Source organism: Harmonia axyridis, chromosome 2 (assembly GCF_914767665.1).
Source record: "Harmonia axyridis chromosome 2, icHarAxyr1.1, whole genome shotgun sequence".
NCBI classification, from domain to species: domain Eukaryota; kingdom Metazoa; phylum Arthropoda; class Insecta; order Coleoptera; family Coccinellidae; genus Harmonia; species Harmonia axyridis.
The window spans coordinates 23,773,844-24,917,615 of record NC_059502.1 but is presented as its reverse complement, the minus strand read 5'-3'; the positions used below and the strand labels follow the sequence as shown (position 1 = coordinate 24,917,615).

General features: G+C 34.2%; 45 protein-coding genes, 1 long non-coding RNA gene and 5 other non-coding genes across 91 annotated transcripts; 29 read left to right on the top strand and 22 right to left on the bottom strand.

Moving 5' to 3' along the window:
• Nucleotides 1-1,149: 1,149 nt before the first annotated feature.
• Nucleotides 1,150-2,373, top strand: LOC123673726 (dnaJ protein homolog 1-like). The gene has a single exon (XM_045608372.1). The coding sequence runs from the start codon at nucleotides 1,231-1,233 to the stop codon at nucleotides 2,206-2,208; it is 978 nt and encodes a 325-aa protein (XP_045464328.1). The 5' UTR covers nucleotides 1,150-1,230; the 3' UTR covers nucleotides 2,209-2,373.
• A 207-nt stretch (nucleotides 2,374-2,580) lies between these two features.
• LOC123673723 (nuclear pore complex protein Nup205) lies at nucleotides 2,581-11,995 on the top strand. The gene is made up of 6 exons (XM_045608366.1): nucleotides 2,581-2,785; nucleotides 2,838-2,995; nucleotides 3,057-3,654; nucleotides 4,074-4,891; nucleotides 6,424-10,426; nucleotides 11,757-11,995. The coding sequence occupies exons 1-6, from the start codon at nucleotides 2,776-2,778 to the stop codon at nucleotides 11,963-11,965; spliced, it is 5,796 nt and encodes a 1,931-aa protein (XP_045464322.1). The 5' UTR covers nucleotides 2,581-2,775; the 3' UTR covers nucleotides 11,966-11,995.
• A 393-nt stretch (nucleotides 11,996-12,388) lies between these two features.
• On the top strand, nucleotides 12,389-31,579 carry LOC123673724 (hamartin). 4 transcript variants are annotated; one of them, XM_045608367.1, is made up of 22 exons: nucleotides 12,389-12,744; nucleotides 12,797-12,914; nucleotides 12,970-13,114; nucleotides 13,168-13,280; nucleotides 13,425-13,608; nucleotides 13,665-13,738; nucleotides 14,793-14,935; nucleotides 15,366-15,461; nucleotides 16,939-17,087; nucleotides 18,740-18,817; nucleotides 20,430-20,666; nucleotides 22,649-22,853; nucleotides 23,037-23,216; nucleotides 23,633-23,742; nucleotides 23,868-24,091; nucleotides 25,973-26,144; nucleotides 26,659-26,784; nucleotides 28,468-28,620; nucleotides 29,340-29,526; nucleotides 29,608-29,765; nucleotides 30,056-30,316; nucleotides 30,493-31,579. In XM_045608367.1, exons 1-22 carry the CDS (start codon nucleotides 12,648-12,650, stop codon nucleotides 30,763-30,765), a joined length of 3,483 nt encoding a protein of 1,160 aa, XP_045464323.1. In that variant the 5' UTR covers nucleotides 12,389-12,647; the 3' UTR covers nucleotides 30,766-31,579. The 4 variants fall into 4 exon arrangements, with proteins under 4 accessions (XP_045464323.1, XP_045464326.1, XP_045464324.1 ...); XM_045608368.1 differs by lacking the exon at nucleotides 15,366-15,461 and adding an exon at nucleotides 15,809-15,832 and having other exon boundaries at nucleotides 12,390-12,744; XM_045608370.1 differs by lacking the exon at nucleotides 20,430-20,666.
• Nucleotides 31,580-34,071: 2,492 nt separating this feature from the next.
• LOC123673725 (dnaJ homolog subfamily C member 22-like) lies at nucleotides 34,072-47,844 on the bottom strand. Its single transcript, XM_045608371.1, has 4 exons — nucleotides 47,187-47,844; nucleotides 37,661-37,808; nucleotides 35,907-36,315; nucleotides 34,072-34,366 (listed from the first exon to the last, which is right to left on the bottom strand). Exons 1-4 carry the CDS (start codon nucleotides 47,427-47,429, stop codon nucleotides 34,087-34,089), a joined length of 1,080 nt encoding a protein of 359 aa, XP_045464327.1. The 5' UTR covers nucleotides 47,430-47,844; the 3' UTR covers nucleotides 34,072-34,086.
• A 3,378-nt stretch (nucleotides 47,845-51,222) lies between these two features.
• Nucleotides 51,223-76,495, top strand: LOC123672150 (MAGUK p55 subfamily member 7). 3 transcript variants are annotated; one of them, XM_045606147.1, is made up of 11 exons: nucleotides 51,223-51,451; nucleotides 51,789-51,835; nucleotides 59,725-60,008; nucleotides 60,639-60,770; nucleotides 62,457-62,624; nucleotides 64,929-65,125; nucleotides 66,875-66,993; nucleotides 67,887-68,171; nucleotides 71,030-71,373; nucleotides 72,051-73,503; nucleotides 74,780-76,495. In XM_045606147.1, the coding sequence occupies exons 2-10, from the start codon at nucleotides 51,790-51,792 to the stop codon at nucleotides 72,225-72,227; spliced, it is 1,752 nt and encodes a 583-aa protein (XP_045462103.1). In that variant the 5' UTR covers nucleotides 51,223-51,451; nucleotide 51,789; the 3' UTR covers nucleotides 72,228-73,503; nucleotides 74,780-76,495. The 3 variants fall into 3 exon arrangements, with proteins under 3 accessions (XP_045462103.1, XP_045462104.1, XP_045462105.1); XM_045606148.1 differs by lacking the exon at nucleotides 51,789-51,835; XM_045606149.1 differs by lacking the exons at nucleotides 51,223-51,451; nucleotides 51,789-51,835 and adding an exon at nucleotides 59,321-59,478.
• On the bottom strand, nucleotides 76,469-79,692 carry LOC123672151 (protein mono-ADP-ribosyltransferase PARP11-like). 2 transcript variants are annotated; one of them, XM_045606151.1, is made up of 3 exons: nucleotides 79,376-79,692; nucleotides 76,882-77,212; nucleotides 76,469-76,636 (listed from the first exon to the last, which is right to left on the bottom strand). In XM_045606151.1, the coding sequence occupies exons 1-2, from the start codon at nucleotides 79,648-79,650 to the stop codon at nucleotides 76,891-76,893; spliced, it is 597 nt and encodes a 198-aa protein (XP_045462107.1). In that variant the 5' UTR covers nucleotides 79,651-79,692; the 3' UTR covers nucleotides 76,469-76,636; nucleotides 76,882-76,890. The 2 variants fall into 2 exon arrangements, with proteins under 2 accessions (XP_045462107.1, XP_045462106.1); XM_045606150.1 differs by having other exon boundaries at nucleotides 76,469-77,212.
• Nucleotides 79,693-83,990: 4,298 nt separating this feature from the next.
• LOC123672625 (protein cab-1) lies at nucleotides 83,991-147,686 on the bottom strand. 2 transcript variants are annotated; one of them, XM_045606799.1, is made up of 7 exons: nucleotides 147,435-147,686; nucleotides 127,804-128,103; nucleotides 124,587-124,832; nucleotides 121,213-121,525; nucleotides 86,904-87,065; nucleotides 85,798-85,900; nucleotides 83,991-84,735 (listed from the first exon to the last, which is right to left on the bottom strand). In XM_045606799.1, exons 1-7 carry the CDS (start codon nucleotides 147,586-147,588, stop codon nucleotides 84,646-84,648), a joined length of 1,368 nt encoding a protein of 455 aa, XP_045462755.1. In that variant the 5' UTR covers nucleotides 147,589-147,686; the 3' UTR covers nucleotides 83,991-84,645. The 2 variants fall into 2 exon arrangements, with proteins under 2 accessions (XP_045462755.1, XP_045462754.1); XM_045606798.1 differs by having other exon boundaries at nucleotides 121,213-121,519.
• LOC123672626 (probable galactose-1-phosphate uridylyltransferase) lies at nucleotides 114,886-119,284 on the top strand. The gene is made up of 3 exons (XM_045606800.1): nucleotides 114,886-115,056; nucleotides 116,487-116,774; nucleotides 118,380-119,284. Exons 1-3 carry the CDS (start codon nucleotides 115,038-115,040, stop codon nucleotides 119,114-119,116), a joined length of 1,044 nt encoding a protein of 347 aa, XP_045462756.1. The 5' UTR covers nucleotides 114,886-115,037; the 3' UTR covers nucleotides 119,117-119,284.
• Nucleotides 147,687-154,264: 6,578 nt separating the features above from the next.
• Nucleotides 154,265-156,005, top strand: LOC123673759 (6-phosphogluconolactonase). Its single transcript, XM_045608411.1, has 5 exons — nucleotides 154,265-154,407; nucleotides 154,466-154,741; nucleotides 154,818-155,018; nucleotides 155,141-155,424; nucleotides 155,831-156,005. The coding sequence occupies exons 2-5, from the start codon at nucleotides 154,624-154,626 to the stop codon at nucleotides 155,933-155,935; spliced, it is 708 nt and encodes a 235-aa protein (XP_045464367.1). The 5' UTR covers nucleotides 154,265-154,407; nucleotides 154,466-154,623; the 3' UTR covers nucleotides 155,936-156,005.
• Nucleotides 155,935-179,223, bottom strand: LOC123673755 (calcium-binding mitochondrial carrier protein SCaMC-2). The gene is made up of 8 exons (XM_045608407.1): nucleotides 178,856-179,223; nucleotides 177,782-177,905; nucleotides 177,477-177,564; nucleotides 176,286-176,397; nucleotides 161,074-161,232; nucleotides 160,040-160,308; nucleotides 158,243-158,544; nucleotides 155,935-157,168 (listed from the first exon to the last, which is right to left on the bottom strand). The coding sequence occupies exons 1-8, from the start codon at nucleotides 179,045-179,047 to the stop codon at nucleotides 156,978-156,980; spliced, it is 1,437 nt and encodes a 478-aa protein (XP_045464363.1). The 5' UTR covers nucleotides 179,048-179,223; the 3' UTR covers nucleotides 155,935-156,977.
• LOC123673760 (peptidyl-prolyl cis-trans isomerase-like 1) lies at nucleotides 171,347-180,755 on the top strand. Of its 2 annotated transcripts, none has more exons than XM_045608413.1 (2): nucleotides 171,347-171,596; nucleotides 179,694-180,755. In XM_045608413.1, the coding sequence occupies exon 2, from the start codon at nucleotides 179,695-179,697 to the stop codon at nucleotides 180,139-180,141; it is 447 nt and encodes a 148-aa protein (XP_045464369.1). In that variant the 5' UTR covers nucleotides 171,347-171,596; nucleotide 179,694; the 3' UTR covers nucleotides 180,142-180,755. The 2 variants fall into 2 exon arrangements, with proteins under 2 accessions (XP_045464369.1, XP_045464368.1); XM_045608412.1 differs by lacking the exon at nucleotides 171,347-171,596 and adding an exon at nucleotides 179,439-179,632.
• Nucleotides 180,756-180,965: 210 nt separating this feature from the next.
• On the bottom strand, nucleotides 180,966-184,961 carry LOC123673756 (cytosolic non-specific dipeptidase). The gene is made up of 7 exons (XM_045608408.1): nucleotides 184,760-184,961; nucleotides 183,420-183,772; nucleotides 182,784-183,111; nucleotides 182,424-182,639; nucleotides 182,162-182,363; nucleotides 181,382-181,633; nucleotides 180,966-181,133 (listed from the first exon to the last, which is right to left on the bottom strand). The coding sequence occupies exons 1-7, from the start codon at nucleotides 184,792-184,794 to the stop codon at nucleotides 181,086-181,088; spliced, it is 1,434 nt and encodes a 477-aa protein (XP_045464364.1). The 5' UTR covers nucleotides 184,795-184,961; the 3' UTR covers nucleotides 180,966-181,085.
• Nucleotides 184,962-186,706: 1,745 nt separating this feature from the next.
• LOC123673757 (peptidoglycan-recognition protein SC2-like) lies at nucleotides 186,707-195,782 on the bottom strand. Of its 2 annotated transcripts, none has more exons than XM_045608410.1 (2): nucleotides 195,630-195,782; nucleotides 186,707-187,583 (listed from the first exon to the last, which is right to left on the bottom strand). In XM_045608410.1, the coding sequence occupies exons 1-2, from the start codon at nucleotides 195,691-195,693 to the stop codon at nucleotides 186,805-186,807; spliced, it is 843 nt and encodes a 280-aa protein (XP_045464366.1). In that variant the 5' UTR covers nucleotides 195,694-195,782; the 3' UTR covers nucleotides 186,707-186,804. The 2 variants fall into 2 exon arrangements, with proteins under 2 accessions (XP_045464366.1, XP_045464365.1); XM_045608409.1 differs by lacking the exon at nucleotides 195,630-195,782 and adding an exon at nucleotides 191,344-191,678.
• A 1,326-nt stretch (nucleotides 195,783-197,108) lies between these two features.
• Nucleotides 197,109-200,802, bottom strand: LOC123673754 (DNA-dependent metalloprotease SPRTN). The gene is made up of 3 exons (XM_045608406.1): nucleotides 200,069-200,802; nucleotides 199,686-199,882; nucleotides 197,109-198,579 (listed from the first exon to the last, which is right to left on the bottom strand). Exons 1-3 carry the CDS (start codon nucleotides 200,700-200,702, stop codon nucleotides 197,218-197,220), a joined length of 2,193 nt encoding a protein of 730 aa, XP_045464362.1. The 5' UTR covers nucleotides 200,703-200,802; the 3' UTR covers nucleotides 197,109-197,217.
• Nucleotides 200,803-203,953: 3,151 nt separating this feature from the next.
• On the bottom strand, nucleotides 203,954-278,832 carry LOC123672253 (zinc finger protein 729-like). The gene is made up of 8 exons (XM_045606282.1): nucleotides 278,598-278,832; nucleotides 277,547-277,951; nucleotides 275,297-275,433; nucleotides 240,777-241,838; nucleotides 228,774-230,163; nucleotides 219,769-220,949; nucleotides 210,322-211,311; nucleotides 203,954-205,905 (listed from the first exon to the last, which is right to left on the bottom strand). The coding sequence occupies exons 1-8, from the start codon at nucleotides 278,730-278,732 to the stop codon at nucleotides 204,765-204,767; spliced, it is 6,441 nt and encodes a 2,146-aa protein (XP_045462238.1). The 5' UTR covers nucleotides 278,733-278,832; the 3' UTR covers nucleotides 203,954-204,764.
• LOC123672899 (zinc finger protein 2-like) lies at nucleotides 210,188-218,871 on the bottom strand. Of its 4 annotated transcripts, XM_045607231.1 has the most exons (3): nucleotides 217,657-217,675; nucleotides 213,480-213,701; nucleotides 210,188-211,311 (listed from the first exon to the last, which is right to left on the bottom strand). In XM_045607231.1, exon 3 carries the CDS (start codon nucleotides 211,293-211,295, stop codon nucleotides 210,312-210,314), a length of 984 nt encoding a protein of 327 aa, XP_045463187.1. In that variant the 5' UTR covers nucleotides 211,296-211,311; nucleotides 213,480-213,701; nucleotides 217,657-217,675; the 3' UTR covers nucleotides 210,188-210,311. The 4 variants fall into 4 exon arrangements, with proteins under 4 accessions (XP_045463187.1, XP_045463186.1, XP_045463189.1 ...); XM_045607230.1 differs by lacking the exon at nucleotides 213,480-213,701 and having other exon boundaries at nucleotides 217,657-218,871; XM_045607233.1 differs by lacking the exons at nucleotides 213,480-213,701; nucleotides 217,657-217,675 and adding an exon at nucleotides 211,969-212,064.
• Nucleotides 278,833-290,559: 11,727 nt separating the features above from the next.
• On the bottom strand, nucleotides 290,560-376,300 carry LOC123673761 (rap guanine nucleotide exchange factor 2). 13 transcript variants are annotated; one of them, XM_045608417.1, is made up of 19 exons: nucleotides 374,307-374,638; nucleotides 341,089-341,375; nucleotides 335,017-335,100; nucleotides 324,683-324,758; nucleotides 318,666-319,010; nucleotides 314,677-315,080; nucleotides 308,941-309,706; nucleotides 308,511-308,722; nucleotides 308,297-308,447; nucleotides 307,448-308,006; nucleotides 306,899-307,110; nucleotides 306,591-306,840; nucleotides 306,004-306,291; nucleotides 305,802-305,939; nucleotides 300,931-301,110; nucleotides 298,601-298,711; nucleotides 294,222-294,362; nucleotides 292,590-292,651; nucleotides 290,560-291,911 (listed from the first exon to the last, which is right to left on the bottom strand). In XM_045608417.1, the coding sequence occupies exons 2-18, from the start codon at nucleotides 341,280-341,282 to the stop codon at nucleotides 292,593-292,595; spliced, it is 4,170 nt and encodes a 1,389-aa protein (XP_045464373.1). In that variant the 5' UTR covers nucleotides 341,283-341,375; nucleotides 374,307-374,638; the 3' UTR covers nucleotides 290,560-291,911; nucleotides 292,590-292,592. The 13 variants fall into 13 exon arrangements, with proteins under 13 accessions (XP_045464373.1, XP_045464372.1, XP_045464376.1 ...); XM_045608416.1 differs by lacking the exon at nucleotides 374,307-374,638 and adding an exon at nucleotides 376,096-376,300 and having other exon boundaries at nucleotides 290,560-292,651; XM_045608420.1 differs by lacking the exons at nucleotides 292,590-292,651; nucleotides 374,307-374,638 and adding an exon at nucleotides 376,096-376,300.
• Nucleotides 376,301-384,206: 7,906 nt separating this feature from the next.
• LOC123673151 lies at nucleotides 384,207-397,097 on the top strand. Its single transcript, XM_045607599.1, has 2 exons — nucleotides 384,207-384,892; nucleotides 396,479-397,097. Exons 1-2 carry the CDS (start codon nucleotides 384,545-384,547, stop codon nucleotides 396,986-396,988), a joined length of 858 nt encoding a protein of 285 aa, XP_045463555.1. The 5' UTR covers nucleotides 384,207-384,544; the 3' UTR covers nucleotides 396,989-397,097.
• Nucleotides 397,098-398,097: 1,000 nt separating this feature from the next.
• On the top strand, nucleotides 398,098-399,331 carry LOC123672205 (cytochrome b-c1 complex subunit Rieske, mitochondrial-like). Its single transcript, XM_045606219.1, has 3 exons — nucleotides 398,098-398,255; nucleotides 398,309-398,791; nucleotides 398,862-399,331. Exons 1-3 carry the CDS (start codon nucleotides 398,147-398,149, stop codon nucleotides 399,173-399,175), a joined length of 906 nt encoding a protein of 301 aa, XP_045462175.1. The 5' UTR covers nucleotides 398,098-398,146; the 3' UTR covers nucleotides 399,176-399,331.
• On the bottom strand, nucleotides 399,316-400,697 carry LOC123672206 (ubiquinone biosynthesis protein COQ4 homolog, mitochondrial). Its single transcript, XM_045606220.1, has 2 exons — nucleotides 400,229-400,697; nucleotides 399,316-400,164 (listed from the first exon to the last, which is right to left on the bottom strand). The coding sequence occupies exons 1-2, from the start codon at nucleotides 400,488-400,490 to the stop codon at nucleotides 399,587-399,589; spliced, it is 840 nt and encodes a 279-aa protein (XP_045462176.1). The 5' UTR covers nucleotides 400,491-400,697; the 3' UTR covers nucleotides 399,316-399,586.
• Nucleotides 400,698-405,506: 4,809 nt separating this feature from the next.
• On the top strand, nucleotides 405,507-406,882 carry LOC123673042. The gene is made up of 2 exons (XR_006746412.1): nucleotides 405,507-405,670; nucleotides 405,718-406,882. It is a non-coding gene; the product is annotated as an uncharacterized LOC123673042 (long non-coding RNA).
• LOC123673038 (protein Jumonji) lies at nucleotides 405,922-413,296 on the bottom strand. The gene is made up of 2 exons (XM_045607445.1): nucleotides 412,981-413,296; nucleotides 405,922-412,775 (listed from the first exon to the last, which is right to left on the bottom strand). Exon 2 carries the CDS (start codon nucleotides 412,756-412,758, stop codon nucleotides 406,639-406,641), a length of 6,120 nt encoding a protein of 2,039 aa, XP_045463401.1. The 5' UTR covers nucleotides 412,759-412,775; nucleotides 412,981-413,296; the 3' UTR covers nucleotides 405,922-406,638.
• Nucleotides 413,297-413,364: 68 nt separating this feature from the next.
• On the top strand, nucleotides 413,365-418,020 carry LOC123673041 (ceramide phosphoethanolamine synthase). Of its 2 annotated transcripts, none has more exons than XM_045607450.1 (3): nucleotides 413,365-413,568; nucleotides 413,627-413,837; nucleotides 414,573-418,020. In XM_045607450.1, exon 3 carries the CDS (start codon nucleotides 414,698-414,700, stop codon nucleotides 415,742-415,744), a length of 1,047 nt encoding a protein of 348 aa, XP_045463406.1. In that variant the 5' UTR covers nucleotides 413,365-413,568; nucleotides 413,627-413,837; nucleotides 414,573-414,697; the 3' UTR covers nucleotides 415,745-418,020. The 2 variants fall into 2 exon arrangements, with proteins under 2 accessions (XP_045463406.1, XP_045463407.1); XM_045607451.1 differs by having other exon boundaries at nucleotides 413,627-413,923.
• On the bottom strand, nucleotides 417,303-424,610 carry LOC123673039 (WD repeat-containing protein CG11141). 2 transcript variants are annotated; one of them, XM_045607446.1, is made up of 8 exons: nucleotides 424,090-424,607; nucleotides 423,712-423,996; nucleotides 421,037-421,197; nucleotides 420,843-420,978; nucleotides 420,592-420,794; nucleotides 420,432-420,526; nucleotides 418,829-420,007; nucleotides 417,303-418,570 (listed from the first exon to the last, which is right to left on the bottom strand). In XM_045607446.1, exons 1-8 carry the CDS (start codon nucleotides 424,306-424,308, stop codon nucleotides 418,482-418,484), a joined length of 2,367 nt encoding a protein of 788 aa, XP_045463402.1. In that variant the 5' UTR covers nucleotides 424,309-424,607; the 3' UTR covers nucleotides 417,303-418,481. The 2 variants fall into 2 exon arrangements, with proteins under 2 accessions (XP_045463402.1, XP_045463403.1); XM_045607447.1 differs by having other exon boundaries at nucleotides 418,526-418,675; nucleotides 424,090-424,610.
• A 135-nt stretch (nucleotides 424,611-424,745) lies between these two features.
• LOC123673040 (bifunctional 3'-phosphoadenosine 5'-phosphosulfate synthase) lies at nucleotides 424,746-435,155 on the top strand. Of its 2 annotated transcripts, XM_045607449.1 has the most exons (3): nucleotides 424,747-425,062; nucleotides 428,269-428,927; nucleotides 432,396-435,155. In XM_045607449.1, exons 1-3 carry the CDS (start codon nucleotides 424,927-424,929, stop codon nucleotides 433,488-433,490), a joined length of 1,890 nt encoding a protein of 629 aa, XP_045463405.1. In that variant the 5' UTR covers nucleotides 424,747-424,926; the 3' UTR covers nucleotides 433,491-435,155. The 2 variants fall into 2 exon arrangements, with proteins under 2 accessions (XP_045463404.1, XP_045463405.1); XM_045607448.1 differs by lacking the exon at nucleotides 428,269-428,927 and having other exon boundaries at nucleotides 424,746-425,718.
• A 3,292-nt stretch (nucleotides 435,156-438,447) lies between these two features.
• Nucleotides 438,448-471,694, top strand: LOC123672099 (ALK tyrosine kinase receptor). Of its 2 annotated transcripts, none has more exons than XM_045606087.1 (20): nucleotides 438,448-439,809; nucleotides 443,310-443,538; nucleotides 448,287-448,552; nucleotides 451,440-451,726; nucleotides 452,944-453,110; nucleotides 453,186-453,379; nucleotides 453,436-453,595; nucleotides 454,522-454,669; nucleotides 454,742-454,885; nucleotides 456,348-456,496; nucleotides 456,556-456,725; nucleotides 456,790-457,062; nucleotides 458,250-458,360; nucleotides 458,417-458,597; nucleotides 459,083-459,371; nucleotides 459,426-459,613; nucleotides 459,959-460,188; nucleotides 460,663-460,868; nucleotides 463,708-463,911; nucleotides 469,085-471,694. In XM_045606087.1, exons 1-20 carry the CDS (start codon nucleotides 439,251-439,253, stop codon nucleotides 469,394-469,396), a joined length of 4,467 nt encoding a protein of 1,488 aa, XP_045462043.1. In that variant the 5' UTR covers nucleotides 438,448-439,250; the 3' UTR covers nucleotides 469,397-471,694. The 2 variants fall into 2 exon arrangements, with proteins under 2 accessions (XP_045462043.1, XP_045462042.1); XM_045606086.1 differs by having other exon boundaries at nucleotides 456,790-457,104.
• Nucleotides 464,369-467,186, top strand: LOC123672100 (zinc finger MYM-type protein 1-like). Its single transcript, XM_045606088.1, has 2 exons — nucleotides 464,369-466,655; nucleotides 466,751-467,186. Exons 1-2 carry the CDS (start codon nucleotides 464,786-464,788, stop codon nucleotides 467,101-467,103), a joined length of 2,223 nt encoding a protein of 740 aa, XP_045462044.1. The 5' UTR covers nucleotides 464,369-464,785; the 3' UTR covers nucleotides 467,104-467,186.
• Nucleotides 471,695-473,099: 1,405 nt separating the features above from the next.
• On the top strand, nucleotides 473,100-525,622 carry LOC123674229 (calpain-A-like). Of its 7 annotated transcripts, none has more exons than XM_045609162.1 (17): nucleotides 473,100-473,432; nucleotides 480,186-480,516; nucleotides 497,146-497,325; nucleotides 500,410-500,597; nucleotides 501,194-501,328; nucleotides 501,433-501,601; nucleotides 504,803-504,984; nucleotides 508,772-509,019; nucleotides 510,542-510,708; nucleotides 510,766-510,983; nucleotides 513,588-513,630; nucleotides 515,436-515,489; nucleotides 516,197-516,344; nucleotides 517,562-517,687; nucleotides 523,487-523,614; nucleotides 525,100-525,295; nucleotides 525,351-525,622. In XM_045609162.1, exons 2-17 carry the CDS (start codon nucleotides 480,253-480,255, stop codon nucleotides 525,428-525,430), a joined length of 2,526 nt encoding a protein of 841 aa, XP_045465118.1. In that variant the 5' UTR covers nucleotides 473,100-473,432; nucleotides 480,186-480,252; the 3' UTR covers nucleotides 525,431-525,622. The 7 variants fall into 7 exon arrangements, with proteins under 7 accessions (XP_045465118.1, XP_045465117.1, XP_045465119.1 ...); XM_045609161.1 differs by having other exon boundaries at nucleotides 473,103-473,490; XM_045609157.1 differs by lacking the exons at nucleotides 473,100-473,432; nucleotides 480,186-480,516 and adding an exon at nucleotides 484,224-484,851.
• Nucleotides 525,623-537,772: 12,150 nt separating this feature from the next.
• On the top strand, nucleotides 537,773-559,905 carry LOC123673011. Its single transcript, XM_045607392.1, has 8 exons — nucleotides 537,773-537,914; nucleotides 538,417-538,479; nucleotides 549,408-549,602; nucleotides 551,777-552,213; nucleotides 554,380-554,801; nucleotides 556,550-556,838; nucleotides 558,783-558,997; nucleotides 559,550-559,905. Exons 1-8 carry the CDS (start codon nucleotides 537,878-537,880, stop codon nucleotides 559,869-559,871), a joined length of 1,980 nt encoding a protein of 659 aa, XP_045463348.1. The 5' UTR covers nucleotides 537,773-537,877; the 3' UTR covers nucleotides 559,872-559,905.
• On the bottom strand, nucleotides 539,420-542,703 carry LOC123673013 (alpha-1,3/1,6-mannosyltransferase ALG2-like). Its single transcript, XM_045607393.1, has 2 exons — nucleotides 542,434-542,703; nucleotides 539,420-540,562 (listed from the first exon to the last, which is right to left on the bottom strand). The coding sequence occupies exons 1-2, from the start codon at nucleotides 542,635-542,637 to the stop codon at nucleotides 539,471-539,473; spliced, it is 1,296 nt and encodes a 431-aa protein (XP_045463349.1). The 5' UTR covers nucleotides 542,638-542,703; the 3' UTR covers nucleotides 539,420-539,470.
• Nucleotides 559,906-580,888: 20,983 nt separating the features above from the next.
• LOC123673508 (dendritic arbor reduction protein 1-like) lies at nucleotides 580,889-1,056,402 on the top strand. 2 transcript variants are annotated; one of them, XM_045608027.1, is made up of 5 exons: nucleotides 580,889-581,980; nucleotides 1,047,366-1,047,740; nucleotides 1,050,026-1,050,467; nucleotides 1,052,590-1,052,649; nucleotides 1,054,672-1,056,402. In XM_045608027.1, exons 1-5 carry the CDS (start codon nucleotides 581,837-581,839, stop codon nucleotides 1,054,860-1,054,862), a joined length of 1,212 nt encoding a protein of 403 aa, XP_045463983.1. In that variant the 5' UTR covers nucleotides 580,889-581,836; the 3' UTR covers nucleotides 1,054,863-1,056,402. The 2 variants fall into 2 exon arrangements, with proteins under 2 accessions (XP_045463983.1, XP_045463984.1); XM_045608028.1 differs by lacking the exon at nucleotides 580,889-581,980 and adding an exon at nucleotides 1,020,714-1,020,989 and having other exon boundaries at nucleotides 1,054,672-1,056,353.
• On the bottom strand, nucleotides 676,441-676,513 carry Trnar-ucu. Its single transcript has one exon. It is a non-coding gene; the product is annotated as a tRNA-Arg (tRNA).
• On the bottom strand, nucleotides 676,874-676,944 carry Trnag-gcc. The gene has a single exon. It is a non-coding gene; the product is annotated as a tRNA-Gly (tRNA).
• Nucleotides 697,712-697,782, top strand: Trnag-gcc. The gene has a single exon. It is a non-coding gene; the product is annotated as a tRNA-Gly (tRNA).
• On the top strand, nucleotides 739,025-739,096 carry Trnap-cgg. Its single transcript has one exon. It is a non-coding gene; the product is annotated as a tRNA-Pro (tRNA).
• Nucleotides 793,780-801,230, bottom strand: LOC123673510. 4 transcript variants are annotated; one of them, XM_045608031.1, is made up of 3 exons: nucleotides 800,916-801,230; nucleotides 800,076-800,170; nucleotides 793,780-794,816 (listed from the first exon to the last, which is right to left on the bottom strand). In XM_045608031.1, exons 2-3 carry the CDS (start codon nucleotides 800,111-800,113, stop codon nucleotides 794,054-794,056), a joined length of 801 nt encoding a protein of 266 aa, XP_045463987.1. In that variant the 5' UTR covers nucleotides 800,114-800,170; nucleotides 800,916-801,230; the 3' UTR covers nucleotides 793,780-794,053. The 4 variants fall into 4 exon arrangements, with proteins under 4 accessions (XP_045463987.1, XP_045463986.1, XP_045463988.1 ...); XM_045608030.1 differs by having other exon boundaries at nucleotides 800,975-801,227; XM_045608032.1 differs by lacking the exon at nucleotides 800,076-800,170 and having other exon boundaries at nucleotides 800,975-801,223.
• LOC123673507 (subtilisin-like protease 2) lies at nucleotides 806,430-813,276 on the bottom strand. 2 transcript variants are annotated; one of them, XM_045608026.1, is made up of 3 exons: nucleotides 812,971-813,276; nucleotides 807,736-808,350; nucleotides 806,430-807,690 (listed from the first exon to the last, which is right to left on the bottom strand). In XM_045608026.1, exons 2-3 carry the CDS (start codon nucleotides 808,205-808,207, stop codon nucleotides 806,612-806,614), a joined length of 1,551 nt encoding a protein of 516 aa, XP_045463982.1. In that variant the 5' UTR covers nucleotides 808,208-808,350; nucleotides 812,971-813,276; the 3' UTR covers nucleotides 806,430-806,611. The 2 variants fall into 2 exon arrangements, with proteins under 2 accessions (XP_045463982.1, XP_045463981.1); XM_045608025.1 differs by having other exon boundaries at nucleotides 806,430-808,350; nucleotides 812,971-813,274.
• Nucleotides 931,953-935,535, top strand: LOC123673506 (uncharacterized protein K02A2.6-like). The gene is made up of 2 exons (XM_045608024.1): nucleotides 931,953-932,068; nucleotides 932,137-935,535. The coding sequence occupies exons 1-2, from the start codon at nucleotides 931,975-931,977 to the stop codon at nucleotides 935,328-935,330; spliced, it is 3,288 nt and encodes a 1,095-aa protein (XP_045463980.1). The 5' UTR covers nucleotides 931,953-931,974; the 3' UTR covers nucleotides 935,331-935,535.
• On the top strand, nucleotides 970,102-974,178 carry LOC123673509. Its single transcript, XM_045608029.1, has 2 exons — nucleotides 970,102-970,622; nucleotides 973,586-974,178. The coding sequence occupies exons 1-2, from the start codon at nucleotides 970,168-970,170 to the stop codon at nucleotides 973,998-974,000; spliced, it is 870 nt and encodes a 289-aa protein (XP_045463985.1). The 5' UTR covers nucleotides 970,102-970,167; the 3' UTR covers nucleotides 974,001-974,178.
• A 437-nt stretch (nucleotides 1,056,403-1,056,839) lies between the features above and the next one.
• On the bottom strand, nucleotides 1,056,840-1,057,558 carry LOC123673511 (H/ACA ribonucleoprotein complex subunit 3). Its single transcript, XM_045608034.1, has 3 exons — nucleotides 1,057,395-1,057,558; nucleotides 1,057,038-1,057,083; nucleotides 1,056,840-1,056,981 (listed from the first exon to the last, which is right to left on the bottom strand). The coding sequence occupies exons 1-3, from the start codon at nucleotides 1,057,446-1,057,448 to the stop codon at nucleotides 1,056,884-1,056,886; spliced, it is 198 nt and encodes a 65-aa protein (XP_045463990.1). The 5' UTR covers nucleotides 1,057,449-1,057,558; the 3' UTR covers nucleotides 1,056,840-1,056,883.
• A 3,055-nt stretch (nucleotides 1,057,559-1,060,613) lies between these two features.
• Nucleotides 1,060,614-1,062,241, bottom strand: LOC123673505 (GPI mannosyltransferase 1). The gene has a single exon (XM_045608023.1). It carries the CDS (start codon nucleotides 1,062,099-1,062,101, stop codon nucleotides 1,060,701-1,060,703), a length of 1,401 nt encoding a protein of 466 aa, XP_045463979.1. The 5' UTR covers nucleotides 1,062,102-1,062,241; the 3' UTR covers nucleotides 1,060,614-1,060,700.
• A 2,884-nt stretch (nucleotides 1,062,242-1,065,125) lies between these two features.
• Nucleotides 1,065,126-1,065,959, top strand: LOC123673583. Its single transcript, XM_045608164.1, has one exon. It carries the CDS (start codon nucleotides 1,065,260-1,065,262, stop codon nucleotides 1,065,749-1,065,751), a length of 492 nt encoding a protein of 163 aa, XP_045464120.1. The 5' UTR covers nucleotides 1,065,126-1,065,259; the 3' UTR covers nucleotides 1,065,752-1,065,959.
• A 352-nt stretch (nucleotides 1,065,960-1,066,311) lies between these two features.
• Nucleotides 1,066,312-1,066,384, top strand: Trnav-uac. Its single transcript has one exon. It is a non-coding gene; the product is annotated as a tRNA-Val (tRNA).
• A 584-nt stretch (nucleotides 1,066,385-1,066,968) lies between these two features.
• Nucleotides 1,066,969-1,093,518, top strand: LOC123672908 (E3 SUMO-protein ligase RanBP2-like). Its single transcript, XM_045607243.1, has 12 exons — nucleotides 1,066,969-1,067,151; nucleotides 1,067,326-1,067,551; nucleotides 1,068,525-1,070,730; nucleotides 1,071,448-1,071,989; nucleotides 1,073,323-1,075,701; nucleotides 1,078,064-1,078,592; nucleotides 1,080,519-1,080,745; nucleotides 1,082,014-1,084,026; nucleotides 1,088,860-1,089,174; nucleotides 1,090,467-1,090,836; nucleotides 1,092,591-1,092,777; nucleotides 1,093,196-1,093,518. The coding sequence occupies exons 1-12, from the start codon at nucleotides 1,067,080-1,067,082 to the stop codon at nucleotides 1,093,391-1,093,393; spliced, it is 9,264 nt and encodes a 3,087-aa protein (XP_045463199.1). The 5' UTR covers nucleotides 1,066,969-1,067,079; the 3' UTR covers nucleotides 1,093,394-1,093,518.
• Nucleotides 1,093,519-1,098,165: 4,647 nt separating this feature from the next.
• On the top strand, nucleotides 1,098,166-1,099,073 carry LOC123672907 (mediator of RNA polymerase II transcription subunit 18). Its single transcript, XM_045607242.1, has one exon. The coding sequence runs from the start codon at nucleotides 1,098,315-1,098,317 to the stop codon at nucleotides 1,098,987-1,098,989; it is 675 nt and encodes a 224-aa protein (XP_045463198.1). The 5' UTR covers nucleotides 1,098,166-1,098,314; the 3' UTR covers nucleotides 1,098,990-1,099,073.
• Nucleotides 1,099,074-1,101,181: 2,108 nt separating this feature from the next.
• On the top strand, nucleotides 1,101,182-1,102,513 carry LOC123672906. 2 transcript variants are annotated; one of them, XM_045607240.1, is made up of 3 exons: nucleotides 1,101,182-1,101,385; nucleotides 1,101,449-1,101,758; nucleotides 1,101,850-1,102,513. In XM_045607240.1, the coding sequence occupies exons 2-3, from the start codon at nucleotides 1,101,740-1,101,742 to the stop codon at nucleotides 1,102,236-1,102,238; spliced, it is 408 nt and encodes a 135-aa protein (XP_045463196.1). In that variant the 5' UTR covers nucleotides 1,101,182-1,101,385; nucleotides 1,101,449-1,101,739; the 3' UTR covers nucleotides 1,102,239-1,102,513. The 2 variants fall into 2 exon arrangements, with proteins under 2 accessions (XP_045463196.1, XP_045463197.1); XM_045607241.1 differs by having other exon boundaries at nucleotides 1,101,182-1,101,758.
• Nucleotides 1,102,514-1,102,587: 74 nt separating this feature from the next.
• On the top strand, nucleotides 1,102,588-1,106,425 carry LOC123672902. The gene is made up of 2 exons (XM_045607235.1): nucleotides 1,102,588-1,104,080; nucleotides 1,104,654-1,106,425. The coding sequence occupies exons 1-2, from the start codon at nucleotides 1,102,737-1,102,739 to the stop codon at nucleotides 1,106,274-1,106,276; spliced, it is 2,967 nt and encodes a 988-aa protein (XP_045463191.1). The 5' UTR covers nucleotides 1,102,588-1,102,736; the 3' UTR covers nucleotides 1,106,277-1,106,425.
• On the bottom strand, nucleotides 1,106,422-1,107,709 carry LOC123672905. The gene has a single exon (XM_045607239.1). It carries the CDS (start codon nucleotides 1,107,558-1,107,560, stop codon nucleotides 1,106,640-1,106,642), a length of 921 nt encoding a protein of 306 aa, XP_045463195.1. The 5' UTR covers nucleotides 1,107,561-1,107,709; the 3' UTR covers nucleotides 1,106,422-1,106,639.
• An 88-nt stretch (nucleotides 1,107,710-1,107,797) lies between these two features.
• Nucleotides 1,107,798-1,109,303, top strand: LOC123672904 (leucine-rich repeat protein soc-2 homolog). The gene is made up of 3 exons (XM_045607237.1): nucleotides 1,107,798-1,108,574; nucleotides 1,108,626-1,108,884; nucleotides 1,108,951-1,109,303. The coding sequence occupies exons 1-3, from the start codon at nucleotides 1,108,087-1,108,089 to the stop codon at nucleotides 1,109,152-1,109,154; spliced, it is 951 nt and encodes a 316-aa protein (XP_045463193.1). The 5' UTR covers nucleotides 1,107,798-1,108,086; the 3' UTR covers nucleotides 1,109,155-1,109,303.
• A 633-nt stretch (nucleotides 1,109,304-1,109,936) lies between these two features.
• LOC123672903 (gastrulation defective protein 1 homolog) lies at nucleotides 1,109,937-1,116,755 on the bottom strand. Its single transcript, XM_045607236.1, has 7 exons — nucleotides 1,116,445-1,116,755; nucleotides 1,114,119-1,114,239; nucleotides 1,113,878-1,114,045; nucleotides 1,113,535-1,113,698; nucleotides 1,113,196-1,113,478; nucleotides 1,112,751-1,113,047; nucleotides 1,109,937-1,110,605 (listed from the first exon to the last, which is right to left on the bottom strand). Exons 1-7 carry the CDS (start codon nucleotides 1,116,658-1,116,660, stop codon nucleotides 1,109,992-1,109,994), a joined length of 1,863 nt encoding a protein of 620 aa, XP_045463192.1. The 5' UTR covers nucleotides 1,116,661-1,116,755; the 3' UTR covers nucleotides 1,109,937-1,109,991.
• A 2,562-nt stretch (nucleotides 1,116,756-1,119,317) lies between these two features.
• LOC123673149 lies at nucleotides 1,119,318-1,141,388 on the top strand. Its single transcript, XM_045607597.1, has 13 exons — nucleotides 1,119,318-1,119,679; nucleotides 1,121,493-1,121,646; nucleotides 1,125,349-1,125,600; nucleotides 1,128,055-1,128,266; nucleotides 1,128,335-1,128,479; nucleotides 1,129,389-1,129,594; nucleotides 1,131,407-1,131,688; nucleotides 1,131,947-1,132,130; nucleotides 1,132,185-1,132,304; nucleotides 1,135,489-1,135,745; nucleotides 1,136,236-1,136,824; nucleotides 1,137,088-1,137,237; nucleotides 1,140,378-1,141,388. Exons 1-13 carry the CDS (start codon nucleotides 1,119,500-1,119,502, stop codon nucleotides 1,140,671-1,140,673), a joined length of 3,027 nt encoding a protein of 1,008 aa, XP_045463553.1. The 5' UTR covers nucleotides 1,119,318-1,119,499; the 3' UTR covers nucleotides 1,140,674-1,141,388.
• Nucleotides 1,141,389-1,143,772: the final 2,384 nt, after the last annotated feature.

The window sequence follows — 1,143,772 nt, the reverse complement described above, 5'->3', positions numbered from 1 at the left end:
CCAACCAACTTTTTTCAATGCAAAAATCACTAAATGATATTTATGGAAATATTTCATTAATTTCAATAAGAATGCAATGAATTAGAGAAAATAATGTATAATACTCGTACAGAATAGTTATTTATAATACAAGTGCAGAAGGGATTGATATTCTCCCACGAGTTCAAAATTCAAAAACGAGCCACGAAGTGGTGAGTTTTTGAATGAACGAGTGGTAGAATGAGCCTTCTGTACGAGTATTATACATTATTTTCTCTAATTCATTGCATTCTTATTGAAATTAATGAAATATTTCCATAAATATCATTTAGTGATTTTTGGCTTGAAAAATGTTGGTTGGCAGAACTGATTTCTTTAAGGCAAATTGATGAATTGGCAGATAAAGCCGTGGCGGAAAGTTTGGTTCTGATGATGGTTTCATTATTTCCATGATATGGAAACTCATTCTGTAGCTTTCTGAGGAAATGCAGCAATTATTTTCTCTATTTCATCAAATCAAATCAAATTTCAACAAACGTCAATAATTGTCAATATAATATAATTTGGATATAGTGAAATGATTTGCAACATTATTCGCCATTTCTCTTTATTCTGGCGGTGTTAAATCTGACAAATAAAATTTTGTCAGACATAATTGACGAATTTGATGCGTAATTGTAAATTATTTCAAAATTCGAAATGTACGATTCATATTCAAATTCCGTAATCTGTCAATTTTCGTAACAGTCACACCAACTGCCAAGATGCAATACAAAAGCCACTAAGATATTTTTCATTGAATTTCGACAATATTCCACAAAACTTGACTGAAATAGAGAAAATATCGTCTAATACTCGTTGCAGAAGGCAATTCCAACACTCTTGCGTTCGAGTTTCGCATTCGTGTTGGAATAGGAGCCCATTCTGCAACTTGTTTCAGAATAAAACTATTTTATAGTCATTCCGTAATCCCCTAGCCTTACTTTACCTCTGATAAGAGGATGTACAGTTACTACCGGGACACTCTGTATAGCTATATACAATTCTGTGGCCTTCAAGAGTGCAATTGGCGTCCAAATGACGAACGCTCAAAAGTTCCTGACACACATCGATGCTTTCTTCATATTTTTTCATCTCTCAATAAAACTTTCTATGTCTAAAACCTGAAATAAGACAAGACGTCAATGACTGACAAAACGATCGATCAAAATTCAGTTGTATTGTTAGTTCTTAACGTCATTTCGTGAAACAATGGGTAAAGACTACTACTCCATATTAGGTATACGTAAAAACTCGACAGATGACGAAATAAAGAAAGCCTACCGAAAATTAGCCTTACAATATCATCCCGACAAAAACAAATCCCCCAAAGCCGAGGAGAAATTCAAAGAAATCGCAGAAGCTTACGAGGTTCTATCCGACAAGAAGAAACGAGACATTTACGACAATTACGGTGAAGACGGTTTGAAGGGTGGAGCTGGCCCTCATGGAAACACAGGATTCACTTACACATTCCACGGGGATCCGAGGGCAACTTTCGCTCAGTTCTTCGGCAATACGAATCCATTTCAGAGCTTTTTCGGTTTCGACGATTCCTTCGACAACGACATGAACCAATCGACCTTCATCTTCGGATTTCCAGGTGCAGAAAATCACGTGGGATCACACCGGGAAAGAATGGCCCAGGATCCACCGGTAGAGCACGAAATTTATCTAACTTTGGAGGAGGTTCTTCACGGCTGTCTTAAAAAGATGAAAATACAGAAGAAAATTCTGCTTCCTAATGGCAAGTTGGGAAAGGAGGAAAAGATGCTGGAAATAAATGTTCAACCTGGTTGGAAAGCCGGTACTAAGATAACATTTCCCAAAGAAGGGGACCAGGGGGTCAACAAGATACCTGCAGATATAGTTTTCATTATAAGAGATAAAACACACAGTACCTTCAAGAGGGAAGGCAGTGATTTGAGATACACAGCTAAGATTTCCTTAAAACAAGCATTATGCGGTTGTATAGTTAATATTCCTCTTATTGGTGGAGGGCAGGAAGCTCTTAACTATAAAAATGATATCATAAAACCTCAAACTATCAGACGTATTGCAGGTAGAGGTCTACCTTTCCCGAAAGAACCTTCTAGAAGAGGAGATCTAATAGTAACATTTGATATTCGGTTCCCCGAAAGTCTACCAACAGCTACGCGAAAGTATTTAGAAGAAAAATTACCAGCTTGAAATATTAAATATTGGTGGTACCTACCGTATTATGCATTTGTTGTTACCGTAAAAGTGCTTGAAACCACATATAATGCTACTACTAAATATAATGTAAAAATTGAATCAATATTCTTCCAGAACAGACGTGATTATCTAATCAGCATTAAATTCGGAGTTATTTTATCTTTCATTGCTCTCCTCCATCGCAGAAATTGTATAGGTTTTTTCAAAAAATACTTGTTATTATACCTACTTATGTTGGTAAACCAAAACGTTAGACCTACTGTACTATAAAACCTACGCAATGAAAGTGTAAAAGTAGCTTAACATTTTCAGAGGTTTTGACAAAGACTAGTAGTCTGTGGTTTTGACTTACTGCGCTTGCGGCCAAGTAGTCTATGGTTGCGGGCTGCGGCAAAACGGGCAAACAAGAAATCAAATTTTTAAGGTTATACTGGTTGTTATCCTTTAACTTGTTATCCCGCTTCTAATGAGAAATGAATTAAAAATAAGAATTGAAATAAATCTATATAATTATATTGATTTCACCAAATTAAGAAGCTTTAAACTAAAACTGACATCAGGATGGCTGAAGGTACCTAATGATTATCTCACATGTATCAGTAAATTTAAATATTTTCTTTTAGTTTTCATGAAATCTGAAGATCTATGGAATCCTTCCAAGGACCTTCAAGACATTGTGTTTAAGCATCTTACCCAGAGTTCTTCAAATCTCTGCAACTCTGAATTAGAAAGTGCACTTCGAAAACACAAACAAAGTTTTTTCTCCTTACTGAAGAATCCGGTAAGGAACAGTTTCGTGTGTCAAATGGACTATACTAAAATTTTGTTTTAATGGTTTTTAGCCAAAAAATGCCAAAAGTAGAGAAGAAATAAAAAAGGGTATGACTGAAGGAATCACTGTTAGAGGTTTAGGACATCAAATACTGTCACAGGAATTATATCAAGAGACTATAATCATTTCGGATATGTTCGACATAAATGAATTTGTAGCTTTAGACTTATTATGTACAGCACAACTTCAAGTTACTTACCATCCTGGGTTACCTCGAGGTTTAGTAGCTGTGCTTCTATATTATGATGGTCGGAAAGCTCTTCTAACAGCTTTAAAATGTCTCGTTCAAGCTAGAAATGGAGTTCAATGGTCTGTTAATATAAAAGAAGAAGTAGCTAGGTTTATTACCATATACACAGATCAATTGATGGAAGGTGGTTTGTTTACTAGAATATTTGAGTTATTGAGAGAATTAGATCTCAGTAAGGAACTGGAAAAGTTACATCAGAATGTTGCCTTAGGAGGTCCTAAACATAGGAAACAAGTCAAAGATTTATTTCTTGATATAAGAAACTTATTAGGGGACATTGTGTTCATTTGGGCAACACAATGTGGTCTTCCCAAAGCACCTACATTGGGTTTAATAGATTATTTGAGGGAAGTGAAAGGTAGGTCCTGTTTAAAATAATTATTAAATAAATTATTGATACTTGTTTTTTTTTTTTGAAAAATCTAAACGTACATATAGTAAAGTCCTTGGAGTTTGAAGATTCTCAAATGATCAATTATTAGAAAATTAATTCAAGTAACATTTTAAGAAAAAAATTATTTCAATCTATCAAGAAGAAATTTGAGTGTAGCAAAAATTTGAAATTTTTCATGAAATAATTCCTTGTCAACAAATTTTTCAATTAGTTAAGTTCCTGAACTGGGAGTAAGGAAAACTTGCTTTTTCAATTGACTGGATGAAGCGGGGATTGCAAAATTCTTAAACAAAAAAAAACAAGGTGGCAATAACAAACATTTAAGAACATAAATAAAATATATACTATTTTTCATCATTAATTATACAATTGTTAAATTTTAGGGGATGAAGAGGCTTCAGGAAAATTAGACTCTGTTAATTTGACTCTGCAGATGGCTTTACTGTCAGCTTTAGATCTGAGTATTCTCCACACACGGGAAGATGGTGAAGAAATAGTAAAAAGTCTTCCTATTCTTTCACAAAAAAATTATCTAGAATATATTATTAAAGAATTTGGAGCAAATAAGCCAAAATGGAACTGTGAAGGGCTAGAAGCATTATCTACCTTTGGTATAGCTGTTTGTATTGCTTCACTAAGGCTCCTTTGTCAAAACCAGCAATTTCAAGAATTTATTGGAAAGGAGGAGATCTTTATTGATAAAGCTATCGAACTCAATGTGTTTGATTTTCTGAATAATATGGTCTTAGATTGTAATCTCTTATATGAAGACGAATTTATGTACAAAAGAATGCATTACCTTTTAACAGATTTCATAGTTTATCTATATCCAAAAGTGAAAGAATTGAGGATTAAAGCAGATGAATCTGCAAGAACCATACAGGTATACATTCGTGAAGGTTTGGAAGCTCCAGTTTCTCTTCCAAGGCATTTTGAAAATCTCCTTCTGTCAATCGCTAAACTATACCAGGGCAATAAACTAAAAAATACATATGTTTTGGACTACTGGAGCCCCATTGAAATTAATCCTGATCAGTCATACTCATACCATGCCCCACCAAGAGCGGTCTCATTATTTAAATTTGTGAGATTTGCAGGAGATATGCTACCTTCCACGTTATTCGTGCCTTATGTTTCATTTCTCAGTAGTCTATCTACATGTCAACAAGCTGCTAGAAATTGTTTCAATATGCTGAAACAGGTAAGTTTTGAATCCTCCCCTAATCATTTTATATCAATATTTTAATTTTTTGTTTTGCATTGAAGAAAGTATTGATATTTTCTGTAACTTATCTGTGTGTTTAATAAAGTTCTATTCTATATACAGAGTGTTCCTAAGTACAAAGGAAAATGATAATGCATAATTTTAAGCAAAAAAAATCCTCTTAACATGTTACATGAGCCAGCAAACACTTCGTTTTCTTGTAGTCCTATTTTTTTGTGATGTGTGTTTTTGTTGAATCTTTATTAATCTGCTCTACAGATTGTGTAAATGAGTACCAAAACTCATAATTAATTTATTCATCTCAGCTTAATCACTGGATCTTTATAAAAATTTAGATTTTCCTAAGGATTGCTAGAAAATGTTTGAAATTTTTGTCCCCAAAATTGGTAGCAGATACGACAAAACTACAAGAAAGCAAAAAGTGTAGTACTGGAATAAAGGATCTTCTTACATTTTTCTAAACTACCAAAAAAAAACTTCTGGAGGAAAGAAGTAGGCACCTTCCCAGAAAATATACCACCCTTGCATTCTTAATTAGCATATCATGATAAAATCTTTAAATTGGAATATCTATGCCAAATTTAAGTTACATATCTTGTGAAGGAAAAATGTTATCATAAAAAAACTTGAAAAACTCAAACTTTAACACCATGTATCTTCAAAACAAAGGGATTGCAGGCCCATGTTTAAAGCCTTAACACTATCAGTGGAATCTGTTACTTTCGTTTGTACTTCCAATTTAAGAACACCCTGTATAATTTGAGAAAAGCACCGACTTGGTGTAGGGAGCTTTCAAGCACTCTTTCATTCATGCATCTATTTTGCCCTTGGAGAACAATATGTATAAACAGGACATTAACTAGACAAACAGAAGGTCTTATGGCCTACACCCTGTTTTAATCGCCAAGTGGGATTTTGCCCATTAACAAACTGAGACATTTGTATTCCGAACCTACCCTGAAAATTTCCAAGTTCCTAGGTTTGTCCTGCGATATTTATTGTGCTTACAATTAAAATATGAATGAAGTATTCATTATACAATATACAGGATGTCCCGTAAAGACCACGTCAAACCGAGGGAGAATGTAGATCAGAGGATAACCCATCTGCTATGACAAAATTCCCATTATAAAAGTCTTACCGTTTTCGAGTTATTTTGTTTTTTTTTTAAATAATGAATTTTTGCCCCTTTCAATAGTTTTGTCTTTACGGTTGGTACAATTTTACACCTTTTTGGTTAATTTTTTCAGTAAAATATTGCTGAAGAAAGATTTTAACGTTTACATTAAAAACATTGTCCGGACATTTTAAAGGGGGGCTGTGAGAAATATTTTTATTGAAAATTTTGGTAGTGGATTCTTTACGGGACACCCTATATAATCTGTTTTCATTGAGTTTAAAATACTGAAGCAATAATTTTCCATTGAGTTCAATTTAATACATTTAACCTAATTCACTGATTGAACATTCTTGAAGTTTGAATTTCAAAGCATTTCTTTATTTTTCAGGTTGGACTTCTTCCCAGTTCCACCATATCATGGGATCACTTTTTTGTATCATTTGCTCAGTATTATTCTAATCTTAGAGAAGAATCTCCTCCTTTGACGGACACCATTTATGGACAGAAGGGATCTTATCATAGAGCAGTCTCCCCATTAGAAATAAAGGGTTTACAATCTGTACTTGTCCTTATTCGAACTGTTGCAGAACATGACGAATTTTCGAGATTAGCTTTATGTGAACATCCAGGATGGGCACCACTGACTGTACTTCTAGGATTAGTGGGGTGTTCTATACCTATTCCTTTGAAGGCGGAACTTTTGTTGACTTTGGCAACTCTCTCAAAATCTCCAGAAAATGCTTCACAGATGTGGGAGAACTTAGAAGCCTCTCAGATACTTATTACAATACCTTCGATTTCTGGTTATACCCCAAGGGGTATTGAAACTGAATTAGAAGAGGTAGAATCGAGGGATGAAGAATATCCGTTAACAAAAGCTTTCTTGAAATTATTGGACAGTTTGACAGACCTTGGTATTCCAAGAATGTTAGGTGCTGGTCCAAGAAAACCTGGATTCACTCCCTACTTAACATTTGTTGTTAATTCTGTATTTCTGCGATATCATGCAAGGTCATACAAAGATCCATCGGAAAGATGGGAAGTTGCAATGTTATGTTTGAAATTGTTTGAAAAATTTTTAAAGCATTATGATCCACAAATAGCAGATATTTCACCAGATGATACGACTAAAGAATTCCACACACCACCTGGATTTCACCTGATGATACAGTTCAACAACAAAACTGATTTATTAAATCTCATTCTTGATATAGTTCATGATGGTTGTGCATATTTTAATCAGTTTGTTTCTTTTCCTGGTGAGGATATGCTGAAACAGTGCGTGCTGCATTGTTTGAATATTATCCACAGAGTTCTTTTACTTCAGGGATCATTCTCTAACATAGTAGCAGCTTCTTCAGAACCCATACTACTTACAGGAATAATGAAACTACTACTCACTATCAATAGAAAAAGTGGAAAACCAGATCATTGCATCAACATTGCAAAGTATGTCAATTGCCAGTACCATCTGCCAGAACATGCCAATAGTTCTATAAAGGTCTTGAGGTTGGTTTTGAGTTCACCAGTTGCACACAGCCACTTTGTCAGTATGCTATTTTCAATGGAAGACATGGCCAAAGATATCAAATTCGGTTTCATAGAATGTTTAGATGAAGCTCAAACTGAAGATAATGAACAATTGAATTTGAGTACTAAATTAGAGATCCTGAAACTGCTGAAACAATGTGTGGTATTCAATGCACCAAATTTTTCACACTATTTACTTGGATTTGATATCAAGCAAGATATTTCAAAGTCGAATTTATTATTACCAGGTGTAAATGACTATCCAAGGTCATGCTTACATTCAATCTTTGTTTTATTCAACATTGCTGTCAGGGAATCAATTTCAGATCAATTATTGGAATCTATATATAATATGTTGCATATTTTATGTTCAAATGCTAAAACTTCTGGTCCAGTGTTGAGATTTATAAAATCTAATGAAAATTTCTTTATAACACACCTAAAGTACAGTTATAAACATTTGAAGAGCATGCAATCACTGAGACAAGCATCTTGGTTAATGAAAACAGTTGCTATTGAACTGAAAGTGTGTAGTACAAGTAAACAAGTGAAATATCTCAAACAACTATCGAATTTCCTCACAGGATATCCGTCTTATGATATTGGAGTTTGCAATGACACATTTGCATTAATATCAAAGCCTACTTTGTCAGATAGTGGTCCTGCATTTGCACCTATATCCTTCGATGAACCAGATTTTTTCATGCTGAATTTGACAGAACATTTTGAGTCTAGAGAAAATGAAATGGAGATGCCAACCTGGGAAATCTTCAACAATTCAGTATTGGAAAATTTACTCAAAAGTTGCCAGACTGAAGCCACTCCTAAATTGATAAACATAAAAAAATTGCACCAAATACTTAATGATGAGTTGAAGAACTTCCAAGGCACTGCTATAATAGGGCAAATGCAGGCAATAAACCAAGAAATACCCAAAGTACTCAAGTATGCTTTGGAAGTGAATAAATGTAGAGAAGAAAGTGCTGCTGTTGTACAGTTTGTTGAAGCCTGGTGCCAAATCATTGATGTTATTGTGATCTACATCCCATTTGAAATATTATCCCCCATTGATAAGCAGTATCTGTGCATACAGTTACTGGTTAAATTACTCAAAACTGTGACAGTAGTAGATATTGTCAGTGAAGCAAACAAACTAATATCTGGAACCATTCTTCTACTATTGAGTAATTTACAGCAGTGCCATTTGCAAGAAAAAAAATTGAATAAAGTATCAAACAATCCGAAAGATCTATATGTGATTCAAGCAAATTCTGATACATTAAAAGAAATTTTGAGGCTGTTAATGAAGTGGATAGTTGCATCAAATATTGTAAGTGAAAAATTAAGGATAAATATTTATGCTTGTCTGATGATATTCCTCCAACTCACACATATTGATCAAGAAAACGAAGGTATATTTGTTCCCAATAGTTCATTTGTCAGTCGACTAGATAGCACCAAGTTAAATCTGTCTCAGCTTGATGACACCACCATTAATATGCCAACGGATGTCATCAATGATTTTGGAGAGAAACTTGTTGAAATTCTTTGTCATGATTGTATAAGTTCTCATGATATGTGCAAAGTATTAGCAATGACTAGTTTGGGTCAACTTGTATACCTAACAGGAAATATGAATTGGATAGCGTTCATGTCAGGAAGAGGATATATAAAACATATTATTCAAAGTATATTTGAAAGTGATAATGATTTACTGAATTTGTTGGAGCCATCTTCAACCAACATGAAAAGTCTTTATGTTTATTCTGCTAAAATTGCGTTTTTGATTAAATTAGCAGGTAATAGAATGGGTGCAGAGCTTTTATTAGAACATAACCTCTTATCATGTTTGAGTAACATGAAAGTTTTTGGGCACCATCCTGAAATAAATAAGACATGGGATTTCAAAGAAGATATCAGTCAGTTCACACCATCTTTGGAGGAACAATACCTTCAAATATGGCTACCAAGTTTTGACCTGTGCAATGCTTTACTCACAACTTTAGGATGTGACAACAAATCAGCTTTAGTTCAAATACTATTTTATGTTCTTAGTCACATGGATGTTGTTGAATTAGTATTGAGGTCTGGAAGTCCTGAATTATCAACTGTATCACTGAAAGAACTGTCATTGATAACATCTGTCCTTTCAAGAAGTGCCAATAATGAGTTGATCAACATAATGGAAAATCCTGACTTGGTCCAAAGTAATCGTGCTCAGTTGTACCGTCTACAGAAACTGATATTTGCTCTTTTACCTAAATTCATACTTACTGAATCAGTAATAAGAAACTTGATCCACAATACTTCGAATAGTATGTTAAATACCTACCAAACTTCTCAAAGGTTACTTTATGGTATGCAAGTAATCTGCAATTTATTATCTTATTGTAGAAGCATTGTAGCTAATCATGGAATCGACCATACAGGAGTTGGTGTAATTTTTGAACCATCATTGAATACAGTAAATAATACCCAAAGTGCATATGAACAAACTCCTTCTCTAGGTGTAATTGTACAGCATCTAATTAGCGCAGTGAGCTACCATCATCAAGAAAAAGTTACTTTAGATAGGCTTCACAGAAAAATCAAGGATATACCAGAAATGAGTTCTATGGACCTTAGAGAATTTGTGAATGAATCCCTTAAAGTTCAAGACTTGACATCTATAAGAGAACAGATACTTGATTTTACAAGAGAAAAATTAGAGAGTAAGGAGAGGGAAATTAAATACTGTACATTCATTATCGAACATGCCCTTTACCTAACTTGGGTTCATTTAGATTATTACATGCTGAAGGCTATTCCAAGGGCAAAGCATTTTGGACCTTTGATTTCAAGAAATTCAAGCAATTTGAATGGTGAGTATATGAATGCATGACCCTATATATTTTTTTTAAGTGAATTTCATCATTTCAATTCCAATTTTTCTTTAAATCTAAAGATTTTTAAGTTTTCATTATTTTTATACACACAGATTCAACAAATTATTCTTAGAAAGTAGGATTCATAATGCGCTTGGAAAATTCACTAGTTAACTTGTTGACCAATATAAAAATTCGACACATATATCACTCATCCAAAAGAAAAATGACACATCTCAAAATCTTGAATTTCTAGATTCTTCCATTGAATTAGGTACTCCCAAATAGTTGAAGTTTTCACTGGAAAATCGTCATGTGAAAACTTGAATAACTAACCGATAGATGGTGCATGTGTCACTTTCACGTGACGATTTTCCAGTGAAAACTTCAACTATTTTGGGGTAATTCAATGGAAGAATCTAGAAATTCAAGATTTTTCAAATGTGACACTTTTCTTTCGAATGAGCGATATGATGTATATTCAACTGTACAACTTGATAGTAGTTGATTCAACCCTACTTCTTGTCTTGCGCTTGAGGTAGGAACAAATACAGTCTTCATAAAAATCTTAGAGAAGAGGTTTTCATCTGTTTTATTAATAAAAAGATTGTTTAAAATGTTGTGGGAAATTTAAAGGGCACAACAAGGAATATTTTCTCTGAAAATAAGTGCTGCTTTCTTTTAGAAATAGGGCTTTATAAATGAAATATATTTTACAAATCAAAAACCTAACAGTAAAAATGAACTTATAATTTTCTCTGAGACTGAAGAGATAGAAACAACTGCTAACAATTACAATTCAAAGGGCTAGTAACCGAAGTCTTCCTGTCAGTCAATATTTACATATAAATTATATTAAAGTTATTCCTAGGTGTTTGTAAAGAGATAGGTCTCGAAAACATTTAGTACTGAAAATTAAAAAATAAAATGTAACTCAAATGCAGTAAATACAAATTTAATGTACCAAATCTTCATGTAAACCACTTTCTGCCAAATCTTATGTGTATGTGTCCTAATGTTGCCCTACAGCTGCTTAATTTTTACTCTTAATGGTCTTGATCCCTGAAGATTTGTAGCTTTGTATGATTCATGTTCATATGTGGATTCTTTAAGATATTCTCAAAGAATGTAAAAAGCATTTGGTTTCGACCACCACCTTACTATTTCGGGTGCCCGAATGTACAACAAAATAGAAGTCTAGTTGGATTAACGATTACTGACCCCAATATTTTGCTTTATTTTATGTTGGTCAACTGACAGACAGAATATTCTGATTTTCCAAGTCTGTAGAACTCATTCAAAGATTGATATGTAATTTTTTTTTTAGAATCGCTACCAAGTGCCACTGAAGCTACATGGAAAGTATCAACGGATGATATAAGCAACTTGAAGCAAGGTCTTGTCTCAATTTTCAACGACAGCTTCACCAAGCAATTATTGGAGACTTTACAAGATCTTCCAGAATCTGATAAGGGTCTTGCTGAAGCATTATTGAGAAAAATCAAACGTCTTATTCAGTTTGTCCCTGTTAAATGATTTTTATATAATTAAATAATTCAAAATGAAGCACATTGTTTCTATTCATCATGAAAATAAGATTTCATTACAGTTTTTTTCTATATACATATACAACAGATTTTGTAATAAAAATAAAATTAATTAATTTCAATTTAGTTTTATTGAGATTCCCACACGACAAAAATATTGATCCAATCTATTAAAAAAAAAGGTTTTCAGAAGTAATCTCAAAATTTGGAAATATTTTTTTTTAGCCAATAAAATTTGTTGTTCCACTTTTGGATTCAAAAAGTTACGGCACCCCGATAAGCCAAAACCTGTAATGAATTTAATTCAGAATCATTAAAAATAAAACGTAGGATTAAAGATGAAAAAGAAAATGAGCACCGATACGTTTTTATACACCTAACCAAAATTTAAACACAAATGTCAAAAAATGTTTAATTTCTCTGGTGTTTGTGTCTGAAATTTTAAGATCCTTGGTTATGAATTATGAAATATTTTTCGAATTTTCTAATACTACAGTATAATAAAATGGATTGAGAATGTTGGATAGATAGAAATTCCAAATGAATTATGTTTTTTATAGAACCAATTCCATAAGTTATATCAAAAATAAATTTATTCAATATTTTTTATTAAATATCAGGTCTTCACATTTCATTTTCTCTAATATTACTATTTTCCAATAACTGTCGCTATGTCCGAACCAATAGAAATTTTCAAAAAACTGGAATGCAACGATACAGAGATTATTGAAACAGCTAAGTCTGATATATATAAACTTCTTCAAAGTGGTAGTAATGAATGCCTTTTTCTTATTTATAGACTAATCAATCTCTTTTTCAGTACGAGAACCATGGTTAATCAATGGCTTATATGACTATTATTTGAACACAAATTCTCTTCGTTCTATGGAGATTTTAGCAAATGTTAATGAATATCATCATAAATATTTATTTGATAGGTAAACTCTTGATACCAATAAGCTTCAATTGCCAATTTTTCTATTCCTATTTCAGACTGAACGAATCCATAAAGAGACAGGAGACTGAACTTAGAGTCAAAGCTTTAACTTTACTGGGTCACATCGTGAGAAAACAGCCAACATGGATTTATAAAATAAATGAACACCCACTCATGAAAGAAATTTTGCTGGTATTAAAGGTAAATACTCGTATCTTGTCATTAGAGATTTGAACTAATGCTTTTTTTTGCAGACGGAGGATGATATACTAGCATTGATAAGTGCATTGTTATTGACAATTGTCCTTATGCCTATGATTCCTTCTTTAATAGCTCTTCATCTACAGGAAGTTTTTGATATATTCAGGTAATTTGGAGTTTTTCGTTTTCTAATTGAAACTAACCTACCTGTAAAATACATTGAAATGGGAAATTTAGCATAGTACCTGATTTGATATAAATTTTTTTCAATTATTTAACATTGAGTTCTGTATTGCTCTTTTAATCATAGCCGTCTTGCTTCATGGAATCTGGGTACTGGAGCATATTTTGATAAGCAGATGATGATTCACATGCAGATTTCGCTGTATGCCTTATTTTTGAGATTATATGGGATGTATCCTTGCAATTTCATAGCCTACCTAAGATCATTTTATAGAGATAAGAATAACCCCGTTTTCATACACACTATTCAGGTGAGAAGAATATTACAATTGAAGGAATCTATAATTTTCAACTCCAACATTTTTAGCCCATGTTAGAAACAGTCAGAATGCATCCAAGACTAGTCACAGCTTCAAAGGATAATGAAATATCCACAGATAGGTAGGAATGTAAAATAAAAATAAGCTTTTTATCCCAGAAATCATTGAATGCAATGCAAGCATAAACAAAAATGATTATTTTTCAATATACAGTGTGTGGATAAAGTAAGGAACAAAATTCATAACTCTGTTATTGAATATTTTCAGGAAAAATGCTCGGACAGGTCAATTGTAGTTTTTAATTAACCACTTTATCACGTAAAATTTTTCTTATGACATCTTTCATTTTTATAGAGACATCATAATTTTTTTTGGTAATTTATTAGACTTGGCTAATTGCTGATGTAATAAAATTGGTACCGTAGATAACAATTTTTTTGAGAAAATAACACATTTACTGTGAGAATTAAAAATGAAACTTTCATGGAAGAAAATCTTTATTCAACCCATAAAACAAACGAAATTTTGCGCAAATGATGCTACCATGTGGCACCGACTGATACAATACAACACTTCAGCGCAAATTCTTGGCCGTAATTCTTCTAAAGTGGCCTATCAAAATAAATTTTTGATTTTAAATGACCCCCCAAAAAAATGTCTGAGGGGGTCAAGTCTGGGGAACGTGGTGGCCACTCAATAGGTCCTCGACGTCCTATCCACCTTCCAAAAAATGTAGCGTCAAGATATTGACGGAAGTTTATTCCAAAATGGCAAGGCAAGCACTAAATCAAACCGCTAAAAGTTGCTGTAGTTTACAATTTTGTTCCTGACCACGATATCTCAAATTAAAATTAATCAGTTAGGGAAGACATTTTTTTTGCTGAACCATCAAAAATCCGTGCCCTTTAGTAAAAATATTGAGAATCAGAGCCCACACAGAATGTATACCATACCATGTTATTCCAACTTATACAGTCTGAGATTCTGAGAAATCTCACAGAGATCTAAGAGATTCTGTCTGCAAATGAATAGTGATTAATATTAGAAAAAAAGCAAGGAGACTGAAATGATGTTGGAATAATCATTGTTTACATCATACTTATATAAAACTTTCGTTTTCATAATCATAATTTTAATTTGAATTTCTCTTCTATAAACATATATATTATTTTTAGGTGGAAAACAAAAGGTGCTCAACAAATTATCGCAGAATGTGAACAATTTTATGTTGATGTAGTTGATAAATGTCCTAATGATTGTTGTTACGTCAGTACTGGTTTTCGATCCCGATCTAATACAACCAATTCAACGATAATAGGCAAGTTAAATGTTTAATGCTACACTTAATCAGAGTTTTAATTCATTTTTAATCTTGCTTGAAGTTTCATCATTGAGCATATATTTTCAGAATTTTGATCTGATGTGAAAAGAAAATATTGTTTTTTGGGGTTTTCTTGACTCTTATTCAAATTCTAGATATAGGATGAAAATAATTGTTTAGTTTCAATATAATTTTGAGCAAGTTCTATTTTCACTTGAGCACCTACTAGAAATAACAAAGTGAATTAGGATCACAATTCCATCATGATTAAATAAATATTCGAAACTCCAGAAAATAAAGTCTGTGATGTTATTACATAAAGAAATTGTCAGATATTTTGACATTTTCCTCTAAAATCACTTTCTTCAAAGTCTTTTTGAAGTATTGGTCAATCATATAAATAGTTCTAATTAAAATTTGATCATAGGTTCCATCAATGAAAACTATTCTATAAAAATTGGTGTTCCTTTTGCCAAAATTTTGGAAAGTAATGAAATGAAACCATTAATTATGGACGAAAAAGGTATATTTAAAGGGTATTTCTCTTTGTTCACTTTTTGTGAATCTGGATAGCATTGAATAAGGTTGAATATATATTTTGTTGAGAATATGATTTACTTTTGATAAATGGATGTGCGAATTTCGGATAATTTCATTTGAAAAAAATCAAATAGATAAAACAGAAGTGTCCATTCTATATTTTTAAATTTTGGTTTTTTTTAATTTGAAAATGATGAAATTCTCATTGAGGGAGGTGATTAAATGTGAATAATTTTCTTTATAATATAAACTTAATATGATATTCCAATAATTTAAAAATCCATTTTTCAAGTAAATAAGTATGGTATTAATAATTATTTGTTTTCTTAGCTCTTCTGGAAGATCAATGCGACGGTAATTCAAATATACCTATTGGGTTGAACATAATTACAGCAACCAATTGAAATTGTTATAATCTTCAAATCAAAATTTTATTGGTTGTTGTAATGTTATGTTATCTATATGTATAAATTGAGCGATAACCAATATTTTGGGTAAATTTCACTAACCATATTTATGTACCAAAATTATTAAATGTGGTATACCAAAAAAATAACCTTTTAAATTTTGAAAAAAACAAAATATGTAATTTGTAGCATGCTTTTCATTTGCTCATAAAATTAACATTTTTTTTTTAATGATTTAAAACTTCTTGTTACTTTTGGAACTTCTTGAAGTAATAATTCCTATATGTATAATAAATGAAAGCAAATGATAGTGTAAGAAATGTAATGGATTGTTAAAGGCAGCTTTGGGAATCATTACCAATAAATTATTGTCATATTTTCATTTCCTATTTCCACAATTTTTTTATAATAGTCAAAATTTATTTATTGTTCCAAAGCTAGATAGATTCTAGCATTTTCTGATGTATGGAATTGAGCAGAAAATTATAGATCCTTCTTTCTTATTACTCACCTAGATCCGAGATTCCAAAAAGCAAAAGTTTATATTTGAAATGCTAACACATTGTCATCTGCTTTCAATCGGCTTGTTAACATAATCAGAAGTTCAAAATGTGATTATCTAAGTACTCACCTTCTTGTAAAATTTACTGATTACTTTTTCAACACACGTGTGATTAAAATATTCGTTTATTTTTTTTCATCAGGAAAATCAATTGGAATTTTGAAATTTTTTTATGATTGTAAATCCTAGATTTATTCATAAAAAAAGTTTGTTTGAAGGGGGATAATTGAAATTTGATAAAAAAACTTCATTTTTTATAGATGTATGCAAATATTTATTCAATGAATAATTGGTAACATTGAATACATATATAAATGTTTAATTGTTCAGGATTGATTTTATGGTGTTAAACTGGTCAAGAATCCAGTGACAACATATGATCAACACGAAATGAAGTGTTTCAAGTTGAATAAAATTGTTATTGGATGTTCGATCGAATGTTACATTTCCTTTTCAAGAAATTAACCAAAAACACTTTTTCATTTGCTCAGAAAAGCAGAATTTTCCACACATGAAGCTGACAGAGTTATGTAAGTTACCACCACAAGATACAAAGGCGTTTTTCAGTCCAAGTTTGGCATTTCCTGATCGAATTCCTCCACCTACCACTCCGAAAAATATAATTCAGCCACTTTATATAGTAAGTATGTATTGAATTGTTACTTTTCAACTTTGTTCAATGAAATCATTAATCCCATTTCGAGTATAACTGAATGAACAGTTGGTTGATACAATCTTTCCTTTGCTTTTTATGCTACAAATTGCTAATAATTAATTTTTTGCAATCTTCAATTTTACTTCAGAATTTTCAATTATTTATGTTAATTATTTTTGCAATACATAATTTTATTGTTTTTAATTACAACACGTAAGAATATTACTCCAATTTATTTCATTCTATTATTTTCATTCATATTAAAACTAAGGTAAAAAATATATTATGTCTATACATCTAATCTGTGTGTAATTGAAAAGTCCCAGGTCTACTATAGTAAAACACATTTTTGGCAAAATTCGATTTTATTATTCAACATAGTTGCCTTCAAGGGCGATTATAGCGATCTTCCAACTTTTCGATACCATTTTTGTATTACGATTTGTCTTTCGCTTCAAAATAGGCTTCAGTTTCGGCGATTACTTCTTCATTGGCGCTAAATTTCTATCCACAAGCATTCTTTTGAGGTCTGAGAACAGGAAAAAGTCGCTAGGGCCAGATCTGGCGAATACGGTGGATGCAGAAGCAATTTTGCCATTGTTTCCATTGATTTGTGACACGGCGCATTGTCTCGATGAATCAGCACTTTTTTTTCATTCCAATGGGACCGTTTTTTAACGATTTCATCCTTTAAACGATCCAATAACGCTATATAATAATCGGTGTTTATGGTCTAGCCCTTTGGAGGTAATTAATGAATATAATACCTTGCGCATCCCAGAATACTGATGCTATAACCTTGCCACCTGCCTGTTGTGTTTTTCATTGCTTTGGATTCGGTTCATTGTGTGCAGTCCACTCAGCTGACTGTTGATTGGACTCTGGAGTGAAATGTTGGAGCCATGTTCAATCCATTATCACACATAGACGCAAAAATTCAGGTTTATTGCACTCAAACAGCTTCAAACACTGCCCAGAATCATTAACACGTTGTTGCTTTTGATCGATAGTGAGCTCGCGCGGCACACAGCTTTCTCATGTACAAATATTTGTGAATGATTAGATGTACAGGTTCAGATGATATCTTCACAATGTCTGCTATCTCGATCAACTTCACTTTACGATCATTCAGAATAATTTTGTGAACTTTTTTTATTTTTCGTCGGTGACAGCCTTTTCTGGGCGTCCACTGCTTTCGCCGTCTTCGGTGCTCATTTCACCACCTTTAAACTCAGCATATAAATCAATGATGGTTGATTTTCCTGGTGCAGACCCCGGAAACTCTTCATCAAACCAAGATTTTGCTTCAACTGTATTTTTTCCTTTCAAAAGGCAATATTTTATCGAAATCCTTTTTTTTCTATCTTTTTCAAATAACAAAGGCAGCTACAGTCACAACGCAATATCTAATGGTCGGACTGCTGTCAAATTTTGACACGTATCGTTTGAAGGTTGGTACTAACTAAAAATCATATGGATTCAATACTAACACCGCCATCTGTGCATCAGACCGGGGACTTTTCAATTGGCCTAATATATTCTTCCTCTCTTAAATTTTTTTTAGTCTTATAATTTAAGACATAGACAATCATAAATTCAAATTTGATCGAGTTACTCTCATTTATATTTACTTCCAGCATAGTAGCGGCAGCCATGAAGGATCTTCACCTCCCGAGGCAGCTATAGAAGCAACTCCTGAGACCACACCTGTTCGAGTGGGTATCATTTATAGCTTGCTAAATTCAAATGATTTTTGTTTTTGATTATTCATTTTGTTATATTAACTGATAAAAAAAATTCACTCAATAATGAATGATTCATTTTCACTATTCATGTTTATTATACAGGATTGTTACGAATTATCATAACTTGCATAATGAACATTTCAAAGGCCACTACAATGTTACAATCATTTGTAACGACCTTGTGATGTGATTCACCAAACAGAATCTGAAACCAAAAGAATTGGATATTTCATCATATTCATGTCCTACACAAAACACAAACGATTTGATGAGTGTTTGCTTATAGAAAAAAAAGTATGGTAATACAAAGTTAGTAAACCCAAAACAAATGTAGCTGTGTAAAAAATTATTGAGTGTTCATCTTTCTTTATCATTTGATATTTGCTTCAAGATCAAAATCTTATTTTCTCCTACACGTTTTTCTGAATTGAGTTTGACTTGACAGGTATAGCTAATGGCTTTATAGCAATTTATATAATACATGATCACCATTTTGGCTGGATTCCTGAATAAGTTAAATTATTTTAAAATCAATTATTTGTATAGAGATGATATACTGAGTGAAGAAACAGAGTTAGAAAATTCCGATTTTTTGATAACTTCCATATTCATTCTTGAGAAGTAGTTCTTGATGAACAGCAAGTTCAGCTCTGGTTCGAATGCGTTTTTTTAGTCCATTTGAAATAACAAAGTACGAGGGCTACTATTTATGTATTGAGAATGGGTAACACTGATATTGTCAGGTGAAATCTGATACTGACATCGTAAAATTTGACGTACGAGCACAATTTTTGTTTACAGTAAATAGAAAATTTCATCTCTGCCAAAATAAGGATTTACTCGAGAAAATTTTCGAGATATGTCAATTATGACTTTCGACGTGGTCTAACTTGAGAAAAATGCCTCTATCAACTAAATCACACAAAAATCAATATAATGGGTGATCCGCCTTACAGCCCCGACTTGGCACCGGATGACTTCTTCCTCTTCCCAGAAATTAAAAATAAACTTCGTGGACAACGATTTTCATCGCCCGAAGAAGCGGTTGAGGCCTTCAAAACGCATTTTTTAGAACTACCATCTTCTGACTGGCAAAAATATTTCGAATAATGGTTCAATCGCATGCAAAAGTTTATAGGTCTTAAAGGCGATTATTTTGAAAAGCAGTAAAATATTTCGCATCAAAATCGCTTGTTTATTTTTGTATTCTTAATACATAAATAGTAACCCACGTATTAGTCTTATTTAGGGGAAAAGATCTAAAACCTAAATTTTCATAACAAAATTATTATCATTATTTTTCCATAAACGTCTAATAGGCCATCGCGGTGAATCACCCTATATACGTTGAGCTCACTCTACAAGTGTCTTGATTACATTGGAAGATGATTCTTTTTCTCTGATTGATACAGGCTTTATTAAATTGATTGGGTATTTCTGTCACTCAGTATATTGAACGCACCTCTAAGTTTATTATAGATAATTCAACTATAGATTCAATTATCCAGGAAAAAAGAGGCACAGCCCACGTTCCTCCATAAATATTTTCTCACACTTGCAAATACGATTTTATCATTTGAAGGACACTAGAAATCCTGCTATCATCCGATCACCTCACGTTGGCTCATCAGTCGTACGCGGGCTAACCTCATTCCCTAAAAACAGGAGTGCAAATACAACGCCCACACACTCACAACCTTCATCACCCATGCGTAAAGAAGTATCTCCTTTTCATTTTCCATCATCGGGCAGTGGAGCTGTTAAAAGAGATTCTTTCATTAACCAAAAACTGCAGAAGCTGTTGTATGAAAGGAGTCAGGTGAGACTGTTCACTCATGAACATCCTTTTATGACTGAAGTTGACAAATTGTCTTTGTATGTGAATTTGATGTTTTTCAGCGCTAATAAAATTGTACTCCTTGAATGGGTTATCTATGTAAATTACTCTATGGTTAAAATACTACGTAATTTGTAGGTCTTTCCATCAAAGTAATAATAGTATATTGTGCAACAAGTGAGGAAAGTCCAACTTTTCTCGCGAGTGTGGAAGTTTGTGGCACGAGCCTGAAAGGCGAGTGCGGCAAACACACGAGCGAGAAAAGGACTTTCTCCACATGTTGCACAGTATACTTTTCCTACAACTGCTATGGAAAGTAGCGTATTCTTCATAGCTTACTCAATTTCAAAACTATGTATTGCTCATACTGTGGGAAATATTATTCCTCACGGCACTTTACCCACACCTCGCTTGGTAGATCAATGAAATTGTGCTTTTGAGTCGTTTCTATGGAAATGCAATAAATTAGCACGTACTGTCAACGAAGGCCATTTTGATTTGAATCAAGTTCATTACTTGAATTATTGAAATTTATACAGTTGTAGGAAAAGTATAGTGTGCAACATGTGGAGAACATGTGGAGAAACATGTGGAGAAACATGTGGAGAAACATGTGGAGAACATGTGGAGAAAGTCCTTTTCTCGCTCGTGTGTTTGCGGCACTCGCCTTTCAGGCTCGTGCCGCAAACATCCACACTCGCGAGAAAAGTTGGACTTTCCCCACTTGTTGCACAATATACTATTTCCTACAACTGCATAAATTTCACTAATTCAAGTAATGGACTTGATTCAAATCAAAATGGCCTTCGTTGACAGTATGTGCTAATTTATTGAGTTTCCATAGAAACGACTCAAAAGCCCAATTTCATTGATCTACCAAGCGAGGTGTGGGTAAAGTGCCGTGAGGAATAATATTTCCCACAGTATGAGCAATACATACTCTTGAAATTGAGTAAGCTATGAAGAATACACTACTTTTCATTGCAGTTGTAGGAAAACATATGTTCATTACTGCAGAGTAGTAAACATATGTTTATTATTCTACGATCTTTCCATAAGGTCAGAATATACGTCTATACAGGGTGTTCTGAAATTGGAGGTACAAAGGAAAATGAGAGATTCCTTGGAAAAAAGAACCCTATAAACATGGGTCCGCAAACGCTTTGTTTTCGAGATACAGGGTGTTTCTTGTTTGTAGTCCTACTTTTTTGTGATGATTACGATTTATGGAATCTTTACTAAGTTTTATTTTTATTTAAGTTTTATTAGTTTATGGAATCTTTATTAACATTGCTACAGATTGTGTAAATAAGGAGCAAAACAATTAATTATTCAGCTTACCTACTGGATATTAATATTAATTTAGATTTTCCTGAGGATTACTAGAAACGTACTAAAAGAAACCAAAAAGTGAATTACTGGACCAAAGTTTCTTTTTTACTTTTTTCTTATCTACCAGTGGTCCTCCAAAAAAAAGTTCTGGAGGAAAGGGGCGGGCAATGTTCTACAAAAAATATCACCCTGTAGATTTGCATTCAAAATTAACATATCATACGATGAAAATTTTAAATTGGAATATTGTTGAACAAATTTGTTTGGCGCGACAAATACAAAAATACGACTTGGAGGTCACGCCACTATCAATTGGGGCTTAGTTAGCCATGCCTGCTTAGCTGTTTTATGTTTAGTACTGTGATTATTTTGTGTTATTCTATCTTTTATGATACAAAAATTGTGAAACACTAAAATTTATTATTCAATTCCGCAGATGTCCCGCTCTGGCAAAAAATAAATGGGCACGTTATGTATATATTAAGCTACATCTACATAAGCTTTGCTTTTGGGAATATATTATTGACTCATGAACTGTGATTTCATGCAAAAGAATCGAATAGATGCTTTGTTGTTTTTTCCCTAGATTATTATCACTATTTTATTCCTATTTAATATTTTTCTGTTTTCAGAGTGTTGAAGCCTACATGGAACAAAGCTCGTCATATTTGAATGTCCAAACAAGTCCTGTAAAACTTATAACATCATCTCCTTATCGAAACGATTCTCCTTTAAGTAGGGAAGACGAAGAAGTTAGGGCTATAGTTGAACAAAAACCGAATGTCGATTCATTGATTAATAGAAATTGCGATAGTGTTCTCCATGAGGATATTGATGGTAAATGAATATCTTAGACTATTAGACTTTATAAGCTTTTATTTTATTTCAAGCTTCTTCATTTCCAATTAAAAAGCAGTCCAAATACATTGACCATGCAAAATTTATATACATATACATGTTCAAATTAATATTAACAAGCTACATTTTTCTGCATGATACCATTCTGCTCCTCAATTTTAGTTGATGCTGCGCTGGAAAATTCATTGGAACAAGGATCACCATGCTCTCAGGGTGGATTGCATATGCCGAATTCTCGATCAATGAATGATTTTGCCAAGCGAGTCCAACGTCTTAGATACCATAGCCAAAATTATGATAGAGATTCAACAGGAAATTCTGAAAGTGGCAGTCCAGAAAAAGGTATTTATTATCTACATCGTTTTGGAACTGATCATGCATATACATATATATTAATGAAATTCAACAATAATTCAGTACAAACATGAGAAACAAACACTTTCTGTAAGATAATTTTAAACTACAATAGAATCACTTCCATTAAATCAAATTACCTAATATGTAGTTGGTTGCTACTGTTCTTCATTAAGATTTCTGCATATGATCTAAAAGAAATTATTCAATATCAGGAGAGCTTGATGAAGAGTGTACTGTCATTGATATATTTTTATATTCCGTTTTGTTCTTCTCTGTTGAAATATTCTTGCAATCAATTTATTTTCAACCATGAAAGTACAAGAATTTCATTTTTATCTCACATTTTTTGGAAGAGTCTCTGCCAGTAGGTGAAATGCAATGAATAGGAAATGAAATTCTAGGAACATCTGAAATTGCTACCGTCAGAAGGGCCAGCTCATGTCCAAATATTAAGAAAAGAAGTCCTGTTACTCGTAAAGGGAACAAAACTCTTAGAGAAACTGATGAAGAGGTAAGTTTATAACTGGAAATCAGAGAATAATATTCATTCACTATTTTCCATAGTCAATCAAACGAAACATGAAGACTCATAGCCATGAAAATATGGGCAGATTTTTATAAAATATTTATTTTTAGACAGAAGAAGATGAAGCTAACCAAACAAAGGAATCTAATCAGAAGAGCTTTACTACTAGTGAAACTCAAACAGATAGTTACATGTCGTATGAGCATCTCTTTCTGAATATATTTCCGTGTTTAGGAAGTACAGAAGTCAAGACTAGCCCATCTTCAAGTCCAATGCCTGTCAAACCTTTTGGAGATAAGGAAACCCAACATTCTACTCATAATGTTTTGGACAAGTAAGTTACAATAGTTACTGAAATTGTCTACATCCAAATGTAAATTTTCATCTCGAATTAACAGAATGAACAGAAAGAGGAAATTTAGAACGGTTATATTTACGGAACCCCATTTGGCATATTGCCCATTAACAAACGCAATCGCCATTCAAGATCTGAACCTACCCTGTAAATTTTAAGTTTCTAGAGCCTTCCGTTCGAAATTTATCGTGTACATTGTTGACCGGACGGACAGAATCAAATTTGAGGACGCATTCGTCATCACTGAACATAAGGTCATCCAGAAATCCATTATTTTTCTAATAGATTGCTTTAGATATATGTATCTCGCGTTGTATAAGTCCGATTGGGTTTCCTCTAGATGGCGTTAGAAAGATGAGATTTTGTACTACAAAAACTTTTCTGACAGTTTTGTGATTAGTTGACTCAGTTTAGTTTGACCCTAGCAAAGGGAAAATACGCCATATTTTACAGTTTTTCTCGAATAAAGGCCAAAATGCAACTTTGGCTGAAAATGTAAATAGTGTTTGTGGTCCTGTTACTGTAAAAGCCAATCACGCTCAATTTTGTTTTCTACGATCCCGTTCCAGTAATTTCGATGTCAAAAATGCACCACGGACTGGAAGGCCAATTGTCGAAAATGTCGATAAAAACATGGACATTGCCTTCATGTTAGCACTGTTTCGATTGCCCCAGAGCTGAAGATTGCACAAAAAACCGTTTGGAACCATTTTCATAAGGATGGTCTCAAGAAGAAGCTCGATGTATAGGTACCACTCAAGTTAGCAAAAAAACCTCATGGACCGAATTTCCATCTGCGAATTACTGCTCAATCTACTCATTTTTTGAAGAGATTGGTGACTGGTGATGAAAAGTGGATCACTTACGACAACGTCAATCGAAAACGGTCGTGGTAGAAATGCGGTGAGCCGGCGGAAACGGTGGCTAAGCTAGGATTGACGGCCAGGAAGTTTTTGCTGTATGTTTGGTGAGATTGGCAGGGAATTATCTTCTATGAGCTGCTTCCTACGGCACAACTGTTAAGTCGGAACTGTACTGTCAACTCAAGGAAGCAATCGCACAGAAGCGACCAGCTTTAGCCAATAGGAGAGGAATTGTGTTCCGTCAGTAACAAAATCTCCAGGAGCTTGGTTGGGAGGTTATTAGGTATACAACTTATAGTCCGGACCTGGCACCAATTGATTACCATTTGTTTTTGTCTATGGCGAACAAATTTGCTGGTGAAAAATTCACTTCAACAGAGGCTTGTGAAAATCTCAATTTTTTGCCAATAGGGACGAGGGCTTCTATGAGAGAAGGATAATAATATTATCTTGAAAATGGCAACAAGTTTTTGAACAAAACAGCGCATATTTGACCTAAATCGGACCATTCAAACTATGGTAATTAAAGCCTTCTTTTCCATGCAAAAATAATGGATTTCTTTTCACTACACCTTATACCACAGTTTTTCTTTTTTTTTTTTTTTTATACGCATCTCTCGGGAAAAGACTGAGCTTATAACGCCCTTTCAAGCGCCCCGAGATGAATTTAGAAGAAATCGATTTGTGCGTGTCTTAAACTGCTGTAAGTTGTAACCAAGGGGGAATACATCTTGAGGTAGGGTATTCCATAGCCTTGCAGTTCGATAAAGAAAAGCCTTCTGATACACCGATGTCCTAGCTGTAGAAAGATGCACGACAAACTGGTGACTATTATCGGCTAGCCTTGTTCGTCGATCAAATTGAGCCCCTGGAGGAATCATGGAGGCAATGGCAGCAGAACACCTTCCGTGGTAGTATCTGTAGTTTGGAAGCAAAACATATCCCAAAAATTTTTGAATAATTATATCAATTTCAATGATGTATTAAACCTTTCCAGATATATGGAAATATGCAAAGGTGACATCTCTAACCCATCTGTTCAAATACAATTAGTTCAGCAACAACTTCTCTTTGAAAGATACAGAAGAGAAGCATTCTCTTCCAGAAATCGAAAACTATTAGCTGATGCAAAAAATGTGAAAGCTCTTGAAGAGTACAACTCAGCACTAGTAAGTTCAAATAAAATCACTCATCATCAAAATACTCACATACTCAAAATCTAAGTGAACATATCATAAATACAATACTCGGGAATTTATAATTTTAATTAAAAATTGAGAGGAGCATGAAATAGGTATACATATATGAATTTCTATATCATATTGTATTTTTTTTTCTAAATATTAATAGATGAAGAAAGATAAAGGGATTCCAACGATTTTCAAGGGAAACACTACTAAACACAAAAGAAATTGGTGCGGAGCTTAGTTCATACGAAGTATAGTCTCACAAACCTTAGATAATAAGGGTCCGATAACTTGTATAAAAACGTCTTGGTTAATTGGAGTTTTACTGTATAGAACAAAGTTCTTTTATTTTCTTAAAGTTCAAAGATGGACCCCTAAAATTTTGAGCATGTGTGTAATTTACCATTTGTTTTGCAAATCAAATAACATAGCATATTTTTTACTTTACAAGTCATATCCAATTAATTTAATTGTTGTTCATTATTTTTGCTCATAGAAAGATACTATTCAGCTTCAACAGAGGGACTTGGATTTTTTGAGGAAGCAACTTTCTACCATACAAAAGGAACACTTTGAAGAAGAAAGGAGGCTAATATCTTATAAAAAACATCTTGAGGAAAAGGTAACTTTCAAATGTTCAATTGCCGTGTTTTAATTTGCCCTGAATTAATTACCGAGTGAGTCAACGAAACTTTTGCACTTCGATTTTCCAGTTTAACATGAAAATCTTGAAGATCTCATCGAATATTAATTTTCGTCGGTAACGAAATGAAAATTGAAGAGGAGGCAAAATGTGTAAATAATGTCAACTTCATAACCAACAAATACGCTACTTAATTTAAAAATGACCATCATTTATTTCCATTATTGAATTTTTTTTACAGAAAAATAAATAATCTCAAATACATACCAAAAAAATAAATAATCTCAAATACCAGTCTGTTGAGAATTATTATTCTCAAGGTAAATTACATAATGTTGCGGAACAAAGTTTTTTTGGCCTTCCCTTTATATTATAAATTTTTTTGAATCATTAAAACATAATTAGGATTAATTTCAGAACATGAATCAACAGTACGCTAGTTTTGAAAATAAATGAGTTTAAAATATATTATAGGTGGTTCACCATGAAAATTGAAAAAGTTTTTATTGTGTGGCAGGAATCTATGGTTAAATTAAATGTACAACTTTGAGACTCACCTTGTATAGTGTGAGATAACAGAAGAATCATTTTTGCTATTTATGGAATTTCTAATAATGGTTTCTGGTCATTGGATTACTAACTAGAGCTTAAAAAACGATCGATATTTCTTTATTTTGTTTTCAAATTCATGTTAAAGATGGAAGATAGTGAAACCATAATTTCGGGTAATATTTTGTTCGCTATCCACATAGTTGTTCAAATTTTGATTTTTTTTTCGCGGAAATCCTTAGAAAATCGAGTACAATGAAATTCAATGGAGAATAAAAATCGATAATTTGAATTTTATTTCAGATTTCTACAACATATTTGAATCAAAAATACTAAATTGTTACCAGAAACCGATTTTCCAATTGTCACACAAATAATCACACTCAACAAAATATTGATTGAAGATGATATTAAACACCCTGTATCTTACCATAGTATAAAGAATTATTCATACTATGAAATCGCTTATGCTTCGAAAACAGGGTATAAGTGATGAAGCAAAAATTATTCTGCTGATGTCATTTATACATGCCCAGTAAATGGCACACCTGGTATAGATGAAATGAAGTCATATGACAATTATGAATATTTTTCATTCAAAATTCCAATTGAAAATTTTTATTTGGATATATGCATTATTTTTTTATCCTGAGTCCCCTCGACCTCTGTAAAACCAATCAGAAGTTACGAGAAATGTGCGATCTAAGAGAACCTGTTCTATGTAGATTTGGTTCCTCTATTCCAACACAATTTCAGGCACTGTTAATTGTTAACTTAAAAGCAAATGGTCTACACAATCTTCATTAAGTTGTTTCAAATATGTACATTATTATTGATAATGAATTTGTTATTATTATGCAGGTAGCAGGTATTAAGTTATTTAATAAACTGCCAAAGGAGATCCAGAAGCATGTACTACAGGCTTTTCAAGAAAACAATATATGATCTCGTATTAAAGTGTAAACCATACAGTCTGAATTAATTTGAAATTTTCTGTAAAGATTATCATACATAGTAATTAATAATTTTTTTTTTTATTGTGATTTTGACTTTTTTCATTTTTATTGTTGTACCTCAGTATATTGCAATAATTATTGAAAATAAATATTGTAGGTTAATAATTTACTGGATCAAGTAGATAAGTTAACTACTGAAAGAGATAGAGAATGTTTGAAATTGTTGGAACTCAAAGAAAAATGCAGCTCATTGGATACAGAAAGACAACAAGCATGTTCAGTTTTATTTGAAACTTATGCTGAATTGAATGTAAGTGAATAAGCTGCCTATAACTTATGAGTTTAAACATATCTGAGGTTTGACAATTGTATTTATATTAATGCTGATCTACTTTTTTTCTACTAAAGAATATTCTTTACTGGACAAACTTTCAACTTCTATATAAAATTTAAAGTTTTACCTAAATTTTGTCTTGAACAGATATTTTGGTGACCGAGATTTTTCAAAGGTTCTTGGTTAATTTTTGTGTTAAGAACCCGAAATGTACCTCAGATTCTGTCTTTCAGATCTATTTTTACAGATATGCTACACTTCCTTCAAAACGTGAATTTTTAATTTTTTTTTTCAGAATCCCTGTCTGATATTTTGTGCTATTTTTCAGTGCAGAAATTTACCTGACAAGTACCCAAAACAATTTCTATCTTGATTTAATGCTTTCACAATTGCTACATCATCCCCAACTAAATATGGAAAGGCTGAAGTCATAATTTTTCTCTTATAACCATAGCTTCGTTGATTTCGTTTTGTTTTTTTTTTAAATCGTGACATCTTTTGAAGAAAAAATCTGGTGACCTTTTTCATTATGTTGGTCTGTATTATCTTTCTTTGAACAATATTTAATTTACCAGAGGGATAAATAATATGTATTGATCAGTATGTAAATCTAATTGTGACACCTCATAGAATAAATGAAAAGCATCACTTTAATACTATTCTTCTGTATATATGGAAAAAAGATCTGTTTTTAGTTAGCAAAAGAACAAGTTGCTATGGGAGAAAAGGCGAGAATTGAAGTAGAAAGATTGAACAAAGAAATATTATTATTAGGTGAAGCAAATATGAAATGTCAAGAAAAGTTGATGGAATCAGAGAAAACTGGATTGATTGATGCCCACTTTGAAATGCTAGAAACATCTTACAAAGAAGAAATAAACGGTAATGCTACACTCTACACTGAAATCACAATTTATGAACATGTGATTTATGATGTTAAAGTATATAAAAATTATTTTTTAGTTTTGAAAAATAATATTGACAGCAAAAAGACACTAATGGAGGCATATAAGCAGAGAATAATTGACTTAGAATTGATATTATCTCAAAAAGATGAGGGAATATCAGATCTGAAGAGAAATTTGATGGAAGTCAATTCTGAAAACTATGAGAAACTTAAGGTGAGAATATTTTTCCAGTTCACATTATATCCAATAAAACATAATAGATAGAAATATGGCATGCAGTGGATTAAAATTGGTTTGTGAAATTTCAATGTTATCTATGCTGACTCTCAAAAGTTTAAAGCTTGTGCGAGTTTAAAGATGTCATCAAATTTAGTGTTTTCACAAAAATGTTTGCTTTGTTTGGTATTTTTGGTTAATTTTGGTATTGAGATTTTTAATTTCCCTAGATGCATATACATAAGTATAAAAAATCATGACTAATGATGAATTGTATTTTCAACTAGGCTGTGGAGAGCAAGTACAAATCTCAGTTGTCCATAAACAGAGCACTGGAGCAGAAGATGCTACAATTATTCACAAAAATAGAATCACCAGGATTACGAAGTCTTCATTCACCAGAAACCAGTAGTTGTCATGAAGCAATTGCTACTCCTAGTGTTTCTGGCTTGAGTCCTCATTCCTCTCCTTTGTCAGTGTCTTTAGCTTCTTCAGAAAGTAGTGCAGCATTTTTAAGTTCTGACATTAAAGATATGAAGAATTTACAGGTGAATATAACAGATCTCTGTATAAAATATAAGGGACATTTTATAGAGTTTCTCTTGTGTGGTTAATTTCGATAAATGTGGTAAAATATTCTTTTTAAACCGTGGGTCACAAAAAAGCAACATACTTATATAACTTGGATTTTTTAAATTTTAGTTTGAATTATACCTTTTTGTAGGTATTGGTTGATAGAAAAGCGGGAAAATCTGAGGAACTTATCGAAGCTGCTGGAGACCCTATGGACATATTATTGAACCCATCTTCCAGTAATACACAATCAAATTCTGTAACAAGCTTAACCTCTAGCACACAACAGTCTGCAAACACTAGCACTCAATTTCCAAGTACAGATATGCAATCTTCAATCTGTGAAAGTCAGTCTTCAAATAATAACATGCAGGCATCAGCAAGTACCACACAGAACCCATCGAAACAACAAGGACTGAACTAATTTTGAGTTTGAAAAAGAGATGTCTAATTCTCTGCCTTTATTTTTATTGTAAGTTACCTATGGACAGTCAATATATATTGTAATGTTGGAACTGTATAACAAGTTTATTGGGGGATATTCTAAACTTATCAGACAAATTTTACAGCCATTTATTTTTCATATCATACTGTTCAAACCTCAGGGTTCCGATCCTTTAAGACAAATAAATAGACCTTTGAAAAGTTTGGAATACCATTGTTCGAAATTGGATGTGTGTGAAATTATAGGATTTTTACAAAGTGGTTCAACATAGAAAATGTCAAAAAAATCTTGAGTTGAATGAATCAATAGTCATCATACTAAGCACAACTAAGTGTATGCAATATCTTTGTCAATTCATCAATTATTTCTTCTCCTGGACTCTTATTTCAGGTGCTTTAAGGGTTTTGCAAGTCCCGAGCAATTTTCTTAAAAACGGCATATTAATTATGATCTTCATCAAAAATCAAGAATGATTTTTTCCTTTATTTATAATCACAATCAAAAAGTTATTTTTAGTATTCCAGAACAATTTTTGCCATACACAAAAATTCCAAACATTCCAAATAAAAGTTGTTTTATTAGTTTGAAATATTCATTAAATTGAACCACGTTTGAAATATCCAACATCCTTGGTTTGTTATTTTGCCAAAGAGTCATCAAAGTCATATGATTGAGTGGCATTATTAAAAAGAAGTGATTCATGAAGAATCTGTGTTGGCATATTTATATTTTGTCAGACAAATAAATTCTGTATTATTGCTTAATTTTAAATCATTACATTCTTTTAAATTTTCTATATGGTTTCTTTTTAACAAATTTACGATGTACATACATATTATTCTGAGGATTTTGTTTTCTAAACATCCTATTATCATTTTTTACAAATATGAAAAATTGAATCTGATTAAATTCTATACACTATTAAACCATCTCAACTATCTTCTTGAGAATTTTATAGCGTTTTACATCAATTTAAATATTTTTATAAAGTACTTATTTTTATTTACATTGCTATCTTCATTCACAATTTTTTTATTTCCCTACTATCAAAGGTAGAGGAAGCTTTGTGACCACTTTCAAGAAAAAAAAATTATTCTCCGATATCCAATCACAAAATGTATTTCAGACCATCCGAACAACTTTAGTTTCGTGTCTGTCAATCTATGTAACATCTTAGCTTCTACAATTATCATCCGATTGGAATGAATTTTCGCATGAGTATCGTTTTTGGATCATCGGTGTGAGTTTAATCTTTTCATAATAGGCTATGCGTTGGGCATGAGCATACATAAAATTACTGAGATCCAACTCCCGTTCTATTTGCTCGAACTTATTAATTTCTGGTTATGTATTTACAATATACCTAGATTATGAGCATGTGTAATTCAATAGTGCATTAATTTGAACTGGCTAGTACTGATCAATACTCCCCAAGAGCACATTTTTTGCATCAGCTAGTGGCTTTCTATACAGTGCATGCGTGAACAAAAACTTTCAGGCAGACAGTGTTACAAGATCAAAAATAACATACTGTGGAGGGGTAATTTTTTAGGGGTGGAGGACGAGGAAACTTAGTGTCACATCCATTGGCAGAACTTTTTTGTTACCTTTTCCGAGAAATTCACAATAACTCAGATAATCAAACCTCCTAAATGCCTTCCATCTCCCTATTTGATCGTCCAAATTAACAGGTTAATGAACTCATCATGAAAAAATTCTTTCATATTGGAATTTAATTCATAAAATTGCATTGTCAATAAACATTTTAAATACAAACAATATAATTAACAGATTATTATCTAAATTCTTAACATTTGACTCGTTTTGTTCCAAATAATAAAAAAAGAATCAAAAAAATTTTTGTCAAATATAAATATTATCTTCAATAGAGTTAAAAACAGGGGATGTTTATATTTTTTTCAATATATTAAGTAGTTGAGAACTCACATTGTGACACTGAGAAATCCTCATCAGTACTTATGATTTTCACACTTCATCACTTACATTTCAAAATACTCCATGCCTCAAAGACAAATAATGGAGGACTTTACAAATTATGTTTAGCCCTTACTGTGGTTCTTCAAAAAAATCAATAATTTAATAATTTCTTTTTTTCTCTTTTTGCAAAACTAGGTAATTTCTTTCTTCTAATCAAATTTGTCTATTTGAATAATCCACATTTCATTTCAAATTGAAATGATAGAACAACCTGTTCAGAGACGAGCTCTCAAAAAATAAATTAATTAAGTACAACTGCACAAAAAAGCAATTAATTATTCTTTTTTTTCTTCTATCACAAAATTCATTGTATTTGTGATGAATAAATTATTTATCCGTGTGGAAGAACAGTAAAATTTGCGTTAAAGTTCACCTATCATATAGAAACTTATTCAATTACTATAATTATAATGAGAAAATTACACCATTCAAAATTGGTATAATTGCAATATACAGGGTGTTTCCTAAACATGCGGCAAATATTCAGAGGGTTGTTTCTTAGACTATTCTAAGAATATTTTGTCCTTTTATGATTTTTGAAAAACCTATTTGTTTCGAAGATATAGGGGAAACAAAATTTCAGATAATAACATTTTATTATGAAAAATTACATGAAAATTCAACTCAACCTACAAAAACTGTTGAAAATGACCACATGACCACAAAATGAAATGCATGTCAGTCATCTCGGTGTTTGTATAGCGATTCATAATAGTCAAAGATAAAATGTTAATTGCTAATACATCACAAAACGAATTCAAACGAAAACCGTGTTTAATCTGTATTCCTTTACCATCTGCACTTATCAATTTTTAGTCAAAAAACTGGCCGTTTTTAGTAATTGGAATGTTGTTAAACAAATTTAAAAATAAATTGTACCTACTTAGTAAACACAGTGCGGTACGCATTTTTATTTAAACTATTATTAATTTTAAAAATATGAAAAATGTTGTTCGCCCTGTATCTTCGAAACAGAGAGGTTTTTCAAAAATCATCCAAGGACAAAACATGCTTAAAATAGTCCAAGGAACAACCCCCTGAATTTTTGCCGCATGTTTAGGAAACACCCTGTATATGCAGATAATTTTGGATACGGTTTATACATGTTAGCAGTAGTTTCCTGAAGTTTTATGTTTGAAGAGTGTCATATATGTAATTCGATTAAATAATTATGTGATTATTTTGAATTCAAAATTACAACTATGAAAAATTTGGTGCATTCACAGTGAGTATTTTGATAAAGTAGTGACTAATCATTCATTGGTATATATTTAATATTAATTTCAGTCAGTTTTCTATTTTTTATTCTTCGTCCATCACAGACTTTCTATTTTTTCTTAATCTTTTTTTCTTTATCGATGATAAGGTATCATAGGCTTGTTTGATTTCCATAAATCGTTCTTCTGCCTCCCTTCTAAGATTTGGATCTTTCACTTTATCAGGATGGTATACCCTGCTCAAGGATCGGAACTTGGCTGCTATTTCAGTTTGACTAGCCGTAGGACTAACACCGAGAATTTTGTATGCATTTTGTTCTCCTTGCGGATCGGACAATTCTATAACCTGCTTCCATATTTCGTACCTGAAAAATTATTCAATATGAAATAGACTTATTACATATCAATTAGAAACATGAATATTTACTCAATTAGGGAAAATTTATCTTTGAAAGTCAAGAGACCTGATGAGACTTAATGGCTCAATTCGTTAATATCAGGTGAAATTAATATTTATTATTGTTGCTCTGCTTTTTGTCGGTCTGTAACAACCGAATAACAAAAAAAAAATATATTTTCATATTCATCATTTTTTCCATATCGAAGTAAATTATAACGAACAATCATTGATTAAATTTTCTATTATTATTATTTTCACTGAATCGGGATCGTTACGGCTCTGTTAGCCTACCGGGAACTGCGACCAAATTGATCTTTTGTTCTTAACCCTACCTATTCATACAAACCCAGGGAGGTGGGGCAGTCGATGCTGTTAACGAAACCGACGACATCCTTAGGAGCCTAAGCTATTACTTCGTGGGTATCCAGAATTGACATTTCCATGTGCGTGGCTCTTAGGCCAGTCAGCCCCGGGCATGGGCGCACTATGTGTTCGGCTGTTCCTACCTCCTTTCCACAGAACCTGCAGATCTTATCTGCTGAATTATCCATGCGGTACAACAGGTATTGCACGGACAGTATCCTGTCAGCAGTCCCACCATTATCCAAAGCTCAGGAGCTTTCTGGTATAGGTCGCTGAAAACACCACAAATTTCTTTGCCTATTGTTCCACTCCTATTGTTGAATCAGTGCCTTGTATTGGTATTTTCGAAGGGCTCAGGACCTAAATGTTCATCGGCTTTTTAATTCCCTTCAATATCACAATGGCTCACTTCCCAAAGATCCTCGTTTTAGACCCATATACCCCAATACCTGTGCCTTTTTCTGATTTTGGTCCATTGGTATACCATATGGAGGACTTTTTGTCCAAGCGATTTACTAAGTTCATCGCACTGAGAAGGTCATCAATGACCGTTTCAAAGGCTACTTCAATATCCAAGATAATTGGCATCACATCCTAGGGTTTTTGACAGGAGATTTGAGTCTATTTGATTCCATAACCCTATGTGTCAAATCTTGTTTCTCAAACGGAAATTCTCATTGCGGGATATTCTTATTGCTTCCAGCAAGCTACATTTCCTCACGTGTAAATGTAAGGGAGGTAGATCGAGTATAACCTTGAATTACATTTTGTAATTTGAATTCTGAGGTTGCTGCAATATAATAAGAGATAAAAGAGCTATTAGCTTTACAACTTGTATGGTGGTGTAAAGCTCATCGCCATGCCTGAAAACTGTAGAATTCAGAAGTTTTCCAGTGGTATAAGATTGCACAAAGCCAGTCTATAGATAATAGAAACTAGGGATTCTAGACGTGCCTATTATAAGGATAGTGCCAAGACCGTAGATTGAACTTTTGAGAAAGATTTAGCAGGACTCGGTCTATCGCAAATTCAAGGGTTTGAAGAATATGATAGTATGAATGCTTAAAGCATATCGTTTTTCTGTATTATTTTGTTTTTATTTATTAATTCAGTTAGTTATTTTATTCATAAGTTCCACTTACCATCCGTGGTGTTGTGCATATTGGTAGACATCAACGAGGGACTGCTTCAAATCAGTCCACCATGGTGATGTGAAGAAGTGGTGAATTGCTTCATGAACTGGGATCTCATCCCCATTGGTATCTGTTATTTTACCATTGAAATAGAAGTAGGACGACCATAGAGCAATGTATAGTGTAGCGCAAAGGGCTAATGTAATAATCCTCTTAGTAGTGGATTTTGGTTTTCTAGGTTTCCTCCTCCATTCTTTCGAAAACCAGTTGAAGGCCATAGCTGCGAAGAACGTCACAATAGTAAGCCACGTACTGATGTCATAAAAGTACCATCTGGATACGTAGCTAAGATAGGAGACAATTATTGTTGGCCAAATTCCCCCTTGTTCTCGTCCTATGTTGCCAACCACCCAAACTCCTATAACAAAGATTAGAACTTGATTAAAATAGGAACAATATTTGACCTGATATGTTAAGGTGTCTCATTTCACTATGTATAAAAATGAGTACTGACGTGAAGACCGCAATCTTGAGCGCTCGTCATTCATGCCACAATTGCACCCTTGGAGACTACATCATAACTAAATACATATAGATATATGTGGTCTCCAAGGGTGCAATTAGTGTGATGTACTGGATATAGTGATATTGATCATTGCCAAGTTGGCAGTTGTCAATTAATTGATATATGTAGAATAAAGTATCTTTTATTTTATTCAGAAAAAATTGAGGTTCTTAAATAGGTCACCCTATATTTTGCAACTCAGTTTTTCAGCTGCAGATTTTTCGAAAAGCATTCCGTTACCGGTTTTTGAAAATGTTTCAAAGATATCGAGTTTTTAGACTTAATTTTTTTATGGGACAATTATATATAAATAATTTTCATTTATTTCAAAAATTTGATTCATTTTCTATCCATTGTATAATTGTACAATTGATGCATGAATCAACGAGCAGTCAGAAGCTCTTTATGTCAGTGCTTTTCTCATTTTTTTTATCGATATTCTGCTTGAGTTTGTTATGATTATACTGATGATACTATCAGCATAAAATGTGCGAGAGACATGAAATTGTTCTTCTTTATGTACACACATGCAGAATTTCAACTCACTGAAATATTATTTGTTTTATTTTCTTTTTGAATTTTCTATGGTTCTTAAGATGTGATCAGCTTGAAATTTTCATACAGCTTGAAACCATTATTTTATATCAACTCTTTAAATGTCAATTCCGTCGGTCACGTTTGAGAAAACAACATGAAATTTTGCAAGAGTCTTTAAATTTCGATTATTCATCAGAATGCAAAATTTCATCTCGATCGAATCTGCAATTTTGAAATTAATAAAAAACCAAATTTCAAACGGTTGCTCTCGAATTTTGCCTATTAACTGACTTAACCATGCAATTTTAAAGTTTCTAGGTTCTTCTATTCTAAAAATATCGTGTATTCTATTGACCGGACGGACAGAATTGAATTTTAATCATAAGAGAATCCAACCTTTTCTTTTGAGACCATTTTCGGCTCAATAGTAAAAAATGAAAGAACTTTCAACGAAGTGCCAAAGCGTTATGTTCGGAGAATGAACACTCGAAAGAATCGAAGTAGGTACTGTCGACATAACGGCTTAGTTTCATCGAAGATAAATAATTATTCATATAACAAAATCTGCACAGAATACACTCGATTCTCCACTAGTTTTAATATTTTGAAAAGTCACACAGATAAATTTAATGTATAGCCATATAATAGCCAACATACCTACCTAGTGCGACAGCAAAAGGTATAAACCAGTGCATAAAATTCCAATCTATTCCTGCGACGACTTCTTCTGGTATAGCAATCATAACAAGTTGTCCCCAAAGATACCCTACCATCAAAGCAGATATGAATCTACTCGTTGAATGGGGTGGCTGCAAAATATAAATTCAGTTTAAAATCTCTTGAAACTGAATTTCTATTCATTATATTAATTGAATAATAAAATACATGAAGGATTTTTCAATAAGATGTTTCATTTTGATATTAAAAAAAAAATAGTATATTTTTAGAGAAATCGCAATGGATTTTCATTTCATTGTAAAAGTATGCCATTAACGATGAAAAGTTATCAACCAAATGACAATTCATTTTCGTCAACACTACGGTGTACAGCAGCAATATTCTCATTTATTCTTGATCGACGCACATCCCTAACTTGTCCCAGTAGCTCAAATTTTTACACCTGTTTCACTATTGCCGGCCAAGAAAAAGTGCTATATATAAGTGAAATATTAGGCGATTTGTGTCTGTATCATAAAGTTATTCTCGATTAAACATGTCAGTTTACGAGGCAAATTCTCGTCATTTGCGGGTGGTTTAAATTTTCTGCTTTCATATGAACGAATCTGCGGCTGAGGCTCATCGAATGCTCTCAAATACCTATGGTGAGACAGCTATTAGTGAAAGAACTTGCCGAGATTGGTTTCAACGCTTCAAGAACGGCGGTTTTGACGTCGAATACCAGCATAGCGGTTTTCGAAGACGCAGAATTAAAGGCATTACTTGATCAAGACTCGTGTCAAACGCAACAAGAATTGAAAGGATCATTGGGAGTGACGCAACTAGCCATTTCAAAACGTCTGAAAGTCATGAGAATGATTCAGAAACAAGGAAATTGGGTTCCGTCCGAGTTGAAGCCGAGAGATGTTGAACGGCGTTTGTTTGCTCGTGAACAGTTGCATTGCAATTCAAAGACGGAAGGGATTTCTGCATCTCATTGTGACGAAAAATGGGTTCATTACGATAATCCCAAGAAAATCAGAAAATCATGGAGATATCCCGGTCATGCTTCCAAGTCGACGGAAAACCGAATATTCACGGTTCTAAGGTCATGCTCAGTATTTGGTAGGACCAGCTCGGCGTAGTGTTTCGATCAATGGCACACGATCTAGCTGACCAGAACTTCCGGTCTAATGAAGAAGTAAAAAATTGGATCGATTCGTGGATCGCTTCAAAAGTTGTTGATTTTTACAATAAAGCCTCGAATTTCCGAAAAAAAAAACGGCGGAAGCAATGTAGTACGCCTATGTATATACCGAGTGCTTTGCAAATACTTAAATATTTTGATATTATAAAATATCGGTTTGTTGCTAAGTGAATTGTATAATATGAGTTGATATAATTGGTTGAAATTCTTTGAGGAGAATCTAGTCTAATGATATCAATAATGCAATTGTAAATTCCTAGGCAGGTTTTATTTCTGTGATGAAGGTCGTAACAAGATGCATCTTATTGATATTTTAATAATTTCATGATTATGACAAATGCTCGAATAAAACAATTATGACCTAGGATCTCAAATTGATTTCGAAATAAAAACCATGAAATATGTACCTAGGTACATATTATAAAACTTCTATGTTCTATGTATCATTTAGTTATTTCCATTTATTATAAAAATCGGACAAGAAACACATATTACAAAATTTAGAAACGTTTGAAACTATTAAGTATGTTTTAGTTAAATGTTCGGATGGACGGACATAATTGAATTTGAGGATGGATATTCATCATTATATTGAGTCGAACCTTAACGTTTGAGATAATTCCCGGCTCAAAATCCGAAAATTACAGACATTGTGACCAAATGATGAGAGTACTCAAAAATATCATCAGATCTGAGTTGCCCTCACACTAAAAGTGCAATTGCAAGCCACCTGATTTTAGACCTTTTAGTCCCTCCTTAATAACTTCCCTTCCAAAAATACTCGTAATCTTTATCGTAATGTATGTAATTTATACAGGGTGTTCCTAAATTGAACGTCCAAACGAAAAGGGGAGATTCCTTAAGTGAGTTTAAGAAAAAAAAGTCCCATAAACATGGGGTCGCAAACGTTTCGTTTTCGAGATACAGAGTGTTTCTTGTTGTAATACATTTTTTGTGTTGATTATACGAGTTTATCGAATCTTAATGAATCATCGCTACAGATCAGGAAAATTTCCATAAAAACTGACACTGAATTCATTCACCACAGCTTACAAAGTGGCCTTCCCATCATAATTTGGATTTTCACGAGGATTTCGAGAGAATCGTTCAAAATTTTTTTTCTCGAAATCGTTGGTAGATACGACAAAACTGCAAGAAACCAAAAAGTTTAGTATAAGAACAAAGCTTCTTTTTACATTTTTTCAAATTTACAGTTGCTCACCAAAAAAAAGTTCTGCAGAAGAACAGGTGGCAGTGTTCCAGAAAAAATATCACCCTGTAGATCTTCTATCGAAATTGCCATTTCACGTAGTGAGAACTCTCAAATGTAATATCTATGCCAAATTTCAGTTGAATATCTTATGAAGTGTAGATACTATGAGAAAAAAACTTGAAAAAAATTCAAACTTCAACACTATGTATCTCGAAAACGAAACGTTTGCGACCCCATGTTTATGGGACTTTTTTTTCTTAAACTCACTTAAGGAATCTCCTCTTTTCGTTTGTACGTTCAATTTAGGAACACCCTGTATATAACGTATAATAATTTTTGAGAACGACCTACACCAAATTATCATTGGACCCATTACAAAGAGAAATATCATTATGTTGTTATAGATTGGTCAAGATTCATTGCCGGTGTTTTATTTTATTGGAAACCATTGAGAATTTCATTTTATTAGACTATTGTTTAGTTTTGAAGTCTTTTGGATGGTCGTTCCTCCAAACGGATCGCTCAATCGTTTCTTCATGATAACTGAATTTTAAACTGGAAATAGTCTTAAAAATTCAAGCAGAATATCGATAAAAATCACCGAATATATAGGTAATAAGGGAATATCAGATATTTTTGGGTGTTGATTATTTTATTAAGTTGTACCTTGTATTCTAATTTTAAGTTATGATGATCATTATATAACAAGGTTGAAACCTCTTGTCTAGATAAACTAACCAACAACAATAACATTTTGATGAATGACATCTCATTTATTATTTACAGATATAATAGATCTGTGGTCTCCAACAAGCACTAAAAAGCTTCTATACTTATTTCACGGGTTAGCGCTTTTATAATTTTTCATTAATTTTACTTGAACAGGGTTAGTCTTTGACTTGTACATATATTTCAACCGAAGATTCCTGAGATCAAAGGAAACACTTTTTTCCTGTACCATTATTTCTGATTCGGCTCGGTTGAAAAAATACAGGATGTTGAAAATCCATAAAAAAATGTCATATTTGGTTAGATCTCGCAAATGGAATGGAATCAAAAGAAATGATTTTCGGAATATAGTTTTTATTGATGTAATGAATCTTTTCTGAACATAAAATTCCATCAAAGTCCGGTCAACTCCAGAATGTCTGCTCCTACTAAGTGAGAAAAAAAATCGAATCGGAAAAAATAATAAAGGAAAAAAGTGTTTCTTTTAACCTTATGAATTGTTGGTTTGAATATAAGTACAAGTCAAAGACTCTCTATACAGGGTTAGAACTATTTAGAGGGGCACTACAGGGATATTGAAACCCGTTAGATTAAGGGTGGCTTAAATTAGAAAAAAGTTTCGTTATTTAGGGATCAGTGTGCTGGTGTTAATTGCTCCAAAATGTCTCCAATGGTTCTCAAGATATCTCGAAAAAACTGAAAATCAAGATTTTCTTTTTTCTGCACCTATAACTCATTTGTTTTTGGAGATAACTTCACGAAATTTGGTTTGTAGCCATTATCCAATATAGAGATTCTAATGGTGTCGTCAGATTTCTTCTATTTTTCGTTTTTTCAGAGATGCGATAGCCAATTTTTTTTATATGGACGCCTTATTAGTTCTCCTTATGAGGTGATGAAGAAAAACATTACGAATTCAACTATGTATCAAACTCTACGAAAATATCGAGTCTTGCTAACCAAATTTGAACTTCCTTTTTATTTTTTCGTTTAAGTAGTACGCTGGTGCCAGAATTATCAAATAACTTGTTACTTCGTTCAGTTGTTATGTAAAACCATCACTTAATTTTTGTGAAAACTTTAATCCTGCTTGAAAAGTAACGTCCTATTAATATTACATAATCATGCTGATACCAATACTTTACGTAGCGTACAACTGGCAAGCTCTATATCCAGGTGATAGCCGAGGTATTCTTAAAGGTCTTCTTGTCCTTAAATTTGAGAAATGCAACCGCCTCCTTATGGTACTGGTTGAGACTACCCGACTATAGATCCTCAAAAAATGACTTCGAAGGGCTGTTACAGATACCGTTCGATTCCTGCTAGAAAAATTTGCGATATAATGGTCTTCCCTTGAAGATGTTACTCTGGCTGGGTCGACCAGGCACTGGTATCCGGGCAACGCTGTCGATTTCCAGGAAAAGGGCTACTATGCGCCCTACTGGAATCCGTGGAATATTCAAATATTTTAGTTCGACAAAGCTTCTTGGTGTAGGGCTACCTACTATTCCTGCCCGGTCAAACTGAGAAATTGGACGACCCGGCATTGTCCCCGGAATATTCTCAATACTACAACTCTTGTTATTCGCTAAAAACGAATTAACTTCGAATACACCTGTATTAACAATAAACATTTTTGCTGATTTATTGTTTTCATTTAAGTGATAAGATAGTGAAGATTCCTTACACAAAAAATTGTCATATTACATTCAACAAGTTGAGAGTTGATAGGGGGACCAAAACTTTTGACGATGTGCGTATAATGAAAAACATATATAGTCACCTCTATTCTTCATCTAATAGAAAAATAGTCATACCATAAACTGCTAAATTGTAAATCACGATAATCAATAAACTGGCAACAAGCAACATCACCTTCACTTTTGATCGACTTTAAGATGCTTCTTCCGATTTTTTTTTAGTTATTTACATATCAAACTCATTAAATTACCGTCAGTTACAATGCGTTTTTGCATTAAAAATACTCGTTCTTGTATACCTATATTTCCATTCGTCAGCCACCTTGACGAGATTGAGTTTTTGTGGAAAATACAGATTTTTGGGCTTCAGTGGAGCAGCAACACTTTTTTGGCCAAACGAATTATTTTAAATGATAAGACATAGAAGATTTAAGGCTAGTATCTTAATTTGGCGTTTATGTTGCGTTTGGCGCGCGATGACAGCGTTCATGCAAGACGCTTGATGAAAAAACGCTCCTTTGCATGTACGGCGTCATTTGACCTCTTGGTATTAAAACGCCCTTTGGAAAAGCGCATTCTTCAAAGTGACTAGTATATATCAGATCTTACACTTCATTCAGTTTATTTGTACCATATTATTTGAAGTGTTTTTATAGTCAAATAAACTTTATAATTATTATTATTATTATTATTATTCAATCGATCGCTTCGTGTTGACGGATGATTATAGGGGAGAGTAGGGCAAGTGAGCCATACGGGGCAAGTGTGTCTTTCGCAATATCTCCCTTGACCGGCAATATATCCGGCAACAATGAATATAATTCACGAGTGAATCAATTACCTCGTGGTGACAATGAAAAACTTTATGACAATTAGTGAAACTTAAGTAGATATGAGATAGAAATTCTAAATATTTCATAGAATACATCATATTACATCAAACCACTGTTATAAGGCTAGATATTTAGTTAAATTTCACTCCTCATGACACATTGGGACAAGTAAGTCTGGAGTACTAAAATAATCACAAATTCATCCTATAAAGACCAACTCAAAGAAAAAGCGAAAACAGCGAGTACCAAAGTAGTCATAAGGACTTTGAGAATCCTGGAACAAGTTCTTTGAATAAAAAAAGAGAAAAAGAGAATAAACTCTGTGGACGAAAAGAAAATTTACTGGAAAACCAGCAACGATATCATATGAAGAAAAAGCACAATATAACGAAACATATTGAGACAATTTTCACGAAGAATGAATAATGTGTATTAATATAGCGCCTCCATGAACGAAGAGTAGAAGGACTCACTTGCCCCACGATATGGGGCAAGTGAGACATTCGAAGTTTTTTTTTCGAGTCAGAAATTCTCACGTAAGAATTATTATTTTGTTAATTTTGTGTGTTTTGTTTATTGAATACATATCTAAAGTTGTTTCTCAATCAACAAACATTGTTTTATTCGCATTTTTGAGAAAGTTATTCCTCGTTAAACCTTCCCAGTTTCTCAGTTACCCCACCCTCTACTATTCACCACTGTACCATTCTGCATTCCTATATGTAACATTTCTAGTTATTTAATGGATGAACATTTCATTTGCAATGTATAATTAAATACTGTTTGTTAGATATTTTTACTCATTTGAAAATCGTACAGTACACACCAAGGTGTGTACTGTGAAACTCAGAATCCCTTTGAGCGTTTGAGCTAGAAAAAAATAATGTGACATTTTCGGGCTGGATTTTTGAGAGAATTAATTTGGTGAAATCAACAATCTCATAAATTCAACTGTTTTCAAACAATAAGGGAAAATTGAAAATGGCCAGAAATGAAAAGTTTTCATGACTCACTCATTATTGGTTCTGTTAACATGAAACAAAAAAAAATTGTAATACAAATTTGTGTTTTTAGCATATTCGATTAGGGGTTCCAAATCATTGCAGAAATTTTGTTTGTGATGATACATTCAACCGAGATGCAATTTTGTGTACCTATATTTCAAAACTATTGTGAACAAATTCAGAATATTGTTCTCTGAGTTATTTGGGGTGGAAAAAGTCCTAATAAAAAAAAAAGTCCGTATATGTTTTGTTTTCAAATAAATAACAAATTCCTCGATATTTACGAAACGGATTGAGATATTTGAACGAGATTTGGTAAAAATGAATATACTTATCATTAATATAAATTAAAATCGTGTTTTTAATTGAAATGAACATATCTTTTGAATACGTTGATGAATACCTACCTAGTGACGTGCGTACTGGCATTGAATTTATATCTTATACTAGGTAGTCAATGCCTTTTCCCAAAATTGAATTAAATTCTCCAATTGTTAATTGATTTAGAACAAAAAGATTCTCAGCAATTTCCGTCCAGAAATTGAAAACCAGATATTCAAAAAAATCTTGAGTTTTATTTAATTGGAAAACATGTAACACGCCACCCTGTATCTGGGCAAGGGCGTAGATCTTTTTTTCTTGGGGGGGAGGTGTAATCCAAAAACTTTTTTTTTCAACACAACGTTTACTTATAACTGTAATATGAGAAAGAAATGTTTGATAACGAAGTTTGAACCAAAAATATTTTTGATTCGATTGCTCATACCGTTCGATTGGCCCTAAATTGGAGGTACGAAGAAAAATGAAAAATTCCTTGAATAATTTTGAGAATAGAATGTCCTATTCATTGGCCCGCAAATGCATTGTTTTCGAGATACAGGGTGTTTGTTGTAGTCTTACTTTTTTGTGATGCATATAACGTTTTATCGAATCTTTATTGATATTCTCTCTCTCAAATTAGGTAAATAAGTAACAAAACTTATAATTGATTATTTTTTCATCGCAGCTCACTGAATCTTATAATAATTTGAAATTTCCCGAGGATTACGGAAGAATTGTTTGACAATCAGTAGTTCATCAAAAAAAAGTTCTGGGGGAAAGAAGGGGGAACTCTTCCAGAAAAAATATCAACCTGTAGATTTGCATTCAAAATTAGCATATCATATGATGAAAACTTTAAGTTGGGTATCACATGAGTTGTATTTAAACTCGAGTATAATTTTTCTTCTCTTTATTTTTAGCTGCTATAGCGCTTTCGGCTCAAATAGCCATCATCAGAACCATTGTATGAAGTGAAAGAAAATAAAATTTTTAAACTCAAGCATCCACATGAAATGAGGACCTCGCAATCTCAGAAATAATTGAACGATGTAATCAATCATCAAACAAATCGAATAAAATGAAACAGTGATGAAACCAAATCGAAAAGCAACTTTTTGAGTGACAGGAAAAGATTAGAATTTTAAATTGGAATATCTATGCCAAATTTAAGTTGAATATCTTCTGCGAAAAGGTGCTATGAGAAAAAAACTTGAACTTTAACATTTGTATCTATAGAAGAAATTGTTTCCGGACCCATGTTATGAGGCTTCATTTTTTAAAATGATTTCGTTTGTACCTCCAATTTAGGAACAACTTATATAGTCAATTCAAAACTGATGTCTTTACAAATAAATTGCAATTTGGATGAAACAGATTGAATTGTAAAGTACCTACAGCATAGACAATTTTTGGATGCGAATAACACAGTTCAGTTCTGAAGAAAGTAGTAAAAAAAACGAAAACAACCGCTAAGTGTATAACGATGACGAATGCAAAAATCACAGATGGCAAAACAAGGGGACGCCGACAAAACGGATAGATGAAGGAAAATAATAAACCTCTGACATAGACGTACTCGTAGTGCAAATAAAATCATCTTGAAAGCAATAATAAATTCATTAACCGTGAAAGGGTCCGATATTTTGCTGCCGTGTCGATTTTAAAGAAAAATGAAAAGAATATTGGTTCATTTTATGGAAGAATTTTTGTTCTTCGTCTCTGAGAGAATTCTGAAATTCTATATTTTGGAAATCTTGGGGGGTAATTACCCTTAGTACTCCCCAATCATTTCTACGCCCTTGTATCTGGGAAGGCTTGCAGGACCTTTCCGATTCCAAATAACTCAGATATCAATATCCAGAATTTGTTCGCAATTTTTATGAAACATCTTGTATATATAGCTACAAGTTCAAGTTTCGCGCAAAATATCGTGTTGATAGGGTAGTCAGAATCATAAAAAATTCAAACAGAATATCGAAAAAACTGAGAATAGCACTGCCATGAAGTCAAAAGCTTTTGAGCGCTCGTCTTTCACGCGGCAATTGCACCCTTGGAGATCACATGATTTACATGACATACATAACTATATACAGTTACCTATGTCGTCTCAAAAAGTGGCGCATGAATGAACGAGTGCTCAAAAGCTCCATGCCAGTATTCTCCTCAGTTTTCTTTATCTATAGGTATGAAATGATTATCTATCGAGTTGAGTAAGAATCAATGAAATATTCGTTGTTCAATTGTTCTCTATATGAATCGAGATATTTTATGATAAAAAAGGAAACAATAAACTTTTTACTGTGAAATTTGCAGTGTTTTGAAGTGTAAGTAGGTAATTAGGTATATAAGTGACAGATAGGTTAGGTTGAGCCCGGCTAGTTCAAAATCATATCTGTTTATTTCTTAGGCTAAGTAAGATTATTAATTTTCGGAATGAAGTTCTAGTATAAATCAAGTGTGGGAATAATTATCATAATTTAAGATGAAGTCTACTAGATTAACTGTCACCAAAGGAATTCTCACCTTTTGATTGTACCTCATTTTGAAAGCTAATTCTTCCATATATCTTGGATCCTCGTTACAGTCCCTAACATACCTTGGGATCTTTGTCACATCGGCAAGCCATCCTAAACCGTAACCTCCCAAAGTACTCCAGGTCAAGAAGGCATGAGCATCCCTTTCCAAATAAAACAGGTGGAGTCCGAATATTCCTCCGAAAAACCAAGATGCATAAGCCTTCGCGACACTTTTCCTATTCGTCACCATTTCAAAAATCAAAATTAATGACTAGATGTATTCACTTTTTTCCGTTGTCTTGTGTTAGATTACACTTATATCAAGCGCAAGAACTTGCACCGGTACCTCTGTGATAACACGTCACTGTCTCATCAAAACGATTCTTATCGTATTTGCCACCGCACACATGAAATTTTACAACCAGCGCAATTTTCAAAACTTGATAATGTTCCAACGAAAGTATTCAGAACTAATTCGAACCTGTTTACGTTGTCGTACTAATTATTGATAAATTGAAAAAATTTATTTACTGCGAACTTCATCGATTTTCTATTTTCATTTTACTTATAGGTGTATTTTTAAATATAAAACAAATATTGTTACAGGTATTTGTGTTAATGACGTTGCTACCTTCTTGAAGTCACTGGAATATGAATTGTTGAAGGTACTACCAAATTATACAGACGCGCAGCGCAGGTGAATCTCATCACTCGATGTCTAAAGACAGACTTACTTTTCGATCCTGATTTTAATTTGTAATTCACAGGTCTTTCATTTTTATTATTTTCGACTTCAACATCAAATTCTCAAATCGTCATAAATGTGATACACCTTCAAAAACATGTATCTTTCGAACCTGCAAATCATAAGAAAAACAAGGTTTTCTAAGTTTTGCTCAAAAATATTTCAATAGTTTTCAATTAAGTGTGTGTGATGACTAGATCATTATTTGAAACATATAATTGAGTAGAATAGAACCTATAAGAATCATTCATCTAAATGAAGCCACCGATAAAAAAAAAATATATATTGCAGCATAATTAAAATTTTTAAATTGCATTCAGTACCAATATTCGTTTCGTTTCCTTTCTTATAAAGATACTTTTCCTCTTTTTGCTAAGTTACTCCAATTGGAATATTTATTCTTTATACGAATTTTCCTCTCGATATGAGCCAAAATGATTCATTGGATCGAAGATCTGTTGGAGCTCTTATTTTTATACTGGCGGTACGTCCACTTTTTTTAACGGTACTTTTCTATATGTTGACGGGCACAAGTACTATTGGTTGTCTGATTCATTGGTTTAGAAGACCAAATTGCTTAATTGACCTGTTTAAAATTGGTTTGTTCATCCGATAGTTTTTTCAATATCTATAATAAATCTTGACATTGATTTTTTTGTGTATCTCTCTACTTGATATAGGTAGATATAATAATTATTGTAGAGAACAAAGTTTGTTTCACATATGCTTCTTGTTGAATCAAATGCTTAGTTTTTTAACAACATTATAATGATAGGATAGGAATAATTTTATATAGTTTTTTGGTTTGAGGGTATCTATTATTTTTTAATTTTTGAGGGGCCATGAGTTTTAGCAGACCATTACCTACGTAGAAGTTAAGCCGAAAATAATTTTGCGTACGAGAAGTCGTCCAACATCCCCGATCTAGGATCTACGTAAACCCAAGGGCGTAGAAATGGGGGGGGGTAATGGGGGTAATTAATACCCCCCCCCAAGATTTCCAAACTATAAAATTGCGAAACTTTTTCCATAAAATTAACCAATAATCATTTTACTTCTCTTCGAAATCCACACGGCAATGAAAAGTCGGACCCTTTTACGGTTTATGAGTTTATTTTTGCTTTCAAGATGAGTAGTTTTATTGCACTACGAGCACGTCTATGTCCCAGGTTTTTTATTTTCTTTTATTTATCCGCTTTGTCTGCCTCTTATTTGCCATCTGTGATTTTTGGATTCGTCATCGGTATACACTTACCCGTTGTTTTCGGTTTTTTGTATCATTCTCGTCACAAAATTTCAATACTGTAGTTATCAAAGAACTGAACTGAGTGATTCGCATAGAAAAATTATCTAGGAGGTGCTGTTCCATTTATTGCGTTTCATTCAAATTGCAATTTTTTGGTGAAGACATCATCAGTTTTGAATTGACTATATAACGGGTGTTTTTTTCGAGGTATATAACTTTAAGTTGGCATTACTGTTCAAGATGGCGACCGATTTAACAGCTGTCAAGTGATTTATTCTCAGTTTGGTTTGGCAATTAATCATAAATAGACTCACGCCTGAACAACGCTTGCAAATAGTGCAATTTTATTTCGAAAATAATGTTCTGTGCGGAATACGTATCGCGCACTACGTCCATTTTATTTTGTTTACGATGAAGCGCACTTCTGGTTGAATGGCTACGTCAACAAACAACTGCCGCATTTGGAGTGAAGCTAATCCTCAAGTGTATGTCGAAACACCGCTACATCCAGAAAAACTGACTGTTTGGTGCGCTTTATGGGCTGGTGGATTCATTGGTCCGTACTTCTTCAAAAACGATGATGGTCAGAACGTTACAGTGGAGATCGGTATAGAGCCATGATTACTAACTTTTTCATTCCTGAATTGAACAACCATGATGTCCAGGAGCTGTGGTTCCAACAAGACGGCGCAACATGTCACACAGCTCGTGCCACAATCGATTTATTGAAAGACACGTTTGGTGACCGCCTAATTTCACGTTTTGGACCTGTGAATTTGCCTCCAAGATCTTGTAATTTCACCGCTAGACTACTTTCTGTGGGGCTATGTGAAGTCATTGGTCTATGCGGATAAGCCACAAACACTTGACCATTTGGAAGACAACATTCGCCTTGTTATTGCCGATATACGGCCACAAATGTTGGAAAAAGTCATCGAAAATTGGACGTCCAGATTGGATTACATCCAAGCCAGCCGTGGCGGTCATATGCCAGAAATCATATTTAAAATGTAATGCCACACGATTATCTTGCGGATAAATAAAATTCATGTCAATCGAATAATCCATCGTTGTTTTATTGCAATTTAAAGTTCTATAGCTCTAAAAAAACACCCTTTATCTACATGATGTTCCTAAATTTGAGGTACAAATGAAAATGACAGATTTCTCATTTCAAGAAAAAAAAGTCCTATAACATGAGTTCCAAAACACTTTTTTCTCGAGAAACAGGTGTTAAAGTTTAAGTTTTTTTGTATAGAACCTTCCCTTCACAAGGTAATCAATTTGAATTGGCCATAGATATTCCAATTGTCAAAAATTTTTTTTTCGATTACATGTTCAAACATGATAATACCTTTAAATTCAACAACCAAAAAGCTTTTCACAGAATATTTCGCATGAACATTCGTTCATTATTTTGCAATGATTTCTAAATTTTAGTTTGAGAGAATGATTATTTTTCCAATTACTTAGAGAACAGTCTAGCTCCGGAACTATCAATTATCCGGATTATCTCTATTAACGAATTTAATCGAGACATTCAGATTCTGAACCTAGCCTGAAAGTTTCAAGCTATTCTCAGCTTGAAATCGAATATTATACAGACATTTAGACAAAATGATGTTTCTGTGGATTACGCGCGTAAAAAGAGTGAAATGCGCATCCACCATAATATATATTTTTTCTCTCTATATTCTTAAAATTGAAAGAAAATATGAATACAAAAGTTTATGAATCAAATTTCATCATCATGTGCATTATAATTCAATTTAATATCAGTTGAAATATATTAATATTATTAATCAATAGTATTCATGTTATGCATGTCTCATTTATGTCCCCAACGCAACACAAATTACATTTCTTCAAACCATAATGTTATTGAAAATCATTATTTCTGGAATGACACAATCCTTACGGATATCTTTAGTATTACTTTTGCGATCTGTTGATTAATAAATCTGAGTATTGATGTGATGTAAAAAGAAAACAATATTTATTTTCTATGAGTTCTATGATTGACAGCATGTATTTTGACAATTATTCTGACAGACGTCAAATTTGGGGCGAAGGTTATGGTCATCAATTGTCCTCGATATCATCTGTTTAGTTTAATAATTGAGCAGATAATTCGGATATAATTCAATCTCACGCAGGCAGATCGATATTAAAAATTGTTCTTTGTTTATTAAGACCATTCTCCACTCGCTAGAGTAAATTTCGCACTAAAGAAGTATTATGTAACTTACTTCTTGGGAATAGCTAGAATAGAATTATTCAAGTAAGCCATTTTGTTTGACTGAAAATACCCATTGAACCTATAGAGAATTGTCGCCAAGTAGATATTCTTGTGTAGATTATCATTTCTTGGTTTGGAATTATTACCTATTGAATGCAGGAAGTTATTTATAGGAATTTATTTCACATGACTTCACGTCGTATTGAATTTCATAGAATAGAAATACCTATTTACAAAAACTGCAAGCTTTCAATTTGCAATGTAGTTTGATTGTGGAAGTAGCTTTGTTGTGTTATTAAGCTAAATAATCTAATAGCGTTCTGTTGGTTGGAGAAGAGTCAACAACCTAAAAATTAAAGTGTTTTTATATATTTTATAGAATGTCAGAGGTTATGGCAAATGGGACTAATTCTAAGCGGGACCCAGGTGAGCGCATTGTGTATTTCCGGATTCGCTTGGTGTCTGCATGTTGGATTTTTTATTCTAAAGTAAAAAATGCATTTTTTGTTTTACCCCTAACCCTTTTTTAGTTAGCGCTGTCCTGGTTGTTCCATTCCTATTATGGATATTGCATTGGTTTTCTAGTTATCCTTTCCGATTCTTCTGAATCAATCGATAATTCACCTTTATTCCAATGTAAATAATTATCTGGCTGGCCATTAGACGATTTATCTCATTGATTTTGACCATTCACTGACGTTTTTTATTTTTTATATAATTTAGTATATTCTTACTACCATAACATACCTTTCTATATAACATTGAAAGGACGTCTAATTTTTATACTAGCAGATTCAAAACGAACGTAGATCTTTGCTCTAGTTTGCATTTACAATAAAAATAAACCTTAGAAATTGGCCGTGAAAAAAGGTACATATTTCACACAATGGTTTATTAATAGATTCTGGTCACATGAGGTGGGAGAATCAATACTATGAGAGGTTTGAACCGAGGTTGATTTATCCGATTTCCAAATCAAAATTTCATAACTGCGAAACAATGGGGGATTCACCATTGCGATAAAATTAATTTTGTTCGATAACTTAGTAAGAACACCCGTATTTATTTTCCTGTTTGAAATTCTTCAATTGAATGATTTGAGGAAGTGAATATAAATATCTACTAAGTTTTATTTCAAATCTTTCAATCCGAGCATAGCTTCAAATGGAGTAGTTAGGAACTATTTTTTCTCTGGCGTTTTTGAAACTTTTGGTGATTTCACTATTTGTAAAGTGAAGCGAGTCATTTTTTTATTATCACAATTGTTCCTCTAAGTAGGTGTGATAGATTTCACTGGATGCTGAAAGTCTACTGAAATATTCGCCTAATTGAATACTATTTTTAATTTTTTCTTTCTACAGGAGAGTCAATAGTGGTCGATGGATCGATAACTCTTATAAATTTAAGGCTAGGATAATGATTCAAATTTTGACAGAATCAACAGTATTTAGCGCATAACTTACATTATTTTTGACTATACAGGCTGGTCCGAAAGTGTTCAAACACGATACCATTCTATTTTTTTTAAATGGGAATGCCCAATTTTTATATTATATTCATAATCTCCATGAAATTCTGATTGCGAAAGAACCCACTTATCGTCATTTATTTGTGGTACTTTTTGATGCAGGCCCCTTTTTTCGACAAATATCATGGATTCAATGGTTTAAACTAAATATCATATCACGAAAAGCGTTCGAGATAATTGTAAATTTTTTTTTCCCAAAAAGTTTAAATTCTTCTGCATATTTACAAATCACTATATAGGTGGTCCGAAAGTCATTACAATTTTTTGAAAATGTCAATTAGTCTATTTTTCAAATGGCATGCCCTGAATGTTTGATGTCTTACACTAGGTGAGCAGTCTTCAATTTTTGTTTAGGCAAAATCAATATTTTTCCAAATGCTTCGCATTTTATGTTTTGTACATTTCACACATACAGCTTCAAAGGGATAAGATTACTCAACTCTACTTAATACCTATACTAACAATATCAATTAAAGATGAGCCAAATTAAAGAAATCATCGAAATATTTGGAAACATTCATTTCATTCACAAAATGAAATAGATACCACACATACAAACAAAAAAATTCTGAATTAAGGAGTTCGAAATTACTATATATTTTCAGCTGAAAAAGTCTCATCAATATACACTAGGGGAATAAATTAAAGTTTAAAAATAAAATTCGAAATTTCAAGCAGTTTTTCAAATGGCTGTATTTTCCATAACAATGGTCGTATGTCGTATCTCAATTTGAAAAGAAGCTTTCAAGTGGCTGTACCATTTGAAAAACCGCTAAAAATTTCGTATTTTATTCTGATCCTTTAATTTATTCCACTAGTATATATCGTATGATCGATAGATCTGCTCAGATCTCTGCACACTTTTTTAATAATTTCAATATGATTGGAATGAGGTGCAGTTTGATTTGAAAAAAGTTGATAGACATCTGAGCGTGCTCAGATGTCTGCCAACTTTTTTCATGATCTGCATGATCTGCAGATCATATGCGCAATAAATATTTATGAGACTTTCAGCTCAAAACATACAGTCATTACGAACTCCTTAAGGTCATTTTCAAAAAAGGTCTGTCTTTCGGACCACCTTTAAAGTGATTGTGAATATGCAGAAGAATTTAAACTTCTCGAGAATTAAACAAAAATCGTACAATTATCTCGAACTGTTTTCTTAGTCAGATCTTCAGTTTAATTCATTATATCCATGAAATTTGTCAAAAAAAAAAACAGGGTGGTATCGGACACTTTCGGACTAGCCTGTTTAGTCAAAAATAATTTGAGATTATGCGCTGAGTAATATCGATTCCGTCAAAATTTGAATAATTCTTCTAGTTTAAAATTTCTAAGAACTATCGACTGATCGAACACTATTGACTTACCCTGTATATTTCAGAAAATTATATTATGTATGAAAACATTACTTGATATCAAGGGCGTGGGAATGGGGGGGTTACTGGAGGTAATTAACCCCCCTCCAAGATTTTCAAAATATAAAATTTTAGAAATCTCCAAAGACGAAGAAAGAAAATTTCTCCATAAAATGAACCAATAATTATCATTTTACTTTCCTTTCAATCGACACGCCAGTAAAAAATCGGACCCCTTTATGGTTTATGGGTTTATATCGCTTTCAAGATGAGTACTTTTATTGCACTACGAGCTCGTCTTTATCCGATGTTTATTATTTTCCTTTATCTATCCGCTTTCTCGGCATCGCCCTTTAATTATCATCTGTGATTTTTGCATTCGTCATCGGTATACACTTACCCGTTGTTTTCGGTTTTTTGAATCTTCTCGTCACAAAATTTCAATATGTAGTTATCAAAGAACTGAACTGAGTATCATCGAAAAATTGTCTGGGCTGTGTTGTACAATTTACTGTGTTTCATTAAATTGCAATTTATTTAAGAAGACATCAGTTTTGAATTGACTATATTAACAAGGTGTTCCTAAATTGGAGGTACAAATGAAAATGACAGATTTCTCGGATCATTTCAAGAAAGAAAGGCCTATAACATGAGTCCGCAAATGCTTTGTTTTTGAAATACAGCAGTTTAAGCTCAAGTTTTTCTCGCATAGCAACTTCCCTTCACAAGTTATTCAACTTGAATTGGCATAGATATTCCAATTTGAAGTTTTAATCATTTGATAGGTATACTTATTTTAAATGCAAATCTACAGGGTGAATTTTTTCTGGAAGGGTGAACGCTTCTTTCCTCCAGAATTAGTTTTTCTGTGAACAACTGGTAGTTTAGAAAAATTTCAAAATACACTTTGGTTAAGTACTAAACTTTTTGGTTTGTCGTAGTTTGGTCGTATCTGCAATCGATTTCGAGAAAAAATTCAAACAGATCCCTATAGTAATTCTCAGGAAAATTCAAATTATTATAAAGATCCAGTTAGATAGTTGTGATAAATAAATTAATTATAGGTTTTGGTACTTATTTTCCAACTCTGTAGCGAAGATTAATTAAAATTTGATGGTTAACATCACAACAAAGTAGGACTACAAGAAACACCCTGTATTTTGAAAAGAAAGCGTTTGTGGGCTCATGTTTATGCGCCATTTTATTTTTAAAATTATCCAAGAAATCTCTAATTTTCCTTTGTAACTGCAACTCAGGAACACCCAGTATAAGATAAGAACAATCGAATTGGTAATAAAAAAAATTATTTCGAGTAATTTGGTTCAAACTTCGTTATCAAACCTCTTTTTCTCACATTATAGATATGAGTTAACAATGTAGTCACAATTTTTTTTATTACCCCCAAGAAAAAATCTACGCCTTTGCTTGATATGTAGGTACTTTAGTTGTTTCTTAAACTGGATGAAATTTTCTGAAATTCTTATAAACCTAAACTATTTAACCGATTACTTCGCTGTGAAATCATCGTTCTTATCATCGTTGCAATGCAACTAGTCGTCCGCGCTCGTTCCCTGGACAGGTCGCTTCATCATTTCATCACAATGTCTGTGATTTTCTAATTTTGGACCAGAAATGACCTCAGACGATAAGATTAGACTCTCTAACTAATCCGTTCTCAAATTCGATGCTTTCCATCTTTCCGGTCGTAAACATGATAATTCCCGGTCAAAAAGATCTAGAAAATTGAAAATTTTCAGAGATGCTTTTGATCCCGCAATTAGAAGCATAGAAAATTCAGAAAAATATCGAAAAAACTTAAACAATGTGTATGTTGCCCCAGAAGTGAGATGGATTTTGAAATGAAATAACGGTTTCAATGTTGCAAAATTTCAAACTTTTCAAATCATCAGAACCATAGAAAATCTAATAAGAATATTGGGAAAGAAATGCCCAATATTTTCGAGAGTATAGTTCCGATCGAGATGAGTTTTCTTATGTATCTTAAAAATAACAATTTTCAACTTCATACAAAAGTTCATGTTGATAGTGATGTCAGAACCATAGAAAATTTATGCAGAATATTTCAGTTACTCATAAGATTAATAGATTATGAATATAAAATAACAATATCAAGCTTAATGACAAATTTTGTTTCAATCGCCAGAAATTTTAATCAGAAAATCGAAAAAATGATATTCAAATTCTTTTTTTCACTGACGTTAAATCAGTGCTCAATTACACTCTTCAAGATCTCATAATATATCAATTATGTATATATATTCATGTATTTTGTGGTCTACATGGGTTCAATTAGCGCATAAATGAACGAGAGTTCAAAAAGTTACGTCTTCACATCACTTCGTTCCGATATGATGGTAGAAGATGAAGTAGAAAATAGTAATATACGTAACAAGTCCGGAAAATAAGGTTTTTTTGGACGAATAGACAAAATTCCAGGACGAGCGTAAGCGAGTATGCGAGCGGAAATCTGTGAGTCCAAAAAACCATTTTCGGGCGTGTTGCGTACAATATTTTTTCGGCAACCATGTAAAATAACACTATCGCTGCTGCTTTCCATATTTTATTGCGATTGCGATAAAAAACATGCAAATTTTTGACAACTAATTTCATATGAACTGTCACCCGTTATCTCGGTTGCTATGGATTCTATGATTCTTTTCCGGTCTAGTCCGGGAAGTACGTACTTTCCGGACTAGGCCGGGAAATGCTACTTTCTCAGAGAAGAAGACGCTTCCCGTTGCCGAAAAAAGTTTATTCTTTACCTGACAAACTATAGGTGTAATAAATTCTACTGATTGCGAAGTCTTCTGAAAAATCTTGCAAATTCTTCATTATTTCTTCCTAACTATATCTTGGAAAATATGAATTTGTATGAAGAAATCATTTGATAAGATTCTTCTTTATGTGCACATCCGTGAATGTTTGTGACCACATTTCCCATGGCTTTCCTGTGTCTATCAGTGTCTTGATAAGTATAACGTTGCTTTTTGAAAGCAATAAATTTCACAGAAATGCTATCAAAATGGTAAAACAAAGTAATTTCCACAAAAATTTTTCTTGTGAAATATTTTGCTTGATTTTATTTATAATATGATGAATTTACAGGAAGCAAAGACCGAATCCTTTAGATATTATTATAAACTTTCAAGTCCTGGACTATACTGTGAAAAATTTTGTATTATTCAGTGACTATGATTTCTATTTCCTAAGAAATGTATTCTTATGAATTCATACCTATTCTTCAAATTACTTCTACTCTGAAAAATAATATTAGATGCCGTGATTTAGCTTTGCAAAAACCAAATCACCATAAATACTATGTGAGGTTAGGGTAAGGGAGGGGTACCGATTATCAAGGTATAAATCGATAATAAATTAGTAGGATCCCACCACAGAAACGTTAGCAGTGAAAATTTTAGAGGTGTTGAAAAACTTTTTTTAAAAGTAATAGATTCAATTGAAAATGAATTAATACAAATCTTTTCTCGAAAACAAATACATATTACCATGAAATTGAAAATATATATGGGCACTCTGAACACCTTTTGTGAAATTTAATTTGATAAAACGATATTGTAAAATTGATATTATCTCTCGTTTTATTTAATCATTTAATCCCACAGTTATGTAATCAATATTTTTGAGTTAATTTCAAGTAATGAAGTAAATTTTAGCACTTTTGTAAATAAGAAAAAAGCCTTTGACTCATTTTAATAGGAATTAATTTTGTATTAAATGCTGGAAATACAGTGAGTTATATTATATGAGAATCTCAATGAAACATGCATGTTTTTCCTTAATTTGGCACTCTGACCATATTTTAGACCACGTGAGGTTTAACTCAGGAAAAATTAGGAAAACATAATGAGTGGGGTTACATCTTTGTTTGAAAAAACTACGCATGCGCCTCAAAAATGATTGATCACATTCGATAACGGATATATCCAGGAATAATATAAAAAAACAGATTAAAATAATGCCTTCATTCAAAGTCTGATATCATCACAAAGCGTGGAAAAGGGTGTAATTTTTTGAATTTTCGAAAGTGTCGAATATCTCGCTTTCACTGAACATGAAAAATAATTTTCTGCCTCTACCCGCAACTACCAAATTATCCACTTATTATGCCACACCCTGTATATAAAATAAAAATATCAAGCTGATCACAAATCAGAATCATATATTTAAAAAAAAATATTATAAGGCATTCAATATACGCAATATTTCCGTGACAAACCAATCGGGCGAAGAATGTTGAGATTCTGCGAGTAGGTATAGATTAACAATTTCAAATTTTTCGTAAAATTTCATGTTGATCACGTAACCTGAATTATGTGAGAGATTTATTTGTGATCATTACAAATGAAACATTGTTTTCACACCTCAGTAGAGGTTAATTTAAAAACCAAGACATAAATAAATGGCTAAAAGAATAACCCCAGAACAGGATTACATAAAAACATCCTCATCTAGAGTAAAACCATTAAAATCATCAATTGAATAAAACATGGAAATGGAAATTACATGAAAGTAGAATATCAACAACAAAAAAATGGAGATCAGACATAGTTGGAACTTATAGTTTGCATATGTTAAATGATAACTCGAATATGTGCATGCCAAATTTCAGAAGGATCGAACCATTGGAACTACTCGTCTAAATAAAATATAAATAACCGACAATAAGGGCATTAAAATAAATCAGTTCTTATATAATCCTTTATAGATACAGTTTTGTGGTCACAAACGACGCAAAAACTCCTGATTTTACGTTAGTGTTCACGTCACTTTTTCATTTTGTTGAACTCTTTTTTTGATGATTTGATATTATTCTACTAGGAAATAATAAACCATATATTACTCTTTATCTAAGAAAAATCTCAACCGAATCTGATCTGTTATTACGGAAATATCAGGTATTTCGTCTCCAATAATCTTCTTTAATTTTCTATGGTTTTGATGATGTTATTATCTTGAAATTTCGCACGAAGTATGAAATTCTTGGTTTATATGTTTATATCTACAACCAACCTCTCAACTTTTTGGTAATCTTGATTTTTTTTTGCTGGTTCTGGTGACACGATCAACCTGAAATTTTGCATGGGTCTTGAAATTTTTATATCACATCTAAAGGAGCGCTCGATATTATGATTACCTAGGTAATTGATATCTCAAAATTTCAAATAATTATTTTATATCTTTATGTTTATCTTATATCTTCATATCTAAGGGGTATTTCTAGTCTCCCAAATAAATTTTTTGTAATACCTAACAGTTATTGCAATTATTTGAATTTCGCGATTTTACTGCGTTTTCTAAATTGATTAAACAAGAGTTCTTGAAGTTAACTGGAAATGCCCATTGGTGAACGCAGTTGCAAGATGGTTGATTTAATTTTTTTCCAGTTCTTTCTCGTCTGCTCACTTCCCTAAAAACCAGTGGTGAGAGTATACCATCTACCGAAGAAGATATAGGGTTTCTCAGCGATCTCCTTCAATCAAAAGAACTCCACGCCCTAGTAAATGTACATAACAAGATTATCAGCAATGGTGCTAGCGGAAAATTTTTTCCAATGTTGTCCACATCAATGCACGTCATGGTTGACGTTTTGGAAGAGTTGGCCAGTATTCCTCAAGCTTCCGATGACTGCAAGGAGCTATTTTATTTGCTTCAGAAGCCGAATATACAGGTAATTTTAGGGATATCGAAGTGACAAATTTTTAAGAGTTTCCAAAGAATTATTAATGGTACTTTTGGTACTATTATGTAGAAAATTTTTTGACAGTTCTAACAACCAATCAAGTTTTATCATTTTGTGTCATATTAATCATTTTCACCCAATCATGTCAACATTAAACACTGATTATACAACTCATGTTCTGATGAACCAATAGAATCCGTAAATATTCCATAGTTACGTCGTATTGATACGTGGCTATACCCTTGATCACGTGGTATAATCGTTTCGGTGTTTCGCCTCCTGCCATGTTGGGATCATTTCCATAGTAACATTCTTGGACGTTCGCCAAAAAAAATAAAAGTCAAGCTTACCCATTGGTTTGGCATGTTAATTTCATTGTTATCGTTATAAATATAAATAAGTAGTTCTTTAAATTAGTTTTTTGTAGAATTACAATATTTTCGTATGGAAAATATTAAATTTGAGAATATTTTGAAAATATGTTGATTTTATGGTATAATTCGGATACGTCAATGGGGAAATATTAATGTTCCAGACTAAAGGTTTAGGTACCACAGCTCATCGAATTTATGATCACTGAAATATTAGTTTTTAGAATTTCAACATATTATATTTCAGGGTGTCCTATGTGCACATGACGCAGTAGCCCAAAAAGATTATTACCCTCATCTGCCAGAAATTCCTCCGGATGCTGATGAAGAAGAAGAAACTGTTAAAATAGTGCAGCTTGTTAAAAGTAACGAACCTTTGGTGAGTGGACGCATTTCAATAGAATCATTCATAATAGGAAAAATATAATAAGTAAATACTTACATGAAAATGTGATATTGGAAAGTACAATGAAATTTTTGCAGTGGTTTCAAGGAAATTTATGTATTCTAATCGTATTTCACAACAAATTAAAAATAGAAGTGATTCCAAACATTTGTGTCATCTGTACTAAAAGAACTAGTAGTGAGAAATAATTATTTGAACGAAAATCGATGCTTAGTATTTTGATTCAAACATACTTTTAATAAATCAAAATTAAAGAGGAAAAAATCGTATCTAAGGTATTTTGTTTTGAGTTTCACCTCATGATTTTGTGGATATTTAAGAATAACGTATAGGCATAATTGTGATTTGACACATTCCCACAATGTTTTTTGGCACTCTTTTTGTAATAATATCCGGAAGAATTTGTAGGATGAATTTTTATTTTATGGAATAGCATAATAATTTGTATGCATTTTTAAATGATGAAACACAATAAAAAAAATCAACTGTCAATTGAGAGGAATATGTATAAAAGAGCAATCTCCGATATTTGGCTTTCTGAGAATTATTTCATCTACTATAAACAGCTTCTAATTTTTCCTATCTCATTGCTTTCACTCTTCTTTTGACTGCAGTGACCATGTACTTTTAACTGAATATTTATTTTGTGCCTTTCTGCAAAGACTGGGTCACAAAGTGCCGAACCTATAGTAGTAAGTATGAGAAGATTAGATATTTATTTCTATCTAGAATTCAATTTTTTCCTTTACCCTATCACTTATTACCTTTATGTTGCTGCTGTCTTCACTCAAAGGCGTATTATTATTTCTAGAGCTAGGATTCACAATTTTACCATCCACTTCAAGATAATATGTTTTATTTTGAAATACTTCTATGTCAAAAATATACAAGAATATAGGGCCAAATACGTTTTATTCATCGGACTCTATTGTATCGCTATCAAAGTAGACCTCTTCCGGAATAATACACTTATTCGTAGTGGCGTACCCAGACATAAGAATTTGGGGGGGGGGATAAAGAAAAAAAAAATAATATTTTCTTTCTTTTGAAGAAGTTTTCCAAAGAATTTTGCTTACTCATAATAAGATTGTGATATATAACGTTGTTACATATAATGGATATTTCTTCTGGGGGGGGGGGGAAATATCCCCCTTATCTCCCTCCCTTGGGTACGCCACTGCTTATTCGCCAATGTATAATTTGATTATTAAAATATTTTTTTAACACAATGTCAGAAATCGTCTTGCCTCTAAGTTTAGCTTGTTCCAAATAAATAAAGTTTTTGATTTTCCTATATATAACAGATTACTACTTCGAAATCTTGTGGTGATCTGATGATATCTAAGACTCATTCTTTTCACCTTCGGCTACCAGATTCACTGCCACTGTGAACTTAGCTGTAAGTTGCTCACTGCTCGGCTAGCTGTTGGCTACCAGCTAGCTAAATTTACGTTGTTGGCAAAATCTAATGAACCGGAGTTGGAGAAATTGGTCCCAATATATTTGGTGTTGAAAACGTTTATTTTTGTGAATTTTAAATATTTTCTTTAAACCGTGTTGAATGAAAATATTTAGAGGAGGTGAATGAGAAAATAATGTTTCTCTCATATTGTAGATGGTTAGGAATCGCATGGTCATAATTCCTTTATTTTCCTTTAGGGAGCTACAATAAAAACCGACGAGTCCACAGGAAAAATAATTATAGCAAGAGTAATGCATGGTGGTGCAGCTGACAGGTCCGGACTTATCCATGTAGGAGACGAAGTTGTTGAAGTTAATAACATCAATGTCGAAGGAAAAACTCCAAATGATGTCCTCAGCATATTGGTAGGTATTATTCATGAGCCGAATCATCTACCGTATCCAAAAGTGTTTAATCTACATTGTATTTGCATTATTGATGTGAATATTAAAATTTAACTTCTTCTTCTTCTTCTTCAGCCCCTGTCCATCCATTGTCGGATAAAGGCCTCTTCCAGGTTTTTCCATGCCACACGATCTGTTGCCAATCTCATCCACTGTCCTCCTGCTACTGTTCTGACGTCATCGATCCATCTCTTTTTAGGTCGGCCCACACTTCTTGTTGTCCCTCTTGGTCTCCATATTATCACCCTCTGGGTCCATCTGTCCCGCTCCTGTCTCGCCACATGGCCGATCCATTGCCATTTTTGGCTTGCTACTCTTTTAATAACATATGTTACCTTGGTTCTATCACGTATCTGGCTATTTCTAATTCTGTCCCTCAAGGTAACTCCCAACATTATTCTCTCCATGGCTCTTTGTGCAACTCTCAGTTGTTCTGCTGCTTTTTGGGTTATTGCCATGGTTTCCAAGCCATAAGTAAAAACAGGTAGGATGCAGCTGTCGTAAGCTTTTCTCTTTAGGTTGATCGGTACCTCTTTGTCTTTAAAGATATATCTCATGTTTCCGAATGCCACCCATGCCAATTGGATTCTGCGTTTTATTTCCACACTTTGATTTTCTTTGCCTTATTTGATTTTATGACCCAAATATATATAATGATCCACATTTTCTATGGTAACGTTATCGATGGTAATGTTATTTTCATTGTTGCTCATTATCTTGGTCTTATTTAGGTTCGTTTTTAGGCCTATTCGCTTAGATTGTTCGTTGAGCTGATTTAGCATGGTGTTCAGTTCTTGAATGTCTGTGCTCAACAAGACTATCGTCTGCGAATCTCAGATGATTGAGGTATGATTGAGATACTTGGAAAGTGAGCCTTCTATCATGCAAACCGAGACCCTAACTGTTTATACGTGCACTCATGAGTGTCCCATAAAAAAACTCAAAGGGGCGTATATTTGCATCACTACAGATAGCCAGGACACGCAGAGATCCCAAAGGAATTATATAACCAGTTGTCTCTGCTAACATGGGAGTACCGTAATACCTTAAAGCAACTAGCCAGAGGTATTGACTAATTTTACTGGGAGTACCGAGGCATTGTGAAATGAAAAGGCCGATAAACTTGCCATAAGAGCATCAAGATAAACACCTGTCGGTCATGAGCCTTTTTCTGTGCTTGGAAAAGACCAATATAAGATAGTGGTCCAACAATGGGAGTGGGACAATAGAATAACCTTCTGGGGTAACACTCCTGGTCTTGCTCAGGCAAAGAAATTTGTGGAGCTTTTACCGACCTATACCAGAAAGCTCTTGAAGCTGAGCTTCAGGTAATGATGGTACTGAGTGTCGGTGCAAATACCTTTTGTACGGCATGGGAAGTCAGCAGATGAGATTTGTAGGGTCTGTAGAAAGGAGGTAGAAACAACTGAACATATAGTATGCAAATCTCCGTTTTGACTTACCTTAGAACCGCTCATATGGGAAAGTCAGTCCTGTTATACGAAGTAACAGCCAAAGCTCCTGAGGATGTAGATAGATAGATAGATAGATAGATAATTTTCTTTATTTCAAGTTTTACACAACAAAAGCTACATAAAAGATGAAATGACGTCAGAATAAAGAACTTAAATACACAAGTTTTCAGAAACAAAATAATCCCCACAAGTCGGCTTCGTTGACATTATCGACTAACTCCTTGGTTTTATAATAATAAGGTATCTTTTGTCGTCAGGAAAAATGGAAAACTCATTAGGGTATCCAATAAACAAACAAATTCAGGGCATGCTATTTGAATAAATTGACATGGGGAAATTTTTTAAAGACCACTTTCGAAAATTCGCAGTGTCTTTCGGACCATTCATATAATGATCCATTGAACTGCAAAAGACTTGAAAAATATTCGGGAATTCGATAAAAAAATCATAAATTCATCCCGAACGCTTTTTAACATATGATCTCTAGTTTAAATTTATTGAAAAAAAGTAGCTCAAGTCAAAAAGCATTACATATTCATGAGGACAAAGCGGGGTATTTCTGAATAAGAATTTCATAGAGATTGGCATAATATTGCTTTCTTGCCGAAATTATTTTTTCACTTGATAAACCATAGCCGTCTTAATAGATGGCTATATAGACGGCTGTGATAAAACCTTTATCTTATAGCAACATTTTTTTGCACCTAATTTTTCGGTGATCTATCTATGTTAATGCTGTCCTTTCCAACCTCAGGACACTATAGATGAATTATTTTTTTACCGATTTCAGCAAAATTCAGAAGGTACAATCACATTCAAATTAGTTCCAGCCGATGGTAGGCTTAACCAAAGAGAAAGTAAAGTGCGTGTAAGAGCACATTTCAATTATAATGCAGAAACGGATCCTTATATTCCATGCAAAGAAGCTGGTTTAGATTTCGAGAAGGGTGATATTCTTCACATTGTTTCGCAAGATGATGCATACTGGTGAGTATATTATTTGCTTATAAAAGATATCTTCAATTGAATGAGCCAGTAGAAGGGAACAAATTCGAGAGAAGCACTGACGTGAATCAGAAGCTTTTGCCTCTCTTGATCATTTAGATACTACCGGGTCTCCCAAGTTATCGTATACAGGCAATATCTAGCTTATTTGACAAGATAATGAAAAAATAAAAAAAATGCTTTGAATAACATCATAGTACCTTTCCAATGATGTATAAAAAGGATTGTTACATTTGACAGCCCTGTGGTAGCTACCCCTCACTTTTTATTTTCAAATGGCACCCACTGTATATTGTCAGTGAAAATTGCGTGACATTCTATTTGAAATACATTATTTTATCAGTATGTGGATAAAGTAAGGAACAAAATTCAGTATTCTGTTTTTGAATGTTTTCAAGCAAACGTTCGAGTTCAATTTTAGTTTTCAATTAACTACCTTATGGCAAAAAATTTCACTTATAACATAATCCATTTTCACAGAGTGACGTCATAATTTTTTTAAATGACTACCCGAATTATTTCTACCGATTCATTAGACAACTTACCTAATTGATGGTGTAAAAGAATTGGTAACGTAGATAACAATTTTTTTGAGAAAATAACACATTCACTGTGAAAGTTAAAAATGTAACTCATGAAAGAATACCCTTTTTCAACCTAAAAAACAAACAAAATTCAGCGCAAAATTTCACGAATTCCATCTTTGAGGTTTTGAATCGATTGTGGAGCATTCTCATAAACCTTATCTTTCACGTAGTCCTATACAAAAAAGTCTGAAGGTGTTAAATCACAAGATCTCGGTGGTCAATTATGATTTATTCTTTAATGAATAACACGACCGGAAAATTCTTCTATGGCAAAATTTCGATTGTTTCTTAACTTCTATGGACACAGCACCGTCTCGTTGAAAAAACTACGTCGATATCAATATACATATTTCAATTCTAGCCATAAAAAAAAACATTAATCAATCATGTCTTATTCCTAAGATCGACGAGAAACCGACAATTAGGGTTCTCAATTGTTCTTGAACGACGCACACGGTTTTGATTTTTCACATCACTATTTTGTCCCAAAAGCCTACATTTTGCACCACTTCCACTATTGCCAATCTAATGGGTGCTAAAAAACTTTTCAAAAATGCTTCAGTTTTGCGAACTGTTACTGCAAATTTTCATTTTGTAGGAAATTTTAACAATTTTAATGCGTTGTTGAAGCGCGTATCATTCCATTTTTAGTGATGATCTAGTTTTTACTTGCCAAATGTCGAAAGATAACAGCTTCAAAAGTGCCCAGATATCGCGCTATCCGAATAAAACCTCTTGGAAATTGGAAAATCCCTTGAAAAAATGACTGTTTCGTTTTCTGCCTCAATTCGTTTTTGAAATTCAGATTTAGCTTTCTGTAATTATCGAACTGTAACTATTCAACCTCAAAACTGAACAAATTGGCAATAAAGTTAGTAAAAATTTTGTTTACGAATGGTTGGAAAACTTTGCATACACTATGAACTAATGAAATAAAAAATTCATTTTTCTGGTAACTATTGACACATTTTGTTTGTTCGATCATCAGTTATTATCTAAAGAGATTTAAGATACTTGATGAGGGGAGAATATTATTGAGAAGACAATCTTTCTATATTGTCTATCTATGATATTTGGTAGAAAAGTATTTATACTCAATTTAGTACAGTAATTTCTCGAACATTCGTAGATATTGAAATTCTAGGTGGCAAGCAAGAAAGGAAGGAGACAGGAATATGAGAGCTGGTTTGATACCTAGCAGAGCTCTACAAGAACGACGAATTGTACATGAAAGATCCCAGGCCAATAGTGATGAGCCAGAACGTGAGTGATTTCAGTTATCTACAATTTGCTTAGATCTGCAGCTTCAATCATCTGCATAGCCAGAATATTTTTATTTAATTATTTATTTTTACTTAATTTTGATACATAACTAAACGAAAATTATTATGTTTTTTAATGATAATGCGACAAATGGTTATAAATGAAACTTTCAAAAAATTGTTAGCTAAAACTTTTTATCCTCTTTCTGGTAGAGCTCGTAAACTGTAACGGTCAGGAGCCACGAATGAAGCCATTTTTTGGTGTCTTCATATGAGTGAAACTGCTGATGACAGAGATCATATGCCATCGACTGGAATAAAATAATCTGAGGGCGCAATATCTGGGGAATATGGCGGGTGGAGTAAGACGCAGTGGCGACGGTAGGGAGGGACCAGGGGGCCACAGCCCCCCTAAAATTTGACATACTAAGGCTAAAAGATTAGCAGAACTAATATTTTGCTTTACTCTGCACCCTCCCCCCCCCCCCAAAAAATCCGGCCCCCTCTTGGTCACCCCTGTTTTTGAAAGATAGCGTCGCCACTGGTAGGACGTTAATAAAATAATAAATTATTTTATAAATGGAATAATTTTTATTGAAAACAAGTCCAAAATTATAACCTTATGAGTAAGCAATATTTGTCGCGCAAAAGTGTTAAATTCAAGATGTGTTCCTACGGAAAATGTCACTTTGAAGAAATTCTATTCTCCAACTTCTACACCCTTTATCTCAAAATCTAGTCGAATATGAGTTGGACCCCTAGACTTTCTTGTTCAGGAGGCCATATTTTACAAAATAAGAAAAATTCAGAAAAATTAACCGGTTGCAATTTTTCCATTATGTTGCTGTCTGGTCCTTCCTTTCATAATCAGTTTTGAATTAATTTTTTTTTTAGCTCTCTGTTCCGTCTCTCCGATATTAGGCCTATCCTGCAATCAATCGCCAAAGTCTCCACACTGTGCATCTGCTCCAAAAACAAAGAAGATTATGTACGATACAGCGGAGAATGACGATTTTGATAGGGAACAAATTGCGACGTACGAAGAAGTGGCCAAACTATATCCAAGACCCGGAATCTACAGACCCATTGTTTTGATAGGAGCACCAGGAATAGGCCGCAATGAACTGAAGAGGAGGTTAATAGATACCAACCCTATGAAATATAAGACTCCTATACCATGTGAGTACACATTTTTTTATCCTTCCTATCATAGGCGTTCTTGGGAGCTCTCAGAATCTCATAAATTATGCCCGTTGAGAAAACCCTTAGGCCCAGTTTCACCAAACAACACTTGATCCCAGATTGATTAAACTCGGCTTGTTATTAAAGCAGGCTTAACAGTGTTTTCTGTTTCACCATGCATCAACCCGTCCGAAGATGATCGCGATTAACCAAATCGCGATTAAATAGTCGAACCATTTGGCAACGTTGTGAACAAAGAGTTATATAGTGTTCTGTATCGTATAAGCAGTGATGACCACCATTGGCGCTAGGTGTCAGGTCATTCATAACTCATAACATTTTAAACATTTGTCATTTTGTAAACAAAAAACAAAGTTAATTTTTGCCGAAAATGTCGAGTGATGTGCTTCGAAATGTCGGAAACTTGCAGAAGTTAAAAAGAAATTATCCCATTTCACAAAACCACACATTCTGGAAAAAAAACTATATAAGTAATTTTATTAACTTATTTATTTTTATTAACAAGTTTAACTGCTTCTTAAATAATATTTCAATCGAACATATCAATGAATTATTCTTTGCAATATATTTCATAAAACACAAAAACAAAGTTTACGTGTATTTTAAATGGGAAATATTGAGCCTATACATATAGTCATATTTTGATAAAATTGACCCAAAAATTAGAAATTTCCGGAAAAATAATTACATAGACAAGAGTTCCATACTGATAAATAATTATTAATCTCAACTTGAAAGGTTATAATCCTCCAGAAATGGCCGATTAGTGCTAAATCGCGATTGGTCGATTAAATGGCGCTTTGGAGTGTGGTGAAACGCTACATTACATTAATCGTGATCTAAGGCCTCACTTAAGAGCTAAGTCAAGATTAAAGCATTTGGTGAAACTGGGCCTTAGAATATAGATAGGAGGAACGGAAAGTAAACATTTGAGCTCGATCAATACCTCCGTAGTCTAGGAGGTATTGGCTCGATCCCGAATAGAAGAGAGATGGAAGTTTAGTATCGCCAATCACAATCGAGCTAGCCGATTGTCTGTGCGAGCCATAGGCGTGGAGAATTCCGATTTGATTGTTGAATACTTTATCAGGAATACTTTTTCATAACTCCACAGTAGCTACATCATTAAACTGAGAAAAATATTGACCCTTTCGAAGCACGAAAGAATTTCTATGAATAAATCACATTGTAAACTATTTTTGAGCATCAATTGGTAATTTCGAAATTAATCAAATTATGTTACGCTACTGCTATAGTGTCATGCCAGACAATGAGTGGCGAATGTTGGCATCAAAACAAATGCATCAGAAAACGATTTTACTGTGTACCTATATGGTTTTTTGATTGTATCCTAAAAAAAGCGTCATATAAACCTATGTCATAAACGTGCTTCAGCTTCAGCGTTTTGACATATGTCAAAAACTTTTCAAATTGAATTTTACAGAAATTTTTTTATAACCACAATTGCAGATATTTCTATGAAATTTGGTACGAGTTTTCACTGCATAATAGTATATTGTGCAACAAATGGGGAAAGTCCAACTTTTCTCGCGAGTGTGAAAGTTTGTGGCACGAGCCTGAAAGGCGAGTGACGCAAACACACGAGCGAGAAAAGGACTTTCTCCACATGTTGCACACTATACTTTTCCTACTACTGCACAAATTTCAGTAATTCAAGTAATGAACTTGATTTAAATCAAAATGGCCTTCGTTGACAGTATGTGCTAATTTATTGCGTTTCCATAGAAACAACTCAAAAGCCCAATTTCATTGGTCTACCAAGCGAGATGTGGGCGAAGTGCCGTGAGAAATAATATTTCCCACAGTATGAGCAATACATAATTTTGAAATTGAGTAAGCTATGAAGAATATGATACTTTTCATAGTAGTTGTAGGAAAATAAATTTTCTGATGTACAAACAATTCAATTATTTTAACCAGAGGTATCCGTATGGATTTTGCATTGAATATTGAAAAATGGTACGACACTGCATTTTCTCAAATTATTTTTGAAAGTCTCAATAATTCCTGAACATATCTGATCTCTTGATTTAACTTTGAGCATGGTTTTCGCTCAAAAACAAATTTCTCAAAGTGCCATGGGGTAATTTTTTTATGGTAACAGTTTTATTTTTTTTAATTATAAAATCTAATGACGAAAATGTATTTTTAGAATTCTCAACCGTTTTTGAACCAATTTGAGCTCTTATTGCAAGCAATGTCGACGGAATAGTCACCCCATGACACTTTTGGCAATTTGTTCCTGAATTGAAACGATTTTTATTTTTTTAAGCGAAAACCATGCTCACACATGTAAAATCTAAAGATCAAATTTGTTCAGAAATGAACGTGACTTTCAAAAATAATTTTTGATTTGAGAAAAAGCAGTGTCGTACCTTTTTTTCCAATAATATTCAATGCACTGTTGAAAATAATGAAATTTTTTGTACATCAGAAAATGTATTTCGATGCAGTGAAACCTATACCAAATTTCATAGAAATATTTTAAATAGCATCATTCTGGTAGTAGAAAAAAGTTTTTTCTCGAAACTTTAACACTCTATACCTCAAAGTTTAGCACATTTACGAAAGGTCTGAACCAGATTCTGATGAAGTGTGAGTGAGACAGATAAAGACGTCACTTTTTAGTATTGCCACATGCAATACAGATCAGTGCTACGCTCTTTCGTCGATTCGCTTTTTTTTGTTAAGCAGAGGGATGCCCAACACGTTGAAGCATAAGTCAGTGGATCGGAAAATTCTTCCATCTATAAATTCCGAGAGAATATAATTTTTCTAGAATTGTATCAATTCAAAAAATTATTCGATTGCAGTTACCAGTAGACCAATAAGACCAGGCGAAGTGGAAGGAAAAGACTACTTTTTTGTCTCTAGAGAAAAAATGGAAGAAGACATTGAAGCAAACAAATTCATAGAATTCGGCGAATATAAGGGTAATCTCTACGGAACCTCTACGGAAAGCGTTAAAGCTATAATAAATAGCAGCCATGTGTGTATCCTCAATCCTCACTATCAGGCCTTAAAAATACTGAGGAATCCAGATCTCAAGCCCTACATCATTTACATCAAGCCTCCTTCGTTAGAAGAACTAAAAGAAACTAGGAATGCAGTACATGCAAGATCCACCTTTGATGTTAATAATTCTAGAGGTTTTACGGTGAGTATTGGTTGAGTACATATTATTAAGAGGGATTACCACCACGTGGGATGACAAAACTTTGTACTGTGTACGAAGTTGTACATTTACTTTACCTTCTTTCTATTTTCGAAGCAAATGAGTGGAGGGCAGCACTCTACGACGGTCAATCGTTTTTTTTTACGAAAAATTTTACCTCTTTCGTGACAATTTTTGGTAATTTTTTTTTTCACGAATATTTCAAAAATATATCAGTGATTTGTATCGGGTGTTCCAAACTCTTTGTCTAGTGAGAGGATCTCAGAATCTCTTTGAGCTAGAAAAAATAAATAGCATTTTTTTGGACCTGGTTTTTGAGAGAATTAATTTGGTGAAAATCGCAAGCTTATAAGCTCAACTGTTTTCAAACAATAATAGAAGATTGGAAAGTTGATAGAAATGAAAAGTTCTCATAACTTCTTCATTATTGAAGCTATCAACATGAAACTAGAACATCCTATAGGCACTTCTCTCAGTAGAATCCACTGATGTGATCATTTATTTTATTGCACTTTACGGTTGAAACTATATCGCACTTATTTCCTATATAAATTTCTCTTTCATGATTCAATCTTTAATTTTTTTGAGCAACATAAGCTGTAGTTTTGCCACACTTCTTGTTGATCTGTTGTAATTCCAATGATTATAATTTTTTTCAGGATGAGGAGTTCAACGACATCATCAAGTCAGCGCAAAGGATTGAATTTCTGTACGATCATCTTTTCGATGATAGAATCGTTAACGCTGATTTGGCAGTAGCTTTCAGTGAAATCCTTCAAATTGTTAGTCGTGTTGAAACGGAACCCTTATGGGTACCCGCCTCTTGGGTGCAGTAAATTTACGATTTAGTTATTTTGCCAAATATGAGATTAACTCGAATTGTTACCTTTTTCTATTCGCTTGGTGTGAAACATTCATTGCATTCAGAAGAATTTTTTGTATTTGAATTTAACTAGATACATTAAGTCCTTCATGTGTAATATCACACAGTCCGGTAGATAATCGCCTTTTCATTAACATTTTTCAGTGTGGACAATAATATTTTTTCATTTCTTTTTTTTTCACTTTTATTTACGTATTAGGATTCACTGTTTATTTAATTCACAGTAAAATGTAATATATTGGTTGTTGAAAAAAATTCAACTTTATTTTATTATAGTTATAGGTTATAGTTATTCCCTTAAGGGAGGAAATATCTCAGAAACTCATTCTGATAAACGATATTACTGTTTTTCCTCACTTAAATCTATTGATTCAAGATAGGGATTGTTAAAAATTCTTCAGTTCTATATTTGTACACATTTGTCGGTTCTTTATCTTTCAAAGGAACACTCCTAAATGTAAAACATTTCGATTCCATGAAATAGATATACATTTATATGAAATTCAAAAATAGATTTGTTGTAGTTTTTATACAAATTTAAAAATTTTCTAGAATACCCCATCACGCGATGTTATTAGTGTATATAAACTAATTTGTTTCATGAGTGATAGGCATAGGCTGATTAGTTTATTTATTCGACAATCACGTTAACATTTTCACTATCACATTAGTTTTTTGATGAGCAGTTCTCAACCAATGTTCATGTTGCGCCCTCCCTCGGGAGATTGTGGTGTTTCCCAGAAGCATTTTTCTTTCCTATAGTGCTAGCGCAACTAGGTGCACTAATTCATTGGGAAACGGATGCGCGCAAAACCATGCATTCTGTTCCCTAGTGGTTAACGTTAAGAATGAAATATTCAAATAACTTTGCACAGGTACCAAGTTCAGTATGAATGCTGATTTTCATTTACATTTACCATCACATTTTTTCAGTTTGTTAAAAATCATACGTTACCTACTATTAGAGTTAACGTTATACTATTTATTATTTGTGCATAAAATCAACTATTCAAGAAAGAATAAAAAATTAAATTGTGTTTCCTTTGCATGGTGAGGGGAAATATACCACGCAATGATCTGAACAATTCCAAATGGACAATTAAGCAAATTATATTTCAATTTAGCAATATATTGAAATATAAAGAACCTAAACACCTAAAATATGACACATCTTAAGAACAAATTAAAATTATCATCTCAAACTTCAAACATTAATTTGAAACGTAACAGTTTAACCCTACACTTCTCGAATTTTGTTTTTTGTTGAAAAAAATATAATTTCGATTCATAGTATTGAGAGGAAGTATAAAAAAATAATAAAAAAATTCTAGAGTTTTTATTAAGTTTTATTTTTGAAAAACATTAGTTGTATCAAATTTGATACATAATGCATATGAGAATACATTTTCAAGAATTGTGTAAATTAACAAAACAATTATTATTCTTGTTGAGACACAAATGAACACCACATTTTGAACATTTCAAATGAGAGAATGATTTGCAAGAAGGAAATTTAAATCTTTGTCTCCACATCATCATAGGTAGGCCAGTGGCCAATAGAATCGATCCTGACGTCCTTCGGAGGAACATGCGAAAACACTGTGGACTTTTTCTTTTTCGCAACAAGCATATTTTCGACGGAATCCTTGGATGGTCTACCTCGTTTCTTGTTTCCATTTTGTGACTTACAGAGTCATTCTGCTATTTCTAGCCGAACATCAACCTGTTTGAGCTCTTGCTTACCAAACCTCTTGTGGAGCAACCATGTATTTACTAAGGTCATGTCGACTAAATGGTAAAAAAGACCAATATACCATTTCTTAGATCTAATTTTAATTTTATTTCTGCCATATAACTGTCCATGGCATCAACGCCTCCCATATGAGCATTGTATTCCGGGACTAGGTTTGGACACTCAATATTCACATACTTTTTTGATTTTCTGTTCCACCTTTTCACTTCTTTTGGAGGCATTTTCCCTTTGAATGTTGAAAGAAAAATAACTGGCTCATTATCTAGCCATACTACAGATGTTATGTCAACTCCATCGATATTGCAGATATATTCATGCGAAGAGTCTCTAGGTTCTTTCATCAACTCTTTTTCAATTCAAATATGCGCTATGTATCAAATTTGATACAACTGAAATTATGTCGAATATAATAATATCACATGGTATAAATGAATGAAATTATGTTATATTTGATATATCTCACCTTTATCCAAGTAAAAACATTTTTTATAATGCAACTTTACGAAAATTCGAAGGATAAACAAATCTCAATCACCTCACACTGGATATGATATCAACCAGCTACCATTTTGAAACATAAACATGCCACAGATGGTATTAGCGCGCGGAAATGTATTATGAAACGTATTGAATCTTGAAATAAGGATGTATCAAATATGATACGGTGCGTTATATGTAAGAAATTGCTAAATAAGATAACTTTAAATGAAGTTTATTTGGTTGTATCTGATTTGATACAATAGGCAGTGTAGGGTTAAGCATATATGCACATATTTTTTGCATGTATGCTGAGGTGCGTAAACCACTTAAGTGTCGCGCGCATTCATTACCTAATGAATTAGTGCATCTGGTTGCGCTATAGGAAAAAGAAAAATGCTTCCTGAGACCACTGATCGTATGCCAATTCAGTGGTCCTTTCTCTATACACCTCTCACTTCCAAAGCGGTGACTAGTGGTACTTTGCCGCAGCATGGTTGGCTTTATTTCCCAAGCGGTGTCCTTCAAAGAGTCACCACTGTTTAAATGTAATACAATTTCTTCTGTCTTCATTTTTTATTATTTGCTTTTTGACCTGTTTAAGATAAATTTAAGTACTTATATTTTTATTTTCCTAGCATTCTGCTTGAAACTGACCGTTTCATTGTTGGCAAGGACTTATTTGAATTAATTCAAATGTGATTAACGAAGGGGAAATTTGTTATATGTATATCTGATAAATTGGCATGAATATAAAATAACAATGACTCGAAGAAAATGTTTGTTTCTTGAGTATAGTGCCAATTGACGATCTAGACTAAAGCTTTCCTAAATAATACTATATAATATGATGTATAAGGTGTCCACAAAAGATATGATAAGATAATGAAGAGTTAAATGAAATAAAGGTGAAATATCAGCTTTATCGTTAGCCAAATGAAATTATTCTAGTATTATCTCTATCATGGTAGGATAATGCTAATTCTCTGAGGAAATCATTATACAGTTCTGGTCCAATGGTATTCACATTTTTATCAAATAAATGAGAACTTGGACCATTAGTATTTTTTTAAAAAAATTCTCAGTTCATCATTGGCATTAAATTTATCATCTGATTGCTTCTATTTTGAATGGATTCTGATCAATCATATTGATATTTCATTTATAATCAATTGTTGAATCCACATCGGTATATTATTAACTAATGCAAGATTATTATCTGAGTTTTTTATATGTTTAATTTTATATGGATATATTTTCTCCCGAAGAAACACTTAGGGTCATAATATACTTGCAACATTGCTTTTAGACTGCTATTGTGATTTTAGTATGGACTCGTTTCACAAACTGAGACAGGTTTTCCTAAATTCATCAACAAAAAATTGCTTCTTTTCTAAACATTTGATTCAAATTACTTTGGTATACGTGAGGCTCCGGACTGTAAGGTTTTCCTAGGTACTGCTTTTCTATTAGCTCTTGGATAAACAATTTATAGAGCTGTACCTAAATTGGCGATGGGACACAGTTACCTAGCCTACAGAGAAATAACGGATTTTATGAGTTAGCACAAACACTTTGCTTCTGAGAGAAAATTAAACATCATATATTGATTGCTGAGGGCTAATTAAAGTGCTTCTTTGGCTAAAACTATTTCTCTTATCAAGAACTTTGATGTGATTACTTCACCATTTATGATATTTTTCAAAAGTTATTAAAACGTTTCAGTTGTAATTTAGTCGATTAGTAATTTGGAAATGTACAAAACTCCACTTTTTTAGACACCTTGTACAGTACCTATTCGATTTTGTTAATATTGTGTGGAAAACTCAGCGAATATCTGCTTAACCCATTTTTTTATAGTTTACATGTTTTTCATTTGAAACTCATTATGCTTCAACAGAAAATCCACTCAAACGATGTTGATGTAGACACTGCCATATTGTTTTAATTTCAAAGCATTTATCTGCAATAAACTATTGTTGACATATTTATTTCATTTTGATTGTTACATGTTTGTTACATAGTTTTTGGGTAAGACATTTATTTATTTCGAAAAAAATGTAAGGTGTAAGGAAAAAATACATAAAATGAAATGAATAGTTTTTTCTAGCAATCAAAATTAATTTTGATTAGTCTCTTGCATGGGCGCCCGCAGAAATTTTTCTCAGGGGGGGCAAAATGAAAATTATTGAAAAACGATTAGGCGTCCATGATTGTCATTGAAAACCGGAAAATTTTTGTGAATCCATTATTTTCCTTTTTCCTTGCCTTTTGGATTGAGAAAGTTATATTGAGGGTATTGTGCTGAAAAATGAGACAATCAAAATCTCAATGGGGGGCCATTGCCCCCCCTGGCCCCCCCTTGCGGGCGCCCATGGTCTCTTGTTTACTTAGTGGTGACCATATATTTAATCAAGAATTTTGGCAATATTTCATCAGTTTCCCATTTAGCTACAATGCCATGGTGAAAATACACATATCCGTTATTACCAACTAATTGTTTGTATTTGGTATCATATCCAGGATGGCTGTCTTGTCTTCTACTCACTGCTTGTATTGTATCTGTATCAAGTTCATTTCCAATCTGAACTTGACATCCAAACATGCATCGATCAATATTTAGGATCTGTTCCGCAGGAAAATCTGAAGCCAATTTACTGCTTTCAGTAAGGTATATCATTTTTCCCCAGTCATAGGTTTTACATAAGCTAGAAAAACATTTGAAATTATTGATTTTCCGTTGAACTAAATAAGTATAAAATACTCATTGATTAAGACAAGAAGAAACTGACAATTTAAAAAGCCCGATCGTAGGAATAATTGAAATTTACCTCCGAGGTTACCCCCTATACTCATGGGTGGTTTCCCATTAAATTCGTTTACAGTGCCTGATAACAGGCCAATTGAAAAATCCCCGGTCTACATAGTACAACAATTTTTTTTTTGGCAAAATTCGATTTTATTATTCAACATAGTTGCCTTCGAGGGCGATACAGCGATTATAGCGGTCTTCCAACTTTTCGATACCATTTTTTAGTACGATTTGACTTTCAAAAATAGACCTCAGTTTACTTCTTCATTGGCGCTAAATTTCTTTCCAGAGATGTGGTGAATGCAGAAGCAATTCGAAGCCCAATTCATGCAATTTTGATATTGTTTTCATTGATTTGTGACACGGCGCATTGTCTTGATGAAATAGCACCTTTTTTTTCTTCAAATGGGTCCGTTTTTTTTAACGATTTCATCCTTTAAACGATCCAATATCGCTATATAATATTCGCTGTTGATGGTCTGGAACTTTTGGAGGTAATCAATGAATATTATACCTTGCTCATCCAAGAATACTGATGACATAACCTTGCCAGCTGACTGTTGTGTTTTTCCTCGCTTAGGATTCGGTTAATTGTGTGCAGTCCACTGCACTGACTGTCGATTGGAATCCGCAGTAAAATGATGGAGCCATGTTTCATCCATTATCACATATCGACGCAAAAACTCAGGTTTATTGCACTTTAACATCTACAAACACTTCTCAGAATCATTAACACGTTGTTGCTTTTGATCGATTGTGGGCTCGCATGCGGCATCCATTTTTCATATAGCTTTCTCATGTACAAATATTCATGAATGATATGATGTACACGTTCAGATGATATCTTCACAATGTCTGCAATCTCGATCAACTTCACTTTACGATCATTCACATTTATTTTGTGAACTTTTTTTATTTTTTCGTCCATGGCAGCCTCTTTTGGACGTCTACTGCGTTCACCGTCTTCGGTGCTCATTTCACCGCGTTTAAACTTACCATACCAATCAATGATGGTTGATTTTCCTGCCGCAGACCCCGGAAACTCCTCATCAAGCCAAGATTTTGCTTCAATTGCCTTTTTTCCTTCAAAAAGTAATATTTTATCAACACACGAAATTCTTTTTTCCATCTTTTTTCAAATAACAAAAGTAGCTACATTCACAACGCGATATCTCACAAAATAATGGTCGGACTGCTGTCAAATTTTGACACATCATATGGATTTGATACAAGCATCGCCATCTGTGCATCAGACCGGGGACTTTTCAATTGGCCTTATATTCATGTTCATGTCTGGTGAGGTTTCAAGTATTGCATGAAAAATCGAAAAAGTTTTGAATTTTGTATAGCAAAATAATCGTGTTCTGAAGCGCTGAAAAGACATAATAATTCTTGGGATTTTATACAACAAAAACGCCCGATGTCGAAATCTCAATAAAAACTGAACACACGTCAAAAATTCGGGTGAGTATTCTAGAACTAAGGAGTTATATCAAAAATACGAGTTTTCCGCATTTTATAGTAGAAAGGATGTTTTATGAGACTCACTTGAACTACTATTTGACTTGAACTTGAGTTGATTTCAAGTCAAACTCAAGCCAAGTAGCTTGAATATCAATCCAAGCCGTGAATCCCCAAAGTGCACACACCAGGTGATCTTTGCGTCTTAGGTACCTATGTGCGACTGAATACAAAAAAGATCGGTCTCCCAATTATTAACTATAAATCAAATGAGTATGCATTGCTCAGAGTATCCAATGACAACTAGTACCTACCTAAATGACATCTTTCATTTGAGTGAAAAGTTTCCTAAATGAAAAAATTCTTGGAAATAAGTGAAGTGCTTGATTTAAAAAAAAATCTTGTATATAATTCGAGTGCAAAATAATTGTCTTTTTCAAGAGATGACCACACTCCGTCGTCGATCGCCAACTTTCTTTCAATCGACAATATATCATTTTTCACAAACAGCTATACATATTTTCAATCACTAAGGAATTTCTAATATCATATCATCTATAATATTCGGAAACAACTACATATTGAGAAAATGGCTTACTCGATTTGAAAATTGTGCTTGCAAATGGAATTGACATTATCCCAACTAGTACCATGGAAAAGAAGCACCTCCTTCATTTGTGGATACTCAATCTTCTTCATCTTTAATGCTTTCTCATACCTTTTTTCTACATTTGGATTATTAATACGATGAATACTGGTTACCACTAGTTTTTTATTTTTTGAATTCTCAACCAGCTGCTTCGCCTTAATGTAATCAATGTCTGTTTTTTTTAGTTCTTCGAGGGTAAAGCCTTCATTGGGTGTGGAAGACATTATTTTATTTCAATTCTCTTACTATGTACGAGACTATAAATATTTGCATCTTATGTTTGCAATTCCTTTTATTCAATTTGATTTCACAAATTGATAAGATACCTTGGATAAGATAGGTATCTTATTTTGCTGTTGCCGTCAAAAAAAGTGTAAGTATTACTTGTGATGATATCATCAGGTATACAACTATATAGGGTGTTCGATAACTTGACGTTGTCCTTTGAAGGGGTCATACTAAAGGTTATTTGCAACAAGTTAGGTCTAATCAACTAGAGGTCAAAGTGGATTTTTCCGTTCGCGTAATGTTTCTGGTTATTTTGGAGCCCAAAGCTTATACCATATCAGAAATAATTGGTGTTGAGTGAGCACAACTTTAATTTTTTTAAATTTACTTTGTATCAGAAGTGTAGGTATTACTGGAAAAAACTCCATGGAACTTGGCGTACAAATTACTTTGATCTCGTCTAGCTTTATTAGCTTCCTAAAATGGTATAAATTTTATCAACTCTCCCAAGGAATCGAACAAAAAATTAAATAATGAGATAAAATAACTTGATTCGAACGAATATTCAACTCGGAAACATATTAAAAAAATACGAAGATCATTCAAAAGTCCTGTTCAAATTGCTTGCCTCAATTTCTTGAGTAGGCAGGAAGCCTATGGCGCACTTCAGGGGCGGTTACCTGCGATGAATAAGTATATGTATTTCTTATGCTGGGAGGCCGTCAAAATCCTCTCTCTCAATTTGTCAGGTGTTGCCACTGGGTTACTCTAAATCAAATGTACAAGTCACATGGGGTTATTTCTGGAGATCTAGAGGGCCGGGGAAGGTCCTCGCGTAGTTAGCGGTACGTCCTCTAATAGCATTAAGAGTTGATCGCGCAAAAATTTCTCGCATTCAAGTTTGTCGGGAGAAACATTGGAGGATGGCCTTATCCACACATTGAAAGATCAACGTCTCTGATTGACAGCTTTTTTTTACTGTCACGATTTTTGTCGCCAGACATTTTGGCGCCCCGGCAAAATAAAATGTTGCCGCTCTGCTTTGCCTCAATTATCTGATCTTTCCAATTTCATATGAAATCGTATTTTCTACTTAAAATCGAATTTATCAAAGGTCGTTTTGTCGATTTCATAAAAAAACGAATTAAAGTACGACATTCTGGCCTCTATAAGTCTGTAGTGACGGTGCATCTTAGTACCTATTTGTATTATCATAGCTATAGTTGAGAACGCCTATTTGATTTGAAAAAAATAACTCTTGGAAATTTTTTTTATTCTACTAATTAGAAAACATTTTTGTGTCAAAAAGTATGCCTTGTTTTATTAAGTGATTTTGCGCCACTACAATTTGGCGCCCTGGCAAAATGAACGGTTTGCCTGTCCTGGCGGCGGCCCTGTCTACGATATTTAAATTAATATCAGTTCAAGAAAATCAATCATTCAATAACTATCCAAGCCATCAATAACTGACCTTGAATTCCACGATGTTCAAATAATCAGTGCAAGAAATATCAATAACTATCTATACATGCATTTGAGACTACTGACATGGAATTCCACGATGTCTCAATAATCAAATAATGAAATATCAATAAATATCTACATGCATTTAAAACTGGAATTGAAACTCCACTATGTTCAAACATCAGTTGAAGAAAATCAAACAACCTTCCCTAAACATCTACAGCATACTTGGAACTCCACGATGACTATCCCAGCAAACAGTGGTTCATCAATGTCAGGGTTCGAGTTAATAAACCCAACTCGAAAGGGTAAAAAAAGAGAAAAGGAAGGAAGAAAGAAACCCTGTTGACCAAGAGGGTTTTAAACTCCTCTGAGGTTTTAAATATATGAACCTTATATGCTGTTACCGCTGTCTTTTGGATGGTACAAGTGACTAAGGTTCTTATTATTGTTCTCAACCTTGAGTTGCGGAGACAATAATCATAATTATTTCTCATAAGAGTGCGATCTGTGGTTGACAAAATACTATCGAAATCCACGAAATCAATCAACTAAATATCGCTTTTCACGGGAATGAAATAATATTCCTAACCAAAGATGAGTCAAGGTCATTAATCTCACCACCATCAAGACATAGATTGATTAGAAAATGACGGCTGACAGCCGTCGATCACCACCTGGATCGTCCGGATCCAAAATCTACTCAACTGAGACACCTTTTCACTACCTACATAACGAATGATCAGCCGAAGAGCTGTTCTGACAGTAAAAACATAACCATAAACTTACAAAAAAAAAAACACTGACAACTTCCGATCCAGGACGTACACCCAAAAATAGAGAATCTCATATTTGTTTCCTTCCAAGAAATATACCAGGCGACAAGATCCGAAACAGTGAATCTAAGTCACATCTACACCGTTACAAACTTTGGCGAGTCTTTCTCGAGCCAAATAACGTAGGCGCGCCCTCTCTCTAGGTATTACGGGTGGACTGAGGACTCCTCAGTTGGGCTATCCAGAGATATCTGCCCAAGACACACCCTCTCACACCATCGTGGAGAGGTGATTCTGTACAAATTCGGGGATTCTTTATGAAACCACCGATACCTCTCTAGAGTGACGCGAAGCCAGCAACGGCACCTCTCGGGCATGCAGATTCATTACACACTCCCCCACCAGTACCGACGACCTATAAGAGGAGGAGGAGCACAGGTATACTCGTAACTCCTTGTCTGACGGGACACTTTAGCAGTAGCGTAACATAATTTGATTTTTTTCGAAATTATCAATTGATGCTCAAAAATAGTTTACAATGTGATTTATCTATAAAAATTCTTTCGTACTTCAAAAAGGTCACCACCCTTGACTCTATTACGATTAAGTGCTGAACTTTTGAATTTTTTTTTACACTCCATTAGTCACCATAAGAGAGTTTTTTATCAAAGTTGCAGATTAAATCGAATAGATGAATGAAGTTTTGTTCGAAGTTATATGGAATAAATTAATCCAATTTTGTTCGAAGTTTGTATATGGCTTAAAGCTAACCGTTTTTGAGATATTTCGATTTTTCATGAACAGTCATTGGAAAAACTAATAATTTCGAAATGAATGAATTCAATTGAATGAGATTTTAAAAGTGAAAGAATGGAGGTAAGTGTAAGTACTTATGACTTTTTGATAATCATTGAGAACCCTACTCGGTGTTCAAAATGAGACAGTTGATGACTTATCCAAAAGTTGATATCGGGCTTATTCAAAATGGGATACCCTGTATTTCATTTTATTAAGTCGTAAATTTTATTATCTTCGAAAAATTCTCTACCATCTGAGAAAATTAAATATAGGGTGTTTCATTTCGAACACCCAATAAAATTTCCAATGGTTATCTTATGGAATCTAATTCAAATAACTTCAATCATTTCGTAGTTACAAGGTTTTTCCAAGGACATTTCAATTTATGAAGAATCGAAATATCTCAAAAATATTAAGTTTTGAGGAGTTGGTATTTCTAAACAATTTGGAAATGTAGTTTTACTGCAGCTCAATGGTAGTGTGTCGAGAGAAAAATTGAAAATTTCAGCGCCTAACTGTAATATGGCGTCGCGTCAGTGATACCCTGTATAAATACAGGGAGGCGCAGGGGGTACGCGCCAACCTTGAGCGAATATGCTTTTGAAGAATGGGAAAAAGACGGAAAACGATTTCGGTACTGTGCTCCCCATCCTTGAAGAAATCCTGAGTCCGCCCCTGTATATATAACTCATATTAAATCGAAAAATATTTATTGATAAATCGTTGTCCTACCTCAGCTGCCGATAACATTTTTTTTTTCTGGTTAATAACAATCATCAAATAACATATCAATTCAATAGCAGTCAATGAAGGTACCTACATCAATCAGACATTTAGGGCGGCAAAATTTTATTCTGCCGGGCGCCAAAATGTTTGGCGGCGGCCCTGCATGTTATCATCATCAATCGCTATTGATATAAATACTCCATAAAATATTCAATGAAAACATTTGATCTGCTTCAATTCAATTCACTGAAAGCAAATTTCACTTCGATGCGATGCTATGGTCCTTTCCAAAATCTCACCTTCTTTACCTTTCCAATATTCAAGGAAACCGATGTGATATCACCTGAAAAACTCAACAGTGATGAAGTGATAATTGTTTTGAAAACTTTTTTTGGAAATTTTACTTGTCTTTCAATCAACATGAATTTCTCTGAATTTTCGCCAAGTTGATTGATATGTTATCTGATTTATCATCTCCTGATCCATATCAGTTCTGAAAACTATGCATTTCAAGTGAGAGTTATTTTGGATATGTATTCAGTTTTTAGATAAAATGCAATGAAAACCAATTATTCATATAAATATATATTATCTTACAATATTACTACAAACTTCTAGGGAAGTCTTACTAGGAGACAAAAATAACTTACTCGATCCATTCATATATTGTTTCATATAATTCTAAGTACATCATATTCAATATTCATATTCTATTATATAATTGTTAAGATCTTCAAAATAATCAACATTTTTAAAATATATGTAATATACTATAACACAATGTTTTAACTGAATTCTCTACACATTTATACAGAAATTACAATGTATCAATTCGAAACTAAGTTAATGTTCTATTGATTCCCATCTTGTGTCAGAAGATAATTTTCTAGCATAGATTCTCATTCTTTTATTTCAAAGATGAGAACTCTAAAAGAGAAAGATTCAATATCTTTCAATTCAAAGAGGTTATTTTTCGGTATAAACTTTCCTGAAGCTAGCGAATTCACTAGATTCTTTCTTCATTCAAATGTACGATGTACATGAAAAAATTAACATATGAAGTGAAATTAAGAAACACATTTTGAAGATATGTGATGAAATATCCAATGTCTTCTCAGAACATTGATAAATACGCTCAATCAAAAGTTAAGCTGTATGGAAAAAGGTTGTGTTTAGTAGAGTGCTAGATAGACTTGAAAATTCTTTTTATATTATTCACGAATTTGTTTATTCCTTGTTCCCTTGTTTGATTTGAGGTGTTTGGGCAGGGGTGGGATCATCTTGGTACATTGGGTTTTTCACCTCCATCTCACCAGTCTGGAAAACAGTTTGATTGTATATAAAATATGTAACGATTTTGCACGCTTCAATTCATGTTACGCTACTGAAATTATCAAAGAAGGGGTAATTTGTCAATTTATCGTATGCTATTGGTCGCCGGTGAAGCGCCAACGAATGCGGATTTCAATAATGATCGAGACTTCAGGAAAGATACGTAACTTGTTTTAGATTTCAGCCATTATTAATTCAATTTGAGTTTTAGAATTTGATTTATCGGCGATAATTGTTTCGGGATTCTCGGTAAGTGTTGACATGAATATTTGCATTCAACAAGTGATAATCTCAACAGAACTAATTGATTGATTTCGAAACAGTAGTTTTTTTAGAGTCATCCATCTTGTCGAAACGTATTTCAGGTTTGGAAAAATTCCTTTTTGTGTCAAATAATTTCAGCAAAACTCCTTCTCAGGTTTATTTTGTGATAAATGTAAAAATCTTGCTTAGAAATCCAAGAAGGACTTGTAAATTCAGGTTAAAATATTCTAATATCGTTGTTCATTTTCCCAAAGCTCCTCTTGTGGGATTGGAACAACAGAAACCTCTCTTGGGATTGAAAAATATCAAGAAGTATTTGCTTGAGATACAGAATTTTGAATAGTACGTAGGTACGTTAAACCACTTTAGTTCCTGAAACTGAGAGAATACCTGGCGTTATTACATCAACTTCGCTGAATGGGAATTGGAGTACTATAGCTTCCTGATAAGATCTGGTGTTAAGAAGGCTGAAAATAATTCACAGAAGATGTTCCATCCTAACCTAATAGCAGAGTAATTCATTAAAAACCGATTTGAGTTAAGTTTTTATTTCAATATTATTTGTTTAGAGTGAAAAAGACCGATCTTTGTATATTTTAATTTCATTAAATTCGTAAAATCCTGGGTAGGAGTTTTGTTGCCAAATAAGCCAAACCACCCCTAGAAATTAGTCTTCAGAGACTCATGGGCAATTGTAACGTTACAAATATAAATGAACAATTTTCACAATTTTCCTCGAATTAACAATGTCACCGTACATTTCAAGATACTGTTTCAACTTACAGGTGCCAAACCTGGACATTCATAGACAGTGTAATCGCCTTCTTCATTCTCCTCATCGGTGTCTGCTTCTGAGACTGAACCATGACGATCACCAGTTGCGGCCCTAAAAAAAGGAAAAATGGATGATAAAATCAAAAGTGAAAGATAATCGAAATAGAAAAGCATTTTATCAGAATAACAACATATGGCATTCTGTGCACCCAAATATAGTCGATAAAATAGGAAAGTTTCAGGAATCCTTCAATATAGGATGAGAGATGGGGTTTTTCAAACATTCAAGATGTAACAATTATTATTAATTACGTTCCTCAGAATATACAGTGCACGTCAAAATTATGGAACAAATTCATTTTCTCTGAAGAAAAATATTTGGCAATAAAATCCTGCAACAGGTCGATTTTTGTTTCAGTTTTACCAAATTTTTATGCATTTTTGAAGGATTTTTGCTGAATCCTGTGCCATCCCCATCAAACCTTTAAATTTTTTGACTAGGGAAAGTGTTTCATGTGGTAGTTTTTTGGCAAGGTCTTTGTATCTTCTTTGCAGGCGTGCAGAAATTGTCGAGAAAAAATTAGTTTTTTTGAAAACTAACTTAGTTCAAAGAGGTTTCCAGTATGTGCACTTTGTCATGGCTCATTTACTTTGAGACGATGGTACCTGATGAAATTTGTCACCGAATGAAAGTCGACCATACAGTTTTGTTCATGCACAACTTTTAACCCCTAGGAACCCTTTGATGGAGTGAGGGGGTTGAAAGTTGTGCATGAACAAAACTGTAATGGTCGACTTTCATTCGGTGACAAATTACATCAGGTACCATCGTCTGAAAGTAAATGAGCCACGGTAATTTTGAAAACTTTTTTATTTACTTATTTTTTGTTGGTACTTTCTATATTTTCCATGAAAATATTTTTTTTCTTGTTTATATAGGGCTCATAAACAAATAAAAGCAATTTCAAAATATAGGCAACATCCCTATTGGTTCTCAAAATATTCTGACTCTTCCAATTTTTAAATTTTGTTTTCGATTTGGAAGAATAATGCAATTTTCAAACGTTCATATGAATCCGGTTTCAAACGAAACAACTTTAGAAAATTTTACTCACTTCTCCATTGCGATGATCTGTTGTTTTTGGTGCTGGTAATGATACATCTGGGCGGACTGGGCAAGTTTTCTATCGTTTGAGGGTGAAACATCTTTGTTAGGACCTGTTACTCCATATGCCGGATAGTCTACGTCTGTTGCATTCTTAGCGTGTTTCTGAAGGCTGAAAATTAACATAGATAAATAATCGAATTTCACGATGATTCGCTGTAAATATTTGCAAAAAAAAGCAGCAAACTTCACTACAAGGTAAGTAGTGTAGTGGCATGCATACAATTTTTAATTTTGGAAAAAATACTTCCTCGAGCGGGACTCGAAACCGCAACCTCCGAATTACTAGTCCAGAACTAGTCGATTCTGGAAGAAGGGGTTTCTCGTATGCAGTTGGAACCTTCAACTTTCTTGTTGGCTTAGTGGTGAAGCACTGAACTAGTAATTCGGAGGATGCGGATTCAAGTCCCGCTCGAGGAGGTACTTTTTCCAGAATTCAAGAATTCTCTGTATGCCACTACACTATTTACCTTGTAATCAATTCACAGACGCTTTAATCCATTATTTTCAAACTTCACTGTCTGAAATTCATTTGAACCAAAATTTCATGAAAATGTTATGAGTAGAACGCAAGAAATAAGATGTTCTGAAATTTGCGGGGGGGCCATATGACCCAAACCGGGGACCTATGCCATATTCGAATAAATATTGTAGACATCAAGGCATGCAAGGATTTGCGGAAACACGCACATACAGAGAATAAACCAAAGCTCTAACTATATTTTCCGGTAAAAATGTTGAATTCCGAGGCTAAAAATTTTATTCATCTTAAAAGTTATTACAAAACAGTGGGTGCAAATACTATTCCGTTTGGATATCATGTAATTACAACAATAATATCATAACTATTTGACTGACAAATCTTGAGAGAATGGAATTCAAAATCTGGACATTTGAAAATCGAACAGAATATACAGGGTGTTTCATAAACATGCGGCAAAAATTCAGGGGGTTGTTCCTTGGACTATTCTAAGAATATTTTGTCCTTTGATGATTTTTGAAAAACCTATTTGTTTCGAAGATATAGGGGAAACAAAATTTCAGATAATAACATTTTATTATGAAAAATTACATGAAAATTCAACTCAACCTACAAAAACTGTTGAAAATGACCACCTCTAGCCAGCATACAAGCATCCAATCTTCTCCTCATTGACTGCCGAACCCTTTCAAAAACACCAGGATCATTTCTTATTAAGTTACACCGAGCAATGATCCGATTTCGCAAGTCTTCCACATTTTCTACTGGAGTGGTATAAACTAATGATTTTAGATGGCCCCATAGTCAAAAAACTGGCCGTTTTTAGTAATTGGAATGTTGTTGAACAAATTTAAAAATAAATTGTACCTACTTAGTAAACACAGTGCGGTACGCAATTTTATTTAAACTATTATTAATTTTAAAAATATGAAAAATGTTGTTCGCCCTGTATCTTCGAAACAAAGAGGTTTTTCAAAAATCATCCAAGGACAAAACATGCTTAAAATAGTCCAAGGAACAACCCCCTGAATTTTTGCCGCATGTTTAGGAAACACCCTGTATATAGTTCGCAAAATATATCATTCTAAATTATAAGAATATAGTCAAATTAGGACTGGAAGACATCTTGCTAAGGTCAGTATTATTCTATCAAATTATTGCACATTTTTTGGCCTATCATTAGCAATGACTCTTTCAAAGCATTAATTGGAAAATGTATTATTTAGGTATATAATTTTCTTCCTTAGAATAGTTTGATGAATGCTATCTCAGAATATCGATATGAAATCCTGTTCACAAAGGCACACAAACATCGATCTTATTCATTTATAATAATTTCAAAAATATGTTTGGATTATTTTCAAACAATGATCCATTCTATAATAATCATCCAATTATGATCATAATCAAATCTCAATATTTCATTAGAAAATTTTATCAGATAGCAATCTTTTCATTCTCATTACCAATTATTGAGTCATGTTTATGTATAGCACTGACAAAGGTGATACCGCATTATACAAAAAATAATAATTGACGATTGTTTGTCAAGTGAATATTTATTTGATTATTCAATATATTACTATAAATTCCGAAGTTTCTACAAAAAGCATAGCGCTTTTCAAAATGTATCTACAAATAGTTCATAATATTTTTTTAATTCACGAAATATCTGATATGAAGATTTGGATTTCATTTTGAGGAGATCTGATGTTACGAATCATCCTTCTGAAATTGTTTTAATGACACATTCTTCATTTCATGATAGGTCGATATGTGACAAATGGTGCTTTGAACCACAATAGATCAACAATCTCTATATTGACTTCAACTTCTTCAAATATGCTCCAAACGTATCCACTCTTTGATTTATATTGTAGTGTGAAGGAATCATCGAGCCAGATAAAATAGTACCCAACGGTTAATAATAATATGTTAGGGATGGCCAAAAAAATATAGATTTATTGAAATGTCGATATTTTTTCAGTAAACGATCGATAAATATCGTCGATATTTTCAATTCCGATACTATTGATATTCGATATTTATTTCAGAGTATCAAATTCGATTTTTTTTGATATTTCGTAATTTTCGCTCACACGAAACATATTATACCATAGTTCCTTTGGTCGAAAATATTGGCGTTATATCGATATCTGTAAAAGTGGTTCTACTACTTTGAAAGATCATTTGCAATCACAAAATTCCAAATGAACGGCGTACGAGTATTACAATCCTTATATTCAAAGAAGGCCACAAGAAACTCGAAACAACAAAAATCATAACGAACAAAATTCACACCTCCATTGAACTCAGATGAACAATAAGGATTTGGGTCAGGAAGATCGTATACTGATGCAGTCTATGTCATTAGGCAGATAATGGAAATATCGATCGAATATATCAAACCAAAATATTTATGTTTTATAAATATTGAGAAAGCATTCGATTCGCGGGACGTTAATGATCTTCTTTACGATATACAGATCCCTTACAACAGGATCAAAACCATTAAAAACATATATGAGAGAAATATGATCCAATACAGAGTCAAGGATGGAATAACCGCACCAATATCTGACGGAAAAGGTATCAGGCAGGAAGATTCTTTGAGTCCTTCTCTTTTCAATATCATCATGGACGTAAACAGGGGTAGGTATAAAATTGGTACTTGAGAGATTAAGCTCTTGTAAATCCATAATTAAAGTAATATCACTAATCCATTTTCACAAAAATAAAAACGATGATGAATTCAATTCTGAATTGAATAGACCAAGAAACTCTGGTTTGTATAAGTTCCCACCTGGAAGTATCAAGTCGGGTTATTCGATGGTGAGAATGATGCTTCAGAAGTATTATCAGGATGAAGGGTTAAAAGAATGAGGATATTACTTCCTATCCAATTTAGAAGATGATGAAATCCTCCGAGAAAGAATTAACTCACAATGTCTTCATTTGGTCTATTTGTCTATTTGTTGATATAAAACACTGATGGTGTCAGATGAAGATGAAAGAATACTTTTCTTAGATATATGTGAAATATTTTAATTATTTAACGATGAAAGCCAGCATAAGAAAAAACTTGTGAATACTAATCTTCATCTTAGCGAGACGAATAATTGATGATTGATTATTAAGTTTGCGAACTAACAGCTCTCATGGTTGCCGAAAGCGAAGATTATCTACAGAGACTTTCACACATATTCAATCGGATAACCAAATCACTCAAATATGGTGATATTTGAGTATCAGCTTCTAAAACTGAATGTACTTCAACATCAAAAATACCTTTACATTGCAAGTTAGCTGACAACATCATTCAACAAGTTATGAAGTTCAAATTATCGAGGTATATAAATATCTTGATATGTTGACTTTGAGGCCGAAGTCCAAGAAGAAATTAACGAATCAGCTAGAGTACCATCATTTTGAGATCACAGAACAACTGTGAAGCCATAAATTAATATAAAAGAATGCTTGAATGGGCAGTTAATACCTACTGCATCTCCCATCAGAGGAAGCAAATATCATGTTGGAAAGTTATGCCAGGACTAAAAAAATTAAATCAACTACTTAAACACGGCATAGATGAATTATTCGAATATCTTGCTGATTTATTCCGAAGGCGCCTCAATGAAGAAAATATCCCATGGAAAACTTACATATATATAACAACAATACAATTACATATACAGGGTGGCCATTTGAAAACGAAACAGACGAGATTACAGACGAAATAAAGTTTTTCGATAGAAATGCTCGGACAGGTCGATTTCTGTTTCGAGGGGGACAACTTAAGATGTAGGTTACGGACGCATAGCGCTTCAACCCTTGCTACTACAACCCTCACCCCCAAATTTTGAATAGGGAAGATGGGGTGAGTGATACCTCATTTGAAAGGTATTTTTATACTGATTTCAGCACAGTAATTGTTTTTTTCATTTTATGCATTAGTTCTTGAAATATTCTTAACTAAGTATTTGAAAATGAAGTGGTGTTTTCATGGCACTTGTAGTGTTTTGTGAAAAATCGACATTTTGAGCTTCAAAACAACCATGACTGTGGCTTCCTTCCTAACTAACTAACGCATGAATATTTCGAGAACTAATGCATAAAATGAAAAAACAATTACTGTGCTGAAATCAGTATAAAAATACCTTTAAATTGAGGTATCACTCACCCCATCTTCCCTATTCAACAATTGGGGGTGGGGGTTGTAGCAGCAAGGGTTGATGCGCTATGCGTCCGTAACCTACATCTTAAGTTGTCCCCCTCGAAACAGAAATCGACCTGTCCGAGCATTTCTATCGAAAAACTTTATTTCGTCTGTAATCTCGTCTGTTTCGTTTTCAAATGGCCACCCTGTATATAACAACAATACAATAAGGTGACAATTTTCGAATATTGCCATTCCTCAGCAATGAGCAAATTATTTAAAGAAAAGATTAGAATAGAACTATGATATGTAAGCCGAAGAACAGGGACTAAGCACCTTGTTCAAAATATCACCCACCTTGTTCAAAATATATCTGGAACATGCTCTGAAAACATGGAACACTTTATGCTTTGCCGACTATATCAATGATTGAATTCATATTTAGGATGAAAGATAAACCGTGTAAAATTCGAAGAATTTCCGTTGAAATGTTTTATTCCCAGTAAATATAAAAAAAACATTGGATTTTTGAAAAACTTTTTTTACAGAACTTCTCAAAAATCAAATACATACCTATATTCAAATAATGGAATCCAATTTGGCTACTGAGATTAAAATCCGTCACTGTTTCATTTTGAAATTATCACATTGTCAAAGAAAGTATTTCTTCTGGTTTTATGTAACATTACTTACAAGGGCGTAGATCTTTTTTTTCTTGGGAGGGAGGTAATCGAAACAATTTTTTTGACGACAACGTTAACTCATATCTGCAATGTGAAAAAGAAAGGTTTATAACGAAGTTTGAACCAAAAATACCTCGAAATGTTACAACTTTTGAGGTTCGATTCGATAATTCTTAATTTATACACGGTGTTTCTAAACTGAAGGTACGAAGAAAAATGAGAAATCCCTTGAATAATTTTAAGAATAAAATGTCCTATACATGGGCCCGCAAACGCTTTGTTTCCGAGATACACGGTGTTTCTTGTAGTCCTAATTTTTCGTGATGCTTATAACAGTTTGTCGAATCTTTATTAATCTTCTCTTCAGATTGGATAAGTATAAGTACCAAAACTTATAATTTATAATTTTTTAAACATTACAGCTTACTGGATCTTATAGTAATTTGGATTTTCCTGAGGATTACTGAAAAATTGTTTGACAAGAACCGACTAGAAACCAAAAGATGTAGTGGACCAGAGTTTCTTTCTACATTTTTCTAACTACCAGTGCTTCACCAAAAAAAGTTCTGGTGGAAAGAAGTGGACACTCTTTCACAAAAAATATCATTCAAAATTAGCATATCACATGATGAAAACTTCAGATTGGAATATCTATGTCAAATTCAAGTTGAATATCTTGTGAAGGGAAGGTTCTATGAGAAAAAAACTTGAACTTTAACATCTTCATCTCGAAAACAAATCGCTTGGGGACCCATGTTATCGGACTTTATTCCTCAAAATGATCCGAATAATCTGTCATTTTCGTTTGTACCTCCAATTTAGGAACAGCCTGTAAAGTCAATTCAAAACTGATGTCTTCACAAATGAATTGCAATTTGAATTGAACATATTGAATTGTAAAACACAGCATTGACGATTTTTTGAAGCGAATAACTCAGTTCAGTTCTTTGATAACTGCAGTATTAAAATTTTGGTACGAAAATGAAACAAAAAACCGAAACAACGGGTAAGCATATACCGGATGACGAATGCAAAAATCACAGATGGCAAGAAAGGGGACGCCGACGAAACGACCAGATAAAGGAAAATAATAAACCTCGGACATAGACGTGCTCGTAGTGCAAGAAAAGTAATCATCTTGAAAGCGATAATAAACTCATAAACTGTAAAAAGGTTGAATTTTTTACTGCCGTGTCGATTTCAAAGAAAAGTAGAAAGATTATTGGTTAATTTTATGGAAAAATTTTCCTTCTTCATCTTTGAGAGAATTCTGAAATTTTATATTTTGGAAATCTTGGAGGGAGGGAATTACCACCCCATTTCAACGCTCTTGACTACTTATATCATTGAATATTGTAAATTTGAATTTTTATTCTTATTTTATATAGCAATCCTTTCCACACAGAGGTAGAGTACAAAGGATATAAAGACTAATTCAATTTTACCGAAATTCGATACTCAATTCAGAAAGAATTATGCTGTTTTCGTTCATCATAATACATCAAAGAATGTAATCGCACTGAACAAATTCCCATAAGGATCAAAGAGAATTGCCCATCCTGATTTTTCGCCGTGGAAGGATATTTATGAAATATCAAAGGAACTGTATCAAATAATGGCTGTCGACTGACGTTTTCAATTAAAATCTTATAGACTTCGAGCACATTTATTGCTACTAATGAAACGATAATTATCGAGGGTTGATGTGTTGATGATAATGCTCAATATCACTACCGTCCTGCATCATCGTTCAATCTGTTTATAACAATTTTTTAAGAGGTCTACTTAATATCTGAGAAATGGGGAAAGGAGACCCACATTGGCACAATCATAAACCAAGGATTATGGTTTGAGATATTAACCAATCATACTCAACAGAGTTAGATGATGCCGAGCTTTCTATTTGTGGTCTAATCTATTTTCCAGGGAATACCACCACGTGACTGCTCGGTTCAAAATGAAATTAGAGATTTTTCCTCTTACAACCACCGGTTTTTATGAAGTTGTCACATAATTCCTTCAAAAAATAATCTACTTGGTAGAATGACGATCATTTTATTTTTCGAATGAAAAAAATTTGGTAATGTTTCAGGGTGGGCCAAATTGGACATTTTCGAAGGGGAAGTCCCATTTCTCCCTAGGCGAAACCTGATGTCGGTGTCTGAGCAGGGCCATCGCTAGGGGGTAGGCAGGGTAGGCGGTCGCCTAGGGCGGCAAAATTCAAGGGCGGCATTTCAAGCTTGATCAACAAAAATTACATATTGTGTAGAAATTCAAAGTACGAAATGAGATTTAATTCAGTCTGCAACAACAGGAAAGAATATAGACAAATTTAATATCAAAAACCATCAAAGATGCCGCATTATACATAATACTCATAAAATATCCAGATGTGGCGTGATCCCCTCATAGTGCTGTTTACGAGTTATTGATGCTAACAAAAACACATGCACTCCATCAGGCTTGTCGGCGTCCGCTTTAAGTTGCCGAATTTTATTGCCATTTGGGCTTCTGAATTATTTTCTTTTCAATTTTCTAATCAAAATGTTGATTCCTCAGAATTGAATGTCTTCTTCTTCTTCAACAGCCTGTCTGCATCCACTCCTGGACATAGGCCTCCCCCTGAATTTTCCAATTTTCCCTATCTTGAATTGAATTGAAAATATAAGAAAACAATTCCATTTCATCACTTTCAACTGACCCTTCTTAAGAAATATAAGAAGTTTTATTATTTCATACCACATTCCATTATTTTATAATATTCATTTTTTATATCAAATTATCTAGTGTTGGGAGGGGGCGCATTCGAATTAAATAATGGTTCATCCGCATCATTCAATTATTTTACTCGATAATCTTGCTTTTTCTAAAATCAAAACTGAGCTAGGAACCTGAAACTGCAGGGCCCACTCTAGAGGGGTGACAATTAATGGAGGGCGGTATTATCTACTTTTTCTGGTAAATCTGGATTACTGGAAGAACGAATAAAATTATTTTTTTGATTTAAACGAATTTCATTAATGATTTTTTTTATCAAATATACTAATCTTAAACATATTTGCATAGTGAATATCTGTAACATCTATTCGAATTTAAAATAAATTGTTATTATCCGATTATCCAATAATAATTTTTAGCATTCTGCAGAGTAAGCTTCTGTTAGGGCGGCAAAATGGGTCTCTGCCTAGGGCGGCAGTTTGGCGAAAACCTCCACTCTGTTACTACTTCTATCACTGTTACATGGTTACCGGGTGTTTTACAAAAATGTTCATTTTCGAAATATTGCTGTAACTTTTTTCTGTTGCAATTTTTTATTTCTGTTAATTATTCTCGTGGCAATATTTTACGTAGAATTCAATAACGTTGATTGAATTTTCAACAAACTGATGTTTTAGGAGATATCGCTATGAATTTTCTTTTCAAATGGAACACCCCGAATATTTCTACATATTTCGATAGAGCTCAAAATTAACAATTCCAAAATATAGCATAATTGATATTGTTTCAAAGTCATGTTCGAATTTCCAACAGGTGGTCGGCTAGGTCACCTGACCTAACGTCTATGGACTTTTACCGTTAGGCAAGATTGAAAAATATAATTTTTCCCATCGACGTTTGCAGGAGGTTTTAAGTTTCTGCTTTAATATGAAGAAATCTGCGGATGAGGCTCATCGAATGCTCTCAAATAGCTATAATGAGGCCACTATTAGTAGGCAAAGGAAGGTGCCGAGATTTTCAACGTTTCAAGAACGGTGATTTTGATGTCGAAGACCAGCATGGTGGTGGCAGAGAAAAGGTTTTCGAAGATGCAGAATTGGAGGCATTACTCGATTAAGACTCGTGTCAAACGCAACAAGAAGTTTGGCAGGATCATCGGGAGTGACTCAACAAGCCATTCAAAAACGCCTGAAAGTCATGAGAATGATTCAAAAACAAGGAAATTGGGTGCCGTACGAGTTGAAGCCGAGAGATGTTTAACTGCGTTTGTTTGCTTGTGAACAGCATTTGCAAGGCAGATACGGAAGGGATTTCTGTATCGCATTGAGACTGGAGACGAAAAATGGGTTCATTACGACAATTCCAAGCGCAGAAAATAATGGGGATATCCCGGCCATGATTCCACGTCGACGGCCAAACCGAATATTCACTGCTCAAAGATCATGCTCAGTATTTGGTGGTACCAGCTCGGCGTAGTGTATTATGGGTTGTTAAAACCGACTGAAACAATCACAGGTGATCGTTATCGAACGCAATTAATGCGTTTGAACCGAGCATTGACAGATAAACGGCCGCAATACATGTCCATGTCCTACCCCACTCGCCGTATTCTCCAGAAGTTGCTCCCTCGGAATATCCCTTGTTTCGATCAATGGCACACGGCCAGGCTGGCCAGCACTTCGGTTCTTATGAAGAAGTAAAAAATTGCATCGATTCGTGGATCGCTTCAAAAGATGACCAGTTTTTTTAATGCGGGATTCATAAGCTGCCGATAGTGTAAGAAGGTAACGGCCAGCATTGTACTATACTTTGGATCATAAATGTATATACGGTTTTTTACAATAAAGCTTTGAATTTCGGAAAAAAAACGGCGGAAGCAAAGTTGTACGCCTATGTATTTCCTTCACAAAAAAAGTTTTGGGGTAGTTTTCTCTAAAAAATGAAGGGGTAATGCATACAATTCCTGTTCAATCTTTTTCCCACAATCGAAAAACATCTCGACAATCTTTTCTCAATATCCGATAAATTTCACGTAATAAGTTTATCTTGTTTTTTCGATAAGATGAGCCGTTCTCAAGATATACACTGTGTCCGTAAATTATGGAACAAATACATTATTAGCTGAACAAACCATTTTAAAAAATAATTCTGTAACACGTCGATTTTTTATTTTAATTTACCGTATTTTAAAATAATAATCTAATATACAGGGTGAATTACATTCGAGTAATGACGTCACCGTCATTTTTTTAAATGGAACACCCATTTTGTTTCAATTTTCCGATTACTCTAGCTGAGCTGATTCCAAAAATGTATTACATGTTGATTCCAATTGGTACAGGGGGGACAAAAATAAAATAGTTTTGTGTGTGCTCATAAAGTAATGCATAACATTCTTTATTAGTTAAATTAACAATATTATCAAATATACCTATTTTCTAGCGGCAATTGGTTTGAATGTAACACCCTGTAGTTTGTTTCATTTTTAGATTAATAAAAATGATCTGTTTCCAAACATGTTTGGTACTTTTGGTCTAGCAGACAGAATATGAAAGAAATTATTTCTTATCAATTTAAAAAAAACATAGTAGGTATTATAGTTTTTTGTGAAATGTCATTATTTGCTCAGTAATTTATTGGTATTCAATGGCAGTTTAGTACTACGATATTTTTAGTATTCGTGAATGTTTTGATTATTGATTAGATTTAATTTGAAGTAGAAATGGAGTTTTTGTCCACCCGGTACCAATTGGATTCAACATGTGATACATTTTTGGAATCAGCTCAGCTAGAGTAATCAGTAAATTGAGACAAAAAGGGGTGTTCCATTTAAAAAAAAATGACGGTGACGTCATTACTCGAATGTTATTCACCCTGTATATTAGATTATTATTTTAAAATACGGTAAATTAAAACAAAAATCGACGAGTTTCAGGATTATTTCTTAAAATGGTCTGTTTAGCTGAAAATGAATTTGTTCTATACTTTAGGTGTTCTTATTACCTACATTGTTATTCGATATATCTATGAATTGTCGTTTTGTTACGTCATGTAAATGCTATCGTTATTTGATACAATATTGATAGGGAGAGTCTCAAAACCTAAAGGATATTCGATATTGAAGATATTTGTGACAAATGCAGCAAGTTTCATCTGACCCGACCCAATTCAATAAACTTCAGTATACATTCATCTGAACAGAATTGAAAATGACCGTCAAGTGGATTAGTAAATCGTAATGAAAAACCAATATGTTGGTTGCGGGGCTGGAACCTACATGTTAGTATTTAATTTATTCACGAAAGCTAATGGATTTTTAGGTGATCTAAATTTGAAATGATGAATGAGAAATGGAAGGTTCTTGATTATTCGTATACTTTTCAAATTAGATTATTCCAAATGTCGAACTATTGAGAATAATCTAATTTAAAATGTTAGAGTTTCGTTTTAAATTGCCGAGGGCAAAAATTTACACCTCTAGTTTTTAAATTTCACTGAGAAACTGCTTGACAGGCTTTAATATGTTGAAGTGTTGTCGAAGCTTTTAGTACTAAATTACGTTTTTCAAGAAAAAAATACTTTTCGATTTTAGAAGTAACACGCCATACGAAAAAATCAAAAAAATTCACAAAATAATTTTGAATGACCTTGAAGTGAAAAGCAACAACGTGTTAATGATTCTGAGCAGTGTTTGAAGCTGTTTATATAAACCTGAACTTTTTCGTCGATATGTGGCAATGGATGGAATATGGCTCCATCATTTCACTCCGGAGTCCAATCGACAGTCAGCTGAGTATACCGCACATGATGAATCGAATCCAAAGCGAATAAAAACACAACAGTCAGCTGGCGAGGTTATGGCAGCAGTATTCTGGGATGCGCAAGGTATAATATTTATTGATAACCTCTTAAAGGGCCAGACCATCAACAGCGATAATTATATAGCGTTATTGGATCGTTTAAAGGATGAAATCTTCAAAAAACGGCACCATTTGAAGAAAAAAAAATGCTGTTTCATCAAGACAATGTGCCGTGTTACAAATCAATTAAAGCAATGGCAAAATTGGATGAATTGGGATTCGAATTGCTTCTGCATCCACTGTATTCGCCAGATCTGGTCCCCAGCGACTTTTGCCTGTTCTCAGACCTCAAAAGAATGCTCGCTGGAGAGAAATTTAGCGCCAATGAAGAAGTAATCGCCGAAACTGAGGCCTATTTTAAAGCCAAAGACAAATCGTACTAGAAAAATGATATCGAAAAGTTGGAAGATCGCTATAATCGCTGTATCGCCCTTGAAGGCAACTGTTGAATAAGAAAATCGAATTTTACCAAAAAAATGTGTTTTACTATGGTAGACCGGGGACTTTTCAATTGGCCTGTTATCGTAACGAAATGATAGAACGATCTATTAAGGGAATGACTTCTCAAAAATGTTTTGATGATTGTGTTATTCCTTGGCGTACCTAAGTTTATTATTGTAGGGGCCATTATTGTAGGCGATAAAAATAAGTAATTCGCATGAATAATATAAGTGCTTCATGGATCGATTACCAATTTTTTTTGGGCGCTTGTACCAAGGAAACAGCATGCTTTTAAATCACCCAAATGAATCATCGTTAAAAAGAAAAAAAGGTAAATATATACATATAATATATTATTCCATAAAATGAAATGTTTCGATCTGTTTTTTTATGTGACGTTCATATGACAAATGAGAAAGAATGATTCATCCTATTGTTATGAAACATGGGCTTACAATAAATATGAGAACAGATATTATATTGCAACCCACAAAGATTTTGAAACAAAAGTGTTCTCAAACCATTGGTTCCCATTGAATGATAAACTAGAGGTCAAAATCAATTATGTTACTCTCGAATTACATTTGATGAGTGCGAAGTTATACATACACTGAGATGCAAAAAAAAGCAACAAGCAGACATTCGGTAATATTTTAAGTCTCATAGTTTTCTTATTTTCAGCTCAATTTTCGGAATTCTTTCAGTGAACTGTAGAGTGTAGATAAAATTATTATTATTATTATATTGATTCAAATTTGCATATTCGATAATCGATATATTGTTAAATGCTGGGTTATTAGTCACTATACAAGGTTAATCCCTAATTTTGAAACGGAAATTTTGTGTAGGCAACAATATGTTGTTCAGTTATAATGATAATCAATCAGTGGAAAATCAAAACACATCAATTCAACTGTAGCGTGAACAAAAAAAAAAGGTTGTTTCTTTTCAATTCAGATTAATATTTTTCCATTAGGTACTGCCTGCATACGTAGGCTCATACTGTCGATCAGGTTTCGAATAGCATCTTGAGGAAAATTCTATTTCTTAAAATAAACCGTTTATGACGAGTTCATTCCTCTCTTGTAAATGAACTAGAGCACTTGAATCTATGAACCAAAAAACAAAATGTTGAAAAGAAATGGATCTTGATGAAACTTAGTAATTTGAGAAAATTTGATTACGAAATTATTCCACAGGATATTTCAAAATTAGGGTTTATCCCTATATAGTGATTCATAAGCCAGCATTTAATGAAAGATTGAATATGCGAATTGAAATTAATAGTTTTATCGACAGATGACTGAAAAAATGTTTGAAAATTCAGCTAAAAATAAGAAAACTATGGGAAAATTTTATTAAATAGCGACTTGTTGCGTTTTTTTGCACCTGAGTATGTATGAAATTTTGTTTTCTCAGTCATTAAAAAAATCCAATCGGACTAACATTCAGAAATCAGATTGCAGAATATCAAAACATAAAATGTTCATGCAACATTTTATATCTCAGATATCCGACAGATTTCACTGACTGATTTATTATACACAGACAAATTTGAATGCATTTATCGAGAGGGTAAAAATCGAAGCTTTGAAGCATGCATTCATTATTTTAAACGCTTAAAGAGTATATTGTGCAACAAGTGGGCAGAGTCCAACTTTTCCCAGAAGTGTGAAAAAGGACTTTCTCCAAATGTTGCACACTATTTTTTTTCCACAACTGCACAAATTTGAATAATTTAAGTAATGTACCTGATTCAATTCTAAATCGCCTTTGTTGACAGTATACTATGCATTTCTCACGTTTCTTCACTGTTCTAAATTCAACCGTTTAGATTTTGTAGGGTGCGAAAAATGACTTTTCTAAAATTTCAAATCCCCATCATGATTCATACAGCTTCATTATAGAGAAAAATGATTCCTGCACGTGCAAAAGATATACTGGGTGAGTCCAAAATTATCAAGTTCTTCTCAGTGATTTCCAGAAAATTGAGAGGTGGAATTTTATTCATTCTCAGATATTTTCTGGGATATCAATATCAATTTCGATTATGTTAACATCTCCTAGATCAAACTGACATATCTATAATGTATTTCTTCTCAAACTGCATATATACAGGGTGAGTCTTTGACTTGTACATATATTTTAACCGAAGATTCTTGAGGTCAAAAGAAACACTTTTTTCATTTGCCATTTTTTCCGATTCGGCCCGGTTAAATAGATATAGCCATTTAAAATTTTCATAAAATGAGCTAATTCACCCCTGGAAACCGGAACACTGAAGTTTTTGCAAGTATAAGATATACCATTTGAACCTTGGAAATAAGCTACTAAATTAGAAAAACCATTATGAAATGAAGCATTTAATTTGTTCCAACTATCTCATAAAAATATTGATCTGCATCAATATTTTTGAAGCCATCAGTGTGAAAATATGGAAATAAAGTTTTATGGCTCTGTAATCATTGAAAAATGTTGAACTCCACTTGTAATCAAATTTGTACTATAATATGTACCTACATTATACCCAACCTTACTACATGATTCATCTTGATTTTGCCATTGAAAATAAATGAGAAATATTCAATATAAATATCCACAATTTCTGTTGCCTGTTTCTTTCAACTCAACTATTTGTTTTCACATTAAAACAATTATGGCACTCTCGGAAATATGTCAATCATATGCTCTAGGATGAATTTATGGAATAGCAAAAGAATAAAAGTATTCAATCTCAATCAATTGAAAATTTGTCTAGTATGTACCTAGTGGTATGTTTCGATGTGAGTTTGAATGGCCCGAAGAAGAATATAATGTTGTTCGATAGCAGCAGTCTTTAGTGGGATATTGATGGTTTTCATTATAATGGGACTATTTTGTGAAAACTTTCTTAAACATGGGCTTTATGGGTAATCTGGACTTTTCAAAAAGAATGTTGATTTTAATGAAGTATCTTCTTATTATCAGAGCTATGCCAAAGCTCAGTAATTTGTAATCAAATTGAGGAGTTGAGGTGAGCTTATTCAAATAACTTCATTTTCAAACTAAGTTGGCTAGTACTTCAATTCTAAAACCTGGGACATGACATCATAGTAAATATTCATTTCTGTGGATTTTTTCCACAATAGAACAGAGTTGCATTTAGCCAAAGTACCCAATTTTTTGAAGTTCACAGATAATTTTTTTTATTTAAGATCAAGTTACTCGAAAACGGCGCTTTGGACAAGAAAATATGAAGAATACTTTTATTTTTCAAATTAGCCAAAAATTGTTCAATGAACATTCAAATTACTTTTGAGAGTTGGGTTCTTTGAATTTCTGGTATTTTTATGGGGTGTTATGTTCATAATGAAGAAACTGAAATATGTGAAATATGTGAATCTTGTGTTCGGAAAAGATGTATCACATCAAGGAATAGCTATATTCCAAAAATAATTTCCTTCGATAAAACCGTTTACGAGATATAGCCGAAAATCAAATTTTTTAATCGATTTTCAACAGCCTGTATCTTTGTAACCGGGCCGAATCGGAAAAAATTATAAAGGAAAAAAGTGTTTCTTTTGACTTCAGGAATCTTCGGTTCAAATATATGTACAAGTCAAAGACTCACCCTGTATAGATCCCTGAAATTACTGAATTATCGATTAACAACACGATCGTTCACGGTTGAAGTTCACTTTGCATAAAATATACTGAGTGGATCAGAAAATAATTATAATAGTAATACAAATAAATTTATTCTAAATAAATATAAAAAATTACAGAGGTATTTATTTCTACTTGTGCGTAATTAGAAAATGGTGTCCTTTACTTATTTCTTCGAAGTAATTTCATTTGATTTTGATTTGATTGAAACTTTTCCACTAATATGTGTTCGACAAACATCTGTTCAGAGATTTTGTACAATTTTCTCTAAAATATTATTTGTACTTAACTGTCGACTGAACTTTCACCGTTGGTAATACGGAATATCACAAATCAAGATATACGCAATTTGATAAGAAATACTTACATAACACATATCTCAATCTAAGTCAGGAGATGTTAACATCATCAATCTGACAAAATATTTGAAATTGAATAAATTTTCATAGCTTATTTTTTTTGGAATCATTGAAGAAATTGATATTTTGGACTCAGCCTTTATATCTTCTGTGCATGCAGGAATCATTTTTCTCTATAGAGGACTTAAATTAGCTGTATGAAAAATAGATGAAAACTCGAGTTGGTTAATAAATTCGAAAAATTGTCTTCATAATGGCCATTTGAAAGTAATTTTTGGCCCCCTTTACAATCTAAACGGTTAAATTTTGAGCGGTGAAGATATTTGATCAGCATCGCTAGTTCTACAATATTTAAAAATTGGAACAAATTCACCTAAAGCTAATTTCCCTTTGATGCGTCGCGTGGTCCTTTGAATGCAGAATGTAAAGTAAAACATTCATCGAAAGGGCAAAAAAAGTTTTTCATTTATTCATTTAATGGGGCACTACAAGAATATCGAAAACAGTTAAAGATACAGGGTAACCTAAATTACAAAAAAAGTTGCGTTATTTAGGGATTAGTGTGTTGGTGTTAACAGATCCAAAATATCTCCAATGGTTCCCGAGATATCTCGAGAAAACTGAAAATCGAGATTTTCTTTTTTTCTGTATAACTCATTTGTTTCTGAAGATAACTTCACGAAATTCGGTTTGTAGTCATTATCCAATATAGAGATTCTAATGGTGTTGTCAGATTTTTCTGTTTTCCATTGTTGCAGAGACGCGATAGTCATTTTTTTTTCTTATGGACGCCATATTGGTTTTCCTTATGAGGTGATGAAGAAAAAATAACGAATTCAACAATGTATCACACCCCACAAAAATATCGAGTCTAGGTACGCAAATTTGAAGAGTTCTTATGTGAAATCATCACTTGACTATCGCGTCTCTAAAACAATGGAAAACAGAACTAATCTGAAGACACCATCAGTATCTCTATAATGGATATGGCTGTAAACCAAGTTTCGTGAAGTTATACAGAAAAAAAAATCTCGATTTTCATTTTTTTCGAGATATCTCGGGAACCAATAGAGATATTTGGGATTTGTTCACACTAACACACTCATCCCTTAATAACGCAACTTTTCTGTAATTTAAGCCACCCTGACTTTCTTAAGGTTTGTGATATTCCTATAGTGGCACTCTAAATAGTTCTAACCCTGTCTGTATTGGAGCAGGAATTTAGCAAATCTCATGAACAAAATTCACATGAAACTTCGCAAAATCTATCAATTTCACGTCATCACTTTTCCCATAATTTTTCAAGTCAGCAGTGAGTAGCTTTCAAATTCAATATAATTCAATTCAAAACCTGAACTGTCAAACTTTTTTCTGATTTCGAATATTCACCATCCACAATCCATTCTAAGGCTAATATAGGTATACTAGTGGAATAAAGTAAAGGATAAAAATAAAATTCGAAATTTTTAGCGATTTTTCAAATGGCTATATTTTCGATAACAATGGTCGTATCTCAATTTGAAAAAAAACTTTTTCAAGCTTGAAGTTTATGGTTTAGAGATCTCATGATGGAAAAGTTTTTCAATCAATTTTTCAAGCTCATTCCTAATGAATACAGTATCTAAAATTTCTGCGTAATTTTTTCAGTTTTCATTTTTGGCAGTTTATATTTTTGGTCTAAGTTGAAACTGTCTTCCAACTTAACCACTATATGGATGAGATAACTTGTTCATTCAGCTTCAATATCCTTTTTTCAAGATATTGATGGTTAAATAAAAAAGGTCCTTTTCAATTGAAAGTTTTATATTTCAGCGGGAAGTGCTCGCATCGAAATTTTGAAAGAAGGATATTGAAGCTGAATCAACAAATTCTCTCATCCATATAGTGGTTACGTTGGAAAAAAATTTCCAAGTCTGTATGCCAAAAATGAGAATTGAAAAAAATTCTCAGAAATTTTAGATAAAGTATTCATTAGGATTGAGCGGCACACGTTGCTTGAAAAATTTGTTCATCATGAGGTCTCTAAATTATAAAATTCAAGCTTCAAAGAGTTTTTTTCAAATTGAGATACGAGCATTGATATCGAAAATACAGCTATTTGAAAAACCGCTAAAAATTCCGAATTTTATTTTGATCCTTTCTTTAATTTATTCCACTAGTGTATTTCCACTAATCCTTTCTCTACTCACAACTCCTGCGATAACTGGATAACTCCAAGTTTAACACATATCATGAATTCTCTAACATTCTGAAACATGGAAGAATTGGTGGTTGTCGAAAAAGTTGAGAGCGCAACTCGTCCAGAAACTAACTTTTCGACTTCACCCCTCCGACGGCCGATATAAACTGGATCCCGATGAGAGGGATGGACATTTATATATACTAGAAGGGTCTTCTGTTATGGAAACGGTCCGCACACGTATTTCCAACATTTTCAATGTTTGGGGGTTGATACGTGAAATGGGAACATTCATACCTGAGTGATGGGAAACCTGTTCAGTGTGCGAATGGTGGTTAATTAGGGAGGAAATACTGAGTGCCTAGATATGCATAGATGATAAACTTTGCAAATTTTGCACTATGGTCCATCACTTCATCTATCAACACAAAATAACTCAATACACAAAAAAATATTTTTTTTTATGAATATCTTGAAGCAGGATGAATGATGATGACTCAGCAGCTTTTGAGCGCTCATTCGTTCAGGCGCCCTTGGAGACCACATAACTGAATGTAGGTAAATATATTGCATCCTCCAAGGATGCAATTGGCACTTGAATGAATAAGAGCTCAAAGACTCCTGACTCCTTCTTGATTTTTTTATAATTCTGAAAGAAACATCGACACAAAATTTCGTACGGGGTTTGAAATGGTTATTCCATACAGGGTGATTCATCGGAATGGCCTATTAGGCATTTATGGAATATTGGGTTTAAGACAATGATTTTTCTCTATAAAATATTTTCAGATCTCTACAACTTCTGGTTATGCCGGAAGCATACTACTACTTTCTTATTTCGATTGGCATACCCAGTATAGATATTATTGCATCATTAGATAGCTTCTTTGATGAAAATTACAGCAATATTCCTTATTTTGTTTAAAAATTCAACGACGGGTAAAGGAATTCTTTTGAAAAAAATTGTTGTGACGAGGACTCACATTTTTTCGATATTTCTGCAAAAAAGTTTTCGAAAAAACCTTTTTCATTTTTCAATCTGGAAATACATAAACCTTTAGCGGTTTGTACCAAGAATGTACAGGGTGATTATAAGAATTAAACTTGGATGACTGAAATTCATCGAAACTTGAGATTTTCAAATTACAACCTATATGTTCTATTCTTTCAGTCAATTCTACTTATAAAAAGGAGGGGGTACTCAAGCAAACTTTATACCTAAAATGAAAACTTCAAAAGTTATCTAGCAAGAACATGAACTAAGGAAAACAGCAATTTTCAACTGAGTGGAAGTAATCTGCGAAGTTCGGAAAACTTAGAGAGAAATCAAAATTCGGTGTTTCGAGAAATTTGACATAAACCAATAAAAAGTATCAATCAGGAATAATAAATTATAATTTATGGAATGTCAAATTTAGTTATTGAAACATTGACTTTTAGTTTCTTTCTGTGTTTTCCGGAAGTCCCTGACTCTGACTACTCCCCTCAGTTAAAAATTGCGGTTTTTCCTTAGTGTAAGTTCTTCCTCGATAACTTTTAACGTTTCAATTTCAGGTATAGGATTTGGTCAAATAACCCCTTTTTTTTATACGGGCATTGACTGAAAGAATGAAAATTGTGGGTAGTAATTTGAAAATCTTGACTTTTGATGAATTTCATTTGTCCAAGTTATTGATTTTTTCATAAACACCATGTACATAATTGATCCAAACCGTAAACAGTTATATGATATTTCCAGAATCGGAAATGAAAAAGATTTTCACAAAAAAAATTTCGGCAGAAATAATGAAAAAAAAAATTGAGTACTGGTCGCCACCATTCCTTTCATAAGAACTGTTGTGTTTTTACTCTAGCTATGGCATACTGATAACATTGTCAAATAAGCTGTCTAATGATGCATAAAATATACTGAGTGTGCCATTTTAAATAAGAAAGTAATAGTATGTTTCCAGTATAATCGGAAGTTGCACAGGTCTGAGAATATTTTAGGGAAAAAAATCATTATCTCAAACCACTATACGCAAATTTTCACCACAAAAATTATGATTGGTTTTCGATAAACTTCTAATATGCCACCGCGGTGAATCACCCTGTATATGTAATCACAGAAATATTCAGTATTTAGTATTTCTCTTCTAATGTTTTTTTCAAATTTTCTATGATTCTGATGATGTTATCAACTTGAAATTTTGCACGGTACTAGAATTCATTATAACATTTGAAATCTAAACACTGAAAACATCAACTATAACGGTTACGTGGTCACGGAAATATGGGTTAATTTTTTTTCGATATTCTTCTTGAATTTTCTGGAGTCCTGGTTAGGCTATTCACACGAATTTCAAAAAGAAGCTTCAAATTTTTATTATATACAGGGTGTTCCTTAATTGGACGAAAATTCATTGGATAATTTCAAGAAAAAATGTCCCATAAACATATTTTAGAGATACAGGGTGTTTCTTGTAATTCTAATCTTTTTTGATGATTATACTACTTTATCGAATCATTTTTATGAATCATTACTACACATCGGTTAAATAAGCCTCAAAATTAAAAATCAATTTATTCACAGAAGCTTACGAATTGAATTTTTCTGAGGATTTTGCGAGATATGTTTGAATTTTTTTCTCGAAATCGATAGCAGATACGACTAAACCGCAAAAAAAAAACAGAAAGTTTAATACTAGATCAAAGAATCCTCTCAGATTTTTCAAAGATTTGAATATATATGCCAAATTTCAATTGAATATCTTGTGAAATGCAGAAGGTTAGAGAAAAATCAAATTTCAACACCCTGTATCTTGAAAAAAAAAACATCTGCGATCCTATGTTTATATGGGACTTTTTTCTTAAAATTATCCGAAGTATCTCCAATTTTCGTTTGCACCTCTTATTTAGGAACACCCTATAATAATAGATTTGAAGCAGAAACAAGAACGTGACTCAATGATTCTTTCTTACCAATTTCCGATTCCATGAATTCAATCTATAATATTAACGTTTTCTTCTACAGACCAACGAATAAATTTGACTCGGTTGGTTTAGAGGCTCCCAAAGTATTTTTTACGCCGTCTGATGAAAGTAGGAAATAAAAAAACAACAAAAATCCCTTGTTGTTGCAATTCCTAGGTTTATACGACATTTTCTCTTAAAATTATCCGAAGTATCTCCAATTTAAGAACACCCTATATAATAGATTTGAAGCAGTAACAACAACGTGACCCAATGATTCTTTCTAACCAATTTCCGATTTCATGAATTCAATCTATAATATTAACGTTTTCTTCTACAGACCAACGAATAAATTTGACTCGGTTGGTTTAGAGGCTCCCAAAGTATTTTTTACGCCGTCTGATGAAAGTAGGAAATAAAAAAACAACAAAAATCCCTTGTTGTTGCAATTCCTAGGTTTATACGACATTTTCTCTTAAAATTATCCGAAGTATCTCCAATTTAAGAACACCCCATATAATAGATTTGAAGCAGAAACAAGAACGTGACTCAATGATTCTTTCTTACCAATTTCCGATTCCATGAATTCAATCTATAATATTAACGTTTTCTTCTACAGACCAACGAATAAATTTGACTCGGTTGGTTTAGAGGCTCCCAAAGTATTTTTTACGCCGTCTGATGAAAGTAGGAAATAAAAAAACAACAAAAATCCCTTGTTGTTGCAATTCCTAGGTTTATACGACATTTTCTCTTAAAATTATCCGAAGTATCTCCAATTTAAGAACACCCTATATAATAGATTTGAAGCAGTAACAACAACGTGACCCAATGATTCTTTCTAACCAATTTCCGATTTCATGAATTCAATCTATAATATTAACGTTTTCCTCTACAGACCAACGAATCAATTTTACTCGGTTGATTTAGAGCCTCCCAAAGTATTTTTTACGCCGTTTGATGAAAGTAGGAGATAAAATAACAACAAAAATCCCTTGTTGAAGTTCCACGAAATTGTATCGAGATTCTCGACCTCACCTCATCTCAAATTTCCGATGCCTTTCCCATGTATATCTCATCGTTTATCTGGAACGATTGATTTTCGACGAAACTTTTCAACATCATTTGTGGTGAACGTGACTTTGAAACTTTTCGCAAACGAAAGTGATTTTTTAGGCATCTTGGCTTCAAGATAGCGCACATGGATGGATTCTCAAACTCGATTTGAACAGGCCTCACGCTAACTGTTTACCAAGTCGAAACGCCTAGAGTTGTTCAAGTCGGAGATATTCGTTACTGAGGCTCCTGGATTAAATTAGAAAATTATCGAACAAGTCCATCAGTATTTTTGAGTGCGCATTCTTTACAACAAAAACTTTAGAATAGGGCCATTAACATACGTATGTTGTTGATGTGACGAATGTATCTAGATTTAACATTTACCCGATTTACCGGAACTGTCGAAATCGGAGTTTTCAATTGTGATTTATCGGAATCGGAATAGAAATCGTAACAGACATCGGAATCGAAATCGGAGACAAATGGGGTAACAGGCCAATTGAAAAGTCCCCGGTCTACCATATTAAAACACGTTTTTTGGCATAGTTTAGAGCTTTTTATTCACTTGACGAATTTAATAAGATGACAATGGACAACGAAGATTTTTTATGATACTTTGATAGTGAAATATTTATTTAGTAGGCATGTACCTTTTATGTGTGTATGTTTATTTGCCTTTTAACCTATATGTTTATATATTTATTTGCTTTTTTTACCTGTATATATATTTGTTTGCTTTTTAACCTATGTATACATTCCCACTGTATTGTATGACTTTGTCTATTTATACTCATTTCTCGACTTGTGAAAACAATTCTATTGTAACTCACCAATAAAATATCTATCTATCTATCTATAGTTACATTCGAGGGCGATACAGCGATTACAGCGATCTTCCAACTTTTCGATACCATTTTTGTAGTACGATTTTTCTTTTGATTCAAAATAGGCCTCAGTTTCGGCGATAACTCCTTCATTGGCGCTAAATTTCTTCCTAGCGAGCATTCTTTTGGGGACTGAGAACAGAAAAAGTCGCTGAGGGCCAGATCTGGCGAATACAGTGGATACAGAAGCAATCCGAAGCCCAATTCGTGCAATTTTGCCATTGTTTTTATTGATCTGTGGCACGGCGCATTGTCTTGATGAAACAGCACCTTTTTTTCTTCAAATGGGGCCGTTTTTTTAGGATTTCATTCTTTCATTCCATTAACGCTTTATAGTGATCGCTGTTGATGGTCTGGCCCTTTTGGAGGTGATCAATGAATATTCTACCTTGCGCATCCCAGAATACTGATGCCATAACCTTGCCAGCTGACTGTTGTGTTTTTTCTTGCTTTGGATTCGGTTCATCGTGTGCAGTCCACTCAGCTGACTGTCTATTGAATTCCGGATTGGAATGATGGAGCCATGTTTCATTCATTGTCACATATCGTCGCAAAAAATCAGGTTCACTGACTGCTCAGAATTATTAACACGTTGTTGCTTTTTATCGATTGTGAGCTCGCGCGGCACCCATTTTGCACACAACTTTCTCATGTACAAATATTCGTGAATGATATGATTTACACGTTCAGATGATATCTTTACAATGTCTGCTTTCTCGATCAACTTCACTTCACGGTCATTCAAAATTATTGTGTGTTTTTTTTTTCATTTTTTCATCGGTGACAGCCTCTTTTGGGCGTCCACTGCGTTCGCTGTTTTCGGTGCTCATTTCACCACGTTTAAACTTAACATACTAATCAATGATGGTTGATTTTTCTGGTGCAAACTCCGGAAACTCTCCATCAAGCCAATATTTTGCTTCAACTGTATTTTTTTTCCTTCAAAAAGCAATATTTTATCAGCACACGAATTTTTTTTTTCCTTTTTTTTTCAAATAACAAAAGTAGCTACACTCACAACGCAATATCTCACAAACTAATGGTCAGACTGCTGTCAAATTTTGACATGTATGGTTTGAAGGTTCATACTAACTTAAAATCATATGGATTTAATACTAGCACCGCCATATGAGCATCAGACCGGGGACTTTTCAATTGGCCTAATATGTCTTTTAGGCCGGCCGCACATTTCTTGATATCGGATCCGGTTGTCTGAAACGATTGTCGGATTAGGGAATCTGAGGCTCAAATACCTATAAGTTTATACGAGCATACCGCACACCTACGATCATATATCGGATTGGACGTCCGACTCGGATACAAGAGCAGTGCGTCCTACAATCGGACTTAAAAATGTATGTGACAACCGGAAGGCAAGTCATGCATTGTTTTTGCATAATCTACCACGAACATACGAGTGAAGATAATAAAAGTTAAACTATGTGCGATAGTCCTTTTCTATTCGATTCTGATATGTTCATATTTAAGGGGACAAGGGAGCCATTAAAAAAAAATTCAAATTAACGTATAGCGCAAACGTGGTAACTTTTGAGATACAGGGTGGTAAAGTTTCCAGAAACCTTTTCTATATAACCAGAATGATGATCTTGCAAACATTTCTATGAAATTTGGTACAAAAGTGTTCAGTGCATCAAGATACATTTTCTGTTGTTCGAACAATTTCATTATTTTTACTAGTGGATGGATTTTGCCGAGTGTTTTGCATTGAACACATTTGAAGGAAAATTTATATGACACTTCCTTTTATCAAATTAAAAATTATTTTTAAAATTCTTATTCATTTCTGATCTCCTGATTTTACTTTGTTCACCGCATAGTTTACGCTTGAAAAAATTAAAATCGATTTACTTCAGCGACAGATGGTTGCTTGAAGGCATTCAATTTTATTTTTTATCAAGGAAACTAACGAAGAAAATAATTTTTTTAGAATTTTTATTGCTTTCCGAACCAATTCTAGCTCTTAGTTCAACTTTAGCCGATACGCAAGCAATTTATCCCTGAAGTAAAACGATTTCTTTCATCGAAAACCATGCGCCAGACAAAGTAAAATCAAGAAATCATTCAGAAATGAATTTGAATTCCAAAAATAAGTATTTATTCGAGAAAAAGTGGTGTCGTACCATCTTTCTCTCCAAAAATATTCAATGCAACACGAATACACAACTGATGAAAATAATGAAATTGTTTGTACATCAGAGAAAGTATCTAGATGCAGTGAAAATGTGTACCAAATTTCAAAGACATATCTGCAATAGCATCACTGTGGTTTTAAGAAAAAAGATTTTTTCTTTACCTACCCGTATCTCAAAAGTTAGTACGTTTACGAAATATGTACGTTCATTTCAAGTTTTTTTCTTGAAATGACTTCCTTAAATAAAAGCATATCATTAAGGAACACCTGTATAGTTACGAAATGATAGAGCGATTTTTTCGCGAAACAAAAAAAATGGTATCAATCTGAAGATCTGAATTTCTATTCGAGACAAGCATATGAGGTATATCGTTAACATAGGAAATTCAATGATATTAAGCATATAATAGATCAAATCAAATAGAAAACGCTGAATTCAAATATTTATTCCTGAAAATTCAATTCCCTGATCAATCGATTTCGTTCCTGGTATTTCCCGACTACTTATTACATTCCAGGCATGGGAAGGAATGCAGAAGTTCGCTTTATTAAAACATATTTGGGATAGAATGAGTCTGAAATTTCTTCGAATTACTGCACGTCCTGAATATAAAAGGAAATATCGATTTTAGACAGTCTTTGTTTAAACAATATCATTTCATTATGGTTCGAATAGGTAAATTACATACGCACAATAACATAGAAATAAAGAAAATTGGGAGAATAAATGTAAGGAGCTTTCAAGCGCTCGCTATTCATGCGTCAATTGCACTCTAGGTCACCACATAACTGTATATACAGGGTGTAACATGAGTGGTTGGTCAAAATCAAGTGATGAATGCAGTTAATCCAGGCTTCTCATGAAAGTATTTCGTTGTGTATCATAAGACTGTTAGTTTCGGAGATATCTATAATGTGATACCTTAAAGTTGGCCTAAATTTCTATATCCATAATTTGGAAATCGGCAGTTCGATTTTGTTTAAAATATTGTGGGTTTGTTCACTTTATACAACGCTTCAAAACGTTTCATGTAATTTTAATATTTAGTTTGAATGGCACACTTTTTTCAAAAGGGTAGCACATGAAAAAATTCATGTTATAGGTAACTTTTTGAAATACAGCCTTGTTTTGATTTCTTTCGTGACGATATTTGTTGTTATCAGCTAATGATTTCAATTTCATAGCTTTCCGGTTAATTTTTCTTCATTCTAAGACACTCAGCACCTACTGCGTGATATAACACGTTGCGTAAAATATTGATTATAACTATCATATTTGCTTTATAGCAAAAATAAATGTTTAAAATTAAATTCTTGAGAAAATTTTAAGCTATATATTTCAATTCATGAAATTGTGGCCCTATGGCATGGCCATCAAAGTCACCTGATCTAACTCCATTCGATTATTTTCTGTGGGTTTATTTGAAAGATAAGATATATGCAATTGAAAACACTTCACGAGATCAGTTGGAATCAGGGTCTGTTATAAATTTTCTGTTTTGTAGGTATAAAGAATGAAAATCTATTTTTTTAACAATGGTTATATCAAGGTACTCTACAAATTCCTTATTTTGATTCAATTTTTTATAATGGAGTTTTTCTATGATATGAAAATTATTCTGTTCGTGATAAGATAATGAAAATGGATCAAGCCGTTCTTGAGTTATATAAAAGGTTGTAACTGAACCGATTGTTTTGCCTCAAACACATGCTAAGTTAACTGAGTACCTACTGCAAATAATACTGTACTTACTCTAACTAAAAAAATTAATTATATTCGGTAAAATAATTAATTTTGTTTATGCAATGTACCTATTAATATTAATAACGAACATCTTAAAAATATAGAAATAATGTAAATTTTTAGTGAAATAAATCTTCTAATACTAATTTTGTCGGAGCAATATTTTGTTCAAGCTTCTATAAAAATGTTCAATGTCTTTGATTGAGATATTTGTATGTATATCGGATTTTCCAATATAATTTTATTATCAGCTCTCGTGATCACGATCCGCCACTGGTTGGGACTTTTTGACATACGGCCTCTCAGCAAATGTAAATAACAATTTGAAAACAAAAAATGGAATTGAAATTTCAATCGGTTAAATATGTGAATCTGAGCGTGTAGTTGACCCTTTAATACATAAATGATCTAAAAATGAACGATTTCCTCAAACTTCATTCTACAATACCTGTAACTTCATAGAAATATAATATCTCCACTTAAAACCATCATCCGTATTTATATGTATTAGGAATTTCATCTAAAAATGCCATTAGGAAAATCATATTTATTAGAATGTGTGAAACATTGAAGTGAGCTCACCTTAATATGTCAAATCCTACATCAGTTTGACCTTCAATGACGCAACAATTCGACCGCGTAATCTCTTATCAAAAAGTTTGTTTTTGAGTACTAGAAAACATTTCAGTTATTTCTTCGGTGTGCTGTGTTCAACCTTTCATGATCAATCAATTTGTACCATAATAGTGAAATAGAACAACAGCTGAAATTATGGCCTTCAATCCATCAGGTAAATTCTATTTGCTGAAGGCAACACTGATTCCAAATTTCAATCGATATAAATATAAAGCACTCCATACACCATAGATGTTATAGCTGGCACAAAATTTTGATGCGATCAAATTGTTTTTTTTTCCTCAATTTTGTAAGTCAGATGTTTTTTATTGCACATTCATGCGCCAATTGTACCTTTGGAGCCACTAAATATATGTAAAGGGTGTTTCATTAGAAACTGGATAAACATAATATACAGGGTGTTTCATTGGAAAACGGAAATACTTCACAGGTGCATAGGTGGAACCAAGGCGGTTCTGGAGATACCCCATTAATTGGGTCTTACTGTCTTCGTAGCCGAGATACAGGGTGTTTTATGAATTTTGCCCGTTTCTTTCTGGGGCCATATCAAACGAACCACATATTTTCTTCATATTTGGCAAATATGTTCCTAATTGAGAGCCCAAAAGTATCATGCAACAACCGCCTTGAAAATCCAGATCCGGGTTAATAAAAAATTATAAATAGTTTGAATCCTCGAAACAACACCCTGTACATCGGAAATTTGAAAATCTGTTTTAATATTCAGAAACACCACTAAAAACTAAACTGAGGCCGATTGCACCGTTAAATATGGAGGATTAAAATTTAAATGCGGAATTTAATTGTAAAGAACGTTTTGGAACTGGGTGTTGGTCAAATACAATGCTGGGCGTCCGTCCGCAAATGCTGTAAACTTGGTGAATCTCAAAGCGAATGACCTATAGAATTAAACGTTTCTTAAAATTTAATGTCATCATTAAAATTTCAATCCTCCAGTAAGAGGATCCTATTGGCTACTTGCACCTTTTAATTAAGGATTAAAATGCGGCATTAAATTTTAATGAACGTTTTTGGAACTGGAACATTAATTATTTTTTAAGACTAACTGATGAGCAATTTGTTCAGAGAACGAGCGCCCAAAAATAAGAGGCCGAGAACTTGAATGTAAAGAAATACATCACCTAAATAATATATTATATCTTGTTATCTCCAGTCATTGATTGAATACGGAATCAAATAGATTCTTCACGAATTTCATTATTTATATCAACAAATGAGATATGCGGGTTTCATATTGTCTCATATCCAATTCCAAAATGTATCTTCTTCTATAAGAAAAAATGGTTGATCAAATTGTGATGCGGTTTAAAACTATTTTTCTTTTACTTTGAATGAAGGCATCTACTGCTATGGTCATTATCCTGATTTAGAAACTATTTGCTTGAATAAAATGAAAAAAAAATGAAAATTATACAGAAATAAATGGCAGTATGTAAACATGCGTTATCAATAAAAACAATAGGTAGGAAAAACCACAATTACATTTTTGGGTACCTCAAAAAATTCAAACGCACTAAAAAAAAAAATCTGTAATGAAAATAAATTTAATTTGATTTTTTCCAGATCACCCTCACAACAGATACAACCCCTTGAGGGGGGAATGGGTCCTGGTATGTCCACACAGAGGTAAACGGCCATGGGCTGGTCAGATCGAGAAGGTACGTGAAGCAGACATTCCACGCTATGATTCAAACAATCCCCTATGTCCCGGAAACAAGCGAGCGAACGGGGAGGTTAATCCACATTATGAACACACTCACGTATTCATCAACGATTTTCCTGCCCTGATGCCCGATACGCCACTGCCTCCAGAAAGCAATGACCCTCTATTTCAAATGCAACCAGCTAGAGGTAAGCACAACATGCCCAAAAATTCCACATTTTTACATTTCTTTTTTTATCACTTGAGTATGTTTTTGTTATCCACTTTTGGTATAACTCCCTGGGTCCCTGGTAAGATCCCAAAGCCGAAAATACAAAAATTGTTGAAAATATTCGCTTGTTCAATATTGTATACAACTGTTCTTATCATTAAATCAGTAGGAAATGAGATATTATCGAAAAACTGATTCTTGGCTCCAATTTTCCAAGTTGGAATTCGGAAAGAGTATTTCGAAATCTATAAAATTACCAATTTTCAAAACTTCTAGAATACTACCCAGGTAACTCCCTTTTTGGCACCAAATTACTTTTTCCTGTTCTCAGACCACAAAAGATGCTCGCTGGAAAAAAAATTTAGCGCCAATGAAGAAGTAATCGCTGAAACTGAGGCATATTTTGAAGCGAAAGACAAATCTTACTACAAAAATGGTTTCGAAAGTTGGAAAATCGCTATAATCGCTGTATTGCCTTCGAAGGCAACTATGTTGAATAATAAGATCGAATTTTGCCCAAAAAATGTGTTTTACTATTGTAGACCGGGGACTTTTCAATTGGAATACTATCCAGGTAACTCCCTTTTTGGCACCAAATGACAGCTCTATAAAGGGCCTGACTAAAGTTTTGGTCCATGGAAAGCGTCAGACACCTTTGATATAATATAAGTATCTAGTAGTTTAAAGTACACTGGCGAGCAGAAAAAACGGGTTATTTGATGATTACTATTCAAATAACTTTCTTACTTGAAATTTTTACGAGAATCATGAAATTTCTGATAAGGTAGGGGGAAAAGGGATTTGCCCAAATAAAAATGAACATTTTCATTCGATTTGTATTAAACTAAAAACCTTTTTTTGAAAAAAACTAAATCTTCGAAATTGTAAAAATTATAGTAACTGTGAAACTCCCCTAGCTCTGATTACAGCTTCCAAACGTTTTCGTATGATAGTGAATAGTGATGAGTCTTCGAATATTCTCTTGTGGAATATTTTTCCATTCATGTTGAAGGGCTTCACAGAGCTCTTGTAAATTATTGGCAACGAAACCATAGTTCTGACTCGCCTTCCCAGTTGGTCTCATAGATTTTCGATGGGATTCAAGTCAGGACTTCGTGCTGGCCAGTTGAACCTTGAAAACTACAAAGAGCCTAGGGTTTCATCCTTTTGAGAATAAGTTATGTTTTACGGCTCTGGAATCTTAGACTCTAAGATACAACGATATTTAAAGTATTCCAGTGTACGATATTGTCGTTTTAATAACACAATTTTATCCCGAGAATTCTAATTAGCGTACTGTATCTGAAGGTCTTGAAATTTATATGGAACCATTTTTTTACTCGTCAAATACTCCTATAACAAATTTCATAATAATCGGGATAGCAGAACGCGAAATATCGAAGTTCATTGAATTTCATTTTGGCGAATACACAATGCACATCGGAAATTAGCAAAAGATAATTTTTTTTTAATTCACTTATGACTCGATCTGAATACCCAAAAATTTTTCAATTCCTCTAAAGCGCTCACAAAGTTTTCCTTTGAAAGCAAACTTATCAAGTTAACTAATTATCAATTGCAGGAACCTGTAAGGTGATGTGCTACCACCCCCATTCTGACCTTCATTACTCCAACATGGAACTCGATGACATCCACCTGGTGATAGAAGAATGGTTGACGCAATACCAAGATTTAGGAAAGAAATTTCTCTGGGTCCAAATAATGGAGAATAGAGGCGACATGATGGGATGCTCCAATCCTCATCCCCATTGTCAGATTTGGTGTTCGGAATTTTTCCCAAACGAACCAAGAATAAAGCACGAAAATCTAAAATCGTATTATGAAAAGTACAAGAAGCCACTTTTACAAGACTACCTCGAAAAAGAGCTGATCAGAGAAGAACGAATCGTATACGAAAATAAGGAATGGGTCGTCCTAGTGCCTTTTTGGGCATTCTGGCCCTTCGAGACTATGGTCCTCCCAAGACGACAAACGCAAAGAATGTCTGATCTCGATGATGAGCAGAAGAAGTACCTTGCGTTAATGTTCAAAGAGTTCACCTCTAAATACGACAATCTTTTCGACTGCGCTTTTCCTTACTCAATGGGGTTCCACGGGGCTCCAACTGGAGAACAATTTAAAGTTGATATGCCTTTTTGGACATTACATGCTGTTTACTACCCTCCACTCCTTCGTTCTGCGACTGTCAAGAAATTCAAGGCTGCTTACGAATTGTTGGCCCAAGATCAGCGAGATATTTCTCCTGAATTGGCAGCTTTGAGGTTGAGAGAACAACCCACAACTAGAAACCTCAAATGATCATTATTTCTTTGAATATCTCTTTATATTTCATTTCATTGTTTTCCTATAGGGTGAAAAAAGTTGTAAGTCTAATGGAACGATTGAAGATCTCGATGTTTTATATTTTAATATCAATTAAAAATGTTGTTTTGACTCATTTATTCCATAAAATATACTTTGTTCCACAAATTAATTGTATTTTGAATTAGATCCTGAAGTTTAATAAGCCTTTTTTTAATAATTGAAGTCTGCTCTTTGGTGTACAATATTGACTCAATTAACTAGGAGAGAGTTATTAATTCACGCTTACAATTTCTGGAAACCCTAGTTTCCTTTATGAATGTTGATGAAAGTAACATTCAATTAAAAGCAGCTTATTGTTTTCATTGCTCCATTTCGCACGTGAGTGGTTAATTGAAGCAGTCTTATTAGGCCAATTGAAAAGTCCCCTGTCTGATGCACAGATGGTGATGCTAGTATTAAATCCATATTATTTTTAGTTAGTACCAACCTTCAAACGATACTGACAGCAGTTCGACCATTAGTTTGTGAGATATTGCGTTGTGAGTGTAGCTACTTTTGTTATTTGAAAAAAGATGCTTATTGAAGCGCAAAATCTTATCTTGATGAAGAGTTTCTTGCGTCTGCACCAGGAAAATCAACCATCATTGATTGGTATGCTAAGTTTAAACGTGGTGAAATGAGCACCGAAGACGGCGAACGCAGTGGACGCCCAAAAGAGGCTGTCACCATATCATTCACGAATATTTGTGCATGAGAACGCTTTGTGCAAAATGGGTGCCACGCGAACTCACAATCGATCAAAAGCAATAACGTGTTAATGATTCTGGGTAGTGTTTGAAGCTGTTTAAGTGCAATAAACCTGAATTTTTGCGACGATATGTGACAATGGATGAAACATGGCTCCACCATTTCACTCCGGAGTCCAATAGACAGTCAGCTGAGTGGACTGCACAAGATGAACCGAATCCAAAGCGAGAAAAAACACAACAGTCAGCTGGCAATTAGTATTCTGGGATGCGCAAGTTATAATATTCCTTGATTGCCTCCAAAAGGGCCAGACCATCAACAGCGATTATTATATAGCGTTATTGGATCGTTTAAATGATGAAATCGTTAAAAAACGGCCCCATTTGAAGAAAAAAAGGTGCTGTTTCATCAAAACAATGCGCCGTGTCACAAATCAATTAAAACTATGGCAAAATTGCATGAATTGGGCTTCGAAGCGCTTCTGCATCCACTGTATTAGCCAGATCTGGCCTCTAGCGACTTTCTGTTCTCAGACCTCAAAAAAATGCTCGCTGGAAAGGAATTTAGCGCCTATGAAGAAGTAATCGCTGAAACTGAGGCCTATTTTGAAGCGAAAGACAAACTACACTACAAAAATGGTATCTAAAAGTTGGAAGATCGCTATAATCGCTGTATCGCCCTTGAAGGCAACTATGTTGAATAATAAGATCGAATTCTGCCAAAAAAATGTGTTTTACTATGGTAGACCGGGGACTTTTCAATTGGCCTGTTAGTTTGTTCAGCCTAATGATTGAATAATTTAATTTTTTTTCAGCTTTTATCACGATGCACTACTTTTTATATATCTACGAGTTACGACATTGATTTTAGTAATCAATTGAGGAATATGTGTCAGTGCCCTTATCCAGAGGAATCTTTCTCCTCTACATACTGCTGCATACAGAATGGACAGACATGTGCAATGTATTTAGCAGAACTTTTTAAACTGCTGGTTGAAAAAAATTTAGGCGTTTCCCATTTTAATTCGATGGAACAAATTAACTCTAGCATGGCTAAAGAAGTTTCTATTGAAAAAACTGAGCAATATCTGATATCTCTGATAGGCGAACATAAATATAGCACATGTGACATGATGAAGGCTTAAAGAGTAATTCTAAGGCTGCATTACCTCCAGAACTTCATTAAAATTAGGGACGAGAAGCTGAAAAGTCGAGGATTACCAGCATAATCAATGGTGCTATTCCAACCTCAAATTAATTCCACCAAAATTAATTCAATGGAATTTTTCATGTCGTATGAATTCTGATATAGGTACATTTTCAGTTCGTTCAGTGAATACTTACTTGTACCATCCTATACCAACTGCTATTAGACCAACAGTTGCTGCAGCACTGATTCCTGCCACGATGGCTATAATGTATAGACCAGTGCCATCGCCATCTGGATTTTTAGGTTGAACGAGAACTTCACCAGCAGCTCTGCCATTAAGCATATCTTGATGTCGGTACTGGATTTTAGAAGAATTCTCAGGATAAGTGCGATCTCTTCTCAGTGGTGCATCTATAGGTTTCCCAGATGTGTTGATTACTTCCGAATGTAAGGGTTTATTAGCTTGTGGTATTGGTACAGCAATAGGTTGAGCTTCTGTTACTGAAACTTAAATCAACGTATAATTTTTCCAAATTCGTGAGTTATTGGGTAGATAACTAACGAACTACCTTTTGTAGAGGTAGTAGTGAAACTATTTACGCTATTTTTTATGTAGCTTCCACCTGACGAATAGAAAAAATGTGTTCATTCAAAAAAATTAATTTTGAGTTTTTTGTCATGGCTAACTTTGACATCGAAAGAACCTGTTTGTTCAATTTCATTTTTGATTAAGGGAAGATAATTATTGGTATGTACTCTGATAAAAGCTAGAAAATTAGGAATTTTCATGAGATTTTCCCAAAGTCGGAAGTTGAATTGAAGCTATTTGAAAAAATTATTATCAGATTCCAGACAACATTTCAGGAAAAAATATGGAAATGATACATTAAATCAATGTAGAATTCAATGAGTAATCTGATTATGAATAAAAAAAAACTGGGTAAGCATTTCCGGTGAAACCGAAATTCGAAAGAATCTGAAGTTTTTTCTGTTATGTATTTCAATGAATATTAATAGAAATAAACACTGTAACTTTTTATGTTATATATTGAAATATGTAGAAACTATTGACTTCTAAAAAACCACTATTTTAGTAGTCTTGACAACGAGTACTTACACATAGACCTTCTAATTAATACTAAAACAGGGGTTTCACTGATTCTATGTCTTTTATCACAAATGGCATACTCGTTGTAGAGTTGTCAACTGTACATAAATATAAATATATAACATTTTCAAGGAATTCATCTCTCTCAAGAAAGCTTAACTATAGGGGTTTTAAGATTATTGGCGAAATATAGGGTTAGTTATAGGTCAAAACTATGGTCTAGTCCAGGCATGTCAAACATGTGGACCCCTCAGCATTTTCCTGAGGCCTGAAATAACCAGAAAATATTGGACAAATGGACAACTTTCAGAAGGATCAAAGATGTCAAGTACCTGAAAAAAGCTCAATAATTTGTTGTAATAATTTTTGAAATTACTACTACTCTTGTGTTGAAAATTTTCTATTAATTTTTTTGTTTGGTAAAGGTAAAAATAAAACCTTTAAATTACTATCATTAAAGGGTAGGTATCTAATCAATTAATCATTATTATATCAATGAAAATTTTTGCTTAGATGTTATTAATACTGAATATCAATCTGATAGACATCAAAAAAGAGAATTAGATAGTCCCCTCAATGTAATAAACCTAAATAGAGGTAGCATATGTCATTTTCAGTAAGCAAATTTTGTCCCCAACATGAACTGTCAAATTTGACATGAAGCGCGCGGAAATAATAATACATCAGTGATACGATATTTCACTCAATTCGCGAGTTTTTCCACAAAGAACGCACTTCTTATGTCCCATAGTGAATCAACGTTGCATATTAACTCAAAATATATTGAAATAAATACCTCAATATATCAGAAATTCAGAAAAAAAACTTCATGCGCGCCAAACGACGTGAATCAACCGATGACACTAGGAGAGCAAAAGTTGCCAAACCTTGGATTTCAGGAGGTAGATACAGGAAATAATAAATATTCTGCTTATTATAAATTCGACAATGAGGAAAAATATCGGATTTTGTCTTTTCTTATAATAAATAAATAGTGAAAGATTATTTCAAAAATAATATTTGAAATAAATACCTCAATATATCAGAAATTCAGAAAAAAAATTTCATGCGAGCCAAACGACGTGAAACAACCGATGACAGTAGGAGAGCAAAAGTTGCCAAACCTTGGATTTTAGCAGGTAGATACAGAAAATAATAAATATTCTGCTTTTTATAAATTGGACAATGAGGAAAAATATCGGATTCCAAATATTCAAATTTGCATATTTAATCGGGAATCAATCAAATAATAGTTATTTATGCAACAAGTGCAAAAAGTGAATGTTTATTGCACTCGACGTGAAATTGTCCGACGAGGCCGTTAGGACGAGTTGGACAACACGTCGAGTGCAATAAAAAATTTTTGCACGAGTTGCATACAACATTTTTTCTACGTTCATGCAAAAAGCAAAAAATGATTTATTGAGGTGCGGCACTAGGTGTAGGAAAATGAAAAGCGCAACTTGAATATTTTATTATTAACATCGATTTGCATTGAAACAGGAACTAATACGTTACGAACAATTTAACTCAAACTTTATTTTTACCGTCAATGTTGAAAGTGAATGAACAATAAAATTGGTGCAATTTTCAATATGAATATTTCGTAGTGAAGTACTTTTTAAATCCACTTCTTGATTTGTTACTGCTGTAAACGTACTAGTACTTGGTAACTGTATATCGTTATTTCCTTCAGGCTGAAATATTTGTTTGTCATGATGACAGCACGTTTAAGTAGAATGACAGATGAGTGCAATAAAAACTTTATTGCACTAGTGCAATAAAGAACTTCTTTTTCCACTAAATATAGTTCAATAAAGTTTTGCTTTTTGCATGAATGTAGAAAAATATATTTCATTCAATATAATATGCATTATGGGTTAGGTGGAACTTCACTTGGAGTGAACTGAACCTCGCCCTTTGCCATATTTTTCAGTCACTATGATGTATTTTTTTTCTCTGTCAACTTCCATAAAGACAGATTATTATTATAATGATATAGTAAAATTGTGGATTTGAAAATATATTACAATCCGACAACGTAATCATAATAATATCTAATAATAAGCTAACCATGTTGGGGAGATGTAAAAATTGCGTATACACCCTCTATCTATGTTTATCACTATATAGTAGTCCCCTATTGTATCAAGAGTAATTAAATATTTATTTTATTACATTCTGTGTGTACATGCATTAATTAATTATTTAATTAAACGAAAATTAATTAATGTTATAATTAGTACATTCGCAGTAATATTAAAAATCAATTTATGAAAATTTGGGGGAATTTTATATAAATATCAGGATTTTGGTGGATTTTTGGGCATCATTTTAGGTATTTTCAATGAAGGCAACATGGGAAACCTGCGCATAACCGAAATCGAGTTTGACATGCCTGGTCTGGTCTAAGTAATCTATGGTATATATTATGGTCTATTGTAATGAGGGGTTTCTCACTTGATTCGCCCTGTTTTTCATAGTATCTTGGATCCGGAGGGACATAGGCGAAGTGCGCAGGGTCTTCTTCTACAATTTGATGCCGCGGTTCATACTTGGGTGTTTTCATTGAATCGTGATAGTATGAATTTTTCAGATGATCAACTATTTTTTTTCTGCTGCTCTCTTGCCACTTCTCCAGAATCCTCTGCGTGTTGCGTTCGATTTCTTCGTTGAGCCATTTCTGATTAAAGTCTCCTTCGGAATCTGAAATTAAGAAGAAAAAAAATTAAACAAGAGGTTTTTTTCGAATAAGCTATGTTGTATATGCTAGGCTAGAGACGGTTTATGTATGATGACCTTTATTATAATTCGTTCATATGTTATGTAGATAGAGCCAATAAACAGTTCATCTTGGGTCTTCCGCTAATGTATTATGACCTAAAAACATAATTACGAATTTACGAAAATCCAATCAAATAATATAATATAACAGACTAGATGACAGATTTTGAAAACCCTTGTGTAATGTATGTATAAGTCTATACTATTCCCTAAAAAAGAATAATTATACCACTTTTTTTATCTTATTTAAATGTAACGCGAAAATACTCGTATGCGTTCGCTCATGATAATGTTTAAGTAAATCTTCATAACCTTCGTTATGAAGTTTATCGTTTCTTGTGATAAATAAATAGTGAAAAATTATTTCAAAAATAAGCTTTAATTTCAATGCTCTTAAAAAGAGAAAATAAAGTTCGAATCGAAGAAAATCCATCAATGCTTTTCCATTATGAAATTTATATGATATGAAACCTTGTCGCGAGATCTGATTGTGAAAAATAAAAAAAAACGAATGAGTATTTATTATGAAAATTAACCTACGTGTACTTTTGGTTCAGTGTATTATTTGAAATTTACTTTAAGCTTTTTAAGAGCTTTGCGAAAACATTAATTTCTCGTTTTAACAATATGAAGTATCTACTGTAATTCCTCTCAAAATTAAGATATCTCAATTAATGAAAAAAGAAAATGTTCAGAAAAGATGAGGCAACATCTGAGCGTTCGTAAACATCCTCGTCTGTCAAATATTCACTCCACAGGGTGTTTTGAATAAAAGCTCACTTTTCACTTTTTTTGTTCGCCCCTGGATATACCAAAAATAAAATAATTGAGGACAGTATTTGAACATTTATGTTCTTGAGGACTCAAACTATAATAAAAAAATCACTAAAATTGGCCCAAGGGTACAAGAAAAAAGGAACTACAAACTTTGTTGAAATTTTGTCTGTTCCCCTAATTTTGCCGGTGCGTACCTATACAGTGTGGAAAATCCAAATGAAATGAATTCATGATCTTGGTTCCTGTACATATTTATAGAAAATCCCGAAATATGTCAAATTTGAATTGTCATTCTTCTTTATAAATATTAGGCCAATTGAAAAGTCCCCGGTCCAGTCTGATGCACAAATGGCGGTGCTAGTATTGAATCCATATGATTTTTAGTTAGTACCAACCTTCAAACGATACGCGTCAAAATTTGACAGCAGTCCGATCATTAGTTTGTGAGATATCGCGTTGTGAATGAAGCTACTTTTGTTATTTGAAAAAAGATGGAAAAAAAGAATTTCGGGTGCTGATAAAATATGGCTTTTTGAACAGAAAAAAATACAATTGCAGCAAAATCTTGGCTTAATGAAAGGTTTCCGGGGTCTGCACCAGGAAAATCAACCATCATTTATTGGTATGCTAAGTTTAAACGTGGTGAAATGAGCACCGAAAACGGTGAACGCATTGGACGCCCAAAAGAGGCTGTCACCGACGAAAAAATCAAAAAAGTTCACAAAATAATTTTGAATGACAGTAAAGTGACGTTGATCGAGATAGCAGACATCGTGAAGATATCATCTGAACGTGTATAGTATATCCAAAGTCTTTTGGAGGAATCCAAAATATTTCGATTAAGTATACAAGGGTTTCTCAAGTTCCCAGAAATTCCTTTGGGGCCAGTGAATTTATTGCCTAAAAATACTTTCAAATAAACCCCGGTATTCAGCGGATCGCGGTATCCTCTTCAAAGGGACATCTATGGCCAAGCTTTTTTATGGACTAGTTCAAGTGACTTTGGATATACTATACATCATTTCATTCACAAATATTTGTACATGAGAAAGCTGTGTGCAAAATGGGTGCCGCGCGAGCTCACAATCGATCAAAAGCAACAACGTGTTAATGATTCTGAGCAGTTTTTGAAGCTGTTTAAGTGCAATAAATCTGAATTTTTGCGTCGATATGTAACAATGGATGAAACATGGGTCCATCATTCCACTCCGGAGTTCAATCGAGGTGCTGAGTAGACTGCACACTATGAACCGAATCCAAAGCGACAACGTGTTAATGATTCTGAGCAGTGTTTGAAGCTGTCGAGTTGTGACAATGGATGAAACATGGCTCCATCATTTCACTCCGGAGTAAAATAACCAGTCAGCTGAGTGGACTGCACACGATGAACCGAATCCAAAGCGAAGAAAAACACAACAGTCAGCTGGCAAGGTTATTCTGGAATGCGCAAGTTATAATACTCATTGATTGCCTCCAAAAGGGCCAGACCATCAACAACTATTATTATATAGCGTTATTGGATCGTTAAAAGGATGAAATCATTAAAAAACGTACCCATTTGAAGAAAAAAGTGCTGATCCATCAAGACAATGCGCCGTGTCAGAAATCAATTAAAACAATGGCAAAATTGCATGAATTGGGCTTCGAATTGCTTCTGCATCCACCGTATTCGTCAGATCTTTTCCTATCTCAGACCTCAAAAGAATGCTCGCTGGAACGAATTTTAGCGCCAATGGAGAAGTAATCGCCGGAACCGGGGCCTATTTTGAAGCGAAAAACAAATCGAACTACAAAAATGGTATCGAAAAGTTGGAAGATCGTTATAATCGCTGTATCGCCCTCGAAGGCAACTATGTTGAATAATAAAATCGAATTTTGCCAAAAAAATGTGTTACTATGGTATACCGGGGATTTTTCATTTGGCCTGCTATACGAACCGAACCTTTAACTCCCTTCGAAAGAAAGATACAACCTCCAATTTTTCAAATGGAAAGTATGCGCTTGTGATACATTTTGTGGAAGGTATCTTCATTCTCTACACAGAAATGTTATCATTTTCATTCTTTGTACTTTGTTCGAAATGACAACAGCACTCAATGGAATGTAGGTATCTTACCTTCATCTCCATAACCTTCAGGATCCGTGTTTTGTCGTACTTCTTGCAGTAATCTGGGGAAGACACGTCTTTTATCCACGTTGTCCAAGTTGCCATTTTGCTTCCGATAGAGAAATTTCAGGATTCCATCCAGGGTATTTCTTGCCGAGACTTGGTCTTCATCATCCGATTTCTGCGAATCATAAACAGAATCTGACTTGGTGTTGTCCTCATACTCTTCCAAACGGGAGTTATAACTATTACTTGAAATGGGAAGGTCATCATAAATATTTGGATCGGTCAGTTGGGGATACCTCGGTCCTGAAATCAATTTAAATTATACAGAGATAAAAATACATATCACGAAAAACTGATATACAGATATCTTAGTAATTGCATCTTCTAACAACTAGTAGGTACTTCAAGTACTAACGTTTCAAAATGCCTCGAATTTTAAGTGGTAAAAATATATTAACTATTTAAGCAGAAGTGAAATTAGAGTCTATCAAAATGTTAGCTTGCCTTATGGCGAATTGGCGGATGTGATAAGCTAATTATATTTTAATGATGAACACGAAGAACTGAGCTATACCATAAAGTCTTAAGACCACTAGACACCAGACTAGCAGTACGAGATCGTTTTAATACTACACTTCAAATCACTAGTTAGGAGAATGAAGTATCTACGAGTATACCTGTTACTACAATAAATTACCACATACAAGCTTCTTTGTTTTTTTCACACCGTTCACTATTAGTATTTCCTCCGGCTTCGGTTCCTCATCGTTAAGAAATTAACTTGTTCAGAGAACAGCAGGATTGGAAGCAACATAGCATAATGTTGTGTTCGGCCAAAAATCACGATTGTATTCAGATATGAACGATGGACATAGAAGGATAATACACCGTCAAAAATAGCAGCTTGATTTTGAGTTATCTACCTAAGCTGTCAGAAATGACATAAGACTATTGGAGTTATAATTTAAGGGACTATTGCCTATGGATTTTTGATCACCATTTCCTCTTATTAGAGGTGAAGTGAGTGTGTACTTTCTAGAGAGATGGCGTCGTGAGCATCGCATCACTCTATAAACTCGTGCTAAGGTAGAGTTGTCATGCTCAGCCAAGAAAATATAGGGTATATTCAGCAGACTGAGTGCCAAATAGATGATTCCATCAGTAATCTCGGGATGAAACATCACAATCCCCAGAGAGAAGGCGCACCTTCGAAATTGGCTCGAGAACTCCTCGCCAAAGCGGTATCATATTAAGATGAGCGTTATTACGTTGACGCCCTAAAAATCACATCACTACCTCACCTAGAAGGTCGTAACCACGTCCTTTTGCAACAAGATTATCATATATGATAATAAAACTTTAGAGAGAGTTCTTAGGAAAACGTTGATTGTCTTGTTGCAAAAGGACGTGGCTTTTGCAACAAGACAATCAACGTTTTCCTAAGAACTCTCTCTAAAGTTTTATTATCATATATGATAGTAAAATGGACCAAACTATTTGTTATATCAAATAGTTTCGTTATGTGTTTTGTTTTCTATCCCAAGTCTCGCATTCGTTTTGGAATAGAGGCCCATTCTGCATCTTGTTTTTAAATATACTATTTACTCATTTTTGGAAGCGTATAACTTTCCAAGGAATGGTCTAAAAGCATTTGTTCACATGAAAGGCCACTTAACCTCAACCGACCGTGGCAGAAAGTATACGTGAGCACCATAAGAAACGATACGGAAATCAAAAGAAGAAGAAACAAAACTATTAAAATACAAGAAGGCTGGTCCCTTCAAAAGTCATTACTACAATAGTTAGTGAGCACACCAGTCTTTTAGAGATATTACTTCAATCTTAAGTAATAAAGTTGAAAACATTGTACATACTACATTTTAGGTAAGTACGTCATACGTTATCTTTGTGGTTGAGAGGATATCGATTAATAAAATTAACTCCAAAGCGGAAGTGAGGCATTATACCAACCACACATAGTGATGAATACGGCTGAAATTGGGGTTTTCAGAAATATGTATATCGAGAATATATGAAACTCTGCCAAGGACTGTGGTACAATGCATCCTCGTTCTTCACTACTAAAAGATCAGCACTCCATTGTACAGAGCGTTCTAAATTCGATGATTACTCATTGGCTTAGAAATGGGGGGTACTGGGGATAATTACCCCCTCGAGATTTCCAAAATATAAAATTTTATAATTCTCCCAAAGACGAAAAACAAAATTTTTTCCATCTAATGTACTAATGATCATTTTAATTTTCTTCGATATCGACACGGCAGAAAAAAATCTTTTCTTTTCACGAGTGTCATGGGTTAATTATCGCTTTCCAGATGATAACTTTCATTGCACTGAAAGGAAAATAATAAATCTCGGACATATAGGTGCTCATATGTCCGAGATTTATTATTTTCCTTTATCTATCTGCTTTATCAGCGTCGCCTCGCGTTTTGCATTCGTCATCGGTGTAAACTAACCTACCCGTTGTTTTGTTTTTTTGTCCCAAAATTTTAATACTAGAGTTATCCAAGAACTGAATTGAGTTATTCGTATTGAAAATTGTCTGTGCTGTGTTCTACAATTTAAATTCATTCAAATTGCAATTTTTTTTGTTAAGACATTAGTTTCGAATTGACTCTGCAGGGTGTTTCTTAATTGGAGGTATAAACGAAAATGACAAATTTTTCGGGTCATTTTAAGAAAAAAGTACTATATAACATGGGCTCGCAAACGCTTTGTTTTCGAGAGACAGGGTGTTAAAGTTTGATAAAGTTTGTCTAGTTATTTTTTTCTCATAGCACCTTCCCTTCACAAGATATTCAACTTGAATTTGGCATAGATCATGCAATATGCTAATTTTGAATGCAAATCAACAGGATTATATTTTTCTGGAAGAGTGCCCGTTTCTTTTCTTCATTCCAGAACTTTTTTCGTTTCTTGTAGTTTTGTCGAATCTACCTGCTACAAATTTCGAGATAAAATTTCAAACGGCTCTCTAGTAATCTTCAGGAAAATCCAAATTATTGTAAAGATTCAGTTAATAGGCTGTGATGAATGAATTAATTATTTTTTTACTTATTTATGAGCATCACAAAAAAGTAGGACTACAAGAAACATCTTGTATCTCGAAAACAATTTTTTATTCTTCAAATTATCCAAGGTTTTCCTTCGTACCTCCAATTTAGGAACACCCTGTATAAGGCGAGAACAATCGAATCGGTTATCAAAAAAATGCTATTATTTCGAGTAATTTATGACAAACTTTAGTTTTCGCTGAAAATTCACCTTTGGAAAACTTCCGCGTTATTTAAAAAACTCGGATAAAATGAATTTATATATCGATGTTTTTTACCATGATACGACATCTGACTAACGGTTGATAATTTTAATATCGAGGAGAATTTCTGGGAAAATATTATCATACTCTTCTGTTATTCTCATGTTATTTTCCTATTTCCCATAGAAAATCAGCAGATTATTCTAAAATATGAGAATATATTCATTAAGGCATTAGAGAAACACTAACAAAACTCGAAAAATCATATAGGCAATGCATTACTACCTACAGCGTATTATCTAGAGAAAGCATTTGTGTAACAAGCAGAAGTAAATTATTTTCAGTTTATTTCGCAATGCAATATCCAAATAAGCCTGAAATTTCAGGAGTAGTCAGACTGAATCAACTTTCTACCATTTGAATGTAACCAAAGGAATTCGATGTTCTGTAATATCGCGAAAAAATTCTGCTTTGTTCGAGCTTCGCCTACAAAAAAGGACCTTACCAACTGAAGTGGTGAAATTCCAAAGAAAAATTCAGTCCGCTTTCGAGTTTAAAAACCTCATTCAGTAAATATGTCTGCCTCCATACAGGAGAGAATTTCAATTTACTTCAATGTACTTCCACCTCGATGAACATTCTGGAACTTGTGCAATCAAAATACTCCTTCTCATTGAATTTTCGTCTACATCATTGAATTCTGCATCATTAGGAAGTGAAATGGAATGTTTGAAACTAGTTGACACTAATATAAAAAATACATTTGTTTCCTCAGAATCAAAATCAAAAGTTTTTTCGACTGAAGCATTAAATTAAATGATAACTACCCAGCTTTCCATGAATATTTGAAACAGCTCAAAAACTGAACTTTTTAAAGCAGCTGCTTACTAAATATAGCATTTGAGAGTTTTTCATGGGACGAGTTCACATCGAATGTATCCAGGCATCATGCTCAAAAACAGCATTGAAGAATTGTTATAAAATAAAGTTTGACTACCGTTTCCGCCGGCTCACCGCGTTTCGACCGCACAACCGTTTTCGCTTGACGTTGTCGTAACTGATACTTACACTTTTTATCACCAGTCACCAACCGCTTCAAAAATGGGTCGATTTTGTGGCGTTTCAGCAGCGATTCGCAGATGGATATATGGTCCATTGGGTTTTTTGCGTTAACTCGTGTGGTACCCATACATTGAGCTTCTTCTTGAGACCACCCTTATGCAAATAGTGTTCCAAACGGTTTATTGTGCAATTTTTAGCTCTTGGGCAATCGGAACAATGCTTACATGGCGGTCGGACTCTATAATTTTATCGACATTTTCGACAATAGGCCTTCCATTTGTTATCGAAATTACCGGAACGCAATCGGCGAATCCAAATTGCGCATGATTGGCTGTTACAGTATCAAGACCTTAAACAATATTCACATTTGCAGCCACGTGACCTGCATTTTCGTCTTTATCGAAGAAAAACCTTAAAAAATAAGGTGTTTTCTCTCTGCTAGTGTCCATCTTTGACGCGTGCTGAGACTAAATTGAGTGAACTAATCACAAAACTGTCAGAAAATTTTTTTTTGGAAGAAATCTCATCTTTCTAAAGCCATCCAGTGGAACCCGATGGGATTCATACAATGCTAGATACAGATAACTAGTGTCATCTATAGGAAAAAAATGGATATCTTTTTATAATACCAAACCAATTCTACAGTTCTGTTTCTTAAAGGAGTTTCAAGATATCCTGTCAGTATTTTTACACATTTGCGCTGTAATTGTCGGTTTTTGAGCCGACAATGATTCAATTCTGCACTTGCAATAAGTCTCGAACAGAATGTTTGAAACTTTGAAGGTAGGTTCAGGGTGTAAATATCTCAGTTAAGTTCGTTAATAGACAAAATCTGTTCAATGGAATCGAAGTTCTAGGTACCCATATCATATAATATTTTTTCTAGATCATTGTATAATACCCATCCGATCCGACTGAAATTCAGAAATCGATTACAAAATATTGAAACGATTATTTATGTATAATTTGGGTAGGATCTCATTATCTGGAGTTTTTTTTTTGTAAATTATTAATACATTCATCAGATCTAATCGAAAGGTAAAAAAGTAAAAAAAAATACTTACATCGATAAAATGAGTTATCCAAAAATTTCACCAAAGGTATAATATTAATTGAAGGCAACATCAATTCAATTGCCTGAAACTTGCAAATTCTCACGAAATATTGATTTATATTGATAACTTGATCAAAATTCAACCAACTTCAATAATTTCCTTCGGAAGAATGTTGTTTAGGGAGGTTAAATTAGAAAATCGAATAACCTTAGTCAATCGATAATTCTAAAAGCAGTATGGAAGTGCTATCCTAGAAGTGCTGCCAAGGTAATGATAAAGTTACGATGCTAATATCAATTTCGAGGAGATATATGAGCACTAAAGTTCGAATTAATTTTCTATGAGCGTATCCGATAAAATTTTCCACTTTAATGGTTGCATTCCGGAATTATGAAAATTGTTTTTCCAGACAACTTTTATAGTTGTGGAGTGTAGGTTTGTAATCCCACAAATTTTTATGTCAAGGAGATCTATGAGAATACCGGAGGTATATACGATAAATAATTTACAACGGACGCATCATGAGCAGTAAAATATTGAGGTGAAATTTTTAAAGGATAAGAGCATCAGCAGTATTAGGAAGTTCAGGGATTTTAACCGCAGTTTAATAGATTTCCCACCAGACACTTATTACTTCGGCAGACATCTTCCGAGTTTTCAAAGGCGCAAATTGTAGCTCGACGCTGAATTTCTCCGAATTGTAGTAGTTGAATTTGCAGACTAAAATTCTCTTGCTACTATCATCTTATTCAATTTCCTTTGGCTTATTTGTCACTTCAGTGATATACAGTGATAATGGGTCGGTTTTGCATTGCTTCTGTCATTCGAATTCTGGGACTTTGCTTGTATTTTTCCTTTTATGAGATTCTTTAGTCTTTTTGTCTTCCTTTTTTCATCTGAATCGCAGTTGGTTGCTTCTTTCAGTTGTTAGTTCTGATATTTTTCTGCTTTTTCATAGGCCAGGCCGATGATGGAAACTTTTAGGTGTTCTCTTTATTTTTCTTAATTTTTCATTCCTTGTGTACCTGATGGCGTTAATGGCTTTCCTAATTGCTTTGCTTTTGATTCTTTCTGGAGTTCGTTCTTGCGACGAGTTCATGACGAGTACTTCGCTTCCGTAGGTCCTGATCGGTCTTATTATTGATTTATATATGCTTACTTTGAGTTCTTTCTTAAGTTTGCTTCTCTTGCTGATAGGGGGTATAGAAAACCCTTGAATAATTTTACTTTTATCTCTATTTCTTTTATATGTCTGTTAAATATAATTTTTTTGTCAAAAGTTGTGGCTATGTATTTAATCTCGTCTCTCCATTCCTTCTCCAATTCTTTGTGGTTTATTCTATTTCTATTTCATTTTTGTATCCAAACAAGATAGTTTGGCTTTTCTCTTCGTTCATTTTGATTTTCCATTCTTTGAACCAGCGTGCTAGTTCATCCAAGTGTTTTTGCAGTATTTTAATAGCGCTTTCTATAGTTCTTTCGGAGACAAGAACTGCCATGTGATCTGAGTACAATTCTAGGGTGGTGTCATGTCTAGTTGATGTGTCGCTCGTGAATATCGGGTATAATAAAGATTCCTGGGGTACCCCTGCCTCGATCAGTTCGTCTCTTGACTTGGTTTCGTTGATCTTGACGTAAGACGATCGATTTTTTAAATACGATACTATTATCTGTCGTGATTTCTTTCTGTAACATATTATACTTTAAACGTTAGTTTCAGACCTGAAGTCGATTATATTCGGATGCCATATTTATACTTTAGTGTGCTATCTGGTTCATCTCATTCGTTTCTGATAGGTTGGGTTCTTGAAGGTTCGATCCATTGCGGGTAACAGGGCGCTATGAACTTTTGGTGTTTCTTCTCACATATGATATTTTGGCCCACATACGGAGTAAATTTTCATCAAATTACCCAATAATGCCGTTACAACAGATTCGACCTAGTTGAGAATTTGCAAGTTGATATAAAATTACATTTTTTTTACAACGCTTCATGTTGAATGCGAATATTGAAAAAAATAAAGAAAGCGTTCGTCAATCATACAAAAATGTCATCCTTGGATATACCTTAATGCAGTTATGTAGTTTTCAAGGGCGTAGTTAGCGCATACATGACTAGTAGGTACTCAAAAGCTCCTGACATCATGTCAGTGTCTTTCTCAATTTTTTAAGAACAATATAAACTGAATGTCGTGAACTTGATGTCATAAAAAAATTTAAAAAAAGAAACTAGAAAAGGGGTTTTCGAGATCAAAAGAGAGTTCCTTAAATTACTCTGAATAGGTAGTTAAAATTCTTTATTTTTTAGCGGTCATAATTTTTGTGTTATGAATTTTTTGAATTACCCGAATCAACACGTTTTCAAATCCCATCGCTACATATTCATAAGAATTTTTTATTCTTATAAGTTTATGTTTTTTTACTTGTTAAGATGTTTTGCTTTAAAATGGGAAATAATGAAGTAGTTGTTGTGTGTAGATTTTCATCATAACCATTATAATAGGCATAAAACACTTCATATCTCCACAACACTTGATTTTATGGCAAAAATGAAAGAGACAAAATGTTTTTAGTTAATCAAAAAACATTTTTTAAAGTAAAATGTATATTCTATTCAACAATAGAGAAAAAATGTAGTTTTTTTATAAGGCAGCCGAAGAATGAGGTGGATTAAGCAAAATCAATGAATTGAAGTAAAGAAATGGCTACTGGTTATAATGAATATATCAATCCTGAATGCATTATCATCAACAGTTCAATAAATATACATTAAAAGAATTTTCAATATCCATACATTCGGAATAAAAATCATCACATCAAAAATATCCGAAATATAAAAAAAAAATCGTAATATTGAAATCATTTTCACTCAAAAATTTTGACTCAGTTGCCAATGAATAAATTCTTGATATAAGTACATGTTAGATTGGGTATCATTTATGCACAAGTCCATTCAGTTAGTTTTGAAAAATAAGACGTTTGAACTTAAAATCATAAAGAAGTGTTCATTTTGAGGTGTTTGAACTTTCAAAGGCTTTAAAACTTAGGTAAATAAGCATGGAGGTAGCTGAAATTCACTGGAAATAAAAACAAACCATATTTCACTGAAGGTTGAATCAATTATTCTCCTCGCGTAAAACCACCTGCTCAGGTATTATAAAATTAGTTCATTGTTCAACATTGCATAGGGTCATAAAGTGGTTCTAAAGAAAGAAATTAGGTATTGATATAACTACAATGAATTCAATCTGCAGCATTTAGAATTCCTATTAATTCGTCCGTAGGGAACAAAACAAAACTTGTTTTGTCACATAATCAATTAGATTATCGAATTTATCACAGATTAATAACTGGTAATCATGAGGCAGAAAACGTGACAATGGCCATAATTTGGATTCTGTAGGCAATTAATATGTATGTTCGATATGAATGGAAATTTTTTATGGGAATAATTATTACGCATAAAGTGTTATTTACATGTGACGCTTATGTATGCATAAATCATTATAACGGGTGTTTTTTTTAGCTGCATGATAAGTTTCGGTTGTTGTCTATGGTTTGACAGTTGATAATGTCAAACTGTGTTGACATTTCTGTTCAGTGAGGTTGGGAAATTCATCATGAATCGTTTAACACCGAAACAACGCTTCCAAGTTGTATAAATTTACTTTGAAAAAAATAAATCTGTTCGCAAAGTTCATAGAGCACGTCGTCTGTTTTACGGTCCTCATAATCGACTTAGTAAACAAGCAATTCGTGCCGTTATCCATCGTTTTGGCACCAATTTCACTCTTCTCGATTCAAAAGAATCAACAAGACAAAAAGTGTGCGTACCGGAGAGAATATTGCTGCGGTAACGCGAACTGTTGAAGAAGAAGTCTAAATTTCGATACGTCACCGTTCTTGACTTTTTGGCTTTTGTCCTTCGATTACGAGGAAAATTTTACGTACATTCCTGACATCTATTTTTTACTAAGTATTTGAAGCACCAATGTTGCGGATTAGCTATTGTAATCCGGCTCCTGAATAAGCAATGTTGCGGATTAACGATTAGTTAGCGGTATTTCAACTTAATCTTTGGGATTAAGTCAGTTCTGACCAATTGGTATGGCCACAACACAGATATAAACACCGATTCTGTGTGATTATCTACGGTGAGATAATCGAAGTGAAGAAGGATAGGTCTAGGATAACACTAAGCTCTTCCGTGGTCTGCACCTTGTCGTGGTGGGAGGGCTTGTAGTAACTGCCTGCTGTAAAGTAGACAGTGAAACTAAGGCTGACCAAAAAATGTGGCGTGGCTAATCTCAGCCTGCTACATTCATCATAGCTCAACAATCCCATGTTCCACCAAGAACCGAGAACACGAACAAGAACGAGCACACGAGAAGAGAAGTAGACCAACAGGGTCCACCAGAGAGGCGCAGAACCGACCAGACAGAGGCCATAAAGGTAGGTGGAAATCATTGACAGGTCTAGCAGAAGGAGACACAAGAGTACTACTTGGTCGAATAGAGGTTACTTATGTTTCCGCGGGCGCCAGTTTAGGACCTTAAGTGTAATTCTAGGTACACTATTCGAGGAGTAACTATGACTTTAATGACCTCGATAATAATAATAATTTTTAATAATTTATTCCTCCTTTAAGACATCATACAATGTATAGGAATAGTCAACAAGAAAAAAAGAAATAACAACATATTGAAAATATGAAGAGAACAATGTTGGCAAAAGTTAGTATTAAAAAAGTCTCAAATGATAGAATTAGTAAAGAACTCTTGAATATTATAAAAGCAATTGTCAATCAACATTGATTTTACTTCTTTCTTAAATTGTTTTTCACCAAGTCTCTTAAAATGTTTAGGCAAGTGATTATATAATTTAATTCCTGTGAAAGTAGGTGACGACTCATACTTTTTAGTGTTATGCTTGGGAATACATAAAATATCCTCATGCCTAGTATTGTAGCTATGAAAATCTGTACATGTTTTAAGTTTTTTTAAATTTTGGTGAACATAAATTAGACAATTGAACATGTATATAGAAGGAAATGATAATATTTTATTTTCCTTGAATATAGGGCGACATGAGTCTCGAGGACTCAGGTTGAAAATGAGACGAAGTACTCTCTTCTGTGCAACAAATACACGCCCAGCATATGGGGATGAACCCCACAGAACCACGTTATAGCAAAGGTGACTATATACACCACTAAAATACACCCCAATCTTATGAAACGAGGATAACGAAATAGTATGTTAGTACTCTGCTCAACCCCACTGCTCACAGTCAAAACTACTAAACTCCCTCTAAAAACCCCCATCCTTATAACTTCCCAGAACAAACTGAGACTGATCATATGCTGTGAGGACTTAGGGTTTGCGTAAGTGGTGCAAGTTCGCAAAGGTCGCAAGATCAGAGTCAAGAGGCGTCTCCTCGTAGAAGATTAAGTTCGAAGGGAGGAGGCTTGCCGACCAAGTCCCTGCGGGGAACTACCTCAGGCTTGAGTTCCGTGATCAAAACTATGGGGGAAACCACGAAACGAGGGAGCTCATTGACGGGTAGTTGCCTCACGCTTTTTAGACTACCTGTGTAATGGCTCTACCACCAGAAACAAATTGCTTCCACCCTATTCCACACTCCCTAGGGTAGGACAGCGTTACACAAAGACAGGCATTCCGCCGTATAGTACCAAACCCTTGGTGAGACGGCCGCACTGAGGCTGAATGCGTGAGAGGAAGGTTGACGTCCTTGGAACCAGCGTGACCAGATTGAAATATAGTGAATCTACTAAACTTGCCGCAGAAATCTACTAAAAATCTACCAACACCGTTCATAAATCTACTAAAAATCTACTTACATATTTTTTGACAAAATTTCACAGATTGCATTAGATTTTAACATTATTCAGAATACACTTTATTCTAATGTCTCTTATGGTTAAATTTTTCTTCATGAATAGGATATACAGTACAGATGCGTTCAGATTCGAAAATAAAACAAGATTTTATTTCAAAATTTGAACGAAAAAAAAAAGGAAAAAAAAACCGAACAAAAACAAATAGGATCAAAATAGCAAATATAAACAAAAAAATTTATATATTTAAATAAACAAAAGGATATAAATAGAAATAAAAACTAAAATCTTTCGGATAAAAATAACATTAAATGTAGAAATGAAATACTACAGTTGAACATAAAAAAAATAATTGAAAAATCAGTATCAATCTGCAGTCAAATCATCGTCTTTACATCCATATATAAATTTTCACTATCCATCGAATCGAGCATATTTTTTGTAGGTTGAAAACGACAACATTTTCACCTATCTCTTTAAGTCCTTCTTTAGCATGTTACCTATAATAATGCTATATTTTTATTTATTATTATATTATTATATTTTTTGTTTTGATGCGGTTAATAGCCGAAAATATTCTCTTGCATTTGGCATTCGAAATCTGAAGTATGCAGCCACCCAAATTTGTCGATGAAATTCCAGTTAGACATATTTTTTTCCACTAAATAGAATACCAAATGTGAGATAATGGTATATTTTCAACGGAAGCTTACACACCATCTGTTTTCAATGAGGCACCCTTCGGATATTCCATCATTCTTCGTATTCATTCTCAGCCGACAGCCACCAAAGAAGTTTTATGATTTCATTATGTTTAAGTAGGTACGTTCTTCTAGAAACACGTAGAACGTAGAACCTCAATGAGAAAGAACAATGAATTGATTCGTAGAAACAGTCTAGACATCCGAATTTCCATATTCCCAATCGTCTCGGTTATATTTTTTTAAACTACCAAAATCTACTAAAATCTACCAAAGGATTTCTTCCTACTAAAAACTCCATGAAAATGCGAAAAATCTACTAAAAAAGTAGATTTCTACTAAATGTGGTCACACTGCTTGGAACCTTTCTCTACGGGTTTGGCGGAGGTGTAATGGAGGTTTTTAGTGAGTATGTCCTTCAGGAGAGCCTCACACTACCCAGCAGGTGCCGATAGGTGTTTTACACTCGTTGAGATTTGTTGGGTGTCCATAAGGTGGATTTCCCTCCATTAAAAAAAAAGAAGGTTAACACTAAGCACTGTTTCTTGCAATAAGTTTATTTTTATACACAGTTGAGTATATAAAAAGTAAATCTGACCTTTTCCGTTACCTTCTTATTACCCTCTTAGACTAGAAGTACTCACACTAACCAGTGAACAGATAATGATTATAACAGTGATTGCAACATATTTAAATTTCTACAAATTATTATTATATTATTATACTGATAAATAACGAAAGTGTCGTATTTTTAAGGCATATATCGGGTGTCCCAAGGTGAGTGGCCTATTAGATTATTATGGAAACTATTGATGGTAAAGATTTCAAATTTTGTGGATAGATATTTGGCCATGTAAGGTACATTTTTAAAATAATTTCACATTTCCATTGTTGCCGGATGTACGACAATTTGGCAACAACTTTGTTATTTTGAATAGGACATCCGGTATTTCTATTTTTTTTATGATACTCCATAAAATATTGAATCTATTCACTCTTACTTGTCCATCCCTATCTTCAACGGTTTTTGAGTTATTAATTATTTTTCGAAATTTTTGATCAAATTGGCGTATTACGAAAATGACTCTAGTTCGTTCAATATTTGAGATTTAAGTCAGAAATTTTGCAAGTCGTTAGATATTGATCTGATCTGTGTCACTGCTCTTGAATTATGGTTGTCAATAATACAGGACGGACCAAAAAAAATCATCATTTGCCAAGTTACAAAACTGTAAAAAAGTCTATTGTTTCAAATTAGACACCTAGTATATTTTTCAATTTTTGGAATCAGTACAACACACTCTACAATTTTTCTATTCACGTCCCTATACCTATCTCAACTGGATTCCGAGTTATATGCGTTATATGTGTATATCTTTCTTGAGCCATTATTTATAGAAAAACCTCGGAACAAAACACCTGTTAGGCAATTATTGTTTATTTTGACATTTATGGATTGAACTGATTCATTGATATATCGATCTATGAACCACATAGAGAACATAACAATACAAAAGATATTAACACTTATTGAATCAATGTGAAATCTAATAAACGCATATAACTCGGAATCCAGTTGAGATAGGTATAGGGACGTGAACAGAAAAATTGTAGAGTGTGTTGTTCTGATTCCAAAAATTGAAAAATATACTAGGTGTCTAATTTGAAAAAATAGACTTTAATACAATTTTGTAACTTGGCAAATGATGATTTTTTTTGGTCCGTCCTGTATTATTGACAACCATAATTCAAAAACAGTGACACAGATCAGATCAATATCTAACGACTTGCAAAATTTCTGACTTAAATCTCAAATATTGAGCGAACTAGAGTCGTTTTCGTAATACGCCAATTTGATCAAAAATTTCGAAAAATAATTAATAACTCAAAAACCGTTGAAGATAGGGATGGAGAAGCAAGAGTGAATAGATTTAATATTTCATGGAGTATCATAAAAAAAATAGAAATACCGGATGTCCTATTCAAAATAACAAAGTTGTTGCCAAATTGTGGTACATCCGGCAACACTGGAAATGTGAAATTATTTTAAAAATGTACCTAACATGGCCAAATATCTATCCACAAAATTTGAAATCTTTACCATCAATAGTTTCCATAATAATCTAATAGGCCACTCACCTTGGGACACCCGATATACATCCCTGGAGCATTCTTTTTTTATTTTTTTTATTATTCATTCATTTATTTATTCATTCCTTTATCGATGATTTTGTGTTATTTATAGCTTCATTTGTTCATTTATTTGTCAAATTGCGTATTTATTCACTCATTTATTCATCGATTCATTGATTCATTTCTTTTTTAAATTATTTATTCGTTCAATTAACCATTTAATTTATCATTCATTAAACTTATAATTAATACGCGTTGACTTATTCGGTAATATTAAAATATATTATACAATAGTGTGAAATTTGCAATTCCTTTAAATTATAAATTGAATATTCTCTAGATGAAAGGATCAATGCAGAAGATCAACGGTTTTTTTACTAAATTTTATGTGAATAGCTCTCATTCATCAAAATCTCTGACGGAGGACGGACGGATTTTTTCATTCGATAAACCATCAACGTCCGTAGGACGAAGCAAAAATCGAGGCGCAAAATGTACTATTTCTATTAAACAGTTCTCCCGAATTATATGGATATTTTCACTATACGATTCGAAACAATTCTATATATGTTACTCATGAATATTCATTATCTAAATATGATAATATGGTAGATAGAATAGAATATTAAAAGTTTCATTATATGTATTTATTAGATTTATTCTTTATTCATAAATCAAACAAATGTTCAAATTCGAACTCATCAGTAGAAGGACTTTATGATAAAAATATTATGATCTATTTTTAGAAGCGAATCTTTTATTTTTATTCGATTCCTATTTTTCCTCCAGATAAACCTTCATACGAAAATATTAATTAATTAATTAATCGTTCCATACTCGTTTGGATATTTCTCATTGAAACACATAGTTAGATTTTATCATTGATTTCAATCTCTAATCAATAATTTTCTCAAACTAGAAAGATTAACATCCACTATAGGTACTGTAATGTAGTCATTCGAATTCGATTCAGAAATAGTATATTATAAAACAAGTTGCAGAATGGGCTCCTATTTCAACAAGAATGCGAAATTCGAAAACGAGCGACGAAGGAGCGAGTTTTGGAACGCATGAGTGTTGGAATTGCCTTCTGCAACGAGTATTAGACGATATTTTCTCTATTTCAGTCAAGTTTTGTGAAATATTGTCGAAATTCAATGAAAAATTGCGATAATACATCCTAGTGACATTTGTATTGTATCTTGGCAGTTGCGGTGTGACTGTTACGAAAATTGACAGATTACGGAATTTCATTTTGAATCGTACGTTTCGAATTTTGAAATAATTTATAATTAAGCATTAAACTCGTCAATTATGTCTGACGAAATCGGTTAAACACCAACAGAATTAAGAGAAATTGCGAATATAATGTTGCAAATCATTTCACTAAATCCAAATTATATTATATTGACAATTTGACGTGTGTTGAATTTTGATAGGATTGGAAGTCAGTATAGACAACTAAAAATCGAAAAATATAACTGAAAACGATGATGTAATGAGTTCATTACAGCACTGTTTTTAGAACTGTAATGAACTCATTACGATATTGAAATAGAGAAACATTGTTCTTTTCCGATGCAATTTTTTTAAACAATGCTATACTTCAAAGAGATTCAAAAATGTGACCGAAACTATAGTTTTTAATGTAATACATATTATTCATCCAAATTTATCGTATTAGTCCCTTTCAAGGTACCTAATAATAATGTATAAGACTCTACATGGCATTCTTTCTTAACTTCGAGCAAAGTTGGAATGCCAAGAAAGTTTTTCATGTTTTCGTCTTCATTTTATCGAAAGGTAGGTATGCTGAAAGAATTATGATATTTATGAATTGCCCATCGAACTAGAATGTGCGTTTTATTATATGACTTCATGGGCGCCCGCAGAAATTTTTCTCAGGGGGGGCAAAATGAAAATTATTGAAAAACGATAAGGCGTCCATGATTGGATTGAGTAAGTTATATTGAGGGTGTTGTGCTGAAAAATGAGACAATCAAAATCTCAGGGGGGGCCATGGCCCCCCCTGGCCCCCCCCTGCGGGCGCCCATGTATGACTTCACTGATATTCTCTAACTCCCGAATAGATCCTCCAAATCTTTTTTTTTCTTTCTCTGATAGTTTAAAAAAAAATAGAGCAGTTTAAAAAATTAAAAATAAACTTTGAACTAGTACAAACTTTTTGATTTCTTGTATCTGCTACCGAATTCGAGAAAAGATTTCTCCCGAAATCCAAATTATCATAAAAATCTAGTTAGTGAGCTGTGATAAATAATTAAATTTTAGTTTTGGTGCTCATTTTACCGATCTACAGATCGGTAAAATGATATATCCTAGATACATCAATGGATTAATGAAGATTCGATAAACTCGTATAATCATCACAAAAAGTAGGACTGCAAGAAACACCCTGTATCACGAAAACATAGCGTTTGCGGCCCCATGCTTAAATTACTTTTTTTCTTAAAAATTATCCAAGGAACATTTTTGCTTGTACTTGTACATACCTCTAAATTAGGAACACTCTGTATATCATATCTGGTTGAACGACAGTATTTCTACCACGATATATAATATTCATTACACAGGGTGACCCATTTTGAAAGATTCACTTTAATAATTCCTTGAGAAGAGCCTGGATTAAAAATGTTTTATAAAAAAGTTTTTTAGTCTTCAGGGAGGAGACATCGAATGCAGATATTCATTGTGACTTTGGAGTTTGATTTGAAGGTCAAGTACATTTTAAAATAGGGAATAAACATTTTTCTCTGCCGGATATTAATCTTTTTGAAAAAATAAAAATACAGTTGAGTTCACCAATAACGAGTGTCGAATTTAACGAGAGCTCGGTTTTAGCGAAGAATTTCTGTAGGAACAAATCGGCCCCCATTCAATTCAATGTAATTTCAAGTCGGATATAACGAGTTCGGTTATAACGACAGTTCGGATATTACGAAAACAATTTTTATAAATTTGATAGAACAGCTTCTTTTACAACGAGATCTGATCATACAGTCGACGGAGAAAACCCATCAATATAGGAACTAACAAAGCATTGCTAGATTGTTTGAAAAAAAAGGATTCAAAATGTGACCATTTGTGGCCCGATGTTGCAGAAGAAAGCAGAAGATTTTTCCAGACTATTGTCCCCGCGGATAACGAAATCGTATCCTATCCCAAAATCTGGATAGATCGCTTCAAAAGAAGATACCGGATAACTTCAAGTAAAATGCATGGAGAAGCTGCAAGTGCTTCAATTGAAAGTAGAGATGATTGGTTGAATAATTTCTGGCCCGACATTAGAAAGAATTATCCAAATAAAGATATTTTCAACGCTGAAATTAAGAACTGAGAAAATAATTCATCATCATCATCATCATAGAGGTTATTATCAAATACTAAGTAGTCTGTGTTATTAGTTATAGGGAAATCAAGAACACCTAGTTCTTTCAAGTCTTTCAAAATTTCACCTGTTAATTATAAATCAAATAAGAAATCTCAAATCATGGATCACGTCCGAGATTTTTGAGACGGAAATCAGAAAATAGGATCTTGATTTATCAAAAAAGAAAAGATACATAATCTTCCTTGTTGACAATTGTCTTGCTCATCCATATGTTGATCTGAGGAGTATAAAACAAGTGTTTATGCATCCAAATATGACCGCAATTTTACATCCTATAGATCAAGGGATCATAGATGTTTGAAATCTCATTATAAAAAAAATATCTGAGTAAATTGTTTTCCTACCTAGACAATGGCGAAGAATTTAAATTTTCCCTTCTTGATGCTATACTTGGTTCGAATAGTGCAGGGAACCTCATTTCTTCAAATACCTTAAATAATTGTTATTGAGATTGTTATAAACATGCAGGTTTTTATTTTTCAATTGAATATGAGGAAAGTGATGAAATTCCTTTAGCACAATGGTTAAGGCTCATTGAACAAAATTTCCAAGAGGATTCGCCTTGTTTATTCGATCAGGCAAAAGAAACCTGATCAGCCGGCATATTAGCATAAAAGAATTACAAGTCTATGAACGCATGGGTGAGTTTTCGGATATTTGGGAAGTTTTATATGATCCCTTCTTTAAAAACCAATGATAACACATCAAACAACGATCACGAATCTTCATTTGAAGAAATACATTACTATTAGTATCCATCTGCATCTCAAATGGTTTCATGCAATGAAAACGATAACAGCCAATTTGGAACTGAGTCAGTTTGAAGACATAACTAGAGAAAAATTTTATGGTCTTCAAAAAGAAAGAAAAAAATCCTTTCTGAATGAAAAAGCCACCCAGAAGCAAGTCACAGACTATTTTGTTTGAATTTTTTGAGTTTTGAAAACGCATTTAAAACCATTTTCAGAAATGTACCCAAGTACCCACATCAGCGAATGATCTTTTAGGTATGTTTTCTATTGACTGAAAATGGGAGTCTTGGTAATTTGAATTTTGGAAACAGAAACAAGTCGACATGCAAAGAGGAATACATAAATCTTTCTTCAGATTTGTCCGAAAATTCGTTATCGTGGTGCCATATCCATGAGGTTCCTTTTCTCAAATCTGGTGTTTTTTACAGATTATGCAACATTCTCTTCACTTCGGCAAAATAAATTTGTTATGAAAAAATTGAGATGAACTGACAATATGGGGAATTGTAAACAAACTGAATGACAGATGAAACTCAAATGCCGAGTGAGAGTAGAAACAGTTGTGTCAACTTAGAGGCAATCGTTTTAAGCAGGCTTACATGATCAATTCTTAGTTTTTTTTTTGTGGAATTCTAAACATCAATCGTTGAAATCATTGTTTCGTTTCGATTTTTATGAACAATAGTTTGGAATATTTCATGGATTATTATTTTGCGTTCTTTAATAATTCCAACAGATAATTATGAAGAAGAAATAAAAGAATACTTTTAACGAATTGTGAATAATAAATAAATAAAAGAAGAAATTTATAGCACACATGCATACTTGATATGGCATATCATGTGATTATAAATAATAAATCGAAGTGAGAACAGTGATTATAGGAAATTGAATTCAATTTTTCCGTTTTGTTTATAGATTGTAAAAAGAACGAAGTTGTCATGAGACTGCAAAATAATGAAGTCGACATCGTTTTATGAGAAGAATAAACCATATGTTCAAAAATTAAAATACAAATATGAAATCTATTCGTATATATGAATAATAAGCTCAAATTAATAAAATTATTTTGAATTTAATTCAAATCAGAACAGCTAAACAATTAAACAAAAGTGTTTGTTGATGAAAGGGTCAACCAACCTTGAAATATATATTTTCAAATCAAGAAAAAAATGAATCCACAAACCAAGGAAATTTTGACTAAAACTTTCCTGGTGGGCCTCATCGTCATTTCTGCGTTACCACCGGAAAATATCGAATAGGTGAACTTCGAAGTGTTCATCAATCAAACATCTTAGAATGCATCCCAGTTTCATTCACAAAATCCTCCCCCAATCAAACCCGTTTTCTATCACAACCACGAAAGTCAGACTGGTCCTACTCACCCGGATATAAGTCCATATCAGCGGAAGCACAATAGCTACATGTTAACACGATGACAAAACACCAGAACGTGTATTTCATATTGCCAAAATTCACTGGCTCGCGTCCATATGTTTTCCAGCGGGCGCCATTTTCAGGGAAAATCAATAATAGCATAGTGGGTTTTCCATTGGGTTAGGGGCGCTTTCGTCAGTTTTCCCGACCGGAGAAGCTGCTGCCAGACTAGACGTGAAGGTAGGCGATTTCATTGACTACAGCAAAGTCGCGATTACGCGCCTTTTCAGCGCAGGCGCATTTCATTTTCTTGCACAGGTTATTAAGTCTTATCGAAGATTCGTTATTTTATGTAACGAATGCTAGATAGGTAGGTACATCGCTTTATTGGTCGTTATTCAGCCCATTATTACTGTTTTCATGAATAAATATTGAAATAACAGAGAAAATAAGTTTTGAAAATCGTCTGGAAAATTTCGGAGTAGGGTGTAGTAGGTAGGCACACTTAGAAAATCTTAAAATTTCTTGGTTTTCAAACTACATATATATACACGTTCAAATTTTGATCAATAAGCGCCTTCATTACATTTGCAAGAAAGAAAAAATGCGTAATATTCTTTCATAACATAGAATACTCAATTGACCTGCAATTCGACTTCTTACGACAATATTGTTTAGGAGTCAAGAAGAAAAAATAAAAAATATAGTTAGAGCCCTTTAATCATGGCGCCCGAAAAGAAGTTTCTAATTTGTTAGAAGTTTATAATTATTATTTTTTTCACATTAATTTTATATCTGTACCAGTTCTCAATAAAAATATCGTCTTGAAATCTGCCTATTGGATAAATTTGAAGTCGAAAATTATTCCAACCCCCAAAACTCTGGAGTATTATCTATTGATGTTGTTTTTGCTCAAAAAACCGTGAATTTAAGTAAAAATTACAAGAGACCTCAATTGTTAAGTAAGGATCAGTCTATCCAAAATTAATTCACTTATTGTAAAATATTAATAAAGAAAAAGTTATCGCGAAACAAGTTTCAGGAGTGGTTTTTTCTACCCCTTGGAATCATGGAGGAACACCACCAAGAATTTGTGGAATGCCTTCTAGCTCTTCGCATGAATATCAGCTCAATTTCATTTTTGGGCGCCCCTGTGGACCTTGCGCCTGTGGCAAGTGCCACCTTTGCCACGCCCTAGTTACGGCCCTGATTCTAGGTTTTGATTTGAGGCTAGTGTCTTGTAGAAAGGTGAGGATTTCATTCACACAAATTCAATCTGGCTTCTGCGCTCATAGTTCCGTATAGACAGCAAAAAAGTGGGGTCTGCTGAAAAAAAATTCCTAACTTAATGAAACTCCTACTGGTTGTTCGGGTTTTTTGGACGAAAACGTTCATTTCTAAAGTTGAAGAGAAAAAATAATTTTTCCTTAACCTAACTGAACCGAAATGCAGCCGATCAAAATAAAAGGAATTTTCTCAAAATGGTGGTTCGGACGAGGTCAAGCGAAGCAACATTCCAAGTAATCTGCCAAAACTACGTGGACTACATCAAAAATACTCTTTAGGAACAATACCAGTCCCAGTATCACCAATACGAGTGGGATAAGCTAGCAGAGCACTAAAGTTGAACGTTATCGGCCTTCCTGGCTGAACCCCTCTACAAAGTTTGTGTTATCCAAGACAACCTTAGTGAGCACCATTACTCAGGCAAAATTTCTCTTCCACGACACAAACAAGATTGTTAAAACGGTGCTGAGGGTGACTTTGAAATCAATGGGATCAAGCAGGCAGTAGAAGACTATAATAAATTTAGGCTTACATAGGACTTAGTCCTCAGCCTTCATTTATATGTAATCATAATAATAATAATAATAATAATGTTCTGATCGTACAGATGCTATTTCAGTTTCCGGGAAGTACGACAGTATAGTCATAACGGGGGAAGACATTGATCGTCTAGAGCTGCTAAATGCTTTGGGGTTCTAAAGCAAAAATTCAGTTCTAGAAAAGTGAAAAGGTAACACCCCAACCACCTCAGCACCTTTCAGTATTGGGAGGAAGAAGGTAATACAGATGTATCAGAAGAACCACGGCATCTCCCCAATGTTGGAGGTTTTCAAGGATCCCTAGGTAGCTTCAATTCAAATAGCTGTCGTTGGAGAGATTTTCTTGCTGACTGCAGCTGTAAAAAGACGGGTCTGTTAGGCTCCGCAGTATACGAGAACTACGTGGAAAATTTTCTCTTAAACCTATACCAGACATGTCAGTGGACTCCGAAAACATGGACTACGACGACAACGAGGATGGTGCAGTAACCCCCTAACGCTCCAAATTGTTGGTGGCTGCATCAAGTCTTTTTATAAATTGTAGTAGCTACTAGCTAATCTCAGATTAGATAGAAGGCCAAAATCCTTGTTTTTGCCATTTTGAGAAAATTCCTCTAATTTTGATAGGCTGTATCTCAGTTGATATAAGGTTTAGGAAAAGGTTAGTGAATACAAAATTGTACAAAATTCAACGCTCTACAACTTTTATAATGAACGTATTGGTTAAAAATACTTAGTTCAGAAGTTGAGCAAAAAAACCAGAAAAACTTCAAAAATATTGAGGTTCTTCGGCCGTTATAGCTCAGGCTCTTCATGTTGGATAACTTGATAGAGTCATCCCACAGCACCCCCGAACAACCTGTAAAAGTTCGGAATTGTTGTGGGGAAATGTTACTTCAAAGAAATGCCATTTTCCAACTTCAACACCACCGTGTATCTCGAAAACTAGTCATTGAATCTGAGTTGGATCTGTTCAGGGGGTCGAAATGCGAACAATCCAGAAAAATTAACCAGTGACAAATTTTTTCATCAAGCTGCTGCCTTGCCCTTTGAAAACCAATTTATTACCACCATTATCGCAAAAGTACATGTACTTACTCATATTCAAATAAAATTAAAATTTTCAAGACCATTCGAGACTTAACCGCATGAAAACAATTGTTTTTATTTCAATACAAATATCAATTCAAATATAAATCAAAACGTTCGTGATTTTGTCGTGCGGAAAGTTTACTTTTCAACACGCAATTGCCAGACACGATAGAATTCATGCGATAAATTGCGGAAAAGATGCTTTCAGCCCTAAATAGGAACAAGGTTTTTCTGTAAGAAATAAATTCCTCATTTTGCATGTGAAATAAGTTCATACCTAAAATTTGGATAATTATAGAAGTAAATAAATATCTAAAGAAGTAGGTACATCGGTTCCTTTGATGTTTATCTGCAAGTACGAATGCCGCGTTGAAAAGATGGTCATCTTCTGAAACGATTCACGAATCGATCCAATTTTTTACTTCCTCATAAGGCCGGAAGTGCTGGTCAGCCAGGCTGTGTGCCATTGATCGAAACAAGTGATAGTCCGAGGAAGCAACGTCTGGAGAATATGGCATGTGGGGTAGGACTTCCTATTTCAACGTTTCTAAGTATGTCTTGACGAGCTGGTCCCACCAAATACTGAGCATGACCTTGGAACCGTGAATATTCGGTTTGGCCGTCGACGTGGCTGCATGGCCGAGATGCCCCCATGATTTTCTGCGCTTGGGATTATCGTAATAACCCATTTTTCGTCCCCAGTCACAATACGATGCAGAAATCTCTTCCGTCTTTGCCTTGCAAGCAGCTGTTCACAAGCAAAGAAACGTCGTTCAACATATCTCGGCTACAACTCGTACGGCACCCAATTTTCTTGTTTCTGAATCATTCCCATGCTTTTCAGACGTTTCGAAATGGCTTGTTGCGTTATGTGAACAAATACCTAAGCTTATTGTATGACATCTACGACTACCACTTGGTCGTCTGGTCGACCACGACTAAACGAAAAAAACATATTCAGCCAGTCGCAGGAAAGTATTTTAGTGACTCTGTCTGCTGGCAGATGGCGTTATGGGTTTCGCGCCACACTTACTAGACCCCGGCGGATTTATATAGGTCATCGCGTTGCAACAGAGTCACCTCTCCACGATTGTGTAAGAGGGTCTGGAAAAACACCGAACCCCTGGGAGAGGGCGCACCTCGTAACTTGACTCGAAAAAGTCTCGCCGAAGTATATTAAAAATTTAAAGCCGCATTAAAAGTTTTATCCTACGTTAAAAGTTGCAGGTGGCAAATGAGTATACTGAAGGATTAAAATTTTAATGGTGGCATTAAATTTTAATGAACGTTCCTGCAACTGGGTGTTTATGTATAAGCTGAAGAAAATTCTCACCTTTCTACAAGACAGTTAGCATTAAAGTGCTAAATCATAACGTAGGTCATCTCTTTTGTCGCAAAGTTGTTCAGGAAAAAACAAATTAAATTCAACTGATTTGCAGTTAACGATCTAATGTTATGAATAATAATTATTTTCTGACGTAGCGAGTTTTGCCTGAATGGAACAGTAAATCGTCACAATTGCAGGTATTGGTCAAGAGAAAATCCACACTGGACTCAAAAATGTCACAGTAAACGCCACGAGAAATTGAATGTTTAGATTGTTATAATCGGAGGGCGTTCAATAGGGCATTATTTTTTGTAAGAAAACCTTATAGCAGAACGTTCTTTAAAATTTTTGCGGTTTGATTTGCCTACACCATCAGGATATTTGGTATCAACAAAATGGAGCTCTTTGGAGTAAAAAATAAAATCAATAGCTTGAGTCACATTTCCTGGAAGTTGGATAGACCGTCGAGCACATATTGGGTGGCCACCGCTTTTCACAGACTTGGCCCCTTTGATTTTTTTATGGGGTCATTTAAAATCAAATGTTTATTCTAATAATAATTTAGAGAAGTTGGGCAAATAATTCACACTGTATTGGAGCAGATCACTCCTGAAGTCCTTGAGCGAAGTGTAAAAAGTGTTTACACTCGTATCTGTCAGTGCCAAATGATTAACGAAACACAATTTGAACATGTGCGCTAAATTTTGTTTTGTTTTTGGGTTGATTAAAGATTTTTTCTCTCTCCCATGAAAACTCTCACAGTAAATGTATTATTTTCTTAACAAAAAAAAAAAAATATTACCTGTCTACGGTACCAATTTGCAACTTGCACCGTAAAATAAATCGTTAATTAAAAACTTAAATCGACCTGTCCGTGTGTTTTGCTTGAAAACATTCAATAACAGAGTTATGAATACGAATAAGGCATAAGACACCGATGTGTACCTCTGTACATTTCATATATCAATTAATGGAAAATATATAGCGTGAGCGGAAAAAAAAATGAATAAAAAAGCTTTTTACAAAATTTCAAGCTAATCAAGCATCATCAGAACCAGAAGAATATTAAAGAAGAATATTGGAAAAAAAATATTTTGGTGACGATAGATCCGATCGAGTTGAGATTTGCGTGTACCTCTACCAACCTATATATAAAAATAACAATTTCAAGCTTCGTGCAAATTTTCGTTTTGATAGCATCATTATTTAAAGATCTTTATTTTATCAGAATTCCAGAAAATTTGAGTTGAATATTGAAAAAATTTTGGAAAGTCAGGAGCTTTTTAGCGCTCATTCATTCATGCGTACAGTACCTTTATTTACAGTGACTTAATAAAAAACAGTGGCTACAATTCGTTCAAATTGAGCCTAAAAATTGCGAATGATGGGGCTTAACCATAGAACTTATTATGAACGAATGACTTAACTGAACTGACGTAAAATTATAATTATTGGGCCTGATAGATTTGTATATAACGAGCGTTCATTTAAATTCGCCTACGCCAGAAAGCTCTTGAAGCTGTCACGAGCCGAGCTTCGGGTGATGGTTGGACTGCTGACGGGGCACTGTCGGCATAGAGTATCGTTGGTATGGGGAAGTCAGCAGAACACATGGTATGCAAGTGTTCAGGGCTGGCTGGCCTAAGAACCATTCATATATAGGGAAGCCGGTCCTGGATACCCGAGAGGTAATAATAATAATGGCGTTTATTCATAATAGCCAAAGCCCCTAAGGAGGTTGTCAGTTTTATCAACGTCATTGACGACCTCCTTGAGTTTTCATGAATGAGTAGGGTAGAGAACAAAAGATCTAGGTACATGGTCGGCGGTCGCAGTTCCCGGAAGGCTTACCGAGCCACAACAACCCCAGTTCAAATAATAATAATAATGTAGGGAATCTATCGATTCCCTCGAAAATATTCGAGTTGAGTTAAATTTCGAACCAAAATGCTAAAAACAGAAGAACTCGGTGTAAAAACTTGGAATGATCAAAGCTACACCCCTAAGGGATACGTAGAAAGGCTTTGCTAACGGTCGAATGGAAAATGACCTGAATGCCCATAAAAATCGACATTACAGGGCGAAGAATTGAATTGAGTTCAGTGCAGTCTACAACTACAACATATGTGCAACACTTGCACCGACAACGAGAAGAGTAAAGATTTTCACATATGTTCCCGAGACCGGCGAAAAAGTACCTGCGACCGAGCCGCAACGACCTAAGTGTCCAGCGACCCTTTAAAAACGATTAGATCTAAATATCATCTTCTTCAAACTCACAACCCACAATAATAATAATAAATTCGTGGTCAAGAGTGGTGTGGAAAAATTAGAATTTTATTTCTGTGATTACAAGTAGCTCTTAGCTTGTACCATATCACTAACATTTGTTTACATCATAGAGTGACTTAATAAAGTGGGCCTTATAACAATTTCGAATAAATCCCAATAATCATCAGGTAAATGGAGAATGTAAACAAAAAGCGGCCATATTTAGGCTCAGAAACCAGCAGCCAATCAAAAACAAGACCACTAGTGTCGCCACTGGGTTTTATTAAGTCACTGTTAATTACTGTTATTAGTCACTGACCACTGTACCTTCATTTAGCTCAATAGTACTCAAGGGTGAAATTAGCGCAGGAATGGCCGAGCGCACAAAAGCTCCTGACTTCACGTCACTGCTCTCCTTAATTTCCTTCAAACAATTAATGAAGATAATCAAATTATACATTATAGGTAACCATGAATATTTTCCAAAGAATGTTGTAATTTGTTATCAGTATTGTTTTTTTAGGTTAGAATCCAAAGCTGTTACTACGCAGGCATACATCATTCAAGTCAAATTGAAATTACAAATTTCAAGGTCTTGAGATAATATTCGTTTCTTGATGAGAATTATCAAAATCTGCTGGTTTTCCTTTCGAAAACATTCAGAATACTCTCTAAAGGAATATGCAGATTATAGTGGTGAAAAATCGAGATGATGTCATCTCAAAATTAATGAATCTAATTCAAAACATTTCTGAAGAGTCGATAACTAGTAATGGGATTTTCACGGTTGGTTTATCAGGTAATAATAACAACTTATGTATTTTCTCATCTCCAAAAATTTGGCTCACCCTAAATATTTCTTTCAATTAATCAAGGTGGGTCTCTTGGTAGTTTTTTAGCTACTGGTTTACCAAAACTACAGTCTGATTTCTCCAAATGGAAATTATTCTTCTGCGACGAAAGAGTAGTTCCTGAAGACAATAATGACTCCACTTTTGGTTTTTATAAGACCGCCCTCCTAGGCAGTACTAAACTGAAAGAAGAGCAATTCATAAAAATTAAGCAAGGAGTGTCAGGTAATAGTTTATGTTCCAAACACCATTTGAGAAACTTATACATTTACTGAATCTACTACTTTGTTTTCACTTCACATACTATTATTCAAATGGAATCAAGAATTGTGTTTTCAAAACATTAGCCAATGAAGCTGCAGAAGACTATGCACAACAACTGCAAAAGCATTTTCCTGATGGAGAGATACCGAGATTCGATCTTCTATTACTCGGAATGGGACCTGATGGACACACATGTTCACTATTCCCTCATCACCCACTTCTCAAAGAAAAGGAAAAATGTATTGCTGCAATCACAGATTCACCCAAATCTCCACCAGAAAGAGTAACAATGACTTTCAAAGTGATAAATAATTCCAAAAATTGTATTTTTGCCATGTGTGGCAAGGAAAAAGCAACAATGACCAAAGTAAGTTTTTTAATCTATTAAAGATAATATATAAGAAAATAAAAATCTATAATTTATTATTTCCAATAAAAGGTGGTTGAAGGTCAATACCAAGTACACAATGTGTTCGACTATAGAGATAAATAGTCGATACACCTATTACCCAAATGATATTTATGAGACCACTATTAAATTTCAATCTTAAAGAATATTATTGAATTATTTATTATTTCAAAAAACCCTCTATACATATTTTATATTTTAGATCTAAGTTATTCAGAAAAAAATATACCCATGAAAAATAAATGACCATTTCAAGAATTTTCTTGTTTATTTGGGCTTCAAGGTCAATTTTTTTTGGGTTGTTTCTACTTGTTTAAAAAAAAATGCAATAAGAAAAATTCCAATTTGGTAAGTCTTTTTTCAGAGAATACTACAAAATAAAGAAGATTTACCAGCAACACAAGTGAACCCAACAAATGGTGAAGTATATTGGATTTTAGATGAGGAAGCTGCTAAGGAAATAAAATAGAGAATTTGAAATATTTTATTTTTATAAATTACATAGGATTTTCAATAAATATTGTTTATTAAAATATTAATTAAGTACATCATCACATTTCCACAGGTGGAATCTCGAATATTAGATACAATTTTAAATATTTATCACGTAACAAGTTTAAGAGAGTGAATGCTGTCGAAACATCTTTGGTAGGAAAAATTGTACACCACATTTTCCCCTCGTCAAAATTTAACAGATCCTCTGAATAATTTATTCTATATTTCATGACTAATATTTGGATTGTTAATAATTCAAACAAAAATTCAATGTGAATTTCAGTCATAAATATGGAGTACTTACCTGGAAAAAATGAATAAAGAGCCAAAAAAAATGTGTAATTTTTAAATTTATTTGGATTGAAAAACTGATGTCAAAACTATTCATCAAATTCTAAAAGTATTAGCATGATTCGGTAAGGAAAATGTTTCCCATATTGAAGTTGAATAATGATTCAAATTCTTCTGAGAGCTAAATGCATCAAAAAGGAAGACTTTTGGAAATTAAAAAGAATGAATTGATCGGTTGGAAAAGAATAAACCATTTGAAAACTTATATCCAATGTATTAAAAAAAAATAAAAATATTTTAGATAAGCAAAGAATATTATGCATAATAAGAATGATTTGCAAATCAGTTGACTATTCATACAATGTACAAAATTCATGGATTACAATAACAATCAGTAATTTTTTTCATTCATTGAAAAACATATTAACTTGGAATACACATAACTGTTGAAAATATAAACCAAAACCATCACAGAAATGAGTTCATTAAAAATATTCTTACTTTGTGTGATCAAATTTTGACGAGGTATAACATTAACAGCCACTGAAGCTTATTAGTTTGAGCTTAAAATAATAATCAATCTGTACAAATAAATTAAATATTCATCAACAAGAAAAATGATCAGGGAGGATATTTTCCACCAACCCCAAATCGTAAGGGCCCAGCCCTTGGCAATACATAGTCAATCTTCTAAAGAAAAATTTGTTCCTAGACAAATTACTTCATCATGTCATGTTCACACCAAGTAATCTGCTTGAGTACTCATAAACCACGTAGCTAATACTGACTGCTGGCATCACTTTAATGAAATTTGGAGTAATCCCCCTGTAGAGTCCAGTTACTCCTTCTGTCTGAACAATCCGCCTGAATAAACCAGTCATGTTTACAGCTGTACCATCTGCGGAAGGATGAAGCGCTGAAAATAAAATTAATTCATAATTTTCCATATTCATTCGGTAGGATGGTATGTCAATAAATGAGAAGTTTCAAGATGCTAGCTGCATGCTATTAGAAATAACACCATTTCACTTCTGAAGTATTTTGAAAGTACAGGATGTCAGGCTTAGAGAAAAAAATCTTCAAGCACCCCACATCTATTTTTTCGAAATAATAAGATTTCAGGAATCAGATCGTAACTATTTACGTTCGTTCTAGAGTTACAAGGTGTTTCTGAAGAATAACCGTTTTGAGAGATATAGAGGAGAGTAAGTGCTCTTTTTATTACTTGATTTCAATTATAGAATATACACAAAATGAATTAAACATTCGAATAAATGAAAAAAATTTATATATAAAGCATCGCATTCCAACAATGAAGTCGAAGAACTCAATATCTAAGAAAACGGATGATTTTTGAAAAAAACTGTTGCAAAATAAAGGCGTTCCATTGAAAAAACGCCAAATCTCCTTTATGTATCTAAAACAGTAATTAATTTCTATTATCTGTTGATAATATCATTCAAACCAGAAAAAATGCTGAAAAAAACGTTTTAAACCTTTTAAAATATCTTGAACAGAAACCAAGATGAGAAATGAAATATTTAAAAATGTCCCACTTGAGTAAATAAGAACTTCTTTTGAAATGATATTATTTCAAAGTTGAAAATAGCAGGTTACAGGGTGTTCCATAATATATGCGCAGGACTTCAGGGTGTGATAGCTCGTCCAAAAATATGAAAAAAAGTTTCTATTAACTCATCATTTTTGAGATAAAGGTTCCAAAGATATTCACAAAACAGATATTTTTTTTAAAATTTCAATACCCTTTATCTCGAAAATGCTGCATTTTAGACATGCTATTATGAAACACCCTATATTGTGTAAGGCTGATTTTTTGGAGCAAAGAACGAAGAAACATTGGCAGGTTCTTTGTTTTGTCATTGCTTTCATTGTTTGTTCTCTGTTGACTGAGGAATATATATGTACAGGAACAATTTCTTTTACTACATAGGATAGGAAACTATTTCAACACAAACTATATGATACTTACTTGTTGCTTGCAATCTTGTTCTAATTAAAGCTAAGGGATACGAGCACATTTGACCAAGAGTACTAGAAGCGCTGCCACACGCTAGCAACAGGTAAAAGCTTGGTTGTTCATCTGTGGAATGTGTACTAAGGTAGTTTTTCTTGAGTGTCTCATACACTGCAAGATCTATGCCAGCATAAGGAATGATTCCGAGAATATTAGGAATGTAGCCCCTGTAAAAGCTTTTCATGCCTTCATTTGCATAGATCTTGAAAGCAGCATCAGCAATACTTTTGTATTGGCCTGTTTTTCTGAGAGCTAACCTGGAATACAATAGTAAAATGAGAAACGAAATTCTTGATCAACAATAACAAAAAATCAGTAAACAAGTCACTACTACACTACAACTATTCCTGATTGAGATACTTATTATATTGGTACCGAAATTAGGAAATTCTACTTAAGTGTTTTCTTTTATTGCCCTATGAGATCTGTGTTATAACTTTTATTTATAACTTGTATATAAAACATGTGTTGAACATTTGTGACAGTGGACACTTGAAAAGAGCTAGTGCTTTATGTTTGGTATACTAATCGGTTGGAGAAAACCACAAAACCATTATGATGACTGTTTTTTTTGCCTCATTAAAATTAAAGCCATAAATAAATACAATGATACAGAAGCATGGTCTGATGAAGTTCGAAGAATTTAATCTGATGATGGCAGTAATTTTGGAGTATATTTAACAACTCTGCAGAGTTTTAATTGAAAAGAATTGAACCCTATCAAGGGAGTCTGCTGAAATACTTGCTCCACATTGAAAGAAAAGAACCACTTTATTCATATTACATTTCATCGTCAAAAAGATGAAGAAGAATCACAAACCAGAGAATTACGTAGAATTTGTGGAATGCTTTCAAATTTTAATATTACTGGTTGTAACATGAGCATCAAAATTTGCTGCCATCTAGATCGCTCTCCAGAAAACTTGGGTGATTTTAGAGGAGAACAGGGGGAAGATTCAATCAGGACATTAAAACTATGGAAATCGATATCAAGGATTATAGGATATCAATATGATGGCGGACCACTGTTGGCGCCTTCAACGAAACTACCCTACTAAACACCATGTTGGAAGTACTGAAGTTGTTTCTCAAAAATGCGTTTAAGAATGTTTTGATGATAGGCTGAAATGTATCAAAAATTCGGAAGAATAATACATATTTTGTGTTTCATTGATCAATTTCCAATAAGTTTCTGGCATAGAAATATATATTTAGACACCAATTTATGAGTCTACCTCGCCATTACCCAGTTGATTACAGGAACTAGTCTAGCAATTACCAGACATTAAAGTTAATTGATATTGAAATGTATTATCTTTCTTCAAGAATTTAATTCTGTGAATTAGGCAAGACAAATTTTAAGACTTCAATTAGATTAATGCTTCAACTAATTAATGCTTTCGTTTTCATAATTATTATTTTGAATCTTACCAGTAACAATGATGGATTTTTGGTTTTTCTTATTGAAGTTCTGTATGATGTTAATCTTTTATTTGAAAATATATTACAAGCAATCAGAATTTTATATATTTTATGAACTTATGAAAAAAATTGTTTCCATTCAAAGGAATAAATAAATAATTTATTCATACAACTGTAACAATAAAGTAATATAAAGATAAAGGTTTTTCTACTAAAATCTTGATGAAAGGTTTAATTTTGAATTTCAAGTTAAGGAGAATGTTGATAAAAAATTCAGGCTTTTTTTTTCATAATCATTATACAAATATTGATAAACACTTGATCACTCACCTTGTCTTCAGAACTTCCATAGGATAAATAGTGGTTTGGCTTATACCACCAGCAAGAGCACCAGCAATAAATCTCTCATAAATACTGAGGTTTTCTTTAGAATCACCCTTGATGAACCTCTTCACTTGTTCATATGAAGCAAATTTTATCGCTGTTTCAGGTGCTATTTTCAAAACATTGATTCCGTTACCTCGCCATAAGCCTTTCACACCCCCCTCTTTAAGCATGCACTTCAAACAGTCCATGATTTTTTGCTTAGTTGGTTGTACCTATAAAAACGAAAACAGTACTGATGAAATCGAAATGTTGGTAGATTCAAAACTTCAGAAATGTTAGACTATAAGAAGTGACTTTACTTCTCTAATTGTAATCAAATATATTTAAGATGTTCTGAAATACTGTCCACCATCTTCCGAAAAAGAGTGTGACCAGAATTGTGAATATTGTGGTAATTGAGCCAGTTTGGAAGTGTATTGCGATTTTATTAACAAAAGGGCTTTAATTCGGAAATATAGGAACTTATATAGATGAGCAATTGACACATTACTTTCATTTTCAAACGTATTCTACAAACAATGAAAAATACAAGAAAATTAAAAAAAAAACTTTCATAAAAAATACGGGTGGATGTCGCTGGAAAATAAAAATCGTTCTGGAACGTATTGGCTTGTGTTCAAGAAAAATTGAAAAGAAAAGTGATAAACAGTTGAATATAATTTAAGTGAAAACTTAAAAAAACTAAATCCCGAACTAACTAGGTCCCATGTGACACAAGAAAATTTTTAGGAGATTGGTGGATAATTTGTCGATTTATTTTTTGAAAATCGCATTTTGATTATATTTTACTGCTTTTAACGCTCTACACCACTGCCTCCTAAAAATGTTATGAGTCGCCACTGTATCTATCCCACTCACATTCATTAATAAGAGCAAGTTCTATCTGGTATGCACTTTGTGAAAACTAGATTTGATTGATATCAATAGCTATTTCGACAGAGTGAACCCACTTATATAATACATTCTGTTCATCTTACTTGGAGAAAAACTTTCAGCCTATCTAGAGGAGCGGTACAAGTCCGTGATACAGCGCCAGCTATGCCGCCCGCAGCCAGATGGCGCCACCACATGCCAGTTTGCATTTCACTTTGTGTAAAATCATCGGGAACATTCATGTCCTCCCCGATGTCGAGGTACTGCAAGAGAAAAATATTTTCGTTAAACATACAGTAGAAACACAGGTTTTAAGCAGTTACTTTTTGCCATTATTTTTATAGGTATCAATGTACGAGGTCATGGTACTGCATTACCTCCTTGTAAGCAAGCGTTGGATTATTATTATTTCCAGTAATAAACATTAGGAATCCCCCGAGGAAAAATGATTGAAACTACCCTAAAACTTTCACAGTTTACATTTTGGAATGTGTAGGATAATAGCATAAAGAGTGAGTTTTGGTATGGAACGCCTCACTTATCTCGGAAATTTTTAGAGATTTTGGTATACAGGGATCTTGTTATATGGCCGATATTATGGTGGTATTTAAACTGTTGTCAGATATTTACTTTTTTCGGAATAATAATGAAACTTTGTTGTATCAATTGGATCATCCTGTAGATTTTTTGTTAGGCAGTTAGGTACATAGAATATACAGAGTGGATCAGAAAATGGTGTCCTTTAGGGGTAATTTCCTCGGAATAGTTACGTCGAACGCATATTTGTGGAAATGTTTCAATAACATTGAACTCAAACGTAATTATTTCGAGGAAATTATCAGTAGCGGAAACCATTTTCTGATCCACTCTATATATTTTATGTAACTAACTGCCGAGTGATCTTTCACCGCGAACAATCGAGTTGGTAATCGACTATTCCAGAATTTCAGTCATCTACATACAGGGTGTTAGTGAATAATTGCGACAAACTTCAGGAGGTGATTCTGCATGAAAACATAATGACATTATGCTATATAACTTTTGTCCGCAATACGGGGTGTTAAAGTATTACTTAAAAACTGACTATTTATTGCTTTGAAACCGGTCGAGATATGAGAATGAATTTTGGTGGGATTCAATAGGTAGTTATTACGCATTTACTGACATGCAATTAAGAATTTGATGTTCATCATTGGCGCGCATACGGGTGATGATCTCAAGTTAAAAAAAAATGGTATGCCACTGAGATATTTCAAACTAACAATCATTTTTGAATTCTTTGTTCAATTCTTGACAAAAATCTTTTTTCGTATGGGGCGCCGTTTTTATGTAAAAAATTAAACATCTCAACGCGTACTTGTCGTTACTTTAACACATTAAGACGCTAGTGGGCTACTATTTTATTTTTTGGCATAAAAATGGAGCGCCATACGAAAAAAGGGCAGGTGAGATTGTTTGTTTCGAATTGAACGAAGAATTCAATAATGATTGTTAGTTTGAAATATCTCAGTGGCGTACAATTTTTTTCTTTAAAAAAACGAAGCATTTGTAGATAAAAGTTATATAACATAATGTCATTATTTTTCCATGCAGAATCACCTCCTACCGTTTGTCGTACTTATTGACCAAGACCCTGTATATGCAATTTGATGAGAAATAGATATCCCACAAAATATCTGAAAATGAACTAAATTCCACCGCTCAATTTTTTTGGAGATCACTGAAGAACTTGATATCTTCGGACTCATCCTGTATATCTTCTGTGCAATAGGAATCTTTTTTCTCTATAGTGGAATTTAATCGATTACCGATTTTAGTTTTATCAATCTCATTATTATAAACCAAGCATCTACACATCTATATCTATACCTGTTCAAGAGAATAAAGAGAGAACGTAGGATATATTCCTCATGGATGTAAGCAATCTTCTATAATAGGTTGAGAGTGATTAATAAATTTTCGATTAAACAAGTTATAACTTACTTTTTTTGGAATAACGGGGGGATTATGGACCTTGGCGTATTCATTCCCCATCCGATTTTAAACCAACAAAATTGCATTCGCTTCTGTTGCAAACGGAATTTTTGAAACTTATTATTGACCAAACCTTCAGAATTATGACATTATTAACGTGGAAACCATAGAGTAATTACTCTGAGGTGGAAACATAAATAAAGATTCATAGAATCGCTAAATTTTCAGCATACAGTATGCCATTAATATAATAAATACCGGGTGATTTTTTTTGAATTTCAATCCTTCAAAAATCACGAAAAGAAAAAATCTTACGGAAAAATGTTTTGAATGGGTTGATGATTTGAGGGGGAAGTTTACTCATGCCAGAACATCTTTCATTTAATTCCGACTTGTAGGGTTACGCGGATCAATTTAGGATTTCGTTTTTATTCTACGTATTCTAAAGTATAAGATTCTACGTATTCTAAAGTATAAGATACAGATGGCTCTCTATTCGAGTATGAAATTTCCATCTGAACGACATTAACGTACCCGTTCCATCAATCATTCACATGAAATTCTTACATTTTCTGCTGAACTGTTTGTTTTCAGTACATGTACTGGCATTGGTCATTCAAAACTGGCGAAATTATTGTTTTTCGTTCAAAATACTCCTCGTTAATTGAAAAATATGTACCTATCAATTGAAATAAGATTATTTGTGATCTAGTAGAAATTGCTTTTTTTTTATTTCGAAATGTTATCATAAAGAATAGTTGACAGTATTAGTGAAAAGTGTTTAAAAATATTTTAAAGGCCACTGCGATGTTACCAATAATTTATAAAGACCCTGTATATTATAACAAGTGACTCTGCGTCAATGAAAAGAAATATGAAAATTGTAGTTTCACCGCATTATTTTCAGTTGAAAAAATGAGCCAATTAGGACCAGCTGTTACAGTGTAAAAATACACATTTTTCTAGCCTCAAATACCGGCAATAATTTTCATCAGCTTTTCATCCCGTGATCCTTTTGAACAGTTTTATTTATAAATAACATCGTAAGGCAAAGCAAGCTGAATTTTTTAATGTTCAAGTTCTGAAATGAATCCAAAAATAAATAAAAACAATCCTTTTGTTCGCCGGTCCAACTTTTCCACCAAAATTGTTGAAGTCGCAAAAAATCTGGTGATCCTTTCAACTTGAAATTCCGATTTCTGCATTCTGAAGGCCATCAATTCACGAATTGACTCCTAAAATTTCATTTAGCGGAAACTACGATAACCCCAACCTCAAAAATATAGGAATTTTTGAAAATTCCATTCGAAAATTTGAATTTGAGATCACACTTCTAGCAGGTTACCCCCAAGTGGTAATTTGAGTTTTGAACAGAGAAAAAAATCACTCAGTATATCAGTGTGTATTTCTTGATTTGTGGGTAGAAATTTTCTTTCTAGAAATCTAGTTATTTCGACGAACTATGCAACTTCAGCATTGGGGCACATAAAAATCTATAGACAATGCAAAATTTAGAGCGTTCAGTTATTTTATCAATTGAAACTTAACGCATTAGAGAACTGACAAAATTTCCCACTGTAACAACAATCTAAATAAAAATTGACGTTCAAACTCTTCATGAGTATGGTAAGCGAAAATAGGAATTTCGTCAAACGTAAACTGCTCAATTATCTGCAATTTGTTGACATGATCATTGATAAAAAGTAAGATTTTGCGGTGAATAATATTGTATTTTTGCTGTCGTTGTCATTTTTATTAATTCATAGATATATCACAGTTTCGGTGGATTTTTTTTTCTGATTTAATCATTTCATATAAAAATCAGTCTGCCATTAGTTTGGCAAAATGTTTCCTGTCGCATTGAAATCATACAAAATTCAAGATGAATATCGAAAAAAATGAAGAAAGCTCTAACGTGAAGCTTTCGAGCGCGACAATTGCGCCCTTGGAGACTACATTTGGAGTTCAGTGGTCTCCAAGGTCTCAATTGTCGAATTAATTCACATAAAATGTTGCATGAGAACGCTCAAAAGCTTCTAACTTCACATCAGTACTTTCTTCATTTATTCTTTCATATATTAATATTTCTGTATTGCTTCATCTATATTTTCGGAGTTTTACCTATATTCTTACATTTTACCTGTATTTTTTGGTTCCATTTATATTTTTCGTGTTTCATCTATATGTATATTTTTAGTTTCATCTTTATTTTTACTGTTTCATCTATCTTTCTTGTGGTTTTGTCTACATTCAGCATATGTCTATCAATCGTTAACAACTATTGACCTCAGCAGTTGATAGTGAAATTCATTTGAAATAAATTGAACGCGAAAAACTGAGATCCCGAAAATTATAAGATAGCGAATGCGCACATCATATTCGAAATAAAATAAATCCTTTGAAAAAGCCATATCAAGGTAAAACTACTAGAATTCGAATTATTCAAGTAACGGGAATTGTAAGTTTGCGCATGCGCAAGGCTCTTTCTGAAATCGATGAAATTTCATGAGATGAAAATGAAATTTTGAAACATAATACTAGGTTGGAGGGTTCGAAATATAATTGAACTGTTTTAAATCAAAAGTCATTTTAATATCAGAAGAAAATTAAAAGAAAACTCACCAAGATACAAGCATTTTAGCAATATCTACCAACCATATAGCCCGAATATTAATCGAATATGCATTTTTGACATTACAGAAAATTTTACCACGCTACATTTTGCAATATTTAAACAACAAGAGGCCTAGTCCTCTTTTCATTCCTAACAAAAGATATAGAATAGGTCTCATATTATTCGATAAATATCATTCAGATATTAAAAGCGATAATTCGAGGTTAGGATCGCTTTTCAGTTTCCTCTATTTCAATAACAGAGGAAATTGCCAATAGGAAAATGGAAGTTGCGATTATTGAATCATGTTATAATGTTAACCTGAAGATATCTCCAAATCACATCAAATCTACAAAACCCGGTGAGTGAAGATTTCAGAACAATTTATCATGATACACAAAACATTTATAAAACATCTTGTATTTATAACTATAAGAAATTCTCAGTATGAAAATCCATAAAAGATATATTAATCTTCTTTCTTTTTAACCTAAAGGATCTGATAGAATTCGATATTGTCATTTCAAATTTGCGAATAGATATCGAGTATGAAGCCTTAACATCGAGAATTCAAAAAGTTTTCTCAAGAAATATATTTTGAAGAATCGAGAAATGTGAATGGAGTGTTTGGAATAGTCTCAGTGTATGGATAACATTTACCGTGTTCTACCTTCTACTTATCTTTATAGGATCTGACCCAATTTAAATACCTCCGTTTAAAATTTGAATGTACATAAAGAATAGTATGCATCTTCACCTGTGGAGATATTCGACTCATGTCAGCTGATTTCTATTAATCATCGGTCCTTTAACCTCGATAAACTTTGCACATGATTACGAGCGCACAAAATATACATCACACATCAATTCGAACTGGTTCTATCCAGAGGCAATTTTTTAAATTAATAACGACAATGATTATACAGACGATAACTTCCTTCTCATTTGGGGAAGTACACTATGACATACACGATTTTATCTATACGACTACTCAATACTTTCCATTCATTCACAACGGTTATAGGGGAAACATCAACGAGATCTGTTGCAGAACACCTAGCTAAATAATTGAAATACTTCCACGCCTTTGTGAAAATTAATCTTCAATTGATTTTATCGCATTTTCCTAAAATTTCATTATCTACAGATTGGGAATGTTGAATATACATATTAGAAAACTGTCATATTCATTTTTGATAATAAAATACAAGGTGCCTCATTGGGAAACGGAATTACTTAAAAGATGAACAAAGGGCAACGAGGTGGTTCTAATTAATTACTCGAAAAATAACGATAGTCAACTGTGATAACCTCTTCAAGAAATTAGACGGCTAGGAAAGTTTTCTTGCAAAATTAAGAAAATACAACGTTGCTGGTTATCGACCGGCTTGAGTTTTTATATTAACTGAACTTGAAAAACCTTAATGCAAAATACGGTGTAATGTCGTTTGTGTCAGCAATGCGGTCTTCAGAAGCAATATTCCTAGTCGTCTTTGAGCTACGCACACGGTTTCGATGCTTCACATCACTAACTTGTCCCAACAGCTCAAATTTTTCAACCAGTTTCACTATTGTCGACAGAGAAGGTGCTCCACAACGATCCAAAAGTGCTTTAGTTTGGCGAACTGCGACCGCAAATTTTTCACCACTTTATGGTGAAGATGAAGGCTTCAAAACTGACATCTACCCAGATAGCAAGACATTCAAAATGAAACCACCTATTGGAAAACCCTTTGGGGTAGTTTTGATTGTTGGATTATATGTGCTTTATAGGGTGTTGAATCTGAATCTCACGTTTGTCCCCAAAATTTCGTGATGGAACATTGAAAAAATGCAAAAAAAGGTGAAACATTTGATTTTTTGGCGGTTTTTTGCATCTATGTAGCTCGGGATTTAACATAATTTTCGTGAATGACCTTCCTATACAAAAACAAAATATATCAAATTCCCTACAAATTTCTATAGTCAGTTTTTTTCCGATAAACCGTTGAAAATTGGCATATTTCATCTGCCTCTGCAAAACCCCACTTTTTGGGGTAGCTTTGATTTCTTTAATTCAACATGTTTTTGGGATGCTGAATCCGAATCTGATGTTTGTCATCAAAATTTCGTTACGCCACATTGAAAAAAAAGAAAGAGATTTAATTTTTCGTGGATGACAAAAATTCGAATTTGAGTACAATTGTATAAATATAAATACAAGAACATCGAGAAATATGAATAGAATGAATAGATGATTGCTGCCATATAATACCTATGCAGCTTTCTGAAAGAGCCAACAGACCTAAAACTTTCAGATAGATTTTAAGTCTAGTAGGCGAATAAATAAATTAATTCCCTTATTTCATCGATCATGGCGAATGAATTTGAATTATAATACAATAATGAATTATACGAGTACATCAATTAAGTCGACAGATTGCAAAAAAAATCTACATTAGGTACTATGTTTTGCCTCTGGATAATACGAGATGGAAGCAAAACGCACAAAAAACTGTGACAAGTATACACTAATTAAAATCAATTTTATCAAGGCAAAATTTTTTTATTTGATTCACTGTTAGTGGAGTTTTTTAGAGATTCATAATCAATTCAATATAAATTCAGCCATATGCATTCGAAAAAATATATCGGGTGTCCCCAAATCGTTGACGGGTGAGGGCTTCTCAAAGCCCCTTCAAGCTAGAAAAAAAACGAATGGGACATTTTCGGGCTCGATTTTATGAAGAATGAATTTGGTGAAAACCGCAACCAACTGTTTTCAAACTATAAGGGAAACTTTGAAAATGGCGTGAAATGAAAAGTGTTCATAACTTCTTTATTATTGGTGCTATTAACAAAACAAAAACTTCCTACTGGCACTTTTTTCAGTAGAATCCATTAGTGTTGTCATTCATTTCTTATTGCCATTAATTTTGAAGTTATAATACTTGTTTTTTTTTTAATGTGAACCATGATTCAATTCAACTTCTACAAAAAATAAAACTTTTTTTTTCTTTTTCAAAAATATTTAACATGATATATAAATTTCTCATCAAACTATAAAATCATCAAAAGGTTCAGTTTGACATGGGAAATCAACCAAGTGTCTATCTATAATAATATGTGAACTTCAGATAATTAAAATATTCGGTGGCCACCGAAGTCTCCGGATTCAACCACCAATGGATTCCACTGAAAGAAGTCCTGTAGAATTGTTTCGTTTCATGTTAATAGCACCAATAATAAAGAAGTTATGAGAACTTTTCATTTCACACCATTTTCCAATTTTCTGTTATAGCTTGAAAACAGTTGAATTTATGGAGGCACGGTTTTCACCAAATTAATTCTCCCAAAAATCGAGCCCCGAAATGTGCCATTCATATTTTCCTAGTTCAAAGGGATTCTGAGATCCCCACGCTAGACAACGAATTTCTGACACCCGATACAAATGTACTTTATTCTCATTGTGAGCCTCAATTTAATATAATAAATAAAAATTAGTTTTGGTTGTTTTCGATTTAATTGTCGTAATATTTCGTAAGAGCTTGAATGAATCGTAATTAATCTTCCAGCACAAATCTCAAAATTTGTTTTTCAAGAATACAATAAATTTAGACCTGTATTATTGTCAAAACTCAAAATTATTTCTAAAGATTTTAATTCTAATAAAATTAATAGGGATGGTTATAAATAAATTATGAACCTTGCAAAATTTAACATCACTCAGTATGTTCTCCTGACCTTTGAATAAAAAAGATCCAAAATGATATATGAATAATATAGGTGCAGTAAACAAATGAGTTATCTTAGTTCTACATTTGTTTATGTTACGTGCATAAACAAAATTTATTTCAAGTCAACTCCAAAGAGCAAAAAATCTTTCTCGGATGACAAAAATTCGAATTTGAGTACAATTGTATAAATACAAGAACAGCCGAGAAATATGAATTTGATGAATAGATGATTGCTGCCATATAATACCTATGCAGCTTTCTGAAAGAGCCAACAGACCTAAAACTTTCAGATTTATTTTAAGTCTAGTAGGCGAATAAATTAATTAATTCCCTTATTTCATCGATCATGGCGAATGAATTTGAATTATAATACAATAATGAATTATACGAGTACATCAATTAAGTCGACAGATTGCAAAAAAATCTACATTAGGTACTATGTTTTGCCTCTGGATAATACGAGATGGAAGCAAAACGCACAAAAAACTGTGACAAGTATACACTAATTAAAATCAATTTCATCAAGGCAATATTTTTTTATTTGATTCACTGTTAGTGGAGTTTTTTAGAGATTCATGATCAACAATTCAATATAAATTCAGCCATATGCATTTGAAAAAATGTATCGGGTGTCCCAAAATCGTTGACGGGTGAGGGCTTCTCAAAGCCCCTTCAAGCTAGAAAAAAACGAATGGGACATTTTCGGGCTCGATTTTATGAAGAATGAATTTGGTGAAAACCGCAACCAACTGTTTTCAAACTATAAGGGAAACTTTGAAAATGGCTTGAAATGAAAAGTGCTCATAACTTCTTTATTATTGGTGCTATTAACAAAACAAAAACTTTCTACTGGCACTTTTTTCAGTAGAATCCATTAGTGTTGTCATTCATTTTTTATTGCCATTAATTTTGAAGTTATAATACTTGTTTTTTTTAATGTAAACCATAACAACTTCTACAAAAAATAAAACTTTTTTTTCTTTTTCAAAAATATTTAACATGATACATAAATTTCTCATCAAACTATAAAATCATCAAAAGGTTCAGTTTGACATGGGAAATCAACCAAGTGCCTATCTATAATAATATGTGAACTTCAGATAATTAAAATATTCGGTGGCCACCGAAGTCTCCGGATTCAACCACCAATGGATTCCACTGAAAGAAGTCCTGTAGAATTGTTTCGTTTCATGTTAATAGCACCAATAATAAAGAAGTTATGAGAACTTTTCATTTCACACCATTTTCCAATTTTCTGTTATAGCTTGAAAACAGTTGAATTTATGGAGGCACGGTTTTCACCAAATTAATTCTCCCGAAAAACGAGCCCGAAAATGTGCCATTCATATTTTCCTAGCTCAAAGGGATTCTGAGATCCCCACGCTAGACAACGAATTTCTGACACCCGATACAAATGTACTTTATTCTCATTGTGAGCCTCAATTTAATATAATAAAAATTAGTTTTGGTTGTTTTCGATTCAATTGTCGTAATATTTCGTAAGAGCTTGAATGAATCGTAATTAATCTTCCAGCACTAATCTCAAAATTTGTTTTTTAAGAATACAATAAATTTAGACCTGTATTATTTTTTTTTCTTGAAGGGAACCATTGGGATGAAAAAGTAAAATTGCGGAAAGGCAACTAGTGACCAAGCGATTCGATTATAACTATTACAACACGTGCCAAAACTAGCTGTCTCCTAAAGAGGCTATCATTTAAACAAGATCAACATCACACAAATCAAATTGCTATCAAATTACCTGCACCAGCCAAAAACTGAAGGCCATGACGCCACCCCTGCAATCTTTCACTACCAAAACAACCCGCGACATTTTCGGCAACCAAACTCACTCAGCACCAACAGAAAAAACCGCAAAATTGTTCACCGGAAAAAAATACCGCCAAAATATTCGGCCGCATGTTCGAAAGCCACATGGACCAACCGCTACTCTCAAAGATCACGATGGACAGAATACTGAGTAAAAAAAATAATAAATCCGAGACGAGGTTATCGATAGATAAAGAGCGTTACATCAGATCGTCTGCATGTGTCGTCTATTTGAGATAACAGACGAGGATAGATGTAGGTAATGCCAATTCGAGTTTCATAAGCGGGCTTCTTTTAATAGATTAATCGGATTGTCGAACAGGTGAAACGGAGATTTGTGCGGTTTCCATCGTCGGATGCATTTCGAGGACGGATAACAGTGAAAAAGTTCGATGTGTGAAATGTTGCGAAATTCTATAAAAAAAATACGGGTGGCGAGGTCAATAGCACCGGGATAAGTCAAGGTTATGAAATGATAAACGGAGACGCTAAGGTAAGAATCCCTTTGCATTCAATTATCGTATTTTAAAACGTCATTGAAAATCGCAACATAAAGTGCTTTGATACTCTTCAACCAAACTCAAGAAACTTCAAGCGTTCGCTATTTTTAGAAATTTGATTCGTTTGGCTCAATTAGTGACAACTTGGCTCGCAGTTCTTTCTATTTATTTTTTGAGGGCTCATTATCCAAACCCTCTATCATTTCATCACAATGATTCTAATTTTAGATTTTTGAGAAGGAAATGGTTTCAAACAATAAGGTTCAAACCACTGATGTCGAAACTATCCTCATATTCTATTCTGTCTGTCCGTATACACGATAAGTAAAAACTTGAAATTTTCAGGGTAGGTTCCAATTAATTTGCACTTGTAAGTAAAATGATGAAGCGATTCAAGTTGATCGCATATAAGATGCCTAAAAACCTTGTGACCTTTGAGTATATCGGGTGTCCCAAGGTGAGTGGCCTATTAGATTATTATGGAAACTATTGATCGTAAAGATTTCAAATTTTGTGGATAGATATTTGGCCAGTTAAGGTACATTTTTAAAATAATTTCACATTTCCAGTGTTGCCGGATGTACGACAATTTGGCAACAACTTTGTTATTTTGAATGGGACATCCGGTATTTCTATTTTTTTTATGATACTCCATAAAATATTAAATCTATTCACTCTTACTTTTCCATCCCTATCTTTAACGGTTTTTGAGTTATAAATTATTTTTCGAAATTTTAGATCAAATTGGCGTATTACGAAAATGACTCTAGTTCGCTCAATATTTGAGATTTAAGTCAGAAATTTTGCAAGTCGTTAGATATTGATCTGATCTGTGTCACTGCTTTTGAATTATGGTTGTCAATAATACAGGACGGACCAAAAAAAATCATCATTTGCCAAGTTACAAAATTGTGAAAAAGTCTATTTTTTCAAATTAGACACCTAGTATATTTTTCAATTTTTGGAATCAGTACAACACATTCTACAATTTTTTTATTCACTTACACAGACTTTTTTACTATTTTGTAACTTGGCAAATGATGATTTTTTTGGTCCGTCCTGTATTATTGACAACCATAATTCAGAAGCAGTGACACAGATATGATCAATATCTAACGACTTGCAAAATTTCTGACTTAAATCTCAAATATTGAGCGAACTAGAGTCATTTTCGTAATACGCCAATTTGATCTAAAATTTCGAAAAATAATTGATATCTCAAAAACCGTTAAAGATAGGGATGGAAAAGTAAGAGTGAATAGATTTAATATTTTATGGAGTATCATAAAAAAAATAGAAATACCGGATGTCCCATTTAAAATAACAAAGTTGTTGCCAAATTGTCGTACATCCGGCAACACTGGAAATGTGAAATTATTTTAAAAATGTACCCAACATGGCCAAATATCTATCCACGAAATTTGAAATCTTTACCATCAATAGTTTCCATAATAATCTAATAGGCCACTCGCCTTGGGACACCCGATATAGAATAACACTGGGTTAGAACTATTTAGGGGGACACTACAGGGATATCGGAAACCGTTAGAACTACAGGGTCGCTTAAATTACAAAAAAGTTGCTTTATTTAGGGATAGTCCAGTAGACAAATACAAAAAGGTGAGTCTGCTGGAAAAATTTCCGAACTTAATGAAACTTCTACAGGTTGTTTGGGAGTGCCCTGGCATGACTCTGTCAAGTTATCCAACTCGAGGACCCTGTGCAAACTTGAGGGCGGCCGAAGAACCTCAACATTTCCGGACTTTTTTCAGTTTTTTGCTCATAACCTCTAAACTAAGTAGTTTTCGACCAGAACGTTCATTTTCAAAGTTGAAGACCATTAAATTCTATACAATTTTGTATTCACAGACTTTTTCGTAAACCCAATATCAATTGAGATACAGTCGATAAAAATAATAGTCCAGTGACAAATCAATAAAAGTAGGGTCTGCTGGAAAAAATTCCGAACTTAATGAAACATCTACAAAAGGTTGTTTGGGGGTGCCGTGGGATGATTCTGTCAAGTTATCCAACACGAGGTCAAGTTATCCGAAAATGTTGAGGTTCTTCAGCCCCTCCTCAATTTAGCACAAGGTTCTCGTGTTGGATAACTTGACAGAATCATCCCACGGCACCCCCAAACAACTTGTAGAAGTTTCATTAAGTTCTGAATTTTTTCCAGCAGACCCTACTTTTTTTGCTTTGTCACTGGACTATTATTTTTATCGACTGTATCTCAATTGATATTGGGTTTACGAAAAAGTCTATGAATACAAAATTGTAGAGAATTTAATGGTCTTCAACTTTAAAAATGAACGTTCTGGTCGAAAACTACTTAGTTTAGAAGTTATGAGCAAAAAAAAAATCCGAGAATGTTGAGGTTCTTCGGCCCTCCTCAAGTTAGCACAGGGTCCTCGTGTTGGATAACTTGACAGGGTCATGACACAGCATCCCAGAAGAACCTGTAGAAGTTTCATTAAGTTCGGAATTTTTTCCAGGTAAAATGTATTTATCTACTGGACTAAGATGAGAGTTGGTGTAAACAGATTCAAAATATCTCCAACGGTTCCCGAAATATCTCGAAAAAACTAAAAATCGTGATTTTCCTTTTTTCTGAATAACTCATTTGTTTTTGGGGATAACTTCACGAAATTCGGTTTGTAGCCATTATCCAATAAAGAGATTCTAATGGTATCTCCAGATTTTTTCTGTTTTCCATTGTTTCAGGGACGAGATAGTCAATTTTTTCCTTATGGGGTGATAAAGAAAAAAAATTAGAAATTCAACAATGTATCACACTCTACAAAAATATCGAGTCTGGCTACGCAAATTTGAACTTCCTTTTTAATTGTTTTGTTTAAGTAGTAGGCTAGTGCCAGAATTGTCAAATAACTTTGTTGACAGTTGTTATGTGAAACCATCACTTGAGTTTTTCGATATCCCTGTAGTGTCCATCTAAATAGTTCCAACCCTGTATATCATATAGGTACTATGCTAGTAGCAATCTTCTATATTCTGAATAGACCAATAGCCGTCTGTCATTATATGCCAATAATTTCATTATAGATTCGATATGAACTGAATTGTAATTTCTTGTGAAAGTTTGCTATTTCTCAATTCATTATTTCATTTTTAAACACCGACCAGATAGGTTTTCTAATGTATTTTTGGGCGCTCGTTCCAATCAACGATAACGATTTATTCAAGTTATGTTTTCTTTTAATTTGATTTTACTTCAAAACTCATGAATCAGGTTTTCGAACTTGGTCGACATAGCAACGGCTTTTGTGCTAAATTTCATACCACAATGTGTAAAGAATGCAGCAGGAATTGTTCAATGTAATACAAAATCAGTATTATTCATAGATGTTTATTGTATTTCCTGCATATTAGGCTTCTTCCGAAATAATAAAATTTGCAATTTATAACAAATCCTAAAATGCAAACTGTAAGAATTTCAGAGGGGAAAATATATTTATCTTAAATGATTCCTAAGTGTTTTTATCCATACATATAATAAAGCAGTAGAAGCCAATGTGCCTGTACATTACATAAATTCGTGAAAAAGTTAGAGTGGGCGATAAAAAAGAACAGAAGACACTAATTCATTTTTCGAAAATGTTATCTGCCTTTCCGACTCTGTTGCATGGATTTTATTGTAGTTTTCACACCTTAGAACAACATTTAGGCTTTGTTTCTTTGAAATATGATGAAAGTGAAAAATGTATTGTCATTGAAGATTGTCTACCATGCCGAGCTTAAATACTATAAGGGTTATTCATTTCCATATTCAGTGCTCAAGACTTAATTAAGGGAAAACACATAGGAAACCTTACTGGTTAATAATAAGATGGCATAGAAGGTTGGAGGCTATCAAAAATTCCCACTGTGCAAAAAAGACTCGCATGAAAGTTGGAAGGATGACAGATAAAAGGTTTTCAAAGCTTTTTAAATATGAAGTAGTCATATTATCCAGAACTTATTACATATATGAGTTAAGTATGATGTTACTGAGCTTGTATCCTAATTTAATTAAAAACAGATTTCAATCAATAATAATCATATTATTTGTCATGTATCTAACCCTGTATCTGTCCTCCTACAATCTTCCAGAAATTCAACATTTATTTTGTCCACTGATGTTCAAGCCAAATCAAACATCTAATAATCTAAAACGAAATGTGCGGTTCTACGATTATTCCAGATATTTACCAAACTCCTTTTTTTCTCATCATCAGCTTGCTAAGAAAAAATAATAGATTCACTGCAATGCTTCCTTACATTTCTACCTTCATAAGTGCATTTGAATGATAATGGAAATGTTTTATCTTCAAAGGTCAAACTAGTTTAATTCTCATCATTGAACTTAAGGGATTCCTCTATGATAAGAAATGAACAAGTCCAAAGTCTGTAAATGATTAGTTGTTCTGAAGTACGTATTTCACTTTTAACCGGCACTGTAAACATATTTTCATTTCTCTATCAACTATTCAATATTTTGATAGTATAAAAAATGAATGAAGATAAATATTCAATTCAGTCATTGTTTGTGAAGGGAGGAAGATTTGTACCTTTTGTTCAGAGATCAGTGATCAATTGAATCTTTGGAATATTGATAACTCCATAGAATATCTCAATAAATTTTGCTTACATATTTAATAAAGAATAGCTAAAGAACTTACCGTAGAATGACGCCAATATTTGATCAACTGATGTATGTCCTGGCTTGGTGCAAGTAGCAGAAAATCTCTCCATTCATCAAAACTTATATTCAAACTACCATCTTGATCCATCCTAAGAAATAGTAATAATTTCTCATTGAGCCAAAAAATCATAATAAATAGATCAAGAAGTAATGACATAAACGAATATTTTTGCTCTTAAAAATAAATTTGAGGAATTTTGATTAGCGAATAACAAGTTCCCTCATTATCTCAATAATTTACCCAATAATAATCATTGTAGGAAAACCCATTACCCAACCTAACTCTCCCATTAATTATCATAGTTAACATTTTCAGGATCTATAAACTCCAAAAAACAAATGAAAAATCCATCTATCTACAATTCTAGAAATTCTATTCTGTAACATATATATAGTAAAACTCATCAAATTTAAGGTGATTGATGGAATTTGGAAAATTCAAAATTCATATTCAACTGAATAATATAATATAGTATTATATTGTTCAATTATTTGAAATATTATAACTAGCTCAGTTTGCTGATGTGCAACTGAATATTGTTTATTTTTGAAAAATACTGTGTTAGGCTGTTATTTATATCAGTCAGTATTTCAGTTCCAGTAAATAAATAAATTGAAGAATGATTAACCAAAAACACAGTTTTTTATCCACTAATATCAGGCAATAATTTAGTTAGAACAGATATAGGTAATGGTTCCTCCTAATTAATTAATATTTTAAAATATCCTTCAATCTGTCACCCGGAAGCTAGTTGTTTTTATTAATAACTGTAGAGTTATTATGAAGAATAATAATGAAAAAAGGATAAATGATGCCTCTGAACTGAATTAAATAATTTTGTGAAGAACAAACGAAACTGGTGATTATGCCTAAACTGCATTTACATTTCTACTCTCAATTGATAAATTAAATTTGCTTAGAGGTACATTGGACAGATGTCATGCAAATAGTGCTAATAGTGTCCAAGAGCTTTGAATGATTTACGATGGATGTAAAGATTTTTTGTTTTATTATTCAATTTTGAAAATAATTAATCAAAGTATTTATATTTAAGCACCAAAAATTCAATTTCCATATTTAGTTTATCCATAAAAATTTACAATAAAAATATCGTTTCTTTTATATTTCATTGGTAAAATAAGGACAATGAATTTATGGAAGTATTACCTTTGCAAAAGCTTCTTGGCCTCAGATCTATCCAATGGAATTCCAAGATCCTTGAAAGCTCCTGCCAATTCTTCCAAGTCAATCTTGCCTAAAAAATTAATCTTCAGATAAAAATTATCTCTATTTTCAATACAAAAAGGCTAAACAAAATCAAATTGCTAATTTAAACATCTGATAATCAGTTTTCAATTTTAATTCTGCTAATTCTAGTTACATCATAATTGAACTATGCTCTGATTTTCTTTAGAATATTTATCACAAAGAAAATATAAATGATTATTTTTTCAAGGAATTATGAGACTTACCATCACGGTTACGATCCAAATGAGAAAAATGTAATCTCAAATTCTTTTCATGTTCTCTCACATAAATTATAAAGTCTGCTAAAGAAAATTGATCTTCACTTGAATTGGAACTCTTGAGAAATTTCTGGAAAATTAAAGTAAAATTTATTTCTAAAGAAATGCCAGATTAGTTCCACCAATTCAGGCAATGTGAGTTTTGGATTTATCATATTTAATTCATGAGATTCTTAAAATTTAGGTTTACAAATGAGTAGTAACCTAACAATCATTTTACCTTTTCATGAAATGCTTAAGATATTGGCTACGCTTATATTCTAATGTATTCAAAATTTTTTTATTTTTCTGAAACTCAAAACAGTCTTTAGCCTCAAATATAAGCCAATTATTCAGATATAATCACTAAATGAATTTTTTTTTTCTATTCTAATAAAAATCCGACATTTAACAAAGGTATTGGCTTGAACTACAAAATCAAGAATTTGTTACGAACTCTTGCTCCTGCACTTTAGTAATGAGGAAATTTTGTTTGATTGGAACTGTAATTGCCTAGGTTGTGGATTCAGTTGTCCAAACTCAAAATTATTTCTAAAGATTTTAATTCTAATAAAATTAATAGGGATGGTTATAAATAAATTATGAACCTTGCAAAATTTAACATCACTCAGTATGTTCTCCTGACCTTTGAATAAAAAAGATCCAAAATGATATATGAATAATATAGGTGCAGTAAACAAATGAGTTATCTTAGTTCTACATTTGTTTATGTTACGTGCATAAACAAAATTTATTTCAAGTCAACTCCAAAGAGCAAAACTAAATGCTGTACACATAATGATGCAAGAAGTACTTATGTGAACAAAATATTCAACAAATAAAAATTAATTTTTCCAAATCAAAAATATGACATTCCATTGAGAAAAGGACATGAAACTGTTAATTTTAACAAGATATAATTAATGTACCACATGCATTTAAACAGAATCCTTGACATCTAATACTACCAAGTTCAGTGAATGCCTTACATGCTAATTGCATCAGAAATATGGAGCAAACTAGAACAACTTTTACACTAACCTCAGCATAATGTTGATGAACCCCATATTTCTTGAGGGCGTCAGAAAGATCATGTATATCAATTTTGCCATTTCCATCTTTATCCAACTTCTTGAAGAGCTTTTCTAATCTTTCTTCATCTTCTTGTGGCAATAATTCATGATGGAAAGTTGTTTTGGGCAAAGTTCCACTTAAATTTTTTAGGCTTGGCATGATAATTTCGTTACTTTTAATGAACCAAATGTAGATCTATGAAGCAGTAAAAAGTTCCAAGTAATTATTTGGGAGTTTTTTCAAATTTTAAAAGGGTATTCATTTCATATATACCGCATTGCGACTTTCTTCTAAGGAGAGCAATAAACCTCTCATTTCTCGCACATTTTCATTTGACAATTGACGATGTGCAAATTAACTACAAAATACCATGTTCAGAAAATACATCTAATTCTTGATTTTGGCATATCAATAAATAAATGTGTAATGATTTTTTTTCTGATATTATTTATGTTATAAATCCATATTTATATATTTGCAGCACATTTCAAATCTGAATTCAAGTAAACATTTTCATACTAAATTATGAACACTTCAGTTAGTGACAATTCAGACCTTGAATTTTAAATACATAACCTATACAATTTAGAAAATATTTGTTGTATGGAATGAATTTTAGCTTCTTTCTATAAAATATTTATTATTGCAAGATAAAAATTCCAAGATGCTAGCAGTACAAGGAATAAATCAATCTGGTATTCCAGATAAAATGTGGCAACCACCATTTGTTGTTTTTGAAACAACGTTAGTAAATTGTTATTATATTCGTGGATGTATTTTTGATGAGAAATATTTTCCTTTTCAGTATGGGAGAAATGACCATAGAATTGTACTGGAAACATGCACCTAAAACTTGCAGAAATTTTGCCGAACTTACAAGAAGAGGTTATTACAATAATACAATATTTCATCGAATTATCCGAGACTTTATGATCCAAGGGGGAGATCCAACAGGAACAGGTAAAGGAGGACTGTCTATATATGGTCAAACATTCAAAGATGAAATACATACTGGATTGAAACATAGTGGAGCAGGAATTTTATCGATGGCTAACTCAGGACCAGATACAAATGGATCCCAATTTTTTATAACATTAGCTCCCACACAGTGGCTCGATGGTAAACATGCTATTTTTGGTAGAATATCTTCAGGAATGACTGTAGTGCAGAGAATTGGTTTAGTTGAAACTGATAAAAATGATAGACCTGTAGATGAAGTTAAGATTGTGCGAGGTAAAATATTGAAGTCCTGAACTATAAAAATGAGTAGTAAATTCTTTTGTAAATATGTTTCATTAAACGTTTTTCTATTCAGTAATATTTTTCATTCATATGAACAATATTGACAAATCTACCAAGTTTAACTCTTGATAATAGACAGGCATCAGAAATTTAAGATTAGAATCTGCTCATCTTGAACTTAATAAATATCTTATCTGTCCTTTTTTTGGAGAAACTATAAAGAGATATTTAATACTTTAACTGCCGCATAGGATTTTAGGTGATTTCCAGTATTGGCAGCCAAATGGTAAAATATGAATACGAAATTGTCTTGTACGTCACCTATACAGACGGCTACCAATACAAAATTATTTCTGTATATAAATGCAAATTCAAAATTTTGATATGCGCTTTTGTTTCACAATAATATCTCAATATTTAGTGGGACAAGCACATAGCAATGTGGAGGAATACGCCACAGTTTCGTTTGGCACTTCAAGTTTCGAGTCACTTGGCCACCGTCTGTACAGGTGGCAGTAAACGTGTTAACAATGCTTTCAACAAAAAGAAAAATATGAGAATGAAATCTACTTGTCACTAGATCTTAGATTTGTTTATTTGTAAACTAATAAACTTTTGTCCATTACTTGCTTCAATGAGTTTCTTTAATTGGATTTCCACACATTTTCATGGGAAATTTCAATATTTGGTTTGAAGAAATTATTTGCATATTTTTGGTTATTCAATTTATTGATTGATATCTTCAATGAAATTCCTAATCATACTTTCAAAATGGCTTATAACAATATTATTGGACCTGTTCAAAATACAGTAGAGGTGTAAAAAACAAATAGAGTATTATTGAAACTAATTTATTTTCTTCAAACTCACAAAGTATCTGGATTATATTGAGTTACAATGAAAATATAGAAAAAGGAAAATTTGATACAATATTTTATGTAGGATATATATCGGTTCATTCAATTCGACCAACTTCATAGAGATATGCTGCCAACAATTTCGACTGAAACAATGCAAAAAATTAATAAGTAATCAATAATTCTGATTTCTTTTATAATTACATGTTGGAATTAAAATTAAGTGATAAGTATTTATTATATTTATAAAAATTAAGTGTAGTAAAATTAAGTGATAAGTATTAGTGTAATGAATCTATTTAAAACTTTACATTTTTATCTTCATACACTCTTAGAAAATTAATAGAAGCTGACATAACCAGCAGCTAGTACACCTTCTAAAATATCTACTTACTCCTTCAATATAATTTCTTCGGTCAATTTTTTCATTTTGACTATGTGCACCATCATCTCCAGCTCCTACAGGTAATAGCAATACATTCTTCCCTGTAGCTTCCTGGAATGTGAGAGTAATTGGAATAGACCCTCCCTCCCTGATAAGGTCTGGTTCAACATTATAGACATACTGAGTTGCCTTTACTCCAGCTTGATAATGAGGATGTTTGAAATCTTCACTCCAAGGAGAACCTCCTCCATTCAATATTACCTAAAAATTAAACCTTGATCAAAACAAAATTATTATTAGCCTGGCTGCCATCACAATTGTACATGGAAATCAATTAATTTTTTGAGAGCCACTTATCAAATATGTAAAAATCTATTTTGTGTAGATTAAATTTCAGTCAAATTATTCAACATCATTCATTCAACATAGTTTATATTAAAAAAAGCAAAGGGGAATTAATTGGTTTCAAACTGCTATGATGAGTGATCATAATTTTGTTTTATTTATTTAGTTCCCAGGAATACTTACAGGTAAGTACCTCAATGAAAGAAGAATTGACAGAAAAAAAACTTGAATTAAAATTGTTCAAAGCTGCTGACAAGGCACAATGCAATGTATCTTGGTCCTGTGATGTTTCGAGTTAACAAGAATCCACTGTATATTTTAATATTGACATATTAATTGACTAATTTAAATCAAAGCAAAAAGCTATTCAATTTCCATTAAATTATAACAATTATATTTCCAAAGTAGTTTACAGTTTATTCTTGAGAAAAAAAGAATTTTTACCTTCATCTTGTTGGGGCTGTTCCTTTGTTTCCATTTATTTTCAATATGGTTAATAACATGTTTCTCCACTTTATCAGGAGTTTGATTAGGCACAATTCTAATGGAAAATTTTCCAGTTACTTTAGCTGGAATTACAGTTTTTTGTCCTGGCTCAGCAAAAGCTCCTTCAATACCATGAATGGATAAGGATGGAAAACGCCATCTAATTTTTTTTTAAATATTCTATTAAGATGTGTTTAATTTTAATTTTGAACTAACCTACCTGTGCATAAGCAATTTTGATTTATCCTCATGTAGAAGTGCTTGACACCCAATATTTTCCCTGTAGCTTTTTAAATCAAAGGCAATTTTGTCATAAGCAGCTGTTTCTTCTTCTTGAATTTCAGCAACGTCTTCATATATACCTGGGATCAAAATTTTCCCAGTTTCATCAACAAGGGTATTGAGGAGATATACAAGATCTGTCATTGCTTCTGCTCTATATAATGGAAAAAATTTATAAAACAAATTTAAAATCCTACCTAAGTGAAATATTTCTAAAAATTTAGAAACTTGATCCAGATCATCAAGTCAGTCAGTAAGACATTCAAAAAAGTAAAATAGTACTCATAATTGAACTTACACAGTGCCACCAAATATCCCACTATGGAGATCTTTTTCTGCACCTTCAATTTCCAAATAGAAGTAGCAGAGTCCTCTCAAACCATAAGTTATGCAAGGCTTATCTGTTCCTAACCAATAATTATCAGAAATACAGACAAAATCAACATCTTTCAAAAATTTGTCTTTTTCTGAAAGCAATAAGGGTTCTAAACCTTCACTGCCCATTTCTTCCATTCCCTCGAATACAAATTTGATATTGACAGGAATTTCAATTTCATTCTTTTGGAAGGCTTCAATCGCATTAATCCAGCATATTACAGGGCCCTTATCATCACTTGAACCTCTACCTGGAGGATAAAACAGATTATAACTGAGAATATGAACTGAATAAAATAAGTTATAGTAATATCCATAAATCAATAAATTCTAATATTTTGAGATTTTAAAAAGGGAATAAATACAGGTATCAAGTGAGAAAGTTGGTATTGGTTGCTGTTATATGACACAGCCAACATAAAAAGTTTTTGTTAAAAAAAGTGCAACTAAAAATACTAATACGTACAGGATAGCATCACAAACCTTTATAAAGCTGTAGGTTGTGATATTGCAAACTTAAGATGCTATTCAATAAACATTAAAGAATATATTGACTTACCAAAAAATTTTCCATCTTTTTCAACCAAAGTAAAGGGATCAGTATTCCAACCATCTTCCTTAGCGGCAGGTTGGACATCTAAATGTCCATAAATGAGGACTGTCTTCTTTTTTGGGTCTTTTCCCAAAACTCCAAGAAGAACCTTCGGTAATGGTATTTCACCCTGACCAGGAATATGTTGCATACCAACATCTCTGAGGTCCACCTCAACTCCCAATGCAACAAGACGATCTTTTGTCCAGTTGACCATTCTGTCAACATCCTTTCGCTTTTCAGGCCATGCTGATACGGAAGGTATGGAGACAGCCTCCCTTAGCCTTGCCACACAAGTTAGGTGGTGTTGGCTTATAAAGCTGAAGTTCAATGTTTTAATGTCTATTTTGCATTGATTCCTTGTTATTTTGAGAATTTTTAATGAGGTGTGGCTTTTTAAACCTTTCAAAAAATCGAGATCTGATACTGATAACAATTTGGCAATATGTATTGATAAAAGATTGAGCTAAGCCAAAAATTAATATTGCAGAGAGACTACATGTATTTGGAAAATTATTTTATAAGTAAATAAATACTTTGAATATAGGGAAGTACACTCCCCACATCAGCTGAATGAAGTATCAGCACTTTATCAGTTGCTGGGGGTACAAAAACAAATAAAGCATACACAGGACAGATTACACTAATTTAAAGTAGTTGTCAGTAATCATCTAACTGTTCCTTGAGGTAGTTGATGCTGCTGTATAAGCTCTCATTGTTAAAATACTTGACTTAATATTATAAGGATAAGGACAACTATTGTTTGATTATTGAAATACTGGAACACATGACAAATGTAATTGATGTTGCTCAAAGGTTTTTAGAAATTAGAGAAACAGTTGGAAAACAGTATAATTTATTAAGTGGATTCTGAAAAATAATGTGACAATTTTTAAGGAGATAAATATTGACTTATTGAGTCAATCAACCAGAATACTCTAGTATTGCGAGTGAAGGTCATTAAACACAAACCAATCATAAAGACTTATTTGAATTATGCAGATATTAAGATTTTACTATCTCTTTCTACATTCACATTCGAGTTTACATTTATGAATTAATGAAGGTGTGTTTTTATAGAAGAACAACATAAGATATATAGGTATAGATTATGCAATTAGTGATGATTGGGGATCTAAAAAAATTGTCGAAATGATATTTTTTCGCTGGAGCGCACCCAGTACGCCCCGGAAGTCACCACTTCTCATTTTGTTAACTATTCTAGTACGCATAGTATATGCATTATGAATATAATCTATCTTGATTTACAGAAATTCTAATTATTATTTCTATTTAAAAAAACTCACTCAAATATTTTAACTAAATCTTGAGGCACTTCCATCACAGTATTGTTTAAATACGACTGACCTGAATTGTAGAAACTTTTACAATATCAGATGAAAATTTAGGTATCGTATCTTGATAACAATAATTTTCAATTATTTTGATTATCTTCTAATCATTTAATCTCTTGTTGAATGTAATGTCATCAAATAGAATGTTTGAACTACATTAAAAATGAAGTACCATTTCATCTACCAACTACAACTACGCCTTCGCAATAAATCAGTGGTTCCCAAACTTTTTCAGGTCACGCCACCTTTCGGCAAAGAAAAAATTCCGCGCCTCCACACCTTGATAATAAATAAAATTACACATCATACAAAAAACTATAATAATTAGGTAATAATAAATTTCTCATCAGAAAGTCGCTGCAAATGATTTGAATTTTTTTTGTTTCAACATCTTCAAAAATCTCCTTGTAACGCATTTCATTAGAAATACTGCATAATTTGGGAAAACAAAGTCATTCGATGGCTCTATATTAACTTTACGTTCTCAATGCTGTTTTTTCGTAAAAATCTCAATAACATCGCGATGATGATTTATATATTCAAGTCTCCACCCTGAAGCTTCAAGTTCAAAGAATTCAACGAATCAAATATTTGGATTTTTGAATTCGTGGTGCAACTCACTTTGGTTGTCTAAAAATAGTGTTACTTCTTCACAAAGTTCGAACAATCTTGCCAGGATATTACCTTGGACAGCCAGCGCATCTCTATGTGAAATAATAATGTTTTATCCTCGTTCTCAAATCCTCACAAAACGCCTTTAAAAGTCTAGTATCCAACTCACTTTTTTTATGGAATTTACAACTTTAATAGGTACAATGTTTGGCGATGTATAAGACTCTCAACTAAACTGGTGGCCCACGTCCAATTTTGGGTGTCTCTGCGTACCCCATGTTTGAAAACCACTATATTCGTTCGATCGAAAAAAATTATTCACGTGAAATTATAAAAAAAACAGATTTCAAAAATGAATAAATAGGTTAAATAAAACACTACTAATATTTTATATATGTATATATAAAATATTGGTTTACCAATTCTTGTATACCTACTTGATGAATCTTGAATATTTTCAAAAATTGATTAAAAAAAAATTGATCATCTTGCAGTAGAATGGAATAATTAGTATAATTTCTACAAAATAATGAATAGCAAATATTTCCTCTACGTAATATTCGACGGTTCAAAATAAATTTTCGATTAGTATTTTTTGTTGAAGAAAGATATAGATACATGATTATCAAAAATACTATAAATATTATTGTGTACAATTTTGAGCTGAAGTGAGGATTGATTACACTTAAAGTGATATCTTTTTCATTTTATGATGTGCACTTTTCAAAATGCTTTTTTCAGTCAAATTAGAAGAAATAATGTAATTGAGTAAGTTTCTCAAAAAAGTAAAATCTTGAGGTAAAGATATTTAGTTGTACCTAATACTGAATTTTTATTATTAATTTGATTGTGAATTCAGGGAATGTGTACTGCTAATTCTTTTAATGAATATTTGATGGATTCGGTCCTTATTTGGCGGAAATTCATTATCAATAAAATAAAGAAGTTATTTCCACAAATATTGGCGTAAATTTTCCAATATATACCTACCGTCCTACCTCTATATGTAAATAGTTTATGAAGTCTTCAGTCAATGTTGAGTTTCCTACAATCTGTGTTCTTATTAGTCAGAAATGTAGCCTGACGAAGCCATAGTATTGGAGAAACAATTGTCATAGGCAATAAAATATTTATGGAAATTTCTTCAAATAAAACCTAGGGTTTTCATTAAGGTAATAAAGTTTTTTGAACTCATTATGAAAGTCTGAATATTCAGTAAACCGTAAACCTTTAGTGTGTGGACTTCAACATTCTAATTGAAACTCAAATTCATTGAAAATAAATATAGAATATCCTAATTAACATTTATTTCCTCATCAGTATAAAATTACAAATTTACAAAAACATACATTAATTCGAGTGCTCACCAAAAGGCAAGGAAAATTTCACACCTCATACAAAAAATTTCGACTAACACTTCCTGGCATGAAATTTGGCCAATTTTTAACAATCGCATAAACGTTGGGTCCAGGACTCACCATTTTCGGGTTAGTCTGATTATGACATAGAAGTTTATAGTCAGCTTTTAATATCTTAGATTCTTTACCATAAGCTATCACTTTCTGTGCACAGTCTATCATTTTTGGCGTTAATTCATCCCTGAAATAATTTCCTACAAAATTGATCCCTATGGAATGATTTCCCAAGTGGAAATTTCTTGCATTCCAACCCCTTCCTACGTAAATATTACCGTCACCCCCTATCATGAAGTTGTAGCCTATATCAGGGCTGCCAGTCGATATGTGATACTCCTGCATACTACTCATTCTTGTCTTGCATTTCTTAGTGGTATTGCAGAAAGGGGTAGCAGAATGAGAAATGATAATGTGAGGAACAGGGTGTATCAATACGATGTCCCCTAAATTACGCTTAATACCCCATTCTTCTTCTTCGAATATCTTACAGCCAGAAAGATGCGTAAGGTTGCCAAATGTGTGAGAGGGCTTAGCATCAGAATCTTCATCGTCATCATTACTTTTCTCTGGACTTGTTTCTTTGGATGTAGTATTGGGTATTTGAGTGAAATATAGCAACAGAACAACACCTGCCACCAAAGTCACTACAAAAATTGTGGATATAACGGAACATATTTTTTTATCACGAAGTATAACATATTTCGTTGCAGTTTCCTCAGGGGTATAAGATTTTTCAGGACCGAATTCATCTGAAAAAAAAAATAATAATGAATTCTGGTTAGTTATTTTGTTTGAGACTAAAAGGAAAAAGAAAACGATGAGCTGAATCTGTTTTGGTTTAATATTTCCCTTAATAACACTGCCATGGTTTAATCCCAATCCCCCTGGAAATTCACAGTTATCCCGTATATCTTGGAATTCAAAAATCGAATGAAAAACTGCAGCATAATATATTAATTTTCTATGAGACGCACTATCGATACTATGGAAAAACTTCAAATATACCCATTGATATCATCCAAAAAAGTCCAAAGTTGCTTAGTTATGCTAGTTTCTCACGTACAAGACAAATAAATGCATAGGTACCAGATGGTACATAAACCAAAAAAACTGGCCTCGATTGTGAAAATGCTTTTTTCGATTTTTGTTACTACAAAAACCTCAGATTATGCAATTAAACGAATTATCGCATAATTCTTCTTGTTACCTTTGGTCCTTGTTTGAGGCATTTGCATTATTAGGACCATTAGGATGCCTTCCAGTATCAAACTCATTTTCATGGCGAATTTCCAGGGTTCCTAGTTTTTGTGTATATATTTGGAACGTAGATAGTGAATGTCGGATCGGAATGGTATTGATATTCTTGTGCAAACAATTCAAAATTCCAAATAATATCTTCAAATTCCTCCGTTGATCAACATGGGCCCTGGGCCCATAACCTGTTATTTTATTAGATTCCAGTGGACATTTACTTTTCTTTATCTTTGGGAGATAAAAACAATTCATTTATGAAATTTCGATGTTTCAAAATCTATTCGTCAGAATTCAGTGAAACTTGGTATCTATTATCTATTGTATATTACATTAATTGATGAAATGTTGAGTTATCCTATAATTCAGCTTTATAGGTAGGTATAATAGGTATATAGTTTTCAAAGGGGAAAAGTTATCATGTGCCTTTCGTCAGATACCTTCGAGCCATAGAATATCTTTCGGAGATTTGTTTAAATTTTTCTCAGTTATGTGCTCAAAGAAATTTTCCTTGAAAAAGACTCAGCATTTATTGTAAAAAGATCGTTTTCATCTGAAATAGAAAAACTTCTTCTGGTTTGGTGGCGATATATATTAAAGTGGCATTTATCATCGTAGGGGAATAAATTAAATCTTTCAAGTATGCATTTATTATTTTTATGCGCTTTTTTGTTTTCTACAGAAAATTGTTCCAAAAAAGTGATAAATGACATTTTGTTGGAAGTATCTGATAAGTCAATGTTTTCGTGATATGTCACAGAATAGGAAGATTCGACTTTTTGTTTGTGTTCAGAAGAATTACGAATATTGGAAAAAAATATCTATTACCTAACTAACTTTCGTGTGAAAATTACTTGAATACGAATTTAAACAAAAACTATTAACTTCACATTAGTGGTTTTCTCAATTTTTGGCATATTAATAAAAAGGTTTCAATGAGAATGTTGAAAATAGGATATGGAATTTATACCCGTTTATCTACTGTTCTAAACAACCTATGTTTCGAAATCATTTTATTGAATCTGTTGCACATCCTCTAAAGTGGGAATCGCGAAATTGATACCAACATAATCACATCCCCACGTTCTCATTTTCTGGGAATAATATTATATTGGTTATCATAGATTTTCATTATCAGGTAGAGGATTATGTCAACAAATATTCAATCATGAAATTAAGTACTGAATGAAAGATAACAAAAGTTGCAACCAACAAATAATAACTAAAACACCTGTTGAAAACCTATTGGAAGATAGAATGTTCGATTTTAATTGAATAGTGATTACGTAATAAAAAAAACACATTTGAACAATGCCTGAAATTTAATTTAGAGATTTATATAGGAGAGTTTAGAATCTGCATGACGAAAAATTCGAGATAAGGAGTGGCACTCAAGGGCGTAGAAATGGGGGAGGGGGGATAATGGTGGTAATTAAACCCCCAAGATTTCCGAAATATAAAATTGCGAAATCTCGCGAAGACGAAGAACGGAAATTTTTCCATAAAATGAACCAATAATAATCATTTTACTTTCCTTTGAAATCCACACGGCAGTGAGAAATCGGACCCTTTCACGGATTATGAGTTTATTATCGCTTTCAAGATGAGTACTTTTATTGCACTATGAGCACGTCCTTGTCCGAGGTTTATTATTTTCCTTTATCTATACACTTTGTCGGCTCCTTATTTGCCATCTGTGATTTTTGCATCCTTCATCGGTATACACTTTCGTTATTTTCGGTTTTTTGTATCATTTTCGTCACAAAATTTCAATACTGTAGTTATCAAAGAACTGAACTCAGTAAATCGCATAGAAAAATTTTCTGGAATGTTTTGTACAATTTATTGTGTTTTATTCAAATTGCAATTTATTTGTGAAGACATCAGTTTTAATTGACTATATTCACACGGTGTTCCTAAATTGGAGGTACAAATGAAAATGACAGATTTTTCGGATCATTTCAAGGAAAAAGTCCTATAATATGAGTAACCAAACACTTTGTTTTTGAGATACCTACAGGTGTTAAAGTTCAAGTTTTTTTTTCTCATAGAACCTTCCCTTCACAAGATATTTAATTTGAATTGCCCATAGATATTCCAATTTGAAGTTTTCATCATGTGATGTGCTAATTTTGAATGCAAATCTACAGGTTGATTTTTTTGTGGAAAGTGCCTGCTGTTTTCTTCCAGAACTATTTTTTAGTGAACCGCTGGTAGTTTAAAAAAATGTAAAAAGAACTATGGTTCAGTACTACACTTTTTGGTTTGTTACAGTTTTGTCGTATCTGCTATCGATTTCGAGAAAAAATTTCAAACAGCTCTCTAGTAATCCTCAGGAAAATCCAAATTATTATAGAGATCCAGCTAGAAAGCTGTAATGAATTAATTAATTATAAGTTTTGGTACTTATTTACCCACTCTGTAATGAAGATTTGATGAACTGATATAGGTAAGCATCACTAAAAAGTACAACACACTAGAAACATCCTATATTTCGAAAACAAAACGTTTGTGGGCTCATATTAATGGGACTTTTTATTCTTAAAATTACCCAAGGAATCTCTCATTTTCCTCCGTAGCTCTAATTTAGGAACACCCAGTATAAGGTAAGAACAACCGAATTGGAAATAAAAAAAATTATTTCGGGTGATTTGGTTCAAACTTCGTTATCAAACTTCTTTTTCCCACATTACAGATATAAGTAAACGTTGTTGTCAAAAATTTTGTTTCGATTACCTCATCCAAGATAAAAAAGATCTACGCCCTTGTAATGCGATCAAAATCCAATTTTGTATCAAACTTGTAACCGGTTTTTTTTTATCTGCGCGCGAAAAATTTCAGCTATTTAGCTTCTTTCCTAATATTCTTCTTGAATTTTCTTCGGTTAGAAAATCAATTTGAAATTTCGTTTGAAACTTGAAATTGTGATTCTACAACTGAAAATAGAATTTCATCGCAATAGAATTAGTACTTACTTTTGAATATATCAGAAATTCAGTTTCCAACTACCGATAGAAGTCAGCTAGAAACAAAATTTCTTCAATTTATATTATATTCTCCTTAAATACATTGAATGTGATGAAATTAGGGCGATATAGAAAGTAAACAATAGTCATTGAGAAAAGCACACAGAAACGCTTATCGCCTGCTCTCTTAGTTTAAATTATCATTTCAACTAGAATTTTTTTCAAATTGAATAGTGTTTGATCATAAATATTATTAATACTTGATGAATTAAACATGATTCAAAGCACTCACTATCCTGTGATGTGTGAGTCTCTTCTTCCTGCGCGTCACACAAAGAAACTGGGACGTGATGATGATGGTGGATTACATTTCCGATGTGAACTGTGGAATTTTCTACATTTAGGGAAGTATTTGTTAAAGTTACAGTTTTTTCGTCTCCTACACAAAATCCATCGATATCTGGAGATAATCTGGGTGTTAACGAAGATACATCCGGCACTACTTGGTTCATAACGATAGGGTCAACATCTTGGTTAGAACCTATAACCTTGTCTCGAAAAAGGTTTTCCCAATCATTTACATTGCATTATATTTTCGAGGTTATCATCCGTTGCAACTGAGAACATTATTTGTTGTATGTATAACTAAGAAGGAACGTGATTAGATAATGACAAGACCATAGGCGTAACTGAAGTCCACAGCTAGGGGTTTCATTATTTCCTCTTATCTCAAAAAAAAATTAATGAAAATTAAAAAAGGTGGTTGATAAACGTCCAAGTGAAGAAAGAGGACATCTGTGTGATTCGGGAAATGATATTCAAAGGCAGAACTCTCGGCGTTTTCGAGATACCTATATGGTGTTTTCGAGAATCTTATACGGCTCTAATTTTCGAAAAAGTCAACCGATTTTAGTGGCATTAGAGAGTCAAATTTGTGCTAAAAAAATTATTTTCGGAATTCCATGTCCACAATAAGGAATTCAATTTTTCTGGAAGCAATAAAACACAATAGGCATGATGACAATTTTCAGATAGTAAAGTTTTAGTAGGAAAAAAATGCTTCAGATTCATCTATCAAATCGAATGAACCAAATTTCCATCGTAATTTTTTGACCACGTGAACGCCAATAAGTCAATTTTTGCGCGCATATTCTAGTGAGTATAACAGCTGTCCTTATTTTTCCTATAATTTCTAAAGTCGTACAGTTGTTCTATTTCTTGGCCTGAGCATTGTGCTACTAGTAACCAAACATCCTGTATGAAACATGATGATATTTTTCATTCCAGGAGTTTTATAATTGTGTTTGACCAAGACGCCATACATTTCTCTTTGCTTGAGGGATTTTAATTCTTCTCAGAGTTATGAATATAGACATCTTAATTGTAGCTAGTATTTATTGAAGTTTTTAAAACGCCATATGGATTTTTGAATTACGTGGTTCAATATTTACCAATATTCTTTTACAAAAAAAAAAAAAAATGGTTGCATCGAGCGAATCAAATCTGGAATTTGAAAATACTCCACCAAAAATTATTGAATCCGCCCATACAATTATACTACCTACCTCTGAAATCAAAGGATATATACAGGATGGGCTTTTGAAAACGAAACAGACGAGATAACATTTTGAAAAAATGATCGGACACGTCGATTTTTAATTCAAATGGGATAACTTATCAGATGAAATTCACATCCATATCATTTCAGCCCTTAGTGTTACAACCCCAACCCCTAAATTTCGAATAGGAAAGATGAGGTAAATGATACCTCATTTGAAAGATCTTTCTATCCTGAGATCAGCATATTAATTTTTTCCTTATTTGATCCATTGGTTTTCGAAATAATCATACTTAAATTTCGAACTATACTATGGTTGTCCGTCCAAGGGATGCTGTATAATCAATTGAATTTATTATTGATTCATTCTGTAGTTTTGATGATCATCTATAACTGTCTATATTGTTCCTTATTAAAATAAACGTATTCTTTTTCATTTTACTTCAACAGTTGGGGAAAAAGTACAGACTGTTACTCGACTAGAATGAAAATCTGATGCTCGTGATTCCTCAGACTCGTAATCGGAATGATTCACTCGCATCGGATTTTTGCCTTGACACAGAAATATACCAACCTTTCTACAAATTTCGAAATGTGGACTGTAAAAATATCAGGGAGATTTGTAAAAATTTTCCCTTCCACGATTCCAAAGATATTTCAAATAAAATACAAACTGACAAAGAAACTGCAACACCCAGAAGGAGCTGTTTAAATCTTAATTTTGTTTTGGTGAAACATAGATAGTATAGTAAAGAGTGAATGATTTGGAGAAAAAAATCACGAAGGTTTTTCATGTAAACAATTTTTGTTATTTAGATATTGTAGTCGTTTTTTGCAAGTTTTTTAAATTTTACAACAAACTAGCTGTTCGAGGAGATCTAAAGTCGATGTTTGTTGTTGTTAAAATGCACGTGTACTTGGAATTTATCGCCAGCTAAATGAATTTGAAAGAGGTCGAATTTTGGTTTACGGCAGGCGGGGTTGTCATTTCGAGAAATCGCTAGCCGTACGAACAGAAATCCACTGTTATGAGATGTTGTCAAGCGTGGTTTGATAATGCCCAAAATCGAAAAAAGAAGGCACCGGACGTCGGAGGGGCCCGAATGAAATCGAAGATCGACGTCTAAGACTTATGGCGATTTGCGACAACTCGATCTTTGGCTGATGAGTGGTTAGGAGAACAAGGGCATCCTGTAACTGTCCGAACGGTTTACCGCCGGATGAGGTCTTTTGGACTACAGAATTATCGACTCCATCTTGAGTTACCTCTGACGGTTGAGCATAGCCGGCAATGATTACAGTGGTGCAGAGAACGTCAACATAGGGATGTGGAATGGCATCAGGTCGTCTTTTCTGATGAATCTCGATTCTCCTTGGGTGTACATGATTGCCGAAGAAGGGTTAGATGACAACGGGGAGAAAGAGGTGGACCTCAGTTTATGTTGAGCGTCATGTATACCGGACAGTAGGCGTTTGGTATGGTGTGCTATTGCACATGCAATTAGTGGACCTTTATTCGAGGCAACATGACAGCGCTGCGTTACCTTCAAGAAATTGTGGAGCCATATGTTCTCCCTTATCTTAATCGGATCGATAATTCAATATTTCAGTAAGATAATATCCGACCTCATGTTGCCAGAGTTAGTTCAAACTTTTTCGAAGCGACCCACGTGAATCTTTTGCCATGGCCGCCCAGATCCTCCGATCTTTCGCCCATAGAGCAAGTTTGGGACATCATGGGTAGAAGGCTTGGAAATTTACCCCAGCCACCACAGAATTTGGCGGCTCCGAGACATGAAGTACAGGTAGCTTGGGATGGTATCCGTCAAGAAAAAAAAGACAATTATATTGCACCAATGCTAAGACTTGTTTGGGAGTGTATAGACAATCGTGGTGGAAAATGCATTATTAACAAATTTATTAAAAATAATGGTAAATCCTTCGTTTTTTCCTCCAAATTTCAATCATTCACTCCTTGCTATACTATCTATGTTTTACCAAAAAAAAATTTAAAATTCAAATAGCTCTTTTTTTGTGTCGCGGGTTTTTGTCAGTTAGTATACATTAAAATCAGTCGATCTATAAGTAGTTTCTCCATAGAAAATTAAATGAAGAATGCCCCGAACAAATTGAAATTAACAATCCAAATACATAATCCCCAAGTTCTGACCGAACTTCTATCTTATAAATAGGCAGATAGCAGATATATTCGCTGGATATATGACAAAATATTCTAAGAAATGAGTAATTTTTTCTTCCTATCCTACAAACTATTTCAACAAATCATCATATATTTCTTTCAAAATAATTATAAAAAAATTTTAAATACATATTTCGATATATCGTGAAGACTAGAAAAATATATTTCAATAAATATGAAGCGCCCTGCAGATTCCAAAAGCAAAGAATTTATAACAACAATATATTATTGCAATCAATATGTACTATCGTGCATTATTTTTAAAACTCATTTTTCGGGAAATTATTTTTTTAATATAATTCCTTGTTTTTTTACCCTTTAAAATTTTCGTCTTTTTTTTGTAGATCAATTTTCATGATGATTTGATTAATTTTATTCGATTAACCACCGGTTCGAGCACTCAAGCGTTATATTTAGTATAGTAACATTTTTTATGAGATTTAGGTATTCTTTGATTTTAGTGTATAGTATTGCCAAAGTCACTTGGAGGTAGCCTGAATATTTCGATTATACAAGGGTTGTCCAAGTTTCCAGAAATTCTTTAGGGCCAATGAATTTTTTGCCTAACAATACTTTCAAATGAATCCCGGTATTTAGCGGATCGCGGTATCCACTTTAAAGGGAAATCTGGCCAACCTTTTGTATGGACTGGTTCAAGTGACTTTGGGTATACTATAACTTGTATATTTCGCCAAAAATGCACAAACATTTCTGGTTGGGTCCTAATAGTTTGAAAATCCTACTGAAAGCCTAAAACGTTATTTCGAATTTAAAAAAAAAATTGATCAAGTTCACAAAAAAAACAAAAACAGAAACTCACCTTTTTCGTTGAAACATATTTTATCCTCACTACTCACAGATTTTATTATTTTGTCCCTGAACATTTTGTACCATTAATCCCAATCAATATATTCGATTCTACGAAAATCAATGTTAGTATACATGATCTGTTATTTATTTTTGAAGATAGTAGAATGATTGAACAAACTTTCGCAAGTTTCATATTATTTGCTCAAGATAATTTTGGATGGCTATCATCGCAATTTAGGCATTGAAATACTACCTCTCAACAAATCAAACTTTGACTGGTTGTCATTGGATAATTACTTTGAATTCAACACAACAGAATATCTGTCTCTTCATAATTTAAGAAGTAGTTTTATCTAGTCTTTGCATTCCAAAAGTGAATAACAAGAAATCTGACATAATTATATCATGAGTCATTTAAAAATAGAATGGGTCAGGGGGTAAATCATCCCCTATGAAAATAACATCCTTTTGGTTGTTCCACGATATGGCAAAACAATTTTGATAATTCTCAAATATCTTCTGAGGGTCCAAATTTGAGTTACAGTACATTTTCAATTTCATGATTGAATAATGTTTTCTTGGGATTTTGGTATAATTTTCATGATTCGGAAAATCTTAACTGTAAACACTATAATAGCATAGGTTATTAATACCTATGGGATAGTGACTCATTATCTATTGCTTGAAAATATTATACTTTTGAAGTTTTTAACAACTCCTTTAAGGTAGATTCATACCTAACAGTCATGATCATATCACAGTCAAATCACCTTCAAGTCAAGGGACAACCATTCACACACACTAGGCAGATCACCGTCAGTCTACATCATGCAACAAGTGGTATGATATCAAGAGTACAAGGAAAAAAAACACTCTACCAAATAGCGTTAATTTCGAAAGAAGAACAAAAATAAGTGTGGTCTTGTTGAGAGTGGGTACCCAAAATATTTTGTCAAGGAGAGAAGAAGGCCATTTTCTATAAACTGAACCCACAACAAAATTCATTCAATACTTTCGTATGTCGCATCGCGATTTCCTTAATTTGGTAATCTCTACTCATGAATGCACTATATGTATTAATCTTTTTGTCTTCCACCGAAAATCAGAACAAAAGGGACAATAATAAACGAAAGAGACAAAAATTCAACTGGTTCAACCACTGAAAGAACTTGACTGACTGTGGCATCAAGGCACAGTTTTCATCGCCCACGGAGCAATTGGATAGCTAGTGATTGTACCTTGCCTGTGAGTGGAAATAACATAATTGGAAAACCATGAAAGCAATCCGGAGTGTACTGCCTCTGACGGTGATCAGATCGTCCTGTGACTCTTGGTGTGAACTCTTACTGGTACTTGTATGGTAACTACAAAGATTGGTTTTTATTAGACTATCGAATTGGCATTTCTCCTTTGTTATCATATTCTCGAATATGGATATTCATGAATTTGAAAGATTACTTGAGGTTCCTAAGATAAAATAATGCCAACATCTTTCTAACAAGAAGTATATGATTTTTTTTTAAGTTTTAACAAATTCTTTGTAAATTTATTCCAAATTAATAACTTATAGAATACATATTAAAGTATAAAATTCACAGTTATTCAGTTATTTCACTCAAAAACAGAGTCTTATTTTTTTCAGCCTCAGCATCACCATCTACCGTTTTCAAGCATTGATCAATATGGCTACTCATATCTATTTCTGAGAAGAGTTTCAAGCAAAATGGGCAATTGTAAAGTTTGTCATCATTGTCATCAGCATCTACTTCTTCTTTTCCTTCTTTGTCAAATACTTCTTTTACACATTCATCAAAATGTAAATATAAATTGATTTTTAGTATATGTTTACCACAAACAAGGCAGTTTATTTTTTCCTCATTACTGGTGCACTCTGGTTTCCTCTTAATACCATCATCATCAAAATATTGATCCATTGCATCAAGTTTTTTCATGAGACAATCAGCAAGGTGGATATCAAAGCTACTAGAATTAATCTTTTTTCCGCACTCTGGACACTTTGTTCTATTTTCACATATTTTTAAATGGTCATCAAAATCCTCAATATCGACTCGATTTTTACAAATTGAACAAGTTATAAAAGTGATATCCATAGTATCTTCTTCGATTACTATTATACTATTACCATTTTGCGATTTCTTTTCTGGTGTATCTTTGAAATTTTTTTCCAAGCATTCGTTCACATGTTTTTGATATTCACTTTCATTTACATTCTTTAAGCACACAATACATTCCCTACATTGATTCTTTGGTTTACTCAAACAAATATCTAAATGCATGTTCAGTTCATCAATCGGATAGAAAATATCACAAACAGGACATTGCACACTATCACAATCTATGGAGTCCTGAGAAGAATTATCATTAAGTTTTGGTGTTTTAGCAACTACAGGAATTATTTCAGATGATTTCCTTTTATTAGAAAAAGATGTTTCTGGCTTTTTGCTAACTTCTGTGTTTGAAAATTTGTTAATCCAATGATTTCTTACAGTAGAATAATCAATGGAATTACCGTTACCACTATTTTGTGTACTTTGATTTGCTATTGAAGTATTATTTTTCATTTCATTATCTTTCTTTTTCTCCTGAGAAATTGCTGTGGTTGCTTTTTTATTGACAAATATTGAATTCGTATTCATTTTAGTTCCTCCATTGACAAATGTTTTACTGGTAGAATTTGAAAACCCATGTATATTATTTGTTTTTGATGTTATAGTTACAGAAGTTGAAAGTCCAGAATTTGATTTTGAAACATTATGGATATTGGAAGTTATACCATTAGATGAACTGGCTTTAACTGTAGTTTGATTGCTCAACTTTGAACGGCTGTTACCTAAATTTCCACTTTTGGTAGAAGAGGGGATGAATTTTCTGATATCTTCAACAGAATTGACCTCTTTGGTTTTCTTCGATTCCTTTACTTTTGGTTCTGGAGACTTGATCTATGGAAGATAAAGAATAACATTGAATTAAAAGCAGCAATGTTGAACATGTTGTGATTAATAAATTATGATTTTAGTCCAGAGGTAATAAAAAGATATGAACATACAAATGAAAAAATTATATAAAGTTTAGTAAATTAAAACTTCCTTATGAAACAATGTATTGAAACTTTGCTGTTTTCTTCATCAAAATTTTTTGAATTGAATTAATGTTTAATATTAGTTTATTCATCCAATCAAGGAAAACTTCTGTGGTCTCCGAGAGTGCAATTGGCGTATGAATGACGAGCGCTAAAAAGCTACTGACTTCACATCAGTGATTTCCTAATTTTTTTCGATATTTTGCTCGAATTTTTATGGTTCTCACGTGACTATTAATACGAATAGCTATTCTATCAATACACGCAAAATTTCAACTCGATCGAACTACTGTCACTGAAATTTAAAATGTTCATTTTTCGATATTCTATTGAACTTTCCATAGTTCTGATTATGCTATACACACAACATTTTGCAAGAAGCTTGAAATGGTTATTCTATTTACACACTCGAAATCTGGAATCATCAATCATGGAAATATTGTGTATGTTTCCAATATTCTTCTTAAAATTCTGGTTCTGATTATGTGATCAGCTCTTGAAATTTTGCATGGAGCTTGAAATCGTCATTTCATATCAACACTCAATATCTCAATTGCGTCAGTTTTGTGGTCACTGAAATATTGGGTGATTTTTTTTTATATTCATCTTGAATTTCCAGTGTTAGATAATTGACATGAAATAGTGCACAAGGATTATTGTTTGGCATGCAAATGCAAATTTTCATTTCGATTGCATATCTATAGTTTTGAAATCAACGAAAAAATAAAATTTCGAACAACCATATTTACAGAACCCCTAGTAAAATTATGCCCATCAAGTAAGCTAACAGCGGCTTCCAATAATACCTATCCTGCAAATTTGAAGTTTCTCAGTCCGTTTGAAATTTAACATGTTTACAGCCTGACAGAATCGAAACTGTGAACGGACTCTTCATCAGGGAATTTGAAAATTACCAATATTGTGACGAAGTGAGTGGTTTGATGAAAGAGCACTCCAAAAACAAACCTTGACAAAGGATCCTCCACAGCTTCTGGAATGCTGGCCCCACCATCTATCATTAGGTCCAGGAGCCCTATTCATGGATCTCCTCACAATTCCAAAGAAGGGTTTCCATTTTTGACAAGGTCCATCACATCTCCACCAATGTTGAAGATAAAGCTCAACTTCATCGTGAAAACTATGATAAACCGTAATATTTGTACCTGTGAATAGGGAAATTTCATTAAATTAATTCTACATATTTCTTTCAATTTGCTGCATGATTTTAGTTGAATATTTATCACAGAATTTGATACAAGATGAAATATTTTTTTGTTTGTAGAGAAATAGTTTTTAGGTTCATACTTAATTTTCAATTTGAAACTTTTCATTGAAGTAACGTTACTCACCAGCTTCTTTATTTATCCTATACATATGCTTGTGAAATTCAGGGCCATGGCCATCACGATCTTTATTGTTGTGTGTAACAAACAACAAGGCATGTATCATTTCATGCAAAAGAGTTTCAATCAGATCTTTTCTTGGTCTCAGTTTCAATAAAGGTTCACTAAGTGTAATATGACATAATCCTCCACGTCCTTGATAAGAACATATCCCAGCACATCTTTTCATTCTTTTACTCCAAGATACACAAACAGAGTCCAGTTTTCCCCAGAAAAACTTGTTGTTGAATGCCATGAATAGTACATGTATATCAGGAGTAGGATCTATGACTTCCCATGATGGATCAATAAGACTCTTCGTTACATCTCTATTTTTAATTTTTTTATCATACACTAGATCCCCAAAAGAAGTATTGGCATTTTGTTCATGTTCAAATTGCTTCTGTAAATTACGTGCTAATAACAGGTCGTTCGTTTCATTCCGATTGTTGGAAGGTCTTTGTGAAAGTAATTCTCTCTGAAATTCTTCCTGCAATCGACGAGCTAGAATAGAATCAGAAATATTTTCTCTTTGTGGTAATTGGAAGTCAGTTTGGAATTCCTCCTGTATCAATTGAATTGTTTCGAAATCCAAATCCATATCTCCAAATAAAAAAAAAAAAATTAAAATTTAATTTATCAATCAAAATAAATAAAACATAACCCCAATTTTTGAAACTGTTGACACTTGACAGGCTCAAAACATAGAATAGTTGTTCTTTATTCCGATCAGAATAGTTGTCATCGTTAAGATAATACAACTATTAGCGATTCAAGTTCATCCCCAAGCCACCTATCGGAAGAAACTGTAATATCGGCTTAAGGTACGGTAGGAGTGAAAGCTTTGACGGCGTGCATTTCTGCAGGTTAAATTTTTATATTTTAGTGTTCGAGGAGTTTAATATATATGAAAGTTTGTTCAAAGCATTTTGAAGAGTCTGATTTTCATACACAAAGTAAGTTGTAAAAATATCAGTATCAATGGAGCTCCATGTGTAGTAATATTTTTCAATATTCAGGTAAGGAGCTGAGACACGCAAATTTGTGTTTGAGACCGAGAAAAACTAACTTGAAGACGCCGAAATTTGAAAAGAAATGCAGTCCCAACAAAAAACCTTCCTACAGGTACTCATGAGAACATAAAGAAGAAAGAAAGACGGAATTTAACTAGATATGATCCTGTACAACAACCAATTGTAATTATATAATGATCCTTTTAAATGAAAATAAATCTAATATTTACAAAATTTTCAGTTGAAATCTGACTGTGAAGTAATGACACAAAATCAAGATGAAAATGAACTTCATGCTCAGGTAAAGTATTGAGATATTCTAGTTGAATCAAATGATGATATTGAAATTTCAGGAAATGATTCACAGGCCTGATGAATTGTTGGCTGCTGAAGCTCTATGTGCTTTTATCAATAAGGACAATTTGTGACAATATTACTACAAATCAAAAGCTTGACAGGGTTGAATTCTTTCGAAATGCTGAAAACTATTGAAATTTTAGTATTAAGAATAAAAAGAGAAAATTTTGTTTCATCCCTCAATATTAGGGAAAAAATACATTTACAAAACTAAAGAATGACACGAGCTATGTTGTATTGTCTTTACTCTTTGGAAACATCAGTTCCCAAAGTATAAAAGAAATTTTTTATGACATGCTGCAGGATTGATCAGTTTTGTCAGTGAAGCTTATGGTGGAAGAGCATCTGACAAAATAATTTTTGAGCAGAGTGGTCTCATATCCTCCCTGAAGCCTAATGAGGATGCCATTATGGTGGATCGAAGTTTTCTAATTGATGAAATTTTTCCGGAAAACGGAATAAAACTGATTCGCCCACCATTCATGCGAAACAGAAAACAAATGTCTGTTCAGGAGGTTGAACAAAATATATTCATAGCTAGAGCAAGAGTCCATATCAAACGTGTGAACCAGAGAATAAAAATTTTGAGTAATGTTTTACCGTGGAACCTGGTTCCTTAAATAGAAGAAATAATGATTATATGTTGTGCGATTGTAAACCTGTCCAGCCCCATTTTTTCTGAAGATAATTTCTGAATATTTTTGTATTTTGCCTTTATTTCGAGTAGCAATATAGATGTTAAATCTAAATCTTCTGTGTAGCGAAACAGTTGTTATTTATATATATATATATATATATATATATAATCAGTATCCCATTTGTTACCTTTCGGTGTATGGGTTAGTTGTTATTTAAATAATAAATAAGTGGAAATAGAATAACTGTAATTTTATTTCAAAAAATATATTAATTTTTCAATTATTCATTAGAAATATGGTGTAACATTTTCTCAATATATTTTTTTTGTTTTTTTAGATAATGGACGATTATTCTTAAATTAGAATGAATTCACCTTCTATCACATTCCTATTATTTGGAGTTGCTTCCAAATACCGGAAATATTCAGTTAAACTGAGGAATACACTATTTTCTTTGTCCATCATATTTCTTTCTTCACAAATAACACTCAAAATATTTTTGTTTACAATATCTTACCTTTAGCAGAAAAAGCATGCTGAAGAGGGCGCTGCCTACCCTTGAATCGGGAATGGGATATCCGAAATGCATTTCCATCACCATTTCCGTTACCGAATATGCGGTACGATTTCCGCGTTGGTTTGTGGGTGCCTTTAATTCAGTGAAAACCGCAATCTCATAAATTCAAGTTATAAGAGAAAAATGGAAAATGGCGTGAAATGAAAAGTTTTCATAACTTCTTCATTACTGGTGCTATAAACATGAAACAGAAACATTCTACAGGTACTTTTTTCGGTAAAATCCATTGGTTCAATCATTTTTGTTTTTTATTACAATCAGTTTGAAAGTTGTAATACAAACTTGTGTTTCTTAATGTAAACTATAAAAATGTCTGTAAAAAATAAAATTGTTCATCTTCCCTTTTCAAAAATAAAGATGAAATATAAATTTCTCATCAAACAATTAAAATCATTAAAAGTATCAGTTTCACAAGGCAAATCAACCAAGTGCCTAACTATGATGAGCTGTGAACTTTAGATAATTAAAATATTCGGTGGCCACCAAGGTCTCCGAATATAACACCATTATATTTTTCCAACATTTTCAAATTGATTAATGTTGTTCATTAAATGTGACCAAAGGAAAAAATCTAACGCGGTCAAATACGGAGATCTTGGTGGCCATCGAATATTTAAATTATCTAAATTTCACTCATCAGCATAGATACGACAGTTGATTGATTTGCCGTGGGAAACTCAAACTTTTGGTGATCGATGTCGATCGACATACATGATTAAAGAATTGAAATAAAAATCAGAAAAGTACTTGAAATCAGGAGCGTTTTCACTCTTGGTCAAATTCTTATCAATCTAATTTTTTCACGGAATTTCATGTGTAGATTTTTGCTTCCACTTTCAACATTTTTAACTTTTTTGGAAATTCTCTTCAGGAAACAAAAACGCATATAAAATAGTGAATTCATTCTTGAGAGGTCCCTTCGGTTTTTCCCCTTTCGATATATTCCATTAGAAATCGGCAGCGACAATTCATTTCGACCTAGAATTCTTCATCATCATCTTCTTAGGAGTAGTTAAGAATACTTTCGGCTAAATTTTTAAAAATTACAGACATTTGGTCATAATCATAACCCGCTAGATCATTGAGTTGACTGACAGAATTCTCAATATTCAATATACTTATCATTTACTAAGAAATCATGTCATGGATATATTTTTGGACTTATTTGGAACTTATACTTACGTTCTAATCATACACTAGTAGATAGGTATATTCAATTATGAATTACTTCCAATGGCGCTTCAGATATAATAAAAAGCTGCTAGAATTATAATTAAAAGTTATATTTCTACACAAACTCATACAACAAATATGATATATTAACTATTAATTAAAGTAAGTTATAAACAAAGATAATGATTAAACATTAATTTTCACTAATGGTGAAAAATTGAAGTTTAACATTATTTTTCATATAAAATCATCATGTAATGACTTTATCAAATATAATGTATATAATATCAAACAATAACTTAAACAAAATGAATTTCTTATAGAATATTAATATAACAATAATAATAGTAATAACCTAATTATCTATATTTTTTAAAAGTAAATATATTTTATGAATACATTGCTTTGCAATTTAAATATGTACAACTGATAAATGAAATTTTGCAGGTCCTGCAGAATATTCGATTCCTAGCTTTCTTTATTGCATAATTTATTACGATAAACATAGCAGGGGAGTATGACGGAATATTTTTTCTATGAAATATTAGAAGGTACGAATAATTTAAATATGTGAAATGTGAATTAAGATAACATAAAAAAAAATAATTGTCCGTATTTGTTAAAAGTAAAACATTTTTTCGTGGAGGGGTTGTACCATAAGCCATGAAAATCTAAAATGTAAATGAGATTGCATCGAGTGCATTATCCACGAAGGCTTTCAATCAATATTGCTGTTTCACTAGAACTGAAGGTCTTAATTCCACCGTCATTTCAACTAGAGTTGAATAAAGTGATGCTCATTTTGATAGCTTTAAAACAATTGGTGAAAGGCTCCAACCTTCAGACCATTACAAGGTATGTAATCAATAATTTTTGTGATGATGAAGTGTGTCGAGGTCAGCCTTTCACATGAGGTCCTCTTGTCTACCAGCACAATAATTCTTCCTGTGAAAATTGAGAGAACTTCTAGAAATAAAACCTTGTTCGCAAATCTGACAGATGTAAGGCTTCTCTCCTGTATGTCCTCTGACGTGGATTCTCAGAGGCGCGCTCTGATTGAAACATTTACCACAATATTCGCAAGAGTACGGCCTTTCCCCGTTGTGCACTCTTTCATGCATGACCAGGTACTCTTTCTTGATGAAACTTTTGGGACAATAGGAACACACGTAAGGCTTAACACCCGTGTGTATCCTGTAATGGATCTTCAGTTTGTCATTTCTCGAGAACCCTTGTCCACAAATGTCGCACAACAGTTTTTTCTCCCTTGGAACTCCGTAATTCTCATGGCGGTTCTTCATGTGCTTCTCCAATGTGGAATCTTTAGCGAAGATCCTCATGCAGATGCCGCACTGGTTGTTTTGCAATCTACCCTCGATGTTGACAACATGGTATCTCACTTGGTGTGCGAAGAGATACTTTGAGAACACATAACTCTTATTACAGACTACGCAGGTGAATGGTTTGATACCAAGGTGTTCGTTATCATGTTCCCTGAATATGGCCTGGTCGTTGAAACCTTTACCACAAGTCTTGCAGGTGTAAATGAACTTTTGAAGATGCATCCGATTTATATGTGATTGAATACACGTCATTCGAGGGGTGTGATAAGTGCATAAGGGACAGAAGAAATCCCCGCCACTGTGTTTCTGCAAATGTACTGAAAACTTATAAGGTTCGGTGAATTCTTGATAGCAGACTTGACAGGAGAACTTCTCTATGTGGTTATTGCTAATATGTTTCGTTATCTCGTTTTCTTCTTGATACTCAGCCGAGCACAAGTTACAAATGTACAATTCTAGGTCCTTGTCGAACTTATAATTCTTCAAGGCTTGTGTCGTAGGAGATTCCTCCCTTACATGGATCTTTTTATGAGCTTGGAGTAGCTTCCTCGTGCTGAATTCTTCCAAGCATTTTTTGCAAGGCCATGTTACGTTCGTTCTAGGTTTTCGTCGAGTTTTCTTGGTAGGGCTCAACCAATCTGACTCATCATCTACATCAGATTTGATTTCAACCTTCACAACGGTTTTTCTTCGAAGACGTAACCTAAAAGGAAACGAATTAGGACCAAAAGGTGGCTAAAAAAACAATGAGGGTAATTTCATTCAAGAAAGAAGAAGAAAATTGAAATATTTCAAACTCAATAAGACCAAAATCAAACAGATATCATAAAGTTGCATTTTTGTAGACGCAATACACACCGATTATGAGTATATTAGATTATTTTTCTACACTCGTACACTTACATGCCCATAATCCATTTCATAATGAAATTCATTATGATATAATTTTTTTTCATAACGATACAGATTTTTAACCAATAGAAACCCATAATTTTTCAATCAAGCATTCTGGGCATTTGACGTCTCTCCTAGAATCCTATCTAATTGTTTAATTTGTGGAAATCAGTAGGCATTAAATTAAAAATAAAATATGAAAATTTGAATATAGCTGAACTTCATTATATTATCAAAATGTGTGCTTAGTTACAGCCCCCTGAAGATGGGGCCCGAAAAGTAGTTTTTAATTTGTGAAGGGTTCATAATTTTTTTTTTACATTTATATTATATTTCTACCAGTCCTCAATAAAAATATCGATTTGACATCCGCCTATTGGATAAATTTAAGGTCGAACATAATTCCAGCCTCCAAAACTACGGCGTATTATCTGTTGATAATTTTTTTTCCAAAAACCGTGAATTTTAGCAAAAAATTACAAGAGACCTAATTTGTTAAAAATTGATCAGTCCAAAATTAATTTTCTTATTGTGAAATATGAATATAAAAAATTATTGCAACAAAACAAGATTGAGGGGTAGCTTTTTCTACCCCTTGGAAACATAGACGAACACCCCAAAAAATTTTTTTCCATGCTTTCTTGCCCGCATAAAATGTCAACTTAATTTCATTTTCGTGAATTTTTTGGATTTTAAGGAAAAAAATCAAAAACTGCTTTTCGTCCGCCATCTTTAGGTAACTAAGCGGGGGGGATCAAAAAAACAGTTTATATGAAAGACCCACCCTATTTTATGACAAGGAATCAGCACCTAAATTTTTTCGCAACTATTCATATAGTTGTTCTGTATCTTATGTTTTTATGGCAATTTATAAAGATTCTAGGATTGTTTTGGAAGTCGAGAAAATTTCAACTAGGTCAGATCTGTCCACACGAAATATTGTCACTAAAATTTTTTCCATATTCTTTTTTATTTTTCTCTGGCATTGGTAAAGCGATGAATTTGAATTTTTGCATGGATTTTACATCTGAATAGCAAAATTTCATTTCATTTCTCCTTTTTTAAATTAGCAGAAGGTCAAAATTTCGAAAAGCCATATTTACAGAACCACTAGTCTGATTTTGTCGATTAACGAACTCAATCTGTGCATTCAAGATTAACATACTTAATTTTACTGAAATTTTTACATTCTGGAGTTATCGTGTTGACGAACCGATTGGGCTGAGTCGTCATCAGTGACTCGAACTATATCATTTGGGACCATTTTCCGGCTCAAAATGACAAAGCGCTCCTTTCGGGAAACGAGCGTTAGAAAACTTAGTTAAAAGTGTTGTACCACGTACTGTGCCAAATTTGGAACATGTCATTTTCAACATTTTTTTTGACAGATCAAAAGCGTAAACGAGTCATGTTCCATATTCAGCACACTCGCTCCTCAGTGTTCAGTAGCTTTTGCCGCCAACTGACGCTTATTTTGTGAGTAAGACCAATTCTAGTGTGCCCGCCGGCCTACACCTATTACTACGTATTATTCACAAAATCTTGGTGATCGTAAGACTTTGAAAAATAGTATATTAGTGAAACAAAAGATATTCATTATACGGTAGAGGAAAGTGTTTCGTTTCCTGTAAAAAATACCTTCCACTTTTCCCTTTTTTTTTTCTTGAGAGTCATTTGTTACTTGTACCATATTCGGAACAGATTGCAATAAAGGCATAGCTATCTGTTAAATTTGTTAATTTTACTTGAGAACATTTCTCCATTTCCTGGATATGGTGTGCTGGAATAGTTGGATATTGGGGAGGAGAATTATTAGCCAGAAAATCTTGTGGCTATTTACCACCGGTTGGATTCAAACTTGGTCTAGCAGAAATCTAACAAGATCTTGCGTGACACCTATAAGAACCGCGGCCGACCAAGTTTCTCACTACGGCCACAATTGGAATTGAAAAAAAATAAGTATTCTTGGTCACAGGTATCTGCCTCAGAAATATATGCGATAATATAGCACATTTTCCTAGCAAAGGCACAAGTTTCCTGTGAAAAATGCAATGTTACATTAGGTCTTAACAAGGACTTAAATTGTTCACGAAGTAAGTTTTCACTTGGAATGAATATATTCAATGTCTTTTACTTCACTGTATGACAACCTATTTCCAACATATTGGTTTGAATAAGTTATATGTTTTAGTTGCCTTATCCGTGGGTATTGCCATATTTAGCACAAGTCATAATATGTATCAACTTTTTTCGTGGAAAATTTGAGGCGAGAATATTTTTAATACACACAATATAAAAAATCTCTTGCCAAGCTTGGCTAAAATGGCCAAAGATTTTTCATCAACACCAGCATCGTGATCTAACGTTGAAAGACAATTTTCCGGAGCTGCTCTGACTGATGCAAAAACCCGCAATAGATAATGCAAAAAATACATAACATGTCTCATATGTCTAAATCCTGGGTGGAAAAATTATGTTATCAGATAGAGCATGGGGGTTTCTCAATATCAAGAAATTATATTTTTCAATATTTTATATTTTGTTATTTTTTATAGTGATTTTATTTGTGCTTCCATTTTAAAATAGTTGATTTTTGGTTCTTTTATACAATAAGTTTCATAAATAAATTTGATTTTGCAAGGTTCCTTATCATTTCATAATTTTTGTTATTGATATGCACACTACACAATAAAACTGCTAAAAATCAAGTAGCTTGATAGAATGTACTAGATTTTCAAGTACTTGATACTGAAAAACTAATACTTGTTTTGAACTTGACTTAATTTAGAGTCAAGCCAAGTTGCTTTAGTATCAATTAATTTGTATACAAAATTCAAATTTTAATTTATAGCAGAAAAAATTATATTCAACTAATATTATAAATAAAAACAATTTAATATTTCAGCTATTTTTATTTCGAAACATGTTTCGTTATAACATGGCTTTTTCAGATGAGTATTACTGGATATTGGATTGATTCGGTCTTCACTTGATGGAAATCTATTTATTACTGGATACTTATTTTACAAAGTTTGAACATTGGAAATTTCAAAATAATACCCTGTGTTGCCATTATAACTATTTTAAATTGTATCATTTCTATTGAAAAACCCTTTATATGATGGCCAACCATCAGGAAGATCGTTCCAGAAAAAAGTTAGGAAATATGAAAAATGTAATAATATATCGAAAGGGGGATAGAGAGAACATTTTTTGAATGTTCTAAAATTAATTTATTAAATTATATATTTTTTATGGAAATTACGACATTCTAAATATTCAAATAGAAAAAATAGTTTATTGGCATATTGAAGATTGAATTCGAGGAATGAAATTTCAAAAAAACAATTTTTCGAAACAGTTTTTTTTGATACATTTTTTCTCGAAATCTTAGCATCTATTCTGTCATGAAATTTGAAATGTTTTTTTCAGGGGGTTCAGCTACTTTGCTTTTTTTTGGATTTTAATTGCAAATGGGCTGATATATTCTGGGATCGAGAATAATAAATGTCTGGAAGAATATTTGTATCAAAAAGTTTTCTTTGGATTAGTTTTATGTTTCGTTCTCTGCAGAATAACAACCAAGAAAAAAATCAAATATAACGAGCCATGACTTCTTAAGATCAATAGTGAGGGCCGCCGCCAGACATTTTGGCGCCCCGGCAAAATGAAAATTCACCGCTCTGCTCAATACAGATCGGATTTGGTTGGACCATTTTAGGTTTGGGATTACATATATGAACAAAATCTGAAAACTATTAAGAGGTCTGATCATTTGCATTTTGCTAAATGTGCAGTTTAGTACCTATTTATATTTTCCTAACTAGTTGGGATCGTCTATTCGATTTCAACAAATTGGCGCTTAAATTTTTTTTTATTTCACTAAAAAGATTGGTGTCGAAAAGTATGTTTTGTTTTATTCATTACTTTGCTCCATTAAAATTTGGCACCCCGGCAAATATTTTCGATATGCTGGTCCTGTCGGCAGCCCCCCAATACTAGTTTTTCAATTAACTTCCCATTATACTGAAGAAAATCTGTCTGCAATTCAAGTTGAGCTTAAATATATATAAATGAAATAAAAACAAGTGTACTGAAAAAATAAAGCTTTATTTTACAAATGTTCATTGGTAACATTCATTCTGGTCAACTCAGTAACATAAAAACAAATTTCGACAAAATCAACCTTTAACATAACATTAATAGTAAGAAAATTCACAGGTACATCTCTTCGCCCCTCTTCAAATGAACTTTATTATGTCTTTTCAAATGACCCCTATCTCTGAACGCTTTACCGCATAGTTCACAAACATGTTGCTTCTCCCCCGTATGTATTGACATGTGCATTTTCAAATTGAAAGAGTTCGCAATCACTTTCGAACATATGGGACATTCGACTTTCCTGCTTATACCTATATTATGGATTACACTAAGATGGCGGGTTAAGCTTTTCTCGAAACTAAACTCCCGATAGCAAACCCGGCATTTATAAATGTTTTTTACCCCCGTCAATTCCTCACTATGATTGTACTTCATGTGACAGTTCTTGTAGTTCTCGGTTGCAAATTTCTTCGGACAAAAATCGCACTGGTACCTTTTGATGCCCGTATGGATTTGCTGATGCGTTTTCATCAAGTATTCTGTGCTGAAACCACGTCCGCACTGGTCGCACTCGTAGACCACGGGCTTTTCGTGTCTGTTCAGATGCAACGTAATGACAGACAGATGTTCGGTTGAGAAGTCACAGAAGATGCATCTATATTCGCTGAAGTGTTTAACTTGGTGTCGGCACAGGTCCAAAGGGTTGCTGTAGTATGAAGAACAGCTAATGCAACAATATATGGTATGTTCATGGTTCCTCATGTGCTTGTTCAACTCTTTCATGTTGCTGAAGCCCATAGGACACTGCTTGCATTTGTAGGACATATTATGCCTTCTCATATGGGGAGTCATTCTAGAAACAGTTTTTCCGCACACGTGACACAGTCCAGTTTTTTCAGACTCATCGTTTTCGGTCAATTTCCTTCGAATTCCTTTTTGACTGAAAAAATCCGAATCGTCTGCTTCGGTTTTGATTACGAGGTCCGAATTGTATTCGGAATTGACAATGTAGATTGTTTCGGTTGTATCTGAATCTTCCGATTCTTCTTTGATTCCAACTTTTTCTTCCTCAACGCCGACTTCGTCCAAAAAGTACATTGCATATTGGTAAAACCTAAAAAAGGAAGGGTTAGAACAATTTTAATTGAGAGGTAGATAGGGAGGATAGAAGGACTTAGGATATTGACATTTTATTCCCCACAAGGGTCATTTAATCGTGAAATATAAAATAAAAATACATAAAACCACAACATTTCAAAATAAAAACAAGTAGAAGGTGAATCAGTACTTGAGTTTAATTTCAGTATTCACACATTATTGAATATTCTTGATTATTTTTTCACATGTCAAATTCTGACATTTTGGTGGTTTCAACTGATAGTAATGCCTTATTCTAGCCAATCATTCGGGATTATACTGAAAAAACTGCTTCCTAATCGATAATACCTTGTTTACATTAAAACGCCAAAATTTTACTTCGAATTTGTCATTATAGACAGCTTAAAGTGCTTCGAATTTTATTGAAAAATGAACATAAACTGATTCAGCGCCATCACCCAAGAAAATATTGAACATTTAAAATGTTGAAAAAAAATTTCCCAAATACAACTCGTTCTTCAAATTTTATCACAATTTTTTTTATTTTAATTACTCAAACTTGTTTATTAGAGGCAAAAACATTCAAATAAAAGGGTAATATTTTTGCCAAATGAACAAGTTTTTATGTGAAAGAGGAAATTATCGATAAAATTAGAACCACTGGTAATATTACCTTTGATAATTTGTTGAATTTGATAATTGATTTTTTAAATTTCAAGTTTCTTCGATTAATCTGAAATATAATATTGGATGGTATATCTTGCTCATTTTGTCTTATATTAAACTGTTCAGAATAATAGGACATTTTAAACGATATTGCATATTCATAATAAACAAGAATGTTTTTCTCAAATTCTGTGGTTATTCCGTTCATTCTTCCACATCTTGTAGAACAAAATCGTGCGAGAATATATCAGAAACGCACAGTTTTCATGGTTATATTTTATTATTCTATGTTGGCACTTCAAACTTTCCGCCACGGCTTTATCTGTCAATTCATCAATTTGCCTTAAAGAAATCAGTTCTGCCAACCAACATTTTCCAATGCAAAAATCACTAAATTATATTTATGGAAATATTTCATTTATTTCAATGAAAATGCAATGAATTAGAGAAAATATTGTATAATACTCGTACAGAAGGCTCATTCTACCACTCGTTCATTCCAAAACTCGCCACTTCGTGGCTCGTTTTTGAATTTTGAACTCGTGGAAGAATATCAATGCCTTCTGCACTTGTATTATAAATAACTATTATGGCACTATGAAAAATATATTTAAAAAAACATCGTTTATCGAAAATATAACTACATACATGAAAACATGGATTGCTACAACTCTACATAATAATACAATACTTTTTATCTGTTAGAATATTACTTCATCCGAACAAATTTCGAGAGAGACAACCAACCATACACTTGAAGTTTTACTTCAACGTCGTAGGTTGCGCTGCGAGTCTGCACGTGGCGCGGCCATCGAGAGAGAAAACAAATATAGATCTTCGATGATCGAGAGCAAACGTCAGTGACATAACCTGAATGTTTTAGTCCTTCTGTCACGTCTTCTGTTCAGACAGCTGAACTGGGATGAGCCCCCTTCTGGGTTGGGCTCCCTTGCGTTCAGACAGCTGAACTGGGTTGAGCCCCCTTCTGAGTTGAACTCCCTTGCGTTCAGATAGCTGAACTGGGTTGAGCCCCCTTCTGGGTTGGGCTCCCTTGCGTTCAGACAGCTGAACTGGGTTGAGCTCCCTTCTGGGTTAAGGTTCCCTTTCGTTCAACCTTCTAGAACTTGCTTAGAGAAAAAGTGAGACTTACGAGAGTGTTTTGAGAATAAACGATTAAAACCATTATCTGTGTATTAGTGAATACTCTGTATTTCAAAACCCCAAATATCCAAAATTATCACAATCTTTTCATTTTTTAAATGATACTTACAAATATGTTTTTTTTCTGTACGAGTGAAAATATTGTGATCAGAAGATGAAATTTTGCATTGTTTTCATTTGTTTGTTTTCTCAGAAATTGATTGCAGAGAGATTATTCATTTGAAGTGATATAAGATATTTTGCATTATTTGTCAGAATCGGATTAGAAAATGTGATATTGATCTCTCAAAAATTACGAACGAAAAAATATTTATTCAAGTATAACTTGTAAAAAATGTAAAATTGTTCAATATTCACCGTTCCGAAATTAGCCCTGGAAGTGGCGTCAAAAAAGGTATGACGTAATGGTGCCAGACATCTGTGAATAAACCCCTTTTTAAATTTGGCTTCCTTCGTGTTTGTTTCTGGGCTGATTACTTAACTCCTTATTATACTGGGCCTTTTTTCTGTCTTTTACTAAGCTGATCTCTTAACCTTCTTTTTTGATGTTCGTTCAAGAGCTTATTGCAGAGCTGCAAACTTCGAAGAAATGTTTGAGGTTATGTTCATCAAAAACTTTGTGAGAGATCCCTAATTTCAGTTAAGTCTCTTCAAAGAGGTAGAAAAGTGTTGGCATTTCATGGGGAAATTTTTAACGTCTGAATTATTCCTGAAAGCATGTGCATTTTAAGTACAGTCAGGATCAGAAATGGATACGAATAGATAATTTTATCGAATCCAAGGGCGTTATGGGCTTCAAGAAAAAATCTCAGAAAAATTTGCCCAAACAACAACAAAGGGTAATAAAATCATCAAATAATCAAAAGAGCCGACATTAACAGTTACGTCCGTAATTACTTCTGCAATTTCATTTGAAACACAATACGAAACATATGCCTGTTCTTTTTCCTATTCAAATGTCGAAAAAAATTCCAAAAAATATGCCCTTTCTGGTCTACCAATAACAGCAACAACAAAGGTAATAAAATCATCAAACATTCGAACGTGCCAACAGTCATTTCACCTGCAATTTCAGTTGAAACACGTTCTTTAGCGATGAGGATTGTAAACCTATTGCTACGATCTACTCACTAATTTTTGTGTTACCCTTATTTGTATTCTTATCTATTTGATGATGTAAACTTGATCAGATATTAATTCTTCGACGAAATGATTTGTTTATATTGATGCCATTACATGTTTGTGTACCAATTGGGTAATTGTTGTACTCTTCGACGGCAAAGATGTGAATTTTGTAATTCACAACTGATATTGTTATTTATTCCATTTCGTACCTTGTCTGCTTGAAACGCATATTAAGTGTTAGGTGATTTCATTTTGAAGGGGTCATGACCCCCTTGACGCCACCCTGGGATCGCACTCAGACAAATTCATTTCGATCAAATTGTTGTAATCCTCTTAGGACTTGAAGTCCTAAGTCTTGTCTCCATTTAATCGATTGCTGGTCTGTTTCTTCATGAAAGAAGTACAATAGGGTTTGAATTGTCAACAACTATTGCACAATACTAGTAAAACATTTGAAGGTTATTCTTTCATAACGTGAATACTGAAATGAGTGCCTTTAATATTCATTTCAGCCAAATTCGACAGTTTGAGAAAATCATTTCATAAACTGCATCCATATTTTCGAGAACAGGCAGACTGTTATGGCTTTCGTATTGATTTATTCTCTTTTGAGCCTTCTGGATCAATCTGCTTCAAATAAGATTGACCACCTAAGATCGTAAGATCACTGGTTTCTTATGAAGCTCACATCAAACTTTGTCATTTCTGTATACACTAATGGCAACGATACGTCTTGATATTGTTGATATCTAATGGGAGCAACAGAGATGGAATCCCATTTGTTGAGAAAAGAACTTTAAACTGTAAGTTTCTGAATTTCTTTCGCAGTATGGCCGTTATCCTTGTACTGCTCCATCTCAATGAAAGTAATGAGTCCGGCTCTAGACGGTGGTTTATACCGATAAAAAGTATTTGTGTAAGTACTAATTACACAGTCTCTGTGCCTGTCAAAATTTGGCTCAAAATTAATATTTGATAAGGGATTTTTCGTTTCCCTGCGACCTGATGGTCTCTTGTACCCCCCATCAAAGTTATTCTCTCCATAGACAGCTGACAGTAATCAATTTCTATGAATTGTTATGAGTACCAAATAAACCATAAAAATTACTGAAAAAAACGTTTTAGAATTTCTCGAATATCTCGAACAGAAACCAAGATAAAGTGAAGTTTTGAAACGCCTTGTAAATCGAGATCGAAGCAAGATATTTACGAGCTGATTTCAGATATTAGGTCTAGTAAAAAAATTCATTTTTTTTCCAACAGATGGCTTCAGTTATCTGTATCTAGTACAGTGACTGTTTACACAACAGTGACTACAACTTCGGCCATCCGCCATTAAACGTTGGCGGGAAATGATAGATTCAAACGTTAACAGGTGTTTCAAGATTCAGTTGGTCGACTGCACATGCGCGAAGATTGGTCGACCGCTCGTTTCTTTTGATAACATCTTCATATTTTGGAGGGTTTGAACCCCCTAAACCAGTCACAATCACTAACAAGTTAAACAAGAAAGCTTCAAAACATGTGAAACAGTCCGGCACTCGAATGTAAATAGTGAAAATCAGAGATCTCTGGGGAAAGTTCGACATTTAATGGCGGACAGAGCTCCAACCAATCAAAACGCGGACGAGCCGTGTCGTCACTGTAGTATATACAGTCACTGTAGTATCTAGTTGTATAAGTCCGATCGGGTTTCACCAGATGGCGTTAGAAAGATGAGATTTCGTACTAAAAAAACTTTTTTAAAAGTTTTGTGATTAGTTTACTAGCGAGGCGGCTGAAAATGTTAGTGTTTATGGCCCTTATACAGCCAATCACGTGTAATTTTGGTTTCGTCGATTCTGTTCCCATAAATCCGATGTTAAAGATGCACCACGCACCGGAAGTCCAATTGTCAAAAATGTCGATGAAATCATGGACATAGTCGAGTCCGACCGTTATGTCAGCGACAATGTTACGACGTTGACAAGCAAAAACGGTCTTGGTTGAATCGCAGTGAGCCGGCTAAAATGGTGGCCAAGCTAGATTTGACGACCCGGAAGGTTTTGCTGTGTGTTTGGTGGGATTGGCGGAAGTTACCTACTATGACCTGCTCCCTTACGGCACAAATGTCAACTTCATATGAAACATTTTCGAGTAAAATTCATTTTTCTACTCGGCGGTAGCTATTACGCCCCCTAGCGGTAGAGGTATGAACTTCAAAACAATTTCTAGTGTGTTCTTTTGTAAACATTAGTCGTAAAATTTTTTACCGCAAGTCTCTACGATGAGTGGATCCTGAGATATAGCCGCTAACCTCGCTTATTTGCCCAACCTGTACGTTAGATATTGTTCATGCGCAAACTTGAAATAACCAGCAACTCAATATTTCGCGATTTTGATGAAATCAACTACAGTTGTCCAATAATGATTATTCTATTTGGTTCATCGTATCAATACATATTATAAATTTTATGGTTCTATATATCTACTTATTATAAATGAATTATAATCTTTTTGAGCAGTGTCACAAATGTCGATGAAATAATGTCCTTCCAAATATACCTATTCTTATGTTATATATATTTTTATTTTGAAGATGAATCTTCAGACAAACATTTTCAATTCGATTTCAACAGTTTTCTAGCCGAGGTCAAGTCGGTTATTCATTCAACGTTTCACCTATAACTGCGAACAGATTTTTTCACAGGTTTCCTCGTCCTAGATTGTAACTCGACACTGTATTTTTCGAAACTAATTGTTCTGGTATGCAAACACTCTCTTCATTAGATTCCAAGTCTTTGATTTCAAATTCAGACTTCGTTTTTTTTTTGTTTTTATTTTAACAAAATATCGGAAATCGTGTAGGCCTGTTTTTGTAGAGTATGACATATTAAGAGTCCCTTGTACCTATATATAAAATTGTTTTTTGTTTGTTGAGAAAAATTCAATAAAAAAGAAAACAAATTTTTTTAGCTTGCACAATTAAAATACGAGAAATACCAACAGTTTATTCATACCGAAGCATAGGACCTCTTGATTTGAAACATCTGATGAATATCAAAATGTAACATTATACAATCATCTAGATACCTGTGTTGGGATCCTACTAATTTATCATCGATTGATACGTTAACGATCTAGAAAAAAAACCTTTACTTTTGGCTAAGTGTTATTATGATGCTAATGAATATCTAAATGATAATTGTATTGATCAATTCTCTTTATTTATTTATGTTTTGGTTATTTGTTCAATTATTTATGACTTGTCCAATTCACTGTACTTGAAACGAAGAATATTAACGTTGTCAAAAATTCTATGATTAGCACATATAGTACCTCTTATAAATCATAAAAATTGGGCGATTACATATATTTTTTGACGATTTCATCATTGTTTATCATTTCGGTCGACTTTTTTGATACTCACAAATTGACGGATGAGAATGATGACAACAAAAACACTAATATTCACTTAGCACATGCACTTTTTAACTATTCGACTATCAACAAGTTTACACGTGGAGAACACTCACAATATCACTTTCGACTCTATGGTCAATCATTTTTAAATGATCTACCGTTAAATTATCTATGATCATGATTAACAGATTTATGAACGAATTTTAATGGATAAAAATGGAGAATTAGGAATAAGAAAATTACCGTTTTCTTCGTTTTATATTTTATTTACAGCACAACTTAATAGTGAGATAATTTCCATGAAACGGTTTCATTATTTGTTAATCAACAAATTGTAGATATCTCTATAATAAATTGTCCATCAGTTTTGAACCTTGCAGAATTACTCTAGACACACAACTACAGTTCTTTCACTTCATAAATTCACTCAGTTCCTATTAATTATAATATTTTATGATGAAAATATATAGTCCTCAATTTTCATCAATCAGACTAGTCCATTGCACTCAAAGCACAAACTAATTTTCTTTCATTACTCAATACACCCTATAATCCTATATACTAAATTAAAAATTATTCACTAGAATAAATGAACGGTACCCAAGGAATCATCCATGAATTAAGTCACATAGCTTATTCATCTTTCTCTTTTTTACTAATAATTTTGCTTCAACTTCACGATAGAAATAAAATACGAGATTACTTTTTGACTAACTTTGTCATTTATGTGACCGAATTTATGAATATTCCAAATTGTTAATTGCCTTGGTAACAAATTTAATAATCAAAGGAGTTATTTTGAGAGTTTTCTCGAAGTAGTATTGAATGTTCAATACAATGTCAGTGAGGAAGTAACTTCATGAACAGTTCTGGTAATTCCATCGATGTAAGAAAGCTTGTTCGTAATTATGTTGAATTTAACAGTGCTTTTCAAATTGAAGCAGTTTCTTAGGAAAAATATTCATTTATTTGATTTTCGTTCAAAGAACTGCTTATTATATATTCAAAGAATCCTAGTCAAAAAGTCTTAGTCCACATAATAACAGGACAGTATGGTAAAATTCAATGTTCTGGTAAAATCTTGTATGTCAAGTATATTTCATGATGTAAATATGTAAATAAATACGAGACGCTATCAGGACTAACAGAAAACCTAACAAAGGAGCAACCAAAAAAATTAAACAGAAAGTATTTTTTCCGGATGAATCGGAAATCAAAATGAAATTTCGAGACAAATCTGGTTTTTCACCATAATTTGATCCCCCCTTTAACTTTGTTACTAAAAGAGGTACAAAAAAATGTTTTCAACAAAAGTTTAATGAAATCGACTAGTGTTTTCTAAAATGATTTCAAAAAATTAAATATATACAGAGTGGGCAACATATTGCATGCAACTTCATGTTTTCAAATGGAACACCCTGTATATTTTTTTTTTATATTTGACTAGCTCTTTTTCCCCTGATTTCGAATATATAACATATGTTTGGTCTATCTCTCTTATTCTGAGTACTACAGAGTTTCAAATTTCAAGAACCACCTAGCATGCTCAGTAATCAGTTTTCAAATGGTAGGCTGCGATAACTCAAAATGCCCTTTTTAGAGTTCCAATTTATAGTGAAAAACGTATGTCATATATCGTTAATAACGAGATAACTCAAAAAAGGGCATTTTGAGTTATCGCAGCCTACCACGTGAAAACTGATTACTGAACATGCTAGGTGATTCTTTAAATTTGAAACTCTGTGGTACTCAGAATAAGAGAGATAGACCGAACATATATTATATATTCGAAATCAGGGGAAAAAGAGCTAGTCAAATATGGAAAAATATACAGGGTGTTCCATTTGAAAAAATGAAGTTGCATTCAATATGTTGCCCACTCTGTATATATTTAATTTTTTGAAATCATTTTAGAAAACACTAGTCGATTTCGTTGGACTTTTGTTGGAAAAATTTTTCTGTACCTCTTTTAGTAACAAAGTTAAAGGGGGGGTCAAATTATGGTAAAAAACCCGGTACATTGACCAAGGAAATTCTTCAAATTTTTGAGATGACTTCAATAAATTGTTGACATCATAATTATTGAATCACCAGACAGTTCTTCATATTTTCGGCACTTCAATTCATTGGAACACCCTTACAAGATTTTAAATGAATATTGAGCATGGCCTTAGCAACAAAACCCTTCTGACAGAACTGACACACGTAGGGTCTTTCCCCTGTATGGGATCTGATGTGGATGACCAGACTGGATCTTTGCGAGAAACACTTGTTACAATACTCGCACACATAGGGTCTTTCACCCGTATGAATCCTCACGTGTTCCACCAGTATGGGTTTCTTAGTGAAGCATTTCCCACAATACGAGCAACTGAAAGGTTTGTAACCGGTATGGGTCCGCTGGTGGAATTTCAACTTCTCCTTACTGGACAAGATTTTCCCGCAAATATCACAGATAGCCACATTACCCGTGTGAATGTTCATGTGAAGATTTAGGCTGTTCTTGTGTTGGTACTGTTTCTTGCAGATCACACATTCGTGGATGTTCGGCACACCTGTAAGTTCTTCCTTGTGCATACTGCTACGATGCGCCGACAGATACCTCGAATACAAGAAGCATTTACCGCAGAATTCGCAACTAAAAGGCTTCAAGCCAGTGTGATAATTCTCATGCTCGATGAACCAACTGAATATCTGAAAGCCCTTGTTACAGATCTTACAGTGATACTTCTGTGTTTGCTCGTGGTCTCCACTCATGTGTTTCTGGATCTCAAGAAGTTCCGTGGTGTTGTAGTCGCAGAAGATGCAGCTGAAGATGCCCTCTTCCGAGTGAGACCTCATATGAATGACGTGATCAGCGGGTTTCTTGTGGTTGATGCCGCATTGTTCGCAGCTGTAACTGTTGTTGTGGGTTTCTATATGTTCTTTGAGGGCACTTTTGTGCTTCAGTTCTCTTCCACATATCTCGCATGGGTGAGACTCGTTAGTAAGTATGCCAGTGCGGAGTCTTTTTCCCTTGTGGTCAGCCTTGTAGTGAGCCTTCATTTCTTTGAGACTCCTTTTCAGGTCGTTTTTACAAATTGGACAGTCGAATTTTTCGTCATCGTCGTCTAAATCTTGCATCCGGAATTCAGCTTTCACCCGAATTTTGCCAGTTTTTAAGGGTGTATCGGATGAACTGTCGTCTTTGGTATATTTCCTCTTTGACACATCTTCCTCTTTCTCCTCCTTCAATTGAACTATTGGTATGAGGACATCGGGAAGATACCTGGAATGACTAGTGTTAGTTATTTTGAAGGACTAATCGTTTAGAAAAATAGAAACTTCATCTTACCTAATTCGAAATAGAGGAATTCTCCTCAAAACTCATTTGAATGTTTTGGATGACATAATGAGTAATCCAAAAAACCGGTTGTACGAACATAACAAAATTTCATTGAATATCATTACTTTTAACTAGAGAACGGATTATATTCTTTTCCATTTTCAGCCAATTCTCAACAGTTATTGCATATTTTACCAAAAATTTAAGGATTTATATTTTAATTTTTAAACATTTCTTGATATGATGATAAGTTGATACAAAATAATATCTACTGATTTTGTTGTGTATATTTTTTGTTTTTGATTAGAACAAAATAAATTGAGGTTCCCAGCAAATCTCGTTATACATATCTTCAATTCGGGAGATTGCATCATCAAATGACTTCTCAAAATCATCAATTCTAATCAATTTAATTATAAACAACTTCGACTTATATATAATTCGCCTGATATCTCGACAAGCAAAAAAAGTTATTTGTTTTAATAAGCAGCGAAGTAGAACATTGACTGCCGCGGCTAAGGCAGTCATCAACTTAGCTGCCGAGTTGAACATATAATTCTTTTCTCCGATTGTTTGTAATTATGTATGTAGGATATTGTATTTTCAAATTATTACAATTCCCACAATCTTTTTATTTTTCCTGTACTGATAAAGAGAGAGAGAGAGAATAACTTTATTGAAAACTTTTCAAAGGGCTATCGACCGAGGTCTTCCTGCCCTTGTACAATTTCTGTTTTAAAGTTTAATATTTTTTTATAAGGTGTGAGTCTGTGAAATATAGAACATAAAGAATATTAGGGTAGGCTACGTAAGTATTGAAATATTGGTTGTACTGGTATCTTCCTTTTGGGTCTTTCCGGGTGGGTGTACTGATAAATTATCACTAAATTATATAGAAGTACTAATTTTTCATTCCTCTTGATAATAATCATTTTGCCGCCTTGACAGGAAAGCCCTTACTTTACTGCCTAGACAGGAAAAGTAAGACTTTGCTGAGTGATATGCGTCTACAAAATTAAGATTTGCAGACAATCGGAGAAAAATTTATTTTCGTTTTTTTATTTTTTGCTTTCAAAATTCAATGATCGACTTTTCGATCTAGGATGACCAATGAATGCGGTATATAAATCGATTTGTGCACTAAATATAATGCTGTATCCTAATGCAGAATGTCCAATTCTCAATTTTAAAGGGAATTACAATAACATAAGGAATTATGTTATTGTTAGAATATCACTCATTTTATAGATAGAGCATTGCAATGTAACCCTCATTAAAGAACTCAAGCGCGATATTCAGACCCTAAACCTATAGTTGTTATTATTGTATATATAATATTATGTGTATGATGTAATGAGGGTCTAAAGAATAAATATATATTATTATTATAAACGTATCATGATCATTCCCAGATTCTTGCAAATTCCGTTCGAGAGTTATCGTATACACGGCAACAGGACAGGATTGATTTTAACCTTGAATTTCTCATTTAAGACCATTTTCGACTCAATCCAAATATTCACAGAAAATGTTATCAAAAATATAGAGCGAGATATGGAAATACCATCAAATTGCATCCCAAATCCGCAAAAATTGAAATTCTTGAAACCATCTACGCTCTACAAAAGGACTTCTCAAACAGGGAGGCGTAATAGGATTGCTGCTATACAAGTTTTGATAAGTCATAACATTTAACCATAGCTCTAGCAAAGACTGAACCCAGAGTTGACCAACTGGTACAGATCTCGCATGCTGAAGTATCTGAAGTATTTTAATATAAAAATGAATTTTTCATTTTCATATCCCATAAGTACTTTAAAACATTTTATCCATAATAAATAAATGTATTGTATATGTATTTTACCTATTTGAAATTTAAGTAAATAATTCAGTTGATTTAAAAAATTAGTTTCTTATTTTTGTTGAAATTTAATTAAGGAGAGCTCGGGAAAATAAAGGTTGATTGGGAACCATGCTCTTACAAGATACCTACCAACACTAACTTTCATCCAAATAGCATTGTAGAAGTTGAAGATGTCAAAAGGCTTTGCCGACACACATACACGAAACCACTACTTTCTAAAGCAATGTGAACGTATTTAATAGAAATAGATAATGGCAGTTAGAAAACCTAGAACATTTAAAGGAAAACAATATAACAAAAGAGATCTTAAATCTTTCTTGACCAAATAATTTCGAACCTTTATTTTAGTTTCAAGTCCAATATCAGAAATTTTAAAAGATTTTTGGTTTGGAACGATATTTCTAATAAGTAATACTAAAAAAATCATTTATAATGTATATAATCGATTAGTATAAACATATAGATACAAATTACAATCGACTCTTAAAAATATAACATATGTGAATTCATAAACATATTTATAAGGTCAATTGAAATCAATAGTGTATATTATTCAAATAAGAACAGAATTTAATAATAAAAATGTCACAAAAACATTCATAATGAAAAAAATGACTAGTGATTATAACGTATTTACTTAAAAAGGCATACAAAAGAAATACTTGAACTATCGAGTTATTTACCGTTTCGGCAATTTGGTTTATGTTTCAATAAATCTTCTCTGAACTTATAAATATTCAAGCAATCCGCACATGGAAATAAGATTATTTCTGAATATTCTTTAATTTCACTATAATCCTTAATAACTTCTGATACTTCTTCATTCACCTCATAAGATTTTTTGTGGTATTCATATTTACTAATTTGTGGGTTCTTGTTCATATGACAACCGCAACGTATTTTCCTTTTTTCATTATTTTCTTTTTCTATTATTTTATTCTTATTCTTATTTTTATTCTTCCTTTCACCAAAAGTACTAGATATTATCTCAGGAGTAACTTTCTTCGTAGTTATTGCTACTTGGTCAGAATTCAATTTTGAAGTTAAATTAGTATTTATCAATTGATCTGAATGATCTGATATTTTTATATTTGCTCCATCATCGGAGGGATTTTTCAATACCAGTACTTTATTGGATTTCACTTCATTGTTCTTGGACACTTCATGATATTTTTTTTTATGCTTTTCCAGCGAAGTTTCTTTCGAAAACGATCTGAGGCACACTTCACAATTCATTATTTGGCCTTTTCGTTTTGAGTTGTGTTTTTTTTTTCGTTTTGAACTGTGTTTTTTTGAATCATAATAATAATCTGAGGGTTTAGAGAATATTTTTCCGCATTCCCTACATTTAAAACAACATGAAATATTCGGATCTTTTGGTTTATGTCGAAGCAACGTAGATTTGTCTATTAATACTTCTTCACAAGTTCGACACTTCACAAAAATCAGAACCATTCTTTCTTTCGAAATTATTTCTTCTGTAGATATTTTTGTGGATCTTTTTTTACTATGTTCGATTCCAAAGATATTTTGAATACGCTTTATTTTTCTTGATATGAATGGATGATGCGACGAGAATGATTGAAATAATCGAGTGATTTGGAAACCTTAGTCCAACACAATTTCTACACAAAAAATTTCAAGGTTTTTTAGAATCACCGGTTTATGTTTATGTCTTCAACAGGTCGTTACTGCTGGTAAACACCAAGTTACACTATGCACAACATACTTTGAGATTAATAAAAAAGGGAACGAACTGCTCCCATATTAACACATACTCTTCACTAGAAAGAATATTATCCTTCTCCCATTTTAAATTACAAGTTAATCTTTCATAACAAATATAGTTTTATAGCATATGCAACACTCATGAATTACTCGGATGATAAATGATATAACTGAAAGTTTAGGTTAGATATCCGAATTAATCGATCGCACAGAACCATTTCCGTTTTTTCCTTCGAATCACTAACCACAATAAAATATGTTGTCACAAATTAATTTTTATTAAATATAAGTTATTCTACTTTTCACTATTTTATTTTGTTAAAAGCAATAGTTTCAGTACTCCTCATCTGAAGATCGATAAATTATCCACATAAAAAAGGAGCAACTTCTTTTCCATTTTTCACGACTTTTTCTACTGAACTAACCGTTCTTTGATTTATTTTTATTTATTGGAGTTCCCAACAAAAAGATAATATCAATTTATATATATTAATTCGATTGGTGTGAATTTTTATAAACCAAACCAATAATTTAATAGTTTTTAGTCATTTCCACACATATTATATGTGTTTTCATCAAGTAAGAACGGAATCCATTGAATGAGCATTTTATTGTTCTCAGTATTTAGCAGTAGGTATCGTTACAAATAAGTTTTTATTTTTCAATTTTTCAACTTTTGATAATAACTTCTGTACTCCACCTGTGAAAAATTCAAAGTCACTTTGTGACTTTGGTACAACAATTTGTATAATTGTCAATATATTTATATCAGAAATTTATTGTTTTAATTTGAGCTGTTCTAACATGTTATAATTCATATTTGCATAATAATGATTATTTTTACGATCTAATAATAATAAATGAAATAGATAATAATAAATGATTTATTTTTAAAAACTTTTTCAATTATTGATTTATTTTGATAATAATAAATGATATATTTTTAAAAACTTTACCATCCTGTATCTCAAAAGGTAAGACATTTAGGACATATGTTGATATGAGTTTTTTTTCTTAGAATGGGCCAAAAAATCACCCCTATAAATATTGACATTCAATTAGGAAACTGAATACAGAATTTTAATAAATGTAATAAATGTAACATCGTACTGGCTTTTGAAATGTTTTTTACCGTTCTTTACTAATATACTGAAAACTATTTCATATAACGAATTTTAGAGATTATTGTGTATTATCGATTCTTAGAATTGTGTGAAGTTACTTAAAAATTAAATCATTATTTACAAACCAAAAGCTAGAATACCTGAGGCCTTTTGAACTATATATTTACGGTCTTTTGCCATCAAATTTGTGTAAAAATGTTTTTTTATTTTTAAATACATTAGTTAAAAAAACTAATTCAAGCATATTATTTTTTTTTCAAATGTAATAAATAAGCGAGAAATACCGGTGATCCTCGTATCATCTAAATGAATTAAACTTATATATTTATATGAAAAGACATTCATTTGACGTGATATACAAAAATATCTCGTATATATCGTACTTCGTTTTTGTTTATCCCGTCCCTTTGAAACTGTAAGCGTAAAAAGTATACAGTACAAAACATGAAATGCGAAGCATTTTGAAAATTATTTTAGGCACAACATCTCCAGACAAAAAATGAAGACTACTCACTAGGCTAACCGATAATCAAAAAAATTCAATGCTAAGAATTCGTTACGTCGTCACTTCGCTACAGCGTTACAAATGAAGCCGAATAGAAAAAACAAAGACATTTTTAAGGATCATTCGTAGAAATGTCCTATCTCAGGGCATACCATTCGAAAAAATGAAATTATTGGCATTTTTGATAGTCATTTTTCAAAATTGCAGTGGCTTTCGGACCACCAACAGAGTTATCAGTAAATTTAGAGTAGACTTGAAAAAATATATCGTAAAATTAACTCGAACGGTTCAAAATATGATCTTCAGTTTAAACCATTATAACCCTGAAATTTTTCGAAAAAAAAATGTTCAAATAGTAACACAGATAAATGATGACAAGTGGAATATTTCGAAAACAAAATTTCAAGAAGATTACGAGTATGTTATAAAAACTGTGAATTACCATTTGAAAAAATAGGGTAGTATCGTATTTCACCACTTTCGGACCAGCCTGTAGAGTCAAAAATTAATTTAAGCTTATACGATGAGTGCTGTCGATTTCGTCGAAATTTGAATGATTCTCTTAGCCTAAAATTTACATAAGTTATCGACCGATTGAGCACTATTGACAAACGCTGTAAAAACAAATTTTGTTATCATTATTATTGAGTTATGAATCATTTCAAGCACGGGTTTTCTCGGAAAATAAAAGACCTAAATAAAACAAGTATGAAGGAAAAATAAAAACTCAACACAATGAGGGAAACAATAGAAGATAAACTGGGACTGTGTTAATTGAATTACTTTAACATCCATTGTATGCAATTTTATACAATATACAGGGTGTTTCCTAAACATGCGGCAAAAATTCAGGGGGTTGTTCCTTGGACTATTTTAAGCATGTTTTGTCCTTGGATGATTTTTGAAAAACCTCTTTGTTTCGAAGATACAGGGCGAACAACATTTTTCATATTTTTAAAATTAATAATAGTTTAAATAAAAATGCGTACCGCACTGTGTTTACTAAGTAGGTGCAATTTATTTTTAAATTTGTTTAACAACATTCCAATTACTAAAAACCCTTAGATTATTTCCTATGGGGCCATCTAAAATCATTAGTTTATACCACTCCAGTAGAAAATGTGGAAGACTTGCGAAATCGGATCATTGCTGGGTGTACCTTAATAAGAAATGATCCTGGTGTTTTTGAAAGGGTTCGGCAGTCAATGAGGAGAAGATTGGATGCTTGTATGCTGGCTAGAGGTGGTCATTTTCAACAGTTTTTGTAGGTTGAGTTGAATTTTCATGTTATTTTTCATAATAAAATGTTATTATCTGAAATTTTGTTTCCCCTATATCTTCGAAACAAAAAGGTTTTTCAAAAATCATCAAAGGACAAAATATTCTTAGAATAGTCCAAGGAACAACCCCCTGAATTTTTGCCGCATGTTTAGGAAACATCCTGTATATTCAATTAGCGGATGTCACTCCATAAGAATTCCTTGCAATATTCTCTATAATGGGAAAAATTGTCATTTATATTTCAAACACCCTCTGACAAAAGGATAATAGAAACGAAACATCATTTAATATTCTTAAAATAAAAGGTAATTAAAATGAATGTTCGTAAAATGAAATAAAATTCACATTGACCAGATCTCCTCTCAAAATTTACCACTTACCTATCAACATCATAGTTAATAAACATTTCTTGGAAGTTAAGAAGTAGAATGAGAAATTGTATAAATTATTAGTTTCATTTGTTATTATATTTGTATATTATCGAAATATTTTCATTTCATAACGAAAATAAAAAGATCATATATCATTGAAATAAACCAGTTTCTGCCAAAAAAACACTATACGTAATTATCTATTTTTTTAAACGGAAAATATCTCAACAGGTTCGAAAAAACATACGATTCAAAAAAATAGCCATCAACTATGTAGGATACTTCCGCAAGGTAACTGCAAGTGATGGATCCCTTTTTCAACTTTTGAAAAAGTAATCTTCCACATGAAAACGAAGCGGATTATTCATGAAAGGAAAAAGGAAAAGGATTAGTAAAAATTTATTCAACATTTACACATAAAGATTGTAGTTGAGTCTAAAAAAAAACCATGATATTTGCAAGAATTTAATGGGATACAATCTTTATTGACAACATTTCCATTATGTGTATTTTTCTCTACATGTTCTAACGAAATTATTGTGATATTTGCACTGTAAAAAAATAATTTAAGAGATGATTGATACCTAACATTTGCTATCAGCATTGGAGGAATAAAAATTCGTATTTAAGTATTCCAAAACTTTATTTAACTCTAAAATAAAAAATAGTGAAAGAAAAAAAATACAGATAAATACAAGGATCATTATTCATAGAAACTTAAGTGCAATATTATAACATGGAACCGTTTTTCACAAACAAACAAACGAATTCGTTTAGGTCACATTTCTATATCACTATTCGGACCCATTGTTATTGTTCTAATTGCAAGTGTTTCTATGCATGTTCAAACCTTTCCTAGATGAAAATATTTTGGAGCATAGCGCACATACAAAACTGGTAATCTTTTTATTTTCATGCGCGCATACTTGGTGCCTCTTTAAGCCGGCAGCACTCTTGAAATGTAGATTGCAAACAGAACAAGGATGAACGTTGGTGGAATCCACAACTTCCAGTATAGGAGAAGGAGATTCTTGGGTTGTTTTTTTTGTGTTATGGAACACCATATGTTCATCATAAGCAACCTTATTTCGGAAGACATCAAAGCAAATATCGCATGTTAAACTAGACGTCGTTTCCAATGCTTCTGTTGGAGCTACGATGATAAGTGGAGAGGCTTGATTTGACACCGAGTTGCAAGGCCTTCCTTTTTTCCCTGGTTTCAACATATCGTGTATCAATTCACTTTCGTCGAGTTTTCTTTTCACTCCCGTAGGATCAATAGTTGCAACTACAGTTTTTTGTACTGTACATGCTGGCGGTTCGGGAGATTTCATTAAGGCCTCTTTGATAACCCAAATCTTAGGTTTTGGTGTACTCGACTCTACACTAGACTCCTCCGATTTCCCCGCAGGTTGAACATCTGGTTTAGCTGTATCTAATTTTGGCGTGGTTGGTGTGGATATCTTCGGTTGAGTTTGGGCCGACAATTCTAGGGCAGAAGCCTTTGATGCATCTGTGGTATGATGGGTCCTTTCATGTTGCATTAGCAGGAAACGATGCTCGAATTCTTGGCGACAATAGGTACACCGAAATTCCGGCTTTTTCCTATTTGATCTATATCCATAGCGGGACGTTGAAAAGGTGTTGTGCTGCATAATATGTGTCAGATAATCTTGCGGTTGATCGTAGCTCTGAGAACATACTTTACACGTAAAGCAGCAAGGTTTTTCCGGAGTCAAGGGTTCATGCTTCATCAGAAGATCACTGTTGGTGAAAAGAATATCACATGTTAAGCAACGTATCTGTATATTACATAATACAGGAACTTTTTTGGTCTCCCCACTTTCTGACTTAGATGATTCGTTCGAAATTGAGTTGGCTGGAGCCCTGATGGGTTCTACAACTTGAACTTGCTTCTGCACAATGGGTTCCGCTGGTCTTGGAACATATTCGATGACTACCGGCTCAAGAACTATATTCGTTTTCGGAGAATCAAGAAGGTCAACAGTTTTACCCAAGGGAGACTTTGAATTTATCTGCGCCACTGGGTCATTAGGAATTTGTGTTTCTTCATCCGATTCACTTTCGATCTCTATTTCGCTGTCACTAATCACATATTCTTCTTCGCTCTCTGGTTCGTGTTCTGCCTTGTGCACTTCCAAAGATTCAGCTGAATCGAATTTTTTGAAACATCTGTAGCATGTGAGATTTCTTCTGCTTCTGCCAGGTACTATATAAGTGCCATCTTTGTCCAAAAGATGTTGTATATTGTTCAATACAACATGGCATGGTTTAGTTTTATGTGAAGTAATAACCCTAAAAATGAAATATGATTAGATTGTGATAAAATATACAATAATTCTACAGTGTGTCTATCACAGAAATAGGAACATGGGAGATATATAAATAAGAGACTAAACGTATATTGGTATCCTTTTAATTGAACAATTGAGGATATTATTGATGAAAGATTTAATTTATGTGTATAAATTAAACCTTAGAAGCAAATGAAAGAAGCAGAAACATATCTGTACTTTTAGCATAACAATTACCACATGATATGAATATCATAATAACATAAATTATCTGACGGCGGTATTTGAACCTGAAATCAGCCGTTGGGAAGTCCGAATAAATTTTGGAAAATTTAAAACTCTGATATCAAAAAACAATTTTTGCTATTCAATTCATATTAAAAATCAGGTAGCAAATGCTTGTTTTCAATCTCACTTCTCCAAAAAATCAATTGATTCCTACTTGTCTCCAAAATCTTGTATCGTGTGCTTGTGCAGTGTGTTATTGCGATACCACACTGATCCTTTATTCTAGCACAAGCACAAAATACCCAAAAATCGGTTTATACTGATTTTTAACTGAATTTCATGCAAGTAGCTCTTAAAATTCCCGTGAGAAACACTGCACGATATACGAACAATTTTTCCATTATACACAATTCCAACGATTCTATATTGAACTTAAATAATCAAAAACGGGATAACTTTATTCCAGTTTTTTTTTATAGTGCAACTTCTTTGGAGACTAGTTTTCATTTGGAACGAATCTAAAAATGTTTATTATCAACAAAAACTATTCAAAATCATTTGGCGAAATATTTATTAAATGAAAAACACGACTAAAGTAGCACCTTCTATTCAATTCAACGATTTCTTCATACAAACTTTGAAAAAAGAAAGACAAAATTCAATATAAACAAATGGAAACGATAAAAATAAAATGATAAATATATGTTGAAAGTATCGTTTCCAAATTCAAAATCCTTTGAATCATTCTGATGATAATTGAAATTCTGAAATTTTCAAGGTTTTTGATTGAATATTCATAAACATAACGAAGAGATGAAATACTTCTCGAAACGTTGCTGTATGGATTAATTGATTAGACAAGCATTCCTTATGACTGAAAACCTTCGCCGTCAAAATTATAATAAAATACAAACAGAATATACAATAGAAGAGATCAAAATGCAATAATTATATAAGAAATAATAATTAAAAAATTTGCTTATGAGAAAATTGTTAAAAATGGAATAGGTGCAGGAAATTCAATTGTTAATAAAATTTTCGGTTTCAACAATTCTTGATGGTTATACATTTCCAGTAAAATAATGATAAATTCAACTTTTCACATATTTGTTTATATTCAAGTTACCCATTTAATTGAAATTTTTCGAAATTCTGTTTAAAAAAAAATATTAATACATACTTGTCACAAACAGCATTACCTGTACGTACAGCATTACGTGTACGACGTACCATCTCGACGGATTAGTCACAAACACTAAGTAGTCAGTAAACTAGTGAGAACAACAGGTCGTCTGAGTACCTCAATAACTTTATGAATGGGTCATAGAGCGTTTCTGTTTCAAAATATATTTAATGGCCTTAGAATATTAAGGTGAGGTTAAAATAATAATAATAAATAAAATATTAACGATCAAAATAACAAATATTTATTTCAAAATAAATTAAATAAAATAAAATTACGATTCATAAAAACTCAGTAAATATTCCATAATACAATAATTCCAAATAGAGTGACCGTTGTTTTCTGGTAAATCACCTTTGTATTCTACCTGTACAGGGTGGGCGAATTTCAGAACTAAAACTTTAAAACCAGAGAAGATAGGCAAAATCTGATCTATCAGTCAAAGCTAGAATATCTATGAGAGCAGTATTCCATTATTCTGTGTGAAATTGAATAAAAAGCATAGAGATGAAAAGACTAATAGAAGGAAACTTTTAATTATACGATGCTAATTTTTCTGTGCTCATCAACAGTTGAAATCATAAAAATATTGAGACTTAGATGAAAAAAGAGTTTTCGACCCTTTTCTATTATTTATATTGATACTAACCATACAATGTTATATATTTTTCACTTCAGGAAAAATTAAGCTTTGAAGAAATAGCGAAATCTAGTCTTTCCAATTGAAAAAACATGACTTTGGGTCATAGCTTCGTAATTAAAAACCCTGTTAAAAAGACGAGCACACCGTTGGATTCTAAGTAAAAAATTACCTGTATGATGTTTTAATTTCAGAGCTCTATCATCAGTATTACCGGAGATATATCGGGTGTCCCAAGGTGAGTGGCCTATTAGATTATTATGGAAACTATTGATGGTAAAGATTTCAAATTTTGTGGATAGATATTTGGCCATGTAAGGTACATTTTTAAAATAATTTCACATTTCCAGTGTTGCCGGATGTACGACAATTTGGCAACAACTTTGTTATTTTGAATGGGACATCCGGTATTTCTATTTTTTTTATGATACTCCATAAAATATTGAATCTATTCACTCTTACTTTTCCATCCCTATCTTCGACGGTTTTTGAGTTATTAATTATTTTTCGAAATTTTAGATCAAATTGGCGTATTACGAAAATGACTCTAGTTCGCTCAATATTTGAGATTTGAGTCAGAAATTTTGCAAGTTGTTAAATATTGATCTGATTTGTGTCACTGCTTCTGAATTATGGTTGTCAATAATACAGGACGGACCAAAAAAAATCATCATTTGCCAAGTCACAAAATTGTAAAAAAGTCTGTGTAAGTGAATAGAAGAATTGTAGAATGTGTTGAACTGATTCCAAAAATTGAAAAATATACTAGGGGTCTAATTTGAAAAAATAGACTTTTTTACAATTTTGTAACTTGGCAATTGATGATTTTTTTTGGTGCGTCCTGTATTATTGACAACCATAATTCAAAAGCAGTGACACAGATCAGATCAATATCTAACGACTTGCAAAATTTCTGACTTAAATCTCAAATATTGAGCGAGCTAGAGTCATTTTCGTAATACGCCAATTTGACCTAAAATTTCGAAAAATAATTAATAACTCAAAAACCGTCAAAGATAGGGATGGAAAAGTAAGAGTGAATAGATTCAATATTTTATGGAGTATCATAAAAAAAATAGAAATACCGGATGTCCCATTCAAAATAACAAAGTTGTTGCCAAATTGTCGTACATCCGGCAACACTGGAAATGTGAAATTATTTCAAAAATGTACCTTACATGGCCAAATATCTATCCACAAAATTTGAAATCTTTACCATCAATAGTTTCCATAATAATCTAATAGGCCACTCACCTTGGGACACCCGATATTTTTTTTCGATATCGCCTTTTTTTTCAGTTTTCGCTTTCAACTCGAAAACTCTGGTTTAAAAGTTGTAGTGCTAAAACATCGAAATTTGCCCACCCTGTACATGTACAATGCGAAAATTATTAAGAGAGTTGTTCATGAGACGTACCAAAGATTTTTAAAGAATATATTGTTAACATCATACTTTTCTTCAATTATGACTATCAATTAATTTCAATTCAATTGAATCGTCAATAAAATACTTTTCTCTATTTCAGTATCCTATAAAGTTCATTACAGTACTAAAAACAGTGCTGTAAAGAACTCATTACAGCATCGTTTTCAGTTATATTTTTCGGTTTGTGGTTGTCTATATTGACTTCCAATCCTATCAAATTTCAACAAACGTCAATAATTGTCAAAATAATATAATTCGGATAAAGTGAAATGATTTGCAACATTAATCGCAATTTCTCTTAATTCTGGTGGTGTTAAATCGATTTCATCAATAACATAACTAACGAATTTAATGAGTAATTGTAAATTATTTCAAAATTCTAAACGTACGATTCATATCCAAATTCCGTAATCTGTCAATGTTCGTAACAGTCACACCAACTGCAATGATACAATACAAATGTCACAAGGATATTCAATCTGAATTTTTCATTTAATTTCGACAATAATTCACAAAACTTGACTGAAATAGAGAAAATATCGTCTAATACTCGTTGCAGAAGGCAATTCCAACACTCATGCGTTCGAAAACTCGCTCCTTCGTCGCTCGTTTCAGAATTTCGCATTCGTGTTAGAATAGAAGCCCATTCTGCAACTTGTTTTAGAATATACTATTATGACATTCTGAGTGGATATTTACGAAAGATGTGTTTCCATCCATCCAGGACACTATTCCAAAAATTCACAAAAAGCACAATTATCAAAAATAAGTCTATCAACAATAACACTATACTGCATAACAAATGGTAACCAGGGTATTTTATCGATAGCACGTGTTTCGCAGATACCGGCACTTGGGCTTTCTCTTCTGAATAGTTCTGAATGTCGGCTGACTCAGTGACTCAGCTGTGTAGTCATCTCATCAGCCCAGGTACCATTTACTTGAACATGCGCTTTGCACAAATAGAGAAAACATTTTTGTGATCAGTCCGGCGTATTATTTGGCAAATTCTTATTCAAATATCTTATTGCCGACTAATACCTAGTTAATGAATAATGTAGATATTTGGATTTTTATAGTAATTACAAAAGATATCTTAGGAACTAGATAGTCAATTAGAATGATATTTCGTAAATACCTTTTTTCATCATTGAGAGAAATTCAACAATTCAAATAAAAAAGTTTAGAGTGATAAAAATAAAAAATCATCTAATAAAATTTGAAGAACGAGTTGTACTTGGGAAGATTATTTTTTCAACAATTCAAATGTTCAATATTCTCTTGGGTTGGGAGGGCGCTGAATCGGTTCGTGTTCATTTTTCAATAAACCACACTTAGAATAAAATAGCACATTAAGCTGTAACTAATGACAAATTACAAGTAAAATTTTCACGTTTCAATTAAACAAGGTATTATCGACGAGGAAGCAATGTTTATAGTATAATCCGGATTGATTGGCTAGAATAATGCATTGCTATTAGTTGAAAATGTCAAATTTTGACATGAGAAAAAAATTATCGTTTAATATCAAATTATAACCCCTAACACTATGGAAGTTACTTGATAGAAATTCAAATCAATTTAATGAAAATTTAAACTTTTAATTTCCAGAGATTTTTTTCCTATGGTAATGAAAAAAGTTATTTGTTTCGGCATTTCAAATATCATTTAGCGAAATTAGAATTTTCTTTATATTGTTTAAAAGTCGACTGGTGTTCTTTGAATCTTTTTGTAAAGATTCTACCACAGTGATTTCCAAAGTGGTCCAGGTGGCCACCGTGCGGCTACTTTATGGGTGTTGATTTGGATGGAAAAGTAGGGTCGTTTAATTTTTTTAGAAAACGGAAATTGGAAACCATAAGAAAAATAGCTTCTAACCATTTCAATCTAAAAATATTAAATTTCCTCATAAAAAAAATTAAAAGAAATTTTTCCTCTTGCAAAAAGAGATGTAACAACATATTTCACAAACATACTTCGTTTGAACCTACATAAACTGTGCACAGTTTATATTTTTATAAAACTCTACAGTATTATAGAGTTTATTGGATGTATTTTCATGAATAAACTCTCTTATTATTATTATATAGATATGTTTTTATAATCAAGGCGAATTTTTACCAAGAAACAAAATTCGTGCAAAATATCCAACACTTCCTTCGATACAAAAGACAAAGAAAACCGTTTTAATAACACAGGAGTTTATAAATTGAAATGTAATTAATATAATAGTATATAAATAGTTCAAAATGGTAGAACCTTCATAAAAAATTCAAGGACTACCAGTCATATTTCAAACACCATAACGAGAATTATATTTCGCTCAACATTCCTGGAACTAGAATATCTCGAAACACTACACGTGGAACAAAAATAAACGGAAACTAGACTTCTTGGAATCAATAAAAATTTATAAACATAGCAGTAATAACCAGACTATAAACATTCTCAACGAACATACGGGCCTGTAATATTGAACACTATTGGAAGTTCTTTAAATTACAAACCCAACCTCAGAGGAGGAAAACATCTACACAAGCGACATACCAATAAATCAAGGTACGTTCGGATTACCAAGGAAGGGCAACAAAAAAAAATTTTTTTTTGGTGCCTGGGATTTTAGAGCTGATATTAACTATATTTGGGATGCTGAATCTGTCCATGCAGTCCATTTTTCTCTATCACCTTCTATATACTTCTACAGATACATCAACTTATCTACCAATATGGGTTTCATTCCAGATATTATTTATGAGAGTTCTAGAATTTTTATTTATTAGGTAGGTACAATGGTTGTACCTACAGACCTATCAGTCTGTAATTGAGTGAATTCCAGATAAATCTATAAATTGTGAAACTATTGCCTATCAGGTACCTGAACAGACCCTTTTAATCCCTTAACTCGGGTAAGTAAAAGAAAAAATTATACCTCCGTTTCATATAAAGTTAATGAAGCTTAATGAAGCAATTTGTACCTAAAGGCTCTTGATGAAAATGGGTCATGTTTTGCATTATAGGGGTAAAAATGAATCATTTGAGCACGGTAAAACTCAAAGCAGGGATATTTGACGCCCCACAAATAAGACAATTGATTAAGGACCCTGCCTTCATACATTCAATGAATCAAGTTGAACGAGAAGCTTGGACATCATTTGTTGCAGTTATAAAAAAAAACATGAAGCTCAAAATTATCTATGTTATGAAATGGTTACAAATACTTAATAGTTTCAAATCCCTAGGGTGCAATATGAGTATCAAAATACACTATTCACACAGCCACAGCCTTTACACAGGTAAAGAGAATAAAAAAAGCTCGATAAATCTCTGAAAATTGGAATATATAAATCAATTAATAGACCTTCTATCACATATTGAACAAAAAGAAATTGAAATTACTGGAAATAATACAAAATGAAACACTAAGAGAAGACTGGTACATAAGAAATAACAATCCCCAAAACCAGATGATTATATTAAAACATAAGCAAAGTATTCGACGAAATCGAATTACATGAAAACAAAGGTTGAGAAAAGTATTAAAATATGACAGTAAAGAAGAAAAATTAAACGACTGAAACCCAAGCTTCAAGAGCAATATAAGCAAGCGACACTTCGCAAATTGAAAAATAAAAATTACTCCGGAATATCATAATCGAAGATAGCAGAAAGAGAAAACGAAATTCTAAAACATACAAATACACAATGAAACAGGAGATATACCCAGTTTAAAAATGTAGCAAAGCTACGAAACTGCGTTCATTGTACTATAACATAATAAAGTTGTAATGAATTACGTAGTAAAGGACTACTTTCTTTCAATATTTGAAAGAATAGAGGAGCTATGCTCGAGCATTCGCAATCATTGCGATCGTACGTTTCCGCCATCTTTGCAAATGAAATAGCCAAACCCTTCGGGATATGGTAGAATTAGAAATTCACATGGTAGAATTAGGAATTCACGTGTTCGAATTAACTCATACCTATTCATATATATTAAAGGTCAGTTTTTTTTTGGAAATCATTGAAGAACTTGATATCTTTGGCAGGAATCATGTTTCTCCATAGAGGACCTCAATCAGCAGTATGAACAATCGATGCATACTAGATTTGGTTTAAATACTTGAGTGATTTTTACCACCCTATAAAATTTAATGGTTAATTTTTTGGCGGTGATGCAATGCTGTTATTTGATCAGCATCACAAGTTCTACAAAATATAAATAATTTGAAAAATTTCATCGAAATCCAATTTCCCTTTGATGCGGTGCGTGGTCCTTTGAAAGTTTATGAAAACAAAAAGGGGCAGATAAAAATGCGCAGGTAAATTGGAAGTCATTCGATTCGGAAGATATTCAACAATGGAAAAAGTTTATATCCCTTTGTTCATTCAAAGGAATTCTGGGAACAATAATAGTAATTTACGTAACAAGTCCGGAAAATAGGGTTTTTTTGGACGAATAGACAAAATTCCAGGACGAGCGTAAGCGAGTCCTGGAAGTCTGCGAGTCCAAAAAAACCATTTTCGGGCGTGTTACGTACAATGTTTTTTCGGCAACCGTGTAGAATAACACTAACGCCGCTGCTCTCCATATTTTATTGCGATTGCGATCAAAAAACATGTTTTTTGACAACTAATTTCATTTGAACTGTCAGCCGTTATCTCGGTTGCTATAGTAATGATCAACTGCATTTATTAAAAATATACCTACCAATGAGATTTTCATATTCACAATGACACGAACGACGTGATTCTTTTCCGGCCTAGTCCGGGAAGTATGTACTTTCCGGACTAGACCGGGAAATGCTACTTTCAAAGAGAAAAAGCGTCCGGGAAGTAAGCACTTCCCGGACGGGTGCCGAAAAAAGCATATTTTGTATCGGTATTATTTACAAGTTTTAGAATTAGAATCTCTCGAAAGAAATAATTGTAAGTGCCGAAATATTCTTTTGAATAAACAAATAGATGCTAACTCATTTGTATTGTTGAATATCTTCAGAAAGTTTAGAAATCCCAGGCGGCAAACTTCTAATTCACCAGTAAATTTCAGTTTTCAAGAATTTTCTGTTAACTTTGGAATTAAACTAACATAACCGTAATAATAATAAACAGGATGGTCCAACAAAAAATTAACACCTCGATTTCAAAATGAAACTGTGGAAAATCGCTCGGACCCGTTAATTTCTGATTTTCTGATACAAGTTTTCAGCATGTTTTATCCCCGTAACTGGAAAACCCGAACAGGGGTTAATTTTGATTTGGAATGAGTGGTGTTGCGATAACTAATTTTGAAGATCGTATCGAGTAGGTACTATCTGACTCTGAAATTCCGCTTCAAAATATCCATCGATTATGAAGTGAGTAAGTAGTACTCTTCCATTTTTTTCTTCTCGTTATCCATGAAAATTTTGAAGCGAATTTTCAGGATAGTACTCGATAAGATCTTCAAAATGAGGTATCACAATACCCCTCATCCCTATTCAAAATCAAGGGGTTGTACTCACCCCCGTTAGGGGGTTGCAGTTACGGGGATGCGAAGAGCGAAAAAGTTGTTCTCCCTCCAATCAAAAATTGACGGGTCCGATAGATTTTCCACATTTTCATTTTGAACCCAAAAAAATGGGGTGTTAAGTTTCCGTTGGACTACACACATCTATCCTCTTATCCACTAATTTGAAGCATAGACAGAGAATTACATTATTCGACGTCTATATTCATCCATCCATACTAGCAAAAAATTGTTACAAATTTAATTTCTTATGTTACATTTCAACTACTATTCGTTACGGGTTCCGATGTTGCCACATTTATCTGAAACGACAGTCAGCAGCATTCGCAGCGCCTTGCGAACGGTCAAGTAGTCAACAATTCCATTTTCTCTTAAGAAATCAGAAAGTAATCATCATGTTTAAATTTTTAATCAATGTCTAGGCAAATGGTGCAACTGGCCATTAACCGTTTAATCTATAAGATACCTACAATTAGATATATGGGAGGGTAGTGTCCCCTCCTCCTAAATCGATACTCAGAATCTTTATATGGAAAGCCTGAGCTAACATTTCCAGAAAAAATTAGTATTACACTATAATTTTTTCACAGTTTTTTCTGAACTCTCAATTCAAATCAAAACCAAGTCGTATGGTAGTTCAAAAATCAAAAGTAGACATTCAGCATTGCATCCATAATCTCGTTATCAAATTCCTCACGCACTGGCTGAATACTCGGAAGACAGGCGAGAAAAATATTTCAATCGAAAAGTTGGACTATACTTATTTTATTTTCACCCAAAGTCACTGAGCTGAAACTTAAAAGCTATAACAATATACTACTGTTGCAAAACTGTCGAAAGCCTAATGAATTAATAATAAATGCTAAAAATAGAATAATTGAACCCTGAAAATCATTCAGGAAAACTTGACCTAAAAAAAATAATGATATTAGCATGTCAACGAAATGATCGAATACCATAGGATGTACTGAAAAGGAATTTGTGTAAAAAAAAATTGAGAAAGTAATATCAACAATAGTTGATTTCACTGCAATTTTATTTTTAGTTTGAAAAAGCGATATTTTTTATGAACATAATTATTCAAAATATACCATAATACTTTGCAGACAGCGATTTTAGCTAATGACTTCGAGACTAATAAGGAACTAATAAGGAAAATTTCGTAAGGTCATTAAACAATATAATATGCACCATAGAAATCGAAAGATGCATGAAAGTACTCATTATAATAGTGAAAAAATTGACAAAAAAAAGTTTAATAATATTTACAATAGTAACTAATTAGTATTGATTCGAAGAAAATATCCAGCCAATAAAATAATGAGAATTAACGATTCGAATAAACTCAACTTTATTTGGGAAAACAGAAATACATAAACTTCTAAACCAAAATCAACTACTCATAAATCATATATATGAATGAAATTCAATTCACAATTTTTCAAAACAACCAATAAAATCTATCATAAATACTTTCTGCGGTAAAAGTCTATGCTTGTCACCAACTCCAATAAGTCCCTATATTGAACAAAAAAACATTGTCATTAATGCTAAAACTCGTTCAACAAGTTGGAGAAACGCGCAATCAAAAAACCGCAATAACATCGAACTGGAATGTATCACATTATGGAATAATCACCACTTGACAGTTTTTCATGTGGCTGTCCATCACACCTTTGGAAATGAAGCCTCTGCCACACAATCTGCAAACATAAGGCCTTTCACCAGTATGTGTTCTCTCGTGAATACGGAGAGGAGACCTTTGAGAAAAGCCCTTTCCGCAGTAACCACAGATATAAGGTTTCTCCCCAGTATGGACTCTCTCATGCTCCTTTAACTGCTCCTTCCTCGAGAAGTTTTTCGAGCAGATCTCGCATCCATAGGGCTTGAAGCCTGTATGGATCCTCCGGTGGAACTTGAGCTTCTCCTTGCTGGACAGGCTCTTGCCACAGATATCGCAAAGGACGGAAACCTGAGGACCAGGCAGCTCGTGCTTTGCCCTCTGATGACGTTTCAGACCCGAAGCTGACGTGTAGTGTTTGCTGCAGATCTGACAATCGTACTTGACCAACGGCATGCCTGTCATTATTTCCCAATGCTGAGACCGCCTATGCGAGGTCAAGAACCAGGAGAACATGAAGTGCTTTCCACAGATCTCGCATTGGAATGGTTTCTCTCCTGTATGGAAATATTTATGTTCGACAGCATGAGTGCTGACGGTGAAAGCCTTGTTGCAGATCTCACATTTGTACTTGCTGGTACCCTCGTGGGCTCTGATGTGCATTTCTGTGTGGTACTTCGACAAGCTGCGAAATCCGCACAGATGACAGGAATATTTTTTGTCGTCATTGTGCTGTATGGAATGGAAAGCGAACATAATGCTGTTTTTATACGTCACGTCGCAAATGTCGCAGTGGACAGGATTCACAGCATCCCTGATTCCATCGTCGCACTTCTTCGACAATTCCTTCTTCAACAGGCTCCCCTTGTCCTTCTTCTTTGGTTTTTTCGATTTGCCCGTAGGCTTATAATCGCTATCATCGGAATTTACGTCGGACACTTGGCACGTAATATTATCGTCGTACTCAACTTTGACCTCTGCCATTTCTTGTTCCTCATCCGATTTGATCTCTTCTTTTATATATTTCGATATTTCTATCTCTTCATCGACGCTTTTCGTCCGATCTTGCGATCTGAAATGAGCCAGTGTTAATAAAATACGATCTGTTCAGATCGACTTCATACCTAGCTATGATACGTCCACTTATACTGCAAATTTTTTTTTGGATCAGACCATCATACACACCACAAAAGTTTTTCATTCAAAATAAAAATCTGAAACCTTCCATTCCTCATACATTCAAATACAAACACAAATAATTTCGGAATATTATATTTTTCAATAATATTTTTCATGTTTTTCCAAGTGTTTTCAATATCAAGAGCAAAGCTTATACTCCTGAGTAGTCATTTGTAACATTCAAATATGCTCAAATAAAAACAAAGAAGTAAATAATAACTTTATTTTATTAATCATATCTACACTCCATATTTTTCATCCCCAATCTTATAATATGGTTAAATCATATAGTACAATGTTACCATCATTATATAGTCAACTGAAAATTTGCAAACAAAGTAAAAACGAAAAACTTTACTCCATTTTAGAAATATATGATTGTTTCGGTATTTATCTGAAGGAAATTGATCTTGAGAATACGAATAAAAACGATATTATTCATGATCTCTTGTAGAAATAATATATTTAATTTGCACAGCCACATCAATGGAAACTAAACTGATGGCTTCTACTCCCTATTTAGAACATACACAATCTGTTTAAAACTGAAAAATTATCCGATAAATAGAACTTTTGACCAATGATTAATATTGTATTAACCATAATTTTTTATTCGAAACTTCCAATTTATAAGGTGAATTTTTGGTCAACAAAACTTATAATTTAATTTTAAGTAGGTAATGTTCCTGAAACAAACTTTAGAAATCTTGTTTTTTTTTTGTACAATGCAATTGAAATGCGATCGCAGTAAATAATGATAATGGAATTAAATGGTGAGTAGGGAAAATATTGCTTGACATTGCCTAGACATTGTTTTGTCTAGTTATAAACGTTGTAAGTGTTTTTTTTATCAGTAGTTTTAGTATCATGATATAGGATCCAAATTTTCGTAAATTCTTTTCAATGTCTACTCCTAATGTGCAAAGTTAAAGCTCCTCTACTAACGAAAGCTTGGTCGCAAAAATCACATTGGTATGGCCTTTCTCCTGTATGGTACCTCATATGGGTCTTGAACGAACTTCTCTGAGTAAAAGATTTCCCGCAATCTTGACATTTATAAGGCCTTTCGCCTGAGTGGGTCCTTAGATGAAGGTTCAAGGTTGTTTTCAAGGCGAATTTTTTGTCGCACTGGGGACATTCAACTGGTTTCAATCCCTTATGTATCAATATGTGGTCTCTTAAACTTCTCTTCGAGTTGACCCTTTTCCCACAGTGATCGCATATATACCTTTGACCACCGTTCTTGTGGATTCTCATGTGATGATGTTTCAGGTATTTCTCCTGCAGGAAGGTCTTATTGCACAGTTCGCACTTGTACTTAGGGTTGGTCTCATAGCCTTCTTCGTGCCTGGCCCGATGACTCTGCAAAGCTGCCTTATCATAACAAGGTCTATCGCAAATATCACAAATGTGTATGCTGCGACCATGCTTAGAACCCACGTGGTTCTGGTACTCCTGTTTTGTAACGAACCCAGCTCCACAAAATTCACAAGTTGCTACGTATTCCTTCAAGTGTCGCTTAATATGAGTGCTGAGTGAACCCTTTGATTTTAAGACTTTCAGGCAGAAATCACATTGGTAGGAGTTGGTGTTGTTATGTATTCTATTGTGTACGGTAACTTCGTACTTTCTTTTGAATTTCTTTTGGCAAATACCACATTCGAAGGGCCGTTCTTGACTATGAGCCAAGAGGTGCTTCTTCAGTCGAATTTTTTTGTGAAATCCCTTTGAACACTGCGGGCAGCTGAAGGGAAAAACGCTTTGATCTTCTTCGATCTTCACTTCGCACTTAACATCTGGGTTCTCATTGTAGGCCCTGAAAATAAAGTGTTATATTGAAGTGAAATTGATGAAGGGGGATTTTGAGGAGGTTCTGTGTCTTACCTATATATAAAGCTAAATTACACTCCTTTAACGATATGTTTAATTATATGAAATAAAAAGAGGGAAAACCTCAGTGTACACAATGAAATAATTTTACTTACATGTACAGAGAAACATATTATCATCAAATATAAAGGTATCCATAATAGATTGAAAATAGTGAGAACGTAGGAAAAAATAAAACATTTATTCAGGAAAAACTTGTTTAATTTCAGCATTTGCGTCATAAAATTTTCAAATGCAACAGAAATAATTAATTGTATTTAACGGAAACAATAAATTATAGTTGAGACATCAATAACAATAATCGTCAATGAATACAGTGATGATGTAATTAAAAAACCTTTCGAATATCTTAGCTTTCAAATTCTATTTTTACTATATTGATTGTATCCAGATCTGAATTCAGAATCTTTCGGAATATCATTAGATAATATCACAGAAACCAAAAGGAATTGATTTGGAAGAAAAAAGTATATATTTCTATACAAGTGAGATTCAAAGTGCAAATCTGATTGTTAAGATCTCAAGAATGATCAATATGCTCATCATAACAACTTTAAACTAACATAACAATATCGTTCTTACTGCATTGCAATGCTGGAATATCTGATTATGCATTTCATGCAGATTATGATTTTCCATAAGTAGAGAAGCTACCTACTTCAACTTTTCGATGTTCGAAATAAATTCCAGATCAACGCCTCCAACATCGTGGGTTTTGTAGTGAGCCATAAGATGACTTTTGGTGGTAAAATTTTTGCCACACTCACACTTGTAAGGTTTATGACCGGTATGTGTTCTGATGTGGACGGTTAAAGAAGTTTTCTGGGTGAAACTTTTTCCGCAAGTCTGACAACAATATGGCTTGTTCACGCTGTGTATTCTCTGATGAACCTTCAAATATTCGCTTGAAGCGAACGCTGAATTACATACGTTGCAAATATAATCTTTAACGCCCGTATGCATTTTAGTGTGAGTCTCGAGGATTTTTTTACTACTGACCGATTTTCCGCAAATGTTGCATATGTATTTCCTGACCCTGCTGTGTATGGTCATGTGTGCATTAAGGTTTCTTGATGTCAAAAAGCGGCTTCCACAAATTTCACAAACATGCTGCCTTTCTTGGCCGTAGTTCTCCTCGTGTGTAGCTTTATGTTCTTTAAGACTTGAAGATGTGGACAGTGATTGTCCGCAAATATCACAGATATACTTCTCGCCATCGTGGTGTATCCTTCTATGGTTATCGTACAGGTTCTTCCTGACAAAACCAATACCGCAGTCTTTACAATAAGCAACATACTCCCCCAAATGTTTCCTCCTATGCGTTATAAGATGCGATTTGTGAATGAACATAGCGGAACAAATGTCGCACTGAAATCCTGGCTTGTTGTGCACCCTCTCGTGAGCAGTTAAATCACATTTATGCCTAAATTTCTTACCGCAGACACCACACCCGAAAGATTTCACGTCGGTATGTGTCCCCAAATGTTTCTTCAAAATTTTCTTCGTGGTATAGCACCTGTTGCAAATCTCGCACTTAAAGTTGGCCTCTTTCTTCTTATCATTCTGCATTTTGTTGTCGATTTGTACTTCCATAGGTTGATCGAAAGTTGTACCGGTGTTAATCAAACTTTCGAGCTGTTGGCTGGCTGCGATGTTTTGCAAGATGGCAGTGCATTCTTCTTCTGTCGTTAACATCCTCAACAGCTCCGTGTCGGTTGGACTAAAACGATCTACTGAACTCTGAAGAAGATCATGATGAAGTTGGTGGTCTTGTTTGAGCTCTGGTATGTAGCAAAACTCATCTTGTAGGTTGAAGTTCGAGTAGGATTCGTCTCGATAAAAACATCTAAAAGGAAATTTAAGATAGTTAGATGTAATCTTTTAGAATGAAACACATCAATCCTTACGATATTGGTTTCTATAATCCATTGTAGGGCAGTGTCCTCTTGATAAACTCTTTATGAGTTAAACAGTAAACATCTAATGAATATTGTGTAGAAGGTCAAAATATATCGTGAGAGTAAGAGAACAAAACACGGAATCTCCTAATCGTGCATTGGCAATAATAAAATGAGATATATCGTCCTCAGGCCATCTTAGTATGAGGCTTTAGATCCAGTTATTTTATTCGCTGAAGAACATAGCAAAACAGATTTTACAATGATATTCGGTAGGCACTTATTTCAGATAAGAAAATCAGAAATTTAAAGATAAAAGAAGGTGTTTCTTCTAAGAAAATTGAAAATATTTGAAATGAGCTGATAAAGTCAAATATTTGAAATGAGCTATAAAGTCAATCCTTTTAGAGAACATCAGGGTTTTCGAGTTCACAAAAGATTGTAGGCCATATACCATAAGTGATTGTGAAAGGAAACGTTCTGACTTCACAAAATTATCTGAAAGCACTAACTTATAAGAATGATACTTTAATTACCTACTGCCGATCTTCAGGTCTACAAGTTTTCACATATAGTTATATCTCTGACTTCTCAACTAGAAAACGGTTCACATCATTATCGATCTGTAGATTCTAATACATTAGAATTGGCAATATTGATGTGACTTGATGTGAAATCAATAATTAAAAAAAACAATAAATCAAACATATATTAATAAAAATAACAATTTTACTCATGGGAGTCTACAATATATTCAACTTTCATTTTATGTGTTGCGATATGCCGTTTGAAATAATATTCATCAGCAAACGTCCTAGAACAAAAATCGCATTTATGCCTAATCCCCATATGCCTGTTCTTGTAATGGTTCCTATACTCCCTCACGGTATAAAAACCTTTGTTACATTCCTCACATCTATGTCGAAACTGATCCAGGTGACGGAGCATATGCTCCTTGACGTTTTTCTCATACATGAAAGTGCGAAAGCAAAAATTACAGATAGCCCTATCTGTATGTTCTTCCACGTAGTGCATGTAGAATTCGCTGTTTTTCGAGAAGGTTTCCGTGCATACGTCACAGTTATTAATATAGCATTTTCCCTTTTCAACATGTCTGGAAAAAGAGAACTTGTTGATGAACAGCTGTTCGCACCGTAAGCACTTGTAATGAGGTATATCTATCTCGTCGTTAGGCTGTATGTATAAAAAGTTTGTAGAGGTAAAATCGGGCAACTCATGTCTCCGCTTTAACACGTTGGTTCTAGATTTCGGAGTAGTCTGGGATTTTTTAACAGGCGGGCTATTTGTTGATACGGTGTTACTTGTTTCATCCTCCTGAAGCATGTAGCCATGCTCCAACTTCAAAATTCTGACAGTTTCCGATAGATCAGTTTTTTCTGTATCGCACTGTTGTTCCTCAATGACAATCTCATTGACGCATTGGTTATCGTCCAAGACGTAGAAAAGTTCGTTTGAATCCATGATCGTCTGGTTAGGAATCTTTACCAGTTGACCATTATAATCGAGGACGATCTCTTCTTCTTCTTCCTGTGATGCGTGGTATTTTTCCGTGTGCTCATAGAGACTTGATATGGTCTTGAAACTCTCCGTGCATTTACAGCATATAAACTTTTTACCACATTGGCTCATGTGATGAGCGAAGTAATCTTCTTTGGTTGGGAATATTCGAGTACAAACGTCACATTTGTAATTTGACTCTGGTTGGATGTAAGTTGTTGGGTCGTATATCTCGTATCTGGAAATGGTTAAAGTTATCAAACAAGAAAGTGCCTAATGGGAGGAAATAACAAAAGCATAAGGAAAATCAAAAAAAGAATAACATAGAATACGTCTCGGTACGAACAAAAACTTGCCTGATCTTCGTCTTTTCGTTATTTCTTGGTGTTCCTTCGGTCGACTGCAACATCCAGGAAATATAATAATGAGGGAAAAATGGATAACAAATATCTGCAGAAAATAAGTCGCGAAATTCAATAAAACTGACCTCAGACCAACAACCTTATAACACATCTTCTGCGAATCATTAAGACAAATGTTAGTTTTTAACGAATCATTAATTATGACTTTAATTTTTTTAGCATGATGAATGCTAATTGGTAAAATATTTTCGTCAATAAGGTATTTGTTTTACTTTGACACGCAGCAAATCTGGAACAATTTAACCAAACATAAAAGAATCAAAAGGTTAGAGATCAACACAATTGTTGGTATCCCACCTTGTTGGATTGAAGATGTTGGTTAGAAATTCTTTTTCCAAAAAAAAAAGTGATCAGTCCCTGCTGTTTCTATGTAACATTTTCTAATTAAATAAAAAATAGAATAAATGATAATAAAATACCCAAAAAATAATCAATAGATAAGAATTTCAAGACACATACCTTGAGAAAATAATAGTTAGCTCCCATTATTAATACAATAACAATACATCAAATTGATAGCCTAACTTATATGAACTATTTATGTATAGAAGAAGTCTGCAAAGTTAATGTGTAGCTCTTGATAATACTATTTTTCAATATTCCTGTCCGAGTTGTACAAACACTAAGATCATTTGCCTCTCCAATGAAAAAAGGAGATACTGTCATTTCTCCAAAAAACGAAAGTTAATAAATATTTGAAGCGAGTTAAAATTTTATTGCACAATTCATTTCAATGGAAAAAAACCCATTGAAACATAGTAAATTTTGGTAATCGAACGATATCAACAAATTCTAAATAAACTAAATCATTTTTGTAAACAATTTTTCATTAGGTACTAGAATTTTCGAACCTCTGTCACATCAACATTCAACACACTCCATGAGAAAAAATACAAATTAATTAAAGAACGTTAATTTTCATTCATGACTGTAATATGAAAGTTATTATTATCATTCTTAGGAATAATGAATCGAAAATGAAAAAAGTTCTAGTTAGGTTTATGCCGTGTTTGTGAAAGACGCACTTTATATAAAGTTTCAGAGTTACAACCATCTGAAATAGCCAAATAATTCAAAGAATACCGATTCAATCGAATTGATCCTAGTAGTTAACTGTATAATGTCGACACAAAGAATTATACAAATAATTTGAAGGATGAAGCAACGAAAATTTTTGTGTCAACCTAAAAAGCAATGAATAAATGAATTAAAAAATTTCTTTTCCATAGCTCCTTCATCAGAAGGAGAAATGAGGTTTTTTAAATATCAAGCAGATATCAGCTTGACATCTTAAACATCAACGAAGCGATCAACCTCACAACTTAAAAATTAAAGTAATCACAACAAGGTTTTGTTGACTTTAGAGAGAGAAAAAACATTACTTAAAAACTGCTTTTATTTTATACTGCTTTAAAAAACTATCTACTTTTACTCTATAGTACGTAATATTAAGGAGAGATTCCATGAGTCCTGAGATGCTTCTTCATCAACGTCCTCGTCACAAAACCCTTCTGGCAGACATCACACACGTAAGGTCTTTCACCTGAGTGATACCTCATATGAACAGTAAGGGTGCTCTTCTGGGTGAAGCTCTTGTAGCAAAGCTCACACGTATACGGCTTGTCCTTCGAATGGACCCTCTCATGGACTGCCAGAAACTTTCTGGCAGAGAAGTTTCTACCACATTGGAAACATTGGTAAGGTCTAATGCCGCTGTGGGTCTTCATGTGCTGCTCTAAACTGAGTGAGGATGGAAGATCTTGCGAGCAGACACCGCAAGTGTACCTTTTATCTCTGTGTCTGATACTTCTGTGCTTTCCCAGACCTTTCCTGGTGGTGAAACGTCTAGCACAAAATTCGCAACCATAACCTTCACCTGGACCAACTGGATCGCGCAGATGCTTGCCATTCTGTTCAGGCGTAGGCTTGGCTTGAGGTCGTTTCACCTCCACAGAAACCTCGTGGCAAGATTTGAAATGGTACAAGAACTCGCAGTTATAGGAGAACCTCTCTTCGCATTCCGGACATTTGAGTTTTATCAGACAGTCGTCTTCCTGTTCAGTCTTTGACTCGCAGTCATTCTCTTCGTCGGAATCTAAAATCTCTTCGATTTCATGCGGACTTCCTGTGTTTTCGTTAAAATGATTTCTTCTCGATCTGAAACAATATTGTCAACTGAAGTTCTGTATTGTTTCGTTTCACACACACCTACTTGACTACCAAGACAATCATGCTGAGCTCAAGAAAGTAGAAGCGTTCTAAGAGACACAAATTTCCTGTAAACTGGCAACACTAAAATTTATTTCTCAAAGTGAGCGATACCTAAAAAATACTAAAAGCATTATGTCAATGATATTCCCTGCGTATTCTCCATCGACTACTCAAGGCACAAATTCATTTATAGGAAAATGTTGATACCTAATTAAGATTTTTCGTTATTTTTGTGCATATTCTAGTGAAGATTGGCCAACCATAAGAATAAAACACCACCCGTTCTATGTAAGAAGAAGGAGAACCTTTATCTGTAATCATCATACAAAGTTCTCAATTTCACGATTATACAATTTCTTGAATTTCCAATTTTAAACCAATTTTTTTTCGAATAGCTTTGAAATTATCCGTAAAAAAATCTGGACTGCATATGGCGGATAGAAGGAATTTTCTATTCAATGCTAAATGGTACACAATCCTAAATGTATTGCCTGCAATATCCAAAAAAGTTGAGAAATGTTTTTCCTTTAAAGATTGCAAATTATTTTTAGATAAATAAATAAAGATTTAAATTTGAAATTCTATTTCAAGTAATTTTTCTATAACCTCATCGTTCAAGATGATAGAGAAAATAGTGCAAAAGGAATTGGATGTTTTTCTTCTGAAAAATCAGAATGCGTTTCATTGGAAACAATAAACCTAAACTTATACCGCTAGGACAAATACTGAAAGCTGTGACCGTTTGGTGTTATTATTGTTTTCTGTTATATACCTTATTATTTCATATTGAATATAAAGTGAAACGAAATCACAGCCTTGCTATTTCTTTCGAAGTAATTTTAGTCTTGAAAATTTAGAATCACGAAAATGTTGTAGGGTTTCTTAAATATAACCATAGAACCAGTATTTCCATAAAATAAAAGAAGAATGAAGGAAGACCGTCAAGGACAGCATTCTTCAAATGAGGTTATTCAGAAAAAACCTGTCTTCGAAAAAAATTTACCATTTTATTCAACAATAAAATTTTTAAATATCACAAAAACCTGAAATCTCATACGAATAAAATAATAAAAATTATATCACACCTATTCAGTCTTACAGTCCGATTATAAACATGATTTCAAAATTTGTGAAATGATAATAATATAACGAAATAGAAATAAAACATAATTCAATGTACATAAAGAATCCTATCAGGTACAGTCATTATCCAACATTTATGCCACGTCGGTATAACTATGGATATCTTTTTCACTGTCCAGCCTTCTACATTACTAATTATGACAGCTGCACAATCGCAAACCAACTGGAAACAAATATCGATCCATAAAAAACTAGGTTAATGTCACAATATATGTACAATGAATTATCAACGTATACTATATATTTTCCATAATAAATCTGTTTTTTCATTCTGCTGTGATTGTTCGGGTCCATTTTATAAGTAGTACGTTTATTTCTTCTTAGACGTTTGTTGGTTGTTTAGTTTAAATTAGATGATTGGGCAGTCCTAGTTTTTATAATAATTTATAAAGTTTTCCAAGATCTACGATAATTGGAGACCAGTTAACATATCAATAAGGGAAGTCAACTACATTGGCTTCAAGATCGTAAAGCATCTGTATTTGTTTTTCACAACAGTGTTCAAAAATTCATAGCTCCAACAATTTTAGGATTCAAATATGAATTGCTTAGAGTATCGTCGTACTAATCCTGTTTTCAATTGTACATAGTATTAAAGAATGATGTATTTTCAAATTGTTTGGCTAGGATTGAAATATACCAAACAATTTTGAAGAGAATAAATATCCAGAAAAGTTTCCGTAAGGCAAACAGATATATTCTTATATTGTTGGAAACTAAACAATCCGAAAACTATGAAAATATAAAAAAATTATTTACGTATTTTTACTACCTTACCATCTATCGGAAATTTTCCGATATTCCTATGAATGAAGCATAAAAAAACCTTTTTTCGGCAACCGTCCGGGAAGTGCTCACTTCCCGGACGCTTTTTCTCTGAGAAAGTAGCATTTCCCGGCCTAGTCCGGAAAGTACGTACTTCCCGGACTAGGCCGGAAAATAATCATAGAATCCATAGTAACCGAGATAACGGCTGACAGTTCATATGAAATTAGTTGTCAAAAATTTGCATGTTTTTTTATCGCAATCGCAATAAAATATGGAAAGCAGCAGCGATAGTGTTATTCTACATGGTTGCCGAAAAAATATTGTACGCAACACGCCCGAAAATGGTTTTTTTGGACTCACAGACTTCCAGGACTCGCTTACGCTCGTCCTGGAATTTTGTCTATTCGTCCAAAAAAACCCTATTTTCCGGACTTGTTACGTAAATTACTATTCCTTTGTCTTATACAATCTACTCAAACAGATATAACCCTATAACCAACACTTTAATATACATATATCAATTTTTTTAATATTTAGAAATTAATCTTGTGATAGTGGTTTCATTTAAACCATTTTCCTTACATTAGAGAAAGCAGATTGATTCAATTATTGATAAGAGGTATCCAAGATATCCATTTCCTCTATATGTTTATATATAATTACACACCCTCAATACATATTGATGAAAACGTCTAGCTAGAAAGTGACCTCTTGGGCAATTCGACATCTTCGGTCACTTAGAAACATCAAAGCGAATGAGAAACAGCAGGATATACAGGTAAGTGTTTACTGCCGAGAAAATAACAAAACAAGCATTAATCTAATCATTGACCCAATTTTCAAACCATATATCTGCGTTAATGATATGTAATAAATTTGATTTGATAATATAATATATAATGACAATCAATATAATAGGGATTCGAGGGAATTGTTCCAAAGTGAGCAGGTGTTATGAAAATGATCACCAAACCTTGATGAAAATCATTCATAGAATCAAATGAGTCACTGCTTGTATCCCAATTTCATTCGAAATGATCAATTCCCTAAATAATTCAGTGATATAACTCACAACGATTGAAAACTTTACTATTTATCTTTTTGTTACCAAACTATGGTTTCAATAATTTTTGAAATATTCTTTGTTTCAGATTATTTAAAAAATGACATTAGAAATTATTCGAAAATTTACGCCATTATTAAGTTAAATTCTCATTTCGAAAAAAGAATAGAGGATAACCATAATAATTAATGAGAATATTCAACTATCTATTCACTATGCGACTGAAATTCAAAAATAATATATATTTTTCTGCAATATCAAGCCAAAATGCATTATTTCAATTGTTACTCCAAGATCGCTTCAGATCTTTCTTTTACTAAATCGCTCTATTTTCATATGACCTCCCCTAGATTTTTTTCGACATTTTCCCTTTTAGAACAAATTTAATTTAATATTCACAGCAGTTGATTCATTATTCAAGCAATTCAACACAACCCTCCGAAATATTTCAACAAAACACAAATATACTACTATTTGATTACTATCATACAATAGATTACAGTGGTCTCACAGGGCGCAATTGGCTCATTGGTCATTAATGAACGAGCGCTCAAAAGTTCCTATGTACAGTCAAATGTATAAATTAATTTTCAAAAATATATATACTCTTAAAAAAAATTATAATAGATGTGTTTTCAAATGTTTGGGGATAGAAACAGTTATTTAGAAGCTTTGTTTGGACTACCCTATGAACCATATATGTACAATATAATATCACCAAGGTTTTGGTATTTTTGAGAACCTAATTAGATATGATCAGATTTGAACATTTGTTTGATATAATGGATCATATTATCAAAACAAGTAGAAAACCTTTTGATAAAATAAAATTCACTGTTATTACTAGACTTCGGATAAATCTGCATTAAAAAGTGCATATACAGGGTGGCCATTTGAAAACGAAACAGACGAGATTACAGACGAAATAAAGTTTTTCGATAGAAATGCTCGGACAGGTCGATTTCTGTTTCGAGGGGGACAACTTAAGATGTAGGTTACGGACGCATAGCGCTTCAACCCTTGCTACTACAACCCTCACCCCCAAATTTTGAATAGGGAAGATGGGGTGAGTGATACCTCATTTGAAAGGTATTTTTATACTGATTTCAGCACAGTAATTGTTTTTTCATTTTATGCATTAGTTCTCGAAATATTCTTAACTAAGTATTTGAAAATGAAGTAGTGTTTTCATGGCACTTGTAGTGTTTTGTGAAAAATCGACATTTTGAGCTTCAAAACAACCATGACTGTGGCTTCCTTCCTAACTAACGCATGAATATTTCGAGAACTAATGCATAAAATGAAAAAACAATTACTGTGCTGAAATCAGTATAAAAATACCTTTAAATTGAGGTATCACTCACCCCATCTTCCCTATTCAAAAATTGGGGGTGGGGGTTGTAGCAGCAAGGGTTGAAGCGCTATGCGTCCGTAACCTACATCTTAAGTTGTCCCCCTCGAAACAGAAATCGACCTGTCCGAGCATTTCTATCGAAAAACTTTATTTCGTCTGTAATCTCGTCTGTTTCGTTTTCAAATGGCCACCCTGTATACATGCAAATACGCATCTAAAACATTTAAAATACTTATGCATCAAAAATGATCATAATATATAATGACAGAACAGTCTTTTCGTAGTATAAATTTGTCTGGAATATTTTGATTGGTTTGTTTTTCGAAAATACCCCTTTACTTATGAAATTTTGTTGTTACAGTCACTTCAAAGTAAAAATCGCTGAAGTCTTAGACAAATTGGTTCGAAACTGTGCTAACTTTCTTTATGCCTTTCAAAATTGGGATGTTCGCTTTTCAAAATGAGACGACAAACGAACGAACTGAGTTGAAAACGAATCTTTGTACAGGTAAAATAGATCCCTCGCCAGATGTTAATGTCAGCAATTGGGATAAATACTTTCTCCTAAGTCCGAATACTCCATTCCATGGGCTTGGATAGGTCATAAAAGCTGTTGAGGATTTGCTAAATATAGTTACGGTTCTATCATATTTTTTCATCTTTAAAACAAAATTTTATCTTGGGCATATGCAGATAGATGTTTATTTTACACTCAGAAAATGACTTAAATATGCACTTTAGCTCAAAAATCCCTCAAAGATGCATCATTATAAAGAATATGCAGTTATGAAAATCCATATTTATCCGAAGCCTTGTCATCACTATTGGAAATTCAAAAGACATATTTCATTCGTATTGCCAAAATATATCGAGTATATTTTCTCAGCAATGGGAATAAATGAATAGTTTTTATGTTTTCTATTTCGTGGATTCAGTGATGCAATTATGGTCTTTTTATGGACATTGAAAATATTGGCATCCATAAAAATTCTTGAATGAAATAGACTCATGAAGGATTTATAAATGTGATGTGTTTGCTTTGTTTTGTACATTGGGTACAAAGAACACTTGTGATAATTGCCATAAAATACTTCGAGTGAACCTCTCGTTTCATATAATTTTTTTCAAGTTTGAAAATCTGCTGAAATATGTACGCGTGGGGCATCATAAAACGGGTCTCTGTGATATAGAACATATGTAGTTTTCTTTAGGAATAACTTTTAAAAAAATTAAAATGGAATTTTTTCGTGAAAATATATGTAGCTATCTATAAGATATATTTATCATTTGTGTCGGTTAGTTTTAGTTCATCTACATGAGGGTTCTGAAATTCGGCATGAACATTCGACTCAGTATTTTACTTACTACATAAACTCAATTTCAACGTAGTCAGATTCGTTATTATGTAAATATTGGGTCATGTTTTTTCGACATTCTGTTTGAAATTTCTATGGTTCTAATGAGGCGATCGATAAGAACTTATGCCTCAAGCTCAAAATTATTATTGTTCTTTCAACTCGATCTGATATATAGTAACTGAAATATTGAGTATTTTCTAATTTTTTCTTGAATTTTCTCTTCTTAAAACCTGGATCAAGAGCAAACTTAAGTCCTTTTGGGATACATTCACGAGCATAAATAAGTTTGTTTAGTTCATGGAATTATTATTGTTAATTTGAATTACAACCCACGCACAAGTGTCATACTTTTGTGGGAGATTTATGCTTGTCCATTCATTAATTAAGGTAGAATTTATGTGTATTATTTTTGGTATTTCGGAATGAATAAACAGTATTATTATATTATTCTGTTAACGTGAATAATACAAAATTTTGCATGAAACTTAAATTGTTGTTATTTTATCAATAGTTTATAAATTATCAGGAGAGAGATCTTCGAACGGCCATATTGACTGAACCCTCAATCAAATTTGTCCTCAAACAAACCTCGTAGGTTTTCTGTATTTGCGTCCAGACCTGACAGACAGAATTGAATTTGGCGGATTGTCATCAGTGATTCGAATCTTATAGTCTGAGATCCATTCCGGCTTAAAATTCCAAAAATACAGACCTTGTGACAAATGATATAGCGCTCTGTTCGGGGAGATGTCATAATACATGTTTAAGTGTATGTCGCCAACACAATTCATATATTTGATATGCAATAAGTAGTATTCACATTGGCATTTAAGAAATTGGAAGTGTGAAATCCTTCCATAGGATAGAATTGAATTGAGATACTTATTAGTCATTAGTGAGAATTCATTACTTATATTTTGGTCAAACAATATCGCCTTTTTTCCTATGGTCTCTAAAAAGATTATCTTTTCTGGATGAAGTTCATATATTCAGTAAGAAGTGCAGAGCCAAAATGAAGGAAATCAATAAATTAGAAAAGTTGGTTTATGTCTGAAATTAATTGTAATAGCATAATATTGGTAGAGCACCGGACTAGCGATTCGGAGGTTGCGGGTTCGACTTCCGCTCGGGGAGGTACTTTTTCCAGAATTGAACAATTGTGTGTTAGTCATCGAAATATTATGGCTATTGGAATCAATAAATTCAATCCATCCAATCATTGTATTGAATATTAAATGAATAGTCGAATCATTCATTCATAATTCCCAGCCCTAATCCTGTCCCCTTTTAGGCATCAGTGTGTAACCAGAAAATTTCCTGAGTGGTTTTCCACATTGGATCAAATGAATGTTGTGTGCTTATAAATTATAATTTATCAAAAGTGCGAATAAGTTGTTTTCTATTTCTACCTCTCTTAGATTTCTTTATTTTGGTAAATCTTTTCAAAAAACATTTCTGAAGATTTTTGTGATTTTAGGATTCATAAGATAACTGGAAGTATTGGTTAATATTGTTAATCTTGAATTGTATGGTAGGTGGATCTTGAGCCGTGAGATAATAATATATCACCATTGATTTTTTTCATGGTTTGTCAACTACAAAAAAATTTCAAGAATTCTTCTACAGAATGAAAACTAATAATTAAAAATCATTTATAAACTTACTATACTAATATTCTGATTCCAAAAATGTATATTACACAATGCTTTTTTTCTTCCCCAAAACATTAAATACAAGACATAGCGTAATGTCGAATATTCTGAAAAACAGACAAAAATTCAATTGATACATTTGTTCAATTTTCGTTCTGAAATAAATTTCCCAATGTATTTCAGTGATTTTGGAAGCTTTTTGAGTCCTCGTTCTATGAATAGCTCACTATATCATTTGGTCGCAAGGCCTAAATTATCGAATTTTGAGCCAGGAATGGTTTCAAACGATAAAGTTTGATTAATCTGCCCTCAAATTCGATTATGATCATTTTCAACTCTGTATATTTCAATTGTATATGTTTACGCTGATACAAAATGTTATTCATTCGACGGAGTCTTTGAAATATGAACATTACGGAATTAACATGTTTCGGTTGTACATTGTGATCAAGGAAGAAATAATCGATATCCTTTCAGAACTGAAAAATCAAAATTTTAAATTACTTATCTATGCTACTCTTCAACGTCATTGAAAAATTGAATATTCAATTTATTTATAAGAACCTTGTAACTTCATAAATGAGGTAAATTGAAAATACAGTTCTCTGAGAGTACTCTGTCTTTATCTATTTTTCATTTTGATTGTTTTCTTCCTGATTCTTTTTCTTCTTCTTCTTCCCCTTTTTTAGGCTCACAGCCTGTTTTTTTCCAACTCTATCATGCGATTCGTTAGATGTTGAGATCCAGGAGTGATTCTTTTTCAATGAATTTAAAAAACTTTCTACAAAAAGCAAAACTAGAAGTGAATAGATGTTCACTTTTCTCCAGAGACAATTATACTTATGAATGCTCCTCAACTTTTTTGGTTTTTAACGAATGCTGTGAAATTATGTACTCTATGATTCGTTATGAGTATCATTCCTAGACGATCAAGAACTCAACCAGGATCACCTTAGACGAATGGGGTGAAAAATAAAACAATAGATAAATAAAATTAATTTAATAACAACATTGAACAATAAATAGTAAAATTTACATAGTAAACAATGATGAACGAATTGAAAATTTATATCAATATAATTCTAGTGTTTCTCTGAGAGATAAATTTCGACAAATTAGTAGCTGAATGTAAAACTCTTTCAGTATGGTATAGCAATCCTTCAAGTGTTCATTATCAATATTAATATTTCTGAAATGGATAACCAGAAAGGAAATTGTAATTGTAGTTTTTTTCTCATTCAACCATGGCAAAATAAAATATCGAAATATTTCGATCGAAAATACAGTAATAACGTGTAAATACCGAATATCCTCATGGGAAATCCAGAGGAAGATAACTTGTTTGAATTGCTATAACATTTTTAATTTATAATTTCCAACTTAATTTCAATAAAATGAAAATCTATAGACAAAAATTCGAGCTTTGTAGATGTTAAATAATTTGCATCAATTCCAAATCCTCAACAAGAATATTATAGTCCTTAGTAGTGAGAAGAACTTCGCTAATAATCTTCACAATTATTATGCAATGCTGCGTATATAATGTAATAAATTTTGCATGTTCTTTCATGACCCGATGGTATACTTCACGTATAAAATAAACAGACAAAACCTTTCAAATTTTGAGCAAAATTTCGATCACTGTCCATCCAACTAAACACCTCAATTGATAATATTATGCAACTTGGCATGCGAGTTCAATAAGGATTTGGTAGCAAAAGATTTCGAACATATAAGACACTGATATGGTCTTGCAGTTTCGTGAACGCACTTCATGTGCCTTAAAAGTGGCGCCCTCTGTGTGAAGGCTTTCCCACATCTAGAGCATATATGTGGTTTTTCCTTGGTGTGCGTAACAAGATGATCTTGAAGGTGGTGATTTCTGCCGAATTTCTTACCACATACCGAGCATTCGAAAGGTTTGTCCTTGGTGTGAGTTCTAATATGGTTTCTGAAGGAATTTGGTGTCGCCAGACTCTTACCACACATGTCGCAGACGTAGAAGTGCCTCAGACCATAATGAATGTTTTTTATGTGCAAGGTCATCGTTTTTTTGCAAGAGAATATTTTATCACAGAAAGCGCATGGGTATTTCGGCTTAACGTAGGTCTCATCGTGTTTGATATGGATGTGCTCTTCGAGTGCTTGACTCCTATTGAAGGTCTTTCCGCACTGCTCGCATTTATATATTAAGCCTTCGTGTTTTATTCTGATATGCCTACTAAGATCACCCTCGTACGTGTAGCCCTTTCCGCAATGGTCGCATTTCAACTTATGAGCCTCCTTAGCATGCTTTTCCGTCAAATGGGTTTTCAGATCGGAATCTGTACCGAACGAATCTCCGCAGATGCTACAGCGATACTCGTTGTTCTCTACATCGTTGTGAAAATGAATTTTCAAGAGATGGTTAAACGTAAACCGTCTATTGCAAATTTTACATGGTATATTTTTAGGATCGTCCTTTCTGTAACCTGTTCTCTTATATTTAGACGAAACTTTTATTTCGAAATTTCCTTTACATTTTCTGGTATCTTTCTTCTTTCCAGTGATTCTATCTCCCCTAGTTTCCGCTTTTACATTGATGTTCTCGTTTTCCTGATTTTCCTTCATAAGTCCAGATTTGTCTTTTTTCCTAGATTCTATCGTTTTCCTAAAAAGACGATAAATTAGGATCGACAATTTGTGGACTCCGGGAGCTTGACATGCTTGAAGAGAAAAATAATGGAAATGATCGGAATATTGGAAATGAACAAGTAATGTAAAACTCAACAAACCATTCAATATTCCGAACAAAAACTGGAAACATGTTTATAAACCAAGTGAGATTGGTATCTATAAAACAGAACCTAGTAGTATTTAGCTCCTGATCGTTACCTAGACGCTTGAAATAGAAAATGGAAAGGCATTACTTACCAACTGGAATCGCATAGCAGAACGAAGGAATGAGATTCACACAGCAATTTGAAATAAGGAAGTTAAACTGAATTATTATAAAAATGCTGATGATGACGAAGGCAATTACACAAAATTATCGAATACCATAGTTGAAAGAGATAGAACTTGGTATGAAATAATTTCGAGTATTACCTCTTTATACTGATACAATTAGTAATCATTTCAGCTGACCCAATGATTGCATTCCAAATTGAAGTAAAGGAGACCTAAGGCATGTTTATTGGAACTTCTCAAGGAAGAAACAGAAATTTCTTTACAATTTTATTTACAATCAATGAAATACGCAAACATTAGTAATCCTAGCAATCCAATTGTCCATATCACTAATTAAAATAAGTTCACTCTTAGTTTATCATTGAAATAATAACACTAGCATTGTCCTAGAAAACTTTGTTCCTAAACCATTCACTCGTTTTTAGGTATAAAAAAGTGTATACAATATATACAAGACAAGAATATATTGAATATGGATCATCCTTCATCAACTTATTGATCAATTTAGATTGATGGGTACGAAAACTTCCACGATATATATAAAAAGAGAATGATTCAGTTCACCCCAAATATCTTGTTGGAAATTTTTAGAGTGCACGATAAATCTGACAAATATATCACATATTTCAGTTTAAAAAAGAATCTACTACAATTATATGTCTTCTATGAATGAAATACGTGGTAAGTTTACAGAATCAATAGTTTAACTCCGATTTGAGTAAACAGAGAAGTTGATAAAGGATATCTTGTCTTTCTCACTGAATAATCTTCACGCAGAACCTAATGGCTTTCCATGCACCTTCGAGTGGGTCTTCAACAACGACTTTGTTGCGAACGCTTTCGGACACATGGGACACTGAAAGGGTCTCTCACTACCATGCACCGATTTGATATGAGTGATCAACGGTGTCCTCTGTGTAAAGCCTTTTCCACACTTCGGACAAACGTGAGGCCTCTGTTTCGTGTGGATTCTGAGGTGGTCTTGGCGAGTGCTGCTCTTGGCGAACTTTTTCCCGCAAATCTCGCACTCGAAGGGCTTTTCGTCAGAATGTGTGCGCATGTGCAGCCTAAGTGAATACTGGGTCGACAAACTCTTCCCGCAAATCTCACATATGTGACGTATGCCATTATGGAAGCTTTCCACGTGCACTGTGAGGCTCCTTTTACAAGAAAATACCTTATCGCACTGGGTGCAGGGTACGGAGGGGGGAACATAGCTGTCGTCGTGTTGCAACATGTGCTTCTTCAAATACATGTCGCTATAGAACTCCTTGAAGCATATATCACATTTGTACACTATGCCCAAATGTTTTGTTCCAACGTGTTGACTCAATTCTTTCTCCGATCTATAAGATTTATCACAACAGCTACACTGATGCCTGAAATTTCCTCTTATGTGGTTGTAATTCATGTGGTTCTCCAAGTATTTGTCAGTCTTGAACGACCTCTCGCAGAGATTGCACTTGAATTCTTTCGTCTCTAGATGCGTTTGAGCATGTAGCTTCAATTGGTAACTGCAAGCGAACATTTTGCTGCATTCTGCACAAGAGAACTTTTTGGAACCATGATGCTGTCTCAAATGCTTCTTTTTAGCGTTCGGAGAGGTGAACTCTTTTCCGCAACAAAAAGCTTTATCGGAGTCCTCATCAACAAACACTTGACATATCGGTTCCAGGGATCTGGAAATATGAAATGCTAGAACCAAGTCAGTTTGATCTTACTATATACTAGACCAGAATTGAAAAACTACCTTCAAACTGCTTAAAACATGAGCACTACGTGGACAGACTGTGGAGTAGAAGCATTAATTCGTAATAGAAATGAAAGAACGAACTACTTACAGATATCACTGCTTTTTTTTTTCAAAACACTCATTTCAAATCTATTGACAAGAAGAACTTGGTCTACATTTTCAATCTCATTCGCTAATCTGAATTTAAATTCTTCAGTAAGTGAATTAAATTATTGAGTTCCAAAAACTACATAATTAAGAAATGAAATAGATTAAGAGAAAAAAGTATACGTAAAAAAATAAGTATGCGATGCTCTCTGAAAGCATTTCGAGAATTCTAAGACTTGGAGAAAAAATCTTTTTTCGAAATAATAAGATATCACAAAGCAAGATCATAGATATTTTGAATCGTTCTCGAATTATTTAGAGATATAAACTATAAAGGAGATTTGGTGTCTTACAAATTTGACAGCCTTGATTACAATTATACAATAGACACAAAATTAATTGAATATCAAAGTGAAATATTTATATGTAAGGTGTACCATTCAAAAAAATGAAGTCGAAAAACTCAATATCATTGAATAACCGGTAACGGGATGATTTTCGACTAACTGCGGCTTAAAAACTGCATGAAAAATATAGGATGTCCTTTTTAAAAACACCCTGTAACTCGAGAACGAATCAAGATATCTATGATCTGTGTTCTTATATCTTATTGTTTCAAAAAAAGTGATCAGGGATCCCTGAAGATCTTTTATTAAAGTCTTAAAGTTCTCGAGATGCTTTCTGTGAGCATCGAATTTCGGACACCGTGTACTTTTTTGGTATACCCTTTTTTTCTACCTGACCCAATAAATTCTAGTAGTACTACTAAAAACTAATCATTGATTGACATTTGGAAAAAATCTGTCACAGAATTCAAAAGTATAAATAAATTGATAAGTTACTGATGAATATCTGAAAATTTAAGGATTCAATCTGGCAGCAGCATATCAGACTCACAATCCAAAAAAAATTTTCTTCTAACCGAACCCTTAATACTTTCATGTCGTTTTATAGAGGCGATGATGACCATAAAGCGTTGGTGAGACGAAATTTTTGAATGAAGTTTTAAAGAGATGAATATAGATGCCGTCTCACCAACACAAATTATTATGCAAGCAATAAAGATTAAACTTGAAGTAGACTAATACCAATTCGTCTCTATTTGTTTTATTGTGAAAGTTTTATATTTATCTTTCAGGTATTTTTAAGATTCGGCTTAAGAAAAAACCATATCTCTTCCTATTCTCAATACTGCTTATTTTACCTTAGACAAAGATCAGAAAAAGACAAGCATAGTTATGGAGAAAATATTACCGATTTTACCAAAAAAACAGATTAACAGTTGTATACAATCGGAACTAAACAGATCAACTAATGAGCTCAAGTTATCAGTACCTACTTGATAGATCACCATATAAACACAGTAGATTTGCAAGGTGTACCTACTCTGTATGACTTAGTACAGTCTTGATTTATTTGGTGATTTTTCTACTCAACGATTTCAATATTTTTAATATTCTATGAGAAAGAAAGAAGCTAATATATGGGTTTAAATTAAATATTAACGAAAAAAATACTAATTTCAATATCATCCCTCTCTTCTCATATTCACCCAAACCGGTCTCAATCTCAACGAAAGTTTCCTCACCGGTAAGATTTTAACTAATCGTTAATTCGGAAAATTTAAATATCAACTAGAATTAAATTGTGGATACAAGATAATTTTCCGTTGACGATTTCATTGCTTATCACCATTCTATTCAAAACTACGTATATATTTTTCGAAAAAGCAATGCTAATGTTTCTACTAAACTATGGTTCATAATTTACTCTTTCAATGCAAAATATCTCGACACTTGAAGAACAAAATAAAAAAAAATATCGATGCGAAAAATTTTAGCCAATATCCACCGGCTGGATTCGAAGCTGACGATTCATTTCGAAATCCGAATATTTAAATAATTCATGAGTTGGAAACTTCGCCATTTAAGATATTATTTTCAATTTCATGATAACATAAAAAGAGGGATAACCACCACGTGGGATTTCGCGTATCAGTAAAACTTTGTTACCCATTAATTTCCCTTTTGGCGCTCCTGCGATGACAAAAATGTCTACGATGTACGAAGTTGTAGGTAAATTCACGTCATCTTCTTTATTCTTTTGAAGCAAATAATTAGATGACAGCACTGTACGACGATCCATAATTTTTTCACAAAATTATAGTTTTACCTATTCCGTAATGATTTTTGGTAGGTTTTTTTCACGAACATTTGAAAAATATAGGTATCAGTTCATAGTAAAGTACATATCATCAATTTTTTGCGAAAACCGAAAAGTTTCTTTCTTCTATGTAGATTATTATTTAAGGAAATAATGTGAAAACCACATAAAAATCGGTGATTTGTAAGAAGAAATACATATTTCTAATTTCATTTTGAACTGAACAGCCACGTAGTTGTGTCCCCTCTTAAGTTTCCGAAAAATGAATTCATTTTAATCTTGTTTCCTCGAATTTTTGCTATTGAACTTCATGATCATATTATCACGTTAGAGGAGGTCCAATGCGGTATAATATCAACCGATTTTGGTATCATATACTTCAAGCAAATAGCTCTCATAATTTCTGAGGAAAACTCCGTTTCAATTTGATTTTTGGATTCCAAAATATAAATTGTGGAATTTTTCCTTGGCTGATTCCAAAAGTTTAGCATTATTCAAAATAATAAACTCGAAAATATTTCGAATCAATAATTAAATTCACATTCAAACTCATTTATTGAAAACAGATATTTTGAAATCCTAGGTCGAACAAAAGTAAGTCTAGTAAATCAATTAAACTTACGGATTCTTGTAATTTTTGGTATAGTTTATGATGAATTTAGTAGTGAATATCAGTTTTTTGCATCCAAAAAATAATTTTTCCAACAATTGTTTTCTACAAAAAATGATAATTCTTATCAAAATTTAAGCGAATATGAAGTGGTTTTGTGGTGTCATAGAATAAAGACAAACCAATCTGAACCAACACATCCTCAAATCACCAAAAATCTTTAATCAGAGCCAGCCTAACATCTTTCCATGTATCTCCGAGTGGATTTTCACCCTGACTTTAAGGCAAAATCTTTCAGGCAGATTGGACATTGAAATGGTCTCCCACCATTATGCACCGTTTTGAGATGAGTCAAGAACGAGGATTTCCGTGTAAAGCCCTTTCCATACTTTGAACAATTGTGAGATCTCTCCTGCGTATGAACCCTCGCATGAAGTTTCCGTGCATACCGCATAGTGAACGTTTTTCCGCAGATTATACATTCGAATGGTCTCTTCCCAGAGTGCCCTCGCATATACAACCTGTAAGAATCCTTATATGCCAAACTCTTCCCACAAATCTCGCATATCTGGCGAATTCCTTTATGAAAGCTTTTCAGGTTCACCTTGAGACTCTTATTACAAGTGAATACCTTGTCGCACAGGGGACAGGGTAGAAAGGGGGGAACATATCTGTCGTCGTGTTGCAACATGTGCTTCTTTAAATAGAAGACGGTAGTGAACTCCTTTGAGCAAATGGCACATTTATTTCTTATGCCTAAGTGCTTGATATCAAAGTGATGACGCAATGTGTTCTCCGACATGTAAAAGTTGTCACAACAGGCGCATTGATGTCTGAAGTGTTGTCTTTCATGAATGTATTGAATGTGATTATTTAAGAACTCGTCACTCTCGAACGACGTTTCGCAGAGTGTGCACTTGAAAACTTTATTCTCTAGGTCCGTCTGCGTATCTTCCTTACAAGAGAACATATCGAGGCTAACGTGATGCTCCAAATGCTTCTTTTCAGAATTCGGAGGGGTATGCTCTCTTCCGAAAAGGAAGGTTTTATAGGAATCTTCAACAATAAACACTTGACATATCGGTTTTAGGGATCTGGAAATATGAAATGCAAGAACCAAATCAATTTGTTGATACTACGGACTAATTCATTACTCATAAACAGTTTTTTCTGACGGCGATTGCAATTTTATAATACATTTGTAATGTTTATGCCATTTTATCTTAGTTTTTATACATTTAAAAAGTGTAACTGTTAATTTCCAATAATCTCTGTACTCAGATCAATCATCTTTGTTCGAATTGTTTGGTTTGATAAGTCTAAATATATAGACGAAACAATTCTGACAAATCGGTTCGTTCTCCGAAAGATACTCTATGGTTTATAGGCTCCCCTACGAACCACAGATCATGAAAATGTCAATACTTCTTCCCGTGTAAACGCTACATAACTGAGTTTTTAAATGAATCACTTCATCGATGAACTTTTTTTAAATACTTCCAAAATTTTAGTGAAATCTGACAATTTCTTCGCCGGGTTCCTTTCGCTGTATGTACCTATGGTCTTGTGTTGGTTTCTAAAGGACATTTCTGCCCTTTAGAAAACAACACAACAACACGTTTTGGAGACATTTAGCTTTCGCTGAATGTATCCAAAAAGGCAATACTTGTGATATTAAGAGGGGATACCACGTGGCATTCTCGTGATTAGCCAAAGTTCAAATACTCTCCTCTCCTCTGCGTTTTTGAGATCCCAACACTTTTCAGGATGACTGAAGAAATCTTAAACGTTCCTCTGATTTACCGTATTTTTCAACCACATGAAAGAATTCGGAATACGTTTGTAGGTCTTTGTTTTAAATTTTAGAAGAACCGCTTTCTCAGTCTTTCAAAATACTTATTTATTCAATATTTTTATGTGAAATTTCATAATAAAATAAATGTTTGTTCGGAAAGTTATATCAAGCATATATTTTTCCATAAAAAATTCATCCAATTCTGTGTTTTCCATTCCAAAAAGAACTTTCCGCAATGAAGAACTATTCAAAATGAATAATAGTGTAAACCTCAAATAAATCGATAGTCTCTGGCTTAAAATAAAGCGCATCTACTAATTTTTGAACAGATGGCTGAAACGGTATATATTAATGAATTATCAAGAGCCGGTGGAAAATCTAATTTTTTACAGAACATGAAAAAACTAAGATCAAAGAATTAGTCATGTTCGAAAATATACCAATGGAGGAATTTTATTAAAAAAAAAATCACCTAACAGAAAATGGAACAAAATTCAAAGAATATTTCCGTATTTTAAGCAATCAATATACCTAACTTTGTACTTCACCTCATAGAAGAAAAAATTTGCGAAGTCATTCTATTTGGTCTCTATTACCACTCAAAATAAAAATGTTCATCCCTGGAACTCGATTTTCAAAATTTCATCTCTTTTTATTCAGGGGTAGTTTTGATTTTTTTTGTATTTTAGTTCATTTCACTGATTCTATGGTTTTCAATAGTATATTATTCAACGAGCGGTAATGTAGGTCATAACTCACGCAGATGATGTTTGCAGCACGAGCCGCAGGCGAGTGCTGTAATTCATCAAGTGAGTTATGACCATTACCGCAAGTTGAATACTATACTTTATCTACGACTATATCAATAAATACTAAGAAAAATATACAGACTTGGAATAAAGACAGACGGAACGGGAAATAAACATAATGTGCTCGATCCCGTACAAGAGAGATGGAAACTTAGTGCTACCAATCACAATCGAACTAGCTTCGGCTAGCTCGAATCCAGTACAGAGTACAGACATAGAAATTTATTGAAAAACCTTAATAATTGCCTGTAAAAATTCCCTGTAAACGATTACTTAATGATCTTACTGCTACACCAATCTTGAAAATTTTTTCAAACTTCTTTATATTTTTCGGGCAATTAATTCTGTATGGTAACATTAGCTGTTTGTCTTTTGGAAATGTAAACCTTTATAATATTTCATCTTCACTATCTGAATTAATTGTTTTCAGCAAAACATTCACAATAATTAGATATCAACTTAATTTGAAAACGTCAAAAGTGACATTCCCTCGGACATTCCTCCCCTCAATAACAATAATGGAATGTTCCCTTTCGGCCAATCGAATAGAAGCAGAGAAGTATAGAAGCACAGATCCATATTTTCCGATTCATAATAGTGAGTTATTATAAATCACGCTATTTGTAAATAGATACTATTAATTGCTCAAAAGCAGTTGAATAATGAGTTTATAATTCAATAGGAGTAGATAAAAGTTATTAACTCTCGTATTATCAGAACGATGACATAATAAATCACACCTTACAATGCATACAACATTTTTTTGGCTTCCAATAGACGCATGAATAAATGAAAGTTCAAAAGCTCCTGACACCATGTCATGGTTCTCCTTCAATATTCTTTTGAATTTTATATGAATTAGGATTGTACCAAAATGAAACAAAAAAATCAGCGAATAATGATCTAATTGTAGTTCATAGGTTCATTTTTGCTTCACAACACTAAGTTTCCTCATACGCAATTTCGAAACAAGTCAGATGGGACATATAGGTTATTTGGGTCAAATCATAGTTTATTAGTGCAATTAAATTAATTTTGACAACATTTACTTCTAGGAACTGTGAAAGAAAGATAGACTACAAGCGTCGTTGGGGCAAGGAGTTTGACTCTCAAAATCATCCATTATGCCTATAGTTAACGTTAAGGAGATTTTCGTTACTGTTTTTTGAAATATGAAAAATTTATAGCGTTTACCATTGAAATACATTTTAGAGTTTTTTTCTTAAAACCCTCCCACTCCCGGTATCCACATGTGCTCATCAGGATACCAAAATCTCCACATATGTATAGTGTATACTATACATTGAGTGTAAAACTCATGTAAAATCTACTATGGCACAAAACTAATTGGTTACCCCCACCAAAATTACCGTTTCTCATGCGCGACAATGGCGTTATCCCTCCTTACACCTTCTAACGCTAGTCAGACAAACTCGTGGTAGGTATTGCAATTATTGCTTCACTAATAATTGTATATTCTTAATCTTATAATGTTCTCAATTTCATGATTGTTTGCCGTCAAATTTTAAAGAAAATTATTTTTCCTTTCTTTCTTCGATTGAACGCCTTTAAAATTGTAAATCGTGTTCTCGAGCGTTGTGGCAATAACAGATTTTGTATCAATTACCTTCAATAAATTACAGGAAAAGCTTTAGCCGGTGTACGAAGAAAATTGATTCATTCAATATTTGAATACTACACATTCCAAAAACTGAAAATCAAGTGTAAATTCCGAGGTTAATTATTGGAAATGAAAAGCCAAAATAAACATGGCAACGAATAAAGAACAAAGAAGGTTCACAATTAGCAGATTTCATGTTTTTATTATCTCAACTTCTTTCACAAATGATTTTCGAAGAAAAAAATCATTCAATAAAATATCTACTGATACATTAAATCATAAAATTTGGACATACTCAATAAAATATCACAGTTACAAACAAAGAACAATTTCAGCTGACTTCATGAAAAATTATAATGGTAAAAACAATTATCAGTGTTAACCATCAATGTGATTATGAAGCGAGACATTCGTATTTAAAAAATTACATTTTTCTCAATCTTGTATTCTACAACTGATACCATTTTATTTTAATATTAGTGAAAATGTGCTTGAACAAGAGAAATCTCAAGTATTGCTATAAAATTGAAATAATAATAAATTGTAAGAGCAAAAGTTGATGAGCGATGTCGATCTACTGTCACCGAAAAATCTTCACACATGCATTATCAAATGAGCATCCACAATCATCTTCAAAGCAAACGTCTCCTACTATTATCATTAATAATAATCTTCGTTTTTAGTGAAAAGCCCTCTTCGCCTTTTGAGGCTCGTCTTCGTAATCAGTTTCATATAAAATTTCCTCAAAGAAATCCGAAGAAAACATTTTTCCCACATATATTACACTCGAAGGTATTCTCATAAATACAAATTTGAAATGTGTTCGGTACTTGAACTTGTCAAAATGTGAATGTAATTCCTATGATCCGTTATAATAATTGTTACAAGTGCTTATGTCATAGGTACTGTTGACACTTCTGATACTTTTGAGGACGCAATTACTCCAACGTTTTTATAGAAATTGTAGCAAGAAGTTGCGTTGATACCTGAAATTTTCGTTATTGTGTATTTCAAGAGGTAATTTTTGGGGACGTCTTTTTCGTGTGTTGTACTATTTTTCATAGGCTTTTCAATGTTCATGACGCTATTAGATCCCTTGAAGCGCAGTACACCATTGCGGTGGTTGTCAAAATGAGAACGTAATTCCTCCAACCTTTTATAAGAATAGCTATAAGTGCATTCACGTCTGAAATTTTCATTATTGTGCAAGGAATCCATAAGGCGTTTCGAATTCATACCGACGTATTCTTCGCACATTGTATTATCTACCAAAGGTTTAGTCAATCTCATGCGATTGGAGCTAATATCGTATTTTTTCTTTACGCCTTCGTGCTTGTGTTCAAAGTCGGAAAGCCACTTCTCCCTTTTTAGAAGAATTGTTGCAACAAGTGCAAGACATCTTATATTGCCTTTATAGTCTTTGCCGTGTGTTGTACTATCTGCCATAGGCTCAGTCAAGTTCATGTCGCTAGATGAACCCTCGGATCTCTTGTCGCACTTGTTCAGTACGCTCTTGTGTTCGTTGCAGTGAAAACGCAATTCTTCCAATGTGTTATATGACTTATTGCAGCAAGTGCATTGATGTCTGATGTTTTCTTGTTTATGTATGAAATGCATGTGGTGACCCAAGTATTGATAGTTCAAGAACGACTTCTCGCAGAGGGAGCACTTAAAACGTTTGGTTTCTAAATGGGTCTCTGAATGAAGCTTCAAGCCGTAACTGCAAGTGAATATTATTTTGCATTCTGCGCAATGAAACTTTTTGGAATCATGCTGCTGTTCCGATTGTTCATTTTGGTCGTTCGAAGAGGTGTATTTTTTTTCGTAATAACTGGTATTATCTATGTCTTCATCAAGAAAAACTTCACATTTTGGTTTTAGAGATCTGTAAATACGAAATGCAAGAACGAAATCAGATTAACGTTAAAAATTATTTATCAAAATTTAATGTTAATAGTTCCCATGATTTTTTAGTAAAACTCTTAAAGGCAAGTGCATTGATAGATTATTTTTTTTCGATTTTCGCATATTATTCACTCCTAAACGTAAATCGAAAATTTTAGGAGGGAAAAGATTTGAAAAAGCGTTTCCTTGACCAATCTCTAAAATTTATTAAACCAAAAGTACATAACGTTCGGGAATGAGATGAATGTGTGAGACATGTTATATTTATCGTGCTGTTCAATTTTTGCCGAAATATTATATTTATTTCACTGAGCTAATTGCATCATTATCCTTGTCAAGCCTACCATCGTTTTTATGAATAGATATTATTTTTTTCATAGCAATTGATACCTAATGGAAAAATGGAAGTTAATACAGTAATTTTCATTTTTTAGAATTAATATTAAAGTTGAAATATTCAGACAAAAACAAACATTTATGGCTAATGTTTCAGAAAAAACGTCAATAGATAAGTGAAAAATACATTTTTGATAATTCATAATATCATAAGAATTAAACAATCAAAAAAATAAATACACAGATAACATATCAATATTATTGAAACTTAATCCTTTCAAAAATTGATCAATTTTTTTATTCCCTTTTATTTCCATCCCAATTACATTAGAATTACGATTAAAAAAATATTTTCCTCAAGGCCAATAACAGTTTTGAATATATTTTTTTTTTTTAGTTTTCGGAAATAATTTTTTTTATTTGATATAGAGCTGGGAGGATCATTGCAATGGCATGCAGATGAATCGATTATTTGATTAATGAATTCTCTACATTCCGAAATATTTCACAATCGATTTCAAAAAAGTTAATATACTAAATGAAGAATTATGGCCCATGATTTATTGGTTATTGATAATGGCTTCTCACTAGATAATTTTTTCCACACTCTCATTTCCAAATCCAAGTAAAGAGAGTAGCAAACTCTTCTATTAAATTTCGTCAGTAGCTCATTTCTTCATGGGGAAAATTCATGGCTGCCGACACACAATTTCTATCATAGAGTAATTATTTGTTGCGTGTTTGTTCATTATTAAAAACCCATCAAAATGTCTTCCTGGTTGTTCATTGTCATGAAACTTACCTTCGAATAGCAATGCTCACAGCTTGTTCTATACCTTTTTATTACAATTTAAGTTTCCTAATGAACAAAATTGAAAAATCCTTAAAAAGAAGGTAGAAATAGAAATGAAGTCATTGACAGCAAATAATTTGAAAAATAGAAAAGACTTTATAACACAAAATTTACACCATTACTGAATAAAACAGTTGAATGAATTGAAATTGAAAAAACAAATTTATGATGTATACTTGAATTTCAAGCTTGGTGAAAGTTCCGAAAGTTCAGATTGGTAGGTACTTTTTGCATACTAAAAATTCAAGTAAAGTACTAATGTACTTTTCGAACTATCATCAAATTTTTAATAAAAATTCGTCTTCACTGTGTTAATAACAGTTGCTCTTGAGATATGTATTGAATGTTTGTTTCTTTAATTGGCAGTTATTTAAGTGAATCTTTAATTTATTGAATGTTGAGAATTTAAATTGAAAATGTGTAAAACTATAGATTTGGTCTTGATGTTACAAGGTTACTCAAGTAATTACAGCCACATGCAACTTCTGAATTAGGAGAGCTTTTCATTTGCTTTAATGCCAAAATATTTTTGGGAGTAGTTTTCAATGATTACATCCTCGTAGTTAATTTGCTTATGTACTTTTTATTACCTCTCAGGGCAGTGATTTTAAAAAATTACCAGAGCAGTTTGCTGCAGACTCTAGGTCAATAAAAATAATGTTGGGACCAAAATATATAAGTTTTGCTGTACTTTACAAATATCTTTTTCAGAACTAATTGAACTTTCAATGAGATTCCTTCAGAGTTGATGAAAGTATAATATTGAAAAAATTAGATACTGTCAAGGAATGAAACTGCAGTAGACAAGTGGCTGGTTCCCAGTTCTCCCAAAACATTATTTCATGGCTTATATATTTTTGAAATAAAAAATTCGAGTCAGAAAGAGATATTTATTCAAGAAATTCGTAAAACAGGAACTTGGAATGAAATTGCATATCTAATAAATTTGGCTCCAGCATCCAACAGGTCCTCCTCTCGTCTCCAAAGACTTGACAGAAAGTGGGTTACATCACAGCAACCAATTCAGTAATTAACAAAAAAAAAAAAAGGAATCTGTCCTCATCAATACAAAAATGTTCGATCAAAAAAATTCTATATATGATGATAACAATATGATAAATTATTTATGCGTATAATTAAAATTTAAGGAGAAAAATAATTCAGAACTAATCAAATCCTGAATTGAATGCATGTTTACAATTTATTTGAAAATATTCAGACAATAATTGAATTGTTGGAAAAAAAAAAAAGCTGAGATTATTTTACAAGCTCAGAAGGTAGTTATCAAAAATTTTCACATTATAATGCAGAAATATAAAGATTATGCCATTAACAAATTTAGGGATCAATTGGATCAATTAATAACGATATTGTTGCAACATTATGAAAAAAGGATTTGATTTCAGGCGTTATAATTAGAGGAGCGACCTCTTGAAATTGAACTTACTTACCTCTCATTCTGGTCACAACTCAATTCCACATTACACATAATTCAAAATTCAGTTAATGAAGTATCTTCAAAAATATAATATACAAACTTTCCTCCTCATAACACATATCAAAAAAATTTTCAAATCAACAAAAAAATCATAACAATTATGTCATTACCAGACAAAACATGTTAAGAATAATAAAAATCGATATAAAAAATAATGTCCAACAGTTCAATTTCTCATATGCAACACCAAAATAAACACAATATTAAGAAACTTATACTTATCTTCAGTTAGAACAATAACATATACAAACAAGCATATTAATATCAGATTCAACAAAGGTCAACATGATCGTAAATGAAGATAAAATGACAGAATGCTGAGGGAAAATTAGTTTGATGTTCCATTGCCAAGTAACCTCAAAACAAGCACTCAACGTACATTTACGACTCATTGAAAACTGAAAATACAGCTTTCAAAAATTAAAAAAATGAGTGCTTGAATGAGATCTTGTAAAACAATGTCGTTCAAACTGAACCAACAAGAAAAAACACAGGAATTTGCCACTTGCAAAGGAAAAATGTAAATTGACATATTTCCAAAAAGTGCAGTGGAAAACATCTGTTCTGGAATGGTTCTCATTTTTCACCTCACAATCAACTCATTTCAAGGAAGAATATTCTCATTTCATGATTCCCAATTCCAATGAACACTCGAGACAAATTTGAGTTGAAATGAATTCAATTCAACACTACATCTCGAACGCCAATGAAATTAGATAAACCAAAAAAATGAGTGGACCACGCAAATATTTCAATTCATTTTGTTTTTAGATAACAATTGCTACCTAAATGAATACCCTTCCAAAAATTATTGGAAGAATGATTATAATGACCAAATATTTGTTGGCATGTCATCACACATTGAAAGAAAAAAATTCATATCTCAAAATACATATCATACAAATGGCAAATTTGTCATTTGTATAAATGACATATATTTCAGCATATTAGTAAAAATTGACAAAAAATTACATATTTCAAAACTATCAAATGTACGAAAATATGAGAAATTGACTGTAAAATTTCTAAAATAATCATACAACAAGCTGTGAAGATGGCAAAGGTCAACTTTTGGCACTAAAAAAGTAACAGACTGTTACTTTACCATCTTCTAAAAAGCAATGCAAGTAGGTGACTAAAAACATTTACGCCTGCTCAATAAAAAAACAAAGCATAAGACGGTTTAATCTAAATTCCTCCCTAAACACTTAAAATCCATTCAAATGATAAATGCACTATTTTCAATTAGATGAGCCCTTAAAAAATGTAAGAACTGGACGTTATATGCATTCAGAAGAAACAAATTATTGAGATAACAAGAATTTGCTACTTCGTTCTAAAAAAAAAGTCCAGATTGAAACCATTTTTTTTTCAGAAATAGTTCTACATCTAAATTGAAAATGTGCCATCACAATTCATAGGATTCAAAGAATTACGAGAAGATAATATAAACTAAACCTAATTTGCCATATAAAATTCAGTACTTGTTAGAATTCTAGAAAAACTGATAAAGTTATGCAAAACTTTTTTAATTTTTTGTGCAATTTTAAAAGTATAATTTTTAAGAAACTACAATTTTTTTCTAAAAAAAAGTCACCCACTTGAATGAAGATATTTGCCTGTGAATACCAAATGAAAAAACATCCTGCTTCATGTGGTACCACTGACATATTATAAGTGTTCAAGTTTACTCACGGTGTGTCATCCAAAACCATTTTTTTCGAAGCTAAACCCGATGGACCTGGCTGATCTTCCACCGAAGTTGTAGAAGGATTTTCTTGGTAGTTAGTTTCTTCTTCTTCTTCGTCTTTTTCAGACTCGTCCGTTTCAGACTGAAAATAAGGAAACTATTATAGTATTGGAACCTTATTCCGAGTAGTTAAAAATTAATGAAATATTGAATTATTTCTAATTCGAGTTGCCCTGTATCAAGTGAATTCTCATTCTTTATGGCGATATGGACAGTTTTCGTTCAAGTTTTTTATTCAAGTAATATTGTTGGACTACAGAGGTATCATTTTTACAGGAGACAGAAACCTAAATCACACATTCAAATGAAACATAACAAATTCAGCAAAATAATAATTTATCATAAGTTATCAGCCACCTTTAGCAATTCATGAATGGAAGAAAAAAATAATTGCTGAGATGCTCCAACAGAGCAGTTGATTTTTCTCTTATTACTTGAAAAAAAAAATTTAAAGCACTGGTAAGTAAATATCAAATGTTCAGTGGATAAATTCGTTATACTCAAAATTAAGTATGACAACGTAGAAGAATCCACTAATTTACTTTAACCCAAGCGTATAACTACAATTATATGGATAAATAATTGCAGCAAAAATTTGGGTATGAAAATTTCATAACAAAATTAGAAAAATAATAGTAATTCCTATACAAGTTACCAGACATCATCACCAAGTCAAGAATGAAAAAAAATTTAAGGTCGAATTCACATTAACGGCTTCAACAACAAAAAAGTTTATTTGATATTTATTCATTGGACTGTTAACCCAAATGTTACTACCATCCTTTCGAAAGGCATCCTCAATATAGGGCTCTAGATTATTATTCTTCCTAACAATAACAGATACTACTACAGTTACATGTCACCAAATAACATAACAATGATATTATACCAGTATTTGAGTTTGTTGCAGTATATCAGAGTGCCAATAGGTGTTTGATTCATTAAATATATTTCGTCATGAAAATGGATGAATGGAGGTAAGTTTTTTGAAGTCTTAAAATGATTCAATACTTTGTCACACGCTACTTATCAGTATGAGGAAAAACCACCGTTTACTCAGTGTATCGATATGAACGTTCAATGCTTGGAAACTTCATCGCATTCAAGGGGGCAATACAGACCAACTCTCATCTAGAGTCTAGAATATCCATTGCTGGAAATATTTTAGAATCCAAAAGTAAAGATTGTATAAAAGGGGCCATCTAAGCGGAATCTCAATCAAAATGCATTTTCTTGATATGCTGGTGTGAATCACATAATAGTAGGTAAGTACAGGAGCATCACACACAGGAAATGCTTTAAAAATTATCATTTGCAATAAGAATATATTGACTAATAAAAAACATCTCGTATTTTCTGAAGAATTATATTATATAAGTTTCACATATCAGTTAATTTTAATACTGTCCTTTTAAAAGGCAATCCATTATTTAAGAGGGCTTTATACTACTTGGCATTCTCATGATCTGCCAAAGTTTAACTCTTTACAGGATGAGTGAAGCAATCTTATCCGGTCCTCTGATTTACAGTCTTTTTCTACCACATGCAAGAACTTAAAATACTTTTTTACAACTTTATTATAAAATTCAGAATAATCGTTTTTTCAGCCTTCGTCAAGACTTTTTGTAATATATTCAAGTGAAAATTCATAAAAAATTCATGTTTGTTCAGAAAGTTATGTCATGTATATATTTATTCTTTGATAGAAATTCATTACATTTTTTTATTTCATTCCAATAAATAAGGACTTTCCGCAATGGAGAACTCTTTAAAATGAATAATAGTGAAAACCTCATAAAAATCGATGACTAATTTTTGAACTGATCACTTATCAGTATAGACCCCTATTGAAAAAATATTCAAGTAGTCCCTTTACTTTTTTCATTAATTGAGATAAAAATGAGTAAAATCAATAAAAAAAATTTAATTGGATTTGAAAAAAGTTTAATAAGTAACATCTGGGTTAAAAGTAAAATCAACAGCACTTGGAATATGTAGGTTATTATTATTATTATCATGGAATGTTCAGTGAATAAATTCATCAAACTCAAAATCAAGTGTGATAATGTAGAAGAATCCACCAATATAATTTAACCCAAGCGTATAACTACAATTATACTAGATAAATAATGGCAGCAAAAATTTGGGTATGAAAATGTCAATATAAAATCTGAACCCAGAAGTTCAAAACTCACTTTTGCGTAATTGTCAGGGTCATCTTCATCTTCAGATTCCATTTGTTCTAGTGCTTTTACTGCAGAAGCCCTTCTGGGCCTCTTAGATATTGGCTCTTCTGATTCTGATGTATTGACCGAGTCTGTGGCAGCTGCAGCGTAAGGCAACTGCTGTTGTTGCAGAATATATGTCTGAGCATCTGAAGACATATCGATAGGATCAACTTCTTCTTGTTTAACTTCAGGGGTTTCCATTCTTTTGCTTGTATCTGCTATTTGATTCTGCTTTAATGATTTGTTTACGCTCAACCAGTGAAGTAACTGTTTTTCAGCATTTGCAGTTTCATTCCAAAACTGATAGAAAGAATCCAATTTAGTTGAGCAAGTGTCACAAATTTTTTCAGGTAGACCGTCATCTTTGTTAACCTGCAACAAAAAAAGTTCAACATTTTATAAATATTTCAATAAAGAAGGGAAGAAATACATGTTTCTGAACAAAATCTCATTTGATTTACAATCAATGGTCCAATAAGGCAAGAATACAATTTTAACAACATCCATTCAAAACATGGCTGCCGATTTAATATAAGGTTGGATATACATCAAACGACCTTCAATAATTTTTTCTACCAATAAACATTCAAGTGTTCTCATCAAGCCTTCATCAATTGCCATGGAAAAATATTTGATAAAGCCGTTCAAAATATATCAAAATACCGCAACCATTAATTGGAGATTTAGGTTCATAGTAAATTTTTCAGAATTTCAGAAATTTCAAAAAAATTTTCAGAAAGATGCAGATCATGTTTCCTATCAAGATAGTTGAATTATATCATAATAAATTATTTTGAAAAACAAAACAAATTGGGCGTAGATGCAGCCATTTGACTAAAACTTTTAATCAATACGGGTAGCAATCACCAAATACGTACGTTAAAGGAAAGACACTGCTTAGAAATTGTTTGTTATAAAATTGTTTATTAATATGTCAAAAATCAACTGTCGATTGTCGAAACTCAAAAGGAAAAAAGCAAGAAACGTAAATAAAAAATGGCGTATGACGCCAACTTACCGAGACAGGCAGACAGGAAGATATTTTGAGGAATATACTCCTCAAATCGCCAGACTCTTCAAATATTGCGTGATTAACTTTTTCCTCCACTAAGCACAGTCTACATATTTTTAAAATATCACTAAATTTGTTCATTTTCCCCTTTCCATCCAGCTGAAATTGTCGAGTCCCCGCAAATCGTACACTCGGTACAACACAAAATGAAGCGGAAATCGTTGCTGACGTACTTGCTACTGGAGGTCGCTAGCGGCAACTTCTTGAACTAGATCTACGTCTGGGATAATCTACGAAAGTTATTTATTTTGCATCTCCTTCTATCACGTAATTTCTACAGGAAAAAATATATTTCTTGTGTGGTTTATTGAGGAAAATGATTCTTGTCAGCAGCGGAAAGCTCCGTCTAATTTCATAAGTAGAAGAGAGATGGATGAACTACTGCGCCTAACGGAAATGACGTTTGATTGTAAAGCAAATTGCAACGAAGGAAAACCTAAATACACGGGCAAGAGGAAAATATGGAGGATCTGTGAAAATAATTGAAACGCATAAGTTAAGTTGCAGTTCCGCAATTCGAAAACTTTCAATGTTTAGATGTATAGGATTGAATCCGTACCACAATTGACTATTTTTCATGTCTGTCAGTTCCAGAATTGTATAAATTTATTTCTTCGTTCCTACCTGAAGTAAAAAAGTAATGAAATATGTAGGAATTACGACTGAGGAGGCTTATTTGAATTTAATTCTTTACTGCGGTTACGCAATTTTGCCAAATCCAAAAAATAGATACATATTTTTATGTTATACTAGCTGCCCGCCCCGGCCTCACAATTGTGAGGCCAGGGTGGTGTAACTAATGAAAAAAAAATTAGACAAAATAGGTATATTATGAAATAAGATCCACCCAAATATTTAAATTATATTTTATTACAATGCCCTATAATGTACAACGTACAGCTAGGTGTTCGATAATTTATTATTAATTAATTACGTATCTATTCCTAAATGTTTTTGATTTAATTGATAACCCTTGTAATAAAATTGAAAAAAATCATGTTTATTTCAATTCGATTATTTAATTTCTGTCAGGCAACTCAAAATACATCCTACGTAGAGTCAAATTTTACTCTATGATTATTATCACCGGAGAGATTATTTCAAAAACTTTCCAAATTCCTTTTTTATTTCCTAAGACAATTTTCATTAAAATGAAAGCACTAGTTTTGTTTCAGCAGATTTTCATTTGTAATGTAATTAATTTATATCGAGTTTTTCATGCAACCAAGCAACCCTGCTGAAGATATTTGAAAAATCTGTTTTTATTGCGACTCGATCCTTTATCTTCTAATTTTTTTTTAATACGTTACAAAGTTAATTTTTAGCTGTGGCCTAATCCATAGTAATACTATCTAAGTATCTATATGAAGCGACTATGAAAGCACTAATTTTTTTCTGTCTGTGTGTTGGTATTTTGGGAAATTTAAGGCAAGCTCATTTTTTTGGCCATTATAAAACTAACGGTGAAATGACTCATAACTTTTTTTTTAGTAATCTTTGGGTATTTGGGAGTTATAATGAGATAAATTCTAATTTTTGATCAACTTTATTGATAAATAAAACATTTAAAACTGAAAAACATAAATGCCAAGAATTGAAAAACTTAAACACATACATACATTCGGATAATTAAAAAATTAAGAAACTGAAAACATATGTACATTCACATGTTCACTTATTTTACAATTTTTTTTGTACATAGTCACTTTCATTTTTTTAAGCATGTCACCGGTGGGTTCAAAATCCGAACAATTATTTCCATTTCTTCTAATACCCTGCTGTGTGAGTATGTTCCCTGAAATTGAATATGTGGACAAAATGAATTGTGCCAAAGAAGTGAATGGATGCGTGCTTTCCTTGTTTTTCAGCTGTGCCACCTGAAAAATAATCATTTTTTCAATTTGATTTCAGGGATATATGATAATATGGATTTTTTTTTTCATTTTATGAAAATCTTAATTTTATCAATATATCATTGTTAGATGTAACAATTGAACAAGTTTATGAAAATCGCAGTTAAATGACGACATTAACAATATGATTATGAAAAATGACTTGTTTCCTACCTTATGCCAAAATATGTCTGGTGAATCATCTTCGTCCAGTTCACACTTATTCTGTTGGATAAAATCAGGAAAGAGACGCCATTGATCATCCAGTATCTGCTGCACTTCAAAATTACTATAGGGGCAATTCTTGGTAATAACATGAATATTGATGACAATGATTTAGGTCTTCCATCCGTTTGGTGCATAGAATTGGTATTGCTAAAAATAGATATCGCATTTAACAATTGGTCCTTCAAGCTATATCTTTTTCTGATTTCCACTGCAGATCTGACTATAACATTTTTGCAATTTTCCTGTAGTTTCCTGATAGAGTCTTTGGCAGTTACAACCTCAGGAAGAGACAGCTGCTTTTGAACGCCAAGACCCAGATATATGTATATCTTGAAACCGAAGATGTTTGCTCTCATTAGTGGATCTAAGCTATCGAGAGTAGTATTATTCACAAAGGTGGACGGCATAAAAGCAGCAACTCTCTATAAATTTCTTCCATTTTCGAATGCATAGATACTGGTTATCACAAGAGATTCGCTTTGAAAATAAGCATAAACCCTAGTGAATTTTGGGAGCATCCAATAGAGGAAGTAGAAGTAAGCCTTCTGAAAGGGGTCCCTTAAAAGATGATGGATTCCAATGCACTCCTGGTCTCCTAACCACTTGTCATCAAAGTAGAATCTTAAAGCGTCCCATTGCTCTAATATTTTGTTGATGACACTTGATAATGAAAGCTTTCGTCTCACAGAACTCTTGGAAAGCTTTGAACTGACTCTTTCTCTTGCTGCTGCTTTTGAAATTATTGTTAATTAGTCGAGTGAGTCGTTCACATTCCATTGTCAGCTCTTTACACGCTTCACTAGCACATAAATGCAAAGAATGGCAGGTGCACTTGATTACAACAATTAAAATAACAACAGAATTTTTGCAGCCCATCATAGTGTTACATATATATCCGAACCAAAGCCAATGATGTTTTTCAATGGCATAGAATGATCTTCCAAGGATTTCATTAAAATTTCAAACAAATGTTTCGCCGTTGAATCATTATAACCATCTTTGCTGAAAATATCAATAAGGTCCCCACAATCGACTAACCACTCGACCTATCTTTGGGTCGTAGTACCTTACAACGACACACAGTTTTCGTATTGCTGATGTCGGTACTTTCATCTATGAGTACAGAAAATTTTTGAATTCTTAATTCGGTGCATACTGTTTCCTTTTCTGTTTCTCCCAAAACGTTATTTATTAAAACTTGTACATAATTTTGTATGCTTCAGTTTTATGTCGCTAGCTATAGCTGAATCGGGAAATGCAAAATCGGATAAATGGTCCACAGCTGAATGTGCAATTTTGTGTTCTGCAATAAATGCAGCTTTAGATCGGCACTTTTTACGCTCTCGTCATTTGACTTGACCTGCGCATTTTGAAACATTGTTTTAACGTTGGCTGTTTCTGTCCTTGTGAAGACCTCACTTTTTTTTTGGTGCTTGTCACCTGCCATATGCCGTTTCAAAACGCTTATATCAGCCATTAAATCTGTACCACATGGTGAATAAAAAGCTTTCAGGCCGTCTTTCGGATGTTCTCGCAACCACGTAGAAAAATCTTTGTTCGACAACCACTCTGATCTAAACTTCTGCTTGTACCGGGTTTTTCACCATAATTTGACTTCCCCTTTAACTTTGTTACTGAAAGAGGTACAAAAAAATGTTTTCCACAAAAGTTTCACGAAATCGACTAATCTTTTTTAAAATGATTTCAAAAAATGAAATATATACAGGTTGGGCAACATATTGATAGCAACTTCATTTTGTCAAATTGAACACCCTGTAACTGTAAATTTTTCTATATTTGACTAGCTCTTTTTCCCCTGATTTCGAATATATAACATATGTTTGGTCTATCTCTCTTATTCTGAGTACCACAGAGTTTCAAATTTTCAAGAACCACCTGGCATGCTCAGTAATCAGTTTTCAAGTGGTAGGCTGCGATAACTCAAAATGCTTTTTTTTGAGTTATATCGTTGGCAACGATATGATATACGTTTTTCACTATAAATTAGAATTGGATGATTCGGATGCAACTCCATATATTATCCCCTTGTAGCTTTCTTATTTTTATTGTTCTTCACATAAAGAGAAAATATTTCAAATTTTTCCTCTTTCTGTGTATGAAACGTATATCGTTGCCAACGAGATAACTCAAAAAAGAGCATGTTGAATTATCACAGCCTTCTACTTGAAAACTGATTACTTAGATTGCCAATTAAGTGGTTCTTAAAATTTGAAACTCTGTGGTACTCAGAATAAGAGAGATAGGCCAAACATATGTTATATATTCGAAATCAGGGGAAAAAGAGCTAGTCAAATATAGAAAAATATACAGGGTGTTCCATTTGAAAAAATGAAGTTGCTATCAATATGTTGCCCACCCTGTATATGTATATTTCATTTTTTGAAATCATTTTAAAAAACACTAATCGATTTCGTGAAACTTTTGTAGAAAACATTTTTTTGTACCTCTTTCAGTAACAAAGTTAAAGGGGGGGTCAAATTATGGTGAAAAACCCGGTGCATTTTTTTTATCTCGTACACTAATTTTGGATTTTTTGGGACATGAAGATCCAGCAATATTCTCGTCACAAGAACTCATTTTTCGAAAAATTTAAAAATACCTAGAGGTAATGTAATACGATTAATCTATAACACTATAACGAATAATACGATACGAATACTTACACGATGCACTTATCGGACTATTTCAAGAATGAAAACAAAACTGTCGCAACTTCACAATTGCTAGACGGCGTATTGAGAATAAATAAATAAATACTTGAGACTCTTGAGAGCCTACACCGGGGCGGTCGTAAATCTTAAATAACGATAACGATTGTTGTGATATATGTATAATGCGCTCATATTGCGGAGAATTATGCCCGCCACTCACGAAGCGTTTCTTCCAGCGTTTGGTAGCTAGCGTCGAAGATATTTAGGAATAGTCCACTGTAGCATATTATGAACTTTCCTTCTAAGAAATACGAAATCTCTGCAAAATTGAAAATGACGGAAGATCTTGTCACCGTATTAGCATCCCTACGGTTTTCTCGATTATTTGGTCAGAAATGTCAAGTGTTAGGAACAGAACGACGAGACCTTTTTCGAAGACGATAATATACAGACCATCAGGCACTAAAGGGGCACTTAGACAATACGATATTCATGGGATTCTGAAATGTTGATGCTTATACAGTTACAGGCGATAAGAAGATGAATTATTGGGTGTTAGAAATTAATTAGACGAAGAGCAATCCGTGCAGTCCTAGGTGAAAACCGAACGTGCTTATTATAGTAAATACACTTTTCTATTGCATAATTTTTTCTCTGCGTTGCGTGAATTTTTTCAGGTTTTCGATACTGGGGGGGAGGGGATGTACCCCCCGAAAATCCGCCTTTAATATGCAAAAATTCAAGGGTTGATTCTTCGAGCCATTTTAAGAAAGAAGTTCATAAGAGCGTTGATCAAAATTGACAAAAAATGAATGAGAATTTCGAAAATAATTTTTAATTGGAGAAAATCAGTATCGTACCATTTTTTCTGCCACTGGTGAAAATAATAATATTACATCATACAATATAGGTATCTTACTATGAAATGCAACTATAGTTGCATTTCATAGTAATATTTGCATCATTCTGCAAACTTCACCACCCTGTACCCCAAAAGTTAGCGTACGTCTACGCCATACGTTCTTATGAAATTTTTTCTCGAAATTACAGAATTTGTATCACAATTTTCTACAAGTATGAACATTTTTAAGTTTATTATAACCGAAGATATATATTGTAATAGTATAATTGTGAATAAGTAGATAGGTATATTCAAAATACTTGTCATCATACCAATAAAAAACTGTAGGTATTCTGCAAATCATTTCCTTCGATTCCATTTCATTTACGAGATTTAACTAAAAGTTACATTTTTTTTTATGGATTTTGAACAGCTTGAATCTTTTCAACCGAGCCAAATCGGAAAAAATGGTGAAGGACAAAAGTGTATTCTTTGACCTCGGGAATCCAGGGCCGCCGCCAGGACCGGCAAACCGGACATATTGCCGAGGCGCAAAGTCAGTTAATAAAACAAGACATACTTTTTGACAGTGCCGTATCTAGGGCGTGGCAAAGATGGCACTTGCCACGGGCGCAAGGTCTGCAGGGGCACCCAAAAATATCAAAAGAAAAAAATATTGGAGCACCAAGCGAAATAATTGTGGAAACATTTAAAATATTGCTAGCCTTCCCCAGAATATGCGTACTAAGTCTGAAATAATTACAAGAGATCAACGAAACTTTAATTTAAGGTAAGAAATAATATAAATATGGCTATGTTCAAGCGTGCCATAATCTAATCATAAATATTACGGTCGCGCGTCGGCATGTTGACTTACCCCTATTTCACGAGTTTTTTGCGCTTCATTAAGCTTGTCGATATTTCTTCGACAAACGGTACCATCTATTTTTGTGTGGAGTGCGTCTTTTTCTTCTTTGATACAATTTTATAACGATCTTTTTTTGGATCTTCAGGAGTTATATCTTATCATTATATCTTATGTGTATTTCAATAAAAATAAATAGATATGTACAGGGTGTTTTCAAATCGTTGCGAAAAAAATAAGGGGGTGATTCCTTGTCAAAAAAATGGGCTGATCTTCCATATAAACCTTTTTTTGAGCCCCTTCCCCATTATTTACAATCCAAAGATGGCGCCCGAAAAGTAGTTTTCGATTTTTTTATTCATTAAAATGAGCGGGCGAGAAGGCATTCAAAACTGTGTTCTTCTATGATTCCAATTCCTTTCTTCTTTTACAATAAGAAAATTAATTTTGGTTAGACTGATCCATTCTCAAAAAATAAGATCTCTTGTAATTTTCTGCTAAAATTCTCGGTTCTTGAGAAAAAAAAATATCAACAGATAATACGCCTGAGTTGTGGGGGTTGGAATTATTTTCGACCCCAAATTTATCCAATAGAATTGGTACAAATATTAAATAAATGTAACAAAAAACAACACAAAAAAAGTTTATATGAAAGCTCTCCCTATTTTGTGACAAGGACTAGGCCCCTGAATTTCAACGCTAGGTACTATTCATATTCACTCTGTATTAAATTATGTATTATTTTAAAACTTCAACGAAAATATAATGGATAAAAAAAAATCTTGTAAAATGGGGGGCGTTGTCTAATTCATTGCCACAGGCGCAATGGTACCTAGATACGGCCCTGCTTTTTGACATAAAAATGTTTTCTCATTAAAACTTCCAATGACCAATTTTTTCGAAATAAAATAGGCGCTCTCGACTCTAGTTATAAAAATACAAATAGGTACTAAAATGCACCTTTAAGAACTGAAATCTTATAGATCGAACTTTCAAACAATTCAGGATTTCTTTTTGATGAAATCGACCTAAAGTCCTTAGATTTTAAGTTAGAAGAGATTATTTCATATGCAATTGAAAAGATGCCTGACAGGAATAACCTCGGGAATAACAAAGGTTCCTTCAAAGAAAAATTCAGATAAATATGGTGTGGACTGTGATCCTTATACGGTGACTATCAAGTAGTTCACGGCCAAGGAAATTAGGGAAATAAAAGAACGGGATAAAAAATACGTATTCGATTTATTTCAACCCACTAAAAGAGTTTGAAGAAGATGAGTATTTGTCTAGATTCTTAGGGTCGCTGGATACTTGGGTCGTTATGGCTCGGTCGCAGGTAGCTTTTCGCCGTTCGGGAACAGATGTGAAATTCTTCAATCTTCTTGTTGTCGGTGCAAGTGTGGAACATCTGTGGAAGTCGTATTTTCTTGTAGAATAGAGTTCAGACCATTCTACAAGAAACTACGACTTCCACAGATGTTCCACACTTGCACCGACAACAAGAAGATTGAAGAATTCCACATCTGTTCCCGAACGGCGAAAAGCTACCTGCGACCGAGCCATAACGACCCAAGTATCCAGCGACCCTAAGAATCTAGACAAATACTCATCTTCTTCAAACTCTTTTAGTGGGTTGAAATAAAGCGAATACGTATTTTTTATCCCGTTCTTTTATTTCCCTAAATTCCTTGGCAGTGAACTACTTGATAGTCACCGTATAAGGACTACAGCCCACAATGGAAAAGCAGGACTGCGAAACTTTATTTTGCCGGCAGGGCCGCCGTCAGGACTGGCCGGGGCGCCAAATTTTAGGAGCGCAGTAGTGAATAAAACAAGACATATTTAATGATGCAAGAATATTTTCTGAGTGAAAATACCATTCTTTGTAGTAAAATAATAAAATTACCAAGATCCAATTTTTTTTTAAATCGAATATAGGCGCTCTCAACTATAATTATGAAAATACAAATAAGCACTAAAATGCACCTTCAAGAATTACGTCGTCTTTTTACTACATACTTATAGAGCGTCGTACCTACTTTTAAACAATGCAGTACGTTTTTTGATGAAATCGACAGAACGTCGTCTGATAAAATTGATAAGGTGATTTCAAATTAAAAAATACGATTTCATATGAAATTGAAAAGATGCCTGAGGTGAATAACAGAGGCTCCTCATAGAAAATTCAGATAAATTAGGCAAAGCAGGGCGGCGAAATTTTATTTTGCTGGGGCGTCAAAATGTCTGGCGACGGCACTAATAAATTATTTCATATACATATTAGAGAATTCTTATCATTTACTAGATGTTCAATGTGTTTTCAAGAATATTTTTTCTCTTTATATTCATTCACGACTTTCACGAGATACCTCAATCCTGAATGAATCGAACTAAAAAAAATGGGATGAGACAACTTTGAGAGATACCGCGTATCCTCTATTTGAATATCTTAACAATAATTTCAAATTCGAAATACAAAGTGTTATTTTCATTTTTCAACCTAATCACTTCAAATGAGGAACAATATTAAGTCCGGTCCTGGAATATTGAAATAATTGATATCTCTCTGACTTGACCTCAGCATGTGTCAATTACATCCCAAGTTTCAATAAATCCCGCCGATGAGATTGGTTGATGATGGTTTCATTATTTCCATGAATATGAAAACTGATCCTGTACCTTTCTGAGGAAAGGCAAAAATTTATTTTTTGTAGTCCATCCGTACTCACTTAGTTCTCCTACTCTATCTTTGATAGTTACCCCCTATATCAGGTTTACACTACTATTCATTTTAAAAAGTTCTTCATTGCCGAAAGTCCTTATGGTTTTTTTTTAGAATGGAAAATTTTATAACGTTTCTTTTGAAGGAAAAATATAAATGCTTTCGGCACATATTTTTTTTTAATTTGTTCTCACATAAAAGTATTAAACAATAAGTTGTGTCAAAGGCTGAAAATGCGATTTTTATAAAACTAAAAATAAAGATTTGTAAAGTGCTGTCACCTTTTGACGAAAGTTGGAACTATTGTAATATTCCTAACTTCTACTGATCTTTCTATCGTTCTGGCAACACCACTCATTATTATAGTCTTTCAACCTCTGGGCAAATATTTATCTTTCGGTACAAGACGTGTTTATTATTTCTTTGAGAAACGAGGCAATTCTCATTTCTTAAAACAACTTTTCTAGAGGACAAACTTTTTTCGCACGTAGACATAATAGAAGATTAGCTCAACTGAAGAGAATTTTAGTCGTTTATATTTTACCTTAAAAATTAATGAATCTTAATCTTGGCCATGGAGGATCAACGCGATATTCCGAAAATGAGAATTTTTAAAAGTTGAGTCCTTTGTTTTTTCCTTCAAAATTGATGGATCCCTATCTCGAGTATGGAGGATCAATGCGACATAACAACTGATTTTTGAACGTAGTCAATTTCTGAAAATGAGACTTTCTCAAAATTTGAGACTTTTATATTTTGCCTTCGAAATTAATGGATCGTATTCTTAAGCATGGAGGATCAGGATCAATGTGATATAGGTAAATGATAGAACAAATGATTTTTGTATCAAATTCCATGCGAATTGCTCTCATAATTTCCGAGTAAAGCTTCGGAAAACAGATTTTATATACCTACCTATTTATTCGATATCTATACATTCCAAAACGTAAATTGTCAAATTTTGTTTTTCCTCGAGCGATTCCAGACATTTATTATTGAAAATAATAAAAGTATTGAGCCTAATAATTTCCATTTTTCCAGTAGGTATTAAAAATTGACCAATCAAGTTTTTTTCATTTTCTCAAAAATATGTATGAGACGAGTTAGTTATATTATCGAGAAAACTGAACGTCAAATGAAATGAAAATTGGTCGTAAATTATCTGTTTACCATTTTTGAAAACTAATCTAATTTGCCGAAATTTTTTTCAGCAAAATCAAAATTTTGTTCAATGAATGTCATCCGCTAATGTGAATCATACTGTATGTCGAGGACTTGAGTGTCCGATTTGAATTTCTTTTTTTTATGATTCCATTGAAAACGATTTTGAATCAAAATGAATTTTAGTAAGACTGAAAGAAAAACAATAGGATATGTTCTTGTAATCTTAATACATTTTTTCCCGAACCCATCTGATAATCGATCCTAGCTGATATTTCTCACAATTTCGCATTCCTACCCTATCTAGAACGGTTTTATTGCCTATGGTCGTAAAAAGCGAGTTATTTCTTTCACATGTGGTGAATCCCAAGAAGATCGATAAAACTAGTGCCATCTCTGTTTATTGAGTTTGGAATGAGCAGCATTGCCAAATGTTCTGATGATAACATTTCGATGCCTTACTATGTTGTGATTGGTCCATATTTTTTCATTAGTACATATCAAACGTATTTGAATTCTTGCATGTGTTAGAAAAGCATGGTGAATCAGAGGAACGTTTGAGATTGCTTCACGCATCCCGAAAATTGGTGGGATCTCAGAGAGGCAGAGGGGTGCGGATCAGGTAAACTTTGACAGATCTTGAGAATGCCACATGGTATACCCCTCTTAACTGTAAATAAGTATTTTGAATAGGTCCAACTAAAACACATGGCATTCCTTGAAGAAGTGTTTATTTTAAGGTGTTATTCTTTCTTGGACCCATTTCGAGAAAAAACTTCATATGGACGAATTTCGTGGACGTCTAAACTTTTAAGATTTCGATTAGTTGATAAAATTTCAAGAAAAAAAAAACCTTCTTCTATAACCATTGAGCTACTATTGTAGATGCAGATTCGTTATGGAAGTTGATACAAATTTACATTTTCTGATGTAATTATTTTTGCAAGTGGCTTTCGTACAATTTTGCTTAGAATTATTATTGAAATAATTATTTTGTTTGAAATTCTCATTCATTCGACTTGAGTCGGGAATTGTCAACCTCAAATCTTCAGGCGCTTTGGATCTCGAATACCTCGCTTAGGTTCCTTTTATAATGGGCAAAATCTATCTAGCATTTAAAGATGAACGTTCTCAAATTTTTTTTTCCTGGTAATTTCACAACTATCCATTTGATCGAAATTGAAATTTGCATTTATATATATGAAATACTAATTATTTCGAACCCCACAGAAAATTTCAAGATGATCAAATCATCATCGTGCAAAATTTCGTGTTGATCTCCGTATCAGAATCATAATTATTCAAGTAGAATATCAAAAAGAACAACAGATTCAACCAATTGTAAAATATCGTTAAAATAGGAAATCTTAGTCTCCCTTAAAAATCCTTAGCCTACCTTGATACCCAATATTTTTGAAATCTGGCGTCGCTACTGGAACTATAAGATAATAGTAATCTGGCAGTATGTATCTTTATAATTACTGAACGGCTGAAAATGAAATACTTGGGGGTAAAAAAAGTCGGATCTATGAAATTTCACTTTATTTAACATTAACGTTCATGTCAAGAGACAATCACCATTTTTAAGATTAAAATAAATTTACATTAATTACAACAAATATGATACAACCTTAAAAATATTAATAGATATTTATAGTAACTAAATTTTCATATCAAAATTTGTTGTACAAAATCAAGTTCAAAACAAGAATGAGAAAAGTGGATATCTGGATTACTAAATTGGTTCTTTTTAATGAAAATCAGTATTCCATGTATTAAATACTTGACTTTATACAACGATATTGAGCGACTAGTCAAATCACCAAAAATAAAGAAATGAATCCACATAAATTAGGAAAAAGATTCCGCATAAAACATGAAAATCTAAATAGTAATTAATACTTATAAATCATTTATATTCAGTCTAGAGTATACAATGACATGATGAAAAATATAATTTGGTCAAAATGGAATATATTGAGCTTATAGTTTCGATACTCATAGAATTTGTTGACAAATTTAAAACTTCAATTCTTGAGACTTGTTGAAATATCAATCTCTCAAAAAGAAGGGAGTAGATATATTTGGCCTAGGAAATAGCCCCTGTTTTTTCTTTGATAAACATGAGCATTTTGATATATTTCACAATAAGATTTTATTATCACTGAAAGGCTCAAATTGTTCGGTTGACACATTTCAATTGAGAAAATTGTTGGAAGATTGAGTTTCAGAACACTCTTATCATATAAGTGAGTGGAATGATATTGACGATTTAAATATCTCTTTTATACATAGATGAATACAAGAAATACTAAGTAGAGAGGAAGAGATAATAAAATATTTGCCGTAAAATACTCTTTATATACAAAATAAATTGGAGAAAGTTCAAATATATTATATGTATATTAAAAATTTTATGAACTAAATATAAATAAAATATACTAAACAAATCTGAGAAATATGTATAAAGATTTCAACAATCAGGTACAAAAAAATAGAGACAAACAGGAATAAATGATGCCAGGTTAGACTCAAAAAAGGCTAAATTCATAAGAAATAACTGAAATTTCTTTCAACCTCTTTGCTGTAAATATTCAGTCAAAACATTTTTCATATCATTTTACAAGTAGAAGAAAATATTTATGGTACACAAACTTGAGAAGAAGTTATATAAAAAAAATCATTCACTTATTCGATTCAAACCTGGCACTTCGAAGATCATTATTAAAATCGTTGAATACTCAATGTTTGTTCCAGTACCCCTAAGTTGCACGAATTGTACATACAGAAAAAAGGACGAGTATTGAAAATAATGCGAATTTTTCGAAATCACTGGTTTTGTTACGTTCAAACGGCCGATACTTGAGTCTCTTCGTCATCTGTATTGGAAATAAACATATTTCATTAAAAAAAATTCAACGGGAATTTCAAGATGGCGGGTGCCTTTTCATCATGCAGGACCTAGGGTTCTGTTTCTGGGAGTTAATCAACATGCACGTGATATGATGCTAGGCAGACTTCCGAGTCATTGTATTTCAATCATGCTCAGTCTGATATACACTGTGTCTGAAGTAGTCTATAAACAGAAATATTACATACCGTGTCAACATGAAATAAAAACTTGAGTCGTAACAAAAAAAAACCTTTTTGAGATGAGATGATACATTTTTTTAATGTAAACCTGTTTTTTTTAATTGACATCTGGAAAAAAAATTCTGCAATTAGCACATGAAGTTATTATAGAGAATTTTCATGTTTAAACGATATGTAAAATGGGAAACTTAGGACACAGTGTATATTCGTATCGTCGAATTCAGTAAGCGTTTCAGTTCGTAGCAAAGCAACATCGAACATATCCAAGGTGTCTTTGTATATACATTTTCACAGATTCAAAAATATTTCTCGAAAATTCTGTATGTACGAGAAAATAGAGGAGAGCATGCATTTTATAGCTATGGAACGAAAAACATGTACATTCTCTGGTAGTAGTGTTAGGTAAGTACGTTCGAGCAGTCGTTAGTTGTTTAAATGTCACAAAAGAACGTCAAATGTCATACCGGTCACACCATTATTATGACGGTATCCTTGTCTATGTCATAGATGTCGTTGTCGTAGTCTCCTATATCAGAAAACAGTAGAAAATCAATGTGGTTCACAATGTCGTTTAGGATATCGGCCGATACTAGTTTGGTAGATCAAAGAGGTTTGCAAATATAATGAAGTCTTGTTTGGAAATAAATTATTCTTCAGAAGCCTTGGAAGTGCTGTTATGGAGAAATTGGAAAAATAATTTCTGGATAAATCCAGAAATGTAAAACTCTATTTATCAAATAAAAAAGAAATTATAATCAGCAAGTAATAAAAATGTTAATACCTATACGAGTATCGAAACATTATCAAGTGAATATAATTAAAAATAATCATTTCCACTTCCTAATGTTTCAACAACCATTTACAGAAAAATGGTAGGTACAAAGTGTTGAAAAACTAAAACTGAATAATTTTATCTGTTATCATTTTTATAATAATTATATATAAAAAGATAACGAAGTATTCTTCGGTATAAAATTTGCAGTTATTATGGCCGATTACTCTCAGTTAAGCAAATACAACTCTGATATGACAAAATATCACTTCCAAAGCTTTCGACACATATTTCCCATCTAGAATTGAGGGGCAGGTAATTGTGAAGGATGTGCGAATTTAAGGTATCTTTTAGAATTTTTTTTAGGTACGATACTACACAATTTTTCGTTTATATAAAATATACAAATATCAAAGGGAATTAATGACAAAATAATGGACTCAAGAACGTGAACTGAAGTGACAAAGTTCACCTAACTGGTCAGATTAAAAACAATTTTTTTTCCTGTTTATTTTACCCAGAAAATAAAGTTGATTGGCCTTCAATTACTCGAAAAGTTATTGAGCCTTTTCATAAATGTTTGGCACACTATACAGAGCTGGAAAAGGAGTTCACTTTTTTGTATTATGTAAATCAGTTTCCACTTGAAAAACCGTTAATATTATTTTATCTTTAATTATTTGTGCCTATAGAGCGTGTAATTGTGGTTACATTCTTCATCTATCATTTATGTTATTCTGTGAGTGAGATGAGAATTGAAAAAGGCAGGTGTTCAATGTTCTATAAGGATACTTATTACCCATGGTAATTGCTTTTTTGATCTTTTTGGTCGTCGATGTTGCTAGCTGGTCAGTTTATTGTAGTCTTCAAAAGCCTACCAGCAAGCAGCATCTACTTAAGATGTTAGTAAAAACAATGGCGAAACGTCAAAAAAAAAGACGTTCGAAAGGTCTGTGAAAGAAAGTACTCATTCTGACATGGTTTCATCTAGAAACCTATTTGGGAGTGTACTCAATAACTTCTCAAAGTTTTAAGGCGATCCTATGAATGACTACATTATAGTTAGAAAACCCGCATACTGAAAATTCGAAAAGATACCTCAAACTCAAACACCGTTTATGACAAATCAAGCCACCGTTACCAAAGTATCAGCCCGAGAAGGAAACGCCGAAAGCCAAAAAAAAAGGCTCGCGCGGCAAAAGAAACTAAGGATAGAGTCGAAATCAAATACACGAGATAGAGAGGTGAATCAAAATAAATAAACTACAAAAAAAATTGTTTTACAATTGAGTCCATGCTCAGGATGCCAATTGACGATACATACCCTGATCTGTGTCAGGATCGGTATGATAGTGATAGCTCTGTGTGACGCCCTCGTGCGAATGGGCCCGGCCCAGTCTTTGCAGTCGGGCCATCTGGGCGGCTACACTATAGGCCGGCGGGCCCTGTCTGCGACCTCCGGGACCTGGGTGAAAATTTTCTTTTCGTCAAATTTCAATCGATCATATTTCGCTCGATCTTTCGGGGGAAAGGCAGGAGATAATAATGATGAAATTTTCTTTTTTGGAAGAAGGGGATAAAAGGCATAATACCTGGATTTTTTGCCCATATAAAGGGTGTCCCGGGAGTAACTGTACATACTCTCATCAGGGGTAGAGTAGGATTAGGGCAGTACGGATTGATAAAAAATTAATTTCTTCGTGAATAATGGTTTTAACTTGTGTTCTTAATATATCAAATTAATTTCACGGCATTCGGACAATTTTTCAATTCTTAAAAAAGTACCTCCTCGAGCGGGACTCGAACCCGCAACCTCCTAATAACTGATCCGATGCTCAAACCACTAAGCCACTGAGGAAGCTGAAGATTCTCCGCAACGAGGAACCACCAATCCCAGAATCGAGTGTTAGTATCCCCTACGAACTATATAAATATAATTCGCAAGGGTTGAGGAATATTGAAATCGTTTAGAAAGAACGTAATATCGTCAATTTCCGCCTTTCCTCAGAAAGCTACAGGGTGACTTTTCATATTTATAGAAATAATGGTACCATCATCAGAACCAAACTTAGACAGAATTGATTGAAGCTTGGGATGTCGAATCAGAGAGATATTAATTATTTCAATATTTCAGAAAATTTTTCCAACTTTGTTCAATTTCAAAAATCCATAAAAAAGGAACGTTAGATGTGACAACTTTGAGTGATACCGCCTATTGAACCTGAATTCGAGCTATTCAATTATTTCAAATTCGAAATACAAAGTAATATTTCGAACTTTAAATGAGAAATTATGAGTCCAGTCCTGGGATATTGAAATAATAATTAACTCCCTGACTCGACCTCGGCATGTGTCAATACCATCCCAAGTTTAAATAAATCCTGCCGTAATGTTTGATTTTGATGATTTTCATATTATTTCCATTAATATGAAAACTCATCCTGTAGTTTTCTGAGGAAAGACAGAAATTTATTTTTTGTAGTCAATCCGTACTCTCCTAGTCCTACTCTACCTCTGATAAGAGTATGTACAGTTGCTCCCTGCACCATGTAGCTATAATTTTGTAAACCAATTTTTTTGAATTACGTAGAAACATTCACTACCGGAATTATAAATTACCAAGAAAAAACTCTACAAATGTTTAATTAGGTTTAATTAGATTTTCTTTGAAAAAAGAAATGATGAATAAATAAAAAAAAAAATTAAAAAAAATAATGATTATCCAGTGGCATCATTCGAACCCGGGATCATTCGTTCAGAAATACGAATAAGAATTTCGAAAACACCAACATATCCATATACCTTAAATACTGTTGGTTTTCCTATCTTAGCATACATATCTAAATAGGAGGTACAAACGAAAATGACAAGTTCCTCGGATCATTGAAAAAAGGCCTATAAATATGTGTCCTCAAACTCTTTGTTTTTGAGATACAGAGAATTGAAAGGGTGTTGAAGTTTTTTTTTCAAAGTTTTTTCTCATTGCACTTCCCCTTATCAAGATAAATTTGGCATTCCAATTTAAAGTTTTCATCATGTGATATGCTAATTTTGAATGCAAGTTTACAGGGTGATATTTTTTCTGGAGCAGTGCCTGGAACTTCTTTCTTCCAGACCTTTTTCTTGGTGTATCACTGCTGATTTAGGAATATGTGAAAAGAAATTTTGGTCTAGTAATACAATTTTTGGTTTCCTTCAGTTTGTAAGCTGTGATGAATGAATAATTATAAGTTTCGGTACTTTTTTTACCAAATCTGTACCGAAGATTAATGAAGATTTAATAAACTGGTAAAATAGTAGGACTATAAAAAACACCCTGCATCTCGAAAACAGAACGTTTGCCTTGTTTATAGGAGTTTTTGTTTCTTGAAATTATCTCATTTTCCTTTGTAGCTCCAATTTAGGAACAGTCTGTATAACGTAAATGATTGTTCTTCAAATTTCGAATGACCAGTGTATGTCCTAATTGCAGTGTGAATCGAGTTACTTCAACTTACATATCAGTTCTATGATAATGTTGAATATAATAACAAAAAAGGAAATGATAATTTAGGTTCGATGCATTCTAATCATAGAGATCCGGTTAAATTCAAAATGTGTATTTAAATATGATAAATGAAGAAGTTATATTTTATAATTTTTTCCATCACGTAAAGGCGAATATGGTAAAAACATCTTTGAAATTAAGCTCTTAAAATGATATTCTAGAGTCTACACATTTCATCATAAATAACAATTATGGATGACCGTTGAAGACTAATTATTTATTTCAATTATCATCATTTAAAGTTGTAACTACATAAAACGATCGAATTGAATTTATTTATTGTAACAATAAATTGCATTATATTGAATAAAAAAAATCACCTATATAAAATTTATAATTGACCTAAATTTGATAGAAATTTCCTGCCGTGAATTTTCATTGAAAAATTCAAGCATTTCCCATCCAGTGATTTCTTTTTTTGAAATGACTTTCGGTGTGAATGTTTCCACTAACTTTGGTTAAGAAGGTATTCGACAAGTTTCAATAACAGAACAAAATAAATTGAACAAAAAAATATGCTGAATTAATAAAAATTCTTCTTTATTTCAACAATAAAATTGATTCGTGACCAAAATATTTATTTACAAACATTCACTAAAATTTTTGAAAAAATTCTTCGGGTTTTCTTCCAAACAAAGACACTGTTCCACATAAGCGACACTTCTAAAGCACATTGTTCCGATTAATTTTGAAACGTCTTATAATGCTTTTATTGTTCCGTTTGAGAGTGTTTTGGCCTTGATCTAATCCGTCTGAAAGGGTTTTACGGAAAAGAGAGTGCATAAGATTTGGAAAAAAGTGTGTATAAAAAAGTCTAAAGATTCCTATATGTTTGTACAGTAACTATCGATTTTTGTCTCCACAAGCAACACTAGTAAGCAACTCTTTTCATTTAAATTTGATTCTAAACTGCATGCTTTATTGAAAAATAAAAATTTTTTTTTTGAAAAACCCGGATAATAATTATACATGCTCGATAATTCAGATTTTTGGAGACAATCAATCTTCTGAAATGGGATTCCAAGTTTATATTATACTCAGGTTGATTGTAATCCCGAAATAAAAACGGAATAGATTTTTTCAATTCTTTGAGTATGAAATTCCAAATAATCATTAAATTATCTATCCCTTGAAGTTAGTTTTAAAGGGCGTATCAATAAGAGTTAAGATGATTAAATTTTCTGTAATGAAGCAGTTTTATATTTAATGGAATTATGTTAGCATGAACCATAGAGTAATTAATAAACATAGAAAGAGAGAGTATACGCAATTTTTACATGTCCCCAATATGGTTAGATTACGTTGTCTGATTGTGATATATTTTCAAATGCACAATTTTACTTTATAGTTATGAATGTATATTATATTGAATGAAATATATTTATTCGAGTGACTCCCGATGATATACATATGCAAATTTTAATATTTGAATCTGATATTTTTCCTTATTGTTGAATTTATAACAAGCAGAATATTTATTATTTTCTGTATCTTCCTGCTGAAATCCAACTTTTGCTTTCCTAATGTCATCAGTTGTTTCACGTCTTTTGGAGCGCTTGATGTTTGTTTTCTGAATTTCTGATATATTTAGGTATTTATTTCAATATATTTTAAGTTAATATGAAACTTTGATTCACTATGAGACATAAGAAGTGCGTTCTTTGTGGAGAAACTCGCGAATTGAGTGAAATATCGTATCACTGATATGTTTTCATTTCGTCGCGCTTCATGTCAAATTTGATAGTTCATGTTGGGGACAAAATTTGATCACTGAAAATGAAATATGCTCCCTCTATCTATGTTCATTACTCTGAGGAATGAAACATCATGAAATTAAAAGAATGTCATTACGACGAGCTCGATTCAAATCTTACATAATACATTCTTTGGTTTTTGTAAACAAGGGATATGGAACCATAAAAGTCATCGAATAAAGTAAGTCAATCTATAATAAATTAAATGACCTGATAAATATAGAAGCGAAATCCCAGATCATACGTGATATATATGTAGTTCAGTACTGTGCAAAAATCAAGATAAATGATCAAAAATTAAATTAAAAAACAAAAGGAAACTGAACAGTCTACCCAACGCGTCAACTGTCAAAAGTCTAGCGTGTCAAGCAAAAGCTCATAGAAAAAAAACATCGTACATACCTAGTGGGGGTCGAGGCGGGCTGGAACATCTCTGATAGGGGTGCACTAGCCCATCCCCCGTGCTACTATGACTGGTTGTGCTGTGACCCGAGTCAGAAGAAGTAACAGAACCTGTGTAAACATGCCACCATTCAAATAAACGTGCTTCAAGGGGCTGCTAGATGCAACGCGGCATGCAGTAGACGGGCTGGCGCTTAGTTTCTGAAGAATTCATTCGAAAAAAGATCCAAAAATAGAAGAAATCTTGTTTGGCTTCAGAAGCAACTAGCTTTACTTGAATATAAAATTTTCATTTTTATAAAGGGTTATATGAATCTAACTGAATGTTACGATATATGAAAACAAGTATACCGAGTAATATTAAAATGATCATATCCAGTAGTAGTTGGAATTTTCAAACAAATTCAGATGCAACAACACCTGTTTCATACTGTGAGTCAAGGATTGAATCATATCAGCACTTTGGTTTTTTAAGGCCAATTGACCATTGCAAAATACCAGTGATTGCCACGCCTCGAAGTAACAACTATTAGAAGTAGGAGAACTTCAAGGTCCCTCCTATTCTTTCTAAGGGTATACGCATTTTCGTATATTTCAGTAACTCAACTTTCAATTAGATACAATTCAAAAGTATCTTTGACAGCTCTCTGTGGAAGATATCATATCATCGTGGAGGTCCTAATTACATAGGCGTACAACTTTGCTCCCGCCGTTTTTTTCCAAAATTCGAGGTTTTATTGTAAGCAACTAGGTATACATTTATGATTTAAGTATTGTCCATCGCTGGCCACTACTTCCTTCCATCTTTCGGATAGCGGACGAATTCCGCTTTGAAAAAACAAGTCATCTTTTGAAGCGATCCACGAATCGATCCATTTTTTCTCTTCTTCATAAGACCGGTAGTGCTGATCAGCCAGGCCGTGTGTCATTGATCGAAACAAGTGATAGTCCTAGGAAGCAACCCCTGGAGAATACGGCGGGTGGGGTAGGACTACCCATTTCAACGTTTCCAAGTATGTCAGACCACTTGCGCAACATGGAGTCGAGCATTGTCATGCTGTGAAATCACATTAAAATGTCTCTCTTCGTATTGCAGCCGTTTGTCTCTCAATTCCCGGCTCAAACGCATTAATTGCGTTCGATAACGATCGTCTGTGATTGTTTCAGTCGGTTTTAACAACTCATGATACACTACACCGAACTGGTCCCACCAAATACTGAGCATCTCCAGTCACAATGCGATGCAGAAATACCTTCCGTATTTGCCTTGCAAGCAGCTTTTCACAAACAAACAAACGCCGTTCAACATATATCGGCTTCAACTCGTACGGCACCCAATTTTCTTGTTTCTGAATCATTCCCATGACTTTCAAGCGTTTTGAAACGGCTTGTTGCGTCACTTGCAATGATCCTACCAATTCCTGTTGCGTTTGACACGAGTCTTGATCAAGTAATGCCTCCAATTTTGCATCTTCGAAAACCTTCTCTCTTCCACCACCACATAGGTCTTCGACGTCAAAATCACCGTTCTTGAAGCGTTGGAACCACTCTCGGTACGTTCTTCCACTAATAGCGGCATAACTATAGGTATTTCAGAGCATTCGTTGAGACTCAGCCGCAGATTTCTTCATATTAAAGCAGATTTTCAAATCTCCCGCAAATGACGAGAATTTGGCTCGTAAGCTGACATGTTTAATCGAGAATAACTTTATGATGCCAGACACAAATCGACTAATATTTCGATGGCGTTATGTTTACAAATACCTGAGCTTTTGTATGGCATCTACGATCTATTTATTTCGACTACCACTTACCACTACAGTCATCTATTGCAGAACGGCGGAAGCAAAGTTGTGCACCTAATATTTAGTATATTATTTCACTTACGATTTTCGAGCATTCACTTCAAATTGTGAAAATATTCCAATTATTACTGAGGGTTCACATTTTGAGCCCAGTATTTCTCAATGATCATTTTACAATTCACATTACAACGAAATGTTTTCAATTTTCAGTTAAGTTGAGCAATGACAATCAAATACCAACAAAAAATCATATATAATACTGACAACTTCAGCAACTAGCCAGCCCTAAAAATCAAACGAAACAATTCCACATGCAAAAATGTTTGTATGAATAATCTACATAGGATTAATAAGGAAACTCCTCATATTCGCTCAAACAACTCGAATAACAATATCGCGCTGTGAAAACAGGCGAGAGAAGTGCACAAAAAGTGGATGAACTATGTACAAAGGTTGTAAATTTGGAAGAAAAAAATGGTTGCAACTATGCATTTGATATTCGGCAAAGAAAAGCGGGAAACTCACCTGAGTTCGCTGTTTTTCTTAGCGGCATATTACTGAGAGATGTGACGCTACTGCTTTCGGCCGACAGGGCGACCGAAGGCAGGGGCGTCGGTGTGTCCGAGTGCGACCTTTCGTGCATCGCCCTACCGCCAATACCCGAGCTGCTGGTCGAGCTGTGCGAGCCGTAACTTGAGTAACTTCCTAAAAAGGCGACAGTTTTGTAAGCAGAATATCCCCCGACACCACTCCTTCAAGATTAGACTACTAGATATAAGTATTAAAGCAGGCCCCACATTACCTCAGAACAGAAACGAATTTATTTACAAATACCATATTGAAGTCATGATATTATTTCAGTCAGTTTTCATATTTTATTCCGATTTAATGAGGAAATATTAATAATTTAATTCGAAATTTATGTCTCTTCCAGCTTTTAATTTCTCCTTGTGCTACAACTAAACACAAATCTAAAAATTCTCTGTCAGAAGTACATGAAATAATAAGCTGCCACTAAGATGTCTAAAAACCAGGTGTATGAACTGATTAGCTTTTGTTTTGCCAATTTTGAGAATATTAGTTAAGCTTCGATATGTCAACTGTAGGTAGCGCTATCAACAAATTAAGATTCTTGTTATTTATTATTTATGAGTTTTGAGCCATTATGTACCTATACAGGGTGTTTCATCATAAACTGGACAAACATATATATTCGTGTAGAGGACATCGGGAGAATCATTTTTGCCTTATACAATATATCCCGTTTTCGACGCATAAGCGAGATACAGGGTGTTAAACGTCAATTTCGAGCAAGATTCTTATGGGTGTGGTCAGTTTTGTATAACACTCAAAGAAACGGTTTTTGGTCAAATCTCAGTATTTTTGGGTCCTCTATTCAGAAAAGTTGATGAAATCCGAAAAAAGAATTACAAAATGGCGGAAAACCTGCAACGTTCCTAATTTTTTTTTCCAGTGGTCAAATTAAATTTTAGTTCCTGAATGAACACAATTTTCTAAGAATTTCTGTGCAAAAATTTTTTCAAAAATCGAACACAATTTTTTTTTTACATGTCTACAGCAATAAAAAAATTTCACCCGAAATGAATGAAATTTTGTACAATTATACTCCTTCAATTATCAATCACGAATATGAAAACAGAATTGTAAAATATCAAACGGTTTCGTTACTACAGCCATTCAAATGTTTCGTTCAAACCTCCAAAAAAAATTTAGAATGGCTTCTTAGAGTCAAAATTATTAAATTATTGCTATTTCCAAAAATTCCGGATGCTAAAATGTATTCATACAAAAAAATTCGGTGAAACTTAGTTGGGAGTCGAATCCTCGATTCCAACGTAAGTATTAATGAAGAAATTAAGACAGTTCTAAGGATATTAATATTCGTTGCTAAGAAACGGAAGTTCGTAGCTCATAGAATTCTACTGGTTATTTGAATTTCACTGAATATAATTTCGCAAGTATCGTGACACGAATTGAATTTGTTTGGAAACGAAAATAAAATATTCTCTTTTGGACAAAATGTCATGGTTCATGCTTATTATTAAACAAATTATTCAAGGAATAAACCTTATTTTTTACTAATAATTCTACATTTTATAAACACAAAAAAAACAGATTAGTGGAAAAATCAATTTATAAATCGTTTTCGAAGATGTTTCCATTTGTAAGAATATACATTCTCGCTCTTTTCGCAACACTATCGACTGCTGAACGTATAATTTCGGGGTTTTGCCGGATCTCCTCGGCAGCTGATTCAATTCGTTGAATAAGTTCTTCCTTTGAGTTTACTGGAGCTGTCTTATCATAAACAAGACTTTTGAGATGTCCCCAGAAATGAAAATCCAGTAGTGTGAGATCCTACGAACGAGGAGGCCATGCGATAGGTCCTAATCGGCCAATCCATCAGAGTGGATTTTCTTCATCTAGATACCATGGCAACCATGATGCTGGTACCAAATGCCCTGAATCTGTCTCAGCGGAATATCTTCAAGAAGATCTGGCAGAATTTCCGTCAGGAAGTGATAATAGCCGTTTCCAGTCATTGTTTGAGGAAGAATGTATGGTCCGATAATGAATTTATCTTTTATTCCCGCCCAAACATTAACTGAAAACCTCTTCTGGCTATTTTTTGATACCGTGGCATGCGGATTTTCTCTATAGCATAAAATATTATTTTTTTTGTTGAAGAAACCATCCCTATGAAAAGTAGCTTCATCCGTAAATAAAATTTGATGGAGAAAATCCCTATTTCCACGTACTCTTCTCAAAATAAACTGACAGAATTCTTTTCTTCTATGAAAATCAACGTCTTCTAAAGTTTGGCAAAGTTGGAAATGGAACGGATGGAAGCTGTTCCTTTGGAGTACTCTCCAAACAGTAGTTTTACTTTTATTCACTGAAGGGTGGTTCGAAAGAGTTCTTGTTGAAATCATTGGGTTATCTCCTACTAAATTAAGGATGCGATCATCGTTTGTTCTTATTGTTTCCTTCTTTTTCCGGTGCAAACTTCCTTCTTCAAGTAATTTGCGTACTGTTTCATAAAAAGTTTTGAAGTTTGGCAAATTTCTGCTTGGAAATCTGTGGGAGTAAATTTCCCTTGCTTTTCTGCCTGAGCAATTCGCATCATAATAAGCCTGCACAATATCATTTTTTTCCAAAAGAGAATATTTCATTTTCGTTTCCAAACAAATTCTTGTCACGATACTTGCGAAATTATATTCAGTGAAATTCAAATAACCAGTAGAATTCTATGAGCTACGAACTTCCGTTTCTTAGCAACGAATATTAATATCCTTAGAACTGTCTTAATTTCTTCATTAATACTTACGTTGGAATCGAGGGTTCGACTCCCAACTAAGTTTCACCGAATTTTTTTTGTATAAATACATTTTAGCATCCGGAATTTTTGGAAATAGCAATAATTTAATAATTTTGACTCTAAGAAGCCATTCTAAATTTTTTTTGGAGGTTTGAACGAAACATTTGAATGACTGTAGTAACGAAACCGTTTGATATTTCACAATTCTGTTTTGATATTCGTGATTGATAATTGAAGGAGTACAATTGTACAAAATTTCATTCATTTCGGGTGAAATTTTTTTATCGCTGTAGACATGTAAAAAAAAAATTGTGTTCGATTTTTGAAAAAATTTTTGCACAGAAATTCTTAGAAAATTGTGTTCATTCAGGAACTAAAATTCAATTTGACCACTGGAAAAAAAAATTAGGAACGTTGCAGGTTTTCCGCCATTTTGTAATTCTTTTTTCGGATTTCATCAACTTTTCTGAATAGAGGACCCAAAAATACTGAGATTTGACCAAAAACCGTTTCTTTGAGTGTTATACAAAACTGACCACACCCATAAGAATCTTGCTGAAAATTGACGTTTAACACCCTGTATCTCGCTTATGCGTCGAAAACGGGATATATTGTATAAGGCAAAAATGATTCTCCCGATGTCCTCTACACGAATATATATGTTTGTCCAGTTTATGATGAAACACCCTGTATATGTATATCTTTCATTATAGTTATGATCTATGGAAGCAATTCTTGTAATTGAAATACCAATAAACTCTCTCTCTATTTCAAATATTTGAATTCATTCCAGTAAACGTTTCGTGTTTTGTTTCACGACTTAGCACGATCATACTCGGTTACACATCGCTTTTGATTGGTCAGTATCGGGTTTTAATTAATGTATCCAATCAAAATCAACGGAAAAACATCGAAATGACAAGTATGACATTGCGGCGCCGCCACGAACTAAAACTAATATTTTCAATTTGGTCGAATGTCATTGCATTCAAAATTTGAGGAGTGCACCCACCAATGATTTTAGACATCTTAGCTGCCACCAATACTAATGTGGAGTCTGCTTTACCCACTCTCAAACCATTTTATATTCTATGACCTTGGATCACATGTTCTGTTGCATATTGACTAATTAAAAGCTAACCAATTATATGCATGAATCATTGTGGAAGCTATTTCAAGGTCAAATAAACTTTGATGACGATTTTAGTAAGTAACATTTCATGTATGAACTATGTGGATTCCATTCAGACACACATCTTAATTACTCTGGATATAAAATAAGCACTGATGTTATTACTCCATCTGTGAAATTCGTAAACCAATTACACCATCATTCATATATATTTATGGTTTGGTAAATTTCAGAACTGAGGTGTGAATGTCACCAAGATAAAGAATTAACTTACAATGATGTAAAATCTAATTTAAGAGAATGATTCTAACTTTAAGACAAGTATTTTTCTTGAGAATAACAAATCTACTTCGTGCATTCTAAACATACGGTTAAAAGTTATTTCTATGCGTTTTCACATAAACAAGTTAAGTGGTTTTTGAAGAATTATTCAGGTAAGTCTGCTTTCTGATAAGTATATCTAATACCCCCATCTTCTTATAAAAATGATTAGGTTGAGTTAGAATATCCAGAATGGTTTTGAAAGTATTAAACTTCACATACAAAATACTCATCAGTGGAATCAAAATATATGCTTCAAGAACAAAATCGCTCTGTTAGAGATTTTTCAATGATTGATAATTGATTGAATAAATTGATGATACAGATGAAAAGAATATTATCTTGGCAAGTGGTATTCTAATGAAAAATGGATGAGTCATCAAATTAGTTTTGCTAATTCCAAAATTTAAAGAAATACGTCAAAAATACTATGAATACGCATTAACTCTTTTGCTACATTGAACCTTAATTAACTGCCAGTTACTTTAAATTACCTTCCACTAAAAATAAATTAAATTTTCAAAGAATCAGAAATGCATTTCAAAAGTGTTGGATACTGACTGATTTCTTGAAATGGATGACGTTATGATGATTATTATTTACCTGTTGCACTTGGAGCTCTCCTCACGGCAGGACTTGCCTGAGCAGGATTGATACCTGCCAAAATTTGTTGATGTGGTTTCTTCTTACTTACATCAGATAATGATAATAATTTTCGAACTGCCTGTGGAGATTGAGCTCCTGAAAAATAACAAGATGAAATAATAAGCAAGCTCCATACTGATATTCAAAGATTTCAACCTACCAAATTTAGCCGAAGGTTTCCTCTCATCACTGGCACTGCTCGTGCTACTTGTGGTAGATGGCGCAGGCGATGCATGTCGCCTAGGTCTTTGGCTTCCCTGATTGGAAGTAGTGCCGGAGGCAGCGCCCTCGCATTCGACTGACATCTCACGAAGTCTCTCTTCGTCAGTTATCACTTTCAAATTATTTAGGTAAGCCTTTACCCTCCTCACCATTTGAGATTCCTCGAACATTTTTTTTGGATTGGGGGCAGCAGTTGATTTCTTCCGTCTTTTCACAGTTTGTTGACCTAAAAAGTACCATTAAAGAGGAAATTAAAGACACATTTATTTTACTTAAAATAAAAAATGATAATTTTTTTTGAGTGCTTGTTTGATTATAACCTATCACATATGTCCAAAGTTGGAAAAGTCAAGGTTGAAGAAGAAGTTACACACTATTTATCGATTAAAGCTATTAAATAAATAAATAGTAAATAAATATAGTCCAAAATGTAGTCATAAGCAAATAACCTTGAGACAAGGATATCAAAGATGGGGTCAACTGATATAAAATAATGTTGTATGAAGCATTTGAAAATGTGCAAACCTTGTTGTTGAGCATGTTGAGAATTCGTCGTGGTCATTTGATTCATGCTTATCATAGCATTACTAGCGGGCTGTCCACCCAATTCCAGCATTGTGAGCAAATCATAGGGACTACTGCACATGTTGCTCAACGATCTGACCTCTTTGGCTATCATCCTCAATTTTTCAAAATTTATTAAGCTCTCCATATGAGAGTCGTTACCCAAATGGATGAACGTCAAGTCCTTCTTAACAACAGGATAGAAAGGTATCTGAAAAGTAAACCAGAATGTTGAAATCTTTTTGAATGTTTCTCAAGTATATACTTACAATAGGAGGCTGATTCTGTTCCGTGCATACCATCTGTCTATATTTACTCATATTTCTTGAGGGGTCCATTAACAGTTGCAAGTCATGGAACACCCTTTGATACTTAGTCGGTAATTTTTCCCAGCATTGTTTCAGTCTTGATACAGCCCCATGCCCTAAACCACTAATTATTGCGAACATCGAATTGAAATTTTTACATTCTTTACATTGTCCTGAAATGAAATGAAGCAAGTGTTACATAATTGATAATCCAATTACATTCTGATGACTTTGGCATAAAACAATTTTTAGTCGTAGATTATTGGAAATTACTTTGTTTTACTGATTCATCTAAAGAATGAATTTTGAGTATGGAACTCAATTATCTCACAAACAGATCACATGCTTTTTTTTGGTATTCAAGAATCTTGTGATATGGCCGATATTATGGTGGTGTTTTTGTCAGATCTTTTTTTTTTGGAATAATACTGAACTTTGTTATCTCAAATGGATCACTTTGTATATGTTTCGCCTTTTGAAATCCTTAAGAGATATTGCAAAATTACTCACTTGCGACTTTGATGAACTGCTTGATAATCTTCATCCTCCTCACGGGGTTCGTTTCCGAACACACCTCTGTTACCACCCAGAACATCTCCTTGTTAACCAATGCGGCGAACTTGTCCAACATCGGAGTGCCGTACTTCGATTTCAACTGGAACAGATCGTCTATATACTCCGTGGATTCTATCTGTCTGAATATCGAGAAATCCTGTAATGTAAGCTGAATCGCCACCTCCACGGCGTTTAGCTGCAGAAAGTGGAAAGCGTTTTCCCTTAGCAGCTCTGGCGCCAACTCGTCAGGTACCAAGGTCTCTGTTACTCCATTGGTCTTCAGGTAATATCTACTACTCAGTCCTATCCTCTCGGCAAGGTTCTGCAGCTGATCTGGCAGCCTTCTTTGTTTGATCGCCTGTGTCTCGTTGTCGGTGACTGAGACCTCGCATAGGGAGAAGTTACTGCTAGGATCGGTCATACCGAACTCCTGAAGGGCAAGCATCACCACCTCGTGGGCGGTTGTTTCCTTATGAACTAACAGGTATTTGTAACTTTGATCCGGTTTATAAACCTAGAAAACAAAGTAATTACTATGGAAAGTCTCCAATATTACAATTTGTGTGTACTGTCTTTCCAAGGAATTCTCAAGTATTTGATAAAATTGAATTAGTTTGTAAAGTGATCAAAATATTGGAATTGTGTTGTATCGCATCAACTCATATCAAGCTTTGAATGTATCCCCACAAGTATGTAGGAAGAATAACGCTCTAATAAGCATTAAATATGTTCTTAATATATTGCTCTCGCTCAATTCCGTACACTGTATGAAAATCTTGGGAAAAAAATTGTACTATTCTTTACCTTGAGGACATGTTCAGGATAATCGTTATGTCGTCCACCGTCATCATAGCACATCGACACTAAATCAGGATTACTTTGAGATTCATACAGGTTAGATCCTTGGCTTGAAGATGTGTTAAAACTATCTACTTGATCACTACCAACTCTAACGCTGAAATCAAAAACAGTTGTAAATAATATGTTCGCATCACTTGACTCCATTCCTCAAACTCACTTGATAATATTTTTAGGCAAGAAATTTATCTTCATTAGAGCCTTCTGGAATCGCTTCTTAGGCCCCAACGTCATAAAACTGGTCGGTTTTCTACCGTCCTTCATTGGGCTGTTGATTGTGACAGGTTGAGCTGCGGGTGCGTCAGCCAGTATACCATCTACACTGGACAACCTGGCTCTAGGGTCAGGCTGTAATCTTGATATCTCGTTCACCTGGATAGGGCGTAACAAAGTTTTTCTTTAGTTACGAAAATGACAATTGCGATAGCAAGGATTTAATAATAGAAAAATTAACCAAGGTTGCTGGACTTAAAATGCCTTTTATTATCTAATTAGAGACATATGACCGAAAGAAATGGTAAAAATAAGGTTTTTTTTATTCTGGGTAATATCATGTCTTCTATGATGTTAAAGAAAATGAGTAAACTCACCTTCCTTCCCCTCGGCCTTGGCGAATTATCTGGCGTATTCAGTATCTCCTTAAACTGCAAAAGATTCGACTTCACCGTTATGCTCAGATGCGTGGTACCCTTCAGTATTTCCAGCGCGCGCGCGAGGCTCACGTGCTCGAAGCTCTGTCCGTTCACCTCCAATATCTGATCACCCCTCTTCAAACCTACGTCCTCTGCCTTCGACTTCTTGTCCACTTTGGAGATGAATATCCCGAAATTCCTCTCGAAGCCTCCCAAGATCTGGAAATTCAGATCCTTGTCTCGACTCGGCCTGGCGAGCACCACGTTGCGTATGCGCGCCTTTGCAGCGCACGCGATGTGCAGCAGCCTCAGCTGACCGCCCATTTTCTCGTTCTCCAGGTTCTGCTCAAATGTCTCCAGGAATTCGATCATGTCGGGATCGGTCTCGAAGTCTGTGAAATGGTTGTTGACCCACAACAGCACTACTCTAGTGACCCTATCACGGACGTCGGCGTCTTGGAACCACTGTAGAAGTCTGTTTGCCACGTGCAATGAACTTGGCGTGAAGGTGCGATGCGTCAGCAGGAAGTCCTCAACGTAGGTGGGATCGGTCAGAGAGTTCTCCTCTATCAGTTGGAGCATCAGGCGATCCGGCGTACCCCGTATGACCACGTGTCCCCCACGATTGCAGTTCGGTTCTACGGGACGCCTGAGCTCAGTTACCATGACCACTTTTCCATCTTCTTCGTGTCGTCTGATGTTCTCTTCGCCTTGGTGCAATATTCTGTGAAATATTAAGGGGATTTTATTGCTGAAAATTATGTGAATGGATTCTGGAGAATTTAAGCAATAGTGGGACGCCACATCACCAAATAAACAAGAAGACGTGGATAAACCAAGAACAAAAGGCAAACCTGGAATCCAGTTAATTAACAATATAAAGGAATCATTGAATACGACAATCCTAGGCAAATCCTAGTCGAAAGCAGACTACTTTTCAAGAACACAGTTAACTCAATAATATCTTGGCAACAATCGACACCAATTACTCCACTAAATGATGATTGATACGTTAAGATATGATAATTTATATATCTCAGTCAGGGTAAAATCCGAGTAGCAATTCTAATCTCCTAGGCAATTTTTTTTTGGAAGCATTTATTTATTTATTTAATACATTAATTCTACAAATCATCAATACATTGATGTTCTTATAGAATAAATAGAATAGATCAATTGCGAATCCTATCAGAACATTTTCGAGAACGTGTTATGTTCTGTGTAGGCTTCATTACTGTGTCCAAAGCAGACAATATTATTTGGCCAAGTTTTACAATAGGGTGCTTATGTTACGGAAGTTGTTCTAATACCGCATTTTTTGGTTCGACTGTGCAGTACTGAGCAGTAGTGGGTTCTTCAGAACAGAATCTCGATACTACCGAAAATACTTTAGCGTAAATAAATGGAAAAATGGGGGGAAGAATTCTGATTTTCATACATCCTCTAGAGTCTGGAGGCTCACATAAATACAAAATACTGCCTCCCCTACAAAATGGTGATATTAGAGATCATGATTTTTAAGAAAAAGATGCAAGGAGATTTCTTTTAGAAGAACTTTTAAAACCTTGTAACAGCTCAACACTTGCATAGAAGGTTATTCTGTCCCGAAAAAAAAACTATGAATGAGACAAGGATGTAAAGTGTAGACACTGAACACGTAGAAATCTAACCTTGGGAGTATATAGCTGGTGGTGAGAACATATCGGTAGACGGTCTGACCTTGCATCGTGTTATCAATAACTTGTTATCCGTAATAATGAATTTTTGGCAATGACCCTACATACTGAAGTAGCCTTTACGAATAGGAGTGTAATGGAGGCAAAGAACCAATTGATCTGTTCCACACAGTGTGGATCAGTTTTTTCAGTAAGTGTTCTAATGACGCACAAATTAACATTTTCAACAAGAGGCATTGAACATGCATATACCGAAAATAATCCAAATAGGAGACCTAAAATGTTTTAATACGCCAATTCTAAAGGTATTTTGGCAAGAGTTTCTCAATCAATGCGCGTTTCCTCTGGACCACTGATGCAATCATCAGAAAAACAATTCAGTGTTCCCTACCTTATTCACCACGACTGCAAAGCTTGGTGCCGTTCAGCAGAGTATTGCGCATCGTCAACCTATAGCCTTACAAAGAGTCACAGTAATATGATGCACTTTCCATAAAATCATCTCAGAGGTCTTAAATTTACCATATTCCTTAAAATATGAAATGCCTGTTTCAACAATTCATTGTCACCCACGACAGTGAAGCATTTGCCATGATTGTTGCCAACATCCATTGAGGTATGCCTCTTTTGCGAGCTCTTTCCTCGGTCAGTATATTTTATTTTAACCAGAACTTGGCGCTAATATTTAGTACGCAACGTTTTCTATGAATTTTCGCTATTATTTTCTTACATGCATTTCTTCTCTAGTCTCTGGGATAAACACTACGGTAATCAGTTTTTACCGTATTCGTATGGTTTATGCAAACCCTATACAAAATTCAAGTCATAACAAGAAGGACGCATGCGCCGAATAGGAATATTTCAATATTGACAAGTGACAGTTTCTTTCATGTGATCACGAATCAACTCCGTGGCTATTGACAGGGCAACATATTTGGGTTTTGTGGAGATTGAAACCGGATATTTTTCCTTGATTGTGCCGTTGTGATCTGTTTTTCTTTCCGGTGAGTTATTTACCTTCCTTTATATAGTGCTGAGCTTTATTTTGCTACGACCCTAGGGGTCGTATTTTCCTTATAACCTCTTCTCTTTTTTTCTGCTTTTTTTTTTTTCAGTAGTTTTAAGATAAGCTCGTTATACTAATCTCTTTTTTTTTCGCAAACATGGATGAAACGGATCCCGAGGCTTGGCCTCGGGTTCTGTCTGTATTATCCCCCAGGGCTAACCTGGCCTTTTCTCAGCTGAGTAAAGAAATCTGGAATTCCATTAATGTTAGTTTGTTAAAGGAAGAATTAACAACTGTCAGGGTTGAAGCCCTTCGACGTGACAAATCCGATCTAGTTAACAAAATAGACGAAGTTCTTAATAAAATAAGGGAAGGTACCCCAAAAATTCGCAAAACTCACTGCTTCTACTCTTGTAAGGACAAAGGTCCTTTCGAGGTAGTGATCGAAAGTTCTAGTAATGAAATCAAAGATTTAAATCCTCTTAATATAGGGAAAATCATCTACAATAATTCTAATTACAGTGACTTCAATATTCTCAATATAAATCGTAAAGGCCTGAGAAGGGTCGGAGTTAGATTTGCTTCCGCTGATCAAGCTAACAACTTCGTTAAATACAACGATTTTAACCCAACAGTTTTTGAAGTTTACATTCCTGGGAGGTTTGTCACTGTGATGGGAATTGTTCGGGATGTGGGACAAGATATTTCTGATGAAGAAATTATCTCAATGGGTAAGGGTGTAAATCCAGGTGTTCAAGTTATAAGGGTGAGACGGTTTAATAGAAGAAAGACTACAGAAAATGGTATCAGTTACGTAAAAACTAATACTTGTGTTATTACTTTTGAGGGTACCACTCTACCCAAATTCTTCGAACTATACTCAATCAGGTTGCCTGTAGAACTTTATATCCCTCCAGTAGTACAGTGTAACAAATGCTGGCGTTACGGGCATGTGAGAAATTTATGTAGGGGTAAATTTAGATGTTCTAAATGTGGTTCTCATCACGATGATGAGAAACCATGCGATTCTGAACCTAAATGCATTTTTTGTCAACAGGATCATTTAGCTTCCGATAGAAAATGCCCGGAATACTTGCGTCAAACTAAAATGAGAGAAATTATGGCGTTACACAATGTGTCATTATATGAAGCAGATAAAGCTTGTAAGAGACAGGTTGCCCCCTCCCCTTCCGATTTTCCTTCTTTTCATAAGAAATCCTTTGAAAGGAGTCCGGATTCCTCCGGGCGAGTCGACCTCTCCTACGCCAATATTACTGCTCGTCCCAGATCCCCTTCAGTTCAGAACTCTCAACTCAATAATCCCAGACAACGTCCCAAGAGGAAAGCTGCGTCTCAGCTAGGATATGATAAGGAGGCTCATAATGCTTGCTTATTCGATCAAAGACCTTCTTTTGCTTCTGAATGTATTTCTTCCTCCCATCAGGAGGCTGGCCCTAGCAAATTCTCCTCATCCTCCCCAATCAAATCAAAAGGTTTTTCTCAACTTCAATCCTTTTCTCAGGCTAGTTCATACGACTACAGCCAGAACGAACAGTCTACATTAGAAGATAAATCGATTTACCCTAGACAAATAATCACATATAACGAGGACTACCTGCAATACGGTGCGTCCTCGTTGTCTTAAGTTGATTTATACATATTTTAGTGTTTTTTTTATTTACTTATAGACCTTTCCGGTTCAATTTTCCTTTTTTTGTTTTTTCTTTAAGTTTACATTTAGATTTTTTTTTCATAATCCCTTTAATGGAAATTAAAGTTCTTCAGTGGAACATTAGATCTTTCGTATCGAACTTTAATGATCTGAAGATCCTTATTAAGGGATTGAATCCGGATATAATAGCTTTAAGTGAGACCTTTTTGCGCTCATACATAGATGTTTCCTTGTCCGGTTATTCTTTATGCAGCTGTGGGGAGGTGGGAAACAAGATGCACATGTTTCTTTCCTGCGATGGAAACAGATACAACGTGGAAATATTATATGAGGGGTTATCCTCACTTGGTCTTAGTTTGCCCATTAACATCTATGAGGCTATCTTCTCCCATAGAGAAGAGATAACGAGCTTATTATTGGAATTTCTTAGATGCTCGAATTTGCATGTATAGCTTGTAGATTTTGGAGTCATATAGTGCGTTAACAGTTCAGCATTATAATTTCCTTTATCCTTTCAGATTTTTCCTAGTGTTTGTGTTTCATCCTGTGTTCTCCACGGGGTTAAGCTACAAGTCAGCCTATTTGTCAAGTTGAACAATCTAAACGTTTACAATAATCCGTATTCAAAGTCTCAGTCCGGTATAGATTAGTTCTAGACTCCTACAGCCCTGGGAACCGGATTGACAATTCACCGTCCACAAAGAGATTGGAAGCATAGCCTGCGGGCTGTTCCATGGTGCTAAGTATCCTTAGTTTGGGGGCTGCTAACGAGGAAGCTATAGCATTGAGATAAAGAAGAAGAAGAAGAAGAATCAACTCCGTGATTCGTGATTGTCAATGAACAGCGTTCGATATATCTGGAAAAAATGAAATTTAATTTTGTCACAATCAATAACAAACGTTAAAGTATAGAACATGGCGAAAGGGGACGGCCCTGGTTCAATAAGAACTGTACCCTAGTAAGGACTCTGATTTTCTAGTCTCTACCTGACGGAACTAGAGAGGTAGCAACACACTTATTCGGGTTGAAGAGTAAACATTGCTCTTAGGCAGCACGCTCTGCTGCCTCGAGAGCGATGATGAACCTTTGAAAACATAGTACCACGCTTGAGTAGGAATAGCTAGCAATACCCTATCCGCTACCAACGCGAACAAAATGCTCGTTATTGGATCTAGACAGTAGTTCGAGCATGCGCTCTTTCCTTCACTAAGCTTTAACAAGAGAGTGCATAAACACCACAGCATTCTTAGGTGTAGGGCAGAGTTCTCAGTTACTAGTTATTAGGAAATCTTGCATAAACCAGCCATTACAATACCTGCTATAATAAAAATACGCTCACCTATAATAATCGGACTGCGTGATGCAAACGAACTGGCAATCGTCCGTCCTGGTCTTCATAATGCCCTTATGGTAAAGCTTGTCCATTGTGGGCAGGATACCGAATGAATCGCCCATGTTCAGTATCCTGACCTCCTCTCCGTTGCCCATGATGACCTCGACGCAGCCGTTTATGAGCACAGACCACGAGTCCAGTTCCTCGCCATCATTTATAACAAGGGTACCCGCCTTATCCACCACGGCGAACACCATCACGGCGCATAGCTCTCGTCTAACGGTCATCGTCATGTTGGTGAACGCCGTCAGGTGCTGCGTGAACTCCAGGAGGGTCTCGATGTCCTCCTCCGTCCGTTCGGTGGCATCTTTCTCCAGGCAATCGCGGACCCGGTCCCTGACTGTAAGGCTCTGGAATGGTAAAGGGAGAAAATTAGTAACCTCGTGGGACTCCACAATCCCAGTTTTCAAAAAGTATACCATTAAATGGTACACAGATGGTTCTAAAACCACGACAAGCGCTGGAGTATTCGGGACTGCTCACTATCGTTAGGCCGCTGTCTAAGTGTCTTTCTGGCAGATACTTGCAATAGGGGTAAAAATGCATCAGTTGTCCACATAAAAACTGAAAGCAGAGATATTTGACGGCTCACAAATAAGACAATTGGTTAAGGATCCTGCCTTCATAAATTCAATGAATCAATGAACGAGAAGCTTGTTGCATCATTTGTTGCAGTTTGTGTATCAAAATACACAGCCACTTAGACCGTTTTCCAGAAAATTTAGAAGACATGTGTGAAGAACAAGGTGAAAGATTTCATCAAGATATTAAAGTTATGGGGGACCGCTACCAAGGAATATGGGACATGCACATGATGGCAGATTACTGTTGGAGTTTAAAAAGGGATTGTTTAAAAAAACATTCAAGAATGTCGCGGAAAAAAAGCCTTCGAAGTGTTGAGCCACTATTTGATTACTTCGATGTTTTTTTGTTGTTCGTAAATACGGCATAATATTGTATTTTATATAACTACAATAAAAATTTCGTATCTACTTCTGTTTACTACTGTAACTTATATTTCTCTAAAATTGTATATCTTAAAAATTTGGGCTCCTAGGAAAAAATGGATACGTTATTTGAATTCGGGATATCAAATTGATATAGAATCAGCTCAAAAAAACCTCGGCACCGAAACAGTTGTTCCCTGTGAATCAATAGGTTTACTTTAGAAACTAGCGGTACTTTTAACAATTGTATCCATTATATTCACCTATTTTCTTTTGCCCTATTTGTATATTGAATACCGATATTTTCTGTCAAATTAATGCATATCTGAACTATGAGGATATCAATGAATAGGACAATGTTTTTTTTATACCTCAAATAGCCTATTACATCTAATAAAAATTTAAAGTGAAAATGAAAACAAAATTCAATGACAACTTCGACTTTTTAATTCTCATATTTCGCAAATAAAGCTAAAATTGACTATTTCCGCAAATTTATTTCAAACTCTTTGTGATCAGTGCGGAAGGTATTCATCATTCATTCAAATTGGAGTTAATATAAATATTTGTGTAATATTTGAGATCTTGCATGGCATTTCATAATGAGAGCATTATCTGGTATGTTTTCGTTTGGCAAGTCGACTACAAACATTTGAGCAATCTGTTGATCCACTGTTTTTTCAGCCATTTCACTTTTGATTTCGCTACTTATCTGTAGTGATAAAAATGGAATTTTCAAGTTACACAATATATATCCCTGAAGAATGTCAACAGTATTCTAGTGCTGCATCGGCATAGTATTTCGTTGAATAAAATTCTCTTTTGACTGATAAAACAGTCTCTCACAACAGACCAGATATATTACTAGTCAATAAACATCAAAAGATAACAATACTCATCGACGTAGCAATACCATATATAAATATATATAAAAACTGAAATAGTATACAGCTATAAAAAGGAAAACCAATGTAAAAATGAATTACAAAGTAATCTTGAAATAATTATGAATTCAATATTTTTGATAATGTATTGTTAAAAGTCACTTCACACCCGGTATATAAAATGAGTTATCTACAGAAATACACGTCTCCATATGCAATGCAGCTAAACGGAAAGCGATAGAACCCTCCACTGTTAATTGGACATGAAAGGACGAACCGTTACAGCCTATATGGGAGAAATCGAAATGACCGTGCTGGGGATGCCCTCGAGAAGGGCTTCTATCACCCTTGCTTTGGAGCTTGGTCATGGAAGGCCCTCTATTTTACAGACCGAGATACTGGTTGTTTACGTATGCGCTCAGGAGTTTCTTGAAATGAACCTCAAGGGGGCATCAAGGTTAACACCTGCTGGACACAGTGGAGCCTTTCTGTGGGCTAGGAAAAGACCAATCTGAGGCAGCGGTCCAGCAATGGAAGTTGAATAACAGGATAACCCACTGGACAAACACTCCTGGACTCACCCAGGCCAAGAAATTCGTGATGATTTCACCTATCTACGCCAAAAAGCTCTTGAAGCTGTCACGAGGCGAGCTTCGGGAGATGGTGGGACAGCTGACGGGGCACTGTCGGTACAAACATCATTTGTACTGTATGGGAAAGTCAGCAGATGAGATTTGCAGGCTCTGTGGATCAGAAGCAGAAACAGCTGAACACATGGTATGCAAGTGTCCAGTGCTGGCTGGCCTAAGAACCATTCATATGGGGAAGCCGGTCCTGGATACCCGAGAGGTAACGATCAAGCCCTTTTATGAGGTTGTCAGTTTTATCAACACCATTGATGACCTTCTTGGGATTCCATGAATGAGTAGGGTAGAGAGAAAAAGATCTACATGGTCGCAGTTCCCGGAAAGTTAACCGAGCCACAACGACCCCAGTTCAAATAATAATATAATCAGGCACGTCAGAGGTCTACAAAGTACTGTGTGAAGCAGACGAATAAACACCTTTACAACTGCACAAGGAGCAATTGTCATACAACCACCAGAAAATCCAAGAAAAACTGCAAAGATGGAGAGAAAAGCCCCTACATGGACGACATTTCAAAGAGGTGAACCAGGATCATGTCGACATTGGAGTCGAACTATTGGCTCACATCAGGTGCGATGTATCCAGAAACAGAAGGATTTCTTTTAGCCATCCAAGATCAAGTGATCTCAACGAGAAATTACTGCAAGCATATCATAAAGGATCGAACTATTACTGACGATCGATGCCGTTAGGGGTGTCCAACGAATGAGACAATCCAACATATCACGGGAAGATGTCAAATGTTTGCAGGAAATTAATATAAAGAGAGACATGATGCAGTAGGAAAGATACTACACCAAGAAATGACAACTGAATTAACACTAATTCATTCTGAAAAAGTGCCATACTACAAGTACCGACCGGAAACCAACCTGGAAAACGAACGCTATAAACTGTACTGGGATCGTACAGTTTTAAACAGTCCCTCACAACAGGCCAGATATACTGCTAGTTGATAAACATCAAAAAGCAGCAATACTCATCGACGTAGCAATACCAAATAACAACAACCTGCGTCAAAAGGAGGTCGAAAAAATTTCAAAATAGGGACCTCGAATTTCAGATAAAGCGGCAGTGGGGAATGATATCAACGAGGACTGTTCCAATTATCATCTCAACAACAGGAATAGTACCAAACAATCTCAAAAGAAATATCAAGCAACTAGGACTTAGTAATATAACGCAAAAAGCTGTTCTTTTAGGTACTGCAAGGACGGTGAGAAAATTCTTAGGAATCGAAGGACAGGTTCAAGGATCGCGTGTAAGAGGACCAGAAGTTCGACGAGAACCAGGGGGACCACAAGGACCGGACACGACCGAGCTCTACCCTTCTGATATTTTAAATATCTGGGATTAAGTGAATGTTCCTCTTGGCGGGGAGTGAGAAATCCTACGCGTATAGGGCAAAAGTCGGGGACTACAGAAATAACTGAAATCTGTCAAACCCAGTACTTACGTCAATGCTTTCCGCCAAGTCGTCCTCCTCGTCGCTGTCGACCGCGCTCTCCATGAGCCCGGTCAAGTCGACGTCCTCGGCATTGTCCATCTCCGAATGGTTGGAGGCCATCGTGTCGGAACCACTGTAGGCCGAACTGGTGTCCGATGAATGGGAGCCCCTGCTGCACTTGTAGTAGAGGTTGGGCCTGCCGGCGGTGGTCACGTTAGGTATACCGCCGTATACGGGATCGTCGAACATGATGTTCACGTTCCGATGTTGAACCGCGGGCGGCTGATGATCCATGGGGATCGGCGGCGGCGGTACGAAAGCTCTCTGCGGTCTCTCGATGTCGGGATAGTCAATCTGGAAATTATTTGAGAATTGAATTTGCTGAGAAAAATGGCTTAGATAGTATTGGTATCAGGTGAGCAATTAAGTTCCTACTGTTTGTCAATTGATGGCTCTAGCAGAAAGTGCTTCTGTATGGTGCTGGTCGATTTTGACATATCCAAAACGTCATGAACCAAGCTGAGACTAATACGCTCTATTAGTGATGACGTCACACACCGCCATTTTAGTTCTCCTGTCAGTGTTCGGAATCCAAACAAACAAATTGTCATTCAAACTAGTACGTTGTCGTTGAAGAAATTTGCTTATTTTGATAAATAAGATTATTTAAGGAACGATTTTTCTATTAATTGATAGACGAAAGGAATGAGATTAATGCTAGTAAGTTCGAACTTGAAGTTCAACTAATAAACACGGCTTTTAACAAAATCGGGGGAATGATACAAGAGTCAAACTAACTGGTATTAACCTCGTCCCTTCTGACTCTCAATTAATACTGAAATCGTTGCTCAAATACTCTTATTTATGAAAATAAGCCAATTCCTTCAACGACACCGCACTAATTTGAATGACAATTTATTTCTTTGGATTCCGAACACTGACAGGAGAACAGAAAATGGCGGTGTGTGACGTCACACTAATAGAGTGTATAGCGTATCCGACTGGCTGCACCAGTTCGAATTAATTCGAGCCAATTATGTCATTTAGCACTACAAAAATTCGAATCAATTCGCACTGGTGCAGCCAGTCGAATACGCTATTAGATGTCTAAAAACCTGGTGAAGGTACTGATTAGATTTTGTTTTGACAATTTTGAAAATATCAGCTAAGCTTCGTTATGTCAACTGTAGGAAGCGCTATTAACAAACTATGACTCTAGTGACTAAATTGAACATACAGTCCATTCAGGAATTATTGACATCCCGGGTGGCTTTGGAAAATCGAAATTAAGTTGGTACTGGCTCATTCAGTAACATTTTGAATTGCAGATTTCGGGTTGGCATCGGAAATGTCATTAACAGGAGGTTAGATTTCAGTTTGTTTGTGTTATTGGTTTTGATCGAAGAAATTTTGAAACTTAAAAGTTGTATCAATTTCTAACACATTGATTAGTTTATTTGAATATTTCTCACAGTACTGTTTGAAAAAAGAAGAAGGCAAGTCATTAGAACCTGGATTATTAGTGGAAGAAAACCTGTGCAATACGATTTCACCTTCAAAGAATCATTGAATGATTTGATTGTTACCAGAAGCCGAGCCAAAAGCAACCAATATATCAGCCTGGATGAAATTTGACCAAAAAGCATCTGGATTTTAATCAATCAAAGACAACATTACATAAACTTAATTGATTACAAGTTCAAAACAGTTAATAAACGGAAAATTCTTATTGATGAACAGAAAAATATAATAAGTTGAGTACGATTTTATGGTGAATACAGAGAATATTTGCAACAAAATGTGAAATTCATTTATTTGAAGGAAACTTGGTTATTTGAAAATGCCAGCATTATTCAACAGTGAACTCTAGAAAGAAAACAAAATGTTTTTCAAGTATATTCAAGGGAAAGTAGAAGGAGCACTGTTTTGAATGCTGGATATTTGGATTTTTACCTGGATGCTTTGTTGTGACAGTGGTGATCATGAGGATTATATGAATCTATGAAGAGAGAATTATTTTATAATTGGATGGCTAAACAAAATCTTGGCATTGCATCTATAGTTTAATTATATTCTATATTGAAATTAAGTATTGTTATATCTGTTTTTTGTTCTTCAATGAGTAATCCAAAAATCTAATCAATTCCTATTGCTTTATAGAATTTTTAGTGAGTATTTAATCGAAAAATATATTCAGAAGAGTAACTTCAAGAATTTCTTCACCTCTTACCCACTTGAAGATAATAATAGAATGCAATAAAATTTTAAAATTCACAAATTAAAAATAATTTCATGCCAAAATGCTTTTAGTGAGTGAGTTAAAGCTGTTATGGGCAAAATAATTGATGTAATTTAATAGAAACTAGTATAAAAGCATTTCAATAAAAAACAGAAAACTCGAGTACAAATAGTACCTATATTTTTCATACAAGTTTAATCAATCATTCATGTCATGAACAGTATCAATAAATAGTGACTTTAGAAAGTAATTTACACATCGGCTGATAAATTGGTTCCAATTTTGAAAGTTACAGTACAACTGTGATGACAAAATTTTTCATATACTAAATGGATTCTTTGAATTTTATTTCCGTCTTATTATGATATGGCTCTTCCATTCACTAAGCTACACTATTTGAGTTTATCAACTAGTTTTTTCTTCACCAGTTTAGACACCACAGTTAAAATGATCCATAAGAGTTATTTGATAAGAATTTTGCAAGCAGGTTGGTATCCAGTGTCCATCAGTAATGCAACAATTTTTGAAGAGCCTTTGGTGAAAAGGAATATGCATAATATTTTAATGATCTTCAATGGAATCTTTCATGGGCGACTCTTAATGAATAGATATCTCTTCGTTGGATTTCCTTGAAATGAGATAGCATTTCACTATATTTTTACGTTATATAATCTGAATTTCAATTTATGAAATCATGACTGTATATGCGCCTCTTCGTAATTTCGAAAATTCAGGATCTTTCGGATACAAAAATGATGAAAATAATTTAAACTGGTTATTTCTATGATGAACCATAGCAATTTTTAGTGCTATTTTTGTAACCAGAAATAAAGCCGCGACTAGACGTTCATGGCCTACTTCGATGTCAATAATTCCTGAATGGACTGTAGTGGCGACAATTCGTTCAAATTGAGCTTTAAAACGGCGGATGGGGACATAGAACCATAGAATTCGATATAATTCACTGAACTGAACTGATATACGTCAAGATCAAAATTATTGGGCCTGGTAGTATTTGACTGTATATAAAACAAGTTAATTCAACTGAAGAATACTACAGTAACTGAATAAATGGGCCTTACATTTTGAATAAAAACCAAAAATCAGGTAAATGGAGAATATAAACAAAAAGCCGTCATATTTAGGCTCAACCAATCAAAAACGAGACCACGCTTGTTGCCACTGTGGTTAGTAAAGTCACTGTAATTATGTCAGATTCTTATTATTTCAAATATTTGAATTTATTCTTGTAAACGTTTTGTGAATATTTCACTGCAGATGAACCGAATGCAAATGACTTTTCACTGTTTCTTCTTGAAATTCCTAGGAAATACTAATATTTGCAAGATGATCATTCTTTGCACTTTTCTTTGGACACGATGCTCTTTTAATTTTACAAGATATAATATAGAAACAACTATAGTTCATTAAAAATTACTAACCTTTATTTTCTTAGATTAGGGCCTTACATGAAACCTTTTTGAAAACCTCTAGTGCTATCGTATTTTTCCTGTCATTAGTGGATTTTATATTTCCTTTCGCCAAAGTAACATTCTGCACATTTTTCTTATAAAGAGAAGTTAATGAAATACATATTACAAACGTTTATTATAAACAGGAAACTGATCTTTGGGGATCATCTGTTGATTTGATACTTGATACATCCATCAAATTCAAATCAATATCAACGGGAAAAAGATCGAAATGACAAGTATGACATAACTACGCCGCCACGAAAGTCAGCATTTGAAAATTGACATATGGTAAACAAACCGTTTCAACACATTTTTGATTTTGTTCCGGTGTCATATACTTTTGGTTATGTGAGTATGTCTGATTTTGTGCCAAATAATCATTTGCAAGAAGTGTTGATTTTCTTCCTTCGTTAGAAGAAAACGACGGCTGAAGCACATCAAGAGCTCCAAAACGTTCACGGAGATGCTACTCTAAGTGAAACAACATGCAGTGATTGGTTCCCTCGCTTCAAAGACAGTGATTTCGATGTTGACGAAGTGAAGGAAGGCCAAAAACCTTCGAAGACGCTGAACAGAAGGTATTGCTCGATGAGGATCCGTGCCAAACGCAAGAATGCTTCCTTCAGCATAAGAAGTTAGCCGCCAAGCCATCACCAAACGTTGGAAATGATTCAAAAACAGGGAACTCTGCGGAAGCTATGCTGTGTATTTGGTGAGACAAGGTCGGTGTCATTCATTATGAGTTGTTGGAACCGAGTAAAATCATTACTGGGGAACGGTATCGACTTCAATTGATGCTACTGAGCTGTGTACTGCGCGAAAAACGGTCACAGTACTAGCAGAGGCACGATAAAGTGATTCTACACGCACGTCAGGTGTGTTAACTACATTTTGAAGAGAAGAGATTTGTCCATTCTTATTGTTGCAATGACTACTTCATCAACTACTAATCTAATTATCACTAGTGGAATTCAAATTTAAATTGGAAATTATATTCGTCTTGGTGTCAGAAAAACTAGCTTTTCTAAAACCCCTATCAAAGTTTAATTTAGACTCTACCGGTGTGGTGTGATTTGAAAATTGAGCCGTAAGTTTTCTCATAGGAATTTATTTCTGATATAAACCATTGAGGCGATGCTCTATTACGGTTAAGCGCTGAAATTTCCGAATTTTTTTATCGAGACAATATCATTAGGATTCATTAGAGCTACGTTTTCAAATTCATTGCAAATACACAGGGTGCGCCAAAAAATGTTAATTCCAAACATATTTTCTTTTTTCATAAAACATCCTATTTTTAATGAATTTTCAGATTGAATGCAATAAATGATCCCAAGTTTGTTCCAAGTTTCATATGCTCAAAACTGACTGTTTTTCGAGATATTTCGATTTTACACAAATTCTTTGGAAAAACCTTATAACTCCGGAATGAATTAATTCATTTGAGTGAGATTTTGAAAGTGAATAATAGAAGAACGGCAATAAGTAGGTACTGAGTTTTAGATATTCATTCAGAACACTACTCATTAAAACTTTAATATCGGGTTTATTCCAAATGGTATACCTATATTTTATTTTCTTAGTTGATAGGGAATTTTTTGAAGATCATGAAATTTGATACCTATTGGAACAATGAAATACAGGGTGTGCCTTTTGGAATGAGCCCGATATTAACGTTTGAATAAGTCATCAACTTATCTCCATTCTTTTAGTATAAACTTCCAAAATCTCATTTAAATAAATTAATATTCATTTCCCCTTCAATTCATGAAATAATGAAATATATATCTCAAAAACGAGTTATAAACATATAAAACTTCGAATAATTTGGGTACTTACATTCATTTCATACTATCTGAAAATTCCATAAAAACATAAGAAAAAGCATAACACATAATTCAACTTGTAATCAATTCCTGGTACTTTTTGATACAGAAGTATTTCTCAACAAAACTTGAAACATGGACACTCAATAAAAAGTTCAGTTTTTTTCAATTCAATTTTTATGAACAGAAAATATTACGAATAAGATATGATCTTTCGAATTTTCATATAAATTATTAAAATTTTTGTAAATTCACACAAACATAAGGTATAAACATAAACTGACATAAAACAACAAGTATTTTAATGAAATTGGCAGGCAACATCCTCAACGGCAAAGTTCCACAGATTTCAAAATTTTCACTGAAATACCAGCCTTGACAATAGTTTCAACACTTTGCCGACTAGGAAGTCTACAATAATGGCATGATTTCCCAAAAATATTTTAAAATGACACTCCTCAAATAAATTTGAAAAAATTTACTTACTACAATCATCTCCGAGGGCTCCAAAACGAAACATTCATGTTGCCTTCTAGCATTGCCTCCTGTTCTCTTACCAAAACTGAAAAAAATCATAACACAAAAATTAACACTTCGCTCAAATTTGACTAGCATCAGGTACAAGGGCGACTGTTGAAAATGGAACCGGAAAGAGATCCTCTATAAAGAATCCCCCGTTTCCTTATCACTCCCAAAGTAATGATGAACCGAGAATGCTGTTAATAAAGGTTTCGCCGACTGGCAATAAAATACCCAATGCAATTTGCAAAATAAAAATGCTTCAGATAACGAGACGAACGTGTCCGTTGGTATAACGTAGGTTTGTTTACCTCGAGCTATCTCTATTTTGTAATTTTGAAGGATATTGCAAATCGGCCCAAGGCTTTTGTAATGCTTTGGATAAGCTTGTACTGCAAATAAGGCATTATTACAAACCATGGTCGTGCAGGTTGTAACATTTTATAAATACCGATGAATTACCCTTATTTCATAAAAAAATTAAAATAGTTATTTCAAGAATTTTAATGAATTCCAGGAACAACATTTAATAACGATTAAAATTGTTTCTTCCATGGAAAAGGGGCTGCTCCCCTGCCCCCCGCTGGGTACTCCTATGCCGACAGATTAATAGTTTTCAACAGTAGTTCGCAATAAAGATGATTATTTCTCAGCCTAATCTAACACCGACCTGAAAATAATAAACTGAATACTAATGACAACGAATATTCCATAAAAAATGAATAGACGATGGAACAACATAACAGCGAACTACAATAAGTACAACAATAATGAATAAAGATAAGTGAATCACAACATTCACAACAGACGATTGCTTTCCAAACATTGAAGAATTTACAATAGTAGTACAGAAAATATAAATCCAGCTATGCAAAAAGCTAGTAGAAAACCAAATACCATGGAACAGCGCATATTCATTTTCAAATTATTTGTTATGGAGTTGGAAATTTTATATTTTTATTATCTATTTTCAGATTCGATAATATCTTCAAATTTTAGTGATATTATCCTTAAAGAATTTTTTTATATTCAAAGTGCTACTTATATTTAGAAATATTTTTTTTTATTATTATTATAAAAAATCCCTAGCAATTCAAGCAACAACAATATTTAGTACCAACATTCTGTACCTATATAGGTTTCAATATTCTCCACTCTGATAATTTCCCTGCTTCTGAGCATCTCAATTCTCACGAATTAAAATCATCCGTGATTCGGTTAACTTAGAAAAAAATCACAAATGAAGCGAGAACAGGCAAACGCTAGATATTATGTCATTTTTTAAAATTATTTCAAATTCCCTCTAATTATGGTACTGCGAATGCACGTATAACTTTATCTATCGCAACAGGGCGGAAGTTCCAGTCTCGGTTATTTCGTTGATTATTTTTATATTTATTCGGAAAAGGAACTATGACCTAATTTTACAGAAATCTAAAAATAGTTAGATAGCATGTCTATTTAAGGCGACCATTTTAGGTTATCGTTTTTTTCTTTCGATAATCTGAGTTTCATAAATGTGTCCCCTTTGTTTTTTCTCAGAAAACAAATGCGAATCCGGTAAACCACAGAAATATTATACTATGTATTACAAATATTATTTGACGTCATTACTCAATAAAACTCTTTTGCTATACTTAAACCACAAATATTAAAAGTACATGGTGGGCAAACTTCGATATTTTAGCACTACAACTTTTAAATCAGAGGTGAAAGATAAAATCTGATACCCCATTCTCTTTCTCTTTTTCTGAGAAACTAATGAGAGTAGTATTCATTTTTACCTACCTTCTTTTGTTTTCGAGTTATATGCAACAATTGGAAAAATGGCGATATCGAAAAATTTTTATATCTCCGCTAATACTGATGATAGAGTTCTGAAATTAAAACAGTATACAGGCACTTGTAGATTTCTGTGCCATTTTTTGAAACCTTAATTTTTAGTTATTTCAAAAATATACAACATCGTATGTGTTATCACTATTAGGACCCAACTATTATCCTTTCCTAATTTAACTGTTGAGTTTAATCATATATACTTTATTTCATATGCTATTTGAAATTTATTGGTACCTACTGTGCATATTCATTCTGGAGACCTATAAAAATAATCTGATGCGTCCAACTCCTTATAACTGTATCGATTGAAACAATCGATCATGTGATCTTTCTGTTACTTCCAAATCCATTTTGACATATAAAAATTTATAAAATATATTATCTAGATTCGAATTTTGTAAAAATTAGTAAAAGCAAGGAAATAATGAGATTAATGAAAAGAGACCTCGGAATAATAAACATAGATAGAGGGAGCATATTTCATTTTCAGTAAGCAAATTTTGTCCTCAACATGAACTATTAAATTTGACATAAAGCGCGCGGAAATGAAAACACATCAGTGATACGATAATTCACTTAATTCGCGAGTTTCCCCACTAAGAACGCGCTTCTTATGTCCCATAGTGAATCAAAGTTTCATATTAACTCAAAATATATTGAAATAAATACCTAAATATATCAGAAATTCAGAAAACAGACATCAAGCGCGCCAAATGACGTGAAACAACCGATAACATTAGGAAAGCAAAAGTGGCCAAACCTTGGATTTCAGCAGGAAGATACAGAAAATAATAAATATTCTGCTTATTATAAATTCGAGAATTAGGAGAAATATCGGATTCCAAATATTCAGATTTTCATATTTAATCGGGAATCACTGAAATAAATATATTTCATTCAATATAATATACATTTATAATGATATAGTTAAATTGTGGATTTGAAAATATTTATATCACAATCCGACAACGTAATCTAACCATGTTAGGGACATGTAAAAATTGCTTATACTTCCTCTGTCTATGTTTATTACTCTATAAAAGAGACTGATCCTGTTATAGTTAGATCTAGTGTTCCCATTCAAAAAAATATAACTTTGGTTCATAGCTTCTTAATTGAAAAGACGAACACGCAGATGGATTCTAAGTGAAAAAGTGCCTGTAATGTTTTAATTTCTCTATCATCAGTATTAGCAGAGATATTTTTTTTTCGATATCGCCATTTTTAAAAATTCCGCATATAACTCGAAAACAAAAGAAGGTGGCCAAAAATTAAAACTAATCTTGTTTGTTTCTTAGAAAAAGAGAACGAGAATGGGGTACGGACAGATTTCATCTATCTCCTCTAATTTAAAAGTTGTAGTGCTGAAACATCGAAATTTGCCCACCCTGTACACTTCTACACACAACTCCTAAACTATGTGAAGTAGGTCTGTCTATTGGTTTCTAAATCATCAAATATTTTGAATTTCATGTTGTGAATCTTTTGGAAATTTTTTTTTTAATTTGGAACATGATTTGAAGCACATTAAAGTCGTGCATTGTGTTTTTGAGTAAGGAGGATCGACAATGAATAATAATAATATTATTACTGGAAATAATATTCCAAAACCAACTTGATTCTTCATAGATGAGGCATAAATGTAACCTTGAAAATAGTTCAGGTAAAAAAATGTATTCCCCATATACATTTCAAAACCATGGAACTGAAGTTGTAGAAGCTCTTAATCCACTAAATATTCATTTAGGTTACACAATTTTTACAACGATGTTGTCATCATCGGAAACTTTATTAATTCCTCATTAATCTAGGCCTTTTTTGTGTCTACTTTAATTTCTTGGTTGATTTCGGACACGATCAAACTAAGCTTTTTTTTTAACTTGTTTCAGAGCTAATTACAGAACTACAAACCTCAGGTTATTTTTTTGTACATTCCGTAGTTTAACCTTCCAGGTAGAAATGTTCGGTTTGATTTCAAGCTTGATTCAAGCGTCGAAAATGGGCATGCGCATTTCGTGCATGAACTATCATGCTCAGAAACATACACGAAAAAGCCCTACTGCAACGAGAGTTTAACTTTAGAAAGATTAATTCAGTAGTAGCTGAAAATAGTATACTTTGACTTTTTAAAATGACATCAAGATAGTCGAAAACGTCTTTTTATATAAACAATAACTCCGTCAATAATATCAAATTTACTTGGACCTCACTCAGAGTAGAATAATGTGAACTCAAAACATACTTGAAAAAAACGACCTATTACTTTATCCCAAGAAAAAAGAACGAAAGAAAAAATATTTTATTTATATACCAATTGAATGAATATTATCCCAATTAAAGAATAAAAGTTAAACAAACATACCAGACAGTGTGAAGCACCTCATCTCTTAGAGCCTCACTTTCATCTAATACACTTTCTTCTTCATAATCACCATTGACTTCAGACATGATTGAAAGCAAGGAAATAAAGAGTAATTTGTTCAAAATTGAATTTTATTCAATACACATCATAACTATCTACAATTACTGATATAAAGTACATAATTCAATTCAGGAAATGATGAATTATTAAAAATTCTGGTGTATAAATATTACTAACATTATCAAACAAATGACAATCAATAGATTTAATTTCAGATACAGTTTGATACTAATGATGTGTAAATTATTCACCATCAAAGAATGTATGACATTTCAGCGTACAATTTTTGTCACTTTTATTCTCACAAGTAATTAATTTATCACATTTTTAGCAATTAATTTGTATAATAAATATCAAAGTACAATTTATCCATTTTTGAGTTAATAAAACAATTGGAAGTTTATAGAACTAACAATTTTTTTTTATAAGGCACTGCCCGAAACGTTGCCTATCAAATGACAGTTCTATCATAAGCAATCAATATATTCAGTGATAACCCTGAAATCAAAGTTCACCTTACAATAAAAAGTAAACAGGGTAAATAATTAAATCAGTAAACAATTTTTTTGATATACATATATATATGTATATATAAAAAGTATGACTATTTTAAACCAATTCTATAAGACAAAATTGAAAAATTAGGTAAAGATGAGAGGGGGGTTCATGAAATAAAAATCGATGGAAAAATAACCAACTAGATGCTATCGTAGCTACTTAAGATGCTCAGAAATTTTCGAACTAAATGAAAATCTAAAATAGAATTAAAAAAATGCTCATATGGATCATTAGCAAGAATACAATGCTAGTAACTTCCAATTTCTGATAACATTATAGTCAACAGCTAGATCCCAATAATATTTGCCAGAGGATTTGCTTGAAAGGCTTTTCAATCAGCAATTTTCTACAATTCTACAATTTTTTGGAACGTTCATTTAAGTAAAGCTCCACTGGTAATAATGAACAGAACAGTTTTTCTTAGAAACAATATAAATTTTCTTTAACAAGGAATGTCGACTGATATCAAAAGAAATTAAAAAATAATATAGGAAAGATTCCTGATAAAAACAGAGAAAACCTCTTGAAATTGAATTTTCATGTTTAGGTGCACCAATCATATTTTAAACTTACTCCAAAAAAATTATATAACTAACAGCAATCCGAAATGAGAACTTGAAAATCAACAATATCAAGACTCTCTTTTAGTTTTCATCAACATCTCGTGCAATTCATATTGTTCCTGTTCCTTATCAAGCTGTTCCTGCATCAACCTGTCTAGAATATCCTGAAAACGTTGCCTAAGAGCCTGATTCTCAATTCTCTCGATTTCAGCTTCTTGCTGTTGCCTCCTGGCCTTTAAATCTGCAAGTTCTACATCCAATTCGTCCATCCTTGCTTCTATAGCATTTCGGGGTAGATTTTGATCAGAGTATGAAACATTAGAGGAAGACTGTTGGTAATAATCCATCTCCTGAATCATCGAGGGGGAGTTATCTTCCATATTTCTAAACATATCACTCGTGAATTCGGTGAGCATCTTACTATCCGATGAGTTATTCAACATTGAATTAGAAACGGTCAGTTGACTATCCTCTGCAGAATTCTGGCTATTCTCATCCATAAGCGCGTTGAGATGTGGGTCCTCTTCCTCAGAATCGCTAACCTCTCCACCAAATATGTCATGTTCTCCAACATTTTGACTTGGGACTTCAACGGGTTCTTTCTTGATCACTGTACCTTTGTTTACTTTATCATCATCTTCATTAATGACTTCCCATTTGACACTTACAGCATCGTTATCCAATCTGAGCAACCGCTTTACTTCCTTCTCTATCTCTGGAGCTTCTACATACTTCTTCTTCAAGGTCTTTCTGAACCTCCTTTTCCTAACATTCTTAGTAGGAGGAGTAATACCATGAGGCCACAAATATTTCTTTTCTACCTTGATGGAATCTTTCTTCTTGGCTTTCTGAGGGGTCTCTTCATCGGATGTTGCAAAATCCTCTTCTTTACAAAGCAGCATTTGGCATATGTCAGCCGTTTTATAGAAATTCTTATTGTCGATTGTTTTCATGGATTCAACAATTGTTGGAAGATCCACCACCTTGGCGTTGAGGAGCAAATTGCCAACACGCACCTCTCCATGTCTCATATCATTTTCAATTTTGATGTTCAACTTGAAGGCGCTGTTAGTCTGGATGGACTCACGTAGTTGTTTTGCTGGTTCTACAGGTAGACGAAGAACAAACTGAGATTCTAATTCATAGGAAGTTGAGGCTTCGTAACCTTGACCTTAAAAAGAAAAATAATAGTGAATTATCTAGATATATGCCTTGGGTACTTGAACGAATATTTCAGGACAGAAGTACCTACCATTGAAGGAACACTACACTAACACTGGTAGACTGAAACTGTTCGAAACAGGAACTACAATTTAATTCTGAGAATTTTCCGATCAAAATTATGTTAGAGCAGAGTAGAATAATATTCAAAAATCTCAAAGTTATAATATCAGGTAAAAATAATGAATAGTTCTCTTTATCTACAAACTAATTTTTTCCTTTCCAATAATCGTCAAATACCCTTGTACTTCAACGATTACATGTTAAAAGAATAAATTGTAGGTAATGCTAATCCAACTACAGAGAATAACATACATGATCAAATCAGATAACCAGTGATGAATGAACTACATAAGAGAATTTTTTTAAATTTAGTTAAAGAAGTTAAACCTGCTAATGCCAAAAGAATGAACACATTATGATTAAACATAATGTATGCAACGAGTAGCCTAAAACATAAAAATATACCACAAAAGCCACTTCAGTTCCATTTCTATAATGGACTAGGTACCTATTTTATGCAAATATCAAAGACAACTAATCACCAGAATGAATATTGATATTCTTGAGATTTAATTTTTTTTCTCAATTTAGAAATATGAGAAAAAATATGTATATGCAAAATTCCTTACATTTCTCCAATACTATGTGTAATTCAAAATTGTTGATTATATGAATATATAGGTTAATAATATGAAATTTTATAATTGCATGTGATGCAAGCAATGCACAATTTCCAAAGAACTAAAGAATTCAACTTTCTTTAATGATTGCAAGGTAACAAGTTGATATCTAATCCATGACTGCCAATAACGATACCCTTGATGAGTTGGACTTACTGATTTTATTCTCATGAACATTCCTAAAAAAAATTTCCACGCCTCAGAGCTATTATTAAAATGACGTCAAAATATTGTACATATCAATAGCAGGCAAAGTACGTCCACAAATAAAAGGGAAGAAGATGAAAAGAAAAAGCTATTCATAGGACACTGATGAATTACTTCCTCAAGAATTATGAATGATAAGGACTATTAATATGAAGTGGTAAACTGCAACTAAAGACAAATGGTCCAGATGCAACCAGCAGTTGCATATAAAACAGGGAAACATTGGAGTACGTAAATAATTATACGTATTTAATATCATCAATTTTGGAGCTCATTGAAAATTTTCCCAGAGAACATGTAAGGTGGCTCAAAAAGGTAATCTGAATTCAACTGGCAATTAAATTATTCAAGAGCCAAATCCCATAATTAAATTTGAAGGCAATCGAGTTCGATATTTAGAATCGCCAAACTAAAACAGACGAATGAAATGTTGGAAATTCACGACTAGCTTGTTGGCACCACCAAAACAAACGGTTCTAATTGAAAGAACAGACAATAAACAAAATATTTTTCGACGTCACACAATATTCAAAGGGTTATATTTCATATTCCATAGGATGTCAAACATTTTCGAATATTTTTGAGCCCCATTGGAATGTTGAGAGACTTTCACTCCAATAGCAGGTCGCGAAATCCTTGCGGCAATTGTTTGTTTTTCAAAGTCACGTTTTCTTGGAATTCCTTTATCTGTTAGTCTGATAAAGGTTGAAAATTTCATCGAGTGCATCTATATTAGTGTGTCTGAACGATAAATGACTAATAAGGAAGCTTAATTGCCCCATTTTTCCCCTAATCAACATGTGAATCTGGTTAAATGCGAAATGTCAAACAAATCTGAAGCATAGATATTAGTACGTGTATATTCTGCAGAAAACAATAATACATACCCATTTTTTAAATTTACCAATCACAACAGCGGGTATCAAACTTATGGTATCAAAACTATGGGTAATTCCGAAATTTTTCACCAACACCAACTTGATGCAAGTTCCTATTTTGATTAGATCTCTCACGCAGCGAGGGGAAAGTTGGTAACAGAAGTCGATTTGCAGGGATGTTCAAATCGCAGGAAATTACTCATTAACACACTCAAGATCAACTTCACCTTGTCACTTTACTTTTGTGCAAATTACAGTTTTTACTATTTTGATTCTCCAAGTTACAAAACAGATTTTTACGACACTATCATCACAGACATACCGCCCATCATTCTCAACACATAATTGCAGCCTGTGCCACGTTGCCAAGTAGTATGCTTCTTTTTCTTTCGAATAATGGTCGACGATGGAAGAATGGGCGATAACATGAAAATCGAGAGTATAAGATCCTGGTTTTAATAGACTGAAGTAAAGACTTATTTGAAATATCACAGAGTCAGGTGTTTTTATGAGATAATAGTAGTCATAAATAGAACAAGTGCCGATCCTAACTCAAAAGACACAATTTTTTTAATAATATTCAAGTATGAATTACCAATCTCGGTACATGCTAAATGCGAACCCATTAAATCACTGATAAGTGGGTTGAGAAGAAGAAGAAGAAGAAGTATGAATGTCCCAAAAACAAATCGAATAGGTATTCTTCATTTAAGATCGTTAATTAAATCTCAACAAATCCCACAAAATAAGTTATGAAAGAAGAAAATACACATATTCAGTAATAATAAAATGATACTCATACCCAGAGGCGTAGCTGATCTAAGTTTAAGGGTCCCTGTATTTAAATTTATTTGGAGATACCAATAAAATGTAATTGATATTACTGATATTGATAATTATATTACCTTCCAATAGTTAAAAAGTCATCAAATATATTTCCATTTGATTCAATATTTTCGAATAGTAATTTTAATGATTTAATAGAGGTATATTCAATCGCAATTATTCTTAATATCAATAATGAGAAGTTATGATCTGTAAAAGAAATTTATATCTGAAACAACAAAAAAAAGTTAAATAATGAGAGAATTATTGAAAAATTTGTAATTTAATAAATTGAGGTATATCATCTTTGATTTTCTCAAACATGGTACTGAAAAACTTAAACTTACTTTGTTTTAGTAACATGCCAAGCATTAATAGTAAGTATACATACTTGTTCTATGGTTACCTGTTAAATATGTTAATATTCTTCTTTAAGAAATGTTGAACAATCGTGCAACCGCGCTCCGTACAGTTAATTCCGAAGGACTCTGGAACTTGCGCACGCATATAACAATGGAAACTGACGCTCTCTAGAGGAGAATTTCCGAACCTCGGAGAGAATTGAATTACTCAGTAGACAAAACAAGCTAAGATACGCAGATCGTGCCTTTTCGTTCTTTCATCGATCAAAGCCGGAATGATCCGATCTGGTCTTTTCTGCAATTGTTAACTACCTCAACACCGTTAGCTAGAGGTCACGAGTAATGTGAATTAGTCGACGATAGTATTTCATTATACAGGCTGTGTCTCATATAAGCTTATGAATGGAATGTTATCGCTCTTCGAGGTCAATGAAAAAATTTGTATATAGAAGTGGATATGCAGATTTGCGAATGCAACAAACTGTTTTTAGATGAAAGTACCGAAGTGACCACTACCAATCTTTATGCTTTCAACGAACATGGATAGTTTAATTTCGAATAGACTTGTATTCATCATATATCCAATAATTTTTGCAAACTGGTGGTTTACGGTTAATTTTCATGAGCTTTTCTAATTTGTGAAATTTAAATAAAATATTTGATTCATTCAAACTGCTTTTGGATATTCTATTTTATGGGTAATAAAACCAAATCAAAATATAATATAATTGTTTATGACTCACCTGGACCTAGGTAAGAATAGGGATCCATCGATAAAGACTGATCCTGACAGTAGGATATACCAGCACGTTGACAACTCGCCGGTGCTGAAAAAAAGGTAGTTTTAAAAAAATTCTAAATACTATTCGAAAAAAGCATCTGGAAATAGCCAATGAAACTCAAAGTATGTACATATTATACATTCCAATTATTGTTTCACCTTAGAATTAGAGATGGACAAGGGACAGAAAACTATCGATATAACGTGCGTTCATTTAAATTCTTGGGCAAGAGGGCTGTTGGGAAATCAGAGTTGATTTTCTGTGATTACATATAGCGCTTAGCATGTACCATATAGTTCCCAGATTCGAAGTACATAAACAAATGTTAGTGATATGGTACAAGCTAAGCGCTACTTGTTTTTATAGAATATTCACTCTAATTTCTACACAGCACTATCGACCACGAATTTAAATGAACGCTCTGTATATTATATCGATATTTTCTGACACTATCGAAATGTATCGATATATGTAAGAGTAAAAATATAGATATATTTTAATATCGTTTTATATTGATGTAATATTTTGGTTTAGGGAAATTCCGTTGAATTCAATATTCTTTTTGAATAACTGAAATTTTTGAAATGAGAATATAAGTTATATTATTACAAATATGGGTTAGGTACCAGCGATATTGGGAATTCCAGTAATAAATGATTCACAGAAAGATATTCAAAGCGGCCTATTATTTACTTGTTCGTTGAATAATATTTAAATTTTATTGTCAATATGTGAAATTTCAAAACTGAAAATTCTACTTATTTTATAGGTAAATATGGGGTAGGAAGTTACAAGGGATCTTGGAATTCAAGCAATAAATGGTTTAGGTAGGTATAGTATATCCAAAGTCATTTGAACTAGTCCATAAAATCGCTTGGCCATAGATGTCCCTTAGAAGTGAATACCGCGATATTCTAAATACCGGGGTTCTTGAAAGTGTTGTTAGTCAATCAATTAACTAGCCCCAAAGAAATTTCTGGAAACTTGGACAACCCTTGTATAATCGAAATATTCAGCTTCCTCCAAGTGACTTTGGATATACTATACATAGAGATCTTTGAAAGCGGCGAGTTCCAATTTTATTGTATCTATTTATTTGTAGAGCTTTTAGGAAGCTTGAGTCATAACTTTTATATTCTTTATTACTTAGATTAATGAAAAAACTTTAGTAGGAAAACACTAATTAAACCAAATGTTTCTAAATAATCTAAATTAGAGTTACAAACCAAAATGATGGATGCCCGGGTAAGTTTAAGAAGAAAAAGTCCTATAAACATGAGCCCGCAAACGCTTTGTTTTCGAGATACAGGGTGTTTTTTTTCTTCAAGTAACAAAAAACTAAGATATTTTTTTCTACTTATATCCTATTTGAAAAAATATTGAATCTAGAAGGCAACTAAGGAATTAAGTTGTTGGTTTACCTTAGCCGTAGTATAAGCTCTGAGTCTAAATCGTGTTGTTATTAAATTTTCTTGTCAAAATTCTAAATTGAAGTTTTCTTCATCAATTCTGAGAAAAGTTGGTAATTAATTCATTACTTCTATCAACTTTCTTCGAAGTCATTCTATTGAAAGCAAGCAAATAGGTTGACTGAATAGATAATATAGGCGCCATTCCGGTAGTTGAGGACGCATTGGGGTCCACTTCCATCCTCTGCGTCAACACCGACTCATTCATGTGTCAAAAACGTGAAAACTTCCCACACAATCTCGCACTTAGGCAGCTAATCGTGCATACAACTTCCTCCATGACGAAACACAGAATATGTCAAATATGTAATTCAAGAGATAACACTGCTCTGATAATGTCGAATACTATGATGACTATACATACAAGTGGAAATGGAAAAAACCAAGATGAGAATAATTGATGTTAAGCAAGGGGTAATTATCACAAACAATTCCACAGGAATCCTCAGGAAAAATCAAATAATTATGAGATCCAGTGGGCTTTGATGAATAAATAATTGATTATAAGTTTCGGTACTTATTTGCCCAATCTGTAGAGAAGATCAATAAAGATACCTACGATAAACTGTTATATGCATCAGTAGGACTACAAGAAACACCATGTATCTCGAAAACAAAGCATTTGCTGTGTATAGGACATTGTATGGAACATGTATATGACATTTTATTCTTCAAATTATTTAAGGAATTATTAATTTTTCTTCGTACCTCCAATTTGGGAACAATCGAATCGGTAATCAAAAATATGCTATTATTTCGAGTAATTTGTTAAAATTTAGTTATCCCTGCTTTCTCATATCACAGATATGAGTAAACGTTATAGTAAAGAAAAATATCTTCGATTCATTTAAAGTAATTACATGATATTCTGCACGAGGATTCAAATTGTCATTCTACATCCATTAACGAACTTAAACAAGGCATTAGAGATCAGAATCTAGCATGAAAATTGCAAGTTCTTAGTCATCGTGTTTACAGGTTTACAGATTCTTGCATTTGAGGACGGTTTCTTCATCATAGAACAAGGGCGTAGATAAGGGTGGTACCAAAATATAAAATTTATCGGGAATTTCACGTTTGCGCATGCTCTACGCCCCCCTTTATTTAGAAAAGCAGAATTTCGATTTTTTTTTTTTTTGATGCTTGGGAGAATATTTAATGACTAAAACTTTTATGTACACTCCTTTTTAATGGTGGTTCTATGGAATTATTGGACCATCTAACTGAATTCCATGAAACTCGCAATAGAATTGTAGAAGTAAAGGCTTTTACAAGGATATGCCAAACATAGAGTATACCATAGTTGAACAGGATGGTCTAAAAAGCATTTTGCAAGGGGCAATTTCAAAATTTAAGACCAAAATGTCTGTCAATGCAGCAAATGCGAATATTCGTATCATAATGGAGATGTAATGGGTGTAGAAAAAAATCAAAATAAGATAGTTCAAGCGGGATATCTGGATCTCACTGCGATCTTAATCATTAGGTATATCAAGTTATTGTGAAGAAGCTACTCAGCAAGCCGGATTATATGACAATATTGATCACGTCTAATATATGTAGATTTGCTATAATAAATTACTCGATAGCAACATCAATACAATTCGATAAATACCTAAATTGATTTAGAAAAAGATTGATAAAATTATCTGTTAGGCAACTCAAAAACCACTCAATTACCAATCAAAAAATGCAATCAAAACAATTTGTTATTTTTTCCAAATAAATGGTTAGATAAGACAATTATATAATAACAGCACGTGTTATTCTGTCATTTTTACATTAGTAATATTTTATACATATATTCAATTGCAAATATAGAAACCAAAATTAGTGTCTAATACCAATAAATTTCTTATTCAGCTCAATGAAGAACGTACATAGTTCTTCATTCGTAGTAACGCTACATAGGCAACCCAAAATACATTCAATTGTATAGAAAATGCAGTTTAAACTTTTTTATTTCACCTATCACAACTAGACGGAAGCTGTATTCTGAATTTGTGCAATTGATAATATAAAAGTTCCTCTCATCTGAAATGTTGAAATTGCTTTCGTCACAATCACCCCATTCACAAAAGAAATACGACATTACATCAGGAAATCCTCAAGGTTCTGTTTTGAGGAACCTTTGATGTTTGTGCTCTCCACTAATGGCTTATGATAATATTGTATTATATTATTCTCAATGTTTGTACAGGGTGAGTTCAAAGTTCTTCAGTGATTTCCAAAAAATTGAGCGGTGGAATTTCATTAATTTTTGCTCGATTGGACGGTCTCCCCTACCAGAAAATTGCCCCGACCTTCGGCTTAGGAGTAGGTATCAACGTATCCATTCGAATATGAATAGAAAAAGGTAATCAAGATAAGTGAATATATTTTCAATCGTGAATACTGCGAACTAGATCCCAAGATAGATTTATACCGAGAAAGTATTAACATGGGAAATTATTTTCAAACCAAAAACTTCGTGTGGTATTTTTGGGCCAAACCACTGTTCACTGTGGAGTGAACAATTATAAGGTGTAGTAAAAAAATCCATTATATTTTTGCATGAAAAACAAGGCTTCAATTACCATATAGATTGATCCGAATTAGGTCAAATATGCGCTGTTTGGTTTGCTAACTTGTTGCCATTTTGAAGGTAATATAATTCTCTCTCATAGAAGTCCCCATCGCTATTGGCAAAAAATTGAGATAATCGATTTTCAAAAGCCTCTGTTGGAGTGAATTTTTCACCACCAAAATTGTTCGCCATGGACAATAATAGATAGTAATCACTTGGTGCCAGGTTCGGACTATAAGGTGGATGCATAAGAACCTCCCAACAAAGCTCCCGGAGCTTCTGGTGAGTCACTATTGATGTGTGTGGTCTAAAGTTGCCCTCTCCTATTGGCCAAAGCTGGCCTCTTCTGGGCCATTGCTTCCTTCAAATAGTACAGTTCCAAGTAAACATTTGTGCCGTAGGGAAGCAGCTCATAGTAAATAATTCTCTGCCAATCCCACGAATCATACAGCGAAACCTTCCCAGCCGTCAATCCTAGCTTGGCCACCGGTGCAGCCGGCTCACTGCATTTCGACCACGACTGTTTTCGCTTGACGTTGTCGTAAGTAATCTTCTTTTCATCACTAGTCAACAACCGCTTCAAAAATGTGTCGATTCAGCAGCGATTTGCAGATGGAAATTTGGTCCATGAGGGTTTTCTGCGTTAACTCGTGTGGTATACATACATCGACCTTCTTCTTGAGACCATCCTTTTACAAATAGTTCCTAACGATTTTTTGTGTAATTTTTAGCTCTTGGGCAATCGAAACAGTGCTTACTTACATTACGGTCCATGGTTTTATCGACATTTTCTACAATTGGCGTTCCAGTGCGTGTTGCATCTTTGACATCAAAATTACCGAAATGGAATCGACGAAACCAATATTGCACGTGATTGGCTCTTACATCATCAGGATCATAAACGTTATTTTCCTACAACTGCTATGAAAAGTAGCGTATTTTTCATAGCTAACTCAATTCCAAAACTATGTATTGCTCATACTGTGGGAAATATTATTTCTCACGGCACTTTGCCCACAACTCGCTTGGTAGACCAATGAAATTGGGCTTTCGAGTCGTTTCTATGGAAACGCAATACACAATACACATACTGTCAACGAAGGCCATTTTGATTTGAATCAAGTCCATTACTTGAATTATTGAAATTTGTGTCTCAATTTTCCGATTACTCTAGCTGAGCTGATTCCAAAAATGTATCATATGTTGATTCCAATTGGTACATTGGTGTGCCCATAAAGTAACGCGTAACATTCTTTATTAGGTAAATTAACAATATTATCAGAAATACTTATTGTCTAGCGGCAATTGGTTTGAATGTAACACGTTGTAGTTTGTTACATTTTTAGATTAATAAAAATCAGCTGTTTCCAAACATGTTTGGTAGTCTAGCAGATATAATACGAAAGAAATTATTTCTTACTTTTATAGATTTTTATCGATCTAAAAATGTAACAACTATAGGATGTTACATTCAAACCAATTGCTCGTGTGTTTGCGGCACACGCCTTTCAGGATCGCGCCACAAACTTCCACACTCGCGAGAAAAGTTGGACTTGTTGCACAATATACTATTACATTTTCAGGCAGCTGACTTGCATTTTCGCCTTTATCAAAAAAAATGGTGAAAATATATTGCATTTTCTATTTGCTAGCGTTCATATTTGACGCACGCTCAAACTAAACTGAATCAACTAATCACAAAACTGTCAAAAAAGTTTTTGTAGAACGAAATCTCGTCTTTCTGAAGCCATCTAGTGGAAGCCGATCGGACTTGGAAAAATAGAGGATTTCTTCTTACTACACTTAATATTACTGATGTGCTTGAATTGGCTATGAGAATTAGTACCAAAGCCTACACAAAAAATAACAGAATTTCCCAACTCGCACAATCTCTGAGCTTCTGGGAGCTATCACAGTTGCCTTTTTAGGACAGCAAAAAAAAAACATAAAAGTTACGGGGAACCATAACAACGATAGAATTCCATTGAATATACTTACTAGTATAATACGTCGTCTGCGGCATGTTTCTCGTACCTCACGACCCTGCAAAGAGCCCTGAGTGTTGAATCTCTCAACGTCTGCAACGCCTCCAAACCGCAGAGACCATAGTAGATGTTCTGATAATCTTGGAGGTTTCTGAACTGCGGTGCCCGAATAAGAGATCTAACGAACATGTGGTCCCATTGCGTCATGGTAGTATGTCATCGCGTCGCTAGGTGGCGCTCCGGTATATAAATTTTTGACAGTAGTCAGGTGTCAGGACAGGTGCTAGTCAGTACTTAGGGCTGAAACAAAAAAACATAGATAAGGAATAAAGAAACAAATTTGAATTTGAATTATGTATATACTGGGTCTTTTATAGGTTTTTCACCTCGACTATTTTCTGTAAATAAATAAATTGTGAGCTCTTTCGGAAAAAGACACATTTGCTCTTTTTATTTTAGAAATATTCCAATATAGAACAAAACTTTTGTACAGAAAAGCATATTTCATTGAATCAGGCAATATCATTTACATAATCTCTATAAATAAACATATTGATACGTCCATGTTCAAAACTGATAATTGTTTCCGTCAAAAAGAAACATCCTTCTAATATAATGATACAAATCACGTGTAGTTACAAATTTTATGATGCAATCTGATTGTTCTGTCGTAGAATTGACAAATTCATCACTAAAATGTCTAATAGGCTGAAAAACAGATTTTGAATTATCCTTCTGTAATGTACGAATACATCAACGATTTCCAAAAAAAAAATTATTTTGGCAATAAAATCAAGTTCTAAGGAAAATTATAGCACTTTTTGCCATATAATTTGAATCTAGGGAAAACCTATCATAGGTGTCAGGCGTCTGTTTATGACGTAAACCTTCCCATAACCTTTCATTAAGTGCTTTTCTCCTAGACCATTAGGTTCTGCATTATATTTATTAGTGTTATCCAACCAATTACGTCAAAAAACTTCAAAAAAATACTCTGATTCTGCTAGATTTCATAGAATTGAATGGATTATAGCCTCATTCCATAGCAAATTTTAAACCAACTCATAACGGGTATGAGATATCGTGTCGAACCAAACCGTTGTCACGCCTATTGAAATTGTTACCATGAAAATATTCGATTACGTTTGTGATGTGGAAAATCCATTTTCTGGCTACCTATTTATTTTCATTGCTTGAAATCAGATAACAATTTGTATTTCAAACAAGAGTAATAATTAGCTTAGCACCGACAGAAATAGGAACCATTCACCATTTCATCGTTCTAGCGACATGAAACAGTGGCGTGGATTAGGGGATTTATTAACTTTACTTTTGATTCTACGAATTTTGGCATAGTTTTAAGACAAATCTAGAATAGTTATTTATAATACAAGTGCAGAAGGCATTGATATTCTTCCACGAGTTCAAAATTCAAAAACGAGCCACGAAGTGGCGAGTTTTGGAATGAACGAGTGGTAGAATGAGCCTTCTGTACGAGTATTATACATTATTTTCTCTAATTCATTGCATTTTCATTGAAATTAATGAAATATTTCCATAAATATAATTTAGTGACTTTTGCATTGAAAAATGTTGGTTGGCAGAACTGATTTCTTTAAGGCAAATTGATGAATTGACAGATAAAGCCGTGGCGGAAAGTTCGGAGTACCAACATAGAATAATTAAATATAACCATGAAAACTATGCGTTTCTGATATATTCTCGCACGATTTTGTTCTACAAGATGTGGAAGAATGAACGGAATAACCACAGAATTAGAGAAACTATATTCAAATTGAGGTCACCTTTCCACGTCTGAATTGTCTCCACCTTTCAATCAACTGAAAAAACATAGATATGCTAGTTTCATCATTTGAATTTTAATCACATTCCAGTTCATGAGCGCTCATTTAGCGAACAGATCACTTTATCATTTTGTTACAGGGTCTGAAATTTTTGAATTTTGAACCGCAAATAGTTTCAAACTGTAAGGTTCGACTCACTGATGGTGAATCCGTAATTGTAGTATATTGAGTATCTAAAACGGTAAGGATATTTTACCGATCGAAGACAATAGTTTGAAGGAGGACCACAGCGATTTCTCCAATTATTGTCTGAGATCGGTAGTCTTCAATACTTATAGCGTTTATTGTACGATAGACACACTTTTACTCAAACTACAAAATAATTATTCCAAAATTTTAAATAGTTATTCGTGGCTTTAATGCCAAGGCGTTTTCTTGGTGATGAAAGATTATTGATCGTACACTCACACTGAAAAAAATAATTAACTGAATCTACTTAATTAAGATGCATAGAATCCCTGATGTGTGTACTGATTCAATTTTGTTTCAGTCTTTTTGAGATATCCACCTGTTGCTTTGGTGTTCTGCTTCACCCGAGTTCTGTAAAGTGGCGCTCTTCAGAAATTTTCGAATTCCCGCTATCTGCCTGGAGCTGTTTAAAAATGAAATATTGATTTTAGGCTTCACAAACTTTCACAATAAATTAAATTTCAGTTCCTGTCGAATTTTTAATGAAATTAATGGAATATAATGACAGAATATGGAAGATTGTTACGAGCATAGAATATAAAATATTATTGTTCAATACTCGATAGCTGAGAATCGAGAGAAATGTCAAATATAAACGATGTATGCGCCATCTGAAACAGACGCGATCCCTTGAAATCAAGTAGGTATAAATCTGAAAAATCTCTTCTGAAGAAAAAGAAATTCAAAATGCCTGGGAAATCGGTTGTTCTGCAGTTGTTTCCGAGAAATCGAAACGAGGTTACATTCAAAACCTTCAATAAATGAATTCAGGACTAAGGCAGCCAATTCAATGAAGAAGTATTGCTAAATTGAATAAGTTTCAAGCTTCGTGCGAAATTTTGTATTGACAGTTTTATCAAAACTATAGAATATTCAACCATAACTTCAATAAAAATATGAGGAAACACTGACGAGGACTCAGAAGCTTTTGAACACTTCTTCATTTATGCGCCCTTGGAGACCAAATAACGGGTGTTTTTTTCGAGGTATATAACTTTAAGTTGGCATTACTGTTCAAGATGGCGACCGATTTAACAGCTGTCAAGTGATTTATTATCAGTTTGGTTAGGCAATTCATCATGAATAGAGTCACGCCTGAACAACGCTTGCAAATATATATATATATATATATATATATATATATATATATATATATATATATATATAATCTTTATCCCATTTGTTACCTTTCGGTGTATGCTTGCAAATAGTGCAATTTTATTTCGAAAATAATGGTTCTGTGCGGAATACGTATCGCGCACTACGTCCATTTTATTTTGTTTAGCGATGAAGCGCACTTCTGGTTGAATGGCTATGTCAACAAACAAAACTGCCGCATTTGGAGTGAAGCTAATCCTCAAGTGTATGTCGAAACACCGTTACATCCAGAAAAACTGACTGACTGCTTTATGGGCTGGTGGAATCATTGGTCCGTACTTCAAAAAACGATGATGGCCAGAACGTTACAGTCAATGGTGATATCAGTATAGAGCCATGATTACTAACTTTTTCATTCCTGAATTGAACAACCATGATGTCCAGGAGCTGTGGTTCCAACAAGACGGCGCAACATGTCACAGCTCTCGTATCACAATCGATTTATTGAAAGACAGGTTTGGTGACCGCCTAATTTCACGTTTTGAACCTGTGAATTGGCCTCCAAGATCTTGTGATTTAACACCACTAGACTACTTTCTGTGGGACAATGTAAAGTCACTGGTCTATGCGGATAAGCCACAAACCCTTGACCATTTGGAAGTCAACATTCGCCGTGTTATTGCCGATATACGGCCACAAATGTTGGAAAAAGTCATCGAGAATTGGACGTCCATATTGGACTACATCCAAGCCAACCATGGCGGTCATATGCCAGAAATCATATTTAAAATGTAATGCCACAAGATTATCTTGCGGATAAATAAAATTCATGTCAATCGAATAATCCATCGCTGTTTTATTGTATTTAAAGTTCTATAGCTCTAAAAAAACAATCTTACTTACAATTCTGTAGTCTCCAAGGCGCATACATGAACGAACGCTCAAATGCACCCGTTTTCTCCATTTTTAAATGATCAATTCACATTAATGAAAACTATTTTGAAGAGATTATCAATCATCAGGCAAATTATAAAATGATTTGCTATTATTGCAGCTCAACGGTAACTTTCTTCGATTCAAAATTATAAGTTGTAGCTCATTTGTATCCATGTCATAAGAAAAAAAATACTCACGAATATATCACTTTGCCTCCTGGAAACCCAAACAGGACTGCTTCACCGAAAAGAAATACGAGATAAGTAGACGACAGTCTCGCGTGATATAATCCGATTAGACCAGACGTACGCCAATGGCCAGGTAAGTATGTACTTGAAATGATTCTCGGCGAGATCTCATGCTGTGACTCATCAACGAAATGATCCCCGTTTTGTTCCTGAATTGTCGAGAAAACGTCATAAATTACGGGCGTTAAGCCATAGAGTTGTTGAATGGCAAAATGGAGTCAAGTCGTAGTCGATCTTCTTGTTCCAACTAAGTGCGTGCAAAATTTCTGAGAAGACACGAATGCTCGTCATGCAAATCGCGTTTGCTAGACGAAGTCTGCTTATTTGAATGGAAATTTCACTTCAGATCACGTAATCGTTTAAATGTTATGGTATCTCATTTCAAATAAGCATGAAATTTGGAAAAAAACCTGTAAAATATCTACTTTTTTGTGTGTATGAAAATTTTTCTTTTCAATAATTGAGTAATATCTAATACTACTTTGTGCAAAACTTCATGTGTATTGCGTATCCAAAACCATCTGATCACATCATGAAAACCATAGAATATTCAAGAAGAATATTGAAAAAGGAATACCCAATAACACGTAACATAGGTGGCACCACCACTATTGCATACATCATGTTTTTCTCGTTAATATCAAGATCCAAAAGATGCGTGTCAAAATTTCATCACAAAGAGTTATTGAAGGTTAATTTACAATTTACTCCTCATTTGTTGTTGTTTGCAAAATGGATAAAATATAGGAATAATAATAGGCCTTAACACGAATCATCTACCTTTAAGGTATCGCGATCTATTCAATATTCCTTTCAAGCTATGAAAAATCCTATTGATAAGAAGCATATAAGTGCCAATCGTGTTGAAGTCGATTTATTCCACATAGGATCAATCTTCCAGCTCAAAAAAATATTTCGAAACTTTGTTGTTATAGTGTTTATTTTAATCCCAATTTTTTTTTCACTTTCTATGTAAAATGGATTGTTAGTAATGATAAATGAATAAACCTTGCCACCTTCCTTGCCACAAATTGGTGAAAACCATGATCAAATTGAACGAATTGCGCTTCCAACTGCTTGACAAACCAGGCTTTTGCAGACCTCAAAATAATGCACCAGGCAAAGAAATTTGGCACCAATGATGGCATAGTCGAATCTTTCTACATAAAAGGTATTGAAAAGTTAGAGGAGGATGTATCACTTACCTACTTTATGTTGATGAATAAGGTCGAATTTTACAGAAAAACTGTGTTTTAAATGGTTAAGCCAGGGATTTATTTAGTGCAGTGTTATTACTGTTATGTTAAAAAAATTAAAAAAAAAATTAAACCGACATGACAACTGTTTTAAACTATTTGAGTTGACAAAACTTCGAGAATCATTTGTGAGTAGATTTCTCAAATTTCTAGAGCCAGATTAAAAATATCACCCCAGTCAAAACTTAATAATTCCTGACAGTTTGTTTGGGGTTTTAAGTCACAACTATTTCCAGTAATAGACGACTGAAATAGAACTCACAATCATAAATTTGATTTTCAACAATATAGTTTCGTAACATGACAACACTTTTGTTTGGGAACAGAAATACGTTGTTTTATCAACAAAGCTGGAAATTACGAAAAAAAGCAGGATATTTCACAAAGAAGTCAATCGTTTTTACCTAATTTCGTTTTATCTATGAAGAACACGCAGAAAGTCTCAGAAATATGTTTCTTCTATTTTCTTGAGAATTTAAATGATAGACTACTTGAGAAGCTGAACAACTATGGATTTCGTGGAAAGATGTTCGATCTTATCAAGAGTTACTTATCGGATCGAAATCAAATTGTGACTTTGAACGGTAAGTTCAGTAAAAAAAAGCGACTCACCTATGGCATACCACAAGGCACTGTTCTGGGACCTTTATTATTTAATTTATATATAAACGGCTTACTTGAAATGAAGAGTACAGGTGAGATAATAGGTTTTGCAGATGATTAAATGGGATATGCATGTACCGTATTTAACAAGAAAACTGAGAGGTATTCTGTGTAAATTCAGATATATAAGAAAAAGTATAAACTCTCAAAGACACATGCATACACTATACAACGCACTGGTTCAGTCACAACTTACGTATGGTAATATTGGATGGGGAGGTATTTTGGATGTTCACAAGAGAAGCTTGGATACTCTACAAAAATGTATATTGAAAGTGATGTATGGAAAAAGAATAACCTTTTCGAGTTCCCGAATATATGAAATTTTCAAGGTACTTGATATAAGACAAATTTATGCCCAAAAAATTATTTTAAATGTCTACCAGAACAAAATACTCATCAGATTGAAAGAGCACGAACATAATACTAGAGAAAAACAAAATAATTATGAAAGAAAAAAAGCGGAAAAAAGGATTGGCCAACGTTGTTGTACCTATATAGCTTCCAGAATTTACCCAATTGTGCCGCTGAAAATCAGGGAACTGAGAAGTGTGACCAGATTCAAAAAAGAAATAAAAACATGGATTATAACAGAGGATCGATACATGTTCCATAGAATGATCAATTCTAGTTGAGATTTAACTGGTCAAATCTAGACAGGAATGAACTGAATGCATAAAACACCGGCTGAATTAGGATTCTCTATAAATTCCCAAACATGTACCTACCACCGATGAAGACGATACACACCCGATAATGAGAGAAAAAAATACCGATGATGACAAAGAAAATGATGATTAGAATAAGAATTGAAGAGGAATAGATGGTGAAATTGTTCATTTTGGTTTAGTTTTTTGAGTGAATTTAATTTTGATTTAAAATAGCTGTACACAGTTGTCATTGAATAACTCCACAGTATTTTTTAAGTTTATTTGTAGTTTTGGAACGAATAAACTTATTATTATTATTATTAATTCTATCAAGGCATTCATTTGTGTCTTAATATCTTTTTTTTTTGGTTTTTCTCTAAAAATATTTGTAATTGTCAATATAAAGTTTTACACTTAGCTTAAAATTTCCATATTATACATATATTTAATCAATGACAAAATCTCAACTCGATCGAATCTTTTGTTAAAGAATTATTAAATATTTTTTTCGCTTTTCTGCTGAAGTTTTATGTGGTGATGTCACTATCAACAAGAAGTTTCGCGCATAGCTTTAGAGTATCGGGCAAATCTTTTCCAATATTCTTCTCGAATTTTCTATGGTTGTTCTAGCTTTCAGCTTGGTTGATTGTTATTGTTTTTCTGTTTCTCGCTATCAACATTTTGAAAACTTTTGCTATGTCGCTTCGCTTCGATTATGGAAACAATGTACAGGGTGCGGCAGAGCCGACTGACGAGTTTCAAATAGCTATTTGAAAACAATGGTGAAAGTTAGAAAAAAACGGTTTTATTCATTCGAAGCAGTAGCAAATATAGTTTTTTTGATCAAATTTTGAAAACGATATCACTATGATGGGGGCCGTCAGCAGCGACACATTGATGTCTCTTTTGATGATGTAATCAGCTCGAAATTTCGCATAAAGCTTGGAACTGTTATTTAATAACACCCAAACCCAATATCTCAACTCTATCGGTTTTGTGGTCACAAAAATATTAACTTATTTTTGCCGGTATCTCTCTTCTAATATTCGTAAAGAATTTTCTATGGTTCTGCTGATATGAACAGATTGAAAGGGCGCACGAATCTTGAACTTGTCATATCTTATGAACGCCCAAAATCTCAATACCGTCGGTTCTGTGGTCAAAATTAAATAATTCTTCTTGAATTTTCTATGGTTCTGATTTGCAGAATTTGCTATCAACACGAAACTGGTTGAAATGTTGAATATACACACAAGCCGATTATTTTTATGTTATTTGACACATATACGGTGTATTCCATTTGGAATGGTAATTTGCACAATTGAAAAAATTGAGTAGGATGAGTTTGGACTACTTGAAGATTATAAAATATAATTTCAAGAAATTATTGTTGGTAATTTAATTACACAATTTTCTGCTCAACTGGAATAGAATGAAAACATGTATTGCTACAATGATACTAAATACAATATTTTTCACCGCAAAATTTTAGCTTTCATCGTTTCCAAGTTGAATGAATGAATTTTTTAATATTCTCGTCTTATGATAACAGTATATTATGGGTAACTGATTTCTACATGAGAGTCCGTGGCAGATTTGGTAACGTGTTGATCTACACTAAGAGAAGTGTTTATTTCATATTATCGGAAATGCATCATAGTTAATAAATCATTTATTGGATACATAGACAAACAAATATTAGTTTCATGGAAACTTGATTTATTTCAAATCCCACCAATAATCATCATTTATTATTACACTTCATTTACTTATTTATGAAAAATAAATATAGTTAAGATTAATATATCATTGAGTAATAATTAAAAAACATTATTCCATGTTGAATAAAAATGATATTACAATTTAGTAATGGTTAACGTATTTGTTTGATAGTTATTTTGTTCTTATCATCCGATTGTTAGGTTCTAAGGGGAACCGTTTGTCAAACTATGTTCTTTTTTAGAGTTCATATTGAGGGTATTCGGGATTTGAACCCTAGACATATTGGTTGCATCCGTTCACTCTATCCACTGGTCTGCCAACATTGCTAATAATTAAGCAGGTACAAACGATCTAAACCCAAAATTCAGTACAGATGTGCTAAGCGGCGTTCAATAGGCCAATAGTAACACGGATTTTATGTTTAAAAACGAAATTCAAATCAAAGTTCAAGGACAGATTTTTCAAGGAGATGCGCTTCTCTTAGAGGGGTGTGTTCTTAAACTTTTCCACAGATTGGATAGCTATAATTATGTTATTTTATTAATTATTAATAAATCCTATATTCTGAGTGAATGAATTATTGAATTTATGTTATTTGTGGAGGTAACGTAAGTTCATATGAATTATTTATCACCGAAATATATTATAAATATTATCAAATACATTGTAAACAAATATTTTATTCTCTATTAATAAACTTTTTTGAATGCATAATTTAACTATTAATGAATATATCAAATATAAATCTGCTGTAATAGTTATTAATAAATAACCTCCAAATAAGTGCTTTATTAATGAAGAATTATGGATGTCTCCATCAGTGTACCTTACTGTGATGCCATTCTGACCGAGATACAATTCCCTAAAGTGAATAATTTAATTTTATAAATTCTTTTTTTTTCATTGATTTGGATAGTTTATGAGATAGGAAATAATAAACACTTTAGTGAAATTTGTTGTTTTTCCACATGGTCCAAGATATTCATTCCGAATCCTCCTCTTCTCAAAGATCTATTCAATTCCTTCATTTGAATGAAGGCGTCACTTGATCCAACCAGACCTTGTGAATTTTGCCACTGTGCTAATCATGGCGTGGAACGAACAACAGATGGCCTCTTCGCTCTGTTGACAGATGGGTTCCGTTTGTTCCAGATGTAGGACGTCAATTTCTATTTACCATTCAGGGTTGAGCTATTGCAAGACCGATTTCTTCCATTGTTCTCGGGTCGATTTTGTCAATGACGAATTGAAGGAGTCTAGATTGGAAGGTGTTAATCAGGCTTATTAAAAACATCTCCAAATCCCTCGTTTTCTCGTCGAATAGAACAATCGTTTGCCATGGAAATAAAGCGATTCGAATTTGGCGTGGAAAATTCTAGCTGTTTTCTCGAGGATGCAAATTTTAATTGACTGATTTTGATTTCGAGTCTAGTAATACTAACTTTTGTCTTGTAAGCTTCACGCTTTTTGGCGTCATTACCATGCATTTACCCAATGTCACTAGCCACATCATTGTTTCCAAATCTGATCTATCAGTAAAAACAGGAATGTTACCTAATATCATTAAATAACCAGACTAAACTTTTCAGTGATTTACTACTTCGAAAGAGTTTCAAAAAGAATCGTAAATTCCAATTTAAGTGCTTTGGATTGCTTGCTCATCTGCTCATTTGATCTTCAACGCTATTCGATTTCCAACGAGCGGACATTTAACCAGTTCAAAACTTTTTTATAGACTATACTGGGTGTTACCAAAAAGATGCGAACCTTGTTAGGGGGTGTTGAAAGAGGGTCTTTCAAGTGAACAATAGCCTTTCTTTGAAAAGTTGCACGTTTCCAAAAATGAGAAACAATTTTAGTCTCGAAATTACTGAAGAATTGAACTATTATTGACCTATTAGATTTTTTTAATTCCATTGGAAAACATCCCTTCATGCACATTGTTGTATTTTTAATTTTATTAGGAAACAATTTTTTTTACAGCACGAAAATAGCCTAGAGAGATACACCCACTACTCAACCCAATTCGTGCTTGTAGTAGCAGGTTCAAACCCTGCCACTATTGGGTTGAGGAATCATTAAATCTTCGTGATAACAAAAACTTATAATATGGTGGTGTGAAAACGCATTTTTCTAGGACAAAACTCTTTCTTTCTGACAATACAGGAGATGAAAAATGAATCGTTATTACTGACATATTTTCGAATAAAAAAAATTTGTTTGTATGTTTCTTCTCTTCGGAAGATCACAACAAAATTGGAAAAAAATTCATAGGGAGCTTTTTCATAGGAGAAACATGCCCACAAAATTCTATTACTGCTACTCTTCAGTAATTTCATTTCTTCGAATTCCGAAATGCAAAATGTGGGAATTTTTGGAGGGATCATTGAAATATATTTTTCCGAACGATTCCAAAGCTTTATTATTGAAATTAATAAACCAAAATGATCAAAAACAGCTATAATTACAAAATGCGATGAAGTTCTTTCTTTGATCCATTGCGAAGGACCAATATCCCGAGTGAATTTTTTAAGTTGAATGAACCTGTTCTAAGAACAGGTCAACTTTGAAGTTTCAAATGGGAATATCCCTGTTTTCAATAACAGATTCGTAATCTTTGCCCAAAAATATAAAAGTGTCGTACGTACTATTTTTCACCATCCATCACATATGGCTCTGCAATTGAATTTGAATTTCCCTCAGAACAACCTTAACGTATTAGGGCAGATTCACATATGACAAGCGCTTAACCTGCGTTTTGACAACGCGTTTACAAGTATTTTATTCAAAGCGTATACATATTGGTTGCGTTCATCGGAAAGAGCAGTTGCAAATCTGATCATTGAGCGCTCACAGATCCTAAAGTGATCAGAGATCGGTTTTCTGAACGGTTAGCAAATACCTAACCTCTGAAACCTCTGTTTTGACAGTTTTCACTACGTGTTGAGCTTAGTGAGCATAATACGCTCTATTAGTGATGACGTCACACACCGCCATTTTCGTTCTCCTGTCAGTGTTCGGAATCCAAACAAACAAATTGTCATTCAAATTAGTACGCTGTCGTTGAAGAAATTGGCTTATTTTGATAAATAAGATTATTTAAGGAACGATTTAACTATTAATTGATAGACAGAAGGCACGAGATTAATGCCAGTAAGTTCGAACTTGAAGTTCAACTAATGAACACGGCTTTTTACAAAATCTGGGAAATGATACAGGATTCAAACTTACTGGTATTAACCTCGTTCCTTATGTCTATCAATTAATACTGAAATCGTTCCTCAAATACTCTTATTTATGAAAATAAGCCAATTCCTTCAACGACACCGTATTAATTTGAATGACAATTTATTTGTTTGGATTCCGAACACTGACAGGAGAATCAAAAATGGTGTTGTGTGACGTCACACTAATAGAGCGTATTCAAAGGCGCTCAGAAAAATGGCGTCCGCTCACTAAACATGTTGAGTATGCGCTCACTGATCAGATTCGTTCAGCGAAAATTCTTCCAACTGTTTTACAACTGTTGTGTCCGCTGAACGCAGCCATTAATGCGCGTTTTTATGAAAAATGCATAAAGGGATTTGAAAACGCGCGTTGAGTGTTCGTTAAGGTCGTCCTGGCGGAAAATTCAAATTCAATTGCAGAGCCATAGGTGACGAATCGTGAAAAATTGTCCGGAAGAAATTTTTGTATTTTTGGCCATAGATTACGAATCTGCAATAAATTTACAGTTGAGCTCCGACACCCCACAATAGTAAAGTAAATGAAAGAGGGTTCAGCCTAAGTGGATTTCCCCCTCAAAACCAACAACTTTTATTAAAAAAAAAATCCAATAGATATTTCCTTCTCGAAATTTTTAGCTGGATCAACTTAAAAAATTCACCCGGTATACATTGAACCAAAATCGTAATTCCGGTAACGTATAACCCCAGGTGAACCCGTCGCCTCGTAAAAAGGAATCGAGCGGAGCGATTGCAGCCTGAGTCAGCAACGAAAAATCTCGTCGTAAGTATACATACAGGATGTCCCCGCCGTAAAGGATGCAAGCCGCATATGCGACTCCAAGTATTCCGTATGCGGATCGCCGACGGAAATAAATAATTATTTCGATCCGGTAAAAAGATGAGGTTTTTTTTGAATCGACGATTTACATCGTTATGAATGTTACATAACAATGTTTTCGTCTGTGGATATTTGTTGTATAGTCGATATAGTACGGTCTGTGGTTCAAGCAGGAAACGAAAGATGTATTTTTGTGTAATATGTTTGGCTAAGCGATTTGGGTGAAATAAAATAATTTTTCGAAGTACTAAGCATAAACTTCAGGGCATATTCTACTCATTTTGTTAGGTTGGAATGGTAAGATCATTATTCCAGTAGACAAATACAAAAAAGTGGGTCTGCTTAATCAAACTTCTACAGGTTGTTTGGGGGTGTTGTGGGATAACTCTGTCAAGTTATCCAACACGAGGACCCTGTGCTAACTTGAAGGCGGACGAAGAACCCCAACATTTTCGGACTTTTTTCAGTTTTTTGCTCATAACCTCTGAACCTCTAAACTCATAACCTCTAAACTAAGTAGTTTTCGACCAAAACGTTCATTTTTAAAGTTTGAGGTCATTAAATTCGCTACAATTTTGTATTCACAAACTTTTTCGTAAACTTGATATCAATTGAGATATAGTCGATCAAATTTATACTCCAGTAGTCAAAGCAAAAAGTAGGGTCTGCTGGAAAAAATTCCGAACATGATGAAACTTCTACAGATTGTTTGGGAGTGTTGTGGGGTGACTCTGTCGAGTTATCCAACACGAGGACTCTGCTAACTCGAGGAGGACCGAAGAACCCCAACATTTTTGACTTTTTTTGGGTTATATACAATCATTATTTCCAATTAATTCTTGGATATTATTTATTGATTTTACCCAGTTGATCTGTATGTTAAGGTTCAAAATAATTATGGGTTGATAGGAATTTACACTTTAACATAGGCTTTTAGTCAGAGCTACCTCCCCCCTCCACCTCCCTATGTTCAATATGTCGATATTGATGCGTAATTACTATAATTACCATAGAAAGGCTGGTAATTGTTTGTTAGAGCGTCAAAACTTTAATTTTTTGCCAATTTTTGACATTTTGAGAAAATTCCTCTAATTTTGATTGGCTGTATATCGGTTGATATAAGGTTTAGAAAAAATGTTCGGGGAAATAAATTATAAGGAATTCAAATTACCTACAATTTTGAAAATTAACGTTTTGGTCGAAAACTAATTAAGTTGAAAGTTAAATAAACCGAAAAAAGTCCGAAAATGTTGAGGTTCTTCAGCCCCTCTTCAAGTTAGCAAAGGGTCCTCGTGTCGAATAACTTGACAGAATCATCCCACAGCACCCCCAAACAACCTGTAGAAGTTTCATTAAGTTCGAAATTTTTTCGGTAGACCCTACTTTTTTTGCTTTGTCCCTGGACTATTATTTTGATCGACTGTATCTAAATTGATATTGGTTTTCCGAAAAAGTCTGTGAATACAAAATTGTAGAAAATTTAATGGTCTATAACTTTGAAAATGAACGTTCTGGTCGAAAACTACTTAGTTCAGAAGTTATGAGCAAAAAACTAAAAAAAGCCCGAAAATGTTGAGGTTCTTCGGACCTCCTCAAGTTAGCACAGGGTCCTCAAGTTGGATAACTTGACAGAGTTATGTCGCAGCACCTCCGAACAACCTGTGGAAGTTTCATTAAATTCGGAATTTTTTCCAGGTAAAATGTATATACCTACTGGACTACATTAGTAGGATAATACATTTTTAAGACTATTCGTCTATGTTTTGTACATGACCAATGAATAATTCTTTCTACGGCCATTATAAAATATCTCTTTTATATCAAAACTGCACTTGATAAAAAAATTTTTGCATGTTATGCAAAAAACCATGTATTTCGCTGAACGTTTAAAAGCCTTCTTCTTTTTCTTCTAGACTTTAAGGTCTTTTCATTGTGAAGGTCTTTTCAGTGGGGTGCGGCTTCCTGGAAGATTGAACTACAGCTATCCTTCCATCGTTTGGGTGGTCTTCCTAATGGCCTTCTGCATTCTGGCTTTCCGTCCTTAGCAATGTATGCTGATCTATTATGATCCATTCTTTCTACGTGGTCTCGCCAATATCTTCTCCTCTTCCTCCCCCATCTCACTATATCTTCCACTTTACAAAGAGATCTTATATCGCTATTTCTAACTCTGTCTCTTGCTGTTTTTTCCTGCGATGGTTCTGAGAGTTTTCATCTCCGCTGTTCTTAGGATGTCGTTTTATTTGGGTCAGCTCGAATCTCCATATCATAGGTTAGGACAATAGGACAGGTCGAGGGACAGGTCTAACACAGGATTTGTATATCTACACCTTTCCATCGAAAACCTACTAATTATTCAGCATTGTTCCTTATAGTGAAATTAAGAAACTTTCATTTGAATAATGACATACCCCCATCAGAGCTGTTCTCAACTACTGCATAATTTACAACTAGCCTTCCAGTTCTAGAGTTCTAATGAATTCATATATCTAAAATGGTTTCAACGAGTGTTTTCTTTCATCAGGAAGAATTTCTCCATCCTTTCCAGAATCTGCAAACGTCAGATTCTGATATCTATTCATTAGGTGTTTCCTGAGGCGGCAGAATTATGTTAAGAAGCTATATATAGTACGTATGTTTTTTTTCTTATTACATATTTTTTGGACCTAAAATGTATTAACAAAGGTTCCCTCATTAATCTTTTGGAGTGATCCATTTCTGAGAGATTCTGACCAAGCATTTCTCGTTCGGTTTTCTCCTTCGCTAAAAATTTTTTTTTTATAGATGCATCAATTTTTTCTTACCACAGAAAGGTTCCACACTGGAAGTTATAACTATAATATATATAATTTGAACTGTGGAACCAATTATAAATTTGAAGCAATAAATGATTAAGTAAAGAAGAACCATACAGGGTATTCTTGAATTGGAGGTACAAACGAGAAGGACATATTCCTCGGATCATTCATAAAAAAGCCCTATAAACATAGACCCGTGAACGCTTAGTTTTTAATGTGCAGGGTGTCAAAATTTTTTTTTTCAAGTTTTTTCTCATAGCACCTTCCTTCACAAGATATTCAACTTAAATTTGGCATGGAAATTTCAATTTCAAGTTTTCATCATGAAATATGAAAATTTTGTATGCAAATCGACAAGGTGATATTTTTTCTGAAGCAGTACCCGCTTTTTTCCTCCAGAACTTTTTTTGGTGGACCACTGGTAGTTCAGAAAGATGTGAAAAAGCATTTGCGGTCCCTTGTTTCTATAGGACTTTTTTCCTCAAAACTACCCAAGGAATCTGTACCTCCAATTTAAGAACACCCTGTATTCAACTTCAAATTGCTGCAATAAAATTCAAAATGAAGAAGTATTCCCAAAAATTGTCATAGCTCAACACCGAAACACTCATCCAAACGTTAGGAACAAATGCAAATTGTGACGTGTATACATTCCAGAAGAATTCTATAGCCATTTCGAAACTCCCGAAAATGATTCATCTCAATTTCGACTAACCTAATATATTCACCGCATACGAAAGGTAAACCACACAGCATAATGATTATATGGGAGGCAAGGCTTAATAGTTTTCCGCCATTAAGTACATCAAAGACCACCTACTCGCGGTAGTCGTTTAAGCTTGACAAACATAACTTATTTTTTATACAAATATCTACGAAATTTCCGCTCAGTTTGTTTCGAAAGGTTGTTTATTATCTTATGGTTATATATCTTTTAGAAGGCCATTTTCTAACAATGTATGAGTAAGAATAGGCATTAGAAGGAATCTTCATAGACCACAGAAAGTGAAACTGTATATCAGGCCAATTGAAAAGTCCCCGGTCTGATGCACAGATGGCGGTGCTAGTATTAAATCCATATGATTTTTAGTTAGTACCAACCTTCAAAAGATACGTGTCTAAAATTTGACAGCAGTCCGACCATGAGTTTGTGAGATATTGCGTTGTGAGTGTAAGTACTTTTGTTATTTGAAAAAAGGTGGAAAAAAAGAATTTCGTGTACTGATAAAATATTGCTTTTTGAAGGGAAAAATACAGTTGAAGCAAAATATAGGCTTGACGAAAAGTTTCCGGGGTCTGCACCTGGAAAATCAACCATCAAAAAATTGGTATGCTAAGTTTAAACGTGGTGAAATGAGCACCGAAGACGGCGAACGCATTGGGCGCCCGAAAGAGGCTATCACCGACGAAAAAAAGAAAAATTTTAAGAAATAATTTTGAATGACCGTAAAGTGAAGTTGATCGAGATAGCAGACATTGTGAAGATATCATCTGAACGTGTACATCATATCATTCACGAATATTTGTACATGAGAAAGATGTATGCAAAATGGGTGCCTCGCGAGCTCACAATCGATCAAGTCCAATCGACAGTCAGCTGAGTGGACTGCACACGATGAAACAAATTCAAAGCTAGGAAAAACACAACAGTTAGCTGGCAATGTTATGGTATCAATATTCTGGAATGCGCAAGGTATAATATTCATTGATTACCTCCAAAAGGGCCAGACCATCATCATCGATTATTATTTAGCGTTATTGGATCGTTTAAAGGATGAATTCGTTAAAAGACGGTCCCTTTTGAAGAAAAAAAGATGCTGTTTCATCAAGACAATGCGCGGTGTCACAAATCAATGAAAACAATGGCAAAATTGTATGAATTGAGCTACGAATTGCTTCTGCATCCACTGTATATTCGCCAGATCTGGCCCACAGAGACTTTTTCCTGTTCTCAGACCTCAAAAGAATACTCTCTGGAAAGAAATTTAGCGCCAATGAAGAAGTAATCGCTGAAACTGAGGCCTATTTTGAAGCGAAAGTCAAATCGTACTACAGAAATGGTATCAAAAAGTTGGAAGATCGCTATAATCGCTGTATCGCCTCGAAGACAACTATGTTGAATTATAAAATCGAATTTTGCCAAATCTGTTTTACTATGGTAGACCGGGGACTTTTCAATTGTCCTGTTAAACTTCAATGCGCAAGAGACCATTCACAACCTATTGAATAATATAAGTATCAATTCGAAGTTGAATTAAATCTCGTAATTACTCGTATTAATGATTCTTGGAAACAATAAAAACCATAAACGAGAAAAACAGAAAATCTCAGCATTGTCGCACTAATTAATCAATTCTACACCATTTCCGTTCTGCGATTGATTCAAATCGACACAATATGTGTTTCTATGAAACCGATAATTTAAATGGACTCCACTATACTGAAACACCGATCGCAAAGATCGCATCTCATTCACTTTCTCCTTTGGAATAAAAGGGAAAAAAATCGATAGGATTAATAGCTATCATAAGTATAACAGATGGTTATTGAACATTTTTTCGTAGGCGTATGGAAAAAATCAATCTGTAGTCATTTTTCTCACGATTTCACATAATTAATGAAATAATTTCTCTTTCGACAGAAGATGTTTCTCTGGATGGGATATTTTTATACAAGGGTTATTCATAAATTTGCATAGAAGCAAACAATCGGTGTGAAAACAGCAACGATTTCACGTCTCAATATTATGAAGAATAAACCAAACAAACCAAAAAAAAAATTCAATTTGCTTTAAAATTTTTTTACTATAATCAATGAATCATCACTATCTACATATATGTAGGCACTTTGTGACATAATAAAGGCTGCACCCAGTAGCCGTGTGGATTTTTCGACGAAAATTGATGGCAGAATTGCTTAAAATTCAACAACGTGAAAATTATCGACAAGTGAATTCAACAGAGGTTGCATTATTGGACCTCATTGTATTTTGAAAAAAAAAATTGGAATTATTGAATGAACTCATTCCGAGACTCATTCATATTGCACTACACTGAAACTTTCATCGAAATTAGTCGAATCGAGCAAATCACCCTGTAGAGTCTCAGTTGAGGCGCAACCTAAATCAATCCAAGAACCAAACATTGTTTCGAAACTATCTTGGCTAGTATAAACTTCTCCTAAAATCTGACGATCTCCTCCGAAATCACCATATACAGGGTCTTTCACGAGTAATCTCACCCATATTTATACGGGAAACTACTGAACGTATTTTCATGAAATTCAGCACTTATAAGTATTTCACGATGCTGATGAAATCTAAACTATTTTCAAGGCATGAGCACATCCGGTTTTTCCGGAAATGACGTCAACTTTCGTTATTCAAATTAGAACACCATTTTTTTATTGCAGAAATAGATTCCTTAGAAAATTTCAAGTTATTTTGATGTAACATTTTTCAGTTTTGGTTGGAAAATTCTCTCTGAGCGGGAAAATTCGAAAAAAAATCGAAAATAGAGCTCCGCTGAAACAAGAATAACTTCGAGGTTTTTGGATGGAAAATTTTTCGTCTTGAATTTTCAGCTATTTCTTTTCCCTTCACGCCAAAAAGATGAAATTTTCAGGAACTGTTACTTAAACCATGTTTTAGATTTTACTACCCTAATATGCAAGAGAAGTTTGCTCCTACTACGATGTATTTCTCGAAAAATCATTTTAGGAATTCTTCATTCTGACACCAGGTAGTCACACAAACAATAATAAGAATAGTTATTCTTATTATTCTTTCTATTTCCCACGTAAGTGCAGGTTCTTACAAGTTTGTAAGTACCTACATTTACGTGGGAAAGAGAAAAATCTACCTTGGCACGTTCATCTTAGTTCTCCCAACATTTTTTCACGCTTACTGTCCCTTAAGGCCATTTCAGTACCGCAAAAAAATTTTTAAGGATCTTCCCACACTTTGAACATAAAGAAGAATTGAACACTCAGAAATTTTGAACGACCGCGGTACACAAATATTCACTTCATTGAGACTTCTGACCTTCGTAGGGTTGAATCAATCCAAGCGAAAGTATGGATTAATTTAATGCTGAGATGTGATAATTCATTTTATTGAGATTATATCTACATACCTACTGATGTCGTTCGAACAGAACAACCGATTTGTTCAGTGAGTTTGCAGAGAAACGGGTCTGAAAAATTTTTTAAACGCAATTTCATAACTTCGCAATTTATTGAGTTTACGGTGTTTCTTAAGTTACTACTTAAATCATAAATTCAAGGGTTATTCTATTGCAGTAAACAAGACTATTTCTTCCTATACAGGTGTGTTTAACTGTCTCACAATTCCCATTTAAAGAATGAAATTACATTTTATTTTTTTGTTGGAAACGATATCAGTACAGCTCCAAAACTTGGAGATATGCAATTCAGCAATTAGTAGATATGTACCGGGTTTTCACCATAATTTGACCCCCCCCTTTAACTTTGTTACTAAAAGAGGTACAAAAAATGTTTTTTACAAAAGTTTCACGAAATCGACTAGTGTTTTTCAAAATGATCTCACAAAATGAAAAATATACAGAGTGGGCAACATATTTATTGCAACTTCATTTTTTCAAATGGAACACCCTGTGTATTTTTCTATATTTGACTAGCTCCTTTTCTCTTGATTTCGAATATATAACATATGTTTGGCCTTTCTCTCTTATTCTGAGTACCACAGAGTTTCAAATATTGATATTTATGAAAATGTATTTTCCTCCTGAAGATGGCAGTTCATGCATGAAGATCTATATATTCAGCTTTGAAATATCTCCCATTTTATCTGGATCATAAAATGATTACCAATTTAAACGAGACAAGGCGGGTAAGGAAAATTTAATGACAAAAACGAGATTTCACAACGAAATAGTTTTCTATTGATATTAATATTGTGTTTCTTCACATGACGAAATATTTTCGCGAAAAGTGGAAATAATAGATATACATACTTAAAATATTGCAAGATCTGCTCATTTGTTCAACGTTTTTCGATGAATTATTGGACGTATCCGAAACAACCACCATACGGTCAGAGTCACCAAACAGGAAAATTGTGGGCTAGCAAAAAAAAAATTTCCCAATTGCAACCGCCCATTTCCTCTGGATGGAACCAGTTGCAACAAAATTACCCACTCGTTTCGTGCGTAATTGCGCTATTACTTTGCGTCCCCCAGGCTCCGTCGGCTCATAGAATAACCATATACATTCGCATCTTGCTCAACGGAGGCGCCCGTACATGTGTGGGGACCTTCGAAGACTTGTACGGCGTTGCCAGATTTATTTTTCGGATAATAGGGGAACTGGATTAGAAAACATTTCAGGATAGAACTGGTGTCCAGTCAGGAGCTCTTGAGCACCCGATCATTCATGCGCCTATTATGTCCTTGAAGTAAAGAAATGTTCAGATATTAGGCCAATTGAAAAGTCCCCGGTCTGATGCACAGATGGCGGCGCTAGTATTAAATCCATATGATTTTCAGTTAGTACCAACCTTCAAACAATACGTGTCAAAATTTGAAAGCAATCCGACCATTAGTTTGTGAGATATTGCGTTGTGAGTGTAGCTCCTTTGTTATTCGAAAAAAGATGGAAATACTGCTTTTTGAAGGGAAAAATACAGCTGAAGCAAAATCTTGGCTTGATGAAGAGTTTCCGGGGTCTGCACCAGGAAAACCAACCATCATTGATTGGTATGCTAATTTTAAACGTGGTGAAATGAGCTCCAAAGACGGTGAACGCAGTGGACGCACAAAAGAGGCTGTCGCCGAAGAAAAAATCAAAAATGTTCACAAAATAATTTTGAATGACCACAGAGTGAAGTTGATCGAGGTAGCAGACATTGTGAAGATATCATCTGAACGTGTACATTCACATATCATTCACGAATATTTGTACATGAGAAAGCTTTGTGCAAAATGGGTGCCGCGCCAGCTCACAATCGATCAAAAGCAACAACGTGTTAATGATTCTGAGCAGTGTTTGAAGCTGTTTAAGTGCAATAAATCTGAATTTTTGCGTCGATATGTGACAATGGATGAATCAACTTTCTGTTATACCGTTAATAGACTACTACTTTCTCATTTCAAATGTCACATCCAGTATATTATTGCATCATTATATAGATTATTCTGCTTATTTGATGTCAATTTCAGAAATATGCTAGAACTAGGGTAAAAACTCAGCGGTTCATGGGATTCTTATGAAAAAAATTGTTGCGACGAGGACTCACATTTTGGAATATTTCTGCAGAAAAAGATTTTCGGAAAACCGTTTTTAATTTTCGATCCTGTCAATACGTGATATTAAATGATTATTTGTGATTTTGACCAAAAATGTACAGGGTGTTTATCATGACGTTGGACAACTCATATTCATCAAAACTTAAGATTTTCAAATTCTACGTATAGAGAGAGGAGAGTTCATTATAATGAATTGAGTATTACATATGTTATCAGTGTTTTATGAATGATTGTAACATCGTTATTTACTTCGAAATATTGTTGATATAGTTAACACGGGTTTGGAAACAGAATTCCGAAATTTAAATGAGAATTGATTGAACGCGATTTACGATTCTCAAATTTCATCATATAAAATAGATCCTTTTATTAATTCATTAATAGATACCAATAAAGAACATTTCACCACGATCTACAGCGATCTTACAACCATTTATAAAAACCTTGAAGCAATGAGAAGATATAAAAAACTCCAGTGTGATTTTTGCAGAATTTTCTCATAAATGTATGTTAACAGTAGTTCTTCTTCAAAAATTGTAAAAATGGCAACATCGAGAGCGTTCGAAGACGTGATTCACCCGTGGGCGCCCCCTGGCAAAAGAGGGTTTCACCAATTCGCGATGCCATTTTCGACACGCCGATCTTTTTATGGGTATTCGCAATGATCTAGATTGAATTGAAGGCAGCAAAACCTGATTAAATTTAGAAAAACTCAGAGGAGGCGTCGTCGATCTTCTGAATGTCCGGAGAATCGATAACCTTGAATGTTTATTAGTCGATGCTAAAATAGACGACTTCGGAGTGGTCTCTATCAGTCAGGGATGCCTAAATTTACTTCGAATATAATTTACAACCTTTAAACAAAAAAGGTTAAATTGAATTGACAGCTATAATATAACACCTTCAAAATAAGTATTTTGCGATAGTTTATGGAACCCAGTGGCGGATGGTGCGGAAGAGCTGTGAAGCTTGAACATTGATTCAGATAAAACAGTATATTTTGTAATGAATTGAACCGCTTGAAACAATATTTTAGAATAAGATAACTTCCTTAACATCCATACGATTTCAATAAAACAAATCCTAAAAGTTGTTCCAAGGTGATTTTATTCCAACCGTAATAACTGAAAAATATACTGAAATCTGTGCACTAATTTCGGAGATAAGCGTGTACAGGGTGGTCAAATTTCGATGTTTTAGCACTAGAACTTTTAAACCAGAGGAGAACAAGAGAAGTATCCATTTTTGACCGCCTTCTTTTGTGTTCGAGTTATAAGCGAAAATTGGAAATATCGAAAAAATCTCCGTCAATATTGATAATAGAGTTCTCAAATTAACACATCATAGAGGAACTTTTTTACGTAGAATCCAGTGGCGTGCTCGTATTTTTAACAAGGTTTTTGATTACTACGCTGTGAACCAAAGTTATGTCTTTTTTTTTAATTGGAACACTAGATTTCTGTCTCATTTTTTGAAAGCTTAATGTTTCCTTATTTAAAAAATATATACGAATAACTTATAGTTATAGTATACTTTGTATAAATAATGGAAAATGGTCAAAAACCTTTTTTCATCTGAAAGTCTCAATATTTCTATTGTTTCAAGTGTTGATGTGAATTTTTACAATTTCAATTAATGCGTTGTTGAAGCGTGTATTGTTTCATTATAATCAATGGCCGTAGTTTTAACTTTTCAAAAGTCAAAAGATAACAGCTTCAATAAGTGACATATCTTCCCTTGCATCTTCCCATATAGCGGTCTATACGAAACCTCTTATTGGAAAATCCTGTAGAAGATAACTAGAAGAAACAATGCAGAAAGCAAGCTATTTCTGAACCAAAGTCAATGCAAATAGGTCTTGAAGTTTATAACGAAAATTCATAAACGTAGGTGAATGTGAACTTGGGAGATTACTTTTTTTATTTCCTTGAAGGTTTATTATTGCCTATTTCCCTTGTCTCACTTAATTTTCACCAATCATAAACGCGCATTTTTGAATTAGAAATAGTTTCTTGATGGAAAAACTGTATGGCAGCACCTGTCAGCACTTTTTTCGAGTTTATCCGCGGCAAAACTTGACAACTTTTTTTTACTAAAAATTATAATACTTTGATGACATGTAATTATGGTCTCATGAAATAGTCTTGTCAAATAACACTCGGGTATCTAATTTCTCCTGTGAAAAAATCGAAAACCACAATGTCAAGTAATATTTTTTTGATAAAAAACATTCGTGCACGTGCAAAAATCATCCTCTTTCGATTCGGATTTTTGTTGCCACCAGCGCTCATGCTTCTGGTTAAAATATTACTTAGCAACGTGTTTTTTCGATATTTTCGGAAAAATTTGATTCCCCTATGATATTATCTATGAATATAATACAGTGCGCTTCAAAATTATGGAACAAATTAATTTTCTCAGAAGAAAAATATTTGGCAACATAGGTCAATTTTTGTTTCACTTTACCAAATTTGTATGCCTTTTTGAAGGATTTTTGTTGCACCCTGTGCCATCTCCATCAACCCTCTAGATTTTTTGAATATAGAAAGTGGGTCATGTGGTACTTTTTTGGCAAGGTCTTTGTATCTTCTTTACAGACGTGCAGAAATTTTCAAGAAAAAAATTTTTTTTTTGAAAAATTTGAAAAATTAGTTAGTTATTGGGGATAGCACAGGGTGCAACAAAAATCCTTCAAAAATACATACAAATTTGGTAAAAGTAAAACAAAAATTGAACTGTCCCAGGATTTTATTGCCAAATATTTTTCTTCTGAGAAAATGAATTTGTTCTATAATTTTGACAAGCACTGTATCTCAAAAGGTAACTACCGTGCCGTGCATTTGCAATCCAAATCCGGGTTGAAAAACGGCCTAATCAAAATACCATCGACAACAGGTCTAACCGAACTTCATCCAACTGTATCGCATAACAAACCGAAGATTGAAACTCTTTGGCATAACTGAATTCCGGTCTTCATCTCGAGCAAACAACCAAGTAGAATGTTAGTAGGTCGTGCGGACCGATTTAATCGAATTTTTTTCCGTAGCGAATGCAGCTGCCGAGAATTCAGTACTTGAAACGATTAAATTCGGTACCAAATCCAGCTCTTCAGGACCAGTAAACTGATGGCATTTTTGATTTTTGTAACTGTAGGAGCTGCTCTGGAAAATTTTCTTTCAACAGGAGCTGAAGATGCTGACGTTGATAAAAAATCCTTGGCTATTTTGGCCAAGTTTGGAAAGATATTTCTCTAATTCTGTGATTATTCCGTTCATTCTTCCACATCTTGTAAAACAAAATCGTGCGAGAATATATCAGAAACGCACAGTTTCCATGGTTGTATTTTATTATTATATGTTGGTACTCCGAACTTTCCGCCACGGCTTTATCTGTCAATTCATCAATTTGCCTTAAAGAAATCAGTTCTGCCAACCAACATTTTTTAATGCAAAAATCACTAAATGATATTTATGGAAATATTTCATTAATTTCAAATAAAATGCAAAGAATTAGAGAAAATAATGTATAATACTCGTACAGAAGGCTCATTCTACCACTCGTTCATTCCAAAACTCGCCACTTCGTTGCTCGTTTTTGAATTTTGAACTCGTGGAAGAATATCAATGCCTTCTGCACTTGTATTATAAATAACTATTCTAAAACTACCAAAATATACCAATAGATTTCATAAAAATTTGAGAATAAGGAATCCCCTTATTTAGGCTAAGCGCGCACGATATTGCAGAAATATATACCGTGAGACGCGAGCATATCAAGCTCAAGTAATATCAAGTAGCTTTATATCAAGTCAAGCAATAAATACCTGAAATCAAGTCAAGCTCAAATATGTAATTTTTCATGCACGAGCTTGATTTTCAATCAAGTAGTTTGTTGAAATGTCAAGCAACTTCGATTGATGAATCCCTAATGACATCATAATACACTGCGCAAAAGAATTAACGCACATTATGGAAATCTCAAATTTATTCTACAACTGAAGGTGTTCTCAATGATAATTATTTTTGTCAGAATTATGCATGCATATGTTATCCACTTTCAACGTTTTTCTTCAATACAGATGTTTTTTCCCAGCAGGAATAAAAAAAGATGAGATTATCAGATTTTGAATGTATTGGCCCCATTCTGAAATCAGTTGTTCTCGATCAATTCTAGTGATCAATAGTTTTTCTTTCGTTTGATTTTCTACACTCGATCGCTATGCAACGCGAAACACGCAATTTGACCCAAGAGGAATGTGCCCAAGCGGTAGTTTGGCGAGAAGAAGGGTGGACAATGGACATACACAAGAATTGCAGAATCATCATATTCTCTGAGGCGATTTCTTATTGTCTGAGTGCTAATTTGCACCCCATGAGTTTGCTCAAGCTAATTTTGAAGGAGGCGAGCGGTTACAGACCGTTGTCTCAACGAAGAAACTCTCAAATAACGTTCTTGAATGGCAGTTGTTACCCGTGGTCTACCCTGTCCTGGTCTTCGGACATTCATACCTGTCTCCCTGAATCGCTGCAACATTCTGGACACACTTGTATGGGAAACTCCAAACCTTTCTGCAATTCTTGTGTATGTCCACCCTTCTTCTCGCCAAACTACCGCTTGGGCACATTCCTCTTGGGTCAAATTGCGTGTTTCGCGTTGCATAGCGATCGAGTGTAGAAAATCAAACGAAAGAAAAACTATTGATCACTAGAATTGATCGAGAACAACTGATTTCAGAATGGAGCCAATACATTCAAAATCTGATAATCTCATCTTTTTTTATTCCTGCTGGAAAAAAACATCTGTATTGAAGAAAAACATCGAAAGTGGATATCATATGCATGCATAATTCTGATAAAAATAATTATCATTGAGAACACCTTCAGTTGTAGAATAAATTTGAGATTTCCATAATGTGCGTTAATTCTTTTGCGCAGTGTAATTCAGATTTCATATATCCCTACATAAAGTTCTGTGGTTTCCAAGAGTGCAATTGAAGAATGAATGAAAGATCCCTCGAAAGCATTTCTGCCAAGTAAAAAGGTACTTTTCTCGATTAAAAACTTGTTTAACAAACACATTAAGATCTGACCGAGGTTATGACTTTCTGAAGAAATCTTTGAAAACGAAGGAACTAATTCCATTAAGTAGAATAGAATCATGGTTTTCTCGATAATACACAAAATCGAGCACAAAATTAAAATTCAAGGTTGTACAAGAAGAAACTGGCTCGATACATAAATTACACACAAATCTGGTTCACATTATATCAAAATGGGTGAAAAATGAGAGTTTTCGATACAATTGATCCACTTTACCAGGTTAGCTAGCAAAATTCTCGATCGTAAAAAAAAAGGAAGGTGACGAAAAAGACAGCCTCCAGACATAAATTACACATAATTCAGTAGTTTGTTTCATCAGAATCGAGTAATAAATAACTGAATAAACATATTTATCCACAGTTCTGCAAGCTTGTCAGACATAGAAAATAAGGATTCTACACATAATTAGTTACATATATGGCTTTGAGAGAATGTACCCAAAATGGTTATCTAAATGTGGGTGATGAGAATGTCGAAACTTCTGATCGTTTCTCCTCCTAGGAATATTGTGCCGTTCAGAACTTATAAATTGACCCCTGTAAACGTTTAGATGTAATGATAGGCTGAATTCGAATCCCATGGTTATTTGCATAATAATTTCGAGAAAGGAAGTTCCTACACTTATTGAATGATAAATTAGATGAACCGTTAAATAATTACATCCATGATATACAGAATGATCAGATTGAAACAGAACAAAAAGTACCCTGTAATAAAGAAGCCTTTGTTTAAAACTCAAGCAAAGGTCGTTATTTTTTTTGAGCCGAGAAGTGTTATCTATTGCTTCATCTTTCTCATGTTCTAGGAAATAGAAAACTTTTTTCTTCGACAGTATTTTGTTGGATACTCATCATTGCCAATTGTTGAATACGCATGCTAGGTTCTAAATGAATATGAAGAATATAAATTAATAATAGGTTATGTTATTAATTTCATGATATGGAGATTACTAAGATTTACGTAAAAGGCTCTAGTGGGAGTAAGTTATACTTTTACTCACCGGTGTGAAAATAGCAAACTTAAATCCTAAATAAAATTTGAGTTTTCCTTTTGAACACGAGATAGAGAAACAGCAGAAAATGAGACGAGAGTTCTGCAAGAAAGATCAAAAAATCGGAGATAAAATCTAACTTTTCTATATCAACCCAAAAATATGTATTATTATATCAAATTCTCCACAATATAAATAAAGCTGATTATAATCATGAAGCCATAAAGGATATAACAAGGATAACTAGGACTTTTATGAATTGAGAAATCTTCAGATCCTCGTTTAGATCAAGGATAAGAAATTTGAGCAAATTCATCTGATGGGTGCGTTGGATTTGGTCATGAGATTTTAGCACTTGGAAGCATCAAAGCGAAATATTCACAAAAATACAATTATGTTCAACCCTCAGTTCAACTCTCGGTTCAACCCCATATTACATATACATTCACTAGTACATCTTGAGGAGACGGTTGTGAAAATAGCAACGGTTTCAACGCGCCTCCGGGCGCACAGTAACTGGCGATTCCAAAGCAAAAAAGGGATCACCATCACATGGTTTTTAGCGTATCAGTCAAACTTTGACATCCATTCATTTCCCCTCAGGCGCTCCTGCGATGACCAAGCTCTGTACGGTGTACGAAGTTGTACATTCACATTATTTTTTTTTCTCTTTACGAAGCAAATAAGTAGAGGGCAGCAATGTACGACGACTCTCACAAAATTATAGTTCTGCCTCCTTTGTTATGATTTTTGGTAGGTTTTTTCACGAATATTTTGAAGATATATCAGTGCTTCGTACAAAGTACATATCATTTTTTTCTGTGAAAAACGAAAACTAACCAAAATTTTGTTTTGTCATTCACAAATTCAAAATATTTACTTTCTTCCATGCAGATTATTGTTTAAAGAAATTTTGTCAGAAACCCCTAAAAATCGGTGATTTTTAAGAACAAATATCTCTAATTTCGTTTTGAACTGAGCATCCATATGATGTTCCCTCTCAAGAATTATTCAGTTCTCAAAAACCCATAGTCGGGTCGTAGGCAGGGTACAAGGAAACTTGGAAATAGTATAGGTAGATGTGGTTGAACCTCGGGTTGAACCTCCTAAACCGCTACTGAATCCCGTGCTAGCCAAACAGTTTACGCATGATGCAATATTTTCATTTCACGTCATTTTCATTATCATAATTCAAACATGTTCTTTTAATTTTTCTTGAGTCTAAACGCGAATATTGTCCTATTGCCCCATAGCGATAGAGTATAAGTCTCGGTATAAGTAATATTCAAGATATTTGTGCTTAAAGATAAGGATCCCATATAGCCTTCACGCAATTGTCACGAGTTTTGTTAATAATTCAAATAAATTTCATGTTATAGGATTTTCAATTTGGAAATGATACTTACGTCGGTAACAATATTGAATATTTATTTGAAGACTGATGTTGATTAAGTATAGACACACAAAATTTGTGAGATATATAGCGCCAGAAATAATTACTCCTAGTAATTCACCTCGTAATTTACCCATTACATTTTTCAATACCTTTACCAGTGGCTGACCATGACTCTACGAAGGTAAAGAACTTTGTTATCACTTTAGATGGAAACGAATTTTTGGTCGCCATTTCAAAATTTCTCATAGCAAACTTCAGATTTTCTAGATATATGCGCAAACGCAAAATTTCCAAAATTACTCAATATTTCTGTTTTAATTATCTAATTTTGATGGAATTTTTGGTATAGGTACGTGCTCAATTTGGAATATAAGAATTTCAGCTTTTTCCAATAGAAGGCGTGACACCTAGAGAACTTCTCCGTAGGTAATAGAATTGTATAAAGAATATTCACCATACAATGGTAATAGTGTTATAATGCCAAAAATCACGTAGTGTGTTGGGCAGATTTTTGAGGAGCCAAGGACGAGAAAGCATAGTACCTTCAACGCCTATTGGCATAGGAGTTCCAATTAAAAAAAAATTATATGATGGTGGTTTTTTCAAACGAAAATTATTATTGCATTTAGAGATCAATTATAAAAATTAAAGAGCTCTCTTAAAATCCTCTGCACGGCAGAAAAAATGAAAAGTTTTATGACTTTTAAAGTTGAATCCGAGGTTGAATCAATGGTTCTAAACTTAATGCGACTTGAGTGTTTTAACTTAAATTAGTATGAGCAATATTTGAGATATGGAATGTTCCTGATATCTTGTTTCAAGGTACGAATCCTTTAAAGGTGCCTATTCTCGAACCGACGACCTGTCGGTCAGAACTGCCGATTTACGGATCGTCAGTTTTCTCTGCACTCTGCTGATGCGATCATCAGATCGAGTCTTTTAATCTTGTCAGTACCGAACGATGGTTAAACACACATGGAGGAAAACCCACCGATCTAATCGACAGTGTTCGACCTGTTTATTATTTTTTTTCAAAATTTGTCTGTTCCGAATGAAACAAATCTGAATTGAACTGGTAGGTATAGTGAATTTCATGATTTCCGTCAGATTTTCGACTGTCGGATGTCGTTCTTCAAGTTCGGTCCTTTGATTCAATGTGTATCCCATGTCAGATTTTCATTTTTAGATTAAATCGACAGGTGAGTGAATAGTAACCTTAGGCTTTATGTTTAAAGTTTCTATAAATACTTCTCATTAAATAGGTGAAGATCAAAATAGCGTGGAGGACAAATAAAAAACTTAAAATTGAGAAAATGCCTCCAAACAAAAGTTACGGCAGCTGCAGACATAGAAAGCGATCATTTCACACATCGTTTATTATGTTCTACACAACCTACTGCACCACAACAATATATTGAACTTCTTATCTCTTCCACCCACCATCTAGTTTTTCTATCTACAAGCATTCTGTTGGTTCTCGGGTGACATAAGTGTTGCAATGCAATTAGTATCGAATATGATAAGGCATTTGGCCTTAGCAGCTGTTGAAAATATCTTCGTTTCAATTCACACCGCGGCAATTTCATACTATGGCCCGGGGGAAGTAAATTGGAAATTAATAACCACCCATGGGATATTTTGTGACAAATCGATCAACCCTCGGATCAACCCCTTAATGAGTGAAAACTCAATTGGATAGAAGCGAGGATAGAAGAGGGGTTGATATTCCCGAAAAATTCCAAATGTACCTAGACATTTCAATCACAATTTGATTCATTTCACTTAGACTTCGGCATAAGGAAATATGTATAATGTTAATCTCATATTAAAAACTTTTCATCCTCGCACTTATCCATTTGCACATTTTAATGTTTTAAAATTCTATGTCAGAGAAAAAATTCCTCAATAGCGAATAACAAAAAAAGAACATTCCACTATTAAAAACTATTGGTATTCCACAAGGAAGTGTTATAGGGCTACTAATATATCTGAGAGGTTGACAAAACGTTCGACAAATCGCCATTTCAAGTAACAGTATGCATGCACTGAATTGTATATTCAAGAAAATTCATTCATCTGAATAATATGGTTTTAAAGTGAAGATTATAAAGCCTAACTGGTATTCATTCAAGGTTTCAACTAGTAGCTTAAATATCCTTTATGATTTTATGAGTATAATGTCCATATACTGTTCCCAAACATAAGGCTTCAAACCTCGCTTCAAACTCAAACTAAAAAAGAAACCAATATACCTAATTATCAATCCTTGTAGCAGGAATTTTCCTCGGAATTTTCTTTTTTAACTCTTAAATGAGACATCCCGTCAATCCTTAATTTTTCAAGAAATAGTTATAATTATTCGTTTAACTTTGCTTCAATTGTCAGTATGATTTCAATAATTATGAGTTATGATTGAGTTTTAATCCTCTCAAACTATTTGTCTTTCCAATGTTGGTAGAGATTAATTACGAAAGTGGTTGCAACTCAAGAGAACTTATGATAATTTCTTATTTATAGATTCCAACAAACATTTATCTTATTTTTCACATTGAATTAGAAACCTTAAATTTCACTTACGAACCATTCAATCTTTCCTGTCATACAGATCCGAAATTCACAGAAATATTCAAATATAGTCTTGACAAATGAACAAAGAAAGTAGGAACCGGAAGGAAAATTAGCCAATTAATTAATTAAAATACAACAGGAAGTTCGTACGAAATATGATGTCCGCAAAAATATTAAAATTAGGATGTCAGCAGGCCTTGTTGAACCAATTTATCAATGAAATTTTATCTATTCTGAAAAATTAAACACATCGTGTTCGTGTATGTGAGTATTCAACGAGGTATTCAAGTTATGGGAGATTATTTTTGAACTATTCTCGGAATAATGGTAGGACCGAGGGTAGGAATGAAAAACTTACTGAATAGTATTTGAGGAAATAATAAAATATCACATTCTATTGTAATCTGAATGGAATCCGTCATGATTGTTCGCATTGAAATTAAGTAGGTAATAAACAATAAGATTTTCTTAAATATGATTTACAGAAAACAATTGTAAAAACCTTAAAACATCTCAAATCAGCATTTCAAGTGCAATTTGAGGTCAAAAAATGTATTGCTCCAAGATAAGAGAAGGAATTTGTTGCCATGAAATTTATCAGTTGGTTACGTACAATTCCAGTTTGAAAGCAATTAGGTACTCTTTCGATATCAACCACAAGGTGACAATTAAATTGGCAAATAAACCGTCGTTCAGGGAAAAATGGATTAACAGCTAGTTAACTGAGAAACATGCTAAACCAGATAATGTTTCTCATAACGAGATTTCAAAAAATTATTGCTGTAGCTTTAAAGTACAAAAGAACTCGAGATACAGTGAGTGCAACAAAATTAAATGGAACGTTATAGGTTCACTTGACCGTTGTAGAATATTTTACCTGATAAGTTCCGCAGTAGGTACCATTGTTGCAAAACTCTCATTGTTTACACTCAGGTGTTTTAAGAGGCATTCACGTAGACGACAATCTATCGAGCAACACAGAAATACCTATATCAATGAATTTGAAATTCAAATAATTACACCTGACAGAAACCACTTTATCTCTACCCTCAATGCCATTAGGTAAACATTTCCTGCTCTGTTATTGGTACTTGCATGCATAATCAACAAGAAAACTATCCTTACAACTTCTCACGTCGTTTACTCCCATGAAACTAGAGGAAGCTCACTTTCTGAAAACTTTGCATTTTCCCAGCATCCACAATCCAAATAATATTGTGATTCCAACACTTGCACACTTTAAATCCACAAGCACAACAGAACCGTAAGAATGCACTGAAGAGACGAGTTGATATTTCCGTTTTTCGTAACGACTTTACGATGGTAATTAGTGTCGTCTTCTCTTCTTCTTCGTAACAGTTTGCTAAACCATTGACACAGATTGAATTAATCGACGATCTTACCTGCACGAAATCTATGATGAAATTCAGGACACAGAGAACTATTCATCCACAATGGCTCTCGACCCCCAACTGCATCACAAATATAAACAAAGCACGAGGCACAGGCACACACGCTAGTACGACAGGTGGAAGGTTTCAACAGCAAGCTCGACAACGGACGGTCTTGAAAATAACGAACAAAACGCTTCGCATTACGTACGCGGTTTTCAAGGTAACCGTGTAAACCATAGAATCGAAGATCGCGGACAGGGGTTTATCTAATAATTATAATACGCTAGTTGCCTCGCGTCGGATGATGCAGCTCTGTTGACTGCTGAATCGTCGTCGACTGTGTCTTTGTAGACCACAAATTTGTTGAGTCCCTGACGCTGGGAACCTGTCAGGTGGTGGTGGTGGTAGTTATACCTGCGTTGGATGTGACTTCCTGACAACACATTCTGGTTGTTTTTCGAATGAATAATTGTCAAGGCATTGTGGATTAGAATGAAATTGGCTATTCCGATCTCAGAACAGGAAAGTCGCGTAGAAAAGTAGTAAGAAATGGATAAAAACTGTAATCATTGCGTTTATGAAATTGAGAGTTTGGTTAATTGTTACAAGTGAAAGACTCATAATACACACAAAAGTAAAATTTGACTCCAAAACTTATAGAAAGTGAAAAGAAATTGAATACCTTCAGCTAATATAAAATACTAAGCAAATTATACTTTTATTATATCCTCAACAGTATGAAAGAGAATCATATATGTACCTGCATCACACAACATCCGAATAACACGGCAAATATATTATATTGAGTATCCAGAACTAATTTTCTTATAATTTTATTATTGACGGATATAATGATATTTTTATTTGATTCTTGGAATTTATACCCCATTATGTAAACTGTAAAAATTTCATGGTTTTGACCAAATTGGGTATTTTATACATTATACCTACATAAAACAAATTTGATTAGCTACACTACTTTCAATTTAAGTACTACTGTACCGATTTTTATGATCTTTAGTTTCATGAATTTATCTCCTTTCGAATAGTATAATAACGACCAAAACATCGAAATTCCAACAAAAAAATTGAAATTGAAAAATAAGGAAACTATAGACTAGTTACGACGTTTTCCATAAATTTTGAAACATCTAGAACCCAAAGAATTTATCACCAACATGACCGATCTGGGTTCCTTGACATTATTTGACAGTAGCCAATAGCCATTAGGAGAGATAATATTTCAGAGTTTGAGAATGAAAGTTAATATCATATATTGAATTGAACTGCTGCAGCCGTTACTATTTTGGTAGTTGATCATGAAATAAGTTCGGAACTGCACCATGAAGGTAAACCTCAAAAAATATATAACTTGTTCCGATCAAGTTGATATCAGTTTGATGGGTTATGAGTTTAGGATTTCATTTGAAAATAAAATAATAAGTTTTTTTAAAAATTCAAATGTATTTATATCCATTGGAATTAAATTTGTAATCATTGCACGATCTTCATATTTTCGAAATTAATTGCATCATCGAATCAAAAGCCAAATATCAGGCTGATGCATGACAATGTCTGCTGGGTTCACTAAGATAAATATAGAGATAAAAGGATTGTATAACATGGTAGAATGAAAATTTTTATAAAATTGTTAACATATGAGTATAGAATTGTCCCGACCTACAGATTAAGACATACATCTGAGTGCGCTTAAACGATGTCGTTAGGATTCCACCCTATTGTCTCTTATCAATTTAAAGTCTAGACACTCAAGACTAAAATTTACATAGTAACTGACCTTTTCAACTCGGATCAATAGACGACTTGAAAAACTACAAACAAAGAACAGAAAAGTACTTGATCTCGATGAAAGATGAAACACTAAAAAACGAATGTGGAGCTGCACTTGAACTCTGTTTGCAAACACTGTTACACTATTTGTGATGCGAACGGAGCTAAGCGATAGAGACCGTATGTTTTTACTGGTTTTCGGCTTAGAACTGCACAATTCTCAATAATAATCGTAACAGAGGTGTAGATAAACGTTCATTATCGTAGTTATTCAGCTGATAAGTGAATATACTCGTTGGAAGTTCTGTAATAAGTCGTCGGCTTTGTTTTATTGAGATGTATGACCTAGTAATTCATTTTGTATTGAATTATCGCTTGCTTATGTATATTATCCGGTGTGTAGAGGTGGAACGGAAAAGTAATTGCTACAATAACAAAATTCGGTGAAGGAACCGGTTCAGCTGAATTTATCGATTTGGAAAAATATTGAGAAAAATACTGACTTGGCGTCAAAAAGCCTCTGAGCGCTTGTTAATCCATCCGCCTATTGCGCCTTTGGTGACCAAATATATCTTAATATTTATGAGATATGGTTTACCATGAAGTCATTGTTGTCGGTTAGGTAGTGGATGGAGGTTCTATGGATACAATCCTTTCGGAATTCGGCATGCATGTTGACGTGATTATTTCACATTTTCAAACTTAATTTCAACCCATGAAATATGTGGTTACGGAAATAATGATACTCTGCTCGAATTTCTATAATTCTGTTGATCAACATGAAATTAGGCATTTAGCCTAAATTGCCATGATACATATACACATACATTCCTCTCGGTTGGCAGTAAAGTATATTTTATGATTCAGATGAAGTTATCAACACGAAATTTTGCTCTAAGTTAATTAATTGTCTTGTAATATGGAAGGTGTTCCTAAATTCGAGGTACAAACGAAAAAGACGGATTTTTTGAATAATTGAAAAAAGTCCTATAAACATGGGCCTTCACAAACGCTTTGTTTTCAAGATACAGGTAGATGAGAATTGATGATTTTGAAGCTTTTTTCATAGCACTTTCCCTTCAAAACATTTTCAATTCAAATTTGGCATAGGTATTCCAATTTGAATTTTTCATTATGTGATATGCTTATTTTGAATGCAAATCTATCTACAGTATGATATTTTTTCTTCAACAGTGCCGCTTATTTCTCCCACAACTTGTTTTCCACTGGTATTTTAGAAAAATGTAAAAAGAAACTTCGGTCCAGTACTACACTTTTTGTTTTTTTTTAGTGTAATCGTATCTGCTACCGATTTCGTCAGAAAACTTCCAAACAATTCTCATGTAATTCTCAGGAAATTCCAAATCCTTATATGTATAAGAATCCAGTTAGTAAGCTGTGATGAATAGATTAATTATTATTATTAATTATTAACTTTCGGTATTATTAATTATTAATTTTTGGTACCTATTTACTCAATCTGTAGCGAATATTAATAAAAATTCGATAAACTAGTATAATCATCACAGGAAGGTAGGACTACAAATAACACCCTGTACCTCAAAAACAAATCATTTGGGGGCCCATGTTTATGGGACTCTCTCATTTTCCTTTCTATCTCTATTTAAAGAACATGATGTATAGAAATTGAATAACTTTTCAGAATGTATGCAATCCGAAGAATCTACAGTGTAGCGAAACAATTCTTATTTACATAATGAAATAATGCAAATGCATAGTCAATACCAATAGAATGGATTTACACCATGTATAACGATCAAGTCAATCAAATAAATTCATTACGTTCAACCCCCCAAAATACACTTCACTGCCTGTTTCTCGTTTACACTAACTCTATAATCTATATATATACAGGGTGTTTTCAAATTAGAAGTGAACCTTGGAGGACGTGTTAGTATGACTCATTTGCTGCCGTTCGAGCCATATTTAGTGATAAACAAAAAAGTTTACGAAATTTTTGAGTTCTTGTGACTATTAGAAGATTTCTCACCTTACTTACCTTAGTCAATTTTTTGTACGTTGACCAAATTTGATTATAATTATGGATTCTTTCGTGACCAGCAAGAAGTCCGGATCTAACACCGTTAGAATGGATAAAACAGCGAGAAAATTGAGAGTAAATTTCAGGGGGAAAGTAACAACTGAAGAATTAAGAAAGATAGCACGTGCTTGAATAAGGAATGGTGAAGGTTCAAAATAAATTATTAAAAAATTTTCTTCTTAAATTTTTAGTTTAATTGCAATGAAAAATATTCAACACATTACTTTCCCTCTTTTCTTCTTACCTTTTTCAAATCGAAAACTGCTGAAATAAAACTAGTGGCTGAATTCTAACGAAAACTTTTTTTAGGAAATAAAGAAGGAATTTGGAAAGTTTTCAAAATAATTTTGTCAAACATAATTCGTGAAATTCGAAAGTTGCAGGCAAATATATATTAGAAATTTGCTATTCTTTTCTTGATATACCAAATTTCAAATCATACAATGTCTTATTCAACATCTGCTACAGCATATTTTTGATTTTTTCATACAAATCATATCCTTTTCTGATGAAAATATTCCAAAATTAAATCAAAATTGATAAAAGTAGAAAAAATTGACGAAAAATGTAGTGAGGTGAGAAATTTTTTGAAGAACACAAGAATTCAAATATCTCGGAAACTGTTGATTTTCGGTTATCAATGAACATGGCTTAATCAATAGCAAATGAGTGACACTAACACCTCTTACAAGGTTCACATCTAATTTTGAAACACACTGTATACTTCTCAACCCGATCTGATCTCTTGTCGCGGAAATATTGGTAATTTCTTTTTCAATATTCATCTTGAATTTTATATGGTTTTGACGTAGTGATCATAGCTAGAAGTTCTGCACGAGCCACGAAGATTGTAGGTTATTATTATAAAAATTATTGTACTATAGTCACGAAAATAATTACTTTCGATGTCCTTGAATTTTCTCTGGTTCTAGTATCGCGATCAACATGAAATTTTGCTCAGAGTTGAAAATTCATATTTCACATATAAATGCAACATTTCATTTCGATCTAATCTGTAGTTTTGAAATAAAAAAAATATGAATTTCGAATGCCCATATTTACGGAACCCATGGTCAAATTTTGCAAATTTAATAACTTGACCGCGGAAAACGTTTTACGGATGGACGACCAGACAGCGAACAGCCTGATAGACGGACAAAATCAAATTTGAGAAAGAATTTGCCGTCAGTGAGTCGAACCTTATCGTTTGAGACCATTTCCGGTTCAAAATTGGAAAATGACATTGTGACAAAAACTCGCTCTAGCCTTGTCACGTAATTCTATTAAACTTCCGCAAAATACGGAAAATTGGAATAAAAAACAGGAACTTCCTTCTCATTTCGACAGATAATTCACAGACCCCTGTCATTGTTCGGATTATACTGAGTGTTTCGTTCCACTGCCACCGCTAATGGGTTCCACGCTCACTTTGGTGCCATTTCACGTCTTTATTGGTACCTGGATCCATCGAATCTCCAACAATTTTCGCCGTATTACTTTGTAGGTCGCCAGCATTAACTGAAATGAACACTGCTCAATATTATCCGTTTATTCGACTATCATAAAAAGTTACTTTTTTTTGTATCAACACTAACCTCCTTCTCTTTGAAAAATTGTGAAATATTTCCACTCCTTCCTGAATAGAATACAGTAAATTCATATTATTTTTGCTCCCGAGCCTACGCAAGCTATATGGAAGATTTGTGATCACTTCTGAAATGAAAAAGATTTTTAGTCTCCGATTCCAACAATTCTACTCCCAAAATACATTTCACACCATTCTGAACAAGTTTGATTTTGACTCTCAGTCTGGGTGTCCGCGAAGTCCATGGATTTTGCACTTTGATTATGCAAGTTCTAGCCAAACACACTTTTCTCCCTTAATATTGCTCCTGTTGACATTTTTTGGTTATCGAAATCTGAATACTTTCCAGAATTTTTATTTGATAGAATTATTTATATATTATTTACCTCGTAATTTCACCATATTTTCGACATCTTCAGATATTTCCGACTCACTATAAATGGTTTACTAAACCTGATCTTCAATTGGCTTCAGAATCCTACGGATCCCACATCTTTTCTTATCTCATCTTTCCCAAAAGCCAAACAACAAAGATTTATAATATTTGGCTTCACAATAATCTGTAAAGACCATTAGGTAGAACAGTTCTATGTATATTCTTGCTAACCTTTTTCCCTGATTTAGTGAGGAGATCATTTTCTCTAAGGATTTAGCACTTATGATGTACCTACTAGTTTGAATACGAAACTTTTCTTGAAAATGACGATGACTTTTTTCACTTCCATAAGATTTAGATAAAACAAAGCCTAAATGTTGTTTCTAGCCAATCTTAGTCCAACTGTGAGGAACGCAATAAAATCTATGCAGTTGGCTCGGAATTAGAGTGAGTACAGATATAAAATTTAAAAATGAATTTTAGTGTTTTATTACTGTGTAGTAACCGAGGTAGTAACTGTCTGCCCGAGAGGTAGCGTTATGGGTGTCGCACCACACTCTAGTGTGGCTTTGGAAGGTTTATGAGAACCGTCGCGTTGCGGCAGAGTCACCTCTCCACGATGGAGACAAGGACTACAATATTTGTATTCGTCATCGATATACACTTACCCATTGTTTTTTGTATCATTTTCGTCACAATATTTTAATCCTGCAGTTATCAAAGAACTCAACTGAGTTATTCGCTTCGAAAAATTGTCAGTGCTGTGTTTTACAATTTAATATGTTCCATTCAAATGCAAATTTATTTGAGAAGTTTCGAATTGACTATACAGGATGTTCCTAAATTGGAGGTACAAACGAAAATGACAGATTCCTCGAATCATTTAAAGTCCTATAACATGGGCCCGCAAACGGTTTTTTTTTCGAGATACAGATGTTATAGTTCTTTTTTTTTTCATAGCATCTTCCCTTCACAAGATATTTTACTAAAATTTGGCATAGATATTCCAATTTGAAGTTTTCATCATGTGATATGCTAATTTTGAATACGAATTTAGAGATATTTTTTCTGGAAGACTGCCCTCTTCTTTCCACCAGAATTTTTTTTTTTGGTGAACCACTGGTAGTTTAGAAAAATGTAAAAAGAAACTCTAGTCCAGTACTACATACACTTTTTGGTTTCTTGTCGGTTCTTGTCAAACAATTATTCAGTAATCCCCAGGAAAATTCAAATTATTATAAGATCAAGTAAGCAGTGAATAAATGATTAATTATAAGTTTTGGCTTACCCAATCATTAGAGAAGATTAAGAAAGATTCGATAAACTGTTATAGGAATCACAGAAAAGAAGGACTACAAGAAACACTCTGTATCTCGAAAACAAAGCGTTTGCGGGCCCATGTATAGAACATTTTACTCTCAAAACTATTCAAGGAATTTCTCATTTTTCTTTGTAACTCCAATTAGGAAACCCTGTATGAAGTAAAAACTATTGAATTGGTAATCAAAAAATGCTAACATTTCGAGTAATTTTTGATTCAAACTTAGTAATCAAACCTACCTTAGAGCTCCGGTCCTAAATGGCCAGACTCTGTACTTCTCTAGTGACTATCGAGGTGGTATCCTGGACAGTAAACTCAACTGGGGGAATCACATGGATAAAACTCTTTCCAGAGTCACGGCGGCCATGTGAGCCTGCAAAAGACACTTTGGAAAGACATGGGGCGTGAAACCGAAAATGGTACTGCGGTTATACACAGCGGTAGTACGCCTTATTGTCACCTGTGCGTCTCTAGCATGGTGGACAAATACCGAGGAGGCCACCACAAGCAGCCGGTTGAAGAAACTGCAAAGGCTGGCATACATTGGTGTTACAGGAGCGCACAGCTCCCACAGCAGCACTTTAGGTCATACTTGACTTGCCTCCCTTGCATCTACATGTGAGGAAATGTAGCCTGCTGGAAGCAATGAGATTTTCCCTCAATGGGAAGCTCCTACCTGGAAACAGGGTTGGACATATAAAGATATTGAATCAACTAGATTCAAACCTCTCGGATGTTATGCCAATTTTTCGATTTTGAAACTTCCTTTGTAACGGTCATAACTGACCGTCCTAGTGCAATAAGTTTCGTGAATCGCTTGGTCAAAAAGTGATCCATATGGTTCACCCATGGATCAAAATCAAAGAGAGGTACTGGCATTGGGGTATATGGACCTAAACTGAGGATCTCTAACGCCCTGGGAAGTAAGCCCTTTATTTTACAGACCGAGATACTGGCTATTCAAGTATGCGCTCAGGAGTGTCTTAAAATGAACCTCAAGAGGGCGCATGTCTACATCACCACGGACAGCCAGATCATAGTATAAGGCCTTATACTATGGCCAGACCACGCTGAGATCCCCCATTAAGCCCCTCAAGAAGAAAAAAGATCAACGCCCTTGTTCATTCATGCGTCAACTGTGCTGTTGGAAACCAAATATACAGTTCAATGCTTTTCAAGGACGCAATACGCTCTATTAGTGATGACGTCACACACCGCCATTTAAGTTCTCCTGTTAGTGTTCGGAATCCAAACAAACAAATTGTCATTCAAATTAGTACGTTGTCGTTCAAGAAATTGGCTTATTTTGATAAATAAGATTATTTAAGGAACGATTTTACTCTTAATTGATGAAGGAACGAGATTAATGCGAGTAAGTTCGAACTTGAAGTTCAACTAATAAACACGGCTTTTTACAATATCTGGGGAATGATACAGGATTCAAACTTACTGGTATTAACCTCGTTCCTTCTATCTATCAATTAATACTGAAATCATTCCTCAAATACTCTTATTTATGAAAATAAGCCAATGTCTTCAACAAAACCGTACTAATTTGAATGACAATTTATTTGTTTGGATTCCGAACACTGACAGGAGAACAAAACAAGGCGGTGTGTGATGTCACACTGATAGAGCGTAAAGGCGCATGAATGCTCAAAAGCTCTTGACTTCACGTCAGTGCTTTTTATCCTGACAGTTATTCTAATCATGTGATATGCAGACATCTGTGTTCTAGGCCTACACGCCACCGCTGCTCCACATGCTCCAGGGCATGTGGCGACATGCCCTGGAACGATCTCTTCCAACGCAATAGGTTCCGAAACAATAGAAACAGCTAGACGGTGGTTCAGATATTTCTATTGCTTATTGCTTCAGAACCTTTTTCGACTGGCATAATTCTATATTTTTTATGACAATCCCAGCCCAGCATCCGTCGGCAACTTCGTCGGCTTTAGAAATAATTTCGTGTTCAACCATATTACTTGCACAAAGAAACAGGGCTGGCTCTAGCGTTTTTGTCGACCTGGCAAAAATACAAGTCGCCGCCCCTGCAGATTTGAGGTTTTGTACTGAGCAAAAGAGCCGAGGGGATGATTCGATGATTGGTCAGTTTGTATTCAAAGATTTAGTGTGGAAATCTCCACATTTTTATAAAAGGTATTTCAGGAAAGAAAAAATGTATTTTAAGTGTAATTATTTTTTATGGATTCAAATTTGAATCGATAAATGATTTGGAAACGTGGAATGTAATAAACACTAAACGTGCTCTAGTGAATTCTAATGAATGAATGATGAACTATATGAATTTAATTCAAGTTTCAGATTCTTCTGCTGAGTTTCGTCTTCATAAAACGTTCGAACATTTCGTTTTTTTCTCCAGGATAATTGTGTAGAACAACCTGATGAAGCGGATGAACTATTATTTTTAATTCGAATGCGCACACGCCCTATACTATTACTATCATTTGTGAAATTAAAAAATATTGTTTGATACATTCTTTTAGAATTCAAATTTCTCGAAAAAAGTAAAAAATACCGCCCTCCAATATTTGCCACACTGGCAAAATGCCGCCTCTGAAGCGGGCCCTGCACAGAAATAATAACTACCAAATTACCTACTGCCTTATTGGTGGTGGCAATTAAATTATAATTTGCTTGTTTTACTTTTTATTCGATTCAAAATTATTAATATCCTTTAAGGATTTCAGAAATCTGTTAGCTCTGAAGAATAGACATTTTTGGCTAGCTTAGCTGCAGAGATAAACGAGCTAAGATTTTGGTAATTAATACAAATATTGATAACAAGCACATCACGGAACGAATACAATACCTAAGCAGTGATCACGTCACGCTTTAATTTCACTGATATCATATAGTAACGACACAACACAACGTTATTTGAAAATCACGGTATCGCTCGTCTCACTCTGCGATCGATGAAAACTCTCTCGTTCGACTTCAAATCGCCGGTTCGTTCGAATTCGTGTCGGCCGATTCGAGGGTCGGCAACTGACAACAAAATGCTACGCCGACTCGCCAGTTTGCTGTTCCTCTGTACGTACGAACTACGCCATTGTCCGATATCAAATCTTCACATATTCATAGTGAAATGGATAATAACCAGTTGAAACTCCAATGGTCGTTGGAGAACATCGAAAAATTCATCAATCTGTACAAACAACACGGATGTCTGTGGAATCCCGAGTTGGACAGCTACAAGAATTTCCACCTGAAGAAATCAGCCTTGCAGAAAATGGTAGCCGATATGCGTATGCACGGGTTGACTACCTTCTTGGCGAAGGAGAGGATCAAAACTATTCGCACTATGTATCGAAGGGAGCTGAACAAAGTTGTCAACTCTTCCGCCAATGGGGGTAAACAGATTTATAGACCGAAGTTGTTCTGGTTTAAACAAATAGATTCTTTCCTGCGACCTGTGACAATTCTGCGCAATTTTGTAAGTATAGCTTTTTTCTTAGTTCATTGCCATTAATTCACTTTTGAACTCGTACAAAAACAATTCTCAAAATTATAATGTTGCACTTTTAGTTGAAGATAGCCATACTTTCTAAAGCACTCACTCTGTTTATCTGTTTACTTTTTGAGTTTTAATAATTTTCGTGATCAGTCTTATGGCTTTGTTAGGTATTTTTACTATGTTCATGCCAAAAAAAACTGGTGGTTAATTGGAGGCAAACATAGAGCAATTACGCACTTTTACACAATTGCGTAAAAGTTGAAATTCTAGAGAATGTTTTTGTTCTATATCGTTGTAATTCGCAGTAACCGTGGACCATGGGATGAAGTTCCTTTCTCAATTATTCTCTTAGTTTTAGCTAATTTCAAGCAATAATCCGAAAAGAGAGAACTAGCAATTATTATTCGACGTCTAATGTTGGCTGCAATAAATCCAAAGAATTAACTGAAAAATGAAGAGAACACTGACTTGAAGTAAGGAGCTTTTGAGCGCTCCTGGCGTTTCCTATTTTTTTCGATATTATACTTTAATTTTCTTTGACTCTAAAAACGCTTTAAAAGGAAAATTTTGCATGAAGGTTGGAATTGGTATTCTTTATATACATACTCATAAAATATCAACTCGGTCGGATGTTTGGTGATGAAAGGTCCTATTAGGTTTTTTTTTTGTTATTCTGTGTTTCTATGGTTCTGATGATACTATCAATAAGAAAATGTTGCAAAATGCTTGATCTCATATGTTGAAATATCAAGCTACTTGGCTTGATAAATCCCTATACAATATTTGAAAATTCTGGGGGTTTTAGCTGTGTTCTAGTCGTTTCATTTCCAACCTAACCTAAGCACAACCTTCTTGGATTTTTTGTAAATTATTTAACTACCCTGTTGTGAAGTTTTCACTAAGTGCTGTAAGATGATTGCTCATCATCGCCAAACTGCTAAGTCGACTCTCAACCAACGAACTCCTCAGCAAAGTCTTAATTCTTCGCAGGGTGCTGAATGATCGCTCCACAGTGCAAGTAGAGCGATCAAAATTTCCAAAGCCTTCTCCATCTCAGGAAAAAGGTCCCGTAATTCATTGAATGAATTACGGTCAGCTCCTTGAAATTGAGTTCAAGTTTGTCCTGCCATATCCTTTGCCACAATTCGAGTTCATTTCTGATGTTTGAATTATAAAACTTGGAAAAAGTGTCACAAGCATTGGAAATGGAATGAATTGTCTTGCATTTGAGCAGGGTGTAGTCTGCTTAATGTATATGATGGCGTGTTTTCTTCGGGAAATCTTCTGATGATGGAACCCAAATAAGGAATAATTATAGACGAAGGAAAAAGGAAAAAAGTACGATTTCCAAGTATATATAAATATCAAAAGATATTACTTATCTGGTTGATGTTTCGGCAAAAATTCCATCCACATAACCATTGTCAAGCAGAAGATTTCCACGTTATTACGTAGGAATCAAAATCGAAAGTAACCCAAGGAGAATGCACGCCATCGAAGGAGAGTAGCGATATACCGGTTTCACCCTTGTTAGGGATCATCAGTACCGCATAACTCAACCCAAGATGACGAACAAACATTCTTTATGGAATTCGAATTTCTCGAAAAAAGTAAAAAATACCGCCCTCATCTTGGGTTGAGTTATGCGGTACTGATGATCCCTAACAAGGGTGAAACCGGTATATCGCTACTCTCCTTCGATGGCGTGCATTATTCTCCTTGGGTTACTTTCGATTTTGATTCCTACGTAATAACGTGGAAATCTTCTGTTTGACAATGGTTATGTGAATGGCATTTTTGCCGAAACATCAACCAGGTAAGTAATATCTTTTGATATTTATATATACTTGGAAATCGTACTTTTTTCCTTTTTCCTTCATTCATTACCAAGTGTCAGTCATTTGTATTTATTATAATTATAGACCTTCTCCATTACTCATATGGGATAGTGGCTGATTGGTTGCTCCTGTGAAGTTGTCTTTCGACAGTCTTTTCTAGTCCAAGCTTTTCGGCGTTTGTAAAGGCATCTTTCATTATTTCCTCAGCTACTTTTTGTGCATCATCACGGTCACTTTTGATCATTTGAAAAATGTTTGTTTGTTCCGGATATCAGGTTCAGTTTATGTGACGCACAATGGAAAAACTAAGCTTTGGTGTATTTTCGACGGAGGATTGCTTGTACTCCATCTTCCTTCCCAGATATCGTCGAACAGCCGTCGAATCCAAGGCGAACGCACTTTTCTGGATTGAGTTCTTTGGACACAAGCTTATCAATTGCCTTTGCTATATACTTCACGTCCAGACCTTCTGATTCGACAGAACCAACAAAATCTTCCTGTACTCTGTAACACTTTGCATCAAAATATAATTGGAATATAACTCCAATAGATTCTTCTTGTCCTTTTCCTGAAATGTCTACCGTTTATCTGCTAATATGCTTTATACTCTTCCTCTTTCACTTTATCCATAATATCCCTTTTCAGTACTTCGCCACACTTATGATACTACTATTTTACTAATATTAAGGATTTAATTTCGGATATCAACTGATCGGTAGCTCGAATTACCACTACCAATAAGGTAGGTTGTAGTAAAGGGTGTTTTTTTTCGAGGTATATAACTTTAAGTTGGCATTTCTGTTCAAGATTGAGACCGATTTAACAGCTGTCAAGTGATTTATTCTCAGTTTGGTTTGACAATTCATCATGAATAGACTCACGCCTGAAAATCGCTTGCAAATAGTGCAATTTTATTTCGAAAATAATGTGCCATTGTTCCCGATTTTCATAAGCGAATTTTGTTTAGCGATGAAGCGCACTTCTGGTTGAATGGCTACGTCAACAAACAGAACTGCCGCATTTGGAGTGAAGCTAATCCTCAAGTGTATGTCGAAACACCGTTACATCCAGAAAAACTGACTTTTTGGTGCGCTTTATGGGCTGGTAGAATCATTGGTCCGTACTTCTTCAAAAACGATGATGGCCAGAACGTTACAGTCAATGGTGATCGGTATAGAGCCATGATTACTAACTTTTTCATTCCTGAATTGAACAACCATTATGTCTAGGAGCTGTGGTTCCAACAAGACGGCGCAACATGTCACACAGCTCGTGCCACAATCGATTTATTGAAAGACACGTTTGGTGACCGCCTAATTTCACGTTTTGGACCTGTGAATTGGCCTACAAGATCTTGTTATTTAACACCGCTAGACTACTTTCTGTGGGGCTATGTAAAGTCATTGGTCTATGCGGATAAGCCACAAACCCTTGACCATTTGGAACACAACATTCGCCGTGTTATTGCCGATATATGGCCACAAATGTTGGAAAAAGTCATCGAGAATTGGACGTCCATATTGGACTACAGCTTTATGGTGGGAGTTCCACTAGAATATAAGGAAGCAGTCTACAAAAATGATTTCTGGCCAGTGGATATCTCATTCGATAGATTCAATTTCATAAGAGGGCAGCATTTTTTAGAGTCATCGAAACAAAAACAAATAATACCAACAGAAACAACCACAATATAAGTAAGAAAAAAACAGAAATTTTCTCATTGTTCCACCAAAATGTGAGATCAATAGGAAATGCAATGTACGAGCTAGAAGAAATTGTGAAAGAAAATGAAGACATTGGTATTATGTGTATAACCGAACACTGGAAATCAGAGGATCAGCTGCTCAATTATGCACTACCTAATTTTAAATTAATGGCAAAATTCTGTAGAAATGAAGGTGAACATGGAGGAGTGGCCATGTATGTACGAAATGATATTCAGGCAAAGGAAAGGCAGGAGATATGTAAAATCTCAAAGAAGGGCAAATTTGAATGTGTAGGCGTAGAATACAACTTAAAAGAAGCAACATTTGTCTGTATTACTATCTACAGTAACGGAGATACAGAACTATTAAAGGAAAAATTAAGCCCAATAATGGATGGACTAACAAGAGATCATATAGATATAATTGTTACTGGAGATTTCAATGTTAATATGATGGGAAATAATAGCAGAAAATCTGAGCTTTTGAACTTCTTTTCCACTTACAATATTAAACAAACAATCTTTGAGCCCACAAGAACTACTGAAACCAGCTCAACTTGCATCGATGGAATATACACCAGCATAGAGGTTCCATATTACACCCAAGTAATGAAAACACATATTTCTGATCACACAGCTCAGAAGATCTCTTTTCGATATGATACATCATGTGAATTCATACTGAGACGGATATTTTCTAAAGAAAATATACAAAAATTGAAGGAATACCTAATCAATCAAGACTGGTCACAAATTTACAACACTGATGGCAGTGATGTAAATCTACAATTTGAAAAATTCCATCGATTATATACTGATCACCTAAACAAAGCATGCCCATTAACAAAATTGCGAAATAGGAAAATAAATAGATTGGATAGGTCGAATCCAAAAATTAGAGAAATAAAGAACAGATTGGATATTCTACTGGTTTTAAAAGAAGGGAACAGTGAATTAAAAGAAGAATATAAACAGGTCAAGAAAGAATATGATTCAGCGTTAATTCAACAAAAACAGAAAGCACTTGAGGAAAAGATAAATAACGCAGACAATAAGAACAAAGCTACCTGGTCAATAATAAACTCCTTAAAAAATAAAAATAAATCAAGAGAACTCCCATTGAAGGGAAACCCGAAAAAAATTGCCAATGATATGAATAACTTCTTTGTGAACAATGCATCCCAGCTGACAAAATCCATAATAAAGAATAAGTTCAATAAAAACGAGGAGAACAAGGAACCAGAAAGGAAATTTCAACTGAATGCTCTGTCATCTGAAGAACTCAAATCAATAATTAAGAAGATGAAAAATAAACACAGTAGCGGAATAGATGGCATATCAAATAGTTTAATAAGGCAGACCTGTGATGAAATTATAGAACCTCTGAAATTCATAATAAACAATTCTATCAAAACAGGAGTTTTCCCAGACAGTCTTAAAACGGCAGTAATAGTCCCAATATATAAAGGAGGGGATGAGGCTTGTTACGGCAATTACAGACCTATCAGCGTGATAACCTCATTCTCCAAAATCTTTGATATGGCCTTCTGCAGTCAGTTGATGGAGTTTCTTCTGGAAAGTGCTTTCTTTAAAAAGAGCCAGCATGGATACCTAAGAGGGCGGTCCATTCAGACAGCTATGTATCAGTTTGTCAAGAAAGTTACTGATGCCTTTGAGGATGGAGACTTGGCTTTTGGACTTTTTTTGGATCTCTCCAAGGCATATGACTGCCTGGACTCAAAGGTTCTGCTCAGAAAGCTCCAGTGTTGTGGAGTCGAGGGGACAGCACTTCAATGGATCACTTCATATCTACAAGGAAGAACTCAACTTGTGAGAATATGTATGAACGGCATGGAAGTTACATCGGATTTGAGGGATATCATCTTGGGTATTGCTCAGGGAGGGATCGCTGGTCCACTCCTCTTCCTGGTGTACCTGAATGACTATGGAATTGAAGTTGATTGGTTCGATGGAAAGATAATGAGCGTGCATTATGCTGATGACACGAATTTACTCGCTGTGGAAACACTATGGCCAGACCTTAAGCTCTTGGCATCGCAGGTAATGGAGTACACTGAAAAATGGTTTGGAGAGAATAACTTAATATTGAACAATGCCAAAACAAACTCAATTCTTTTCCATCCTACTATTGGGAGTCCAAGAGATATAACCTTGAATGGCTGCAAAGTTGCAGTATCTGAGCATGCAAAGTTTCTGGGAATTGTTATAGACCATCGACTTAACTGGAGCGCACACATAGACAGTCTCTGTGAAGGGTTGGGATCATCCATTTATGCACTTTTAACCTTATCTAAACACCTAAATGCAAGAGTAATGAAGACTATTTACCATGCTACAATTGAATCGAAAATCAGATTTGGCATAATATTTTATGGGTTAGGAAATATGTCGTCATTGTTTATCTTGCAGAAAAAAGCGATTCGAATTCTCAACAAAATGGAATACCGACAGTCTTGCAGAGGTTTCTTCAAGGGGAATGGCATCTTGACAGTGTATGCTATATATGCGCAGGAATGCCTACTATTTCTTCAGAAGAACAAATGTATGTTTGAACATTTCAAAAGTGACCACACACACATGACAAGAAACAATAATTATAATTACCCACTATGTAATCTCACAACAACTCAAAAACAGCTAGAGTTCAGATGCTTAAAACTTTATAATTCTCTACCTGACAACATAAAAAGGATCGAAGACACTAAATGCTTCAAAAAGAAATTATTTGTATATTTGTTCATGGGCGCCCGCAGGGGGGGGCCAGGGGGGGCCACGGCCCCCCCTGAGATTTTGGTCGCCTCATTTTTCAGCACAACATCCTCAATATTACTTTCTCAATCCAAAGGACAAGGAAAAAAGGAAAGTAATGGATTCACAACAATTTTCCGGTTTTCGATGGAATTAAATACTATTCATATAATCCATAATCGGAAGAGGTATTTTTTGAAATGAAAATTTTTTAGGAGCGTTGAGCACTTCTTGGGTGAAGAAAAATCATGGAATCGAAAGCACTCCATACGTGTCAATTTGTTTATAAATTCATCTTATATATACTCTCCATGCGTGTCGGCAATCGGCAATCGGCATTCTCTTTGAACGTCACCAGATGATCGTTTTATGGGCGGCTTCTTTTTAGGCGGTTTCTTTGATGTGGGATTCTTCATGCCGATTCTCTCATATATCAATAATTATTGTCCATTCTCTAATCAAGATATTTTTTTTCGAGAAGAAGCAGGAAGGAAGGGGATAAATATAGAATCTTTTCATTTGTACTCCTATTCTAGACAAAAAAGTATTCGAATTCGAAACCACGTTGAGAGTGTGTTTAGAGAGTATTTTTAATGTCTGTGATTTTATATTATGTTGTTATAGGTAAGTTCTATAATTAATTACAAAGCTGATTTTTCAGTTGGGCGCGTCTCGTATTTTGAAGTGAAAACTTTTCACAATTTTTTGGTGAACAAAAATCATGGAACTCGAGTCATTGTCACAGAGCGCTTCTCATGAGTTATATGTATACTGTGTTATCCACAGTTGACAGTATATACCTCAGAGGTATATACCTACATAGTTCAACAAAATACAAGTACGTGTTTTATACAGACTGTTAAATTCTACCTTTTACTTTCAATATAAATTTTCAATTAGATAAATTGAAGTTCAGTACAATATATGTAACACCATTTTCTTTTAATTTGAGTAGCTACAAATGTTGCGTCATAAACTTAATAGGGGTCTATAGCGTTTCAGCGGTCGGTTCAAAAATAGAAACGGTTTAATTCACGCTAGAAACCATCGATTTATACGAGGTGTTCACTATTATTCATTTCAAAGAGGAAATTGGAAAACTTGATGACTTTTTTATTCAAAAATAAATATATATTCTTGATATATATTATACTTTCCGCACAACTTTTTTTGAATGAATTTTCACATAAAAATATTATACAAAAAGTTTTGTCAAAAGCTGAAAATCCGATTCTTGAATAAAGACTCATATAGTGCTGCCCTCTACTTATATGCATAAAAAAAGATAGAATATAATGTAAATGTACAACTTCATACACTGTACAAAGTTTTGTCATCGCACGACCCCTAGACGGAAAATGAATGGGAATTTACTTTGTGACTGATACGCGGAAAGCCACGTGGTGTAAACCCCTCTTAACTTTACAATGTGAAGTTTCAACTATTATATTGTAGATTATTCCGATTAGAAGTATAAAAAAACAGAAACTAAGTAACTTGTGAATTGTATCGCCGAGCGCCGAGCCGTTAGATAATTATTTTCGAATAATTTTCGGTTTGAAAAGAAGTATTAATGAGCAATTCGAACTTTAATCCTTGATTATAAACACCCTTTCGTCGACCAAAAATAATTCGAAAATAACTATCGAATAGCTCGACGATACAATTAACAAGTTACTTAATTTTCACTTCTATCAATCTATCGGCAGTGCCCAAAGACTGCTCCGTTTCTTTTTTTTTTTGTTTGTTGAGAGTCGTTTTTACTTATGTTTCTATTTTTATGATAGATTTGTAATCTTGGAAATATGGATATACGAAATTTTTTTCAAAAGGAAATCAATTGCCGATGACGGTTGCAATCAGTCCCCTAAAAATATTAAGCTTTATACACAACTGCCAACTCATTCCTCCAGTACTAATAAAGAAGGAATACAAAAAGAATATAGTGAAATGGATCGTGCATCAACTTCGGATACAAATCCTTCAACATGCGAGCTCAAATTTTCCCAAATTTTGCCGGTGGACTTTGGACAAACAACAGATATTGGGAATTTTATAGCTTTCTCATGTATTCAAAACAAACAAAATATGATTTACTAAGAATGCCATTTAAGCCACCAGCAACTAATAATTCTAGGCAAGATGTTGGACCAAATAAAAGACTATTTATTTATAAATGGCTTGATCAATATGAATGGATGGTTTATTCCAGAGTACTTAAAGGTGCACTGTGTAAATAGTGTGTAATATTTCCACCATCTGTGATCCATGGTAGTACTTTAGGCGCATTCATGAAAAAACCATTCATAAATACAAAGATTTATACACATGCAGGTCAAAAATTATGCTAGTTCCGCTTGTCATAAGGATTCAACTGTCCGTTCCAAAAATTTTTTTGATGTGCTATCAAATAAAAAACCTGACATATTGTCTTTAATAGATGAAGGTAAGAAAAAAAGTGTTGCAGAAAATAGAAAAAAAATTTCACTGATTATAAAAACAATAGTTTTTTGCGGAACTCACGATATGTCTATACGAAAGAGCAACAAAAACTCTGGCAATTTTAGTGATCTTTTGAAATTCAGAGTAGACGCTGGTGATGAATATAAATACAGAAATAGAAAGAAACGGAATACTAATGTCGCCTACGACAATCATGAACGCCTTATCGTTTTTCAATAATTTTCATTTTGCCCCCCCTGAGAAAAATTTCTGCGGGCGCCCATGTATTTGTTGAACTTAGAGCCATACAGTATATCAGATTATATCAAGTAAATCTATTCAAGTTATGACTTATGACACTATTTCATTTGATTTTTCATGTACATGTACAGGGTGGGCAAATTTCGATGTTTTAGCACTACAACTTTTGAACCAGAGGAGATAGACAAAATCTGATACCCACTTCTCGATCTCTTTTTCTGAGAAACTAACAAGGGTAGTATTCATTTTTGGCCACCTTCTTTTGTTTTCGAGTTATAAGCGAAAATTGGAAAAATGGCGATATCGAAAAACATTTATATCTCCGCTAATACTGATGATAGAGCTCTGAAATTAAAACATTATACAGGCACTTTTTTACGTAGAATCCAGTGGCGTGCTCGTATTTTCAAAAGGGTTTTTAATTACGAAGCTATGACCCAAAGTTATGTTTTTTTAAATGAGAACACTAGATTTTTGTGCCATTTTCTGAAAGCTTAATTTTTCCTGATTTCAAAAAGATATAACATCGTATGATTCGTAGCAAAATGAATAACAGAAAATGGTCAAAAACCTTTTTTTCCTTAAGAGTCTCAATATTTCTATGGTTTCAACTGTTGATGAGCCTTTATATAACAAGAGCAGTGTCTTTCCGTCAATCTGATTATTTCTATGCTTCTCACTTATTTCTACAAAATTCGAATCTATATTTATTTTATACAAATAGTTTCGAAAAGATAAACGAACTTGGAAAAAGGTTCCTAGGTAGCTTGAACACAGTTTCAAATATTCGTCTATTGAAATATCGAGAAGAGGTGTCGACTGTGCATTGTGCAATTGTTGTCATTATTAGGTGAAATATTATTTCTTGTTTGTCCCTTCGTAATTAAAATGTTGAGTTCAATCAGATATGCATTGTTTCATATGCTGTTTAAAATGGATTGGTACTTGTGCGTATTGATTCTGGAGACCTATGTAAATAATCTCCTGATACATGCATCTCATTACAACTCTTTCGATTGAAAAATTCGATCTTGTGGTTTCTCCGTTATTTCCAAATCAATTTTTAGATAAAAAATTTATAAAACATATCTAGATTCGAATTTTGTAGAAATAAGTGAAAAGCATAGAAATAATCAGATTGACGGAAGGACACTGCTCTTGTTATAGAAAGCTCAATTTTTCTGTGTTCATCAACAGTTGAAACCATAGAAATATTGAGACTCTTAGGTGAAAAGAGGTTTTTGGCCATTTTCTATTATTTATATTGATCCGAATCATACGATGTTATATATTTTTGAAATCAGGAAAAATTAAGCTTTCAGAAAATGGTACAAAAATCTAGTGTTCCCATTTAAAAAAACATAACTTTGGGTCATAGCTTCGTAATTAAAAACCCTTTTGAAAATACGAGCACGCCACTGGATTCTACGTAAAAAAGTGCCTGTATAATGTTTTAACTTCAGAGCTCTGTCATGAGTATTAGCGGAGATATAACTGTTTTTCGATATCGCCATTTTTCCAATTTTCGCTTATAACTCGAAAACAAAAGAAGGTGGCCAAAAATGAATACTACCCTTGTTAGTTTCTCAGAAAAAGAGATCGAGAAGTGGGTATCAGATTTTGTCTATCTCCTCTGGTTCAAAAGTTGTAGTGCTAAAACATCGAAATTTGCCCACCCTGTACATATTTAATTTGATCTGAAATAAAGCACTATGACTTTTGCCTATACGCGTAGGATTTTTCCTCGCCGTCGGCTTCTCACTCCTCGCTAAGAGGAACATTCACTCAATCCCAGATATTTAAAATATCAGAAGGGCTGAGCTCGGTCGTGTCCGGTCCTTGTGGTCCCCCTGGTTCTCGTCGAACTTCTGGTCCTCTTACACTCCACTATTATTATTATTATTACATCCGAGCCAGCCATGGCGGTCATATGCCAGAAATCATATCTAAAATGTAATGCCACAAGATTATCTTGCGGATAAATAAAATTCATGTCAATCGAATAATCCATCGTTGTTTTATTGCAATTTAAAGTTCTATAGCTCTGAAAAAAACACCCTTTATATAGTGGTTGAACGTTGAACGCGCCCTACAAAAATACTTCCTCTAAAGCCGCAGATGTTGTCGACGGATGCTGGGATTGCTCGATCATAAAAAATATGCAATTATGCTACTCGGAAAAAGTTCCGAAACAATAGAAACATCTGGCTTAAAAAATTCAGAATGAGTAAAATATTTCTCAAACATCAATCTGTGTTATCATAATTCCCGATTCAAAACTTGGTGCAATATCGCTACTTTCTAAATATGAGGTGCAGTTATTTCCTATTCAATTTTTTCAAGGTTTTGAAAAAAGAGTCTATTTTCTGAGGGGGGGGGGGGTGGAAGTGCCCCCCCCCCTGGGCGACGCCTATGGTGGGAAATCAAAACGTGAAATACACTGCTAAAAAACCGGAGTTTTCTTATTCTGTTGAATAATCCGATCGAGTATTCTTCAGCATTACTTCAGTTCAAAGACCAATAACTAAAATTTTTATTTTGATGTTTCAGGGAAATCAAAACAGCTCTATGTCTCAAAACACTGAGGTCAATGGGGAAAGTGACGATAATTTCTCCGTTCAAGACCAGAGAATAGAGGACGACTTCAGAAATCAATCATCGATTCAAATCGAAGAATATATATCAAATTCAAGATGTACCACTCCCATGGAACAATCTAACAAAAAACGCAAATGTTCAAGCAATGATTTCTACGATGTTTCCGACCTGCAATCAAATAGTAACAATTTTTCAGGAGAAAATGAATTTGACCTATTCGCCAAATTGATTGCCGTTCTTTTGAAGAAGCTTCCATTGAAAACTGCAATTCAATGCAAACAGGAAATGATTAATCTCGTATTCTCTAAGCAAATAGAACTTTTGGAAAACAACAATGTTCAAGCTGTAGAAAGAACTAACAACTCATCAGAAAAATCTCCGCTTTCTGGTTATTTTGATATAGAGTATGACGAAAAACCAAATATACACAAAGATACTATGAACCATGAAAAAGATATTTGATGGAGAAATTTAAGAAATAATACCTATAAATAGTTCATAATTTGTGATATTTTCTGTTTCAGTTGTAATATTTTTCTTTGTTATAAAATATAGTACATATTTTAGATTACTCGAATTTTGCATTTTGACGAACTTACCAATTTTTTTGTTCTGAATCAGGTAGGTGTATGTTCCAGTAATTACACAATGGGTTGGTCCGAAGTTGTGAAAAAGGGAGGCTTGTCTATTTAATAATAATAAGTAAATTAAAAACAACAAGGAAATTAATAGTTTCAATAATTTATTATCAAAAGTTATTACATAATCGAAAAATTTTTTCGACGTTTACTCATATCTGTAATATGAGAAAGAAAGGTTTGATTACGAAGTTTGAACCAAAAATACTCGAAAAAATAAAAATTTATTTTATTATTATTATCCCCATAATATAATCCAAAATTTCATGTGCTGTCAGTGCTTACCCCGATAAAAATAATGATCATCGATAAAATGCAGGGAACATACTTTCATATTTCTTGTCACTGGTTTATCGATTTTTAGTTTCAGTTGCCAAGCTTTTTGTCGATCCATCAGCACTTTACTCCCCAATTTCCCTTCCACCCAAACACGGTATTTATTACCAATTTTTTGCATTCAAAATTATTAGCATATCACAATAGAAAACGGTCAGTGCATACCGAGGACGAATATAAAAATCACAGATGGCAAAACAAGGAGCGATGCCGACTAAGCGGTTAAATAAAGCAAAATAATAAACCTCGGACGAAGACGTACTCGCAGTGCAATAAAGGTAATCATCTCGAAAGCGATAATATACTCATAAACCGTAATAGGGTCCGATTTTTTATGGTCGTGTCGATTTCAAAGAAAATTAAAATGATTATTGTTTCATTTTATGGAAAAAATTGTAAATCTTGAGGAGGTAATTACCCTCTGCACTGCCCCCTTTCTACGCCTTTGTTAAGTACCAGATTAGTGCAGCTTTACTTTCCAGGGTTAAAAAAGACCTTCTTTTACTTATATCACTAACATCTTAATATGTCTAAAATATATGTCCTTTGCTGACAGTTGGCAGCACCCTTAATGATTATTGGAATCGACTACCGAGATTTATTATGTAAGCCGATATATTTTGGTAGTTCAAAGTACTTGAAATCTATGATCAATAAAATTGTGTCTTGTCAGTTTGTCATTCATTTGTCATTTAATAGTTCTGTGGATGGTCAATATTCACAGATTAGATCACCTGTAAAATATTTATACAATCGTACGTTCCATAGCAATAGTTGATTACATAATTTGTTAATTAATTTTTTCCAGCCACAATGTTGAAGCCTAACGTATCCTCCTATTTGAAAAGTGCAAGCCAGGTGGTCTCTAACAATTTAAAAAAGGGAGGATCCAATGCTATCGTCTCTAAAAAAGCTACAACCTTACCATCCAAAGGTTTTAATTTGGGGAATGTACTACTTGATGGAAACGTTGCCGTTACCTGCGGCCCAACTATGTCATCGCAACTACGTTGGGCTCACACTGATATAAAAGTTCCAGATTTCACTGATTACAGAAGGTCCTCTACGAAAGATCCTAATGTAAAAAGTGAAAACTCTGAAGTATCTAGAAAAAACTTCACCTATTTGATAGCAGGAGCTGCCGCAGTCTCTGGAGCATATTCTGCTAAAGCTGTAGTAACTCAATTCGTATCAACGATGAGTGCTTCAGCCGATGTATTGGCCTTGGCAAAGATAGAAATCAAGTTGTCAGATATACCTGAGGGAAAATCAGTTACTTTTAAATGGAGAGGTAGGTATCAAAGTATACTGAAAAAGTTTGGGATAAATCACTAGGTATATTTGAATCAATATTTTTATAGGTAAACCACTTTTCGTGAGGCATAGAACAGGTTCCGAAATATCAGCTGAACAAAGTGTTACTGTAAATTCTCTTAGAGACCCACAACACGATAATGATAGAGTTAAGAGACCTGAATGGTTGGTTGTTCTTGGGGTATGTACCCACTTAGGATGTGTACCTATTGCCAACTCTGGTGATTTTGGAGGCTACTACTGTCCCTGTCACGGATCCCATTATGATGCTTCTGGACGTATTAGAAAAGGCCCAGCACCTTTAAATTTGGAAGTTCCTGAGCATGATTTTCCAGATGAAAACACTTTAGTTGTTGGTTAGATCTAGTTATATTTCAAAACATATAATGCTATTTATTCAATTTTTACAATTGAAATACTGTCTAAGCAGAAATTCCTGACTTGTGAATACTAAATACAGTTTCAGTTTTTAAAATGCATATATAGGAAAACAATAAACTGGATTTAAACTTGAAAACATCTTTATATTTCACTAAAACCATTACAATTAATTCAATATTCACATATGTACATGAAATTATGGTTGTTATATGCATCCTTTAAATCCACCCATATTATTTCTTATCGAGAAAAAATATCATAAAATAAATCTTGCAGAAATGATGATAAACACAGAAGTTCAAAAAAAATTATAGATCGTTCTCATAAATGCAAAAAATATAGTATGGATAAATTTAAAAATCTTCAATCTATTCTAAAAATTAGAAACATATTACAATTTTTTCAATGTCTCTTTTATTTTTGGTAATACCAGAGGCTTTATATTCAGTTCTTCATGTAACTCTTCAATTGGTTGATCTAATCGTTTTTCAAAATATACATTCATCAGAAATTGGCTATTCCTTCCGGTTTCCACTGCCCAAGGTAAATAATATTTCAGTAAATTCTGTCTATCTACAGTTTTAAGGTTTACAGCTCCAAATAGTGCACCAGCATAGCACATTGGTAATTTATTTTGAACAGCTTCAAACCACTTTATTGTAATTTCACCCAATATATTTGTATTCATTCCAAGTATGGCATGAACAAAATCATGAATTTCTCTATATCTTTGAATAACATAAGCTAACTGAATATCGTCGATGAATTTTACAGGATCTCTAGAATCAGGCGTTACATGATTTTTATCTAAGAAATCAATATAAACTTTCCCTATAGTGTTTTGAGGAAACTTTCTCAATTTATTAAGATCTATTGTGTTTGTATTAATTCTTGGTTTTTCTTTAAGGATTCTTGAACCTTCCTCAGAATTTTCCATTTTTGATAACATGTATGATGATGCTAATGTTCCTAGAATAAATTCATTTTGAGTTTCAAATGACAATTATTCATGAAAGTTTGTATTTCTTTTTACCTGTAGTTTCTCCCAAACAAGCAATCATATCTGCTCGGTATGGATCTATTAAAGCTACACTAGCCGATCCAACTGTTAATAACATTTTTTGAAAACAGTTTATTGGAATATGATTATGTTGAAAAAACTGTTCAAAATCATTTTGTTCCCGAAATGTTGATTGTGTTCCAAAAGAATTTGTTTTTGTATTTAGAATACATGATTTAAGAGATTTATTAAATATTTTTGGTTTCGAAGCTCCCAAAATGAGAAGCTGACGCATAATGAATTCTTTTCTATCGGTTAATCAAAAATCATTTCTAGTTATTCAAGGAGTATACCATTCAGCATTCAGTCAAATTAGCTTTCCATCAAAAGTAATAAAAAATAATAATCTATGAGTGAAAATTGTCACTGGATTTAAGGAGATATTTTGTATATATGCTTCTGTGATACGAAAACTGGTTTACTTATCTATGCTGGTTTAATTGACCATATTCACCGTCGCCATATTGTTATGCGACAATACCAACTACCCAGTGTTCCCAACGAAGAAATATTGAGTTTACTAGAAAAATTCCACAATATAAAGTTTATAAGTGAAGTTTATGTGTACCTTTTCTGGCTGCTACGCCAGATAGGCTTGTTTGGGACAATATTTCGCAAAAATTTCACCTTTTGGAAATAAAAACATTAGTGAAAGGTGGTTTTATGAACAAATTAACTGTGGCTGAGTGTATAAATGAAGGCTTCGCTCCATTTTTGTAAATAGTCAGTGAAAGAATAATCTCTATGGCTGATAGTATTTTTGATATTAGTGTTATTTTTCTAGTGAACTCAATATTTCTCCGTTGGGAACACTGGGTAGTTGGTATTGTCGCATAACAATATGGCGACGGTGAATATGGTCAATTGGGAAATCTAGTTATATTTGAAATTTTCAATTGACGTCTGCCCATAGACGTATCCAAATTTTATTGGGGTAATAACATAGAATTAATAAATGTATTATTAGTTCGATGGGTAATAATAATAAGTCTATGCGTCTGTCTTATTAGACAGGTAACCTAGAGTCAACAAAAAATCAACTAATGGGATTGATTTTAAACCGTAGATTAAGCACAGGAATACTCCTATGAAAATTGATTAAAACTTGTGCGAAAATTAAAATGATCAACAATTACAAAATCAAATTTCAATAGCTCGAAGGCGTATTTGAAAAACTTTTCCAAGAACTGTATTGATTTTGTAAGATTGTTTGTCTCGGAAAATATATACACGAGCTGAATACTCCGGTGGAAGATGGACATTATTTCAGGAAATATACAGAATGTTGTGAATTCACGATCAGAAAACAGAATTCATTCAAGTGTAGACAATGAAAATATATCTGCTTCTTTTAAAGGCCATTATGTGACTCCAATTTTTCTAAGTGATCTGAGCATAACTGGAAAGTTCAGAAGTTTAAAATGTGATTTATGTGAATATAGTTGTAACCATAGGGCCCATTTGAAAGAACATGTAGAAGGAGTACATATGCAATTGAGAAGTTATAAATGTGATTTATGTGATTATCGATCAAATAGAAAATATGGTCTTAAACGTCATGTGGAAAGTGTTCATTTAAAACTGAGGAAATATAAATGCGACACATGTGAGTATTCCTCAAATGAAAAAAGTCACCTCAAAGAACATTTTGAGACTGTCCATATGGGTGTTAAGAATTTTAGATGCTTTTGGTGTGGATTCAGTACAAATCGAAAAAAGAGATTGGATTTACACATTGATAACAGTCATTCACAACTTAGGAACCAATTACCTCTACTACAAGCTCTCAGTGAAGGTCAAGATACATCCCAGGAAACATTATTTGAGGCATCACTTGTGGAACTCAATGGAACAAATGTAGACGGACCTAAAAAAGTAATTGCTCAGGATAAGAAAGAGCGAAATCACAAATGTGATTTATGTAATTTTAGTGCAAATCATAGATCTCATCTTAAAGAGCATATCGAAGGAGTCCATATGAAATTGAAGAATCATAAGTGTTCAGAATGTGATTATAGTTCTTATCGAAAAAATGGTCTCAAACGCCATGTCGAAAGTGTTCATTTAAAATTGAGGAAACATCATTGCCATTTATGCTACTTCATCTCGAAAGAAAAGAGTCACCTCAAAGAGCATATCAAAAATGTTCATATGCATGTAAAGAACCTCAAATGTGCAATATGTGGCCATGGCACAAATCGGAAAAGAGATTTGGAAAGGCATGTAGAAAGTGTTCATATGCAGATAAAAAGGTATAGTTGTCATTTATGTGAGTTTGCCACCTCTTGGGAAAAGTCCCTAAAAAGCCATATTGAAACTCTACATTCAAAAGATGGAATTTCTAATATAAAACTTGAACCACCTGAAGGGGGAACTTCAGAAGATGACAAAAAGTAACCAGAATCTTTCAAAAAACATTTTTGGAACTGTTCCATGAGGAATGCTTTTTCTAGCTAACTTGCAAGTTAACTAAGGGAAACAATTCATAGAAATATCATTCATGATTGAACATTAAAGAAAAATTTAATTTTAAGGCATTGTGAATGATAGTGAAATTGCCTAATAGATATATAAAAAGTTCAAGATACAAATATGTTTTATTTCATGTGATATAACTTCTTTCAGCATGAAAATCTGGAATTCATATAAACACATGAATTTAATCTTCATGTTTGTTGACATAGTACATAGAAACATAGTGACTGAAAAATGCTTCATCACAAAAACCACAATTCTAGACGAAAAAAAACACTTGACAGCAATCATAAGCAATATTGAATATGGCAATGGAAAAACCATCCAATGATGACAACCAAATAATAAAGGAGTGGATATTAGAAGCTAGCATAATATTTTTTCAGAACAAGATTTTGAGATAAATAGAAAACCATTAGGTCACTAGAAAATTACAAAAAATTGGCATCTTTAAAAAAGGTCACATGGTACTGTAGTTCTCATAAACGGTTACTGAAATGGGTTGGCCGTGTTGAATCTGAAGACAGCATAAGAAAGAATATAAGGAAATTTGGAGATCAGTGTTTATGCTGAAGAACATCGAAAGATCAAATACTAACAAACATAACTATAGGCAATAAATGAGGCTGAGAAATAATAATTTAGGAATCAGAATTAATGATCATGAATATCTGAAATTCAAGAAAGCAAGATAGTCGTAGTACATATGATAATTCATTTGTTTAATAAATATGAAGGTTAAAAACTGTATTTGTTGCTTCTTATGTAGTATGCAAATTGTATTGGAAGAATTTAGATATTTATTTCTAATTTATAAACTATCCAAACAAAATTTCGAAAAGTTTAATTATTAAATGAAGAATTTAAAGAAGGTAAACCAATATATCAATAGAATAAAATATAAGGGCTTTGAAAGCTATTTTAACATTTGACATTATTAACATATTTTAGTAATCATGTTTCAATAATATTTCAAGTGGTTTTCATATCCTCATTTATTTATCTGATTATCATGAAGTTATATTTTATGATCAAAAATATTATTTTAAATATTCTAAATAATATGATATAGGTATGAAACTACAACTCACAAACTACTTTTCTTGCTGATACATTACTCAAAGATTAATTAAAGACTTTGTAATTAGCACTTCTTAATTTGTGGGATACTAATGTATTGCATTCTAAACAAAATACATAAATATAATATTTCAAGTCTTATCAATTGAAGAATTTAACAGAATACAGTTCATCATATTTGTTCTTGAAAGTATAACATTTAAAAGTAATTTATCTTCGTTGTAAACCAGAAATCGCCAGTCAAATGTTTTCTTTAACTTGAGCGGATGAAAAATATCTAATTTTTGAGTTTTTAAAAATAATATATGGTTCTATGAACTAGCGGATAGGGATGTTACGAAAATAACCGAACAGGTTCTTCGCAGGTTAGCTTAGCCTGTTCCAGGTACCTGTTCTTTTTAAAGAACCGAACCTGTTCTTTTCGAACGATTCAGTCAAATACTATCTGTGTTTCAGCGCTTCTGCGCCTTTAAATATAGATAGAATATTAATTATAGATTATTAATGTTCCAAGTTCTGCGCAATGATCAATTGAATTTTTTCTCGAAAGTCGGAGCTTTCAGCTGCTACCGTTCTTCAAATGAACAGGTTCTTTACTTACCTGTTCCGTAAAGAACAGATGAGCTGCTCAATGCTCCTGTTCTTTATAAGAGCAGGTTGTTGGTTGTTTCGTAAAAAGCGAAGCTGCTCCCGTTCTTTCAAAGAACAGGCTGTTCCGAAAAGAGCAGTTGCTAAACTGAATCTGCCTGGTGTGTCTGATATATGATCCCGTTCTTTGAAGTCAAAAAGAACGAGTTTCAGGCTGTGCCGAGAAGTAAAATAAATGAATCGTTTTTTCAAGGAGTATTATCGAATTATTTCGTCCGATCCGTAGGAAGGAAATTGAGAATGAGAAATAAGAAAATAAATTCCTAGTTCGAAAATTAGATGATGATTTTTGTATACCATTTTGATTGTTTGAATGGGAATTATGGAATTGAAAATTGGTCGTTAGTTGAATTTTCACATATATTTTCCCATTTGAAAGTCATTATGATTAAAAGAACGAGTTTCAGGCTGTGCCGAGAAGAAGTTCGAAAATTAGATGATGGTTTTTGTATCCCATTTTGAATGGGAATAATGGAATTGAAAATTGGTCGTTAATTGAAAATTTTTTCGAATATACTCAAATATTCACTGCATATTCGACTTTTCAAGAATATTCGAATAATGCAAACCGCAATTATGCGAATAAATATTCGAATATTAAAATCATTCATTCATGATTACTAGAGCTAATTCACAACAAAAAATTACCTACCACCATACATCTATAAAAATCCATGACCCCGGTGGAGTTTGAACCCGCTGCTATCGGCAACCTGGTCGACTTTAATAAAAGAACAGGTAACCAAAAGAGCAGGTTCTTGCAAAAGAACCGAACAATTCTGAACTGTTCTTTCATTTAACCTGTTCTTTAACAACTCTACTAGCGGATATTTTTCGGATGGCGCGGATTTTTTGACATAGAATTCGGATTTTTCAGCGAAGTAGCATTGGGAACACGCGAAAACGTTACTCTAAAATACCGTTGTATCCCTAGGAAAAATCTCTACTTCATACATAGACAAATCCTTTCACTATGACTTCATAGATAAATACCATAGAATTAAATTAGTTCAATGCATTGAACTAATAATAATGGTATTAATTCTATGGTTCAATGATAAATACAAAGGGACCCCTTCATAGATAAGTGGATCCCTTATCTATGCTCTACTTATAACCAAATCTTAATTAAGGAAATCATTGAATTTTTGTTTTGTTCTGTATTTACAATTTCGAAATATGGCCAATTTAGGATGTTCTTTGATGCAAGAAGTATGTTTCAATGTTTTAATTTCAGTTTTTTGAAGAATATTTTTCAGATGAAAAAGACTGAGGAAGCTATGCAGGAATGTTATGAACGGATTAAAAATATAGAAAAAAAAATGTTAGCCGAAGATTTATCACCTGAAAAAGAAAAGTCGATGAGAATAGAACTTGAGGAAGTTAAAAAATTATTAACAAGAAATAGTGATTTGCTGAAAAAATTACATAAAAACAATAGGGGCAACTTTTTCATAGCATTCGGCGTCTTATTTATTTTTATCTTGATTTTCGTTTTCTTCAAAGCTGCGAAAGGAGAGTTATGATGATTTCATTACTAAAATCTAAGTTACTGAAAAAGAGTTTTCTGGACTTGAAGTTCCTAATATTCCAACTATTTACTATCTTATGTAAATAATGAGAGTTTCACCTTTCAAAAGCAATAATTACGAAAAAATGTATTCACTATGTAGTTTAAAAGTTTTGGTACTTCAAACATTATTTAGAATTCATTACATACAGTCCTCATCTGTAAAAATTTCTCTATATCTAACTCTTAATTTAACTTTTCTTCAACATACGTTATTCTGCCAAAAATGCAGATTTTTTTTTAATTGATACATGAGTAAATAATGATTATCCAACCTAAATTGGTTCTCACATACACTTAGATTGTCATATCCTCCCATTTCATGTCCTCCGAAAACACTTTTTATCTTGGCTTTTGTTTGCAAAAATTCTAATCCACGAACATTCAAAACTGATTGCAATTGAATTAAATTTGAAATCAATTCATTTTATATTATTTTGAAAGATTCAATAAAAACTAAGATGATTCACATACATATTTAATTCCATTTACATAAAATATAAAATTCCTTAATAAAGGAAAAATGTATACATTAAACAATAATAAATTATATCATGACTTACTATAAAAATATAATATTTTCTACTTTAAAATGATTTAGATTTAGATTTTACTTGTTCAGTAAAGTTGGCATTCCACTAAATTTATTGAAAACCTTCTTCTGCAATTTCTGTTCTATGGAAATATTTATTTTTGAAATTAATCCTTCAAGATCATTTTCACTATATGTATATAAAAGTTTACAGTTATTAGGCAGAATAGATTTTTTTTCAATTTGTTCAATGGCATGATCTAGACAATAGTTCGCATTTTCTTGTTTTTCAATAACTGATGAAATAAATAGATTTGTTCTGCATAGTTCACATTCATAATCACTTCCATCTTGAGATTTCTTCTTTCTTTTTGAGTTAGAAGCTTCAGGTGGAGGAAGAACCTCAATAATATTTACCCCTAAAGACCAAAGTTTTTCTCTCTTTTGCTTTTCTTTGGAGTAGATAGTAGAGATTATTGGAATCATCTGTCTCAAAACATCAACATTTGTTCTTGGATCGTTAATAATACTTAAGTATAATCTATCTAATGAGAACATTGAGGGCTCACAACTATCTTTCAGTAAATCAAATGTAACTTGAGCAGTTTTCAACCAAGAAGGTGGAGCGAAGAAAACACTTTCAGAAACGACATAACCTGTACTAATACTGGAGGTAAAAGCTTTAGGGAAAACTACAATGAATTCCCCAGGTTCTTGGACTACTCTGCACAAAGAAACTCCTGATTCTATGAGGAGACTAGGTGGTAGCATAACAGTATCTGAAGGCAACCAAATTCCTTGATTTCTACAATAATTCGGTACCAATTTTGTAAGAGCCTTCTGAAAATTATCCCCAACTGAATTTGGTATACCATACCAAATTTTACTGCCTCCAGTATGTAGATATTCAATCCAGGGCAAACTGTGGGGGTCTCTGTACCAACAACATGCACTGAAAACCATACCAACATGCAACGTGGGTACAGTTACACCCATGATGGGTCCAAGAGATCTCAAAAGAGATCCACTATTATTTGTTAAAACTTTCAAATTCCAAGCATGTCTAGCAAAAGGACTGTTTTTGGAAACAGCAAAACCATATCCATAACTCCCAGAATCTATTGAACCTGAGTGTACACATATATGGTTTTCTCTGTGAACAACATGCTTCCAAAACTCTTGCTCAATATCTTGAACTGAAGGTTCGGAACTTTTGAAATACATACTCAAAGTGTTTCTCGCAATTCTGTAAAAAGCATTTAGAGCCATATTACGACCTTTAGTGATGCATTCGTCCACTTCATCATCAGATTCTGAATCCGATTCATTCTCCGCCTCGACACTGTCTGACTTTTGCATTTTGGACAGAGCCTTCGATTCCCTCTTGGCCCAAGCAGTTTCAACATCATCTAATAATTTATCTCTTTCTTTTGGAGAAAGAGTATCATATGGAAGTAGGTATTTACAATAAATATCATCTAACTTTGTCACTCTATCCTGTGCCGACTTTGGTATCCTCATGATGTCAGAAACCTTTGACCATTTTTCTTTTTCTATCACTTCTTTTAAACCTCCCAAACTTTGAACTGTCTGGTAGAGCCTAGGCAAGTCAACTTCCATACCTCCGATCCATGGAGCCTGCTTCAAATTGATATTTTGAGTTTGAAGATATTTCTTGATGGCCATCAATTCCTTGAAGTTGGGTCCCCATCTATGTAACATTTTTTGAACATACTGATTATAAGATGTAAACCTCATATCATCACTGACTTTACATTCAGGTTTAAAAGTGTTTGGTGGAACTATCTTACAAATTCCAAACTGTTCAGCTCTATTTCCTATTTTTTCAATATACTCCAAAGGATCCTGAAATTCTTTTTCGGTTGGGTAAAAAGTGGGTGCTTCTACCAGTTCTCCTGGTCCATTGCAAGGAAAATCAGTCATATTGACTGGATTGCAAATTTCAATAGCTTTTGATTTGTTTTTATTTTGTTTTTTGTACAATTTAGCGCTTGATGATGAACTAGCACTAGGTGAACTTGGAATTTTGTATTTGAAATCATCAAATTGCTCTGAATTACTTCTTTTAATTGTTTTTCCTAAAATATTTCTGGTCATACTTGTTTTCTGGGTAACTTTTTGATTACTAACTGCTTGACTTTGTTTTAAGATTGTTTCTGTGTCTTTCAATTTTTGTTCTTCTGTTTTGTTTATTTCATTTTTCAAAGTTGGTTTTCGAAACTGGCCAAATTTCAATTGATCTTCATTCTTGACTAGTTCATCTTCTGATTTAGAGGTGGCAGTTGATGAAGGTCTTCTAGATGGTCTTCTAAAAGGTGTACTAACAGCTTCTTCTATTTCTTCTTCAAAAGCATAAATACTGCTTTCATTATTGACAGAAAAAGCTCCTACAGTTGGAGCCACCTTTGCTTTCTCCTTTCTGAATATTGGTTTTCTATCTGGGGATTTGTACATTGGCGATTTCAAATTTTCATTACAAGTATGACTTTTTTTCTCTGGAGTTATTTCCTTGCTATCTGTAGAAGCAGCTGGTTCTGATACAGAATTCTTTAACTGTTCAGTATTGATTGAGTCAAACTTATTGAGGGACGTTTCTAAAGGAATTTCTTCACAATATTTTAATTCCTCGTTTTTCTTGTTCGCGTCTCCAGCCATAGCGGAGTCTTTGAGCCATTTTTCAATTTGCTCATTAGACATATTTACTTTTTCTTTACCAAAACGTCTCCCCAAATCTTTGGATAAAAAATCCAACGATGAATGTGAATAAATACTTTCTTTCTTTTTCTCTATTTTAGGTGAAAAGCCATGGAAAAACTTTTCTTCATCATCAGAAGACGAAAACATTGGAAGATAATTAGAGGGTATTTTGGCACATTCTCGTTTTTGCTTAGTTGGTGGTTCTTCAGACTTTTCTTTATTAGAGAGCTCTTTTTCTTTATGCTTCAAACATTTTTTGCCCTTATTTTTTGGCAGGGATTCTATTAAGGCTTTTTGTTTCCTTAATATAACCTCTTTCAATTCTTCTGTAGAGTTTTTATTGGTTTGTTTGTTAATTGTGAGTTTTGAAAGAGGTTCTTCATCTGAATCACTGAAGTCAACATCCATTTTTAATTGTTTTGTGTTGTTTGTACATTTGACAGACATGTTTTTTGACGACGTTGAAGACACATAAGACTGGGCACTGGATACATCTAAATTAGATTTAGTCTTTGAATTGGAGGAAACTTTGGAAGACTTACTACGAGTTAGTAATTTTTTTCTAGGAATTTTTACATTCAGATGAAATGAGTCTTCTGAGCCATCATAGTCAATGTGTTTGTTTTGTTGGTCACAACGTCTTGTTTGTCTTCCATCTACAATGTCATTTATTTTAACATCTTTAATTGTTCGTATCTTTGCCAAGCATTCATTTTCAGAATCTGAGGAAATATTTTCAATTGGTTTCATCTGATCCTTTTTCTCTGTTAAATTTTGTTTAGTATGATGCAATTTGTTTCTTAAATCACTACTTGTTTTAGTCATTCTGGGAATATTTGCCAAACATTCATCAGAGTCTGATGAATCCTTGGAATTTAGTTTTTTATAAATTTTCTGTTCAAATGTGGTATTGCTCTTGGATGAAATATTTCTTTCTACTGAATTACACCTCTCTTTTTTAATATTTTTAGCTGCAGTATACTGTTTTTCAGTGACCCTCAGCCTTCTTGTTTCCCTTCCTGTTCTTTCCAGTTCAGTCTTCATCATATCACACTTAGTTGAGTCAGCATTTATTTTTAATTTACTTTTATTTTGTTCTGTATGAATATCCATGTTCAAGTACAATGCATCTTTTATCTTATCATTTTTTTCTCTACCTTCATCATTCACTTCTTTTAAGATTTCCTTTTTAGCACTCGTTATCACTACTTGAGGGTCTCTAACCTGGAAATCTTCATCCTTAATGTCTTTTTCATAATTAATTACATTGGTTTCAAATTTAGATTTTTTGAAACGCCCTTGTTCGTTCAGTAATTTTATTTCTGATGGTTCCCGTTTTTTATCATTTTTCCCTTTGTGTTCTTTTGTTATTGGTAATTTCTCATTACAATTTTGAGATGGGATATTTTCAACTTGTTCTAGTATTTTGTCCGTTACTGTTAGTTGCTCTAATGTAGACTTTTTTATTTCAGTATTCACAATTAAACCAATTTCAGTGCTTGTTATTGTTTGCATTGGATTATTTTCCACTTTCTCCTCATCCAAAGAACTACTTGTATTGGGTATTTCAATAAGTCTGTTATTTAACTTCTCAGTTTTTGTTATATTTGCTTTGGCTTTGAGTTCAATCTCTCTTTGTTCAGTTTTTTTAACATTTGGAAGTTCAGGAAAGCTATCAATTGAAATTGTATCATCATCTTTTTTATTTTCATGTACCAATTTATGACTCAAAATTTCCATATAAATTGCAGCAGCTTCTTTAGTTTTACGAGAAGGTCTTTGTGAAGATTTCGGTTCATTTTCAAATGGCTTCAACTTAATAGTGGTGTTTATGTTTGATTTATCAACACTACTTTTATGGGATGCAATGTTCTTTTTAATACCCAATTTTTTACAAACATTTTCCTCAGTTTTAATTACCAACATGTTTGTACTTTCAGTGTCAACTTTATTATCAATTTTTCTTGATTTATCTAAAGTTTTCTTGTCTTTTAAATTTTCAGTCTTTGTTGCTCTTGTGAGTTTCAAATTAACAGATTCTTTTTTAATAGAAATATCATCTATTTTGCTGGATTCAGATTTATTGGAACTATTTTTAGAAATAGAATTGCTTACATCGTTCCTAAGAACTCTAGCAGACAGTTTTACCGTTTTCAATAATTTGTCATTTTTAATTTGTTCTTCTGAATTGGAGACAGCTGCACTTGATTTTTCACTTCTTTTCAAATGACTAGTTTGATGTGCTATTTCTTTTGTTTTCTTTGATTGTTTGAATTTCTGTTCTGTTTTCTCTGAAGATTTTTTCGCATTTAAAACATCCTGATTTATACACTTTCTAGTCAACCGTGCCTGTGATGTTTTATTAATTTTCACTGTTTGAGATCTCAAAACACGTGATTTAACCAAGGAAGCACTCGGTATCAATATTCTCCTCTTGATAACCTTCTTGCCATTCAATTTAGTCTTTAATGGAACATTACTTGATCTTGTAACTCTAGCCTCCTTGTTATTTTCTGTTTTAATTTTTTTTGTATTCTTTTTAACATTACTTTGTACTTTTTTTGCTGCAGAATTTTCTTTTTTAGAAATAACTTTCACTGGAGTTCTTAGATTCTTTTTTAATTCAATCTTTTTATTGATTACAGATTGTACTCCTTTTTTTTCCGGTATTTTATTTTTTTTCACTGCTCTGAATGGCAATTCTTGTTGTATAAATCTACCTCTAAAACTGCGTAAACACATTCGAGGTTTTACTTTAGTATTTATATTTCTGATGGTCTGTGAATTAATAGTTTTAGAAGAAATAATTTTTACTTTGTTTTTTTGGCTAACTGGTTTAGTTGTTGTAATTGATTGAGGAGCTTTTTCTAATTTCAACAGGTTGTTAGATCTGGCAATGGCTCTATTAGATGGTTTTTCAGATAATTTACTGATTGTAACTGCTCTTATTTTAGCCATTTTTTGTTCTTGATATTTTCTCCTCAAAGCTTGAAGAGCAAGTGCATGCCTTCTTTTTCTTTCCATTTGTTTGCTTATAACAATAGGATCAGCTCTCTTCCTAACACCAAATGCTATAAAAGGTCTATCAGATGAACCATTTCCACTTTTGGGAATGACTGAAGTATCAATAGGCCCATTTTTAGGAGATTCACTTTTAATTTCATGAATTTGACCATTAGTATCAACAATAGAAGCTGTATTGAAAAAGTTAAGATTAGGTGGTAGTATTGGAGTCCCACGAAAACATAAGAAAGTCAAAAAATCTTCAGTATTTTGTCTACGTATTGGAAGAAGCTCTACAGGTTCTGGGGTATGATCCAAAGTAGATCTATCAGTTCTTTCAAATTCCTTCACTGGAGTTATAACTGGACTATTAACATTTGAACCTTGGGCAAATTTTCTTTGAGCATGGACTTTAGTACGCTTAGGTACTTCATCTAGAAGTGGCGAGTGACACAAATCTCTACGTTTCCTCTTCATTTTTATTATCACTCAACCTGAAAATTTTTCTTCGATTATTGGTCCATAATTTTAATTAACATTTATTTCAGATTGATGAAAATATTGATAAGAAATAACAGTTGCGTTCAAAACTAATGGAAAAATACAAATATGAAAAAATTCGAAATTGCAACAATGGAGTACTTATGAAAACAACAGAAAGAAAATTCACAATTTTGATTCGTACGCTTTGATACTGACCTTTCCAAAAATTGTTATAGAAATTTTCATTCATGAATTTCTGGAATATTTTGTTTCACTTCATCTTAACGTATAAATTTCCATATAAACAATATTTTCATTTTCAAACAATTCTAACCTCTATATTTGAAGTTTCACAGCGTTGATCGAATATGTCATAGATTATTCAAATGTTTATGTTCAGTTTTCGACTGTTTTTCAACATTAAAAATTATTATCCAATTAGTTTTTAACTTTTTCATCATGACTGCTTCTGAAATCACAATTCAATTTCAAATTGATACCAATAAGTAAGTTTGTGATATCTCCCATACTTAAATGAGAGAATATTCGAATATAATTTGATGATCTCATCTATGAAAGTGACAGTTATTTTTATAGACAATGTTCTGTAACTTTTGATTTGAGGTCGACCTTTGAGTTGATCTTACTATCAACCTGCTTGTATGTATATATATAGTAATGAAATGAAGTAATATCAAAATGAATTTTATGACCCTTTCATTTCTTTGAAAGTGACAGTTTTTTTTGGAGAATTCGATTGAAGTTCAAATGTTAATTTTCAATCCTAAAGTATGTCAACAAAAGGTAGTGACTGTCAACATCTGTATTAACAATCGTTGCTATTTTTAATTCGAAATTTCAGGATTTTAACACTGAAAAATAAGGTTGATAAACTTTGTTTGCAAAGTATCCGATTGATATTTAACTATTCTACATGGTTGCCCAGTAAGCCTTTTGAAAATGTCCTTTGAATTTCTTGAAGTCAAAATTTTGAGAAGGAAAAGAGTTTTATAATGATAAGGAACAATCTACTGCATTTCAGAGTGGGAGTTTCAGTCCAGTATCCAATTCAGGTAAATAGATACGGTTGTATCATAAATGTTAATTGGAAAACATTAATAGCAGCACAAAAATTTGTTTCACCTTGAGATAGAATTATGCAAGTATACTTTTCTGTGTGTTAATTTGAAGATCTTGAAATATATTATAACTTGAGTGCAATTATTTTTTAATTACTCCATTACTTTTTTATTCACTATTATTGATTTTTTAGTGATAGCTTATTCCCATTTGTCACTATTGCATTCATACAATTCTAATATTTCTCTTGATTTTTTTATTCCCATCAGGTAAATAAAAATTTCAGGCATTTGTTTGATCTATCAACTTTAGTTATCATCATTTGATTCAATTAAATTTTCAATATTGAATTTTGATCAATTTTGGCTTTCCGACCTAAGGTGAAACTCAAATTTAATTAATTTTACATTCAATTTCCATTAGCACTATTTAATATGTACTATATCATATATTTTTATTGCATGAAGGTAAATGAAAAATGTTTTCTAATTTTTATTCAATTCCATTTGTAAATTGAGGTGATTTTCTTCTTATTTTTAGTTAAATGATTTCATTGACAAACTTTAGGCATTTATGAGGAAGAAAGAAATTACTTGCTAATTTTAACAGCAAATATTGAGGTTTCTTTTCCAAAAATTGATCTCTGAAAAATTTTCCGCTTAAAATTTCATATAATTGACATCATTGAAAAATCGTAATTTTAATATTTAATAACATATATTTTTCAGGTATTCCTAAATCAACTTTTTTCAAGTTATGTGGGTGAATTAGTTCCTAATCAAGATTGAACTTATCTTCCAGTTAGCAATTAGCATTGAGAGAAAATTGAGTCAATAATCAAAATTTTAGCAAAATGTTGGGGCCTCCTGCACAAATAAGCAAAATAATGGTGGGGCTTCTTGCTCTAGTTATTGTCTTCTTTCTGTTTATGGATTTCAACTTACATTTGAGAATACATAATTACCCCATCGATAGAGGAATTAATGATAACAACAATTTCAGTTACAACGATGTCAGCTGGTTAGGATACAATATTTCACCATTAGGAGATGTTACTGTGAAGGCTGTCCTTTTAGATCATACCAATTATTATCTTTTTGCACCTTTGGTCACCATTCTTGATAATTTATTGAACATTTCTGAATTTCCATACATAACTCCTAATGCAATAAGTTTTTTTCATGTTTTTGTTGCTATAGCTAGTGGTAAATGCATAGCAAGTGACAGTCTATCTTACAGAAGAATCGGTGTGGTTTTGTTTGAAATAAGAACTTTTCTGGATGATCTAGATGGACATGTAGCCAGGGCTAGGAAACATATTAAGGGAGAGAGGTCTGAAGTTGGTACTAGTGGGTATTTCATAGATGGTATTTGTGATGGGTTAGGTTGCATAGCTCTGTTAATTGGTGCTTTCTTCTATTTGAAGAACAACCCTCCTCGAGGGGGCTATGTACAATTACCTACAGCTATTGATAGTAAAGATAGTAATGTTATAATGTACAAAGGAAAGGTAACATTGCAAAAATCAGCGCTTGTTATTTCTTGTTTCGCCTTACAACTTCTGCTCAGTTCCTTATCTTGGAACCGCTACATAGACCTCTATCAGGATATGCTTGAGAACAATAGTGTATCTGACGAAGAATTTGTTAAACAAATAATAGTTTTCAAAAGCCCAATGTTCTTTATAATTGCCTTTTTTTGGAGATTGGTAAATGTTCACAACATGATCCATCTTTTCCTTTTGGCCATTTTTTGTGATAAAATGTGGGAATTCCTGAAGTTTATACAATATATCGGTTATGCTATTTTGTTTTCTGTTATATGCATCACAGAGAAACATGCTCTAGATGTGAGGAATTTCATTTTCAATCAGAAGTACCTTGAAAACAACACTTTATAATTTGTTATTTATTTATAGGTTTTAAAATAATTTGAGAACATGCATTTCAATTGCCAATTTTTGAAAAAAATATTTAATTTGTAGAATATTTGTAATAATTATATTCTGATTGATGTTATTTATTGAATTATTGTCCATGTTTTACAGGGTGCTTTTCTGAAAGAGGCAATTAGTGTTATGTTACTAGGTGCTTCAAAATAATAGCTAACCATATATACTAATAATATGTATGTTCATTCGGTTTCTATAATATTCATTATTTCTGTTTTCGAAATGATCCAGAAATCTACAGTTTTTTTAATTGAATTTGAAAAAAAATGTCTATTTTTGAAGCTTCTTATAGAACCTGCCAAAAATTGTTATTTTGAACTACCTTGTACAATGATATTGATTGATTGTTGGAATGAATTACATAGTATACTTCTTATAAATTTAATTGTTTCATAATTGAAAAATTTCTCATTTTTCAAAATATTTCCCTAAACTACTGAAAATATTATATTTGGTCGAAGAAAAAAGTGCTTCTTGGGTTATATACCTATTTTTTTTCCTGTAATAATTATGCTACATTATGTTTGAAGAAACTCCTTCTAATTGGAGTATATAATTTCTTTTTTAATTAAACAATATGCCTCTGATTTTAACATGTCAGATCGAGTATTGTGATTATACAGAAACTGAATATAGTACACAACCAATCTAAATTATAAAATAATTCCTTTTTATTTGTCACTAGTCATTTAAGGATATAATTATGTATATATATATATTTTTTTAATGTGAATGAATAATATATAGCAACCAGCCGCCAAATAATTTTTTGAATTTTCTTGTTGTCCAATGTCTTAATTCATATCCACATGATTACTAAATTAGTTTCCATGAGAATTTTATTGTTTGGCAATATAAAAACAAAACTTAGGTGAAACTGAATAGGACATTTTAAATTGGTCCACTATTAAGGAATTTGATATAAATATAAAAAAAAAATGGAGGTGTTATTGAAATCAATTAAAGGTATAGCAGATGTGCATGCAATAAGAAAAAAATATGTTTTTGAATAAATTCCATTGAAAAATAAATGGATTAGACGACATATTTTCTCATATGATACTCATTTGTTCAAATCCAGACACTGAACAAGACTATATAAATATTTTTTCAAGGTACTAATGATGAAGTTTTTGAGTTAAAACTAAAGATATGTGTTCTATCATTTTTATGTACAATGTTATCATTCCACAATCATGTTGAATTCTTCGAATTTTGAAAACTTACATTTTTGAGGATGCAAAATATAAGGATTCAAATGTTAATTCATTACAAAAAAATATTTTATTTCTCTACAAATTTCTTGATGTTTTGCAAAAAATGTTCAAAATTTTTCCGACGTATTAACAATTGTTTTGACTCATTACTTGGAGTAATTTAAAACAATTGTGCGGTTTTGGTATGCTACTTGGATATTGATGCCATTCATTGTGTAATTCATTCACACAAGGAATAAATAATTCAATAAGGATTTCATAGGTTGATTCAATACATTTATACAATAGAATATATGTATAGTTTTATTCAATTCAAAAAGTGTAACTACAAGACTAAATATTTGAAGTGTGACAATATATTATAGAACAGAGCTATCTTTGAGTGGATTGCTTAGAACTCTAGAAAGTATATGGATATCATTTTCAAAAACTCTATTTTTGGATTGGTGGATTGCTTAGAAAACATCATCAAATTAGTGGATTATGTAATTTTCAAGCTCTATTTTTCCAAGGTGTGTGAATTTTTCTGTTTTGCCTTCCATAAAAAGATATACTCATCAAATTGAGATGAAAGTACCAATTTACATAAATGTACAATCAACATACATCACTTTTAGATTTATGTGTACCCTTTCAATTTAAACATGATCTCAAGTACTAAATAAATCTCAAGATGAGTATATTTGCAGAAACTTTGAATTGTGATTATCAGTTTGGATCCACTGCCATGCTTAATTTATAGGATTGATCAACTCATTTTCTATGTTTTAAGCTTCAAAATTAAGAAATGCGGTCCTATTATAGGCAGTGTATCTGAACCATTCCCAACTGTTGTGTATGTAGTTAATATGTTATACTAAAGTAGATGTATTTTTACACATTTTATACTAATATATTTGTTATTTTGATTGTGGATTTCCAGCCATTATTAAATCACCAGGTATTTTAAGGTATTCGAGTACAATGTGTTGTGACTTTATGATTTTAATAAATAGTTTTTCGTTATTAGAATTGAGTTTTATATAGTGTTCATAAAAATTTAACAGCGAAGTCCATCAGTTTCATTGATTTGAACTTTATTAGAATTTTATTGTATTCAAATGTGTCACACCATTTCAATAAACTATATATAATAGTTTTTTATAGTATAAAACGGAGAACTTACTTAAAAGAAACAGTGCATATTGAAGCCATTTTCATTCATTGTGTTGATATGATAACACATTGTTGAAGAAAGAACATTTGAGTTGAAGTAATTTTTAATGGACAGATTCAATGCAAAGCAAATTCTTTATTGAAAATAACTCTTTTGATAAAATTTTTAAAAAATAGTTTATATATTGCAAACATATGATGATTTATTTGTATAACATGATTAAATTTCTGTACTTGAAAATTCAAAGATGACTAGTGAATAAAAAGAATATATTATAAAATATAAAAAAGTATACTTTCAACAATAAAATAATTTACAGAATCACCCAATCTTTAAGCAACTGATCAGAGTTTTTCCTTTCAAGGGGGGGCACCTTCCATCTATTTGGAATATCCATATGTGCTGAAGAAAATGAATTTAATAAATAAAAAATAAAATAAAGAAATGAAACAATGACACAAGATATCTGGTTTCAAAGGGATACAGCGCTGATCCAGATAGTCGCACCTAAAAATTTGAGAAATTTCAATGAAACTTAAGTTTGAAGCCGAAAGTAAGAAATATTAAAATTTTGAATACTCCTCAAAATAAAAATAAAATCAGTAAGATGTAGATTATTATTATAATTCAAACAGGCAAAGTATTCAAAATTTAGCTTACCTGGAATATCAGTAGATTTTGACATTATAGGAATGGCTCTTGAATTTTCTTTCTTTTTAGAAGAGGATGAATATTCACTAATACTGAGGTTATCGAATTTACCTGCATTTTGATTAATTTCTTCTATATCGAAGAAAGCAATACTATCATTCATAACAGAAGTCTGGCTTTTTTTCATAACTTTACCATTCACGAAAGTAGCTTTTAAATTCTCCTTTAATGCAGGAGTCCTACTTTCTTGTAGGGTAAGAATCTTATCTATATCTATCAACCCTCCAAAATCTATTTTATCAGTAATACCTTTATCTGAACTTTGTTCTTTTATCACAGATTGTTTAGAGTTTCTTTTATTCTCTTTAAATTTTGGTTCTGCATTATTTTTCGAGGTCAGAACCTTGTCAGCTTTGCTCACATTAGGAATTTCTTCAAATCCCAACAAGCATTTGCTCTGTTCTTTTGTTATAGATTCTGCTGATCGATAGTCTTGAGAAGTGGTCAAATTTTTGTCTGTTTTATTTTCTATCATATTATTATAGATAGTACTTGTATCTGAAGATTGATACTCATTTTTACATTGCTTTTCAACTTTTTCTGAATCAAAATTATCCTTCTCTTTAGTTGAAATAGCATTTTTTTTCACATCATTAATATTTAAGTCTGAGTTTTGAATTTGTTCAGAAGACTGTTCTGGCAAATCATTCTTATCATAAGTTAAGAATGCTGCTAACAGTTTTTCTTTCTGTTCTATACTGCTGAGAATGGTCTGGGGACTCCTAAGATCTGGCAGTTGCCCCACTGTACTCATGCTCATTAAAGTCGGTTCAGTAACACAAATATTTTTTTTCACCAATTCATTAATTCCAGGATTTGTTCGATCTTTATCATGCTTCTTCTTCTTATGTTTCTTATGTTTGTAGAGAATTTCATTTGAATCATCAACCTCAATATTATCAAAACGCTTTAGAGGCATTTCTTCACGAGGACTCATTTGTACTTCTAGAGCTTCTTCAGCGTTCATTATCAATTCATCATCTGTGTGTTCACTAATGTTGTTTATGAATGTTTGTCCTACCACTGGTGGCACGACTGACAGGATACTTGAAGGTTGAAGTTTCGATGTTAGGCCTTTTATTGAGCTTGGAAGGAATGATACTTCCTCTGAAGATATGCTGATTTCATCTAAATCCAAAGTAAATTTAACAGATTAATTAAACTAATGAAATGTTGTTAGGATTAATTCATATATGTAATCAATTCAAATGTTTTGTAGTTATTTTGGATGATTGTTTCAATCATAAAAATTTGAAATTTTTTCGGAATAATACCTACACACCATCTCAAATTTTTACAGTTAGTGGTAATGATAATCTCTGCCGGAATTCTTCATTTCTATGGTGTTTGTTTTTATTCAAATCAGAACATTCATCAAATTAAACAGCAATGCTTTTCTTTTGAGATCTTCAGTTATACTAATGTGCTGGATTGGCAGGAATACTTTAATGATTTATTTGACTTTATACTTTGAGATATGTTGTGAAATAATTTTTTACCCCAATAATTTCAGATATAATAAAATAATAAAGAATGCAATTTTAATATTTACCATAGTTAATTTCTGGTTTAGTTGAAATCCTTATGAGATTCCTATCTTCCTCTAATATAAATATTTCATCTTTGTGACATGCTACATCTAAAACTCTATAGAAACAAATTTGAAAAAATATTAATACTTCTCCATGATGACCATAACATTCTATTATTACCTTCGAAGCTGACTGATTTTTGATACCACTGTCATATTTTGAAGGTCCAGAATATATATCAAATTGGAATTATATGTGACCAGTAAATTTTCACCTAGTGGTAAAATCACACCAAAGTTGACATCTTTTGGAGACTTAGTTTGGACATGTTTAGATACAGGATTCAGAAGAGGCACTTCAGCACAATCTCTTTTTAACACCTCCTAAAAATGATAAGAATTGAAAAAAGAAAAAAAGGAGATTATATTTACCTTGAAAACCAAAGTTTTTTGAACAACACCATGATCATCTGAAACCCACAACCTAAGGCCTGGTCTTGTGCAATATATCACAGCATCTTTTGATTTGAATTTATTTTGTTGAATAAGAGCTCCAAAATTCCCTAAACTAAAAAATAAAGAGAAGTTTTGAATATATTTCTTCAATATATAAATTGAAATCTTACATTTTTCTATCTTGACGACCAATTTGCATTACATTCCATTTATCTGCTTGTTCGCAAATAATACTTCTGTATGTGGTAGATACTATTAATTTCGGATTAGCGTAGCTTAGTTGTACTACTTCATAACTTTCATTCAATATTTCTAAAGATTTACAAATATGCTGCAATAATAAGTAAGTTTTATATTTGTTCAGCGGGCTTAGATTAGATTTTCAGGTTTGGTTGGCTTGAGCTCAGCTTCTCAGAACTGCGACAACATCCTTTCAGCTCTCACATTGTTAAGCATAAGGACTATATATACAGGGTGTATCAGCTTTTATCTTTAAAAATTTAATGGGATATTCTCCTCGTTGTCCTGATTCGGAAAAATGTTATTATATACCTCTATCTCGATTCTTAAGAGAGATACATGATGTTGAAGTTCACAAGAAAAAATCATTTTTATGCAATAGCTTTCATAAAATAGCTTGGATTCGAACAAAATTTTGCATGCCTACCCTACTCCCTAAGGGCCATTTTATGAAGATATTTTCGATTTTGGGAGAACACCAGTGGCGTGCAATTCGGTCATACCTCAATGATTTAGAAGAAAAAAGTTTATCACTGTTATTGTTAAGGAATAAATAAGGCAATTCCGAATTGCTGATTTGATTTTGAGTAAAATTTGTTTTTACAGAACAAAATTTAAAGTTTCTTTTTCAGATATAATTAGATTTTTTGAAAGACATGCTGACTAGAAATTGGCAACAAATCAAATAGGAAATTTATTAAAAATCAAAAGGTTACGAAAAATAAATATGACATCACAGCATATGTTCAAAATGCAGACTGTCAGATTTTTTCTCGCAGAACCGTCTATGTATTTCTTCAAAAACTTTTGCTCCAGGATGTCTTCTTGCCTGAAAACGTTGTGCATACTCACGAACTGGAGCAAGGGAGTTACAATTACAAAAATCATAAATGAAATGAATGTCAGCATACTTATTGTTTGAGATTACGTATGGAATTTTTGAGATTTCAAAACAATTAATGTCTTCTGCATTTAGTGAACGTATCTGTCAAATAAACAAACAAATCGATTGTTTCAAGATATTTCTCCGAGATATTATCAAATTCAATTCATGGCTGACTAAATTATGAATTTGTAGCCAATTTCGGGTTGGCACGTCTTTTTAAAAAATAATAATCTCTGGATCTGGAATTTCAAATTTTGTTCTGTCAAAGCAAATTTTACTCAAAATCAAACCAGCAGTTCGATATGGCTTCATTCATTTCTTCAAAAAAACAGCGGTATACTTTTTTCTTCGAAATAATTGAGTTGTGACCGAATTGCACGCCACTGGTGTTCCCCCAAAATCGAAAATATCTTCATAAAATGGCCCTCAGGGTGTAGGGTAGGCATGCGAGATTTCGTTTGAATTCAAGCTTTTTTATGGAAGCTATTGCATAAAAATTATTTTTTCTTGTGAACTTCAACACCCTGTACCTCTCTTAGGGATCGAGGTATATAATAACATTTTTCCGAATCAGGACAACGAGGAGAATATCCCATTAAATTTTTAACAAGTAACTAGTCAGTTTATGTAATAAAAATGAGTCACTTTGGAACTGATTCTTTGACTAATATTGATCTGGCGATAGAGAAAATTACACTGTACAATACCGTTAAAATCCATAAGTCAATATGGAAACAGTTTACGGAATTCTGTGAGGCAAAGAAATACAAGCTTTAGGAAACTACAAGTTTAGAGCAATTGAACATAATCCTGAAAGATTGGGCATGGAATATGAGGAGAGAAAACGGTCAAAATTACAAAGTACCAGTGGTGAAGACAATGTGGAACACAGCTTCAGTAGAACTTGCCTGGAGAGGTGGAGAAGCAGTTGATTGCAAAATTCAATATTTTGAAGATGAAATGGATAATTCTGGGATTGCAGGATATGTAACATAATTACATATTTTTTGAAATAACTGATTTTCAAAAATTCTACTTTTTAAGAAGAGCAGAATATTATATCTTTAAAGTAAACCCATCATGGAATAAAGATCAACAAAGTGGATGGCACAAAAACACTCCAGTGGGAAAAAACGAACTTTTGAAATAGACTAAATGGATAATGAGTATTATTCCAACATCATAAACACCCTTAAAAGTGATGCCTTAGAACCTCCAGCTAACAAACAGAAAATGAAGCAATACCTCAAGCTTGTCAGTCGACAGCTGAACCCATCAACTTGGATTTTAGTTGCCACCCGCACTCATATTTCTTGATAATATATTACTTAGCAACGTGTTTTTTCGATTCTTTTCAGGAAAATTAGAAGCCCTTATGATGTTACTTACGATGATAATAAAATCTCAGTTTATTATTTAGCAGAATTCATATTTTTAAGTTATAATTATTAATTGTAGCACTTACAAAACTCAATATAATTATTTATATATTAATTTACAGTATTATTTCTTTAAGAAGCAGTTAATTATTGAAATTCTGTATACAATATTTTAATTAACTGGACATTTATACATCCCTCAAATACTACTTCGTCAATATAAATCGTCAATCAATCCTCAAATTAGAATTCTCATTTCATTCAACATTCAGTTGATTGAATATATCTGAATATTTTTTAATTTAACGTCCTTCAAATATTATAGTTTGACAATACTTACCATATAGAAGTCAATTTCTGTTAAAACCACAGAACCATCTTTATCTCCAGAAAATAACTTCATTCCATTTTTAGACCATTCCAATGCTGTGATGGCAGATTTGTGTAACTCTGATACAGTGTACCTTTCAACATTTTTATTCTTAGGTTTAAGTTTTTCTGGGATCCATTCTGGATGAACTTTTGGTATTTGAAATATACTTATATTTCCTGATGTACTACCACAAGCCAACATAAAATCAACGGTAGATAAGACTTTAATGGATGTAATGGGCACATTTGAGTTCTGAAAAAAAACATTTTACCTTATTTTATAAGAAATATATCGATGTCTATTCAATTCAATATCATTCCATGAATTAACACAAAAATTTATTACCTCACACCTAAGTCTCTGAAGGTTTTTTGTCTTTCTGTCATACCAATAAGCCATGCCATAATTTGTACCTAAAGCAATAAATTCTGGCAAAATATCAACACATGTTATTTTTACTTCTCCAGAAAATATATTCAGATTTGGTTTAGATGGTATTCTATTCAATAAATCAGTTAAAGGAGCCCATTCTCTCAAATTGCTGAAACCGTTCGATATTGCCATAATAATTCCTAACTACACCACACTTTCAAATCGAACATTTATCTCGGAATACCGGCAAATCTACAAATTGCTGGAATATACATGTATTTGTAATTACGATTCATTAAATTAAATTCCAATTACTCTGACAACTTGTTTTTATTTACTAAAGAAAACTATAGAATATCATATCCTTGTAAGATTCATAGACATATTTGTGGTGGATTTATTTTTTATAAGGAAGTTAATATTTGCCTTGTTCTTCATTGCAATACTACATGTATGGTATTTTAAGGGAAATCAATTGCAACTTGTACCGAAAAAAATCAACAAATAGGTGGGAATGGTGGGATTGACCATGGCCTACTCTATTTATATACCGTAGCTCGTAGGTCACACATCAATTGCACAGAACACCAAAAATATCTTTTGAACTACTTGTTTTTATGTTTACATATTCCAATGTCAAAATTGAAATTTAAGAATGGCAAGAAGAATCGCAAGGGAAAGGGTAACAAGATGAAATTTCATTAAATAATCGGAGAAATCTTACGGAAGAAGGAAGCACTCTCCGACCTAGTTGCAGTGAAAGTTGTGTTTGGGTTGTCTTGTTATCGAAGTTGTTACCCTATTAGAAATATGTCTTCATCCCAAGATGTATTTAAAAAACAAAAAACATCTTTCATTCAAGTAGCTACAAATGTAACAGAACAAAAACATCATGTTTCAAGAGCCAAAAGAGGCCAAATTTTGGGTCATTTACGTGGATTTCGTGGTTGCACCATTTGGTTCACTGGATTGTCAGGTGCAGGTAAAACATCAATAGCTTTCGAGCTAGAAGCCTATTTAGTAACCCATGGAATTCCGTCATATTGCTTGGATGGTGATAATATGAGAACAGGATTGAACAGGGACCTTGGATTTTGTAAAAAAGACAGGGAAGAAAATATTAGAAGAGTAGCAGAAGTTGCCAGATTATTTGCAGATGCTGGTCAAATATGTCTCTGCAGTTTTGTATCACCCTTCACTGAAGACAGAGAACTTGCAAGACGAATACATAAAGATAATGATCTGCCATTTTTTGAAGTTTTTGTGGATACTCCTCTTGAAGTTTGTGAGTCTAGAGATATTAAAGGACTATATAAGAAAGCACGACAAGGTGTTATCAAGGGATTTACTGGGATTGATCAGGTTTATGAGAAGCCTGAACATCCAGAAGTGGTTCTGAAAACTGTGAGTGCTACTGTAGAAGAATCAACAATGCAAGTAATTGAAATGTTGAGAGAAAATGGGATTATTCCACTTATAGAGGAGAAGGAAGAAGAGGTTCCAGAATTGTTTGTTCCTGCTTCACAGTTTTTAGCATTCAAAGAAGAAGCAGCTTCCTTGTCACGTCTGCATGTAGGATTGATTGATTTGCAATGGATACAGGTAAATATTTTGAAAAATTATCATTTGATTTATTTATTTTCATCTGGTGTATATAAAAATTATTGATAGTAATATTTTCCTTTGAAAATTTGGAGAACATACTATTTATATCATGAATAATGTTATTTTACTAAACCTCAAAAAGTCATCAATCTGTATAAAAAAGTTGACTTTCTTAACTTTAATGTTTAATCTTGGATGTGTCTGCTGTTCATGCTAATCTCACCTCACATCGTTATGTCATATTTATATTTTTTGAGATGTCCAATCATAAATAACGAAGTTCTCAAGTTGACATTGAATTGTCCTTTATATAGATATTGTATACATAATTCATATCGGTATAGTCTTACTGAAACAATTTGGGCAGCTCTATTGTCAATAGTTTTCGATTTAATTTTGATATTATTGCTTCCAGAAAGCATTACTTCATGAGGATTTTGATGGTGGAAACATAAAATGAAGAAATCTATTGTTTTCCAAAAATTTCTTAAGTATAATGTACAAAATTTGAAATAACAAAAAAAGTTAACAAATTAAAGTTGAAAATAGAAGATCATGCTCCAATTACTGAACCATTATGTCACAGATGGGCATATCCTAATTCAAAGTACAAAGAAAAATGATATCAAACCCTACCAATATCAACTAGTCCATCATTTGCACCCTAGTTGAACGCCAATATTCCTGTGAATGTTTGGTTTAAAAAAAAAAAAAAATATTTGGTCCGAGGCATAGGCAATAGGCGATGGAGAGAAAATCGGAGGCTAGTAATAGTTATGGATTATTATCAGTTTATATTTCATGAACTAATATAATAATTACAATATAGGCACTATACACATAAGAAAAGTAGAAAGAATACCAACAGCCAGAAGAAACCGAATCATTTATCGGAATTATAGTAAATCCCAACTCTTTTTTTCGAAAAAAAAAAATTTTTAAAAGATAGTTTATTTCCTTCTATCTCGAAGAATTTTCCAAATCCAAATATTTTCCCTTTTAAAGTGAAATGAAAAAAGTTTTCAATCCCTTTGGAATCAAACCCGTGACAACGAGATCACTAGCATGGCGCTTAACTCACTATCATAGACTCATAACTTCATAACTTCCTAAGTAATCGAGATAGAATCTTGGGCTAAAAATATTATATTCAGTAAAAATTACACGCTTGAAATGTCATAATTTTGTTTAGTCAAGTTCTGTGAATATGAATTCTCCAAAATTTTTTCCATGATTTTATGCCTCAAAAATTCAAGGAGGATTTATATATTGCAACAGATTTTCGTACAGAATTTCAGGCAAATACACAGTTTCTACGATTTTTTTCTATTGAAATTCGAATTTTATAAATTCGAAAACTGTGAACATTTCATTGTTGTTGGTTTCATTCGGTTTTGATCATCAAAACCGAATTAAATCAACGAAATGAAATGTTACTGTCAAATGACAGTAAATTGTTATTCTTCAAAATATATTCGCATGAATAACGTAGCTGCATTTAACTTTATTTTTTCTTGAGCGTGAAAAAGAGGAGTAGAGTGTTTTATGTTTGATGTTGGGTAAAAAATAAACAGTGCTATGCTTAAGACGGCGATGGGCCACAGTAGCAATAGCAAAGCCTACACAGTATACAACTGGTTCTCCGATAACATATAAACTCTAAATTTCTAGTATTTCTATCGCCTAGCAGAATCGCGATACAAAACATTGGAATAAACTGTTTTAGTCGCTGCGTTGTATATGTATGTGATCTCCGAAGGTGCGATTGGCGCATTAATGAACGAGCGTCCAAAAGCACCTGGTACACGTCAGGGCTTTCCTAATATTTTGCGGTATTCTTGTTAAATTAGAATTACTGCATGAAGCTTGACATTTTACATTCAAATGTAAATGATCAATAATAAAGACGTATTGGGGAGGAAAAGTGGGCAACTATAAAATGAGGAAAGCACTAATTTTCATAGAGAATGTTGATACTGATTTGAAGTAATAATCTGAAAAAATACATATCGTCGATTCTCCTACGAAGATTGAAGATTAAAGAAAAAATAATCGTATTACTGAAATGAGGCCTCGTGTGAATAAGAACCGTTGAGTTTATAATAACAAAAACTTAAGGGACAACATTTTTTTTCCCAATGGAAATATCGAATCGAATTATCTTTATTCTTGTTATTTGTACTGTACAACAGATAACTTTCCTTGAATATTCCACGTGTTTTTCAAACTGGATATTTTGATATTATATATCCTTGTTTGATCAAACAGTCAACTTGAAAATTATTTACCTATTTGATTTCTATTATCCCCTTATCAAGAATTGTCTTTTCTTGTTTGTTCCAATGTTTGAACACTAGTGGAGGGGAAACACAATGAAAAGGGACCTATTGAGGAAACTGTTCAGTGTTGCTTCGCGGTCTTCCCAAAATCCGAACCTAATGAGTGCCCAAAGGACCAACGGTTGCGTTCGCAACGCTACCAACGTAACAGTGCAGAAACACAACGTGACTCGCGGTGCTAGAGCCTGGGCGATGGGCGGGGCCAAAGGATGCACGGTTTGGTTCACAGGTCTATCGGGGGCGGGTAAGACAACCGTGGCCTTCGAGCTCGAGGCGTACCTCGTTAACCACGGTATACCGGCCTACTCCCTGGACGGGGACAACGTGCGTACTGGCTTGAATAAAGATCTCGGGTTTTCCGAAGGGGAACGCGAGGAGAACATCAGGAGGGTGGCGGAGGTGGCCAAGCTGTTCGCAGACGCCGGTCAGATCTGCGTATGCAGCTTCGTGTCGCCGTTCAAGAGGGATAGGGAGATAGCCAGGAGAATCCACGACGAAAGCGGACTGCCGTTCTTGGAGGTCTTCGTCAACACCCCTCTGGACGTGTGCGAATCCAGAGATGTGAAGGGTCTGTATAAGAAGGCGAGGCAGGGTGCTATCAAGGGTTTCACCGGTATCGACCAGGCTTACGAGGTGCCGGAAAGACCGGATCTGGTGGTGGAGACCGTTGGTACTACTGTTGAGGAGTGTACGGCTAGGGTTTTGGGGCTGTTGCGCAAGAGGGGGATGTTGAAGGAAGATGAGGAGGAGGATGATAATCCGGTTGCTGAACTTTTTGTGAGCCCTGATAGGGTCGCGGAGGTTCGGAAAGAAGCCAAGACTTTACCCAGTTTGGCTTTGGGTATGGTTGATTTGCAATGGGTTCAGGTAAGTTTGCGCAGGTGGTGAATTGAGGATTCTGCTGACGGAAACACTATAAATTTTACATTATTAGGTACCGGGTTTTTCACCATAATTTGACCCCCCCTTTAACTTTGTTACTAAAAGAGGTACAAAAAAATGTTCTGTACAAAAGTTTCACGAAATCGACTAGTGTTTTTTAAAATGATTTCACAAAACGAAATATATACAGAGTGGGCCACATATTTATAGCAACTTCATTATTTCAAATGGAACACCCTGTCTATTTTTTTATATTTGACTAGCTCTTTTTTCCTTGATTTCGAATATATAACATATGTTTGGCCTATCTCTCTTATTCTGAGTACCACAGAGTTTCAAATTTTAAGAACCACCTAGCATGCTCAGTAATCAGTTTTCAAGTGGTAGGCTGCGATAACTCGAAATGCTCTTTTTTGAGTTATCTCGTTGGCAACGATATGACATATAGTGAAATTGCTAACGAGATAACCCAAAAAAGAGCATCTTGGGTTATCGCAGCCTACCACTTGAAAACTGTCAGCTTGCATGCCAGGTGGTTCTTTAAATTTGAAACTCTGTGGTACTCAGAATAAGAGAGATAGGCCAAACATATGTTATATATTTGAAATCAGGGGAAAAAGAGCTAGTCAAATATAGAAAAATATACAGGGTGTTCCATTTGAAAAAATGAAGTTGCTATCAATATGTGGTCCACTCTGTATATATTTCGTTTTGTGAAATCATTTTAAAAAACACTAGTCGATTTCGTGAAACTTTCGTGAAAAACATTTTTTTGTACCTCTTTTAGTGACAAAGTTAAAGGGGGGGTCAAATTATGGTGAAAACCCGGTACCTACCAAGTCGTAGAATATTTTCAATTGTAATTGAAAAAAAGTTATGAATGTCATAATGCAGGGTTTGAATCTTCGTTCCGTAGATTTGAACGAAATTTCTAAAATTCCAATATACAGGGTGACGTCTATTAAACGTTTTTAGAAAACCAATCATAATTTTATGTTGAAAATTTGTATGTTGGGGTTTGAGACAAAATATCTTCAGATCTCTATAACTTCCGGTTGTACCGAAAACAGACTATTACTTCTTCATTTCAAATGGCACACCCAGTATATTATTGCATCATTAGATTGCTTGCAATTTCAGCAATATGCCATACCTTGGGCAAAAACTCAACGGTTCATGAGTTTATGAGATTCTTATGAGAGAAATGACAACAAGGACTAAAATTTTTTTGAATATTTCTGCAGAAAAAGTTTTCTTCGTAAAAACCTTTTTTAATTTCTTTCTGAATTTTCAAACATGCTTTTTTCGAAAAAAATTTTCTTTTTCGATTCTGCAGATACTTTCTTCTTCTGAAATTCTTTTCAGTTTGGACCGAAAATGTACAGGTTGTTTATCAGAAGATAATGAACTTGGACAACACAAATTCATCAAAACTTAAGATTTTTAAACTAGAAGCTATATTTTTTATTGTTTCGGTCAATTCTTCGTATGAAGAGAATACGAATACTTCAAATTTATCGGGGAAGAACTCTAAATGAGGAAAAACCGCAATTTCTGAGTGGAGTAGTAGTCTGTGATTTACAGAAAATACAGAAAGAAACTGATATTCGGTGTTTGGATATCTAAATTTGACATTACATGAATTGTAGTCAATTATTCGCAATTGAAAATTTTATTGGTTTATGGATTACTCAACAATCCCAAAGAACAATGAATAAAAATTCATGAAATGTCAAATTTCGTTATCCAAACATCGAATTTCAGTCTGTCCAAAGCTCTTCTTGTTTACATTTTCGAAAATGTCCAAAAGGAAATTAAAAATATTTTTATGGGAAAGTCTAACTACTGATTTTAAATATTTGGTTAGTTCCGTACCAGAGGATTTGAACAGCACAGGATAATATGTATTTGATTTTAGATTTTTTTGTAATGAATTGAGAGGAAAATCATTGTAAAGTGTTTGAATTTTCATATACTCGCAAAAAAATCGATAACATAAATGTTATCTTCGATAACTTTTGTGGTTGAAACAAATAGTAAGACCGCAGTAGAGGAAAATCTTTCTTCTCGTAATTTTGAACAAATAACATTGATGATAATCTTATTGTAACGAGATAATGCAAAACAATAAGGAAATATTCCATTTCTCATAGTATATTTGTAGAAGCCCAACTTTTATACGTTGTTGATAACAAATATCCACATTTCAATAGAATAAAAAATCATTATTTACAAAGATATATTTTTCGAATTGAAGATTATTTGTTCATGAACCTTCGTTACTACTTAAATGATTTTATAAGAGTACACTGTTGTATCTACTGTTGTATTCAGTTACAAATCCACATGATTGTATTCAACACGATGCTTTAAATTACAACATCTAATTATAAATAGTTTCGGATTATAATATTTTGAATATTTAATTCGACATGCGAAACTTATCACTTCGGGTTCGAATCTCGATGTGTCACCCTCAAATTTTTTGAATTTTTTTCAATGTCAACTGAATGGAATATTCAATTTCCTTTCCTGTAATTAGGAGTTGTTTTCGATATTATTGCCAGAATTTATTTTGACAACTATCGGTGGTTCAGTTGAATTCACCAATGATAAATACGTGGTCAAATCAATTATACACTGTGTCCGTAAAGTCTGGAACAAATTCATTTTTAGCTCACCATTTTAAGAAATAATCCTGAAACAATTCGATTTTTGATTTTAATTTACCGTATTTTAAAATAATAATCTATTATACAGGGTGAATTACTTTCGAGTAATGAAGTCACCGTCATTTTTTTTAAATGGAACACCCCCATTTTGTCTCAATTTTCCGATTACTCTAGCTGAGCTGATTCCAAAAATGTATCACATGTTGATTCCAATTGGTAAGGTGTGGACAAAAATAATAAATTAAATCTAAACAATAATTAAAACATTCACGAATACCAAGAATATTGTATCATAGTACTAAACTGCCATTGAACACCAATAAATTACTAAACAAATAATGACATTTCACAAAAAACTAGACGACTATGTTTTTTTTAAATTGATAAGAAATAATTTCTTTCATATTCTGTCTGCTAGACCCCAAGTACCAAACATGTTTGGAAACAGCTCATTTTTATTAATCTAAAAATGTAACAAACTACAGGGTGTTACATTCAATTGCCGCAAGACAATGAGTATTTTTGATAATATTGTTAGTTTAACTGATAAAGAATGTTACGCGTTACTTTATGAGCACACACAAAACTACTGTCTACTAATTAAATAGTTGAACTCTAGGAGAGTTGAGACATTGAAATACTATTATAATCCTTCGATATTAAATGATATCAGAAAAAAAGGGACCTGGAATAGTATCGCATTTGTTTTTATTCGACATCCTTTTCTTAATGAGAATTATGTTATAGTTTTTGTCTGCATCGCTTTTTCCAATTGTTCCAGGTCCTAAGCGAGGGTTGGGCTGCCCCACTGAAAGGTTTCATGCGAGAAGAAGAATACCTCCAAACGCTACATTTCAATTGTCTCCTCAAAGAAGGTCACCCGGTAAATCAAAGCGTTCCCATAGTTCTTCCGGTCACCACGTTCGACAAAGATCGTCTAGAAGGCTGCTCCGCCATCAGCCTATTCCACAATAACGTCTGTTACGCTATCCTTCGAAAGCCAGAATTCTTCCCGCACAGAAAAGAGGAAAGGGTGGCCAGACAATTCGGCACTACAAACAAAGACCACCCCCACATCAAAATGATCTACGAGGCCGGCGACTGGCTGGTCGGTGGTGACCTGGAGGTGTTGCAAAGGATCCAGTGGGGCGACGGCTTGGACAAGTACCGTCTGACCCCGAATGAGCTAAGGAAGAAGTTCAAGTATATGGGAGCCGATGCAGTGTTCGCTTTCCAGTTGAGGAACCCTATACACAACGGCCACGCTCTCCTGATGACGGATACTCAGAAGCAGCTGGAGGAGAGGGGATTCAGACGTCCGGTGTTGCTTCTACACCCATTGGGTGGATGGACGAAGGACGACGATGTTCCGTTGTACGTTAGAATTCAACAGCACCAAGCTGTATTGGACGCTGGCGTACTCAACAAATCCTCCACAGTGCTGGCCATATTCCCGAGTCCGATGATGTATGCCGGACCTACCGAGGTCCAGTGGCATGCCAAGGCTAGGATGAACGCCGGAGCTAACTTCTACATCGTCGGTAGAGATCCTGCGGGTGTGCCACACCCTGCTGGCAAAGAAGCTTCCAGCGATGGAAACCTGTACGATGTTACCCATGGCGGAAGGGTGTTGAAGATGGCGCCAGGTCTCAACGACCTGGAGATCATACCGTTCAGGGTTGCTGCCTACGATACCGCCAACAGGAAGATGGCCTTCTTTGATCCTTCGAGAAAGGAAGATTTTGAGTTTATTTCCGGGACAAAGATGAGGACGCTGGCCAGGCAAGGTGCTCAACCCCCGGAAGGCTTCATGGCTCCGAAGGCTTGGGAGATTTTGTCTGGATATTATCAGGATATGATGAAGAATAAGTTCTGAGGAACTCGTCCTGTACTAGCCGATTCATCATTCCAATTATCGTTTATTCCAGTGGAGGATAGTGGTTATTCTTACATGTAAACGCTGAGAGAATGTAATTATTTTTTTATACATATTATGTATGATTACGAGTCACGATGTTATATTTTTACTTCAGTTAGGCGGCTTATTCCAATTTAGTGATTATAGACAACCAAAAAATCTTCAAATAATTTGTCATCATAAAAATAATCGTAAAATACTTCTTCATCAATTCATTAATTTTTTGTAGGTAATGTATGCATAATTCTATGAGAAAAGAGAGCATTCAGTGATTCCTAACCTTAATTCTGAAATACTACAATCAAGATCATTTAGACAAAGTTTCGGCAAATTCAATAAGTGGAGTATTCTTGAAATATAAGAAACGTTATATAGTTGACAATGTATTTAAAGGTAATGAGTAAAAGAAAGAAGTTTCTTGTGATTGTTTCGTGGAGAAAGAAGTGGCCTATAAAAGTATATTTTTACATTTCGTCTGTAGTTTATGAATTGAGAAAGAACTTAATATCTTTTCAGTAGACCATAATATATAATTGGAATATATAATTTACGGTATATGGTGAGAAATATTCAATTAAAAATTTACTAAAATCTCGTTATCTTCGAAACAATGTTGTTGCTGTGAAAAGAAATTATGAATAATCCAGCTGATCAAATTTCTCAAATTTTACAATGAATAGATTTTTATCTATCCGAATACATTTTTTTAAATGTTCCTCAACACTTATTGAACACCAAAAGATCTTCCCATTGAGATTTAATTCGAAAATGGTATAACATTCTATTTATGATTACTGATATTATATTTTATTGTTTATATCCTAGTCAATAGCAGCGTTTTTAATTTTTTTTTATAATAATTGAATTTTTTATTTTATTTGTACCGCTCTAAAGTACTGTTTTACATTTTACTGCATTTTTCTGTACTTTTGCGTATTTTACCATCGAACTCTACTTATGATTTCTGGTTTTTGAAATTTCTACGAGTTAAAATAGTTCTATTCAGCGCAAGTTCTCATTATATTTCATTTTCATTGCTGATGAGGAAGTATTTTATTGACTACTTCAGAAATTTGAGTTTTAATACCTATACTTACGTTTCATTAAGTTTCTCCAAAATCTCATCACTAGAAATCATAAGTTAGATTTTCTCAGAAAGAAAATTTAGAAAGAGAATATGAAAACACCATCGTTTCATAAATACTCAATTGTTGATAGCCTTTTTATATTTTGTTTTATAAATCCCTTCAGAAATTCTACATGCCTATAAGATTTATCTTCATAAAATAATGATTAAGTGTTTTCAATTTCTATATTATGTTTTCAATGTGCCAATGTGCAATAAATGGTGAAAATTACAATTTGTTATCCTATTTCAATGTAGTTTTTAAGGATTTTATTTTAAAAAGTATTATAGATATTTCTGTTGAATAATTCATAGTTTATTCTTATTAAATAGGTGTTTTTGAAAGAAGTAACTGAAATTTTATTCCTGTTCGGAGAAGCCCGTATTTTAAATTCTAGGTAAAAAAATTCCAAACAGAAATGAAAAAATCTAACATCTAATGTTAAAATAAGTATGTACTGACAGTTGTTCCGAATATATGTATTAGTCGAAGATGATGATGGAGTTGTTGTTTATTTCCTAGATCTATTTATTTCACTTACTCATCGGAATTTTGATTAGATAAGCATTATCAGAGGAGATTGAAGGTGTGGCCGCCAAAGTGGGGAATCACCACAATTTGTAGCATTGATGAATTATATCAGTATAATTTTTTTTACTAATTGCATTCATATTCCATGTATCATTATTAGGTTATAATTACGTTTTTTTTGATTGTTTCCGTCTCTATTTGGCGGAAATTCATTTAAATATGATTAAATATATCGTATTATAATTATGATGTGATATCTTTGAATTCTACTACCTATTTTGAACAAAAAATAGGGTTGACGTTTACAACCACACAGCTAGATTTATAGAACTGAAGTGCAAACCAGATGTGGATGATTGAAGTATCATGTGTCACAAAGGATTTTGATTATGGATGTATTGAAATTTTTGCAACATTTGAACCTACTTTGACGCATGATGAAAGTGGAGTGTGATGACAAGCTTATTTTTTTAATACAATTTCTGATCATCGTCGGTCTTAGGCAGCTGCAGTTGCTTCTTATAGCTATTATATTAGAAAAAATGCAGAATTACAAAAAAATATCACACTTGCATAAAAAGAAATGTAATTATGAATTATTTTATTATTATCGGTAATAAATATTTGGAATCAATCAGGAAAAATTCCGAAAATTTAAAAAACAGGAGTGACCAAAGGGAGTGGCTGGAATTTTTTGGGGGGCCAAAGTAAAGCGAAATTATAGTTATGCTAATCTTGTAATTATTTCAGCCCTAGTATGACAAATTTTAGGGGGGGAGTGTTCAGTAGAATTGTAGGGGGAGCTCGAGTCCCCCTGTCCCCCTAGCTTCGCCACCGTTCTGCAGGGGTACTCTGCTCAAAAATTCAAAAAGTTAACAACGCGTTTGCATCCATTATCTCTTGGTATAATGCCAAACACCTCCGATTGAACTTGAGCAAGACTGACCTGTATTCTACACTGATCGATCACGCCTCTATTTCCCAGAGTCAATCAAAATTGGTAACACTGATCTCCCATTCCATTCCAAGTAAATCAACTAAGTTTTTAGGTATCTATCTGGATGCCTCTCCTAAATGGAATCTTCAGGTAGAGTATTTGAATGAGAAATTGCTCTCGGTGCTGCATTCAGTAAATGTTTTGAACCGTCAGGTAACTATCGACGAGTTAAAGATCGTTTACTTTGCAAATTTCGAATCATTAATCTCATATGGAACTATTTTTTGGGGTAATAGGCATGAGGCAATAGCCCACATGCTCGACGTCTTTTCATCATCTAGAAAATAATTTTTAGACTTCGCCCTTGATGTCATGATTGCCAGGCATATTATAATCCTGCTTCTCCGAATAAAGACGTTATTGATCTATTTGATTATATTAAATGACCATCTTACAGGTAATCTTGTAGAGGTTCATTCAGAGAGAACAACATTCTGTTCTGACGCTGCCAGGCTCTGCCGCAATGCCCACCGGGTCCGCATTAGAGTGTGGCGCGAAGTCCATAACGCCATCTCTCGGCAGACAGAGGGTAGGACCTACTGAAATATCGGGAAAATGGGCTCAAACATTTTTTGAGAATTAAAATTAGTTAGAAAGAGAGCTTTATAGCTGAAATCTAGGTACTGTGAATGTGATAAGTACAATAAATTTGATAGAATAACAATATTCCTGAAGTTTGCGTTCAATTATCCATTTCCCGGTACTTTTGTGACACAACAGACTGAAGTCTGTTACAAATTTTAAGCATAAAGGCATTGAATGATTATGGTTTGACCCTAAAGAATTACTAGATTGCTACTGCAAGACTTTTTGAGCGGTTGTTCCTCCAATAGATCCGAACGGAAAGAGCGAGAAAATTAAAATTTTTTGGGTTGGTTTCGAATCTCGAATGCCGAGGTTGAGTTTGTTAATAGGGAAAAGGCAAAATTCAACTAGAGATTTTGTTAATAAGGCCGTTTGGAATGCTGTTTTCTTGTTAACTTCAAACTGCGTATTCTATCGATAAAACTTTGAATTTGGATGCAAAATAACAATTTCAAGCTTCGTGCAAAATTTCAAGCTGATCGTACAATAAAAATCATAAAAAATTCAAGAAGAATATTGAAGATGAAATGCCTTATATTTCTGTCAGAGATCTGATCGGGTTGAGATTGTGGGGGTAGATATAAAATAGTATTATCAAGCTTAATGCAGAATATTATGTTGATCGTCACACTAAAACTAAAGAAAATTCGAGCATGATTTCGAAAAAAACGAATATTTCTGTAACAATATGTTCAAATAGATTTGAATATAGAGGGTGTTCCTATATTGGAGGTAAGAATGAAAATGAGACTACCCGTATGTTTTCACGAAAAAAAAATCGCAAACGATTTGTTTATTGAGATACAGGATGTCAGAGTTTGATTTTTTTTCAAGTGTTTTTTCCTCATAGCACCTTCCCTTCACAAGATAATCAACTTAAATTAGGCATAGATATTTCAATTTAAAGTTTTCAGCATGTGATATGCTGATTTTATATGCAAATCTACAGGGTGATAGTTTTTCTGGAACAGAGTTTGTTTCCTTCCTCCAATTGGACCACTGGTTGTTTAGAAAAATGTAAAAACAAACTTTGGTCCAGTACTACACTTTCGGCTTCTTGTAGTTTTGTCGTATCTGCTAACAACTTGAGAAAAAAATTAGAATAATTCTCTACTAAACCCTAGAAAAATCCTTATTATTATAAAGATCAAGTTAATAAGCTGCGATGAATAAATTGATTATAACCTCATGGTACTCATTTACCCAAACTGTAGAGAAAATTAACGAATATTCGTTGAACTGGTACAATGATCACAAAAAAGTAGGACTACAAGAAACACCCTGTATCTCAAAAATGAAGTGTTTGCAGGCCCACATTTATAGGACGTTTTATCTTCCCAAAATTATCCAAGGAATCTCTCATTTTGCTTTTTACCATGAATTTTGTATAAGTATGTAAAATAACTACTCGAAAGTTCCTGATAAATTTTAAGAAGATCGTATCTGAATCCTCATTTAGATAAATAAAAGGACAACATAAAAAATAACATCTCATTTGTTGAGTTCTGTGTGCGCATGAATGGCCGAATGCTCAAATGCTACAGATGTTAGGTCAGTGTTTTAATAGAATTTTTTTATGAAATCGGTATTAATATTGATATCGAATTTATTTGAATGATTGACATATAGTTCTAGGAGACTGCTTGCTGGAATTCGTTTTCTAACACACGAGTTATCAGAATATAAATTGCACTCGAAATGTATAACACTTAACGTTTCCAAAGTGCGAGTCTGAAGAAGTTTCTCTTCGAGACTCATATTATTAGACGCATAGACCGTTGCTCTCGCCTTAAGCGTCGCAAATCAAACCAAAAATGCCTGGACCTTCTCCAAATGCATCCAGAATTTCCCAGACTCCCGTAAGATGTCGCCCGAGGGAGCCATCTCGACGTACAAGATGGAAAACAACTGGGATAAAATCAATATGTTCCATCCTTTGCCCTCTTCAAGCTCTCCCATAAGCCCGTCTCATTGAAATCTGGCCGAAGCACAGCATCTCTAGTTGGGCTGTTCCATAGTATTTTTAATCCAAAACTAGTGTAATGACAGTAATTTTAAAATTACGTAGTTCGGACGATTGAAGACCGAGCCAGTTCGTTTGTTTTCACACGCGTTACGTTCTCCTGGATGACGTTTTGAGTGAAAAGTGCGTTCGAGTGTGGATCGACGTGATCTAAAGGAGTGGACGCTTTCGAAAAACATATGCGGTCCAATTTGTGAGGTGGTTTTTTTTTTAGTTTTTCCAATGTTTTCCGCTTCATCGCAGCTTACGAAAAACATCAATCGCGCTCAAAACGTGGGACGTTCGTATTTGCGGGGTACATCTCCACAATCGATTTCCCTATCAAAAAGAATCCAGTGAAAATGTAGGAAAAACTCTGACACGCCGATATCAATAAAGGCATTTGTTAGAATGTTATCAGAAATAAGTGTGTGCACTTAGTGGAACGTTTAAGATGGCAATCTAACGCTTTGAAAATGGCTAGAACGTCTCTTCTCTTCGTTGTGTTGCACCTGCTGTCCCTGAGGACCGTGCAGTGTGGCTGCGAGTACCGGGAGGGTGACTCAGATTACGCGTGCAGTCTCAGAATCTTCAAGAGGCCGGATTCGACCTCCGAAGACGACGGCCACGTTAGGTTTAAGAGGAAGGCTTCTAATCGCGGCATATCTGATGTGTGGAGGATGTTGAACGCAGAGATGGTCAAGGAGGAACCTTTACATGCGAATTCGACGCCCAGGTTGAGCTATAACGCATCCTCGTCGCCGGTTCATAAGGGGGGCCCCTTGTATGGGGACCTCGCCACGAGCAGGGGAGACGATGACAGGAGGAAGAGTTCGGGAGACAAGTTGAGCACGGTGCGCAGATATGGCACCCGCCAGGGATTTTATCCGGATTCTAATACGGATTGTAATTTCGAGGAGGATTGCTCTTGGACCTGGAGGAAGGATATTGACCACGGTTTCTTCATAGCCACGGCCAGGGGTTATGCGCCGGGAAGTAGTGGGCCAAGGAGTGACGCCAATGGCAGGGATGGAGGTGAGAGTCTCTGTTTAACTTGCTAATTGTTATTTCAAGATATAACTCTTTGAGGTTTTTAGAGTTTCTTTTAGTTCTTGGCTAACAATATTAGTATAAGATCAGGAAATTAAAATATATATTTGTTGATAAATTAAACGCTAATTACTTTTCTGTTAATTTTCAATCCAAAAATCCGATACCTGAATTTTCAAAACGAGGAATGCTTCGAATATAATAGAATATTTATTTCCAAAAACTCGCTATTTTTATTATTTCCGATAGCTAAACGTTGATATTCTTCGTGGAAAAATTTCGTCTCATGACATTTTCACAGGTTTTGTTATTCACGTTGTATTAAAAAACAGATGCATATCTCACCCAATGCTTCTTCATTAAATACCGAATAAAATTTTCGAAAAAACATGACACTGACATTAAAAGGACAAAGAGGGCAGTGGAAATATTATATTATTATATAAGGGTTTATTTATTTATGATTTCATGTGATAAAATTTTCGAGAAATATTTTTTTTTAAATTTCGAAACTTTTGATTTTTAGCTTCATAATATTCAGGTATTGGATTTCGAACGGTGAAAAATCAATACTTTGTGACAGATTTCATACAAATTGCTCTCATAGTTTTGAGATGAATATTGTGCCAGTTATATTTTTGTGAAATGATTTTTTTCAATTATCATATTATAATTTTTATACTTCAAAATTTATTTATTGGATTTTCGAACTAAAAAAATCAATTCAATGCCAATATTGTATTAATTCCAATTGGAGGAACATAATTTTGTTCTTTCAATTATTACGACTGTCAATTATTGTAAACAACGAACCAAAATAAACATACATTTCTTTGAATAAAGCTTTTCCCATAAACAACCTTTTCTCAGATATATTACAATACATATCCCCATTGATGATTCTTATACTTGAAGAATTAGAATTTCAATCAGTTGATTCCTACAAACTGCGTTTATGTTGAGTATCTACAACATTTTTAATACCTACAGTTGCAAAGGTTATCGAAATCAAATATAACATAAAATCATGCTTCATATTGAGAGGAATTGAATTCAATATTCTAATAGTAAATCCTATTCTTGATTCATTTTTGGAAACAATCTTTCAGATAGTGTATTTTAAAAATTGACTAATTTTTCATACGAATATAAATGCTGCTTATTGTACAATCTGGGCTCAGCTTTTTGTATGTTTTGCATCATTTTCAAATTGTAACTTAACTGTATTACGCATACGTCTTGAATGTTTAACAATGAAAAAGGAACATGACAAGGAAAAAATCTGAATATCACAAAAGAAACTCAATTTCTTGGGGTGGAAAGTTTCAAACACTAAACCTATTGGCAAAATATCTTCAATCCTTGAAATTTCAAATTCAACTGAAACTTAACATAATGTTATTCATCATTGGAAATTGATTTGTTTTTTGAATATTATTCATTTCGGGATTTTAAGTTGTGGTCTTTCAAGCATATCATCAAATGTTTCGACAAAACCGCGAAGTGGAAATCCCGAGGGAAATCCCTTTTTAACGTTATACAGGGTCGTCCAACGAAACCTCATCATCTAGATTTTCGGACTTATTTGTGATTCGTTCGATGGTGAACAACTTTTCCGTGATTTCCATCCCCGTAACTCGCACCCCCTAACGGGTATAAGCACAACCCCTTGATTTTGTATAGGGATGAGGATGTTGCGTCTACCATAGTAAAACACATTTTTTTTTTGCAAAATTCGATTTTATTATTCAACATAGTTGCCTTCGAGGGCGATCTTCCAACTTTTCGATACCATTTTTGTAGTACGAATTGTTTTTTGCTTAGTTTCGGCGATTACTTCTTCACTGGCGCTAAATTTCTTTTCAGCGAGTATTCTTTTGAGGTCTGAGAACAGGAACAGTCGCTGGGGGTCAGATCTGGCGAATACGGCAGATGCAGAAGCAATTCGAAGCCCAATTCATGCAATATTGCCATTGTTTTCATTGATGACTCGGCGCATTGTCTTGATGAAACAGCATCTTTTTTTCTTTAAATGGGGACGTTTTTTAACGATTTCATCCTTTAAAAGATCCAATAACGCTATATAATCGCTGTTGATGGTCTTTGGCCCTTTTGGAGGTAACCTCGCGCATCCCAGAATACTGATGCCATAACCTTGCCAGCTGAATGTTGTGTATTCCTCGCTTTGGATTCGGTTCATCGTGTACAGTCCACTCAGCTGACTGTCGATTGGACTCCGGAGTGAAATGATGGACCCATGTTTCAACCATTGTTACATATCGACGCAAAAATTCAGGTTTATTGCAACTAAACAGCTTCAAACACTGCTCAGAATCCTTAACACGTTGTTGCTTTTAATCGATTGTGAGCTCGCGCGGCACCCATTTTGCACACACCTTTTTCATGTACTAATGTTCGTGAATGATATGATGTGCACGTTCCGATGATATCTTCATAATATCTGCTATCTCGATCAACTTCACTTTACGGTCATTCAAAATTATTTTGTGAACTTTTTTTTATTTTTAGTCGGTGACAGCCTCTTTTGGGCGTCCACTGCGTTCGCCGTCTTCGGTGCTCATTTCACCACGTTTAAATTTAGCATACCAATCAATGATGGTTGATTTTCCTGGTGCAGACCACGGAATGGATTCATCAAGCCAAGATTTTGCTTCAACAGTATTTTTTCCCTTCAAAAAGCAGTATTTTATCAGCCCACGAAATTCTTTTTTTCAATCTTTTTCCAAATAACAAAAGTAGCTATACTCACAACGCAATATCTCACAAAATAATGGTCGGACTGCTGTCAAATTTTGTCACGTACCGTTTGAAAGTTGGTACTGATTAAAAATTATATGGATTCAATACTAGCACTGTCATCTGTGCATCGGACCTGGGACATTCCAATTGGCCTAATATCTGACCCAAAAATTAGGCTTCAAAATGTTCACCGATAATGACATAAAAGCGAAAATAGTGAAAGAGGCACCAAGTGGAACTTATCTCGAGAATATTATTCGTATCCGATAATTTCAAAGGTATTCAGCAGTTGCACTCTTCCACTATTTTACCTGTCATTTCGTTATGGATGGAAATTTTGCAACACCATCCCCTCATCCCTATTTAAAATCAAGGGGTGGTACTTAACCCCGTTAGGGGATTACAATTACTGGGATGCGAAGAGCGGAAAAGTTGTTCCCTCTCTCTCTGAGAAATTGATGGGTCCGAGTGATTTTCCACATTTTCATTTTAAAGGCAGAAAATCGAGATGTTAAGTTTTCGTTGGATTCCACAATTTTTTCGAAAGTAAGAAGTGGGGGAATTTTTTCTTGATGTATTTGATTTTGAATAATGCCTCTAATACATTAAAATTATCTCTCAAATATTTTTTTTGTTTATTATGTATTATTCTCATAATTGTACATCACCGTAAGCAAAATCCAGATCATTTCAGCATTCTCAAACATTTGGTATTCTGCTTTCAGGTAGTTTCTTGCTACTTAGAGCGCCACGTGCAGAAACAGAGTATCACCTAACCAGTCCCCTGTTCAATTCTACGAAACCCACCTGTAAATTGCAAGTGTGGATTTATCAAGAACATATGGAAAAATCGGAAATCAGGGTGGTCATAGATAAATTGACCAATTATCCTCAATCTCTTAACAATCACACCCAGTGGGTGCTGGATCACATTCATGGAACCAACGACAGAAGGTAAGATATTATATTATAGTTATGCGAGTGCAACTATAGACCTATTAGTATTATAAGTGCAATACCAACTCTTCGAGTCCTTAGTGTTGGAGCAGCTGCGAACAGACATATCTTCGAGGCTGTCCGAGCAGCAGCATGGTTTTGTTGGTGGTAGGGGAGTTGAGCCAAATCTCATTATATTTGTCCATTATGTTATGGATTCCTTAGAGAAGGGAAAGCAGATCGACGTCATATATACAGATGTCTCCAAAGAATTCGATAAGGTGAATCATGTTATTTTTCGGAAGAAGCTGTTAGCATTTGGCGGTACAGGCCATTCGCTTGCGTGGCTTATGTCATATTTGGAAGGCTGTTCCCAGAAGGTTGAGATTCGAAATTCTTTTTCCTCATCTTACGTCATTCAATCGGGTGTTCCACAAGGCAGTCACCTTGGGCCTTTCTTGTTTCTCATGTACATTGATGAGATAACAATTTGTTTTAGGTTTGCTAGGTTTCTTTTATTTGCAGATGACTTGAAGATATTTCTAACAGTTAACAGCTCATTGGACTCATTGAATCTTCAGTCTGATCTGGGGAGGCTCGAGCGATGGTGCAGGTATAATGGAGTATTTATTAATGATGGGAAGTGTCAATATGTCATATAAAAACAAATACGTTCTGTTCAAGATATATACTGAATGAAGAAACATTGAACAAGGTTGGTGTTGCGAGGAATTTGGGCGTTATGTATGACTCCAAGATGAGTTTAAGTGTGCATGTTGAGAGTATTGTCGATAGGAGTCTCAGGGCGCTTGGTTTCATTATGAGGCATTCTTATGAATTTAGGGATATTAATGCCATTAAACATCTGTACATCAGCTTGGTTAGTCCCCATATAGAATTTGCATCCTCTGTGTGGTGCCTCTATACTCTGCTGGATAGTGATAGGGTCGATTGTGTACAGAATAAGTTCCTTCTTCGTGTTTCATACAGACTGGGTATCTCTCGGATGAACTTCTCGGTAACTCGTATGAGAGCTCAGCTCCGTTTGCCGACGTTGAGAACACGTAGAATTAGGAGTGATGTGCTGCTGTTCAGTAGGCTTTTTATAGGGATGTTATCAACGGCGGAGCTTCTATCTCTCTTTGCTTTTCACGTCCCGCCCAGAAATACTAGAGGATCAGTCTTGCTTTATCGGTTAAATTACGCTAGGGAATCACCAATTCCCAGGTTTCAAGGATGCCGAATGTCGCTGGTCAGTTGAGGATCGATATTACGAATCCATCATATTCGGCTATTGTAAGTAATGTGAACCATTGTTTTCATTAGTTTATGTTGAGGGCGTTTCACTTTTACTTTCACATTAAGTTTTATGCTTGATTTTGTAATTGGGTTTATCACGTAAATGAATAAATATGAATGGACGACTAATTATCATTATGAAGATAAAACTATCACTGATTAGAGTTTTATGACGTCATTCATCGTCCATTTCGTTCCTCAAATGTATTGTTTTGACTGGCCATTCTGTAAATTTGCAAAATATGTGTTAATTGTTTCAGATTCACAAAGTATACAAATCTTCTCTGCTGATATGGATCTCTTATTCCTGAGATACCATATCTGAACTGTTGCCCTATAGTATTATTTTCCAAGTCTACAACTTTCTGTGTAAACCCTTGTTCAGGTTTAGCGGGTGTTAGCTTAAATGTCTTTTTTGTGTGTTCATCGTCTTGAATATTTCGAGTTCACAGTGGACGTAGTGTTCTACTGGAGTTATAATAACAACATTCTAATTCACGGAATCTTCACAAAAGTTTAACGAACATTAGTCTTCTTCTGAAGATGTCAAGATCGATGTTGAAACGTTCCTTGAATTCTTGTATAGATTCCGTAGATTAGAGTGTGTTTACCAAAATTTCTGTACAATCCCACTATACCCTGGTACCCATGGCAGTTACTATGTTGCGTCTTGCCAGATTTTTTACAATATTACTGCACTTTCTGGACAGCAGAGAAGCTTAGTGTTAAAACATACAGAAAACCTATCCACTAGAACTGGTGTTTACTGAAGAAATATTCAAATGTGGTGTGATTAAGACACTCGTGCACTTATATGACGTATATTACATAAGTGAGCCAAATTATCTGAAGAATGAATTGGAAAATTTGCGTAATGTAATGTCTAATGGGTTAGCCAAGACGTCTTACATAAAAGGTTAGAGCGTTAAAATTATTTCAAAAGAAAATTAAATTCTATCCTACCCTTTTACCTGACAAGATTTACAAATACCCTCAAAGATACAACATCTAAACAGTCTACAAACTTGCATGAAAACTGCGTTTATCACAAACTGGTATCTATAGAATACCATGTGGCCGTACGAACATTTACAATATTCTTCAGAATTAGAACCGAAATTCAGGAAACAGAGTGTTTTGAACATTTTAAGTTATTATTGTTAATCTCATATTTTATTTACAGTTTGACATTCGGAATAAGTTCTTGTCATAGCTTTATGGAACTCCTACTGATTGTCGTTACGTTTATGATATAATGCGGGGCTTTGAACTCTATTACTGTCTTTATTTCTTTTCACTCCCCACTCCTGAAAACCCATTTAACTGGCTTAAGTAATGTTATTATATTTAATTCCTGTTTGTGGAATGAAAACGTATATACAGACTAGGCCAACCATGACATTTTGAAATTTATTTATTCATTACAAACGGCAGAGTCAATTTTCCTAGATATACAACATCATATAATTATTGAGATATAATACAAACAAAAAATGTTTAAACCCAGAGAAAAAAATATCGAAGAGGAAAAAACGAAAAAGAACAGTTGACAAGTTCAAATAGCCTCAAAATATCTTTTGTGACTGAAAATAGATATCTGAAATAGATCAATTTCAGATGTATTTGCCCCTTTTATCGCTCGTTCAATAGGATTGTTCATGGCATAGTTAGCGGGGTTATATTCGACAAAAAAGAGATCTATATATCTAAGGAATACATTTTTCGTATTCAGTTTTATCTTAGACAGTAAGTATTCACAATCAATGTAATTATTAAGTCATTTATAAAAAACATTATATCAAAATTATTCCTCCTTATAGATAATGGTTTTATGGATAGAGACTCGAGTAAAATGGCATCATTTATTGAATTTGAAATCCTATTGAAAAATCTAACAGAAAACTCAATGGTTTAACCCTTTATATCGATATATTTGATAGATTCGGAATTATAGGGTATTTAACAGAGTTTGGAAGTTTTAGGCTTTCTAGCCGTGGTCTTCAGGCCTCTTAGGAGGTTTTTAGGTAGTAGTTTGTAACGCAACACTGAATTATTTTGAAGAGAGATAGTAACAAAAGTTATAGCAACTAGAATATTCAAGTAGAAACATTGAGAGTATTTGAAAGTTTCCTGTTTGTATTAGATACGTTTGTTTCAAGTATGTGTGTTTGTCAATATGTTGGTTGTGAATCTTGGAAATTCATCATGTCTAATGATTCTAATGAGTAATTTAACGATAAGATTAATGTTTTCGATTTCTCCAAACGTGGCCTACGATAATTTTTCATGTTTTGCAAGCTATTCTTATTCTGATACCAGTGACTGGCTCTGTTTATATGTTTTTTGGAAGTTTCCATTTCAATGAATTACTATTTGACGATATTTTACGATTGACTATGAATCTTCATAGAAAAGTAGCAAAAAGTTAGGATTTTTTCAATTAAAAATGGATATTGAAATATTAGTTTAAACCTATTTCTTATAATATTTTTTATTCACTCTAAATATAGATTTATCTCAATATACCCGTATCCATTAAATGTCTTTGAGTTATGAAGGCTACATTTGTAAATTTCACGATGCAAGCATTTCTATCAATATTATTTTTATCAATATTTGTTTTAGGTTTCTTTTGTGGTCGCGTGTCCGAAATTGAGTTTTGAAAAAATTAATGGTACATTCTAAGTTAAAAAGGAATTTGTATTCCTCAAAACTCTATTGTGGAGAAAGTTCTTGGTTTCGATATTATAACCTTGAGGATCCATTTTTGGGTTAAAGATACAGTTGTTATTTGGCTCTCATAGGTCCCACCCCAAATGATAATTTTATATGAAAGAATGGCTTCGACCAACGATCTATATGCTATTTTCAACAATTTTAGAAGGAGGAATTTTCGCGACTCATAGAAGGAGAACACTAATTTTCTCAGTGGTTTGGGAGATAGTTGAAGTGATTATCCCATTTTAATGTGTTATTTATAATTACTCCTAGATAATTGATCATTCAACCCGATGAAATGTTCTCAATTTGGAATCTATAGCATCCAAATTTCGAATAAAAAAAGCTATTCTCGTTAACCATATAAGAAAAGAAATATTGGTGTATGAAAAAAAAAATCAGTTGATTGATCCTCATTGCATTCATCGCATTGATCCTCCAAGCTCGAGATTTTCTTTATTCCATTGTGAACTACCACAAGGTAATGGAATACCCCATCGAATATTACAACTTTATTTTCCATCACTATATATAGTGGGTTACACACCGGGCCAGCAATCTCGATGCCACAGGTTCGATTTGAAAAAGGATGATTACTTTCTTTCAATTCATGAGTCGCTTTCCATTGAAAAAATCTTAGGTTATGAAATATTATTTGGTATAGAAGCATATCATAGAAATCTGGAGTGTTTTTCTGATTAATTTCAAACAGATGATCCCATATCTCACCTTCATATGGTCACTTTTAGGTGGATAAATTACACGAGATCCATCGGGAAAGTATCAGAAAACTTCAGGATACTGCTAGAGGTGGTGGCCGCCAAAAACCAAAGTAGCAACGCCTCGTTGGCTTTCGACAATGTGGCATTAATCAAGTGTTACCCTGAAGATGATGACACGTGTTCAGCTCCTCACCAGTTCCGGTGTAAATCGTATCCTCCTTGCATCAACAACACCAAGATTTGCGATATCACTGAAGACTGTGAGGATGGAGAAGATGAAAGACAAAACTGCGGTAGGTGGAAATTATCTATAATTAATAATAATATCTATATTATTGCTAATACATCTGAAAATATCCCTCCGATAATCTTGTAGCTAAACGTTAACATTATGAAGTCGAGCACAGAATAATTTATTATTTATTCTGGATTATATAAATGCATTCCTCGCATACTTCGGAATAAATTGTCGTAGTTATTTTCAACCTACATGGTCTACAATCCCAAATCACTGTTGAAAAGCGACTAATATCTATTGCATTATCAAGCCAAGCCGCTCAGCGCAGTCTGTCAGTGTGACCATCCCCACTTCGCCATTGAAAGAAAACACTTATTTATTCGAAATCGTATCACGCTGTTTTGATTGTTGCGCTGTTCCACTGAACCATGAGCGTTGTCCTACATTCCCAAGGGCCTTCAAAAAAATTGTAAAAATATTAATAATCATTCATTTATACGATAAGTTAATTAAATAAATTTGTTTCGTTTTCTTTCAAAACAATTAGTAACTTTCCGTAATTTGTAATGTCCTTATATAAATTTTCGGGTACTATTGTTGAAAATGATCGCTGTTTACTCGATATAAGAATTTTTTCAAATGGATGAGATTGATCAGAACCCCACATATTTGCTAAATTATTGATTTTGAAACTTAGTGACGACAATTGTAAATTTTTGATAAACCTGTCCATTTCTGACCTCCAAGAAGATGAAATCAGGTGGAACATTGGCAACTGTAAAGTTTTTACTGAAATAATCTCTTCTAAAGAAGAATAAAAGCTTCAGAACCAAAGTCAACTGAGATAACTTTCACCAAGTTTTGATGGAAGTGGTGTCTAAGTACTAAGCAGGAGGACCGACTTAGCCACACGAATGGAAATGACAAGCAAAAACCCATAATATTGCCACCCAAACATAGACTGACGAGATTACTACTGCACCATTACCATGAATAATTTGCTCATCAAGGTATCGAGGCAGTATTAGTATTGAATGCTGCTAGTGCTAGATAAAAATAGTAGATAAAGATCAGCCGTGAAATGCACATTTTCAGAATGCAAAATATGCCGAATAAATAATAATAGTTTATTGTGACATAAACATAAATCGCAGAGGCTGGAGCCTATTGAAAGAAATATTGAAAGAAATATAGCAATATTGAAAGAAAAACCAGAAATCTCTCAAACAGCTCAACATCCTGCCTTCAGATTCATCTACACATGTATTGACTATTTCGATGTTTTAGCACTACATCTTTTGAACCAGAGGAAACATTCTCCAGACTCATGCCGTCAGATAGATTTTGTTGGCTGTCAATGTGAAATTACATGAAGACATAATTGTAGAGAACATACGAATTTTAATTGAACACGAGCAACAAGCAATTAGGAGGTTTATAGACCTTGCCAATATTTGAAAATTTTAGTTTTGAGCTATTCCCACATATAAAATTATAGGGGTTCAAATCAGAAAAGCAGGGATTCTTATAAGCAAGAGCGTGAATGACGGTCTGTGCTTGCTGTAGGACCATCTTGTTAGGAACAGAAACTGTATGTGGATTACGATTTTCGCCAATTTCTTCATTTTTTGGGCGAAAATTTTTTCCAGAATGTCATGGTACAGATCAGAGTTGAGTTATGATGCACTCTTGCAAAACACGAAACTATGACTTTTGGGTTATGGGGAAGTGTTTGGTGCAGCTCACGAGGGTTGTCAATTACCCAGTAACGGTAACTCTGAAGAGACGGAAGTGACATTCAACTGATCAATCTGAATGGATCTTTCCATCCATCTCTTAACCTGTTGTTTCTAGAGCGTGCAACCAAAACAAAAAAGACATAGGGGATGGCGATAAACATTACCACGCGCTAAGGCACGCTGGCAGTTAGAGAAGGGTCTTTTTCGATAAAATAACGACAATGGCATAATAAGGACTGGGACTGATACTGAAATCCTGCAAACTACGATATCCACCCCACCGAACGAGACTAACCCTTCCTCTCAGGAACAGATAACTTCCGTCTCCCTACTCTGATTTTGCTTCTGAGTCTTCCGAAGGTAGTGGAAGCTTTTGCGATCACTTGGGATGTAGAATTTTTTCGACTCTGATTTCGAAATTTCCACTTGGAAAATTTGTTTCAGCCCCTTTTGAACATCTTTGGTTTCGTGTCTTTCTATCGGTCTGTGTCTGCACATCCTTGTAACAGCTTCAAATTCTACAAATTGGTATTACTATTCTGCTCGGTTTTTCCAGATGAAGGAAACGCGTTGAGGATGAACAAACGTGAAATTCCTGTTCCATATTTGATCGGATGGTAAGCGGTTTCATGGAAATTTTGACTATTTTCGTAAGCCTTGCTCATGCGTAAACGTGAAATACCCTGAATATAGAGGGAGAGATGTACAGATTAGCAAAGAGTTCTACCTACTATTGGTATTCGAGGAGAGCATTGATGGATACATAAGAATTTAAGCTTTTTTGAATATACGGTATGCGTGTCTGAATTTAGGAGCGAATGACTAGTAAGCATAGTGCCATAAGAGATTATCTTGAAATGTATGGGTACTAGCATTGGGGAATATTTCGAGAAATGGTTTTCCAAAATTTTTTTAATTGAATTTCAGCCATCAAAATTCATGGCTTTGGACCTATATGTATACAAAAACGTTATTGATAATTACGCTATGACAGTAAAGTTATGCAGGCCATTGTCTTATTTATTTCCTAATACCGAAATGCTACAGAATTTGCTACAGAAAACTATTTTTCATTGTGAACTTTTGAAACTTACAGTTTTAATGATATATTCTTCATGATTATGATAGAATTAATCCCTTGATATGTCCAGGATATATCACCTACTCCAGAAGAAGTAATCCATCAGTCATTATTTTTTGTAGATCAAATGCCATACGGGTCAAGGTGTTCCTTCGAGGACAATATGTGTGGTTGGTACAACTACAATCAGGCCTTCAAATGGGAAAGAGGCAATGGATCGACGCCTACAAACTTCACAGGGCCTTCATGCGATCATACGTACATGAATGTAACCGGAAAATATGTATTCGTCAACATGCTTAAGGAAAATGTTGGTTTCGCCAGTTCGGCCAAATTGAGAAGCATCATATTTAATCCACCCCCGATGGTGCATGGAAACATATCCTCACAATACTACAATTCCTGCTCGGTGAGTAGATGATAATATGTTTATTCAGACCAATGGAACAAGTTTGTACTAGTATTGTTGCGCAGATTCGAAACATCACGTCGAATTTTGGAGCTATGTTGACAATAATCGAAGTCACCAGTTTCGACTGGTCAAAACGTTATAAGAGTCGATAACCGCACCTTTTTTGTAGCTAGTACATTGAGCAGATTCTGTTATGCATGCTGCTTGCAGTTCTGGAAGGAACCAACTTTAATCTCAATCTCAATCTTGACATCTGCATTAGATTTGATTACATCAGAGATCATGACTTTTTTTAGAGGTCCCACAGTGGTCTAGGAGAGTTGGATAAAAAACTCAACATTAAACAGAAATATAATTACCTAGATCTTTCCTGAATTATCTGAATACTCTAAAGTAGTTGATGTTATAGTATTTTCAGGTGCTTTATGAAACTTTGGATATCTTTTATAGAAAGTCAGGAATATTATAAATTATGTTGTTTATTATTCTTCTTCTTCATGTGCCCTGTCAGTTTTGTCCGACGTTGGCGATCACCATTGAGAATGCTTCTTGATCCTGTGCCATATGCAAAAGTTGACCTGTCTTTCTTATTCCGGTCCATTCTCGGATATTTTTGAGACAGGAGGCTTGCCTTCTTCCTACACTCCTTTTTCCTTCTATTTTGCCGCTGATTACCAATTGCAGAATTAGATAGCGACTTCCCCTCATCACATGGCCCAGTTAAGATATCTTCTTACGCTTGATGACATTAAGCAATTCTCTATTCTTGTTGGCTCTTCTTAACACTTCTTCATTTGTTTTGTGTGCTATCCAGGGAATTTTGAGCATACGTCTGTGTATCCACATTTCGAATGCTCCAATGCGATTCAATGTTGACAACTTGAAGGTCCATGTTTCGACACCATACAAAAGCACCGGCCAAACATAGCACTCGATCATTCTCTGCCTCAAGTTCAGGTTATTACATAAAAAGGTCTTCATTTTCGCAAAAGTGGTCTTGGCCATTGCTATTCTACGTTCAATCTCCATATCCGGATCCAGCTGGTCTGTTATTATAGACCCCTAATAAAGGAATTGGTTCACCCTCTCAATGGGATTTTGGTTCAATTTGAGTGAAGCATCTGGATATGGATTACGGCTACATACTAAAATTTGGTCTTTTTTGCATTTATTATGTTTATTATTATACATCTTTAATAGGCCTTCTTTTTTAGATTCGTTTTTATTTGCATCAGACGGGCAAGCACAAGAGTGGATTACTAGTTCAGGTGACGGAACTCAGACCAAATGATAACTATTCGATAGACCTGACTTGGAGCTACAATGATTATGGTGATAGATGGGTCAGGCAATCTTTCATTCTACCAAATCTCACACATAGGTACGACATAATATCTCGCATAATATTGATTCAGAATAGTTCAGATTCTAAAACAATGTTTCTCCTCTTCCCTAGGTATTACTTGAGCTTCGAAGGTAAAAGAGGACTTCGGTATATCAGCGATATTGCAATAGACGATGTTTCTCTGAGTCCAGAGTGCTTTGGATTGAACATACCTGTGACAGAACTGAAGGGTTACAACTACTACGACCCGATGGGCAACCACTTGATTGGACGTGAGACTCATAAGAACTTCCAGAATAAAACATGTAAGCAACGATTCTCATTTAAAAGAGCCCTTCTGGAATGTTTTTTTTTGTTTCAGATTATAAAATAACCACCTGTGGTGCTACAGGCAGGTTTGGCCCAACTCCAGGAGACTGTACAAGGGCTTATAATAAAACTAAGGTTAAGGTCACAGTGCTTTACGAATCCAGTTTGGGTGGTATGCAGAAATGGGTTGTGCCCCAGGATAATTATTATACGTAAGTATAAGTGGCTGAATGAAAATGAAACAACTTTTTTGAGAATGATATCTCGGATAGGTTGATTTTCTTCTTTAATCTCACCATTGTACTATGTAGTCAGATGTGATCGATCCAATTGTTTTGAATTAATGATAATAATAAAACAATGTATGCGCAAAACAAATGTAACTTATAAGTAAAGACGATGAATACCCCTAAAAAATTGAAAAATCTTAACTGAAAATTGCGAAAAAACTATCCGAAGATGTTTCCTGGTTCAAAAGTTATGATAATATTACATTCGTAGTTTTAATCGTTATGTCTTCTTTGAACATCTTATAATTTGGGAACTATCGATGGCCAGAATCTTCCAATCACCCTTTCTTATTGAGAGCACTAAAAACAATACCAACAATCTAAAAAAAAAACAACATTTGAATGTAACATTCTGGTGCCTGGATCTCTCTGACCAGAAATCTTATCCATTGATATGTCACCGCTCCTTTGCTCCTTTCAAAACTCAATTGAGCATTTCGAGACAACCATTTTCAGTTGATGGAAGTAATAAAAATAATTCACGGAGAGTACTGAGTCGATTTCTAAAAATGCGCTCAACATTTTTTTTTCATTTGGAGTATTCTTTGTGTGACTGAATTATTTCGGAATGGCTCTCTTGGATGAATATAATTATTTTGTGTTTCATTAAATAATTTCTGCTATTTTTTGAAATTATAGTATATAATTGGCATTATAAGTGTTTGGTTGTCTGTATGGTTTTTGGCTATCACATATTGCCCCTCAAGTTATTATTTATGACAGATGAACTAGTTTATGTCAGTTGTTTATCTATCACTGGAGTATAATTGTCACTCATTTCGACTGTGGCTATGCCTTGCCTTTAGAACCCATTCTTTTGATTGTTAATATTGATGTTGAATTTTCAGCCTTCTTGTCTTTGGTGCTAGTGGCGGTAAGGGAAGCAGTGCCATTGGATCTTCGAGAGGTTCTATGGTTCGAACAGTTGTGCACTTGAAGAAAAAGCAAGAGATAATCTTCCTTGTGGGACAGGAAGGATCTAGCGCCTGCGAAAAGGTTTGTTTCGCATATTATATTCTCATATATTCTGTGATAACCATGTTTGTAACCGATTTCGAATTTTTGCAGATGTTGCACTATCACAATAAAACCCCTTGTTGGTCTGGGAATCAGAATTTATCTAAGAGTAACGGGGAAAGTATCAGGATGATGCTCAATATTACCATAAATGATAGTGGTGGTGGTGGCGGAGGAGCAACTTTTGTTTTTGTGGTAAGTTTATAAAAGGAAAAGTGATTTTTAATCTTTTATGATATAAACTAAGTGACAACGAAACTGCAACACCCAGAATTTAAATATATTAATGTTTAAATTTAATTTATTTTTTGTGAAACATAGTTAGTATAGCAAGGAATAAATGATTGAATTTGGAGAAAAAATCGTGAATGTTTTTCATTCATTTTTTTTTGTTACTTAAATATTGTAGTCGCTTTTCGTTTTTCAAATTTTACAACAAACCAGCTGTTCCATGATATCCAAAGTCGATGTTGTTAAAATGCCTAGTGCACGTGTACGCTGAATTAATCGCCAGCTGAATGAATTTGAATGAGGTCGAATTAATGGTCTACGGGAGGCGGGGTTGTCATTTCGAGAAATCGCTAACCGTACGAACAGAAATCCAACTACTGTTATGAGATGTTGTCAAGCGTGGTTCGATAATGTTCAAAATCGAAGATGAGTTGGCACCGGACGTCGAAGGGGCACAAATGAAGTTCAAGGTCATCCTTTAACTCTCCGAATGGTTTACCGCCGGATAAGGTCTTTTGGACTGCTGTATTATCGACGCCATCTTATGTTACCTCTGACGGTTGAACATCGCCGGCAACGATTATAATGGTGCAGAAAACGACAAAATGGCATCAGGTCGTCTTTTTTGATGAATCTCGATTCTCCTTGGGTGCACATGATGGCCGAAGAAGGGTTAGACGACGTCGGGGAGAAATACGTGAACCTCAGTTTGATGTTGAGCGTCATGTACACCGGACAGCAGGCGTTATGGTATGGGGTGCTATTGCACATGCAAGTAGGAATAGTGGAGCCATATGTTCTTCATCACCTTATCCGGCTCGAGAATCCAATATTTCAGCAAGAAAATGCACGACCTCATGTTGCCAGAGTTAGTGTAAACTTTTTCGAAGTGACCCAAGTGAATCTTTTGCTATAGCTGCCCAGATCCCCCGATCTTTTGTCCATAGAACATGTTTGGGACATCATGAGTGGAAAAGTTGGAAATTTACCCAAGCCCCAACGGACTTTGGCGGCTCTGAGACATGAAGTACAGGTAGTTTGTTATAGTATCCTTCAAGAAGAAATAGACCATCTTATTGCATCAATGCCGAGACGTGTTGGGGAGTGTATAGATAATCGCGGTAGACAAACACATTATTAACAAATTTATTGAAAAAAAATTGTAAACCCTTCGTTTTTTCCTCCAAATTTCAAATATTAGTCCTTGCCATTTTATCCATGTTTTGCCAAAAAAAAATTTAAACATCTTCTTCTGGGTGTTGCAGTTTCTTTGTCAGTTAGTATATTTTAGTATGTATCTTTCCAGTTTTTTTGATTTGAAAGAAACATGATAATATGGTATCTTTATGCCTTTTCTTATTCTTTCTTGCTCTTGTAATCATTATGATTTGGATACTTTTGAGAATATTCAATTTTTTTTTTCAAGCGAAATGGAACCAAGCACCATATACCTATCGCAGTCGCAGCAGGAGGTGGTGGACTAGGGCTAGGAAGATTCATAGACAATGGAAACCTACATGGCCAGGCTATCAATATTTCGAAGGATCCTGTGCCTGGAAGAATGTTTGGAAAAGAGTGAGTATTTTCGAAATTCACTTTTAACAACTCCGAGATTAAACCATATTTCCTCCAAGGTCATCTGGGGCCGGAGGTGGATGGCGAGGCGAATTTGGTCTGGAAGTGCCGGTTATGGGTAAATCCCTGCTAGAGGGTGGATTGGGAGGAAGAGCTTGCTACAACTCAACAGATCACAGGGGCGATGGTGGTTTTGGTGGTGGAGGTGGTGGATGCCGTAACGGAGGAGGTAACTGTTGTGATTCAACAAGTGATTTGAACATTTCATTCTATGAAATATTGTTAATTTCCAGGAGGTGGCGGTTATGCAGGTGGTGATGCCCCTTCGAGCAATTCGACTAATGGAGGTGGAGGTTATTCCTTCCTCGATCCAGCAAGATCCGTACCAAACCTCTCTGATGCTCAATCGGGCTACAACGCAGGTCCGGGTTACGTCATAATCATTGGCGCCATCTCTGGGTGCGACTGCGATTTCAGATGCGTGGCCTTGGATGTTAAGAGGTCCCAGGTGGCATGTATATGTCCAGATGGATGGATTCTCGATTCAGGCGGCAAACTTTGTGTCCGTAAGTTCACAGCTGGCATTGATGTTGATTATGTAGACGGAGGTATGTCGGATTTTGAAAGTGTATGCTTGGAGTGGATTAACATGTTTAACTGGTTGCCTACTGATGGTTTGATTTTTAGAAATTTAATCAAGTTCAGGGAAAAAGTAGGGGAATATTTACAATTTGATGAATCGAATTTGTTCATCTATGGGAAACCGTTTGCACACTATATCAAAATAATGTTTCACACCTTATGAAGGAAAATAAATTTAACCAAATTCAGCTAGCATTGTGACTTCTTGAAAGGAATTGATCTCTAATTAGCATCGGTTACTTTATCCTCGAGGTATTCTAAAATACACCATTCAGAAAGATTATCATTTGTGTCGTGTATCTTTATAGGATAGTGCTACTTGAACTCTTCTCTATTTACTCTACATCTCAAATAAGATATTTCTTGAACCAGTATTTAAATATTCATTTCAAAATTGCATGAACAATAAATTTGAACACTAATCAATTTCTAACCATACTAAACCTTCAAATTGTGGTCTGTCCTGAAAAATGATCTGAATGCCATGAAATTAATTTCAGTTATTATCAATAATTATTGATCCATCTTCATTCCTTATTATTTCCCATACCAGGAATAGTGGAAGTTTTGTGGTCACTTCTGAAATGAAAATGTTTTCGGTCTCTAATTTCTTTTTTTTTCGACTACGGCATGATAGAGACTGATACTGAAAGTCTGCAAACCACGATATCCACTTATCCAAACTTTTACCTTTCTGAGGTTTTCAGTTTCCTTATCGTGAGAGTCTTGCACAGTTGTGTGATCACTTTTGCTATGGAAGAAGGAGTGTCACATTAGCAGATAATTTCATTTAGAATAGATATATGCATACATTTTAAAAAACAAAATTTTAGCAAGGCAAGGAGACAGTTTAGTGGACAGATTTTTATTGAAATTAATGACAATTGTACAAGAACCAAGACTAAATAATACAATAATAATTGATAATGGTACGTAATTTGCGAAACGATGCTACCAATTGCTTTTCGCTAAACTTACCAGTAGGAACATTGAAAATACATATTTGATTTTTTGAAGAGACCTCGTGTTCCCAATAGTGTTTGCATCTAAAATAGTTAATTTTTTTACATAAACAATAAAAGGAATAATTATTGTCTATCTAAATTCACAGAAAGTCCTAGCATCTCTAGTGGTCAACTAGACGCATCCTGGTTGGTCAACTTCTTAATCATACTGGTGATTGTTTTGACCATCATATTGGCTATATTTTGCTTCGTGTTGTGTAAGTTTTATATTAATCTGGTTTTCATCTATGGTCTCAACGAGTTCATGTTTTAGACAACCGGTATCAAATCAGGGCGTCACGAGAGAAATCCGGTGCAGACTTGCAGCTTAACAGGCTCAGGATGGAGTCCGACGGAATGACGACTGAGTACAATCCCAATTATGAGTTTGGTGGTGTTGTTTACACTCTAAAGGATCTGAAGGATATTCCAAGGGCACAATTGAGACTCGTAAAGTAAGTTATGTACATCCCAACCAATCAGACACATTAAAAAAAGCATATGTTCTTTCCAAAAACATCTGCCTATAAGTGAAATGATACCTTGAAAAAAATCAGCCAAATCAAACTCCTTAGAGATTGCTGAGTAGGCTCAGGATCTCGATCATTGACGGCTAGTGACAGTATAAGATGGTGAGGCAGTGCCTCATCGGCCTTCTAGGACAAGCCGCCACTGCTCTTGATCCAACAAAAAAAAAATCATACTCCAATCCCCGAAAAAAAAAAAAACTTGAATAATTAGACGAACTTAGCGGAAAGTAATTCCCCTTCTTACTGCTATTGAACCGGAGAATATTATTTAAAAATATTAATTGTTTCCATTTGGGTCTTGAAATGATTCAACTGACTAGCTGCGTTGATTCGTTTATACAGCGCAATTTGCAAAATTTTTGACTCAATTACATTTAGAGTTGAACGCTGAACTTTTTATATTTCTCAAGGGCTTTGGGTCAAGGCGCTTTTGGAGAAGTTTATCAAGGCTTCTACAGACAAAGACCTCGCGACACTGTTGAGATGCCAGTTGCAGTGAAAACACTGCCAGAAATGTCTACAGCCCAATCGGAGATGGACTTTCTGATGGAAGCTTTGATCATGTCGAAATTCAAGCATGCCAACATCGTCCATTTTATCGGAGTTTGCTTCGATAAGCATCCAAGATTCATCGTTCTGGAACTGCTGGCTGGCGGAGACCTTAAAAATTTCCTAAGGCTTTCCAGACCACAGGAAGGAGTAAGAGATTCAATTACTCATTGAAGTAGCGAAAATAACACTTGCTTTTTTTAGGAAAGAGCTACAATAACAATGAAGGACTTGATACTGATAGCAATAGACGTTTGCAAAGGGTGCAAATATTTAGAGGAAAACAGATTCATTCATAGGGATATAGCAGCCAGAAATTGTCTATTAACAACGAGAGGACCTGGTAGGGTAGTTAAGATTGCTGATTTCGGCATGTCAAGAGATGTATACAGGTGATTTTTTTTTAAATATGCTATGTTCAATATTTTTGTGTACAGTGTACAACAAATAAATAACAATTTCTAAAATTGGTAGAGATGAGTATTGTGGGGATTTTTTAAAATGACTACTGATTCGTCCCACGTTTTAAAATATATTAAAGTCAAATCTTTACACCCTATATAGTCTTCAAAACATCCAAAGTTAGGAGGATAACATTTTATTCATCAAAGGGGGATGTCATAAAACGTCAGTATCTTTTATAAGCAACTTTTCTTTTAATGACACCTTCAATTATTTCCTACTTTTCATATACCTCCAACAAAGTATTTATTTGGCTATCTGGTTTTTTTCTGTAGGCAAGAATACTACAGAAAAGGAGGTAAGGCCATGTTGCCAATCAAGTGGATGCCTCCTGAAGCCTTCTTTGACGGGATTTTCACTATCAAAACAGACGTATGGTCTTATGGAGTGCTGCTCTGGGAGATCATGTCTTTGGGTTTCATGCCGTATACAGGCTGCTCGAACACGGAGGTTATGCAGTTGGTCACTAGTGGGGGAAGGCTGGGTCGTCCTACTAACTGCCCAGGTGAGTACATGTAGATATGTTTCAAGTTTGTCCTATATGGAATCGTTCTTCTTCTTCAAGTACCTATCTGATCCTAATCATAATTTTTTTGGTAGCAACTCGAAATAATTCTGCTGAGCTTTTCTCAAAACAGGTTCTCAGATTTCGCCACCATGATATTCTTCTTCTTCCGGGTCCTCTCTTACCTACTACCCTTGAATTATATTCTACATATTCTGCATTATTTCTCATAAGAATGGAATCATTAACTTGTTTTCCAATTTAACATTTTGAATTTTTTGTGTAACGTAGTGCTTCAGTGCTCTTTTGCTAATTCCAGTGAAAAACCGTTGCTACTCGATACGATTCAGCCTAACCTAACCTATAAATTATTTCTTACTAAGATGCTTCGGTGCTCTTTTGCCAATTATCTTGGACATGACTCCAGTGTGAAACGACTGTTACTGGGTAAAATTCAACTTAATTTTCTTTCAGATCCACTCTATGCACTGATGAAACAGTGCTGGCATCCAACTCCAGAAAAGAGACTTTCATTCTGCACAATTGAAGAAAGGTTGGGCTATTGCGTTCAAGATCCAGATGTCCTGAATACTTCACTTCCAGTTTTTGTACGTCGAGACTCCGAGGAGAGGGACAGTACAGTTATGAGACCTTTGAACTCAGATGATAACTGCTTACAGGTGCATTTTATTTATCAAAAACAAATGTTGAAATGAATTGCAAGTTGAAAATATGTTTAGATGGTACAAAAAGTAGAAAGATCTGAATTCATATTCACTAAGATGAATGTATGATTAAAATATATTTTTTCTACGAGCGTTCAAAAGTAGATATTATTCGTCACTAAAAACCCCAAAGGAAAGTAATTATTATATATTATTATTAATATCCGTCATGATTGAGGGAAATATCCCATAATGTTGGCAAACGTAATGGGATACATACTTTTTATCTCCTCCCTATAGGTTGCCGTTGTTAATTTCTGAATGGTATAGAATTTGGATTGTCATAATACTCCTCCAAAAATAATGATGCTGAGGAAATTTTTATTGAAGAAAAATCGAGAAATAGATATGAAAGAATTATATGAGATTCAGGAGATGGAAGATCATGTCAACCTTCAAAAATACTATTGTTTGTATATTTTTAAAAATTGTCGGAAAGTTAGGAAAGATGAATCGCATTCACGTTATGTTTATTTCATGAACGGTCCGTGAGGACTGGGGTAAATTTTCAAGCCTTTCACCCATGATGTCCCAAACATGGTCTATTGGCGAAAGATCGGGAGTTCGGGGCAGCCTTGACAAAAGATTCACATGGGTCGCTTCGAAAAAGTTTAAACTAACTCTGTCAACGTGAGGTCGGGCATTATCTTGCTGAAATATTGGATTCTCGAGCCGGTTAAGGTAAGAGAGAACATATGGCTCCACCATTTCTGAGGTTCACGTCTCCCCGACGTAGTCTTACCCTTCTTCGGCCATCATGTGCACCCAAGGATCGAGATTCATCAGAAAAGACGACCTGATGCCATTCCACATTCCAATGTTGACGTTCTCTGCACCACAGTATTCTTTGCTGCGATGCTCAACCGTCAGAGGTAACATAAGATGTGGTTGATAATGCTGCTGCCAAAAGACTTTACCCTGCGATAAATCGGTTGGACAGTATGGCCTTGTTTTCCTAACCACTCATCAGCCAAAGATCGAGTTGTCGCAAATCGGTCTCTAATGGCCATAAGTCTTAGACGTCGATTTTGAACTTCATTTGTGCCCCTTCGACGTCCGGTGCTTACTCTTCTTCGATTTTGGGCATTTCAAATTCACTTAGTTGGCTATAAATTCCGCGTACACGTGCATTTTATCAACAACTAAACATCGACTTTGGATCTGCTCGAACAGCTAGTTAGTTATAAAATTTAAAAAAACTTGCAAAAAATGACTACAATATTTAAGTAACAAAAATTGTTCAAATGAAAGAACCTTCACGATTTTTTTCTCCAAATCCAATCATTTACTCCTTGCTATATTATCCTAGTTTTACCAAAAAAAATTTCAATTTAAACAGCTCCTTGGTGTAAATTATAGATTTTACATTGAGTGTCAGAATAGGAAGTTTTGTGAACAAGTTAAATCCCTAGAGAAATATGTAGCTCAGTATTTAATATTCCCTTTTTTCGAGAAGTATTAGTAAGAAACATTTTCTTGGCGGAAGTTTCATATCAAAATTATTAAACTACAGAGTCTTATAGGGATTCGACTTTCAGATGAAAACATGTTCTTCAAAAGTGAATTTTAGTACAGAGACATTAAATAATTATTGCTTGATCGAAATCTACTTCTATATATCCTTGGATTGAAACTGTTTCTGTTTTGCGTCAATCCTTAATTAAAACACATTCGGTTAGGTTAGGGTTATGCTATGAATATAATTCTCAAAAAACTTTACAACGGATCTGAAAGCTAGTTTAAGATTCATGTCATTTCAAGTTCCTTAAGAACTGCATCGGGAATTTAGAGGTCGGATCCACTGATGGATCAAAATGACCTCATTATCTTGTCAATATAGTCTATTCTGGGCACAGTTTTTGAAGAACATCCACAACACTATTTTGACGGATGCAGGTGGTGACTTCAACTCTCACTGGATGGAAGAGGAGTAACTTGAGGAGGGTAACATTTCAGTTGAATTCACTTGCAAAAAATACAAGAATATTTATTGATTAATTAATTATGATGTATTCTCATATGGAATACCATTATAAAAATAATAATATTTTTATTCCACAAATTATTAACAATATCAAACATATTACGAAATCATATACAATCATTGGAATAAATAAAGTAGTATAGTCAGTAACAGAACAGATGTGACATTATCTACTACAGTTTATTTTGGATATATGTTTAAATATAACATTTCATTAAGAATTTTCTCATTCTTTTTCCTTAATGAATTTGGGTCTCTTATTTATAATAATGAACCTTCGAAATGGTTCAAGAATAAAAAAATATTCCATGCTGGATTCGGTATAATAATTGGTTGCTATACCGCATTTATCCTCCCAGCTTGAGAACACGGTTCATGATAGTTGGCATCGAGAAATCAAATTGAAAAAAAAACATTTTTCGGATTTTTGGTGACAGTCCTCACCTACATTGTTGTTGGATTATAAATTTTCGAATACTTCGTTCAGAAATCCTGATGAATCCTGCTACTTAATTTTCATTTTTATGTCTTATTGACGTTAAATGATTTTTCTATATGGACTGGGATTTTTTACGATGAAACAAGAAATAATATTGTAGTGTAATATTGAAGTATTTTGAATTTGTTGTATTTACTATATATTCACTGCAGTATACTAGACATGCTCGTAGAAAAAGTATATCTAGTGTTATAAAAATTTTCTTCAAGTTTGAGAACATTTCCCAGTTCTGGCTTCACCTTGTTGAATAATAATTTATTTTTTATCGAAAATTATTCATGGCAAATCTTAAATCTATCTATATTCTGCAGGTGATTCTACAGTCTTCGGATTACCTCATACCCAACCATACTACTACAGTTCCCAACCTCACTTTTTCTACATCTTCTGTTGAAAATCTACTTCCGGAAAATTCAGACAGTTGGGAGACGTCTTTTATTATGCCGAATTCTAAATCTACCCAGCCTCTTTTAACCGAGAACGAACAGAATAAGGACGATAATGGTTCCGAATCTGTGAGTAAATTTTGTTTTATTCGTATTTCAAAAACGTATTACTACTGTTCTTTTTTTAATTGATAGAAATGAGAGTATTCTACTCAAATTCAAATCTCTTCAAATTCATGCTTTGAAATGACTTAGATGTCTGAATTGGATATTACCGATCAGGAAAAATAATCACAGCAATATTTCTCATTATTCTTTTAAACAATTCAATTTTCACGGTTTTTCTCAACAAAATAATGATAAATGAAATCAATAATATGAAATAATTCGTGTTCTTCGTGGACTAAGACTTGAATGTTGAAGTAGCCACACTATTGTCCACTGGATTATAATTATTATTTTTAATAATAAGCGTATGGAATCGTTTCGTTTTCATCTTAATGGTTGTCATTTTTAGGTATTTTTGATTATTTTATCAATTGTCTTGCCATTTGTTTTCTTTGTATTCCACCCATTCTTGCCCAGGGCCGTAGCCAGGGGGGGGCATTATGGGGCAATGCCCTACCTTTAATTTTCAATGCCCTACCTTAAAAAATAGTAACAATTTAAATAATATTCAAAGGAAATTTCATTATGTGACGTGAGGAAAAAATTATCACTCGCAAATCAATTCTGAATTAATCACGAGTTGTTAGAGATTGCGAACTACATCAATAGAGTGCACCGTGGTCATTGTATATATACAGCACGCTGTATTTTCAGAAGCACCTCATGTGCTTATTTTCTTGATTCCGCACATAGATGGCATTTGAAGTATGTATGGGACCTGTACTGGAATATACGCCCCTTGGTAGGGGGATCCCCATATAACCCAAAATAGAGTTTAGCGAAATAATTGTTTGTTTATTGAAGTGAAGTGAAGTGTTGATTGACTCATTTAGCGATGGATATAAGGACTTTCTTTACCAAAAAACGAAGAGTTGAAGAGGGAATTCATCACGATGAACCCCATTGCTCAAAACCCACTCCTAGTTCTATGGAAACTAGTTTGGCAAAACAGGTTGGTAGAAATAGAATTAACTATGGTATTCCTTCGGATATTGCACGAATCGGAGAACCGATAAAACAAATTATTTTAAATATATATCCCAAAGAAAATAATAGGGCCTTTGTTGCGGATTGGTTTAAGCGATATAAATGGTTGCAGTATTCGGTCGAGAGAGATGCTGCTTTTTGCTATCCTTGTCAACAATTTTTACCCCATGGAAGCAAACAAAGTTCTTATACTTCCACAGGATTCAGAAACTGGAAAAATGCCAGTGATACAAGAACTGGGTTTCCAAAACATGAGAAATCAATTCCTCATACACAAGCCATGGCGATGTGGCAAGACAAACTACGCAGAATATCTACAGGTAGCAGTGTCGAAACTTTGATAAATCATGAAGTTTTAGAAAAAAACCGGTATTACATGAAATCAATTGTTGAAGTTATACAATTTTTAGTTGTCAACGAGTTAGCTTTGCGAGGAAATTATGTTTTGGAGGAAAAAAAAGAACAAGGATTATTTCAGAATTTATTTGAATACACGTGCATGAAAGATCCGAATTTGAAGGAGGCTTTCAGCCATATACCACAAAATGCGACATATCATTCACCGGAAATTCAAAACCAAATAATTCAAGCAATGGTTCAAGTAGTACAGAACTCCATTGTCAAAGATATCAAGGAATCTGACGTGAATTGGTTCACTCTAATGGAAGATGGAACGAGGGATAAGAATAATCGTGAAAATATTGCTATAGCAATACGTTACGTTAAGGATGGAATCGTCAATGAGTCGTTGCTGACAGTTACAACAACTGAACATCTTGATGCAGCAACATTTACCGAATTAACTTTAAACACTCTTACGAAAAATGGCATTGATCTCTCCCGTATGCTAAGCCAATGCTATGATGGAGCAAGTGTTATGAGCGGAAAAGTTTCAGGAGTTGCGACTAGAATAGAGAATCAATTGGGCCGAAAAATTCCTTATGTCCACTGTTATAACCACCGCTTACATTTAATAGTTATCAGGACTATCTCTGAAATGACTTTCATCCGTTTATTTTTTGATCAATGCATCATGTTACATGAGTTCTTTCATCATGGAAAAATAGCTGCAATGTATGGTGGAAAAATAATTGGCAGATTACTCGAACAACGTTGGTCAGGACACTTGGCGGTTACAAAAGTTGTAAACGATAATTATTCAGAGATTTTGCTAACTTTAGATAAAATGAAAAATGACAGATTCAATGGTGACGACGTTGCCAAGAGTGTCGGCATCAAAAAAATTATGCTTAATTTGGAATTCCGAATGGCTATGGTTGTGGCCAAAAAAATACTATCCATGCTTCAGCCTGCAGATGCAAGTTTACAAGCCCGAAGCGCAGGATTGAAAGACGCCCTAATAATCATAAATTGCGTCCAAAATGAAATCACAAAATTGAGAACAGATGAAATGTATCATCAAATTTTGGAAGAAGCTAAATCTATGACAAGCATTGATTCTGAAAATAGGACTCACACCCAAAAAAGGCAAGTCAGAAGATCTAATCGCATGGATGACTACTTGATGTTTGACTCTTCCTGTTCCTCAACGAAACAAAATGAAGAAGATCAACCATTTAAATCTGAGTATTTCGAAACATTGGACATACTAGTTGCTGAATTACAGAGAAGGTTTTCAGACAACGATGATCTGTTAAATTCTGTAGCGAGTCTCGATGAGTTGGATGTGAACAAAATGGAACCTTTGAAAAATTTAGGTGAGTGTAAGGCAATTAACAAAATGATGTTGCTGCTTCTAAAATATTACGCTTGTTTATTCATATTCAATTCACAATTTAAATTAACTTTTCAGGTATAACAATTCCATCAAATGAAGAGGCTACAGTGGTTAAAGCTTATTTGAGTCGTCGTGAGGATAAAACAGAAGACATAGTGCAAGTTTTGTACAGACAGCGAGAGGCTTTCAAAGATACATATGAACTCTTTGCATCTGTGGCGACCATAGGATGTAGCACTGCTGTTTGTGAATCTACTTTTTCAACCTTAACTGCAATCAATAGACCTCAGAGGCTGTCAATGAGTCACGAAAGAATGGCAGGCATGGTATTTCTGGCCTTTGAAAAGAGAAGGACTCAGTCTGTTGATCTGAATGAAGTCCTTCGCATATTTAATAATATGACAAATCGAAGGATTCAGCTGTTTTGAGGAAGTTTTTTATCATCATTATATTAATCACAACATGTTGAAAGAAATAATATAAACTGAAGAAATAAATATTTTTATATATACATACTACCATACACTCAAAAGTAGGTACGATGAAAATTGATTCATCAGATCACATCGAGTACAATTTTTTACTTCTGCCCTACCTGTAACCTTCATTGCCCTACCTTAAATTCATTTCTAGCTACGGCCCTGTTCTTGCCTCGAAATTATTTGAATCTAGCTGGAGCTCTCAACACCAGTCTGTATATTATCTCACATAATGTTGTGGTGGTGTTGTGTCCTTTTCACCGACCTAAACCAGAAAGATCTTGAAGCTACCACGTGCTGAGTTTCGGGTAATGGTGGGACTGGTGACAGGACACTGTCGGTGCAAATACCTATTGTACCGCATTTGTAACTCAGCAGATGAGATCTGCAGGCTCTGTGGAAAGGCGGTAGAAACAGCCAAACACATAGTGTCCAAATGCCCGGGGCTGACAGTCCTAAGAACCACTCACATGGGAAAGTGAGTTCTGGATACTCACAAAGTAATAGAGAAGGCTCCTAAGGATGTCGTCGGCTTTGTTAACCGTATCGATGGCCCCCTTGGATTCGTAGGAATAGATAGGGGTTAAGAACAAAAGATCAAATTGGTCAAAGTTCCTAAGGATGTCGTCGGTTTCATTCATAGTTGGTCTCCCTGGGTTTGTAATCGATTTAGTCGCAGTTCCCAGTAGGGAACTGCAGCGAAAATAATAAATATCCCATATATATAGATATTCGGAAACAGGAGAAATGAAGGAGCATCATCCTAATCGTCTTCCGAATCATAGCACAAGACAGATTTGTTCAACAAACAGCACGACAAAATCAAACTGTGACTTCTAATGAGCATAGAATGCAATTATATCGAATCCATGGCTTCAGTCTTTTACGTAGAACCAGTGGTAAACAATTATGGGAAGTCCACCTTAACTGCAGAAGGCCTTAGATAGATCAAGCTCTAACAAAAGGAAATCGCGCAGCGAGTCAAGGATTTGGCTCAAGCCTGAGGTGGGATCTTATCAATTTATTATCAATTGATATTTTAATAATCTGTATCGATTATTAACTAAATTAGTAGGATCTTACTACAGCTTCGAAAGAGTTTGTGTTTGGAGAATATCAGGAAATGTTGAAAAGTTACAACAGATACAAGAAGTTCACAGGTCCAGTGATGGAACTGTCCAAGGACAGATCTCATTTTGCTGGAAGGGTTTAAGATAACGGGCAACAGATTCTTCAACCTTTTGTTATTTTATAATACTGCTGCAACACAGAAATATTTTCCATTCAAGCATAATAATGCTCGTCCGCACGTTGCAGTCTTTCAATCTCGGGGTACCTTCTGCTCTTTAATTATTCTGTTTAAGAGTTTTGTTAGTCCTTCTTGTAGTGCTTCTTCATATTTAATTAATTAAAGGTGAACATTGTAGGATTATGGGGCTTTTCATGTTTTTTTTAATTTGCTATTGCTTCTTTCACCATATTATTTCATTTACGTATTGTTGGTGACCAGAAACCTTTGTGAATGTTTATAATGATGAATGTGGAGAATTCAAACCATTGAATATCATGAAATGTATTTTTTTCTAGTACCCCTATGTGTTCAATTCTTATCAGATTTTAGCCTGCGCCTATGAAGCCATTGAAGGGCGATAATTATAACCGCACTCCTATTGAGTGAAATGTAATAAATTCCCAAAAGGCAGTTGACTGTTGACCTAGTAGAAATAACATTCAGACTCTACGAACAGTGAGCTAAATGAAGAAATTCACTACTTCAAACTCTGATAACTACAAACCCAACAAAACTTCAACTACACTACATGGTACCTCACTTGTGATGTTTGGCTTACCTACACCAAAAACTGTGACTGAACACTGTAAATACATAATATAAATATGAGCATAATATCACCCCTTTTTGTTTCCATAGCTGGACCTCCTGCTGGCAATCAACAATATACCAAACGCGAAAGTGTCTCCAGTCTCTTTGCCCAGCAGCATACTCAGCAACCACAACAACAACGTCAAGAACGACGCTACTACCCTGAAAGCAGGAATCTCTCTAGATGCTGGCGCACTTATCAAACAGTCTTCGCCCCAGGCAAAGTACGCCAACGTTGCTGCTGGAGCAGCTGTTACAGGAAATGGGGTTGTGGCGAACGGTCCTAATATCACGATAGCCAACAGTACGAACAATACAAAGTCGCCCAGTGTTTTCATTGAGAAAAATGAAAAGAACTAAGCTAGATGTGATAACGTAAATTTTAATTGTTGATTTTCGTTGGTCGAAGAGATATAAGCCGAATTAAGAAGAGGTAGTTGGGAGGGTCAATCTCCTCCCTGGAAATGATACTAGCAATAGTCTTTCGTTTCGATCTGTTCATTTTTTTTTAGTTGGTTACAAATATGACGTTGGCTCTCTTCAAAAATTTTATTATCTCTTCGATACCAAGATGGGCGTTGATTGAAGAGATGAAAATAAGGTTGTATTAAATTCGATTTTATTGTTTTGCTCAAATTGAGTTTTTAAGGTTGTGATCTCTGTGTTACTATGATATTTCACAGTATTGTTTAATTGATGTACCTAGTACTTCACAGTACGATATCAATCATATTATTCTTATATTATTAAGAAAAATATTGTCAGTTGTGGATTATTTGTTAAGTTGGTAGTATTGATATTTAGATCCTTTCAATTCTTCCAGATGTTATGCTCAACTTATTCTTACCAGAATCATCCTGGTAACTGTCTCTGGGAAGTACACAAAAAGATAAAACATATAATGAATAACTTACTTCTGTTTCATTCCTCAAATAAATCATTATTTGTTTTACAGATTTCGGACTTTAGAATAGAATTTAAGGCGTAATTATGATGTTATGGCATTTTATTTTTTAACGAAAAGTGTTTTTTTTAATTTGAGAGGGAATACCTTGACGTTAATTAATTTGAGAATCAATTTTTGTTCTATTATATATTGAATGGACTGTTTTTAAGAAATTTTATATGTATAGTGAGAGTAGGATAGACGCTAAAAGTATAGACAGCAAACATACATTTTATATTTCTGTATTTTATAATTTTCATAACATCACTTACTCATCATTTCATTCATTCTCAGTCTTAATTTTCATACAATTCATTTAAAACATTCGACTCAATGAAAGGTTTCTATTCGATGTTTTTCCAAGTTTTGACGTCATCTGCAAAATGCATCTGATTTATCGATTTCAAATCCTCGAAAAGTTCTTTATTATTTTATAGCAATAATTGTTTTCTTAATATATTTCATATAACAATACTATTTGAGATGATTCGAGTTCAATGAAATTATGGTAAACATCATTATTTGAATAATTGAATTAAATTAATTTTGATAGGAATTTGGACAATTTATGACTCATTGAAATTTTTGAATGGATGATATATTTGTAAATTAAGACAACGATGGCTGTGTACTCGACTCATTTTCAAGTCTTGTTTAGATCTTGAAATGATGAACATATCCAAGGGCTCAGTTCCTTGATAGGATTCAGTCAAAATTGTTACCAGTATAATCAAATTTCCAATCGTAAAAAAGCTGAGCCACATATCAAAATTTGAAAACTATATTGGAAAGAATAAAATCAAGAGTGAACTACAGAAAATCTATTGAAACATTTTAACATTAAAATTTCGAGCACGTTTCAATTTTTGTAAGTATACAAAAATTTTTTTCTCTTCGAGGTACAAGATGGATTTTGGAGGCGATGGTATAACTTGGGACACCTGTTAGTTTGTGCAAAATGTTCTATACTCCAAGATAAGTGTAAAACGACATGCTGTTTGTAAACATTGTTTCATGTTTCAAAATTGGAGGTATCCATATGAAATGATATTCCAAAAAAGTAAATTAGAGATACATGAAAAGTGGATTCGAAAGACATTGAATATACTCGAACTGGAAGAAATTGTCTTATAACTGTCAATTTTGGAACATCAGATAGCTGTCGAATCATCGTTGTAATTTTCATTTGTGACTCATTTCACCTACACAACATACATAAAATCGAAATGAAATGAAAAGCTTTAGTAAATTTAAGAATTGTACATAATATCCATTAATATGTGTTGGGAAGATATACAACCAAGAAATAGTTATTTTGAAACCCTAAGCGTTGAATGTGCAAGTTAGTTTATTTCAAATGTTAAATAACATGAGATGTTTTAATGAAAGTGACTAGTGAAAGATGAAGATCAGTATGTGATAAATTGAAAATTTGAATTTTTTCTTGTGATCAATCGTGAACGTCCATTTAATTCATTTGTTTTTCCTTGAAGTAAGGAGTATTAAGTCAGGTTATAAGGGTAAGTTATCGATAAGACTGGAATTTGATGTGGACGTTTATTTTGTCTTAGTTATTGTTTCAAAAGAATTATTTCTTTCATTGTAAATTTTGACAATAGGATTTGTTTCATGTATTTTGCATTGGAAGTCAAAATATATACAACATACTGTATGTAAGTTATGTTACGTAAAATATATAAGTGTTACTAATATATTAGTATTTTACTTATTCAATATTAAAAAAGCTATCCTATCCTATGGTCGTGGGACTATGTTTCTTCATACTTCGGTTCTTCAAAATCAGCTCTACATTATAAAAATAATTTTCTTTATTGTAACACTCTCGAGTTCTAATTTACACATGCGCAACATATCAGTGTCAAGATATTCAACAGACGGAGTCAAAATCAGTTTCTCAGAAAGATAACTGATGCATTTTGCAGAAAGAGCTTTTGTTATCCGAGACAAAAATTTTTATTCGTCCAAAATTTTTTTTCATCTTAAATCGCCTTGAAAGCAAGAAGGAAAATCGTTATATCAGGTCGATAATCATTATCAATCATAAATAAAATATTTTTCATATATTCTTACGTTACTGAAAGTGATTTCACGTATGAAAAAATTTCATTTTTATAAAGATACAGGGTTCGAAGTTAGAACTATTTAGAGGGGCACTACAGGGATATCGAAAACCGTTAGAGATACAGGGTGGCTTAAAATACAAAAAAGTTGCGTTATTTAGGGATGAGTATGTTGGTGTTAACAGATCCAAAATATCTCCAATGGTTCCCGAGATATCTCAAAAAAACTGAAAATCGAGACTTTCTATTTTTCTGTATAACTCATTTGTTTCTGAAAATAACTTCACGAAATTCGGTTTGTAGTCATAATTCAATATAGAGATTCTAATGCTGTCGTCAGATTCTTCTTGTTATCCATCGTTTCAGAGACGCGATAGTCAATTTTTATTTCTTATGGACGCCATATTGGTTTTTCCTTTGAGGTGATGAAGAGAAAAATTACGAATTCAACAATGTATCACACTCTACAAAAATATTGAGTCTAGATACGCAAATGTGAGGAATTGTTATGTGAAATCACCACTTGACTGTCGCATCTCTGACAATGAAAAACAGACAAAATTTGAACACTCCATTAATATCTCTATATTGGATAATGGCTATAAACCAAATTTCGTGAAGTTACATCCAAAAACAAATGAGTTACACAGAAAGAAAGAGAATCTCAATTTTCAGTTTTTTCAAGATATCTCAAGACAATTGGAGATATTTCGGATCTGTTCACACTAACATTCTCATCCATAAATTAATAACGCAATATTTTTGTAATTCAAGCCACCCTGTCTTTCTAATGGTTTTCGATATCCCTGTAGTGGCCCTCTAAATAGTTCTAACACTGTGTAAGTGTAGTTATAAAAACCGGGTACCCCGCCACTGGATTAATTCTTAATTTGCTTGCTGTCATACGACAAATATTTCACTTTGTTAGATATTTTCTCCAGAAATTTGATATTGATATGATTGTAATGGTATACTTCAAAGAATTAACACCTTTGATTATGGTTTAATAGTGTTAATTCTTATGCTTTCGATTTCAAGTCCAGGTTGTAACACCGAGCCAATGCTAATTGCCGATCTGACCTTGATAGTACAGTTTCGGGAGCAGTGAATATTACTCACCGACTTCTTGTCGTGTACAACAGAAAATACAGAAATAACCTCGTGATCGAGAGGGGCACACTGTATTTCAGTCTTTCAGATCAGTTCAAAGCCTTCCATCTACGCATCTGGCTCAACTTTCCATTCTGAACCGTTTCTATGAAGTTTATTTTCAGTGAATAAAGAAGTTATTAAATCTGTCAAACGTGACAAGTGAAATCTGTGTTGTGTTATTGTGTTCCAAACATTGTTTACTATCATTGTATCATCGGTCAGTTCCTTCCTAGTAAAATTACCAAATTGTAGTTCGTTTACTTACGAATTCATAGGTAATTTGGGACAAGATTTCTTTTATTGATTGTCTTACCTAACCTCATTTCCATAAGGGCTTATTCACTGCATGTTACACTGACCTAGAACTCGCTTAATGAACGGCTTGAATAGTCGACCTTGTCATATTGTTTTTATTGTTTAACATCGCTTCATTTTCATGTGGCTCTGGCTAATAAATTAATTTATACGTATCATTGTGTTTCATTGCTTAAATTCATTCAGCATGAAAAATATAGATTTATTTATTATAATTGATTGGAATTGGTACAATTTTTGATTGATGCAGCTTACTTGCTTGAGTTTTTCTTTCGACAAATATTTGTGGGCTGTGGTTAGGTAGGTACCGGCGTTTCTGAACGTTCGTTAGGTTTGGTTACTTTCCTTTGGGTTTTATTTCGCACGAGTTTTCATGGAGATAATTATTAGCTTTGAACTAATGATCTGTAATAATATTCCATCATCATATCATGTATGCGTCATTCCAGGTGATGACGTCTCTTTGAGTTCACCATATCTTTTTGAATATTACTCATGAGAATTACTGTCAATTTTTTCTATTTCATCGATGCTAGTCTTTCATTGACTTCTTCCAATAAAGTTTTCGTATTTGATACATGGCAAATTTCAGATGTTCATATGTAATGTTTTTTTATGGATCTTCAAAATTCGATTTATGCCAAATCATGGAATTCTTCATTTAAAATTGTCTATTTCGCATCAAATCAATCTTTTTATTTTTGAATCGATCAATCTATCATTTCGCCACAATTTTTTTCTAATTTTGAACCGCAATTGGTCTCATATAATAAGGCTACACACAATGATGACTATTTCATCCTCAAATTCTAATTCAAACGAAAAAAGTGAAATTTTCAGGTTAGGTTTCGGATCTCAAATGCTGCGGTTCCGTTCGTTAATGGGCAAAATCTGACTAGATGATCCGTAAATATTGCCGTTCGATATTCTGTTTTTTTTTGTCTATTGAAAACCTGCATATTTAATCGAGAAGAAAATTTGTATTTGAATGTAGAATGATAATTCAAAACCTCGTGCCAAATTTCATATTGAACGCTTAAAAAGAATCATAGAAAATTCAGGATGAATTTGAAACTATTGGCACCACGTTAGACCCTGTAAATCTTTGAATAAAGAATGGGTAGTATTTTTTTTATAGGTATTCTAAGCTGTCCACTATTATTTACGGAATCATAGTCACTTAGAGGAGAGAAGACTGAAGAATGTTGTCATGGATTTTTGTTGTTACTTCAATTGGGTTGCCTAGGAACCCAGTTGTGTACACTGATTAGATTTTGTTTCGAAATTTTCAAAATAAGCCACCTGTTCTTTGGCTAGACTTACTAGATTTCTGTAAGGTGGCGCTCTTCAGAATTGTTCGAATTCCAGTCTGTCGGCGTTTGAAAATGAAATAATCACTTGAGAAACTGATAACTTTCACAAGAAATTATCATACAATTCAGTTCATATCGAATTTATAATAAATTTATAAGGATTGACGACTATTGGTCTCAGGGCCGGCACGAGTAATTTTGGCACCTGAAGCAAAGAATTTTTCGGCGCCCCTGCCGAAAAAGCATCAACAACAAAATGACCTCCCTCTCATACAAAAGTTTCATTATTGCTTCGAAAACTTATTCGGATTACAAATATGCGTTCTCCTGAAAACATTCGACATTTAACAGTAACTAGTTCCGAATGCAAAATCGTAGGAATTTTTTATATGTTGAATGTATGAACATCGGGTTCAAAATAATTCGGAAGCGAAGGTAGTGTTGTTTTCCATCTTTGTGAAATACATAATGATTTTATTCCTCTTTCAATAAGGGTAATAGGGAATTCTGTTCATATTGCTTAGTTGTTGTTTTTAAGAATCAAAGATGAAATATGAGAAGGCTACCTGCAAACTGGACCGAATTGCCGCCTCTCAAATAGAGATCGTTGAAATGGACGCTTCATTGTTTATTCAAAGTATAGAAGATTGTCACGAGCATATAATATAAAATATTTTCATTCTTTACTTTAAGATCAAGAGAAATGTCAAATATACACGATGTATGCGCCATCTTAAACTCTAGTGATCTCTCAAAATCAAGTAGGCATACCTAAATCTACCTGGTTGAGATTATGCTCGTATATAATAACACTTTAGAGCTCCGTGTTGTTAACATCATCAGAACCATAGAAAATTCAATCAGAAGAACGCAAAAAATAATCTAATGTTGCCTCAACAACAGACCGACTGAGTTGAGATTCTGCAAGTAAATATCAAATAATAATATTCAGATTTATACAAAAATATGATTTTCATCACAAATATAACGAATTCAATAAGAATTTTGGAAAATAAATACCCAATATTGGTATGATTACAGTTCCGTTTGGGTTGAAATTTTTCGTGTCTATAGAATAAGCATTTCAAACTTCGTGGGAAATATCATATCTTAATAGCCCAATAATTCTGATCTGTTTCGATCTAGTTGAGATTTTGCAAGTGAATATAAATAAAAATTCTAAGCTTTATGTAAAATTTTGTGTTGCCATCAGAATCATAAATACAGAAATTCGAGCCTTATATGGAAAAAAATAAAGAAAATGGTACCGACGTAAAGTCAGTTGACGACCGTGAACTCTATCGAAAGAGGCTTAAATAATTGTCAAGGTAGGTTTGAGGTAAGATGCCAAGAAACCCTGGTGTGTGCACTGATTCGATTACGTTTTAGACTTCCTCCTTCTGTGAGGTGGCGCTTTTCAGAATTGTTCGAATTCCCGCTTTCTGTCTGGCTCCGTTTAAAAATGAAATAATGATTTAAGAAACTGCAAACTTTCACAATAAATTACAAGTCAATTTATATCGAATTTATAATGAAATCATTGGAATATAATGTCAGACAGCTATTGGTCTATTCAGAATATAGAAGATTGTCACGAGTATAGAATATAAAATATTATTATTTTATACTCAGAGGTCACGAGAGTCGAGAATCGCGAGAAATATCGAAGATAAACGATGTATGCGCCATCTGAAACTCAAGTCATTTCTCAAAATCAAGTACACATAAATCTGAAAATTCTTCCGTTTTGTCTGAAAGTTTTACATAAGTAGGCACACCAGGATTTTTATGCATCTTAGTTTGAGGTCTTGATGAAGCTCCTAAATCAGCAAACGATGGTTTTAGAGATTCAAAACCCCTAAAAATAATTCTCAAGAACCAGTTACTATGGAAGATGGAAATTCGGTAGTATCGACACGAAAGTTGATTCACAATTTCGTTGATATCCCATCATTAAAGGAATATATTTTCGGAAAAACATAATCAGTAGCTGAATTTTCGATCATAAATAAAATGAGATAATCGAAAACATATCTATGTTGTAACTTTGAAACAGTCATTTTTAAGAAACACCCTGTAACTGGAAAAGGAATCAAGAAATCTATGATTTGCCTTCTTATTATTTCGAAAAAAGAGATCGGTGATCCTTAAAGATTTTTTCTCCAAGTCTTATACTTTTCGAGATGCTTTCAATGAGCATCGTTTTTGTGACACCCTATACATATATCCATGTACAGCAGTGGTCTTCAACGGCATATGATTGAACGAACGTTCAAAAGATCGTGCATCCCAGCAAGCAAGTGTTTTTCTCGTTTTGTTTTAATCCAGTTCTGCTTGAAAACTCTGGTAGCTCCGAATGATATCTCAAAATTCATCAATCCAATTCGTTATTTATATTTGCCAACATTATTTTCAACCTTGGTAGTCAATCAGACTCAGTCGTACGTTGAACAAAACTGAAACTAAACAATTTTATGAGCGACCATCTTCCATTGCTTGTTTATTTTTACCTCAACAGTTCTGGATCATCCTCGAATAGTACAGTGCTAGGAAATGCTTCCAAATGTCCAATTTCTCCTTGACAGATTTAAACATTATCCATCATTCTAGGCAGACAATGAACAATTAGTGTTGGCTTTCAACTTGAATGTAAAAAAAAATAGACGTGCAATTTTCTATCAAAGCTTTCACGTTCAGTGAGATTCAGGAATGTTAATTAAGAAAATTATTGAGGTTTTGCTACGTTTAATATGTGTGCAAATATTTCGATTAATCTAGAGGATGGTATTGTCTCACTATAATTATTATTCATGATGACATCATCGATGCATATCTACACGGTTTATTCAAAGTGATTTATCTTTTTAATTTTGAAAATGGAATTCAATTGAACTTGATTGAGAACAGTTTCAGTAAACACTCTACTTCACTTGTCTAGTTTCTATGAATAATCCCTGGAGAATAAAATAAAAATACTGATACCTACGCAAAGTATTGTACCAATTGTAATCATCCATATTCTCTTGATAATGTACCAGGAATTAACCATTGATCACCCCTTAAAATATTTGTGGGAATCTTATTGAGTCCCGTCCTTTGTTGATGAGTTGGCATAACTATAGTTACTCCATACTCATGCAAACTTTGAGTGTCATCTGTCATTTAGTTTGTCGATCGTGATTCATTTTTTCACTTTATCTAAGTATTATGCTTTTTTTAAATTTATTAAATCTCTATTGAAGAACCCGTCTTGAATTTTGCATTGAAAATGAATGAACTATAAACTACAGTTGAAGCCTGTGCAGGCTTTGCAATTTTATTCTTTTTTCAGCAACGTTACTTCTAGGTCAAAATGCCCAATAGGTTCAATCCGGAAACCTTTGGGTCACGAGAGGGCGCTCTAACCCCTATGCTCTATACTCTTATTTTTGTGCGCTCGTTCTCTAAATAGTCCAATCATCTTAGGGCCGATATTATCCTTTTATAATACCAGCCCTTAGTAGTTCATCCCGGTATTTGAGATACCCAGCTATAAACTTGTATTTTGACATCCTAAAAATTGTCTAAATCTACCCGTACCCACATATGATAGGATTGGCGGTCAAAGGTCACAAAAATTGATTTTTTGTACATGTTTTGCAAATATTTCATTTCCTATGGGTTTTTCGAAATTTGTATTGATTATAAATATGGTGGAGGATTAAATTCCCTACAACCTTTGTCCCAAATCATTGTTTATACATTCAACCGTTTTCGAAATAGAAGGCTCAGAGCTCGCGATCGTTGACTTCGGTTTCTGTTGAATGTTTTTCCTTGTGGTCTTCCTTTTTGTCGTCCTCGGTGATGTAGGCTGGCTTCAACCAGTCTATCGTCACTCTAGTTTTCTTTTAGTTTATCTTAATTCCGAAATGTTTTGGGCCTCTCCTCAAAACTTCGTATGGTCCATCGCAGGGTTTTTGCAGGCCTAAGTTTGGGCCCTCATGCTGCCAATTCCGAATCTGGGTCTTTCTTCCCGGTGGCTAGCGTTGGTGGGTATCTCTAATCTGATTTGTTGCCTCACTACGAGGTCGGCTGTGTCTGCACCATCATCCGTACTTTTAGATAAGAACTCTCCGGGCGATCTTAATAGCGCTAACATAACACGTCAATTTGTTAATTATTGACAAAAACATAATTATTAATGATTTCAATTTGTTAGTAATTATTGCTTTATGTTTAAAATGTTACTTATCCATGTTTATCGGTTAAATAATTCGGTTGTAGTCTTGTAATAATATTTTTATCAAGTGTCAAGACATCTTTAAGCCCTTTTAGTGTACTATTTTCGATGTTATTAAAACTCACATAGCTTTTGTAACTTTCTCATCTTGACGATGTTTCTGAAGAGGCGATGATGATTTATTTGATAAGTTTGTAAAGCAAACAGCAAGGTATTTTGCCTCAGCAGCAGTCAAATCATATTGGAGAAGTATACGACTCTTCACCAAGTCTCCAAAACCATCACTACATTCTTCTGGTTTTTTGATAACGGTGTCTTTAAACTCTAGAGTACCTACTTACATTTTTTATCTTGTGTCAATATTTTTCTTTTTCCTTTATCTTTGCGGCTTCATCAGCAACTTCACCAAAAATAAATAATGTTTCTTGAAATAAAAAACATCACTAACGTATACTCAAGTAAGTAGTGTTTACTTGAAAAAAAGACGGTCAAAGTACCTATTCAATACAATTGAACATCTGCCCCTACTGGTTATAAGTGTTATTGAATAGAAAGATATTCGATTCATGAAAATTTTTTTTAATAGTAGAGTAAAACTGTAGATGATAGAAATGATAAGCATTGATAATTATGCATTTATTAATAATTAAAAACTTTATATAGTGTGTTTTTGACCTGGACTACCGCAACCGTATCTCTACTGTGAGCTCTCCGCCTTCTATCTCAAAAACAATTCAACATATAAAAAAAGTTTCAAACAAAAGTTGTGGGGAATTCGGTCCTCTATACACTATTGATAATGAATACAAATAGTAAAAAGGCCGTAGGATCTTAGGTTTTAATAGTCGCCTACATCCTTCCATATGTGAGTTTTCAGACAACTTTAAGGATTTCAAAATACAAGCTTATACGAGTTTATAGCTGGGTATCTGAAATTTCGAGATTCCTACCTAATTTTGACTAAAATGACTGGAATAAAACAGATAGCTCTATCATGTCTCTAATTTTCGCATTCTGAGCCGGGAATAATCTCAGACGATAAGGTTCTAGTCGCTATCTATTCCATCGAATAACTCAAATTATAATTGGAAGCCAACTCAAAACTGATTATTATCTGTTTCAGATTTCTTTGTGAAGAAATGATCAACTGATATCAGATTTCACTCAAATAATTCAAGACAGCTAAAAATATGGCAGCAATACCAACCATCGAACAATACAACAGCGCCTATCCACATCTCGACTATGAACAACCTCCTTGCCCACAAAATGGTTATGGTTGGAGTGGTAATGGTTATGGTTGGCAGCTCAGTCCAGATCAGTGGAAAACAACTACAGTTTATCCTAGTTTGGACAACGTAGATGCTGGGGACGAAGAAGAAGCAGCAGAAATACCAGTACCTGTTGAAGAACCTGTTATCGTGGAGCAGATTGTTACAAAGCAGGATGCTGTGGTAAGTTGAAATTTGATGTTATTATCTTTGCTAATTCAATATACAAAACAGGGTTTATTATAGTTTTCAGCAAGAACAAATATTCGTGTAAAATTGATATTTTGGTATTTACCAATTCAAATTTGCATCAGCAAAATCTAAACACCGACAAAATAAATATGTAACTATAAATCATCCATATCTTATGAATTTACATTCTGCATAATATTTTGTGGATGGACTTGCTTCTGAATGTCAGTTTTTTAAATTTTCAATTCCTGTTCTGAAGAATAACATTTGATGTTGCTGGAAATTATCAAAATACTTCCGAATAGATGAAATTTTTGGTTGTTTGGTTATGCACTTATTGAATATATGGGTATAATTGAGAAATTTCAATCTTAATATAACTTTAAATTTTTGCTCACTTGGAATAGAATTTCAACGAAACTGTTAGGGTAAGTAGGTACTTGAAATCTATGAAATCCTGATAAATTTAATGAGTGATCAATGAAATAGATGAATTATCTATTTTTGAGCACAATAGGTAGAGATACTACACTTTCTATACATGGGTTGATTTTAATTTCATCTGACACAATATCTAAAAATGAATATAATTCATCTATTTCATCCTTGTATTATCTTTATGTTTATATTATATTGTTTCCTGGAAATTTCGAGGAAATGAATTTCTTAAATTCACACTTCGTTTTACTTCCAACTGCATTTCTTATTTATGAGATGAGTTGGAATCAAACGTCAAACGTTTCTTTGTATATTACACGTTCCAATGCGGCAAAATTTCAGTGGATGACTTATATTTTTTCAAATCCTGAATCTGTATTAAGCAAGAATTTGGTTACAAACGACACCGTTTTCGAAAACACAACATACCTACTTGCCTAACAATAAAAATATAACAGATCGAATGAAAAGGCAACATTCTCAAGAATACTGTATTAAACAAAATATTTCAACACCATCTGAGAAAACAAGTATGATTTGGACTCAGATTCAAGCGTTCGTTTGCGAGCACTTGGTTTTGACATCTTTGGTTGTGAAGATAGTGTCAACGTTGGGCTTGACGTAGAGCGTTTGAACAAATTTTCGTTCCCTGCCACAAGTCTTGCATTTGATGGATCCAACGGCCGAACAAGATGTCACAAGACCTTCTACTTTAACTCCATCGCCTCCTTGTAAATAATTCGCGAACATTTGTGGTGGAGCAGTAGCTGACATCAGTCCACCGTAATTTGGTGTTTGCTGGACTCCTGGGTAGTTGTTATAAGCTCTAGACTGAGGCATTCCGCCAGGTTGGCAGTACATACCTTGGCCATTCATTCCATATTGTGCCGTCATATTGCGGTTGTATTGTGGAGAATTTTGGGCACCGAAATATTGTTGCATATTCTGATCTCCTCGAGGACTACAATATTGGGGGGCAGTTTGAGGTACGCCTGGGAAGGCATTGGCTTGAGGGCAGTATCCACCTTGCATTTGAGGTGGTGCAGTTTGAGGCATTCTTGTCCAATCTTGATTCATAGCATTCATGTTCTGCATTTGATTATAATTTCCAACACCCTGGTTATTTGGAGTTTTGTTGGGTTCTATGTAAGGTGTACCCTTCAAGCAGGCTTCGTTGCATGGTCCATTTTGATTCGGCATGCATTTCTTCGGTCTCAGAGTACATACGAAAGGACATTCTACTGGTTGGTTAGGTCTACATTCATTATCTTTCTTCCATTTGGCGCCTCCCAAAGCACCATCTCCAGCTGCTCCTCCAGCAGCTCCCACACCTTTTCCACCAGGACCACCATTCAACGAATTTCCATCTTCATCTTTACCGCCCCCCTTACCCCCTTTGCCACCCTTTCCTCCTTTACCTGCTTTTCCTTTACCTCCCTTACCTCCTTTGCCTCCTCTAATAGGGCTCCCTCCTTGAGAAAAGGTATCTTCATCTTCATCTCCACTATAACCATCTCCTCCATCACCACCGCCTTTTCCTCCTTTTCTTCCAGATCCTTTTCCTCCTCCCCCGCCGCCGCCGCCGCCACCTCCACCGCCTCCTCTTCTCTTCTTTTTACCACCTTTGCCATGTTTTTTCTTATATGAATTTAGTTCTTCCAAATTGGGCGATTGGTTCTTGAATATGTCACCGAATCTTGATCTCCTTTTTTTTACTACAGGTGGAATAAAAGGTTTACAACAATTGCAATATGGGCAGCAACAAAAAGGTGATCTACAGCTGCATCCAAATGATTGTATGCTATCGAAAGTACTATTACAGCAGTAACTCATTATCTTCTACATATTCTGGGTCAAATTCACTGGAATTTTGTAATGTTGCGATCTTTTTGATGTTTTGAATGTTATGAAAATTTCACTTTGATTGAAGTTTTTTGTCAAATGGCTGGGCACTCTTGAAATGTTTTCAGAAATAGTGCTAATAATTATTACAAGCCGTTGATTGTTGAACTAAGAATTATTCCATTGGGATTTTGAATCAGGAGAAGAAACTTCCTTTTATTCTATCGTCAATTTTATATTCTTTTTTGGTCAGCATATGCCACTAATTTACTCATTCAAAAAAGTGAAAAAATTAAAAATGAAATTTTTTGTAAAGATGAATTGTCTTCAATTAATTTCGTCATAACTATTCCTAAATCTTAACAAACGTTAACAAATACCCTGACAGAACTGAACAAAATGAATTATCTTGATTGAAGGATTTGTATCCAAGACTATTCAGTCTAGATTGAAAGAGCATAACTATCGCACTATTATATGTATATTCTTTTGAGATAGAACAAAACAAAAAATTATCAACTTTAAACAATAAAGCATATTGTGTAGATGTAATCTCAGTTTTAGCAGAGGAAATGTAAACGGGGCCTCATACATGTCAACTTATGATACAAGAGCACGACTTTATAATTAAATCTGAAAAAACAACCAGAAAGGAGAAATAAATGTCAGTTTCCATTATGAAGAAGAATCTGAAACTGGATGGATAGCTTGGAAACCACCATGAAATTCATAAATTAGACAAGTATTCACCAAGTGGTCAATGGTTTCTTTTACATCACACTCACATTGTGGGCTATCAATGCCATTTGAAAAGCATACTAATACAAGGACCATGATCAGTCCTAAGTCGCTTTAAAATACACCAAATTGTCCTAGGAAGATTGGAACCTAGAATTTTCTATGAAGGATCAACGATTAGAGTTTTGGTGAAGACATTAGAAGAACTCCATTCCGAACGCCCAATTTCCTTGTCACTTTCATTAGATTGAAAGAAGATATAAATCATTGAAGATTTGCGTGACTTTAATCTGGCAGATCTAGTATCTGGGAGGTAAGATACAATGGTATAGTTTTACTCTACGCCATCTGAAAGTTATTTTTCTTTTAATCCACTAAATTACTATATGTATTAAACCGGACTTTTTGGATTTTGAATCTAACCTAAAATAATGATCAGACGGACCGTCAGAATTGAACAAAGACATATACGGAAAAATGGCAAAATGATTCACCCAGTGGCCCAGTGCACTAGTATAGCTTAAGCGCCAAGTGCTTAACAACCATCTTGTGACTCAACGGTCCACCAGTTTAGTTTCAACAACTAAAAAATTTTAATGGCTCCATTCAAAATTTTGCATCTCTATGACACAATATTGACAAGTTCGAGAATTTGTTATGACCTGTCAATTTATGTAACATTTTGACATCTTTCATCAATCACTTCATAGGAACGCGAATCCGTTGAGATGGTGTTAGGAGTACTTAAGAATGTTCGAAATTCTTCATCCTCCATCTATCAATAACTGGACAACCCCTCGCGCCAATGTAGACTTGAATTTCCGTAGGAGACGCACAGATATCTATAGCGTAGAATCCCTAAATTACTGTAAAACCGTACGAATCACATCGACACAAACAAACATGGCCAGAAACTCACCGTTGAGAGGAGGCAATGGAAACCATAATGATAAGAAGGATAAGAAGGACCCTCCTCCCAATACTATCAATGTTAACGTGAAGGTCCTGCGAGAAGAGTGTGATTGCGCCGTAAAGAAGAAGAAAAAGGCCAAGCAAGGTGATGAGACTAAAGACTTGGAATGCTACTGTGCCGAAGGACTGCCCAAAGAGCAACAGACTATCAAAGAGGAAGTTGTCGGCAAGAAAACTGTGAATGTCGTTGGGGCAACTGCCGCTACAGCTAGAGGTGTCGGTGCCAAGACTTATACACCCAGGAAAGAGGCTACTTTCGAAAAAATGATAACTTATCAGGTACATGGAAGGGCTATCAGTGATCCAGCTGGTTTTGACTGGACCAAAACCTATTGGGTGAGTTTATTAGATTGGATCAGATTGGACTGTCTTGTTAGTGCGAAAGGTGTATCCAAGGCCATTTGATATAATAAAGTGTGAATAACACAAAATTAATGGGGAAATTTGATATCTTTCCTCAACACTCAGGCTATCTATCCACTGGCGGGTTTGAAGGGGGTCATGTGGTTCTTGGCAACTCTCCCCCCAATAGATCTAAATATTCTAAATCTGGGTATGCTACCAACCAAAGTTCATGTTGAGAGATTCTGAAGTACTGAATGAAAATACTGAAAATGGATTAACCACAAACAAGAAAAAATCGAAAACTATCAAAGTTGTCTCAGTCAGATTGCAATTCCTGCAAGGGTGGTATCAATTCCTCCTTTCACAAGTTGTTTCTGTTATAAATCTTATAGCCAATCTCACCGTCTGTTTGAATTCTGGAGCGGCTTCTTTGATATATCAGATGTGATTTTTGGGTTTTGGAACCCATCCCTTTCTGAAAAACTGCCTATATCTGTCAGTGGATCAATCAATCTTCAATGATGGATTTCATTTCTTGGTAGAAATAAAGCAGAGCTGATTTAGGAGATAAAAACATATATGTATAACTATTCACATTTTCAATGAGTCTTCAAAAATGCTTTTTCTAAGTTGAATTACTCACTTGATCACAACACTTTGTTGGTTGATAAAACAGTAGAGTCTCTTTGTGAGAATGCTGATAACATTAAGATTTGACTTTTCTGCTATACAAACGCTAAGGGGCACTACTCTAAGCAACTCAGCAACATACTGGTGGAAGAGGCATTCTTATTGGTGCCGTAGAAGGAGGTTAACAATTATAACGAAGATAATTTGATAACTCATAGAAGATTTCTTCCAAGTTAGATCTTTCAAGTTAATTCCATGAATAATATTGAATAGATAAAATAGAACAAAGTAATTTCCACTAATTTTTTAATGTTTGTGACAACTTTTTCTATAACACTGTGTGTTCTCCAGATTCAATTTCGACTAATGTTCTAAAGATTCGTGGCAATTTCATTTCATTTTATCTCTAATGAATTTCCCTTAAATAAGGATGGTCTTGAATATATTCGGATCTTCCAATGCATTGTGGATCGTTGATTAACAGGTTACTAGTCTTAGGTCTTAGTCTTTGGTTGAATCTGCTTTAATAAGTGTAAATAAAAAATCAGAATGATTTGTATATTTCACCGTAAAATTTTTTCCATTTGTCTTTGCCCCTCCGCATTGAATTATTGTCAAAAACTAGACCAGGGGGCGAGACTTTGAATCGATATGTCTGGCGTCTGTATTTCCCCACTTTTCAATTGTTATATTCGGTGTCCTGTAGGTCTTATAATAGTTAATGTTTATCAGGACGTAGTTGTAGTTCGGATATGTGTTGTTTCTTATGAAAAATGGGTTATTTGGTGAGGAATTTTCGTTCCAACTATAAGGTGAGATAATTAGTTGCGGTTTTTTCAATTCCAATCCATTTATTCAGTAGATTGTCCTATTTGACCCGTTTGATATAATGTCCTATGGATCAGTTAGATTTTGAGTTATTTGAATATATAGGATGCCTTCGTTCATTGTTTAGCCTGATCAATTTTGGTTATACGTCAAGTTAGATCAAATGTAGGTACTCTATGAATAAATTGATGGTTAGATGATTATATGTAATTGGATCAATTACATATAATTGATCCAATTTTCACAGAAAAATATTAATCTTTGATAGCAATTCACTGTACCTATGCAGGGTGTAACATTATAGCCTAGGGGGAAATGCAAGTCATCAGGCCTTTCAGAAAAGTATCTTGTTCTGTATCCTAAGACTGTTAGTTTCGGGGATACGGATACAGGGTGATTCATAAAAATTGGCCTCAATTTCTGATATCCATAACTTGGATATAATCATTCCAAATTTTTTTGAATTTTGTGGGTTTGTTCACTTCATACAACCCCCCAAAATGATCCATGTAATTTTAATATTTCCAGGGTAGTACTCAGATTATTGAGGTTTTCTTCACGTTATAGAGAAATGTCGTTATTGCCATGAAAAAATACATAATTCATAATGAATTCAATTTTTACTTCGAATGATATACTTTTTTCAAAAGAGTTGCGAACTAAAGAATTCATGGTTCTTGTAACTTTTTTGAAATACGGTACTGTTTTTATTTCTTTCGTGATTATATTTTATTTTATCAGCTGAGATTTTGAATTTATTGCTTTCTGATCGAGTTTTCTTCATTTTAAAACCCTCATCATTTACCGAGTGTTGAAACACGATGCGTAAGATATTGATTAAAAGTATGCATCATCAAACATTGAATTCTTCTGAAACTACGAATTAAAATCGAAACAAAAAGACGTAACTATTTCAGAAAATGTAAAGATTGAGTCTATTAGAACCTATTTATTTCAATTCATGAAATGGTGGCCTTGTGGAATGATCACCAAGCTTATACCGGATTTTTTTCTGTGAATATAAGATATGTGCCATTGAACACATTCATAGGGAGCAGTTGTGACATAGGATAAAAGAAACTTGCGCAGATGTAAGAAACAATCTCGATATGATTAGAAGAGAAATAAATAATCTGCTGTTGAGAGCTAGGAAATATGTAGAAATTAAAGGACTTCATTTCCCAAATTCATTACATATTCCTCTTCTAATACTTTGTTAAAAATGGATTATTTCGTTTGCTACTCTTTTGGAAAAATGTGCTATTAATAGTTAAAATTGAAATGATTGCACTGAATTATTTATTTTGTCATGGTATAACGACATTCCTCTGAAACGTGTTAAAATATATATTTCAAAGTCTGAAGATAAAACTCAATAATCTGAGTACTGACATGGAAATATTAAAATTAAATGAATGGATTCGAAGGGTTGTATGAAATGAACAAACCCACAAAATCCGAACAAAATCGAACTTCTAATTGCCAAGTTATGGATATCAGAATTCAAGCCAATTTTCATGAATCATCCTGTATCTCCGAAACTAACAGTCCTTAGATAAACAAAAAGCTACTTTTTTGAAAGGCCTGGATGACATGCATTCACCACTAAGCTATGGCCAACTACTCATGTTACAATCTGTATATCCTTAAATTGTTACAATACACAGTAATATTCAATAATTGTGAAATGATTTTAAGCATTAATTTTGTCATTATAATACTATATTGTTTTTGTATTCTCATCAATTAACGTACGGTTCAGTGACTCATGATCATATAAATGAGTACGATCAATGTACGTACAACATTTGGATTTGAGTAAATAGTAAATGAGTCAATCTCAATTTGATTTGAATTAGTTGCACCTGATATCTAGCTAATAGTAAACAATTGTTATCTCTAGCCCTTTAATCTCACTAGCCTTGATTTATACGATTTTTCCGGATGAGACATTGATAATTAATTCACCTCTTGAAAACGTTCAGTGTGGTACCTACTCACTTATCACTGCTGAGTGTGTAGGATGATTATCGTCCTTTTAAAAATATCATTTAACTAGAGTTTTTCCTCTAACGATTGTCAAGATTTACACTGAAATAAACAGAATTTCTGAAGTTTTCATTGACTTTATATCCAGCCATATCTGTTCCGAAATTCGAATAGATAGGTACACCAAAACCACAGAGAGGCGTTAATCATTTTATTGTGAACTGGGAATTTTGCCCAAATGTCTGTAGTTTCCAAATATTCAGGAAAATTGATTTCGAACGAGTCCGTCGAAGGTAGTGAAAACAAAATGATGTAGGATCTTTTTCATGTTATGTGCTCGAGATTCTTCAGCAAGAATTTATATCCTCTTCGACTGATTTCATCGGTTTTTCGGGTGAATTGTTTTAAAATTGCGAAGAATGATATCATTTGAAAAACCACGAAATATCGAACTCTTGTAATTTCTCTCGAAAATGAATCCACCTCAAGAAGCACCTTATGGTAGCTGCAGAAGGAGAAAGAAACTGCTGATCACGTGGTCAATGTCTCGCCATTGCCCGAAATTGCACAAAAATACTTTGGATGATAATTATTTGGGAGTAGGATGCTACCTCCTTAAAGTCATCCCAGAGCTAGAGATAATTAAAATTCTGGAACTGAAAGGCGAGCTGTTGAAGGTGTAGTGTTGGAAACAGCTGTGATAGGGTAACAATAGACCTTGAGGTCTTGGTGCAAGGTAAATCCTTAACATCATAATCATTCAGCCTCACTGTTGGACATAGGCCAATATATACAGGGTGGCCATTTGAAAACGAAACAGACGAGATTACAGACGAAATAAAGTTTTTCGATAGAAATGCTCGGACAGGTCGATTTCTGTTTCGAGGGGGACAACTTAAGATGTAGGTTACGGACGCATAGCGCTTCAACCCTTGCTGCTACAACCCCCACCCCCAATTTTTGAATAGGGAAGATGTGGTGAGTGATACTTCAATTTAAAGGTATTTTTATACTGATTTCAGCACAGTAATTGTTTTTTCATTTTATGCATTAGTTCTCGAAATATTCATGCGTTAGTTAGTTAGGAAGGAAGCCACAGTCATGGTTGTTTTGAAGCTCAAAATGTCGATTTTTCACAAAACACTACAAGTGCCATGAAAACACCACTTCATTTTCAAATACTTAGTTAAGAATATTTCGAGAACTAATGCATAAAATGAAAAAACAATTACTGTGCTGAAATCAGTATAAAAATACCTTTCAAATGAGGTATCACTCACCCCATCTTCCCTATTCAAAATTTGGGGGTGAGGGTTGAAGCGCTATGCGTCCGTAACCTACATCTTAAGTTGTCCCCCTCGAAACAGAAATCGACCTGTCCGAGCATTTCTATCGAAAAACTTTATTTCGTCTGTAATCTCGTCTGTTTCGTTTTCAAATGGCCACCCTGTATTTGTGGATTCTTTGCGGCATTCATCCAGATTGTACTGATTCTCCTAATAGCGTCAGACCATCTCTTTGGAGGGCGTACTCTACAGTGATGTGCGTCCTGTCGAGGCCTCCAATCCAGAATAGCGTCCATCGCTAAACCTAGTCACGTGGTCCGCTCAAGTCCACTTTGAAGTTGTTATCCTTAAAATCAGTAACCCCTATCATGTTACGCAGTTGCTTATCAGAAACTGTGTCTCTGAGAGGAATACCCAACATCGTTCTTTCCATGCCTTTGTGCAATGTGTATTTCATTGATTGACTGTTTAGTGAGAGTGAGACTCTGCACTGGTAATAGATATTGACAAAAAACCTTTCTTTAAAAATTGCTTATACCAAAAATCTTTCTTTAAAAATTTCTTATACCAAAAACCATGTGAGTGCAGCTTGGATAGACCAAACGCCCAATGAACATAAGAGTCAAGGAGCACCAAAAACTAGCTGGACTGGGAGAAACAGATAAATCCAGGCTACTCCATTCAGGCTGCTTGGGATGAAAACCATAGGATCAAATGGAATAAAGCTTTCGTCCCAATTGTCGAATTTATAGTATGCTGAATATTTATTATTTTCTGCTAAAATCCAAGGTTTGGCAACTATTGCTCTCCTAATGTCACCCGTTGTTTCACGTCGTTTAGCTCGCTTGAAGTTTGTTTTCTAAATTTGTGATATATTTAGGTATTCATTTCAATATATTTTGAGTTGGAACATAAGTAAGAAGTGCGTTCTTTGTGGAGAAACTCGCTATTTGAGTGTAATATCGTATCATTGATATGTTTTCTTTTCCACGCGCTTCATGTCAAATTTGATAGTTCATGTTGGGGACAAAATTTGCTTGCTGAAAATGACATATGCTCTCTCTATCTGTGTTTCTTACTCTGAGGGCTGAATATTCGCCAACTCAGTGTATTGTTCATTCGGTGCGCGGAACTAATAATCGAAATACAAAACTTCCGTTCCTAGTTCCGGCTATCTAGAATTCTTAGCGCGCCTATGGACGTCGCTAGGACACTGAAAGCGCGCGGCAATTTTCATAATTAGATAACTCGTCGCAATTCCCATGTTCGTGGGGACACCCTCCTGTCGACGCCTCTCCAAATTCGTTAATTTCGTTGAAACCGCATTTCTTTTATCGCAATTGCGATAATATGTCATCCGTTGCCGAACGCGTTTCGTCGAGCACTTAGTCGGCCTTCCTCAGTTCATCTCGGACGCGTCTGAACAAACGAATCTGCCCTTTAATTCTGGATAAGTATCGGGAAGTGAGACCGTTTGTCGATACCTACCTTCTCGTTCAGTGACCTGACATTTGTGCTGTGATAGTTTTCCGTGAAAAAATATTCGGATGGTTGTGCCGCATTCTTATTTGATTTAATTCTCCATTAATTGAAGCAGAAGGACGAACATACTGAGTACGAATAGTTTGTTTTGAAATGATGGGTCAAGAGAAACTTCGAGAGGGATTCATAAATTTCAATATTTTGTCGATTTTCCTGAAGAACCATTAGGTTTCGACCTTAAGAATTTGTTTCGGATACATTCAAAAGTAAAATAGTAAATATCCATCCATTTATTCAATTGTGCCTTTATTTATTTCGATCTTCTCGAGTAGAGAAATTGAAATCGCTCATTTTTACATAAAACCATCATCATTTCATCCTTCTGCGCTGAAACCCCAACCCTTTATATTTGAAAATGGGTCGTGCGATATATCGTTGAAAAAAATCTTTTTTTCCTAAATATGACAGTTACGTAATATTTAATTTGGAAATAAAAAAACCCGCAATTTATCTAGTGCAAAAAAAGATTACCAATTTCATTTGCAACAAATTAATTCCAGTCAACTATAGGGGTCAAAAGTGGATGGTTACTGATATATAGGCGTCTAAAGCGATTTTTCAGAAAATCTGAGTTGTTTCGGAAAATAATTAATTGTGTAAAACTTAAACAAATAAGGGTGGACTTTAGAGAAGGATAATGGTAGCCAAAACTTCAGTTAACTTTGCGTACAAATTGAGTTCGTTTATTATTGTTTCATCAGCTTTCTGAAAAGGTATACAGGGGTGTCCCGAAATAAGGTGCTAAATCGAAACAAAAAAGATTCGCTTTGAATAACAAATAAGACTTCCTTACTAATATTTCTCCTCTCAAATGTCGTTCGCTGCAGATATGCAGTGTGTTGAATATGAAAAATTTAAAGTTTTTTTTTCATAACTTCATTCGAAAATTTTTCAATTGAATTTGACAGAATGTTTGTGCAATAGATAAAAGAAGGGCATCCTGGTTTCTTTTTTTTTTTTTTTTAAACTGGTTAAATAAGGAAAAATATGCTTTTTTCGCATTTCTCAATCAATTTTGACTGAAAAATGTATACTTGTTTGAATCTGACAAAACTAACCGTTTTCAAGATAATTGCGCTTTCATGAATACAAAGAGACTAGCACTGAAAAATTTGTCCGGCAGAAATTAATTTAACCATCGAAATTACTGGTCCAAATAACAACAAAAAATGATACTTTAACATGAGTTGAGTGAGTAAAGAGTTCCATCAAGTTTTTTCGAGTAATACACAACTGATTGAAAAAAAATTTGAAAAAAAAAGTTGTGGCTACTTATCACCAATTATTCCTAAGATTATATAAGTTTTGGGCGACCATTCTCCTTTCTGAAGTTAACCCTCATTTTTCGGTTTTCGAAAGAGCATCAAATCACAGTCTAAATGTATTTACACAATTAACTATTTTCCGAAACCCCTAAAATTTTTTGATTTACCGACATAGTCCAGTAGTTACTTTCGACCCCTAGTTGACTGAACTTAAATTCTTGTAAAATCAAGAACTTGTTTGTCACTTCTAGACATAAGAGCGCCAGGTTGATAGAGAGCCAACTTCTAGATTAATTTTCTATCCACCAATGAAATATTACTTCTCCATATGATTATTGTGTTATTCGAAATTCACAGTATATTTGACTATCGTTATTGATGGGACTTTAATCAGAAACTAGCTAGATTTGTTAAGTAATCTGTAGTTATCAATAATCATATATCTATAGTTATTTTAGTAGTTTTACGTGCTCTTTCAAAGGTCTGGTTATATCCTCATCAAGCTATGTGATATAGTAATAAATATCAGTGTTGTTACTTTTGTGGCTATTTCAGCAACTTGCTCAGACTTTTTTGCTAGATCGGCTAGGTTCATACCCAGAAAATGATCGCTTTCGTGAGAATGTGGTTTTGATTTGGTTAAAAGTCGCTATTATTGTGTCGGGCTCTGGACTTATTAAATTGTATAATATTTCATAAACGTGACTGATAATCAGCGGTTATTACAACGAAGATAAAAATCCTATGAAATGGGGTCCGATGAAATTTCTCCTGAAATAATTAAAGAGGAAGTTCTTGTGAAAAAAGTGGTCAACTCCCAGTTCAACTCCATCTTTCAATCTACCAAAGAATACAGATCCACGCATTCCACTACCACAGGGCCGAAATGCTCGTCTTCGTGGAAAATTCAGAATTTCCTCGGTAAGGCTCAGAGAATAGGGGACATTGATGTCGATAATGCCAATGGAAAAGAGGAAAACGGGAAAAACAAGTATGGATCGGTTTCCGATCATTTTAAAACGGTCAATCTTGGATCGACTGCCTCTATTGGGGCGAAAAATAGATATCGTTTCAAGTTGAACAAGGAGGAAGATGGACCGGTGAAAATGTTGTTTGATGATGTCGGCAAAAAAATTTACAAGGTGAGGACAGTAATTTTTTTGTCCTTTTGAATTGATGTAACGGTACTTGAGATAGAAGTAAGCACACTTTCGTCCACGAAATCTTTATTTGTGTTTAACTCTGTTTCGATACCAATGAATCTCTAACTTGAGGTTACAGTAGCCTTTATTTTCTATGGAAAAGAGTGTGAGTACTTTAGAGGTGGGTTTCATTATAGTTATTTTCCTAGCAAGTGCGGTAATTCCGCAAGAGTTATGAACAACATTTTTTTTACAAGCGCTTGAAATAAATTGAAACTCAAAATATTTGATTAATTATTGACATACTCACAAAAGACAGACGTAATTCTTATCAAGGTGATTTGCTTGATCAAATTTGGGGGTATCGCGTTTTCGTGGGGATTATTAAAACACTGATGGACGACAGACGAGAACCTTATTGTGGTACAGCACTTGGAAACATCCTTGAACACTCTACTTACTCAACTAGTCATCACCTCGTAGCTAAACTCCCCTTTTCCCAGTTTTATACCTGGCTTACAAACAGAAAATCATAGTGTACACCATGAATTTCTTCTTCCTTTTCTTATTCTCTAAGCCTGCGCAATGGTATCATGGTGCCTACACACTAATTATGGTAGTGGAAAGATATTCTCTGTTGTATCTTTCAGAAAACCCTAAGAATGAGAAAGTTGTATGCACAAGTACCACAAAAGACCATTGTTACACTAATGCAGGTACATTTATATTGAGTATTGTAACGACAATTTCGGCTAGACATAGACATTATGTCTAATTGCTTTTTGTCGCCACAAAATCATTGCTGTGTTCGATTTCTGTTTTATTTTTTAGTTTTATGAAACCCGCTGTGAGTCTGCTTGAATCAACGTTTTTGTCTCTTGAGTCCGCTGTGAAAGCGAAAAATTTTATATTGAACAAAATAACTAGCATTATTTTAATTTTTTAATAAGCCTCTTGAATGGTTCATGAAAAAAAGAGTTTCATCTCCACTGAAATTTTCAAAGTTTATATTGGAATGTGTGAAATCTCAATATCGAATACAAAAATCGATTCGTCGATACAAAAATCCAATGAAAGCTACCCATAGCTTCACTTGGTAATTATAAGATCCACTATGCATGAAATCTGATATAAAAATCATATTGAAACTCTCATCAAAAATTCAATGAAGGATCATTTAATAGGTTATTGGTCTTCAATCTTCGCTGTCAAATAACAAATTCCTCGAAAAATTGATAACGCACAACACAAGCGTGCAATCTGTTAGTTTCGAATTAATGAATTTTTGAATTATTTCAGTTCGAATACCACACTGGAAAACGAAACCTATTTTTGGAAGTGGAGAAAACAATTCATTTTCATAGTTAACATTTTGGAATAAGTAGAATCCTAGAATTTAAGAACGGAGGACCTTTTCTCGGAAACTTTGAGAGATATTTGCAGGAAATTTGCTACAGTTATCGGTTGCTATACTACATTGATCCTCCTAGCTCAAGAATACGATCTTTGAATTTTAAAGGCAAAAAATGAGTAAGCGGTACTGACAAAAATCATATCTCGGATACTGATTTACATATTATCATGAAATTTCGAATACGGATCACTACAATGAATACAATATTTCCTACCGCAAAGTCTTAGTAGTTCTAGTCATGAATATCCGAAGTTTTCATTCGGATTTCGGCATGAATGATTCCTGGTTCGGATCCCGTTACACATTCATTACAATTTTTTCACATCGAAACTATTTCATTTTTTTTCATGTGTCGAAATATTTCGCATTGAAAAAGGAAATAATAAATTATATTATAAAACCTGCAATTTTTTCTGAGAGTTGAGGTATATTTTGTTATCAGTGGACATAACTAAATTATGAAATTTGAACTGTTTAGGTCTTATAAATACAAACCACATCCGTTGTTATTTACGGAATATTAGTGTGTTATGTAATGAGATTACAATATTTGTTCATCTTTAGCTTATGTGGGCTATATTTAATAATTAATTCTTTTTGGTACTATGGTAATCATAGGAAGTTATGGATTTCCAAAAAATTCAATGATAATTATTCATTTATATTTTAAGAATTTTTAATTGCAAAATTGAAAACAAAAACAATTTTGTCAGAGAGAATATATTTTCAGTCTTAGTTAAAATATTTTCCACCCTATATATTGAATCAATTACCAATTGAAAAATTGAGACATTGAAAAAGTATATAAATATATTCATGACGAAAAAGTAACTTGTCTGACTTGACTTCTGACTTGAATGGTGTCAACGGGAGTCCAAATTTAATTGGATTCAAGCTGAATAAATGTAAAATGGCTCAGAGAATATACAGGGTGGCCATTTGAAAACGAAACAGACGAGATTACAGACGAAATAAAGTTTTTAGGGAAGATGGGGTGAGTGATACCTCAATTTAAAGGTATTTTTATACTGATTTCAGCACAGTAATTGTTTTTTCATTTTATGCATTAGTTCTCGAAATATTCATGCGTTAGTTAGTTAGGAAGGAAGCCACAGTCATGGTTGTTTTGAAGCTCAAAATGTCGATTTTTCACAAAACACTACAAGTGCCATGAAAACACTACTTCATTTTCAAATACTTAGTTAAGAATATTTCGAGAACTAATGCATAAAATGAAAAAACAATTACTGTGCTGAAATCAGTATAAAAATACCTTTCAAATGAGGTATCACTCACCCCATATTCCCTATTCAAAATTTGGGGGTGGGGGTTGTAGCAGCAAGGGTTGAAGCGCTATGCGTCCGTAACCTACATCTTAAGTTGTCCCCCTCGAAACAGAAATCGACCTGTCCGAGCATTTCTATCGAAAAACTTTATTTCGTCTGTAATCTCGTCTGTTTCGTTTTCAAATGGCCACCCTGTATAAAGTGTGTGTTCAAATTTGCGTATCTAGACTCGATATTTTTGTAGGGTGTGATACATTGTTGAATTCATAATTTTTTTCTTTATCACCTCAAAAGGTGAACTAATATGGCGTCCATAAGAAGAAAAAAATTGAGATCACATCTCTGGATAACAAACCGAATTTCGTGAAGTTATCGCCAGAAACAAATTAGTTACTCAGAAAAAAAGGAAATGTCTATTTTTAGTTTTTTCGAGATATCTCGGGAACCATTGGAGATATTTCAGATCACAACAATACACTCATCCCTCAATAACGCAACTTTTTTGTAATTTATGCCACCATGTATTTCTGACCTCTAAATAGTAATAATCCTGTACTGTGTTCTGGTATTCCTTTCCTCAAAATCAGAGACGTTGTGTCCATGCCATAAAAATTCTCAACAAATTATTGCTCTTTCCAATTCAACGTGCTCTTACGACCTATTTTATCCGCGAAACGCGAGAATCTGAAAGTAATAATCTCAGGAAATGGTCGTTAGGTACGAACTTCCTGCATGATAATTTCCAATCGGGCCACGACCGATTGGAAAATGAACTAGAATCCAATTTTCCTGTTTTACCTGTGTACACAGAGTTCGCAGAGAATGAAGAAAAAGCGCAAACAGTCCACGGTTTCGATCGGATCTATTTACAAGCAACTAACGTCCCGATTTCCCACTTTTCAGTATGGAGAGAAAGGATCAGGGTTCAAGACAAAGACGGGAGGCCCGCAGGACTTCTATGCGCTGCGAGAACAGCACCTGAAATCGCGAACTCTATACGAGGATCCAGAGTTTCCAGCTAACAACTACTCACTCTTCGCCTCTGGATATGCGGACAGACATTTCATCTGGAAGAGACCTGGGGTAAGTACAGCTAACTATTAGAAAGATTTCCTATTTTCCTGAAGTGGTTTAGGTACCTTTTACTACTGTTAGGGATTCATCAAGCCAAGTAGCTTGACACTTTAACCAACTACTTGACTTAAAAATCAAGCTCGTGGAAAATTACATACTTGAGCTTGACTTCACTTGCTTTTAGATATTCAGTTCATGACTTAATATCAAGCTACTTGATATTACTTGAGTTCGATATGCACGCGTCGCACGGCATACATTTCTGCAATCTCGTGCGCGCTTAGACTAAATAAGGGGATTCCTCAAGCGCCGAGAGACTGAAACATTCGCCAGTGTGTCTCTATTAGTAGTTTTCTCACATTTTTATGGAATCTATCGGTAGATTTTGGTAGTTTCATAAATATCTTTCCAAAATTGGCCAAAATGCCAAGGATTGTTTAACCAACGCCAGCACCTTTAGCTCCTGTTGAAAGACAATTGTCAAGAGCTGCTCTTACAGTAACAAAATCCCACAATAGGTTAGGCGACAAATCTTCAAGATGCTTCATGGGTCTTAGATCCTGGATGGAAAATTATGGAATCGAACAAATCCTGGTGGTTTCTCAATATTAAGAAGCTTTATATTTTATCATTTTTTATTTATTTTTTTATTATTTTGTTATGATTTATAGTGAAGGATGAAGCCATGCACCTTGAAAGTATTTTCTAACTTCTTGCTGAGTATTTCTTGGGTTTATCTTCTAAATGACTATCTGGTTCAATCACTTATTTTAGTCTAGAATTACTGATGAAAGTTTAATGAGAGCAGTTGGTATCATTGGCTATGCCGACAGATATTTCACCTAGAAAAGACCCGGGATAGGTAAAGTTAATTTAAATTACAAAAAGACGGCCTATTTTAGTATAGAGCTATTTCACTTTAGACTCATAAATTTCGTATTAGACACTCACACAATGAATACGTACAGTGCATCCCATTTTGGGTGAGACAGCCAGGTTTCTCGCTTGTTATTTAAGATAGAGCCTTGCGGTTTTCACGTTCCTGTCCTACTTTTTCGTGAAACTCAAGTTGGTCTAATCAGATTTTGCATAACTGTTCCCGTTCAAGAGATACAGGGCGATTTTGGAAATTGATACTTTTCGGACCCCTCCTTTATCTCCGAAGTTATTAGAAATAATGCTGAGGTAAAAACTACATCTGAATCAGAATTTTGCCTAGAATCCAGTGGCGTACTCAATTTTTTTTTTCGGGGTATGGTTTTGAAGATTCAACACAAACCTATATTTTTTTCAATGGAACACCCTATATATCATTACCTCGTTGAATTCGTTATTTTTTTCCCTTCAAAATGATATATGGATACTATATAGGTAGGATCGTCAGAAATGTTAAAAAAACACTAAAACATCAAATAATGATGATTTTTTGTTAATGAGCAATGGATTTCCCATATAAAAAAAAGGTTCAATTGGATAATTTCAATTTGTGATGTACATACATAGGAGATAAATGACACCGTCTTGATCTTGAAATTGTATCAACTACCAATTACGAGAGTTATGGTGATTATAGATCTCATGACTCAAATGATTCATCCAAATTGAAATAATTCCAACCATTGTTTCAAAACAATGTAAAAGAGTTCAGAGTACCTTTCAATGATGTGCAGGGTCAAAATCCTATAAGTAAAAAACTTTAATTCCCACTCAAATTGATAGAGTTTTGAATAACCTGCTTGGAGGTTGAAGCGATGAAAGGCAATGTGATCGGATTTTCAATATACATGTTCAGTTCAGAGCATTGAAGATAGGAGATTCCCAAAAGTCACTGGAGAAAAAACATGTGGATCACTTTTGTTGAATTTTTTAACTTTTCCGTGGTGTTGTCAGGATTGAAAGCGTTGAAACTAAGAAGTCTAGGAATACTCCTGTGCCAACAAATGCAAGTAAGCTCATCATCACCCACCACAGACTGGCCACGACCCAACTAAGTATAAACCACCAAGCGGTAAAAATATACAGGCCTCCGGGAATATATAAGGAACTGAGCAAAAAAAATTATGGAATGTACTCAAGACGGAACTGGTGCGGAAAGCCTACTACAGATTGGAAGAGTACTTCACAGATCCTATAAAGTGAAAAATAGTAATTTACGTAACAAGTCCGGAAAATAGGGTTTTTTTGGACGAATAGACAAAATTCCAGGACGAGCGTAAGCGAGTGTGTCCAAAAAAACCATTTTCGGGCGTGTTGCGTACAATATTTTTTCGGCAACCATGTAAAATAACACTATCGCTGCTGCTTTCCATATTTTATTGTGATTGCGATAAAAAAACATGAAAATTTTTGACAACTAATTTCATATGAACTGTCAGCCGTTATCTCGGTTGCTATGGATTCTATGATTATTTTCCGGCCTAGTCCGGGAAGTACGTACTTTCCGGACTAGGCCGGGAAATGCTACTTTCTCAGAGAAAAAGCGTCCGGAAAGTGAGCACTTCCCGGACGGCTGCCGAAAAATGTATTTTACTCGTGTAAAAATGTCCATTGTTTTATATTTCCTTTACAAGAAACGTTATCTGACTGCTTTGTATAATTTTAATAATGCTTTGTTTTTTTTTCATGTATATTCATATGACTGTATATACCATTGTATTTATGACTCCCCATGTAATTTCGATGGGTTAAAATGGTAGGATCTTTGTAAATTTACATTGATTACTATGCAAATAAACAAATAAACTCTTCCTTGAAAAGTTTGATATAAAACTGGCGACTTTGGAAGTGAAGGAGATTGCCGATACTTCAAGTTGATTTCTTCTTCATTTCCTATGCCAATCGCATAAAATTTTACTCACTTCCGAGGAAATATGAACATTTCATTATAATAATACCAATATGAGGGCAGTACTGGTAATCTCGAGATTGTGTTGATTGAAGTATCTCAACAATATAAAACCAATGGACACACCAGAATTTTAAAATATATGAGTTGAAACATAATTGTAATTAACCTTCAGTTATGGAGCTTACGCCTAAATAGTCTAATGAAAACGCATGCTTCAGTTGAATTTCAATTGCTATCTGCTACAGGAAATCTGCGATGATCCCCAACTTTTCGTGGAAGGCTTCTCCAGATTCGACGTCCAGCAGGGCGAGCTTGGAGATTGCTGGCTTTTGGCCGCCGTCGCCAATCTTACCATGTACAGGAGATTGTTCTTCCAAATCGTCCCAGATGACCAAGGCTTCGGTGATGATTATGCTGGAATATTTCATTTCCGGTAAGTTGAATTCTTTCGAAAAATAACATACTTATGGAACTAATCCTAGTTACTACATATATCTTCGCAGAAGCTTTTCTAACTTGTCAGTACCGTATCGATTCGGAATCTAAATACAGTATATTTAGTTTATTTTTATGAGAACTTCCTGAACTACGTGGTAACCTCTCCAGATTGTTCAAGCCACATCAATTCTGTGCCTCTACAATAGTATATAGTCGTCTCTGCATGATTGAGCTGCATTTGATCATATTTTTATCACTTGGTGTCCTCAAATATTCTTTCCTCAAATGAAAGTCCCATCCATAATATCTTAAAACCCTAGAAATTCTTCTTCTGCTATTTCATTTGTGCAGATATACGTCAAATTAATTCAATTCCATCAAATTTCTCTGCACATATACAACATTGAATTGGTAACAAATTGAAATGAATGAATTGCATGATTTGTTGTAGATCAAATGAGCTCAAAATGCTTTTTCGTGTATTGAAGTAGAGTTTAAGGAACATTTAAAATTTCAGAAAATCTGTATGAACCTTTTTCAATGAAGCAAGTATATTATCGAGCCGAGAGTAAATCTATTTTTTTCTCACAGATTTTGGCAGTATGGCCGGTGGGTGGATATAGTAGTAGACGATAGGCTTCCAACGGATGGAGGCAAACTGGTCTATCTACACTCAACGGAAGAGAACGAATTCTGGAGTGCACTTCTGGAAAAAGCTTACGCCAAGTAAGTAGTGAGGCGACATGTTTGAATAATAATTGAACCAAAATAGTTACTGCTAATACAATAAACCTAAAGCTGCTTTCTTCAACATTTCTGCATTTCTCTAGATTGCACGGATCGTACGAGGCTCTGAAAGGAGGTTCCACGTGCGAAGCTATGGAGGATTTCACGGGAGGAGTCACCGAGATGTATGAATTGGAGAACTCCCCACCTAACTTATTCAAAATCCTGGAAAAGGCATTCCAACGTGCTTCGCTCATGGGCTGTTCATTAGAGGTATGCATTAATAACATTATAAAAGTTTAATGAGTCTTCTGGATAAAGGATATTTAATATAAATCAAATAATTTGACAACTTTGTGTCTAATCCTTCACAATAATATACTTATCTGTATGATATATTTAGTTTATTTTTGTCTTGGAATATATTCCAATTCTAAAACGACAAATTTAATAATCAACCAAAAGAAAATTCAAAATGACTAAAACTGTACAAATTGAGTAAACGGTTAATAAATTGAACAACTAAATTAACATAAAGACAGACGTACGTTTCGGAATTTTTGTATTTGATAATACAATTTTTCCTCATCAGTGCCTTATAGTTCAACGAAATTATTGAATTCACAAACTTACCACGTGTATATCACTTCACCAAAATTTTTCTAGTTCTAGTTTCTTATTTACAATTTTGGTGAAGAGATACACGTGGTAAGTTTGTAAATTCAATAATTTCGTTGAACTATAAGGCACTGCTGAGGAAAAATTGTATTATTAAATACAAAAATTCCAAAACGTACGTCTTTCTTTATGTTAATTTAGTTGTTCAATTTATTAACCGTTTACTCAATTTGTACAGTTTTAGTCATTTTGAATTTTCTTTTGGTTGATTATTAAATTTGTCATTTTTAGAATTGGAATATATTCCAAGACAAAAATAAACTAAATATATTATACAGATAAATTATTGTGAAGGATTAGACACAATGTTGTCAAATTATTTGATTTACATTAATAACATAGCTTTCGAAATTATTGCAATAATTCATTAGTTCTTTAAAAATCAACTTACGATCGATCTAGTTCTGAAACGTTTAATGGACAAATTCATAGTAAGATCTTGTTCTACAATCTACAACGAAAAATTCCAGACATAAGAGAGTTATTGGCCGCTGAATTAGAAAGAACAGTAATGAATACTTTGTTATTTTGTCATTGACTCATGAACTTTTGGGACAAAATATTGTTTTCTATATTATGGTTCATTTTTATGCTGAATTGACACCAGAAGTGCATTTTTTATGATGTCAGATGAGGTTTATTTCTATTTCAGATTCAGGTTTGGTAGATTATAGGTAGAATATTGAATCTATATTATTTATTATTGAAATAAGTTGATCAGATGTTCAACTGGTTTGAAAAAATTAGACTGAAAATTACAGCCAGCTTTATTGTTTGTATCCAGTGGCGACACTAGGGGGGACAGGGGGGTCCGGGGCCCCCCTTTCAGAATTCTGCTATCCCCATCTAAAATTCGACATACTAAGGCTAAAAGATTAACAGAACTATAATTTCCATCACTTCGGCCCCCCAAAAAAAATCTGGCTCCCTGTTGGCCACCCCTGTTTCTGTAAGCTGGCGTCGCCACTGTCTATATGTAAAACGAGCTCAGAAAACCCTTGCATTTTTCGAAAAGAGAATTCAATTCAACATGTCTCTCTCTTCCATTTTTGAGAGAGGCAAAGTCATTATGATAAATCTAATTAAATATACTGAGGGGCATCCCCCAGGTTAATTTAATTTCATTCAAAATTTATGTGTTGTCTCATGAGAAACAAAAGATCCCATAGCTCCATGCAAATTATGCAGTGTGATGAACTCCTCATGGGTAATTCATACCATTTTAATTTCATATTTTCATTTCGTTTATTCTGACCGTATATCTAGCGTGTTTTGTGCACGTTCCTCGTTATCAGCTCATAATGCATATTATCCTGATGAACACTCGCCCTATTTTTGATTAGATAATAGCTTTACTCAACTAGCGGATCGTTATCATGTAAACATTGTCATATTTTGTTTGTTATACTAAGTGACACTGAAAATTGAAAACACAACAACCATTGGTATCATTCACCATTTTCCCAAGACATTTTGGCGCCCCGGCAAAATAAAATTTCGCTGCTCTGCTTTGCCTCATTTATCTGAATTTTCTTTGAAGGAGCCTCTGTTATTCCTCTTAGGCATCATTTCAATTTCATATGAAATCATCTTTTTAAGCTTATCACCACCTTGTCAAATTTAATAAAGGCGGTTTTGTTGATTTCATCAAAAAACGCCCTGAATTGTTTAAAAGTACGATACTCTCTATGTCTACAGTAAAAAGACGACGTACTTCTTAAAGGTGCATTTTAGGGCCTATTTGTATTTTCATAACTATAGTTGGCTCTTGGAAATTTGTTACTACTAAGAAAACATTTTTGTGTCAAAATAGTAATTTTTCGGCAACCGTCCGGGAAGTGCTCACTTCCCGGACGCTTTTTCTCTGAGAAAGTAGCATTTCCCGGCCTAGTCCGGAAAGTACGTACTTCCCGGACTAGGCCGGAAAAGAATCATAGAATCCATAACAACCGAGATAACGGCTGTCAGTTCATATGAAATTAGTTGTCAAAAATTAGCATGTTTTTTTATCGCAATCGCAATAAAATATGGAAAGCAGCAGCGATAGTGTTATTTTACATGGTTGCCGAAAAAATATTGTACGCAACACGCCCGAAAATGTTTTTTTTGGACTCACAGATTTCCAGGACTCGCTTACGCTCGTCCTGAAATTTTGTCTAATCGCCCAAAAAAAACCTATTTTCCGGACTTGTTACGTAATAGTAATTTACGTAGAAGTCCGGAAAATAGTTTTTTTTTTGCGTACAATATTTTTTCGGCAACGGTATAGAATAACACTATCGCTGCTGCTTTCCATATTTTATTGCGATTGCGATAAAAAAACATGCACATTTTTGTGATAACTAATTTTATATGAACTGTCAGCCTTTATCTCGGTTGCTATGGTAATGATCGACTGCATTCATTAAAAATATACCTACCAAGATTTTCATATTCACAATGACACGAACGACGTGATTCTTTTCCGGCCTAGTCCGGGAAGTACGTACTTTCCGGACTAGGCCAGGAAATGCTACTTTCTCAGAGAAAAAGCGTCCGGGAAGTGAATACTTCCCGGACGGTTTGCCGGTCCTGGCGGCTGCTCTGGTTTCAGCTTCTACATTGAAATTAGAAGTATTTATTTTATTCGTCATATAATTTGTCTATTCTTCTCAGTGATGAGATAAAGAGCCTACACATAATACAATCGGTTCTCCTAACAAGCACTAAGCTTTTGAGAATACAGGAGAGTCTGTACAGAAACCTTTGATTAACATTGAAAACATTATGCAACCTTTATGTTTGTCCTTCTTTCAGCCTGATCCTAATGTTTTGGAAGCTCAAACCCCAGAAGGTCTCATTCGTGGTCACGCCTACAGTATCACGAAAGTCGTCTACCTCAACATCTCTACACCAAATGTTTCGGGAAAAATTCCGTTGTTGAGGCTCAGGAATCCATGGGGTAACGAAATTGAATGGAACGGGCCATGGAGCGATGGGTGAGTCATAGATAGAGATAATAAAATAAATTCGATTATACAGGGTGGCCACTTTTTCAATGGGATTGTATTGGTAACTTTTAAACCATAAGAGTTAGAAGGTCGGTCAAATGGAGAAAAAGTTGCATGAATAAAAGCATTATCAAGCAGTTCAAACAAATCGAGATTATCAGGGCCGGTTATTGAGATATCATAAAAAAAGTAAATTCTGTCATTTTGATTTTTCTTTTTTTCCCACTTTATTTCAAATATTATCAAAAAATGTTACAGGAATTTTTTATTCGACAGTAAATTGTTCTCAATTTGACGTAATCAGATTTTGTATCCAACGTTTCGTGCTCTCTGGGTCACTCTCAACCTCATTTTTTTCAATACGGACCTTTATATTTTATGACACTTTTCGAAATAACTTTTAAAGCTGAATTCAACGATATATCATACAATGTCATTCAAAGTTGATTTTCAGGTGATTTTGACCCTCATCCAAATTTCTTTGGTTCGGATCTCTATTACATTTCGGTACCTTTAGTTTAATTAACAACAAGCAATACATTTCGATGAGAAAATCAACTTACTCATCTTGAACTAAATGGAACATATCAGAATCATATCAAGAAACAAGTAATAATTATTTACATATTTCAATTCATAATAATTAAACGAATTATCATTTTAATTGAAGAAAAATCGAATTTCGAAAGTAAATGAAAATGAATGAAGTAAGTGTTCGAAATGTCCACCATTTTGTGAAATGCACTTAACGGTTCTGGAACCCATACTTCTTATACATTTGCTTTTATCGTCTTCTTGAATACCTTTCAATACATTCTCAATCTTCTCGCGAGAAATCACTATTGTTGGATTTGTCATTTGTTCCAGAATCGAACTTTATTTTGATATCATTACGATATAAGTTTTGAAGGCTTGGTATTCAAATTCAAAATCATTGTATTCGCGTCTCTTGACTATTTTATTAACAGCATTTTGTGATAAATTGCATTCACTACAGATCCGACCCAAAGAAATTTGGATAAGGGTCAAAATCACCTGAAAATCAACTTTGAATGACAAATCGTTGAATTCAGCGTTAAAAGTTATTTCGAAAAGTGTCATAAAATATACAGGTCCGTATTGAAAAAAATGAGGTTGAGGGTGGCCCAGAGAGCACGAAACGTTGGATACGAAATTTGATTACGTCAAATTGAGAACAATTTACTGTCGAATAAAAAATTCCTGTAACATTTTTTGATAATATTTGAAATAAAGTGGGAAAAAAAGAAAAATCAAAATGACAGAATTTACTTTTCTTATGATATCTCAATAACCGGCCTTGATAATCTCGATTTGTTTGAACTGCTTGATAATGCCTCTATGCATGCAACTTTTTCTCCATTTGACCGACCTTCTAACTCTTATGGTTTAAAAGTTACCAATACAATCCCATTGAAAAAGTGGCCACCCTGTATAAATTATATTTTGGTGAATAAATAGAATCCGTAAATTTCTCATAGTTTCAGCGTCTTGATGAGTGGATACCCTTAACGACGTGGTAAAATCGTTTTGGTGTTTCGCCTCCTGCCATAATGGGATCATTTCCATAGTAACCCAACTGAACGTTAGCCAAAAAAATAAAAGACAAGCTCAGTTAAATGTCATTGCATTATCAAAATGCAGTGCTTTGGTTATAGTTATTGAAATTATCCGTTATATAATTGTAACGAATACTAACTCGAGCATAGACAATATATTTCGATTATACGAACCTCTTCACTCGACTACGTCTTGTGAATTGGTGCATAATATTGTCTATGCTCTTTTGATATTATAACTAAGATGCATAGAAAACCTGGTGTGTCTACTTATACCTGTAAAACTTTCAGACAAAACGGGAGATTTTTCAGATTTATACCTACTTGATTTCGAGAGATCGCGGTCTGTTTCAGATGGCGCATACATCGTTTACATTTGACATTTCTCTCAATTCTCGACTCTTGTGAACCAAGAGCGTAGATCTTTTTTTTCTTGGGGAGGGATAATCGAAAAAAAAATTTTTGACGATAACTTTTATTCATATCTGTAATGTTAGAAAAAGAAGTTTGATAATGAAGTTTGAACCAAATTACTCGAAATAATTTTTGTTGTTACTAATTCGGTTGTTCTTACCTTATACTGGGTGTTCTCAAATAAGAGTTACGAAGGAAAATGAGAAATTACTTGGATAATTTTGAGAAAAATAAGTTTCATGAATATGAGCCCACAAACGCTTTGCTTTCAATATACAGGTTGTTTCTAGTGTGTCGTACAGTTTATCAAATATTCATTAATCTTCGCTACAGATTAGGTAAATAAATACCAAAACTTAAAATTAATGTATTCATTAGAGCTTACTAGCTGGATCTTTATAATAATTTGGATTTTCCTGAGGATTACTACAGATTTTTTCTCGAAATCGATAGCAGATACGATAAAACTATAACAAACCAAAAAGTGTAGTACTGGACCAGAGTTTTTTTTCTACATTTTTCTAAACTAACAGCCATTCACCAAAATATAGTTTTGGAGGAAGGAAGCAGGCATCTTTCCAGAAAATATATCACCCTGTAGATTTGCATTCAATATTAGCATATCACATGTTGAAAACTTTAAACTGGAATATCTATGGCCAATTCATATTAAATATCTTGTGAAGGGAATGTTATACGAGAAAAAACTTAAACTTTAACACATGTATCTCAAAACAAAATGTTTGGGGACTCATGTTATGGGACTTTTTTTCTTAAAATAATCCGGAAATCTGTCATTTTCATTTGTATCTCCAATTTAGGAACACCGTGTAATTACCCCCAGTATCCCCCTATTTCTACACTCTTGTCGTGAACCTTGAGTATAGAACAATAATATTTTATATTCTATGGTCTGTCATTATATTCCATTCATTTGTGTAAAAATTCGATATGAACTGAATTGTAATTTATTGTGAATGTTTACAGTGTCTAAAAAGCAATATTTCCTTTATAAACGGCACCAGGCAGATGCGGGAATTCGAAAAATTATAAAGAGCGCCACCTTACAGCACTCTGGTGAAGCAGACCACCAAAGCAACAGGTGGGTCTCTCGAAAAGTCTGAAACAAAATCGAATCAGTAAACACACCAGGTATTCTATGCATCTTAATTATAACTAAGTGTGCAGTTCGCAATTCCCTCTAATTTGATTGAATTTTTTCCGATGAAACGTGCGTTTCAAACGCACCATTTCAATACCAAAACCCCGAACAAACATATTCACTAGATTGTACTCCTATTGCAATTGCATGAATAACCTAGAATTTGAGTATAGAAATATAACGCTTTATAATTTTGAATTGCATATTTTTAATAATTTCCGGTACGACCCGCTTTATACCTAGGCTGATGACCGAGAAGCTTTCCCGACATGCTTGTGATTGTTCTTTTGGCGTTTTCATTTCATCTGTTTTTAAAATTTTTGAATCTGTGTGCTGTCTGAGATGGGGTACTTGAAATTTTTATTTCAATTTTGCCGCAGAGTTTGGATTATATTGTTGTTGGTTAAAATGCTATAGAATTTTGTTTTGTTTTGTAAGTTAGGTTCAGGAGGGTTAGATGAAAGAATAGACGCATGGTTAAGGTTTAAGGTTGATTGTACGGTACTCAACAATATTCTCTGCCTAATTTATGCGAGCTTGAACTCCCAATAGTGTAGTTCAAAGTATTTTCTAGATTTCTCTTGATAAAGACCTTCATTATGATTAATTATTATTATTCTAGGGCACCCGAGTGGAGATACATCGTTGAAGAAGACAAGAAGAAGCTGGGTTTGATCTTCGACAATGACGGTGAGTTTTGGATGTCGTACAAAGACTGGGAGAAGCACTTCGATCGACTGGAGATATGTAACTTGAACCCCGATTCTTTGTCGGACAACGAGTCTCAGAACAAGAGGAAATGGGAGATGTCCATATTCGAGGGGGCTTGGGTGAAAGGTGTAACAGCTGGTGGGTGCAGAAATTTCCTAGGTGAGTTAAATTTTTCGATTATTATATCCTGTGATGATATACACAGGCGTACAACTTTGCTTCCGCCGTTTTTATCCAAAATTTGAGGCTTTATTGTAAAAAACTGGTTATGCGTACGAAACCCGAAAAAAACTGGTCATCTTTTGAAGCGATCCACGAATCGATCCAATTTTTCACTTCTTCATAACACCGGAAGTGCTGGACAGCCAGGCCGTGTGTCGTTGATCGAAACAAGCGATAGTCTGAAGCAGCAACGTCTGGAGAATACAGCGGGTGGGGTAGGACTTACCATTTCAACGTTCCCAAGTATGTCTTGACCACTTTCGCAACATGGGGTCGAGCATAGTCATGTCTCTCGAAGTATTGCGGCCATTTGTCTTTCAATGCTTGGCTCAAACGCATTAAATGCGTTCGATAACGATCGCCTGTGATTGTTTCAGTCGGTTTTAACAATTCAATATATACTACGACGAGCTGGTCCCACCAAATACTGAGCGTGATCTTGGAACCGTGAATATTCGGTTTGGTCGTCGACGTGGAAGCATGGTCGGGATATCCCCATTCATTTCTGCGCTTGAGATTATCGTAATGAAACCATTTTTTGTCTCCAGTAAAATGCGATGTAGAAAATCCATTCCGTCTTTGCTTTGCAACCAGCTGTTCACAAATAAAAAAAAACCGTTCAACATCTCTCGGCTTTAACTCAGACGGCACCCAATTTCCTTGTTTCTGATTCATTCTCATGACTTTGAGGCGTTTTGAAATGGCTTGTTGCATCACTTCCAATGATCCTGCCAATTCTTGTTGCGTTTGACACTAGTCTTGATCAAGTAATGCCTCCAATTCTGCATAATCGAAAACCTTCTCTCTTCCACCGCCATGCTTGTCTTTGACGTCAAAATCAACGTTGGGACCACTTTAAGCACGTTCTTTCATCAATAGCGACCTCACCATTTGTAGATATTTGAGAGCATTCGATGAGCCTCAGCCACAGATTTCTTCAAATCCGCATAAAATTAAAACTTCCCACCAAAGACGAAGGTTAGGCTCATAAGCTGACATGTTTAATCGAGAATAACTTTATGATGCAGACACCAATCGACTAATATTTCGATGGTGTTATGTTTAAAAATACCTAATCTTATTTTATGACATCTACCATCTATTTATTTCAACTAACACTTACCACTACAGCCATCTATTGCAAAACGGCTGAAACAAATTTGTACACCTAATAGATCTGTAACCTAATCGATTCTTCTTGGATTCCGTTGGATTCTGATTGGTATCTCACTTAATTATTATCTTTGCATGAGAAAAATATGTCTGATAATAATCAGCCAATGTGTTTGGCGCAATGCTTTTTTCTCTGAAAAAAAGCAGAATAGTAGTAGTAGAAAACTTCAAATACCTATTTCATCAAAATCGGACTTCTAATATCACTGATACTGATAGTATTATTATTATTTTTCGAATTCGTTAAACTCGACTTCGTATTCCATAATTCTTAATTAAATTTCAGAAACCTTCTGGAACAATCCTCAATATAGAATAACTCTCACCGAAGTGGACGAAGATGATGACGACAACAAGTGTACTTGCATAGTGGCCTTAATGCAGAAAAACAGAAGACAGATCAAAACACAATCAGGCGAAGAACTGTTGACCTTAGGATTCGCTATATATTTTGTGAGTTATTGAGTTTTATCAAAACCTTGACATTTCTGATCATTGCCTCCATTTCAGCTCCCCAATCCAGATCGAGTGCCCAAACCCTTAGACATGAACTTCTTCAAGTACAACGCTTCAGTTGCTAGATCTCCGTCCTTCATCAATCTGCGCGAAGTGAGCTGCAGGTTCAAACTACCTCCTGGTACCTATTGCATAGTGCCTTCCACCTACGACAAGAACGAGGAGGGAGAATTCCTGCTACGTGTCTTCTCCGAGCACCAGAACAACATGCAGTACGGTGGTCCTTCTTATTCTATAAGAAATAGCGGGTATAACGAAAACGAAGAGGATAACGAGGTTGATGACGGGGATCGTGCGGGTTACGGGGGCTACGGTGGTAGCAGGAATTTCGGAAGGTTCGATTCCGACAGAGACGAGCCTTCTCGTCCAAGTTATCCGAGTCACGACCCAGGCTACCCTCGTCACAGCCAAGGTTTTCCTCAAGATCCGTTTACGCAACCCTTCACTTCTTTGATCAATCAGTTTTTCCACACTGATCTTTGGGGTGCTAACCCACAAAATCAACAACAACCACACCAACAGCAACCATCTAGTCCGCCCTATCCTTCTGCTAACGCACCTGCGTGTCCCAGTTCACCCCCATATCCAGCCGCTGGACAATCGCCTGGTCCTCAGCAACAACCTTACAGCTATCCTAACCCAGGATACCCGGCTGGACCTCCTGCGGGATACCCTGGTTACCCAGGATCCGCCCAAGGTTACCCACAAGGTGGGTATCCACCTCCGCAAGGTGGATACCCTCCCAACCAGGGTGGATACTCGCAAGGAGGCTATCCGCCACAAGGAGTATATCCACAAGTATGCCCGCCACAAGGAGGATACCCTCAGTATCCTCACAACCCTTATCCTTCCAGTCCTCAACCTCAGTATGCTCCACCTTCCAGTTCCTCTAATAGGAGCGGGGCTGAAAGAGAGCTAGAACCTATAACGAATCTGTTCAAAAAGTTATTCAAGTGAATGATCGGTTTAGTGCCTGTTTCTAGGGTTTACAGTATTATGTTCCATTTGTTACACCCTTTTATTCGATTTTATCTTCTCCTTCCATGTATATAAGTAACTATTATGAGCAAGTTTTGCGGGAGATTGCTGATATTTGTTTCATTGTGAACTGAAAACTTTGCTATGAGGAATGATAGGTACTTCAAACCTTCGTTTGTATGATGCTGGTGTCCATGCTGTTATGTTTTTGTTTATTTCAAGTTTTTATTGATGTGCATTTCATCACTTTTCAAACCTTATTGAATGATTGTGTTACTTTTTTCTTTCTGCGCCATTCAAGTAGTTGGATGAAATTTTACCATTGAATGTGCTTCATTCTATTACTTTCTGCTTGGTTTTGCTCGACGTGTTTTTGATTCTCGAAAACGGCCTTATGTATTGCAGTTTCATAAAAAAAATAAATAAAAAGAATTTAGGAATAATGAGATGAAAAAGTCATGATATGTCAAAGACAGTTCAATCATCTGATATCTATCATCGGTTCCCTAGTTTCAAGAGTATCAAAGCCGAATGTTGTTAGAATTCAATATTTTCCAATATATTTTTTTACTTATCAGTAAATGAATTCGTTCCAATTTAAGATTGAATAAATACTGTAGCCTACAAACAACAATACGAATTTTAATAAGGTTCTTAATGCTAGGTGTCATGTATATAAATAGTCAATTCAGTAATATATCATTCAACTGATGATAATTCGAAACATTTTTTCACGAAAAATTCCGTCTTGCGATAAAATCGAATCAGCGCTGTAATTTATGTCTGATATTCAATCATGAGTTGTTGATTAGACATTGTTATATAGTTATGAAGCTTCATCAGAAATGCTTATGAAATAAATTACTAAATGCGGTAGTTAAGAAGCTATTATTTAAGCCAAATATTGTTAAATTCACTAATCCCAAACGGCTATATGCAATGAGTTAACATAATGGGTTTATTTGCATACAGAGTATCCCTCAAACATTTTCAAAATGCTTGCAATTGCAATAAAATATATTTGCGAAATTGTTCGCATCTATACTAAAATTGACATCTGTAAATATTTGGGACATACAGTAGAATACTCAGGTGGTGGATTTTAGATTTAATGAGTTATCTCAATTGAAGGATCTGAACAATTTTGTTTTGTTATTCATGAAATTCAAATTATTTTCTGTCGTTCAGGTTATGAGTTAAAAATTAACATTCAACACTTTAAAATAGGCAACAACAAAAATATGGCAACTTGTGAGTTTGATTGAAATTGTCAGCCTAAATAGTGCAGTTATAATTGAACATTTTTTTAGTGGAGTTTGTTCTATTGTTTATTATACTAGCTTTTGTATAAATGCTTAGAGAAGATCTAATTTATTCATAACATTTTTCCAGTGTATTTGTTTTAGTTAATTTTTGTATTTAGTTTTAATAATGAGGAATAATGAAACGAATATATCAAATAGTGAAACAAAATAACAATAATTATCGTAACTAACATATTTTATCATAGTTATTTCTCAATCTCAAAATTCAAACCATATTTGAACAAATAAAGCAGTCAAACCAAATAATATTTTTTCATTTATTATTTTATAGGGTAGCTTAGGTCCCTCTTCATGACTTTGAAATCCTTGTGAAAGGGAACATTAAGAATTTAAAACGCCTGATGTATTGTTATCGTTCTCTTCTATATTTCGAATTAGCTTAACTGAAAATATTTGCTTGAATGTATCATAGATGCTTCACTGTTCACAGTATGCAGAAGCATGGATTCAAAAATAGGGAATGAATTCAATCGTCACTTAGATTAATCGTTTTCAATTCTCGAATTTTTTCAGAGAGCACGATGAAACAATTGGATACGGAGATGTAGATGAAAGGGTGAGCAAAACTCTATTTCTCATATTCGAAAGCTTGAATAAATTGAAATAAACTTTGGTAGATTTCAATAAGTACCTTTTACGTAAAATGACGAAATAATTTACATTTTATATGAGATAGGACCACACATACACATAAAAGATGTTAATTAAAATATTGGAGATTAGTTATACTTTTGAATAAAAAATGAAGATATACTTACTGACAAAGAAACTGCAACACACAGAAGGAGCTGTTTAAATTTTGATTTTTTTTGTAAAACAAAGATAGTATAGAAAGAAGTGAATGATTGCATTTGGAGAAAAAAATCGTGAAGTTTTTTTTGTTACTTAAATATTGTAGTCGTTTTTTAAATTTTACAACAAACCAGCTGTTCGAGAAGATCCAAAGTCGATGTTTAGTTGTTGTTGAAATGCTTAGAGCACGTGTACGCGGAATTTATCGCCAGCTAAGTGAATTTGAAAGAGGTCGAATTATTGGTCTACGGGAGGCAGGGTAGTCATTTCGAGAAATCGCTAAATGTACGAACAGAAATCCAACAACTATAATGAGATGTTGTCAAGCGTGGTTTGATAATGCCCAAAATCGTAGAAGAGTAGGCACCGGACTTCGAAGGGGCACAAATGAAGTTCAAGATCGACGTCCAAGACTTATGGCCATAAAAGACTCGATCTTTGGTTGATGAGTAGTTAGGAGAACAAGGCCATCCTGTAACCGCCCGAACGATTAATCGCCGGATAAGGTCTTTTGGACTGCAGCATTATTGACCCCATTTTGTGTTACCTCTGACGGTTGAGCATCGCCGGCAACGATTACAGTGGTGCAGGTAACGTCAACATTTTTTTTCTGATGAATCTCGATTCTCCTTGGGTGCACATGATGAGCGAAGAAGGGTTAGAAACGTCGGGGAGAAAAACGTGAACCTCAGTTTGATGTTGAGCCTCATGCACACCGGACAGTTGGCGTTATGATATGGGGTGCTATTGCACCTGCAAGTAGGTCATTTTAAGTCTTTATTCGAGGTAACATGACAGCGCTGCGTTACCTTCAAGAAATAGTGGAGCCATATGTTCGCCCTTACCTTAACCGGTTCGAGAATCCAATATTTCAGCAAGATAATGCCCGACCACATGTTCCAGAGTTAGTTTAAGCGACCCACGTGAATATTTTGCCATGGCCGCCCAGATCCCCCGATCTTTCGCCCATAGAAGATGTTTGGGATATCATGGGTAGAAGGCTTGGAAATTTACCCCTGCCCCCACAGACTTTGGCGGCAGTACATGAAGTACAGGTAGCTTCTAGAAAAAGACCATCTTATTGCATCAATGTCGAGATGTGTTGGGGAGTGTATAGATAACCGCGGTGGCGAACATATTATTAACAAATTTTTTAAAAAAATTGTAAACCCTTCGTATTTTTCTCCAAATTTCAATTATTTACTACTGGCTATACTATCTATATTTTACCAAGAAAATTTTTAAATTTGAGCAGCTCCTTCTGGGTGTTTGCAGTTTCTTTTTCAGCCAGTATATTTCTCATATAAAATTAAGCCCACTTTGCCATGGAGGTATCTCGAATATTTTTGAAGTAAACGCAAAAAATGTATGCCTCTTTCTAAGGGTATAGCTTTCGAAGATCCACTTCGAAAATAATTTTTTAGATGAATCTATCATTATTTTACCACGTGCCATCCATCCTAGAAACTTTGACATACCTTATAAATAGTTCATATTATCTCCTTTAGAGATTACCTGGGTCAAAACAATTATTCTTTCAAATCACTAATTCTAATTGATCTTTATTAGATCGCAAAACCCACCCAAGCTACCGATTTAGAAGCAGCCCCCCCACTAAAAAAGGTTAGCATGAACAGATTGCTTGTTGAAAACGCTAAAGAGTAAGTTACATTACTTCTAGTTTTGAAAGAGTTTGAAGGAATCAAGTAAGTAATTCACACCAACGATCGTAAATGCTTGAATTAAATCAAAATTTTTTTTCTGATATCTTCTGTATATTGCACATTCCTTGCAAATTTAACTTCTTGTAGGGTCCAAACAATTTCATTTTTTATTACCATAGGCAAAATTGTGAAAGGTGAAGAGAATGTTGAGATGCGTTGCTTGCATATGATCAAATATTGCAACAACATGAATAATGCCAGAATAGTTTTCATGTATTCTGGGTTTGACTCATAAAGATACCTTTGATTTGAATGATTTCTGCTCGTTTTTCTATACAATTTTTGTATATAAGTCAGTTGGACTTTCAAGTGGTCATCTATTGAATTTATAAAACGTAATTGTAATTCTATAAATTCATCATTTATCAATATGAATCTTTCTTTTTCTCTTGTACTGAACGCTGTATTTTCTATTTTTTATGAAGAAGAGGAAAAGAATATACTGATCAAATTTCTTCAAATGATCCGACAAATCTTATACGTTCTCTTTTTATGTATGGAACTGAAAAATAGTTGCATACTAATGGTGTACAATGAGTTGAACAAATAGGGATCGACGATTTTTCTTTTGACTTTCTAATGACTCGAATATATCTTCCTTTTAAGATTTTATCGAAAAAGGGAAGTGCAGACGAGTTGAAGGAGTTTAAGAGAAAACAGAGCTCTATGCTAGATTTCGATTTTATAGCTGGAGAGGATAGTGAAATCGACTACTTGGAATTGAAAACACTACTAGATAAAACATTCAAAGCAGGTACGTGTTATTTTAGATCCTATTTTCAATTTTTAACAGGAATAGCCTAAGACTAAAAAATTTTAAATACTCTCACATAAGAAAAATGGATGTAAGCTTCCTCAGTTCTTGTATAGCCAATAAAAATAACGGATTAAAAAAAAGGGCAAGAATGAAAAGCGTTATAACATTACTATGATCGCCTTAGTGTTATCACACTAAGGCGAACAAGTGGATTAGTCTGAAAAACATTAATTATGTATTATTCTTTTGAAGTGATTTTATAGTCTATGAATTTTATGTCTTGTATCGATTAAAAACAGTTGCTTCGAAATATTAAGAGGAATAACCACCACGTGGTTTTTCGCGTATCAGTCAAACTTTGGTACCCATTCATTTCACCTCTGGCGCTCCTGCGATGACCAAACTTTGTATGGTGTACGCAGTTGTACCGGGGTTTTCACCATAATTTGACCCCCCCTTTAACTTTGTTACTAAAAGAGGTACAAAAAAATGTTTTCTACAAAAGTTTCACGAAATCGACTAGTGTTTTTTAAAATGATTTCACAAAACGAAATATATACAGAATGGGTAACATATTGATTGCAACTTCATTTTTTCAAATGGAACACCCTGTAAATTTTTCTATATTTGACTAGCTCTTTTTCCCTTGATTTCGAATATATAACATATGTTTGGCCTATCTCTCTTATTCTGAGTACCACATATTTTAAAATTTAAGAACCCCCTGGCATGCTCAGTAATCAGTTTTCAAAATGCCCTTTTTTGAGTTATCTCGTTGTCAACGATATGACATACGTTTTACACTATAAATTGGAATTGGATGATTTGGATGCAACTCCGTATATTCTCTCCTTGTAGCTTTCTTATTTTTATTGTTCTTCACATAAAGTGAAAATATTTCAAATAATGCAATTGTGTGAAAATCCATAAAAATGGGTGATTTTCAAGAAGAAATATCTCTAATTCCGTTTTGAACCGATCAGCCACGTGGTGATGTTCCCTCTTAATTCAAGTTTTGACAAGGAGAAATAGTTGATCAGTGACGTATAATCGTGATATAAAATCCATTTTTATAAATTTCGATTTCGATCATTTCGTCGTTTTGGATAAATGCATGAACTTTTGAAGCTTTAATTCATAAAAGTAAATTTCTCATTAAGCCTCACAACATGCGATTTAGATTTACTTACCTACATAAATGGAAAAATTGACAGAAGGTGAAGAAGGTGCCCAAACATCTGGAGGCAGTGATGTCCTCTGCAATTTGTACGATCTTTGCTGTGGTTTGATCAACAAAAATTCAGAAGCTGTCGAGAAAGCTAAGACAGTGCTGTTGAGCGGTATGATTGAGCGATGTGATGTGCATTATGCATGATTAAACAGGTTGAAGTGAAAATGTTATTATTCAAGTATGCGAATGACACTCGGTGTTAATCGCAATATTCTCTAAAAACTATCTATAAAGGCAATACCTCAGATTTCGAATGTACTATGTACTGAAGATATATATTGCGAATTGAAAATAGTTTGGCAAATAATGCTTGAATCAATATAAGGGTGACCCAGAATATTTTCCTTTCTTCTAAAAAAACATTGGTATGCCACTGAGATATTTCGAACTGAAAATCTCTCTTGCCTTTGTGTTTAATAATCCGCGGAAGTGCTCGCGAGCACTTTTGGAATTACTAAGCACCAAGACTTTTGTTAAAATGCTTCGATTACTAAGCACTGCTTTTAAAAAGTGCTCGGGAGCACACAAAGGGTTCGAGTGCTTTTGGAAGTACTAAGCACAATGCAGTGTTGCCGAACGTCTGAACTCAATATCGGTATAAATGACTGCGCAAAATCGGTGTATTTGGGGTAGAAATCGGTATAAGGAAGATTTTCACAAGAATATCAATATTTTAAATGAAACATAAATAAAAAAACATTTAATTATCTAATAATACATTTTCTTCTAACCAAAAATAACATAAAGTAAAAAATAAATAAAATTTCTTGACTAAAATCAAAATAGTTAGGTCCTGCTGTTCTTATCAATCTTTTTGAGTGCAATAAACCGGAAGTTGTTTCTGTTGAGAATCTGTTGCATTGACTCGTTTTCATGTGGTTTATGGCAGAAAAAATTCTTTCCACGTTTGCTGATGAATGAGGTAACGTAAAAATATCGAAAACGAATTTAGTTACAGTCGGAAAAGTGGAAGTGCTATCACCATCAGAGCCACTTCTTTCCAATATAACACAGTATCATCAGGAAAATCTTTGATTTTTTCTGTATTTCGCAAAGTTCTCCATTCTGTGTCGCATTTTTGAAAATCTTTCTCACTTATCAAACGGGGAAACAATCAGCATACTGGAATTACAGAGGCAGTTTTGTTATTCTTAACATTCGTGGCTTCAAAAATATTCAAGTCCTTTTTTTATTTTTTAATGGGAATCTAGTGATTATTTGTTGACAGGCCTGTATATGAAAATCCAAACACCTGACTTTGAAATTTTTTTTTGTTCTTTGTGAGATGTTCGTTTCCACTGAGAAGATAATTTGTAACAGCGGCATCATAAAAAAATTTTATTCCTGACCCTTAAACAGCAAAAAACTGTTATATATCGCCAATTTCTAAAAGTTTTGAATTGAATTGAAATTACCTACCGGCAAATGTTGTCGGTAACATTGAGTTAATCCTATAGAGTAATAAACATATATAAGCCAGAAATCCCAGAGTTACAAGTTTCTAGGAATTTCGAAAACCCCGTTGGTCTGTAACTTTCAGGTAATGAAGGCCCACGACCCTTGTGAATCTTAATTCATCTAAATCGAGCAAGATATGTTCATCTTATCTCTTCTCTATGCATCTTATTATAAAAAATAATTAAATTTTCGGTAAAAGATTCAATTTCGACATGATATCTATGAAATTGAAAAGACGGTATATATTTATCACCTTTCGGTATATCGGGAGAGTCAAAGCGGTATAAATACCGATAAATCGGTGTTTTCGGCAACACTGGCACAATGCTTAGCCACAGCACCGGCTGCGCACAAGCAATGTCAACTTCAGATGATGCGTCAACTGCGTTGATTTGACTCGAACACGACGTGATGCGCGCTTGTCATTCATGCGCCAATTGCACCTTTGAATATAGGTATGTAACAAGAATGAGGTTTTCAAGGGTGAAATTAGTGTTTTAATGAATGAACGCTCAAAAACTTCTGACTTTACGTCAGTGTTTCCCTTATTTTTTTTTTCAATATTTCGAACGGTTCTCACTGAGAAATAAATTGAATTCCTCAAAAACATCTGCTATCAACAAACAAATATTTGGATTTTCATACAAAATATAGAAAATTTCATGTCCCATTTGACAAGCGAAATTATTTTGTAAATATTTTTTTTCAATCCAGCAGTAGGTCTTTTCCTGAAAATCTAACTTTAAAGAGCAATGATGGCATTTATAAAAATTGATCATCCAATTCTTCGTCAGAACTTATTTGTTGAAAAACGTTTTCTATAGAACACCTAAATATTTTTATGTACACACATCGTCAAAAGTCATGATAACCACCCCCCCCCCCCTCCCTATCGACTTGTTGAATGTAACATGACAATGTGTTGGGTGTGGATTCTTCACTATCTCATCGCTTAAATGAAATAAGTAAACCAGTAGATGTTTTCATGAGACTACAGGTGTATTCGAAGTTAATCAGTATTCAGCGAATAACGAGTGTTGCAATATTGAGTAATTCCGTGGAAAATGCCGCGACATCCAATTTCTCAGTTTTACCAGGCAAGAATAGTAGCCCTACATCAAGAATCTTTGTCGAACCACCAGATTCCGCAACGTGTGAATATTCCACGGACTTCCGTAAGGCGCATAGAGGCTCTTTTCCAGGAAGTCGGCAGCGTTGCCCGGATACCAGTGCCTGGTTGACCCAGAGTACCATCTGCAAGGGTAGACCATTATTGCAAATTTACTAGAAGGAATCGAACGTTATCTGTAATCTGTGAGGGAAATAATCGAGTATGAGTATGTAATAGCCCTTCGAAGTAATCTTTTGAGGACCTATAGACGAGCAGTCTCAACCAGTACCATTAGGAGACGATTGCATTCCGCAAATTTAAGAGCAAGAAGATCGTTAAGAGTACCTCGGCTATCAACTGGACATAGAGCTACCCGTCGGCAAGACCACTAAGACTGGCTTTTACCACAATGGCGCAACATACTGTTTTCGGATGAGTCGCGATTCTGTGTGATAGTCGTTTAGAAATGAAAGAGTTTGGAGAGGTCCAGACAGACTAGAGTGACTTAATTTCGCCCAGGAAGTTGTGCCCTTCTAGGCGGATCAATAATGTGTTGGGGAGCTATAACGTTTGGTCGCCGTACCTCTCTTATTATCGTTGAACGATCAATGACTGATGGCATCTACGAAGAAAACATCATTGAACCAATCATTTTTCCTCTGCGCAACGAATTTGGGGATAATTTCATTTATCAGGATTATAACGCCCCACCATATCGCACATAAAGGGTTCTTAACAATCTTCAAGAGAATGAACTAGCCAGCAAACTCACCAAACATTAATCCAATTGAGCACGTATGGGATAACTTAGGGAGAGCAATATCCTATCGCCAAAACCCACCTCCAACTTTTCAGGAATTGAGTTTCATTAATGACTTGATTCGTCGGATGCCTAGGCGTAATGGGCTGTTAATTGAAAGAAGAATTGGTAATACGGATTATTGAATTTGGGTTTAGTTGTGGAAAAAACTATAATTAATCAAAAATAAATAATCGGCAAATTTAGATTTTTCCCAATTTTATTTTTTGCTCATCCTGCATAAAGCAGAGTAGATTAGATTTAGATTTATTTAAAGGTTTCGTTTCACTGCGACCTAATGGTCTATTGTGCCCCCCATCAGAGCTATTCTCTCCATAATGTGATTTACAGCTCGCCTTCTAGTTCCAGAGTTCTAATGAACTCCAATATCTGGGATGGCTTCAATGAGGCTAATTCCTCGCTTCTACAAGTTTCATGCCCAAAGCAGGTTTTGCGTTGGCTAGCGATGGCAAGGTATTCCGCCACCAGGTGATCCGGAGTTCCCTCCCCCCCCACAGAATCTGCACTCGTCATTTTCTGTTAGACCTATTCTCAAGAGGTGTTTCCTAAGGCGAAAATGCCCTGTGAGGAATCCAGTGAGGAGGTGTAGCTTATTTTTACTAAAATCCAGATACTTTTTGGATCTCGTAGAGTCAAAGTTTCGAGGAAACTTTTTGGAGTGATCCAAACCAGGAAGATTGCTCCAGAGTTTTTCTCTTTCGGTTTCTTCCTTCTCCAGAAACTCTTTCTTGTAGGTACATTTGTCTACGCTACAGAAAGGTTCCGGGCCGATGAAAGGTGTTTGTGCTCCTTTTCTAGCAAGTTTGTTGGCCTCTTCAGTAACAGAGTGACAAACAAAGATTTTATATCAAATATATTGCAGTTGAAATAGAGGAAAATATTCATCTCATTTCCAGAACATAGATTGTTTATTTCTTGAGAAATGTAGGGGGGCAAGACGTTTGACGATGTTTGTATAATTGGTTATGCAGTACCAAAATAGATATTGAACCTGTCTTATTGTTTTAACCTGTTAACAATACTTCAACCTGTTTCTATATGTTGCATGATTTGTGTAAGAGAATGATGGCACAATGGTTAATAACATTGATTACTCCTACGATATCTTCACTAAATAATGAAGAAGGTCTCTTCTATTGCACGAACTCAACACAGCTTTCTTGAAGTCCAAATGTCTTTAACGCATATATAAATGCTTAAGTTTGTGTAACATGCTGAATCTGGCGTTGAATATGTCACCCCATTATCTTGACATTGTTGAAAAGTAGGTACGGTACCTACGGCCATACTGGCTTTTCGTCGATCAAGTTTTCACAAATAACGAAATTTTGTTTAACATCTTTATGTAGGTATAGTTGTGTGAATTCAAAATTATTATATTTTTCTGTAGAAACTATCTTCGAACATTGGAAGAAGAGAGATTTAAGGTATACCTCTGAATTCACACAAATGGATTATTGTTAATTAATTAATTATTAATTCGATTGTTTCCATTATTTGTCTCTCGGTTAAAATTCTATTTTACCCTAATTTATGACTTTGAAAAGCAGTGGAAAAGAATAAATATTTTGCTCTGAGAAATGCTGTAAATGCATATTAGATTTTTATTTCTTTTATCTCATGGGATATCCAAATAAGTGGTAAAAATGAAATAAGTAGGTAGAAAAATTAAATATTATGTTTGTTTTTAAATTGAAACACAGTTTTTTTCATATCTCTAAAAATAATTAATATGAAAATAGATAGATGTGCTTGCTTGGACATCGCGGTAAAAAGTATTGTATTTAGTATATTAAGTTGAAAATATTCATCCTTGGACGATTTAAAGAGCTTTTTATTAGAAGGATATACTAACACTATTGAAAATAAACCAAAGGATCAAATAAAGGAACTATTTCAAAAACTGAACACATGAACAATTGAAATATGAAAAAGTGCAATGTAAAACTATGAAACTCGAGGATTAAATTAAATGATATAATCTTCCCCCCCCAAAGGTAAAAGTCCATAGACATCAGGTTAGGCGTCCTAGCCGGCAACCTGTTGGGCCTTCGAATATGACTCCAAAAAAATATCAAGTGTGCTATATTTTTGGAATGGTAATTTTAAGTTCTATTGAAATATGTAGAAAGATATGTTGTTGTGTACTCATTTGAAGAATAAATTTCATAGCGATATCTCATAAAATATTGGTTTGCTCTAAATTCGATTAACGTTATTGAATTCTACGTAAAAACAGAATGATTACACAGAAATAAAAAATTTCAATAGAAAAGTTTTACAGCAATATTTTAAAAATGAACATTTTCGAAAAACACCAGGTAATTATGTAACTCTATAGAGTTGCGGTTTTCGCCAATGAGATTCTCATAAAAATTGGCCTTCAGCTACCGACATCAGTTTCGTCTATCTAGTATAGAAATAGGATTGTCCAATTTGGCCCAACCTGTACATGCTAACGCCTTCTGCTTGAGATATTCCTCGTAACATTATTCTTAACGTTATTGTCTTCATTTTAGAATTGAAAGGAGGGACCTTTTCGAAAGAGGTATGCAGATGTATGGTGGCTATGTTGGACTACAATTTTTCGGGAAAATTAGATAAAGACGAGTTTGCTGTACTGTGGGAGCTTTTGATAACATGGAGGGTAAGGAATATAATTATAATAATAATAAACGCCTTTAATAGATAGATGCATAGCTATCCAGGGGTGAAGTCTAGCAATGCTGTTCAATTTAATCCCCCGAGGATATAAAAATATAATAACATGATTCGAATTGAATAATCACATGACGAAATGAATATTCTAAGACTAAAAAAGTAATTAAGAAAAAAAAAACATAACCAAATGAGAATTTTGAAAAGAGAAACATGAAATTCAAGGAAACGGCCTCTCGGGTCACTTAGTTATAAAACTAATACGATTACGAAGGAAAGATCTATGGGCATAGTTTATTAAAAACACAGAAACAATCTTTTGATAGCAAGTTTAAAGTTTATATGAGGAAAGCGTTCTAAGGGAAGGAGGTATTTAATTATATTGAATAAAGGCGTTGTAGTTGAACGATTTTTCAAAACCAGATGTGAAATGTCTGGGAATGTGCAGACTTGATACATATCTGAGAGAACGATCAGCTAAGTCACCTCTAAAATTCAAAAGAAGGCGAAGATTAAAAGGTTCTCCAGTGTCAAGCACCTTATGTACCAAATTAAGTAAGTGAACCTTTACCCTGTTCTCCATTCTCATCCGGCCAAGTTCGTATATTTTTTGAGATATGTTGAGGGAAAACTTCGGTAGATCAAAAATGAATCTGCAACAAAAGTTTTGTAACTTTTGAATTCGTCGAGACATAAACCATACCTACACAAAGTCACCATAATTAAAGTGGGACAGTACAGGTAATTGGATTAACTTTAAACGAAGACCTGGGCTGAGAAATTCACGATTGAAATGAAGGAGTTTCAAAGCTGCGAAAGACTTCTTCAATAGGGAAGTCTCATGATCGCTGAACTTGAGCTTGTGGTCAAATAAGTAAACCCAAATTTTTTGCACCCTCCACAATAGGAACAAGTTCCATCGATTGATATATTAAAATTTGTTTTGAGAAACTTTATACGCTCTTTTGGGCCACAAAAGGAGATTTATCTGAATTCAATTTCATATTGTGTGCAGTGCACCATTAATATATTCGCTCAACATCACTCGAAATTCTATCGGCTGCATCCAAATAATCTTCATGTAGAAAACCCTGATATAACTATGTGTCATCGGCATAATAATGAATGTTGCAAAATGAATAATTCGTGAATAAGTCAGATGTATAAATTATAAATGAAAGAGGTCCAAGGATGGATCCCTGAGGTAGACCAGCAGACGTTTGTTATCCAACCGCACTCGTTGAGAGCGCTCGGACAAATAAGTTTCAAACAACCTGAGAGCACTCTGATCAAAGCCGTAATTTTCCAATTTAGACGAAAGAAGTTTACGACCTAAAGTATCAAAGGCCTTGCTGAAGTCTAAAAGTATCGAAGCAACCAAGTACCCCTTATCTTTTAGTGAAAAATATCAGAAATCACATCAGATAAAGCAGAGTAGTAATGATATCTAAATTGTATATGTTTTAATTTGTAGAAAGCATTTCTGTTATTCGATATCGACAATTCTGGATCGTTATCTGGATTCGAGTTGAGGAATGCTCTCAGTGCTGCTGGTTACAAATTGACCAATCATGTCCTGAATATCATGATGCATCGTTATGGAAACGAGAAGACCGAGCTTAGTATTGACGCCTTTTTGCTCTGTGCAGTCAGGCTGAAAACTATGATAGGTATGTGGACTGTCTCCAAATCTTCCTTCTTGAGTTTATTATTTCGATTTTACAGATAAATTCGAACATAGACAGAGGGAAAATGTTCTGGTCATGTCTAAAGAAGAGTGGATAGAAACAACGCTTTATTGCTGATCCTGAGGAAGTAAAGCTGATATTGAATTCGCGTTATCCTGCCAATAATATATTTTTAAGATTCAAGAGAGAATGTTACTATAATACCAAAGTTTTGAAATTCCAATACGTAAAACTTATATTAATGTATTTTCATCTATCTATACACTATATTTACTTTGAAAGAGATCATATATACGATATTTCAATTTAGGTATCTTTTTCATTCGGTTTTTACCCTATATCATTCGATGGGATAGAAGAAACCTAGTCAACGTACACAAAAAATAAGTAATCAGTATTCACATAGGTAGGTACCCTTTTATAGCAATTCGAGACATAAATGGAAACTTATTCATGATGATTCAAAATATAGTATAGAGTAGGTACAGGTGCATACTAAGTCATCATTTCAATTTCTACAATTGACATTAAGGTAAGGTGGAAGTTTTCTTCGGAAATTTATTTTTTAATGCTTGGATTTGAGAAACTGTACGCAAATGCAATTCCATCCATTACCTGATTGAGTATTGAAGGTATTCTGTATCGTAACGTAATGTTCAAATATAAGTCAAATTAGCCGATTTTAATAAGCAGACTTTATTTCAACTGAGTTGAACTCAAAGTTGAATATATATTTATATTCTATTTGTTTCAAAGTTACAGGTTGTGCTTATGGACGTTTCTTTCTATCTAATAGCATAGTATAAGGAAAGGATAGTAAGCCAGTGTAGTACTTTTTTCGATTTTGTTGATGTTGAGCGCCATCTAGTTGCACTTAAGTTTAACCTCGAATTTTACTGTCAAAAATTGGTCCGTAAAGTGGAGCCCTCTGAAAAAATTGGTGTTATTTTGAAGAACTAAAATATTTGAAATAGAGTGGTTAGAAGATTTCTATATTTTGATATTTTTTCTGCTCTGTAATAAGAATTTACGCCAGTGGCGTGTATTTAGGATAAACAAATACAATGCCATTCCTTATACTATGCTAATAGGTACATGTAGGTATCGATCGCGTACAGTAAGTACTGTGGTTGGAGATCGCATTGGAGATATTGACATAAAGTTCTGTTGCATGACCACCTATTTGGCCTGATCCCAATCTCCTCAATTTTTATTTATGGTGAAACATGAATAATTCAGTAGATATATGCGCAAACAAAATGAACAGGCACAAGCCTACATTCAGCAAAATATATTGATTGAATATACTCGTATTATTTATATAAATATTATTAATTATGAATATTTTTTGAATAAAATAATTTCTGATGGAATTTAGGGGTGTTTTCAATGACCTGACAATGATATTCATAGACTCACTCACGTTTACTTTACTTTGAAACAAATTAATTTGGAAGTTTAGCATTTTCTCTCTAGAAAAGAAGCCTTCTTTGCACTTTGTATACGAATGAATGCTCGGAATTTAGTTAACTATCAATGGTGTAGACTGTAGAGCTACCCAATTTTGCGTCATTTCTGTTTATTTGATATTTTGACACTGGTTAACAGATAAATACCGTTGGTTTTGAACTGCGTTTTGAGTTCTTGAAAATTTCAAATTGTTGCCTAATGTAATAATTCTCTTCTTTATCGAACACCAAATTTTGTATTGTTTCATATAATACCTTGAAATTTGAATCACATGCATCATGATTAGGTACACCAGTGACAATAGCGCTCATTCCTACAATAACTAATAATAATACAATAACTAAGGTACCAGTCGTTTTCATTATTGTGAATAGGGTTTTCTTTTCACATTACGAAAACTTCAATCAATTTATTTTCGTTACTTAAATGATATCATTTTTCAATTATTTCAAGGTATGATATTAAACTGAAGAAATCTCCTTTTCCTAGCATTCAGATCACAACAGTTCCATACATAACCTATAGATGGCGATACCTACTACATTAATATAAGAAATAAGTCTATTAGAAAATGGGAATATTGGAAAATGTATTCATTTTGATGATTAGAAAAAAATATTTCTGTTTGAGGAGATTGTTAAGAAGGAATATTCCACAGTTATGCATCCGTAGTTATTTTTTTTTCTGAAAAAAACTTTCTCTCTTTCCCCTTTGAAAAACACCAATTCTCCCTATATCTCTAAAATGATAATTAATTTCTATAATCTATTATGAGTTGATACTCACAATTTTTTATTCTATTTTAAAAAATAAAAATTATTGAAAAAAAATTTAAATTTTTTTGAATATTTCGAACAGAAACCAAGATATAGCGAAATATTTGAAACAGTCATTTTTCAGAAACCTATATGTTAACTCTCGAACGAATTTTATATCAATGATCTGCTTTCTGATATCTTTTTATTCCGGAAAAAGCGGTCCTTGAAGATTGTTTCTCAGCTGTACCTGCCCATTGTTTATTTGATTCCTTCATTGATATTGTCAGTTTGTTGATCATCTTTTTCTTTCTGTTTCACAGATTGGTCCAGGCTTGATGTTTAATGATCGGATCCGGAACTAAAAAAGTTAGAGAAAAATGTATGACACGGTTCCCAGCTCTGTTTTTTTTCAAGAATTGAAAAAAACGAGTTAAAAAAATCAAAATTTTCCATTTTCATCAAACCATCATAACTTCCATATTCTTGGTCCAATTGCTGATATACCAAAACATCATTGAACTGAAAATTTTACTTATAATCTGCTGCTTATGCTGGGAAGAATTAATTTTTTCCATTAGAAAAAAAAAATAACATTGTATTATAACTCAAAAACTGATAGGATACTGTTTTTCTCAGAATAACCAATAGATTCTATGGATTTTTTCACGCTCATATTAATAAATGATTACTTATTGCCGTATTAGGTACTACCTATCCACCTCATAATTGATTTTGTTCATTAGCGATAGCATCAGAAATTGACTGATGAAAATGGAAAATTCCCATTTTTGCTCATATTTAGAAAATGGAAGAAAAAGACGCGTTTTTCAATTCATTTTGCTGTTCGAAAAATACAGTGCGAGTTAAAATTTTGGAACAAATTCATTTTCTCAGAAGAAAAATATTTGGCAACAAAATTCTGAAACAGGTCAATTTTTGTTTCACTTTTACCAAATTTTTATGCATTTTTGAATGATTTTTGTGGTACCTACCCTGTGTCATCCCCATCAACCCTTTAAATTTTTTTAATAGGGAAAGTGGGTCATGTGGTACTTTTTTGGCAATGTTTTTGTATCTGCTTCACAGGCATGCAGAAGTTTCCAAGAAAAATGTTCTTTTTTGAAAAATTAGTTAGTCCAAATAGGTTTTCAGTATGTGCACTTTGTCATGGCTCATTTACTTTGAGACGATGGTACCTGATGAAAATTGTCACCGAATGAAAGTCGACCATTACAGTTTTGTTCGTGCACAAATTACAACCCTTTTCAACCCCCCTCATGTGAAAAATTAGAATGTTTGAAACACTGCGCTTCAGTTATGATCTTAAGTATGTATGTTATTATCACGTTTCTACTGAAGTTGAAGGGGTTGAATATTGTGCATGAACAAAACTATAATGGTCAACTTTCATTCGGTGACAAATTTCATCAGGTACCATCGTCTCAAAGTAAATGATCCATGAAAAAGTGCACATACTGAAAACCTCTTTGAATTAACAAATTTTTCAAAATTAATTTTTTTCTTGAAAATTTCTTCAAGCCTGTAAAAAAGATACAAAAACCTTGCCAAAAAATACCACATGATCCACTTTTCTTATTCAAAAAATTTAGGGGGTTGATGGAGATGGCACAGGGTGCCACGAAAATGCATAAAATGCATAAAAATTTGGTAAAAGTGAAACAAAATTGACCTGTTTCAGGCTTCCGTTGCTAAATATTTTTCTTCTGAGAAAATGAATTTGTTCCATAATTTTGACGCGCAATATACATGGTGTTTCCTAAACATGCGGCAAAAATTCAGGGGGTTGTTCCTTGGACTATTCTAAGAATATTTTGTCCTTTGATGATTTTTGAAAAACCTATTTGTTTCGAAGATATAGGGGAAACAAAATTTCAGATAATAACATTTTATTATGAAAAATTACATGAAAATTCAACTCAACCTACAAAAACTGTTGAAAATGACCACCTCTAGCCAGCATACAAGCATCCAATCTTCTCCTCATTGACTGCCGAACCCTTTCAAAAACACCAGGATCATTTCTTATTAAGTTACACCCACCAAACGAATTCAAATGAAAACCGTGTTTAATCTGTATTCCTTTACCATCTGCACTTATCAATTTTTAGTCAAAAAACTGGGCGTTTTTAGTAATTGGAATGTTGTTAAACAAATTTAAAAATAAATTGTACCTACTTAGTAAACACAGTGCGGTACGCATTTTTATATAAACTATTATTAATTTCAAAAATATGAAAAATGTTGTTCGCCCTGTATCTTCGAAACAAAGAGGTTTTTCAAAAATCATCCAAGGACAAAACATGCTTAAAATAGTCCAAGGAACAACCCCCTGAATTTTTGCCGCATGTTTAGGAAACACCCTGTATATTACTATCTCAACAACTTCTGCTGTTTCAGAGGTACTACGTTAGACGTCGAATTTGATTGTACAGGACAATCATGTTTTTCTTCGAGAAATTTTCATGTCAATTTGTCTTGATTTCGAAGAATAAAAACCATTTCTTGAACTCAAGTCAAAGGTCAAGTAATTTGCAATTTTGCAACTTTTTATGGTGAAAGGATTATTGTATTTCTGGAAGAGACTCAATGCATATAGGTGCTTAAATACAGGGCCGGCGTTATGCCCGCCACTCACGAAGCGTTTCTTCCAGCGTTTGGTAGCTAGCGTCGAAGAGATTCCAGTCAGACAGCTCGGGACACGGCCGTACGACTGTAAATCAGAGTATGAACTTGACTGCCCGACTGGAATCTCTTCGACGCTAGCTACCAAACGCTGGAAGAAACGCTTCGTGAGTGGCGGGCATTAGGGGTGAAACAGTAGAGCGACGGTTTCAGGCGCCCCTCTTAGAGGGATGGCAATTCGGTCCAGTTTGCTAACCTTTATGTATTTCACAAAGATGAAAAACAACACCTTGCTTTCGAATTATTTAGCCGATGTTTACCTACACATTCAACAAATGGAAAATTCCTACGATTTTGCTTTCGGAACTAGTTACCGTTAAATGCCAAATGTTGTGGTGTAATATCATTCTTCGATCGTACGCAGTGTCATGTGGATGTGAAAATCAGATACCTCAGATTCCTCATTCATTAGAATTTTTTTTACGCACTATTGCGAGATTCTTCATCGGAAGAAGAAATTTCTGTATTATCATTGGAGCAGTCGCTGTTTTTTTTTCTTTGGGAGGAGGTTTGGCTTGGTTTGTGGTTATGACGGAGGTCGGAGTTCAAGTTGTTATTGATACTTTTCACAAGGGGCGCCAAAACATTTTTTTTCAGGCTCCAAAATTACTCGCGCCGGACATGCTTCCATATTCTATTATAGGCGAAGGTCATATACATTCGCATATAAAAATCTTTATTCTAATTCAGTTTCGAATAAGTATGTTGATAATATTTCTACATAGGTACCCATTCATTTATCCGCAATAATTGCAGAATTATGTTAATAAAAGATTTTAGAGATACTATTATCACTGAATTATCTCGGTCCAAACACGAAATAAAAATGAGTTTAATTGAGAGAATAAATTGTAGAAATACTTATTAGAAAGTGAAAAATAGGAAATAGTTCCATTTATATTTTGATATATTCACAATAGAGATTTCAGATGGATAAATTAATTTCATGCTTGACTGCTTCTCCCTTATGAATTATTACTTGGAAATTATACGAATCCTATAACAGTTTCAATTCTTTCGCCTTGTGTTTTAATTGTACCTAATAAACATTTGTGTTTAATGAAATTCCTAAAAAGCGATTAGATGGAATATACATATATGTTGTTAAAATTTTGCCTCTGAAAGTGTATCAATAGATACAAATTTCATTCAATTAGCAAGTGCCTATAAGTAGGTACCTTTTTCTGAGAGATGATATCCGAATGCACAATATGAGTAGGACTAACTATTAGGAGCATTTCCCTAAGATTAATTTCTTTCAAATTCTCTAATCGACAGGTAATAATCGGTTCATTTTTTTGAACTTTGAAATTGTCATAACTACACAGAGCTAAAACAACAGGAATAAATGAATAATCATATTGAGGTATAGGTACGTATCAACGTATCCGATTTGAAGGTTTCTACTTATTTTTATTATCAAATCGTCACGACCGTTTATGAAAAATTACCGCACGACTCTGATTGAGAACATCATTTGAAATTTGATGCCTACGCGGTGTATAGTGATTGATTTATGATCCCACATTTGTATAAATAGATACCCAACTATTCAAGATGTAAAAAATTCTTATGATTGCAGAAATCTCTATTGCCAATATACATAATGATGATTTTTACACTTTGATAACAATGCAGATGTTCAGGTGCGGCATAATATTGAAGAATTCACACTGATAAAACCTATGAACTCAAAAAATAATATATACCAAGCAAAAGTATGAAAATATGATACCTAAATCCGGAAAAAGGAATCTCGCCGACGCAGCACTTTTTTTCATCATATTTGTTCTTGAAACTTTTTTGTTGTTTAGTTCACAATATCGGAGAAAAGCTGATTCCATACAATAAACACTTGATTTCGGACAATAACTAGACTACTATGTAAACTACTTCCATACGTGACCAAGCAGCTAAGTGCACCACACCAAATCAACAAAATTCTATAAAAAATCGTCAATATATTTTTCTGAAATCGTTCCAAATTGCCTTCTTTTTCGGAGCGAATTCAGACCACTGATCTGTAGTCCGTTGAGGAATTATTGGCATCCCGGGCGGCTGTGGAAAATCGAAATCAATTTGGTATTGGTTCATACAGTAATATTTTGAATTGCAGACTTCGGGTTGGTATTGGAAATGTCATTGACAGAAGATTGAATTTAGTCCACTTGGTTCACTATTGGTTTTGATCCAAGAAATTGTGAATCTTAATTGTATCAATTTTGAATATCCATTAGTTGATTTGAATATTTCTCCCAGTGTTGTTGGAAGAATTTCAGAGAAAAAAGAAGAAGGCAAGAAGACTGGATTATTAGTGGAAGAAAACTTGTGCAATATGATTTCACCTTCAAAGAAACATTGAATGGTTGTATTGTTACAAATATCAAAAGCAAACAACGTCTGGATAGCATTTGAACTGAACGAAAATCACCTGGATTTCCATCAATCAAAGACAATATCGCATAAAATTACAAGTTCGAAACAGTTGATCAAATGAAAATTATTAATGATAATCAGAAAAATATAGTGGATAGAGTACGATTTTATGGTAAATACAGGGAATACTTGCAACAATATGTGAGATTCATTCATCTGGATGAAACTTGGATACTTGTAAATGGCAGTCTTATTGAACAGTGGACTCTTGAAAGAAAAAACCGAAAGGTTTGCCAAATATATTCAAGGGTAAAGATAGAAGGTACACTATTTTGTATGCTGGTAAAAATTGATGGACTTTTACCTGGATGTTTTGACAGTGGTGATCATAAGGATTACCATTAACCTATCAATGAAGAATTATTTCATAACTGGTTAGTTCACAGCTTAGATGATGAATTTCAAAAATTCTCTGGAGAATGACCAAAGGATTTTTGAGGAATATCGACAAAAATGGTGGAACAGATAACAAAGCTGATATCAAGCTATATATAAATAATAATAATAATAATCAATAAACAAAGTCTTGGCATTGCATCTACGGTTTATCTATATTCTATTTCGATCTTTAATATTGTTATATCGGTTTCTTCTTACAATTCGTTACAATGTTACAATTATGAAAATAATAGGCCCTAAAATGTACCTTTGCGGGACTCCACATAATATGTACAATATGTGGACATCATATTATTCCAATATAGTTTCTGGATCCTTTTCTGCAAGTATGATTCCAACAACTTGAGCCTACTACTACTAAGCTTTCAATTTCTTAAGCAAATTTGCATGTGACACCGCTTCTAAAGCTTTGCTTAGGTCGAAGTTCAACACTTCTTGATACTCTCCACTATCCGCAGCCTCTTTGATTCTGTATTTAATAGAGCTGTAGTGGTACGATTTTTTGACCTTTTCAATAGATTCCATGCGGGATTTAATGCAAGATATTCTTTTTCTCTATTCATTTCAAGATTCTATCTTTAATTTTTATATTTATATTTATTGTATTCTGAAAAATTCCTATGAATCAATATTTCATATAAATGTTTGTAAACATGAGAATAGCAAATGGGTATCTATAGAAAAACACCCAAAAATTATCCTCATTATGAATAGAATATGAATGCATAATCATATACATCGGCAAGATGCAAACTTTAGATATTGCTAGGTTTTGTGTGCGCTCTCAATGAGGATACAGTTGGTTTCTTGGGTTGGCCTTTTTTGACGCCATACCGTTTTTAAAAAGAAATATACATCAACTCTGTAACTTTTGGATGTTGAATAGTGAATCATAATAATGATTTCCTATATCTCTCATCATCTCAGTTAATTTGTCACTCTCCTCATCTTGAAACCCACTCAATATCAATAATCGACCCCTCCCCAATTCATTCATGGCCTAGACCCATAGAGACTCATAAATAATCTGCTTCTCATTCATTATTCTCTTATCAGACCCCATTCAGTCGTTGCTAGGTTACGCAGTTGCACACAGCCGGTAACTCATAGCAACCGTTGTTCTCAGCCAACGATTGGCGGTGATTTCTGTCCAATCGTATGAGTGACATTTCCCTAGGCAGTATAAATAGTCATGAATTATGCTATTCACAAAATCATAAAGTATAATGACGGCGTATTAGCGATGAAGTCGCCATTGAAATTTGCTAACCTTGATGGTTTCGATAGGTTTATCAGCGATAGAAATCGGTGCACATTTGCATTTGGATCCGTAGAGATAATTATTTAATGAAGATGATAAAGGAGAACAGCCAATGGAAATCGGGTGTTGAATTTTTGTTATGGCTGTTTGACTGTTGAACGAATTCAAGAAACTTTCTTATTTAAATATCCATTGTGACAAAATTGTTCTCTAAGACTCTTTTAAAACCTATTCCTAGATTGCACTTTCAATGTGTCTCACCCTATATATCTGGAGATTCCAAATCATTACTGATACTGAATGAATACTGAATATGTCTCCGAAGTATTTCTACTAGGTAAAATGTTTTATATACAGGGTATTTTCAACAGATGGTAGGATTCATCACACAAACCATTTCACCATAAATCGCCTTTTCAGAATAATCGATGAAATAGGCATTAATACGACCCAATAACCCCATGGGTTATTTTTGACAGAACAAAGAACATGTGTTCATTCCACGATAAAGAGCTAGATGTTGAACTGTTTCAGCCGTTATACCCACTAATTGGTAGATAGTTGATCATGATCTAAACAAGGTTTATATAGTTTTATGTTTTCACTACCAATAATATTCAATTTGAGGATGATATTATGGAACCGCGCAGTTTCGAACTTACATATTTCATCATCAGACACAAAACTTGTTTTAATCAGCTAGACAGGGTAGGCGGTTGCCTATATAGGGAGCCAGAACTCAAGGGCGACATCTCAGCTCAATAAAAAAAATCACGTTGAGAAATTCAAATGGAAGTTTGAATATCCACTTTCAATTGTTAATATTTCCTGGGAACTATTACTTTGATGAGTTTCGCTCTTCGGACAGAAAATGATTGTTTTCAAAAACTCACCAATAACATTGATCCAGGTAAAGCAGTCTTTCAAATTTTCACAGTGAGTGAAAAGCAAAAAAAAAAATTGAATTTCAGAAGATGGAAATTTTAATTCAGAATAGTATTCAGAAACGGTAATATGTATTTTAGAATAGCATTTCAGAAAACAAAAAAATAATTCCAGAAAATATAAATTGGAATTCAGATTTCATAATTTGAAATTCAGAAAAAGGAAATTGTAATTCAGAATTGGTTCCATGTATTTCAGAATAAATAAAAAAGACTAGCCATATCCATTATTATTACTGAATCGGAGTTGTTGTAGCTCTGTTAGCTTTCCTGGAACTGCGTCCAAATCGATATTTTGATCTTAACCCAAGCTATTCATACAAACCCAAGGAGGCCGTAGATACTGTGAACGAAATTGATGACATTTTTGGGAGCCTTGCCTGTTACTTTGTGAGTATCCAGAACTGACTTTCCCATATAATAGATTCTTAAGGATCAACCCCGGACATTTGCACACTATGTGTTAGGTTGTTTCTACTTCCTTTCCAGAGAGCCTGCAAATCTCATCTGCTGACTAACCCATGCGGTACAAAAGGTATTTGCACCGACAGTATCCCTCCATAACCCGAAGCTCAGCTCGTGGTAGCTTCAAGAGCGTCCTGGTATAGGTCGGTGAAAGGACCACAAATTCCTTTGCCTTAGCAAGACCAGAGAGTTATTCTATTGTTCAACTCCCATTGCTGCTCCCGTTTGCCTTATATTGGTCTTTTCCAGATACGCAGAAAGACCCAAGACCAACAGGTCTCTTTCTGCAAGTTCATCGGCTTTTTCATTTCCTCCAATGTCACAATGCCCCTGTAACCATGTCTATGTAATATCTGTGTTGCATATTGTACTAGGTATTTCACATTCGTTGCTGTTCTGAATTACATATTACCTTATCTGAAATTGAATTGATAAATTCTGAGATACAATTTTCCTTTTTTGAAATACAATTTACTGTTTCTTAAATTCCATTTACTAATTCGAATTTCAACTTTGATATTCTGGATTCCAACTTCCTAATCTGAATTTCAATTTCATTTTTTTGGAATTAAATTAACTATTCTGAAATACATGTTCCCTTTTTTGATGAAATTGAACTTTATTTTTCTGAACAACAATTAGAAAAGGTGTAGTATAATAATTAACAACAATATAGGTAACCTATGAGAGTTGTGGTTATCTTCTTATTAGATATTTTTCTTCTCAAACAGACCAATCTCCAACCCCTGGTTGAGAGAGTCTAAATATGGGCTCAGCCTGAGAGCTATGTACCCAATCTCAGTAGTATATAATGTCAGCTTTATCCTGGTCTTGGTGCAACAGGCGTCGTGGAGATCCAAGCCCAGGACTGGTTTTCTAAGAGTTATTTCAATAAGTTTGAGAAATCAAAAAAAAAAGGAAATTGCTCTGATTGAAGAATTCTATAAGCATTGAGTATGAAGCAAAATGGTCAGAATGAGCAATATAGGAAAGAAACAGGGGAAGTGTCAAATCTAGGCAATAAATATCATGCTTGCCACAGTAACAACCTACTTTTACTCACAAAGGCAAGCAACTGATCTAGCACATCAAGTTTTTGCTGAAAATCACCTCAAATATATTAAATGGTAAAGGAAAACCAAATGAGGAGAGTGCAGAGTATAGAGCGTTACAGTTGAAAAAGTTGTTTTCGCAACCAAAAAACATGTGTATAATATCCCCAAATACGCCATACTCACAAAAAGCGGATTCTCTGAGTTATTTCCTGTGAGAGGGGGTGAGGCAGTGACCGGACCTGAGTCGAAGAAAAGTCGTGAAAAAACGTCGCGGACGATCAATTTTTGCAAACCAGGGTGTACTATAAACTGAATTATTTATATATTCGACTCTTATGGGTACATATGTCCAAAAATTCACTTCTCCACCTATGTGCTTGTTCAGATCGAAACCTGGGCCAAAGTTCTTGGAGTCCACCAGGAATATTTGGGGGATCAACTTGATATCAACCCTCACTAGCAAACAAATCAGCAGCGTCATTTCCGTGAATATACGAATGACTGATGGGAATCCATAGACATACCATTACTATACCTGCAATGTAGGCATAATAAAACAGTTGGTGGGTGCGTACTGAAATGCAATCAATTTTGGCATCGAATTTTTTGGCCTCAAGCGATTGTAAAACACTAAGAGAATCAGAAATAATTATTATTCTCCTGAACTTTTGTTGGAGGGCAATTTCAACAGTACTGCCCACAGCATACATTTCTGCAGTGTATATAGACCAATGATGTGCTGAGATTTTAATACATGGAGAGGGGCAGAAAATACCGTATCCAACGGAATCAGGATATCGGGACAAAGAGGTATCTGTGAAAAGAAGATGTAGCTGGGGAAATTTGTCAGAAAAGTTCGGGTTAGGTTCAGACGATATATGTAATAAAAAATGGTCTTCATCATGTCTTATAAGATCATTGGTTGAACACGACCAATTTTCATAGAACTCTCAGATCTGTCAAATTTTTCATTTTTTTGATGTAACTTATCGTCTAATATGTCCATTTGATTCCCTGCTATTTGTGAGTTTTTGTTGTGAAATTCTTCAATTCGAGCCCAGAAGAAAAACATAATGGTAGAAGAGGAATTTGTGTATCCTATGAGAAAAAGTGAGTGAAAAAAATTAGTAGTAAATTCCATTTATACAAGGAGAATCATTTGCTCCCATTCAGCAAATCTAGAGTTTAAGTTCAGATTATAAAACCGAAATATAAAATGTAGAATTTATTCCTTTAGATCTCATTAATGTTTAGTCCTTGTTGATATATATTTAAGTATGTATATTAATGAGAGATAGGTTTATGTTATGAACTTATAATTTTCGATTCAAAATTTTTCCATACAAACTCAAAGACTCATTGAATTATTCTGTTAGAAAAAGAATTACAAGTTTTCTTCCTTTGATTCCTTTCCGAATCACTATACCGCATATTTACAGGGTGATTCAAGTTTCAATAATTAGAAAAAGAAAATAAAACAAATGAACACTCACAAACATTGAGTTTGTTTTGTTGGAGAACTCACCTTAATTTATTTTCTATAAAAATTATTTCATAGTATGAAGTCTTCAAAAGTTCATCCCAGTTTTCCGATATTCAATTTTTTTTATAGGTTTCCGTCGAAGACCTCAGAGTGCGAAAGAAGGAAGAACTTTTCTCAATCGTAGAGCAGAAAGTAAGTTCAATTCTTATTCATTTCTGCTTCACTATGGTTTCATTCGAAATGAGAATCCAAATTAAACCAAAGTAGAGAAATTTGAAGAAAAATGCCGTAAGCTGTAATTTTCAATGAAAATCCTCAATCTAAATTTTTTTGCGACATATTGAATCGATAAAGTCAAAAACAAAACAGTTCCAACAAAAAATTTACTCTTTTGCAATCCCAAGAATCAGCTTTTGAGGTTTCATCGAAAATGTTACCCTGGGATGGTCTTGGATCCAAACACTGACCCCCATTCAACACAGTTTTTTTGTATGGAACCTTGCACAGCTGGATTTATTATAGATTTTGGGGGGATTTATGGGTCGAGTGACTTGATGGGAGAGATAGGTGAAGAGTAGTCCAGTTTCTGAACGGATATTAATTGATAATATGTGCAAATTGCTTACCTTTGTATAGTACTTTTGCTCTACATTTTCTCTTGTATTCTCTAGCATTTTGAATGTACAAGAATTCAATTACTTCCTAGTATTAAACGATTTTAACATCTTGAAAATTAGAATCCAAAACTCGACCATAGACTCTTCACTGCTCTTCACCCATCACTTCCAACAATCCCTATTGCCATTGAAAGTTCTTGAGGGTATTGCCTCGCTTAGTATACCAACAAATTTGGAATCGCAAAGCGTCCCACTCTAAACAAAAATCAATCTGTTTCGACATTTTCTGAAAATACCCATAAGCATGGGTTATATATGGAAATCTAAGGGGTGGACTGTTTCATGTTGGCTACATTTAAATACTATAATTCAGTGAAGAGTAAATACAGTAGTCATTACTGTATTCAGTTCTACCCAAAAGATATATTTGATAGTGCTAAGTATCATTTTCGTCGAGAAATTCGTCAATAAAGAGAAACACGCGAAAAAATGTAGGTCATTTCCAAGAAGAAAGATTTTTCATGATTCTACACAGAAAATTTAATATTCATTTGGACGAATAATATTCATCTAATGCCTTCGTTCTTCTCTGTCGCCATTATCCTCTCCAAGGGAAGCACATGCCGCTGCACCAAATTGTACATCCTTCTGGCGAAGCTATCGAACGAGTATTTGTGATTGAAAGCGTCTTTCGCCATCTCTCCCAAGAAGTTCTTAATGTGGGGACTGGAAGCTACCTTCATCATAGCAGCAGCAAAAAGATGCGGCTGCGGCTCAACCAAAACACCGGTTATCCTGTTCTCTAGCACCTTGCTGGCGATTCCCTTGTTCACTGCCACTATAGGTTTACCTAAGCTCATGGCTTCCAGGAGATAGTCTGAGCAGATGTCGTTTCTTGACGTGTGGAGTACCACGCTTGCTTCTATCAGTAGGGTCTTGGTGTGGATCGTAGGTATCTGCCTCAAAACTGTGACCTGCGCAGCGAACCATCTCCTCTTCAGCCTTTCCACAAACATCTGGTAGTATTTCCTCTCTTCGTTGGCCCTACAGTTTCCAGCTACGATCAGATGCGCCCGTTGTTTGAAGTAGGAATCCTCAGACTGTAACAGCATCTCCTCGAAAGAGTCCAACACCAGCTTGAAGTTTGAGTTCCTTCTGAACTTCCCCAAGGCCACGAACAGCACTGATTTTTCCGACAAGTCTGGGATGATTCGGTTGATGTTAATGCCTGGTTCTATCCAAAGACCGTAGTCCACCAGTGGTATCATAACCTTGGGCTCGACAGCCGAGGGGAAGCTCCTTCTGAAGATGTCCACGAAAGCCGGGGACTCCACGATGACCTCGTCGGCCAGCTTGACCCATCTGGCCTCGAAAAGGTTGGGGATCAGCTGGACGTGATCGTAGCAGGCCTCGGGATTACGAAGGCTGCGGAACTGTTCGATGTAGAAAACCTTAAACCTGCTGAGCATCTTGAGGGCGAAGAGGGCTATCAGATCGACGTCCATGAGGACGACACAGGGTTTCTTGGAGGGGCTCTTCAGGAGGAGGCTGAGGGCGAGGCAGAGACCTCGGTAGGTGGAAAGGGTCGAGCGGAGAAAACCGAAAAAGTGCCTGGGGATCCATCTCACTCGTTTCTCGATCTTTATGTTTCCTGCAAGCTGAAAAAAAATTAATGTTGGATGATGTATCAATGATGTGAAGTGCCATAAAGTTAGAAAGCTAAAAGGACCACAGTCATGTCCAAAGGATATTATATTTAGCGTTCGATGCACCTTTCGACAACAAAGTCATCATTAGTTGCCACAGGTTATTTACTATTAGTAAAATGCAAAATGGCTAGGGTATTAACAATTCATTACTCTAGAATTTTGGTCCACGAGATTTGAGGGCCTAAACAAAGTTTGTGTAGAGACTCTCTTCATCTTTTGATTATTTACTTCTGAAAATCCAATTCAAAATACCCTGTAAGTAAATATTACATTGCAAATCACTTTTTTACTACTGGACTTGCTGTAACGAAAGAGTTATTATTACTTTTGAAATGTTCCAAAAACACGCTTTTGAATACAATAGATTAAGAATTCCTCACGTAGGCTGGCAATACCTTGGGAATCTTAGAAGAGGGCTCTATACCGTTTCAGTGGTCAATTCAAAAATGAAAATTCCTTATTTTACGCTAGAGAGCAAAGATTCTTAGGAGGTTTTCACTATTATTTATTATGAAGAGTACCAGGGCCGCCGCCAGGACCGGCAAACCGGACATTTTGCCGGGGCGCCAAATTGTAGGGGCGCTAAGGCAGTTAATAAAACAAGACATACTTTTTGACATGAAATGTTTTCTTAGTGAAAATATTATTCTTTGTAGTAAAATAATAAAATTTCCAAGAGCCATTTTTTTTAATCGAATATAAAAATACTTCATAGGTCCTAAAATGCACCTTCAAGAGATCGAATAGGTGCTCTCAACTATCAAAAATACAAGTGGTTACTAAAATCCACCTGTTCTAACTTTTTTACTAGAGAGAGTCGTACTGTTAAACAATTCAGGACGTTTTTTGATGAAATCGACAAACGTCCTTTGAAATATGTTTTCATATGAAACTGAAAAGATGCCTGGGAGTGAGGACAGTGGCACCCACAAAGAAAATCCAAATAAAATAGCAAAGCAGGGCGGCGGAATTTTTTTTTGTCGGGGCGCCAAAATGTCTAGCGGCGGTCCTGAAGAGTACGTCACTGCGGAAAGTCCCTAATTATTAGTTTTTTCTTTGGAATGAAAAAAAATATTCAGATGAATTTTTTTTGAAGGATAAATATATGCATAATATAACTTTCCGAACAATCATTTTCTTTTTTATGAATTTTTACATAAAAATATTCAAAAAAAAGTCTTGTCAAAGGATGGATATTCAGTTTTCATAAAATTAATAAAAATGAAGACGTAATAATGTATTTTGAATTCTGTCATGTGGTAGAAAAGGACAGTGAATCAGAGGAATATTTGAGATTGCTTCAATCATCCTGAAAAGTGGTGGGATCTCATGAACGCTGAAGGGAAAGAAGTACTTGAACTTTGGCATTTAAAGAATCAGCAATATACAGACAAAATTCTGCAACCGACCGCCATTATCATGCTTTGAAATCCGAATGCTTTACAGATAATACCAACTCATTACGAATAAAGAGTTGTTTCTAATCATTTTCGTCAATTTATCTTCGATAACATTTTCATTGTTACACAATTACTTCTTCATTTAATTTGGAATTGGATGCAATCATGGAATCAATTTCTAAAAATCAGCAAGAAGAAGTCAGTGATATCTCATTGCATCATTTTACTCCAGTTTTGGTGATTGGCATCCTGATGAACCACATGATTTCTATAACGCACGAACTATTATACCTATCAGTGTCCCACCAAAGACTACATAAGAAGACGAACTGCAGGTTAATAGTACTCAATTTGGTAGAGAGCAAATCGTTTCGTAATAGACAGGTTTCAACTGCGAAAAAATACTTAAAGCCCTAGTACCTTTATGTCGTCCAAACAGTTGTTCTTCTCGTCAACTTCCGAGGTGACTAGCGTGACCTGGTAGCCGGAGGACTCCAGACATTGGGCGAAGTTGACTATGTACCTGTCTTCCCTCCTTCTGGCGATGCGGTCGTGCAAAATTATTATGTCGTGATTTTTCGGTTCGTTCACCTCAGAGTCCGAACGATAAACATTGAAATCCATCGCAAAGTGGGGAAAAATAATATACAAGTAATTTACATGATTGACATATGTCAGATGGGACGTCGCCAGAGAGTTTCAGGCGTGAGAGGTCTACAGAAAAATGTGAGTTGTACTTCGAAAATTATCTCCAGTTAGTGGAAACAATTCTGACGGAAATACTCACCATGACCAAATTCCAAACATCATTCGAAGAGAAACAACAAATGAGGAAATCATTGACGTGAAATCGTGATGCTTTTAAGCTCTGGTTAATTTATGCGCCAACTGAAGACCATAGAACTGTATAGAGGTAAATGTGGTCTTCAAGGGTGCCAGACACTCAACGCACATTCAAGAAATAATCCTTTTATATCGAGACATTTGAGCCAAGACTGGAGAGCTAACTTCTTGGATCGGCAGCACCGAGAATAAAGTGGACTTCACTTCAGTGCTTTTCTCATTTTTTTCGATAATCTCCTTGAGTTATTTTGAGCATTGACACCAAAATTTTACAAGAAGCTAGGAACTGCTATATATGCACGAAATATTTCAACACAGTCGGTTGTGTTGCCCCTGAAGTATCAGATTTTTGTTTTTTGATATTCTTCTAGAAATTCCTATGGAATTGCTTGAGAGGGATTACCACCACATGGCTTTTCGCGTATCAGTCAAACATTGGTACCCATTCATTTCCCCTCTGGCGCTCCTGTTATGACCAATTTTTTACGGTGCACGAAGTTGTACAGGGTGGGCAAATTTCGATGTTTTAGCACTACAACTTTTGAACCAGAGGAGATAGACAAAATCTGATAGCCACTTCTCGATCTCTTTTCCTGAGAAACTAACAAGGGTAGTATTCATTTTTGGCCACCTTCTTTTGTTTTCGAGTTATAAGCGAAAATTGGAAGAATGACGTTATCGAAAAACATTTATATCTCCGCTAATACTGATGATAGAGCTCTGAAATTAAAACATTATACAGGCACTTTTTTACGTAGAATCCAGTGGCGTGCTCGTATTTCCAAAAGGGTTTTTAATTACGAAGCTATGACCCAAAGTTATGTTTTTTCAAATAGGAACACTAAATTTTTGTGTCATTTTCTGAAAGATTGATTTTTCCTGATTTCAAAAATATATAACATCGTATGATTCGGATCAATATAAATAATTGAAAATGGCCAAAAACCTCTTTTCACCTAAGAGTCTCAATATTTCTATGGTTTCAACTGTTGATGAACACAGAAAAATGGAGCTTTCTATAACAAGAGCAGTGTCCTTCCGCCAATCTGATTATTTCTATGCTTTTCACTTATTTCTACAAAATTCGAATCTAGATATGTTTTATAAATTTTTTATCTAAAAATTGATTTGGAAATAACGGAGAAACCACAAGATTGAATTTTTCAAAGTAAAGAGTTGTATTGAGATGCATGTATCAGGAGATTATTTACATAGGTCTCCAGAATCAATACGCACAAGTACCAATCCATTTTAAACAGCATATGAAACAATGCATATATGATTGAACTCAACATTTTAATTACGAAGGGACAAACAAGAAATAATATTCAACCTAATAATGATAACAATTGCACAATGCACAGTCGACACCTCTTCTCGTTATTTCAATAGATGAATATTCCATCATCCAACTTTCATCTTGATTGCGGAATCCTGGCTTCATCCTGGTATTCCAGACTCACTGGTTTCCATACCCGGTTATTCGATTTATAGGCAGGACAGTACAACAACTGTGGGTCATGGTGGTGTTTGCATGTATGTGGCCACGAATATCTCTTTATCTTTTTCTCTGAAAGTAACTAACCTTGACCTGCCAGGTATTGACAATATATTCCTTGATCTGTTGGAGGAGAAGTCTTGCTTCTTCACCATCGGCTGCATTTATCGACCTCGCCCTTGCCAATCCGATACTTCACTGGCTGCTTATCTGGGTAGTCTTTCCACGACCAAGCGCAATCTATATATAGCTGGTGATTTCAACATGCCCGATGTTGAATGGCCTATGACATCAAAGACCTATAATTCGGCATCTAGCGTTTATGTAGACGCTATCCGCGACTACAACCTCTTTCAACTGGTGGACTTTCCTACGCGCTTTCGCAATTTGCAGACTCCTTCTCTTCTAGATCTATTGCTAACGAACGATACTGACCTTGTTTCCAAGATTGAACAATATCCACCCTTAGGCAAATCAGACCACATTATCTTACTCTCCACCATTCATATGAGATCACGTACACCATCCAATAGGTCAAGAAAACATTTGAAAATCATAGACTATCATCAACTTTGTCTGAGACTGGGGGACGTCGATTGGAGTACACTTCTTGCGCCCAATACTGATACTGAGGAGATGTGGGCTGTTTTTACCACAACCCTTCTAAACTTGACCAATGAATGCTCATCTGTGAGAAATATTGTTTACATACCAGCTAAGCCCTGGATCGATCAAAATATCCTTAGACTAATACGTCACAAGAAGTCCATATGGCAACGTTACTTACGAGACTACGAAGACCATCGACATTTCTCCAATTCACTTTCATCACTAATTGCCGATTCCAAAAGGGAATTTGAATCCAATCTAATACATTCTAAGAACAATAAAAAGTTTTTCAAATACGTCAGGTCAACCCTTAATTCTAAAGTTGACATACCATTGGTTCGCAATTCTAGCAATACTCCTTGCTCCTGTCCCGAGGAGACGGCAAACGTCCTAGCTGATTCCTTTGCTGCCTCTTTTACAAGAGGAGCCCACCAACTTCCAAGATTGAACGTTGAGAGGAATTCTTCTGAAATAACAGAGTCTTCTTTCGACCCTGCAGTCGTTGAAGCCCATTTATCTGCACTCAATGTTAACTCCTCTCCTGGTGCGGATGGTATCACTGCTAAAATACTCAAGGAATGTGCCCAACCTCTTTCGTATCCTCTTTCTATTTTGTACAAACGTTCACTTCAAACATCCAGCCTACCCTCTGCTTGGCGTAATGCACTTGTAACGCCAATTTTCAAGAAGGGAGATAAACGTGACGCAGAAAATTATCGTCCAATTAGTCTGGTTCCGATTGTGGCAAAGGTGTGCGAGAAGATCATCTTGAGTGGTGTCCTTGAGTTTGCACTTAGCGGTAACCTTATTCCCGAATGTCAACACGGCTTCCTTCCTGGTAGATCAGTCATTACTAACCTCCTTGAGTGCGTAAACTCCTGGTCCGAGTCCCTTGATAAGGGCTGTCCAGTCGACATTGTTTATCTGGATTTTTCTCGGGCATTTGACCGTGTACCACATGATCTTCTCTTACATAAACTCGAACATCTTGGGGTCCGCGGCCGCCTGCTTTCTTGGATTGAAGCATTTCTTACCGATCGAACCTTCCAGGTTCGAGTCGATAAATCTCTCTCTTCGGCGAGACCTGTTGGAAGTGGAGTTCCACAGGGTTCTGTTTTGGGTCCACTACTTTTTCTCCTCTACATCTCTGATTTACCCAAGATCTTCAACTCTCAGTGTTCCCAATTTGCCGACGATACCAAATTATTCGGTAACCCCAACGTGGCAGCTCATCTGATTCAGGAAGACATGGAGAAATTGAACCATTGGTGCCAGGAGTGGAGGTTGCCTCTGAACTACGAGAAGTGTGTTGTTCTGCACTTGGGTGCTCGCAATCCCCGTCGTCAGTACTATATAAGCAACAACCCCATCGCTACTTGTAGTAGTCATGCTGACCTTGGTGTAATTATGTCAGAGAATCTAAGCTGGTCCGACCATATTCTTCAAGCGGTAAACAGGGCCAAGAGAACTTTATTTATGGTTCAGAAAGCTTTTGGTAGATGTGATCCCTCCACCTGTGCTATCCTTTACAAGCTTTACGTGAGACCCATACTGGAGTTTGCTGGCCCTGTGTGGAGTCCATCATTGAGTAGAGACTCGGCGTTGTTGGAGAGCGTCCAGCGACGGGCAACTCGTTTGCCCTACGGCATCTTACGTCCCAGTTATGGTGAAAGACTGTCCATCATGAATCTGTCCACGTTTGATGACAGGAGGCTGCGTGGTGATCTCATCATTACTTTTCGTGCTCTTCACAACTTTTTTGGAGTTGACCTCAGTGGTCTCTTCAAGTTGAACCTGGACGACCGTCTGCGAGGTCACGCTTTCAAGCTGAGGAAGGAAAGTTTCAAAACATCCCAAAGACAGTTCTTCATCACAAACCGCGTGTTTACCGTTTGGAACTCTTTACCTTCATCGGTGGTGAACTCAGTTTCTGTGAACTCTTTTAAAAACAACTATGACACCTGGTTTCGTCGCGAGTGAGTGCTACTTGTGGAGCTGTGAATTACTTTTTCTTTTGTAATGCATTTTTTTTAAGTTTCGGTGTATTTTTTTCATATATTTCAATTTTTGTGAGTTTATAGGCTTGGCCTCAACTCTTTACCTTGTAATAATAATAATAATAATAATAATATTTGAAACTGTGTTCAAGCTACCTAGGAAACTTTTTCCAAATTCGTTTATCTTTTCGAAACTATTTGTATAAAATAAATATAGATTCGAATTTTGTAGAAATAAGTGAAAAGCATAGAAATAATCAGATTGACGGAAGGACACTGCTCTTGTTATAGAAAGGCTCATCAACAGTTGAAACCATAGAAATATTGAGACTCTTGAGTAAAAAAAGGTTTTTGACCATTTTCTGTTATTTATTTTGATACGAACCATACGATGTTATATATTTTCGAAATCAGGAAAAATTAAGCTTTCAGAAAATGGCACAAAAATCTAGTGTTTCCATTTGAAAAAACATAACTTAGGGTCATAGCTTCGTAATTAAAAACCCGTTTGAAAATACGAGCACGCCACTGGATTCTACGTAAAAAAGTGCCTGTGTAATGTTTTAATTTCAGAGGTCTATCATCAGTATTAGCGGAGATATAAATGTTTTTCGATATCGCCATTTTTCCAATTTTCGCTTATAACTCGAAAACAAAAGAAGGTGGCCAAAAATGAATACTACCCTTGTTAGTTTCTCAGAAAAAAAGATCGAGAAGTGGGTATCAGATTTTGTCTATCTCCTCTGGTTCAAAAGTTGTAGTGCTAAAACATCGAAATTTGCCCACCCTGTACATTCATTTCACGAAAACGAAAAAATACCAAATTTTTTGTTTGTTTTTCATTCGCAAATTAAATTATTCACTTTCTACAATGTAGATTGTTGATTAAGGAAATTATGAGAAAACCCCCATAAAATTCGGAGATTTGTAAAGAGAAATAACTCTAATTTCGTTTTGAACTGAGCAGCCACTTGGTGATGTCTCCTCTCAAGCCAAACGAAATTTCGCATATATTCTATATAAAGACACAAAATTTCAACCTGATCAAATCTGTTTCTCTAGTGAGAAGCAATTGGATTCGCAGTTTGATAAAAATGTTCATACGAAGATTCAACTCGAGGTAGATAAACTTCACTTCAATAAAATTCTTAATTGGGAAACAGTAAACTTCTCATTTCAACAGCAAAATTTTCACTCAGTCCAAGAGATCAAATTGGTTCGACACTGAGATATTTGTATTGTTTCATCAGCTCACCATCCACTTCAATTCATTTTCTTTACATCTTATTTTGTACAACATTCCTTACAATGAATTTCTTGGATCTAACCTACTCCAGAGTTTTTGCTTGAAGTATTGATGAGAAAATCCACCTATTTTTATTTGTGTTAGTGGAGGTACTGCTTTTGCTTTATTTATTGCTACTCGTAGATGGGAAATGTTTGATTTGTGAACTTTTTGTTCTCTCCGGAAGGCAATTGTTTGCACATTTTAAATGTTTAGTGTTAGCTGCAATTGAGAATTTGCAAATTGAATATATCTGAAGCCTTGAATTTCATTTTGAAAAAACTTCTTTATGATAATCACCCGCAACTAGAACAGACCCCTGTTGAATTTCAAGACTCCTGTTGAATTTGTAATAAAAATGATTTTTAAGTAATCAGAACAATTGCAATAGCATTTTGTTTTAAAGAACTGTATCTAAAGTCATACATAATCTCGAAAAAATTTTAGTTGATTATTTGATTCGGTTAGGTTTCAAGTTCTTCGAAATAATTATGTACCTTGTCAATTTTTCAATTCAAATTGTAGACGAACTTGTAAATAATATTCTATTTTTTGAGACATGTTTGTAAATCAAGATAGAAATGAATCTTGATTATCTTGGGTCGATATTTGTTGTTTCCTCAAGAGAAATAAACATATGTTTATTACTCTATGGTTATTTCCTATAATATTTTCTCCATATATTTTGTTTCCATCGAGTGACTGTTTCGACACTTTCCCAAACGGATGAAAGGTCAGAGTTACCACGCGTCAGAATCTGTTTTTTCACATTTGTCATATGACATGTTCATGTTCAGAATCATCATTGTGTGAGGAAAAAAAAAGTGTAAAAATCTGAAATTATCGTGTTCCATGGATTAATCCTCGTGCCAGCCAGCGGACAGGTCATTTTGTCGACTAAATTCGTAAACTTCGTCTCATTCCAGGTGAGTAGTACATATCAGAAGTTTCGCTGCTTAGATTTGTCATAGAATATATGCAACTGCATCTAACGTCCAAGAGACCAACAATGAGCATTCAAGAAGTTTCTTTTTGGGTTTGGGTTTGCGGAAATGTTGATAAATTTCCATAAAAACTGTAACAAATTGAAGTCCTTAAATTTTTGACAGATCAAAGATGTGACAGTTCTTCCTCAAGTAGAGATAATTTTTTTAATTTCCAGATACACCCCAGCAAACTTCAAAGTCCGCAGGTAGGCTAAGAAATCAGCCGATCATCCGTCAAAATTCATCATCCATAGGCACCGATACTACCGGTGCAGCCATTAAGACAATCAACAACATACTGAACGGCATAACAGAGTCTGTGAACCGGCTGACAGAACTGCAGTACAGAATTCCTGAAAAGGGCAATTCAGGTATTTTTCACTTCTAATAGTTGCATCCATCATACTTCTGCTCATTTTCGGATTTATTCGGATTTATTAATCTTCAGGAGTTTCGAGGAGAAATTTCAGTAATGTTTCTGAAGTTTTTTCAGTTTATATTTTGTAAATGTGGAAATCGAAGAATCAAGAAAGGGATATTTCCATGGTTACAAAAATCAGTTTATACGTACATAATAATTTATTGAGCTGAAGGCTCCTACCCAAGATGGTTTTGTTAAGGTTGAAAATTGAAGAATTGAATTTTAAATAATTATATTGAATACTACATCGAGTCATGAAATTATCGAGGATATATTTTTCAAAATTGTCCTTACACTTATATTATCAGAGTTACGAATTTTCTTTTGAAATTGCAATATGGTTTTCTTATGAAGGTTTTTCGTTTGAAGCACTACAATATTATTCAAGAAACAAATGAACACGATCAAGATTCTTGAATCTGGTATACCAGAAATGATGCGAATAGTTGTTCAGGAATGTCGGCAGAAAACTAAAAATTCGAGAATTATTATTATTATATCAAAAAACTTTCGATTTGAAGGAGGCATTAATTTTTTTGATTTTTTTAAATTTTCTGCTTGAAAGCGGAATACGATGTAGGGAATGAAGTATCATTCTTGAATATTATTCTCAGTTTGAAAAGCCGGAAATTGAGAATACCTTAATTGAATTTTCAGCTATTTAGACCTTTCATCAAAAATCAGTAATAACGAATTTGATGAAAATTGTAATATAAATATCAAATATAATTGTGAAAGACACATGTATTCCTGTATCTCACAATGTGCTATAGAATAATAACATCGAATAATGACATCGAATAGAAATATCTCACCACATATCTTTCAGGTTTGAAGTAATGAAAAATTTCAATAGGCTTCAAATTGAAAATCTTTGTTTATTATCTATAGATAGGGTAGAGCATTAAAAGCTATTGTGTCTCTATATTCAACAAATTGATGAAATAATAGCCTGAGCGATAAGAAAAGTAATTTCATTTCGGTATTCCTAATTAAATTAAGATCAGCTTGGAGAAATATTAGGGTTGTGTTACATTGGAATCGGTGTGAATTAAAAAAGTTATAGGTACTTAATTTCAAGAGATTCTCACACAGGCACAGGGCTGCCGCCAGGACCGGCAAACCGGACATTTTGCAAGGGCGCCAAGTTTTAGGGGCGCAATCATTTAAACAAGACATTTTTGGACATAAAAATGTTTCTTTAGTGAAAATACCACTCTTTGTAGTAAAATAATAAAATTAATGAGAGCCAATTTTTTTCAAATACAATAGGCGCTCTCATCTATATTTATGAATATACAAATAGGTAGGTACTAAATTGCACCTTTAAAAATACTTCATCTTTTTATTTTTAATTATAGACCCATAGAACGTCGCACTCTTAAACAATGCAGGACGTTTTTTGATGAAATCGACAAAACGTCCTTTGAAAAATTTGTCAAGGTGATTTTAAGTTGAAAAATGCGATATCATAACAAATTGAAACGATGTCTGAGGGGAATAAAAGAGGCTCCTTCAAAGGAAATTCAGATAAATTAGGCAAAGCAGGGCAGCGAAATTTTATTTTGCTGGGGTGCCAAAATGTCTAGCGGCGGCCATGCGCAAGCAAAGCACGAATAATTTTCATAAACCTTTGAGATTTTTAAAAAGAAATCATACGATTCCACCCCATAGAAAGTTTCGGAATTTGTAAATTCGAAAAACCCAATTAAAAAAAAAACTATCAGCTTATTTTATTCAGAGAATGGAATTCGGTACAAACATCGGTTGCCGGATATCGAATACACGATCTATACGAGTATAAAACACTAAAAAAATAAAGATTCATAAGAAGAAATAACAATTTTTTTCGTTGAGTTCTTGGGAATCTCATCAGGATTGTAGACTTCAAACTGCAGTGTGTTAACAAAAAATAATAAGAAGTTAAATTCCAGGAGAATTGCTAATTCCAAGTTAATATCTTGGTTCTGGAAGATCCTGAATACCATTAAAGGTTCGATAATGAACTGTAAACTAATGCATTTAAATGGCATAACTTCATTTGTTAATCGTTAATAGTTGAAGATGAAAATCGAAAACAGAATACATTTGGTATATCTACAAATCGATTTCCGTTAAATGCAGGAAGAAACCATAACGTGAAATCAGCAAAGACGCCAGCGGAAGCAGAACGTGTCCCCAAACCCCCCGTGGTCAAGATCAAAACCCTGAGGAAGAGGGGGAAGACTCTGTCCTCTAAACTCTCCACGATCAACTCGTCCTGGTCGGACGTGTCAGCGAAGAGGTCCGGAAGGATGTCGGGCAAAGTGAACGAGAAGAAGAGCCAAAAGGAGAAGATGGAGAGGATGAACACCGAGATCATTGAGCCTTCGACGGCTACGACGCCGGTCAAGAAGAAGTTGAAGCCTTATACGAAGACCAGCGTGGACCGTCACTATGGCGGCTCGGGAGCCTCCAGCAAACCCTTCGAGTTTTCGCCCCACAAGCTGGTGGAGATCTACCACAACAATGCGGCTAAGGAGAGCGATTCGGAAGAGGAGAAGAACAGGACGAAAGTTCAGGTCAGGCCAGTTTCGTGTATCTCGCTTTCTCTTCAAACTGTCAGACAATCTTGACGCTGCACATGATGCCATCCATGTCATCTGCTTTCTGATATAAACAAGTCATCTCCTTAGAATTCTTCTCATATTGTGTTCTGGTCATTAGTTTATTAGAAAATCTGCTGTTATCTTTACGAACCTTTTCTACCTACTGCTACTGAAGATTTCTGCCACCACTACGATAATCGTCTCGTTTCGTTCTTGACATATCCCAACGGCAGCTTCAATAAAATACAAGGTGTCCAAAAAGGGTATCGGGTATTTGTTTTGTCGCTGCATTTAAGAATGAGTGACGGGGGGGATTGTGAAGGGGATCGTGATGTCCGCAATTTTTTGGAGTTTCAGTGACGATGGAGCAGTACCCAGGAACGCATCGCGCTTTTTGCGTACGAGAGTATTATCGCAACGGTGATTCAATAGTAGCTTCTCAACAATCTCAACGTTTAAATCGTGAGGAATATCGTACACGCCATGCACCAATTGATGACTCCATTAGAAAATGGATCCGAATGTTCGAAAATACAGGTGCGACGATAAAAATTCAAGAATTTGAACGCCCTCGTTCAGTCCGCGACGAAGAAACGGTCCTTATTTTCATGAAAATCGACGAGGCCAACTACTCAATGTAATTAGTGACCGTTATTGCGATATGCTGCGAAACTTTTTGGGTCCAGAGTTACTGGAATTTCAAGGTTATAATTCAAAAACGTGGTTTCAACAAGATGGGGCCACTCGCCATACAACAAATCAAGCAATGGTAGCTGTTAAAGAATTATTCCCTAATAAGGTCATTTCGCGTAGGGGTAACATCAACTGGCCTCCCAGAAGCCCCGACCTTAGTCCACATGACTATTTTGCATTGGGGTACATTAAAAGTAAGGTGTATGAGAATAATCCAACGAATTTGACCCAATTGAAACAAAACATAAGGTCAGAAATGGCAGCAATATCGAGAGCTATGTGTCAGCGTGTGATCGCCAATTTTCGCTCCGATTAGAAGAGTGCCTGCAGCGTAACGGTCACCATTTAGATAACATAATCTTTTCCAAATAATTTTTCACTTCATGCTGTAATAATTAACAATAATTTTTTTTTAAATTGTAACTAGTTTTTGTTTTATCGAAGTTACTAATACCCGATACCCTTTTTGGACACCTTGTACTTCTTTAGGTAATAAAATTTTCACATCTGTCGCTCCAGATTGTAGCTAAGACCATCGCAAACGCACTTAGCTAGCCATCAGATCATGGTTAGTAGGTACAACAGACACATTGAGGAAATTTTCGGCTTTCCTAAAATATGTGTGGTTTGCTGTCTACTGGCTCTCATACTAATTGACGCAGCATCGTTCTTTTGAAAATTGATCGTTACTTCTTATTGGGACAATGTCATCGGCAAATTGGGGATGATTTAATTGGAATCCATTATTTTGATGACTTTGAGTTAATGTTTGTCTAACATGAGGGATTCTGAAAGATTCAAGTTCAAAGTTTCTTTGAAGAGAACTGTTTGTATATGATGTAGAATTCTTCCTACCCGGGCTTTGAGGTATTGCCATAATTTAAATGTTTCCTTCTTCTCTTCTAGCAATGCAGGTAATCATTGCTTCAGATAATAAAAGCCTGTCAATTGTGGATCTCTCAACACAAATTGATGTGAATTTCTCGATGATTACATCAATTTGCAGTGAACTTTTATGGTGTATAATCGACTACATCATAAGTTTTGAGCATTTTCTGGAATAATATCATGGAAAAGTGTGTTTATATGTTCGGTTCATTCTTTATTCCAGAATATTTCTCGCCTTTTTCGTAGAAATTATACTGAGAATATTTTATATGCTCAACCAAAGTATTTGCTCTCTCCGTTGGAATATTGCGTTTCTCATCCTACACATGGAATAATCACCAAGCCTATCCAATCTATCCAGTGGAGAAAGTGGTGACTCTGCCAAGCTAACTGCAGGGCTACTCGTATATCAGGAGCAACGTCCTTGTCCCTGTTGAGCGCTGCGTGTGATGGCATATCACCAGCTTAAACAGAGTCATCATAGATTGATGTATTTACATCGATATCTCTTGATCTATGATATTTCAAGCATTTCATTCATTTCTGACATTTCCACAGATGAAGGTGAAAACAGACAACATCCCCCACATCAAGATACCCTGTCACGATTGCGGCGACTGCAAGGATATGAAAAACTGCAGCCACATGCGCGAAGACTCCTACGATGAACCCCACGCGCCCCGTGCATGCTACACCAACAGGAGCTATGAGCTGCCCACGATTGCATCGAAGATGAAGCAGGCGGTCAAGCTCGACTTCAACATGTTCAATTTCAAGGCCATCCCGTTCTGTCCTGTGTCGTCGACCACTCCGAGTCACAACATCGGAATCAACATCCAGCAGGTTATGAGCATCATCAAGACCCGTCAGCCGGTCCAGGGCATTTCCCCCACCTTAGCGCACAACATTAATCTGGCGGCGGAGAAACTCAATCATGACCCTCTGACTTCTTTCGTTTCCAGCATGACTTCAAAGATGGGGTGAGGGATACTGAACATTTCTAGAAAAATGTGGACGATATTTGAAATTATAAGTTTAACGCCTTTTCGACTGAATTTTACCAACTGAATTGTTTTTACCACTCCAAAATATGATGAGAGTACAGTGCATCCCATTTTGGGTGAGACAGCCAGGTTTCTCGCTTGTTATTTAAGATAGAGCCTTGCGGTTTTCACGTTCCTGTCCTACTTTTTCGTGAAACTCAAGTTGGTCCAATCAGATTTTGCATAACTGTTTCCGTTCAAGAGATACAGGGCGATTTTGGAAATTGATACTTTTCGGACCCCTCCTTTATCTTCGAAGTTATTAGAAATAATGCTGAGGTAAAAACTACGTCTGAATCAGAATTCTGCGTAGAATCCAGTGGCGTACTCAATATTTTTTTCGGGGTATGGTTTTGAAGATTGAACACAAACCTATATTTTTTTTGATGGAACACCATGTATATCATTACTTCGTTGAATTCGTTATTTTTTTCCCTTCAAAATGATGTATGATACTATCTAGGTAGGATGTTCAGAAATGTTGAAAAACACCAAAACATCAAATAATGATGATTTTTTGTAAATGGGCCATGAATTTCCTATGTTTCAATAAGAGGATTATTACTTTCGATTTTTAAAAGTAGTAGGTCATTGATGATACAAACATCCTTGTTGTTATTATGGCTACTATGCATTTCTGGGAGCATTGTTCTATCAAGTAGGCATTGGAGGGAAAAAAACCAATCTGATCTAGCTATCATCGCTATGAATTATTGTTATTATTATTGATTCTTCTTTTATAGGGGAAATCCATTGCCCATCAACAAAAAATCATCCTTATTTGATGTTTTAGTGTTTTTTCAACATTTTTGAACATCCTACCCACATAGTATCAAACATCATTTTGAAGGGAAAAAAATTACGAATTCAACGAAGTAATGATATGCAGGGTGTTCCATAAAAAAAAATAGGTTTGTGTTGAATCTTCAAAACCATACCCCGAAAAAAATATTGAGTACGCCACTGGATTCTATGCAGAATTCTGATTCCGACGTAGTATTTACCTCAGCATTATTTCTAATAACTTCGGAGATAAAGGAGGGGTCCGAAAAGTATCAATTTCCAAAATCACCCTGTATCTCTTGAACGAAAACAGTTATGCAAAATCTGATTAGACCAACTTGAGTTTCACGAAAAAGTAGGACAGGAACGTGAAAACCGCAAGGCTCTATCTTAAATAACAAGCGAGAAACCTGGCTGTCTCACCCAAAATGGGATGCTCTGTACAGGGGGATATTATAATGCGAGTAATATGAAGGGAAAGGAGAAAGGGTTAATTTTTCTTACCAATCCTAAAATGAATTGAATTTTTTGTACAGGTTTGAAATTTTTGTTTTTTCGTAAATGAATATTTCCCCAATGTTATCAAAAATTTTCAGAGATGCCCTCAATTTGTTCATCTCTTGACTTCTGTTTGGGCAAAAATTTAGGGTTCTGCCCTGGCTTCTCTGAGAGGAGGTGGTGGAGCAGCTCTGTATATCAGCAAACTTGCACAATTTATTGAATTTAGCAACATTCAATGAGCTCCTCTCTCAGAAGATAATGACATCGCTGTTGAAATGGTGTTAAACCGAACGAAAAATTTCATTGACAAAAGCGAAGTTACTGTGATTTTTAAGTGTATCTAGTGTATACTCGAGTTTGTATTGACATGATTCATTTAAAACTTTTTTCCCTTTGTCTAGTTACGGTAAATCCGCCTGTCCTCTGAATAAATACTCCCTCAACTACCGCCACCTAGAGGAGATGGCCCGTACCGTTCCGGAAGAGCAGACAGAAGAATTGGATAGCGGCACGAACGAAGTAGGAGGTCCGTCTGGAGACATGCAGACAAGGGTTCCCCCAGGGCCCAACCAGTGGACCACTGACAGTAACAAGAGGAGCTGCACGTGCGCGCCAGCTATTGGAGTAGATTTCCATCAAGTCTACAATAAGTACCGTAACCATCCGACTTCATACGATCATAAGAATCATGTGAGTCCCAAAATCTGAATATATAGATATTGCGGAGATACTTGAGTTTTATTTACTTGTTTTCCCATCAACAATTCAGAAAGATGAGTTGAACATGGGTGATTTCTCAGAATCACCAGAATAAAAGGTCTTCATTTGGGATAGATTCATTTGAAATTCAGCGGTGTTGTAATGATGAATGACTCATTCGATCCAAGCTTTAGTATATTTGGTTAAATGGTATTTGTTAGTCACCTTAACAAATCACTGGTAAAAATGTTTTTGGATGTAGCACCAAGATATAAAAAAAAAATAATTTTGTTGCATGGTTTCCATTTAGACATGGCGTTTCCTACATGATTTTCATGGTTATTTCTTCGGTAAGATCTAAGTAATTTTTCGTTCTCAAGCGATATTGTTTGCATCTAACCCTTGCTACGCGATCACCAACTGAATAAACTCTGTATTTGTATTTGATTGAGAGTAAGGACATTTCTGACTTAGTCATGGTCTGACCTGTCACACCATAGGTATGAATAAAGTCAAGGTGAGATTTCTCCTTTGAAATGATTTCTGAAGCATTGTACTCTCGTGTTTGACGTCTTGGCCTCAATGCTCGTTCGATTCCTTTCAATTCATTGAATCATTGAACAGGAGGGATTATCTAAATTCTAAAGTGATCTGATTCCTCCTGGTTTCCTGCCTCACATAAACTTCGATCTTTCTACCAGCGCCTGGTAGTGTGGATTTTGATAAGAGTCCTTGTAAATACATACATCTATCTGTTTGGGAACGTTTTCTGTGGGTAATTTGATGTTCGGGTGTCAACTCTTCAGATGGCGTTAAGATGTTCCTCACCGTAAGACCAGATGACGCAAATGTCATCCACATATTGAATCATGGCTAGAAAAACCAGAGTTTTCTAATTATGTTGAATATTTTGACCGTGATAGCTATCAGCATTAAATTTGCATTTATTTTTTTTTTAAGAAAAAATTCACGGTAACAAAACTTGGTCTCATGGATTTCTTTCTAATTCTTCTCTTCTAGAAATCGATAACTCATTTTTGTATTAACACGATTCTTCTTCTCTGTTTTCTTTTTATAACTACTATTTTCTGAAATCTTTTTTACCTTGCTTTTTCTCCGAACATGATGATTCTGAAGGAAATGTAGAGACCATAAATTTTTGGATAAATGTGTTTCGCTGACAGTTTCACCACAGAATAGTAATAGGAATCTTAAAGCTGAATTTTTATCATCGAAAGGTTTAAACCAAGGACCAAATTAAAGAGCATACCTGTTGTGCTACCATTTCCCATTCAAGGGTATTCTTCTAAAATGATACCTATCTGTCAATAATGTTTTCTTGCATTTTCATTATTTTTTGAGAAGAACGAACCATTCTCCACAGGAGATCCAAAAAAAATCAACATGAGTATATCAAAAATGTGATTATATTGTAATTATATTTCATATTGCGAGAAGATACCTGAGTAAGTATCCTCTGATGACTATCCGAACGGACGAGAATTTCTCATTGTCAACCTTCCACCTAAGATGTCTAAAAATACTATTTGCCCACCCACTTTTGAAAATTTCAAGTTAAAACTTGAATTTAAATAAAGATATTCCTGGTACTTTACCTGAATTCCGCAGCGTTTCCTATATCGCTCACATCAAATTCCACTATTATTTCCATGGAAATATGAACATTTCATCATTTAGCACCTTCTAACTGAAGAAATCCAAGTTTTTCATTATCGTTTTTATGGAAATATGGCCGCCATTTTATCAAAAGGGGAACAGAAAGTACTGAGAATGTGGTTGGAAAGTCGGCAAGCTATCAAAATCTAATCAGTGGGCACACCAGAATTTTTAGACATCTTTCTCCCCCTCCTTCATCACCACGAACACTTGACAATGAGAACTTTTCTCAAACTGACTCAGTTTTTTGCTTTTTAGTACACCCGGCGCACCGCTCAAACTGCGAAACCCCAGTACCACGAAAGCATGTCGAGAAGGATTAGGCCGGCCAGCTGCATGGACGATCGCTACCAGCAGGAGCCCCCTGCCTTCGTACAGCAGGATCCCACTGTGACGACGCCGCTGAACGGGAAAGAGAAGAACCTTAAGGACGTTCTGATGAATCTGCACGATGATTTCGATGCTATGAATAAGTGAGTTTGATACTTGATGGGTTTGAGGTTGATAAATGAGACAGTTGTCATTTATCGTTGTGTACCCCCTTGGAAAAGGAAAAGATTGAGCAGAAATACTTTCCAGATTCTCATCTACAGGTGGAGAAATCATCGTCAATGGTTGGCTATGAGGTTGTTTTTCCTTTTTAACAGCCTCTACTACCGAGTGACTGTTTTCTAACAAATATAATTCGCAAGGTTCATCTAGACAAGGTTGAGAAAATCTGATGGTTATATCTAAGATAATCTCTATTAATGCTTAAAGATTCTATTTTAATATTTTTCCAAAGCAAGAATTTTGAGCTTATTTTTACTCGCATCTGACCTTTCTATTCATGTTTGCATAAAGATCAAATATTAATATTCTTCTCCTTCTCGTTCCCTCTCTATGATGGGAACAATTCTCAGTTTATCCATATCTTATCTACCCTGATTGACGGTGAGATTATCGCTCCATCTTTTTCGTGGTCTTCCCATACTTCTTCCTCACTAGGTGAGACGTCTTACCATTTCATGTTTGATATTTTACAGGAGATTTGAAACTCTTACAAATCAGGTAGCTTCCGGAGAGGCGTCAAAAGAGGCTACGGATGAGCTCCAAGAGCTGGAAGAGCAGCTCAATAAGAAAGAAGAAGAAATCACCATCGTCATGAGTTTGTACAAGGAGGTGCTGGCCCTGAAACAACAAGTGAAGACGTTGACTAGAAGCAGTGCTGAAATCAACGCCTACAGACAGCCCAGACACGATGACTATAGTGCTAAACCTGCTAAGCACATCACCAAATTGTTGCAGCAGATTCAGCAGCAAAACATTTATCATAGGAATGGACAAAATGGTTACGTTAATATGTAGAATAGATAGTGAAATAAAATTATTTAGAAGAAAATGAAAGTTTGAATAAGTCTTTGATTAAATACGGGTTTAAGTGGAGGTCATTATTTTAATCGTTTCGATCAGAAGTATGGGAACGAAAAACATACAAAGACTAATATAGGTACTGGCAACAGTTTGAATTGGCTTGTGTCAGAAATTATATTTTTTTTGAGTTTTGCACACATTTTGTATGATTCACTTTACCCACTTTATGAGTATTCAGTGGAAAAAGCCCTCAAAATTACAGAAATCGGAACAAAGGATGTAAAATACGAAAAATTCGAGCCCCACGTTGGGCGCCGAAAATTGTGTAACCACTCAAGTGATTTTTCTCTCTTCGGAGATCAGTTAACTTACTAGCACACTCGGGGAGGTTGTCTGGGTTAATAGGTTGGAGCTAGCCCGGAACCTTTTTTGCAGTAATAAAACAGTGAGATGAAAAAGAACATTTTGGTGAAGATTTTTAATTTTTTTTCACGACGCAAGATTTTGAATATGAAAATAATGCGCCACTGAAAATCTGATATTTCATCGATGGCGGTGCAACAAATATAATTAATTAATTTTAAATTCAAAAATAAAGAAAGGTGTAAAGATTATATCGTTACAAAGGGTGCCGACTTGTATTTTTGCCGGGACGGCAAAAACGCTGTAGCGGGTCTTGGACTCCGATTATTCCTCAGGCGGCAGATTGACTAGGACAGCCCTGCATACCTTTGTGGGTTGTGGTCCTTATTCTGACTAACAAGTAGTTCACGGCCAAGGACAAATTAGGGAAATAAAATAAAGAGGTAACACTTATTCAATTTATTTCAACCCACTAAGAATGTATGAAGAAGATGATATTTAGATTGTTTTTAAGAGTCGCTGGTCCCTTTGGTCGTTGCGGCTCGATTGCAGGTACTTTTTCGCCGGTCTCGGGAACACATGTGAAAATATTTACTCTTCTCGTTGTCGGTGCAAGTGTTGCATATATGTTGTAGTTGTAGACTGGACTGGACTCAATCGAATTATTCGCCCTGGAATGCCGATTTTTATAGGCATTCAGGCCGTTTTCTATTCGACCGTTAGCAAAGCCTTTCTACAGATCCCTCAGGGGTGTAGTTTGATCATTCCAAGTTTTTACACCTAATTCTTCCGTTTTTCAGATTTTCGTTGGAAAGTCAACTTTCGGAATATTTTCGAGGGAATTGATAGATTTCCTACACCTTCCTCTTTACAATGAAATAAACATTAATTGATTTTTCTTAATAATACTCGTGAAACTTCTCATTGGAAAGTCCTCTACAAGATAATAATACTATTGTGAAAGTTTTACACTTTTAAATTTTTTCAAAGAAAATTCTTGAATGATTTTGTTTAACTGATGAAACGATCATATCGTCCCCTAGCCCCAATCGCAATTTTCCCGAGTGTATATCCCAGACCAACAAAACGGTTCGTCAAATTTACCTTTCATCCAATTTCCACCCCAGCAACCCCTCTGGCAGCGGCGTCGTTTACATACCTGACGGCCGCAGTTAACAGGATCCCCCTCCCCCAATTACGCCACACATGTTCAGAGGTGGTCGCGTGACTGACTGACGTGAAGCATCAATCTACATTAGGGTTAAAAGCTTTCCTAATGAAGTTTCCGTGGATCCCGCGACTGAACGACCTAACAACCGCCGTTTTATTCGATAATGGAGCAGACTGACCACGCTGACCCCCGATGAGCGACCTCGAGGGGTGGATATTTTGGTTTGATAGGGACGATTATAAATTCATCTGTCTGCAATGTTTAATTCTATTTATTATTATTTTTAAAAAACCAAACAGTTATTCATTAATTCTCCACAATCAACAGGGTGTTTCCAATTATTTGCGAAAGTTTTTAGAGACGAATCTTTGTCGGATATTGAAAAGAGCTTTTTTCTTATTTTAACATATGCAGTGATATTTTTCAAAACGAATTGACGTTATGAAACTCCTTGCTTTTTGTAGCTACTTGCATGAAGTCAATGGCGGATTCACAAATGTGTCGCCTGTAGGCTATTCACCTTTTGCCGCCTCTGGATTTTGATACCTTAATTCACAATCATGCCAATCACATTTTGTAATAAAATAAAATTTTAACTTTTGAATTTCCTACTTTTTGTGTGTATAATAATTTTTTATTAATTCTGTGAAATAAACTAAAAATTAATAAAGTCAATCCGCCGCTCCCTAAAATTTGCCGCCGTCCGCCATAGGCTTCAGCCTGCTGATAAATCCTCTACTGCAAGAAATAAAATATTATGTATCATAATTGCTGACGAAGAATGGATTTCGAAATAAATGAAAAAAAAAGTATATTCTGAAACAAGTTGCAGAATGGGCTCCTATTCCAACACGAATTCAAAATTCGAAAACGAGCGAGTTTTCGAACGCATGAGTGTTTGAATTGCCTTCTGCAACGAGTATTGGACGATATTTTCTCTATATCAGTTAGGTTTTGTGAAATATTGTCTGAATTTAATGACAAATTCAGATTATATATGCTAGTGACTTTTCTATTGTATTTTGGCAGTTGGTGTGACTGTTACGAAAATTGAGAGATTACGGAATTTGAATTTGAATCGTACGTTTCGAATTTTGAAATAATTTACAATTACGTTTTAAATTCGTGATTTATGTCTAACAAAATCAATTCAACACCACCAGAATCAAGAGAAATTACGAATGAAGAAGCAAATCATTACACTATACTATATCCAAATTATATCATAATTATAATTGAAGTGTGTCGCAATTTTATAGGATCGGAAGTCGGTGTAGACAACCACAAAACGAAAAATATAACTGAAAACAATGCTGTAATGAGTTCATTACAGCACTGTTTTTAGTATTGCAATGAACTATACTGAAAATAGAGACATTTCTATTTATTTAACTGTTATAACACAAGATGAGGACATAACTTGAGAACTAATTAATTTAAATAGTTATAACACAATTATTGGAATTACTTAAATTAATCTCCGACGATATACTTGTTATATTGCTCGAACTTGCTGTTCGGCGCACATTGCATTAAATGTTTCACCAAATATTCCTTGCATTACAAGTTAGATTTCCAACCACCCTGCCTACCTATTTAATTTTCTTATGAAGCAGTCGCCAGAATATAGAACAGTAGACCAAGAATTGTTCAATAACATTTGGCAGAATGCTTAATGTGTTAATTCCAAAAGGATTTCTAGTACCTACATCTACCATTTCCAATATTTAACAAAAAAATTCTTATGTTCAAGATTCTGACGACACATCTATCAGGCCGCTCCTTGAAAAGTTACACGCTTCCAAAATTGAGAAGGAAATTTATTTTCAATTATTACTTGAAATTGTTCAAGAGTTGAAGTTACAGAAAATATAAAAAAGTTATTTCTTCTAATTTTCGTACTACGATCCTCATTGTATTTTGTATGAAATTCTTGAATATTATTCATCATTATTTTTGCTAGATCATTCTAGAAAAACAGCTTTGATTTATTTTTTAAATCTGAGCTGGGGGCGGTTTCAAATGATTGAAGTCGACGCACTGATGAGGAATTTGAAGTTAAAACCAATTCTGTCTGACCGTGTTGGTTTCTATGCACACCTACATCCATTAATAGCATAATACATGTTATTTACGAACCCAGCTAGAGCGCCATTCTATAAGAAAAAACTTCTATTTCCTGAAAGACAGTCAGCTTTGAACAACAGTCATTATCTGGATTCATATTGGAGACCTCTTTGTGGAAGTCCAGCAATTTATGGTGGGTTCGATTTGAAAGTTCAAATTATCACATAATCATAGATGATCCTATTCTTATATTTGGTAGTTTTTAACGTTTTGACCGTTATTCCCATTTCATATATGTCGTGTACTCAAATAGTGGATAGTCGATGTCACACTTTTCAATTTTGGAATCAAAATAATCCCCGGAGCACGAATATGAACAATCAGACAGACGTCCAAAACACGATTTTTATCAACTTTAATCGGCTACCATACGGTCCCGCGTCTATCAATCAATGTGATCAAAACAAGAAGTCGATATATCTGTGGTAGAACACAAATCCGCTTCCAGAGGTAGCATCTATGTTTCGGATAAAATCGCATTGTCATTATCCTAATCTGACATTGAAATATACACTGAGATTTATTTTTTCTCTTCGATGATCATCACTGAACGGTTCTGGAATTATGTCGATGGTAAGATAGCCCCCTGTGTTTTTTCTCAATCGCCGTTGGGTATTATCTGTTTGCGATCTGGATTTTCTTTTAACCAGATTATCGGATTCTTCGCTGCGAGTTCACAGAATCCGATAGGGATCAGAGAGTAAAATCGTAAAATTGTGAAAGTAATGGCATATACACTACAGGGTGAATCTTGATGACTTTTTTAAGGTTTTTTCAATGTTTTAATCATTTTAGTTTATTCACTACGTTGAAGTGGCTCTTATATCCGGATCCATATCAAAATGTTCATAGATCTTGTGTTCATTTCTAAGAAAAAGCATCAGCAAGGTCTTTATAAATAATTGAAACATCGTACCTAGTTGCCTTTGAATTATTCTAATTTTGCCGCTTCATATAAATACTTCTTTCTCTTCTTTGAATCAAGCCACATAATTGAAACTGACTGTGCTCATGACAAAAATAACAACTCTTTCTTGTTCTCATGTTCACATTTTAAATATCAAATTAAATGAGTTATAATGTTTCCTCCCTTTAAGCAAATTTATTTCGGAGTATTGAGGTAATTGAATCGAGAATGAATTATTTATTCGTTCATATTCTGTTCATTGATGACGTTTTCAACAGAATATTTTATATAAGCCTTTATTCAGGTATTACCTATAATTGAACTGTTTCATTATTTACTAATTTGTAGTTTATAATGATTGACAGAAACAAGTTTTTATATTTTCTATGTTTCAATTACCAAAAATATGGTGTTAACCATCTAGGGATCACATTGTGTAATCGCGTAGTTTCTTATCATCTGACTGATGATAAACTTGAAATAAGTTCGAAACTACGCGGTTACACAAAGTAATCCCTAGATTGTTAACATCATATTTATGGTAGTTGAAACATAGAAAATATAAAAACTTGTTCTAATTATAACCTATAAATTACGATAGGTATATATTTCAGGTCTTTCAAAAAAAATATAGCTATTTAGATAATGTTGAACTAATTATTCAGATAAATTGATGAAATTGGAATGAGAAGGTTCTTGAAATTCGATTGAGAATTAAAAATACAATTGTAATGGCAGTTAATTTCATGACAATTTAATATTATATGATATATGTATTTGGGACTCTTAGGGAGGGGCGGCAAATAATAATTCAAAAGCAACTGCGATGTTACAATCATTTATAAAGACCCTGTATTAATATTATTATTTGGTTTGGACCAACAAATAGATCAAACTCATTTCGCCTTATTATGAAGGGTGTTGCCAAATAAGCGTGAAATTTTTAGGAAGTGATTCTTACTCGAAATTTAAGGGGCGTCTTTTCTGCGAATAGAAGTTCTGAGGCCTTTCCAAAAACGAGAACAACAATTTTTTTTCTCAAAATTGCGGAAAAGTTATGGTATCCATCTTGTGGGCATATTTCACCAATGAAAAGGCTACTCATAAATAAATTTTCAATTTTTTGTGATCTTTGGAAGGGGTGGAGCATGCAACCCCTATTTCTCACTAGAACTTTTTAACGAAAAAAAATTCCTCAATTTGTGATAACGATTCATTGCAAAAACAAACCTTGTGTTGTGTTCGCAATAGCAAAAGTTTCTTAATAAAAAATAAAATACAACATTATGAATGAACGGATCTTCTCCAAATGGAATGAAAAAACTTGCATGTGTCTTTTTTATTGGTGGAACATGATTACAAAAATGCCATATCTTTCGCTCTTCATAATTTTAAGAAATAAATTTGAAAAAATTTCACATTTGTGTTATTTTTCAAGGATAGACCTCCTTGAATATTCGACAAGGATTCATCTCCTTTAATCTTTTCACTTATTTGCAGGGCTGCCGCCAGGACCGACTCACTGGACATTTTGCAGGGGCGTCCAATCGCAGAGGTGCAAAGTCAGTTAATAAAACAAGACATAATTTTTCACAACTACATTTCGCCAATAAATTACATACTACTAACTACTAGAAATTTGGCTAAATTCTAAGATACATATTCGGCACAACAAATTGTCCGATTCAGAAGATTTCTTCTTTTGAATGACATGCGCATGAAAATATCTTTTTTACAAATACCGGGTGTCGCAATTATAGCCTAATTTTTAAATTAAATTTGAAATACTTTGTACAGTGTAATAGTTACATTTACAGTTCAATTCCAACTTGATGATGTAACCGAAAAAAAAGGCTATAATTGCGACGTTCCGGAGAAAATAACCTGCCTTTAAAAAAAAACGCCTAAATCGAACAAGTAGTTTTTACGAAAATGTATCTTAAGCTTTTGCCTTATTCTTAGTGGAACGTTAAATTATTAGCGAAGTGTAGTTAAGAAAATACAATACATACTGAAATGCACCTTAAGAACTATGCCGTCTTTTAACTATAGAGCTCGTACTTTCAAACAATACAGTACATTTTTTGATGAAATCTCAAAACGTCATCTGATAAATTTGACAAGGTGATTTTAAGTTGAAAAATAAGATTTCATATTGAATTGAAAAGATTCCTTACAGAAATAACAGAGTCTCTTCCGAAAAAACTCAGATAAATTAGGGCAAAGCAGGGCGGGGAAATAATATTTTGCCGGGGCGCCATACACCCTATAGGAGTTGAACCAAAACAGCGACAAAAAAAAAATCGACAAACCCTTCGAGCGGTCTGTTTTAAATGATTAATTTCAAATATAAATGTATAATTTGAGATATGAAGTCTTTACAGCTATATCTGTAACAGCTGTTCATAGATAACCGTGAAAAATAAAAACTCGGCCGATGCAATCGTTTCGGCGCATGACTCATCGAAAACCGATGAATCCGCCGTGTTTGCCTAGCCGACTTTCCATCTGTCCTGGAATAGAAAAATGCTAAAACGCTCCAGTGAGTCATGGAGCTCTCGATGTAGATAGATAGATATGAGTCTGTCGGTTTCCTTTGTACCAATTACCGGTTGGGAAATAATGGTTATATTTATACACGATTGTCATGCGTTGATTACAAAATTTACGCCGTTAAACGTTGAAAATAATGCGGTACAGTAGACCGCGGGGTGTGACGCCATACCTAATGTCGGCAATTTCGCGAAAAATATACGACTGCACGATGATAAATCCTGTCGTAGGTCAAGGGGAAAACTATTGAATTAATTTAATGATAATTGACAGCTTTGGACCGATCGTGATTTATGACTAAACGGTGGATTTTTAGACGTGACGACGTGATGAGGGCATTTGTTTAGAAAATGAGTGTTGCCGACTATGATGGATTAAAACTATATTGAAAATTTTACACGATGATTTTTCATTCCTTAGATGGTATTGGAGTGCCGAAGAGAACTCAATGAAATAGACAAGAATAACAAGGTCTTCTTAGTCTGGATATCCGGCATCTCTGGAATTGAAGGGAATGAAGAAGCCTACATAATAATAGAGTCTTTATTTGGCAATTTTAGGGGCGAAGTCTAGCCAAAGCTACTCTCCTGAAATCCCGACAAGGAATAAATAAACAAAAAACGAAAATATAAATCAAAAAAAGGGAATACAGCATAAATGAATCCATTCAATATACAACGTGAATATTACCAAAAAATAAAAATCATTTAGAAAATCTGTAACAGACTCAAAAATATCACATTCTTCAATTCTCTTCGCAATGAGTTCGAAGAAGAACCCCTACATGCAATTAGCATCTCATTATGCAATTTCACCGCATTAAAGGTGAAAGAGTGCTGTAACATACTCGCCAGAAAAGGAGCACAAACTCTTTTTATTGGCCCGAAACCTTTCTGTGGTATAGGCAAACGTACATACAAGAACGAGTGTCAGTAGAAGGGAAAAATCGACAGAGAAACACTCTGGATTATTCCAAGAGGTTTCTTCGAAACTTTGACACTACGAGATCTATGAATAATCTGGATCTTAGTAAAAATATACTACACCTCCTCACTGGATTCCGCACAGGGCATTGTATCCTCAGGAAAAGCCTCATAAGAATGGGTCTAGCAGAAAATGATTAGTGAAGATTCTGTGGGGAGGAGGAAGAAATTCCGGATCACCTGGTGATGGAATGCCTCGCCATCACTAGCCAACGTGAAATCTGGTTTGGACAAGGGCTGATGAAGGGCACATTAGACCATTAGGTAGATCGCAGTGGAAAGAAACCCTCTTGATTAAATCTTAAATCACTAGTTCGAGTGGCTATTTGGCGTTTTCTGCGATATTCTCAAGTACTTTAATGAACTTAATTTTCATCATTTTCTACTCTTTTCTTTAAATTGATTGAGTATTCAATTCTGAACGTCTTTCCATTTCAAATATGTCTATTCAGTATTTTGTTCATTAGACTTATTCTCATTATTTTAAACGTGAACCACCTTCACCTTTTCAAAGTGAAAAAATGGCGAAATATCGAGAAAATTTCGGATTCGAGAAAAGCATCAAAGGGAATCTCAAATGATATGTCGAAAATTGTGAAAATATTATGCCATATGTACCTTCTGTTTTCCAATTCGAAATCCTATTTCTCTGTGGAAATAACAATAGTTTTCTATCAATATTATGCTCCTAAATCCAATAATTTCTGAGGTATTTGATATGTATTTTCCTGATTAATATTGTACGAGTAGATACGTATACTCAAATTCATCAAATCTGTTTCTTAAGAATATTTTGTGATCATGAAAATAATAAAAAGGGTAGTTGATGACGAACAAAAGAAAATTTAAATGTTTTGAATACCTACCATTATTCTCCATATTATCTATCTACCCAAAATTTTCATTGATTCCAATGAAATCGATCTGTTTAATACCTCCTTGTCTTCTTTAAGACAAGGCTCAAATGTTGTTTTCTGCGGATTCTGTATAGCTGCATAGTTCTTTGTGTTTGAATTAAGCACTTGGAATTTTCTTCTTTTTTCTTCGATACATTTTTTAGTTCTTATTTGTGAATACTGTTTGTATTCCTGTTTTCTAAAATAAATGAATACATAAATAAATAAATTACAATAGATTCAACTAGGTTGGAATTTAGTTTGTGTGCCATGTAAAATACTCTTTGAAATATTCAAGCAGGGTTTCAGAGGGATTCTATCTTCAGATAAACTTCCGACAACAATGATATCATAACAAATTACATCTATTATACAGAGTGTTATAATTTAATAATTTTAAAAAAGAAAAAGCCTCAAACGCTTTGTTTTCTAGATATAGGTGCTAAAGTTCAATTTTTTTTTAATTTTTTTTTCTCATAACCCCAGAAAAACACAAGATATTCGACGAAAACTTTGCATGATGATTTAAAGTTCACATCACGTGATATGCCAATTTTGATTGAAAATTTATACGGTGATATATTCTTTAAACAGTTTTTCACCCTTTTTTGGTAAACCACTGGTGAGTGGTAGTATAACAAAATTGATAAAGTAAACTGTAGTCTAATACTGAATTTTTTTCTTATAGTTTTGTCGTATCTGCTACAGATTTCGAGAAGAAATTTCAAACAATCATCTCGAATTTCTCAGTAAGTTTCCAATCATCAAAAAAATCCAGTGAGTAAGCTGTAACGAATAAATTAATTAGTAGTTTTGGTGCTTATTTTTCCGATATCAATAATAATTCATAAAGATTCAATAAACTTGTATAATAATGGAAAGAAAACAATGCGTTTGTGGCGGCCATGCTTATAGGACATTTATTCTTGAAATTATAATAATAATAATAATAATAATAATAACTCTTTATTGCCTGAATTATGTGGTATTTACATGACTTGTACAATGAGTGCAAAAGGTGGGCATATCGCTAAAGCGATATCTTCCTGCCAACCTCACAATGTTGAAAATAAATAAAATTAAATTAACATGCTTTAAGGCAAAATACAAAAAAAACAAATGCCAGACTACTGAATCGCTCATGGTTAAGGAATTGGGATGGATGGAATATATGGGGGGATGTATGGATAGGGGGAAAAATGAAGACAAAAATGAACCTACGAAACTCACATAACTCAAAGTTCGGCGGTGAGCAAGTGCTTTCTGACGGCAACTTTGAAAGATGACAAAGAAGGACGACCTTTGATACTGTTAGGGAGGCGGTTCCAAAATTGGGAAAACCTCAAGAAAAAGCTATTGTTTGCGAAGTTAGTCGTGTGTGCAGGTATTCTCAGTGTAAAGTTTGAATGGGCCCTCGTATGATGATGCTCACCACCAAGTTTCTGGAGACCTTCATATAGATATGCTGGTGACTGTGCCGAGATGACCCTGAACCCCAGTGATAGCAGACGCCAGGAACGACGTTTTTTAATTGACAACAAGTTGAGGTTCTGTCGAAATACTGACACATGATCATATTTCTTTAAGTTGTATATGAATTTTATGCCGGTGTTCTGCAAACGATCAAGCTTGTTCAGCTGCTCCGAAGTCAGTCCAATGTATGAGACATCCGCATAATCGATAATTGGAAGCAACAATGAAAAAAAGAGTGTTTTCCTTGTCTGAAATGGAAGGAAGTTCTTAAATAAGCGTAGCTGATGTAGAGAGTAGTAAAACCTTTTATTTATCGCAGCAATTTGATTATCCCATGATAAGGTTTCATCCATGATTATACCAAGATTTTTGACTGTTTTCGAATAAGGTATTTTACTACCATTTAACTCAATCTCACAGCACCTTCCATCGAGTCCGCTCAACGTTCTGCGTGTGCCAATAATTATACACTGAGTTTTTAAGGTATTAAGAACTAGACCCATACTTGAGGCTTTCTTAGATATCAGAGCCAGGTCAAAGTTGAGTTTATTAACGTCTTCTGCAAATTGCTCCGGTGAGGTGTGTACATAAATTTGCAAGTCATCAGCAAAAAGATGGTACCTACAACTGGTGCGATCGAGCAGGGTTTGTATGTAAATGGAAAAGAGGAGCGGCCCCAAAACACTTCCCTGTGGTACTCCCGTCGACACATCCATCCAGGCAGAGGCCCCCTGAGCAGTGTCTACCCTGATCTTTCTCCCCTTAAGATATGACTCGAAAAACCTTCTGGTATTCGAAGAGAAGCCTAATATTCGCAACCTAGCTATCAATATGTCTAAGTCGATAGTATCAAAGGCTTTACTAAAGTCCAGAAGCACCAATACTGTGAGCTGCCTCTTATCCATAGCTTCACCGATGTCACTGATAAAAAAATTATCTAACGAATCACTTATTTACGTTTGTACCTTCAATAGCAGAACATCCTGTTTACCTTTAAACAGCTTTGTGATCTCCAAGGAAGCAATATCCACATGAATGAATGAGCGCTCAAAATCTCCTGCCGCCACGTTATTGCTTTTCTCAAATGTGTGCTTTGCGATTTTTGAAGAGTATAAAATAACATATAGAAAGTGGATACATCATTCATAAATAGAGACCAAATAATCGATGTTGAACGAAAATGAATCACGAATTTCTGCACAATATTTCAACAATTATTTTCATACAAAATGTTTTTGAAAATTGTTCCAACAATTGGATAACACATTGGCTCATTTCGATAATGCTGTCATTCATTGATTGTGATAACAAAAGGTAAATTCAGTGACCCTTGGAGATGAATAACGGTTATTCCCATCACAGGATAACAGACGTAAAGAATTCCTACATATTATTTTATTTGTTCTTCATGACTAACCCCAACCCAATACCGAGAGGAAAAACAATAAATACCTAATGGTTAAAAGGCATTAAAACATAGAAAGGCAAATTAAATAGTTCATTTTTCCGGAAATAGCTACGTTACCGGATGGACAAATATTTGTACTTAAATAGACAAAGTTATTTTACAGGTTTTTGTTGAGGTAATATTTAATCAGTTCGGATTTTTTCGGATGATTGAAATGTGTTAGAAGCGAGAGATAAGATAAGGCCTCAGAAAAATCGTCAAGGAATAATGAACTCTGAGAAGTGACCTAAGATACGAATAGATAGTCAATGCCCTTCGAGGACATATACAGGTCGCTTCCAAAGGTAATATCTCGTAGATGATATAATCTTTCATTCAGCAAAAAAAATTTTGAAGAAACAAAAACGATCCTTTTGTCAACATTATCATCGGCTTCAAGTTTCTCGAAAGATAAGTAAGCTCGAACTAAAAATCAAAAAAATTACAGGTCGCTGAACAATGTAAGCATATCCCTAATATAATAAATATTAGAAATTTTCAGAATGTTCAATTCTATCTATCATTCTGCTACCAAAGTATCATTTTGATAGATGTATCGTTTATTCGTAGACCAGCCTCTATATTAGGATCAGATGATTGGTGTTTGGAGTTCCAATGCATAGCTCTAGAGTAGGTTATCAAGGAATGGCTCAATAAGAACTATGTGTAACCATAGATATATGGCTGTTATGAGAACGATTGTTAGCTCCAGGGATATTCCAGTTGAATTGTTCTGAGGTCCCAGATATGGATCTACTAGACCGCTTTGTTAGAAGATACTTCACTCCAGTGTAAATTAGGTACGACTTGACTCTGATAATGAAAAATTATTCGGCATATGATTCATTCCTCAATAAAAAAGTGTAGAAAATGGATTGAAATCGGCCAGCACTTTGAATAGTTACAATAAACATCAAAACATCCCACATTACACATAATAAAATGTTCTCATTCTCAATATTTTCAGTTTAACTGAATCTCCTTCAAATCCAATAAGGCTTATTACTTCACAAAATCATCAATTTCATCTTAAACTTCTTCAAAAATAAGAATATGCAGCAGTATTTCTATAATATCTTAGTTTTATTTGATTTTTATTCTGTATAATCAATAAAGAATATGTGATTTAGTTGGATTTAATTTATGATGATTAGGTATATACTATTCGTGTTTCTTAAAATGGATTGTGAAGATCCAAACAAAACTCAGATTTCTTGTCTGTTCTTCACTTATTGTGTGTAATAATATAGTTATTTATGGACCAAGAGCATAAAGAAGTATGCATCAGAAGTAATGTACGAAATTTCCAGCAATTTTTGTGAACGTTACTGTTGTATTAAAATTTATCAAAAACTATTTGATGTTTCTTTCGATTGTTCAAATGAACTTCAACACCCTGTGAATCCAAATAAAGACTTTTTGAGCTATAGTTTATTATAATACAAATAGGGTAATTATTGTATTCTGAATTCATAGTGAACGTATGGCGGTTTACTTTTGGGACACCTGTATAAAGGACAGTACCTATATCTTCCAAAAAAGGTACTCAGGCGTACCTTCTGAGTCTGGTGTTTCTTACAAAACCTTGATAATCAGATAAGGAAACACGAATCTATGTTTGCTGCTCACAATATAACAATTCATGGATTTCAGAATTGCCAATATCATATTGATTCATTGATAATTTGTTATATAGAAGTTATTTGAAAACATTTCGCTGTTTTCATTATTCTCAAAGCCATAAAGTATTCAGATTATGCCCAAAGACATAGTGTACCCAATATTTGAAATCATTTGTAACAAACAGGAAACAGAGAGTAACTATCACTCAAAATAATGTAACTGCCAAGTCTAAAATATTAACTCGCGCCACAGGAATTGACCAAGGAAGTACACTCGGAGGTATTTTGTTCATTATATCTATCTTAATGATCTAGGAGTATTATTGTTAAAAATTCAAGAATTTGTTGTTAATTATGTTCATGATACCAGTTTATTAGTAAGTGATGTAAATTTCGAAGAACTAACAAGGAAAGCTGGTCAATTATTTCTTAAGTCCAAAGCATGGTTTGACCAAAATAAATTAATATTGAATGAAAATAAATTAAAAGCTATTCTATTTGATACAAGCAGATCACAAAAAGAAAAATCAAATATTATAAGTTGGCCAGGGTACAGTTCTCAGCTATCAGATTGTGTAAAATTTCTGGGAGTACATTGACCAATTTCTTAATTGGCATCAACACACTGAGATCCAGTCAATTAAATTAAGTAGAATATGTTTTTCATTGGGATCCATCACTAGATACATGAATGAAAGAACTTTAAAAATAGTTTATTTTGGGAATTTTGAAGCAAATCTCAATTATGGAATAATATTTTGGGGAAATAATGAAAATTTAAGTAAAATATTTTTGATACAAAAAAGGGCTTTCCGCATAGTTTTTAAGTTAAATTTTAGGGAATCTTGTAGGGGAAAATTTAGAAATAAGAATATTTTCACAGTCTTTGGTCTATATTTGTTGTTTCTGCACAAAAATAGGCACAATTTTACAGAAGAGAATTTAAATATATGTAACACAAGATCCTTAGACATATATTTTCCTGCACATAGGTTAACATTAACAGAGAAATGTCCATCTTACATGAGTATAAAAGCTTTCAATGAGTTGCCTAATCAAATTAAATGTATATCAGATTACAAACTATTTAGGAATAGAATAAAGAATTTATTAGTAATGTTAGAGCCATATATTCTGGCAGAATATTTCGAAGGGGCGGTATAAGGGCCTGTAAATGTATGACGTCATTTCACTTGAATTTTTTCTTTGTATAACATTGTATTTGTTTATTTGAAATAAAGAATCATTATCTATCTATCTATTGTTTACTAAGAAATAAGATCAAAATAACAAATTGGTATGATATTTTATGGGACCTAGAGTCGAGCCGCTTTGAATGATTTCAGTACCTGAATGGATGCCCGCTTGTCTCTCAGATTTAAATGTTGAATATTCAAATGAGCAAATGTAAAGTAAAGTCTTCTACACAATTTTTGAATCCTACTCCACCAAAACTATATTCCAACATTTTAGTGGTATTCATATTTCTTACAATGATACCGAAGGCAATAAGGCATAATTCTTCGTTTGAAAAAACGCATAAAATAATTACAAGACGTACGCACAACAACACTCTAATTTATGCCCTATTTCCATTAGAACGCCTCCGAAATCCGGCTCGAAGGGCCACAGTACGAAAAGATTCGTTCCGCCTGAACCCGCCAATGGTCAATCCGTCCAAAAACGTCGCTTCCATGAATTCCCGCAATTAGGAACAAATAGCGATCCATTATGTCCGGGAGATAAGATGGCTTCAATACCAGGGGAATTAATTAGAATTTATATGCAACGGCGCAAGAAACCGGCTTACGGCTCGGCACACACGACCATCGAGAGATGATGAACGTTCCTACTGTTCGAGTTCCGCGTTCGGTCAGACCGCGCGGGGTGCTTTTTCTTCTTTTTCCTCTGTTCGGTCCGTTTGTTCGGACGCCGGTATGAAGATGGTCGGGGGAAGAATTGGATGCAACCACGGCAGGCCAGGATTTAGGGCGATCTTTCGAAACGACTCTCTTTTCAATACTCACAAAAAATTTTTTACTTCTGTTCAATTTCAAGTGTAATGTAATTAAAAAATGTATAATAATTAAAAAAATTTGGCACGATTCAGATTTTTTTATTACTTAACAAATCTTTAGAAAGGCGGTAGAACTTATTTACTGGTTGCTAGGCCAAATTACTTACCGGCATCTCCATAATTTATTTTTATTTATTTATTTACTTCTTTATTCTTGACCTCTAATACAGTACAAGTACTGGTGACAAGGCCTATTTAACAATATACAAAAAAATAACTCTATATAATATTCAAAACAACAACAAAGTTAAACTAAACAAAATAAATCTTTCAGGTACAACTTTCTGGTGGTATTTGGTTAAATGCTTCTATTGCTCGGTAAATTGGGGAGTCCTGGGCTTTCCTTGTAAACCTGAGTTCACTTCTGATGGTACCTCTATCTCGGGTGTTATGATTATGCACATCCTGTATTAGTGTAAATTTATAATTTGACTTTATATAATTGTTCGTCACGCCATGAATCAGTTTAACTTGTTCCAATTTCTTTAGGTTATGAATGTCCAAAAGTTTAGTGTCCTTATATAATATTGATGTAGGTGTTAACATGCCATAGTTCAATAATGTCTTTATAGTTCTATTTTGGAACACTTGTAGCCTTGTTAATAATGTATTTGATGCATTTCCCCAACAATTAATGAGGTACTCCAGTCTGGAGGAAATCAAGCTGTGGTAGATCATTTTTTTGTGTTGTGTACTGAACATAAATGAACATCTTCTCAGTGAACCCACCACAGGAGTTAACCTACGTATCATGTGTTCTATGTGTTTTTCCCAATTCAATCTTTCATCAATATACAAGCCTAGATTCTAGAATTCTAGACGAATTCTAGCAGATCAACTGCAGGACTTGATGTACTACTTCCTTCCTGGAACCCATACTGATATTTGTCAAATCCAAATGTAGCATTCACATCATTCTAATTCTTGTCTTCAAAGTTTTTTCAATGATTTTTGAGAAAATACTGAGTGCTGATATAGATCTATAATTTGTTATTATTTGTCTTGAACCATTTTTGTGCAAGGGAATTATTTTCGCGATCTTCAATTGCTCTGGAAACTGCCCAGTAGTAAGGACCTCATTGACAAGCCTAACGATGGTGTCAACCACAACATCAAACAAGTTGACTAAATCTGACCTCGTCACTTCATCATCACCGGCTGCGTTCGATTTAATGCATTTGATCACTTCCACTAATTCCACTAATAATAAAAGGTACTTTCAATTTCATACGAATTGAAAATGTAAAATAAGAATATTTCGACAAAGTTATTGATAAAATAACTTATTTATGGTCATGTATGTGTATTTCTGAAATTCTTCAAAATGGGACAACAGAAATGTCACTTTTGATGAATGTCAATTTTGAGTTTTCAGTAATTAGGAAAAAGGCTATCGCATCACTTACGGATCCCAGCAAGGCCGCCGCTAAAGAGAAGGCAGGGTTTGCCGTCACCTAGGGCATAATTCAAGGGCGACATTTCAATCTTGATCAACAAAAATTACATGTGTAGAAGTTCAAAGTTAATTCGGTCAGCAACAACAGGAAGGAATACAGTCAAATTTAATTTACATCAAAAAACATCAAAGATGCCGCATTATATCCGTAAATATCCAGATGTAGCGGAATGCCTCATGGTGCTGTTGAAAAGTTGATGCTTAACAAAGACTTGCACTCATCAGGCTTGTCGACGTTCGCTTTGCTAAACTTTGCCGAATTTTATTGCCACTTGGAGCGATTTCCGAAATATTTTTCTTTTCAATTCATCCGGTTGTTTTATTTAATTATATTAAAGAAAAACGAAATGTTCTCATCATTTATTCAGTAGAATTCAGTTGAGCACGTTCATTGTTCATTACATTCCACGATTCCTAAATCATCTCTTCGATTTAAAATTGAATCCATAAAAAATAATAACACTTAACATGCCTTCAATTGGTGAAACATCTCCTTTCAGCTCCAGTTCTATTGAATTTAAGTTTACAAGCATCTCTTTGAAATTTTTTTTTGATTGACTTGCAATTATTAGAAGTCTCATTCACATTAATTCGGACCTTGAATCGTATCTGAAAATTCCAACTCTCCAGCGCATTATAGTCAAAAGTTTAATTTGTCCTCGAATCAATACACCAAATCCAATAATCTAAGACTATTCTCGGCTCGAAATCCAAAAATTACTTTAGACATTAGATGGTTCACACCCTGAAAGAATACCTTCGTGAACTTGGCTTTTTGGCAATGTGTTAGACTTATATCAATAATGAAACGATAACATTTTCAGAGGGTTTCATTAACAAATAATAAAAAAAATTAATTATGTGTTTGAAAACACCGATGTTGAATAACTGTTGTATAGTATATCCAAAGTCACTTGGAGGAATCCAGAATATTTCGCTTATACAAGGGTTGTCCAAGTTTCCAGAAATTACTTTGGGGCCAGTGAATTTATTGCTTAAGAATACTTTCAAATGAATCCCGGTATTTAGCGGATCGCGGTATCCACTTCAAAGTGACTTTGGATATACTCGTCTAGGCATCGACGAAATAATATGGCCGATGTCTGCTTAAAACAACTTATTCTAAGTAATTCGAACGTGACAGAATCTGTGGAGGCTGGTGCAAATTGCACAGTCTCCTCCTCCTCATAACCCACACATGTTCGATGGAATTTAAATCCGGTGAACGGGGTGGCCATGGCAAATGAAAGATCATAGTTTGATTAGCAATATGAGGTCGTGCGTTTTCTTGTCAATTTTTGTGTAAGACGCTCACTGAACTCGGTTCATTACAGAAAGAAATATTGAATTAGGGTTGTGGTACGGACCTGCCTCCGGCACTCATAACGTACCACCGTAACGGCTGGCCAAATCGCATAATGATGACTTACGAGACATGGTTAATCCGTGAATTGTGGTAGTGTCAACAAACACGCTTAAGTATCTATTTTGTAGTGTCATTCATTTGATTCTGAGAGAGTCAAAATACCCCTTTCTCATAGATGAACGTCGCTTCTTCCCAGTAATGTATTTTGTTACGCCAATGAAATTTCATAGGTTATATTGTCAATTGAGAGTTAGAGCCGAGAGATATTCTAGTGGGATTTTTTTATGCTTATTTAAAGAAAAATAATCATGTAATGGAATGCATTCAGTATTGGGAACATTACTTCCCTTAAATATAAGTAGAAGGTAGGTCCTTCGGAATCACTTTCGACCAAATGTGAACATACAAAATAAATATAATCAAAATCGGATAAGATAAACATGTGATTTGGAAATACAGTTATTTTTCCGAACTTCAGCACCTTGTATCTCTAAAATGACGCTTTTTAGAATATACGTTTAAATGAACTTTTTTTCAATGAAAGTTGTTTACGATGCAAAAGTTATTGAACTGAAATCTGGACCACCCTGTATATTAATTGATTTATTTCTCAAATATATACTGAAAGAAAAGAAAAAATTAGCAATGTAGACATAGAAGAAAAATATGAAATACATAATAAGATATTACGAGAACATGAAAAAATTTTTCAATAATAAGGTAGGTAGGTAGTTGGAATTCATTACACAATTAGTTGAATGAAATCGATGAAGCAATAATTGGCATTCTGTTACTTTTGAAAATGGAAACAATCAGTTATTGATTCAAATGCTTGGGGGTAAGAATATGTGTGACCGTCATATACGTATTCACAGGGCAGCCGCCAGACGTTTTAGCGCCCCGGCAAAATGAAATTTCACCGCCCTGCTCTGCCTAATTTATACGAATTTTCTTTAAAGGAGCCTCTGTTAATCCTCTTAGGCATCTTTTCAATTCCATAAAATTTTTCAATTTTGAATCACCTTGTCAAATTTATCAAACGACGTTTTGTCGATTTCATCAAAAAACGTCCTGCATTGTTTAAAAGTACGACGTTCTATTCATGAGACTATAGTAAAGAGACAACGTAGTTCAAAAAAGTGTACTTTTGACTTTGCGCCCCTACAATTTGGCGCCCCGGTAAAATGTCCGGTATACCGCTCCTGGCGGCGGCCCTGCGTATTCACTTCACTGAGGTATCTATGAAGTATATAAATTTATCTGCTGAATGAGCGTTAACATTTTCTGACAAAGGTGACTCATTTTATTAATCAAACTCATAAAAGTTCAAAACCAGCGTGATTCTCCAAAATATTCAAAGATTTTTCTTTGAATTCAGACGAGTTGAATTGGCATTTTTTAATGATATAATAGGTATGTGGCATGTGAAAGAAATGGGTAATTAAAAGCTGCCTTGAACTGACAAAATTATATTAGGTGTAGTAAAACGAAATCCATTATTCTTTCAAAAGATGGCTTCAGTTATCATCTCGGCTAAATCCGATCGCCATTTTCGTTTCGTCGATACCGTTCCTGTATTTTTGATGTCAAAGATGCACAACGCATTAACGCAATGTCGATAAAATCATGGACATTGTCGAGTCCAACCGTCATGTAAGCACTGTTGCCCAAGAACCAAAAATTGCACAGAAAACCATTTGCATATAGCTGGTATCAAGAAAAAGCTCGATGTATGGGTTATGGGTACCACAAGAGTTGATGCAAAAAAAAAAGTCATGGACCGTATTTCTATCAACAAATAGCTTATCGCAACGAAATAAACCCATTTTTGAAGCCGTAGGTGACTGGTGATGAAAATTGCATCACTTACGACAACGTCAAGTGGAAACGGTCGTGACTAAAATATCCCTTTTGATGACCATCAGGAAAATATGGATAATTTTATCACTCAGTTGGGAGAAAGCTGCGAAATGTCCTTATTTAATATAGGTATCTAACATTTTATGAAAACTATTGCGATAATAGATTTGGTTGGCTTCTCTGAAAAATATCATTAAAAGGTACAGCAAAAATATGCAGTATTCCAAGATATTTTTGTGAAATATGCAATAGCTGGAGAGAATTGGCTCATTAGAGAAACACAACTCTGTTTAAAGCAGAAACATTTCAATAAAAGACTAATCTAACACCGTTGGGCGTTACTAAGGTCAATGTTCTAGAATAGAAACGAGTAATGAAAAACCTTCCAGGGAAAACGGTGGATTAATCTCTAGATTTATGGAATAGCCTTATAAGTACGCTAATACCTCAGAAAACGATCGATACAGGGTAAACTACGTTGAAAAAGATAATTCGCAACCGCAAAACCAAACCATAGTGATCGATAAAAACGCGGCATCCTCCAATGAGCACGGTTCTATTATCCGCCACGCGGGTCAAAGCATAGAGTCGCGTGTCGTGGGTGTCATAACCGAGGCGTGCGCAAAACGCGTCTACTCTCCGGCTAATCAGCCGGTCCTACTCCTATCTCTTTGTCGAGCAAAATCGCCTGAACTTTGGCTAGCGCAGTTGGCGTGCGAACGTTGCTAAGGTGACTACACGCAACAAGTGACAATAGCTACCCGCCCACCACATGGTGCCGTTTGCATCTTTTTCGCAGAAATCTGAAGGGTGACACGGCACAGTGACGACCCCAGTGTCTTCTGTGGTGCACCACAGACCCTCTATGCTCATCTCATACACGAAGGACTCGTCCTTGACATTTCAGTGATGTAAACATCATTTTCGAACGGATTGAATGAAACAATCGTGTTGTGCCCATATAAAATCAGCCTGAACCGACTTTAAACTGCAGTGTTATTTATTTAACCCTTCATAAAACTGAAGAGTGATATTCGATATAAATATCTTGATCTCCTTCAACTTTAAAACTGGCTGTAAACACATAAACAAAAGTGTTCTCTCGAAGGTCTATCAGAGTTCTCGCTAAATTCACAGAGTAAATAGTTGTTATTTCTGAGAAAGTTCAATATTTCGACAGGTGATCCAAGGCACCTCGATTTTCATTGACATTTCACAATCGTAAAGAAAGATTAGGGATTTACAGACTTTCGCGTCACATAAAATTAGATAATCTCTTGATAACGCTGTGTTACTAATATTTGTACATCGGATTCCGTTTAGAATAAAAAGTTATACTTATCTCCGTTTGAAGTCTACCGCTTGAATACAGAATCGCGTAGAATTTGGACAATTTCATTCATTGGTCTTCATACGTCTTTGTTTTAGGGAATAGTGTCATCTTAACTCTGTGACTTCGGAGTGCCCTTCACAACCGTTTTTCAGATACATAGACAAAAAGAATTATCAAACTCTGTGACTTATTCGGAGTGATCGCTGACCACGACTTTATTTCATCATCATTCATAGAGAGACGAAAGCGCTGTAGTTTCGAAGTGATTCGCGAAAATTTTCGTTGCGTGTAAACAGGTTGTTGACATTTGTGTGCCCAAAGGGCTATGGATTCCGGGGAGTGTTGTGTCGCCCCAACGGGAACTACAAGATCCGACGACCAGATAGTACCCGCTCATCCTGGTGACTGCTGGAATAACGTACAGAACAATTCTCAGACGTTCGTTGACGCTTGGCTTTTTCAAATGCAGGTCAGTGTCTCAGAGATTTATCGGCTATTACTCTTCATGAGATGTCAATGGGTGAAAATTTGTATTCTTAGCTTTCCACATGTCAACTGCTAATAATTAGCGTCGTGATATAAGTAAATAGCATATTTATTTCTTCTTTCGGACAAATATCAGTTGCGAAAAATGGAACCTCAGATATCTACACTATATTAAAATCGAGCACAGGTAAACGATCGAAAAGAATCGAATAAAGATGAATCGAAAAAACATTAGTAATGCATCATGCCCTTTGTTTACATGTTTAGGCCTACTTAATAAGGTTATTGATATTTCTTTGGTGTAGTATACTTGAATACCTGTAACTTGAACCAAAGCCAATAGGAAAGAGATGGAGTGTCCAAGCTTACGAATTGATTCAGTTTAATTTCCATAGCAAATCTCGTGCATTATCTTGTTGGAACAAGAATGCTTCTCTGGAGATAGTTTTGTCTCGCGTGAAGAGTAATAAATATTCGATCTTCTAAGCATCATTACCCTGCACATACCTATTCACTGAAAATAAAACATCACTTCTTTTTCCATGTCGTCTTTTCAAAACCGATTCATCACTTGATACAACTCTATCCCTGCTTTTGTGACTTGTTGACTACACAATGTCAGTCAGCTAACTCGGTATTCTGAAAAGGGAGACAACACAAATGATGATAACATGAGAACATTTGTTACCTCGAAGACAAAAATTTTCATTCTCTAATACAAATAGGAATTCAGATGGTATGTGAAATATTGATTCGTAACCATTATTGTAGAAGATCTCCATATTTGGTTATTTGGCGACTTTGGATTTTGTCGATCTACCATGTTGGAACATTCTCGATAGCTACCCCCCCACATTATATTAGGTATACAACTTTGCTTCTGCCGTTTTGCAATAGATGGCTGTAGCGATAAGTGGTAGACGAAATAAAGAGTTCGTAGATGTCATACAATGAGCTTGAGTATTTGTAAACATAACGCCATGGAAATATTAGTCGATTTCTGTCTCTGCATCATAAAATTATTCTCGATAGAACTTGTCAGCTTACAAACCAAATGCTCGTCATTTGCGGGAGGTTTTGATTTTCTGCTTCAATATGAATAAATCTGCGGCTGAGGCTCAGCGAATGCTTTCAAATGCCTATGGCGAGACCACTATTAGTGAAAGAACATGCCGAGAGTGGTTTCAACGCTTGAAGAACGGTGATTTTGACGTCGAAGACCAGCATCGCGGTGAAAGAGAGAAGGTTTACGAAGATTCAGAATTCGAGGCATTACTTGATCAAGACTCGTGTCAAACGCAACAAGAATTGGCAGGATCATTGGAAGTGATGCAACAAGCCATTTCAAAACGCCTGAAAGTCATGGTAATGATTCAAAAATAAGGAAATAGGGTGCCGTACGACTTGAAGCCTAGATATGTTGAACGGCGTTTGTTTGCTTGTGAACAGCTGCTTGCAAGACAAAGGCGGAAGGGGTTTTTGCATCGCATTGTGACTGGAGACAAAAAATGTCTTCATTACGATAATCCAAAGCGCAGAAAATCATGGTGATATCCCGGCCATGCTTCCACGTCGACGGCCAAACCGAATATTCACGGTTCCAAGGTTATGCTCAGTGTTTGGTGGGACGTGCTCGGCGTAGTGTATTATGAATTGTTAAAACCGACTGAAACAATCACAGGCGACCGTTATCGAATGCAATTAATGCGTTCGAGCCGAGCATTGGAAGACAAACGGCCGCAATACAACGATAGACATGTTAAAGAGATTTTACGGCATGACAATGCTCGACCCCATGTTGTGAGAGCGGTCCACACATACTTAGAAATGTTAAAATGGGAAATCCTACCTCACCTGCCGTATTCTCAAGACGTTTATAATTCTGACCATCACTTGTTTCGGTCGATGGCACACGGCCTGGCTGACCAGCATTTCCGGTCTTATGAAGAAAAAACAACGCGGGATTCGTTCGCTGCCCGAATGAAGTGGCCAGCGATGGACAATACTTCGAATCATAAATGTATAACCAATTTTTGACATTATAGTCTCGAATTTCGAAAAAAAAGGAGGAAGAAAAGGCGCCTATGTATTTATTTACCTTCAGCACCTGGTTCGTATAAACTTTCCACTAGCTCAAATTGTCGGATACCTTGATCGTGTATACTAACTAGTAATGCTGCTGTGTCGTTGATCAAAAACTAGGTGTGTTGCGGCTCCAGAATCTTCCTCTGTAAACCACAAACGTCACGTGGAACAGTAATGCACCATTCTCTTGTTATCGAACCACAGAAATTGAAAGGTACGTCGAGCTACCAGCAGTAAATATGAGTAATCCGTCAGTCATGACCGTCGTGATGGATTATCCAATTCCAAAGAATCCATAACGTGAAAACTGCATACAAAACCACAAATCGTCCCAAATTTCACCCGATTCCGCGATTTCGATGACGGCATACCTCACATATCATCGAGATCCATGCATCAAGATCGCAATAACTCAGCGACAACGCGCCGCAAAGTTTGAGGTTAACATCCGTAGTTACGGGACGCATTAGAATAGAATACGGAATTGCGGTGAACTTTTCAACATTGTTCCCAACATCGGAGCGGTTGCGTTTTTTGAATCTTAATTCGACCGAAACCGCAAACAGAAATTCCCCACCGTTAAGGAGCGCGCTCTTTTTGCGCATCGGGCAAATTGCTGATTTTACAATTTCGCGTATAAGTACATAAGTATCCGCCAGATACGAATCTGTTGGTTTTATCTGAGCGGCTCTCTTCTGGGAAACGGGAGTGAGATTGAAGAGGCGGCCATGGGAAATGCAGGCAGGGTTCAGATTGAGGTTAGGTCGGTTGTTGCGTACCTTAAATGGTAGCTTTTTATCTGATGTTTTCGATGGATCTTATTACGCCGCGATTACGGCGTGAGAGTGGAGACGAGCAGGCATTTATCTCGTCGGGAGTATCTGGAGATCTCGCGGTTATTAGGTTTCTATTGGTGTTATTGCCTGTTGAAGGAATAAATGTCGCAAAAACGGTTGCAGGTGATTTCTACATTTTACTGTTTTTCTTTTCGCCCGGATATGTTAGCCGATTATACGTCGCTAACAGGTTGTTGGATTGATTTCAATTGCCCTTGGATTGTGGTATGTTGGAAAATGCTCCAGGAAGTTGTTTTGAATTTGAACTGAAGGATATTTTCATTGAGATTTGTTTGATAAATTGTTGCTATATTGAAGGTGATATCTTTATGCCTCTTTTATAGAAGCCCTCGTCCATATTGGAAAAAAACAGTCGAATTTCACAAGCCTCTATTGAAACGTCTTTATCACTAGCAAAATTGTTCCTCATGGACAAGAATAGATGATAAGCACTTGGTGCCAGGTTCGGACTATAAGGTAGATGCATAATAATCTACCAACCAACCGGAGCTTCTGGCGTGTCCTCGGGCGTGTCACTATCAATGTGTGTGGCTTGGCGTTGTCCTAATGGAATACAATCTCTCCTATTGCCAAAGCTGACCGCTTCTGGACGATTGCTTTCTTCAGACAGCCCAATGGACTAATTAAGTGATGTTGATAATACTATATTTGACACGATAGAATTAAAATATAGAGCAAAATTGATAAATCAGTGAAAAAATTTTGAAAATCCATCAATAAATGACTGAGAAATAGATTATTTAAATTTACGTATTTTAGCGCGGAACGTCTTTGGTCTGTGACGTCACGGCACTTGCCTGTGATCGCTACACCATAAATTACGTTTAAATACTTAGCCGCGCCAAGGCTCTCGCGCCGTTTGCAGTTGTACAGTGTAGTTTTAACTCGAGTTTTGTTTTTATGTCACCATAATGGAAGAAGGCTTCGTGAAAGGACAAAGTGACAATTTGCCTAAAATAGATATATTCGCAGTGATGGAGTTTTTTTCTTCAAATCCATCTTATGTCAGTGCTGAAATAAAAGGAGTTAAACTTTTCAAGTAAGTATCTACTTTTGAGTTTGCTTCATCATGGTTCAACTTATAACGATGATTTATTTAAAAAACGTTTCATAAACAGTTTGTAGTTGAGTACTGGTTGTTGAAGTCTATCAATGGCAAAACATATTTATGTGAGGAGTAAAAAGTAAAAAGAGAAAAGAGTAATTTATACGTATGTATATAGTTAGTTATTTCAGACATCGTGTAACGAACAAAACACGACACGGACGGCACAATTGAATGTACACCAATTAATTTGTAAGCACTCTGCGAATACCAGTCGTCTAGTGTGTGACGTCACGCCACTTACACGTACTCTGAAATTATTCTTCCAAGCGCAACTTCAAAGTCCCATAACATTTTCATTTCTAGAGATATTTCAATGATTCTTCCACATTTTTGTTTCATTTCACTTAAATTTTTAGAATTTATTTAATGGATTCGGTCCTTACTTGGCGGAAATTCATTATAAATAAAATAAAACGAAGTAATTTCCACTATGTTATTTAATTGTTAGCAACAATTGTGTGTGGCGAAACAATTGTTGCTAACAATTAAATAACATAGTGGAAATTACTTCGTTTTATTTTATTTTTAGAATTAATCCTTAACAAAAAAATGAAAACTAGTCCATTCATACTTAACAAAATGTTAATATTCTTGTTGTTATTGATGAAAAAAAAACAAGTATGTGCTTTCGTTGTATTCCAAATAGAATGACACGCAATTTCCACTGACAATATACAGGGGGTGCCATTTGAAAATAAAAAGTGAGGGGTAGCTACCACAGGGCTGTCAAATTTACGAACCTTTTTTATACATCATTGCGAAGGTACTTTCATGTTATACAAAGCAATTTTTTTATTGTCTTGTCAAAAAAGCTAGATATCGCCTGTATACGATAACTTGGAACACCCGGTATAAATGCATATCAGCAATTTTATCGATTATTAATTCATTATTGTATTTGACACAAGAGAAAACATAAACTTAATTGTTTTTCTCCGAAAACCTAACCTAACCTAACCTAACCTAACCTAACCTTTTTTTATACATCATTGCGAAGGTACTTTGATGTTATACAAAGCAATTTTTTTATTGTCTTGTCAAATAAGCTAGATATTGCCTGTATACGATAACTTGGGACACCCGGTATAACTGCATATCAGCAATTTTATCGATTATTAATTCATTATTGTATTTGACACAAGAGAAAACATAAACTTAAGTGTTTTTCTCCGAAGACCATTATCCCCCCTTCTCCACATTTTCGATGGGACACCTCGTATCGTCCGCTACACCAAGTGCCCGATGACTAATTGCGTTCTCGAGCGCGTTTGTTCATTAACACCTAGTACATGACGTCCAGTCGGTAGTTTCACACGCCGGTCACTTTATTACCTTAGAATTAACATAACTAATATCGTCTTCGTCGACTTAAACGGACTTTTTACGCAATAACCTCTTGGAGTACGCGACTAAATGGTCCCCATTTGTCCTGGGGGCCTCAAGAAGACGCGCCGGGTCGTTAGGTATCGTCGATGCGGATTCCCGAAGATTTTTCATCCGATACCTCCGGCTAATTTTTCGTTGGTGAATGGCCGCAGGCGTATGGTAGGGACATATGGTCGGAAATTTGGGGTTTTTCGGGGTGTGTTTGGGAGATGTTGGTTGGGAGGTAAGGGAGGTTGAACAGGGTATAAAAATAATACCTCCTGTGGGATTGGAACAACAGGAACCTCTCTTCGGATTGAAAAATATCAAGATGTACTTCCTTGAGATAATAGAAGTTGGAATAGTACGTACGTTAAACCACTTTAGTTCCTGAATCTGAGAGAATACCTGCGTAATACCTGGCGTTATTACATCAACTTCGCTGAATGGGAATTTGAGTACTATTGCTTCCTGCAAAGATCTGGTGTTTAGAAGGCTGAAAATAATCTACAGGAGAGGTTCCATCCTAATAGCACAGTAATTCATTAAAAATGGTTGATGGTTGAGAATGATGGGAAGGAATTCTCATTTCTGTGATCGAAGTAGGGTAGATCCATCAATGGAAGTCATAAATCAGTTTTTATCATAGCTGAGTAGCTGATGAAAGTACTCTTAGTACTTATTGGTACAACTTATTAATATGCTGGAACTCCAAAATTTTCTTATGGTTTCACCATTACGAAGTTCACATGAAGTAGGGTAGATCCTTCAATGGAAAGTCATAAATCAGTTTCTATCATAGTTGAAGAGCTGATGAAAGTACTCTCAATGTCCTATTGATACAACTTATTAATATGCTGGAACTTCAAAAACGCTTATGGTTTCACCATTAAGAAGTTCATATGACTATTTCTATTCACGGTTATGATTGAAAGATGGGAATTCTTTGGTGATTCTTTTCTTCTGTTTCTTTGATTTTTATATGCGACAGTCTATTTTGTTTTAGAATATGTTGTACGAGTATACAATTTGATATTCGCATTCATATTGGTTTATGGTTTATTGTTCTTTTTGTCGGATTCCTTCAAACATTTCTTCATTATTTTTAAAATTCTCCTATTGATACACCTTAGTGTGGATGCATCTAGATGCTCATTTCAACTTTCGGTTAATATCTATATTATACATCCGAATATAGATTTCAATTCATTTAAGACGATAAAACTGATTTAAGTTTTTATTTCAATATTATTTGTTCAAAGTGAAAGGATCGATCTTTTTATATTTCAATTTATTGAATTTGTAAAAACCTGGGTAGGAGTTTTGTTGCCAAATAAGCCAAACTACCTCTAGAAATCAGTCTTAGAGTCTCATGGGCAATTGTAACATTACACATTTTGGCTGGTTGAAGCACTTTTTCCGAAAGTTTTATGGGTGCGATTTATAGGATGGAACATGTTGAACTATACCTATAAATACTTCATACAGAGATTGAATCTACTAAGCAGGTTATAAATAGCCTGATATGCTCTTTGATATAGAAGCATAACTGCAGATTTCGAGAAATAGATTTTTAATATATAGGTTTATGTATAACCTATACCGAAATGAATGAAGAGTTGCACCAAGAAGGATAATAATCAATTAAAAATCTTTGAATATGAAAGTACAATGTAGAGCAAAAAAAGGGTGACACAAATTTTACACTGTTTAAGCCAATAGACTCACGTATCCAAATTGATTCAATAACATCTTGTTCTTCATCTGGAGGTATTTTATTTGAAAATCAACTGAATTTGCGCAAAATGTAGACATATCTGCTAAAAAAATTGATGAAAGAAACCATCTTCGAATAATTCTTCGAAATAGATTCACCTTTTGTCAGTTGCATCCAATAATGGTATTTGAAAAGTTCATTTTCCACTCTCTGAACGAATTTCATGAAATGAGTTTACCAATTGAAGACTGTGCGAGAATAGTTGCTGAGCCAGAGATCTGTTGTTAGAAGAATGCATATCAACCTTAGAACATTAATAAGAGGAACGGAAATCGCCTTGTAACCGATGCATTCATTTTGATTCGTCACTCCTTGTCAGACAGGACTCTAAAGCAGTAGCGTAACATAATTTGATTAATTTCGAAATTATCAATTCATGCTGAAAAATAGTTCACAATGTGATTTAGTCATAAAAATTCTTTCGTTTTTTAAAAGGACCAATGTTTTTCTCAGTTTAATGATTTAGCTATTGTGAAGTTATGAAAAAAGGTTTTCTGATAAAGCATTCTACAATAAAATCAGGATTCTCCACGCCTATGGCTCGCACACACAATCGGCTAGCTCGATTGTGATTGGCGACACTAAACTTCCATCTCTCTTGTATTCGGGATCGAGCACAAATGTTTACTTTCCGTTCCTTTTATCTATATTCTAAGATATCAACCTATCTACAGTCCAAACAATATTGACAAGGCATCAGTAGGCAGGCAGGTTGACCAGAAGATCTGGATCTGCAAGAATATCGTTTAGGGATGACTCATGGTTTTCTATAAGAACGGACCGTGATATGAAGTCTCTCAGAATCGAATTTACGACCATACATATCTGCGACTGGTCCAGAACTTCTCAGAAAGCATCGAATTGTGTTTCACGAGATCACATAATTTGGTAAATCAGGATTCAGCATTCGAGGAGCTGATGGTCGTAGACGAGTTTATGGACGCCCAGAAGAAAGATACGCCGATGCGTCTATGAAGGATCGAGTTCCACTCGTTGGAGGATCTGTTATGATCTGGGGAGGTGTGTCTTTAGAGGACCCCACAGAGTACGTCCTCATTTATGGATTTTCAACTGCAGTAAGTTACATAGAGGAAATTCTAATGGATCATGTTGTTCTTTAAACCATTTCTGGGAGGACAGGGAATTTTTATGGATGATAATGCACGACAACATTCTGCTCGAATAGTGACAGCGTACTTGAATAAGGTTAATTTCTTATGGACCATGTTTTTCCTTATATAGGGTGATTCACTGGGATGGCCTTTTAGACGTTTATGAAAGACTAATCTTAACTTTGAGCTGAAAATTTGCTTATTGATGTTTGAGACAAGGATCTTTTTCCCTAAAATATTCTCAGATCTCTACAACTTCTGGTTATAACTGAAACAGACTACTACTTCTTCATTTCAAATGGCACACCCAGTATATTATTGCATCATTAGATAGCTTTTTTGACGATAATTTCGGCAATAAGCCTTATCTAGGGTAAAACTCAACGGTTCATAAGTTAATGAGATTATTATGAAAAAAATGGTCGAAATTTCCGTAAAACATATTCATAACATACTTATTTTTCATTTCGTATTTCATATTCAATTTCAAAATGAAACTTTTAATGAAGCACCTAGAACCCTTATGTTCAAAGAATTTTGTACTTGATTATTTTATCTTGTACATTTTTACCAGCGATACCATACTTTTGGGAATATTCAAAGTTATTAGGGGAGACAATTTTCATGAGAATGAATGATTCCTGAGAAAAACACACATCGGTAAAATCTTTTCTGATCAAATATAAAAAGGCTTATGCATTAACTTATGTAATTGTTAATTTTTCGTTTTATACTACAGTCAAAAATAATTAAGTATTCAAACAAATTACATACGGAAGAAAAGAACAGAGATAGAGAATGAAAGCTCAAAATAATACAGTTAGTTTGACATCGATCATTTTAGTTTATTCAAGAAATCGCCTATAAATCAAGCAAATGGAATGGCTTGGTGTTATAAAATAAACAAATTCCTGTCTGAATCACGTACCGACAGTTCTGAAGATGTTTTGGAATGGTGTAAGAGACACGAAAGTGTTTCTCTTTCAAAGATTTTTTATCAACGCCAGGTCGCCAGCATCTTTAGCTATAGTTGAAAGACAATTTACCAGAGCTGCTCCGATAGTTACAAAAACCCGCAATGTTTAGGCGACAAATACATAAGATGGCTCTCGTGTTTTAGATCCTGGATGGAAAATAATGTAATCAAACAATGTTTGAAGGTTTCTCTATACTAAGAAACCGTATTTTTTATTTTTTTCATTTTGTAATGATTTATAGTGATTTAATTTATTTTTCCATTTTCAAATACTTAGTTGATATTTTTGGTTGTTTCAAACAATATGTTTAATGAATAAAAGTGCTTTTTTTAGTTTTTTCCTCATTTTTGTATTGATGTGACACAATAAAACTGCTAAAAATCAAGTATTTTGATAGAATTCGAGTACTTGCTAAATGAATACTTGAAGTAGCTTGAAAATCAAATCAAGCCGTGAATCCCCATTCATCATCCAAAATTTAATATTCATTTGCTCGGTTTTGCTTCGTGCTAGCTGTATACGAGTCAAAGACCCATACCGTATTGTTCGCTAATAAATCAGGTAACGTACACCGCGAAACTCCTCATTTCCCAGAGAAATGCCATGGATTCCAAGTCCCGGCGATGACCAAAAGCGCACGCAGCTCATGCACAAGCGATACCATCATAATTATTCAGAAAAGACCCAACAACATATTCCAATCATAACTGTTTCGATGCGATATCAATTGACTGCGAACCACAGATATCAGGCAGGACTTACACAGAAATACCTTCTTCCTATTATGGCATCAAATCAACTTTTATTGGCGAAATGACATCGTATCTATATTCTTCTATGGGCCGTCATAATTTATGGTCCTCCGACAACCTGTGTGCCCCATAAGTTATAATAATTTATGTATTGACGTGCGTATGTTGTGTTATAGCCGACTTAATTCGATATTAGAAGTCTAGCCAAGAGATAGAGGTTAAGTAGTTCCGTCGGTCCGTTCTGACAGTGACGCGGGGTAGAACACGTCCGTTCTGGTACGAATATGGCCATTTCAAGTCATCTGATGGTGAAGTTATTCCAATTACTGAGACCATTTCGGATGACGTTACGGTGAACGTTGATTAGTCGGCATTTTAGCGAGTTAGTGCGATGGTTGAGAATGATGGGAAGGAATTCTCATTTCTGTGATCGAAGTAGGGTAGATCCATCAATGGAAGTCATAAATCAGTTTTTATCATAGCTGAGTAGCTGATGAAAGTACTCTTAGTACTTATTGGTACAACTTATTAATATGCTGGAACTCCAAAAATTTCTTATGGTTTCACCATTACGAAGTTCACATGAAGTAGGGTAGATCCTTCAATGGAAAGTCATAAATCAGTTTCTATCATAGTTGAAGAGCTGATGAAAGTACTCTCAATGTCCTATTGATACAACTTATTAATATGCTGGAACTTCAAAAACGCTTATGGTTTCACCATTAAGAAGTTCATATGACTATTTCTATTCACGGTTATGATTGAAAGATGGGACTTCTTTGGTGATTCTTTTCTTCTGTTTCTTTGATTTTTATATGCGACAGTCTATTTTGTTTTAGAATATGTTGTACGAGTATACAATTTGATATTCGCATTCATATTGGTTTATAGCTTATTGTTTTTTTTGTCGGATTCCTTCAAACATTTCTTCATTATTTTTGAAATTCTCCTATTGATATTACACCTTATTGTGGATGCATCTAAATGCTTATTTTAACTTTCGGTTACTATCTATATTATACATCCGAATATAGATTTCAATTCATTTATGACGATAAAACTTGGAAAAGGTATCTGATTCTTATTTGAATTAATTCTTGATTATATTGGAATAACCTGCAATACAGAACATGAACGACATAAATATGTTTTTACAACCACAATTTCAAAACTATATGTTGCTACATGTACATAATTTTTTTTTTCTAGATGGCGTTGACTAACGTTGAAATCGTATTTTTAGTAGGAATTAGGCCAATTGAAAAGTCCCCAGTGCACAGATGGCGGTGCTAGTGTTAAATTCATATGATTTTTAGGTAGTGCCATCCTTCAAACGATACGTGTCAAAATTTGACAGCAGTCCGACCATTCGTTTGTGGGGTATTGTGTTGTGAGAGTAGCTACTTTGGTAATTTGAAAAAGGATGGAAAAAAAGATTTTCGTGTGCTGATAAAATATTGCTTTTTGAAGGGAAAAATACTGTTGAAACAAAATCTTGGCTTGATGAAGAGTTTTCGGTGTCAGCTCCAGGAGAATCAACCATCATTGATAGGTATGTTAAGTTTAAACGTGGTGAAATGAGCACCGAAGACGGCGAACGCAGTGGTTGTCCAAAAGAGGCTGTCACCGATTAAAAAATAAAAAATGTTTACAAAATAATTTTGAATGACTATAAAATGAAGTTGATGGAATTTATCATCTGAACGTGTACATCATATCATTCACGAATATTTGTACATGAGAAAGTTGTAATTGGGTGCCGCGCGAGCTCAGTATCGATCAAAAGCAACAACGTGTTTATGATTCTGAGCAGTGTTTGAAACTGTTTAAGTGCAATAAACTTGAATTTTTGCATCTTTATGTGACAATGGATGAAACATGGCTCCATCATTTCACTGCGTGGTCCAATCGACAGCCAGCTGAGTGGACTGCACACGATGAAACGAATCCAAAGCGAGGAAAAACACAGCAGTCACCTGGCAAGGTTATGACATCAGTATTCCGAGATGCACAAGGTATAATATTCATTGATTACCACCAAAAGGGCCAGACCATCAACAGCGATTATTATATAGCGTTATTGGATCGTTTAAACGATGAAATCGTTGAAAAACGGCCCCATTTGAAGAAAAAAAGATGCTGTTTCATCAAGACAATGCGCCGTGTCACAAATCAATGAAAACAATAGCAAAATTGCATGAATTGGGCTTCGAATTGCTTCTGCATCCAGCCATCCACCGTATTCGCCAGATCTGGCCCCCTGCGACTTTTTCCTGTTCTCAGACTTCAAAAGTAAGCTCACTGGAAAGAAATTTAGCGCCAATGAAGAAGTAATCGCCGAAACTGAGGCCTATTTTGAAGCGGAAGACAAATCGTACTACAAAAATGGTATCGAAAAGTTTTAAGATCGCTATAATCGCTGTATCGCCCTCGAAGGCAACTGTGTTGAATAATAAAATCGAATTTTGCCAAAAAAATGTGTTTCACCATGGTAGACCGGGGACTTTTAAATTGGCTAGTCCGTTCAGAAATTGATATTCTGGGCTGTGGAAAGTCGAAATCAATTTGGTAATGGCCCATTCAGTAAAATTTATATTCGCAGAATTCAAGTTGGCATTGGAAATTTCATTGACAGAAGATCTTGGAACATAGAATGAGATACATATTTTGGAAAATCACGAAATACATTTCTAGGTTATATTGATATATTTCATTTTTTCGATAAAACCGAAGCAATTTTGATTGGCTGGACTGTCAAGGCCTACTTTGATGTAAATAATAGACCTCCTACATTATACAACTATGTGATATCCACTAAATTAACATAAATTCCGACAGAACAAACAAGAAGTACAAAAGCGGTGATAAATAATACACGATCTAATTAAACTAACAACACAGATAAGGAGACATAATTAGGGAACGCGTGCGGAATAAATCCGACGGAACGGGGAACGAATAGGCATGAAAACGGGGCATTACGAGGGGTCTTAACGCCTCTTTATCAGTGTGGTCTTGTCGGAAACCGAAGTTTAGCGAAGAACGGGCTCGGCGGTGCGTGAACACCACGCTATTTGCACAATTATCGGCCCTTTTTTTCCGTCCAAAACGATACGCCACGGTCGTGACGCTTTGTTTACGTCATCCGTGACGTGTTTTTTACCGACCACGTGGGAAAGTGGACGTGACAGTCGAATTTTTCGATGTTTCGGTTCAGGGAAATGAATTCTTCAGAAACTAATCTTTGTAGTTGGGGATATGTTTGTGTGTCGTCACGCCACACAGTCCATCGCCATTCAGGCCAGCAGAATTAGTTCTTGTGTGCACATTTGTCCAGCGTTAAGCAATCCAAAGCAATCGCGAAATTCAGTGTTTTGGTTTGAATAATAATAATAATAAATAATAATAATCTCTCACATATTCTGCACATAATGAACAAAGAGACAATTCCACCATTTCTTTCGAACGACCAGAACCTCGAGTCATTGCATCTTATTACCTTCTGTGCAGCCTCCACAAAATCAGCAGTGCTCGGCGTGAAGCTTAAACCTAGAAGTGAGCAACCAGCCCAGAAAAACTAGCAAAACAAACCACATAGCAAAAATGGCTAGATTCGGAAGTACATAGCCTCCGACAAGGTGTAGGAAGGTTAACACAATTTGCAATAGGTTCTCCGTCCAGAAAACTACAAAAGATAGTGAATAATAATACTACCACCCTCAATTATTTGCTGTACATACATGGATGATTTGAAACTGATAACAGGCAATAAGAACCACCTAGAAATTATGGTCAAACTAGTGGAAAGTTTTTCGAACGATGTAGCTATGGAATTCGGATTGGACAAGTGTCGTACTCTCAGCATAGTGCGAGGAAGAATTCAAGATGGACCGATTACTCTTGCAAATGGACAGGAAATAGAAGCAATGAAATCGGATGATTTTTACAAATATCTTGTAATAAAACAGAACCGACGAATCAACCACCAAAGAATGAAGCAAGACTTAACTACTGAGTTCGTTAGGAGAACTAAAAAGATCCAAAAAACAAACCTCAACAGCAAGAACATGACGAGATCCATCAATACGCATGTTCTAACATACTCATTCGGTATAGTTCCATGGAGCAAAACAGACATCGAAAACCTGCAACTCGAAATGAGAACGTTGATGATAAATGCAAATAAGCACCATCCGAAAAGCAGAATTGGCAGGACTACACTGCCAAGAAATAAAGGAGGCAGGGTTCTGACGGACATCATGGAACTTGCTAATGGGCAGATAGAAAGCCTACGGGAATACTTCAAAGATCGAGCAAGTAGATCAGACGTCTACAAAATACTGTGTGAAGCAAAGGAACAACACCTTTACAACTACACAAAGAGCAATTGTGACAACCACCAGACATCCAATAAAAACTGAAAAGATGGAGAGAAAAACCCCTATATGGACGACATTTCAACGAGGAGAACCAGGATCATATAGACATTGAAGCGTCGAACTATTGGCTCACATCAGGTGCGATGTATCCAGAAACGGAAGGTTTTCTTTTAGCCATCCACGATTAAGTGATCTAAAAGAGAAATTACTGCAAGTATACCATTTAGGATCGAACTATTACTGATGATCGATGCCGATACGGGTGTCCAACAAATGAGACAATCCAACATATCAGTGGTGGCTGCCAAATGTTTGCAGAAAATGAATACAAAGAGATACATGATGCACCAAGAATTGGCAACCATATTAGAACTAATTCATTTGGAAAAAGTGCTATACTACAAGTACCAACCGGAGACCATCCTAGAAAATGAACACTGTAAACTATACTGAGGTCGTACAATTTTTATAAATAAATCACATTGTGAACTATTTTTGGATTATTATATTTATTGGTTCATTTTATCCAAATATAGATTCTTTGTAACTGCTGGCAAGTAGAACGTATGGTCCAATATGTTATTATGATAATTCGATTGATCGCTACATTTCGATTAGTGAAGTATTAAAAATGAATGAATCCTCAAATATAAGAGCATACAATATGCTGATAGAATTGAATAAATTGCGCCAATATTTGAGATCTCCAATGTTTCCACAGAAATTATTCAGTATTGGACATTTATTCAAATATTGTTTTTGGTATGTATTGTTTATGAGTATGATTTTCCTATGTTTAGCATACTGTGTTCTTCAGGTTTCCAGGATTTCATTCCGACATTTGTATCAAGCTACCATCTCCATGGATTATTGAAACGTGTATATGCAACAATAACTCAATTCGCAGAATTCCGCTTTTCCCCTTGAATAACAAAGTCATCCATATCTTCGCCCATCCTGCATATACATTATACATATTAAAAATTTCGAGAATGCCATTTCGGAAGGTCTTCTGACAGTGAAAGGAACATTTCTCAATCCTCTAGGTCTATCCATCAACATTTATATTTGTCGCATTTTGTCAGGAATAGAAACCGTGGGGTGCTGCACCTAAAAAGTGAATCACCGAAGTTGAAATATATGTGTGCCTCCAATTACCTGGAGTTAATTACATTGTCATCTTCGCCGTTGGGTGTTTTCATTCAAATGAGACGCTCTTCGTTTCTTCTTCGAGGTAACCATGGTCGATCAACTGATTTGTAATATCTGCCCACAGAAGGGTAATAACAGGTGATAGATGGTTTTTATATATCTCCGGCATTTGTTTGCTGCTTCTTGCTGGTGAAATATGTAGACAATGGAGAGTGAAAGAGCGTTGGTGAGAATTGAAGTAGTGAACGCTGATGGACCATGGATAAGGATAACTGTTTATAAGAGGAATTAAGTTAGTGGAGTGTCTCAGTCGCAACCTATCCATATATTCAATTCAATTCAATTCTTTATTGATCCCTTAGACATAGAATAATGTTAAGGACAAGTCAACATCAGGAAAAAAAATAGCATAGTTACAAACTTTGAGATGCAAAATTTGTCATTACAAGAAACAATATAAAGGATTAAATCAATGAGTCAGAAAGAAACTCCTGAGTGCTGTAAAAGCATTTATCAGCTAATATACATCTGATCTTTTTTTTTAAAGTTTTGATATCTAGCGATTTCAGCTCGTTTGGAAGATGATTGTAAAACTTGATTCCCGCAAAAGTAGGCGAGGTCTCATATTTGCTTGTGTTATGTCGTGGTATGCAGACGATGCTACTATGTCTTGTCTGATATTCGTGAAAGTCAGAACACTTCATAAGGTTATTAATGTTACATTTTACATGCAGGAGACAGTTCAAGATGTAAAGAGATGGAAATGTCAGGATTCCAAAATTCTTAAATGTCGGTCTACAGGACTCTTGAGGACGCAGATTGAAAATTAATCTAATGATTTTCTTCTGGGCAATGAAAACTTGGTCGCTACCAGAAGACCCACCCCATAAAACTATATTATAACAAAGGTGACAGTTTACCATACCGTAGTATATATTTATTGATGCATCCATGGGTAGTGAGTGTTTTAGACGATGAATGGCGTAAAAAGACCGGTTCAATTTTTTTGATAGATGTTCAATATGGAAATTCCATCTCAGAAACTCGTCTACATACAACCCAAGGAATCTGATGCATTCGAGAGATCTCAGAGCTCCCCCCTGAGTAATGAGAACCAACGGCGAAACTGATGACGAATCCCGTAATTGGAATCGGATCACTTGAGTCTTATCCACATTCATGATGAGTGAATTAGTTCTGCACCACTTATTGAAGAGATGGATCACCATCTCACATTTAGATAATTAATTAGGGCTATTAGCCTTGATAGCAAAAGAGGTGTCATCTGCGAAGAGAATCAGAATACACTCTATAAGATATTCCACAAGATATTCAGGCAAGTCATTCATGAACAGAATAAAAATAAGTGGCCCAAGAATTGATCCCTGAGGGACACCAAGATTGTTCTCATACTCGGTAGAAACGTGTTCCCCTACATGGACATATATGGAACGATTAGAGAGGTAGCTCAGAATCCAATCCAGGATTATGCCTCTAAAACCTATTTGGTATAATTTATCAGCGATGAATTTATGTTGAAGACAGTCGAACGCACGTGAAAGATTAAAAAAGATCCCTGCGACATGAGCACCCCTGTCCAGACCATCGTACACAAATTCCACGAATTCAGTGCATGCCGTCTGAGTGGACCTACCAACTCTAAAGCCATGTTGTTTCTCAGACAGCACTGTAAATCTGGTCAGGAATTCAATTATGCGACGGTGCATTATTCTTTCAAAAACTTTCGATAATTGACTCAAAATGGATATAGGTCGATAGTTAGCAATGTTGTCCTCGGCGTTTTTCTTGTGTACAGGAATGACCTTGGCCTGCTTCAGTATAGATGGGAAAATTCCAGCCGACACAGACGAATTTATAAGATGTGCCACATGTTCTGAGATAGAATGCGCCACTGATTTGAGAATTCTCGCCGAGATATAATCTAGTCCTGGGCTTTTGCTGTTTTTGAGACTTCTTATAATTGACAGTACCTCATCCGCTGTCACCGGAAAGAAATAAAAGCTACAGTTGAGCAATTTTTGAGTTGTACAATTTTTCAAGATATCGTTCCCGTAGAAGTCAAGAATATAAAATGAAGCAATTCTTATTCTTCATTCTTCTTCATTATTGCCGTCTAAAAAATGAAAGAAGCACTAACATGAAGTCAGCAGCTTTCGAGCGCACGTTCATTCATGTGCCAATTGACCATATTCACCGTCGCCATATTGTTGTGCGACAATACCAACTACCCAGTGTTCCCAACGAAGAAATATTGAGTTTACTAGAAAAATTCCACAATATAAAGTTTATAATTGTGGTTTATGTGTGAATTCCGAAGTACCTTTTCTGGCTGCTACGCCAGATAGGCTTGTTTGGGACAATATTTCGCAAAAATTTCACCTTTTGGAAATAAAAACATTAGTGAAAGGTAGTTTTATATACAAATTAACTGTGGCCGAGTGTATAAATGAAGGCTTCGCTCCATCGCTTCATTTTTGGAAATAGTCAGTGGAAGAATAATCTCTATGGCTGATAGTATTTTTGATATAAGCGGTATTTTTCTAGTAAACTCAATATTTCTCCGTTGGGAACACTGGGTAGTTGGAGTTGGTATTGTCGCACAACAATATCAGTTATCGAAACATGGAATCATGGTTTTTTCTGTGTTTTCACAAACAAAAACTTGCGGTTTTTCCTCATCTAAAGTTCTTCCCCGATAACATTCATGTTATTCATTTTAGGTATAGGGTTTGCTTAAGTACCCCCTCTTTTTATACGTAGAATCAACTGAAATAATAAAAATATATAAAAAATTTTGAATTTTGATGAATTTGAGTTGTCCAAGTTCATGATCTTTTGATAAACGCCATGTTTACTTTTGGTCCAAACCTCAAACAGTCTTTATAATACTGAATAATAGCAGAATTGAAAATGAAAAAGTTTTTTTCGCAAAAAATTTTTTCTGTAGAAATATTAAAAATGTGAATCCTCGTCGACACCATTTTTTTCATAAGAATAACACTAACTCATGAATCGTTGAGTTTTTACCCAAGGTATGGTATATCGCCGAAATTGTCATCAAAAAATTATTGATGAAATAATATACTGGGTGTGCCATTTGAAATAAGGAAGTAGTAGGTTGTCTACGAACCAACTACTGAGATGTAAAATTATTTTAGGAAGAAAGATCATTGTTTCAAACCTCAGTATTCAAATTAGAAAGAAATTATGATTAGTTTTCTATGAATAGGTACCTAATAGGGCATCGTAGTGAATCACCCTGAATATTCCTATTTTCAGTAGAACTTCTAATCAAAATTGATCCCTTTTTCTCATCTTAAAAATGTAGATAGACATTGACATGTAAATATTGGAAAATAAAATCGAAAAAAAAAAACAATTCATATGTAACAAGCGTGGTTTTCCCATATCGATATTAGTTATTCAGAAATAATTTTTTCATTTATATAAGAGTAGGCAGTTTTTTAGAAGAGAAAAACAATTTTATGTTTTATGTACTCAGAATCATAATTTCCTCTCATAAAAAATGGTTTTATTTGAAGCATTGAAGCTCTTAATATACCTAATAGTCATGATTCATTAGAGACTTTACATTTCAATCATATAATCAGAGGGATAAACAGAAATCATAAACCTGTGTGTACAATTTACACTGATCTTTCTCATTCACCAGATCATTATAATTTCAAAGATTAATAATTTGCTACATAATATATAACATTTACATTCCTGTGGATTTTCCAGACGGAACGAGCTGAGTGATTTCAATAGTCTAGAAATGTAATGGTTAATAACAGTGATTATTGCTCCTAAATATCCATGTGTAGGTGTGGATTAATTATTGTTTTCGAATGCAAAGTTTATAGTATTATACAATGAATTTCTTTCGAAATTTGGATCGACAAATGAATTATTCATAGTTTCATACATTAATTTAGAACAGATATAGAAAGATGACATTCTCAGAAAATCTTTCGAAATGGAATTATACTACAAACTCACAGATGGAGTAAACAAACCTAACTTTGTATCCTACGGATTTACAGTAGGATGATTTACGTTTTTTCGAACACGAGAAATACTCCAGAAGGAAAACAATCAATATTTTAAATTCAAATGTTATACTTATCCATTATAATAACTTAATTATAACTGAATGAAGAAAGCATAAGATAGCAGTACTAACAGAACATTGGATGACAGTAATGAACATACTGAACAATGGACTAGTTTTATTTTTTTGTTAAGGATTAATTCCAAAAATTTAAGTAAAATGAAACAAAAATGTGAAAGAATCATTGAAATATCTCTAGAAATGAAAAAGTTATGGGACTTTGAAGTTGCGCTTGGAAGAATAATTTCATAGTACGTGTAAGTGGCGTGACGTCACACACTAGACGACTGGTATTCGCAGAGTGCTTACGAATTCATTGGTGTACAATCACTTGTGCCGTTCGTGTCGTGTTTTGTTCGTTACACGATGGCTGAAATAACTTACTATATACATACATATAAATTACTTTTTTCTCTTTTTACGTTTTACTCCTCACATAAATATGTTTTGCCATTGATAGACTTCAACAACCAGTACTCAACTACAAACTGTTTATGAAACGTTTTTTGAATAAATCATCGTTATAAGTTGAACCATGATGAAGCAAACTCAAAAGTAGATACTTACTTGAAAAGTTTAACTCCTTTTATTTCAGCACTGACATAAGATGGATTTGAAGAAAAAAACTCCATCACTGCGAATATATCTATTTTAGGCAAATTGTCACTTTGTCCTTTCACGAAACCTTCTTCCATTATGATGACATAAAAACAGAACTCGAGTTAAAACTACACTGTACAACTACAAACGGCGCGAGAGCCTTGGCGCGGCTAAGTATTTAAAGGTAATTTATGGTGTAGCGATCACAGGCAAGTGCCGTGACGTCACAGACCAAAGACGTTCCGCGCTAAAATACGTAAATTTAAATAATCTATGTCTCAGTCATTTATTGATGGATTTTCCAAATTTTTTCACTGATTTATCAGTTTTGCTCTATATTTTAATTCTATCCTGTCAAATATAGTATTATAAACACCACTAAACTAGTCCATTGGCTTTAGAAAAATTCTACTTGGCAGCCTACTTCTTAGGGAAGAATGGATATGGAGGTGTTTTGATAATACATATAAAAGGTTGAATGCTTTGAAAAATGCTCAATAGAGGTGCCTCATACCCTATATCTATAGCATAATAAGCAGATCACCGTTGTTTACTATTGGATAGTCAAGATGAAAGCAACTTTTCAGTCCACATTTCTAAGTTACTTCTGGCCAGAGAGCTTGCGTCCTTTTCTACGTGACCAAAGAATGTGTCGATTTACTTCGTGGAAAAATCAACAGGGAAATATCCAATTGCTGCAATCATATCAATTTTTTAAGTTATATTATCTGATAATATACAAATCTGAATGATCCTAATACAACATGCAAAATGAAGAGAACTTTCTATTTGCAGGTGGAACATAGTTTCATTCAACAAAAATCAACTACGAAAGTTCTTCACAGCACAACATGCTGTGTTATAAAATGGCCCATAAAACTCAACTCAAGTCATGAATGGAATCGAATTACTAATGAATAGTTATCATACTCTATATCGATAGCGTACTAAGTAGAACACCGTTGTTCACCATTCGATGGGTGATTAGGAAGAAAGTGACTTTGTCAGTGGTCACTTCTAAGTTAAATGCTGGCCTGAAAGCTTGCGTCCTCTTCTACGTTACTGAAGTATGCGTCTGTTTACCTTGTAAAAAAATCAGCAGGGAAGTATATCCAATTGCTTCAATCATATCAATCTTTAAAGTATAATATCCAGATCTAAATGGTCGTAATTCAACATGCAAATAGCGGAGAACTTTCTACTTACAGGTCGAGCCGAGTTTCAATTAACAATGGACTACTAAAGATCTTCACAACATATACTGCTGCATAAAATGGTACATGAATGGAATCGAATTAAAATTAATTCGAATTACTAATGAATGGTTATCATACTCTATATCGATATCGTACTAAATAGAACGCCGTATACTATCTTTGTTTACTATTGGATGATCAGGAAGAAAGTGACTTTGTGAGTGATGACCTCTAAGTTAGTTCTGGCCAGTGAGCTTACGTTCTTTTCCAGGTGACTAAAGAGTGTATCTTTTTACTTTGTGAAAAATCAACAGGGAAGTATTTCCAACTGCTTCAATCATATCAAAGTTACAGTATCCAATCATATCCAGATCTGAATGGTCCTAACACAACATGCAAAATGAAGAGTTCTACTGACATGTCAAGCAGATTTTTATTCAACAAAGCTCAACTACGAAAAGTTCTTCAGAATATGCTGTATCATAGAATGATATCTACATAAAATTCACGTCATAAAAAGTGCACAGATATTGTGTACATTTTTAAAGAACAACTATCATTAAAAATGAAACCATTTGATAGAATTACAATACAACCAAAGATTTCTTACGCAAAATTGGTGATGTATCTATTCCAACACCAATTTGTATACTTTAGGCTGACGATTGTTATTGAAGTTTATAACCATTTGCAAGAGTGTTAATTGATGAATGAAGTTTGAAAATTTAAATTATATACTCTTCCTCAACTCTATTTATCAATGATCACTCTTGTAAATGGTTGTGAAATTTAACAACAATTGTCAACCTAATGTACACAAATTGGTGCAGGAATAGGTACATCACCAATCTTGCGTAAAAAAATCTTGTTGAATTGTTATTCTAACAAATTGTTTTATTTTTAATAGTTATTATTTTTTTTAATGTACACAATATCTATGCATCCGAATTCGAATCGAATAGGCGAATTTATCCGCAATCTATCCACAAAGGACCAGGCACTTGAATGTATGAAAAATGGTTAATTAAATTGGGATAATGAAACACCGGATTTCTTAACTAATATATTGAATTTGGCTGTACAAGTTATGTGTTCACAAGGTAACAGCTACGAGCGTACTGAATATTGTACCCCGATTTCCTGGGGATGTTAAGCATCGCTTTGGATTTTGCATACCAAAGCGCAATCCAAGTCCCTGATTGGTCCACGTCTTCATTCCTTGCCCTTAGATGTGACTTCAGGATGACCATATGTAGCGCCAATGTGGCGCCAAGGATGTTCCTGTTCTATTTTTAGCCCTCGCTGTACCTGCTGGGGTTGGTTTCTCGACCTAAATGTATCTTTCAGAATATTCAACTGCCCGTAAAGTTTGCGTGAAATTCACTTGACGCAACATACTTCTTCTCTAAAATTGTTCATAAAAAGGGCATAGATATTGTTTACATTTTTAAAAAACAACAATCATTAAAAATGAAAGAATTTGAAAGAATTACAATTCAACCTATGATTTTTATGCAAGATTGGTGCTGTACCTATTCCAGCACCAATTTGTGTTCTAACATTAGGTTGACAATTGTTGTTAAGTTTGAAAATTCAAATAATATACATATATGTACTCTTCCTCAACTTAATTTATCAATAATCACTGTTGCAGATGTTTGTAAATTGGTAGACCTTTATGACTTTTAAGTACAGCTGTTAAGATGACTCTGGTATGGGCCCTATTCCGTAACTCGAATAGAAACAAACGAATCGGATCGTAATGTGGGAATCGAAATGTTTCGCTTCTATCTCGTCCACATTTGGTATTATGTATCCAATTATTCTTCTATCGCCAAATGAAATTGCGTCCTTTTCAACATGACTAAAGGGTGTGTCTGTTCAATATGTGAAAAAGTATACACGGAAATGCTTCAATCATACCAATCTTTCAGGTTACTTCAAACCTAAATATTCCATACACAACATGCAAAATGAAGAGAACTTTCCACTCGCATGTCGAGCAGATCTGTAATAATTCCCATAACAGTTCAAACTTCATGGCTCCTAAACGTGCGTTACGAGCCATGCACAAAAAACCCGCGATGATATTCACGTTACTCGAACGTCAATTATACCTGAAAAAATAGCAGTTTGCAGCGCAGTAACAACAGCAAATAATAATGGTAAAATAGCCCAGAAAATAATGTCAGTGCACTAATCCTATCGCAAATTGCAGTCGAGAGAGAGTTCAAACGTGCCATGGTCCGTTCTTAGGGGGCATCCGGGGATCTCGGTGAGATGCTGCATGGCTGAGATATTGTGGAAGACCGCAGGAGTGCTGGTAATAACGGCGCTCGATAAATAACTGAAATTAGATGTCGACTCCGGCTTATTGCACATGGTTCTTACCCCGCCCCCATGCTGTTAGGCCGATTCTTATGGCACCTGTGGTGTCAACTCGGTTATCTCTGTATTAGCCGGGTTGTTGATGATGTGGTCGTTGTTGGGTTGCTACTTGGATGGGATATTAGACTTCCTACCTATGGATATGGTGATATTAATTTGAGACAGCTGTTGGAGAAACGCTTGAGAGTTATTGGCCAGGAAACGATTTTGGTTGGGTCGTGACCTGTATGGTTGGCTTGAGAATTCAAGAGGAATATGCAGAATCTAGAGGTAGTCTCTTATATAGCGATTAAGGAGATATTTGTTTTCCTAACATGTGAAGACAGTGATAGGCTCGGTGATAGGGCATTTGGTCTGAGGCAGCATAATTACTTAGAGGGTATAATATGTATAATTCAAAGTGAACTGATCTCTGCTCTACACAAGTAGTTCACTCATACAAATATGGTATAATGACTTGAAGAGTAGAGTATAATATTGTATTCATCATACATATATATAGATAACTTTGATGACTGCGCTATAGTTCTTCCAATCTTACTTGAACTACTCTGAGAAAATGCCTGTCCAGTTTTCATTTAATGTCATATCACAATCATGGCCGTACGTTCTTTAAACTTCAAACCCTAGAGTTGAAAATTATAATAATAATAAATGTATTTGTGGCCATCGACCTGTATTGATTGTAGTGAATTCGGCTGTCAATTCTTTCAGATAATTTGCGACGTGAATAGCTTTTTCTGTCACATCATTAATGCTGCTATGTTCTTGAGCTGCAATATACTAGCAAAGAACTTGACTTCGGAACCGACTTTGAAAGTAACTGGAGGAATAGATTTGGTCGCAAAATATTCATCATAATGTGTCAGATCATCGTCCAAATCATTAAAAACCTCTCTCATTCTCTTGATGACGGTAGAATCCTTCGTCGATGTTTGATTAAATTTTCTTTACCGGCTCTCAATAACTCCATAAACCAGTTACAACTCCCACCAATGAAGGTGATCAAATTGCGACATCAAGTGTACTATTTCGAGCACAGTGGCGCATACTATTTTATATGACGATCAACTAGCATAGTGGGATCTATTCGAAAGAACTGTTGAAACAATAAATTCCCGGCTGACTCTGCTCCTTTATGAACTTATGGTAACTAGGAAAACCCTTAAATTCAAGAAATATTCTGGCCTATTCAAGAGAGTTTGAATATACTTCTCCAAATAAAAAGAAAAAATCAGTTACATAAAGAACTCAAACCCAGTAAAAATGCTCATTTCAATAAACCACCCGCACAAGTCTATGCGAATCATTAGAAAGATAATAAAGAAGTGAGCGCTGCAGCCAATGGGCGATGAAAATAACCAAATCGGCATTCGATGGAACGTGGACCATATTAACCAATAGAAACAACCAAATCTATACATTTTGGTTCTAAAGACGATCCGCTGTAACATATGGGTTTATTTAAAATTAGTTAGGCAATGAATACTCTGGATACTAATGAATTGCTGGAAACTTGGACAATCCTTGTAAAATCAAAACATTCTGGCTTCCTACTACTGACTTTAAATATACTAAACCTACTGTTCTTCATGCAATCAAAAAATATATCCCACCTTAGACCCTTATGGGATAATGTTCAGTATTATTCTTCAGTGATTTTTCTTTCAAATTTCAAAGAAATATTTAATTGACCATAGTCCTCAGAATAGGTTCGGCTCCTTGCTAATAACTAGTAACGAAAAATTGGTGGAGCTCTCCATCAAATACAAATCGGAATTTAGAGTTGAAACAGTGTTCAAAAGAGACCACAGTACATTATGCTATATTCAATACGAAGAAGAAAAAGACATACCGAAAAAAGATACAAGGAATATAAATATTGAAATAATCAAAGTGAAAAAGAATAAGAATATAGTTATCATCATGTGCAGTGATGAGAAAATTGTTGAGGAAGTGAGGAGGAATATTGAAAAAGAAAAACTAACAGAGCAATTGATTATCGAACCAATAGCTTACATTTTGAATAGAAACCAAAGATTATGGTAAACTTGTTAAGTGCTTCTGGGGACTCTCTTTTGAGACAATCGAGTATAAAATCAGAATCAAATACGTCAGTAATACGTTGTAATTTACAAACTGTTACTAGCTGGATGAGGGAAATAAAAAAGGATTGAATTCACATTACATTCCTTTATGTCGACGAAGTGGTGTAGGTAGAGGTAGAAGAACAATAAATTGTTTCAAGAAAAGATGCTGTAAAAGATTGGGAGTATAAACAAACAATTATGCCTATGAATAAACTTCAAAGAAATGCAAACAAATACTTTCCGAATCGTACTCTAAGTAAAGGGGAATCTTTTTTGATGATGTTCACTTTTTGTTGATTAGCAAGTTCCAATCATTTTCCCATACCATTTCTCTGAAACCCAATACCCAAAAGTACGTTGATTACAACTTTACGACCCTTAAACTCATCGCAGGTTCACATTTAACCAATTCCGAAGCTCAAAGTTTAAATACTCAATTTCATGGATTCCTAAACATTCTAATGGGAATTAATGAAACCAGGACGCGGGTAATTGCCAATGAGCACTTTGTTTCTTCTATACCCTTCGCATTGTTACCAACCGATGGGGCCGACGATGCGTGAACAACTTCATTCTAATGCGGGAGGGAATCGGTTATGTATCCGCGGATATCCGAGTATCACGGGTGCCAACTGTTTCGGAGTTAAACTGAAATTTCCGGCGCTGGGAATTTATTGTGTCGGCTTGCTTCTATCGAGCAGGAAATGGATCTGTGACGTTTTCGTACCAGTTCGGTTTCGTTATAATTTTAATTATGTTTTATTATTACGGGTGGTAATTGAGGCGAACAGAGGTTTTACGGACGAATAGAATGGGAACTTTTTTTATAAGTAGATCTTGATTATTGGTTTGTTTTGTTTGAGTGATGAATATGGATAATTGTATATTGTTGTATATATTGCTATGTTATCCACTTACGACATTCAAATTATTTTCACGAATTGCATGAAAATTATTCCATTAAATTACACAATTGTGTACTTTTTGAAGCTTCGATTTTTTTATGATTTTGTACACCTTTGTTTATGAAATGTATTCAGTTTCTCAGAAAATATTACATCAAATATTCTAACGTGATAAAAACCTTTTTTGAACACCAATATTTCTTTTAAAAATGATATCACCAATGGTTGAAAAATTCAGAAATCGTTCAATTTAAACATTATTGGAATCAAATTCCACTTTTTTTGTGGGCAGTATAGTGACTCTCTGTTTGCCTGACAGATGGCGTAGTAGGCTGCGTATCTCTCGGAGGAACCACTTGGGATATAAATCCAATAGTTAAATCGGTAAAATCACCACGCTTCGCTGTGGAGGTGGTTGGTGTATTGGCAGTGTTCATTTGAGTGCTAAACTGATATTTCTATCAGTCATGTCGGAATGAAAAACCACGATCCTCTGAAATTGGCTGAGAAATCGCCTCGCCAAACCAGAAATTATGTCCAATACATTGAAAAGTTTCAGAAACTATTTATGTATAGTATACGTCACAATGATGATTGCAGAAAATATGAACTACAATAAGATGAAATGGCTCATGTCAGCTCAAAAACAGTTCACAAAATTTATATATACGTTTCCTCTAAAATTGTTATAAAATGTACACAAATATTGTGTACTTTTTTCTATAAGCAGTTCACATAATTCATTTACTTCTTCACAAAAATTGTTCATGGAATGTGCATGAATACTGTGTAGATTTTTAAAAAACAATAACCATTAAAAATAAAACAATTTGATAATATTACAATACAACCAAAGAGTTTTTACACAAGAATAGTGCTATATCTATTCCAGCTCCAATTGGTGTACATTAGGTTGACGAATGTTGTTGAATTTTAGAATTGTAAAACCATTTACAAGAGTGTACATTGATAAAGGAAGTTTGAAAATTTAAATAATATATAAGTACTCTTGCTTCTTATTCGGCAATTTATCCGTAATCTGTCCACAAAGGACCAGGCACTTGAAATTATGAAAATATGATGATTACTGGTTAATTTCAAATGTATTGTTTTGTAAACCTTTATGAGATTAATAAAGAAAACTGATGAAAAGACTCAACGCTGGTTCCCAGTAGATATTTTAATGAAGGCTATAAATGTAATATTGGGTCCTTTTCTGTAACTCGAATCGGATAGTAATTTGAGAAATCGAAATGTTCCACTTCTATCTCGTCCAATTTTGGTATTCTATATCCAATTTTTCTTCTATCGCTGAATATAAATCTGTATTCTGTATCTCCCATTCTTCTTCTATCACCAAATGTTATTCATAATTCTTAGCCAAAGTAATTCTACTTGCGTTACCAAATACCAATTCGAAACAATTCCGGTTCATTTCTATTCGAAACAATTCCGCTTCATTTCTATTCGATTTGAAGTTACCGTTACAGAATAGAGCTGAGTATTATAACTTTTGAACCAGGAAACATATTTGAGTAGTTTTTTCGATACTTTGCAGCTTAAAGGACTTTTCTTCATTGTTCGCTAAGGTTTGCCAATTTTTTAAGGGTAATTTTTTACGTACGAGTTAAATGACTAGTCAGAAAACGAAACTGCTTTGATGTTTTGGTCATGCAATGTTTTATTTTTATTATTCGTTTTTTTCATCAGAATATTGAAGACAAAAGAATATTATAGTATCATTCTTGAATGGCACACTACCCAGCTCTGAAGCGGAATTTAGCCAGTTAACAAAGTAAATGAGGGTAAAACTTCCTTCCTTTTTGATCATTAATTATTCTCATTAACCTATAGGGCTTGCTATGTGTTTCGTGAGGCGGCATCTTGAATATTTTCCAGCAAAGCTTTACTAGGTTACCTGTTCAGTTCATGACTCGCATATCCCAGAAATCATAAAAAATATTCGATATGAGAGCAAGTTCTCAACGTGCTGGTATTTATTTCAAATGTGCAGTAAAAACCTTCAACTGGATCTTCGATTTCATTCCTAGAAAAATAATGAACGAATTATAATAATAAAACATTGCATTGTATGTGCAAAACAGCTAACAGTTATTATTATTATTTGAACTGGGGTCGTTTTGCTTCGGTAAGCCTTCCGGGAACTGCGACCATGCAGATCTTTTGTTCACTACCCTACTCATTCATAGAAACCCAGGGAGGTCGTCAACGACGTTAATAAAATTGACAACCTCCCTAGGGGCCTTGGCCATTACCTCTGTGGTATCCAGGACCGGCTTGCCCATGTGAATGGTTCTTAGGCCAGCCAGCTCTGGACACTTGCATATCAAGTGTTCAGCCGTTTCTACTTCCGATCCACAGAGTCTGCAAATCTCGTCTGCTGACTTACCCATACGGTACAAATGATGTTTGTACCGACAGTGCCCCGTCAGCAGTCCCACCATCACACGAAGCTCCGCTCGTGAAAGCTTCAGGAGTTTTCTGGTGTAAGTAGGTGAAATCTTCACGAATTTCTTTGCCTGAGCAAGTCTAGGAGTGTAAGTCCAGTGGATTGTCCTACTGTTCAACTCCCATAGCTGGACCGCAGCTTTGTATTGGTCTTTTCCTATTCCACAGAAAGGCTCAGGTCCAGCAGGTCTTAACCTTGATGCACTTTTTGCAAGCTCGTCCGCTCTCTCATTTCCTTCAACCCCACAGTGCCCTGGTACCCATAGTAGCTAAGCAGTTATGTTTTCCGCCTAGTCATATATCTCATGAGTAAAGATAACTAAATACCGACCCATAAAAAATTTAAAAATCTTCGCAATCAATGAAGAATAACTGTTTCAGCTGCAAAGTAGTGGAAAAACTGGTTTAAAATTATCTTCATGATTACTTTGAACATCCTATATCAGCGTTGACCAGAGTATTCTGATCAGCTCTTTTCATTGAGGGCGTATAGATCTAAAAAAAAAAAACTAGCATTTCAAATTGACCGGTAACCATTTTTCATACATTCATTCGAATACATGGTGTAAATGTAAACCAAAAAAATCAGTTAATACGATTTTATTATTTCTAGGAATCACCTTTTTTTTCATATTGAGTCACAATAATAGAAAAAGATTACATAACTATCATTTATATAAATCGCATTTCGGAGAAAAAAAAAAAGAAATGCGAAGCAAATTAAATCCTCGTTTTTCATACTATAATAACCTGCAATCCTACAGACTGATGCGAATACCGAGGCAAAGACGCCATAAGTGTCATTTATGTAAGTCGGAATTTCATAAATAAATAAATAATAAATAAATGAGTTTATTCAAATATTCAATACAATAAGTACAATTTCAAATTAAACTCAGAAAAAATAAACTGTGAGTTATCTCTAGAATAACTGTTTACAGCTATAAATAAAAATATGATTCTAACGACAGCAAAAAAAATAAAATACAGTTCTTTCCAACATTATTCCACAATCAAATTTATCTACATGGTCTCATTTGGGGATTTTTTTTGTCATAATCGGGAATTTTATTCATAATCGGGATTTTTTTTTCTTTCATGATCGGGAATTTGACTCATCCTGTGAATTTTATTTCATCTTTTAAAAATACCAACAAATCAACCTATTAAGAGTTGATTAGGTTGTGTATAAATGTTCTATCTTCTCTAATTAACCAGTTTTTAATTTCTTTCTTGAACTTTTTCAAATTTCTTATTTCTCTTATATTTGTTGGTATTTTTGTGTACAGTCTTGAGGCTATGTATGTACAGCATCGTTGTCCTATTCTTTTTTCCGCTCTTGGTCTTTCATAATTGTCCCTTTCTGTTCTAGTCGAATATTTATGTTCTTTCAGTGCAAGAGGTATTTTTCTCTGGTAAATGTTTGCTGCTATTTTACTAGCATAAATCTGTCTCACATCTAGTACTTCGGATATTTTGTAGATCTCTTTACTAGAAAAAGTGTATTTTTTTCCATACATAATTTTCAGGATGCACTTCTGAATAACATCTAGGCCTTTTTTATGACAATCCAACACACCACCCCATCCAATAATGCCATATGAGAGTTGCGATTGTACCAATGCGTCGTAAATTATTTGAAGATGTTTCACAGATTTCATGTTTTTTCTTATTAATCGCAATCTATAGGCAATACCTCTCAGTTTTTTAAGCAGATAAGATGTATGTTCATCCCATTTTAAATGTTGGTCTATGAAAACACCAAGATATTTTGTTGAACATGTCTTTGGAATATTCAACTGGTCGTCCACTCGAAGTATCCCCAATTCTGGAAGTCCAGTTTTATTGGATGAGAAAGTCAAGTATTTAGTTTTTTGTTGATTCAAAGTGAGTTTATTCAATTGAAACCATTTCTTTTTTATTTTCAAATCTTGTATAACCTTTTGTTTTAGGTCTTGCCAGGATGCATCCTTGTACATAATCAACATATCATCAGCATAACTGACAATTTCACCACAGCCTTTCAAATCAAATATACTATTCACATAAATAAGGAAAAGAATGGGTCCGAGCACAGTTCCCTGTGGAACTCCATAAGAAATCACCTTTGTCCTACTGAGTTTACCATTCAGTGATACAATTTGCTTTCTCTTTGAAAGGAAGCTGTGAATTAGTGTATTTATTTTTCCTCTAAAGCCATAATCTGCAAGTTTCTTCAATAACCTTTGATGGTTTACAGTATCGAATGCTTTAGCCAAATCGATGATGATCGCCAGAGATGGAATATTTCTATCGATGTTTTCATATATAATTGATGTTACTTTTCTTATAGCATCTTCTGTTGAAATACCCTTACGAAATCCGAATTGGTTACTCGAAAGAATATTGTATTTATCCATAAATGCTACTATACGAACCTTAATTACTTTTTCGAAAATCTTGGATATATTCGACACAAGGGTGATTGGTCTATAGTTTGTGAGTTGTGTTTTATCTCCACCTTTATATAATGGTTTCACTATTCCTAATTTCAAAATTTCTGGAAACTTAGCTTTTTCAAAACAATCATTAATTAGATGAGCGATTGGTTCTGATATCTCCTGTTTTACCTCTTTCAACAATTCTGATCGAATTCCATCACATCCAACTGATCTTTTCGATTTGAGACTATCTATCATTCTTTCAATCTCATCTGGGTATGTAGGGAATAAAAAGAATGTCTCATTGTTTGGAATTTTTTCTTCCGTAAAATCATCTGGTTCAATTATTTCATTGGCATATCTTTCACCTATCTCACTGAAATAATCATTGAAATGATCACATACCTCCTGATCATCCTCAATTACTGTGTTATTTTTAGTTCTTATAAATTTTATTTGTGTTTCTCTTCTGGAATTTTTCTGTACACACCTCCACAAGGCTTGATTCTGATTCTTGTTTTTCTCAATGAGTTTCTTGAAATATTCTTGTTTTGCCTGTATTATTGATTTTTGTAATTTTTTCTTATAATCAGAATATTTTTTTTTTAGTTCATTATTATCAAGGTCATTTTTGAGTTTTTTATATAGATTCTGTTTTTCATTTATATCATGTAATATTCTTGGGGTGATCCATTCTTTTCTGATTTCTTCATTCTTCTTTTTACGAATAGTGGTTGTATTATTCAATAAATATTTTTTCAAGTATCTATGAAGTATTCAGTTCCGACATTTACATCTTCATTTTCATATAATGGTGTCCAATTCTCTTTTCTCAGCGCTTTTTTCAGTTCTGCATAATTTGTATATTTCCTTTCATTTCGTTCTTTGTTATATTTTTTTGTTACTTTCAGATCTGTACATAACACTATTGGATAGTGATCGGTGATTAAATTCTGCAGAATAATGCCTCTGATATTCGAGTCCACAGGATAAATACCTTTTATAAATAGATGATCCAAACACGTTCGACTGTCAGGACGTGTGTAACTATTTATTAGTGATGTGAAGCCGTATGAATTTAATATATTTTTATATTCTTCCACGTTATGGTCATTTGATAATAAATTGATGTTCATATCACCAGTGAAAATATGTTTTCTACACTGTTCTTTTCTACTTAGATAAACTGCTAATTCTTCATTGAATTCAGTGATAGAATATTGTGGTGATTTATATAATGCTGTTAATGTAATTTTCTCTCTTTTATGATGAATATTCAGTTCTAAAGCGGTAATATTACCTAATTTAATGTTAGTATGTTCAAAAACGATGTTTTCCTTTACATATATTATAGTTCCATCGTTCTTATTGTAGTCTCCTTCATTGTAAACATGTGTATACCCACGTAATTTGAATAAACTTATATCAATTACTCGAAATGTTTCAGTCAGCACAATTATATCGAATCTAATTGAAGTCCCTTCCAAAAATAACTCGAACTCTTCAAAGTTCATTTGTATGCTCCTTATATTCATTTGTAGAATATTGAACATATTACTGATTTTAAGATTATTAAGTTCATTTATATTTTCAATTATAAGAGTATCATAATCCTCATTTTGATATTGCCTTATGTATGAATCCATTTTGGTAAATTTTTTTTTTGTTACTTTTATATACTCAAACTAATATGATATGCTTACTTCATATAAATTTTTCCCCTTATTTTAATTTTTTTTTTTTTTTATTTATTTTTTTTTTTTTAATTTTTTTTTTTTTTTTTTTATTATTTTATACAATAATTAATTTATGGTTACTCACAGTTACGGATTCCATTCAATTCTTTTTTTCCGATGTGGGTTTCTCCCTAAGCTTCATACCATCATTTTTTGTCTTTGGAGGAGATTTAGTTTTATTGGAAAAAAATTTTTTATGTGTTGGCAAATGAGGTGTATTATTAGTTTTTTTATCTTTAATATTTTTTCCTTGAATGTTCGATCCTGCTGCCTTACCCTCCGTTGTTGAAGTATTCTGTTCTGTTTCTTTGGATTTTTCACTGTTATAATTTGTAGTTGGTGTATTTGGGGTACTGTTTGTCACTTTCCTGTTTAATTTCTCTAGTTCTTCTAAAGTAAAGGATTCTTTACCTATTATTAGTTTGTTTCCTTTCACGTAAGATATCTCTGAAGATTCCAATCTAGCTGTTTGCAAGAATGACTTCAATTTCCTGAAATCCTGGCGTTGTCTTAGTGTTAAATCATTCGCAATAGATATTTCAGTACCTTTCAGTTTCTTAATATTGCGAAATATACTTTTTTTGCATTGATGAGAAATGAACTCAACTTTAATTGGGCTGTTTTCTTCCTTCCCTAATTTATAACAGTCGTTTATATCCTTCCTATCTATTTCAACATCCAATAATTTCCCTATTTCTTCACAAATGAAATCCGCCGTTATTACAGAGCTTTTATGTATACCAAAAATCACAATGTTATTTTTATTACACCATTGCTCTGTTCTCTCAAGTCTGTCCTTCAGGTTCTCGTTTTCTCTCTCTAAAGCCTCATATTTATTCTTCAATGTCTTAATTTCTAACAGCAGCCTAATCTCAGTATCCGAAATACAATTTTTGACCTCGTTCTTAGTGTCTTTGATCTCTTTTAATAAATCATGCAATGTTACATTTTCTTCTCCCTCGTTTTTTGGCATCATCAATAGCGTACGTAAATGTATGGTAGGCTTTATTTATTTTCGATTGAATTATCTTCTCAATACACCTGGGTATAATCGTATGTTGTTATAAGATAATCAATAAATGTCTTCTTTTTCACTTTTACCGAACAATTTTCACCTTTATACGTACAATTCACGTAATATCAAATGGAACAGGTAGTACCATAGATTAAACAATTTTCCGATTTATACTTTTATATATGTTTTATGGTATTTAAGGTATTTATACACTTAAGAAATCATTAATTACTCAGAGAAACCGTTTCTGCTGTCGCTTCATATGTTGCACATTTGACGAATGAAACGTCTAATCGACGAAATTATCGAATAACGCATAATGAAGCGAGGTAATAAGTAATGATAGGTTCGCGTGCACAAAGGAATTCCGAATCTGATTAGAAAATGATTACGCGGTATAACGCAAAACGATCGCAGGTTCAGGTCCCGCGGGGCGGAATGAGAAAGCGAAATTTCGCGGATTCCGGATGCTGTCATCGGGTCCAATTACGCTCGGCCATTTCCCCAACATATACTAACCGACAAAGAAACTGCAACATCCAGAAGAAGTTCTTTGAATTTTAATTTTTTTTTGGTAAAACATAGATATTATAGCAAGGAGTTTTTTCAATAAATTTGTTTTTAATGTATTTGTCCACGGCGATTATCTAGACACTCCCCAACACAACTCGGCATTGATGCAATAAGATGGTCTATTTCTTCTTGAGGGATACTATCCCATTCATGTCTCAGAGCCGCCAAAGTCCATGGGGACTAGGGCAAATTTCCAAGCCTTCTACCCATGATGTTCCAAACATGCTCTATGGGAGAAAGATTGGGAGATCTGGGCGGCCATGGCAAAAGATTCACATAGGTCGCTTCGAAAGAGTTTAAACTAACGCTGGCAACATGAGGTCGGGCATTACCTTGCTGAAATATTGGATTCTCGAGCCGGTTAAGGTAAGAGAATACATATGGCTTCCCTATTTCTTGACGGTAGCGCTGTCATGTTACCTCGAATAAAGACTAAAGGTGACCTACTTGCATTTGCAATAGCACCCCATACCATAACGTCTACTGTCCGTTCATGACATGACGCTCAACCTTAGACTGAGGTTCAAGTATTTCTCCCCGATGTCGTCTAACCCTTCTTCGGACATCATATGCACCCAAGGAGAATCGAGATTCAACAGAAAAGACGATCTGATGAGATTCCAAATACAAATGTCGACGTCCTCTGGACCAATGTAATCGATGCCGGCGATGCTCAACCGTCAGAGGTAACCCAAGATGGGGTCGATAATGCTGCAGTCCAAAAGACTTTATCCGGCGGTAAACCTTTCGGACTGTTGCAGAATTTTCTCCTTACCAATCATCAGCCAAAGATTGAGTTGTCGCAAATCGGTCTCTAATGGCCATAAGTCTCAGACGTCGATCTTGAACTTCATTTGTGCCCCTTCGACGTCGGGTGCCTTCTCTTCTTCGATTTTGGAGATTATCGAACCACGCTTGACAACATCTCATAACAGTAGTTGGATTTCTGTTTGTACTGTTAGCCATTTCACGAAATGACAACCCCGTCTCCCGTAGACCAATAATTCGACCTCTTTCAAATTCACTTAGCTGGCGATAAGATCCGCGTACAAGTGCTCTAGGCACAACAATAACTAAACATCGACTTTGGATCTCCTCGAACAGCTGGTTTGTTGTAAAATTTGAAAAACTTGGAAAAACGACTACAATATTCATGTAACACAAATCATTCACATAAAAAACCTTCACGATTTTTTTCTCCAAATTCAATCATATACTCCTTGATGTTTCTATGTGTGAAACTCTATGTTTCACAAAAAAAAAATCAAATTCAAACAGCTCCTTCTGAGTGTTGCAGTTTCTTTGTCAGTTAGTATTTCTCCGATTTATCGACGCTGAAATCGAGGAGAACACACCGAGTCAGCTCGGCGCCCTGAGCCATTGGAAGGAAAATGTTGCGGGTCACCTCATTTTTAACCGGTCTGGCCGAACGTACGTCCACCCATGATATATTAATTATTTATTCTAATACCGGGAGATTTAGAAAGCTATACGATTTCACGCGAGGAGATCATATTCGGCGTGTAACTTCGATCTGGATTACTTTCTTCTCAAATGGTAAATGTGTATACGGCATCGTTTCGTACGGAGAACACACGTGTTCGTAGCTGGTTGAAAATCTACAAGTTTTGCAACATGATTTATATTTGTTGGTGTACGCTTTCGTACGGTAAATTTTAATCGGATATTAAGTATGATGCTCATTTATACGATCTGCAGTTGAAAGTGAAATGTGTTCTTCAAAAGAAACACATTTTTTAACATTTGCCTATTACTTGCATTGTTACAAAGAATATGGGCAAGCAATGGAGGAATAGTTATTTCTCTAATTCTGTGGCTAATATGTTCATTCTGCCACATCTTGTAGAACAAAATCGTGCGAGAATATTTGAGATTCGCTCAGATTTCATGGTTATATTTCATTTTCATATGTTGGTACTCGTAACTCTCCTGTTAAATTTATGATACAGAAAACTGTTCGGCCAACACACATTTCTCAATGAAAAAATCACTATTTTATATTTATGGAAATATTTCATTGACTTCAATAATAATCTATTGAATTAGAGAAAATAATGTATAATACTTGTACAGAAGGCTCATTCTACGACATATTCATTCAAAAACGGGCCACGCGATCCAGATGTCTCTTAATTTCCTCATGGTGCTGTTAACGACTTATTGACGCTAAACAAACACATCAGGCTTGTCGGTGTTCGTTCTGCTAAACGTTGCCGAATTTTATTGCCACTTGGGGCAGCTTCTGAAAAATTTTCCGAATGTTTATTCCTCCGAATGGAATGTAAAATATTCGAGAAATTATTCCATTTCATCATTTTCAACTTATCCTTTTAGTCAGTTTTATTATTAAATACCACATTCCATTATTTTATAATATTTTTCATATCAAATTAACAAGAGTTGGGCGCGGGCGCATTTGAATAATGATTCATCCGCTTAATCCGATTGTTTTACTAAATAATCGAAAAGAAAAAGAATGAAATGTTCAAGCTTTTTATAAAGACAAAACTGAGCAGAAGACCCTGAAACCGCAGAGCCCGCTCAAGAGAGTGGCCAATAATGTAGAAATCGAGAATTCTGGATTTCTGGAAGAATGAATTGAATTTACCGAAATGAATTGAATAATTTTCTTTTTAATATCAACGAATTTCACAAATGATTTTCTTATCAAATTCCATAATCTTAAAAATTTATTTCCTAAATCATCTATTGGATTCAAATTTGATCCAAAAAAATATTTACACTCAAAATACATTTTTTCTTTCCTAAAATACTTTTCATAAAAAAAGTGTGGATTTCTCCACACTGAATCTATGAATACAAATTCAACCCCCTGTGGGTTTTTCATGTACATAAAAGCTCTTATTTTCCTTGAAAAGTTATCCGTCCATCAAAATCAGAAAAAAAATTATTATTTTTTTCAAATGACTAACGAATTCAAGGCATATCAATTTGAGGGCATGACATATGTGAAAACAACCCATCAATATTTTTTCAAATTTATTGTGATCTTCTAAAGGAGTGAAAAATATCAAGAGCTCTTGAAGACCACAAAAATATTGTAATATATTTTATGACAGATGATATGATGTCATTCCCGATGATAGAACTCCTGAAATTCGAAGAGTAATGGAGTCTACGACCGGACGTACAGATATAATTGAATTTGATTATTCTTCGATGATTCTTCATCTTTGAGCTGAACTTTATTCTTTGAGACCATTCACTGCCAAAATTCGAAAAGTGCTGACATTGTAACGAAAATAAAAATATGATGGCGATATATATAAGAATCCGCATCAATTATTGCTGGCCATAAGTGTCATATATGTAAACGTTTATTTATGGTGAATTCAACGTAAAATAGCTAATATCATCTTCATCAATTCGAATCGTCCCAGGCGATATACAATAAGAATCCGCATCAATTATTGCTGGCCATAAGTGTCATATATGTGAACGTTTATTTATGGTGAATTCAACGTAAAATAGTTATCATCATCTTCATCAATTCGAATCATCCCACATCCTCAAATAACCTACAAGTCACGATCCATGTCAACCCCTATCTCCAATAATTAAGCCCCGATTACACCGTGTACAAGATCAGCGTTGAAAGCCACATTTGTCTTCCGTGTAATTCAGAGAGGCAATAGTTTCCCGCGGATTGGACGCGATTAACCCCTGATCGATGTCAGTCATACTCGAAACTCAATTACCCCATTATCTAATTGTAAAGTCATTATCGAGTTAACGGCTGTTACTAATCGCTGAAAAAGACCTCAAATGCCGGTCCGTTGGATCCGTGCTAGCAGAGAGGAGGAAGAAAACGGGCTCTCAACGATTTATTGCAGTTTTCTGGAGTTAATCCGCCAAGATATAATTGCGAGTTTGTTAGTCGGGTCGGTGCCGAAGTCAGAGACGTGGAAATAGGCCCATAAACCAATGACAACGTGGGTAGTGCCAATGGCCCTTGTTAGATTCTGCGATCCACGATATTGTTTCTTGGTCGGAATCAGCGGTTCTCAACATGGTAGGGAAATAATAACATATATCGGTTTTCCGCTTAATAGCGGGAGGAACATATTTTAGGTGTGCTACAGGGCGGCGTTCTGGGTCTTCGGTATTCTTGATTGATAAAGATTAATGCTGTTCTGTGTTCGTTCATTTCCACATCACGTAACTTTTCACAGATGTCTTCAAGAAAATCATTTTTGTGGTCCGCTAAATGATGAAAAAATGAATATGGCCACAAAAAAGCACTCTTCCATTCCTGAAGATGTCGAATACCTACTTCCTATCCTCTTTAAAATTCTCTCTGAAAATCAAATGAAAATACCTGTTCATCTATGTTCTCAGCTTTCTCATGTAAGAAAAAATGTATCCTTTGAAATTGACTAAAAAGAATCACGAAATTGAAATCGTAGGTTGCCACGATGTGCAATGTACTAAGTACAATAGTTTTCATCGCAAAGTTCTAGCCTTAATTAGTTCACAGTTATAAATTGTGGATAGTGTACAAGAAAGATATTAAGTTTTTTCGGTAAAAAAATTATATAAAGAAAGTTTTTGAAGCTGTTTTGAGAATAGAATCGTTCGAATTATGGCTTCGGCAGGCAATACACATAGTGAAGCTTCCCTAAAAGTTTTGCATGATTTTCTTGAGAGTGGCGGTGGTTATTTGTGCGATTTCTTTATCAATTTGAATTTTAAGTTGCCAAGCATGCTTGCACGACGCCGACGTTCGAAACCTCTGATCATAGGAGCTCAGATTTGGAGAACAGCTGTGAAAATTCAATTTTACGCACTCAAAAAAAAAGTTCATAATATTATATGATTATTACGTCAAGCTTCATTTTCTCTATGTATTCATGAGAAAATTCTTCCATAATTTCCACAATATTATTGGATATCGGATTAACATATTAGCATCCAATTACTTTCGTTCAATTCTCTCATCATTAGGTAGGTATTAAATTTAGATTTACTCCACTAATTAAAGATGAAAATTAATGGATCGTGATATTCCAAATAAGCTTGAAATTATTTCTGTGTTTTGTATGTATAGGTATACATGACGGTAAATACAAAATATTCATTTTGACAGTTGTCAAATTGATCATCTAATATCAAACTTTTTGGACCAGTTCAAAGTATACATATGGAAAAAGTACCTATTTATGACAGTAAATACACAAGAGAGCTCAAAAAAGAATATTTAATGGAAATAATAAATACTGTAAAAGTTCTACAAGGTGTTAACGTGTCTCGGGAGATATGCAAGTGTAGGTATAGAAGACAACTCAGACGGCTTTTTTTGTGAACCTGTTGATAATTCCTCTGATCTAAACAGGGATAACCTTTAAACTGAATCATGGAGAACCGTTTGTTTTTTTTTATGAAAGCACTGGCTGATATCCCAGTTCAGAATGAGGAGAAGCAAATTGAATCTTAACAACGAATATCCTTGAGAAAAATGAACGGAATATGAAGTTTATATCGAAAATGCAGTAAAGACTGAACAACATTAGAAGGATTGAGGATTCTAAAATTTAAAAAGTTCAGGAAACAAGTCGTGGCCTTTCAGCGGTTCCCTAAAATATGCTTGTATACATGTAGATAAAGCAGGTTCGGAAATGGACTTAAAAGTATTAAACATAATATGGAAACTGAAATTTCCAAATATTGTAGAAGCTCTGCTAGAGAGGAAAGGTGCACCTAACTGATCTTTTAAGGTGAGTGGTATCTTGGGCATAGTTAACGAACTTGGTCAGTAGAATAAATTGGAAGGTATAATATTTTGCAAAGCACAAAAGCAAATGGAAAAAATAGCAAAACAAAATCAATTATAGTATTTTTTTAATGAAATTTGTAGCACTGTAGAGTGTACCAGTTACATTATCAAGTTGGAATTGAACATACACTTCAGCCTTATCGTTTCTCAACATTTTTTTTTATTCACTTCATTATCTTTCTTATAACTCGAAAACACTAGGTATTTATAAAATGGAGATTTTTATGCGAAAACGGTTTACACACTAACTTTCAGAAGAAAATGAACTGTCATTAAAAAAAACGTCCAAATCGGACAAGTAGTATTTACGAAGTGTATGTCTATTTTTTCCACCATCACTAAGATATTGGAAAAAATATTGAAAAGTAGATTGTTAAATAGAAAAAAATTGGATGAAATACTGGCCTGACTTATGTTTTTTGGTCCAGCAAGATTGTTTTTAAAAACTTTAATATTACAATTGAAATTACCAGTGAATTCTACGATAGAATTTTATTGAAATCAAATACAAGTGTTCGTATTAGATGTTTATTACAGACTGAGATAAGATAAAGCGTCCGTGTCGCTGGTAAGAATTGCGGACTTAGCCATCTTCCACGAAACGGGCCATCTTCCACGAAGCGGTCAGGTTACACATGTCTTCTCTTCCTTAGTCTGCTTATTTTGTTGCTATGGTCTTAGAACGAGATATATAACTCCTCCATCCTCAGAGTGTCGTCTACGGGATGATGAATGTCCTTGGGCTGTTGGTGTCTTCAGCTGAGGTGGATCTATTGGTAGCCCTTCGATTGCACAAATTTAGTCTTGTCAATTTTTTCACAATAAAATAGAAACATAATGGGATAATTAGTAAATAGATGATAAGGATCCAATATTTTGTTGATTTTGTTTCTTGAAATTTTGGTATTAGGGGTTTTATCTGCTCCTGTTGTTTTTGAAGTTCATGTACTTTGTCTAAGCGAATTTTGTGTAGATGTATCCTGGTGTATTGGGGTGTAGAGTTCTTCAATTCTGAAATTATTTGTGGCAGGAACATTGGTTGATTCTTAATCATATGTTTATCATTTCTATATCGATTGTTTTCAGTTTCGAATAGGCATCCGGAGGGAATGTCTACTAAGAAGGTACCTTTCAGAGTAGCAAAATCGGTTCTTTCACAGGTTGTTAGAATTTTCATTTCTTTTGGTGCTACTACAATGTATTTCGAGTTGTCTACTTGTTCGATGAAATTTTCTGATAATGATATAGGGATGTGTTGACAATCCTTGTAGGTATCTTGGAGTTGCAGTAATTGGAATGTGCAATCTGAATGTTTCGTACCATCGGTGAGTTTGTTTTGGGTACAATAGTATCCTGGGTGCAAATCTATGCATGGTGTTGGAGTGTATTGAAAATACTTCTCGTTCATTGTCAGATATGAGTTGGCAGGAATTATGGTTGTATTTTTTTTTGTTGGTATCGAATAAAGGTGGTAATGTGAAAATTTTGTGGGATATATTATTGGAAAATATAGGATGAAAACAATTCTGTTGCCAGAAATATATGCATCTACGTCTATAACATTATAATATTTGTGAATCTCTGCTTCCTCAACGAAAAGGAGGTTTTCTGGTTTATTATGTTTTAGAACGAATTTTGTAATCGTGTGTAGTTCTGATGGTTTTATTATGCTATGGTGAAGTATTCTTTGCTTTGCAAAGTTTATAGCGTTTTCGATATCATTAAGTAATTGTAATATTATATTTAAACATACATTTATTTGATCTAAGACGTTTCTTGCTTGGAGGTAGTTAAAGAAGTTGAAATTTAGTTCTTTTAATTGGAATACTGTCTGAGAAAGTGCAGATTTAATTTCTTCCTGATTTTGTTTTAAGAATGAAACTGTATTATTGAAATTTTTGATTATTTCGGTGGTTATTGAAATTTCGGTATTTAATTTAGTGACAATCTCCTGTTGGTTATTTTTTAAATCGTCAAGAATTTGGTCGTAGTGAACTGCATCATTTGCATCTAAATTGCCTGAAATGCCTTTAATTACTGTGCCTAAACCGTTAATGAGACCACGTCTGACTCTTGTTTTCGGAAAAATTATGTTTAATTTTTGTTCTGCCATGTTTAATTGGTAACTCAAAGCTCTGTCGAAATTTTGCAATTCGAAATAATATGGGTTCTTTTTATTATTTAGAATTGTTTCAGTAATTTTGTCGAAATGACTTCTTATCATATTCAACTCAGTGTGTATGGGTAGGAGATTGTAATAGTGGATGAAATTGTGGGATTTCAATTTTACTTTGGCGTTGCCTAGGTCAATTGGAAGAATTCCTGGGTTGTCTTTGAGGTTAGTTATTGTTATCTTCTGATCTGCTGTCGTCGCTATTGCGATTAGGCTCGTCCTGTAAAGATTCATTTTGTTTAGTCTTTGGTCTTCTTAAGTTCTGTTTGTGGAGGGTTTTTCGATGGGTCGTGATTTTAATTTTTCTGTTTTGGATTACTTGATCTTTTGAGAACTTTGGTGTTAGTTTATTTCGATTGTTAGATGTAATTTTGCGATAAATTGTAGTTCCGGGTTTGTATGTCAATGGTTCGTGTCGTTTTTCGTTGTGTTTCTCGATTGTAGCTTGTTTTTTCTTGGCCAAATTTTCATTTAGGTTTTTGTATATTTCGAGTGTTTTATCACGATGATTTTCGATGTAGTTGTTTATGAATTTTTCGTTGATATCAATATTAAGGGGGTCTTTTGTGTTTAAGTGTCCGTTGATTACGTCTATTGGTTTCTGCTTTGTCGCGGAATGAATAGAGTTGTTGTAACTTAATATAGCGTAAGGCATTTGGTTTAGAATGTTGGTTGAATTTTTGTCTTTTTCTTTTATGATACGAAGTAGTTCTATTAAAGTTGAATGAAGTCTTTCGATTGATCCGTTTGATTGACTATTGTTCACAGTAATGTAATGGGGATGAATTTGATGGGGTTTTAAAAATTCTTGAACAACCGAATTTTTCAATTCGCTTCCGTTATCCATTACAATGGTAGTCGGTGCTCCGTGATGGGTCATAAAAGTCAATAGAGATCGGACAACTTCAATACCTGATAGGGAAATTAATGGATATGCTTGTGCGTATTTGGAAAATGTATCTATCAAAGTAAGGAATTTTTGTCCTTGTGTCTGGAAAGTATCGATGTGGATTATTTCAAAAGGTTTGATTGGGGTCGGTGTTAGCATTAATTTTTGTTTTGGAGGGTTTCTGTCGTATTTATTGACTTGGCAAATGTCGCAAAAATTTATGTAGTTACTTACGTCGGTTTTGATTCCTGGCCAATAATATGTTTGTTTTATACGGTTTTCTGTTTCTAATATTCCTCTATGATTGGTTTTTGTTTCATGGAGAAATTTAATGAGTTCTTGTTGTCTTTCTTTATCTTCTACATCTTTTAAAACGGTATTACATTTGATCAATTTGAATGCAGAGTTTTTGAACGTATTTCTCAAGAATTCGCAAATTTTTGGGACATACTCATCATTTTTGAAATTTATCGCATATATTGTGTTTGGTTTTATGTAATTTTTGAATAATTTTATGGTATCACTTTCTAAGTTGTTCACGGAGAGTTGACAATAAATTCTACGCTTTGTTGAAAAGAGATTTTCTATTTTTGTTTTTGCTGGTGAGTGGTAAACGAAATCTAGGATAATTTGATGTTTGAAAATGTTAAGTGCTTTTTCTGTTATTGGGATTCCTTGTATTGGTTCTTCAGAACTTGAATGAACTGTATCGTCATCGTCGGAATCTGGAGGATTGTCTGATGGGTGAGATGGGCTTGCCGTCGCATCCTCCCCTTCGAGAGGTCGAGATACCGATGGACCTGCTTCGGGTTCCGGTATTTCGTTAACATTCGGTGTTTCGCTTACGTTCGCTAACATAGAAAAATTGTCGTTGTCTTTATCATTATCGTTCGATTTTGAGAATGATTCATTAAATTTTTGCATATATTCAAAAAGTTCTTTATTGTGTAGTTCGACTCGAGAAAGTGCGTCAGCATTACTGTTTGAGCTGCCTTTCTTGTATAGAATTTCGAATTGGAATTCTGATAGTTTTAATCTCCATCTTAAGAGTTTGCTGTTTGGTTCCTTCAGTGACATTACCCACTGAAGTGGACGATGATCGGATAATATTTTAAATTTTCTACCGAATAAATAGGGGCGGAAATATTTAGTTGCCCAGACTATGGCTAAAAGCTCCCTCTCTATTGTGCTATAGTTTCGTTCGCTATCGTTTAGTGTTCTTGATGCGTATGCAACTGGTCTATCGGATCCAATGGGGCCTTGTGAAAGTACGGCTCCTATGGCAACATTACTTGCATCGGTTGTAAGAAGAAATTCTTTTTCGAAGTCGGGATATTGAAGAATGGGGTCGTTTGTAAGGAGATTTTTGCAGTATTCGAAACATTCTATAAATTGGGGTGTGTGTTCAATTTTTGAACCTTTTTTTAGACATTGAGTAAGGGGTTTAGTAATTTTAGCAAAGTCCTTGATAAATTTTCGATAGTATCCGAGAAGTCCCAAGAAGCCTTTTATTTCTTTAGGTGTTCTAGGGATTGGGTATTTTTTGATAGCTTTGATTTTATCTGGATTAGGTTTGACGCCGTCAGGGGTGACGATATGACCTAAGTAAGCTACTTCTTTTCTTAAAAATTCTGACTTGTCGAGTTGAATTTTGAAATTAGTTTCGCGGAGTCTCTGAAAAACTTTTTCAAGATTGACGATATGCTCTTGGAGTGATGTTGAATAGACGATTATGTCATCGAGATATACAAGACATATTTCGTTTTGTAATCCCCTAAGCATATTATCCATTACTCGTTGAAAGGTTGCACTGGCACTTTTCAATCCGAAGGGCATTCTGAGATATTCGTAATGACCGTTCTCGACGCTAAATGCGGTTTTAGGAATGTCATCAGGGTTCATTTCAATTTGGTGATAACCACTGGCTAAATCGATGGTTGAAAAATAGTTGCATTTTCCGAGTTTATCGAGAACATCGGTGATGTTTGGAAGAGGATATTTGTCATCAATACTTTTTTCGTTTAGTTTCCGAAAGTCTACCACGATTCTAAATTTTTTCTTTAGGGATGAGTCGTTCTTTTTGGGTACGATCCAAATTGGAGAAGACCAGGGTGAATTACTTGGCCTAATTATGCCTTGTTCTAGCATGGAATTAATTTGTCGCCTTACTTCGTCTTTGTGTACAAATGGATACCTATAGGATCTAGTATAAATAGGAATTTCGTCTTTTGTTTTTATTGAATGTTTGATCTGATTTGTGAAGGTGAGACGTTGGCCTTCGATGTGGAAAATATCGGAATATTTATTGCATAATTTTAGGATATGGGATTTTTCTTCTTCGTTCATGTGCGAGGTTCTGATTAATTTTTCTGCGTTGAATTTAGTACTGTCGGTTTTTTGTGAGTCTAAGTGATAAAATTCGTAGTTGCTTTCTATAAACGGGAATGAGTTAATTGGTTGTGTTAAATTCATAATGATATCTTCGTCTGTTTTGTTAGAGATTTGAATTTTTGCAAAACCGTTTTGAGCTTTCGAAAGTGTTGCCGGTATTTCGCATTTTTGAATAATCTGATGTGGTACAAGAACATCGCCGTTGTTTTGTTTTACGGGTACATTCGCAATAATTTGGGTATGAGGATTAATTCTTAATTTGAAAATTTGGTTTACTTGGCTTGGTTGATATTTAATGGGAATAGTAGTTACAGGGGTAATTAATTTGGAGTTTATTAAGTCGATTTGAGCGTTCAATAATTTTAGGTTATCTAATCCTATGAGTCCGTCAAAAATATTATGAAATTTGAAAAGGTAAAATTTAAGGTTGACATTTTGTTTGAATTCTGGAAAGATTGGGATGTCGGCACAATGTTGATGTGTTTCTGATTGAAAAACTGTAGAAACTGTGAATGGTTCTAGTAAAATCTGATTTGGATAATTTTCATGAGCGATTTTTGGGTTAATGAAAGATTTTGTTGATCCAGTGTCTATTAGTAGTTTCAAAGGAGGGTTTTTTATCTGAATATACGGTAGTTCTCTTTTATCCGATGATATATATGTTTCAATTAAGTCTCTTGTTCCGAGAAAGCGTCCGTCTGAAAATTTTCGGGGAAATCATAATTTGGGAAATCTTCTTCGGGGTTGTCAATTTCAATGTTTTCGTCGAATTCTATGTTTTCTTGTCCGTTATCGTAATGTTCAGTATTGAAAAGTTCTTCGCTAATAAAATCTGGTTTTTGAGAGGTATTTTGGAAGGATGTATTTTGGAAATTTCTTTGAGTTCGCTGCTTACTATTAAGGGAACTGCTAATGCTCATTGGTGTAGGTTTATTCTGTTGATAATTTTGGGATCGTTTGAATACTTGGGAGTTGGTTGGGAATCGTTGCGGAACGAAATTTGGATTCCTCTGGAGATTTATGGGGACACTAGGAAATTGCTGGTATTTGAAGCTAGAATTATTTTGTGAATTTGTTTGGCTGTTTTGGGGATGAATGTATTGTTGTTGGGTCAGAATTGGTCTATTTTGTGATCGATAAAATTGCTGATGTGTCGAAAAATTTTGTGGATTCGGTTTTCTCAAATTTTGAAAATTATTTGGACTTTGATAATGTTTTATATTATCTTCTTCAATGATGAATTGAAGTGCCTGAGCTAAACTATTAGGTCTCATAGCGCGTATCATTGGTCCTAGTGGATCTCTTAATCCAGCTAAAAATGTTTTGAGAGCTTGTTTGGTGAAAAATTCTCTCTTGGCTTTACGTTCTGTTTCTTCGCATTTAAGGTCAATGTAGTTGCAAATGGTGTTAAGAAGGGTTAAAACTTTTTCATGAAACTTTTGGGGAGATTCTCCGGGTCTTTGTCTCAAGTTAACTAAATCTTGATTCAAACAGTTTTCATCTCGTTGATCGCCAAAATTTAGAATAAGAGAATTTTTTATTTCTTCCCAACTATTAGTTGCGCCGTGAATAGCTACTACTTCTTCGGCTTTGCCTTGAAGTTTATTCAAAATTCCATTAATCAGTAAGGTATTTTGAAAGTTATTAGGGTTATTAACATCAAAATAGTGAAGTAAAAGCGATTCAGAAGCTTTTACAAATCTGTGTAGTTTATTTGGGTTACCGTCAAATTCCGGTACGATACAAAGATTCTTTGTGTCAAAATTGGGCGTTACTGCCATATCTACTGTATTACTTTCTTCAGTAATGTTTAAATTATCAAATGTGTTAATCAAATCAAGAATTGTCTCTAACTCAATAGAATTGTTTTCGGAAATTGAATCAATAGGATTGGAATCAGAGGAGTCTGACATAAACAATGGTAATATTCAATTCACTTACAGGATCCAGTTGAACATCAAAAACTTCATGCCTCGCTGCGTGATTGTATCCTCGATGGAACTTCACGGTTGCACCAAGTCTTTTTGATGGGTTCGTTTTTTCGCTTAATGAGTTGAAACTCAAAAGTCCTTCACAATGAAAACTCGCGAAAACTCCGTCGACTGCGCCACTTATGTTTTTTGGTCCAGCAAGATTGTTTTTAAAAACTTTAATATTACAATTGAAATTACCAGTGAATTCTACGATAGAATTTTATTGAAATCAAATACAAGTGTTCGTATTAGATGTTTATTACAGACTGAGATAAGATAAAGCGTCCGTGTCGCTGGTAAGAATTGCGGACTTAGCCATCTTCCACGAAACGGGCCATCTTCCACGAAGCGGTCAGGTTACACATGTCTTCTCTTCCTTAGTCTGCTTATTTTGTTGCTATGGTCTTAGAACGAGATATATAACTCCTGCGATCTGTTAAAGAGCTTTGATAGTGTCGAAAGTGAAATACTCCTCTAAAAGAGGAAAAGTGTTTAGCTATTATTGAATCATACCTAAAAAATAGGGCACATATCTCGTGGAAGGCAATCGATTTTTGGATTCTTTTCTTGCGATACTAGCTTTGTGAACTACTCATCGGAGCTTGTCTTGTTCTGGTTCATTATCAATGAATTGAATCTCAAATTCCATCACCAATTTGGAAAATAACCCTCCAAGTATTGTGGAATCAGCAAGATCAGGAACTATGAAATAACTTCCAGAAAGTACGTGTGCTTCAGACATATTATGAACGCCCACGCGACATCGTTAATATTTTCGATGTTGAAATCGATGCTTAAAATCAACGACAGGGTATGAGACAGTGACAGTATCATAAATTGATTCTATAGGTATAATTGTAATGTGAATTGATTTTGTACTTTGTATTTTATGTTGAATATTATACCTAATAGTTTTGCAATTGAATGCATAGGGAAGCATAGTTACTCGTAGTAAATTTGTTCGAGTAACCAAAGACGAACTCCTTCAAATGATTTGGCACTACATATGTTAAATATTGTCAAATATTTCGAGGAATTGAAATCCATTAACTATGAATCATATAAATTATTTCGTTTTGCAATCTGATAATAGAAACTCATATAATATCATGTATGTACCACATGTGTAAAAGGGTTTTTTCAATCATGGTATTGTCGCTTGATAGCAAAGCATTCCATTCATGAAAAAGACAAACTTTACGATATATTGTCTTTGAACTCGTTGTTTGAAGTATACTATTCTCTAGTGTACTCTCACTCAAATACAATGTGATTCTGTGGGTCTTTGATAATTCGTCTCATTATCAATCACCAATTATAGAATTTTTACTGTACCCTGCATGAATATCTTGACGTCCCTGCTGTATTTACATAGAAATTCTGATTCAATGATAAAATAGCATACCAGACATAAAGAAACTCTTAGTACTCCAAGGTTCGACCAACCAAATTTCTGCAGTCTCCGTAAACTACGGAGCTTAACTTTTCAAACATCTGCCTGATAGGTTGAAGGTACACAAACATTTCAGAAACAAATGAAATCAATCCTAGTTAAGAGATACATTTCTAGCAGAAATGAGTATTTGAGTTCAGTTATTGTTCGATTCAATTTTCTGTTTGAGTATAATTTTCACAAGCTGATGTATTCTCTGAAAATTCAATTGGTCACAGGGCCGTCGCTAGGGGGTAGGCAGGGTAGGCGGTGGCAAATTCAAGGGCGGCATTTCAAGCTTGATCAACAAAAATCACATCCGTAGAAATTCAAAGTACCAATTGAGATTTGATTCAGTCAGTAACAACAGGAAGGAATACTTACAAATTTAATCAACATCAAAAACCATCAAAGGTGTCGCATTATACATTATACTCATAAAGATCCAGATGTGGCGTGATCCCCTCATAGTCATAGTGCTGTTTACGACTTATTGACTCTTAAAAAACACATGCACTCATCAGGCTTGTCGGCGTTCGCTTTACTTTGTCGAATTTTATTGCCACTTGGGGTTCTGGATTTTTTCCTTTCATTTCCTTAATCAAAATGTTGATTCTACAGTATGGAATGCAAAACAAAAACTTAAGAAATATAAGAAGTTTCATTATTTCATACCATATTGCATTATTTTATGATATTCTTCATTTTTCATATCGAATTAACTAGTGTTGTGGATGGGCGCATTCGAATTAAATAATGGTTCATCCGCATTATCCGATTATTCTACTCGATAATCTCAAACAAAAACAAATTTTCAAGCTTTTTCTAAAATCGAAACTAGAGGGGCGGATAATGATGGAGGGTGGCATTATCTACTTTTTCTGGGATATCTGGATCATGCATCGTGAATATCTGTAACATCTATTCGAATTTCAAGTATTTGATCATTCGCATCATCCGGTTGTTTAATTTAATCATATAAAAGAAAAAAAAACGAAATGTTCGAGCGTTATATGTAGTCAAAACTCAGCAGAAAGATCTGAAACCTGAATTCAATTCATATATGTATTTTATCATTTATTCATTAGAATTCAGTTGAGCACGTTTATTGTTTATTACATTTCACATATCCTTAATCATCTATTGGATTGAAATTTGAATTCATAAAGAATAATCACACTTAAAATACATTTTTTCTTTCCTGAAATACTTTTTATAAAAAAGTGTGGAGTTTTTTACACTTCCACACTAAATCTTTGAAAACAAATTCACCAAACCAACATAACTTATTTGTTTCAAATGCGAGCTAGTCTTTCTCGATTGCGAATACGATAGGGATTTTCATACACTAGGACGAAGTACAATCGGTAGATCTTGACCGAAGAAAAGACGCCACTGGTCCCGGAGAAGTTACCAGTCGTCCGGTAATTGTTACTTACGATTTAACTCAGCCTAACATGACAAAGCTTTCACACTGTCTTACCCGGCATCCCATATTTGGAATCGGCGTGTATAAATATTTATTACAAATGAGCGTTTGAGACTCGACTATAATCGCCCAATGATGACTTACGGTAAATTTTACGATCCACCGTTTCTCGCATTCGCAAAAATATTATATTGCCCCGCATGGCGTGGAACGCTGCTGAGCGCTAGTTTTCACGCCGAGTACTCGATTACGCGAAGAAGGATCGTGTAGCGTGAGACACAAGGTAATCGGCTATTCTTTGGTGCATAAACTGCAGAAATTTCGTATGGACTTGAGTAGTCGTTTGTCAGTACTATTTAAAGGATTTTCAGTTAACTGTATTGAGTTTTTTCGAGACGTAATAACGTCTGCGATTATGACATACCTTGCAAACATAAAATGGCATGATTTACTTTCGACATCATGTCATTTATCGTAATATTATATACTAACTGACAAAAAAACTGTAACACCAAAAAGAAGCTTTTTAAATTTTATTTCTCTTCGGTAAAACATAGATATAGTATAGTAAGGATCGAGTAAATGATTGAAATTTGGAGAAAAAAAAAGAAAGAAAGAAACATTTTTTTAATGAATATGTTAATAATGTGTTTGTTCCCCGCTATTATCTATACACTCCCCAACACGTCTCCGCATTGATGCCGTGGTATTTTTGAGGTATACCTTCTATCCCAAGCTACCTATACTTCATGTGTCAAAGCCGCTAAAGTCCGTGGGGGCTGGGGTAAATTTCCAAGCCTTCTAACCATAATGTGCCAACATGCTCTATGGGCGAAAGATCGGGGATCTGGGCGTCCATCCCAAAATATTCACATGGGTCGCTTCGAAAAAGTTTAAACTAACATAGGATAAAAAGTAGTCCGGACTAGTGATTCGGGGGTTGCGGGTTCGAATCCCGCTCGGGGAGATACTTTTTCCAGAATTGAAAAATTTGTCTGAACGCCAAAATACTATTTTATTTTTATCTTATATTCATTACACAGACGATACAATCCATCATTTTCGAAGTTTAAACTAACTTTAGACGAGCAATATCTTGCTAAATATTGGATTCTCGAGCTGGTTAAGGTAAGTAGAACAAATGGCTCCACTATTTCTTGAAGGTAACGCCGCGCTGCCATATTACCTCCAATAAAGACTAAAGGCGACCTACTTGTATGTGCAATAGCACCCCATAACATAACGCCTACTGTCCGGTGTACATGACGCTCAACATCAAACTAAGGTTCACGTCTTTCTCCCCGACGTCGTCTAACCCTTCTTCGACCATCATATGCACCCAAAGAGAATCGAGATTCATCAGAAAAAACGACCTGATGCCATTCCACATTCCAATGTTGACGTTCTCTGCACCACTGTAAGCGTTGCTGGCAATGCTCAACCGTCAGAGGTAACACAAGACAGATCGGACAGTTACAGGATGACTTTTTGTTTTCCTAACCACTCATCAGCCAAAGATCGAGTTGTCGCAAATCGGTCTCTAATGGCCATGAGTCTTAGACGTCGATCTTGAACTTCATTTGTGCCCCTTGTGTCATAATTCAAAATAGTGTACCTTCTACCTTCACCCTTGAATATAGGTACTTGGCAAACTTCTTAGTTTTTCTTTCTAGAGTCCACTGTTGAATAAGACTGCCATTTTCAAATATCCAAGTTTCTTCCAGATAAATGAATATAACATTTTGTTGCAAATATTCTCTCTATTTACCATGAAATTGTACTCTACTTATTTCTGTTTATCAATAAGAATTTTTCTGTTTTTAACTGTTTTGAACTTGTAACCAATTACTTTTATGCAATGTTGTCTTTGTTCGATTAAAATCCAGATGCTTTTTGATCGATCTTTATTCAGACTGGGATGTCAATAATTCCTGAATGGACTATATGTTCATATGAACTTTTTTCTATAGAAAAAGTTGTTCTATTCGACGCCAAAGTAATTAAACTAGAACAATGGACCACCCTGAATGTAATTTGAAAAAGACTTGGATTGTTTAATTTGTTTCTGATGAATATAATTATTCAGTCTGTACCCGATTCCTTCTTGACGTCGACTTCCGGGACACCTCTAGAACATAACCATTGCATTTTGATCTCCAACCTAGTCTCTAGGTCTCTTCTTTAAGAAAATATCGTGGTCACGGCCAGCCAGTCAAAATTAAATTTAATTATGAAATCTTCACCAACGACTCGAATCGAATCAAATCATTTCCACTCGACCTTCGTAATCGCAGACGTTGTTACGTTTCGAAAAAAGCTTTAACAGTCAAGTAAAAGTCCTCAAGTATTGGCAAACGACTACTCCAGGATGCAACTGCAAATTTCTGAAGTTTATAAATCAAAGAATAGCCGATTACCTAGAGTCTCACACTATACGGTCCGTCCTCGCGTAATCGAGTACACAGCGTGAAAACTAGCTCTCAGAGGCTTTCAACGCCATGTGGGGCAAAATAATAATACATATTATAAGAAAAATATAAACATAAATAATATGACTTTTGTGAGTTTACACAGTCATTTGTCATCATAAATGATTTTAATTTACATCTCGCGGGTTTGTAGTTCACAATATTTGAATGAAAATTGATAATGCTCATAATTAGAAAATTACGAATAGCAATTGAATCGGATGAACATTATTCGATTTATCAAGAAAAAATTCTGCGCTTGAATCTTGGACTTTAAAGAACTTAACTGTAGCATTTTGATTCTCTAGGTTTACGGCCGGCCAGACAAATTGAATTTAATTAGGAAATCTTCACCAACGACTACTATTTAAAGCTTTTTCGCAGTAAGAAAAAAGTTATTGTCAATGTTTATCAATCAACTGTACGCGCAAGAACATCTTGTAGCCAAATTTGTCACTAACAAATGTTTTTTTTGTTGCACATTTGCAATCACATTTGGTCCAGACCGATTTTGACAGTTGAAAATAGCGTAGAGCATAAGTATAGCAGAAATGTACTTCAATATTATTATTGAGGCAGCAGCTTGTGTAGTAATTTGTGCAACATATGAAAGGAAGAGCATAAAGATGTAGTTAGGCCATTTCTGAAAAGTAGGAAGAGGTACAGCGAATGATTCACTGGAAGACCTTAAGAGTGATGACTCATTAAGTGGAGAGATTCTATGCAATGGAAGTCATGTCTGTCCCAAAGGATTGCTTTTTCATTAGAAAGTTCTACTAATTGCCAAATTTTTCCCTCGACCACTCCATTGCGACTGTACTTCGTGCAGACAAAATGCAAAATATTATGCCGTCCACATCAAAGTTCCTAAAAGTGATATACACATTTCTTTGATCATTACCGACTGGAAACAGAATCTTGTTTTTCACATCGTAAGATACATATTTGTCAGTAACATTTCTTATTTTTTCTAACATTTGTTACAAACAAAGTTTATCTACAAAAGTTAGCAACAAATGTTACCAATATTTCCAAAGAAACCCACTTTGTTACTGACATTGTTAAAAACACCTATTTCTAACAATGTAACTCTTGGTGCGACAAGTCTTAATCTTTTCGACTCTTCGTCGATAGACCAAGAAGTTATGACTTCAGATCTGAGAACAAAAGTTCAGAAGACTAAATTAAATAAGTTTACCTATCTATACACTGACTTTACGCCAGTGTTTCTATCGTTTGTTTTATTGTATAATGTGTGTAAAAGCTGCCATCAGTAGGGTAGGTATTTGGAAACCTTTTTTCCATAAGTGAAATGTATACACTTCAAACAAATGAAATATATCCAAACGATTTCAAATGCATAAAATGAACTCCACATCGACAAATTAAAACACACCAGGCCATTTCCTGCAAATCCTCTTCAGCGAACAGCTCTAAAGACCGACTGCATCGGTATCGTGAATAAAGAAACGTCCGAGAACGACTCCGGTCGTGAATTATTGGATCATACAGCTCTAATAATAATATAGCGCTATGCCGTAACTCCACGGGATGACTGGGGGCGCCATATATCATCGAAGGTTAAACCTTTTAACCCGCGGAATCGGAGATAATGATGATGTAGCTGCTTCGAATTATCACATTTGCAATTAAATTTGGTCCAGACCGATTTTGACAGTTGAAAATAGCGTAGGGTATAAGTATAGCAAAATGTACGACAATATTATTATTGAGACAGCAGCTTGTGTTGTAATATCTGCAACAAAGGAAAAGGATAAATATGTGGGTACGGCCATTTTTGAAAAGTAGGAAGAGGTACAGCACTAGTGATTTACTGTAAGACCTTAAGTGTGATGACTCATTAAGGGGGGTTCGATGCAATGCAAGTTTTGTCAATTCCATCCCAAAGGTTTGCTTTTTCATGAAAAAATTCTACTAACTGAAAAACTTTTTCCCTCTACCACTTCATTGCGCCTGTACTTTGTGTAGAAACAATGCAAAATATTTTGCCGTCCACATCAAAGTTGCTAACACTGATATACACATTTCTTTGATCATTGCCGATGGGAAACAGAATCTTGTTGTTTGCATCGTTAAATACATATTTGTCAGTTACATTTCTTATTTTTTCTAACATTTGTTACAAACAAAGTTTCTCTATAAAAGTTAGCAACAAATGTTACCAATATTTCCAAAGAAATTCACTTTGTTACTAACATTGTTGAAAACACATATTTCTAACAATGTAACTCTTGGTGCGGACAAGCCTTAATCCTTTCGACTCTTCGTCGATAGACCAAGAAGTTATGACTTCAGATTTCAGTACAAAAGTTCAGAAGACTAAATTAAATAAGTTTACCTATCTATACACTGCCTTTACGCCAGTGTTTCTATCGTTTGTTTTATTGTATAATGTGTATAAAAGCTGCCATCAGTAGGGTAGGTATTTGGAAACCATTTTTCCATAAGTGGAATGTAGACACTTCAAACAGTTGAAATTATATCCAAACGATTTCAAATGCATAAAATGAACTCCACATCGACAAATTAAAACACACCAGGCCATTTCCTGCAAATACTCTTCAGCGAACAGCTCTAAAGACCGACTGCATCGGTATCGTGAATAAAGAAACGTCCGAGAACGACTCCGGTCGTGAATTATTGGATCATACAGCTCTAATAAGAATATAGCGCTATGCCGTAACTCCACGGGATGACTGGGGGCGCCATATATCATCGGAGGTTAAACCTTTTAACCCGCGGAATCGGAGATAATGATGATGTAGCTGCTTCGAATTATCACATTTGCAATTAAATTTGGTCCAGACCGATTTTGATAGTTGAAAATAGCGTAGAGTATAAGTATAGCAAAATGTTCGACAATATTATTATTGAGGCAGCAGCTTGTGTAGTAATTTCTGCAACAAATGAAAGGAATAAATATGTGGGTACGGCCATTTTTGAAAAGTAGGAAGAGGTACAGCACTAGTGATTTACTGTAAGACCTTAAGTGTGATGACTCATTAAGGGGGGTTCGATGCAATGCAAGTTTTGTCAATTCCATCCCAGAGGTTTGCTTTTTCATGAGAAAGTTCCACTAACTGAAAAACTTTTTCCCTCCACCACTTCGTTGCGCCTGTACTTGGTGCAGAAAAAATGCAAAATATTATGCCGTCCACATCAAAGTTGCTAACACTGATATACACATTTCTTTGATCATTGCCGATGGGAAACAGAATCTTGTTGTTTGCATCGTTAAATACATATGTGTCAGTTACATTTCTTATTTTTTCTAACATTTGTTACAAACAAAGTTTCTCTATAAAAGTTAGCAACAAATGTTACCAATATTTCCAAAGAAATTCACTTTGTTACTAACATTGTTGAAAACACATATTTCTAACAATGTGACTCTTGGTGCGGACAAGCCTTAATCCTTTCGACTCTTCGTAGATAAACCAAGAAGTTATGACTTCAGTTTGAGTACAAAAGTTCAGAAGACTAAATTAAATAAGTTTACCTATCTATACACTGACTTTACGCCAGTGTTTCTATCGTTTGTTTTATTGTATAATGTGTGTAAAAGCTGCCATCAGTAGGGTAGGTATTTGGAAATCTTTTTTCCATAAGTGAAATGTAGACACTTCAAAGACTTGAAATATATCCAAACGATTTCAAATGCATACAATGAACTCCACATCGACAAATTAAAACACACCAGGCCATTTCCTGCAAATCCTCTTCGGCGAACAGCTCTAAAGACCGACTGCATCGGTATCGTGAATAAAGAAACGTCCGAGAAAGACTCCGGTCGTGAATTATTGGATCATACAGCTCTAATAAGAATATAGCGCTATGCCGTAACTTCACGGGATGACTGGGGGCGCCATATATCATCGGAGGTTAAACCTTTTAACCCGCGGAATCGGAGATAATGATGATGTAGCTGCTTCGAATTATCACATTTGCAATTAAATTTGGTCCAGACCGATTTTGACAGTTGAAAATAGCGTAGGGTATCAGTATAGCTAAATGTACGCAATATTATTATTGAGGCAGCAGCTTGTGTAGTAATTTCTGCAGCAAATGAAAGGAAAAAGATAAAGATGTGGGTACGGCCATTTTTGAAAAGTAGGAAGAGGTACAGCACTAGTGGTTTACTGTAAGACCTTAAGTGTGATGACTCATTAAGGGGGGATTCGATGCAATGCAAGTTTTGTCAATTCCATCCCAAAGGTTTGCTTTTTCATGAAAAAGTTCTACTAATTGACAAACTTTTTTCCTCGACCACTTCATTGCGCCTGTACTTTGTACAAAAAAAATGTAAAATATTATGCCGTCCACATCGAAGTTGCTAACACTGATATACACATTTCTTTGATCATTACCGATAGAAAACAGAATCTTGTTGTTCACATCGTTAGATACATATTTGTCAGTTACATTTCTTATTTGTTCTAACATTTGTTACAAACAAAGTTTCTCTATAAAAGTCAGCAACAAATGTTACCAATATTTCCAAAGAAATCCACTTTGTTACTAACATTGTTAAAAACACATATTTCTAACAATGTAACTCTTGGTGCGGACAAGCCTTAATCCTTTCAACTCTTCGTCGATAGACCAAGAAGTTATGACTTCAGATTTGACTACAAAAGTTCAGAAGACTAAATTAAATAAGTTTACCTATCTATACACTGACTTTACGCCAGTGTTTCTATCGTTTGTTTTATTGTATAATGTGTGTAAAAGCTGCCATCAGTAGGGTAGGTATTTGGAAACCATTTTTCCATAAGTGGAATGTAGACACTTCAAACACTTGAAATATATCCAAACGATTTCAAATGCATAAAATGAACTTTACATCGACAAATTAAAACACACCAGGCCATTTCCTGCAAATCCTCTTCGGCGAACAGCTCCAAAGACCGACTCCATCGGTATCGTGAATAAAGAAACGTCCGAGAACGACTCCGGTCGTGAATTATTGGATCATACAGCTCTAATAAGAATATAGCGCTATGCCGTAACTCCACGGGATGACTGGGGGCGCCATATATCATCGAAGGTTAAACCTTTTAACCCGCGGAATCGGAGATAATGATGATGTAGCTGCTTCGAATTATCACGCGGAAAATCATCCACCAATGTGCCGTCCTGTGGGAGACCTTTGAACGCGGTAAAATTACCGAACGTGCGGTTACTAGGCGTAGTTAGCTTTGGATCGGTCAAAAATGACATGAAGGATTACTTCCTCGAGACGTTCAACAGAACTGTACTATTCTGATGCTTCTGAAATACCTAGAAGTTCTTAGCGGTGCGTCATTTTGGATCTTGCAGTCAAATGAAACTACGTTATACACTGTGTCCGTAAAGTATGGAACAAATTCATTTTTAGCTAAACAGACCATTTTTAAAAATAATCCTGAAACACGTCGATTTTTTATTTTAATTTATCCTATTTTAAAATTATAATCTGATATTATTGGAAATCAACATGTGATACATGTTGGGAGTAATCCGAAAAGTCAGACAAAATGGGGGTGTTCCATTTAAAAAAAATGACGGTGACGTCATTACTCGAAAGTAATTCTCCCTGTGTATTAGATTATTATTTTAAAATACGGTAAATTAAAATAAAAATCGACGTGTTTCAGGATTATTTGTTCCATACTTTACGGACACAGTATATATGAAACTTGCAATACCCAGGTCTTTTTTTTGTATAAGGACTGGAATTTCATTCCCTATGCCTCTACTTTAATTCCTCCGTTTCCTTACTGTTGTCTAATTGGGAGACTTTTCTCCCTACTGCATGTCACTTTTTTCTTTTATTTGGTTCTTATCTGTCTTGCTTATTTTCATTTGTAGTATCTTTCTTAATTCCTTATTCTCGTGCTCTATTGTCTTCTTTATTTGTTTGTCAACTATTTCCTCAATAGTTTCAATTTTCAATTCGTCTCTGATTTGTTGGTTGCTTATATAACATGGGGCATGATTACTGTATTTAGTGTACTTTGTACCTGATCTTTATTATTGTCTTTCGTATTATACCAGGTTCATCCTGCATACATGATGCTTGGCATTAGCACTATTTTTATTATCTTCATCTTGTTTTCTAAGGAAAGTTCACTTTTTGGATTGAGCAGCGGGTACAGTCTCCCGTGCAATTGCCTTGCCTTTTATCTGTTTTATTCTATCTGTTTGTTAAAGTCCATTTTTTCATCTAGAATTACTCCCTGATGTTTTGCTTCCTTTTTCCACTCTATCTTCTGATTTTCTTTTTTGACTTTTTGACTTTCTTTACTGTTGTTCCTCCGAAGTAGATTGTAACTGTTTTCGCCGTATTCACTTTGAATCTCCATTTCTTGAAGTATTCCATCAGTTTATCCAAGTCTATCTCTAACTGCCTAGTAATTGTTTTCCGCGTTCTACGGTGTCATCTGCAAACTGGGTTATCTTGTCTCTATTCATTTTAGGTGTGTCAACCATGTATAAGTTGAACATCAGCGGTCCTATCACCGATCCTTGCGGAACTCCGGCTTCAATTTCTCTGATCTTCGACCTGGTACTATCGATATTCAGTCTAAATTTTCTATTTGCCGGGTACGACTGTATTAATCTCGTATACAACAGTTATCAACATGGTCGAATTAGAAGCAAGACGTCAACGTGAAAACGTCTCCTTCTTCTTCATGTGCCCTGTCAGTTTTGTCCGACGTTGGCGATCACCATTGAGAATGCTTCTCGATTCTGTACCATATGCAAAAGTTGACCTGCATTTCTTATTCCGGTCCATTCTTGAATATTTCTTCGAAAACGTCACAAAGAAAATATGAGAATATATCACTTGTATTTTCTACAAAATACTAACTCCGAACTGAATGGGGTTCATTTTCTGTTACTCTGAATAAATCACCATATCGAGGGATAGTATTTCCAAGACTTGATATTCCTAGAGACGCTGTCATTCTGAGTATTGAGCCATCCTACTGGTTTGAAAAGGATCACCAAATTGCAATAAATTTCTGATGAATCAAATAATCTGAACGACACAAGTTTCGAAGGAAGTTTGGAATCAATCATATATAGAACAAGATGAAAATAAAATTAAAAACGTTAGACGCCACAAACTCATATTTGGATGTACAACGATCAACTATTGGTGAACGATCAACTATTGGTGAACGATCAACTATTGGTGAACGACTGAAATCTCACTGAGGTACTCCCTATATCGGTAACAAAGAAAACAAGCTGTTATAACAAGTAATGATTAACAAACGTACCTAATAATGAATTCCTCTTTATAGTTTGCAGCGTATTCATGTTGTAGGTACACATCTACATCTGAACTTCTTAAAATGCCTGCTGCCATCCGTGAACATGCAGAAATGCACTTTGAAATCCTTGTTCCGATCAGATAGTGTTTATCTCTGGAAAAATTATATAACTCTCCTTTCTACCTCCAATAAAATGCCTGATCTGTGTCATACTTTTATCACACATTAAAAACTTGATTTACGTCACACAAAAACCGCCTCTTTATTACCAGAAATATAAAGTTCAAAAAATTTCCGTTTTGAGCATAAAACTTTTATGAAGAGGTGAATGTAACATGTAACCTTTAACTTTGGGGATGGTTGGGTTTAATGATACTGTAAAATTTAAACGATTTACATGACTCGAATTTGAGTACAGTGCCAGTGAATGCACTTTGCTGGTAGATCATGATATTTCTGAAGTGTGTACAGAACTAATATTGTATTAAACATCAACTAAGTGATGATTTTTCAATTAATTTTCAAGTTAAATGATGCAATTACTCATTTGGGGATTATTTCGTCTGTGATTTTGAATAAGTTCAGAATGATGTTCTACATACATATATAATTCCTCAAGTACAAATGGAGGCTCAACAAATTCAAATTCAGAATAATAATATTGAAATTGGGACGAAATACTTTTAAATTGGGAATAATCAAATTGAATTTGAGACATTCATATCTATGTGAATTCATTATTTCACTTTTTGTGTCAGTTTCTTACTGACACAAAAAGTGAAATAATGAATTCAATTCAATTAAATAATTCAATTCAATTATGTAATTTTGAAAATATTTTGGATCTTTCATTTTGATATAGAGCTTTTATTGGGTTAATACAAAGATGTGTGAATTCCATAGAAAAATCGAATTAAATAGTAATAAAAGTTTTACCTTGGTGACCGAAATAAGTTAATCTACAAAATGCCAAGAGAAATCACCGAGATCAAGGAGTTCCTCCTTACGGCGAGAAAGAAGGACGCTAAATCCGTCAAAATAAAGAAGAATGTGGATAACACCAAATTCAAAGTAAGGTGCTCAAGATTCCTGTACACCTTAGTTATCACAGATAAGAAAAAGGCTGAAAAACTTAAGCAGTCCCTTCCCCCAGGTCGTCCCAATTTGAAATTGATTATTGCCAATTTGATTGTGTTAAGTCCCAATTTGAATTTGTTAATTCCTTTTTGCTTTTGTTAAGACTCAAATTGAAGTTGGAAAGGTATAGTTGTATATATTATGGTTTAATGGAGTGCACATTCAAATATCCTCTTATTTGATTTATCTTTGGTTCATTAGCATTTTTGCCAATGCGTAAATGGCCTATACTATAATATGGAAATGGTTGGTTATTTTGAACTTTTTCGCGCTTATTTCAATATTTTCTCTTAAGTTGTTGATTTAGGTCATTGAATTTATCCTTAGAGGTATGTTTTTGTACCAAATTCCTCTCTCCCAATTTGGATGTGCAGTCAAAAAATCTGTCAGTTCGTCAGTTGTTACATTTGAATTTTTCGTTTCCTGTACATCTCTAAAAGGATAATTAATTTCCAATTAAATATAAATTAAATGGAACACCCTATATATGACTTGATTACAATTAAAGAATGGAAAAAAAAATTATTAAAACTAGAAATAAACGAAAAACTTCGAAAAACTCTATATCTTTGAAACGGATGACATTTTTGAAAATTCGATAACGGGATGCTTTTTGACAAACTTGCGGCTAAAAAACTACATTGAAAAATAAAGGATGTCTCATTCAAAAACACCATTTTTCCTATATATTGTCAAACAGTAATTGATTTCTATGATCTGTTATGAGTATCATATAAGTCATGTTTACTGACAAAACATTGAAAACATTAAAATTTTTCTGATATCTCGAACAGAAACCAAGATATAGCGAAATATATATTTGAAATTTTTCATTTATCAGAAACGCCCTGTAACTTGAGGACGAATTAAGATATCTATGATCTATCTGTCTTCTGATATTTCATTATTTCGAAAAAAAGGGATCGGGAGTCCTTGAAGATTTTTTCTTTAAGTCTTATAGTTCTTGACTTGGTTTCAGTGACCATCAAATTTGGGACACCCTTTACACATATCACCATTTAAAATTAGTGTGTTGACGAATATTGTCGCAATTTTAGGAAAACTTTTTTTTTGTTCATTTTTAGTGGTGATGCCCGAACACTTCTTGAATGAAGTGTTATAGGTATTAACATTCATACAAAATATTGATTTCATAATAATTTTAGAGAATCATCTTCCAATTTATGAAGAAAAATGTCCTTTATAGAATCTAGAATAGGATTATTTTGAAAGTGTAACAACGGCATTTTTCTTCTATCGCTGGCGTCATACCATTGTTAAAAAATTGCACTTATTATGTTCTAAATATATTTCTCTAATTCTGTGGTTATTCCGTTCATTCTTCCACATCTTGTAGAACAAAATCGTGCGAGAATATATCAGAAACGCACAGTTTTCATGGTTATATTTTATTATTCTATGTTGGCACTCCGAACTTTCCGCTACGGCTTTATCTGTCAATTCATCAAATTGCCTTAAAGAAATCAGTTCTGCCAACCAACATTTTTCAATGCAAAAATCACTAAATTATATTTATGGGAATATTTCATTAATTTCAATGAAAATGCAATGAATTAGAGAAAATAATGTATAATACTCGTACAGAAGGCTCATTCTACCACTCGTTCATTCCAAAACTCGCCACTTCGTGGCTCGTTTTTGAATTTTGAACTCGTGGAAGAATATCAATGCCTTCTGCACTTGTATTATAAATAACTATTCTCTAATTCTGTGGTTATTCCGTTCATTCTTCCACATCTTGTAGAACAAAAAAGTGTGAGAATATATCAGAAACGCACAGTTTTCATGGTTATATTTTATTATTAAATGTTGGTACTCCGAACTTTCCGCCACGGCTTTATCTTTCAATTCATCAATTTGCCTTAAAGAAATCAGTTCTGCCAACCAACATTTTTCAATGCAAAAATCACCAAATGATATTTATGGAATTATTTCATTAATTTCAATAAAAATGCAATGAATTAGAGAAAATAATGTATAATACTCGTACAGAAGGCTCATTCTACCACTCGTTCATTCAAAAACTCGCCACTTCGTGGCTCGTTTTTGAATTTTGAACTCGTGGAGGAATATCAATGCCTTCTGCACTTGTATTATAAATAACTATATAGAATCATCTTCCAATTTATGAAGAAAAATGTCCTATATAGAATCTTTAAATTAATTTTGTGAACAGGATTATTCAGAAAGTGTAACAACGGCATTTTTCTTCTATCGCTGGCGTCATACCATTGTTGAAAAATTGCACTTATTATGTTCTAAATATATTTCTGATCTCAATTATTCCCGATAATTCCATTCGAAACCCAGCGTGACCGCCCTCGAATGAAAGACAAATATATGGCCCCACAGAACCAATTCATTAGCGCCACATTCTTCAAACCACATCCTCGACTTCTCTCAGGTCTTTATGAGCCGAAATCAGTCATATCATTCAGACTACCTACAAAATCCCGGAGAAAAATAAGCAGCAGTCACAAAACTAGAAATTAATATGGACCACATACGTAGACACGGGTAGTATCCATAGTTTCTTGGTAGGCACTCTGCCCACACAATGGGGAATCAAAGCAGGGGCCCTCTTTGTGGTACACAAGTGACGTCCAGTGGAGCCCCTTTTCATGAAGACATTTTCTAGTGTTTTTACTAGAAGTCCGCATCATTATTTGTTCAAGTTAGAATGAGAGATCGGGTGGATAAATAGTGTGAGCTTGTGGGTGTCGTGAAGAGGATAAATTGAATGAGATGAAAGGGACGTAGAGGTTTGTCGATGCAAATTTGAGGATATACTGTTTGTTGTTTTCGATGTCTTATAGTTACATTTTGGTTTATTCATTTTGTTGATTGAAATGTTATCGTATTGCGGTGTTTGACACGACGATAGAAGTCCTCCAAAAACTTCAACGATCTAAGTAACTCAATTGCGAAATCTAGAATTTTTTTGAAATTGTCACAATTTTAGATAATAATTCGAAAGATCAAATGAAAATCCATGAAACCAATAAATACAAAATTCGGAAATCACTTTCTAAAAATTATACATCAAAACATATACCTGAAAATTGATGGGTTCATGACAAAAATAAAGCTACAATAATCTTTCCAAGGTGAATTTTGAGGGTCAAAAGATTCTTGCAGTTGAGTGTTTTCATATATAGCTATATATAGGTTTAGAACTATTTAGAGAGGCACTACATGGATATCGAAAACCGTTAAGAATACAGGGTGGCTTGAATCACATAAAAGTTGCGTTATTTAGAGAGGAGTGTGAACAGATCTAAAATTTCTCCAATGGTTCCCGAAATATCTCGAAAAAAACTAAAAATCGAGATTTTCTTTTATATGTATAACTCATTTGTTTCTGGAGAGAACTTCACGAAATTCGGTTTGTAGCCATAATCCAATATAGAGATTCTAATGGTTCATCAGATTTTTTTCTGTTTGCCAATGTTTCAGAGACGCGACAGTCAATTTTTTTTGCTTATGGTTCTTCTTATGCAGTGATAAAGAAAAAAAATATGAATTCAACAATGTATCACACGCTATAAAAATATCGAGTCTAGCTACGTAAATTTGAACTTCCTTTTTATTTCTTGTTTAAGTAGTAGGCTGGCGTCGGAATTGTCAAATAACTTTGTTGACAGTTGTTATGTGGAACCATCACTTAATTTTCGTAAAAACCTTTATCCTGTTTGATAAGTAACGCCCTATCAATTACATAATTGCTGATACCTACACTCTACGTAGCGTACAACTGGCAATGTCTGTAGAAATTGTTCTACATAATTTAAAAACTCAAGTGATAGCTCACATAACAACTGTCAACAAAGTTATTTGACAATTCTGGCTACAGCCTACTACGTTAATCAATTATCATGTTGATATAACAATGTATTTTTATCTACTCTTATTGAATTATATATTCATTATTCAACTGCTTTTGAGCAATTAATAGTATCTATTAACAAACAGCCGTGAGTTATAATAACTCACTACTATAACTCACTGTAATGAATCGGAAAATATGGATCTGTGCTTCTATACTTATCTGCCTCTATTCGATTGGCCGAAAGAGAACATTCCATTATTGTTATTGAGGGGAGGAATGTCCGAGGGAATGTCACTCTTGACGTTTTCAAATTAAGTTAATATCTAATTATTGTGAATGTTTTGCTGAAAACGATCAATTCAGATAGTGAAGATGAAATATTATATAGGTATACATTTCCAAAAGACAAGCAGTTAATGTTACCATATAGAATTAATTGCCGTAAAAATATAAAGCAGTTTGAAAAAATTTTCAAGATTGGTATAACAGTAAGATCATTAAGTCATCGTTTACAGGGAAAATTTTTGGTATATTTTAATGCATTTTTATAGGCAACTATTAAGGTTTTTCAATGAAGTTCTATGTCTGTACTCAATACTGGATCCGAGCTAGCCGAATCTAGTTCGATTGTAATTGGTGGCACTAAGTTTCCATCTCTCTTGTACGGGATCGAGCACATACATGTTTATTTCTCGTTCTTCTGTCTATATTCTAAGTCTGTATTTTTTCTTAGTATTTATTGATATAGTCGTAGATAAAGTATAGTATTCAACTTGCGGTAATGGTCATAACTCACTTGATGAATTACAGCACTCGCCTGCGGCTCGTGCTGCAAACATCATCTGCGTGAGTTATGACCTTCATTACCGCTCGTTGAATAATATACTATTATAACCATTCCATTTGGAGAGTTCTGTCAGTGCATTTCCATGAATATCTAGGCTTCCTTTTTATTTTTTTTAAGTATAAGCTGGAGCCAGAATTGTCAAATAACGTTGTTGATAGTTGAAATGTGAAATTATCACTTGAGTTTTTTAAATTATGTAGAACAATTTCTACAGACATTGCCAATTGTATACGCTATGTGGAGTGTTGGTATCAGCATGATTATGTAATTTAAAAGACGTTACTTATCGAACAGGATTTAGGTTTTTACAGAAATTAAGTGATGGTTTCACATAACGACTGAATGAAGTAACAAGTTATTCGACAAATTCGGCACCAGCCTACTAGTCAAACAAACGAATAAATAGAAAGTTCAAATTTGCGGAGCTAGACTCGATATTTTTGTTTAGTGTGATGAATTGTTGAATTCGTAATTTTTTTCTTAATCACCTCATAAGGAAAACCAGGCATCAGTATCAATTTTCCCAGTATTCGCTCTTATTTTTGCGTGGAAATTAGTCAATTCTCAAAGAATGGATGTTTTTAGTCGAGACAATATTGGTTGATGTTTATGCGTATCCTTTTGGAATTTTCGTTATGATATCCACACGAAATTTTGGACGAAGCTTCAAATAGTTATTTTATTACAATCAAGAAAAATCTCAACTCAATCGAATCTCTGATCACGGTTATATTCAATATTCCTTCTCCTATATTCTTCTTGAATTTTTTATGATTCTGATGATATGATCTGCTTTATTCATATGAGCACCCAAAATCTTAACTCCGTCGGTTTTGTAGTCAAGGCAATATAGGTTAATTTTTCATCGATATCCTTTTTTATGTTCTTTGGTTTTCGTTATGATATTCACACGAAATTTCGCAGGATGCTTGAAATTGATATTTTTATAGGCATACAAAATTTTATTGTTACTGAAATATTAGATTTTGATTTTTCGTTATTCTTCTTGAATTTTATATAATTCTGAATTCTGATTACGTTATCTTCACGAAATAGTTATTTTATAATTGGACGCAAAATCTCAACCCATCTGTAATTACAGAAATATTTAGAATTCACTATTTCTTGTCCAATATTCTTTTTGAGAGTCCTACGGTTCTGATTTGTATTTTTAAAACTAACACTAGCACTAAAATTTAGAAAGGCCATATTCACGAAACTATTCAGATTCTTTAAATTTCCAGTTTCTAAGTCCTTTCTTGGGTACAATTAAAGCATGATTTAAAGATCGCCAAAAGCTCCTGATTTCAAGTTAGTGCTTAACTCATTTTTTTTGGATTTCAAATTCAATTGTTAATAAGGACCATCATCGATCGCAATTATTATTTCCCCAATGCATCATCACGATTTGTTTCGGAATGCAAAACATCCAATCGCAAGATCATCGACGCTATACAATTTTTACAATGATGAAATCATTTTATCCCATTAAATATTCATATCGAGTCAATAACAAGTCTCCTAAATGTCAGACAGTGCGTCGACCAGGAACAGTAGGTGACACGTCTTAACGACTGCATTTAATCAAACATAACATAAACCCGAGAAAAAATAGGTTAGAAACCAATTAAGAAAAATCCCAATAAAGTGTATCAGTTTACACGGCGCGTTTAATAGACTCCATAAATTATGTACACAATATAATAAAGTTGCGTAATAAGCCTGACCACCCCGGATTCAAAAACGGTGCTGTAAATTACATACAATTTATTTTCTATACATTCGGTTGACACTGTTTGGAACATAAACGGTGTGGAATTATGTCGTTTTTGTGACCACGGGGTCAATTTGGGATGTAACATCTTGAGATTGACTTTTATGGATTTTGATTGGACGGAGGTCCAGTGTGAGTATAGGTAATTTTCTTTAGTTTTGGATGTCGACTAATTACCAGGTAACCGAAGAAGGTCGTTAGATATTTGAAAAACTCGGCCACCTAAATTTGTGCTGAAGTTAGTTCGAGAACTTCGTGATTTTTATTGTTTCTAAGATGAATTATTTGATATTGAAACAAACTTCAGAAGAGTTCTCCAAAAATGTTGATAGCTCATTTATACAGGGTGAAAAAAAATTTCCTCATATTCAGATTGCAACGTAAAACGCAGCCCGTCAAGTGTTCGGGTAGTATAGGACGACGAATTTGAATTTCATCCCAGAAATGTTCAATCGGATTCAGATCCGGGTTACATGCAGGCCATTCTTAGCATTGGATATCATTCTCATCCAATATTTGCTACATGTGGTCTTGCATTGCCGTGCATTAAAATGAATTCATCTCCAACTCCAACAAATGGAGCATAAGGAATACGCTTTCCTGAAGAGCGACTTGTGTGTAACGTTGAGCATTTAGAGCTCCGTTTTCCATAAATAATAATTCGGTAACTGCTGTTCTTGATAAACTGGCCTGTTCCTCAATAGAACTTGGAATGTTTATAAAATTCCAGGCTTTTATTTGAATACGTGTATATACAAAAGAAAACAAGATATCAAGGTGAAATAAAAACTGAAGCATAGCGAAAAGGTTTGTTTTTGTGATAAACTGAGCGTTAACCTTAAAAATTTCCCGAACTGTTCCACAGGGTATTTTTTCACCCAAAATAAATAAGCTACATTTCTGTAAAACTTTTCTGGAGTTTGTTTCAATACCAAATATTTTATATTCAATTTGGCGTAGAATCAATTGATATCGATTGAAAGTTCTTGGACAACGAACTTCAGCAAACTTTTAGATGGCCGAGTTTTCTGCCGGTGAGTGTATTATTATCGTTCAAAATACGTTGCAATTATGTGGTGAAACAATTGTTATATTTTATGGAAATTCATCAAGATTAATCATGAATCTTGAATGTTATACCTCATATCCCAAGAAAAATAATTTTAGAATTATAAAATTTGATTTCATTCTCAACTTTTGTTGAAGATCAATTTCAATTATTTGTGATGATCAATCTAATTATCTCAAACAGAATTTAATAAGAAAATGAAAAATGCAACTAATGTAGTTAGTTAATTATACTTCAATGTAGTCCTTTTAGAAGAAGGATGCGTTGGTAAAACTAGCTTAGTTCTTACATATGTTGAAATAAATGTAATAGTAGTAGTAACAGTACTTTATTGTTCATAAACTAACAAATGGCTATCGACCTAAGGTCCTTCATCCTCTAAATGTAATAAATAATCATAAAAGTACAATTCATGCATCAGTTCTCTACAAGAAACTGATTATTGACGTAAAGAAAGAGAGTAATTTTACCAATATGGTATACAGCTGGTCAAGAAAAAATTCATGTACTTGGTCCCATATATTATCTCTCCTCAAATGGAGCAGCTTTAGTTTACGATATTAAGAGATGAAGATTCTTTCCAGAAACTGAAATGTTGGGTCCAGCAATTGGGAAAAATGTTGGGCACCGATATTTATCTGAACATAGTAGGAATTAAGACTGATTAAGAAAAAGAAATGTCAATTTTAAAGAAACAAAAAAGTGTGCTTGTAATGTTGGGGCTGAGTATTTTGAAACATCTGCCACACTCAATGAGGGAGTAGAGGATTTGTTTTCACATTGACTGAAAAAATGAGGGAAGCTCATCAGCAGAAAATGTCTAAAACAACATTTCTCAACAGACAAAATTCTATGAGAAATAATATTTAGTGGTAGAAGATGATCAAGTAGAGAAGAATTGCTGTGGGAGTTTCTGAGCCCGGTGCAATATTTATCATATTATCATTATGAAATATCTTCGAAAATTTTGAAATAATTTCAATACACTACTGATTTCAATCGTCCAATTATATTGATGATATTCATATATATTTCAATTTTGAAAACACAAATAGCGTATGTCTTTGTATTGCTACATTCTTATAATATAAATAATATCAATGAATTTACCCTATTCAATAATATTTACTAGATCATTCGAGCTCATAGATTTCGTCTTTCATAGTTTTTAATTTTCGGGTGAATAGAAGGTACTAAAGTAAGTTTTTGAATCAAGTTTAAAATTATGTTATATAAAATAATAAATAAAAATCTATTATTTTCATTTAAAAAGTTGAAGATAGATAAATAGAGATACAAGAGCAAATTATGCAATGATGTAAATAGATTATATCAAATTCTATTCAAGACTTTTTGTTTTTTCTGAAATAATTTGTAACCGAGTTAATTTTTACGTTTTGTGAATGAAGCAATATTGATTTAGTCTACCAGTATTTACTATTTTTCCAAAAGAAAAAAATAGGAACTCATTGGGATCTTCTGTATTATCTCACAACTCCTCGTAACAAGAATCAATTACCATCAATCCAAGCAAAATACACAAGATCCCCACAAAGATATCTCTATCCAAACCTAACATAATCCACCTATGCAGCTAATTAACAAACAGAACTACACAACGTACACACGTAATTAGAGGCTCAAGCGTTCACGTTATCGCCTCGGCCGGCTCGCATCCCCAAACCGGAAGTGCCCCATTATCGGAAGCAAGGTGGAAAAACGGCCCCGTCTTGGCCCACGCAACAGCTTGGCGTGACCAGCGACATACATCAGGGTTTTACACGGTCATATCCATCGGTCACGATGGCCGGCTATTATTATTTTTAATTAAAGTTAATGTAGCGTGATACTCCGGATTCCTCGACTACTCCCGGTTCTGAACGATAAATTTCAATATTTGGGGATGTTTCTCCTCCATCGGATTTATGGGTTCGATGTTATCTGGACGAGATATATCGTTCTTTGTCTCAAACGTAATCAGAGATATGGACCTATTGTTTCCATATGTTGTATGTTATGTTTTATGGGTGTCTAGCCTGATCGAGTGGTGTTTGTTAGGTTTTATTGGGGCAAGGAATTAGCTTGAACCCATTAGGTGTTACATTATGAAATCGTTGAAGAATTGGTAAACTTTAATGTCTTTCAGGAAGTGTGAACATTCTCATGAAAATGATTCAATTGAATTATTTTAAAAAATGCTTTGAATTCCATCCCATAGATATTTAATCGGATTCAAATCCTGGCTACATGGAAGCCATTCTAATTGTTAAGTATCAACCTTATCCAAATTTTGGTTAACAATATTTGCTTTATGCGGTCTTGCATTGTCGTGCATTAAAATGAATTCATCTCCAAAAAATGGAGCATAGGGAACTACAGCTTCCTGAAGAGCTTGACGTATTAATGAAATTTCAGCCTTTTATTTGAAAAAATGTTTCTTCAAAAGGAGTCAAGATATCAAGGTGCAATAAAAATTGAAAGATGGCGAAAGGGATGGTTTTTGTAATAATTGTAATAAACTGAACGTTAACTCTACCCCAACCATTTCGGATTCCTCGACTACTCCCGGTTCTGAACGATAAATTTCAATATTTAGGGATGTTTCTCCTCCATCGGGTTTATGGGGTTGATGCTATCTGGACGAGATATATCGTTTTTTGTCTCAAACGTAATCAGAGATATGGACCTATTGTTTCCATATGTTGTATGTTATGTTTTATGGGTGTCTAGCCTGATCGAGTGGTGTTTGTTAGGTTTTATTGGGGCAAGGAATTAGCTTGAAGCCATTAGGTGTTACATTATGAAATCGTTGAAGAATTGGTGAACTTCAATGTCTTCAGGAAGTGTGTTAGGATTCCTGGCATTCTCATAAAAATGATTCAATTGAATTATTTTAAAGAATGCTTTAAATTCCATCCCAGAGATATTTAATCGGATTCAAATCCGGGCTGCATGCAGGCCATTCTAATTGTTGGGTATCAACCTTATCCAAATTTTGGTTAACAATATTTGCTATATGCGGTCCTGCATTGTCGTGCATTTAAATGAATTCATCTCCAAAAAATGGAGCATAGGGAACTACAGCTTCCTGGAGAGCTTGGCGTATTAATAAAATTCCAGCCTTTTATTTGAAAAAATGTTTCTTCAAAAGGAGTCAAGATATCAAGGAGGAATAAAAATTGATAGATGGCGAAAGGGATGGTTTTTGTAATAAACTGAACGTAAACTCTACCACAACCATTTCGGATTCCTCGACTACTCCCGCTTCTGAACGATAAATTTCAATATTTGGGGATGTTTCTCCTCCATCGGATTTATGGGTTCGATGTTATCTGGATGAGATATATCGTTCTTTGTCTCAAACGTAATCAGAGATATGGACCTATTGTTTCCATATGTTGTATGTTATGTTTTATGGGTGTCTAGCCTGATCGAGTGGTGTTTGTTAGGTTTTATTGGGGTAAGGAATTAGCTTGAAGCCATTAGATGTTACATTATGAAATCGTTGAAGAATTGGTAAACTTTAATGTCTTTCAGGAAGTGTGAACATTCTCATGAAAATGATTCAATTGAATTATTTCAAAAATTGCTTTGAATTCCATCCCAGAGATATTTAATCGGATTCAAATCCGGGCTGCATGCAGGCCATTCTAATTGTTGGGTATCAACCTTATCCAAATTTTGGTTAACAATATTTGCTTTATGCGGTCTTGCATTGTCGTGCATTAAAATGAATTCATCTCCAAAAAATGAAGCATAGGGAACTACAGCTTCCTGAGGAGCTCGGCCTATCAATAAAATTCCAGCCTTTTATTTGAAAAAATGTTTCTTCAAAAGGAGTCAAGATATCAAGGTGGAATAAAAATTGTAAGATGGCGAAAGGGATGGTTTTTGTAATAAACTGATCGTAAACTCTACCACAACCATTTCGGATTCCTCGAGTACTCCCGGTTCTGAACGATAAATTTCAATATTTGGGGATGTTTCTCCTCCATCGGATTTATGGGTTCGATGTTATCTGGATGAGATATATCGTTCTTTGTCTCAAATGTAATCAGAGATATGGACCTATTGTTTCCATATGTTGTATGTTATGTTTTATGGGTGTCTAGCCTGATCGAGTGGTGTTTGTCAGGTTTTAGTGGGGCAAGGAATTAGCTTGAAGCTATAAGCTGTTTCGTTCTCAAATTGATGAAGAATTGGTGAACTTCAATGTCTTAAGAAAGTGTGTTAGGATTTCTGGCATTCTCATAAAAATGATTCAATTGAATTATTTTAAAAAATGCTTTGAATTCCATCCCAGAGATATTTAATCGGATTCAAATCCGGGCTAAATGCAGGCCATTCTAATTACTGAGTATCAACCTTATCCAAATTTTGGTTGACAATATTTGCATTATGCGGTCTTGCATTTTCGTGCATTAAAATGAATTCATCTCCAAGAACTGGAGCATAGGGAACTACAGCTTCCTGAAGCGCTTGGCGTATTAATAAAATTCCAGCCTTTTATTTGAATACATGTTTCTTCAAAAGGAGTCAAGATATCAAGGTGAAATAAAAATTGAAAGATGGCGAAAGGGATGGTTTTTGTAATGAACTGAACGTAAACTCTACCACAACCATTTCGGATTCCTCGACTACTCCTGGTTTTGAACGATAAATTTCAATATTTGGGGATGTTTCTCCTCCATCGGGTTTATGGGGTTGATGTTATCTGGACGAGATATATCGTTTTTTGTCTCAAACGTAATCAGAGATATGGACCTATTGTTTCCATATGTTGTACGTTATGTTTTATGGGTGTTTAGCCTGATCGAGTGGTGTTTGTTAGATTTTATTGGGGCAAGGAATTAGCTTGAAGCCATTAGGTGTTACATTAGGAAATCGTTGAAGAATAGGTAAACATTAATGTCTTTCAGGAAGTGTGAACATTTTCATGAAAATGATTCAATTGAATTATTTTAAAAAATGCTTTGAATTCCATCCCAGAGATATTTAATCGGATTCAAATCCGGGCTACATGCAGGCCATTCTTATTGTTGGGTATCAACCTTATCCAAATTTTGGTTAACAATATTTGCTTTATGCGGTCTTGTATTGTCGTGCATTAAAATGAATTCATCTCAAAAAAATGGAGCATAGGGAACTACAGCTTCCTGGAGAGCTTGGCGTATTAATAAAATTCCAGCTTTTTATTTGAATACATGTTTCTTCAAAAGGAGTCAAGATATCAAGGTGAAATAAAAATAGAAAGATGGCGAAAGGGATGGTATACTGAGCGTAAACTCTACCCCAACCATTTCGGGTTCCTCGACTGCTCCCGGTTCTGAACGATAAATTTCAATATTTGGGGATGTTTCTCCTCCATCGGATGTTATGTTTTATGGGTGTCTATAGCCTGATCGAGTGTTGTTTGTCAGGTTTTAGTAGGGCAAGGAATTAGTTTGAAGCCATTAGGTGTTTCGTTTTGAAATCGTTGAAGATTTGGTGAATTATTTAATGTCTCCAGGAAGTGTGAAAGGATTCCTGACATTATCATAAAAATGGTTCAATTGAATTCTTTCAAAACATTTGCACATTTTCTGAGATAAATAAAAAATATGTTCAACATTTCTTTACACTGAAAGCATTACAAATATTATACAGGGTGGCCATTTGAAAACGAAACAGACGAGATTACAGACGAAATAAAGTTTTTCGATAGAAATGCTCGGACAGGTCGATTTCTGTTTCGAGGGGGACAACTTAAGATGTAGGTTACGGACGCATAGCGCTTCAACCCTTGCTACTACAACCCTCACCCCCAAATTTTGAATAGGGAAGATGGGGTGAGTGATACCTCATTTGAAAGGTATTTTTATACTGATTTCAGCACAGTAATTGTTTTTTCATTTTATGCATTAGTTCTCGAAATATTCTCAACTAAGTATTTGAAAATGAAGTGGTGTTTTCATGGCACTTGTAGTGTTTTGTGAAAAATCGACATTTTGAGCTTCAAAACAACCATGACTGTGGCTTCCTTCCTAACTAACTAACGCATGAATATTTCGAGAACTAATGCATAAAATGAAAAATCAATTACTGTGCTGAAATCAGTATAAAAATACCTTTAAATTGAGGTATCACTCACCCCATCTTCCCTATTCAAAAATTGGGGGTGGGGGTTGTAGCAGCAAGGGTTGAAGCGCTATGTGTCCGTAACCTACATCTTAAGTTGTCCCCCTCGAAACAGAAATCGACCTGTCCGAGCATTTCTATCGAAAAACTTTATTTCGTCTGTAATCTCGTCTGTTTCGTTTTCAAATGGCCACCCTGTATATAGGTACCCACTTGGAGGAGGGAATTGTCGAAATTTTCTTCTCTTCTACTTTTGCTGATAAGGACAGTTAATGTTTAATATAAGGCAGATCTTAAGCTTTACTTACATTTGTTAGTAGAGGAAAGACACTTTCCGCAAGAGTTAGGAAAAAAATTGTTTCTTCAAACGCTTGAAATATATTGAAGCTTAAGATTAAGATTTAATCAAGGAGGTTCCGATTAACTGCGTGCCCCTCATCAGAGTTATTCTCTCCATAACATGATCTACTGCTCGCCTTCCAGTTCCAGAATTCTAATGAGCTACAATATCTGGGATGGCTTCAAGGAGGCTTACTCCTCACTTCTACAAGTTTCTTGTCCAAAGCAGATTTTGCGTTGGCTAGTGATAGCGAGGCATTTCGTCACCAGGGGATCCGTAGTCCCTTTCTCCTCTCCGCAAAATATGCACTCGTCATTTTCTGTTAGACTCATTCTCATGAGGTGTTTCCTAAGGCGACAATGCCCTGTAAGGGGGTGTAGCATATTTTTGCTAAGGTTCAGATACTTCTTGGATCTCGCAGTGTCAAAATTTCAGAGAAATTTCTTGGAGTGATCCAAACCGTTTTTAGTTCTCCTGAAACTCTTTCTTGTGGGTACCGGGTTTTTCACCATAATTTGACCCCCCTTAACTTTGTTACTAAAAGAGGTACGAAAAAATGTTTTGTACAAAAGTTTCACGAAATCGACTTGTGTTTTTTAAAATGATTTCACAAAATGAAATATATACAGTGTGAGCCACATATTTATAGAAACTTCATTTTTTCAGATGGAACACCCTGTATATTTTTCTATATTTGATTAACCCTTTTTCCCCTGATTTCAAATATATAACATATGTTTGGTCTATCTCTCTTATTCTGAGTACCACAATGTTTCAAATTTTAAGAACCACCTAGCATGCTTATAGTAATCAGTTTTCAAGTGGTAGGCTGCGATAACTCAAAATGATCTTTTTTGAGTTATCTCGTTGGCAACGATATGACATATAGTCAAATTTCTAACGAGATAACCCAAAAATGATTATTTTGAGTTATCGCATCCTACCACTTGAAAACTGCCAACTTGGATGCCAGGTGGTTCTTGAAATTTGAAACTCTGTGGTACTCAGAATAAGAGAGATAGGCCAAACATATGTTATATATTTGAAATCAGGGGAAAAAGAGCTAGTCAAATATAGAAAAATATACAGGGTGTTCTATTTGAAAAAATGAAGTTGCTATCAATATGTGGTCCACTCTGTATATATTTCGTTTTGTGAAATCATTTTAAAAAACACTAGTCGATTTCGTGAAACTTTAGTGAAAAACATTTTTTTGTACCTCTTTTAGTAATAAAGTTAAAGGGGCGGTCAAATTATGGTGAAAAACCCGGTACATTTTTCTACGCCACAGAAAGGTTCCGGACCTATGAAAGGAGTTTGTGCTCCTTTTCTGGCAAGTGTGTTGGCCTCTTCATTCCCTCTAATTCCCGAGTGGCCGGGAACCCAGTCTGAAAAGATCCTGTTATTCTTACCTATTTCATTAAGTTTTCTTCGGCACTCCAATACCATCTTAGAATTGATAATGCTTTGATTGCAGCCTGACTATCAGAATGTATCGCTATATCACATTTTCGATAGTTTTTTGCTATGTTAATTTGTACACATCTTTCTATTGCAAGTATTTCTGCCTGAAAGACTGATAGTGGCCTTAGGATAGTATGTGGTACCAAACACATTAGGAATTGAAATACGTGTGAAAAAATAGTTGAAAGCGCACGCTTGTAGAAAAAATCTTTTTCTACAAGCAATTTGAAAAGTTATGTTCAATACAACTTGGTATGAATGCTGTAAATATCGCATTCTATGAGAGTCAGATATAAAAACAAATTCATAAGATGTATCAGCTTCAAAAACATATTCGTATGAATTTTCATTACAATGTTGTCAGTAGTTTCGGAAAATTTTAAAAAATGTGGAATTTTTTTTTTATTCCACGCCTTTTATCTCAAATACGGTAGGAGTTACGAAAAAACTCCAATTAGTTTTCAGTTTTCTACCTATCCTAGAGACGGGGGTCACCTTTTTTGTAACACCCTGTACCTATATTATAATGAAAATTCTCCTTTATACTAGATCAGATAAAAATATACTCAGTTGGTTGTTCAAATGGATCTTATACAGCGTGCCAAAAAAGTAACTCCTCAATAAGATTTATTGAGGACTAGTTGCATTACTTTTTTGGCAGACTGTATATTTCAATTGTGTCAATATAAGTGAACTCCACCAATGAATGATGGAGATTGATCAATATTAATCAAACCCACAACAGCAACTACTCCACTTCTGAAAACAATATTCATTAATTGAAATACGGAACGAATCTTTTATTGTCAATCAATCCATTATATTTTCACCTATGAAACCAACAAGGAACGGATTCTCATAAATTTATGGGATATCAAATTTCCATCACAAAAATACACCTCACTGAAATTAAATATTCAATCGTTCTACAGGCGGTGTGAGAATCTATTAACAAAATTTACGACCATTTTGCCCATTCGATTGAATTATCGGCAAAATTTAAGAGAGATCCGTTTAAATTTCAATATATTACTGATTAGGAGGTCTTCATCGTACTCGATAACATCCGATACTCGACAGTTAGAATGCGTTTGATTAGATTGGTTACAATAATTAGAATTTCAAGAAACTGTATAATTCCAGTCGATTAAATGCTAGCTTAAATACCTTCACCGTGAGAATATGCAAGATATGAAGAGAAGACAGCTGGAAGTACGATTGGAATTTCTGCTATGTTTTTAATAATTCTCGTTAATTCGGCTTAGCTAGAGGTGGTCTTTTGATTTTAATAGAATATAAAATATTTGTTTTTATTGAACAATTCTACTATTTCTTAATATTTGTTTCTTTCAATCGATTTTCAGATTGAATATTTATAGTTAATGAATTTAACTATGAAATATCAGGGAGTGTAGAAATTTTCTCTTTGAATAAAGTATTTCTTTATCGCAAATGATAAACCACCAATGTTGAAAACTCTGCGAATAGCCGGTGCTTGTCGTTCTTAGGAACTATGTGACATGATGGCAGAGAATGCTCAAAAGTTAGAAAATATAGCCAAATATAGTCTTTATCCCAGATTCAAATAATGGTATCTCTGGTAAATTATCGATTACTGAAAGTGAAGAAGAAAGTCACATGGAAATTTTCAATAAATATCTGAAAATTATAAACATGCTTGTTTTTTAGGCGGTATCAAAATGGTAAATACTCAGGATAACCTGTTGTCAGAAAGCAAATGCTAAAATTACAGGTTCATGTAAAGGAAAGTAATGTGTTATGCATTAGGATGGCGCACCATGAACAAATTTCTAGTCACAAAATAAAATAATCTTATCTAACCTAATGTGGTTAGAACCACAAATTTTCACTGTTCAAAAAATAAAATTACTACTTCAAGATTTCCAGGTTATCAGTTGATAGACAATAATCTGAGGCGTGGACTAAAACTAATTCCTGAAAATGAAACCAAGACCTTGTGATTCAACATCTTCACCCTTTTTTTCATGGAAACACGTGAAAGATATAAGGTCTATGCCAATGCTCCCGAATCGATTCAATACCTCAAAGATGGAATTCGTGAAGTTATCGAGGACATACATCCGCAAATGTAAGAATTGGTCATGGAAAATTTCGTGAAAAACTAAACGTGGTGAAATGAGCACCTTAGACGCAGTGGACTCCCAAAAGAGTCTGTCATCGACGAAAAAATAAAAAAGTTCCCAAAATGATTTTGAATGACCGTAAAGTGAAGTTGATCGAGATAGCAGAATTTGTGAAGATATCATCTGAACGTGTACATCATATCATTCACGAATATTTGTAGATGAGAAAGTTGTGTGCAAAATGGGTGCCGCGCGAGCTCACAATCGATCAAAAGCAACATCGTGTTAATGATTCTAAGCAGTGTTTCAAGCTGTTTAAGTGCAATAAACCTGCATTTTAGTGACGATATGTGACAAGGGATGAAACATGGCTTCATTATTACACTCCGGGGTCCAATCAACAGTCAGCTGAGTGGACTGCAAACGATGAACCGAATCCAAAGCGAGGAAAAACACAACAGTCACTGGCAAGGTTATGGCATCAGTATTTTATGATGCGCAAGGTATAATATTCATTGATTATCTCCAACAAAGCAGAACCATCAACAGCGATCATTATATAGCGAATTATTATTAAAATCGTTAAAAAACGGCCTCATTTGAAGAGAAAAAAGGTGCTGTTTCATCATAACAATGCGCCGTGTCACAAATCAATGAAAACAATGACATAATTGAATGGATTTGGCTTCGAATTGCTTCTGCATCCACCGTGATTGCCAGATCTGGCCCTTGCGCCTTTTTCTTTCTTGTTCTCAGACCTCGAAAGAATGCTCGCTGGAAAGAAATTTAGGGCTAATGAAGAAGTGATCGCCGAAACTGAGGCCAATTTTGAAGCGTACTACAAAAATTGTATCGAAAAGTTGGAAGATCGCTATAATGGATGTATCGCCGTCTAAGGCAACTATTTTGAATAATAAAATCGGATTTTGACAAGAAAATGTGTTTTACTATGGTAGACCGGGGACTTTTCAATTGGCCTGTTACATAGTTTGGTTTGGATATCCTCGATTTAATGGATCTATAATAAAATTGAAAATTTGATGTATAGATGAAAATAACAGTGAAAATGTATTAAGGTATTGAGGAGTAAAATACAATGTGATAGGAGAATTTTTGGATTTTTAAACGATTGACACGGTGGATATTCTACATTTAAATGCTCAGATGAACAATTACGCAACAGCTAATGAGTTGAAATCAGTCGTTTATTTAATTTTTTTCATTTTGAAATGCAATTGTTTTAGAATGATTAGGTGTGGGTATAATTATCAAATTTTTCGATTCGATGAACAAAATGCTGCTTGATTTTTCTAGTAATTGTAGACATTAATAATGTTCCATAAACTTGGTCTTCCGGTATAGTTTACGCTCGAATCTGATGAGCGCCAACGAAAACCGAAAAATAATCTCCATTTTGTACAATTATCCAGATAATTACCCCACCACACTTTTATAGGCACCAACTGAACGGATGATACGTAAACACGGATTAGTTGTTGCGTATCTGGCGTAATGGAAACCGACAAATCACCGCTTGTTGCGCAGGAACAATGGCGATATGTGGGCAATTTCGATATTAAGTACCGGAAATTTTACAATTAGCTTTACGCATCGCTAATTCGCCACTCCATTGTCATTTTTACTATTGCGCTTCGTGTGCAGCGACCGTGGTCGCATGGTCAGTCATGTAACCGATGAGAAATGGATCGGGGGGTAGAGATGCCAGCCATGGGAAATTTCCAACAGAATTCTCTTGAGTTATAGGTATCTTGATTAGGAGTATCATTTACAAGTTTTCAAATTCTCTACAGAACTAGGTATCTGCACCTACCTATTAGTTTTTGGTTTTGGTGTATAATTGCAAAGGGTGTTTTTTTTCGAGGTGTATAACTTTAAAATGGCATTACTGTTCAAGATGGCGACCGATCTAACAGCTGTGAAGTGATTCACTCTCAGTTTGGTTTGGCAATTCATCATGAATAGACTCACGCCTGAATAACGCTTGCAAATAGTGCAATTTCATTTCGAAAATAATGGTTCTGTGCGGTATGGAATCGCGCACTACGCGTTGGTTGAATGGCTACATCAACAAACAAAACTGCCTCAAGTGTATGTCGAAACACCATTACATCCAGAAAAACTTAATGTTTGGTGCGCTTTATGGGCTGGTGGAATCATTGGTCCGTACTTCTTCAAAAACGATGATGGCCAGAACGTTAAAGTCAGTGGTGATCGGTGTAGAGCCATGATTACTAACTTTTTCATTCCTGAATTGAACAACCATGATGTCCAGGAGCTGTGGTTCCAACAAGACGGCGCAACATGTCTCACAGCTCGTGCCACAATCGATTTATTGAAAGACACGTTCGGTGACCTCCTAATTTCACGTTTTGGACCTGTGAATTGGCCTCCAAGATCTTGTGAATTAACACCGCTAGACTACTTTCTGTGGGGCTATGTAAAGTCATTGGTCTTTACGGATAAGTCACAAACCCTCGACCATTTGGAAGATATTATTCGCCGTGTTGTTGCCGATATAAGGCCACAAATGTTGGAAAAGTCATCGAAAATTGGACGTCCAGATTGGACTACATCCAAGCCAGCCGTGGCGGTCATATGCCAGAAATCATATTTTAAATGTAATGCGACAAGATTATCTTGCGGATAAATTAAATTCATGTCAATCGAATAATCCATCGTTGTTTTATTGCAATTTAAAGTTCTATAGCTCTAAAAAAACACCCTTTATAAATATTTAATGAATTGGGCCCTTACTTGACCGAATTTCATTATCAAATAAAATAAAACATAATTCATTTAAACGGATTTCAATATTAATAATCCCTTCCTTTGTATTGATGTTAGTATTTCGTTGTGTTTTCTGATTTTCACTATATCCCTCCATACAGGAGAGGCGCACAAGACGATGCTGTCTGTGTACTATGGCACACAGTAGCTTGCGCCTCGTGTATGTTGACCCTCCGATATTTGGCATTCTTTTCTGGATTTGGCTGCATTTCTTTTCTGCTTTCTCCGCCACGTGTCTGATATGCTCAGAAAAGTCCAAATTTCGATATAGAACCACCTCGAGGTACCCCGATTTCACCTTTATAGCTTCCACTGTTATTTCTATGGACTTTCCACTTCTTGGCGCTCTAAGTATTGTGAGCTCCGTCTTGTGAGGGGCGATTTCCAGCCCTTGTCCCCAGATCCAGGACACTGCCATATCCACATCCACCGTTCTCTTCGCTTTGGCATTCACCTCTATCTCATGCCTCCCCTCCACGAGTAAGAGGATGTCGTCCGCATACGCTACAGCAGCCACCTGCTCCCCGTAATCTTGTCTCAGGATTCCGTCATACATCGCGTTCCATAAAACTGGGCCCATCACTGATCCCTGGGGGACACTCATCGTACATCTATGTAGGTACCACATTGTCACTTCTAATGGACCTTCTGTGAAAGTATGCCTCAACGCACACCTCCTCTTGTGAGACATTTTATTATTCTGTCCCACTTTTCCGTATTGAAGGCGTTTTTGATTTTTATTGTCCAGAGACATCGCCACGCACCAACTGGACTTTCCTTGTTTCATTTTATTATTCACTTCCACAATTCTCAATTAATTCATGTTTTGTGATTATTACTTTCCTAAAAATTCAGTATTGAACATATTGTGCGCCAATAATCTCTTATTAGAATGAATATGAATCTAAATAATAATGATTGAATTGATTGGTAATGCAAAGATATGTGAAAATCCTCTTTAAAATAGAGGTCATCAAAGAAAAAACGATTGTGTTATGTGAAATGAATAATCTTAAATTTTCTGCCATTCAGTCTATAAAATTCCATTTACATTTTTTTTTCACGTAATAGAATGCCCGATGATGGAATTTACACTATCTGTTTTTAATGAAATACCCTTCGTAGATTTACCGTTTGTAGTTGTTCTCAGCCGACAGCAGCAAAAGAAGTTTTATGATTTTATTATGTTTGCGTAGATTCTTCTAGAATCACGCAGAACCTCAATGAACAATGAATTGATTCATGAGAACAGTCTAGGCATCCCAATTCTCAAGTCAAGCTCAAGTAAGTATGTAATTTTTCACGAGATTTTCAAGTGAAGTAGTTAGAAAAATATTAAGCTACTTGATGAATCCCTATCTTGAGGTATAAAAATTCTATTTCTACTAATCTTGTAGACCAACTATAAGTAACACAATTTGAAGGTTTGATCGAGTATTCATGCAAATTAATGAACTAAACCTAATTAACATCACAGATAGGTATATTGAACATTTACCGCATGAGATTTTCAAAGTGAGCACATCATTGTGATAGACATCTTAGGATTTCCAAACAAAATAGCTGAATACTTCAGTTGCCCAATTCATGGGCCACTCTTTTACGCGCTCTTCGACATCTAACACTGTTGTATTGTTGAAAATTCATTACTGAATTAGAAAATAGTTGCTGGAAATATTCTTTTGGGTAAATATTCGGAAAAGAAAAATAAGCCTTCAACTTCCAGCGAGCACAAGGACTGAATATCAATATACCAAATAATTAAATTTCAATTTAATTCCTTGTTCAGTAGATATTAGCGGCTGGTACAATATTATTGTCAATGTTAATATCACATAAATATGATTGAAAAATCTTGAATTGCTATGCTTTTTCACACAAGGGAGTAAAAGACACACTTATCTTCCGCTTTTGAGGGGGTAAAATAGCTTATTACATATGGGCCGCGCAAAAACATAATTCCAGCTATTTATGAAGTGAACAGAACCACAGACGGCTATCTGGCTAACGAGAAGAGCGATAAAAATGAGTTTCACAAAGGAAGATGGACAGCATGAGGAAATGGCCGCAATTAGCATCTTGTTTATGGCCGTTTCGCTGCAACATGCGGGCCCCCAACGCGGTTTTGTCTGTTCGGCGAATATTCAAAGTGATTCCGATAGTCGCCGTTGGGATTTCTCCTTTCAGATCCAAACCAAAAGTTTCCATCATTCGTTGGGACAAAAACGAGGATATACGTGCTATATTCAATCATTGGAATTCTTCTATCTTCATAGGTATCAATTCTGGATGGTAGATGGCCATTTAACATTGTGAGTTGTGTAATGGCCAAAATAATTTAACATTACTCTTTCTATGCTTAAGGTTCAAAACCTAAACCCAGCAGTAAAACACTTTTATAGATAAGTTATGAATCATCTATTGAATATAACATATTTTTCCTAGAACTGCTATGAAAAGTACCGTATTCTTCATAGCTACTCAATTTCAAAACTTTGTTTTGCTCATACTGTGAAAAATATTATTCCACACGGCACTTTGCTCACACATCTCTTGGTAGACCAATGAAATTGGGCTTTTGTTGAGTCGTTTCTATGGAAATGTAGAAATGATTAGATACTGTCAACGAAGGCCATTTTGAATTGAATTAGGTACTTAACTTGAATTATTCAGATTTGTTCAGTTGTAGGAAATAGTATATTGTGCAACAAGTCCAACTTTTCTCGCGAGTGGGGAAGCGCAAACACACAAGCAAGAAAAGGACTTTCTTCACATGTTGCACACTATACTTTTTCTATAACTGCACAAATATCAATAATTCAAGTGATGGACTTGATTCAAATCAAAATGGCCTTCTTTGACAGTATGTGCTAATTTATTGCGTTTCCATTGAAACGACTCAAAAGCCCAATTTCATTGGTCTACCAAGCTAGGTGTGGGCAAAGTGCCGTGGGGAATAATATTTCCCACAGTATGAGCAATACATAGTTTTGAAATTGAGTAAGCTGTGAAGAATACGCTACTTTCCATAGCAGTTGTAGGAGAAGTATATTGTGCAACATGGGGAGAATGTCCTTTTCTCACTCGTGTATTTGCGGCACTCACCTTTCAGGCTCGTACCACAAACTTCCTCACTCGTGAGAAAAATAGATCTGACCCCACTTTTTGCACAATATACTATTATCTAAGGCTAATAGAGGGTTTTCCATTAAGAGGTTTCGGATAGTCATAGATAAAATCTACCTTTTTATTGAAATTTACATATCTTTTAGAAAAAATACTTCATTATATGCCATGAACAGGCACTCCACGAAAATTTATTTCTGCTATCATCTTCAATCTCTGCATTTCTTCGACTCTACCTTCAAATACCAAAAGAAATCGAAACAAATCAGTCTATTCTCAGAAAGATATTAAGTTGTTCAGAAGATTATCAGATTAGGAAGACTAATTTTGAATTTTTGATCCAAAAATTTTTTTACCATAAAAGATTTAAAAATGTCCATTATTTATTGTAGATTAAAATATAACAGCATACTGTGCGTATTCTGACTTTCAATTCTTCTACATCTCGGGGTGGTGTTTTATATACAACCGACTTTGAATGTCTCTAGAGAAAAAAAACTAAAGGTATCAAGTTCGGGGCGCGTGGTGGCTATTCAATCCGCTCTCGTCTACCAATCCATTTCTTTTGGAAATGGTCTGTTAACCATGGCATATTCTACTCTTTTTTTCATTAAATTGTAAGGAATCTTTTAAAAGGTCATCAAATCACATTGAAAATAAGGTATCACTCAATCCTCCTTACCAATTAAGATTTTAGTTGCTGTCATCATGCTTACAGGGTTGATAATAATTGATTGGAATAACCAACTGTATAAAATGGCTCCTTTCGTACCAAAGTTTATATCATTTTGAATTTTTCCTGATTTTGCATGAGGACCAGATATTAAAGTTTGTACCTCTTCGAATCGACACACTGTATTAATTATTTATTTAATTATTCGTTCGGAAAATTGCAGTCTCCTATCCAGTATTTCTCCACACGTATACGAGGACTTTCCATTCTATTTCCATAAGTGAACAATTTGCTAACGATATGAAATATTTCCCAGAACCTTGCAGTCAATTACGCAATTCTTATGATGGATAAAAGGGTCATGAATAAAGATGAGGATCTAATTAATCCAGCTAGATATGGGCGAATATGTCGCATATCTTCGTTCGGTTATGGACGTCATCAAGGATTCGAAAGTTTCGGGACGTTTCCGTTAATTGTAATGACATTTTTGAGACGAATATTTTCCAAATTCTCTCGATTATTAGATCGTTGAGGTCTGAGGCTTCAGACTCGTGGGAAAAACCTTGGATTTGAACGTGATTGGATAATATTAGGCCAATTGAAAAGTCTCCGGTATGATGCACAGCAGTCCAACCATTAGTTTGTGAGATATTGCGTTGTGAGAGTAGCTACTTTTGTTATTCGAAAAAAGATAAAAAAAAGAATTTCGTGCTGATAAAATATTACTTTGAAGGGAAAAATACAGTTGAAGCAAAATCTTGGCTTCATGAAGAGTTTCCGGGGTCTGCACCAGAAAATCAACCATCATTGATTGGTATGCTAAGTTTAAACGTGGTGAAATGAGCACTGAAGATGGCGAACGCAGTGTACGCCCAAAAGAGGCTGTCACCGACGAAAAAATCGAAAAAGTTCACGAAATAATTGAAGTTGAATCGAGATAGCAGACATTGTGAAGATATCATCTGAACGTGTACATCATATCATTCACGAATATTTGTACATAAGAAAGCAAAATCGATCAAAAGCAACATCGTGTTAATGATTCTGAGCAGTGTTTGAAGCGGTTTAAGTGCAATAAACCTGAATTTTTGCGTCGATATATGACAATGGATGAAACCAATGGATGAGTCCAATCGACAGTCAGCTGAGTGGTCTGCACACGATGAACCGAATCCAAAGCGAGAAAAAACACAACAGTCAGCTGGCAAGGTTATGGCATCAGTATTCTGGGATGCGCAAGGTATAATTTTCATTGATTACATCCAAAAGGGCCAGACCATCAATAGCGAATATTATATAGCGTTATTGGATCTTTTAAAGGATGAAATCATTGAAAAAGGCCCCATTTGAAGAAAAAAAAGGTGCCGTTTGATCAAGACAATGCGCCGTGTCAGAAAACAATGGCAATATTGCATAAATTGAGCTTCGAATTGCTTCTGCATCCACCGTATTCGCCAGATGTGGCCTCCAGCGAATTTTTCCTCAGACTTCAAAGGAATGCTCGCTGAAAATATTTTGCGCCAATGAAGAAGTAATCGCCGAAACTGAGGCTATTTTGAAGCTATTGGTGCAAACCATACGATGTTGTATATTTTTCAAATCAGAAATAATTTAGCTACAAAAAAATGACACAGAAATCTAGTTTTCCCATTAAAAAACATAACTTTGGTTCATAGCTTCGTAACTGAAAATCTTGCTTAAAAGACAAGCACGCCACTGGATCCTACGTAAAAAAGTACAATTTTTCAATTTCAGAGTTCTATCATCAATATCAGCGGAGATATAAATTTTCTTCAATATCGCTATTTTTACAATTCCCGCTTATAACTCGAAAACAAAAGGAGGTGGCCAAGAATGAATACTCTTATTAGTTCCGCAGAAAAAGAAAACAAGAATGGGGTATCAGATTTTGTCTATCTCCTCTTATTCAATAGTTGTATACAACTATTGAATAAGAGGATAATTTCACGTCGAGTGCAATAAACATTCACTTTTTGCACTTGTTGCTTAAATAACTATTCATAGTGGTATACACACTTGTGTACTTTCTTGTGGCTTTCATATTCAACGAATTTGCCCACCCTGTACGAATTCGTTGAATATGAAAGCTACAAGAAAGTACACAAGTGTGTACACCACTATGAATAGTTATTTAAGCAACTAGTGCAAAAAGTGAATATTTATTGGACTCGATGTGAAATTCGACAACACGTCGAGTGCAATAAAAAATTTTTGCACGAGTTGCATACAACATTTTTTTCTACGTTCATGCAAAGAGCAAAAAATGATTTATTGAGGTGCGGCACTAGGTGTAAGAAAATGAAAAGCGCAACTTGAATACTTTATTTTTAATATCGATTTGCATTGGAACAGGAACTAATACGTTACGAACAATTTAACTCAAACTTTATTTTTACCCTCAATGCTGAAAGTGAATGAACAATTGGTGCAATTTTCAATATAAATATTTCGTAGTGAAGTACTTTTCAAATCCACTTCTTGATTTGTTACTGCTGTAAACGTACTAGACTTGGTAACTGTACATCGTTATTTCCTTCAGGCTGAAATATTTGTTTGTCATGATGACAGCACGTTGAAGTAGAATGACAGATGAGTGCAATAAAAACTTTATTGCACTAGTGCAATAAAGAACTTCTTTTTCCACTAAATATAGTTCAATAAAGTTTTGCTTTTTGCATGAATCTAGAAAAGCAATTTTCATCACACAAGGAGTTGATCGGGATTTCTCTCGGTGTTGTTCCATCCCTCTCTTCGCCATGAATCGGATTCATTCATGCTGTCGAACGGCTCGCATCCATTCAGGAAAAGAAACCGAGGTGGCGTTTAAATCAACGAGATAAAACGGTCGAGACAACAAGTGAACATTTCGTATACAAAATAAGATCGTACCTTCGGAATCACAGAAAGTTACGATTATGTCTGTCTATCCACCTCCGGTCGGAATTCCAGAGAACAACGTTATCTCCTTTCTGTGTGTTAAAAGGGACGGCGTGTATCGACTTATTACATCTGTTGGATGGAGAAGACAGTGGCGGCGTCGAGGGGTCAACCAATTGATTACTCAGTTTGAGGTACATGGCGCGTTAATGCTGAGTGCCACCTTTAAATGGGACTTTAAATGTATTGGTATAGTATATCCAAAGTCACTTGGAGGAAGCCAGAATATTTCGATTATACAAAGGTTGTCCAAGTTTCCAGAAAGTCACATGAATCCCTTTGGGGTCAGTGAATTTATTGCCTTACAAAACTTTCAAATAACCCCAGGTATTTAGCGGATCGCAGTATCCACATCAAAGGGACATCTGGCCAAGCGTTTTTACGGACTAGTTCAAGTGACTTTGGATATATTATACGTATTGGTACTCATTGCCAAGAAATATTGATTATCAAATGTATGTTTCTATGGCAACAAATGTTTAGCAATATAATTTGAAAATTTCGAGCTTTTAAGCCGGTTTAGTCCATTTTTCCCCTGACGTTTCTGCATCTTCAAGGGTTTCTAAATCGTAGATTGCAACTTGAAGCTGGATTTCTCCGAGTAGGGAGGAATCGAACTTATCCAGCGTCTACAATCTAGAAAACTCTGAATATGCTTGAAGCAGTAGTATATGTGGAACTTCAAGTAAGAAACCGATAGGACCATGGTTAAAATGTCCGGAATTGCCCTATTATGCTGAACAATCCGACTGTGAGAACCTTCGGCATCAAATGTTTCATTTTTGCTATGTTATCCTTCGGTTATTATTATATGTAACAGTTGGGTTCCATTGGCTTGGAAGAAAGTGTTTCAGAACTGACCAATTTGTACTATTCCATAATCTACTCCATGATTCCTTTTCCTTGATTCCCAAAGAAATCATCGATCATACGCATAAATCTTCTTAGGAGCTTTCGCAGACACGTCGTCATGATGAAAAGATGGCTTACCCAAAAGTATTTTCATGAGGCAGGCAAGCTCGAGGCACTTGCACGTTATATTCGACGGTTTCCTCTTCCGATTCATAGAGCTTGCAAATTTCATCTGCTGATTCCGATACACAAGGAAATTGTATCGAGAAAGTCTATCCGCAACAACTGCATAAGATCCTTTTTGTATGAAAGCAATGATTCTACGAGTCTCTAAGCTTGCTTGATGTTCTTGATGTCTTGTGTAGACTGAAGAAGACAGAAGAGAACTAGGAAGTCAACTGGTCAACCCAGAAATTTCACAGAGCAGAGCAACTAGTTAACTAGTTCTGTCACTATACATCAATAGGCCTGAGTATATTCTCATTAAGATGCTGAATCTGATGAAAATCTGTGTAAAATGTAAATGTTCTGAATTGTTTGTTCATAAGTGTATTTATTTTCAATAAGTATCGTACTTAATTAGACTTGACTTTTATGATTTTTCTGAATCGTTCATTAAAGTGTTTTCTTCACATATACTATTTATATATATATACATATACTATTTATATATATTTTTACCTAACAAGTAAATTAAATTTTTTGAGTAGAGAGATCATTATTTCACTATTTTTTCGGCAATCGCCCTGTATATCTGTAACCAATACCCCAAGGGAACATTGGAACAATATAGTACATAAGCGTACAACTTTGCTCCCGCCGTTTTTTTCTGAAATTCGAGGCTTTATTGTAAAAAACTTTCTCCTATCTTTCGGGCAGCGTACAAATCCCGTGTTGAAAAAATTTTTTCAACGAGTTCGTCATCTTTTGAAACGATCCACGAATCGGTTCAATTTTTTACTTCTTCATAAGACCGAAAGATACAGTGGGTAGGGTAGGACTTTCCAAGTATGTCTTGACCACTTCCGCAACATGGGGTCCAGCATTGTCATACTGAAAAATCACTTATCATGTTTTTAGTTGTCTTTCAATGCTCAGCCAAAACGCATTAATTGCGTTCAATAACGATCGCCTGTGATTGTTTAAGTTGATTTCAACTATGTACTCATAATACACTACGCCGAGCTGTTCTCACCAAATACTGAGCATGACCTTGGAATCGGAAATATTTGGTTTGTTTGTCGACGTGGAAGCATGGACGGGATATCCCCATAATTTTCTGAGCTTGAGGTTATCGTAATGAAAACATTTTTCCTCGTCAGTCATAATGCGATGGAGAAATCTCTTCTGTCTTTGCCTTGCAAGCAGCTGTTCACAAGCAAACAAACGCCATTCAACATATCTCGGCTTCAACTCGTACGGCACCCAATTTCCTTGTTTCTGAATCATTGCCATGACTTTCAGACGTTTTGGAATGGTTTATTGCGTCACTCCCAATGATAATGCCAATTCTTGTTGCGTTTGACACGAGTTTTGATCAACTAATGCCTCCAATTCTGCATCTTCTAAAACTTTCTCTCTTCTGCCACCATATGGTCTTCGACGTCAAAATCAACGTTCTTGAAGCGTTGGAACTACTCTCGGCACGTTTTTTCACTGAAAGCGTATAGGAGAGCATTCGATGATCCCCAGCCGCAGATTTCTGCTTTTTAAAGCAGAAAATGAAAACCTCCCGCGAATTACGACAATTTGGCTCGTAAGCTGACATGTTTAATCGAGAATAACTTTATGATTCAGAAACAAATCGACTAATATTTCGATGGAGTTATGTTTACAAATACCTGAGCTTATTGTATGACATCTACGATCTATTTATTTCGACTAGCACTTACCGCTACACCTATCTATTGCAAAAGATGTACACCAATATTCAAATCAGCCCGGAGGCCGAGATGCCAACAATGCATTAGTCATAGTTGAATTTTAATAAAGTCATTTTTTTGGCAAAAATGTTCCGCCGAATATCCCTCAGGGATTGACAAAAGCCCCATAATTTTATGACAAATTTCTCAAGTTCGTACGAGTTTTCGATTGTCATAAAATTATCTCGTCTATTAACAATGTCCAGGGATAGTACTACTGAAAATGTGCTCTCGACCCTCGCTTACAAGTACTTCGCTGCACCACTGACCGTCCTGAAATTGAATATGTAAATTCGGCATTCGTGCACATGAATTATCGCCAACTGACCGATGGAAATTATTAAATATAAAATGTATTTCGCGGAGTAAGCAGCGGCTGTCGATCGGACATTATTATACACTGCGAAAGTGATTCGCGTGGGAAGAGCTCCCGATGCCGTTTTGTTTTTTCCAATCGTCTAGCATTTGTCAAGACATGGACTGTATATCTGTCACTTCGGACAATGCTTTGGCAATGTTATATGAGATTACGGTGCCGACTTCGCGCTGTAAGTGTTATTACGGCCGCTTTACTCAGTTCATGTGCACGGACCGAAAATCAAGTAGAACTTGCGATCCAGATGCAGTTATCATTAAAGAAATAAATTTTTCTACATTCATGCAAAAAGCAAAACTTTATTGAACTATATTTAGTGGAAAAAGAAGTTCTTTATAGCACTAGTGCAATAAAGTTTTTATTGCACTCATCTGTCATTCTACTTCAACGTGCTGTCATCATGACAAACAAATATTTCAGCCTGAAGGAAATAACGATGTACAGTTACCATGTACTAATACGTTTACAGCAGTAACAAATCAAGAAGTGGATTTAGAAAGTACTTCACTACGAAATATTCATATTGAAAATTGCACCAATTGTTCATTCACTTTCAACATTGAGGGTAAAAATAAAGTTCGAGTTAAATTGTTTGTAAAGTATTAGTTCCTGTTTCAATGCAAATCAATATTAATAATAAGTATTCAAGTTGCGCTTTTTATTTTCCTACACCTAGTGCCGCACCTCAATAAATCATTTTTTGCTTTTTGCATGAACGTAGAAAAAATGTTGTATGCAACTCGTGCAAAAATTGTTTAAACAATTTTAATAAACATTCACTTTTTGCACTTGTTGCATAAATAACTATTTAGGTGTACAACTTTGCTTCCGCCGTTTTGCAATAGTAGCTTTAGCGGTAAGTGGTAATCGAAATCAATAGCTCATAGATATCATACATGAAGCTTAGGTATTTGTTAACACCATCGAAATATTAGTCGATTTTTGTCTGCATCATAAAGTTATTCTCGATTAAACTTATCAGCTTACGAGCCAAATTCTCGTCATTTGCAGGAGGTTTGAATTTTCTGCTTTAATATGAAGTAATTTGCGGCTGAGGCTCATAGAATGCTCCAAAACCTATATGGTGAGGCCGCTATCAGTGAAAGAACGTGCCGAGAGTGGTTTTAACGCTTCAAGAAAGGTGATTTTGACGTCGAAGACCAGCATGGCGGTGTAAGAGAGAAGGTTTTCGAAGATGCATAAATTGAAGACATTACTTGATCAAGACTCGTGTCAAACGCAACAAGAATTGGCAGGATCATTGGTACTGACGCAACAAACCATTTCAAAACGCCTGAAAGTCATGGGAATGATTCAGAAACAAGGAAATTGGGTTGAATGGCGTTTGTTGCTTGTGAACAGCAGCTTGCAGTGCAAAGACGGAAGGGATTTCTGCATCCCCTTGTGACTAGAGATGAAAAATGTGTTCATGACGATAATCCCAAACGCAGAAAATCATGGTAGATATCCCGCCCTGATTCCACACCGACGCTGGCCAAACCGAATATTTACGGTTCCAAGGTCATGCGCAGTATTTGGTAAGATCAGCTTGGCGTAGTATATAATGAGTTGTTAAAACCGTCTGAAACATTCACAGGCGATCGTTATCGAACGCAATGAATGCGGTTGAGTCGAGCATTGAAAGATAAACGGCCGCAATACAACGAGAGACGTAATAAAGTGATTTTACACTTTAGAGCATGACAGTGCTGCAATGTTGCGGAAGTGGTCAAGACATACTTGCAAACGTTTGAATGGGAAGTCCTACCCCAGCCACCGTATTCTCCAGACACTATAGAACACTATACCAATGCTAAAAAAATTATATTATCTTCTATATTTCAAGTGAACCTGAACATAGTTTTCGAAAATGTATACTTACTCTCTTTATTCATTCCACACTAAATGGTGTTATATAAAAGCAAAATTTTCAATTTATTTCATAAATTAGTACACTTCTCATAGTTATAGGACCTATCTCCTCATTATGTATACATGGATAAATTACTTTTGTTATAGATTCACTCGAAATTATACGTAGTTTTCTTGAGTATCTTATTACAAAAAAAGTTGCCCAGCATCCCTGGCGGGGATCGAACCCACGACCTTTGGATTAGAAGTCCAACGCGCTATCCTCTGCGCCACAGGGACGAACAATAAGTAGGTTGCCTGAGAAGTAGCTATTCCACAACCTATTTCGCTAGATTGCGCATAAACGAATTAACCTGCTAAAAGGTGTTAAGTTACGATCGCCGACAATTAGTGTAATAATATGTCACTGCACTTTATCTCTGCTCTGTACGCTTTACAGACACCTACTCGGGTTTAGTATACGCAGGTGTTAGTTCATCTTACACGTTTCAAATTTTGATCAAATATAGTCGAAACTTAATAATTCTATCCATTAATCAATTAAATAGGGATCCTTCGTTCAATTTTTCAATATTGACTCATACCAATATGAGAAGACTAGTAGAGCAACTATTATTCTCGAAATGATGTAAAAAAATTTGCATCGGCCGGGAATCGAACCCGGGCCGCCCGCGTGGCAGGCGAGCATTCTACCACTGAACCACCGATGCTCATATCGGAATGTGTAATACAGCATTTTCTGAAGGAAAGATTAGTGATGTTAAGCAAGAATTTTGCATTATAATTCATCTGTTGATCCTACCATTTAATTCTCTATACATTTCATGTGGGTATTAAAACAACACCACTGTTCAATTTGTTTTCAGATAATAATATTATATTCAATGTATAACCAGTTTATTACAATAAAGCCTCGAATTTCGGAAAAAAACCGCGGAAGCTAAGTTGTTAGCCTATGTAGTTTTTTCAGATGTTTTTTGAGTTTAATTTTAACTGATACAGATCCACCAAATCTTTCTAAAAAGCTATTTTGAAAATTTTATCAAAGATAAATTTAAATTCTCGAAATGATCAACTTTGTTCTGCAAATTCCTGAAGTAGTTGTTAATTAACAAACAATTGAACTCAGCTACGGTGTATGGTGTATGCATAGCCGGCGTAAGGTAAAACAGTGAAGCAAGCGTTTCAGGCGAATCTATTTGAGGGGCGGTAATTCTGAACAGTTTGCGGGCGCCCTTTTCATCTGTTTTTATTTGTAAACACAAATTAATGTTGTTCCGCTCAGCGGACCGGAATGTGTACAAAAGCAGCGGCTTTTGTACACATTCCCTGGTATCAAAATCTCCATAAAATTCGTAATTTTTTCTAAGCAGCTTGTATAATAAATAGCACATGGTATCCCAAACAATATAAACACAATTCCCATTACCCTCCTTGAAAGAGGAACAAAATCATAATGTATTCCACAAAGACGAAAAAAACACTAGCTTTCGAATCATTTGGAAGCCGATGTTTACACATCCAATATAGGAAATTCTTGCGATTTTGCATTCGAAAACTGTTGAATGCTTGTATGTGATTCCACTTTGAAGGTCCTACCACCCTTTGCATCTTGTGGTGTGTTAAGTCTCAATCTTTTTTATTATGATCACTTAGACACATTATATAGAAGTTGAATTTTTATATTTACGATGTTTTGACTGATGTGTATGTATTCGTTATGCTTTGCTGTGTTATTTTATTCAAAAACTTTGAAACTCTTGGTGTCATATTATATATTAGAACATTTCAATAGTTTTTATTCACTAGAAATTATTTTTTTTTGCGCACGATTGTAAGATTTTTCATCGAAAGAAAAAAGTTCTGTATTATCATCAGAGCAGGTGCCTTTTTTTTGGATGAGGGGGGAGGTGGTTATGAAGGAGGTTATGTTGTTATTATTTGCTTCAGGCGCCAAAATACTCGCACCGGCTCTAGATGAATGTAAAGCAATGAACATGAAAACACGCACTTACATAATATATGTTGAAATTCACTCTATATATAGGTACCGCCATTTTTTCTCTTAAAATTTAAAAATGTTTTTTTTTTAGTGGTAATAAGCCCTCCTTCCTCTAATGCCTTTGATATGATATTAGATTTTCCAAGTTTTCTCTAAAAGGCATTCTCATAACCCACCCACAACATGAATGTTTCAGTAAATGCGGCATTGTAGATTAGATAGTGACTAGTGAGAACATCCAGTTTGTATCGTGTTCAGTGTTGAATTCATAACTGTGCCTTTGAATGCAGAAATTTATCTTTCCTGATTAGCATTGGGAGTTAGTAATATTTTCCTACATATCTTCACTTATTGCTTATTAATGCCTTATGTTAATGTATCATCTATGTCTTGGTATCGTGTAATTGGTATTTTAGATTTATATCGCAACTACGATAGAATCTCATTGGGTTCAAGATCTAACGCGGCCTTTGAGGAAATTCTATGAAATCCACATAGGATAAATGATATGTTCTGAGAACTATTTGAATAGGTCATAGTTGAGAGTCTTTCAACCAAGTTGTTTCATATGTGACCTCTAAAGGCGAATTTGCTGCATGTTTATAGATCGTTTTGATTTCAACGGCGACTTCCTGTACAGTTATTAATATCAAGGTGCCCATTGCGAAGACTAAAAAAATCCGAAATCTCCTCGCATCAGAAATGCTGGCAACAATAAAATTCCTATGTGATGTATGATTTTATCGAGCCAAAGCGGTTGCAGGATTCTTGTAATGTCTTGTTAAGTCAGACGCGCATTAAGAATGTTACGTTAGTAGAAGCGAGTTGGTTTTTATTTATGTTGTTAATTTATTATTGCTCTCAGGAATGATTGATGGATTGTTCTATTCGATTTAAGGTCAATTACGAATGAATTCCAGTGGAGAATGAATCATAGAAGGCGATTAGCAGAATGTGCAATGTAAACGGTCGTTTGAACAACACGTACCTAATCTTAATCATATGTATCTAATACCTAGCACAAAGAAGTACAAATCTCGCAAACTTATTCATCTCTAATTTAGTTTTTCATCAATTAACCTATTCATAGAACAAATTCTATATTACAACTTAATATAGAATTTGAAGTACATATATAGTGACAGATCTTCTTGGTTCCATTAGCTGCCTCATATATTTCTCAGATTTTTTATTACGTTTATTATAAGTTTGAAATAGACTTAGCGATAACAGCAATTGTCATATTATCATAAATACTTCACATCTATAACGACTATTCTTCATAGATCGCTAAGATTTTTTAATTTTACAGGGATATTAATTATCTTAACTAATGAGTTACATGACGAGGCGGAAAAGTTACTGCTTAGCTTTTTTGCACATACATGTTTTATTTTATCATTTCGCTATTTTTATCAGAATATTGAAAGCATAAGATTTTAATGAAAGCATTCTTGAATGGCAGAGGCAGACAATATAGCCATCAAGACTCTCTGCTCTGAAGCGGGATTCAACTTCGGCGAAAAGTTGATATGATTTTGATTATTTATTATTGTCATTAACTTGAAGGTATTTCTCGATGTTCAGTGAGTTGGCATTTTGAACATTTCCAGCAAAGCTGTTGTAGGGTACTTAGTGTTCAGTTGATGAGCGTTTCCCAATGTTCTGACTCCTGTTTGTTCAGTTTGTTCAGTTGTAAAAATATTCAACTGGACCTTCGATTTCATCAATGTCATGTTTTGGCCTGTACTTTATCCGTAGTTCTTCTTGTGAAAAGTAAATATCTACATCCGCATCCATCAAAGACCCCTCATCATTTTTAAAGTTGTCAATTTGCAATATTCCAGATTTATCTTGTCCCATTTTACCTTGAATATCGGAAGTAGCCAAATTCTGATAGAGGTCAAGGTGTTGAGTAAATGGACCAGAGGGCGTCTTGGTCTAGTTATTGAATTCGCCAATTGAATTGCCTAACTTGTCATTAGGGTATTGATTTTCGACAATTCAAGTTCGGTTTGATAAATAGTGTCATCATCATCATCATCATAAAGCTTATCCCGTCCACTGCTGAACGAAAGCCCCCCTTAACTCTAGCCATCTTTTTCGGTCTTGTGCCGTCTGAATCCAGTTTCCAGGTACTCTTTTTATATCGTCTGTTCACCGACTAGGAGGTCGTCCTCTACCTCCATATGCCTCATGTCTAGGTCTCCACTCCATAAGTCTCTTCGTCCACCTTCCATCACTCATCCTCGCCACAGGTGGCGATAAATAGTGTGATACAAAATTAATCAAGAAAATTATAAGTGTTCAATGAAGAATAACTTTTTAGCTGCAAAGTAGCGAAAAAAACTATTCGAATATGTTCTCTGGTTCCAAAGTTATTATAATATTACATTTGTAGCTTTAATCGCTGTCTACTTTGAATACCCTATACATTGGGAACCAGCATTGATCGGAGATTTCTCATCAGCTTCTCTTATTGAGGGCATAAACAGGGCCGGTGCGAGTAGTTTTGGCACCTGAATCAAAGAATTTTTCGGCGACCCTGCTGAAAAAGCATCAATAACAACATGTCCCCCTCCTTCGACTATGATGAGGGCAAAAGAGAAAACATTTGGCTAGTTTTGAATGCAAAATCTTATGAATTTTCCATACGTTGAATGCGTAAATATCAGCTTCCATATAATTCGAAAGCAAAGATGGTGCTTTTTTTCGTCTTTGTGAAATCATAATGATTTTATCCCTATTTTAATGAGGGTAATAGGAAATTTCGTTTATATTGGTAGAGCTGCCATGTGTCATTCAATTTACAGGCGGCTTATTTGTAAATACAGTTTGGAGATTTCTATTGCAAGGAATGTTGAAAAATGCACCGGAACGGAATAACTTTAGTTGTTTTCAAGAATCAAGGATAAATAGGCGGCCAGCAAACTGGGCTAAATTGCCACCATTCAAATAGAGGCGCCTGAACCGTTTGCTTCATTGTTTCACTCTCAACGCTGGCCCTGGGCAAAAAAGTCTACAAAAAACAATACTAACCTTTGAAATAAACCGTTTACCGTGTTTTATACATTCAGGTGCCTGGTTCTTTCTTCTTTAGAATATAACGAATATTTTTCAAATGTTCCATGCATCATTAAGTATTTCTAACCTTGTCCTAAAAAAAATTCTGGTAGGTGGCTACTGAGACATGAAAAATTTCACCATCCGATGAACAAAAATGGGTTTGATATGCTCAGTTCTAATTACTTTTCTTCCTTGTACATTTATAAAGATAAACCCATGAAATGGAACAGAAGGTAAAGAAATTAACTCAAGTGAATACATTTCAAAGATTTTAAAGGGTTATTATTGAAAAAAAAAAAATGAATTGAAATCGGTGTCACACAGGCGGAGGGTCATCACCCCGAAGCAATATTTCGAACAGTAGACGATTTGGCGACGTTCACTGCTCCTTCGATTCTTGATATTTCATCTTTGTTGCACGTGACTCCAAGGCGAATCAACCGGTAACTCCATACGACCAGGGCCGCCAAATTTCATCAGAATCTAGGAAACGCGCACGCGCACAATCCTGTATACCCCGACAATTGGGTCATGTGCGACGATAGGCCTCCGAATGTCGCAAAAATTAATTAAAACGAGTTGTAGCCGCTGAATTAATTCGATGGCTGAGCCTCACGCAATTTCGCGGAGAAAGTAATTATTTCGAGTCGGTTTTTTTCAGCCGATAATCGCTACTCGGAATGGTATTACTATTTTATTTACGGCCCCGTGCAAGAGACGTTCCGAACCGGCCATCTGTTTGATTGATGGCTGCGGTAAAGGTCTCGCAGAGTTCTTCTGAACGGTTGCAGAGGTAGCGAGGAGACTTGTTGACATTGCGGCATTTGGGCGGATTCATTTCGGCTGGAATTTCGCAACGTGGTGCTACTTTTCGATCTCGGCCGTTTTTGGGATTATGTAATCGTGAGGGGTTATAGGGTCGCGGCTTGCTGATTGAAAATCTGAAGCCTAGTTCGCACTGCGTTGGGATCGCAGAGATTTGTCTCTGATTAAATTTCTTGAATTTGGGATGTTCCGCGGTAATCTTACATCTACACACATTGTCAAAAGTCTAGGCCCCTATCAACTCTAAACTTGTTGAATGCAACATGACAATTTTTTTGTGTGTGGAATCTTCACTATCTTATCACTCGAATGAAATCAATAAACCAGCAAAAAATGTTTCTTGTTCAGGAGAATACAGGTGTATTCGAAGTTCATCAGTTTTCAGCGAAAAACGAGAGTTGTTATGTTGAGAATATTTCGTGGAAAATGCCGGGACATCCAATTTCTCAGTTTGACCGGGCGAGAATAGTGGCCCTACATCAAGAAGCTTTGTCGAACCACCAGATTGCGCAACATTTGAAAATTCCACGGACTTCAGTAAGGCGCACAGTGCCTCGTTTTCTGGAAACCGGCAGCGTTGTCCAGAGACCGGTGCCTGGTCGACCCAGAGTAACATCTGCAAGGGAAGACCATTATATCGCGAATATCACTCAAAGGGATCAAACGGTGTCTGTTAGAGCCCTTCGAAGTCATTTTTTAAGATCCTATAGATAGACGGGTAGTCTCAATCAGTACCACGAGGAGACGGTTGCATTCCTCAAATTTGAGGACAAGAAGACCTTAAGGAGTACCTCGACTATCACTTTGAAATGATTTTGCACGCTACTGAAATTTTTGAAGACGCAATAATTTATAATTAATCGTATGCTATTGGTCGCCGGTGGAGCGCCAATGGGAACGGATGCGCGTGTCTAGATAAAGAAGCAGAAATAATTTTCTGAAAGATTTCAATAATGATCGAGACTTCAGAAAAGATACGTACCTTGTTTTAGATTTTAGCCATTACTAGTTCAATTTGAGTTTTAGAATTTGATTTATCTGCGAGAATTATGTCGGAATTCTCGCACCTCCCGTGGGATTGGAACAACCACTCTTAGAATTGAAAAATATCAAGAAGTACTTCCTTGAGATACAGAAGTTGGAATAGTACGCACATTAAACCACTTTAGTTCCGGAAACTGAGAGAATACCTGCGTAATAGCTTACATCAATTTCGCTGAATGGGAATTGGACTATACTATAGCCTCCTGATAAGATCTGGTGTTCAGAAGGCTGAAAATAATTTACAGAAGGAGTTCCATCCTAATAGCAGAGTAATTCATTGAAAACCGATTTAAGTTTTTATTTAATTATTATTTAGAGTGAAAAGGATAGAACTTTGTATATTTTAATTTTAATGAATTTGTAAAAATTTGGGTAGGAGTTATGTTGCCAAATAAGCCAAACCACCCCTAGAAATCAGTCTTTAGGGTCTCATTGGCAATTGTAACGAGTCACGATTCGGTTTACAAAGTGATAGTCGACGAGAAAGGGTTTGGAGAGGTGCGGGCAGACTAGAGCGACTCAATTTCGTCCAGGAAATTGTGCCCTTTCAAGGCGGATCGCGGATCAGAAATGTTCTGGGGAGTATATTGTTCGTTCGTTGTTATCTGGTAATGCGTTGCGCAATCTGGTGGTTCGACAAAGCTTCTCGATATTCTTGCCCGGTCAAACTGAGAAATCGGATGTTCCGGCATTTTCCACGGAATATTCTCAATATTACAACTCTCGTTATTCGCTGAAAGCTGATGAACTTCTCCCGAACAAGAAACATTTTTTAGTGGTTTATTGTTTTCATTTAAGTGATAAGATGGTGAAGATTCCACACACAAAAATTGTCATGCCAAGACTTTTGACGATATGTATATAAGATTTGGGGTTTATTGGGACAGCAGTCAATAAAACAAGGGATTACTCTTTTTTTTCTACTACTCGAGCTTTCGGAATGATTTTATTCCTTCATTAGGAGCAAAAAATTGGGTTTTTGTCTTTTTTAATCTTTAAACTTACATATCTATCTATTTCCGAAATATTTTAGGCTCAGTATCTTCCAAACAGATCAAACCGTCTTTCTGTACGGTAAATCGGTCAAATCCGAAGATGTTACCGCCACGAAGTCGTCGAAACAATTGCGGCGGACCCTTCCGCGTTCTCGGTAAAATCGGCGAAGACATCGTAAAATTTATAACGCATTGTCGGTACGATATTATGACAGCAATAAATTTCATCACTGCCGAAGTGCAGTTAATAACTGAGCCTGAACCCGCGTACAGATCGGTTAATCACAACATCTCCACTCCATTACCGGCAATTTCGCAATAAAACCAACGATATTCCCCTTAATTGATATTCCGACTATTATTTCATGCACGACAGACGTACGGCAAAATCGTTAAAACGGCCGGTAATTTATACCCGATAGTGTAATATGAGATATTCTATGCATGTAGGACGCGGAGATGTAGTGATACTGGTATTTTAATTGAAAATGAAATTAATTAAGTCATAGATAAATTCGTTTTTTCCCTTGACGGAGTCCGCACGTTAAAAAATTATTGTGCAATCGGTTGAGTTGTTTCGGTACCTCCAGGCGATGATCAGCCGATTGGTAGGTTATTTAGAATGTGGTTGTTTGTCTTGAAACATTTCTGGGATTTTCGCATACTCTATAAATTTTTGAATTATGAAATTTTAGTCATTTTTCCACCTGATCCATATACAGGGTATAACATGAATGGTTGGCCATGACCTAGTAGTGAATGCAGATCATCCAGCCCTTTCAGAAAAATAGCTGGTTGTTCATCCTAAACCGTTAAAAAATAATCATTGTTTCCATGATCAATGTTTGGTGTTAACCGATGTTTATAATTTCTACCGATTGCACTATTTGCTAATTACTGCTTAATGTTCAGCGAAACAGGAAATATGTTCGGAAACATAGCAAAATTTCGACGATTATCATAGAGAAAACAAGAATTTCAGTTTTCTAGTATAATTTTCTATGCTTTTGTGGAGCCAAAGACAACATAAATTATAAATTATACTTATTATAAATTATCATTAAATGATGATTCATGATCTGAATCCATATTTCAATCTTGAGTTTTCTCACAAAACCAAACACAGATAATGAAAATCAGGTTTGGTTAGAGAAATAATGTTTATTCTTATGTCTATAAATCACATATATTTTGACGTTTTAAGTTGCGCAGAATCCTGTTTTAAACCAATCGCGAAGATAAACTTCCAAATTCGCTTGTGTAACCGGTGATTAGGTCACATTGAACATCATTCAAAAGATGATGCAAGAGAAATCTGAAAATAATTAATTTTAGGTTTGTTCACTTCATACAACCCTTCGAAACGTTTCAGATTATTGAGTTTTTTCCTTTCGAAATCTATTTTTTTGGACGTTTCAGAGGATTGTCGTTATCACCATGAAAAAATACATAATTCAATGTAATGATGTAATGAATGGCACCCCCTTTTCAAAAGAGTAGCAAACGATAGAATTCATGTTTTGTATAACTTTTTTGAAATAGGGTCCTGTTTTTATTTCTTTCGTGATGATATATGATGTTATCGGCTGAGATTTGGAATTTTATAGCTTTCTGTCATTATTTTTTCAGTCTAAAACTATCCGCAACCCCTGAGTATTGTAACACGCTCCGTAAAATACTAATTAAAAGTACGCATGATCAAACTGTCAATGTCAATTCTTTCGAAACCAAAATTAAATTTGGAACGTTTTGAAGGGTTGTATGAATTGAATAAACCCATAAAATTTAAACGAAATCAGACTGCTGATTTTCAAGTTATGGATATCAGAAATTTAGACCCATTTTCATGAATCACAGTCTAAGGATACACAACAAGCTTCTTTTCTGAAAGGCCTGGATGACCTGCATTCACCACTAGGCTATGGCCAACCACTCACCCTTTACTACATCTAGAAATCTGTAGTGAAGTGAGTCTTCTACTTCCGTGGTTAAAAGCTTAGTTATCTCAATTAAAGATTATTTTATCATATTTATTATTTATTAACAATTACAATGATAGTGTAATCATCACTTATACTCAACAAAGATATTAATACATAAGTTGGTATTAATAACATTCCTTTCAACTTGCTAGAAGTTGAAGGATGGTTTTCCTTTTCCGAATGTTTCTCCACAAGAATCTTATCAGCACTCATCGATGAATTTTCAAAATAACTCTCTGCAACAAACACCTGCATCGACCATCAAAGATTTTGGTAGGTGTCCAAAGCCAAAACGAAAAGCAATCGAAGAATCAGTATATCAGTATTTTTTCCCAAAAACTTTTAAACAGCAGAAGAATAGACTAATATTAACGTCGGTATTAGTATGTCCTACAGGAAAAAAGTTACGAAGAGAGAGTGAAGAAAATGAGAGAAGGAAGGATGATAGTCCAATGAGAACTTTTGAAAAATTTTTCGATCAAAGAATGGTTAATATGATCGTTGACCAAACAAATCCTCATGGTTCGCAGAAAAATTATCAATACTTCTTGAAGGAAGTAAGAACCTTCTGGCTATCTCAAACTACCTTGTGAGCCCATCATTTACTAGTGGGTAATAGGAACGTCTAGAGTTTCTACACTTTTCTGATAATAAATAATCAAATATGTCAGACAAAATAGATACATAATTTGACATCCACAGAATTCAAATTTTAACTCAGTGGTGAATTTTCCATACAAATCTTTCAATTGCTGAAGGAAGGGTCTAATATTGTGGACCACTCAGGCAAGCACTTCATTTTGTGAATTTGTTTGTTGTTTGTTTCATCCTGGGTTTCATCGAATTCTATTCTGATAATTCGATAATTGAATGAAGTAGATCTGGTAATAAATAAAAATAAATATTTTGATTGTGCGTTTCTTATGTATCCTCCTAATGTACTCAAATGAATACAATAATTTTTTGCAAAAATTTGTCAAAAAAGAATTTTTCTGATATTTTTCATTTGTTTTGTATCCAGAAGCCCCTGAATGAAACATGAAAATCTTGAAATGGAAAAAAAAATCGTAGACGGAAATTTTGTTTTCTTGAATATTTCCCTCCTGTCAAAAATTCTATGTATCTGGAGAACAATTATCGAAAATTACAGCGATAATTGCATTGTAGGAAGCGAAACTGCACTGCGATAATTGTTCTGTTCATAGATGCTTAGTTTCTATGCATCTTACACAGTTCGAATCTATGGCAATTCCATTCTAAATCAGTTTGACAGGTAATGTAACAGTTTATTCGGGAAATATTCCCCCGAATTACACTCGTGCATCAAAATTACCGGATAATTTCGCATTCCAGCGTGTTTTCTTTGAAAAACTGCATTCGGTCATTTTCATTTTTGGAGAAAGAGCTCGACACCGAAGGTGGAGGGCTCTTTCTCCAAAAATGAAAATGAACTCGTGCAGTTTTTATGACAACACGCTGTCATGCAAAATTATCAGCAATTTTGATGCACTTGTGCAATAACTTACGATAATTTTCCGAATACGATGAAAATGCAATTTTGCACTCAGATGTAAAAAAACAATTTCATTCATCATGCAGAATTTCGAATTTTTCGCGAAAACTCAAGAAGAATGACGGAAAAAATATCAATATTTCACCAAAAATTGATCGACCGAGTTGTGTTTTTGCGTCTATGTAAAAAAATAATGTCATCTATGATTCTCCTACATACCTTTCTAAGATAGCTTTGATGTATCCTAAATTCCTTACAAATATATCGTCTAGATCTTCCGCCTAGATTATCTCAATTTTGGCATATTCCAACATGGAAGTTTCGCATATCTGACTTGATCTGCTGTAACCATTTGAATTTATTAGCCTTTGTAATTGGCCAATTAGCGTAGAAGAAATACGACGGTGTTTTACTGTTATTTTTATGCGTATTCCACAGGATAAATCATCATCGCTGCGAAAATTATGGACTTGAAGAATGTTGTAAGTTATCATTTCTTCACGTAGAGGCGGTTGATTAGAAGTCATCCTCGGATGTGAAGAATTAACTAACGACAATATTTTCAATTATCCAGGCATTAAAATAATGAGAGATGTGTAAGTTAATACAATACTTATTTTTATGGTTATACTCAGCAATTAATTCATCACCATGAAAGTACCTAATGGAACGAATTGATAATTGATGGTTGTATTTTATACATTTTGAGTTTTCATTGGATCACAATTGAAGTTTCAATTGATGTAAATTTGAGGAATTCTAAGAGATTCAAACTAGAAAGATTTTGAGAGTTCCCTAATTTCCATTGAAAAGGATACCACACACTTCAGATATTAGGAAAAGTGGGCTGCTGTCAAATTGACTGAATTTTTGATGTTATAGTCCAAGTTATTCCGAACAAAAAGTTCCCCAGGCAAAAGTTTTTCTATAGGCTAGTTTTGTCGCTAGAGGCCCCTGAGAAATCTAATTTGTTCTCCATTAAACAATGCTAAACGTTATCCTGGATAATGATCACTATTCTGAGTAATCAATGAACAATAATTAAATGAGATACATTGTTCTTTGGGATTGTTACATTTGATCAATTATACAGTGCGTGTTCCAGATACTTACATTTTGTAAAGTTCAATTATTCGAAAATGGTAACAAATCGTCTTGGCGATCTACAACCAAAAATCCTATTTTACACCTTATTCTACATCACATTCGAAAAAATACACGGAGTGCTCCTTTCAAAAGAAAGCAAAAGTTATATTCGAAATGTTCCGTACTGAAAAATATTTCGAATATAAATCGAATGTGATATAGAATAGGATTCATGATAAACATTTGTTGGTTTGTAGATGGCTAAAGCTATTTTTAATCATTTCCGAATGATAGAACTTGAAAAATTGTAAGTAGCTGCGATATACTGTAGGTATAGAAAAACACCAAAGAACAATGCTTTCGATAGTATATCATAATAATGCCTTTACACATCTTGATTATTCAGAATAGTGATGATTATTCAGGATAATGGATTCATATTTGTTTGACAATGGAGAACAAATGATAGTTTTCAGGGACCTGTAGCGTCAAAACTAGCCTATACAAAAACTATTGAACTTTTGTTTGGAATGATTCGGACCATAACAGGATTCTCCCAAATCACAATCTTCAACGAAACACAGTAAAATGATAAAAAGTGCGATTTTTCAAATGGAACAACCTGCATATCATAACCGTCCACATTTCCTTTTTCAGTAAATATACACAGATCCCACGTTGTTCATCGAACTTTTCAAGGAGCTGAGGTTGATAAAAAAAAAGGGAAATCATACACTCTGGGTGTAATACTAGAAATAGAGCAAATAAGCCTTCAACACTTCATTCAATAGTGTGAATAAAGTCTATAACATATTGCCACATTTGTTGACATGTTTTTTATTATCTTCAGCTTGTTTTCTAAGCAAAATTTACTTTTTGGTTTAAGCAGCGGGTATGCTCTCCCGTTCAATTGCTTTGCTATTTTTTCTGTTTTCATCTAGCTGTTTGCTAAAATTCATTCTTTCGTCTAGAGTTAAACTCCTTGGTCTTTTGTTTCCTTCTTCTATTCTATCGTCTAATTTTACATTTTGACGTTTCCTGCTTTCTCTTTCTGTACTGTTGTTCCTCCAAAGGAGGAATTCACTTTGAATCTTCATTTCTTGAAGTATTCAATCAGTTTATCTAAGTCTATCTGCAACTGACTGGTTATTGCTTTCCATGTTACTGTTACTGTTACTGTGATAGTAGATACCTAGCGGTGTCATCTGCAAACTGTATAAGTTGAGCAGCAGCGGTTCTCATCACCGATCCTTGTGGAACTTTGGCTTCAATTTCTCTAATCGTCGACCTGGTATAGTCTATCCAAAGTCACTTGGAGGAAGCCAGAATATTTCGATTAGACAATGTTTGCCCAAGTTTCCAGAAACTCCTTTAGGGCCAGTGAATTTATTGCCTAACAGTATTTTCAATAAACCCTGGTATTTAGCGGATCGGTATCCACTTTGAAGGGACATCTATGGCCAAGTGTTTTTATGGACTAGTTCAAGTGTCTTTGGATATACTATACTATCGATATTCACTCTAAATTTTCTTTTTGCCAGGTAAGATTGTATTGATCTTGTAAGTCTGGTTGGAAGTTTCATCAACTTTATTTCGTATATCAGACCTTGATGACACATTTTATCAAATGCCCTTTCTATATCTAAAAATATTGCAGTGCCTGTAGAGAGGTTCATTTGCCTCTTAATATTTTCAGTTAGTCGTACAAGTTGGTGTATCGTTGAATGCTCTTTGCGAAACCCAAACTGGTGACCTGGAATTATTTTCTTTTCTTCTACGAAATTTAGTAATCTTCTGTGAGTTAATTCCTCTATCACTGAACGAAACAATGAGAGACAATGATAGTAACCCCCACGCGAACTAGCTGACAGAAATTTGAACCATACTGCTCCTCTAACAACTAAATTTCTGAGTAGATACCCATTGATGATCTGGAATATGAGGCATTGGAAGGAATCGAATATTCATGTCGAACTTGAGTGATTTTTCCTCCAACATGATATATAGATCAAGCATTCCTAGCCGGAGGTTGGAGGAGCTCATCCTCGACCGGTGCATAAATCTTGACCATCCTGGGCATATTCGACTTTCGTCCGTATCTCCTTATCGGCAGTTCCATGTAGGTAAAGTAATTAAGTAAGCTGATATCTAGAAACATTAATTCAAACATTATGCAGGCAGATATCTACACTTTTTTCAGCCTGCTCGTTAATAAATCGATCCTCTTATCTTTTCCCTATGGATTAATTACTTCATTCTCTCGCATGCCGTTCGGTTTATATCACGTGAAAGCGAGGGCTTTTTTATATTCAAATGAGGGGGTTTTTGCCTCGTGGTGTTGAATAGAGCAATGCATTGAGGAGATTATTCCATGTTTGGGAGATACAAACCATTGTTATAGTCATATTACATAAATAGTGTTAATTTTGGAAATATTGGTGGTGTACTGTCTAAGGTCTTCTGCATCTGATCAGAATATAGCAGGTTCGACACCATCGGTCGATATATCTTTTACGCAAACGTCTCAGAATGACGACTTTATTGATGACAGTTAATTACGTAGAAGTTTGATTTTACTGACGACTTTTTTACCTCCATCCATAAACGTACAAATAATAGATGGAGATGATAATTCATATTACGATATAAATAATAATATAATGTATAACAGCAGGAACATGACGAGAGCCATCAACACATATGCATGTTCAATTCTAACATACTACTCATTCGGTATAGTACCATGGAGCAAAACAGACATCGAAAACTTGCAACGTAAAATGAGAACGTTGATGACAAAAGCAAACAAGCACCATCCGAAAAGCAGCATTGAGAGGACTATACTCCCGAGAAATAAAGGAGGCGGGGGTCTTACGGACATCATGGAACTTGCTAGTGGGCAGATAGAAAGCCTACGGGAATACTTCAGAGGTCAAGCAAATACATCAGAGTTCTACAAAATTCTGTGTGAAGCAGACGAATCAACACCTCTACAACTTCACAAGGAGCAATTTTCATACAACCACCAGACAAACCAAGAAAAACTGGAAAGATGGAGAGAGAAGCCCCTGCATGGAAGACATTTCAACGAGGTGAACCAGGATCATGTCGACATTGAAGCGTCGAACTATTGGCTCACATCAGGTGCAATGTACCCAGAAAGAGAAGGTTTTCTTTTAGCCATCCAAGATCAAGTGATCTCAACTAGAAATTACTGCAGGCATATCATAAAGGATCGAACTATTACTGATGATCGATGCCGATATGGGTGTCCAACAAATGAGACAATACAACATATCACGGGAGGATGTCAAATGTTTGCAGGAAATGAATATAAAGAGAGACACGATGCAGTAGGAAAGATAATACACCAAGAATTGACAACCATATCAAAACTAATTCATTCTGAAAAAATGCCATATTACAAGTACCAACCGGAGACCATCCTGGAAAACGAACGCTCTAAACTGTACTGGGATCGTACAGTTTTGACTGATAGAACAGTCCCTCACAACAGACCTGATATACTGCTAGTCGATAAACATCAAAAGACAGCCATACTCATCGATGTAGCAATACCAAATAACAACAACATGCGTCAAAAAGAGGTGGAAAAAATTTGAAAATATAGGGACCTCGAATTTCAGATGAAGCGGCAGTGGGGAATGATATCAGCGAGAACTATTCCAATTATCATCTCAACAACAGGAATAGTACCAAAAAATCTCAAAAGAAATATCAAGCAACTAGGACTTAGTAATATAATGCAAAAAGGTGTTCTTTTAGGTACTGCAAAGACGGTGAGAAAATTCCTAGGAAGCGAAGGACAGGTCCAAGGATCACGTGTAAGAGGACCAGAAGTTCGACGAGAACCAGGGAGACCACAAAGACCGGACACGACCGAGCTCTACCCTTCTGATATTTTAAATATCTGGGATTGAGTGAATGTTCCTCTTAGCGAGGAGTGAGAAGCCGACGGCGAGGAGAAATCCTACGCGTATAGGCAGAAGTCGGGGGATATAATGTTAATTTACTATAAACATAACAAAATTACAGGGGTATTTATTTCACCAATTACCTATTGTAATGAATTTACGATACAATATAGTATTAGGTGCTGCTTCCGCCGATTTGCGATAGATGACTGTAGATCTAAGTGGTTATCGAAATAAATAGATCGTAGATGTCATACAATAAGTTTAGGTATTTTTAAACATAATGCCATTGAAATATTAATCGATTTATTGTGTCTACATCATAAAGTTATTCTCGATTAAACATGTCAGCTTACGAGCCAAATTCTCGTCATTTGCGGGAGGTTTTAATTTTATGCTTTGATACGAATAAATCCGCGGCTAAGGCTCATCGAATGCTCTCAAATACTTATGGTGAGGCCGTTATCAGTGAAAGAACGTGCCGAGAGTGGTTTCAAAGCTTCAAGAACGGTGATTTTGAGATCTAAGACCAGGAAGAGACAAGGTTTTCGAAGATTCAGAATTGGCATTACTTGATCAAGACTCGTGTCAAACGCAACAAGAATTTATAGAATCATTGGGAGTGGCGCAACAAGGCATTTCAAAACGCCTGAAAGTCATGGGAACAAGGAAATTGGGTGCAGTACGAGTTGAAGGCGAGAGATGTTCAACGGCGTTTGGTTATTTGTGAACAGCTGCTTGCAAGGCAAAGACAGAAGGGATTTCTGCATTGCATTGTGACTGAAGACGAAAAATGGGTTCATTAGGATAATCCTAAGCGCAGAAAATCATATAAATATCCCAGCTATGCTTCCACGTCGACGGTCAAACCGAATATTCACGGTTCCGAGGTCATGCTTTGTATTTGGTGGGACCAGCTCGGCGTAGTGTATTATGAGTTGTTGAAACTGACTGAAACATTCACAGGCGATCGTAAACCCCATGTTGCGAAAGTGGTCAATACATACTTGGAAACGTTGAAATGGGAAGTTCCACCCCACCCGACGTATTCTGCAGACGTTGCACCCTCGAATTATCACTCGTTTCTATTGATGGCACACGTCTTATAAAGAAGTAAAAAATTGAATCGCTTCAAAAGATGACCAGTGTTTTCAAAGCGGGATTCTTACGCTGCCCGAAAGATGGGCGAAAGTAGTGGCCAGCGATGGACAATACTTTGAATCATAATTGTATAACCAGTTTTTTTTTACATAAAGCCTCGAATTTCGGAAAAAACGGCGGAAGCAAATTTGTACGTCTATGTACTAGTTATGGTGGCTTATAGCTTATGACGTTTTTCACTCAAGCGATAGATATAATGAAGTGAAAAGCCTGTACCTGATGATGCTCATTGAAATCATCCTAACTGCAAACTCTTTGAAATTCGGAGAAATACAATACCAGAATCCACTCATTATTATCCCAATCATATTAAAAATTAAATTTATTTTTTTCCTTTGCATCTTTTCTCTTTTGATCTGCATCAGGTTTTTAATGAAAATAATAAACTATGTGTGCAATTTTGAGTGCTAATATTTTTCTCCTCTTGTTAATGCATAATCCTTTTCAGCGCTTTTTAAAAATGAGAACGTAGCGAATAGGAAATCCAAATATTGTAAACTATGTCGCCTTTTCTATCTATGGCACTCGAAAAACTCTATACAAGCACAAAGCGTGGGTTTTATTGGCTCGTTCAATACAACAATGAAAAAATTTCACGGAGCAATAACCAACGGTTTTTAATAGCTTCGGCGTTTCCTCTAGACATAACTGCACGCTCTCGTGGAAATCATGCTTTAACACCGACAATAAAACGTAAAACACAATGGTTTCATTCTCTAATTAGGGATAGCGTACCGGTGTTTTACTGGAGTTTTAGTTAATTGACCTTATAGATAAGGATGAATGATGATGGCGCGAATATTAATAAATATTAAATTTACATGTCCATTAGGGTAATGGATAGCGAATAATGTCGACCTATAAAATTGGATAAGAATCTTAAGATCAAGCGTGCGATTGGAGATACTCGACATTGCGTTTCACGCATATTAACGTGCAGAAAAATGGCATCCGTTTAATTGAGTTTTAAAAAATGAGGAATTCGGAATTCACTAACGTGATCCTATATACAGTTGTGATCTCCAAGGACGTAATTGGCGTATGAATGAAAAGGCGTTCAAAATCTTGTGATTTCACGTCAGTGCCTTCCTCGTCTGTTTACGATATTCTGCTTGAATTTTCTATGGTTCTGATTACTCTATCAAGATTTGTATATATATTTCTCTAATTCTGTGGTTATTCCGTTCATTCTTCCACATCTTGTAGAACAAAATCGTGCGAGAATATATCAGAAACGCACAGTTTTCATGGTTATATTTTATTATTCTATGTTGGCACTCCGAACTTTCCGCTACGGCTTTATCTGTCAATTCATCAAATTGCCTTAAAGAAATCAGTTCTGCCAACCAACATTTTTCAATGCAAAAATCACTAAATTATATTTATGGAAATATTTCATTAATTTCAACGAAAATGCAATGAATTAGAGAAAATAATGTATAATACTCGTACATAAGGCTCATTCTACCACTCGTTCATTCCAAAACTCGCCACTTCGTGGCTCGTTTTTGAATTTTGAACTCGTGGAAGAATATCAATGCCTTCTGCACTTGTATTATAAATAACTATTCAACTTCGAACGTTGCCAAGTGGACAAACACACCACCGGAGAACACTATGATGACAAAACATTCACCTAATGAATCTGAACGAATCTCAATGTAACGGGCTTAAAACAATACTTCGAAAGTCGTGTGGAAATTTGCTTGAACAGATGAGGATTCAAATTGTAGGCGATGATGTGAGCTTATTCAAATAAGACCATTTTCAAACTAAGACCGCTAGTTTCCTTGACCATTATTACAAATAAAATATCATGTAATCCAATTCTCAATTTTTGGACGTGACAACGTAGCAAATATTCATTTCTATGGGTCCTTTGAACAGAGTTGTATTCAGTGAAAGTACCCAATTTTTTGAATTTCACAGATAATTTTTTTTTCAAGGAAATCTTACTCGAAAAATATTATATGAGAGAATATGAGGAATACTTCTATTTCTTAAAATAGTCAAATATACATTAATGAGCGATCAACATCATACTTTGAAGAGTTGGGTATCTCTATAGAATGTACCTAATGGTCATAATGCAGAAACTGGAAAATGTGAATAGAACCATATTCGATATTTATTTGAAAATTAAATTTTCATGGATATTCAACAGCCTGTATCTTTTCAATTGATCCTCAGGAATCTTCAGTTGAAATATATCTACAATTCAAAGACTCACTCTTTGGAATCTCTGCATCAGAACAATATCATATATTGGATGTATTTTTCCAATATTCTTCCTCAATTTCTTTCAGTTCTCATCATGTGATAAACTCGAAATTGTGGGCGAAGCTTAAAGTAGTTATTTCATAGAAACACTCTCATTCTTTATTCGTCGTTTTTGAGTTCATGGAATTGTTGGATAATTTTTTTGCGATAATCTTGGATTTTCTCTGGTTCTGGTTATGCGATCAAAATAAAATTTTGCGTGAGTCTCTTGTCATTCTGCATCCACGAGTATCTTTCGTTCGGTTCAGGAGTTATCCTCTTTTCGGCCGGACATTGGGCTTGAATTTGACCACAAAGTTGCCATCAGATCAGTCATTCGATCTTTATCGTTTGAATCAATTAGTGCCTCAAAATTAGAAAATTCCAGACATCGTGACGAACCGAAAGAAGATTATATTCAAATTAGATTTAGAAATATTCACAATTCATTTTATGTAAAGGTAATCGACTGGTGAGCAGAAGTGTAGAAATCAATTCCTGGTCCCAAGGTCTCATCAATCGTAATAAACATGTTCGAACATTATCGGCAGTCATTTGTCTGCGCCTAAGCATATTGCGAACACCCACTATCTTGATTTAGCAAAGATTCTGGGAAACATTACGCCAGGTAGAACAAATTAATGTTTGGTGTCAATGTTGATTTGCGAGATTTGTCGTGCCTATTTAACTATCACTGGTTTTGAAACGGACGTGTAAGGGTGGCATCTATCTTTATCTAATTAGTGTTGCTGAAAGGAAGGCTACCAAATTCAAATATTTTTGCATTTTAATTCATCAGGTTATTTTCCTATAGTTGAGTTATCAACACAGGGAAGAAAACTTTTCTATATTTCTTCAAGGAAAATATCAAGCTCTATGATATATTTTGTTATCGTGTTTCTGAACCAAGAGGTCAAAGTTTTATTAGATAATAGGTTTCTGCTATAATGCTAAATACTAAGATGTCCAAAAAACTGGTGTTCACTGATTAGATTTTGTTTGAGATAAGGCTGAGCGTGGGTCCCTTTTCCCTTTTCAGCCCTATGGCCTCCCTATACAATGAATTTACTAATCATAGACATTTGAAAATTTTCATTTGTTATGTCAAAAGTCGTAAAGATAATCATAATTCAAACGGTTTATTATTAGTTTAACCTTAAATGACATTAACAGAAAGATGACGTGAGCACCATAAGGAATGATGCTGAAATTGAGTGAAAAGGGATTGGTCCTTTTTCATTGAAATTCACCAAAAAAAAAATCCCCACTTTAATCTTATGGTTTTTCAAGAGTTGGTATGTGAGCATACTAGGGTTGTAGGCATTTATCAAACACTGAAATGAAACACTAAAGATTCCAGCTACCTATTTCAACTATTGTTGCTGTTCTCATGTTGATCAGTACTCTCATCAAACAATGTAATCGATAGATCGTTAATTATAAACTATTCGGAATCAAAATATATCAGTTATATCAGTTATGTTAATTATAAATTCTATGGAATATTCGCCCCTACAATTTGGCCCCCGGCCCTGAATGGTTAGCCAAATGAACTGCTAATTTTTAAGTATTACGTCTAGTACTGACTTGATCCAATATTACTTGTCAAGCATCGGTGGTTCAGTGGTAGAATGCTCGCCTGCCACGCGGGCGGCCCGGGTTCGATTCCCGGCCGATGCAGCTTTTTGAAGAATTCTTCTTTTAGGAATTTAACATGAAATATTCTATAATATGTTATTTATTCAATTCAAATCACAAACCATAATTCGGTATAGCAGATTTATTTTTGTTTCTGATTCTAATTCATAAATCATAATCCGTATATCGTAGTTTTGCAGCTTCAGATTCTGTCAACTTCCTGATACCAGTTGGATCCTTTCGATATATCATGAATTTTTGCACGATTATTTCAGTTCGCCTATAATTTTATTCGCAGAATTTTTGCATTTTTATCCGAAATTGGTACCATTTAATCCTAGCCCTTCGGTTGCTAATTTGTAGGCTTAATACCTCCCTTGAGAATATACCTTGAGTGTTGAAATTTGCTGAGTTACAGTACGATTAAGAGATTACATCTGATGAATGAAAATGAATGGTTATCGAGTCAGTAATGCCTTTCGCCGTTGCCAGACTGTAAAAATAGCCCTTTTACCGCTTACAAACAAATATTGTTATTCTTTTCCGAACATTTGATTGTGTATTGGATGCTAAATTATAAATGATTCAAATATATATGATTATAGTGGTCAGTGGATGAAAATTGAATTGAAAACAAGCTAAATAAATTCTTATTACGAATGAAACGAATACGCACAATCAGAATAAGGCAACAGTCAGAATAAGCCAACACAGCAAAGGGTTAACAACATAAACTTGTCCGTTTTTTTTGTGAGTTTTCAAGATAACGTCATGTCATTGCTTAAATAAATATGCTGTATTCCTTATAATTTTGATTTTCTCAATAACATCCCTCGGGGTTTATAATAATCCATTGGTAAACTTGAGAATGCATGTTGTGCAGGATCAGTATTTCATCAATGATAATGAAGATGAACTTTATAACGAAGTGATTAAAGGTAAATAACCTAGTCAATTTTGTTTTAATGAAGTCATTTATATTCACCTATGGTCATAAGTAGTAGCCTTATCATCAATAGTTTATTCGTCGAAAGAACTTAATTGAAAACGAGACAATGGGATAACGTTACAATTAAATCCCTGAGAATTAAGGTAAAACGGGATGTACTATCAATCCGGTTCGTGTAAAACGAGAAGTACTATACCTATACACACTATGTGTGGGTACTGTCGACCTGTCGTACGTGTACTGAATATCGTGGATATTTACACCAGTGTTGCCACTTGAGAAAAGTATGGTACAATGTGTATTCAGGTAGAACATTATGGAAATGAAAACGTTCTCTTTAGTTCCTTGTGATCGTATTCAGGTTTCCGAAGAAGTGTTTAGGATGTTTACAAAGATAATATCTAGAGGTTTTTGCACAAAACTTGGTCCTTTCTCAACTCTCAACTTGTTGAATGTAACATGAAAATATTTTGTGTGTGGAATCTACTATCTCATCACTTAAATGAAAACAATAAACTAGCAAAAAAGTTTTTTGTTCGGGAGAACACAGGTGTATTCGAAGTTAATCAGATTCAGGCGAATAACAAGAGTTATAATATTGATAATATTCTATGGAAAAGCGGGGACATCCAATTTCTCAGTTTGACCGGGCAAGAATAGTAGCCCTACATCAAGAAGCTTTGTCCAACCACCAGATTGCGCAACGTTTGAATATTCCACGAACTTCGGTAAGGCGCATAGTGGCCTTTTTCCTGAAATCCGGCAGCGTTGCCCGGAGATTGGTGCCTGGTCGACTTGGAGTAATATCTGCATTATATCGCAAATTTTACTCGAAAGAATCGAACGGTATCTGTAACAGCCCTTCGAAGTCATTTTTTAAGGACCTATAGACGGGTAGTCTCAACCAGTACCATAAGGAGATGATTGCATCCTCAAATGAAGGGCAAGAAGACCTTTAAGAGTACCTGGGCTATCAGGTGGAGGGCCGGAACTCATTCCATATGCTTCATGTCTGGAGTTTCCGTTCTTCTACAATTGTTCATATGAATTTTCTTTGATTTACAATAATAGTCTAGATTTCGTCTTTCGACAGTCTTCGCATTCCGAGACTGTCAATCAACACTCTCTGTGTTGTTGACTCATGTTATTCTAGTTTTCTGTTTTTATTAGGTAAAACCTCTTGTCTGTTTTCCTTACTGGTATTTTCAGAACTTTTTCAGCTCGTTTTTTGAGTGGTATTTGATCGTTTCTATAATCTTTTCTGTTTGTTTCTTTACTATTTCTTTAATTGTTCCAATTTTGAGTTCTTTCCTAATTTGCTCGTTTCTCATGTACCATGGAGGTCCTATGGTTTACCTTGTCACTTTGTTGATGGTGCTTTGCAGTTCGTTATACTTCTGGCTTCCTTCGTTGCACCAGATCGGCCCTGCGTATGTTATACTTGGGAGAAGCACAGATTTAATTATTTTCACTTTGTTCTCCAGTGACAGCTTGCTCTTCGGTTTAGTAGAGGGTAGAGGTGTCCATGGAGTTGTCTCGCTTTCTTCTTATTTTCTTCAATTTGTCTATTGAAGTTGAGTTGTTTGTCCAAAATTATTCCCAGGTATCTGGCTTCCTTTTGCCACTCAATCTTTTGTCCTTCAATCTTCAATGCTAAGTTCTTCAGGTGTGTCTTTCCTATGCTTGGCATCAAAATATACTGCGACTGTCTTCTTAAGGTTTATTTTAATTCTCCAATTCTTGAAATAGACTAATAATCAGTTCAACTCTTTTAATGGCAGAACACCTCCAAGACTGGCTTTTACTAAGATGGCGCAACGTTCTTTTTTCGGACGAGTCATGATTTGGTTTACAAAGTGATAGTTGACAAGGAAGGGTTTAGATAGGTCCAGGCAGACTAGAACGACTCGAATTCGCCCGGTAAGTTGTGCTGGGGGTTATAATGTTAGGTTGCCCCTCTTATTATCGTAGAACGAACAATGACTGGTGCTATCTACGTAAAAAACATTATTGAACCAATTATTGTTCTTCTGCGCAACGAATTTGGGGATAATTTCATTTATCAAGATGATAACGCCCCACCACACCGCACTCGAAGGGTTCAAATCATTCTTCAAGAGAACAATATCCATAGAATGAACTGGCCACCAAACTCACCAGATATGAATCCAATTGAGCAATATTTAATCGCGAAAACCCGAGTCAGTTATGTTGGTGATAATTTCTCTGGTTCCCTGGAACTGTCAGTATTTCGCCGCAAAATTTTGCGCAAAACTTGAATTTGTTATTTTCTATAATATACACGCAGCATCTCAACTCAGTGTTGTATCTGTTGTGACTGAAATATTACGTTTTTTATGAGATTTCACTTGAATTTTCTATTGTTCTGATGAAACTGTCAACACGAAATATTGCACGAATTTGTTCTTTCGTATATACACGCCAAAAATCAAGCCGATCTGATCTGTTGTCACGGAAATATTGGAAATGTTTTTTTCAATAGTCTTCTTAAATTTCCACATGAAATTATGCACGAAGCTATAAAAATTTTTTATTTTGAACCTAAATTCTCGTTGTGAACCCTTTTTAAAATTTCAAGGTTCTATATATATATATATATTCTTTTGAGAAAGAGCAATACAAAATATTAATTTCAAACAATCAAGCATATGTGTCGATGAATCTCAATATTAGCAGAGGAAATGTAACGGGGCATCATACATTTCAACGTATGATACAAGAGAACAGATAAAAACCTCAGCAAAAACTCTGTCTCCCCGTATCGGTGTAGTGACTGGTTTGAGTAAACGTTTACAGAATAAGCTGACATAATTTATACTGAAGGACTTGCTCTTCAACCAAAACAAAATTTTCTTCATCCTCTCTTTTCGGTTGACGACTCTATAATTTCCAATTGGATCCTAAAACAAAAAAAAGAAGCAGAAAGGAGTATTAAATATTATTTTTCATTATATCGATTTGAAGTTAACTACCCATTCTAAAAAAGAATCTGAAACTGAATGAATAGCTTGGAAACCATCATGAAATTTATAAATCGGACAATCATTCACCAAGTGGTCAATGGTCTCTTCTACACCACACTCACATAGTGGGCTATCAATAGAATGCCATTTGAAGAGGGTACTATTACAACGACCATGACCAGTTCTAAGTCGATTTAAAATACACCAAATTTTCCTAGGAAGATTGAAACCTAGAACTTTTTCTGAGGGATCAACGATAAGACTTTTGTTGAAGACGTTAGAAGAAGTCCATCCCGAACGCCAAATTACCTTGTCGCTTTCATTGGATTCAAGGAAGGTATTAGTCCATAAAGGTTTGCGTGATTTCAATCTAGCAGTTCTAGAATCTGGGAAATAGGATACAATTGGAAATGAGTTCGGGTAGAAATGAAATTTATCCCAAGATTTCTTGACTGCAACCTGTCTACGAATATGAGGCGGAACTATATGTGATAGCACCGGTAGCCAATCTAAAGGAGTAGATCTAATAGTCCCACTAATAATTCTCATAGAAACGTTAAGCTGTGCATCAATTTAATGAACAAGGTTCTAAGTTTTCCATTCGAGAGTTATCCGGCTTACGGCCAAATTCCTCATCATGGGTCAAACCTTATCCTTTGAAACCATATTCCGCTCAAAATTCTAAAATTATGGACATCATGACGAAATGAATTTTTCGGTGTATCCATGCTCAAAAATGATCTATTAACGTTAGAACTAAAAATCCATATAATCAGATAACTTCAAATCCAAGGAGACTAATGTTCAAACCTGCACAACCCTGACATTTTTCAGAAGATCATTCTTCCAAAGATCTCAGAAGAGTACCACTGCGCCAAAACGGCAACATTGGCCGTGAGTACCACGGCAGCAAACGGGGTTTCCACATCGCCGAGCCGGTGATTTACGTCTCTGCGACTCTTGGACATGACGTATTGTCTATTGCCAACCTGACATTACAAAATACCCCGGGTATTTGGGTCGTGGCTCTTGTCTGTTCCGGACTGCAGAAGAATGCCCGTTTGGTACGTAGCGCGACCGTCCTGAATGTCGAAGGTGTAATTATTACGTTGATTCCTCGCTGTCTTATCGATGTTGAGCGTTTGAGAAATGTGGGAACAGATTAGCGTTCGGTATCTGCTGGTGATATGACGGCAAGAAATGCAGTTCCAATCTTACGAGATATGTCGATAAGATATGGTCAATTGAGCGCCAAGGGAGGTATTCAGTGGCGGTTCTGTTTTATTGGGCAACTGCTCAGATCATCTTTTTGTATGAAAAAGGACTGAAATTTTACTCCCTAAGCCTCTACTTTCATTTCTCTGATTTCCTACTGTTGTCTAATTGGGAGACTTTTCTCCCTACTGCATTTCACTTTTTTCTTCTATTTGGTTCTTTGAAAGAGGTATTTCCTCTAATCTGTCATTCTTATTTTGATTTGTTGTATCTTTCTCAATTCCTTAATCTCAAACTCTTTCAACGTCTCTATTGTCTTCTTTTTTGTTTGTTAAATATTTTCTTAATAGTTTCAATTTTCAATTCTTCTCTGATTTGTTGGTTGCTTATATACCATGGGGCGCCAACCGCTGTTTTGATTACTGTATTTACTGTACTTTGCAACTGATCTTTATCATTGTCTTTTGTATTATACCAGGTCACTCCTGCATACGTTATGCAGGCACTATTGGCACTATTTTTATTATCTTCATCTTGTTTTTTAAGAAAAGTTCACTTTTTCGATTGAGCAGCGGGTACAGTCTCCCGTGCAACTTCCTTGCCTTTTTTTTTGTTTTCTTCTATCTGTTTGTTAAAGTTCATTTTTTCATCTAGAGTTACTCCCAGTTATTCTGCTTCCTTTTCCATTCTATCGTCTGATTTTCTATTTTAATGTTTCCTGCTTTCTCTTTCTTTAGTGTTGTTCCTCCGAAGATTGCAACTGTTTTCGATGTATTCACTTTGAATCTTCATTTCTTGAGGTATTTCATCAGGTTATCTAGTAATTGTTTTCCGCATTCTACTGTGATAGTAAATAGAAGTGTCATTTGGTCAACTCTTTTATAACGATTGGTTTCCTGAGTGTTGATGTCATGCTGAGTCGGTTCTTTAAATGCGGAATACCTGGAAGGAAGACCTGTGAGATTTTGTGAGGGATGCAAGTTTAAAATGTACAAAAAAACATAATTTTCAATAATGAATCATCATTATCCTTATTGTGTTATGAAATAAACATTTGGGAATCGTATGAAATATGAAACACCATCTGGTGAAAAGCCTCCATGTTTCTTCTGACAGCATTGTATAGGTACATGTGGTTATTGTATATTATTGATGGTGCGTCTGATTTCGGACAATGCCTAAATGGTCATAGGCTTGTAAGTCTGAACGTGTGAAGCCTGCCACTAAGATGTCTAAAACAATGGTGTGCTCACTTACTCTCGAAAAACCTTGAGACCAATGTGGCGACTTTTGAAGGGACCAGCCTTATTGGATTTTGATGTTGTAGGTAACTTTTCACTTGATTTCTGCATCGTTTCTTATGGCGTCGTCTTTCTGTCAATGCCATTTAGAGGTTAAATCTATAATAAACTACTTTTGACAGAACAAATGACAATTTTGAGAAGATGCCGTGTATTGGTTGATTCTTTGTTTAGCGCCACATTAAGGAAGAAAAGGGACCCATGCCGAGCCAAGTTTCCAGAATTATCTTAACCTAACCTCAGAAGAACTTACTTGGCGACTTCAGTACTTCGCTCGGTAGTGTACAGAAATGGCGTCTGATGAGATACTTATTGTTACAGCAATATGTGGAATCAAAATCCAAAAAACGGTAACGATGGACAAAATATTGGTTACAGAAAATATTCACACAATCTTCAATTAGAAGAATTGCGACTGGAACCCCGCGATTGGCTGACTTTCTCAAAATGGATCATTTCAGAGGAATTACTATTTAGTCACAAGTAAACAAAACGCTGTTCAATTATTGCAAGTCGGCCGACAAGGCTGTACGCAATGAGTTTTGTCCTCATCTCTACATGCCCAACTTTCAGCCCAACTCAAGCTTCAACTTCCGCTACACACTCTCATGCAAGTCTCTCAATTTATAGTCTGTTCAAGACAAATTGGATATTGGCCGACTCCCATGGGTATATGTAGTTATGTAGTAGGCTATATAAAATAGCTTTCAGCTGAAGGTTGAAAGATGTCAAACAGCAATAGCATATTGGCCAAAACTTGTCACTCAATATGGTAAGAACATTTTCAGTCAAGAACTTGTGCGAGGACGTTAATATTTCGTGAGCGATATGACAAGTTGCTCCGAACTGCTGAAAGCACTTGTTGTTGAAAACAATATCTACCAATGAAGTAGTGAATAACGGCTTTGTGCATTGCTTTTTCATGATTTATGGATTCAGAACTCAAAAAAAAAAAGATAAAGTATGGATTTAATGAACAATGTTCTCAGTCATAAGGAACTGATTGTATTAATAATTTATTCACACTGCAACTTTTCAGGTAGTATATAAAGGTTCTCAGATGATCAAATAGGCCGAGAGACCCTAGTTCTTGCTTCTCAAACGACTAGCGCTCAGCTACGACAGAAGTGTGTGCATTTTCAAAAATGCATAATCCCTATACAAGCAGTTCCTTATGACTGAAAACCTTGTCAATTGAAGAATTTGGAAAGAAAACATTACATGCACTATGCAGCATATAAATGAATTTATTGAAGGGATATTTCCAGAAAGAACAAACACCAAATTTGATATAAAATAACAACATAACTTGTATAAGAAGTCGAATACACTTTGAAATAATACATAATAATGAAAACAAACATTTTATGCGATACTTCTTCTGTACGACCAATAACTTGTGGATTGCAAAAAAATAAAAAATAATCAAATGCTAAAGCTATCCTAATACTGAATACAACACTATAAAGATTCATCGCCAATTGAAAATGAATTTTCACATCACCAAGAATCAGCCTTCCATTATCTTCCATGTAAAGTGGCTAAAATTGAAAACACCAAAAAGAACTATCGAAGACGTCAACCGTCAATCATGGAATCGCCTTCTTCAGCCTATGAATCCTATGCTCACGCTAGAAAAATCGATTACGAAATCGATATAAATAAAATCGAAGACTCAGAGCGATAATCTAGTAAAAATAATCGTACCGCGAAGGCGATTCATTTTCGAACCAGGTGTCCTTACCGTTAGTCTTCATTATGTCCCCTGGGTGTCTTCGATAATTATGCAAATCACACGGTAAGTTATTAGAGGATTTGTCCGGAAGATTTGTGGCAGGAATTTGCCTCTTCCTAAAATGAGCATACATTACCAGATTTATACGCTAACGCTGCCGGGGTCTCGTCGAAGTCTATCTGAATCTTCCTCTAGGTAGAATACGAGGTTCGTCCGACAAATAACCAGACTTATTCTCTGAAAATCGAATGAAAAAGAAATGAAAAAAAAATCTTCTAAAAGGCTAGATGACAGTATTGAAGAATGCAAAAACCGACGTCTTAGAAAATAATATATGTCGAAGAAATTCTAAAAAAGAACTCTCTTAATTGAAACATTGAGATTAATGAGAATTTCCATGCATAAAATAAAAGTATATGATATACTGCAATCAGCCATATTATTTGAAACATCAATCATAGTGAATTACAGCAATTTTAAATCTAATCCATAGATGCACATACATATTGATGGGAGTTTTTTAAGAGCTTGTGTAGGTACTAAATAATAATGGCTTGATTTTTGGCTTCCAATGCTTCAAGAATTCCTGGTTTTTCGGTATAAACCATGATTAAACATAGCCCTATAAAAAGTAATGGAGAGACGTTAAGTCGCACGAAAGAGGGGGCCAGTTTACAGAACCGCTTCTGGAAATAAAGTTGTCTCCAAATTGATTTGGTCTCGTCATATCTTGTTTTCACAAATTTTGAGGTAGGCAGGAACATATCGCTTTAGTGATATGCTTATCTTTTGCACAATGTAATAAATGATGTAACACTTTGTTATGGCAATAAAGTAAAGTATTATCATTATTTTGCAATAAATTGATGGTTTAACGCGCTCTATGGCTAGTTGCGTCGTCTTGCTGGAACCAAATGTTGTCAATGTTTATTTGATTAATTTTTGAAAACAAAAAGTCAGTCAGCAGCTCCTTACCCACTTCGAAAAAAATGAGCACTGATGATGCCACCAGCATGTATAGAGCGAAATAAAGAGTCAATTGTAATGATGATAAGTTAATTGCTTAATCGGCCGATTGTCTTTGCTCCATATAAGGCAATTTTTTTATTGACGAAACCATTGACCAGAAATGAGCTTCTCATCACTCAACACAATTGTTCAGAAAAATGCTCATCTTCGGCCGGTTCAGCCTGATCAGGCTAATTAGCCTGATACAAAAAATTTTCCACGTAGTCGAAGGATAAAGGCCAACAAGTTAAGAACGGCGACGTATGGACATTTCGGCGTCTTCTTCCAGGACCACCGCCAGGACCGGTAAATCGGACATTTAGCCGGGGCACCAAATTTTAGGGGCGCAGTCAGTTAATGAAACAAGACATATTTCAGACACAAAAATGTTTTTTATTGAAAATACCACTCTTTGTAGTAAAATAATAAAATTTACAAGAGCTTTTTTTTTCAAATAGGACAGGCTCTCAACTATACTTATGAAAATTCAAATATATACTGAAATGCACTTTTGAGAACTACGTCGTCTTTTTACTATAGACTAATTTATAGAGCGTCGTACTTTTAAACAATGCAGGACGTTTTTTGATGAAATCGACAAAATCTCCTTTGATAAACTTGACAAAGTGATTTCTAAGTTAAAAATACAATTTCATAAGAAATTGAAACGATGCTATAGTGGAATAACAGAGGCTCCTAAGATAATTCAGATAAATTAGGCAAATCAGGGCGGCGAAATTTTTTTTTTCCGGGGCGACAAAATATCTGGCGGCGGCACATTTCTTTGTCTTGTTGATGTTTTGAATCGACATAAAATTAGTGCGGAAAAGTTCAATAACTTGCTCATTAGGCCGATTATGTTGACCGTAAAATGTTGAATGGACGATGTGCTTTATGAACTTGGCAAACAGATTTTTTTTTTAGGTAAATTTCCATAATTTGGAAGCGTTGTTCTGGCGTTGAACAATTCACGATGCATCGTACCTTACTGTACAAAAATATCAACAGTTTGACATTTGCATCTGTCATACCAATACCAAAGACAACAACCCTAAAATCTTTTGATGCATCAGAAAAAACACTCGTTCTTATATTCTATTCAATGTCTATGATATAAACCTACCCATCGTTACCAAGTTTTGCTTTCAATATGGAGTATACTGCTGGCGTTTCGATTGATTTTTGAACTCTTCAATTGTTGTTTGTCGTTTACTCTTGGTTTAGTGACAGTAAACAAGCATTCAGTGTATTTTGTCGATTTTCCTCTTTCAGTATAAACACAAAATATACAATAAAAGGATATGGGAAAGTTTATTTAATCGTTACGTCATGCGCTAGGTTAATTCAGCTAGAAAAAAATTGCCAAAAGACAATACATCAGGATGAGATTTCAAAATCTGTCATCTAGCCTATTTGAAACGAGTTAAGATTATGAGGATATAAGGGAATAATAAACCATTCTGTGAAATTGACAGTGTTTCGTCAACAGTCTTCATACTGTGACGATTACGGCTTTTAACAACGGAGATCCGGGTACGTTGTATCGATAGCTACCATAAATCATAATAGTATATTCTAAAACAAGTTGCAGAATGGGCTCCTATTCCAACACGAATGCGAAATTCGAAAACGAGCGACGAAGGAGCGAGTTTTGGAACGCATGAGTGTTGGAATTGCCTTCTGCAACGAGTATTAGACGATATTTTCTCTATTTCAGTCAAGTTTTGTGAAATATCATCGAAATCCAATGAAAAATTCAGATCATATATCCTAGGGAAATTTGTATTGTATCTTGGCAGTTGGTGCGACTGTTACGAAAATTGACAGATTACGGAATTTCAATTTGAATCGTATGTTTCGAATTTTGAAAAATTTAATATTACGCATTGAATTCGTGAATAATGTCTAACAAAATCCATTTAACACCAACAGAATTGAGAGAAATTGCGAATAATATCGCAAATCATTTAATTATCCAAATTATATTATATTGACAATAATTGACGTGTGTTAAATTTTGATAGGATTGGAAGTTTGACGTCTGTGTAGACAACCACAAAACGAAAAATATAACTGAAAACAATGCTGTAATGACTTCATTACAGCACTGTTTTTAGAACTGTAATGAACTCATTACGATACTGAAATAGAGAAACATGATTTATTTCTGGTTTGACTGCTGCATTCCTTTTGTTTTCAGTTTATTACTTGTTGCAACTATTAGTGCCTCTTGAAGTTTATTCATTGAATGATGTTGAAAGAGAACACGTTGTCTGTGTCTATATATGAAAACACGAATTCGAAGTTTCTTCGAATTATCACCACGCTTCTTCTAACTTTCTTATCATACTTCAATGAAATTTGGTATAAGCTTTCAGTTTGTACTGTAAATGATCCCAAAAAAAAATCAGCTTCACCAAAATAAGGGATGCACGTTGAGCGTGCGCACAAATGATATTCCTGGTATTTCCATATGTCGCATTCTACTAGTCCGGTATTAAACGAAATTAGTATGGATTAGGTTGAAATTATTTTTGGAAAAATTTCAGCTTTGCTCGAGCGCAAATGCCAAATATCTTGAATCTTAATATTTCGCGTTCTACCCGTACAATTTCGAAGAAATTTAGGAAATTCCATAGAAATTTAGGCATTTTTTATTATATGGTGTACGTTGCACATGCGTGAATCGAAGACTTTTGAATTGTTATTGGAATATTGACCACCTATTCAAAATTTGGTTTCTACAGTTCTGTTCAGAAGATGTAAATGATGAATTATAAATTATTATGAATATTAGATGTAAAGTTCTCAGGTGAAAATGGATATAATCGATTGATAAGAACTATTCGTTTGAAATGTGAAAGAATAACCGTAAGTTTTATTTTATTTTTTATTATTTTTATTAGTTCCATTAGGTTGGGTCTTCAGAAATTTCTTGGCAAAAAATAAATATCTATAGTTTTCGTATATTGGGTCAGAAATGGTTTCAAATGATGAGATTTGAATCACTGGCGACGAATCTTTCTTCATATTTGGTTCTGTCAGAACGTAAACATAATAACTTCCGAACGAAAAGACCTTGAAATGGATTTGAAATTTTCAGGAGGTTCGATTCTGGATGGAATCCCGGAGTTAAGTTTGTTGAAGGGCAAAATTGACGAGTTATTTGCCATCCTTCGGAAAAAATAACTCTCTCAATAAATCTCCTCGAGCGGAGAGATCCTTTTCCTCCCTTAACCGCCTCAAAACATATTTGGGAAACTGCACAGGTCAGGAGAGACTAAATGGATAGGACCTAACTACGATTTGAAAAAGAAATTAATTTTGAAGACGAGAAGGTCATCGATTTATTTGCCTCAAAAAAATCTAGAAGGCTTAACATAATGTGGTATGGTGTGATTGGTGTTTCAGATAACATGTCGGAGTCTGTAATTTATATTATTCATTTCTATTTTCTAAGATCATTAGCTCTTGGAGTCTTCAATACTGTCATCTAGCGTTTTATAATGTTTTGGGCAAACAGAGCCGGCGCGTGTAATTTTAGCGCCTAAAGCACCGAAGTTTTCGGCGCCGGTCGCCGCTGCTAAAAAAATACCAAAAACAACATAACCAGTGACAAACGTAGCAGAGAAGAACCTTTTGTTTTCAAGAATGAAGGATGAAATATAAAGAGGCAGCTGCAAACTGGGCCGAATTGCCGCTCCCCAAATAGAGGCGCCTGAAACGGTCGCTGCACTGTTTCACCACTAACGTCGCTCCTGTTTATACCTGATATAAGATTAGTCCACCCCTTTCAGATACCAAGCGATCGTATGTTTTCTTAATTAGACATAGTAGAACCTACAGTGTTGGTACTTGGTGCAATACAAATCTCCCAGATGTGTGTTTACCTTTAATACTGTCGACCACGCAATATGTCTGGATTTCACGTCATTTCACCTGAATTTTTATTGATAGCCGACCCAGGCAATTAGTCGCGAAGAACTCAATATCCATATTTTTCATTCGTTCCAGCAATTTATCCCAGCTTTTTACGCTCGTGTGGCCTTTTCCTTGGTATCGAAGTAGCGTGGGTCCTATTTGAGCATTATACGAATAGATTCATCAATTTGTACGTGACAAATCAGCATGTAAATTGCTTCATTTGTTATGTTTTATGTTCTTGTACGTTTTGAATATTCGAACATTGGTTGGGGATTCATAGTAGGCATTTGGTTTTTAATTCTCCGAAGTTTTTGTAGTAAAAGTGTCCAGTGACATCACCGGATATAATGTTGGGTTTGAAATGTGATGCGAATATTACTTATACATAAAATAAACTTCCATTTTATGAAAAAACGTTTTATTGATGTATGACCTTTGAAATACCATAAAAAAGTATAACTAGGAACTGATTATTTAAACAGTTCGCTTGAAGAGATTGTCGAAAGTTTTTTAGTTGCTTAATTAACAATCATCGCTCTTTTTATTCACTCTAAGTTTGAGGGTTTACAATAATTTATCAGAGGGTGGTAAGTGTTTTTTAGAATGGATGAAAATATCGAACAGGTTTTTTTTACCGTTCTTTCTCCGGACAGATCGCTCTATCATTTCGTCACGATTGACAAATATTTGAGAACTTCAAAAGTTTCCCTTACAAGATATAGGTCCACTGGCTGACAACAATATATATATATATCAGTTTAAAAGTTGATAATTTTCTGACTTTTGATATAGTGTAATAACATGTTTTTTCCATATTGAATGGTCATTTCTTCCCTAAAAAAAAAATTACTACTATACACGGGAAAAATATTATATTTCATTTGTCGATTTTTGCCCCCACACAATGCGGACGAGGACAGAAAAATCGAGCTAAAATCCAATAGCCTTTTTTTTATCTTTTATAATAAATAATTATTTATAGAATATGCACCTCATGAAATCCTCTATGGACTGAAATTGACATACATATAGAGATACTGATACTTTATGTTTAATATTCAATATATAATATATTACTTTTTTTTTCAGGTGAGACAAATTATATGGAAAGAAAGAAATTTATCTCGAAATTGTTTCAACTTAATGACTTCGGCTATACCTTAAACATCAGTGACTAAACGTATCATTATCAAGACATAAAAAGGTGAGTGATTATTCCACATTTTCCATAATATTTGTTGAGATTATAAAATTCTCACTATTCATAATTCGCAACCTTGAAAAGTATTGTCTAGATTAACCGTATATTATACCAATTAGATGTATTTTTTGAGGATCAGAAGAAAAATTACAAATTTTACACTATGGTGAATGCAAAATATCTCGCCTCGAAAAAAATTACAACGAATATTCAGTGGTGGGTCCATTTGATCCGAATTCCGAATGAAAATTTCGAAAATTCATAACTCCGAAACTATAAGACATTGCGGTGAGAACATTAGCTCTTGAATTATCCTAGCAATATTTCAATATTGATTGATTGATTGAGTTCTGTTATATTTTCCGAGAAAATAATCTATTAAATTTATTGCTTTAATCTTTGCCTTTCATATTAATGGATCGTGTCCTTAAGAGGATCAATACCATATCGTACCTAACTAATGTTTTGCCAATACAACCATTTCAAGGACAAAGGAGTAAAGAGCTTCAAGGAAGAGGATTTTGTAGTAGCTTTTCACTTCAGCAAGATACTAAAATCCAATAATAGGCTATGGTTGCGTTATTCGATACCGTCTTAAAGTTTTGTATTTGAAATAAAATGAATGAATTGCTTTTAGAATTTACTTGTGGCCGTAGACAAAGTGTTTTCCCACCCTTGGCTGCTTGTTGGAACGTAATAATAATAAAATTAGGTTCATTCTATATAGAGAAATGAAAGATCTAGCAAGGAGCAAGGAGCAAATTATTTGACAAGATAATAAAAAAACAAAAAAATTGCTTTGATCCAAAATGCCTTTCTAATGGTATAAAAAAGGTTCTCATATTTGACAGCCCTTCGGTAGATGTCAGTGAAAATTGCTTGCCTGTATACGATAACATGGGATACCTGGTATAGGGTACATATAGGGCTCAATTCCATGATGGAATAATTTAATTTCGGCCAAAGAGATTTTTGTGATTTTATATTTTTCGAATGAGTGGCCAAGAATGAATTTGAGTTCATATTATTCATATTATGGAGGAATATGAAGGCTATAAATAATGAATTCATCATACCTATTGGTTATCTCTAAGGGTTCATCTTCAAAATCCGTATTGTATGATGTCATGTCGGCCGAATAGATTTTCATGATTTTCATATTTTCCGAATAAGCAACCAAGGATAGAATAAAATCCATTTTATGGAGAATTGAAATAGCTATAAATTGAGAATGAAATATCTTTAAAGCATGAGATGATACAATTCAGATCTTGGAGCTGTGGGCCCTTAGAGATAACCAACGTGTACAATAAATTTATTATTTATAGCCTTCATATTCTTCTATTATATGAGCTCAAATTCATTCGTGGCCGCTCATTCTGAAAATATAAAAATCACAAAAATCTTTTTGGTAAATTCTTCAATTCCATCCTGGAATTGGGCCTTAGATGTAACCTATGTGAACGAAAAATTGCTCCTTGCTGGATATTTCATTTCTCTATAAGATTAACCTAATTTTATTACTTTCGCGCATCCAATAATTAAATCATGAAATCGAAAATGACGAAAGTGAGTTTGACAGTGGTGGAACTGACCGGCAGGGGGCTAACATTACCAGGGTGAATTTCATACGTAGAATTTATACGAAATGTTTTTTATCCCTATAGCCGCGGTTGACTAATAATAATTCCAAAGCTATATACATAATATAAACACGAATTGAAGCTTCGCAATTATCAGCATCCGCCAATTATAGTTGCCCACGAACCAATATATGAGACATAAATCAATAATTTCCTTGCGCTTTAATGAAATTCGAAAATCACAATTGTCCAAGGCTCCGCTTGGGTAATTCTCACCTTAATTGCCGTCTGCACGATTAATACAATCAATTAAACTCCCGTGAACCGTGAGGGGTTCACAGCCGGTGGAAAGCAGAAAATTCAATTCCAATAATTTCAATTTCATTGGAACATTATAAATCCCATTTTCATTCTTGGACCATAACGGCGTCCACGGTATTATTTCCTCCAAGATAGGCGCATTTTTCAAGGCGTATAATTAAATACACACATAACAGCACTTATCGACGAATAAATCCTGAAACTTACGAAACAGCCGTTTGTGTGCACGGTGGAATAATATTCAAGTAGTTAGCTGGTGTAGGAGTGCAGGTATAATATTCATTGATTACCTCCAAAAGGGCCAGACCATCAACAGCGATTATTATATAGCGTTTTTGGATCGTTTAAAGGATGAAATCGTGAAAAAACAGCTCCATTTGAAAAAAAGGTGCTGTTTCATCAAGACAATGCGCCGTGCTACAAATCAATGAAACCAGTAGCAAAATTGGACTTCGAATTGCTTCTGCATCCACCATATTCGCCAGATCTAACCCCCAGCTACTTTTTCCTGTTGTCAGACCTCAAAAAAATGCTCGCTGAAAGAAATTTAGCGCCAATGAAGAAGTTTTCGTCGCAACTGGGGCCTTTTTTGAAGCGAACGACAAATAGTACTACAAAAATGGTATCGAAAAGTTAGAAGATCACTATAATCGCTGTATTTTGCCAAAAAAATGTGTTTTACTATGGCAAACCGGGAACTTTTCAATTGGCCTGTTATATACGGGAAAAATATTATATTTTAATTGTCCACGCATTGCGGAGGAAATCGAGCTAAAATCCAATAAACATTTTTTACCTTTTATAATAAATGACAATTTATAGAATATGTACCTCTTGAAATCCTCTATGGACTATAATTGACATTTCTCTATTTCAGTATCGTAATGAGTTTCATTATATTTCTAAAAACAGTGCTGTGATGAACTCATTACAGCATTGTTTCCAGTTATATTTTTCGTTTTGTGGTTGTCTACACAATTTTCCAAACCTATCAAAATTTAATACACATCAATTGTCAATATAATGTAATTTGGATTGAGCGAAATGATTTGCGACATTATTCGCAATTTCTCTTAATTCTGTTGGTGTTTAATCGATTTCAGCAGACATAATTCAGGAATTTAATCCGTAATTTATAAATTATTTTAAAATTCAAAACGTACCATTCAAATTCATATTCCGTAATCTGTCAATTTTGGTTACAGTCACACCAACTGCCAAGATACAATACCAATGTCACTAGGATGTAAAATCTGAATTTTTCATTGGATTTCAACAATATTTCACTTAACTTGACTGAAATAGAGAAAATATAGTCTAATAATCGTTGCAGAAGAGAATTCCAACACTCATGCGTTCGAAAACTCGCTCCTTCGTCGCTCGTTTTCGAATTTCGCTTTCGTGTTGAAATAGGAGCCCATTCTGCAACTTGTTTTAGAGTATACTATTCCAGATACTGATACTTAGTAATTAATATATTATTCTCTTTTCTTCAGGTGAGAAAAATTTTATGAAAAGGTGAGGTTCACCTCCGGTAGAAAACAGACAATTCAATTCCAATAATTTCAATTTCGTTGAAACATTATAAATCCCATTTTCATTCTTGGACCATAACGGCGTCCACGGTATTATTTCCTCCAAGATAGGCGCATTTTTCACGGCGTATAATTAAATTCACACAGAACTTATCGAGGAATAAATCCTGAAACTTACGAAACAGCCGTTTGTGTGCACGGTGGAATAATATTCAAGTAGTTAGCTGGTGTGGGAGTGCAGGTATAATATTCATTGATTACCTCCAAAAGGGCCAGACCATCAACAGCGATCATTATATAGCGTTTTTGGATCGTTTAAAGGATGAAATCGTGAAAAAACAGCTCCATTTGAAAAAAAGGTGCTGTTTCATCAAGACAATGCGCCGTGCTACAAATCAATGAAACCAGTGGCAAAATTGGACTTCGAATTGCTTCTGCATCCACCGTATTCGCCAGATCTGACCCCCAGCTACTTTTTCCTGTTGTCAGACCTCAAAAAAATGCTCGCTGAAAGAAATTTAGCACCAATGAAGAAGTAATCGTCGCAACTGGGGCCTTTTTTGAAGCGAACCACAAATAGTCCTACAAAAATGGTATCGAAAAGTTAGAAGATCGCTATAATCGCTGTATCGCCCTCGGAGGCAACTATAAAATCGAATTTTGCCAAAAAAATGTGTTTTACTATGGTAAACCGGGAACTTTTCAATTGGGCTGTTATATACGGGAAAAATATTATATTTTAATTGTCCACGCATTGCGGAGGAAACCGAGCTGAAATCCAATAAACATTTCTTACCTTTTATAATAAATGACAATTTATAGAATATGTACCTCTTGAAATCCTCTATGGACTATAATTGACATTTCTCTATTTCAGTATCGTAATGAGTTTCATTATATTTCTAAAAACAGTGCTGTGATGAACTCATTACAGCATTGTTTTCAGTTATATTTTTTGTTTTGTGGTTGTCTACACAATTTTCCAAACCTATCAAAATTCAAAACAAATCAATTATCAATATAATGTAATTTGGATTGAGCGAAATGATTTGCGACATTATTAGCAATTTCTCTTAATTCTGTTGGTGTTAAATCGATTTCAGCAGACATAATTCAGGAATTTAATGCGCAATTATAAATTATTTTAAAATTCAAAACGTACCATTCAAATTCATATTCCGTAATCTGTCAATTTTGGTTACAGTCACACCAACTGCCAAGATACAATACAAATGTCACTAGGATGTATAATCTGAATTTTTCATTGGATTTCAACAATATTTCACTTAACTTGACTGAAATAGAGAAAATATCGTCTAATAATCGTTGCAGAAGGCAATTCCAACACTCATTCGTTCGAAAAAAACTCGAAATTTCGTATTCGTGTTGAAATAGGAGCCCATTCTGCAACTTGTTTGAGAGTATACTATTCCAGATACTGATACTTAGTAATCAATATATTATTCTCTTTTCTTCAGGTGAGAAAAATTTTATGAAAAGGTGAGGTTCACCTCAGGTAGAAAGCAGAAAATTCAATTCCAATAATTTCAATTTCGTTGCAACATTATAAATCCCATTTTTCTTGGACTATAACGGCGTCCACGGTATTATTTCCTCCAAGATAGGCGCATTTTTCACGGCGTATAATTAAATTCACACAGCACTTATCGAGGAATAAATCCTGAAACTTACGAAACAGCCGTTTGTGTGCACGGTGGAATAATATTTAAGTAGTTAGCTGGTGTGGGCGTGTAGGTCAAAAGTTAGTTGCCAGTCAAGAATTTTTACGAAAGCGCGCTGGCTTATTTACGACCAGGTTCAACTCGTATTTAAAAACGCAATTCATTAGGTACAAATCGTTGCTTTCGGTTCGTTCTCCTTGGATTTTTCAGATGCTGGTCGGCACGACGTGGTTTGTATCTGTCAATGAGAGCGGCGTATTAATGTTGGAAAACTTTTGTTTGTTTGAATCTTTTATTCAATTCATTAACGTTTCTTACGATGAATTTTATTAGCTTTTAGTTTTGTATTTTTGGTAATGAGCTTTTAATTTTTAGCATTCAGCTATTTCAAATTATGAAACACACCAGAATATTATAAGAAAATGACAGAAAAGTGCGGATACCGGATCATTAGGAAAGAATATTTTTGGTGCTTGTTATAATAATTGAATGAATTTCAATGATGAAATGTAATAATGGGTTGCAATTCAGTCAGTATAAATTTAAAATTTGCAAAAACTCAATGGGAATATTTAACAGTGTGTGGATAAATAAGTTCAATTTTTTCGAGCAAAACGCTCAGGCAGATCAATTTTAGTTTCCAATTAACCATCTCACGGCATAAAAATTTTACTTATGACGTAATTCATTTTTACAGAGACGTCATAATTTCTCTTCAAATGACTACCCCATTTTTTTTTACTGATCATCTACCTATCTTGATGTTGTAAAAAATTGGTACCGTAGATGAAATTTTTTTGACTTGGATGCATGAGAATCTCTCAACCAAACTCCCGGAGTTTCTGTCCTGATGAAACACAATTCCTCTCCTATTGATGATCCAATTGTTGACAGAACAATTCCGAGTTAACAGTTGTGTTGTAGGGAAGCAGCTCATAGTAGTTAATTATCTGCTAATCCTACCAAACCCATGGTAAAACCTTTCTGACCGTCAATCCTAGCTTAGCCACCGTTTCCACCAGCTCAGCGCATTTCGACCACCACCGTTTTCACTTGACGTTGTCGGAAGTCATCCACTTTTGATCACAAGCCACCAATCGCTTTAAAAATAGGTTGGTTTTGTTGCGATTCGCAAATGGAAATTCAGTCTTTTTCAGGTTTTTTTTTGCGTTAACTCTTGTATTACAGATTTAACTTTGCTCTGAATAAGGTCTAAAAAGCATGAAATCATGGTGGCACCAGACAAAAAGTTTATTTTAATGGTTCAACAGATTGAAGATTGTTGATATTCAATGGGATGATGTGCACTCATGATAATATGAATTAACACATATCATTATAATTTATTTAAAATTACCTTCATCGAACTTATTCTTGAGACCAGTCTTATGCAAATGGTTCCACACATATTTAGCTCTTGGGCCATCGCATGACGGTTGGACTCAACAAAGTTCATAATTTTGTCGAAATTTTCGACAATTGGCCTTCCCGTGCGTGGTGCATCTTCGACATCGAAATGGAATCAACACAACCCAAATTCGGCGTAATTGGCTGTTACAGTTGCAGTATGATAAACACAATTTACATTTTTAGCCAACTGGCATGCTTTTTCGTCTTCAGCCTTTATCTAAGAAAAATTGTAAAATATAGCGTATTTTCTCTTTGCTAATGTCCATCTTTGACACGCGCTCGAACTAAACTGAGCCAACTAATCACAAAACTGTCACAAAAGTTTTTGTAGTACGAAATCTGATATTTCTAATGCCATCTAGTGGAACCCGATCGGACTTCTACAACATGAGATACAGATAACTAAAGCCAATATCGGAAAAATAATGGATTTCTTTTCACTACACCTAACACTGTCATCTAGTCCATTGCCAGTAACTCCACAATTAGTCATCGTTCGGACCTTCGGACCTCCCCGCTGATCCCTACGGGATGTTCCCGGGATGCAGGTACGATAACACGCGTGCGGCTCGATCTGAAGACCGATAGCTCTGTTCGACCGATAAATAATCGAAGAAAGATCAAGATCGGCTAGGAAGTATTCAATTTCTCGTGGCATTTATGCCGTGCGATTTCACCATCAGAATCCTATTCCGTACCGGTAAATCGAAAACAAGCAATAATGTAGCAGTGTAAATTATTGTAAGGTAATTTTATGTAATATAAAGGTACCTATAGGTTATCTCGGACATTATATCTAAATGTACGACCCGATCCTCGGGTTGCGTTGTTACGGCGCTGAAAACTTTCGTTTTATTCCGTGTTATTGTACGCGATTCTTATCTGCGTGTAGGTACTTCTATTATTCTCCTTTGTGGTACCAGCATAATTTGCTGCGGCGAAAAGTTGGAAAATGTTCAAGGATCGCTCCGAATGTCAATGCGACAGATGAATGTTGTCCACATACATAGGCTGGCCAGAAAAATATTTGTCCTGTTTTTTCGAACCTTAGTTTTAGATTGAATTAGATTAGAGGAGGGGTGCAATATCATCCGACCTCGCATGCACCTTGACCTAAAGATCATTTGTGCATCCCCGTGCTGTTCACCAGTCCGACAATGGTGTCTCAATGAACTTCATCACTTTTCTGAGGGCTACATTCATCACTTGTTACGATTTTAAAAGCCAAGAGCCTTTTCCGCTGAACAACTTCACATTCGCATAGCAAGTGTTTTGCTGTCTCAATGGCTTCTTGACGAAAGGGACATGTGTCTTCAGGTCCATTTCCCATGTTTTTTCAGATGATACCTCACAGGACAGTGTCCCGTGAATGCTCCCGTCAGTGTCACCACTGAGTGAGAGAACTTTTTCAGTCCAGCTCGTCGAGTAAGAGAAAAGTGGCTTGGCCTACCTTTGACCATTGATTGACATAAGCTTCCTCTTTTGTTTCCCATTCCTTAATTTCCATCGCTTGATGATTGGCTGGAAAGCTAAAAAATGGCTCTGACCCTGTGATCAGGATTGACCCCCCTTCCCTGGCCAACGGTCTGTCCTTTCATTTTCTCCGAGTAGGTTAAGAGACGTTTTACATTCCCAGACTAACTATGACTCAACTAGAGGAGAATCAAGAGTTAGCAGGGCTGCTCTTCTATATGATTTCTTTCTTCGATAATTGTGAAACTAATCTTCGAATCTCACTCAGCCGTACTTTTTGGCGTTCCTTCACCTTCTTCTTCTTGGCATGCCTATCCTATACAGACGTTGGCAATCAACATGACAAGCTTTGTTTTAACTTTTATCAAGTTTTATATATTGCATTGATTCCGCTATGTCCGATCTTTACTATTTGCGGATGATTTGAAGCTTTTCACTCCAGTTAAGTCATTGACTGACGTTACGAGATTGGAGTCGTTTCGCCCCCCTATACAGCCTTAGATAGTTTTTTTCTTGAAAGAGTACCGAACAAATATGCTTCAATTAGAAATGGCTTATTTTCTTTTGAGTCATCAGTTGCGGGACCAGCTTGGACTGCCTTCTTTGAGAGCAAGAAGATATCCTGCGGTCATGTTTGTCTCTAAACTCTTTCGAGGATGTTTGTATTCACCTGAACTGCTATGCCAGTTCAATGTATATGCTCCCCCAAGTTTTGTCAGAAGATTCGTACAATAAATAATGATTAATTTGAATTTGCAAGATCTCTGAGATATGACAAATTGAAGGGTTGTGTTCAGGCAGTGCCTTCACTGAATCCGATAAGGCTGATTTCGGCAGAGAGACTTTTTCAGGAGATGTCCACTGTATACTATTGGTTTCTACTTATGTGATGTTTGGGATTAACACTGTAATTTTAACTTTTTTTCCGAAGGTTATTTGCTCGTTGGATTCAATAATGGTATAAGTATATGTGCTTCATTATCTTCATATAAACAGTCTGACTGTCAATTTTGCAGTAGTCTGAAATGAGGGAGACAGAAGTCATCAACCACTTCAGCAGAAGTTGTCTAATGAGAGCTAAGTTCTAAAGATTCACTTATAACATACCTGAACAGGTTTAAGTACCAAAAATTATTCAAATTTCAGTACGCATAAATTGGTATTTACTCTTTTTTCTCAGTCAATCATAAAAACCTCTGAGGTTATTGTGAGACGTCTCAAAAGTTCAGAGCTTGTGGGAATCTAGAAAACAGACATAGATATAATATAAAACTGTGATTCATTTAATCCAAGATGACTAATAAAAATATTCTGTAGGTATATTCTACTACAGAAACTACTTGAAAATCGTTTTCGAGAACTGGCATCAATTCAATAGCCTTCTTCAGGCAACAGGGTTTGGCAACAAGGCAGTGAAGACAAGTCCTCCCGAACAAACTCCGATCTCAAAAAAATGACCAAACAATTAACCGATCGTAGTTCATATTTCATTATCCCCGTCCATTTGTAAACGTTCAGTCATAATCTTGATTGCGATTGCGAAATACGAGGGCATTTACAACGTCCTCCCACACGGCCCTTTCAGGAAATAATAACAACAATACTGCCAACTTAAGACAATATAAATAACCTCGTATGGCGGCTAATATGCCAAGATGTCTAATTTATCTCAGCCAATTATCGGGTCGGTCAACTGTTGAGCAATTTACGCGAGAAGTCGAAAACGGTCGAGCTGCTAATGGAAAGAAAGCGAAAGAAGGTAAAGAGGGCAGGAGACAGTTTTACTGCCTATGCCCCAAATATGACTAGGTGTTCTACAATTAAATATGGTGTTTTAGTCTTTCAATGAGCGTTTTTTCTTAGTCTAGACGTCATAACGCTGCAAAGTACTTAATCCCTATTTCTGGATTACTAGAACGCACTTGGTGTCCAAGGTTGCCAGGTCGCACACTTTTGCCATGTTTATCAAGATTGTCACAATTACAACCATTAACATTGATACCAAACAAGTGAGAACACGCAATTATTGTTCAACCTGACAATTGTTTCAGAATCAGAAGTTTGGACCCAGTAATGATATCGAAATCTTGCTTACGATTCTTGTTTGTGAAAACTTGTTCCTCTTAAGACCATAAGACAATTTAAAAATTCAAATCACAGAATGGAAATTGATACAACAATTTTTACGTAATAATTGAGATGTTCAGACAAATATTGGTGTGCCCACTTATTCTGGAAAAAGTTTATGATGAAACTTCGTTATTATTAAATTACGCTGACGTTTACATGAAAATAATATGAACACTTCATTGAAAAGAGCCCTCTGCGCAAAAATACAATACAGGGTTAGAACTAGATGAAAGGAATAATGTATTCGGTATAAAGTCACTCAAAGATCTTATTAAGCTCTTTATTGAATTTGACCTAGCTTTCGGTCATATACATGGCCATCTTAAGGGCAAATGAATCTGAACCTAACAATGAAAAGTTAGGCAGAACTATAACAATGAGAGTCACCTTTTAATAAAACTTCCTACAAAAATGAATTATGGTTTCACCTAACAACCGAACAAAGTAACAACTTATTTGATAATTCTGCCACCAGCCTAATACTTAAACAAAAATAAAAAGGAAGTCAAAAATTTGCGTAACTAGACTCGATATTTTTGTAGAGTGTGATGCATTGTTGCTGAATTCGTAATTCTTTTCTTCTTCACCTCATAAGGGGAACCCATATGGCGTTCATGAGAACAAAAAATTTACTATCGCGTCTCAGAAACAATAGAAAACAAACAAAGAATGACTACACCATTAGAGTCTCTATATTGGATAATGCTACAAAGCAATTTTAGTTTTGTAGGTATGAAGTTTCGAAAATTTCATAAATGATATCGGGATCAAATATCTTAATAGGATCATTAAACTATCACATATTGTGTGAATTCAAATGGTTTTCTTTGATAGTTTCCTTATTTATTTCTCACTGATGATGGAAACAATGTTTTGCGCGATTTTTTTGTTCATTTGACTGGTTTTAATTTCAAAAGCAATCTTTACTTTTCGGCTCTGCTCCAGCAGCAATGCATTTGATGCTCACTCAATCGTTCCAACTGGTATGATATCTTTCTGAGTAATCCCATACTATACGGAGATATTCAGAAACCATTTTCTTTAGTGTTAAGTTGAAGATGTTAGCTGATAAGAGATGAGGCAAATCGTCATCATTATATTGACTACTTGTGAATGTACTGCATCGCTCGAATTCTCGTGTTGTCCTAACTTTTTCAGCCTTTTAGTACACAATATATCATTTGAAATTTTATGAGAGTTTATTCCAGATGTTTTGTCGAGATCTTTCTCATTCGCAAAACACATATCTAACCCAGTACTTTGGAGAGTTTAAAACCAAATCAGAAACTTATTTTACTCATATTTAATGTAATAAAAAGGACCATTCCATCAGTTTAACATTCCTCCCGATTTTAATCTGTTCTTGTAGTAAACAAAACTGGTCCTGCGTGCCTTCTCAAAACCAGTTCCGATTGTTTTGAGATTACCTCCGCATTTCAAGGTTACACATTCGTCTTATCGAAAATATCTAGCACGTATTTCGTATTATTCTAGCAAATTCCGAATAGAGATTAATAGATTTGTCTTTGCCTTATCGGCATATACCTACATTCAGAAACACCACCCACTTTGTCCAAGAAATCTTGTGGCCTCAACACCTGGACACGATTTCTGGAGGCACCACTGTGTATATTTTATGGGGGACCTCGTTTTAGACCATCGATAAGTCGAAGTCGTATATTGTCGCTCCATTTTTGGATGTGAGTTTTTCTAATTTGTCCTAGGTGAAAACGGTGGCAAATTGACGATTTATCGATCAATTGTTTGACAATTTATGGTTTGAGAGTGGTCAGTTCATGCTCACCTGGTGTTGAGGTGAGTGCCAACAACATTCTAGAACAAGCTTACAAGGATGCAGTGAAGAAGACAGTGAAATGTTCGGAAGGATGTTTGGGTCTGAGGAACAAATTTAAATAACCCTTAAATTTTCTTCCTGAAATTATTCTGGTTAAGGATGTGAGTGTGATGAAATGATCAAAAAGGGTGTTTTTCACACAATGAAAGATCCATCGTTGTGGGCTTTGACATTTTTTTAATTTGGGGTTTGGAATCAACAAGTTCGCATATGATGAATTAGAGTTGATTATTGAATGGATAATTTATGAAATTTCATCATATACATACCTAGAATAGTTGGTAGCGTTAATGAAAAAATAAAATAAAGAACATATTGAAGGCATCTGCAATATAACAATAATTTTTAGACCCTATAAACGAAACTATAGCACAGTGCACGACCACCACATAGTAGGAGTAATCCTTTTCGACAATGGGAGGATGTAGGATGTACCTAGTCCAAAGAGGTTCCTACAAGTATCTGACTCTACTTACTTACTTATCACATAAAGCAGGAGATATTGAAGCGCGTGCTCTTATACAAAAGATGAAATGATAGAATAAGTCTTATAGACAAAATTAAAGGAGTTCGAAGAATATTCTTATCCGAGGATGCATATAAAATTCTAGTTATAAAATTGAAATGAAATCACGCTATGTGGAAGTGAATATCAGTAGGAAGACATCTTATATTGGATATCTTCATCAATACGAACGTTTTATAGCTTCAAATTCTTCTTCTACCAAAATCCAAATAGGCACAATAACTGTTCCACATCGTAACTCGTCTCATGTAGGTGGATTATCCATCCATCTTTGTCGAGGTCTTACTCGTTTTATCAGTGGTGATAGTTTATTCCTAGCGATCTTTGACATTCGGGTGATATGATCGTTCCACTGAACTTCCCTGTTCAGTACCCAATCGTTGATGTCTACCTGGCATGTTCTTTTGAAGGCCTCATTTATCTGTCTATCCCATAGGGTATTTCCGGTTATTTTTGGGAATATTTTCATCCCTGCTGCCCTCATTATCTGACGTGTCTTAGATGTTTCTGCTGCTATATGTTAGAATAGGTCTTATAGTGCTTTTTGCGCTAATTCTCAGATATCCGGAAATTAGTATAATTCAGCTGTGAGGCTATTCGTGTTGCTTTAATCACTTGTACTCTTACCGGTTCTATGACACCAAAATTAGATTTTGCTAGGTGCAAGTAATTGAACTTTATCACTAGTTGTATGATGCTCCCATTCAAAACTAATTTACACCTAAAGGGTGTATGACATGTGCTCAAGCTTGGATGTAGATCTCATCCAAAAGATAGAGCAACTGTGTGAAACACATGTAGAAGCCTTCGCAATTCATCCTCACTCTCTACCATGAGAACTGTATCATTCGCATAGCATAGAAACTTTTCCTATTATAACCTTTCTGTCTTATCTTATGCCTTTTCCCAGTGTTATGAATTCGCTTAAGTTGGTGTATATTTTTGCCTGTATGAGGTTTTTTCGATAAATATTCTCTATTATGTTGATGATATTGCTCAGGATTCGTCTATTGGAGAGGGGATGGACCACATCACTTAATCAATTCCTGTCAACTGCACCTTTTTTTGAGTCTATAAAACAGAAAAACGCCGGTTAGTTATATTCTTAAATTTCTTCAATTATCAACAACAAATGTTGCATCTGTGCATGATCGTCTAGATCTGAATCCTTTATTTCCAAATTGAAAAAAATTAGTAGCATTGTCACAGATTATTTTTGGTCAATTATCAATATTTTACAATTTTATTATTATTATTGAAAATTATGATTATATTCAAAATATACAATTTTATTGTAGATATATACCTAATTGAAGTATATTGAGAAGGGTTCTATTAATCTGTTTCAAATGAAAATAATTTCAAGGAAATCGCCAAAGTATTTGAAAACAGTCGAAAGATAAACATTATTTTTACATCTAAAAGCAATGTATGAGGAATTTTGGTTATCGTAACTAGTACAAGCTCTAAGTATAGAGACCTCTCACAGAAGCCTAGGAGAGTCGGGATAGTTATAAAAACATAAACAAAAACATCTATCTAGATTGCAATTATTTTTCTTGTAGAATTCATATCAGAAATTGAGTATTAACCAGTTCAATAACATTTCGGTTGATCATTTAGTTTTGTTCATTTTAGGACGCGGTGTCCTACTTATAGCAGACATATTCGTGTCGTACCCACCGAATTTACCACAGAAGAGAAAACCAGTCGATGTGTACATCAAACAGGCCCTAACAAAGAGTATGCCGACGCGGCACAGGAAAAGAGAGTAAATAAAATCGCCAATTTATTGAATCAGAAGGTGAATTTCATTGATAACTACTACGCAGAAAGACAGTGGCGTGGTATCTGGCAATTCTTCAGAGATTATTGTTAGGTTGTAAGCTCATAGTAATAAACATAGGTAGATAGATGGAGTCATTTTCAGTAAGCAAATTTTGACCCCAACATGGACTATCAAATTTGACATGAAGCGCGCGGAAATGAAAACATATCAGTGATACGATATTTCACTCAATTCGCGAGTTTCTCCACAGAGAACTCACTTCTTATGGGCCATATCAACTCAAAATATATTGAAATGAATATATCAGAAATTCAGAAAAAAAATTGAAGCGCGTCAAACGACTTGAAAAAATGGATGACACTAGGAGAGCAAAAATAATTGACAAAACTTGGAATTCAGCAGGTAAATGCAAAAAATAATATATATAATATATAATAAAATTGTGGATTTGAAAATACCTATTTCACAATTCGCCAACGTAATCTTATCATGTTGGGGCATGTAAAAATTGCATATACTCCCTCTATCTATATTTATTACTTTATGCTAGTAAGGTATTCAATCTTTAAATAACAATTTCAGGAAGGAACTAGAAAATGATCATTATTAAACTCTCATTCATGTGCGTCTATTTCTCCTATGAAGACCATACATGAGAGGAGATTCATTATGATATCGGTTTTTTATCTAGACAAGGAGTTCTGAAATTTGACATGAACATTCCAGTGATTATTTGAAATGAAACAACTCAATTTCACAACCTAATCACAATAGTCAGATAACATGCGATCGACATGAAATTTCGTATGAAGTTTGAAAATACTGTCGAATATCTTAGTGAAAAATTTCTTATCGATCAAAGATGTACTTTTGAAATGATTAAGGAAAACAAATTTTCGTTTGGAACCAAATACCAAATATCGAAAATTAAAGACCAATCACTTAAAAATCTCGACAGAAAGGAATAGGTTCACATTGGGCATGTAGAGTTTGAAGAATATATAGGTATGTTTTACGATTTCAAGTTTCAAACCAAGAATTTATTTTGAAGAATATAATTCCGTGTGACTAAACACTGAAAATGTTATATAATTCATCTAAAAAAACTATATCAATGATATAGATCTGGCCGGCATTTTTTCATTCCATAGCTGACTCTCTGAGGAAATCGTTTTCAGACATGAAGAAACATAAAAGAGAATTCGCGACGAGCTCTGTAGCTGATTCCTAAAAATATGTCTATTTGATACAATGACATTATTCAGAAAGATGGCTACTTCTGGAGGTAACTTCAAAAAATTTGAATGAACAATCCATATTTTATTTTTCATACTCCAAATGCCGTTACTTCTTTTAACAGACTGATGAGTACAGCGATCATCAATACATGCTTCTGTTCTCATTCAAAAGTCATACCCATCCCAAATTACCATATATCTAATGAGGCTGATATAGAGCCTAATAAAGTAACATAATAAATCAGGTAAATAACTAGCTATACTCATGAAAAATAATTCCTATGATATTCTGCATCCATCTAACTTTTGAGTTTGTCAAGACGTGCCTCGATAGGAAAGCTCTATGTTAGATATATGATTATTTCTCCGTTAACCTATATTGCCTGAACAACTAATGCATGTACACGGGCCGTTATACCAAATTCCGTATTTCTAGTAAAAAATTTGGTAGATGACGCAACCGTTGAACCGTCGCGTCGGTTATCCTTCTAATACCGGCTTAAGAAGAATATCAAGAGTCCCAACACGCAGCCATGGGGCACACCAACATCTGATTCTCAAAATTTCCTTAGTTGTTATCCTTCTCCCAGAGCTTCTTTCTTTGGTTGAAGTAATTTTTGTTTCTATCTTATTTTTTTTTTAGTTCTCAATGGCTGACTGTATTGAACAAATATTCATCAAAACGTTTCACAGATGTTGGATTCGGAAGATTCCCACAGAATAAAATTCTTCTTGTATACTCCCCGATATAACAATATCAATTTTCCCCTATCTCCGCCCATGTCTCTCCAAACCGATCACTTTCTCCGGCGATCGCCAGAAGCACCTGCGGTCTCAGATATGTGGAGCGGCTACGGAGCCCTCCTCGCGCCAATTCCCGTTACATCTCCGTTTGGTCTCGCTGCTCAAGGGCCTCGGGCGCACTGTTCGCGCTATCACGAGCTTGACATTTCCAGTTTTAATGATGCAACACGCTTCGAAAACAATTTCACCAGCCGATGAGACGCAGATACGCCGTATCACTTCTGCTCCTTCATGCCTCTTATCCCCCAATCTCCTGAATATGCGGTAGATCTGGCAACAGAGAAGAAAAAAAAGAATGAAAGGGTAGGGTTGTGTTAGGACATTGTCGTTAGGTTTAAAGTGAGCTTTCTCAAAATGAAGGGTACTAAAGGTACCGGGCTCGAATCCCGGCTAGGTTATGGATGTTCTACATGTCTGGTGGTGGACAATCTTATATATTACTAGATTATGGGTACATAGCATTACTGCTGAGCCCAAGAAAATAGAATGAAAAAAAAGGGTACTAGTGAAAAACCGGCTAAGTCAGTCGCTAGTCATTTGCGAGATTGGAGATAACGTGCGTAAATTGTAGACAAGCAAAGAATCTTTCGTTTCACTATAATATCAAACAGTGGAAAGAGTGGATAGGTTAGCTATGACAAACGCTCAAAAATAGCAAAAGTCACGTCTACGTCTATACGTCTTACCTATAAGAACAACAAGACGCTTAATAATATTCCGATTTTCATTAGTTTATGCGCCTTATATTAATACAAAAATGCAAATAGTGATGACAGTGGTAGGTACTTACTAGACCTAATGGCTGAAAATTTCAAAAAAGCGACCAAAGCCTGATGAGCATCTCTGAGGGATTGTGCAAAATGCGATACACTATTGATAATGCTATCAAAGAGCAAAGCATTTGCCGTCAAGAAATCGTAATCTTACTACCGAAAACAAGGTTCCGTACAAGGGCCGTCTGCCGAATCCTGAAACAGCTGAACAGCAGAAAGTCAACAGGACCCGATGGAATACCGGCTATTGTTCTGAAAAAGTGCGCACCCGAGCTCGCACCTCTGTTGTGTCGGCTGTTTAAGCTGTCCTACGAGCAGAAAACTTCCCCAAACATCTGGAAGGTTGCTAGAGTTCAACCAATACCAAAAAAGGGGAAAAAGTGCATGCCTCGAAATTATCGTCCGATATCTTTACTACCCATTTTGTCCAAAGTAATGGAGACTGCTATTAATTTGCAGATAGTAAAACACCTAGAGGAAAACAATCTCATAAGCGACAATCAATACGGTTTTCGGCGCAGTCGTTCAACGGGTGACTTGCTCACCTATGTCACTCATCTTTGGACAAACGCTATAGAAAAGCATGGGGAATCAATTGCAGTTGCCCTAGACATATCCAAGGCCTTCGATCGTGTATGGCACAGAGCATCACTATCTAAGCTTCCATCTCACGGTCTCCCGGAAGGACTTTGCAGCTGGCTCGGAAGTTTCCTCCACGAGAGACAACTTTGTGTTGTGGTCGATGGTGCGGAATCTGCACTTCATTCCGTCAACGCCGGTGTACCTCAGGGCTCAATCTTGTCCCCGACTCTGTTCCTAATGCATATTAATGACCTTTTAAATTCAACCAAGAATCAGATTTTAAGCTTTGCAGATGACAGCACTCTTATAGCGTCTACGACAAACAAGAAGCCTGTATCAGCGTCAACATCCAGTTCCCAAAGAATCGCTCAAGCTGTGACAATCAACAAAGATCTAGAAGTTATTCTACAATGGGGTTCTGACAATCTGGTTGAATTCAATGCCTCTAAGACCCAGGCTACTCTGCTCACAAGAAAAACATCGACAGTTGCACCCCAACTAATAATGGACAATAAAACAATAAAACCAACCAATGGACTTAAGCTTCTAGGGGTCAATATCAGTCCAAATGTAAACTGGCATGAGCACGTCTGCTCAGTTGCCAAGTCAGCTGCACAGAAGCTTAGCTATCTATTTCGTGCGAGGAAATTGTTCACTCCAAAGCAGCTTTTATTACTTTATAAGGCTAAGCTAAGGCGTCCAGCTATGGAATATTGCTCTCATGCTTGGGGTTCAGCTCCTAAGCACTCGTTACTTCTACTTGATTCCATTCAAAAAAGAGCAGTGCGCCTAATAGACGATCCAACGTTAACTGCCAACCTTCATAGTCTCGATCACCATAGGAAGGTTGGAGACTTATGCCTTTTTTACAGATACTACCACGGAAGGTGTTCTGCTGCCATTGCCTCCATGATTCCACCAGGGGCTCAATTTGATCGACGAACAAGGCTAGCCGATAATGGTCACCAGTTTGTCGTGCATCTTTCTACAGCTAGGACATCGGTGTATCAGAAGGCTTTTCTTTACCGAACTGCAAGGCTATGGAATACCCTACCTGAAGATGTATTCCCCCTTGGTTACAACTTACAGCAGTTTAAGACACGCACAAACCGATTTCTTCTTAATTCATCTCGAGGCGCTTGAAAGGGCGTTATAAGCTCAGTCTTTTCCCGAGAGATGCGTATAAAAAAAAAAAGAAAAAAATTAGGCGAGAGCTCAGGAATTTTGTAACCGCAAAAAGAAGTCTAAATTCAAGACGAAAATCGACCTGCATAGACTTCGGCAAAAATGTTCTACAACAAACGATGTATATGACAAACGCCAATTTTCGAAATATCTTTTTAGTATTCATTCTCTCTACATCCGAGTGTGTTTTATATTCACCCGGAAACTATCGAAAAAAGGGTACTTTTCCTTACTATTTTACTTTCTGTCAAGATGAAAAATAAGTCCTTTCAAATTGTTATTATTGAAAATTTCTTCAAATAGACACAAGCATCAAAAAATGCAATCATATTATTATTGAGATAAATCTGAGAATAATATTGTGGGGTAGAAAAGCCAAGTCAGGGTTTCATATTTCATTATAGTATTTTCCGAAATTTAGTTAGATGGGATCGATATTTTTGTATTATGCTTGAGCAAACACAAGTAAAACATTTTGACAAATCAATTTGCATTCATAGTTCATGAATCATTTCAGACGATTCTACGTATAAAAATAGTGAAGAAAAACCTCAATTCCTCACTGTGTGGAGTAGTAGTCTCAACTCTCAAGTCTGTGACTTCCGAAATACTCAGAAAAAACTGAAATTCAATGTTTGGATGACTAAATTTTATGTTTCATGAATTATAACTAATTTTCCGTTGGGATTGTTGAGAAATCCATTAAACCAATAAAATTTTCAATTACAAATAATTAATTACAATTCTTGAGATGTCAAATCGACAATGAAAAAGGTTTTTGCGCAAAAACTTCTTCTGCAGAAATATTTAAAAAAAATGTGAGCCCTCGCCGTCACCGTTTTTTTTATAAGATTCCCATAACTAACATGACCGTTAAGTTTTCACACAAAGTATGACATATTGCTGATATTGTCATCGAAAAAGCAAGGATATACGGGGTGTGCCATTTTAAATAAGGAGTAGTAGTCTGTTTCCGGTATAACCGGAAGTTTTAGAGATCTGAAAATATTTTATGGAGGAAGATCATTGTCTCAAACCGAAACATGCAAATTTTCAGCACAAAATTGTGATCAGTTTTCCATAAACTCCTTATAGGCCATCGCGATGAATCACTCTGTATAGAATAACAATTTCAATCTGTGAAAAGCATATTTTGTTGCTAGCGTCGTCAGATTCAGAATCATAGAACATTAAAGCTTAATATTGAAAAAAATTAGGAAAGCATTTCACGTGAAGTCAAGTGCATTTGAGCGATTTTTCATTCATGCACCAATTGCACACCTGTATATATACCTTTATACAGTTCTGTGGTCTCCAAGGGTGCAATTTGGCATCAATGAATGTGCTTCCAAAACCTCCTGACTTGAAGTCAATGCTTTTTATTCGTATGATATTAATGTTGAATAGAAACAGTCAATATAATTTTCCTTCATAAATCAATTACATAAAAACCCGTCAAATCGATAACCAATAAAATTTTTATTTCTCTCCGAGGATTGAGGAAATAGTCGGGAGAAAAACAATCACGAATTCCAAAGAATTCCAGACATTACTGTCTGTCCCAGCTTGACTTCTGATAATTATTGTTATTATGGGAAGAATGTAATCATTTGAATATATCGAACATAATCATTATTTATTGAACGTTGAAATTACTATTATTCGTCTGAAAAAATAAATTGTAATCCATTATTAATTACCTGTTGATCTATAATAGAATCTATGCACGTTATAGATATTTCTGAAACACGTGACTTATAAAACAGTTATACGTCCATGAGAGTTATACTTACACTAGCCAACATAAGTATATTGTTATGTTGGCATTGGCATTCATTTTACAAATTAATGCTATATAATAATGTCATAGGAACGAGTTAATTGTGATAGATCATCTATGAGGACACAAATGTAAATCAGCAATTATTAGACTCAGCTGGAGTTTTTTTGACATATTATGTAGCTTTCTTGAATAAAATCTAGGAGAATTGAATCATCTAGGGTGACTTTTCATTGCAAACTGGTAGATGAACAAGCTTGTATAAGACCTTGACATCTCCTCATTTTTGTTTGTACCTTTTTAGTGTTTACGAACCTATTTGAAAACTACTACCTACGTTCGGCATATAGGTAAAGACTCCAAGTTGACAATAAAAAAGTTCAATGTCAATAACAACGCCACATTTCCAACTTCAAGGAGCGTAAAAATATCTCCTCATAATTGTTTCATTTTTCATTCAAAAATGCTATATAGCAGATTTTATGTGGGATAGTATATGTGAATATTGGCAATTTTCATGCAAAATACTACTCCCTCTAGTTTTGGCTGGATTATTACCCATCGAACGTAGGAGCATAACTTATTTACTGATCTTGAACATTTTTGCAGACGCCCATTGATTTCCAATTAATATTTTTATTTTATACAACACTATGCAAATCAATTCTGTACCGTTATAATTGATGTAAAGAAAAACTGAAGAGAATTTTTAATTGAAATGTTTCGTTCATCATGAGTTCTCTAGGAAAAAACTCCTCTTAATACTGAATTAATCGAATTGCTAATTAGGCATGAAGAAGTATTATTTTCTCTAACGCATAAATATTGTTGTTTCCTTGAAAACATCCTTTCCTAGTGCCTCACAACCTGTTTCAAAATTGATGGTGTCTCAGGAATTTATTTTCCTATTTTTGTGAGAAAAATATTTCTGATTTGATTTTTGATTTCTTCGAATATGGATCTTTCATTTTTCATCATAGCGAACTTAAAAAATTCCCTATTCAAGTCATTTTGAAAGTATCCATTAATTTCAGTTTATCATAATCATCGAAAAATATTTAATAGCTTATCTGAAATTTTGTTGATGCTTATAATCAAGGTAAATTAATTCTTGAAATGAAAGAGCTATTTTCGAATTATGTATGAGCATATAGACTATTCATTCATGAGAAGGTGTAAAAAATTCATTTATATTGATAAGCACTGTTCCGACCAATTATCGTAGGTAATTGCACAAGTGCATCAAAATTACCGATAATTTTGCATGACAGCGTGTTGTCATAAAAACTGCATGAGTTCATTTTCATTTTTGGAGAAAGAGCCCGACACCGAAGGTGGAGGGCCGAATGACCGAATGACCGAATGCAGTTTTTCAAAGAAAATGCGAAATGGAATGCGAAATTATCCGGTCATTTTGATGCACGAGTGTAATTCGGGGGAATATTTCCCGAATAAACTGTTACATCACTTGTCAAACTGATGTAGAATGGAATTGCCATAGATTCGAACTGTGTAAGATGCATAGAATCTATGCATCTATGAACAGAACAATTATCGCAGTGCAGTTTCGCTTCCTACAATGCAATTATCGCTGTAATTTTCGATAATTGTTCTCCATATACATAGAGTTTTTGACAGGAGGGAAATATTCGCTGTAATTTTCGTTAGTTGTTCTCCATATACATAGAATTTTTGACAGGAGGGCAATATTCGTAAAAATTTCACAGTTATATCAAATTAATCTATTTAATTCGAAAAATATTTATCAATCTTTTTTGAACTTGATCTCCCCGTCTATCGAATAGAGAAGATATATTATATGTTTTTTCTTGAATATTAATGGATAATCCATTGGCGAAGTTTGGTAAGAAAATAATAAACTTTTCACTACAATTCAGTTCTACGATGTGAATCAGTTGATCATTAATGAAATTATCAAACGAAATTAGTTTTATCAATAAATGTATTAGTATGATATACTAGCAGAAGAGTCCAAAAAAATTATCAAAATTCAAACAGATCTATATAGGGATAAAGATTTCTATATACCTCACCAATACTTATAGCGCATTTGAATAAGATTTAAAGCAGATGACCTTAAAAAAAAATTGGACATCTGAGAATTTCTGAAGAACAATATAACCATTTACAATAAAGTAGTCGCTTTTAAATCAATTATGTCTAATTAATGGGACAAGTGGTAAATTAACAATGTAAATCTTTAATTAGTGTAAATTTGATAAAACCTAAAAATCATGAAAACATATGTTTTTCTACTCTAATTAGATCAATGTATTCATAAAAATATAGTCAGGAATGTCGTCTTAATAAATTCTGTAGAACATATACAGACGAAACACAATATCTCAACATCAAATCTTCGAAAGCACTCAACTGATAATCTAAATTTGTGAATAAGATTTTTTTCAATTATCATTTAAAGTTTATTCATATCAGATTTAAACGTTATTTAATTCTTAGCTGCGCTTATTTCCAGGCATATTATTTTATTATTAATAAATCATATCAATAGACATGAATGAAACTTCTGCAGCCATTTATTTCCATAATTGAAATCGGACAAATGTTCTTATAATGTTTTTTGTGAAAATTACATGATCTTTCATATTGCAATTTTTTTTTGTGAGCTAATAAATCCCCTGTACACCTACATTGGATCATGAACCACCACGAAGCACATAATAATATCTTTTGTGGAACGGACTGATTCGATTCAATTTTTTTCTGTTATTTGCCATGATTTAAGAAAATAAAAGAATGTTTCGTGAGATGATGAGTGAAGAAGATACAGCAGATTTCTTTAGAAATAGACAAATTTGAAAGCAGGATGTGCTTCCATATTTTGCTGCATAAGTATGAATGCCATTCATAATCATTAATTTTCATATACTTTTTCGTTCAAAAAAATAAATGAGTATCAAGTCATTCTAGGTTTTTATGGTATGTCACTTCGTAAATTATAGGTAGGTACTGATTCCACTTTCAAAATTTCTTATTCCGAATTTTTGTATCTACAATTTCTTAGGATCTTATCTGGGTTATGTTTTTCATCTTCAAATGTAGTACCTATTAGTTAATTCAATCGATTCTACAGTCCTTGAGAATGAAATAAGCGATAAAAATAAAGGTAAAAACCTTGAATACATACTTTGATTATCGTAAGTTTGCGTACGCCGTCACTATAGGTTCCATTGTCCCTAGGGATATATCTCAATTTCCTGCTTCATTAAACTCTATAAAATAATTGTATTGTAATATCGATTTAAACGGTAGTAATTCTCTTCTATTATTTTCTTCAAGGCAGCCAACAACCAGTCGCTATCGTCCCTCTAGGCTAGCTGATACAGATTTCAAGAAATCCGATAAATATATGTTAGAATACAGATCTAAATCATCACTTTTCTTCTATATGTTCAAGGGTATTCTCCAAGCTATTTGTCGGGATGAGATAAGTGAGGTTGTCCATTCATCACCTGGAACATTTAATTATCTTGCCGTTTCATTCTATTACTTAAATTGCCACTCTATAAATTCTTAGAAGATTCTTATTACTGTGTAGTTAGAATGATTGGTATTTCGGTAAACTGATTCCGACGGTGGTATTTGAAGAAAAAACGCTTGTTTGATGTAAGTAGTGAAGAACTCTTCGATAATTAATAGCGTTGTAAATATAGAAGACTGATTCATTCCAAGTAATTCGTTAATTTTTCAGAAAATAGTTTAAATATTATGTCCTTAGTATTCTTAGTATGTTGAAAAATTCTTGGAATTTGGAGTTAATAGAATTCAAATATGGATGTATTAATGAGATGAATAGGTACAGTAAAAATTTGAAAGCATTAAAAGTACAGTTCGAGTAAGAATTTGAATGATCTTTGTTTGAGCAAAATTAGTCATGCTTGTACCCTTTGTGTTGAAGTTCTTACCTCTCAGGTACATTACCAACAACAATATCTAACCAAATAAATACGACTCAAAGTTAAAGAAAATTTATGCTTTCCGTGTTTGTTTACTACCAAAAATTGTATATTAAAATTTGGGGATTCCATTGTGTAACCGAGAAGTTTTGAACTTATTTCAAGTTCATCTTCAGACATTGAAGGTTTTTTCAGAAGGTACAGAGTATTTATATGGGTTCAGGTACGGAAAAATACATAAGATAATCGAAAAAAGGTTACAAAGCTTGGTAAAGAAGGAGAAAACATTTTTGACCGAAATTCAAAATGTCTAGAATTCCAGGTATTATTCGAACACGTAAAATATTTTGAAATAACAGTGTTATGTTTATTCAGTCATAACTTAGAAACTATTTTTGTTTTTTGGTTTATGAATTTCGATGGATTCTAAATAATTGAATCTCCTACGTTTTGATTCCACAAGTTTTTCCTATTTCCATGTTGTCAATTGTGGGGAAAGGGTGATCAGTATCTATGCAATCTATGACTCAAAGAGTTCATTATAGTTACTTTGTAGTAAATATAATTAAAATACGAATGTATGCATGTAAGTACATACCACCCGTCCACCCATAATTTCTCAGCCATTTTATACTGTTGATTCCAATCAATTTGTATCGACTCTGTGAGCGTGATGACAACCCCTAAAATCTTAAACGAGAAGAAGGATTAAGTGATACCTTTTTTCAAAGGTAATTCAATTGTCTTTTCAAGACTAACATAGGCTTGACCTTTTTTAGTACAAACAATTAAAAAAAAAAGAGTATAATGGTTATACGATAGCAAGAGTTGTAATGACACATGAGAAGAGAAATGAATTGGTAGAAGAGTGTCAATTGAATGGCCACCACACTGCCCAGACTTGAGACCTTTAGATATTTTCATTTTGAGTTGATTGTGTACAAAAAAAACCCCTGTAGCCATGTAAAATAATTGAAAGTAATAAAAATTCAAGTTGAATTTTTCCAAAACGTGAGAGCCGAATTTGAAAGAAGGCTATATTTTTGTCTATAAAAAATTTTGAATAAATAAAATGAAATTTTCCGTTATTTTCATGTTTTATGGCAATTCTTGCTATTGTAACTATTCCAATATTTTTCTTCCAATTTTTCTGTACTATAGCAGAGGAGGTCAAGTGTACGGCATTTTTGAAAAAGACATCGAATTACCTTCAAAACAATGTGTCACTCAGCCTCTTTTCTATTTAAAACATATGATAATCGATTGGAACCAACCGTATAAAATGTCCAACTTCGAACCAAAGTTAACCTTTTTTTTTGGGTTTTTCTAATTTTGCATGGGGACTGAGAAATCAGACGTGATATCTTTTCAAATTGAACAAACTGTATATACCTCTACTCAGAACCGAGAAACCTCGCAGATCCTACAAATTTGGGACACTATGTACGACATGATGTCACTACACCCTTCCGAGGGTTAGATTGAGAGAGAGTACGAATTTCAATCCTGTCGAGTCATTTGTTCCGAATTCGGAATTACATTAATTGTACCCAGTTTGTTCTTGAAATATGATTTGTTTCAATTTGTTTACTCTATTTTCATCTCTTAGAATTCAGGGATCTTTCAAAGCTTTTCTCGAAAAGTTTGAAGTTATATTATTAACATTTACCTTAAAGTCCTAAAATAGACATGTTTCATAATTCATTGTGGCAGTAATATAACTAATACATTACTAGCAGTGTCCCTGTTTTTCACTACAAAACGATTAAAATGTTTCACTTAATTGCCTCAATCGCTAAATCAGTACCAACAACCTTGTTGAACTTCCTAAGAAAATCTCAAAATTTATCACCACCGGATTATGCCCAGTCAAACTCGAACGCCTTCAAACAATTCCGAGAACTTCAAAGCGAAAATGATAACATCGACAACACCATAGAGTACGGCAATTCTTTTTCTAATAAATCGGCCTCGTTCGATCTGTTTATTTATGCCTTATCTAAATGAAACAATCGACCCACTGAAGGCCCGAGGAAATAAATATAAATTTCAAGCAAACGTTAAATCATTTCCGCAATATTTCGTACATAACTCTTGCATCGCCGGTATGGCGGCCTTTTTTTCCTTCCTACGCTTTTCAACGCTGGATCTGATGGGCCTCACACCTCACGCTTCGTGAACTGCGGGGGTGGTAAGCTTTATTTATCGGAGGTCCGCCGAGAGTTATTGGTTAATGGGGTAAAAGTTGATTTTTGCGATTGTTCAAAGACGAATCGGCTTGAATATAGCGAGTTGGGATCAACAGGTAGGTGGAAGGAAGGTTTGGACGGTATATATGTTATCTGTACCTTTAATCGCCACAAGGCCTGTTGGTCTAGGGGTATGATTCTCGCTTCGGGTGCGAGAGGTCCCGGGTTCAAATCCCGGACAGGCCCAGATCTTTTTAAACCCAGAACTATCGAATAGTTCATAATCGGGGATTTTAACAGATTTCACATTTGAATTTCATAAAGGAAATTTGTTTCTTGAATACAAATTTAATATTCAGGTTGTGAAGAAAATGGGGAACAAGATTCATTACTACGTTATTGAATGTTTCTCAGCAAAACGATGGGATAATTTTTTTTTTAATTCACCCCTTATGGCATAAAAATTTCACTTATGATATCATTCATTTTTACAGAGTAACATCATTATTTTCGTTTCAAATGACTACCCATATTTTCTGCTGATTCACTAGACGGGCAACTTATCTAAATAATGATGTAAAAAAATTGCACTATAGATAACCATATTATCAGGAAATAACCGATTTACTCTGAGAAATTAAAATGACTTTCACGGAAGAATATCTTAATTGAACGCAAAAAACGACCATTCTCTCAATCAAAAGTCCCGTTTTCTGTGGGAAGTTTCCCTCACAAATAAAACGTTTTTCATAAACTAATTATGAGGTTTGAAAAAGGTTTGTCCTTCCTCATAAAGTACCGATATTGGCCCTTCATGGCAAGAAAGGGATCCTTTTCTTCACGCATGCTCGATGACTACAAAACATAACCTCATTCTGTTGTCTCATTCCCATCACACGTCTTTTTCTACCACACAAACTTTTTTTGTTAAAATTATCAAATATGAAAGGACCTTCATTACTTTCAATTTATTCATAAAATTTCAATTCAACCAAATTTCAATTCCTATGAAATATTACACTTTCAAGCTTCATATGAAGGCTAGTTTCTAATGGAACGGTCTTTACCGAGAGGAGCCTTTCTGGGATGGATTATGAAACTGGAGTGTTTACAGTTTATACTGGTATCGGTCAGTGCCATTGTTATCTACAGCACCAGTTATATACACCATTAAAAAAAAGTTCGAATAGTCATTTAAAAAATTATAACGGCTCTCTCTAAAAATGAATGACGTCATAAGTAAAATTCTTATGCCATTAGAAGGTTAATTGAAAACCAAAATTGACCTCTGTCCTAGAGTTTTGCTTGAAGACTTTCAAAAGTGAAGTTAGAAATTTTGTTCCTTACTTTATCCACACAATGAATAGGTAATAGGCGTGAAAGATATCGACTATCAAGTATATCGAAGGTAGAAGAAAACTTTGCGAACACTTTCGGGATGATATTTTTTGAAATTTACACTGGTTAAATTGATTTAAGACTAATTTGAACAACAATATTTTCGCGTTTGTTTGTCTGTGTCTGCAAAATTTTGTAACAGTCTCAACTTTTAAGAGTGGCGATTTAGGATCTGCCAATGTTCAAGTATTCCTCTGCCCTCATCACTTTTGAGATCTCACCACTTTTCAGGATGAGTGAAGCAATCTCAAACGTTCCTCAGATTTACCGCCTTTTTCTACTGAATACAAGAATTCAAAATAAGTGTTTACGTCTTTATTTTTCATTTTATGAAAACCGCCTTTCCATCCTTCGACAAGATAATTTTTATTTTATTTTTATGTGAAAATTCATTGAAAAAAATTTTTGTTCAGAAAGTAATATCATTATATCATATATATTTATACTTCAAATTCCATCTTATTTTATCCATTCCAAAAAAATTATGAGTAAGGACTTTCCGCAATAACGAACCCTTTGAAATAAATTAAATTCTCTTTTTAAAGCGTCGTCAAACCTACAGAAAATTCTGGAAGAATATTTAAAACAAAAGGTAATAAAAGCACAGATGTGAAATCAGGATCTTTTGAGCACTCATTCATCAATTCACGCGCCCATTGTATCTTTGGAGAGCTTGAATAAATGAGGGCTGAAAAGCTTCTGATTCAGTTCAGTGCTTTCCTACTTTTTTTCAAATATTGTTTCGGAGAAATTTGTCTAATAAATTTTGAATCGGGAAGATCTTCATAGCAATTCCATTTCCTCTCATAACATTCATCACACCCTGGCATCTATTACCACATCAACAAAAAAGAACCAGAAAGCGAACTCACCTTGTGATATCCAGAAATTGAGCAGGTGAACGTTTTCCTTTACTCACGGGTTTGTAAAAAAATGGCCATCTCGATTCTCGTCTAACATATCCATCTACCGTGCCAGACGATTGTACCATTCTTGTAAGGAGATCGCATTAAGGCTTCATTGTCACCGCAAGTGACACATAAATGGAAGTAGCATGTCCTGTTACTCGATTTCAAATGCAACTAAATGCATTATCGGATCCAGAACCGGTACTTCTGGTTGCAGCGATTTTTCGGTACCGTCTTTTCTGGTGTTGAATGAGAGTTGGAACAAGATAGTCATAGTCGCGCTGGCGTTTGATACTATGTACAATGTATTCTAAATAATTTGTGTCAATCATCAAGGGCGTAGAAATAGGAGGATGGGGGGGTGTATGAACCAATAATAATCATTTTACTTCCTTTGAAATCGTCAGTAAAAAATCGGAACCCATTACGGTTTATGAGTTTATTATCGCTTTCAAGATGAGTACTTTTATTGCACTACGAGCTCGTCTTTATCCGAGGTTTATTATTTTTCTTTATCTATCCGCTTTCTTGGCATCGCCCCTCATTTGCCATCTGTGAATTTTGCATTCATCATCGGTATACACTTACCCGTTGTTTACGGTTTTTTGTATCATTCTCGTCACAATATTTTAATACTGCAGTTATCAAAGAACTGAACTGAGTAATTCGCATCGAAAAATTGTCTGGGCTGTGTTGCAATTTATTTGTGAAGACATCATTTTTAAATTGACTATATGTACAGGGTGTTCCTAAATTGGAGGTACAAATGAAAATGATAGATGTCTCATATCATTTCAAGAAAAAAGTTCTATAACTTGAATCCGAATGAGTTGTTTTTGAGATACAGGTGTTAAAGTTCAAGTTATTCTCTTATAGCTTCCCTTCACAAGATATTCAACTTGAATTGGCATAGATATTCCAATTTGAAGTTTTATCATGTGGTATCCAAATTTTGAATGCAAATCTACAAGGTGAATTATTTCTGGACGGGTGCCCGCTACTTTCATCCAGAATTATTTCTTTGTGAATCACTGATAGTTTAGAAAAATTCAAAAAGAAACTCTGGTTCAATACTACACTTTTTGGTTTATTGTAGTTATGTCGTATCTGCTACCGATTTCGAAAAAAAAATTCAAACCGCTCTCTATAGTGGTTCTCAAGAAAATTCAAATTATAATAAAGATCCAGTTAGGTAGCTGTGATAAATAAATTGATCATACTCAGTTTTGGCACTTATTTACTAACTCTGTAGCGAAGATTAATAAAGATTCGATAAACGGGTTATTGTTAAGCATCACAAAAATGTAGGACTAATAGAAACACCCTGTATCTCGAAAACAAAGCGTTTTCGGGCTCATATTTATGAGCCATTTTATTTTGAAAATTTTCCAAGGAGTCTCTCATTTTCCTTCGTAACTCCAACTCAGGAACACCCAGTATAAGATGAGAACAATCGAATTGGTAATAAAAAAAGATAATTCCGAGTAATTTGGTTCAAACTTTGTTATCAAACCTACTTTTCTCATATTATAGATATAAGTAAACAATGTTGTAAAAAAATTTTTTTTGATACTCCCTTCTCCCAAAAAAAAAAGGTCTACGCCCTTGGTAGAATTTTGTTCGGGAAGCGGGCAGGGCTGATCATTGAACGAAATAGGTGATAGGGATTGAGGGAGGTGTTGACTGCAGATTTTGTATAAAAAATTTAAATCTGAAAAATTCCTTCTATAATACGGGGATTAAACTGAACGTCGAAATAAAAACTGAATATAATAAAAAATTTTAAATATTAGCTTTTCTTTCAGATGTATCTAGGATATACAGGATGTCTCGTAAACCGACGTCTGCCCGGCGCATGCTTTAAGCTTAGGGCATGCCTGACCAGAATATCCAAATTTGGTTTTAGTAAAAGTGTCTTAGTTTTCGAGAAACAGTTTTATGAAAATCGTCGAAATTTATATCTTGGTCATTGTTCTGAGTTCCACAGCTACATATTTTGTTATTCTTTTTTCTATCAAAATGTTTAAACGGATCAGCCTATCCAACATGATCAAATATTTTCGCAAGGTGCTTATGGTATGCTAAGAAAAAATGAATGGTTCCCACTTTTTACTTTTCTCAAATTTTGTCATTCAACTTTGAACGTTTCTGCTATGAAAAAATTATATCAGACTAAATCTTCTAAAAGAAATACGTATGGCTACATATGGATTAATATGGCTGCAAAATAATGGCTGCCCGAAACACCATGCCAAATTAGAGATTATTTGGACGAACATTAACCCCAAAGACGAATTGGGCGCATTGAACCAATTGTGGTGTACTATAGCCACTATAGGTCGCCAGATTTGAAATCATTAGATTTTTGTTCTGGAGTTGCATAAAGGAGAAGGTGCATTGCAAATCGATCAATACTGAAATGGAACTCACGAAAGAATTAATGCTTCAGTTGAAGAACTAAATACCACCGGATGCTCAAGACTAATGAAGCGATCATTTTTGAAAAGATGAATTGAATGCATTAAAGCCAGTGGCAAGTAATTCTTACATTTTATTTTACAATAATAACACATTAACAATAAAATCCAAATAAAAGTCTACAAATGAAAATCCCAGAATGAGCTCCCTCTTCATGATAATGTCAATATCTTTTTTTCTCATTGCGTCAAGCCGAAAAGTATATTTCATCGAAAATTTTTCTTAAAAAGATTACTTTTGGCTTGACGTGCCGAGTTAATCGGATATAATTTTTTATAGCAGAAACGATCAAAGCTAGATGACGAAATTTGGAAAAATTAAAAGGTGGGAATCATTCAGTTTTTCTGAGCATACCATTGGCACCTTGGGAAAATTTTTAATCATGTTGGGTAGGCTGTGGCACTCAAAACAATGAAGATTTTTATAAAACTGACGATATCTTGAAAACTAAGACACTTTTACTAAAGCTGACCTAAGCTATGAGCATGCGCCAGGTTGACACCCTATATAATACATTCTCAATATCGAATTCGGATTCATTACAAATATTCAACAGAGCGAGCTCAGTCATTTTCTCACTTCCCATTTTACTTCTTCAATACGGCATCGGCCACTTTACTTTAGGGTTTAATAAGTTCTTTCCGGCGTGGCTGTCGATACTGGTAACGTATAAAATATTTTGTGTTATATACAGGGTGTAACATTGTTTTACTTTGTTCACTAACTAACCTCTTTATTAGGTTTTATAGATCTCTCCACCAAATCTATAAAACCTAATAAAGATGTGAGCCTTACATTAAAATGAATAGGGGGGAAAGGAGAAAAAGAATGCTGGTTGTATAAAAATAAAAAAAAAATAAGAATATATTATTGACTTATTGAGTTTTTCTAGTCTTTGCATTGTGTCATTTTCATTTAGAAAGATACTTCATGTTGAAATTACTTTGATGTACCATTGTTTTGTTAAAAATTTTTTGTGGTTGTATTCTGTTTCTCTAATGAGGTGCCATAATTTCAGTAATTTTTTATCTTTCGAAGCCCTGATGAAGAATCAATGAAGATTCGAAACGTTGGCAAATTTGATAAGAGTTTTTTGTACTTTTTTGCTGTTTCACCGGTCCTCAAGCTGTGACTACCGATTGCTAATTACCTAATTATTTCTATCCACAACCTTCAATTAGTATAAATTGAAATGTAAAATTTGCCCGAAGAGCTGCAGTATTGTAAAAACAATTGCCGAAAAATTTTAATTTGTGGAAATTAAAATTTGATTCAATGAATTGATATTGTTTGTCATAATCCGACAAAAGAAATGCATGGCAGTCGAATTCATTTCATTCTATTCCATTGGAATCGAAATGTTTACGATAGTTCGAAGATTTTCTTTAGACTGATTTTTTATTGAAACTAATTGACCAAAAAGCAATCTTTTCCACACCACCGTTGAGGTAGATTGCAAGGTGCGTTTTATTTTACATGGTATCCCCTGTAGGCCTAATCCATGATTAATTTTTTTTTTTGTATCTTCGTTTTGGATACATGCTTTTTTTCTATTTTTTTTTTCTTTTGAGGTCAATATTGACTGACTTAAGCGAGAAGAGTTTTGTCCTAGAGAAATGCTTTCTCACTCCACCATATTATAAGTTTTTGTTATCACTAAGATTTAATGATTCCTCAACCCAGTAGTGGCAGGGTTTGAACCTGCTACTACAAGCACGAATTGGGTTAAGTAGTGGGTGTATCTCTCTAGGCTATTTTCGTGCTCGACAATAAGGTGGTTTTCTAAGCTCTCAAACCAACACCAAATTCTGAAATTCGAGTCGTATCTGAGTATAAATCAAAGTATAGCGAGTTCTTTCTTTTTATGTGCTATTTCCCATTGAAAGATAGGATAAAAAACCTTCTATATTTGAATGGAAATCAGGAAAAATTCATATTACCAATTTCCTGAGTAAAATCTGCCGAGGTATTTTCGAGTGCAGAAAAAATGAATGAAAATTGATACGTTATAGAGCTTACCTACTTCAACCTCATTTAAAGTCCTTAAATCCAAAGGCAAATCCAAAAATTCAGATTATGAGAACATAATAATAAACTTTTGAATTTTGTATGAGATCATTCATGTCATTGTTTATACCGGAAAAATAATTTGTTGCATATAGGTACCGTTGTCGCAACGTTCATTAAAAAGAATTTTTGTTTTTTTTTCTCAAAAAAGAAAAAAAACCTTTATCAAATTTGCCAACGTTTCGAATCTTCATTGATTCTTCATCAATAGGGCTACAAAAGTTGAAAAAATAACTAAAATTATGCACATCAGTAGAGAAACAGAATACAAAAATTTTTCAACAAAACAATCGTACATCAAAGATGTTTCAACATAAAGTATATTTTAAAATGAAAATGACAAAATACAAAGACTAGAAAAACTCACTAAGCCAGATGAAAGCTGCTCAAGAAGTCAAAATAATAAAAATGTAAAGTGTCAATGTTTAATATGAGTCAATAATCCATTCTTATTTTTTTTTAAATTTTTATACAACCGGCATTTTTATCTTTTATTTTTACCTATTGATTCAAATGTAAGGCTAACCTCTTTATTAGGTTTTATAGATCTCTCCACCAAATCTATAAAACCTAATAAAGATGTGAGCCTCACATTAGAATGAATAGTGGGGAAAGGAGAAAAAGATTGCTGGATGTATAAAAATTAAAAAAAAAAATAAGAATATATTATTGACTTATTGAGTTTTTCTAGTCTTTGCATTGTGTCATTTTCATTTAGAAAGATACTTCATGTTGAAATTACTTTGATGTACGATTGTTTTGTTCAAATTTTTTTGTGGTTGTATTCTGTTGCTCTATTAAGGTGCCATAATTTCAGTAATTTTTTATCTTTCGAATCCCTGATGAAGAATCGAATTAGAAAAATTTTAATATTACCAATTTCCTGAGTAAAATCTGCCGAGGTATTTTCGAGTGCAGAAAAAAATGAATGAAAAATAATACGTTATAGAGCTTACCTACTTCAACCTTATTTAAAGTCCGTAATTCCAAAAATTCAGATTATGAGAACATTATAAAAAACTTTTGAATTTTGTATGAGATCATTCATGTCATTGTTTATACCGGAAAAATAATTTGTTTTATATAGGTACTGATGTCGCAACGTTCATGAAAAACAATTTTCGTTTTTTTTCTCAAAGAAGAACAAAAAACTTTTATCAAATTTGCCAACGTTTCGAACCTTCATTGATTCTTCATCAGGAGGGCTACAAAAAGAAAAAATAACTAAAATTATGCACATCATTAGAGAAACAGAACACGAAAATTTTTCAACAAAACAATCGTGCATCAAAGATGTTTCAACATAAAGTATATTTTAAAATGAAAATGACAATATACAAAGACTAGAAAAACTCACTAAGCCAGATGAAAGCTGCTCAAGAAGTCAAAATAATAAAAAAGTAAAGTGTCAATGTTTAATATGAGTCAATAATCCATTCTTATTTTTTTTTAATTTTTATATAACCGGAAATTAAAATTTGATTCAATGAATTGATATTGTTTGTCACAATCCGACAAATGAAATGCATGGCAGTCGAATTCATTTCATTCTATGCAATTGGAATCGAAATGTTTGCGATACTTCGAAGATTTTCTTTCAACTATTTTTTATTGGAACTAATTGACCAAAAAGCAATCTTTTCCATACCATCGTTGAGGTAGATTGCAAGTTGCGTTTTGTTTCACATGGTATCCCCTGTAGGCCTAAACCATGATTTTTTTTTTTTGTATCTTCGTTTTGGATACATGTTTTTTTTCTATTTTTTTTTTCTTTTGAGGTCAATTTTGACTGACTTAAGCGCGAAGAGTTTTGTCCTAGAGAAATGCTTTCTCACTCCACAATATTATAAGTTTTTGTTATCACTAAGATTTAATGATTCCTCAACCCAGTAGTGGCAGGGTTTGAACCTGCTACTACAAGCACGAATTGGGTTAAGTAGTGGGTGTATCTCTCTAGGCTATTTTCGTGCTCGACAATAAGGGGGTTTTCTAAGATCTCAAATCACCACCCATCTGTAGATAAACATTGCAGTTAGTAAAGGAGAATTTGAAAGTGAACAGCAGAGTTGCCGGATTCTAAATGAATTCCTTAGCCAAAAGAACTTTCGAGTTAATTGAGAGCTAATTCAGAGATGATTTTAGATAAGTGATGAATGCTGGTAGTATCACCAAGATCTGAAATACGAGTGGTAATAAAGTATAAATCAGAGTTCTTTCATTTCATCTGATATTCCTTATTGAAAGATATAATAAATACCCTCCTATATTCGAAGGGATATTAGAGAACTTTCATATTATTGAATGAAATTCTGGCGAGGTATTTCCAAATGCAGAAAAAAAATAAACTAAAAATAATACGTTATAGAGCTTACCTACTTCAACCTTATTTGAAGTCTTAAGATCCAAAGCTCGATCCAAAGGCAAATCCAAAAATTGAGATTATGTTGACTATAATAGACTTTTAAATTTAATATGAAATCATTTGTGTCTCTGTTATACCGAACAAATAATTTGTTGCGTGCTGTTGTCGCGACTTTCAAGGAAAAGAATTTTTTTTCGCAATAAACAGACGAACCTCTAATGAGCCTCTGTTCATCATGTTTATTTGGAAAATTCAATGGAATATTATATAAGGTTGTGTTGAAAGCAAATAAACTTTATTATTATAATTATAAATTGTAAAAGTTCTTAAAATAAAATTCATCATTTGTCATTCACTGTGTACATAGAACACGATAAAAAATATTATAATATAATGGAATGTGGTATGAAATGAAAAAACTTATATTTTTTGAGAAATATAGATCGGAAAAGGTGAAATGGAATCGTTTCTCGTATATTTTACATTTCATTATGAGGAATGATCATTCTGATTGAATAAATGAAATAAGAAATAATCCAGAAGCAGTCCAAAGAGGCAATGAAATTCGGCAATGTTTAGCAAAGCGAACGCCGACAAGCCTGATGGGTGCATGTGTTTTATTAGCGTCGATAACTCGTAAACAGTACTTTGAGGGGATTACTCCACATCTGGATGTATTTGTGTATAATGCATAATGCGACACCTTGATGATAATTGAATTTGTCGCTATTCCTTCTTGTTGTTGCTGACCGAATTAAATCTCCGGTACTATGAATTTCTACAAATGTGATATTTGTTGATCAAGCTTGAAATGTCGCCCTTGAATTTTGGCGCCCTAGGCGTCCGCCTAACGACCGCTCTGGTTATACCCCTACACCAGGGTTTCAACAAACAAAACAAACAAACAAAGAGCAACAATAGCATACTTTCAATAATGTGTTGAAAATAAATGGTAACGTACAATATTTTTTGCAAGGAGTGTATTTTATTGTATTGACTTTTGGATTCTTCAATCTCAAAAACACGAACTGTCAAAAATTGAGGTAATTTGAAAAAAGTTCGAAAAAAAGATTATAAAACACGAGTTTATCTTATTGAACATAATTAACTGAGAAACAATCGCTTCCAAACCACCGTTGAGGTAGATTGCAAGGTGCCTTTTGTTTTACATGGTATCCCCTGTAGGCCTAATCCATGATAATTTTTTTGTGTATCTTCTTTTTGGATACAGAGTTTTTTCTTTCATTTTTTTTCGTTTTTTTGTTCTTTTTCTGTTCTAAAGATTTGGTGGAGAGATCTATGGAATCTCATCAAGAGGTGAGCCTTACATTTGAATCAGTAGGGGACAATGGGAGAAAAAAATGCTGGTTGTATAAAAATAAAAAAAAAAAATAAGAATAGATTATTGACTCATTTCAAATATTTATACTTTACATTTTTATTGTTTTGACTTCTTAGGTAGATTTCATCTGGCTTAGTGAGTTTTTTTAGTCTTTGTATTGTGTATTTTCATTTTAAAAGATTCTTCATGTTGAAAATCCTTTGATGTACGATTGTTTTGTTAAAATCTTTCTTGGGTGTATTCTGTTCCTCTAAAGAGTTGCCATAATTTCAGTAATTTCATATCTTTCGTAGCCCTGATGAAGAATCAATGAAGATTCGAAACGTTGGCATATTTGATGAGGGTTTTTTGTCCTTTTTTGCTGTTTCACCGGTCCTCAAGCTGTGATTACCGATTGTTACAACTAATTACTTTTATCCACAAGCTTCAATTCATATAAATTGAAATGTAAATTTTGCCCGAAGAGCTGCAGTGTTGTAAAAACAATTGCCGAAAAATTTTAATTTGTGGAAAGTAAATTTCAATTGATTTGATTTATTTTTTTTTAACGTTTATATTTTTATACATTGTTTGTCACATTCCGACAAAAGCAATGTACGCCAATCGGATTGAATTCATTCCATGCCATTGGAATCTCAATTTTCCAAAACGTAAATTCCGAAGATTTTCTTTCAACTAATTTATTATTGGAAATAATTAACCAAAAAGCAATCGTTTCCACACCAACGTTGAGGTAGATGGCAAGGTGCGTTTTGTTTTACATGGTATCCCCTGTAGGCCTAGTCCATGATTATTTTTTTTTTGTATCTTCTTTTTGGATACAGGAATGATTGGGAGCTAATAAGAGATGATTTTTAGTTTAAATTTAGATTTAGAGATAAGAGATTAATGCTAGTAGTATCACCAAAATCTGAAGTACGAGTGGTAATAAAGTATAAATAAAAAATAGCGAGTTCTTTCATATCATGTGCTATTTCCTATTAAAAGACAGAATAAATACCATCCTATATTTGAATAGAAATTAGAAAAACCTTCATATAACCTATTTCCTGAGTAGAATTCTGGCGAGGTATTTTCGAGTGCAGAAAAAAATTGAATGAAAAATAATACATTATAGAGCTTACCTACTTCAACCTTATTTGAAATCCTTAAATCCAAAGGCAAATCCAAAAATTCAGATTATGAGAACATAATAATAGATTTTTAAATTTTATATGAGATCATTTGTGTCATTTGTGATAATTTGTTGCATAGGTACTGTTGTCACGACGTTCATGAAAAAGAATTTTTGTTTTTTTTTTCAAAAATGAAAAAAAATACCCCATCAAATTTGTCAATGTTTCGAATATTTATTGATTCTGGAGGGCTATAAGAGATAAAAAATAACACAGAAAAATTTTTTAACAAAACAATCGTACATCAAAGAAGTTTCAACATCTTTTGAGTTTTTCTAGTCTTTGTATTGTGTCAATTTCATTTTAAAAGATTCTTCATGTTGAAAGTCCTTTAATGTATGATTGTTCTGTTACAATTTTTTTGTGGTTGTATTCTGTTCCTCTAATGAGGTGCCATAATTTTAGTAATTTTTTATCTTTCGAAGCCCTGATGAAGAATCAATGAAGATCCGATACGTTGGCAAATTTGATAAGGGTTTTTCGTTCTTCTTTGCTTTTTAACCTCAAACTGTGATTACCGATTGTTAATTACCTAATTACTTTTATCTACAAGCTTCAATTCGTATAAATTGAAATGTAAAATTTGCCCGAAGAGCTGCATTATTGTAAAGCTGTGAATGCACGGCAATCGGATTCAATTCATTCTATGCCATTGGAATATTAATTTTCCAAAAACGTAATTTGCGAAATGTTTACAATAGTTCGAAAATTTTTTATTGGAAATAATTGACCAAAAAGCAATCGTTTCCACACCACCGTTGAGGTAGATTGCAAGGTGCGTTTTGTTTTACATGGTATCCCCTGTAGGCCTAATCCATGATTATTTTTTTTTGTTTCTTCCTTTTTGGATACAGGTTTTTTTTATTTTTTTTTTGGGTTCTTTTGGGGTCAATTTAGATTGACTAATTTTGAATCATGAGGGCCGAAAGAGTTGTGTCCTAGAGAAATGCGTTCTCACACCACCATATTAGAAGTTTTTTTATCACCATATTATGGTTATTTCTCAACCCAGTAGTGGCAAGGTTTGAACCTGCTACTACAAGCACGAATTGGGTTAAGTAGTGGGTGTATCTCTCTAGGCTATTTTCGTGCTCGACAATAAGGTGGTTTTCTTAGATCTCAAATCACCACCCATCTGTAGGTAAACATTGCAGATAGTCAAGGAGAATTTGAAAATGAACAGCAGGGTTGCCGGATTCTAAATAAATTCCTCAGCCTTAAGAAATTTCGAGTTGACTGGGAGCTATTCAGAGAGGATTTTCAGTTTAAATTTAGATTTAGAAATAAGAGATTAATTCTAGTAGTATCACCAAAATCTGAAATACGAATGGTAATAAAGTATAAACCAAAGTATATGTCGTTAACATTTTTCTTTCTATTTTTATATGGCAAGATATATTATTTGAAACAAAAAATTGTTTGCGAACAATGCTTGGACTGCTTAAAAAGTGATGAACACGGTTTATTTTTGTATTCCTTCGTGAAAGTTTACTTAATCCGACCCTGATCTTTCTCCAATTTTAGTAATAGAATTAGCCCCGCCCACTGGTCAATTTTTTTCCAGCACGATAACAGCTCATAGCGTCTCCTTCTATTCTATCTCGATGGTTTCAACAAACAAAAAGCAACAATAGCATACTCCCAATAACAAGTTGAGAATAAATGCAAATGTACAATATTTTTTGTAAGGAGTGTATTTTATTCGACTTTTGGATTCTTCACACTCAAAAACACAAACTGTTAAAAATTCAGGTAATTTAAGAAAATTAAAAAAAAAAGTTTAAAAAACACGAGTTTATCTTATTGAACATAATCAACTGAAAAACAATCGTTTCCACATCACCGTTGAGGTAGATTGCAAGGTGCGTTTTGTTTTGCATGGTATCCCCTGTAGGCCTAGTCCATGATTCTTTTTTTTTTGTATATTCTTTTCGAATACAGGATTTTATATTTTTTTCAATTTTTTTGTTCTTTTGAGGTCAGAGAGGAACGTTGTCAAATTATTTTGTCCTAGAGAAATGCGTTGTCACACCACCATATTTTAGTTAGAATATATCACCAAGGAAGTGTTAGATCTCAACCCAGTAGAGGCAGGGTTCGAACCTACCCCTACAGGCACGAATTGGGTTGAGCAGTGGGTGTATCTCTCTAGGCTATTCTCGTGCTTGTCAATAAAGAGGATTTCGAAGATCTCATCGCACCCCATCACATAATTTGTAGGTTGATATTTCCGTTTGTAAAAGAGCATTTGAAACTGAACAACAGGGTTACCGGATTCTTTATATATTCCTGTTCTGTTAATTAGGTTCTATTCAGAGATGATTTCAAGAGAGATGACTGCTAGTATTATCACAAAATTTTGCAATACGGGTAGCAATGAAATATAAATCATAGTATAGCGAGTTCTTTAATTTCATTTGCTATTCTCCGTTGAAAGATAATATGAATACACTTCCATAGTTGTTCGAAAATCATAAAAAAGAAGCCTTTAACTTCGTATTACGATGACGAGGGATATCAACATTTGACTGTTCTCTGTTATTCATCGATTGAATGTTATGTCTAAAAACAATTTTTTCGTATAAGTATGAGAGTTGTTTTAATGAAACATATTATACATACATATTATAAAAAAAATCTTATGTTTTTCTTTTTAAATATATCAACTTTAAAAGAGCCAACCCATTCAGTCTATTTTCACTAGTTTTATTTTTCATGTTTTGAGAAAAAAAGCATTTTCAAAATAGAAGAATAAAGTAAAAAAAAAATCACTTTTTGAAATTTAGTTTATTTCTTTACATCGATTCCTATAAATATATTTAGGAAAAAATACCGTCGTAGTATTTATACAACAGAGTACTCAAATTCAAATTCATGAGTAGAAATGCGCCAATTTTGAACTATCGTTTGAGCCAGGTTTTTCGGATAAAAAACTTTATGGAAGAAAACGTCAGAAGATTAATTTTTTTTGTATTTTTTTTTAATGTTCCGTCACCGAATTTTGGTGCTGAACCTCAGATTCGGATTCAGAACCCAAAAAAATAAAGGGTGTTTTTTTTAGAGCTATAGAACTTTAAATTGCAATAAAACAACGATAGATTATTCGATTGATATGAATTTTATTTATCCGCAAGATAATCTTGTGGCATTACATTTTGAATATGATTTCTGGCATATGACCGACAAGGCTGGCTCGGATGTAGTCCAATCTGGACGTCCAATTTTCGATGACTTTTCCAACATTTGTGGCCGTATATCGGCAATAACACGGTGAATGTTGTCTTCCAAATGGTCAAGGGTTTGTGGTTTATCCGCATAGACCAATGACTTTACATAGCCCCACAGAAAGTAGTCTAGCGGTGTTAAATCACAAGATCTTGGAGGCCAATTGGTCCAAAACGTGAAATTAGGCGGTCACCAAACGTGTCTTCCAATAAATCGATTATGGCACGAGCTGTGTGACATGTTGCGCCGTCTTGTTGGAACCACAGCTCCTGGACATCATGGTTGTTCAATTCAGGAATGAAAAAGTTAGTAATCATGGCTCTATACCGATCACCATTGACTGTAACGTTCTGGCCATCATCGTTTTTGAAGAAGTACGGACCAATGATTCCACCAGCCCATAAAGCGCACCAAACAATCAGTTTTTCTGGATGTAACGGTGTTTCGACATACACTTGAGGATTAGCTTCACTCCAAATGCGGCAGTTTTGTTTGTTGACGTAGCCATTCAACCAGAAGTGCGCTTCATCGCTAATGGACATAGTGCGCGATACGTATTCCGCACAGAACCATTATTTTCGAAATAAAATTGCACTATTTTCAAGCGTTGTTCAGGCGTGAGTCTATTCATGATGAATTCCCATACCGATCTGAGAATAAATCACTTGACAGCTGTTAAATCGGTCGCCATCTTGAACAGTAATGCCAACTTAAAGTTATATACCTCGAAAAAAAACACCCGTTACATACGATCGAAAAAATCAAACTAACCCATAACTTTCCTTTGAGGGGCACATGTGAGCACAAATTGACTGGATTACGTAGAGGTAATTTAATTCAAATTTCACATTACAAATTACTTGAACTGAGAGTGATAATTTCATTCACTTTTTACAAATTCCATTGAAAAATATTTTCGAGATTTTGAAAAAAAAAAAAGTTTTTTTGACATCTTTAACATTTCGGGGGGGGGTTTGAACCACCAACCCCCCCCCTGGCTACGCCCGTGCATTATCATTATATAATTATTGCGCGCGGAAAAAATAGACTTTACAGGTATAACTTTCGATCTGAGCTGATTGCAGTCGCCAGACAGCGCGTATCAGCATAACGTCATACGCATTCTTGTGAAGTGAAGCATTTCTGAGTCTCCGCGATTGCGAGACACTTTCATTCGCACCATGCTCTCTAAAAAGCCACCTTCAACGCGAATTCAAGGTTCCGTAAAACCGTGTCTCAACTAATGTATTTGATACAGTTGCGTGAGCCGAAACCATCATCCATCAAACTCGCTCATTTCTATGCATTGTGACATTTCGTAATCACAGATAAATCTCCGGTTATAATAATAACGTCCATTACGGTGTGCATGGAATCAGGGCCGGCGTTAGGGGTAAAACAGTGAAGCGACTGTTTCAGGCGCCTCTTTTCGAGGGGCGGCAATTTAGCCCAGTTTGAGGCCGCCTTTTCATATTTCTGAAAAAATATAGTCTTGATTCTTAAAAACAACATGAGGTTGGTCCGTTTTGCTGAATTTAACAACATTCCCTGCAATAAAAATCTCCAAACCGTCTTTACTAAGCTGCCTGTTCAATAAATAACACATGACAACCCAACCAATATAAGCAGCCTATTACCCTAATTGAAAGGGGGATGGAATGCATTTTACAAAGACGAAAAACAACACTTCGAATTACGTGGAAGTTGTTTACACATTCAACATATGGAAAATTCCTACGATTCTGAATTCGAAAGTAGTTACTGACAAATGCTGAATGTTTTCGTAAGTAATTGCACAAGTGCATCAAAATTACCGATAATTTTGCATGACAGCGTGTTGTCATAAAAACTGCATGAGTTAATTTGACCGAATGCAGTTTTTCAAAGAAAACACGCTGAAATGCGAAATTATCCGGTCATTTTGAAGCACGAGTGTAATTCGGGGGAATATTTCCCGAATAAACTGTTAACTTGTCAAAGTGACATAGATTCCATAGATTCGAACTGTGTAAGATTCATAGAAACTATGCATCTATGAACAGAACAATTATCGCAGTGCTGTTTCGCTTCCTACAATGCAATTATCGCTGTAATTTTCGATAATTGTTCTCCATATACATAGAATTTTTGACAGGAGGGAAATATTCAGCGGAACATATGTTTAATCCCATTTAGTTTTCGAAGCTATGCATGCCTTACCGCCCTTTGTATCTTGTGGTGTGATAGGTAATCTTTCATCTATCGTATGTGATCGATTGTGAATGTGAGAATCAGATATATTACTTACGCATTGTTCATCTGCGTTGAAGAAATCCTGGAATTTATTGTAGGTAAAATGTCCGTAAAAAAAGAAACCCGGTGGAAACGACTTTAGAAAGAAACGATTAGCAAAATCGCTAGAGAAATCAAAAATGGCGAATTATCATCGAGGCAGATGTTGGGGGCTGTTGTTTATTGATACTTTTTCAGCAGGGGCGCCAAAATTGCTCGCGCCGGCCCTGCATGGAATGCCCGGTGCCGAAGAGGAGGCTTACGTCACCCCCGTCAACGGGCGCGGAAAAAATGCGAAAATTAACGGAGCGATCAAGAGTGAGAGTAAAAGCGGCAATAATAAAAGTACCTCTCCGAGAAAGATCCCATGGAAATAAGGATAAAGTAACGGATTTCGATCGAAAACAAGGTTGCATTCTCACACGTTTTATTAATGTCGCATTAGCGCTTTGTAATGCAGAAATTGCGGCGCTTTTGGCATTTTGTGGAAGGTTGACCTGGTACGGGAGATGCGGTTCGAATTGAAGAGATCTTCGGTGTCTATGCATGAAGGAAAGGCGTGAAACACTTATTTGTAATTTTCTAAAAGATCTGAAGGACTTTTCAAACCGTTGTCCTACTGACACAACATTCAACTCAAGAGCCATATCAAATTAGTTCGGGTTTCCGAAATGTTCACTGAAAAATTTACTAATCTATGATATGTAGATGGCCTAGTTGCCTAGCACAATAAAAGAAAAGAAGAAGAACTAATCTGTAATCATTTTTATTTGACATGAGGTGACCCAATAGAGTGTTAAACATATAAGTATAGAGAGAGTATACGCAATTGTTACATGTTCCCAACATGGTCAGATTATGTGGTCGGATTTTAAAATCCACAATTTTACTATATCATTATGAATGTAAGCCCTCTTTAGAACGCCATTCTTCGTTCGTACATCGGCAACTCTCGCAACCTCATCTTTTCCATAATAAAGTTTTTGAATTCGCCCTACTAACCATTTCATTGGCGATGTCTGGTCATTTTTTATGAGAACTATTGCACCGACCCCAATTGGGTGCGAGGCGTTCAACCATTTACTTCTTTGTTGAAGTGTGTGCAAATATTCTAACTGCCACCTTTTCCAAAAGGATTGAACACATCGTTGTAAAAATTGAATCGAATTAAATATATTTATTCAAGTGATTCTCGATTGAATATGCAAATTTGAATATTTGGAATCCGATATTTTTCCTAATTGGCGAATTGATTGTAAGCAGAATATTTATTTTTTTAGTATATACCTGCTGAAATCCAAAGTTTGGCCACCATTGCATTCCTACTGTCATCGGTTGTTTCACGTCGTTTGGCGAGATTGAAGTTTGTTTTCTGAATTTCTGACAGATTTAATTATTCGTCTCAATTTTGAGTTAATATAAAACGTTGATTCACTATGGGGCTTAAGAAGTGTATTATTCGACTTCGAGGAGAATTCCTCGAATTGAGTGCCATTGATATGTTTTCATTTCCGTGTCCCGCCGCCAGACATTTTGGCACCCCGGAAAAATAAAATTGCGTTGCCCTCCTTTGTCTAATTGCTCTAAATTTCGTTGAAATGCCTCTGCAATTCCCCTCAGGCATCTTTTCAATTTCATATGGAATCGTATGTTTCAAGTTGAACTCACCTTGTAAAATTTATGAAAGGACTTTTTGTCGATTCCATCAAAAACCGCTCGGCATTGTTCAAAAGTACGACGCTCTAAAAGTGTATAGTAAAAAGACGATGTAGACTACTTTGCGCTGAAACTGCAATTCCGCTAGATGGAGCTACCCGAAAATTTTTGGTAGATTTGTACCTGTCACACCCATTCAACTTGAAGAACCGCCTGTTTGGTATTTATTGCCCCTAATAAAATCTCAACTCTCGATGAAGCCCAGCAAAGAGTAAATTTGTGTTTCTGTAAACTTTAGAAATTCAGTTCAGTTTAGATACAGTGGCGTATCCTAGGGGGGGATAAGGGGGATATATACCCCCAGGAGGAATATCCATTATATGTAACAACCTTATATATTATTGTATATGTATTATTTATTTGTTGCTATTAGGTAGGTACCTATACGTTCTGTTTTTCATGTTAGTGATGAGTGTATTATCTTTGTTTGCTTACTCTACTATGAATAAAAATCACAAATGAAAATTATCCAATTGTTTCTTTTTTTATATGGGAAATCCATAGCCAATTAACAAAAAAATCATCACTATTTGATGTTTTAGTGTTTTTTTAACATTTCTGAACATCCTACCTATATAGTATCATACATCATTTTGAAGGGAAAAAAATAACGAATTCAATGAAGTAATGATATATAGGGTGTTCCATTAAAAAAAATATAGGTTTGTGTTGAATCTTCAAAACCATAACCCGAAAAAAAAATTTGAGTATGCCACTGGATTCTACGCAGAATTCTGATTCAGACGTAGTTTTTACCTCAGCATTATTTCTAATAACTTCGGAGATAAAGGAGGTGTCCGAAAAGTATCAATTGGATGAGTGGATGAGTTACTTGAAATGAGAAGTCTCTCTAAAGCTGAATAGTCATTTAAAGAAAGTGTTTAATTTCAAAGTTCAATTTTCGGAATACTATCGATTTTTTTTTGAAAATCGAGACGAGATCTTCAAGTTCACTATCACGTCATTGTTCACTCAAAAAATGAAATGAATCCGACCTGTACTTTGGAATTGGAGTACACTGAAATTAGCACTGAAATAGCAGTGGTATGAACAAGGTATTGAACACCCTTAAAGGTGCATATTTGTATTCTCATAAAATAGTTGAGAGCGCCTATTTGATTCAAAAAGAATTGGCTAGTGGTATTTTATTATTTTACTAAAAATATTGGAATATTCACTGTGAAAAAGTTTTGTGGCAAAAATATGTCTTGTTTTATTAAATGAGTGCGCCCCTAAAATTTGGCGTTTTTAATTTTTTTTTTTTAAATTAAAAAGAATCTGGGGATACAACTTCAAATAAGATTCATATTAACGATAACGATCGTTAAATTGATTGATCGATGAAAAATTTGCCTAGTTACTGATGTCACGCTAAATTAATTTTGACAGACATGAAGTATAATAGTTGATAGATCATCGCTATAGGCTCCAATTTTTCCTCCGGCCGGCGGGCGGAAAAGTAGAACTCTTCGATGATATTGATGATCTTTGATGACGTTGTTATTGTACATATGAAAAAAAAAAGTTATTTGTTTTACTAGGCAGCAAAGTAGTAGATTGACTGCCGCTCAGCGGGGCGAGCTAAGGTAGTCAATCTACTTTACTTCCGAGTTCAACATGCTTTTTTTTTCGATTTTTTATGATGATATATAGGGTGGTACATATTTAAGTGCAATAACATGCGTCGGATAGAATAACTAGTGATTCAATTCCTATAACTAACAAGATACAGGATGTTAATGTTTGAAAAAAAACAGTTTTTCACTTATAACTTATTATTACATTCATTGTTTTGATTTTTAGGTACTTAAGTCTTGATGATCTAATGTTTCGAATTAGGTAAGTGTCTCCTGCCAAAATTATCCAGTGGCATCTAGGGGTGCGATGATCCTTTTCTCATTGAAAATCTGCACCACTGTCTTTTGTTCGAAAACATCGTTTCATTTCTAAAATCAACAAAGCTCCATTAGAAAAAAGGTTTCTTGAATGATTTTCATTGAATGTACCATTTATGTAATTGTAAAGAAGGAAGGTTTACCATTAACGAAGGAAGACGATATCAGCCAAATGGTCGCCACGGCTACTGTTGCAGTAGCAGCACCATATCATTTTCCATGAGTAATTCACACATTAACGATGTATGCCCTCGATTACATTTCCAAGGTCTTCAATCGATTGTAGAGCATTGACATAGACATTATCTTCCGCGTGGCCCCAAGAAAAAAGTCTAAAGTCGTTAAATCACTGGATCTCGGTGGCCAATTGTGATCACCTCTTCGAGAAATAACATGACCTGGAATCTTTTCTTGCAAAACTGCGATTGTTTTGTTGGTTGTGTGGCACATTGCGCCACAAAAAATAATAAACGACGCCGACGTCCACATCAATATCTTCCAATTCCTGCCATAAAAAAAATCATAGATTAATTCCCGAGCATGTAGATATCGTTCCAAGGCATAGTTTTACTTGTTAAATGTCAAAAACGAGCTTCAAAAGTGAAAGCTGCCCAGATAGTGGGCTATTCAATATGATTCATCTTATCGGAAACTCACCGATTGAATTGAAGAACAAAAAACTGAAGACAAGCTAATAATTGCGATCAATTGAGTTGATCATTTATGATTTTCTTCTTCTACAGAGAAGTCTCCAAGGAGATTAGGTTAGGTTAGTTTACCTGTCTAATTTTCATTTGTTCTGTATTCGATGGAAAACCTTCTCACCTGGATTAGTTTAATACAGATGGAAAGTGAAGTTTCCGTACATAAAATGAAACGTACGATGGACAAATGACACAACTCACAGACAAGGTTGAATCTCGAAGACTTTTATAAAGGTTATCGTTTTTATTTATAACGGTAATTTTCATTTTCTGTTCGTAAAAAACACATAAGTCAATTTTATGTGCATTGAAATACATATTCATGCACTTCCTCGAGCTTTCTTGGGGTTTTTCTTAGTCGTTTCAGCTGAGTTATGATCGAAATCGATCGTATTCTTCGCCGATCGATTTTTATGGCGTTCTAGAGGTCGTCGGTGTCGAGCGTTGGGAGTTTTATTGGTTTTTAAAGCGAACACTTGTAGAGCAATGGTAGTTCCGAGACAATCGATGTGAGATAAAACCTAATCAAATTGCAAATTCAATACAAATTTTCATCACCTCTATAATACTCCCCTATGTACACATCGTTTTTCTATAGCACCTGGCCATATATGAATCTTTATGTTTATTATTATTCATATTGATGAAGGCTAAGAACCTTCATATTTTTAATATATAATAATAATAATAATAATAATAATAAAATGGTTTATTCTGTAAGCTACAGGGTATAAACATTTAGTCACAGAGGCGTGAGCCTGTACGTGACTTCTAAATAAACATAATATAATGCAGTAGCCAGTATTCAAATAAATTCACATATGGATTGAAAGCTTGAGAAAATCGAATAAAGGAAAAATAAAATTGTCTGCCAATGGGTGTTTTTACTCATAACTCTGGTATTATTACATTCATTATTTAATTTTTAGGTATTGAAATCTAAATGATGTGATGCTTGGAATTAGGTGTCCAAAATTATTCAGTAGCGTAGATATGGAAATGATCTTTCTCCTATTGAAAATCTACACCACTGTCTTCTATTCGGGAAAATTATTTCATTTCTGAAATCAACTAAATACTAAAAAAAAGGTATCATGAATTTTTCCCATAGAATGTATCATGTTCGGGATAATCGAGTACAAAGCAAACACTATCCACGAAGACCTACAAAAATTAATTTTTCAAATATTCCCATTAGTGAGAAATGAAAGTACAAAAATTGACGTTTTAAATTATAACACTATTACAACGCATTAATTCCAGAAAAACATTAATCAGAAACTCAAACATTAAAAAACTCGTGTTTTGATGAACCAATAGAATCCGTAAATTTCCCATAGTTAAGTACTGCGTATTGCTTTGTGGATATACCCTTGACTTGACGACGTGGTATAATCGTTTTGGTGTTTCGCCGCCTGCCATATTGTGATCATTTCCATAGAAATATTTCTGGAAGTTCGCCAAAAAAAAAAATAAAATTCAATCTTAGTGGAATGACTTTAAATTATCAAAAAGCAGCGTTTTGGTTATAGTTATTGAAGTTATTCGTTATATAATCATAACGAATTCCAACTCGATCATAGACAATATATTTCGATTATGCGAAACTCTTCACTCGACGTAGTTCGCGAAAAACCACTCGAGTAGCGCTTTTATGATGTTTCGCGAACTAAGTCTCGTAACTCGGTGTATAATCGAATATTGTCTATGCTCTTGATGTGATATCATAACTGAATATTTTTTATTTTTCGTGTCAAATGAATCCTTTTTTTTTATTTTTCAATTAAATGCCATCTGAAAGTACACTGATACACTAGATCAATTTTTGTGATTTTATCACTAATGGAAACATTTGAAAAATTAATTTTTGTAGATTTTCGTGGATGGTGTTTTCTTTGTACTCGATTATCTCGAAAATGGTACATTCTATGAAAACCATTCAGGGGACCTTTTTTTGAGGAAATCTCTGTTTATTTCAGAGATGCAATAATCTTCGATAGGAAAAGGATCATCGCACCTCTATATCTACGCCACAGAATAATTTTGACAATAGACACTTTCCTAATTCGAAACATTACATCATCTAGGCTTCAATACCTGAAAATTAAAGTAATGAATGTAATAATACCAGAGTTATAAGAAAAAACTGATATTTTTTTAAACTTTAACACCCTGAGTCTCCAAAACGAAGCTTGTTAGGATATAACTGATATAAGTATATTTATATGAACCTTTTCTAGTGAGAAGAGTGGTTCTATCCGACACCAAAGTAACTGCACTAAAATCTGGACCATTCTTTATGTATCAAGAGTCTATGTCATGACTGCCAATGGCGTAAACAATTCGTTAAGATAATCTATTGATAATTTATTGATACTCCTTTACAAAATTCATTGTATTGCAAATCGTCACAGGGTTCAATGAAAAATACAACAACTTCGAAATGGTATAAAGCATTTCACATCATTGTCAGAATATAAAAATAGTAGAAATAACTCAATAAAGTTATACAATTCTTAAATGACTGAGTATCATTGTCATAATATAAAAAATAAATGTATTACTCAATGAAGTAATACGACCATGAATGATATAAAATAACATCATCAGGTACAAAATTACAACACAAAAAATAAATTAATTTAAAAGAGATTAAAAATTCAAATTACTGGACAGGAAATCTTGGACACTCCAGAACGCATGCTGCCGTAAAAATTCAGCAATAATTTCTTAAACTTTTTGAGACTGAGCCTTTTAACCTCATCAGGTATCTTTTTGAAAAGTTTATGAGAAATGAAATTAGGTCTTACTTGGATTTTTCTAGTCGCATATACTTAGATTTTATGTTGTTTCTATATCAAGTGTAATAATCATGGGTATCACCAAACATCGGAAGATTTATATGCATAAACGAGACATTCACAAATATAAATAGAAGGAAATGTCAGAATTTTTAGTTTTTTGAAGGAGACTACTCATTCATCCCTGTATTTTAAACCAGCAACTATTCTAACCGCTCTTCTTTGCAATCTGAAAGGTTAGAAGGTGATCGCTTCGAATTCTGTCTCACTCTATGCCAAGATTACCTGGCTTGTCCGAATGCCATACCTACATCCTTTCCATAGTTTCCCACTATTTCATCTTGTTCGCCGATACATATATCAGTTTTGATAGTATTATCATTATGAATTATGCCACCCGTGATTTTATTTGAACTCGAGGTGAAATTAACACCTCTTCGTGGTTACGTGTCAATGCAGTTCCCCCGCTTGGGTCAAGCCATAAATCAATACCTCCTCATATAAGGACGGGTGGCGTATCTCCTTGATCTAATACGTCCCATCGCGCGATGCCCATAAACCATAGACAAATTACTCTTCCGAGAGGGCGTTGAACGCGGTACCTGTCTCCTATTTTCCGCCATTTCTCTGCCTCATAAGGCACAGGAGCCTGCAGCTTGGCGGAAATGAGCAACCTCAAGGTGCGAATCTCGCAAGGTACCAGAGGTGGCTCGCGAGCTTATTGAACAGGGGTTGCCTCCCGATTGGGTTGTGCTGGCTCTTTTAGCCAGTTGCACCGTTCAAAAATTAACATTGATTTACTTATCGATGTTGGTCTCAACTCAACATATGTCTATTTATTCAGATTACCGTTTTTGCAAATGATGGGTGTTTAGTTAGACGAGAGATATATTCGAAAACATTTCAACGGTAATCAAAAATAAATTAAGTATTTCAGTTTTCTAATGTTCTTTGCTTCTGTGGTGGCAGTCAAAGCCTCTGCACTTAACATTGATCATTTTTCATACTGAAAAATAAACAGTAAAACATAGAGAGATGGAAAACGATTAAACAGGGTTTTTTAAGTTCGACTGCCTAGCAGTCCTACTTGAAACACCCTGTATTAGAAGGAGTTGGCTTTTCCCCAAACGAAAAAATGCTAAAAGCCAACATTTACACAAGCTATAATAATATGTTGGAAAGAAAAAAACCGATAACCATTCCAGTGAGCAAAAAGTGTTATACCACGTAGCACCCTCGTGATCTGCCAAAGTTTAAGTACTCATCTCTGTCCGCAGCATTTTTAAGATTCCACCACCTTTCAGGATGAATGAAGCAATTTCAATCGTTCTTCTGATTTACCGTCCATTTCTGCCACATGCAAGAATTCAGAATACGTTCCTACGTCTTCATTTTTAATTTTACACAAACCGCATTTTCAGCTTTTGGTAAGACTTTTTGTATAATATTTTTATATGACAATTCATAAAAAAATTAATGTCTGTTCGGAAAGCTATATCTTGTATTGTATAAGTATTTATTCTTCAATAAAAAATTCATCTACTCTCTTTTTTTTTTCCATTCCAAAAAAATTTGGAAATAAGGACTTTCCGCAAACGAAATGGTATACCTAGACCCCTCTTAATAGTATATCTATCTAATGATCTTTGTCATTGTACATACTAGTTATTATCGTATTCTGATTCACGTTTTGATTAATTGCAGCAAATACAGAACACGAGGTATCCTTCGCGAGCTGAAAACGTTTACAGTTATTCGTCGATCTGGTTTCCTCTCGTACACTTTTCCTGAAATCCTGAAATCGATCATTGCAATAATGTCTTGGTCATTATCAAATGACCATTCATCATCTGAATCCAGTTAAGAAGTGTTAGCGAAATCGAAAATGAGAAATGTTTCTTCGGAAAAAACTTGTTCTGCAGAAATATTCAAATAAATGTGAGTCCTAGTCGCCAAATTTTTTTCATAGGAATCACATTAACTCATGAACTATTGAGTTTTTACCCAAGCTAGGTATGGCATATTGCTGAAATTGTAATGAAAAAATCTATCTAATGATGCAATAATATACTTTCAAAATAGGATGTAGTAGTCTAGTTTCCGGTATAACCGGAAGTTGTAGATATCTGAAAATATTTTAGGGAGAAAGATCATCACCTCGAACCCCAACAGGCAAATTTTCAGCACAAAATTAAGATTAGTCTTCCATAAACGTCTAATAGGCTATCGCGATTAATCACCATGTATATCCTCGACGATTAGAGACATTGAGGCCGGAGTTCCCTAAGGATCGGTGACCGCTTGTGTTCACCTTATTCATGACAGATATACCAAAAATGAATAGACTGAGAAAGCCCAGTTTGCAGATAACACCGCTGTTTACTATCACAGTAGAAATCGAAAAACAATTACTAGGCAGTTACAGATAGACCTACTGATGGAATATTTCAGGAAATGAAGATTCGAAGTGAATACGACGAAAACAGTTACAAGTCTACTTCGGAGGAACAACAGTAAAGAAAGAGAAAGCAGAAAACGTCAAAATAGAAAATTAGACGATATGATGAAAAAATAAAGGAAACTATCTGGGAGTATTTCTAAATGAAAGAATGAACTTTAGCAAACAGATAGAAGAAAACAAAAAAAACAGGCAAGGCAATTGCACAGGAGACTCGACCCACTTCTCAATCCAAAAAGTAAACATTCCTTATAAAACAAGCTGAAGATAATAAATAAGATGCTATCACCAAGCATTACGTATGCAGAAGTTATGTGGTATAATACGAAAGACAATAAGAAAGATCAGTTGAGAAGTACACTAAAAACAGTAATCAGAACAGCGGTTGAAGCCCCAACAAATCAGAGAAGAATTAAAAATCGAAACTATTGAGGAAATAGTAAACAAACAAAAAAGAAGACAATAGAAACTTTAAAAGCGCACGAGAATAGAGAGTTAAGGAAGATAATACAAATTCCAATAAGAAAGAAAGACAAGAGGAAATACCCCAATTAATTGAGCAAAATAGTGTCATGCAGAAGGGAGGAAACTCTCCCAAAAGAACAACATTGGAGAATTGGAGAAATTATAGTTGAGGCGAAGGGAATAAAATTTCAGTATATATATTCTTTTGAGAAAGAGCAATACAAAATATTAATTTCAAACAATCAAGCATATGTGTCGATGAAACTCAGTATTAGCAGAGGAAATGTAACGGGGCATCATACATTTCAACGTATGATACAAGAGAACAGATAAAAACCTCAGCAAAAACTCTGTCTCCCCGTATCAGTGTAGTGACTGGTTTGTGTAAACGTTTACAGAATAAGCTGACATAATTTATATTGAAGGACTTCCTCTTCAACCAAAACAAAATTTTCTTCATCCTCTCTTTTCGGTTTACGACTCTATAATTTCCAATTGGATCCTAAAACTAGAAAAAAAGAAGCAGAAAGGAGTACTAAATATTAGTTTTCATTATATCGATTTGAAGTTAACTACCCATTCTAAAAAAGAATCTGAAACTGAATGGTTAGCTTGGAAACCATCATGAAATTTATAAATCGGACAATCATTCCCCAAGTGGTCAATGGTCTCTTCTACACCACACTCACATAGTGGGCTATCAATAGAATGCCATTTGAAGAGGGTACTATTACAACGACCATGACCAGTTCTAACTCGATTTAAAATACACCAAATTTTCCTAGGAAGATTGAAACCTAGAACTTTTTCTGAGGGATCAACGATAAGACTTTTGTTGAAGACGTTAGAAGAAGTCCATCCCGAACGCCAAATTTCCTTGTCGCTTTCATTGGATTCAAGGAAGGTATTAGTCCATAAAGGTTTGCGTGATTTCAATCTAGCAGTTCTAGAATCTGGGAAATAGGATACAATTGGAAATGAGTTCGGGTAGAAATGAAATTTATCCCAAGATTTCTTGACTGCAACCTGTCTACGAATATGAGGCGGAACTATATGTGATAGCACCAGTAACCAATCTAAAGGAGTAGATTTAATAGTCCCACTAATAATTCTCATAGAAACGTTAAGCTTTGCATCAATTTTATGAACATGAGCACTATTGAACCAAACAGAACAACAGTATTCAGCAGCAGAAAAAACCAAGGCCAAGGCTGCTGTACGAAGAGTGTTGGCATCAGCACCCCATGTAGATCCTGCTAATTTTTGGTGGATATTATTCCTCGACTTCAATTTCAAACGCAAATTTTCTAAGTGAACCTTGAAATTCAAAGAAGAATCAAGTTTAACTCCAAGATATTTGGGGGCAAAATTATGATTCAAGACGGAATTATTGAAAGTTACTCACAATTTTCTGTGTTTTTGTTGATTATTCAAATGGAAACAGGATACTTCTGTTTTATTTGGATTAGGACATAAGCGCCACTCAAGAAAATAATTTTCCATAATTTTTAGATCTTCATTGAAAGTATTTTCAATAATTCCAAAATCAGAATGACGAAACAAAAGAACAATATCATCGGCATAAATGAATTTCCAGTACTTACACAAAAAGACGACCTGAGTGTATACCCCCGTACCAGCTGTCACTGGTTGCGAATAGTACCAAGATCAGGCGACTTGGAAGATCTCCTTTTCAGATAAAACAAATCAATCATATTTACCATTGCGCAATCTGCGCCGCTTATCAGGATCGTGCATTGCATTAGCATGTTGATTATGCGCGTGCAATATGTTATTATAACACCGTTCGACGGGCGTTTCAATTAAAATGAATTGGGGGAATTATGTTATCGGCGATCGGACTTTCAGCGGCGAGAGAGGCTTGTTTGTCGGATTCGAAAAAATCGCGGTACTGTTATCGCGCGCCATCGCATGCGAGTTGGATCCCCGACGATCTGCGCGACTTCCTCAATCTTGACGGATGGGGAAATGCGGAGAATTTCGCAAGAGGGATTAACGTATCGTGTCGTTAAGGCAGGAGCTATAAGTTTTGCGTGAATGTTATGGAGGTTTCATTTTTGATGGGAATCGATAATTCTTTTTTTTTTTTTTGGTGAATAATCACAGGGGAACAGCTGTTTTGGTGTCGAGGTTTTTTGAGGTGATTCTATATCAATTTGATTTCCTGAATTCAAATAACGTATTCATTTTTAACCAGGAGCTCAAATTTTCAAGATATACAATTTTAGAAAAATATAAGTTACATTTATTTTAACTCAAATCCGTAAGTGTAGTAAACAAAAGTAGATACGAAATTTTTATTTTAATTATAAAAGGTGTTTTTTAAGAGTTATAGAACTTTAAATTGCAATAAAACAACAATGGATTATTCGATTGACATGAATTTCATTTATCCGCAAGATAATCTTGTGGCATTACATTTTGAATATGATTTTTGGCATATGACCGCCAAGGCTGACTCGGATGTAGTCCAATCTGGACGTCCAACTTTCGAAGACTTTTTCCAACATTTGTGGCCGTATATCGGCAATAACACGGCGAATGTTGTCTTCCAAATGGTCAAGGGTTTGTGGCTTATCCGCATAGACCAATGACTTTACATAGCCCCACAGAAAGTAGTCTAGCGGCGTTAAATCACAAGATCTTGGAGGCCAATTCACAGGTCCAAAACGTGAAATTAGGCGGTCACTAAACGTGTCTTTCAATAAATCGATTGTGGCACGAGCTGTGTGACATGTTGCGCTGTCTTATTGGAACCACAGCTCCTGGACATCATTGTTGTTCAATTCAGGAATGAAAAAGTTAGTAATCATGGCTCTATATCGATCACCATTGACTGTAACGTTCTGGCCATCATCGTTTTCTAAAAAGTACGGACCAATGATTCCACCAGCCCATAAAGCGCACCAAACAGTCAGTTTTTCTGGATGTAACGGTATGTAACACTTGAGGATTAGCTTCACTCCAAATGCGACAGTTTTGTTTGTTGACTTCATAACTTCAACATAACTTCAACCAGATGTGCGCTTCATCGCTAAACAAAATAAAATGGATGTAGTGCGCGATACGTATTCCGCGCAGAACCATTATTTTCGAAATAAAATTGCACTATTTGCAAGCGTTGTTCAGGCGTGAGTCTATCCATGATGAATTGCCAAACCAAACTGAGAATAAATCACTTGACAGCTTTTAGCTTGAAGTTATATACCTCGAAGAAAAACACCCGTTACAAAATATGATGTCGTACTTACAAACAAAAAAAAAAAACATTGAAGAAATCAAATAGTCACTAAACACATTGAAAGCTTTTGTTCGGCGACATTCTTGAATGTTTTTTTTAAACAGTTCCTTTTCAAACTCCAGCAATAATCTGCCATCATGTGAATGTCCCATCTTCCTTGGTAGCGGTCCTCCATAACTTTAATATCTTAGTGAAATCTTTCACATTGTTCCTCACTCATGTTTCCTGAATTTTCTAGAAAACGGTCTAAGTGGCTGTGTAAATAGTGTATTTCAATACTTATATTGTACCCTAAGGGCTAGTTGCACCATTTGCCTAAACATTGATTAAAAATTTAAACGTTGATTACTCTATGATTTCTCAAGAGAAATCAGAAATTAATCAATGTTTAAATTTTAATCAATGTTTAGTCGAATGGTGCAACTGGCCCTTAGGATTTGAAACTATTAAGCATCTTGTTAATTATTTCAAAATAGTTTTGAGCTTTATGTTTCCTGGAAAATTTTCTAGAACTGCAACAAATGATGTCCAAACTTCCCGTTTCAACTTTATTCATTGAATGTATGAAGGCAGGATTCTTAATTAATTATCTTGTTTGTGGGCCGTCCAATATTCCAGTTTTTCTGAGCTCAATTGATGCATTTTTACCCCTATATAGCAAAACATAACACATTCTTATCAAGAGCCTTGCTTCATTAAGCCCAACTTTATATGTAACGGAGGAAGTTTGATTTTTTCTCTTACTTACCCGAGTTAGGGGATTAAAAGGGTCCGTTCAGGTACTTGATAGGCAATGATTCCATTATTTATAGATTTACCTGGAATTTACTCAATTACAGACTGCATAAATAAACATTAATGAATATATAATAATTTTAAAACTCTCATAAATGAATATACTGAAATGAAACCCATATTGGTAGGTAAGTCGAAGAAGAGTATTGTTTAACAATGGAGAACAAATATGATTTTTCGGGGTCCTCTAGCCTCAAAACTAATCTATAGAAAATCTCGTGCCTATTGAATTTTGTTTGGAATGACTTGAACTATAAAATATCAAAAATTCAGCCAATTTAACAGGAAGCCATTGTCTCTAATAAGGTGTGCGTCTTTTCAAGAAAATGGAGAAGAAAAGTCAGGAACTTTTGATCGATCGTTAATTTATACGACAATTGCAACCTTGTAGACCATATAAATAAATATGTTTAATATATCGAGTAATTTTTTCAAATTAAATCCGTTAAAAATCTTGAAAAGGATACATATTATGGAAAAATGTTTCTAATGAAAAATTTTTTATTTTGAGTTGGCAGTATATTTATGCTTCAAACTCTTTAATTTCCTTCACCTTTGGGGTGGGACGGGGCTCAAATTAGGGATTTCCATTTTTTATTGCAGATTCTTATTTTTAGGCAAAAGATTTGAAAGTTTTGTATGAAAAATTTGTCACTTGAAACAATAAGCATATAGGTACAGAGTCAGACTGGTTAATCGCAACTTTAACGGTAAAATCGTTGTTGTAATTTTTACTGATAATGCTGTTTAGTTTATGTAATTGATGAATTCATATTTTTTTTTTATAAATGAATGAGAAATATACATGAAAAAAGGGGCACAATACCTACCAATGCCGGTAATTAAAAAACTTCGGAAAACCTAGAAAACTCGTAGAATGCATTGAAACAAAAAGATTTATTTCTACAGCAAAAATATTATTCGACAAAAAAGAGAAACAGAAATAAATATTGAGCAAAAAAAAATTATTTTATCATAAAAGATTCATTTATGCATTATATCTACAGGGTGAGTCTTTGACTTGTACATATATTTTAACCCAAGATTCCTGAGGTCAAAAGAAACACTTTTTTCCTTTACCATTTTTTCCGATTCGGCCCGGTTAAAAAGATACAGGCTGTTGAAAATCGTTAAAAAAATGTGATTTTCGGCTATATCTCGTAAATGGTTGTATCGAAGGAAATGATTTTTGAAATATAGCTTTTTTTTGATGTGATACATCTTCTCCGAACACCAGATTCCATACACATTCTTCTGTTTCTTTGTTATGAACATAACATACCATAAAAATACCAGAAATTCGAAGAAACCAACTCTTAATAGTAATTTGAACGTTCATTGAAGAATATTTGGCTAATTTGAAAAATAAAAGTATTCTTCATATTTTCTCGTACAAAGCGCCGTTTTCGAATAACTTGATCTTAAAAAAAAAAAATTATCTGTGAAATTCAAAAAATTGGGTACTTTGGCTGAATGCAACTCTGTTCTATTGTGGAAAAAAAAACCACAGAAATGAATATTTACTATGAAGTCATGTCTCAGATTTAAGAATTGAAGTACTAGCCAACTTAGTTTGAAAATGAAGTTATTTGAATAAGCTCACCTCAACTCCTCGATTTGATTAAAAATCACTGAGCTTTGGCACAGCTCTGATAATAAGAAGATACTTCACTAAAATCAACATTCTTTTTGAAAAGTCCAGATTATTCATAAAACCCATGTTTAAAAAAGTTTTCACAAAATAGTCCCATTATAATGACAACAATCAATATCCCACTAAAGACTGCTGCTATCGAACAATACTGTATTCTTCTTCGGCTCATTCAAACTCACATCGAAACATATCACTAGGACTAGGTACATACTAGACAAATTTTCATGTGATTGAGATTGAATACTTTTATTCTTTTAATCTTTTGCTATTCCATAAATTCATCCTGAGAGCTTATGATTGACATACTTCCAAGAGGGCCATAATTGTTTTAATGTGAAAACAAATTAGGTGAGTTGAAAGAAACCAAATATTCTATTGTGGATATTTACATTGAATACTTCTCATTTATTTTCAATGCCAAAATCAAGATGAATTAAGTAGTAAAGTTGGCTATAATGTAGGTACACATTAACAACAAATTTGATTACAAGTGGAGTCTAACATTTTCCATTGATTACAGAGCCAGAATATTTTACATATTTCCATATTTTCATACTGATGGTTTCAAAAATATTGATGCATTTCAATATTTTTATGAGATAGTTGGAACAAATCAAATGCTTCATTTCATAACAAATATCTTATAACAATAACAATGTAAACTGTAAATGAAAATTTTAGGTTAGAACTTAGAACATAGATTATTCGAACCGAACTGCTGTGTTTATATTTGGCATCACTCGAAATTTGAAATTCAAACTTAAAACCACAGATTACTATAGTCTGTGTTAGATCTTTCATAGATGAATATTATTTATTTGAGATTTTAAGGTTAATTCTTGCACGAAAAATAAACAACGATATCATATAAATGAAATATAATGAATGAATGGATATGAGTATCAGAGCTAATATGGGTGGTAGCGAGCTCAATTCGTTATAATTATCGAAAATGAAATAGAAATCAAGAGAAGAATATTTAATCTTTAGCGTCAACGAAATTGGAATAACTCATTTATTTGATTATAAACACTACTTTGTTCAACAAATGGAATGTTAAACGTGAGTTTATGATGGTTTTTCTAATTAAGTAGCTTATTTCCAAGGTTCAAGAGGTATATCTTATGCTTGAGAAAACTTCAGTGTTCCGGTTTTCAGGGGTGAATTAGCTCATTTTGAAAATTTAAAATGGCTATATCTTTTTAACAGGGCCGAATCGGAAAAAATGGTAAATGAAAAAAGTGTTTCTTTTGACCTCAAGAACCTTCGGTTAAAATATATGTACAAGTCAAAGACTCACCCTGTATATATGGTGTGTACTGAATCGATTTTGTTTCATACTTTTTGAGATATCCACCTGTTGCTTTGGTGTTCTGCTTCACCAGAGATCTGTAAGGTGGCGCTCTTCAGAAATTTTCGAATTCCCGCTATCTGCCTGGCGCTGTTTAAAAATGAAATACTAATTTCAGACTTTAGTTTTTAGACAGAGTATAAAAGATCGTTACGAGCATAGAATATAAAATAGTATTGTTCTATACCCAAAGGTCACGAGAGCCGAGAATCGAGATAAATGTCAAATATAAACGATGAAAGCGCCATCTGAAACAGACGCAATCCTTCGAAATCTAAATGTCTAAATGTGAAAAATCTTCCGTTTTGTCTGAAAGTTTTACAGGTATGAGTAGACACAACAGGTTTCTATACATCTTAATTTTGGGTAATAAGTTTATTCTTCAAACTATACTTATTTTTCAATGTACTATCACCCCCAGATATGTCGGTACACATTTTTGAGTCACTCTCCATAAGTATAAAAAAAAATAAGTATAAAAATGGACTACAAGAGCGCAATAGGAATGAACGAATGAGCGCTCAAACGCTCCTGTCGGCAAGTCGGGGTTTGATTCGATTTTTTTCTCATTAGATGCTATCACGCTACATTATCCTCAAGGTAAAATGTGAAAATTATGTAAACAGCTTTTTCAATTTTCATTGCCATCTTCTCGATCAAAAGTCAGCGCAGAATGGCCGAAAAATAAAAATAAATCACTTCAAAATCGACTTCGGAATCGAAGCATATCAGACTTCGGAATCGAAGCATATTAAACCTATAATTTCCAAAAAAATCCTAATGGATACCAGTTCTGGATTCTATTTCAGCATCGACCTTGGACCGTTAATTCTATTTGAAATAATGCACAACAATCCTTTCTCGACCGCCCTATCAAGGCGGAAAAAAGTCGAACAATTAAAATTGTAATCGTACCGACGTAAACATAAACTTATCTCGTCTCTGATTGATGCTCAGATTAATTGGATTTCGATTGGATTTCCTCTGATTTTATCGCCGATCTGACATACACGTATGTTATACTTATAATTGAAATGTCAAAGGATCTATAAGATTTCCGATCCAAGGTTCCAATTCAGCCGTGTCAATCAAATAATTGGCACTCAATGTGGGAACAGGAATTTTTTTAACGGAATAATTGCAGTTTGTACGCAGTAATTAGGTTCAGTATGAATGAGATCATTTGTGTCTATGAGGAAGGAAAAATAGCGAACCTATTGATAAACGACTTGATCAAGTCATATTGTTCGTTACCGTTATATCTATGTATAGGGTTCTTAAAAAATGATCTCAATTCTCATTCTCATATTTTGTATCGAAATATTACAATAGTTTTATTCGTCGACTAAGATGGTATTGGAGTGCCGAAGAAAACTGAATGAATAACAAAGGTGTTTTTAATCTGGGATCCCGGCCACTCGGGAATTAGAGGGAATGAGGAGGCCATCACACTTGCCAGAAAAGCAGCAAAAACTCCTTTCATCGGCCCGGAACCTTTCTGTGGTGTAGACAAATGTACCTACAAGAAGGAGTTTCAGGAGAATGAGAAGCGAAAAACTCTGGCGGAATCTTCCTGGTTTGAATCACTCCAAAAAGTTTCTTCGAAACTTTGACTGTACAAGATCCAAGAAGTATCTGGATCTTAGTGAAAATATGCTACACCTCCTCGCTGGATTCCTCACATGGCATTGTCGCCTTAGGAAACACCTCATAAGGATGGGTCTAACAGAAAATTGCAGATTCTGTGGCGAGGAGGAAGAAACTCCGAATCACTTGGTGACGGAATGCCTCGCCATCACTAGCCAACGCAAAACCTGCTTTGTACACGAAACTTGTAGAAGTGTAAGCCTTCTTGAAGTCATTCCCCAGATATTGGAGTTCATCAGAACTCTGGAACTGGAAAGCGAGCTGTAGATCACGTTATGGAGAAAATAGCTCTGATGGTACAAACTACCAAAACTACTGGAAACAACGGTGGAGGAATTCAAATTCGATTTACTTATGAAAAAGGTGAAACAATTGCTTCAGAAGTTTCAACTATTTATTTCAATGTTACAATATTTTGAGCTCTGGAAACAAAATCACAAAAACATTATCGTAGAGCAAAGTTCAGGATTTTTTTAATGGATATAACTCTCTTTACTTCCTTCGGTTTTCAATGTAATTAAACCAAAATTTTCCTTTAAAAAATTTAATTTTAATTTTAAACTGTTGAAAATTCTTTAGGTTGCTTTGGAGATAATTCTGAACATACGAGACTAATTGAGCTCTGTTGTCTTATTGCCCATACTCGTTTTTCGATTAATGTATTCAATATACGTACCAACACACGTTTTTTAATACTTCATTATGATTCAGTATAAAGGCTACATAACATTCTCTTATTTTCATTTTTCTTTAGATTCCTTCCCTAAATATCCCGAAACATTGAAAATTTTTGAAAGGTAGGTGTAGGTATATTTATCGAATGATTCCGAGGGATCACAATGGAAAATAATCAACCGTTAGAATCACATTCTGATAGCCAAGGATATTACCTCTTGACTCTTGTACTGTACTGGTGAATGCAAATGAAATAATTAGTGATATCTGTAATATTATTTGCCATTTTTTTATTTTTTTTTAATCAATTGATGTGTGGATTTTGGAGAATGTAATAACTCTGATTAAGTTTGATATACAGGGTGTTCTGATTTGTTTCCGACAAACTGAAATGGGTGATAGATCACATCATTTTAAGCAAAAAAGTTCCTATGAACATGGGTCCGGAAATGCTTCGTTTCCGAGATACAGGGTGTTAAAGTTGAAAAAATAATTCGCGTTTTCTTTAATATGTTTTGACTGCTTCGAAATCCTTTCATGAAATTATTCCTATTCAAATATTAAATTTAAATTCATTTTGAAAATTTCTAAGGCGAAATGCATGCGGATTTTCTATTGCCCACTATTAAGTAGAAGTGGTATGCTATGTAATTGTTGTTTTTAAGTGTTCTGAATATTCTGTTTCCTGAAATATTGCGTTGTTGGGATGCTTTACGAATACTGAGTTTTTATTTTCTTCGAAGGTCTGTAAAATCCTATTTCTCTGTAGATGATTTCTTCTTTGTATGCTTCGTTCGGGCCTTTGGTAACCAATACCATTTTCCTGTATTTGTTGATAAGCTATTAACTTAGTTAACTATAATTATAATTAATGTCATCTGAACCTAACACACTTTAAATCTGTCATTGTGTATAGCCATTTTAAGTCTATTGCCGCAACAATTGTTGAATGTAAAACAATCAATCATTCGAAGATGTCATTTGTGCATTCAACAGAACGGTGGACAATTCGAACACCTTCTTTAAAAATTATTATGTTATTTTGTTTTGTTCTAAATTGTAACTTCTAAAAAATATTTAATTTAAAATTATTACAAATTTGTTTCTACATGTTTTAGAGATTACAAAAATATGGATTTGGCTTTAAATGCGTTTTTCTCTGAAACGGTTGCCCCTAGCAACTTGAATGAGTTATTCTTTTTTTAACTGAAAAAGTCAGGGGAATCGATTTCTTTAGTCCAGAATGACGTACAGGGTAGCACAGAAAAGTTGCTACGGTTTAAAGGGGACGAAATGATTGCCAGTGGCGCCCTCTATAAAATACAACCAAATCGACCACAAATTTGAATTTCTCACCTCAAAAAACCCTATGTACCAACTTTCATGCAATTATTTGGAATCAGTCGAAAGAAAAATTTAAGAAAACGCGAATTATTTTTCCAACTTTAACACCCTGTATCTCGGAAACGAAGCATTTCCGGACCCATGTTCATAGGAACTTTTTTGCTTAAAATGATGTGATCCATCACCCGTTTCAGTTTTTTCGGAAACAAATCAGAACACCCTGTATAATAATTATTTATCTGTTAACATTATGCCCAATACTCATTTAGTATTTAAATTATGCCCTAGTGCAAATGTACTCAATAATGATATTATTTATTTATTGAAACTAATCAAATCAAACTAACGGAGGTATGATATAAACATAAACTATATGTCTTGCTCCATATGACTAATAGAACAAGAGATGTTTCAGATATAATTGAAATTTATATTCGAACTGCCACTTCATATTTTTGGGACCAATATGACAATTCATTTCACAGAATCTGTAGTTTAATTGAGAGCGTTATCATGAATAATAGGAATAATTATAGTTGAACGAGTGCTTTAAAGCTGTAGACTGGATGTCAGTGTTTTTATAGAATTTTTTAATGGCTTATCTATCCGATCAGAAGGTCAAACTACAAATCATCTGTTATTCAACTAACATAACTGTACGTTTCAGCTCAAATATATGTTCTGATTGTCTTCTAGTAACTCTTACTTTCCACTCGCATTCATACCAGATATTATCTGATTACCTGCCCACAATTAGAATAATTATATCATCTTAAATATCCCCACACTGTAATTAATAAAACATAACATTCGATCGAGTTGAACAAACCTTCATCAACGTCTGAATCCCATACTTATTACAATCATTCAGTCCCCTATAACTCCTGAGCAAGAGAGTTACCAAATAAATTATAATTGACATCCATTTCACGAACTTGCACAATGTTAGCTATAATTTATGTTCCAGATCTCTTTCAATTGGCCGAATGAGTAGGTATTGAATTGATTCAAAAGCGAACAACCCATTCAGAACTTCACTTTCTCCATTCAAAAGCGACAATGTAAAGCTGCTGCAAGTGACATCCTCATAATGACTTGGTATATATTGGCGATTTTTTTTCTCAGTCAGATGCTTGCTGCATTCGAGATTGTTTATTAGCGATGTTACAAGTGCTATAGGCGCTGCTTGAAGTGTGTGTATTCAACGGAAAACAATAAGTTTTCTGAATTCTAACACATTTTGAAAATATTTAAAAAAATTATTCATTTTGAATCACCACAGTTATCTCTAGTAATTTTCATTAAGTTTTTTGTTTATACAAAAAAATTGTTCGGAAATAGAAATGACTAAATCCTTCATCTGAACATTACTTTAAGCCAAGCTCCAAAGACAAAATTATGTGTAAGAGATCCACGTTCCTATCGATTTCTATGCACGACTTGGAGATAATTAGTTTTCAAAATAAAATTTACGGATTCAAAGGAGTTATTTTTAATAACACAATATGAAATCCTGAAATCAAAAGACACCACAAAACAGTAAGAATATAATGAAAATTTTCGTCAAAATAGCCAATTTGTCGGCAGATCTATTACTGTTTAGCCAACGATTAAAGCTAGTGAAGGCAAGTAGAAGAAGAAGGCAAGATTGCAAAACTCATGCAAACTAAAAGGTACATATTAAAAAGTTCAGGTAAATTGAATGAAGATGATGATGAAGAAGAAGAAGAAATTGAAAGTGTGTAATTTCGGAAGATATTCAACAATGGGTATGAGTTCACATCTATTAGTTCCTTCAAATATAATAATAATAGGAACACTACCTATTTTGTATAAGTATTATGTACAAGATTTAGGATAAGAATCTTCCGAAAGAAAGATGTATCATTTCCAAAAAATTTTTTCGAATGAACAAATAGATTCATTCATTACATACAATGTTGCCAGTAGTTCCTGGAGATCCTTAAAAAAAAACTGTAAAAATTTGTTTTCTTCTACGCCCTTTATCTTGAATACGGATGGCGTTACGAAATTTTTTTACTAAGCAAACCACAATTATTTTTCAGTTTTCTACCTTTCCTGGATACGGGGTCACTTTTAAAACTATACAATACTTACATAGTATAAATAAAGCTTACACAGAAAATATACATTTGAATATTTTTATTACTACAGCACTACATTTCGATTTTTGTAAATTATTTTAATTTTGCTCCAATTTTCGAAATTCGTACTTTATGTGTGTTTTTTATAATGTTAATCGAAATAAAAAATTATTAAGCTCAATCTGCCGCCCCCTAAAATTTGTCGCCATAGTCTTCAGCCTATCCAGCCACTTTTTATAGGTCAGTTACATAATTTAAAAATTCCCTCCTAACTTCACTGATATGGTCAATAGGTCTCTTAAGCCCGGTTCACCATAAACACGGTCAAACCCAAAGATCGCCTCTCGGTAACTTTCATTTTTCATTACGGATCCATTGTGTACCGTTGGCATCAATGAAAACCAATAATTTTAACATTTCAATCAAACCACGAGACGTCTGTACAATGGATCTTTTTACGCCCACTGACATTATTGTGCGAACTTGCTCATAGAATGCGCCATCAGCGCCCACTCTAACAAATGATTGATACTTTGATTCTTGTCGTTCCTCGTCTTGTACTAGGACTGAAGGAATTCGTTTTTTTTTTCGAACGCGCGATTAGAAATGGCTGATGACATTTCGATAATTTATGCCCGTTTCGATAGGAACGTATAATAAATTATTTTTACCGAAGTTGGCGGTGGCCGATGTATAGAAACGGAATTTTGAAACGCCATTGTATGGATTCGTGAAGGTTAAGAGAGATAAATGGGAGATAAATAAGCTTGATTAAGCGCCTCGCTTTTTTTATGTATCCTGTCGAATATCGTGTGGAATTGGTCGCTTTGAAAGGTTGTGTAACGAAAAAAGCACTGTCCGGTGTTTCATTTTGCTTGATTGATAGGTGAAACACATTTGTTTACTATTTAAGATGACGCCAATATTGCCTGGTTAACAACTCAATTGGAATACTGAAATGTGAACTGTAGGCATAGTTTTTATACCTACAATTTGAAGAGACTTATGGTGGATTACATAATATTTTTAACACGGTTATTTGCTCGATCAAATAATTTCCTGTTCATATTCAGTTCATTTTTGACACTTAAATAAAATAAAATTTTACCGCCCTGCTTTGGCTGATTTATATAAATTTTTTTTGAAGGAGTCTCTGCTATTCCTCTCAGGCAGCTTTGCAATTTCATATGAAATCGTATTTTTCAACTCAAAATCTCAAAGGTGCAGAAAGTCTTGTTTTATTAACTGACTTTACGCCCTTCAATTTGGCGCCCCGGCAAAATGTCCGGTATTCCGCTCCTAGCGGCGGACTTGCAACGAATTGATTGTTAATATAGGTAAACTGCAAGAAGGCAGACCAATATTGACAATCCCAACTTGTTAATTCGATGCTTTTTTCATTTTTTGAACGTGATGAGCAGATTCTGTCAAGAAATTTGGATCACTCAAATAACCCTTTAAGATATATCAAACAATTTAGAGGGGAAACTTTTCTCCCATCTCATTACACTTTTTTCTCCACTTGGTTATTTGAAAGATGTATTTCCTCTTGTCTGTCTTTCTAGTTGGAATTTGTGTTATGTCTCTTTATGATTCCCTATTCTCGTGCTGTTTTAACATATCTATTGTCTTCTTTATTTGTTGGTTAACTTTCTTCAATAGTTACAATTTCAAATTCTTCTCTGATTTGTTGGTTGATTATATAACATGGGGTGCCAATGGCTGTTCTGATTACTGACTGTATTCAGTCTACTTTGCAATTGATCTTTCTTATTGTTCTTCGTATTATACCAGATTACTCATGCATACGTAATGCTTGGTAATTAACATTATATTTATTTTCGTTTTCTGAGGAAAGTTTACTTTTTGGGTTGTGTAGCAGGTAGAGGCTCCCGTGTAATTGCCTTATCTTTTTCCTATTTTCTTATAGTTGTTTGCTAAAAGTCATTGTTTCATCTGGAGCTACTCCCAGGTATTCTGCTTTTTTTTCCATGCTATTGTCTGATTTTCTATTTTAACGTTTCCTGCTTTCTCTTTCTTTACTGTTGTTCCTCCAAAGTAGATTGCAGTTGTTTGTTGTTGTATTCCATCAGTTTTTTTAAGTCTATCTGTAACTGACTGGTTATTGCTTTTCGTGTTCTAATGTGATAATATATAGCAGTGTCATCTGCAAACTGATGGGCTGTCTTTCATCTATTCATTTTTGGTATGTCTTCCATGTATAAGTTGAACAACAGTGGTCCTATCACCGATCCTTGCGGAACTCCGGCTTCAATTTCCCTAATTGTCAACTTGGTACTATCGTTATTCACTCTAAATTTGACAGGTACAATTTTATTATTATTTATTTTGATAGCAAATTTCATCAATTTTGATTTTGTATATCAGAACTTGAAGTAACATTTTATCAAATGCCTTTTCTATGCGCAGAAATATTGAACCAGTGTCTATAAAGAGGTTCATTTGTTCCTTAATATTTTCGTACCAGTTGGTGGATCGTTGAATGCTTTTCATGAAACCAAACTGGTGATCTGGAATTGTTTTTTTTCTTCTACGGAATCTGTTAATCTTATGTTTATTTATTTGTTACTCTATCACTTAACTAATTGCCGATAATAGGCTCATGGGTCAATAGTTGGTTTGGTCTTTTTTGTCTTTTCCTTTCTTCCAAATTAATATTGTGTCCAATCAAAGTTGAGAGTCGAGTTGAGTTGAGCTCCTCCTCAACAAAAGCAAAGTCATTCTAATCGATAGAGTTAGGTACTGCTTGAAACTATGTGACATCAAAATCTACAATAAGTATATTCAAGTCGCTGGTACAAGCGAACATAGACATATGTCCACTCAATGAGCATTTTCTATTACTTGGTCTCAGTTCATCGACAAAGATTTATCAATGTTCTTGGAAACAGCACTTACTCTCCATAAGAACGAACTCATCAATTATACCGAGTCCTACATGTAAGATGCCATATTGGAATTGTCCGTTGCCCATTCCCATAAAACTTAATGCGTGAAAAATGTTCCTGTCTTTTCCACGAGCCGATGGAACCAGGTCAGATTCTCACAAAAATATTGACAGGCGACAAGCGCAGAACAAACGACGTGACTATAATGGTCATTCAAGCCTGAAAAACAAGATCATAGAGTTTTAATTCTGGGAACATTAAATATATTGATGTTGGCTGAACTTTGTATGCTAATTGTACACATGGCTTGTCATGTTCCCGGTTGTAAGTTAGTCAATGGCTGCATTAAAATCGTGTTCTATTGTTTTAAAATAAATTATAATCTAAGCAGATAGTGTGGGTGATTCTGTGTACGCACAGTACAATCAAGATGTTGAAAAACTTATTAATTTATTATTCTTATTCGGAGAAGTGTATGGATAAACAATGGATGTTGAATTGTTATGACATATGTCAATTCGTAAAAGGAGAGTAGAAAGCCACGTTCATTTCTCAATTTGTCTATTCGAAGGTTGAACAATCGATAACTGTTTCAAAAATTGTTGGATGTTTCGTAAATTAACTGTATTATAATAGTTTGTTACATTGAAGCATTTAGTTAGAAGGACTCCATAATATATTCATAAAATGAATCAGATTAATCTATTGTACTCGTTGAACTGAAATGGTTTTTGATTTATCATTTCGAAATATGCATTTTTGGAATCAATCAAGGAAAAAATTCCAATCTCTCACTATTCACATTTTGGAATCTGTCAAATACAAAAAAAATAAAATAAAACAAAATCGCCTTTCCACCAGCTTCTCTCGGCAGCTATATAGGTTGTTTCCTAATATATGCGCACGATTTCAGGAGGGGGTAGCACGTCCAAAAATATAAAAAAGTTCTTATTAACTTACCCCCTGAAATACACCATTCTCGAGATACAGGGTGAAATTGAAAAAAAATCGTTTTTTGCAGGACCTTTTATTGTCCAGAAAACATCACTTTGTAAACTTAATAAGCTATGTTTTGTGCGGATATTTTTTTTTAAATCATAATTGGTGAAGGTTTTGAAGGGATAGTGGGTGATTTTCTCTCCAGCTTCTACGCTAATGAAAAAAGTACGGTTTTTGAGAATCCCATTTGAACCGCCAATGTTTTTTACACAAAAAAGGACTTCTGGTCTTACGCTTCAAAGTCGACTATTTTCGAGAAAAATTAACTTTTATGTTGGAAAACATGGTCTTTGTTGTTAACCTTTTTTTACAATTCAAAAACAGATTGACAATTTAAAATTATTTTCTGAACACCTGAACAATGCGTACAAAAGCTCTTTTCCGCAGGATAAAAGGTTCCTGAAATATTCGCAAAAATACGAATTTCAATTTCAACGAATATCTCGAAAAGGGTGCATCTTAGAGGGTAAGTTAATAGAAACTTCTTTTCATATTTTTGGACGAGCTATCACATCCTGAAGTCTTGCGCATATATTATGAAACACCTTGTATAAGCTTGAATTATGGAGCAAAAATTAGTTGTTCTACTATAATGAAAAATGTAAACTAATATGAAATGTTTTTGATTCAATATTTCCGATTTAAACTTTGAAATCATTCGAAAAAATATTGACCCTTCCTTCGTATAGGAATATATAGAATACAAAAATCGAATATAAAATTTCTATACGCTTTCTTCACTTTTCTCAAGAACTGTAAAACAATTTATATGAGATTTGATACATAATCCTTTGCTATACTGCATTGATCCTCCTTGTTCGATAGTAGGATCCTTGAGATTTGAGGGCAAAAATTCAAGGCTACTAATCTTGAAAGACTCATTTCTGGAATCTCGAGAACAATAATTATGAAATTGAGAGTATATATTCCTCCAATGACAGTATTGCGATCAGTATCATCGTAGCAATTTAGTTTCGAATTCCAAAATTGTTCGATGGGAGTTTTCTTGAAAATTATTATTTTTCAATTCGAATTCGACTTTTCAAATCATTATCGGGAACTAAATCTAGAAGAATTTATTGGTGATGAGCACTCAACAATAGAAAAACATGATTCAGATGATCGTTCAAAAATTTTGCATAAATGAGATAATGGAGGCTTGATGCTGATTCTAGAAAGCTTTTGGATGGATCACTTTAGTCATTCTGGAAATTTATTGAATGGTTAAACTACATTGTCGAGTTCCCCCTAGATGGGCAAATAAAAATTGCCTTTGTGCCTTTATCTCGATATCTTTACTCGTTTGTTGGTAGGTATTCACTTTTTGAGTCAGTGTTCTAAAATGTATGATGCGGAAATACTTTCGAACGATTTTAAATATAAATAAACAGGGGAGTCAAAAATTTATTGGAATTGGTTTTGTTAAAAAAAATTAGATTGAGCGAAGAAAATTACATGAAAAAGATACTCTTATTCAAATACAGAAAATTGAACCGTTTTCGAGATATTCGAGTTTTTGTAGTCACATGATGTCAGCAGATTCATTCATCGCGATATTCATCGATAACCATAGAAGTTGTTCCAAAACAAAATTGACTCACTCTCTAAAAACACCCATTATAACAATATCAGAAATGTAGAAGTACTTATAATAAAAAAGTATTTCAACAACATTCATTTATGCACGAAATTTCAATCTGGTGGCATTCACGGTGTAGAAGATACGGAGAAATAGTTTTAATTTTATCAACTTCGGAAGGATATATCTCCCCCAGAAAGCTCAGTACGCATTTTTGGCTCACCGTGTATAAAAAATATCTAATTCAACAGGAGTGGTACCTCAGAGAAAAGAAAAGATAGAGGTGCCTTATAGCATTTGTTGACATCGCTATAACATTTTTGTTTACAAACACTTATAATGTACTTCGTTGCCATTCTGAGAAAGAAGTAATCTTTTCTCCGTTTTGTGGCATAGATGTTTTGCGAATATTCTGAGGATTTGGCAACACGGTTCTGTTGTTGTTATTGCACGTGTCAACTAGAGGTGCGTTAAGGGTTAACTGTTCATTTTAATTTCACGTTTGTAATCGGCGTTATTTCATACAAGTTTGTGAATTTTAAGTTACATATTGTTCATTTTAATCATGGTAAATACTCGAAAAACATGTATAGTGTGTGAAACATCGGAAATGAAAACCTAACCTATCATAGGTTAGTTCACGTTTTGAGTCCATAGGCGTAGAATATATCTCGTCTATGGCGTAGTATTTGTGAGATATCGAAAACTTAATTCAATGTTAACATTTGTAGGTTTCCTTCAAATAGAGAATTTAGCAAAATATTGTGCCACGTATTAATATTGCAAATGAACAATTTGCCGAAATATGCATATGTTTGTTCCAAACATTTCAGCACCGAAAACTTAATAAGAGGCAGTAAGAGAACCATTGACTACGCCACTGAAATGTTTACCGCCCCTCTAGTTGTCAATTTTGCAGGTTTGTTGTTGTCCTATCTCACTTTATCATCATGCTGTTGCAATTGATTACAATACAACGCTATTTACTTCTAAGGGCACCTCTATCTTTTCTTTCCTCTGAGAGTGGTACCTATCTATTTGAGGATTACAGTCACCTTCCGGAACAGTGAATTCTTCTTTGCCTCAACATTTCCAGGAGATATAATCGAACAATTTCAGCGACCTTGATATATAGATAATTAGATCAGTATAGAGGCAATCAATAGTTCAAGGCAAGAGTATGAAATTACAATGGGTACAGGAAATATCTTGCGAGAGTACCTAATTTTTTTTCTAATATCGCATTGCTCTCCGCTGATTGGCACGTTGGGTAATGAAGCCTAAAGGAATTGTCTCAGGTGTTGAACAAAAAAACACCCCCTGGCTGATCGTTTAACATTGCTATAATCTATAATGTTTTTTGTTTGGATTTATCGTAAGATGGATCTTGAACACATGAGATAAGTACAAGGTCGAGGATATTGGAAACTATGTCAATTTAAAAATGGCGAAATGAATAGAGCTCTCAGAGGAAAGAAAAGATAGAGGTGCCTTATAGCATTTGTTGACATCGCTATAACATTTTTGTTTACAAACACTCATAATGTACTGCGTTGCCATTCTGACGAAGAAGTAAACTTTTCTCCGTTCTGTGGCATAGATGTTTTGCGAATATTCTGAGGATTTGGCAACACGGTTCTGTTGTTGTTATTGCACGTGTCAACTAAAGGTGCGTTAAGGGTTAACTGTTCATTTTAATTTCACGTTTGTAATCGGCGTTATTTCATACAAGTTTGTGAATTTTAAGTTACATATTGTTAATTTTAATCATGGTAAATACTCGAAAAACATGTATAGTGTGTAAAACATCGGAAATGAAAACTTAACCTATCATAGGTAAGTTCACGTTTTGAGTCCATAGGCGTAGAATATATCTCGTCTATGGCGTAGTATTTGTGAGATATCGAAAACTTAATTCAATGCTAACATTTGTAGGTTTCCTTCAAATAGAGAATTTAGCAAAATATGGTGCCACGTATTTATATTGCAAATGAACAATTTGCCGAAATATGCATATGTTTGTTCCAAACATTTCAGCACCGAAAACTTAATAAGAGAACCATTGACTACGCCACTGAAATGTTTACCGCCCCTCTAGTTGTCAATTTTGCAGGTTTGTTGTTGTCCTATCTCACTTTATCATCATGCTGTTGCAATTGATTACAATACAACGCTATTTACTTCTAAGGGCACCTCTATCTTTTCTTTCCTCTGAGATAGAGCTCCTAAACGAGAATTATAAATTATTATAGGGATAATACTCAGAGGAAAGAAAAGATAGAGGTGCCCTTAGAGGTAAAAAGCGTTGTATTGTAATCAATTGCAACAGTATGATGATAAATTGAGTTAGAAAAACAACAAACCTGCAAAATTGACAACTAGAGGGATAGTAAACATTTCAGTGGCGTAGTCAATGGTTCCTTAATAAGGATTAATATTACAAAAATCGATATTGAACTATAATACAGAATATAAATGACTTACCATATTTCAAAATGAAAACCAGCTAGTTTCATTTTTTCTTTAGGAAGTAATGAGATATTTGAGTAGATATCTTATGGAAACAGTAAATAAACTGTCGTAAAATACAATGTTTTTAATCAGTTAGTAAAAAATTGTAAACTTCAAATAATAGAGCAATATTATCAGAGGAAATGGGAGATGATTCCCCAATATTTGGGACCTGTAGCTATCCTAGTTTACCTGAGGATTCGAAAAGAGCATCGCAATTAAGTAATAGCTAAAGTGGAATAAGAATAACCTATTATTTCTGAAGTTTTCTCTGCATATTTCTTTGTAAATTACGAAAAGTGCCCATTCACAATATTTCTGATGTAAACCCATGTCAATGAGGAAATAATAATGCACATATTTATTGGTTTATTATATAACTTTACCTAACGTTCACATATGCTTGGGTATAAAAACAGAAAAAAGTAGTTTTCAAACATATAATTATTTATAAAATTTTGAGATATATACAACACAACACAGTAGACAGAATAACATAATATGACTTGTGAAAATATAGTCAAATAAAACAACTATACTTATTGATTCCTGAATGAAATTGAAGTGTATATCTATTACACACTTCGTGGAAATGACGGGTTTGACTATTTACAACAGATGCATACCTCAGATCAGTTCTTGTCTTGCATCATCATCTGATTCTGAAGACAGTGCTTCCGTGGTCAATATAACATTCAACAGACCTTGCACCAGAAGATCAAACTCTTCAACTGGAGTCTCATCAGAGGCTACAGAAGGATTGTCTGCTGCATTATGGAAGTCTTGGGAGTTGTTAAATACTTATCCAAAATTGCATGCATATAAGTCCGAATATGGGGTTAAAAAAAAAATTAACCAAACGAAGAAATCGTCTCATTCTTTGAAAGGAGCACGCATCCAAAATAAAACACATCAAGAACTGTTGTCTGAAAAGCCTGGTCCATCAACATCGAATGGAAGTCAACAAATATATCCACTTGCATCCGAAGAAATCAATATGGAAGTATCAAATGCTACTGATAATGTTGTCGACCAAGTGAATGATTCTTCAACACATGATGTAGATCCGGAGTCACAAAATACACCTTCTTCTTCTCAAGTTGTAACTGAAAGAAGAGCTAGTCATGAAGAAGTGAGTCAGACGAGATCGAACTCTTTCTTTTTCCCTGATAAATTGGGATATTTCATGATGAAACCTTAATTGAAAATATTTTCCAAAGATGATATCTATTAATATATTGAAATGATTGTTTATTTACCGAAATAAACTCCATTATTATTATTACTTAAGGGTTCATCATCAAATATATGATCGGAAAAGAGGTCAATCATAGTTGGTGGAATATTTTCTTTGGTTTTAACCTTTATTGAATTTATTGTGAAACTGACATTTTTCGATTTCATATTGAATAAATGTTTGTACGTTCGAAAACATTTTTCAATTAATTTGCAAAATTGGATTACAAACTTCGAAGCTCTCGTTAGAGCACCAAATGTTTTCCTCACTTGTAATTTGGATATAATAAGTTTTCGGTGCTGAAATGTTTGGAACGAACATATGCATATTTCGGCAAATTGTTCATTTGCAATCTGAACGCGTGGCACCATATTTTGCTAAATTCTCTATTTGAAGGAAACCTACAAATGTAAGCATTGAATTAAGTTTTCGATATCTCACAAATACTACGCCATAGACCAGATATATTCTACGCCTATGGACTCAAAACGTGAACTTACCTATGATAGGTTAGGTTTTCATTTCCGGATGTTTTACACACTATACATGTTTTTCGAGTATTTACCATGATTAAAATCAACAATATGTAACTCAAAATTCACAAACTTGTATGAAAAAACGCCGATTACAAACGTGAAATTAAAATGAACAGTTAACCCTTAACCTTAACGCACCTCTAGTTGTCACGTGCAATAACAACAACAGAACCGTGTTGCCAAATCCACAGAATATTCGCAAAACATCTATGCCACAGAACGGAGAACAGTTTACTTCTTCATCAGAATGGCAACGCAGTACATTATAAGTGTTTGTAAACAAAAATGTTATAGCGATGTCAACAAATGCTATAAGGCAACTCTATCTTTTCTTTCCTCTGAGGGATAATAGGTAGGCTCTTATGTGAAATTAACTGGTTTCGGTATTTGAATCTTCCGTTATTATTGCAGGTACTGCCTTTAAGGGCTTAATTATGGACACTGAAATAACTAAATGCAATGGTCTTTATATTCACATTAAATTTTATGAGTTTCGAAAAAATTAGTTGGGTATTGTGAATTATAAGAGTATTGAGAAGATGAATATCTTGTTTTCTAGTGAGATGCCTTTGTTTTCTATAGAAAATCACATCTATTGTAGTTTGACAAAAAAAATTACTCCCTTATCCGAAATGCCACTTTCCCTCCTTATAATTGCATCATTAAAGTAATTATTTTTTTTCATTCAATTTCATTGAATTCTCTGAATCTGATATTCTCAGAAATGACGTATATTTTTTCGAATGTGATGTAGAATAAGGTATAAAATAGGATTCATAAACATTTTTTGATTGTAGGTAGCGCTTTCCCTAATAAAGTGTGTGTTTTCCTTGTTATTAATGTTAAACATATTAATCATTCGGTTTAATTTTGAACATGACAGACGACAGGACTTATTATTCTTTGGTAAGAAAATACTATCAAAAATTTTTGAAATATAATTTTTTCTCATATTGAATCCTTCATATTTTGCTTTCAAAATAAAATATTTTGTTTTCGAACTAGATAGCGTCGATTATTCTACCAAATTCAATATAAGAATCTGATAGTTTCGGAGAGAAAACCTGCTTTTCTATTTAATTTTGGCATTCTCAAACGTAAACTATATTTTTGGCATGAATTGAATAGCAACCAGAATGTAAAATATATATTTGTTGTCTTGTTTTCTCATTAATTCATGGAACATTTAAAAAAAAAATACGGAGCATTGATACAATTGGATCAAGAATCCAATCATTCATTTAAAAAAAAAAAATTTGTTAATTACAAATTAATTTTTTAACCCTACATATAATTCATTTTTTAAATCACAAAACTTAACTTCCAAGTAAATTGAAAAATGTTTTTTTCTTAATTCGTCATTGGCAATAATTACTGAGTATGAAAGTTATTCGAATGAATCTCAATAATCGGTTTCTTTAATTTTAATGGCTACAAATAATTCATCAAATCCAGAAAAATCCTTTGAAATTTTGACGATATTCAAATTATGAAATTAAAAGCAAGCATTGCTATAACAATACCACATATATTTTTCATTTTTCTCAATTTTGTATGTAGGTATATTAATTTTTTTTGGTTATCAGTAATAATTTATTTGGGTCAATTCTTGAAATCAATACATTTTTAAGTGAAATAAAAGGATATATACAATAAGATGATAATAATAATTAAAGCAATAAATACATTTTCATATAAGTCATTGAAAATGGCACAATAAATAGGAAAAAACAATTAAAATCAAAACAATTCGACAAACTCATTCTCACTCAAGTACTAAGAATAATCAGCGGAGATAAAAAATAACAATATAACGTCGTATATCTCGACTTAGTTAGGAATCAAGATAATGTCTTAATTGGTCTACGAATTGGTCTAGAAATCAACTGAAAAGATGCATGCAACATACGCACAATTCTGTGTGTGTCTACTGCCTCCCAATCAGTATTGGTCTTTTCCGCATTTTCTTTATCAGGATTCTTAGCTATCTCGGATCGACCTAATACGACCATAATATTGCTTGCTTTTATTTTTCGCGTCCTGAATGGAAGTGGCTGATTATCAAGTCCTTTGTTATGGTTTTGGATATCCTCTACAACTTTAAGTACAGATTGGTTAGAATTTGGATAATCTATTTGATGTGCTCCATCAAGGTTTTCTTTTATCTCATTTTCCGATCCTCTTATGTCGTTTTCATTTTGTTGTTTGTTCTCTTCAGGTGGATCCATCATTTTTTGCTGTTGATTCGAAGCTGCTATGATCACATCTACATTTTCCGATCCTCTTGTTTCCTTTTCCATTTGTTGTTTTATCTCTTCAGTCGGAGTATTTTGCGGTTGATTCGAAGCTCTCACATCTACGGATTGATCATATTCGATTGAACTCTGGTCCTCCATTGTAGATTTTTGATCCAATTCTTTTACAATATCGTCCTTTTTGTCATCTGTATTAAGTGAAACTTTTTTTGTCTTTTTATACCTTGATTTATGTAGTACTTGGTGAACTTCTAACATTTCATGAGAATGAAACTTTTGCTGACAAATATAGCAAACATGAAATTCCTTCTTTCGTTTGCTCCTCGATAGATAAACTTCTGCTTCATTCCTATAAATAATTAATTCGTATTAAAATCAAGTATATTCACCAAATTATTAAAAAAAATACTATTCGAACGAATGCATGGGTTGAAAGCTCACCTTTTTCGTTTTCGAAAATTATACATTGTAAGTTGTATTAGAGAGAGACTAGTCTGTATCACACAAAATTTTTGAATGAAAGAATATTGCAAAAGCTCCTGTATTTATATACCTATTTCAAAAATATCTTGGCAATTTAAAATCAATCGTTGAATCATTAAGGCCTATGCAGGTAGTTGTTATTTCGAACAGTGGCGGCTCGTCAGTGACAGCAAGGGCAGCACTAATAAATTTGAGATATACAGGATAGGCCACTGGTCTTTTACGAAAAATTTTTTTATTGAAATTTTGGTTTCTTGGGTAGAAATCACTGCTCTATCGATCTAGAATATTTTCAGCGCTGTGATGTTGCCGCTTATATCAAAAAGTACTAACAAATTCTATATTTCAAATGAAACACGATTTGCTGTTTCCTCTTGATTATATGTATTTTTCTCTATCTTTAGCGGTTTTTAGTTATTTGATTGATTTAGTTCTTTTGTGCAAAACATTGCTGCAAATATACATTCTTTCGTTCGGTATTCGGAATCCTAGAAAGCAGAATTTTCGGGTATAGATTACCAATATACCGTGTATTATTTACGTGTAATAGACAACGTCAACAACAAAACAGGGTTGTTTGAACTCACGGGCTTCAACGAGACATACTAAAATAGTGAAAAGTGCGTTTTTTCTTGAATGGAATGACTTGCATATCATAAAATATATTGAAAAAAAATTAAATTTCTTTTGAAACCATATAACAATTGAAAGGTTTTCATAATCAAAAGTAAGTTTTCATCCCATTTATTAAGACTTCTTTTGTATTAAATATCCATGATATTTCATAGAACTTCGGTTCTATGACCGTTGGTCTCGCCGTTGGTTAAACATCCTTTATAAAACTGTACCTCAGCCGCTTCTGAAATATCTCAAAGAGATATGTAGAGACCTAGAAGAATCGGGATGAAAACATAAAAACAAAACAATCAATAATAGAAATTCCGAAACTGTCCAACCCGAAATATCATTGAATCATTAAAAACCCGTAAAGCATAAAATTATAACTCACTCAAAAATGGATAACCATACAAAAATCACATCGAAAACTGTTATAGATATACTTAGGGATAGAACTAAAATCAAGACTTAATTGACACGTGGAAAATACGTTGAAAAACCCCAAGTAGTAATCTGAAACCTATTCCTACTTCTGTGTAGAAGGAGATCCCTATCCCGCAGAAACAAAAAAATTTTAACCTATGCTGCGCCAGTATGGTGCGAAATAAGCAATACAATGTTGAAACCACTACAAATTCTCCAAAAAATTAGTTGGGTATTGTGAGTTATAAGAGTATTGAGAAGATAAATATCTTGTTTTCTAGTGAGATGCCTTTGTTTTCTATGGAAAATCACATCTATTGTAGTTTGACAAAAAAAATTACTCCCTTATCCGAAATGCCACTTTCCCTCCTTATAATTGCATCATTAAAATCATTATTTTTTTCATTCAATTTCATTGAATTCTCTGAATCTGATATTCTCAGAAATGACGTATATTCTTTCGAATGTGATGTAGAATAAGGAATTCAGGATTCATAAATATTTTTTGATTGTAGGTAGCGCTTTCCCTAATGAAGTGTGTGTTTTCCTTTGTTATTAATGTTAAACATATTAATCATTCGGTTTAATTTTGAACATGACAGACGACAGGACTTATTATTCTTTGGTAAGAAAATACTATCAAAAATTTTTGAAATATAATTTTTTCTCATATTGAATTTTTCATATTTTGCTTTCAAAATAAAATATTTTGTTTTCGAACTAGGTAGCGTCGATTATTCTACCTAATTCAATATAAACAGCTGATAGTTTCGGAGAGAAAACCTGCTTCTCTATTTAATTTTGGCATTCTCACAAGTAAACTATATTTTTGGCATGATTTGAATAGCAACCAGAATGTTAAATATATATTTGTTGTGTTGTTTTCTCATTAATTCATGGAATATTTAAAAAAAATGGAGAGCATTGATACTTCTGGATCAAGAATCCACTCATTCATTAAAAAAAAAATTGATAATTACAAATTAATTTTTAACCCTACATATAATTCATTTCTCAAATCACAAAACTTAACTTCCAAGTAAATTGAAAAATGTTTTTTTCTTAATTCGTCATTGGCAATAATTACTGGGTATGAAAGTTATTCGAATGAATCTCAATAATCGGTTTCTTTAATGTTAATGATTACAAATAATTCATCAAATTCAGAATAATCCTTTGAAATTTTGACGATATTCAAATTATGAAATTAAAAGCAAGCATTGCTATAACAATACCACATATATTTTTCATTTTTCTCAATTTTGTATGTAGGTATATTAATTTTTTTTTGTTATCAGGAATAATTTATTTGGCAGTCAATTCTTGAAATCAATACATTTTTAAGTGAAATAAAAGGATATATACAATAAGATGATAATAATAATTAAAGCAATAAAGACATTTTCATATAAGTCATTAAAAATGGCACAATAAATAGGAAAAAACAATTAAAATCAAAACAAATCGACAAACTAATTCTCACCCAAGTACTAAGAATAATCAGCAGAGATAAAAAATAACAATATAACGTCGTATATCTCGACTTAGTTAGGAATCAGGATAATGTCTTAATTGGTCTACGAATTGGTCTAGAAATCAACTGAAAAGATGCATGCAACATACGCACAATTCTGTGTGTGTCTACTGCCTCCCAATCAGTATTGGTCTTTTCCGCATTTTCTTTATCAGGATTCTTAGCTATCTCGGATCGACCTAATTTGAACATAATATTGCTTGCTTTTATTTTTCGTTTCCTGAATGGAAGTGGCTGATTATCAAGTCCTTTGTTATGGTTTTGGGTATCCTCTACAACTTTAAGTACAGATTGGATAGAATTTGGATCATCTGTTTGATGTGCTCCATCAAGGTTTTCTTTTATCTCATTTTCCGATCCTCTTATGTCCTTTTCATTTTGTTGTTTGTTCTCTTCAGGTGGATCCATCATTTTTTGCTGTTGATTCGAAGCTGCTATGATCACATCTACATTTTCCGATCCTCTTGTTTCCTTTTCCATTTGTTGTTTTATCTCTTCAGTCGGAGTATTTTGCGGTTTATTAGAAGCTCTCACATCTACGGATTGATCATATTTGATTGAACTCTGGTCCTCCATTGTAGATTTTTGATCCAATTCTTTTACAATATCGTCCTTTTTGTCTTCTGTATTTAGTAAAACTTTTTTTGTCTTTTTATACCTTGATTTATGTAGTACTTGGTGAACTTCTAACATTTCATGAGATTGAAACTTTTGATGACAAATATAGCAAACATGAAATTCCTTCTTTCGTTTGCTCCTCGATAGATAAACTTCTGCTTCATTCCTATAAATAATTAATTCGTATTAAAATCAAGTATATTCACCAAATTATTAAAAAAAATACTATTCGAACGAATGCATGGGTTGAAAGCTCACCTTTTTCGTTTTCGAAAATTATACATTGTAAGTTGTATTAGAGAGAGACTAGTCTGTATCACACAAAATTTTTGAATGAAAGAATATTGCAAAAGCTCCTGTATTTGTATACCTATTTCAAAAATATCTTGGCAATTTAAAATCAATCGTTGAATCATTAAGGCCTATGCAGGTAGTTGTTATTTCGAACAGTGGCGGCTCGTCAGTGACAGCAAGGGCAGCACTAATAAATTTGAGATATACAGGATAGGCCACTGGTCTTTTACGGAAATTTTTTTTATTGAAATTTTGGTTTCTTGGGTAGAAATCACTGCTCTATCGATCTAGAATATTTTCAGCGCTGTGATGTTGCCGCTTATATCAAAAAGTACTAACAACTTCTATATTTCAAATAAAACACGATTTGCTGTGTCCTCTTGATTAAATGTATTTTTGTCTATCTTTAGCGGTTTTTAGTTATTTGATTGATTTAGTTCTTTTGTGCAAAACATTGCTGCAAATATACATTCTTTCGTTCGGTATTCGGAATCCTAGAAAGCAGAATTTTCGGGTATAGATTACCAATATACCGTGTATTATTTACGTGTAATAGACAACGTCAACAACAAAACAGGGTTGTTCAAACTCACGGGCTTCAACGAGACATACTAAAATAGTGAAAAGTGCGTTTTTTCTTAAATGGAATGACTTGCATATCATAAAATATATTGAAAAAAAATTAAATTTCTTTGGAGACCATATAACAATTGAAAGGTTTTCCTAATCAAAAGTAAGTTTTCATCCCATTTATTAAGATTTCTTTTGTATTAAATATCCATGATATTTCATAGAACTTCGGTTCTATGACCGTTGGTCTCGCCGTTGGTTAAACATCCTTTATAAAACTGTACCTCAGCCGCTTCTGAAATATCTCAAAGAGATATGTAGAGACCTAGAAGAATCGGGATGAAAACATAAAAACAAAACAATCAATAATAGAAATTCCGAAACTGTCCAACCCGAAATATCATTGAATCATTAAAAACCCGTAAAGCATAAAATTATAACTCACTCAAAAATGGATAACCATACAAAAATCACATCGAAAACTGTTATAGATATACTTAGGGATAGAACTAAAATCAAGACTTAATTGACACGTGGAAAATACGTTGAAAAACCCCAAGTAGTAATCTGAAACCTATTCCTACTTCTGTGTAGAAGGAGATCCCTATCCCGCAGAAACAAAAAAATTTTAACCTATGCTGCGCCAGTATGGTGCGAAATAAGCAATACAATGTTGAAACCACTACAAATTCTCCAAAAAAAGTTATGCACATAATAATAAATAAGAACTGGTACACTTAAATATCCATACTCGATAAACTGAATTTTATAATACACAATTAAACAACAAGAAACTGATAAGATATAACAGTAGAGGATGACAAAAATTTAAACATCTATCGATTTTTCAACGGATAATCTTAGGTATAATACGAAACACTATTGAGGGTTTAAAATTATCATGTACTATCATTTTCAAAAACAAGTGTTCACGCCCACACCTCATTAACTTCCATTTTACTAATGTGTAATATATAGGTATAATTACCTGAACATGAAAAGAAAGAAAATTACATCCGAAAATTACATAATTACCTGAAATTTCCTGACTTATCTCAATCATGAATTAATTATAACTGTAGTGACTACAAAAATATTGTAAGATAAATTTAAAAACAAAAACAAAAATCATATGTAAATTTGTAAAAAAAAATGTTTTCATTCTTGATTGCGTTGTTGTACCGATTTCGCAGTCAAAGTTTCGAGTCGAAAGTGATTGAATGGTTTTTTCTTGGCATAATTTGCTTTTCATTGAATAATCTTTGAATTCTTCCTAAATTCTTTTTTCACATTTATAATAAAGTGAAGAGATACTTTTCGGCGTAAAATTTCATTTATTTCATTATTTTAAGCAGAAAAAAATTATTACTCATTAGTATTCGAACAATATGCTTTTTATTTCACACAGAGTGAATTCAATTGTATCGTGTCAGAAACATTAAAACATTTTTTCAATTATAATATTTTTTTTTTCGCACCTGAACAATGTAAGCAACTATTTTCAGGCACTAATAATATAATGTTTGTTCCTTCATTTCACATAATTTCAGCAGTATAGACGTTATCATAATATACACTGTGTCCGTAAAGTATGGAACAAATTCAATTCAGCTTAACAGGCCATTGAAATAATTCTGAAACACGTCGATTTTTTATTTCAATTTAGCGTATTTTAAAATAATAATCTAATATACAGGCTGAATTACTTTCGAGTAATGACGTCACCTTTATTTTTTTTAAATGGAACACCCCCATTTTGTATCAATTTTCTGATTACTCTAGCTGAGCTAATTCAAAAATGTATCACATGTTGATTCCAATTGGTATAGGGTGGACAAAAATAATAAATTAAATCTAAGCAATAATTAAAACATTCACGAATACCAAAAATATTGTAGTACTAAACTGTCATTGAACACCAAAAAATTACTAAAGAAATAATGACATTTCACAAAAAACTAGATGACTATGCTTTTTTAAATTGATAAGAAAGAATTTCTTTCATATTCTGTCTGCTAGACCACAAGTACCAAACATGTTAGGAAACAGCTCATTTTTATTAATCTAAAAATGTAACAAACTACAGGGTGTTACATTCAAAACAATTGCCGCTAGACAATAAATATTTTTGATAATATTGTCAATTTAACTGATAAAGAATGTTACGCGTTACTTTATGAGCACACACAAAACTATTGTATTTTTGTCCACCCTGTACCAATTGGAATCAACATGTGATACATTTCTGGAATCAGCTCAGCTAGAGTAATCGAAAAATTGGGACAAAACGGGGGTGTTTCATAAAAAAAAATGACGGTGAAGTCATTACTCGAAAGTAATTCACCCTGTATATTAGATTATTATTTTAAAATACGGTAAATTAAAATAAAAAATCGACGTGTTTCAGGATTATTTCTTAAAATGGTCTGTTTAGCTAAAAATGAATTTGTTCCATACTTCCATACATGTATAAGAATTATGTTATTGTATAAATTTCATCGAATAATAACATCAAAGTTAGCTCTTCATTATTTGTGTTCAAATATACCTTCTAATTTTTTTATTTTTCCAATGGCTATTTTCAGAAAAAAAAAGTTATGTGATTTATCATGCTGGTCGATCATGAGAATGATGACATAGGGAAGCCGCGCACCAATTTGTTTTTATAGAACTTTGGTTTTGATACTGAATATTGTGGGGGGAACTTTTTTGAGTGAAATCCATTGGTGTGTATTATAACTGATGGTAATAAAGAATAAATGATTACAAAAATGGATTCTACTGAAAAAAGTGCCTGAATGTTTTTGATTCATATTTTTCTTGAAACAGTAATAAAGAAATTATGAGAACTTTTCATTTCACACTATTTTCCAATTTTCTCTTATTGCTTAGAAACAGTTGAATTCATGAACGGTTTTCACCAAATTTTTTCTCCAAAAATTGATGAGCTCGAAAATTTGTCAATTCTATTCCAGTTGAAAGGTATTATTATTCTGAGATCTCTTCACTAGACAACGAATTTTGGACACCTGATACAAAACTGTCAAAGAATTCATTTGTCACATATCACAGTGTTGCTGATATTTATTTTCAAAATCGTAAAGCCTTAATTGGATTAGTTTTACTTCAAGAATCGGATCCGAAATTATCCGGATAAACATCCAACTGGATTCGGATACTTAAGCAGATACCTTCTTTTTGAATGATTGCGCGAATCTAGATCATTTAACCAAATAGGAGGCATAGGAGCTCAAATTTCATTAGATAACAATCGAAATAATATGTCGAAACAAAAAGTAAAGCATGCCATATCAATTTTTTTTCCGAACCGATACGTGAGTGACTTCATCGATTGTTTTAGAACAGTTTGGTTTCGCATTAAGTAATTAGTGATCTCCGAGATCTAAACTCTGCAGTATTCTCAATATCATCAGGGTTATTATTCATTCAGCCGATAGCCCATTTCGTGTTACGAAAACATGTAGCTCTATGAATAAATTCTTTGTTGGAAATTGCACATATGACATTTAAGCAGAGCCATTGAGATACACATTAATTATAGGAAAACGTGCTTTTGCTGTTCTGTGCATTGATGGAAACACAAATTTCAAACATACCAATACAGATGATTCAACTTTATAGTTGTTTTATGTCCATGACCAGGGATGTCCCCTAAAAATGCAGTAGGGGGACTGGGGAGGGTTGATACATTTTTTACAGAATTGTTAATAAAAAATTTGTGTTTAACATTTACCAATCCATTCATCTCAGAGTGAAATTTAAAGACTTCGCTCGAACGTTTAACAATATTTAATAATTGAAAATGGAAATTTCAATCTTGATTATGAGTTCTTGAAATTGTCGGTGCAAAGTGTCCCAAACCTCCCTATACATGGGAGGCAATATGGTAAATTTTAGTGGTAAATTGTCCAACTATTCGTGGGAACAATGGAAAACGTTTTGCGCATTAAAAAAACGGCTGTCTTCTAGATTCAAAATAATCTTCTTCACATTGATACCTCTTATTAATTAATAGGAACTATTTCGAACCAAAAACAAATCATTTTGCCATTTTCAAAAATCAATGACAATACATGTACTGAAAACAAACAGTTTCAAGTTTCCTAAGTTGACCCTCGTACCTCCCACAATAGGGACTCTTTCCTCAAAACTATCAACCTTAAACTCGAAACATTTTGCCGTAAGATGTTTTTTTTTCGAAATTTTTGATTGATTCAACTAAGAAGAAAGATTCCTCGGAAAAAAAAATCGTATAAATATTGACCCACAAACGCTTTGTTTTGGAGATACTGGGTGTTTAATTTTGATTTTTTCAAGTTTTGTTCTTATTCGGCAATTTGGCATAGATATTCCAAATTAAATATGAAAATATGATTCTAAAAAAGTAAAATGACGGATATCTCTAGAATTCAATTAACCAATCATTTCGTAGGTTATTGTTCGAAATCAATGATAATTATCAAAGGATTTAATCGTTATAATCACAAAATCACAATAAATTTTTTGTGAAAATTACCAAAAATATGGAAAAAATTCATACCTATGTCCTATAAAAATTCTTGGGGTTGCTAACTTCATTGTGGCCTTTATGGAAATTTAACACCGCATCACATAAGGTCATAACAATTTCGATAGCTAAAAATCAAAGATTCCAATCAATTCGTTATCAACATATGTATATCATCAACTTTCTTTGTGGAAAATTGCTCATAATAAATTTATAGAGAATTGAATTTGCTGAAATTAGTCAGGTTGAACTATACACCGAATATTAACCTCAAAATTTGAAAAAATAACAGGAAAATGAATATTTTTTTCGATACAACCTATTTATCAACTTAATGTCGATGTTGGTTTACCGATTAGATATACGTACAACTTCGATGAATGAAATCAAAGAATGAAAATATTCAATTTTCCATGAGCTTGATAACAAAAAAACTAAATTGGTAATATGTGTAGCTATAGTCATAATAAATAGTAGCCGTCAAGTTATGAAGTTTTCAAAATTCCATTCGCATAAAATTCAAAATACTAAAACATAACAAACTGTAGTATAGATACATTGCATTATTATTCTAAGCAAGATTTATAAAAATGCAGGGTATATGGGTTTTGATAGCTATGAGAATATTAGTCTTTGTCGACCCAACCACTCATTCTTACAACAATAACTATAATCAGACTTCATTCGCAAGGGAGTCTTTTTTTAATACCGCTTAACGTTAACAAACGACCTGAATATCATTAGGTATATTAGAATGAGGCATCTCCGCATAACAGGCAGTTCAAATGGCAATGTACCGTGTGAATCAAATGATTCATCATGCTCATTCATGAAACTATTGCATAAGTGGTGGAAATTTATTCAGTTGTATACCTAGCTGGGCAGAAGGAACAGGGCGTGAATTTATGGTTACACATTTACATAACACATACGTGAAGCATTGCTTGAATTTCTGGAGTCCTCTGAAAAATCTGCATCAGGAAACGTATTCTAGGTACTGTACAAAAGATGGGTTGCCATCCAGATAATCACTGAGATGAGATATTTCATGAAATTGTGATTCTCTAGTTCTTTAACTCAAATATGTTTTCAACTTAACCTAACCCGAAATTTGCGATAAACATTTATCATCTGTTTACATTTTTTATGTAAATCTACAAACTAAATCATTTCATATCTGTCTTCAATTTGAAGAATATGATTATTTGTAAATCGTATCGATAAACATTGTAGTTCGGACATTTCAATAAGAAATTCTGTGAGAAATGACGAATAAACACATCCAATTCCCGAGTCAAGGGAAGGCTGCGCCCTCTACAGCATAAGTATTCAGGTGTAGGGAAGATCCTTGTTAACAGAAGGTTGTTGTGCTTATTTGTGATATTTATTCAGGAAAAAATATGATGAACGATGAACATAGTTTTTTTAATATTTCCGATATTCAGAATCAACTTCAAATAATAGGAATATGATAGAAGGAGAGTTCATTGTAATTTATGAATAATCATGTATTATCCAAAAAACAATCCTTTCAGGAGAACCAAGTCCCAGACGATGATTATGAAAGGATAGGAAAACATAAATACTTTGCCCAAATATAGAAATTCGAAATTTAAATTTAGCCATTTTATTTTTTTTTCCAACAATAATTCATTTTTAGAAAGCAATGGGTTGTACAGGATCATATCCATTAAAATTACATATTATTTCGTTCTTCTTGATATTCTCATGAGTATCTGTAAGAAGTTGGCCGTTGGGACTGCATTTCTTTTCAGCTATTCCAACTCACTGAACACTAAAAAAAATAAATTTAACTGTTTAATCGCCAATAGGCTTGGAGATGAACTTCAATCGCTAATACTATAGAAAACGGGAGAAATATTCCACAGAATTTTGTATATTGGATGTATATTTTAAATTCGATGCTAGAGCTATAAAAAACGATGCGGAAACAAATTAAACTTCGGCCAATCTTATGTAAATTGAGCTTAATCTACTGGACTAATTACAGCACACAGATTCTCAAGAGGCACTGGGCTTACAATAAGGATTCCTGACTTCACACCAGTACTTTCCTCATTTCTTTTCGGTATATTCTCCCAGAATTTTCTTCGATTCTAATGACGCAATTAACAAGAAAGTTTGAGTAGAGTTCAAAATTAATAATTTAAAATTACTTGCTTCTGTTCTAAATGATTTTTTATTCGATATTGTGCTTTAATTTTCTATGGTTCTGAGAACACCATGAACATCAAATTTCGCACGAGGCTTTAAATTGTCATTCAACATCTAAATGCAAATTTTCATTCCGATGAAATTTGTAATTTTTAATCTATTAGGAAAACAAAATTTCGAACCCGAAAGTTTCAAGTTTGTAGGTCATCAGAGAAGGGTGGACTTCGAATTTGAGGACGGATTTTGTCTTCAGTTAGTCGAACTTTATTGTTTGAGACCATTACCGGTTCAAAATTTGAAAATTAAAAATTACAGGCCTTTTAACGAAAGGATAGAGCGGTTTTATCGTATTTTGCTATTTGATTTTATTATTTGGGGATTGAGTGCAGTAGCTTAAGCTAGAATTCGCCCCTATATTATGTATAATTTTTCTCGCAAATGAAGGCACTATTATTATTAGATATCTATTTGGAGAAAAGCGGTCAGAATATTTAGATTTTGTTTTAGACTTGCTTATCGAGTGGTGTCCATTCAAAATTAGAAATAACTACTTCCTTCTGCTAAATAATCTATAAATAGGAATATAAACTCAATTTTTATCTGCAATCTCATTTGCTCTTTACATTTCAGTTAATAATTACACTAACCACTTATTAATTCATAACAACATTCGATATCGATATCGTCATATCATTCATATTTCCCATATTTTTGTTTACTTTCATCATAATTCATTTAAATAATAACGGGTTCAGTGCAACATAATAACTAATAAAATCGGTAATTCTATGATTTAGTGACTAACGTAATATATCTCACTCAGAAGTCAAAGTGCTGGTTAGTTTCAGATATATAATTTTGTAATCATAAAGAACGCGAATAACTGAGATTTAAGTTGAGCTTATAATATTATTATAAAGATCCTTCGTATCTGCCAAGGTTAGTCAGGATTTCTGCGACCTATGGAGATAATAATTGATACTAAAACTAGAAAGCTGTTTTCAGTAACTACAGAAGATATTTTTTGAAGTGCATGAAAAGAAGCTATTTGAAAATGTGGATATTTAAATTCATTGTTGGATGTTTATATTCATAGAGGCGATTCAAATTTTAGAATGCAATCATTACTAGTATAACTTATGAAATTTCAAGGAAACAATATTATTTCAGCATACAACAATTTTTGATATATAACGGAGATAAAATGTGATCAATTGCAAAGTAGGATTTCAATTCTATTAAGTTCAGGTAAATATATTATTAGTAAGTAAACATATTTGTTATCTTCTCGTACTTCTTCTCAGGTTGAACTGAACCATGTTCCATAATTTCTCCCAGAACTCGAACATGAAGATGTGCTTCTAGAATTCTAGATACATAAGTGGCTAGCGCAGCCCTAGAAAACCTTATGGGGTATAGGGACCACAATGGTAAATATGGAGGGTGATTCATTCACTATCAGGTAAGAGCACTGAAAAAAACTTGCCTTTTCAGTCAGAAAATCCTGTTGATCTTTGCAACAGTTTCAATGATATGTTCGTGGGAGATGTTGCCAACCAGACGAATATTACGATTCCTGGAGCAATCTCATCCTTAAAATCTTCTCACGGTATGAGCAAGTCTTTCTATTTCTTTGATGTCACAGAGAGAGATGTTAGTGATGTCGTTAAGATGCTGAAAACCTCTAACTCTTCAGGTCACGATGGAGTTCCGATTTCGATAATAAAAAAATCCATTCATATAATAGGAGGCCCTCTTGCTCATCTTATTAATTGCGCTTTCCGAGAGGGTTGTTTTCCTGACGAGCTGAAGATTGCTCTGGTCAAACCACTCTTCAAGAAGGGAAATACCTGTGACCTCAGTAGCTTTAGACCTATTAGTATTCTATCTAGTTTTTCTAAGATATTTGAGAAGGTTTTTGCCGTCAGACTCATCTTTTTTTTTCGAAAATTTAATGTTCTTGCTGATAGTCAGCATGGTTTCACGAAAGATAGAGGTACCGAGACTGCTTTATTTGAGTTGCTAAATTCTGTTCTTTTGGCGCTTGAGAGTGATGAAGTTCCATTGGCTTTGATGTTCGATTTGACCAAGGCTTTTGATTCCATTGAGCATAGAACCTTATTGGCTAGACTGGAGTTATGTGGGATTAGGGATATCTCTTTGAAATTTGTTGAAAGCTACCTAAGCAATCGACGTCAGAGGGTTGCCCTCACTCTAGATGGTGCAGTCCACTTCTCTGGGGAACGATCTCTTACTAGGGGCGTTCCTCAGGGAAGTGTACTGGGCCCTTTGCTTTTTATTGTTTTTGTGAATTCCCTTTGTTATATTAAGACCTCTGCTAATTGTAAGTCGATTCTTTATGCTGATGACAGCAATTTTTTGATTATATCAGGTGATGTCGAGTCCTGTAGCAGGGCTGGAATGGATACGGTTTTGTCTGTTGATAGATGATGTAATGAAAGTGGTCTTATTCTAAATCATAGCAAGACTCAAGGTATTTTCTTTTATGGCAGCCAGTCGGTGAAGAACTATCCTCCTTTTTTGTGTCATAATAACGGTCAAATTAAATTGGAGGATTCTGTAAATTTTCTGGGAGTTGCTCTAGATAAACACCTGCGGTGGGATCATCAGGTGTGTAAATTGGGGAAGTCTCTCAACTCTTCGGCGTACTTGATTTTCATGATGAGGGACAAGTTGGAGAGTGCTGTGGTGAGAGCTCTCTACTTTGCTAGTTTCCAGTCTGTGCTGGCATATGGAATTATTTTTTGGGGCAGTTCGTCTGGTGCCGATGAAATTTTTCTCATCCAGAAAAGAGTGATGAGAATAATGAATAGGTTGGGCTTTCGTGAGTCCTGTCGCGGAGTTTTCAGATCTAATGGAATCCAAACTGTCTTTGGTCTTTACATTTATCGCCTATTTATCTTCCTTAAGTTACGGAAAAACTATTTTTTGCCATATGTCAATAAAAATAATACTCGTCAAGTTTATCCTTTCCTTCTTCCTATTCACAGTACTACTAGGTTTGAAAGGGGACCACTCTATATGGCCATGCGTTTATTTAATTTGCTTCCTAAGCAATTACAGGTGGTTGAAGATATAACCTTGTTTAGAAGGCGCATTTACAATTTTATTTTGGATTGTGAACCTTATTCAGTTGATGAGTTTATTTCATTTTGTAGAAAATAAGCTCTTTTATGACTTGTCTCTATTTTATTCGTTTGCATTGATTTTGATGTTGTGAATAATTTTTGAGATTAATAAATATTATTGTTATTGTTATTATTGTTATATGATCCAGTAATGTCACTCATTGCAAGGATTTTAAGGAATTCAGAAAAGATGAAGACCTCTGAAGAAAAATTTCAAAATGGTGAAAAACCTGCAATGTTTGTGATTTATTTTCGGTTTCTAAATTGAATTTTTTTTTTCTGAATGAACAGAATTTTTTCAGATAATCTGTGGAAAAATATTTTCATAAATCCAACAAAGGTTCGTTTCTGCATGTATACAGCGAAAAGAAATTCTCCACAAATTATAGAAATTTTTCAGGATTGTATTTTGTACCTGACATGAATCTAAAAACACACTGTTGAACTCCCTGTATCTCATTTTTACTTCCAAAACGAGGTAGATATTATATGTCATAAGGCAAAAATGATTCCTCTGATGTCATCTACCCGAGTATATATGTTTGACCAGTTTATGATGAAACACCCTGGATACTGAGTCTATTAGAGCAAAAATATTTAGGTCGAATTTACTGAAATATACGATTACGAATTTGGCCCAGTGCAATAAACCCCCTATGAGTGCCTTTCTTATTTTATTATTTGAATTTGACTCTCTACTCAAAAAAAGTTTTAAATTTTCATATTCAAATAATTGAATAAAAACATGAAACTTAATACCAATATTACGAAGGTATAGAAGGAAACATTAGGTTTACTATAGTTTTATGCTACTGTAAGATTTCAATGATATTTGATTAAAATTATTCAGGATATGCTCACTTACGAAGTTGATGAATTTAATTCATACAATATCATACTTCATGGATTTGTAACGCACCAATGAAGTTTTTTATTCAATGAATTTTTTGAAAAATTATAGAATATATTTTTTCGGAAGCAAAATGCTATATGAAATGTATTCTTTTATAATATCTACGTCTATCGAGCCCATTAAGGAATCCGCTAAATATAAAAATATATCTGTTTCCTTTCAACGTCTAAAGTTGAGAATATCCGAATTAAAATTACATTTTATATGAGAGCAGTGCTTATACAATACAAGTATATTAAAATTGGAATTATTCCCTAATATTGTAGTATTTTATGAATCGTTGGACAGCATAAAACTGAATAAAATTATTATAAGAATATTTGCCATTCATTTCACCATTTCATTCTTTGGAAATTATCCATTTCTTTCACACATAAGGGACAACAACATGATAAAATATTATGGATTCGTAAATGGTTTTCCACATGTTTTTTGAAGAAGAATTTCTCATAACAAATAGTGCACGTTACTGGAAAGCTATAGGTCTCAATAGACGACCGAAGAAGGTCAACCTTTCGGAATTCATAGGTACTTGGATCGGAGAATTCTTCAATTTTATCATCCATACGAGAATACTGATTACTTATTTTTGGAGGCATCGGGGAGATGACGATTTCATTGTCATATCTACGTTCCTTCATCCTTGAACTTGAAACCAATTGAGAATCGATATTCACAACTTTTTCTGCAATTTTTGTTCCGAAGGAATTTTCAGCTTCTGGACTATCTCTGAGTAAATGTATATCCCTAAGATTTATTGTATATTGTTCAGTTTTTTGCTGTGAATTAAGTTCGTTTTTCCTGTTCTGAAGCTGTTCATCCAAAATTGGCAGTTTTTCCAACACTCCGAATTCATCTCTCACGGTTTCAAGATTATCCGATGAAGATTTTTCCTTGAGAGTGGTAGTAGTAGTATTATATTCACAAAGAGAAGATGACGTTTGTTTTTCATTCTCCACTTCAGAAGCTTCATGATTTGTCGCAATACTCCCTAAAGTAGTGTTGCCATTTCTTATTCTTTTATTTTCCAAAGATTTTGGTTTTTCACTTTTCTTGATAGATTCTTTCTTCTTTTTATTTTGTAAAAGTTGTTCAAAAAATGATTCAAGTTTGGAAATTTCTGCCTTCTGTTGGTTATGAGCGTTACCCGTATTATCAAAGTTAGATTTTGGAATAGTTTGCTTTCCATTTTTATCTTCATTATTATATCCCAAACCATTAGTAGAAGGTTTCTTGGTTGAAGGCAAGACAACACATTTTTCTACAATTTCCATTCCTGATTGACCTTCTTGTTCTTTTTTATCAGTTTTTGTCATATTCGTGCGTTTGTTACGGGTTTTTGTTGGGATGCATTGATTTTTTTGTGAATTTACTTTGTCCTTTTTGCTTCGAAGATTTTTATCAGAAGGTTGTCGTTCATTCAATACGTTTAGCTTTTCGAATCCTTTCTTTATATTTTTTTGTTCAGTTGAGTCAGCGGTCACCTCGGCAGTTGGTTGATCAACATTAATTGATGGGGATTGATCAATGTGTTTTGAATTGTTCACATCATGGTTTTGTTGACTGTTGCTAGAATGGAATTCCTGTCTCAGTTCTTTTTCGTCATTTTTCCGGTTTTTTACTTTCCCTAAACATTTTTTGTTTGTAGTGTTGCTCTTCTTAGAGATTCCTCTATCATCTATACTACCATTTATTCCTTTAAATTCTGGAAATTCCAGTTTTGGCGGATTAATTAGTTTTTTTTGTAGTTCTTCGGCATTGCCCAATTGCTCTTTGGTATTTTTTGAAATATCATTTATGGATTTCTCGATATTTTGCGCCAAAATTCTCTTCTTAATTCTCGATGATCTTCTGAGAGGTTCTTCATTAGCAATTTGATCATTCAATTGAGAATTGAGATTTCCTTTTTTTCCACCGACTGGTAACATTATCTTCTGTTACTTCTAAGTATATTGATCATTCGAAAGTTGTGAACCTCTTCCCAGCATGAGTAATATTTTATTTTAGGATAACCATGTTACTGTTTTCTCTACCTTCGATTTTTTTTATTTAGGAGTTCTTCAATCTGATCCTAGAAATGAAAAGGAATAATCAGTTCAGAAATGTAGCCTGATGAAGCCACAGTGTGGCGAAACAATTGTTGCTAACAATTAAATAACATAGTGGAAATTACTTCGTTTCATTTTATTTATAATGAATTTCCGCCAAGTAAGGACCGAATCCATTAAATAAAAAAAAAGAATAATTATTTCATCGTCTAAAATTTAAGGAAAAAATTAATATTTGAGTGTGATATGAGAAGAGTAATAATATAAAAGTTTGGAAAATACATTCGGAAGGATATTCAATGTTATTCCAGAGAATACTCTTGGTCCAGTGGAACAGTGCAAAGTGCAAAAATCAAAACAAAAAAAGGTATGGAATTCTGTGGAATGATGTTCAAAAAGAGAATCAGAATAGATGATTTCTAAGCAAGATACCTATTGTCGATAGATCAATTCTCTTTTAGTTATTGAAAGTTGTTAATATAATAACAAAAATTTGTAAATATAAAAGTACAACTAAATTTGTGATGATTACATGCTCTACATGCAGTGACTCAATACAAACACAGTGACGAAAATATGTTCAAATTGAAGCTAAAAATGGCGAATGGGGCGATACTTAACCATAGAAGAATACAATTGACTGAACTGAACGGATACTTCGTGAGAATTGAAATTATTGGGCTTAATAATTTTGTTTATCCCAAAAATCAGGTAAACGGAGAATGTGAACAAAAAGCCGCCATATTTAGGCTCAGAAACCGGTGGCCAATCAAAAACGAGACCACTCGTGTCGCCATTGTGTTTTATGAAGTCACTGTACCGGGTTTTTCACCATAATTTGACCCCCCCTTTAACTCTGTTACTAAAAGAGGTACAAAAAAATGTTTCCATAAAAGTTTCACGAAATCGACTAGTGTTTTCAAAAATGATTTCACAAAACAAAAAATATACAGAGTTGGCAACATATTGATTGCAACTTCATTTTTTCAAATGGAACACCCTGTATATTTTTCTATATTTGACTAGCTCTTTTTCCCCTGATTTCGAATATATAACATATGTTTGGTCTATTTCTCTTATTCTGAGTACCACAGAGTTTCAAATTTTAAGAACCACCTGGCAAACTAAGTAGGTAATCAGTTTTCAAGTGAAAGGCTGCGATAATTCAAAATGCTCTTTTTTGAGTTATCTCGTTGGCAACGATATACGTTTCATACACAGAAAGCGGAAAACTTTGAAATATTTTCACTTTATGTGAAGAACAATAAAAATAAAAAAGGTACAAGGGGAGAATATATAGAGTCGCATCCAAATCATCCAATTCCAATTTATAGTGAAAAACGTTTATCATATCTTTGCCAACGATATAACTCAAAAAAAAGCATTTTCAGTTATCGCAGCCTACCACTTGGAAACTGATTACTGAGCATGCCAGGTGGTTCTTGAAAATTTGAAACTCTGTGGAACTCAGAATAAGAGAGAGACCAAACATATGTTATATATTCGAAATCAGGGGAAAAAGAGCTAGTCAAATATAAAAAAATATAGAGGGTGTTCCATTTGAAAAAATTAAGTTGATATCAATATGTCGCCGACCCTGTATATATTTCATTTTTGGAAATCATTTTAAAAAACACTAGTCGATTTCGTGAAACCTTTGTGAAAAATATACAGGGTGTTCCATTTGAAAAAATGAAGTTGCAATCAATATGTTGCCAACTCTGTATATTTTTTGTTTTGTGAAATCATTTTTGAAAACACTAGTCGATTTCGTAGAACTTTTATGGAAAACATTTTTTCGTACATCTTTTAGTAACAAAGTTGAAGGGGGGGTTAAATTATGGTGAAAAACCCGGTACCTATCTAATTGTACCACCGAAATGAAAGCCAAATTTCGACAGGAAACTTTTGCTGTCTTCTAGTTCTCAATAGTTTGGCAGTAAATCATATCACGTATTGTTGAATAAAAAGGTCATCTCATATCACTGCAAATGAATCATAGATTCTTGTTGGCAGAATCGAAATGTAACAATTTTCATTTAGAATTGATTTCGCAACTTGTCATTATCTAATAAGAATATAATGCGTGACTTGATTCCGTTGTGAAACTGAATACCTATGTGATCGTACAGAATAAACTTGAACGAGTAATACATCATCTCGTTTGCTCGATACAATATTTCACACATGAACGGATTTGCCTCATTATCTTTCACATAATGTTGAATGGGAAAAACCATATACAGGGTGGCCACTTTTTCAATGGGATTGTATTGGTAACTTTTAAACCATAAGAGTTAGAAGGTCGGTCAAATGGAGAAAAAGTTGCATGCATAGAAGCATTATCAAGCAGTTCAAACAAATCGAGATTATCAGGGCCGGTTATTGAGATATCATAATAAAAGTAAATTCTGTCATTTTGATTTTTCTTTTTTTTCCACTTCATTTCAAATATTATCAAAAAAAGTTACAGGAATTTTTATTCGACAGTAAATTGTTCTCAATTTGTCGTAATCAGATTTCGTATCCAACGTTTCGTGCTCTCTGGGCCACCCTCAACCTCATTTTTTTCAATACGGACCTGTATATTTCATGACACTTTCCGAAATAACTTTTAACGCTGAATTCAACGATATATCATACAATGTCAGTCAAAGTTGATTTTCAGGTGATTTTGACCCTTATCCAAATTTCTCTGGGTCGGATCTGTATTACATTTAGGTTTAGTTTAATTAACAACAACTAATACATTTCGATGAGAAAATCAACTTACTCATCTTGAACTAAATGGAACATATCAGAATCAAATCAAGAAACAAGTAATAATTATTTTCATATTTCTATTCATAATAATTAAACGAATTATCATTTGATGAAAGAAAAATCGAATGATTATTCGAAAGTAAATGAAAATGAATGAAGTAAGTGTTCGAAATGTCCACCATTTTGTAAAATGCACTTAACGGTTCTGGAACCCATGCTTCTTATACACTATCTTATTTCGTCTTCTTGAATACCTTCCAATACATTCTCAATCTTCTCGCGAGAAATCACTATTGGATTTGTCATTTGTTCCGTTGAAACAAATTACAGAATCGAACTTTATTTTGATATCATTACGATAGAGTTTTGCAAGGCTTGGTATTCAAATTTAAAATTATTGTATTCGCGTCTCTTGACAATTTTATTAACAGCAGTTTTTGATAAATTGCATTCACTATACAGACCCAAAAAAAATTGGATAAGGGTCAAAATCACCTGAAAATCAACTTTGAATGACATTGTATGATATATCGTTGAATTCAGCGTTAAAAGTTATTTCAAAAAGTGTCATAAAATATACAGGTCCGTATTGAAAAAAATGAGGTTGAGGGTGGCCCAGAGAGCACGAAACGTTGGATACGATATCTGATTACGTCAAATTGAGAACAATTTACTGTCGAATAAAAAATTCCTGTAACATTTTTTGATAATATTTGAAAAAAAATGGGAAAAAAAGAAAAATCAAAATGACAGAATTTACTCTTCTTATGATATCTCAATAACCGGCCCTGATAATCTCGATTTGTTTGAACTGCTTGATAATGCTTCTATGCAACTTTTTCTCCATTTGACCGACCTTCTAACTCTTATGGTTTGAAAGTTACCAATACAATCCCATTGAAAAAGTGGCCACTCTGTATAGTCCGTCCAGGAATTATTGGCATCTCGGGCGGCTGTGGAAAATCGAAATTAAGTTGGTAATGGCTCATTCAGTAATATTTTGAATTGCAGAAAAGATAGGAAACTTGAATGAACAAATAGTATCAATATTTATCTTATAAGTTTAATCAATCATTCATGTCATGAACAGTTTCAACAAATAATGACTTTTGAAAGTAATTTACACATTGGCTGATAAATTGGTTCCGATTTTGAAAGTTACAGTACAAGTGCACTGTTAAAATTCTTCATATACTAAATGGATTCTTTGAATTTTATTTCTGTCTTATCATGATATGGCTCTTCTATTAATTGATAATTGGAAAATTATCATATTTGGGAAAAAATTATGGGAATATTTTTTCTCCAGAATGTAATTATTATTTAAAAAACAGTTTTGTTTTCTCTCTTACTTCGATACAAAAAAAATTCGAATACCACTAGTATCTTCATTTCTTTACGATCTAATTGAACATGAACAAGAAAAAACTTGAGAATTTCGAGAATTTTTGAAGAACTAGAACTTTGAGAGGGAGGCGAATTTGAAGAATAAAAGATCCCAATTAAATCAAGTAATCATCTTCAGAATTTTCAAATTATATGTATATACATATAAGAGACATAGTTTGGACTAAAGTTATAGTAAGGCACTAAGAAAAATCAATATAATCCTCTCTAATCTTCTTCGAAAATTATCAAATGGATTTCAAAACTACCCCAAAAATGTGCTCCCATAAAGAAGGATTTTTTTCTGTAAACTATTCAGTGGTTCATCATAAAGAGAAAAGTGGAAGGTAACGAGATATGTTTGTTCATATAAATGCTCTAAAATCTGTTGAAAATAAAATCTATAATTGAGTCACAAAAGATGAATAAGTGAGTCAACTATGTTCCTACATCATTTAAGGAGTAAGAGATAAGCAAAGCCTACCACTACTTACAGTGTGTCTATAAATCCTCTATTCTAGTTTTACCTTCACAGGTCACCTTTCGCATTTCCAAATAGCATATTGTAGATTCCTATCTTGTTTTCATTCAATAATTGGCCCGCGTCAGTCAATTAAGATAATGATTTTTTGGTGAACAAACAAGGTTGAGGGTGGAGCTGATAAGATCTTGATGATATTTTGGTGATGCAACGTAGAATACCGTCTTGGAGTTATTTATTGATCACATCGGGATCATAATATAGGCTTGAATGAATGGAACATGATGCAAACGCGCACTGTGTTGCAAGAGTAGAAAATGTGTTCATGCGATAAGGTAGCTGAAAAACTCAACATGACTCCAAAAATATTCATGTTCTTTCGGCAAGAAATATAGGTACCTACTATTTACGTTACAATAATTAAATATATTTGGTAAGAAAATAATAATAGTTATCGGTTTTTATTGAATGACCTTAAAAGCCATCGATTTTCAGTAGTAGGACATTACTAGGACATTGATGAGGAATATTCTGTGAAAAATTTATGACTTTATCAAAATTTAAATAAACATTATATTCGCTGCTGTTCTCTACTATAGATGATCTATTACCATTGCATTGTAGGCATCTCGAACTGATTTGACTACTATATTGTTAAACGGGTAAATCATGACATACTTTTCTGCAAGAGTTTGCACAAAACGTTGCACATTGTCTTCATCGTTGCTTCTTTATATTCAGTCTCGTCTTCCTTTCTCATTTTGACCGCCGAATCTTTTAGTATCAACGTCAATTTTTCTGAAACCCTATGTTCATTATCGTTCTCACCGAAAATCCATAAATATTCCCTTAAAATATATTTGTTACTGTATGTTGTATTTCTAGGAATTTTTCTTTGATAAGTGCATTTATACTTTGTTATACTTTGAACATAAGCATTGCAAAAACGTGACGTTTTGAAATTTATTTGGAATGAAGTTGTCGAATACGATATAAGTGACTATATCTTTGTTGAATTCTGAGTTTTTTGACAATATAAGGTTTTTTCCACGGAATAACATCTACTATTGTCTATTAATTTGTAATCTATTTTTACGCCTTCGCAAAGGAATTACGGGTAATGGAACATGGAACGTATTAACAATCGAAAATATCTCATGAACCGTCAAGAATATACTTCAAGCGCACCCTGGAATTTTCAAGTCTATAGATCCTTTCATTCGAAAGTAATCGTTTTTACGACCGTAAGGATGGCACCATAGAACACTAAGTGTGCATTTATGCAGTATTAAATAACAAATAGCAAGTAACTCCTAGCGCGAAACCGTTATCTAGGAACAGTTGATAGTCCATATCTAATACCATCTATTCAGACCAAAAGGTAGATATTACTAACAACATATGTCAATTAAATGATAATACATTATTATTATCTTATAAATATGGAAAATTGATGAATAAGGTTCACAAGAAAAAAACTATCGAATTCTATTACGGTTCATTATTTCTAATAATATATATGGAAGAAGATTTTTTCAACAACGCTAGCATTTTATGTTTCCGTTGAAAGACAATTTTCCAAAGCTGCTGACTTACAAAAACACGCAATAGATTAGGCGTCTTAGATACTGGATGGAAAATAATTTAATCAAACATTGCTTGGAAGTTTCTTAATATCAAGAAATAATTTTTTTATATTTTTGTTTTATTATGGTTTATAGTTTTTAATTTGTGTTTCCATCTCAAAATAGTTGATATATTCGATTCTTTTATACAATAAGTTTCATAAATAAGAGTTTTTTCCATGTCAAGCCAAGTCACGTAGCTTGATTATCAAGTCAAGTCTTGAATCTTGGTAAGAACACACAACTCAAAATTAAGATGTATATTGCAATAATATTCATTTAAATTTTAACAGATTATACAATAAGAAAATCGCTTTCAAGTAAGACGTTGGTTAGTTAGTTTGTTTATTTATAATTGTTTTATGACTTCATTAACACTGTCATAGAAAAGTATGGCATGCAAATTTTACTTATTGATTGTTATTCTTCAATTGTTATCTGATGCCGAATAATTTCAAACCAACATATTGACCAGCTCACAAAAAAAACGTTTACCTAGTAACACTGAAAGTGTTTGTGATAATCCCCAAAAATCTTTATGCCCCATATAATAGACAGATAAGATCTGATCGGGTAATTCAATCTTCTCGTCCACATCGAATTCATTAATTTCTAGGATCGTCTTGACCTGAAACAACGCTTTCTTGATCCCTCGTTATCACACCATTCGTATGCGTTCAAACATCAACGGAATGGTAAAAATCACGCCAGAATACGTCGATAAAATTATCTTTTTCCATCGGGAGACACGTCAAAATGGTGAAATGCTAATGGAACGGACCAAACTAATGGCCGAGACATTTGTAATATGCGCAACGAGCGATTCACGCTGTAAATTTACATCGTGTTAGATCGTTGATGGCTGTTGACTTACATTATTACTTCCATCATTTTGTAATCGATATGTGGATTGGGTTTCGGTATCGGTTTCTCAAAAGCACCGTGTCGTGTGGGTAGTTTATGTGAGCTTGCATCACGCCGAGGTGTAGAATCCATGTTTCTGTTAGGTTTACGGCAGATAAGTTACTCAGGAACGGTATTTTCGGATTTCTTCAATGTCGTCTGAAGCTTGAATACAACTCTCAAAACTCATAGTTTTTTTTTCAGCAACTATCACAAATTCTTCTGAGATAGAGCAATACAAAAAATTATCAATTTCAAACAACAAACAAACAAACTTCATCAAAATTACGTTTTTCATACACCGTTGCTCGTTCAAACCTCAAATATACGTCAAAAGATGTTTCCCTTACAAAATAATTCGCCGTGTTCCTTGAAAATTTTGCAATTACTATGGGCTTAGAAATATACGGGGTATCCCCCTGTATATATTTATTTGAGATAGATCAATACAAAAAATTATTAACCTCAAACAACAAAGCATGTGTATTGTATGTGTATTGTAATCTGAGTATTAGTATAGTAAATGTAAAATGGGCATCATACATTTCAGCGTATGATACAAGAGTACAGAAAAAAACCTCAGCAAAAACTCTTTCTCCCCGTATAGATGAAGTGTTTAATTTGTGTATACGTTTACAGAATAAGTCGACATATTTATATTGAAGGGCTTCGTCTTCATCCAAAACAAAATCTTCTCCATCCTTTGTCTTCACCTACGGTTGACGACTTTATAATTAAATCCTAAAACAAAAAAAAAGAACCCGAAAGGAGTACTAAATATTAGTTTCCATTATATTGATTTGAAGTTCTGGAAAAGAATCTGAAACTGAATGGATAGCTTGGAAACCACCATGAAATTTATAAATTGGACAAGTATTTACCAAGTGGTCCGTGGTTTTTTCTATTCCACAATCACATAGTGGGTTATCAATAGAATGTCATATGAAAAGCATACTTCACAACGACCATGACTAGTCCTAATTCAATTTAAATACACCAAATTTTCCTAGGAAGATTGAAACCTAGAACTTTCTCTGAAGGATCAAGACTTTTGTTGAAGACATCACAAGAACTCCATTCCGAACGCAACACTTCCTTGTCTCTTTCATTAGATTGAAGGAAGGTATTAATATCAAATATTAAGTTACGAGCGAAGTGTCGTAATGGGGTATTTTACTGCACTATTGTACTCCTTCACTTTTTCGTTTCAGAGAAGCCAAAGTTGCGAATATTTACTAATGTTAATACTTCCCTTCATTAAAATGATTGTGATTGCCGTGAGCATGCTATAATGTGTACCCATCATAATGATTTCTTTATTCGCTTGATCAGAAAAATATGATGAGAGAATTTTCTCTGATATTTTCACTTTTCCAAGTTTTCCTCGAATTTCTTGTATCACTCTTTGTATCCGATACGAAACTTCGTGGGCACCTTGAATTGTATAGCCTCATTTCCTGCTACTTCTATCCCAAAATAATTGATTTCTTAATTGAAATTTATGTTAACAATTTCTTTTAAAACTAAAGGAAAACGCCAAGGTGGAAAATTCATAAAGTCAATGATATTCGAGAATGGGAAGAACTACTGAATATTTTCGAATGCGTAATTATTCTTTTTGGGGGTAGGTAGATTATTGCAATTAGTGCAAAAACTGGTTATACATTTATAATTCAAAGTATCGTCCATCGCTGGTCACTACTTTCTCCCATCTTTCGTGCAGTGTACGAATCCCGCGTTGAAAAAACTGGTCATCCTTTGAAGCGATCCACGAATCAATCCAATTTTTTACTTCTTCATAAAACCTGAAGTGCTGGTCAGCCAGGCCGTCTGCCATTGATCGAAACAAGTGATAGTCCGAAGCAGTAACGTCTGGAGAATACGTCGGGTGGTGTAGGACTTTCCATTTCAGCGTTTCCAAGTACGTCTTGATCACTTTCGCAATATGGGGACATTGTCATGCTTTAAAATCACTTTCTCTATTTCAGTATCGTAATGAGTTCATTACAGTTCTGAATACAGTGCTGTAAGGAACTCATACAGCATTGTTTTCAGACATATTTTTTGTTTTGTGGTTGTCTAGACTAATTTCCGATCCTACCAAATTTCAAAACATCTCAATTGTCAATATCTATAATATAATTTGGATATAGTGAAATGATTTGCAACATGGCGTTATGTTTACAAATACCTAAGCTTATTTTATGACATGTCCGATCTATTTATTTCAACTACCACTTACTGCTACAGCCATCCATTGCAAAACAGCGGAAGGAAAGTTGTACACATAATTAAAATATTCGGTGGCCACTAAGTTCTCCGAATTGAAAACGTTAAATTTTTCCAATATTTCAACATTTTCAAATTGAAAAATGTGGGTCTTTAAATGTGACACAAGGGAAAAATCTAACGGTATTAAATCCGGAGACCTGGGTGGCCACCGGCCACATTCTAAAATTCATAGATCATCAAAGAAGGGAAATTGGTTGATTTGCAGTGTGAAACTGAAACTTCCGATGATTTTTGTATATTTATATGAATAATTTATATAATTTGAAAGGGAAAAAAGGGCGATTTCATTTCCTATAGGAAATTTTTTAGGCTTACATTTGAAAAAACACTAGTTTGTAGTATTATAGCATCAAAATTAATTTTAATAAGGAACAAATGACAAAGTGCCGGAAAAATATTTTGGTTTCATGTTCATAGCACCAGTAATAAATGAGTTATAAAAACTTGTCACTTTACGCTATTTTCCAATTTCCTTTCATAGCTTCAAAACAGTTGAATTCATGAGGTTTTAAACAAATTAATTCTCTCCAAAATCTAGCCCGAAAACAAAGCGTTTGGGTCCCAAGTTTATTGGACTTTTTTTTTTTAAATTACCCATTTTCTCTGTATTTACAATTTAGGACCACGTGAATGAGCCATTGACTTTTGAAAATATTTCAAGAGACCTTCTCTGAACTTATAAAAATGGCAACGTTTCCCGCAATATCCGCTGTAAAATATGCCGAAACAAAAAAAAAAACCTTGTGGCCAAATGGCTCTACCCAGAACAGAATGCCAAATTGACTCGGTGATGCTGCCAGTCTGAATTTTATCGTCGGCATGCATAATGGGTCAAACGGTAGCCGTGCAATTTGATCGCTCGCCAGCCAAACAACGTGCAAGAAGTGACGGTCGTAAATCTAAAACGAGGAATAAATTCGACTGCAGAATGCGCTTTATGAAAGGAGTAAACAATGTTATTATGTACCTTCCCGCATTTTATACGAGCGTTTTCAGCAACAAGACAACTATTAACTATAATTTATAAACTTGCCACAAAAGCGCATACACAGTGGTGCATACAAAGCTTTGTTAATTCCTGATTTGAATACGGGGACGCCTTCGAGCTCTTCTGCCTGTCCGTACCGTTTTGACACTAAGTGAGGCCATTATTCGTCTTCCTGGACAGTCGACCTCTATTTTAGCCTGTATTTACATGAAACAAGAATAATGTTACTGAGTTTTTTGTGGATTTGGACGAACAAAGTAGTTCTGTTTGGTTAGAATAAATGAAAGATTTTGCAAAATATGTCGAAAATTCGCGTTTATTGTGGTATTAAGAAATCTTGGGATTAATTTCATTTCTACTCGAACTCATTTCCAATTGTATCTTACCTCCCAGATGCTAGAACTGCCAGATTAAAGTCATGCAAACCTTCATGGATTAATACTTTCCTTCAATCTACTGAAAGTGACAAGGAAATTTAGCGTTCGGAATGGAATTCTTGTAATGCCTTCAACAGAAGTCTAATCGTTGATCCTTCAGAGAAAGTTCTAGGTTTCAATCTTCCTAGGAAAATTTGGTTTATATTAAATCGACTTAGGACTGGTACTGGTCGTTGCAATAGTTTGCTCTTCAAATGGCATTGTATTGAAAGCCCTCTGAGTGTGGTGTAGAAGAAACCATTGACCACTTGGTGAATACTTGTCAAATTTATAGATTTCATGATGGTTTCCAAGCTATCCCTTCAATTTCAGATTCTTTTTTAGAAAGGGTCGCTAAGTTTGAGTCGATATAATGGAAACTATGACATTTATTACTTCTTTCTGGTTCTTTTATTTTTTGTTTTTAGGCTTAATTATAATATATATATATATGTCTTTTAGTGAAGAGGAAGGATGGAGAGGATTTTGTTTGGATGAAGAGGAGGCCATTCAATATAAATATGTCAGCTTATTGACAAACCAATCACTATACCTATAAGGGAGACAGTCGACAGAGTATTTGCTGAGTTTTTATCTGTACTCTTGTATCTTACGTTGAAATGTCCCGTTTACATTTTCTCTGCTTATACTGAGATTTCATCTACACATGCTTTATGTTTGAGGTTAATAATTATTTGTATTGTTCTATCTAAAAAGAATACATACATAGTGTTTGGAAAATTTTCCTGAAACTCGTCGAATAATTTGTTTGGGAGACATCATTTGACGTATATTTGAGGCTTGAACGAGCAACCCCTTAAGAAGGAGCGTTTTAACTCCTCAAAATTGAATTGCGGAGAAGGGTTGAGTGATACTTCATTTGAAAGATCTTGGAAGCCTCTTTACAACGGTGTATGAAAAACGTAATTTTGAATATTTCGGTAATTTTAAGAATGTACAAGCACCTTTTTATCAAAATCTTTCAAACTTGAAAAAACACATTCTAAAAAATCCAATTGTTTTAACATGCTTACAATCCAAACAATTAAATTCACGTTTTCAAATCTTCTTCTTCTTCTACATATTTTAAGCCGGTGGCTTGTATATCCCAATTTTTCAAATCAAATGTTGTAATTGTTCTCCATTGACTCCCATACAATAATACAATCTTGAATGAAAACTAAAAGGATATAATTGAAAAAAAACATTCATATGACATCATTTCTGGAACAATTTGAGTTTACCCAACTCGAATTAAACAAATTTCGTTTCAGAGGTACATGAACCATTATTTAATGAATCAGCTAAATATAGGAACAGGGTCTCTAATATTCACAGTCACAACTCATTCGTATGACTCAAATCCTAAATATCAGTCCTTACTTCGATTACTTAACGAATTCACCTCGCGTAGCGCTTGATCACGTGAAAATTTTGACATGGGTTTATACAGCTTTCGGATTTGTTTACACTTCCTTTTCTCGTTAACAGTTATACTTGACGAGGATTCTTCGATATCGAAGAAATTACCAGGAACGTATTCATTGATCATACGAACTACATACTAATGATATTCATTTAAGGAAAAAACTCTTGGGATGAAGACTTCATTATTGAATCAACCATTTTCGAACGTACAATAGTGTCACTATCTTTTCAAATGACCATAAAAGTAAATAAAAATAAAAAAAATAAATAAAAAATAATAAAGATAAAAATTTAAAATTGAATTTCATATCGCGATTGTATTACCAGTATTTTGCCTAGAATAAGAACCATTTTTAGGCATTTGAGGCTCGAATTTATCTATGATAAAAGTCAGTCTTGCGGGCAAAAATAATGTTGACAGCAGCAGAATTATTAAAAATTTATGAACAATCAAAATATTACATTTACAATTGCTACAGATACAAACCGAAATAATAAAATATTCTCAAACAAAAAATGTTTCGATCAATGATGTCATTTCTAAATAGAACATGATTCGGCGAGAAGAGAAAACAAAACATTAAAAATTAAAGAAATAACAAGTAGCAGTACAAGTTACATACAAGTATTGAAATGAAAACATTTAAACAATGCTCAACAATTAGGAGCAATGAAATGTATTGAAGTGTTCAAAAAGAGATATAGTTTGCTCAGTAGTGATGAAACGAATTTTGTCAACTCTTCAAGCGGATTTTATGAACACTGAAATCCTGGTACTTTCTTGACAGAATATGAGAGGTTCTGGTTGCCTGGAGTGGTTGATGAAAACCCGATCTAGTCGTACAGGACTAATTGGAATGCGTAGTTGCAATAAATCATTTCCTTTCATTCTGGATCCACGTCGTCTGAAACAGGGTCCACGATATACGCGAATGATGGGTGATTCTTATAAGGAAGTCGCTGCAAGAAATAATTTACTTCGTTACTGACCACATTTGCGGCCTATTAGATATCTTGTTACCATATATGCTAAACTATCTATAACGCTTTTTTGTGGTATAACGATCAGAGTCATCTTTTCCAGTTGACTTGGCATATTGGTCAAATGATTGGTTTCCATCAGTTGACATCGATTCAGTGTGAATAGATGGCTGAGCGTGGTTCTAATGAAATTTTATTTGTTTCAGGTAACTATACAGCTGATGATTCAATGATGAGCTGTTCGAGTAAAGGGTGACTCGTTCAGGTAAACCACTTATAATAGAGGGTGCTGCGATTTGAGCCTCAAAGGAGAATACAACATATCAAAGTATGTACAAAATTCATACATTTATTGGGTTAACGGATAGTCCTTAGATCAGAATACCACGAATCTAACGATTATAAAAAAAAACTTGATTTCACATACTATAGTAAACACTAAACAGTTATATAGTTGTGTTCAAATTATTTAGTATGTATAGTTGGAACCTTTGAATAGTGTTCTTTATGGAGAGAAAACTAGCCATGTATCAATTCCTATATGGAATGCATATGCCTGACTCCACTTACCAATCTAGTGTTTCTTCCAAGATATTATTTCACTTGGTTTTTGGTAGGAACTTTTTATTGTGAATTTTGTTGCGATCAGATGTCAATAACTTTGCCATTATCTAGTAGTGTGGAAAGTATTTGAATTTCTGAAGAACATTCTCTGCTCCCTATCTCCCCTAACAAGGCATCATCACCTTATAAAATCATCAATGTGTCACATAATTCTTATACTTATTCGGTAATAATGCATTTCTTGTGGTTTCAATTTTGATAAGAATATTAAAATTTTCTTTTCTTTTTTTTTTCTATTTCGACGCCTTTATAATGTGTACTGTGTAGTATATCAAATTTAATGGTAATACAGAGGTAGTTTGAGGAGTTTAGTTTAACAATTAATTTGTATTTTCGCAATAAATGGCGGAATATACTCTTTATAGACAGTTCCGAAATGTTTAACTTTTTTTAAGGGTGTACACATATACCTACACTATCTTTCTCACTAGGTTCTTCAGTGCAGAATCATTTGGATTCTGCGCGGAAATCGCTTGATCATTTCTTTCAATTTCTGAAAGAATCCTTTATATGCCAGAGAAACCGAGGAAGAAACTCACTGTTTTCAAGAAAGAAAATTCTAATTTTTTTTATACCACTCTGAGAATTGGAAGATTTTTCATTGTATCTCCATTATTTCAATTATGAAATTAAGAATTTTTCATTATCAGAAAATTATCAATTTTTCTAAAACACTTCTTCAAGCCAATTGTTATTTATCGGTTTCTCATTTGGAATGATTTATTGATATTCTGAATTTTCAAAATGAAATACAGGAGAATGTATAATTTTTGTTAAACTCTAAATAGATTGTATGTATTTTTTCGACAAAATGTTAAAATTCCAAAAATTCATCATTGAAATAATTGGTTCATTATCCTTAAACGAATTATGTTTGTTTTCGAGATAATTGATAGATTTTTTAAGCTGAACGTTTTTTTTTTATGTATTTGTATTAAAATTCCATTTAACTAAATAATGTATCGGGGCTCATTTTTCTTGTAGGTTTTTTCTCCTTCGTCCGATATTTATTATTAATTCTATATAAAAATTTCTCTCATTGATTTTTTTTTGTTCTATTGCGTAGTACAAAATTTATCTATTCAATTATTACTGCCTATTTTTTTTTTGCTGGTGTAGATTAATTTCAATTTTTGAATTCATTGGGTGCACTTCCATTCGGGATTTTTATTTAAAAATTGTAATTGTGTTTAATTTATGTGTTGAAGAGCTGAGATCTCTTAATATGATATAGTTCAGGCTTAAATATAGAACATATCTTCTCAGTTCTCAAAATTTGGTGGTCCAGCATGACCGACTTATCTTATTAGTTTTCAATGTGTATTTCATTTGATGATATAGATGGTCAAAATTTAATGAGCAGATGAAGGTTAAATTGTTTTTTTTTTATATCCTCTTTACTTTGATGTGCTTCAGTTTGAATAGCTTTGCCACATTTATATTGTTATCACAATATTATATATTTTTTTTTATTTTACATATTATAAATATCAAAAAATTGACAACTTTGTATGCATTCCCTTTACAATAATATATCTTTATGATCTATTTGGTTTATTTTTGTCTTGGAATTCAATTCCAATTTTTAAAAATGACAAAATTAATAACTAACCAAAAGAAATTTCAAAATAACTGAAACTGTACCAATTGAGTAAACGATTAACGAATTGAATAACTAGATTAACATAAGGACAGAGGTACGTTTTGGAATTTTTGTCTTCAATAAATAATAGAATTATAAATACAAAAATTCCGAAACGTACGTCTGTTGATTTAGTAATTCAGTTCATGGGCGCCCGCAGGGGGGGGCCAGGGGGGGCCATGGCCCCCCCTGAGATTTTGATTCTCATTTTTCAGCACAAGACCCTCGTCACCCTCGATATTATTTTCTCAATCCAAAGGGAAAAAAGGAAAGTAATGGATTGACAACAATTTTCCGGTTTTCAATGTAATTACATACTATACATACAATAATCGGCAGAGGTATTTTTTTAATCGAAAACTTTTTAAGGCGCGTTGAGCACTTCTTGGGTGAAGAAAAATCATGGAACCGAAAGCACTCCATGCGTGTCAATTTGTTTATAAATTCATATTATATATATGCGTGTCGGCAATCGGCATTTTCTTTGAACGTCACCAGATGATCGTTTTATGGGCGGCTTCTTTTTAGGCGCTTTCTTTGATGTGGGATTCTTCATGCGGCTTCTCTCATATTTCAATAATAATTGTCCATTCTCCAATCAAGATATTTTTTTTCTCGAGAAGAAGTAGGAATGAAGGGGATAAATATAGAATTTTTTCATTTGTATTCCTATTCTAGACAAACCACGTTGAGAGTGTGTTTAGAGAGTATTTTTAATGTCTGTGACTTCATATTACGTTATTATAGATAAGTTCTATAAATAATTACAAAGCTGATTTTTCAGTTAGGCGCCTTTCGGCAGTGCCCAAAGACTGCTCCGTTCCTTTTTTTTTGTTTGATGAGAGTCATTTTCACTTATGTTTATGTTTTTATGATTGATTTACCCTTGGAAATATGGATATTCGAAAATTTTTCGAAAGGAAATCAATTTCCGATGACGATTGCAATTAGTCTCCTAAAAATATTAAGCTTTATATACAAATGGCGGCTCATTCCTCCAGTTCAAATAAAGAAGCAATACAAAAAAAGGAATATAGCGAAATTCAACATGCGGGCTTGAATTTTCCCAAATTTTGCGGTGGACTTTGGACAATCAACAGATATTGGAAATTTTATAGCTTTCTCATCTATTCAAAACAAACAAAAATATGATTTACTAAGAATGCCATATAAGCCACCAGCAACTTCTTATTTTAGACAAGTTGTTGGACCAAATGAAAGACCATTTATTTATAAATGGCTGGATCAATATGAATGGATGGTTTATTCCAGAGCCCTTAAAGGTGCACTGTGTAAATACTGTGTATTATTTCCATCATCTGTGATCCATGGTAGTACTTTAGGCACATTCATAAAAAGATCATACATAAAATACAAAGATTTACACATGCAGGCAAAAATTATGCTAGTTCCGCTTGGCATAAGGATTCAACTGTCCGTGCTAAAAATTTTATTGATGTGCTATCAAATAAAAAACCTGACATATTATCTTCAATAGATGAAGGTAAGAAAAAAAGTATTGCAGAAAATAGACAAAAAAATTTACCGATTATAAAAACAATAGTTTTTTGTGGAACTCACGATATACCTATACAAAAGAGCAACAAGAACTCTGGCAATTTTAGTGATCTTTTGAAATTCAGAATAGACGCTGGTGATAAATATAAATACAGAAATAGAAAGAAACGGAATACTGATGTCGCTTACGACAATCATGGACGCCTTATCGTTTTTCAATAATTTTCATTTTGCCCCCCCTGAGAAAAATTTCTGCGGGCGCCCATGATTCAGTTTGTTAATCGTTTACTCAATTGGAATTAAATTCCAAGACAAAACTAAACGAAATATATCATAACGATATATTATTGTGAAGGGAATGGACACAAAGTTGTCAATATTTTGATATTTATATTGAATTACCTTCATCAGTGGACTCAATAAACTTTTATAATTGTTAATGTACATTTCAATTTAACTTTCAATAAAGGCAATTTATTTTTATTATATAAACCAAAATCTATAATTTTTTTCATGAAAAAACTCAGTGAGCTTATTCTCAACAGCCTTACGAAGGTTTTTTCCGAAAGTTCAAAGAATATATCAAGCGATTTTCGCACACAATCAAAATGATGACTTGTTTTATCATTATTTAAGTACATATATTAAAAATGATGTTTTTAATTTATATTTCGACGAAGTTCATTCGCACCTCGTCAAATCCCCACACAGAGTCATATCACGTAACGCAGCAACATGTCATGCGTTCGTAATCGAACCGTATCACGGCGTACTTACGTATCGCATCGCATATTAAGCCAGTTCTGATACCGTTCGCCCTAGACCGCCGGGAGGTAATCGATGATGTAAAGATGGTATCAGACCCCCCGGGGTCTCCTAACTAGACGGGTACCGTTACATTCGGGGGAGGGGGGCACGTAGTGAAAGCGATCTCTCTTACGGGATGAATTAAATGGATCTGCGAGCGCGTGTTATACGATCGTAAACAATGCGTTTTACACGCAAAACCGTATCGGCTTTCGAGATGAGATGGAACGAACAAGAGTTGTGGTTTGGTGAGAAGAAAGTTGGAAGTTCCGGTGCAGAACTGGAATTGGTGAGAATTATTTGCGGTGATATCGAATAGTGTCAGCCTTTTGCGCAGCAAGGGGGGATTTAGGGTTGCGGTACCCCTCAAATCATCGATTAGAGAAATTGAAGGTGGAGTTCCCCAAGGATCGGTGATAGGACCGCTGTTGTTCATTTTTACATGGCGGACATACCGACAATGAATAAATGCAAGATAGCACAGTTTGCAGGTGACACCGCTATCTACTATCACAGTAGAATGCGGAAAAAAAATTACAAGGCAGTTACAGATAGACCTAGATAAACTGATGGTATACTTCAAGAAATGGAGCTTGACAGTGAATACGACTTCGGAGGAACAACAGTAAAGAAGGAGAAAGCAGGAAACATTAAAATAGAAAATCAGACCATAGAATGGAAAAAGGAAGCAAAATATCTGGTAGTAATTCTAGATGAAAGAATGAACTTAAGCAAAGAGATATAAGAAAACAGAAAAAAGGCAAGGTAATTGCACGGGAGATTCAACCCGCTGCTCAACTCAAAAAGTAAATTTTCCTCAGAAAACAAGCTGAGGATAATAAATATAGTGTTATTAGCAAACCTTGCATATGCAGGAGTAAGTAGGTATAATACGAAAAATAATAGGATCAGTTACAAAATAAACTAAATACAGTAATCAGAACAGCGATTGGTGCCCCATGGCATATCATCAACCAACAAATCAGAGGAGAAATGAATAAAGAAGAAATAGGGACTCTTAAAGCGCACAAAGAATGATAATACAAATTCCAACAAGAAAGATAGACAAAATTAAATACCTCTTTCGAAGAATCAATTAGATGAAAATAGAGTCATGCAGAGGGAAAAAACTCTCCCAAATGAACAACAGTAGAATATTGGCGATATTATAGTAGAGGCGTAGTCCTTATTCAAAAAAAAGACCTGAGTCAGTCTCATTTTGTAACTCTAATAGAAACGATCGAATGCGTCCAAATTTGCTATTCTGTATCCAATTCTTCTTCTATCGCGAATGTAATTCGTAATTCATATCCATGGTGATTCTTCTTTAGTTACAGAAAAATAATTTGAAACGATTCCGGAGCATTTCTATTCGATTAATACCATCCTTATTCGATTTGAAGTTACACCAAATATTATATTCTGAGAGACATATTGTCAAAGAAAAATGTAATCATGCTTTATAATTCTTGGGCGGAATCTATTCTGACATATGGTATAGTGGGTTTGAGCTTTCAATACGACCGTCTCTTCGTTACAAACAATCCAAAATACGCTTCTGAAGGTAATATTCAAAAGACCGTAAATTTTCTCGACCAAGATTCTGTACCATGAGGCGAAGTTCTTGATGCAAGGTGTCTCCTCGTTTATCATTCCTTGAAAAGGATGTTCAGCTGTAATAATGATAATGAATTAAAATCTAATAGGAAAACAAGACTGGGCGAAATGGAACATAGTTTCGTTCAAACTTTCAGGAATTCGATTACTCAGCGTACCTTTTCTTCTTTGGGCCAAAACTTTAAAACTCCATCCCCATGGAGGTGAGGATGGTAAGAAATTTTGAATCTTTCAAAACTGCAATCAAAGAAAAAATAATAAACTATCCGGCTAGTTTCCGGGTATTTTGAGTCTGCCAGAAGTCATGTGAGCTTTTATGTTGAACGGTTTGCTAAGGATCCACTTCCTCCCTTCTTGCGTCTCTCGTGGAACCGAGCTCTCTCAGAGGTTTTTTGTGCTCTTGATTCAGGTCTCCCTCTCGAGCGCATTCAGCATCACAAGCAGTTTGCTTAGGCGATGTGTTTGAGATGAGGACTTATGATTCACATTTGAAACAAATTTAAGTTAAGTTTATATGAATTTATATGAAAGAAATTATAATATTGGGTGTTTTTTTTCGAGGTATATAACTTTAAATTGGCATTTCTGTTCAAGATGGCGACCGATTCAACAGCTGTCAAGTGATTTATTCTCAGTTTAGTTTGGCAATTCATGATGAATAGACTCACGCCTCAACAATGCTTGTAAATAGTGCAATTTCATTTCGAAAATAATGGTTCTGTGCGAAATACCTATCGCGCACTACGTTCATTTTATTTTGTTTAGCGATGAAGCGCACTTCTGGTTGAATGGCTACGTCAACAAACAAAACTGTCGCATTTGGAGTGAAGCTAATCCTCAAGTGTATGTCGAAACACCGTTACATCCAGAAAAACTGACTGTTTGTTGCGCTTTATGGGCTGGTGGAATCATTGATCCGTACTTCTTCAAAAACGATGATGGCCAGAAAGTTACAGTCAATAGTGATCGGTATAGAGCCATGATTACTAACTTTTTCATTCCTGAATTGAACAACCATGATGTCCAGGAGCTGGGAGCTGTGGTTCCAACAAGACAGCGCAACATGTCACACAGCTTGTGCCACAATCGATTTCATGAAAGACACGTTTGGTGACCGCCTAATTTCACGTTTTGGACCTGTGAATTGGCCTCCAAGATCTTGTGATTTAACACCGCTAGACTACTTTCTGTGGGGCTATGTAGAGTCATTGGTCTATGCGGATAAGCCACAAACCCTTGACCATTTGGAAGACAACATTCGCCGTGTTATTGCCGATATACGACCACAAATATTGGAAAAAGTAATCGAAAATTGGACGACCAGATTGGACTACATCCGAGCCAGCCGTGGCGGTCATATGCCAAAAATCATATTTAAAATGTAATGTCACAAGATTATCTTGCGGATAAATGAAATTCATGTCAATCGAATAATCCATCGTTGTTTTATTGCAATTTGAAGTTCTATAGCTTTAAAAAAAATACCCTTTATATGTATCCTTGCTTGTATCATTAATGGGCACTGTACTTATAATTCTTGAATAATTCTATATAAAAATAAAGAAAACAATAGAGACGGTAAAAGCGCACGAGAGTAGAAAATTAAGAAAGATAATACAAATTCCAACAAGAAAGACAAACAAGAGGAAATACCTCTTTCAAAGAATCGAATAGAGGAAAATAGTGTCATCCAGAAGGGAGAAAACTCTTCCAAATGAACAACAGAAGGAAATTAAAGAAATAATAGAAAAGGCGTAGGGAATAAAATTCCAGTCCTTCCTTATACAAAAAGAAGACCAGAGTCAGCCCTATTCTGGAACTCCTATAGAAACGAACGAATCGATCGTAATCTGAGAAATAGGAAGGTTACACTTCTATCGCGTCCAATGGTATTCTGTATCCAATTCTTCTTCTATCTTCAAATGTATTTCGTAATTTATCTTATCTTATAAATACTCAGGGCCCCCGCAAGGGACATCAACGCCCGCGTGCGAAACATATTTTGGCGCCCCTTAAAGGGGGAAGGTGGAGAAAAGCACTGGAAACTCGGAATTTTTTTTGTTTTGTTAAGAATTTAGTGTAGAATGGTTGAAAATCTATCAGCAACGTCCATTGCCTTTATGGTGTTAGTTGTAACATAATACATTTTAAATGTGTTTCAAAACTTAAGCTGTATTCTTCTATAAATTATTGATAGAGGCATAAACATTAAATTAGGATCAATCCAGAAATTGAATGGATGTTTTTCTAGATTTGGCTGTTGCAAATTTTTTATATAATCAATCAATCAATTTTATCGAGTATCTCTTGCTCTATATCTGAGATTGCCAATCCAGAAAATCTTTCTTATGACATGGTAGACTTCAAATAGTTTTCAAATATTTTCAATTTAGTGAATGATCTCTCACCAGAAGCAACAGACACAGGTAATGTGAGAAGGATTCTTGAGGCAATACTAAGATTCGGTAGAGAAGAAGTATGATTATTTTCAAAAATATATTGTAGTATTTCAAGAGGATTTTCACTTCAGATAATGAAAACAATCTAAGGGCTTTTATATCTCCTTGAATAAATCATTTTCTTTCACGTCAGCCTCTTTTTTTCCTGATCAGTTAGCTTTTGTTGAAGAGCATGACAGCATTTTAATAGATATTTATCATTTAATTTAGGAATATCACAAATAAAACAAAAAACGTTATCGTTATCAGATATCATATCAAACCTACTATTTAAGGAACTTAGTGTTTGATCAATTTTTTTCGAAAAGAAATTTATTTATTATTTTATTTTTGGATCTTTAGGTGCCTCATCTGTTTGTTCATAATCGAAACATTTTGGTTTATACTTTCGTCCTACAGTATATAATAGAGAAAAACCTTGATCTATCTCAAGAGCAGCCGCTAGTTTTCCAGCTTAAGCAAGTTTTTCCTCGAGAACATTATCATCCTTATAATTTTTGAATTGATCAACTAAATTCTTCAAATAGTTTTGGCACACTTTGATGTCAATCGCTACACTTTGCATCATTTTGCTTACAATATTAATCTGGAAAGAAACATCATAAGAAATTATTATACTTCAAATTAATTTAAAAGAATGAATATTTAATAAAAGAGAACTTGCTTTATGTCTAGTTTCCATGTTAAAAGTATCATTTTCTTCTATTTCTAAAAGGCTTATTCGAATAAAATGAAACTTCAGCATCAATTCTACTTGACCATCTAGTATCACTTAGGCCCAGTTTCACCAAATGCTTTAATCTTGACTTAGCTCTTAAGTGAGGCCTTAGATCAGGATTAATGTAATGTAGCGTTTCACCACACTCCAAAGCGCCATTTAATCGACCAATCGCGATTTAGCACTAATCGGCCATTTTTGGAGGATTATAACCTTTCAAGTTGAGATTAATAATTATTTATCAGTATGGAACTGTTGTCTATGTAATGATTTTTCCGGAAATTTCTAATTTTTGGGTCAATTTTATCGAAATATGACTATATGTATAGGCTCAATATTTCCCATTCAAAATACACGTAAACTTTGTTTTTGTGTTTTATGAAATTTATTGCAAAGAATAATTTATTGATATGTTTGATTGAAATATTATTTAAGAAGCAGTTAAACTTGTTAATGAAAATAAATAAGTTAATAAAATTACTTATATCGTTTTTTTTCCAGACTGTGTGGTTTTGTTAAATGGGATAATTTCTTTTTAACTTCTGCAAGTTTCCGACATTTCGAAGCACATCACTCGACATTTTCGGCAAAAATTAACTTTGTTTTTTGTTTACAAGATGACAAATGATTTGAAATGTTATGAGTTATGAATGAATGACACCTGACACCTAGCGCCAATGGTTGTCATCACTGCTTATACGATACAGAACACTATATAACTTTTTGTTCACAACGTTGCCAAATGGTTTGACTATTTAATCGCGATTTGGTTAATCGCGATCATCTTCGGACGGGTTGATGCATGGTGAAACAGAAAACACTGTTAAGCCTGCTTTAGTAACAAGCGGAGTTTAATCAATCTGGGATCAAGTGCTGTTTGGTGAAACTGGGCCTTAGGGGTTTTAGATGTAATTGAGGATCATGTTTTTTTATAACATTCCAATCTTTTTGTGAATGAAGAGAAATATATATATATATATATATAAAGTTCTTGTACAATATCAAAAGAGTCCACTGTTTCATTTGGAACCTAAGCAGCATCATTTTCAGTAAAATTTAAGCTGTGTGCAGCACAGGATTAGCATCGAGTATGCGTTTTTGTAAACCAATATCTGGCTATTTAATACCGATTGCAAGAAAAAAAATTGTTGAAAAAATTTGAAAGAATCTTTTTCGAAAACCCGAGCGAAAACCTTTGGTCCATCGGTTCTTCATGCGGTCTATAAGAGGTTTTGGCGCCCTTTTAGAGTGGCGCCCGCGTGCGGTGCACGCGTTGCACGCGCGGTTGCGGGGGCCCTGTAAATACTACTTGAGTTACAGAATACCAATTCGAAACGATTTCGATGAATTTCTATTCGATCCATAACATCTCTATTCGATTTGAAGTTACAGGAATTGGTGCTTGGTTCACATGAAAGAGCGATAGCTCATATTGCTTTACCCTTTATTTATACTGCATTTAACTCAAATAAACATTATAACTATAATTATTGAGCATGCTTCATCCATGTCTCCGCGTTGAAATTAACTTTTTCGCTCATAAGCAAAACACCTCTGATTTCTACCCAACAAAGAACCAGCTGAATTCGATTCTCCCAGCAACTCCCATACTTCCAATGGATTATCTCATTATCCGTTCCCGAAGCGAAAGATCGAGCATTTACCGTTTCGTATTTCTGTACTCCTCGAGTATTCCTCATTTAACACGAAAGGTCCATAAAGCAGAGGCGCATTCAATTAGCGCACATATCGGAATAGATGCCCCGCGTTCAGCGCATAAACAAGCATGGCAAAAGCGTTTCCGCTATGCTGGATTCCTGAAAAGAAGTTATGCTCCGATGGGTAGCACATTTCGAAAAATTATCGCAATGAATAAGACGAGGTCGGGATCGTGAATATCTGTACAGTGCCGCCAGCGGCGCACGGAAATATTTTAAGAGTTTTTCGGAAGGGGAGTGTTGGTAGAATCGTTTATCCTTTCAGTTGAAGTCGCATTCACTTTTTTACAGTTGCCAACACTCAAGGCGTATTCACACTATCTGTGCTCGTAACTATCTCAATTATCTGAAATTTGTCGAGCTTCAGGTTTTGTCTGGCAACCATTAGCATTAAGTTTTGACTTGCGAGGATCCACATCCTCAACGAGCCCAAATAATCAATGAAATGTGGCTATTGCACATTTTGGCACATCTTTATTCGATATACCGACCCCAGGCAAAAAACCATAATTAAGATTAAGCTTTCAACTTTTTTTTTCAAATTTTTTTTTTCAAATTTTCCTATCAAGTATGGAAAGTGATAGTTTTCCACAAGAGACTGCAGTCGAGTGCGAAAAAGTCATTTTTCACATGAGTTAGGAACAATATTTTTCCTTCTAGCGTAAATGAAACACTTTCACGGAGAATTTTCGATACCGACATCAGCAATTCCAGTCGTTCGGAACACAGAGACATGGCAGAATTTTATGTCCCTACTAGGGAGTAGAAAATTAACACCTACATTTCTTCAATTCAAATAAACACTGAACAAAATAAGATATATGGTTGAATCAACTATTATGTATATTCATATTGAACACACAGTTGGAGGCATTTTGCAAATTAATTGCTGAAGCTAACTGACGGTATGAGGTTGAAGAAACTAACAAACTTATAATTGAAATTGTTTCATTTCGAAAGGTGGAAGCTGATGGAATATTGTCGTAAGACAAAATAGGAAAAATGGGGAAAAATCTTAATTTATCGATTATTAATTTTTGATCAATTATACATAGTTCTTCCACAACTGAATCCAAATTCAATAGTCCGTATTGCTGCCTCTTCTTTCAATCAACTGATGCCCAATACACCTAGGCATCCCACGAATCAAGTCATTAATGAAATCTTCAGGCATATCGTACTATTCTAAACTCAATTCCTGAAAAGTTGAAGGTGGGTTTTGGCGATTAGATATTGCTCTCCCTAAGTAATCCCATATATGCTCAATTGGGTTCATATCTGGTGAGTTTGCTAGTCAGTTGATCCTAAGGATATTGTTCTCCTGAATAATGTTTTGAACCCTTCTTGGGGCGTTATCATCCTGATAAATGAAATTATCCCCAAATCAGTTACGCAAAGGAACAAAGAAACAATGATTGGTTCAATGATTTATTCTACGTAGATGGCACCAGTCATAGTTCTTTCATCGATAATAAGAGGGGTACCTGGACCGAACATTATACTCCCCCAGTACATTATTGATCCGCCTTGAAATGGCACAACTTCTCTGGCGAAATTGAGTCGCTTTTGTCTGCCTGGACCTCTCCAAACCCTTTCTGATCGACTATCTTTTTTTTTGACTTTGTAAACATAATCGTGTAAAAAAAGAACGTTCGTCATTGTGACAAGAGCCAGTCTTGGTGGTGTTCTGCCCATTTCCAATGGGTAGCTCTATGTCCAGGTGATAGGTCTTCTTGCCTTTGAATTTGAGGAATGCAACCGTCTCCTTATCGTACTGGTTGAGACTACCCGTCTGTAGGGCCTCAAAATATGACTTCGAAAGGATGTTACAGATACCGTTCGATTCCTTCGAGTAATATTTGCGCTATTATGGTCTTCCCTTGCAGATGTTACTCTGGGTCGACCAGGCACCGGTCTCCGGGCAACGATGCAGATTTTCAGGAAAAGGGCCACTATGCGCCTCACTGAAGTCCTTGGAATATTCAAACGTTGCGCAATCTGGTGGTTTGACAAAGCTTCTTGATGAAGGGCTACTATTCTTGCCCGGTCAAACTGAAAAATTGGATGTTCCGGCATTTTTCATGGAATATTCTCAATATTACAACTTTCGTTATTAGCTGAAAACTGATAAACTTCGAATACACCTGTATTCTCCCGAACAAGAAACATTTTTTGATGGTTTATTGTTTTCATTTGGGTGATGAAATAGTGAAGATTCCACTCACAAAAAGTTGTCCTGTTACTTTGTTACAAATTGAGAGTTGAGAGGTAGGCTAAGACTTTTGACGATGTGTGTATGTAAGTATTAGAAAAAAAAATTATCAAAATTAAATTAGAATAATCGTTGGCATGTACGACCCACAACGAACCATCAGAATGACGTTCCGCCTCTGTACCTAACCTCCAAATAGCACAAATATCAGAACATCGTGAAAAGCGCACTTTATTATGCTGTAAGCTGCAAGTCCAGCATCTTCAAAGGCCCCGATCTCGTCTAGCAAGCGAGCAATTAGTCCTCATTTTTCACAGCCAGTTTTCCATTTAAGCGCATTTTTAACGAACGGATGTCTGGCGTTCCAAGAGAGGTTTATAGGTCTGATTTGATTGATGGCAAGATGGCTGCTGTAATTTGTGAACTGCGGATGTGACGATCGGTATGTGTATTGAGAAGCAAATTGGATGATTTATGCATCGTGTGAGAAATATTGGAAGCGGATTACTTCTTCGAGTTATGCGGTCAATTGGCTGCAGATAGCGTGCTTATGGACATGATGAAATGCAGTATAAAAGGAAGTCTTCGCTGTCTATTTATGGTGAGCCGGTTGAAAAAAAGCTGGGATTTTTACGCTGTGCTCTATATGACAAATTTCGAATTTTACTCGGAACTGTTGCCTTGTGAATCAGTGAATCACTTCGTCAAACTATATGTAGTTTTGGAATTTTGTGCAGAATAGTTAAATTATTTATGCAATAAGTGTATAAAGTACCTAATTCTTTTTGCTCAAATAGATTATTTGCAACAGTTTCCTAATTGACAAAAAAACTCTAGCTTTGGAAAAATTTTTTCTACGACGGAAATTACTACACGATTACAAGTATATAATATCTAAATACTTATCTGATAGTGAAGCAAATTTTCTTTATGACAGTGAACAGTGATCTAATAACACGTAGGTGTGCCTCAACATTGAAGGGTGAAAAGTTGAGCTCCCATCACGTTACCATGAAGAAGGAGAAGGAGGATAAAGAAGTTTGAATTTGAACTATTTATAAAAAACCAAATCTGTTGTGATCCCCGTCAGCTGATTAAACCATCATGCGTCTCACTCCTATGCTGGAGTCGATTTCTCTATCTCTACACGTAGTATTGTTTATGAATTTCAATTTCTCAGAATATCTGACACCACTTACCATAAAAACAACCGTCAAATCAATTATAGAACAAAATAAATTCATGTGTTGCGTATGCAGGGCGTTCTTGAATTGGAGGTACAAAGAAAAATGAGAGATTCTTGAATAATTTTAATATAAGAAAGTCCTATAAACATCAGCCTGCAAACGCTTTGTTTTCGAAATACAGGGTGTTTCTTGTAGTCCGACTTTTATGTGATGATTTACCAGTTTATCTAAACTTCATTAATCTTTGCTACAGATAGTGTAAACAAGTATAGTATATTCAAAGTCACTTGGGGGAAGATGAATATTTCGATTAAACAAGGTTTGTCCAAGTTTCTTCAGATTCCTTTGGGACCAGTGAATTTATTGGCTAACAATACTTTCAAATAAACCCCGGTATTTAGCGTATCGCGGTATCCACTTCAAAGGGACATCTATGGCCAAGCGTTTTTATGGACTAGTTCAAGTGACTTTGGATATACTATACCTATGTTTATACTGTTTAAATCAGTATAAACATAGGCCCGCAAAAGTTTCGTTTTTCAAGATACAAGTTTGTTTTCAAGTTGTTTTCTCATACTCTTGTTAAGAGTACTCTTAGAAAGAGTATGAGAAAACAACTTGTGTTGTTCTAAGGGTACTCTTAGCAAGAGTATGAGAAAACAACTTGAAAACAAACTTGTATCTTGAAAAACGAAACTAAACATAGGCCCGCAAAAGTTTCGTTTTTCAAGATACAAGTTTGTTTTTAAGTTGTTTTCTCATACTCTTAGCACCTTCCCTTCACAAGATATTCAACTGAAATTTGGCATACATACTCCAATTTAAGGTTTGCCTCAGGTGATATGCTAATTTTGAATGAAAATCTACAGGGTGATATTGTTTTTGGAACAGTGCCCGCTTCTTTCCCCCAGAACTTTCTTTTGGTGGACCAATGGTAATTCAGAAAAATGTAGAAAGAAACTTTGGTGGTACAAACAAAAATGACAGATTCCTCGGATCATTTTGAGGAAAAAAGTCCTATAATATAGGACTTTTGTCCTTAAAATGATCCGAGGAAACTGTCATTTTTGCTTTACCACCAATTAAGGAACACCATGTATACTGAATTGAAATTGCAACACTATTAGGGTTGGCATTTCAACATTGAAAATTTTAACTATAATGTATCACACAATTCGTCCGAAGAATAAGCTAGAAGCACATTTATTTTCTCATTTCTGTTGTACCATTTAATTTAATAACTCAAATTCAGCCTGATAAATATATTTCGATTCTTCTGGAAACAATTCCATAATTGCTCGTCTTTCTGATTCAATAATATTTGGGACGTTATTTTCTAAACGTAAGAACTAGCAGATGGTTCCATGTTCACAATATCTACATAAAGGAAAGATACCTATTTCCTTAATTATTCATATCTGCTACTGGCCCGATATCATATTATTGTTTAAAACATTTAGGTCAGTCTCACAGATGAATTTTTATATATTATGGATATATTTTTACGTTTTTTTCTCAGATCACCCGTGACATCCCTAATAGTCGATATTTGGGTAAAATATGTCTCAAGCACACTGATCGAGTGGATTGAGATCTGAAAATATCAAAGGTCGTGCAGGCGTATTAATACGTGAAGTTAAATTTTCATTACCAATTACCATATGGGCCTATGTATAGTTTTGAATTGTTTACGTTTAGCCATTTCCTGATTATAATGGAGCCATAAATCTAGAGGCACGTCTTCAAGATCGTTAATATTAAAAAAAATCATGTAGTATGGCTGAGTTCAACGTTAGAGGTATAGTATTTGAAGTAACCCATTCACATTAACAATGACCTGATTTTGAATCGAAATCTGAATTCTGTTGATTCATTATTATGCCGTACAGTATTAGATGAAATGTGAACCTGATGAAGTCATATAAACTTCTGGAAATCGGTTGAAGACTTTTACCGAACTAAACTGTTTCTTCAACTTTTTGCTTTTTCAACTTTTTTTTCTCTGAATAATATATGTACCGTTGGAAAAATATTTTCAATATGTTTCGTCATGATAGAGATAATTAAGTCCATTGGTAATATATATACGTGGTAATCCATTCAACAGAAACAACCAATTTGTTGAATATTTTTTTTGTTTGTTAGAAAATAATTTCCTGAAATTCAGAAATGTAAGTACAAAAGTCAAGGTGTCTGCTTTCAAACGTAATTTTTAAGAGGTCTGCATCCCTGGTAACAAATCTGTCTTTAATGTCTCTGAAGATTTATCCCACATAATGGGTTTTGCCACCACAAACGAAATAAGGATATCATTATCAATATAAATCATCATTGCTATCGTAATAACTATAAGCACTCATTAGCAAAACTAATTCAGCTTTCAATCTTTGAGATTGATAGGTATTCTGTTATCTTAATATATAATTCATCTTTTCGAACCCTGTCGAGGCTAATATTATTCTTCTCTCAATCTCTGCTGTCTAGTTCTCCTTATCTATATTTATTGTATGCCCCAAGTATAGATATTGTTTCACGTTTTCTAATTTTGTACCATCTATGTGTATAGTTTCTCCGGTGGTACTTTTTCAAGCCGATCTCTTTTGAAGTATCATTTAGTTTTTTTTTTCATGTCCCTTATTTCTTGTAGAGTACTACTCATGAGGACTATGTCATCAGCAAATCGAAGATGGCTCAGATAGGATCCGTCGATATTTATGTCTTTTGTTTCCCATTGCATCAGCTTTTTGAAAATGTTCCCTAGCGCCAGAGTTTTATTTATTTTGGCGATATTGTATCACCCTGACGTACTCCCCTATTTCTTTTGATCCACTATGTTGGCATTTATTCGTTTATTTTAACGTGTACTCAAATTGGCGCGTTTATATATGGTCTTCAAGAGATTCGTGTATTCTAGCGTCGTCCATGGCTTGTACGAAGGCCCAGGATTCAACAGAATCGAACGCTTTGTGAAAACCTACAAATGTAAAATGAGGGGGTATGTTATATTCCGTTTTTTATTTTTAAATATTCTTATGACTTGTAGATGATCTATAGTTCTGAAATCTTTGCGGAAACCTGGCTGTTCTGCCGGCTGGTATGCGTCCATTTTAGTGATTAGTTGGTAAAAAATCAGACCACCAAAATCGGTTTGTGTTAAATTACACATAGAGTGATGGGTTGTGAGGGTAGAAGCTTGCATCCATGTCTGCAAATATTCTTGATTTACACTGATCAACAATTGCTAGGGATCACTTATGAACTTCTCTTCATTTGTATTTTTTTCAAGTTATCTCGTGAATATCTGTACATTATATGTTCTCTAAGGAAAAAGTAAGATGTTTTGAGTTGATTATATCAAAGTCTTCCTCACTTCATCGGCTCTTGTTCACAAAATCGATTATTATCTGTAGGCTGTTGCAGGTGGAGTGAAAAGCAATGTGGTATTTGTTATTAAATCTGTTTTTTTCTCTCGTTCAAACACCTAAGGTGACAATAATTGAAGAAATGAGAACAATATCAGCTTATCAGTAATGCCGAGAAGACGTTTGGCTGCTGTGCAACTGGACCAAATCATACGGTGGATACAGATACAGGAAGGTTTGTCCCAGCGAGAAGTGTCCCGGCGGTTGAATGTTTCGCAAAGTGTCGTGAGTCGGGCTTGGAATAGGTTCATCCAAAACGACTCAGTAGCTTATGTTCATGGGGGAGGTCGGCAGCGCAGTACAACAGCTGCCCAAGATCGTCTTTTGATCCTCAATGCTAGGAGAAATCCCACTTACCCGGCATCGCGGCTCAATAGATCACTGAGAGTTGCAACAGGAGTTCTAATTTCGAACCAGACTGTAAGACGACAACTACATGTTCGTGGCTTGAGAGCACGTAGGAGGGTACAACATCCCCGTTTGAATAGGGAACACCGGGTTCATCGACGGCAATGGGCTGAGGAGCACCGCAATTGGACACTTGAAGATTGGAGCCGATGTTTATTTACGGATGAGTCTAGATTTCGTTTGGTCAACTCCGATGGACGTATTCTTGCTTGGAGGGAAAGAGGTCGAAGGTATGCAGAACAGTTTATGGTACCCACAACAGCTTTTGGCGGAGGTTCTATATATGTATGGGGAGGCATTTGTTTGAACCAACGCACAGAGTTGGTTGTTCTGCAGAACACCACCATGACCAGCCAGAGATATCACGATATGATTATTGAACCCATAATTGTTCCGTTTGCGGCTGCCTTGGGCGAGAGTTTCATTTTAATTGACGATAATGCCCGTCCACACCGTAGTCGTCTGGTTAATGAAGCGCTAGGAACTCATGCTATTGATAAGATGAATGGCCAGCTCGCTCTCCAGACATGAATTGCATCGAACATGTCTGGTCTGAGATTTCTAGACAATTGTCAACCTTAGAACAACCGATCAATAACCTGGAGGACCTTTCTAACGCTTTACGGGATATTTGGACGAATTTGCTCCAAAATTTTATAAATCGTTTGATCGAAAGTATGCCTCGTAGGGTAGAATGCTTGAGACGAGCCCGTGGGGGACCAACTAGGTATTAGCTTAACCGAAACTTCAGCCTTCTTGTGGTTTCATCATAAAATTTTTATGTTATTCAAACACAGAATTTTGAGTGTTCCTAATAAAGTCTTTTTTTCTCTCCAACTTTCCATTTTTTCATTCTTTTCTCAGGTGAACCATATTATCAACTGAATATACTCTGATATCTGACTAAATTTATAATCTTGGAGCGAATATTTCAGAAATAAATTTAGAACAAGTAAGTGATCCCTATCAATTGTTGAGCAGTATATTTTCTTCCAAAATAACCCTTCTATGGATAATGGGTTAGTTGGCCAAATTCAGCCGAACCCTAGATACTCTAAAGAAGAAAAGATTTAATCCTTAAATTCATTTGTGAGAACAACGAGTGAAAACATGTCTTCCAATGAAGCAATTCGGTTCATATACAACATCGGTACAACGTGATTACTTCCTTAACCGCGAGACCGTTACATCGTATTTCACAGATTCATCTCCAGATAACGATCTTCCACATAGATCTTTCCACTTAAGTTTGGACCACACCTTGTAACTCACTTTGCCGCACATAAGTCCTTTTTTCTTCCGCAGTAAATTCGAAGAGATTACGTATAGATTAGCGCTCGGAATAAGTCCATCAAGTATGTTGTGTACTCGTGGTAACCGGTACGCTGTAAATGTTAATGTAATCATATCATGGCATAATTCATATATACTGGTAAAATCAATACTTGCAGTACCGTTAGAAGCGTACCGCATGTAAATACCTAATGATGATTGAGACGGCGAACTTTACGGCCTCGAATAGGCTCATATATTCCCAGGCAGGGGGTTTTCGTTTGAGGTATTATGGTCAGGTAGGTATTCGAGCTCTAAAGGCACAATATGTTTATCCACAAACGTCGAAAAATGGTAACTTTAAGAGGCAGTTTATAATGCTGAAAATTTTCTCTTTCGGCCGGCGAATGTACAAAGAAGTACTGGTGAAAAAAAAATCAATGACTACATAGCTCAAAAAATCTTGAACATGTTGCCGAAATGCCTAATTCCAATAGAAATGATACAGATAAGAAAATTTTTCAATTCTATATTCTGTTTTATATCATATTTGCTGAGACGATTAACTCCGTATTTTCCATTGCTCCAGAAGATGTAACGTCTAGATGATAGTTTTGATTTCTTCAATTTTATATGTTTTTGGGGAGCTGAATCCCAGATTCGGTGCCACCAAAATTTCGTGTATGAAAATTTCATTTTTTGGTGGTTTTTTGCATATAAATCGGAAAATATCAATCTTTCGTGAATGACCCTACCATACAAAAACAGAGTTAAAAAAATTTCCGACAAATTTCTTCTATTGAGGTTTTAGTCGGATAACCTGTTCTGGCTCATACGATAGTTGCAAATTGGCGTATTTTACCAAGGGACGAATAGAAGGAGGTGCCCCTAGGTATAAATTTTCTCAAAAAACTAAATTCATTTTTGCTATGAAGCAAATATATTCACGGTTTTCACATTTTCCAAGATGGGTTACCTCATTTTTAAATCCAATATCTACATTATTCAGCTTCTTAAGCATACTTCTGATTGATATTTTATGCAGCCTGTTACAACAATCAGTAGATGCTGAAGGTTAACAATGAAAGAGAGTTGAACAGAAAGCTATAAAATCCGAAAAATTATCAGATTACATCAAATAGTATCACAAAATGAATAAAAACAGGATCATATTTCAAAAAGTTACATAACACATGAATTCTCTCGTTTGCTACCCATTTGAAAAAAGTGTGCCATTCAAAGTAAAAATTGAATTCATTAGACTGAATTATGTATTTTCTCATATCAATAACGATATTCCTCTAAAACGTGGAAAAATATAGATTTCGAAGTCTAAAGGAAAAAACTCAATAAATATAACCATCAAGTTGTTAACACGACACCAACTGAAAAACTCTGCTATCAAGCTTTCACAAGCCTGCTGTAGCTCCCCACGACTCCACGCCGAAACAACCACCGATGTGTCGTCAGCAAAAAGTATCAACAAAAGACTTGCCAGATGATAGAGCAAATCATTTATGAACAATAAAAATAGTAAAGGTCCCAATACGGAACCCTGAGGAACACCTAGCTCTATATTTCTCTCCCTCGAAAAGCATTCCTCCAATCTTATTGACATGGTTCTATCGTTTAGAAAACTGTGCAACCAATCCAAGAATATTCCTCTGAAACCCATACTGTAACACCTCTCAAGAATGAAACTGAAGCTGAGGGTGTCAAAGAAAATCCCTGCCACTTGCATCCCCCATCCAAGCACTGATAAATGGATTCCACGAAGCCGATTGAATAGAGCCACCGTTTTTGAAGCCATGCTGAGCTGGGTTCAATATTTTGAACTTGTTTAGATAATCTAACATTCTCGCAAAAACGATTTTTTCGAAAACTATTGAATAAACGCTCAAAATTGATATTGGACGGTAATTAGTTATATCATGTAGATTTTCGCTCTTGAATATCGGTACAACAATAAATTTTTTGAGAATCTTCGGAAACTTACCCGATGTGACGGATAAGTTGATTAAAATTGCAAAGTGACTGCTGATTGCTGGGGCAATCTCCTTGAGGATTCTAACTGAAATGCGATCAGATCCTACACTCTTTTTATTTTTCATCCAGTCACTCATGTTACACCCTGTAAAAAAATAACATAGTACACCTAGAGGGCTGAGAAGCACAAGGTGCCATAGTGCCGCACCCATTTACAGAGTTTTTCTCTGCATCTCAGTTTTTGTGTTGATTTAGTTGTAGTTGTTTCTCAAGCTTTTTTCACTCGATCATAACCATATTAGCTGCGTTCAAGATCGCATTCGTCGCATTCAGGAGCAAAGGATATACATATTTGCGGATAAACTGTGGCAAAAAGTCGACTGCCTCAGCGGGTAAGTAACGGAAGCCGAAGATACGGCCTGGAAGATCACAGAAAGTGCCGCACCACGCCAAGTCGAACACCGAGAACTTTCCGCATTCTTCTCGTGCATGCATCTCTTGGTAAAAGGATATTTCACGTGCGCTTTTTTTCGAATTATATGTCATGGAACTGCTCGGGAACCGCGAGTCTCAACTGGATTATTCATGATGAGTATACAGGGTCCTCCAATAGAGTGCGAATTGTAGTTAAGCCGTGAGTTACATTAATTATTGTACAGGGTGATTGTTTATATTTACCCAATGGCTTAATATCGGTCCTACAAAAACTGAATGGACAAATATAAATTTCCATAGGCATTCAGAATTCAGTACTACGAAATGCAAAAAAGCATTAAATAAGTATATATAATAACGCATGAGTATTGGAATTGCCTTCTGCAACGAGTATTAGACGAATTTTTCTCTATTTCACTCAAGTTTTGTGAAATATTGTCGAAATTCAATAAAAAATTCATATTATACATCCTAGTGACTTTTGTATTGCATCTTGGGAGTCGGTGTGACTGTTACGAAAATTGACAGATTACGGAATTTGAATTTGAATCGTACGTTTCGAATTTTGAAATAATTTTAAATTACGCATTGAATTCGTGCATTATGTCTGACGAAATCGATTTAACACCACCAGAATTGAAAGAAATGCGAATAATGTTGCAAATCGTTTCACTTTATCCAAATAACATTATATTGACAATTAATGTGTGTTGAAATTTAATAGGATTGGAAGTCAGTGTAGAGAACCACAAAACGAAAATTATAACTGAAAACAATGCTGTAATGAGTTCATTACAGCACTGCTTTTAGTAATGTACTAAAATAGAGAAACATTTTATGTGAACTGGTATTATGAGTATTATTTATCATGAACACCCAATCTATGTACTCTATCGGTTCTGCGGTTACGAAAATATAGGCTATAGGGTATTTTTTTTTTCGATATTCTCCTTGAGGTTCCTATGGTTCTAGTGACGCTTCTTCTTCTTCTTCTTTATGTGCCGTCTCCTTTAAGAAGGTTGGCTATCATCATGGCGGTTTTTATCTTTGAAGTTGCGGATCTAAACAACTCAACTGAGCTACTGTTGTACCACTGCCTTAGGTTGTTCAACCAGGAGATGCGTCTTCTTCCTATACTTCTTTTACCCTGTATTTTACCCTGTATTTTTCCTTGTATAATAGTTTGCAACAGCGTATACCTCTCCCCTCTCATCACGTGGCCCAGATACTGCAATTTTCTGATTTTGACTGTGTCGACTATTTCCTTCTCCTTTTCCATTCTTCTCAATACCTTCTTGTTCGTTATTCTGCTCACCCAGCTTATTCTGAGGATTCTTCGATATGTCCACATCTCGAATGCTTCCAGCTTGTCGGTGTCGCATTTCTTAAGCGTCCAGGCTTCCATTCCAGTGACGCTATAAATACAAAATTTCGCAATATAGGTACCTAAATACAGATCTTCAGTCTCCAAAGTCGCAATTGGCGTATGAATGACGAGTACTCAAAAGCTCCCGGGTTAAGCTCCCTTTGTTTTTTCTGTATTATCTTGATTCCTGTCACGACACAGATGATCAATCCAAAGATTTCGTAAGAAATCTCTCCCATCGCATTCCAGCAAGGAAACCTGATAACTCTTAAAGTTCACCGTAAACCGAAACAACAACGTAAGGCCACCTGATCTTTATTTATCCGTTTCTAATTGAAAACTGTGCCTCCTAACAGCATTATAGCCGCAATGTTGGATCCGAAATGAAGCGTATGCTTGAACTTTCACACCTCAGTTGGTCTAATGTCTGTCCGTTGGGCAATGCTGCATTACACACCGATATAGATCGTATCTAGCGCATTGTTTAGTGTGGGAGGCCCTTAGGGTGATCGGTTTTGTCCGCGTCAATTACCTATTATTCTTCACAAAGGAAGAATTTCAGCGAATATGACCGCTTCTTGGGCAATCTGGGCAGAGGCGCGCTAATGAATTCAGAAGGGTAAATTGATTTATTAAGCAGAGGTGTGGCGCTGTCTATCGCACTGTATACACGCGATTGTGGTTTGGATTGGGTATAAGGGAGACAGGTGAAGAAATCACTTTCGGTTTCGATGATGGGAAGGGAGTTCGTGACTGTGTATTGCATGTCTTTTATTTCTTCAGTGTAGGAAATAAGATATGGTGTTCCGGTTGACGGCGATGAAATTTGGGAAAGGTGCAAAAATCAAATTAAATATACGTTATGATAAGAAAAATTAGCATCTAGAGAACCTTCACTACGATATTGAAGGAGTTGGAAAGGGAGTCCACAATCCCAGTTCTCAAAAAAAAAACCATTGAGAGGTGTTATACCAAGTGGCTTTCCCGTGATCTGCCAAAGTTCAATTGCTCATTTCTTCTCAGCGTTTTTGAGATCCAACCACTTTTCGGGATGAGCAATCTCAAATGTTCCTCTGACTTACCGTCCTTTTCTACCACATGCAAGAATTCAAAATACTTTTTAAGACTTCATTTTTAATTTTAAATGAATCGCATTTTCAGCTTTCGATAAAACTTTTTGTATATTATTTTTATGTGAAAATTCATAAAACGATAAATGTTTGTCCGGAAAGTTATATCATGCATATATTTATTCTTCAATAAAAACTTCATCTGATTCTTTCTTTCCATTCCAAAAAAATTGTTAAATTAAGTCTTTCCATAATGGAGAACTTTTTAAAATGGATAATTATGAAAACCTCATATAAATCGATGGTCTCTGACTTAATTGAACTAATTTTTGAACTGGTAGACAGATGGTTCTGAAACCACGACGGGGACTAGCTCTGGCGTAGTCCAGACTGACATCAAGTGCTCACTACAGTGACATCATAAACCACAGTGGCGACAAGCGTGGTCTCGTTTTTGATTGGCTGAGCCTGAATATGTCGGCTTTTTGTTTAGATTCTCCGTTCATCTGATTTTTGGGATTTATTCGAAATGTAAGGCCCATTTTATTAAGTCACTGTTTTATTCTTCAGTTGAATAAATTTGTTCTATTTACAATCAAATACTATCAGGCTCAATAATTTTAATTTTGACAAAGTGTCAGTTCAGTTCAGTCAATTATATTCTTAAGTTCTACGGTAAAGCACTATGAGCAATTTTAGGCTCAATTTGAACGAATTTTCGCTATTGTGTTTTGATCACTGTAATGCTAAATAACGTTAGGTCGCTGTCTAAGTGACTTTCAGGCAAATGAAAAATGTGTGGAAATTAACCTAGTAAGAAACTGTGAATATAGCGATATATTCTGATAATCAGGCTGCAATCGAAGTACTGAGCTTACATATCATGGATTCTAAGATGGTATTGGAGTGCTGAAAAAAAAATCAGCGAAATAGGCAAGAATAACAAGGTCTTCTTAGTCAGGAATTTAAAGGTATGTGCCTTTTTGAAAGCAAATGAGCTTATGCCGACCATTCAAATTCATCAGGAAAATAACATGCTGTATGTATAAATTCTATAAATCGAAAACTACCGAAAAAGTTTTCCCAGAAGATTATATAAGCCAAATGGAATTTGGTGAGGTTATGATGGGGGAAAAATAGATACTGATTTATTTCCTTTATTCAAAATAAAAGCCCACTGGGCAAGACAGCGAAATGTTTAAATTCATTGTTAGAAAAAGCGCACTATCAATTAAATGAGTTTCATGAATGAACTGACGTAACGAAAATCATAAAAATAGAGGAACAGTTTTCCACCAGTATTGTATATCGTGTAAAAACTCGTAAACGTGTACAGGTTGTCACGAGGATCTGAAGCCATTAAATGAAATAAACGACCGATAACTTCCAAGAGGTCTCGTAGCAAACAACCGACGGCGTTGTAGAATGTCAACCACTCATTGATATTTCAACAATTCTGTTTGCAATTAATGAAACGGTGAATGTGCGTCGATACCGTGTTCGTTATTTTTTCACCCGGGATCTTTCACCTGGCGAAAAAATCAAGGAATACGGTCTGAGTTCCGGAACATTGTTTCGAAAGCAAGGACAAAGAAAATTCCCATGCAGCTGTAAACAGGATGTCAGAAAAGGGTAATTACAGTTTTCTAGAAATAATAAAGGGTACATATATTCTTAAGAAATATACAATAAAATGTGTCTTCTTGTAGAAAAGCATCGTCATATTTATTGGGTAATAGTATAGGCATAAAACAAACTATCTAATAAATGACTTCTAAGCATTTGCTGACATCAATAGGTATGCTCACATCTGAGGAAATGTTTGTAAACTCTTTCTCAAACGTTTGTTCACAATTTGATCACTTGTTCTATATAAAAGACACCTACTGCCTACTGGTTAATCTAACAACGTTATGGAAATCTCAGCAGCCATTTCGTGAATATTTAGAACTGGATGCTTCCAACAGTTGTCTCTTCTGCACATTTGCAGAGTATGTGTCAAGCTGTTTCCATGTAAAATTTGCAGGGTATGCAAGTTTCATTGTGCATACGGTGCAGAAGGTACTTTTACCGACAATTTTTCGTCAATAGTGCCATTTCCGAAACCACATGAGTTTCTTTGTGTGTGACGCACCAAATCTTACGAATATTTTATTTGTTCTTTTCCAAACCCAAGAACGTTTCAGATCCAGCTGGTGTTACCATTGAAGTTCATCAGCTTGCTCATGGACTTCAATTCCACCATACCCTAGCACATATTATGGATATATTAATGTAGGTAAATATAGCAGTCATAATGTTTTATGTTCTTCCTAGGTTAGAAGAGAGCTTTGGCTATGCAACTACAAATTTTTCCGCGTGGCCTGACATCGCGTTGAAATATGAAAATCCTTTTTAAACTTTTGTAGACGACAAATTCGTTGTCCAAACGTTCGTTATATGCTAACCATAATTCTGTGGATGAAGGTGTGGTAACTATAACTTCAGTAGAATACTTTGTCATTGTGATCTCGAAAATCTCTTCATTTCTTTTGAGATACTATGGATTATATTTAGGAAGAACTGAATCTTTTGTCTGCAAGACAGAGACATTATTCATTTGATGTGGGCAGGGTTGCATAAACATTAGCTACAAACAACATAACAGCCAATTCTTGCCACTGATCGAATAACACGATCGGAAAAGCGCTATACTAGATCCGCTTTGAAAACTATCAAACCAACTTTTATATTGGCAAAACCATATATGAGTACTACTGTCTAGAAGAGTATGATGAATTTGTTACTTCTATGATAAATACCATAATTCGTTCATAAATACCAATCAATTATTCAATATAATAGCAAACCAAAGTACATCAAAGAGTGTCATCAAAGGATAACTGAAAACTACAACCGAACCTGATTTCATAGTTCATTTTTCTTAATGAAGGCACTATTTATAAATCAATTAATGTATTCGAAAGTAACACTCCACTCAATAGATAAATCCTGGGCAGTGGGCCTAACAACTAGCAAGTAAAAATACAAATTTTTTCTTAAAATTCAACTCAACTTCAAGAGTGATATATGTACTCCAACGCTCCTTTCCTACATTTTCTGTAAAAGATACATCTTTAATTTTGGAATTGGCTTCAACCTCGGCCATAACTTCTTCATTAGATCCAAATTTCTTTTCTTGGAGCATTCTTTTCAGGTCTGCAAAAAGCCAATATACGTTGAAGACCAATTGATTCAATTAACTCTTTCACCTTTGCCAATATAGTCAATGAACAATATGTCATGCACATTTCAAAATACGAATACCATAATTTTACCGTCTGTGGTTTTTTGAACACTTATGAAGTCAGCATACCACTTTTTAACCGTTATTGTCTATGGAACAAGATGACACCTTTCAAGCATTCGCTTTTCTTGTACAATATTTTCCCCAAGAGAATAGTGAACAGTATGCATACACGAAACTAATTTCATCCAGTTTTCAAAAAACTACAATTCTAGCGCTTCTTAACTTTCAATATCTCGATACTGACATGTTCTGAAATTTTGGTATGCATATTTTGAAGCTTGGTACTAGAGTAAAAGAAATGGTATGGTATAGTGAAAGAATTAAAGGTAGAATTCAAAGGCAAACGTCGTTGATTGAGATATTACCTCATTAGCAGTAAAAGATTTCACAGAGTGAGCGGTCTGCAAAGAAATCTGGCAAAAATGCATCATTGGGATACAGAACAATCAAACAAAACTATGGATTTCATGTCCAGTTTAAAGCTTACAACTAAACATTACCTCAGACCGATTCCACAAAAGAATGCGATCCATTCTAATAAAACCCGTGTCCGATAACCTTTAACAACGACGACAAGAGATAACCCATTATTATTTCTTGAACTCTCACCATCTCTGGGCACACGAATGGCATTTGGATATCTCCAATCGTTATTTCAAATGAAATCGCTTTTGAATCCGTAATGGACCATTGTCAGCGCCGTCGAGAAATTAGTCCAATTGTTCTGAATTGGTGAATACTTATTGATTTCACGGATAACAGCCTTGCTCAATAATTCATCTATTGTGATACGTGTGTGGCATTTTCTATTATAGATGTCCGTGGCGCTGGACCCATTTCGTTTGTATTAATCATACTCTAAGTACTAGTTGTGAAAGAACGGTATTCAGAAGACATCCTTCGAACTGTTCGCGGTGCCTTTGCATCTCACTATCTATGATAAGGAGAAAAGAAAAGTTGAAAAAAATAAATAATTATCGTCTACACGATTGAAGAAAGATGATATTATCAAAAAAATCAAGAAGATCAAAATAATTATCATCTCCACGATTGTATGTCTCCGAGATCATAAAAAAAAATAAGAAGAGCAAGAACTTGGCGAAAGGATCTTATGTTTCGTCATACTGGTTTCCTTCGGAATTATTAAAAATACTTCCAATGAAGATCTAAAAATTATGGAAATCATTTTCTTGAGTAGCTCTTATGCCCTTATCCATCATAATCAACGAAAATATAGAAAATTGAATGTAACTTTCAATAATTCCGTCTTGAATCTTGATTTACTCCCAAATATCTTGGAGTTAGACTTGATTCTACTTTGAATTCCAAAGTCCACCGGGAAATCGAGGAATAATATCTTTGAAAAATAAGCAGGTTTTTATGGGTTGCTGATGCCAGCTCTCTCCGTGCAGCAGCTTTGGCTTTGGCTTTTTCTGATGCTAAATACTGTTATTCTGTTTGATTCAATAGTGCTCATATGTTACAATACAATATAAATCAGAAGTTACTATTATACATTGTTGTACTAAAGTTTCTATTATAAGAGATTGTCTCATACTGTTATTATTATTATTTGAACTGGGGTCGTTTTGCTTCGGTAAGCCTTCCGGGAACTGCGACCATGCAGATCTTTTGTTCACTACCCTACTCATTCATAGAAACCCAGGGAGGTCGTCAACGACGTTAATAAAATTGACAACCTCCCTAGGGGCCTTGGTCATTACCTCTCTGGTATCCAGGACCGGCTTGCCCATGTGAATGGTTCTTAGGCCAGCCAGCTCTGGACACTTGCATATCAAGTGTTCAGCCGTTTCCACTTCCGATCCACATTCTGCAAATCTCGTCTGCTGACTTACCCATACGGTACAAATGATGTTTGTACCGACAGTGCCCCGTCAGCAGTCCCACCATCACCCGAAGCTCCGCTCGTGAAAGCTTCAGGAGTTTTCTGGTGTAAGTAGGTGAAATCTTCACGAATTTCTTTGCCTGAGCAAGTCTAGGAGTGTTAGTCCAGTGGATTGTCCTACTGTTCAACTCCCATAGCTGGACCGCATTGGTCTTTCCCTAGCCCACAGAAAGGCTCAGGTCCAGCAGGTCTTAACCTTGATGCACTTTTTGCAAGCTCGTCCGCTCTCTCATTTCCTTCAACCCCACAGTGCCCTGGTACCCATAGTAGAGTCACCTTATTTCCTCTGGCCAGTTGTTTTATGGTGTTACGGCACTCCCAAGTCAGCAGAGACCCCTGACAGCACGATTCCAGGGATCTCAGCGTGGTTTGGCTGTCCGTGGTGATGTAGATATGCGCCCCTTTGAGGTTCATTTTGAGACACTCCTGGGCGCATACATAAACAGCCATTATCTCGGTCTGTAGAATCGAGGGCTCACTTCCCAGGACTCTCATACTGTTAATATTATGCTTATTGAAACTTTGACTTATTCCTCCTTCTTTGTATTTTGCATGTTGTAACTGTCACGGATTTGAAAATAAAATCATATTCTATTCTATGCGAAAATTTGAATTTTTCTGGGAGTGAAGTGTTACAAAATCGAGAATAACTCACTGTTTTTTTGTTCAGTTCTACAAACGGAATAGACAGTAGTACATAATCGATAATTGCTGAAACGGGACATAAGTAGCTTCTTGAAAAAATCGAAATTACTGCTCTGGTCAAAACTGGAAGTAAATCATTTCTGATTGATACATAATCACATATTGAGGATGAATCGGGTTGCGTGCAATTATAGTTGATAATTATATGGCTTACAACCGGTGGCTACATTGATTAGAAGCCTACCACGGTTGCTTCTTCACAAAGACAGCATAGTAAGATCTGGTTGATGAATTGTTTTTTAGATAATTTGAGAAAAGAGAATTTCATGCACTAGTTCAATAATTGTTGAATTATATTGTTCATTCGTTGATCTATTTCAGATCGAATTGATTTATAGGTAAATCTAGAGAGTTAAAATAAGAATATCGATCGAAAAGGAACGTTTCTCAAGGTGTTGTGGATGGAAACCTGTTGAAACTATCCGCTGACACATGATAAATATTCATGAACCGTTATGAACTGAAACTTTTTCTTCAAGATTGCCTGATAATTGTTAAAAGGTTACCTACCACCGTGACATGAACATCCCATATGCTCCTCTGATCTCAGCTGATGTCAGCACTGAACCATCCTACAAATTTCTCGTCCAAAGCAATTTTTTTCACTGGCTTGCAAAGGTGGTGTGAATATACACAATTGTGCACTTTTTTGAATCATTAATTTTCCATAAATTTGTACCATTTGTGTGGAAAATTGGTTTAATTTTTTGCAGAATATTTGAGGATAGATATTTGTTTTCAGTCCTTATTTTTCTTTTGAAAATTATATCAACCAATGGTTGAAAAAGTTTAGAAACCGTTTAAATTGAATGGAGAGTTTTATTGAAATCAAATTCCCCTTTTTCTTGTACAGTGTATTAACTCTTTATTTGCTCGAGAGAAAGCATCGTGGGCTCGGAAAATCGGAACCGCTTGGGATATAAAACCGACCATTCAATGGTGAAGTCACGTGTTAGTGACGCTCTGCTATGGGACATTGTAGGTGTATTTGGCAGGGATCACTGAGTGTCAAACTGATCATTCCATTAGTAATCCCGTTATACAAAGATTCGAATCTTCTTAAATTATTGAACATTCTACAACATAATTTCTATGTTTTAGAAAGTTCAATAATTTAAGAAGATTCGAAAAACAATTCATGTAGACACTACTTAGATGATTGTAATAATTATAAACTAGAGTTAATGAAATGACCCATATCAACTTAACAGCAAAGTAACAAAGTTCACGAAATTTTTATAAGATCCTTCCCAATTGTTTTTTAAAGGGTCACAAATATTGTGTATTATTTTGAAATATTTATATAAAAGAAGGTTACAAAATTTACATATTTTTTCTATACAATTGTTCATAAAAAGTTAAAATATTGTGTACTTGAAAAAACGAAAAAGGTTTATACCACGTGGCATTCTCGTGATATGCCAAAGTTCAACTACTCCTCTCTTCTCCGCGTTTTTAAGATTCCACTCAACCGATTGAAACAATCACAGGCGATCGTTTTCGAACGCAATTAATGCGTTTGAGCCGGGCATTGAAAGACAAACGGTCACAATACAACGAGAGACATGATAAAGTGATTGAAAAGCATGATAATGCGCGACCCCATGTTACGAAAGTGGTCAAGACATACTTGGAAACGATGAAATGGGAGTTCCTTTCCCACCCGTCGTATTCTACAGTCATTGCTCCCTCGGACTATCACTTGTTTCGATCATTGGCACACGGCCTGACTGACCAGTACTTCGGTATTATGAAGATGTAAAAAAATATATCATGACCAGTTTTTTCGACGCGGAATTCGTAAGCTGCTCGAAAGATTAGAGAAAGTAGTGGCCAGCGATGGGAAATACTTTGAATCATAAATGTATAGCTGGTTTTCACAATAAAGCCTCGAATTTCAGAAAAAAACGGCGGAAGTAAAGTTGTACGCCTATGTACGTTTTTACGTCTGTATTTTTAATTTCAAAATAACCGTTTTTTCAGCCTTTGACATTTTTGTATGAAATTTTTATCTGGAATTCATAAATAAAAAAAAATTTTTGTTCGGAAAGTCATATCATGCATATATTTATTCTTCAATGAAGAATTCATCCGATTTTTTTTCCATTCCAGGAAAATTAATGAATAAGAACTTTCCGCAATGACGAACTCTTTGAAATGATCTAATTTTTGAACTGATCGCTGAAACGGTATAGATCCCTCTCAAAATTTGTATTCAATATTCAATCAAAGATACACAAAAATGTGAATATTTTTTTACGCAATACTGGTGGTCCTTCGAGCCGGATTAAAATTGCTATAACGCAACATTGGTGCTATACCTATTCCGGCACCAATTTGTGTAATTTAGCTTAACAATTGTAGTTAAATTGTACGACCATTTTTGAGAATGTATCTCATTACATGTAACCAAACCTGAAATCAATATCTACGCGATCAGCCGTTGCGAAAACCGTCACCCATGCCCATGTTCGAAGACATCAGGAAATACCCCGTAGACTCGGCGCATTAAACGTGTGACAACCATCAATTTGACGTTGGAAAAAAGCCCGTTCCAGTAATCACTTCGTTATTTATCCTAATTGAGATGAAATATTTCGCCTCTCGAATGAAATATCTTCATACCGCTCCGACCCGAGGAAAAACAATTAAAAACAGCTTAAACGGTAAAGTGAGTCGTAGAAAAACGCTTCAATTTTACAATTACTTCATTCACCAAGTTGGGAGCGCGGCGTGCCTCGTAATAAGTAGAACTAAATAAGATTGCCGTGGAACAAATTACCATGGTATGAGACGATCGTAAAAACCGCACTGACTGACCGTCCGTAAGTCAGCAATGATCACATGATTGCCCCGGCTCTCTTTTTCTATTTGTGGATGCCTTCCGCAGAAGCTCCCTAGGCCTGCAATTTGATGCCGAGTGTCGTGGAAGTGTTTACTGAATATCGAATTTCTTGTCGCGATGACGGTCTTTATGTTTTTCCACTTGGAGGTTTAGGGGTTCTTGTTGGGTGGCATTTGTTCTTGCAACAGCTTGAGGAATTAACTGTTGTTGGGTCTTCTGCTAGATTGAGCTTTCCGAAAGCGTGTTATCTGCAATGGGTAATTGATGAGATGTTTGTGGCGAAATCCGAAGCAACCATAGCGAATATTCGGTGTGTGGAAAGAGTAGGGAACAAAATTCATAACATTGAATACTTTCAAGCGAAACGCTCAGAAAGGTTAATTTCAGTTTCTAATTAACCACCTTATGGCATCACAATTTTACTTATCACGTTTTTAATTTTCACAGAGTAACTTTAGGTATCCCAATTTTTTGCTGAGTTATCAGACAATTTACCTAATTGATATTGTAAAAAAATTGATACCACAGGTAACAATTTTTTCGAAGAAATAACACAATAAGTGTAAATGACTGTGACATTCTTGAGGCTTTTCTCTTGACCAATACCTTACCTACAAATCCTACAATTATGTAATTTCGTTTTCGTGTAGTAGTGTTTTTCAGTTATGAATTTTGTTACTTATTTCATCCCCACACTGTACAATCATAAGTACCGTTGGGTAAATCCAATCAGGAAAAATAACCAAATCTATTAACAATTCTCTTCACATTTAAATGATGATAATAAAAATTTATAATTATAAAAAATATAATTATTAGTTCTTCTAGATGTAAATCACAGGACATAGGTAGGTAATCAAATTTTTGACAGATGTAATTGAATTAACTGCACAACAATCAGGCAAATCGCAGTATAAACGAAGGATTACCATACTACTATGTCAAACATTAGAATAGCGCTGACGTGAAGTCAAGAGCTATTAAGTGTTTGTTCATTGTTCATACTGGTATTCATGTAATTTTTTCACGAAATTTCGCAACCTTATACCTTATATAGTCTTCTGAACACAACCTGAAGTCCACACTTCGAAATACAATCACTCAATTAACCTGCAAATTAACACGGCATTAAAATATGATACTTTCAACCCAATGTCATTTATCACTTTCAGAGCTCTCGTCTCCGAATCGATTGATCATTTATTTCGTCACAAAGTCTGTATTTTCAGCTCGAAATAGTCTCAAATAATAAGGTTAGGTGCACTGATGACAAATTCGATTCACGTCCATCCGGCCGGCCGTAAACACGATAACTACCGAACGAAAGGTAGTGTAATGTATGGCAGAATAAACTGTTCATTATTTGTATTGTCTTTGCAAGCAGAGGATTTCTATGTAACATGTGTGACTCTCTGTGGGGATGAATTGTACAGTAGTCGATAATAGATAATGGACTAGTTTTCATTTTTTTGTTAAGGATCAATTCTAAAAATTTAAGTAAAATGTAACAAAAATGTGGAAGAATCATTGAAATATCTCTAGAAATGAAAAAGTTATGGGACTTTGAAGTTGCGCTTGGAAGAATAATTTCATAGTACGTGTAAGTGTCGTGACGTCACACACTACACGACTGGTATTCGCAGAGTGCTTACGAATTCATTGGTGTACAATCACTTGTGCCGTTCGTGTCGTGTTTTGTTCGTTACACGATGGCTGAAATGACTTACTATATACATACATATAAATTACTTTTTTCTTTTTTTACTTTTTACTCCTCACATAAATATGTTTTGCCATTGATAGACTTCAACAACCAGTACTCAACTACAAACTGTTTATGAAACGTTTTTTAAATAAATCATCGTTATAAGTTGAACCATGATGAAGCAAACTCAAAAGTAGATACTTACTTGAAAAGTTTAACTCCTTTTATTTCAGCACTGACATAAGATGGATTTGAAGAAAAAAACTCCATCACTGCGAATATATCTATTTTAGGCAAATTGTCACTTTGTCCTTTCACGAAGCCTTCTTCCATTATGGTGACATAAAAACAAAACTCGAGTTAAAACTACACTGTACAACTACAAACAGCGCGAAAGCCTTGGCGCGGCTAAGTATTTAAACGTAATTTATGGTGTAGCGATCACAGGCAAGAGCCGTGACTAAGCTATAGTTTCATTTCTAGTATTCAAATTAATACGTTTTCCTTTTAAATATAATATATTGGTATCCTCGAATTAGGGTACACGAATATAATACAGATAGTGTATTATTGTAGGGAAAATGTTATATTTGTTCTCTTTGTATGCTACTTCTTCAATAATCATAACTTTTCAATAGAACAACAGTAATAATAATAGGCTAGATGACAATGATTTCAAAAAGTGAATTGAAAAAGTTGATGTTGATATTACTGAAAATTTCAATAAAATAACAATATCTAAATACCAATAAGTGCGAATTAGATCACTTTTAAGTGCATAGACATATCTACGTAGTTTAACATTCTATTATAGTTTTTGGTATAGCTCTACCTCTTGCCACTTTAAAGTTTTTTTGGTATAATTGCTGGTGCTACGATTGATTTACACATTATTTAATTGTTGTTCGCCGTTGACTGGTGGTTTAGTGATAGTGGAGAAGCATCTAGTATATTTTGTTGATTTTTTCGTGCAGCATAGACACAAAATACATAATGAAAGGTTAGGGTCTATGAGAAGCTTCACTTAACCGTTACGTCATCATGATATCTATGATGAGCGTTTTCTCGCTAGATTCAAATTAAATAGGAAAATAGTGACGTAATTCCACTTAAAACTTGAGTTCATTGCCGAATTTTTTTATTTTTTATGAAATAGTAGACGTATTTTTTCATTACGTGGGGATTTCAAAGTCTATAATGTAGCCTATTTCACATTTTTCCGAAAAAAACCAACACTCAGCAACCCGGAAAAGCATACCACAAACCAATTCTCTTCTTACGATTGGTATCGAGACCTCGGTTATCACGTACCCGAATCGATTCCTCGAATTCAATTACTGACACAAAGGATCCGTTCCGTTCGCTATCTAACTGTACCTTCTAGCCGTCCGGGCCTATACAATATGGATAATTTTCCGCCTCGAAGTTTTGATTTACCCACCGACAGGCGATGGTCAAGCTTCCTTATTGAGAGTGTGCTGGCCGTTTCTTGCTTCATGAATTTTCAATAATCGATTATACAGAACCGAGTCCGGCACGCTATCGAATCGGACAAAAAGCAGGAAACTCTTGATGGATCGAAGTCGGCGCTGCTTCCTGAACACAGCCAGAATCTGGCGATAAATCGTCAAAGATGGTGTATAATTGTTAGAATGACAACATTTGAATACAACCACTGAATATTGTATTGAAAAGAAAATGTAGTATCATACTCAGAAATGGTTGAACTCAAATGAGTAAAAGACTTCAAGTTGAGCACTGACTTGGCGTCAATACCTCTTGAGCACTCGTCATTCATGCGGTCATTGCGATCAAAGAACTGTATTACTAAATGAATAAGATATGTGGTTTATCAGAATCATAGTTGTCGGTTTTACTTTATCTAGAGGAGTGGTTCTAATTATATGAAATTCGGCATGAACAATCGAGTAATTTTTTACATATCTACAGGGTGTTTCATAATGACACCGGGAGAATAATTTTTGCCTTGTTATCGAAGCATAAGCGAGATACAGGGTGTTCAACGTAATTTATCAGCAATAGTAGTAGTCATTTATGTACAATCTTTGAAGTTATGATTTCTGGTTACATCAGAGTATTTCTGAATGCTCAATTCAGAAAAGGTGGATAACTCTAAAATAAATTTCAACACCTGTAATGTTCGTGATTTTTTTTCTACTGCGTTCCTCTAACATAATTGAAAAAAACCCTGGTTGGGCTATGAAGGCCAAAATTCTGAAATTGGACTGTCTAAATATTCGAGATGAATTTTTACGAAAATTACATTTTTTTATGGATTTTTAACAGCCTTTATCTCTCCAACCGAGCCGAATCGAAAAAAATGGTAAAGGAAAAAATTTTTGCTTTTGACCTCAGGAATCATCGGTTGAAATATACAGGGTGGCCATTTGAAAACATAACAGACGAGATTACAGACGAAATAAAGTTTTTCGATAGAAATGCTCGGACAGGTCGATTTCCGTTTCGAGGGGGACAACTTAAGATGTAGGTTACGGACGCATAGCGCTTCAACCCTTACTACTACAACCCTCACCCCCAAATTTTGAATAGGGAAGATGAGGTGAGTGATACCTCATTTGAAAGTTATTTTTATACTGATTTCAGCACAGTAATGGTTTTTTCATTTTATGCATTAGTTCTCGAAATATTCTTAACTAAGTATTTGAAAATGAAGTAGTGTTTTCATGGCACTTGTAGTGTTTTGTGAAAAATCGACATTTTGAGCTTCAAAACAACCATGACTGTGGCTTCCTTCCTAACTAACTAACGCATAAATATTTCGAGAACTAATGCATAAAATGAAAAAACAATTACTGTGCTGAAATCAGTATAAAAATACCTTTAAATTGAGGTATACTCACCCCATCTTCCCTATTCAAAAATTGGGGGTGGGGGTTGTAGCAGCAAGGGTTGAAGCGCTATGCGTCCGTAACCTACATCTTAAGTTGTCCCCCTCGAAACAGAAATCGACCTGTCCGAGCATTTCTATCGAAAAACTTTATTTCGTCTGTAATCTCGTCTGTTTCGTTTTCAAATGGCCACCCTGTATATATAAATTCAAAGACTCATCCTGTAGAATGAACTTTTCTGCCAGTAAATCAATAAGTGACATTTCACAGAATATAGTTTGTCACCACCGAAGTATATGTAGTACTAAGTATTTGAGACCATTTTTAGTTCAAAATTCATTATTCGAAAAATAGATGAAACTTCGACGTTTGCGGTTCTATTTCGAAATCTATTGCGATCCATTTTAACTAAAGGTTATTAATCTCTCGTTTCTCTCGGCCATAACAGAACAATTCGTTAAACCACCTGCAAGATATATACGGAGTGAACATATTACATGTGTACTGCATACGTGACCGACCGTTGTCACAATAAATTCACAGGGTGGATGATTCAGAAAGTGTGGAAACATCTTCCTCGGGTTTTTTCAATTACTTCAATTAGTATTCAGCGATGGAAGCAACTGTCCTGCTAGTTAGCCGAAGATATCTGAGCCTCATCTTTTTTACGGCATTATTTTTTTGACGTAGGTACACCGCTACTCTATTTTATTGCCTCACGGATGTGTCATTCTTCTCTGTCATGGGGATCTCCAAAACGTCCAAGGATGTGGTCGGAAAAATAATGTATTCTTGAGGATAGGTCCTAGAATAACGGTTATAGCACCTTTTTCTGTGAAAGTTATAAAATAAGAGTATTTTCACTTTGAAGAATGTTCCACTACCTTTATGGCATATGTTACTGGATGTGGAATTATGTTATTGGGCAAACTCAGCTCAATCTAGTAATAATATTTCTCTGAAACAAGATAGAAACCTAGACTCAGTTTCAGCATCCCAAAACTATATAAAATCGAAGAAATCAAAACTTCCTCAATAAGTGGGTTTTTGAAGAAACAGAAAAATACGACAATTTTCAACCATCGTTTAAGCTAGAATAACGGTTCTTTATACGCCCTTGTCTTGATGAGAAATGCAGACAAGAGGAAATACCTCTTTAAAATAACGAATCAGAAAAAAAAATGATTTGAGAAAAGTCTCCCAAATAAAAAACAATAGAAAACTGGAGAAATTATAGTAGAGACGTAGGGAAATAAATTGCAGTCCTTAAATAAAAAGAAGACCTGTGGTATTTAAATAACTGTTATTGTACTTACTATTAATATTAATGATAAATCTTGTAAAAATTGTGTTGGTGGAATACCTACGATCATTTGTGATGTCTTGAACGGGTAACGATTGAAATAAGATTGAGGGATATTGTGTCTCTATTTTCCCATATTGAAACTATGTGGTTTCCTACTTTTTTCAAACCTATATCAAAACAGTTGAAATTAACACAATGAAGAGCACTGTATTCTATCCCAAAATTCCAGAGATAATTTTTTTTGTAAATTAATTCTACCTTAAAACAATCTCTTATATGATTGTTCCTACATGAAAATGAGTTAGTTGTGGATTTCACTGAAAATTAGATTAATGAATAATGTCTGGGTTATATGAGAAAATATAATTTTCTGATCATAAAATTGACCTTGTATTTATGTTATTGAACGCACGTTACGCAGCAGAATATTTGCGATATCTATCTGGTCCCGCCTCAAATTACAATAATAATTTCTTCCAAAAATAGACAGGTGGTCGAAAGAAACAGGTAAAATCCATAGAGTTCTTTTCGCCACGGTGTTATTTCATGTAGCGGAATGGAGAGCAGATAACTACCTGTTCTTTTTTTTACCGTCTTAGGAATGTCAATTCTCAAGAGCTATATTGTTTTAAGTAACCTTAACCTTTGTTTGACAGCTAATTTTTTATCATAATATAAATAGCGAACGTTCACTTAGTAATCTATTAACGTTCTAGGCTTTATGTTTTCAAATGAGTTTCATTTGGTTGAGGAGATAAGAAATAGAAAATTCTTCATTAGGAATTTTCAACATCGAGGAATGCTTGATGTAATGTAATGGCTCAATATAATGCACTAGTATTTCTTAAAATCTAATCCCTAGCTCATTTGTAATTGGTGCCTTTAATTATCAAGCCGTTTTATATCTGGAATTATGTATGGTTTTAGCCTTAAATGAATTCACACTTTGCAGTCAAAATGAAATCCAGGTCGGCTGTAATAAGCAACTTGAATGATTCAATGAATGATTCATTTTGTAGATATTGGGACTATAAAATCTAAACTTTATCAATTCGTTACCGAAAATACATCTAGTGTGCTTCCCAGAGAACGAACAGAAATACGTGAAGACGATTAACTTGTTCATCAACTTATGACTTGCATCATGAGATAGTAAACAAAGCTGCATTATATTGATGATGCTGTTAGTTGGGCGGAACGAATCGAATTCATACATTGTGCTTTTTTTATAGAAGGTGTATCTGAATACACCGAAAAAATATAAAGGGTGATTCTGTAATGAAAATTACGGTGGGTATTTGTTATAACCACCCTTAAATTAAAAAAGAAAATTGTTTTTCTTTTTTATTCTTCATGTTTATTGAGTTTAAGACACAAAACTTCGTAAATATTATTTGTCAATAAAACTTCACATTTCGGAATTTTTCCAACTCTGGAAAGTATGCTTAGAAGGGGTTCAAATAGTCAACCTCTAATATTTTTTGTTACAACTTTTTTCTGGATGAAAATGTTCCTTTTGAAAAAACATGCCTGAAAAGCCAAATTCATTCACTAACCTTTCTATTTCTACAAGTTTTTCAGAAAACTTGATCATTCAAGTGAAAAACATAAATATATTGCAAGCTCATATTAAATAGTATTTTATTGAAAAAGAGCCAACCAAGTATGATCCTATTAGGCTAAGACTTCTACAACTAAAGCAATAATGAACAAAAACCTGTTGAATATCGACAATACAATTATAATATTCGTTGAAAATCTTTTTAGGTAATCTTCGAAGGGATGTAATTTTTCCGGAGGGAGGTTTTCCAAAAAAATGTATAGTAAATATCCATCTTGTATTCGTTGCGCTCTATTATCTATTCGAATGCTCTAATATTAGCGCAGTATTTCTTATGCGATATGAATCAGTACATCCTGCATCAGTGTTACCTTTTAGACTTCATATTTGAACCAGCTCTAGTACCCTACCCCTACAAGTGTTTAAACGGTGGTATTTAATATCAATCTAAAAACTCTTTGCCATAAGGCAATAAAATATACTGAAAACAGGAATCGTTCATTCTCAGTTCATAGTAACGGAAAGCATTTCAGGAGATGCCGCTAGCCAGCATCACGAAATGGAACTTTAGAGAGTCTAACGTTTGACATTTCATTCGGTAGTCGGTTCCGAACAATGAGACGATAAATCCTTTTGTACTTTCACGGGATTTTATAAATGTTGCCTTAAATGCCATCAATCACATTACGAACAAATCTGGTACGGCTCATAGGACATCTGATAATGTTGTTGTTGCGCTAATCCCTTGGAAAAAGTCAACTTAAGACCGCGACCGATCGTGCTATCGACTGTCGATGGACGCGCGAGATACCTTTTTAGATGTTCCAGGATGGCAATCGTCAACCTATTGTATCCCCTTGTTAGCTGGGAATGTTGATATTTATGCAATAGTTAGGGAGATCTTGAATTAATTTTAACAATTCGATATTACATCATTTCATGATACGCGGCCATGCTGTCGTTACGGCACTGGTGTCACCGGACATAATAGGCACTTATGATTACGACCCGCGACAATTTATTATGGATATGTATACCTATACAAGATTGATAATTTGATACAAAGATGATCGAATACAAATGTGCAAACTTACTTTCGTGAATGACTAAAGAAGAATCACCAATAACTCATCTTCCTGATTGCCATATCTTATTAAGTTTGGTAATCGGTATGCCATTATCTTCTCTATCTCGAGATTTATGAATCAGATCATTTCTAATTGTAAGCATCAGTCTTAACCCCAAGTCTCGCCAGAAACTACCTCATAAAAACACATTTCTTCCAAACGCCTCAACTTGAAAATGGCAAATTAATGATATTCAATAATTTTTTTATTGATCATAGGTATAAGTACTTTATTTAGGTTCAAACAGTGTGGTTGAAAAACACAATCTACTTTACTAAACTTAACTTGGTGTTTTTTTGAGGTGTTGGGCATCTATTTTACCTTTTGACTCTTTTTTTTTGTAACTACTCCATGATTTATGTAGTGTAGTTTTTGTGTATATCTATGTCTTCCATGGCACAGTATCTTCTTTTTGATAGTTTATATTGCCTTTTACTCCATTCCTGTTCTTTCGTAGCTGATCTCAGCTGGTTGATATCCTAATCACAAATTCAATAGATTTGCAATCATCTAACTAGTGTCTTTTTAGCTCGTCATTTGGATGTTTACTTATTTTTTCAAAAATCTTATAGGCCTTTTTCTTCAGGAAATCTGTGACAGTTTCTCATTTTAAGTCTCTGTGGATTTGTTCCTTTTCGGACCACGACGTATTGCAGCTCTTAATAATTTATTTTCTGTCACTTGTATCTTCTTGTTATTGCTTTCGGCTGCATAGCCCCATACTGTCGATCGATATGTCAGTTGAGGTCTTGCAATTTACATGATTATTCTCAATTTCGTATTTTGGTTCATTTGGCTCTTTCTTCCAACAAGTGGGTAAAATCTGCTCATTACATGATTTTTCCATGTAAATCTATTATTTAGTGTTACTCCTGGATACTTGACTTGAATTACCCATTCAATCTCTTCTCCATCTTTCTAATTTTAGTTGATCTCTATTCTCTATGGCGAAATACCCTGGCTCGTTCAATTCAAGTCGTCAGTATCTTCTAAAGCTTTTTGCAATCTTCTGTATATGACGTCTATTAATTATTCGATATCTGATTGCTATTACCATATCATCTGCATATTAGAGCTGACACATTTTCTTGAGTTTTTTAGGTGGCCGTATGAATATCGAAATTTTTGTAGTACTTTCTTTTTCGGAATCATGTTTTTTTCATGGACAATGGAATTTTTTAATTATCTATAAAAAATTTTAAGAAAAAGACTTTTCGACCAAAAATATCGGAGCTGACCATAATTTACTACCTCCAACGCTAATGCGATCATAAAATGATTGATATTCGATAGTTGTTATCGAAATTTATCAAATTTAATTCAGAATCATCATTGCTAAGTTCTTTTGAAAATAAGGTTAACTTTGAATCATGCTTTGCGAGAATTATGAAAAATATCACATGCTAGAATGTTTTATAGTTTCATAACATTGAATACCTACACATAATTGGTCATAAACTTCGACTAAATGGCTTGAATAATTTAATAATAATTTGAATAAATTAAACAACGGATAAAATACATTTAAGGGCATGTATGAATGTATGTAGTTCCAGATATTCATCAACTTATTTATTCAATATCCTCGAATTGTCCAGATATTCATATTTGAAATGCTTAAAAATGCATAATGAAAAGATATAATTTATGCTTTGTCTGAATAATTGACAATTTGATTTGAGATGATTTTCATAATAGAATCATTTCTATCTTCAATTTCAGTTCATTGTGTATTCACCATAGAATTCAAACCAGATAGTTGAACGAAAGCTTTGTGCGTTTTAAGTCGAATAATTCTGAGTAAAGTTGATATTCACAAATGAGCATGAGGGGTGTCATTAACTTCATGACCATTTCAACGTTGAAAGGTGAATCAGAGCCTGCTTAGCCAAACAATTTTTTCTTCGAATGTTCGATATGTTTTATGTATGTAGAAGTATGTTCAAATGTATTACTTCTATTTTAGCACCAAAATGTATTGATTTCGAAAGCGTACATCCAATAGTATGGAGATTACAGAGGTTTCATGGAACCTCAGAAACTAGTGGCTATCAGATTTCAGTATTTCTGTTTCTCGAAAAAGGGATACATGATCTGAAATTTTCTTTGTTCATCGAATAATTAAGATTAAGTGCTAAATAATCATCTACCCAATTGGGTAGCTGATTATTTTATTAAAATAATAATTCATAATTATGAATTATTATTTTTTCAACTTGATGAAATGATATTTTCGTCAGTAAATTATGGTTAGCCCCTAGTACAGCCCATGGTAAGGCAGGATATAGCAAATAAAACTCCCCCATTGATATTGCAAGTTTTCTCGATTCACAAGATTCTTACAGAATCACAGTTTTATAGTCAGCGGAAAGGCATTGATAACATGACATCGGTACACATTTTACGACAGACAGCATCGAGATAGTCGAAAGTATACGCGGAGAGCCATAAAACGAAAATCCGTCCGAGATAAAAACCATACCTAAGGGACAGATTAACGAGGCCTGTTAGTTGGAGGTGTCGATGCTAGATTTAAAGCGAGGAGATGGTCAGAAGATATCTCGAATTGCACTTAGAAATTTAAGACGACCGGAAAGGAAATATCTTCGATTTCTAATTGACGTTTACAATGGACTTGTACCGGGATGAATCAATTATGTGTCGACCTGTTGGGTCGCAATCGATCTTTGGTGTCTATGGATTGTAAATCCAACTTGAAGATGTGGTGATGTGAGCCTGCCACTTGAACAGATCGATTTACACTGATAAAGTCAACTGAAAATGAGAAAAGCAATGACGTGAAGTCAGAAGCAGAAATTAAAGAAGAAAGTAGAAAAATTGGCGAAGAGTTCAAGTTCATGGTTGAAAGACGCAGCTTCAAATTCATACGAAAATAAATTTCAATGAAACTATGGGTTTCATCCGATATACAGGGTAATTAAAAATTCAGTATCAAGATATCAGGGGCGTATTTCTCAGATTAAAATAAGAATTTTTTTCCATGAACATGTGTCCGCAAACGCAAACTACAGAGTGTTGAAGTTTCGAGATTTTTTCAATTTTTTTAATATTACTCATTAATTTAATTAAAAATGAAGGTTACGTTTTAGGATTCACATCAGACAGTATCCGCCGAGTCATTGTAACAAGCTACAGGGAAATATTTTTTCAGCGGTCGAGTCATTTTTCCCCTCATAAACTTTTTTGAAGTGTGCCGCTGGTGGATTCTAATATATGAAATAAATTCTATTTGTTTAAGAATTTTTTGTCCCTTGTAATTTTTACGCATCTGCGATCGTTATCGAAAAAGGTAAAATCATTCTATTATCACAATGAAAACAAAAAACTCTACTTATTTGGTTTGTAATGAATTGACAAGTTACTACAAAAAAAATATGAAACCTAACGAACCTATATGTCAAATTTGATTTAATTTTCTCGAAAACTGAAAGATATATGGAGAAACAACTAAAAATATCTGGAAACTTTAACACTCTGCATTTCGGTAACAAAACGTTCGCGGACACATGTTCATAGAAAAATGTGTAATTTTGACCTGAAAAATACGCCCCTGAAATATTGATACTGAATTTTGAATTACCCTGTAAATAAACAGAATATTCTTCTTCAATGATTTGGTGCAGTATAGGAAATGGCACATATCAGAAAGCAAAAAATCAATCATTTCAAACATGTATTCATGATTTTCATATGCCTTCTGATTTCCTCAATAAGTGTCCGTAAAAAGAGAAAAATGACATTGTATTGACATTACCTCTTGATGGTATGCTTTTATGGCATATCAATTGAATGATTATAGAAAATGAGCAAGCGCTTAACAAACGTTTCGAAAATTATGTTGTAATATCTAAAAATTGAAATTTACTAACCAAATTAACAGAAATATCTACTGATGATTACAAACTATCACCAATCACATTACTTAATACGTTTTTACTCTAAATAACTTTCTCTTATATACTAAGAACCGTTGATAGTGGGTTGTTCCAATAAAACCCTGAAAAATTTGGTAGATATAAAACGATTGAGATAATCAAGAATATATTAACGGCATATTAAAGACAAGAACCTTCCTCAACTGATGAGAAACGACCGAAACAATAATGCTACCCAAAGGGAGAAAATCGAAATCAGATTTGAGAAACTGGAGAAAACCAATGATCCATAAGTTTTCATTCGAGCTTATGCACACTGTATGAGGAAGTAATACTTGAAAGATTCAACAGAGTCGTACAGGAAAAGGCCACCATACCAGAGGAATTAACAACACGGTTTCAGAAGCAAACATGGAACAAGTACCCAACAATTAAGAATAACAGAGACCACACTAGAAGAAAAACAAAAAGGAAATACTATCGCAGCACTAATACTAGACGTTTTCCAAGCTTTCGACAAGATAAGACAGTTCGGTACCATGGGTTGACATAAGAAAAGATAAAAACTGAAATTCCAACCGCCTATACAAAACTCATCAAGTAGTACCAAGAACAGAAAATTCTACGTCAGGGCGTATGAAGTAAACTCTGAGGAGGATAACATTGAAGTAGGAGTGCAACAAGACTCATTACTTAGGATCAATATCATTAAACATCTACAGAAGCGACATACCAATAAAACAAGACGAACTACCAGCAGATGATGCTTCGTTTGAATACTTCAGCTGGTTAAACGGATATCTTTGAAATACAGCATGTCCAGTTTTCAAAATATGGTCTATCAATGCTTATCACTACGAATATTCCTTATATGACCTATGCATTCCTTTCGCCTTGTAAGAATATTCGGAAAATTTGGGCTACATACTGACCTACATACATTATAAAAATTCTGTGGATTATAGTGTGATAACTACAACTTCAATACAATATTATGTTCATTGTAAATTGTAAAAACGTATGTGGGTGTAACCTAAGCCAAAAACACTACAAAGGTACTGAATGCTCTATCCTGTAACAAGAATGTTTTCCTCCACGTGTACCCTGATCCTTCTCAACTTATTTACTGCTGACATCGCAGTGCGAGACAAACATTCTTCCAGCTGGAAGATCCGCATAAACCCGAACGATCAACCTCATCTGTCACTCAGTCCGCAAATCACGAACTTCTCCTTACTCGTGTTACAACAGCAGGAAAACAAGGTTTCAGATTCTTCCGCAACGGAGACGCGATAATCTAAAGGTCCAATTAATAAATAAATTGGATTGTGTCACCATCCTGTTGGGTAAGCTCCCATTAAAATTTTGACGGATGGAGAATCGTGACGCGCGAAACCATGTTCGAGATAGCCCATATTAGAATCGTGTACGTACTGACCGCAATAAAACGTCTTGGTTTGGTTTGCTGGCGGTTACTACTTGGCCAGTTCTTGGTCAGTTTTCGAACGAATTTCGTTTTGAAATAATTCGGGCGTGTTCTCCACCCACATCTCGCTTTCGACTCTCGTCAATGGGTCGCCTAGATTTGTAGGTAATTAGTATCTTTAATGATTTAATGGCCTGGCTGTTTTATGGCATGGAGGAGCGATGTATAGTTCATTCAGGAATTATTGACACCTTGGGCGGCTGTGGAAAATAGGAATTAAGTTTGTAATAGCTCATTCATTAATATTTTGATTTGCAGAATTCCAGTTGTTATTGACGAAAAATATATGTTTTGAATTTTGTTCTCTTTGTTCGTGTTATTGGTTTTCATCCAAGAAATTGCAAGAATGAATTCTTAACACCCATCGATTAGTTAATTTGCATGTATCTTCAGTCTTCTGCTATTAAAATGACTGGCATTTATCAGGATAGCTGTCACGTAATAACCAGGGAACACAAGGTACAGCTCAGATAATGATTTTCAAAAATTCTTTGGAGAATAAATGAAGCTAGGATTTTTATGGAATGGGGACAAAAATGGTTGGTCAGATAACCAAGAAAGCCGACATCCATATCAAACTATTTAAAAAGGATCTGTAAACAATAAGTCTTGGCATTAACATCTATAGGTATTTTTATATCTGTTTCTTGTTCTTCAAATAGTTATCTGAAAATCAAGCAAATTCTGTTACTTTTAAATCTCTATTTATTGAATGAGTGAGCCATAAATCAAATGAATTCTAATTATCCTTACCTATAGAACTTGTATTAAATATTTATGCAAAAAAAATGTAATTCCCAGCTTTTATCTAACTGAAGATTAGAAAAAAAAGCATTTCAATTTTAAACCTAATTCACAAATTCCAAATTATTTCATGCAAAAATGCCTTGCGTAATCGGTGGGTAAATCAAAGCTGTGATGATACTAAATGTAATTTACTAGCAAATTTTATGAAAGCATTCCTATAAAAAAAGGTAAAAACTTGTAACTTGAGTGAATCAAGTTGAATCATTATCCATGACATGGACCGTTTTAAATAATATTGACTTTTTGAAGTATTTCCATGAAATGGCTTACAAATTGGTTTTAATTTTGAGAGTTACAGTACTACTGTTAAAATTTTCGTATCCTAATGGATCCTTTACATTTTATGTCTTTATGAATTTGCCAATCCATTCACTTATAGCCATACTATTTCAAAGTATCAACAGGTTTTTTCTGTCTGCTTCGCCAGTTTATAGCTACCACGACTAAAATGATCTTGAGATAAAAAAGCGCATTCAAAGTTATATGATTAGAATTTTGCAAACACAAGGTCTATCAGGATTGTAATAATTATTGAGGACCCTTCAGTGGGAAGGAACATGCATATTTATATGATCTTCACTTCAATGGGGTCGTCCATCTTCATGGGCGACTCTAATATGAATGGATATCATTGGAGCTCTTGGAAATATGTATTCCACTATATTTTTGCGTTATCCCACCTGAATTCTCAAATATGAAATCATGACTGCATTCCTCCCTTCGTAATTTGGAAAATTTGGGATTAAGATGGACTCAAAAAAACCAAGAGGAGAGAAGTTCTTTTCGATCAAATACGGAATCACTCTAGATGAAAAAGATAGATTCAGAATTGAGGTCTTTGATGTAATATGTGATAATAGTTCTCAAAATTTAATTAACGATGATGTAACATCAGCGTTCGATTATTTAGCATTTCGTTGCGTTTCAATTGTGATGACGTGATGTTTTGATTTTACAAAATTGTGTTATTTTAGCGGACCATAATTTCGTCTGGTGAAATAAAGAAGAGATTCCTAATTAGAATTTTTCTACAACCCTCAACCTTTTCACTGATATACAGGGTTAGAACTATTTAGAGGGACACTACAGGGATATCGAAAACCGAAATACAGGATGGCTTGAATTATAAAAAAGTTGCGTTATTTAGAGATGAGTGTGTTGGTGTAAACAGATCCAAAATATCTTTTATGGTTCCCGAGATATCTCGAAAAAACTAAATATCGAGTTTTCCTTTTTTCTTCATAACTCATTTGTTTCTGGAGATAACTTCACGAAATTTGGTTTGTAGCCATTATCCAATATAAGAATCTGAATCTGTTAATTTCCCTAAATAACGCAACTTTTTTGAAATTTAAGCCACCCTGTATTTCTGACGGTTTTCGATATCCCTGTAGTGCCCCTCTGAATAGTTCTTAACCTGTACTTATAGCATTGGCTAGGTACACAAGATCCAACTTAACTGAAGTTCCTCCAATGTTTAATTTCTGAATGAGTTAATACTCAATTAAAACTAGAAATAAACGCGCAAACGAAACAAGATAACACTTCGAATGACAATAAAACCCCCATTAAATAATGTAATAAGGAAAGAAATCGAATAATTTAACGCTTGACCGACCGTCCACAGTTCAGGAACCTTTCGCTTCATCCTCGACCACTTTAATCCAATTAATGGACAGTATGGAAGTCATTACAAAACTATTTAATTGCTGGATCCATAAGGGGCGCCGATCGTTCAACGCCGGAACATCGCAATTTACAGTTTTCCCACTCATTACACTCCAATAAATCCCTCAGTGCAGCCGTCGTCTCCCACAGCTCCTTTCTCCATTTCTAAGAACTATTGTGCAACGTTACAGGAACGTCAGAAACGAAGGCAAAAACACACTGCGAATTTTACACTATATGGTTTATTATTTCCTCTGTTATTGAGAAATATCTCAACACGTGGAAACAACAATAAATATAAATTGAAAATTTTCAATGTTATGGTGGGAATCTTGGTCGATCGGTAAAGCGAATAGAAAATAAAAAGTTTTTAACTTAAATGATACACCTACCTGATAGAAGGAATATTTATTTGATGCCATCGAGTTTCTGAAAAAATTTTTTTTATTGTTTTCTTGATTCTAGCTTGGTGTTAAGTTAAGTTAGAATGATGAATGCAATATAAAAACCAATTTGTGAAACAGGCACCTGATTGTATGAAAAATGGTTCTGTTATTGCCAAATGTTTTTATTGTTTTTCGAAGACTTTTATGTGCTTAATACGAAAAGAAGTTCCCAAGTTATAGGGTGTTCAAAGTAGACATAGCAATAAAAGCTACAAATTCAATATTACCCTAACTTTCGAACCAGGGAATATATTTGTTTTTTCGCTACTTTGCAGCAAATAAGGCTATTCTTCATTGGTCGTTGAGGTTTTCTAATTTTTTAGGGGTATTCAGTTACATGACTAGGTGGTTAGCCTGTGTTTATATCACTGGAGCTATGAGAACGTGCCCAACTAGGGCATTGGAGATCATTACTGATCTCACACCTCTTCAACTATCTAGGGGAGGTACCGGCAATGAGGGAATTAGTAATAAGAGAGCCTGGTCCTCCTTGACTAATTACATATCATCTGCGAACCTTCCCAGTGACGGGATGATAAAGAAAATTATCATCGAAATAACCTGCATTGCGATACTAAGTAGAAAAGAAGATTGGAAAAAGGAGTCCATGATCCCAGTTCTTAAAGAGAATACCATCAAATGTTACACATATGGTTCCAAAACCAGGAAAGGAACTGGCGATGGAGTATTCGGGATTGGTACCAATATTGAAAAGAATCTTCTTGAATCGTTCTTGAATGTCACACTATCCTCAAGTCTGTCTGCGCTGAAGCGAAATGCAGCCAGAATCGTAGAGTACAAAGTTGATATTGGTAACTTTGTTTCTTTTAGATCATAATAATTATTGCCACCAAAAAGAAAAAAGTTACAATATGGCTGAATCGCGCTTCAGAGCAGTGAGACTTGCAGCACAGTGTGCCATTCAAGAATGCTGTTATTGCATTCTTTTGCCTTTAATATTTCAATAATAATAGCAATTTAATTAAAGAACAATAAAAATGAAATATTGTATCTAAGAAGATACGTTTCCCGCCTAGTCATGTGAATGATAAGTGAACGATAAATACTCCTAAAAAATTTAAAAACCTTAACGATCAATAGCCTTTTTAGCTGCAAAGTAGGGAAAAACCTATCCAAATATATTCAAAAGTAGCTTTTATCGCTATGTAAACTACCCTATAACTTGGGAATCAACATTGACGGATAAAACAACCGACAAACATGAAATTATGGGTTTTGAATGTCGCGTATAGATCGTTAATACATAAAACCGGCTTGAGAGGGATTACCACCACGTGGCTTTCCGCGTATCTGTCAAACTTTGGTACCCCTCTGGCGCTCCTGCGATGACCAAACGTTCCAAATGTTCGACATTTTGTTTTTCAGGTACTTCGAATATTTCAATGTTTTCTATCCCAACTCCGAAGCTTAAAGCTTCTACTATTCAGGGAATTCGATAGAGAGTATTTCTCATTTGAATATTCGCGGCGAGAATCAAGTGCTCACTTTCGTTAGGCTCTTGTACAAATGTCTTACAGGTAAAAACGTTCACAATTTAAAAAAATCGTGGAAACGAACCCAAAAAGAAACCTTAACAGAGATATATTATGATAGTTAAGCTAACACTGAACTCCCATGTCATCGATTCGAAGCTCTGATATGGAAATTAATTAATAATGTGAGGATGACAATAACGTCATTCAAATCTGAATTCCTGATTACTTGAAATTCAAATGAATCAATCTGATTCAAGAGTCAAGACTACTACTCTTCGCCCAAAGTTTAAAAATATCAGAAAATAAAAGATTTGATAAAATTATATCATAACCTTATTGCGGATCAAGATCCAGAAAAACACCTGTGTTTCCTTAGGAACGCTTCCATTTAATTGAAATAGACAAACATTACTCAAACAAAACATAATCATAAATTCGTTGCGAATCCGCATTTCGCAGTCGACCGACAGACCAATCAACTTCTGCTTAATCCAATAAATAAGAGGAAAGCTAGATACACTGGCTTCACTTCTACCATTGAAAATAACATGTTTGCCGACATAACTCAAATCAGAGGATACGCGAAGAGGACAGGGATGGAGCTGGATAGTTCTGACGTAAACTCGGATCTTGACATTGATGGTGTTCCACAAGGCTCATTTATGGGATTCATCATCATTTTCGATACAATGTTACAATAATCGGGAAATTTTGTCTAAACAAAGTTTGTGTGCTGATGAATTGCCGACACAAATTTAGGTATTCAGCTACAGTCCTAAAGAAATAAAAGGAAAACTAGTATTGGATACATGGAGACACTGAATGAGATAAAAGTTGTACTGAAAATTAAAATAGTTTCTTAAAAAACGGATGGATTATCATGAACGAATGTTCTTAGTAGCTTTTTGTATAGTTTTTTGTTATTCTTAGAGTATCTCAGTTCGATGGGTAAATGATTATTATATTATATATATTATTATTATATATATATATATATATATTATTATATATATTATTATATTATATTATATATTATTATATACATTTTTGGTAGCAAGAAAATCAGAAATCTATTATTTATGTTCCTGTGAAACAAAGAGACTACCAAATTTTTACTGCTTCATATTATTTAATTAATGGAGCATTTTATAGTGAGTCAGCTGATTGGGGACAAATAATAATCGTAGCAATAGGCCAATATTTCATTGAACATGAAAAATAATCATTAGGTTTAGGTTTATTTCAAGAGTTTATCATTCGTACTATACGAAAAATTGAAAGATTTCAAAATTCGAATGGGACGAACTTGATGAAAATCATTTGATATTGAAAATATTGAAGAGAAATTCTATTTCCTTCAGAATGAAATATTCTGATGCATTTGGTATATATTAGTTCATTTCCAATGATGAATCTCGAGAATCGAATAAGGAAAATAGTTTTTTCAATCACAAAATTTTCACGAATCATGTTTTGGGGTCAGTAGATCACTAAAATCGAATAAAAACTGTTCGTCTACTGATCTTGATTGATTCTTGATTATCATCCAGTTTAGGAACGTTCATTAAAATTTAATGCCGTCATCAAAATTTTAATTCTCCGATACGAGCAGGTTTTTGGCTACCTGCGCCATTTAAAGGAGGATTAAAATTTTAAGGTGGCATTAAATTTTGATGAACGTTCCTCCAACTGCGTCTCATGAACAAGAGGAATAAGTATTAATAAATTATGTTTGGGCCCGAGACTTTGTCTCTACTTAGCAGTTCATTGAAATGAAGATAATTTTCTTTAGTTTCATCCCATTCCCGAGAAATAATGGAAGTGATTATTTAAAATCTTTCAGTGTTCACTGAACATAAATATACTGTACATATGAAGTTCTTCGGTAATATTATAGTTTCAATAAATGAGCGTTGGACCATCTCAGAGTAATAAACATAGATAGAAGGAGCATATGTCATTTTCAGTAATTTTGTCCCCAACATGAACTATCAAATTTGGCATGAAGCGCGGAAATCAAAACATAACAATGATACGATATTTCACTCAATTCGCTAGTTTCTCCACAAAGAACGCACTTCTTATGTTCCATAGTGAATCAACGTTTCATACCAACTCAAAATATATTGAGATGAATACCAAAATCTATCAGAAATTCAGAAAACAAACTTCAAGCGCGCCAAACGACGTGAAACAACGGATGACACTAGGAGATCAATAGTTGCCAAGCCTTGAATTTCAGCAGGTAGATACAGAAAATAATAAATATTCTGCTTACTATAAATTCGACAATTAGGAAAAATATCGGATTCCAAATATTCAAATTTGCATATTTAATCGGGAATCACCTAAATAAATATATTTCATTCAATATAATATACATTCATAACGATACAGTAAAATAATGGATTTGAAAATATATCACAATCCGACAACGTAATCTAACCATGTTGTGGACATGTAAAAATGGCGTATACTCCCTCTATCTATGTTTATTACACTATGCACCTTCTGAAACAGATCGCTTCGTATTAATTTACTTTATGGATATGTTGCGCACAAATTTCCTCTTGGTACGACCCTGACCATCAACTAGAACCGTCGTAGTTTCCTATTCTCGGCCTAAATAGAGTTGAAACATCTGATAGCCATTTCGCTATTGCCCGCAAACAGCGAATAATTGAATTAATAAGACCCGAAGGCAGATGATAGGTTATCATTAATATTTCTAAAACTGTCCGGAACGCAGCCATTCTACCTAACCTATCATTACGTTTGGGATCAATCAATCATTGATTTGGAATGCCGACGAAGATCTCTTCGGTTTCACCAATGTTGAACGTGAAAAACCAGATTAGTCGACTCCAGTTGAGAAATTGGTAAGACCGAAACATTCATATTTTCAATGCGATTCCAAAATAATTTAATTTCTAATATCAACATGTAATATCAAATATTACATTACTGAGTGTAGTTATGGGGTATTTCACCGCACTTGTGGAACATTTTTGAATGTTTAAATATAGGTATCGTAAAATGAAGATATTCCACGGGTTGATGAACCTGGCCTCGTTTGACAAACTTTCCATCTCATATCGTAATAAAAACCTTTACAATACTCATATTGAAAATATCTATCATTTTTTTGTCACCAGGAATCAGATACCAACTTATTAAATCATTCAAGGCAAAAATCTAATTTTGACGCTCCATAAATACCTATCACATTAGCGTTCTGTTTCACCATTTGCTGATAAAGTCCTGGATATGAATCCAGCGGATGAAATATCTTTCTTGATAAATTTGTCAGATAATTTTTTTCTGTGTAACCACTTTGTTACCGCATAAAATATCTACCAGATAGCTATTCAACAATATAACAGAGGAAAGGTTTAGAAACGTCGCAAATATGCTTACTACTATTTAAAGAAACGTAGACAGGACTTGTAAGTTATTTGTGTATTTATGTCTCCGTGATGATTTGACATATGTCATGTCGTTCAAATCTTACAAAATAAAATTATATTGCTTGTCCAGGTGAGGAGATCTTTCGTCACTTTGATTAATAACATTTTATATCTCAAATCGGTATCAGTTTTGTTCCATTTTTGGTCTTATTCTGATGACGTTTGTTCGCTTATCATTGTCAGTACTCAAATTAAGCTGATCCGTTAAAAAAAAATGAACCTGAAACATTGTCACTCAAAAACCTGACTTCAGATGACAATTCACATTGCTCTTAATAAATATGAAATATGAGTTATTGGCAGGGCCGGCGTTAGGGGTGAAACAGCGACTGTTTCAGGCGCCTCTTTTCGAGGGGCGGCAATTTAGCCCAGTTTGTGGAAGCCCTTTCATATTTCTGGAAAAATATACTCTTGATTCTTAAAAACAACATGAGATTGATCCGCTTTGCTGCGTTTATCAACATTCCCTGCAATAAAAATCTACAAACCATCTTTACTAAGCCGCCTGTTCAATAAATAACACATGGCAACCCAACCAATATAAGCAGCATTGCCTATTAACCTAATTGAATGAGGGATGGAATGTATTTCACTAAGACGAAATTCAACACTTCGAATTACGTGGAAGTTACACATTCAACATATGGAAAATTCCTACGATTCTGAATTCGAAACTAGTTACTGATAAATGCTAAATGTTTTCAGCGGAACATATGTTTTTTATCCCATTTAGTTTTCGAAGCTTTGCATGCCTTACTGCCCTTTGTATCTTGTGGTATGATAGGTAATCTTTCATCGATCGTATTTGATCGATTGTGAATGTGAGAATCAGATATATTACTTACGCATTGTTCATGGGCGTCGAAGAAATCCTGGAATTTATTTTAGGTAAAAATGTCCAAAAAAAAAACCCAGTGGAAACGATTAGCAAAATCGCTAGAGAAATCGAATATGACGAATTATCATCGAGGCAGTTGATGTTTCTTGTTGGGGGGGTGTTTATTAATACTTTTTCAGCAGGGGCGCCAAAAAATTCTTTGCTTCAGGCGCCAAAATTGCTCGCGTCGGCCCTAGTTATTGGTATTAATCACAAAAAAATATATTTTCATTATATGATTATATAGGAATTTTTAATGAGAGGTTTTCAATGAATGGCCATAGTCTTTTGAAATTTGACAAGTAAAAAATACGTGATTACTAGAAATGGAAAAGTAGAAGCTTAAACAATGCATTGAAATTGCTAAAATTCTCTACAAAAATGGTGAAAATTCTAGAGTCACTGTTCGCAGAACTAAAGCACTTTTTCGTCATTGTGAAGAACCTTCTCACTGGCAATAGTGAAACTGGTGGAAAAATTTGAGGTGTTGGGACAAGTTAGTGATGTGAAGAATCCAAACCGTGTGCATCGCTCAAAAAAAAAACTCAGAAGAGATCTAGTGTTGACGAAAACAAGGTTTGTTGATTCTTCGTCTATCTTGGGTATTAGGAATTCTACAAACGACTTTAGGTAAACCGTATTTTGCATAAGGACCTAAGGCATTCGAAACTCAATTAACACATCCTAGTGATATTTGTATTGTATCTTGGCATTGGTGTGACTGTTTCAAATTTTGACAAATTGCAGAATTTGAATCGAACGTTTCGAATTTTGAAATGATTTATAATTACGCATTAAATTCGTGCATTATGCCTGACGAAATAGATTTAACACCACCAGAATTAAGAGAAATTGCGAATAAAGTTGCAAATCATTCCGGTATTCGGTGTAGACAACCAAAAAACGAAAAATACTGAAAACAATGCTATAATAAGTTAATTACACCACTGTTTTCAGTACTGTAATGAATTCATCCATTACTATAATAGAGAAAAAGGATTATGAAATGATTTTAGTCTGGTTGCAACAAATCTCGAGCACAAGTATCACTTTTGTGGAATGGATTATTTATTGATCTGTATTTTTTTTTTCAAATATTATTTTTGAATTATAAACAATCATTTCAACACTTAGAAATATCATATATTAGAGTTTTTTATAGGAGAGGAATTGAATTTCTTTGTAAACTCTTCGAACAAGCGAACAAACGTCCCTTATAAGTGAACGGTATTCAATTAAATTAATTCAATGCAAACTGCTGGGACTAGAAAGACCGCTTTCCTGCGCAACGCGCATCATCAAGCTCCCCTACAGTCCTGGAAAATTGCATTAAATTGATTGGTCAACACCAATCCGTCAATAAAATATAACATGCGCAAATAACAAGGGGAGAGAGAATGATGGCTATTGCATTTCTGTTTGTGGGAACCTGTAGGGGCTTTAGAATATCTCTTAATGGGAATGAGCAGGCGCTCTAAGCAACTGAGAAATCGCAGCATTCAGCATACATTTATTTTATGACCCAAACGCAGTTTTGCAACTGATTTTTCGAAGGAAGTTTATGTATTCTTTTATCTATAGTCCCCAGTCAAAATGGTATTCCGAACATATGACATCGAGGTACCCAAAAAATAATAATAAAACGAAATGGTTAGCAGTGATGTCAACCATTTTGTTTCCTCTATTGATTTTATTTGGACTTGCGCAGCTCTCAATGAAAAGCTGATACCTATTTCGCATTATTAATTACAAACCAAGAGTTCTGGATTTTGTTATAGTGTTTTTTATATCCCATTCAACTTGAGTTCTCTCCCTGCTTTTGCTCTAATATGTTCGGTTAGTTGCGACTTGATACCTACTTCTATAATATACGGTCGATATGATTTGAATCTACCCTGATTCCTTCTCACAATCACAATTGTATGATCCGCTTCTAATTGATTTTTCAACTTCTGGAGCTGCGAACCATTTATTTTCTTCTTTTTAATGTCAATGATTCTTTTTTGAGGGGAACAAATATTTTGGTTTTCCAGGAAACGTAAATGAAAGTCAACTCAGTTCTCAATAGTCCAGTAGCCATCCTTCATAGGACATTGGAATGCAAAGAGGATCAAGTCTTTTGCCATTCTTTTATTCACCCTAAGTATTTTATGGAAAAAAGGATGTGAAATTTGCGGAAATTACTGGGGAAAAGCGGTCATGAGCTCGATGGGCATGGTATACAGAAGGTTCCTAAATAAAAAAAAAGGTAATACGCGGATATGAAAGCGGAATAACAGGCGGGCTGGTTATATGATTCTACGGACCTCAACGTGGACTGGCTGTCCGTAGTGATGAAAATACGCGCCCCTTTTAGATCCCTTTTGAGACACGTATAGACAGCTAGTGTATCGATTTGCAAGATAAAGACCTTACTTTCCGCCTAGGATATAAATAAGAACCGTTTTCTAGAACCCTACAAGAACGGTGATTTCGACGACAGAGACCAGCATGGCGGTGAAACGGTTTTCAAAGATTCAGAATTGGAGGCATTACTTGATCAAAACTCGTGTCAAACGCAACAAAAATTGGCAGGATCATTGGGAGTGACGAAAACAGCCATTTCAGAACGCCTGAAAGTCATGGAAATGATTCAGAAACAAGTAAATTGGGTGCCGTATGAATTGAAGCCAAGAGATGTTGAACGGCGTTTGTTTGCTTGTGAACAGCTGCTTGCAAGGCAAAGACGGAAGGGAATTCTGCATCGCATTGTGACTGGATACGAAAAATGAGTTCATTATTTTGTAGGATTTCACGTATACCTACTTATGCGTTTCGTCCCTGGCACACACACCGGACTCATCAGTGTGACTTTGGTATAATTGTGTGTGCCGTGTCACAGACGCTTGGGGAATTTTTTATTATCGGGAGCCGCCGGGACTCGAACCCGGCACCTCGTCGTATCTCGGGTGAGTGAGTCTACATCCTAACCTCTAGGCCAACGAGTGCTGTGTTTATTGTTGCTCTGTGGAGCTTTATGAGAAGCCGCCACATGACTCGCTCCCCAGTGACGGAGGAACGAAACTTATGCGTGTTACGAAGTCATCGGTGCAGCCGGGTGATTGCCGCCTAATCAGAGCTGCACCTCGCGGCATCGTACGGACGGTGAATGCCGCCTATTCACTTCCGGCATACCGCGGCAGACCAAGGAGCACGATTGCACGTCATGGGAATGGGCGTCTAGAGTTTCGTTGGAAATTGCAGATATATGGGAGCTATGCATCAACCTTCTGCTTTCCAGGACACATCGTTAAGATGGCCATTCCCATCACGTCGGGCTTGCATGCTGTGACGACGGAAACACGAGGCCCGGCGTGCCATCGGCTCTAGTGTCCGACGGACACCCCAGTAGCCGTAACGTTGAGCGGGGCAGTGAGTCGCCTCTGCGCTCCAACGCCGCAGTTTTCCGCCATCACGTCGGGGTCACCAATGTAGGATTTCACGTATACCTACTTATGCGTTTCGTCCCTGGCACACACACCGGACTCATCAGTGTGACTTTGGTATAATTGTGTGTGCCGTGTCACAGACGCTTGGGGAATTTTTTATTATCGGGAGCCGCCGGGACTCGAACCCGGCACCTCGTCGTATCTCGGGTGAGTGAGTCTACATCCTAACCTCTAGGCCAACGAGTGCTGTGTTTATTGTTGCTCTGTGGAACTTTATGAGAAGCCGCCACAATTTCATTACGATAATACCAAGCGCAGAAAATCATGGAGCTACCTCGTCTATGTTTCCACATCGACGGCAAAGCCGAATATTCACGGTTCCCAGATCATGCTCAGTATTTAGTGGTACCAGTTCGGCGTAGTCTATTATGAGTTGTTAATGGTGACTGAAACATTCATAGGCGATCGTTATCGAACGCAATTAATGCGTTTGAGCCGAGCATTGAAAGACAAACGGCCGCAATAAAACTAAAGACATGATAAAGTGATTTACACTCGAACCCATGTTCAATCATTTACTCCTTGCTATACTATCTATATTAAAATTCAAACAGCTCCTTCTGGGTGTTGCAGTTTCTTTGTTAGTTAGTATATCTGGTGGCGGCCCTGCATCGATAAAACAACCGTGAATGAACCCGAAACTCTCGTTTTCTCCTCGCCATTGACCATCTCGCGGACGTCGTCGGCACCGTGGATCGTGGCACATGGGCGTTTTAATATCATACAGTAAAACGTCTGTAATTGCCGTGGCCGGGTCCGACCATTGTTCCACGGGCCAATTTGCATCCCCTTCGCTCCGTACCGGCGTTGCCCATTCAGCGACACCCACCGCCGCCATTGTATCTCGGCCGGTAATAACAAGTTCCGACCGGGACAATTGATTCTGCGGCCAGCACGTGTCCCTCGCTGCATTTCAATACAAACACGCATAATGACACACTAACGGTCGGTCCTCGTTTTTTTTTTTTTTGAACGTGGCGTCGCCGTCGTGTGGGCCATCATTTGGTTCGTGAAAATATAGGATGAAAAAAATATATGAAAGAAAGAAAGTTCATTCAGAAGTAGGTAACAACAATTACAAAAATAAATTTTAAAATAAAACAAAATTTTATGAGCATATATTGATTAAGAAAAATCGACCTAAGCTACATAAAGAAATGTATCTTGTGTGCCATTATCTCTTCCCAAAAAATTTACATTTGAATTCATAGGCTTTGAAATGAAGGCAACAGCCCGGCGGCAGGAACGGACCGGAGAAAAAGTCCAGAATGAAACCATATAAAATGATTTTTTTTTTCTAGAAAAGTTCATTAAAAAAGCTCTAGTGCGCTAATAAAAATTGTATTACTTTGATCTTAAAACTTCTAGGATTTTGATAAGTGTTTTTAAGCTCTGCAGGCAGCCTATTGAAGAGAATTGGACCATAATATGATATGAATCTTTGGGTGACGTTTGTAGGTTTGAATGGAACGCTGAAAGTTTTTTCCCTTGTTGATCTTGTATTATATTTTCTACATGCCGTATCAACCGGATAACTAATTTTATTAAAATATGTTATAGCTGAGTGAACATAGAGATTTCTGATATTCAGCACATTGAGGTCACTATACAAAACATCTGAAGATAATCTATATGGTCTTTTAAACAATATTTTCAAAGATGCGTTCTGGGTTATTGATAGCTGTTTCAAGGTGCTATTATAGGCACATCTCCATACTACAATGCAATATGTCAAATTCGACTCAATCAGTGCATGGTACAATGTCTTCAGCAACTTATAGTTTAAAACTTCACGGAGTTGATAGAATTTATAGAATATATTTCTAATTTTTTTATTTAAGAAAGCAACATGTTCCTCCCATTTTAGGTGATTATCCAACATAACCCCAAGATTCTTTATTTTGTCAACTTTTTTTATCCTGATGCAACTACATATATTTTTATCTGAATCTGAAGGATGTCCTTATTGTTGGTATAACACAGAGATTATTTTTGGGATGCCTCGTCTAGCGTCATATCAATAAAATTAATAGGGGATGTCGCTTGCTATACATAGCGGGTGGGACTTCTTTTTTTTTCAGGTGCCGTCTTCATTCCGAAGTTTGCCTATTCTCGATACTGCAGATCTGAACAATTGGCAGTTGTTAACTTGTTGCAATTGTACCATTCTCTCAAGTTCTTCAACCATGCGTTTCTTCTTCTTCCTATTGATCTTTTGCCCATTTTCTTTCCCTGGGCAATAAGCTGCAGCAACTGGTATCTATCTCCCCTCATAATATGTTCCAGGTATTATAGGTAGTTTGCGCTTTTTAATAGTCAGTACCAATTCTTTCTCTTTCTGCATTCTCCGCAATATCTCCACATTCGTCCACGATACTTTTAGTATCCTACGGTGAAACCACATCTCAAATGCTTCTATCCTTCTGGTATCAATCTTCTTCAATGTCCATGCTTCCATTCCATTCCGTAGAAAAGAAACTTAAAATTTAAAAAAATGTTCTTTTTAACATGAGTCCAAAATGTTCCTGTTAATTCCATGTTGCTTATTATACTTTTTATATACATAGTCGTACAACTTTGCTTCCGCCGTGCTTTCCAAATTCGAGGCTTTATTGTTAAAAAACTGGTTATAGGTTCACGATTCAAAGTATTGTCCATCGCTGGCCCCTACTTTCTCCCATCTTTTGGGCAGCGTACGAATCCCGCGTTGAAAATACTGGTGATCCAATTTTTTACTTCTTCATAAGGCCGAAAGTACTGGTCAACCAGGCCGTGTGCCATTGATCGAAAAAAGTGATAGTCCGAGGTAGCAACATCTGGAGAATACGGCGGGTGGGGTAGGACTTCCCATTTCAACGATTTCAAGTACGTCTTGACCACTTTCGCAACATGTGGTCGAGTATTGTCATGCTGTGGAATCACTTTATCATATCTCTCGTTGTGTTGCGGCCGTTTGTCTTCCAATACTCGGCTCAAACGCATTAATTGCGTTCGATAACGATCGCGTGTGATTGTTTGAGTCGGTTTTAACAACTCATTATACACTACGCCGAGCTGGGCACACCAAATGCTCAGCATGACCTTGGAACCGTAAATATTCGTTTTGGCCGTCGACGTGAAAGCATGGCCGGGATATCCACATGATTTTCTGCGCTTGGGATTATTGTAATGAACCCATTTTTCATCTCCAGTCACAATCCGATTAAGAAATGCCAGCAACTGTTCACAAGGAAACAAACGCCGTTCAACATCTCTCGGCTTCAACCCATACGGCACTCAATTTCCTTGCGTTTGAATCATTTCCATTACTTTCAAGCGTAGTGAAATGGCTTATTGTTGCGTCACTCCCAATGATCCTGTCAAGTCTTGTTGCGTTTGACACGAGTCTTGATCAAGTAATGCCTCCAATTCTGCATCTTCCAAAACCTTTCCTCTTCCACCGCCATGCTGGTCTTTGAAGTCCAAATCACCGTTCTTGAAGCGTTGAAAGCACACACTTCACGTTCTTTCACTAATAGCGGCCTCACCATAGGTATTTGAGAGCATTCGATGAGCGCCAGCCGAAGATTTCTTCATATTTAAGCAGAAAATTGAAACCTCTTCCAAATGACGAGAATTTGGATCGTGAGCAGATACGACAAACTTAAAAGAACCGATTATTTGAATTACAAGTGATCCACCAAAAAAAAAGTTGTCGAGCAAAATGTGAGCTCTATAAAAATACCATCCTGTAGCTTTGCAAGCGAAAGTGATAATGAGATGATAACAACTTCAAATTGAAATATATATGCCAAATATCAATTTAATATCTTGTGGAGTGTAGAAAAAAACAGAAAAAAAATTGAGATAAAATCACACTTTAACATCTTTTACATTAATCATTATGAAAATTATCAGAAAACAACCCATTTTTGACGTTCTCTTTTATTTTTATGAATCCTTTATATTAATAGCATTTCTCAACAAAATTGATAAAGTACCTACTTCCACACATATCTTATTCATAATTTTAACTTCATATAGTCCGTAAGACCGTTAGGCGTCAACTTCCGTGAGAAAATAATCAGCAAATATTCCATTCAATAATACGCTAATTCATTTATTTCTTTCGAGTTGAACAACACGCTGTTTCCCTTGAAACTCCATTTCAATTCTTTCCGAACGTGTTCAATCTAATTGAATTAAATTTTTCCGATAAATCTTGTTGGTATTTGCTCCATTAATATTAACTACTAGTCGTAGTTTTGACTTTCCATATAAGGACCAATCACACCAAATATAACGAGAAATTATTGATGAAGTTATGGAGCATGCGAAGTTGAGATTAGTTTTTTATGACCTTTCACTGAGGAATTCTATAGAAATATCTATATTTTCAAATTATGAGTCGAAAACTTGATGAAAAAGTTTTAATTTGTTACAATTTCGTGCTATTATGACATTGGAGGCAAAAATTTTGAAAATTTCGGTTGGATTCATTGAATAATACTGAATCCATTCGATAATTGGGAATCTAAGTATATATAAAACCGCTTGCACATATACGTCAAACTTTAAACGTAAAATCACAGCCCAAACGGGACCATCTAGAGCAAAAATGACAAGAATAAGACCCCCCTCAAAATCGTCTGGAGATCCCGGGAAAAATCCCAAACCTTCGATTCTCCTCGCGGTTTTCGAGTATACGGGGTGTTTCGGATCATTTTGACATTTCAAGTCCCATATTTCTGTGGTATCTGTGGACAATTTGACTGTCAGTGTCATGTTAATAATAAATATTCCATTTCGATATATGAAAGTTCTTGAGAAGTTTGCAGTTTCCAAAATTGTTATTCTTTAAATAAATGCCGACAGATAAAATGCAAAGTCTTCGGCGAATTGAAAATTCGATAGATATTTGTCAAAATTTGGAAATGAACATTGATATCATCGAATGCATTTTCAGTTCAGGTTCGTTTGAAGGGTTTGTATAATTATTGATTGCATTGGATGAATGTTACTTTATTTCAGGAATTTTTCGTTTATTTTCCACAAACTATAAAACTACATTCTCTTTCGTGAGAATTTGAATCTATTGCGACAGAAGATGGAACTACAAAAGAGAACAGAAGCTTCATCTGATCATGTATTAAACAGATAGAAAAACTCCTTATAGATAATTCACAATTGGCTTTATTACTGGAAAAAGAGCCAAGTTAGTCAGATGACATTCAAAAATTTCCATGTGTTTTTTGAATATCTAAAATATACACTTTTACGACTGAAGAGTGCAAAAATATAAGTGACCTATCAGTTTTTGAAGAATTTGAGTGCAGTGCTGTTGAATTTATAATGAAGAAATCAAATCGTTGTGAAATCTTTCATACGAATAATTTCAACCATATATACCCTGTTATATTATCATAATATTATTTGTCGTTCAACTGAAACCTTGGAAATTAAGAGACTCTCAAACTTATAACCCGATTTCTCAAAAAGGTTCTACCTAGATATTAAATTTGCTCATGAGGTAACATAAGCTATGGGTATTCGAAAGGCAAGTCTATTCATTCTGTCTCTTTTCAGGTTGTTCATTTATAGCTATACTATATACATATATAAAATCAGTTCGAATTTTTCACTGAACTACTAGTCAAAATGTTACAACAGAAATAAAATTTGAAGGATCATTCAGTATATGAAGAATTTTGACATGGCAGTTACTTTCGAAATTGGTATAAATTTTCCAGCAATTCAATGTAGGTATAAAATACTTTAAAAGGTAACTATTTATTAATACCTGCCATGTCATGAATGAATGATTAAACTTTTATAAAAATGTATATACCTATTATTACAACTCTCTTTTGTTGAATCAAATTTCAATTAAGTTTTCAAAGGAGTTTTCATATGTTTACAATTAGACATGTTGAATTATTGCAATACATATTTGAAGAATATAAACTACCTTTTTCATAATTTCTAGTGATATTCATCCCTAAACATTTTTAGCTTTCCCTAAATTCTTTATGATAAAATTATCACTTAAATTTTCTATCAGATATATTCATTCAGAATTAACATTTGTTAAAACAAAAAAGTCATCCAAGTACAATGCAACAACAGTTAGCAAGTTATTTTTTGATTTTATGTAAATACAATGCTCAATTGTTGATCTTTTTCAACTAATATCTGTCAAAATTTCATTTACTATATATATTGCCCTGTTCAATTTACTTCTGAGTAAAACCCAGAGCTACAAGCTTGCTCAATAACGTAACGAACCATCACGATTAAGCTTGAATTCAGCTGTCCTCCACTGAATCAGAATTATCTAGTGAAATTTCTATATCATCTCTTATCTATGATAACTACATCGCGACTGGTATTAATGAAATTGTTACCTGTATCCCTTTGATCATTCACCAGAACCCACAAAAATCATTTTTGTCCATATACCTTCAAGAAATATGCAACAGAAGAGCACAGATTACGGATAACATCCGGATAATTAATTACGGATAATATCCGTAATCTGTGCAGAAGAGTATGCAAAATTCATCGATACAATTTTCAGATTCTAAAAACGCCTTAGTTCTTCAGGAATGTCCAATTGGTCTTTCAATATTATAAATTATGGAAAATAACCTACTATTAACCAAATTTTTAGATTTCAAAAGGTGTCCTTCCTTGTATTCTAAATATATACACCCTATATAATTGTTGATCGAATATTGTATTTCCTAATAAATTATGAAATAGAAGTATAATTTGTTGCTCAACTGAAAAAAGTATTGATGAACCTCGGAAATGAGGGACTTCTTATAACCTGATTTCTCAAAGAATATATGATATTATTACGATTGTTTGTAAGGCAACATTAGCCATGGGTTTTTGAAAGGTAGATCTATTCATTCTGCCCCTTTTCAGTTTATTATAGCTATACTGAATATTCCTAAAACAAAATTTCACTGTAGGTCTTTTCATAGATCTTATCGAATGATTATGTAAATTCAATATTTGTCAAAACTGAAAATAAACATTGAATGCAGTTTCTTTTTCAGGTAGTATTTCTATTGACTGATAATAACTCTCACATTTTGATTATGCATTTTTCCCAAACTTTTTAAAAAAGAAAGAAATTGCCATTTCTAGAGAAATGAGAATTTCAAAATGTCTAATTACTACTTTAAATATATGCACCCTATATAATTGTTGATCAAATATTGTGTATTTCTTTACAAATTAGTTAATAATTTGAAGCTTTAATCTCAATTTTCAGACTTGAATTGGTCCAACATCTTTAGATACTTCTAATTGATATTCGACAAATAAATATCCTGTATAATTATCCATCCAAACGAAAGTAATCCATCTTCTGAAAAGAAAAACAATGTTTACTATATAGAATTAATTTTAATAATGATTCAAAAGTGATGAAATTTTGCAGACTTACTTATTTTGGGTCTTAGATCACAAATCCGCTGTCATAAATTCCTCAATCCAGCTAGTTTTTTTTTTTTTAATTGTGAAATTGGCTTAATGAAGGTGAGGTTATCCACATTAATAGCTGGTTTTCTTGTATTTTATTAACTGATTCTCGTTAGAAATGATTAATTAATCACAATTCAAGCTTTCCCTGAAATAAAAATGCCTTTTTTTCGTCAAAATCGATGGTTTTATCGATTGTTTATATATGGCGGCGGCCATCATGTTTAATACGTAACGTGTGTCAGACGCATAGACCTAATATTAGGTCTAATAATCTGCAACGTTGCCTGTATGCCAGATCTTCTTGATGGGATCGGTTTTTTACTTGGTGGAAATTCATATTAATAGATTGTTTGAGATTATGACGTATTATAAAACTGTATGGAAACTCATAATTTTCGCACAGCTATTCGAGCAGAAAATTCGGCAAGTTTATTTCCGTGATGAATAAATGGTAGTTCATATGGTGTTATTCCGGTTTTTTCGATATTGGCATCGGATTCAGTTTAGTCCTCCTGAACATATACAGGGACATTGATGTTGACGACGAAACTGTGATTACAATGTTTTCAAGGGTTCACAGACCAAATTAGATTTTGTGTTATACTTGCCAATTGTCTTCTTTTTTTTCTTATGAAACAATAGATTTACTATTTTTTTTAAATTTCTACCTGAATGGCTAAAATCGTAATAAGTAAATAAATATACTATAATATAACAAATACATAAGCGCACAAATTTTTTTACCGAAATTTTAGGCTTTATTGTAAAACACTGGTTATACATTTATGATTCGAAATATTGCCCATCGCTGATCACTATACTTTCTCACATCTTTCGGGCAGCGTACGAATTGAAAAAACTGGTCATCTTTTGAAGCGATCCACGAATCGATCCAAGTTTTTAATTCTTCATAAGATAGGTCAGCTGGTCAGCCAGGCTGTGTGCTATTGATCGAAACAAGTGATAGTCCGAGGGAGCAACGTCTGCAGAATACGTTGGGTGAGGTAGGAATTCCCATTTCAACTTTTTCAAGTATATCTTGACTTTCGCAACATGGAGTCGAGCATTGTCATGCAGTAAAACCAATTCATCTACTCTCTCGTCGTATTGCGGCGGTTTTTCTCTGAATTGATTGCGTTCAATAACGATCGCCTGTGATCGTTTCAGTCGGTTTTAACAACTCATAATACACTACGCCGAGCTGGTCCCACCAAATACTGAGCATGACCTTAGAACCGAGAATATTCGGTTTAGCCGTCGACGTGGAAGCATGGCCGGGATATCCACATGATTTTATGTGCTTGGGATTATCGTAATGAACCCGTTTTTCGTCTCCAGTCCCAATCCGATGCAGAAATTCCTTCCGTCTTTGCCTCGAAAGCAGCTGTTCACAAACAAACAAACTCCGTTCAAACACCTCCCGGCTTCAACTCGTACGACACCCACTTTTCTTGTTTCTGAATCATTCCTATGACTTTCAGGCGTTTTGAAATGGCTTGTAGTCCTAATGATCCTGTCAACTATTGTTGCGTTTGAAATGAGTCTTGATCAAGTATTGCCTCCAATTCTGCATCTTCAAAAACCTTCTCTCTTCCACCGCGATGCTGGTCTTCGACATCAAAATCACCATTCTTGAAGCGTTGAAACCACTCTCGGCACGTTCTTTCACTAATAGCGGCCTCACCATAGGTATTTGAGAGCATTCGATGAGCCTCAGCCGCAGATTTATTCATATTTCAGTAGAAAATTAAAACCTCCCTCAAATGACGAGAATTTGGCTCGTAAGCTGACATGGTTAATCGTGAATAACTTTATGATGCAGACACAAATCGACTAACATGTCGATGGCGTTATGTTCACAAATAACTAAACTTATTGTATGACATCTACGATATATTCATTTCGACTACCACTTACCGTTACAGCCAGCTATTGCAAAACGGCAGGACCAAAGTTGTACGCCTAAATCTAAAATTTCGGAATATGAAATTGTTCAGCTAAAATATTTTCGAAGTTCAGGCGCTTCCGGTTATATAAGAATTAAAAAAATTTTTTTCAAAACAAACTTTTTTTTCATTTTATATGTCTCAGATATTATCGAGATTTCCATTCTCAATTACTCTTTGCTAAAATTATTGTGTTAGTCCTCATACTTTTCAAAATATCAAGGAAAAACCGTAAAAAAGAGAGAATTTCCTTAGTCACAATTACCTGAATTATTTTTACTGTGAATATCCTATGCCTATTTCAATTCACTTTCTCAAACTAAAATGATGTTGGAACATCGTGCATATCTTGAATTTGAGAAATATCATCACAGGGTGTTTCAAATATTGTGCCAAAAATTGTGAACAAACTTTGATCATAACTTTCGATTTTCAAATTAGAACCCTATTTTTTTGTGATTTCGCTGGATTCTACGGTAAAAAATAAGGGTAGTGTCCAAACATAATTATGCTCTCAAATTCAATAAGTCAAGATTTTATGAATTTATGTTATACGTAGGGTCAATTTTATTCGATCTGTTTCCAGACAGACTAGCAATAATACTCTATGACCATAGAAATACAAATATCTAATTACTTTACATGTGACAGGTATTTTCATTATCAAAGCTTCACTAATTTGATTTCACGAATTGAATTTCCGATATTCAAATGACAAAATTCTGGATATACTTTTCTCTAATTAAGTGGCAAATCAGTTCTTTCCGGCACATTTTGTGGAACAAAATAGACTGGAACGGATTTATCTATTATTTGTAAAATTTGTGATACAGAAAACTGTTCTGCCAACCAACATTTTTCAATGCAAAAATCACTAATAGATATTTATGGAAATTTCCGTCAATTTCAATAAAAAGGCAGTGAATTCGGGAACATAATGTTTAAAACTCGTACAGAAGGCTCATTCTACCACTCGGTCATTTTGAACTCTTGGAAGAATATCAATAAGTTCTGCACTTGTATTATAAATATCTAATTCCATATTCACGATGAATGCAATAGAATTATTGGTAGAACTCATCAAATTTTAAATCAGAAATTTCCTCATCTTCTTGAAAGGATGTTGCATACTTCATGAATATCCATTATACTGGATGGAGTACCTACCTAGAAGAAAAAAACCTCTACCTACCAAATGAAATAAAATCATGCAGGACTCCTGTGTGCCAATTCTATTCATATGAAAAAGCGGTAGAATACATTTTATGAATTCAGGAAAAAATCAGCGTGGTGATGAAAAGGGAGTAACAGAAAGTTTGAAACATCCTTCCGAATTATCTTCTCGTCAATTGGTGGTAAATGTGGATATTTCTGATTGAATGCTCGACAAGTTCTCGAAACAATTCTGTTGCATTCACCGTAGATATGGAATAGATCCAGAATTTCATTATTTGAATAACGGGGATTCATATCGTCAAATTATAATCTACTAGATTCAATAATGAGTACACCTGTCACTTTGAAATAATTGAATATTTGAAACGCACTCTAGAAACAGATTGAATGAAATTGACCCTACGTATAACATAAATTCATAAAATCTCGAATAACTCTTGAATTATTGAATTTGAGAGCACAATCATGTTTGAACACTACCCTTATTTTTTACCGTAGAATTCAACGAAATCACAAAAAAATAGGGTTCAGATTTGAAAATCGAAAGTTATGAACAAATTTTGTTCACAATTTTTGGCACAATATTTGAAACACCCTGTGATGATATTTTTCAAATTCAAGATATGCACGATATTCCAACATCATTCTAGTTTGTGAAAGTGAATTGAGTATACGCATAGGATATTCACAGTGAAAATAATTCACGTGATACTGACTATGGAAATTCTCTCTTTTTTAAGGTTTTTTCTTAATATTTCGAAAACTATGAGAACTAACGCAATAATTTTAGCAGAGAGTAATTGAGAATGGAAATCTTGATAATATCTGAGACATAAAATGAAAAAAAATGTTTTTTTCGAATAATTTTTTTTTATTCTTGTATAACCGGAAGTGCCAGAACTTCTAAAATATTTTAGCTGAATAGGGCATCATGAACAATGTCATATTCTGAATTTTCAGATTTCAAATCGGCCCCATTCTCCAGAAACGTCTAATAGGCCTTCGAACATGAAACAACCTCTATAAATATTCATATAAATATCTAAATATAAATATTTTTGAGAGGTTAAGCTTGATATCGGTGTAATCTGGGATTTGGTACCATAGAAAAACTCGAAACCCTCAACGGCGAATCCCCTCAAAATTTAAGGCTAGGACCGCCCTTGATTTGTCGTCATGGAAAGTTATTTGCATCAAATATTTTCATGTGAGCAAGGGCGAAACGGTATGTTCTAGGAAAGAAGTCATATAGAATTCTACCCTAGAATCAGCATAGTATACCGAGTGAATCGTCTAAAATCAGCTTACGATACAAGGTTTCCAAAAAAAAACTTTTATTTTCTAGAGGGATACCCAGTGAAGGATCTACCGGCATAGTGACGGGGTCCAAGGGGCGGAGCCCCTTCGGCGAGCAGAGCGAGTCATAACCATATTTTCCAATAACTAAAGGAATTCCACTACGATCGATTTGAACCGCATTAGCTATTCGAAGAATAGATAAAGAATTTGAAGGATTTTACACATTTTACTAAGGATTGCATTATACTACAAGCATAATTTCTTCACGGAATTCTGAGCGCTGCAAAATAATAATAATAATAATAATATTCATTTACCATTCCAATTTTAAATACATAATAGTCTTTCAGCTTATGATAAAACAATATAGAATCCCAACAAAAGGATAAACCTGTGCGTGGGTTGTTTCATATAATTGACAAGATCGTATAAAAATAATCATCCTTGAAAAAGTTTGAACACAGCAATATTAATCATTAGACAATAACTTTTCCTGAAGCGTCCAACGCATGATGAAAATCTCCCATTTTCATGTTGTGCAAGTTAGAATTCGTAACTAATTTTCTTTCTTCAGGTTTATCCAGGGGTTTTTAAAATTCGTAGTTTTCAGGCTGAAAGAGCTATGTGGAAAAATCAAAATTATATCGATCGATCACATCGAAACTACATTATTAAGATTCAAATAATATATATAATAATATATAAATGAAAAAAAATCTTATTTCGAACTGAAAAATATGACCCTAAAATCTTGATAGTAAATTTTAAAACACCCTGTATAAACTTGCTCAAAAATTTTATCATCAGAAATTTATATTGCTGCAATTTCCTGGCATTTTCTATTGTACCTGATTAGTTTTGTCAAATAGATTAACAAGTAATTATAATGGTAGAGTGGGTTACTTCTTAATAAACGGCCATGAAAAAATTTGGTTTTTTTTTCGAATATAATAATAAAAACCACATTTATTCAAAATGAAATGAACAATTCCCAATTGTAACAACGCTTTTCCTTTCTGGACATTTGAATTTTTGAAAGATCCATTGGACGCACTTGTAATAGTTAAGTTCTCGGTATTTCTTCGGCATAGTTCAATCAGAAAATCTCCAGTATTTCATCCCATAAATACTGAATGATTCACGTCTCCGTGACTTCACCGTTTCACACTCTCACGACGTCTAGTAAACACCTTTTATTTTCCGTTGTTTCCTAAGATTCCCCTCGTTTGTATTCTTCGTTTGGACGTGTGTTCAATTAAAATAAGATACTTGTTCATTTCATGTCGAATGTTATGTTTTCAATCTAGGATGGATGAAGGCATGTAATGTTTCTCTGGAGAATTACATGCACAACAAGATAACAAATAGAGATGTATGCTTACGACATGACATGCATGTCTGGGATATAAACGTACGTATGGGGGAACATGGCCTAAAAGTTAACATTTTGTGGCTTCGGCATCCCTAGATGGATTTATGAACATGCTTTGTGATTGTATCGGTAAATCTAGTTGGAATCACACATTTTTCGTTTTATCTGGAGGATGTTGTTTCATTATCTTCAATGACTAAAACTTTTTCAGATTTTTTTTATTTGATTTTTGTACTGGGTGGCCAGATTTTTCATTCGGAAAAAAAAATAGCTGAAAACCATAAATCGATGCAGCATCAAGCTTCTGATTGATTTGAAAAATTGGATGCTCTTTCACAGCAATATTTTAGTTGCAAGTAGTCATTTTGATTTTCTCTCGAATAAGCCAGTGAATTGGTTCGATTTTCATTTCAATTTGTTTCCTTTTTTATTTCCTTCTAAATCAGCCTAGTGTCTGAATGAAAGCTACGATAGTTTGCTGTTGTAGCTTGTGGAATCACAACATTATTTTGTCGTTCCTTTCTCAGTGTGATGTTTACTTGATTTGATTTGGTCTCATTTACTTTTACTTACATTTACTTCTTCATCCATGTCTGTAGTTCATCTAGATGTTTTTTAATAAGGTTTGAAGCTGTTGCTTCGTGTGATGCCATTAGTGTTTTGTCATAGGCAAATGATCCTGTTGTCATGTGATTTCAACACATCAAATTACTTTAAAAGAACACTTACACTTACACGCACTTACATACACTTACCTACTGTAGTTCTAAACAGTCTGTTTGTTAAATATGATTTCAACACATCAAATTACTTTAAAGGAAGAATATTTTTGATGTTCCACAAAAGTCCTGAATGAACTCTAATAATTCGTTCCAGAGAATTTTGAGTGTCTTCTCTCGAAACGACAAAATTGAAAGAAATCAAAAATTTCAATACAAGATCCAATTTCTTTTTTACATGTTTTTTTAATAACCAGTGGTCCACCAAAAAAAATCCTTTTTGTTTTATCTGGAGGATTTTGTTACATTTTCTTCAATGACAAAATACTTTTTCAGATTTTTTTATTTTATTTCTGTACTGAGTGGCTAGATTTTTTGTTCGAAAAAAGGAAATAGCTGAATACCATAAATCGCTGCAATATCAAGCTTCTGATTGATTTGGAAAATTGGACTATTTCTATTGACCTCTATAACATAAATAAATAAATAAATAAATAACGTCTTTATTCAGAGAATCAGGATTAAATATGCTACCAAAACAAACAGATCTTGAGGGTACTTTATCTATCTTTGTTTACCAGTTCAAAATTCAACTAGGGTGTTGAAATTGACGTGCTCAATTTTTGTACACTAAGTATTTCAAGTTTGAAAAATGCTTGTTTTATTGAGTGTATGAGTATTTTTTTTTGTCCGAAAACAGATCAATTTTTTACCCATGACGCATCAATAAATAAATCCCAATGTGAATCGTGATCGGTGCACCATCTTTATTCCCTCCGAGCCATCAACGAAGGCCGAATTTTCTCCAAAAATGGAGGAGAAACCCAGTCCGCAAGATCGAGGTCTGAGACAATTGGAACCTGGGAAAATGCCTCCAAAATTAATTTCATTCGACCGTTAGTGAGGCAGGTAAGGCTACCCAGAAACGTATATGGCCAAGATCGATATAAATAAGAATTATACGCGGTTAAAGTGTTATTATCTTTTCTCTCACATCTCAAATAGGTACCGATCACTTCGAGCACTGAATGTCACAGTCCATTTTTACGATAGTCGACTTGTAATTTCAATTAGAGAATGATTTCCGAACCCGATACCAGATCTGTTTGGTATTTATTGTTTTTTACGTATTTATCCTTTATGTATTTTTTCCTTACAGGGTGTTATTTATGTCGTATTTGATACTTACTCCCACGTTTACGGTGAAATCACTCAATGGTTTAGTATTTCTTGCTATTTATATCCAAGAGTATCCCGAATCCAATGATATTTCAATAACAATAATAATAATAATAATAATAATAATAATACTAAACATAACTACTAAAGATATTCCAATAAAAAGGGGAATTTTCCAAGGAGATTCGTTGAGTCCCTTATGGTTCTGCTTGGCGCTGAACCCCCTTTCTAAACAACTGAATGCTACTGAAAAAGGTTTCAATGTGAAAGGAAACAGAAATAATATTGCACTCAATCATTTGCTATACATGGATGACCTCAAACTTATAACAGGCAACAAAAATCACTTGCAAATTATGGTCAAACTGGTGGAAAATTTTTCGGAAGACGTGGGGATGAAATTCGGATTGGACAAGTGTCGTACTATTAGCGTAGTGCGTGGAAAAATCCAAGATGAACCGATAGCTCTCTCCAATGGACAGGAGATAGAAGCAATGAAATCGGACGATCTTTATAAATACCTAGGAATGAAACAAAACCGACGAATAAACCATCAAAGAATGAAGGAAGACTTAACAACTGAGTTCATTAGGAGAATCAACAAAATTTTGAAAACAAACCTCAACAGCAAGAACATGACGAGAGCTATCAATACATATGCATGTTCAATTCTTACATACTCTTTCGGTATCATTCCATGGACCAAAACAGATATGGAAAACCTGCAACGCAAAATGAGAACCTTGATGACGAAAGCACACAAGCACCATCCGAAAAGTAGCATTGAGAGGACAACACTGACGAGGAATAAAGGAGGCAGAGGTCTGCTAGACATCATGGAACTTGCCCATGGTCAAATTGAATGCCTACGAACATACTTCAAAGACAAATCAGGCACGTCAGAGATCTACAAAGTACTGTGTGAAGCAGACGAATCAACACCTTTACAACTGCACAAGGAGCAATTGTCATACAACCACCAGACAATCCAAGAAAAACTGCAAAGATGGAGAGAAAAGCCCCTACATGGACGACATTTCAACGAGGTGAACCAGGATCATGTCGACATTGAAGCGTCGAACTATTGGCTCACATCAGGTGCGATGTATCCAGAAACGGAAGGATTTATTTTAGCCATCCAAGATCAAGTGATCTCAACAAAAAATTACTGCAAACATATCATAAAGGATCGAACTATTACTGACGATCGATGCCGTTATGGGTGTCCAACGAACGAGACAATCCAACATATCACGGGAGGATGTCAAATGTTTGCAGGAAATGAATATAAAGAGAGACACGATGCAGTAGGAAAGATACTACACCAAGAAATGGCAACTAAATTAACACTAATTAATTCTGAAAAAGTGCCATACTACAAGTACCGACCAGAAACCATCCTGGAAAACGAACGCTATAAACTGTACTGGGATCGTACAGTTTTGACTGATAAAACAGTCCCTCACAACAGGCCAGATATATTGCTAGTTGATAAACATCAAAAGGCAGCAATACTCATCGACGTAGCAATACCTAATAACAACAACATGCGTCAAAAAGAGGTCGAAAAAATTTCAAAGTATAGGGACCTCGAATTTCAGATAAAGCGCCAGTGGGGAATGATATCAACGAGAACTATTCCAATTATCATCTCAACAACAGGAATAGTACCCAAAAATCTCAAGAGAAATATCAAGCAACTAGGACTTAGTGAGTATATATGTAATATAATGCAAAAAGCTGTTCTTTTAGGTACTGCAAGGACGGTGAGAAAATTCCTAGGAAGCGAAGGACAGGTCCAGGGATCGCGTGTAAGAGGACCAGAAGTTCGACGAGAACCAGGGGGACCACAAGGACCGGACACGACCGAGCTCTGCCCTTCTGATATTTTAAATATCTGGGATTGAGTGAATGTTCCTCTTAGCGAGGAGTGAGAAGCCGACGGCGAGGAGAAATCCTACGCGTATAGGCAAAAGTCGGGATAATAATAATAACATATATTCATCATCAAAGTTTACAGATACATGAATTAAACAAAAAGTACTCCCTCAAATTAAACTATCGTTTTATATGAGGGACTAATGACATGAATATACAAAAAATAGAGAAAACCAAGTGAAATGGTTTTCTGTGATACATCAAATACATCAAATGTATAATTTAAAATGTCCTCCTATATCATATCATATTCGAGTAGTTCCAAAAAGGGTAGATAAAATTGAAGAAAAATTATTTCTGAAACTAGATTTCTGAATAGACACAAAGTTGTCAATTTTTTGATATTTATATTGAATATCCTTCATCAAGTAGACACATTAAACCTTCATAAGTTGTTGAATTGATGTTTGGAGAGTTATCAAAGGTAATACCTATACCTATTACCGATAATTTTTTTTCCACGAAAACTTTTTTATTTGGCAAAAATATGAAAACAAACCGATTGATAAAATAATTTCATCTATATTCAGTTTGTTTGAATGTTTTTGCCTCAAATAAATCAGTTTGAGTGATGAAAATAAAAATTATCTGTTAAAATTTGAGGAACGAGTTGTATTTGAGAGGATTATTTTCTTCAAAAATTTAAATGTTCAATATTCTCTTGGGTGATGGCACTGAATCGTTTTGTGTTCATTTTTCAATAATGCACTTCAAACTGTCAATAATGACGAATTCTAAGTAAAATTTTGACCGAGTTCATTTTCATTTTCCATTTTCCACTGAAGGTGGAGGTTTCTTTCTCCAAAAATGAAAATGACCAAATGTAGTTTTTCAAAGAAAACACGTCATTTTGATGCACGAGTGTAATTCGGGAGAATATTTCCCGAATAAACTGTCAATTTGCCAAAGTAGAATAGAATTGCCTTAGATTCGAACTGTGTAAGATGCATAGAAACTATGCATCTATGCACAGTGCAGTATTATCGTGAGTAATTGCACAAGTGCATCAAAATTACCGATAATTTTGCATGACAGCGTGTTGTCATAAAAACTGCATGAGTTCATTTTCATTTTTGGAGACCTTCGATGTCGGGCTCATTCTCCAAAAATGAAAATGACCGAATGCAGTTTTTCAAAGAAAACACGCTGGAATGCGAAATTATCCGGTCATTTTGATGCACGAGTGTAATTCGGGGGAATATTTCCCGAATGAACTGTTACATCACTTGTCAAACTGATGTAAAATGTAATTGCCATAGATCCGAACTGTGTAAGATGCATAGAAACTATGCATCTATGAACAGAACAATTATCGCAGTGCTGTTTCGCTTCCTACAATGCAATTATCGCTGTAATTTTCGATAATTGTTCTCCAGATACAGAGAATTTTTGACAGGAGGGAAATATTCGCTGTAATGTTCGATAATTGCACTCCATTTACATAGAATTTTTGACAGGAGGGAAATATTCGAACGATATCTAGGTCCAATCATTTTAAAGATAAAAAACTACTATGCAATGGAATTTGATAATCAGGCAATTAAAATTTAGTTTTTGTGTTTTTTACTAATTCTACCTCAAGAACAAAATTTTTCAAGAGAGGTTTATACCACGTGGTATTCTTGTCACTTGTGATATGTCGAACTTTTACCGTCCTTTTCTACCACATTTGAGATTTCAAAACACGTTTTCACGTCTTTATTTTTAATTTTAGAAGAACCCCATTTCCAGCATTTGACAAGACTTGTCAAATTGTATTGTATAATATTTTCATGTGAAATTCAAAATTCGCAAAATTATATTATGCATGTATCAATAAAAATTCTTCAATTATTTTTTCTTTCCAAAAAAATTTATAAATTAGGACTTTCAGCAATGACGAACTCTTTGAAATGAATAATAGTGAAAACCACATATAAATCGATGGCGTCTAGCGTAAAATAAAGCGTAATAATTTTAGAACTGATCGCTGAAACGGTATAGACCCCTCTTGAATAACAATTTTCACAATTTAATCTGGAGATGACGTGAAATTACAGACAGAATAAATATGATGTTGAACACGAATAAAAGTGGGTAAATTTCAATTAACGACTGTTTATCTTGTTCTTTCCTGTGTAGGTAATAGGTTCCGGTCACTAATTCTTGTACCGAACGTAACACCGACACTTAGCAGTGCAAACATCTATTATAGCACGTTCATGAGTCAGTTGATTTCGATGCAGCACCGTTTTCTTAATAACATACGAGCACAATGGCATTAATATTTCATCGAACTGTGGAACACGCGAACGCTGTATGAATCGATAATTAATCTTTCCACCTTGAATGAGTTCAAGAAAAAGGAACGAAAAATTATAACTTTTTTTTTTAACGTTTTATTATTGTAACGGTTCTATATATAAACACGTACATGGTATGTTCTATCGGTTCACAATTTATTATTATAATCAACCTTCAGATTGACTAGAGAAGAATGCTCTTTTTTCTTCTTTACAGTATGGATTTTTCTTATTTTTTTCTCGTAAACTGGGTTATATTATGGATTATAGATAGGAGATACTAGATCACAAAGCCTTATTCTTTCCAAAACATCGAAATTTCTTTCTTACGTCTCTTATCCAATTTTTGCCACTTTCTTCTACGGTTTCTTTTGGGGTGATATTAAATTCCCTGTAAGTTTTTTCTGGTCTCTACATTTATTTCATTTTGCATAGTGGCTTCTGTTTATTCTCCTCCCTCCCCTTTTTCATGTCCATTCATCCGTTCCAATTATTATTATCAATATCTTCTAATGAATCTAGCTGATTTTCTTCAAAAAAATTGTTATTCATTCTACAAGAGAAAAATTATTAGATTCAGCTCGAGATTGTGTTCTTCTCGACGCTAAGTGGAGAGCTAAAATCTAATATTTCCCCTCGTACATTACACTTTTTTTTGCAGAGATTACAAAAATGAGGATTTTATCTGGAAAAAATATATCATTACTTGAAATATTTCAAAATAACAAGGAATGTTGCGAGCTGAGAATTCAACAAACAACTTATTCAATATTTATGGAATGTAGTATGATGAAAATTCTGTTCTTTCTCAGATACGGTGTTATTGGCTTATTTTTTTAAACTTGCACTACAACAATATTCATCAATAGTATAGTCAAATTATTCAATAACAATAATCAAAAGTGTGACGTAAAAATGAAGTTTAGCATGATTAAATACCACTCAATTTGCGACCAGGTACATCGAAGGCTGTTGTATCTATATGAAGCAGAAAAAAAAATTAAATTCAATACAAGAAAATACGACAGTTTCACCGAATAGTTCAAGAAATGTTATCCAAGAAAGTACTTATAAATATTGTATCTTACTTAGTTAAAAAACAAATAATGAATTTTTGTATGATAAAATATCCTAAAATTAAATGTATCCCTTTATTTTTGCATATGATATATATCCTTGAAAGAAGTACTCACACTAATATATTCCTATTTGGCAACAGAGATAATATGTTAATCATTTTTTCAAACAAAAAAAAAATTACCCAAGAGGGGGTTTCAAGATTCAGATTATCGACTGCGGCTGCGTGAAGCTTTATCTACTGAACGTCAGGCTCGCCTCTTTTTATTTTAATAAAATCCGATATCTTCGCATTTCGAGCTGGATTTGAACCCCTTAAATCCCTCCCTGGCTACGCCCGTGTTTTCGGTCTGATAACAACTTACCACGATCAACAGTCTGTGATTTTAACAGACAATGGTGTTCTATTTTTTGAACATCTGCGCATGCTCAGTTGTGCCAATGCATATTTCCGCCTGCGCGGCTGCGTGATTTTCCCATTGTGCTCTTGTCAGTACTTGATTTGCCCATTGCGCAGTATGTGTAATTTGTATTCGTATAGATTATTGTTGGTTAATTTTCTCGAAACAGTGTCGTCAAAAAAACCTATTGCTTTGATGAAATTAGTAAGGTGTACTTTTTCCAACAAGATATTGTGGTGGGAAAGATACAACTTGAAGTGTTACTTTAAATCGTATGGAAGAAGCTATATCTGAATATGGAGGTGAGTAGATAGTTATTTAACTCTATTTGAGAACAAATTATGTTCTATTGTATTATTGTTGAAACACTTGACAATAAGTATCAAGTATAAGTTTTTTATGATTGTTATCATTTTTTATTTCAAATTAGTTCAAACGTTCACACATTTGGTATTCCTCTTGAAATCTTCGGATTTAGTTTGTAGCTTTTTTTTGGGATTGTTGTTTCTTTTATTTTATCACTTTGGTTTTTGAATAGTCATCCTGTACATCTTGATATTATTCTAGAACAGATACTGGGAGTTGAAATTGGAAAAATGGTAAATTAAGATTGATTGGTTTAAAGTATCTAGGTATAGAGTCATTTATTTTATGCACTTCTGAACGCTGAACTGATAATCAAATCAAATTGTGAAAGCCAACTTTAAATTTCATTTTAAGTCCCCCCCAATTCACCTTATCGATAAACTAACACAGGTAAAGAGTGTAAAGACCAACTTATGAAAATGAATAGCAAATGATATCCTACCTGATATGAAAGAATCTAAGAATAGATTCTTACCTTCTAAGCCGTTTTTCCTTACCTGGTGCTACACTTCAACACTCCTTCAAATTAATAATTTCAGTGAAATATTGATGAATCATTATTATAACTTCTACAATCAAAATAAATTTCCAACATTATTGCAGGAAGTTGTGAAAAATGTGTTTATTAGAAGTTTTGGTAGAAGATATCTTTTATACCCTACCTGATATGAAAGAATCTAAGAATAGATTCTTACCTTCTAAGCCGTTTTTTGTGTACCTTCTGGTGTCACAATTCAACACTCCTTCAAATTAATAATTTCAGTGAAATATTGTTGAATCATTATTATATCTTCTACAATCAAAACCAATTTCCAACTGGAAGTTGTGAAAAATGTGTTTATTTGAAGTTTTGGTAGAAGATATCTTTGTCAACAAAGTAAACTGGGCTACTTTTACACATTACATTCTGGTGATTTCAAACACAAGTGATTTTTGATGGTATATTCTAAAACAAGTTGCAGAATGGGCTCCTATTCCAACACGAATGCGAAATTAGCGTTGCAATTGCCTTCTGCAACGAGTATTAGACGATATTTTTTCTATTTCAGTGAAGTTGTGTGAAATATTGTCGGAATTTAATGAAAAATTTAGATTATACATCCTAGTGACTTTTGTATTGTATCTTGGCAGTTGGTGTGACTGTTACGAAAATTGACAGATTACGGAATTTGAATTCTTATCGTACGTTTTGAATTTTGAATTAATTTATAATTATGCATTAAATTCGTGACAGAATCGGTTTAACACCACCAGAATTAAGAGAAATTGCGAATAATGTTGCAAATCATTTCACTATAATTCAATTATATTGATGTGTGTTGAAATTAGATAGGACCGGAAGTCAGTGTAGACAACCATAGAACTAAAAATATAACTGAAAATAATTCTATAATGAGTTCATTACAGCACTGCTTTTAGAACTATAATAAACTCATAACGATACTGAAATAGAGAAAAAGATTACTATTTTTCACCGAAAAGGGATCGCATTGACAAAATTGGCAACTGATCTCTCGGACATAAGGTGTATTTATATAGCGCATGTATATTAGGAAAATAATTGAAAGATCTCTCAAAAAATTAGTTTATGATGCCAATTAACTTCTTCAATGTTACCTGGATGTCTGTACTCTCACTTTTACTATATGTCCTCATTTCAAGATCACCTATTTAATCGTTGGCTATTGATCCATTCTTAGTGAAATTCCACATTGTGCCGAATGTGGGTTAGACAAGTCCAATCCACATGCTCTCTTCAATCCCTATGCAAATCCTCAGTTATTACCATAAAACTCATTAAGGAAACATCGAATCATCTAATGAACACGACCGCATGACTCACATTGAGAGTTAATATAATTAGAAATGAATCAACAATAGATGGGCAAAAATATTGTGTTGATGTGGCCCACGGGGTTATTTCATAAGGTATTAATTTAAGAGATTTGGCTCTCTTGCGTCTCAGCGTTAATCTGCATTATTCATGACAAACGACAGCTTTATTGTTATCGAAATGTTGAGGTCTCGTGTTCTTGGACTTGGGCGACATGAGACATGGCTAATTCGAATATATGAAATATTGGGTCGCTATGTGGGTTTCGGGGCTTCCTGTATATTGGTGGTACTCGATATGATGCTGAAGATCTTGGCGTATTAAATTTTTATCGACATACTAGGTATACGTATGTTCCCGTGTGGGTATATTTGAGTTCATTTGTAGTTTTCTCAAGGACTTTAATTTGAAATTTCTCTTATGTTTTGAATTTTGAAAATGGCTACTGTAATAGTATAAAATTATGTTAATTGTATATCGCGTACAGGCTATAAAGCCTTTGCGATTAATGTTTATACTCCAATAAACTATATTATTATTATTTTACTTGGGTTGATTACTATCATTGAAATTGCAGAATTCGATTATAAATGCATATTATGAACAAATTAAAATTTGTGTTGATGCCATTGGTACGAAATATAGTTCCTAAATTAGTGAATACACCAATTTGAAGATCTGAGATGGAAAAAATGAATTGAATAAATAAAATTTTCCACTACGAATAATCTTGCAATAAAAAAAGTTATTATATGCTCTTTCGGAGTAAATATAACACAGGGGAACAGCTGTTTTGGTTTCGAGGTTTTTTGAGCTGATTCTATATCAATTTGATGTCCTAAATTCAAATAACGTAATCAATTTTACCTAGGAGCTAAAATTTTCAAGATATACAATTTTAGAGAAATATAAGTTACATTATTTCAACTCAAATCTGTAAGTGTAGTTAACAGAAGTAGATACGAAATTTTCATTTTAGTTATACAGAATACAATATTATGTATGTCGCGACATTCTTGAATATTTTTTAAACAATCCCTTTTTAAACATGTGCATGTCCCATCTTCGTTGGAAGCGGTTCTCCATAACTTTAAAGTTTAAATTTCTGACTGGTCTAGAATAATGGACTGGAGACCCATCCAACTGGAAAAATACATCATCTCTAATATTTAGTGGCAGATTTTCAACAAAGTGGGGTGGTTCTCAATTAAATATTTCACCATATACAATATTTTTTAATTGAGAACCACCCCACTTTGTTGAAAATCTGCCACTAAATATTAGAGATGATGTATTTTTCCAGTTGGATGGATCTCCAGTCCATTAATCTCGACCAGTAAGAAATTGGCTAAATGCATCTTATGAAAACAGATGGATTGGGAGAGGTGGCCCTATAGAATGGCCACCGCGCTCCCCTGATTTAAATCCTGTTGATTTTTTTTGTTTGGGGGACAATAAAAATCAAGTGTATGCTACCCCAGTTAACACCCGGGAAGAATTACTCTTAAGAATTCGAAATGCAGCAAATGTGATTACGCCGCAACAATTGTTGAATGTAAAACAATCAACCATTCGAAGATGTCATTTGTGCATTCAACAGAACGGTGGACATTTCGAAAACCTTCTTTAAAAATTATTATGTTATTTTGTTTTGTTCTAAATTGTTACTTCTAAAAAATATTCAATTTAAAATTATTACAAATTTGTTTCTACATGTTTTAGAGATTACAAAAATATGGATTTGGCTTTAAATGCGTTTTTCTCTGAAATGGTTGCCCCCAGCAACTTAAATGAGGTATACCTTTTTTAACTAGAAAAGTAAGGGGAATCGATTTTTTTAGTCCAGAATGACGTACAGGGTAGCACAGAAAAGTTGCAACGGTTTAAAGGGGACGAAATGATTGCCAGTGTCGCCCTCTAGAAAATACAACCAAATCGACCACAAATTTGAATTTCTCACCTCAAAAAACCCTATGTACCAACTTTCATGCAATTATTTGGAATTAGTCAAAACATATTAAAGAAAACGCGAATAATTTTTTCAACTTTAACACCCTGTATCTCGGAAACGAAGCATTTCCGGACCCATGTTCATAGAAACTTTTTTGCTTAAAATGATGTGATCTATCACCCATTTCAGTTTGTCGGAAACAAATCAGAACACCCGGTATGTTTATATGAGATTTATTTCATGAAGAAAGTTGTTCTATTCTAGAGGATGGCTCAGATATTTGATATGATTTGGTAGTTTTAATTCACTCCTTTTGTTGAACAATACTTTGATCAGTGAATGGAGCCAATTTTATTCTTTGGTACCTATTGATGACATCATTGTTGAAACGTCCTCAAGATACCGTGAATGAGAGTGTAGTGGATTCAATATTTTAATAATAATAATAATAATTTATTCGTGCTAAAAATACATAATTTTACACATGTCCAAACAGTAATGAGAAAAAAGAAAAAAATTAATTTAGATATTCTTCAGTGCTATATACCGCGGCATTTGCTAGATGTTTCTTGACTGTCTTCTTGAATTTGTGCAGTGGTAACTGTCTGATTCCCATTGGAAGCCTATTGAACAGCTTAATGGCTATATATTCAGGTCTTTTCTGGCTTTTTGTCAATCTGCAATGGGCGGCCACCAAGTCACTTCTACCCCGTGTAAGGTTCTTATGTTTGGCAGCGATTTTATCTGCTTTAGAGTTTGTAGCTTGCTCAATTTTTGTTATTCCTAGAGAAGAATCCGCGAAAGGAAAATTCTCTCACCAGTACACCTGCAGGCCAGAATTCTGGGGCGCCCAACTTTTTAAATAGTTCTTCTGATGCAACACCCACACTGAACGCCGAATTTGAACCCTTCGTGTCTAGTTTTCGCACTTCTATTCCGTCTTTAACTTCCATTTTTCCCAAATAGTCTATAATGTCCTCTTCCTTAACAATTCCCGCTATTTTTCCTACATACATCCATTTCTTCCTTAATGCACCCGTTATTCCGCAATTTTTATTAGATCCAGTGCATATAATTTTGTCTTTATTTTGTAATTTTCGTGTTTTAATTACCGTTTTCCAACCAGAATTAATTTGTTCTGGTGTTGTAATGTCCTTATTTTTGTTGTTCTCCACGATTGTTTTGTTTTCATTATAATTTTCATTTGGAATCGTCGTTACATCTGTGGTAGATGTTGATGGTAACATATTTTTAAGTACTTTGTTACTTGAATTTAAACCCTTGTTTACTCTTGAAGAATAGGTTAGCTTGTCACTTTGACGATTTTGACCTTTCTGTTCGTTCACAGAGGATTTCTGCACCACAGAAGTTGACTCAATCATAGACGAGATATGAGAAGGTTGACTTTGACTGTGATCCTTATCTCGACTTTCGGGTTTTTTTTGTTGTTGATTCTCGTTTTTTTTAGAAGATTCCAAATTTCTCACCTTTTCCGTCAATAATTCGTTGTTTTGAACCAATATAGAATTTTTACTCTGGGTTTCGCTGAGTAGGGATTCAAGATATTGTATTCGCACTTGGAAAATATGCAATAACACTCTGGGATCTTCGGATATTTCTTCAGAAATTTCACTTTCATGAATGCACAATGTGGATTTCTTCGTCGCCGCTTGCGTAAGACAGGATGGGTGGAAAATATCTTTACATTTCGCGCACTTGACGAATTCAATTACTTTTCTGTTACAATGAACACAAATTGCCTTGATTTCTTTAATTTTTGTAGAAATACTCGCACTTTTCGAGCGGAGCTCATCTAACGCATCCTCTTCGCTCGCCATCTTGTTGCCATTTTAATCAAATATTCAAAAAAAAACCAGGTGCGAAAATGGAGTGTAATTTGGTGTTTTTTTATATTCGATATCCATCGTTTGGAACTGAGGATTTCAAAGAAGGTTGGAATTTTAACCTCAAACAGTTCCGAGTTCGGTTCCAAGAATCCATGTCGAATTTCATCACATCCTCTTCACTAATCCGTTTGTTCTAGATCAAGGCGGCAACTTCCGTGACAAAATCCCTATTCAAGGGAACCCCGTCGAATATTTCAATCAATATTATGTTAATCCATTTCTCTAGTTGTAAACACCACGTCGTTCCCCTTGAAAATCCATTCCAGCTTTGTCCGATCGTGTTCACTCTAGTTGGATTACATTTTTTTTTCGACAGAAGCAACAACTCCAATGCAAGTTGGTATTCATCCCGATTGCATTTACCATTAATATTCAGAATGGGATTTTTCATCACCTGCTCCAGCTATTCATCAGCCTCTTGACAAACTTACCTACTGGTATTACCTTATATGGAATTCCTTGTTGCATTATGTTTGATGTTGAAACGCAACAACGTTACTTCGGCATTGGAGTCGATCAGGCTTGTTTTAATGGATGATTGCTGGGTGTCATTCAAATTCATGATATAGAAGAAGTTGATGGCATATCTAGACGTGGAGAACTGTTCAACAGCGTGCAATCCTGAGAAACGCTGCAAATTTCACACAGTGATTTATTGTTTCATCTTCTAAATAATGAGATTCAAATAATTTCAATATCTCTTGACAGTCAGGTTGTAGGTACGAAATAACAATTTCATGTTTAGTGTGAAATTTCATGTTGATCGATGTACCAGAACCAGACAAAATTTAAGACGAATATGAGGAGAAAATTAATATTTCAGTGTAAGTAAGTAAGTAAGTAAGTAAGTAAGTAAGTAATCTTTATTAATCCTTTAGATTGAGAACATTCAATATAGGACAAGTCATTGAACAATTATATTATAGGTGGTACACAATTAATTAAATTCACTATCATTCAAGAAATCATTAACATGATAATAACATTTATCGAGTAACATATTTCTCACGCTTTTTTTGAATGCAGAAATATTTTTCAGTTCTCCAATGGAGTTTGGTAGCTTATTGTAGTGTGAACGAATCCGACAATTTCAACCTTAGTGGGTAATTTAGTGTTGATCGTATCACCAGAACCATCAAATTCAAGCAGAATGTCAAAAAAAATGAAATCCCACCCAAATTACTTGAATATTGAATTGAGTTTTTACAGTGCGTCAATTTGAAAAGGCACCACTTAAATGTCTCGACAGAAAAGTTTGAAACTTTGGTTCGTAGGGGAACATTCTATATATACGGTTGGTTCCAATCAATTTATATCAACCCGGGGATCAACGCTCAAAGCGTGATGACAACAATCCCAGGGTTTTCAAAAATGCCGTAGGTGCACTTGAACTTTTTTGTGAGTACTTCCAAAAAATTTAAATGAAAACAGTAGAATAGTTACAATAGCAACAGTTACAATGAAACATGAAAAAAGAAATTAAATTTTTTACTATAAAATATTCTTAAAATGTTGTCCATTTTTTTGTAGACATAAATTCAACCTTTTTTGAAGGTCCTATCGTTGTGTTAAAGTTGAACTTTCGGCATTCTTATACCTTCAATTTTTCTGAATTATATAGGAAAGATATACATTGATTATGCATGATACAAAGAATTCATGCTTGACAATTCAAAAAGGCATTACTAAAAAAAATAATTTCCCTTGAATGAAGAAATTCGAAATATTTCACAACTTATATTAAAATTCATTTGGTTAATTAAATAAATCACATCATTGAAGTGAATAATTGATATAATATGTTACGTTTTTCTGTAAAGTTCTAAACTTTATGATCCCTAAGTTATGAATTCTTGAAAATGCAGTTGAAAGATGTAAATTTTAGGTATTGGATTTTTCTATCGAAAATTTCATATTAGATGGGGAAAATAAAAAGGATTTAAAATTGAGAACAGATAAATATGGGTGATTCATCATCAAATTTGGTGAAAATAAGATCTTAACTACCCCGCAATCTTTATTTCAATAACGACAATACTTTTAAAATAAGTCATTTTCAAGTAGAACCTGCCAAAAATTCGAACAATCAAGTATAAAAGATAATAAGTTATCAAGGTAGACGACACATACAAACAAGCTGCATAGGTCAAATGAATGTAACAAATCTTGATTCACATTATTAAATATAGAAACATTAAATGAATAATTTATTTGATGCTTTTTATGGTTTCTTAAAAATTTTCATCGATTTCGCTGTTTAATAATATGAAACAAGATGTAGTTTATTGATTTGAACTATTTAGCTCGTATGTAAGTATTGTCTACCTTAATTATATTCTTTTATACTTGATTGTTTGAATTCCTTACAGCTTCGACTTGAAAATGAGACTATTTTAAAGATCTCGAAACTAGTCGTTATCAAAATAAAGATTGTGGGACAATGATGACCTTTTTTTCACCGAATTCAATAAAGTTAATTCTGCATAATATTAAAATTACATGCATGGTATATCAATATCTAGTGTCATGTTTCCCACATTAAGCTCAGATAAATTCAAATGAAAAACCCTCCCCGCGTACCTGCCCATTTTTTTCACGATGATATCCATTGAATTGCGCTTACTATATACGGAATTCATGGGTATTATCTTCATTATCGTTAAATATGATAATCCAGAGCCTGCCTGATGGTGTTTACGTGTCACACGAGTGTGGCATTAGAACCAATTCTACAATTGGCATTTTATCGGCTGTATTTCCACAGATCGGATCTGAAAAAGGAACAGTTTAGTGGACGTTTCGGTACAGGTCAGGAATTAGATTTAATGCCTGTTTTTATATTATTGGACTCCAACTATGGCTCAGAATATTCAAAGAATGTTAATATTCATTGCTGTCATTATTCTTGTATTGCTTTTTTGGGTAGCGGTCTACTTGAAGGTTTTTTCAAATAAGGTTTTTTTATATTTTTTAAACGCCCAATGTTTTCCTTGATTGCATTCCAATATATCAATTTATTTCTAATGCTTGAACGTAGAACATACCCTTCTTGTGTCATTTGTAAACTAGTTGGTTGTTGGTCTACTTTAGTAGAATCTGTACCCGAACTGAAGATCTACTACTCCGTAGAACGACTAGCCATATTGATAGATACTTCTTGAATGTTTGTGTTTTTCCTTCCGATATGCAGTCGTAGGTCATTTATCTTAGCAATGGCATTCCCCTTCAAATATTTTATCTGCTTCAAACATTTGATATACATAAACTCATGATATGTACGTTTGTTCAATTGGTTAGACATCTATCAACATCAATAGTTGGATAATTTTTGATATGTTAGCAGTAGTTTCTCATTGAGATCATTCATTTTTGGATCGCTAGAAGGAGAATGCTCTTTCAAATGTCTTCTATGCAGGAACTTTTCCTGTCTACTGATCAGTTTTTCTTGGATTATCTGGTGGTGGTAACTGGTAGGAAACATGGAATATATGCAGTTATGTGGACGTTTATTTGCTTCACACAGAGTTTGGTAAACTTCTGATGTAGTTGCTTGGTTTCTGAATTCGTCAGCTCCCTATTTGTCCATGAGTATAATCAAAATACCCCTGCTGCTTTATTTCTTGGCAGAGTATTCCTTTCAATGCTACTGTTTGGGAGCTGTTTGTTTGCTTTTGTTATCAAAGGTCTAATTTTTCCTGGCGGGTTATCGATATATATGGTTTTATTCAAGGAATCATGCCGAAGAAGTACCTACTTTAGAATTGAAAGTATATTGATGGCTCTCGTCATGTTCTTGCTGTTGAGGTATCATATGTTTTTAATTTTTTTTTCGTAATGAACTGGATTATAATGTATTACTTCGTTTTCTCATGATTAAATATTTGGTTTCATTTTATTGCTAGTTACCTGTTGCTCCTATCCCTTGGCAGTTGGAAATTTTATTTTCAAATAATTCCTCAATTAAGTAGAAATTAGGTTGAAGTGATTTGAATACTCCCAATGGGGAAGAATTTATTTGAACATGAACATTAAAGGGGAGCTGCGTCCAGCTTGATCTCGAACACCATGGTAAAGTTCAGAGTGGGGAAACCCTAGTTAGGGGTTCCGTGAATATGGTTGTTTGAGAATTTGTTATCGAGATTATTTTGAAAATTTTTTCTTGCTGAATTTCAGGAGAATCGTATCATAAGAACTCGTCGTCTGAATAAAATAATAGACAACCATGATATCACAATAAACCAAATCTCATAGAAACCACAGAATGTATGTATTATGATGGTTTCCAAAGTAAGCATGACTGAATGAGATTTCAAAAACTCCTGACACCAAGTCAGTTCTTTTTTTTTTATTTTTTCAACAATTTGAATAGAAACTTCTGAAAATTTAATTTGAGGAAATGCAACTAATTCGGAATAGAAAGTTTCCATCTACTGGCTTCTTGATCTAAACTGGGATAAATTAATTTATCAGTGATAAAGATCTGATTATAAAATTATCCATATTTGACAAAATAATAATAAAAACACTCAGTTGAGCGATTCTTGCTTGTGAACATACGATCTGTTTAAAAATTTTCTTCGTAGCAGAGAAAACATTATAGAAAAGTGGCATCGAAGATAACTTATCACATTAATACACATATCTGCACCTGAATGGAAAGAGAAACTCTATATACATTGTATAATACGTGATATGTACGTTTTACTACATGTCTAATATTGCCATATGCTAGAAGAAAGCACACTTGATGAATGAATACTACCAGCGAGTATGTAGCATGCTTGTAGACGGTGGTATTTCAAGTCCATCTCTGCCTTCAGTTCCACAGTCTCACCAATAGGTCGATAATGTAGATCGCGAACGGACATTATGACTTCTCTATGTAAATCAGTCGAAGAGCATGTCACCTCTTGTAATTTACAATTATATATGTTAATTGAAAACAATTGCAATAATGGACATGCTTCGTACGCCGCTATAATATAGACCGTAATGTGGGAAAGTGCCATAAAATATCTATGGGAGTCTTTTTTTCAATGGCCGGTCGAACGTTTTGACTACAGGAATTTATAGACGTATTAGTCGATAGTGCTAGCGATTTCGCGAGGATATTGGATTTGGTTCGGTGATTAAGGAAACTTTGTTGATAATGACTTTGCGATCTACTCGACTTCGCAGTCGGTTATACTCGCATCCTGTTTGTTTTGTTGCACGTCTGGGCTTCTAGGAAACTGTTCTCGAACAGTTCGTTTGAGGAAGAATTTATATTGGCGAATCGTAGACAAAGGCTTATTACTTTATGTTTATTACTTCCGTGAAAATGTAAAAAATTGATGTTTACAGTTATTTGAACTTCCAGCGTCATAATGTCAACTTAAAAGAATGTTCTTATAATGAACTAGTTTAGAATTCTAACTAGTTTAGATCCGTGACAATGTCCGCGTAAAAGATTATAATTTGATCTATTCTCATCCGATATCAATGAAACAGAACATAAATTTTGCTCCAAATTGAAATCAATGCACCTGTGAATATAGCAAGAAAACCCATCAAGTATTTTCGAAGGTTAACATGTGAATACAGACAAAAAAAATTAGAACAAAGCGTTTTTAATTATCTTGATTATGGAAATTCAATTACGATTATGATGCTGACAAGAGGGAATGAGGAGCCCAACTCACTTGGCAGAAAAGGAGCACAAACTCCTTTCATCGGCCCGGAACCTTTCTGTGGTGTAGACAAATGCATCTACAAGAAAGAGTTTCAGGAAAAGGAGGTAACTGAAAGAGGAAAACTCTGGCGGAATCTTCACTCCAAAAGTTTCTTTGAAATTTTGACTCTAGAAGATCCAAGAAGTATCTGGATCTTAGTAAGAATATGCTACACCTCCTCACTGGATTCCTCACAGGGCATTGCAGCCTTAGGAAACACCTCATGACAATGGGTCTAACAGAAAATGACGAGTGCAGATTCTGTGAGAAGGAGGAAGAAACTTCGGATCACCTGGTGACGGAATGCCTTGCCATCGCTAGCCAACGCAAAACCTGCCCTTGGACACGAAACTTATAGAAGTGAGGAATTAGCCTCCTTGAAGCCATTCCAGATATTGGAGTTCATCAGAACTCTGGAACTGGAAGGCGAGCTGTAGATCAAGTTATGGAGAGAATAGCTCTGATGGGGGGCACAATAGACCATTAGGTCGCAGTGAAACGTAACCTCCCTAATTGAATCTAAATCTAATCTAATGATGCTGACGTCTTTTCCTGAAGATTAGCAGATGTAGAGGATGTTCTCTCTTTTTTATTTCTAATTGAACTTTCCCTGTTTGTGGAAGGGAAAAGGTTCGACTTTCAGCATTCTTCATTCCAAGCTACGGTCTTGCCAATGCAGTATCTTCCGAACCTACTCTGTAGGCATTCATCAAGCCAAGTAGCTTGACATTTTAACAAACTACTTGACTTGAGAATCAAGCTCGTGAAAAATTACATACTTGAGCTTGACTTAACTTGAACTGAGATATTTATAGCTTGACTTGATATCGCGCTACTTGATATTACTTGAACTTGATATGCACGAGTCGCTCGGCATATATTTCTGCAATCTCGTGCGCGCTTAAACTAAATGAGGGGATTCCCCTAGCGCCGAGATACTGGAGCATTCGCCAGTGTGACTTTATTAGTAGTTTTCTCACATTTCTATGAAATTGATTGGTAGATTTTGGTAGTTTCAGAATAGTTATTTATAATACAAGTGCAGAAGGCATTGATATTTTTGTTTCTACAAGATGTGGAAGAATGAACGGAGTAACCACAGAATTAGAGAAATAACTTTCCAAACTTGTCTAGAATGGTCAAGGATTTTTGATCAACGCCAACATCTTCAGCTAATGCACTAAAACTGCTAAAAATCAAGTAGCTTCATATGATTCGAATAATTGATAAATAAATACTTGACTTGATATTGAAAAACTACTACTTGACTCGAGCATGATTTGAAATAAAGTCAAGCTCAAGCCAAGTAGCTTTAAAATCAAGCCAAGCCGTGAATCCCTATTTCTCGGTAAAAAACCTCAATTACCCAATTTTAATTTTTCGCATTCTTCAAAGTTTACTTCTGTTAGAGGGGCAAATTGCGTAGTTTCGGTAGAGTATATCAAATTACCTTCATCAAAAAATATGAATTCAATTATCTAACTATACACTGTATCCGTAAAGTATAAACAAATTCATTTTTTGCTGAACAGACCATTTTAAGAAATTATCCTGAAACACGTCGATTTTTTATGTCAATTTACCGTATTTCAAAATAATAATCTGAAATACAGGGTGAATTACTTTCGAGTAATGACGTCACCGTCATTTTTTTGATGGACACCCCATTTTGTCTTAATTTTCCGATTGCTCTAGCTGAGCTGATTCCAAAAATGTATCACATGTTGATTCCAATTGGTAAAGGGTGGACAAAAATACAATAGTTTTGTGTGTGCTCATAAAGGAACACGTAACATTCTTTATCAATTAAATTGACAATATTATCAAAAATACTTATTGTCTAGCGGCAATTGGTTTGAATGTACACCCTGTATAGTTTGTTTCATTTTTAGATTAATAAAAATGAGCTGTTTCCAAACATGTTTGGTACTTGTGGTCTAGTAGAAAAGAATTTGAAAGGAACTATCTTATATTTAGACATTTTTATTTATCTAAAAATGTAACAAACTACAGGGTGTTACATTCAAACCAATTGCCGCAAGACAATAAGTACTTTTGATAATATTGTTAATTTAACTAATAAAGAATGTTACGCGTTACTTTATGAGCACACACAAATCTATTGTATTTTGGTCCAAAATCAATCAATCAACATGTGATACATTTTTGGAATCAGCTCAGCTAGAGTAATCGGAAAATTGAGACGAAATGGGGGTGTTCCATTTAAAAAAATGACGGTGACGTCATTACTCGAAAGTAATTCACCCTGTACCTATATATTAGATTATTATTTTAAACTATGGTAAATTAAAATTAAAAATCTACGTGTTTCAGGATTATTTCTTAAAATGTCTGTTTAGCTGAAAATGAATTTGTTTATACTTTACGGACACAGTGTATAAAAAGTATTGACACACTCGTTTCAATATTCCATGATCCATCACACAATAATTAACCCCTCATAAATATCATCCTAACTATAAAAGAAAACAAACCATCATAATTCCATCCATTCCTCTACCACCTCCAATACCGCATAAAATCTCCATACATTAAGTCACCCCCTAAAAAAATCCAAAATAATGACACGTCGAACTGAGCCCTCCTTTCGCCAAGCTAAAAATGCGACTTCTCGAAGAATTATCGAGAAAATAATAACGAATAATTGTGCACGGCTCACGTCTGGCAACGCGGCAATTATACATAGAAGTACGTATCGGAAAAAAACGGTCGAAGACTCGGGATTCATTCACCTATTAACTTTCTTTGTCTTGGATAATTCCCCTGGGTGAAATAATGAGCGGTTCTGATATCGAGGGGGTGTTGCACAATAAGAGAATATCACAACAATAGGTTAAATAACTCCGGGCGCCAGTATATTGTGTGGGCGTGAAATATACGATTGTTAAATTCTGAGAATGAGCTTGATTATATATCATTTTTAGAGGAGTTCTCTCGTCCTTCTTCTTGTACGGCAAAGTTACTATTTCTGGGATTAATGATAGCTGGGTGACATCGGGATCAGTGGTGGTTGGATAGTGTTGCATTGATTTGTCCAAATTCGATTGGAAAATTAAGGATAGATGATTAACATTAAAAACTTCAACCTCAAGAAAAAAGCTATCTTCGAAATTCCAATAAAAATCAATTTTGCCTAATTCCAAAGTTAAAGCGTTCTCAGTTTTGTTATTATTCTTTGTCTTTTATTGCTTCTTCTAGTGAAATTGGCGACAACCATGGAAAATTCGTTTCTCTTCTGGGCGGTGAGAAATAACGTTTGGATATTCTTTTATATATTCTTCATCCAGGATTTATATCCTTCCTGCTCGTTTTCCCTATATTTCGCCCTTTTTAACCAACTGGTACAACTTATACTCATCTTCACTCAATACGTGTCAAAATAGGCCTTTTCTCGTCTTCTAATACATGTGAATAGTTATCTATCTTTTTGTAGATATTTTGGCTGTGTACTTGAGTAAGTGAGAATAATTATGAGAAACGGTTTGTACTTCAAGTGTTTGATTTTGATATTCGGTAGAACATTTTCGGCTAAACCACGATCTGAAAAAGAAAATCTATAGCGAGTTGAACAACTCGATACATAAGTATGCCAGCTCATTGCATCATACAAGCTAACCGACATAGCATAAATTGTCAATATGTTGATATCGATCAACAAAAAAGTAATGACAATCAACCAAGCTAAAAGCGACAACACGATCGAAATATAAGCCAGGCGAAGATTATAATCAGTCTGAGAATCAATAAAACAGCCGTGTATAAACAAAACAACATAACAACAAAGAATGATAGAAATATGTAACGACTATATGAGCTGAACATGTCAACGGATTTAAACACAAAATCTAGTCGAAAAATAATAAAATAAGCATATTAAAAACAATGAAACAAGGCACAATATACAGATAGGCAGCACACAAAAGTAATCAAAATCATTTGAACAGAGGGAGAGATGTAGTTTTTGTTCAGATTCAAGTTTTTTGTATGTTCAAGCAATTATCATCCATCTTCAATATGTTTTTTCTTCAAGAAGTCTAACATTGTATAATTCTTCGTGTTTTCGTTCGTTATTCGCAGCAAAATTCTCGCATTATCAAGAGTGCTGAAGGAGCCCATCTTTCCTTCTTTGTAATTTTAGTGGTACTGATCAAAATCAAATACTTGCACAAAGTACAAACCATTTCTCATTATTAGTTATCTATCTGAATGAACACTGCCTAGCACTCTCTCATACGATACTTTATTCATCCAAGAAATCCTAGATTTTCTGAGGAAGACACACATTTCAATTGCTTCGATTCTCCTCACAGTTACCAAATATAATTCAACCATTCAATGACTTAGTTTCTAGTCATTTTATTTGGTCAAATCCTGATCTAGCATTCTCTATTCTTGATTTTATTTCGAAGTCTGGGTCTAGTTTAGACTATCGGTTATCCATCAGCATTCCAAGTATTTGATTTTGTTCACTTGTTCTATGCATTGGCCCTCTAGATCTAGAATCATCATGTTGGCTGTTATATTATTGGTCTTTGAAATTACCATGACATTCGTCATTTTTCGATTGATTAATATGCTGAATTCTTGTCCTTCTCCTAGATATCATTCATTATTTTTTATAAGGACTCGTCACTGTCTCTAAATATGACCGTGTCGTCAGATTATCTTATATGTTGTGTATCACCCAGTTTGCCTTGTTATCCTCTTCGATTTCCTTACATTTTTCCTCTGATCTCGACATTTTTGCAGCAAAATATTGAGGCTACAGAAGGCATCAAGGCATGCACCCAAGACCTTCCTGAAACCAAATTCATCTATATATCTTCAATATCTATCACACATATTTATATATATTTTTTGGTCTACGATTTTTATCAATATTATATAAGTACGTTAGGGATGCAGCTTATTAGTCTGTAATTATTGCACTTTCTAGGATTCCTTACTTTCGGTATCGAATTGAATGCGTCAGATATGAGCCATTCTCAAGGTATATGCCGGAGTTTTCGTTCAACAAATTAACCAAGACATGTATGTTGTTTTCATCAATTAATTGAATCATTTCTGTATGTTCGTTAAGTTGATCTGATGATCAATTCATTTCACGTCACTTATTTATGACAGTCTAATAAATTCATATAAACGCTGATATTCAGCAAATCCTTCACATTTCTACTATATCAATTTCATTCAATAGATTCAGTTACAAAATTCATGGGTAAATGCATTATTAGTTTAGTGATTAATTCCTTGATATACGAGAAACAGCATTAGCATTCTTGTTATTATGGATTTCCTTCAAAAGAAACAAGCCGGGAGGCAGTGGCGTAGAGCAAAAAATGGGCCTCCGGTAATTTAATTCTGTAGATGCATCGTAACACGCGTGAGATGTAACTCATTTTGTACCAAAACACGTGTAATTGCTTTGCAAATTTAGTGCAAATCATGTAATTTGCTATATAATGGTAAAGTGATGAATTCCCATAATGAATCGTTTAAGTCTATTCAATATTGAAAAAAAAAACAGTAATGGACTTAGCATACATTTCAGAAATTTATTATTATCCGGAACTATTATTCTGGTACATCTATTCTACAAATAAGAAATAAATATTCTAGTACTGAACTCACAATTTCAATGAATAATTTTCGCATTGAAGCTTATTCCTAGATTTTACCTAAGACGTACAAGTGATCAAGGTTAAACATATTGACATTTTAACCGATTTCGTCTAACAACAACACAAATTGTCATTCATATCAGACTCTATAAATGAAATGTTTTATGAAAACAAGTAAAACATCTGTACGAAAATAATTTCGATCTCGATAGATGGTCATCATCAGGATTTAGTGAGAATAGCTTGCACTCATTCAACTCCGGACTTCAGACACATTGTTCAGCATAAAAATGTAATTAGTACACACTACCATAATAAAAAATATTCAGATTTATTTTCGATTTACTTATTCATTATTGATTGATATTATGGATTTTGGTTCTTACTCCATCACTATTTTCCAACATCCAAACAAAAAAGAAGGAAAAAGAGCAAGGGCGTAGATCTTTATTTTTCTTGTGGGAGGTAATCGAAAAAAATTTCCTTGACGACATTGTTTACTCATATCTATAATGTGAGAAAAAGAGGTTTGATGAGGAAGTTTGAACCAAATTACACGAAATAATTTTTTTTTTATTACTGGAGTGTTCCTGAATTGGAATTACGAAGGAAAATCAGAGATTCCTTGGATAATTTCAAAAATAAAATGATGCCGCAAACGTTTTTTTTTTTTCGAGATACAGGGTATTTCTGGTAGTCCTACTTTTTTGTGATGCTTAACCAGTTTATCGAATCTTTATTAATCTTTGCTACAGTGTTGGTAAATAAGTACCAAAACTTGAGATTAATTTATTCATCACAGCTACCTAACTGGATCTTCATAAGAATTTTCCTGAGAATTACTATAGAGAGCTGTTTGAATTTTTTCTCGAAATGGATTGCAAATACGACAAGACTACAAGGAACCAAAAAGTGTAGTACTGAACCAGTGTTTATTTTTTAATTTTTCTAAGCTACCAGTGGTTCTCGAAAAAATAATTCTGTATGAATGAAGCGGGAACCTTGTAAGATCGCATTCAAAATTAGGATATCACATGATGAAAACTAAAATTGGAATATCTATGCCAATTCAAGTTGAATATTTTGTGGAGGTAGTGAAAAACTTGAACTTTAAAATCTGTATCTCAAAAACAAAGCATTTGCGGACTCATGTTATAGGACTTTTTTCTTCATTTTCATTTGTACCTCCAATTTAGGAACATCCTGTATATATAGTCAATTCAAAACTGATATCTTCACAATTAAATTGCAATTTGAATGAAGCACAATAAATTGTACAACACAGCTGAGACAATTTTTTGATGCGAATTACTCAGTTCAGCTCTTTGATAACCACATATTGAAATTTTGTGACGAGAATAAAACAAAAAACCGAGTGTATACCGATGACGAATGCAAAAATCACAGATGGCAAATGAGGGGCGATGCCGAGAAAGCGGTTAAGTAAAAGAAAATAATAAACCTCGGACAAAGACGATCTCGTAGTGTAATAAAAGTACTATCTTGAAAGCGATAATAAACTCATAAATCATAAAGAAGTCCGATTTTTTACTGACGTGTCGATTTCTAAGGAAAGTAAAATGATTATTATTGGTTCATTTTATGGAGAAATATTCGTTCTTTGTCTTTGTGAGATTTTTTAAATTTTATATTTTTATAATCTCCCTATTTCTACGCCTTTGAAAAAGAGGTACTCTAGGATTATTCGATGTAGATCTGCTGGCTTACTAGTACTTAACTATTCAACAGCCAATCTTTCATTGAATCCTAAACATGAAAAGTCATCTACTTCGAATCAAGGCCTAAAGCCTTTGATTATTCCTCTTGCAAAATCCACTGAACGTTAGAACTCACTCTGTATTCCCACATCAAAACGGCATCAAAATCCGCCAATGACATCGGAAAATATCAATCAGATACCGTCAGGATCGAAATCCATCACGTAGACCCAGAAAAGGAAGTCGTAATCAACCAAATTGATTTTATGTGTTTCCGTTATCTCCGATCTGGCGGACATCAGGAGAATAACTCTCGACTTTCCAGATGATGGCTTAAAAAAGGAGTTAAACGGTCTGCAACTACCGAGTTCTCCTTGAATGGCGTTCGACCGATCGTGGGTGGTTTACTTTGTTTTAGAAAGTCATTTTTTTTAAGCCGGTCGTGTGTGTTGAGGAATCTAGATTGACTTATACCTTAAGACGACAACGTTTCTCGGTACCCTGTTATGAGTGGTTTACGTTGCTTAGTTGACTCTCTAAAAGGAAGTCTGCGGTCCATACCAAAAAGAGCAACTGCTTCGAATTGACGGAAATGCTCACTGCTTGGTTCGTTATAGAGGGTTCAATTGCTCGCCATTTTGGTAATCATAAGGAGATCTTCCACATGTAATGAGAGGACGATAGATGGGATAGATTAATTATGGAGTGTTGCACTATGACAAAGGCCGGTTTTAGAGTCACGCTGACCGTCGGCGCTGACAGGCCAATATGTATGATTACTTATGAAGCGTTTTAGAATGACGCTGAGGAATCGAGCGCGTACGCGCCACGCGTCAGCGCCGCTGACCAGGCCACGCTGACGCGCTACCGAGCTCAGGGAGCGTTACTGTGTTACGTAAAACGTACGCGCTGACGGGGACAGTCAACGCAACAATGAATCGCGATATTGATACTGGTTTTTTTATTGAAGTTGTGGTTGGGCATGACTGTACCTCACGACGTTCAGCGTGACTCTGAAACGAGTTTCTAGTTGCTACGCGCTGATCGCTACGCGCGTAGGCTTCAGCGCTGACGGTCAGCGTGACTCTAAAACCAGCCAAAGTCATCAATTGTAACTAAAAGAAATGCATTCTATTCGGGTGAAAAAATCAAGGGTGATATAAAAAAAGCTTGATGACTAGTCAACTGTTTTGATTCCCTCTAAATTTCGACTGTATTTCATAATAATTTGACGAGATCTAATTTTTGCGTTAATAATTTTTTGATTTTTAATGCTAAAATTATGTTCTGTTGAAGGTTAGTTATTTAACAATATGTGATGGTTCATTTACTGCTGAAAATTGTGAAAACTTACTATAAAGATAATGATTCTATAGTAAATACGTTTCGAGCATTACGGGAAGATTATGGTCGACAAAATTGTCGATTTGAGCTACAGACTCTGGGTCTATTACTGATATATTGAAGCTATCGAACTATCGAAATGTACGTTCAACCGTGAATATAACTGTTGTAAGTGCAAATGTAGAAGAAGATCCGAATTTATCCATTCCTCGGCTCGCACAACATTGGGGCTTCTTTTACGGCACGCTATAACATATTTTGCATCTGGATTTGCATCTCCATCCTTATAAGGTTCATTTGACGCAAGAACTAAAACCAATTGACACTGAAATGCGTAGAACATAATATGCCGGTTCAATGTTTGATCAACAACGTTTGGATGATGATTTTTCACATGGAATTTTCTTCAGCGACGAAACACATTTTTCGTCGGTGGCTATGTGAAGTAGGAAAGTTGTCGCATATGGTGCAGTGATAATCCTCTTGTAACTGCTGAGAGATCATTACATCCACAAAAAGTCAGTATATGGTGTCAGGTGTGCAATTTCGTCTGGTGGAGTGATTGGTCCGTACTTCTTGAAAAATGAAGAACAGTCAAACTGTCAATTCCCAACGCTATAGCCAAATTAACTGATGTTTTTGGCCTGAATTTAATTCCTGATATGGAAGAGATGAGGTGGTTCCTGCAAGATAGTGCAAGTGATGTTTTCGGGAGAGTTATGAGATATTCCAAACATTTATTATTGAAATTATAAATCAAAGTGCTTCAGGAAATAAATGAAAACATCCTAATTTTCACTCAGACTCGAACATGTGACGGCTTGCTAGACCAGGGCTCTGTCAACAGGGCTAGCATCCGTGTTGACAAATTGGGCATATAGGTACATAGGTTATATCAGGATAAAAATATAAAAAATTCATAATTATGAAGAGGAGGGGTTTGCGGTAATGAGTATTGTATTAAGTACAATCTTAGCAATACTAATTTGAAAGCTCATGTATCTGTGTATTCAATATCTGTTTATGCTTTTATACTCAATTTCATGAAAATAGCTCGTAAGCTTTCGACAGAAGCACTGAACGGCAGACTGACATTTTTTTCATTCGATTTTTGCATTCTACTATACATTTCAAAACGTAAATTGAAAATTTCTAGGAGAGTTAAATATTTTTTTTCTCGAAGGATTCTAACGGTTTATCATTAACAAAAAACAAAATGATTTCCACTAAATGGTTATATTTCATTATTATATGTTGGTACTCCGAACTTTCCGCCACGGCTTTATCTGTCAATTCATCAATTTGCCTTAAAGAAATCAGTTCTGCCAACCAACATTTTTCAATGCAAAAATCACTAAATGATATTCATGGAAATATTTCATTAATTTCAATAAAAATGCAATGAATTAGAGAAAATAATGTATAATACTCGTACAGAAGGCTCATTCTACCACTCGTTCATTCCAAAACTCGCCACTTCTTGGCTCGTTTTTGAATTTTGAACTCGTGGAAGAATATCAATGCCTTCTGCACTTGAATTATAAATAACTATTATTATGTTATCAATTTCCATCAAGTAAAGATTGAATCCATTGAAAAGTTTCATTAATATCAATGAAAATATTCCACTTTTTCGAGTGGGCCACCCTGTATGAGATTCCCCAGAACAAAAGAGAATCAATTATCATCTTATGATACATAATGATCCCTACTTTCGTATTTTTCGAGCACTACGAAACAGTGGACAAGCCGTTCAATGGGCATGAAGGCGTACATGAATTAAAGACGAAAAACTTTTCAAACCATTAAGTAACTCCGATCTCCCATTCTTCCCAGTTTCTCATATAAAACCCTACCAGATAATACCAATGAGCAATAATCCTATTAAACGCCCATCCATGTGGGTTTAATTGTTCTCCAGTCCGTTAGCAGTGTAATTATTTATTTAGAAACTTTTCGTAATTTGAATTAGCGATTAAAACTATTAGATTAACGATCACGGTTTATTGTCGGCCTTAAATGATCGCATTATTGTAATGCGCCCGAGATGATTCAGACTAAGGATGGACGTAGAACGGAACGAGATCTTTATGTGAGGCGTTACGATTAACGCCGTTGCTTAAGTGGTCGTAAACATTTTATACGATTTGTTGTTCTATGGTTCTTCATTATAATACGGAACAAGGTGATAGAGCGCTTGATTTACGCCTGCTACGGATAGATCTCTGTGTTCCTAGTTGTCTGTAGTCGCAATCATAAAACAAAATAAGTGAGGTTAGGAGCATTTTATTGGCGGGAAATCGAAATTTTTCAACATGGGAGTTCCAATTTCGAATTGGAACCACCCTATATATGGCTGGGATATCATGTATTGGTTACTTTTATCATTAGTATTATACAAAAAGTTGAGTAATTTCATTATTCTTTATGAAATTTAAATCGAAAGGTTTCAGATAAAGTTGATCATCTCTATTCTATTCTTACGTCGTTATCGCCGTTGGGTCATAATATTTCATTTGATTTGTTGTTCTATGGTTCTTCATTATAATACGGAACAAGGTGATAGAGCGCTTGATTTACGCCTGCTACGGATAGTTCTCTGTGTTCCTAGTTGTCTGTAGTCGCAATCATAAAACAAAATAAGTGAGGTTAGGAGCATTCTATTGGCGGGAAATCGAAATTTTTCAACATGGGAGCTCCAATTTCGAATTGAAACCACCCTATATATGGCTGGGATATCATGTATTGGTTACTTTTATCATTAGTATTATACAAAAAGTTGAGTAATTTCATTATTCTTTATGAAATTTAACTCGAATCGTTTGAGATGAAGTATTTCATCTCTATTCTATTATAACGTCGTTATTATCGCCGTTGGGGTCATAATATTTCATTTGATTTGTTGTTCTATTGTTCTTCATTATAATACGGAATGAGGTGATAGAGCGCTTGATTTACGCCTGCTACGGATAGATCTCTGTGTTCCTAGTTGTCTGTAGTCGGAATCGTAAAACAAAATAAGTGAGGTTAGAGGAATTCTGTTGGCGGGAAATTGAAATTTTTCAATATGGGAGCTTCATGGAGATTCAACATCAAATATTGGTTGCTTTTATCATTAGTGGGATCATTTATCAAAAAGTTGGATAATTTTATAATTCTTAAAATTGAAAAATAAATCATAGTTTTTCGAAAGGTTTCAGATAATCGTTTCTTCTCGTAATTTGTTTTACTAGGCAGCAAAGTAGTAGATTGAATGCCGCGGCTGATAGTTCATAGCCGAGCGTAGCAAAGCTAGGAATTCAGCCAAGGCAGGTACTGGCATTGAGGTATATTGTCATAGCAAATTAAAATGCTTATTTCTCATAACCACAAGACTTCCTACGTCCTCTAGCACGTTCAAACTTGGGTCCCTTTGACCTTTGGCTTAGTGTGAGAGTGAGGGAACACCTGGAGCTGGGCCGAAGTGTTTCACAGATTCCCTAGCGGTTCTACGCGCTTGCATTGAGACTATATTCTGTCCAAGTGGAGATCTGAAAGCAGTTGATCGAAAGTAATAACTTCACCACCTGCTTTCACAATTCTGGCACGAACTTTGCCGGATATGGCAAACTGAGGATCTCTAAAGCCCTGGGAATTGAGCCCTCTATTTTACAGACCGAGATACGTGCTGTTTACGTATGCGATCAGAAGTGTATTAAAATGAACCTCAATGTGGTGCATGTCTACATCACCATGGACATCCAGACCAGGCAGATATCCCTGGAATCGTACTGCCAGGGCCCCAGGGGTCTATGTTGACCTGGGAGTGCCGTAACACCATAAAGCAACTGGCCAGAGGCAATAAAGTGACTACTATGGGTAAAGGGCACTGTGGCGTTGAAAGGAACGAAAAAGCCAATGAACTTGCAAAAAGTGCATCAAGGTTAACACCCGTTGGGCCTGAACTTTTCTGTGGGCTAGGAAAAAACCAATACAAGGCAGCAATCCATTAATGGGAGTTGAATAACAGGATAACCCACTGGACAAACCCTCCTGGACCTACTCAGGCCAAGAAATTCGCGATGATTTCACCTAATTATGACAGAAAGCTCTTGCAGCTGTCACGAGCTGAGCTTCGGGTGATGGAGGGACTGTTGACCGGTCACTGTTGGTACAAACATCATTTGTACCGTATGGGAAAGTCAGCAGATGAGATTTGCAAACTCTGTGGATCAGAAGCAGAAACAGCTGAACACATGGTATGCAAGTGTCCTGAGCTGGCTGGCCTAAGAACCATTCATATAGGGAAGGCGGTTCTGGATAGCTGTTAGGTAACGGCCAAGGCCCCTTAGGAGGTTGTCAGTTCTATTAACGCCATTGACGACCTTCTTGGGTTTCCATGAGTGAGTAGCGTAGAGAACAAAAGATCTACATGGTCGCAGTTCCCGGAGGGCATACCAAGCTACAACGACCCCAGTTCTAATAATAATAATATTAACTGCATGAAAAGTTTTAATGGTTTTGGGTATGGTTTGACAGTTGAGAATGTCAAGCTGTGTTGACATTTAGGGGTCGATGTTAAGTCATTGGTTTATGCCGACCTCGATGGCGCCAAACTCTTGAAAGTATTCAAAGCCAATATGCAAGCCACTATGGAAGCCATACGGCCAGATTCATTGGGAAAAGTAGTGAAAAATAGGTTTGTTCGAATGGACTATGCAACTGGTAGCCACGGAAATCATATTTGGAGAATAAATGCATGTTTTATTATCTAAAGTTCCCAAGCTCTTGAAAAACACGCTTTACTAGTATGTATTACCACACACAGACTTTTGTGGCAATGAATCCACCATTATTTATGCAGCAGCTTCTTCAACTTCAATAGTTCCCTTACACATTTATGTTGAAAAAGCAAACTTTTTCGATTTTCATAAAAGCTATATGGCAACCCTTATTTATCAGTGATTATAATCAAATTCGAATTTAGTTTTGTATGCCATCTAGATCTTGTGTTCGTGAATTTGAAATGTCATATTGACAATTCCGACGGGTCGTTCAAAATAGTATATTGTGCAACAAGTGGGGAAAGTCCAACTTTTCTTGCGAGTGTGGAAGTTTATGGCACGAGCCTGAAAGGCGAGTGCCACAAACACACGAGCCAGAAAAGGACTTTCTCCACATGTTGCACACTATACTTTTCCTACAATTGCACGAATTTCAATAATTCAAGTAATGGACTTGATTCAAATCAAAATGGCCTTCGTTGACAGTATGTGCTAATTTATTGCGTTTCCATAGAAACGACTCGAAAGCCCAATTTCATTGGTCTACCAAGCGAGGTGTGGGCAAAGTGCCGTGAGAAATAATATTTCCCACAGCAAGAGCAATAGATAGTTTTGAAATTGAGTAAGCTATGAAGAATACACTACTTTTCATAGTAGTTGTAGGAAAAATAGTATACCTATAGGTACACCTCGGGAATGATTTTTATTTCCTAAATAACGTACTATTTATCTTTAATTCAAAACTGTACCATATAAAAAATAAAACAGCTTCTGATAGTTACCAAGCAATATAATCACATATCTTTGTCTTCAATCGAAGGATATACTAATTTCCTATATGCACATGTTTGTTAAATTATATCAAGACCACCAAACGTCGAAAACTGGTACTTTCACCGCGAAATCAACACAACTGAAATATCCCTATTGCATCATCTTCGTAACTTCCAATTTGAAGAGAAATGCTTCCTCATCAACTGAACATCTGGCACGATGTTAATTCGATAATTGCACGTTCTAACAACCATCTACTTCTCGTCTTCATCCCGGCGAAATTTGGAGGAATAATCACGTAGGGTATTAATCAAAAACCCATTTGGGATTTTTTTTCTCTTGCTGCGTCCGTGCGTTGCATCTGGGCTGAAATGGCGTGCACGTCATGTCAGGATGGACGGCATGCTAGGATTTATATAGCCGTCATTACGTTTCAAGGCGTTTGCCCTGGAGTTGTGGGTCAGACGCGGCAATTTTCTTGCATCGATTTAATCGCCGCTTCTATCGGGTTTTTGCTCTTCCTGACCCTTACGTTACGACTCTGCATCGGTTCGAAGGTAGCGATGAGGGGCAGCTGATGGTAAGGCGGATTGGTCAGTAAATATTTGTTTTTTTTCTGCTGCTGAATACTGTTCTGTTCTGTTCAGTAGTGTTCACGTTCATAAAATTGATGCGCAGCTTAAAGTTTCTATGAGAATTATCAGTAGAACTATTAGATCTACACCTTTACATTGGTTACCAGTGCTATCACATATAGTTCCACCTCATATTCGTTCACAAGGTGCATTCAAGAGATTTTGGGAAAAATTTCGTTCCCACCCGATCTTATTTCCAATTGTATCATACTTCCCATATACTAGAACTGCCAGTTTAAAATCACTTAAACCTTTATGGATTAATACTTTCCTTCAACCTAATGAAAGTGACTAGGAAATTGGGCGTTCGGAATGGAGTTCTTGTAATGTTTTCAATAAAGGTCTAATCGTTGATTCTTCAGAGAAAGTTCCAGGTTTCAATATCTCCAGGAGAATTTGTTGTATTTTAAATCGACTCGGGACTTGCAATAGTATTATCTTCAAATGGCATTTCATTTTGAGAGTGTGGAGTAGAAGAACCCATTAACCATTTGGTGAATACTTGTCCAATATATTAATTTCATGGTGGTTTTCAAGATATCCATTTAGTTTCAGATTCTTTTTAGAGTGGATCGTTAGCTTTAGATATATATAAAGGAAACCACGGGCGTAGCCAGGTTTCAGTTTCGGGGGGGGTTTTACATATTATAAAAAAAATCTTATGTTTTTCTTTTTAAATATATCAACTTCAAAAGAGCCAACCCATTCAGTCTATTTTCACTAGTTTTATTTTTCAAGTATGTTTTGAGAAGAAATAAGCATTTTCAAAATCATTTTTTGAAATTTAGTTTATTTCTTTACATCGATTCCTATAAATATATTTAGGAAAAAAATGCCGTCGTAGTATTTATACAACAGAGTACTCAAATTCAAATTTATGAGTAGAAAGTTTATATGCAAAAAACCGGTAAAAAATTATAGTTATCACGTTTTTTGCATTTTTTTCAATGTTTTATCATGAAATTTTGGTGGCAAACTTCAGATTCGAATTCTGCACCCCAGAAACAGAGATAATGAATCGAAGAAATTAAAACTATCCCATCAACTGAGTTTTAGCAGAGATAGATATAATACGCCAATTTTGAACTATCGTTTGAGCCAGGTTTTTCGGGCAAAAAACTTTATGGAAGGAAACGTCAGAAGATTAAATTTTTTTTGTATTTTTTTTTTGTTCTGTCAAAGAATTTTGGTGCTAAACCTCAGATTCGGATTCAGAACCCAAAAAAATTAAGGGTGTTTTTTTTAGAGCTATAGAACTTTAAATTGCAATAAAACAACGATGGATTATTCGATTGATATGAATTTTATTTATCCGTAAGATAATCTTGTGGCATTACATTTTAAATATGATTTATGGCATATGACCGACAAGGCTGGCTCGGATGTAGTCGAATCTGGACGTCCAATTTTCGATGACTTTTCCAACATTTGTGGCCGTATATCGGCAATAACACGGCGAATGTTGTCTTCCAAATGGCCAAGAGTTTGTGGCTTATCCGCATAGACCAATGACTTCACATAGCCCCACAGAAAGTAGTCTAGCGGTGTTAAATCACAAGATCTTGGAGGCCAATTGGTCCAAAACGTGAAATTAGGAGGTCACCAAACGTATCTTCCAATAAATCGATTGTGGCACGAGCTGTGTGACATGTTGCGCCGTCTTGTTGGAACCACAGCTCCTGGACATCATGGTTGTTCAATTCAGGATTGAAAGAGTTAATAATCATGGTTCTCTACCGATCACCATTGACAGTAACGTTCTCTCCATCATCGTTTTTGAAGAAGTACAGACTAATGATTCCACCAGCCCATAAAGCGCACCAAACAGTCAGTTTTTCTAGATTTAACGGTGTTTCGACATACACTTGAGGATTAGCTTCACTCCAAATGCGGCAGTTTTGTTTGTTGACGTAGTCATTCAACCAGAAGTGCGCTTCATCGCTAATGGACGTAGTGTGCGATACGTATTTCGCACAGAACCATTATTTTCGAAATAAAATTGCACTATTTTCAAGCATTTTTCAGGTATGTTTCTATTCATGATGAATTGCCAAACCGAACTGAGAATAAATCACTTAACAGCTGTTGAATCGGTCGCCATCTTGAACAGAAATGCCAACTTAAAGTTATATACCTCGAAAAAAAACACCCGTTACATACGAGCGAAAAAATCAAACTAACTCATTACTTTCCTTTGAGGGGCACATGTGAGCACAAATTGACTGGATTACGTAGAGGTAATTTAATTCAAATTTCACATTACAAATTAATTGAACTGAGAGTGATAATTTCATTCACTTTTTACAAATTCCATTAAAAAATATTTTCGAGATTTTGAAAAAAGAATAAGTTTTTTTGACATCTTCAACATTTCGGGGGGGGTTTGAACCCCCAAAACCCCCCCCCTGGCTACGCCCGTGAAGGAAACTATTAGATTTATTACTTCTTTCTGGTTGTTTCCTTTTTTGATTTAAGATTTAATTATAATAAATATGTCGAAAACTTTTGATGAAGAGGAAGGGGATTTTTTTTTTGGATGAAGAGGAAGTGTTTCAATATAAATGTTGTATCGTGTATTTAAATTGTTTGTATTTCCCGGGGTTTTCTTAGGCGCATATGTTGTTAGTGCGCAAGTTATGTGTGGTCTGGGAGATTTCCGTCTTGATCAATTCAATTCTCGTATGAAGATAGAACGCATATGTTCAGTGATATTAATTTTCATATTTCTTTCAATAAAGAATTTAAGCAGTTCCACCGCAATTTATTACTACGTACACAACAGTTGGCGACGAGGATCTACGAATCTACGGTAAATAACAACGGACAATACAGAGAATACCACCGACACGTATAAGAATCATCAATTACGTTCAAACAAGATGTCTGCTCCTACACATTCAATACATACAGTGTTTTCAATCGAAACATACGATGTTTCAAAGAAATTCGACCGTTGGTTAATGCGCTTGGAAAGTGCCTTCGAAGTTTTCCTGGTTCCTAATGAGAAAAAGGCTGCATACTTATTACATTACATGGGACCTGATGCCTACGATGTTCTCTGCGACAAAGTATCACCTGAAAATCCAAATAATATGGAATACAATGACCTAATTAAGGAAATGAAACAACATTACAATCCTGAACCATTAGAAATTGCAGAAAACTTTCGATTCTTACAAAGGAAACAGAATGAAGGGGAAAGTGTTCAACAATACTTAACTACTTTGCAACGTTTAGCTACGACCTGCAAATTTGGTGATTATCTTAAGAAAGCATTGAGAAATCAATTCGTGTTTGGCCTGAGAACACAAAATATTCAAAGTCGTTTGTTGGAAATGAAGGACCTGACTATAGAGAGGGCTCTAGAAGTAGCTATCAGTATGGAAACATCAGCAAGAGATGCGGCACAACTACACAGAAGCAATGTGGCAAGTGCAAGTGTAAACAGTGTTAAGTGTGAAAAAGGCAATAATGACCGATTTTCATCTAAAAGGGCTTTTGCAAAGTCTTCATCAAATAATTCCAAAAATGTTAATTTTAAAAATTATTGTTACAGGTGCGGATCTCCCACACATTTTGCAAATAAATGCAAGCACATTACCACTATTTGCTCCAAATGCAAGGTCAAGGGTCATCTGGGAAAGGTTTGTTTCAAAAGTAAAAATACAGAAAGTACAAATCAAATTGAAGAACTATTTTCTATTGAATCCGAACATATCGATTACAGGGAAAAATTTATGGTCAAAATTAAAATTGAAGGTAAAATTTTAATTTTTGAAGTAGACAGTGGAGCTGCTGTAAGTATAATGAGTTATTCTATGTTCAAAAATTTCTTTCCTACTTTACAAATTAAAAAAACTGATTTAAAACTAGTCACTTACTGCAAGAAAGTGTTAGATGTTGTGGGCTATTCAAGGGTGGGTTGCATTTATGAAACTGAAACTCACATTTTGAATTTATACATTGTTAATACCGATCGAAAACCTATTTTAGGCCGTGAGTGGATACGTCAATTGAACATTAAATTACAAAATATTAATCAAATTTCCGTTATGAATACACCTGAAAATATTTTACAAAAATACCCAATAGTTTTGGAAAAATCAATGGGTAAAATTCTTAATATTCAAGCTCGTCTTAAATTGAAAAATAATGCAACACCTGTTTTCATCAGAGCTAGAAAGATTCCATTCGCTTTACAATCCAAAGTGGAAGAAGAATTGTTGAATTTAGAAAAGGAAGGAATTTTAGTAAAAGTCATGCGTTCTGAGTGGGCTACACCCATTGTACCGGTTGTAAAAGCTAATGGGAAAATTCGCATTTGTGGTGATTTCAAAATAACCTTAAATCCAAACCTCATTATAGATGAGTATCCTCTACCTTCCATCGAAAATTTATTTTCCACTATGGCTGGGGGAGATAAGTTCACGAAATTAGATTTACAACAGGCCTATTTACAATTAGAAGTACATCCGGATGATCAAAAATTTTTAACATTAAGTACACCTAAAGGACTTTTTCAATGTACTCGATTAATGTATGGGGTTGCTAGTGCGCCTGCTATTTGGCAACGCCTGATAGAAAATTTGCTGAAAGATATACCCGGTGTCTCAGTATTTTTAGATGACATCAAGATAACAGCCCCTGATGATAATACACATTTCGAGAGACTGGAAAAAGTTTTATGCAGACTTTCAGATCATAATATAAGAATTAATTACGAAAAATGCGAATTTATGAAAGATAAAATAGAATATTGCGGCTATGTTATAGATAGGTCGGGCATACATAAAGCGAAAAAGAAAATGGATGCAATCCAAAACGCAAAAATACCTACTAATAAAACTGAAGTCAGGGCTTTTACAGGTTTAATCAATTATTACGGAAGATTTTTAGAAAATCTTAGTTCAAAATTATACCCTATATACAATTTATTAAAAGAAGGTGTAGATTTCAAATGGGACATTAAATGCCAAAGAGCATTCGATACTGTCAAGAAAGAAATTAGTTCCGATCGAGTATTGGCTCATTTCGATCCTCAGTTAACATTAATTTTGGCTACTGATGCCAGTCCCTATGCGGTTGGCGCAGTACTTTCACATGTTTATCCAGATGGTACTGAAAGACCTATTCAATTCGCTTCACAAGTTTTATCGACAGTTCAACAAAAATATTCACAAATTGATAAAGAAGCATATAGCATTATTTTTGGTGTCAAGAAATTCTTTTATTACCTTTATGGTAGACGTTTCACCCTGTATACAGATCATAAGCCTCTTATCCAAATTTTTTCACCATCAAAACATCTTCCAACTTTGTCTACCACAAGAATGCAACATTATGCATTATTTTTGCAAACATTTCAGTACGATATTAAATACAAAAATTCAAAAGAACATTCAAATGCGGACGCTATGTCCAGATTACCTACAAACTCGAAGCAAATTAATATGTACGATGAATCTGATGCATTTGAAATATATCAAATACAAAATTTACCTGTCACTTTCGAAGAATTACGAATTGAGTCTTCGAAAGAGCGCAGTTTTTCCAAATTAATAAAATCTTTACGCCTAGGTAAACAAGTATCCAAAAAGGATCGCTTCAATGTCGAACAATCTGAGTTTTCCTTACAGCAAGGCTGCTTGTTCCGTGGACAAACAGTTGTTATACCACAATCTTTACGTCCAAAAATTTTGAATGAGCTTCACTCAACACATTCTGGTATAATTAAGACGAAACAATTGGCTAGAGGTTACTGTTGGTGGCCTGGAATATCAGTCGATATTGAAAATAAAATTAAAAACTGTTCTGAATGTAATAAATTTAAAAATAATCCCGCTAAATTTCCATTTCATCCATGGGAAAAGACAAGTAAACCATTCGAAAGAGTACATATTGACTTTGCCGGACCTTTCATGAATCGTTACTTTTTTATTTTAGTTGATTCATATACTCGTTGGCCGGAAATACATGTTGTCAAAAATATGACAGTTCATACTACAATACCTCTACTTCGAAAAATTTTCAGTACTTTTGGTCTACCAGCTGTCTTAGTTAGCGATAATGGACCCACTTTTACGTCCTTTGAATTCAAGAATTTTTTGAGAGAGAATGGAATTTTTCACAAGTTCTCACCTCCATATCATCCTGCTACAAATGGATTAGCAGAACGATATGTTCAGTCTTTCAAGGGTGTTTTAAAAACTCTGGGACAAAATGAGAGAGACATCGAATTGAATTTGTCTAAATTTCTTATTAATTACCGAAAAATGCCTCACACCATTACCGGAGTGAGTCCTTCTTATCTTATGTTTGGTAGGGATATTCGAACAAGACTTGATTTAATTTTGCCTCCAAAAAAATACGAACTAAATATTTCTAAAAATACTGATTTTAGAGTTTTCAGAGAGGGGGAAAGAGTCATGGTTAGGGAATACCTGGGGTTCGATAAATGGCAGTTTGGTACTGTGAGAAAGAAGTTGGGAAGTTTAATTTATTTGATCGAATTGGATGATTCTCGAGTTTGGAAGCGCCATGTCGATCAAATGCGTTCCATTGGTGAGGACACACCTTTGAAAATTAGCAACACACCATCTAACACATTTATTGAGCTTCCTACGATATTGCCTTCAGCGAAAAATAATGACAATGATTATGTTGCTGAAAAGCAAAATACTTTGGACGGAAATGTTGTCCAAAATAAAGAAATTAAACCAGATGGTGTACCACTAAAACCAGAAATTCCAGATGACGCTTGTACCCTAAGGAGATCTACACGATTGCGTAAAGCACCCTCACGATTGGGAATTGAAAATTGTACTTAACTCCTACAGAGGGAGGAATGTTGTATCGTGTATTTAAATTGTTTGTATTTCCCGGGGTTTTCTTAGGCGCATATGTTGTTAGTGCGCAAGTTATGTGTGGTCTGGGAGATTTCCGTCTTGATCAATTCAATTCTCGTATGAAGATAGAACGCATATGTTCAGTGATATTAATTTTCATATTTCTTTCAATAAAGAATTTAAGCAGTTCCACCGCAATTTATTACTACGTACACAACAATAAATATGTCAACTTATTCTGTAAACAAATACACAAACCAATCACTGTATCTATACGGGGTGACATAGTTTTTGCTGAGATTTTTATCTGTACTCTTGTCATGCGCTGAAATTTATGATGCTCCATTGACATTTCCCCTGCTAACACTGACATTTCATCTACACATGCTTTATTGTTCGAAGTAAATAATTTTTTGAATTGCTTTCTCTCAAAAGAATATATGTTAATACTGATTATTCGGGTTATGTTCTCAATAATGTAATGTCATATAGGGCGAGTCGAAAATGTGTACCGAGCTTTCTGGAGGTGATAGTACATTAAAAAATAAATATAGTTTGATGCATGAAATTATGGCGCAAAATGCATTTTGAGGGAGATATATACAAACTTCCAAAGTGGATAAAATTTAAAAAAAATCTCCTTGTAACTTCTAAACGGTGAATGCAACCAGATTGAAATTTCGTGCATGAATGTATGTTGTTAAAATACATTTTTTTTATTACACTTCTACATTTCTGATTTTGTTATAAAGGGTGTTCTTGGAGGGTGAGTCATGGTTTCTTTGGGACGTAGAAGATCAAGTCTCCTCATACTTGTAGGTTGTAGGATACAATTGATAGGACAGGTGTCCACAGTGGATCGTATTCAAGACTGGGTCGAACATAGGTCGAATATAGAATACTGCAAATATGAGGTTATCAACGTCTGAAAATCTTCTAGGGTAGGTGAATAATTCTAAAATCTTGATCACTGTAAATATTGAAATCGCCAGCAAAAAAAAAGCCGATTCAATTGAATAAGGAAGATCCAATGTAAATAATTATAAATAGGAGTACCAATTCATTAGGACAAATTATCAAGTCCAACTATCTTGGTTCGCAAGATACCAACAAGAAAAACCTAATCGAAAAAGTTGGAGCAAACGTAATAAAGACATCGAGAATATCGGGAAAGACATCATTTGAAATAACAAAATATATGTGAAAAGGCACTAAAGTTAGAATATAGATACAAGACCTGTGTACCTATTTCACATGTACCTATTCTCACATATACATCTGAAACCAGAGCCGAAAACAGCTGATGAGAAGTGCCGAAACGAAAACACTAACGAACAATAAGGGGGGTAACACTGAGGGGCCAGATAAGGAGCAGCCGAATAAGAGAAGGAACTACAGATGAACGATGTGGTCAGGTGGATGAGATCGAGAAAAAGAAAATTGGGGGATTACGTCATTGAATGGACGTTAGCAGAATTGCAAAGAGGACCAAAGATCATGCACCACAGAGGAAAAGACCTCTAGGTCGCCCGCCCAAGAGGTGGTATGACAGTTGGACGTCGGGATTCACAAAGACCGACAGCAGAAATAACAGAACTAGTCCTAACTAAAGTAGACAAAGAAGAAGAGAGGACCTATTATGGAACCATGCGAGACGCCACTCATCACGTCTCAGAAAGTCACCATTATTTATACCCCAGTTTCAATTGGAGTATTTTGATGATATATCTTGTGAACGCTCAAAGATACCCAACACCCTCAACATTTCAAGATGCGAAAAACGCTGTGAAGGGTTTGATATTGTACAAAGTGATGATTGAGCATGCGTCAAATGACGCATCTGGCTTCACGAGATGAACAAGCAGCGTATCAAGATAGATTGAAACGTTAAGATCAATAAAAGTATCTGAGCAGTATTGGCATCTTCAATAAAGAAATAGAGGTTATAAAAAACCTCAAAAACTCGAAAGGTCAAGAACAGAGCACCAGATTCCCCATCACGACGTCCCACTGACACGATTGTCCGAAACCTGGAGATGGTCGAAAGCGAGAACGAAACACCTCCAGCCTTCTCGATCTAGATATTCCTGACGCTCAATGTCATCAGGATCGCGCCACCTGTACGGCCCCTAATCGTAACTATCCCGGCGTCCAACTGTTCGCGGGGAGAACGTAGAATGGCGATTTGCATTATCTGATGAAGCCTACCGCACACCGGACGCGTACCGGCTACCCGTGTACCACCTCGGGAGTAGCATTTAGGTAATCTGATGCAGCCACCGGACTCATCTGCGACTCAATGAATAAGAATGATGGGGTCATCCGTCTTTGAGCGAAATTATTCATAAACGCTATCGGGCTCGTTTAGGCGCAGTCTTGTGGGATAGGGGGTAACTCATGAACTGACAGATTCGGAAAATATACAGGGTGTTCCAAAAAAAGTGTAAATGACAAAACATGTTTTTCTTATGGACCTCCCTGTTTTTTATTGAATTTTTTCATTGCAAGGAATGAATGAACCTAATTTTTTTCGAAGTTTCATAAGCTTAAAACATGACGTTTTTGAAATATTTCCATTTTTCATAAATTGGAGGGTCTTTGGAAAATCCTTATAATTTATTTCCAGAATGCAATATTCGCAAACATTCGTGTCTGGCATTTTCTTTTTTTTTTTTTAATGACTTATATAGATTATATAGGTACGAAATGATGGCAGAAGAAAGTGAGATTTTTAGTAACAACTAAAAACTTCTTGTTACAGCTTGGAGCGTTCAAAAATTTGAAAATATTTGCTCTTCCTACTGTTGCCATCAATGCACAATGTTGCCGGTATGCCATTCTGTTTGTAATAAAAATTTGTTGTTTTCTTTTCATTCTTTCCAAATTGTGTTAGTTTGGTAGGTTCTATATGCTACTAAAAAGTCAACATTCAATACTCCCCAATACAAAAATAATAATAATAATAATGTTTATTCAACATAGATAAACATGGTGAAATTACATAGGTTTTTAATTCTAAAAACGTTCTACAGACACTTTTTTCAGTAGAATCCATTGGTGTAATCATTTGTTTTTTATTGAAATTAGTTTTGAAGTTATAATACAAACATGTGTTCTGTTTAATGTGAACCATATAAATTTCTCGAACAAATTAAATCGCTTGATTTTTCTTCATTCAAAAATATGTGACATGATATATAAATTTCTCATCAAACTATTAAAATCATCAAAAGTTTCAGTTTCACGTGGAAAATGAACCAAGAACTTATCTTTGATTACCTGTGATCTTCAGTGGCCACCAAGGTCTTCGAATTTAACACCGTTAGATTTTTCCTTTGGTCACATACAAAGAACAACAATTATCAATTTGAAAATCTTGAAGAAAAAATAACGTTATTAATTCCGGAGTCCTTGGTGGCACCAAATTATAATTATCTGGACTTCACAGATTATCAAAGATAGATACCTGGTTGATTTGTAGTGTGAAACTCGAACTTTTGATGTTTTTTATAGTTTGAAAAGAAATTTATATCATGTTGTATATTTTTGAAAAATTGATTGATTTAATTTATTATAGAATTTTATATGGTTTGCATTTAAAAGAACACGAGTTTCTATTATAATTTCAAAACTAATTGCAATAATAAATAAATGATTACACCAAACGATTCTACTGAAAAAAGTGCCTATAGAAAGTTTTGTTTCATGTTGATAACACCAATAATAAAGAATATATGAGATCTTATCATTTCACGTCTTTTTTCTAATTTTCTCTTATAGTTGGAAAACAGTTGAATTTATGAGGTTGCGGTTTTCACCAAATTAATTTTCTCAAAAATCGAGCCTTTAAATATGACTTGCATTTTTTTCAAGTTCAAGGGGATTCTGATATTCTCTCGATAAACAACGAATTTGGTACTCAGTCCCGATACCTTAATATCGAATATTGATTTTGTAAGACCAATATTTCCGGAGAACTAACAAAATTATTACATGATCATACGTCGCGTCGTGAAGTTTCAGAGAAACGAATTTTATTCGATTTTGGTTTATATTATCCAATAACGAACCTTTGAAATTTGTCCAAGGAAAAAACTTTTCAAAAATTTTTCTCAGAAATTAAAGAAGCAAGGAAATTCGGTACGAAATTATTTGAAATATTGATGCTCCTACTTGGGAAGATGATCCTTGATTTTCGAAGGGAAAACTGAAGGAAACGAAACTTCACAAATTCGTTTTTTCGCAAATTAACACAAAATCGTGATATTGGTGATACTGAATACAATATTTTTTACCGAGAGGTTCTAGCTGTAGTTGTTTTTTCAATAATCCGAAAGAAATTCAGCAAAAATAAACTAATATACAACCTAGATAGTGTTCAGAAACGGAGTCACCGGCGTCCATCAACTCGACAAGTCTACTCCCAAGCAGTTGTCTCCAAACCATTATCTCCCAACGTAGCCAAATGGAATATCCATATTAAGTTACAACTTAATAACAACTAGTCCGAAATGATGAATTGCGGCCTGTATGCCGATTTCTCGGACTTAATGAATAAATTTCAACTGGAAATCGACCAACGCCACCTTGACTGGCACCCGTTGCTATCTTGTTTTCGTCATCGGGGTGACTCTCATATTGATGCGGTAGCTGATCTGTCTGGATGGACAATGGGATCTTTTGTGTTTTGAAAATTGGACTTTTTGGTAGAAAAGCCTGAAGATATCGATCGTTCATTGTTGGAATGAAGGGCTGCAACATAAACTCAATCTCGACAATTTCCTGTCCTTCAAGCCTCGTCAGATAGAGCTCAGTGATTACCTCAAGAAGCGTTGGTTCAGATAGAATAGTTTTTCCAATCAAAAATAGTTTTATTGTCATTTCAATCCCTAGAACCCTCCACCTCGAAATAAATAACATTCCTCATATGGACCTCTTAGAATTCCTTGAAAAATTGTTGAATTATCTCCTAATTTATTTCTATAAATATCCGAATTTCCAATATTGAGTGAAATATTCATCATATTTATATAATTTAATCTGACACAAAGGAAAGTTCTATCTAAATATCTAAAAGGCAATTCAAACCATGAAATATACTAACTGCAACATACAGAAGAAGCTGTTTAAATTTCAAATTTTTTTTTGTTAAACAGATAGTATAACAAGGGGTAAACAAATAAAATTTGGAGAAAACAACGGATAGTTCACAGTTTCTTTAATAAATTTGTTAATAATGTGTTTGTCCACTGCGATTTTCTATACACTCCCCAACATGTCTCAGCATTGATGCAATAAGATGGTCTATTTCTTCTTGAGGGATTCTATCCCAAGCTACCTGTATTTCATGTCTCAGAGCCGCCAAAATTCGTGGAGGCTGGGGTAAATTTCCAAGGCTTCTACACATGATGTCCCAAATATGCTCTATGGGCGAAAGATCGGGGGATCTGGGCTACCATGGCAAAAGATTCACATGGGTCGCTTCGAAAAAGTTTGAACTAACTATAGCAACATGAAGTCGGGCATTATCTTGCTGAAATATTGGATTCTCGAGCCGTTTAAGGTAAGGAAAAACATATGGCTTCAGTATTCCTTGAAGTTAACGCAGTTACCTCGAATAAAGACTGAAGGTGACCTATTTGCATGTGCAATAGCACCCCATACCATAACGCCTACTGTCCGGTGTACATGATGCTCAACATCAAACTGAGGTTCACGTATTTCTCTCTTACGTCGTCTAACCCTTCATCGGTCATCATGTGCATCCGAGGAGAATCAAGATTTATCAGAAAAGACGACCTGATGCCATTCCTACATTCCAATGTAGATGTTCTCTGTCCCGCTGTAATCGTTGCCGGTGATGGTCAACCGTAAGAGGTAACACAAGATGGGGTCGATAATGCTGCAGTCCAAAAGACCTTATCCGGCGGTAAACCGTTCTGACAGTTACAGGATGGCCTTGTTCTCCTAACCACCCTTCAGCCAAAAATCGAGTTGTCGCAAATCGGTTTCTAATGGCCAGAAGTCTTAGACGTCGATCTTGAACTTCATTTGTGCCCCTTCGACGTCCGGTGCCTACTCTTCTGCGATTTTGGGAATAATCAAACCCCGCTAGACAACATTTCATAACAGTAGTTGGCTTTCTATTCGTACGGTTAGCGTTTTCTCGAAATGACAACCCCGCCTTCCGTACACCAATAATTATACCTCTTTCAAATTCACTTAGCTGTCGATCAACTCCGCGTACACGTGCTTTAGGCATTTAAACAACAACTAAACATCAAATTTGGATCCCCTTGAACAGCTGGTTCGTTGTAAAATTTAAAAAAAAACTTGCAAAAAACGACTACAAATTCAAGTAACAAAAATTGTTTTCATGAAAAAAACTTCATGATTTTTTTCTCCAAATTCATTCATTTACTCCTTGCGTTACTATCTGTGTTTCACCAAAAAAAAATTTCGATTCAAGTATTGAATATTGTGATTTGATTAACAAAATGGAATTTATTTTAAGAAATAAGAAGTTTTTATAATTGAAAACAGACGAAAAAACTGGAACATGCCTAACTTTCAGTTTTTTATTTCAATTCAAATCGAAATATTCTGTTTCCTCTTCTGAATAGCGATTCTTATGTAACAATCCGACGTGGTTCATATTCACCTCTCAGACCAAAACCTTTCGCCTGCTCCCTGTATCCTACACTAGATCGAACTAAACAGTACACCAACAAGCAACTACGCGAGAACAAAAGACGATGTAAAGGAGAAATAAAAACGATGTTGATTTGGCATTTAATTACGTTACGTTATGTTAATTAACATCAACAATTTCAACAATACTCACCCACGCTTCGACCGACGATATTCTCAATTTTCAATGGTAATGAGAAATGCAAATAGAGAAAGAGGCACATCGAAGACAACGGAGAAATGGATCTATAAATAATAAACGTCCCACGCTGCGATATTTCAGCTAATTGACTGTACAGGAGAGAGAATCAATAAGTGCACGTGTGGGGCTCGAATTTGAACTTCTACCGCCATTAAAACCGATAGCGATGAATCATAGGCCGCAGGGATGGCTCGAGGAGTTCCCCAAGGTTCGATATTCGGTCAGATAACGTTGGAATACGCCGGAATTGGGCGTTTATATCGATTTGTAATCGGTGCGCGAGCTTGGAGTTTGATTCTATGAATTCTCCTTCAAGTCTTTTCTGAACAGATCGCTCTATCATTTCTACATGTTGCCTGTAATTTTCAAATTTTGAGGCAGCAATATAAGGCCATTTGAAAAGTCCCCGGTCTGATGGACAGATGGCGGTGTTAGTATTAAAACCATATGATTTTTAGTTAGTCCTTCAAACTATACGTGTCAATCTTTGACAGCAGTCAGACCATTACTTTGTGAGATATTGCGTTTTGAGTGTAGCAACTCTTGTTCTTCGAAAAAAGTTGAAAAAAAAGGATTTTCGAAGGAAAAAAAATACAGTTGAAGCAAAATCCTGGCTTGATGAAGAGTTTCCGGGGTCTGCACCAGGAAAACCAACCATCATTGATTGGTATGCTAAGTTTTAACTTGGTGAAATGAGCACCGAAGACGGTGAACGCAGAGAAGAGGCAGTCAGCGACGAAAAAATCAAAAAATTTCATAAAATAATTTCGAATTACCGTAAAGTGAAGTCGATCGATATAGCAGACATTCTGAAGATATCATCTGAACGTGTACATCATATCATTCACGAATATTTGCACATGAGAAAGCTGTGTGCAAAATGGGTGCCGCGCGAGCTTACAATCGATCAAAAGCAACAACGTGTTAATGATTCTGAGCAGTGTTTGAAGCTGTTCAAGTACAATAAACCTGAATTTTGCGTCGAAATGTGACAATGGATGAAACATGGCTCCATCATTCCACTCCGGAGTCCAATCGACAGTCATCTGAGTGGACTGCACACGATGAACCGAATCCAAAGCGAGGAAAAACACAACAGTCAGCTGGCAAGGTTATGGCATCAACAGTAATTATTATATAGCGTTATTGGATCGTTTGAAGGATAAAAACTTTTGAAAAACGGCCGCATTTGAAAAAAAAATGCTGTTTTATCAAGACAATGCGCCGTGTCACAAATCAATGAAAACAATGGCAAAACTGCGTGAATTTTGCTTCGAATTGCTTCTGCATCCACCGTATTCGCCAGATCTGGCCCCCAGCGACTTTTTCCTGTTCTCAGACCTCAAAATAATGCTCGCTGGAAAGAAATTTAGCGCAAATGAAGAAGTAATCGCCGAAACTGAGGCCTATTTTGAACCGAAAGACAAATCGTACTACAAAAATGGTATTGAAAAGTTGGAAGATCGCTTTAATCGCTGTATCGCCCTCGAAGGCAATTATGTTGAATAATAAAATCGAATTTTGCCAAAAAAATGTGTTTTACTATGGGCACTTTTCAACATTTTGTATGTCTGATTATTTCAAAACTACAGACTTTTATTCTCCATCAAATCTGCAGCTTTCAAATTAACAGGAATAAATAATTACAACCCATTTATATAAATATATAAAGTTCTGTGGTTACCAAGTGCGCAATGAAGAACAAGAGCTCGTCAGATTTGGATTTCATCGGTGCTTTTCTCGATCTTTATTGATGACGACTGTACTGAAAATGTGAAATATTTGCTAATAGGAATTTTAAATTTCCTTGTTAAAAATAAAAAATGCTGGTTTTTAATCAGAATTGGAACAATTCAGCTCGGCCTTCATACATAAATCCTGTAACAGCGTAAATAAATTTGAGAAAAAATTCAGGTAAGACAATTAACTCCTACCAACGAGATAAGGTATCATTTAAATCTTGAAAAATCGTATTGATTATCCATAAAATTCCATGAAAGGTCATTTCGAATTAATGATCACGTAAATGCCATATATAATTATGTTAATCTTGAAGAACAATTCCCCTCAAAAATACCACCAGTGAAAATAAACCATTTCAATCTTGAACAAGAAATTAATGTTGAATAACTTAATCCCTAATGAATGGTAGCTAACCGAAATTGGACCTAATCAGTGGCGGCTCGTTTCCATCGCTTAATGATATTGAAAAACGAAGCATGTTCGAATTGATAATTCTCACTTTGATTTCTTCGGTAGCTAATTTAGCTCAAATCCCTCAGAGTAATAGTATACGTATAGCGTATAATGGTTTATTTATTTCTATATCTCATTTATTAATATATTCCGAGAAAAATGTAATTATAAATATTTTCATATAACACAGTTCATATAAACCATAAACGTCACAATTCAAGAATGAGAGACTCATTTTAGAAGAATACATAAGGAACCAGGGTAAAAAATATTAGATGAAGACTGAAGATTCAGAGTAGGTGGTACCGATAAGGGGATGAAGTGGCTGAAAAAAAAGGAGAAAAGCAGGGGGTAGATAATAGACCAAATAAACTTGTAAAGTAGATAGATAAAGCGTTGAAAATTTTGCTAATTGGTTAATTTTGTTTCGACTATTTTTAACGTCCGTTAGTTATTATGTACATTATTCAAATAAAATTGTTATTTTTCATTTATTTTAGACACAGGAGTGAGAATGGTCCTTAAAGCGGATAACCCCTTTTTCAGATATCAGTCAAACTTCAGTTCTCATTTATTTCCCCTCTGGCGTTCCTGCGATGACCAACTACTTGAGCTTGAGCCAAGTAGCGTGGATATCAAGCCAAGCCGTGAATCCCTAACCAAACTTTGTATGGTGTATGAAGTGGAACATTCACTTAATCTTTTTTCGAAGCATTTGCTGCAATTTCGTGAAAGTTGCCGTACAGTGTTGCTCTCTACTTATTTAATTATGAATATTTTATGAAAATATAGGTACTTTGACTGCTTTGTACAAGGTACGTATCATCAATTTTTTTTTCGCGAAAAACTGAAAGTTACCAACATTTTCTTTTTTCTTCATTTGCAAATTGAAAATATTTACTTTCTGCAATGTAGATTATTGTTTGAGGATATTATGTAAAAACCCCTTAAAAATCTGTGATTTGTGAGAAGAAATATCTATAATTTCATTTTGAATTGAGCAGCCACGTGGTGGTGTTCCCTTTTAAGGTATTCAATTGACTACATTATTGTGAAAAAAGAATACATAATGTTACGTATGAAAAAATTGAGAAATAACAATTTGAAATTTTTCATATTAGGACAATTGTACAGGGTGGGCAAATAAGCGAGGTAAGCGGCTATATCTCAGGAACCACTCATCGTAGACACTTGCGGTAAAAAATTTTACCACTAAAGTAAATAAAAGAAAACACTGGAAATTATTTTGAAGTTCATACCTCCACCGCTAGGGGGCGTAATAGCTATCGTCGAGTAGAAAAATGCATTTAACTCGAAAAATTTTCATATTAAGTTGGAAAAAAAATATCATCACTGTAAACCTTGGAAAATTCTCAATCTGTTTGAATTGTCACTTTCGATTTTGCGACATCAAATAAGGGTGGGGGAAAGATAGAAATCTGACTGATTGAAATGTCTGTAACTTCAGTTTGGCTCAACATTTTTGAGCAAATTAGATCTTATTTGAGAGACAACATCTCGTTGATTAAGGAAAAAATATACTCATGATGAATTTGATTCAGCTGCTTCCGATAGGGAGCGCTGAGTCAGAAGTTCATTGTTTTGTTCATTTTTCTCTGAAATTTCAAATGTAATGATAGGATTTTCTTAACAGAAACAAAAATTTCATTGAATTTGCATGAAAAAACCTGAAGGTCGCAAAGCGATAATTTCAGGCGTTCTGAAGTTATGGCCGAAAGAAGATATTCTTCAACTGATGCACGGCGAAAAACCAAATTGTGTCTTCAAGTTCTAACAGAAATAGAAATCCCATCAAATTTGTATGAAAAAACCAAAAGGTCGCAAAGCGATAGCTTCAGGCGTTCTGGAGTTATGGCCGAAAGAAGACACAATTTAGTTTTTCAGTGCATCAGTTGAAGAATATCTTTTTTCGTCCATAACTAGAGAACCCCTGAAGCTATCGCTTTGCGACCTTTTGGTTTTTTCATACAAATTTGATGGGATTTCTGTTTCTGTTAGAACTTGAAGACTCAATTTGGTTTTTCGCAGTGCATCAGTTGAAGAATATCTTCTTTCGGCCATAACTTCAGAACGCCTGAAATTATCGCTTTGCGACCTTCAGGTTTTTTTCATGCAAATTCAATGAAATTTTTGTTTCTGTTAAGAAAATCCTATCATTACATTTGAAATTTCAGAGAAAAATGAACAAAACAATGAACTTCTGACTCAGCGCTCCCTATCGGAAGCAGCTGAATCAAATTCATCATGAGTATATTTTTTCCTTAATTAACAAGATGTTGTCTCTCAAATAAGATCTAATTTGCTCAAAAATGTTGAGCCAAACTGAAGTTACAGACATTTCAATCAGTCAGATTTCTATCTTTCCTCCACCCTTATTTGATGTCGCAAAATCGAAAGTGACAATTCAAACAGATAGAGCATTCTCCAAGGTTTACAGTGATGATATTTTTTTTCCAACTTAATATGAAAATTTTTCGAGTAAAATGCATTTTTCTACTCGACGATAGCTATTACGCCCCCTAGCGGTGGAGGTATGAACTTCAAAACAATTTTCAGTGTTTTCTTTTGTTTACTTTAGTGGTAAAATTTTTTACCGCAAGTCTCTACGATGAGTGGATCCTGAGATATAGCCGCTTACCTCGCTTATTTGCCCACCCTGTACATTTATAACGGGCACCCTGTATATAAGAGGCAGATCATTCGGGAATGATGATTAGGTGAATATTTCAGTGAAAAATATTTCTGATCAAATTCGTAGTACTATTACTTCTGGAATTCGGTAATGGACTTCTACCAAACTACTATGTTTCTTCAACTTTTTGTTGTTTTTCTTTGAATAAGATCTGAACCATAGGAAAAATATCTTTAATATTTTGCGTCATTTATTTGAGGCCTTTGGAAATACATGAAAATATACGGGGTGATATATTTAAAAGAACATCCATTTGTTTTGATTTTTGCGAACACGCTGAAGTTGAACTGGAGAAGGTCTTTCACACAATTCTCCAAGCCTGTCCATCGAGATGTCAAAAAAAACTTATATTTTTCCGTTATTTGAAATTTTGTTTCTTTATGTCAGATAATCACTCAAATATTCATATCGAATTTCAGCGCTCAAGAGTTAATGATTGCACATCATTCTTTTTCTATTTTTTTCAAATAACAGATGTAGTTCCTACAAAAAGTAAATATCTCACATTGACATAATATATGGTTACTTTTTGCCGACAAATGAAAAGACTGATACTTTGAATGGAGCAAGACATTTCTTCTACCAGCTACCTACTGGCAACTTATCGTTCAAAAAAATCTATTCAAAAAAGCATTGATGTTCGATTTTGAATCCCTGTTTAATAAAAATCTCAATTCTCTCACTTGAGGTTCCGTCTTCAATTAACAGCTATGAACCAGAATGAGCCGCTACTGTCATAATGGAAAAAAACCTGACACATCAATCTGGACACCTATAATCCGGTGAAACTGACCAGCAAATCTACGAAATTCGAGAATCGTGAACCAGAAGTGGGTTAGACTTCCCGATAATCTACTCGAAACGATATAATTTCCTTCTAGCTCGGCCAAAAATATTCGTGATGCCAATTAGTGGAGTGTTTTGATCAATTTCGATTCATTATTGATTGGGTAATATATGGCCGAAATATTTCCAGCTATAATCGAATTTTCGAGAGGCCAGCTTTCGAAAAATGGGTTGCCCATTCAAACGATAGCTTGTTGTTTGGTGAATTGAGGATGTTGCAAGAAAACGCGCAACTTCTTGTTCTACCTTGGACGTGAAATCGGTTCTCTCAACGTCCGTTTCTTTATTGCTCTATTGGCGATGAGTTTATTGCTACTGGAAACGTTGAAAAAAGATTTAAAAACAGACGAAGGGTGTATAATATCTATAATTATATTCTTATAACCTAACAGTTTCTCAGGTGTTTAAATTTGTTGTTCATGTATTTTTTTAATAGTCGATAAGCAATAGTTTTCAAGGTGTTTATTATCGCATTTATTCGAAAGGAAACGACTAAAAAAAATTTTTTCCTGTATATCCAATTAGAAATAACTGATCAATATAAACTGCCCAACAGCGCATGGCCAATAAGTATTGAGAAGAAAAAAGAAACTGTTGAATGTATATTACCTCTACAAGACTAAGCTAAAAAGGCTTCATTTCTCATCCCAATAAACATAATATCATATAAATAATTCAGACTAGTAGAAAGCCAAATATTGAGAATCCCAAATATTTCGCATTTACGTATAAGCAAAGAACAAAAGAGATGAAATTTTTTGAATCGAACGAAAATTGCAAAATTTTAAGCAGTATGTTCTTTCTTAAAAATAATATAATTCGGACTAGTAGAACACAAAATATTGAGATCCCATATTTCACATGTGCATATAAGAAAAGGTAAATTATTCGTCTAGTGAGTAGATCTCAGAACTCTTTCGAGCTAGAAAAAAATTGAGGGCACATTTTGGGGCTCGATTTTTATGAGAATTATTTTGGTCAAAACCGCAACCTCATCATTTCAACTGTTCTCAAACTATAAGGGAAAATTGGAAAATGGCGTGAAATAAAAAATTCTCATAACTTATTTATTATTGGTGCTAGTAACATGAACCATCCTACTGGCACTTTTTCTGGTAGAATCCATTGGTGTTACATCATATTTTTTATTGCTATAAGTTTTAGGTCATGATACAAACTTGTGTATTTTTAAATTTTTTTTCAAAGTTTGTATTATAACTTCAAAACTTATGGCCAACCAAACCAAAGGAGGTTTCTCCTTGTAATTTTCTAATCCCAAGGAAGGTTCTTCTTGTGATTTTTCAATACCAAGGGAAGTTTCTGTTGTTCCAAATCAAGTGAAATGCTTTGGAAAAATGAACAACGATATAAGAGTAAATTAACTTGAATTTAAAATTCTTTCCCGGGTTTCTAACCAAGAAATCATAAAAAAAAATTATTATATTCATCATAATATGAATCTTAGAAGGAATTTTGTTGGAGTTATCTGTCACCAAAGAATTTTAACAAACCTAAAATATGTTTCTACAAGATGAATGACTCTAAAAATACTACTGTTTCAAAATTAACTAATTCTTCCTGGTGATATTATTACTTGTTACATGCAAATATTAAGGCCAATACAATTTTCGCCGATAAATTGAATTTTAAATTAAATTGAATTAAGCTAGTAATGGCTAAAATCTAAAACAACGTACGTATCTTTTGAAGTCTCTTTTCTCTAGATACGAGCTCCCTTAGCCGCTTCATCGGCTACCAATCACGCACTATGAATTGCGTCTTTGCAAATTCTAGTATAGCGTAACATGAATTGAAGCGTGCAAAATCGTTGCAACCAAATAAACAAACCAAGTATAATGTTGTGGAACAATTCGTAAACGCCTTTTACGCTATCGAATATTCCAAAAGAAAAAAAATTTTTTCACATTACTACTAAAGCTTGACTATTCCTATACCATTTTTGATAACTCTCTCGAAATCAATAATCTCAACATGAAGCTGACATTGATTTTTGCATCTTACCTAAGGCGCTTCAACACTTATTCCGTTATGTCTTGCCATAAAACAGGATTCAAGGCCAACTCAGCTCGTTCATTCCTCTGTAATATATGGATCATGCTGGGGAATAAAACAAGCAATCCTTATGTCACAATAAGGTCTTTTCTAATGGAATCTAACGGTAACATGCAAATCTATTCGCTAGACGCTCAGATAGTCGATTCCTTTCACATACACACGTACATAACTCGGACGGAATCATTAATCTCTAATTAGCATAACAATGAAATATCGACTGACGATTAATTTCGATTATTCTGCATTTTCAGGTGAGGCTGGCCAGATTTCGAATCGACGATCCGAAATCAGAGACAATGCCCGACATTCTTGGCAAATTGGTTCTAGATTTATTGTGATCGGGGCGTTACGTAAGTACGAATCTGAATGAGGAGAAGGATTGGAGGATCATTCTTTCTATTCGTAGAAAGTGGAGCGCCTAAATCGAAGCGGATTGATGGTTTAATGTGTCTATTACCTTGAGGCTGTGGTGCTTTGGAACCATGAAGAATAGTCACGGTTTTTGAGATGCTGGAAAATTTCTGTGAGTGATTCTCATGGAAATCATGAATTTATCTGCCGAATCAGAATAATTCAAACAAATAAACTAAATTTCAATAATTCAGATCTTACGAAAAAATGTAAAGAAAACAGACCACTAATAAAAATTATTCGAAATGTTCTTACATTTCACACATCATTCTAACACAAAGCAGCTTAAGAGGGATCAATACAGTTTCAGCGATCAGTTCAAAAATTAGTACGCTTTATTTCACGCTAAAAACCATCGATTTATATGAGATTTTCACTGTTATTTATTTTGAAGATTACGTCATTTCGGAAAGTCCTTATTTATTTTGTTGAAATAGAAAAAAAAAGAATTAGATGAATTATTTATTCAAGAATAAATAAATGCATGATATAACTTTCCAAAAAAACATTCATTTTTTTATGAATTTACACATAAAAATATAAAACGAAAATCTTGTCAAAGGATGAAAAAAAGGGTGAATCAGAGGAACGTCTGAATTTGTTACATTCATCCTGAAAAGTGGTTGAATCTCAAAAACACTCAGGAGGAAAAAGTAGTTAAACTTTGGCAGATCACGAGAAAGCCACGTGGTATAAACCCTTCTTAAAAGCGGCCACTCATGGGGCGCCCGTGTTCGAGCGGTCGGAGAGAATTTAGTCGAGCAGTTAATTTCAGCCTTTGTTTTATAGTCGGGCTGCCGTCTCCCGAGCTGCCCGACTGTAAAATGCTTCGAACGCTCGATCACGGGTGTCTCTTTCAGATAATGTTGGATGAAATACCCCTGATTAACAGACAAAATGTCTGGTTTGAAATGGAACTTTTTTTTTCAAGGTGTTCCAGACATAAAATCCAAAGGCGTAAGGTCGGGGATCCTTGGTGGCCATCTTATCGAACCGTACCTTCCAGTCCATTGTGCCCCAAAATATTCATTCATTAATTCCCTAACCTTCCGGCTATCATGATCTGCTCAGTCATCCATTTCAAACTAGACATTTTGTCTGTTAGTATGAGCATTTCATCCAATATTATTTGTTAAGCTGCTATGTATTAATGTAATGAAATCAATGTTTAAAATGAAATGAACATTTGCGTTGGACATTTTGAACAATTGTTTTCATAAAATCTATTTTATCAAAACTTAGTCGTTAGTTCGTTTGAATTATTTTGATTCGACAGATAAATTCATGATTTCCAAGAGAATTACTTACATTTCGAAAGATTGTTATGAGTTGTCTGTTCTCTTCACATTTTTTCATTGAATCACTATTATTAAAATTTAGTTTATTCTTTTAAATTATTTTACTTTGACAGATAAATTCATGATAACCAAGAGAATTACTTTGATATTCAATAATAAAGAGCTTAAAGACCAAATTTTGTTTGAAATATTTCAACTTCTCGTTGTTATCTTGTTGGCCATGAATCATGTCAATCATGATATTATGACAGAGTACAAGCAGCTAGCACAAAATTCGAAAGCACCCCAAATGAGATTTTTTTTAAGAGAATATGTCCATAATGAATAATTTTTCATTGATAAAACAAATAGAAGAATGTGACTGATATTGTTCACTTCAGAATAGTGATATTAATCTCCTTCGCACGGCCGCAATAAGAATTGTTGTCACACAAGAACTCAGTTATGTGGTCAAATTTGATGTTGAATTTTTTTTCAAAAAATGTTTCTAGACGGTTAAACAACCCTTCAATGTGCAACCCTTGAAATAGATTTTATTCATTTGTCCATTACTAACGTAGCAATGTTCATGAGATTTGGCACATGCTATGAGAATTTCATACATTCAATAAAACTAGAAGTTTCAAAAGTAAATTCCATAACTACTTTTTGAGGCAACATTTCTGTTTTTCTCTAGAACTGTGAATCCAATTGGAAAAAAGATTGTGTGATTTTAGTACAAAACATTGTGTTTTCGAAATGTTGCCTAAAATCAGAAAATAGATAGTTACGATAAAGTTCCTTCAAAATTTACCTCTAGTATATTCGCATCATTATTTTCAGAAAAAATGATAGAATCAATCTTAAGGGTGGTAACTCAGGAAGGCTCTCACTATACCGAGAAAAATTTTCCGAAAAAAAGAATTACTTTTTCTAGTTCTTTAATTTTGGAATACGGTGGTGAGTTTTTGGTCACTAATTCTCGGGTTCACTAATTTTAATGAATGGAATATGGTTCATTACGTTTGAAAATGTATTTCAATTTGATTCTTCAACGGTTATCGTTAAGATTCCAACTCGTTGAGATTCTTTTTTTTTTTGTTCCTCGTTCCATACGATAACTATGGACCAAGTGTTAGCTTGCTAGCAAGGATTGATTAAAGACAAATAGCTCTTATTTGTCTACAATTGATTCGAAACATTGGGACTATTCAGAAAAGAGTTATTCAAGAGTGAATATGTTATGAACATTTTTCATGAAATTTTCTATATTATCGTTAATTTAGGTCTTCCTGGGCATCCTATAGCTATGATACTGTAACTTATAAACAACCTAAATGCGAAGAGAGTCAGGTGGAACGTTGATGAATAATTTGCTAGCAATTTTAATCGAAGTTTTATACAACAGAGTAATGCCATTTCATTTATAAACGTTAGTCCATCTTGAACGCAAAAATAATTAATATAACTATTATATTCTGCAAGAGCTTCATCTGACCTTGTTCATGACGTCATTAAGCATGAAATAAGCAATTTGATAATGATGATTTTTACTATTTTTAGAGCAATACTTTGTGGAAAGGATGTAATATTCAGTGGATACCATTTGAATACTCAGCTAATTTATTCACTCCATTCTCGTTTGAACTCAGCAAACCACCAACAAATGGTCGCATTCGACCTGGCAAATACTTCAGAACTTCCATTAGGCCATTCCTTCTATTCAACGTCATTTTTTCCATCAAATAAAGCCAACAGAAGGTTGATCCGATATGTTAATCCGATCGAAATGTTCCAATTCCCGGCACAAAGCATTGCACAAGCGGATTTTCTGCCTGACTTGTACAAAATGTAATAATCTTGAACTTTATCGCGTTTAATTGAACGAACTATCCGAAGGTTACGGTTACAGAAACTGCATTATGTTATGGTACAGAACGAGAAAGGTCGGAATACTTCGCTAAATGCCAGTGCGATCTAGTCGGTCGCGGTTACAGGCCGATGGAATTTCTGTATCGAATATCGACGAAATTGATTGAATTTGAATTCTTCGATGTGGCAACATCCTGTCCCGGCGGTTTTGTACGTTTACGAGCAATGAGGAAGTGTAGATCTGTAATTTATGTTGTCGCGGGAGACTACTACGATAGCTTGATATGCGCTTTTTGGTTTTTTTCACTCTTCTCCATTAGTGATTCCATAAAAATTGCAACTCTTGTGTATCTCTCATGCGCAAAGAAGAAATTCGTTTGATCAATATTTCGCGTTTTCAACAACGATTTTGATAGAATTTTATATAGCAGTTTAATCTATACCAAATGAACAACACAGTCTCAGAAGGAGACATGGAACAAGAATCAAACTCATAAGAAAATCAAAAAGGAAAATAAAACCGTTACTAGACGTTTTCTAAGCTTTCGACAAAGTTTGGCATCAAGGATTGACATATAAAATGATAAAAGCTGAAATTCAAACCGCCTATTATACAAAACTCATCAAGTCATGCCCGGAAAATAGAAAATTCTACGATAGAGTGAATGAAGAAACCTCCTAGGAGGAAAACATTGAAGCAGGAGTGGCGCAAGGCTCACTACTAGGACCGATATTATTCAACATCCACACAAGCGACATAGCAATAAAGCAGGACACAACTTTAGGACTATGCGCAGATGGCGCTGCAACTTTAGCGTCAGACAAAACGGAAATAAGTGCGTCAAGAAGATTGCGAAAACACGTGGACAATCTCATAGAATCATATAGTATCATATAGTACATCCAAAGTCATTTGAACTAGTCCATAAAAACGCTTGGCCAGAGGTCCCTTTGAAGTGGATACCGTGAACCGCTAAATTCAGGGGTTTATTTGAAAGTATTGTTAGGCAATAATAAATTCACTGACCCCAAAGTAATATCTGGAAACTTGGACATTCCTTGTATGATAGAAATGGCTTCCGCCAAATGACCAAATGGCGAATTAGAAAATTAAAAAAAATTGAAAACCATTCTGTAGAAGCCAAATAATCAAGCGAATGAAGATGAATTGAAAAATGGAAATGGCCCTTGAATATCATCATCAAAACTGAAATCCTGGAATTTATTGTAGGTAAAATGTAAGTATTAATACTTTTTCGGAAGGGGCGCCAAAAAATTCTTCAGGCGCAAAAATTGCTCGCTTAGGCCCTGTTCTTAGGAATCTTATCTCTCCAAAAGACCAACAATGTATATCGGATTTACTTGATTTGAATAAAGTTAATTAATTATTAATAAAAAAATTCCGTACTTAATAGAGAGACCACTTATGATGCAGTCATCTCTGAATGATAAAGATCAACAAGTTTAATGGCAAAAGAAAAGATCGAAAAGATACAATTTGGCGTTCCTCACGGCTTCATATTGGGACCTATATTCATGTCAGTCATGTCACATGAAAACGAAGATACTTGTTTGAGAACACTTCAGCTTGCCGATGATACAACCTTTCTGGTATTAGGTATCAGGCTCGAAATTTTTAGAAGAAATGTAGATAATATTTTGTCGAAATCGAACCATTGGTTCAACTATAATTATTTATAAAAACTTGAATAAAATTTGGACACATCAAATTGTCATTAAAAGTAAGTGAGCCAATATTTCGACGCTGCACTGTCAATATGATCCTGGTTCACCTCGTTGAAATGTCTTCATGTTGGGGTTTCTCACCCCATCTTCGTAGTTTTTCTGGGATTGTGTGGTGGTTGTATCAAATATGCTCCTTGTGCAGTTGTGAGATGTTGATTTGTCTGCTTCACACAATGTTTTATAGACCTCTCACTTATCTATTTGTTTGGTCTCTCAAACATATTCGTAGGTTTTCTATTTTATCATGAGCAAGTTTCATGATGCATATCAGACCTCTTCCTCCTTTATGCCTCAATGCTGTCTTTCAAAGGGTTGCTTTTTTCCTCTACTTTACTCATAATTGGTGGGTCAGGTAACCTATTATTAGTATCATCCATGTATAGTAGATGATCGAGAGTGATAGTATTACTGTTGTCTTTGATATTAAAACTATTTTCTGTAGGGGTCATTCCTCTAGAGAGAAGTTTCAGCTCCAAGCAGACCATAGAGGGCCCAAAAATCTTTCACTTTCACAATAATTTATCAATTGTCACCAGTATGCGTGGAATGCAAATGAATTCAGTTTGAATGTACTGTTATATTTTTTCATGTGCATCATATCTAAAATACATGTATGATAAAAGTTATTTCAGTCGAAAAATGTGATACCTGCATACCAGAAAGATTAATTTTCTAACTAAATATGTGAACATTATGGAATATGCCCATATCATTCCTTCCACCATTCACTGAATCAAATTACACATGCAATGACCAATTCCATTCATTGACACTCAAATTGTCAAATTACAATACGAAACAGTGCTAAGTTATAGTTTTCGAATGTAAATCCAATGAATAATTTCGATAACATTCAAGTGTTGGTGTTCATAAATCTCTCTACTCGTGGGGTGCCATTTTATTATACTACTACTTTATGTGGACGCCATATAAACGTTGACTTACGTCTGGAAGTCAGACTCCGGGAATTTGGTGATCGTTAATTGGCTTAATGAATATTAATGAAGAAGTGAGTGATAGAAATAGATATCAAAGGAATATAATCGAATTAGTCAAAGATTTATCGGAGCTATTGTGACTGGAAATTATTCCGACATTGTCTGAAAACTAGATTTAGAAGGAGAACGCTATATATAGCGTATAATTTCATATTTCAATGAACTGTCTGTTCGGAGTCGAAATATTCCACCTACCTGATAAATTATTTGGACGAATATGCAAGTCCAGAAATTTCTACTTCGGTTTTTTCTACCAGCTTCCTCGTAGTATTTTTTGTATTATTTGATGAGATGAATTCTGCAACTCAATTATATGAACAAAATAAAAACAATTGCAAAAATATTTTTTCGTTTATAATGTTATGAGAAAAAATTCCGCAGACAAAATTTTTCGATTGGTATGAAAGATTCTGATTTCGCTTATGACGAACAATAAACTAGAATACAACCACCAGAAAATTTTGGACGAAAAATTTTTCTTGAGTAATTTTCAACGATACTTTTTTCATGAGAACAAATAAAACCACCTTTCTCTTCCAATAACAAGTCAAGTAACCTTTATTCCATTAGAATATCATGACATTTGTCAAAATTTTTTAATGGAAACACCATCATGATGACATAACTGAGAGGTAAGAATTTGGCCACTATAAATTAAGCCGTTGCTATAGTGTTCCATCTGTAAAATTGTCTTACATAGTATATGAGAGAAACAATTTTTTTGGTATAAAAGTTTGTTTTTCGGTAATTTCGCATGATCTGTGTTGACAAAATCACGCATCGATCGGGTGAGTTGATTCTGCCAAAAGAAATGTCATGAATGGAATTGAGGAAAGCAACAAACTTGAATAAAACCACTAGGAAATTCTGCAGAATCAATTTTTTCAAATATTTCAAATAGAAACTCTTACTTACTTAATAAAAGTCACTTTTTTCATTTGAATTGAATATCACGACTTTTGTCAAAATAATCTTAGTTTTGCAACGAAAACTGCAGGTACAGTTTTGCCATCAGAAAACGAGCCATTGCTGTGGTTCTCTGCCAGTATAAAACACTTGAGTGAAATAGCCAATGTGAGAATACGATAGTTCTGAATGCTACCTTATATAAATATCTCAGCTGAAAAAAGAATGTTTTACTAGATATTACTTTTACTCAACTTATGATTTTTTGATGCTTACGTTTCTCTTTGTTTCTTCGTTTTTTTGTTTGGAAGCTTTGGTTTTTATATCGAAAATTTATCCATGGAAAAAATATCAGTAACTCTCCAATGCGGTCTAACTAATGATTACTTTTTGTCTCTGGAATGTTTTCAGCATTAATTCTGTCAGATGTGATCATTGGAGCATAGAAAAGGTTGAAAGCTGAGCTCTACTTTCATTGTTATTTATTTTTTTTATTATTTTCCATTGAACTTTTCACCATTTAATGAACATCTGAACTGAATAGAACGGAAGATTCATGCTGAAAGATGTTGAGAATATTGTTACACAGAGTCAGCTGAAGTATTAGCTCTATCAATTTACTTTTTATTATATCCCCATCATTATCATTTCCTAATAAACTAAAAGGCGTGCAAAATCGCTATATTAAAACGTGCCGTATTTTGAAGGTTGCAAGGTGAAGACTCTAGTTCAACTATCTATAATTATATGTTGATTCAAATTGAAAATAGATAACACAATTCATTTTATGATGGATGTAAGACGTTGATTGTTTGATGCTTGGATATCAAACAACACTCGCTCTGCCGAGAGTTGTATTTCATTATCATTACATATATTTTAATGTATGTAGTTGTTTTCTACGAAAAAAAAATACGTATATGGTGTCATGACAAACACAGATAAAAGGGGGTTAAAGCTAAAGATGCATCAAATCAAGTAACTTGATATTTAAGTCAAGTAGCTTGATATTTCAACCAACTACTCGACTTGAAAATAGTTAAGTTACATACTTAACTCTTGACTTGACTTGAATCGAGATATTTATAGCTTGACTTGATATCAAGCTAGTTGATATTACTTGAGTTAGATACGCACAGATCGCACGTCATAATATATATCTACAAGCTGATGCGAACAAAATAATCATCTTCAAAGGATGAATACAGTGCTTTTGATATCCATCTCTTAAGTTTATTCAACAAACCTTCTGTAAATCGAGTAGGGATTCACGGCTTGGCTTGATTTTCAAGCTACTCGGCTTGAGCTCAAGTCAAATAGTACCTAGTTTTTCAATCTCGAGTGAAGTATTTATGTATCAAGTACTTGAATCATATCAACCACTTGATTTTTAGCAGTTTTATTTTGTAGAGTCACATCAATTAAAAAAATTATGGAATGCGGAGGAACCTCGCAAAAAACACCTCTATCTATTAAACTTATTGTATAAAAGAACCGAAAATATCAACTTTTTTGAAATAGAAACATAAACTAAATTACTATAAATCATAACAAAATAAAAAAATATAAAAAAAGTTTCTTAATATAGAGAAACCTCCAGGCTTTGTTTGATTTCATAAGTTTCCATCCAGGATCTAAATCACATAAGGCATCTTATAGATTTGTCACCTAACCTATTGCAGGTTTTTGTAACTGTAAGAAAAGCTCTGGAAAATTGTTTTTAAACAGGAGCTGAAGATGCTGGCGTCGATAAAAACCCCTTGACCATTTTGGCCAAGTTTGAAAAGATATTTCTGAAACTAGCAAAATCTACCAATAGATTCCATAGAAATGTGAGAAAACTACTAATAACATAACACACTGGCGAATACTTCAGTCTCTCGGCGCTCGAGGAATCCCCTTATTTAGTCTAAGCGCGCACAAGATTGCAGAAATATATGCTGTGCGACGCATGCATATCAAGCTCAAGTAATATCAAGAGCTTGATATCAAGACATGCAATAAATACCTAAAATCAAGTCAAGCTCAAGTATGTAATTTTTCACGAGCTTGATTTGCAAATCAAGTAGTTGGATAAAATGTCAAGCTATTTGGCTTGGTGAATCCCTAAAATCGTTTGAATGAAATGGCTTGGCGTTATGAAACAGATAAATTCCTGTCTGGAGATTGGTGGAAGCTTGGCCTAAATAGCCAAAGATTTTTATCGACGCCAGCATCTTCAGCTCCTGTTGAAAGACAATTTTCCAGTGATTTTTCATCATTTTTTTTTGTTGTGTTTTAAAGTAATTCAATTTGGTTTTTTTTTGGAATATTTGATATTTCAGGTTTTCCATAAAATAAGTTTCATGAATAAAAATTTTTTTTGCAAGGTTCCCATTTTGTTTTTTCAAGTACTTGATGAAAAAAGACTTGACTTGATTTCAAGTCAAACCTGCCGTGAATCTCTAGTTAGAGGATTCAAAGGCTTAGCTCGCCCTATTATGTTGGACAATCAATACTTAATCATAACGTCCAAAATGATTAAGTGACAAAACGGTTACATCTTCTTTCTGACCCTTTCAATAATCTCTCCTTGCATGGCCCCACCCCAATAAACAGACCATGCGAACGATCGTGTCCTGGCCTTCGTTCCCCGTCGAGAAGGCCGAATACCAAGAAGAAGAAGAGAGACGGGCAACCCTGCGGAAGGACAAACCACACGCAAACCCGCAATCTGGATCTGTCCGTGCATAAATGAGTGCCACTCTCATTAAATTAAAATTCATTTATTCCGGTACGATATCCGTCTAGGGCCCGGACTTCAGATACATTAGTTAATTAATAGGTATTGATGTTGGGCACCCTGGTTTCGGAACTGGATAAATGAAGAGTTATGCGAGACGACGTCGTTGTCATGGTTTGAGGTGAAGGTTATTCTTACTTTTATGTGAAGGATGTTGATGTTCGTTCGAACGGTCTTTTTGCTAGCTTTTTGGTTGGAAAATGAAGTTCAATTATTTTTCCAACTGTCGTATTAAATACGGCTGACCCTTCTGTTTTTTCCGACCATCTGGTCAGGCGTACACACTACAATTTTTTATATAGAAGGGCTGAAGTCTTGAGTAGAAATAGAAATTCGTTAATTGTAAAAACACGCCATGAATATAATATATTGTATATAATATAACAAAAAATATATTACGACAAAACAAAAGTACAAATATAGGTCTCACAGCCCTGGTCTATAACTCCCACAGAGTGCATAGAATTCAGTAAAACTGTAGGGTTCACTATTCATTTATAATGAATTAACTCTCAAGTTTCTCAATTTCAAGATATCGGGGGGAAGTGAGTTCAAATCTTTTGTGGTAATGTCTGGAACGAGAGCATATGTATAGTAAGGGTCACAGGTTTTCTTTCTGTTTAAGGACAGGAATTTATTTCCCTACGCCTCAACTATATTTTCTCCAATTCCCTACTGTTGTTTATTTTCTTCCTTGTCATGTCTATCTTTCTTATTAGTATTTGTATTATCTTTTCCTATTCTCATGCTCTTTCAGAGTCTCTCTTGTCTTCTCTATTCGTTTGTTAACTATTTCCTCAATAGTTTCAATTTTTAATCATTCTCTGATTTGTTGGTTGCTACTATACCATGGGGCACCGCTGTTCTGATTACTGTATTGAATGTAATTTGCAACTGATCTGTCTCATTGTCTTTCGTTATTAGACCAGGTTACTTCTGCATAGGTCATGCTTGGTATTACCACTATATTTATTATCTTCAGCTCGTTTTCTAAGGAAAGTTTACTTTTTGGGGAGAGTAGCGGATAGTCTCCCGTGCAAATGCCTTGCCTATTTCCTGTTTTCGTCTAGCTGTTCGCTAAAATTCAATCTTTCATGTAGGTGTTTTGCTTCCTTTTTCTATTCTATCGTCTGATTTTCTTTTTTGACGTTTTCTGCTTTCTCTTTCTTTACTGTTGTTCTTCCATAGTAGATTACAACCCATATTGCAACAGTTTTCGTCATATTCACTCTGAATTTCCATTTTTTGAAGTATTCCATCATTTTATCCAAGTCTATCCGTAACAGACTAGTTATTGCTTTCCGTGTTCTACTGAGATAGTAGATAGCGATGTCATCTGCTAACTGGGCTATCTTGCAACTATTCATTTTTGTTATGTCTGCTATGTATGAGTTGAACAGCAGCGGTCCTATCATCGATCCTTGGGAAAGTCCAGCTTCAATTTCTCTAATCGTCGACCTGGTATTATCAATATACACTCTGAATTTTCTATTTGGCAGGTATGGTTTTATTAATCCCATAAGTTTGGTTGGAAATTTCCTCAACTTCATTTTGTATATCAGACCTTCATGCCACATTTTATTAAATACTTTTTCTATGTCCAGATATATTGCACCAGTGTCTGTAAAGATCCTTAATATCTTTATATTATGGTCGTATTTTAACCAACTCCTTGACTTGAAAATCAAGCTCGTGAAAAATGACATACTTGAGCTTGTCATGACTTGATTTTAGATATTTATTACTTGACTTGGTATCAAGCTACTTGATGTAACTTGAGCTTGATATGCACGCGTCGATTTTTATCATATTTCTGCAATTTCGTGCGCGCTTAGACTAAATAAGGGGATTCCTCGAGCGCCAAGAGACTGAAGCATTCGCCAGTGTGACTTTATTAGTAGTTTTCTCACATTTCTATGAAATCTATTGGTAGATTTTGATATTTTCAGAAATGTCTTTCCAAACTTGGCTAAGGATTGTTTATCAACGCCAGCATCTTTAGCTCCTGTTGAAAGACAATTCTCCAGAGCTGCTCTCACAGTTACAAAAACCCGCAATAGGTTAGGCGACAAATCTATAAGATGCCTGCAGGTTTCTCAATATTAAGAAACTTTATTTTTTCATTATTTTTTATTTTTTTATGATTTAAAGTGATTTAATTTATGTTTCTATTTCGAAAAAGTTGATATTTGCGGTTGTTTTATACAATAAGTTTAATAAATAAAAGATTTTTTTTTGCAAGGTCCCTTCTCGTGTCATCATTATTTTATTGATGTGACACTACATAATAAAACTACTAAAAATCAAGTTCCTTGATATGATTCAAGCACTTAATAAATAAATACTTGACTTGACTTGAAATTGAGAGAATACTACTTGACTTGAGCTTGACTTGGAATCAAGTCAAGCTCAACCAATTTAGCTTGAAAATCAAGCCAAGCCGTGAATCCCTAGTCGTAAAAGTTGGTGGATTGTTGAATGTTCTTTGCAAAACCCATGATCTGGAATTATGTTCTTTTCTCCTACGAAATCTCCTAATCTTCTGTGAATTTATTTCTCTATCACTTCACTAATTGCCGATATTTGGGTCGATAGTTAGTTGGGTGTTCTTTGTCTTCCAAATTAAGATTGTATCCGCCGTTTTCAGTTTGTTTGGATAATATCCTGTTTTTAGTATGAATTTGGCCATTTCAAAGATTTCATTTCCAGCTTTTTCTCCTGGTAGGTTTTTAATTGCTTGATTGCTGTTCTGGCGTTAAACGAATCATGATGAATTGTCAAACCCTACTAAACTGAAATGTCAACACAGTTATCTGTCAAACCATCGAAACTTCTCATGCAGCTAAAAAAACACCCATTATAATCGAATCAATCGACTGCAAAAATCATTCACCCCATCAACTAGCAACCCCTACTCACCAAAATAAAGCCAGCTAGGTTTTCGCCCGTCTGCTGCCACCTCGCCCCACGTGGCCCGGTCACGCCACACTTTTTATCATCTAATTCCGAAAGCCGGGAGCCATCCGCCTTATCTGCCCACCTCGTGTCCATCTCGGAAACAGATGAAAGTGCGTACGTGCGTGCGCCGCCCATGATTTATTGCGGTTTGCGTGCCGCATACCCGCCGACAACGACGTCCATCAGCCGTCAGGAGAACGGTGGTATATCGCTGGACTTCCTTGATTAATGCACGAGAAATCTGATTTGTTGATGTCATATCTAGACCAAGGAGAGAACATCCATCTTCGCTTACAACGGCCCGAAAATTAAGCGGTTGATTCAACGGGCGCTTTCTTTTGATTTGATTGCTTTTCGGTGATGAGAACGGACAATAAGGTATGTTGTTGTAGGATTTGTAGAAACAAGGGGGGGCAGATCAACACCTGCCCTACTTGTTCGTATAAACAAGTCGAATGTTAATTTTTGTTGTTGTGTTGGTATTCTTGACTGTTATAACTGCCATTTTGATTGATTATCTCGAGAATTTGTTGATGAGCATTTCGTGGAAGTTAAAAATCTGTTCTAAACGTGACTCGACAAAATTTGAGTCATACTTCAGGGTTTATCAAGAAAAAAACTACATAGTACAGTATAACCTCATTAATCCAACACTTCGATACACCGATAAGTCCAATAATCCGGCACTAAGGATTCATCAAGCCAAGTAGCTTGACATTTTAACCAACTACTTGACTCGAAAATCGAGCTCGTGAAGAATTACATTGAGCTTGACTTGGCTTGATTTTAGGTATTTATTGCTTGACTTGATATTACTCGAGCTTATATTTCTGCAGGTCATGACCCAAAATGAAACCACTTTCTTAATATGCTACTAACAATAATTAAATTTACCTGGCTGTAGGACTAATACTGTCGATGGCCATTTGGCCCTTGGGTCAATAAATTGTGTTTATTATTATTATTATTAATAATTAAGCCGACAAAGTACGATAGGCCCCGTCAAAAAACTCCATAACTGCGACTCATTTTTATGAGAAATATGAAATATATGAAAAAACCAAAAGGTCGCAAAGCGATAGCTCCAGGTGTTCTGGAGTTATGGCCGAAAAAAGACACAATTTAGTTTTTCAGTGCATCAGTTGAAGAATATCTTTTTTCGTCCATAACTCAAGAACACCTGAAGCTATCGCTTTGCGACCTTTTGGTTTTTTCATACAAATTTGATGGGATTTCTGTTTCTCTTAGAACTTAAAGACACAATTTGGTTTTTCGCAGTGCATCAGTTGAAGAATATCTACTTTCGGCCATAACTTCAGAACGCCTGAAATTATCGCTTTGCGACCTTTAGGTTTCTTCATGCAAATTTGATGGAATTTCTGTTTCTGTTAAGGAAATCCTATCATTACATTTGAAATTTCGGAGTAAAATGAACAAAACAATGAACTTCTGACTTAGCGCCCCCTACCGAAAGCAGAAAAAACAAATTCATCATGACTATATTTTGTTCTCAATCAACAAGATATTATCTTTCAGACGAGATCTAATTTGCTCAAGAATGTTGAGCCAAACTGAAGTTACAGGCATTTCAATTAGTCAGATTTCTCCCTTTCACCTACCCTTATTTGATGTCGTAAAATCAAAAGTGACAATTCAAAAAGATAGAGAAGTTTCCAAGGATTACAGTGATGATATTTTTTTTACAATTTCATATGAAACATTTTCGAGTAAAATTCATTTTTCTACTCGACGGTAGCTATTACGCTCCCTAGCGGTAGAGGTATGAACTTCAAAACAATTTCCAGTGTGTTTTATTTTTATCACTTTAGTGGTAAAAATTTTTACCGCAAGTCTCTACGATGAGTGGATCCTGAGATATAGCCGCTTACCTCGCTTATTTGCCCACCCTGTACATAGGCACCATGTAATTGGAATCAGAATAAATTTGATTTGATTTGAAATTTGATATTTGAAAAACTTTTAATTCGCCATTGGTCACGTATATTACAATTTATTGAACTTTTTCTATGTTGCTGTAAGAATAGGGTGTCTCAAATTTGATGCTCACTGAAAGCATCTCGTGAACTTTGAGACTATAAGAGAAACAATCTTTAAGCATTTTTTCGAAATAATAAGTTAACCGTCTCGAATTACAAGGTGTTTCTGAAAAATGACTTTCAAATGTTAATCTATATCTTGCTTTCAAGTCGAGTTATTCAAAAATTTCTGAAACGTATTTTTCAGTAATTTTTATAGCTTATATGATACTCATAACATCATGGAAACTAAATATCGTTTCAATGATATGGAGGCAAGTTTGTATTTTTTGAATGGGAGGCCCTATATTTATTATAAGTATCATACAAACAATAAAATGTACTGAAAAAACGTTTTAGAATTTTTTGAATATCTTGAACAGAAACCAAGATATAGCAAAATATTCGAAACAGTAATTTTTCAGAGATGCCCTGTAATTCGAGGAGGAATCAATATATCAATGATCTGCTTTCTCATACCTTATTATTTCGAAAAAAGAGATCGGGGGTAGTTGAAGTTTTTTACTAAATCTAATAGTTATCGAAATGCTTTCTGTGAGCATCGAATTTGTACTCTTTGTACTCTTCAAACCCTAGAATTTAATTCGATCTAGTTCTCAGTATCCAAACTAGCGTTGGTCATTAAAATATATTTTTTTATTCAATTCTGTTCAGAAATATAAATTTCTTGATACAGAAATCCAAACGATATAACATTCCACAGTAGTACCTTTATCAGTAAGATAGAAGAATCGCCAGGTATAGATAATAATATTTTCCACGCTGTTCACCATATTGACATAGGCAAAATTGACGTCTCAATAACTTCATAAGGTATAAATAAAACGTAATCTCGAAAACTCGTAAGATCAACAACCCAGCACCGCCCCTTATGCACTTCCGAAGGACCAACTTTACGAATTAACACCTGTAGCGTGAGAACCTTAGTCCTTTTATTTGGACTCGGAGCAGAGGTCCTACAGGTTTCGGATGAGTTTTAACACTTATGTGCGACTTTATTCTTTCCATAAACGGCAGGTTATTGTTGTTCACTCATAAGGCAGGGACGGGCCCAAAACGAAATCTCGATATTCCATTTTCATGGTCATTCTGGGAGAAAATTATCAGAACACAAAAAAAAAGGTAAAATTTTACATTCAGTTTTTTTCATTCCATCTCATAAATAAAAAAATTATATTACAATAAGAACAATAATTTTATTTCCAAAACTGAATTGATGCAAAACCACTTACTTAAAAGAAAGTGAAAAGAAAAAATTGTCAATGAGTGGGGCATCGGCCCACTATTTAAAATTAGACCAACGAATGAACACAGTTCAGAAATACTATCACTATGGGATCCTACAAAACCCTTCCCTCACGAGCGCAATATGTATATCAAGAGTTCTTTCACACCCATCATAAACAAATATAAATGGGTACATATTTGAATCTGCCACACATTCGGCTTCATGGCATTATTGGCATTGGTGAGTATTGTGATATAGGAGAAAAAGCGCATAGCTAGAAAACCGACCAAATCAAAGCGATGTCCAACGAATGATACTTTGTTTCGTTTTTCAAAACTGCCTCCGTTAAGCAAAGCTTGCTCAACTTGTCTTCTGATCAGCTTCTATTATTAAGGGTATAAAAGTCTACAACATTCTCTCATTAAATTAATTTCACGGCATTCAGACAATTTTCCAATTCTGGAAAAAGTACCTCCCGGAAGGGGGCTCGAACCTGTAACCCCCGAATTACTAGTCCGATCCTTCAGCACTTCAGCCATCGATGAAATTGAAGATTCTCCTAGATAGCTCAAAGGCTGGAGCATCGGACTAGTAATTCAGGGATTGCGGGTTCGAGTCTGGCTCGGGGAGGTACTTTTTCCAGAATTGAAAAATTGTCTGATTGCCGTGAAATTAATTTAATATGTTAATATACAGACGTTAACCCATTATTTATTTCCTTTCTCTTTTTCAGTTTGCCGTGTAGTTTTGTTTTTTTTTCAGTTGCCGTGTGGGTTTCTCGAAGAAGGATCACCCCTGCGGCACTCTATGGCCAGTCAATATAAAAAAAAAATCCTGTTGTTAGAAATACCTCCAATATTCGAGTGAAGCATACTAAATTTGCTGCGAAATCGGGAGGATTTCTTCAACCAGGACTGATTCTCCAAAGTAATGATTTTTTCAAATCCTCAGGTGTACCAAGATCGCTACAGGCATCTTAAATTGGGGAATCATCTATCATAGATTCATACTGACTGTATTCCATCGAAAAAACATTAAAATACAAATATGAAAGATGAAAAATGTCTTTTCTCGCTTTGAATCACACCAACTTTTGGTGCTATAATATTTCTCATCTCCATGTTAATTTTCACGCTAGGCTTGCTCACTATAGAGGCTAGATAAAGGTGAAAACTTGTAGGAAAGAAACAATACCATTCGTTCCGTAGAATCTCCTCCTGAAATGACACATCTACTGAAAAAACAACCTGCATTCATCAATTAACGAAACCCAAGAGCCTAAATACCGCTCTGTCTCTGTTCTCGCGAAAGATTCTCTAATGTAAACGTCATCTTCGAAAAAACCAAATTAATGGTGTCCTTAGGCCTTCCAGAGATTCCAGAGAAGATAAACTCATGAGTCCGAATGTACCCGGTTTCATACAATCATTAATTTATATGATGTTCTACCGTTATTGTTTCTGTGTGCATGAGGCCAAAAGGCTTATTAAGAAAACTTGAATCCGCTCGTCTGTGTTCTTATCTTGGCCGAAACCAACGCACCTGTTCTTCTCGATAAAGGATACGCCCACTTGGTGGAAAGATTGAGTTAGAAAAAAAGGGAGCATGTAGTTATAGACGGTATAAATTTTTATTTTCGTCGTAAAATTTGAACTCATTAATTTCTAATGCTATTCAATCATGCACCAGATATCTGTAGTCAATGAACTCATAAATTGGCTGGTTCTAGATATTCTTCATGTTGGCAGGACGGAATTGAAAGATTTATGTTTAATCGTTTGGCTGCTTATTGATTCTTGGTTTGGTAGTAAAAATATAATTGGGGTAATTTTTGACGCCATAATAAATTCTAAATATTTTTTTGCCTATAAACTCAATTAATCGATGTAAATGACCCTAATTTCTTTTTATTTATTTGTTGACTATTGATGGGAATGCAATGTTTCAAGAGCTCAACAGTCGAAGTAAACATTCAACACATAACAACATTCTTCTGTAACATTTGTTGACAAGGTATTTGTTGACAAGGTATCACATTGAAATCTGGCAAGAAAGGGCAGAATATTCAAAATTTGCCTATTATAAAATTAAATCAGCTCGAAGGAATTTTTAATATTCTTCTTAAAATCGTCGTAACAGCAATAGCCGTAGCTTTCTTCGTTTTCTACAATTCTGATAACTTCGGATGTCTGACAGTCATTCCCATAGCCTGTTTCAGTAAAGGACTAAACTCCTTACTGCTCAGAGGAATCGAGGTTGAGGCCACAGCTAATAACACCGGAAGTTTTTAGTTCTGTGGTACACGATAATTTCAAAAAAAGGACATAGGAACATTAAAATCATTTTCAGAGAACATTTCTACTCTGAATGCACCAAAATAATTTTTAGTCAAGATAGTCTAAATGACTATTTATCTGATATTTATCAACCCGAAACAAAAACATCCTACAGGCATTCTTTTTTAGCAGAATCCATTGGTGTTATAATTTATTTTTTATTGCCATTGATTTTTGAAGTTATATTACAATCTTGTGTTTTTTTGATATAAACCATAACAATTTCTATAACAAATAAAATCAGCAAATTCCAATTTATATTTTCTGAAATCAAATTTTCCTTTCATTTTCTGATTTACATATTAATATTCTGGAATACAATTTACTGTTTCTGAAACTGAATAAAAAGTCCTTTTTCTGAATTTCAAATTCGCTATTCTGAATAACAACTTCCAATTCTGAATTACAATTTCGATCTTCTGAATTTCAATTTGCCTTTCACGGTTTCTGAATCACAATTGAAAAAATTTTAGTTCATCGGGATTTAAAATAATACCATTAGTATCAAAATCAGGTAGCAACTGATTTCATTCGAATTCCGATAGTACAATAATTTTTTCATCATTAGTTTGAATCATGTTATGTCCTCACTTTCACACATTTCATGAAGAATGTTGGGACCGAAAAATGAATCGGACATGGCACATTTTCTCCTGTTCACCTGAATTGCTTGTAAAGTCAAGAAGAAGCTTGAATCCTTGGTGGTCGACTTCTTAATTACCTAAACGAGGGTTCCAACGGATGTTATCTGAGATAGTTTTGACACCAATAAGGAATCTGGCTTACAGAACCTTAGGCGATTTCTTTTTTAATGATAGGCTATATAGGTACTTCAGTTTCCAGAATGAAGATTTCGCAGTATCATGTATAGAATAGTCAGTCGATTTTACATAGACGTTTAACTTCATTGGGATCATAATTTTTTTTTTTTATATAAAATTCATACATGAGTAACGTAAATGTTAAGATTCATGTAAAAAAATACGAGAAAAACATTTACTTGGCGTCAGGATCTCAATCTTAAGAAAGTCAAAATTAAACTAGAACTTTTGTGGCCAAAGCATATATCAAGAAATGTAGTTGATTTCCTTGTATTGAATTTTGCTTCGTTTCCTTAGTAATATATTCATTCAATAGCGCCACCTACAGAAGTATCAGTAACTTCTATTTCACGTCACAAAATTGACTTGAACAAAATATAACCAATGGCCACACCAGTATCTCTAGACATCTTAATTGTCAATAAATGACAAATAAAAAAAATATGAATAAAAAGCTTTGGGTATAAAACAATCTTTTTCGTCACCTCAAATTTGTCCCTCACACGTTTATTAAGGAATTGATAAATTATTGATTCATACCAGCATAAAAAAATATTTTGAAACTTGGACATCCCTGATCAAGACCATAGATCAAACCCAAGATATATCTTAATCTAACCATCAAAATAATAATCCTGTTTATTACTCTATGATCTAACCCTACAAACCTACATATCAAACTGATGTCACGTCGTACCTAAAAAATGCCAATACGTTACATCCACCGGCAGTTCTTGGAAGCGACGCCCAAGAAGCCAGAGGAAGTCAGATTGATCTGGAACTTCGTTCACATCCTGCTCCTCTCCCTCACCGCCTTCAGTGGATGGGTGGCAGCCTATTCCTTCGGTCTCTACCTCGGGAATTTCAAATTCCAGTGCATCCTCTTCGCCAAGCTGATGGTGGTCACAGAACATAGTGTCAAAAAGCACAACCTGACCATATTTTCCAACGCATCGCTATGGGATGCTGTATTGCCGAGGAGTGCAGGGCATGAAATCGATATAAAGAGGTCCAGATGGGGCGAACCCAGACTTTGCGATTTCGTGCAGTTTCTACACGTCGCATCTATGCTTAGCTCTTTGATCTGGATCGTATTTTTTTCGATTTCTGGCAGGGGTAGTACCGTGCTGCAGAGGCAGATTATTGGTAAACCTCACAGGTTGGTAGAAAAACTGTTTTATAGATACGACGAAGATTGGTGAATCATTATTTCTCTTTACATTAGAAAGGACCAGGAACCTGAATCTTGGAAAAATGTTAACAGGTTCATTTCAAATGATAGTATTGCTTTTGTAGACCTTTATGCCCTTATTAAAAAAAACTGATCAGAAAATTCCCGTCAACGCTGGTTCTAGTGTTCAAACTAGTCATAGCGATAAAAGTTATAAATGTAATATTACCATAAATTTTGAACCAAGGAATATATTTAGATAGTTTTTTTGGTACATTGTAGCAGGAGAATACTGATGTATTCGAAATTAATCTGTTTTCAGCGAATAACCAGAGTTGTAATATTGAGAATATTCCGTGGAAAATACCGTCCAATTTTTCAGCTTGACCGGGCAAGAATAGTAGCTCTACATGAAGAATCTTTGTCCAACCACCAGATTGCGCAACGTTTAAGTATTCCACGAATTTCAATGAGGCACATAGCCCTTTTTTTGAAAGTTTCCCAGTTGCCCAGAGACCGGTGCATGGTCGACCCAGAGTAACATCTGCAAGGGAAGACCGTTATATCGCAAAGGACCCCGCACGTTTAGTATGGGAAATGGCTTTCCGTGAATTTGGCTGAATTTTTGATATGTTGTAGTTCTTGATGAACTGATCAGAAAAGTCCCTAGCCACAAAGCTCAAAAATGGACAGTTTTCGAGATATGGAGCTTTGAAAATGGATTTTTTGCAATTTTCGGGGTTTTTGCTCATCAATCGGGGAGCTCTCATTTCTGGTTTTGATCGAATTTGGATGTTCGGCGGCCAGAACCCGACTGAGAAATGATCTTCCTTGGTTATATTAGGCACCGCCATCGATAATTTTTTATACACTGCTCCACATTGGCTATGAAATGAGACACAAAATCCAAGATCTTCCATACATCTTTTCATGCCACAAGATGACGCCAGAATAATTCACATGACCGAGAAACGACATATTGTGAGATTTTTTTAAGAGAGGCCATTATAACTGAATCCTCATATATCTGATGTCCAATAATATCAAATATGTTAGCCGAAATGTTCATAACCAGGCATCGCGAGCTGTAATGGGGGAAAATGGGAAAATCATAATCATATATCCTCAGGGATAACAATTGTGATCACTATTGATGTCATTTACATATGATATGTGATTTGTTCCTCACAAATCTCGATAATCTGACAATGGGGTGCCAAGACATTTTCCTCAGAATGTCTCGAAATTGATGATAGCGTCTCACAGACAAACGAATCCGTGAAAATGTCTGCAGTTTTGATACAATATAGTACTATCCTGGTAGAATATAGAAGTCCAAGTGTTGGAGGCAAACTATGAATGGAACTTCCGATATTAACCCACGAATTCTTGATAATAATTTTTTTTTTCTATGAACTTTTTGAACTTCACACATACGAATGAATACAATTTAATAATATGATCGTTGGCAAAATGAATGAGTAGATCAATCAAATACAATATAATAATGAGAGTAACAATCATAATAATAATACCAATAATGATAATAAATAAAAAACAATTTAAAATTATATAGGCAATAGCAAGAAATGTAATATAATTTTAAATTGTTTTTTGTTTATTATCATTATTGGTATTATTATTATGATTGTTACTCTCATTATTATATTGTATTTGGAGAAATCCCACTTACCCGGCGTCGCGGCTCAATAGATCACTGAGAGTTGCAACAGGAGTTCTAATTTCGAACCAGACTGTAAGACGACGACTACATGTTCGTGGTTTGAGAGCACGTAGGAGGGTACAACATCCCCGTTTGAATAGGGAACACCGGGTTCATCGACGGCAATGGGCTGAGGAGCACCGCAATTGGACACTTGAAGATTGGAGCCGATGTTTATTTACGGATGAGTCTAGATTTCGTTTGGTCAACTCCGATGGACGTATTCTTGCTTGGAGGGAAAGAGGTCAAAGGTATGCAGAACAGTTTATGGTATCCACAACAGCTTTTGGCGGAGGTTCTATATGTGTATGGGGAGGCATTTGTTTGAACCAACGCACAGAGTTGGTTTTTCTGCAGAACACCACCATGACCAGCCAGAGATATCACGATATGATTATTGAACCCATAATTGTTCCGTTTGCGGCTTCCGTGGGCGAGAATTTCATTTTAATTGACGATAATGCCCGTCCACACCGTAGTCGTCTGGTTAATGAAGCGCTAGAAACTCATGCTATTGATAGGATGGACTGGCCAGCTCGCTCTCCAGACATGAATTGCATCGAACATGTCTGATCTGAGATGTCTAGACAATTGTCAACCTTAGAACAACCGATCAATAACCTGGAGGACCTTTCTAACGCTTTACGCGATATTTGGACGAATTTGCCCCAAAATTTTATAAATCGTTTGATCGAAAGTATGCCTCGTAGGGTAGAATGCTTGAGACGAGCTCGTGGGGGACCAACTAGGTACTAGCTTAACCGAAACTTCAGCCTTCTTGTGGTTTCATCATAAATTTTTTATGTTATTCAAACACAGAATTTTGAGTGTTCCTAATGAAGTCTTTTTTTCTCTCCAACTTTCCATTTTTTCATTCTTTTCTCAAGTGAACCATATTATCAACTGAAAATACTCTGATATCTGACTAAATTCATAATCTTGGAGCGAATATTTCAAAAATAAATTTAGAACAAGAAAGTGATCCCTATCAATTGTTGAGCAGTGTATTTAATCTGCATGCATGGTGATTTATTAATCACAGTTCATATATACCTATATACAATTATGTGGTCTCCAATGGTGCAAATGACACATGAATGAGCGAGCGCTCAAAAGCTTCTAATTCAACGTCAGTGCTTTTCTCATTTTTTATAAACATGAATTTTAAGTCTTCCTTAAAATAAATGTTATTCGAATCGATGTATGTAAAACACTCTTCATTCCCTAGGTTGGTCTTTCCATTTCTAACCTGGAGCATAGTGTCCGCCCTAGCGATTTTCGTCACCAACTCAACCTTAACAGGTGGACTCATCAACTTCTGCAGCATCATCGAACACTCCAACGGCAACAAGGAGGTTGAGATATGTTTCGGCACCTTCATAGAGTCCTACAGGATATTTTTCGGAAGCCAACAGGGTTCCAAATTGTTCGGCCTCTTTCTTATAACGAAATTTGCCGGATATATAGGGTTCATAGTCTGGATCTGCAACGCTTTCTGGTCCTGTCTTCGAGTCTACTTAATCATCGATTTTAAATTCTACATGGTGACTGTTTGGAAATATGCACCTGATCGTGATGATCGTGAAGATAGTAGGTTTAGACGCAAGAAGAGTGTTACTTTTTACGAAAAAGAGAAGGAATAAAGATATCTCTATATGATGTGGCTATTTGACTGCATTGAGCCCTAGACGTCTATCATCATTATTCTTTTTTATTGGACATTTTAATGGTGATTGGAAGTAAAATACGACATAGTAGCCTTAACCTTTATCATATAATATATGTCCTGTATATATCAATATGAATAAATTTTCACTTCACTTTTGATTTCTTTAGCCAAACACAGAAAAATCTGGTTCAGTGCAATTAGTTGTTCGGAGTAACACTTGTATATTGCAAAGAGCAAAGGTATCGGTTGAAGAGTAACTTCCTTCAAAATTATAAAAAGATGGTGGTTTAGTATTTTGGTCGAAGCTGTAAACCACCCTGAAAAATTGAGCTTTGGTCACTGACAAGAGGATGATGTCTTCTAGCTTCCAAAACGTTTGGACTCCTGTTCAACTTTTTTGTCAATCACTATATAGATTGGCTGACATAAAACAAAGTACAGCCACAAATTTATGAGATTTTAAAGAAAACTCCAGCACAGTTTGGTTGAGGAACTCTTCTCATTGCAAATTTGTGGATGTAAGATCGTAATCATCACATTGAGCGGAGTGGCAACCCTGGCAAGAACCTCAATTGCAATGAGGGTCTAGTGGCACATACATTTGAGAGTTTCACAAATTCTATTTATGAATATGCAAAAATATTTCTGTTTAGCGTTAGTTTCGATGTTGAAAATTCTTCGGAAATGATGAGTAAAGAGCATTGAGTTGGGTTAAATTGAAAATTATATTCACGCTCCATAAAGGATCAACAATTATAGTAAACGAAAATGACCAGTGCGTTGTTGGGATCTCTGAGGTTGTTTGATCCAAAAATTTTCGATTTTGCTGTATTTGCAGAAAGATAGGATCAAGTCTTCGAGGCAAACAACATCACAGAGGAAGAATTGAAAAGGGCTATTCTCTAGAATACTTTGAATGAAGAATGATATGTGCTTCTGAAGAAGAAGTTTTGCAGAATTGAATGAAGTATTACTTTTACATTCTTCTGTGGTAAAATCAGTTTTTGCCGAACGTCTGAAGTTCTATAATGGCCAGAAAAGAAAGTAATGAAAAGGTTGCCGATTGGGCAGCTGGGTTTAAAAGTTTGGTGGTTAACTGCAAGTTCAGTACGGCAATGTTAGATGCAATCATGAGAAACATTTTCGTGATTGAAAGAGAGAAATTAAAATAAAGGATAAGTTATTCGGAGAAGATGCCAGTAAAGACAATGTCTAAGGTGAAAAGTATTGCTTCAGTGAAAGAGCCAGCACTGACCTACAACATCGACTTGAGTGGTGGAAGTTGAAGAATAGTTTAGCAGAGTCAGTAGTTAAAATAATGAAAAGGGCTATATTTAAAGCAAACAGTGATGGTATTAGAGATATAGATCTTATTTTGGATACTCATCTATTGCATTATTTTAACACTGAATACACCACCACAGGAATAACAGCGGCACAGTTACTTTGTGGTCGAAATTTGATTTATTGTTGCCATCAACTGGGGATGTTGTGAAAGAGAAAAAAAGTTTGTATGGGAAGGGAAACTATTTTTTCTCGGGGGTGAGGAGGAGTGGGTCAAAGATTAAAAATGGTGTGAGGGAAAAATTCATCAAGTACTTGGTGGAAGAACCTATATTCTAGTAGATGGTGGTATTACATAGAAAAGACATACCAAAAAAATGTTTCTAGGCAGAATTTCACACAAAATGTGACACCGCGAACATCATTGATAAAATCTCCGATGGAAGCTTCATAGCAGACTTTGCTTGATTTGCCAAGTTGCCACTCTTGCAAACCTTTTTTTTTAATGGAGGGAAATCCACCTTATGGACACCCAACAGTGTAGCGGTAGTGTGAGGCTCTCGTGAAGGGCACACTTACTAAAAACCTCCATTACTCCTCCGCCGAACCCGTAGAGAAAGGTTCCAAGGACCCCAACCTTCCTCTTACACGTTCAGCTTCAGTGCGGCCGGTCCACTAAGGATTTGGTATTCTACGGTAGAATGTCAGGATTTGTGGTTCACTGTCCTGCTCTAATGGTGTCGCTTGGAAGGGTGGAGATTAGAGGATCTTCTCAGGAGTTGGCAGGAATGTTGTGTTTGGGGAACATGATATTTTTGAGGTATGGGGAATGTAGCAGGCTGGGGTTTGCTACGCCACATATATTTTCTGGTCAGTATTAGTTTCACTGTCTACTTCCAGCAGGCAGTTACTACAAGCCCTTCCACCACGACAAAAGGTGCTGCCCTCGAAAGAGACACTTTATGCCTGGATGTTGCAGGCTTCACGTCAATGAAAACACGTACGTCGCCAACTTCCACCTGGTTTACAATCGTCGGACCCAGTGCTGCCAACCCACTGAGCTCGAATAAAGGTAGATAGAGGTTCGGAATTTAGGTAGATGTGGCCAAATTTAGGTAGATTATTTCTTCCTTTTTTTTAGGAGTTTTGAAAGAACTGAGTCCATAGAATTATACTTTATTAATGATAAATATTGATGAATTAATAAAAAAATATAAGAATTTACATAATAAAAAAAATTTGAAAAACAAAGAAATATATTTATGTAATAATTTAAAATTTAAATTTAAATATATATAAAATAATGATAATTTTTCCCAATCACTCTTATAGGTCTGGTAATACTTTATTTTCTTCGGTAATGGACCACGACATGTTCCTTCGCCTCCACTATCACTGGCACTCATATTTTCGATAAATTCAGCAAAAAACTTACCTATACAAAACGACACCTTTTCTGTTTCGTCAAAATCGCAATATCCCGATTCAGCAATTCTACTAAAACAGCCTGCTTTGAAGAAAGTTGTTCTCTTTACTATTCGAACACGAAAGAATAAATAGTCTTTCAAATATTTCATTTCAACAGATGTGGATAATTCGCAAGAAAACGCTTGTTGTCCAAAAACTTTTATTATTTTAACACCCAAAAGGGTCTTTTATTGCTTCCCGACAGCAGCCTTCGATGAATTCGGAGGGTCTCATCTCATTCCTTTCGACGATCTTATTTTATTCTGTTTTTTTTAAGCGTAAGGATCGATTCAATTAATCTGCATAATCAGCAATACGAACCTATCTATTTTTCCTACGTACATGCAACCATATTTACTACCGCTATTTTTCTATCAAGCAAGTGCGTATTGAGGCGCAGCCATCGTTATTTATCAGTTCATTACCCATTTCGGTCCTTTCTTTGCATCTGTATGTTTCTGAAACTCCGCCGCTGATCTCCGGAGATCTTCGTATCCAATGGCGTGCGTAAAAATTAAGATGTGAAAGCGTTAATAAGGAATAAATTTTTTTCATAGTCACGTTACTGGTAAATCGGTTTGTCGTTGATCTAAAACCGTAAAGTTCGCGCGGAGCTGAATTAAGGTAGATCGAGCTCAAAAAAGGTAGATAGGTAGATTAGTTCAAATTAAGGTAGATCTACCTAAATTTAGGTTGGCAGCCCTGGTCGGACCGCAACGACTCGACCGGTGGTCATGCGGCAGCCGCATTACGGTGTGCAGAGCATTTTCGTCCACATTCTCTATTATGGTCTGCTGGACGAACTGCCGCAGTGCTTCCAGCCACATAGTGCGTAGGATCCCTAAGCCACACATGTTTTCAAGCCTACAGCCCGCTTCGACTCCGTTTAGTCCGTTTCTACGTCATCACGTTTACAATCCCGCATCAGCCTGTCGATATCCATCTCGTGAATCACAATCACAGATGCAAAAACCATAGTCCTCGGAAAATGAAAAATATCCTCGCTAGCCGCCATGTCCCGGCTCATCGATATGCAACATCGGCCTACCTAACCATTGTTTATGACGTTCATTTGACGTTTGCTGCGATTGCTTCGCCATACTTTACGCTGGGTCGAACTCATAAGAAACGTCCCGACCCGGGGAATATTTAGCATTCAAGACAGATTTAATTACGGCGCGGAAAAAGAAGTGCGGATTTACATATATAATTGTTGAAAAGACGCAGAGGATGGACGTACCGCCACCCAAGTGGTCGACAATGCGAAATGTCGTGATTTACCGTCATTTTAAATGCTGGAAACAACAGCGATGAGTTGAGCAAATTGAAAACTGATGAATGTGGACTTAACTTCAGACTGGGCAGTTTATAACATAAATGGCAATGGCATAGATACCTAGCTAATTTAAAAATACTGAGAAAGTTCAGTACTCATTCGAATTATTCGACTATTCTAACTCGAATTTTTGTTATTATAAAAATTAGAATACTTCACTAATCGAATGAATATTCGACTATTCCAGTGTATGATCATTCATTTCTTCTCATATTTATAGTTTACTATAGAATTTTCAAATGTTCGAATAATTGGAAAATGAATACTAAGAGTTATCGAGGAAGAACTTCAAATGAGGAAAAACTGCAATTCCTTACTGTGGTAGTAGCCTGTGACTTCCGGAAAACACAGAAAGAAACTTAAATTGGATAACTAAATTTTACATTTCATGAATTATAATTAATTAACGTTGGGATTGTTGAGAAATCCATAAACCAATACAATTTTCAATCACGAATAATTCATTACAATTCTTGAAATGTCAAATTTAGTCACAGACTACTCCACACACTAGGGAATTGCGTTTTTTCCTCATTTGAAGTTCTTTCTCGATAACTCTTAAAGTATTCATTTTTTTTCTTAGGTATATGGTTTGCTTAAGTAACCCCCACCATTTTTTTTACATAGAATCGACTGAAATAATAAAAAAATATAGGTTTTTTGAGTTGTCGAAGTTCGTGATCTTATAAACACCCTGTACATTGTTGGTCCAAACCGCAATCAATCTTATAATACTACGTATTTGTAGAATCGAAAAAGACAAAAATTTTTTTGGAAAAAGCTTTTTCTGCCGAAATATCTATCCATAAAAATGTGAGTTCTCATCGCCACCATTTTTTTCATGAGAATCCCATTAACTCATGAACCGTTGAGTTTTTACCGAAGGTATGGCATATTGCTGAAATTGCCATCAAGAAAGCAATCTAATGATGCATTAATATACTGGGTGTGCCTTTTGAAATAAGGAAATAATAGTATGTATCCGGTATAACCAGAAGTTCAAGAGATCTGAAAATATTTTGGATATGCCCAATATGCAAATTTTCAGCTCAAAATTATGATTATTTTTCCATAAACATCTAATAGGCCATTCCGGTGAATCACCCCGTATTTGAGAATTTATGATTTATGGAATGTGGATAGATTTTGTGAAAAAATCGATGTATTCGACCTGACTATTAGAGATATGTCAAAACTGCATATTTGAACAAGTTGAAAATTTGCATTTTAATGTAAAAGAACAATTTAAAACTTCGTGCAAAATTTTAATTGATCGCATATCCAGAACCATATAAAATAGAAGATAATTATTTTAATAAATTACACAATATTTTCATGACCACAAAACTGACGGAGTTAAGATTTTCGATGTTGTTGATATACTAATAATTTTTTTTTATGTGAACATATAATTTCAGCAACATTCAACTCAATAAACGTCAATTTGGAATGCACAACCTAAATAATCTTTGTTATCATACGGTTCAAGTTCTAACAAAAAATCAAAAAATGTTTCTTGAATTCTCTCAAATGTTGGCTTAGTTTAGCAGACCTGGGTTATTTATTGAAGAATTTTATACAACCGTAACATGCTCCCTTTTCTGTCAGTGTTTAATAACAGTTTCAACTTTCTCGTAAAAATTCAAACTGCTCTCATCACTAAAACCGGAGAGAATTCAAGTAGAATATTGTATAAGAAACCAATATTTCTGACACAACTGGTCCGATTAAGAGTTACAATTTCAACCTTCGTGCTAGATTTTTTGTTGATAGCGTAATGAAAACCATAAAAAATTGAAACACAATACCGAAAAAATAGTTCGGCGATTTAGCAAGGAAATATCAAATGTCAGTTTCAAACTATATGCAAAATTTCGTGTTGGTCGTATCATCAGAATCACAGAAAATTCGAGCAAAATATCGAAAACAAAGAGAAAAGCACCGTCTTCCAATCAAGAGCTTTTGGTCCTCGTTCCTACATGCGCCCCTAGAGACCATAAATTTATAACTGCATTTCTCATTTTTTCCAGCGAATTTCGGTATCGACTGTTGAAAGCATTAACCGTTGCAAAGGTTTATTATTGGCAATAATAAACCAAAGTAATGTGAAAAATTCACAATGTTTTACTCACACAAATCGTTCCAACCAAATAAGAGTTTATTATGCACATAAACATTAATTGCGTCAATATTTCTCTCGACAACTTACGTTTCCTCATGAGAAACATTGTAAATACTAAAATGTTGATTCGATATTCCAAGATGCCCATACAACTTAACTAAGCAAGACCCGTATTTCATATACAGTGTATCCAATTCCAAGAAATTCTTAATGAGACGTGGTACCTAATGAGATACTCGGTACAATATATGACAGAAGTCGGAATCTGTTCATCTACCCCTATACATAATCACCAACGGAAAACTAACTCCTGATGACATATTTATCTGGAGAACGATTAAAACTCACACAGATTTCCATAATTACGATTAACCTCATCCGAACGAGATCAGAGCAGAACCATCCCTTTCCGATAAATAAGTCAGTCATCTTTGCTCGACTAACGACCGAAGATCGATTATTGAAATGTTTTCCAATCTCCGATTTCCCCAACGAACAAGATACCTCATTAGAGTTGTAAATTATTGCACTACAAAGTGAGTTATTTCAATGCCACTTAATTTGTATGTTTTTGCTGTACGTTCTGCTCATCGACGTTCATTCAGTCCATGCGATAATTTCTTGGACGACTTCCCGTACAAATCAGAGTGTAAACGCCGGTCTCAAAGAAACCATGACTCAATCTCGCGTAATAGGCTATTCAACACTATTAAAAAAAGTACGCTCTTTCATTCATGAGTCAAATGCACCCTTGTAACAGGTCAATTAAAAAGTCCCCGGTCTACCATAGTAAAACACATTTTTTCGTCAAAATTCGATTTTATTATTCAACATAGTTGCCTTCGAGGGCGATACAGCGATTATAGCGATCTTCCAACTTTCCGATACCATTTTTGTAGTACGATTTGACTTTCGCTTCAAAATAGGCCTCAGTTTCGGCGATTACTTCTTCATTGGAGCTAAATTTCTTTCCAGAGAGCATTCTTTTGAAGTTTGAGAATAGAAAAAAGTCGCTGGGGGTCAGATCTGGCGAATACGGTGGATTCAGAAGCAATTCGAAGCCCAATTCATGTAATTTTGCCATTGTTTTCATTGTTTTGTGAGACGGCGCATTGTCTTGATGAAACAACACCTTTTTTTTCTTCAAATGGGGCTTTTTTTATCGATTTCATCCTTTGAACGATCCAATAACGTTATAAAATAATCGGTGTTGATGGTCTGGCCCTTTTGGAGGTAATCATGAATATTATACCTTCCGCATGCCAGAATAGTGATGCCATAACCTTGCCAGCTGGCTGTTGTTTTTCCTCGCTAGGAATTCGGTTCATCATGTGCATTACACTCAGCTGACTGTCGATTGGACTCTGGAGTGAAATGATGGAGCCATGTTTCATCCATTGTCACATATCGACGCAAAAATTCAGGTTTATTGCACTTAAACAGCTTCAAACACTGCTCAAAATCATTAAGACGTTGTTGCTTTTGATCGATTGTGAGTTCGCGCGGCTCCCATTTTGCACTCAGCTTTTTCGTGTACAAATATTCGTGAATGATATGATTTACACGTTCAGATGATATATTCACAATGTCTGATATCTCGATCAACTTCACTTTACGGTCATTCAAAATTATTTTGTGAACTTTTTTGATTTTTTCGTCGGTGACAGCCTCTTTTGGGCGTCCACTGCGTTCGCCGTCTTCGGTGTTCATTTCGCTACGTTTAAACTTAGAATACCAATCAATGATGGTTGATTTTCCTGGTGCAGACCCCGGAAACTCTTCATCAAGCCAAGATTTTGTTTCAACTGTATTTTTTCCATTCAAAAAGCAAAATTTTATCAACACACAAATTTTTTTCCTTCGTTTTTCAAATAACGACAGTAGCTACACTCACAACGAAATATCTCACAAACTAATGGTCGGAGTGCTGTCAAATTTTGAAACGTATCAGACCGGGGACTTTTCAATTGGCCTAATAAAAAGCATCACTACATATATTGGTGAATGTGGTATTTATGCTTGCAATAGACGGATGAATGAAAAGCTCCTCACTCCGCGTCTATGCTATTCTCACATTTTTTATTCTCCTTGAAATTGCTGATTAAGTAGCAGGAAATGAAGCAAGAGGCTTGAAAATTTTTTCTTTATGTATATTAATTGAGTCTGTTAGAGGGTTTTATTGCAATTTCAATACTGCTTTGACATGTTTCGATATGTTTCTTCAAACCATTCAACGCTTGCATTTATCAAAGTTTAATACGTAAACATCAAACCTTGATATTTAGGTAATTCTCATACTAAGTATAGATGAAGAGAGATGTTATCGGACACCTGAAAAAAAAAACGTGAATAGGGCAGCTGAATAAACCCCTTTTCGTTTCATAAACCACAGCCTATTATCCTGATGAGCCGACTGCAAGTCAGACAACATTAAAAGGCCATTTTCAAATTACCCAGCACGTGACTCGTGTTAACCCCCGTTTAAGGGTGCAAAACACGCCGCCCTTTCCCCTCAAAACGTGCGATAATTTTCTAATGACCAGGGGGAAATGACTTGTGCCTCTCCGTCAACAGAACGAGGGGATGAGAGTCATTTTCACGTCACGAATACTTTGTCGAAATAATTGAATTAGGGATAGATTTAATCAGATGTGAATTCAATTTTGTTGAACGATTTAGGAAATTGAAACTCACTAAAAGTTTATAATTTATATACCTTCTTCTGTGAACTTTGAAAATCTCAAGGGGAGCTAAAATATTTCGAGATAGTGTCTCAAATCCGCTTTTCTTCTCTGCTGTCTAGAGTTTTTCTCGGAAATGTATGAGCTATTATGGAAGTTTTAGAAAAAATCATTTACTGTGCCACATCAATTCCCTATGGGAGAATACAATGTATGGTTTTTCAAGTGTGACATGTTTGGGAAATGTGATATCAATCAGGAAATTAAGAGCATACTTATAAGTAAAGAACAAAAACTTGATATAAAACTATGTATATGAAAAATGCTATGAAAACTTCAATCGATAAAACTATTGAAATGATATAAGTACTTTTTATACGATAAACATCCGCTAGAAAGCAACACTCTGGACAAGCCAAATACTTTGTGCAGTTATATGTCATGCTTCACACACGTATCTATCATACACTATTTTTTTTTTGCTCGACTCGACTTGTTGACTACGCCGAAAGATTCACGAAGAATTGTTTTCAAATGCTATTGTTCAATGAACTATTAATATTGCGAAAAGAAATAATTTTGTTTATAATATTCAATGCTAACAGGGTGAGTCTTTGACTTGTACAGGGTGGGCAAATAAGCGAGGTAAGCGGCTATATCTCAGGATCCACTCATCGTAGAGACTTGCGGTGAAAAATTTTACCACTAAAGAGAACACACTGGAAATTGTTTTGAAGTTCATACCTCTACCGCTAGGGGGCGTAATAGCTACCGTCGAGTAGAAAAATGAATTTTACTCGAAAATGTTTCATATAAAGTTGAAGAAAAAATATCATTACTGCAATCCTTGGAAAATTCTCTATCTTTTTTAATTATCACTTTCGATTTTACGACATCAAATGAGGGTAGGTGAAAGGGAGAAATCCGACTGATTGAAACGCCTGTAACTTCAGTTTGGCTCAACATTTTTGAGCAAATTAGATCTCGTCTGAAAGAAAATATCTTGTTGATTGAGGACAAAATATACTCATGATAAATTTGTTTTTGCTGCTTTCGATAGGGGGCGCTAAGTCAGAAGTTCATTGTTTTGTTCATTTTACTCCGAAATTTCAAATGTAATGATAAGATTTTCTTAACAGAAACAGAAATTCCATCTAATTTGCATGAAAAAACCTGAAGGCCGCAAAGCGATAATTTCAGGCGTTCTGAAGTTATGGCCGAAAGAAGATATTCTTCAACTGATGCACTGCGAAAAACCAAATTGTGTCTTTAGGTGCTGACAGAAACAGAAATCCCATCAAATTTGTATGAACAAACCAAAAGGTCGCAAAGCGATAGCTTCAGGCGTTCTGGAGTTATGGCCGAAAGAAGACACAATTTAGTTTTTCAGTGCATCAGATGAAGAATATCACAATTTGTTTTTTCGCAGTGCATCAGTTGAAGAATATCTTCTTTCGGCCATAACTTCAGAACGCCTGAAATTATCGCTTTGTGACCTTCAGGTTTTTTCATGCAAATTTGAAGAAATTTTTGTTTCTGTTAAGAAAATCCTATCATTACATTTGAAATTTCGGATTAAAATGAACAAAACAATGAATTTATGACTTAGCGCCCCCTATCGAAAGCAGCAAAAACAAATTCATCATAAGTATATTTCGTCCTCAATCAACAAGATATTATCTTTCAGACGAGATCTAATTTGCTCAAAATGTTGAGCCAAACTGAAGTTACAGGCGTTTCAATCAGTCAGATTTCTCCCTTTCACCTACCCTTATTTGATGTCGTAAAATCGAAAATGACAATTTGAAAACATAGAGAATTTTCCAAGGATTACAGTGATGATATTTTTTCTTCAACTTCATATGAAACATTTTCGAGGAAAATTCATTTTTTTACTCGACGGTAGCTATTACGCCCCCTAGCGGTAGAGGTATGAACTTCAAAACAATTTCTAGTGTGTTCTCTTGTTCACTTTAGTGGGAAAATTTTTCACCGCAAGTCTTTACGATGAGTGGATCCTGAGATATAGCCGCTTACCTCGCTTATTTGCCCCCCCTGTACATATATTTCAACCGATGATTCCTGAGGTCAAAAGAAACACTTTTTTCCTTTACTATTTTTGCAGGTTCGACCTCGTTAAAAAGATACAGCTATTATAAATCGATGTAAAAATGTAATTTTCGGACTAAAGACTGCTGCTATCGAACATTACTGTATTTTTCTTAAGGCATTCAAGCTCACATGTGATTGACATACTTTCAAAAGGGCCATAATTATTTTAATATGAAAAAAAATTCAATGAGTTTAAAGAAGCAGAATATTCAATTGTGGATATTTACATTGATTACTTCTAGTTTATTTTCAATGCCAAAATCCAGATGAATCAAGTAATAGAGTTGGCTATAATGTAGACATTAAAGAACAAGTTTTATTACAAATGGAGTCTAACGTATCCATTTTATGTTGAATATATAGCCATAACATTTCATTTCCATATATTCTTACATGGATGGCTTCAAAAATTTGGATGCACTTCAATATTTATATGAGATATTTGCAACAAATCAAATGCTTCATTTTATAAAAGAATTGCTTTCTATCAGAATGCACAATGATGCATTTTGTATCCACACAATTCATTGGGAAATTGTAATTCTCTTAAATTTCTCAAAAATATGTTGAAAGATGTTAAGTACAAAAGAAATCAGAAAGTAATCAATATAAAATTTTCAAACAATGGCAAACAGTGAAAACAGCCTAAATTTACAAATCCCAACCGATTTTGTTGTCATGTTTAGTGTCGAAGATGGACCATACGAATTTCAGCTTCTCTAGATATTGTATGCAAGCAATTGTGTAGTGTTCTAGTCGCCCAAAATTTTATCAACATCGGTGTCTTGACAAGTGATTTTGTGAAACGAATACGTAATTTCAGTATTCAAAGCACTGAAATATCACTTGATTATGACTTCAGTAATAAAATAGGCAATATTCGCGTCAACTCAGAATGTAAACGAATAGCCCAACGACAAGCTGGTAGTATTTTGAGAACTAGTTATTCATTTTACTAACTCAATCCCAACATTTTTTTATAATTTATCATAATCACTAAACACTAACAAAATTACTAGCTTTGAGGTGAATGAGTTAGCCAAATGAAGCGCTATCTCTTAGACAGTATCACTAGAGGCGTTGAAAACTTGCCGAGGACGCCACAACCAAATATCGCAGCTACCATAATAAGGTCGAACAAGGATCAATTAGCAGCAGAACGAGGATGTAACAACGTAATTAAACGTTCTCCAAAAAGGAACCCGTACAGAGCAGCCCCCATGCATCATCGGCATCTCATCACGTAGCCTCTGAATTAAATCAGCAATATTGAGGGGAAAACGGCAACGCTTCGGACCGCTCAGGAATGCCAATCTCACCGAAGACATATGGCCGAGCAACCAGTGTATATAAAGACTATAAAGCATACACGCATACGCCGATTGGGAATGATTTGAATACTAATAAAGTCGGTTAGCGCAGAGAGGAATTTCTGCCAATCTGCACGGCCTCGGATTGTGAGGAGACCTTTTTTTTTCGTCGAGAAATGCGAATGTATCTCGAGGTTGGAATTGTATCAATGAGGCGATACGAAGACAACAAGGAGGCGTAGGGACCTTGATCATCCACGTTTACGGTGTTCTTAGGTGATAACAGGTGTCTTATGCGTGTGGTTTGTGAGGATAAGGGATATACAGCATGTTCGTTATTACTTCGTAAAATCAAAGTGCACACATTGATGGTTGAAGTGAAAGCTTCGTATACAAAAGTATAAATGAAAATGAACTAAAAACTTTGCATTTAGTGATATTTTCGCCAAAAATAGGTATTTTTTCACTAGGCGCAAAGTAGTAGATTGACTGCCGCGACTGATAGTTCGAAGCCGAACGTAGCGAGTAAGATGTCTAAAAACCTGGTGTATGCACTGATTGATTTTGTTTTGCCAATTTTGATAATACTACTTAGTTGAGTTTCGTTAAGAGAACTGTAGGTAGCACTATTAACAAATTATGACATATTCTTGTTTTATTAGTATTTAAAATATTTGAATTTATTCTAGTAAACGTTTTGTGTTGATAGTTTTTGTAATAATTAGTGTTTATGTATTGTGTTAATGATTTTTGCCATTAATGATTTGTGGTTATATTCTTAATATTTCGATTCGTATTATTTTTGAGGGAAGGTATGAGAATTTGTAGGAGTGGAAGAAGCATTTGCTTATTTTCGAGTATGTGGAAAGAAAAACTAAATATTCCACATATTTCTAGAGTTGCATAAAAACAATTATCGGAAAGGGAAATGAGAAATTCAATTTGTGCATAAAAAATATCAGTAGAGGGTATTTAACATTTCTTTCTCCGAACATAATAAATTCTGCACGAAAAAGAAAAAATATATCATTAATATTTCGATTCGTATAAGGTAGCGCTATTAACAAATTATGACAGATTCTTGTTATTTCAAATATTTCAATTTATTCTAGTGGACTTTTTGTGTTGATAGTTTTTAGAATGATTAGTATTTAGGTGTTGTGTTAATTGTTTATAGTTTTTGCCATTAATAATGTATTGACATTCTCAATATTTCGATTCGTATTATTTTTGAGGGAAGGTATAAGAATTTGTAAATATGGAAGAAGCATTTGCTTATTTTGTGAGTATGTGGCAAAAAAAACTAAAAATTCCACAGATTTCCAGAGTTGCATTAAAACAATTATCGGAAAGTGAAATAGTTTAAGGCCGAGCGTAGCCAGAAAGATGTCTAAAAACCTGATTAGATAATGTTTTTCCAATTTTGAGAATATTAGTTATATTTCTTATAGTCAACTGTAGGTAGCGCTATTAACAAATTAGGACAGATTCTTGTTATTTCAAATATTTGAATTTATTCTAGTGAACGTTTTTTGTAATGAATAGTGTAATTGTAATAATGATATTGTGTTAATAGTTTTTGCCATTAATGATTTGTGTTTATATTCTTAATATTTCGATTCGTATTATTTTTGAGGGAAGGTATAAGAATTTGTAGAAGTGGAAGAAGCATTTGCTTGTTTTGTGAGTATGTGGCAAGAAAAACTGAAAATTTCCAGAGTTGCATAAAAACAATTATCTGGAAGTTTTGGAACGGTTTTCTCATTTCTCACCCAAAAGAATGAGCATTTCTTGAACAAGGGAACATAATGAAAAAATCTTTATTGTTATCATATTCTTTCTGTCATGAGTGAATTTTATATTTTCTTTCGCCACAAGAACATTCTGCGCATTTTGCAAAGTAGTAGATTGACTGCCGCGGCTGATAGTTCAAAGCCGAGCATAGCGAATTAGATGTCTAAAAACCTGGTGCAGTTTCTTGTTTTGTGAGTATGTGGCAAAATAAACTTAAAATTCCACAGATTTCCAGAGTTGCATAAAAACTATTATCGGAAGGGGAAATGAGAAATTCAATATGTTCACGAAAAATAATAGTAGAGGGTATTTAACATTTCCCCCTCAGAACATAATGAATTCTGCACAAAATAGAAAAAATATATCCGACATTTTTGACGAAGAATTAAATGGAAATTGCTTTCTGATGGAAATTTTTGAACGGTTATCTTATTTCTCATCCAAAAGTGTGGTAGGTTGTAATGAGCATCGAAACCAAGTTTCAAAGAATGCACTGAATACTTACTTGATATCTAGAATAAGTATTTCTTGTACAAGGGAACATAATGAAGACAACTTATGAAATGTTTTATTTCCATTGTGAATAATCATTTTGCTGCCTAGCCAGGAAAGTCCTTACTTTGATGCCTAAGCAGGAAAAGTAATATTTTGAGGATTGATATGGGTCTGCAAAATTAATGTTTACTGTCAACCGGAGAAAAACTACTTTTTCAATAAACCTGGCCTTATGGAGTCAATGGTGGCTTGAATATTGGCTGCTTCAACAGTTGCTGGTTCGTCGGCATAAGCCAATGATTTAAAATAACCCCATAAAAGTAATCGAGAGGCGTTAAGTCGCACGAGCGAGGTGTCCAGTTAACAGGAATTCTTCTGGAAATTAAGTTGTCACCAATTTGATTTGGAAATTAATTAATGTATCATAAGTTGAGCCATCTTGTTCGAACCAAACGTCGTCGATGATTAGCTGATTAATTTTTGGAAACAAACAATCAGAATGGCTGGATAGCGCTCGCCATTCACAGCCAGCGTATAAACCTAACCAAACAGTCAATTTTAATGGATGTAATTGTGATTTGCTAATTGCTGGAGCATTGTCTTTGCTCCATATACCGCAATTCTGCTTATTGACAAAGCCATTCAACCAAAAATGAGCTTCATCACTAAACACAATTCTTCTGTAGAAATGTTCATCCTCACCCAGTTCCAAATAAGCTCAATCAAAAAAAAATGTGACGTGAATGATAGTCATTTGGTTTTAATTCTGGTACGAGATGTATTTGGCCAAGCTCTCTACGTTAAATTTTCCACGAAGAACAAAGGCAAATAAATTGAAAACTGCGTCTTCTTTAACATTTCGCGCTACAGCAACAATATTCTCTGCAATACGCACATTTCTTTATCTTTGTGATGGTTTTGAATCGAGAAGAGTGAAATTAGTGCGAAAACGATCAATAACTGCACGAATTGCTTCATTTTCTTGAAGTAAAATTCCCCAATTTGGAAGCGTTCTTCCGGCGTTAGACGGTTTAGGATGAATACGCTCTATTAGTGTGACGTCACGCACCGTCATTTTTGGTTCTCCTGTCAGTGTTCGGAATCCAAACAAATAAATTGTCATTCAAATTAGTACGGTGTCGTTGAAGGAATTGGCTTATTTTCATAAATAAGAGTATTTGAGGAACGATTTCAGTATTAATTGATAGACAGAAGGAACGAGGTAAATACCAGTAAGTTTGAATCCTGTATCATTCCCCAGATTTTGTAAAAAGCTGTGTTTATTAGTTGAACTTCAAGTTCGAACTTACTGGCATTAATCTCGTGCCTTCTGTCTATCAATTAATAGTAAAATCGTTCCTCAAATAATCTTATTTATCAAAATGAGCCAATTTCTTCAACGACAAAGTACTAATTTGAATGACAATTTGTTTGTTTGGATTCCGAACACTGACAGGAGAACTAAAATGGTGGTGTGTGACGTCATCACTAATAGAGCGTATTGCCAAACCTTACTGAACAGAAACGTCAATACAGTTCGACATTCTCAACTGTCAAACCATAGACAACAACCATCGAAACTTCTCATGCATCTAAAAGAAACACCCCTTAAAATAATTATTTTTGTTGCATTGAACGAATTGTATTATGTAACACTCTGTCTGAAATACACTATTCCCATATTAAAAATTGTTTGAATAGAAGTTTATTCACTCTAACAAGTAAACAGTGAATGAATCAAATACAGGTGAGATCGACCATGCCAGGTATATTTACGATGTGCACGCCAATGAATTCAAAATTTCTTCATTGAAGAAGTCAAACCAAGATATCTTACGGTTGAGACGGATGAAAACGTCCTTCGGGCATAACGAGTATGTAATTTCTACCTTATTTCATCGTAAATATAAATCTCGATGGAAATTATAAGTCTCGCAATTCCTCTAATACGAACTGGCAAATATGTCGACTTGACATTTGAATGCTGAATAATGGAGGATATATTGAAAATTATTGAAATACATCCCACGTGAAGTCTTGAGTTATAAGTTGCTCTGTAGAAAAGATAGATAAGAAATATGAATTTACTGTACGCAAAGCTAGGTTTGCAATTCACTTCGGTCTATAACGGTTGTTCAACTTAACACTCAAAATTCATCTTATTTCATTTGAACGCTCTGTTTTCTAGAACAGTATATTCAATTCAAATGGTTCAGCAACTGAACCCCTTCAGTGGTCATCGTTGTCGTCGAGATTTTGCAGCTTTCTTTTTACCGGTATGTTCAGCAATGGAGCTTTTTTTCTTTAACGAATATTCTGGATGAAAGAGTATGTTTGTGTAGTTGATTCACTTTACTTTTCTCCTTTCATTATTCAATAGTAATAAAAAAATGGAGTAATTACCTTTTCAAACGATTATGTCAATAACCGAAATGAGATTTTATCTCACTTTGAAATATCAAAAAGAGCGAATCAAGAATTACCAGAACGGTAATTAGTTATGGAGCAATTTTGAACTATTAATTTTTTTTAATTAACCGGCCATAGTATTCAACAGGACTTTTCTACGTGCCATGAGCCAATGAACCATGAAGTTATCTGAAAACAAGGTCTATAACCACGAACAATTTAAGTTTGAAAATCGTCATTGTCATTAATTAGTGGTGACTGATAAGCCCCCACACATCTTTAGTAGAGCTTGGTGACTTTTCCTTTCGCTTTGTTGAATCCTTGTGTCCCATTTCTTCACTTTCTTATACATTTACTTTTTAGGTAAGCTTTAAAGCCCTCTCGAATGAGACTTTCCTCAGATCTTCTTTTTGTATAAGGACTGGAATTTCATTCCCTACGCCTCTACTTTGATTTATCCTATTTCCTACTGTTGTCTAATTGGGAGACTTTCCTTCCTACTAAATGTCACTTTTTTCTTCTATTTGGTTCTTTGAAATAGGTATTTCCTATCATCTGTCATTCTCATTTGGGTTTGTATAATCTTTCTCAATTCCTTATTTTCATGCTCTTTCAGCGTCTCTATTGTCTTCTTTCTTTGTTTGTTAACTATTTCCTCATTTGTTCTCCTATTTGTTGGTTACTTATGAGGCACCAACCGCTGTTCTGATTAATGTATTCAGCGTACTGCAACTGATCCTTATCATTGCTTTTCGTATTAGCACTATTTTTATTATCTTCAGCTTGTTTTCTAAGGAAAGTTTACTTTTAGGATTGAGCAACGGGTACAGTCTCCTGTGCAATTGCTTTGCATTCTTTCTGTTTTCTTCATCGTTTCATTCTTTCATCTAGAATCATTCCCAGATATTCTGCTTTTTTTTCCATTCTATCGTCTGATTTTCTATTTTGACGTTTCCTGCTATCTCTTTCTTGACTGTTGTTCCTCTGAAGTAGATTGCAACTGGTTTCGATGTATTCACTTCGAATCTCTATTTCTTGAAGTATTCCTTCAGTGTATCTCGGTCCTTCTGTAACTGCCTAGTAATTGTTTTCCGCATTCTACTGTGATAGTATACGGCAGTGTCATCTACAAACTGGGCTATCTTGCATCTATTCATTTTTGGTCTGACATGTATAAGTTGAACAGCAGCGGTCCTATCACCGATCCTTGGGTAACTCCAGCTTCAATTTCTCTGATCGTCGACCTGGTACTATAGATATTCGTTCTAAATTTTCTATTTGTCAGGTACGATTGTATTTATCTCGTGAGTTGGAAAATTCATGAACTTCATTTTGTATATCAGACCTTGAAGCCATATTTTATCAAATGCCTTTTATATAAATGAGACTTTGTCTCATTTGTTTGTGTGGCGCCATCCTGCGTATTAGCAAAATACCATCACATAGGATATAATAAATATATGCAAATGAATGAAGTTAGGAGCTTTAGTGCTATCGGTTTTCACTGGTTATCGCATTTCACTGCTCCGTTGAATACCACAAAACCATGAGCGCATGAATGAAAGAGCGCTCAAAATTTCACGACTTCACATGAGTGATTTTCTTATTTTTTTCATATTAGTATTATCTTTTGAGCGCTCTTGCATTCATGCGCAACTTACACCGTTGGAGGCTTCCGAAATTTGTGTGAGCTCTAATTTGATTCTGATAACGCGGTCAAAAATAAATTTCCCAAAAGCTTGAAATTGTTGTTCTATATGTATTTATTTGCAAAACCTCAACAAGCTTTTTTTTAATATTCTACCTGAGTTTTTAATGGTTCTGATGATGCGATCAAAGAGTTTCCTTTGGAGTTTCTGATTAGCTATGTGATCACCTTGAAATTCTGCATGGAGCTTGAAATTGATATTTCTTAAAAAGAGCTTCCATAAAAAAAACTAGTTTAACTAGTTGATTTTAGTTGGGATTGCATACATTAACAAAACAATCAAAAGCTCTTTTTTATCTCAATTGCATAGATAGGTATTACGATGCTGATTGCTATGATGAATTAGTTATACCTACATCACAGTAAATCTATTGTTTTAATAATGCCATCAAAATTCGCACTAAGTCGTCCATCAAGCAGGTACATGATAAATTCATTATTCAATCTACTTAAGTTACGAATCCATCATCCGTTTCACCAGTAAGTAGTTCTAAATTGATTCCGATGATTATTCTACAAACTAGAAATAAACGGAAAGCTCATTAGTGCCTACCAGGTCATGATAAAATATCGAACCATTGTTATCAATAAACCGACGTGGACGTTAATGAAGATATCCTTCGGGAGATATATGACCAGTCCCTTCTGGTGCAACGAACGCCAAAGGGGTTGAAAGTGTTGACTCTGTTAATTGCCGGAAACGATTCTTCAATTTCTCTAATCGATGCCTAATTAAGCAATTAATTGGGAACTGCTACCTGTCATATTCCATCAGGCTATTCGATTTCATGCTGAAATTTGTTTCAAGCCATTCGCTACGCATGTAATTTATATCCTTCACTGCAGAAAACATAAATCGAAACTTCTCTTTTTTTTTCTTCTCGTTTTTTCAATAAGATTCAACATTCAAAATAACTGAAATTTAAGTAAATAAAAGTTATTAAAAAATAACATCAATCGAAATAAAATTAAATTCCAAGCGAAGTACCCTGTAAAATATTTAATGTAACTCATCCAGATAATGAAAAATATTCGCCTACCAAATGCTGAACTAATTTCATCCAACGTTCAAATTATATTTCTGATTATTCCAACTAATGAAACAATTGAACTAGTACAAAATTTATCGAAACCTAAAAACGCAAAAGAAAATATTTTAGAAAACCTCAAATTCCACAAAACTATAAAAGAAAATTTCGACTATACTTCCATGAATTATACCAAAGGTATTTCTGAAAAATTGCTACATATCTTAACAAGAAATATAATTTATGATCTAACAACAAAAATAGTTTAACCTGTAACAACTGTAAAAAAAATATATAATATTAGATAAACAGGAAGATCTTTTCAGATATGAGTAATAAACAGTTTCTTTTACAGCAAAAATTATTTTACATACCAAAAAAAAGTCTCAACATTCCTAGAAGCTCTAGAAATAGACACTATAAAATTATTGAACAACCAAGTGCTTTCAAATACAATTTATAGCTGGAATTACTACAATCCATTGTTAATACCATGTGTCTAGCCCCATAGTTACCTGAATAAGTGTTAGTTTAATTTCAAAAATTTCAGTTATTATTATTATTATTAAAGGCAAAATCTTAATAAGCTACTCTGTAGTTGAAAAGTTGTTGTGTATAGGGATTCACGGCTTGGCTTGATATTCAAGCTATTTAGCTTGAACTTGACTTGATTTCAGGTCGAGTAGTAGTTTTTCAATCTCAAGTCAAGTTTATTTATCATGAACTTTTTGATACTATGAAGTTATTTCATTCGATGTGTTATATTCAACATATGAAAACTATTCACAATCTACTCTTTATCTAGAGAAAAAAATTGTTATATCTAATAAGTACCTAAGCACAATAATTATGTTAACATTTCATTGAGTGTTTCAACAGAATCTATAACATCGTTTTTGTACCATAGTTATCTCCATTTTGCTTCGATTACCAATCAGAATTGTTGAGGAATACTTAAAAATTATGTATTTCAATCACTAGTAATTCGAATTAAAAATTGGCAATTACGTTAACCATATAGCGAAATTTACGATTAAAGCTTTTATGACGAACAATCGTCGTAAATGGTGACCTCAGATGTGATGTTGAGAAACTCTTGAAACCTTAAGCAATCCAAATAAAGCACAAAAAATATTTGATATTCGATATACCTTAAGGTTGTCGGTTCTCGATATGAACAGATTGACATTCAAAAATATTTCAGATTGCATTTGTATGGCCATTCGACAATAAGAGAACGAAAAAATATTCTATGCTCCTAGTCTTTTAAGTTCGCCTGTCAAATATACGTCACATCAAAAATGACATTAAAATATGTCAACACTATTGAAATCAAAAGATGAGTTGAAATCCAAAACGTTTTTGGATGATGTGCCAGAACTTTCCCAGTCCAGATACATTTTGGCAAAGTATCGCATTCAGGTCGTAGAGCCCGAACAGCCAACAGTCACATGTGAAGACCTGATCGATGTTTGCGAAGAGGACCCTGAACATTACCACCCAGGTTCTAGAGCATTAGGTATTAAAGAGTAAGCCTCAACATATGTGTAAAATAACCAAGATAATTGGACATAGGATGATTAATTTTGTTTGTTTTTGTCTACTTCCACGACCATAGATTTCAAGAACATTTTTTCAGATTATTATCCTTATGATGGAACATTCAGACTGACTTGGGACACCTTCGTTCAGATTTTATACTGTATGTTTCTTCCCTGTCTATATTGTCAACAGAAGTACCTGATTTGTCTGGATAGATGCTATTCTTGTTGCTCCAGACAATTTCGAATAGCTGAAGAGAAATACACTTTTCGTAATTGCCTTTGTAACTGTTGCTTTATGGAATTTGAGTAGAATTCGTCTTGTAAATAATAAGTATAGAGTGATATGTTAGATTAAGCATAATACGTTCATGATTATTTGATATGCAAATTTTCGTTACATTTTAATTTTTTTATCTCACGTTTTTCTAACATTAACACCTACCTAAAAAATTGTTCCCTATTTCAAAATTTTAAAAAGTGTATCAATAAAAGTGAAAGGTAGACATATGTGAATTTCATGAAGAAATTACTGCGCTTATATTATAAGTTTCATATGTAATTTATATAACAAATAAAATGGACGTCATCGCTCAGCACTTTTTGAGCAAAATTTGGTGTTACCAAATAAGTGCGAAATATTGAGGAGATAAATCTCTATCGAAAATTGAAGGCTGTTCTTCATACAAAAAAAAAATCTCTCAGACCTTTTTTTGAAAAATTGCAATCTTCCAAAAAGAAGAAAATTGTTTTTTTATTTTTTCTCGGCATTGATGAAGAGTTAAAAGAATAGCAAACGGGTGAAACATGCTACCCCTAATGAAATTTTATCAGAAATTTTTAAGATAATATGGAGAAATATGTGTTGGAAATAACGATTCATTGCAAAAAACTTAACTTTTGTCTTGTGTAAGTTATAGCAATAATTTTCTGCTGTGAATGGATTTGAAATCTTGGAGGTGGCTATTACGTTTTTGTTTTTGAATAATCACAAAATGCTATTCCTTGAATTTTCCAAGAAAAAACTTTATAATAAAAGTATTTCCTATTTTTGGAAGCATTTCAAAGAGAGGTACAATATCTTCCATTCACATCAAAGACCCCCCTTTAATTTTGGACAAGGATTCATTCCCTGAAAATTTTCGAAATTTTTTGTGATTCTCTAACTCTCATAAGATCTAAACTCCTGAGAGATCTCAGAGAGATTTAAAACAGTATGTTTCTTCAAATACTGTTTTTTCATATTGCAGAGAAATCTAAATAATTCAGAAAATAATTGCTTTTTAGAACTTTGTCATCGAGAGTATATAATTTATTTCATTATTTTGAACATTATTTTTGTTTAAAATTTACCCACTATTACGTACATCGCGATTATACAACTCTGAAAACAATTTCTCAATTATTTCGTAAATAGCCTAACATTACATGTCTCTCCTGAAAGGCTTGTAGGACTCCAAATGACCAGGAAATAGCTAGTCCTCTTCACCTCTACCACTAATCACTACCCACACTCCGTATAATTAAAATACGTGGAACATCTCAATTTTTCTGACAACGCTCAAATTGGCCATAAAGTGGCATGCTAAAACTGGGGTCACAGAGTGGCTGAGCTACTCGTGATCTCAGAGCGAGGCGGTCATCGATGCGTGTCGGCTCTGTGCCCCCTGACCCTTGTTCTATGGCCGGTTTCCTCGATCCATAACTGTAGCTACCTAACCTAACTCGATCCTGCCCATATCCGACTTCAATATAATTTTAATTATACACGTACTCGAAAACATGTGAATTACCGTAACTTTATTATAGAATGCCGTTTTCCGCGGATCGTGGTTGACTGTCATTATATCGATACCGGTGAAGATAGTGCTGGTGTTTCGAGTAATGTATCATAGAATATCGAACATTGTCGATCATAGAGTAATAAACATAGAGGGAGTATACTTGTTGACAAATGTCAACAAATTGAAAACGGTGACGTATCGACATTTCGGTGCACTAATAGAGTAATAAACATAGATAGAGGGAGTATATGCAATTTTACATGTCCCCCATGGTTAGATTACGCTGTCGGATTGTGATATATTTTCAAATCTACAATTTAACTATATCGTTATGAATGTATATTATGTATATTGAATGAAATATATTTATTTGAGTGATTCCCTATTAAATAGGCAAATTTGAATATTTGAAATCGGATATTTTTGGTGTAAGCGTAGTTTCTCGACTCAACCATCGATATCGAGAAACTGGAAACGTGACTAAAAGACCAAGAAGTGGACGCCCAAGATCTGCCATTCATGCACAAGATCGGTTTCTGACTGTGTCTGCACGTAGGGAGCCTTTAGGTACTTGTCGAATCATGCAACAACGACTTTTGAACGCTTCTGGTGTTTTGGTTTCGATTGAAACAGCTAAGACAATCTACATTCACGAAGATTTTGAAATTGATTCCATTAACTTAAAATCATATGCAACTGCGTTTGGAGTGGGCCAATGATCACGTGAATTGGAACAATCAATGGAGGTCTGAATTGTTCATAGATCAGTCGAGATATGAACGGTTTTTGGATATTCGGCGTGTTCGGATATGGACCCATCCTCTGGTACCCAGAAATTGCATATTGTTTCAGGATTCATCCGTCCAGAGGTGGTACATTTACTAGGGGAGACATTTGTTTGAATGGACGTACAGAATTGTTGATGCATAATGCTACCATGAATGTGCAAATTTACATAGACCAATTTGATGACAACGTTATTCCATTGTTTCATGCTGCTGTTATAGGCCAAATTTCTTGTTTTTGTACGATAATGTGTCACCCCCATTGTCCATAAAGCTCTGGACATCCTCGATATTTCGTATTTGGCCTTGTCCTCTCGGTCACCAGACCTCAATCCCCTTGAACACGCTTGAGATCAGCTACAAAGAGCTTAAGATTCTCACCAATCACCTCCTCATACGCATCAAGAACTCAGACGGCTTTTACCACAACTCTGGAGATAAATTGATCAAGGCTGCTTCAACAATCTGATCGAAAGAATGCAAAAGCGTTGTCAAGCTGTGATTGATGTTCGGAGAGTCCGTACTCTTTACTGAACTATATTTTTAAATTTTTTGAATGAACTGATTTTGTACTACAAATACTAAAATCAATTTTCAACTGAAACTGTGAAACTCATGAAGGAATAAGCAAAAAATAATTTAGATAAGTGAGTGAATATTTCAATCTATCATATTTAAAAAATTGCTCAAAAAAATGAAAAAAGTCTCAAAAAGCCCTGAATTTTCTTAACTTTTGTGGAGCAGTATACATATGTCTATATATTACAATTTCAAGAATTGGTTTCACACAAATATACATAAAGGTACATAATGGCACAGAATTCATAAATAACAAGAATCTTAATTTGTTGATTGCGCTACCTGCAGTAGCAAAACAAAATCTAATCAGTCAATACACCAGGTTGGGGGCAAAATTTGCTTACTGAAAATGACATATGCTCCCTCTATCTATGTTTATTACTCTGAGTTGTCGATCAATGATGCCAACTGTTGAATGAGAGACAATGCGTTCCGGTATTTTCTCGAATGAAGGGGTGTTGGGTCACAGGTGCCTCATTTCTTCGAGTTATGCTTTCCGGTCGGTACGATCCTGGCCGATTGGTTTCCCAACAAGGTGCAATTCATTAAACTTTTGACGGACAATACAAGACATCATAATTTTTTATCGGGCCTAAGTGGCAGGTCGGCCGATTTATCAGCCATTAAGGAGCCTGCTTGACCTACAAATCGGCATTCATTTTGATTTCACCACGGTCGATGTCTTCTTTTTTCGGTTGTGAATGCGTGAGACATAAAAGGCGAAAGCCTGTTTCAGCGATTGTCGATATTCTCCGAAGAGCGATAAGCCAAACCGCAAAGGGCTACCGGATTGTGGTAGCACTGGTTTGTTATAGAGCTTATACGGTGTTTGTATAAAGAATCGTTTTAAGATATTGGATATTTTTTTGAAATTTTCTTCATATCTTCAGAAAAAGAAAATTTTGAATATGAAAAATTCATAAAGAATTTTTGTATGTATTTCTTCACAAAGCTAACATTATAAAGTCACATGATAAGTTATATGTATTTATATTAATCACGAATTTGTGAAAATTTTCAAATGATTTCTTATTTTAGCCGATAACGATTAAATTATGTTCATTAATTTTAATAATAAACCTCTGAAATCCTTCAAAGTTAATAGAGGGTGTTTCTAAATTGGAGAAAATGATATTTCAATAAATATAGTCTTATAAACATAAGTCTGTGAAAGATATAGGGTGTTGAAGTTTGAGTTTTGTTTTTTTCTCATAACATCTGCAGTCCACAAAATATTTAACTGAAATTTAGAATATAATATTTCAATTTGAAGTTTACATATGACAATTTTAATTTCGAATCTCCAGATGATTTTTTTTTTAACATTTTCCGCTGTTTTCCTCCAAACATTTTTTTGGAGGGACCACTAGTACTTTGAAAAAATTAAAAGAAATTTCAATCTAGTACTAAATTTTTCGACGTCTTGTAGATTTTGTCATATCTGCTACGAATTTCGAGAAAAAAATTCAAAACGGTGTTAATTATTGGTTTTGGTGCTTATTCTCCCGAATTTTTGCAATGATCCATAGAGATTAGATAAACTGGTATACTTTTCACAAAAAAGTAAGACCACCAGGAACACCCTGTTTCTCGAATGCAAACCATTTGCGGGCTCATGTTCATACAACTGTTTTTCTTATGATTAACTAAGGAATCTCTCATTTTCGTTTGAAACTCCAATTTAGGGACATCCTGTATTTTTTTTGTAATTTTAGTAGTTTGCCTACGTTTTTTTAGGGGTATATAAAATCAAAATCGAATAAATAAGTGCAAAATCACCAAAATTATTCAGATTATCTCCGCCCACCTAGAATATCCCAAAATCATCTGTACATAACAAAATGTTTGGTGTTCGAACCTGAGATCTTTGGACTGTTATGCCATATTTCTGATCACGTTTTCACTGCATCAAGATACATTTTCTGATGTACAAATAGTTTTGTTGTTTTTACCTTCATGGAATTTGAATTGAATATTTTTGGAGAAAAAATGGTACGACTCTGCTTTTCTCTAATTAAAAACTATTTTTGAAATTTCATTTCTGAACAAATTTGATCTCTTGTTTTTACTTTATCCGCCGCATGGTTTTCGCTTTAAAAATGAAAATTGTTTTGATTCAGGGACAAATTTCCAAAAGTGTCATAAAGTGACTATTCCGTGGAAATTGCTTGCGTATCGGATGAAATTAAATTGAAAGCTCAAGGTTTGAAAACGAATGAGAATTCCAATAAGACATTTTTCGTCGTTAGATTTAAAAAAAAAATAAAATTGCCTCAAACTGAATACCTTAAAAAACACGATGTCCATACAAAAATCAACCTATGACTTTAAGCAATTTTTTCCTGAAGTAAAACTTTTTTATTTTCAAAGCGAAAACCATGTCCAAGTGAAATCAAGATATTGAATTTGTTCATAAATTAATGAGAATTTCACAAATAATTCTTAATTTGGGAGAAGGCTATGTTGTATCATTTTTTTCTCCAAAAATATGCGTAATGCAAAACTTATACATACGCCACTGCTGAAAATTAAAAATTGTTTCTACATCAGACAATGTATCTTGATGCAGTGAAAACATGTAAGTACCAAATCTCATAAATATCTTCAATAGCCTAATTGTTTTCTGGAAACTCAACTACCCTGTTCTTCAAAAGTGAGCACATTTACGACATACTTTCACGTGTTTTTTTATCTTAAAATGTCTAAAATTTTAGTATATCATTAAGGATCATCCTGTATACTGTTACATAGTCTCTTAGGGCGCAATTAACGCATCAATAAATGAATGCTCATTTTCAAATGTTATTTCTCGATTTGGTTTTTTTATTAATACGTCCGTTTGCCATCCACAGTACTCAATTGAGAGCTTACCTCGTAAACCCTAAGAAATTTGTAAAAAATTTGGTACAAAAATTAATTGCTAGATGAAGGACAAATGGCTCCTTCTAGTTCAAAAATGCGGCCCATGAAATGCTAAAAATCAAGTAATGAAATAAAGTAATTGAATTAAATTTCAAATTTTTAACATTTTCATTCGGAATAACTAACATGTGGAATTCCTTCGCTAATTATTTATGTTGTTTCATATATTCATCATAGGAGTCTTCAACAGAAATAATTTATATTCTGTGATGATAGTGGAAATTATAAACCATAGCGTAATATCGTATATTTTTACATTTAAAAAGTTAGTAGTAAAAGTAGAAACACTCTGTATATCAGCGTTTTCTGACTCGGAAAATCCCAACAATTTAATGAGAAATAATCAAGCGAAAAAAAAATTCCGACACGCTTCCACCGAAACAACATCCACCTCTTCAGGGGACATCTATCGGCCTCTATTGTTGCCAACACAACGCTGAATAAAACATGTCAGGTACCCAACATGAACTCCCGCGAGTTCGAATCTCTTAACCCCATATATTATTTACAGGATGATGTCATTGAACGATGGTGAATTTGTTATTCTAAAACGGCTTGTATTTTATCGTGTCCATTTCTGAAATATCTGCACGTATTAGTCCTGGCAATAATATTAAATATATTAGCGTGTCATGTTTTTCGAATTGATGGCGATGGGACCCTTCAGGTGCTCGCTAGTAAAGAAGGCACGTCTAGGGTTCCGCGGTTTATGATATTACACATGTGCGATCGATTCTGATTCGGAATATGAATGTTCATTTGGAGAAAATATGCTGATTGGGGAAAACATACGTAGGCGAAAAATTTTTTTGTTTTTGTTAACTTCGATAATTGTGTACTTCGTTAACATTTCTATTGTTGGAGTTTTATTTTATATTCGTCACTTTTTCATTCGGCCGTTAGCTTACAAAATAGTTCGAAAAGTCGTTCGAATATACTTTGGAGTGCAAAACTTTTGAACGAGTTGAAAACATTTTCGTTCGTACACATATCAAATGTTTACAAAATAAAAACATAGAAATAACGGGTGTTTTTTAGCTTAATGAGAAGTTTCAATGCTTTTTGTCTATGGTTCAGATTGTCAAACTGTGTTGACATTTCTGTTCAGTAAGGTTTGGGAATTCATCATGAATTGTTTAACGTCAGAACAACGCCCCAAAATTGTGGAAATTTCTTTGAAAAGAATGAATCTTTTCGCGAAATTCATATAGAGCACTATTTTACTGTCAACATAATCGGTCTCTATTCATCATCAATTCGTGCAGTTATTGGTCGTTTTCGCACTAATTTTACTCTTCTCGATTAAAAAACCTTCAACAAGACAAAGAAATGAGTACACCCTCAGAGTAATAAACAGATAGAGGGAGCATATGTCATTTTCAGTAAGCAAATATTGTCCCCAACATGAACTATCAAATTTGAGATGAAGCGCGCGGAAATGAAAACATATCAGTGATACGATAATTCACTCAATTCGCGAATTTCTCCACAAAGAACGCACCTCTATATTCCATAGTGAACTAACATTTAATATTAACTCAAAATATATTGAAATAAATACCCTAATATATCAGAAATTCAGAAAACAAACCTTGAACGCGGCAAACTACGTGAAACGACCGATGACATTAGGAGAGCAAAAGTTGCCAAACCTTGGATTTCAGCAAAATTGTCTTCAGTGATGAAGTTCATTCCTAGTTAAATGGCTTTGTCGATAAAAAAAATTGTCATATATAGAGCAAAGATTATCCTCAACACATTAAAGAATTACCATAGTTACTATTAATTGACAATACTTCTTGGATTATTTCAATGAAATTAACTAGGTAAACTTTTTTCCTATTTCGTTTCATAATGGAAATACAGGCTGATGAAGTGCAGTACCTAGGTAAATAAAAAATGAAGAAAGAGAAAATGGTCGCGGAATTCGGAAAAAATAGTGACAGTTCAAAAACAAGAACGGACAAGTCTGTTCTCTTCAAATGTTGAAGAAAAATTTTGTAATTTCATACCTCATCTAATGAGATATCTACCTTTTACGCTTGGAAGCATCTCTGATTTTTCGAATTTTTGTACATGTTCAGACACGCAGCTAACAGGAAAGGCCACGCAAATGCTTCAGTTAACATTTTTTTCTGTAATAACAATTCATCAACTACTAATCTAAACATTTTCAGCCTCAGTAAAATGATCCGAAAAATATTTTTTTACGAATTCCGGTGCCATTTTCTCATCAGTAATTTTCTCATTTTTTTTTAAACTGCACTTCATCAGCCTGTATTTCTATTATTGAACGAAATAGGAAATATGTTGTATCTAGTTAATTTCATTAAAACAATCCATATTTGTTATATTTAAAGTTGAATACATCTGGTAAAATTACATATAATTATAGGTTTTGGTGCAGCATATGGGGTATCTCTTTATATTAACAAAATGCTAAGGCACCCCTAGTAAAAGTAATTCAAAGTTTAATCAAACACTTCAACTCTTGTCGTAGTAAAATAATGAAATTATGTACCTATCCATTTGTCATTCCAAAATAAATCCAGTCCGTATTGTTCTTCGTGAAGTAGCCAAACAATATCATCTACCATTCAGACAACTACGACTTTGTTTCCTGCCACAGTAGCGTATCATTAATTATATTCTTCGTTTTCGTCAGTAATTAATTTCCTTTTGTTAACATATGATATCATATTATAGGGTCCCTATAATACTCCATCATGTAGGACATTACAGCAATTTCCTGTTCAGTTTGTTCATTGCTTGAACAAAGACTTCATATCCGTAGGTGACTATTGAAGCAGTGAATAAATTGAATTTGACACACTGTCATCGAAATTTTCGAAATAAATAATATGGTAACTCGAAATGATGACGCAGATTAGATTTATGACTTTGACGAGGTAAATCGTTGATCTTACCGAGTCCCAATCCCAGAAAAACAACTTATACTGAATATTTCCCTCCTGTCAAAAATTCTATGTAAATGGAATGCAATTATCGAAAATTACAGCGAATATTTCCCTCCTGTCAAAAATTCTATGTATTGGGAGAACAATTATCGAAAATTACAGCGAATATATCCCTCTTGTCAAAAATTCTATGTATATGGAGAACAATTATCGAAACTTACAGCGATAATTGCATTGTAGGAAGCGAAACAGCACTGCGATAATTGTTCTGTTCATAGATGCATAGTTTCTATGCATCTTACACAGTTCGAATCTATGGCATTCAATTCTAAATCAGTTTGACGAGTAATGTAACAGTTTATTCGGGAAATTTTCCCCCGAATTACACTCGTGCATCAAAATGACCGCCGACCGGATAATTTCGCATTCCAGCGTGTTTTCTTTGAAAAACTGCATTCGGTCATTTTCATTTTCAAAGAGCCCTCCACCTTCGGTGTCGGGATTTCTCCAAAAATGAAAATGAACTCATGCAGTTTTTATGACAACACGCTGTCATGCAAAATTATCGGTAATTTTATGCACTTGTGCAATTACTTACGATGATTGCATTGTAGGAAGCGAAATAGCACTGCGATAATTGTTTCTATGCATCTTACACAGTTCGAATCTATGGCATCTATGGAAATTATGTCACTTTCACAAGTAAACAGTTTATTCGGGAAATATTCCCCCGAATTACACTCGTGCATCAAAATGACCGGATAATTTCTCATTCCAGTGTGTTTTCTTTGAAAAACTGCATTCAGTCATTTTCATTTTTAGAGAAAAAATTCAAAAACGAAAATGAACTCATGCAGTTTGTATGACAACACGCTGTCATGCAAAATTATCGCTAATTTTGATGCACTTGTGCAATTACTTACGAATATTATCTTGGAACCGTGAATATTCGATTTGGCCGTCGACGTGGAAGCATGGCCGGGATATCTCCATGATTTTCTGCACTTGGGATTATCGAAATGAAGCCATTTTTGTCTCCAGTGCGATGCAGAAATCCCTTCCGTCTTTGCCTTCACAAGCAAACTCCGTTCAACATCTTTCGGCTTCAACTCGTACGGCACACAATTTCCTTGTTTCTGAATCATTCCCATGACATCCAGGCGTTTTGAAATGGCTTGTTGCGTCACTCCCAATGATCCTGCCAATTCTTGTTGCGTTTGACACGAATCTTGATCAAGTAATGCCTCTAATTCTGCATCTTCCAAAACCTTCTCTCTTCCACCGCCATGCTGGTCTTCGACGTCAAAATCACGGTTCTTGAAGCGTTGAAACCACTCTGGGTACGTTCTTTCACTAATCGCGGCCTCACCATAGGTATTTGAGAGCATTTGATGAGCCTCAGCCGCAGATTTCTTCATAGAAAGGCAGAAAATTAAAACTTCCCGCAAATGACGAGAATTTTTCTCGTAAGCTGACATGTTTAATCGAGAATATTGTACACCTGATAGATATTTTATGTTATTGTTTCGAGTTGTGGTTTCGTTCCAAAAAAAACCTGACTTTTTTCTGTAAACCAACAATTCAATACCTACTCTGAAGATTTCAAGTCTTCAAAGCTTTCATTTCGAAATTAAATGATTAACGTTCGAGTTCAAAAAGGGACCACGACATGGCTGAACCGAATCTATAAGCAATATAATCCTCGTCACAGTAGACGATACATTTTGTTTATCAGAAAATAACTAAGTTCTGGCAATACTCAATACTGGGATCTTATTCAATGTCTCAATACTGCGACGCTGAACACTTATTTATAATATAAGTGCAGAAGACATTGATGCTTTTCATGAGTTCAACATTCAAAAACTACATATCCCCAAAATGTCGAGTTTTTGAATGAACGAGTGTTAGAATCAGCCTACTGTACTAGTAATATACTTTTTTCTTTTTCTACTGAATTTTCATTGGAATTGAAAAAATATTTCCATAAATATCGTTCAGTGATTTTAGCATTGAAAAATGTTGGTTGGTACAGAACTGTTTTCTGTATCACAATTATGACAGATACCTAATAAGATTAGTCCGTGAAAAAAAAATTTCGAGTACCAACATATAATAATGAAATAAAAATAATAAATATGAAATCTGTATAAAACTGAGATATTCCTGCACGATTTTATTCTACGGATTTACAACAGAATTAGAGAAAGAAACTTTTCATTGTCAGCCTAGAAATCAAAACCAATACTGTCCGCTTCTTCAACGTTCAACACAGATTGATTTCTAGCCGGGGAACAAAACCTTTGCGATTCATTACCCGCCCCCGCAGTCAGAACGACATGAAAAGTAATTAAAAACAAACATGATTGATGTTTCTGCATATTATGCAGTCATTAGGCAATTGTACAACACTGCGTCGCAATAATTAAAACCGTCTGGCACAATTAAATATTGTCGTGTCATAGGTCGTCTAACTGTGATTCAGCCGCCATTGCAATCGGTAGTACGATTAATAATTGGCCTGTGTTCTGCTGATAACCGCTTATAATTTATTAATTCATTCGTTGACGCGATTGAATTTATACATGAGCCATGAGCGGGAATGAGGAAAATAGCAGATTCGTGACGTTATCTGGGAAAACTCCGTTGTTTTATCCAATTGTGTCGTAACTATAGCGACCGGATAGCCAAACAGTGGCGTTAGGAGTCGTCTCCTATTGGCCGATTCATCGTGGAACAATCACTGCTATTGGCGTAACAGAAGCCACTTAGCATAAGTGGATATCTAAAGAGTTTTACAATTAGAGGTTTCAATTTGAATAAACACTTTGGGTAGTTGGCATACTAAGAGCTGCTTTCAACAGAGATCACAACAAAAAAATGAAAACCATATCATCAATATACCGGTTGGCCCACCCCAGACGCTGATCTCATTCTGAGGGAGTACGAGTAAATAAAGAAATTTTGAAAATCATTTTTTGAAATGTGTATAGGGTAGTTAAAAACACAATTCAAAAATATGTTTCTACTTAGAGGGTACCTATTTGCAAACAAAATTAGAGACCAAGTTACAATTTTTTCATTGCACACCTTGTATATGAATGAAAAAATAGAATAACAAGCTCAAATAATGATGAGTTTCTTCAGATCACTCATTCTTAGAAGCACCATTTACGAGTAATTGGCGAAAAATTGAAAATATGGAGTTTTTTTAATTGGTAGGTAATTAGTGAAAAGAACATAGTTACGCTGCCGATGCAGACAATGTTTTTTTCGAGTAGACATATTGGCTACGTCTATGCAGAAAAAAAAATTCAACTTATACCTACAGCGTGATCATTATTAATATTCAAATATTAACTACAAATAATGGCCAATTTGCTGAAAAACTATGAGGTTCAGTGTAATGAAACAATGAAAGCCTAATGAAAATTGTTTCGAAAATAATTTTTACGTTCAATGAGATATTAAAATAAGACAGGTTGTGCAATTTGAAATAAGGAATTATTTGGCCATTATTCGTAGTCAAAATTTGAATATAAATTATGATCACTATGTAAAATCCAGAGTTGAAATTTTTTCTGCGTAGAAGTAGCCAATGTCTTCAATAACTTCGAAAACAGATAAAGTGATCTAAAGAAACTCGAAATTTTTGAGCTCGCGATACCATTTTTGAATTCATATTCATGTTACAATGAAAAAAGTTTAAAAGTCTATATCTTTATTTTCAAACAACCGGTATACCAATATGAAAATAATTTTAAATTGTTCTTCTAATTACCCTATACAAGGTGTCTACTTTAAAAAGTCCAGAACTTCAAGGCGAGATTCTACATGTGATTTCCAACAAAAAATGTCATATAGGTAACACATCATGGTCGAAATATTGACGATAATTCTTCAATTCAACCTTTTGTCCTTTTTACGAAATATTTGAACAGATATCCCAAAAAAACGTGAAATTGGCAATAACACAAGAATTTTCTTGTCTCAAAAAATTCCTTACTGCGGCCGTTTGTAAGCAAACAAACATGACTATTCTTAATTGAACAATATCAATCATATTTTTCAATAGGTTTATCGAAGAAAAATGAATGATGTGCCAAACGATTGAACTAAATTTTATTAATGCCTATTATAAGAAAGAAGAGAGAGGATAAAAGTCTGAAAAAACCCACTATAAATAATTAAACAATTAACTCATAGCTAATGTTCGTAATATATACGAATTATGTATTATGTAAATGTTCAATACATTTCACACATCGCACATCGTTTTCTTACTGAATCTACAACCCTGCGTAGTTGAGACCGTTTTTGACCTATATCTACACAACTGATTCTATTTATGAGATTATCTTAAGTTTGAACGCGTATTTGATTAAATTTCCTTTTTTATGTCTAGACATAAAAATCCAAAGGTGTAAGATCGGGGCCTCTTGGTGGTCATATTAGGACCGTACCTTCCAAAGTGGAAAATACCTACTGTCATCCTCCATTCAAGACATGAAAAGCGAAGCATTTTGAAAACAATTCATTTTAGGCATTTAGGCACATGTCTGGATGAAAAATGAAGACTACGCACTGGGGTATCCAAAAAAAAATTTCAGGGCATTCCATCTGAAAAAATGGATTTATTGACATTTTTTGAGGTCGTTTTCTAAAAACCTTAGTGTCTTCCGGACCACCAGTAGATTAATTTATGAACTCGCAGAAGACGTGAAATCTTTTCAGGAACCCAATAAAAAATAAATCTGTTTTCAAGATTTCTAGTTTAAACCAATATAAACATGAAATGTTTGTGGTCTACGTCAAAATGTAGCACATATATAAATTATGACAAGTGGAATATTTCAAAATCAGAAAGTCATGGAGATGAGATATAAGAATTTTCATCTGAAAAAACAGTTTGGTATCGTATTTTACCACTTTCGGACCAGCCTGTAGAGTTAAAAATACAAGCTTATGTTCTGAGTACTGTCGATTCCGTCAAAATTTGAACATTTTCCTAGCCCAAAATTTACAAGGGTTACCGACCGATCGAGCACTATTAACTCACCCTTTATACCTATCCATTCTATCCTGAATTCTTAAACAAAATTTCATATTCCAATTCAAACAACTACCACTAAAATCATATGTAGAAACTACCCCCCAGATCCCGTATCATTCAATAACACCTATTTCTCACACCAAAAAGACGGATGATTGATTATCCAGTACAAAACTGGACCACATGCCAACTGGTTTAATAACGTCTTTGATTTCTCTTGATTGTCCAAACCAGATAACAACAACACAAACACGAGCAGATATATGGAAGAAATGATACATCCAACCACAGTAATCTAATAAGAAGATAATATCGTCATTCTCAGAAGGGACAGTGAGGAATTATTTTTAACAAAAGAATGATCCTCATAAGTCATCACAAGAGGAGAGATGTGAACGTTTTCAATCTTCTTGAAATCTTCATATCATGCCTCCATTCTTTCCTTTTCTGTAGATGTGGATATATTCTGTTGACGCATTCGTTCAAATAATCTATTTACCTTTGACATACAGAGAAGGTTATAAGTATCGCACATGATTTTACCTATAATATTGTTATAATTTGGCTTGGTTTGATTTGGACTTTATATGTGTTGTTAATTACCTTTCGAATTTTGTCCTCCAATACTCTGATTATAATTAGCCCATTTTAAATTGGAATTTATTAATGATTTGTTAGTTGGACTCGCTGATTCGTTATCAAATTCAATCCTGGATCAAATTTTTGGAAACTGGTTTGGACACACTAGGGTCTACTTTATCTGAAATGTTGTTGTTTTTATTTCGTTGAAAGCTCACATTATTTAATTCCAATTTACATTTTTATGAACATACTAACATTAAAAAATGCGTCAAACTATGATTGCCTTTTTAAACCAAAGATTTTTGTTGTCGTGTTAACTGTTTGCTTCTGTGCTTCTATAAGAATGAAAAGTAATTCCAGCTCACATGAAAGGATCCAAGTGTTTCTTCAATTTTAATGTGATTTGAATCTTGTTGATTGGCTCATCATAGATTGACAGAGGATCCCAGAGGATAACGTGAAGTTGTTTTTGGTCCGGAGATCAAGATAGCATTGCTATTGTTCCAAGGGCGTAGTATTGGGGGGGGAGGGGTTCTGGAAGTAATAATATTTTTTCTGGAAGAGTGCCCGCTCTTTTTGGTGAACCACTGGTAGTTTAGAAAAATGTAAAAAGAAACTCTGGTCCAGTACTACACTTTTTGTTTCTTGTTGGTTCTTGTCAAACAATTCTTCTTAATCCTCAGGAAAATTCAAATTATTATAAGATCCAGTAAGCTTTGATGAATAAATAATTAATTATGAGTTTTGGTACTCATTTACCTAATCTGTAAAGGAGATTTTTAAAGATTCGATAAACTGATATAAGCATTACAAAAAATTAGGACTACAAGAAACACCCTATATCTCGAAAACTAAGCGTTTGCAGGCCCAGGCATAGGACATTCTATTCTTAAAATTATTCAAGGAATTTCTCATTTGTCTTCGTACCTCGAATTTAGGAACACCTCGTATAAAGAAATGACTATCGAATCGGTAATCAAAAAATGCTAACATTTTGAGTAATTTTTGGTTCAAACTTCGTTATCAAACCTTTCTTTCCCACATTACAGATATGAGTAAACGTTGTCGTCAAAAAAAATTTTTCGATTAGGCACCCCCCGCCCCAAGAAAAAAATAGATCCACGTCGCCCTATTCATCTATTAAGATATGCGCTAACCATATAATTCCTGACTTGTGATGAGAAATAACGTGGTGCGCCATCATGTTGGAAAATGACTCCGTTACGAGAGATATCTCCTCGACATTGAGGCTTCCTGATTAATCTATCACTATGACATTGCGCACCACACATTCAAACTGGATCGTTTCTGAAATCGTTTTCCTACCTAAGCAAAGAGATTTTTACTGTTATCAGAGGCACTTATGCCTGATATTATTTATTCCATCTTGCTCAAAATTTTAAAAAATTACAAGCATAGTTACTAAATTAAAACAAGCGGATATTTTTTATATACATATTACAGGAAAAATTGAATTATTGATTACGGACATGGAATTCTTTTTTACAAACTCATATCTTCAATATCTCCAATCATCAAGGGCGGATTTACGGGGGGTAATGGGGGTAATTACCCCCCCCCCATGAATATCGAAACCCTAAAAAAAAGTTACGGAACTTGGTGCACATAAAATATATATCATGCAATAATTTCAAATTACTAATTTCCCAAATATTACAATCAATGACAACGTTATAAGCAAAAACCTTTCAGCACAAATTAAACTGAAAAAACGGGAAGCCTATAGCTATTGTAGTTTTCGAAATATCGCTCGATCAGCCAGAAAACGGACCAAGTGAATACGTAATCTGTATTTTGTTACAAAAATGCTTCTATTAGGACGTTCTGGTTTCACCGACGACCTCTCGGATTGATCTGAATCGTTTGTTTTTGTTTATTACATCCAGATGAAGGAGAATAAATAAATATTCGTCGTACTCTTTGAGGGCTGGATATTTCAGTGCCACAGATGGATAATTGCACACACTTGCCGAATCTTATCGTATAATCCGTATAAATGTTCGGCATCAGCAAGTTGTAGAGAACATTTTTTTTTTCAGTTTCTTCTCGTACCTCGTACAGTAATTAAGCCTATTTAGATTCGAACGCGCATACGAATAAAATCAATTAAAATGGATTTCAATTTTCCCCTCACATCTACTTTCAGAATTCAAAAACTTAATATTATTTGGAAATTTGGATAGAGTTTGACGAAATGATATATGTACGAAAATATTTCAACTAGTGGCCACCCTATGTATTCTGTGCAGGGCCCCCGCAAGGGTCATCAACGCCCGCGTGCCGAAAATATTTTGGCGCCCCTTAAGGGGGGAAAGTGGAGAAAAACGTCGCAGGATAATCGGCAAAAAATGTTTCAGTTTTTGTTAGGAATTTATTTGTAGAAGGGTTAAAAAAACTATCAGCAACCTTTATAGAATGCCTTAAGAACATTTTTTAAATGTTTCATTATTTTATTCAAGCATTCGATCAAAACCGCATTTTATTTTAATTTTGTAATGAAACTGCAGAGTTTTCAAAACCTGAGCTTTATTCTTCTTTAAATTATTCATAATATTATATTAAAATATTAATATTATTATTAATAATTATTAAATATTATTCCATACTCCCAGCCATCTTCTCCCTTTGTTGAAGTCTAGCTTTTTTTTGCTCTCGAAATTTTGTATCAGAAGGTCGTTTTCTCTTGTATGGCTCCTAGAATTTAAAAAAAACTTGATCCAAAATTGGTAAGGACATTCACCTATGATTTACTTTGCGCCATCCCTTTGAGAATAACCCGTATGTTTTCATTTTTATGAATTTTAACCTTAAATCCGAGCCTTTAAACCTAAACGGAGTTAATATTAATAATAATAATAAGTTAAGACCGATCTGAAGCACATACCCTGTTCCTGTTATAATAATTAATTTTTGGCAAAGATGACATATAATTTTTTTAGAATGTCAAACGGCTACGAACAGCAAATAAATAATACAGATCCAGGGTGCATATTAAAAAAAAATTAAGTATAATATGATGGTGGCCCCAGGTAACAAATTCAAAATATCAAGGTCGATTCAATTTTTTCACGATTACAAACAATACTTCCCTCTTTGTAGCAAATAAAAATAATATTATAGTATATAGGTATGGGCTAATTTAGGATGTGCACCATTTTAAACAGAAAAAAAAATATCGAATTTTATAGATTAATAGAAATGCTAATACTGTATGTGGATAGGTACTTACCATTTCATAAAATTTAATTTAATCACAACAAGAAACAGTAAAACAAACCAAAATTACACAAAATACAAATCTTTCCAATTATCTGAGTATTTTAATTTTTTGCGTCTTGACCTCAACCCCTAAACGTTTCGAAACAAAGTAACTATTCTTTGGATAGGTTTCTGCTGTTATAGCATAGCAAGCAGATTTTGGTTGTTTCAAAAATTCTCTGTAACATGTAGTATTTTTCCTACAGATGGTGGCGAAAGTTTCAGTAATTCCCCTGGCTAAAAGCTATCGCTTCGGTATTTATGATTTTTTATGTGTACCATATGCGTTTTAGTGATGATCGAAGAAATGGTGCCCGCCGTCCGGTGCAAGGTGGTCCATAAAGAAATCTCGTACCGACAAAGGGATGATTATTTATGATTTGTTTACTCGAAAAGAATCGTATAATTGCAATCTGTGGCCGAGGTTATTTTATAGGGATTGTGACGTTCGGGAACTTGTTTGGATGTGTAAAAGATGTCTTTGCACGTTTAAAATTGTTGAAAAAATTAAAAAAATTTTTTCAAAAACTTTTGGTCTTTCGGATTTTCATGCGGTCTATAAGAGATTTTGGCGCCCCTTAAGAGTGGCGCCCGCGTGCGGTGCACGCGTTGAACGCGCGGTTGCGGGGGCCCTGATTCTGTGCATCTTGTTTAAGTCACTCTCCAATAGTTCAATTACTAGAACTAATTATCCATAACACGTTAGAAGATTGCTAACTATACCTACCACAAGAAAGCATGTTATACTGTATCAACATGAACAGAGGCAGAAATTTTCACTATTTATTTCTCAATTGATCATTAAAATTAAATGGATAACACGAATTAGAAAAACGTTGTTATGAACTGAAACTTGGTTTGAATGCGGATAATGGATATACAGGGTGAGTCAAAAATGTGTACTGAGCCTTCTGGGAGTGATTCAGCTTTTCTTGGGCTATTAGAGCTGATTTGTTTAATGCGACAAGCCCTAGCATTGTCTAACGAATATTGCTATGCAACAGCAATACTTTTCACTTTGGAAATTTGACAAAATGAAAAGCAGACCTCTGGTGTTCAGTATAGTACATATTACTGAAATGAAAAAATTAATCATGAACCCATACAGGGTGAGTCAAAAATTTGGGGCGAGCTTTCTGGTGGTGATAGTACATGGAAAAATAAGTATAGTTTGATGAATAAACTTATGGCCCAAAATGCACATTACGGGAGATATATCCTTCCAAAGTTGATAAAATTAAAAATATTTCTCCACATAACTTCTAAACGGTTAATGCCACCTGATTGAAATTCCGTGCATAAATGTAGGTTGTCAAAATACATTTTCTTATTGCACTTCTACATTTCTGATATTGTTATAAAGGGTGTTTTAGAGAGGGAGTTATGATTTTTTTGGAACAACTTCTAAGGTTATCGATTAATCTCGCGATGAATGAATCGGCTGACATCATGTGATTGCAAAAACTCAAATATCTAGAAAGCGGTTCAATTTTTTGTATTTGGATAAGAGTACCTTTTTCATGTAATTTTCTTTGCTTCTATTTTTAAACCAAAACGAATACCACGAAGCAATTTGTCCCAAAATAATCATGACACACCCTCTAAAAAACCCTATATAACAATATCAGGAATGTAGAAGTGTAATAAAAAATGTAATTCAACAACATACATTTATACAAGAAATTTCAATCTGGCATTCACCGTTAAGAAGTTATGCGGACATATTTTTTTAATTTTATCAACTTTGGAAGGGTATAAAGGTGTTTTTTTTAGAGCAGAGAACTTTAAATTGCAATAAAACAACGATGATTGACGATTCGATTAACATGAATTGTATTTATCTGCAAGATAATCTTGTGGCATTACATTTTAAATATGATTTCTGGCATATTATTATTATTATCCGACTTTTGCCTATACGCGTAGGATTTATCCTCGCCGTCGGCTTCTCACTCCTCGCTAAGAGGAACATTCACTCAATCCCAGATATTTAAAATATCAGAAGGGTAGAGCTCGGTCGTGTCCGGTCCTTGTGGTCCCCCTGGTTGTCGTCGAACTTCTGGTCCTCTTACACGCGATCCTTGGACCTGTCCTTCGCTTCCTAGGAATTTTCTCACCGTCCTTGCAGTACCTAAAAGAACAGCTTTTTGCATTACATTACATATATACTCACTAAGCCCTAGTTGCTTGATATTTCTCTTGAGATTTTTGGGTACTATTCCTGTTGTTGAGATGATAATTGGAATACTTCTCGTTGATATCATTCCCCACTGGCGCTTTATCTGAAATTCGAGGTCCCTATATTTTGAAATTTTTTCGACCTCTTTTTGACGCAAGTTGTTGTTATTAGGTAATGCTACGTCGATGAGTATAGCTGACTTTTGATGTTTATCAACTAGCAATATATCTGGCCTGTTGTGAGGGACTGTTTTATCAGTCAAAACTGTACGATCCCAGTACAGTTTATAGCGTTCGTTTTCCAGGATGGTCTCCGGTCGGTACTTGTAGTATGGTACTTTTCCAGATTGAATTAGTGTTAATTTAGTTGCCATTTCTTGGTGTAATATCTTTCCTACTGCATCGTGTCTCTCTTTATATTCATTTCCTGCAAACATCTGACATCCACCCGTGATATGTTGTATTGTCTCATTTGTTGGACACCCATATCGGCATCGATCGTCGGTAATAGTTCGATCCTTTATGATATGCCTGCAGTAATTTCTAGTTGAGATCACTTGATCTTGGATGGCTAAAAGAAAACCCTCTGTTTCTGGGTACATTGCACCTGATGTGAGCCAATAGTTCGACGCTTCAATGTCGACATGATCCTGGTTCACCTCGTTGAAATGTCTTCCATGCAGGGGCTTCTCTCTCCATCTATCCAATTTTTCTTGGTTTGTCTGGTGGTTGTATGAAAATTGCTCCTTGTGAAGTTGTAAAGGTGTTGATTCGTCTGCTTCACACAGTATTTTGTAGAACTCTGATGTACTTGCTTGATCTCTGAAGTATTCCCGTAGGCTTTCTATCTGCCCACTAGCAAGTTCCATGATGTCCGTAAGACCCCTGCCTCCTTTATTTCTCGGCAGTGTAGTCCTCTCAATGCTGCTTTTCGGATGGTGCTTGTTTGCTTTTGTCATCAACGTTCTCATTTTACGTTGCAAGTTTTCGATGTCTGTTTTGCTCCATGGAACTATACCGAATGAGTATGTTAGTATTGAACATGCATATGTGTTGATGGCTCTCGTCATGTTCCTGCTGTTGAGGTTTGTTTTTAAGATTTTTTTGGTTCTCCTAATGAACTCAGTCGTTAAGTCTTGCTTCATTCTTTGGTGGTTGATTCGTCGGTTCTGTTTCATTCCAAGATATTTATAAAGATCATCCAACTTCATTGCTTCTATTTGCTGTCCATTTGCGAGAGTGATCGGTTCATCTTGTATTCTTCCTCTCACTACGCTGAGAGTACGACATTTGTCCAAACCGAATTCCATACCTACATCTTTCGAAAAATGTTCCACTAGTTTGACCATAATTTCTAGGTGGTTCTTATTGCCTGTTATCAGTTTCAAATCATCCATGTACAGCAAATGATTGAGGGTGGTAGTATTATTATTTCCTTTAATGTTGAAACCCTTTTCAGTAGCGTTTAGCTGTTTAGAGAGTGGGTTCAGCGCCAAGCAGAACCATAAAGGGCTCATGGAGTCACCTTGGAAAATTCCCCTCTTAATTGGAATCAGTTTGGTTTTTATGTTTGCCGTGGAAAGCTCGATGTTCGTTTTCCAATTGTCCATTGCAAGCTTTAGAAAATTGGTTATAATTGGATCGATCTTGTATATCTCCAAAATTTTCTCCAACCAGCCATGTGGAAGTGAGTCGAAAGCCTTCTTATAATCAAAATAAGTCATGAAAAGGTTTCTATGTTTCTTGAAGGCTTGGTTGCATATGATGGAATCTATTACCAGCTGTTCCTTCGATCCTTGTGCATTCTTGGAACATCCTTTCTGCTGTGTTGTTATTATTTTATTTTTCTCGCAATGTTTGTAGATACGAGATGCTAAACATGATGTGATGATTTTGTATATTGTTGGTAGGCATGTTATAGGTCTATATTTTGATGGATCCATAGTGTTTTGAAAATCCTTCGGTATTAGGTAAGTGATACCTGTTGTTAAAAATGTTGGCATTTCTGTTGGATTATGTATTATGTTATTTATGTATTCGACTAGCCTGCCGTGCAGACACCAAAACTTCTTCAACCAGAAGTTGTGAATTCCATCTGGGCCTGGAGATTTCCAATTGTGAGTGTTCTTCAATATTTCCTGTAGTTCTTCAGACGTTATTACACTATGTGGCATATTTTCTATGGTCTCACATGATTTCTCCTCTCTTCTTATCCAATGCGCTTTGGAGTTAAAAGGAGTTGGTGTTGACAGTTGATCGGTCCAAAAACTCTCCATATCTTCGGCGCTTGGAGGACTCACTAATTTAGTTGACGTTTGTTCATTAAGCATTCTATAAAAGTTCTTTTCGGAGTTTTCAAAAATCATATTGTCATGTTTTCGTTTATAGCTCTCATTGTATCTTCTCAGTCGTTCAGAGTATACACTTAATTTTTGTTTGAGTGTATCTAGAGTTTCTGGAGCACTTTCATTGTTGGCGTCGTAGTTTGCATGTCGCCTATGGCGATCCATAATTGCATCCACTATTTTCTGTAGTTTTCTCGACGGAGAACCTTTTTCAAATTGTGTTAACCGTCCTATATCTTGTCGGAGGCTATGTACTTTTGCTTCTAGCCTATTTTGCCAATGTGGTTTGTTATGCTGTTTTTTCTGTGCTGGTTGCTCACTTCTAGGTTTTGGCTTCACACCGAGCACTGCTGATATTGTAGAGGCTGCACAGTAGGTAATAAGATGCAATGACTCTAGGTTTTGGTCATTCGAAAAAAACGGTGGAATTATCTCTTTGTTCATTATGTGCAGAATATGTGAGAGTTTTTTCGATGTCTTCAGTCTAGGAAGAATTGGTCGTTTAAGAGGATCAGTACCCTCGAATTCTATAAAATATCTATTCATTGTAACAGATAATTGCTCTAATAGATCTCTTCGACTTTCTTCTCGGTTTTCCATAGTCGCAGTTTGTATATTCCGCCATTGCTCATCTCTTGCTAGTGCCAAATCTCCGCTGTTTTGTTCCTCAGTATTAATTTGTGCATTGATGTTGTGTTGGTTTTCAGCACAATCGTAGTTTTCTTCAATTGTCACTTCGTTGTTAGTGGGGTTCCTATTCTGTAGCCTCAGTTGGACTTCATTTTTTATTGTGTTAAGTCTCTCATCGGGTACAAGTTTATTTCTCAATATGACCCGGTATTGGTCGGCTACTCTTTGTTCAGAAACTTGAAGTTCGGGATAGTTTCTGTGGAATTCTGCAAACAGCTTTTGCCGGTAGCCTATTTTATCCTCTTCCATATTAGTTACTTCATAGTATATGCGCATGATCGTTTCATTTATCGAACTTGTCCATTTCATGCGTCTTCTTGGTAGACCTGCTTGGGTGAGTGCTGGTTGGGGATCCTGCACAGCACCTTCAGCAGTCGGAGAAACTCGTGTTATTCTTCTCCTAGAATTTTGAGATTGTGGAGGCGTAGCATTTTGATCGACAGACGCCCGTCTCCTTAGCACTCTGTCACCGACGTCCCGCATACTGTCATGTCCAGCGCCGGCTCCAGACACGCCCTGACGAACCTCAGGCAGCGGCTCTATATTTCGATTCCTTAAATTCACCATCATTCATGGGTTCCTCCGTGTCGTGGGGGAGACGGCCTTTGATCGCTTTTTACGATCCGCAGAGCTACGGTGGGAGAATTCTTGAGCTGCTTTCCACACGGCTTCGTCCGTTACCCTGGACAGGGACCCTTCGACAGGTTACAGCTTCCCGGGTCAGGGAGCTCCTGGAATCTGCGGTGGGCAGGAGTCGATTCAACTCTCCTGATAGGTGAATCGCTAGGGATTTCCTACCGCTACCCATTATTATTATTATTATATTATTATTATATGACCGCCACGGCTGGCTCGGATGTAGTCCAATCTGGACGTCCAATTTTCTATGACTTTTTCCTACATTTGTGGCCGTATATCGGCAATAATACGGCGAATGTTGTCTTCCAAATGGTCAAGGGTTTGTGGCTTATCCGCATAGACCAATGACTTTACATAGCCCCACAGAAAGTAGTCTAGCGGTGTTAAATCACAAGATCTTGGAAGCCAATTCACAGGACCAAAACGTGAAATTAGGCGGTCACCAAACGTGTCTTTCAATAAATCGATTGTGGCACTAGCTGTGTGTGACATGTTGCGCCGTCTTGTTGGAACCACAGCTCCTGGACATCATGGTTGTTCAATTTCGGAACGAAAAAGTTAGTAATCATGGCTCTACACCGATCACCATTGACTGTAACGTTCTGGCCATCATCATTTATGAAGAAGTACGGACCCATGATTCCACCAGCCCATAAAGTGCCCCAAACAGTCAGTTTTTCTGGATGTAACGGTGTTTCGACATACACTTGAGAATTAGCTTCACTCCAAATGAGGCAGTTTTGTTTGTTGACGTAGCCATTCAACCAGAAGTGCGCTTCATCGCTAATGGACGTAGTGCGCGATAGGTATTCCGCACAGAATCATTATTTTCGAAATAAAATTGCACTATTTGCAAGCTTTTTTCAGGCGTGAGTCTATTCATGAATTGCCAAACCAAACTGAGAATAAATCACTTGATAGCTGTTAAATCGGTCGCCATCTTGAACAGTAATGCCAACTTAAAGTTATGTAGCTCGAAAAAAAACACCCTATATATCCCTTAATATGTATTTTGGGCTATGAGGTTATTCATCAAACTCTACTTATTTTTTTCGTTTCAGTAAAAGCATACTGAAAACCTGCTTTGCATTTTGTCGAACTTTCAAGAAAAAATATTGCCGTTGCATAACAATATTCGATGGACAATGCTAGAGCCTGTTGCATTGAACAAATTAGCTCTAATAGCTCAACAAAAGCTGAATCGTATAAATCTTTTCTATTGAGAATTGAATAAGAACCCGTGATCCAACTGATCTGATAAGATCGATGATCTATGATTTTAAGTCGTGTGGCCCTTGGCCCATGCACATAAATATAAAGGTCAAATCTTTTCCTGCCCAATTCGCAGAATTTCCTCAATTTACTAAGCCAACTGAGTTTCCCATTTTTGCATTACAACCCTGTATGCAATATTTCCGCACAAAACCAAACCCCCCATTACTCTACCGGCAGTAAATGCCGAAACTAATCCTAGACGATCGATTTCGGCTCTCGATTCACGTAATAGACCACAGAGCGACCCGAACTGATAACATCTGAAAGATCGAAGATATCCTACGCCGATCTGGCCCCGGGGGCACGCTTGATCCCCGATTTCGGGCAGTGGTGGGGCCTAGCCGCGAGCTCGGTCCGAAATCGCCGACCAATCGAGCCTCATTCACTCAGGTGTCAGGACCGCGGCAGAAAGTGAGTGAGGTGAACCGAACATAACCTATTCTGCGTCCGATCGGCTAGCGCGAACTTCTGTGACTCCTCCGCGAATGTATTTCGTGTCCGTCGGTCGCTGGATATTTTCGATACCGTGAACGCCTTCACATTCTATGGATTATCGTTTTCAGTGAGGTGATTTTCTGTGGATATATTTGAATTTATTTGGAAGTGAGTTTTATTTTTGGATGTGTTATGAGGAAGAAATGTTATTGGTGAGTTTTTATGACAGTCGATCGCGAAGGTTTCTCAAGATTGATATTTTACGTGGAAAACTTATTCGGTTTTTGGAACCTACGTTCCTACGGTATTTACGTTGAAGAACTATCGAGATATCGTTACTTATTATTCTTTGTGGTTATAATAATAATAATAACATTTTACCCAACAGAAAATTTCCCAATAACAGGGTAACATATTGGCAATGAAAAATATGAACAATTATTCAAACAAAATTTAATGATGGTTTATCACACTTGTTATTGGTTATTTAGTTCAATGATTCAATTCCGAGAAAAACATTGCAAGTTTCACTCTACTGATCATTATTTCTTATGTAAAACTCCACTCATATAAAAAACTTACGCTGTTGTGTTTGAACACAAGTTTATCCCTTCCGAATGAAAGCTTCAACATTTTATGACTTCTGAAGCAGGGGCTATGATGTGAAAATGTTGTTATCACTGATGGTATCAATGCATACTTGTTGAACTTTATCAACAAGTCATTGAATATTGTACAATCAACACAAAATACAATACTAAAAATTATCCTGAAAAAGAAAACGGTTTTCCACCGATGAGCTATATTAAGAAGCAAATGAATCAAATGTCAAACTATTAAACCTACGTCTACCAATGTTCGAAAAGAATGTTCAGAAATCAAACCGGAAAATATTAGGATAAACAGTTCTACCAAAAACTTGAGGATAGTACCTATTTAATCTTTCGAAAGAACATTAGCACAAATTCTTTCTCTTCGGTAACAAATTTTCCAACCTTTGATTTTCACCAATTGTTTCAAAACAGATTCCAAAAATGAAGAAATACAATACTGAAACAAAAAAGTATATTAACAATTGTCTAGAAAGATTTCATGCTATACTGAATTCAACTTCAATGTACCTAAGTCTACTTTTATGCATAAAAAACATACCATTGTTTGACGTCTTCTCTCCTGTGTCATACTACCGGGCATTAAATTGCACAATATTATAAATCTGATAACTAGGGGTTATTTTGTTTTTTTTTCCCGATTTTGAAGTAATATTATATTTTGAATAAACTTAAAATTTCTGTAATCGGACAAATGACAGACAGGCAATCAATACCTAGGCTAATTTTTTTAATCTTTGAATTCATTATAGTAGCAATAATTTAAATATTTTGATTAAACTGTACTCTAATCTGAAGGAAATAAAATTGTATTGAATTGAATATGTCGTCAATACTTCGATAGATGAATTATCCTCTGATTTGATTTCTCTATTTTTACGTTCAGAATTCAAAGATAGGTTTCTTGAGCTAAAAGGGTCACTACAGTGTAACAACTGATTTTCCAAAAACTTTCTTGCAAATTGTAATCATTATAATGATAATGACTACTTTAATCCATTTTCTCATTCTTTATCTTCATTATTTAATCCATTTCCTTTATTCTTCATTATTTAATCCATTACTTCATTATTGTGTTAAAATTAGGAAACAAAAATTAAAGGCTCGACTTACTAGATCCAAATTGTTTTTTCATAAATAGCCCCCCTACGATGCATAAATTATATTAATTGATCAATTATGTTAGCAATTTCTGATTTGATCATAGTTGAGTTCCTTGAATGATAGTTCATGAAAATTTTTAAATCAAAATTTAATAGCCACTACGAAATAAACGCATATTATATTCTTAAAATTTTATTGTAATTATAGTTTAGTGAATATATTGAAATAAACGAAACAACGTTTTGTATATTGAACATTTGGAAAAATTAACATTTAATTATCATGCAATCTATACCAATAATAGTCAAACTGGAACATTGAAAATATATAACTAGAGAAACATAAATCAAGAGAGTCAAATCATATTCTCAATAATAAAATTCTTATTCTTTTCTCAGTATTTGCCTTAGCTGTTGTAATTTCCAAGTCTTAAAATATCCGACTTCACATGAATTGCTCTTCAGTCATTTCTTTTATAGTTAAACTGTATATAAAATTTCAAATTTATAGTCTATGCGTACACGAACGAAGTCAAATGAAAAATATTGTTAGAACTGAGAAATAATGAAAAAAACAAACTTTTCAGGCAACCCCAAATCTTTTGTTGAGATATTATTTTTCATAAAGTATCATGAAATTTCCTACAACACTCTGTATAAATTTCTGAGTGGAAAAATTGAAGGAAATGTTTTGCTTGTTCTTTAAAAAACTGTTTAGTCCAAGCATGAACAGTTATATATCTACTTATGCATATCCTCAAAGTATTGTAAACTTATAATTAATAATATTCAAATCGATTCCATAGCAAATTCATGCATAGGAATGGGAATTTCATGTTTCTACATCATAAACAATTTTTTTCACGGTCTCCATTATTTGCCAGGATTGATTATAGAATTATAGTTGTAGGTTGTGCAAAAATAATATTTATCTCTGAATATAAATTATGGGTATCAAATTGTATGTCTCAGCGCAGATCTAATCTTCCAATTTGACATAAATTTCACAATTTGATTTATCTAAATGGAACTGACAACATGAAAATTCAATTTCCAATCTTATGGACTAAAAATGATATTTCGAAATTCGATATTTATGCGATATTTTGGATAGTAAATTTTGTTCTTTCATTTTTACGGTAATGTGTTTGGATTCTTTCGTCAATTCTATTTTGTTTTCCTATTTCGATATTGTTATGTGGAGATTTCAACGATAGGTCAAGACAGTAACTTCCCGAATTGATATTCTGATCGACTCTTCTGCATCACGTAATGTGTATGTTCTTTTTGTGTGTTGTCAAAATAGAAGAAGAAATACTTCGAGATTTTTCAATTTTTAATTCATTGAGTAAAATCATTTGTTTGTATCAATTTCGTTTGGAATCCTTTGTATATTCCATTTAATGGCAAAATTGTCTTCAATTCGATATATTCTATGAGATAGAAAAAATCCAGGCTTATTATATTACCTATAATGCGTTGTGTTTTTTCCATTAAAAATATTTGGGATTGTTTGAAATAAAACTTCTAAACTGTCTCATAAACATCGAAGTCTCATCATAACTGATTGAAATTCGTTAGTTATATTTAGGTAGTAGTAAAATAACAAAATGAATACTGATGCTGAATCAGGATCAAATTACTACAGGAACATAAAAATGCCAGTGTTGAGCAATATCAGTATTTGAATGATCAAACTCTCAGAAATTTCTAACTTCACGTCAATGAAGTTCCCTGAACATGATTTTCATCACGATGTCTGTAATATTCGAGTTTTGAGCCGATGATGATCTCAAATCTTTAAATTAAATTCTGTCCAGCTCGCTAACTCTCAAACGAAAAAATCTATAAACCTGAAATTTTCGAGTACAAAACCTTAAAAAAATCTGATCTAATTGAAATTTTGCTTGTAGATATAAAATGACAATTTCAAGCTGATTTTCTCATCATCAGAACTAAGTACCTATATAAAATTCAAATAAAATAAAAAAGTTAGGTAATATTTTGATCTGGCCTAGTTGAAATTAAGCGTGCACAGGATATCAGATAACACATAAGAGCGAAAGTTTTTAAGGGCGAATCCTTACCGAAAATTAAAGTTCTTAGAACTTTCCTTAAAAAGTTATACGCTTCCAAAAATAAGAAGAAAAATTTCATCTTTGTTATAGCTGAGAAGTTGAAAGAATAACATTTTGTGATCGTGTTCTACCAGAAACAAAACAAGAACGTGCCTGCCCCTTACTAGATTTTTTCAATTCTGCTCAATGAAAATCTATTCATGCACAATGTATCTATTATATTTTTTTAAAGAAACTTTTGCTTTCACGGAGACAACACAGAACTTAAAAATTATTGCAATGTCTAGTTATTTTCAACACAATTTTAAATTGTGAAATTTCGTTCTGGTAAGAAATAGAATACCCCTTCGAAAGCTCACAAAAATAATTGAAAAATTTCCATATGTAGCGTTTTCAATGGTCAAACATGCGAATAAAATGCCATTCCTGTAACTTTTCAGCAATTTCGCATAAAAAAGTAGTGTAACTTTTCGAAGAAATGCCTAAGAGCTTTTATTTATAGAAAGGAGCTCCTTTAATTTTTGACAAAGATTCACTTACTGAAAACTTTGGCACTTATTTAGTAACATGGTATAAATATGAGAAAATTTCAAGCTAATTTTCATGATGATATCAAGATCAGAAAATTAAAGCTGAATATTTCATACATATTGAAATTTAATTTGTAGGTATAAGTTTGTACTGTAACCTTAATTTTCATGCCGAATTTCAAGAATCTTATCATCAGAACCCCTCTTATAGTTAAACTTTTCCTAAACATATATCACAATACAGTAAATATCAATCCTTTGTGTATTAAGAATTTGAAGTTTTTGTCCAGTAACTTGACACAAGAATTCTCGATCAATTTACTTGTATCTACCTTAATCGGCACAGTGTCTCATTAACTCTTCCAAACTGGTCTTTTGGAAGTATTTCTCGAATTACTTCGATATCTCTCTCGGCCAGGGCAGGTATGTAGCAAAACGTATGAGTCTTCCCGGTTGTCCAGGTAGGAACAGGTGTTTTTTTGGCGTGTACACTTTCAGGAAATCGAGCGTTCACGTCTCCTTACAAATAAGGAAAGTGGTTATTCTGGATTTTCGGGTATTTTTAGATGAAGTTCAAGGTCTTCAGAACGGTCACTCTTGGTTTATTCTTCGAGGTTATTCGAGTTGGTGGTTTGAGAGCAAAAGTATTTTTTTTTTTCGATCTATATCAAACAATGATAAATCACAGAACCGGTCCTTACAGAAATGAATGCCTTTTCAGGGACCAATATTTATTTATAGTTCTGCTGTGCCGTCGCTATTAAAGCAATTAAAACTGCAAACGTAGTGCCAATTTGAAGTTGAAGACTCTTCGATAACTTCTGTATTCGTTTAAAATATTTTCAATAAACATATTCCCGCAGTTTTATACGTTTTGAATTCTAAGTTTAATAACTATTAGTTTGATTTTGCACGTGAAACCTCACGTGCTTTGAAAGCACTTATTTATGCCTACTTGTGTGTTATACGCAATATTTTGACAGTTCATATGATTAAATATTCAATGAACTAAGATGCTTTTCGGTGAAAGTAGTAGCAGAAAGTAGCAGTAAGCTTGCTCCCTTCATTTCGAATTTAGTTTGATCGATGAAATGAATTTATGAGCTACTATAGGAAGCTTGTTGATTCAAAAAAATTAAAATTCAAAAATTATTTCAATAACTAGATGCAGGTTACTTCCATAACGCCTCCATATGATGGAGCCAAGTACAGACGTGTTTCCAAAGTGCTCCGAAAATTTCATCGTTTCTGCAAAAAGAGATTTTTCTGCGAAGACAAGTCCACACCAATTGTGTTGTGGAGCACGGTCAAATGTTCAAACGGTAAAATCCGAGGTAAAAACAATATAAACGAAGGAGTTTTATCAACGAATAGAACCTGCAGTGCCATATCCTTTTCATTAAATTTCCCATAACCAATTCGCACATTTGCGACTGTACATATATCTTTGAAATCTTGAATCGATTATGGTGTATTGGCATAGACCTTTTCCGGTCTGGAGGTGTTGTATCATAAGACCTTGGTGGCCAATTGTGACCACCTCTTTTTGAAAATAAAAGTTAAGACCTATGACTTCAGGCAAAATAAGGTGTAATGTCGTTTGTGGAATGCCTAATTCCCAATATTCTAAGTTGTTCTTGAGCGACGCACACGGTTTCGATTCTTCACATCACTAACTTGTCCCAATAGATGAAATTTTATACAAATTTCACTATTGGAAGGTGCTTCACGACGACCGAAAAGTGCTTCAGTTTTGCGAACTGTGACTGAAAAATTTTCGATATCGATATCGAATGTCGAAAAAATAATAAAAGGGATTTTTTATGCATTACCTTCAATTTTTTTTCTTTAACTTTTTTTGTGAAGAAAATATAATCAGCATAAAATTTAAAAAAAATAATATATGATTAAAATGAAATCTTCGGATGGCTGTATTTCGAAGAGAAAGCATTTTAGTACAAATGTCAATGGGAACTTTTTTATAAAGGTTTAATGAGTCTACATTATGAAGGAAAAATTGACAACTTTGTGTCTATTCCTTCGCAATAATAGGTATATCTTTATGTTATATTTGGTTTATCTTTGTCTTGGAATATAATTCTAAAAATGACAACATTAATAATCAATTCAAATACAAAATAACTAAAACTGTACAAATTGAGTAAACGGTTAACAAATTGAATAACCAAATTAAGATAAATGCAGACGTACGTTTCGGAATTTTTCCATTTGATAATACAATTTTTCCTCATCACTTTTTTGTTATTTTGATGAGTACCATCACCTTCTGAAGTTTTGCCCTCCACTTAATTAGGAAAAACCCTGTATATTGCTCAATTAATCACCCCTCAAAGTTTACACGCTTACTCCATCAATATAGCTACGTACCTGCGTGTTCTAAACCAACAATTGCCAGTACTCGTTCTAAGACAGCGCTAAAAAGGTAGGCAGTACGCTCATCAACAGGCGCAATTAAGACTGCGATCATTGACGGTAAGATCGTTAATTACGAGGGATTACCTGTTAAACGCACTGGCCGGCTGTAAAGCTTTTCATTAAGTGCCAGTTTCGTCGAATTCGAAGCGCGAAAAAGATAATTCAACGCGGACAAACAAATATGCGGTACTTTTATCGACGAGGACGGTACGAGTGACGCGAGAAAGTCGGCAAACAGACTCTGAACATAATGAGCGATGTTTAAGATACTGATATCTCGAGATAACGAAAAGAGGATACTTGTCGAGTGTGTTCCGTTCCGGTTTCGTACGGTATTTGGGATACGCTTTTTACGGATAAGCGGTCGATCAATATTTGCTCTCGTCGAAAAGGAACGTAAAAATATGTATGGAAATTTTACACGAAGGTTCATTATTTTCGATATATCAATACATTATACAGGGTGGCCATTTGAAAACGAAACAGACGAGATTACAGACGAAATAAAGTTTTTCGATAGAAATGCTCGGACAGGTCGATTTCTGTTTCGAGGGGGACAACTTAAGATGTAGGTTACAGACGCATAGCGCTTCAACCCTTGCTGCTACAACCCCCACCCCCAATTTTTGAATAGGGAAGATGGGGTGAGTGATACCTCAATTTAAAGGTATTTTTATACTGATTTCAGCACAGTAATTGTTTTTTCATTTTATGCATTAGTTCTCGAAATATTCATGCGTTAGTTAGTTAGGAAGGAAGCCACAGTCATGGTTGTTTTGAAGCTCAAAATGTCGATTTTTCACAAAACACTACAAGTGCCATGAAAACACCACTTCATTTTCAAATACTTAAGTTAAGAATATTTCGAGAACTAATGCATAAAATGAAAAACAATTACTGTGCTGAAATCAGTATAAAAATACCTTTCAAATGAGGTATCACTCACCCCATCTTCCCTATTCAAAATTTGGGGGTGAGGGTTGTAGTAGCAAGGGTTGAAGCGCTATGCGTCCGTAACTTACATCTTAAGTTGTCCCCCTCGAAACAGAAATCGACCTGTCCGAGCATTTCTATCGAAAAACTTTATTTCGTCTGTAATCTCGTCTGTTTCGTTTTCAAATGGCCACCCTGTATTTGTTGGAATTGAACATTTTTACTTCATACAGAAATAAAATGTTACTGGGAGTTCCGCAGGGCTCTGTTCTGGGACCGCTATTATTTCTTCTTGTCGTAAATAATTTACCTTATCATACAGGGTGGCCACTTTTTCAATGGGATTGTATTGGTAACTTTTAAACCATAAGAGTTAGAAGGTCGGTCAAATGGAGAAAAAGTTGCATGCATAGAAGCATTATCAAGCAGTTCAAACAAATCGAGATTATCAGGGCCGGTTATTGAGATATCATAAGAAAAGTAAATTTTGTCATTTTGATTTTTTTTCCCACTTTATTTCAAATATTATCAAAAAATGTTACAGGAATTTTTTATTCGACAGTAAATTGTTCTCAATTTGACGTATTCAGATTTCGTATCCAACGTTTCGTGCTCTCTGGGCCACCCTCAACCTCATTTTTTTCAATACGGACCTGTATATTTTATGACACTTTTCGAAATAATTTTTAACGCTGAATTCAACGATATATCATACAATGTCATTCAAAGTTGATTTTCAGATGATTTTGACCCTTATCCAAATTTCTTTGGGTCGGATCTGTATTACATTTAGGTACCTTTAGTTTAATTAACAACATGCAATACATTTCGATGAGAAAATCAACTTACTCATCTTGAACTAAATGGAACATATCAGAATCAAATCAAGAGACAAGTAATAATTATTTACATATTTCAATTCATAATAATTAAACGAATTATCATTTAATGAAAGAAAAATCGAATGATTGTTCGAAAGTAAATGAAAATGAATGAAGTAAGTGTTCGAAATGTTCACCATTTTGTAAAATGCACTTAACGCTTCTGGAACCCATACTTCTTATACATTTGCTTATTTCGTCTTCTTGAATACCTTCCAATACATTCTCAATCTTGACGCGAGAAATCACTATTGTTGGATTTGTCATTTGTTCCATTGAAACAAATTACAGAATCGAACTTTATTTTGATATCATTACGATATGAGTTTTGCAAGGCTTGGTATTCAAATTTAAAATCATTGTATTCGCGTCTCTTGACTATGTTTTAACAGCAGTTTTTGATAAATTGCATTCACTACAGATGGGCAGATTGAGTAGAACCCAAAGAAAATTGGCTCAGAGAGCACGAAACGTTGGATACGAAATCTGATTAAGTCAAATTGAGAACAATTTACTGTCGAATAAAAAATTCCTGTAACATTTTTTGATAATATTTTAAATAAAGTGGGAAAAAAAGAAAAATCAAAATGACAAAATTTACTTTTTTTATATCTCAATAACCGTCCCTGATAATCTCGATTTGTTTGAACTGCTTGATAATGCTTCTATGCATGCAACTTTTTCTCCATTTGACCGACCATCTAACTCTTATGGTTTAAAAGTTACCAATACAATCCCATTGAAAAAGTGGCCACCCTGTATATGTCGTGATCTGGAGATAGGTCATATTTGCTGATGACACATCAATGGCGGTCTCAGCACAGAGTCCTGGGGGACTCAGGACTCTGCAATGAGCTGCTTATTAGGTTCGAGAAAACGGAATGTCTATATTTTCGTATCAGGAACACTACTGGGGAACGACTGAAAGTTGAATGTTTTGGTGAGCAGATAACATCCAGCGAATCTGTTAAATTTTTGGGAATTCACCTGGATTGCTCACTCAGAGGGGATCAACAGGTTGAGGCGGTCTGCAAGAAATTAGGAAGCTCATCTTGTTCGATCAGCAGGGTGAAGAAGTCGCTACCTCTCCTTTCTGTAATAAGTACTCATATTTACCACAGTTTGTTTTATAGTTTTTTAAGTTATAAATTCCTCAATAAGTAAATTTAGGTATTCTATTGGTTCATCAAAACATGAGTAATATAATCTTGTCAAATACCATTCGGGAATTGAAATTTTCCTCTGGAAAAACAAATTTTCAATTGAGAATAAGGGGTTTCCATTTGAAATTCCGACCCCTTTCCTTCCATAAGAGGGAAGTAAATGGTTTCATCAGAAATATACTTCCCTTCAAAGCCATCAATCTTTCATTGTGATCATTTTTCCGCAAGATACAATTTCGTCTTCGAGATTTGTTACCGATTCCACTTCACCCGGTATAATATGAATATATTGCAATTTCTATGAAAATCATTTTAGACATAAAGGTGTACCTACAAATTTTCCAAACATTATCTAATACTTCTCTAAAACACAAAAGATTTTCACTAATTTAGTAACAATATCAACAATTCAAGCAAAACCTTGAATAATCCACTATAGGTTGCTGATACGAGTATTTGCTCAAAAACGAGTAGCCACAATACATAATGATAAATGAGGAATAGCTTGCAGAATTTTACAACAAAACCTTCACTTTCACCGCTACACACTTACAAATGTCGACAAATGAATGAAGAAGGATTTGCACAACACCAACAGCACCTGAAAGAATGCAGCTGTGCGTTCTCTTGACCTTACACCTTGATTATTGGTGTGTCTTTGTTGATCATTTTAACAATAATTCCTGAACCCTCCATTCTGAGAAAAAAACTCTAAGATTCTCAAAACTCCTCGGAAAAAATGTCCAAAATATACTTAAAATGAACCAACAGATGTACAATCATTCCTTTGATTAGATATTTATATATATTTAATTCGTTGATTTTATTATTTCTGTTATCACTTTTCCGCTATTTTTTGTACCTTCTAATTTGTTTCTATTCAAGTGAAGTTGCAATTCTTATTCTGTTATCAACTTTCAGTTAAATTGCCTGTATTTATTATACAGATTGTTCCTAAATTGTAGGTACAAACGAAATGAGAAATTAATTTGGATAATTTTGAGAGAAAGAGTCATATAAACTGTACTCGATAACCGGGTGTTTTTTGTAATCCACTTTGTGTGATAATTAAGCGAATGTATCGAATCATTGCCACAGAAAGGGGAAAATAAGCACCAACTCTAATCATTAAGTCATTAATTCCAGCTTACTAACTGGATATTTATGATAGTCTGGATTCATTTCCTTAGAAGTTCGAGAGAATTTTTCCCGAAGAAATCAAAAAGTTTACTACTAAACTCAAAAAGTCAAACTACTAGTAGTCCACCAAAAAAAGTTTTGTATACAAAAAGCTGACACGTTTAAAAAAAATATCACTCTGTAGATTTGCAATCAAAATGAGCATATCACATGATTTAATCTTCAAATTGGAATATCTATGCCACATTTCAGTTGAATATCTTGTGAAGTGCAGATGCTATGAGAAAAAAAATTGAAAAGAAATCAAACTTTAACACCCTGTATCTCGAACACAAAGCGTTTTTTATAGGACATTTTTTTTAATCGTCCGCGGAAAATGTCATTTTCGTTCATACATCTAATTTGAGAGGAGCCTAAACGGATTTCCAATAGAAATTATAAAATTCGAAATAGTTTTAATGGCACCACTGTATTATTTTTTGACGTTTCTTATGTCATTAGTGTTGAGGGTAAGCGATTTAATCGCGGAAAGATTCACACTTCAACAATTATTCAATCTTTCCATGAAAATCAGTGCTCATTTGGGAATAAAATTCAAGAATAACTCGGTGGAAGGCTTTGTTCAGTTAACCGACTCACTTTTCATCTTATTGTGGATAAATTTGAAAGAAATATTCTTTACACGATACAAGAGTTCCAGTAACATTTTCAAATTATAAATTCGGAGAATGAGGACTCAAAATATAAGACCTAGAGGACTAATAAAGAAATTTAGGTTTCGTGAAAAAACCTAAGAATCTAGAAAGGCCAAATTACTTTGCCACTTTTCAATTTGCATGTTGTCAAATTTTCAAAGAGAAAAATTGTACGTTAAGCAATGTGACGGTTTTTGCACTAACATCTAATTTGCAATTTTCTGTTCTGAATGTTTTTCATGCAAAGCAATTCATTTGGTCCCTCTTTCCAAGATTTTTATACATGCTCCATCCCGCTCATGGCGACAACTTCAAGATACAAACGAACCATCTCCGAATATGGACATCCCGTAAATCAATATCGGAACCCAGCCGCAATGTCCATAGAACCGCCATCTCCGTTATACCGTGTCCCGTGGCTGCGTTCCGATCGCGCTTCCACATTCGACAATCAATTATAATCCCGAAAAAAATAGCCGACAGCGTCGTAATGGCAATATCCAATTTTCCTCTCGCGCAGAACCACTCATTTTCAGCAACCCGACCGTTTAATTTTTTTCAGACCTTGTCCTCTGGCTGATTTCTTGTTTACGGACGAGGCGTGCTCGTTTAAACGGAATGTGTGTGCGTTCCCATAATCGCATGAACTTTCTAATTGGTAGGTTAAGAAAGCGATCGGCCCGCGGACATCGCGCTGATGCCACCTGAAGAAGGAAAAAAAATTGGCCGAAAATTTACGGATACGTCGTGAAAATTTAATTGCACCTGAGGAACGGTAACTTCGGTTTATGACTGCGCGAAAAGTTTCAATTGTTACCTTGCGTTTTTTTTTTCTTCCTTTAATTCCGCAATAATTACGTTTTATAGCGATTGATGGAAGAAGATGGCTGACAATGTTGACATAAGTTACGGTAGAAATTATACATAACTGTATGGATTTATTTATTCTATGACCTGTATTTTTTTTAGACAGGCGATGGCCTTTTAGTAGACGTTCATGGAAAACTAATCATAATATTGTGCTGAAAATTTGCATGTTGGGGTTTGAGACTCAGAGTAATAAACATGGATAGAGAGAGCATATATGTCATTTGCACTAAGCAAATTTTATCCCCAACATGAACTATCAAATTTGACATGAAGAGCGCGGAAATTGAAGCATATCAGTGATACGATATTTCACTCAATACGCGAGTTTCTCCACAAAGAACGCAATTCTTATGTCCCATAGTGAATCAACGTTTCATATATTAACTCTAAATAAACTGAAATAAATACCTAAATGTATCAGAAATTCAGAAAACAAACTTGAAGTGGCCAAACGACGTGAAACAACACTAGCAGCCACTTGGATTTCTGCAGGTAGATACAGAAAATAATGAATATTCTGCTTTTTATAAATTCGACAATTAGGAAAAAAATCGGATTCCAAATATTTAAATTTGCATATTTAATCGGGAATCATCAAAATAAATGTATTTCATTCAATATAATATGCATTCATAACGTTATATTGAAATTGTGAATGTTTAGGACATGTAAGAATTGCGTATACTCCCTCTAATCTATGTTAATTACTCTATGGTTTGAGACAATGATCTTTCTCTCTAAAATATTTTCAGATCAACTTCCGGATATACCGGAAACAGACTACTATTTCCTTGATTCAAATGGCAACCCAGTCTCTTATTGCATCATTAGATAGCTTTTTTCATGAAAATTCCAGCAATATGCCATTTATTGGGTAAAAACTCAACAGTTCATGAGTTAATTGGATTCTTATGAAAAAGTGGTGGCGATGAGGACTCGAATTCTTTCAAATATTTCTGCAGAAAAAGTCTTTTTCGAAAAGAACTTTATCTTTTTCGATTCTGCAAATACGTAGTATCATAAAACTGTTCGCGATTTGGATGAAAAATGTACAGGGTGTTTATCAGAAGATCATGAACTCAAATTCATCAAAACCTCAAGATTTTCAAATTAGAACCTATATTTTTTTTACTATCTCAGTAAATTCGACGTATAAAAAGAGAGGGGTTCACTCAAGCAAACCCTATACATACAATGAATACTTCAAGAATTATCGAAGAAGAACTTTAAATGAGGAAAAACCATAAAATCTAACTGTGTGGAATAGTACTTCCGGAAAACATAGAAAGAAAGTGAAATTCGATGTTTCATGGAATGTAATCAATTATTCGTTAGAATTGTTGATAAATCCATTAACCAATAAAAGTTTCATTTACCGATAATTGATTGCAATTCAAGAAATGCCGAATTTAGATATCAGAACATCGAATTTTATTTTCTTTCTGTTTTTCGGAAGTCACAGACTACTCCACACAATTAGAAATTGCGGGTTTTCCGCATTTACATCTCCCTCGATAACTTTTCAAGTATTTATTCTATCTGAGCCTCAGATACTGTGTTCTGTATCTTCAGGCTCAGTTTTCAAGCGGATTGAAGTAACTAGCGCATTCGCCAATTCGTTACTTTGGCAAATAAATCATTTTGTAGGTAAAAACAGAATCTTAATAATTTATTAATTTTCAACCTATTTATTCTGGAAAGTAGATTTAATGGAAAAGTTTCACAATCATTTTGATCCAGATTTTCATCTGATAACTCTATTAATGCTCTTAATTAAGTTTCAATACAAAAATAAACACTTGATAAATTATGAATGTTGTAGGCTCATTACTTAACACACCTTTTTAGCTAATGAAAAACATCCACATTTGAACCAATTGTCTTCTGCTTTTTTTTTCATATAAAAAATATTTTACCAGAACTGCAACGAAGGTCCTAAATTTATTAAGCCATTCCTATACAGCTGCACCTATTCACCACTTAAGTTTTTACTTTCATCTTGTGAACTGAAGTGAATAATTTTCCTCATTTCATAAAATGAAGAACAAGAATACCATCTTCTAACGAGATAATATACTAAAACTTGAGGAGATAATCATCATTTATTAAAAGAACGAAGTTTTTTTAAATGTTTTTTTTTCTGAAAGAATGGTTCTTGATAGAATGATGGAGTATCTAGTTGAGTTTAATTCAATTAGCGAAAGTCAACATGGTTTCAGACGCGGACGTTCAACTGAAACAGCAGTTATCGATTTAATTCAGTGTGTTTATTCCTCATTTGACGAAGAATATGTTTCATTGAGGTTGAACTCTTCAACCTGTTTCCGGAGAGTATTTTTGAGATGGCTAAATAACTATGTATCAAATAGGAAACTTTCAGTGAAGTTTCACAATACTCATTTTTTCCACTTGGTATTAGACCTTGTAGTTACTCAAGGTTCGATCCTTGGTCCGTTAATTTTTACGTTTTTTATGAACGATCTACCTCAATATGTTAGAGCAGAAAAAATTGTGATATTTGTAGATTGCCCTTGTTGATATAATATAAGAATTTAAAGCTCCGTGCCAAATATCAAGCTGATCAAATCATCAGAAACAATGAAAATTCATAAAGAATATTGGAAAAGAAATAGCCGATAAGTCAGTGATTACATATCAAATCAGGTTGAGATTCTGCTTGTATATAAAGCTTCGAAGAAATGTTGGCCTTGGAAGACACGTATACAGTTCTGTGGTTTCCAAGGGCGCAATTGGCGCATACATACCTATTGCTTTCGTCATTTTTCTCTTTCATTTCTGTGGTAGGTACAGAGGAAAAACCAATTAGGAGCCATTAAAATGAACGAAATATGTTGTGTACAATTCAAATCATTTTCGGTACACCCTCAGAGTAATAAACATAGAAAGAGGGAGCATATATCATTTTCAGTAAGCAAATTTTGTCCCCAACATGAACTATCAAATTTGACATGAAGCGCGCGAGAATGAAAACATATCACTGATGCGTTATTTCGCTAAATTCGAGAGTTTCTCCACAAAGAACGCAATTCTTATGTCCCATAGTGAATCAACGTTTCAAATTAACCCAAAATATATTCAGATGAATACCTGAATATATCTGAAATTCAGAAAACAAGCGCGCCAAACGACGTGGAACAACGGATGACACTAGGAGAGCAATAGTTGCCTTGGATTTCAGCAGGAAGATACAGAAAATAATAAATATTGTGCATTCTATGAATTCGACAATTAGGAAAAATATCGGATTTCAAATATTCAAATTTGCATATTCAATTGAGCATAACTCAAATAAATATATTCCATTCAATATAATATACATTCATAACGATATAGTAAAATTGTGGATTTGAAAAGATATGACAATCTGACAACGTAATCTAACCATGTTTGGGACATGAAAAAATTGCGTATACTCCCTCTATCTATTTTTATTACTCTATGGATACCTACAACAAACTAAATCGTAATAGCCCATACAAAGCATCCAGTAGGTATTTGGTCCAGATCCTTGGGCCTCGCCCGATCTCGATCTAACTGTACCGTGCTCATTAATGCTACAGCAATTCGTCAAAACAAACGATGCGAGATCGGTTCATCATCGCGGTCATCCATGAATGGCCGGTTTATGAATGGGACAGCTTACTCCGTGTTCGAGATTATAACTGAACCCAGATCAGATGAACAGGAAACGGACGCATCGCATGGAATCTTGCCGGACTGGTCGCCGACCATTCCTTACGATTCGCAGTGGCGTAGACCTAACAGCGTCAAAACATAAACTCTAATTAGAAGGTCTTGAAATTTTTTTTTTTTCGGCAGGGTTTTATATTGTTAAAGTGTGATCTCACAAAAATTAAAGAAGGAATTTAATTAGCAGTTGAACTTTGGATCTTCATATTTTTTTTTTAAATGCGAAAGTCTTTATAACTACCATTGCGTAATAAACATAGGTACTTGTATACGCAATTTTTACATGTCCCCAACATGGTTAGATCATGTTGTCGGATTGTGAAATCTTTTCAAATCCACAATTTAACTATATCGTTATGAATGTATATTATATTGAATGAATTATATTTATTTGAGTGATTCCCGATTAAATATCCAAATTTGAATATTTGGAATCCGATATTTTTCCTAATTGTCGAATTTATAAAAAGCAGAATATTCATTTTTTTCTGTATCTACCTACTGAAATATAAGATTTTGCAACTTTTGCTCTCCTATAGTGTCATCGGTTGTTTCACGTCGTTTGGCTCGTTTGAATTTGTTTTCTGAATTTCTGATATATTTGAGTATTCATCTAAATATATTTTGAGTGGATATGAACGTTTATTCACTATGGGACATAAGAAGTGCGTTCTTCGTGGAGAAACTCGCGAATTGAGTGAAATATCGTATCACTGATATATTTTAATTTCCGCGAGCTTTATGTCAAATTTGATAGTTCATGTTTGGGACAAAATTTGATTAATGAAAATGACAAATGCTCCCTCTATCTATGTTTATTACTCTGAGATACCTACCGTAATTTACCTCGACTCCTTACTTCCCTATTTTTATTACATCAACGACGACAGAATTTCGCTCATCTAAGCTGCATTCAGTTTCTGTGATAAAGATTTTGTCCTCAAGATATTTTTGCAGTATTTTTTTTCTATTGTGAATTCCTTGGATTTTGAATGCCATAGACGTCCAAGTAAAAGTTAATCTTGATATTAAAATTAAGTAATCATTTCATTATGGAATATTGAGACCAATTTTTTGAACACTCCGTTCTTAGTGCGGTTATCAATTCACAAAATAAGGCTCTAGTATATTTATTGCAACAATACCAGCACAAAACCGAGCAATATTTCTAAAGTTTGTATTATCAACCCTTTGCTACATGTTTCCGATATACTTATTTTGTTTGTGAGTATTTATTTCATTCATAATAAGAATTGCTTTTTAATTGTTTTCAATCGAATATACTCGTGTTTATCAACATTATTGATTTCATAAGAATTTAATTTATTTTAGTTAATTTATAGCACATAAATTAGGTAGTATCATAGTACCTTTTACTTTTTAGCAAAAATTAATTGGTATCTCAGAAATTTTCAAAAGAAACTACTTTCCACAAGAAACTTAAAACTCAAAAATGGTAAAGCACTGACCTGAAGGTAATTATCGAATTACCTCTATCAGGTAAATATCGAAAAATTTACAACATGTGTACTTTTTCCTTCACAATATGAGGTACATTCAAATTCAGGGTCAAGTGTGCTGTGGAGAATTTAGAGTGGAAGTAGCGCTTAGCTTGACCATGTTACCAACATTTTTTTATATACTCCGAATTTGGGAAATATATGGTACATATATATGGTTGCTACTTGTAATCACAGAAATTCAACTCCAAAATTTTTCCTCGGCACTCTTGACCACAAATCATATATCTATATGATATTCGATTTTCTTGTCTAGGAATACAATTCCATTTCGGATAATGACAAAATATCAATAACCAATCAAAAGAAAATAAATAATAAATTCACTCAATTTGTATAGTTTTTACACGACTGTAGAAATCGAGTAAACCGAGGAGTAAAACTATTAACATAATTTACCCAATTTGTACAGTTTTGGTTATTTTGAATTTTCTTCGGTTAGTTATTCATATTTTGTCATTTTCCGATTTGGAATTGTATTCCAAGACAAAAAAAAAATATATCATAAAGATATTGTGGAAGGAAATAGACACAATGTACCTAGTCAATTTTTGATATCTATTTTTTTTTCGGTTTTTCCTCAATTTTTTTTTGTTTCTGGTGACAGGATCAACACGAAATGCGGCTTTGGGCTTGAAATTTCATTTCTATCGAAATTAACAGGAGAAAAAAATTTAAAAGGCCATTTTTACGAATTTTTCAATTCATTCCTTGATCATTAAATATGAATCAAAGATCAATACATTATAGCAACCGAAATATTCTGTTAGATATGAGAAAATAATAAACCATTAAACCATAGGAAGAGTAAATATACATTGAATATACCTAGTGTAAAATTCACATTATTATAATTATATTTCGTGAAAACATCGTCGAATATGTCGAAACATGTCGAATATCTACGTCTCTGGGCTATTTGCTCTGGACATATTTATCCCACACGGCCGTTAGGTCGAGAAAGAAGCAAACAAACTCGTTCCTTCCACCGATTTTTCTCACAGCGACTTATCTCATCAATTATTTCAATAGCCCATCCAGTCTCTAAATTTCTAGATAACCTCTGAAAGCCGAACGTCAAGGTGGGAAAATTTCTACCTCGACTATGAAATTGATGTCCTGAAGAGTGTAAAGATATTGACCACTCAAGGCAACAAACAGATATTGACATCCAATTTGTTCGACACCTTCTTCGGAAAACATTCCAGTAGAATTATTTATAATGTTTTAGGGACAACAGAACTGAACGAGTGAAAATTTTGCGTGTGAATGTATAATATCAATTTCATGTAGAATACCAGAAAAAATATTTCTCTATTTCAGTATCGTAATGAGTTCATTACAGTTCTGAAAACAGTGCTGTAATGAACTCATGACAGCATTGTTTTCAGTTATATATTTTTTTGTGGTTGTCTACAAAGACTATCCTATAAAATTTCAACTTACGTCAATAATTGCCAATATAATATAATTTGGATATAGCGAAATGATTTGCACCATTATTATTCGCAATTTCTCTTAATTCTGGTGATGTTAAATCGATTTCGTCAGACATAATTCACGAATTTAATGCGTAATAGTTAATTATTTCAAAATTCGAAACTTACGATTCAAATTCCGTAATCTGTCAATTTTCGTAACAGTCACACCAACTGCCAAGATACAATACAACAGTCACTAGGATGTTTAATCTGAATTTTTCATTGAATTTCAACAAAATTTCATAAAACTTGACTGAAATAGAGAAAATATCGTCTAATACTCGTTGCAGAAGGCAATACCAACACTATTGCGTTCGAAAACTCGCTCCTTCGTCGCTCATTTTCGAATTTCGCATTCGCGTTGGAATAGGAGCCCATTCTGCAACTTGTTTTAGACTATACTATTATAATAATAGCTTTAACTTCTTCTCTGTTATCTTCTTTTTCCTTCATCACTCGATTTTGAGGAACCTGGAAAACTATTTGTGTTCGATAATTAATTCACGCAAATAACAAAATTACATGTTCCAATGTTCCTAAATGCTTTTGCATTATATCAATAATGCTTAGAAAAAATAAGAAAGAATAATTTCCGTTTCAATTCAATCTTTTCTGTCAGGCAAGCCGAAATACATCCTTCGAAGTGTCAAATTATACTCTATGATTGTTCGCTCGGAGAAAAAAGGAAAACTTTTGTTTCCATACGATTCTTTCGAAAATATTTTGTTTTAGTATAAACCTTCTCATGACAGTGATTAACACAAAAAAAAGAAAAATCCAATTTGGTGCAGTCGTTTGAACGATCCTCTATGAATTTCACACTTCGCCAATAAATTAAGGCACCACTAAAAATTAGCCAGAAAATTAAGATACCTGCATTTTCTTCAAAACTACTTTTTCGATTTTTCTTTTTGAATGACAGGTCATTTTTTCCTGAACCTTAGTATGTAAACCGTATGTGCATAAAAACCACCTCTGTTTTATAAATACCGGGTGTCGCAATTATAGCCTGTTTTTTTTTCATAAAATTTGTAACAATGTCTAGGTCTCCTTAAATTGCAATCAGTCTCGGCCGTACATCTTCCAAAGTATTCATGTTACGATCTCGTGTAATTATCCCAAAAATTCTCTATGGGATTTAAATCCTGGCTCCGAGCTGGCCATAATTCGGACGGCGAGAGGCCTGACATCATCTTGCATCAACAAAAATTGCATTACATGTGGTTTTAAAATTTCCATTATGTACCTTCCAGTTGTAATTTTTTCATTGATAATCACAATCTGTGCGACCAGTCAAAGAAATGAAACCGTTGTGTGACTGAATTGAAATCTTTCACCAATTATTGGGTAATTCCAATATTCCTTAAACAATATTATAGTTTTTAGCATATTTTTCATTTATATATGTATGTTTTTATAAATTATAATTATCATTCTATTTTTTTAAAACAACTTAAAATACAACCTTTCGGTCTCCAGTGTTTTCTTCATATCAAGTTTCGTTTTCGAGAAAAATCACCTTATTATATACTTTGTCTCCAAATCAGTTGTTCATGACTTGTAAGAGAGTGGATTCGATTATTTCCTTGAAAACGAAGATATATATGAAACAACAAAAACATTGTACCAACAAGTTATATTTTTACTTGCTCAATCTCAATAAATTTCGAAAAGTTGTGGCGTTCTTTCTTTTCCCTCAATATTGTTTGCTGTTGTGCACACTGAGACGCCACTAGGCCTAATAATTTCAATCTAGTTATGGCTTAACGAGCGCCTTATTACTTCAAATAACTTTACCAAATTTCAACCAAATCGATTTAGGAATATTTACGATAATTTAAAAATACCTATACCTTTTTTTTTCTAACTTTAACTATCTCAGAAATGAAGCAACTCCGGACATGTTCGTAGGACCTTTTTTTCCTTGAACCAACAAACGAATCACCATCTGCAGTTTCGTACCGTAGTTGGGAATCATCCTGTATATGTCAGTTCAAACATATCTTGATTGTCTAAATTGCTCTGTAGAAATATCAAACCAATATGAGGTTATTCTCCACCTTTTCTAGACTGTGCGGTATTTCAGCTTATAAATACTCGGGAATATAACTCGTTGTGAAGTTAGCACTAAACCGTCCAGTAAATATACTAAGACATTAATGGCCAATAAATAATTAGAATTAGCTCCATTTTCATGTGAGGCTCTCATAGCTCAGATGTCTTACATAGATTAACAACGAAAGTCGATTTACTGGAAGGTTGAATTGTTTTTTCAACTTTTTGCGACTGGCTGAGTATAGTTATAACACGATATTAGCCACGGGGTATCTATAGTTGCCCTGTTTTATAAACTGATTAATGATTCAACCTAAAAGCGAGTTTTATACAGTCAAAGTGGAATTTATTCATAATTTTCGGTAAAAGCTGAAGACCACAACTGGGATTTAATATGGAATACACTTACGTCCCAGCCAATTTGGGGTTAATGAAAGATACAAACCGATGTGTCATTCAAAGATCGGATTCAACAAGATCTAGAAAAACGCATTTCTTTTATTCGATAAGTTTATTAGCAATCTAATTGCATTGTATTCTATAAGCATATAGATAGCAAATGGCTTCAAAACACCACAAAAAAGTCTCTTCCAATGAGATACCTCTCGATCTGAGGTCAATACGCTCTATTAGTGTGACGTCACACACTGCCATTTTTGGTCCTCCTGTCAGTGTTCCAAACAGGAATCCAAACAAATAAATTGTCATTCGAATTAGTACGGTGTCGTTGGAGGAATTGGCTTATTTTCACAAATAAGAGTATTTGAGGAACAATTTCAGTATTAATTGATGGACAGAAGGAACGAGGTTAATACCAGTAAGTTTGAATCCTGTATCATTTCCCAGATTTTGTATAAAGCCGTGTTTATTAGTTGAACTTCAAGTTCGAACTTACTGGCATTTATCTCGTGCCTTCTGTCTATCAATTAATAGTAAAATCGTTCCTCAAATAATCTTATTTATCAAAATAGGCCAATTTCTTCAACGACAACGTACTAATTTGAATGACAATTTGTTTGTTTGAATTCCGAACACTGACATGAGAACCAAAAATTGCGGTGTGTGACGTCATCACAAATAGAGCGTATTGGCCAGGTTCTGTCGAGTCTTCTATTGTGTTGGTCCTTATTATTGTTTTTGAGAGCATGACTTTTTTTCAATATGAAAGGTATTCTTCGTTGATTTGGATTCGTTAACCTTCATTTTCCATCTTTCAAAATAAATTTGCGGCAGGTTTAGGTGATTTTGTATTATAAGTGATTAAACTGCAGCATATTCATCATTAGCATAAATGCTGTGTCATCAGCAAAAATACCTGTTCAACTGTAGTCAGGTCTGCAATGTATAGATGTATAGTTATAGTAGAGGGCCCAAAGTGCACTTCCCTGGGGCACACCTGCTGTAACTGCTTTTTTGTTAGAATTTTCATTGTTGAATTTTCAAAAACTTGATATATCTTCTTGAACTGAGTGTTACCATCTTTTGATATAATTTTTGTTGCGTTTTACGTATAGAATTTCTATATTTTGAACAAAAATACCCTCATTGCTGAAGTAAAATTCAATCATATTTATTCGGTGAATAGGCAAAATCTGCCTAATTGTTTCAGAGAGAAAATCTTATGCATTTTATTCTGAAACAAAACATCTTAATTCGACTAAATGAACTTGGTAAGCAAATATTTCAAACTTCAACTTTTATTTATACTCATTTGTTACTTCAACTCATACCAATTTTATCAGTTTTATCTGTAGCCTTGCAAAGTCTAAATATATAGACAAAACTCCATAGAGTAATAAACATAGATAGAGATCCGCCTGAACCATAGAGTAATGAACATAGATATTATAAGTTATTGACTTTTTGAAGTCCCCAACATGGTTAGATTACGTTGTCGGATTGTGATATATTTTCAAATCCACAATTTTACTATATCATTATGAATGTATTATATTGAAAGAAATATATTTATTTGAGTTATTTCCGATTAAATATGCAAATTTGAATATTTGGAATTTCATATTATTTCTAATTGTCGCATTTATAGAAAACAGAATATATATTATTTTCTGTATCTACCTGCTGATATCCAAGGTTTGGCAACTATTGCTCTCCTAGTGTCATCCGTTGTTTCACATCGTTTGGCGCGCTTGAAGTTCGTTTTTTGATATATTTAAGTATCATCTCAATATATTTTGAGATGATATGAAACGTTGATTCACTATGATGATATGATATGACATATGAATTGAGTTAAATATCGTATCACTCATATGATTTCATTTCCGCGCGCTTCCTGTCAAATTTGATAGTTCATGTTGGGGACAAAATTTGCTTACTGAAAATGACATATGCTCCCTCTGTTTATTACTCTGAGGATTTCTCCTAATTGGTCGTCTTATTTCAATGGTCCTGATTCCTTTAATTTGAACTTCAACATAAACGCTTGTGTTGAATCAGCAGCCTTTTCAACGTCTTCTCTCGATAGAAAGCTTTGTAATTCTCATAAAACCATCAGATAACCTCCAAAATATTTTCAACCGATGTTCGCCGATACCATACAACAGCTTGTGGCCAATTAAGTTAAAAGTTTTCACGCTTCACAATACCAGAATAACGGCCAGTCATTCGCCCACATTGTGTTCCCCTGTCGATGAAAAATCCGAGAACAGGAATCAATTAAATCTAATTATAAGATGATGAATATCCAGCCGTTACACGAGACGCCCGACAGGGGGCAGCACCTCCCGCCGTATTGTATGGTAATTAGAACTAGACGCAAGTCGAGCGGTACCCTGCTGATCGTTTTTATGTTTTTTTTTTTCGATAGCAGAATCGCTTTGGAGGATGTTGAAGGGATTGCGGTCGTGTTGTCGGTCAAAACCGAACATCTGTGTCGAATTGTCGATAAATAACGAACTAATATGTAGGGGAAGTCGGGCAGAGCGGATGCTTTAACGTTGGCAGGGCTGCAAACAGAATGGAAAGGTACTGAAAATTAAAGGTCACTAAGCTAAAATATTAAACTTCTCAATTTAATGAACAAGAAATCATAATTATTAACTGACAATGTTTGGAGAAATTGTTTTACATAATTAAAAAAAAACTCAAGTGATGGTTTCACATTACAACTGTCAACTAAGTTATTTGACAATTCTAATATTTCAAATGGAAGGGTTATGAGAATACATTGTCATCAACATGATAAATGATTTACGTAGTAGGCTGAAGCCAGAATTGTAATAGTATAGGTATTGTGCAACAAGTGGGGAAAGCCCTACTCTTCTCGCGAGTGTGGAAGTTTGTGGCACGAGCCTGAAAGGCGAGTGCCGCAAACACACGAGCGAGAAAAGGACTTTCTCCACATGTTACACACTATACTTTTCCTACAACTACACAAATTTCAGTAATTCAAGTAATGGACTTGATTCAAATCAAAATGGCCTTCGTTGACAGTATGTGCTAATTTATTGCTTTCCCATAAAAACGAGTCAAAATCCCAATTTCATTGGTCTACCAAGCAAGGTGTGAGCAAAGTGCCGTGTGTAATAATATTTCTCTAATTCTGTGGTTATTCCGTTCATTCTTCCACATCTTGTAGAACAAAATCGTGCGAGAATATATCATTCTCTAATTCTGTGGTTATTCCGTTCATTCTTCCACATCTTGTAGAACAAAATAGTGCGAGAATATATCAGAAACGCACAGTTTTCATGGTCATATTTTATTATTACATGTTGGTACTCCGAACTTTCCACCACGGCTTTATCTGTCAATTCATCAATTTTCCTTAAAGAAATCAGTTTTGCCAATCAACATTTTTCAATGCAAAAATCACTTAATGATATTGATGCAAATATTTCATTAATTTCAATAAAAATGCAATGAATTAGAGAAAATAATGTATAATACTCGTAGAAAGGCTAATTCTACCACTCGTTTGAACTCGTGGAAGAATATCAATGTCTTCTGCATTCGTATTATAAATAACTTTTCTCACAGTTTGAGCAATACATAATTTTGAAATTGAGTAAGCTATGAAGAATACGCTACTTTCCACATCAGTTGTAGGAAAAATAACTTTGTTGGCAGTTGTAATGTGAAACCATCACTTTAGTTTTTTTAATTACGTAGAAAAATTTCTCCAGACATTGCCAGTGGTACGCTATGTAGAGTGTTGATATATATCTACATGATTATGTAATTAAAAGGACGTTACTTATCAAAAAGGATTTAGGTTTTTACAAAAATTAAGTATCTAATGGTTTCACATAACAACTGAACGAAGTAACAAGTTATTTGACAATTTTGGCACCAGCTTACTACTTAAACAAAAAATAAAAAGGAAGTTCAAATTTGCGTAGCTCTAAACTCGATATTTTTGTAGAGTGTGATACATTGTTGAGTTCATCACCTCATAAGGCAAACCAATATGGCGTCCATAAGAAAAAAAAAATCGACTATCGCGTCCCTGAATGAACAATGGAAAACAGAAGAAATCTGACAACACCATTAGAATCTCTATCATGGATAATAGCTACAAACCGAATTTCGTGAAGTTATCTCCAGAAACAAATGAGTTATACAGAAAAAAAAGAAAATCTCGAGTTTCAGTTTTTTCGTGATATCTCGGGAATCCTTGGAGATATTCTGGATCTGTTAATACCAACACACTTATCCCTAAATAACGCAACTTTTTTGTAATTCAAGCTAGCCTGTATCTCTAACTGTTTTTGATATCCCTGTAGTGCCCCTCTAAATAGTTCTAACCCAGTAGAATTGTTATCGTTATCAGCGTTGCCCTTCATATCGAGTGAAGAAATATATTCCTCTCACAACAATTGTTTTCGAGTCATTAATTTGTAGGCATGTTATATGTATGTGTTTTCTGTTTATGATGATTACAAATTCATTAATTTTTTTCTTACGGGAAAAAAGTTTGTTATTGTTTTTAGAAATGTTCCTTGTTGTGTGTATACATTTCATAAGTATTTATTTTTGATAAAATAAAAAATGAATCTACGCCCTTGCTGATTTATAACTTGATATGCCAACGCTGTGCCAGCAAAAACCACGTGTTATTCAATTTTCGTTGATAGACCGGAATGAATATGATATGTCCATATGGAAATATGGACATATCATATTCATATTATGTCCATATGGAAATATGGACATATCATATTCCTTCCCAACGAAATACGTTCGATATAATTCAGGGGGCGTTGCCGTCGTCTCAAGCACCCCTAAGTCAGGATAGCTCTGCAATATGGAAGCTCCTCCCATCTCTATACAATTTCCTTCAATTCTTATTACCGTTTCATTCATTCATTGCCACTCGACCGAGAAGGCCATCTTTAACAATTTTGTCTCATTTTCAGACCAGTGATCTGGATACGTTCCTGCCCAAATCGGAATGGGAGCAACATCTGGAGGAGGAGCTGGAGAAGCCCAGACGGGAGGCTGTCCCGCAGATCGAGGACTTCTTCGATCACCATCCGCACAGGAACCATCAGCCACATCCAATGAGCTATGTGTCCATGAGGTCCTTACCAGGCACTGAAGATGACGTGTTTCTGCGTCCGCCTCTATGGGAGGACATTGCAAGCAGCATACAAAACATCGATCCCGAAAATGCGAACATGTTAGGGGTCGGCCAGGGGCAGGTCAAATTGGAGGCGGTTGACGATCTCGCTTCGAATTGTGTGCCTACCCCTTCCCCTCTGCTCTCACCCCTTGAAATTAAAACAGAGAAGGTGAGTAAAGTTGTCCTTAGTGGAGGTTTTACCTCCAGAAGGAGCTCTGTTTACAACCCTTTTTTTTGGGGCAAAACAATGACTCATTTTCACAGCAACATAGCAGATGGACTGAAAATTTCGTAGGCTAACATAGAAAAAACAATTTTTTCGATAAAATTTAATTTTATTATTCAATATAGTTGACTTCCAGGGAGATACAATGTTTTTAGCGATCATATAATTTTTCGATATCATTTTCATAGCACGATTCATCTTTAGCCTCAAAATAAGCCCCAGTTCCGTTGATTACTACCTCTTCATCGGCACTAAATTTCTTCCCAGCGAACTTTCTCTTGGGGTCTGGGAACAGGAAAAAGTTGGTGGGGGCCAAATCTGGAGAATACGGTGGATGAGAAAGCAATTCGAAGCCCAATTCATACAATTTTACCATCGTTTTCATTGATTTGTGACATGGTGCATTGTCTTGATGAAACAGCTTTTTCTTCTTCCGGTTTTTCGCGATTTATTCCTTCAAACGCTTCAATAACGCTTCGTAATAGTCACTGATGGTTTTCTATTTTCAAGATAGTCGATGAATATTACCATGAAATGATTGAGCCATGTTTCATCCATTGTTACATATCGTCGCAAATTTTCGGGTTCATTATTACTATAGAACAGCTCCAAACAGTGCTCAGAATTATCAATTCGTTGTTGTTTTTGGTCATATTGTGAGTTTGAGCGTCATCCACTTAAGACAGAACTTCCGCATACCCAAATTTTCTTCAACGATATGTCAAACACTTTCCTTTGATATCTTCAGAGTGTCAGGTAACTCGCTCAACTGCACTTTACGGTAATCTAAAATTATTTTGTGGAATTTTTATGTTTTTGTCGATAACAGCCTCTTTGAGGGATTGAGGCGTCCACAACGTGCATCGTTCTCGGTGCTCATTTCGCTTCATTTAAACTCAGCAAACTAGTTTTAAATGGTTGATTTTCCTGGTACAGAGTTCGTATGATATCTAAACTAAACTTTAGCTTCAACAAGAGTTTTTGCCTAAAATCAATGCTAAGCGATCAGCCCAAAAATTAGTACGCTTTATTTTACGCTAGAGGCCATCGATTTATATGAGATTTTCACAATTATTCAGTTTAATAGAAAGTCATTACGGAAAATCCTTATTGCTTAATTTTTTTGGAATGGAAAAAAATAATTGAATGAATATTTCATCGAGTATTTCATTGAATGAATGATATAACTTTCCGAACAAACATTCATTTTTCATGAATTTTCGCATAAAAATATAATATAACATTTAAAATAAAGACGTACGTATTTTGAATTCTTGCATGTGGTAGAAAAAGACGGTAAAGTAGGGGAACGTTTGAAATTGCTTCATTCGTCCTGAACAGTGGTGGGATCTCAAAAACGCTGAGGAGAGGGTAGTAGTTAAACTTAAGCTGATCATGAGAATGCCATGCGGTATGAACCCCTCTTGTCAAACGAAATTCCGTTTTATCAATTTCTTTTCCAACTAACTAAAGTGACTTCAGTCAATTCAGTGAAAAAGCTGTATCGCACTAACTAATAGTCCATATATACACGTATATTTTGAAAGTTAAACCTCACCAAAAATCATATGGATTTAATACTAATAGCGACGTCTACCTATATGTCAGCCTTCGAACTTTTCAGCCCACCTAATACAGTGCTGAAATACCTACAAGAGTGATTTTGAATATTAATCAGTTTTAAGCTTAAGAAATGAAATTGTTGATCTAAAAAATCATCAAATAAAATTACTTTCTGAAAATTACAAATAGATAAATAAATTAAAATTAACTCGTCGAAGTGAGTGTTCAAAAATATTTTCCTACCAATCACTCAAGTTCAAGTCAAGTAGTATAAGTAGTATAGTTTTTCAATGTTAAGTCAAGTACTCAATAAATAAATACTTGACATTAAAAAACTACTACTTGAATTTGGGTGATGTCAAGCTCAACCCAAGTATCAAGTTATCAATTCTTCTAATTTTTCGGCCCCTCATGTGGACACCTGTTAACCCCATTAAAAAAGTCGAGTGGACTTGAATCCGGTACCCTTGCCAGGCACAGTATAGTACCTCTAGTGCAAATGAGTCGTTCATGAAAAAATTAAGTGTTGAAAAATTCCTAAATTAGTCGTTCCCTTCTGTTGAAACCAAATTTGCTAAATCTCTCAATATAGAAATTATGCATTCGTATACTATTTCTTTACATATCTTATGTCTTGAAACTAAGTACAACAACACATTTTTCAGATTATGCATCCGTCGCCAACTCTCCACCTCCTGAGCGACTCAACATCTCCATATAACCACCACCAGAACTCCATGAGTCCTCAATACCAGCAGCAAACTCCCATGCACCTTCCGCCAACGCTGCACAACAACAATAACAACAATCAGCCACAGTACAAGTACAACAACAATAACAATATAAACGCGTCATCCCCACCCACGAATGCCCTATATCCCCCTATGTCCAGGTTGATGTACGTTTCACCCTTAACCCCTCCTAGTTCGGAACCAGGCTCCCCTGGAGGGGCGTTACCACGACGCACCCCACCACCGCCGTATCCAGTGCCTTGTCAGGGGAGTACAGGTGGATCGATGTCCAGGATAGGTGTGACTGGGGTTAAGTATAACAGGAGAAATAATCCAGAGCTGGAGAAGAGGAGAATACACCATTGTGATTTTTTAGGTGAGATAGTGATGTTGGATTTTTCAATTATAAATACACTGCGCATCAAAATTAACGCAACACTGTAAATAAAGGACAAATTTAAAGTTTTGTAATTTTGGTGTCAAAACGAGGATTTTCATTAGTACTAATGCTGGGATATACAGGGTGATTCACCGGGATGGCCTATTAGACTTTTATGGAAAACTAATCATAATCTTGAGCTGAAAATTTGCATATTGGGGTTTGAGACAATGATCTTTCTCTCTAAAATATTTTCAGATCTTTACAACTTCCGGTTATACCGGAAACAGACTTCTACTTCCTTATTTCAAATGGCACACCCAGTATATTATTGTATCATTAGATAGCTTTTTTGATGGCAATTTCGGGAATATGCCATACCATTTAATCAATTTTTCGTTGGGACTGTTGAGACATCCATAAACCAATTTAATTTTCAATTACGAATAATTCATTTCAATTCTTGATATGTCAAATATAGTTATGGAAACATCGAATTTCAATTTCTTTCTGTATTTTTCGGAAGTCACAGACTACCCCACACAGTTATAAATAGCAGTTTTTCCTCATTTAAAGTTCTTCCTCGATGACTCTTAAAATATTCATTTTAGGTAAAGGGTTTGCTTCAGTAACCCTCAATATTTTTGTACGTAGAATCGACTGAAAAATTAAAAAATACAGGTTCTAATTTGAAAATCTTGAGATTTGATGAATTTGAGTTGTCCGAGTTCATGATCTTCTTATAAAAACCCTGTCGTTTTGGTCCAAGCCGCAGAAGTCTTATAATACTACGTATTTGCAGAATCGAAAAAGAAAAAAATTTTTTCGAAAAAAGCTTTTTCTGCTGAAATATTCGAAAAAATGTGAGTCCTCATCGCCACCATATTTTTTATGAGAATCCCAATAACTCATGAACCGTTGAGTTTTTACCCATGGTATGCCGAAATTGTCATCAAAAAAGCTATGATGATGATATACTGGCTATGATGCAATAATATACTGGCTGTGCCATTTGAAATAAGGAAGTAGTAGTCTATTTTTGGTATCACCGGAAGTTGTAGAGATCTGAAAATATTTTAGGGAGAAAGATCATTGTCTCAAACCCCATCAATAGGCAAATTTTCAGCTCAAAATTATGATTAGTTTTCCATAAACGTCTAATAGGCCATCCCGGTGAATTACCCTGTATAATTTCAAAAACATTTCATCTTTGAGTAAAAACAGGGTTCAAAAATGAGATCATCTTTTTTTCTTCAAAAATTTGAATCACGCTGTGGGGTTCTCCAGCCACATAGCTGAATGCATACATCGATCAAATTGTAGGCCCATATTTTTTGAACAATTTATTTTTCGAATCATTCCATTATGTATCTTATCAAAGAAGATTGGAATATTTGGTGACTTGGAACGAACAATATATTACGCATATTTCATCCAAGCATGATATTCCATATTTGCACCGTATAACTTATATCGGCAACAATTTCTTGTGAATGCACGACAACGCTGGTATAGTGCAAGAAGTGGATATGAAGATATTGAATTGGCCTGCGTGCAGCCCGGATCTCAACCCAATAGAACATTCATGGGATGATATGGGTAGACAACTCAAAAATCGTCAACCTGCTTGTCTTAACGATATTGAAAAAAAAAAAAAAAATTTAGAGGTTCTTTATTTTTTGTAATGAAGTGTTGGATAAATTTATAAGGCCGTGTATCTTTTTTAATAACGGAGATAAGGGAATGAATCAAAAAACAAATTGTTGAGTTGTCATGACCCCCCTGGGACCGCGCTTGCTTCGCACAGCCTTAGTCGATAATCTAAATCTACATTCAAGTATATCGCAAAAAATGCATATTTAAACTTTCATCTTCATGTTTTTCGTCTCTGTGCTTTGTCAGATACTGGTAGATATTAATTTCTCTCTTATATGAGGTACCTCCAAAGTTTTTATTACATGAAATCCATTTTTTTATTGCTTCCATTGTTTGATAAATACCTACTTTTTCTGTAATATCCATATCGCACAGATTTACCGCAACCTTTTTTTTCATACACCCTAGTTAATATAAAGATTGATTATTGACAAAAATCTTTTATTATTATTAATCTTTACAGGTTGTACTAAAGTATACACAAAGAGTTCACACCTGAAGGCTCATCAAAGGATTCACACAGGTAAATACACAAAATATACCCATTTATCGATTCTCTCAGAAGATATTTTGATAGATCCACTCAAATCATTTAAATTTAAAAACAATTGGATTACCTTTATATGCAGTGTCTCTTTTTCTCCCAGAAATCGCCTTTTTTGAAACACCCTGTAGAATTATAACCTGCTACAGTCAACTTAATGATTAATCTCGGAATTTGAGGTACCCAGCTAAAAACTTGTATTTTGACATCCTACATATGGTGGGGTGTCCGCGACATCTAAGGTAAAAGGTAATAAAAATTGATTTTTTCGGCAACCGTCCGGGAAGTGCTCACTTCCCGGACCCTTTTTCTCTGAGAATGTAGCATTTCCCGGCCTAGTCCGGAAAGTACGTACTTCCCGGACTAGGCCGGAAAAGAATCATAGAATCCATAGCAACCGAGATAACGGCTGACAGTTCATATGAAATTAGTTGTCAAAATTTTGCATGTTTTTTGATCGCAATCGCAATAAAATATGGAAAGCAGCAGCGATAGTGTTATTTTACATGGTTGCCGAAAAAATATTGTACGCAACACGCCCGAAAATGGTTTTTTTGGACTCACAGACTTCCAGGACTCGCTTACGCTCGTCCTGGAATTTTGTCTATTCGTCCAAAAAAACCCTATTTTCCGGACTTGTTACGTAAATTACTATTTTTTTAGAATTTTTTGCAAATATCTCTTTTCCTATATAATTTTACGCTATTCGTTGTAATTATCAATATTGTAGAAGATAATATTCCGTACAACTTTTTTTTCTATACGTTGAATTGAATTGACAAGGGAAATATCTGAATTATATTTCTATTCTAATGTAATTTCGGTATACTGATAACTTCTCATTAAAAAAAAGATGAAATTCTCAAGAAATGTTTTTATTGGAAAATATTATTCCATACATCAAGAGGGGTTTATACCACGTGGCTTTCTCGTGATCTGCCAATGTTCAACTACAAATCCCCCCTCAGCGTTTTTGTGATTCCATCACTTGGATGAGTGAAGCAATCTCAAACGTTCCTGTGATTTAACGTCTTTTCTACCACATGCAATAATTGAAAATACGTTTTTTTTTAATTCAATAAAACCGTTTTTCAGCCATTGACAAGACATTTTGTACAATATTTTTATGTAAAAATTCATCAAAAAATAAATGTTTTTTCGGAAAGTTATATTATGCACATATTTATCTTAAATTAAAAGTTCATCTCATTCTTTTTTTTCCATTCCCAAAAAATTAATGAATAAGGACTTACCGCAATGAAGTTATCTTCAAAATGAATAATAGTGAAAACCTCATATAAATCATAGTCTCTAGCGTAAAATAAAGCGTACTAATTTTTGAACTGATCACTGGAACGGTACAGACCCCTCTCAATAGAAAAGATTTTTCAATATAAAGTAATATGAATTTATAATTATCAATTATTTATCATGAACTACCAAACTTTATAGACAATGTTTTTGAACGGGACCACCGATTGAGCTTAAATGATGCCCTCTGCCCTCTATCTCGAAAACGATTCAACGTATGGAACAACAATGGAAACAAAAGTTATAGAGATATTTATCTTCTGCAATATTGATTCACAAATAGCGAAAAACCTATGGGACACTAGATATTTGCGAAAAATATAAAAAAAACTATTTTTTTGACCTTTTACCTTAGATTTCAATAGTCGCGGACACCCTACCAAATGTAGGTTGTGAGACAATTTTTAGGATATCCAAATACAAGTTAATATGAGTTTATAGCTGGGTATCTCAAATAATGATATTAGTACTTGCTTTATACTAAGATGACTGGGTTACTACAGAAAAAAATAGAAGTATCGACAATGATGAGTTCAGGTCAACTGAATTATCTCAAACTGAAAAATCTAGCGAAACACACCAGTACTTTTAGACATATTAGCATTTTTAGCTGGAAGTTTTCATGCCAACTCACTACGAATTATAAAAACGAAGTATTAAAAATATGCTAATTATCCAATATGTTTTCAGGTGAAAAACCATATCAGTGCCAGTGGCCCGACTGCGAATGGAGGTTTGCTAGATCCGACGAATTGACTCGTCATTATCGAAAACACACCGGTGCAAAACCGTTCAAATGTAATGTGTGTGAAAGATCCTTCGCAAGATCAGATCACTTAGCTCTACATATGAAGCGCCATCTACCCAAAACATCCAAATAGTTGTTGGACATAAGATTTTTTGGCATACTTTTGTAACTATTCTTATGGGAATCTAAGAGATGCAAAGAGAAAGTATTGAATCACCAATTCGAACACAATTTGTTCATTAGAAGCCATCACCAATTATTATAGATTATGAATTACATATTTTATTTTTTTCCATTCCATTTGAACTGTGATCTCATCACGTTGTAATTTGATGATTTTCTATGCCTTATTGTATGCCTTGTTCAGACAAAACTGAGGCCTTGTAGTGGAATTTATGAAAACTCCTTAGTACATTTTGGGGTTTTGTAGTGTATAGATTTTTTGAAAATTTATGAATTTCCCTTATCAACAGCCCTCCCTACAACAATTTAAGAAGTAAATTTTAAACTAATTGTATCAAACTATTTTTGATTCAGAAGCTGATCTTATATTTCTTCTACTCGATTAGCATATTTCCATCACGTTTGAAATCAACCAGCTTGTAGAAATGCAACACCAGTGATATGAATTTATGAATCCCAATTTTTTTCATTTAGTCAAAAATTAAACTCAAAATCAAATTCACTGTTTTCATTCTTAAATTTCAATATTTTGCTTTATGATCACTTTCTTCTCGGCTCTAAAATGATTTTCAGAGAAAATTTAAAACATATTTTACATACTTTTAATTCAAAATTTGTAGTGTAGTATTTTCTGTGAAATAAACTTTTGAAACTATTCAATATAGTTTCGAACTTTGGGATTTCTAGATACATCCATTTTATATAATATATACTAAAATATTTTAGTCCTCTCTTCTACATCGTAATGAGGATGAAAATTGAAATTCAAACACTGTTGCATATTCTCATAAATTTCAATGAAATATTACAACAATTAGCAATGTGTGTTAATATTAAATGCTGTAAAAACATGCCATAGCATGTACGTTTTCTGTAAATATTCAATGTTTGCAAAGTATTACAATTTTATTCGATTAGGTATGTATTTACATAGATTCATAGATGTTAGAAAATAAATTGCATTGCCATTTTTTACCACTTGTGATTTCTTAGATATTATGATTTTTATGGAGAATAATCGATTCTTGAATGAATGTACACATCTTCAGTAAGTTACCAAATATGTTAACTGAATATACTTAATTCAATTGTATAGAGATTTGCGTTATAATTATTGACTAGAAACTAGTCAATTTTCCTTTGAGAAATTTGTAATTATTTAAATTAGAATTTAGTAAGAAGTAAATATACATTCTTAATGTATTTATATCATTATTCTTTATTGTGTAGTATATCACAAACTTTATCACCTAACATTATAATTTTTGTACTGTTTACTTCTATTTATAAAATAAACAAGTATCATGATGTGATCCAAACAATAATTGATCATAGTCGTCCACTACAGGATATATATAACCTTCTATAAGGTCTAAATGAATATTCTTTTGGACAAAATAGAATTATCAATTATTGATTGGTTTACCCCAATAAGTTGAAATTTGTTTTTATTTCTGAAATTTACTTTTATAAAGTTTTATTTTATCAAAGCTTACATATTTAATATCCTATCCAAAACATTTCAGAAGACATTAAAATATAAAAACATTATATTCAATATTAATTATGGATAAACTATCCTAAATTGGAGATTGAAACAAAAATGACAAGATTCCTCAGATCATTAGAAGAAAGTCCTATAAACATGGGCCCGCAACTTTTCGTTCTCAAGATACAGGGTATTAAAGTTTGATTTTTTTCAAGTTATGGTAATTTACCCAATCTGTAGAGATGATTACTTACATTTGATAAACCAGTATAATCATAAAAAAAGGAGGACTACAAGGAATAACCTAATATTATCCAAGGAATCTCCCATTTTCCATTGTACCTCCAGTTTCAGAACAACCTGTAAAACTTGTGGTGTCACTACCACACGTCAGAGTATTTCAAACTTCAATGTAAGGTACACTACTTAAAGAAAAAATCAAATCAATCAACTTTTTATATACATTTTTTTCATATTACAAGCTAATACACTGGAGCTGGTTGTTGTGTCTTCAATAAACCAAACCTTGTTTTTATGATGACTCTCTGTTTGGAGTACTTATCTTCTGGTGAGAATCTTGCTGAAAAATAAATCATACTTCAGCAGGGTCATTACTAAAATCAACGATCTACTTACCAGGATGAGCTGAGAAAGTTGGTTTTCCGTCAACTGGTGATGTTTTCTGAAATAAATTAACTTCCTGAATTAAAAAATAATTGATGAATGAAAGAAATGGTATCAATTTGGTGCTCGCAGTAAAAAAATACCGTATGATCACTTTGTAAGGAAAAAAATTTTCGAATTTCGAAGCAACAGCGCCCAAGATAAAGCACATTTTGTTCTTGACCTCTCATAAAAAGTGGATATAGACAAAAAATGATATAGAGAAGGCCAATCACATGTATCATAATCTTATAGTTTTCGCTCAAATATTTGATGTTTTCTAGTGTTACATACATAAATATCGTCTATTAAAAACAATTTAAATCTCACCTCCAATGTATATATCCTTTTGCCATTGCTGTCTAAGTAGTACATCAAATACATTTTCAACGGATTTAGGATATATTCTTTTATATAGAAGTAAATAACAGAACGTGGGAATGTTGACCGAACTACGAATGAGGTAGAGGTTAGAATTAAGATGCATAGAAAACCTGATGTGTCCACTAAGATGCATAGAATACCTGGTCTGTTTACTGATTCGATTTTGTTCCAGACTTTTTGGTTGACCCACCTGTTGCTTTGGTGGTCTGCTTCACCAGAGTTCTGTAAGGGGGCGCTCTTCAAAAAATTTCGAATTCCCGCTATCTGCCAGGTGCCGTTTAAAAAGGAAATACTGATTTTAGACACTGCAAACATTCACAATAAATTACAATTCAGTTCATATTGAATTTTTAATCAAATGAATGGAATATAATGGCAGACCATAGAATATAAAATATTATTCTTCTATACTCAAAGTTTACGACAAGAGCGTAGAAATGGGGGGATACTGGGGGTAATTACACGGTGTTCCTAAATTGGAGATACAAATGAAAATGACAGATTTCCGTATCATTTTAAGAAAAAAAGTCCTATAACATGAGTCCCCAAACATTTTGTTTTGAGATACATGTGTTAAAGTTTACGTTTTTTTTTTGTATAACCTTCCCTTCACAATATTATTTAATTTGAATTGGCCATAGATATTCCAGTTTAAAGTTGTCACCATGTGATATGCTAATTTTGAATGCAAATCTACAGAGTGATATTTTTTCTAGAAGGATTCCTGCTTCCTTCCTCCAAAACTATATTTTGGTGAATGGTTGTTAGTTCAGAAAAATGTAGAAAAAAATTCTGGTCCAGTACTACACTTTTTGGTTTGTTATAGTTCTGTCGTATAAGCTAGCGATTTCGAGAAAAAATCTCTAGTAATCCTCAAGAAAATCCAAATTATTATAAATATCCAGCTAGTAAGCTCTAATGAATGTATCAATTATAAGTTTTGGTATTTATTTACCCAATCTGTAGCGAAGGTTAATGAATATTTGATAAACTGTACGACACACTAGAAACAACCTGTATATTGAAAGCAAAGCGTTTGTGGGCTCATATTCATAAAACTTTTTATTTCATACTGATACATTACAAAGGAATAAATGCTTAGTTACCGTAACTATAAACATTGTCATAACTCCCTTGGGAGTTAAACGGGGCAGTTATAGATCTTTAACTCCCTCTAAAGTGTTCACAAAAACAAACCGACAGTTGTCGAATTTACCACTAAAGTTGTTACCCGAATTGCAAGGATTTTCTATTAAACGGTTGTCACTGTTAATGACTGTATTCAAACATGAAGTTGTTTCCCTTCTTTCATCTAACATGCCAGCTAACATTCTTGCAGTTTTCATATTCCTTTTTGTACTTAAGTTCCGACTTTATCGGTAGTAGTACGGAACGAGCTTTTTCAGCCTTTTCCAACAAATCTCTTGAAATCTCAATTCTCTCTGAGTTTGCATTCATTTTCACAAATTTGAATATGATGAGAAACACGATATGACAAATATCTACAATGTTGTCAGTGACATTTCCATGGCAACCATGCCTACTTAATTCTTAATAAAGATAATTCGTTTTGTTCTGAAAACCAAAACAATTTGGTTTTTATATTTCATGCAGTATGAAATAAAATTAATTATCTATCTATGAGTTATTGGATTTTAACCACTTCGGGCAACGCAACAATCCCTCGGGACTTACGTCCCTCGGGATTGAAATCTGTTGCCCTCTGTGGTTAAAACCCTCATAACTCCCTTGATACATAAATAACTATTTTTTCTCAAAATTATCCAAGTAATTTCTCATTTTCCTTCGTAACTCTAATTTGAGAACACCCAGTATAAGGTAAGAACAACCGAATTAGTAACAAATTAAATTATTTCTAGTAATTTGGTTCAAACTTCATTATCAAACTTCTTTTTCTAACATTACAGATATGAATAAAAGTTGCGTCAAAAATTTTTTTTTCGATAATCCCCCACCAAGAAAAAAAAACTACGCCCTTGGTTCACAAGAGTCGAGAATTGAGAGAAATGTCAAATGTAAACGATGTATGCGCCATCTGAAACAGACCGCGATCCCTCGAAATCAAGTAGGTATAAATCTGAAAAATCTCCCGTTTTGTCTGAAAGTTTTACAGGTATAAGTAGACACACCAGGTATTCTATGCATCTTAGTGTCCACTTATATCATAGACCTATAATAACGACTGGCCGATGGCCCTCACAGTCACATGGCTTCTCCTTCTGCTCCCTACGCTTTGCGGACTATCAAAGAGAGAGGTGTTGTGAAGGATGAAGTAATTAATGGCAAAACATACGAATTTACTACAATCTAATTTGAAAATCTTGAGTTTTGAAGAATTTGAGTTGTCCAAGTACATGATCTTATAAACACCCTGTACATTTTTGATCCAAACTGCAAACAGTCTTATAATACTACACATTTGCAGAATCGAAAATAAAATGGTTTCCTTGAAAGAAATTCTTTCTGCAGAAATATTGAAAAAAATGTGAATCTGCATTCTTTTCAAAGAATCTCATTAACTCATGAACCGTTGAGTTTTTACCCAACGTTTGCATATTGCTGAAATTGTAATCAAAAAAGCTATGTAATGATGCGATAATATATAGTGGGTGTGCCGATTGAAATAAGGAAGTAGTAGTATGTTTTCGGTAATACCAGAAGTTGTAGAGATCTGAAAATATTTTAGGGAGAAAAATCATTGTCTCAAACTCCAACATGCAAATTTTCAGCACAATATCATAATTAGTTTATTATATTAGTAATCCCGGTGAATCACCCTACAAGTATAGCATAGTCTTTTTTCAAAATATTTATAATCTCTTATTTTCTCAACTAGCAGTCATCTGAACTCATTTGGAAAATTGTAGCAATTATTTTGAGGTCTTTCTTCTGGGGTAGCTTATTGAGCAGCTGTTTGGAGTGTCAAAATGAAATTATTTGTTGATTGTTCAAGTTTGTTTTCAGCTATTAACCTCCTGTAATCTAATTAAGATATTTTTAATAAAAAGTATAATTCCAAAGGAAAAAATTTTGTTATAGTCTAATATTACAAATGAATCTTTTTTTGAGAATATATCATTCTTTTAACAGCTTAGAATTATTCAGGAAATATTTCAAAAAACTGAGGTAAAAAAATAGAAAGAATATTTTTTCACAAATATAACAAGTTGTTCCTTTTTTAATTATAATAACTATACAATATTAAGTAAAATTGACATTCTAATCCTTCTTTCACATAATTTTAGCAAGCACATCAAGGTTATAAGGTTTGTGATACATTAACAATCTACCTAAAAACGCAATGTTGGCACAAAAGAATGCTAATCCCTGTAACCAAACATAAAAAAAAGTATTTTGTCCTTTGAATTCCAAGAAATAAGCTGGTAGTAACCAAGCTCCTTGTGCCACAAACCAAATTATTACCCAAAAAACTGTGGTACGAATAGATATTTTAATTTGCCACAAACAAATAGGTAAAATAACCATAATCCAAACGAAATATTGAGAAGTTAAAACAGTATTGAAAGAAACTATAACAATTGTTTGGATTAAAATTCCAAAATTCATACTAACTTTGTCTAGGCCATACCTTATAGATAACACTACATTCAATACTAGTTGGGGTAAGCTAATCAGTACTTTTTGCCATATAGGAATATTCTTAACGAAAGCAGTCAAATATTGCAGATAGAAATACAGAGAAAAATTGTGACGTGAATCTTTACGAATAAAATGATATAGATAGGTTTCATAAATGAACTTATATCCATATAAATAATAGAAGAAACCAACCAAGGATATAAGAGAAAATAAACATCCAGTTATCAGAGATATTTGATTCTTATTTGGAAATAGATAAAACAAATATTTTTTCTTGAAAATTGTATGCTTCAAATTGGTTTTTGGATCCTCTTTCATGACCACAAAATAAGAATAATCACTCAAGTACATAAAGTAAGTTAAACTATAGAAAACTGGATATAACCTGAAGTGAATAGCTAAACCATGTGTTAAACCTGCTATGAAATATTTCTTTTGAGACTGTAAACAAAATACTGTCAATAAAACTAAAAATCCGGCAATAGAATCACAATTTCCTCTTGTTCCTATGGCAATAGTTAAGGGATTATAAAGCCAACTCAACAAACCAATATTAGTGAGAAAGTCTAAATTGATATTTTTCTCTTCCCAAGATTTGGGTTCATTTCCCACAATATTAGCTATATACTTTCCTTGCCTTTTGAGGTGAAACTTATTTGTTTGCAAAAAATTATAATACTCTTTAATATTGAAAGTAATAATTTTCTTAATCAACAATGCTACAAATATATCAATGACTGAAAACAGAAATTTTCCAAATAGAGAAAAGAGAAGTAAATTAGGAGTAAGTATAATAGCTAATAATGGAGAATATCTATAAGTATGTCTTTCATAAGGTGATTTCCCATCGAGTACATACCTAGATGCATCAGTAAAAACTTTGTAGTCAATATCAGTATATGGAACAACAAATACAGCATCGTGGTAAACACTATAAATGATAAGTATAACTCTTATCATTAATGCAAAAAGTAGATGATATCTGTAGTCAATACAGAGAAATTTTTTTATCATCTTGATAATTTTCTCCATAATTAGAGCGAAATAAATTTCACAAACGAGTTTTCAAGTTTTTTGCTGCTACTGTTAAACAATTTTTAAATGATTTGAACTCCTGATCACAAGCATTCAATGAAACACTATCTTTTCCTAGAACACAATTTGCATATGCTGTAGCTTCAGCTCCACACTTGGCAAGTATCAAAGGATATTGTCGAAGTCTGTTTTTGGCAGTTTTAACAGACTCCATTCTAGTCTTTATCAAATTTCGATTTGTGATTACGTTGAATATTTTGAAATTCCCTATAGTCAATAGGATCACAGAAAAAGTCGTATATTGGTCCGGAGAAAAGTAGCCCTAATCCGATTATAGAGGTAGTCCAGATAACAAATCTAGGTTTTCTATAAACGAAACTTCTATCTTTCAGAACTGCCTTCCGCTTGTATTCTTGAATAGATTTCATTGCTCTTTCCTCTTATTAATTTCAGTATCTATTCCGCCACATACGAAACTAGCTGTGCCCCATTTGATGCAGCACTGCCGCATTTCCTCTAAAGCTTGTTTACAAGCAGACTCCTGGAAATTATTCTCTGAAATTATGTAATATTAGATAGATGTTACGTGGAAAAATAAAATTTATCTATAACCTGTCAAACACTTTTGGATATTGCACGCAAAAATTTTACATGGGTCTTTCTTTGGCATTTATGAATGCGATATCGCCGGTATAGGTAGAATTTAAAATTCCTTCAATGGGCCATGGGGAATGAGCAATTTACCTCTAAAAATCCCATAGATTATTTAAATTTAGACATTTCAAGAAACTCTGTCTTATCTTATCTATGCTCAAAGCAAAGATAAAATGTATATATTAGTGTTCTGTGTTCCCGAGTTGCGTTCACAAACTTACTCCGAAAGCAAGGTCTATTCCGCCCTCTAAAGCATTCGTTTTCAAGTGTAGGTAAGATCATAGTAAACGGCAGGACTTCGTGGTAATTTGTAACATTTATTTAGGAAAAAATACGATGAATGATGAAAATACTTTTTTTCTTAGTTTAACTGAATATTTTAGATATCCAGATGCAACTCCAAATAATAGGCATGTAATAGGAAGTTAATATCTTCATATTTCAATAGAACAAGCTTCTAACCAGATGAATAGTAAATATTTAATTAAGAAGAATGATATGAATTGAAAAAAAAACTAGAATACTTTGCCAAATGTTTGTCGTTTCAAATGAAAAATATTTAAATTATGTTTTCCTCTTTGAAAAAATAATATTAAGGAAATGTTGCACCATACTTCAACTCCTGAATGATTTAATAATGTATCTTTTCCTTGAAATAAATTCACAGTTACGTATTTTTATTATTTTTACTTCTTTATTATTTAAGTAACCATTATTTGGCTGCGCAGTAGCTTCTTCAGATTTTACATTTATATTACTACTGGAAATTAAGACAAAATAAAAATTTTTCAGGTATTATCTTGAAAAAAAAAATAGGTCGATAGGTCCCATAGTCTAGATAGGCAAAATAATCATTTCTTTTTCAATCTTAGGAACTAAAATATGGACCCTTGTTCTGACTATGAATATATTTTGTTCAACCTCCTGAAGAGAAATTCGTTTTCTGTTTCTCATAAATGGTGGGTGAATCACCTTCCTCTTTAGGTTCTTAAAACTACCATTTCGAAAGAATTCAACACTGTCAAGGTCAAGCTGTTGAGCTTTTAATTTGTTCCAATATTGTCACATATTGATAATGTGTTGACCTGCATGGAAATATCCTAATACTTTACTTCTAATAAAACACATAGAGATTCAGCAGTGAATCATTTTCTGTAATTCTAATATCATCTTTTGATTCAACTAGAATATCAATCTTGAATACTTGCATCATTAGTTCGGTTAGATTTCAAATGAAAATTTTGCAAATATTAGATTTGAAATGATCATTACATAATTACAACCGGTTGTACAGGATCATACTTATTGAAATTCCGTCTTTCTTTCTCCTCAGAGTTCTCATGCGTATTTGGAGGAAGATTTTCCCTTGAGACTGTATTCCTCTTCAGCTTTCGGCGTCTCAAATTAGTTTTTTTGGTCTCAAACACAAATCTGCGGGTCTTAGATCCTCTCCTAAAGGTTGAGGTACCTATGATTCCTGATCTGGAACACTGGAACCAACAACATGTACAGGGAATACAGAGACTTGACCGTTTCTGGAGCAGTAACTCAATGTTACAGAGATATGGGAGCCCGTCATAGGAGACCTCAAGTGAAACAACTCAACGCAAATCTATGAATATGTTGTCTGTTCGTAAACCTAGGACCTATTTCCTTTAAGTTTTGTAAGTGCTACAATAAAAAAATATCGAAAAATATTTCTATACATGAAACTTGACTGATATTTTAACAACTGACTTTGTGTACGAAAATCAATCTCTTCAAAATGCTTTGAACAAACTCGCATGGAATCTGTTATTTTCTGCCCGCATTTCAATATTTTTACCATTTCAACATTCTCGACAATAATACTTTTGCTAGTTATTTCTAGTCTACAACTGTTATACTTGGGCAACCATTGGAATGAGACGATGCCCCTCTGTTGGCACTACTGTTGCATCTATAAACGCAATAAAACACTTTTGATTTCTACATTTTAGGTCAATAATCACTAATCCCACGGTCTAGTTATGAATTAAACATAAGCTGGAATTCTGGAAAAAACTCTTATAACTCAATGAATACTGAAATATAAAAATTTAACTATTAATGATCACAGAAATGCAGGCCTGACGCATAGACCTTATATCACATCATGATATTAGGTCTATGGCCTGACGCCATTCGAATTTTCGACCCTACCTACGCATGAAATTACCGTTACCGCCGATAGGTGGCTTGGAGACGAACTTTAATATCTAATTGCTAGCAAAGATGTTTCACTGGTAGTATGGAGATGTAGGGTAAAGATATCCCATTCTCTGCAACCCTCCATAAAAAGTAGTAATGAAACATCCTTGCTTACTTCTATGACTGAACGCAGCCAACAAATGAAAAAAAACAAAAACAGCTTATCACTTCGCCGCTTAGGTTGAGATGTCTAAAATATAGACTAATTTGTCTTATGATAATTGATAATTATATATCCCGTGATTACATTCCGAAAAAAATATTTATTCAATATGGAATCTAAAGATTATGAAAACGTTTGCGAACTCTTAGACAAATTATACTTGGATACCCTATATCTCATGGAGGAAGAAATAAAAGTTAATATTAATATGGAAAAGGCAATGATCGAAGGTGAAAATAACCTTGCCAAATGTAGATACATTATGGGCCCAAATTCGGTCTCTGCTATGAACATTCCTATGAATCCAGAGGAAACTATTTCCCCTTCAATGCTAGTAAAAGGTTCTCCTAATGATTTATTTCCAGAGGTGAATAGTTACCAGTTACATTCTGTTGAAGATTCAAAAGACAATGTTTCCAATCCAGTAAAATGGTTTGGTTTCTTTACTCAGCAAAATCTACTCAATTCTCAAAAATTCTATAAACATTCTTTACAGTGGGCTATCCAAGCCGTTACTATACAAAATGAACTCAAATATTTGATGAAAAAGTGTAGAGTATTAAGGCTTGTTAAGGCTTCCTTAGCCGAAACAGAAAAATAACTTCTAGGTATACCTAACTTCTATATTAAGAAAAACTGGACATTTTTACGTTTGTTGGTCTGATAATCTAGATTATTATATTTCATCATTGTTAATGAACTTCTATTTTCTATATAATTTTTATTGTGCCCATAATATATTCTTTGGTGTTTAAAGATATGTAGTAGTATGTATTTAAAAAATTTTTTCAATAAAATATATATAAGAATTTTCATATTCATTAATCAAAAATGAATTTTACATAATTATAATATAGGACAAATAAATATAATTATTTATATTGAATATTACGAAATGGTCATAATAATAATAATATATCGAGTTTATCCAACAAACGTACATACATTTGCCATGAAAAGGCGAAGATTAGCTAAAGCTACTCTTAAACTCTTACTTGTTTTTACATTCATAAATAATCAACTTCACATTAGAGTTCACATACTTGTAAAAGTTTAGAATATTTATTTTGAAATGTCTATTATAATAACAAAAAAGGGAGGATTTCTGTCAACCTATTTATTGATATATTTATCTTTGATATAGAAATATTGTTAGTATAAGGTTCCGTAGTGTAGCGGTTATCACGTCTGCTTTACACGCAGAAGGTCCCCGGTTCGATCCCGGGCGGAACCACACTTTTTTCAATCTAGGTCAAGGAAAACAATTATTTTTATATCATAATTAACACTACCATATCTTTCTGTATTTTATTTATCAAAAAAATATGAAATAGATATAAAGACAGATGTTATTTTTCAAAAGTTGTATACAACTTGAAATAATTTTTTAAATTAATAATTTATTCGTTTACAATGTCATAAGGTTTTTTATGGCCTTTGGAAAATACAGTTTTGTTACAAAATGTTAACTGTTAACAATACCAACATTGATTTGTAAATTACAAAAATAAACAATTTTTCTTAGAATATAGATATCATTAATGTTCTAAGCAATTTTTAATATCGTAGTTCAAATTAGAATGTCAGATTCAAATTGAAAGCCAATAAACCTACTAGTCAAAATGAATATTGGAAAAGCTGATAATAATCTAACCAATCCATAAGTATCTTCGCTCTTCAAAAAAGCTGTCTCACATTATTTTTATTACATTTTTTGGTACAAAATACTCTCTTAATAGAAAACATATTAAAATTAAGGTTGATCGGTTAAAAATAATTTCGGACGGAGTTGAATCGGCGCGAAATACATATCATTCGCGTCAAATGTCAATTGTCTCTTACGAATTTTCTCATGTACGTTTAGAATCATAAAATCAACCGCTTGCAGGTGATTTTGGAGTGTGATATTTTGTGAAATTGATTTTTAATATGTTCAGCAATAAATTTGAGGTTGATAAGCATGTGGAATCCTGTTTAAAGAAAATAACGAACGAAAGGGAGGTGAGAAATTTTATAATTTAATCGTTGCGTCGCATTTTTCACTGATCTATGTATACAACTTTGACCGGTTTCTTCAATAAATTTTATCTATTTCTTTATTATTAATGCTTAAAATTGAATACACAATATTAATTGCAAAGAATTTTCAATGAATCAATCAATTTTATTTTCCAGAGAAACAACAGAAGTTACACATTTGCAAAGCTTTATTATAATGTAGGGGACTATGAACAGACTCGACGGTATGTGTCGTCTTATCTTAGCGTGAAACCTAAATCTGCTGAAGCCCACTATCTCTTAGGCCTATCTTTGGAAAAATTAGGTAAAAAAGATGCAGCATTAGAAGCATATAGAACTAGTTTGCAAATTGATCCCAAGCAAAATAACCTCTTACTGAAAGGTACGTTCATATTTCAAATTTTCTAATGTTTTTCAAATTATTGATTTGTATTTTATCTTACTTCCAACATCAATCAAAACATAATAAATGCCAATTAGACCTATCCTTTTAGTGTTAAAAAGTTATTAGTCAATTGAATTTAAATCTGGAAGATTATATATCTCCCATTTTATTTTATTACTGTTCTTTTCATACAACACACATCAGCAATAAAACAAGCCCTAATACAGGGTAGTAATTTTGTTTTCCTACAATTGCTATGAAAAGTAGCGTATTCTGCATAGTTTACTCAATTGCAAAACTATGTATTGCGCATACTGTGGGAAATATTATTCCCCACGGCACTTTGCCCACACCTCCCTTGGTAGACCAATGAAATTGGGTTTTTGAGTCGTTTCTATGGAAACGCAATAAATTAGCACATACTGTCAACGAAGGTCATTTTGATTTGAATCAAGTCCATTACTTGAATTATTGAAATTTGAGCAGTTGTAGGAAAAGTATAGTGTGCAACATGTGGAGAAAGTCCTTTTCTCGCTCGTGTGTTTGCGGCACTCGCCTTTCAGGCTCGTGCCATAAACTTCCACTCTCGCGAGAAAAGTTGGACTTTCCCCACTTGTTGCACAATATACTATTTTTGAATACTAAATGTTCTTATGTTTATTTAACCAGTTCTATGATCACATAATTTTTGAAAATTCACTCCTATAAATTGAATGAATGTAATATTTCACATATTCAACACAAGAAATGCAAATTTTAGCTAGAAATAATAGAAAACATTCACATTCTCACTTTCCTGATATTGTAAGTAGAGCACTTATGAAAGGGCAAAATCCAACTATTATTTTCTCAACAAAATAGAACAGTATATGTCTTTATCAATCAACGTTTTTCAATAGTGAATGATTCTCCTATAATAATTTCACTATATTTTTGATGTACCAATCATTTTATAAATTTTTCATTTCAGTTTGCGAATTATTAGCTAATGATGATGACTTGGACGTTACGAGTGCCAAATTTTTCTATGAATTAGCCGAAAACATGGATTCTAACAATCCATCCTTTTACAATTTGAAAGAAAAATTAATGATGAGTGAAGAAAAAAATCCAGAAAGTGTAATTGAGTTATTATTAAAGGAATTGGAGACAAGGCCCACAGACATTCCCCTCAGAGTACGTTTGCTCAGAAACTTCATCCAAAACAATAAAATAAATGAAGCATACAAACATGTCCATGATATAGAAGAGAAGAATTTACCCATTTTTTCAAACAACTTAATGTGGTATGAGATTGTTTCGGATATTCTTCTCCGATACAAAAGACAAGCACAACCAACAAACTTGAATTGGTCTTTTTGGTGTCTACTAATTTCTGTTTTGGATAGGTTTTTATGTTTGAGGTTAGATGAGAGAAGTGATCAAATTAAAGAAAATTCTGAGAATATGGGTCAACTTTTTGTATTTGATCAGTCACTTCAGGAAGCATCCCAGAATATTCATCATTGTCCAGATAAGCAGTTAGCAAATGAATTTTTGAACCATTATCAAGGACAACTTTGCCTTCACTTTGCAATAATTATTTTTAAGCAAGCCAAAAATGATTTGATTACATACAAGGAAGCTACATCTATAACTCTTCCACTACTTTTCAATTCATTTCATAAAAAACCTATAGATTTAAGTGAATCCTGGATCGATCATCTACAGAAATCCCAAAAAACTTTTGTTAAACGTTGGTATCTTGAGGCTGCATTTAGATGCTCCCAAGTAGGACATACTTTGCTATCTGCAGCTGTGGATAGGAGTTCTATTCTTATTAGTTTGGGTACTAAATATTCTTCTGGACCTTGGCAAGAACAAATATACAAGAAGGTCTTTATAGTTCAAGACCAGCGTATAAAAATGAGCACTAGTTACTTAGCCTCTAATCATATTGATGTTAAACTGAAGATGCCTTCAAAACAGGAACTTCTGAAGTATGATGAAGAGTCTTTTTACATATTTCCAGATTCTCTTCAACACTATATCTGGGTGGGGTTGCACCACGAACTGGCTGACATAAAATATCTACCATTTCTAGGGTTGCAATACTCTGTGAAAAACCTGAACAATTGTGGTGCTGAAACTCTGAACCTTCTAGATGTACAAGCGTTTTTGTATGCCTCCACGTTGTGCGCCAAATGGAAACAAAACTCTCTGAAACAGATATTATGTTACAAATTAGATAAACCAGAAGTCCTACCTGTAGCTGTGACAGATCTTATGGGTTCAATTGAGCAGGCAAAATTTCTCACAGCAGCATATAAAATGTTTAAAAACGAATCAGGTTTTGATTCTGGTGAGATGAGGTTGACCTTAATCAGAGGAATCGAAGCTGTTAGATGTGTTGGGCGTCACGGCTTGGATGTAGGCCTGCTTGTACAGCTGGGAACCATTTTTGCAGAAAAAGCTGAAAAAGCAAATGTTCAGTCTGAGATTGAGTTTAATGATGCCAGGGCTGAAATATATTGGAAAGCAGCGCTCCCAATTCTGGAAAAGATGAAAAACAACCAGGCAGTATCTTATGGGACCAACAGAATGTTTGATTACAAAACGAAAGATATACCTTTACGTCAAATTCATTCAATGATTGAAAGGGGTAAATTGTATCTGGGTATATTAGCAATGAAACGTAAGGAAAATGAAAAGGCTTTGACTATATTTGAAGAATTAAAAGACCCATATGCTAGTTTCCACCAAGCGCAGATCTACAAGAGGATGGCTGATCACAAAATTAACCAGAACAAGGAAAGTGTCACGTCTGAGATGAGGAGTCAGAACATTATTTTGCTGTCTAAGGCAAGAGACTGCTTTTATCTAACCCTTGACAGGCTCAGAGAACCATCAGTTGACAGGAACCATCCTTTGAATCTTCAATTAGGTACTGAAATAGAGAAAATTGAAAGATTGTTATCGAGAATTGATCCAGATGCCAATAGAAATGAATGTGATGCATTATCAGATGAAAATGTATCTTCTGCAGACAGCACGGAACATTATACATCAGCGCATTATACATCTCAATTTTCAAATGTTTATAGCTCGCCCTATATCAATAAGAATGAAACTAGAAACCAGTCAACCCCAGTACGTTGGAATGTCTCCAAGAAGGAAGCAAAACCAAGTCCTGAAAGGTAAGTTTTTTCTAATTGAATCAATAAATGTTATATTTTGATTTTATTTCAATATATAGAAACTGTCTTTAAGTTGGATTATCTACTTTAAGATTTCAACAACTTACAATCTCTTCAATAAATTCTGTTGATGAATTAAGGTTGAATAATGATTTGAATTGGGCATCATATTGGGTAACAATAAAACATTCATTATGAAGGGATAAAAGCCAAGGCTCATTTTCACGATGTACTATGATGCGGGACAGTGTGATAGTAATCATATATGTAGTTAATATAGAACTATCCACTAATTATAATAAACAATGGATTCTATATTGGGGAATGAGAAACGATTTTTAAAATGCACTTTTTTTATTCCTCTTAGCTTTGTGTCTGAAAGTTAAGAGAATTGAAATAAAAAGTGGGTTTTAAAGGTTGATCAATTCTAATCCTCAATAGTAACCTCTTTGTTTATCATTGGTGGATAATTTGAATGGAGAAGTTGAGTTTAGTGATATATCCAACAAAATCATTCAGAGAAGAAGCTCTGAACCATTGTGTGAAATTTTATCCTGTAGAATTCTGAAAAAATAGCTACTTCAAGAACTGTGTAATGCAGGAGCCTGATCAAAAATTCAACACTAAAAATGAATTCAAACCACATTACTTTGAAATATATACTGTTTTTTTTTTATCTATTTATCCTGTATATCTGAACTACATTACAATTTTTAGGCTAGATGCACAGCTTAGACAACTGATAGCTGCCAAAGATACTACACTTAGCCAAGTTTTAGAACAGAACAGAATGATGGTTGAATCTCAAAGAAATATGGTGGATGAATTGAGAAATTTCAAAGATGTTGTTTACAACCTATCTGGACAGGTGGATAATCTGAAGGCCATGAAGACTGATACGAATGAACTCAAGGAGATAAAAAAATCCGTTGATGATTTGAAACGTTCCGTGGACGATCTCCAGAACATTAGGAATGTTTCGGATATGGTTTACGAGCTGAAAAAAGAGTTACAGAACATGAAGAAGGATAATGCCAAACCTCAGCATCCAGTTCAGGATGACCTATATACTTTAGATGATGATTATTCTGATTACAACTTGGGGAATAATCTCAATTTTAATGCAAATATGTATCAAAACTACCCTAATAGGATTCCAACTGCTATGCCACCTCCCTCAGCTCTCTATCCACATGGATACTACCCTCCTATGTTTGTTCCACCTTATAATTATTCCAATTTGGGATTAGCACAATCAGGTGAGTTTTTTACAGGAGTTTATTCTTTCATGTGTTTCTGCAATAAATAAGATGAAGATCTATGCAAAATTAAAAACTGGAAATTAGTGATGATACTTTATAAGACATTTTTCAAGTATAACCAGACTTTTATGAGTCTTATTCTGGGTATTTCATTTAGAATTCATTATATTTATAACCTCTTTTTTTTATTTTGAGATATTCTGAGAGGTCATTTTCAGTTCAATCAGGTGGATATTTTTCAGTTATTGAGAAAACCATTTCAATTTAGGAACAATCTGACGGATTTTCTTCTTTTAGAAACGGTATTCAAAATCGGGTCATTCTTTACAAAATCCAGATAAAACCTTCAAATACTTATATCTTCCAAACTATGGGGATTGGGACTTTACAGTCAAAAATATTTTTTATTATTGGAAATAACAATGCAAAATGAATTCAATATCGATACACTTTTATTTTTTTCAAAAATCGGTTGCTATAGTGCATTGATCTTTCTAGTTTGTGGAACAGATTCATTCATTTTAAACCTAAATCAAGGAATTCAACTCTTATACAATGTTTCTTGGAAAATTGTGAACTTATTATGTCAAAAATGAGAGTGGAGATGGTTAATAAAACAAAATATTCAATTTCCGTTAAATTATCACCTTCAGAATAGTATATCTATTAAAAACAACAAGTAACCCATATCGACTTCTCGTCGCGAATATTTTTTTATGACTTCTGTAGATTAGAAACAGGTTCCTTGAAGTGCCAATTTTAGTTTTGTTTGAATAAAACTGCAGGTTGGAAATATTGAAGAAATTTGATGGTTTGTTGAATTTTTGGGGTAGAGATTTGTTATCGAGAGTTAAGGCTAACGAATTATTTCAACAAATCTAGCCTTTTTAGACGAATTAGGCAATTTCAGGGCTCTCAAGATATAGTCTTTGTTCGATAATTTTATTCTCTTGTGAAAAATCTCAAAATTGTTTGAGATAAAAATAACTAAAAGGAGCACCAAAAACAATTTTGAAAGTCTCTTCAAGTGGGCCTTTTATATGATTATTCATTGACAAAATATACAGAAACATATATTGCTAAAATTATACTAAATACAACAAGTCTCATTGCAATTCTTAAGCATTAGAATTTCTGAGTTTTTTTTTCCTTTTATTGAATTTTAAATTAATATCTGGGATCAAAGTCCTCTGCGAAATAGTTGTTAACTGATTTTTTTATCAGTTGAGACTCTTGGAGATAGGTGAAAACACTAAATTAAAGTCTAATATCTGTTTATTGAGATATGAGATACATTATTCCACCTAATTCCTTGATTGTTTTTTTATAGCTGCTGCATTGGCATTTGGAGCTGAGCAACAACTGCCTCCTGATCTCAGAGGACTGACAAATCCTATGGCGGCCCCTCCAAACCCCTTATACTCAGGACAGCCGTTAACACAACCAGCCATTCCAGCATCCCTTAATATTTCGAGTTCCAGTATGACTGCTTCTTTAGTCAACTCACAAAGTACCACACAATTCAAAGAACCCAAAGTGGCGACAGCTGTGCCATCTAGCGTAGCAATGCCAACTACCTATACTTCCACACCAACTTCAAAAGCGCCACCTGTCAATGTGGTCATAACATCGTCCGATCCTCTTCCAGCAATGCAATCGTCTGTGTCTCAACCTGTCTTATCAGTCACAATTCCTCCACAGCACATCAAAGGTAACATTCAGAAATCACAGGTGCATAACTACCAAATACCTCTACCTGCGACAACTGTAACATCTACTCCTTCTGTTCTTTGTAAACCAACCCCTGCTATAACAACTGAGGGAATGTTGTCTAATGTGGCACCACCTGTATACTCAGCAATATCTAATGCGAAAACACCCTCAAAGAACGTTCCAGTGCAGATAGAAAACTCATCTTCAGCACTCAATTTATCTAAATCCAACAAAGACTCTACAGATAAACTGGATACAAATATGCAGTTGGTGTATGAATGTCCTGGCAAGCTATTTGCTTTCAAACAAGAATCCAAACAGTACACTGAAAGGGGAGTAGGTTTAATGCAAATTCTTCAAAATCAAATGGATAGGAGTCTTCATTTACATATGAAGAAGGATAATGGTAATGTGATAGCTAAGCATCAAATTACTCATGAATTAATTATGACGCCTAATAAAGATGATTCATTCCTTTGGAATGTTTTAGATTTTTCCAGTGGAAAAGGAATAATGGAAAAATTCTGCCTGAAATTGAAGAATAAAAATGACGTTGAAGAATTCTATAATATTTATAGAATGTGTATGCTACAAAATGAGAATAGTTCTAGAGCGCAGCTTGCTAAAAGTGCTCAAGGTAAGGATAAACAAATCACTAACAAGTTGGGTGGATTTGTGTTTCTCAATAGTCCTGTTTTCAAACCAAAAGAGAATGAGGCGCCACTGCAAGTGAAAGAAGTAGTAACTGATGATAAAAAACAGAGTCCATTCGCAAACTTCTCCTTCGGTGCTAGAAACACTAATAACACTAGTACTTGGGGGGAACTTGGCAAAAACAATCAAGGTATACTTTCAAACCTCTCTGCCAACCCTCCCAATTTTGGTGAACCCAAAACAACTCCCAAAGTCGAAGGATCCAAATCGGAATCCAAACTAGAAAGCAATTCGAGAGATAACTCTTTGATTGAGGAATTCGTACCAACCGCTGAATTTAAACCAGTCATACCACTTCCCGAAATGGTAGAGGTCAAAACAGGCGAAGAAAACGCGGAGGTTCTTTTTGACTCCAGAGCGAAACTATTGCGTTTTGATGCAGAGAATAAAGAATGGAAAGAAAGAGGACTTGGTAATATGAAGGTATTAAAGGAGGAAAAGCTTATTCGACTGTTGATGAGGAGGGAACAGATCCACAAAGTTTGCTGCAATCATCAGTTATTGAAGTCGATGAACTTCCAGTATATGCCCAACCAATTTAAAGTACTTACTTGGTGCGCCCAAGATTTTGCCGAGGAAGTTCTGAAAGCAGAAACTTTCGCTATAAGATTCAAAACGGAGGAACAAGCTACAGAATTCCTGAAATGCATATTGAAGGCTCAGGAATCCTTGAACGAGGATAATTCACTTGGTAAGAAGGAGGACGTGAAAGTTAAAGAGACAACTGCGACTCTTCCATCGCAGGGATTCGGCGACAAATTCAAACCAGCCAAAGACAGCTGGTCATGCAAAGTTTGTTATATAAATAATGATTCGAAGACCACCAAATGCATCGCTTGCGATACAGTCCGGCCTTCAGTCTCTACCACAGAAGACGTGAAAGTTAAAGACACAACTGCGGCTCTTCCATCCCAGGGATTTGGTGATAAATTCAAACCAGCCATAGGCACCTGGACGTGCAAAGTTTGTTATATAATCAACGAGTCGAAGACCACCAAATGCATCGCTTGTGATACAGCCCGGCCTTCAGTCGGTTCAATGGAGGCGAAACTAACACCAATCGCTCAGGCGAAACAAACTTCAATGGCTCAAGCCAAACAGACTCCAATTGCCCAGACGAAACCTGCTGCAGGATGGGGAGACGCTTTCAAACCTAAGGTCGGATCCTGGGAGTGCGGATGTTGTATGGTGAGGAACGATGCTGCCGTTCTCTATTGTCTTTCTTGTGAATCTCCTAAAGACGGCACCATACCAAAAAAGGAATCTTCTGGAGGAATTACAGGTTAGTTTCAAAGTGTTTTTCAACAATCCTTAACCCCTTTAGCTCCAGTATTTTATTTGAATTTATATAAGGTACTGAACGCCAGTTCAGAAATGCTATTCGAATTATTTTCAAAAAATTTTTCACTTCACCTTTAGCGTAGTTTCACACTAGCGATGGGCAACCCGAGCTGTTCAACTCGATTAACTCGATTTGCAATCTCAACGAGTCAGCTCGATTTACCTTTGCGTTTATTCCCCGTTCGTTGCCTTTGCAGGTCGAGCTGTGGCTGGCCCGAGTTGGGCTCGATCTTACCAGTTACGACTATACGACGTAAACCGAATCAAGCTATCGTGTGATTGGTGGTAGGATGAAGCGATTTCGGCCCTTCACCGAACTGAACTCGGTAATTCGGTTCAACCGAGTTCGACCCGGTCGACGCCGGCAGTCGAAGTCGACGCAATGAGCCTTCACTCGATGCGGTGAACACATCGAGTTATTCGGTTGCGGCCAACTCGACTTTCAAACCGAGTTGGCCATAGATTTGATATATGACTCGTCCCATCAGTATTTCACACACCGATTTGATTTTGGATGGCCGGTATTTTATCAGTGGCAGGTGCTTTCACACTCACCAGATTTTTACCGGTCAAACAATTAGTTGCTTTGTTGGCGTGACACGATGTTATTGAATAATGAATCTTATATGGTAGGTAGATCATTTGGGAATGATAACTAGACAAATCTTTCATTTCGAATAATTTCTGATCCAATTCGTGTTACTACAAATGTTAGTGAAATGGTACAAGCTAAGCGTTACTTGTAATCACAGAAAATTAACTCTAATTTCTCCACAGCACTCTTGACCACGAATTTTAATGAACGCTCTTAAGAACAAATTTATTCAACTGAAGAATAGTACAGTGACTTAAAAAAATGGGCCTTACATTTCGAATAAATCCCAAAAATCAGATAAACGGAGAATGTAAACAAAAAGCCGCCATATTCAGGCTCAGCCAATCAAAAACGAGACCACGCGTGTCGCCATTGTAGAGTAACAAGTCCCTGTAATACATAATGATTTATTAAAAATGTAATGCTCATTTTATTTAGTCATTGTTATTCTTCAGTTGAATAAATTTGTTCTATATACAATCAAACACTATCAGGCCCAATAATTTCGATTTTGACGTGTGTCAGTTCAGTTTAGTCAATTGTACTTCAGTTCTATAAGCCCCATTCGCCATTTTTAGGCCCAATTAGGCTAATTAAGTCACTATATTATGGATAAGAGTAATTTGCCACCTGGCGTTCAAAACTCAAACTGTCCCCCTGCGATATGAGAAGTACAATGCCTCGTGTATTTGTGGAATCGAAATTCATTGAAAACATACCAGAAATATCTTTTTTTTATAGAAACGTCCCTTTTTTTTAGTAACCAGATAGAAATTAATTAATTCATATCCTGGAAAAATATAGGAAAGACTATAAGCATCACAAACAGCCGAATGAGGGTCGAGAGGTAAAATCCTATTTAACGTGAAATGGCATATTTTCAAACTTTAGCAGAAAACAGTTGCCACACTACCACATTCACTTACACCCCCAACGGGGCCGAGGACCTTTTATAACCTAAAATATCTCAATTCCGCTCCATCTGCAGATTTTCAGGATGTATAATTAGGTTATAAAAAGTGTCCCCCTCAGCTTTCTTGAAGTGTAAGTGACTGCGGTTAACACACAACTGTTTCTGCTATGGCTATAAACATGAAACAAAAACATTCTACAGACAGAATCCATTGGTGTCACAATTTGTTTTTAAGTTACATTAGTTTTAAAGTTACAATACAAACCAGTCTAAAATTACATATTATCTTATGGGTACGCAATATATGTCGCGTAAGAGTGTTCCATTCAAGATATTTTTTCTACGAGAAATGTTACTTTAAAGAAATGCCATTTACCAACAACCTGTATCTCGTTGACTAGTTATAGGATTGAGTTAGACCTATAAATTTTCTTGTTCAGGAGGTCATATTCTACAACATACTAAAAATTCAGATAAATCATTTTATCAACAAAATCTCAATTTCCATGGAATATTACCAAATGCAAGCAATAAATCACTAGTTCTCGGTATAGCCAACCCTAGCAAATTTGATACTTCCGAATGAAAGAAAGCTTTCTCTAAAATACGGTCGGATATTCATGAAACCGAAGCTACTTTCAAGCTCCCTATAATCGCGACTTTCAAATGAAGACTTCTTTACCAAACATAGAAGAGGTTACAGCGACATAAGTCCTTCCTGACGTCCGTTCAATGTGTATTGCGCTTTAGAAATTAATGTATACAATTAGTTGTCAATGAATATTTCTCTTTCAGGCGTCAACCTTGACACGCCCTTCAAATTCAGTTTTGGAATTGGAGCGGGAGCAACTACGGCGAACGCTCAACCTGAAGCAGCCAAACTGGAGTCTTCCAGTACTTTCAAATTTGGAGAACCGCCGGTAAAGCCAACCTTCGGAAGTTCAACTTTCTCCTTCCAACCACCTAAAGTTGCACCAAGCCTCCAGCTAACACCAGCTAAAGATGCAGCTTCAACAACAAAGAACAGCTTCGTTTTCGGTTCTCCTGAAGAACATAACTTCGAGTTCAAACCAAGGTCTCCTAGGAAATCATCCGGTCCTGGAGAAGAATCGGACGGAAGTTATGTTGAAGAAGAATGCGATAATATTTACTTCAAGCCCGTGATACCTTTGCCAGACAAGGTAGAGGTTAAGACTGGCGAGGAGGAGGAAGAAGTGGTGTATTGTCACAGGGCCAAACTGTTCAGATTTGTAGGCGGCGAATGGAAGGAAAGGGGTATTGGCGATTTGAAAATCTTGAAGAATAAAGGCAGTGAGAAGTTGAGGTGAGTTTAGTTTAATATTTACTGTTACAACCGAGAAAAATAGAGAAGTTAAGGGATTTGATTATTATCTTTACAATGGAATGACGTCACTGATGACGAATCCGAGATGCCAAATGTATCCTCATTGAAAATGCATACTAAACTGGGCAAATTCTAAATTTTGCGTTGTCGACCTTTTACTATGTTGCCGATGTACCCATTCTGGTTGTGCGTATTTATTTAGGGTATGATCCGTATATCACCTTGGTTACTATGGTTAGTAAGTTGGTGGTCCGTATATGTCAAATTCCTCAAAAACCGGTGACTATTTCCTCAAACTTCGGTGAGTTATCTGTCACCAGAGCAACCGTTCTTTTATTCTGCTTAGGTTCGGTAACCACGCGCACTCCGGTTGACAGTTGTCATTTTAATTTTCAGATTATTGTTTATGAATATTCTCCATGATATCTTACACTCAAAAACTTGATTATTTTAATTATGAAACAAATGCGCTTCAGAGCCATTAAGAACTATTAGTTATTTACAAATTAAAAGACATCAACCATTTATAATTCTGTCAATGAAAAATTTAAGTGACCATTGACAAGTGTCAAGCGGTCCGTAATTACGAAGCAGGTTATCTGAAACATTGAAAACTACTAGTAACCGCTCTAAAATTCTCGGCGATATACGGACCATACCCTTAATTCATAATAGGAAGCTGCTATACTCGTCTTCATCAACATTTATATAATGCAGGGTAATTCACTCCGATGACGTATTCAACCGCTATAGAAAACTAATCATAATTTTGTGCTCAAAATTTGCATGTTGAGGTTGGCTACAATGATCTTTTTCCCCAAAATATTTTCAAATCTCTACAACTTCCGGTTTTTCCGGACACAGACTACTATTTTCTCATTTTAAAGACATACCCAGTATATTATTGCATCCTTAGAGAGCTTATTTGATTACAATTTCAGCAATATGCCATAACTTGGGTAAAAACTCGACGGTTCTTGAGTTAATGGGATTATTATGATGAAAATTACGAGGACTCATATTTTTTGAAAAAACCTTTTAATTTTCAATCCTGCCTTTAGCAGAATTATAAGACTGTTTCCGGTTTGGACCAAAAATGTACAGGGTGTTTATGAGAATATCATGAAATTGGACAACTCAAACTCATCAAAACTCAAGATTTTCAAATTGCATCATATATTTTTTATTTCAGTCAATTCTACGTATAGAAAGTAGGGTTTACTTAAACAGAGCTAAAATGAAAGTTCAAAAGTTATCAAAGAAAAAATGAAATGAGGAAAAACCGAAATTTCTTACTGAAATTAATCTGGAAATGGATCTGGAAGTAATCTGTGACTTAAAATCAGTATATCGATTACTTCATCTGACACTTCATGAATTGTACTTCTTTGGGATTCTTGAGAATCGATAGACCAATGAAAATTCACACAATATTATGAATGAAAACTCTCCTTCTCTTTTAACCGGGATAGTGAAATGTCCAATAGAGTTATGGAAACACCGAATTTTAGTTCCTTTCTGTTTTCCGAAAGTCACAGACAACTTCCATTCAGTTAGAAATTGCAGTTTTTCCTCATTTCAAGTTCTTCGTGGTTAACACTTGAAGTGTTCATTTTAGGTAGGTAACTATGCCCAATTCCAGTTGAATATCTTCTGTTTTGCTGATTCTATGAGGAAAAAAACAAAATTCAACAACCTGTATCTTGAAAACGAAGCGTTTGCTGGTCCATGTTTATAGGACTTTTGAAAATTATCCAGGGAATCTCTCATTTTTGTTTGTACCTCTAATTTAGGAACACCCTATATATCATTATATTTTTACGTTTTCTGTACATCTCTTCCCATATCAATCATTGGAAACGGAAGGCAACGTTTCTTCAGAAGTACATCTCAATTATTTTTCAGGGTTTTGATGAGAAGAGATCAAGTATTAAAGATCTGCTTGAATCACACTCTAACCTCGAACATCGAATATAGGTTGAAAGACGAGAAGACCTGGCTCTTTGTTGCACCAGACTTTTCAGAAGGCGAAGTTACCTATGAACAGTTTTGTCTTCGTTTCAAGACTGCAGAAATTGCCAAAGATTTTAAGGATGCTGTAGATAAGGCACTTGGTTCGTCTACCGAAACAGGTAGGTTTTTTTTTTTGACAAACTATACGTTTTCGAAGTTAAGGAGAAGTGCTAACCGTAGACACGTGTTTCGGGCTTTCGGCCCACATATTATTCTTCCTGGACTCGGATGTCAAGCAGGTAGCTATTGATTCCTACGTGGTGATGTTAGTTGTTGCCTGAAAACCCATTTGGGTAACACTTTTTCACCGTACTGATGAGGGCCGAAAGCCCGAAACACGTGTCATTTCTTGTTGTACTTGTTCGGGAGTTTTATTCATTGAGTTATGGTTGTTCAACGCCGTAATATCCATTTCTTGGGTCCTTACAACCGTTCTGTGACGTAAACAGATACTGCTCCTATTGGGATTGTCGGGGATCTATCGGATGTATAGAACTGGGAAATCCCTTGAATTGGGGTTCTTTTCCAGTTGGAATTTTCATTTTTGTTTCCGCTGATAACATTGGCTGCGTTCAGAGGAAAGAGCAGTTGCAAATCTGATCACTGATCGCTCATAGATCCTAAAGTGATCAGAGAGCGGTTTTCTGAACGGTTAGCAAATACCTAACCTCTAAAACCTCTGTTTTGTTTTCACAACGTGTTGAGCTTAGTGAGCTTAATTCTAAGCCGCTCAGAAAAATGGCGTCCGCTCACTAAACATGTTGAGTATGCGCTCGCTGATCAGATTCGTTCAGCGAAAATTTTTCCTACTGTTTTACAACTGTTGTGTCCGCTGAACGCAGCCTTTAAATCATTGATATCCGCTATTGATTTTGTTGAAGAGCTAAATGATGACGATGAACATCGGCAAGGTTATTAGTTATGATTTTTTCATTCCTTCTAATGGCAATGGGAATAACATGAAAAAATTTGATTTCAGTGATTAATGAAGCGCGTTTAAAAAGAAAAGCTTACATATTTATATTCTATGATCATTCCTCATAAGGTGGATATAAAGCTTACATTTTATCATCTGGATTCTAGATTAATTTGGAGCTCGCGAATTATTTAGAACAGACAAACAGAAAAAAAACAACGTCCTGAAGAGGGCTTATTTTAAGAATGAAAGATGAGGAAGCGTTGTACCACAACCATTGGCAGAGTTTTTTATATTAGACTTTGAATGATGGTGAAAATAGTAGCAATTCTACCGTCTCTATTTTCCATTGAGTCACATTCAGGCAGTCTCAATTAGTTCATAATGTTCAATCGATAAAGACATCTTATCTTTCATTTACTTATAATAATAAACCGAACCTAAGTACTAAAAGTTAACTTTTCTTTGCAGCACCAGAAAAAGATGACAGTTCCGACATAGAGTTCGTTTGCGAGACTACCGTAACTGACGACGAGCTGAAGGAGGCCCAAAAACTACAGCTACCGCCCAAGTTCTTCGCTTTTCGGAAATTGCCTTTGTGCACGTGTGCGCAGTGCCTAAAGGACGATAAATACTTCGAAGGTACAGCCTTCCAGGAGGGGCCCTCGAAATCGGAAGAAGCGACAAGCTCGACTCCAATTGTGTTCGATCCCAGGTCAAAACCGCCCCCATTATTTTCTAAGAAACCCGAAGAGTCGAACAGCTCGAGCTTCCCGAATCTGAAGGACCTCCTGTCTAGGCCACCGCCACCTTTGCATACCATAGCCCAAACCCAAACGGCCTCGCCGACCACCTCTTCTACCACGACTACCGCAGGGTGCTGGTATGGCGGCACGATGCTGAAGAAACCAGGTTTCTCCTTAAACCCCGTCAACGCTTCCGACGACGACAAAAACGAAACGGGCGGCCGAACCCTTGGAAGCAAAAACTTTGTCTCTCCGCCCTCCAACGAAACATCTGGAAGTACCAAGGAGAATAAGGCGACCTCATTCGAAAAAGCCAATGCGGACAGTACGAGCACCTTCGGAGGCCCACCCGTTTTTGGAGGCATCGCCGCCGAGAAATCGGGCATTTTTGGAAACGCCACTTCGCTAAGCAAAACAAGCATTTTCGGAAACGCCGCTGAAAGCAAGAATACCAGCATCTTTGGAAGCGCATCGGAAAATACAAAACCAAGTTCATTCGGAAGCCTAGCAGAGAATAAGAATACCACTATCGCTGAGAACAAGAATACAAGTATATTCGGAAACGCAGCTGAGAACAAAAATACAAGCATATTCGGAAACGCAGCAGACAATAAAAATACCTTCTTAGGAAACTCGGCTGAGAACAAAAGTATATTCGGATATACAGCTGAGAATACCAGTGTCTTCGGAAACGCAGCTGAGAACAAGAATACAAGTATATTCGGAAATGCAGCTGACAACAAAAATACAAGCATATTCGGAAACGCAGCAGAAAATAAAAATACCATCTTAGGAAACTCGGCTGAAAACAAAAGTATATTCGGATATACAGCTGAGAATACCAGTGTCTTCGGAAACGCAGCTGAGAACAAGAATACAAGTATATTCGGAAACGCAGCTGACAACAAAAATACAAGCATATTTGGAAATACAGCGGAGAATAAAACTAGCAGCGCTTTCACTGAGGGCAATACCAGTAGTTTCGGTAATGCAGCAACTAACGTGTTTGCAAAAGGTAGAAACCTGTTTGGAGTCGCCGCCGAAGAGAACAAATGCAGTATATTCAGTTCAGCCAACACACCAAAAACCGCTCAGAATCTGAGCGTCTTCGTGACGCCTTCGCCCGACACCGATGAAACGAAAACAGAGAAAAAAACCGACATCTTCACGACGCCCACGCTCGCGGCAGAAAAAAAAGTCAGCGTCTTCGGCGATTCAAGCAAGCCTGGCACCAACTTGTTCGGCTCGGCACGTACCGCTTCGTCGGCCATCTTCGGAACGCCCAAATCGGCCTCTACTACTGCCGTCACCCCGACGGCGCTCTTCGGGAACAGCGCGGGTTCCGTAACGACGACCTCCTTGTCCGTTTTCGGAAATTCGACCACCACGACGGCCAGCATCTTCAGCGGCCAGAACCTGGCCACCGTCACGCCCAAGCAGGAGGGTAGGATGGGAACTTTCGGTGCAGCAAACACCGGAAGTTTGTTCGGTAGCAACAGCGCCACCTCGTTTGGTTCCGGCGCCAGTTTCCAGTTCGGAAAAGGACAGAGCGCCGCTAGCGGACAGCAGAACGAAGGCACATCCGCCATCAAAACGTTATTCGGCAGCGGTGGCGACGCCAAGACCACCAACTTGAAGGAGGGTGACGAGGTGGTTCTCAAGTGCACCTCCGAGGTCAGCTTTTCGACTCTGGCCCAGCAGAACGAGGGCATGGCGTTTGGAAAACCAAAGAATGACGGTGAGTTTTATTTTTACACTCTTATGTTTGGTTTCGCCTCTTTTTACGCATGTAGAAGGTCTGGTTTGTTCCGATCTAATAGAGGTTGGGGTGGCTGGTTACGGAAGAACAGGTTTAAAGAATAAAAAACCGGACATTTTTGAGCCTTGTATATGAATTGTACAGGTTATTGATTCTTGCCTATTTGACTGCACTTCCTGTAGGATGCAGTTATTTTGGTACCTACACAGCTGAACTTACCAACCTTTTCTAATGGTGCAAATACGTCACAACTTATTGTGACTTTTCTTTTTATGTAACCGTTTCAGAACATTTGGCATGAGTCAACATGGGTATAAGATTGAAACTCCCTCATTAGAGAATATTTATTATAGAAACATTAGGCTCTATCTTTCTATCTTATATTCTAATTCTTACATCCCTTATCACTTTGGATTTCTTCAAGAAATTTCATCTTAGTCTCCCATGTTGATCTTCATCTTCTTTTGAATATTTAACATTATTATTCCTTTTATTTATATTTTGCCTCATCATCATGAAACACAAATGTTAATGAAGACATTTGAAAATCTACCCTTCACTAAACCTAGCTTATCCACCAGTGGATGTACTGAGAACTCAGTTGACTGGGACTATTATGTGCAATCCATTTTGCCCATCTTGCAGAAATAAAGTTTTTAATTTGTTCTAATTTTATTTATTCGTTCTAGAACTTCCCCATAAATTTTTCTTTTTGTGTTACTATTTTCAAGGTTCTTCTGTAATACCATATTACAAACACTTCAACACTTTAATTTTTTCATTTATGTTGTATACATGAAATTTTATTTTTAATAATCTTCCATTTCTGTACATAGCTATTACTTAAGTTTTTCTCATGTGGCATTCTCTATAAAGAATTTTCCTTATATGATTTTGTGATTGGATATTCTTCAGAGTCTACTGTAAAAACAGTATCATCTAGGTAAATTTCTTGTTTTATTTATTTTCTGTCCATATATTTTGGCCATTGGTCATTCTCTCATTACTTCTCTGAAGTATTTATGTAGCACCACTGCAGGCACATTATGAAAAGATTTCTTTTTTTTTTTTCAATAATTGATCCTTATCTTAATGTTTTATACTCGGTTTTATAACAATTTCTTTCAAGGTTATATATAAACAACTTTCAATCAACCCTATCAAAAGTCTTTTCACAATCTATAATAGCAAAAAAGGGTGTCTTGGTTTTTCTTTTCACTAAAACTTGTTAAGAGGGCTGTTATTTTTCTAGTTCTTCTCTGAATCCATATTAGTTCAAAGGCAATGTCACCAACCTTATATCAATTGATACCTCTGTACTCAATTTATAGTAATTATTTCGAACAGTTCTCGCATGTACTTATTTCAATTAAGTGTTTTATTGTTAATTTTGTAGGAATAAAGTGTAATGATAATAGTTATTATCAAATGTTTCCTAGTTTCTGTGATATATCGAATAATAATATTATGTTAAATCATAAACGCATTGTTGTTCAATTGTTAGTTTATTATAGTTTTCAGAAATTCAGTGTTTTCTAATCTGATTTAAATTAAAAAAGAAAGTTTCATAAAAACTTGATCAATATCAGTATATACTGTGTGTTAGAAGTCCTATTTTATTGTTGTGATCGCACAAAATTTTCGATTTTTATGTAAATGGAGGAAATTTGTAATGATGACATTTTGTGCAATACATTCCTACTAATATACCTCTCTGTTATTATTAATTTCCTTCCCTCAGTGATTTACCACTAGCTTCCTCTGTGAATACTTCCCAAAAACCGTTAATTATCTTGACGAACAATCTAATAGATCTAATTTTCAACTCATTTTATAGGAATGAGAAAAAATAATGAATCAAAACAAATTGGGAAAACACTGTCGTGAGTAGGGAGCTTTTGCACCCTCGTCATTTATGCGTTAATTGCACCTTTTGAGGCATATAGCTGTATATAGGTAAGTTGTCTCCGAGGGCCGCAATTGATGCATGAATGAACGAGCGCCCAGAATCTTCTGATTTTGTCGATGCTTTTTTTTTTTTTTCGATATTTTTCTTGAATTTGTTCGACATGATTATACTATATACATATATGTATATCCGTGTTTTTGAATTGTCATTCTACATCTAAGAATCAATTTTCATTTCGATCGAATCTGCAGTTTTGAAATTAACAAAAAAAAATTCGAACGGCCTTATTTACGGAACCCCTAGTCGGGAAATTTCAAGTTTACAGGTCTTTTTGTTCGGGTAATTTTCGGGAATACATCAATATTTTTTCTTAGTATCGCTTGTAGAAGCGTACAAATAGGAACCCGAGTCACAAGACAAATCTGGGGGTTTCCGATTGAGGTCAGATACTTCACAATCGGTACGTAAAGTAAAGAAAAATCTTCCAATTAGTAAGCCGCACTGTGCATCCGCAAAAGCCGAGTCTTTTATGAAGTCATCTAAGTCGTGGATCTAGCCCCTATTTTGGGGAGGCAAAACTGCAGATGATAATTTATATTTGGATGTAAAATAACATTTCGAACGCAAAATATTACCCAATATTTCCTTGCCCACAAAACCTTTCAGATTTTGGGTATTTATATGGAATAAATAACCTGTCTAGAAACCCTGGTGTATGCACTGATTAGATTTTGTTTCGAGCTTTTTGAAATAGACCACCAAGAACTTACCAGAGTCTTATAAATTTCGATTCTTGGAAACGACGTATGCGCCATTTGAAACTCTAGTGATCTCTCAAAATCAAGTAGGCATAAATCTCCCGTTTTGTCCCAAAGTTCTCTGGAGTCAAGAACTGTATAAAGAACTATGAGCCTATATCTATCCTAGCCAACATTGCCAACATCTTTGAGGAATCAATCAATGTCGGAATAGATAGATACATTGATCAATATTCAACCCAGCGGAAACAGGGATGGTGACTTCCTAATTTATGAAACAATTGTAACTTTTGGTGTGCCTCATGGCACTCTCTTGGGTGCGTTGATTTTAATCTTGTCCATAATTGAGGAGTATGCATTATAGATTCAAATACCTGCTAGTTTTTTTTTTTTTTTTTGGACGAGTGCATTTGAGGATAGTCTATAGCTCGTCAATGGAATCTAGAATTCCTTATAGATTAGTAGGATGGGGGCTGATATGAAAAACATATGCACAACGTTGAAGTTTTGAAAAAGACCTTCTAAGGAATTATATCAAATAAACCAAGGCTGTATCCCACTGATTTCACTTTCTCGGAGTCTGGACTTCTTGATATACGACGTATGTTGCTTTGAATTCAAACATACACATCACCAAAATTATTGGACCCCTTATGTTTGTCGAAATGAGAAACTATCAATATAAGTCAAGAAGTTTATTACAAAGTACATTCAATTAGTTTATGTAACAAATGCAATGGCTAAATTTAATCTTAACTGAACAAAAAAAAATTACAAAAAATTGACCATCACTAACTAAACAAATTCTGGTTTCATCCAAAAAAAATATCATTTCGCTACTTACCCAACATCCAGTATTTCTCTTTGTACCCCTGCCCAGTGTAGACGAGCGGCTATGTGTCTGGGAAGTTACCTGGGTACTCTCAATGATTTCCTGGATCGCAACTTGGCTCTAGCAAGTTTCCACCGTATTGCGTTAATGGAAATTAAGCGACTGAACGTTCTTCTCAAATGGGGTCGTACAGCTGAGACTGTTATGGTTCAATTTTGATTATTCGACAGACCCTCATCAATCAAAGCCACTATTCTTGCTCTATTGGACCCTGACAATCTACTCCTAAGCATAATTGCAAAGAAAAACTCAATAATCACTTAAATACGCTTAATCTATATGAATCAATAAGGTGCCTGCTATTTCGTTTGTTTGTCATCTTGGGTAGAGTTATGCGGTACTGATGATCCCTAATAAGGGTGAAACCGGTATATTGCTATTCTCCCTCGATGACATGCGTTCTCCTTGGGTTACTTTCGATTATGATTCCTACGTAATAGCGTGGAAATCTTCTGTCTGACAATGGTTATTTTGATGGTATTTTGCTGATACATTAACCAGATAGATAATTAATATCGTATGATATTATTACACACTTGGAAATTGTACTTCTTTTTCTTTTCGATATGAATCACTTTTAAAACAGTGGTATGTAAACTTAGTTTTGTATACATTTCTGTATGTCTTTCACATGTGAAAGAAATAAAGATTGAAATTTACAAAAAAACATTCATGATAAAATTTCGATTTACAATTTAGGAGGGGGGTCCAAGAATTTAAGCGATATGTAAAGTTCAAACTTTAATTGAGTAGAAGTGATTATAACACAAGTAAACAATTATTTCGAAATAGCCTTTGTGCCAAAGTCAATACTTCAACTACTAACCAAACGATATTAGACTTGCATGTATGTAGTTTGGGTGCGTTCAAGAGAAAATTGGGGTCATTTTTGGGTGTAGGAGATAGAGATCCTTCGTCTGGTTGAGATATTAATGTTTTGAGTTGGGAAGTGTTGCAATCTGTTTTAATTTTTTTCTTTGCTTTAAATTGTTTGGGAGTTGATGAACCACTTTTTTTTTCTTTTTTTAAACATTTTTTAATTACAATCTCTGACTTTGTTATTCTGTTTCACTTTATTTGTTTTATGTTACTCAAGAATAATATTTTTTATAAAATTATGAAGTGTATTCTAGTATTATATTTTTACCTTTTTGCAAATAAAGTATACTATTATTATATATTATTATTGTGAGCAACAATTGGTTCCATAAACAACACTATGTGAAAAAATTCACAATTATTTGTTTTTCCAGCTTCTGATACCCAACCGTTTGCTCATTTGGGGGTAGGTGCCCCGGTCTTCGGTACCAAGAAGAAGCAGTCGACGACGCCCGATAGGTCTCGTAAGGACGACACTAGCGAAGAGGTTGGTGCCGGCGACGAAGAATATGACCCCCACTACGAGCCCATAGTACCAATGCCGGACGCCATTGTGGTGACAACGGGGGAGGAAGACGAAACGCCTCTTTTTAACGAGAGGGCGAAACTCTACAGATACGATGTCGATTTGAAGGAATGGAAAGAGAGGGGAGTGGGACAATTCAAGATTCTTCATAATCCTAAAAACAGTGAGTACATTCATGTCTGGAAAAAATCGTCGAAAGATTCGAATGAGGCTATTCCTGTTGATTCATCATTATGGGCAATTCCAGTACATAATTGAAAAAAGAACAACAATTTCAAACACTACGGTTTATAATATCCTCTCATATTGTAGAATACCTCAAAACGTATTAGAAAAACAATTATGTGAAGTCAGGAGCTTTTGAGCGCTTTATCATTCATGCGCCAAATGCGTCTTTTGGAGACCACATGCCTATACATAAACTATTCTGTGGTCTCCAAGAGTACAATTGACGCATGAATGAACAAGCGCCGAAAAGTTCTTGTTTCACTTTAGTGTTTCCTTTTTTTCGGTTTGTTATTTCCTTGATTGTAATAGAAGATCGTAAACGTATTTGAAAAATCATATAATAAACACCAATATAAAACATATAAGGACAGCACTGACATAAACTCAGGAGCTTTTTTGTATGCTCGTTCAAGTTCATATTGATGTAACTTTTTCAATATATATCGTATCAACTTTCAAACCATTATCTTACAGCATAGCAGATTTCTTCTTCTGATTGTGTTTAGGATTCAATGTTTACTTTCATGAACATATTTCATGATGATCTGCGTTTTCTAATTATTTTAGATTTTTGCTTCATTATACCCTATTTAGTCTTTTGAACGCAAGCTGGAAGTTCCTGGTCTCTTGGTTTTCAAAATAACCTAAGTTCAATTAGGAATACACGGCTTGGCTTTATTGCCTTCAAGCTACTTGGCTTAAGCTTGACTTGAAATCAACTCAAGTTCAAGTCAAGTAGTAGTTTTTCAATGTTAAGTCAAGTACTTTCAATACTTGACTTGAACTCAAGTTCAAGTCAATTGTAGTTTTTCAATGTCAAGTCAAGTATTGTAAGTACAAGCAAATTTGCCCACCCTGTACATTGAATTTATTTGAAAAATCGGACATTCTGTTGAAAACCATATTTTAAAATATTTTCGAAAAGTTATACAGTGTGAAACTTGCCTATCTTTTCATGTGTTGAGATATTCTTCAATAAAGAGAGCATAATGATGTGAATAACCTTCTGTTATTAATATTGCATTTGGGCGGTAGATCTAATCGTTGATGATAAAAAATTTTAAAAATGTTTTGCCTCTATAAAAGTCTCATACAAGTATTATTTTCCCTAAACTGGAATATTAAAATATGATTAATAGGTCCTTTCATAATAATCAGTGCAATAAATTAAAACTTTTGTGTTTTAATCTTCAAATGTTACGATTTTGCATGAAAATTGTATTTCAGATACTTATCGTTTCCTTCTAAGAAGAGAACAAGTCCACAAAGTTGTATTGAATCAACTGATGACAACCAGTTTAGACTTACAACCTATGATGACTTCAGATAAAGCCTGGGTGTGGGCTGGACATAACTTTGTGGAAAACGAAATGCATTTGGAAAAACTAGCTGTTAGATTCAAGTATGAAGACACTTCAAAGAAATTCAAAGAGGCTGTGCAAGACTGCCTCAGAAAAATGGAGCAGGCCGCATTCAATGCGAATGTTACACTACCATCAAGTGTACAAGAATATTGTGAGGCTGTTAGCTCAGATTCTGAGCAAAATGATGTTAATGATTATGATGATAATGACTATGATGTTGATTTTGATGAGCGGTAGGTGTTTCAGATTATTTTTGATTGTTAGTTGCTGCTTAGATGTATTAAGTTTGGTAGTTATCACTTGTGTTCTTTATTGTTACACAAAATACAATTATGTTAATTTTTGATGTGTAAAATTCTTGAAATATTTTTATTTTTCAATTGATTTTTAGTGCATGCTTAGTATTTAAAAGAATGTTTTTTAGAATATATTTGAAATAAATATCTAAACTGATTGGATCAATTTGTTTGAATGTTGTGTGTTCTCGCATTACTATTCTGGCTGTTGCTGAGTAGGAGGTTGATTTAGAATTTGTTAATATGTATATAAGGTCTCAAAAGAAAGTTTATATTTGTTTAGCTTACTGCTGGAACACAACGATTTGGAGGGGCGCGGGGAATATGTCAATCGATAACCTTGCCCTTGAGAATTAAATCGCTATGGAACATTTCTCAGGAGCAGATCAGACGTGTGCGATCTGCAAATTTTACAAAAATGGTAATTCTGCGATTATAGCGCGAAGAAATTGCTCTAATATTCGAGATTTTCGTGACTTAAAAGATGCCCTAAGCATTCCTCTCATTCGGAATTGGGTAAAAAAGTTTGGGGAGACCATTTCAACACTAGATAAACTAAAACTCCGGACGTAGAAATTTATTGAGAACCTGGAACAGGATAATCGGTCTGTTAGTATCTGTAAGTCAGCGTTATGTCAAAATGTTAGACAAATGAGTGATATTCATTGGCGGCCCCCGCAGTCCTGATTGGACTCCTATTGACTTTCACTTGTGAGGTTTCCTCAAATCTAAAGATTACGTTAATTAACCAACTAGTTGAAACAAAATGTTCGCTATGAAACGGGGGCCATCATGGAGCATATTTCCCAAGCTGTCATCCGGAATTTTAGTTTTAGGTTGTAGAGAGGGTAGAAATCCGGACATTTTTTTTTTCAACAAATAAATTCTCAATTTCCGATAAACGGATTATTTTTTTATTTCCTGTTAACATATAAACTTTCTTTTGAGACACCCTGTAGAAATAATGAGATTGGTTGATTCAGTGGTTAGGACTCTGTACTCCTAAGTCCCAGCCAGAGAAAAATGTTTCTACTTTTGAGGAATGCCAAACCATTTGCAGCTGGATTAAAAATTTATAGTCCTTTGTGGAAAAGGGACATCAATGAAATGTTAAATAAAAATTGTTGAATTTAGACCCGGATAGCAATATGAAATAATTGTTGTTTAGGGGCCAGTAATAAATTAATAAAAACCTACACAGAACACAGCCAGTTCTTTTAACTCATACAAGGCTCTACTAGGCCTCTGAGAGGCCTAGAAGTCTGGGTAGAAAACATTGAATAAAAATAATGGCATTATAATTTCAAAGTTTAGAAACACTTCAAGATTAGATACTTGGCACTGAAATGTTTCAAAAGTGGAAATTCATTTTTTTTCGAGGAGTATTAGTCTAATAATTGAAGCAACAACCTCTTTTTCAGTAAAATTAGCCTAAAGATTCGTATTCAAATTTGAATGTAATCACATGAAACATGCTAACAATAGCAACTAAATTTTCACCTTCATTGTCCAGATAATTAGACATCAGTAGAAGTTTAAGGAGTAGTACACAAGACTATTTACATAATTATTTCAAGAGTAGTAAAGTGTAGTGTGTAGATATTTCAAGTAAAGGTTCTTGAAGTAAGTTTCATTAGATTAGTATAATTCTTTTGTGTTATGATCCCACAACTAAAACAGTTCTCTTATAGAACTGTGATGTTCCATCACAATTGTACACTACAAGAGTATACACCGAGTGGTCAATGGACAGAAGTTTCAAGTGGTTCGATAGAAATATACTGTGATTTGGATATGTATGGATGGAAGATATGTTTTATTGGTGAAGATGGAGAGATACTGAGTACAAGTGTGATTGGAATCAACACTATTATGCAGGTACATAATAAATTTCATCACATACATATATATATATATATATATATATATTCCTTGAAATAAATCAATTACTATTTGATATTAGTGTATTATGGACAATTTCCATGACTTACAGAAGTGTCCAACAGACAAATTAATTGAATAAATTGCCCTCAAATTAGTAAAAAAACTATTGCAATACTGATCTCTCTATGTTTTAAAACGCGATCTAGTTATTTCAAAGGCTAAAAATTACTTCAAAGATGACAGGTTAATCTATTATATGTAATTTAATAATATGAAGAAATAATACTAGTTCATTAATAATCAGGAAAAATAATATTATTTTATCCATGGTCAATATAGCTTCAGTCTATGATATCAATTGCACACTACTTTTAATGGTATTTTTTTTAATCAAAGAACCTTTAATTTACAGGTAGATGGTAGTCTCTGCACATGGAGGACAGTAGAACTGGTCAAAGATGAAGTATATTGGAGAGATCTCAGAGCTATTTTTCCAAATGAGGATGCCGCTACAAAGTTCCATCAGAACTACCTACAAGGAATCAGTTATGCACAAGAATGGGAGATAGTGGATGATATCCAAAGTGCAGAAATAGAAGAAATCGATTAAAATTACGAGTTTGATATTTTTTTTGTATATTTATTTTGTGAATGTTATAGGCTTAGGTTGCAAATTTTTTTACTATAACATCTTCCTAAATTTTTAGTATATAAAAGTTGATTATGAAGAGCCAACCATTTTTTTTTTTTATTCCTACCAAAATCTGTCTCATAACTAGAATTATTGCTTTTTTATTAGTTATTTAAGGGTCTTTATATCAAGTCATAGACCTCCGAACTGAGTGAAGGATTAATTTGGTGGTCATTAGCACATCTAAACCCAAGGTTTTCCAATTTTTATTCTATAAACGAAATGCTTCTGGTAGCAAACATAAGATCTTTTCAGTCTTGATAGAAAACTTTAAATTATTACATTTAATTATACTTAATCGTCTTCATTGGGTTGAGTTTCTAGAAACAAAATTTTTTTTTTCCTTTAAGATTTTTCAGTTGTTCATTTGTGATAGAAAATTGTTTGAACAATTACTGTATTGGTTTTATAAATGTACTTTTCATTTTTTCAGTAAATCTAATTTCAATTTCATAATGAGATGTAAAAATGCCTCTCTATTCGAACCCTATCAAATGCATTCTGAAAACCATTTGAGGATAGGGTGAAGATTACTTACATGTTTTACAGTGGCGTACCCAGGCATTAGCCTTGAGGGAGATAAAGTGTTATAAACGAAAAAAAATTGGTTATTCATTTCCAATGTCTTTTGAATTTATAGATACTTCTTAAGATTTATTTTCACCTGTCTTGAAAATTAACTTGAAGATTCGCCTGCATCAATTTTCCTTCTTTGAAGAAGTTTACTTACTCATAATAAGTTTTTGATTAGTTTGTACATTATGCAACACACATTGAAAGTTATATAATATAATAAGGAAATTTCACGTCATCCACCTCAAACAGAATATACTAAACCTACTGAGCTATCTTTGAGAGTGAAAATGTTAACGCAGTAACTAGTGGAATTCAAAATGCCGACAAAGAAATTCTTCATGACACAGGAATAATTAGATATGATTAGATTAGGTAAAAAATTGGAGAAATTGCAAGCAGAGGTGCCGTCGATTTAATTTGAGTAGTTCATAGCTTTTACTTCAGGATCATTAATTTTTACGCGATTATTTATAATCAATTTAGCAATTATAGTCCCTATGTAAAACATTAATGTGCCGACGACAGTCAGTTCAGATCAAGCCCTTCGATATAACCGATGGTTGATGAATTCGTTGATTAAATTATTGAACGTTGACTTATAATAAATATTCCTCCTAGAAAGGGATATATATCCCTCTTATCCCCCCTATTGGGTACGCCACTGATGTTGTATTCCAAAATTTCCTTTTTTCACTTCACTTCTTAAGATAATATTCATGCGGAGTACTGAATGAATTTAAAGCAATAATTAAAATTATGATTATTACTATTAGCTAGCACATCATCTAAAAATAATAAAACTTTATCAGAATGTAGTAGCAGTTTCACCTTGGTTCAGAAGAGAAGTATTTTTCCCCTAGTGAAAGCTATTGAACAGAATTTTTGAATCGCTAAACACCCAAAAAAGTAACTTATTAATACATGCAAATGTAAAAAAAGAATGAGAAAATGAGTATTCTGGGTGGTTCCAAATAAGCTTTTCTTCCACATACTGTATCAATATTGAACAAAAATGATTTGTTTTACAAATAGGTATCATGTTTCCTATTAGTCAATTTTTCTGTCAATACTCAAGTTATTCATTTTACAACGATTTTGAGTCTGTTATCTTATAGCTATTTCTGCATAAAAATAAAATTTGAGTGATAATAGATCCGACAAAGTTAATATTATACATGTAGATGTATAATCTCAGAGTAATAAAATTTTATTACTGTTTTAACAATGTCTGATTGCCTTCAACCCAAAGATACGACTTAAATGTCAGTTGTGTAAGTTGTGTTTCAAAGATGATGGTTTAGCAATTTCCGAAGGTTAACTTTTGGTCAAACCTTGCCATAGGGGTAGGATACCAACTGGAAACTAATAACACATAACGTCACATTTGTCTAAGGGCGTAGATTTTTTTTTTCTTGGGGGGGTAATCAAAAAAAATTTTTTGACGACATTGTATACTCAATACTCATATCTATAATGTGAGAAAAAGAGGTTTGATAACCAAATTCCTCGAAATATTTTTTTTATTACCAATTCGATTATTCTTAGGGCCCGTTCACATGACGAGCGGCATTTGATTTCAACTAAAAGATTATTTCCTTCAACAACGCCATCTGGGGAAGCACCTAGAAAAGGCCATTTTTTATTATTAAAAAGGCCACTATTTGTAATCTTCGAGCATAATTAATTTTCTAATAATAATAATAATAATAATATTTCTTCATTTCAAGTAAATTCAAAGTTACAGTATGAAACTATGACACATGACGAGCGGTCTACGGGCGGTTTGAAACCGCGCGTTTACAAGTACATGAATTTTCTTCGAAGCGTACACATGCCTCCGCGCGTTTTTATGGACCGCGCGTAGAGCGCTGTTCTAGAGCTTGCCCGTAGTAACCGCGCGTTGGCTCGCGGTTTGAGATCATAGGTTTCTAATGTAACCGTTCAGATGACCGCGCTTGCACGATCTGATAGATGCCAGAGACGTATTTACGTATTTTCCTTCGATCCGTTCGGTCAGAAATATTTCAAAATGGAACCGGACGCTCCTAAATTATTCATAGATGAAATTGAGAATTTTCCTGTAATATGCGACATGACAAGTAGTGTATATTCAGATAAAAACTCAAGGAGACGGGCTTGGGAAGAACTCGTCATCATATCCTGTGAAGGAGATGCTAATGAAGATAAAAATTTATTATGTGACCACATAAAAATGATAATAGCTCTTTATTTAGAAATCATGAGATACACGTAGAACAAATACAAATGAAGAGAAATAGTATCAAAATAACATTCACCTACCACTTAACAGCAGAAATCTACTATACTAAGTATATGGTTCTAATTATAATTATTCAACAATAAATTAAATATTATATTCTTAAATGGTTTATAATTATTTATTTCTTTGATTTCATTAGGCAGTCTATTGAAAAACTTTAAACAACTGTATTTTAGCTGATGTTTGTGTTGAATTTAATTTACATTTTTTTTTCCTGTCGAGCCACGTGTCCTGCCCACTGCCACTTCAATTCTGCAACACGCGCTATAATATCTACGACTCTAGTTCTTTGTCGGATTTCTTCATTCCTTTTTCTGTTTTTAAGACAGACATTGAGCATAGTTCTTTCCATCGCTCTCTGCATCACCCTCAGCTGGTTTGCGCCGTTTGCGGTCTTCTTAGTTATTGCCATAGTTTCCAGGCCATATGTCGCTACCGGTAATATGAAGGCATCGAAAACTTTCCTTTTAAGGTTTATTGGGATGTCGTTATTCCTGAATATATATTTCATCTTTCCAAAAGCCATCCAAGTTAGCCTGATTCTTCTTTTTATCTCTGCTGTTTGATTTTCTTTGCCGATTCTTATTGAGTGTCTTAAATATATATATTCTTCTACATTTTCAAGTTGTGTGCCGTCAATGTTTACGTGTTCTGTGGTGTTGATAAGTTTGGTTTCGAAACATTAATTTTCAAACCGACTTTTTTCAGAGCATCAATAGGTTGTTTTAACATCTCGCTCAATTCCTGCATGTTGCTACTTATTAGGACGATGTCATCGGCAAAACGAAGATGATTTAAGTAGGATCAGTTTTAATTGATGAAAAATAGAAACTATTCGATCTATAATTACCTATCAAAACTTCATTACGTTTAATTCTCACCTAAATCTGATACTGAATCCAGATTCAAACCAAAATGTAGAATTCAAACTGAATACGGGCCGTACGTTACGGCAATGCGCGTTCACCGTTTGGCAACCGCGTTCCATGTGAACGGTATCCAATTATCCACCGCTCATTCAAACGCGCGTAGACCGCTTGTCATGTGAACGTGCTCTTATCTTACACTAACTGGATCTTTATAATAATTTGGATTTTCATGAGAATTACTATAGAGAGCTGTTTGAATTATTTTCTCGAAAACAATTGACAAATATGACAAAACTACAACAAACCAAAAACTGAAACAGAGTATCTCTTTAAATTTATCTAAACTACTAGTGGTTCACAAAAAAATAATTCTGGAGGAAAGAAGCCGGCACCCTTCCAGAAAAAATTCACCCTGTAGTTTTGCATTCAAAATTAGGATATCACATGATGAAAACTTTAAATTGGGATATCTATGCCAATTCAAGTTGAATATCTTGTGTAGGAAAGGTGCTATGAGAGAAAAACTTGAACTTTAACAACTTTATCTCAAAAATAAAGCATTTGCGGACTCATGTTATAGGACTTTTTTCTTAAAATGATGCAAGAAATTTGTAATTTTCATTTGTACCTCCAATTTAGGAACCCTGTAGTCAATTCAAAACTGATGTCTTCACAAATAAATTGCACTTTGAATGAAACACAACCCAACTATACAGGGTGATTCCGAAGGAGACCGTCAGATTTTAGGGGAAGTTTACACTAGTCAAGGCAGTTTCGAATCAATGTTTGGTCCATGGTTGGGGGCCTTTATTGAGAGTCTCCTATAATAAGTAATAAGAACCCTGGAAACGCTAAAGTTTACTGAAAATTGAATCATGGACGGTAGCTAATGGCGGATTTCCGTTCACCAGTTTTAACCTTGTGTTATTTCATGCTATTCTATGTTCTAAGAAGTAGTCTGTGGTTCTGTTCTGTGTTTTTAACCAATGATTTCACTCACCCATTTTTTGTGAGGGATTAATATTACAACTTTTTATTAACATCTTTCGTTTTTATTCATCGTACAAATTTATTTTAAGAAATTCGACAATACCTCCAAATAAATAAATATAAGATGACTGCTGCTCCTGGATCTGCTATGGACTCTTTGAGTGCTGCGTTGAAATGCAACATAATACCCAATCAAGAATATCTTCTCCAAGGTTCAGTTCTTGACCAATACGTTGAAGTTTTATTGCACAGACTACGAGGGCTTTGCGATAATGTTGACAGTGGTCCCGAATCATTCCATGATCACGAACTAAGTTTTGCTCTAAGAGCTCAAGGAACGGGAGCTGCACCAATGGTATTGCCTTTGAGAGTCAGAAGAGCACTAGATGTGCCAGAATCCCCTTGGCAACTTCGGTATGTTGGACAACAGGAACTTGGTGATAAGAACAGACCCACTATAGTAAGATCAAGCATCGACATGGCTTGCAGTTCAACTGTTGTTGAGTTTTTAACTGAACTGGGATGTCGTATGGATTTTGAATATATTGCTAGAGGTTATATGTTCAGAAAAGGACGAATGAAGATAACTGTATCAAAGATATTCAAAATGGGTAATATGAATAGTAAACCAGGTGAGGGAGTGGAACCTATCTCACAAAGTTACTTAGTGGAATTGTCTGTTTTGGCACCAACCGGACAAGATGCTATTGCTGAAGATATGAGGGTATTCGCAGAACAACTTAAACCTTTAGTGCAGTTAGAGAAGATTGATTATAAAAGACTTGGGACTATGGCATAACTTCAATGATTTCACTTATTACATTTATCATATCACCATTAGAATTTCTAGTATTCAATAAAATAATTATTTTCTTTTTCTAAACTGATAGTAGTAATTTCCAATGAAATCCCTGATTCTCATTTATTTCTAAACCTTTGCTTCATTGCTAAACTTTTTTTTACATGATAAAAGTTTATTTGAAGTTCATTTATTCACAAGAACTTCACTTAGCAATTTCTGTTGAAGTTGTTTATGTGTAATCTTATAAGTAAGCATTTTATATTAGGTCTAACAGAAGTTTTTCTGACCTGTCTATAAACTTGATTGAATATATAATTGTAATTTTTTTAATGGCTTTGCCATTGCATTTTTTTCATTATAAGTCCTTCAACAAATTTTGTAAAGGTGCCAAGTCCAGGGAACATGGTGAATGTGATAGAATTTGCGCAAGTGACCACTAGATCATTCGACTTAATTCATGTTAATTACTTTAATATATCCTCACTAATTTTACCCTCCAAATATGGTTCGAAATGGTTTTTGAGCTGAATTAAGCCTTTTTGTGATGTTGTAAGAAACGAAACTTGTACCAACATGTTTAGAAAATTGTTGTAATAGAAAGAGGAAAAACTTTGTTGTAGTCCTATATAAAACAAATTCTCAAAGGTTGGAAGGGAATTGTAAAATTAAATCAAACATTTGCGTTTATTTGAATACAATGTTATAATTTATATGCAATATTATATAATAACAATTACATTGCTCAGACACAGAATAGAGAGGTAATACCTCTCTTTTCTGTGGCTCAGATAAACTTAACTAACTTAAACAGAGTTAGTAGGGAGGAACGCACCAAACTCCAAATGAGTATTGAACACGTGAAAATAATTTTAAAAAACTCGTATGTTCTTATCTGATTCTCCTTTGTTTCCAAATGTTTTGAATAGTTTTCTACGTACCGATTGTTTGGCAAATTTTGTTGTTCTGGTCAGTGTTTTTGACGCGTTTATTTTAGAGTTTGTAGGATTAAAGCCTTATAAAATGCCACACACTTTTTCAAATTTGGAAAATTAGTTTCCAGGACTATAGATTAGTCGCGGTGGTACTATTAGTTGGCCTCCAAGATCTCCAGACCTTACAACACTGGATTATTGTTTGGGGGCTTAAAAAGGAGCTATACAAAGTAAAAGTCGACACTCGAGAGGCGCTAATTTGACGAATAAGAAATGTGATGTGACAGTGTTTCTCAAAGAAAGACATTGAAAATCACTCAAAAAATAACGAGAGCCCTTCGCAGACAAAGTAGAATATGTTTAGAGATTACCTGTAATGGCGGTATTTTTTAACATTAACCTTAACAACGCTATAATTAAAACCATGTTAATGTAGGCAATTTTGTTTGTTTGTAATTATGCTATTTTTTCAAAACAAATGAGAATCTTATAAGAACAGATGGGTTTTAAAAAATTATTTTTACACCTGGAGTTTGATGCGTTCCTCCCAACTCACCCTGTATACCTGAACACAAAGAAACAACAATTGAAGTTTATAATTGTAATTGTCAATTTCCTTTTTATGTAAGTTCAAAAATAGTTTACACCGCGCTGTTCTCGAAGTTAATTTATGAACACAACAAAATTAAATTACTGTTCAAGCTGTAAAATTTTTTGATTAAAACTCTTTTGTTATTGGAATATCCGGGAAATGATAAAACGAAATATCTATGAGAAGTTAAGAACTGAATTATTCATAAAAACTTGATCAGATTATTAAGATGTCTAAAAACATTTTTTTAGACATTTTTTTATAGTGTTCTGTCAAAGACTAGTAGTCTGTGGTTCTCAGCGTTGCCAACCGTACGGTAATTACCGTATTTGTACGGTAAATTGATGCCAAATACGGTATACGGTCCGAAGGGGCTACCGTACGCCAAAATACGGTAATTTCGTAATTTCAATTACGATTTTTTTTTTGAGCTCATTGTAATAGTGGCTTTTGAAATTGTAATGTATCGATAAAAAGAAGTTTTATTTCTGTGTAATAGCACAACATTCTATGTTCATGTAAAATAACAACCTGTAAAAATCAGAAAAAAAAACAGATGATTTTTACAGGTATGGTTTTGGAACTTGCGTTCTTGAAGACTTAAGAATCTTAAGTCTTCAAGAACGCAAGTTCCAAAACCATACCAAATTGTAAGTTGTACAAAGTTATATTATATATATTAAATAGAATTAAAAGTAACCCAGTGTTAATCATTGAAAGACATTATAGAAATATCATTTCAATATTTAACAATATTAATTTCTCGCATATTAATTGATAAATACGCGATTCTGAAAAACAAAATGTCTAGTAGTGATACTGGTAATGACTCAAAATCTGAGACAACGAAGATGACTCACAGGGTGCAGGTAAATATTAATTTTCAAATAATAAATTGTTGCAGAAATCCTTCTATTTAAGTGGTTTTACAGAAATTTAAGAGTTCTTGTATGCAAATGGAAGAATACAGGGCATGGCTGCGACCAGTTGAAAACAACCAATATAGAGCGAGATGTGCGCTATGCAATGCAGAATTCATAAGCGAATTAAGTTATCTGGATTTCTAGCAGAACACAATATTTCGTTTCTTACTATGGACCACTTATCCCCATTACTTTCCAAAATATTTCATGATTCTAAAATTGCTAAAGTTCTAGTATCGAAGTTGATGAAGATGAATTTGTCATAGACGGTTGAAATATAAATTTTTGAAAAGAGGACACATGAATGCAAATCATATTTGTAAGTCTAGTTACTTGAAGTTGTTGAATGAAATTATCAATTCAAATTAGTGTTAAATGCAATAAGATGAAATTGTTTTTCTTTTTTCTAGATGTTACAATGGAATCAGAAGGTTTTACAGAAGCAAGTAGCAGTTCGGCCACCCCCAAACGTAGTGGTAGTAAGCTGAGCCCCTTAACCAACCAGAGAATTGAAAGAATGAAGGCTAAAATCAATTCTTTGAAGTGCAAAATATTTAGGCGTAAAGTTCCCCACTGTTTTTGCAAAGGAAGACCCATCGAGGCTACCAATAGAACAAATATCTCAAGATTGATATGTGAATCAAAACGATACCTTTCCAAAGATGCTCATATTATTTTTGCTAATGAGTTGAAAGCAAACTTTGTTAATAAATTCAACAGAAGATATGATGATGACTTGAAAGAAATGTGCTTGTTAAGTGAATACAAAAAATCAAAAACTAAGAAATCTATGCAATGAATAATGATTCACATTTAAGATTACTTATATATTACTTATTTTTATGTATATATTCTTCTGTACATTTTATTATGTTTATTCAATTGAATTAAAAATTCCACTAATTTGACAAAGCATTTTTTCTTTCTCTCCCTAATCTTTGATTTAGGGCTTAGTTAAATTTTGACAAGTTTAAATTACAATTTGTAGGTTAGGTATGGCCATAGAATAGAAAGAATTGTTTATCTCTTTCTCTATGTACTTCTGTGGTTCTGTGTACGGTAAAAGTGTCCCAAATACGGTAATTTCTCATCCCTGGTACGGTAATCTCAAGATTTTGGGTTGGCAACGCTGGTGGTTCTGTGTTGTATGCATATATACCATAGATAAATTTTTTGTCTATGTTGTTTGTAAACATTTAAACCAATAAGAATATTTCTCATCGTGATTTAAACAGGATTGTGATTGAATATAAAATGTAAAATTTTTCTGTATACGACCATAAGCATAATAATTAATATGTTGCATATGACTGAAAAGCAATTGTTTTTTTGTCATACCAATGATTCAAATCATTACATTAAGTTCTTGTCTGGAAATTTCGTTGGGAATAATGAAGTCCTTGTGTTAGGAAACAGAAAGTTTATGATAAGTGTTCTTCTAGAAGAAGTTATACTCATTTCAAAATATATAAGGAAGCAATGGATTTTCATTCAGAATTTGGTATTACTAGATAGTAATCCAGCATTCAAAGATGTAGTTCAAGCTAGGTTGGATGTGAATGATGGATTAAAAGCCATACACCAATTCACTTATAATCTAATAGAGCCTACAAAACGGAAAAATATTATAGAAGCTATTGATTCAATATCAGTTTCAATACTTTCCCTTGAGACATTTGAAGAAAAAGTTTTGATGAAGCTATGTTATTCAACAAAACAAAGTGTGAATTGCCCAATATTTGAATATTTTCATTGTTTTTTGGATATACAATTGTACATTTTATCGATAAGAATAAAATGTGACTGCTCCAAAAATGTTATTGAAGAAAACATAACACAAATCATTAGGAATTTGGTTCTTTTAACTAGAAAATATTTCGTCAAAGAATTTGGTATTGAAAATTCTTCTTTTTTATGTCCCTGTGTTGAGAATTTTTGGAAGGTGTTATACATAATTTTGGTGGAGAAATTCAATTCTGACATATTTTGGGAGAAGGTCAAAGCTGTTTTAGAAGAAGATGATGCTTTATTCAGTTTATGGCTTCTAAAGGATTTAGTCAACATAAATTTTCCCCAAATTGATGGAAAAATATTTGAACAGATGGTTATGCCAAATTTGGATTTTTTAAGAGATAAATTAATTAATTCTTTGAACACAGCATGTGATATTTCAAAACATTTGAAAATACTCTATAAATTGAACAATAAAATATGGCCTAATGATAAAAAACTTGAATTGTTATTGATAATCTGGGACTACTTCAGTAAACGGCTAAATATTTCATCAAAATATAAATCTGGTATGTACATTAATTGTATTGAGTTCACAGAACATTTGGATATCATTATATTTAGTCCAAGGGATTGTGAAGACGAGTTTGAAATTTTTATTGGTTTACTCAACGACTATTTGTCTCGGCAACCAAGTCACTGGGGTAAAGTTAAATGTAGAATATTTTCACAACTAAGTCCTTTCAAAATTGGAAATTTAGATGAAGTTGGGATATGTAGAGTCTTTCAGTTACTCATAGGTTTGATGCAAATCAATCAAGAAGAGCTGAGCAAAAGAATCGCATCTGTTTTTGGAATTTTGAAAGAAAAAATGGTTACCCTCACAAATCTCAACATATATATATCATTTGTAAGTTTCTAATATTTTATTTTAAGAATATATAGATATTTCAGTCAGCAGATTAGCTTATTGTACTTAAGCTGTGATGCAGTAGGAACCCCATTATCCGGACTAATATTGTCGTTAGGAATTTTGATAATCGAAGAGTAGAGATTATCATACATATTAGCAAAAATTATGCTATAAGTATCTATCGAGAAAAACTTAAAAAACACTCACCAAAATGAAAAATATTCATTAAAAAATAAATAAATAAATTGACTAGTTCTTCTTAAATATTCATAATATATTGATATCATTCTGGTTTGAAGTAATCCGCGATTTTCATTTGCATCTGATTGAAGCAATAACAAAATCGTAGTATATATATATTCTTTTGAGAAAAATTTCTGATCGACCCCTCGTCACATATTGGGGACTCTGGGACGTCCAGATAATCGGGAATCCGAATGACAGGGGTTCGGATAATGGGGTATTTACTATATATAGAAAAAATATCATGAAATGATATTATAATTATTTCTGAAGAAAAACTTTCACGCATTCATGAGATTCAAATTAATGTTATGACTTCAATTTCAGCTCTTCAGAATGGTAAGAGAAAATAGAAGCATAGAAAAAGTAACTGCACCATTGGTCAAAGTATTGCAGGAAGCTTCTGAAAATCAGAATAATTTTCCTATCATCAAAGAATTCTTTAATGGTTTTTATCATATTGTGAAATTTAGTAAATGTATGCAACTTCACCAATGGACACTTGTGGATCAGTGGATTATAAAATATTTAGCCACATGCTATTACTTGGACCTAGAATCTGCATTGAAAACTTTACTTTTCTCAGTAAGGAAAATCAATTCCGAGGATTCATGGTCATATTGGGAAGGTCCCCTCAAAAAGAACATATATCCTGTTTTGAAACAAATTGGTAATAATTCATCTTGTTCTCCTTTGGTGGGAGAACTGGCTGCAGAAATAAGCAAACATTCACCTGATATACTCAATGATGCATTTGGTTTTTTCACGGCTGAAGCTGTAAATTACAAAGTGACTGAAAATTATCTTTGTACGATTTTGAAGGATTATCCAACAGAAGTTTCCTTAACACAAATTCAAGAGAAAACTGTTGTTCAATGTTGGTTAAGAATATGCTTGTACTCAACTCAGAACTATGAAGAAATAACTTCTAATGTTTTGAAGTTGGAAAGTATACCTCTGTGTATTAAAAATGGAATTAATAATTTTTCAGATCCTTTCGTAAATTTCATAGAAATTTTAGGCACTAATAAAAATTTATTTTTGAATTCACCAGTTTTGAGTAGATTTTGTGAGATGTGTTTCGAAAATCTCGATCAAAGCTTAATAATACATCTACCTCAAATAAAGAATGAAATGGTCATTCTTAGAATATACACTTGTTTATCGATAGCGCTATTGCAGTGCAATACTTTATTATATGATAGGCACAAGACCTCCAGTCCGGCAATCAAATTAATATCCTGCTTGCTCTTTCCAACAGAGTTTGTGATGGGTAAAATTTCTCATCCTTTTCTGGATGCAATTAGAAAAACTTGGCATTTATATTTTGAAGGAGTGCTTAAATTGGGTCAAAATGATGATTTCTATGTACAAAGAACATTACGAGACTTAATTTCAAAATATATTCCCTATTACTCAGTGGCAGAGTCTCCAATTTATTTATGCTTAATTCGAGAGAGTAGTGCTAGAGTCATATTAGAAAAGGTCAGTACCATTTATTTCAAACATCCAACAAAAGAAAGTGAGGTGAATGTATCAAAAGCTCTTAAATTATTGAATGAATATGTGAAATGCAGTACATCAATTAGTTTATTGAAAATTGTTGTTAGAGAAACTCTGTTTGGTTTATGTGAAGTGTATATTTTTCATAGTCAAAGAAACATGGCACTAAGTATCATCATGTATATAGTTACTTGCAATTTTTATGATCAATTGAAGGAAGAAGTTGTTAAAAGCCTGCTTCTTTTAACTGAAAAACACTTGGCATTCAATTCTAAAATTTATTTCAACTTAGTTAATATTTTGGCAAAAACGATACCAACTGAAATTTCAATTCTAAAGGAAAATATTGTAGAAAAAATTAAAAGTATTGAAAGGATAAGGGGAATAGGTTACGATGATAACTTGAGGAGTTATCTCAACAACTTGAATGCTTTATTGAATTGTTGAATCCTTCTTTTAGGAGAGTAAAATTTTGTAATCGATTGTTATATTTATTATATTTTTGTGTGATATAGTATATACTGTACATTTTTTTATATGAATAAATTTTTTTTTAAAATAACCCTTTTTTTAGGATGAGTGCAATAACAGCTGAAGAAAATAATATTTTAATTTCAAATATTTCAACTCAAAATACAATCCTACATACAATTTCATGATTGAAAATTCAATTTCAACAAAATTCATATATATCTCAGAAAATCTGCACTTTTGGAAATCTTTATCACAAATTATAGAAAACTACATTTTTAGAATGTAATTCAAATAAAAAATATATTATTAAAGCTGAAGTATTATATTTCTAAACAATTAGAAAGTTTCTATAGCCTCTGACGCAGCAGCGTCTGATTGTTGTAAAGGAACTTCATTGTTACCTCCAAGGTATACATTTTTAGAGGTTTCTGACACGTTTTCATTCAATATTGGTTCTAATGGCAAGGGTTCCATTTCATCTACCATTATGCCACCTTGCAAATGGTATCTTTCAGCTAATTCATACAGGGATTCTGTCATTCCAAGAACACTATTTATAGGCAAACCTGTAGTTTCATTAGTGAATGTCTCATAAACATTTTCTTCAAATTTTCTTTTCTTATAGGTTGGTGTTTGCAATACTTCTAATTTCTTTTTGGGCTTACGGCCTCTTTTCTTTGCTGGTTCTCCATTGGCTTTTAATTTAAATGTTTTTTCTTTTTTGCTAATATTTGATACCTCCTCAGACTCTTTTTTTTCAATTTTGATCTCTGTTTTTTCAATAATAGTATCATAATCAATTCTACTTTTATTTACAAGAACATCAGCTCTTATAACATCTTCAAAGTCGATCATATCAGCCGAACTTTGTTTATCTTTAGGAATTTCTGGTTCTAGTTCCCTATCTTTACATTTAGTTATTATGCAATTTGAAATACCGCCGTTGTCCACAGCTTTCAAGCTTTTAGATGAAGTTTTCGATTTGTTATCTAGTGCTGATTTTTTTTTTGTCCCATTATTCAAACCGAAGTCATCATCATCAGAACGTAATACTTCGCTACCAGAAACGACATTGGTATCATAGTCTTCAACGATATCATAATCAAAGTCTTTGGCGAAATTTGCTTCTTTCCTTTGTCGTAAGCTATATTTTTTGGGTTGAGCTTCAGACATGGATTCTTCCTCATAAAAATCATCACTATCGCTTTCATCACTGGACGTTTGCGAATTTTTTTTGTGAAATCGCCTTTTAACCATTATTTTTCAAATATTTTTTGTATTGTTGTTAAAAATGGCTACTTCAAGGTTAATGATTTTTTGTTTATTTTTTTCATTGTTTTCTATGGAATCAATCAATTAGTACACAGAATATCAATAAATTGTTTTTGGAAATTACTTTCACTGGCATCTAGACGGAGTGAAAGGTTGAGCATAGGTGTCTCTGCTCCGGTTATCATCTACTGAACGTTGAATGAATCACTTATTTTTTATTTATTAGACTTGTAGAACAGTGCAGACGGTGTGATTTGCCTTCTAGTCTTTGATTAATACGTTTGATCAATCTATGGTTTAAACAGAAAAATAGAATTATGTCAAAATGTTACAAAAATATATGCTGATTTGAATGCTCTATCAATCTGGAAATTAAGAATGAATATCTATTAATTTTCAATGCTTCTTAATTCTGACTGAATATTTTTTCCGTTTTCATGTTATTGGAGGAATGACAATGTAATTAAATGTATTAAGTTCATCTCTGAACTTTGAAAACATCTGAAGAATAATGAATCCTATGTACGATTTCATACAACGAAACAGAGTGCTTGCCAAAATAGAAAAAGCCTATCAGTCTAAAGCATCTAATTTAGAATTAGATGATTTTGATCTAAGTTACTTCCCAGAAAATTTGTTGAATTGTACTGAACTAACTTCCTTAAATTTAGCACATAACAGACTGACATCATTACCTGGACAATTATTTCAACTCAAAAATATAAAGAAATTGAGTCTCCAATATAATTCTTTGGATACATTTCCTGCAGTACTGAAAGAACTCATACACTTGAAGGATTTGAACATAGGTCATAACCCAATTAGATCTCTCACGTTTATAGGGGAACTTGTTGGTTTAGAGGTTTTATGGTGTAACAGTTGCTGTTTACTATCACTACCAGAAGAAATTGGCAATTTAGTAAATCTGAATACCTTAGGAGCAAGGCATAATCAACTGTCAAGTTTGCCAAAATCTATTTGTAACTTGAAAAAATTAAGGTTCATTGTCTTATTGGTGGTTATTAAAGACTTAAATCAAATATTTTTTAGGTGGCTCACTCTTGAAGATAATAAACTACATTTGATACCTAAGAAGTTCGAATATTTACAAGAGTTAATACATTTAAATTTGAATAAAAATAATTTCAGTTATATTCCTCTTCAAGTAATGAAATTAAAAAATTTACGATATTTGCATCTTCAAAGTAATGAGATTTACACTTTGCCAGATACGTTAATTAATAATATGAATTATGTCAAGATAAACCTATTGCAGAACCCATTATCTTATTCAGAAGATCTGAATAAAGTAAGATAAGAGAATTTTTGTGTTCAGATTTATAAGTATATTATATAAACATTCAATTTATTTTAGTTATTTCCCAATTTAATTTTGCCTGGTATAGAATTACAAAATGGTACAGATGATCTACCATTGGATTCTGATAGCAGCACTGAAGATTGGGAAAACAGCTATGGGAGTTCAGAACTGAATTATTCATTATCAGAATCTGATAGTGATGAAGAAGAAGTCCTAGTTGAAATACCTAAACTGTCCAAGTATCTGGTGACCTTTTGAAAAAAGCCTTTTATTATAAGGAACTTGTGATTAACACAATATGGTGTTTATTAGAATATTTTTTCATTATTAAAACATTTTTTGTGGATCCTCCATGGTTCAAGTAACTTTTAGACTTAGGTTTGATAAAATATATTGATTTTCATTTGTGAGATATTATTCGTGACCTCCTAAGAACACATACATATTAGGCATGTTTTCAAAAATAACAATAAAAAGAAAATAATTTAATGTAAACCTCAAACTACATTCAGTGTTTGAATTTTCTATTGAAGTTTTTATATTTTAGTGATATATTTCTATGTTCTTGGAAAGTTCTCCTGCAATGATTTTTCAAAGAAATTCTACAATTTACCGTTGGAGAAAACTTGGCAAACAAATTTATTATATTCATTGCGATCAACAATTGGATCAGTATTATATAAAAATGTTTCTGCAACTTTTCAACTAAAGAAGCTGATTGCTTGATATTCAATTCAATTGGTTGTTTTGTGATACTTGAACCTCTAGCGACAAATATTCAACTTTTTGAACTGTTAAATGCAACAGATTTTATAATGGTTTGAACAATAAAATATACAAAATTGATACTAATGTATTTGATGGGTTCAGTCATTACTTGATGGGAATTCATTACAGATAAAATAAAACAAATACGAAATGTATCTTGAAGAAGCTACAGTCTTGGAGAAACAATCATCAACATCAAAATGTTAGTGGAAATTACTTTGTTTTATTTTATTAATACTTTGTGTTTGAATATGGATGAATTAAGACTATTATTGCACGCAATAATTTAATTCGAGCTTTTTCAATAATATAAGATTTTATTGAAAATTAATCGGGCTTGTTCTTTTTTTGCGGTGGTTCTTCACTTGAACTATCATTAAAAATTTTTTTCGGTTGCGTCTTCTCATATGCAGGTGTAATCCAATATGGATTTTCTTCGGCATCTTTAGCATACTTTAAGATTGCTTCTCTAGGATCCTGATCATCGTTAACCCTTTTACTCATTCCAAGATTTCTTATAACGTAACTGCTCAAAGTACTTCCGCTAGAAGCCACTCTTCCACCTTGCCCTGATGTGATTGGTAGATCTGGTCTTCGAGACTTCACAGGATCCAATCTGTCCTTTTCCATTTGTTTTCGACTAGTTTTTCTCCTTTCTTGACGGAACAAGGGTAAGGCGTGAGGAGTCAATACTTGCTGTGTACTGACAATCTCAGAATGTTGGGTTTTTCTATGCATTTTAGCTGCACAGAGTGTGGCACCTCGAAGGGACACTTTTTCATCATAATAACATTTAACCATACCATTTCCAGTACCAACAAATATCTGGTTCAGTTTGGGGTGCCATGCTAGCTTAATGGTATGGGAATTTGTTACAGGGATTTTCTTAATCAGATTGAGTTCAGGAATGCTGTAAAATAATATGTTGCCCATATTTTCTCCTGAAAAGATCAAAACTGATTAGAAATTAAAATAAAACATGGATCATTCGATAAATGAAAAAACATTTTTTTTTTGTTAACAAAAATAATAGAGTTTAAGAAATGCCACCTAAGTAAACGATAAATCTAACATATATGCAGACGCATTAGTCAGGATTCACATCAGCCTTGATAATGACATAACGTTTCACAGACACGTTAAAAATCAATCAACGTAATCGAAGAACATACAAATCAGGCCAATGAGTTACGAATTGCAGATTTATGGCTAAGATCATATTATTTTCTGTGGAAGAATGAATCCAATAAGTATCATTTTACTCACAGAAAATTACATAAAAGTGCAGACAAATTAGATAAATGTAGTTCAATCTAGACTTCAATTCTTATTAATAACAATCTGTGAATGTAACGCATACAGAGTCAGTACTGCAGCTCTCTAATTCTAATAGCATGCAGAATTAAACTAACAAGATTAGTTTTTCCTCCATCACCAAATTGAAGAAATGCTATTTCTGTTTCACATAGCAAAATTTTTTGGCTATATTCACTCAGTCATCATTGAATTAGTGATGGCATTCTTGGTAGACAAATTGATTATTTATGCAGTTCTCATTTTGCACCAAATTTGGATATAGTAAGTGCTTTCGAGTCAGATGCTCGTCATCCCGGGGCTCAGCGCACTAGAGCCTTACGCCCTTGCTATGATTGGAACAGGCCAAAAGCAAACTGTCAAATTAAACATAAACAAACCTGTGTTCAATAGCTGTTTCGTACTTTATGCGAAATAATAAGAGAGATAGAGTAAAGTATACTTTATCCTAGAGATATCTTTAAACAGAATAATCAGGTGAATTGACATCCGAGACTCTTGAAGGCTCTACAGGGTGTTTCCTAAACATGCGGCAAAAATTCAGGGGGTTGTTCCTTGGACTATTATAAGAATATTTTGTCCTTTGATGATTTTTGAAAAACCTATTTGTTTCGAAGATATAGGGAAACAAAATTTCAGATAATAACATTTTATTATGAAAAATTATATGAAAATTCAACTCAACCTACAAAAACTGTTGAAAATGACCACCTCTAGCCAGCATACAAGCATCCAATCTTCTCCTCATTGACTGCCGAACCCTTTCAAAAACACCAGGATCATTTCTTATTAAGTTACACCCAGCAAACGAATTCAAATGAAAACCGTGTTTAATCTGTATTCCTTTACCATCTGCACTTATCAATTTTTAGTCAAAAAACTGGCCGTTTTTAGTAATTGGAATGTTGTTAAACAAATTTAAAAATAAATTGTACCTACTCAGTAAACACAGTGCGGTACGCATTTTTATTTAAACTATTATTAATTTTAAAAATATGAAAAATGTTGTTCGCCCTGTATCTTCGAAACAAAGAAGTTTTTCAAAAATCATCCAAGGACAAAACATGCTTAAAATAGTCCAAGGAACAACCCCCTGAATTTTTGCCGCATGTTTAGGAAACACCCTGTATATCTAGACTTATTACTGGAGCTTACTCTTGATTTGTATAGTTGAATATTCATTAGTACCTGATTGTATTGGAATACCATCCATTTGTATCGAGACACCTAATATGATTGTTTCAAAGGCAACGAACTTCAATATTGTGATATTAATCATTAATGTGAAAATTCTACAAAAAAATATATTTTTAAAAATTTTGCACAGGTATTTAATGAGTGATAAGTAGCTGCAAAATTTTAGAAGACAGAAGAGTATCTGCATAAAATGAATATTTTTTTCCAGAAATAGTACGAATTTATCAATAATATTTATTCTATTCTGTAAAAAATGAGACATTAAAGGAAGTTTATTGTCAGATTTTACAAAATCATTATATTTAATCAAAGAAACAATTAATGTAAGTGTACACGCAGAATAATGTCCAAAACATTAATTTTGAGAGAAATCTAAATGAGTTTTGAGTAAATTTCTGAAATATATATTTGGTAATAGATGATTTTAAACCTTTGAAGATCATTTATAGATAATTTTTAAAGAATTAACATTACTCCTGAAATGCTACAGCATGTAAAATTACTTTGATAAGAAATGAACTTTAAAGGTTCTGCTTGTACTCACCCGATATGTGAATGAAATAAAATGATCATACCTTTATCAAGTGAGTGACTGGTAACTGCTATCTTATCATTAGGGCTGAAAATGGCATCTGTCGTATCATATCTAGTATATAGATCCCCTACTTCTTTCGTACATGTTTTCATAGCTCTTATATCCCATAACTTCATAGTGGAATCCAGGCTTCTTGTGAGCAAATAATTACCAATGTGGGAGAATCTGATGCTTGATATTTCTGAAGGTAAATGAGCTTTACGAAGTTGGGTAGCAGGAGCAATTGAGCTCTTTCTTAAGTCCCAAAGTTGAATCGAACCATCAGCACAGCCACAACCTAAGACAAACAAAATTTCATTACAATCTATTGTTGAATTGGGGATACTTTCCCTTATCATTACAGATTTATATCCAAAAATGCAGTTCTACATTTTAATTTATCAAACGATAGCATTTAATAATATTTCCTAATTTATAGTACCTACCTATAATTTTACCCTCACGATTATAGGTAATAGAAGTAGGAGTTACTTTTAGGCCATTCTGACCTCTACACTTAATAACAGTCTTGTGATTTTTCCCTCCATTATAAAAGTCCCAGGTTCTCACTGTGCCGTCAGCACTACTTGTCATAAACTCTTCCTTTATAACTGGATTCCAACCACCACCAAATAGTCCAGCAGTATGTCCTTTAGTCCTAGCTTGATCTGTTATATACATGTCTCCTTTCACAGTTTCCAATTTCTCAAAGCCATCCCTGTCTAAAACCTACAAAATAATCAAGTAGAATATTTTTAATTTAAATTATATTTGACTGAACTTACTTTAGCTTGAGATGCTCCAGATATAACTAGAAGCAAATCACCAGTACCTGAATAATATAAACCTCTGATAGGATGATTTTCAGCTGGTTGCAAAGTTCTGAAACTTCTCAGATTTGAATCCATTCCAGCAAAATCCCAGAAACTAACATCATAATCAACAGAACCTGAAAAAAACTATAATAATTTCAATTGCTAAAGTAATAGTTGCAAATAATAGATGAAGACATTTCATACTAATTTAAACTCATTTCCTTCTTTATTTCTACCTTAATTTGTTATCTATCTTGGAAACTATTGAGAAGACCATTACTAATCTTATTTAATAGATATTCAAGAAACATACCCGTGGCGAGTCGAGCACCACTAGGATCCAGATTAAGTGCAGTAACAGCTTTATTTCCATGAATCATAGTTGCTTCTTGGGAGTGAGGAATGAAAACTTGTGAATCTTCGGCATCACTTTCTGAATCACTTTCTTTTTCCAATGCACCTTTTTCTGAAGTTGAGTTTTCTGAATAGGAGAAATAATTTATTATTAAATATTATACTCTTCAATCAAAAAAATTAAGAGAAAATTAACTGACCTAAATCAGTTGGCACTGGAGGTCCAATAAGATCATCATCATCATCATCATCACTTTCTTCTTCAACAGGAGTTTGGGGAATTTCTGCTTTTGTGGATTTAATCATCTGTTCCATCAATTCCTGACAAAGGACCCCGCACGTTTAGTACGGGAAATGGCTTTCCGTGAATTTGGCTGAATTTTTGATATGTTGTAGTTCTTGATGAACTGATCAGAAAAGTCTTTAGCCACGAAGCTCAAAAATGGACAGTTTTCGAGATATGGAGCTTTGAAAATGGATTTTTTGCAATTTTTGGGGTTTTTGCTCATCAATTGGGGAGCTCTCATTTCTGGTTTTGATGGAATTTGGATGTTCGGCGGCCAGAACCCGACTGAGAAATGATCTACCCTGGTTATATTAGGCACCGCCATCGATAATTTTTTATACACTGCTCCACATTGGCTATGAAATGAGATACAAAATCCAAGATCTTCCATACATCTTTTCATGCCACACAGAATGATTCACATGACCGAGAAACGACATATTGTGAGATTTTTTTAAGACAGGCCATAATAACTGAATCCTCATATATCTGATGTCCAACAATATCGAATATGTTAGCCAAAATGTTCATAACCAGGCACCGCTAGCTGTAATGGGGGAAAATGGGAAAATCATAATCATATATCCTCAGGGATAACAATTGTGATCACTATTGATCTCATTTACATATGATATGTGATTTGTTTCTCACAAATCTCGATAATCTGACAATGGGGTGCCAAGACATTTTCCTCAGAATGTCTCGAAATTGATGATAGCATCTCACAGACAAACGAATCCGTGAAAATGTCTGCAGTTTTGATACAATACAGTACTATCTGGGTAGAATATAGAAGTCCAAGTGTTGGAAGCTAACTATGAATGGAACTTCCGATATTAACCCACGAATTCTTGAAAATAATTTTTTTTTTCTATGAACTTTTTGAACTTCACACATACGAATGAATATTATCTAATAATATGATCGTTGGCTAAATGAACGAGTAGATCAATCAAAAACAATATAATAATGAGAATAACATTCATAATAATAATAATGATAATTTTGCCCTCGATTCGATTCATAATATTCTAAATGATTTCTTGCGATTGCTAATATAATTTCAAATTGTTTTTTGTTTATTATCATTATTGTTATTATTATTATGAATGTCACTCTCATTATTATATTGTTTTTGATTGATCTACTCATTCATTTAGCCAACGATCATATTATTAGATAGTATTCATTCGTATGTGTGAAGTTCAAAAAGTTCATAGAAAAAAAAATTATTTTCAAGAATTCGTGGGTTAATATCGGATGTTCCATTCATAGTTAGCTTCCAACACTTGGACTTCTATATTCTACGCGTATAGTACTATATTGCATCAAAACTGCAGACATTTTCACGGATTCGTTTGTCTGTGAGATGCTATCATCAATTTCGAGACATTCCAAGGAAAATGTCTTGGCACCCCATTGTCAGATTATCGAGATTTGTGAGAAACAAATCACATATCATATGTAAATGAGATCAATAGTGATCACAATTGTTATCCCTGAGGAAATATGATTATGATTTTCCCATTTTCCCCCATTACAGCTCGCGATGCCTGGTTATGAACATTTCGGCTAACATATTTGATATTATTGGACATCAGATATATGAGGATTCAGATATTATGGCCTGTCTTAAAAAAATCTCACAATATGTCGTTTCTCGGTCATGTGAATTATTCTGGCGTCATCTTGTGGCTTGAAAAGATGTATGGAAGATCTTGGATTTTATATCTCATTTCATAGCCAATGTGGAGCAGTGTATAAAAAATTATCGATGGCGGTGCCTAATATAACCAAGGTAGATCATTTCTCAGTCGGGTTCTGGCCGCCGAACATCCAAATTCCATCAGAACCAGAAATGAGAGCTCCCCGATTGATGAGCAAAAACCCCAAAAATTGCAAAAAATCCATTTTCAAAGCTCCATATCTCGAAAACTGTCCATTTTTGAGCTTTGTGGCTAAGGACTTTTCTGATCAGTTCATCAAGAACTACAACATATCAAAAATTCAGCCAAATTCACGGAAAGCCATTTTCCGTACTAAACGTGCGGGGTCCTTTATAGGGGAATATAGTACAGAAAAGGTCAACTTTGAATGAAAATCAAAAATCATAAGTATATATTTATCGGCGAATTTATATATGTATTATGAATCTATCAGTTGATTAGCGTTAAACAATCAATATCATCTAAAAGTTCTTATTGTAATTATTATGATTTCAACTTTTTGTAATTACATACCTGTACGTCGAAACTCTTCGCTTTTTTTCCGAAAGATGTTATTCCCATCAGATTCTGGATTTTTTCCCTTTCTTTTTCCACCTCATCATCTAGGTGTTGTATTTCTTCTACATTGAATGATGAAACTTGACCTATTGAGCCGCTGGCTTCTATTTTCTGAGAGTTTTCTCCAAAATTGGCACTTATTTTGCCAAAAGTTATTTTTCCTTTATTCATTATGCTTCTTGAATCACTATGTTTTTTTGAAAAAAAGAATGTATATACATATGTGTTCTGTCATTCTGTGTTTTGAATTAAATTTGCTTTTGACTTTTGAGTCACAGACATAAAGATTAACGTATAGTCACAGAATTATGCAGTATAGGCCATAGAAATATTATATTACTGAATATATTATATTTCTATGGTATAGGCATAGACAATGGAGGGTAGAGCTTAAGATTGTTCATATACACCATATATGGTGTACTCACTAATTAGATTGTGTTCAAAATAAATCTGCCGACTCGACTTAGCACGGGCCCCTTTTCTGTTTTCTTCTTCAAGGTGAGGCTATACAAAGGTTTGACCAATCAAAGGCATCATTTAAAATTTTCATTTGTTTTGTCAAAAGTCGTCGATCTCGTGATCTATTGTAGATTTAACCTCAAAATACGACATTGATAGAAAGACGATGTGAGCGCCATAGGAAATCAAGTGATAAGGGACCAATACCATTGAAATTCAAGAAAGCTGATCGCTTCAAAAGTCGCTACTTTAATAAGGTTCTTCAAGAGTAAATGAGCAAACTAGAGACATCTTAGTAGCGATGAGGAGAATAATCTTTCCGTTTTAAGTGTGCGTTGAACTGACCTAAATTGACTCTGAATCAAAAAAGTAGCTATTTTTTTATTCGAGGCCATTTTATATTTATGAAGATTATTTCTTGACTCCGATTCTTGATATCAGAAAGAATTCCACATATACTTTACAGTTGGTCTATTCTTTATAATCTTCCCCTTTTTATGTTTTCATGTTCTTTGCCCAATCTTTCAAAATATCTTCAGTTTTGTGATTGGTGTCGACTCCCTCAATTCGTATTGTCGATGTTCGCAAAATTTGCGATTTATTTTTACTTCGATGTATTGTGAGGAATTACTGACTGGATTACACCCTCAATTTTTTTTTGGTTTCAAAAAACCAATTCATTTTCGGACACACGATTGATACAATTTGACGTATTCATAGTAATCTCAGATGCACAGGCTGATTGAAGTAAGTACCATGCGGAATAGTCGGCGACTATCATGCACCATGCAAATAATAGCTAATATCTCGTGTTCATTGGTCAATTCAAACAGGAAACGAAAGTGTGATTGGTTGATAACTGAAATTTAACAGACGAAAGAAATAATCATAGTATTTTTCCTCGACATCACACCGGCGTATGGTTCTGCCCATTTCGATCTTCTGGAGTATTTTAAGAACTTTGCTTTTGCATAGGAGCATTTTCCTTTCAGATCCTTATAACAAGATATTAAATTAATTTCACGGCATTCGGACAATTTTTCAACTTTTAACGTGTGTATATTAACATATTAAATTAATTTCTCGACATTCAGACAGTTTTTAAACTCTGGAAAAAGTTCCTCCCCGAGTGGGATTCAAACCTCTTTTTCCAGAGTTGAAAAATTGTCTGAATGTCGTGAATATAATTTAATATGTTAATATACACACGTTAAACACCATAATTCATCTTATAACAAGAGTCTGTTGTCACGAATGGTTGACGCTGATTGGTTGAATGTTACGGGACAACCTGTCTAATCTATAGACCTTGGCCAATGGCGATATGGATACCAGATGACGCGTTACCCCCACCCTTAAACCTAAGTTCCAAGACAACCTGAGTAATCTATTAACAGACACATTATCATCCTTATTTACTTTTTGTTCTACCCTCCATACTTGGTACTAACGAGAAAGAAATGGTATGGTACTGGCGGTGCCTTCTGTGCCCTTGGTCTTGGACTTATTACCTTGTTACTTGTTACCTGTATAGATTAGGAAAGTTATGTTAGAAATTTATATTCTTCATGAAAATAAAGTTACTTTGATAGATTTGCAATTAATATATAAGACAATCTGATGAAAATAAAAACACACACAATTATGTGTTCTCCTTATAGATTAAATTAACCAATGTTTATATTATGCACACTATATATGCGCCACGGTCGATGGTACCCTGGACTTTCACGGAGAACGGAAGGTACGATTTTATTAAGTATACCTACTTAAGGAACCACTGTTCTATCGATCTAAAATAACTTCAGCGCTGCGTGTTGACGCTTATATAAAAAAGTTATAACAAATTCAATATTTCAAATAGAACAACCTGTATATTATTACTTTTTTCGGTTTGCCGTGGCCTCTTGATTATTTATGTATCAACTTTCTTGGTCCCATCTCTAGAAGTTTTCTAGTAATTGATTGATTTACTTCTTTTTTGTGCAAAACATAGCTTCAAATAAACATTAATCACTTCGGTACTTAGAATCCTAAGAAGTTGAAATTTCGGTTATGGATTACTATTATCCCGTGTATCATTTACATGAAATAAAATACCTCTTAGAGAGTTGTTCGAAAGCACAGACTTCAACGAGACGTAAGCATCTACCAAAATGATAAAAAGTACACTTTTTATCATTTAAGTACATTTTAAGGTGTAACTTATCAACTTAGTACCAAGTCTTGTAGCAAAGTTTGTCGATAAGCTCCCTCGATAATATATCTTTTATGCAGTTTACATTATGATATCTCCTATCTCTTTTGGATACGCCACTGGCATTCAACAGGAAAATCAATAGTTGTAGACATGAGCATGACGAAAAGTGAATAAGATGGTTCGTATGTCAGAACATATTTTCAATGCGAAATATTTGTAAACGCTGTTGAAAATTTTATTCGCACAATTGAAGAGTATTTCGCAATACATAAAATTAACCGACTATGTGATTGAAAAAATAATTTTTAAGTATATTAACTTTTCTATTTTACAACTCACGGCACGTTTATGAAGTACGATATATTTCGAAGAATTTTTTCAAATTCCAACAAAACTAAATTCGAGATGACGAATTATCCAGGTATGACGTTGAATAATGAAGTCAGAGAAAGCCTGAGCCTTGAAGAAGATGATTTGAGTGATGTTGAAGACGAAGTGTTCATAAGAGATGGCAAAAATAGTTACAAGGTGAGAAATAACCTAATGGAAAACGGTACTCTTTGCTCCAATTGGAATTTGAAAACTTAATAATAACAACTTAATTATTGCCTCCTCCATCGAATATTTATCAGTGATCAAAAATTCATATATTTTTGGAATGATATTACACCAAATCTACAACTCCTAATTGAAGATTATTATACAGGTTGTTACCGAATAATTGCGGGTATCGAATAACAAGAGCGCTTAGGGAATTCATTGAAAAGTCACAAGCTTCGAAGAATGAAAAAAAATTTTTTAATTTTTTTTTGAAATTGCTGAGAAGTTGAAGAAATGAAATTTCGAGATCATGTTCTACCAATAAAAAAACGTAACTGACACCTACTATCTACTAGATTTTTTCGATTCCATTTACAGAAGATCCTTTTATTCACCAGTGTCTAATCTTACTTTTTTATTGAGAAATTATTGATCCGATATTTCCTATACATATTCTTAAATTGAAAATTTTTGTTTCATAAAAAGTTCTGGTAAAAATATTTAAAATTTTTTAATAAATTGATGACATATGCCCACAAATGCCATATCTTCAACTCTTCTGCAATTAAAAAAAAATAATAATAATATTTTTTCTTTCTCATTTTTGGAAGAGAGTAACTTTTCAAGGAAAGAACTGTGAGATATTGTTTACATGAAAAGACCCCTTTTAGGTTTCGACAGATCACCATCTGAAAACTTTTGCCCTTATTCGGTAACACCCTGTATATTTATATGTTCAATTATGGCGAAGTCTACTAAGAGCAAGAATATTTTGGTAGAATTTTTTTGAAACAGTCCCAATATACATTACATTAAAATAAAACTGATAGTTCCAAATGTCTTTCAAGATTAATCTGCAAGTTTTACGTAAAATTCTATTATTAACTGTATTTAACATAGAATCTCAAGTCATTCAAATGGCACACCCAGTATATTATTGCATCATTAAATAGCTTTGATGAAAATTTCAGCAATATGCCATACCTTGGGTAAAAACTCAACGGTTCATGCGTTAATGGGTTTCTTATGAAAAAAATGTTGGTGACGGGGACTCACATTTTTTGGATATTTCTGCAGAAAAAGTTTTTTTCTAAAAAACTTTTTTCATTTTCGATTCTGCAAATACCGAGGCAAATACGTAGTTTTATAAGACTGTATGCAGTTTGGATCAAAAATGTACAGGGTGCTTATCAGAAGATCATGAACTTGGACAACTCAAATTCATCAAAACTCAAGATTTTAAAATAAGAACCTATACTTTTAATTATTTCCGACTATTTTCATACGTAGAGTGGACTGAAATAATAAAAAATATAGGTTCTGATTTGAAAATCTTGAGTTTTGATGAATTTGAGTTGTCCAAGTTCATTTTCTTCTGATAAACACCCTATACATTTTTGGTCCAAATCGCGAACAGGTTTATAATACTACGTATTTGCAAATGAAAAAGAGTTTTCTCGAAAAAAACTTGTGATCAGTTTTCCATAAACTCCTAATAGGCCATCGCGGTGAATCACCCTGTATGTTTCTTATTTTATGATTTTATTTTTCACAGTCCTTTTGATAGGCACTCTTGGAATCATTCAAGTTAAAAAATTACCCTCCTGACATTATCACATCTCAGGATATAGAATATTGCTATCTATAGAATCCAAAAAACGAATGAAAACTTCACCCTTAGATTTTCCCAATTATTTTTCTCAAATTTTGTTGTATTACATTTTTTCTCCAATTGATAATTTTTAGGAGCGAAGAAGTATACCTAATCTTTTTTCGAATGTAATATTTCCGTTTCTTTCAGACCGCAGAAGAAATTTATGTCAAAAGACCGTTGATGGCTCCTAGAAGGAAGACGGCAAGACAAAATCTTGCGAGAAAGATGAGAAATAAACCACCTTGCAGAGCGTTCTGTAAACCCTGCTGCTATTTCTTAGCAGCCCTAAGCGTTCTTATAGGTGAGTCCCAACATAATTCGAATAGATTGATTACTATAGTTTGTTAAAACATAAGACGGAGCAATATAAACTTCGCGCATAAATAGGAGTGTCTTCGAATAGGAAAAGGTACTGTCCGTCCAGAGTTGAACTAAGGATAATTGACATTATCGTACAGTTTGTACTTCATATTGATCTAGAAGTACCTAAAATATGTATATAAAACATCTCAACATGAAATATATCTCAACAAGTAAAGCATTGGATTTTTTTTCTTACTATTCTGTGAAATAAGTATAGAAATCATCAATTCACAATTGAGACCCACATTTCGTTGCGAGTACGATCCTGGCAGTCTGTTAGCGATGAAAGAGGATATGATTTATGCCCCTTTGACCAATAACAATAATTATCCTATCCGCAAACCATGCCATTTACTTTGATTATATTTTGAATGGAATTCAGTTTGAGCCTGCGACTTCGCCCGCCTGGAAGACTATCATTGACAGGCGATAACTTTTTTCGCTTCCATCTGATTCCAATGCAACAAAACTTCAATGAGGCTCCAAGCTAATATCAATCCAACTCTGAAAATCGCAGTAAAAATAGTGACGTAGTTTTAGAGATGAGCGTGTATAGGCAGACAGGTAAAAAGACAAATATAAAAAAAACTGTATTTTTTGTATTGCCTTACTGTTCGTTTCTATGCCAACCTTATTTTTTTTAGGAGTTTATGAAATGCAGATCGGTTTCTACTGTATAAATACCAATCAATCTACAGAAAATTACAATCTTTTGGATATTTTCTAGAATCACTTGAGGACATTTTCAGTTCAGGGAACAGTAAAAAGTCACAGGGACTGAGGTCAGGTGAAAAATAGTGCTAGGGAACTACAGAAATGCTTTTTGAAATAACAAATCCTGTTATAAACGGAGCAATGTTACATGAGGCGTTGTCATGATGTGTCATTCATATGTCTGGAATGCTTGGTCTCTCGCGGGTGACCCTTTTTCTTTCAAGGACGTCTTTATAAAATACTTGAGGAGGAACACTTTTTTTGTGAGCATTCCCTTTTTGTCAAAAAAAAAAATCGGTATTGATTTGATCTTCGATTTGTTATCTTAAACTTTCTTCGACAGAGGAGAGTTCGCAGTGTGCCACTCTTCACTTAGCATGTTCCCATAGGCATGTGTTAACTTTTCATAATAATATAATTATAAATTCATTGATCCATACGTTAGACTTGCCGATTCTCCAAGCTTGACAAAAAATTAATGGCACAACGCTGTTCTATTTTGCGTGACGCACAACCAAAACATAACTTCGCTATTAGCAGTCACGAAAAGAGCTCACGCTGAGCTATTGGAGGATACACGAGGACAACAGCGGAGCGTTTTTGCAACATTACTTGCAGTGTTGTCATTCTCATTATTTTTCTTCCATACCTCGTATATGAGGAAAATCATAAAATTAAATAAGTTGGCATACAAGCTTGCATCCGCGTGAAGCACTATCTTCAAATTAATGAAGATAAACTTTTTCACTTCCATGAGATTTCAAGGAAATACAGCTTAGGTTTTGCTCTTAATTATCTGAATCTAAATGATATAATATCCGTGCAGTCGTTATCATCCATGCAATTTTTTTCATGAATTAATGGAATATATTCCCTATTGAGAGTTTCCTAGAACAGATTAAAAAATCTTTCGAACTAAGAAATCTTTAGAAACTTTTTCTCAAAACTGATTTGGATCTTGAATGCAACAGTTAAGTTTCGTGAGAGGGATTACCTCGACGTGGTTTTTCGCGTATCAGTCAAACTTTGGTGAACATTCATTTCATTTCTCCTCTGGCGCTCCTGCGATGACGAAACTTTGTACGGTGTACGAAGTTGTGCATTCACTTCATATTCTTTCTTTTTTCGAAGCAATTATAAGTAGATAACAGCACTGTACGGCGACTTTTATTTCTTTTGTAAAGGTTTTTGGTAGGTTTTTTTCACAAATATTTTAAAAATTAAGTTTTTCTGTGCTTTGCACAAGGTAAATATCAACAATTTTTTTTGCGAAAAACGGAAGGTTACCGACATTTTTTTATCATTCGCAAATTGAGAATATTCACTTTCTTCCACGTAGATTATTGTTTAAGGAAATTATGTGAAAATCCCATAAGAATAGGTGATTCGTAAGAAGAAATTGAACTTCATTTTGAAATGAGCGACCACGTGGTGGTGTACCCTCTTAAGAGGGAATATCACCACGTGACTGTTCAATTCAAAACGAAATTATAGACTTATACTCTTACAACCACCGATTTGTATGGGATTTTCACATAATTTCATGAAACAACCATCTACATGGAAGGGAGTAAATATTTTTAATTTCAATAAAAATGCTGATATGTACTTTGTACAAAGCGCTGATTCATTTTTAAAATATTTGTGAAAAAAGACCACTAAAATCTTTCACAAAAGATATAAAACCATAATTACGTGAAAGTCGTCGTATAGTGCTTCGAAAAAAGAAAGAAGATTAAGTGAATGCACAATGGACTAGTTTTCATACTTTTGTTAAGGATTAATTCTAAAAATTTAAGTAAAATGAAACAAAATGTGGAAGAATCATTGAAATATCTCTAGAAATGAAAAAGTTATGGAACTTTGAAGTTGCGCTTGGAAGAATAATTTCATAGTACGTGTAAGTGTCGTGACGTCACACACTAGACGACTGGTATTCGCAGAGTGCTTACGAATTCATTGGTGTACAATCACTTGTGCCGTTCGTGTCGTGTTTTGTTCGTTACACGATGGCTGAAATAACTTACTTTATACATACATATAAATTATCTTTTTCTCTTTTTACTTTTTACTCCTCACATAAATATGTTTTGCCATTGATAGACTTCAACAACCAGTACTCAACTACAAACTGTTTATGAAAGGTTTTTTAAATGAATCATCGTTATGAGTTGAACCATGATGAAGCAAACTCAAAAGTAGATACTTGAAAAGTTCAACTCCTTTTATTTCTGCATTGACATAAGATGGATTTGAAGAAAAAAACTCCATCACTGCGAATATATCTATTTTAGGCTAATTGCCACTTTGTCCTTTCACGAAACCTTCTTCCATTATGGTGACATGAAAACAAAACTCGAGTTAAAACTACACTGTACAACTACAAACGGCGCGAGAGCCTTGGCGCGGCTAAGTATTTAAACGTAATTTATGGTGTAGCGATCACAGGCAAGAGCCGTAACGTCACAGACCAAAGACGTTCCGCGCTAAAATACGTAAATTTAAATAATCTATTTCTCAGTCATTTATTGATGGATTTTCAAAATTTTTTCACTGATTTATCAGTTTTGCTCTATATTTTAATTCTATTGTGTCAAATATAGTATTTTCAACATCACTAAACTAGTCCATTTCGTATAACGTACAAAGTTTGGTCATCGCAAGAGCGCCAGAGGGGAAATTAATGTCTACCTAATGTTTGACTGATACGCGGAAAGCCACGTGGTGGTAATCCCTGCCAATAGGCAAAATCCTACTAGTGGTTCCGTTACGTTATGTAAATGTAAAACACCCACCCCAATATGCATGCTGATTTTATCTGAACCCTGATAAATTACCGACGCATGAATGTAGAACCGCTCGAAAGTTCCTGACGCCAAATTAGTGTTTTTTTTTTAATTTTCTTCTAATCTTAATTTGTTTTCAGGTCTTATAGTTCTTGTGATAATACTTGTATCCATATTTCCACTACCTTTGGATAGGATACACGACTGGATAGTTTCTAAGTTTGTAGCCAATGATCCCTATGGTCCCTATATCAAGTTGCTGCCTTGCAGTGACTATAAAATAACCGATGTGTGGAGTGTTAACTTACCAAAACTCACCACTGATTCTCCTGTATATTTGTTAGACATCGACAATGATGGAGTGAAAGACGTTGTGTTTGGATTCGGAACAGGTATGTATCTTGAACATAGGTTCAATATTCGGGGGTAGTACACCCCAGGGTACCGCTCTGGATTGAGTCTGGATTATGTTATTTACGGAAAACAAATTGCAACAATTGTATGATCTTTTAGCCGAAGAAAATTGGGGATATTTATATAGTTGCGTCAATCCAAATGAGGCGTATAATTATTTTCGACACAAACTAATGAAATCGGTTGATTTATTGGTGAGGTATAAAACTGTACAATATCATAATTATAAAACTACGGGGTGGATAACTAAAGGTATACGAATATCATGTAAAAAAAAAAGAATTCTGTACAAACAAAAAATTGCAGGTATTGTATCAACAGAATATTTTAATTTATATAAAAGTATAGGTATTGAAGAAAGTCATTACTGCTGCAAAAAATTGAGCAATCAAATAGCTATATCCTCATCACAAAATAAAACTAGAGCTAGCTGGAAAATAGTAAAACGGATAACTGGTAGTGAAACAAAGAAAAAAGATAGTTTGATGGATTCTTTTGAGGGAATATTCAACAACGAAAAGCACCTACTTGATGGGTTCAGTAAATTTTTTTCAGAAAGTTGCCAAATTGCTAGTAGTAATGAATTTGTTGATCATGGGTTAATAAAAAAAAATACCAGTTCTATATTTATGTATCCTAGTGATGCTATTGAGGTTCAGGGATGGATACGAGATCTTAAGAAATTCAAATCTGTTGGAGAAGATGAAATTCCGGTGTGTCTCTTGAAAAGGGTGTCGACTCTAATTGCGAATCCTCTTTGTCACATTGCTAATACTATGATGTTGACGGGGATATATCCTGAAAACTTGAAAATTACTTTGATGAAACCAATTTATAAAAAGGGTGATAGAACAAATATGAATAACTACCGTCCAATTAGTTTACTATCAAATATCGGGAAAATATTGGAAAAAATTATTCTCAATAGAATGTTTGCTTTCTTTGAAAAACATCATCTTCTAACAGAAGCACAAAATGGTTTTAGAAAAGGTAGAAGTGCGATGAGGGCAGTATACCAATTATTATCCCATATAATGGATACATTAAATACAGGTCAATGCACTGCGGCTGTGTGTCTGGATTTATCTAAAGCGTTCGACAGAGTAAACCATAACATACTATTGAGTAAAATGGAGAAGTATGGAATTAGAGGGATAGCCTTAAATCTGATACGGTCTTTTTTAACTGATCGAAAACAGCACGTAATTGAATTCAATAAGGAGGGAAATCTCTTTAAGTCAGATGTAACCACGACTGAAAGGGGAGTACCGCAAGGCTCAATTTTAGGACCGTTTTTATACATCATCTACACCAACGAGCTACCAAATATGGTTAATACCAAAGTAACTATGTATGCGGATGACACGTCTTTGGCGTTGTTTGGAAGAGATCAAAACGAGTTAAATAATGAAATTTTAATAAACTTTAATCTATTGAACGAGTGGTTCAAAGATAATGAATTAAGACTTAATATAGAAAAAACACAAATGGTACAGTTCTCATATAGGGAACAATTTGAAGATAAAATTGCCTTGGATTGCTTCTCACTGCAGACTGGGAGACAAGTAAAAATGCTGGGCATACATATTGATTCCAGATTAGATTGGAGATGCCATGTCGACTCAGTGGCAGGGTCAATCGGGGGATGTAGTTATGTGGTCCGAGTTCTGTCGAAATTAGTTAATGAGGCAACAGCTCTCTCTGTATATTACGGATATGGGTATTCCAGGATGAGGTACGGAGTTATTTTCTGGGGAAATTCAATAGAGGCCTCCCGCATCTTTATTTTGCAGAAGAAATGCATACGCAGTATATTTGGATTGCAGAGGATGACGTCATGTGAACCATTTTTCATTAAATATAATATACTTACATTTCCATCAATTTATATATTGGAAGCGATCTCGTTTGTTCTCGACAACAAGGATTTGTTTCTTGATTTTCGGAGAAGTCATCAACACAATACAAGATGTAAACTTAATTTGAGACCACCTAAAATTAATTTTTCTTATTTACAAAAAAATGTTGAGTATCAAATTATCTCCATTTTCAATAAAATACCACTATATAATCGAATAAATGATAGTGATAAGAAGCTCAAACAAAAAATGAAAAAATATTATTATGCTTATTATGCTATTGAGGAATTCATGAAAGATGAAATTCATTTGGCTGATTAATTTTGAGTTTTCATTGTTAGATTAAGTTTGGATGATTGTTTGTTTCATTGGGTTTATTTTAAAAGTTTGTAAAATTATTCATTTGTTATTAAATTGTATGTAAACTTCAACTATATTTTGACGGGCTCTAAGCCGACTATGTTGGTGTATTATGTTAATTGAGAGCGAATAAAGTTATATTATTATTATTATTATGTCAATTTGTATACTAATAAAAAAATCTACTGTAAAATTTGTAATTTTTTTTTTCAGGTGACAACTACGATATCCTTCCTCCTGATATATTTTGCTCTATTTTTATGGGGGTATCTCCTCCATGTGAAGGGGGACTAATTGCTTTGAATGGCGTAACAGGTGAAATTTTGTGGAGGTATTGGACGAATGATACGTTTTATTTCATAAATTGTTCTGAAGATATCAACAAAGATGGATTGAATGATTGTTTAGTTATTGGGACCAGAGGGGTAAGAGAACAAGAAGCAGAACTATAAATTTACAGATCGGAAATATTGAACATATCCTTATGTTTCAGACGATCAGTTTAATAAACACAAGAAACGGTACTGCTCTATGGAAAATCCAGTATACAGAAGAAGATATCACAACTGGAAGCTTCATACAAGATCAAAATAATGATACTATAGCTGATGTATTGGCAGTACACACCAGTTTATTAGGTAATTCAATTTTGGTCTTAAAATTTGTATGGCAAATATAATTTCGTATGACCAAGAACTGAAAATATTGCTAAACATTATAACGAACTGACTTTATCAGAAAGAGATCGCAAAAGTGTTATAGATGTGCTGCCTGAATTATTATTGAATTTTGTTTCGGATTGTCTGTGAATTCTCGTGACGCGATCATCATGAAATTTTGCATGAAAGTTTGAATGGTTATTTTATATCTAAATGTAAAATTTCATTTCCGAGTCTTTCTAGAGCCAAATTTGAAGGTGTGACCTCATTGGCACCTCTTGCGGTGTTTCATACCGATATCATTAATGGAATCTTCAGTTAGGCAACCCAGTGATATCTGCCTAATACACCTTCTCTCTCCATCGTGGAGGGGCCACTCTTCTGTAATGCGGCGAGTCTTGTAAACCCACCGGTGCCGCGCTAGAATGTGACGCAAGGCCAGTAACGTCATCTCTTGGGCATGCAGAGTCACTATAGTTGGATTTTTCCATTTACGAAATTAACTCCGAAAATTTAAAGTTTCTAGGTTTTCTATTCGAGAGTTATTGTGTTTAGGGACAGACAAACGTAATGGACCATTTACGGATCAAAATTTGCAAAATTCTGACATTGTGACCAAATCATATAGGCTGCTTTCGGAGACGAGTGTTCAGAAAAGTTTGTTAAAGTTGATTCAATTTGATTATATTAGTATTTTCATAATTATATTGACGAAACTTATAGCTATCATCTTTGCTGTTTATTGCTTTAATTTTATTTTATAAGGAATAACTTGTTCAATACAATTTTCGGCAAACAAAATTCGCAAATTGAAAGTAAAATGATAGAGCTACGATAAAATATGAAGATATTTAAGATAGTTAAAAACCAAATTCTTATTCTTTTCAGAAAGCGAGGGGCATGTTCTGTTAATATCTGGAAAAAATGGAGATGTCATATCAAAAGTTTCTACTGGTATAAAATCTTTCTACATGCCCCAAATTTTGCAAAGACCAGAAGAAGATTACGTAATATTAGGCAATGGCGGGCCATCGACACCAGGAAAACTGAGTGTTGCAAATCTCAAATCTTATCTCTTCTCTCCTGAGCCAAAAGTAGGTGAACATTTATTTGGTACAGAAACACATTAATTTTGTTAAATCTCCACAAGTGGCATACTGATGACACAACACTTGATTGTTGAAGGTCCTAAGCTTATTCCATCATTTGTTTCGTTACATAATTTATTCTGTCTTATTATCAAGGATTTTTCGACGAGGTACTGGTTGGTATCCTATAATTACTTAAATGAATTCATGAAATGACTAATAATGAAATGTATTAGGGATCTACCTTAATATAAATTCCGAATCTTGAGATCATTGAATAAAACCAAAAGAGTTAAAAATTACACTTCATTTTCTGGTCATTAATAAATTCTTGAATTCGTTTAACATGAATGGAAGATACAAATTATAAGAGAGAGGATTATTGAGATCCTTCTCATATAAAAAATTCACACATTTCAATAACTGCTCTAAAATAGACACAAATCAAATAACCTGATATATATTAGAAAAACAATATTTTATATTAGCAGCGCAACAAAAAATACGTTTTAACAATTGAAACGATGTCCTCGAATTTTGTTTGGATGTAGATAATAATGAATATTGGGTAATTGGAACTAAAGAGGAACACTATATCGATAACCGTAAAAGCAAAACACACTTTACTACAAGATCAGATTGAAAATGGATTAGCCTCTGTTTTAAGTCATCATTTTTCAAATATATTATGAATGAAATAGAGTTCAAGATATATTTGTTTCAGAAAAACTTATTTCAACTTGAAGTCTAAGAAATAAACAGTACAAAACTATACAATGGGCACAAGTACGTTGATATAACGTTGTGAAATGGTATGGTAACCAACCGTTTATTATCAGTAAAAATTTCGCGAAAAATAACGTTTATTTGCTCGAAGTATTATATCAATATTGAACGTTGTTTTTAAACGTACAAATACGGTTTTATAATGATATCAACAGAAAGGTTGATCGAACACTTAAATATATAAACACTTATTTATATATTTTTTACATAACAAAAATAAACATCCTGAGATCACTGATAGAATCGTCAATTTGACACTCAGTGATTTCTGTCAAATACACTTTCCATTTCTATAGCAGAGTACTTTGCCTGGAGGAAATAAACTTAAAGCTTACAGCATGTAGTTACTAAGTCCTAACCGCGCTCGGCGCTGCTTGGCTTCATTATTATATCTTGAACTGACAATTTCAGCGTGTTATGGATGACTTTGCTGGACTAGCAAAGATTATTTACCAATATATATATTGATAATATAGTAAATAACCACTTAGGTAAATGTGTGAATGGTTGGAAATCACAGATAAACATAGAGAAATATCATTATTGTATACGGCTTTTCCTTGATAGGATTACCCGTTTTTACAAAACATTTTTTTTTTGTAAATTCGACCGTTTTTCAAAATTAAATGGTTTAGAGACAATTTATGATCAATTTTTTTGTTGAACTTTCGGTTTTCTTGTAAATGGAAAATTTGTTATTTATGGTTATTAAATAGTTTCAATGCAATGTTGAAATAACGTCCGATATCAACATATTAATAATAGATACAAAATAACGTATTCTTGTTTTTAGAAAACTAGTTTCAAAACTAATCATTGAAAGAATAAGTTGAAAATAATTTCAACTATACGTATCTGAACCACAAGATTTTGAAATAAAAATGACAACGCTGAAAATTAAACCGATAACGTGAATTTCAATGATACAACGTTGAATCAACTTACGTGTGCGCTTTAAAGTATTGAAATACTTCAATACCTAATGGTTAGCTTTTATAATAGTTGTGCTTCAAGAATTTTTTCATTTCACAGAAGAACGTCACAATATACGAAGACAAAAGCAATGGCGTCTTTATACAATCAGTTCTGGTAGATATCAACGGTGACCAAGTACCTGATATCATTTCAGCGATGTATAACTCTACAGTTGTGGCTATCGATGGAAAAAAGTTATCCCAGTTATGGAATTTCACTCTACCCAAGTCACAGACCAATACTGTACCAATACCATGTTTTTTCAACTTCGACAACATTACGGACTTCATGATAATTTACGAAACATATGATAGTATACTGAAGTACAACTATACTCAGGTAATATCAAGTAGCGTAACTATTTCAATTTGCTTGTGACAAAGTTGGCGGATTGGCAATTGAAAATAAAATTCATGTACTTCTATGGGTGTTGGAGACTAGCTTTTTACACATTCTTCGCTTCTCTCTTCAATACCATTCATCAAATCAATCAGTTTGCTTTTGCACTGGCACCAAAATTGCCATATCAATTTTTTTCTCGTTAGTACCAAGTGTCAGAAAATTTCACGAATATTTTGAAAATATACATTTTTTTAGACTTTTATTCTCAACGGACTCACTGGTAAACCGATTTATAAAGAACCAATCAGTGATAGTATTGTTACCCAAATGGGTGGAGTTTCGTTGAGCATGGAATCCTATGGATATGACATGTTTCTTTTTTGGACTTCCGAATGTAAGGGCATCGACGTATACAAAAATCTGGATACGTCTCCTATGGGTAAACACTAATTTCCTCAATATAAGTGCGATACATTTAACCATTGGTTTTCAGGCGTTCATGCTCATCCCTTGTTTGAGAATTGCCACAATCAAGAAAACACAACAGCTATCTTGAAACTGAATATATTGAATCAATTCGACCAACCCCCTGGTGCAGAAATTTACAATTCCCGTAAGTTTTCAAGGGTTTTCCAAAAAGAGGTTTCATTTTAAATATCCCGCTATCTGGGCAGCTGTCACTGTCTAAGCTAATGTCAATTTTTGATATTCGAAGTGAACACTACGTCATTACTAAATATGGAACAATACACGGTTCACCAGCGCATTGAAATTCTTGAAATTCACTATAAATATTCTAAAAATATTGCAGTCACAGTTCGCAAAACTGAAGCATTTTTGGTCGACGTGGAGCACCTTCTCGGAAAGCAATAGTAAAACTGTTGGAAATTTTGAGCTGTTGAGTCAGGTTAGTGGTGTGAAGAATTGAAACCGTGTGCGTCGCTAGAAAAGAACTTGGAATATTGATACTGTAGCCTTTAGTGGTGACGAATAACCAGGTTTGTCGATTCCTCGATCTTGGGAATTAGGCATTACACAATAGCCGGAATCAGAAGATAGTGATGTGGACGACGTGTTTTTCCATCCTGACGGCGCTACATGCCACAAAGCAATAAAACAATAGAAATTTAGCAAGAAAAGTTTCCTAGCCGCGTTATTTCTCGAAAAGGCCACCGACGACATGTGATGTAACACCTTTTGACTTTTTTCTTTGGGGCCACGTGAAAGATAAGGTCTATTCCAATAATCCACAATCGATTCGAGCGCTCAAAGATCGAATTCGTGAAGTTATCGAGAACAGAGAGCCGCAAATATGCGAATTAGTCATAGAAAATTTCACGAATATAATATGTGCTCAACTGTAGCCATGGGGACCATTTGGCTGATATCGTTTGCCATGAATAATGGCTTACGATAGCGTACACTAATATGGGGATTTTTGTTCATCTACTATTGCCATCAATTTTCGATATATCCGCTTGTAGAACCAAATTTGACGTTTTCATTCAATGGACTAGTTTTCATTTTTTTGTTAAGGATTAATTCTAAAAATTTAAGTAAAATGAAACAAAAATGTGGAAGAATCATTGAAATATCTCTAGAAATGAAAAAGTTATGGGACTTTGAAGTTGCGCTTGGAAGAATAATTTCATAGTACGCGTAAGTGTCGTGACGTCACACACTAGACGACTGGTATTCGCAGAGTGTTTACGAATTCATTGGTGTACAATCACTTGCGCCGTTCGTGTCGTGTTTTGTTCGTTACACGATGGCTGAAATAACTTACTATATACATACACTAGCGGACCCGACAGACGTTGTCCTGTACACACGTCTTTAATTTCATACTTTTTTTAATGAGCTGAAACAATCTGGACCGCTTTGATGAAAATTATTATTGAAAAGTTATTACTTTGTTAAATAAATAACAGCATCGTAAATGAAAACTTTAACTCATTTTAATGAAAGGTGAAAAAGCTTGCACTCAAAATATTTTATAACATATATATTTATTTTTTTTTAATTTACAAAAACTTAATTTATCGTAATGCCATTGGATGTACAATATTTTTAGTTAGTCCATGAGGAGTATAAACAAACAAACTCGATGGTTTTCCAACTCTGGAACACGCAACGTACAATTGGCCGTGAGAAAAACACGGGATTTGTATGAACATTCAAAGGTAACTTAAGTGCTGAATGCGCAGTCCGTCCACCATCAAGTAACGTCGCTGCAATGCCTGATGAAGCAATGGCCAATGCAATATGATTTTGTGATCGAATGCGCGCAAGTATCAGTGAGATGAGAAAGGTTTTACCAGTGCCACCTGGTGCATCAAAAAAAAAGAATCCAACACAATTATAACACAAAATAACGAAATACTTTTTCAAATTGATCGTAGCACTATCTGTCGGGACAAACTAAAATTAAAATAGAATAATATTGAATGCGATGATAGCGCCATCCGTCGAATCTGATGTAAAACATTCCAAAATCAAAAACTCCTTACAAATAAAAATTAATTAAAAAAACATCTGAATTCACAAAATTATTTATACACACTTCAAAACTCTTTAAAAAATAATTACATTTAATATTTTAATCAGCACATGAATTGAATAACAAAATTTTTTTCAAATTAATCGTAGCACCATCTGTCGGGACAAACTAAAATTGAAATAGAATAATATTGAATGCGAGGATAGCGCCGTCCTCCGGAACTAATGTAAAACATTCCAAAATCAACAACTCCTTATAAATAAGAAATTAATTGAAAAAACATTTTCCAGTAGACCAAACTGTAAATCTAAACCATTCTCGAATCTCCACGAACACACACAAAAAATTTCATCAAAATTGGTCCAGTCGTTTAGGAGGAGTTCAGTCACATACACACGCACACAAGAAATATATATATTAAGATATAAATTACTTTTTTCTCTTTTTACTTTTTACTCCTCACATAAATATGTTTTGCCATTGATAGACTTCAACAACCAGTACTTAACTACAAACTGTTTATGAAACGTTTTTTAAATAAATCATTGTTATAAGTTGAACCATGATGTAGCAAACTCAAAAGTAGATACTTACTTGAAAAGTTTAACTCCTTTTATTTCTGCACTGACATAAGATGAATTTGAAGAAAAAAACTCCATCACTGCGAATATATCTATTTTAGGCAAATTGTCACTTTGTCCTTTCACGAAGCCCTCTTCCATTATGGTGACATAAAAACAAAACTCGAGTTAAAACTACACTGTACAACTACAAACGGCGCGAGAGCCTTGGCGCGGCTAAGTATTTAAACGTAATTTATGGTGTAGCGATCACAGGCCAGTGCCGTGACGTCACAGACGTGTCGGAGACCAAAGCAATCCGCGCTAAAATACGTAAATTTAAATAATCTATTTCTCAGTCATTTATTGATGGATTTTCAAAATTTTTTCACTGATTTATCAGTTTGCTCTATATTTTAATTCTATCGTGTCAAATATAGTATTATCAACATCACTAAACTAGTCCATTCTTTCAAAATTATTCAGGTTTGGCAACTGAATAATATAACATTATAACAGTATGCATCACCATGCAAATTTCTCAGTTTTTCGAAATCAAAATACAAAGCGTGAGAATATTATGACAATCAATAGTTGATATTGATTTTATGGAATAAATTCACAGTCTGACAACGGTGTGTAAAACATTTATTGACGTCATTTCATACCTAAAGTGTATAGGCTATATGGATATCGTTTTATAGCGAACATTTGAATACAATATTTTGATTTTTCAGTAAACCGCAGCATCTTGGAATTCAACAATACAAAATCACCGATGCAAATAATCAAAGAGTATTTTAATAGTCATCCCAAACTAGCTACAAGATTGAAGGGACAGGCAGAAGTCGGAGAGGGCTACGATAATAATAATGCAGGCATGATTGGTATTCATAAATATGGCAATTCGAATTTCAGACATAAGGATAACAGGAAAGGACTGTTGAAAGATTTTTCCACATCGGGAAGCTTTGGAAATTATCAGGATGTACACGTAAGTATTGCAATTCTCCTAGTTTAAGATTACAGGGGTAGAGTGCAGTTCATTTACCCTTATTCTTGAAGGAGGATATGATTGGTGATAAAAATAGAATAATGAATAAATTTCAAGTCTTTTGGATAAATTTTGTCCCATCCATCAATTTGATATTCCCAAGCGTTTTCTGACTAAAAAACAATCTTTCTAATACATGATTTCATAAAAAGCCATAAAGGTCCCGAATCTAAGCCTGACACGTGTTTGTTTTAGTCCATTTCAAACGAAAAAGGGAAAAATACGGTTTTTTTGAAACTTCGCATGCTCAAGATAGTGTCAGGAATAAACCTTTCAAATTTTCTGACGTTATTCTGGGACAGCCTCTATATTTCCCACCCTGCAGAAGGATCTAAAAATGATCGTATTTCGGACAGCTTTCATATGTATTGCACAAACTTTTAATAAAGAAATATATTTGAATTTTCTGAAAATCTCCTTTCTGTATTAGGACAATAAGAAATCATACAATCCATACTATGAATCACGAGCTAACACACCTGAAGATTCCGAAGACTATGGTAACGATGAAGAGACTAATAAAGAGAGGAATCTTGTGTTGAAAGATAGATCTAGAGATCCTCGAAGTAAACCCGATCATGAAGATATTGAAACGCTGGAAACACCAAGTGACACCAATCAAAAAATTGAAATCGGCGACAAACCTGTGCACATAGGAAGCATTTACGACCATAAAAATTTACAATTGGCCAAAAATAGATTGCTTCACGATCTCAACAATTCTCCGGATGAAATTCTGAGTGACACCTTCTACAAGAACCTTGAAAACAGGCTCAGGACTTCTAAATTTGAACAGAGGGATCTTAGTGCCCACAGCAATAAGAAAGCGGAAGAACTGAACATAAATAAGTTTATAGAGGAGCACAAGAAGCTGCAAAAGAACGCTACCTTCAATTTGTGGAACTTGGAGTCTGAGAAGGAAGAAGAAGACAGGAGGAATAATTACTGGAGGAGCAGCAGAAGAAAGAGAAATGTTGGTAATACGGTTTTTGGCAATTTGAGAAAGGTTACTTCAGTTGGTAAGTATATTTCAATTCTCTTTTCTATAGCAATATTCAGAGCCGTCGCTAGCCAAACTGCCGCCCTAGACATAAACCCAATTTGCCGTCCTGATGGCCTTGGGAATATTGATTCCATATAATTGAAGTCATAACTTCAATTCGGTTCATAAATTTCATCAATGAACTTTTTTGTAACTGATTTAATTTCCTTTATACAAAATCAGTCGATAAAACTCGAACTGTTTTCTGATTTTTCCTATATTAATTACTCATTATTTCAGGTGCAATCACAGATTCTTTTCATAAAATCAACGGTTCAAATTCTATAGATGTCATATTTTTAACATATTGGCAGCCAACCAAATATGAGCCGAGAAAAAATTTAGAAGAAGAACTAGCTGAATGTGTCGAAGAAAAATTATCTTCTGAAGGTAATATAAATTGAAGTGAGATTTTACGAGTATGAACACTTAACTCAATATGAAGCATGAAATTGTTATTTCATATTTACTTGCAGAATCTCAACTCAATTTTTGCATAATCTGCGTGAATTTTCTATGACTCTGATGACGCTATGCAATAATGGTTTTTAATCACTTGGAGGAAGCCAGGATATTTCGATTATACAAGATTGTCCAAATTTCTAGGAATTCCTTTGGATTTATTGCCTAACAATACTTTCAAATGAATCCCGGTATTTAGCGGACTGTCTTTGGAAATGTGTCGATTTGGTTGTTCATATGTGACCGATTTTTTTTTATTTGGATAAATTATATTCAAAGTCACTTGAAGTATGTCAGAGTATTCTTAATATACAAGGGGGTTTTTCAAGTTACCAGTCCTTTTGAATAAATCCGAGTATGCTAGTTAATTGTCTACTGAAATAGTATGTGTTTATTTGGTCACTTTCATTGCTCAAAATGGTACAAGTGCCGCCGCGTGACAATTTGGTCGCTTTTATTGGTAGGAGTTTATTGAACGGCTCTTTAATAACCCCCAAAATTAGTTTTATTGATGAGTTGTGCTTCAAATTCCATCCCATCAATAAAACTGGTTTGTGGAGTTAAGAGCCGTTGAAGAAAATTCATCCAAACACCGACGAATAATTCTACAGTCATCAAGAAAATAAAAATAAGTTTTCAATGATTTCGCTAATGACATTAAATAAATTCTATCCCACATATTGAAAAAACATAAATATTTTGATATCAAATCTATACCTCCAGTTACTTTCAAAATCGGTAATTATACCGAATTCTAAAGAAAATGATTTCGCATCCTAGTACTTTCATACCACTGAGGATAATATTTTTGGTGGAATTGTAGTTATTATTTTAGTTAATACGCAGTTTAAAAGAACTGAACTGAACGCAATATTTTTATTATAACTTCTACTACTGACATTAAAACAACAACTGTCAAATGTTACATAAGGTAACTCAAAATAATAAATAGCAGGAGTGTATATTCAAAATGTATTAATTCCAACACTCCTCCTCACGAACTGCTTGAGTAGAGTCCAATGCCTTTCAGTAACATAAAATGACGATTTCCATTTAAGGATTTTGTTAAAATATCGGCTAACATTTCATCGGTTCTTTTGTAGCCTATTTGAATGTCACCATTCTTCACAAGATCTCTTATGAAGTGTTCTTTTATCGATATATGTTTTGATTTTAAACTGACAATCGGATTATATGCCAATTTTTGTGCAGCTTGATTGTCATTGTAAATTAAAATAGTTTTATGATGGCATCCCATATCATTTATCAGATTTTTGAGGTGTACTGCTTCTTTTGATGCTTCTGTAAGTGACATGTACTCAGCTTCTGCTGTTCATAATGCTACCGTTCTTTGTTTCCTCGATTCCCAACTGATTGTGGAATTGGCAAAAATAAAACAATAACCAGTGTAGGATCTTCTATCAATTTTACATGCACCCCAATCTGCATCAGCATATCCGGTTATGTCTTGTCCAGTACTCTTGAATTTTAGTTGAAAATTTTTTGTACCTTGTAAATATCTCAGTACACGTTTTGCAGCAGTCCAATGTTCTAAACTGTAGCAGTTATTAAATTGGCTCAAATAACTGACTGCAAAAGATATATCTGGTCGAGTTGCTGTTGATAAGTACATCAATGCTCCAATTAAATTCTGGTAGGGAATGTGAATATTTTCCAATTTATCTGGGTTTCCTTTTTCCAATTTTAAGTTTTCTTCCATGGGGCTCTTCGCGATTTTGCAATTCGACATACCAAATTTGATCAATACATCATTGATGTATTTCTGTTGGTTAGCGGTTATAATGTCACAGTCTTGTTTGAATTCAATTCCAAGACAATAATTTAAAGCTCCCAAATCTCTCATATCGAAACTTGTCAAAATTTGCTGTTTTATGAAATTGAAAATGTTTTCACTGGATGTTGCCACAATCAAATCGTCCACATATACTGCAATAATGGCTTTTTCTCCTCCTTTGCGGTATATGTAGATACATGGATCTGCATCTGATGATTTGAATCCAATTTCATTCAATTTTGTATCTAACTTTTTAAACCATTGCCTTCCGGCTTGTTTTAATCCGTAAAGAGCTTTCTTGAGTTGACACACTTTTTCTCTTGAATTTTTTCTCAAATCGTCCAACATTTTTAAAGCTTTCAAATAAAAATCTATATCATCTTTCATACTTTCTTCCAAAATAATATCTTGAAGATATTTTTCAAAATTGTTCGGAATTTTCATAAAAATTTCTTCTTCTATTTCACCATTTATTTTTAGTCTCTTCGTCTGCTGTGTCACCGGGTTTGATTTTCTTTCCAGACACATAATCCCATAAACCAGCTCTTGTTAAAATTGCTTGTGCTTGAAGCTTCCAAGTATCATAGTTATCATTTTTCAATGATTCTATTCTATAACTTGTTGATGCTTGAGCCATTTTCTTCGATCTCTTTTATGATATTTCAATTTCTCAAATTTTACGTTCTTTATTTGTTCAACAGTTGCAAAAACTTTGGTCTTTTTATGCAAACTGAATGCCTGAGCCCATAACCTGTAGTTATTATTTTAGTTAATACGCAGTTTAAAAGAACTGAACTGAACGCAATATTTTTATTATAACTTCTACTACTGACATTAAAACAACAACTGTCAAATGTTACATAAGGTAACTCAAAATAATAAATAGCAGGAGTCTATATTCAAAATGTATTAATTCCAACAGGAATACATACATTTTCCGATTTAATCAAAATTATAACGAGTTTGGGTAAAGAATCGTAAGCTCTACGAACTGAGCGAGTAAAATATTCAAATAAATTTTATGAAATAAATGTTTCTTTTTCTTAGTGAGAAGTTCATTGATATCTGCGAATTGAATGGTAGGTTGTATATACCAACAACAGTATACACTCAATATTTCAGTGAAAACTGACTGATGAATTCTAAAATAAATAAAAATTGCAGACATACAACTTAGAGCTTGCTTTGCCATAAAAATAAGCGCACAAAAAGTTCTTTGAAAGCCACAGTGTTTCGCTTTCTTACTTATAAATTATCTTTCTTCTCTTTTCAGCACAACGTCAGCAACATCACAAGACCACAGAGGAGGAGAAGAGAAATCTGTTCTTCAAAGAATGCGTGTTGGAAGAGAGCAATTTCAAGCGAGATTTTCCATATTTCAATGACGTATACAAATTGAATTTAGGCCAGATGACAGTTTACAGGCTCAGGATCGAATGTCAATGTAATCTCGCTAAACGTAATGAAAAATGTGCCAAATTTCTACCGGATTCTGAGCAGAGCTGGCCTTCATTCCTTGGTAGAAAAGGCGATGGGGCCTTCTTTGTGAAAAATCGGAGTAAACCATAATAATTGAGATGGTTATATTTCAAATTTTCATTTTGTTTTATTTGAAAATGAGCAGAAAATGCAAAAAGAGTGATTCCTGAATTCTTTCTATAAAATGAAAAAAGTGTCAATATTTTGCTGATTACTGTATAATTCATTATAAAACTTCCATTGCATTCATAATTTGCGAATATACAGGGTGATTGATTGATGGGTTTTTGAAATCGAAAACTTGCTCACTCGTGGCCTGTTGGTGATAAATATTCGCTTGATAAATATGAGGTTCTTACTCAGATCAGGTTCAACTTACGTTCCATCAACACTCTAGCAAAGTTAGAGCGCATACGGTGAAGAGTTGAAGACCCTAATTTGGGCTGGTCGCTATCACTGAGTTGGTAATATGCTTTTATCTACTCCTATTGAATTATATATTCATTGCTTTTGAGCAATTAATAGTATATTTTAACGTGAGTTATAATAACTCACTATAATAAAACGGAAAAGATGGCTCTGTGTGTTTCTATTCGGTTGGCCGAAACGGAACATTCCTTTATTGTTATTGAGGGGAGGTATGTCACTTCGATAATTTTGACGTTTATAGGTAACTTTTGGGGTTTGCCACTAAAGTGCTTTCTCTATTCTTATATTTCTGTATTTATTGATATAGTCCTAGATAAACTATATTATTCAACTTGCGGTAATGGTCATAACTCACTTGATGAATTACAGCTGCAAACTTCATCTGCGTGAGTTATGACCTACATTATCTCTTGTTGAATAATATACTATAAACTGTTTCAGCCGTTATTAATTGATATTTGATGATGATTGATAGTATATTATTCAAAGAGCGGTAATGTAGGTCATAACTCACGCAGATGAAGTTTGCAGCACGAGCCGCAGGCGAGGGGACATACCTCCCCTCAATGACAATAACCGAATAAAGCACAGAAGTATAGAAGCACAGAGCCATCTTTTCCGATTTATTATAGTGAGTTATAGCTGTGAGTTATTATAACTCACGTTGTTCGTTAATAGATACTATTAATTGCTCCAAAGCAATGAATATATAATTCAATAGGAGTAGATGAAACAAATTTCATACTTTCTATGTTTTCACTACCAAAAATGTAATATTAATGGCCAGTTGCCTAATCGTTGATTAAAAATTTAATCATTGATTACTTTCTGATTTCCTAAGAAAAATCAGAAAGTAATCAATGTTTGAATTTTAATCATTGCTTAGGCAAATGGTGCAACTGGCCATTAATATCACATTTTTGGTAGTGAAAACATAGGAAGTATGAAATTTGTTTTATCTACTCCTATTGAATTATATATTCATTATTTAACTGCTTTTGAGCAATTAATAGTATCTATTAACGAACAACGTGAGTTATAATAACTTACAGCTATAACTCACTATAATAAATCGGAAAAGATGGCTCTGTGCTTCTATACTTCTGAGCTTTATTCGGTTATTGTTATTGAGGGGAGGAATGTCCCGTCGCCTGCGGCTCGTGCTGCAAACTTCATCTGCGTGAGTTATGACCTACATTACTGCTCTTTGAATAATATACTATCAATCATCATCAACTATCAATTAATAATGGCTGAAACAGTTTATAGTATATTATTCAACGAGAGATAATGTAGGTCATAACTCACGCAGATGAAGTTTGCAGCTGTAATTCATCAAGTGAGTTATGACCATTACCGCAAGTTGAATAATATAGTTTATCTAGGACTATATCAATAAATACAGAAATATAAGAATAGAGAAAGAACTTTAGTGGCAAACCCCAAAATTTACCTATGAACGTCAAAATTATCGAAGTGACATACCTCCCCTAACAATTTGGTGATTAGGTATTTCGTGTAACCGTGCAATTTCGAACTTATTTCAAGTGAATCATCAGACACTGATGATTAGTGCCTGATGATTGAACATGAGACAACTTCGAAACCAGGCAAAATACAAAATATTATCCCTAAATTGTTATAGTTACCTTATTTTCTTTGTAGTTGAAACTGAAAGTATAAAACTTGTTTTAATGATGGTAATAGGATTGAATTTCAATAATAAGATTCTGCAAATGTTCCAGAAGGAAAAATTGTCAGTGGTAATAAACAATAATTACCGTAATATTAATCGGATTAAAATGGCCAACCGACCAAGTTGGTCGACATTTTGTGTCAACCTGTGTAATCATTCTATGACGTTTGATCCATGGCGTATATTTTTTCTCTAATTCTGTGGCAAATCCATTCATTTCAGATAGATTTCATAGTTATTCTTTTTCTTCTTCTCAAACAGTTCTCTGAGGGATTTCCCCATTATCTTTCACATTTGGGATAAAGAAAACATTTCTGCCAACCAACATTTTTCAATGCTAAAATCAGTGAACGACATTTCTGGAAATAATAAATAAATAAGTTCATTAGTTTATTCCTAAGTTCAATAAAAATTCAGTGGATTAGAGAATATAATGTATGGCACCTTCTCGTACAGAAGGCTCATTTTAACAAATTCTCGATCATTCCAGAATTTTGAATTTTGAACTCATGGAAGAAATATTCGTGTCTTCTGCACTTCTACCAATTACCGAGAATTATGAGTTTTGACGAAGTTTTTATCCTCTTCTGACGTTCCAAATAGAAGAAAATCACCACAGTGACTATTCAAAATATACACCCATGCTTTTCAAACATTCCTAAGTTTTCAAAAATCATCCTGTAGATTCCCCCATTTAATTAATTAAATGAGTATTCATTTGTTCGAAATATTGTCTTATGAAATGAAGATTGCATGACAATTCAAATAAATCAACTGATATATTTTTCTACTACTAGCATAAGCTTGAAATATACCTCTCCAATCTTTTCAAACAGGATTGGATATAATTTTTTTTTTCCGAGAAATCAAGATTTCTTTTGAATAAAACCTCTGGAGATAATGAGTACTGAATCTTTTTGACTCATTAGATATATTTCTGGGAAGGAATAAACCTGGAATGATCATTAAGCTTATTGTACAAATATTTATGAAATAACATAAGACAAATATACAAATATTAAAATGAAAATAGTATTATATATATATACATGATAAACAAAATT

What these genes read in the sequence shown, in the direction of transcription:
- LOC123672205 (XM_045606219.1), top strand. Translation starts at nt 398,147, where the DNA reads ATGATCAATAAAATTGTGTCTTGTCAGTTTGTCATTCATTTGTCATTT. An exon ending in TGTAAAATATTTATACAATC is followed by an intron (nt 398,256 to 398,308) that starts GTACGTTCCATA and finishes AATTTTTTCCAG; the next exon opens with CCACAATGTTGAAGCCTAAC. An exon ending in AGTTACTTTTAAATGGAGAG is followed by an intron (nt 398,792 to 398,861) that starts GTAGGTATCAAA and finishes ATATTTTTATAG; the next exon opens with GTAAACCACTTTTCGTGAGG.
- LOC123673757 (XM_045608409.1), bottom strand. Translation starts at nt 191,563, where the DNA reads ATGAACCAAGTAGTGCCGGATGTATCTTCGTTAACACCCAGATTATCT. An exon ending in GACTCACACATCACAGGATA is followed by an intron (nt 187,584 to 191,343) that starts GTGAGTGCTTTG and finishes TTTTTTTTTCAG; the next exon opens with ATGAATTCGGTCCTGAAAAA.
- LOC123673038 (XM_045607445.1), bottom strand. Translation starts at nt 412,758, where the DNA reads ATGAAGAGGAAACGTAGAGATTTGTGTCACTCGCCACTTCTAGATGAA.
- LOC123673509 (XM_045608029.1), top strand. Translation starts at nt 970,168, where the DNA reads ATGCCAATACGTTACATCCACCGGCAGTTCTTGGAAGCGACGCCCAAG. An exon ending in ATTATTGGTAAACCTCACAG is followed by an intron (nt 970,623 to 973,585) that starts GTTGGTAGAAAA and finishes TTCATTCCCTAG; the next exon opens with GTTGGTCTTTCCATTTCTAA.
- LOC123672100 (XM_045606088.1), top strand. Translation starts at nt 464,786, where the DNA reads ATGGATATAAGGACTTTCTTTACCAAAAAACGAAGAGTTGAAGAGGGA. An exon ending in GGAACCTTTGAAAAATTTAG is followed by an intron (nt 466,656 to 466,750) that starts GTGAGTGTAAGG and finishes TTAACTTTTCAG; the next exon opens with GTATAACAATTCCATCAAAT.
- LOC123672908 (XM_045607243.1), top strand. Translation starts at nt 1,067,080, where the DNA reads ATGTTCAGCAATAAATTTGAGGTTGATAAGCATGTGGAATCCTGTTTA. An exon ending in AAATAACCTCTTACTGAAAG is followed by an intron (nt 1,067,552 to 1,068,524) that starts GTACGTTCATAT and finishes TTTTCATTTCAG; the next exon opens with TTTGCGAATTATTAGCTAAT. An exon ending in TGGTTCGTCTACCGAAACAG is followed by an intron (nt 1,080,746 to 1,082,013) that starts GTAGGTTTTTTT and finishes TTTTCTTTGCAG; the next exon opens with CACCAGAAAAAGATGACAGT.
- LOC123673510 (XM_045608031.1), bottom strand. Translation starts at nt 800,113, where the DNA reads ATGAAGTTAGCAACCCCAAGAATTTTTATAGGACATAG. An exon ending in AGAATTTTTATAGGACATAG is followed by an intron (nt 794,817 to 800,075) that starts GTATGAATTTTT and finishes AATTATTTATAG; the next exon opens with GAATGAAGCAGAAGTTTATC.
- LOC123672253 (XM_045606282.1), bottom strand. Translation starts at nt 278,732, where the DNA reads ATGAACAAATTTAGTGATATTTTAAAAATATGTAGACTGTGCTTAGTG. An exon ending in ATGGTTTTGGATGACACACC is followed by an intron (nt 241,839 to 275,296) that starts GTGAGTAAACTT and finishes GGCTCATTTCAG; the next exon opens with ATCGCAAGATCGGACGAAAA. An exon ending in AAGGGTGTTCCAATGAATTG is followed by an intron (nt 211,312 to 219,768) that starts AAGTGCCGAAAA and finishes TTCCTTTTTTAG; the next exon opens with GTTTTACCAATATGCAATGT.
- LOC123672905 (XM_045607239.1), bottom strand. Translation starts at nt 1,107,560, where the DNA reads ATGGTTAAAAGGCGATTTCACAAAAAAAATTCGCAAACGTCCAGTGAT.
- LOC123673506 (XM_045608024.1), top strand. Translation starts at nt 931,975, where the DNA reads ATGACCGATTTTCATCTAAAAGGGCTTTTGCAAAGTCTTCATCAAATA. An exon ending in TATTGTTACAGGTGCGGATC is followed by an intron (nt 932,069 to 932,136) that starts TCCCACACATTT and finishes AGGTCAAGGGTC; the next exon opens with ATCTGGGAAAGGTTTGTTTC.
- LOC123673505 (XM_045608023.1), bottom strand. Translation starts at nt 1,062,101, where the DNA reads ATGGAGAAAATTATCAAGATGATAAAAAAATTTCTCTGTATTGACTAC.
- LOC123673725 (XM_045608371.1), bottom strand. Translation starts at nt 47,429, where the DNA reads ATGGTGACGAATAGGAAAAGTGTCGCGAAGGCTTATGCATCTTGGTTT. An exon ending in ACCTTTTGCTGTCGCACTAG is followed by an intron (nt 36,316 to 37,660) that starts GTAGGTATGTTG and finishes TCTTTGTTATAG; the next exon opens with GAGTTTGGGTGGTTGGCAAC. An exon ending in TATGCACAACACCACGGATG is followed by an intron (nt 34,367 to 35,906) that starts GTAAGTGGAACT and finishes ATAATTTTTCAG; the next exon opens with GTACGAAATATGGAAGCAGG.
- LOC123673759 (XM_045608411.1), top strand. Translation starts at nt 154,624, where the DNA reads ATGCAGATTATAGTGGTGAAAAATCGAGATGATGTCATCTCAAAATTA. An exon ending in TTTCACGGTTGGTTTATCAG is followed by an intron (nt 154,742 to 154,817) that starts GTAATAATAACA and finishes CAATTAATCAAG; the next exon opens with GTGGGTCTCTTGGTAGTTTT. An exon ending in AATTAAGCAAGGAGTGTCAG is followed by an intron (nt 155,019 to 155,140) that starts GTAATAGTTTAT and finishes TCAAAACATTAG; the next exon opens with CCAATGAAGCTGCAGAAGAC.
- LOC123672904 (XM_045607237.1), top strand. Translation starts at nt 1,108,087, where the DNA reads ATGAATCCTATGTACGATTTCATACAACGAAACAGAGTGCTTGCCAAA. An exon ending in TGTAACTTGAAAAAATTAAG is followed by an intron (nt 1,108,575 to 1,108,625) that starts GTTCATTGTCTT and finishes AATATTTTTTAG; the next exon opens with GTGGCTCACTCTTGAAGATA. An exon ending in ATTCAGAAGATCTGAATAAA is followed by an intron (nt 1,108,885 to 1,108,950) that starts GTAAGATAAGAG and finishes AATTTATTTTAG; the next exon opens with TTATTTCCCAATTTAATTTT.
- LOC123672902 (XM_045607235.1), top strand. Translation starts at nt 1,102,737, where the DNA reads ATGTTGCATATGACTGAAAAGCAATTGTTTTTTTGTCATACCAATGAT. An exon ending in TCAACATATATATATCATTT is followed by an intron (nt 1,104,081 to 1,104,653) that starts GTAAGTTTCTAA and finishes CTTCAATTTCAG; the next exon opens with CTCTTCAGAATGGTAAGAGA.
- LOC123674229 (XM_045609157.1), top strand. Translation starts at nt 484,294, where the DNA reads ATGTTCGAAATTCTTCATCCTCCATCTATCAATAACTGGACAACCCCT. An exon ending in ACGGAGATGTAGATGAAAGG is followed by an intron (nt 513,631 to 515,435) that starts GTGAGCAAAACT and finishes GATCTTTATTAG; the next exon opens with ATCGCAAAACCCACCCAAGC. An exon ending in TAAGACAGTGCTGTTGAGCG is followed by an intron (nt 517,688 to 523,486) that starts GTATGATTGAGC and finishes TCTTCATTTTAG; the next exon opens with AATTGAAAGGAGGGACCTTT.
- LOC123673726 (XM_045608372.1), top strand. Translation starts at nt 1,231, where the DNA reads ATGGGTAAAGACTACTACTCCATATTAGGTATACGTAAAAACTCGACA.
- LOC123673723 (XM_045608366.1), top strand. An exon ending in TCTCCTTACTGAAGAATCCG is followed by an intron (nt 2,996 to 3,056) that starts GTAAGGAACAGT and finishes AATGGTTTTTAG; the next exon opens with CCAAAAAATGCCAAAAGTAG. An exon ending in AAATTCAAGCAATTTGAATG is followed by an intron (nt 10,427 to 11,756) that starts GTGAGTATATGA and finishes TTTTTTTTTTAG; the next exon opens with AATCGCTACCAAGTGCCACT.
- LOC123672625 (XM_045606799.1), bottom strand. Translation starts at nt 147,588, where the DNA reads ATGCTATTATTGATTTTCCCTGAAAATGGCGCCCGCTGGAAAACATAT. An exon ending in TGAAAAACAGGGCGAATCAA is followed by an intron (nt 121,526 to 124,586) that starts GTGAGAAACCCC and finishes CGTTGATTTAAG; the next exon opens with TTTCAGTAACAGAAGCTCAA. An exon ending in AATGTCCAGGTTTGGCACCT is followed by an intron (nt 84,736 to 85,797) that starts GTAAGTTGAAAC and finishes ACTGTTTTCCAG; the next exon opens with ACTGGTGAGATGGAGGTGAA.
- LOC123672150 (XM_045606147.1), top strand. Translation starts at nt 51,790, where the DNA reads ATGTCAGAGGTTATGGCAAATGGGACTAATTCTAAGCGGGACCCAG. An exon ending in TTCAGAAGCCGAATATACAG is followed by an intron (nt 60,009 to 60,638) that starts GTAATTTTAGGG and finishes ATTATATTTCAG; the next exon opens with GGTGTCCTATGTGCACATGA. An exon ending in CAATAGTGATGAGCCAGAAC is followed by an intron (nt 66,994 to 67,886) that starts GTGAGTGATTTC and finishes TTTTTTTTTTAG; the next exon opens with CTCTCTGTTCCGTCTCTCCG.
- LOC123673011 (XM_045607392.1), top strand. Translation starts at nt 537,878, where the DNA reads ATGGTAGAAGAGGAATTTGTGTATCCTATGAGAAAAA. An exon ending in TGTGTATCCTATGAGAAAAA is followed by an intron (nt 537,915 to 538,416) that starts GTGAGTGAAAAA and finishes TTTTTTTTATAG; the next exon opens with GTTTCCGTCGAAGACCTCAG. An exon ending in AGCATGACTTCAAAGATGGG is followed by an intron (nt 554,802 to 556,549) that starts GTGAGGGATACT and finishes CCCTTTGTCTAG; the next exon opens with TTACGGTAAATCCGCCTGTC.
- LOC123673508 (XM_045608027.1), top strand. Translation starts at nt 581,837, where the DNA reads ATGGATTCCGGGGAGTGTTGTGTCGCCCCAACGGGAACTACAAGATCC. An exon ending in CTTGGCTTTTTCAAATGCAG is followed by an intron (nt 581,981 to 1,047,365) that starts GTCAGTGTCTCA and finishes TCTCATTTTCAG; the next exon opens with ACCAGTGATCTGGATACGTT. An exon ending in TCATCAAAGGATTCACACAG is followed by an intron (nt 1,052,650 to 1,054,671) that starts GTAAATACACAA and finishes ATATGTTTTCAG; the next exon opens with GTGAAAAACCATATCAGTGC.
- LOC123673755 (XM_045608407.1), bottom strand. Translation starts at nt 179,047, where the DNA reads ATGCCAAGCCTAAAAAATTTAAGTGGAACTTTGCCCAAAACAACTTTC. An exon ending in GGCTGAAAGTTTTTCTCCAA is followed by an intron (nt 160,309 to 161,073) that starts GTAAGATGAACA and finishes TCGTTTTTATAG; the next exon opens with GTACAACCAACTAAGCAAAA. An exon ending in ATGGAAGTTCTGAAGACAAG is followed by an intron (nt 158,545 to 160,039) that starts GTGAGTGATCAA and finishes ATTGTATTCCAG; the next exon opens with GTTAGCTCTCAGAAAAACAG.
- LOC123673149 (XM_045607597.1), top strand. Translation starts at nt 1,119,500, where the DNA reads ATGAAGTACGATATATTTCGAAGAATTTTTTCAAATTCCAACAAAACT. An exon ending in AGCCCTAAGCGTTCTTATAG is followed by an intron (nt 1,121,647 to 1,125,348) that starts GTGAGTCCCAAC and finishes ATTTGTTTTCAG; the next exon opens with GTCTTATAGTTCTTGTGATA. An exon ending in TGAAGTACAACTATACTCAG is followed by an intron (nt 1,131,689 to 1,131,946) that starts GTAATATCAAGT and finishes ACATTTTTTTAG; the next exon opens with ACTTTTATTCTCAACGGACT.
- LOC123672099 (XM_045606086.1), top strand. Translation starts at nt 439,251, where the DNA reads ATGGCTAGAACGTCTCTTCTCTTCGTTGTGTTGCACCTGCTGTCCCTG. An exon ending in CCCCAGGATAATTATTATAC is followed by an intron (nt 453,596 to 454,521) that starts GTAAGTATAAGT and finishes TTGAATTTTCAG; the next exon opens with CCTTCTTGTCTTTGGTGCTA. An exon ending in TATATTTTGCTTCGTGTTGT is followed by an intron (nt 458,361 to 458,416) that starts GTAAGTTTTATA and finishes TTCATGTTTTAG; the next exon opens with ACAACCGGTATCAAATCAGG.
- LOC123672903 (XM_045607236.1), bottom strand. Translation starts at nt 1,116,660, where the DNA reads ATGAATAAAGGAAAAATAACTTTTGGCAAAATAAGTGCCAATTTTGGA. An exon ending in TCGTGAGGGTAAAATTATAG is followed by an intron (nt 1,113,048 to 1,113,195) that starts GTAGGTACTATA and finishes TGTTTGTCTTAG; the next exon opens with GTTGTGGCTGTGCTGATGGT. An exon ending in CAGTCACTCACTTGATAAAG is followed by an intron (nt 1,110,606 to 1,112,750) that starts GTATGATCATTT and finishes TGATCTTTTCAG; the next exon opens with GAGAAAATATGGGCAACATA.
- LOC123673756 (XM_045608408.1), bottom strand. Translation starts at nt 184,794, where the DNA reads ATGGAAGTGCCTCAAGATTTAGTTAAAATATTTGA. An exon ending in GATTTAGTTAAAATATTTGA is followed by an intron (nt 183,773 to 184,759) that starts GTGAGTTTTTTT and finishes ATTGAACTTCAG; the next exon opens with CTTTATAAGCCAACACCACC. An exon ending in TCAAAATTGCTTATGCACAG is followed by an intron (nt 182,364 to 182,423) that starts GTAGGTTAGTTC and finishes AAAAAAAATTAG; the next exon opens with ATGGCGTTTTCCATCCTTAT.
- LOC123673754 (XM_045608406.1), bottom strand. Translation starts at nt 200,702, where the DNA reads ATGGATTTGGATTTCGAAACAATTCAATTGATACAGGAGGAATTCCAA. An exon ending in TAGGATAAATAAAGAAGCTG is followed by an intron (nt 199,883 to 200,068) that starts GTGAGTAACGTT and finishes CCCTATTCACAG; the next exon opens with GTACAAATATTACGGTTTAT. An exon ending in GTGGAGGATCCTTTGTCAAG is followed by an intron (nt 198,580 to 199,685) that starts GTTTGTTTTTGG and finishes TATCTTCCATAG; the next exon opens with ATCAAGTCTCCAGAACCAAA.
- LOC123673039 (XM_045607446.1), bottom strand. Translation starts at nt 424,308, where the DNA reads ATGGCAATATCGAACGGTTTCAGCAATTTGAGAGAATGGGCTCCTTTA. An exon ending in AAAAAACTTTGGTTTTCAAG is followed by an intron (nt 420,795 to 420,842) that starts GTAAATATAATC and finishes TATCATTTTTAG; the next exon opens with GAGGTGTTAAAAAGAGATTG. An exon ending in AAAATCTACTGATATTCCAG is followed by an intron (nt 418,571 to 418,828) that starts GTAAGCTAAATT and finishes CATTTTCTTCAG; the next exon opens with CACATATGGATATTCCAAAT.
- LOC123673511 (XM_045608034.1), bottom strand. Translation starts at nt 1,057,448, where the DNA reads ATGTATTTGATGTACTACTTAGACAGCAATGGCAAAAGGATATATACA. An exon ending in AAAGGATATATACATTGGAG is followed by an intron (nt 1,057,084 to 1,057,394) that starts GTGAGATTTAAA and finishes AATTTATTTCAG; the next exon opens with AAAACATCACCAGTTGACGG. An exon ending in AACTTTCTCAGCTCATCCTG is followed by an intron (nt 1,056,982 to 1,057,037) that starts GTAAGTAGATCG and finishes TTTATTTTTCAG; the next exon opens with CAAGATTCTCACCAGAAGAT.
- LOC123672907 (XM_045607242.1), top strand. Translation starts at nt 1,098,315, where the DNA reads ATGACTGCTGCTCCTGGATCTGCTATGGACTCTTTGAGTGCTGCGTTG.
- LOC123673507 (XM_045608025.1), bottom strand. Translation starts at nt 808,207, where the DNA reads ATGTTACCAGTCGGTGGAAAAAAAGGAAATCTCAATTCTCAATTGAAT.
- LOC123673013 (XM_045607393.1), bottom strand. Translation starts at nt 542,637, where the DNA reads ATGGATTTCAATGTTTATCGTTCGGACTCTGAGGTGAACGAACCGAAA. An exon ending in ACTGTTTGGACGACATAAAG is followed by an intron (nt 540,563 to 542,433) that starts GTACTAGGGCTT and finishes ATTTTTTTTCAG; the next exon opens with CTTGCAGGAAACATAAAGAT.
- LOC123673724 (XM_045608367.1), top strand. Translation starts at nt 12,648, where the DNA reads ATGTCCGAACCAATAGAAATTTTCAAAAAACTGGAATGCAACGATACA. An exon ending in ATATAAACTTCTTCAAAGTG is followed by an intron (nt 12,745 to 12,796) that starts GTAGTAATGAAT and finishes TCTCTTTTTCAG; the next exon opens with TACGAGAACCATGGTTAATC. An exon ending in CTGAGACCACACCTGTTCGA is followed by an intron (nt 18,818 to 20,429) that starts GTGGGTATCATT and finishes TATCATTTGAAG; the next exon opens with GACACTAGAAATCCTGCTAT.
- LOC123672206 (XM_045606220.1), bottom strand. Translation starts at nt 400,490, where the DNA reads ATGCGTCAGCTTCTCATTTTGGGAGCTTCGAAACCAAAAATATTTAAT. An exon ending in TTGTTTGGGAGAAACTACAG is followed by an intron (nt 400,165 to 400,228) that starts GTAAAAAGAAAT and finishes AATTTATTCTAG; the next exon opens with GAACATTAGCATCATCATAC.
- LOC123672899 (XM_045607230.1), bottom strand. Translation starts at nt 211,295, where the DNA reads ATGTACTTTTTGGACGAAGTCGGCGTTGAGGAAGAAAAAGTTGGAATC.
- LOC123673761 (XM_045608416.1), bottom strand. Translation starts at nt 341,282, where the DNA reads ATGACGCAATGGGACCACATGTTCGTTAGATCTCTTATTCGGGCACCG. An exon ending in GCAGTTCATCAAAGTCGCAA is followed by an intron (nt 307,111 to 307,447) that starts GTGAGTAATTTT and finishes ATTTCATTTCAG; the next exon opens with GACAATGTAAAGAATGTAAA. An exon ending in AACAGAATCAGCCTCCTATT is followed by an intron (nt 306,841 to 306,898) that starts GTAAGTATATAC and finishes TTTACTTTTCAG; the next exon opens with ATACCTTTCTATCCTGTTGT.
- LOC123673151 (XM_045607599.1), top strand. Translation starts at nt 384,545, where the DNA reads ATGGATAATAACCAGTTGAAACTCCAATGGTCGTTGGAGAACATCGAA. An exon ending in TGACAATTCTGCGCAATTTT is followed by an intron (nt 384,893 to 396,478) that starts GTAAGTATAGCT and finishes TTGATGTTTCAG; the next exon opens with GGAAATCAAAACAGCTCTAT.
- LOC123672626 (XM_045606800.1), top strand. An exon ending in TCAAATGCAACCAGCTAGAG is followed by an intron (nt 116,775 to 118,379) that starts GTAAGCACAACA and finishes TATCAATTGCAG; the next exon opens with GAACCTGTAAGGTGATGTGC.
- LOC123673040 (XM_045607449.1), top strand. Translation starts at nt 424,927, where the DNA reads ATGTCTTCATCCCAAGATGTATTTAAAAAACAAAAAACATCTTTCATT. An exon ending in TCATTTACGTGGATTTCGTG is followed by an intron (nt 425,063 to 428,268) that starts GTTGCACCATTT and finishes GCGGGGCCAAAG; the next exon opens with GATGCACGGTTTGGTTCACA. An exon ending in TTGATTTGCAATGGGTTCAG is followed by an intron (nt 428,928 to 432,395) that starts GTAAGTTTGCGC and finishes CAATTGTTCCAG; the next exon opens with GTCCTAAGCGAGGGTTGGGC.
- LOC123672151 (XM_045606150.1), bottom strand. Translation starts at nt 79,650, where the DNA reads ATGTCTTCCACACCCAATGAAGGCTTTACCCTCGAAGAACTAAAAAAA. An exon ending in AAGCACAATTTTCAAATCGA is followed by an intron (nt 77,213 to 79,375) that starts GTAAGCCATTTT and finishes ATGTTTTTCTAG; the next exon opens with CTTATGTAAAACCTATGACT.
- LOC123673583 (XM_045608164.1), top strand. Translation starts at nt 1,065,260, where the DNA reads ATGGAATCTAAAGATTATGAAAACGTTTGCGAACTCTTAGACAAATTA.
- LOC123673760 (XM_045608412.1), top strand. Translation starts at nt 179,553, where the DNA reads ATGCTAGCAGTACAAGGAATAAATCAATCTGGTATTCCAGATAAAATG. An exon ending in TTTGTTGTTTTTGAAACAAC is followed by an intron (nt 179,633 to 179,693) that starts GTTAGTAAATTG and finishes TTTCCTTTTCAG; the next exon opens with TATGGGAGAAATGACCATAG.
- LOC123673041 (XM_045607450.1), top strand. Translation starts at nt 414,698, where the DNA reads ATGTTGGGGCCTCCTGCACAAATAAGCAAAATAATGGTGGGGCTTCTT.